Consider the following 920,251-nt stretch of genomic DNA (forward strand, 5'->3'; position numbering starts at 1 on the left):
ATTCATGACTAATGGAAAAACCATAGCTTTGAACAGTATGAAAAGGCAAAAACACTGAAAGATGAACTCCCCAGGTTGGTAGGTGCCCAATATGCTACTAGAGAAGAGTGGAGAAATAACTCCAGAAAGAATGAAGAGACAGAGCCAAAGCAAAAACAACACCCATTTGCGGATGTGACTGGTGATGGAAATAAAGTCCAATGCTGTAAAGAGCAATATTGTATAGGAACCTGGAATGTTAGGTCCATGAATCAAGGTAAATTGGAAGTGGTCAAACAAGAGATGGCAAGAGTGAACATCGACATTTTAGGAATCAGTGAACTAAAATGGACTGGAATGGGTGAATTTACATCAGATGACCATTATATCTACTACTGTGGGCAGGAATCCCTTAGAAGAAATGGAGTAGCCCTCATAGTCAACAAAAGAGACACTATAGGAGGTCCCATATCTGAATAAAAAGATTTGGAAATAACAAGAAAATCAGCAATAAAACATTTCAAACAAATCTTTCCATTTCCAAAGTAAAAGAATTCAGATCCAGATCCATTGAAAGAAACAAGACCCACACCAAGCATCACACAATTTCTGAACACTGGGGAAAAGAGAAGATCCTAAGTTTTCAGAGGTCGTGGTGGTTTCATCGCTAAGTCATGTCTGATTCTTGCGACCCCATGAACTGTAGCCTGCTAGGCTCCTCTCTCCATGGGATTCTCTAGGCAAAAATACTGGAGTAGGTTGCCATTAAGAGGCAAAATTATATCAGACTTCTTAGGAACAACACCAGAAGCAAGAGGACAATGGAACCATCGATGTTCTTAAAATTATAGGGAATTTATTTCCAATCTAGAATTCTACATCCAGCCAAATCAGTTCTCAAAAGCTTTACCTCTGACAGATTCTCAGTATGAATAGGAAACAAAGGAGGAGGAAGACATAGGATCCTGTAAATAAAAGATAAAATTACAGGAATGAGAGCCAATAACATTTCCAGGAATACAGTGGTGGGAGATCCTAGAACATGAGCTATTCGACAAGCTAGAAAGAAACTAGTATGTATTGGAATCATTCAGACAAAGGGGAATTACACTGCTAAGTAAAGGAAAGGAAAAAGTAAAGAAAAGAAAATGTAAAAAAAGAAATTGACTTTTTTGTGATTGGATGAATTGGAAAGTACTGAGAGAAGATTTATTATTTGGCAGAGAGTTACCTAGATATCTAAAATGCTAATAAGGACATATGAAAAAAAAAAGCCAATGATTAACTCAAGAGGAAACAAAAACTAAAATAAGAAAGCACATCTTAGTATACTACATGGTTTAGGTGAGAATAATATTTACACAGTAGTTATAGTGAAAATACTAACCTCTAACCAAAAATTAGGGTTACCTTGCTTATTAAACTTATATGCAGAGTACATCACGAGAAACGCTGGGCTGGAAGAAGCACAAGCTGGAATCAAGATTGCCAGGAGAAATATCAATAACCTCAGATATGCAGATGACACCACCCTTATGGCAGAAAGTGAAGAGGAACTAAAAAGCTTTTTGATGAAAGTGAAAGAGGAGAGTGAAAAAGTTAGCTTAAAGCTCAACATTCAGAAAAGTAAGATCATGGCATCTGGTCCCATCACTTCATGGCAAATAGATGGGGAAACAGACTTTATTTTGGGGGGCTCCGAAATCACTGCAGATGGTGATTCAGCCATGAAATTAAAAGACGCTTACTGCTTGGAAGGAAAGTTATGACCAACCTAGATAGCATATTAAAAAGCAGAGACATTACTTTGTCAACAAAGGTCCATCTAGTCAAGGCTATGGTTTTTCTAGTGTTCATGTATTGATGTGAGAGTTGGACTGTGAAGAAACCTGAGCGCTGAAGAATTGATGCTTTAGAACTGCGGTGTTGGAGAAGACTCTTGAGAGTCTCTTGGACTGCAAGGAGATCCAACCGGTCCCTCCTAAAGGAGATCAGTCCTGGGTGTTGGAAGGACTGATGCTGAAGCTGAAACTCCAATACTTTGGCGAAGTAAAACCTCATGCGAAGAGTTGACTCATTGGAAAAGACCCTGATGCTGGGAGGGATTGGGGGCAGGAGGAGAAGGGGACGACAGAGGATGAGATGGCTGGATGGCATCACTGACTCAATGGACGTGAGTTTGGGTAAACTCTGGGAGTTGGTGATGGACAGGGAGGCCTGGCGTGCTGAGATTCATGGGGTCACAAAGAGTTGGACATGACTGAGCCACTGAACTGAACAAAAAATTATGATGTAAGTACATTGAGAGGATGGGGAAAATAGAATTTCTCTGTAAAGGGAAAAAACACAGCCATTAAATTATCATCTTGAATAACAGAAAGTATATTGATAATATCTAATAATTAAAAATCCACACTCTAGTTATAGGATAAATAAGTATTAGTACAACATGATAAAAATAGTTAATACTGCTGTATGTTAATATGAAAGTTGTTAAGAGGGTAAATCCTAAGAGTTCTGGTCACAAAAAAATGTGTTTTTGTCTATTTCTTTAATTTTGTATCTGTGCAAGATGATAGATGTTCGCTAAACTTGTGATAATCACCTCACAGTATACATAAATCATTATGTTGTACACCTTAAATTTATACAGTGCTGTATATCAATATCTTAACAAAACTGGAAGAAAAAAAATAGTTTTTTTTTAAATTCACACAATTTTTAGAAAAGCTAGGATTTGCAGTAGAATAGAAAACCAGATTTTACAGAAATAAAAATAAGAGGGGACTTCCCTGGTAGCTCAGACGGTAAAGGATCTGGCCAAAGCAGCTCAAAAAAGCTAGCTGAAAGTGCTTGCCTCTGGGGAGAAGCAATATTATAGGTGGAGTGGGGTGGTGAACAGTAGGGCAGGAGCTTCTCTTTTGCATTAAGATCCTTGTAGAATATTTTACTTCTAAAATTAGGCTAATGAATCACTTTATATAAAAATAAAAATTAAATTGAAAAATAAGTACTGGAATTTTTATGGACCTTCAAGTCTCAGTCTGAAGAAAGGGAGTTCTAAGGGTGATGTGCTAAGCAGCAGGCAGGACCTGCATGGTCTTCTTGCCTTACTATAAAATGACAGCATAGTAACAGTCATCTAGAGACAGATGTTATGCAGGAGATAAACAGTGGCCAAGAAGTCAGGAACCCTGAGTTCCAGCCTTGGTTCCATCATATGCGATCCTTTCAAACCTCAATTTTTTTTATACTATAAGAGAATATGCTTATTCTGTCTACTTCACAGTGCTGCTGTGATGATCATGACAGATAATGGATGTAAAATGATTTGTAAATTGTAAAGCACTCCACAGATCTAATAGAATATCATTATTCTACCCACGTATAAGATTGGCAGACAGTTTACTATATTTTAATTTATACCATCTGGTTAATTTTTGTTTTTTAGCAAATTTTTTCTTATGGCAAAAATAAAATGGGTTTATTATGGAAATTTTGTAAATACTAAAAAGCAGAAAAAAAGCAAACTCAAATTACATTTAATTTTATCATCAAGAAATAATCACTACTAACTTGCATATGTTTGATATATACATGTGATTTATACCTTATATATTTATACATAGATGATTATCTAAAATAGACATGGCTATTTTCCAAATCATTAAATATTTTTCTATGCCATCATTTATTATTTGTAATGGGCAAGAGATACAGATAGAAGACTGAATAAGTTAAGGAAAAACTCGATTAGAAGTATTGTATAAACTCACAGTGAATATTCCTTTAAAAAAATACATATTTCCTAAACCTGCCAATTAAAAATAAAGCTAGAAACAATATTAACCCAGTAGCAATGAGCATCTCCTAATAGCAATAGTATGGCTTCTAAATACCGCTTCCCACTAAAAAGAACCAGGGGTCCTCAAAAAATAAAAGAAAAACAATGAATGATTTTGGGTCTGGCTTAGAATAGATACAAAATGGGCCTTGAACACCTCATTTCTCCAGGAAAAAAAGGAGGCTTTCAAAGACTTGGGAATGAATAAGATATTCCCAGTAACAAGAGATGGGGAGTAATTGAACACCAATATGAATAATAATTGAAATGAATAAAAATACTTCAAATGGATTTAAATACATGACCTCATAATGACTCTTGGGAAAAAAAAAAAACAAACCAAAAACGCCTCCTTGCTTATCTCTGTAGGATGCTCGAAACCTGGTAAATCAAAGGAAAGAAACAAACATTTATCCCACACTTTCGGGTAAGAAAATAATTCATGAGAGGAAGCTTCTATTATCAAAGTATTCCAGTTAAAAATGAAGAAGGAATGCTCAAATTAGAATGTGACCAGTTTATAACCCCTAATGAAATGATGAATCCAGCCAACGAACATCAAAGACAGCCAACTTCACAAAGACAGACGGAAGTACACAGCACCATCTAGGAAGTGTCCTTCCAGAAGAATGAACTCTGGGTTCGGCCACTCTTCTAGAATTTCCTACCAGTTTGTAGGAAATATAAAATGTGGAAAACCATGTTAAACTAGAAGGGTGCCATCAGTAAACTCAGATTACAAGAAATACATGATAAATAACTTGTTTCCTTTCACAAGTAGTATAAAAGTGGGAGGGAAATAGATGCAGGGAACCTGTAGATCAAGAGAGACAAGAGATAGCTCAACCAATTGCAGTGCATGAAATTTATTTGGATCCTAATGCAAAAAAAAAAAAAAAAAACCCTAGAAAAAATATTTATGAAATAATCATCACAATTTGAATAGTGCCTAGACAGTTGATGACATTAATAAATTATTAGTATTTTAAAATATGATATATTGTGGGTTTTTAAAAAATAGTTTATGTATTTTAGAGCTATCTACTGAAATAGTTACAGACAAAACAAAATGGTGCCTGGGGTTTCTTCCAAAATAATGAGGGTGGGCAGTAAGTGGGGATGGGTATAAGTAAAACAAGATCGGCTGCTTATTGATAATCACTGAAACTATTAATAGGTAATGGGTACCGTCTGTTCACCAAACTTTGTTTGGAATTTTGCCTAATGAGTTGAAGAAAGGTCACAAAAATATTAACTGTAAATCCTTTCCAAGTCATTACATATTCTCCTACACCATAACCTATGATAGCTGTGTAACAGCTCCTCATACTGGGATGTACCATGATACAACTGATCATTTACTAATTGTTTGACAGTTGAGATTCTTTCCAATCTGACACTATTAATACTAACACTGACGAAATTCTTTTACATAAGTCTTTGGGTCCATCCATAATTCTTTTCTTTTAATTACCTCTACTGAATGTAGACATAGATTCCTGGGTTGAAAACTCACACTATGGAAGGCTTTTGTTAAATACCACTAAATTATCTTTCAGAAAGTGTGTGTCAACATATGACTATTGGCAATATAAGGAGAGTAACTATTTTCTGAGTATGTAATTTTTCTTTTATACTTTTCTCATTTGATAAGTGAAAAGAAAAACTTTCAATATTCTCATATTGTGCATTTCTTGGAGATACAAGTGACTTAAGTATACATCATTTGTTTAGGTTTTTTTTTTACTTTTTTTTTATAGTAAATTAGCTTTTTATGTCCTTTGCCTACTTTTCTATTGAGATGTCTTCTTCATATATACTTGTAAAACCTCATTATATATTAAGGAAAATAGCACTTTTTCATGTATGTTTCAAATATTCCCCCAACATATTATTGTTCTTTTGATTTTTCTCTTGGTTTTATAAATATATAAACATTTCAAAATTATTATATAGTCAAATTTTTAACATTTTCCTTTATGACTTTTTCATGACACACTTAAAAAGATCTCTATCCATCTCCAAAATCATGTAAATTGTCATGTATACTCTCTTCTAGAACTTTCATATTTTCTTTTCTCAATATTCAGGGTGAGAAGTTTTAAGAGGGACAGAGATTTAACTCCCCTCACCCCTCAAATGGTTTGTCTGTTCCCACAGCACTGTTATATGAAATGTTCATCCTTTTCCAACTGATGAAATTTCAGCATCCTTTGGATTGCTTCTTTTTAATAATGAACAGACTTGATAGTGAGAATATAATTTAATTCACTCATTTAAAGTTAATGGGAAAGTGCCCGATCTTATGTTAATTTCTGAGATTTATTTAAATGAATATAGCATAATCACTGGGTCGCTGTGGTTAAATTCAAAGGGATCATCCCTAAAATGAAACAGTATGCGACCATAAAAAAGGAGGCAGCTATTTCAAGACATATTGTTAAATGGAAAAAGCAGTATGCAGAACAGAACAGTGTGTGCTTATTTGTGAATTAACATTCATGCTACTCTTTTCACTCCACAGGCTAATAATCCCTAGAAATATCAGATTATAATCTGATTTGGGAGTGGTCATAGAATTTATTTTGTAGGACTGTCATAAGGCGTAAGTGTATGGATTTGCATAAAAAATTGGGTCACTGTCTGACATCACAGTGATTAGAATCACCCTACAGAGGCTTTGGTTATTTAGTGGAAGCCTTTCTGATTGCTTTTTTTGTTTGTTTGCTTGCTTTGTTTGTTACATTCCTGATTATCCCTGGACCAATGGCCACTACCCTCCAGACCAGTATGCAGTTCTAGCAAAGGCTGCAGACATCCAAGACTAAGAAATGGATTGGATTTAGCTTTGCAGAACACCAGCAGCTGCCACCTGATCTACCTGCTGTAACAAAAAGGCAAATCCACAGGAGTGGCAAGGAAGTATATTAGACAAATGATGAGGAAACAGACAAAAATTGTCAAGAGAGGAGAAGGCATCCTCTTTGGAAAGTATCACACGGCATTCAGCAGGCAGGAGGAAAGCTTTCAGATAGCTCCCTTTGAGAAAACTATTGTCACTAACTCTCAGAAAGGAAATGTTATGCAAGAGATGTCAGGTGACACAGTGTCTCTCTGCTGTGAAAGTGGAGGCTGACCTAATCAGAAAGGATGCTTCCACTGTGGAATTTGGCCAGCTAGTCACCTTTGACCAGAACAGATGCTACGTTTTTCCTGATCAGTGTTTTCCCTGCTATCTCGGAGCAAGTGTCAGTGAAGGAAAAAATCTGAACCATTACATGCTCATCCGCATCTCAGCCCCACTGCCAGAACCACATGACTTCAAGGCAGAAAGTATAGTTGGTATGGGATGGAGTAAATTCATACAAAATGGATGGGAAAACAATGGAAACAGTGACAGACTTTATTTTGGGGGGCTCCAAAAGCACTGAAGATGGTGACTGCAGCCATGAAATTAAAAGATGCTTGCTCCTTGGAAGAAAAGTTACGATGAACCTAAGCAGCATATTAAAAAGCAGAGACATTACTTTGCCAACAAAGGTCCATCTAGTCAAAGCTATGGTTTTTCCAGTAGTCATGTATGAATGTGAGAGTTGGACTATAAAGAAAGCTGAGCACTGAAGAGTTGATGCTTTTGAACTGTGCTGTTGGAGAAGACTCTTGAGAGTCCCTTGGACTGCAAGGAGATCTAACCCGTCCATTCTAAAGGAAATCAGTCCTAAATATTCATTGGAAGGACTGATGCTAAAGCTGAAACTCCAATACTTTGGCCACCTGATGTGAAGAACCAACTCATTGGAAAAGACCCTGATGCTGGGAAAGATTGAAAGCGGGAGGAGAAGGGGATGATAGAGGATGAGATGGTTGGATGGCATCACTGACTCAATGGACATGAGTTTGAGTAAACTCCAGGAGTTGGTGATGGACAGGGAAGCCTGGTGTCCTGCAGTCCATGGGGTGGCAAAGAGTTGGACATGACTGAGTGACTGAATTGAACTGAATGCATATAAAATACTCATCTTTCACAAGGGTGTGTGTATACATACTCATAAGCTCTCCACCACTTTAATGGGCTGGGAGCCCACATTCATTCATTCATTTCTTCATTCACTTCACAAGTACTTACTGATCACCACTTTTGTGCCAAGCATTGTGCTTGGTTATTGTAACAGTGACCAAGACACTCATGGGACTTCTTACATTGCAAGTGGGACAAATGTTCAAAAATCTAAGTAAAATAAATGCACGCACAAATAATTGCAGCTTGGGAAACATGCTGTAGGAAATAAATGGGGTGCAATCATGGAGAAGGCAATGGCACCCCACTCCAGTACTCTTGCCTGGAAAATCCCATGGACTGAGGAGCCTGGTAGGCTGCAGTCCATGGGGTTGCTGAGGGTTGGACACGACTGACCGACTTCACTTTCAATTTTCACTTTCATGCATTGGAGAAGGAAATGGCAACCCACTCCAGTGTTCTTGCCTGGAGAATCCCAGGGACGGGGAAGCCTGGTGGGCTGCCATCTCTGGGGTCGCACAGAGTTGGACACGACTGAAGTGACTTAGCAGTAGCAACAATCATGGAGAACAATGGGATGACCTATTCTAGACAAGATTAACCATACCGTAAAATGTATGGCAGTTCATGGAGATTCAATTCTCTGCTGGTATCAATAATTCCATCCATCCATCCAATACTGGATGGTGGCTAAGAACCTGGATTCAGAAGAATCCAAGATGGAATCTGGCTTTGCCATGTATTAGACAAGTCTGTATCCAGTTGTATCCAACTCTTTGTGACCCCATGGACTGCAGGACACCAGGCTTCCCTGTCCATCAATTCCTGGTGCTTGCTCAAACTCATGTCCACTGAGTTGGTGATACTATCCAACCATCTCATCCTCTGTTGTCCCCTTCTCTTCCTGCCTTCAATCTTTCTCAGCATTAGGGTCTTTTCCAATGAGTCAGTTCCTCACACCAGGTGGCCAAAGTACTGGATTTTCAGCTTCAGCATCAGTCCTTCCAATGAACATTCAGGACTGATTTCCTTTAGGATGGATGGGTTTGGTCTCCTTTCTGTCCAAGGGACTCTCAAGAGTCTTCTCCAACATCACAGTTCAAAAGCATCAATTCTTTGATGCTCAGCTTTCTTTGTGGTCCAACTCTCACATCCATGCATGACCACTGGAAAACCTATAGCTTTGACTAGACGGACCTTTGTTGGCAAAGTAATGTCTCTGCTTTTAAATATGCTGTCTCGGTTGATCATAACTTTTCTTCCAAGGAGCAAGTGTCTTTTAATTTCATGGCTGCAGTCACCATCTGCAGTGATTTTGGAGCCCAAGAAAGTAAAGTCTCTCACTGTTTCCACTGTTTCCCCATCTATTTGCCATGAAGTGACAGGACTGGATGCCATGATCTTAGTTTTTTTAATGTTAGTTTTAAGCCAGCTTTTAAACTCTCCTCTTTCACTTTCATCAAGAGGCTCTTTAGTTCTTCTTCGCTTCCTGCCATAAGGGTGGTGTCATTTGCATATCTGAGATCATTGATATTTCTCCCAGAAATCTTGATTCCAGCTTGTGTTTCATCCAGCCCAGCATTTGACATGATGTACTCTGTGTATAAGTTAAATAAGCAGGGTGACAATATACAGCCTTGACGTACTCCTTTTCCAATTTTGAACCAATCCGTTGTTTTATGTCTGGTTCTAACTATTGCTTCTTGACCTGCATACAGATTTCTCAGAAGGCAGGTTAAGGTCATGTGGTATTCCCATTTCCTTAAGAATTTTCCACAGTTTGTTGTGATTTACACAGTCAAAGGCTTTGGCATAGTCAGTAAAGCAGAAGGAGATGTTTAGCCAGGTGACCTTGGACAAATTGCTTTCTCCCTGTCTCCATTTTCACATCTATGGAATAGAGGTAATAATTATATATACCACATGGTGTTGCTCTAAAATTTAAATGAGATCATACCCTTTGCTCCACCCTGGGCACAGTACTTAATACATGCTAGCTATTACTGGCACCCCACTCCAGTACTTTTGCCTGGAAAACCCCATGGACGGAGGAGCCTGGTAGGCTGCAGTCCTTGGGGTCGCAAAGAGTCGGACACGACTGAGCGACTTCACTTTCACTTTTCACTTTCATGCCTTGGAGAAGGAAATGTAACCCACTCCAGTATTCTTGCCTGGAGAATCCCAGGGACGGGGGAGCCTGGTGGGCTGCCATCTGTGGGGTCGCACAGAGTTGGACACGACTGAAGTGACTTAGCAGTGGCAGCAGCTATTTTATGACTAGAATTGGTTTCTGCACTCATATTTACAAAGAAACTTTAACTGCCAAATACTCTGCTGAATGTTGCAGTGGAGGTGGGGAGAAAGAGACAAGAGTCAACCATTTCTCTAGAAGAGAATATGTCTATGAATTCCCCTTATTTTCTAGCAGACACATTCAAAAGTCATCACTTACCCCCACATGCTGCTGCTGCTAAGTCACTTCAGTCGTGTCCGACTCTGTGCGACCCCATAGACGGCAGCCCACCAGACTCCCCCGTCCCTGGGATTCTCCAGGCAAGAACATTGGAGTGGATTGCCATTTCCTTCTCCAATGCATGAAAGTGAAAATTGAAAGTGAAGTCGGTCAGTCGTGTCCGACTCTTAGCCACACCATGGCCTGCAGCCTACCAGGCTCCTCCGTCCATGGGATTTTCCAGGCAAGAGTACTGGAGTGGGGTGCCATTGCCTTCTCCACATACCAGCTTTTAATTTTCAGACCAGACAGGAAAACAGCTCACAAATGAAACTGAGCCAACTGAGAAAAACACCCAGCCTCAACAATTGACTTTTAAACATGGAGTCCTTCGAGGAAAGGCACTGGCCTGGAAATTCTGAGCACTGGGTTTCCATTCGGATTCTGTTCAACCAGAACCACATACACCTCCATTTACGCCGCCTCTCTCCCAAGGTATCTTGAGGATGTTAAAAGGTAACAAATCTCTGAAGCCTCAGAGCCACAAAGAGGGCTTTCCAAGAATGCCCCTGTCCTTTTCTTATTCTCCATGCTGCTCTGCCTCTCTGAGTCTCTTTCCTTCCCTTATAAACTTCAAATAATGGGATCTCGGCCAGGGTGCGTGCAAGGCTTAAGTGAATCAACAGCCATGGAGGGCCTTTCCAGAGGCAAAAGGGCTATGCTGGGGAAGGTGTTATGAGCATCGAGTTGGGGAACCTAGCCACATAGTAAATATTTCCACAGATGAAAAATCAACAGATGCCGAGGGAACCTAATTGAGGTGATGTTTACAGCAGCTTTTCTGGCCTGCATTTTCCTTTCTCTCTCTAATCATGAACATTTGATGGTACTTATCAGTGGGCATCCAAATCTTATGCTGATCTAATACCAGACACCAAGCACAAAGCATTGCCCCTTGCCCCTACCTGCCTCCTTACCTGAGATACTTGCTTTCTAAAACAATTTTACAGTAACTGCTGGACTATGACAAGAAGTGTTTTTGCAAATAAATACATTTCCTAATTAAAACTTGCCCTTTAAAGACGCACATTTTCTTGGCCCCGTTATAGGTTTTCTTTTCCTTGTAACATATCATGGAATCAATAAGGGCAATGCAAACATCTTTAATATATACAGTTTCAACAGCTCTAATAACATATCTGGCTGCCTAAGACACCTTCTCCCCTTCTCCAGCCCAGCTAATAATTTCCACTGATTTGTTAAATGCTCTCTTATTTCATTCTCAAAGATAAAGCTTAAAAGGCAGTTAGTCTGCCAGGCAAGTGGGAAGGGTGGATTGCAAAGGAATAAAGTGGAAGGGTTGGGGGGCGGGGGTCCCCGCCGTTTTCTGTTTTGTTAATGACAGCTTATTTTTTGTTATGACAGTAATGAATGTTCACTGTGGAAAAGCTAGAAAGTTTCAAAAAAGCATGAAGAAGAAAATGTGTTACTCATAATCCTATCACCCAGAGGCAACCATTGTTAATATTTGGCATGATTTCATTTCAGGTTTTTCTCCCCAATGATTTTTATGTAGTTAACAGTTTTGAAGTCTGCTTCTTAAAAAATTTACATGTTAACACTGGCATGTTTCCATGGCATAAAGAACTCTACAAAAAAGAAAAACTTTAGTGTGGCTTCATAATATTCCAACTAGGCTGTCCTCCAATTTGCTTATCCTATTGACCTTTTAGGCTATTTAATTTTTCCCCTTTATTACAAATAATGTGCTGCTACCACTGTTTTTTTGTTTTTTTCTGAGTACTAGATGGGGTTGGCCATTCAGAATGTCAGGTTGAATTCTATAGCAGTGTTTCCTGTGGCACAGAGCAGCCATATAGGAAAATCTCAAGCTAGCTGTAGAGTTAGATTACAACATGGTAAAAACTGATGTTACCTTCTCCTCTAAAACCTCCACTTCCTCCTGAATGCTCTGGACAGCAAAGTGACTAAAGTTACCTTCTACCCAGGATCCCAAGCTTGAGAATTAGGAGTCACTTTGGATTTCACCTTGCCAACCCGTCCACCAAAATCTGTTCATTTTATACCCTTCATCTCTTTCCAGTATCTCCTTCCCTCTCCAGCCTCACTGCAATTGCCTTAAATGACCGAAAGGAGACTCTCTGGTCTTCTCTGGTCACTCCCTTTAACCCATTTCTCCTCAGTGCTGTTAACATCACCTTTTCCAAGTACACTTAAGATCACCTACCTCCTTTAACTAAAAGCCTCTGATAACTCCTTGCTACCCATCCACCCAGCTCCTGAGCTTTCAGGATGTTTGAGATTCTCAGCTTCCTTGAGGCCCCTTCAGAAACTAATCCTAGCTACTGTGCTAGACTCTACCCCAGGCATTCCCTTCTTATGCCGGTCCCATAGCCTGAATGAGAGCCTCTTGTTTTTGTTCATTTCCTTTTACTGTTACCTTTACCTAAAAAACAATACCCTCAAATGTGTTCCTTTCTATGGCTGAGTAATACTGCATTGTGTATACGTATATACAGAATCTAGAGAAATGGTACTGAAGAATTCATTTACAGGACAGCAATGGAGAAGCAGACATAGAGAATAGACCTATGGACATGGGGAGAGAGGAGGAGAGGGTAAGATGTATGGAAAGGGTAAGATGTAGGGAAAGAGTAACATGGAAATTTATATTACCATATGTAAAATAGATAGCCAATGGGAATTTGTTGTATGGCTCAGGAAACTCAAACAGGGGCTCTGTATCAATCTAGACGGGTGGGAGATGGGAGGGAGGTTCAAAAGGCAGGGGATATATGTATGCCTATGGCTGACTCATGTTGAGATTTGACAGAAAACAACAAAATTTTGTAAAGCAATTATCCTTCAATTAAAAAATAAATAAAAAAAAACACTCTCTCTATGTGATGTAGCAAACTGTTTGCCTTCAAAACTCAGCTTGAATGCCACCTCCTACAGGATTCAGGTGGCCAGAGGTTCTGTGCTCACACTCTGCCCATTTCTTAGGCAGAGCAAGACCACACTGTGCTTCTCCTTGAAGGTGGGGATTGGGCTTTGTTCATCTTCTTTAACCACTAAATATTTCAGTTATGTGTTTCCTTAAAACAAGGATAGTCTCCTACATAACCACAGTAATTATCAAAATTGGGAAATTAACACTGATACAAACTATTATCTAATCTACTGACCTTATTTAAATTTTACCAGCTGTCCCAATCTAGGACCACATGTTTCATTTATTGTCACAACTAAACTGGTCCTTGAATCTGGAACTGTTCTGGAATCTTTGTCTTTTAAGACTTTGGTATTTTTGAAGAGTACATGACAGTTATTTCACTGAATGCTCCTCAGTTTACATCTGTCTGATGTATCTTCACGATTCGACTCAGGTTACTCATTTTTGGCAGAAACTCCACAAAAATGATGTGTTATCCCGCTCAGTGCATCACGTCTTGGGGCATATGATGCCTATTTGCCATATTCCTGATGATGATGATGTAGTAATTGCTTGATTAAGGGGGAGTTGGCCAGGCTTTTCAATTGTAATGTTTTCCCCTTTGAAATTAATCAAAGATACTTTGAGACTATGCCAAATATCTTGTGTCTCATCTACTGCACTGCACACCCACAAAGGCAAGGCCTGCTTGCCTCATCGCTGGGTGCACAGAGCCAGAGTGCCAACCACAGAGTAGGTGGTCAACATATATTTGTCAAAGGACTGAATCTGACTGCCAATCACAGCTTATCCTCTGCATTTGATATCTGCGGTGAGGACACAAAGTTGATAAATGTAATTCAAAGGCAGAGACTTGACATTTCAGTTAGTCTCACAGGCTTTGTCACTGGTCAGAGTTCAGTGATCATGAATGTTTAAAAAATAGATTGGACACAGTGTATGGAAATCTCTCACTTACTCCTATCTTCACCCCTCCTGTTAGGAGATGTTGAAGGGCACGCCAGCTCCCCAAGTTTATACTGTAATCTCTGGGATGCCTTTGAAATCAATGGGTGGCAACTGGCTAGTTCGTCTCCTGATCACACAATCGAGATTTTAAAATACACTCGACCTTCTTTCACATTTATATGACGTTAGTATTGTCACACTTCCTCCTTCATTATGCACTGGAGATCATGGCAATATAATGAAGCAGGAGATCATGAAGGGAGTTTTAAAAGGGGGTGAGAGGGGAGAAAAACTAACATTAGCTGAGCATCTCCTGTATGTCCAGAGCTCCGCTCCCCCCCCACCCCCACCCCGCCTTGTTCTCGCTTTTATTCTTCACCATATCTGGTGAGGTAGGGGGTAATAATCCTTTTTACAGGTGAGAAAACTGAGGCTAGAGAAAGAGTAGTGGCCTGCTCTAGTCATACAGCTAGCATGCAGCAGGGCTGAGGTGAGAATCTTTCTGGTTTCTCCCCTAAGCACCAGTAAGTTGCCACTGCACCAAGCTGCCTCTCCCATCATAGAAAAATGTCCTTCTCTTGGAAACATGCTGGCGATCACGATCCGGACACGCGAAGGACAGGAATCTCTTGGACCACAGTCATTGCAGTTATTTTTTAAATGATTGTTATCACGACTCAATGGCTGTTACCATGGTTTTGGGGAAGTTGTCCGAGGAAGGAGGGCCTTTCCCTGGGCATCTTGCATGCCTGAGGAAGGAACTCAAGTTCTCAGCTCTTAATTACCTCTGGCTGCGCTGCAGCAGCAAGGGCGAGAGAGATCGTCCCTGGAAAAGTGTTGCGGGCGTTGAAATAACAAACGAGGAGTCGGCTGGGGGCGGGGTGGGGTGGGTCTCGCGCGCCCCCAGAGAGACCCCGAGACAGGCGATGGGGGGAGGGAGAGGAGACCAGACAACACTGCAGAGAGACGCGGCAGAAAGCCAAAGCGGGAGGAAAGAGAACAAAAGACGCAAGGAGAGGAAGTCAAGAAAAGTCGGGGATAAGGGAGGAGAAAGTTTGAGAAAGGGGGCGAGAAAGCAAGCAAGGACGGTGTAAGACTAGAGGAGACCGAGAAAGATAGGGAACTGAAAGAACTCGGAGAATTCGAGAACGAGGAGGAAATAGGAAAAAAGACGGAGATAGAAGCGGAGGGAAAGAGGGAAGGGGAGAGGGGAGGATGTCGGACAGAACAGAGGGACCGGGCTGACGAGGAGGCGGGTGAGGGGTCCCGGGAGGACGCGCGCGCATCACCTGCGTGGCGCCCCCCGCGCGCCGCCGTGCGGCCCGGCTCCCAGCGCCCGAGCGCCGCGGCTCGCCCAGCCTCGGGGAGGATTGGCTCCCGCCTCCCATTCATGTAGCCTGCGTGTGTGCGTGTGTACGTGTGTGTGTGTGTGTGTGTGTGTGTGTGTGTGTGTGTCTCGCTCGCCCTCTCTGTGTGTAAGAGAGCGAGGGTGGGGGACGGAGGCAGGCAGGCGAGCAGGCGGGGAGGGGAAGACGAGGAGGGAAGCTATTAAACACACACACACACTCACACACACACACACACGCGCGCGCGCGCGCACCCCCGCCCCAACACCCCCCTCCGCGCCCCCCCCACCACCCCCCACCCCAAGCCTCGGGATTGCAGCTGTTTAATGTGGGCCAGCAGTGCTGGCAGGGACGCCGGCCGGGAGCGGCCGGGAGCGGCGGCCGGGCGTGCGCGCGCGGCTGGAGACTCGCTGGGGCTCCGCTCCCTGCGGGAGCTATTGTTGGTCTCACTGGAGCTGAGCGCGGAGCCGGGACCTGCTCCTTCCTGGGCGCCTGCCTGCTCGGGCACGCGGAGCCGCGGAGCCCCGCCGCCTAGAGTGAGAGGAGCCACCGGTGCGGCGTCTCGCCTCTCTGCCGCCCTCCTCCTCGCTTCCCCGGCGGCGGCAGCCTGCAGCCACGGTAAGGCGGCGCGATCCGCTCTACGGAAAAGCGCCTTTGGGGACACCGTGGTGGAGCCTCGCCTGCTCTCTCTCCTCTCGGCGCTCGTTAGCCGGGGAAGGGTCGGGGCAGCTCGCGCGGATGCCCAGGGCTCCCGGAGACGCTCGCTCGCTTCCCCGGCCCGCACCGGGTGAGGCAGCGAGGACGGCTGGGGTTTCCGGGGAGGCGAGTGGGTCTGGAGCCCCGAGCCTCCACCGCACAGCCCCCCGGAGCCCCACCGCAGAGTGGAGCCTGGAAGCCAAGGCTAGGGGAGAGCTGCGAGATTGGGCGCATGCTGGGGTTCGTCGGCCTTGCCCGGGTCCCCTTCCCCGCCCTGGCCCCAGCGTCCGCAGCCCCTTTGCGGACCCGACCGCCACAGGGCGGGCGCTGGAGAAGCCCGCGAGGCGGCGCCGGGCTCCCGGGCTGCATGCAGCCTGCCCTGTCGGGCTAGAGCCGGCTGCGGCGACCCCGCGCGCCCTGCGATTGGAACCGAGAACCAGGAGACGCGACCCCAGCCCCGTGCCCTCTGCAGCCGACGCGGCGCCCCTCTCTAGCCCGCCGCCCTGCCGCGGTGTCCATGTTCCCCTCGGAGCGAGTTGAGGCTGCAGCCCCTGGGTGGACACCCGGAGCGCTCCTGTGTGTGAGTGTGAGTGTGAGTGTGTGTGTGTGTGTGTGTGTGTGTGTGTGGGAGGGGGAGAGAGAGAGAGGTGCACCCCAGCTTCGGGGAAATGTGCTCTGGGATGAAATGTGATCAGTGAGCTCCTTAGTCATTATCCTCGCGGTTTAAAAATGCAGTCTATATTAGGAGCACTCGGGAAGGGGAAGGTGGTCTCGAGGAGTGTGTGTGTGTGTGTGTGTGTGTGTGTGTGTACAGGCAACCAGGGAATACAGTCAACTACTGGGGTGAAGGTAGGTTCAACTGGTGAGTCCTCCTTGGCGGGGCAGTAGGGTGGGCTTTGCTGGCCGCTGCCCGCCCTTCTCTGCCCTGCCTCCGCCTAGGCGAGGTTGGAAAGTACTGGAAATTCAACTGCGTGGTCTGTAACTTTGGAAACTGGCTCCCCTTTCAGGGCGAAACGTTAAGGCGATTTGTATACATTCTGGTCCATGGGGACGAGGGTATTATTACTCGTTTGGGTTACAGAGTCTTCTTTAGAACCGCAGCAGTCCCCTGCTCGGTCCCTTATCCGCTCCAACCACCAGCCCCGGCGAGGTTTGTAGAGACGCAGCTCTCTGTAAGCCACCCATGCGGCGAAAGCGGCGCCGGGGGCAGCCGGGGTTTGGCCGAGTCCTGCTCGCACTCTTGGTATTTGACTAGCCCAGGAGAGCGCCCTACCGCTTGTGGAAGGCGGTGGCGGGGGACGCTCGGTGTTTGACCGCGGGGCTGAGACGATGTCCATGTGCTGAGCGGTGCGGCCACGCGCACCGGGAGATCAGCCGAACGGCATCGCGGGCAATTACATAAACTGCCTCAGTGATTACCCGGAACCTTGATAGGAGCCCCAGGTTGGCGAAGGACAAGCCCGAAAGTTTGCTAGCTTGAGGAATGTAAGTACCGGGCGCCCCCACCCCGGGACCAGAGAGGAGAGCGACGCCCCGCATCACGGCGCCCACCCCCGCGATGGGCGTTGGGTGCCGATGCCACTGTCCTCCCCCTCCCCCCAAAGAACCGCAGATCGAGGCAGGGGCCGGGAAAGGATCTGGGATTGATGAGAGAGAAAAAGCCGGTCAGAACTCAGGGTCCTTTGAGTTCGCAGGGGACCAAGGCTCCACCTTGGGGGGTGAGGGAGGCCTTCCAGGGAATGCTGTATTAAGAAACCGGCGTTGTGTCCTAGGGGACCCCAAAGGCCCTCTTCTTTGCTTCTCCGAGCGCCTCCTCCCCATCTTCCATACTCAGTGCCCTTCATGTGTTTAGAAACCTGCCCGCGATGCCTGGTCCCCCCTCGGAGAGGCCAAGCATCCCGGCAATGCAGGCCCACTCCGGCGCGGGCTTGGAGAGAGAGGGAGTCCGCCAGCACCAGGTACCTATTCCTGGCTTCCCGGGCCAGGCCGGCGCGGATCCCATGGGTGCCGAGTGCGGCTTCCCCTCGCCTGGCTTCTCTGCCTCGTAGACGGCAGTTTGCTTCTGTTGTGTTTCTTCTCCGCATCTCGCTGCTTCCCTTTGCCGCCTGCAGCACGTTGATGGGCTTTGATAGAGAAACCACAGTAGTGGAGTGGTGTGTTGTTTTTTTTTTTTAATCTTGTTTTTCGCCTGTAGAGGGATTAGGCAGCCAGACCTGGCAGTGCCCTGCAGACCGCTGAAGTCTGGGGCACAGCAGCTCTGAGCTACCTCCTCGCTCAGCCGTGGGGGTGGCGGCGTGCACGGAGGGGGAATGTTTTGTTTTTCCCACATTCCAGCGTCCAGAAACCCCGCATTCCCTCCCCCGCGGCCCCCACCCCGCCGAAATCCCGGGTCTTGTCTGAGTGTGTTCCGCGCTGTAAAATAAATCCTCCCTCTCGCAGACCTGTGGGGCTGTTCGGATTTCCTGCCGCTGCCACGATCCTTAACAATGCGATTGCAAAGCTCGTGCTCAGCTGGGAAAAATCCCCAGGTGCCGGCCGGCCTCGCCTTGACCTTGCTGAAGGCGCCTTTAACCCGGCTGCCGGCGGGAATCGGGCCGGGCCCGCGGGGGTCTGGGGAGGGGCGGGGTGTGCCCCGGAGGTGCTAGCTTCACCCCCGGGGCAGGGTCGCCGCTGGGCCGCCGCGGGGAGGGGACGGGGCTCCGCAGCAACCTGTTTCCCTGCGCTCAGGGGCCACGCATTCCTGCCCCTCGCCTCGGCGCTGGCCCCGCGTTACCCTCCTCCCCGCCCACCTCTGGCCACCTCCAGGGGTCCACGGTGGGAGACGCGGATCGAGCCCCGATCGCGCTCCACACCCCCCACCCCCACCCCCGACGTCTGCCCGTGGTCCCCGGCGTGGGGCTCCTGGGCCAACAGAGCCGCAGTCCGCGGGAGCTGGGCCGCTGGGTAGGCGGGGTCGGGGTGGGAAACCCGATCCGAGATGTCAGCGTTCCCGGCCAAGTTGCCGCCCCCGGCGCGGCGAGGAGTCCGCGTCGCGCGTCTCTCCCCTCTCCCCTCCCTGCCCTCCATCTTCCCCACCCCCGGCGCGCTCCGGGCGCCCTGCCGCTCAGCTTCGCCGAGAGCTTTCTTCGCCAAAGTTACAAGAGATGTTTTCACAGGTGGTGGCGGTGGAAGCAAGTTTTATGTGTGTGTGCATGTGCGTGTGCGTGTGTGTGTGTGTGTGTATTCGCGCGCACGCGCTTGGGAGGGGAAGTGCGCTTGGAGGGGAGGTACGCGGGAGGCCAGTCATCTCGCAAAAACCAGATTCCTCTCTTTGTGGGCGTTGTAAGGGGACGCTGCGGCAGAATCTGTTTTCCCTGGTGACGGAAAGGATGGGAAGTCCTCGCACCTGGTGGACCTGGACCCGTTGGAGCAGATTTCCCGAGGCGATCGTGTGTCTCCTCTCCACCGCGGTGCTTTGAGAATGTTTGAAGGTTTAGCCGTCCCCACGTCCCTCAGGACTTAGACGTTCACATAGTTTTAGGGGACTAATTCAGGGAAGGTTTGATTCCTACCACCTGTCTTTCAGTGCGTGGGGGCAGGGGGCAGGGGGCAGGTTGGTGTGCGAACTCGCCAAGTCTGTGGTGGGGAAGTTGTCAGGGATGGGAAGGTTTTCCAGAAAGATCTCTTGGATTCATCCGTCAGCCTCTCTTGAGGAGGGTGGTGGGCGGAATGTGGGCAGTAGGCCAATGAAGCATCCTACTGGACTGTGGGGAGAAAAGGGTCGGTCTTGCTCAGTGCGGGGCGCCAGGGGACAGAACCAGGGCTCAACCCTAAAAAGAACCACCAGAAGACAGTTCTGCAAGCGAGTGGAATGACCTGGAATATGAAGTAGTGAGCTCTGTAGGAACACATGTTGCCTTTGAAGGCTGGGTATTGTAGGAGTGAGCGGTTGGTTTGGATCGCCAAAGGCTCTCCTCCCATAGATCTGACTCTAGGTGGTAGGCTCTCCTCCGTGGTTTTGTGGCGGTAAATCCAGAGGATGTGACTTTAACTCCTTAATTTCCTGGACTGGAGTCAAGACTCTATGGCCTTAGGCAAGTTTCCTTTGAAGCTTCAGCCCCCTTGCCTGTAAAATAGGAAGATACTCTCTAGTTTCCAGCGTTGTAAGGATTAAGGTCCATAGAGCCTCTGACATACTGCAGGCCATTCACAGATGGTCATTCCCCCCCACCTCCTTCATCCCTTTACAACGTGTTGCTTTGAGGGTAGGGGATGGGCAGGGAAATCAACAACCCCAGAAAAACCAGCAATATTGCATCCACAGTCTATTTAAAACCAGCTCAAATGCTTGAAACAAAAATATCTTCTCTTTTCTTAGAAAAGTCATTTCCAGTTTTGTTAGAATTTCTTCCTCATCGAGTCCCTTTTTTTTTTTTCTGACAGAATTACATCCTCATGCAGATTGACTTGTTACATAACCTGATATTTCCAGATCAAAAGTTACGAATAATGGGGGGGAAAAGGTGATTAAGAATTTAAGGTACTGTTGGATGAGGCAAGCAAGGGAGATGAGACAAGCAAGGGACTGAGTTTGAGACGCTTGCTCACACTCTTTAAGTGTATTAGAGGTTGAAGGAGAATGAGGCCTACTAATGCCACCCCACTCCAGTCCTCTTGCCTGGAAAATCCCATGGACGGAGGAGCCTGGTGGGCTGCAGTCCATGGGGTCACTAAGAGTCGACACGACTGAGCGACTTTACTTTCACTTTTCACTTTCATGCATTGGAGAAGGCAATGGCACCCCACTCCAGTGTTCTTGCCTGGAGAATCCCAGGAACAGGGCAGCCTGGTGGGCTGCCATCCATGGGGTCGCACAGGGTCGGACACGACTGAAGCGACTTAGCAGCAGCAGCAGCAGCAAGCACACAGTACAGACCCTCACTGGGTCCTTAGCTGCCTGTCTGGTTCTAACAGGTGGCGACTCTGCCTGGGCCCCAGCCTCTCCTGATGTTCCTGTCCCAGTACACTCTCCCACATCCATAAATGCAGGTTTGATTCCAAGAGCCTAGCAGGGTAAATCCACATCAATTTCAGATCTAAAGAGCTGAATTTTACCTGCCTTCTAACATGGTCTATCAGCCTGGCTTATTGTAACTGAAAACTAAATCACTCCATCTTGGCTTTGCTCTGAAAGGCTGCTATGGGGGCCACTTTGAAAGTCACACATGCCCCAGTTCCCAGGGAACCAGGCATGCATGGATCCCTGAATTTATAGTTTTCCATAAGGAAGGCTGCTAATGAAACTGTAAATGTAGAGGCTTAGTCCTCTGTGGGTTATATATTTATTACTTTGTCACAATTTTTTTCTAACTTTTATTGTCTTTATTCTAATTACCAAAGTAATATATGTTCACTGTAGCAAAGTAAGCCAATGCAGAGAAAAGCAAAAAGAAAATGTTTCACCATGTTCGGGGTTGTACCTTGTGACTTCTCTTTATGACTAGAAAAATGAGATCGTAGTTACAGTATTTTCAGTGCTTATTTTTGTTACTTGATAAATCTTTCCATGTTATGACTTTTTCCCCATGGCAACATTTTTAATGGGTACATAGAACCCCAACATTTTAATATGGCATAATTTAGTAGAACAGTACACAAATTTTGACTTTTGGTTTATTTTTATTTTAGTTTTTTATTATTATCACAAAGCTGCAGTGATTATTCTTATACACACTGGGCAATTTTAGCCTTTCCTTGAGATAAATCCCCAGAAAGCAGGATTGCAGGGTCAGAGGCATATGCCATGGTGAGACTTCTGTCACACATGAAAAGGAGTGGGGTCCCTTGTGATTTCTACTTCATCTTTTAAACCAGAATATGGCTGCTTACTTTGCAGTTCTTTGCAGGCATGAGGGACTAGGTAGGAGAGGGAGGTAGGGGTGATAATCAGACCTCAAGCAGGGGATTTGCATAACTTTGAGCCTTTCTGCAAAACTGATAGGCAAATCATTTTTTCCAAGAACATTTTCCTTCTCCGGCTGTCTTGGAATCATCACTCACTGTAGCCCTTCAGCCAGCAATGGAGATAAAATATGTAGATATGTGTCTCTGTATTGTAGGTGAGGCTGGTTCCCTGGTGAATGACAGACGTTCCTCAGAGAATTGAGTGTGTCTTTGCATTTGGATTCCCCTCTCCCTGCACCCCGTTTTTGCTTCAGAGGCCTTAGAAAAGTTTGCAAAGGAAGCCACCCCAAGGTAAGCTTATCCTCCCTTTCCCAACCCCACTGTCCACTGCATGGCATTTATTGAGACAAACAGCCTAAAAGTCTCACTTTGTGATCCCTGGGCACAATTAAAAAACAAACGAACAGCAACAACAACCAAAAACCACCTACTTGCTGTTCCTAAGGTGGTAGTTGGTCTCTACTCTTGTCCCATCCTTGCCTGGGCCGTTTCAGTCCCCAGATGTGTTTGCCAGCCTTCCTTCGTCTTTCACGCATCAGATTTCTGTGACCCAGAAAAGATTTGTTCCCTGTAGTTAGAGGACTCGTCCTCTGACAAAGTATTGTGTAGATCCAGTGGGGGAAGTCCAGTCCTCCTGTTTCCAAGGTGTCCCCAGGCTCAGCAGGAGACATCAGGAGTTCCTTTAGATCGGATGGAGAGGTCTGATGTCGTGGTCACCATAAAGGAAACCTGCTTTGCTGGTCGCAGACTCTGACTTCTGACAAGTGTTTAGATGCTGCCTTGATACTGACACACTCCACTTTCACTTGGGGGAGGTGAGGGAGTATTTTTGTCCTTTGCCATATCCCGAACATCAAATTGGGGCTTTTCTTTCATTTGTGAAATAAAAAGGAAACAGCACATCGATGTAGCAGGATCTCAAGAGCAAGTATGCCCTGCCCTCTCCTCCCTGTCCCTTGAGCCCTGCATTTGCTTTGCCAGTGGATGGTAAATGTGGCCTGAACCTACAGTGAGGAAAGGGTGTAAGAGGCAACTGATTAATCACTATGATCATCAAGAACCTTAGGTTTTTAAGAATGTTTGTCTCACAAAAGACCCCATTTTCTCGCTGTGGAATGATTGTTGATTTCTAAGTCTGATCTTTGACATCTTTGAAAGTCAAACCAGAGAGCTGGAGTTTGGTGAAACACTTGCCAATTCCTGAAATTAGTTTCCCTCTCTAGAAAACTAGGTTGGGAGACGAGAGTAGATTTGATGTTTTATAAATTTGTGCTTCTCAAACTTTAACCCACGTTACTGGAGAATCTTGTTAAAACACAGGTGTGAAGAGTCAGACATGACTGACTTCACTTTCACTTTTCACTTTCATGCATTGGAGAAGGAAATGGCAACCCACTCCGGTGTTCTTGCTTGGAGAATCCCAGGGATGGAGGAGCCTGGTGGGCTGCCATCTATGGGGTCGCACAGTGTCGGACATGACTGAACGACTTAGCAGTAGCAGCAGCAGAGTAGGTCTAAAGATCCTTAGGACCCAAGAATCTGCATTTCTGACCAACTCTCAGCGGGTACTTTGCTGCTGGTCCATGGCCCAACTTGGAGAAGCAAGATCTCAAGCTACATCCTACTCTGACCTTATTACAGAAAGTAATAATAGTGACTGCTAGACGTCAGGAGGAGCTGACTTGTAGTCTGGTGTTGTAAAGGATGTGTCTGTTCTTGCCTTTTGAGTTTTGAGAATTGGCATCTTCATTTTCTCAGACAGGCTGGGGAGGGACTTTGTCAACTCTCTCATCCTGTGGTTGTTCAGGAAGTGGAAGAACGGGGCAGGAACAAAACAAACTGAGTGCCTCTGTATGTCAGGTAGCTGCTGTTATCACCATGTTCTCTATGGGGAGACAGGCTCAATAAGGTGAGCCATCTGTCCAGGACACACACCAAGGCTCAGCATTTGATTGCACACCTCTCTGACCCCCAGACCTTATTTTTCTTAGAATGGCAACTTTGTAGCTTTCTAGAATGCCAGGTAATTAAAACTGAGTGCTTATTAGCAAAGTGTTTCCCTTTAGAGGTGCTTCTACTGGGCCTACTTTAAGAATGGATCCAGACATTTCAAAATTTGCATCATTGTCAGGCAAGCAATTAAAGTGCTTAAGGGCTTAAAAGCAATTTGTTCAAGTTGGTTAAATATCCGCCCTCCCCAATCTTGTTTGTTTTATTAATTTACTCATCAAACTGTGACATCAAAACCATTGCAAACGTAAATTTCAGTATCTTCCGATTGGTGGAACCTTTCAAACAAAAGAACCTGGCATTGATGAGATCCACGGTGGAAGGATCTGGTGCAGGGTGAGTCAGAGAAATCAGCCTTTTACTAAATAAACCCAGCCTTGCTTTGGCCTCTGGATGAGTATTGGTCGTTAAAACGTTTTATTAACGTGTAATTATTCTGAGAACCAGTCAGCAACGCAGCTCTTGGCAAAAACATTCATTAGCTGATCTTTACATCACCCCCAGATGGCAGATTAATAGCATTAACCCTGCATCTGAGAGAACAAATGGACACCCAGCGATGAGGGTAGAAGAGGCAGACTCTTGCCTTGCAGGAAGGATGGCAGAGGCACTGGGGGACTCTATGAGTGTGTCACTCAGAAAATCCTAGGTGGTACACTAGGTACTCCAGAGCTGCGCTGTGCAATGTGGCCACCAGTCACAATTTGAGTTCAATTTAATTAAAGTTTAAATCAAACTAATAATTCATCTCCTCCATTGCTCTAGCCGTATTTCAGGTGCCCAGGAGAGGAGAGTGGCTACCATATCAGACTGTGAAGATACAGATCATTTCCATCATCCATCGCACAAAGTTCTCTTGGACAGTGTTGATCTAGAAGCTTGGGATCATCTGACAAATGCAAAGGTCCTTACCCCGTGAAACTCTCATGCAAAATTTCCTAAAAGGATACCTGATGTTTGGTATTTTTATAATTTTATAATCCAAGCTGTGGCTGAGTACTTCTGGGTGGCGGGTAGGGACCTAGTTCAAGTCCCTGTTCATCCACATACTCGTTGAATGACTAGAGGTAGGTTATTGAACGAGTATTTACATACTCTGAGCCTCTTTGCAGATCCGTGCTACTATTTTTCACTTGCTAGCCAAGATTATTTGTCAGACAACATTGGATTCTGGAGAGGATGCTGGGAGAAAGGTACTGTCCTTTGCTGCTGGTGGAAATGCAAATTAACCTACCCTTTTAGAAAAGCAATTTGGCAATAACTGTCAGTAGTCCTAGAGACACTTATTCCCTTTATTCCAGTATTCCGATTCTAGGAATCTAGCCAAAGGAAATAATCAGAGATGGGCAGAAAAGATGAAGAATAAAAATGTTCATCGCAGTGTTATTTATAATGGTGAAAAAAGAAGAATAGGAATTGGATCGGACAAGTTAAATATGGCAGAGCCAAGCAGTGGGATATCATGCAAAGATTAAGTGTTGTTTCTGACATGTTTTTTGTGACATGGGAGAAAGCCACAAAGAAATTTATGTTTAGAAAAATACCAAATGCTCTACTATTAAAACCCAAATATATTTGTCAAAGCAGGCATTTGTTGAAACAGAGCTAAGAAGAAATAGACAAGCTAGTAAAGGTTGCAACCTGTGAATTAATAGAATTTTTTGATGATTTTGAGAGAATCACTTTAGCTTTTTCCTCTGCATTTTGTACTTTATTTTTTCTCTTATTTTACGCATCACAGTGCGTGGGCTTCTCACTGTGGTGGCTTCTCTTGTTGTATAGCATGGGCTCTAGGTATATGGGCTCAGCAGTTGCGGTGCAAGGGTTTAGCTGCTCCTCAGCATGTGGGATCTTCCCGAACCAGATCGAACTCCTGTCCCCTACATTGGCAGCTGGACTCTTGACTACTGGAAAGTGAAAGTGAAATCGCTCAGTCGTGTCTGACTCTTTGCAACCCCATGGACTAGAGCCTACCAGGGTCCTCCGTCCATGGGATTTTCCAGGCAAGAGTACTGGAGTGGGGTACCATTGCCTTCTCCAGGGCATCTTCCTGACCTAAGGATTGAACCCGGGTCTCCTACATTGTAGGCAGATGCTTTACCGTCTGAGCCACCAGGGAACTACTAGAGCACTGGTGAAGTTTGGATTTCTTTTAAATTTTTTTTAACTAAGCCAGCCTGCAATGTTTGGCCCCGTGTGCCCCGCTGTGCCCTCCCCAGTGCTGTGCCGTCAAGCGCTCTCAGCTCTCCCTGTCTGCCCTTTCTAGCAGTTTGGCATTTCTGGCTTATCCCATCCAGTGTTTGTCTACCGCCCAGGCCGGGAAGTGCTTCCTAGCATCCAACCTGAACTGCTCCTTATGGCCCCTGAAGTCAGTTTCTCTGTGTATGCGCTCTGAGGTGGTTCCCACTAACCAGCGTGGAATATTGGGAAGAGCATCAGCTTCGGAGCCAGAAAGAACTGGGTCAGACCCTGACACCCACTACCTCGCCATGTGACCTTGGGCAACCTTCTGAGCCTCAAAGCTCTCATCTGCAAAATTGGGAACACAGGTGAGCTCATCTCATATCGAGTGGCTGTGAGGATTAAGTGTTCATTCAGGAGAACACCTGGCACAAGGGGGCAGATGACCCGTGGAGGATGTCAGCTCCTTGTCTGCCAGGATCCTCCCTGGAGGTTGGTAGGCTCCCCACTTTCCTGATGGAGATGGGCATCTGGTGGTTGCAGGACTCGTCCCCAACACACGGCTTTGGGTTTGCAGAGGTGGGACTTGATGGATTGTGGCCGATGCTGAGTCGTGGGCCTTCTCAGGTACAGGCTGGCAAGCTCTGTTGCTGCCTGGCCTATTTTCTTTTGTTTTATCAGTTTCCTGGGATGCACTTCATCCTAATCCTGTGTAAACCCCTCAATATTTCCCAGCCACGTGCTCCGTCCCTCTCAAGGAATAAATAAAGCAGACTGTTCTGTTATTGCAGGATGAATGATTATAACAAACAAACAAAAAAAGATGCTTAAATCAAAAGTAGCCCTGATAGAGTAACAGAGGTCGGGTGCTCAGCTTGGAACCCCTTCCCAGGTCTCCAGAACCCTGTGGCTCAGCTCACTTTTTTGCCATCTTGTGAAACCGCCGCCCACATTTCCTATCTTGGTAGCTTGTAAGAGACCCCAAATTTGTGGACGGCCCCACTACCAGTTATGACACTTCATTTCTGTGGGACTTTGACAAGTTGCTTAATGTCTACACTCCTTAGTTTCCTTATCCATAAGTTGGGGATAATGATGATGATTTGGTAGGATTATTGAGAGGATTATCAGGAAAGAATGTGGCACTTTTGTGAATCCTTATCATTGTTGAATGAGCATCTTTTTTTTGAGGGCCACCTGAATCATGAGGTTTTTTTTTCCTCCACTATGGCTAGTTCTCCCATGTACTTCAGTTAAGTGTTTTTCAAAGCCATGTAGGACAGTAGTCAATTCTAGTGCATTTGGGGTTGAATTCTCTGTTTGTCACCTAGTAGCTGTATGAAGTCAAGTAACTTCTCTGAGCTTTCAACAGCTTTTCACTTCTAAAATGGAAAATAGAAGTCTCTACCCCAAACAGTTGGTGTGGGGTCGGTAAAGCTGGTGAAGTGCCTGACGGGCTGCGTCTTCTGTGTGAATGGTGGCTCTTGCCGTTGCTGTTTTTCCTTCCTGTTACCCCCTCGCCCACCTGGCTCTTGACCTTCTGATTCTTGCTTGCAGAGTCTTGACTGAACTGTCATCACAGTTCACAGTGGACCTATGTGTGTGTTGGTGGGGGTGTTGGGCAGGGTGCTGGGAGGGTTCAAGCCAGCTTGTTTCTGGCGTTTGCAGGTCAAACTCTAAGAGGAACTCTGGCACCCCTGCCTTGTGAAAATGGAGGTGTCTGTAGAAATGCAAAAGCCAAGGGGCTTAGGATGTAGACCACGGTCCTTTTTTCTGACTCCAGCTCTGGCCTTTTGCCAGTCTGCCCAGCCAGGTCAGAGTCTTGTTCCACCTGCTTCTCCCAGCTGCTGTCAGATGCTGGATTTTGAGTTCCAGCTCAGCGCCCTGCACAGTGGGTCCCAGGCTTGACTGTGTCTCAGAATCAGCCAGGAGCTGTTATCAATGCCCAGCTCCACCCTAGAGCGCTCTGAATGGCTCTAGCTGGGACCTGGCCACAGAGCTCTGCAGAGCTCCCCAGCTGATGTGAAAGTGTAACCCAGACTGAGAAATGGTGCAGAGTTATAGAGCCTCATGACATATTTGTTCTCTCTCTTCTTCAAAGAAGTGTTGAGGAATTTATGTATGAGATGGGTGACCTAATTTATTTGAGCCAAGGGACTACAGATATAGCAATCAAGGCTTCTTTCCCACCCCTTCCCTGGGCCTTCTGGGCGAACTGGGGCATCTGGGTCAGAAAAGTAGCCCTCCTCTCAGCCTGTCTTCTCGTTCCAACACAGTTGTGTTCTGAGTGCCGGGAAGGGCCTAGCCCTCGCTGGGGGATGTGGTGATATTGCTTTGACCTGGTTTTGCTGCTTTTATGTTCGTTTCTGGGCAGAGCCCTATTAACTATTCATGCACGGCCCTCCACCCGGCCAGCAGGGCCTCGGGATTCCCTGAGTAGAGGAGGGAATGTCTGAGTTGTTTTTTGCTTCCTAGAGAAGGCTGAGATGGGAGTAGCTCACCAGGGCTGGTGCCCGAGAATTGACACAATCTGAGGGCCTGGAGACCTTGCACATCTGGAAGGTTTGGGTGATTTTTACATCTTCAAATAATGACTGTTTTCTTGAGAAACCCTCTTAACTTGAGATAATCTCAAACCCACCCCAAGCTGGGAAAACATGTTGTGTTCTGGAGAGGGCCTTTGAAACTTAATGAGCCCAGGCACCGCCTGGGGACTTGTCCAAGCATGGGCTCTGACTGAGTTGGTGGGAGCATGGGCCTGAGACTCTGCATTTCTAATAAGCTCCCAGAAGCTGCTGATGCTGTTGGTTCGAGGTCCTCAGGTTCTAAAACCTTGATCTTCCTTCCTGCTCCTGCTTGCCCTCTGCCTTTGCCTCATCTCCCCAGGCTCAGTGGAGTGCCAGGGCCTGTGGAGTCTTGTCAGATTCACACATCTCCTTGTTGGTATTGCGGTGGCCTTGGTGGCGGCAGCCGCAGTGGCACAGTAGGGACAGTAGAGACTGGTCATTTTCATCATAGAAAGATTACAGTTTGAAGTCTTACCGTGTCCTCTTCAGGCTTTTATTTTCAGGTCCTCAAACGAATTAAACCGCACGGCACGTTGTGGAACAGGTACTGACTTTTATTGCTAGGATAAATAGCACTCCAAAAATTTTGTAACATTTATCATGTTTTTATTTAATGTGATTTCTTTCTGATGATACCAGTAGTACACGTAAGCAACAGAAAAACATAAAAACTTAACCCAGAGAACAAATGAAAATGACCCGTAACCCTGCCGTGTAGCGGTGGCTCCTCCCAGCATTTTGGTTTTCTGTCCAGTATTGAGTCTACATATAATACTACTCCCCCTCCCCCAGCAGTTGTAGCAGAGTGTTCTCATAGTTTTGTAACCTTAATACATCACATTTTCTCTCCAAAATGACTTTAAAATAGCCACACAGTACTCCCTCATAAGAATATGTCATTATTTGTTTAACCAGTTTCCTTTTGTTGTTTTCAGCTTTTTTTTTTTTTTACCACTGTCAATAATGCTGAGATCAACATTTTAATGTGCTTGTCTCTTTATTTCCTTCAGCCCAGTTTCTTTACTTCAAATTGCTGGGTCAGAGGTTATGCAACTTTTTAAGGCTTTTAATATGTGATGCTCAATAGTCCTCAGGAAGGACTGAGCCCAGTTTGAGTTCCCTCTGGTTTTGCTAGGAGTTAGGTCAGGAAGTTGTCATTGTCTGCATTTTATGTGGGGAGCTGTGCATCACCAGCAGTATCAGGGTATCACCCAGGACAGACGTGCCCTGCAGGCACCCCAGCTCCTGGCCAGTGTGCGTGGAGTGGTATCCGTGCTGGATGAGATGGTCATTGGACTGCTAGGGTGACCAGGACCACACTGCTTCCTGGATCTGTGAAGGCATTTGCATTTTTGGGGGAAGAGGGGAAGGGAGAAGAAAGTACTAACACAGTGTCTCCCAAACTTTAGACTCCGAATCAAAATATATCCAGATCCTGACCATCCCTACCACCATCTTCTGGTACCGTTAGCTTGCCTCCCTGGTTTCCTGCTTCAATCCTTGCCCCCCAGCATTTCAGCACAGCAGCCAGAGTGATCCTGTTTAAGACGTGATCACATTAAAATGTGAATCCGGACACATCACCCGTCTGTTCAGAACTCTGCAGCGGCTCCTCGTTTGCCTTGGAGTAAGTCACAGTCCTTACAGGACGTGCAAATAGCCCCTCCATGGTCCAACGAAGCCCACCTCTTGCTTTGTTGGAACATGTCAGGCCCACTCCTGCCTCAGGGCTGTGCCTTCGGCCCCGAGTCTTCTTCTCCTGGACGTCTGCACGGCTGGGTGCTCACCTCCAGGTCTTTTTCTCCTCCATCACCTTCGCCTTCTCAACGAGATCCCCCCCTAACAGTCTTCTTGTGTTGGTGGCCATCCCTCTTCCCTGCCCTTCGTTTTTCAGACCTCTCCTACCCTGCTATATTTTCTTTCCATGGTGTTAAATACTATGTATTATGATTTTAGCAAGATCACTCTGACTGCTGTGTTACGAATAACCTGAGGGGCTGTGGGCCAGTTCAAGGGCAGAGCATACTATATAATTTACTCCTTCCTTAAGCATGTGGGCTGTGGACATAAATAAAGACTGCCCAACTTCGAGCAAGCCGAGGCTGATTATTCAGAGCCTGCAACAAGGGAGTCAGCCACCATCGCTCACCTTGGGTTTGACTCAAAGGCAGGTAGAGCAGTGGGAAAGGTTAACAGTGGGAAAAAGGGAGGCCCCGGAGTGCTGCTTTGGTGGAAGGCTGTTGGCTTGAGGAAGCTGGGGGTGGGCTATCCTTTGTGATTGGTTTAGGAAACCTATTTGCCTGTTTCTCATTGGTCCTTTCCTAGGGAGCCCTGGTGGCTCACTCAGTAAAGAATCTGCCTGCAATGCAGAAGACCTGGGTTCGATTCCTGAGGTCTGGAAGATCCCCTGGAGAAGGAAATGGCAATCCATTCCAGTATTGTTGCCTGGAAAAATCCCATGGACGGAGGAGCCTGGAGGGCTACAGTCCATGGGGTCGCAGAGCTGGACACGACTGAGCGACTAGCACTCTCACTCACTCGGATTGGTCCTCAGGTGGCAGCAGGGAGCAAAGATTAGGAAAGCTGGCAGGTGACGGACCAAGTCTTGACTGTGTGGGGCTGGCTGTTGCAGAGCTGGGGGTGAGAGTTCTGTTTTCATCTGCTCTGGCTGGTTTGCATCTGTTTGGCCTCTCATGACTGTGGTGAGTCTCCACGAGGCAGCCATCTTTGTCTCTTGTCCTCTGAGGTAACTCCTGTGCTTAGAGAGTGTCTGCCAATGAGAGCCGCTCAATCCTTGCTGAATTGTGTGCTGCATTTGGCCCGCATAACCTCACTGAGTCCTCGCAACAAGCTGAGGTCTTACTTTTCCCATTTTCCAGAGGAGGAAAGGGGATGCAAATAGGTTAGACTTCTTAGCCAAGGTCACCCCCCATTGGTGAGTCAGGGAGCCAGGGTTCCTACCCAGATCTACCTGACCATAAAGCAGATGTCGCTTCCAGGAGCTGTTCGTGGTTCATCTGCAGAAAACCGAGGGCTGGGGAACTCGTCCACTCTGCCTTGAGGCAGGAGCAAGGTACACACAGCTTCACAGGTCTCTGAATTTTGAGCTAAAACTTTTCATAGAAGATGTGCAGCCTCTCCTGACAACTTCCCGCACTGATGACCAGTGCCTGGTAGCAAAAATTAATTAAGGCTCCTAGAAGGAGAATTTCCCTTTATTACCTAACCCTGATAATACCTCTAGAATGTGGAAATAGGCTGGAAATTCATTCTACACCAGAGTTTGGGTGGTTGTCTCAGGCACCAAACAGATGTCTGAGGCCCCCACATTTGAGCTAGGGAGTATGTGTGTTTGAGTGTGAGGGCAGGGAGTGGGGAGTGTCTATCATTTACAGCACATGCTTGGAACTTTTCAAGTTAAAGTGTTAACTCTCATGGTTGTCATCTCTTGATCTGATGTTGCCACTAATCTCTGTTCCCCATCCCCTCCAGAATCATGGAATCCAGGTCACTTGTTCAGAAGTGGACCCCAGAGGCAGAGGCCAGAGAGAGGCTGTGATGTGGGGAAGGTCAGCAGGTGTCACAGCTCCCAGCAGAGGGGGAACCAGGTCCAGCTAAGGGAGTTAGGCCATTTGATCCCTGCTGTGTGCTGAGCCCCCTACTGTGAGCTGAACATCACAACTCTGCCAGGCTGACTTAGGGTGCTCGGTCACCAACTCTGTGAGCAATGGAGCCAGGATTTGAATCTGGTCTTTCTGGCTCCATGCCTGTCTTCTTCTGTTTCATCGTTTCATCAATCAGGAAAAGCTGACCAAGTCTCTGGGGCTGGTCTCATAGGAGCTAACCAGCAGTCTTTCCCCAGGGGCTCCGGAAGCCAAGGCTGGGTGGGGAGTTACTTCAGTTCAGCATGAGGGAGAGCATCCTACCAAGTACTGCACGGCCCGGGGAGGGAGTGAGCTCCCTGTAAGTGGGAAGAGTACAAGCAGGGGCTGTCTGGGTTTGCAGGGCATGGGAAAATGGACTCACTGTCCTCTTTAAACATTCAGTTACAGAATGACTGGCTCCCTTTGGTGGGGCTGCTCATCTGGATCTTCGGCACGATTATGGACTATCCTGATTAATCAGTCCATTAAAGCTTGGTGAGTGAGTCGTGACCTGCAGCAGGTGTCATTCGGGACAGAAGGACAAGGGAGTCCATTCAGACCTCAGAGTTCTTAGGATATAGGAAAGATATTATCAGACATCTCGAGTTGGGAAGTCAGGCCAACCTTGTTTAAATCCTAGTGAAGCCATCACTAGTCCATGTGGTCCCCACATTGGCACCAGTGACTAGATGACTCTGATAGAGAGGGCTGTCCCTCACTGAGGTCCACTGTGCTAGTTTGTATGACCTTTGGCAGATACAATAACCTCTTAGTCTTAATTCCTTCCTCTTTAATATGGAGTAACAAGTCCTGCTTTGGGGAGGAAATGGAATAACAGTAATCAGGCATCCAGCACAGCCTGGCACCAAGGAGACACATCTGAGAAAGAACTCTCATACCCAGGTTGCTTGGAGGAGGCAAAACAAGATTCCGACAGAAAGAAGTGTCCGGGATCAGGTGTGAGGGGCTTCCCAGGGGGCGTTAGTGTAGGAGATGCAGGTGCAGGAGACTTAAGAGATGTGGGTTTGATCCCTGGGTGAGGAAGAGCCCCTAGAGGAGGGCGTGGCAACCCACTCCAGTATTCTTGCCTGGAGAATCCCATGGACAGAAGAGCCTGGCGGGCTACAGTCCATGGGGTCAGAAAGAGTAGAACATGACTGTGCGACTAAGTATGCATGTGAAGAATGAGAACATGTTTTTTAAGAGGACAAGAAATATTGCGATCAGATTCCTCCTCCTTCCTCTGTTGCTGATCACTCCCCTCTTCCCTCCTGCAAAATCGGCCAAAGAGACTTTCTGAAATCCTCCGCTCCTGGAAGCAGTAGCTTTGATTCTGGCCTCCCATTTAACCCTCCTTCCACCCCTGCCCCATGCCTAACTGCCCCTAGGGCTGGCATAGATTCCCCCCATACCTGGAGCAGGCCAAGAACAGGCCCTTTTCCCTGACTTGTTAAGTATTAATTGGAAATTTGTTTCCATGTAGCTCCCTTGCCAAAAAAACAAATGCCCTGAGTAAGCATTCAAATCTGGCTTAGAGGCAACAGAAGCTGCAAATGCAGCTGAATATTTCATGAAGACCTTCTCATACCACATGCTCTGCTCTTTTGGAGGGGGTGGGGTGGGGGCGAGAGCCTGGAGTTTTGGGGGGAAGTCCCCTAACTTCCTGCATCTCAGTCTCCTCACCTGTGAAATGTAGTCTTTCAACTAACTGGGGTCTTGGAGGGCGATCGGAGGTAATAGAGATGAAGTGTCTGGCAGGGTGCCTGGCCCATTGTAGGTGTTTAGTAAACATTCATTCTCCTGTCGGATCCTTCCTGTTCTTTTCCCAGAATATGTGCTTTTGGGAATAGCATCGTCCTGAACGACACAGGCCCGCATTACGGGGTCCCTAGAGGGCTTAGGCTCAGGGCAGCCTACCAGCCAGCTCCTTTGAACCCGAGCTTTGAGATCAGGCCTGGCATCCTCGGAGAGCTCTCAGAAGGCAGGATGTCAAGAATTCTCGCTGCTCCAATAACTGAGCTTGCTGTCAGTTCCAAACTAAGCCACCCTGTTGGAAGGCTGGTTTAAAATAAAGGTGACAAGCAAATGCCTTCCTGGTCTGTATTCAAAGAAGAGTAATTAGAACAGCAAAATAGAAGCCTGATGAGGTTTTCTGCACCAGGCCCAGGCCCAGGCCGCAGCCTCGGGCCAGGCCCCAGCCCCTCCTGTTCCACCCAGGGAGTCAAGCTTGCTGTAATGAAAACAAGAGGAGTGTGGTGTTTTGTAACTATTTTTATACCTACATCAGACTTGATGTTAGTGCCTCTGAATTATTTAACATTTTTCTTTCTCAGCTGGCCTCTCCAGCAAGTTTCTCTCTCAGGGCGGAGGAGTTGTTATTCAGGAAACAATGGAGGCGGACAAACGCCAACTCTTAAGGCTTCTGCTTTCCTAGGGTGGCCTGACATTATTAGGTATCCTATTATGAAGCAGGGGGGCTCGTAAAATGTAGGTGGCAGGAATTCCTGTCTGCATTTTATAGATAGACATTGGAGGCTCAGGAGGGTTAAGCAACTGACCTGAGAGCACACAGCAGGGAGTGAGGGAGTCAGATTTCAAGTTCCGGTCTTTCTGACCTCTAGCATTGGCTGCTTCTATTGAGATGGGCTCTTTTCCCAGCTGTCCTTTACCCTGTGTGTGTGTGTGTGTGTGTGTGTTTAGACTAATATAACCTGTTAGCTTCCTGGGCATCTCATCCAGTCACCCCAAAACAGTCTGCAGGTGACTGGAGGTGGGAAGAAGGACCTCAGAGGCTCAGAAATGAGAAGCCAGGGGTGAGGGAACCCCTGGGTACAACTGTATATTAATGGGAAAACTCCCTGCTTTTCACAGGCGGTCCCTTCAGTACAGTTAGCAGGGGTAGGTTAACTTGCTTCTGTCAGCATCACCTGTGGGGTAGGAATGCCTCCCTCCCTCGCAGCATCCTCTTTAAAGCAGTGTCTGTACCTTGGGCCTCTTAGAAGGGGGTGATGATTGGCAGCTCTAAACCACCCCAGACAACAGGAGGGAGTGAACTAGACTCTTATTACCTGCCTCTCATAATTAAAGTCCATCAGAGACTTTTTTAATGGGTATTTTGAAATAGACATCCAGGCTTGAAAGGAATGCTACTGTGAGGGGAGATCAGGTCTCCCTGCAGAAGTGCTGTCCCCCTGGTACCTGTTTTATTTCAGAGCCAGGGAAGATTATGCTCTTTCCATATTCTGTTCTTTAAGTGCGTATTTAATTATTGGTGACCTGGAGATGACTCTCTTTTTTTAAATTCTTCACTCTACCTTGGTGAAAACCCTGGTGGAGTTACCATATGAACTCTCTGGGGGGGACAGGCCTCTGAAAATCAGCCAGGGACACTTATTCCAAAAGTGCCCATCGTTAGGATTTCAAAATGTGCTGGGCTAAAGCAGTTGTTAGTAATGTTAATAACAGTTGTATTTTGATAGGAAGGCATTTTATGAGGATATCAAGTGATACCACATTCAGTTAAATAAAGTACTATTTGATGCATGCAAATTCTTTGATATTAAATTCCAGAGAGCTGTATGAAGTACTTGGTCTCCTTCGTATATATATGCATGAAAGCATAAAGCAAAAATAATGTACCATTTTTTTCTTCCTGGATGACTCTATTTATGAAAACTTGCAGACTTGGAAGTGGAATGACATTCTAAGAAGACTTCTTATGTGAAATAATTTGATTTAAAGTTTTAGGAACATTTAAAAAATGACCAGTGTGTTTTCAGATGTCTCTGCATGTGATTTTGCAAGGGGGAGAGGAGGGAGAAAGAGTCCCACTTTAAAAATTCCTTGCGTGTACCAGAAGCTTCTGTGCAGGGATTATCTCATCTGACGCACACACAGATGCCCTGAAAGTAGATATTATCAGCCTGTCTCTGATGGCAAACTGATAACCTGGAAGGTTAAGTAACATCCCTAAGGCTACTCTGCTGGTGGACTTAGGGTTGAACTTGACTTCATCTCTCTCCCAAGTGGGTGCTATTAACCTCTGCCCCATACTGGCTCCTGGAACTGGATTTCAAGCATTTTTTTTCCATGAAGGAGAAGAACCCCACAAAAACACTGGTGTCCAGATACATCTGGGAAATGCCAAATGAGACAGGTTAAACATGCCTGTGCACTGCAGAAATTCTCAGAGCCTTGACAAGACCCATGTGAATCTCCGTGAGAGGGAAAGAGTACGTAAATGTTCTTGCACTCCCAACAGAAGAGTTTTCAAAAATGTTTGCAGAACCCCTCCTGAGAGCCAAATTCTTTCAGAAACTCCTTAGAGAGTGCTGACCCCATGGATTCCAGAAGAGACAAGGTTCTGAGAAGTGATCAAGGCAGATTGCTCAGCAAGCACTCTGTCCACTCTTCTCTAGAAGGCTGCAAGCCTGCCTCCTCTTTCCATCAGTCCCTCAGATAAACGGAGCAGGTTTTCTGTTCCAACCCCTTCCAACCTGTTTTATCAGAAACATCGAAGAAGATTTGAATGCGGAGAGTGAGGATTTAGCATTTTTTTATATGTTAAGTCATCAGGAGGGAGAAAACCTTTTGTGAGAAGGATTTGCATTACTGAAAGAGCTTAAAGACAAAGATAAGCTTTAAAAATATATGCAGAACAAAGAGAACACAGTGGGTTAGAAGCAAATATTTAAATCTGCCTTATTCCATTAAGGAGCTTAAAAAAAATGTGGCTCTCCTCTCTTTCATTTTTTCTCATTCACAGACACACACACACACACACACACACAGTCACACAGGAATTCTCACACCCAAATCCCCCACACCTTGGATCTGAACTGAGGGATAGTCTGGCTCACCTGTGTAGCTGGAGAAACCGAAGACCCAGAAGGATGGCTCTGACCTCCACTCACAAAGCCAATCAGTTGCTGGGACTTCCCGCCAAGGGAAGGACACAGGGATGGTGTCTAACCTCTTCTGAACCCCTGCTAGGATGCAGATGCTAATCCCTACCTCCTTACAACTCACCTGGGAGGAGGGCATTAGCTTCACTTCTAGGGGAGGAAATAAGGCTGGGATAGGATCCACAACACACCAACTATGGACTATACAGTCCATGGAATTCTCTAGGCCAGAATAGATCCCCAGGGGATCTTCCCAACCCAGAGGTCGAACCCAGGTCTCCCGAACTGCAGGTGGATTATTTACCAGCCGAGCCACAAGGGAAGCCCAACTGGTCCTGCAGAGGGATTTAAGTCCATATTGCAGCATCAAGTCCAAATTTTGAGTTTCTTGACTCCCAAACTAATTTCACAACCTTACTATCTACCTGCCCCTGACTCACAGGAAGAACTGGAGGTTGGTTGCCCCCGTTGCCTTCTAGGGAGACAGGAGGGATCATGTCCATCCCCGGGCTGTGGTTGTCACTATGGATGCCGGACACAGAGGGAGGGAGCCAGACACGGCCCCGTGGGCGTGGGCTGCATAGCAGCCTTGTTCCCAACTGCTCAGGTGGTTTATAAGCAGCAGGGTGAGTCATGGAGCAGACAAAAGCCACTGACTCAGCCCAGGAAGGGAGGTGCCCTTGGGTCCTTGATTCAACCTTGCCATGGCTCGCCAGGGCTGGTTTGAATTCTGTAAAAAGCCAGGTAGGTTTTTATCTTCTTGACTGCTTTGGATGTGAGTTTGTTACTAAGACAGGGAGATGGCTCAGCTGCCTTCCCTCCATCCTCTGCTTCAAACCTTTATAAGCCAAGCCTGTTATAGATACGGCCTGGAATATGCACAGTCCCAACAAGGAGGGCTGCCTGCAGAGATGGTACCTGGTTGGGGGGACCTGCATTCAAGTGATGCCTCCACTGCTGGACACCGGGTTGCACTCCTCTTTGGGACTTTTGGAGTTTAGGGGCTCATTCACAAAGTCTGTCAATTAGTGTTTGTCAAGCATGTCCAATTGGCCAAGCACTGTGGTTGGCCAAATCAGGGAAAAACTGCTAACCTTCAAGACACGTGCATGAGAAGGAGTGATTGAAGAAGGGTGTAAGTGTTCAGGGGGCATGCAAGAGGCTCTCCCACTTCTGCATAGAGGCCTTCAGGGATGGTGTCACAGAGGAGGTGGAGCTTGAACTGTGCTGAAGGGCATCAAGAGTCAGCCAGGGTAAGTGGAGAGGATGTTTTGTGTGCAAGAACAACATACCAAGTACAAACAGGATAATGGGAGATCAAGGTATTTCAAATAGACTCAAGCAAAAGACGTCATACTGGGTGATGTGGTAAGAGGGAGAATAGATTGGAAGGGTTCCTAAAAGCCAGCAGGGACCTTCAAAGCCAACCTTCAGAGTCAGCTTATAAGCAACACAGTTGGCTATGACTCATCAGCCAGGAGCAGCATCTTGCAACCGGCAGTAGCAGTATTCCTGTTGTTCATGTCCGCCATACTGCAGTCCCAGTAAGGAATCAGTTGCACTTCACCACCATTGAGCAGACTTCCCCCAAAGAGAGATTCTAGACCAGTGCTTTTCAGTAGAAGTTCCCCAGGGATGGAACTGTCCTGTATTTGTGTTCCCCAATATCGTAGCTGTTTGTCACATGTTGCTCTTGGGTCTTTGAAATGTGGCTAGAAATTTGTAAAATTTTTTTGGTACTTGATTGCATTCATAGTGCTTGTTTATAATGCAGAATTATTTGTTGAATGTATTGTTGTTCTTGTTTAGTTGCTAAGTCGTGTCTGACTCTGTGACCCCATGGACTGTCCTCTTCCAGGCTCATCTGTCTTTGGGGTTTCCCAGGCAAGAGTACTGGAGTGGGTTGCCATTTCCTTCCCCAGGGATCTTCCCAACCGAGGGATGGAACCTACACCTCCTGTGTTGGCAGGTGGATCCTTTACCATTAAGCCACCTGGAAAGCCCCATGTTATATGTATATTCCCTTTCTATTGGTCTGGGCTGGTCAAGTGGGAGGAAGCCCACTTGTAATGCAGTGCTATATATCATATACGCCAGACACACACACGCACACACACTGCTGTGTATAATTGCTGATGCTGTATATCTCCCTAGGTGTGATATACAGTGAGAAAAGGGCCTCCTTCGAGGTGAGCACTCCACCCAGGGAGAATGCAGGAAAGGGATGACTTAATCTGCCTGAGAGCCACCAAGGTAAGCCTTTAGAGAGGAGAGGTCTTCTTCTTAAAGGGCCCTGAGAGTTTAGGAACTCTCCCAGTGGGGAAATGTGGAAGGACTCCCCAGGCAGAGAAGAGAGCCTGGGAAAAAGGCTGTAAACTCTGCAAAAGTGCATCTCTGAAGGAAGCCAGGTGGGATGGCGTGACCTCAGGAAGAAGGAAGGCCCCTAGGGAGCTTGGACTTTATTCTAATGGGGCAGGGGAGCCAAAGATATTGTGTGCTATCACAATGAGTATCAGCAGGAGAGTCACGGGCATCATGCAAGAAGGCAGGAGATGTGAATACTGGGCCGTGTAATTCTGTAGACAGGGAACATGAACATTACAATTCAAAGCCAAGGATTTGAGGTCAGAATGCAAAAGTAGACTGTCTTCTACCAGGTTGTGGTTGTTCAGTCGTGAAGTTGTGTCTGACTCTTTGTGACCCCATGGACTGCAGCACGCCAGACTTCCCTGTCCTTCAGTATCTCCCGGAGTTTGCTCAAATTCGTGTCCATTGAGTCAGTGATGCCATCCAGCCATCTCACCCTCTGTCACCCCCTTCTCCTTAAACCCTCAATCTTTCCTAGCATCAGAGTCTTTTCCAACAAGTCGGCTCTTTGCATCAGGTGGCAACGGTATTGGAGCTTCAGCTTCAGTCCTTCCAATGAATATCCAGGGTTGATTTCTTTTAGGATGGACTGGTTTGATCTCCGTGCAGTCCAAGGCACTCTCAAGAGTCTTTTCTAGCACCACAGTTTGAAAGCATCAGTTCTTGGGTGCTCAGCCTTTTTTATAGTCTCATATCCATACATGACTACTGGAGAAACCACACCTTTGACTATACAGACCTTTGTCAGCAAAGTGATATATTAGCTTTTTAATATGCTGTCTAGGTTTGTCATGGCTCTCCTTGGTATATTGTCTCATTTGGTACCACTTTCATGTTTGGAGTTTTCCTTCAAGTCGTTAAGTTTGAGCCACAGCATGTGGCACTGCCGCTGCTGCTAAGGGGCTTCAGTCGTGTCCAACTCTATGCGACCCCATAGATGGCAGCCCACCAGGCTCTCCTGTCCCTGGGATTCTCCAGGCAAGAACACTGGAGTGGGTTGCCATTTCCTTCTCCAATGCATGAAAGTGAAAAGTGAAAGTGAAGCCTCTCAGTTGTGTCCGACCCTCAGCGACCCCACGGACTGCGGCCTACCAGACTCCTCCATCCATGGGATTTTCCAAGCAAGAGAACTGGAGTGGGGTGCCATTGCCTTCTCCAGCATGTGGCACTAGAAGACTATTAAGGAGGAGTCCCACGTGAGCCACTGGCAGCCCAGAGAAGAGTAACTGGTGGCCAGAAAGGCTGGTTGGCCTGCTCATGGATGCTCATGGATGCTCATCTTTCCCTAGCAGCACAGAGCCTTGGGTTCTAGAACGTGGTCTCTGGGCTAAGGAGAACTCCAGACGCATTTCCAGTGCCTGTGTAATAAGTGTCAGCATCTTAAAGTACACCTGCTTTTGCAGAGCAAAAATAAAGTTCTTTGTAGTGATCCCGTCAGTACACTCGCAATGTGCTCAGTATTGGTGTTCTGATGCCAGTGTCAGGTTTGAGGCTTTCGGTTAACTCCTTTCCACATATCGGTTTTGCCTTTAATGTTACACAATATCAATATATTGATCAAGGTCTCAGCTACAGTGTACCTTAGCTAAACTGTCCTGTGTTTCTAGCAAATAGGGAATGACTGCATGAGGGGTAACAATGTCAGTATTACATTTGTCTGCAGACTCTGTATTTTTTTTTTTTTTTGCCATTCTTGGGTCATGCTCCCAAGTCCTGACTTTGCCTGAGAGATGGATGCCAGGCTTGCACAAGAGCAGTTTGAGTGGTGCACTGCCCTCCAGGGTGTAGGGCAAAGACCTGGAAGGGAACCTGGGCCTGCCCCCAGCTTACTGTGGAAAGTAGGCCAAACTAGCTGACCTTGTTGATTCTGCTTCCCCATCTATAAAACTGGATATGAATACCGTCTTCATTATGTAGTTATGATGGTGAAATGCTATAATGTATTTAAACTCTTAGCATCATGCCTGTCACATACGGGCATACCTTACTTTATTGTGCTTCCCAGATATTGCATTTTTTACAAACTGGAGGTTTGTGGCAACCCTGCATTGAGCAAGTCTGTTGACACCATTATTCCAACAGCGTTTGTTCACCATGTGCCTTGGAGTTTGCTTGTTAAAGGGCCCTGAGCGTTTAGGAGCTCTCCAAGTGGGGAAATATGGAAGGACTCCCAGGCAGAGAAGAGAGCCTGGGAAAAAGGCTGTAAGCTCTGGAAAAACACATCTGTGTAATAGCTGTAATTAATATGTAGATACTAATTGCAGTTAGTATTGTAATTCTTACAGTATTTCAAACTCTCCACCAGCAAAAAGATTACGACTCACTGAAAGCTCAGGTGACAGCATTTTGTAGCAATAAAATATTTTTAATATTTTAAATAAAACTATTTAAATATTTTCTTAAATTTTACTTATTTATTTATGGCTCTGCTGGGTTTCATTGCTGTGTGAGCTTTTCTCCAGTTGTGGCAGCAGGGACTACTCTTCTCTGTGGTTGGCAGGCTGCTCATTGAGGTGGCTTCTGCTGAGGCAGAGCATAGGCTCCAGGGCATGTAGACTTCAGTAGCTGCAGCACATGCACTCAGAATTTTGCCTCCCGGGCTCTAGAGCACAGGCTCAATAGTTATGCACACAGGCTTGGTTGCTCCACAGCATATGGGAACTTCCTGGATCAGGAGGCAAACCTGTGTCTCCTGCACTGACGGGTGGATTCTTTACCACTGAGCCATGAGGGAAGCCTGCAATTAAATACTTTTAATTAAGGTGCATATATTTGTTTTTTTAGACATAATGCTATTGCACACTTAATAGACTTCAGTATTGTGTAAATGTAACTCAGATATGCAGATGGCACCACCCTTGTGGCAGAAAGTGAAGAGGAACCAAAAAGCCTCTTGATGAAAGTGAAAGAGGAGTGAAAAAGTTGGCTTAAAGCTCAACATTCAGAAAAGTAAGATCATGGCATCTGGTCCCACCACTTCATGGCAAATAGATGGGGAAAACAGTGGAAATAGTGTCAGACTTTATTTTTTGGGCTCCAAAATCACTGCAGATGGTGACTGCAGCCATGAAATTAAAAGACGCTTACTCCTTGCAAGGAAAGTTATGACCAACCTAGACAACATATTCAAAAGCAGAGACATTATTTTGCCAACAAAGGTCCGTCTAGTCAAGGCTGTGGTTTTTCCAGTGGTCATGTATGGATGTGAGAGTTGGACAGTGAAGAAAGCTGAGTGCTGAGGAACTGATGCTTTTGCACTGTGGTGTGGAGAAGATTCTTGAGAGTCCCTTGGACTGCAAGGAGATCAGTCCTGGGTGTTCATTGGAAGGACTGATGCTAAAGCTGAAACTCCAGTACTTTGGCCACCTCATGCGAAGAGTTGACTCATTGGAAAAGACCCTGATGCTGGGAGGGATTGGGGGCAGGAGGAGAAGGGGACGACAGAGGATGAGATGGCTGGATGGCATCACCGACTTGATGGACACGAGTCTGGGTGAACTCCGGGAGTTGGTGATGGACAGGGAGGCCTGGTGTGCTGTGATTCATGGGGTTGCAAACAGCTGGACACGACTAAGTGACTGAACTGAACTGAACTGAACTTTTATATGCCCTGTAAAACCAAAAAACTCACGTGACTCACTTTTTTGCCATATTTGCTGTATTGCCATGGTTGGGAACTGACTCCTGATACCTCTAAGATATACTTGTAGCAAGGTAACAGTGTAACAAATGGTGACTAGCACCGCTGTTTTTGTCAAGTTTTTCTATCATACCTAATGACTTTTTTCAATACACAAGTGAAAGGATGCTTAACATCACTAATTTTTAGGGAAAATGCAAATTAAAACCATAATGAGATTTGACTTCAACCTATTCAAATGCCTAAAATGAAGACTGGTTATACTGAATTTTTGGTGAGGACATGAAGCAACAGAAACATAAAATGGTGCTACTACTTTGGAATAAAGTTTGGCAGTTTCTTAAGAAGTTAAATATACACCTGGCTTATAATCCACTACTAGATAGGTCCCTAAAGGAAATGAAACATATTTACATACAGAGTCCCGTACAGGAATGTTCACAGAAGCTTTGCTTGTAAGAGCCAAGACCTGTAAATGGACCAGATGTCCATCAGCAGGTGAACAATAAACACATCTTGGTGTAGCCCTTTCTGTGAAATACTATGCGGTGAAAAGGGAATGGGTTCTTGATAATCCCAATAACACGGATCAGTCTCCAAATAATTATACTGAGTGGGAAAAAGCTAGCCAGAAAAATATGTACAGGCTGATTCCATGTATAGAAAACTCTACCAAATGCAAAGTGCTATCTTGTGATCGTGAGCAGGTTGGTGGTTGCTTGGAGAGGGGTGAGGGGAGGAGGGTATGGGGAAACTTCTGGGGGTGATGGATATGTTCACTGTCTTGACTGTGATGTAGTCACAGTGGTGATGCTAGTGATGTGTAGTGATATCAACTTGAATGTTGATACCAAAAGTCATTACACAATTTAAATATGTAAAGTATTATATATCAGTTGTAGCTCAATAAAGTGGTTTTGAAATTAATGTCCACTCCAAGGAAAGACAAATGACATACTCATACATCAGAGTGTGTTTATAAAATGATGGGTTAACTTCAGATGCTGCCACAGTGAATAGGGTTGGACTCCTAGTTCTGCCATTTGCTGTGTTGTGTTGGGCAAGTTACTTAACCGCTCTGAGCTGCAGTTTTTCATATGAAAGTGGAGCCTGTATCACATCACTGCTGTGATATACAAAGGTCTTAGCACAGAGTCTGGGCTCTCCATAGTGAATGCCTCCAGTTGCTCTCTAAAATGTTAGTATTTACTACTTTCAGATTTGTAAAGTACTTAACTACCCCATACCCATAGCAAGCAGGTACAAATTCCTATGCATCAAACTGAGTTAATGCTTTGTTCTTCCTTGGGGCACAGAAATGAGTGTTTCCAGGGTGCTCTAAAGTAGTTTGCTCCCTTTGGTTGATTAGGCATGCCTTAATCTCACAAATCTCAGTTCCTTTCAGCAAACATTCTTTGAGGGGTTGGGAGGACTTCCCAAAGGAAGGGACTAATCACGGCATCTTAGAATTGGATGAGACTGGGACAGTCTCTCATCCAACACTGTCATTTGATAGGGATGGCCATTGAGGCTGGGGATGGAGTCTTGCCCAAGGTTACAAAGTGGTGGGGTAAAGAGTGAACCCAGTCTCCTGGCCACCCAGCTAGCCAGCTTGCCTGTGCGCCCCTAGCGCCTGCCTCTAAGCCAGACTGCACTTCACAGATGGAACAGTGGCAAGGTCGGCTGAGGTCATGTCCCAGTGATCAGATTTAATGGATTTTAAATGAATGAGGTTTTCTGCCCAGATCTTAGATTCAAGGAGCTCAGGGGACAACAGCCAAGGTTTTGGCATTCTTTGTGCGTGACCCAGGCAGGACGCTCTGGGCTCTGTCTCTCTACTCAGCCCCCGTGTGTGTCTACTCCTAGAGTTTCAGAACCATTTATGTAAGATTGCTTTGGGAATGCCTGTTAAAAAAAAAAAAAAAATTGAAAGCCAGTTACATTTTTATTGCATGGGCCATAACATGTAGGGCCAAAAGAATTATATCTGTTTGCAGTAGTGAACGGGTTGAAAAAATAAGTTCTTGGAGGCCCAATTCCAGAAGATCGACAAGGGAAGCTGTAGACAGAGCACAGATACCCCTCCATGCCTTCAGTTCTCGGCATCTCTTACTCGTGAACATCGGCACTAATAAGGAACATTTGGATGTTGCCTTTACAGCCTTCCTTTCTCCTGGTCCTTGGACTCAGCCTATGGGAAGTTTAGGAAATGGAGAGTCAGAAATTCGGTGACTTCTAAGATCCCCAGCTCCTGTGCAGCAGTTTGAACCTAAGCCTCCTAGTGTAGAATCCCAGCTCTTCATTATTCCAGACCAACTATTCTACAATTTCTCTTAAGGCTTTGAACTCAAAGGAAGTATCTTGCAGTGTGTGTGTGTGTGTGTGTGTGTGTGTGTGTGTGTATGGTGGGTGGGGAGTAGGGGCAGAGCCAGGGGATTTCTTTTCCCTTCCAGGGCAAAGTCAAGTTGAATTTTGAAATTTGGAGATAAATTATATGTGTCTTTCTGCATCTCTTTTTTTCCTGTTGTCAGTATAGGGTGCATGAATAACATCTATAGAGAGCCACAAGATATTGATCACCCTTTCTCTTAAAATATTTGCTATATATGCTTTATCTGTGTGTGTGCATATATTTAGGTATATATTTTTCTTCACTTTTGCAGATACGTTTTTTTGTACATACGTCAGCATGCTTCTCTTAAAAAGTAAGGATTTTGTATGTGACTGTGATATATTTACACCTAAGAAAAATGACAATAATTTATAATTGTCATTTAATGTCTAGTCCATATTCAGATTGCCCCAATTGTCCAAAAAATGTGTTCATAGCTTTTTTTTTCCCCCTTCTCATCGAGGATCCACATAAAATTTATGCATTATATTTGGCTGGTATGTTGAACCAGCATTCTTAATAAGCAGTGTTCATGAGCTAGAATCATCTCCAAATTAGAGTGAAAAAGACCTCTCCAGCTGAGGCAGCTGTTAGGGGTTGGCCTTGAAGCTCTCTTGGGAACATCCATGACCTCCCTCCGATGTCCGTGGACCGATCAGTGGGAGGAGCTGGAATTACCCTGTCGGGGGTGGAGAGCCCCGGTGAGGCGGGGACAGGCAGTGTGAGCTCGCTGCCTGCCAGGAAGGCTGTGGGTTCCAAGGGAGCTGAAACCACAGTGACCGGAATCCATGGCCAGTTGCTCAAGAGGCAGGGAGTTGCTGCAGGACTTTGTAAGCTGCCTGGAGTGTGAGCCCATGGCGGCCAGCCTCAGGGATGGGGGAGAATTGCCAGGGTGTTTGGGAACCTTATGTGAAATAGGAAAGGAGTTGGAACACAGAGGGCCTGGAATATGTGTTTTTCCTCTGACTTCTTTTTCTGCTTCTCACCTCATCCCTCTTGAGGATGAACGTGTCGTATGGAGAGACGTGTAGAATCTAGATTCCTCCTCGCTGTGGATGGACCAGATACCTCTTAATTGTGACAGCATCACTAAGGCACAGTCTGACTGATAGCTCCCTAAGGAGCTGCACCCTCGCCTTCATTGCATGGTGACCCTGCCCTGTATCCCCCTCCCCTCTGGACTGACTGCTGCGTTCTTAGCGCTGACACCGTGTGGCTGTGGTCGAGTGAAGATGCTTGTGGAGTAGACCACGGTGATTCAGAGTGGCATGTGCTGGGACCGGGCAGAACTCTGTGGAAGCACATAGAAGAATGAATGAGTGGAGGGCACATGTGTGAAAGCAAAGTAATTAGGTATGCTTTCCAGAAGGCTAGCACTCGGAAGTTATTGGGAGATGGGATGAGTGTTTATTTATTTGATAAGTACTTATAAAGTGTTTATGCAATGGCACTGTTATTAATAGAAGTGCCTTATGAATAACTCATTTAATGTTCTTACAACCCTTATGACGTCAGGACTGTTGTTTCCCCAGCCTTATGTTTGAGGAACGCAGAGAATGGAAAGCTTAGGTGACTTGTCCCAGGTAGGGAATAAGCAGTGGAGCCAGGACTTGATCCCACATAATCCAGTTTGGGCTTCCCTGGTGGCTCAGATGTAAAGAATCTGCCTGCAGTGCAGGAGACCTGGGTTCAATCTCTGGATCCGGGAGATCCCCTGGAGAAGGGAATGGCAATCCACTCCAGTCGTCTTGCCTGGAGAATTGCATGGACAGAGGAGCCTCGCAGGTTCCATGGAATCACAAAGAGTCAGACACAATGGGATGACTAACACTTTTTCACTTTCACTTTCAATCCAGTTTCAGGGTCCACTCAGCTGCTTCATTATGTGTTTGAGTGGAATTAGATGTTCCAAGCTCAGGAAGTCACTCTGGTAGCCCAAAGGTGTGTTCCAGGGGTGGCATTAAGGCTGTCCTGGGTGACCAGATAAGCAGAGGCCCTGCCACCCAGCTAGGCCATCTGGAAGGAGCCAGACTCTCTGCCAATCCTGGGGCCTGATACCTCACCCCCTGTTGGGTACCCTCATGGGGCAGAGAGCCTGCCCATTCCTTGAGGATGCCCTTGGACTGGGCTAGCCAGCTAAGTGGTGCATGGGGTTGGGGAGGCTGTGTTGTCTTGGGGTGTTCGGGAAGGCCTCAGTGTGGTCATGGTGGCTGGGCCAGCCCACCTGTTCCTCATTGTAACCTCGCCTGATCACAGGGTCTCATCCCCCAGCAGGAAGGCTGAGCCGGTGGAGCTCTGTGGTGACACGATGCAGCCAAACAGAGCCTCTGCTCCTCTTGGTTCCCCACAAAGTAGCAGTGCCCGGAGGCAGTGGCTGTCACAGTCATGGCATTCCCTCTCAAGGCTGAGCATTTGTTGGTGTTTAACGATGCTGTTCGGTGGTTTCAAAGGCTGCAAATGCTTGTCCTTGCGTGTCAACGGAGCTGAACTAGGACCAGCAAGGAGGAGCCTCCCAGAGTTGGAAGGATGCTGAGAGATCTTCCAATCAGCTCCTGTTGAAACTTTGATCACTTCAATTGGACGCATCTTTCCGGAGCTTATGACGGTGCCTGGAGATGAGATGAAAGAAAGCTCAGGGAGCTTGCCGCTTGGCGGATGGTCTTCTTTCCTGCCTTTTGTGCAAAGGGGAGCTGAGAGGGAGTGGGGCTGAGACAGGAAAGCACCGGGAGAGCAGCCTCAAGGAACACAGGAGCAGAGAGAGGGGGGCCAGGTCTTCTAAGGGCCACACCTAGATTTGATTCTTGGCTCCACTGCTTATTCACTCTGTGATGGACAGTAAATTGCTTAACCTCTCTGAGTCTCAGTTTCCTTGAATGTAAAATGGGCTCCTAATACCTATCTCAGTTGGTTTGTCCAGGACAGCACCCAGGACATTGCATCAATTTTCATTAAATAAAAGCAAGGGGAGGGCCATTTGGCACAAGGGTATATATTGCTGCAAACCTCAGCAGGTCCTTTGCGCGTTACTTATTCATAGCCATGCAGTCTCTGGAGTTTGATAGGAACTTGAAGAATGTGGTGTGGTCTAGAGAGGAGCAGGCAGTCTGTGCATCCTCGTATCACTGAGGCTTTGAGCACTCCTCTACCCTGTGTGCGGAGAAGGCGATGGCCCCCACTCCAGTACTCTTGCCTGGAAAATCCCATGGACGGAGGAGCTTGGTGGGCTGCAGTCCATGGGGTCGCAAAGAGTTGGACACCACAGGGCGACTTTACTTTCACTTTTCATTTTCATGCATTGGAGAAGGAAATGGCAAGCCACTCCAGTGTTCTTGCCTGGAGAATCCCAGGGACGAGGGAGTCTGGTGGGGTCGCACAGAGTCGGACACGACTGAAGCGACTTAGCAGCAGCAGCAGCCGGAGGTAGCCATTTCCAAGTGACAAATACTAGTCATTTAACCAGTAATGTTTGCTGAGCACTGGCCAGGCATAGTTCCAGGTGCTACAGATGAAGCAGAGCCTGGCCTTGCCCTCGTGGAGAAGTATTAATAAGAAGAGAAAGTAAATCAGTTCAGAGAGTGGTCAGAAAGAACATGGGACCAGAGGGTATGATAGCCTGCAGGTGGGAGGCTAAGATAGTGTCTTAGTTCTTAGAGCTTGAGTTCTCCCCAAAGCTTCCCTGGTGGTTCAGATGGTAAGGAGTCTGCCTGCAACACGGGACACCTGGGTTCAATCCCTGGATTGGGAAGATCCCTTAGAGAAGGAAATGTCAACCCACTCCAGTATTCCTGCCTGGAGAATTCCATGGACGGAAGAGCCTGGCAGGCAACAGTCGATGGGGTCACAAACAGCTGGACACGACTGAGCGACTAACACTTTCATTTTCTCCCCAAAGCAGACCCGGAGGAAAGTTTATTTGTGTGGTGATTCCAGGGGGGTTGGTGAGAGAGCAGGGAAGGGGGAGGAGGAAGGGAGGAAAGCTAAGAGCAGGTGCATTGGTGATTGGGTCACCGCCATGGGCGTGGGGCTCGGCTCAGTCCTTCATCTTTGGTCCTTTGGGGGCTCTCTGAGAGATGCCGATGTACGGGCCGGACAGTTGTTACCTCAGGGGCCAAGGAAGCTGAGGTGTCCGTCTACCAAGGTACACTCCTCGCTGGCTGTAGATTGCTTCTGGGAATATTAGCATCCAGGTGCTTGCACCCAGCTCTGTGTGTGGGTTTCCACTGACAGAGGGCCCAGTGATGAAATGAGGTGGGAGGCCCCTGTGGCCTGGAGACGGTTGGTGGACACTACAGGTGGACTGAGGGCGTCTGTGGTCACTGCTGCGGGTGCTCTGGTCGGAGAGACGGCCTGGGAGCTGAGGCCTGAGTACCCTGGGCTGGCTCAGAGGGAGCCAGAGCAGTGAAAGCCACAGGATTCCTGGGAAGCCGTCTTTCCACTATCGTCTGTGGGACCCTGAATTCCAGGAGTGAAAGCTTGTCGGCCAAGGCCCCGCAGCTACTAATCTCAGGCCAGGCTGGGGCTCTGCCGACCACATCCCTCTTTTGTCCCTTTTTTCTGGGTCACACAATATGCCTCACTTTTTGTTTTTTTTGGCCATGACATTGCGAAGAGTCGGACACGACTGAGCGACTGAACTGAACTGAACTGAACTGATGGCATATGGGGTTTCATTTCCCTGACGAGGGATTGAATCCTCATCACCTGCCTTGGAAGGGCATTGGAAGTCCCCACGCTTCATTCTCTAGCCAGAGAGCTTACAGATGGCCTTAGAAAGACATCTCTTTTCAGATGATTTAAGTCTCACTCCATCACACCAGGCTCTACCATGAAATGTTTCAGACACTAACCAGCATGCCTTCCACTCCATTCTCTCACTGAGTTATACGTAGCCCCAAAGCCAATTTCCAGCCCTTAATATATTCTACTCTCTCTAGAAGAGAAGCTCACAACCAGGTGTGTCTCTATGATTTATTTTAAAATCAACAAGGAGCAACAACGACAACACAACACACACACACACACACACACAGATGCACGCACATGAACTATCCCCCACAGACAACACTTAACATAAATCAGGCAGAAGAAGATAAAAGTCTACTTAACACTCCCCGTTTATTCCGTTCGACAGCAAAGTGCTTTACAAAGCCCATGCAGTTATATTGTTATTTTATAATCATTAAGTCTGCCATGAGCTCCAGGGAAAGCCCAGATACCCTCACACCCCTCTGGTTTTGCCCCGAGGCCATCTGTGAGTTCTGCACGATGCCACTACTCCAGGGTGGCTCCTGGGCAAGCGTGGTCCTTCTTAACCTGGTGACTCTTCGTTCTGATGGGCTGCCCACCCCATGCATCTTCCCTTGTTATCCGCTGACAGTTTCTAACATCATTATGCGTAGAAGAGACAAACATGATTACTTGGGATGAAGTATCATTCTCCCCCAGTGCAGTTCTGTTCCTTTCTCACTTCAAGAGGGCATTTGGTGGAGAAGTGAGTATCCATTCTCTCTTATGGATCATTCATCAATGATACTGATAGAGCTGGTTGATTGAATACCCATTATATGCCAGGTATTTGGCAGATTTTAGGCATAATTTCATTTAATGTAATCCTCATGATGACCTTATCCAATAGTGATCTTCTCCTTTAGAGATGAGGTACTTAGCCTCTGTGATGTGCCTAAGGTGATACCTAAAGCAAGGAGAAAAATCAAGATCTGGACCCAAGTCTAATTCTAATGAATGATGGTTGGATGAATGAATAATTCTACTGAATGATGATGGGATGGCATCACCTCCTCAATGGACATGAGTTTGAGCAAACTCTGGGAGATAGTGAAGGACAGGGAAGGCAGGCATGCTGCAGTCCATGGGGTTGCAAAGAGTCAGACACGACAGCTAGTGAACAGCCACAATCAGATCAGATCAGTTGTTCAGTCGTGTCCGACTCTTTGCGACCCCATGAATCGCAGCACGCCAGGCCTCCCTGTCTATCACCAACTCCCGGAGTTCACTCAGACTCACGCCATCGAGTTGATGATGCCAACCACCCATCTCATCCCCTGTCGTCCCCTTTTCCTCCTGCACCCAATCCCTCCCAGAATCAGAGTCTTTTCCAATGAGTCAACTCTTCACATGAGGTGGCCAAAGTACTGGAGTTTCAGCTTTAGCATCATTCCTTCTAAAGAACACCCAGGATTGATCTCCTTTAGAATGGACTGGTTGGATCTCCTTGCAGTCCAAGGGACTCTCAAGAGTCTTCTCCAACACCACAGTTCAAAAGCATCAATTCTTCGGCACTCAGCCTTCTTCACAGTCCAACTCTCACATCCACACATGACCACAGGAAAAACCATAGCCTTGACTAGACGGACCTTTGTTGGCAAAGTAATGTCTCTGCTTTTGAATATGCCATCTAGGTTGGTCATAACTTTCCTTCCAAGGAGTAAGCGTCTTTTAATTTCATGGCTGCAGTCACCATCTGTAGTGATTTTGGAGCCCAGAAAAATAAAGTCTGACACTGTTTCCACTGTTTCCCCATCTATTTCCCATGAAGTGGTGGGACCGGATGCCATGATCTTCGTTTTCTGAATGTTGAGCTTTAAGCCAACTTTTTCACTCTCCACTTTCACTTTCATCAAGAGGCTTTTGAGTTCCTCTTCACTTTCTGCCATAAGGGTGGTGTCATCTGCATATCTGAGGTTATTGAGATTTCTCCCGGCAATCTTGATTCCAGCTTGTGTTTCTTCCAGTCCAGCGTTTCTCATGATGTACTCTGCATATAAGTTAAATAAGCAGGGTGACAATATACAGCCTTGACGAACTCCTTTTCCTATTTGGAACCAGTCTGTTGTTCCATGTCCAGTTCTAACTGTTGCTTCCTGACCTGCATACAAATTTCTCAAGAGGCAGTTCAGGTGGTCTGGTATTCCCATCTCTTGAAGATTTTCCACAGTTTATTGTGATCCACACAGTCAAAGGCTTTGACATAGTCAATAAAGCAGAAATAGATGTTTTTCTGGAACTCTCTTCCTTTTTCCATGATCCAGCAGATGTTGGCAATTTGATCTCTGGTTCCTCTGCCTTTTCTAAAACCAGCTTGAACATCAGGAAGTTCACGGTTTGCGTATTGCTGAAGCCTGGCTTGGAGAATTTTGAGCATTACTTTACTAGCGTGTGAGATGAGTGCAATTGTGCGGTAGTTTGAGCATTCTTTGACATTGCCTTTCTTTGGGATTGGAATGAAAACTGACCTTTTCCAGTCCTGTGGCCACTGCTGAGTTTTCCAAATTTGCTGGCATATTGAGTGCAGAACAGCCACAGTAACTAATTCTAAAGCCTGTGGTTGCCAAACCAGGTAGTTCTCAAAGTGTGGTCCCTAGACTTGCAGTGTCACCTGAGACGTGAATCCTCAGGTTCCTCTCAGACCTATGGAACAGGCGACTCTCCGGTGGAGTCCTGTACTCAGTGTTTTATAAAGCCAGCCAGGTGCTTCTGATGTACTCCAAAGTCTGGCAAAAACTGTCATTGCCCATTTGTTAACTGCTGATGCATGCTTCAACTAGAGGTTAAACTTTGAAGAAGCTTTGAAATCCCCCCTCCTCTCTGGGAGTATCATTAAAGTGAGGAAAATCCCAACATTTATTTTTCCTTTAGTAAGCATGTCTTTCAAATTTGGAAAGGTTTAAACTTTCAGCCAGCTATCTGGATTTGTATCTAGGTTTCATGACTTATTAACTGTGTGATTTGGGGAAACTTATTTAACCTCTATAATCCTTGGCTCCCAAGCCTGTATGTTACAGATAATAATAATCCTTTGCAGGATTCTTGCAAGGATTAAATGAGTCAGTGTCTATAGCAATGTTGAGCATAATGCCAACTGTATCATAAGGATCCAGTAAATATTAGCTAATTGTTAATAACTGTATGGTTGGCTTGCTTGTGTTAGCTATTATTAGTAATAATAGCTAAGCTGATGTAACGTTTTTAAAATCATATCCTCCGTTTAGAAGTTTGGCATAGGTTTTATGAAGTAGTTTTCTGTAACTAACTTTAGTGACGTTTTTAAAGCCTGCCATTCTTATGTTTGAATCTTAGCAATTAGTAGGGTTATCAGTGTAACTGTCCGAAAGAGAGCATCAGTGTGCCATTAAAAATCATTTATGGAAATCTGACACACAGTAGGTGCTCATCCATGTTTGTGGAATAAGAAATGAATGATCCATCCACAGACACTACTTCTAAGTCTGAACGTTGCCCACATAAAGTCAGTTCGGGGGAAGGAGGCTGAAAGCTATCTCCTGTTCTCTAGTGTGAGCCCAGCACACAGGGTAGAATGGGGCTCAGAAGTGAGTGGTCAATAATTCTTGTTGATTGAATTTTTTAAAAGAAATGCTTATATCTTTAATCTCTTCTATCATAACATGCTTCAAGATCTTATAAGCAAAGATCAAAGTAAAAATACAGTTTTTCTCCCCATATACTCTCCTGCCTAATATTTTTTTAAATGAAATTTTCAAAGAGTGATCAAATAAGACTTAGGAGCCAGAAGACCTGGATTCTTGGTTATACTTTCCTGCTGGCTTAGCTTGGATGTGACAGAGGCTGGTCACTGAGCTTTTAGCATCTTTTATCTGTGTGTAAGTTGAGAAGGTTGGACTAGGTCAGCGTTTTCCACTGGGGGGTCAGACAGGTGTCTGTAGGTGTGTTACTTTAGCACAATGGTCAAAAAGTCCATTCCATTTCTGTTCAGTCTTTTTGATTGAGTTGAGGAAAGAGCCTGATTATGGTGCTGGTAGGAATTTAATATTTTTTGTGACGCTTGCTAATCTCCCATTTTAACAAAAGTCTGAGTCTGGATAAGGAGGCAACTGTCTTTACCTGATTTTATACTCACCGTGTTTATTTTTAAGCTTTTTCTTCTGTACGTGACGAAATGATCATTTTAATTTACCATAATGAAATGCACTTTCCTTATTTTGAATAAATGGATTCAAGAAACAAAAAGTAAGTGGAATAAAAAAAATAGGTTAATAATAGTACAGATAGCCTAAAGGTGTGGTGGAAATCATGAAAATGGAGCAAGAAGGTTAGAACCTAGAAGATGGCCAGTAGGCCCTACCAGTCAGGAGTCAGTGCAGTGAGGCAGGGAAACTTCCTTTGGGTCAGAACAGATGTCCCTGCAGGAGGGGGCTGGGGAGCATCGGCCCAGGCACAGTGGGAAGAGCAGAGCCACCAGCGTGGGCCCCAACCCCACTCAGGAATTTAGAGTCCTGGCTCTGGGGATGTCTTTGGAGAAACCTCCGCAGACAATGCTCTTGCCAGGCAGGGTTTCAGATGAAGACGTGAGTTTTAGTGCACGTCGAGAACACAAAAGTATCGAGAATACAAAAATGTCGCGAATACAAAAATCCTTAAGGAAAAGCAGGAATGCAGAGAAAGTGGATGGACAGAAATATTCACCACAACATTATTTATATGCACAGAGGGCTGGAAAGCACTTTCCAGGTCAACATTAAGATGAAAGTTATTTAGCAGCATCCCTGGGACAGAATAGATATAAGTTTTCAAAATTAAACATATGGGGACTTGCAGAGATGGCGGCAAATGTTAAGAGGACGTTGTAAGGAGGAAAAAAAACCCAGAAATGTAAGCACATCTGTAGCTTTAACTATATGAACTACAGAAACAATTCAAAGTGAAATTTATTAGAGTGTTAATAGGAGTTGTTTCTGGCTAATGTGATTATGTGTCCCTCCAGTCACGAGTGTCAGTCACATGGACCTGATTACAATCCTGACTGTGTTGTTATCAGTGTGTGACCTTGGACAAGCCTTTAACCTTGTGTCAGTTCCCTCACCTGAAAAGTGGAGGGAGTTCCTTTTCCATGGGATGTTGTGAGCATTAAATGAGATGATGCATGTGAGATATTTATCAGAGTGCCTGGCTCATAGCAACCTCTCAGTAAATAGTACATGCCACTGTTTAATAACAACCATGTCATAATAATGTTACTGTTATCATTATTCCTACTATTATTGGTAAATTTGGACTGTGTAACGTGTTACAGTGTCAAAGAATCAAGCTATGAAAATTTAATCCTGAAGCAGTCCCCTTTGCCTGTTGTGTAAACACACACACATGCACACACTTGCTAAATGAACAGATGCACAATTCCCTGGTGGCTCAGACAGTAAAGCATCTGCCAGCAATGCGGGAGGCCTGGGTTCGATCCCTGGGTCAGAAAGATCCCCTGGAGAAGGAAATGGCAGCCCACTCCAGTACTGTTGCCTGGAGAATTCCATGGGCGGAGGAGCCTGGTAGGCTACGGTCCATGGGATCTCAAACAGTGAGACACAACTGAGCAACTTCACTTCTTCCTAGTGCACACCCCCTACCCACATGCTGAGCACCCTGTATGCAAAATGACTCTACAGCTTCTTTACAAGAGGACCAACTTCAGCTACAAGCACAAAGGCATCGTTCACCTGGCACTCTGCTTGGCAAACACAGCTTGCCCTTTTTCCCTCCCCTTTTTTTAAAATCGAGGTGAAATTTACAATAGATTCACCATAAGCCTGTCTAAAATGTACAGTTGAGTGGCACTTAGTACATTCACAATGTTGGGCAACCGTCCCCTCTATTTAGTCCTAAGACATTGTCACCCCAGAAGGAAACCCCTCACTCGTCAAGCAGTCACTCTTCACTACCCCTCCCCATCCGCTGGCAATCACCAATCTCCTCCCTGTCTCTGCCACTTTGCTTTTCATTTTCCCTGGAACCATGTGTCCAGCTTGAACCTTGCATTCTCTTGGTTGGTGCTCATAGGTCTCTCTTCTTCTCCAGTTGGTTCAACCCCCACTTCCTCAAAACGAAAATGTCCCAGTGAATTCATTTAAAATAGATTTTTTCTTCTCATCGAGGATTTGGGGTTTTGGGGACTGAATCCTAAATGTCAGGTGATTTAGTCTCCATGCGTGTGCTGTACAGAGGCCTCACTGTGGGGCAGCCGCTTCCTCCTGGGGTTAGGTCTTTGTAAGCCTCGCTCGTGCTGAGCTGGGAGGTGGGGGTGGAGCACACCAGCTCTCCAGCTGTTAAGGCTAGACCTTGGGGCTGCCCTGCTGTCCCAGAACAAGACCTGGTTTCCAATCCTGGCTCAGCAAGTCTCTGTGCCTGTGACCTTGGTCACAAGGCAAGGCATTCACTGAGCCTCAGTTTCTGCATTTCTAAAGGACTGATTGCTGTGAGTTTTCTGTAGAGGATTAAATAAGTTGGTTAGGTAGCATCACCAACTTAATGGACGTGAGTTTGTGCAAACTCCAGAGGATAGTGAAGGATGGACAAGTCTGGAGTGCTGCAGTCCATGAGGCTGCAAAAAGTCGGACATGACTTAGCGACTGAACAACAGCAACAGATTAAGGACTGTGAGAGGCTCTGGAGGATCTATGTCCATCATAGTTTTGCTGGGCTTTCTTGGAGGCAGAAGAGAATGTTAGAAAGATTACCCAAGAATCCCGAATCAAATGACCTGGGTTTAAGTTTTGGTCCTGCTACTTATCAGTCCCTGGCCTATGGGAAAGAATGGAAAAGAAGGCTGAGGGTGGGCAGCCTCGCTTCTTCCACAAATAGCCCTGCGAGGTGGACAAGTTGTGTAAGACGCTCCTTCATAACCTCCTCATCTACAAGATGGGCATTGCAGACCCTCCTTTGCAGGGCTGTTGTGTGGACATAATGGATCATGCAGAGAAGCGCTGAACGCTGATTCTCATACGTGTGGGCATGTGGTACTGGACATGCGTTTGTTACTTTCCTCATAGGTAATGGACTCAAATGTCCTCCTGGGCCAGGCTGGTTAGTTTGTGGCCAGAATAGCAGAAGACAGGTGGGGTAGGGGAGTAAATTGGGGGAGGCCTTATCTTGGGAACTGGCAATTATAGGGCATGGAAAATAGCATTGTAATTGAGTTTTGTTTTTTCATATGTAACCCAGCTGGTAACAGCATGGTGGGGGCTCAGATTGAATGAGTGAGTTGTTTTCCTTTTTGATCCCTTTCTTGAGAATAAATAAGCCTCAGTTCCTTTATCTGCAAAATGAAGATATGGGTACCTTCTCTGACCACTTCACAGAGTAGCTGCAAAGAAAAAATGAGATTAAAAAAAATGTACATGAAAGCGTTTTGTAAAGTGTAAAGTGCTATGTAAATGTAATGGACTATCATTTCATTTAAAAGGTATTGTTTTGTTGGTACTCATGCAAAATAGAGCTGGTTCTCCCCTATAGTCAGCTGCTGATCGCTTTTTGTGTGATGAACATGCATAGGGGAATTGCAGGTTAGTGTGTCTCCTGCTTTATCCAAGTGGTCTCTGGGCTGGAAAAGATGGAGAATTCCTTCACTAAAGGGCCATATCTTTTGAGTCTATTGACAGCATGTCATGTGAAACTCAAATTTGCCTTCGTGAATGCAGATAGATTGCATCTATTAGTTCCTTCTTGTCATCATGGCCTGTCAGAAGGGAAATTAAATGTGCCTACAAATATTTCAATATTTATGCTGTGTGCAAGGTTTAATATTCATCTGGAGCAGTGAGTGCAAAGAGAAATAAAATCCACATCCTTTCCTTCGGGTTAGGAGATTGCTCGGTTCAGCAAGAACCCTCTGAGCAACTCCTGTGAGCTAGTGAGTGCATAATGTACCAGGTGCTATGGAAAACAGACACCAAAATTCTAATACTGACACCTTCACTTGGTCTAGTCTTTCAGAAGCCTTGGAGAATCTGAGGTCATTCCCGGGGGATGATGGAATCTGTCCAGAGGATGGAAAAGAGGGAAGTAGGCAAAGTGGAGGGCAGTCTAGTGGAGAGATGTTTGCAGAAGCAGGGGAACGAGACCAGAATCCCACTCGTACCTGTTAAGATATGGGCATGTGCTTGCAGGGGGCACCAAGAGATAGGAATCAGTAGTTCAGAGTTATAAAAATCCCCAAAAGACATTGAATATTTGCATGGGGAAATATACCAAAGAAGATGACTCTTGGCCAGTGTATTTTTCTAGCAATGAAAAAAAAAGGATGTACAAACATATTGTTAGAACTATGAAGGGGAGAGCCCCATGAAAGGGATGGCTGGTAAATGAAAATAAATTGCAAAGTCTTCTGTGTTGTTGAAAAACATACTGATAATTGAAGTGTCATTGTTACTCAATGTTTTGAATATGCTGTTCTTACTGTTTTTCTTTCTTTCGATGCAAAAAAAATGTAATGATTTCCTAAGTTCACTCGTGACTTCATTCCCCTAACCCTGTTTTTTCCCCAGTAAGGTCCTAAATTCCTCAAGCCTGACTTCTCCTCCCCAGGGGTTTTCAGAAACCCAGCCCCGCTGGTTGGCGAGGGACTGCTGTGTGTGAAGTGGTAACTGCCCTCAAGGAGCTTACAATCTAGCTGGGGGTAAACGACTTGCACATGAACGCATCTAGACTGTGAGCTTCTAGAGGGCAGGGACCTTACCCTAAGTCATCTCTCTTCTCACCCTGCACACCCTCCCTGAGGGACCTCATCCATCCCATGGCATCGACCACCGCCTGTTTCCGAGGACCCTCCCAGCTGGACTGTCTCCTGCGTGCCACAGCCCATCCAGCCATTCAGAGTTGTGAGATACGGGATGCTCTGCTGGATTCCATCTGGTCGCCGAAACCCAACTTGTCCTGTCTCCTCTGAGCCTGCCCTGGCTCCCGGGCTCTGGGGCTCTGTCCCCTCAATCAAAGACCCAGAGGTCACTCTTATGGACTGAGCTCGATGGAAAAATGCTTACACCTGAATGCTAAGCAAAACAGTGAGCTTATCAAATTGTTGAGACATCATGAACTCATTCATGTTAAACATACAGGTTGAAAGATGGAGAAATGTTTCTGAATGAGTTGCTCTCTCTGGTGAGAAATGGTTGATGTTTTTTCTTTGGTATGGTTGTGCTTTCTAAATCTCTTGCCATAAATTTATATTACTTTTATAACCAGCAAAAGTGTCTCATAAGAAATGGTTAAAAGGTCTCACTTTGAATGTCCCCTTCTTGGGGAAATATCCCTATCCCTTTGTATCCCCACTGGAGTCCGAGGCTCTGTCCTCTGTAGCCTCAACACCTGTGCTTATCCTACTGGGGGACTTGCCCCACTGCATTTTCTTCCCAAGTCTCCCCCTACCCCGAAACCCCAGACTGTGAGCTCCTTGAGGGCAGAAACCAGGGCTTATTTGTCTTGTATTCCCACTGCTTAGCACAAGGCTGACACAGGTAAGCACTCAGTACATGTTTGTTTTTTAAAAGGAAGAGAGGGAGGGAAGGAGGATGAAGAATAATACGGAAAGGCCATCAGTATTTTCTTGCTTTTTTTTTTTTTTAATCTCCATGGATCCCACTTAGTTTTTCCCTTCTCCAAGATCATTTGTTTATTATATTTTAATCTACTGAACTACTACAATTAAAAAAAATTTTTTTTGGCCAAACTATGCAGCATGTGGGATCCTAGTTCCCTGACCAGGGATCAAACCTGTGCCCCCTACATTTGAAGCTTGGAGTGTTAGCCCCTGTAGCACCATGGAAGGCTCTGAACTGCTGCATTTTTAAATCAGGGCTTCAAATTTGTCTCATTTTTATTAATCAAAGGCCATGTACATGCCAATCAGAGTGCCTCTGGGGCTGAGTCTGACTTGGGCATAGTGCACCCTGCCCAACAGCCCAGGCATGACATGCAGGGCTGTCTTGAGTCCTGTGAAAGTGAAAGTGTGAGTCACTCTTGGCAACACACCTTGGACTCTATCCTCTATCTGTGGAATCCTCCAGGCAAAGATACTGGGTGGCCATTCCATTCTCCAGGGGATCTTCCTGACCCAGGGATCGAACCCGGGTCTTCCGCATTGTAGGCAGATTCTTTACCAGCTGAGAGCTGCCAGGGAAGGCCCATCTTGAGTTCTAGAATTGAATATATATTCTGAAGCATCCTTTTAAGCAGAACAGTGGCAAGCTGCAGTGTCTATGGTGGGAATGGGAGCAAGGGAACAGATGTAATAGGAAAAATAGCAATAGCTAACTGCCGTTGTGTGTTTACTCTGTGCCAGGCATTGTGCTAAGCATCAACATGCATGATCCCCCTCTACCCTCAAACACAGCCCTACGAGGTAGGTACTGTGATTATCCCCATTGTGTAGATGAGGAAACTGAGGCTGAATGATGAACTGTATAGGGAAACTCAAATTTGAACTGTGGTCTAGTGATTACAGAACTTGAGTATGGCATCTCTTTCCTCTTCTGAAGTTATAGGGAAAGTGCTGGGCAGAGAGGATGAGAAGAATGTTTGGTGAACCAGAGCAGTAGTGTCTGCACCTTGTTCGGGAGGTTCCAGAATAGTAGTGCTTAGCCTGGAGTACAGTAAGTCCTTGGCAAGATCTGAGACACCCATCAAGTTGTAGGCAATTGGTTCCATGTATGTGCAGCTTTCTGGGACGTTCTTGAAAGGAGTCTGCATGTTTAAAACAAAAACATGGCTAGGAAAGCAAAGCATGGATTGGAGAGGAGTTGTAGGGAGTAGAGTCTGGCCCTGTGCTGGGAAGGAGTTAGCCATTAAGTACCAGCCTGTGGAGAGGGATGAGGTCTTGCTACTAAAGCATATCTAAGAACTTGGAGTAATAAAGTAAGGTGTGTTTGTCCTGGGTACTTAGAACCAACTGATTACCAAATCAATCAACTAATATTTATTCAAGTAGAGACCTGACAGCTCTTTAGTGTGTCAGGGTTGTTTAAAGAAGGATTTCTGCCTTGGGTGGGAATTTGGGCTAATGAGATGATAATAATTACCATTTATTGAGTGTCAGCTGCGTGCCAGGCAACTCTACTGGGCACTTTATATACACTAGTCCACTTGATCCTTATAACAACCCCAGCAAGGAAGGTTTTACAACCCATCCTCTACAGAGGAGGAAGCTCAAAGCATTTCAATGTCTTTTCCTAAGGTCATAGTCGCTTAAGAAGTCTTCTATGGAAGGAGAAGATCCAAATTTGACTCTAGGCCTCTTTCCAAAAATCTCCACTTTCCCCCCCCTCTGAGTCCCTCTTTTTCTTTTTATAATTTATTTTTTACTTAAAAAAAAAAAAAACTTTTGGGGCTTTGCTGGGTCTTGTTGAACCACCTGGGCTGTTCGTTGCAGTGCTCTGGTTTCTCTAGTTGCAGTGCATGGGCTTAGTGGCCTGACCAGGAATCAAACCCATGTCCCTTGCATTGCAAGGCAGATTCTTAACCACTGAGCCACCAGGGAAGTCTTGATGTGCAATGCTGTTTTAAAAAAATGATTTTGTTTCTTTATTTTTGGCTGCACTGGGTCTTTGTTGGTGCTCGAGCTTTTCTCTTGTGGTGGCGAGTGGGAGCCACTCTCTAGTTGCCGTGTGTGGGCTTCTTATTGCATTGGCTTCTCTTGTGAAGCCAATGGGTTGTAGAGCTCTCAGGCTCTAGAGCGCTCGGGTTTCAGTAGTTGCGGCTCCTGGGCTTGAAAACACTGGCTCAGTAGCTGTGGTACATGAGCTTTGTTGCTCCGCAGCATATGGGATCTTCCCCAGCCCAGGACAGAACCCCCATCTCCTGTATTGGCAGGCAGATTCTTTACCACTGAGCCACCAGGAAAGCCCTGATGTGCAGTGTTTGATGTGCAATGCTTGTGTTCCCATCAGAAGTAAGATTCATCAAAACCATCAAATTAATAGACAGAGGTTAAACAAGCAAAGGCTTGGTGCCTGCTGCTTGGCCAGGCTGTTTTATCAGGGAGTTTTACACTTGTATGTTGGATAAGGTAGTGTTCAAGATCTGCTCTAGCTTTAAGTCCTCATCTCAGATTTCAAAGAATCAAAGTCTTTAATTGTTCTGACAAAGCAGAAATATTACCCTCCTACCCCCAGTGCCTCTTCCTTAGCCATGATGGCAGGGATCGTGGTTTTTTTTCTGCCTTCCTAATAGATTGTTTGTCCATAAGTTGTTTCGTGCAAGAAGAAAGGAACCATGTAAATATGGGAAATAACTTCTCATTTCAACCTTTTCTCCTTTCCCAGGGAAGAAAATGGAACCATTAGATTTCTGCTCACTAAAGCACTAGGAACTCATGTGCCTGATGGATTGGTTTGACTTCAGAAAATTGCTGGCAAATGAGGGTAACAAATGGCCAGAGAAACGCTGACAGTCCTGTGGGTCAGTGAGGTTTGGGGCTGTCCCCCTGTGTCTGGCTGTGAAAAGTCACTCAGGGCAGGTGCAGGGATATCCCCCTGATGAATACATGCTGTTCCCTTCTTATGAAGGATAGGGGCCGGGTTCCTGCCCACCTGGCACCTGGAAGGTCACTCCCCCACTGAAGTACCACACTGCCCTCCTCAGACCTCTGTGTCTTCCCTGTGCTGTTCCCTCTGCTTGGAATGCCTTCCCTGTGTCTTTTGGGCCAAATCTACTTATTTAAGACACAGTTCCAGTATCCTTTCATCAGTAGCTCCTGCCCTGTCTATCCAGCCTGGGCCTCCGTGTCAGTTCTAGAACCTAACACACCGTGGTCCTTATTTTATTTGTGCTTAGTCGCTCAGTCATGCCAACATTTTGTGACCCCATGGACTATATCCCCCCAAGCTCCTCTGTCCATGGGGATTCTCCAGGCAAGAATACTGGAGTGGGTTGCCATGCCCTCCTCCAGGGGATCTTCCCAACCCAGGAATCAAACTCAGGTCTCCTGCATTGCAAGTGGATTCTTTACCATCGGAGCCACCAGGGAAGCCCAAGGATACTGGAATGCATAGCCTGTCCCTTCTCCAGGGGAATCTTCCCGACCCAGAAATTGAACCGGGGTCTCCTGCATTGCAGGCAGATGCTCTACCAGCTGAGCTACCTGTTTTATATATTTATTTTTGGCTTTGCTGGGTGGTCATTGCTGGACAGGGCTTTCTCTAGTTGTGGCGTGCAGGCTTCTCATTGCGGTGGCTGCTCTTGTTGTAGAGCATGGGCCCTAGGGCACAAGGGTTCAGTTGTTGCAGTGCACGGGTTGCCCTGCAGCATGTGGAATCTTCCTGGATCAGGGATCGAACCTATGTCCTCTGCACTGGCAGGCGGATTCTTAACCACTGGACTACCAGTGAAGTCCTGTTCAGTCTGTCTTTGATCTCCCATCCCAGAGCCGGGTACTCCAGTACGACTGTTGAATATAGCTGAATACATTCTTCCGTCATTTCTGAGCGTCTTTAATTTAAGGTTCTGTCTCACTGGGTCCATATTTCTGTGTGGTGACCTGGGTAGGAATGAAAGTAGTTCTCACGTTTGTACAGCAGTTTATGGCTGACAAAGGCTGTCTGCACCCATCTCCCCACTCACACCCCTGAAAAGCTCTGTCAGTGAGCAGTAGTCAGGGCTATTAATATTCTCATGATATGAAAAACAAAATTACTAGGAGAGTAAACGTTCTGAGCAGGATCGTGCAGTTTGTAAGTACAGCAGTGGCTTCAAATTCATGTCTCTTCTCAGGGCTCTAGGAGGTAGGGCTGGGTGAGCACTGCTGACTTTTACAAGCCCCTAAAGTAACTCTCAGCTCAAATGAGATACCCCTGCTTCCGCTTGCTGCTTCTGAAATTTCACAGGCAAAGGGAACCTTTGTATATTGCATCCTATTTTGGACCCATGGAGTTGGGGGGTGAGGGTTGGTGATGTCCTAGATTAAAGGACCCCCGTGGTGGGGTGCTACAGAGCATGGTGCGGGGGACAGGAAAACACAGAACTTACAGCAACCTGGGTCCACATTTCAGATTTTAGACCTTTTGTCTGCACCGGACTCCATATAATTTTTCTTGCACGATTTGGGAGAGAAGTAAGTAAACACACATATGTAAATTCATTACTTTAAAAACCAGTCTCTCTGAACTTTAATTTTTCTTCTATAGGAATGAGAACAATAATACCTCCCATACAAGGTTGTCATGCAGATTTAATGAGAAACCACTTATAAACAGGTCTTGCGTGGCGGTGGAGTGTTGGCATTTTTAAATGCTAGACTTTTCTTTCTAACTCGACCGTGCAGCATGTCTTTGACAGCATCTATAGATTGGTGTGCTGGGCTGGTTGCTTGCAAGCCTCAGAAGAAAGGGAGGGGAAAAAAAGTTGTATAGGCCCCTTCCCAAGTATTGGACCACCCAGAAGCTAGGCGTCCTTAAAATGTCTGGGACAAGAGGGCCATTCTCAGTGGAAGTGCTGTGATCTGCAGACCTGAATGGCCTCCTCCCCGCTGCCTTCCGGCTCCCAGTGCAGCTCCGTTGTCTACACTGCCGCACTCCCTCTAACTTTGTGTCTGCTTGCGGACAGGTCCTTTCTTGCAGACGGTGAATGGCACCTACCTCTGGCCTGGAAAGGGATTATCCAGATGCCAAATGTTTGGAAATAGCAGATGAACTCGGGAAACAGCATCTGGAGAAGAAGCAAGATGGGACCACGTGTACCGTCACCCCGTAGTTCTGTGGCACATGGCAGAGGGGGCAGGCTTTGGGGGTTCCTTGGGCCTGAATTAGAATCCTGAGGAGGCAGGCTTTGGGGTTCCTCGGGCCTGAATTAGAATCCTGCTTCTGCCCCTTACCGGCTTGCAGCTTGTTCAGGTCACTCAGCTTCCTTGGGCTTGAGTTTCTTCTTTTGCAAAATGGAGATGTTCATAAGAGTAATACCCATACTGTGGGGCTACTTTAAGGGCAAAATAAACTTGTGAGTGAAAATCAATGAGCACACTGCCTGGTACATGGTAGGCGACCATGAATCTTATGTCCCCAGCCCTGGCTAGCCGGGTGGACTTTGCTTTCTTAGCTTCTGCTTGCCCCTGGATATCAGCCCTCTGAATCCTTCCCTAACTCCTCAAAGTCAGCGGCTACTTTTCTCTGTGCTCCATAGATCTGCTGTCTGAATATAAAGTGCCTGCTGAAACCCCTGTGTCCTTATCTTGGTTCTGAAGGCCCTCGACACGGTGCCTGGGGAAAACCTCACATGCAGAAGGAGTGAGGGGCAGAGTCTCTCTGTCGATGGCCTGGTTCCCAGCTGTCATTGCCCCTGCTGACCCAGAGGGCAGCTTCCTTTGAGTGTGGCTTTCTGGGCTTCCGTGACTCATGAAGTTATCCCCACCCCTCTTGCTTCTCTGCCCCAGAGAAATTAGATGGCCCCACAGTGTGAACCAGAGGGGAGAGAGGGGTTGGGACACCCTACAGCCACTGTGCCTGAAGGTCAGAAGAATCTGTACGTTTTACTGGGCTGGGAACCACATAAAAGGCAGGGAGGCTGATGCTTCAGCCACTGATGCCTCTCAATTAGGGCTGCAGTTTGGCAGCCAATTCCTTGCCCCTGGGCAGAAGGGGCTCTTGCACGAGTGTGAACAGCTGGGCTGCTTTGGGAGCCAGGAAGGCAGACGTGAAGAGGCTATTCAAGTCTGGGGATCACAAGGCTTCTATTGCAGATAGATCCCTTGTCTCCACTTTGAGGCAGGTTGGGCTACAGAGTGACTCAATATTTGGGTGAGGGTTCTATGACTTTGACCCTCTTTTTCTGGGGTTTGCAAAAAAGAGGCAATCAGCAACCAATCTATGGAACTGCTTGAATAAGAACTAGATAGAAAGCATGATATAAAGAACTAAGAGAGGCAAGGAATGGGATAGGGTTAAGTCCCAAACTGAGGAAAAGATGCTTAACTGGACTGCACACCTTGGGAGAGTACTGAAATTCATGTGGTTTCAGAGGGTGGGATATGGAGGAGTGGTTAGGCTGGTCAAGAAAAGCTTGCAGAAGGACCAGGATTTCATCCGAGTCCTAAAAATGTATTGTCCACAGGGAAGCAAAGAGGAAAGGACGCAGGCATGGGGAGGGTCTGGGCAAAGATACAGCCAGGAAATTAGGTGTATAAGGATCTTGTTTTTATCACACCCCTGCAGAGCATTCAGCACATCTTAAACACTTAAGGTAGGACGGATCTTATGCCTCCATTTTATAGATGAGCAAACTGACAGTAAATTCTTGTTGATTCAAACTGCTTCCTTGGCGGTACTTCGTTATGGCAGCTCTAAGAAACGAACACACCAACAGTTCTACCATGCAGAAAGTGCGCTAACAGAAGAACGAGGCGTGTAGCACCGAGAAAGAAGTACTCACTCCTTCCCAGATGCTCACATCCGTTGCCAGCCCCAGTTGCTCACAACTGTTGCCAATTTATTGTCTTACAGTTCTAGGGGCTAAAAGCCCAAAATCAGAGTGTCAGGAGAGTTGGTTCCTCCTTGGGGGCTCCTGGGGGAGAATCTGTCCCATGCCTCTCTCCTGGCTTCTGGTGGTCCCCAGCAGTCCTTGGTGTTCCTTGCCTTGCAGCTGCTAACTCCAGTCTTTGCCTCTGTCCTCACATGACTATCTGCCCTCTGTACATCTCCGTGTCTCCAGGGCATTCTCCTTTCTTTCTCTCTCTCTCTCTGTGTATGTTCTCTTCTTTAAGGATACTGGTCATCCTGGAATGCTGCTGCTGCTGCTAAGTCGCTTCAGTCGTGTCCGACTCTGTGCGACCCCATAGACGGCAGCCCACCAGGCTCCCCCATCCCTGGGATTCTTCAGGCAAGAACACTGGAGTGGGTTGCCATTTCCTTCTCCAATGCATGAAAGTGAAAAGTGAAAGTGAAGTCCCTCAGTCATGTCTAACTCTTAGCGACCCCATGGACTGCAGCCTACCAGGCCCCTCCATCCATGGGATTTTCCAGGCAAGAGTACTGGAGTGGGTTGCTATTGTCTTCTCCGCATAATGGAATGAGTTCCCTCTAATGCAGTGTGTCCTCAACCTGATTTACATGTTAATTGCACCTGCAAAGACCCTGCAAATACGGGCATATTCACGGGTACTGGAGGTAAGGACTTCAAAAATCTCTTTTAGGGGACACAAATCCAACCCTCAGTAGTCGGTCATCAAGTATTAGTGGTAAACAGGATAATACAATTATATGGTGTTTTATAGATCATGAAGCACTGATTCGAGGGCTTCCCAGGTGGCTCAGTGACTGGTAAAGAATCTGCCTGCCAACGCAGGAGACGTAAGTTCCATCACTGGGTTGGGAAGAGCCTCTGGAGGAAGAAATGGCCACCCACTCCAGTATTCTTGCCTGGGATATCCCATGGACAGGAGAGCCTGGCTGGCCGCAGTCCATGGGGTCAAAAAAGAGTTGGACAGTACTAAGTAAGCACAAAGCACTGATTATCACATTTAAAAAACCACAAAAATCTGAAGGGTAGGTAGCCTCATTGGCCCTTTGCTGCTGCTGCATCACTTCAGTCGTGTCCGACTCTGTGTGACCCCAGAGACTGCAGCCCACCAGGCTCCCCCGTCCCTGGGATTCTCCAGGCCCTTTAGAGATATAGAAACTAAGATTCAAAAAGTGATCTGCTCAAAATCATACAGCTGGGAAGTGACAGAGGAGAAGGACCTGAAACGGGGACGTGGACTGGAAGCCAGCCCTTCATCTTGTGCATCTGCCCTTTGGCAACCTCTGGGGTACAGAGGCAGGTGGGGTTCAGAGGATGCTGGGGAGAGCCGGGCGTGCTGTGAATGCATTTGAGGGTTCCCTCTTGCCTGGAGAGAGCCTTCAGAGGTAGCGAACGTGATCAGTACTGAACACGCCTGAGAGTGCAAGCCAGATCTGGGCAGAACGAGGTTTTAGTCAGTCTGCAAGCGATTCTGTGGGGGAGGTGCTGATTTTGCTTCAGGTTGGGGGACCCAGGTCTGCAGCTCTTACTTTGTATCCCTTTCAGAGAACAAGCCTGAGGCATCTGCCAAAGTTTTTAGCCACCTCTCCTCATGTGTGGTCCCTCTCCCTCCTTTAGCCTCACCCCCTCCCTTCAGGCCCACCCTCACCTCTTTCCCTCCCCCACCTAGTGGCTACCAGAGCCAGACATCGGATCCTCACTGCCTAACTCAGCTCCCCGATGCTCCACCACCTTCTAGAACATTCCCTCCTCCTTCCGTCTGGCAGTTAGACTCAGCACCTCTCTTATTCCCGCACATGTCTCGGAGTCCCACCTCTCCTCCTTTGGGCAGGCTCTTCCCTCGCCTCCATCTCCTCATCCTGCCTCTTCCCATCTCATCTGCCATTGTTAAAATGCAGGAGTCAGCGGGAGGGCTGGTGCGGTCCCGTCATGTAAAGACCGCAGATGGGAAACAGAAGCTGTGCTTTCACCGCTTCTTGGGATGTAATGACGCTCAGATAGCTGCTGAGGACTGATGGATAGCTTGGCTGTGTCATTTAGTCTTTAAAAGCATCCCATGAAGACGCAGGTTCTTTACCGTCTGAGCCACCAGGGAAGCCCCCAAGTGTTAGTTGCTCAGTCGTGTCCGACTCTTTTGCAACCCCATGGACTGTCGCCCTTCCAGGCTCCTCTGTTCATGGAATTCTCCAGGCCAGAATACTGCAGTGGGAAGCCATTCCTTTCTCTAGGGGATCTTCCTGACCCAGGGATCGAACTCGGGTCTCCTGCATTGCAGGTGGGTCCTTTACTGTCTGAGCACCAAGCAGGCCTGAAGAAGAAGAAGGTAGTATTTGTTTGTCAGATGAGGCAGTGGAGGCCCAAGAATTCCCAGCTCTGCCCAGCTCTGCCCAGCTCTGCCCAGGGACGTGAGTTTGCTTCTTTCCTCCACTACCTTCCAGTCATGTCATTCTGGGCGAGTTTCTTCATCTCTGAGCTGCAACCTCCCTTCTCCAAAAAGGGGTGACCTGTCTATTCCACAGGCTGATTGGAGGACTAAACCCCATCATCTCTGCGCATGTACTAAGCTAGCACACAGGTAGGCACTCAGCTGGTCATAGCTGCATTTTAGAGTGGAAGGGGGAGGGAATCATGAGGGAAAAAATGGCTACAGGGAAGAGAGGTCAGGGTGCTGGAGGGTGTGCAAGAAGAAGAGTAGGCGTTGCTTAGGTGCTGGGGTGGGGAGGCAAGGAGTAAAGGAGAAGCCAGATCCCAACTGAATAACATTCTGTGGAGAACCCTGGGGCCAGCATGGATTTCTCACTGAATTCTTAATGGTCTCTTCATTCCCTAATGTGTGTGTATCACTCTGTCCTTCCACAATGTGCTGCTGCTGCTGCTGCTGAAGTCACTTCAGTCGTGTCTGACTCTGCGACCCCATAGACGGCAGCCCACCAGGCTCCTCTGTCCCTGGGATTCTCCAGGCAAGAATGCTGGAGTGGGTTGCCATTTCCTTCTCCCACGTTCTTTCTCACAATGTTCAATTGCTGGGAATTCCATATTTCATTCTGGGTGAGAAGAGAGGAAAAAAAGGCAGATGGGTGATTGAAGCCACCCAAGAATCAAAACCTGTTTGATGAGGAAAGAGCTTTAAAGGTCTGTGCCTCCTGCTTAAGGAGTCTGGAAAGTGACACCTAGAAGGCTCGGAGGGTGACCCTGAGTTGCTTGGCACGTAGACAGAGATCAGTACTCACATTGCTCATCGCCAGCTCGGTCCCCTGTTCCCTTGTATGCCACACAGGGTTGGGACCAGGGGGAATGGCACACAGATGCTTGGGGGAAACGGAGCCCTGTAGGCTGGTTGCTGCTTCCTTCTTTCCTTACCCAAATGTTGCACCCTGGGAGCACATATATAGAAACATCATATGGGTGCATTTCCTCTCTGAGATTTTCCTTTAGTGAGGGGATATTCACTAGCAGGGCTTCTCAGGTGGCTCAGTGGTAAAGTATCCTCCTGCCAATGCAGGAGACGTGGATCCAATGCCTGGGCCCGGAAGATCCTGTGGAGGACAAAATGGCAACCCACTCCAGTATTCTTGCCTGGAGAATCCCATGGCCAGAGGAGCCAGATGGGATTCAGTCCACGGAGTCCCAAAGAGTCGGACACAACTGAGCCATTGAGCAGGCTTTCACTAGCAAGGAAACCAGCCCTTCTGCTTGCTAATTTAGCCTGTCACTCCAGTGCCCCAAGGCTGTTAGCAGTTTACAAAGTGGGTCTCTCCCAATTAGGCTACCAAGTCGCCGTTTGCCTTGCTCCTTCTGCCTTCACTGTATGCCTCTCTCCTGTCCAGCTTCAGCACTCGCCTTCTGCTCCCGCCTAGGATTTCACAGTGAGTAAACATCATCAGGAGAGTGTTATCTTGGGTTGAGACAGAGGATTAAGGCTTCTGCTCAGGGAGACTCTTTTCCATTTCCACACCCATCCTGTCCTGTTCCTGGGCTAAGCCACCTGAGACATGGGCTGTCCTTGACCTCAGACCTGGATTTTCCTGTCTGAGAACAGTCTGCTGGAGTTTGTGCTGGTTACAAAGTACTTGTTTTTGAAATATCAACTGCATTAAAAAGAGGAAAGCCAGTTTCATTTCTCAGATCACTCTTGAACACACCCCGTATTGATTTCTTTTTCAGAGAGAAATAAGAAGTCATTTGGTTATGGGCAAACACCAGTTTGCTTTTGCAGTATCTTTTGGTTGAAGGGGATGAAAAGAGTGATTACAGCTGTCCAGTGGAAAGAATACGTGCATGTCCACGCTCTATCATCCGAAGCCCTCAGGGGTCAGATGTGTTTTGGAACTTGGTGGATTTTTAGATTTTAGAGAGGAGTGAGGGCATATATCTGTATATTATGTGATACCCCCGCTGGAGTCTGGGGCAGTGCTCTGTAATCAAGCCCATTCATTTCTCTGCAGCGAACTGTTCACACTAAGTGGGAAAAATAAAGACAACAAATAGCTTCCCATCACTTCAGGTCAGGTTTTGCCAGCAAATGAGTTATTTAAAAGAAAGAAATCTCTTTTGGCTTTAGAATTTTTTGAGGGTCAAGATTTGATAAGAGCCTCTGACTCTATATGGTGAATGTTTCTATTTCCTGTATAAATCCATACAGAGATGAGGACCGCCTGGGTGAGGCTGTGTAAATCAATTTTTAGCAGTCCATAAAGAAGTGAGGACCTCAGATATGCTGGGGGAGCCTGATTCAACTTGCCATCCCAAAGGCTAGTGCAGGCCAAGCACTGAGGCAGCACCTAGAATATTCTGGGTGAATTAACCCACCAGGATCACTGTTGGTACACGTTCTGCTGGGTCTCTGCACTTTGCCTGGTGTTCACATTACCATGGAAAGTAAAAATAGCTGTTAGTCATTAATAGCTGAACTTAGAGAACCCTTGGCTTCCCCTGGTGGCTTAGTGGTAAAGAATCCACCTGCAGTGCAGGATCCACAGGAGACGCAGGTTTGATCCCTGGGTGGGGAAGATCCCCTGGAGGAGGGCATGGCAATCCACTCCAGTATGCTTGCCTAGAGAATCCCATGGACAGAGGAGCCTGTCGGGCTACCATCCATGGGTCACAAAGAGTTGGACACAACTGGAGCAACTTTGCACGCATGCACGCATAGAACCCTTACTATTGACTGGCGTTCTTCCAGATGCCCCACATCTTGTAACTCACTGAATTCTCCTGATTGCACTATTAGGCAGCAACTGTTTTTGTGATTGACTCACTCAAGATCACACAGCTATTCAGTGGCAGAGCTGAGCTTGGGACCCCAGCTTTTTTGGCACCTGAGTTAACACTTTTAACTCTGCTGCCTCTCTGCATATGTCATTTCCAGCCAGACTCAGGCACAGAAAAATTCAGATTGCCAAGAGGCAACCAACCTAGGAAAATACTATGCATGACTGAGTATTTACCAGGCATTAGACAGTGTTCTTGCCTGGAGAATCCCAGGGACGGCAGAGCCTGGTGGGCAGCCATCTATGTAGTCGCACAGAGTCGGACACGACTGAAGCGACTTAGCAGCAGCAGCAGACACTGGACTGAGCCTTTGTAGGATCCCATTTAAGCCTTTCAACTACCACATATGCAGGAGTCTCAACCCCATTTCCAGGTGAAGGGATGGAGACTCAGAGTGGGAAGGACATGGCAGAGCGAGGGTTTGAGCCCAGGGCCGACCAGCCCAGGAGTCAGGATCTCAGGGAGTGAGGTCACAGGCGCTGGCCTCCAGGAGCTTCCATGGAGCTTCAGGGGCATGTGTGACTCAGAGATGAGGAGGACCTCCTGAGAACAGTTAGGGGCCAGGAATGCAGTCTTGGTTGCATATCAGCACATCGAGGGGGGACATAAAGACTCCCCTAGGTCCAGGTGCAGCTCCTCTCTGGGCCCCCACTATCTGTCTGTAAAATGGGGCCACACTGCCATGCTGGGTGGTCACTGGGATTCAGGGTGCCAAAGGGTACTGTAGTACAATGTGTTCTTTGAGGCTTTTTTGTCTGTGTTTAGATGTACCAGGAAGGGAACTGTCTCCAAGGGCTACAAAAACCAAATAGCATCTTTAGAGAATAAGAGACAAAGAGGCTAGAGTCGCCCCCCTCTAGATGTGCTGGGATAGCCTCAGGGCTCCTCTCCCCTACCAGGGTAGGGACCTGGTGATGCTGGCCCCCTGAATGGTCTTTGGTGGTCCCAAAGATGCTCTGAGACCTCCCTCTTGTCCTCACCTCACACGTGCATCAGCCACCGAGCCCGTGAGTGTCACCTACTTCTTTAACCTGTGAGATCCAGACCTGCCACCCCACATCCATCCCACTGCACCGGGATCTGCTGAGTCTTTGGGCCAAGGCCAAACAAGAGACACCTCCTCCCTCTCACCAGTCTTTTTTGCTTAAGTCTGTCCCCATACAACTTCCAAGGTCCTCTTTTTAACACAAACCCACCATGTTATTCTCCTGTTGAAAACCACTCCATCCATCTCTCCCCATCAGCTACATCAGGGGGTCAACAAACGTTCTCTGTAAATGGCCAGATAGTAAACATTTTAGGTCTTGCAGTGCTAGAGGCAAAACTGAGGGTGTTAGGGGAGCACTTGTATAATAGGACAGAAGACAAATTTCATGAGTTTTTTATTAATGAAATTCAGAATATAATAATAGTTATTTGTTTTGCCATACAGTTCAGCTGTTAGGAATGGAATTTCAAATTTCTTTTCTTTTTTTTGAGATGGGCAGCATTCGCTTAATTGGAGTTAATGTTTCCTACCATGAAACTGACCACAAAGGTTTATCTGTAAAAACCAAGTCATAAAGAAGTAGATTGGGCCCACAGGACAGAGTCCAAGGGAAGACCTTCCTTGATCTGGTTCTGCCAGCCTCCCCGTTGCTCTTTCTGGCCCTCTTTATCTCTAGTCTCTGTTCCAGCAACACCAATGGCAGTTTCTTCCTTTTGGGTTTTGCTCACCCTGACCCCTCTGTTTAGGGATGCCGTATCTAACTTCATCCTTTGACCTTTAGCTCCAGTGTCACCTCTAGGAAGGTGTCCTCTCCTCTTTGGTCTTTTGTGTTTCTCTGCATTTTAGCATATAACACCTTGCACTGTATTTGCCCATTCACCTCTTGAAGTGCTCCACAGGCTGTAAGCTCCAGGAGGGCAGGGTCCAGGCATATTCTTCTCTGGATGTCCTGTGTCCAGCTAATACAAGGCCACCCCCCCCCGACCCGCAATCCATCCATGCTCAGTAAATATTTGCTGGGCAAAGTAAAGAATTAAGGAGCTAACTCAATGGCCTGGGTAGTGCCCTGGCCACATGGGGGTTAGAGGGCTCCCCCCACCTAAAGGAGCCAGGTCTGCAGCCCTGGGGATGGGGTGTGGGTGTGATGATGGTTGGTTTCCAGTTCTTGGTGATCACAAGTTTATTTCCTAGGAATCTCATGTTTTCTGTGACTTGCACTTTCTCACATTGTGAGTTGGCACTTGTTTTAAAGAAACAGAGTGATTCTTTTCTTGTTTTTTTCCTGCCTATGAAGAGTGTTACTGCTGGAAGATTCAGCCTGTGTGTGGTTAAAACATGGTGGCTGCCTTCTTGGCAAGTGGCCTCCTGCTGAGCTCTTTCTGACCTCTTAGTGCAGGGCTCGCTGTCACTGTTTATGGATAAACCAGATCTGGGGGCGATCCTTGTGTTTAACAGCTTCCAGGGTAGCGTAGTAGTAAATAATCTGCCTGCTAACACAAGAGACACTGGTTCAATCCCTGGATCTGGGAGATCCCCTAGAGAACGAAATGGCAGCTGGCTCTAATATTCTTGCTGGGATAGTCCCATGGACAGAGGAGCCTGGCGGACTACAGTCCATGGGACTACAGAGTTGGACATGAGTGAGCAATGTGTGCATGCGTGCATGTACACACACACACACACACACACACACACACACACACTTGTGTTTGACTCACGGCCCTGTTGATGTGACCATGCCTGGTTCTGAACTCACTGGAGGTGGGCTTGTTTCCACCCATGGACATGCCTTCCAAACATTTACGATGATCTATAAAGGGCCCTGTAACGCCCTAGACATCCATTGTTTTGTCTTGGTTTTTGTTTGTTTATTTTTAAATGTACAAAAAGGAAAGAGACGATTCCTTAAGGTCACAGGTTTACAAGAGACTCTTTTAGAGCTGCATTAAAGAAGGGTGGGGAAGCTCGTTTACGGAATGCATCTCTGTGTGCCAGGTGCTATTCGTGTGGATACACTCCCCTCCCCCGATTTTATCCTTGCCACAACCCTTCAAGGTAGGTGGTATTATAATTTCTATTTTTACAGAAGAGGAAACTTAATACCAGATAGAGTAAATGCTTGCCCAAGGTCACACACAGTTAAAAGGTAGAACAGCCAAGTTTTGTGTGCGTGTATAAACTTTTTATCGACATACACCACTCGTAAATGCATAGCTCAGTGAATTTTTTTGCACAGTGAACATACCACGTAACCAGAACCTTCCTTCATCATGAAACAGAGCATTACCCCTCCATGGTCCCCTCCTGACCCCTCTCAGTCTTTCTTTCCCCTGCTCAGTACCTGCCAGGGTAACTGCTATCTTGACTTGTTGTACTATAGATTTGTTTTGCCTGTTCTCTAACTTAATCTAAATGGAGTCATAGAGCATGGGCTCAATTGTGTCTGCTGCTTTCGCTTGGTTTCATGTGTGTGAGATTCAGCCACGTTGTTGCACAGAGCTGGAGTTCGTTCATTGTCAAGGCTCTGTATGTATCGCCTGGTGTGAGTATACATTATTTATATACTCTGCTGTTGATGGACATTCAGTTATTGTCCAGTTTGGGACTGTTACCGTGGTGCTTTTCAGTGAAATTTCTTTCCATGTCTTTGGGTGTTAATTTGGTCCTAGAATTAGAGCTTGTAGGATGTATGTATATTCTGATATAGTAGATATTGCCAGACAGTGTTCCAAAGTGATTGCACTATCTTATACTCCCACCAGAAGTGTATGAGGGTTCTGGTTGCTCAGTCTATTCCGTATCAACTGCTTTTTCTGTTTTAGTCGTTCTGATGGTTATATACTTCTATCTCCTTGTGGTTTGCTTTGCATTTCCCGTCTCTGATGAAGCAAAGCACCTTTTTTATGTGTTTATTGGAACATTTGGATAGTCTTTTTTGTGAAGTACCTATTCAAGACATTTTTCAGAAAAATGAGATTGTTTGCTTTTCTTATTTATCTATAGAAATTCTTTATATATTCTGGCACAAGTCCTTTGTCAGATATTGTCAGTAGTGACTCTTGTTTGGTGGCTTGTATGTTTACTGTCTTAATGGCATATCATTAGATAAAGAGAAGTTCCTAATTTTGATAAAGTTTAGTTTATTAATTTTTTTTTTCATTTTTGGTTGAAGTGAAGTGAAGTCACTCAGTCGTGTCCGACTCTTTGCGACCCCATGGACTGTAGCCTACCAGGTTCCTCCACCAAGGGGATTTTCCAGGCAAGAATACTGGAGTGGGGTGCCATTTCCTTCTCCAGGGGAACTTCCTGACCCAGGGATCGAACCTGGGTCTCCGGCATTGTAGGCAGACGCTTAGCACATGTTATATTTTGTGTAAGAAAGCGTTGCCTACACCAAGGTCATGAAGGTGGTCTCTGGTGTTTTCTTGTAAAAGTTTTATGGTTTTGCCTTTTACATTGAGATCCATGGTCCATCTGGGATTGATTTTTCTATGTATTGTGAAATAGAGGTCAAGGTTCATTTTTTTATATGGATAACCAATTGACTTAGCAACGTTTATTGAAAAGACTCCCTTTTCCTCACTCACCTTTTCATCATTTGTGTCAGCTGTCAGGTGACGACACATTTGGGGGGTCTGTTTATGAAATCCTAGAGTCAAATTTTTAGGCCAAAGCTATCTGATTTCAAAGTGTATCTTCTTTTCATTATTTTATAATGGAAAGACTTGAGTAAGTGGTTTTGGGACAAGCTAAGGACAAAAGGACATAATATACTGCGTGTGAGAGGAATTGTTCTGTACTATCTAGCAGAGATGTGGCAAGTACTCAGAGTCCCAAATGGCAAATGGGGCTTGGCTGGGTGGGAATTTGGGGTAACTTGGAGGGAGGAGGGACAATTAGAGCCTGTGACTGCACACTATACTAAGTGGGTGGTATTGGTAAAAGTACTGGCAACAGGCAGAAACCCATGGGCCAGGACCTTTGAAAAGCTCTGGGAGGTAATCTGTAAGGACAGGGGGAAAATTAGGCTTTTTTAATAGCTCTAAAGTAAAGCAAATTGTTAGACAAGGGGTTATTGGTTGAATAAGTGGAGTTTGTAACAGCTAGATTTTAATGAGAGTACATAATTTGCAGTTATTAGCCCTTCAGAATCTTGTTCTAACTGGGTTATTAATTACCTTTTTTGATTATGGAAGTTAATCCATACATGCTTTCTTCTTAACAGGGGATTATATTTTGGTAGATGAGGCATAAGTAAATAGAGAGTGTTTAACAACCTAGCTGCTTTTAATTTTCTATGATTAAAAAAACCCCTTACCCTCTGAATCTAAAATATGTGTTTTAAGTGGGCATTACTGACCATCTGGTAGAAGTTGCCCAAAATGTGGGCAGTGACTGTCCATCAGCTGTTCTCAGTCTTTACTGCACGCTTGAATCACACAGGGGACTTTGAAAAAAAATTATGGATGCCTGGGCTTCAGCCCTAGAGGTTCTGATTTGATTGCTTTGGGGAGCAGTGTGGGCGTCAGGATTTCTGACCTCCCCTCTGCAGCTAAGGAGAAACCCACCAGCCCAGAGAGAGTGAATTCACTTTCTTGGGACTTGCCTTCCAGCCCCTCCAGTACCTCCTTGGGCAGCAACCCCACCTTGCGTCTTTAGGCAGCTTTGTCTTATCCCTCTCATCTCTCGGTGATGACGGGCTTTGGGATGCACAGCGATCATTCACTAAGGGGTCCTTCCTGACCATCCAGTGATGCCTCATTGCCCAAGTGGGGAATCTGAGGATCAGAAAGAGCATGTTCATAATAAGAGGTGAGTCAGTGATGGGCCAGGACAGAAATCCAGGCCTCCCGAGTCACAGAGCAGGAGCTGATGATCTGGCAGCATCCACAGAGGGGCAGAGGGGACGAGCAGGACAGGAAGGTCGGAGCCCCGAGTCGGGAGCAGCAGGACCCCAAACAGGGAAGCTGTGTAGCTCGAGTGCAAGGCTGGGCCCCGTGAGTGCTGGTGCATGAACCCGGCTCACTTGCAAAGCCTCGTGTTGTGACTCACATGGAAAAGACTATGTGTCGGTTCAGGAAAATGAAGGAATCACATGCCCCCGGGCCATCTGCTATGGCCACATCGTTCTTCTTGCTTGAACACTGCATGTTAGTACTGCTGTGGCATTTGATGAGAGTTCCCAGTCATGAGGCTGAAATGTGTGTGTGTGTGTGTGTGTGTGTGTGTGTGTGTGTGTGACTGTGTCTGACCAGATGAACCAAAGTGGTGGTGGGGGGGTAGGGGAGGACCAACACAGGCTGTCCTTATCCCAGTGGAGAAGGTGTCCTTGGTTGCTCAGTAGGAATGTTCTGGAAATCCAGCAGTGCTGAATGGCAGGGGGTCATGCCTCATGTAGCCATTCAGTTCAGTTTCACGGCTTCTGACACAGAGCTTGACCTACAGAAGCTTCTCAGGCAAGTTGGGTGAATGAGTGAAGAATTGAAAAAATCTGTTATTCTAATATTTTGTTAATGAAGAGCATGGGTAATGTGGTGATCTGTTTCAGACTAGGGTAAAAAGAATGATATATATATATACATATGCATGTATGAAGTTGTATTTCACACACATACACACAGGGTGAGCAGGGAGGGGAGCAGAGGAGAGACACAGGAGCAGTGCTCCTCCCTGGCTGTGGGACCCCCTGCCCTGCCCTGCACCCCTACAGCTCCAGTGCCTGCATGTGGCATGGATACAGCACACACCAGTAAGGTGGTGACTGAGCAAGTTTCATCCTGACCTAGTTTGTGGCCTGGGCCCGGAATATCGAGGTCCTTTTCTCTTTGGCTTACAGTCAGGTTCCCATCAGAAAAGATAATTTATCCCAGAAGATTCACACTAAATGGCTTTAATGAAGGGCCTATTTAGTAGAAGTGGGCCCGGCAGGGTTGAGGGAATAAACAAGGACACCGATTCACGTGGGAGGGTGCACCCCAAACCACTCCAGGTCAGAGGGGCAAGGAGACAAGGTGGTACTTCGGGAACCCAAGGAGGACGGGGTGCCCAGTGAAGATGCCATGGGCAGGGGCTGTGGTTGCTCAGGGGGCGGCACCGGAGCCCAGGGGCAGCAGGTGGGAGGCCCTCCATCTCTCTTCTGCCCCCTACCCGCCCCCCACTGGTGCTGGGTGCTGGTCTGCAGGAGGCCAGGGTGTCATTCTCCCCAACTTGGAGCAGGGCAGAGGGGGCTGAGGAATGGGTAGAGGGGCCAGGGTGGCTCTGGGGGGAGCAACAGCACTCTTGTGAGGAGAAGGGTCTGTAGGGAGAGAGGGGGACCCAGGAGATGAGGAGGCAGATCTGCAGGAGAGCGTTCCTGACCTGGGTCCCTGGGGAATGCAAGCTTCAGGGAAGTAATTATACTGAATCCAGGAATCCCCTTCTGGACCCGTAATTACACGTACAGGAATTTTTTAAAGAGTTGGTGGCAGTGGTTTTAATGTCTCATAAATATTCCTCTAAGGGTACTACCCACAAGAAGGGGTGGCATGGTTTCCCAGATACAGAGCTATCCCTGAGCCTTTAGAGATGAGGCTCTCAGCCTCTTTGGGAGGAAAAAAATCTCATATTTGGTCCCACCTCTACCCCAAGTCCACTGAGGGCTCAGGAACACGAGCAGCAGGGGCTCTGGACCTCGGAATCCCTTCAATCCTGCCTCCTGGGGTGCCTCCTCCAGGAAGTCTTCCAGGAGCTGGCAGTGGTTACTGAATCTGATCTCTCAGGGCTGGGGACGTGTGGGCGCTGATAAAAAGCTTCTTTGGGAATCCATGTTTGCTCATTTTCTCTAACTCTAGACTGAGAGTGGCATTTGCCTAAGTAGCAGACTTTTATTCCATCAAAAGCAAAGCTTGCACACAGCAGGGGGAAAGAAAGAAGTAGGCCAAGGAAACAAGGGCATGTGTCTGAAACCTCTGAGTTAAGGAAAGATGTTCCCAGAGACCATCTCCTCTAATCTGCAGAGAGCCCCCTGGCATGGGAACTGTCTGCTCAGCTGAATCAGTGCAGGGGTCGCCTATGAAAGAAAGGGCACCTAGACCGAGGACTTAAAATTTCAGCTGTCTCCTAATGAGCTGTGACGCTTTGAGTAACTCCCTGTACTCTCTGATTCTTGACTTACTCCTTAGTAAAGTGAAAGTGAAAAGGTTGCTCAGTCGTGTCCAACTCTTTGCAGCCCCGTGGACTATATACAGTCCATGAAATTCTCCAGGCCAGAATATTGGAGTGAAGGGCATCGTAATTGTGTCTAAGCTCTTTATGCAATGAACCAAAGCCACCTCCTTCTCATACAGCATCGTTCCTAGCTGTCCTAACGCTTACAGACTCACTCGCCTACCTTCTCCACTTAGACTAGCAAGTCTTTGAATCCATGTTCGGTCTGGTCTAGAGAGGACCAGTCGAGATGTGGTGAATGAATGATCGAGTGGTGAACAAATGATAAGGATTCCCGAAGCTCAAGGAGAGGTCTGGCCTATTTGAGCCACTGCAGAAGCCATGGCTGCCGCAGATAGGGAGGCCTGGAGTGTTCCAGAAACCCGATGCATTCAGAAAGCTGGGCACACTGACTCTCCTCCTGGAGGTTTTTCAGGCCATTTAAGCTGTGGGGCATGATTGCGTCGTTGGCTGCAATTACCGCATACCCGAGGGGGGCTTATTTTGCAGTTCCAGGATGGATTTAGCTGTCCCCTGACCACTTGAGAGACTTGATAATAGCCAGGAATGGGGCCACCCGAGGAGGGCTGTTGCCAAGGGAAGGTGGAGCTGGTGTGGTAGGGGAGTCAGCAGGGCTTTCTAACCTCAGCATCTCTGACCTCCAGAGGGGCCTGCTGTATGCTGGTCTCCTGCCATTGGGCCTTAGTCTAAATTAACCCCTGTGAATCTCACAGGAGTCTACAGTCAGTGTTCTTAACTGCAACCGACAGTTGAGAAACCAGGATTCAGGATGGTTCATTAGCTTGTTCATGGTCACATAGCATGTTTTCAGCCCCAGGTCTTCCTACGCAGTCTCTTAACATTCAACTCTCCCTACAAAGCTTCCCATCACAAGCTCTAGAAAGTTCAGCACTTTCTTTCCCTTAAGAAGGGAATGGATTAGATGAACGTTTCCCAAAATCTCTTCCCTGGAGCAGATTCTTAATGACAGAAGCATCCTGGAATCAGATATGTTTGGGAAATGGGTCTCCTTCTTTTTGGAGGGTCACAGTGCCCATTCCCAGGTTCAAGATTCCGAGAAGGCCCTGCAGTAAACAAGGCTCATTAAGCTAGCTTCTGCTCAGCTTATGTGAATGAGAACCTTTGTCTTATTAATGCTATTAACGCCCCACAGAGCCAAGTAAACACTGAAATGGATGAGTCAGCCTTCTTCCCAAGACCTGACTTAGCAAGCGGGCCTCTGAGGATGGAGATCCTCCCTTCATATTGCCCCAGTCCCTGAATTAGTTCTGGATTCCTGCCTCCAGGATTTGGAAACAGCATCGTCCTGGACTGTCCCTCGTTCCCATTTCTTTTTCACGTGGCCTTGATATGGAAAATGCCCGCAAATGCCCCTCCCAAGAACTACCAGTAACTTAGCGAGAAAACAAAATTCATTTGGATAATTTTGCTAAATTATCTTTTCACTAAATATTTTCTGCCTTTCTGGATATGGCTTCCACCTAACTTCCTTCTATAAAAGGACACTGGGGTGCTCAGACATTGGGAGCGGGAGGGTCACGTAGACCAGGGACAGTGGCTCTGGCTCCCTCTGTCCCTGCCCCCAGCACTCACTGCTCTGCAGGGAATGGAAGAGGGGCGAGGAGTACACGGAGGTGTCTGGGCCTTGCCAAGTCCAGAACAGAGCTCTTGAACCCAGGGATCATCTACTCCCAGGCACCCCACCCTGCCTCCCCCAGCCGGCCCCTTCCTCCATTCAGCTCTGTCTATGAACAGCTCCACCACGGGTCCAGTTGCTCAAGCCTGAAGCCTAGAAACCTTTCTGATTTTCCTTCCCCTCACCACCCCAGCCCACCGCGGGCCAGGCTGTTAGAGAAAGAGTCTTGTGGTGAGTGGACGCTGGAACCCTGTAGACTCAGTTCAGAGCCTGCCTCTACCACCTCCTCACTGCGTGGTCGTCAGGAAGTTACCTAACCTCTCCGGTTCTCAGTTTCCTCTCCTGGAAAAAATGAAAGTGCGGACTTCACAGGGCTGCCAGGAGGATCCCACGAGACAGTGAGTGTGCAGTGCTTTATCGGTGCTGACAGCACTCAAGGTCAAATCAGCCGTTCCTATCCTCCTCTTGGACGTGTCTGTCTCGGTGCGTCTTGAGTGGTGCCACCCTGGTCCAGCCCAGCCCACAGTCATCCCTCCCTGGGCCACTGCAGTAACCTCTGAGCAGGTTCCCATTGCCAGTCCATTCTCGGATGGTCTCTGCATGGCAGCCAGACTGATTTTTTTAACAACACAGCTAGGAACAGCTTCACTCGAATGCATCAAGCCTTCAAAGTAGGTTTTATATCACTTGTTTGAAATGAAATTCGAACAGCTCCGACACGCCCTGGCCTGTGAAGTCGTTCTCTGGCCTTTCTTGTGCCATTCTCAGCCTTCTGCATTGTCCCAGGCTCTTTGATGCCCCTGCTGTGTTTCTTGAGCCCCTCCAGCCCTTTGCAGAATTTGCATATGCTGCTGGCTCATTCTTACCCAGTGCACGTGGTCAGCCTTCTCTCTTATAAAGGCCTTCCCCTTAACTGTCTCTCACATCAACAATGTGTGTTTCCTCCAAAATGTGTGTGTGTCTTGTTTCTCATTTATTGTCAGGCAGCCCTCCTGGCCCTGTACCCGCCTTGAGGACAGGGTCTCTGCCTGACCATCGTGTTTCTAGGATGAAGGTGACAGGAGGAAGAAAGGAGCAATAAGCTCTAGCCGGGCTGAGCCGTGCTGTCCCCGTCTTTTATTGTTTCCATTTGATGGATGAGAAGGTTGAGATCCTTTACCAAGGTCTCCTAGTTCATCAGAGCTGGGAATAGGATTCAGACCTGTGGGAGGCCTTCATCCCACATCCAGGCTGTGAGGCTCCGGCCAGGGGCCAGGAGAAGGCACCAGATGGGGCCTTCTGACCCAGTTCTCTGTCTCCAGCCTGCAGCTGGCCCCAGAAGCACAGGATGGACTGGGGGCTTTGATAGGTTTTCTCCGCATGTCTAGGATCCGTGGTATGGGTGAGCGTTCCCAAGAGAGAGCAAAGTATTCACACTTAGGAGAAAGTAGCCATCCTCTTAGTCTTCAGCTTCATAGGTGACACCAGCAGCTTTGTTTTTGTTTACCTTTTTTCCCCATCATTTCAGACCAGTGAGTCCAGAAAAGTCAATTCTCAAGGAAGGCATGGCCAGTAGAGCTGACAAATGAAGTTATATCCAGCTGTGTTTGGTGTTTGAGTCTGACCTCTGTACTATGGGAGAGACATATTTCCTAAGGAAGTATCCTGGGCATGATATCCCCAGAGGATGGGAAGGGTGGCCTGGCAGAGTAAAGAATTCTCTATTTCGTGACTGGGCTATATGTTTTTTTTATTTTTTCTTTTTGCCTTGTGCTTATTTCTGGGACCCTGTACTTTTTCAGCACATCCCATCCTGTCATCCCTCTCTTGAGGGAGCTCTCAGTGTCTCTCTTGTAGGTGCACACTTAATCCTTCCAGCCCCGCTCCTGGAAATGCTGACCACTACATCCTTCTCAAGTGAAGGCTTAGCTCCTGCCTGGCACACGGTGAGGACTCAGCAAGCATTGACTGTTTTTTATTTTTTTTTGCCATACTCAAGGCAGAGCAGAAGCAATCACGTGGAGTGACTCCTGTGTGCCTGGCATTGTACAGTTATATGTCCCACTCAATCCCCAGAGACTCTGCCAGCTGGTCACTGCTGCTCTCCCACATGACTGGCCAGGAAACTAAAGGCTTGCCCAGGGTTAGCTGTGAGTCAAGCTGAAGCCTGGGCAAGAATCCCCATTCCAAACGAGGCTTGCTGAGTGAGTTTCAGAGCTGGCACGTCGTGCTGGGTGTCCTAACCTCAGAATCACCCACTGCTCAGATGTGTCAGTTTCCTGTGACAGCTATAACAGATGACCACAAATCTGGCTGCTTACAACAAGAGGAACTTATTCTCTCACAGTTCTGGAAGCCAGAAGTCTAAAATCGGTAACCACTTGCCCGAAATCAAGGTTTCACCAGCTGAAATCAAGGTTTCTCTCTAGGGAAGAATCCATTCCCTGCCTCTTCCAGCCTCTGGTGGCTGCCAGCATTCATTGGCTTATGGCCACATCACCCCAACCTTTGTTCATCTTCATATTACCTTCTCATGTGTGTGTCCAGTCTTCCTCTGCCCTGTCTTCTAAGGACATCTTAGGTGGCATTTAGCGCCCACCCAAATAATCCAGACTAATCCCCTGTTGTAAAGATTCTTAATCATACCTGCAAAGACCCTTCTTCCAAAGAGGGTAAGATTTATTGGTTCTGGGGATTAGGACCTTGTGTCTTTGGGGGCCATTGTTTAGCTTGCCACACCTGCTCTGGAGGATGCAGAGAAAAAGCACAGATCCTCTGCTGAAAGCAGATACGGGTGGGCAAGAGGCAGGGCTGAATGTGAGGCCCTCGGCAGGCATGCACCACCCTGGCAAAGGCAGGATGAGCAGTTAGCAGGGGAATTATTGTTGTCCTTGGGAAAGGAGATGCACTTTGGCCAACTCTTAACACGAATTAAATGTGAGATGCTGGGACCAGTGTTCATTCATTCTTTTATCAAAAAGTTACTGAGCTGATATCTTATGCCCAGGCTTCTGGAGCTCACACTCTAGACAAGGAAATGGGTAAAGAGATGATTGTATGTATTGTAGCCAATACTGGAGTAGAGGGATGTGCCCCAGATGAGGGTATTTTAGCCCCACCTGGGAAGGCTTCTGGGAGGAGGCAAGACTTGAACTGAGGCTGCATGATGAAGGAGTTAGCCATGGAGGCCCCAGAGAGGGACAGGGCATGTTATCAGAGCAGCATTTGATCACAAAGCTATGTGATCAGGACTGAATCAGCCTTCTGCCTGCCAAGATTGCCCAGTGGTCATGTTACTGAAAGGCAGGTCAGCTGCTCCCTCAAAAGTCAATACTTAAGAGGCCAGTTTGTTGGAAAAGAAAGTTTGCCTTATTTTGGAGGCTGGCAACTATGGGGGAGAGGGTGGGCTCATGTCCAAAGGCACAATCAGTGGGCAAGAACTTGTAAGGGGAGTTTCAGGGGTCTACAGGCAGGGGCAGCACGGGTACATATACATGCGAAACAGCACAGTCAGCCCTGACAGGCTTCTGGAAACTGGTCGTGTGGTCATCTGAAAAGTGTCATCTTCATTGTTTTGAGCATAGTTAATCTTTGTTTCCAGGATCAGTTTGTTCCCATTTCTTTGAGGCCAGTTCTCAAGATTGTGGCAGCTTATGTCACGGTTACAGTCTGGTCATCATGTAAATAACTTCTTCCACCTGATGTGGGTTTCAGTATCTGTAAGACAGCTCACAGGATATGGCTCAGAATATTATCTATAGTCCTTGAAGAAAAACTAAGAACTCCTTGACTTTGTTTAATGATTGTTATCTTGTTTGACAGTTGTCCTTTGCTTCTGCATTTTCTCTCTTCTCTGATTAAACTTATTCTTTGACTCAAGTCTTCCTATAGACAAAAGGCATGCAGAGAACGGGAGGGTAAGGATCGTAGAGTCCTGCCCTGTTTCAGGCATCTTTAATTGAATCTTAGATGAAAACCCCGGAGTCAGATTTTCGTCTTGTTATGGTTTATAGTGTGCCTGGTCTCTTTGCCCCTCATAGCCTTCATCCTGGGTGAAACCTCCCAAAGGGAAAGCGCAGACTCTTGGAGTCTCTGCAGGGGGATTTGGCTCGCCGCCCGTTGAATGCCTGCCCTCTGTCCTGTCCAGGTGGCCTGCAGTGGGCAGATGGGCAGGTTGGCCGGCCATGAAATCTGAACGCAAATCGGCTGCTAATTAGAGGCTTGTCAGGTCTAAGCAATCCAGTCCCATAGTGATTTCAGTGTTAATGCATCTTTTCTTTGAAAAATGTAAAAGCACATCCCGGGTTTCTCACAGTGTGAATGGCTTTTCAGCGCTCTTAGAATGGAGTCGCTGGCTGTGAGGTTTTCCACCCCTCACATGGCGCTTCCATAGTCCTTCCACCAGCGCACCAGCTCTTTCCTGCCTCGGTCTTTGCACGTGTGTTACACTGGGATGGGACGTGCTTACTCCTATCTGACCCTGCTGTCCACTGTCCACTTCCTGTCTCAGCTTAGAGGATACACCTCTGACTGTATTTACACAGCTTTGATTAAATATGTGTGTGTAAGTGCTTAATATTTTCCTTCTTGAGGGTGGGGCTCTAAGACTGTTACATTGACCCAGTCCATACCACACAGCAAACATATGCAAATATATGTTGAGTGGATGAAAGAAAAATCAAAATCAAAGAAAACTTCAGAGGTATTAAACAAAGAAAATGGTTTAGCATTCATGATATGTCCATATTAGATAATAATCTTTAGTCTTAAAGACATATTGAAAGAATTCCTTTTATTAGAAATGCTTATAATTTGAATGGAAGAAGCAAGATAAAAAAAACTACATACAATCTGATCTTAATTTTACAAAATGCATGTATATTTGCTAGAAAATCTATCAATGGATTGTGAAGATTTAGAATAAATGTTGTTTTGTTTTGCTGTTTAATTTTTTCCAAGTTTTCTTTAATGAGAACATACCACTTTTGTCAAATGAAATTAAAATATCAGTGAGGCTCCTTTGAGCCATCTGGTGTCTTGGTCCTTTCTTGTACGCAGTCCTAATCTTTTATACACACATTACAGGCTTACTCAGAATGAATTGGCGGTCCCCACTAGAATGATTTAACCAATTAACTTATTCATTAACTGCCATGGTATCTTATATATGCTGGACAAAAGATTTAGAATAATCCTTATTATGGGCTGGACAAAAGGAATATTTGAAATCCTTCTCTCTCATTCCTGTCCAGCCTGTCTCATGGAATTCCCACAGGGACTAATGCCCAGAAAGGGGGAGAGTGGTATTAGTGTCTTTAAAAGGAGATTGAGTTCTAGGCGTGCCCTTAGTCACAGGCAGAGCAGAGTTCTCATCAAGCGTGTGTGTGTGTGTGTTTACTGATTTTCCCAGACTTTCACACTCATTACCTTTTCCATAATGCATTCTCGAGTTTGTTAAAACTTTATTATGCTGTTATGCTTTTCTATATATTACAGCTAGTTTAGAAATTAACCTGTCATCATAGTTACAACCTATGAAACTACGTAATGAGAATTTTAGTAATAATTTCTGTTAGTGAGTCTGTGGCAAAACTAGCATCTTCATATAAAATAAATCATTCTAACCCTTTTGAAAAACATTTTGAGAAAGCTTATATCCTGAGCTTCCCAGGTGGTGCAGTGGTAAAGAATCCACCCGCCAGTGCAAGAGACATAGGTTCGATCCCTGGGGTGGAAAGACTCCCTGGCATAGGAAATGGCAACCTGCTCCGGTATTCTTGCCTGGAGAATTTCATGAATGGAGGAACCTGGCAGGCTGCAGTCCACAGGGGTCGCAAAATGTGGGATGCGACTGAGAAACTGAGCATGCACATGTTCTGGATTCAATGATGCCATTTTTGAGTCCTTACCTTAAGGATATGATCTAAGATGAATATATATGTATACACCTAAAGGAACTGCGGATGGTGACTGCAGCCATGGAATCAAAAGACAATTGCTTCTTGGCAGGAAAGTGATGATAAATCTAAACAGTGTGTTGAAGAGCAGAGATATTATTCTGCCAACAAAGGTTCTAATAGTCAAGGCTATGGTCTTCCCAGTGGTCACGTATAGTTGTGAGAGCTGGACCATAAAGAAGGCAGAAAGTTAAAGAATTGATGCCTTTGAACTGTGGTGCTAGAGAAGATTTCTGAAAGTCCCTTGGACAGCAAGGAGATCAAACCAGTCAAGGAAGATGAACCCTGAATATTCACTGGAAGGACTGATGCTGAAGCTGAAGCTCCAGTAGTTTGGTCATCTTTTCAAACAGATGATTCATTGGAAAAGTCCCTAATGCTGGGAAAGATTGAGGGCAGAAGGAGAAGAGGGTGTCAGAGGGTGAGATAGCTGGACAGCATCACCAGTGCAATGAACATGAACTTGGGCAAACTCCAGGAGATGGTGAGGGACCGGGAGGCCTGATGTGCTGCAGTCCATGGAGTCTCAAAGAGTCAGACACGACTGGGAGACTGAACAACAACAACAAAAAGGAAATATTGCTCAGTCAACTGTAGTAGAGGAAAGTTGAAAACAAGGTGAACTAAATCTCTGGCAGTAAGGGAATGGGATTTCCAATAACTGTGTTCACACAGTGGGCTGTCTTTGAAAGGATGGTTTTAAATAATAGGAGATGTACGTAGAGTATTTATTGCTATATATTCAGTTTCTGCATTGGTGTGTGGGTATATGTAGATATATGTATAAAAATTTATGTGATTTGTGACTTTGTCACATAAGGATGCAGATGTCTTTCCCCACAGCCACCCCAATCCCTTCAAAAGCACATGAGGGGCTTTTCTGCTGATGTCAGAATTAACTATGTATTAATTAACCCACTTACCAGAACACCTGATCTGCCTCTTGAGAAATTTGTATGCAGGTCAGGAAGCAACAGTTAGAACTGGACATGGAACAACAGACTGGTTCCAAATAGGAAAAGGAGTTCATCAAGGCTGTATATTGTCACCCTGCTTATTTAACTTATATGCAGAGTACATCATGAGAAACGCTGGGCTGGAATAAGCACAAGCTGGAATCAAGATTGCCGGGAGAAATATCAATAACCTCAAATATGCAGATGACACCACCCTTATGGCAGAAAGTGAAGAGGAACTCAAAAGCCTCTTGATGAAAGTGAAAGAGGAGAGTGAAAAAGTTGGCTTAAAGCTCAACATTCAGAAAATGAAGATCATGGCATGCGGTCCCACCACTTCATGGGAAATAGATGGGGAAACAGTGGAAACAGTATCAGACTTTATTTTTCTGGGCTCCAAAATCACTACAGATGGTGACTGCAGCCATGAAATTAAAAGACGCTTACTCCTTGGAAGGAAAGTTATGACCAACCTAGATGGCATATTCAAAAGCAGAGACATTACTTTGCCAACAAAGGTTCGTCTAGTCAAGGCTATGGTTTTTCCAGTGGTCATGTATGGATGTGAGAGTTGGACTGTGAAGAAGGCTGAGCACTGAAGAATTGATGCTTTTGAACTGTGGTGTTGGAGAAGACTCTTGAGAGTCCCTTGGACTGCAAGGAGATCCAACCAGTCCATTCTGAAGGAGATCAGCCCTGGGATTTCTTTGGAAGGAATGATGCTGAAGCTGAAACTCCAGTACTTTGGCCACCTCATGTGAAGAGTTGACTCATTGGAAAAGACTCTGATGCTGGGAGGGATAGGGGGCAGGAGGAGAAGGGGACGACAGAGGATGAGATGGCTGGATGGCATCACTGACTCGATGGACGTGAGTCTCAGTGAACTCCGGGAGTTGGTGATGGACAGGGAGGCCTGGCGTGCTGTGATCCATGGGGTCGCAAAGAGTCAGACACGACTGAGCGACTGATCTGATCTGATCTGATCTGAATTAACCCCCTTAGATATCCCTCTACCCTGAATATCGTGGAGTACTTGCTTTCCTCTGCTGGATATACGTGGAATTGAAAGTAATTGCTAGTCGTCAGACCTTAAGCTTGGAAATGAACACCATGGCCTTTAACATGATGGCTTCGTGGAGATTACTGTGACCTCCTTGGTACACTGGGCCTTTATATAAAACAATCACTTTAGCAATCAGTCACCTCACCCTATTTTGCACTTTACATTAACAAAAAGGTTTTTACTTTTTTAGATGATAATTTGTAATGTTGGAGAAAATAGAGGAATTTGGTGATCTCACATGCTCTCGCTCCCTCCTTCGTCTTTCCTTCACTGTGTCTCACTGCTGGTTTCCTCCTCACCTCCTCTCTGAAGGGAGAGACCACCCACCCATGCACCTGTTCATCCATCTGTCCACACCTCCATTCGTCCATCCATCCATCCAGTGGATAGTTTAGTGAGGATCTACTATATATCAGATACTGTTCTAGTCACTGCAGATATAGCAATGAATAATAATAACATCTTTTTATGTATGTGTATGTATATAGATAGATGCATGTATTTGTGTATGTGCTTAGTTGCTCAGTCATGTCCAACTCTCTGAGGCTCCATGGACCGTGGCGCACCAGGCTCCTCTGTCCATGGAATTTTCCAGGCAAATATACTGGAGTGGGTTGCCATTTCCTACTCCAGGAGATCTTCCCAACTCAGGAATTAAATCCAGGTCTCCTGCACTTCCTGAATTGGCAGGCAGATTCCTCACCACTAGCGTCACTTGGGAAGCTCCACGTGTGTGTGTGTGTGTGTGTGTGTGTGTGTGTGCGCGTAAATGTCTTTTGTTATACATGTATTTTTTTTTCAATTAAAAAATTTGCACTAATGAACAAAACATACAAAAACCTCCTGTTCTAAAGCATTTAGTCATCTCTTCCTCAGGGCTTTGAAGATGCCTTCGTTAATGTACTTTATTGGCTTCATGGCTGATTTCCCTCCAGGCTGTGGAAGAGGGCCCTTGCACAAGTCAGCTCGTATCTGCCCCACCCAGGCTCACATCCATCCCCCTTACATATCATTATAATACTATAAGTGAGTTTGACAAAAGGAAAGAGAATGCGTGGAGCTTGACATTTATTGAGGACCTACTGCCTGCTAAGCCTCATAACTTCAGAAGCTTTGTGTCCTGCCAAACAAGCATTTTGTTCCCATTTTATAGCAGAGGAAACTGAGATTTAGGAAAGGCAATGACTCATTCATGTTCTCAAAGCTGGTGGATGCAGACCAGGATTCACACCTGTTCTGCCTGATTCTGTTACAGTCCTCTCTGCTTCACCAACTCAGTGGACATGAATCTGAGCAAACTCCAGGAGATAGTGAAGGACAGGGAAGCCTGGTGTGCTGCAGTCTATGGGGTCACAAAGAGTTGGACATGATTTAGTGACTGAATAACTTCTTCCATCATTGGCTTGGAGGAAAAGATCAGTTCTAATTTCACACATAGTGAAATTTGCAGCATGAGATGGGGCAGTGGAGGAACTGGCCCCATCTCCCACCCCCGTAGCCCCCTGCCCTGGCTGATTTTATTAGGCACCCCGTAAAGAGAGAAGCCTGGTTCTACCAGAAGGGCAAGGGCTTTTACGTTTCTGACAGAACAGCACGATTCTCTACCCCCCAATATATAATTTTAGCCTCCCCTTTTGCGGATTCTCTTATTACATTTTTTTTTTCCTGCAAAAGAAAATGGTCCTGACATCCAAATCCCATCATATGGGTCCTGACTTTATTACAAACCCTGGGATGTCCATCTATTAAGTATTGGATTGACCTTTTGAGATCGAGATTGGAAAAAATAAAAATAAAATCGCCACTCAAAACATATTTCATCAGCTGGCATAATGACACAAAAGTCATTCTGTCTACACCACTTTTTGTGACCCTTATAAAAGTCCAGGAAGTTCATCTCCAGGAGGGGTTGGGAGCAGATCAGGAGCTCTGCGGATAGGGCTCTCAAAGGACCCATTCCCGTTTCCAAATCCATGTTCTAGCCCAGACATCTTGAGCTCTTAACCAGTTAATGGCAACTGTCATGCATTCATGACCGCTCATCCCCGAATAAGCGTTCTAAATGCTGTTTAGGAACCATTTGCCGTACCCACCAGGGCAAAAGTGTTGCTCTGAGCTTGGGAGGTAAAAATGCCCCCCCTTTTTTCAGAATTACTGAGTTGGGGGCTGTGGGTGATCGCTTTTGCTGTGTGTGTGTGTGTGTGTGTGTGTGTATATATATATATATATATATATATATATATATATATACATATTCCCTGGAGGTTTCTTGCCTTTGCGAATAATAACCAGCATTGTTTTAACAGCAGCTCCTATTTCTTTTGTGCCTTTTCTCAGGGAACACAGCAGAATTAGGGACCACAGTTTCCTAGCTTTTCTCAAAGCCCATCGCAGTGAGGGGTGCTGCCAGGACAGCAGGGGTGAAAAGGTTTAGACTTTTGGGAAGGGCAGACCCTTCATGCAAATTTTCTCCCTCCGGAACAGGAGGTGAGAAAGCCCCTGGGAACCAGGGCAGGGGGTATGAGTGAGTCTTAGGAGAACTTCGAACCAGCTGTGAGCCCTGTGTTTAAGCGTTTTTATGCTCTTGTCTTGGCAATGAGGCTCGTCCTGTGCTGGTGAGGGTGATATTTTCTGTAAGTCAGAGCCCTAGAACTGAGCGCACAATGCTTTCTGCCATGTGACCAAAATCAAGACTGGCTCTTCTCTGGCCCATTTCTTGAAAGTATCCAATAAAGTTGTGCCATGAAAACACCTTGCAACTATAAAGTGATCCTGTGTGTATGTGTGTGTGTGTGTTAGTCGCTCAGTCATGTCTGACTTATTGCAACCCCATGGACTTTAGCCCACCAGGCTCCTCTGTCCATGGAATTCTCCAGGGAAGAATACTGGAGTGGGTTAGTTAGTTCAGTTGCTCAATCACATCCAGCTCTGCAATCCCATGGACTGCAGTACGTCAGGCCTCTCTGTCCATCACCTCCCTGTCATCACCAACTCCCGGAGTTTACTCAAACTCATGTCCATGGAGTGGGTGATGCCATCCAGCCATCTCATCCTCTGTCGTCCCCTTCTCCTCCTGCCCTCAATCCCTCCTAGCATCAGGGTCTTTTCAAATGAGTCAGTTCTTCGCATTAGGGGGCTAAAGTGTTGGAGTTTCAGCTTCAGCATCAGTCCTTGCGATGAATATTCCTCTAGGATGCACTTGTTGGATCTCCTTGCAGTCCAAGGGACTCTCAAGAATCTTCTCCAACACCACAATTCAAAAGCATCAATTTTTTGGTGCTCAGCTTTCTTTATCGTCCAACTCTCACATCCATACATGACCACTGGAAAAATCAAAGCTTTGATTAGATGGACCCTCTGGAGTGGGTAGTCATTCCCTTCTCCAAAGTATCTTCCTAACCCAGGGATCAAACCTGAGTCTCCCACATTGCAGGCAGATTGTTAACCATCTGAGCCATCAGGAATGCCCCAAAGTGATCATGCAACATGATTGTCATTCACATCCTTGTATTTGATGCCAACAAGCTAGTCTTGTTTAATTGATCAGCAAGTCAAGCAGTGTTATCTTGTAGAAATGGCACTGGAGCAGGGGTTCTGGGACTGAGATTTCCCTCCTGCCTCTGGTACTCAGTTGCTGGATAATCCTGGGCAAGTCATTTATCTTTCCTGTATTGGGAAAATGGAGCCACTTCTAACTAGATCAGAGTGAGATGGGAGTAAAGGTGTTTTGTATACTGTAGAGGTTTATTTGCACACTCTTTTTCTTTTCTGATCATTTTAATCTCATACTTTTAATTTGCCTCTTACCCGCCACTTCCCCTTTGGTAACCGTATGTCTGTTTTCTATGTCTATGAATCTGTTTCTGCTTTGTAAATAAGTTGATTTGTCTTATTTTTTAGATTTATATATATGTGATATAAGATAATGTTTTATCTGACTTCACTTAGTGTAATAATTTCTAGGTCCATCCTTATTGCTTAAATGACGTTATATCATTCTTTTTTATGGCTGAGTAGTAGTCCATTGTGTACATACCACATCTTTTTTATGCCTTCATCTGTTGTTGGACACTTAGGTTGCTTCTGTGTCTTGGCTATTATAAATAATGCTGTTATGCACATACAACTCTGCTCAATGTTATGTGCCAGCCTGGATGGGGCAGGGGGTTTGGGAGATTGGATATACGTACCTATGGCTGAGTCCCTTCACTGTTCACCTGAAACTATCACATTGTTAACCGGCTATACCCCAGTACAAAATGTTTTTGGTGTTAAAAAGATAAACATTTTCCAATTGAAATGTTCATATTTTCCAGATATGTGCCCAAGAGTGGGATTGCTGGATCATATGGTAACTCTATTTTTAGTTTCTTAAGGCACCTCCATACTGTACCAATTAGCATTCCCACCAACAGTATAGGAAGATTTCCTTTTCTCTGTATCCTCTCTTGCATTTATTACTTATAGACTTTTTCATGATGGCCACTTTGACCAGTGTGAAGTTGTACCTCATTGTAGTTTTGACTTTCATTTCTCTAATAATTAGTGATGTTGAATATCTTTTCATGTGTCTGTTGGCCATCTGGATGTCTTCTTTGAAGAATTGTCTATTTAGATCTTCTGCCCACATTTTTAGATTGGGTTGTTTGTTTTTTGATATTGAGTTGTATGAGCTGTTTGTACATATTGGAAATTAAGCCCTTGTCTGTTGCATTGTTTGCATATTTTTTTCTCCCAGTCTGTTGGTTGTCTTTCCATTTTGTTTATGGTTTCCTTTGCTAGGTAAAAACTTATAAGTCTAATTAAGTCCCATTTGTTTATTTTTGCTTTTATTTGTTTTGCCTTGGGAGACTGACCTAAGAAAGTGTTGCTATGATTTCTGTCAGATAGTATTTTGCATATGTTCTCTCTTAGGAGTTTTATGATGTTATGTCTTATATTTAAATTTTTAAGCTATTTTGAGTTTATTTTTGTGTATGGTGTGAGGGAGTGTTCTAACTTCATTGATTTTTGCAGCTGTCCAGCTTCCCCAATACTGCATGCTGAAAAGACTGTCTTCTCCATTGTATATTCTCATTTTCTTTGTCAAAGATTAACCCAAAGGCTGTTGGTGTGTGGGTTTATTTAGGGGCTCTATTGTGTTCCATTGATCTATGTGTGTTTTGTTCCCAGTACTATGCTATTTTGATTACTGTAGCTTTGTAGTGTTGTCTAAAGTCTGGAAGGTTATGCCTTCAGCTTTGTTCTTTTCCCTCAGGATTGCTTTGACAATTCTGGGTCTTTTGTGGTTCTGTATAAACTTTAGGAATTATATGAACTAGTTCTGTGAAAAATGTCATAGCTTATTTGATAGTGGGAAAACTTTCATCTTTTTGCCATTTAATATTATGTTGGCTGTGGATTTGTCATAAATGGCTTTTATTTATTATGTTGCAATCTATTTCCTCAATGGGATTCCTTGGTGGCTCAGAGGTAAAGAATTCACCTGTCAATGCAGGAGACATGGGTTCAATCCCTGGGTCAGGAGGATCCCCTGGAGAAGAAAATGACAACCCACTCTAGTATTCTTGCCTGGGATGTCCCCTGGATAGAGGGGCTTGGTGGGCTAAAGTCCATGAGGCAGCTAAACTTGATAAAGGCTTCAGAAGAAAAAAAAAAGGAAGAGAGGGAGAAACTGGAAAACATAAGCTAAATGACATGGGAGCACCAAATGTGAAATAGAAAAAGTGAAACAAAGTAGATAAAAGTAAAAGATCATCACACAGTCTGGTTGTTTTTAAACATGGCTGCTCATTAGAAACACATCTGGAGCTTTGGCGAGAAAAAGAAGTATCTGGGCATTTTTTTTTTTAATTCCAATATAATTCTGATATGCATCTCGATTTTAAAAAGTGATTAAAGGTTTTACCAAAAACGTAGAAGAATTAAAGAACAAACAAACAAACAGAGATGAATAATATACTAGAAAAAATCAATAGCAGAATAATGAGGTAGCAAAACAGAGAAGTGACCTGGAGGATAGAATGGTGGAAATCACTGCCGCAGAACAGAATATAGATAAAAGAACGAAAAAAACTGAAGACAGCCTGAGTCACCTTGGGACAACATTAAATGCACCAACATTCACATTATAGGGGTCACAGAAGGAGAAGAGAGGAGATAGGACTCGAGAAAATATTTGAAGAGATAATAGCTGAAAACTTCCCTAATGTGGGAAAGGAAATAGTCAGCAAAGTCCTAGGAGTGCAGATGGTCCCAGGAAGGATAAACCCAAGGAGGAATACACATAGTAATCAAATGGACAAAAATTAAAGAAAATATGGGGAGGGAGGAGGGTTCAGGATGGGGAACACATGTATACCTGTGATGGATTCATTTTGATATTTGGCAAAACTAATACAATTATGTAAAGTATAAAAACAAAATTAAAAAAAAAAATAAAAGCAACAAGGGAGAAACAACAAATAATATACAAGGGGGCTCCCATTAGATTATCAGCTGATTTCTCAGCAGAAATTCTACAAGCCAGAAGGGAATGGCACAATATATTTAAATTGATGAAAGAGGAGAAACTATAACCAAGAATACTATACCTGGCAAGACTCTCATTGAGATTTGTTGGAGAAATCAAAAGCTTTCCAGACAAGCAGCACCACCATACCAGCTTTACAACAAATGCTAAAGGAACTTCTCTAGGCAGGAAGCACAAGAGAAGGAAAAGACCTATAGAGAATAAACCCTAAACAGTTAAGAAAATAATAGGGTCATACATATCAATAATTACCTTAAATGTAAATGGATTAAATGCACCAACCAAAAGACATAAACTGGCTGGGTGGATGAAAACACATGCATGTACGCACTTCCACTTACCACATCACTCAACCCCCCAAGTTGTATGTAATTACTTTATATTGTTAGATTAATCGTGTTTCCATTATGGCTTGCACCTGTAATTATCATTTATTTTTTTGTCTGGCAATGATTGTGAAAACTGATAAACATCTTTTACTATTGTGATTCAGTTCAGTGCAGTTCAGTCGCTCAGTCGTGTCTGACTCTTTGCGACCCCATGAATCGCAGCACGCTAGACCTCCAGTCCATCACCAACTCCCGGAGTTCACCCAGACTCACGTCCATTGAGTCAGTGATGCCATCCAGCCATCTCATCCTCTGTCGTCCCCTTCTCCTCCTGCCCCCTATCCCTCCCAGCATCAGAGTCTTTTCCAATGAGTCAACTCTTCGCATGAGGTGGCCAAAGTATTGGAGTTTCAGCTTTAGCATCAGTCCTTGCAATGAACACCCAGGACTGATCTCCTTTAGGATGGACTGTTTGGATCTCCTTGCAGTCCAAGGGACTCTCAAGAGTCTTCTCCAACACCACAGTTCAAAAGCATCAATTCTTCAGTGCTCAGCCCTCTTCACAGTCCAACTGTCACATCCATACATTAACTACTGGAAAAACCATAGCCTTGACTAGACGGACCTTTGTTGGCAAAGTAATGTCTCTGCTTTTGAATATGCTATCTAGGTTGGTCATAACTCCTTCTTTTAATTTCATGGCTGCAATCACTATCTGCAGTGATTTTGGAGCCCCCAAAAATAAAGTCTGCCACTGTTTCCCCATCTATTTCCCATGAAGTGATGGGACCAGATGCCATGATCTTCATTTTCTAAATGTTGAGCTTTAAGCCAACTTTTTCACTCTCCTCTTTCACTTTCATCAAGAGGCTTTTGAGTTCCTCTTCACTTTCTGCTGTAAGGGTGGTATCATCTGCATATCTGAGGTTACTGATATTTCTCCTGGCAATCTTGATTTCAGCTTGTGCTTCTTCCAGCCCAGCATTTCTCATGATGTACTCTGCATATAAGTTAAATAAGCAGGGTGACAATATACAGCCTTGATGTACTGCTTTTCCTATTTGGAACCAGTCTGTTGTTCCATGTCCAGTTTTAACTGTTGCTTCCTGACCTGCATATAGGTTTCTCAAGAGGCAGGTCAAGGTATTCCCATCTCTTTCAGAAATTTCCACAGTTAATTGTGATCCACACAGTCAAAGGCTTTGGCATAGTCAATAAAGCAGAAATGTTTTTCTGGAACTCTCTTGCTTTTTCAGTGATCCGTCGGATGTTGGCAATTTGATCTCTGGTTCCTCTGCCTTTTCTAAAAACCAGCTTGAACATCTGGAAGTTCACGGTTCATGTATTGCTGAAGCCTAGCTTGGAGAATTTTGAGCATTACTTTACTAGCATGTGAGATGAGTGCAATTGTGCGGTAGTTTGAGCATTCTTTGGCATTGCCTTTCTTTAGGATTGGAATGAAAGCTGACCTTTTCCAGTCCTGTGGCCACTGCTGAGTTTTCCAAATTTGCTGGCATAGTAAGTGCAGCACTTTCACAGCATCATCTTTCAGGATTTGAAATAGCTCAACTGGAATTCCATCACCTCCACTAGCTTTGTTCATAGTGATGCTTTCTAAGGCCCGCTTAACTTCACATTCCTATTGTGATTATGTAACTGTTATTCACTTAATACCATTGTATCATGATTGGTCAACAGAAATAAAATTCTGTATCACCAAAACTACCATTTAATGCATATTGAATTTTATCAAATGCTTTTAATGCATCAATTGATATGATCATGTGGTTTTTGTTTTTCTTTCATTGATGACAACATTGATTTGCATTTATTGAACCATCCTTATGACCCTGGAATGAGTCCAGCTTGAATGTGGTGTATGATCCTTTTTATGTGTTATCAGATTTGGTTTGCTAACATTTTTTTGAGGAGTTTTACATTGACATTAATGAAAGATATTGGCCTATAATTTTCTTTTTTGGTAGTATCTTTGCTAGTGTTGTTATCAGGGTGATTGTGGCTTCATAGAATGGCTCTGGGAGCATTTCCTCCTCTTCAGTCTTTTGGAAGAGTTTGAGAAGAGTCAGTCTAAGTTCTTTGTATGTTTGGTAGAATTCCCCAGTGAAGTCATCTGGTCCTGGAGTTTTGTTTGCAGGGAGTTATTGTTTTTACAGATTGTATCTTACTTCTAGTGATTGGTCTGTTCAGGTTATCTGTTTCTTCTTGATGCAGTTTTGGCAGGCTCTATGTTTCTAGAAGAGCTTCCCCATGGCTCAGAGGTAAAATATCTGCCTGCAGTGCAGGAAGTGCAGGAGATGCAGGTTCGATCCCTGGGTCAGGAAGATCCCCTGGAGGAGGAAATGGCAACCCACTCCAATATTCTTGCCTGGAAACTCCCATGGACAGAGGAGCCTGGTGGGCTACAGTCCATAGGGTCACAAATAGTCAGACACGACTAAAGTGACTTAGCATAGCACAACCCACAGCATGTGTTTCTAGAAACTTGTCCATTTCTTGTATGTTGTCCATTTTGTTGGTGTGTAACTGTCCATAGCATTTTCTTGTGATTTTTTTTTTTTGTATTTCTGCACTATTGGTTCTAACTTCTCCTTTTTCATTTATCTCATTTATTTGGGTCCTTTACCTTTTCTTCTTGGTGAGCCTGTCCAGAGGTTTATGGATTTTGTTTGTCCTTTGAAAGAACCAGCTCTTGGTTTTATTGATTTTTTTTCTATTTTTAATCTCCATTTATTCCTCTCTGATCTTTATTATTTCCTTCCTTCTGCTAACATTAGGTTGTGTTTGTTCTTCTTTTTCTAATTCTTTTAGGTGGTAGGTTAGGATTTTTATTTGGGATTTTTTTTTTCTTTTCTTTTTTTTTTTTTTTTTGAGAAAGACCTATACTGATATGAACTTCTCTCTTAGGATTGTTTTTGCTGCACCTCATGGATTTTGTATGATTGTGTTTTCTGCACACTCTTGAGATGAAGGAGAAAAATATTCTGAGAGGCATGCTTACAATTCCTTGCAAGACTTACTATTAAATCAATTAATGGTTGGGTCATCTAGTTGCACACCCTTCTTCAAGTCAACATGCCCGATCCTTACTGTTTTTAATTTATTCCTAACTTTTATAACAGTACCCAATCCCAAGCCTCCTTTGACTTCTTTCTCCCTATTCTAGTTTTCTTCTTAGCAATCATCACTCCCAGACATTGTTATCTATTCATTGCTCTCCATGGTCTATCCTGCCCCGTTAGAATGTAAGTTTCTTGAGGACAAGGGTGAGGTCTCATTTGTTCATTGCTATCCCCCACTGCCCAGAACTGCTTCAGCTAGCATACAATAGGCAATCAGCACTCATTGTGATGTGAAAGAATACCTACATTGTTGTTCTGCCTTCACTAAGAAGCCCTGCTTTGAGAAGAAAAATGATCCCCTAGGAAACAAGGCAGAACCTGGCCTCGACAGGCTTAATCTGGATAATGCACTGGCCTCATGAACTACGAACACATGTCATGCAGGCTGGGCTACATGATCTTGGGAAAGTGGCTTCTTACTCTCAGCCTTATTCCTGGATGAACTTCACTGAAGTGCAGAGTTGGTCACAAAGTCTAAATAAGTCTGTGAGTTCACTGCTCTAAGGTCCTGTTTCTTCGTCCAGAGGGTAGAGGTGAGACTACCAACTTTGTGATGTTTTTGTATCGCTTAGATCAATGACTGGCCTAGAAGAGGTGATTAGTGTGGGTTCTAGATACCTATTGAAAGAAGTGTTTGCTAGGGATGGAAATGGGGAGGAAACCATGGGGACACTGGGCACCTTAGAAGGGATAGAAGAGAAACTACCATTTAATGAGTACCTGCTGTAGACCAAATGCAGCCCTGGGGTCACATGCTTCATATGCATCCAGTTAAAATCTCACAATTACTCAAAGAAGTTTGGGGTCAATACATCTCACAAGGAGGAAACTGAGGCTTAGAGAAGCTTCTGTTGCTTGACTGAGTCCCGCAGCTGCTATGTGAAAGAGAGGGTTTGGCACTAGGTCAGTCTGATTTCCAGGCTTATCATGTTCCTCTGAGTCCCAGGAGGTGTTTAGGACCATCTCATGGGGGCTGTTGGCAGGCCATGCCAGTATCTCAGTATAAATCTCTGCCTCTGCTGGGTGAGAAGGGCAAAGCAACAGCCACAATCAGCGAGGCAAGTCAAGGATGCTACTGTTTTTAGACTTCAGGTGCTGACTGTTCATTGTTCTCTTCCTATTATGAAACGTCATCCTTGAACATAGGTACATTTTTTTGAGCTAATAAGTCCCTTTTATCTCCATCCCCCACTTTTATTGCCCCCCCCCCTATTTTTGAAGTTGAGCCTTTTGTTTATGTGTGTTGTTTTAAAACACATATAGTTTTGTGTTCAAATATTTTTAATTTACACAGATGACATTGTCCTGTAGACCTCTGTTTCCTACTTTTTTCTTGTTGCACTTCGATTTTAAGATCCATCCACGTTGCTGTGTATACATATTAACCCATTATTCCTTTTTTTTTTAATTTTTATTTATTTGGCTGCATCAGGTCTTAGCTGTGGCATGCAGGATCTTTGTCGTGTCTCATGCAGAATCTTACAGCTCGCAGGCACGGACGCCAACTCAGCAGTTGAGGTGCGTAGGCTTAGTTGCTCTGGGGCATGTGGGATCTTAGTTCCCTGACCAGGGATAGAACCTGTGTCTCCTGCATTGGCAGGTGGATTCTTAACCACTGGACCACCAGAGAAGTCCCTAGCCCATTATTCCTAACTGCTGCAAATATTCCCTTTGTGCACACTTGATGTTCTACACATGCATGCCTCCAGAGAGGCACACCAGGGTGGTTTCCAGCTCTCTGCTCTTATTAACAACACCATGGTGGACATCCTCCTATACACCCCCAATATACCTGTGTGAGAATTGCTTACTTATTCTGGGCTACTTGGGGTAGAGAGCACATGTGTATGTAACTTAGCTAAGTAGTTCCAGACATCTCTCTTCCAAGGCTGTCCCCATGTGCCATCACCCTGACGTGATGCTTCCTCTTTCCTATACTTCCTCATAGCCTCTGACACTTGGGGTAGGATTTTGTATTTGTGCCAATCTGATGGGTGCAAACATAACTTAAAAAAAAAGAAACTTTGTTTTTATTTGACTGTAAATAAGTCTGAGTATCTATAGCATGTCAGCCTTTTGCATTTCTCTTCACTGAATTACTTCTCCATATCCTGTGTTCATTTGTTGGTTAGGGTTCCTGACATTTTCTTGTTCACTCTCATAAGGAGTTCCTGGTGTGTTATAAATACTAATCTCTTCTCACTCTTTTGCCGGAGTGGGGAACTGTGCTGTCCTGCATGCGGGATCTTAGTTCCTCAACCAGAGATCGAACCCATGCGCCCTACATTGGGAGGGCAGAGTCTTAACCACTGGATCACCAGGGATGTCTCCCTTGTCACTTTTAGACAAGTATCTTCTCCCAGACTATATCCATCTATTAATTTTGTTAAGCAAAAACTTTAATTCTGGGATTATTAAGTTCATCTTTTTTTGTATTTTTCATCTTAGAATTTGGGCATGGGATTGGTGGTTTGAGAAATCCATCCCCATCAGCTGGTCACAAAGACATTCTTCAGTATTTTCTTCTAACAGCCCACATGGGCAGAGGGGGCATCAGTCTTGTGTTCCTGTTAGCAGAAGGCTCAGGCTTATGAATCCCTTGCTGATCTGGAGGGTAGAGAGTTTTGTTTTCTTTCCTTCAAAGGGCCCTACAAGCCAACGGGAAAGCAGTTAGAGAGGGCTTTAACTGAATTTTCTGCTTTTTAATTTTTCTGAACTTCAGGGGTGCTCATCCCTCACATCACATAGGCTAGAATAGTTAGTGAGTGGAGTTGTCCCTATGGCCCTCTGCTGCCCTAACATCTTGAGATGAGGAGGCCTGGGAACCTCATCCCCAGTGATGAGGATAACTCCTGGTGTCTGGCACAGAGGTGTCTGTGAAATTCAAAGTCAGAGGGCAAGAGGGAGGAGACTGGCCTGTGCTACTGTGGTAGTGCTGTGGGGGCCCAGGCCTCCACTTTAATGGGCCCACGTGGACAGAAAGACCTCAGTGGGATGTGAGTGGGAGCCTGGTTCCAGGGATCAAGGCGCCTCTGACATTTGCTGGACTTCACTCCTGGGGCCGCTTCTTTGTACACATCAGTTCAACATGAAAACAAATCCTGGAAAATCAAATTGGGATGGAGGAGTTTGAATGTCACCCTGTCTGACCTCTTTCCTTTACTGATGGGGAAACAGACCCAGAGTGAGGGAGCTTATGAAACATCACACAGCTTGTGAATTGGAGACCCAGGGCTGGAACCCAGGCTTTTTAATACCAGGCTGAAACTCTGACTGCTCCACTTGGAAAGATTCCATCATGTGGAGACAGAGAGTCCTGGGTTTGAACCTCATTGTTCATTTCATAATTGCATAAATAGATGTATTTGCCACTGTGGCCAGTGCTTTAAAGAGGTATGCTCAGGGCTGTGAGATCTTGGAGGAATCTGACCTTGTCTCAGATCTTCAGAGAAGGTTCTAGAAGGAAATGGGCTGAAGTCTACAGTTGAATCGAGCTTAACCTACTAGAGAGGGGAGAGCTTGGATGGGTGGATGGATGACTGTGAGCCTGAGTTTAAGAGGTTGGTTGTTTCCCCACTGTGAACTCTCTCTCTTGGCCCAGGGAGGCCTGCTGGTAAATTGCTAAATGTGTCAGTCCTTTGAGTGTTTAACTTAAAGCTGGGCAGCTGTTCCCTTGAAGTACTTACCTCTGTCCCTATACACTTCTTTGAACCCTATCACTAATCCCTGGGAAGGGAAAATGCAAAAGCAAAAAAAAAAAAGAGTAAAATGCATTGTTAATCATGCTGAAATGTAACGCTCCTCTCTGAACCTTGGAAGATGAGAAATTTACATGCTGATTTCATCCATTACTTCACTCAGGGGATGACAGGCTGCAATTGAAGAGGCTTCGGCAAGTTAAGTACTACAAACCTTGCCCAGGTTCTTAAGCCTCTCTTGGAACTCCTGGAGACCAATTGGTAATGTTGACATTCTTTCCAGTGACTTCTGGGCCTGCCAGCCAGGGTGTGGACAGTTCCCACTCAAAAAAAGATTTCGCATTAGACCATGACACAGGACGTGGTCTGTTCATTTGTTGGGGAACCTGAAACTGTTAAGGGAAAAGAGGGTGAGAAAGGGATTCTGCAGAGAAACAAAAGCAGGCAAGAGTGGCCATTACAGATGCCACAGCCCCTCTGACAAAGCTCTCTTGTTGCTGGAATCAGAGAAGGAAGAAGGGGAAAAAAACTAACATTTATTTGGCACTTGCTGTGTACGAGGTATCTGTCCCTGACTCCTCACACTCCGTGGGAGGTGTTGTCATTCTCATTTTGCAGGTGGGGAAACTAAGCTAATTAACATGCCCAATACAGTGACAACAATGATGATGATAGCAGTTCATATTCATATGCTAGACGCCGTGCTAAGCTCTTGCCACGTGTAACTCATTTAATCCTCATAAAAACTCTGTAGGGCAGGAGCTGGTATGATCTACATTTTTTCAGTTGAGGAAAGTAAAGCATGAAAAGGTTGAGAGTCTTGCCCTTAAACAGTCAATGGCAGTGGTGTTAGTATTTAGTCGCTCAGTCATGTCCGACTCTTTGTGACGCTATGGTCTGTAGCTGGCCAGGCTCTTCTGTCCATGAAATTTTCCAGGCAAGAATACTGGAGTGGGTTGCTGTTTCCTCCTCCTTGGGACCTTCTGGACCCAGGGATCAAACCTGGGTCTCCTGCAGCTCCTGCATTGCACTCTAGAGTTTACTTTTTTTTTTGACTGGAATTTAGCCTATTGCTCATATTGAACTTGAGTAACCTTAAAGGAAAATTCATATTTATGGCCAGAGTCAGAATAAGTATGTTTGGCCAAGTGAATAGGTCTTATCTAATGATTATCAGTTATAGCCCAGACAGAACTGTAATAATTCCTTTCTTCTAAAATAAACTTTCTAAGAGCCATCCAGTCAGAGCCTTGGAGAGGAGAAACCCACCAAGGTAAACCAGAAGTACTGGATACAGGTAACTGACCACAACCCAGCAATTTGATTGATTTCTAAAATTTGCATAATATTATGCCTGTGATAGAAAAACACTTGATTCACATCTAAGAGTCCAAGAAACCAAGAAAGAAATGTTATGAACAATCATATGAGTCAGGCCTAGCATCTTGGATCAGCTGTCTACTTCTGATGTCTTCTTCTCTTCTCTTTCTGGCGTTGGTGTTTCTTATTATCAGAGCATTGCTTTAAGGTGAATTTGAGGTCAGCAGTTCCCTCTGTAGACCAGTCTGGTGCTGCTGCTGCTGCTGCTGCTGCGTCGCTTCAGTCGTGTCTGGTTCTGTGCAACCCCATGGACTGCAGCCTACCAGGCTCCTCCATCCATGGGATTTTCCAGGCAAGAGTACTGGAGTGGGGTGCCATTGCCTTCTCCACAGTCTGGTGCATGAGCCCCAAATTCGCCCGCACTCCCTGAGGAGGTAGATGGGCACAGGGGGCCACTGCTTGTACCAAAGCTCCAGGTCCTCGTGGAGTTGAGGCAAAGGAAGCAAGTCCTCTCTGGGTCACTTGGTGGTCACCATAACTGTCGACTAAGAAACATGCGCAATGTGAGAGCTGCAAGTTAAGTTTTACTGGGGGCAAAAGGACTGCAGCCTGGGAGACAGCGCCTCAGTTAGTAAATGGCAGAACTGGGATTGAGACAGGGAGAGTGGCTCCAGTTCTCATGCTTTAACCACTAGGGTGGAGGTTGGAAAGCAAGTCTGATACACTTGAAAAATCCTTGCCCTTTCAACCGTGCCTGTCACCCTGCTGCTTGATGAGGATGCTGCTCTCATAAATGATACCATTTAATGAGTGCTGAGCATGAATGGGCACTGTGCCTGTTGCTTCCCGTTGCTGTGTATTTCAGTCTTACCATCTATCGTTAAGTGAAGACTGAAACTCAAAGAGGCCACGTGTTCTGCCCAAGGTCACACCGCTAATGGTGGCTCTGGGCCACTTTCTAAACAGGAGGGGTTCACTTGCTGGCTCATTGCATTACCTTCAGGGAATCATTCTGGAAGCTTATCTGTGGGATGAGCGGTGTTTCAGCAAACAGTGAGTGTCTGCTCTTGACTCCGGGTGAGGCTGAGTGCTGGGGGACAAGAGATGGCACCTGTGTGGTAGTCCCGGCCTGGAGGAGCCCCTGGGCTTGGAAGTGGGAGGAGCTCTGGCCTTGGTGCCACCTCGTTCTTCCCCCTACACACCCTGGACAGGCAGGACTTTGCCTCTCTAAACACCGTACTGGCTCTCTTTTGACTAAAGAAACAGCAGCTTCCACCTGTTTAGTCAGATCTAGTTACAGCAAGAGGCTATTTTATTATTGCTATTAATCTGATGTAGAGAAGGTTTGAAACTCTTGATTCTGAGGAATAAAAGACCCCCCAAAAAGAAAGATCAGTAATCATCCAAATTGTGGCTGTTTGAAGGCTTCAAGGGAAGAGGTTTTTTTTTTTTTTTTCTTTTTTTGCTCAAAGCAGGCCATTTGCATGTCACATTTGTTTTATCTCCTTTTTCTTTTCTTCCAATAATTTGGATCAAAATGATCATAAAGTTGCTCCATTTTAGGCGATTTCAGCAGGCCATTGACACATTGGATTAGCAAAAATAAGTTATTTCCAAAGCCCCAATTCATATCGCCAAGAAAATTATAAGCAAATAAATAATTATATGCATTTTTTTCACAAGTAGCTATTGACATAATGATGGCAGTTCTTCCATTGTACCTAATCAGTAACAGATGTGCATCAGAGAAGGTGTGATGTGTATTAGCTCCTGGCAGGAGGAAGGGATGTTTAAAGGAACCATTTTCTTAGACTCTCCTGGAAAGAGGGAGAGAGTGGGAGGCAGGCAGGAAGAGAGAGAGAACGAAAATAATCTTGCACCATACCGTGCAGACGTCCTCTTTCTGGCTGACTCACGGGAAGTAGCTGCTGGTAAAGGAACCCTCAATGAGCACATCGGGGCTTCTAGCAGAAATGCATATATTAAGGTCAGGAGGAAAGAAAGGAAAAAAAAAAAAAAACAAGAAACACATTTATTGAGCAAGAATTCCTTTGCAGATGTTCACACAGATTTGCTCATTTTGTCTTCCCAATTTTGCCAAGCTGGTTAGAACCCAATCACATTGTTGTACAAATAAGGAAATGAAGACCCAAGGTCCAAGGAAAGGCTTGTCTCAGGCGATCCAGCTGATCTGTGTCAGGGTCGGGATGTGAACCTAGGGTTGAAAATCCCAAAGTCTTGTTTCTACCCTCTGTAGTCCTTTTTCCACCTAAGCTATGTAAAATGATACTTACTTTATTATTATTATTCTCTGATCCGAGGGAGAAGAACTATGGATAAATCTCAGATGAAAGTTGTGAATGGGTGACTAGTCACTGAGTGATCTATGGGCCTGTGCCTTCTGACAGAGCTATGGAATGAGTGATAGAACCTTTCTGTAGAGACTTGTATCTTTCATTCATTCCTCAACTGTCTACCTTAATGTTATTTCCCTGCATGTAAATGTATTTCAACTGCTGTCTACGTTTCTAGGGCCTGGAGATCCCAGGGGGAATAGAACACATCTCCGGTCCTCAAGGAACTTTATAGGGAAGACAGGGAGCTTGACCGCTGGGGCACGATACTGTGTAGTAGTGGGGGTGGAATTAACATCTAATGTCAGAATCAGAAGTGAAAATCGCCTGCAGGTTGGTTGGCGGGCACATGAAAGGATACCCAATGTCACTAATTCTTAGAGAAATGCAAATCAAAGCTGTAGTGAGGCACCACCTCACACCAAAGTCTGTAAACAATACATGCAGGAGAGAGTGTAGAGAAAAGGGAACCCTCCTACACTGTTGGTGGAAATGTGAATTGGTGCAGCCAATATGGAGGTTCCTTAAAAAACTGAAAGTAGAGTTACCATGTGATCCATCAGTACCAGTCCTGTATGTGGCATGTATCTGGAGAAAACTCTAATTGAAAAAGATCCATGCACCGAAATGTTCACTGTTGTTGCTGTTCAGTCTCTTAGTCATGTCCCATGACTTTGCAACCCCATGGACTGCAGCACGCCAGGCTCCCCAGACCTTCACTATCTCCTGGAGTTTGCTCAAGCTCATGTCCCTTGCGTTGGTATTGCCATCCAACCGTCTTATTCTCTGTCGTCCCCTTCTCTTCCCAACTTCAATCTTTTCTAGCATCAGGCTCTTTTCCGACGAGTCAGCTCTTCACATCAGGTGGCCAAAGTATTGAAGCTTCAGCATCAGCCCTTCCAATGAATACTCAGGGTTGATTTCCTTTAGGATTGACTGGTTTGATCTGCCTGCCATCCAAGGGACTCCTAAGAGTCTTCTCCAGCACTACGGTTTGAAAGTATCAATTCTTCGGCACTCAGCCTTCTTTGTGGTCCAACTTTTACATCCTACATGACTACTGGAAAAACCATAGCTTTGACTAGATGGATCTTTGTCAGCAAAGTGATGTCTCTGCTTTGTAATACACTGTCTAGGTTTGTCATAGCTTTTCTTCCAAGGAGCAAGTGTCTTAATTTCATGGCTGCAGTCACTGTCTGCAGTGATTTTGAAGCCCAAGAAAATAATGTCTGTCACTGTTTACATTCAAGAGAGAGACTCAAATAGTCTTAAAAAAACCTACAGTCCATGAAGCCTACCATACGCATGTCCTGGATTGAAGGGGGACTTTGAGTGATATGACTGGAATGTAAATTCACTGCTCTCTGAAGCTTCTCATGGTGTGATCATCTCTCTGCTTCAAAGGCAATCTAAGGGGTTTTCAAGGGTAATGTAACCTACAGGCAATTTTCAGTGTTCGTAGAAGAACTACTTATAGGATCTAAGATGTGGAAGCAATCTAAGTGGTCATCAACAGATGAACACTTATATATGTGTATATATATTTATATGTCAGTACACACACACACACACACATGGAATATTACTCAGCCATAAAAAAGGATGAAATAATGCCATTTGCAGTAGCATGAATGAACCTAGAGATTATCATGTTACACGAGGTAAGTCAAAGATAAAAATATCATATAATATCACTTATATGTGGAATCTAAAAAAATGATACAAATGAACTTATTTATATGATAGAAATAGACTCACAGATATAGAAAACAAACTTATGCTTATCAAAGGGGATATGGGGGGATAATTTAGGATTTGGGGATTAACACATGCACACTACTACATGCAAAATAGATAAACAAGGACCTACTGTATAGCACAGGGACCATATGCTATATCTTATAATAACTAATAATGGAAGAGAATCCAAAAAAAGAATATATATGTGTATATATATATAGCTGAATCATTTTGCTGTGCATTTGAAACTAACCCAACATTGTAAATTAACTTCAATTTAAAAAATTGCCTGTAGGCTCAATTCAGTTCAGTCGCTCAGTCGTGTCCGACTCTTTGCAACCCCATGATCTCAGCACGCCAGGCCTCCCTGTCCATCACCAACTTCCGGAGTTGACTCAGACTCACGTCCATCGAGTCCATGATGCCATCCAGCCATCTCATCCTCTGTCGTCCCCTTCTCCTCTTGCCCCCAATCCCTCCCAGCATCAGAGTCTTTTCCAATGAGTCAACTCTTCGCATGAGGTGGCCAAAGTACTGGAGTTTCAGCTTTCGCATCATTCCTTCCAAAGAAATCCCAGGGCTGATCTCCTTCAGAATGGACTGGTTGGATCTCCTTGCAGTCCAAGGGACTCTCAAGAGTCTTCTCCAACACCACAGTTCAAAAGCATCAATTCTTCGGTGCTCAGCCTTCTTCACAGTCCAACTCTCACATCCATACATGACCACAGGAAAAACCATAGCCTTGACTAGACAGACCTTTGTTGGCAAAGTAATGTCTCTGCTTTTGAATATGCTATCTAGGTTGGTCATAACTTTCCTTGCAAGGATTAAGCGTCTTTTAATTTCATGGCTGCAGTCACCATCTGCAGGTTACATTATTACTCTTGAAAACCCCTTAGGTTGTCTTTGAAGTAGAGAGATGATCACACCATGAGAAACTTGAGAAAGCAGTGAATTTACATTCCAATCATATCACTCCAAGTCCCCCTTCAATCCAGATCATGTATATGGTGGGCTTCATGGGCTGGTAGGTTTCTTAGACTATTCGAGTCTCTCTCTTTCTACCAGCCCCTACAAACTGTATAGTAGAACTTGCAAAAGAAACAAGCCTGTATGAGGCACCTTCCCCATGCAGGGTAAACTTAGCCTGCAAATGCCATAGTAAACTGCCAGGGTCTGACTAGGACCCTTATCTGGAAGGTGACGTTAAGAGGGCAGTTCCTAGGAAGGGTCTTGGAGAGTGACAGGAAAGCTCTGTACCTCCAGGAATGCTGCCCCGCGTCATTAGAGACAAGCCTGCCACACTCGCAGAGCTGGGGGTGGGCAGTGGTGGGGCTGCATCCCCTTTGTGGACACGCGGCCTGTCCTCTCCCTTCTGCATCCTCAACCTGGACGTGGGAGGTGCTTAGAAATATTTGTGACACCTGTGTGTCTCTGTCTCCCTTTCATCATATACAGCTGATAGACAAACACACACTCACCTCCTTTTATTCATCCCCAGTGCCACCACCCTGGTCCCACACCCTCCTCTTCTGTTGGGTTCCTGTTCCTAACTGGTCTTCTCACCACCATCCTTGTCCACTTGAGCCAGTGGTGCATGAGGGTCAGTATTTAGCAATTGGCTCTCTGAGGCAGGGAGAACCTGGATTTGAAGTGTTTTCTGATTGCTGTGGTGTAAATATTCCCACCATGGCCGAAATCCTGCTACCAACACCATGCCTGGGCACACAGTTGGGATGCACACAGGCTCTCTCTGTGTCGTGCAAGCTCACTCCAGTGCACCACTGCTTCCAACTCACCATCCACTCCGCTGCTGTGGTCACCTTTCACAGTGGACTCCATGCTTAGAGCCCATCGGTGGCTTCCCACTGACCTAGAAATAGAGTCCCAAGTCCTTAAGGTGCTTCTCAGCCTTGTAGGACCCAGGGCTTCCCATGTAGCGCTAGTAGTAAAGAATCTGCCTGCCGTTGTAGGGTTCGGGTTTGATCCCTGGGTCGGGAAGATCCCCTGGAGAAGGAAATGGCAACCCACTCCAGTATTCTTGCTGGAAGAATCCCATGGACAGAGGAGCCTTGTGCACTACAGTCCATGGGGGTCACAAAGAGTTGGACATGATTGAGCATCTGAGTCACATAAGACCCAACCCTGCAGCCTCAGCAGCCTTATCCATACTACGGGCTTCCCTGCCTTGACCCCTGCTCGGCATCCTCAAGTTCACTCAACATACTTTGCTTCTCCAGTGTCACTTCCCCCATAGATCTTCCCAAGTTCTCCCAAGATCTGGCAGAGCTGCCCTTGTTCTGCTTTCTTAACTTCTACTGTGTCTCTCTGCACTTGTCACTAACTCAGCAATCGGTTCTTAATATTTGTCTCTACACTGACATATGAACTCCAGACAGCAGTAGCCACGTTGTCATGTTCATCAGCGTGTCCTCAGCCCCTGGCACAGAGCTTGGTGAAATGGGGTTCTGGAGCAGATTATAGAATTTAGAGAGCATGGTTGGAGGGCAACAGAGGTCAGCCTCATATGGGTATTTGACTTTTGCCTCTGACAGGGTATATTTTGTTAACTGCTCAGAGTATATTTCATCAGGAGACCACCCGAGGTTGGTTTTTGAACTGTCCTTAGGGAAGAAGTAAGACAGTCACAACTTTCACCCACGCCTTCTGAACAAAATCCTTAGGATGAAGGCCTTGAATCCGTTATTACACATCCAAGTAACTAATCAATGTAACAGTTTTTAACTGCTTTCCTGAGATATGATTGGCATACAGTAAGCTGTAGGTAATTAATATATACAACCTGATGTGTTTGGAGATTAAGTATAGACTTGTGAAAACATCATGATTATCAATGCCAGCAAGCTTATCCATCACCTCTGGAACTTTCCTCCCATCTGGCAGGATTTAAACACCCAGGGTCTTGTTTGCTTTCAAATCTCATGACTTCAAAACCTTCCCAATAAAACGAACCCTGGAATCATTCATAATATAATTGCTGCTGAGAGCTCTGAGGCTGTGATTCATAAAGGGGCAGTGGAGGATCCGAGAAGCAGGGAGGGCCAAAGGGCTGGCTTTCTACTTCATCACAGACCGTGTTACACCTCATTCCAATCTTTGAGAAGAGAGTTCGCTCAACAGAAAGACCTTTGAGGGTATTTGGGGGGCAGATATGATGCTTAACATTCCAGCCTAACGCCTCTTGATGCTTCAGTTTTCCATGCCAGGAGTTGAAAAACAATTTGTTAGTCATACTTTGCTTAATCTTTGTAATTACACATATTTTCTGGAAGGTCTGAGTGGCAATCCCATATTTATCCCGCAATCAAAGCCATTGTGGATTATCAGCTAAATACCTCATTAGGAAGATTTTAAAACATGTCTCCCAAAGGTTTTTGTTTTCCTTTTTTTAAAAAAAAAGACTTAATTTTAAAGAAAAAGCAATCTATCTATTGTATTGTACAGTCTCATGCTGAGTGATTTTAAGGATTCCTATTATATCCACTTGAGAAGAGAGATTTATAAAGTAGTAAATTATAAAGAGGCTCATTTTTAAAGCAGATAACAGACAATTATATTGTTGGGCCACTGACCTGAGACTCAGACTGGCCTGAGGTTCAACTTTCCCTCTGAAATTGGCAGCTGTGTGACTTTGGGCCTCCGTGTGATCTGAGTCTCGGATTCCTTGTCTGAAAAATGGATTCTGATGCCTTGAGTTGTTGCTGGCTGAAATGAGATAGTGCAGTGCCTGGCAAGAAACAGGTGCTTAATAAATGCTCTTTACTTTGTTGTGACTATTAATATGGTCATATTGTAATTCGTTGCCCACCAGTAAATTTCCCTCATTCATATATTTTATGATACCTTTTTCATACCTGTGAGGATTTTAGTTACATATGAGTCTTGACATCACTCTGGATGCAGATAACCAGAAAAAGATGTTTCCGACTTGGGCAGGGAAGAGATAAGACTGATGAGGCTGCAGGCAGAGAGAGATGGAAAGAGGAACTCTCCCTATACCTCCGAGGTCTTGTCATCCATGTGGGACGGGTAGAGGAGCTGGATGTAAGGAAGCTGACCAGGGTCTCACATGCCCAGTCACGTCCATGTGGTCCGTGGTTCAAGGACCACGTCTGTCCCATTCACTGCTTCGTCCCCGGTGTCCAGCAGGTGCAGCGTCTGACCTGGGTCGATGTGGATCATGTGTGTTTGGCGAGTAGAGTTTCCAGGGCCAGAGTTAAGATTACGTAGCTTTCTGTTTTATGGAAAGGGTTTGAAAAACACTTCTTGGCTAAGTCACGTAGGTAAAATAAGGGTTTCTGAAAGCATTTTTCAGTCTCAATCAGTGAAATTACCTTTCATCTCTGGGAACACAATGGAATTCGGAAGGTAGAAGCCAGTGGCTCCGGGTGAAAACTTCAGATTCGTTAAGATGAAGGACCAGATCTGGGGAAAAAAAAAAAAAACAATTCCTTTGACTTATGTACTAAGTGCAACTAAGCAAATGAAGTCCCATCATGGCACTGATCCCATCATCTCACCTAATCCTCACACCTGCTTTGAGAGATCAGGATTTGAGCCCCCTTTTTCCAGATGAAGAAATGTGAAATTCCAGGTTAATTCAGAGACAACTGAGTTTCAGAGACAAACACTCCCAAGGCCACACTGCTAGGAAGTGTCAGAGCCCCACGTCAAACTCGGTTCTGTCAAGTTCCAAAATCCAAATTCCAAAATTCACTTATGACATCAGAAGTTGCCATTTGCCAAATGCGTTACATTTGCTGAATCCACATTTTTTTCCTTCAGGTTGGGGACAGAAAGCTTCACATCAGAATGAGTCCTAAACTCAGATATTTGGAGGGATCAGGCTGGTGGGGCAATAGGGCTGTGTTGGTGGAGAATCCATGGTGGCCCTTCGAAAGGGGGCAGCTGCCATTCAAATACATCTCAATGTGGCTAAAAGGAAATGCAGAGGTTTGGTCACCACACCTTTTACTCTTCCAAGAGAAAGTGGAAACCCCGATTTTTATGGGAAATGTTAGAATTTTAATTTATTGTCAATTAAATTTAAAGAAAAAATGTACAGGCCAGTAAAATATACCAGGGCTGTGCTCCAAGAACCAGTGTGTTCAATCCAGCAGGGTTAGATTACTAACACTTTAGAACCCTCCCTGGGGAATGTTGTTTGTATAGGACAATGGGTCGCACAAGGAAATCAGCCTAATAGTAATGGTTAAAGCTCGTTGATTGTTAAGGATGTGCTGACACTTTACTTCTGTTATTTTATTGAATATCCCAGCACTCTAATAGGATTTTATTACCCTTCTCTTACTGGTAAGAGAACAGGTTTAGAGATGCTGAGATTCACCTAGGGTCACAGACTTATGGAATAGTAGACCAGGGCTTGAACCCAGGTGTGCCTGGCTTCTAAATCTGTGCTTTTAATCTTTGCACTTTGCTGTCTCCCACAGACTCCAAAAATATGGAAAAACTGCCCCAGACGTTTCTTTGTTTGGTGCTCATGGTTTCCCGGGATTGGATGTCAGAAAGTGTGGGAACTTGTTCTGGAAATGAACACCTTGCTTAGAAAAGCATCAGTCTTCCAAGTAAAGTGCTTTGTGCATCGTAAAACCTTCAATTTTGCTCCATTATATTTTGGGTCCATGAGGGATAGATTGCAGTTCATGTCTTCCTGCTGATTAGTGCATCCTATTTACGTGTATATGGTACCGATTAGATGGTGCGCTTTGCAGAATTAGCTCCCTGATGAACAGGTATTATTTCCCCCTCTGCTGACATGGAGCAGCTGTCTGCACTCATTGTGTTCAAGCCTCTGCACATAAAACTGGGTGTGGGGAAAAACATGCAAAACTCAGCAGTTAGATGTCTTGCCTTTAAACTCAAACCTGTGTAAGATCTGGGCCTATGGATTGTGTCCTCTTTGCTGCTGCTTAGGTGAGCCTGGACAAGCCATCAGTCTTGGTTTCATTGTTTCATCTATTAAATGGGAATGATCCTTTTTCCTAACAGGATGCAGGGATCTGGTGCAGAAGATCTCTTGAGGTACATCTGTTTTTATCCCAACTTCTGTGATTCTTTGAGTCTCTGAATATGTGCTAAGTATGGAGGAACTTAGTGTCTAGTTTTGAGACTTGACTTGTAAGTAAGCATCTCCCCAGTGTGTATGGCACAAGCTTTACTTCTCTGTGTGGTTAGATAGTGGTCCTGACATTGTTTATTGAATAGCCTGTTCTTTCCTCCACTTTCATTGAATTGTCACGTCCAGCATATGTCACATCCCACATAGAGAAGACCTCTGATCCTCTCCTGTTGACATATTTGTTTATCTCCTCATCTGTTCTACATGACTGAGAGCGGATAGCTTGATATCTGGAGAAGCAACGACCCCTTCTTTTTTTCCCCTTCGTTATTTTTTTTTTTGGCTGCACCGGGTCTTTGGTGCTGCATGTGGGCTTTCTCTAGTTGAGGCGAGCAGCGGCTACTCTGTAGTTGCTGTGCGTGGGTTTCTGATTGCCATGGCTTCTCTTGTTGCAGAGCACAGGGTCTAGGCTCGTGTTCTCAGTAGTTCTGTGTGGCTCATGGGCTGAGCTGCTTCACAGCCTGTGGATCTTCCCAGACCAGGGATCGAGCCCATGTCCCCTGCATTGGCAGATGGATTCTTAACCACTGGACTGCCAGGGAAGTCCCTTCCCTTTTTTATTCTTATTTTACAAAATAGTCTGTGTATTTCTCAGCAGGAAATAGATGGCACATTCAAATGGGATGACTAAAGAGGGTTTAATGAATGGACTATTTATAGAGGTTTAGGCAAGGACAGGGCTGGCCAGGTGATGATGAAGTTCCCAGAATCTGGCAACAGTGGGGAGCTCTTACCACCCTGGGCCCAGAGAGGGAGGGGAGGACCCAAGGACTGGAACTCAGAGAAAGTAGCTCCTTGGATGTGGCTATGGAAGGGTTTGACGGGATGATAGCGTGACTTGATTCAAGCTTAAAATATATCACTCTGACCTTGTAGTGGGTTTGGGAACTAGCCCAGCAGAGGCTTAAATAGGCAGAGGCTTGAGGCTTGGCGAAAATGAGCTCTCTAAACTCATAAACCTGATACAGGTGACATTTTACTGCAATAAACTCAAGAAAGTAAAAGTAAAAGTCACTCAGTAGTGTCTGACTCTTTGTGACCCCATAGACTGTAGCCACCAGGTTCCTCTGTCTGTGGGATTCTCCAGACAAGCATACTGAAGTGGGTTGCCACTCCCTTCTCCAGGGAATCTTCCCAATCCAGAGATTGAACCCAGCTCGTCTACACTGCAGGCAGACTCTTTACCATCTGAGCCACCAGGGTATTAATAAATGCAAAGGATCCCTCTATAGCTAAAAACATCAGGTGAGTCTGAGAAATGTCATTGATTCAGCTTCTCAGGCTTCCCCAGACTCTAATGGTGGTGACACAGATGCACGTCTCTCAGATCTTAGACCTCCATCCCTATTACTCCCAGAGTCTAATGTGATTGCCTTCAGCCTCATCTGAATCTGACATCTGGTTCTGCAGTCAGGGCCCCCGGTGCCACCTTGCTGCATTGTCACAGGTTGTATGATATTTGTGAGGTATCACACATGCACAGTTGCATCAAGTTGTGTTTTGTGACTAGGCTGTGGCATTCCTGGCGGTTTGGTCTGCTGGGGGTACTGGGCAGGGCAGGCCTGGCGAGGGCTACCACTCAACAAGGGTGGTTGTCACCTTTCAGCAAGATGAGGCTCTCAGGAGGAAGACATCACTTGGGGATGGTTTTAGTTCATTTCGGAACATGGTGGAGTTGAGATTCCTACAAAACATTCTGTAAGTAGAAGTGAGGGTGAGATTTAAGAAATGTCCCTTCTCACTTAAAGGTACCTCATAAATAATGAGAAGGTCTCATTGCTAGCCTGTTCATTCATAAAAATGACCCTTAATATCTTAGGGGAACTGGGCCTTGAGATGGCTAAATATCTGACAATACATCTAGTCACTCAAGTCCCAAACAGTGGTATTCAACTTGATCACTGGAAATGAAATTTGCTTTTATGGTTGAAGTGGTTTCTCCTGGCATGAATGCCAACTTTTGGCTTTATTTCCTTGATTTTGAGAATGGGTAGTGGGGTAGCACAGTCCTGCATGCTCTCTGGTAATTCCTTTGACTACAAACTTGGCCCAAGGCAGATTCCTACTCCAGCTGAAAAGGGAGTGGTTCTTTGTGTGGGCAGAATCAACACGCTGCTCTGAACTGGGACAAGATGCCAATCTAACTTTTATATTTCATATACAGATTCTTTCTGACCTGTGACATCAGTTATCGCAATTTTAGGGGAAACATTTGCAAACTTACCTATTGTACCAGGATTTTGTGAGATCAGTTTAACAAGGTATTCACTGTATGCCCAGCCCAGTATAAAGAACTGGGACGCAAGAATGGGAAAGTGTAACCCTCTGCCCTCCTGGAGTCAACAGAGAAGTCAGACACATAAATGAATGATAATATAGCAGAATAAATACTATCGTCAAACCATACAAAGTACACTGGGCACCCACGGAGGCAGAGGCTGTGGTTCTTTAGTGAACGCCCTAAATACTGGAGGGATGTGTTTGTGTTTGATGAAATTGAATGATGATAGAAGTAGAAGGAGGTAAATTTTTTTTTTAGATCGTCTCTCTTCTGCCTAGGTACCTATTCTCCTTTTCTTTATCCCTCCCCCCTCCACACCCCCACGCCCCCCAGGACCTCAGCATTTTCCATCAGACTTGTCCCACTGTGCTTACATATATTTTGATTTTGTTTTGCTTTTATTATGGAAAATTTCAAACTTATGCAAAACTAGCAGCTCATGTAATAAACCCCTATGTACTTACCACCTAGCATCAGCAATTATCAATACCTGGCTATTGGGATACTGAGTCACAATTCCCAACATCATGTTATTTCATCTGTAAATACTTCAGTACATATCTCTAAAAAATTAGGATTTCCCCACCTGAAAAAACAAAAACCAGAAAACCTTGATCATGGGTAACTATTGCCAATAAATCTTTAGTAGCGTCAGCAATCCAGTCAATATGCCAGGTTCCATGATTGTCTTGGAAAGTTTCACAACTTTTTTTTTTTTAATAATGTATTTTTATTTTTATGTCAAAATATGCCTTTTTATTCGGAGAAGGTGATGGATGGCACCCCACTCCAGTACTGTTGCCTGGAAAACCCCGTGGACAGAGGAGCCTGGTGGGCTGCAGTCCATGGGGTTGTGAAGAGTCGGACACGACTGAGCAACTTCACTTTCACTTTTCACTTTCATGCATTGGAGAAGGAAATGGCAACCCACTCCAGTGTTCTTGCCTGGAGAATCCCAGGGACGGGGGAGCCTGGGGGGCTGCCATCTATGGGGTCTCACAGAGTTGGACACGACTGAAGCGACTTAGCAGCAGCAGCGTGCCTTTTTATTATTTTTTAAAAATGGTTTGCAAAAATGCATAATGTACAATGAAAGGTAAGGCTTTTTTGTTTGTTTGTTTTTACTGCATTATCATCACCATCTAGCACAATGCCTGGCCCATGGTATTTATTGAGAGAAAGGAGGAAAGGAGGCTTAGAGGAAATTAGGACAGAAAGTAGGAAGGAAGGAAGAGAGGAAATGAAAGGGAAAAAAGGAAAGGAAGAAGGCGTTTCCTACGCTCACTCCTCACATCAGTTTTTGAATGCAGCAACTTACAAATGCATAATTTGGTAGTCCTCTGATCATACTGCATGTTCAATTATTTATCCTGTTTTTTTTGCATATGGTGACCTAAACATTTTTCACAGGGCCCACAAGGGATTGACATATATCCTATCTCGAGAATCCCCAGCCCTGACAATAGCCCCATCTGGCCAGAGCTCCCCAAGGAGAGACCTTCATCTCACAGGCTGCCCAGGCCTGTAAACAAACATGATTCAGTGCTGGCGTTCACATAATGGGTGCTGTGCTAAAGTTCATTTTAGAAATACCTACTGTTTAATTCCTGAAATTGCCAGCCCCATGTTGGAGGAGGGAAATTTGCTAAGGGGATAAAGACCTAAAAATTCTAAGGCATCTTGGAGGATTCTTATCTAGCAGGACTGTGGCGATGATTATAGCCTAGATTTTACCAGAGCTCAGAAGCCTTTAGGATGGGACTGCTGTAAGGAAACAGTATTTCCCGGGTAGCCCTAGATCATGGCAAATCAGGCTCTGGGCGTGGTAATTACTGTGTTAACATCAACAGGGAGACATTTCCATTCCATTTAGTCTGTTTCCATCTCTCAGTTAACCTCATGCATAGTAGTAAAGGAGCTATTTTGATGTTCCAGGAATCAAATGTTCTTGTGGTGTGTCTTACAATGCTTGTTTACCTATAAACACACACCACTCTTGGATATATTAAACTCCGGTAATTGTTGGTAGTAGTGGGTGAGATAATTTAGGGTTTATCAACCCCAGGCATAAATTTGAGCCCCAGAAATGTTATCACCTACACTCATTTCCTACTCTTTTTTTTTTTTTTTTTACTTGGCAGGATGGGAGAACTTGATGTAAAGTGATTGGTTTTTGAGGAATGACTTATACCTGCTGTACTATGGAGGGCATTTGTGATGATGCTGTTATCAGTCTCGTCACTTGGCTGTTTAAAATGTCCTCCTTAGACGTGCCAAAGGAACTGCCAAGACAGTGGGTTACCGTCAGGGTGGGCAAAGCAAGAATGATTGAGTCAACTCTTCACAAAAACACGTCTGCAAAACCCTGGGTCCTCGTGTTACTTCAGGTCCACGTGCCCAATGCACAGTGAGGCCAAACAAGACCAAAACCTCAGAATTTGGAGCAGAGCAAGGTTCATTGCAGGGCCGTGCAAGAAGACTGGTGACTCATGCCTTAGAAACCCTGAACTCCCCAACAGCTTTCAGCCAAGCCCTTTTATAGGAAAGGTGAGGGAGGGGCGTGGTTAGTGGTTGCAAATGTCTTGGTGTCAGAGCCTTTGTTCTAGAGGTCAGATCATGGTCAGGTAACCATGTTCCTGTGAACTTCCACCAAAACAAGTGTTACAGTCTGTTCTGACAAGAAAGGGCAATGTCCCAAGGCTCAACATTCCCCTTCCAAGGTCCAGGCCCTGGCTAAGGGGAGGGTGTCCTGCATGGCCTGTTAGCCTGCTCTGGAGGATTCGTCCAGCACCCAGGCTGGGTCTTTCTGCTAGTACCCAGACCTGGCTGAGGAGGCAGATCTCAGCTGGCCAGGTCTTCAGACCCTGCTCAGTCATCATCACTGAGGGGGCCAGGTGCCCAGGACCCAGCCAGCCCCCAGGTTCCTGAGGCTGCCGTGTGGATCCCGTGGACTGTGACCCACGAAGATGCCGCTGCCTCTAGGTCTCGGAGGTGGGGCTTGGGGAGAGGTTCGCTGCTGCTTCAAGGCCTGCGCCCAGCCTGTGGGTGGCTGTGGCCAGGACCCTGGAGCCCTGCTGGACACAGTCCTCAGCCTGTCCCCCGGGTCCTCCAGCTCACCTGCTGGGTTGAGCCTGGAGGACCCGGGAGAAGGCTGCGATCTCCCCTTCAGCACAGTCTCTGTGATAGGGGCCAGTGCCAGAAGGATGGTTGGTGGAGCGAGACCTGGTCTCCTGATAACTGTCTCTGTCCCTCACTAAGGATTATGAACTGCCCACCCCACACTTATCACACTCCTAGATGGTTGAGCTGGGACTCAAGGTGGAGTGGAGAATGTCTCCAGGTAATATTTGAATGACCTGAGGGCTTCCCTCGCAGCTCAGTAGGTTAAGAATCTGCCTGCAATGCAGGAGAAGCAGGTCCGATTCCTGGGTCGGGAAGATCCCCTGGAGGAGGGCATGGCAACCCACTCTAGTATTCTTGCCTGGAGAATTCCATGGACAGAGGAGCCTGGCAGGCTACAGTCCATGGGGTTGCAAGAATCGGACACAACTTCGTGACTAAACCACCACCTATCCCCTGGGGACTGATTAGAGGTTGCCTTCCTCACCCTCCATCTTTATCAACAAGGCCATCTCTGAAGCAGGCTGATGTCAGAGCTGGCCATGAACAGAGGGAGAAACATCCTGACCTGAATCTGCAACACGTGTGCCTTTGGAGACACTTTAAGAGAGCATGCAGCATTTAAGAGCATGCCGTTTCTTTGGAAACTTCTAGGTAAGAGACTGTAGCCCTTAGCCAAGGCATATGTTAGCTACTGCCTTGTTGAGTGAGTAGTGAAAGCCGCTCAGTTGTGTCTGACAGTTTGCAACCACATGAACTGCAGTCCGTCAGGCTTTCTCTGTTAATGGAATACTCCAGGCAAGAATCTGGAGTGGGGAGCCATTTCCTTCTCCAGGGGATCTTCCCGACCTAGGAATTGAACGTGGGTCTCCTGCTTTACAGGCAAACTCTTTACCATCTGAGCCACCAGGCTTCCCTAACTAATGTCAGTCACTGTCTTCTTTAGTGGGACCTTTTTAAAAGGGCTGCCCCTCGTCGCTTGATGAAACTGCTCCCAACATGTGTAACCAACACCCCATGTGCTCTGTCTTCTGGCCTGTGGGCTGTGGCAGCGAGTGGAGAGAGAGAGAGAGAGAGGAAGACCTAGGACCCAGGACAGCTTTGTAAAATGAGGATAATGCTTGCCTCTCACAGAAGAAGTCTCTCTTCCTGGGACACAGTAGTAGAAAAATAGATAGGTCTCATCATAATATCCACTGTGAATATATAGTATGGAAATGGTTGCTGAGAGCAAGCACAGATCATGCAATAAAAGTCCAAAAGGGGAGGAAAAAAAAGGTATTGTTCTATTAGATATAAAAATGAATAGGAATTGTTCCGCAGATTAGTTCCTTACCCAATGCAGTGACTCTTCCATCATTGAAGACTAACAATAGGGATGCTGGTAATGACCTTGATTCGTTTGTGAACACCTCTTCACTGTTTACAAAGCCCTTTCATATCTATTTATCTTCCTTGATCCCCTTAATGACCCCACTAGACAGGTATTACAGGGCTTTTATTTCCATTTGATAGGAGAGAAAACTAAAGCTCGGAGGGCTTATGTGGTTTAACCTGGGTCAAACAGTGAGGAGAGTCAGACTGGGAGGCCCAGAAGTGGTCCTTCTCTTCCAGCGTGCTGTTGTAGGGGTGGTGGTGGGGGCAATGGTGATAACCCCCACACTTTACTACAGTCTCTGTAGTGGGCATTGGACACTTACTTCACATGCATTTGTTTGATCTGTACAGAAACCCAAGGGGTAGATACAAGTAGTATCCCTCTTGAGTAGATGAAGAGCTTGAGGGTGGAGAAGGTCATCACTTTCCTCAGTCACTCGACTAGTTAGGAGGACTTGAATCCCAGCCTCCATGGCCCCCTTATTACTGCTACCCATGCTCTTGCAGAAGCTGTTAAATACAGGACAGAAAGTTCTCTTTCCTCTACTTGGATCTGTGTCTAGATGCAGGGCTGGCAGGCACCAGACTGTGTGCTTATCTTGCCCAGATGCCCTGACCACTGACGGGGGGTCACCCCTGCGTGGGTGCCCTGGGGGCACTTCCAAAGCTGTAGGTCTAAGGAATACGAGAGGTTCTATTTATTTATTTATTTTTTTTAGAAAATGCTTTTTAAATCTTTCCCCCCTGCAAGTTTTTGACTCTGGATACTAAAAGGAGCAGAGTAATTTTCATTTCTCATCTTGACAAACACTCAGTTGTGTACATCTGTTCTGCTGTGGCCCCGTGATTTATCACTCATGTCTCAGAGAACTCAGGCTTGAGCCGAAGCCCTGATTATAGCCAGCAAGCCTTGTGACTTGGGCACCTACTTTTCTACGTTTTGGTTTCCCTTCTCTGTAAAATGGGAGGATAGGACATGCGTCTCACCTTCCTCATGTGATTGTTGTATTTTTTACACTTATAGGAATGTTTAAAATTACTTTTCTCTGTGTTTTACTTCTTTTAATTTTTAGATCTCTTTCATATTATTGTATATTTGTGCAATAAATTATTTTTTTAATTATTTATTTTTACATTTGTTTTTGGCTGTGCCGGGTCTTCGTCGCTGCATGCTGGCTTTTTCTAATTGTGACACTCTAGCTGGGGTGTGAGGGCTTCTCATTGTGGTGGCTTCTTGTTGCGGAGCACAGACTCTAGAGCACGCGGGCTCAGTAGTTGTGGCGCGTGGGTCTGGCTGTTCCACAGCACGTGGAATCCTCCTGGACCAGGGATCGAACCTGTGTCCCCTGCACTGGCAGGTGGACTCTTCACCACTGGACCACCAGGGAAGTCTCCATCAATTATTTTTAGCAGCTCTGTTGAGATAACATTGGCATAAAATTTGTATGTATTTAAAGTATACAGCTTGATGTCTAGTATACACATACTTTGTAAAATGATCACTTGAGTGAGTGAAAGTCGCTCAGTCGTGTCAGACTCTTTGCAACCCTACAGTCCCTGGTGGGACTGTAGCCCACCAGGCTCCTCTGTCCATGGGATTCTCCAGGCAAGAATACTGGAGTGGGTTGCCATGCCCTCCTCCAGGGGATCTTCCTGACCCAGGGATTGAACCCATGTCTGCTGCATTGCAGGCAGATTCTTTACCATCTGAGCCACTAGGGAAGCCCAAAATGATTACTACATCAAGCTGATTAACAGATCCACTACTTCTGAATCGTTACCATTGTGTGTGTGTGTGTGTGTGTGTGTGTGTGTGTGTGTGTGTATATGCATGTGTGTGGTGAGAAGATTTACCATCTATTCTCATAAATAAATTACAAGCATACCACATAGTATTATCAAATACCATCCCCTCTTGTGATTTTTTTTTTATAACTCACCAGTACTCTGTGCATGCAGAATATTATTTTCTTCTTGGCATATTATTTTTAGGACAGGCTTAAACCTCTTGGACTTCAGATTCTGTTTTGTTCTTTGTGTTTTGTGCATTTCATGTGGAGATTATCATGTATCCTTGAGACAGAATGAGATCAGAAAAGGGACAGATTTTGTCCTGGTTTTGTCCTCTGAAACTCCTGTAAATCAGGGCCCTTTCGTACCCGGAAACACAAACGTTTGGAGAAAGGCTACTGTGTCACCACTAATTCGTCTTCTTCTAAGTAAAATAACAGCAGCTTCATCAAACACTCAGATCAATGGGCTTAAGCTTTGAAGCACACAGAGCTGGGCTTGCTTTCCCTGGCTTTATGTGATTTTGACCTCCCTGAACCTCAACATCCTCCCTTGTTACATGGCACTGAGTTCTTCTGAAAATCAGAGACAAAATAATACAAACTTGGCAGAGAGTGTCACTCACGAAGCGCTTGCTTCCCTCACCTTCCTTCAGAGGTCCCGGAATTCATTTTATCATGGTGCAGTTTGTCAACCAGCCCTGCCTCCCCTGAACTTCCCTGTCTCCTGGAAGCAGCATCTGCTAAAACGATGTCCATAACACTGAGATGCTATCTGATGAGAGCTCCCTATGTTCCAAGCAGGGTAGACTGCTTTTATGTAACTTTTTAAGAACTTTAATTTTCAGTCTGGGGGATGGTTATTATAAACCCATTTTGTAAGCGGAAAAACCGAGGTTGTGGAAAACATCATACCCTAGATTCAGCTGCTGTGAACACAAAAGTATGAACCTATATTATATCCTGGAGGTCGGCAAGGTACTTTTTATAAAGGCCTAAATGGCAAATGTTTTAGGTTTTGCAGGTCACACAATTTCTATCATAACTTGCTGGACTCTGCCTTGTAGAGGAAAGCAGCCTTAGAGGATGAGTAAACAAATGGATGTGTCTATGTGCCAATAAAACTTTATTCATAAAAGCCAGCCAGCTGGATCTGGTCCATGGGCTAGAGTTTGGCAACCCCTGGTAAAAACTACTGCACTGTTCTCTCAATCCCCCTCTTTATTCCTTCTTTTATTTTAATTGCACATCTCTGGCTGGTTGATCATGCGTATCTCCTTTGTAGCTTTTCTTGGCAGTAGGTATATAACCTGTAAGCTATTTTTGCAGTGTTTCTGATTTACCTGATGGATTGTAAGTGTTTTTCATGTACCAGGCGGCACGTCAGGCTCATTTATAAACCATGATGCATTAGAGATCGTCACAGCTCCAGGACGGCACGTTTGCAGAGTGACAGATGAGGCTTAGCAAGTCTAAGCAATTCAGTGTCTGGGGTGTCAGGTTCAAGGCAAAGACTATTTTTTCCCCAATAACCACATTAAAATCCAGTCTAGAAACGAGATTGCTTAGCTCAGAAAACCTTTCTGGGCTTGACCATCAGAGCAAAGACACTCCCTGTCTACAAATCATCACCAGGAGCCTTCCCTGTACTGTTGTTTGAGCAGGTAGGTTTGAAGGGAAGGAAACCCCCAAAGAAAACAGATTTAAACTACGGATGGTCCGCACTTACAGTGGTTCAACTTAAGATGGTTTGAATTTACGATAGTGTGAAAGCAACGCGCAATTCAGTATGCTTTGAACTTGGAACTTTGACCCTTTCCAGGCAGGTGATGTGCTGTGTGATATACTCCCTGGTGGTGCTGCGTGGCAGCAGCCACGGTCCCCAGCCAGCTACGCAATCATGAGGGTGAACAACAGATACAGCCGTCCTTCCCTTTCAGTACAATATTCGACATCAACTCTTTATTATAAAATAGGCTTTGGGTTACATCATTTTGCCCAACTGTGAGCTGATGTAAGTGTTCTGAGCACGCTTAAGGTAGGCGAGACTAGGCTGTGGCGTTCGGAAGGTTAGGTATGTAAGTACATTTTGGGCTTATATTTTCAACTTATGAGGGATTTATAGGGACATAGAGTCACTGTAAGTCGAGAAAGATCTGGAAAGTAAACTCAGTTGAAACGCCAGGTTGGGGGATGTCAGAGGCAGAGATGCTCTGGTCCCGGGAGGGAGTTGTGTGGCGTTCATGCTGTCTCCTCCCGCTCTCCTGCCCACGGTAGACATCCTCGTCTGCGCCCTCCTGCTGGCTCATCCTTGGTCTCCCCTCGCCTAAGGTAAAAGTCATTAGGGCCCAGAGAGATCCATGCCCTTTCCCCCTCATTAACCTCTAAGTCAGAGGTAGGTTTATCCCAGGATTTGAAGCTGATCTTGTTTATCCATCACCAGCCTGGCCGGGCGGGGTACCCAACGGCCTGGGTCCCTCCATCATTTTCCTGCCTGTGTCTCTTTCTCTGGCCCCCCTCTCTTCCCTCACATTGCCTTTATCTTACCTGCTTCTTTAAGTGAGAACTTGGTCCTGGTGCATAGTAAATGCTCAAAAACCTTAATGTGTTGTGAGTCCCTTTTTATGTCTGTTTCCTGCTGTTTGCTTCTCTCTCTCCTTCCCTCCCTGTGCCCTTTCTTCCCTTCCTGCTTGTCTCTTTTTCTTCCTAGAGGAAACTCACAGAGGCCGACAGGGAGTCTGCTACCGGACTACCCTGCAGGCCATCCGGGAGAGCCAAGGTGGGCTCCCCCTCCCCCCGCCTCTCTGTCTGGTCCAGCCCTCTCTGCCTGGAATGCCCCCACCCCTAATCTTCAGTGGGGACTGTGCACATCCTTCTGTCAGCAGCTCAAACAAATCAATTAGCTGCAGGCAGTCACGCTCTGTGGCTTTCTCTGTTCCCACAGATGTCGCCTGGGCAGCAGTGTAAAGCACCCATTTAGAGAGAGGAGGCCTGTTGCATGGAGCTTAGGCCTGACTGGGGCAGAGGAGACAGGAGGGAGGAGGGCACTCAGTTCAGGGGGCCGGGGAGCCCTGGGAGCTCTGTGGTGCTGGAGAGTTGTGGTCTTACCCCTGGTACACTGACTGTTGCCGATCACGTTTGGGTTGGAGATTCAACTAAAACTGAGCGCCTTTTGGCAGCTGGGGTCGCCCCTCACCACATGCCTCTCCTTCCCACCCCTTAGTGCTTTCCGCTCCTCCAGGCAGGGCTTGCTGCAGCCTCCTGACTCATCCTGGCAGCAGCAGGACTGGGAAAGAGGGCGAGAAATTGACATATTTCAGAGATGTTCAGAAGCAAGGCTCCCCAGAATTCAGTGTCAGCTGGAGGGTTTTTTTTTATTAGTCATCTGCTCTGTGGCAAATATTCCTGGAATCTTAACTCACATGATCTCACTTCAGTTTATGAAATAGGTAGTATTACCTTGACCATACAGATGAAAAAACTGAGGTTTCACTTGAATTTGACGGGTGGGGAAAGAAGAGGAAGCAGAAGGTTTAACTTTGTTTCTATGAAGCCAGCCCAAGGTCATCACCTTCTTGGCTGCAAGCAAAGCTTGTTGGACCTTTTTTTTTTTTTTTTTAAATATCAAGCTTTATTAAAATATAATTTACAAATAATAAAGTACAATTGGATTAGTTTTGACAAAGGCATATAGTCTTGAAACCATCAACACAGTATAGACAAAATAGTTTCATCACTGTTTGGCTCCAACCAAGGTGGCACCCCACTCCAGTACTCTTGCCTGGAAAATCCCATGGACGGAGGAGCCTGGTAGGCTGCAGTCCATGGGGTCGCGAAGAGTCGGACACGACTAAGCGACTTCACTTTCACTTTTCACTTTCATGCATTGGAGAAGGAAATGGCAACCCACTCCAGTGTTCTTGCCAGGAGAATCCCAGGGACGGGGGAGCCTCATGGGCTGCCGTCTATGGGGTCGCACAGAGTCAGACACGACTGAAGCAACTTAGACTTAGCAAGGCTTGCTGAGCCACTGGGGGATCCTACCATCAACAGAAAAACAGATATCAGAGGAGAAATAGTCTTGGTGTGGGGAAGGTGATTTCTCTAGATATTTATTGATTCAACAGATACTTATCAGACACCTTTGATATTCCTGGCACTTTCCCATTATGTGCCAGAAATCCCTATCTTTATGGGGCTTTTGTTCTAGTAAGAGAGACAAACAGTAAGCAAAATAGGTGAATGAATGATACCATGTAGGAGAAGGTGATAAATGAAAAGAAGAAAAAGGTGGAAATAAGGAGACAGTGTATTAAAAAGCAAAGACATCACTTTGCCAGCAAAGGTCCATATAGTTAAAGCTACGGTTTTTCCAGTAGTCACGTATGAATGTGAGAGTTGGACCATAAAGAAGGCTGCGTGCCCAAGAACTGATGCTTTTGAACTACAGTCTCGGAGAAGACTCTTGAGAATCCCTTGGACTGCAAGATCAAACCAGTCAATCCTAAAGGAAATCAGTCCTGAATATTCACTGGAAGGATTGACGCTGAAGCTGAAGCTGAAGCTTCAGTACTTTGGCCACCTATTGCAAAGAGCCAACCCATTGGAAAAGACCCTGATGCTGGGAAGAATTGAAAGCAGGAGGAGAAGGGGATGACAGAGGATGAGATGGTTAGGTAGCATGACAGACTTAATGGACATGAATCTGAGCAAACTCTGGGAGACAGTGCAGGACAGGGAAGCCTGGCATGCTACAGTCCATGGGGTTTCAGAGAGTTGGACACGACTTAGTGACTGACAACAACAACAAGGAATGTTGGGATGGGGATGCGCTGGAGTCTACAAATCAAAATAGAGCTTTGGACAAAGACTCGTAGGAGGTAAGAGAGAAAGTTTAGTGAATACCTGCAGGAAGGACATTCCAGGCAGAGTAGCAAGTAGAGTGGGCCCTTGAACAACACAATTTGAACTGCATGGGTCCACTTACACACCTTTTTCAGAAGTAAAGATTACTGTAGATGGGGCCTGTGGTTGGTTGAATCCACAGCTAGAGAGGAACCTGGGACACGGGACCAACTCTAAGTTACACGTGACTTAGCCTCAGCATTGTTCAAGGGTCAAGTGTATAAGGGCTCTGGGGTGGGCCCATGCTTGATGGATGGGAAGCAGAGCAAGGAGGTGAGTATAACCAAGGGATGGAAGCAAGGAAGAGAGTTGTAAGAAGGAAGTAAGGTCCTAGATGGGAGATGGAGCAGATCACATAGAGCTTTGTAGGCCGATGTGAGGTTTAGCTTTTCCTCTGAATGAGTTGGGTACCACTGGTGGTCTCTGAGTGGAGGAATGTCATGCCTGATAGAAGTTTTAATATGATCACTCTGCCTACTGAGTGAAGAACATGCTGAAAGGTGTGCTGATCATGGCCAAGGGGAGGAGCAAAAGTTAGGAGGCGGTTACAGTGAGTGGGTAAAAGCGTCTGATTACAATGTGGGAGACCTGGGTTTGGTCCCTGTGTTGGGAAGATCCCCTGGAGAAGGAAATGGCAACCCACTCCAGTACTCTTGCCTGGAAAATCCCATGGACAGAGGAGCCTGGTGGGCTACAGTCCACGGGGTCGCAAAGAGTTGGACACGACTGAGTGACTTCACTTCACAGTATTCCGAGCAAGGGCCGTGGTGTCGAGAAAGGGGGTCACCTGCAGAGATGCCTGGATGGTTGACACCACACAAGTGATGGCTCTCAGTGAGGCATCTGGGACCAGCACATAATTCACATTTGTTGATCAAAGAGAGGAAAATCCAGGAGGTTGGAGAACTTTTTCTTAGTGTGTGCTGGAGAAGCAGCCCCATTCTGAAGGATCTGAAGTAGACATGTCCTTTCTAACACAAGTCCCAGTTACCCATGAACTTGTCTTATATTCTTCAATATCCTGGAAGCTCCCTGAGGGCAGGGCCCATGTCCACCTCGTCTCTTTAGTCCCAGTGCCTAGCTCAGGGCCCAGGGCACAGTAATAGTGCGTGGTGAGGTTGGATGAGACACAAGAGCTTGATCTCCATGCAGACTGGGTTTGCTTGTCCCTGGACCCAGACTTGAGACTTAGCAATTCTCGAGCTAGGATGGATAGAATATGAATTTTCTTCCTGGTCCACCATCTACCTACCCTGTGAGTCTGGGCCATGTTTCCATATCTATAAAGTGAGGGTCAGTCATTCCCCCAGCAATGTGAATATTCCCTGCCCAGAATGTATCTCAGAGAAAGCTTTCCTGGCTGCTCACAACAATTCTCTCTCTCTTCCCTTTTCCAGCTTTATTTTTTCTTAACATTTGCCAGTATTTCTTTACTTACATTTTTATTTATTTATGTATATATTGTCTGTCTCCCCTGCTAGAGCAGAAACCCCATGAAGGCAGAGGGTTTTATGCGTTTATACATTGTTAAACCCCTTGATACCAAAAACGTGCCTGGTACCTGGAAGGAGCTAAATTTGTATTTATGAATAAATGAATGAATGAATGATTATAGAGGCTTAGCCCAACAATCTCTGAGTTTGTAAAGATGCCTTACAGACTAAAAGGGACAAAACCAATGAAAGGTAATGGGGCTATTATTATAAATGTGCTTCACTCTAGTAAAAAACCCTGACGCCACCCACATTTTTCAAGGCAAACATGGATGAGAATTTTTCTTTTTTTCTATTTGGTTTACTTCAAAGAGAAGAATTCCAGCACCCTAACTTTAAGAGAATTTCCAGGTGTGGAATTCAGTGATGAATCCTCATCTCCTAGCAACCTTACCCAGGAGTCACTCACCACGTGAAAGGTGACAGTTTCCAGTGGGTGTGCCAAGTGACAGGGATGAAGACAGGGATGGATGGTGAGGACGGAGGACGAGACCTTCCCGGGTGGATGGGGATAGACCTGGAGCGGGAGGCAGAGAGCCCAGGGTAGGATCTCCCTTGCTATGCATCCTGGGCGAGTCATTCCCCTCTGAGCCTCATTTCCTCCATACATTGAGGGGACTGACAAGACCCCTTCCAGCTCTGCCATCCTGGGGCTTACATTTACAATTGGGCACAGAGAGGATAGTAATTATCATTTAATTTTTTAAAATATAAATTTTAATTATAGTTGACTTACAATATTGTGTTAATTTCAGGTGTGTGAAATGCTGATTCAGTGTTTTTGCAGATTATACTGCATTATAGGTTATTACAAGTAATAGATATAATTCCTTGTGCTGCATGGTATATCTTTGTTGCTTATCAGTTTTACATATAATCATTTCTGCCATGAATCCTAAACCCCTAATTTGTCCCTTCTCCCTTCCCTCACCCCTTTGGTAGCCCCAAATTTGTTATCTGTGCATCTGTGTCTTTTTTTGTGTATGCATTCATTTATACTTACTTTATATTTCACATATAAGCGGTATGCAGTATTTTTCTGTCTGACTTAGTTCACCAAGCATATTCTCTAGTCCTGTCCTTGTTGCTGAAAATAGCAGAATTTCATTCTTTTTATGAACTGAGTAATATTCTATTCTACATACACACACACACACACACACACACACACATATATACATGTATATAGATAGACACACACACACACATGTCACATCTTCTCAATCCATTCAGGTTGCTTTCGTGTCTCGGCTATCATAATACATAGTACTGCTATGAATATTGTGATGCATGCGTGTTTTCAAATGAGTGGTTTCCTTTTTTCTGGATATATGGCCAGGAATGGATTTGCTGGGTCATATGGTAATAACTACCATTTACTGAGCAAGTCCCTGGGCTAAGAATTTTACCTTATATCATCTACTCCTTACTTTAATTCATAGGTAGGATTGTAATTATCCCTATTTTCCAGGTGAGGAAACTGAGGCATATAGAAGATAAGAAACTAAGGTCACTGCATTAATCAGTTCAGACTGCCATAACAAAACACTTCATGGGTAGCTTAAACAACAGAAATGTCGTTCCTACAGTCTTGGAGACTGGTCCAAGATCGAGGTCGCAGCTAATATGGTTTCTGGTGGGGCTCTGGTTTGCAGACGGTCATTGTCTTGTGATGGCCTCGTCTCACACTTCCTCTGTGCATGCAGATGGAGAGAGCCCTCTTGACCCTGCACACACACACACACACACTCTCTCTCTCTCTCTCCTTAGAAACCCGCTAACTCTGTCTTGAGGTGCTCACCTTCATGACCTAATCTAACCCTAATTACCTCCCAAATTCCATCTTCAGATCCCTTCACACTGGGGTTAGGACTTCAATACAGGGATTTGGGGTGAGATGACATAAACATTTGGTCCCTAACAGTCACAAAGCTAGCAAGTGATAGAACTTAACTGCAGTCGTTTGTTGGCCCCTCATTCTCACTCTGAGGCATCTTGCATGATCCTTCTGCTTAGATACCAGATACCCATCAAGGAGTTTCTCCTGGACTGGACGGTCCTCTGGGACACCACTAGTGTTTGCGTTCAGAGGAGAGCCTCCATGAGCTCGGAGGACACAGGAATGTCGTTCACCGCTATGTCCTTAGCAGGCAGCCTCGTACCTGAGAGAGATAATCAATATTCACTATAGAAATAAATGACTCTGTTAAAGACTGGCAGCTATGGTTGGATATAAAAAAACCCCAAAAATGGTTTTGGGGAATTCCTTAGCGACCCAGTGGTTAGGATTCTGCTCTTCCAATGCAGGGAGCGTGAGTAAGATCTTGTCAGGGACCTAAGATCCCACAAGCTGTGCCGCATGGCCCCCCGCAAAAAAAGAATTTGTTCATATATCCTGGGAAGATGGGCCCCTTGAGGTTTTATCAAGAAAGTGAAGTAATAGCAGTAAACATCGGATATATGCCACATTCTCCCAGCTTCTTTTCACATATTTTACTTCATTCAAACCTCACACCAACCCTGAGATAAAGTTCCTCTTTTTATAGACAAGGAAACAGAGACTGAGAGACGCTCAGAGCCCCACTTGCCAAAGGTCACGTGCACACCTGGAAGGTGTGGCTGCCGGCAGGCCCCGCCTACAAGCAGAGTGGATTCCAAAGTGCTGGCAGAGCAGGGTCTTCCTTGGGGGAGCACCGAAGCCAGCCCCCACCCCCGCACCTCCTTTAGTGTGAAAGGAATCCTGGCCCTAAAGCCAGGCGGTCACCTTGGTCTCTTTCATTATCTTTGAATTCACCGTGGGGAAGAGACGAGTCAACATCAGTTTTTGGAGCCTTGCCCTCAGACCTAAGCATAGCAGGGGTTGTTCAGAGAGTGGAGAGGAAGCCACAAGGCTTTGGCACAAAGTAGCCCCACCGTCTCTGCAGGACCAGAGCAGAAGTTCCACTGAGAGGGCCAGACGGGGCGCGAAGAGGGCTGCAGGCCCTGCCTTGGAAGTTCACTAGCATAGCAGGAGATACATCGTGAAGACTAATGGAGTTTATGGAGGCTAAATCACAACCCCTCCACCGCCCCCCCAACACACACACATGCATACCACCATCGTTGATCATGCCACTTCTGATTTTGAAAGAGAAAGGCGGTCTCTGAGACACATTCATTCGGTGATGGGTAAATTGAAGGGGGAAGAAAGGAAGACCCAGGATGGAGCCTCTGGGGAACCTGTGCAGTCGTGGAGACCTGTTCAAAGGCAGGGGATTTGGTGGGAAAGGGAGGAAAAGAGAAGAATGGACAAAAATGGATGAAAATCATCACGAGACCAGGGCTTGGGGCCCGGGAGGAAGCAGAGGTCATGGGGATCGTCTCCATTTGTTCAGCGGGCTTTGTGTGGCTATAGAGGTGCAAATCACTTTCAGATGCTTCATTTTATGAGCTCTTCACTCTGGCCCTGAGGGAGTCAGAGGAAATGATATTATGTCCATTTTATAGATGAGGAAAGTGATATTGTCAGTGGTTAAGTGGCTTTCCCAAGGAAGTTACTAGGAGACAGAGAGGGAAGTTGAATTTGTTTGTTCCATCTCTGGTTATTCTTGGCCTCCCCTCATGGCAGGAGGTGACTGACACTAAGAATTTGTCTTTGCAACCTGGGATGTGTTCGCTTCTTTTGCAGATGTGGTAATAATGACGGCAGCAGCTCCAACCCCCACACCCACCTCCATCCATACACATTATTACTAAGGCTGCTACTGCTGCAGCCATAATTAAGTGCCTATGATGTGCCAGGCATCAGGCTTGACATCTGTTTGCATTGATTCTCAGACAACCCTGGAGGTAAGGATTGCTCTTCTCGCCTTACAGATGAGGTGACCCGGGTGGAAAGGAAAAGAGACTTACCTTGAGTTTGAAGGGAACTGTTTCACTTATATCAAAACAATGTGTCTCAGACTCTACCTGAATCAACAAATGGCATTGCTTTTCATTATGCTTAATGATCATTGCTCTTGGGAAGAGGGTAAAAGGTTCCCTGGGGGGTTACAGCTGCTTGCATAATGGAATAAGCCAGAATGGACTTCAGGGTTTTCTTTAGGATTGTCTTTTCTTGGCATCTCCTAAGACATCTAGGTTGAAACAAATTGTCCAGAAAGTCAGGACACTTTCTAGGGACAATCTCTTTTCTGTCAACTACCTGGGCTTCCCTGGTGGCTCAGATGTTAAAGCATCTGCCTGGAATGCCTTAGACCCGGGTTCGATCCCTGGGTTGGGAAGATCCCCTGGAGAAGGAAATGGCAACCCACTCCAGTACTCTTGCCTGGAGAATCCCATGGACGGAGGAGCCTGGTAGGCTACAGTCCATGGGGTTGCAAAGAGTCGGACACGACTGAGCGACTTCACTTTCACCTTCACCTGGAGTTATGTTGTTATTTTTTTCCTGGGAAAGGAACCAAGAGCCTGCGTTTCGGTAGTTCCCAGGTGATGCTGACCTGCTGGTTTGTGAACCACATTTTGAGTAGTAAGGGGTTTCTCTCTAAAATCCTTTGAGGTCAATAAGTCCATTTGGAAGTTCTAAATACACCCATTAAAATATTTGTGTGTGCTGTGGTCCTAATATCTGGCTACATGATTGAAGTTCTTGATAAACTCTGATAATAACAGATGCAATTCAAAAAACTGTGTGCAAGAAACATCCCAACAAAATGCGCTCACTGTTGTGTTAGTTTTGTTCTTTTCTAGATGAGGAAATTCAAGCATAGAGAGGTAAGTTCACCTAAGCTCGTATAGCAAATAAGTGGTGAGACTGGAATTCGAAGTAAGTCTTCCTTACTCTGAAATGTGCTTTTTCTACACATGAATATAAGCTTACTCAGTACTTGAGAGATGAAGGCTCTTGATGCACTAGGCCATTGTTTCTCTGCTTTATTGTAGAGATACAGTGGAGAAATGTGTCTTTCAAATTGTTGAGACCCTTGTTAATGCTAATTCTTATCATCAAAAATCAAATAACAATAAGTGGAAATTTAATGACACTAATAACATGAAAAATTAAGAGGATAAGCATGTAAATCAGGATTTAAGCAAAGCATAACATTTGTAATCATGCCATGTAAATACAGGAGCAGGAAAACCCAGGAACAATGGGTATCCATTGAGAAAAAAGCCCGTGGCATTAGAGAAGAATGAAACAGAAAAAAACACCAGCGTTGCTTGGCTTCGCTCCCTCCCCTTTGGGTTCAGAAAATAGAATTGAGACAACACCAAAGGGGGTGGATAAAGAGTTTGAACAATGAATACACATTACCAGCATCAGCTGGGGATCTTGTTAACATTAACCTGATACATTGCAAGTGAGCTGCAGTTAGAACAGTAATTACAGTAAATAGAATCCATTTGGAATCCTCAAGCAAATATGAGCTGGGAAGAAAGATGGGCTGAAAAAAAATCCATTACCCTTTGGAAGTTATGGAGGCTTTGGATGGCAGCGGTTTCTGCTGTGAATTGCATCTGACTAAGACGTGGCAACTTGAATGAATCTTTCTCAGCTCTCAAGTGCGTTTAGATGGTAAATAAAATGAATTATCCAACCATTCCAGCCAAATGCAGTTTCCCGAAATATTTGTCTTAGTAATTTAGGAAGAAAATTTAGGTAGAATTGGGAAGGTGGCCTGTCTATTCTGCTTCCTGCTTTGTGCTGATGGTGTTTCATAGGAAAAATGAAATGGGATTCTTCAGGAAAGGTCAGGATCAAGGAGGGGTGGGAGAAGGTAGAGAAAGATTCTGAGCCTTTCAAAGTGGTCTGCATTCTTTTTTATTATTTTTAATTAAAGGATTCATCTTCTATTTCTTGTTTTAGTAATTTTATTCATGTATTTATTGGGCTGTGCTGGGTCTTCGTTGCTGTGTGGGCGTTTCTCCAGTTTCGGGGAGCAGGATTGCATTCTAGTTGCGATGTGCGAGCTTCTTCTTGTGGTGACTTCTTTCGTTGTGGAGCACAGGCCCCAAAGGTATGAGCTTCAGTAGTTACAGCACGTGGTCTCAGGAGTTGTGGCTCGCAGGTTCTAGAGCCCACAGGCTCAGTAGTTGTGGTACATGGGCTCAGTGGTGCACAAGCTCTTTCGCCCCACAGCATGTGGGATCCTTCCGGACCAGGGATCTAAACCATGTCTCCTGCATTGGCAGGCGGATTCCTATCCACTGAGCCACCAGGGAAACGCAGGCTGCGCTCTCGAGTGTCGGTCAAAGAGGAGTTTCATTTTCAAATACTCCAGTGCCAGTCCACTATGGTCTGACACCAGCCCCTTCTGTGGGCATCTGACTACAATCCTCCCATGCCATCTGTTCTCGAAAGCTCTGTAGTTGCAGCCAGCTCGGCCATCTGAGACATCTCACGAGTTCCTGTCCTTTTCATGCCCCGGCTTGACCCTCAGCCCCTCCCCTTCTTTCCAGGCACTGACCCGTGTGCCCAGGTCAGATTCTCTTCCCTGGTTTCCTGATCTCACCTCCCCCAACTTTGGGAAAGAGTCAGCTCTTCCTTGATCTCAGGTTCATGGAGGCCTCATGCTCTGAGTGGCCCCCCATTACCACCCCCATGAGTAAGTAAGACCTCAGAAATGCTGAGTCTAGAGACTGGGAGTCATCGGCAACGTAACTGAGTTTTCACATGTTCATTCATTCAAGTCGTTTATTAGGTGCCTCCTCTGCCCCAGGTCTGGAACTGTCTGAAACATATTTCTCTCTGTGGGGTCTGGGATGCCCCACTGATAGGAGGCTGGCTTAGAATAGGAAGAAGATACTGGTAATCGGAAGGGATAAGCACTGAAATGGCATCTCTGTGGATGCAGCTGGGCATTGTAGGGGATGCCCTAGACCTCATATGTGGTCTTAGTGCCATCCGAGAGGGGCACGAAGGACCCGAGCCCCAGTGGGTCCAGGCACGGGCCTGGAGAAGCAGTCCTGCTTCTCCTCTCTCAGCCTTGCACCCGAAGGACGCCAGGTGGCTGACCTTAGATATCTTCCTGTTGCTTGAGTGCCGGGACGAGAGCTAATTAGCATTGGTAACAAGCTCATTAGTTTTCCAAAGAACACAAAGGGAGATTTGAGGTGCGAATGGGAAAAAAGAATTCTCTGGTCTCCATCCAATATTTTTTTCCTTTAAGATTTAGCTACACTATCTCGTCAAACCACATACACATTAGGATGGAGTCCCTTCTTAAAAAGGCCATTTTTATGACGCATAAACTGAATTCTAAACAGTCTAGTCTATGTTTTATATAGGTTAACATGCTACATTAAAAAAATATTTTTATTTATTTGGTTACGCCAGATCTTAGTTGCAGCACACAGGATCTTTGTTACATCATGTGGAAACTTTCGTGGTTGTGCACAGACTCTAGTTGTACTGCGTGGGCTCCGGAGTGCGTGGGCTCAGTAGTTCCGGCGCATGAGCTCCGTTGCTCCCTGGCATGTGGGAATTTAGCTGCCCGACTGGCGATGGAACCCGAGTCCCTTGCATTGTAAAGCAGATGGATTCTTAACCCCTGGACCAGCAGGGGAGTTCCAACATGCCACATTTTTAATGCTTACAATAACCCTATGAAGGAGGAAATACTGTGATTCCCATTTTATAAGTGGGAAACTGGGACCGTGAGCATTAGAGGCCCTGGAGTCAGCAGATGTGGGGGTGAGACAGCCCTCACCTTTCCCTTCTGTGAAACCTTCAGACGAGTCACCCGACCTGCCTGGGCCCATGTGTTCTCATCCGTAGAACAGGATGATCTCAAGTATCTGTGTCATAAGGTAGAATAAGGATAAATTAACTGCATGAGATGTACCTTGCGTAACTCTGGCCACGGAGCAAGGGCTGAGTGCATGCTATCTCTTTCTTTCTCCAGGGCCAGTAGGAAAAAGCTCTTCATTTCTATCCCCTTGTCCCCAGGCCACTCCTGCTAGGGGTCAGCCACAGAGACACTGAGTGATGCTCCGAGTAAGCTGGGAGTACTGAGGCATCCAGAGCCCCCATCTCCCCAGCAAGGGGGGTGCCCCCGGGCAGGGCCACCAAATCATTGTCCTGGCCACAGGAAATGGGGCAGTTGGAACCTTCTCCTCAAACAACTGACACTCCCCCCACCTCTCCCAACCCACCTGTCCCAAACCCTGCAAACCCCCAAAGACTCCAGTTCAGACCAAGGACAGAAAGTGAAGTAGCATGTTCAGGCAAAGCTGCAGGGCTTGAGGGGGAAAGGGGGAAAGGACGCATTTAACCATCACTGGACACAACTGCTGAAGGTAATTCGCAGAATCGGAGCCCGGGAGACTCCAGGCATCTGGTCCCTGGACCCAGGCCCGAGGAGCAGAGCTTCTGAGCCTTGCGGGTGCGGCGGTGGCACATGGGGAGCTTTGACTGATGCGGTGATGCCCAGGTCACTGTCCCCTCCCGGTCCCTGCCACTTTCAATTACTGGGACTGGAGTGCAGCCTGGACGAAGGGATTTTGAAAACTTTCCAGATGATTCTCTGCAGCCAGGACTGGGAGACTCTCGGACTTCCAATGTCTGGTCATGCGAAGAGACTTCTAGAGGCCCTTGGAGCCCCTCATTTCCTGGTGGCCCCACTGTTCTCCCAGACACCCGCCCTGCCCCCTCTCTCCCTTTCCACCTACGTTTGATCACTCCAGTCTGGCTACCAGCTCTTGTTTGTGGGACCCCGTGGCCTTTGCCACGTACCCCATGCTCCCAGGGCCTCAGAGTGCCCCTTCCCCCTTGGGCTCCTATTCTCCAGGTCCTTGCTCAGCCCACATGCACCTCATCCAAGCCCTCCTCTTCACCGTGTCCCTCAAGGTCCCCGTGATGGTCTTTGACTGTCACAGGCTGGCACCTCCGGAAAACCGTCCGAGCATCCCAGCTCAAGATGACCTTTGTCACGTCTGCATTTCGGCAGCACCTAACTTGGACAGCCCTCCTGGTTTTCAGGCCTGATGACCTGATGCGTTTGCTGGGGTGCTCTATCAGCCTGGTGGGGGTGGGGACCTCAGTTTCTGCATCTGTGGCTGGTGAATAAGACCGCCTGCCCAGGTGCTGCCAGCTTTGTTATGAGGCTCAGAGGACAAGAGTGCTATTCTATGCACGTCTCATATATCATCTCCTGTGCCTCTTCCATCAGTGGTATTATGGTACCCATTTTATGGATGAAGAAACTGAGGGTCTACGCGGTGCGACCTGGCCCAGAGGTTCCTCAATTCCAATTCCCAGATTCCTCCCACTTTACCATGCCACCTAGAGGGAACTCTCATAGAAAGTATACCCACCATAAGGTGTTTTATGCTAATGTTACAAATAATCTAGTTCGATTAGAAGGTTCAGTTCTAATCTACCTGCTTCACACAACAGAATTCGATGAATAAAAAGAGCTCTTGGGTAGGGTCAGGGAGGCCCCCACTCAGCTCTTTGCTCATTCTGCAGTGCTTGGAGGCTCCGTTAAATCAGGCCTGGATCAGGCTCTGGGGACGCAGACACGGTCCAACAGGCATCCTACAGGTACTGCAGGAAAGCCTGCTTTCTGACTGAAGAGACCAAGCCTTAAACCTCGGATCTCTATTCAGTGTGCCCTGGGTTCAAGTCCCAGCTCTGTCACGTACTACCTGCACGATTTTCTTTCTTTTTCCCCCACCGTGTGATTTTATGTAGGCGTGCTGCACAATGTCTCTGGGCTTTAGTTTCCTCCTCTGTAAAGTGGGGTAGTAGAACCTTCCCAGCAGGGTGTGGTAAGATTGAGTTAATGCGTGTGTGGCACTTAGAATAGGCCTGGCCGGTGAAGTCCCAGGAGTGCTGGGAGGGAGAGGAACCGCCACGTGCTTTGGTTTCCTTTGGCTTCTGCGACACATCACCACACACCGAGTGACTTAGAACAACCCAGGTTGCTTCTCTTACAGTTCCAGAGGTCAGAAATCCAACATTAGTCTCACTGGGCTCAGTTAGTTGGCACGGCTGGTTCCTTCTAGAGTCTCTGAGAAGAGACTCCATTTCCTCCCCTTGGTCGTCTTCACGAGTCTGCCTGCTTTCCTTGGTCTGCGACCCCTTCCTTGTACCACCCCAGCCTCTCGCTCCGTGTCATGTGCTACGGACTCTGATCTTCCTGCCTCCCTCTTACAAGAACTCTTGTGATTACCGTGGGCCCACCTGGATCAACCAGCCTAAGCCTCCCATCTCTCCATCCTTAACTCATTCACATTGGCAAAGCCCTTTTGCCATATCAGGTAACATGTTTATAGGTTCTGGGGATTAGGATATGGGCATTTGGCAGGGAGGGCATTATCCAGGTTGCGGTACCAGGGAACAGAAGTCCCCTTCTCAAGGGAGGGAGGTCAGGGATGACTTCCTATGTAGGCACATTTCAGCTCGTTCCTGTAGGATGGGTGGGAGTTTTTCAGACTGATGTGCAAAAAAGGGCATCCAGGTGAGGAAAGCCCTCCAGTGAAGATGCCAGGCGTGGAGGAAAAGTATTCCATGTTTGGGGAGAGGTGAGAAGCTTGCGGCATCAGGAACATGTGTGAGGGAAGGAAGGAGGGGTGGGCAGGCCTTTGAGGCCGTGACCCTGGATGCAAACGTGGGTGGTGGGGCGGCAGCTGGTGGAGTCCTCCCTGCGGTGTGACGTCCCGCCCAGGGGACTCTGGCATTCCACTCTGGCCCGTCTAGCCAGCCTCAAGAGTATCAAGTTCCAGCCAAGCAGCGTGTGTGTCTGGGCCATCAGGAGCTCGTATCCCTGGGGCTGTTGCATTTGTCTCCATCTCCCTGCCCTTCCTGCGCCACCCCCCCAACCCCCTAACAGAACAGACGCCCAGACTCCCCCTGACCCCACCTCCCCTGGCTCCTGAGCCGCAGAACAGAGGATCAGCTCTGGTGATGGAGAACCAGACCCGGGGCCCCTTTATTGGAAGCCATTTTCCTTCCCAATATCTTCTGGAGAGATGGAGCGGCAAAGCGAAATTCCCACAGAAATAATTTTTCAATTTCTTATAATAGGACATAAAAGTCGGCCCAGGGAAATTGATTCCATTCGCAGCTCCCTTTGTAGGACACTTCATCTTCCATTGCGGCCTCTGTATTTCAGCAATTTCTAAAGCCCGAGGAAGTCTCGTTTAATGTTTTTTTGCCACCCTGGCAGAAGGCTTTTGTAGCTCAGCTGAATGGCTCTGCTGATCTGTCACTTCCTCAGACCCAAGGCTGGGGCAGGGATGGGGTGGGTGGGGGGGTGCCTCGAATCCCACACCCAACCCCAGGGGCTGGCTGACCAGGTCCCCCCTCACGTCCACGCTTGCCCCCAACGTGGAGACCTGTTCTCCTTTGCGCTTCCTTCCCCGTGCCTCATCTCCCCTCCTCCCCTCCTGCCTTTTCACCTCCTTTCTTCTTTTCTTGACATGCTTCCACTTTTGTCCCTGCCTTCCTCTTCTATTTCTCTTCAACCCCCACCCCACCCTCTTTCCCTGGAGTGGTATCCATCGGTCGACAACCATGGGACCCAGCAGGTTACTCAGTCTCCCTGGGTCTCAGCTTCTTCATCTTTCAAGGGGGGGATTATAATGTGCCTTTCACAGGCTTGTGTGAAAGATCCCACATTTAGGTGTTCAGGAGATCCCAGGGAGAGAGGGATATACGGGGTGGAAGGAGCTAGTGTTAGCCTGGCAGCTCTGCACGGGAGAACCTGAGCTTCACACCGGGAGAAGAGGGCACAGGGCTGCTTCCAGACTGCTCTAGGATGATGCTTTTCAAAGGAATCGCACATTTTAGTTTACCAAGAGTTTTCTGAGCCAGTTGATGGAGACAGAGCAGATAACGCAGCCTGGCCTGGAAATGAGGAGATAGAGGGTCTTTAAATAAATGTTTGTGGTTTATCCTGTGTTATGCAACTCAGATCAAGTGCCCCCTGAGCCTGTGCACTTTTCTCTCCTGGGATCATGAAATGGACTGCAAGGAAGGTCCATCCAACCAAGCCTCTCCCACTTGGCCTCCTGCCTCTCTCCTGACCCTGGAGTTAGAGTCTGGGGAAAACCAAGTTATCCAAGGTCTCCCTAGCCACTCTGAGCCTCGACTTTGTTACTGTATCCTGCTTGAGATTTGGGAAGGGGTTACAAGCCAGCCTCCATCATCTCCCACGTCAAGGCGCAGCCTGGGTCCTGTGGCCCTAAAGTGGACTGACTCTACCACCAGAATAAATCTGACTTTCAAGGTAGCCTTGACTCGACAGCCCATTTGAATGCTCCGAGCAGGCAGATGTTACACTCAGCTGGCTGGCCTTAGTCTCCTAGAGTTGAGGAAACAGGCTCAGCTAAAGCGAATAGCCTGAGGCTCAGCTGAGATGAGAACCCAGGTACCTCTACCAGACCTCTGAACTATTGGTTTCAGAATGTCAAGCGACTGGCCCAAGTCATCCAGCAAATCTGGAAACCATGTCCCTAGACCCCATTCCAGAATATTTGTTCATTCCATACTCCACTTGCAACAGTTTAGGGTTCTTGTATGAAACCCTGAGGCCCAGATCCAGGACCAAGTGGAAAGAAGTTACAGGGAGTTTTAAGCCAACTTTCCACCAGCCAGAGTGGCCCTGAGGTAGAAGGGACGGCTCTCATGGTTTGCTCCCTAACATAGCAATTCAGGCAGGGCCACAGGTCACCTGTTGGAGAGGCTATGGCGGGAATTCCTGCATCTGATGTCTGGCTGGCTGTCACAGGCCAGCCTGTTCCAAGGATGCGACGGTCCTCTGTGCCTCTTACTCCCAGAGCTGACCGGGAGCTGAACCCAAGCTCACAGCAGCTGCTTTTCACAAACAATTCCCAAAGGAGTAGTAGGAAGGGAATTTTTTTCCTCTAGAAGAATGAAATTCCCAAGGAAGCAGCACTTATTGCTGTCTGTGGGTGAGGATGCACAAAACTCATCATGGCTGGAAAATCCTGGGACTGATATTGTTCAGTTATTCGTTCAGCAATCTTAAGCATCTCTTCTGCAGTCAGCCTTCCTGTAGGCTGTGGGGAGCCAGCCGTAAACAAGGGAACACCGTCCCCACCCTCTCGGCACTCACATCTAGTGGAAGAGGCAGCCGAGAAACGTCCTCACGGTATCTGCCTGTCTAGAGCTGTCTCTTCTTTCCTCTGAGGCTCAGAGAACAGTCTCATGGCTCCTTGCAGACTGAGAAGCGCTGAAGAACAGCAGAAAGGTCGCAGAACTTTCTGAGGACTGACACCCTGATCTAGCGGTGAGAAGCCAGGCAGCATCCGTTCTCTGTGTCTCAGGGTTTTAGTATGTAAAGGGAGAACAGAAGTACCCCCTTAGTCCTTTCCTGCTCAGCGTCTTTGATGACAAGGAACAGAGATCCACCCACGCCAACTCAGGGAAAGGGAGAGGGTGGCTGGTGATACTAGCAAGATCTTTCCAGGAGTCCCAAGGCAAGAAGCATGATGCAGCAGGACCTCATGGAAACCCCAAATCGGAAGCTGCTAACAGCTAAGGCATCCATGTGGTCTGTCTTGGTGGCCCTCTTCCTCTCTGCATTTCTACTCTGTTTTCCTCTCTGCTCATCTGTTTATTTTGCGTTGTGTTTTTTTTTCCTTTTTTTTTTTTTTTTAGATCACAGTCCCACAAAGCTTTGCAGAGACCCATCCCCACCACCCTGGCCTTCTCCATGACCTGACAACTCATAGTAACTCCTTCGGATTTTTCTCCCCTCTGCTAGCTAGCTACCCAGTCTCTGTTCCTCAAATCCAGGTCCCAGTCCTTGAAGGAGGAATTGAAGTGAGACAAGCAGCAGGTTACTGAACAAGCCAATGGTTGGAGCGTGCATGGAATAGGTACCCACCTCTGGTCCAATCAGCTGTGAGGGACCCGGTCACGTGATTTAAAAAACATGGGTGGCACAGGTCATATAGCATAAAACGTGTGACTGTAGATGGGACAGATTCTCTTAGAAGGCAGTGGTGGTATGTGTAGTCACCGTAAAACATCTGGTGCTCAGCTACTCCTCTCAGGCTGCTCTGACCAATTAAATGACGTATTGAATGAATATTCTTTGCAGTGACCTTTAGTGAATTGTTGACTTCCCTGGTGGCTCAGATGGTAAAGCGTCTGTCTACAGTGCGGGAGACCCGGGTTTGATCCCTGGGTTGGCAAGATCCCTGGGAGAAGGAAATGGCAATCCACTCCAGGACTATTGCCTGGAAAATCCCATGGACAGAGGAGCCTGGTAGGCTACAGCCCATGGGTCGCACAGAGTCGGACACGACTGAGCAACTTCACTTTATTTTCACTTTAGTGAGTTGTAAGATGCTGTGCAGGTGTGAAGTGTGAGAATCACCATAGGTTACCGGCTGAACTTGAACTTTGCCAAAGCTGGCTTGGCTGGCTTCAGCCAGTTGCTTTAATTGGGAAACGATTAGCTTGGTAACCTTCTTGTTCCCTAAGCTATTGCATTTCCCTGGGGCCTGGTGCGAGTGTGCCTCAAATGTGGATTTCTCAAAGTGGCTCCATGCTGTGCCCCTGCGTGGGGCTAGGGCTCAGCCTTGGAAATTACAGTTTGTCTCATCCTGCTGGGCACGATTGAGTAAGTGCTGTCGTGCGTACTGGCGGATCCCAGCAGCTAGGGGCCTCCCGGGCAGCTGGCCAGCGGAGTGACAGGCAACTCCAGGCCACTTCTGCCTTCTTCCAGTGGTTCTGTCTTCCAGAGGACAGATGGGTGGAGAGTACTCAGATATGCTGCATCCCGACAGGACCTGGATCTTCACACCTTAACTTACTGTATCTTCCTAGCAATATTGTTGAGGGAACATTATAATCCCCATTTTACAGACGGAAGCAGTGATGCTTAGGAAGATTAAGTAATTTGCTCAAAATGGTAGAAACCAAGTGGGAACCATTCCTGGCTCTCTGGGCCCCTCAGAGCATTGCAGTAATAGCTTACAAGCATTCAGCCAGCTGATTCTTTCTGAACACATACTGTGTGCTAAGTATTCATAGTGCTGTGCCTTTTAAAGCTCTTTTCCCACTTATCCTCGAATACCCAGAAAAGTGAGTTACAGGATGACTTTTGTTATCCCTATTTAATATCAGAAGCTAGAGGCCCAGAGGAGGCTCAAGGCAACATATATAGTTAGTGGCAGAGCTGGGTCTGCAACCCAACCCCGTGAATACACGTGTAAGCCTCTGTGGACCAAACTGTGCTTTCCTCCCACGCCTCAAGACACTCTTCCATACCCAGGAGAAGGAAAATATCCAAATATAAAGTATCGCACTCGTTTGTTTCCTATTTCATTTAGATTTAACTGATATTGCATATATGATAGACTTGGGCTGAAGTCCTGGCCTGCTGATAACTTGTAGTGTGATCACTCTGAGTGTCTGGTTTTCATCCATAAACAAGTGATAATCCTCATGACAGCACCTAGCAGATGGTTCTGGGTTTGGACACGGAGTCAGCAAAGAGGGCTTCTTAGAGAAAGTGCTTCCTAAGATGGCCTCCTGAAAGGAAGCTGCCTGTTAAGGCTTCATCCTGTAATGGGCTAGTCATTCCTACTTGCACTTTGAAAGCCTCAGGAAACCAGTCCCAATCTTGCAGGTTGAATGAGTCACACCAACCCCTAGGTGTCTGTACCTGAGCATCGTGAGAGGGAGCCACAGGGCCCTAGGACCCCTCCTTCTCCCTGGAGGTTCTTCTTTTCCATCCTGTGTCTCCTCCAGGCTCCTCCCAGGCTAAGATGCACAAGGGGTCTCCGTGAAGGACCAGGGCAGAATTAAGTGCAATCCCTTTGAGGGCTCGGTGCTTACAGAGTCACTGCCATTCTTCAAGAAGTGCTCCTCAGACTCCTCTGAGAAGCACTCGCAGGTCTTTAATTTTAACCTGACTTCAAATTTTGCCTTTACACCTAGGCTGGAGAAAGAACTAGGCTGGAGATGCAACTGCACTGGTGGTTGGTTTAGGGAGGGGAGGAAGATGCAGCCATTTCTTAGTTTGTTTCTTCGTAATGCTAATCAACTTTGCCTTGTAGCAAACTAGCTGTTTCCTAGCAACGCCAAGTGAGGTAGCAGGATGGCATCTATTTTGAATCTTCCTGATGTGACCTGTTGACTCCCTTTGAGAGTGGCAGCCACGGCCTTGAGACCCTGTTGCTTTGCCAAGAGGAGGGGCTGTCCTTAATCATGGCAGGGGGACCCCTGGCAGGGTTCTGTAGCTGGGCCAGGCTGAACCACATCCCCATCATGAATATGGACTCCTTTACTTTCTCGCTCATTCTGGGACTTGCATATCCCATCACACAGTGACTGTGGTCCACTGTTGGAGGCACTCTGCCAGACCCTGGTGATTCTAGGGGAAAAAACCCATGCCTGGTTCCTATCCTTGGGGAGAGGCAGGCTTGTAACAGGTTCTGAGATGCATGCTATCACGGCAAGAACAGAATCAAACCTGGAGTTTACAGAAATATTTTTCAGAGGAGTTGTGAGTTGAACTAGGCTTTGAAATATGAATAAAACTGTTGCAGGTATTGAAAGAGGAATAAGGTATTTGTTGGAAGTCAAGTGAAAGGCCGCTCAGTTGTGTCTGACTCTTTGTGACTCCATGGATGATACAGTCTATGGAATTCTCCAGGCCAGAATACTGGAGTGGGGAGCCTATCCCTTCTCCAGTGAATCTTCCCAACCCAGGAATTGAACTGGGGTCTCCTGCATTGCAGGCAGATTCTTTACCAACCGAGCTACCAGGAAAGCCCATATCTGTTGGAGAGAACAGCACAATGCAGTACCCTAAAGGCATAAAAGAAGCAGTGGGAAATTGATATCACCAGTGAATCAAAAAGTCTTTCCCCTGGGACTTTAATGGCTACTATTCAAATATGAGGTTCTGTCACCAAATAAGAAATTCAGGCTTAGAGTTAAATAGATCTTGTTAATGACAGGACTTCACAGCCATGCACAGCTCACTTATGTTTATTTTGATTTTTCAAAATCATATGTGTATGCATGCTCAGTCGCTCCAGTCATGTCTGACTCTTTGCAACCCCATGGACTGTAGCCTGCCAGGCTCCTCTGTCCAAGGGATTCTCCAGGCAAGAATACTGGAGTGGGTTGCCATGCCCTCCTCCAGGGGATCTTCCCAACCCCAGGATCAAACCCACGTCTCTTAGGGGAGGCAAGTTCTTTACCACTAGCGCTACCATGAAATTGTAGCATTTCCTTGACTTAATGATTTTGCAGGACACTGAGAGCATTTTTTAAGAGTGGGTTCCTTGGAATCTATCTTGGAAAATGCTAAGCTATCTTGTTGGGCTGTTTCCTGGGGATGGTTGAAGAGAGGCAAGGCCAACCCCTAAGAGGTCTCTGATGACATAGAGTGAGGATGGGTGATGAGTAGCCAGGGAAGGATTCTTTCAACTGGGCCTGTATTATAAAGCACTCAGGGCACAGAGGGAAAATGGGCCAGGAAGGGAAGCCTGGAGGCTGGGATTCCAGGTTGGAGGCTGTGTGATAGTTACTTTTTGGTGTCTGTAGCTGTGGACATGTAGGCATCCTCTGACATCTGGTTTAGGCAAGGGAATTTAGCCCTAATCCAAGACAATAACCTTCAGAGAGATCGTTGAGGACCTCCAAATGAGCCCACACTGAGGTCTACCTGAGTCTTGCTGGGCTGCGTGTGACACTGTAAGGTATTCCCTTGTGTGTGTGTGTGTGTATGTGTGTGTATGCACAGGCATTCCCTTGTTGTGTGTGTGTATGTGTATGTGTGTGTGTGCACAGGCTCTCCTGTGCACGCTTAGTCGCTCAGTCATGTCCAACTCTTTGCGACCCCATGGACTATTGTGCCAGGCTCCTCTGTCCATGGGATTCTCCAGGCAAGAATACTGGAGTGGGTTGCCATTCCCTTCTCCAGGGGATCTTCCTGATCCAGGGATCGAACCAGGGTCTTCTGCCCTGCAGGCAAATTCTTTGCCATCTGCGCCACCAGGGAAGCCCCCTGTTTAGGCTCTTTAGTTGGAAGGTGACTGGCATCTGCTCATTGGATCTGGTGTTGTTTCGTTAGGGCTGTCACTCTGTTTAGTTTCTGCCACAAGCCCAGTTAGGTAGTCAATGGTGCTGCTGTGCTCAGTGTTGATGTGCTCAGGAACTATAGCTGACTTAGACAGATTATTCTTCGTGCTAAGAAAGGCAGAAAGAATCATGAGGATATTGCATGAAAGACAATAGTCCAAAGCAATCGTCCTGTTCAAAGGAGAGGAAATTTAATAGGTGTGAACATGAAACCCACTGGGAAAACAAGCCCTGGAGTTAGACAGCCATGGGCTCATATCCCAGCTCCATGACTTACTGGCTGGGTAATCACAGGCAAGTCACTTAACCTCTCTGAGCTTCACTTTTCTTGATGGAAAATGGAAATAGTCATATGAATTTTAAAACGTTTGTAAGATGTTTTGCATGCAAAATTGGCTCAATAGATGTCAGAGATGCTTCCATTTTTCTTGGGTCTTTAAATTCAATATCCAAAAACCCAGACATGGTTTAGTAGCAGCAGCTGTGAAAACAATTTTCACGGTTTTGGTTGAAAAGTTGTTTGTGGGAAGGCCGCCAGAAAAGCTGATATGAGCATGGGCTCCATCAAGAAAAGGAGAGAACACAAGTCAGAGAGGGGATACTCCCAGCCACGGGCTTGTTCAGGTTCTATCCAAGGATCGCCTTCCATTTCAGGCAATAATTGTAACAGGAATGTTGACACTTGTTGGTACTAACAAGTCAGGGAAAGAAAAGAGCCCAGAAACTTGACTATATAAAGAGCAGGTGAAAAAGTGCAGGTGTCTTAGCCTGAAAAAGATGACGATGGCAAGTGGTATGGTGAAGGCTTCTGTATCTAGAGCCTGTGCATGAAACACAGTAAGTTCTCAAAAAATATTCGTTGGATGGATGGATGAGTAGAAAGGTAGCCATGGAATCAGGCAGATCTCCTTTTGAATCCCCTTGGCATCATATGCCAACTGTGACCTTGGGGATGGTATTTGGCCTCCCTTTACCTTTCTAATACTTGGCAATAGGGAAGCCTACTGTGCTGTGCTCTTCTGAGGATTCAGTGAAAACATGTGTTAGGTTTTAAACACTGAGCTTATTGCCCTGGAAATGTTTAGTGACAATTCCTCGTTATTCACTGCTGTCTACTTGGTACAACCTGTTGTGTGAATGAGGAATGGAGCATACACCTCCAGCGTTCCAGAGTGGATGGACAGGTGGAAGTTCAGATGACTTCCTCGAGATTAGAACCCCTTAAAAATGGTTCGAGGTGCTGTAACAGGACTGCACTCCCTGGCTCTGAAGGAGGTGTGTAAATTACTACCCTAAGGCCACTCGGGGTTCCAGCAGGGTTCTGGTGGACCTACATAATGTCAGCCTATTCTTTTCTTAGAGATTTCACATGAACGTTCAGGCTGTTCACCTTTTTTGAAAAAAGAGGATATGGGCACCAGGCCCTCATTTCCATCTGATCACCTAGAGCTGAGACATGGCACGCTTCTATAGTTTGCCACACTCCATACCATTTCAGGTTGTTTCTTGAAACCCAGACCGGACCTTTCTGGTCTTGAAAGACATTTGACTTGTGCCCTCAGCCTTCGATGCTGAATGCTGGAGTTAGCTTCGAAATTCAGCCTCTCACCTGCAAATAAAGCGCTCCAGCACCGCAGCAGCCGAAGAGGCAGCCTGGAGTGGTGGCAGAGGGCGTGGCTTCTGCCGTTGGGCTGCCTGGGGTCATATCCCAGCTCCGCTACTTTCCTGCTGTGCTGATCCTGATGAGTCACTTAACCTCTCTGATCTCAGTGTCTTCATCTCTACAATAGGCATAATGATCAAACCCACTTTACAGGTTGTGTGAGGATCAGACATATGTCTGGCTCTCAGTAAGCAAACCACATCTATTGTGAAAGCAAAATATTCCATTATAATATGAATCATCCTTTCCTGACGCTGACTGGGTGTTTGCTGTGGGGCCCCTGAACACCAAAATCTGACAAATTTCTCAACAACAGAGAGTTCAGAACAAGTGTCCTCTCCACATGAGTAGCAGACGCTACGATCATTGCATGGCAAAGCGGGGATTCTGCCTGAAGCCCCCTCTGCCTCCAGTTGAGCAGGAGAGGCTGGCTGGGTTCCCACTGTGAGGTTCCTCAGCCCCCATGAGACTCCCTTTCCCAGTAGTTGCAGGAAGCGCTGTGATTTACCAAGACCGTTAGGCTCTGTTTGACATCCCACAATTTGTAGCCTTCCCAGGGTGAGAGGGAACTAATACGTCACTCCCGTTTGTATAACACTTCCAAGTGAGTGGAGGAGACTTCCCCCTTCTGCTCTGTTTGTTTACATTGTGAGCAGCATACCTTGGGGAGGAAGGAGATGCCTCATTACATGATCTGTACCCCAGCTCTCCTCCTGACCCACCCTGTGAGCCTGCACCATCCTCACCACAGCCCCTAGAGATGAGGACTCCGCTGTGTCCCCATTTTACAGATGAGAAAGTGGAGGTGCAAGGAGCTTACCTGCACTCTACTTGCTCATAGTCCTTAAGTAGCAAGAGCAGAGTCAGTACTCACGAATCTGACCCCAAGCCTGGGCTTGTAAATGTCTATTAGGTTAAAAAAAAAAAATGTTGGCCGTGCAAAAGGGTAAAAATATCCACTTATCAGGCAGGGACAGGACATGCCATCTCCACTAGGGGAACACCCTCACCATTGTGCTGAGCACAATTAGGGCTTTTTCCAGCCCGGCTGCCATGCCTCCATCCCTACACTTTGCCTCACATTGAATCCTTCATCCTAAACCGATGAGCAAATGCTCTTCCATCCAGGTGGGCCTCTTCTTTCCCTCCTTCCTGGTCGGGAGAGGAAATGCCCTGATTCTCACCTCTTGCCTGGGTTTCATTCATGTAGTTTCCCTGTAGGATTTGACAAAGCCAGGACAGCTGATATGTCCCGTGACTCTGCGTGGTCTCTGCTGTCCCTGGTGAGAGAAAAGACACTGACCAGCCCTTGGCTGGGTGGCCCCAGCAGCTGAGGAGGTCAGCTGACTGCCTGGGACTGCTTGAATTGGGTTCTGCCACTTATAAGCTGAATGGGTTTAGACTCGTGGCTTAATGGCTCTGAGCTTCATTTTTCCATCTGTCAAATGGGGCAGGAACAGGTCACAGGCTGCAGTGTGGATCATGATGTAACGCCAATGGGTTCCGTTGCTCTTGACTCCGATGGCTCTTGCATCAGTTCCCGTTTGATTCTCATGGTGACCCTTGAGGAGTGTTAGTATCACTGTTCCATTTTGCAGATCAGGAGGTCAAGGTCACACCTGCTTGGGTTTGTCCTTCATATGTTCCATCTGTGCACGAGGCCTGCAGTCAACTCTCAAGGATCCCTAGAGCCTGGTGGGTGCCCTCATTCCCCCAAAGCCTCCTGCCTTTCAGGAACTTGGGAGGCCAGGGAACGGACAGAAGTTGGAGGTTCCAGAAGTGGCTGCTCCATCTTTCCCATCACTGGAGTTCAAATCCTAGAAGTCACCTCTCATGCCTCCATTTCCCTTAGCCCACGGTCAGGCTGTTAGCAAGCCCTTCAGGCCTCCTGGAAGCCCAGGGTGTGCTGGCCGGCTCCCCCAGCTCGCAAGAGAGAACTCCGCGTGGCTCTTTCCAGCTCTGCTTTCCTTAATGTCACACTGACACAGCCATAGTGGAAGTATTTACACCACGGAAATCGGCAAAGCAGGCTTTGTTCCCCTGAGAGCCACGTATTAAACATTTACCAGCACGCCATTACCCGAATCTCCCCACTTTCCTTTATTTCTATTTCTGCCATTTTAGCCCAAACCACTCTCACCTCTTCTTACTCAGCAGACTTTACATGCCCCCCCCTCCCGCTCCCCTTTTGCCCTTCTATACCCACTCCTACAGGGCTGTTGGAGAGACCTTTAAAAATGTAAGTCAGCTGCTGACACTCTCTTCTGTAAAACCTTCCTGTGGCTTCCCAGAACACTCAGAATAAAAACCAAATGTCTCGCTGAGGCCCACCGAGCCTACTCTGTCTATCCTGCCAACTTCTGATCTCATCTCCTCATCTCCCCTACTAACCTGGCCTCCAGCACTGGCCTTACTGTTACTGGAAAAAGCCAGCACCTTCCTGCCTCAAGGCTTTGCCCTTCTCCTGCTGTTGGGAGCACTCCGCCCCCAGGTCTTTGCACGGCTGCTTCTTCTAGTTTTCCAGGTCATCACTCAAGTCCCACCTCCTCTGAGAAGGCTTCCTTGACCACCCCTCCCTCCCCAGGATAGACAAGTCCACCTGTCTACGTCCTGCTCAGTTTCTGTGGTAGCTTCCCGGGTCCTCTGTTTCCTACGTAATTCACCCTCTCTCCATTGAAACAAAAGCTTCATTTTGTCTGTGACAGAGGCTGGGGTATCAGAGGTGCTTAGCAAACATTTGATGAATGAAGGGATGCGTCTCACTTTCCTAAGAGAAGACGTTCTGGAGATGGTTTCTCCCAGCACTGCTGAGCAGCCCACTCAGGGTACTGTGATGGAAGTTCTGGCAGTGTGTAGGGATGGGTCTGAAAGAGAAAATGGGAGGAAGAGACATTGAAAAAGAAGTTTTTCAAGCCATCTCCCCACGTTTACAGTCCCTCTGGGTGACAGGGGCTTGATCAGGCTGTGGGCACTGATCATTAAGGCACTGGCTGAAGCATTCGTTCCTAAATTATGTGCCTGGGAAGCATTTTCCATCCTAGTCCACGGGCAGAGCCTGAAAACCTTTAGGCTTCGGGCACTGTCCTACTTTAATGACCTTTAAAGGACAGTGGTGGACTCGCCTCTTTGGAGACCCACATCAGCTTTTGAGGTACCTGGATGCAGATCCCTGGACTTGGATTCCTTCCCCAAGCTCTGTGTTACCCCCACCGCTCCTTCCGTTGGTTTCTTAGGTAGATCTGGTTTTTGCATATGTCACAGGGCTTGGAGACAGGGGTGCGGTGGAGTCAAAATAAGTCTTATTTCAAAGTTAAACTATGCTCTCCCTGGATTTACGTTTGGACAAGATGCACAAATCCACCAAGACTCAGTTTTCTCAGCTGTAAAATGGGAATAATAATAGGACTAGATACAGTTTTCCTTCACTGACTGTGAACTTTCAATTGAGATTGACTTAAACTCAATGGGCTAATCAATACAAAAGTATTTTCTACAAAATGTTTGTTGTGCCAGTGACTATATATGAATTGATAAATTGCAAAATGCTCCTTTCCAAGATACTTTTGCTACTGCCCCTAAACTTTCATTTACTGCACAGGAGTGAAATGAAAGGTAATTGACCTGTAGACCTTCTTCATTGATTCCAATTAAACTTCACTCTCATCCAGTGGTGGAACCCTTGGCCTCTATCTCAATCATAGTGTTTTATTTCTGTAGAAATACTGTACCCATTAAAATTATCTATTTCTGTGGCACTTGAAATTGTCAACATAGTCTTTCTGCCTCACCTTCTGGCTGACTTACATAACCTCACTTCACTAAGGCTGGCGGGAAAATAACTGAGAGCTTGTGAAGATTAATGATCTGTTTTAAGTATTAAGACCTGCATATAGTTCAGTTCCGATCAACCCCTATCTTTTATTGAGCATCTGCTGAAGCCAGAGAGCATTAAAGGGAAAAAAGAAAACTAAGATGGGGCCCCTGCCCTTGAGGAGTTTGAGATCCAGTTTTTCTTTTCTTTTAGTTTATTATATTGCTTCCTATTTCCTCCACAGTTAATAGGTATTTTTCAAAGCTTACCATATACCTAGCACTGGATTGTGGGGACAGAGAGACATGAGACCCAAACCCTTCCCAAAAGGAGGTGTCTGCCTGGCTAAGGAGATAGTAATGGATGTGAAAAAGCTCCAGGGATGGAGGGAAAGAGACACAGTTGAGTGGGAACCATAAACGGGACACCAAGTTTCATGGCTTTCGGCCAGTGTTGGGATTCTGATGGGAGAAGGATGCCTTATAAATGCCACGCCTGGGGGATACTTGTTGCTGGAGAATTTGACCTGAATCTGACAGTAGGCGGCACAGGAGGAGGGGATGAGAAACATACAGGAAAGTGACAGTTTGTCACTTAGTCCAGTAAGCACAGTACACTTAGTGCAGTAATTTTGATGCTTTTGAACTGTGGTGTTGGAGAAGACTCTGGAGAGTCCCTCGGACAGAAAGGAGATCAAACCAGTCGATCCTAGAGGAGATCAGTCCTGAATGTTCATTGGAAGGACTGATGTTGAAGCTGAAACTCCAATACTCTGGCCACCTGATGCAAAAAACTGACACATTAGAAAAGACCCTGATGCTGGGAAAGGTTGAAGGCAGGAGAAGGGGATGACAGAGGATGAGATGGTTGGATGGCATCACCAACTCGATGGACATGAGTTCGAACAAGCTCCAGGAGTTGGTGATGGACAGGGAGGCTCGGCGTGCTGCAGTTCATGGGGTCACAAAGAGTCAGACATGACTGAGCGACTGAACTGAAGTGAGCAGTAAGTGCTGTGGAAGACAAATGAGGCAAGAGCTATTGGACTTTGGGTGAGGGGCTTTACTTTGGACTGAGGAGTCCAGACCAGCTTGGCAGAAAAGGAAGCCTTTGGGGAAGGCTGTCAGGACCGAATAGATACCTGATGGGCAAGGATATGAAGGGAAGGGCTTCAGGCAGCCTTGACTCTAAGTGGGCAAGGTAATCAAGTTAATCTTGGTGGCCCGTGGGCTGGGTTATGTATAAGGAAGTGCAAAGGAGACCCAGCTGGGGTGGCGTGGGGGTAGTGGGGGGAGGGGGGCTTAGTCATAAAGGCCTTGAATGTCTGTCTAGGAACTTATGGTGATTTCTCTAGGCAATGGGGAGCCCAAGATGTGTTTTGAGCCAGCTTCTACTTCAGAGAGGTGGGATTAAAAAAAAAAAAAGCTTACCGATTACACTGTATTAAGCAGGCTCTTCCCCCACAATATATTCCTGGGATGAGGCGCACATTTCCTCTCCAAGGGTGGTGGTTAATAATAGGCGTAGGACCCAGAGCGGGAACAGGAGAAGCACGCGGAGAGGCAGGCAGGCACACGTTTAATGAGGTCACAGAGCGGTTTTGTTTCCTAATTTTCACCGCCCCCCCAAAACCTTGTGCAAAAATCCCCTGATGGAGCTGGTATCTCATGATCCCTTGAGGACAGCAGGAGCTGCAGGAGGTGGCAGTGTAACCTCTGCTGGGGGTTAGGGAGCCATGTGGGTGCAGCCTCGTAGGCATCGAAGTCAGTTGCTGGGCCTCCACATCCCTGACTGAGGGAAAGGCAACACAGCGACCTGTGCTCACTGAGTGCCCTCCATGGACGGGGCAGCATGGCTTCAGTTCATACTTTGTGTCATCTTGAAAGGCGGGCATTTGACAGTGGACACTGCTATCCAGAGGCAGCATGTCCATGTTCATGCTCACGCAGCTGGTCACTGAATGGCTGGGCGGTGGAGTCAGAATTCCACTGACCAGGGGTTCTATTTGGAGCAGAGCGTGAGCCAACCAAAGGCAGAACAGAGGGAATTGTCACGGTCTTTCTGTTCTACTGTGAGTCCCAAATCCAACTTACTTCTCTGATTTCCTCGACAGTAAAATGCGTGTGGCCATTCCTCCTTCATAATGTCTGTGACAAGGTTAAAGGGGCTCATCTGGCCTCCATTAGGCGTCCACAGATGTGAGCTGCTCCTGGGGCGTCACTGAAGGACAGGAGGCTGGGATCTCCACCCCTGGCACGGACAGCCCCCTCACTTCTCAGGACGGGCTAGGGCCGGCCTAAACCAGCTCTTCCCTGTAATGCCCTCTCCCTGCTTCTCCCCGCATCACATGCTAAATCGGACACATCGCAATGACTTCTTCAGACAGGTAGATGGGGCAGGTATGTCATCGCCAATCAGCCTCCTCCTCCCCCAGAAAACCCGTCACTGGCCTTGTTTGCTCTTTCTAGGGCTTTTCCCAAGAACAGATGGGGACAGCCCGTAAATAATCCCATCAGAGTAAGTTCTCATTACCAAACTGCTGACTTGTAGAACCTGTGCTTGATGGAAGTTTCATCAGCCTGGACTGAGGGTCGTTATGAGAAAGCATCTACTGTGCCTATCCTTACAGTCCCCAATTAATCTTAATCCTTTGTGAGTTGTGGGCATTTTGGAGAATCCAGCCCAAGCCATGGAGCCTTCCTTCAAAACAGTGCTCCCCTCAAGATGCACCAAATATGACTGTTTCGTTAGGTATAGATACCAGGCCAGAGACTTATCTGGTTGACAAGACCCCTTTTATGAAGATTCTCAGAGAAATTTCAGTTTTTCTCAATGTTAAGAATAAACATGTTTCTCCAGAGAAGTGGGCTTGTTTTTAATCTCTTAAATACTGAATTGTGTGAACAATACTGTTTCATTTGCTTTATAGACTGCTAGGGAGCACAGGGCCAAATCTGCAGTCTGCCTGTTAAGAAAATTCACCTCATTCCTGGCTTGATTTTGGTTACCTGCCTTTCTTTTCCTTGTTTCATTGCTCACCTAATACCAGTGTATGCCAAACTGCTGTTTGCTATGTTTTGGGTTGTTTTTTTTTTTTGGATTTATTTGTCATATCATTTTTAACTGTCTGAATACTGTTTTTTTCGGCAACAAGGTGGAGTGAAAGAGACAAATAATTAAGCACAATGTCAGGTTCCACAGTCTAGGAATGTCTAAGGTGTTGAGACCTCAGGGTGGGAGCCCCTGACTTCATTTCAGGGGATGCTGCTGCTGCTGCTGCTGCTAAGTTGCTTCAGTCGTGTCTGACTCTGCGTGACCCCATAGACGGAAGCCCACCAGGCTCCCCCGTCCCTGGGATTCTCCAGGCAAGAACACTGGAGTGGGTTGCCATTTCCTTGTCCAATGCGTGAAAGTGAAAAATGAAAGTGAAGTCGCTCAGTTGTGTCTGACTCTTCGTGACCCCATGGACTTCAGCCTACCAGGCTCCTCCATCCATGGGATTTTTCCAGGCAAGAGGATGGAGTGGGTTGCCATTGCTTTCTCTGATCTCAGGGGATGGGAGTAAGTCATTTGCAGGTCCCAGTGCAAATCAAAAATGCAGAGCCCCTTGTTCAAACAGTGTTAAGAATTTGAAGCTAGCACCAGCAGAGCATTAAGCCAAGTGTAGAGCTCTTCTAAGTATGAGCCGTGTGCTGCTGCCCACATTACACACCCATGAATCCAGCCCTGGTTAGGAAGGAGGCTTCCCAAGTCAGGTGACGTTTGAACAAGCTGGAGGGAAGGGTAGGACTTTGCAGGCAGAGCATGGTTGGGGGTTGGGGGAGGGCCTTCCTGACAGAGGGAACAGCTGGTCCTAAGACAGGGGGATGTGGGAGTTGAGTCGTGAGAGGGGATGTAGCAGGAGGTGATGCAGGGGAGGTGGAAGTAGGTGAGACCATCCAGACTGTGTAAATCACCGAGAGCTATGCCTGCTACCTATAATTTATACCAGCCCTAATCCCACATCACCCAGGACATCCTCAGCTGCCCTTTGCCCATCCCTGCCATGCAGCCTGATATTCCCACAATGCACTGGGGCAGGCTAACTGGTCACTGTTACTCTGAAATCCCTACACAGGCCGTGAGCTCCATAGCTGCTATGATGGGGAAAGCTCTGAGACACGTTTTATACTCAGTGTCCCACATTGTCTGTGACTTTGAGACATCAGCAGGCACCATGAACTTCGGTCAGCTCTTTCAGCACGTTCTCAATTGTCCACGTTTTGCAGTTCCTGGCTTATACGAGAAGTCGCCTAAAGGCAGCCCCGTGACAAGTTGTTTGAACTCATACAGATGGTCTGCTCCCTCCAGCGCTGTCTGCCCCTCACCTTCCCAGCAAGAACCGGGTAGTTAACCCCCTTCCTCGCCCCCTGAGGTTTCTTGCTGCTCTTTACATTACCTTCGCTGATAAATCATTTGGGATGTTGCTCGATCAACAGTGATGCCATAAACCCTTTCTACAGTTCCATAAACGAGATCATGCTCTAAGGAGAGCATTAAGCAGCAATTTGGAAAGCATTTGCGGCTGTTTATTTGCCTGAAAATGTAACAGCCACAGAGGTGGGGGAGACACGTGTGTTGAGTCTGAAAGTTTTCACCTCCCCTCAGCTGAGAGTATATCTCACATAGGTCATTGCAGCCCTGGGGGCTCTGGTGCATCCAGACAGGAAGGATCAGAAGGCCCCTATTTCAAACCCCTCACTGTCCTCAGGTATAAACTGAGGCTCAAAGAGGCCAAGAGACTTGTTCTCAGTGCTGCAGCTAGCAGGTGGTAAGCTAAGCTCCAAGCCACATCTCCTGCTCCTGAGATGTACTCACCGCTGGGATAAATGGTTCCCACCTCTTTAGTTGGGTATCTCTGAGAAAGTCTCTTGACTTTGAGCCTCTCTGTTCTCATCTGTGACTTGGGCATGCTAACTACCTTTTCCTCAAGGTTGACAGGAGGATGCTAAAGCAAATATTGTGCAGAGCCATCTAGCTCAGTCCTCAACTGTGACATTGGTAGAACCAGAGGCAGGTTATAGGCCGTTTCAAAGCCTCAGTTTCCTGCGGCTCTAAAATGAAGGCTCTTGTGGGGATTTAAGCCCCCAAATTTCAACAGTACCTGGAGCCTTGTTAGCACTATGTAAATATTAGCTATTCTCATTTTTATCATTATCCTCCCCATCAGCATGGAGTAAGTAAGCCTCTAGAGAATTGTATTTTCCCTTTTGTATAGGCAGAGTTGCAGTATACCTAGAATAAGGCCTCTGGATGTAAAGGAACATGAGTTTAAAATTGGGTTCTGCCATTTCCTGCCAGTGTGACGCTGGACAAGCTTTTCAGCTTTCCCGAACCTTAATTTCCCCATCCAAGAAGTAGGGTAGCAGGAGGTCACCTTGAGCTGTTTGTAAGGACTACAGATAATTCACGTGTGATATTGTCTGTGCTCACAAATTTTGTAGTGGTGATTATATCTTTCTCAACTGCAATTTTGATTGATTTTAAAGTAAAATTCCTCCAGGCCAAGAGCTGGTAGCCCTCCCCATACCCGTGTGTTGGTACGGGAGCTGTTGCCCACAGTTTAGGTTGTTTGCATCATGCGCGGTACCACAGTAATTCCAGGCGATGGAGGCATGATGAAAACGCAGCCAACACATGCAGCCTAGGGATCTTGGCTAAGCCAGTGACTAAAGCCTCTGCAGGTAAACACGGAGTGCAAACACTGACGTTCAGCTGCAGCCCTGGGGTTTTAGCAGAGATAGAGGCTCCAGAAGACGGGAGGAAAGGGAGCCAGTGGGCTGTGCAGAGCCTCCCCGTGGACTCTGGAGCCAAGCTGCCCCACCACGTGTGAGTGGCATTCTTTCTTCCTGCCCTGCCGAGACCGTCAATCACAGTAGCAGGTAGGTGGGCAACCCATAGTGACCCTGCAGGCCTGTTCATCACTGGAGAGCCTCTCCCCAGAGGGAACATCTTATCAGCCCACTGTGTGCCCTGTTAGGATGCTCACCTAGAATGGACTCAGGGACAAAGGTTGTGGCTTCCAGTGGGGTCGGTCAGGAGGCTGCTGGCTTTGCCGGGGACCTTGAGCGTACAGTAGAAGATGAGGTAGCGGTCTGGCAAGACGTCTGTGCTCACCTGCACCTTTGTGATATGGAACACGGGTCCTGCTCAGTCTCCTTAGCTATTTAGTGTGACTAAAGGAAAGAATTTGTTACGTGTTAGCATGGTTTAGATCAGGCTGCATGTTGCCAGAAGTCCCTAAATGATATCCAAAAGGGCCCATTTGGTGGAACAAAATTAAGTTGTAGAGACTGACTATTTTTACTTACAGAGATAGTGATTTTCTACTTCTTATCGTTGTTGCTTAGTTGCTAAGTTGTGTCCCACTCTTTCCAACCCCATGAACTGTACCCACCCCCCACCCCCAGGCTCTTTTGTCCATGGGATTTCCCAGGCAAGAATACTGGAATGGGTTGCCATTTCCTTCTCCAGGGGATCTTCCCGACTGAGGGATCAAACCCACATCTTCTGTATTGGCAGATGGATCCTTTACTGTTGAGCTAGCAGGCAAGCCCTGATTTTATGTGGATCTACTTAATTTCAGATTTTGGTTGAAAAGAAGATGCTGTTTGTTCAAACACTTCCAAACACTTCCTTGGTGTGGTCTAGGTTTAGTGTAAGTCTCTGGATTCAGAAACATGAGCCAACCCTTCTGAAATCTGCACCTGGAGTCAGTTCATCTTTTCCTTTCTCATCTATCACAAATCCTAGTGCCCTGGGGGATCATGGGAGTCCAGGAGCCAGTAGGCATAGTGCCTTTCTCATGGTGTCAGTGTAATGTCCTAGTCGAAGGAAAAGGGATTTGGAGTCAGTCATATCAATGGTGCCTCTTACTATTCTGTGACTCTAGGTGAGTCACTTTCTAAGCCTCAGTTTCCTTAACTCTATCATGGGGATGATGTTTGTCCTAGTCTTACCTCCTGAGGGTTTTGAGAGATAAGTGAAACAATGTACAGAAAACTCTCAGCATATAGTTGGTGGTGAAGTGCCACCAGCAATGATGCTGCTGCAGTTGGATAAGCTTAAAGACTTAGGTAATTATATCCTTGACAAATCCACCCTCTGATTGTTCCCCCACCCCACTATGGTAGACGCTTCAAGGAGTGGCAGAGTCCCCCAGCCTGGCTCAGGAGCACCGATTGTTCATTTCTCAGGGATGTGGTGAGCCAGTTATGCAACAGAGCCACTACTAAAAAACTAAATTATGTAAATTTACACTTAGATTACATTAAAAAGGGAGAAATACTTGACACTCGCCGCTTCCTGATTATTTTAGTATAGTCTACTTTGGTGCCGAGGTTGTTTACATCTGTTTCATCTGTGTGATAGAAATATTCCTGATGGTTGCCGTCCCTCATCCCTTCCCCATTCCACTTGCAGTGGCTCCACTTGGAGAGCTTGAAATCAGCCATGGCAAGAGTATTTACACCACAGAAATCAGCCGATGCTACAAATCAGGGTTGTTTGTTTCCCAAAGAGCCAATTGTTAAATATTTATCAGCACACTTTGGGTAAAACTTACTAATAAAGTCAGCCGTTTCATTGTTTGTTCAACAGCGCTGATGATCAGAACATTCTCTACTGTATTGGGCTAGAATGTGTCCCTCCTTGTTTTAATTCTACTTGGAATTCTTTAGTTTTTTTTTTTTTTTAAACTGGTAAAAAAATACTAGTTTTCTAACTGGTGAAAATACTGTCAATAAATACCCTGGTCTAAGATGATATCTTGGTGCCTTTTTGTATCCACCCTACTCATAGTACATGGAACATGGGGGGGCCCTAGAGAAAATATTGTGTTGAAGCTGACTGTCTTTGTATTCGGATCAGGATTTTAAAAGTGTCATTTCTCAGATGGGATTTTTCCCTCTAAGCATTAACCAGTTTTATAAATGCTTAAATTGTGATGTTGTAGAAATCCAGCCTTGAAGCCAAAATGTAGTTAAATTTTCCCATGTGGAGTAAATACTGTTTGACTGTAAAATCACTGACTAAATAAAGAGGAAGCAGGTCTCATTTGGAGCCACTGTGGAAACCCAGTGCCCTTCCAGAGATCCATCTCTGTGAGTGGCCAGCCACCCACCCAGGACAGTTTATTCAGTGCCGGATGAAACCAGAGAGAAATGTCAGCCTGCTCAGAAGCAAGACTCAGAAAGTTGCAAGTAGTAAGTTGGGAAAATAACCATAAGCCCTTGGGGAAGAACATTATTGTGAAATGCTTAATCTTTTGAAACTGAGGCAGAAAGGCAGCTGAAAAAGCTGATACTTGGTCAACTTGGTTAAAGCTTAGGAGTCAACATTCTGAAGTTCAGTTTCTGGCTGTGTTGCTCTGATGAGCTGTGTGGCCTTGGGCAGGTCACTAAACCTCTCTGAGCTTCCATTTTACCACCTCTGATAATAGAGATTGTAATACTCACCCCACTGTGTGTCAAGTGGGTTAAATAAGATAAAGGTATGAAGGCTCCAGAACATAGTAGGTACTACTAATAGTAAGCTACTCTACTTATATCAAAGTCATGCCAACTAACTCAGAGTTTGAGGGATTTACAATGCCCCTGCAGAGTCAGGTATTCTGTATCAAAAACAAGTAGTCTTTAGACACTGCAGATATGTATTACTTTGTCGTTTTTTTATTTGAAAAATAACCTGAAGCTGTCCCCGAAATAACCTGAAGCTGTCCCCGTTGGCCTTATCATAGCTGATTAAGGAGGAGATTATGGTCTTGATTCTGCCATGTTGCAGAACAAACACAAGTGTCAGTATGTGGAATTATGTCTTCCTTGGTGCCAAAATCATGTGTGGGTGTTGACAAACTTTTGACCCACACTGTAATCTCCAAGTGGAATTTCCCTTAGTGGGAATACTGGGCTCAGTGTTTTACCAACTCTACTAGCCTGAGAGAAAATTATTTTAAAAGTCATTTTTTGTCATCTTCCGTTAGGCACCAATTTCCTAAGCAAAATCAAATGTAGGACACTGTTGTATAAATGAAATAACAGGCTCATGGCAAGAGGTTAATCACTCCCATTGCCTGGTTCTTAAAGGAAGAAAAATCACAGCGTCACTTCTACTCTTGACATTTTATTCTGTGTCAGCCCTTGAAGCAAGCAGGATGTCTGTGCATTTTAAAGAGGCCTCCATTTCGTTCTCTGAAGTTCTTTAGGACTGTGCCTCTAGATGTTTTGGTTGAGGGTGAGCAGTGGGAAATCCGAGAAACCTGGCAGCGAGGCGGAGCCATGGACTCCAAGTCATGGGTGCCCCCCATCCCATTGCCCCCCACCCCACCAGCTTCCCTGGGGTCAGTAGGAGCAAACCATCAGAAATGTGAGACATTTCTCAAGTTTCTCAAGTGTGAGTTAAGAAATAGAAGCTTCAGTGTTTTTTCTAAGGGTGGTGTAAAATTTTACAAAATAGCATTGGAAGTCAAAAGCACTTTAAAGAAGAAACTCTACAGACATTAGTACTCAAATCTGGTCTCCTCTGCCTTTTTTTTTTTTTTTTGGAGGGAGGAGCTCTTTTTCATTTTTTCCTATTTTTTCACTTTCTCCACTGTTCTCTCAGCATATATATCTTCAGCAGGTTCAGTCTCTCTTTCTCATTCTCATTCTCTGTTTATCTGTGTCCTATTTTTCTCCAACCCTCTGGGCCCTCTCATCTGGCTTAGAATCCTAGAAGATGTTAGCTAAGCATTACTACGAACAAAGATAGTGGAGGTGATGAAATTCCAGCTGAGTTATTTCAAGTCCTAAAAGATGATGCTGTTAAAGTGCTGCATTCAATATACCAGCAAATCTGGAAAACTCAACAGTGGCTACAGGACTGGAAAAGGTCAGTTTTCATTCCAGTCCCAAAGAAAGGCAATGCCAAAGAATGTTCAAACTACTGTACAATTGCACTTACCTCACACGCTAGCAAAGAAATGCTCAAAATCTCCAAGCCAGGCTTCAATAGTACATGAATGGAGAACTTCCAGATGTTCAAGCTGGATTTAGAAAAGGCAGAGGGATCAGAGATCAAGTTGCCAACATCCACTGGATGATAAAAAAAGCAAGAGAGTTCCAGAAAAAACATCTACTTCTGCATTACTGACTATGCCAAAGCCTTTGACTATATGGATCACAACAAACTGTGGAAAATTCTTAAAGAGGTGAGAATAATGGACCACCTTACTGGCCTACTGAGAAATCTGTTTGCAGGTCAAGGAACAACAGTTAGAACTGGACATGGAACAATGGACTGATCCCAGATAGGGAAAAGAGTATGTCAAGGCTGCATATTGTCACCCTGCTTATTTAAATTATGCAGAGTATAGCATGCAAAATGCTGGGCTGGATGAAGCACAAGCTGGAATCAAGATTGCCAGGAGAAACATCAATAACCTGAGACATGCAGATGACACCAAAGTGAAAGAGGAGAGTGAAAAAGTTGGCTTGAAATTCAACATTCAGAAAACTAAGATCATGGAATCTTGTTCCACCACTTCATGGCAGATAGATGGGGAAACAATGGAAACAGTGACAGACTTTATTTTCTTGGGCTCCAGAGTCACTGCAGATGGTAACTGCAGCCATGAAATTAAATGATGCTTGCTCCTTGGAAGAAAAGCTATGACCAACCTAGACAGCATATTAAAAAGCAGAGACATTACTTTGCCAACAAATGTCCATATAGTCAAAGCTATGGTTTTTCTACAGTCATGTATGAATGTGAGTGTTGACCATAAAGAAAGCTGAGTGCCAAAGAATTGATGCTTTTGAACTGTGGTGTTGGAGAAGACTCTTGAGAGTCCCTTGTACAGACAGGAGATCAAACCAGTCAATCCTAAAGGAAATCAGTCCTGAATATTCATTGGAGGAACTGATGCTGAAGCTGAAGCTCCAATACTTTTGGCCATCTGATGCAAAGAACTGACTCATTGGCCAAGACCCTGATGCTGGGAAAGACTGAAGGTGAGAGGAGAAGGGGTCAACAGAGGATGAGATGGTTGGATGGCATCACCGACTTGATGGACATGAGTTTGAGCAAGCTCTGAGAGTTGATGATGGACAGGGAAGCCTGGTGTGCTGCAGTTCATGGGGTCACAAAAACATGACTAAGCAACTGAACTGAACTGAACTGAAGAGATACAAGCAGTGTCTTTCAGATATTGTTTAAAACACAACTCATAGTAATAAATACTTCTTGGATCCTGCTCAGTATACCCATATATGTCATAACAACATTTGTTCTTCAGTGTGGTGAACTCTGACATGTTTTTAATTATTTTCTGTACCATTTCATTCTTTTGGGGGGAAAATGCTATTTCCAAAGCATTAAATTCATTTCTTGACTTGTGTCATCTGGGGACATGATAAATGGCAGGTTCTGATTCTGTAGGACGGGGCGAGGCCCACAGTCCTACATTTCTAATGAGCTCCCAAGTGGCACTGACGCTGCCTGTCTACAGACCACAGCCACACCTGGAACAGCCTGGTTCTCCAGTGTGGGAGATGTTCAGCACCATGGACAGGAGACCCTCCCAAGTGAAGTGAAGTGAACTCACTCAGTCGTGTTGGACTCTTTGCGACCCCATGGACTGTAGCCTACCAGGCTCCTCCATCCATGGAATTTTCCAGGCGAGAGTACTGGAGTGGGCTGCTATTTCCTTCTCCAGGGGATCTTCCTGACCCAGGGGTCAAAGCCAAATTTCCCGAATTGCAGGCGGACACTTTACCATCTGAACCACTGGGGAAGCCCATCAAACACCATCAAACCAACAAACCATCAAACCTTTGAGCCACCCTAAGTGTTTGGCCTCTCTGTCAGGCTTGTGATGCTGTTGATGGAGAAGCAAAGGGACATCCCAGAAGCTATCTGACCAGAGAGAAGTGCCCATTCCTCTCTCTCTCCCTCTCTCTGATGAAACTCTTGAACCAAGATCCTTGCAAAGCACTGGGACACAGAGCACAGGGCTGGGGTCCCCAAGAAGCTCTGCTCATGGGAAATAGTCGAGTTTTTCTCACTTTTCCTCCTGCTGCCCTGGTTCGCTCCATGCCCTGCCTGATGACTTGCTGCAGCTCTGACTTTTTTAAGATCGTGCAAGAAAGTCTTAAAACGCCCTTCTCTCAGGTCCTGCTTCTGATGAAGCCCTACTCCCATGCTGTTACTGAGCTTAAATAATGAGGGATTATCTTTGCCTTCATCTGTGTTTCTATCACTGTCTGTATATAACTCTTTTGGAGCCCTAAGCATATACTATTAAACCATCTATGTGCTCATATCTTCCCCCACAAGGCCAGTCTTTCTTGGCCCTGGATACACTGAGAGGATGCTGGGGAACATCTACAAAATACTGATGCCCAGACCTCATCCCAGACAAATTAAATCAAGATCTCTGAGTATAGAGCCCGCTCAATAATATATATTTCCTTTTTTTTTTTTTTCAAATTTTCTAAGTGACTGTGATGAGCCGGGGCTGAGAATCACTGCACTAGTCTTTGAGCTCCATCAGAGTAAGAATCAAGTCTCAATCACTTCTTTCCCTCTCCCTCTGCTACCCTCGCCCTCCTTCTCTGCCTCTTTCTTCTCTCTTTCAGCACCAAGCACAGTGCTCCAGGCTCCTGTTACATGTCCAGAGAATCAGTGGCTGCCTAAAGTTTCTTTAGCACCTACTGTATGCCAGGAACTAAAGGCTCATGTTTTTCCCTGAATTACCTCATTGGTATTGCAGCCCTATAAAGTAGACTTTATTTATCCTAGGTGGCACAAAAAAGAACTGAGGCTTAGAAAGTTTAAATCACTTAGTCAGGGTCACAGAGCAAGTGGCAGAGCTTGACCCAGGGATGTGCTGGAGTGGCTTGGGACTCGCACCACCAGGATTCTCAGGCTTGGGTCCCAGCATCTTTGGTCAAGGACCCAAAGCCACAGTCAACATGATTATTTCTCCCCATGCATCCACTTTTCTAGCATTTTCGGGGAAATATTGAATTATATTTAATATTAAGATACTATTAATTTTTAAAATGACAGGGCACCTTATTAAGTGCCTCCAGGCTGCCTGGTGCTGTGCTTTATTTCTGTCGCCTCTGTGTCCACCTGAGCTTCATGCTGATATTATGAGGCAAGCATTATTATTCCCACTTTGCAGATGCGAACACCAAGGCTGAGGGAGGTTAAGTGGCTCTTTCTAGGTCACTCAGCATGAAAGTGATGACCAGATTCAAACCCAGGCTTTCCTGACAGTACAGCTAGTCACCCTTTAATCCCTCTGCCCATTCTGCATTTGCAAACCACTCTCAGCATGATTATCTCATTCGAGTCCCAGAGCCCCACAGGAAGATGAGCAACTTGATTGAAAGAAGCGCTTAGGTTACAAAACAGAGGGTGAATGACCTCAGGGATTGGCCACCTGGAGGGGAGATCATAGATGGGGTCTCCCACACCCCCAGACCAGGAGGGCTATGCTTTCAAAGGGGAAGCGACGCAGCCTTGACCCCCTTCCCCAGAGTGCCCAGAAACTCTGGTATCCCTCCCAAAACAGCGGGAGAGGCAAGTCCACGGCAGGGCCATCACTCTGCCTGTTTGCAAGGGAGACAGAGCAGCCTCTGTTGTTGCTGCTGGAGCGCCGCGATGATAGATGGAGGGCCGTTTGTCGAGCCTGAAGCCATCATTCATGGAGGACAATGGCCCACTGGGACCCAACACATTTGGAGAAGAGCATGGAAGCAGACAGAAGCGGGATTATGTGAAACAAAGCCAAAGGAAATTTGTTAGGAGTCTGATTTCCAGAGCCTTGAAATCGGCAGCAGTGGAGCTCTTTCTGTAGAAGAGTTATGAGCACAAATGTATTTAGAGCTGAGGCAAGTTTGATGGCTTCCTGGTGTCCATTACCAGCAAACATTGGAGACGATTGTGTAGGATTTAGTAGAGGATTATTCGTTTGAAAAGCATTACGTGGGATGTAATTTGGTAGGGAGAGAGGGCCTAGTGCATGTAATTTACTGTTCTTTGTGGTGAAGAACTGGGATGGGGAGACCTGGACCCGTAGTTTCAGATTCATCAACTTGGGTTTTCTTTTTCTGTCTGGAGCCCTAGTTCCTTTGCACAAGGTCTGGAGATAAACAAGCCAAAGGATTATTTTCACTTGACTTTGGAATCATATTCTGAAACACTAGAAAAACCCCTCATTTTGTAATCTGTGGAAAAGTCAACATTGCTTGTATGAATAGCGGCTTAAGGTTATAAAAACAACCAAAGTCAGAAAAGTATGATGTAGGGGCTACTTCCATTGCCTTCCAGTTTGGAGTGGGGAGACCATCACTAGTCACACAAATGTATCATTTCTAACAGTGGCTAAGGATGGGGGCTTCTGGAAGACAAATCGAATGTGTGGAAGCCTGAATGGATGTAGAAATAGGTGGGCAGCTAGTCCCGGTGGTAACAAAGCACAGACACTCAGTCTAGATGTGCTGCTAAGAATGAATTTGCCTTCTCCCACTATGTGTATGGGGGGCAGGGAGGTTGGTGCATCTCATTAGGAGGAGAACAGCCCACTTCAGAATGTGCTTGGGGCAGGCTTGGCAGGGATCGTCTCCACTCTGCCAGGTGTTCACCCCATCTCGTGTCTCACCATGACTGGTGGCGGCTTTCCAACCGGGGGCATTGGGAACACTTGCTAACTGAGCCCTCGCTGCCTGCCTGATTCTCTGCTAGGCACTAGGAATTTGAAGATGAATGAATTTAGAGGGAGGGTCTGCATTGGCCCTGCCTCAGAAGAGCTCTCTTTCTTAAGAGAGTATATAGAGACCTCGGGGCTTTGCAGTAAGGAAAATAGTCGCTAGGTAGAAAGTACAAACGACACTACTTCTCTGAGCATCGTGGGATACTGGGGAGGGAGAGGAGATGCTTCTCACAGGGGGTGGGAGAGAAGAAAGGGTTTCGATTGTTCCAGAAGAGAAACTGCATAAGCAAAGGTGTGGCAGCGGGAAAGGGCAGAACCCATGGAGAGAAGGGTGAGTGCCTTGGGGTGGTGGTCCCGAAGTGCATGCTGGGAGGGGATGCTGGCCAGTTTGACAACGGAGTACCCAGGAGGCAAAGTGGCCCCCAAGTGCACGCTGGGAGGGAATGTTGGCGGGTTTGACAACAGAGAAGCCAGGAGGCAAAGCGCAAGTGTTGGGTACTTCAAGCCAGAGAGTGGCAGGTGAATTTGCTTCCATTCTGAAGATTTTTATGGGCTCATAAAAAGCTATATTGTGGCCTTGTAAAATATTAGTCCAAATGACAAAGTAGGAGCAACAAGTTCCAATAGAGGTGAAGCCTGTGAAAATAAATAGCACATCTTCTGTCCTGACTCACCTCTGTGCGTCAGCTGCCCCCAGTGCTCAGCACCAGCAGCTCTGAAGTGAAAGTGATGGGGAACGGGACGCCAGCCTGCCACGTGTCAGGCACCATGCTGGCCACTTGCCCAGCATCCTGCACTTAATCGCCATCACCAGAGCCCTGTGAGGTCTAAGCATGGAAGCGGACTCGGAGAGCTTAGTTTAGTTTGGGGTTTCAGTCTCTTACTCAAGCTTCTGCCTCAGCGTTTATGCCATAAGGGAACTCAACCTACTGGGCACTATTGGATGTAGGATCTTGTCCACTTAGAAGCTGGAAACGCCCTGTGGAAATGCCCACTGAGCAATCAGAATGGTTTCCGTGACATTTACAAACCCCCTTTCTTGCCCAGACTTCTCCTACCTGTGCAGTTACTGGTAGGCTGCTGAAGGAATGTGTGAACCTGAGGACTTCTGTCTCTGAGGAGGTACTCTAAACCAAAGCTTTCTGGCGGTAATCCACAAACATAAATAATACTTTAAAATCTAGAGAAAGCTGAACAGAACCCTCTCCCTCTTGTCCACTTCATGGCTGTAGTTATTGCCTGAGGGCAGTAAGGGGATTGGGCTTCTGCCTTAGGATTTTATTTTTCCCCCTTTCCCTGGTAAGAGCACTAGAAAGACCCCACATTGACTTCACCCCTCCTAAGACCCCCAGACCTGTGCAGTGGCAGCTCTGAAATACCAGGGCTAGGGAGTAGGGGTGGGGAAATCATTTATTCAAATACCCAGTCCCTGCGTGGGATAAGCTGTGGTTAGACAGGCAGAGTGAGGACTCCGTTCTTCATTATAGTGATGACTTTGATAGAATAGGAGGAACTCCGGAGTGGAGTGGATTGCCTTTGGTCCTACCCTCTGTCCTTTCTGTCATGGATGGACCTTGCTTTTCTCAATCCACACCTGCAAGATAGGTATATCACCTACTTCTAAAGCTCCTGGGAATTAGGTGACTTCCCTGGTGGCTCAGATGGTAAAGCATCTGCCTACAATGTGGGAGACCCAGGTTCTATCCCTGGGTCAGGAAGATCCCCTGGAGAAGGAAATAGCAACCCACTCCAGTACTCTTTCCTGGAAAATCGCATGGACGGAGGAGCCTGGTAGGCTACAGTCCATGGAGTCACAACGAGTCAGAAGCAACTTCACTTTCTTTCTTTCTTTCTTTTCTTTCTTTGATGTAGGAAAGCATCCATCTTTGAGCCTGGCACCTGTTAGATCCTCAGTAACTAATTTGTTTGCATCTCTTTGGTTCACAAGAGTGACCATCAAAGTCACGATGTACTTTCCTTACATATGTTTTGGCTGGTCTTTGATGTTATAGACCAAAATCTGCATACTATCTTGAGCTCAGGATCATTGGCTTGTTAACTTGATATCAAGGTGGTGTCTGGTGCACTCTCCCACAACTGTCTTTATATGCAACCTCCTTCTCCCTCTGTAAGAGGGTCTTACATTGTTTTATGCTTCACTCAGCAGAGGTTTGGAAAACATCTCCTGTGTGCCCAGCCCTGTGCTGGGTCCTCAGTAGACAGAGCTGGATAAGGCAGGGTCCTGCCCTCTGGAGTTCTCAGCTGGCTGGAGGGGCAGACACATACACCGGCAATGACAGTCCAGTATGCATGTGCTGTGGTTGGTGGAGGCACGGAGGAAGAGTCTGGGAATTAGGTGACTCAAGGGCAGGGCAGACTCAAGCTGCTCTTGAAGGTCAAGTGGGAGATGGCCAGATGAAGGAGGGAACAGCAGGGAGAGCTGCATTGGGCTGGAGAGATTACGACACACTCAGGAAACTATGCATGGCTTGTTAGAGTCTTCAGATGAGGGAACAGTTGCCATGAGAAATCACAAGTATTCACCTAAGGAATGTGACCCTTGGCGAGTCTTTTCCCATTTCTGAGCCTATTTCCCCGTCCTCTGAAAAAAAGGTCCCAAATGATCCACAGTTCTCCACGTTGGTGGCTCACAGCCTGCCAATCAGCATGAAGCAGACTTGGATCTCTATTTATCTTATCTTCCTATTTATATTTGGAAGCCTGTTTCTTCATCTATTAGAACCTCCTGCATTACCCACCCTGGAAGCATCTCTGTTTACCTTGATGTGCTGTGAGCACGATCCAGGGTTATTAATAAAACAGAGCAGTCTCAGAGCAGCGAGGGGTGGGGAGTACAGTTTTAAGGCCAGCTGTCTTTGCTGGGGAGGCCTCAGTTGCTGTGGTGAGAAAGGTCACCCTGCACAGGCACCCCCTGACCTCCCCAGCTGGGTTGGCGTGAGGATCCTTTAGCTTATATGGAAAGCGCTGACCTGTTTGATCTTCTCTTCCAGGCTGTGGAACTGCTATACCTGTGCACCCCAGAGGTTGCAAACTGACAGCCTGTAGACATGTTTTGGGGCCCTCATCCTGTTTTAATTATCAAGATGCTTACTATAAAAACCAGGACGTTTTGCCAAAAATACAGATTTCCTCCATCTCTTCGAAGATTAGTTTTGGCAGCAGTAGGCCCACCTTTCGGGTGGCATCCTCCACTGTCAGCGAATGGCAGCTGCCCCTTTCAGATGGGCACGCGTTCTTGACTTTGCCACAGTCCCCACTCCTCCTTCTTGTCTTACCTCCATAGGCATTTGGGTTTGCCGCTCTGGACCTGCCCACTCACTGAAACCCAAAGTTCATATCCTTGGATTTCCTATGAGGCAGCATATAGTAATTACTCTTGTGTCACGTGAGCAGAGCCCTGTCCAGGCAACAGGGCCCTCTCCTGTTCATTTTCTCATTCTGTCCTCCACAACAGCCTGCAGAGGTCGGTATGATTGCTCCCATTTTACTGATGAGGAAACCGAGGCATAGGGAATTGTAGGGATGTTTGGAAAATCACACATGTGGAGATGGCTCTACGAAGTGAGCCGAGCTTGGCTGAGAGGCAGCAGGAGACCCGTGCTGTAGTCTGCTGTTAATTCTAACTTGCTAGCTAGCTCTGTTCAGCTCCCAGCCCCTCAGGGGGCTCTAGTTTCTTCCTCTGTAAAGTCAGGTCATGGCCTTAAAGTAGAGGTTCTTGATGTGAACACATGGCTGGGAAAAAAGTTAACATTTCCTCCCATTGTGAGTATAGGCAATAAACCACAATAGCATTAGAATTCTCTAGAACTTTGTTACCAAGAGGATCAGATATTTTTGTATCCCATTCAAGTTGTTGGAGATACTTAGAAATATTATTTGTACTCATTACTATTCCCAGGTTATGAGAGTTATTAGACCTGACACTAGGTTTTGTTATACGTCTTGAATTTTAAAAGAAATAAAAATATTACTGTATCAGAAATTTATCAATTTAACATTTCAGTTACTACTTTAATGGGCTTCCCAGGTGGCTCAGTGGTAAAGAATCTGCCTGCCAAGCAGGAGACGCGGGTACAATCCCTAGGTCAGGAAGATCCCCTGGAGAAGGGAATGGCAACCCACTCCGGTATTCTCACCTGGGAAATCCCACGGACAGAGGAGCCTGGCAGGCTACAGTCCATAGGGTTGCAAGGAGTTGTACGCAGCTTCGCGACTGAACAGTAACAACAAACCATTTTAGAATAAGGGGTTTCCATTGTAAGCCTACAGATTTTATTTTATGCATTTGGAAACAGTTTTCTGAGAAAGGGTCTATAAACTTCAAGGAACTGCCAGAGGGCTCCATGAGACAAGAAGGCTGAGACCCTTGTCCCAGTTGGGACTTCAGGATCCAAGGGTATCAGGCCTGGGGCCACCCATCAGTATGCAGCCCCTGCCTCCTGCCGTCATCCTGGCCCTCTCTGCTTCCACACCAGTAGCAGCGTCAGAGGCAATTCCCTGGGCGCTGTGCAGCCTGGTTGATGCTCAGTTACATCAGACCAACATCTTCCAATTTGTTGGTGGCTGAGGACATCAGAGAAGCCTGGAATGGGGTGGGAGGGAAGGGGATGGAGGCCTTCCTGTCCCCTGAGGACCTGGGTTCCCCCTGCGTCCAGTATGAAGAGCACTGTGGTTACTCCACCTCTAGGGCTCCACACCCCCGGGGTTTCCAGGCTCCTCACACTGGTTCTTCCCTGAGGCTCCTGTGCAGAAATCCCAGATCTGGGAAACCTGGGCACTTCTTGTTTTGCAGGGAAGGAAGCCGAGATGTAGAGAGAGCAAAGGCCTGGTCTAGGGCCACACCGCTTGTCAGGGTCAGAGGAGGGATGGGGCCCATCCAGTGTGGGTGCCGTGTCCTAGAATAGCGTGACCTCAGTTTGCCAGGGGGTGCCTTTACTGTGAAGGGGGTCTTCAAGGAGTCCTTTTCTGCACATTTACTCAACCTTTTACTTCGGGGACCTCACCTGTCTCTCTTATTTATTTATCAGCAGTTCAGGTTCTCTCCTAAGAGTTCAGTCTGGTCGCTTAAGGAGCTGTGTCACTGAATTTTCAGATCCCTTCACCATCTCAAAAGAAGGGAGATAAATGGACTAGTTCTTGAAATCCTTATCATAATCATTAGAATTTATGTTTCGACTTTGATCCTAGAGACAAAGACCAAGCGTAAAGCCTCACCATATTAACTATTCCTTCATCGATTATTGATTGAGCCTCTGTGTCAGGAACTAGGCTGAGCAATGGGCTAGACAGCAATGGACAGATGATCCCGACCTCATGGGGCTTCTATTTAAGATGGACATTGAATAGCTAGTTCAGGCATGCTGAGTATCAGAAGGAGTGGTGGGTCATAGGAGGAACTGATCAGCTGGTGTTAGTCAACAAAGGCTTTTCAACATAGGTGGCTTTTATGCTAAAACAGAAAAGGTTGATGGGAATGAGCTAGGGGAGTTCTAGAAATCAGGACAGCACGTGCAAAGCCCTGAGACCAGGAGATGTCTTGATGGAGCAAAGAGAATGAGGAGAGAAGCAGTTGGTGAGGTTAGGGGGATGGAAAAGACTCAGAGAGCAAGACCTTGTATACTAGGGGAGGGTCTGAAGGTATCTTGAGGGCAGTGGGAAGCCACAGAGCTTTCCACAGAAGAAAGACACCATCAGAAGCACCTTTTAAGATCACACCTGGTACAGGAGAAGAATTGGAGTGAGAAGTGAGACAGGGCAAACTAGCTAAGAGACTCTTGCAGTAGCAACCATGAGAGAAGATAGCCTTTGGGTCTAAGTATTGCCTGATTGATGAGGATCTGGTCCAGGTTTGAGAGCTCTTTACAAGAAGGATAAAGTGGCTAAGGAACAGGGCAAGTGAGGCTCAGAGAGACTGCCTTTCTCTTATCTCCCCAGTGTCTGCAGGTAGTGGAGATCAGAGCTTCACCCTGGTGGGACAGGTAGCCCCCACCCCTGGCCGCTGAGCACACCTTGGCATTCGGTTGTATCAGCCCAGCTTCTTTATCATGTGGTCCCTGAAGTTGCTGGAAAAGCTGAGCAGATAGAGCCAGAAAGGTGAAGGAGGCAGCCCTCTCTGTTCCTTTAACTCATTATGTCTCTTAGGCCTTCTCTACTGAGCCTGGACACAGTAAACCAAACTTCTGTGCTCCCTGCCATCCCAGAGTTCATGACAAAAGTAGTCACTCAGAAAGATATGTGACTCTGAGCTGTGAGAATTACAGGGTCAAGAGCAGAGGTGGCATTCAAAATATTTAACAACCTGGACAGCACATGCACAAGCCACTCAGAACGGGCCTCTGCCGTAACTCTCAGACAGGGCCGCAGAGCCTTCTGCTTGCCACAACGTGGCTTAGCCTCTGGCCTATGGGCCAGGCTGGAGGGCCCTGGGGAGGAGCTGAGGTCATGGAGGGCAGCATCCCAGGGCTCAAGGTACTGACTACATAGCAACCAAGGTGGGAGTTTTTCCGTATTTCAGGCACAACGGTCCTGGTGTCTACCTACTGATCTAGAAGGGAGTCTGGGAAGGCTTCCTGGAGGAGGTGACATCTGAGCTGAGATCTGAAGGCAGGACCTGTGAAGCCGGGAGCAGCAGTAGGAGAAACAGCTGTGGAAATGCTCCGAAGTGGGCCAGACAGTGGGGTATTTGAGGGCATGAAAGGGGCAGGGCACGTAGTGAGAGGAAGCAGAGTGACCAGCAGGAGACATGCCCTCTGGGCCCTGGAGCTGGGGAAGGGCTCACATCTCCATGCGTGTGGGGTGCGGGGAGACTGGTCCGGGTATCACTGCAGGAGCTCAGGTGAGATGTGGCTGTGGCTTGGACAGAGGGGGAGAGGAGCGGGCAGGATGGGGAGAGAGTAAGAACCAGCAGGATTCCATGAGGGGTGAGTATGGGGGTGAGGCAGAGGGGAGGGGTCCTGAGAGGGGGCCTTGGTGTCCAGTGTGTGCTGCCGGTGCTGCATCGCTCACCGGGATGTGCCAGCGGAGGAGGCCCCTTTGGAGGCAGAGGCCGTGCTGTGGACTGTTGAGTTCGAAGTTGGCAGGTGGTGTGCACCTAGTTCCTGAGCCTTCACGCGCTCACTTCTAAGACCCAGGAAGTAACACCTGCTTTATGGAGTTGTAAATGTCATTACAAACACGTCAGGAAGCACCTCACCCACTATAAGCCAGCAGTGACCATAGGTGGTCAGTGGTAGTCGTTGCTTTTGATTAAATGTGTATGATCAGGAATCCTGCAAGATCCTGTTACAAAGAGGAGGCACGTATGGTACCTCTTCTCCTTCGTGACATGCAGTTTTGGAGTCCCTGCCAGCAGTGGTGATGATGATGGTGAGATGGGAGTGGTGGTGATGACCGCCTCCCTGGCTTTTTGAAGTGGGTCAGACATCGGTCCCCCTCATTTAGGGAGCTGGTCTTGTGTAGAGGAAGGGTCCCTGGGCTGGGATTCAGATATTTAGCTCTGCTCCTGCCTCGGGCAGGTCACGTAGTCTCTCTCAACCTTAGTATCTTCAGATGTAAAAGGGGTTTGGGTAACAATATGTACCTCTCAGGATGGTGGTAACATTCAAACCAAATGACTTGTGCAGAGTTAATGGAATGCAGAGTGGTGCTTAGTAAAAGTTACGGCTCTTGTTCTTTCTTACATGACCACGGTTCCTGTGGCTTAGGAAAGGAAGTAGAAAGTCACATCCAGCCCCTCCCAGCGGGACCTCAGCCCCCTCCGGCCTTTGCCTCCTGTCTCCTCCCCTTCTCCTGCTGTGATCCAGCCCTAGAAAGCAACGCTGCCTTCTCTACACACACCTACCCTCAGCATGGCATGCCCTTTTCTCACCCTCTGCCTGTCAAACGTCTTCTTTGTCTCCAGGGCCCAGGCAAGTGCCACCTCTTGCAGGGAGCCTTTCTGATGCTGCCAAGGAGAGCTCACAGCTCCGTCTCTCTTGTTCCCCCCAGCAATGTCACTCTGCCCTCCCTTGAACACATCCAGTGCTCAGCCTTGGGGTACAGTGCAGACCTGTGTCCTTGACTGTAAGCCTTAGAGCCTGTGACCTTGTCTGTTACAATCTCATACGATCCTCAACACTGAGCATGGGTTCACACACAGAAATCACCTAACTGGGTGGAACTAAATTAACTTGACTGATGGAGGCTCAGGCAGCAGCTCTGACACCTTGTCCGCGGCTCCAGGCAAGGGCTGTGAGTCAGCATGGGGACTGAAAGGCCTGTAGCTGAGCAGACACTGTCCCAGACACGTCAGAAAGGAACAGGTTGTTTGGGATGGATGTTTTTATTTATTTTTTTTTTAATTTGTTTTTTAATTGGAGTGAAAGTGAAAGAAAGTGAAGTCACTCAGTCGTGTCTGACTCTTTGCGACCCCATGGACTGTAACCCACCAGGCTCCTCCATCCATGGAATTTTCCAGGCAAGAATACTGGAGTGGGTTGCCATTTCTTTCTCCAGGGGATCTTCCTGACCCAGGGATCGAAACTGGGTCTCTCGCATCGCAGGCAGATGCTTTACCGTCTGAGCCATAATTGGAGTATAATCGTTTTATAACATGTTAGTTTCCGCTGTAACAATATAAATCGGTTGTAAGTATACATATAGCCCTTCCCTCTGCTCCCTCCCAGCCCGCACTCCATCCCACCCGTCCCCATCGCACCCATCTAGGTCATCACAGAGCACCAGGCTGAGCTCCCTGTGCTACACAGTAGCTTCCCACCAGAGATCTATTTGACACAGGGAAATATATATATATGTCAGTGCTACTCTCTCAATTCACCCCACCCTCTCCTCCCCACCTTGTGTCTACAAGTCTGTTCTCTATATCTCTCTCTGTTTCTCTTCCTCCCCTGCAAATAGATTCATCAGTACCATTTTGGGCAGATGGTTTTGTAGATGATGTCAAAAGGACTTTCCTCAGTTCAGCTACGGAGCAGCCGTGCCCACCGCCTCTGGTAGCTGGTCCATTGCAGTCAGTCTGCTCTGAGGAGCTGGACAGGGGTATCTAGCCCTACCTGATAGTGAAGTTAGGGACCCTTCTCTTGGGCCTGGATCAGCCCTGGCTCCATGGCTCTTCCTGCCCCAGGCTCACCGCTCCCATCCAGCCTCACTCCAGCCAGTGATTGATCTCCAGGACAAACCTTGCCTATGATCACACAGCTTCAAACCTTCTGATGGACGAACCCATTGCTAGAGCCTGCCCCGGAGGCCTTCCAGGCTCCAGCCCTGCATCCTTCATAGCATCCAGGCTCTCAGTGTCCACTGTTCCTGCTGCTTCTCACATTTCTAAGGATAGGGCTACCTTTCAGACTTCCTGCCATGGATCTTTTTGTTTTGAAAACATTATGCTCACTTGAAATCTTGCTTGGAGCCTGCTTCGCCTAGTTCCATCAGGGTAGAACTGACCCCTCCCTGCCTAGATCCCCCTGTGGATCACAGATTGTCCCATCCTACCTGGAACACTTGGTACCTTTTAATACAAGGAGCACGTCTCGTGAACCATCGTTAGCGGTGGACTTTATAAAAAACGGTGCGTGCTGCTCAGGACTGACACACAGGTCCTGAGTGGCCCCAAGAAACGCTGTTCCTTAGAATGCTCGCAATAGCCCTGGAAGGTTGGTATAAGGATCTCCCTTTGCAGATGAAGAAGCTGAGGCTCAGAGAGGTTAATTAGCTTGCTCTGTGTCACACAGCTCTTCTGAATCAGAGCTGGGATTTGCACATGTGTCAGGCCCCTGCTAGCTCCATCTTCCCAGCTACCAGTTCTAGTCTGCGTCTGACACACACAGGAGGCAGTCAGTAACTGCTTGCTGATGAAAGAATGAGCATGAAGCTACTAAATGGAAAAAAACGATGTGTCAAGGAGGGCTGGCTTGCTTGGTCTTTTAAAAATAAAAGAGGCTTTCTCTTATAGTTCTATGGACATAGTTGAAAAAAAGTGATGGTGTCATGCAGCATCTTAGATTGTTTTTGGACTGTCCACATTTTTAAGCAGATCATAAGACCATCATTATCTCTGCCGTACAGCGTGGAAAACTACCTCACTCTGAAAGCAGCTTGATGTTGAATGTCCCCAGCTAGCGGACAACAAGGAGAGGGTACATAGAGAAGGACACAGCTGGTCTTTGGAAAGCCAGTTAAGGCATTGGGTGTTATTCTTTACCCCGCCCAACCATGGTGAGTTGTTAGGTTGTGTAGGCAGAGTCCCTGTGGCTAGAGTCCAATTTTCTGTCCTGAATTGCTTCATGCCGAAAATGCTTTGCTTTTGTTATTCCCCACCAAAGAGAAAAAAAGAAAGGAGATCCAACCAAGAGGGAGTGAGGAAGGACAGAAACTTTGAAATACCCAGAAGAAAGCTCAAGTGAGCCTGTTTCAAAGATATAATCAGCAGCAGAAGTCCAGAAAAAAAAAAAAATCCATGCACAACCGTGTTAAGGTTGGAAATTACAGACCACAGTCCTCAGGGTAGAGCTCCTCCTTGCTCATACGTCTGGGAGCAACATGACCAGCTTAGCTTGGATCAACAGGCTCCATGTCTGAAGAGGAGATGCTTAAGGCTCTAAAGGCATCTCTGAGCCGAGAGTCTCTGGGACCCCTCGAGCAGGGGCAGCAGGGACTCCCAGAAAGGAGGTGTGACCCTGAACCTTCACCATCCCTGCTTGGCGGAGTCCCTGGTGCCCGTTCCCTTGCAGGTCCTGACCCGTTCAGGCTTAGAGTCCATCTGGATATAGTAGAAACCCTGGCCCTCCTAGTCAGTGGGGCCTGGGAGTTCACTGCAGTTTTTCCAGCCACAGAGTCCTTAGGGCTGACTGTGGATGCCCACTGTCCTCTCCCGTCCACATGATGAAGGCCCAGCACACAGCTTGGGTTTCTGCCCCAGTTTCCTCTTCTGGCCCATGGTTCCCACCTGGGACTGGATGACTGTTCTGAAGCTCAGTGAGCTTGGCTGCCAGACCTGAACCCCATCATACTCACTCCAGCTGTCTGGGGACCTGTATGAGTAGGCAGGCACCCATCATTAATAGCAATGAATAATTATTATTGACGACTAAGGATTATGATGATTCCTTAAATAACAGTTCTTATGGTTAATAAACTAGTGATTTAACCATGAGTTCCAGGCCAGACTGCCTGGGTTCAAAGTTCTGGCTCCATTATTTATTGTGCGACTTTGGGCAATTTTGTGGGCTTCCCTGGTAACTCAGCTGGTAAAGAATCCACCTGCAATGAAGGAGACCCAGTTCGATTCCTGAGTCAGGAAGATCCATCTGCTGGAGAAGGGATAGACTACCCACTCCAGTATTCTTGGGCTTTCCCAGTGGCTCAGATGGTAAAGAATCCTCCTGCAATGTGGGGTTTGGTCCCTGGGTTGGGAAGATCCCCTGGAGAAGGGAACGGCTTCTCAGTGCAGTATTTTGGCTTGGAGAATTCCATGGACAGAGGAGCCTTCTAGGCTCTAGTCCATGGGGTTGCAAAGAGTCAGACAGGGCTGTTTCACTTTCATTGGCCTCTTAATACTGCAGAGAAAGATAATTTTTCCTACTTCACAGAACTGTTTATGAGGGTTAAATGAGTTAATATTTGTAGAGTGTTTAGGACAATGCCTAGCTCACTATAACTACTACATTGCTGACTAAAATTACAATAGTAGCAATAATAATCCTCTTCACCAACAATTTGTGGAACCTTTGCTACATGACAGGTGCACAAGCACTGCAGCAACCCAAGATGTGGGGCCTTTTGGTATCCCTGCGTTTCAGACACAGAGGCTTGGGGAGGTTAAGGATGCAGCCCAGGGTCACCAGCTGGGAGGAAACAGAGCCAGAGGTCAAAGCCAGACTCTGATTTCGGAACCAGTGCTTCTGAACCTTCAATAAGGACTTACTGAGCTCCAGTAAGTTTCCCAATCACTCCTCTTTGAATCTCTAGATGGAGACCGGCACTTCTGATAGAGGAATGTTCAAGAAAAGTAAACTCAGAGCAGTAAGTAGGCTCGAAGACACTGGTGGGATGAGGCTTCAGACGCTGGTGGGGCCGAGATCATGGTATTTGGGTCTTATCTCCCCAGCTGAAGCCCAGTCTCCCCCAGGACAGGAGACAAGCTTTTCTTCTTCTGTGCCTCCTTTAGAATGGATGGACATCTGAGCCCTCCACAGCACACTGCAGCAAGTCCTTGATCTACAGCTACTTCACCCAGGATGTCAGTGGCCAGAGTTGACCAGAGTCCATCGGCACTGTACATTAGCTGTGGTAATGCCCAAGGTTTGCTCGTGATGAACTTGTTCTTATTGTTCAGTTGTTAAGTCGTGTCCAACTGGTTGTGGCCCCATGGACTGCAGCCAGGCTTCCCTGTCTTTCAGTGTCTTCTGGGGTTTGCTCAGACTCATGTCCATTCAGTTGGTGATGCCATCCAGCCATCTCATTCTCTTTCACCCGCTTCTCCTCCTGCCTTCAGTCTTTCTCAGCATCAGGGTCTTTTCCAATGAGTTAGTTTTGACCATTGGGTGGTCAAAGTATTGGAGCATTAGCTTCAGCATCAGTCCTTCCCATGACTATTCAGGGTTGATTTCCTTTTGGATTGACTTGTTTGGTCTCTTGCTGTTCAGGGGACTCTCAAGAGTCTTCTCCAACACCACAGTTTGAAAGCATCAATTCTTTGGTGCTCAGCCTTCTTTATAGTCCAACTCTCACATCCATACATGACTACTAGAAAAACCATAGCTTTGACTAGATGGACCTTTGTTGGCAAAGTAATATCTCCCAGCTTTTTAATATGCTGTCTAGGTTGGTCATAGCTTTTCTCCCAAGAGAAAGTGTCTTTTAATTTCATGGCTGCAGTCACTATCTGCAGTGATTTTGGAGCCCAAGAAAATAAAATGTGTCAATGTTTTTACTTTTTCCACATCTATTTGCCATGAAGTAATGGGACTGGATGCCAAAAAATAATCTTAGGGTTTTTTGTACATGTGCTAAGTCGCTTCAGTAGTGTTCCACTCTGCGACCCCAGAGACTGTAGCCTGCTGGGCTCCTTTGTCTTAATGTTGAATTTTAAGCTAGCTTTTTTACTCTCCTCCTTCACCCTCATCAAGAGGCTTGAATAAAATCTTTGACATGAAAAAAAAAAAACAAAAAACAAAAGAGGCTCTTTAGTTCCTCTTTGATTTCTGTCATTAGAGTGGTATCATCTGCATATCTGATGAACTTAAGGAGAGTTTAAATTCAGCCAAGGAGGTGATGCCGCCACACCCTAGCCTGATTTCAGACTTCCATTGCAGAGACCTTACAGGAAAGGGGAGAGGGTGTATACTTTCACCAGACTCAGAGCACAGAATGCTGAACTGAGTACAAGGTAGGCTTAGGGAGCAGGGTGGAGTTGTAGCTACAGGAGAGTCGAGGTTCTCTCATCTACAATTCTGACCTGTGATGACCTACTTTTTGAGGGTTTAAATTTTAGTAACCTGAAAGAAAATACTCGTAAAGGTAGGTATTGATCTATAGAGGTAAAAACCATCAAGTCAATTGTGCCAGATAATGCAAATTTATTTTTAAATGTTAGACAGTAGAAAAGGCAGTGAATTAGTCATATTACTATGTAATTTGACTTGAAATCCATTTAAGAGACATACATTGAGTTTGGGCAAAGCACTAAGTGGAAAAGAGAGAAGGGAGCTACAAAGAAGCCCCAAGATGTGAACTTTGCTTCCAAACCCTTCCACCCCAGTGATCTTGTGGTTGCCAAAGCCACGGCTTTATTTTATTTTATTTTTTAACATGGAAAGAGATGAGACAGTCCTTCATGATTAGGCTTAATTCAGCCAGAGACTTTGCCCTTAAAAACAGGCCTGGTTTTTATGTCATCTGCTTTCTGTATAAAAAACCACATTAGTTTATTCATTAAAACCTAGAGTTGATTGTCTGGTCCTTGGAATAGACAGGTTATTTGATTTTTTTTTTTTTAACTTAAGAAAAAAATGAATGCGGTATTTGTATAGGGCCTGCTCTGCTGGGTACCATGCTGAGCTCTGAGGGGATGGTGCTGGGCAGAGTCTCGATCCCTGCCCTTGGGGAACCTGCAGTGTGGGACTCACTCAACAAAGTGTCCCAGACAGTACTTGATTACAGACCTGAGATGTGCCACAACGGAAATCTCCGGTAAACAGCCAGAGGAGCTCACTTGGTCTGGCAGTTGGGGGCTTCTCTGAGGAGATGGTGTTTAAGCCGAGAGTGGGGCAGGATGGCTTTGGATTAGGCAGCCAAGGGGAGAGCAAACCAGTTTCCAGGCAGAGGACCAGCGTGTCCAGGGTCTCAGGTTGGGAAGAAGAGGACCTAAAAGGAAGCCAGTGTGCAGAGAGCAGAGACTGGGGGTAGATGGATGTACTGAGAAACCACGTGTTGCAGAAACTGGGCCCTAGAAGCAGCCTTTCAGGGCTGCTTGTGGACTTTGGATTTGACCTTCAAAGGAATAGGGAGCTGTCAAAGGGTTTTAGATGGGGGAGATGATTTCATGAGTATTATTTAAAATTCCCTCTAGCTTCTGGATAGTGAGAGGATAGGAGTAGAGGATGGGGGAGACCAGTTAGGAGATGACTTCAGGAGTCCAGGTGAGACATGGTGGTGGCTTGGTAAGGGTAGAGGCGCTGGAGAGGAAGAAAACCACTCTAAGAGGTGTCTGCCTAGGAGGTAGGACAGACAGGGCCTGGTAACTCACTGCCTGTGGGTAGTAAGGCACAGAGGGTGCCAAGGCAGCCAGCCCTCCAGGCTTCTGCTGGGGCAACTGCTAGGTGGTAGTACCATTTACTGTGATTGAATGTGCTGGAAGACAGCTAAAAAAAAATGCTCAAAGCAAAACACTAGGAGACTCTTAGGTCACAAGAAAGAATCTAACACTGACCAAGAAGTGGGGAAAAGACAGCAAACTTGCAGTCCCTCAAAGCGTAAGTGCAAATGGCCAAGAAATAGACAAAGATACTCAGCTGTTATTCAAAAGCTGCAGATTAAAATAACGAGGCTACATTTACCTATCACACTGACAGTGGTAAAAGAGCACCCTAATGCCTAATGTTGTCGAGAGTACAAGGAACTGGCATGCTGGTATACTGCTGGTAGAAGTTGAAAGTGATAAGTGTCTTGGGCGTGTTGGTGAGCGTGGGGTAAATTAAGATTTTTTACTGTTAAAAAATATCCTGTAAGTACTTAACAACCACACAAAGATATATGTGCAGAGATATTATTTACAGCAGTGAAAAATTGCAAACATCCCAGATGTCCATACATTGGAAATTACACATCTATGTAATTGTTTAAAAAGTAGATTAAAATTAGTGTGTATAAAGTGATCCATTGTGTAAACTCCCTGGATGTGTATCTATGTGAATAGCTGTACATGTGGATACATATACCAAGTGGTTTAGAAGGAAATCTAAAATCATATTGCTAGTGATAGATGAGTTTTTACTGTATTTGGGTAAATAGAGAAAATGATACTTTAAAGGAAGAGAAGACAATAACTTTAGTGTATTGTAGTTAAAGTGTTGCTATAAGGAAACCATGGAAGGGAGTAACTAATTCTGACGGGGTGGTAGAAGCAGGCTTCACAGAAGCGGTGTCACTGGATTGAGAATGAATAATCAGGCCTACATTTGTTTTCCGGTTTCTACACAGCTTTGTAGCTCGTATTCAAAAGAAATAGGGAACTCCCCAGAAAGGAAAAAACTGAACTGGTTCTGCAAACCTTTCTGTCTGTTTGCTCCCTGGTCATAAAAAATTCATGCCAATTAATTTAAAACCGGATGACAGGGAATGGCAGCTTAAAGACTCAACAACAGCTTCGATCGGTGTCCGATACAGTCACTGTGCCGCTGTCTCCCACCTCCCCCGGCTCAGTTGGATTTTATCCTTGTTTGCAGCAGCAATGGCTTTCCTGGATCCTTTGTCATCAGCTCTATTTCCTTGGTTACTATCGTGGATCTTTGAATAAGGAATTGCTTTCACGTCACATGTTCTAAACTTGGTTTTAGAAATTATGCAGCTTCCTACCAGAAGGTCCTTTTGGGAGCTTAAATACGCCTTGATAGGTCTAGTTACTTTGTGGAAAAACTGGTGACCCAACAGAACAGGATGACCCTGCCTTGGTTTGCAAACAGAACTTAATTGGTGGCCTTATGACATGGAATTGAAAATGTGGGGTCTGAGGAAGGCCAGAAGGGAAACTGAATACACCCACAGAGCCCAGGGTCAGGAGTAGGCCGTGAGGGCCTCCGTCCCGGGGTCCTCCAGTTACCAGCTGTGTGACCTCCAACAGCTTTCCTGACACATAATAAGCATCAGGTGTTTTTCCTGTTTCAGCTTTGAAACAGGATGGTCTTAGATTCCAAGGTCTGGCCACAGCAAAGTGAGGGAATTGAAAACAGCCTTCCCAACATAAGGCAGGAATCCTGCTGGGAGGAGCGTAGACATGGATAAGCATTTACAATTTCAAACATCAATTATTTTAATGACAATTAGAAAAAAGTATGGGCTTCCCTGGTGGCTCATACAGTTAGAAATCAGCCCACAATGTGGAAGACCCAGGTTCGATCCCTGGGTCAGGAAGATCCCCTGGAATAGGAAATGACAACCCACTCCAGTACTCTTGCCTGGAGAATTCCATGGGCAGAGAAACTTGGAGGGCCACACTCTACAGATTCGCAAGAAGTCAGACACGGCTAAGCGACTAACACATTCACACACACACACACAAAAATATATAAACAGTGCAGCAAACCTGTGACTGCATAGGTATTTGTACAAAGCGTGATTGTGATGAAAATTTCCCTTAAATTGTTAACAACTTTCTTTTTTGCAATTATAGAATCCATCCTAATAGAAAGGTGGTCTTCCATTGGGCTATAGAGAAAAGACGAAGAAACAAAGAACTCAGAAACATTTAAAAAATTGTTTTGGAGTATAATTGGTTTACCATGTTGCGTAAAGTTTCAGGTGTACAGCAAAGTGGATCTGTTACACATATACACATAGACACTCTTTCTTATACTCTTTTCCTACATAGAGGAGCCTGATGGGCTGCAGTCCATGGGGTCATAAAGAGTTGGGCATGACTGAGCGACTAACACTTACTTAGTGTGAGAAGCTTTTTAAAAAAATCCATTAAACATAGAGTTAAGTAAAATATGTGAATTGATTTGGAAAGATTAGTATGTGGTAGTAGAGTGAGACACCGACAATCCAGAAGGTGGTTCCAACGTGACTGCAGCAGGCCTTGGACAGATGGCCAAACCTCCCTGCGTTACCGTTCTCTCACCTGTAATATCTCAGGGTGGTTATGAGGATCATAAGATAATATCCATAGACATCACTGGCTCACTAGCTGTCACATAGTAGGGACTCAAATATATGAGTTTCTTTCCCTTGTCCTTAGCCTCGCCTTTCTAGGTTGAAAGTGATCTCTGAGGAATCACTGCGCCAGTGCTTTCAATGCAGGGGGGCTTGGGTCAGTCCCTGGTCTGGGAACTAAGACCCACATGCACTGCAGCGTGGCCAAAAAAAATAAAATAACAATGAAAGTGATCTCTGAGATTGCCCAGACTGGCTCCCTTACTTTCCATGTGATGTAATTAAAGCCCGATTGGGGAAAGACCAGCTCCTAAAGTCACATGCTCCTAACTCCACTGGTCTCAGACGTGTGCAATGCCTGGCAGATGTGACCACAGGCCTGAAAGGTCTTTGAGAAACTGACAAAAGGCATGGGAATGCAAATGAGTTCATTGCACAGGCCGCAGTCATGGTGGTGGGGAAGGGGTAGTCATGATCTGCATGGTCCTTTCCAGGGTAGTACATCTTCATAGCCCCTGCTTTGCAAAATGGTGAACTCTGTAATGATAAACTCTATACCAACAAAGGTCCATATAGTCAAATGTATGGTTTTTCCCGTCATCATGTATGGATGTGAGAGTTGGAAATCGTATATAAAGCCAAGCACCGAAGAATTGATGCATTTGGACTGTGGTGTTGGAGAAGACTCTTGAGAGTCCCTTGAACTGCAAGGAGATCCAGCCAGTCCATCCTAAAGGACATCAGTCCTGAATGTTCATTGGAAGAACTGATGCTGAAGCTGAAACTCCAATACTTTGGCCACCTGATACGAAGAACTGACTCATTGGCCAAAACTGTGATGCTGGGAAAGATTGAAGGCAGGAGGAGAAGGGGACGACAGAGGACGAGATGGTTGGGTGGCATCACCAACTTGATGGACATGAGTTTGAGTAAACTCCGGGAGTGGACAGGGAAGCCTTGCATGCTGCAGTCCATGGGGTCATAAGGAGTTGGACACCCCTGAGTGACTGAACTGAACTGAACTGAAACTCTGTAGAGAGGGAAAAAATCTGGAAAAATACCCCCAGATGTTGGGAGTGTATTAATATAGTAGCATTTTTCTTTGCTCTGTTTCTCCTGGTATTCATGATTGCTTGCATTTTGACATCTATGAAAAATAAAAATAAATGCCAAAAATATTAGAAAGCTGAGTTTTCTGTACTGCAAGTTGGGAGATGTTGATGCACTTCTTAGCCTGTGACTATTATCACACTTCATTTTTTGACTATCACACTTCAGTTTTGAAATTCTCCTCCAGCTCTAATCATTAGCAACTTCCCCAGTTACATGGGATCATACGTGGTTTGTAACCAATACTGTGTATAAAAACCTGTGCTGCCTTTTAGTCCAGTGGTCTCAAGGGATTAATTGTGATCATCTTCTTGTTTTGCAGATGGAAAAACTGAGAATCAGAGAGGGCTAGTGATCTCTTGGATACCTGGTGAGTAGGTAAGTGACAATGCTGAAAGCAAATCTAGTCTCTGTGATTCAGTCTCTGCAGGCCCGTCTCCCCAATCTTGCGATTTTTCTGATTTGCACAGTTCAAGTTAGGAAATAAGATGAGTCGGTCTGAGGCATTTGGGTATTATTTGCACTTGTGGTTTCTGTTTGTTCCCACTATTGAGTTGGAATGATTAACAAGTAGCTGTATGAAGGCTTCTTAAGCGTCTCCTGGCCCATCCTGGGAATGACAGTGATCTTGGGTGGCCTTGGCCTGCAGTGGCTTGAAGCAGGGTTTCATTTCCGACCAGAGATCGAGGTTGGGCCACGGCACTGAGAGCGCTGAATCCTAGCCACTAGAGCAGCAGGGACTGTGGCCCATCAGCTGGGTAGAAATGAATTTCCGCATGGAGATGGAAAGCAGTGAAGCAAGTAAAGTCTTTATTAGAAGGAGCAAGAGGACGGGGCATGTGGACAGATACACAGGCGGGCTCAGAGAGAGAGATTTGCTGAGCTGCGCCCTGGTGGTGGTTTGAATCACTTTTATGGGGCATGTCTTCCTGGTTTCCTTTGGCCCATCATTTTGCTTCGCCTGGTCCTGAGTCTGCATTTGGTGTGTCTCAGGGTCCCCCGCTGTGTGTGTGCCCATCTCTTAACCAAGATGGATTCTAGCAAAGAGGCTTATGAGCATTTGATGTCACTTACGCTGAGGTGATACCCCCTCTCTTTCGGCCTCCAAGGAGCCTTTCTGCACACATGTGGTTGGGAAGGTCTCCTTGATCTCGGGAATGAGGAGTATGTGGTCTTTTATCTGGGCGGGTCCCAGCCTCCTCCATCCTCCTCCTTGTACGGAGTTTCTGCTGTTGAGTTTTTGTCCACAGGGGAGAAGCTGTGCAGCCTGGAGCCCACCCGTCTCCTGCCTCAGTAGGGTGGGTTAAAACCTGGCCCCTGCCGTGTGCCTAATGGGACATCACTGCCCCTTCTTCAACACACCCAAGACTTTGGTTTGTGGAGAACAGAGAGCCTTGCACTAGGGGCGGCAGGAGGTCGGGGTTCCTGTCACACAGCGAGCTGCTCTGTGACCTTGAACAAGCCACTTAACTCAGGGATACATTCTTTTTCAGACCATTTTTTCCCCCAGAATGTGTGTTGCTGGCCTCTGTGCCAGGCACTGAGGCTAACGAGATAAATACAACACAAGCTTTGCCCGGGAGGCACTCACAGCCCAATTTATGAGCTCCTCCATTTCCTCATTACTGTCTGATTATGAGAATTTCTAACATCTGCTTTGGAGTCTATAATCTCCAGGGCATTTTGTGATCTTCCCTGAAACACCATAAGATGGAAAGAAGTTGTTATTGCCGTTTTGCTAAGGAGAAAACTACAGCTTAGAGGGTTGGCCATACAGTGAGTGAGGCTTAGAGCTGCCCTTGAATCTACATATACTAGCTCCCGAGCCGGGACTAAAATGTTGGGGAGATCAGCAACCAGAAGGAACCTACCCTGGTGGAGAGATACTTCAATGCAAGGAGTACTTTCCTGCATCTAACTGGATAGTCCAGAAACCAAAGTCTTCTCTGATTGAGAGTGAGTCAGCCTTGGGCTCTAGGTCTGCTGATAATCAGAGGAAGATATGCTGCACTCCCAGAGTCGCCTCCTTCGGGAGACTGCGATTCAGCATATCAGAGCGAGCCCGCCATGGTCCAGAGGGGCGCAGCACCCCCTCTTCTGCGGGACCATCCTGAGTGCTGTTGCCTCCCACCAAAGCTTAATGATCCTGGGAGCTTCTGCTTTTGCAGAGTTGCCTGGCCTCGGGCAAGACATGGAGACTTGATAGAAATTAGAGGCTGTGCTGTTTGTTTGTGGGCATGACAGCTTCTGGAGCTGGAAGCTCTTGGACTCCCTCACAGTCTGGAATTTCAAAGAGTGCGTGAATCACCTCAGAGACTGGGCCTGGCTTTTCTGTTTCACAGTGTGTGTGTACGTTGTGAATTGTGGCCATCTTTGATGAAGACGATGTGTGTGATGTCTGGGAGCTGCAGGATTGGTGGCGAATGTGTGTGTGCCTGTGTGGGGCGTGGGGTTCTTAAGGAACGTGTGCGTGCACGTGTGTATGTGTTTTAATCTCTAGGAAGCAATTCTCATATGAAAAAAAGAAAACACTTACGGGTGTAATTTTTCAACAGGACTCAGAAATGGGCTTTTAATAAGCATCATTAAACTCTTTGATTACAAGGGGAGGCCAGCATGCTTTCATCCTGGCTTAGATCACACAGCTCTCCCTGGCTCTGTTCTTGGGGGTCAGATGAAAACTCCTGCTATTCATACTGGTCTCTCCAAAGTGCCCCTCCCCTGTCTTGCCCTCCCCGGCCCCTGCCCCTACCCTGTGCTTTCTGATCTCTCCGCTTGGACCTCGACGCAGACAGGGCTGGTGTCAGGACTGACAGATGATAGCCGCGGGTACGCCTGGAATCTGAGCGTCCCGTGTCTCGCCCTGTCCCAGCAGGCAACTTTAGAGTCTTTGTTTAGGAGGTGCTCTGAGGCCAGAGATCCGGGGCCCCTTCCTTCCCCCCAGGGTCACTTACAGCCACTGCCACCCAGCAGGACTGTGAGTGCGTACAGACCCTTTCCTGCATGGATTGGGTTTCCCCTTGTCTGACATGGGAGGATGAGAGGCTGTGCTGAAAGACAGGTTTCTCTCTGAACTGAAAGCACTCCGCCAGGTCTCCAAAGGAAGCTGGTTCCCAGAGCGATTATCTTTCCTGAACTGAGAGCAAGGTGCTCTGTTGACAGGAAGCCCGGTAGGTTTAGCAACAGGCTTATCAGGCTGTGCTGCAGGAATGTTCATTCATGTCAACAGGTCTGGGTTTGTGCAATTCTGTTCTGAGACTGGTGTGTTCTGATTTGCCCGGGTCCTTCTCAGAGGCACTGCCCCCCATAGGGTGTGGAGTTCTGCTTCAGTTGTCTTTGTTCCCCGCATGGGACCCAGCCCAGGGGTACCTGGCCTGCGGCTGAGTGTGAGGTGTTTGTGGTCTACATAGAAGCCACTGGCTCCAGGCAGCAGACTGGTCCTGGGTGGGGTATTCATGCCTCAATTAATATATCAGGCCCTCATTAGAGTTCTCTTACTGCACCAACTACTCATTTTCTCTGTGCCTTGGTTGGTCTTGGAGGGTCTGCCCTATCTGAAATGTTCTATCAAGTTCTTATAGGGTCTTGGGCCTCCCTGGTGGCTGAGATGGTACAGAATCTGCCTGAAATGTGAGTAGACCTGGGTTCAATCTCTGGATTGGGAAGATCCCCTGAAATAGGGAATGGCTACCCACTCTAGTATTCTTGCCTGAAAAATCCCATGGGCAGTGGAACCTGATGGGCTTCCTTCCACGGGGTGGCAGAATCGGACATGACTGAGCAACTAAAACCACACCCACACACACGCATTGAGTTCTTATCAGCAGCTTTTTTGCAGTGGCCAACCTCTGGTCCCTAAGGCCCCAGTCATTGGCTCAAAACTGGTTTCAAACCAGACAAACCGCTGAACATTAAAGTCCTGCTACACCTCCCAGATGGGTATGCTGCCTTGACCTTGAGGCTGACCCAGCCAGCCTTCCAGAGCTGTGGCCACAGCCATTCAGTGTCAGTTCTCCAAATACCCTCAGTCATTGCTTTCAGGGACATCCGTTTTATTAAGAACCTGCTATGCAAAGCTCTGTGATAACATATTTGATATATTTTTTCTAATTTTATACCCATTTTCCAGATGGGATAACTAAGTTTCAAAGACATTAACATACCTGTAATGTATAAGTAGTCAGTGATCTTGCTAGGACTTGAACCCAGGTGTTTGGATTAGAAAACAGAAACTCTGCATTTCTGTAAAGCATATAGCATACAGTGGCTAGCAGAAAATAGTTGTCACATATTAGTGATACTTCTTTTAAAAGTAATTTTTGATAAAGCATTCATCACATTGTACCCTAATTGATGGTTCTTCTGTGGTCCTCTCCCACTGGACTGTGAGTTTCTTGAGAAGAAAAACTGGAGCCCCAGCCTCTAGCAAAGTACAGGATTTAGAGCAACTGATCAATAAATGTTTGAATGATTAAAAATAGTCAGAATATCTCCTTGTGCTGGTTGTGCAAAGTACCAAGTGCTCTATATGTATATTATTTTGTTTAATTCTTAAAACAACCCTGTGAGATAGATGCTGTTATTGTAATATTCATAATAAAGAAAGTAGAGGCTTGCAGAGCTTTGGGTAACCTTTCTAGGTTGCACCGTTGCTAAGTGGCAGAGCTGGGAACGGGACCCTGGCTGACTGCCACCTGTGATGTCGTGTCTCGTCCAGATGCTCTGGCCTTCCCGGGATGTCCCAGCATCCCTCACAGCCGTAACCGATGCCCAGGGCTCCTCCAGTGGCTTCCTGTGAAGCTGTCACTCAAATCCAGCGCCTGTTCATCCGAATCTGTGTGAGCTCTCCATCCAGAAGAGGCAAAGCTGGTGAAGGCTGGGGGGGCCACAGTCACATGTGAAAAACAGCGTGAAGAGCCACGAATAAAATAGACAAGAAAAGGGTTTCCTCCTGGAGAGTAAACCGTCTGATTTATAAGACACAAGCAGGGGCAAAGTCGACATCAAAAGGTACAAGCTTCTGAGAACAGTGGTGAAGTGATTCAGCAGCGTTTTCTGGGGGCATCTCTTAGGCTCGGCAAGGAGGCTGCTGCAGACTCCTGGCGGGGGGTGAGGTCAGGCGAGGGGAAAGGCCTCGGTGCCTTGATCCCCGGGGAGGGCCTTCCCTTCTGAGACCTTCCCACAAGACCTCATGAACCGATGATTTATTTCATCATGGGGAGTTCATCTTATGCAAGCCGAAGAAATGGTACTCCGCCTTCATTGCCACAAGATAATTGACCCTTTGTGACTCTGTTCAGAGGGGAGCAGGAGCATGTGCTTTTAGTGAGCGTGAAGGAGCGGGGAGAAGGATTTGAGCTGGGAAAGAAAGGGGACTGCAGTAACCCCGGAGGCTGCCTGGGTGGGACTAGGATTCTGACTAGTCCCACTCGACTAGGGCCCACTTGGCATGAATCCAGGCAGGTTCTGTGTCCTGGGACTCCAGGGAGGTACACTGCTGCCTCATCTAAATGCTACGTCAGAACAGCTGCCTTGGGAGACCACACGTGAACACTCCCTGGCCAAGAGAAAAGTAAGCAGTGTGATGACATGGTGACCCAGCAGTTAAAGCCTTCGTGGACATGGCTTTGGGTGGCCGCGGGCTTTGCTCTTCTGAAGCTTGGCCCTGTGCACCCCGAAAGCAGTGGCGATACCAGCTCTTGCAGCTGGGTCTTGAGGGAACTTGGTCTTTTCCCCACGGCAATGATTTTTAACCATGCACTGCAGAGCCCTGGAGCTGTAGTGGAATCCTCTCTGAGACTTCCTCTGGAGACAGGCAGACGATTCCCTGTTGGCTTCTGGAAGCCCGCCTTGCTCATCCTCCTGTCTCTATTGCTCACTGGGCTTCCTTGTTGCCAAGACCGGTGTTTGGCTGGGTGCACTCCGTGACCGCGCCATTTGTTTACAGCCAACATTTGCTCTCATTGGCCATTGTATCTGTTCGGATTGGTTGCTGTCTGTGCCATATCCATTGTTAAATATTTTGAATGTCACTCCTGCTTGCAAGCGTCCCTTTTGTGCAGAGCCAGAATGCCCATACCAGCTGCATCCCAACAGGGACACTTGGTCCCAGCCACCAGCCTATGAACCATAGGCTTCACAGAACCAAGACAGTTTTGCTCTCTTTGAGAAGTGCTTGGCTGAGCTTCCTCATTCATCCTAGGGCCACAGAGTCACCTGAATGTCACCAGCCCACGTGCCCATGTGAGGCTTGACGATTCATCTAACCCTGCCCACGGCCACCAGAGCAGAAGCCCTGGTTTTGCTGCCATTGCAGACCTGGGAGCAGGAGCTGGGCTTTTTCATCCTAGGCCCTGGCAGATAGCAGGCTTTACTGCCTGCCTGTGGATATGATTCCCAGATCCACTCAGCTGTGCCTTTCCAAACAGGCTGCTTTCTCAAACGAGCAGGATGTGCCAACTTTTCTGGCAGAATTCCTTATGAACGTTTGTTCTTTCCTTTCCCCTTGTCTTGGGGGAAAAAAAAAAAAGAAAGGCAAATGAAATGGCAGAAGAAATGTTCAATAAAAGTGCATGCATTTGAGTTGCAGGCAGACCACAATTTATATCTAGGCTCTGCTCCTGATTAGCTGTTTGACCTTGGGGAACTGGCTCAATCTTCTGGCCTCAGTTTCCTTATGTGTAAGGTGGGAATGTTGGGAAAAAATGACAACTACATTACCATGTGCCTGGCAGAGTTGTAAGCATTTCCCTGACCCCCTGCGGTAGGGAACCCTATCCTCTCCTCATCTTTCAGATGAGGAAATTGAAGCACAAAGCGATGGAGTGACTTTTCCAAGGTCACACAGCTAAATGGCGAAGCCCATACTCAAACCTAGGTGGTCTGGCTACAGAGTCTACACTCCAGACTTCTCCAGCTCTCTCTCAGGCCTGTGTGAGAACCGAGTAGCTCCCAAGTAAATGACTGGAGTTGAGGATGCTCTTCTTACAAGCTAGTTTTCTTCTCTTGTTCTGTGTCCAAGAGAAATAGAAGAAAAGAAAAGTTTCCTCTCACCGAGTACTACTCTGTGCTGGGTTCTACTCTGTGTGCTTTGTATGTGTTATCTTATGTAAATGTACTGTTTCCCTTTTTATTAATAATATTGTTCCAGGTGTTCAGATGAGGGGACAATAGAATGAGCAGCCCCGACAGGTAGTGAGCTCCCCATCGAGGGAATGATACAAATAGGAACAAGATGGCCTTTGTCAGGGCTGTGGTGGGGATTCTAGCCTTGGATTTTGGGATTTTTCTTTACAAGGTACTTTTCATTGCTTGGTCCAGGATCTGATCAGTTCCCTGGGTTTTGACAAAGTAAAAAAAGAGTGGATCAGAGGAAGTCCCTTGAGCTGTTTCCAGTGCTTCGGTGTCTTCTAGAAATTATACACTGACCCTAACCGAGCAGCAGAGGCCAGCGAAGCAGTTTCTGCCTGTGTCTGGAATTTATATGTTTGGGAATTAAGAAACCCAGATTCTAGTATAAGCTTTGCAATTCTTTGGGAAATCATTTAACCTCTCTGTACCTTTTGTTCAAAAGAGATATAATAACTTTAAAGACTTTCTATGTCTAAAGAGTAACACATGCATATAAGTTGGAAGTGCCATACCAATAAGATTTATTAGCATATATTGTCTCTCTTCCTGGTAACACCTTCAATCTTTATTCCAAAAAGTGAGTCAAGGGAAATTCTATCTCTTCTAGGGCTAGAGCCCAGGAGGAAGAGAGACTGAAAAATGAGAGAAATATAGCCAACTCATCATTTTTAGTTTAGAGAGCCTCCAAGCCTAAAGCAGAACCTCTAACCTAGGTAAAAGAGGAAAGAATGGAGAACTTACCTTTGCGTTTACTTGCAAACAAAGGGAAAGGGAAAGCTGATGGATTATGTGTTCTCAGTGGCTAACACTGAGTCTTTGTTGAGGAGTAAGGAAGCACAGATGACAAGCTATTAGCTAGGCAGAGAGAGGCAGAGCTTGTGCAGGAATGGCATGTATATAATATATTAACTTGGCTTCTGGAACCAGACTCTGGGACAGAGATTTGCGTGCCGAAAGTTTACTGGGCTTGCCCTCGGGATCAACACTTGTGCAGGAGTAAGGGAAGTGAGACTGGATCAAGGGAGGAATTGAATGGCTTCCCTGGTGGCTCAGATGGTAAAGAATCCACCTACAATGTGGGAGACCTGGGTTCAGTCCCTGGGTTGGGAAGATCCCCTGGAGAAGGGAACGGCTACCCACTCCAGTATTCTGGCCTGGAGAATTCCATGGACTGTACAGTCCACAGGGTCGCAAAGAGTCAAACACGACTGAGCAACTTTCCCTTTCACTTTCATGTCCCAGCAGAGGCATCGGCCTATCCCCCAGGGAGCTCTGGAGCTGGGACAGTCCTTCAGTGCCCTGCACTGAGTCAAGAGGAGTTGGCCTTACTGCCCTCAGCAGCAGCAGCAGCTGGGCAGGGCACCTGGGTGAGGCAGCTCCCTTGGGCAGAGGACCGTCCCTGGAGTGGGACTCTGCTGAGAGCTGTCAGCAAGCAGGACCAACTTGCCCAGAGCTGGGGGACCGAGTGCCTCGTCCCGAGAGCTCCTTTGAGCAGCACATCACAGCATCCTCTGCACATGGCGTGCAGGCAGCCCTTTCCTTACATCCCACTGCACACATCACTCATTCAAACAGTTCACATGTGGCCTCAGGATTTTTGCAGATACCGTACTCCAGATAAATGTTATCAACCAATTGGAATTGGCTTGTGCAAAGGAACCTGTGGCTCCCTTTGGCCCCTCCATCTGTAGGAGACATTCAGTGATGGTGTAGTAATGAGCCTCGTGTCATGATTGCTCTTTCAAGATTGGACGGTAGGCAAACCTTAGACAAGTTCCTTGACATGACGAGTGGAAAATGTGATTTTTAAAATATGTTTTCATGTTATTCCCTTTGACCCCATTCCATTTATTTGAGCTCCGCCTTCCCTGGGGGCTCAGACAGTAGAGAATCTGCCTGCCAATGCAGGAGACCTGGATTTGGTCTCTGAGTCGGGAAGATCCTCTGGAGGAGGAAATGGCAACCCACTGCAGTATTCTTGCCTGGAGAATTCCATGGACAGAGGAACCTGGTGGGCTACAGTCCATGGGGTTGCAGAGTCAGACATGACTGAGTGACAAGTATTTTTATTTTGTTTTTCTTTTATTAAATGCAGTTTTCCCCATGATTCTTTTCCTTTTCTTCTCTTTCTCTTTTTAAGTTTGTTTAAATTATTATTATTATTGGTTTTTTTTTTTTTTTGGAGAAGCCGATGGCACCCCACTCCAGTACTTTGCCTGGAAAATCCCATGGATGGAGAAGCCTGGTAGACTGCAGTCCATGCGGTCGCTAGGAGTCGGACATGACTGAGTGACTTCACTTTCACTTTTCACTTTCACACATTGGAGAGGGAAATGGCAACCCACTCCAATGTTCTTGCCTGGAGAATCCCAGGGACAGGGGAGCCTGGTGGGCTGCCGTCTATGGGGTCGCACAGAGTCGGACACGACTGAAGCAACTTAGCAGCAAATTATTTTTTACTACATACTCTCTTGTCATCTCATCCTTTTTTTTTTTTTTGACTATCATCCACTTCAGACATCACTTCTTCACCCAGGTCACTTGCCAAACCAGTCCATCCGATTCACTTCTCTAGTATCCAGAACAACAATAAATGATATCCATGCTTAGCCCATGAATAAACAGATGCTTGGAGAGGTTAAGATATTTTTTGAAGAAGAGACATCTTTCAAAAGACTGGGGGTGTGCTTTTTCTTAGGTCTGTTAACTCCCAAAGTCTTTGTCCTCTTTTCTCCCCCTTTGAGATATTTGTCAAGGTGATCTCTGGATGACTCCAGGTTCTCCTATTTGAGTCTCAACTGTCAGAATTCTACAGACTTCAGTTGTTAATCCTGTTGGTCATTCCAAACCATTGCAGGGTGAGGGGAGCCACCCTGCATCACTGGGTGGGTGGTGCCCCTTCTGCTTTCCCTGAACAGGGTAACTGTAGAGTGCTGGGGCAGCCTGGACTCTGGGTCCACTACCTATCCATGTCATTGAATTCCGGAGATGCTCCAATGGTGGGGAACCTTTGGGATTATAAACTCATTGTCAGGGTCGATGGGATGTGGCTGACACTGAAGCCAACAAATGACTTGTTGTGACTCTTGATAAATGAGACTTCAGTCGGTCCAGCTGGCCACCTGCCAAAAGCCTGGCAGCATCACCGAGGACCCAGGTGGGTCCGAACGCTTATGCTCTAATCTGTCATCTGCCTTCACGGAAGATGCATTTGGTAAAGGAAGATTTTTTTGCTTTTAACTGAGAGCTGGTTCCATCAGAACCGAAAGGCTGTGGTTAAAGAGCACCTGCAGAGGCTCCTATTCTGTGCCAGGTATGAAGCTAAACCCTTGGAGATACAAAACTGAAACCTGTGTCCCCGTCCCCTCACCCTTAATATGTGGGCTGGTGTTTTTAACGATTGTGTGGATGGAAGATGCGGGCCCCCTACCACCTCCCGATGCTGTAAGGCTACTGGGCTCTTACGGTCCGTTGCTTGATTCTGCCCTCCAACCTAGAGACTGCGACTTCTTTGTGCGGGGAGGACCTTACCATCCTCAGAGTGAGTGGAAAGAAAGTCTGACTTGAGTCCTCACTCCTCTCTATGATACAGGTTTTCTGTGTGATCTTGGACCAGGCACTTGACCTCTCTGGGCCTCAGTGTTACCTCCAAGTCATTGTAGAACGTAGTCACTGTAATGCCTCAAGTGTTGGGGAAGTGCCTTGTATAGTGCCCTGGACACAGTAGGCACTAGATAATGATATCATGTTTTCCTTTCTCACCCCCACTTCCTTAGCAAGATCAGTGGAGAAGTTTTTCTGGACACCGATGACCTCTAGAGCAGGAGAGTTTCCTCCAGCAATGCTTCCAGTCTGCGCTGGATGATCCAGGGTTGAAGGGATCTTTGATCTCCATCTGATATCCTTTCTCACTGCACCCCAAGGGAGCAGGGCACACCTTCACTGCCTCCTACCAGCCCTGACTTGCAGAGAACTCCTTCATTTGCCGATTCTTCACCACCACCCCAATACTCCTTCTGAGTGGGATGTCACCAAGATTGCTCAGAAGAAGTAGTGATGGCAAGAGGAAGGGGTCCCTGTGCCAGGAGCTGGCTCTATGAAAACAGAACACTTTTTTGCCCTAAGACTTAAGTCTTCTTGTTTATAATGTAGGGTAATAATACTTCCTTTGTGGGCACTGCCTGAGGATGGCATGTGATAACACACATGAGAGCAGGTTTTGAAACACACACGTGATTTGTGGTTATGGATGGCGTCTTTCCTCATGAGTTTCCACCTCTTGGTCTGGCCCTTTCACCAACAGCTCCCAGTACAAGTTGCCAAATTATCTGGACTATGCAGATAACTCTCCAACAATCTGTTCGCGATCCTTCCCAAAGAACTTGTTTTAGTTATTTATGCTTATTGACATGTCTAAACTCCAGGATATTTAAGAGCAAGGTCTGGTCTTAATTCGTCTTTATCTCCAGGAAGTAACAGATCGTGTCATCACTGTTTGAAGAAATGAAAGTTGATGAACACTGGGTACCTGTTACATATCCGCCCTGGGCATGTAAGGTCTCATGTAATCCTGCAGCAACTCTAGGAAGCTGATACTATTCCACTCTTGAGAAGAGGAAATTGAGGCCCAGAGAGGTGAAGCCACTTACTCAAGACCGCACAGCCAGTAACTAGCAGAGTAGGGACACCACATTCACAGCCCTCGACTCCAAGGCTAGTCCTCTTTATGCTGAGCTTGCATGTTCGCGCTCTCTCTCCTTTCCATATTTTACTGCACAAACATCATTAAAACAACAATAACAGGGAAAAAATAAAATTACCTTCCATTTCCCCACTTGTAGCAAGTCAGCTGTTTCCATTTTTCCACATCCCTGCTGTCTCTTTTTTGCATATATTCTTTTTTAACAACAGCATTATTAAGATAGAATTCACATGCCATTAAATTCACCCGTTTAAGTTGTACAATTCAGTTCTTATAGAATATTTACGGGGTTGTGTAACCATTGCCACTCTCTCTTTTTAAAACGTTTTATTACCCCCAAAAGAAACCTCATCCTCATTACTAGTCACTCCCCATTCTCTGCTCCCCCCCACACCTAGCCCCTGGCAACAGTTAATCTACTTTCTCTCTCTAGCCATTGCCTATTATAGACACTTATATAAGTAGAACCATATAATATGTTGCCTTTGTGTCTGGTTGATTGTACTTAGCATACCATTTGCAAGATTCATCCATGTACCAGTACTTCATACCTTTCTATGGCTAATAATACACACACACACACATACACACACACCTCATTTTATTTGTTTGTTGATGGATATTTGAGTTATTTATATATACTTTTTTGCTATTATAAGTAATGGTGCTATGAACATTTGTGTACAAATTTTTGTGTAAACATATATTTTTAGTTCTTTGGGTTACATGCCTGTAAATCACATTGCTAGGTCATACTCTATGAGAAGTGTATTCAGGAACTGCCAGTTCGTTTTCAAAAGTAACTATACCATTTTACAATCCCACCAGCAATGTATGAAGTGCCCAATTTTTTCACATCCTTTCCAACCCTTTTCATTCTCTCTCTCTCTTGTTTTAGCCATCATCCCGGATTTGAAGTGCTATCTCATTGTGCTTGATTTATGGACTCTCAATTCTTTTTGGTTCATCTCTGTATCTATTCTGATGCCAATATCAACCTCTGATGCTTTGATTACTGTGACTTCAGAATAAGTTTTGAAATTTTAAAAAGTGTGTGTCCTTCAACTGTGTTCTTTTTAAAAACTCCTTTGGATATTCTGTGTCTCTTGCATTTGTATATGCATTTTAGAATCCACTTACCAATTTTTTTTTTTAAGTTACTTGGGCTTTCAATAGGGAATGCATTGAATCTGTAAATCAGTTTGGGAGTATTGCCATCTAAATGATATTGGTAACTCAGGAAGTAAAGAATCTGCCTTCAATGCAGAAGAACCAGGTTCAAAGACCTAGGTTCAATCCCTAGGTTGGGAAGATCCCCTGGAGGAGGGCATAGTAACCCACTCCAGTATTCCTGCCTGGAGAATCCCATGGACAGAGGAGCCTGGTGGGTTACAGTTCATAGGGTTCCAAAGAGTCAGACACAACTGAAGCTACTTAGCACACACACAGCACCTAAATGATATTAAGTCTTCCAATTCATAAACGTGGTATCTCTCTCCTTTTCTGTGGTATTTTGTAATATTCAATATTATTATGCATATGATATATAAAGAATTCTTGCACTTAATAAGAAGTCTTTAACTTTAAAACATCTATTCCTTTTTTATTCTTTTTGATGTTGTTTCAAATAGAATTATTTTCTTGATTTCATTTTTTGACTGCTCATAGCTAGTATATAGAAAGCAAATGATTTTTGTACATTGATCTTATATCCTGCAAAAAGAACTTGTTTATTAGTTCTAACAGTTTTTGTGCGTTTATTAGGATTTTCTATATATGATATTTTGTCATCTATAAGTAGAGAGTTTTATTTTTTCCCTTCCCTAAACTGGATGCTTTTTTTTTTTTTTTTCCTTGACTAATTTCCCTGATTAGATCCTCCAGTACAATACTGAATAGAAGTGGTGAGAACATATACCTTGTCTTGTTTCTAATCGGAGGGGAAATATTTTCAACCTTTCACCATTAGGTATGCTATTAGCTGCAAGATCTTCAAAGATAGTCTTTGTCAGGTTGAAGATTCCTTGTATTCATTGTCTGTTGAGTATTTTTGTCATGAAAGGCTGCTGGATTTTGCCAAATGCTTTTCTGTATCTATTGACAGGATTGTGAGATTTTTCTCCTTTATTCTCTGAATGTGGTGTATTACATTGATTGGTTTATGTTAAGCCAACTTTGCATTCTTAGGAAAACCCCACTTGATTATAGTATATAATCGTTTTCATATTTGTTGGGTTCAGTTCAATGGTATTTTGTTGAGGAATCTTGTCTGTAATCATAGTTCTTTTTTCTTTTTCCTTGTGATATCTTTGACTGATTTTGAGAGTCATGCTGACCTCATAAAATGAGTTGAGAAAGGCTCATCATTCCGTGTTTTCCAAGAGTTGATGAAGGATTTGTGTTAATCTTGCCTCTTTTTTTTTTTTTTTTTAAAGAACTTTAGAAAGTCATGATGAGGACAAAACTTATGACAGCTCACAGTTTTGCCTTCTCATGTGCTTATGTTGGATGAGTCTATGACCCCAGAAGCTTGATGTTAGTTGAAAGCCTGAAAATTTCCCTCTGAGTAGGAGAGTGGGTCTCCTGTCATAATGTCAGCCAAGGCATTCAGTGGGAAATGGGTGGGCAGACAGACGTGGCTCCTGCTTTCTTCTTTTTCTTTACTGTCTTAAACATTTCTGCACAAATGGCTGGATGAATACTCCACTGAAGCAAAACCTTTTCCTCTGAAACAGCAGATTGGTCTGTGGACCACATGCTGAATAAGACCTATGCTTATATCATTATCTCCCCTGGAACCCGTCCTTGTCCTCCTAGAAAATCAAAATGTCCACACATATTATTAATAGCCTGGCATCCAGGTTAACAAAAGAGTTGAGTGTTTATTTCTGTAGCTTTTTAAGATGTGAAAGTGAGGAAAGACTACTCCCGATTGAAATTGCTTGGGACAAGAATCAAGAGTCTGAGACTTCACTGTGTTGTAGGGCAGATAATGATGATGTTCAATCCCTGAGCTTTTCTAAAGATAAAACACTCTGAATGGTGGTCATTCAATCATGCCTTCAGTCACCTCATTAATTCATTCCGCAATTCCATACTGAACTCCTTTTCAATGCCAGGCCCTGTGCTGAATTGTCAGGACACACAGATGGAAATGAATTTCAGTTCCAGGGGAATACCCAGTCTGGTGGGAAAGGTCAGACTCTAAGCAAGCAGTTACTACCATGCATGATCATGATCATAACAGAAGCATAACAGAAGGTCACAGGAATGTAGAGGGCAAAGATACTAGGGGTGTAGAGTGTCAGAGGAGATATGGTCCACAGGGAAGCTGGAAGGATGCGTAGGAATTGGCCTAGTGGAGACCCAAGAAGAACCAGGGGGTCACTGAGAGCAGTGTCTCCCCTTTCAGAGTCATTCACCAGGGCTCGAAGGAAAAGCACTGAAAGATGACTTGGAGAGACCCCAGGAGGCAAATCCCAAATCCAAAATGCTTGTGTGCTTTTTGAAGAAGTTGCACTTTATCCTGGAGTGGGAAAGGTCTTCATGACTCTGGACCTTTTCTACACAGCAGGCCATGGGTCCCAGAGAAGCGGAGCTGAAACTGCATCTGAGAGTAACAGTCAGGTCTCGACCTTGGAGAATTGTCCCTGAATGGAAAGAATTCAGGTCTCCTAGAGTCTTTCATCCAGCATCCCCCACCTCCTAGACTTTCTCTTCCCTTCCATGGCCCTAGAAGAACCGTCCCAGCTCACTAGGAGGTCAGACTCAAAATTATTGAATTCTGATCCTGACTCTTGTCTCCAGGCTGGAGTGGATAATACTAAATCACATCACGCTTACTGGTAAAATAGGGACATTGATGCCTCCTTCCTATGGTTGTCGTGACAGTGAAATGAAATAAAGGGTTTCTAAACATCCTCAGAAATCTCCACTGCAGGCTAGACCAAAGATGTGCCAATCTGTTATGAAAGTAAAGAGCAACATTGTTGAGAGCGCACAGGCCAAGGTTCAGAGTCCAGTGTGCTCTCTGCTTGGCCTGGACAAATTATCTAGCTCTATGACCCTGCACTTCTCCCCGTGAAATAGAAATAATCACAGTAGCTGCCTTTTGGGATTGCACTGGCAAGGATGTAACAGCCCCTGGTGACATCCCCCAGCACATCAAAGGTGCTGAAGAATTGCCTTTTGAATCTGAATGTGAACAGGAAGCTCTGCTCCTCCTGGGGGCTTCTGGAGGGCTGGGCCCACATCTCCCTATTGGCTCTGTGTGCAGAGCCTAATATATAACCGTGCTCGGCATATGAAGACACTTCAGTGTTTCTGCAGTCGGATTTACTTCTTCCTCTCAATCCAGGTTTCTGTCCAATTGAAAAAAGAACTGACTGTGACCTTTAGGAAATACAACTAAATCGATAAAGAAAAGGGGTCTTTAAATCATCTCATTTTATACATTTATTTTGGTGAGTGGACTAAGCAGGCATTGGTCAATTTGGGGCTTCCTTAAGGGAGAAGAAAGAGCTCGCTGCCCCTGCTTCCACAGACCCAGTGTGGCTGCCCCAGTTTCTCCAGCCAAACGGCAGAGCAGTATCTCTTGTGCATTGAAGAGTTAGGAAGTTTAACCTGAGAGAGATGTGTCTTTAATGATGTTTCATACCCAGGGGCCTCTGGAGAAGAGAGCTTTGGGAAAGGTAAGTGGGACAGGAGGCTGCAGGAGCCACCTGCCAAGGGGCAAGGGTGTGGAGCGATGGGAATTACAGCCTCGACTGTGCCCCGGGGGAGGGCATGCGTGGTTGCAGCATCCGGAGAAGCAGGCTGAGTACAGTCTGTGCCCTAGACCTGCTCCTATCTCCAGTCTGGTCTCCATACTTGGCATTCCCTGCTTCTTCTGTCCCCAACCCCCAGATGAGGTGGGGACTGGCTACAGTTCAGTTCAGTTCAGTCGCTCTGTCATGTCCGACTCTTTGCGACCCCATGAATTGAAGCACACCAGGCCTCCTAGTCCATCACCAACTCCAGGAGTTCACTCAAACTCACGTCCATCGAGTCGGTGATGCCATCCAGCCATCTCATCCTCTGTTGTTCCCTTCTCCTGCCCACAATCCCTCCCAGCATCAGTCTTTTCCTATAGGGCTAGCTACAGGCCTGAATAAAACCCATAATCAAGCCTGGCAGCAATGGTACCCACCACCCTGAGTCCCCAGCAGTGTCACTTACTGAGTGCTGGGCTCTTGGATGAGGGAGACAGGGCTCCCCCGACTCCACCTAGAATTGCTCACTGTTGGGGGTCAGCTGCAAAGGAATGAAGAAATGTCTTCAGGATCCCTGTGGGGGCTGCAGTGAATCTGTACAGAGGAAGGGGGTGGGGGAAGGACGGTGAAAGCTGTGGAAGAGCAGGGGATATTTGATATGCATCTTGAAGGATGGGCGTTCACCACACAGAGGAGGAAGCGGAGGGTATTCCTGGAGGAGGGCAAGTTTGCACAAAGGCTCTGAGACCTGATGGACCTGGAGAAGTGGAGAGAAGTTTGTTGGAACAGGAGCAGCGAGTGAAGGGCAGACATGCTGTGGAGGGCATTTCTGCCTGGTTAGGAAGCATCCTGTGAGCTGGACTGTAATGAACTTGGGCTTGATTCCCTGGGAAGTGGGGAGGTGAGGTATATAGACCATGAGAGAACAGCCTGAAATAGCCCTGAAGTTATACACTAATCGTCTATGAAGCACTACCAAGTACCCCCGCCTTGCTGGGCTCAGGGGATCTAAGAGAACAGAAGCAGACTTGGCTGAGGAGGTTCATTCTCTAGCTCCCTGCCTGCTGCTATCTCTTAACACCATCTGATCTTAACCCTTGTCCCACTCCTAAGATGTTAAGCATCCTCAAATCTGCCCTTCATCTTCTGCCTGGAGCACTCACTCCAAGATCTTCTGGCCAGAGGCGATGAGGAAACAGCTTTGAAAATGAACCTACTGAGACTTTAGAGGGGTGGGGGGTTCCCTCTGGAGCTGATGCTCCAGTCCCTAAGGTGGCAGACTTCAGCCTGGAGGGACCACCCTCCCTGGCTCCAGTAACAAAGTCTCCGGACCCTTGGAGGGCTGAGCCGCAGTTGAATGCCTGTGTGTCTGGGAACTCTGCAGGTGGAGATGCGTGTGCACGTGTCTGCTGTGCGGGCGTGTGTGTCTGGGCCCACGTAGGTGCTTGTTGGATGCATCTGTGTTCCTGGACCCCACGTGCTTGTCTGGGTCCATGCACGTTGGCAAGCCTGTGTGATTTCCCTTCAGGCTCTGTTTGTTTCTGTGAGGATGCGGAGCCCCTGTCTCACCTCGGAAACGATCCTGTTGTTTGTGATTTCCCGATGGTGACAGTGTCACTGCGCCCGCCTGTCACTTGTGCACACACACACGAACACACAGCCGGCAGCGCTCTGGAGGCTCTGGCTCTGGGAATCCCTGAGAGACTTCCATGGGCCACTTGAGTGACTCACTAATGGGCTTCTTTCCTTCCTCGGAGAAGCAGGTCCGGGAAACATTTCTGGAAATTAAATTTCAGTATTGGTTTAACTTCAGTAAAATACAACGAAGATGAAGTAGCAAGGATTTGGGAACTTCTTCTGACTCTGCTAGGTGGAAAAGCTTCTCCAGTATCGGAGTCTGGGAAGAGAATCCTTCCATGAGGTTCTGGGGAGCTTTGAAGCAGGTCCTGGTTTTGGTCCTGAACCTTCAGTCAAAATGCTGACTCTGAGACCAAGTGCCCTAAAGGGTGCATTTCTGTAGATGCCAGAGAGTTATCCAGCAGTTATGAGTCAATTTATCCTACCATTCTCATTTTACCAGTGGAGACAAGAGCTTATAACTTTGTTTCTAGCCTCAGCCATCTTCATGGACTCCTTTCTTCGTGAATGGCATTTCCATCTTCTCAGGCATCACCAGCTCCTAAATCTCCCCGCTTTAAAACCTCGCTGGAACAAGGTGAGAAAAGAAGCAATCGAACGAAATCAATACCTACTGTTCCCCCACCCACGTGTTACAGTCACTCATGCACTGTCTCTAATCTGCCTTCTATTTCTCTTCTCCAAGTGTGTCTGAGACTCTAAGAGGACCTCATTTGTGTTAACGCTGCCTGAGACAGAGTTTGCTTTTCTTGGTCTCTTTTACTTTGTCAAGAAGCATCGTTGGACAGTGAGCTGAAGTCTTGTAGGAAGGTGTTTTGGGGGGCCTCCTGGTCAATAACATATTCAATTTGGCCTTGGCCCCCACCTCATCCCCCCCACCCCTTGCTCTTTTCAGACTGCATTTCTGAGCAGGGGAGGTGATAGTTCAGTTCAGTCGCTCGGTTGTGTCTGACTCTTTGCAACCCCATGAACCGCAGCTCGCCAGGCCTCCCTGTCCATCACCAACTCCCAGAGTTTACCCAAACTCATGTCCATTGAATCAGTGATGCCATCCAACTATCTCATCCTCTGTCATCCCCCTCTCCTCCTGCCCTCAATCCCTCCCAGCATCAGGGTCTTTTCAAATGAGTCAGCTCTTCTCAGCAGGTGGTGAAAGTACTGGAGTTTCAGCTTCAGCATCAGTCCTTCCAATGAACACCCAGGACCGATCTCCTTTAGGATGGACTGGTTGGATCTCCTTGCAGTCCAAGGGACTCTCAAGAGTCTTCTCCAACACCACAGTTCAAAAGCATCAATTCTTCAGTGCTCAGCTTTCTTTATAGTCCAACTCTCACATCCATACATGACCACTGGAAAACCCATAGCTTTGACTAGATGGACTTTGTTAGCAAAGTAATATCTCTGCTTTTTAATATGCTGTCTAGGTTGGTCATAACTTTCCTTCCAAGGAGTAAGCGTCTTTTAATTTCATGGCTGCAGTCACCATCTGCAGTGCTTTTGGAGCCCCCAAAAATAAAGTCAGCCACTGTTTCCACTGTTTCCCCATCTATTTCCCATGAAGTGATGGGACCAGATGCCATGACCTTAATTTTCTGAATGTTGAGCTTTAAGCCAACTTTTTCATTCTCCTCTTTCACTTTCATCAAGAGGCTTTTTAGTTCCTCTTCACTTTCTGCCATAAGGGTGGTGTCATCTGCATATCTGAGGTTATTGATATTTCTCCCAGCAATCTTGATTCCACTTTGTGCTTCTTCCAGCCCAGTGTTTCTCATGATGTACTCTGCATAGAAGTTAAATGAGCAGGGTGACAATATACAGCCTTGACGTACTCCTTTTCCTATTTGGAACCAGTCTGTTGTTCCATGTCCAGTTCTAACTGTTGCTTCCTGACCTGCATACAGGTTTCTCAAGAGGCAGGTCAGGTGGTTTGGTATTCCTATAGCTTTCAGAATTTTCCACAGTTTATTGTGATCCACACAGTCAAAGGGTTTGGTATAGTTAATAAGGCAGAAATAGATGTTTTTCTGGAACTCTCTTGCTTTTTCGATGATCCAGCGGATTTTGGCAATTTGATCTCTGTTCTTCTGCCTTTTCTAAAACCATCTGGAAGTTCACGGTTCACGTATTGCTAAAGCCTGGCCTGGAGAATTTTGAGCATTACTTTGCTAATGTGTGAGATGAGTGCAATCGTGCAGTAGTTTGAGCATTCTTTGGCACTGCCTTTCTTTGAGGTTGGAATGAAAATGGGCCATCAGAATAAAGAAGACCCTCTTCCCTGCCACAAAATGCAACACAGACTCCAAAGGCTGGGACTTAGAGAGCCTTTGGTGTCCCTTTCCTGCACCCCTCTTTTCCAGATGGGAAGCTGAGGTTCAGAGAGGCTTAACCAGTTCCTCCTGGTTGGCCTAATGGAGACAGTCCTAGAATTCAAGTCCCTTGACTCCAAAGTCAGCAGTTTACTTCTCTGACCCCAATTACAGACCACACAGAGGGAGCCCACCATACTATTTTCAGAAGATTTTTCTGCCAGAGTTGAAGCCTGTAGTCCTGACAGTGTGATCAAAAGCTCAGGCTTTGCAGTTCCCAAGACCCGGGTTCATGTCTCATCTTTACGTTGAGCAACTGCTATTCACAGGGCCAGTTACCTCCGCTTCTTTGAGCCTCAAGGTCCTCATCTGTAAGATCGGGACAACAGCCGTTCTACCCTCTCATAGGGCTGTTGTGAAGATTCGAGGAGATGCCATATTTGCAGTCCTTAGCAGCGCCCCTGGCTCAGGGTAAATGATCAACAATTGTTAGTGCCTCCTCAATCTGGAAGCTGACAAATTCAATTAACCAGAACCGCCCCCCACCCCCGCTTCCCAAGCCTCCCTGTTCACAGACTCATAAATCTTGTGTTGGAACGGAGCTCCATAAATCATCTGGCGGGGGCCCCCAGTTACTGGAGCCCTCACCGTATTTGGCTCAGTGTGGTCCCCAGGCTTTTGCTGGCTCAGCCTGCCTTACTGTAAGCAGCAGAATTCCCACCAGCACAGCCAAAAAAAAAGGGAATAATGCTATCAGTGGATTCCACAAACGTGCTAATATTAGCTGGGCAGGAGGAGAGGGGATGTGCCTATATTTAGAATCTGTGTCTTCAGCCCTTTCCTGAAGCAGCAGAAGTTGGGGGGGATGGAGGGGAGGAGTGTTTGCTGCCAGCTGACCCCACGAGGCAGGCAGAGCCACAGGGCTGGTTCTCCCTTCATCTCTCCTTGGGAAGTGAGGGGAGCAGGCCCAGTGGGGAGGGCGGATGACCCCGGAGGGTCCCCCACAGAGCAGCACGGAGTGTGATACTGAGGTCCCATCAGGACCCCAGAGTGACTGGAACTGGGAAGTGGAGTCAGACGTGCATGGTCTGTGGCCTTCTAGTCTGAGAGGGTGTCTAGGGCCTGACCCTCCTAGAGATGGGAGGACCCAGGTGTGCCAGGCGTTGGGCATGGGCCAGGGGAGAGCTTCAGAGGCTGCAGAATCTGATACGTCCTTTTGCACAGCCTCCTCCCACAGAGGGTCTGCCTTCCCCGTCTCTGCCTCATCAACTCATCTCAGGGCTTTGCTCCAGTCCTTTCCCTGTAAACACGTCCTCCTCCCTGGAATCCCTGCCAGCCCCTGGAGCACTTGTGTGAGAATGAGGAAAAGACACATTTTCTCCAGACAGACACAGCCCTGCCCCAGGGCACACAGCTGGGAGGGCAGAGTGGGAGCCAGGTTTCGGGTCTCATTCACTTCGGGGGGGATGCCCTTGGTGCAGGGCACAACCTGCCCAACCACACATGGCGCCCTGACAGTCCTCTTGCATACGGCTATGTGTCCCCACGTGTGCTGTACAGCCTGACCTATCTTACCAGCATGCACTGTGACCAAATGGAAGCCATAGCAGGGGACTTGAGCCTTGGCAGGTGAATAAAAAGACCAGTGGCCTGAGGTCGGACTAGTGGGATGATTCCCAGAAAGGAGCTTCTTTACACAGGGTCTCAGTTTTCTCATCCTTCCAATGCGGCAGGTAAGCTAGATGATCTCCAGGCCTCTTTCAGCTTTGCAGTCTGTGTTTCTGCTCATTTTTAGGTGGCATAGTGAAGGTATAATCAGAAAAGTATGTGTGCTCTGCCCTTCCCCCAAATAAAAGCCACATGATTCAGAGAAATAGAAGTTACTTTTGATTTATTCACTGTCTGGCTTCCCTGTCATTTGCTCCTCTGCTGGAGTCTTAGGCTGGACCAGAAGGCCTGTCTGTGCAGGGTGCTGAGGATTACCTGTCACCTAGGGAGAACCAGCCTCAAATCTTTATTTTCCCTCAGGCTGTTTCTGCAGCTGTGGTGCTGGGATGGGCCCAGGTCTGGAAGGTTCACCCAGTACGCCCTGGGGAAACTTTAAGTCTGCAGCCGTTTCTGTGCAGATTTCCTAGTATCACATCACCATCTTGAAATAGTTACCAGACTGCGTTTTCTATCTTCCTTTCTCCATCTTGGAGAGATAAGTAAGAATCGGAGAAGGCCTGGGGGATGGAGGCAGGCCAGCAGGAGAAGAAAGCTCAGGGTGTGAGTACCTGCTTGGCAGAGCTGTATTTCTGTCGATGGGTTTTGTTTGTTTGTAAGCTGTGGGGCAGCAGCGTCCTCTGCACGTGCAGAGGGCAAAGCAGAGAGCCGGCCTGGGCACAGATGTGCGCGTGCCTCATGTCGCCTGTGGGCATTCTGTGCACAGAAATAACGAGAGAGCAGCCAGACTTTCCAGGTGATATGTCTGCATGTGGCTTGTGACTGAGAGGCTGAAGAATCGGGACAAAAAAAGAAAAAGGAAGGTTTGCAAGCACACACACATACATGGTCACACGAGCACACGGCTCACCCGTAACCGGCAGCTTCAGACCTCTTTGGGCATTGTTTGTTCCCACAAATAGATTGTAACTTGGCGATTTTTAGAATCAGAGAATGTCGAGGCTGGAAGCAAGGTACCAGATTATTCAGTCTGGCGGATCCCAAACTTTTATTGGCCACGTAAGCCTCTCTTCATAGGGTATTTTATAGGGACCCACAACGTATCGGGCTCCCTGGTGGCTCAGACGGTAAAGAATCTGCCTGCAATGCGGGAGACCTGAGTTCAGTGGCATGGCAAACCACTCCAGTGTTCTTGCCTGGAAAATCCCATGGACAGAGGGCTACAGTCGATGGGTCACAAAGAGTGGGACTCACTGAGCAACTGACACACACATAATATATGGAATAGAGGGAAGCAGGATAAAGTGGGAGAAAGGAGGTGGGCGGGCTCTGGACTCCCTTGAGAATGGTAGGAAGACACAGAGGGAAGTACCCTGGGCCAAGCTCACATCCACGTGAATGGCGGTACCTAGAATGAACCCACAGCAAAGCACAGGGCAGGTCATCACAGCTGAGCTAAGATGAAAACACCACTTTCCTCTGTGATGCAAAACCAGCCATCGTTCTACTCCACCAGGCTGCCACTCTCACATGGTTAGGCTTTTTCTCCTGTAATTTATAGCAGAATCATCGAATGCCACAGCTGCAAGTGCCAGCTCAGTGGTTTCTAATCTCTCCTCTGCCAGTTCTGGGGTTTCAGCAAAGGATGGGAGGGGAGGCGGGTGTGATGGGTGGCCTGGAGAGCCCTGCCCTCCACACTTGGCCAGACTAACTCCCCTGTTACCTGATTTCCAGAGACGGACTCTGGAAAAATATGATGGGGATGGAAGGACCTTCTTTAAACAAAGAAAAGGCCAGAGAAATTCTCATAAAGTCTCAACTTTCTCAGATGAGGAAATCAGCAACCTGACTTAGTTGATGCAGTGGAAAGAGGCTTAACTTTCAAAGGCAAGGGAATTAAAGGAGCAAAACCCCTGTATCTTCAATCTGCAGAAGCAGCGTTTGTTATCCATCTCACCCTCTGCGAGCCTGGAAGAGCAAAAGGCTGATGCCTTCTGCGAAAGACCCTCTCGGGGATTAAAGAGCAAATCCGGTCCCACCTGGCCAGCTGCAGCCTTCTGTTTTTTGTCGTCTGCCCCTGTACCAGTTAGACACTGGCATTTGACCTGTCAGTTTCAAGCACTGATGACCTCAGGTGACCCCCCACTCCTAAACACACACTAGCGCCTCCCTTCTGACAATACCTCCGATTTACCATGCTGGACCATCGCAGCCCTGTGGACCCTTCACCTTTCTCCCTGCCCACAAGAATGCTGCGGCATGCAGAGGCCATGGAGCGGGGAGGCAAGCATTCTCTCTTCTCTTCCACTGGATACTGGAACAAGCAGAGCTGTGCAAACCCCTAGCTCTGCCAGTCTGCAGCCCCTGGAGAACAAAGCTGCAGCAAGCTCCGCTCCTGTCTCAGATCTTTGCAGGGGTCTCCTTAACCTGTTGTTTGCATGGTTTGTTCCTGGCATTAAATCTAATAAGCTCAACATCTGGTGGTTTGATCCTGAGCTTGTTTGGGAAGGTTAGGCCTTTACAGGACATTAACAGAATGCTGTTGACAAGGCTTGGGGAGCTCGTCTCTGCCTCAGGAGCCCAGGGCTTTCTCACAAGCTCTGCCGGCTGGAGACAGCAGGGCTCTGCCAACACAGGCCTGGGCTGCAGTGCACTAGCTGGGCCTGCTTGCTGGGTAATTTACCCTCTCTGAGCTACTCTTTCGTCCTCTTAAAATTGAGCAGTATACCAAAGGGACTGTTTTGAGGAGGAATTAAAATAATAGCAGGCACTCAGTAAAAAGTCATTTCTCACCCTCGAGTGAAGCCCAAGTCTCATGACTCCATGCAATTTGACACAAATCAGAGCTTAGCGTCTTCTGCCTCAGAGTTCTGTCTGCCATGGGACTCTCCAGGAGCAGAGGGAAGCTTTGATCATATGTCCTCGATGTAAAGACACTTGCACTTTAACATTTTACCGTCTCTGAAATTGAGATGCATGTTACATAGGCATGTCAGAGTTTAATTGATCTCGTGGTTGAGGTTTGTCTCTGTTTTCTTAGTGGCTCATATAGTAATGATGTGTCTCATGACCAGAGCAGTTGTGATTGATAGCATCTTCGGTGTGATGAAACTGGGTGTTAGGTACTTACCATGTTCCTGGTGCCAGTCTAGACCACTTTACATCAGTTGCTTAATCTGTGCAACAACCTTGCAAGGTAGGGTAAGAGAACGCTCCAAGCAAGCGTTCTTGGAGCAGTGTGTGACTCTTTCCACTTTACAGATGGAAAAGCTGAGGCTCCAAGAGGTGAAAGGACTTGGCCAGAACACAGACTTATTATTAATAAATTGTGGAATCAGAATTTGAGCTGAAGACTACCTGACTCTAGGATCTGCGGGTAGGTTGGTAGGTGTATAGAGAGGAAATCTACTTTCTTTTGTTGTTAATTTATTTCGTTGAACTATAGGTGATATACAATGTTGTGTTAATTTCTGCTGTACAGCAGAGTGATTCAGTTACACATATATGTACACACACATATATATTTCATTTTTTCCACTATAGTTTATTATGAGATATTGAGTATAGTTCCTTGTTCTATACAGTAGGATCTTAATATTTATCCATTCTACATATAATAGTTTACATCTGCTAATCCCAAACTCCCAATCCAGCCCTTCCCTACCTGCTCTTAGTGACCACAAGTCTGTTCTCCATGTCTGTGAGTCTGTTTTTCTTTCATAGATAAGTTCATGTGTGTCATAGTTTAGTTTCCACATATAAGAGATATCATGTAGTATTTGTCTCTGTCTTTATGACTTATTTCAGTTAGTGTGATCATCCCTAGGTTCCTCCATGTTGCTGCAAATAGCATTGTTTCATTCTTTTTATGACTGAGTAGTATTCAATGTGTATATATGTGTGTATACACACACACGAGCGCATGCACACACACACACATCTTTATCCATTCATCTGTTGATGGGCATTTAGGTTGTTTCCACATCTTGGCTATTGTAAGTAATGCTACTAGAAACATAGGGATGCATATATTAAAAGCTAGTTTCTTTTTGCTTCCTAGGGCCATCCTTGAGTGGATCCATGTCCAGGGTCTGGAGGGTGCTTACTTTAACAAGCAAAATCACTTGCATTTTATTGGATGCCTGTTATGAACACATGCAACCCAGGCATCAGAGGTTCAGTGATAAACAAAATCTATGTGGAGCTTAAAGTCCAAGAAATCTGAGCAAGTGCAACCCATTTAAGAAGGGTTTTAATGGGATTCTACAGAATGCTGTGGAAGCATATAGAAGGGGCCCTTACCTAGGCTAATGAAGCCATGGGGAACTTCTCGAAGGAAATGACCTGATTTGAAAGTTGGCCCAGCAAAGAGCTGGGAGTAATGGGGGGCACGTTCCAGGCAAAGGGAAGAGCATGTGAGATGAGGCCAGAGAATGCGTGGCCTATTGGAGAAACTGAAAAGAGATCTAGATCTCCATTATCTGGAAACCACTGAGGCTGTTGAGTACTTGGAATGTGGGTAGTCTAAACTGAGATGTATGGTAAGTGTACAGTACATACTGGACTGTATGAAATACACACTGGATTTCAGAGGCTTAGCATGACCAAAAATGTAAAATGTCTTATTAATAATTTTTATTGATATATTGATTATTTATATTGATATAAACATTAAAATTACAATGTTTTAATAATGTTTTAGATAAAATATCTTTATACACTAAAGACAATATCTTGTTAAAACTAGTGACAGTTATTTTGTATTACTTTTTCTAAAGAGTGGCTTCTGGAACATTCCACATATGTGGCCCAGATTTGTAGCTCACTTATTTTGAGACATAATGCACCAGGAAATGGGAAGTTATTAAAGGATTGTAACCTGGGGAAGATAAAGCTAAGGATATTGTAAGAAGTGAAGGAGTTGCAGAATTCCAGTGCTTTTGCCGGGTTGACTCATGTAATCCCCAAAGCAACTCTAGAAGTAGAAATTGTTAAATTTGTGTGTTCAGCTAAAGAGACAGAAGCTGGGAGAGGAGGATGGCTAAGCCAGCTGACCCAAGTGACCCAGTGTGTGCAGGGCCATCTGGAAGCAGTTCAGAACCCACCGCCCAATACTGCCAGCGGCACAGCCAGAACCCAGGCCTTCCAAGTCCAGCCTGGCACCCGTCCCATTCTCTATGCCCCATCTCTGGCTGCCAGCCTGAAAGTAACCATGCAGCTTAGGACACAGACACCTAGGTCATCTAGACCTAAACTTTTCATACCATCCCTATGATTGGGTTCCCTTCTGCAGATGCTTGCCTCGGTCCCTTACTCCAAGCAATTAGCGAAGATGTGATACCTGGCAATTACTCTCCTTGTAAATGAGCTCTGATGCCTGGCTATTTCCCCAACTTCATTATTGATTGTTTAGATCATAACTGTTTTCAGGAAATGTACTTCTTGAAAGAATGCAGTGCACTTCTGAACATTCACCACCACGTCTAGAAAGATTGCTCTGTACCCCCTGCACCCCCTTGGCATGAGCATATACGAAAACCCTCTTCTCCATTAGCACCACATCCTGTTCACCACAAGCCGTGGGGCTGAGAGGTAGCTGAACAGAGGCACAGGAGTGGTTCCAGACTTTAAAGGACAGCGCCTTCCTGGTGAGCAGAATTTTGTTTTCATTTTCTAAAATCAAAGATCCCCTTACAGATGATTACAAACTAAAATAGTGCAGAAGGTCTTGTAGTGAGAAGCAGAATCCTTCCCTAACCTCATCTGCCCTCCTCTAAGGCAACCACATTGAAGTACTTTTGTTTTTAGTTCTTTCGGTGGTTGCTTCCACATCATTAAATAGCATTTGCTTAAACTGCTATTGAGTGATGTTTCAGCTTTACAGGGTATGTATTGCCTCCCTGCTGGGTTAAGTGAAGGCTTAGCTTACTAACACCCCACCTCTCCCACCTCCTCCCAGGGTGCACTTGCAATCAGGAATCAGTATTATCACATTTTTAGTTCTTCCTCTGGTCACCTTTATAACTCTAAATAATACGTTTAAGACAATGGTTCTGAAGGGTCACTTCTTCCCTTGGACGCATTTCTTCAAAGCTTACCTTCCATCCATAAGACAGCTTTCTGGAAAAAGGGCCCCCATATAGAAAGAATTGTTCTGGAGCACCCTAAGGGTGCTTATTCTTAGTATTTTGAGATAGGTGGTTGTTGTTCAGTCACTCAGTCATGTCCAGCTCTGCGATACCATGGACTGTAGCACGCCAGGCTTCCCTTCCTTCACTGTCTCCCAGAGTTTGCTCAGATTCATGTCCATTGAGTCGGTGATGCCATCCAACCATTTTATCCTCAGTTGTCCCCTTCTCCTCCTACCCCCAATCTTTTCTAGCATCTGGGTCTTTACCGGTGAATCGGCTCTTTGCATCAGGAGGCCAAAGCATTTGAGCTTCAGCATTAGTCCTTCCAATGAATATTCAGAATTGATTTCCTTTAGGATCGACTGGTTTGATCTCCTTGCAGTCCAAGGGACTCTTGAGAGTCTTCTCCAGCACCTCAGTTGAAATGGGTGTTTCTCATTAATGCTTCACAATTTGAATTTGTGCCTTGCAGGAGGATAGTGGTGATTGTTGTAGGGCTGTTGGGAAACAGCCCTGGAACACATCTTGCCAAATGTGGGATTGTTGTTAAGAATGCTTACTCATCTCCATCATTGAAAGAAAAAAAAAAAACTCTTCCCTAGAACCTCACAGATCCTCTTGCCTGATTTCATAGAACATCACAGCTTTAGTTGGAACTTGATTGTGCTGTATTTTTCAAGAACTAAGGTATAGAGAGACAAACTAGATAGAATCAGGTTTATAAACCACTTAGGTCTTCCAAATGTAATATAAAAAGTAATGCATTTTGATCACATTACGCTGCTCCATAAGCCTGGGACTCTAAAGTTATCTGGACCACAGAAAAGGCTAAGCACAAAATTCAGAGTAGGTTGAATTAACTTTCGACCTAGGTCTGGAGTTAACCAGGGTGGTGGCTCAGATGGTAAAGAATCTGCCTGCAATGTGGGAGACCTGGGTTTGATCTCTGGGTGGGGAAGATCCCCTGGAGAAGGGAATGGTTACCCACTCCAGTATTCTTGCCTGGAGAATCCCATGGACAGAGGAGCCTGGTGGGCTACAGTCCATGGTGTCACAGAGAGTCAGATGTGACTGAGTGACTAACACTTTTACTTTCATAATAAGTAAGTTGAAATAGCAATGAAATGTTAGTAGGAAGAGCACTGTCTTATACTTAGTGTATGTGTGTGTGGGGGGGGTGTGGGTGGGGGTTGGGGACTGCAAAATCATCAATGCTAAGCTTAACTGCTAATAAAATATTTGTATGAACTGTTAGAAAATAAAAAAATATCCTTCACTAGATACCTACAGTATGTAGGGCACTGTACTATGCTGAACACTGAAGACATAGAAACATTTAAAATATTTCTTTGATAACATTTTAGTAAATAATTACTGCTGCTAAGTCGCTTCCGTCGTGTCCGACTCTGTGCGACCCCAGAGATGGCAGCCCAGCAGGCCCCCCCGTCCCTGGGATTCTCCAGGCAAGAACACTGGAGTGGGTTGCCATTTTCTTCTCCAATGCATGAAAGTGAAGAGTTAAAGTGAAATCGCTCAGTCGTGTCCGACTCTTAGTGACCCCATGGACTGCAGCCTAGCAGGCTCCTCCGTCCATGGGATTTTCCAGGCAAGAGTACTGGGACATGCCAAAGGTAATGTATGGCTTGGAAGATAAGGCAATGATGCTCTTCCTGCCTTCAAGGAGTGCCCCATCTGTTCACGGGTGGACAGACACACAGAAAAAGGACCGTGCCAGCACAATAAACTAAGAGTATGGACCTGAGGGTCAGACAGATTATGGGCATACCTCACTTTGTGGTGCTCACAGATATGGGTGACTCTTGGATAACGTGGGTTTGAGCTCTGTGGTTCACTGATATTGTGACTTTCGCCATATTAGTAACGTTTGTATCCATGGAATCAACCAACCAACCACCGATGTTTCCATTGGTTGGTTGGTTGAATCTGTGGATGTGAAACTCAAGGATATAGAGGGCCAATATATCCTTGAGTTTATAACTGTATTCATTATACTATGCCATATTGTATAAGGGACCTGAGTAGACTTTGATTTTGGTGTTCCCAGGGGTTCCTGGAACCAATCCCCCAGAGATACAGAGGGATGACTGGATTGCACCCTTGGCAAATTGGAGTTTTGTGGCAACCCTGCCTGGAGCAAGACTATCAGCACTGCTTTTCTAATCGTGCTTCCTCACTTCTTGTCTCTGTGTCACATTTTGATAGTTCTTGCCATATTTCAGATATTTTCATGATTATTATACTTGTTAGAATGATCTGTGATTGTGATCTTTTTGAATTTATTTATTTTTAATTGGAGGATAATTGCTTTACAATATTGTGTTGGTTTCTGCCATACATCCACATGAATCAGCCATAGGTATACGTATGTCCCCTCCCTCTTGAAGCCCCCTCCCACCCCCCACCCCATCCCAACCCTCTAGGTTGTCCCAGAGCACCAGGTTTGAGCTCCCTGCATCACACAGCGAATCCCCACTGACTATCTATTTTACACATTGCAATGTCGATGTTTCCATGCTAGTCTCTCAATTTGTCCCACCCTCTACCCCACTGTGTCCGCATGTTTGTTCTCTATCTCCATTGCAGCCCTGCAAATAGATTTATCAGTACCATCTTTCTAGATTCTATGTATATGTGTTAATATATAATATTTGTTTTTCTCTTTCTGACATACCTCACTCTATATAATAGGATCTCAGTTCATCCCCCTCGTTAGAACTGGCTGAGTAGTATTCCATTGTGCATATGCACCACAACTTCTGTATCCATTCATCTGTTGATGGACATCCAGGTTGCTTCCATGTCATAGCTATTGTAAGTAGTGCTGCAGTGAACACTGGGGTGCATGTCTCTTTCATTTCTGGTTTTCTCAGAGTATATGCCCAGTAGTGGGATTGCTGAGTCATCTGGTAGTTTTATTCCTGGTTTTTTTAAGGAGTCTGTGATCATGATCTTTGATGTTCCTATAGCAAAAAGACTATAACTTGCTGAAGGCTCAGATGATAGTTAGCATTTTTCAGCAATAGAGTATTTTTTCATTAAGGTATGTACATTGATCTTTTGGGTATAATGCTACTGTGCACTTAATAGACTACAATATAGTGTAAATATAATTTTTATATGCACTAGGAAACCAAAAAAAAATTGTGTGGCTCACTTTGTTGCGATATTCAGTTTATTGCTGTGGTCTGGAACCAAACCCACAATATCTCTGAGGTCTGCCTATAATTCGCACTCTGGTGTTCACGAGTTAAGTGACCTTGTGCAAGTCATGGCATTTCTCTGTGACTCGTTTTCTCTCCTGTGTCATGGTAAACACCTGCTTCTTGCAGTAAGAAGTGTGGGAGCAAAGTGAGATTATCTTTTAATAATAGCATGTGAACCCCTCAACCCAATGCCTTATAAATGCTAGACCATTCAGAAGTCGAGTCCCCCTTTTTACCCAACCCCCAGATCTGAGACTTGCTAGAGGAGTTTAGAGGAGGAGGTGATCATTTATACGAGGTGGAGAGGGGAGGACTCCAGAAGGTCTGGGGGTGATCTGGACCTTGCAGGGTGAGGGAGATGGGAGAATCCAGGGAGTGGATAGGGGCTGGGCCAGGGAATGGGCAGACAGTGCCTACGGCATGCCAGAGGGGAACATTTCTTGGGACCAAAACCAGGGTGGAACTTTTAAAATCTTTAGCAAGTTATGTTTGCTTTTGTGAGGAGTCATGGAAGAAAGAGCCTGGGATACTATTGGGGCTAGAATGCTGCTGCTCCCAAGAAGCTTTTCTGTACCCTTGGGCATAATGCAAGGATGAGTCTAGCACAGACTTGGTCTTCAGGCTGACCTGGCCAAGCCCTCATCCTCACAACAGCGTGCCCATGGACAGATGAGAAAATCACTTTGAGTCTCAAATCCCTCTGACTGTAATATGGGGAATAACAAGAGAACATCTCCACGGTGCCACTATGAAGAATCAATAAAAAGCCTTCAGAACATGTCTAGCATACAATAGGCATGCAGTAGATGCTAGTTTCTTTTGAAAAGTCTTTTCAAAAGTCTTGCCCTCTTCCCTAGGACACAGCACTTCCTGCTGAAAGGAAGGCTGCCACTTCGGGAGGGACTTAATTATCTCTGTCCCCATGGCCCTGGGGTGGGGCTCACATACAGTCAGCTCTCAGGGAGCAGTTACCAAATGGGACCAGACTTGCACCAGCTGGACCTTATGTGGCTGTGGAGTGAGGCTCAGGACGGAGTGAGTCAGCCCAGAAGGCCAGGGATGTAGGTGGTGTTAAAAGCACCCAGACTTTGGAGTCATGAAGACTTGAGTCTGAAAACTCCTATTTGGCCATTTACTCTTGGCCTTGGTTTTGTCATCTGGAAAATGGGAACAGAACTCGCTACTTCCTGGAGTTGTTATGAGAACCACATGAGATAACCTGTGTTATGGTACTGCTGGGCACTAGGCTGTGGTGTGTGTGTGTGTGTGTGTGTGTATGTGCTCACACATGTATATGAGACAAGGTCCATGGTCCATAGTCAGCGCTCAGTACACAGTGAATATGTATGCGCCTCCCTGCTCCCCTTTCCTGGGCCAGGGGGCGTAGTTCCCAGGTGGTCTTCCCTAAGAGGCAGTACCAGGTTGCACACCACACTCCCTCTGCTCCCAGCCCAGGGTGGGACCTTGTGTGCTAGGAGCCCATGCTGGTGCCAATCGGCAAGTCCAGGACTTGTGGGTGAGCAGGGAAAGTCTGAAGACTTAGGTTCCACCCAGCTCCACATTGAACGGTGGGCACCTCGGGCAGGGCCCTTGGCAGGCTCTACCTGGGGTCCCCATGATAAGATGAGGAGGTGGCCCTCAGCAGGCTCAGTGTCCCTCCGGGGATAAATGTGAACACAGTTCATCCTCTCTTCCCCAGACAGAGGCCATGGTCTCTTACAGATAAAGGGCCAGTTAGTAGAACACTCTGGAATGGTGTGGAAAGTACAGATAAATGCACAGGCACACGAGAATCAGGAGCAAGTGACTTCCATCTCTGAAGTCCTTTGGAAAGATACGAGAAAGGTCTACAAGCATAAACATGTCTTCATGGTCAACATTCCTTGGCCTCTTCCAAGGCATGAGTCTTCTTGGGAAGGAATTAACCCTATGGGTCAGAATAGGTGCTGTTGAGGGCTGTCTGAACCTTCCCCTTCCAGCTTTCTCTCACTCCAGACCTCAGGGTCCTCTCTGGCCAGTGAGATGTACAGTTACCTGCAGGCTTTTTATCCTCGGACTGACCCAACTCCGTCATGAGATCTCAGTGCCTCAGTTTCCACATTAGATGAACTCAGTGACTTGAGGGATTTCCAAAATGTTGGTGACAGTGGAAGTTCTTGTCAAACGAACTCGCTCATGAAGTCTGAACACACACAACAGGAAGAGGCAGAACTGCTTCCATTAGGGGCGGTGGCGGGGGATGCTGTAGAGGCAGAACTGCTTCTGTTAGAGGGTGTGGGATGCTGTTTTCTCTCCTGATGGGCTGCTTCTGAAAACCTGGTTCTCTGCTGGGCACTGAATCCCACCTGTTTCTGCCTGGGGCTGTCTAGTAGGGTAACTGCCCTGCCAATTATACAGATGATACAAAGGGGGCAGAGAGAGGTAGCCTGAGGCTGGGAGGAGTCGTGGCCAGCTTCCTGTAGCGCGTGATGTCGAAAGAGAGCCTTGAAGGATGGGGAGGCATTTGTCGGGGGAGGAGGTGCGCTGGAAGAGAGAGAGACTGGAAACAGCAGGCAGAGCTAGAATCTAAGCGATGGGGGTGTGGGAGTGGGGATGGGGACCATGATCAGTGGGGAGCAGTGAAAAGAGATAACTGGAGGGGTTAGACGGCCTAGAACTTGAAGCGTTTGTGGTGACACCAAGTCATTTAAGAGTTTTGAGTAGGGAATTGTGGTCACTGGATTTTCAAAATGTATATAGCAGATTTATTTGGATATAATTCATATACTGTGCGAGTTGGTAATTAGATTGTGGGATGAGAAACTAAATCACTTTGGCTCTAAAGCGGCAAAGGGAATGAAATCATCGGGGGGTCATTTTGGATAGCACATTCTGTGGCACGCTCGCCTCTAAGCCCTAAGCACCAGTTACATTCCCTGACTTGTTGCTTAGAACCCCAAAATGGCCCCTACTGGCTTCTGAAAGCCTCGTAGGGGAAGGAAGCTTCTGGATCATGTGCAACTGTGGGAAGCAGACTAGAGAGGCTCTTGCAGGTGGCCCGTCTAGAGGTGGTGCTGGGGAGAGGGGGCGAGGAGGGGACGAGTCCAGGAGCCACGGGGGAAGCCTGGCCTGGTGGGCTGTGTGCAGCCCTTGGCGCTCCCCATGAGGCCTGTGAATGTCTGGAAGGGAACCTGCTGGGCAGAGAGGAGGGAAGGTAAGAGGGGAGAGGGGGCTCCCACGGAGCTGCCGGGAGGAGAGAAAACCCAGAAGCAGTTAATCCTGCTGGTTGAACTGTTTTTATAAACGACACTCTAAAATCAAATAGATGCAATAGAAACACAGTGGCCTTTTCATTAAACATGCCACAGAGGCCCCTTGTTCAGCAGCCGTTGTCAATCAGATGGAGGCCATTGTCTCTTTCCCCAGCCCTCCATAATTGGCATCTGTCTGGGAGCAAACAAATAAATACCAGGCTGGCATTTTAACTAGGGCAGCAAGGAGAGGGGCGCTGCTTTCCAGAGTCTGCTCGGCGCTCCCAGCAGGTAAGGTCCTGGAGAAGCCTGTCTTTTCCAGGAGGCCCCAGATGCTAGCCCCCGCCAGGTACAGCTCCCAGTTTTTCTCCTGGATACACCCATTCTGATCTTTACCCAAAATCGCTGCTCCAGAGAGCCGGATTTCTGTTTTCTGCCTGCAGAAGCCCCTGAAACACAGTCAGTAGAGTTTCTTTTTGGTGTTTTGCCTGGGGGACATCAAGGGAAAAAGTAGACATGAGCACATTCTCTGGCTGACTTTGGATACGACCACTTAATAACAACAATACAGCTCTCATGTTAAATAATACAAATAGAATTAACCTAGCATGGTTAATTAGCAATAACATTGTTGCAGCGTAAGAGGATAAGACTTGTGATTCACTAGTAAGAATAGCATAGTGACAGCATTATTATGAATTTAGAGTTTCTTAACAGCATGATTGTCAGCCACTACTTTGGACAACATGTTCCTCTACAGGCGATCCTCAGTATTCCCAGCAGTCATGTTCTAAGTAGCCATGAACACTGAATGAAGGAATGCTGAACCACCTCTCCTAGAGAAATATTCATATGTAGTTAGGGTCCTGTGAGCCTCTGGTCACATTTCATCATCTGATCAACGCATCATCTTTTTTTCATGGAAATTTCTGTGTCAAAGCGCCTTTTAAAGTATATATTGTTGATTCATTAACATTGAACTCGGAGTTAACAGCGCTGTAACTCATGGCTGAACGAAGCTTATCTAATGTATGTATTTTCTCGGAAGGCACATCAGAGCCTTCTTACTTAGAAACAGTAAATAGCACTTCAGCCCCATGCTTGGGGCCACTTTAAACAGCAAAATCACCAACAAAAATGTAAAAAATGTGGCGCTAAATAGACCGCGAAAAGGATACTTGTTTACAGGATGAGAGCAGAAACTAGACCACAGAGCCTTGCCTGGCTCCTCCTCAGCTGGGATCTCAAGCATCAGGAGACTCAAATTCCCCCATTCTGTCGTCGTCCCACGATGATCACAAGAACGCCATGAGTATTGTTGTGGGACAACAAATAAACTGTAGGCAAATTTGCAAATACATATTCCACAAATGAGGGTAGGCTAACTCTTAGTGCACTTAGTTCTCAATCAAGCCAGCAACTTCCATCTTTTGGTGTTTTGAACTAAGGTTCAAAGAGTGAGAGTGATGTGTTCAAAATCAGATAGCTGGAATGTGGTTCATGATATAGCACCAGGGGTCAATGAACTGCAGCCCAGGGGCCAGCTGCCTGTTTTTATAAATAAAGTTTTATTGAAACACATAAACACAGCCATATTCTTGTGTTTACATATTGTCTGTGCAGCAGCTTTTATGCCATAATGGCAGAGTTAAGTTGTTGCAACAGAGATCAGATAGCCCACAAAACCTGGTACAGTTATGATCTAGCTTAGGGGAAAACTGTGTTATCCCACATTCTCTCTTTTTTAGTTCAGAGGGCAAATGTTCTCTCTGGTGTTAATACCAGTGCTTTTCCTAAACATTGTGTTTCCTCTCTTGAACAATGGGAAGTTTATAACTGATTATGTTTCCTTCTTTACAACAATGGAAAGAGGCTCAAAGCCTAAAAGAGCCAGAGATACCTGGCACTCACATGATAGGAACAGAAAGGATCTTCCATCTCCTTTACACTAGAAGAGAGTTAGATTATTTCCACACAAAAATGTGGTCAATTTAGAGGTTATATATAGGCATCTGGGCCTTTCCAGTAATGAAGGGTTTCACGTGGAGCAGAACCAGGATTCCACAGAAATTGCTGTTTTCACTAAGAAGAAAAAGGCATACTATCTGAAAATAATCTTTATAGCTAACTACCAATTACCAAGAATTTATTATGTGCAAGCACTATACACAACTTACATCATTTTTTTCTCTATGGTATGTAGTATTTAGGCCAAGAGAGCCTATGCCACACAGCTCAGTGTCATTAACCCTTTTTACAGACTAGGAAACCAAGGACTAAAGATGTTTAACCAAAGATGTTAATGTGTTCTAGGTCACAAAGCAAGGCAGTGGGAGGTCTGAGATTTGAAGCCAGGTGTGTCTGTCTCCAGAACTTACTCCCTACACTCCATCCCGCCTTACCCAGCCTCAACCTTCATCCTCCCAGCTCTCAGAATCAGGGCTGTGGGTTGGGCAGTGAGGTGTTTCTGACATTCTCCTCATGTTGGGACATTCATCTTTGGCTTTGAACAGGGTGGGTGTCCTCCATAGAACATTGGGGGTGGGGTGGGAGAGGGGGCCGTGTCCAGAGTAGACTGATGGAGGTTGGTGAGAAGGCCTTGCAGTAGCTCAGGGATGAGATGGTGGTGGCTAGACACTGGTGCTGGCAGTGACTGGCAAGACGCATGGAGGAATCAGAACTGACAAAATCCAGTGATTGATTCTGCACATGTATGGGGAGAAGGTGAAATAAGTGGCTCCTGGTTTCTGGCTGACATGACTAGGTAGATGGTGGGTCCTTATCCGGGGCTAGAGAGGAGATGGAGAACTCATTCTGTACAGGCTGAGCTTGAGCCCCCATGAGATACTCAGAGGAAATTCCCACTTACAATGATGGGAGCCTTTGTCCCACTCTGGTATATGTGATATGTGATATTTTGACATATATATATATATATTTCTCATAATGTATGTCTCTCCCTCTTCAAAACTCTGTGGTATTGAAAGGCAGAAAGCCTTTGTTTAACGAAGGCTTCAGTGTTTTATTTTTTTTTAATGGTTACTCTTTGTAAATGATTCTGAAAGACTTACCAGTCTTCTTGCTCATTTCTTTGTGCTTGTAAGAAAGGGGAAAGCTGTGCTTTGGTCAATTCAGAACCTCCTCTGTCTCCATCAGAACCAATAAATACCTGCTGTCACCCTGTAACTGCACCTCCTAAACTCTTTAGTACATAGCATAAGTGGAAGGCTGTAAAGACTGTTAAGGAAGTCTCTGGTGAGACCAGTAGCAAATATAAGGGCCTGTGCCTTTCAGAAGGATGGACTCTGGGGCACAGGAATTTAACTCCCTCCCCTGCATTAATTCTTCTTCTCCAGCAGCAACATTTATGAGTATTTATCGAACATCTGGGCATTAGTGATGCAAAGCACTTCACAGCAGTAGCATGGAAGCTCATGGGAGCAGACATTTCTGTCTGTTTGATGCATTGCTATGTTGTCTGGGCCTAGACTGTGCTTGGTATGCTTGCTACATGGTAGGTGCTCAGGAAGTTATTTGATGAGGGGATAAACAAGTGAAAGAAAATACTTCCTGCTGACACAGAAGATCAATTCAGTCATCCAGCATTTATTCACCATGTGTCAGATCTCAAGTCAGACCATGGGAACACGCAGAAGCGTAGACCAGCCCGGCACTCAAGAAGTATTATGCAGGAGACCAGCCAGTCAGAAGATCATGATTGTTCTTGGGAGAAGTGTCCCTACAGCAGTAGGAACTGCGTGCCAAGAGAAGCAAGTGGGGAGTGGCAACCCTGACTCCAGATGGGAGACCAGGAATGCTTCACAGAGGAGGCAGCATTTGACCTGGGTCTTGAAGGATGAGTAAGAGTTTTCTGAGTGGGAACTGAGAGAGGTATCCAGACAGAGGAAATCTTTTGGGAAGGGAGCTGAGACAGTTGTTCTGGTCATTTGCAAGGAAATACCTTGCCAGTAGGTTGGAGATGGCTATAGATGGTCTATCCTCCCAGTGCTTGAGAAAGGCTAGATTGTTATCCAAATCCCTACTCCCTCCCAACTCCCCACTCCCACCCGACTCCGCATGTTAGCATCCTTCTAGGAGAGGAGGAGAAGAGGAGAAGAGAGAAGGATAAAGTTTATTGGTGGGAGGAAAATGTTGGGAAAAAAGCATGCACAGGGAAACATGGATACATACTAGACACCTACACTTCTTAGCTCAGTACACAGTGCGAACCTTAGGAATTAAGGAGCATCCGGGGCCCGCCCATTCCCATCGTATGCCACTGTTCACAGGCCCACTTGTGCACACAGCATTTCTTGAATGTCCCTTCTGCACCTGGGGCTTCTGATAGGAAGTCAAACAAGGCATAGTGTGGTCACCAGCAAGCAGTTTTGTGACTCCCAGGCCAGTGAATTGGCCATTTATAGGGACCTGAGGTCTGTCCATTTACCAGGGATTTCAAACCGCGGCCTGTGGGCTGTCTGTGGCTTTTTCACATACCTGGCCTTCATCACTCATCAGGTTACCTGTAGACCCACTGAAGGTATTTGTGTCTCAGAACTCTGAATGAGAAATCTCTAAGAAATTCCAAGCATTGATGATACCAAAGGTAGGATAGACATAGAGAACCACAGGTCATGGTTGGTCATTCCCACTTGCAGTCTAGAATCATCTGGTTCTCTTGTTAAATACACCATTTCCTACCTAGACAGTGTATTAACAAGAGGAGACATCACTTTGGCAACAAAGGCTGGTATAGTCAAAGTTATAGTTTTTCTAGTAATCACGTACGGATGTAAGAGTTGGACCATAAAAAAAGGCTGAGCACTGAGGAACTGATGCTTTTGAACTGTGGTGCTGGAGAAGACTCTTGAGAGTGCCTTGGACAGCAAGGAAATCAAACCAGTCAATTCTAAAGGAAGTCAACCCTGAATTTTCATTGGGAGGACTGATGCTGAAACTGAAGCTCCAATACCTTGGCCGCCTGATTCAAAGAGCCAACTCATTGGAAAAGACCCTGATGCTGGGAAAGATTGAGGGCAGGAGAAGACGGGGATAACAGAGAATGAGATGGTTGAATGGCATCATCGACTCAATGGATGTGAGTTTGAGCAATCTCTAGGAGATAGTGAAGGACAGGGAAGCTTGGTGCACTGCAGTCTATGGGGTCACAAAGAGTCGGACCCGACTGAACAATAACAACCCTCAGGGATTCTGATTCAGTTGGTCTGACATGGACTGGAGACTGAGTCTTTTTTAAAGCTCTACCAGTTACTTTAGTTCTAACATGCTACTGCTGGAAAACCACAGCCCAGAGAGGCAGTTTGTTTTGGCCAGACTCATAAAATACACCATCCTCCTAACTTGCAACCCACTGCTGTTTTCCCCAAACAGCACTGAAGGCAAAGGGGCCCTCAGAACCTTCCTGAATATTCAAGAGGCATCCTGCACATCAGCAGCTTGGAGCAGGGGAGGCAGGAATCTGTAACTGCTGTGTTGCCTCTTCAAGAACAAAGCCCTTGCCAGTTTACCACTCTGGGAAGATTGCCAGGCTCAAGTATTAATAATAATCTCTTTGTTTTTTAAATGCCTTATAATTGCATAAATAAAGCTTACTTTCTCTTCTTTAATGGTAATGAGGCTTATTTGACTGATTGGTTGATTAATAAGACTCTAATTTCTTTACTGACAAAACACGAAGGCCAAAAGAGGGATGCTGGGTGCTAGTAGCTTGGGATGCGAAGCAACCATTCCACTTTTTAGTTGCTGCTCCTGAATCTGGGAGAGAAGGGTAGCAATGGTTTTCCTGCAGTCAGATATGGATAAATAAAAGCTGCAGGAAGTTTGAGGAAGCAGGTCCCTGCATTTTCCTGAAGGGCTATTCCTGAACACCATCTTCTTCATAGTCAACCGTGTCTGTCCTATGAAGACCTGTGGGGAATATTTCTCTGATTTCAGTGCCCGTCAAGCTGGTACTCGATTCCCAGGTAGCTCAGTGGTAAGGAACCCTCCTGTCAATGCTGGAGATGTGAGCTCTATCCCTGGGTCAGGAAGATCTCCTGGAGAAGGAAATGGCAACCCGCTCCAGTATTTTTGCCTGGGAAATTCCATGGACAGAGGAGCCTCTGGGCTAGAGTCCATGGAGTTGCAAAGAGTCAGACACGATTTAGCAACTCAATAACAGCAATAATGGTTGCACTCATCCTGGTAGTCTTGTATGCACACTTGTAGACACTGGCAATTGTGAAATTGATCGTGTTTGCTGTTTCCCACTGGACACCAGGAAACTCAGAGCCAAACCGGTGTCTAGCCAGCAACAGGCATAAAATCCTCAGCAAACGTTTGATGTAATAACAGCTCACATTTGTTGAGCATTTACCGTCTGCATGAACCCCCGGTAACTTACTTTCTGCAAACTTAAGGTTCCTGAAAAACTAGAGTGCAGCTCTCCCTTTTATAAATCAAGTAATGTTTTCAATGCCCCAGAGGAATAAAGAACTGGTTCATTTAAATCAGAGATCCCAGTGCTGTGAGTAATGACCTCCCTACTCCACCATGTTTGCAGTGTCATTTGCTGGTTTTCAGACTCTCTCTTGACCTACAGAGGAGGCCAGCTGGGCCCGGCTGCTGCCTCCAAGTTGGCTGTGAACTTAGCTTTCTTTTCCTGAGCCCAGAAAAACCCCTACCCTAGCGACGAATCACAGGCCAGAGCCGAGCCCTGACAGGGGCCCACGGTTGTAGACGGCTTTGCACTGTCACGCACTGGCCGGGAGACAAAGGGAAACAGGAGGGCTTTTACTGGTCACCTGCCTCCGTGCACGGGGCTCCTGATAGATAACAGATGGAGAGACGAGGGAGTTAATGAGGTCGGCGTTCTGGCCAAATGCTCTCCATCTTCCTCTTGCCACTGAGTCGTTGGAAAAGAATGTTGCTCTGGGCGGGTGGGGCAGGGAGAGCTCAAAAAAGCTGAGCTTTCACCAGAGGTGTTGGGAGAAGCGAGGAGGCGAGAACAGTGTGCACTGATACGATTCATCTCAATTCAGTGAATATTTATTAAGCGCTTCATACCTTAGTCACCTTTAGGTATCACCCCACCCCCCACGTATTCTTCCAGAATGCTCTTCCGTGTAGTTATCTTTATGTAGTTATCTTTATCTGCATTTTACAGCTCAGCAACTTAAAAGGCTCAGAGATGTTAAGTAACTTGGCCAAGATCACCCAGCCAACCTAGAACTCAGCTGGGATTTGAACCTAAACCTCTCCCTCTCTTTAAACCTCATGCATCATGCTGCTTCTCCGTGTCACACATTCCTTTTGAAATTGTTTTCAGGGTTGCATCTTGAGGTCTCATTTCCGAAGCATCTCTTCTTGCTATAGTGAGGAAATAGTGGTGGGAAAGAGACTGATCTTCAAAGCATTGGGAGAAATGGGTGGAAGGAGCCGTTTACACTTAGAAAATTTGCCTTCGGTTCTAGGTGGGGTGGGGGGAGTTAGTAATTTAATCGTCAGGGCTGACATCCACTTCCTGGGGGGCTCCTTGTCTTCAGCCAGATGTTTTTTGTTGAATCTGGTAATTTTCAAAGAAAGGTCAGGGCTGGTGGCTGTGAATAGAGCTCATGGAAGACCATGGGAAACCTCCCATAAATGGTGTGTGTCACGGCACTTTACAACTTCTAGCCTCTCCGGGGCTCTCTCACAGCAGCCCTGTAATGCAGGCTCATTATTGGCCCCATTTTATGGATGAGAAAACTGAGCCCCTAAGACTTTCCCAGATCAAGTGCAGAGCTGGGACCCACCCTGTGTAGGAAGACGCAAGCTTGGTACCTGGCACATCTGGATATTCACAGACCATTAGAACTTCAGATTCCCACCTCTGAGGCTTTTTCCTTCCATCACACTGTCTCTGCCTCGAGAAAAAGTAGTCTATCCTGAAGGCTATTTTTTTCCAAATGTAAGGAAACCCTTGCTGGGCTGTGATCTCACGTTCCTCACAGCCCCCTTTGGCGTCTCCACGGACCATGCATGTGACTAACTTTCATCCATCCAGAGGTTATAAGAAAGCAAACGTTGGCAGCATAACATCTCTCTTCAGAGACACAGAAGGCTGCCCCAGGATTTGTCTCTGGGGGTCGGGGAAGAAATTTGAGAGGCTGTGGAGGAAGAAGGCGCTGGCTTTGCTTTGTCAAGATCTGTGCTTTTTAAACAGTTTCATCCCCAAACCCATAACATCCCTCCTCCTAAAGAAAAAAAAAAAAATCCAAACAAAATGTGTAAGCCACCATATTCTGTGCCCACAGCTCCCTCTCTGCCTGTGTATTTCTGGCCTGGCCCCCAGACCCCGTGGGAAGTGGGGAGAGCTCTTCTCAGGGGTCAGTGGTGTGGGGTGCAAGGGGGCACTGAGGGTGGGCTAAGGGCTCAGACCCAAGCCACATCCAGGGGGAAAAGGCAGGGTGGACTCTGGGGGAACCATCGCATGGTTGAGAGTCCTTGAATCTCAACCATCCAGATAATGGGACCCATCAGAATCAAGAGCAGGGTTGAGGAGCTGGGTGGAGGAGAGGGCCAGAGGAGGGCACCAGTGCTTGCAGAGTGCCCCCTGTGGGCCAGCTAGTTGCCATACACATTCTCCTCTTTTTCCCCAACCACATGAAGTTGCAAGATGAGGAAGTTGAGGCTCAGAGTCCCAACAACATGTCCATAGCTTGTCAGAGGCAGAACTGAGACCAGAGCACAGGTTTCTGATGCCAGAGCTGGAGACGGGATCAAGGAGGATCTAGGCTTGCTAACACAGCAGGAGGCAGTGCTCCTGTGTCCGACCTCGTATATGGTGTGAGGTCGGAAGTGTGTGATCATGAAGTCAGGTGTGGGTCTTCTCAGGCATGCTATATGTATTAAAGGTCCAGACCTGTGCTATCCAGCATGGTAGCCACTAGCCACCCAGGCTATTTTAAGTTCATTAAATTAAAATAAAAACTTCATTCCTGGATTGCATGAGCCACATCTCCACTATTTTAGTCTTCATGTTACTAGTACTGTATTAGTACAGGTGTGTAAAACATGCTGTCTCTGCAGAGAGGTCTATGGGACAGACCTGATCTAGTGGGGTTTAGAAATGATACAAATGATAAAAAAGCGAACAGATTGAACCACCTCTGGGTCTGAACCTCAACCTAGACCTGGCCCAAAGGGGCCTGAACAGTCCTGTCCCCTCCACCAGGAGCTGTTGGTGGCTCTGGAGCTCAAAGTCCTGTGACCCTTGCATGTCCAGCACCTTGCTTCCTGTGGCCGAGCTGGTCAGCATCAGCTGTACGTGTCCTGCAGATCCCCCAGGGTCAGCTCCAAGGTCTTATACTGGGTGTCACTGCACTTTTTAGAGCATTTCATCCCAATCATTTTATCCTATGTCCAGAACAAGAACCTAGCACAGGAGCCCTGAGTGAGTGAAAGTGAAAGTGAACTCTCTCAGTCATGTCTGAAGCTTTGTGACCCCATGGACTGTAACCTACCAGGTTCCTCCATCCATGGGATTTTCCAGGCAAGAATTCTGCAGTGGGTTGCCGTTTCCTTCTCCAGGAGATCTTCCCAACCCAGGGATTGAACCCAAGTCTCCTGCATTGTAGAAGCCCTAGGTACGGGTGAAATCATAGGTCTTTGAAGAAGACAGATGAGTTAACAGTCATTACAGCCTTGTGATAAGGGTTTATTACAGGCAGGAGTTCAGTCATTCACTTATTCACTTATTCATTCATTCATTCATTTACAGTTTGGCAACTATCATGAGCCTGATACTGGAAACAGAGATAGTGATGTTTTAGGAGGGAGTGGCCATCCTGCATGGGCAGGACAAGAGGGCACATGGAGTCAGAAATTAACAAGGTTCCTGGGGCACATAACCCCAGCTCTGTGTGGTCAGGGTGCCTCCTTGGTGGCTGAGATCAAGGAGGTCACAGGTTGGGCCAGCATGCATCCAGGTCTCATAGCCAGTGAGCAGCCCCAAGACAAGTTGAGCGAGAACCAGGCCTGATGCTGGGCAAGACTGAGGGCAAGAGAAGGGGACAACAGAGGATGAGATGGTTGGATGGCATCATTGACTCAATGAATGAGTTTGAGCAAGCTCCAGGAGATGGTGAAGGACAGGGAAGCCTAGTGTGCTGCAGTCCATGGGCTCACAAAGAGTCAGGCATAACTTAGTGACTGAACAAGAACAAAAGACCTTAGCCTGAGAATCTTAGGATTTTAGGGCAAAAGGCAGCTTAAAGGTCCTCCTCCGACCCCTTCATTTCTCAAAGGATGAACCCAGGGCCCAGACAGAATCAAGGTGCACTGGGGCTTAGCGACAGAGCTGCGTTCAGATCCCAGGTCCTCGGCTCCTGGGCCAGGGCCCTTCCCTTCCCTGTGCTCCGTCTGAAGGACCGAATTTTGTTTTGAGTCCACATTTCTCACTCCTCTGTCACACTCCCCCAAGGGTCACTCCCACCCCAGCAGCCTTATAGAATTTTGATCTCCAGGAGAGCACGGAGCAATCAGAGGTATGTAAGTGGGGGTGTGAGGGACATAGTGGAGAGGTGGTGAGCATTAACCCAAGCTGGCGAACCAGGGCTGGAAACTCTGCCACTTACTGGCTGTGGGACCTTGGACAAGTTAGACCATTCCTCTGACCTTCAGGCCTAAATGGGATTGTAGTACCTACCTCATCGGATTGTGGTGGGCCTAAGTCAGTTATTATATTTGAATGCATTACAAGAGTATCTGGCATATCAAAAACACCGCGACTGTGTGAAGATTGTGCTGTTGTGATTGGTTCCTTGTTCTGGAGCTGGATGTGTGATCTGGCGTGTGTGCCCGTGGGGACATTGGGGCAAGTGTACATCCCTAGGGCAACTTAGAAAACCTCAAAGTAGTGACCTGTGTGAGCTGGTTCCGACAAACTCCTGTGTTCCTGCTTAAACCTTCCATGGAACACTTATCCTGTTCCATCTTATATTTTTAATAATTTGAGTATTTTCCTTAGACTGCGTTTCCCCTATGTCTCAGTGGGTAAAGAATCTGCATGAAATGCAGGAGATGCAGGAGACTTGGGTTCAATCCCTGGGTCAGGTAGATCCCCTGGAGGAGGAAATGGAAACCCACTCCAGTGTTCTTGCCTGAAAAATCCGATGCCCAGAGGAGCCTGGCGGTCTATGGTTCCTGGGGTCACAAAGAGTCAGATGCTGAGCAACTGAGCACAGCATATTCCCTATTAGAAAATAAACCTAAATCATTTCATAATGTGTGTAACTCAAACTATTATGCTGTATGCTGAACTTTAAACTTAGTTCTGTATATCAGTTATTTCTCAATAAAACTGGAAAGAAAAAAAAAGAGAGAGAGAGAGAAACCTGAGAGCAGGAACTGTATTTTATTTAGAGATTCAGACCTGGAATTAGAAAATATGGATTCAGATAACATTCTCTTAGTGATACATCTTTTCTTTTTCTTTCTTCTTTTTTTCTTGATAACATCTTTATTGAAATATAATTCAAAAGCATATTGTGAATTATGCATATTATGCATATAATAATGTGCATATTATTCACAAAGCACAATTCAGCAGCCTTTAGTGGGATTCACCAAGTTGTGAAATCATCAGCACCATCAATTTTAGGACATTTTCATCACCCCAAGGAGAGCCCATCCTCCCCCTTCCCTGTAGCACTTCGTGGGATGATGATAAGTGTTAATAAAGGAATACATGGGCACAGGCCTTAGCACAGAGCCAGGTACTCAGTTCAGTTCGGTTCAGTTCATTCGCTCAGTCATGTCTGACTCTTTGCGACCCCATGAATCGCAGCACGCCAGGGCTCCCTGTCCATCACCAACTCCCAGAGTTCACTCAAACTCACGTCCATCGAGTCGGTGATGCCATCCAGCCATCTCATCCTCTGTCGTCCCCTTCTCCTCCTGCCCCCAATCCCTCCCAGCATCAGAGTCTTTTCCAATGAGTCAACTCTTCGCATGAGATGGCCAAAGTACTGGAGTTTAAGCTGTAGCATCATTCCTTCCAAAGAAATCCCAGGGCTGATCTCCTTCAGAATGGACTGGTTGGATCTCCTTGCAGCCCAAGGGACTCTCAAGAGTCTTCTCCAACACCACAGTTCAAAAGCATCAATTCTTCGGCGCTCAGCTTTCTTCACAGTCCAACTCTCACATCCATACATGACTGCTGGAAAAACCATAGCCTTGACTAGACAGACCTTAGTTGGCAAAGTAATATCCCTGCTTTTGAATATGCTATCTAGGTTGGTCATAACTTTCCTTCCAAGAAGTAAGCATCTTTTAGGTACTCAGGTGGTGCCTAATTATTGACTCTTCCATGGGCCCTGACATAGGGTTTTGTTCCGGTTTGTGGGGTCAAATTCTACAGTTTTTCCCCACCCCAGAAACATGAAGGTGGCTCTGCTAGGTCACCTCCCAGAATCCTGGGAGGGGCCAGGTGCACGGCCAGGTATGCCTGGACTCGGGGTGAGGAGGCGTTGAGGCGAGGGGTTCAGTGGAGGACAAGGTGTTGCCCCACGAGTTTCCTGCACATGAGGCCCAGGCTGCACAGCTCACTGCTAGGGGTTACCCATGGGCGGCCTCCCCCGCCACACCTGTCAGGTCGAGGAAACTCAGACAGCAACGCCAGCCCCTGTGCCTCACGGCAGACCCACTGTTGAGCTCAGGTGGTTACACACAGACTGGGCTGCCCTCTCAGAGCACCTGCATTTTCTCCCTTTTCTTTTTCTCTGCTCCCACCGAGAAGAAAAGCTAGGCTCCACAACTGTCATTTCCATAGCTCAGCTGTCTCTTTGCTCGAAGAGCTTCTGCAGAAAGGAATGGAATTGGTTGGAGAGGAGGACCAAGCATTGACTGGGATTGGGTCCCAGGGAGAGCTTCAGGCCCTCTGTGTTGGGAGCCGGGGTCCCAGGAGGGTGGACCATGAAGGGCAGCCTTGGAGAGATCTGAGGGGCAGCAGGAAGTGAGCGATCTAGAGAGGAGGTGCGTGCGTACATGTTCAGTCTCTCAGTAGTGTCTGACTCTTTGCACCCCTATGGACTGTAGCCCGCCAGGCTCCTCTGTCCGTGGGATTCTCCGGGCAAGAATACTGGAGTGGGTTGCCATTTCCTCCTCCAGGGGATCTTCCTCACGCAGGAAGGAAACCCACATCTCAAGTCTCCTGCATTGGCAGGCGAGTTCTTTACCACTAGTGCCACCTAGGGAACTGAATTAGGGCAAACTGTTGACCATTGATTCCACGGGTTTGTGTCTGCTTCAGGAAGCACTCCACTCTCTGCTGGGTCACAAGGAGGTCAAGTCCTATTTCCTGCCCTTGAGGGCAACTCTGGCCAGGAAACAGGCAGATCTGGATTCCACGGATTTCCTGATCCCGTTGGTTTAGTCACTCAGCTGTGTCTGACTCTTACTAGAGTGGGTTGCCATTTCCTTCTCCAGGGGATCTTCCTGACCCAGGGATCGAACCTGTGTCTCCTGCATTGACAGGTGGATTCTTTACCACTGAGCCACCAGGGAAGCCCTCCTGATCCTGTGACCTTCCATAAATCATATACTTTCTGTAGCCTCAGTCTACTTTCCTGTAAAATGGGGCTAACAAAATCTATTTTGTAAGGCTACTGTAAAAGCTAAGCACATTGGCAGGTACAGACCAACATGAAGATGGTTTGCCTGCCTCGACAGGTCGAGGGGCTCACATGAGTGATAGACATATCTTTACAGGGAGCCAAGAAGACCTTGGGTGGCACTTCCATACAGTGGCAAGCCACTCTCCCTGGCCTTTCTGGTTGAAATAACTTCATCTGCCTAAGCCCCTGCCCTATTGGCAGACAAGGATTACGTGACATGCTCAGAAGCCCAGCCATCTATTAGTATTTAATGGAGTCACTGCTGGTAAAGGTTCCTAAAGATTCCCTGGTGCGGGAGGCTGATAGAATTTAGAGACACAAGCAGAAAATGCCCCACACTTGGAAAATGGTGTTTTACAAGTCAAGGCCACTTTGACTTCCTGCAGACCTCACCCATGTGAAAGAAAGGCCTGTCCTGGTCCTCGCTAGTGGTGTATCCAGTTGTTGAAGGGGGTTAGCCTCTGGTTTCACAAAGACGGGGGCTCAGGTATGGCCCCACAGCCTGCTAGTCTGGGGAGGCAGGAAGAAGAAGTAAGTGATAAATGCTTTCTGGGCATCCTGTCTGTACCAGGTCACTTGGCCCAGTGCTGAGTGTGTTAATTCATTTAATCCTTCAGATAGCCCTGTGGTGCAGAGGTGTAGTTGTCTCCACTGGACATTACAAGGAAACCAAGGCTCAGAAAGGTTATACATCTGTCCAGGGTCTCGCCATCAGTATCGATAGAGAGGCCTGTTTGTTTGACCTCAGAACCCTCTGGACCTTGGCACATGACAAGCCACCATACCTACCCCCTCTCCTCATTCATGTGAGGCATTTTCCATCGCCTCTGTCTGTACCACGAATGCGGGGACCCCTCACCCCCAAGGTTTGCAGGAAGAAGGCTCAGACTCTTTCACCTGAGCAGACTCACACTATGCAGGCGGCCTGTACCCACAACGCTGGCAGAGCCTCAGATGATGAGCTTTTTGAACACTTGCCAATATCTCAACCCTTCTAATTAAAACCACATTATCTGTGATGATTCTTAATGATAGCATTTGTGGAATCGGGATCCTCTCAGGTCTCAAGTTCAGTTTGCAGTTCCTGCTTTTGAACAGCATGTGCAGTGGCCTTAATAATGGGTTGGGTGGAGATTCTGTGGGACCCGCTCTGGTAGCCTGTATATTTTCTTTTTTTCCAAAAGCCTCTATCTGGGGGAGTTGGCAGCCCATGTGCCAAAGACGCAAGTCAGCTCTTTCTCATTTATAACTCTTATTTCATTAGCTCTGTGCCCCTCACCCTCCACCCTTCTCAGGGGAAAGTGAAGAGAAGCAAGCGGATCAGGGTTTGCTTGGCATCATGGCTGTCAGGATTCAGGGAGCTCCTATTGCTGGGGTCCAGCCTGCTGGCCCTTGAGGCCTCCCGCCGTCCTGTCCTTGTAGCTGACGATCTTTGCATCTGCAGGCTGGGTGAGCTTCAGGCCCCGGGTCTACTCCTGACCTAAAACTGGAGGAGATTACAGAACAGCATCCTGAGTCATAGGTCTGAAGGGGTTCATTAAAGTGTCATCTTTACTTCTGACCAGGTTTGAAAGCATTTTAAACGATTGCTTTGAGAAGGCAGAGCAGCCTTTGGGGAGATGCCTTCCAGTTCTTGGGGCTTCTAGGCTGGCCTTGACACCGAGCCCTAGTCTTAGAGCATAGGCCTAGTTCCTTAGTACCCTGGGCACGACCCACCACGCTGGCCCTGTGTGTCTTTCCAGCCCATCTCTGACCCCTGGATGCAGCCTGTGTTCAGAAATGCTGAGCTTCTGGCACTCCCCAGTGCTCCTCCATGGCTCAGGCTCCCTCCTCTGCCTGGACTGACTGTCCCTGCCCTTCCTCCCTGCCTGGCCTCCCATCACCCCCACCACACCCCCACCCCAGCTTCTAAAACGCAGCTCAGGGGTTGCTTCTCAGGAAGCCTCTGCCTCTGACCCTGGCCAGCTGAAGCGCCCTCTGTGTGCTCATGCTATATCCTGGACAGATCTCTTGCCACCGTGTTATGACAGTCATCTGATAGTGTCTGGATGTTCTGTCTCACTCCCCTTAGCAACTTCCCAGCCATCCCTTAGTAATCAGAGTGACCAGACGAATGGATGAGTGAAGACACAGAGGACTGATTAGTTACCTAACTGAGCATCTGCCTCACTCCCAAGTCCCATCTCCAGAAAGCTCCATAGCCTAACGGAAGTCACAAAATCTGAAGTTGACCAATGTGGGGTTTGGAGTCTAGAAACAAGAGGCTTTAGGAGTTGAAATCCAAGAGGCAAAGTGATTGCTAAAAAGCAGGATTCCTACCAGACCCAGGCACGCTTCTCGTGGACAGTCTAAAGACCAGCATTCTAATCTTTTCAGCTCCGAGATACAACTTTCCAATGATTCTCTTGCAGTCAGCATCATTTTGCAAAGTCTCACTGATGGCTTGGGTTTCTCAGCAGTATAATCAAGCTGTGAGATCACTACATTTTAGGATTAGACGTGTTGGCTAGGACTTCTGGTTCTGCCAATTCCCAGAGGTGTGACCACAGGCAAGTGGGTCCTCCTCCTAGAGATTCACTCTTCTCTTGGAAAGGGGGACACTGCATAAGACAATGAGTGGTAAGTGCAAGGAGCTGATGGGGTGGTTGAAGAGAGTTTAATTAAGGTTGAGCTGTCAGGAAAGCAGAAAGGGATGGTGTAGCAGTCTAGGTTAGCAACAGCAGGGAGCTCTCACCACCCCGAGGCCTGCAAGGGCAGGAGCAGCTACTGAGAAAGAGCTGTGTCCACAGAAGAGGATGCTGGACAGGATCCCGGCCTTCAAAAGACGAAAGCCCCCATCAGCTCACAGCCTAGCAGAAGGCTTGCGGGGAGGGAATGTCCCAGCCTCTCTCCTCTCGCCCTCGGAGGCTGGTGCCTCCCATTGGCTAAACCCAGCTGGAAGTCAGAGGGAAAGGAACATCAGTGGCCGTATGTTCAGAGGTCAGCCTCCTGGAGCCCAGACCAAGGCAGGGAAAGGCAGAAAAAGGAGGTAGAGGGCCACATGGAGACAGCCCAGCCCGGCTGTAGCCTGACACCCAGCACATCCTCAGTACACACCACTTCCATCCCTGATCTTATCAACACCTCTACCTCTATAAAAAAAGGGGGGGAGGCTGAGTAGAAGATTCAACAAATACGAACATTGCTTAAGGTCCTCACAGGAGTGTGTTAGGGACGATGTTGAAATGGAGAGAAAGAGTAAAGGATTTTTAATTTTGATTATCTGTGGATTTCTTTTATCCAAGTTATCTCTTTCCGCCAGTAGCCGGGATAATTGAAACCTCATTGCCTTCCCTAACTGCAGCTGTTCAGTCTGCTGAACGCACATCAAAGGTGTTTTTGTAAGGAGCTGTCTGCTGTAGTTTTTAATTAATTTTAATTTTATTTTTACATTTGATCTAATAGAGTCAAATGAATCTTTCATTGTTTAGATTTAGTTGAACTGGTGAAATAGGTCAGGCTTTCCAGGAGTTCCCCAAACTTCTTTGCATGGATAAGTAACTTCTGGCAGCAGAGCCTGGGTTCTGGAGGCTACCTGGCTGCAATCCTGGGGGACAAAGCATCGGAAAAATGAAAGGCCAGACTAAGCAGAGGGTGTCAGCAGCCTATTGGTTCCACAAAGAGGTCCTACTGTGTGCTGAGTGGTAAAGGAGACAGAGGGGCTGTCTGTGCTTCTCAGAGTCCGGGGGGGAAATAAACGTGGACACTTGACAGAGAATTAATAGCAAGCACCTTTATTTCCGCCCCCCACCCTGACTGACTAACTGGGAAGATTTGCACCATGCCCACCCCCTCCCCAGGGGCCTCCAGAACTTACCAGTCATTTATGGGGCTACTGCCCATGCTCCTCAACCCAGGGGTTCCCCTCCTGGACTCTGCCCATGGCCCTCCTGGGACGCCTCCCCTCCCTGTTGCCTGGAAGGCAAGCTGGGCCCTTGCAGTATGGTGAGACTTTCTTCTGTCCCCTTCGTGGCTTTCAAGGTTGCATATGGAAGCAGCTATCTATCTCTGCCAACCACCAGCTTCTTTCCATCTCCGAAGCCCCAGTTGGTGATTTTCCCCAGAGAGAGCAACTCAGGCCTTCTAAAGAAACCCCTTCAGAGGATTCAGTCTCCCCTGCGGGTACTTCCCCATACACGAGGCCACGTCCACGCACTCAGCCTCAGCTCCTCACTTCCTTCACCCCCACCTGCCTGGCACTTGAGTACGCTCAGATTAACACGTCATTTTATAATAAATTGCAACATGTATTAGATTTTTAATGTGTGTGAGGGTGAGAAAAACAAAAACAAATAAACAGAAAGGCCTTTAATCTCACCTCCTGGATAACTCCTGTTAACTTAAAAAAAATAGACCTCCATGGAAAGAAAGTACAGTGTGCAGAAAGATGAAACGAAGCATATAACTCATCTTAGGGTCCTAGTCGTCTCTCTACAAAGGTGCCTGCTGAAAAAGATTTCTTTTTCTTCTTGGAGGAAAAAAGACCCAAGTTTTATTTATACCAAAGAAGTCCCTTCACGTATTACTTTACACCTTGCGTTTTTCCCTTAATATGTCTAGATGTTTCACTTTCAACCCTACAGAACTCACTCTCGTTCACTGCTCTGTATTCATCTATCGTGTCAGTGTACTTGAGATTGTTAACCTCATCCTCTGTCCATAGACACTTAAGTATTTCTAGATTTTTGCTGTTACGGATAACTTCTTAGTGAATCCCTTATATGCCCATCTTGACCCATTTGGGGAGGTGGGTATAACTAGAGAGTAAATTCTCATTTTTCCTGGGCTGAAAATTATATGGTTAAATTTTGATAAATGTTGCCAAGGCATCCCACAAAATGTTCCATCAATAGCATATGAGACTACTCCTTCCCTGGGGGTAGACACTCAGAATTATCAAGCTTTTCCAATTTTGTCAGCCTGATGGGGGAAAAAAATGGCATTTCATTATTGTTTTGATCTGCAGTTCTTTAATTATTAGTGAGGCCAAACATCTTTTCATATGTTTATTAGCTGTTTATTTGTGCTTCTCTGAATAGATTGTTCCTATCCTTTGTCTAATTTTTTTGTTCCCTACTGAACCAGAAATAAATTTTAAACTATTTTGTGAAATCAAAAGCAGGATCCAAATCTCAAGTTTTTAAATGCTATCATCAATTCTATTTTCGTTTATATGGAGATGGCAGAATCTCAGGGAGGGATGAGGGTCTAAACACATTTATCCTCGGCTACTTCAACAGGGACCCTCTGTCACCCCTCAGAAGGGTCCGCCTGTTCCCATCCCAAGTAGAACAAGGCAGTTAATTATTTACCACCCCAGCGGTTCAGAAGGGGAGCTATTCCGGTCAGACCGTGCTTCCGCAGCTGCCAAGTAGCACGCTCTAAGACACGGATCAGCTGTGGGCCTCCGTGTCATCCATTTAGATGAGGCCTCTGTCAGCTGTCTGCTGTGAACCTCCACAGGTCACATCCTTGACACCATCTGCTGGACCATGAAGACCATCAGCTCGCCAGGAAGCCTGACAGGCTGTGATTATCTTCCACTCCAGTGCTTTTTTTTTTCCCCCTTGGCATGAGGGGATTCATTTCCTGGGCAAGCTCTTTGTGCAGCAGACACCTTCTAAAAGGAAAATGAGCCTCTTTGGGTACGTTGATGAGTTTGTTCTGGCCTTAAGGTGATCAGGCCCTGAGTGTATAAAAATACACATGAATGCAGTTGATGGTTTTGGCCCAAGTAGATGGAATGGTATTTATCTGTTCCTTCATTCATTCAACCAAATGTCAGTTACAAAGCAGTTCAATTAGAAGCTTAAAGATTGGGCTGTACAGACAAAATAAGCCTTAGATCTTAAACCTGCTCTTATGTGACCCAGGGCACGTTGCATTACTTCTTGATTCTTGGAACCTTTGAGTTTCCTTAAGTATAGAATTGTTGTTCAGTTGCTCAGTCATGTTTGACTCTTTGCAACCCCATGGACTGCAGCATATCAGGCTACTGGTCCTTCACCATCTCCCAGAGCTTGCTGGGAGAGCCATCCAACCATCTCATCCTCTGTCATCCCCTTCTCCTCCTGCCTTCAATCTTTCCCAGCATCAGAGTCTTTTCCAGTGAGTTGGCTCTTTGTATCAGGTGGCCAAAGTATTGAAGATTTAGCATCATTCCTTCCAATGAATATTTAGGACTGATTTTCTTTAGAATTGACTGGTTTGATCTCCTTGCAGTCCAAGGGACTCTCAAGAGTAAGTGTAAAATAGATGAGTTAAAAAATGGGAACATGGCAGATTTTTTTTTCTTGGGCTCCGAAATCACTGCAGACAGTGACTGCAGCCATGAAATTAAGACACTTGCTCACTGGGAGGAAAGCTATGACAAACCTAGACAGCGTATTACAAAGCAGAGATATCACTTTGCCAGCAAAGGTCCGTATAGTCAAAACTATGGTTTTTCCAATAGTCATGTATGGATGTGAGAGCTGGACCACTGAAGAACTGATGCTTTCGATCTGTGGTGCTGGAGAATACTCTTGAGAGTCCTTTGGACTGCAAGGAGATCAAACCAGTCAATCCTAAAGGAAATCAACCCTAAATATTCATTGGAAGGACTGATGCTGAAACTGAAGCTCCAGTACTTTGGCCACATGGTGTGAAGAGCTGGCTCACTGGAAAAGATTCTGATGCTGGGAAAGAATGAAGGCAGGAGGAGAAGAGGGCAACAGAGGATCAGATGGTTGGATGGCATCACTGACTCAATGGATATGAGTTTGAGCAAACTCCAAGAGATAGTGAAAGACAGGGAAGCCTGGCATGCTACAACAGTCCTTGGGGTCGTGTTGGATATGATTTAATGTAAAATAGGGGCAATAATGCCTACACCAGAGTTGTGAAGTTTTTTGAGATCATATATGCATTGGGCAACTGTTTCCACAGTCGTGTTTCATGGACAAGCCACTGGAAAATTCAGGGGCTTAAAACGATAATTTATTCCTTTCCCACTGTTGTAGCTAGGGCTCAACTGGGTACCAGCTGAACTAAACTGGGCTCAACTGAGTTTGACTCCAATCTGTAGATTGGATCCACATTTGCTGTGTGAGTCTCTGATCTCCCTTGAACTCACAGGGTAGCTAGGGCATATTTTTCCCCCCTCTGCCGTTAATGGAAAGTGCTGAAAAGTTCAAGGCCAAGGGCATGAAGTGAGGGGTGAAGAATGAGGACCGATAATGCAGTCTTCCACTCTGTAGAGTACCTGGTTGGTACACAGTAGTTGCCCTGGTTTTCTGGCTGGTATGGTGGAGAACAGAATTGCTTGTTTGAGCACCATTTTTCCCAGGGATGATGTCCTAGTCTTGTGCTGCTTTTAATCCATGGTTTTAATGCTTTTAATCTTTTTATTTCTTAATTCTTTAACTGGCCAAAGATGGATCCTTTTAAGCAAACTCAAAGAAACCAACACTTAAGAGCCTTTATAATTTTTTCTTTGCCTTAACTGTGCCATTGCTTCATATCATTCATCATTTTCAAACGTTCTCCTCTCTTATCACTTCAAATACTTCCCTTCCCCCATTCGTCCCTTTTGAAACTTCCATTAGATGTGTGTTGGGTCTTCTGATTCTCTCCTTTGTTTTAACAGATCTCTCATGTTTTCCATCTATCTCCCTGCTCTACAATGTGGGAAATTTCCACCAGCCCATCTGAGTCACTGTATCTCTCTTGAGCTATACTTAATCTGTCATTTTATTCACTCTGTGAATTTTAATTTTAATGACTGTTTTTTTTTTCATTTTTCAAGTTTTATTTGTTTCTTCTTCAATCCTGCCTTCATAGTGTCTTGTCCTTTTAATATGATTTTTATCCCTTCATTTATCTTCCTAGTCACTGAAGTACATTTGTGATCACTCAGACTATTTTAGTATTTCAAGGGTGGTAAGCCTCATCATTGCACCTGCTGGTAGAATGTTGTCTTGGGTGATTTGTGACTTTTTTGGTGAACGCATCATCAGGTTATGTGGGTTTTGTTCTAGTTTTGTTTTATTTTTTCCAGTGGGATTTTCTTGCATTCAAGGTTATGGAAGAGCCCTTACAAGGCTGATAGAGCTATTTTGTGCTGGATTTAACCAGGCACTGCAGAGATCTCATTGGCTCTGGGCCAGTTTTTACATTAATTTCTTGGTTTAGGATTCTCATAACCCATAGGTGGCACAAATTTAGATTTCTTACTTGCATGTGCCACAGATTTGAGTTTTCTTTATCCTGGGGTATTTTTTTTTTTCTTTTTCTATCCAAAGACCTGAGTAAAAATGAGCTTCTTGGCCTTCTCCATAACTTAATGGGCAGAAGTCTCATGCGTGGATGTAGGAGATTCTTGCAAGGTCCTGACATTTCACAGGGGTTTCAGGCTCTCTGTTCTAAGTCCCTGCCTCATGTGGGCCTGGGTCCACATCTTCTTTCCCCCACATGGATGTTCAAACCCCAGCTCCTAGCTCTTAAGGTTCATGCTTATGTCTTATATACTTCTGGGCCATCCCAATTTCAGTTCTTTCACTCAATGCTCTGGTTAAATGTTTCTTACTCAATTATTTTTCATTTTATTGTGTTCTGCATTTCTGTGTGGCTTTTGTTTTGGTACTGAATTCTCTCTGTAAATTCAGTCTACCAAATTGCCAGAACCAGAAGTCCAACACTTAGAGCTTATCCAAAAAAAAAAAAAAATTCTGGGTCCTTTTATTTTTAAACTTCTTCCTAGAATATAGTCCCCAAAATGCATGTTCACTAAGTAATTGAATAATCAGACACATACTGAATTTAAAAGTGAATGAGAATTAAAGCTTTTGCCTAGCAAATTGCTGTCTAGAGTTGTCTTCTATTGACTCTTGTAATAATTAGAGTTTCAATTATTCATTTTCAATTAGAAGCATGGCATGATGACCAGAAATGTCATTAAGAAATTGAATTATGTCTAATGTTGAATTGATAGAAGGCAATATTTCCCCAGGACCACTCCTTTCTTTAGCCCTGGAAACCAGACATGCTCAATGAGAAGAGCAAAAGTTGTGATAGGACTTTGGAAAGATGCAAAAAAGGAGTGCAGGACAGCTGAGTTGGCCTCAGTGACTTGGGAATGTGTGGGAATTTATTTCCCATTGGGGCAAATATCCCAATCTAATTACTCCCAGGTGCAGGACTGGAAGCCACCAGATGTGTGTTCAGTTCTAGCTCTGCCACTTTCTGCCTTGTGTCCTTAGCTCCAACACAAACAGGGGCCCCGTCACCAGAGAAGAGCCTTCAGTGGACACTGCTAACCCTGTTTGTGTGCCTGGCGCCCTGCTTGGCCTGTGCATGGATTATCTCATGAGTCTCACACCTGACCTCCAGAGTATTTTCTGAGATGAAAATTAGTACAGAGCAGAGTGCTGGGAATCATCAGTGCATAGTAAGCGTCTCTGTAGTGAATTAATAATGCTGCAGCCACTGCTAGTAATCACTGGGTTTTCAGCCCCTGCTAGGTGTTAGTTGGGAGAAGGCAATGGCACCCCACTCCAGCACTCTTGCCTGGAAAGTCCCATGGATGGAGGAGCCTTGTGGGCTGCAGTCCATGGGGTCGCTAGGAGGTGAACACGACTGAGCAACTTCACTTTCACTTTTCACTTTCATGCATTGGAGAAGGAAATGGCAACCCACTCCAGTGTTCTTGCCTGGAGAATCCCAGGGACGGGGGAGCCTGGTGGGCTGCCGTCTCTGGGGTCGCACAGAGTCGGACACGACTGAGGCGACTTAGCAGCAGCAGGAGGTGTTAGTCACTGGAATAATCACCTAACATCCATTTTCTGATTTAGTCTTCAAAACTACCTCTGAGCTATTACTCCTGTCTTAAATATTGCTTGAAAGAGTTAGGTAAATCATCCCAGCACCCCATAGCTAGGGAGTGATGGACCTGGAATCCAAACCCAGATTTCTAATTGCAGATGACCAGCTTATTTATATTGTGTTACATTATGTATACAGAAAGTAAAGAAGTTGGGGGAATATTTCCTGAATAAGTATAGTGTGTGAATGTTATATTTGGGTGGCTCAGAGACTTCTGTATAATTCTTTTTTCTTATAAGAGTTGCAGATGGCTGAGTTTACTAGGCAGATGAATAGGAGCCAGTACTGTGCCTGGCATAAATTGAAGTTTAATAAATAAAATTGAAGTTTAATATCAATTCATTAGTAATTTAGTTACTGACTGAGGGTTATACCGTCATTTTTTTTTAAGGTAGACTAGAAGCATAGTAGAAAATGCATGGACTAGGTTTGGAATTAGAGGGTGGGTGCTTAATCACTTCAGTCATGTCTGCCTCTTTGTGACCCCATGAACTGTAGCCCACCAGGCTCCTCTCTGTCCATGGGATTCTCCAGGCAAAAATACTGGAATGGGTTGCCATTCCCTTCTCTGGGGCATCTTCCTGACCCAGAGATCGAACTCCTATCTCCTGCATTGCAGGCAGATTCCTTACTCACTGAGCCACCTGGGAAGCCCTGGAATTAGAGGGACCCATGTCCAAATCTTGCTTAGAGTGTTCATTAGCTCTGTGCCCATGGGCAGGTGGATTAATCTCTTTGTGCCTTGGTTTCCTCATCTGTAAAGTGGGGGTAATCTTAATAACCACACAGTCCCAATGAGGCACACACAGTGTCCATTTACTAGTCCCTAAAGATAGTATGTACTGTATAAAAACTATCATTCTCCTTATAAGCTCCCCAGCAAACAGGACTATTAATAATTGTCACTGCATGCTGCTAGTGTTGTTGTTAATGATACCGAATAAAATTGTCAGAGAACAAATCATTGCTGAAGACAGGGAAGAACACCTGGATCCCGCAGGTAGCATTCCTCGGAAAGCAGGAATTCCAAGGACATTCTTCCTTTTTCTCAGCTTTCTGGAAACATAGTAACCAGCTTATGCTCTCACAGAGATGTGGCCTAGAGAAGTAACACATCAAAAGGAATGGAGCGGAGGAGGGGAACCTTGTCTTCGCACAAAAGGAACAAAAACAGCCCATTATTCAAAATCTCAGCAACAAATCCTCTGCTGAAAAAGTTGACCATATTCAGCAGAAGATGTTTTAGTTTCCATGGCAATTAATGGTGTTAAGTGCACTCCATAACTCAAAGGTCTCTGGTGAAGATAGAAGAGGGGAAGGGAGAAAGGGTATGTGGTTTTTTAAAAATAGTATTTGAAGGTTTTTTTTTTTTTTTAACTGAAAATCCTTTTACAGCCTCTATTGGGCAGGAGTTTTATTTTTGAATACTTGGAAAGATGTGCAAAATGGCTTTAAGGGTGAAATTACACATACAGTTGAGACTCCCAAAATAGGCTCTCTCTGAGGCATGGCAGACACTCCTGGAAGAATCTCCAATACATTTACCCTGAGTGCCAGCAGGATACCTGCCTCTGGTCCTGGTGGGAATTCTCTCACGTGGTGGTCTCTAGCCACGAAGGGAGAAATTTGCTTGCTCAGATACCCATAGCTGTGTAAATTCCCAGGAAAGGAGAGGTTTGCAGGACCCTTGCTCTATCCTCTGAATCATCTAGGTCATTCAGTGAAGATGGAGTCAATAGGTGTTTATTAAATGCCTACTGTGTGCCAGGCACATCACTAGGGGCTTTGCACTGGTAGCCCACCTAACTGCGTCAGAAGGATGGTACCTCACTTTGAAGGGATCTGGGCCTCAGAGAAGCTTGGTAAAGTTCCACCAGGTCACCACAAGCTGCAGAAGAGCCATGTAATCTCAGGCTTTTTTTTTTCTCTCTCTCTCTTTATTCAACTTTTTATTTTTATTGGAGTACAGCCAATTAACAGTGTTGTAATAGTTTCCGATGGACAGCAAAGGGACTCATCCATACAATATCCGTGTACCCATTCTCCCCCAAACTCCCTCCCATCCAGGCTGCCACATAACACTGAGCAGGGTTCCTTGTGTGATACAGTTGGTCCTTGTTGAATACCCATTTTAAATATAGCAGCTTGTATCTGTATCCTCAGCAAGACAGAAGGCTTGGCCTTGTGCCTTTGTAAAAAGCATGAGCCCTCAGGGCAAACAGGGCTTCCAGACAAAGGTATGGGCCACTCCGCAGCTCCTGTCCCTTCCCTGGCTTCCTTTTCTATAAAACACAGGAGGAAGGAATACATTTTCCACGCCACATACCTGTGGGTTTGGGTCTGAAATTATGTTCACTTCTTTCATTGCTGTCTCTCTCTCTCAGAGTTCTAATAACTAGATCCTTTCCTTTTTCTTCTTTTTTTCTGGACTGTGTGCTTGTGTTTCTCGGGTGTCATCTGCTTTAAACTTCTCAATCATCTTGATGCCAGTTCTGTGATCATCTCCAACTTTCGCGTGAAGAAACTGTGGCACTTAGAGGGAATGGCTTTTCCCTGAGTCTCCCAGTCTGTGTGAGGTGGAGCCGGGGTTCACAGGCTCGCCTCCCACCTCCACGGAGGTCACTCAGCCGGGACGCAGCATGGAGGAACAGGTTTGGTGACAGTTAACAACCAGTTGACATCTGCCCACCGACCCGCTTCCTAGTCTGGGTTTTGTTAGGACAACCTGAGCTCACTTCTATGTAGGCGGTTTCCTCCTTCAGTGTCTGAAGACAGACATGGAGCCTGAGGATCTTCACAGAGTCAGCCAGTCAGGCATGCAGGGTCTCGGGGCTCCTGCCGCTCTCTTGGACTGCCCTGTGCAGAGTGGAAGCTCTGGAGAAAACATGTACCTGCCTTCTGCCACGCAAAAGATTCAGTGCCATTGAAGAGTGAGCATGGCCATGAACAGATGACACAGAAGGAATTGGTCTTCTGTGCTCAGAGGCAAAGATAAAGGGCCATGCAGTTGAGAGCACGTTTGCCTGGAGAAATCAAGGAAGGCTGTCTGGAGGAGGTGACCTCCAAGATCTTCCTTCCTCAAGCTACCTCTATTCTTAGTGAGTAAGCCCACCATTAAAGAAGGCTTTTTCCTCAGGCAGCCTCTCTGGGCTCTGCCTTCCTCCATCCCAGAAGTCTCTGGTTAATTAAGAAAGGCCTGGGACAAAGAGTTCACCCCTCACTCGAGTCTCCTTCCCTGTCTTCCTTTTCTCTGCCCCCACACCACACCCCTCCTCCTACCGGGAGGCAGCTGCAGATACAGGCTTGTGAAAGAGAGGACTGTTTTAAAACAGGAGCTTAAAAAAAAATTAAAAAATAAAACAGGAGCTTAACATGATTCATTTCAGATTCCCCAAGGACTTCTATAAAGTTTGGACTGAGTCATAATATATATTTTTTATTAAACTCCAAGACCCAACAAGTAGGAAGCTCCTCTGTTCAACAACGTAATATAACTGATATCCTGCAAAGGGAGCTTTTTTAATGGGTGAGTCTTTAAGCTGCTCCAGAAACACTGTGGCTTTTCCTCTCACTGCCTGGTTCTGGAAGGAGATTATAAGAGCCTTGGAGACTCATCATACCAATCCCAAGACACACACACACACACACACACACACACACACACACACCCCTCCTGTCCCCCCGCTTTGCCACAGCCAAGTGCTGAGGGTCTTAAAACAAAAGCAGCACCTTTTTGCAGTCCCACATCCAAACCTTTCTAAGAACTAGCGCCTCTGGGGTTCTCCAGAACACAGAAAGGCCCCCAGAGCAGAATTTGCGCAGGCTGAGAACTGCTCCCCACCCCCCCACCCCCCACATAGAACTGTAGTGTAAGTCAGGCTTCTCAGAGGGTGGTATCCAGACCTGCAGCAGCAACATCACACCTGGGACCAGATTCTCAGACCTCATTCCAGACCTACTGCCTCACAGATTCTGGAGGTGAGGTCAAGCAATTTGTATTTTAAGGAATTCTCTAGGTGATCTGATGCTAACTCAAGTTTGGGGACCACAGCAGTAGAGCCTTACTGCTCCAAATGTGGTCCCTGGACTGACAGCGTCAGCATCACTTGGGTTGTTGTTGTTCAGTCGCTAAGTCGTGTCCAATTCTTTGCGACTCCATGGACTGCGGCATGCCAGGCTTCCCTGTCCATCATCATCTTCCAGAGTTTGCTCAAATTCATGTCCATTGAGTTGGTGATGCCATCCAACCATCTCATCCTCTGTTGCCCCCTTCTTCTCCTGCTCTCAACTTTTCCCAGCATCAGGGTCTTTTACAATGGGTCAGTTCTTCACATCAGGTGGTCAAAGTTTTAGAGCTTCAGCGTCAGTCCTTCCAGTGAATATTCAGGATCAATTTCCTTTAGGATTGACTGGTTTGATCCCCTTGCAGTCCAAGGGACTCTCAGCCGTCTTCTCCAACAGCACAGTTTGAAAGCATCAGTTCTTCGGCACCCAGCCTTCTTTATGATCCAACTCTGGCATCCGTACATGACTACTGGAAAAACCATAGCTTTGACTATATGGACCTCTGATTTTTAATACACTGTCTAGGTTTGTCATAGGTTTTCTTCCAAACAGCAAGTGTCTTTTAGTTTCATGGCTGCAGTCACCGGCTGTGGTGCAGCCATCACTTGGGAGCTTACTGGAAATGCAGACTCTTGGGCCCCTCCACAAACCCGCTGAATCAGAATCATCCTTTTAACAAGAGACCCGCAGCTGGACCTCATCCATGTGAACGTTTGAGAAACAGCACTGTAGGGCACTGCTGGGTCCAACCTCAGCTGGTCCTGTTACTAACTGTGTGATTATGGCCGGACACGTGACTCCTCCCAGCCTCCGTGTCCCGATGGGTGAATATGGAAGTCTTAGCTCTGCTAGCTGTGCCAGCATTTATGAGAAAGCTTCCCACAGCCCCGCTTCCCCAGGAGTCACTTAGAACCTTTCTTCCTGCCTCCCTCTCCCTGTGAGCACACAGCCCGCTGACACTCACCCTCGCTGGATTCCAGGGACTCTGTTCCTGCAGCCCTCCCTCCCCTTGTATTTCTGTTTTTCTGGTGATTAAATACCCCCCATGGCTTTTGGCTGGAGCTCTCTGATTCTGCTTGCGAAAAGGCTCACGTGGTTTCCCGTTTGAAGTGCCTCATTTTTTTTTTTTTTTTCCCTTTAACTTCAGCAGTGCCCTCCAATCAGGGCATGACTGGTGACCTCTCTAGTACAAATCAGAAAGAGGGTTTCTCCAGGGTTCTCCAAAACAGACCCCAAAACACAGTGTGCAAGGAAGGGTTTGAGAACAGCCAATTAGACCTAGGCAGCAAAGTCTTCTCACACACACAGTGGTGATACTTAAAAAAAAAAGGAGAAAAACAGGACACCTTGAGTCTGATGAATTGCTGAGAAGTGCTAAAAAAAAAAATGACCACAGAATCACAGGCACCTCCCCTTTGCCCATTCCCTGCCTCCCACTGAGTCATGGCTCCTTGCTGGGAACAAGAGGCTCACAGAGGCCTCTCAGTGCCCCAGATGAAAGGCCCTGAAGCCAGACACAAGGGGAGGGGACAGGGAAATAGAAGCCCACTGACCCTTCCTGGGGCCACCAGAGGGGATTCAGAGGAATTAAAGCCCTCCCCAGGCTCCGGGCTGCAGACAGATGGCAGTGTCCCTTCCCAGGGTGTAGGGTTTAAAAAATGCATCAGACAGGGCTGCCTGCATGCATGCACAGAGGGGCCCTCACACACTGCCAGGGGGTGTGTGTGGAGGGGGTGCGTGGAGATTGGGACTGCTGCTCAGAAAATCAGTCTGGCAGTAAGATTCAAGAGCTGCAAAAAAAGTCTGTATTCTTTGACCCAGTAATTCTACTTCTGGGAATCTGTCCTAAGAAAACAATCTGAAATGCAGACAAAAATGTATACTCATGAGTATTCCCTGCAGCTTTATTTATAAGAGTGAAAAATTGGAAACCGCTAAATGCTCCACTTTGGGGAATTAGTTAGGTAAATGACGGTTCATTCATAGAATGGAATATTTTGTAACCGTTAAAAATGATGTTTACAGAGCTTTTAACGACATGCGGAAATGCTATGGTGTACCGTGGATGCAAGAGGCGGGATGTAAAATCACACCCGCAGTGTGATCTCAGCCCTGTAAAACAATTAGAGGAAAATCTCAGGATGGAAAAGCGCACACACAAACCACTAACCGTGGTTGTTCCTTCATAACGAGACTGTGGATGTTTTGTTTGTTTTTTTTTCCCGCCTTTTCTTTCCACCTTTCTGGGTTTTTTCTGCATTTGGAAATGATTGCTCGTCAGCTTTGGGAACTGTATTTATTTAAGCCTCATGGCCGATGAAGGGAAAAATCACCATTAGTTTGAGATCTGGTGAGGGCTACGACAGCTGTTTTTCCCTCCCTACCCGTATATTGCTGTTAGGATCGAAGAAAAACATTACATAAACATTATTGCCCAAATTAAAATCAAATCAAAATAAATAAATAAGGCATCTGAGGAAGGCCTCTGCTCCCCCAAGAAGCGATTGCCCATTTCTAGCTTATCATTTTTTGGGGATCTTATAAAACCAACCACTGTGAAATTGACTTCTAACTGATTTAAATTGAGATGGGGCCCAAATACAAGGCTCAGAAATTAAAGTCAGGAGGACTGCCCCATGGGCTAGATCAGTGATGGGGGCCTGCAAATCCCAGGTCACAGATGAGCCAGCGGGAAATTATTTCATAAGACGAGGTTTCACCTACTGTCTTTCACAAATGACTCCAGGGTCCCACCATCCATTGGCTGCTTTCAAATCTGTTTTTTTTTTTTTTTTAATTTAATTAACTAATTAATTTTGGCTATACTGGGTCTTCATTGCTACACACAGGCTTTCTCTAATTGCAGCAAGCAGGGAACGCTGCCTATTTTCTGCATGTGGGCGTCGCATTGCAGTGACTTCTCTTGTTGTGAAGCAGGGATTCTTGGGTCCAGGCTCAGTAGTTGTGCACACAGGCTTAGTTGCCCCACGGCATGTGGAATCTTCCTGGACCAGGAATCAAATCTGTGTCACTTTTATTGGCAGGCAGATTCTTAACCACTGGACCACCGGAAAGTCCCATTTTGTTTTAACCAGCTGAGGACTGAGTGGGTGTTGATGTTAAACTGCCTGGGCCCACAAGGATTCTTAGAAGGCTTGTGGTTGAACGTTTCGCCCTCAGCCCTACCAACATCCCCCTGCCCCACCACACACTCATTCAAGTTTGCATGTATCATTCATGTGTCTGTCCCCCTACAGAGGGTATATAACATTTAGTAATTGGAAAAAAAAAAAAATAGAGTGCAAAAAAAAAAAAAAAAAAAACCATTTAGTAATTGGGCTTCCAGAATCTGCCTGCAATGCAGGAAACATTGGGTTCAATCCTTGGGTCAGGAAGATCCCCTGGAGGAGGGAATGACGCACTCCAGTATTCTTGCCTGGAGAATTCCATGGATAGAAGAGCCTGGTGGGCTACAGTCCATGGGGTCGCAAAGAGTCGGACACAACTGAGGACTTTCACTTTCAGGACCCTGTGCATTATCATCAAATATAAAAAAAACTCAATTATAATTTCATTCTTCCTTCCACCTGATGATGAAATTCCTATGATTTCAGGGGTGAGCCTTGTCTCCAACCTGAGGTCTCCTCCAATTTTAAGGGACCAGTCTTCTTCGTGTTGAAAGCAAACAGTCCAGGCCCTAACTCACGGGCTGCATGGCAGCCAAGCAGCCTCCCTTGTCATCCCGAGTCTCCCTGGCCAGCCTTCCCCTGCTTGCCACCTTGATGCTTGGCCCTCCCCCACTGTCCTGTTCCCTTTGGGTCTCCCCCAGAACCCCTCCTGTAGCAGTTCATGATCAGATTCATTCACTGCTTTGTTTAAACCCAGAAGGCCTCCCTTTTTGGATCCAAACAGTCTTATTATGGTTTTTTCCTCACTAAAAGAGTTCCCTCTCAAAGATACATTCTGCCAGGCAGCTTTCTGTGTGGCCAGCATTTTAAAATAACTGTGTGTGTGTGTGTGTGTGTGTGTGTGTGTGTGTGTGTGTTTCTGGTATGCTGCAAAATAGATACAGCACTGCAAAATATCTTTTATTAAAAAGGAGAACTAAATACACGACAGAAAGCAATGATGTGATTTAAATTGGTCACAATACAGTGCTCCATTTTACTCTAAGTGAAGTGAAGTCATTCAGTCGTGTCCGACTCTTTGCGACCCCATGAACTGTAGCCTATCAGGCTCCTCCCTCCATGGGATTCTCCAGGCAAGAGTACTGGAGTGGGTTGCCATTTCCTTCTCCAGGGGATCTTCCCGACCCAGGGGTCGAATCCGGGTGTCCCACATTGCAGTCAGACACTTTAACCTCTGAGCCACCAAGCTTGCAAATCTCCGTAAGTCAAGCTGTTTTCCTGGGAAGGCATAAGCTACTCAAACTGACTCAAGAAAAAGTAGAAAAACTTAAAAAGAAAAAAAGATCCTATACAAAAGGAACACTGAGAATAGTTTTAATGAAATGATGGTTTTTTAAAAGGCCCCAGGTTAAGACGATTTCATGCTGAACCCCTCCAAGTATCGGGGCACAAATGCTCAAATGATTCCCATGCTTGCATGGACAAGCTTTGGGATCCAATGTCCTGAGTTTAAATCCTAGTTTACCATTTATTAGTTGCACAGTCATGGATGAGTTAAAATCTCTGAATCTCAGTTTCCATGGAAATTCAACAAAGGAAGTGGTCCTGGTAAGACAGAAAGGTCCAGGTGAGCTTTTTGGAGAAGCTAGTCTGTAATGGATTTGATTTACCACCCGTAGTTATCAGCAGTCTTTCACATCCTTGCTCAGACTCTCTATAGTTAAGGGATGGACCTATAACTTGCCTGGCCAAAGTTAGGGTAGAGTCCATGTCACGGAAGAGCTGAAGATTCACAAGTCTTATTACTTCTTGGATATCTGTAGTAGAACTTCCAACACCCTGATTAGATGAGTCAGATTCCTGTGTCCAGGAACGATGTTGAATTCCACACGCCCACTTAATCCTCAGAACAACCCTATGAGGTAGTTGCTATAATTGCCCCCATTTTAAAGCTGAAGAACACCAGGGAATTCCCTGATGGTACGGTGGTTAGGACTCTGTGATTCCACTACAGGGGGGGCCCGGGTTTGATCCTAGGTCAGAAAACTAAGATCCTGCAAGCCACATGGCACATTCCCCCTCACCCAACAAAAAGATGAAACAGAGACAAAATGCCTTACCTGAGGTCATGCTATTAAATAACATATTAAATGGCCAGGATTGGAACTCAGGCCATCAACTCCAGAGCACTTCACCACCACAGTTCTCTTCTTTGATTTTAGTGTCTTCCTTTGTACAGCCTTTGACCGTCGACGGCATGATATCATAGATCATTAGATCACTGCAACAATCAGGTGTTCTCCCCTTTACAAAGGAAGAGACGGGCCTGGAGAGCTCTGAAATGACTTACCCAAAGTCACTGCTGAAAAGCGATAGATCCAGGATCCACCACTAAGGCTTCCCGGTGGCTTTTGGAGGCCCCACCACTGTGGGGGATACAGGTTCATGGTAAGATATCCGTGTCCCTAGGTTAACTTGCATTCTACCACCAAGGCAGCAGTGCACAATACTTGCCCCCCGAAGGACTTGCCTCGGGCCTCCTCTCTGCACCCCTCAAGCCCATCACCTTCCAGAAACCTTCCCAACCGCTGCATCCCATGAGAATTTCTCACCTCTCTGATATCCTGTAGCCCCGATGTTCCTTAGCAACCCTTTGGTGTTACCATTTGCATATCACATGCTCAGGCCCTACCTTGTTTGGGTTCGCTCAGGTATACCATTCTGCTTTCTAGCAGTGAAAGTAAGAGTCATTGTGAAACGAGGGTAGTGCCACCACTCTCCTAAAACTGTCATCATGGTGTCAATACACGGGATGGTATCTTAGCTCTGGGTGTGAGCCTCCCCATCTTTATACCGAGCACCCTTTGCTTCAGATTCCTCATTGCTGGGAGGAGGATAACGACGCCTAACATACAGAGCTAGTGTGAGCATGAAATAGGCAAAGCACTCAGCAGAGAGCCCACGTGTAGTGAGTGCTGAGTGAATGTCAATCCTGAGTGCAATTATTATGATTATTATTACATGACTGTTATTCCCTTTGCCATTTTGCAGTGCATATCAGTGCATCATAACAGAGTTAATGACAGAGTTAATAACAGAGGCCAGTGGGCCTGGACAGAACCCAGGATGTCGATGCAATGCCTCAGGGTCTCTGCAGCCTCCTAAGTTGGTCCCACACTCTGTGACTGACCTCCCCGAACCTCAGTTTTTGCATCTGTGAAATGAGCATGACAACATCTGCCTCCCAGGGTACTTGGGAGGATTAATGAGCTGCTGCATTTTGAAAGTGTCTGGCTCAGAATGTGCGGCGGCATATATGACTTCCTTTCCCTCCCTTGGTTGTGTTTTTCATGGAACAGAGCCATGTTTTTGACAAAAAGAAGACATACTGCAGAGTTTCTGTGTGTTTTTTTTTAGTAGGATAGTATTTCATGGCTAGTCTGATGAGAAAGTGTTAACTGAGCACCTACTATGAGTGCAGAGCTATGTGGGTATACAGAGAAAATATAAATGTGCCTCTCTGCCCTGGGGGTCCTGTGATGTTTTGCCGGTACCTCCATGGGATCAGGTTCTGGTGCAATTAGAGTTGTCTCTGCAGAGAACTCATCTGAGAGCACCTAATTTGGGGGTCCCACTCCCTTGAGTCCCTAAGTCAAGGGCAGCTTTCAAAGAAATGTTTATTTTCAAGCAGATAGAGGAATACAGTCCAGACAGCACTCCCAAACTGTTAGCTGCATATTAATCTGCAGGGGCTAATATCATAACATAATTAGTATAGCAGTGCTCCCGGCTTAATTGAAAATGCTGCATATGAGGGGCAGTTAATGAGAAACGCAAGGTTTGATGATTCAGAACTGCTGAGATTTAGCTGTTTAGTGGGTGTAGCGAGGGAAGTGTTGGATTTATTTCCCTTTGCTATTCTCTTCGTACATCTGGACAGGAAGGGGTCTGAAAGGAGTTACTAACAGTATGTATGGTTAGAGAACTTTGATTATCTGGAAGTCCCTCTACAACTTGGAAAACGGCAGAGAGCCAGCCAGGCAGGAAGTGGAAAAAAGCCTCTGAGGCAACAGAACACATTTCAATTTGTCTGTGTGCCGCAGTCTTTTCGCTTTTCTGATAAGAAATCCTCTCAACCCACATCACAACCTATTTATTTATTCCTCCTTTGCACACATCTTAATAAAGGAGGTGATCTGATTTCCCAAGCAGTAGCAGAAGAGCAGCAAAGCATCCTGGCAATCATGGGCGGGGCCTCAGGAGATGCCTGTCCGTCCACCCCCTCCTGAGTTCAGTCCCACAGTCAATAGAGATCTTAAAGGCCCAGAGTATGTTTTGGCCCCAGGGGAGATAAAGACGCAGGAGAATCCCTGCTCTTAAGGAGCTTACAGTTTGAAGGCAGATAGATGTTGTCTCAAAATTCTTAATTTCAGACACGGGAAGCTACTCTGGATACTTCAAACAGAAAAGGATTTCAAACAGGATATTAGGTGGCTTGCAAACTTTCAGGAATGTCAGGGGCCCAGGTTTGGATGACATAGAACCAGAGAAGTACCCAAAACACTGCACAGGGCGATTGGACTGGAGTCTTCTTTATCCCCACCCCCTGAGACTCAAAACTCTAGGAACTAGACTGCAGCTTCCAGACACATTATCACTTTGCCATGCTTATGGGAAGCCCTGGTTCACCAGAGTCCAGCTACCACCTCCCAAGCCAGCAACTGCCTGTGTGATCCAGGAGAACCTGGGCGTCGCTGCAAGGGAGTCTGTGTGATGTTTCCAGCTGTCTAGCCTCTCTGGACAGAAAGCACACTGGGCAGAGTGGGTGGGGATGGATGAGGGTGTTGGGAGAGCCAGTCTGTGGAATCTGCTGAGATGGGGCCTGATAACTGCAGCCCAGTTGTTCTAGGGCTAACTCATGGACGAGGTAAATGATAGAGCACCACACGAGATGTGACCTGGGAGGAGACCCCAGCATTGAAACTTCACAAGTATGAAACGCTGGGGCCATTTCATTTAGGAGCAAATACCCCCACAGAGGGGGCTTCCCAGTTAGCACTAGTGATGAAGAACCCACCTACCAATGCAGGAGACATAAGAGATGCAGGTTCAATCCCTGGGTCAGGAAGATCCCCTGGAGGAGGGTATGGCAACTCACTCCAGTATTCTTGCCTGGAGAATCCCATGGACAGAAGAGCCTGATGGGCTACAGTCCATGGAGTCACAGAGTCAGAAGCGACTGAAACGACTGAGCACCCACACATCCACCCCTACAGACATAGCTGTCATGAGGGGTATTGGTATTACACTACCAGAAGTAACAGAAAATCAGTAATAGGCCCCATAACTAGAGAGGCAAGCAGGACCCCCTTCCCAGGTCCCAACCCCACGTCTCTCATTTCTGCCATACTGCAGGGGCACTCTGGCTTGTGAAATTCATTAGAATTTGTCAGGGAAATTCTAGCCGAATTTTTAGGCTTCTCCCCTTCATGTGATGACATGGATATGGCTCCATTGCTTCCCTGACCCCCGTGCCAGGATGGGCCTGGGCATTGGTGTTTTTAAAACTACCAAGACCCCCCTTATGTGCAGCCCACCTGAGAACCTCCACTGAGGGTGTTCCCGAGCATCTGGGAGCATATAAAAAGTATATAATCTCTTGGACCCCACCTCGGACCTAGGAATCAGAACTTTGAGGGTGGCCTTCAAGCATCTTTAGATTTAACAGGCTCCCAGCACTTCTGTCAGCTGCTCAGAGATTTGAGAGCTCCAGGCATAGGTAGTCTGGAAATCTGAATGCTTCAGCAGATACTTGCTTCTTGCCTGACCAGCCATCCAGGCAGGTGCCCTGCATCCAGGAAAGAAGTCCAGGGCAGAGGTCCCGTGCTCAGAGTGTAGGAAAGGCCTCATGGGCTCACTGTTTCTTTTCCTCAAGGAAAAGCCAGAGGTGGGAAATAGAACTGCCTCCCTTCCCACGTAGCAATTATGTGCACAATTACATTTCCAGCAGGTGTCACTTAAGAGGGTGAAGCCCATTAAGTGTTCAAACGAGGAAGCAGAAAGGAGCCTGTGAGGAGGCGAGGAAAGCTGCCAAGGGGACAAAGTAAATGTTGACTTTCCTGAGCAGTCACCGCCCGACTCCCCAGCACTCTTTCCCATAAGTGATCTCATCACAGCCTGGGGACAGCCCTGGTGCAGAGGTTAACAGGCCCTGTTTGAACAAGTGAGGAAACTGAGCTTGCAGTGCATTGCCTGAGGTCACTTGTCCAGGAAGGATGAGTCCACAGGGCAGGAGGTGCACATGCCTATTCAGGGAATGGCGTGTGTGTAGCCATCAATTTCCTCTAAGCCCGGAGAGGCCCAAACCCTCTGTTAGACTCTGCTCTAGCTTTCATGGTGCCCAGCATAAAGCACATGCCCAGTAAGTATTTGAAAAGTGAAAGTCACTTCCACCAGGCTCCTGTGTCCATGGAATTCTCTAGGCAAGAATACTGGAGTGGGTAGCCCTTCCCTTCTCCAAGGGATCTTCCCAATCCAGGGATCGAACCCAGGTCTCCTGTGTTGCAAGCGGATTCTTTACCATCTAAGCCACTAGGGAAGCCCAGTAGATATTTATTGGGCTTCTTTGTGGCAGTTTTATTCCCATTGCTCTAATGATGAATGAGGTTCCCAGAGGGAAAGAAGATCAAAGGGAAGAAAGTGCCAGGCATGTGTAGACTTATTTAAATAGACATTTACAATCAAAAATGGGAATTGTCACCCTCTTTTATAGATGAGGAATCTGAGGCTAAGAGCGGTGAAGAGAATTGTCCAAGGCTGCTTGGCTAATTAGTAGATAGCATTGGAACTCAGGTCTGTCTGACTCCAGAGTCTGAGTTCTTGTACTCACTGAATGTCCTTGCATGGAATCCACCACATGGCAGAGGTGACTGCATGCTCCCCCTTGGGGATGCTGTGAGGGCAGTGAACTCAGGGCTGCCATGCTCTTCTCTGCAGTCATATTGAAAGAGCCCCTCTCTCCCTGCTCATTGGAAGGTCCCCAGATGTTGTGCTGAATCAGAAGAGCCTTCTATTTGCTCTAATCATCTAAACCCTGTCTTTGGGCCATTTTGACCAAGGCCTACCAAATGAAAGTCCATAAGGGGCCACCAGAGGCAGGGAAGAATATTTATTGGAGCTCTGCCAGTCCATATGCCTCCTTCCTTGCTGATAAAACCAGACTCACCATCTCCTTTCCCAGTTTACCACCGCTATGCCCAATATGCATTGTTACCACTGGGTCCTTATTTTGCCTGAATGCATCACACTCTGCTCCATCTGGAAGTAGGGATCAGCCTTTCTGCACCATCTCTCTCAACCCTTCCTCCCCATGAGCTTATCAGGTTCTGTTGAGTCCCTCTAGCAAAATCTCTTGAGTCCTCTTCATTCTTCATTCTGGCCTCTGCCATCCTCTGGAATACTGCACCAGTCACCCCACTGGGGTTTTTCACATCTTTTTCCACCACCACCACCCCCACATCTTCCATACAGGTGAGCTTTGTTAAAACATTTTATCCATCTAACCAGCCTCCCAACCTTCCATCCATCCAATAGCTATTTGTAGGATATGAGTATTTGCTATACATCAGGGCTCCTGCTAGACTCGGGATGTAAATTAGATAAGAAGTGATCTGGTCTCTAGTGATGGAGAGAGAGAAATTAACAAATTCCATTGCAGGTGAAGGGAACCCAAAGGAGTGATGTCTGAATCAGGTGAAATCTTCAGCAGAGGTTTCTGGCAGAACTGATAGGGATCAGAATTTTTAAGGTGAGAGTGGAGAAAAAGGAGTCCAGGCAGAGCTGCTGTGCCCTTACAAAGGCTTGACACTGCCTTGTACCCTTGGGAAGCCACGAGTGCCTGGTGAGGTTAGAGAGACCGGTGGTCACTGCATCATGAAGTGCCTTGTTCAATGAGTCTGAAATTTCCTCGTGGATGGTTTTCAGGAAGGGAGCAGAGAGCTCTCAGCCACCCACTCTCCACGCCTCACTTGGGCGTCCTGGGGAGTTTTTTGTCCAGGCTCCGACCTCTGACTTCATCACTGAGTAGTCTCCTCTTCTGGCTGGCTGGGGTTCTGCCTGAAGGACACATGTGGTTTCCCAGACACTGCTTATCCATAAGAGTTCTGAACCTCACTCATAGAAATTCCTTTTCATTTTCTCTCTGTTCCAGACACGTGTCTTGAATGTATTGCAGTTTCCTGGGCCACTGGCTGTTGAGTGTGTGGAGAGTGAGTTGTTTGCGGATGTGCTCAGTCACTCCTGCTTCACCGCATCTGCCCGTCACTCCAGAGTGTTAGTAGGAGCAGATAATACACAGGCCAGCTGCCACCTCCTGCTTTTCTAATTATCTATCAGAGAAATGGAAAACCCACTCACTGTCCCTGAATGCTGATTGGATCCACAAGCCCATCTTCAGTTTAGGGACAAGTAAGAGAAAGGGCTTCCTTGGAGAAGGGCATGGCAACCCACTCCAGGATTCTTGTCTGGAGAATCCCCATGGACAGAGGAGCCTGGCGGTCTACAGTCCATGGGGTCACAAAGAATTGGACACGACTGAGCGACTAAGCACAGCACAAGAGGAAGGGCTTAGGGAGTGGACCAACCTGTGTGCCAGGGCTCTGTGCCTGAGAACCTGCCCCCACTGACAGCCCTGACTCCACCTGGCCCTCTCTCCTAACCTCCCATCAGCCTCTGTGCCACCCAAGGTGATGCCCCCACCAGCCTGTCTTCTGTGCCCCTTACACTTTCCTGCTTCTACAGGAAGCAGGAAGAAATGGGTTGGAGGCCTTGGCTATAGGACTTTGGGTGAATCAACTGTGGGTTTCCACACTTAAGTTCAGGGCTAATGCCCCCCGCTGGCCAATTTCAGAGCCCAGTGAATCAAAAGCATCAATGTGAATACATTTTATAATTGTCACAACTGCCCTGGGAAGAGTTATCATTTCTATTGCACAGATAAGGAAATGGAAAGTTCAGAGATGTCAAATAACGTGCCCCAGGTCACACAGCTAGAAAGTGGATTGTGACTGGTTTATTGTTGTTGTTTAGTGGCTAAATCATGTCCAACTCTTTTGTGACCCTAGGGACTGTAGCCCTCCAGGCTCTGCCCGTGGGATTTTCCCAGCAAGAATACTGGAGTGGGTTGCCATTTCTTTCTTCGGGGGATCTTCTTGACCCAGGGATCGAACCTATTACATATCCTGCACTGGCAGGCAGATTCTTTACCACTGAGCCACCTGGGAAGCCCCAGCTGGTATACAGTAGGTGCTAAATAAATACTTAAATAACTGGCTTCAAAGAATTATTGGGGGGAGGGGAAACAAGTTACTAATTTAGGTATAATGGCATTTTATTTTTGGTTCTAATTTGTATTTCTTTGATTATTAGAGTAACAATATTTTTTCCATGTGTGTATTCACTTAACATACTTCATGTAGAACACTCTCACATCTGTTCCAATCTATTTATTGGTGTCCTTAAATTTGTTCCCACATCAGTTTGGGAACTTGTTTGAATGGACATTAGCCCTCTTCTATCCTTTATGCTACAGATATTTTTCCAGCTTGATGTCCTTTTCAGTTTATTTTCTTTCCTTTTCCCTGTGTAAAATTGTAAAGTAAAATTAATTTCCATTCTTGTTAACTTGTATAGTCAGCAGTTAAAACCCCAGCCAAGGTGGGGAAGCAGGTTTCCCCAGGCAGCACATACGGCTTCCCCACCCCAGTGGGTCCAATGAGTTGAAAGGAACATCAGAGGAAGACTCAGAAGTTCAGCCCTAAGCCCAAGACCGCTTGATAAGCAGCCAGAGGACAAATCTTTTGTACCGTAAACATATGATTGCCTTATGTGTATGTTTTACTGTAAACACTTGATTTTGACCTGAGTCAAAAGATCCAACAACTTGTTTAACCTAGTGTTCCCCTCCCCCGACTTGCTGCCTGTCAGCATTATAGATTGGGGGGTGGGACAAGCTCCTGCAGCGTCACGGGCTCCAAAAGCTTGACCCTTGGGGCCAGTTGTTATTGATGTCAGCAAAAGTGCTTTAGATTGGGTCTGACAGACTGTAAAGTGCTTTCCTACCTGTTTTTCCATTGATCCTCACAACAGCCCTCTAGTAGTGGTGTGCACGTGTGCGTTCGTGTGTGCTCAGTCGATTCATTTGTGGTCAACTCTTGGAAACCCCATGGACTGTAGCCCACCAGGCTCCTCTGTCCATGGGATTCTCCAGGCAAGAATACTGGAGTGGGTTGTCATGTGCTCCTCCAAGGGATCTTGCCCACCCAGGGATCAAACCTGCGTATCTTAACGTCTCCTGCCTTGGCAAGTGAGTTCTTTACCACTAGTGCCACCTGAGAAGCCCAGTGGTGGCGTGCTCTTTGCTGTGCTTAGTCACTCAGTCATGTCCCACTCTTTGTGACCCCATGAACTGTAGCCCACCACTCTCCTCTGTCCATGGGATTCTCCAGGCAAGAATACTGGAGTGGGTTGCCATGCCCTTCTCCAGGGGATCTTCCCAACCCAGGGATCGAACCTGGGTCTCCCACACTGCAGGCAGATTCTTTACCATCTAAGTCACCCGCGAAGCCCAATAAGTGGTGTCGGTAATACTATTATTTCCATGAACTGCTGAGGGAACAGGGGCTCAGGGAGGTTGTCCATATCCCCATGCTAATCACCGGCAGAGACTAGAGCCTTCTCCTTAGGTGTCAGGGCTCCTGTGGTTTCCGCTTTGCAAAGTGAGCTCCTGGGGGTGGTCCCAACCATACAGTAATGGAGCAGGGGTGGTGTTCCAGGCCAGCAATACAGCTCTGGAAACAGAAGGGCCTCATCCCTGCTTAGAAGCTGTTAAATTGTAAACTTCTGGAGAAGCTCTTCCATAATACAGTCTGTCCCTTCTAGCCACATGGAGATGGTACTCTAGAGAGCGTGGAGGAGGTTCTGAAAGAAGGAACAGCAGCTAATGATAAGCAGGCTGTCCTGAAGTGGTCTGCAAGTCACGGCTAAAACAAACACAAGGCTTCCCTTGTTAAATAGGATCTGGTCATTCCCCTGGAAGTTCATAGCAACTAAAAGAGACAGCAGCATCCCCAGACAGCTAAAGAAAGTGCCTGCAATGCTCTAGCAATATCCTTCATTCATTCAGAAAGTACTAATTGAGCACCCACTATGTGCCAAGCACTGTCCAATAGCAGTAGACACAACAGACCAACATCACGAGTCTTATATTCTGGCAGGGGAGAGAAAGAGTGAAAAATAACCATAGAGCATGTCCAATGCTGAAGAGTACTATGGAAAGAAACAGGGAAGGGGGTGTCACATGTCTGAGCAGGGTGATCAGGAATGCACAGGAACACAGAGTAGCCCAGAGAAGAAGACCTTGAATTCTGTTTGGAGTGGGATCAAAGAGGATGCTTTTTTTGTGCTTAGTCCTGACTTCTAAGTGAGGGTTTCCTGGCAGCCAAGGGGAGGGATGCATTTTTGGCAGAGGGAGCAGCAAATGCATAGGCATGAAGCTGTGAAGGTATGGACACGTTTGCGAAATTGTAAGCACGTCTGGTATGGCTAGAGAAAAAAGAGAAGGGAAATGCAAGACTTGATGCTGGAGAGGTCAGCTGTGGCCAGACTGGGAGGGCTCTGTGATGTACACTCTGACTCTGTAGATGCTGGGGTGACTCCAGGGCATGTCTGCCGTGGCTGCCTTCCTGAGCGAGTGATCAGTGGCCCCAGCCAGACTGGAGGCATGGCCTTTATAACCAAGAAAGAGTTAATAAAGGGGACATTTCTTCCCAAAGGCCCGTAACCTGAGTCTTATCAGACAAATTTCCTTAGTGGGGCATCCAAAAAATACTTTTCCAGTACTCCCCAAAGTGTCAAGGTCATCATAAACAAGGAAAGTCTGAGAAACCATCATAGCCAAGAAGTGCGTAAGAACGCATGATGACTTGTTTCAGGATCCCGTATGGTGTCCTGCGTGGGATCCTGAAACAAAAGAGACTAAGGAAATTTGAATAAACTATAGACTTCGGTTAATAATGGAGGCTTCCCTGGTGGCTCAGATGGTAAAGAATCTGCCTGCAATGCAGGAGACCCGGGTTCACTCCCTGGATTGGGAAGATCCCTTGGAGAAGGGAAGGGCTACCTACTCCAGTATTCTTACCTGGAGAATTCCATCAACAAAGGATGCTGGCAGGCTACATTCTATGGGGTCACAAAGACACAACTGAGCAACTAACCATCAGTTAATAATAATGTATCAATATTGGTTCATTACCCGTGACCAAAAAACATACTATAAGATGTCAGTCATGGGGAAAATAGAGGCAGGGTATATGGGAGCTCTCTGTACTGTTTGCAATTTTTCTGTAACCCAAAACTCTTCTAAAATATATTTTATTTAAAAAAACAGACGTGATAATATGGATGCAATTAAAGTGGGAAAACCTTTGTAACTCCCAGATTTACTTGGGTTTCCTTATCTCTGGAAGGATTGGTTCTTTTCCAGTTCAGTTTCTCCCCCCACAAATGTTTTCAGCTTCACCAACATGGAAACAAGTACGTGTGTCTGTGTAGGTGGGCACGGGAGGTTGGGGAAGCTGGGGATGCTGAGGTTGAGACCTCCTCTGTACTGAAGTCCCAGTACTGCTTTTTCTCCCCTCTAGGACCAACAGAGGCTTCCAGGGAGGTGAGGCATGTGGCAGTTCATTAACATCCTGCTGTTCCACACCTGGCGGTGCTTTCAGTTCCTGTGTGGGACGTTGGTCTGGGACACTTGGATCAGTTAATAAAAGGCCACCTGTGACAAAGGGCCTGAGCCACATCGAAAGCAAATGCCTCAGGGACCAGACCCCCTGATCCACCTGTGGGAAGGTGACCTCTACTAGGAAACTTGCCTGCCCCTCAGGGGCTGGCTCAACGTGGAGTGCGTGCAAAGCGAACCTATTGTCCCTCCGTTTCTGGTGCACTTTTCTCCGTTGTCTCCTACTCTGTCCGTGCCCGTGTCTGACTGTGTGTGTATATTACAGTCGTTCAGTTCAGTCGCTCAGTTGTGTCTGACTCTGCGACCCCATGGACTACAGCACACCAGGCTTCCCTGTCCATCACCAACTCCCGGAGCTTACTCAAATTCATGTCCACTGAGTCGTCGATGCCGTCAAACCATCTCATATGTATACTTTTCTCACATCTAAATTCTTCTTTAGTAACAAAGAATGCTCTGTCTCTCAGCAGTCCCCAAAATATTCTGTTTTATTTCTCTCCCCATCCTCTCTCAGTAAAGCATGGCTTCTCCCCTCTCCGTCTGGAAGGACCAGTGATAACCCTTAACAGTTGTAGATGTCAATAAAGACAAGATCCAGCTACATCACCTTAAGTCTCAAACATCTCATTGAATCTGCTAAGAGATGTCTTTCTTGGTCCATCTCAGTTTTGTTTAACTCCTAGCTTCCCTATAGAGATGCTGGACACCCTAATCTTCCAAACGATTTTGAAGCTTCACAACTAAGCTCCTTGGCATCATTTGCATCAGTAATTGGCTTTTCTCATATTAGCTTACCAATTGATAAAGGAAGTCACATTAACCTAGTTAAATTCATGGGGGGCGGGGAACAGATCTAACTACCCTTCTTCCAGATGTATAACAGGTCCCTTGCTGCTGTTGCTGCTGCTGCTGCTAAGTCACTTATCAATCACTTATAACCTCCTGGGCTTGACTACATGCTCGGTTCTGCAGCAGCTCCCTATCCCAGCTGAAGCACTGAGAGTCTTCATATATTCATTGTCCCCAAGGCTGCAGAGGGGCACTTCCACCTGCAGATTCTTTCTTAGCACCTCTATCCATCAGAGTCTAGGCAGGGAAATGGAAACCAACATAGGTCTTTCAGCAGAGGAATTTAATACAGGGAATTGGCTGCACAGTTAATGAAGCAACTGAGAAGATAAACGGTACAAATTGAGTCAGTCCAGAGATCAACAAGAAGAAGCAACCACTATTGCTCCTAGACCTGGAGGGGCAATGAGAGAAGGTGATGTTTCTAGAGTCCAAAAGCTGAGACAATCCAGCAGGAGATAGAATCTTGTATAGAATGCCTGTCAGGACCTGAAGCAACTGACGGTATGTGGCCACTGCCAAGGATGCTGTCTAAGACAAGCAAGAGAGGGAGAGATACCCTCGCTTCTTTACTTCTCACCTCCAGTCTTCTGGCTGTGGTCCTCCATTCACAAGCCCACCTGCCCAGAAGCCAGAGAGCAAAGGATTCTGAGTATTGTGGTTCTCCACGAGATGGAGCAGAGTAGCAAGTCTGGGGAAGGGGCCTGAGAGCAAATGCACAGCCTCCACCCTCCCCACCCTCTTTGTTCAAGGCTGAGTTGGCCCTCATCCCTTCCAGATAGCTGCTTTTTGCTAATTTCTCTCATGAAGACATCTGGCAACTTGATACAGGCATCATATTTTTGTATGCTCTCCTGGATTGAACAGATGAAGGAAGAGAAAAAAAAACCAGAATCCTCCATTACTTTGGGGTGGGAGCGCTGAGCTCCATAATATCTGTAGTCATCAAATCTTGCTCATGTGGATAATTGCTGTCCCCAGTCCTTTACAGGAGAGCAGTGTCTCTCTTTTTTTGTGGGACCATCAAGGTAGACTGGTTCTGCTTATTCTTACAATGGAGCCTGGAGGCTCAAGGACAGCTTGAGCAATTATCTTCTATTCCTCAAGACCAAACTCATAGGCCAGACCCCCGCTATGCAGCCACATTCTGCCCTGGAGGGCCTGTGTGCACTGGTGACTCCAGAGGGCGGGTGAGTTGCTTCAGGGGACCTCAGCTCTTGTCTGTGTGGTGAATCCTTTCCAGGCTGCCTTCCCTCTGACTGTCTCTCTCCTCTGCTAGCTTGGCGCCCTTTCTGCTGATGTAGGAGCACACGCAGAGGGGAATGTGGACAGAAAGCGTCCAAGGGCAGAGCAGAAGAAACAAAGGGACCTAAGTTTGTGCAGCCAAGAACATAACGTGAAACAAGATGAGGGACTCGGGCTGGACTTGTTTTGTTTTGGAGCATTTCAAGGGGCCAGGCACGCAGTTGTGTTTGGATTGGGAAGAAAGGGATAACTGTGCAGAAGAAAATCCGTTTCAGATTTTAGTCTGGCCATTACTGGATTACAAAAAACACCAAGAGGATTAAACTGTGTGAACGTATGAAAGCAGTTGTACCCAGACAGGAGGGGAACTTGTCTCCTCCTGGGACATGTTTGGACGGTGTTTGGAAGCCGTGGCTTGCTTGTCCATCCATCACTGATCTGGCACCACTTGGAGCTGTCTGAATTGTTTTCCTTTTCCTAGCATTAATGATAACGATTAAATATGAATAACAGTGCTGGTTAGGACTCTTGATTCAAAGTGACAGAAACCTCAGAACTACCTCATCAAATCCAAGGAGTTGAACTTGCAGCCGGAGACACAGGGAGATGCAGTAGAATCGGGTTCATAGTTTTAATTCTGTTAAGATTTGTTCTGTTTCTTTTTGCTCCTCTGGTCATTTCTCTTACTTGTGAGCTTCTCTCTCTCCCTGCAATAGCTCTCTCTATTTTTTCCATGTTAGTTTGCAGGGTTCTCATAACAAAGCACACCAACTGAGAGGCTAAAACAACAGAAATGCCATGCCTCACAGTTCTGGAGGCTACAAGTCCCAAATCAAGGGGTCAGAAGGACCGTGTCCTCTCTGAAGGGAAGGCTCTCCCCAGGCCTCTGTCACTGCCTCTGGTAGTTCTTAGCTTGTGGAAGCATAACTCCCATCTTGTCTGTGTCCACCCCCCCCCCACTTTTTTTAGGACACAAGCCACATCGGATGAGAGCCTACCCCAGTGACCTCATTTTAACTTGATTACCTCTGCCAAGAGACTATCTCCAAGTAAGTTTCCATTCTCAGGCACGAGGGATTGGGACACCAACACCTCTTGTGGAGGAGGACACAGTTCAGCCCAAACACTCACATGGCCACCAATGGCTAGTGCATGTTAAAATTTACTAATTTTTATTGTGGCTGCACTGGGTCTTCATTGATAGCTAGTGAGTTTTTACCTCTTACAATCATCATAGCTAGAGACCACATTCCTTTTCACTTCCTCTTTTCAGAAATCCCAGGGAAGAATTCCAGCTGACTCAGCTTTGATCAGATTCTGATCTCCCCGACCCCACCCCCCAGAACTGTGGTTAATCTGGCTTTATTAAGGCTCCTAACCCTGAACCTGGCATCTGGTCCCATCACTTCATGGGAAATAGATGGGGAAACAGTGGAAACAGTGTCAGACTTTATATTTTTGGGCTCCAAAATCACTGCAGATGGTGATTGCAACCATGAAATTAAAAACGCTTACTCCTTGGAAGGAAAGTTATGACCAACCTAGATAGCATATTCAAAAGCAGAGACATTACTTTGCCAATAAAGGTCCGTCCAGTCAAGGCTATGGTTTTTCCAGTGGTCATGTATGGATGTGAGAGTTGGACTGTGAAGAAGGCTGGGCACTGAAGAATTGATGCTTTTGAACTGTGGTGTTGGAGAAGACTCCTGAGAGTCCCTTGGACTGCAAGGAGATCCAACCAGTCCATTCTAAGGGAGATCAGCCCTGGAATTTCTTTGGAGGGACTGATGCTAAAGCTGAAACTCCAGTATTTTGGCCACCTCATGCGAAGAGTTGACTCATTGGAAAAGAGTCTGATGCTGGGAGGGATTGGGGGCAAGAGGAGAAGGGGACGACAGAGGATAAGATGGCTGGATGGCATCACGGACTCGATGGACATGAGTCTTAGTGAACTCCGGGAGTTGGTGATGGACAGGGAGGCCTGGCGTGCTGCGATTCATGGGGTCGCAAACAGTCGGACACAACTGAGCGACTGAACTGAACTGAACTGAACCCTGAACCAATCAATGATGGCCAGGGAGTCAGGGCCCTTTAAGAAAGTGGCAATTCCTCCTAAAAAAAATACAATATAAATGAACTTATTTACAAGATAGAAACAGACGCACAGGCATACAAAACCAACTGATGGTTCCCAAAGAGGAAGTGGTGGGGGGAGGAATAAATTGGGAGTTTGGAATTAACAGATGTACACTACCTTATATAAAATTGATAAACAACAGGGATTTACTGTATAGGGCAGGGAACCATATTAAATATCTTGTAATAAACTATAATGGAAAAGAATTTATATAACTGAATCGCTTTGCTGTACACCTGAAACTCTCACAATATTGTAAATCAACCGTACGTAAATTAAAAAAAAAAAAGAATATGACACTTTTTACAGAACCCATGAATCTGTCAGATCACCTAGTTAATGCCGGGTACACATCATCGCCAAATCATAATGGTTTATAGCAAAGGGTTCACTCTCTCGCGTTCACAAAGGGCAGAAGGAGGGGTGGGGTGGGGAGGAGTATTAGCTCTGAGGTCCCCTGGGGACCCAGGCTGACAAGTCACCCCAACTGTGCCGATCTCCGTGAACTCTGCGCCAGAATGAAAGAGCTCTAGAGAGTCCTGCGCTGGCAGTTAAATCTACCTGCAAGTGGGGCACCTGTGCTCACACCCACCGGCCTCAATTAGTGAACGAACCTCTTGCGGTGCGCCACCCACCGGTGCTTGGAAGGCAGCGCACCAGAAATGGCTGCGGAACAGCAACGTCGGCGCTCACGACCCACACGATGGGAGCAGCGGGAAAAGGGGTTCCCAGCAGCAGGGAGACGCTTCCCCAGAATAAGACGGGGCGCTGCACCGCCAGCTCGTGAAGGAGCACTCCGGGGCCTTCCCCGTCAAGGAGCGGCAACCGGAAGACAGCGAGGGTTGAAAACACTTGGGTTTGGGCTTCCCTCATAGCTCAGTTAGTAAAGAATCCGCCTGAAATGCAGGAGACCCCGGTTGCATCCCTGGGTCGGAAGATCCCCTGGAGAAGGAATAGGCTACCCACTCCAGTATTCTTGGGCTTCCCTTGTGGCTCAGCTGGTAAAGAATCCGACCTTTATGCAGGGAAACCTGGGTTCGATTCCTAGGTTAGGAAGATCACCTGGAGAAGGAAACAGCTACCCACTCCAGTATTCTGGCCTGGAGAATTCCATGGACTGTATAGACCATGGCGGCCCAAAGAATTGGACACGACTGAGCGACTTTCACTTCACTTCACTTGGCTGCAGCATGGCACGTCTGAGGGGAGAGTGGCAGGGACCGGGCAGGAGAGATGGCCAGGCTGGGCATGAAGAGAAGCGTGTCTTCTAGGGAGAGCTTTGGATTTTGTCCCCAAGACAGTGAGGCGCCAGCAAGCATTTCAGGCCAGGAACAGCAGGGTCAGACTTGCATCTTAGGAAGAGCAAGTGGCCTTCCAGTCATGTGAAGGAAGGGATTGGAGAGCGCTGGAGCTGCACAGAGATCAGGGCAGGATTTTGTGGTAGAAACACCAGGTCTGGTGCTCTTTGGCGTGGGAGTGCAGTTGTGACACATACAACAGGAGTGTGTGTGTGTGCTCAGTCGTGTCTGACTCTCTGTGACCCCATGGACTGCAGCCTGCCAGGCTCTTCTGTCCATGGAATTCTCCAGGCAAGAATACTGAAGTGGGTTGCCATTCCCTTCTCCAGGGGATCGTCCCAACCCAGGGACTGAACCCACGTCTCTTGCAGTGGCTTTGTGGAAATGCCTCAGAACTGGCTCCTGAAGGAAGCAGAGGCTTTACAAGCTGATGACAAAGCTGACCAGAGGCCTGGGGTCTGAGGGCACTCAGGTGGTTGAGAACAAGACTGAGCATTTGTTGCGCACATTCAAGTTGCAGAATTTTTGATGCTGTGCTGGAAGGGCTTAAAGGTGAGCATTGGTGAAGTATTGCTAAGTCACTTCAGTCGTGTCCGACTCTGTGCAACCTCATAGACGGCAGCCCACCAGGCTTCCCTGTCCCTGGGATTCTCCAGGCAAGAATGCTGGAGTGGGTTGCCATTTCCTTCTCCATGGTGAAGTATTGGGTCGGACCAAAAAGCACTCTTTGGCCCGACCCAAGAAAAGGTTCAGAAAACAGAAAACTTTCCACTGACTCCACTAAGGTCCTCAGGTTGCTTCGTGGCAGCTGAGAACAATTAACTTCTCCACCCCACCCCTACACGATGCTTCCTTCTATACCAAGTCTTCCAGGCAGAGTTCTCGTGTATCCCCGGCAGCACGTGGTCTTTCTCTGGTGAGAGCCCAGTCTCTCTCGTCTTACTCACCAGCAGGTGAACGCTGATGCCCCACCTGCTGTACACAGTCTCCTCCCTGACAAACGTCCCTGCGTTAGCATGGCTACTCCTCAATCCTCTGAAAGATACACCTGCACGTGTTGCGAATTCGGGCTGCTCACCTGGGGAGGATTCGTGCGCCATTGCCTGCCATGGCTAACCCGAGAGCCGCTGGGGAGCACACGGGAGACGAACCACACAAGAGAACACTGAGTGGAAACCTGGATACAGCCCGTGAGCCAGAAAATGGCAAACAAGCTCCACCCATCATCCCTGCATGAGAGATCCTCACTGCCACAAGTCTGGGGCTGGCTCTCTGGACACATGGAGGACCTGTTTAAAAAAAAAAAAAAAACTCAGGCCTTCCTGAATGAGGATGCCTAGTGAAAAATCCACAGGAAGGCTACAGAAAACCATTTTCTGCCTTTATTTCCCCGGTGTGCATTAAAAGTGCACAGCTGCTGGACATGAAAGATTCTTTTACGCTGCCCTGTGGCTCATGGGCTGGGTGTGGATGCTCGGGGCAGAGAGGAAGCCAGGTGGGAGGGAAGCGGCGGGGAAGCGCCTCCAGGGATCTCTGCCTGGATCTGAGTGTCTCTGAGCATGACGGCCCAGATTTCTCCACGCACACCCCTGCCTATGTGCTCTCTGAAGGAGCTGTCCTTCACGTATGTAGTTGATGCTCTGGGTGAGTTTGTCTGTGGGGATGTGTATATGTTTTTCTTTTTGATCTGAAAATTGGTCTTTGGGTTCACAAGCAGCAGCTGCAGCTGCCATAATTAAAATGAAATAACCCACTTCCTCCAGTCCTCAGGGAGAAAAGCTTAAGAAAAAAAAAAATCCATATTGTAAGTGGACTCAGGAATGTGGTGAATCTTTTATTCTCTCCCTGTTCACTTGAAACGTTTCATGGGTTTGCTTTTCTCTGGAGCCAGAGGAAGAGAAAGGAGTGATCCTTTGCTGCGCGTTTATCCCTGTCCCAGGGATACCACACAAGACTGTCCCAGCTGCACAAGCCAGGGTTTGAACCCAGTTTTAATGCTTCATCTCCTTCTCCTCTGCCGCATGCCATTCTTTTGTCCTATTAGACCCCAGCTCTCTCATACTGATCTGATTCCGTCCGGAGACCTGGGAGGTTTGGTATTATTAAGATGTTATTGAATATGTTGGCACATATAATTGTCTTGGATTAGAAACCAAAGCTCTTAGCAGAGTAACAAAGTGAAGCATCCCATGCTAAATGATTCCATGCTAATGAGATGGTTTTCAGAGAATTGGATTTGTTCTTGAAGGTGTTGCTTAGAAGTCGCTATTCAAACCAGGCTGGGAAAATAAAACCCCAGAAGAACCATAGACTCTGTGGTCTGATTGGATGTCAGTTGAAGGGAACTGAGGTAGAAAGGGATATCTGTGTGCCCGGAATTGAAGCCACAGTGGTCACCCTCTTCAAGAAGGTCTCAGTATGGTGGAGGAGAAAGACATGCTGACAATTCCAAGATGCTGGTAATAAGCGCTGGAAGTGTTAGTTGCTCAGTTGTGTCTGACTCTTTTCAACCCTATGGACTGTAACCCGCCAGGCCCCTCTGTCCATGGAATTCTCCAGGCAAGAATACGGTTGTAGGTAGCCATTCCTTTCTCCAGGGGATCTTTCCAACCCAGGGATCAAACCTGGGTCTCCCGCATTGCAGACAGATTTTTTTTTTTTTTTTTTTACCATCTGAGCCACCAGAGAAGCCCAATAAGCACTGGGTCAAGGGTATTAACAACCTGCTATAGTTGCAGCATTTTTTTTTCTCCCGAAATCAATGACTTCAGTTGGTAAATTTGTGAGAACAACCTCACTGGGAGGGCATAGCCAAAATGTTGAAAATAAAAAGACAAGAAGAAATTATTACACATTCTCATGAATGTGCCCAGGGCCTGGCATTTAGTTTCTCTAAGTCATTATTATCATTCCCATTTAATAATGAGGAAACTTAAGATTCGATCTCTGGATCGAGAAGATCCCCTGGAGTAGGGCACGGCGACCTATTCCAGTGTTTTTGCCAGGAGAATCCCGTGGACATAAGAGCCTTGTGGGCTACAGTCCATAGGGTCACAAAAAGTCAGACACGACTGAAGCAACTTAGCATGCACGCACAAGGAGCTAAGTGGTTTGCCCAAGGCCCCATAGGTATAGCCAGTAACCTGGGGGCGGTTGGAAGATGTGACTAAGACCCAACCTATTTGCTTCCTAAGTCCCTTCTCTTGCCACTATGCCAGGCTTCCCTGAAGAAAACCTACACCCTGGATTGTCCAGTGTATAGCACAGCCATCGCCATGTCCCATATTTAGAATGAGGAACTCTTTTTTCCCTTGGGGAAAAAAAACAAGTTTTTGCAGCAGGCATCTTGATGGGAGTGATTCATGACCATTCTCTCCAGGCTGCAGGTGTGCCGATCCAGATGGAGTGCACTGAGCCCTCCGAGCAGTCCTCCCAGACAGTGACGTCAGCCCAGAGACTCTGGGTTCCTCACTGACTTTCTCCATGGCCCAGCAGAGGAGGCCTGGGTATTCAAGTGTGTTTCCCTGGGCTCCTGGTCTGCTGCTCCTATTAAACTTAGCTGACAGAAGTTAGCATTCCCTACAAGAGAATAAGGAGGTTCCCTGCTACCTTTGGAATTCTGTGCAAGAGACTGTAGTCCGTGTTGTTTGGGAGGCAACTCAAGGTATTATCTTCTAGAGTGGGGTCACCTGGGGGAAAGCTGGTGGCGCTAGAGGTAAAGAACCTGCCTGCCATTGCAGGAGACGTAAGAGACACGGGTTCCTGTCTGGGTCAGGAAGATTCCCCTAGAGAAAGAAATGGCAACCCACTCCAGTATTCTTGCCTGGAGAATCCCACAGACAGAGGAGCCTGGTGGGCTACCATCCACGGGATCACAAAGAGTCGGACACAACTGAATCGACTTAGCATGTACGCACTCACAGGGGAAAGCTAACAGGAACAAAGGCACTTGGCACTTCATTCCATCTCAGCCTCTCAAAAGGCAGCCCAGGAAACCATCCTGCTTCCCCCCACCCGCTTCCTAGGGCAGGCGGGAGGTATGCTGGGAGCAGAAGGTGTACTGGGCTGTCCAGTGTACAAGTGTCCACACAGATCACAGCACGCTTTAAGGCTCACCTGGGAAAGGAAAGAACCGGATCCAGATCTCATCTGCTACGCTTCCTAGCTGGGGGATTAGGGGCAAACTGCTGGAATTCCCTGAAGCCTCATTTTCTCATCTGCAAGTCTGGAAGGAATAGGCTTGTTTCCTACGGCTGTTTAGAAGGTTGCTGCTGCTGCTGCTGCTAAATCGCTTCAGTCGTGTCCGACTCTGTGCGACCCCATAGACGGCAGCCCACCAGGCTCCCCCGTCCCTGGGATTTTCCAGGCAAGAACACTGGAGTAGGTTGCCATTTCCTTCTCCAGTTTAGAAGGTTAACTGAGCTCCAATATGTACCAGCCTCAAACACTGCCCAGTGCCTGGCACACAATTAGCTTCCTCCCCTTCCCATCCGTACTGTGCAAGCTTGCCAAATCCATCTTCCTGCAACACATCTCTAATTATGTCACATCTCTGCTCAGAAGCCCTCGGTGGCTCTATTACTCAGTGAATGATGGCCATCTTCTCTGTTTTGACATTCAGGGCCCTGCTTCTGGGGGCCCATGTCATCTGTCGGGTGTCTTCTGCTTCCCTCCACGCAGTCCTCATTCTTCATCCACACTTTCCCCTCCCGTGCCTTCACTCCCTCACACGAGCGCCCCGCCCTGTCCCCATGCCAACCCCCCCAACACCGTCCCCGGTGCCCAGCTGGGCATGGATGGCATGCTGTCCAGTCAGTGCTCCCTGGTTTGCTGACATGGCCTCTCTGTCCCTCCCTCCTCTGACTGTTTGTTTTTCTGTTTCCACCTCCCAAACTGCCCAGCATTCCCCTTACTTGCAGCCTTACCACCCTGTGAGTCCCTGAGGGCACGGTTTGCTTCTGAGTCCTCAGTTTGTCCTGTATCACACCTAACACACGGAATAGGAGTGAGTGAGTGAGTGAGTGAGCAAGTGAAGGAATGAACACCCTCATCCAGTCCTAACTGCATTGCCCTTCATAAGTTGCTCGTACATGAAAGGGAAAGTTTTAGTCGATCGGTCGTGTCCGACTCCTTGCGAAACCATGGACTGTAGCCCACCAGGCTCCTCTGTCCATGGGATTCTCCAGGCAAGAATACTGGAGTGAGTTGCCATTTCCTTCTCCAGGGGAACTTCCCACCCCAGGGATTGAACCCAGGTCTCCTGCATTACAGACAGATTCTTTACTATCTGAGCCACCAGGAAAGCCCTAAAGCCTTTGGTCAATCCTTGGGTATTTTGGTTTCATTAACCATCATGCGGTGCTTATTGGAGGTATAGCCAGCCCTTTATACCCACAGGTTCCACATCTGTGGATTCAACCAACCACAGATTGAAAATATTCTAGGGGAAAAAAAAAAATCTCTAGAAAGTTCCCAAAACCAAACTTGACTTTGCTCCACCGGCAACTCTTTATATAGCATTTACATTGAGTTGGACATGACTGAGTGACTGAACTGAACTGAACGTATCATTTCCCTTGTGTTAGGTATCATAAGTGATCTAGAGATGATTTCATGTAGATGGGAGGGTATGTGTAGGTTACATGCAAATGCTATACCATTTTATGTAAGGCACTTGAGCATCCATGGAATTTGGTACCCATGAGGGATCCTGGAACCAATCATCCTGCATGTACCAAGTGATGACTTTACTTTGAAAAAGGGAATTCGGGGATACAAACTGAAAATGTAAAATGAAGAAAAGGAGTAAAGGTTTTCCCTGGAAGCTTAGCAAAGGTGAAGGTGGAATAGAAGTAAAGCTGTAGTTCTGCGGCTTCTTCAAGATGGAGGGACCAGATAAAGGTCCCAAGTACTAGCTCTGGCCCAGATCTCTGGAGGCAGAGTGAGACTGTGTGACCTGGACAAAGGAGAGGGGTTTGAGAAAGACACTAAGTGCTTCATCTAAGTCACTGGGTACGATCAGGACCGCAGGGCGGCCCTTGCAGGCCAAGCCGACATCGCGGAGTCCTGAAATCCACAAGGCGCTGGGCACAGGAGAAGAGGGCCACACACAAGAGGAACGGCCTCTAACCACGTCCGTCGTTACAGCAAAACACTTTCCTGCTCCCCTCTGAAAGTTTGGAGGGTAACCTTGTAATGAACAAGGCATAGTAAATAGAAATTAAGGGCACAGTAACCATTACCGCTCATTTGAGATTCATAAAATGATAGACATTTCCTGTGATTACTGCCTATGTTTTGTTTTAGTGAATATAATACGATTTATAAAGACTTTTCTAGTTTACCTCCAAACTTAGTCTTGCTGATTGTACCTGGCAGTGTTTGGGAGCCTGAGCCCTGAGGGAAGGGTACTCCACACTTGGGCAGAGCCTGGCGAATGTTCCCACCTAATCCAGTCACTCTGTTTAGAATAATGAGAATTTACAATAAAGCAACAGGAAATGCAGATGAAGCTAGCAAAATTTCACACTTAGGGGAGTTTTGTCTTAATGAAGATTACCAGTAATTCCTCACCTTCTAATAGGCAATAACGTCTTCTTAGCTAGGCTCCTAGGTATATTTGGCAAATATGTACTCAGGGAATTTCTCAAACGATGACTTTGTACTTGAGGTGCCTGAATGCATCCTTCGTGCACTGTCCTTTAGCTTAGTGTGTCTTTCATATAAAAAGGCACTTTGTAGTGTCTTCAGTGGGTGAGTACAGCAGTCGGTGCAGGGAAAATACAGAGGCCTCAAGTGTACTTGAAGTCCTCGAGTCTATGAGGACCTGTGTTCAAATCCCAGCTCCTCCTCTTGCAGTGATCTCCCGCAAATGGCTTAAAACCTTTGACTCTCTTGTCACCCTCCTTGGAGTGAGATGGAATTTTCTTTTATTCATTTCACAAAGCTTTATTGTGGACAGATAGCTCTTTGGGCACTGGATGTGTGGAGATGAATCAACATTGTCATAGAATTCTGGGGGCATAAAGAACCTTACATGTAGCCTAGCTCAGAGTTTTTCTCTTTCAGACAAAGACTCAAGGAGGGGAAGTGATTTGCTAGAGTTGCAGAGTGATAAGCAAGTGGACCAGAGCCAGACTCTTGGGTGTGAAGAGCTTTGCCCGTGTGACTCCCAGATGATATAGCGCAGGGAGGGTGGGCCATTCTATCAGGCAGGATGCCAAGTGGTGTATTTATTTGCCCAGTGAATCAATGATAGGACTGCTGCAGAAGCCAGTGCCTTGGCCACATGCTCTGCCCCCTTCTTGCTCCCTGCTTCCATCACAGCACAGTCAGTCCTTCACAGAACACGCGGTGTCTACTCTACACCAAGCTGCCTTTGCCAGGCTCGTAAAGAGGGCTGATCTGTAGTTCTGACCCTCTAGGGGTTTGGTAAGCCTGATGTGTCAACAGTGGCTGTCACACAAGGCCAGATGAGATGGGAGAAGAAAGAAAGGTTGCAGACAGGGTGTTGTGCAGGATTCCCAGGGTACTTGAGACCCCGCTTGCTTTTCTTCATGCCTGGGGACCAGGAACCTGTCCCCTCTCCCTACTGGTGCACATTTGCTGGCGAGAGATCTGCAAAACGGGGTCAAGGACACCTTGCCCCCGCACTCACTTGACTCTCTGTTCTCTGCCTCAACAGGAAGGATCCCATCCCATCCTCCAGGATCTGATGGCCCTGGAGACAGGGCTTCAGGGCCCACGGACACTGCTGACTCTTCAGAACGTGCTGACATGGAGCCAGGTCAGTCCCTTGTCCGATCTGATTTTCTGTGTCATCGACTGCAAACCCGTGGTCTTGATGAGAAATGGCATCTTAGAATCTGAAAACAGGTTGAAGGCTTTTGCCAACTAAGCTGCCTAGGGAGTGCAGAGGTCAGGCCAGGGTGGAGGTGGCCTTCTTGGAGAGCAGATGCAGTGGCGGGATTGGTGGCTGTTGGAAGCCAAGCCAGTGCCAGCTTGGTGGGCGGACAGGGCGGGCAAAGGCAAGGCATCCAGCCGGGTGTGAGCGGGGAGCTGGCACCCAGGAGCACAGTGCATATCCAGGGCCACAGAGGCCGTACCAGCCTTGACAGTCATCCCGGGGCCAAGGCACCAGGGGCAGGATCCAGAGTTTGGTGGTTACCTTTCAAGCTGAGTTGGAGTGGAATTGAAGGCGTAGTTGAGAATGAGGTAGGAGGAAGTGTGTGGGCAGCTGCCCAGAGGACAGGTGGTCCACAGGCCAGGTCCAACTGGCCAGAATGGCTTTCCAGAGGCTTTTCTGATATTGCTGTGCAATGGCAAAACCAGAACACACCTGGGGAGGAGTAGGGAGTAGAGGGATGTTTCAAACTAGAGAAAGAACATGGCAGAGAGAAAGGGAGAATCATGAAGGGGGTCTGGGTCATCAGAAAGGCTACAGAATCAGGGGGAAAGGTCAGGACCCAGGGGGTGCGCCTGAGATGGTTGGATGGTATATCGACTCAAGGGATGTGAGTTTGAGCAAACTCCGGGAGGTGGTGAAGGATAGGGAAACCTGGCGTGCTGCAGTCCATGGGGTCGCAAAGAGTCAGACACAACTGAGTGACTGACTGGACAACAACAACTGAACCAAGCACCACTTCTTACCTTGTGAACGGTCGTGCTGGGTAGAAGCCTGAGTCTTTCTAGGCTCAGTTGTGCTGCAGCAATGAATGAACTCCGGAATCTCAGCGGCTTAACAGAGTGAAGGTTTATTTCTTGCTCATGCTGCCTATCTAACCAAAGGGTGGAGGGCTCTGGTCTACCCAGTGACTCAGGCGTCAAGCTGATGACAGCTCTGCCGTGTTTTAGCTGTAGCCCCTGGAACAAGGGGCCACCTTGGTCTCCACATCAGGGGAAGAGGTGGCGGAAGGTTAAGCACTGGCTCTTAAACGCTTCGGCTCAAAAGTGGCACAGCCTGTGGGCCAGAACTAACACGTGGTCTTACCCGGTTTCTAGGGCTCTGGGAAATATAGATATTTGATGGGCGGTAACTGCCTCTATCATAGTAGATATTATGAGTTCCATTTTACAGGTAAGAAAACTGAGACTCAGAGACATTTTTTTTGTTTTCTTACATTTCTTTGGTTTTTTAATCTGGTGTGTGTGCGTTCTAAGGCACCTCAGTTGTGTTCATCTCTTTGCAAGGCTATAGACTTGTAGCCCACCAGCCTACTCTGTCCATGGGGATTCTCTAAGCAAGAATACTGGAGTGAGTTGCCATTTCCTTCTCCAGGGGATCCTCCTACTTGGGGATCGAGCCTGCATCCCTATGTCTCCTGTATTGATAGATCGGTTCTTTATGACTAGTGCCACCTAAAGTGAAGTCGTTCAGTCATGTCTGACTCTTTTTGACCCCATGGACTATAGCCTACCAGGCTCCTCCATCCATGGGATTTTCCAGGTAAGAATACTGGAGTGGGTTGCCTTTTCCTCATCCACCTAGGAAGTGCTTTAATCTGGTGTTCCAACCAAATAACTCATGTTCAGAACTAGTGACATTGACACATTCTAAAGAGATTATCAGTATTTTTTTTTAACCTGGAGACATTAATTATCTGAGGTCTCCCAGCTAATTGTATGTATGTATGTATGATCTACCAGAGCCTAGATCATACATAACCTTAGATTCAATCATTTATTTACCAGTTCAGCAAAAACATATTGTATATTGACAGTAGACCCAGCACCACACTAGGCTCTGGGAATATAACAGGGAACAAAAACAGATGTAGCCTCTGCTCTCTGCCTGGTGAATGTCTATAACTCCAAGCTGGGATAAATGTTTGCCAGTGGAGACACAGTGGTTTTCTATACATGCTAAGTCAAATCAGTCGTGTCCAACTCTTGCGACCCCACGGACTGTAACCCGCCAGGCTTCTCTGTCTGTGGGATTTACCAGGCAAGAATACTGGAATGGTTAGCCATTCTCTTCTCCAGGGGATCTTCCTGACCCAGGGATGGAACCCATGTCTCTTATGTCTCCTGCATTGGCCAGCAGATTCTTTACCACTGATACCACCTGGGAAGCCATAGTTCTCTGAGGATACCTATTAAGATTTTTGCTTTTTTTAGAGAGGGACAGGTAAAATGGGGTGACATTTATTGATGCATTGTGCCAAGTACTTGATTGATGCATCTCATCAAACAGCTGCAACCCCAAGAGATAGTTCTTATAATTCCATCTTGAGAGCCCCTTGGACAGCAAGGAGATCCAACCAGTCCATCCTCAAGGAAATCAGTCCTGAATATTCATTGAAAGGACTGATGCTAAAGCTGAAACTCCAATACTCTGGCCACCTGATGCAAAGAACTGAATCATTTGAAAAGACCCTGATGCTGGAAAAGATTGAAGGCAGGAGAAGGGGATGACAGAGGATGAGATGGCTGGATGGCATCACCAACTCGATGGACATGAGTTTGGGTGAACTCCGGGAGTTGGTGATGGACAGGGAGGCCTGGCGTGCTGCAGTCCATGGGGCCACAAAGAGTCAGACAGGACTGAGCTACTGGTCTGAACTGAAGGTAAGAAAACTGAGGTTCATTCGGCAAGAGATGACTGGGCTCCAGGTGAACTCTTCCTCCCCATCCAGGCTCACTTGTAAGAAGGACGTAATGTTGAAGTTAAAAATTAAATCTCATCCCTCACTGCATCTAAACCCAAGAAAGGTGGTCTCCTCTTCCTCCCGTAAATCCCCCCATCCCAGGCCTCTCTCTCACTGGTTCCCCGAACATCCTGCAGTGTCACATGTGAATGCAGCTCTGGGCTCTAACAGAGGGGCCCCTTGGAGGCCAGAGATGGGATCTCTCATTCCCATGTTGATGCTGCCCAGAGACCTGGGCCCAGAGCAAGGCTCGCTGAACCCACGTGCATTGAGACAGAGGAAAAATTGCAGGAACCTCAGTAGCAGGATCTGAGCCTGGCTGGATGGGGTTGAATCTCAGCCTTGGCACTAGGGGATTCTTCTGTCTAGAATGTTCCTCCTGTTCTGTCCTGTCTCATTTCCCCCTGTCCCTCCACTCACACTGAGTGCTGCATTTGCCCTTTTCTCCCCTCCTCAGCACCTGTGACCAGCTCCTCTGTCGCATCCCTGGTCTGAGCCACCCTCTTGGACCTGGATTCCTGCAGTCGCCTCCTTGGGAGACTCTGCTGCCACCATTCCCTCCCGGGGGAGGGAACATATCTGATCTTATGGGTTCGGTCAGATCAGATCACTCCTCTGCTCACAGTTCACTTGTGGCTCCCCAGCTCATGCAGAGGAAAAGTCACAGACCTCACCCTGACCCCCCAGGACCCCCCCTGTCCCCTCCTACCCCGTCTTTATCTATCCCTCCCTCACACCAGTGGCCCCTCTGCTTTTCCTTGAACCATAAACACATTCCCATCTCAAAGCATAAGGCATCGAATCCCTTTTCCAGCTTTTGGGAGAACTCTTCAGGCAGAGGGAACAGACCTCCAGGTTGCCATCCAAGCGAGCAGAGCATAGATGGGGCTGAATCAGCAAAGCACTGTGTTTGCTGTTCAAGATGCAGCTGGGGTCCCGTGGTGTGAGCAAGGTGGACATAGAGGAGGTGAGAAGGGAAGGCAGTCCTTACCCTCCAGGTCTTCCTGTGCCCGTCTTCCCTTTGAATGTTCCTAGGTAGCATTTATCTCCACCTGGCACATTGTGCATTACTCTGTTTTCTGTTCTTCCCCCATTGGAATGTGAGCTCCATGAAGGCAGGGGGTCACTCTGTGTTGTTTTGGCCGTGTTCTGATGTCTAGAATACTGCCTGGGATGTAGCAGGCACTCAAGAAATCCGCACTGGATGACTGAGTAAATAACTGAACGAGAGATTCCATAGCGTGACTCGTTACACTCTTCTGTTCTCAGCACCCTGCCTTTATATGTGTTGTCCCCTCTTCCGGGAAGGTCCCCACTGCCTTCCTCCCTGCCCTCCCCGCCTCATTCTCACTCACTCTGCCAGCCCAGTGGGGCCACTCCCCTGCAGCACATCACCCAGGCACTGTTCCTCCATTCCCCTGAGCCCAGGGTTTCCAGGGCAAGCTCAGATCCTCATCTGGGGGCCCCCAGAGCCTGGCGCACAGGTAGCGTCTAGTAACAGTTCATTGGGCTGAGCTGAGTTGACCAGGAACTCCGTCCCCGGGGCCTGTCCTCCTCCTCCTTCCCTCACCCGCAGTCAGGAGGCAGGAGCCCTTGTTGCCAACTGAGTCTCCCCCTGCTTAACGCCTGCCTCAGAGATCAGGAAGACGAGGCAAATGGGACACTAATGAAATTCAGAGAGAAAACTAAATTGGGAGGTGTTGCAAACACGGTGGAGGAGGGAGATGTGATTTAAAAGGCTTGCTCTCTCGCTCCAGGGTGGGAGGGGGAGTGGGGGTGTGTGTGCAAAGAGCGCTAGGCTGGAGGGAGCCTCACACAGGCCCACTTCTGACCCCTCCAGCTGGGGTGGCCTGCCCATCCCTTTAGTTCAGGGGCCTCACTGTTTTGGCTTTAAATTAGGGGCCTTTCCTTTGCTTGACTCATTCGTTCATTCATGCCTTCCCACCACCTTGCCCAAAAAGATTTGAGTGAGCTAACAAAACTGTAGTTGATTAATTAAGATGAAGAACATTTAATGCAAAATTAAGATAGAATGTGAGGGAGGAAAAAGGGAAATGGAGATGAGAAGGTGATCGGGGCCAGTCAGAAGAGGAGGTTCGTGGGAAGGGGGGTTGGACACCGCTGTCCTGAGGATGGCACAGGCTCTCGTGACAAGTGTGGGGGGCTGCAGCCGTGACCGATCTTTAGGGAGCACCTGTGGTCCGGGGGAAGTGAGGACAACTGCTGTCTCAATACCTGCTAACCTGTTCTTCTTGTCTTCAGTTATAGGCATCGGCTGACTGCTGTGTGCCAGGGACCACCCCACTCCCCACCACAGCACACTCTTTTCTCTCTATCTCCTTGAATGTTCACAGCAGTGATCTTTCCTCACAGGGTAGTCTTTTTTTTAATTAATTATTTTAACTGGAGGATAACTACTTTACAATGCTGTGATGGCTTTTGCCATACATCAGTATGCCTCGGCCATAGGTATACATGTGTCCCCTCCATCCTGAACCCCCTCCACCTCCTTCCCCTTCTCATCCATCCAGCTTATCACAGAGTACCAGCTTTAGGTACCCTGCGTCACATCAAACTTGCCCTGGTTACCTATTTTACATATAGTAATGTATATGTTTCAATGAGTGAGTGTGAGTGATAGTTGCTCAGTCATGCCTGACTCTTTGCAACCCCATGGACTGTAGCCTGCCAGGCTCTTCTGTTCATGAAATTCTCCAGGCAAGATTACTGGAGTGGGTTGCCATTTCCTTCTCTATGTTTCAATGCTCTTCTCTCCAATCATCCCACCCTCGCCTTCTTCCATGGAGTCCAAAAGTCTGTTCTTTACCTCTGTGTCTCCTTTGCTGCCCTGCATGGAGAATTGTTGGTACCATCTTTCTAGATTCCATGTATATGTGTTAGTAGATGGTATTTGTCTTTCTTTTTCTGTCTTACTTCAGTCTGTACAACAGGCCCTAGGTTCATCCACGGAATTAGACCTGACTCAAATGTGTTCCTTTTTATAGCTGAGTAATATTGCATTGTGTATATGTACCACAACTTCCTTATCCATTCATCTGTCAATGGACATCTAGGTTGCTTCCATGTCTTAGCTATTGTAAATAGTGCTGCAATGAGCATTGGGGTACATGTGTCTTTTTCAATTCTGGTTTCCTCAGGGTATATGCCCAGCAGTGGAATTACCTTCTCAAGCTCATTTTAGGGATGAGTTGATTAAGGCTCAGAAATAGAGTCATCTTTTCAGCAAATGGTACTGGGACAACTGGAGATCCACATACAAAAACCTTAAGTTAGACCCCTCTCTCACACCATATACAAATATTAGCTCAACATGAACCATCCGTCCAGCACCCTGGTTGGTACCAGTAGGTGAATGCTGCAGTGAAAGAGGGTTGGAAGGTCACGGCCTCCTGGTGGAAGGCGTGGGATGCAAGACAGGGAGGCCAAGATGCCCTGTGATTCTTGTTTAAGAAATGATAAGCCACTGGAAGTTTTTGCACAGACACTGAACTGACGGTAGAACACTTACATGTGCAGAAGACTGTGATCACCAATAGGCAGATAGAGGTCATCCGCTACTCATTCAAAGCCAGTCACAAATAGAATAATGTCAGTGATCTAGAAGAGAAGGGGAAATGAGAAAAAGAAAGAGGAAGGGAAGTAACAGTGAGCACTCTCGGCGTGCCAGGCGTTCACCGTATCACCTAATCATCACAGCGCTGAGGGAGTGCTTTCTCCATCTGACAGATGTATAAACAGGCATCCACCCCCACCCCCACCCCAGGGTTGTTGTTGTTTGGTCACTGAGTCATGTCTGACTCTTTTGTGACCCCATGGACTGTAGCCCGTCAGGTACCTCTGTCCACGGGATTTTCCAGGCAAGAATACTGGAGTGGGGTACCATTTCCTTTTCTTTCCCAAACCAGGGACTGAACCCAGGTCTCCTGCATTGGCAGGTGGGTTCTTTACCACTGAGCCACCAGGGAAGCCTGCCTGCCCCAGGATGCCTTACTAGTAGATGCAGACTTGGGATTCAAATCCAAGTCAGTCTGCTTCTAAAGCCCACGATTACGTTTCCCACCACCCCACCTGGGCTTGGTATTGTTCATTTGAACTAGCGTGTTTACTGCTACAGCCTGCTCTTTTTAAAGTGCGTGTCTATCTTTCAGGCAAGCTTTTTAGCTTTGGGAATATTGAACAAGAACCTCAGGTATGGTTCTTTGTCCCATCCTTTTGGAGTCCGCCATGGTAGCTGCCCCGCATGTAGCAGACAGACAGCAGTCCTCACTTTTGTATCTGTTACTTTTCATAGACAACATGGCCACAGATGAGATATTAACAATTAACTAGAGTTACTGGTGACTCAAAGACAACTGAGTGGTCAGGCGTTGTCAGAACCATCCATCTGGTTAGCACTGGGAACCTGGGGGTTCAGAGAATATGAGACAGGGTAGTTACTTTGCTCAGGGTCAGGTTGGAGAAATGATCCTAATTGGAACATGCTAATTCTCGTATGTGTGTGTGCTAAGTCACTTCAGTTGTGTCTGACTCTTTGCGACCCCCGTGGACTGCAGCCCGCCAGGCTCCTCTGTCCATGGGAGTCTCCGGGCAAGAATACTGAACTGGGTTGCCGTGCCCCCCTCCAGGGGCTCTTCCGACCCAGGGATCGAACGCATGTCTCTTACATCTCCTGCATTGGCTGGCAGATTCTTTACCACTAGCGCCACCTGGGAAGCCCGGGTTCTTGTGTAAATACTGAATAAAGCAAACATGACTTATGCGGCTAAGAATGTGTTGTCACATTTGGTGCCAATTGTGGCAGTGAAGCAAAGAGAAATGAACATTGATTGAACTTTCTGTGGGTTAGTATCTGTGCTAGGCACACAGCACGTCTTATTCTCATTATGCAAACCTATGCGTTTGGGGCTCTGTGAGCTAGGGACAGTCCCATTTTCCAGCAATCAAACTGAGACACTTGCTGAGGGACACCTATGTCCTAGTTCTGGGTCGAGCTGGGCTTTGAAGCCGGGTCCGTGTGCCTCGTCCTCGGGGGTCCCCACGCCATCCTCCAGCTGGGGAGCCGCTGCCGGGTCTGGTCCTGGGGAGGCGACCTGCTTCCGTTTGTGCGGTACAGCAGTGCAGACACTCCTGCCGTGGCCGCCATACCCTCGTGCTGGTTTCAGGCTCTTTCTGCCCAGACCACCTGCCTGTCCTCCAAGACTCCTTCCCTCCCTGAGCTGGCACCTTCGTCTTCACTCCAGGCATCTGGGATACCCACCGTCCTGCCATCCTACCATCCTCTTTCCATGCCTAGTGTCTGCTTAATCAGTGTCTGGATTCAGTAAACACACAGATGGTCTAAGGAGGAGGAGGAGGAAGGATCTGGTGACCTAACATAAAATCCAAAAGGTGCCCCAGATGGAGCTTGAAACCCAGAAGTTCCCTGTTCATTCAGAAGAGGAATCCTGATTAGGGAACCATTTCTGGACAGCCTCTGCCAGGACTTTGGAAAGTGACAACCAGGCAGCTGTAGAAACCAGGGGTGGAGTTCTATCCTTCCCTGAGGCCTTGCTGGAGTCACAGTTCACAGAGTCGCATAACCACTGCTGCCGCTGTTCCTGCCCTTCTGCACCTCCTTTAATGGAGTCCTCGTCTGCCTGTCCCCCATCCCTGGGGCAGTGCTATGGCGCAATCTTGGGTGCACAGAATCATCACAGAATGACTTATAAGCTGAATCCCTGGTTCATTTCCAAAGAGGAAGGTCAGTTTCCCTCAGTGTGTTCAAAGACCAGATCCTCATAAAGGTAGGGCTTGCTGCTCATGGCATCTTTAGCTGCACATCTCGGTAGCCAGTTTAGCCAAAGCAGCCAAGGTCATGGCCTGAAGGGCCTCTTCTGAAGCTGTGAACCTCTCTCACTATGCTGCCTTGACTTACCTGCTGCTTTGTGAAAACTCCCTAGGTGGGAGAGAGCAACCCGTCAACATCTCTCAGCACAGAATCCTTTGCTTCTTTGGATTCTAACCCTGATGGAGAAGCCAAGTGTGCAGCAAACGCTCCAGGGGTGAGAACAGACATTTGTTGAATACCTATTATATGTCAACCACCGCGCTAGGCATTTCACAGTCCATTTAACCCTCACAACTTCCAGTGAGGTAAGCACTGTTATTTCTGATTCGCAGATGGGGCCATGGAGCCTCAGAGAGGGTCAATGGCTTGAAGTCACACAGCTGGGAAGTGGGGGAGGCTGGAAATGAATCAAGGTCATCTGCTGCCAAGCCCGACTCCTTCCCACTGGGTTGAAATTAATAAGAATGACGGCAGCAAGAGCCACCATTGGCGGCATGCTCGCTACACGCCTGACTTGTATTAGCTCACCGAATCACAGCAACAACCCAGTGAGAGCAGGTACTATTACAGTTCAGATTCTACCCATGAGGAAACCAAGTCACAGAGTAGTGCTTTCGGAGCGAAGCATTGTCCAAAAGTGGGTGTTCGGAACATAAGCCCCAGCAATCTGTTACAGTTGGCTGCTCCGTCATAAATACCTCTTGTCTAAAATACGCACAAACCTTGTTCATAGGATGTACTAAATAACATTAATATTTGGTTACTGGTAATTAACTCCATGATGCTCTTGCCACCCACTGGAGTGGGAATTCTTGTTGCTCTTAACAGCCTGGGCTAGCCATTTAGCTGCCCCTTGCCCTGGGAGACTTTCAATAGGTCAAAGGATCCCAGAGGTGGAACTGCGGATGTGAGGAGTCAAGCAAGATAGAAGGGTATATCGTGGAAGAGAGCCAGCTCTGTGGTCATACTGATGGGGTCCAAGCCTGGTTTACCCGCTCTGGATTCTAAGGTACTTAACCTCCACTTCAGTTTCCTAATACCTGAAATGGTCGTAATAAGAGCCCATATCTCAGTGGACTATTGTAAGGGTTCACAGTCTCATGAGATGCTGATAATCAGAGGTAACTCAGAAATCAGGTGCCCAGTAACTGAACCGTTGTATTGTAGAATGTTTGTTGACAGAGTTGGACTTAAGAGGTGATCTAGTTCCACCCTTTCATTTGCTGATGAGGACGGTGAGGCCCAGAGATGGGCAGTGATCGGCCCAAGACACGCAGTGTTTTAGTTTTCTGATTCCAGTGCCAAAGTCCTTTCTGATATTGCAGGGGCACTGGAGTGAGTTGCCGTTTCTGACTCCAGGGGCTCTTCCCAACCCAGGGATTGAACCCACATCTCCTGTGTCTCTTGCATTGGCAAGCAGATTATTTACCACTGAGCCACCTGGGAAGTCCCTCTGATACCACACATAGACTATATTTAGAGCAGCCTCAGGACTGGACTGAGCGACTTCACTTTCACTTTCATGCATTGGAGAAGGAAATGGTAACCCACTCCAGTGTTCTTGCCTGGAGAATCCCAGGGACTGGGAGCCTGGTGGGCTGCTGTCTGTGGGGTCGCACAGAGTCGGACACGACTGAAGCAACTTAGCAGCAGCAGGAAGCCTGTATGTCAGCCTCACTTCTAGAAGTTCTAGTTATCTTTCAACCTGTTTTATTTTTTTTAAGAGCCTATTCTTTGTTTATGCTTTGACTACTCTTACATATCTCTTTAAATATTGTATACATTTCTTTTCTGAATCTGATAATTTCGGTACCCATAGGTCTGATTCTTTTGTTCATTATTTTTGCTGTCTCTTGCTCATGGTGGCTCGTTGCCTCACGTGTTCTGTGAATTTTCAAATCACGTGTTCATGATTGTTTTGTGGGGCTCCTTTGAGGCCTGAGCTGAACCTTCATTAGTCCAGAAAGAATTTACATTTGTTTAAGCTAGATGCCTGGAGGAATCACCAACTTGAGATTCCTTTAAATTCAATACTCAGCTCGGACTTAGGGTTCTTTTCTGGGCATAAGGTAATATGTAGTCAAGCACCAGATCCACGTGAGGACCACTTTGTGATTGGGAATTTTCACTGAAAAAAGCACATGTGTGCTCAGTTGGGTCAGACTTTTTGCAACCCTATGGACTGTAGCCTGCCAAGTTCCTCCACCCATGGGATTTTCCAGGCAAGAATACTGGAGGGGGTTGCCATTTCCCTCTCCAGGGGATCTTCCCAACCCAGGGATTGAACTCACATCTCTTGCATTTATTGCATTGGCAGGTGGATTCTTTACCACTGCACCACCTGGGAAGCCTCATAAGCAACATTAAAATTTTTTCCTTTCTCTTCACTTATCCCCACAACCAAGTTTCCCTTGCAGTCTTCTTTGGTGGGGTAGGGTTTTGTCTTTTTTTCTGACTCACCTGTTCATTATGGCACACATGGCTCCTTTGGAAATTCTAACCCTAAGTGAGGTCTCAGTCTGACTTCTACCTTTTCAAGGACGTTGACTTTGCCTCTTTCCTTGACTCTTTAAAACTAAAATCCCCAGACCACCAAGGACAGACAGAGACTGTCCCCCAAGGCTGTCCCCCACTCCCTGCTTGGGAACCTCTAGAGATTCATGCTATCTTGTGGTCATCTTGACCTCTGAAAGTTTGCTTTCTCTTTCTTGACAGGTCAGCTCTCTGTATTTTTAAAAAACTGTTTGTATGTTTGTTTAATCTAGCATTTTTTCCATGTCTTACATTAGGGAAATTTCTTAGGGTGAATAAGCAGACATACTGGTGGAAATAGAAGTTGAAAGTGGTCACCTCTATCTTTCTTGTGGTGTGAACATGGGGCTTCATTGGCTAAGATTTTCCTGATTATTACGGGTTGGCAGTTTATTGTATTTTTGGTCCAGAGTCCATGGAGTGTGCCAAGAACACTGAGGGGCAGTTTCCATGCCACAGGCCAAATCCATCTCAGTGCCATTGCCATCACCGTTCTGAGATCTCACCCCGTGCTCATCTCAGCCCCATAGGTGCCTTGACCAGAACACTACCTATCCATGTTGTCACATGACTGAGAAGGCAATGGCACCCCACTCCAGTACTCTTGCCTGGAAAATCCCATGGATGGAGGGGCCTGGTAGGCTGCAGTCCATGGGGTCACTAAGAGTCAGACATGACTGAGGGACTTCACTTTCCCTTTTCACTTTCAGGCATTGGAGGAGGAAATGGCAACCCACTCCAGTGTTCTTGCCTGGAGAATCCCAGGGATGGGGGAGCCTGGTGGGCTGCCGTCTATGGGGTTGCACAGAGTTGGACACAACTGAAGTGACTTAGCAGCAGCACCAGCAGTTGTCAAATGAAAACTCTGGTTTGGTAATAGGTGCCCAGGGGGTACCGCATTCTGCAGGCAGGCCTACACGTCATGGCTATGATCCAGTTGTGCCCAGCGTGGTCCTTGGAAAGGCTTTAGCCAAGCACAGCAGAGGCAGCACGAGCAATCTTAATGTCATTTGCCCATCGATTCATTCACTCCCCAAACACTTACTGAACACCTACTCCATGCTGCGCCCATGTTAGACCTTGGGATGCAGAGACAGAGAAGCCAGAGTCCTTCTTGTGGACAAGGACGTTTACATGGACAGCGACCATTGTCTGACCATTGCTTTGGCAGAATGAAACTGGAGGTGGAAGGGGACTAACCCAGCTTCCGATAGGGACTAACCTAGGCAGGCTTCTCATAGGAAGTGACAAGTGAGTCTATAAAGTATGAGAACCGATAGCAAATCTAAAAACGAAAAGACCATGACTCACCAGCTCCTTTAAAGAAAACACAAACATTCCACTTGAGAACTGATGGTCCAGCTGATTTTCCTTTCCTGGTCTAGGTTTATGGGTAGATATTGCTTTCATCCACCCTGGGGCCAACACGTTGAGAACCACTGGTGTAATTTACATATCCTTTGCAGGGACACTGTCATCCCCCAGAGGGCAAGATTGGTTCTTGGGGGTGAAAAAAAATCTTAGTTATTATAGTGACTGTGGTCCTCTGAAGAGCTGAGTTCATAAGCAGAAATACACTATATGTTCAGTATTAACATTTCACAGGAGGTAGAGGAGTTTGTGGAGGGGAAAGTCTATAAAGTCTCCTTAGCAATGGGTTTGGGGGGGCGTGCAGAGTGATGTTGGGAAGGATTGTAATGAATAAAAAACTGAGAACCACTAGTGTAACTGGATGAGCAAGAGCATTGGCGTCAGATATGCCTGTTCAAAGCTGCCTCCCTCACAACCTGTGTGTGGCTGTGACTGTGCTCAGTCGCTAAGTCATGTCCAGTTCTTTGCAGCCCTGTGGACTGTAGCCCTCCAGGCTCCTCTGTCCATGGGATTTTCCAGGTAAGAATATTGGAGTGGGTTGCTGTTTCCTTCTCCAGGGGATCTTCCCAACCCAGGGATTGAGCCCTCGTCACCTGTACTGGCAGATGGATTCTTTACCGTTGAAACAATTTGGAAGCCCCACAAGATGTATAATCTTGGGCAAAGGTATACCTCTCTCTGTGCCTCAGTTTCCTTATCTCCTAAATGAGAAAGAATACCTCCCACCACAAGGCTGTTCTAAGGATCCAATGAATCCTATGTGTAAATTTCCTGTCATGTAACAGGTGCTCCATAAATGTTATTAGGCGTGAGTTCCCTGCTCCCATCCAACCTGACACACATGTTCAAGAGAGGGCCCAGAGGTACAGAGACTTGTTGCAAACGTTGTTTTAACTGCAGCCTGTGTAGGAGAAGTCCCCTCTGAGACCACGTGACTGTGCGAGGTCCTGGGAGCTCTTGGGATGATCCAAGAGAGAGATCTGGTGATCCATGTGAGTTATCAAAGACAACATTTCCTGGTTCTTCTTCTGAGACACAATTAATATTCATCCTTCTTGGAGCAATTGGTATCAGGGAAGTTCAGAAATCCAGGTGTAGTCAAACCTTTTGAGTGACTATTTATGAAGGGAGAGAGTTTGGGATTTTCCCAGGGGTCCATAATTCATTGGGGATTCCTGGCCTCTATACCACCAGTTAGGGAAGAAACTATTGATCCAGGAGGAGCAGCCAAGTTGGGTATAAGTGGAAGGGAGTTATACGTGGGAGGGAGGCAGGATTGCAGGAGGAGTCAGGAGAGGAGGCTTGGGTGGCTCTTCTTTGTTGCTCCAAGACTCCACGCTTCCCTCCATCAGCATCCTCCCCAGTGAGGGCCTGCAGAGATTCCTGCATAAGGCCTGGCACAGAACAGGCCCTTATCACAAACATGTTGAATGAGTCATTAACTTTCTCCCCTTCCCCTAACAATTATAACTAGCATCATTATTAAGTAATGTGTTGGTTTACTGCTTTATCTCACTTAACCCTCATAGCAGCTCAATTGTTCTTTCCACCACCATCATCATCCCCTTTTATAGATGAGAAAACTGAGGCTGGGAGAAATTAGAATGTTGCCCCAGTTGCCAAGACTGCAGAGCCAGGGCCAGCAGCGGCTCACCCCACTTGACCTCCAACCCTGGGCTCACGTCCACTCTGCCGTTTTCTGGATCTTCCTGAGGGCGAGGTCAGAGGCTGGTGCAATTAAGAATCCCAGTGTCTGGTAAAGGAAAGGGAGAGGGCCCTGTTTCGCAGCAGTGGGGTGGTTGCCATCACCCCAGGGCCCTCTGCAGCCCCAATTCCTGTCTAGGCATACCGAAGTCAGGTGTGACCGGAGCGCAGCGGCCTCCGTATCGCTGACGCATAGACTAGGCCGCAAGCAGGAAATGCAGCGGTGCTGCAGGGAGCCAGGCGGAGGTGCCTTCTTTCTGACACCTGCTGTTTCCCCACAAGGCCTGTCTTCTGCAGTGATGAACAGTGTCTGAGCGGGTTCATTATCTCTGCTCAGAACATGTCAGGGCTCGGACTGAGCAAATCCAGGCATGGTCTGGGGGACTTCTCTGCAGCTCCCCCGCCTCTTCCAGCCCCAGTGGACACCACCCATCATTCTCCTCCTCGCCACCAAATGAAACGCACAGACGCACAAGAAAGGCAGGGGATTGGGAGACCCTGGGATAAACTAGGACATGAAGTAATGAAATCGTCTCTCACTCTGTAAAGAATGTTCTGGTTGACCGGTATTTGCCTGTATGTTCTCTGATTCATCTGCACAACAGTTGGGGCAGGGGTAGGGGTCTGCTGTTGCCGTCTCAGCCGGGCAGGGCTGGGCGTGCTCTGCCCTGGGCACTGTGGGTCCTCCAGGAGGCATCGCAGGCCTGGAGGACATTTGACATCTTCTCAGCCAACCTCCTCCCGACTGAGACCGCTGGAGCAGGGACCGTTCAGCTGCTCACACGGGTGGTAAATGGCAGCACCCTGGCTTGTACCTGGAACCCACTGACTGCAAAGGCAGAGTCCTTCCCCTCTGTTGTGTGGGGGATGTCTCAGAGATGGGGGAGAGGCCCTGGACAGCCACTGGCCCAGAGCAGTGGGTAAAATAGGGTGACCTTCAAGGAGGACTGCAGAAGGAAATGACTAACCACTCCAGTATTCTTGCCTGGGAAATCCTATGGATAGAGGAGCCCGGCGGGCTACAGTCCGTGGGATCGCAAAGAGTCGGACACAATGAGAGACTGAACAACAGCAAAGAGGATAGCATCCAAGTTTGGTGAAATACTGGCCAAGAGACTTCCTTGTGCTTATGGCTTGTCTTGGAGGCTCTGGGGCGAGTTCTGGTCCAGCCATGCCCAGTGGTGGCCTAGGGCGGGGAGATGAGCTGAAGTGGGTGGCGTGGAGTTTGTGGGTCTGGAACACTCGAGAGAGATGCTTCCTGTGCTGGTTTAGCAACCTCACCAGGTACCTGCAATTATAGAAGAGGTGTTGCCTTATTCTCTAAAACAAGTGTAATATTAGCATGCTGAAAGTTTAACTTGCAAAATAGTGAAGGAAAGCAATGAAACCGAGGAGCTGAGCCTCCAGGGGTGGTGAGGAAAGAGCTCAGAGCAGCCTCCAAGGTAGCATCCCCGAAATAGAGGTCTGCTATGACCCTCTCTGCTTAGGGATTGTCTGTAGCTCCCCTTGGCCTCCAGAGGAAGCCCAGACTTCTCACTGTATCATAGACGAGCTGGTAGTATCCCTTTTCTCAGAAGAGCTGATCATCAACAGCAAAGAGCTCAGGCTCTGGGTTCAGATCCTGACTCTCCTCCTTCCAAGCTGAGTCACCAGGAGTAGGTTTCTTAAGTACCCCATGCCTCTATAAAGTCACATGAGAAATTGACATGACAGTGAATTGTGGTGGTGGTTGTTAGGACCAAGTGAGGCGTTACACATAAAGCTGTGGGCACGGTGCCTGGTCCATAGCATTTTCAACCAGTGTGAGTTGTGATATTGTTATTATTAGCAGCAGTGGTTGTAGCTGTAATTGTAGTGCCTTGCAGCCCCTGGGCCTTTGCACATGCTCTTCCTTTGGCGTGAGGAGCCCTTGGGATGTTTTTGCACCCGTCAGAAACTTTCTCATTCTCCCAGACCTGCCTGGAAGGTAAGCTCTGTGGTAGCCCTCTCTGACTTGGGCTGCAGTCTTGCTCCTGCCTCCCTCCCATGGTAGGTCATCATAGAGCCCTGCTGGCTTTTCAGCACACTGGTTGTAGTTCCCTGGGCTGCACAGGACATTCCTAGGTGTCCCAGAAGGGGCCTCCTGAGGGTAGGGTGTCTGGGCACCAGGCAGCCCCCTGGGGGTGTTTGTTGCCTGAGTCTGTCATTACCCCACACTCTGCCCACGACTAAGTGGCTCATAATTGGTGTTTGTGGGGATTTAGGCAAAGCAGGTTTCAGCTACCTGTGCGGGGGTGTAGGCAGCACCCAGGAGGCTGGGGCCACACCTGTCTCCCTGCACCTGGCAGTAACAGATAGGATCGGGGCCTCATTATCCACCCACGGGAAAGAAAATCCCCCACAGCTTTGACCTCAGGTTGAAAGGAAGTTCCCAGCGTCTTCTGTTTCCTTCCAACTGGCTCCCTCGACTCCAGCACTGTTCCGGCAGCCAATTTGCTGCACTTCTGGAGTTTTCTCAAGGGTCTCAGGAGATGCCAGACTTCATCCTGCCTCCCTGAGCGCTACCCCCATTTCTTCTGTCTCTGCAATTTTCCCATTTGGGGGCAGACCACCCACACACACACAGGCTGGAGAAGGACCTCTGTAACCAGTGGCGGGATTCTTCAGACACTTGCCCCAGAGGCTGAAGGTCTTGGACGGGTTTCCTTGAACCCATGCGAGGCTTGGGACCTTGATGCTGGTGGGTGCCCAGCTCCTGCTTCCTAAACACCAGACCTGCCTTGGCCTCAGTTGTCACCCAGAGTCCTGCACTTGAGGCCACCCTCTCTTGGGCACAAAGCTGGACAGGCAGTATCTCTTCCACCTTCCCTCCCTCCCTCCCTTCCAAATATGAATCTCCTTTGCATCAAAAAAATAGCATCAGTAGTACAGTAAAAACTCAAATACCTCCCAGTTGAAGGACTAAAACATTATAGATATTGTAAGGGCCAAACACTGGAATGAGTCCAGATGTCCTTCACAAACTGAATGGTGAAACAAGTTGTGGAAAGGAGTGAACCATTGATGCCTGCAACAAGTTGGGTGGGTCTCTGGGGAACTGTGCTGTGCCAAAAAATTAAAGCCAATCCCATATCATTACATACGTATGATTCCACGGATAGAACATTTTGAAATGACTGAAATTTAGAAGTCGAGGTCAGGGTGGTGGTTGCCAGGGTTTAACATCTTGATTGTAATGGTAGATACCGACACTTAGGAGATAAAACTGGGTAGAATTTGACAGGTGCATAGAGGAATACAAGTCGCACTGGGGAAATTTGAATAAGATTAGTGGATTGTATCAATATCCATCTGCTGATTGTGATAGTATATTATGCTTTTGCAAAATGTTACCAGTGTGAAAACTGGGCATATACATAAGGAATCTCTGTACTGTTCTTACAACTGCCCATGAATCTACCATTATTTCAATAAAAGATTTCACTGAAAAAAATAAAAGATACTGCAAGTCCGTTCTAAAAAGAAATATTATGGATATAATTGAAGACCCTAGGGTGCTCCCCAATCTTATTACTCTGTTTCCTGAGAAGCAACCAGTATCCAGGATTTCATATTGATCATTCCAACACGACTGTGTTTGTACCCATGCATAAATAATGTAGTATGGTTTGGTATATTTTAAACTCTGTATATATTGTATTTTATTGGAGTTTACCTGCTGTATCTAATCCTATGTGTGACTATAACAGAGTTTATCTACTCTTTCTCTTATTGATGGGCTTGATTATCTCCAGTCTTGCGGTGTCAGTGGGGTAGCCATGGGCCTTGTTCACGTTCCCTTGAGCAAGAGGTTATCCACGTGATACCCTAGAGCATTGGGATGTCGGGTCAGAGGGCGTGTGCATCCCTAGTTGTGTTTGAATAGCTGGGTCATAGGGCATGTGTATCTTTAGTTCCACTAAACACTACCAGAATTATTTCCAAATTATACCTATTTATTCTCCCTTAGACAATATATCAGAATATCTGGGGCTCTGCATCTTTGCCGGTGTGGTAACGTCAGAGTTTTTAAATCTTGCCAACCCACTGGATATGAAATAGTATCCTCCTGTTTAAAATCCCTTGGCTTCTTCTCCCATGAATCATGATTATCTGTGCCCACATCCTATCTCCTCTACCCAGACTAGGAGCTCCTAGTCAAAATTTCCCAGATATATGCCAACTCATAATAGGGGCTTAAGATTTGTTGAATGAATGAAAAAATAATTCTAGATACTCTTACTTGGAAGGATCATGACTTTCTTTTTCTTTCTTTTTAAATATTTAATCATGGGCTTTAAAAAAAAGCAATATCTTTGTTGAGACGTAATTCACCCATTTAAAGTATATGATTCAATAATTTTTAGTACATTCACAGAGTTGTGCAGCCATCACCATAATCAGTTTTAGAACATTTTTATCACCCCTCCTCCAAAATACCCACATCTATTACTGGTATTAGAAATCTGGTCACTCCAGATTTCTCCCTAACCCTCCAGCCCTCAGTTCAGTTCAGTTCAGTTGCTCAGTTGTGTCCGACTCTTTGCAACCCCATGAATCGCAGTATACCAGGCCTCCCTGTCCATCACCAACTCCCGGAGTTCACTCAGACTCACGTCCATTGAGTCAGTGATGCCATCCAGCCATCTCATCCTCTGTCGTCCCCTTCTCCTCCTGCCCCCGATCCCTCCCAGCATCAGACTCTTTTCCAATGAGTCAACTCTTCACATGAGGTGGCCAAAGTACTGGAGTTTCAGCTTTAGCATCAGTCCTTCCAAAGAAATCCCAGGGCTGATCTCCTTCAGGATGGACTGGTTGGATCTCCTTGCAGTCCAAGGGACTCTCAAAAGTCTTCTCCAACACCACAGTTCAAAAGCATCAATTCCTCAGCGCTCAGCTTTCTTCACAGTCCAACTCTCACATCCATACATGACCACTGGAAAAACCATAGCCTTGACTAGACGGACCTTTGTTGGCAAAGTAATGTCTCTGCTTTTGAATATGCTATCTAGGTTGGTCATAACTTTCCTTCCAAGGAGTAACCGTCTTTTAATTTCCTGGCTGCAGTCACCATCTGCAGTAATTTTGGAGCCCCAAAAAATAAATAAAGTCTGACACTGTTTCCACTGTTTCCCCATCTATTTCCCATGAAGTGATGGGACTGGATGCCATGATGTTCGTTTTCTGAATGTTGAGTTTTAAACCAACTTTTTCCCTCTCCTCTTTCAATTTAATCAAGAGGCTTTTTAGTTCCTCTTCACTTTCTGCCGTAAGAGTGGTGTCATCTGCATATCTGACAACCATTAACTACTTCCTGTCCTTCTGAATTTCCCTATTCTAAACATTTCATGTAAATATTATCATACATTATGTACTCTTTTGTAATAGGCTTCTTGCGCTTATCATAATGGTTTCAAGGCTGCAGAATGTGTAGTATTGAGTTGGTCAAAAAGTTCATACAGGTTTCCCATAATGAACTTTTTGGCCAGCACAACACTTCATTTCTTTTTTATCGCTAAGTGAATTCCATTGAATGGATATACCACATTTTATTTATCACTTCATCAGTTGACAGACATCTGGATTCCTTTCACTTTTTTAGTATTATGAATAATTTGCTGCTATGAACAATTATATGCAGATTTCTTTGTGGATGCGTATTTTCATTTCTCTTGGGAATATATTAATACCTAGGTGAGGAATTAGAGGAGCACATAGCAAATCTGTTTAACCCTTTGAAGAACTGCCAGACTGTTTTCAAGTGCTTATAGCATTTTGTGTTCCCATCAGCAATGTATGAGAGTCCTGATTGCTCCACACCCTCGCCAACACGTATTGTTATGTCTTTTTGATTCTATCTCAGTCATGGGTTGTTGCATCAAGTAACCTGGGCTAGAATCCCGGTTTTGCTGTTTACTAGCTGTGAGGTCATCATTAATTTTCCCCTCTATTTTCTTCCTCTGTAAAATTGGATTAATAATACCCACTTTTCAGGACGGTTGAGAGGATGGATTATCAATAAAGCAATAGGCTTGTTTTAGCACAGGCAGGGATGCAGCCAGCTCTCTTATCATTATAAGCCTCCTCTAGTCCACTGTCTGCCTGGGATGTTCTTAAACTCACTTAGAATCTCCGTGAGCACCTCTTTTCCACTGGCTGGGAGTGAGAAGCCCAGAGAGCTGCCTGTCTCTAACACACAGAGCAGATGCCAGAAGAATTCCACTGTGACAGTGATTCTCCAAGCCTCCAGGGGCCATCGCTGTGTGCCATGCCAAGCTTGTTGGGTCTCACGAGCAGCTCCCCACCACAGGCAGGCTAGAAGGGCAGAGAACCTTAGGAGGCCCAGTTTAAGAAACCTCAAACTGGGTCTGAACCACTTGAGTTTAGTTAAATAGATTTTCCTTCTTTTCTTTGGCAGAATCCCCACTTTTCATTCCATTATTTTTGCAACAATCACAAACATTATCTGCACTCCCAGGCATTGTATAAGAAAAAATAAAAAAATTGCTTGCTGATTGCTACTGTTGTTCATTTTGGTGATGACTCCCTGGATGGCAAGGACACAGCTGCATGTCAGAGCAGTAGAGAAGAGCAGAGCTCAGGAGTGCCAGGGCATGGGGAGGGAAGGGAGGGGAACAGTTCCTCACAGTGGGGGAGTCCTGGTCCTGGCAATCAGAGTTGCATTGCTACACAGGACAAGGTATTCATGGCAGTGACTCAGCCAGGATACGTGCATGCTTAGTCGCTCAATTGTGTCCAACTCTGTGCGACCCCATGGACTAGAGCCCGCCAGGCTCCTCTGTCCACAGAATTTCCCAGGCAAGAATACCGGAGTGGGTTGCCATGCCCTCCTCCAGCGCATCTTCCCAGCCCAGGGATTGAACCCACATCTCCCGTATCTCCTGCATTCCAGGCAAATTCTCTACCCTCTGAGCCATCGGGGACATAGCCTGGAAGCAGAGGCTTATTAACTCCATCCTAATCCACTTGCCCAGTCCTCCCCACCTCACTCAGTGAACCAGAAACCTGGGCACTCTCTTGATTCTACCACCTCTTTGGTCCTGCACATCTAATCTCCAGTGCATCTTCTCTCCATCATCTCTTTCCTCCAATGCATCGTCTCTCCATCATCTCTTTCCTGCATCACTGCAGCAGCCTCCTCACTGTCTTCCTGCCCCTCTGCCTCTAGACATGCCTCTCCCAATGGGTAATGCATGCTCCAGCCCACAGTGATCTTCCCATAAAACAAATAAGATGAGGTTGCTTTCCACCTTAAACTCCCATGAAGGCTTCCTTTTGCCTTGAGGATAAAGTCAGACTTAAGCCACTTGCCCATCTCTTCTCCACGCTTCTACAGCTTACCGTGATCTCCGTGACTGCATCAGCTATGACAGGGGTTCATTTATCTGTCTTCCCCATGCAGCCCTGGGCTCTCTAAGAGCAGATATTCTGGTTTATTCGTGTCAATATTCTGACATCTAACAGAACTTCTGACTTAAGGTAGGCATGCCCTAAATGTTTGCTTCCTCTTGTGCTTAAATAGTCTTCACAATTTCTGGGACTCTTTTGCCTTATTTGTTTCTCTGTTTGACTTTGACCACTCTGAGCTGCAGACAGCAGCTGTTGTTCCCATTTTACAGATAGGAAACCTGAGGCTCAGAGGTGAGAAGTGATGATCTGATGATAAGTTCTGCAGATGGCAGAACTGTATTGGCACTCCAAATGAGCCAGCACTAGAACGCCATGAAGAAGGCCAGACATGTTACTATTGCTGGTGGTTCTCAAAGTGTGGTCCCTTGACCACCAGCATTGGTATTACTATTGGGAATTCAAATTTGGGCGCCCAGGCACAAGATGATAGAATAGCAAGTGGCCCTGCCCAAACTTGCCAGCTGCCTTCCAGCCAAGATAGTGTTTTCTATGTTGTCTGATGTGTTCTACTTCTAGAGCTTCTCACATCCTTCAGCCCTAGTCGTGGGCTCTGCTGTACCAGTTAGAAGAAAAGCTTCTTCCTATAGGCCCTCTGCAGTATGGCCTCTTCCCATAAAGTCAGAAAGCAATGTGGGGCATAGTAGTGCCCACACTTCGAACATACTTCCTACCAGGACTGATTAACCCGGTCTGATAAATGTCTCTCTGGAGTGACTCTGAGTGTTGAGGCGGCCAGAGTATGAGTCCCTTGTAATGCCCCGAGTGAAGTGTCTCCAAGGCAAGATAATCCTGCAACGTGAACAGAAACTACATTGACAGGCACAAAATTCAGAGACTGTGCTTGTGCCTAGAGCGACAGCTTTGTCCTCTCGTGCACTGCTTTGACTTTGAAACATCTGTCAAGAATGATCAGCCTGGAACTGAAAGGCATCCAAGTGCCAGCTGAGCAAGAGAGAGGTGGGATGCACACAGACGTTTCCCTCGGTGGTTTTGCTGGGTGCTCACATCCCTTAAGGACACCAAGCATGGCCTCGTGATGACGAGGAGTAAGCCTAGAAGGCCTGGCTTGCATCCTCAGTGTGTGGCCTTGGATGACCCTTGCCCTCTCTGGGCCAGGTCTGCTAAGGTGCTAAATGTCCAAGGCCATTTTCAGCACTGATGTGCCACTTATGGCATCTCTGGGGGACACTAACTGCAGTGGGTGGCTTTCTCCCAACTTCACGGATGAGCAATCAGCTGATACTAAAGAACACAAGTCAACCCCAGCTGTTTCCGCTGAAATTGTGTGGCCGTGGCCTCTGAAAGACAAGGGGCAGGGCAGGGGGGAGGTCAGTGTCCTCCTGAATCTCTGTCTCTCGCTCTGAAGGTCATCTTGTCCTTTCCGGTCTGCCTGTCCATTCCTCAGTGTCCCCAGCTCACTGGTCCTCAGATTTCACTGTGCACTAGAATTGCCTGGAAGGCTGGCAAAACAAAAACTGCTGAGCCTCCGCCCCAGTCTCTGCTTCAGTGGGTCTAGGGTAAAGCCCCAGGCTCCCTTAGTGGCTCAGATGGTAAAGAATCCTCCTGCAACATGGGAGACGTGAGTTCAGTCCCTGGGTTGGGAAGATTCCCTGGAGGAGGCCATGGCAACCCACTCCAGCATTCTTGCTTGGAGAATCACCATGGGGAGAGGAGCCTGGAAGGCTACAGTCCATGGGGTCACAAAGAGTCGGACACAACTCAGCACAGCACAGCACAGCAGCAGGGTAAAGCCCCAGAATTTGCATTTCCGACATCTTCCGGGTGGTGCTGCTGCTCCTCTGGCATCGCAGTGAGGACGTCTGCTCCGCAGTGTGGTACCAGCAGCTTCTGGGGTACTTCTGCTCTCCGTGTCCTGTGATGGGAGTTCCGCCTCCTCCGGTGGCCCTTCCAGCCCTTGGGCAGACCTTCCCTACATGGAGTTTGTAACACCCACTCTTGCTGAGTCTCAGAATCCATGGCAAGTACAAATACTTGAGGTGAGAATAATCAGTTACCTCCGCTTGCTAGGCAGTAGGCCAAGTGCTTTACAGACAAAACTTCGTTAATCCCCTCCAACTATACAGGGATTAAAATATTCTTCCTGCCTCCCAGGATCACTGTAAAAATAAAAAGGATCAAAAATGTGAAAGTACTTTGGAACCTTATAAACTGTGACGAGTTCTGGTTTTGTTTTTAAGCTTCATATTAATTTGCTAGGGCCACTATAGCAAAATAGCACAGACTGGGTGTTTTAAACAACAGAAATTTTTTTTTTTCATAACTGTGGAGACTAGAAGTCCAAGATTAAAGTGCCAGCAGGTTTGGTTTCTTCTGAGGCCACTCTCCCTGAGTTACGGGTGGGTGCCTTCTCACTGTGTCCTTATTTGATTGTTCCTATGTTTGTGTTGTCCTAATCTCTCCTTATTCCAGTCATATTGGATTAGGATCCACCCACATGGCATCCTGGAGGAGGAAACGGCTACCCACTCCAGTGTTCTTGCCTGGAGAATCCCATGGACAGAGGAGCCTGGTGGGCTCCAGTCCACGGGGTCACAAACAGTCAAACATGACTGAGCAGTCACATTCTGAGGTGCTGAGGGTTAAAGTGTCAACATGTGAATTTGGGTGGACACAGTTCAACCCTTAACAAACTTCTAAATGAAACCTGATTAATGACTAGCTTTGTGACTACAGAGATGGCACCAAACCTCTCTGAGCCTTGTTTTCTTCATCAAGACCCAGCTTGTAATACTTCTAGGCACAGTGAAAGGATATAAGTGGGGTAAAAAATATCTCAGCTTCCTAGGGAATTGGATAACAGAGAAGAAAGGTGATCAGGATGGAACCTGGCTGGGAATCAGAAGAGGAAGCCCACTGTCCAGGTATTACTTTGGGCTGGAGGCATAGGGCCCTGACTCACACCAGGGAAGGGAGTCTGCAGAGGGAGCCTGGTTTGGCCCCAGCATTCCAGAGCTTTTGCAGGGCTTGGTGGTGGAGGCGAGACAGAGGCAGGTCTCTTTGGGAGATAACCTGGGTAAATCTTTGCCAGCGTGCCCCTCCCCACCCCAACCTCCACCCCACCGCTATTCACCAGCTAATCTGTTACTCATTTGCAAGGCTTCTAAGCAGGAGGCCACCATCGTAGCCCCCTCTGTGAATTCCAGAGCCTCCCAGAGAAGGGAGGAGTGGCAGGAGAGTGTGGGCTTTGGAACAAGCGAACTGCGTATCAACAGGCGCATCATTAACTCAGTGCTAGTTCAGTGGAGCTTGCTGTCAGTGGTGGCATCATTATTATCCGCACTTACTGAGTAGTTTTGAGGAAAGTGCTGCACTTTACCTTCCTAGCTATCGCAGCGTGGGTACTACCACCGACCCCATTGTGTAAAAGTGAAAGCTGAGCTTTACAGAGTGTAAGTAGCTGCCCATGGCCACAAAACCTGTAAGTGAGAGTTAGGTCTTGAACTCAGATCTTTCGGAAGCAAAACATACATACTTAACCACTATATTATGCTGAAGTTAAAAAATCAAGTCGGAGAAGTATACTGAATGACAAAGGAAAATACCTCTGATGTCAGTGGGAAAACAAAAGGACAAAATGCAGTATCTCGATTCTATAAATGTATGCATCTGTGAGTGTGTGTTACAGAGAAGAGAGAAATGAGGAAGAACAGACTAATATCAGTGGTTATTTCTAGTTGGTGAGATTACTTTTCAGTGTTTTCCATATCTAAAATAAATCTATATTTTTAAATCAAGGGAAAATGGATTTTTTTTTTCTTAAGTGGAAACAGGAGAAGGGATGTGGAAGAAGACAGCCTGGGTGAGCCCCTCAGCTCTGACCCTCTCCCACATGCGGACCTGCTCTGTTGTCTCTGGGTCTTTCTGAAGGGATCTTTCTGGGACTGGTGGGGGAGGTGAGGAGTTAGGCAGCGTACCTGATTAGGGTTCTATTTTTGAAAGAGCCTTCTTGCACTGGCATCCCCAGAGACGGAGTGCGGTGTGTTTTCCCCAAATAACCGCTGCTATTTTTACTGGGCACCAATGAACTGCACCCGGGAGAGATGGGGGAGAGGAGAGACTGGATGCTTCTGCAGACCCTGCGGGTCCTGAGCTGGGTCTCAGTCCCCATCTTCAGAGGTGCGTGCCTGGGAAGTTGCCCACCAGCCCCGCTGGACCCTCGGTAGGTACACAGGGCCCCTGGTGTCCCTTCCGCTGTGAGGGTGGGCTGGGGAGCCAATCCGAGGGAACTTTACACCCTTGAATGACACGCTCTTTGCAAGTGTCATCAGCTCCTGGGGCAGGAGATGTCTGGATTTGGTGTATACACTCCAGTACTATTGCCTGGAAAATCCCATAGACAGAGGAGCCTGGTAGGCTACAGTCCATGGGGTCAAAAAAAGTCAAACACGACTGAGTGACTTCACTTTCACTTTCACTTGCAGAGGCAGGAAAACAGGAAGAGGAGGATTAGTGTCTGGGGTCAAAGCCTCCAGGATGTTTGTGAAAAGTTTTATCAATGGGCTGAAACTGATAGAGATTAGACAGACAGAATCATGGATCTGGAAGAGGGCATGGCAGCCCACTCCAGTATTCTTGCCTGGAGGATCCCAGAACAGTGGAGCCTGGCGGGCTACAGTCCATGGGGTTGCAAAGAATCAGACAGGACTGAGGACAGCCCAGCACAGCGCACAGAATCATAGATTCTTGGCCTGTGAGGGCACCTCATCCGGCCGTCCTGCAGGGGGCGCTGCTCAGCCCTGGCCTTGTACTCCTGCAGAGCAGGGCACTTCCCCAGGGAGAGTTTGTCCCATTTCCTGTAGAGAGTTGGTTGTTTACAGCTTTGCTCCAAGTGGCTTATCCTCTGCCCAGCGCAGGTAATGATTAAACATGAAAATGGTGACAGTGAACTTGAATGGCCTGCTGACCACGATGTCAGGTATTGTCACACGTATTCTAGCTCTACCCTCTCCTTTAACCTTCACAAGGTTGTTCTAGTTAGATACGCTGTCACTCCTATTTTGTAGATGAGGCTGAACCAATGCCATAATAATAATATCAAATGTTTATGTACTGCTTAATATGTTCCAGGTACTCTTCTGAGTGGTTTGCATGAATTGAGACAAAGTGAAAGTGTTAGTCGCTCAGCTGTATCTGACTCTTTGTGACCCCATGGACTGTAGACCACCCACCAGGCTCCTCTGTCTATGGCATTCTCCAAACAAGAATACCAGAGCATGTAGCCATTCCCTTCTCCAGGGGATCTTCCCGACTCAGGGATCGAACCTGGGTCTCCTGCATTGCAGGCAGATTCTATACCATCTGAGCCACCAAGGAAGCCCTTGCGTGAATTAACTAATTGAATTGTCACAAAAACTCTTGGAAGTTAGCATCATCTCCAGTTGGGGATTCCAAGTCACAGAGATATTAAGTACATAACCCAGAGTCACAGAGCTTGCAAGTGGCTGAGGCAGGATTTGAATCCTGGCACTTCAGTTCCAGCAGCAGTGTTCCTTGACCAAGGCCGTGGTTCCTTGACCTGCCTCTCCATGGATTTTTGTGTCACAAATGTCATCCTGCCTCCTTTTCTGCTCTCATCCTGACCACTCTTCCTCCTTTTGTCTCTCCCACACCATACTCTATCTTCAAATTCCCACTCTCAGCCCTGCATTCAGAGTGGCAGCTCCCTGAGGCCAGGGTGGTATCACCACAAGCCTCACTGCAGTGATGGCCACAAAGTAGGTGCTCAGTAAATAATTGTCATTAAACGTATGAAGGCGGGGCTAGAAAACGGGGAGGCACGGATGTGACTGAAAACAGATAGGTCAGCTCTCACCAACTCATCCCATTGTACTGAGAGCACATCTGTGTTGCCCTGAGCAGTCTGGAGATTGTCTCCAGGTGCCAGTCATCCATCTGAACGGGGAGAAGACTAAGACAGAAAAGGGAAGAGTGAAGAATTAAGCAGAGGCTCTCAGCCCAGCTGGTCTCTGGAATCCCCTGGGGAGCTTAACAGACACCCTGGCCTGTGCCAACCCCTGGCCAGTGGAGCCAGCACCTCTGACAGCAAGACATGGGCACCAACACATTTTACGTTCCATTTCCTCAGCCTGATGCTCACAGATGGTGTTTGAAGGCCAGGCTGTCCAGAGAGAAGACTTTCCTAGAATGGCCAGTGTGGTCCTCACTGCCCCAGGGGCTCCTGTGAACATCGCAGGTCCAGTCAAAGGACCTGAACTTGCAGAAGTCAAAGATTAGGGCGGCAGTCACAGAGATTAGGGCGGAGTCACATCTCCAACATTTAATAATAACAGCTACCAGTTTTGGTTTTGAGTAAACAATTGTGTGAGGCCTTTGCCATCATCCCCTTAGGTGGCCATAGTGAGTGCTACAATCGGATGGTGATGGAGGTTTTCTGGAGGGGAATGCCCAGACCACACAACCGCGACAGGGAAGGGGTGGAGCCCAAGTTTGAACCTGGGTCTCTGTGAGCCCCGAGCATGTGCTCCGGGGGACCTGCATGGTCTACAACGTCCATCTTTGTCTTGCTGCATGGAGCACAGTCCATAGGAAAGGCTTCTGACCTCATCCTGATGGGAAGCCTGCTACATTTACACTCCGATTTAGGAACCAAGAAAGTCAAGTTTCCCCTCACAGGCCTCCCCCAGGAAAACAATTCATTTTATGTGGCTCCCAAATTGCTAAGCTATTTCACTGCTTCAGAGTGAAATAGCTTGGGGGAAGCTATGGGCCCTTAATGCCCTGAACATCAAAACTAAATGCCAAATGGGAAAATGAAATCGCAGGAGGTTATGGGACATGGTGGTGGTGGGGGCGCTAAGTTACATGGGAATAGTCTGTGGTGGCTGCAGCCATGGGGAGCTTGCAGAGCCTGGATTTCTGGATGGGTCTGGGAGGCTAGGTAGTACGGGGTCTGTGGTCAGAGAGACCTGGTAGAAACGCAGCCTGTGACGAGTGCTCCTGTGGTGACCTGAGTGTGAGGAATAAGTGTAAATAAAGCACCTTGTCGGCAGAAGGTTCTGAGTGGCTGCTGGCAAATGCCGATGGCAGAGCCCAGCCTGGGAAGTTCCGATTCCGATGGCCCCAGGGGGACAGTGGGTGCCAGGTGGTCACCATGGGGCCCCAGTATGTGAACAACCAGAGCCGAGGAGCCCTGCCTGACTGCCCGGTTCCCGGCCCTCCTTCACCCTCTGTGCACTCAGGGTCCCGGGCTCCTCTGCTCTCAGATGCGCGTGACATTTTGTGAGGAAGCAGTCCCCAAAACACTCGGGGTGACACAGCCGTGCTCTCACTAAACTAGGGAGCAACTGGGAACAGACCCAGCCTGTTTTCAGTCACAACTTGGCCGCAAAGAGGACCCAGAGCCAGCCCTGTTTTCTAGTTGGCGCAGGAAAAAAAGTCCCTGGAAAGGCCCTGCGATCAGCATGGAATCCCCCAGACCCAGAGCCTTGCTTCTTTTGGCTGAAATCCCATCACCCCTGGCATCAGACCACACCCCGGACACACGTGGCTTGGCCCTGGGAGGCAGAAAGTTCCTGCATTCCAGGGACCTAGGCTGCTGCCACAGGGAGGCTGGTTGGAAGGTTCTAGAAATCCGGGTAAGGCAAGCTGTGGGCCAGGCCTATCACGCAGAGAGACAAAGCCTCAGGTCCTGAGGAGAAGGCAGAGAGAGCTCTTCGGCCTCCAGAGCCTTCTGTTTGCTGAGTGCTGTGGTGGGGGAGGAAGCCTGAGAACAAGGTGCCTGAGGGCCTGCACTTTCAGGAAACGTGGAGAGCGATTCCCGAGCCCCGCACGTTCCCAGTGACGGTGGCTGTCGCTGGGAGCACCGGGCAGGTCTGACCCCTCAGACGCGGCCACTCCCCTGACACACACACACACATCTGGCCCCTCAGATGCGGTCACTTCCCCAACACACACACACACACACGCACACACACATGGCCCCACAGACGCGGTCACTCCCCCGACACACACACACACACACACACACACACACACCTGACCCCTCAGATGCGGTCACTCCCCCAACACACACACACAGAGGCTCAAGGGACCACAGAACACTCCCCCGACACACACACACACACACACACACACACACCCGGTCACACACACACACACCCAGAGGCTCAAGGAACCACAGAACACTCCCCTGACACACACACCTACCCCCCCCCGCCAGAACACTCCCCCAACACACACACACACACCCGGACACACACACACACCCAGACCACAGAACCAGTCAGTGGTGGGACTTGTGCTTTTGAGAATTGTGGGCAGCTGCTTTCAGACCCTCTTCTCATTTGATCTTTTCGACAAGCCTACCAGATGGGTGGAGGAGAGGTGGCCGTCCCTGCTTTAAAGATGAGGAAGGGACTTCCCTGGGGGTCCGGTGGCTAGGACTCCATGCTTCCACTGCAGGGACGTAGGTTCAGTCCCTGATCAGGAACCCGAGATCCCGCGTGCTTCGCAGGGTGACACGCACACACACTGAGGGCACCTGAGGCTCAGAGACACAGTGATTTCTCCAGGTGTCACCAGGAACATAGGAGCCCCAGGGCCGGGCCGGGGGTTCAGATCCGTGTTCCATCCCCGGAGCCCAGCGTGTGGTGCGTCCCCTGCTCTCCAGCAGCCGTGTCCCCCTCTGGACAACTCCGTGGCCAAGCTGCCCCTGGTGCCAGACATTGCCATTCTTCATCCTCTCCTGAAACCCACCCTGGTGACCGTGTTCTAGCTGTATGACCCTGGACAGCCTGATTACCCCAGCCCCTCTCAATTTTCGTTTTCCTGCAAAAGAGGGACAGGAGAGCCCACTTCCCAGGGTCACTAGAGAACAAATGAGGTGATCGTCCAGGTACCTCCCACAGGGCCCCTGCTTGGGAAATGGCCAGGCCTCCTGCTGCGGGCCACTGGATGCTCACTGGATCAGAGAAACTCATCTCGCACAGCGTCATCTGACCCAACCCTTCACTTAGAGGAGGGAACTGGGGGTCAAAGGGGACGGTGCCTTGTCCGGGGTCACACGGCAAGCGGAGGCCAGGCTGAATGGTGCTCAGACTCCTGTGTCCTGATGCCTAGTCCAGCACTCCACACACCACAGCAGATAGCGCCCTAGCCCTGGAGAATGGATGACACAGGGGACCAGATTCTGGGAAAGATCCCCTTAAACCTTAAACCCTAAAATCAAAACCGTCCTGGTGGGCGGCAGCGTCCTGGTGCTGCTGGTGGTGTTGGCAGGGAGCAGGGGGGATGTCTCTGCTGGCTGTGTGTCCAGCCCCCTCACGGCCTGCGCAGGGTCCTGGGAGCTGGGAGGTGTGGAGAACAAGCAGACCTGTGACAGCCTGTGTGGCTTCTTAGTGGCGCTAGTGGTAAAGAACCTGCCTGCCAATGCAGGAGACATAAGAAATATGGGTTCGATCCCTGGGTCAGGAAGATCCCCTAGAGGAGGGCATGGCAACCCACTCCGGTGTTCTTGCCTGGAGAATCCCAGGGACAAAGGAGCCTGGTGGGCTACAGTCCATGGGGTCGCAAAGAGTTGGACACGACTGAAGCAAAGCAACTTAGCAAGTATGCATGCATGTGTGGCTTCTGGTACCTTCTGCACCATCCTGGAACCCCCACCCTGACCCCCAGCTTACTGGGAAAGGGTCATAAGCCAGGAACTTGGAGCTGATGACTGAGAGGGGTGGTTGCCACTCTTTCCCTATAGAGAAAGTAAACATCATTCCTGGATTCTTCTCCAAAACGTGTTTTTTTGTTTTTAATGCCTGAGATACTCAGATGCAGACTCTGTACTGAAAATCTTTTTTTAAACCATAATTATAATTAAACCTGCTTTGCAACATGAAAAAAATCATGCTCCTTGAATTGTACCACCTATGTGAATTATTTACACTTTTCTGATTCCTTCCACGTTTATTCTAACACAGACTATATCTGTGTTTGCAGGGACAGTCTGTACAGTCTGTCTGAGGGTCTTCTGTATGCTTGGTGGGGAGGCGTGGGGGAGAGTAGTCTAGAGAGTCTGACACTCATTTGTTATAAAAATAAATCCTGAGCATCTACCCTTTATCAGGCTCTGTTTGAGGTCCTTGAGAGTCTTACAGAAAAGTCAGACTTCCAAAGAGGGCAAGGAAAGGAAAGAGAAGGTAGGTTGCGTTTATGGGGCACCTACTATGCACAAAGCCTGATGCCCAGCACTTTATACATGTAATCTCGTGGAAACAGGGATTCTTAGCCCATTTTACATATGAGGAGGCTGAGCTGAGACCCCAAGCCAAGGTAAAGTCAGTGCCCAGGGCAGTGTAACTGGTAGCTGGCAAGAGGCCGGCTCCCAGAAGTGGGAGCTTGTGCCTGTTTTGCAGGAAAACCTGATCATCTTTTTAAAAGCTCTGGTGGCATCTACCAAGTAAGATAAACACACAAACAGTGAACATCCTGTGATGGGGATAAAGCTATGAGACTTTTTGTCTCCAGCTATAGCAGGAGCACAGAAAAGGGAGAGACCAATGTTGCCAGGACTGAAGACTCCAGAAGACTGCCCAGAGGGGGCCCCATTTCAGTGAATTAGAAAGTGCAACTGTTCGTCATTCAGTTGAGTCTCTTTGCAACCCCATGGACTGTAGCCCTCCAGGCTCCTCTGTCCATGGGATTCTCTAGGCAAGAGGACTAGAACAGGATGCCATTCCCTTCTCCAGGGGATCTTCCTGAAGCAGGGATCAAACCCAGGTATCCTGCACTGCAGGCAGATTATTTACCATCTGAACCACCAGGGAGTAGAGTAGAAATCATCTCTAAAACCTGCAAGGTGTGGGGAACCTGGCCTCCATCATAGTAAGTGACTGACTACCTACTGTGGCCTTTCCTCTGAGCACCAGTGGTCTGGACATCCCACCATGCTCTGTGATCAGACACCAAGACCAGGAGCATCTGCCCACACAAGTCTGAACCCGGCCAAGCTGGAGCAATTCTGAGCAATTTCTGATGTTACACTCTTAGGCCTCTTTCTTCTGTTATTCACGCCAACTGTGAAACTGGTCAACATTAGCTTTGGTTCCATCTCAAATCAAAGTAAAATCCATTTCACAAATATTTGTTGAGACCCTACCACTTCTTCTACAGGCACTATGTACCCAGGGTATGAAAAGGTGGGTAAGACCGAAAGTTTGGACTTAAAGGGGCTCTCAATCGAGGAGGGAGAAGAGAGCTAATTCCTATTACAAAAGCTGTCACGGGCATCACAGGACCATTTGGAAAAGAGTTGTTTGATGGGTTCACCTGCCGCTGCTTCAGGAGCGCCTGCTCCCAGCTCAGCCCTGGACGGCCGCACTTGCTGGCTCCCTGCCCGCTCCTCTGATGCCCCCTCTCCTCCTGCATCCTCCCCTCCTCTCTTTTTTCCTGTCTTCACTCTCTTTCTGCTCCCCTCCCTGCTTCTGTTTTATCTTACCCTCCGTCTTCCCCTCGTGGTACCACAGCCTGGAAACCAGAAAGGAGGAGGTTATGGTCCCTTCGTGTTTTGTTCAGTCACTCAGTCGTGCCCGACTCTGCGACCACATGGACTGCAGCACGCCCAGGCTTCCCGGTCCCTACTCTGAAGAAACACACACCCTACTTCCTAAAACTTAGAAACACAGACATGTAACTGTGAAAAAGGGGTCTTCCCTGGTGACTCACTGGTAAAGAATCTGCCTGCCAATGCAGGAGACACAGGAGATAAGGGTTCAATCCCTGGGTCAGGAAGATCCCCTGGAGAAGGAAATGGCAACCCACGCCAGTATTCTTGCTGGAAGAATCCCATGGACAGAGGAGCCTGGCGGGCTACAGTCCAAGGGGTTGCAAAGAGTCAGACATGACTGAGCAACTGAGCATGCATACAACTGTGAAAAAATATTTGTGAGATGAAGGAGAAGGGGAAAACTGTGGGAACTCAGAGGAGGACTGTCAATGGAAGAAGGGAAAGGACCTAGTATTTGTCAAGAACCTCCTAAATCCAAGGGTTTACATATGTCATATCAGTTCCCAGCTGCTCTTAATAGATATTTTTGGATGTGGAAATTGAGACTAAGAGAGTTAAATAACTTGCCCGAGATAACCAATTATGAATACATACAGTTTTGCATTCCACATAAATATCCATGTTTACATTCATGTGAAGCCATGTTTTCAATGACTTGGTGATAAGTGAAACTGATAGCCCATTGGGATTTACCTCATGTGTTCCCTGCTTCCTCTTCCATCCCCTTGTAGGAAGTAAGTTTGAGAAAGTAGCAGGATTATCAAGGTCAGGAGGAATTATGCAAATGCCCGGACAAGTATTTTTACATTCCCTAAAATTCAACAACGAAAAAGGAATCCCATGTAAGGAACTAGGGCAGTTGTATCTGTTTTAATGCCTGTGGATTTCACACTAATAATTTCCCTGAGCCCTAGGAGTTCTTTAGGATATCCTGCCTCAAAATGTCAATAAGAGGTTTAAATATTTATTTTGCATGTTTGTAGGAAATACATGTGCTAAATGTCCTCATATCTGAGCCTCCAAGTATTGACCACACTTCTGAGGTTAGGACTTGGATCTGCCAGCCGCCCTGTGTTAAACTGGCCTGGATCAGACACAGACAGAGCTCAGCCCCAGGCGGCCCCTCCTCCCTTCTCCCCGCCCCTCCTCCAAGGCCTTTCTCCCTTCTCTCCTCATTATCCCCTCCTCTCTCCTGTTCCTTTCCACCTTCACTCCCTGTCTGCTATTCTGCTTCTTCTCTTCTCTTTTGCCTTCTTTCTTCCCCTCATTCTCCTCTCCTCACTCCTCAACCTCTTTTCTTTCCTCCTTTGTCTTCCTCTCTCCATCCCCATCTCCTCTCCCTCCCTTTCCCCCACCTCTGTTTTCCCTTCTTTCTTCTTGTCATCTCTTCTCTACCAGGACTGCATTGAAACCCTCCAATCTAGTGGCTTATAAACTGAGGCTCTTAATTCCCTGCCAGGTCTGTACATGAGTTTAAAGAGTTTATTGACCCTGGAAGTGGAATTCAGCATCCTGCATTCATGGACAGAGATGTCTTTTCCTGGGGAGAAGTTGTGCACCTTTGACTAGATTCTGAGATTCCTGGACCCGGGCTCATTGCTTCTCTTTTCAGTTCTTAGTCTCCAGGTCATTGTTTCCTGGTCATCCCACAAGTGAAATTCGCCATGTACGTATAATTGATTGAAAACTTTGCAACTGCTACAGAAGTATGAGCACCTCCAGCCATTGGGTGGATTAAATGAGACCTCATGGATCAGTGTTCTGTATCTATCAGTGCTTAATAACGGTTACTTTCCGTCCCCACCCCCAGTCAGAGAAGGCACTGGCACCCCACTCCAGTACTCTTGCCTGGAAAATCCCATGGATGGAGGAGCCTGGTGGGCTACAGTCCATGGGGTCACAGGGAGTCAGACACGACTAAGCGACTTCACCTTCACTTTTCACTTTCATGCCTTGGAGAAGGAAATGGCAACCCACTCCAGTATTCTTGCCTTGAGAATCCCAGGGACGGGGGAGCCTGGTCAGCTGCCGTCCGTGGGGTTGCACAGAGTCGGACACGACTGAAGCGACTTAGCAGCAGCAGCAGCAGCACCCCGAGTCTACACTGAAACGCTGTTCTCTGCAGATGAGTAGAATTGTTTATTGTTTGCTAGAGCTGCTATAATAAACTGAGTCACGCAAACAGGAGAGTTGTATTTTACTGCAGTTCTGGAGGTTGGAAGTCCAGATCATGGTGTCGGCAGGGTGCGTTCCTTCGGGGGCTTCTCTCCTTGGCTGTAGGTGGCTGTCTCCCCTCAGTGTCCTCACAGGGTCTTTCTTCCTATGAGTCTGTGTTCCAGGCTCCTGTTCTCTCCGTTTTTTTCTTTTGGCCATACCGTGCAGCATGTGGGACTTAGTTCACTGACCAAGGGTCGAACCCACATCCTCTGCGGTGGAAGAACAGTCTTAACCACCGGGCCACTGGGGAAGTCCCTTAATCTCCTCTTCTTAAAAGGACACCTGCCCCACTGGGTTAGAGCCCACTTATATGACCTCATTTTACCTCTTTAAAACCATATCTCCAAATAAAGTCACAGTCTGAGATCATGGGGATTAGAACTTTGATTTCACCTGAATTTGGGGTTGTGGTGTTTTAGTCGATAAGTCAGGCCTGACTCTTTGCCATCCCATGGACTGTAGCCCACCAGGCTCCTCTGTCCATGGGATTTTCCAGGCAAGAATACTGGTGCGGGTTGCCACTTCCTTCTCCAGAGGATCTGCCTGACCCAGGGAAAGAACCCTCATCTCCTGTATTGGCAGGTGGATTATTTACCTCTGGGCCAGTGGGGGAGAGGGTACACCACTTAGCCCATAGCCAACGAGGTGGAATCCCTCGCTTGTATAGTCTCACCAGAGCCCTGCTGAGGAGTCAGGCACAGGGAGGGGAGGGGTGGCCAAAGGCGATCAACTGGAAACTCTTGCACTTAGAACCTGGTCTTCATTCAAACCACTATTGACAGAAGGTTATTTAGGAAGCACTTTCTGGCTGAGTAGGCCCAGGATTAATTATTAAGGACCCATCCACGGACCTGGCAGGAGTCATGGCAACCACGTGAGCAAGGAGCAGGCTCACATGGCGGCCTGGTCTTCCTGACAGATAGGAAGAGGTTGTGTTTTATTTATGTATGCAGCTATTCTTAGTCTTGTACTTCCCTTTATCCCCAGTGGAAAGAATTATTGCAACTGCTCTATCTTGAACCCCTCTCATGGTCAAATTAATAGATGGGGTTCAGGTCATTGCCCTGGAGTTCAGGAGCCTGGGTGTATTAACCCAAATGCATTAGCGGATCATTAGAGCTGTGTGTGTAAAAGTTTAACATCCAGAACAGGAAGGGGAGGGGAGAGTGGGAAGGGACAGGGGCACTGGAGCTAAAAAGCGTATTTAAAGATTTCATATGAATACGCCCCTCTCTTGTGAGAGTATGGTTAACAAAATCCTTCTTGTAACATCACCTGCCATGTAACTACATGATCTGAAGAGAATCTTTTGCCAAAGCCAATAGCTGGAGAATCAGACTCCATGGAGCTGTTTCAAATGCAATGAATTAGACCTACGTGCTTAATAATATACATTGGATGCAAATGAATCAATAATCTCGGTGCATTCAAGTATAGATTCAAAGTCGTTTATTCCAGGAACCATAACCCATGCTGTGTGTTTGCATAATTCTATGACCTTAGGTGATTTCTTTTGAAAATTTGAGATGATAAGGGTCTCTCTCTTCTCATTGTCCCACCACATGGTCCAGTGTTTAGTTTTCCCAGATTGCCTGCCTCATGGATAGTAAACTAGTCGATAACCTCGCTACCCTCTGCTTTTCTCTGTCGTGCAGACTGGCCCTGGATTCCTGCCATGAGGCATTACTATGTGAAGGGCAAGGTTCGCCCCTGATTAGCTGTTTTGCTTTGGCATGTCATTTACTTTTCCCAGCCTCATCTGTGAAATGAAGATAAGATACCTGCTTATGGAATTGCTACAAGGATTAGAGAGAAAGCATATGAAGCCTCCTCTGTAGTGCCTGGTGTACCAGTTGCTTGACAAATAAATGCAATTATTCTTGCCAGGCTCTGTAGATGGTATAGAGGGGTGGAGGAGGCATTCAGGGCAAGCAGGACCCCAGAATCCTGTGTCCTCTCTGTTACCCAGAGCTCCTCACTCTGAGCTACAACTGCCAGCCTAGACACTGAAGCTATTATTAACTTAGCCAACTACAAGAATGAAGCTCGGCAAGATGGCAGTAACGAACTCATCCAAGACGTGAGAGCATTATTAACTTTGTGATATAGAAGAAAGAATATGGTTTGCTGTTAGGAAGATTTGGGTTCAGATCCTAGCTTTTGCCACCTTATCTTGGGCACCTAATTTCCATGAGGTTTGGCTTCCTCATCTTTAAAAGGTAGATAGATACTGTTTCAGAGAAGGCAATGGCACCCCACTCCAGTACTCTTGCCTGGAAAATCCCATGGGTGGAGGAGCCTGGTAGGCTGCAGTCCATGGGGTCGCTAAGAGTCGGACACAACTGAGCGACTTCTTTCACTTTTCACTTTCATGCATTGGAGAAGGAAATGGCAACCCACTCCAGTGTTCTTGCCTGGAGAGTCCCAGGGACGGGGGAGCCTGGTGGGCTGCCGTCTGTGGGGTCGCACAGAGGCGGACACGACTGAAGCGACTTAGCAGCAGCAATAGCAGATACTGTTTGCTGGGAAAGATGGTTGGGACAATTAAATCTTCTACACATGTCGAGTATACCCGTTAGTTCCTGGCACAGAAAAGACACTCACACCTGGTGACTACATTGTTATCATCATCATCATTGTTCTGAATACTACCTCATTGGCAGTTGTTTCTGGAGATTTTGTGAAATCACATCAGGAAGAATTTTGAAAAAGGAGAAGAATTCTGAAAAGGGAAGGACTCTCTGTTGCCTTGTTGCTGTTTTCTAAGCCAAAGCACTTTTTCCAAGGACTGCTAAGGTTTGCAGTTCCATCAGAACTAAACATTTGGCAATGAGCATGGCCAGTTGTGCCCCAAACCTTGGTTAATTAATTAGTCATTTTTCAAATGGTCCAAACATGAAAATTAAGTGGTGTAGGCAGTACTCAAGGTTAATAGGCTTTCTGTGGAAAATCCAACATTGATTGGCTCCTTCTGGCACCAGGAGTCAAATGGTACCAAGCCAGCTTCTCCTGATGCAGTATGGAAACTGACCATTTAACTGGACCCAGCCAACCTATTAGGACTTCCCTGTAGCTCAAGTGGTAAAGAGACTGCCTGTGATGCAGCAGACCAGGGTTCAATCCCTGGGTTGGGAAGATCCTCTGGAAAAGGGAATAGGAATCCACTCCAGTATTCTTGCCTGGAGAATTCCATGGACAGAGAGGCCTGGCAGGCTGTAGTTCATGGGGTCACAAACAGTCAGACACAACTGAGCGACTAGCACACACACAGTCAACCTATTAGCCACTGCTTCAGATATGAGGCCGTAAACTTCTATTCTGTCACTTTTCGAGTCAGGGGCCAAGAGGTAAAGAACTCTTTGATTTTATTCATATATGTTTAAAGTTTTTTTTTTTTATTTCAAAGAACTATATAGATTGGTTTGGCTAGGATATAAGACATAAGCATTCCTTTATACCTTAGAATGAGATATTGAGTCTCATTTATTTTAAAAATTTTTATAAATGGGGGTAAAATATGCCTAAGATAAACTTCATCATTTTAACCATTCTTAAGTGCTCAGCTCTGTGATTTTAAGTACATTCACATTATTGTGCAGCCTCAGTCTCCCACGTTTAGAACTCTTTTCACCTTCCAAATGGAAACTCTACATCCGCTGAACAATTACTCCCCCTTCTGCCCTTTCTCCAGCCCCCTGCAACCGCTGTTCTGCTTTCTATCTCTAATATGATGAGTCTGGTACTTCCTGTAAGTGGAATCGTATGTTATCTGTTCCTTGGTGACTGACTTATACTGAAGCACAGTGAAGTCACCACGATGTTCTCAAGGTTCATCCACCTAGTATTGTGTCAGGAATTTCTTCTTTTTTTAAGGCTGGATAATACTTTATTGTATGTGCATACTGAATATTATTTATTCTGTTGATGAGCATTCAGGTTGCTTTTCACCTTTTGGCTGTTGTGAATAACGCACCTGTGACCATGGGTCTACACTTACCTGTTCAAGTCCCTGCTTTTGAGTCTTTGGGTTATAAACACAGAAGTAGAACTGCCAGATCAGATGGTAATTCTATTTTTACGTTTTGAGGAACTGCCTTACCATTTTCCACAATGGCTATGCCGCTTTATATTTACACCAGCAATGCACAGGGGTTTCCAGTTTTTCTACACCCTTGCCAACATTTGGTATATTCTGGTTTTGGTACCCTAATGAGTATAAAGATTTGTTTGTTTGTTCAATTTTTCCTTTTTAAAATTAACAAACTTCATTTTTAGGGTACTTTTAGGTTCACAACAACATTGAGGAGAAAATTAAGTTCTTGTGTGCTCCGCCCCCGCCACCTCCACACGTGCACACCCTCTTTCGCTCTCATCAGCATCTTCCGCCACTGATGCCTTTGTCACAATAGATGACCCTACACTGACACACGGAGAAGGCAATGGCACCCACTCCAGCACTCTTGGCTGGAAAATCCCATGGACGGAGGAGCCTGGTGGGCTGCAGTCCATGGGGTCGCTAGAGTCTGACACGACTGAGCGACTTCACTTTCACTTCTCACTTTCATGTACTGGAGAAGGAAATGGCAACCCACTCCAGTGTTCTTGCCTGGAGAATCCCAGGGACGGGGGAGCCTGGTGGGCTGCTGTCTATGGGGTCGCACAGAGTCGGACACGACTGAAGCGACTTAGCAGCAGCAACACTGACACATCGTCGTCACCCAGTGTCCATTTACATCAGGGTCCACTCGTGGCATTGTGCATTCTGTGGGTTTTGACACGTGTTTAATGACATCTTTCCACTCTTATAATATCAAAGAGAATGAATTCACTGTCCTGTAAATTCTTCCTGCCTTACCTATTCATCCCTCTTTCCCCCAACCCCTAGAAACTACTGATCTTCTTACTCTCTCCTTAGTTGTTTGCTTTTTCCAGAATGTCATGTGGTAAGAATCTTACAGTATTTAGCCTTCCCAAATTGGATTCCTTCACTTAGTAATAAGCATTAAGCATAGAAGGAAATAATAAGCATAGAAGGAAATGGCAACCCACTCCAGTATTCTTGCCTGGAGAACCCCACGGACAGAGAAGTCTGGCAGGGATTGCAAAGAGTCAGACACGGCTGAGTGACTTAACACTTTCACTTTCTTTCCATTTCTTTTCATAGCTCGATAGCTCATTTCATTTTAGCACTGAATAACAATCCATTTTCTGCATGAATCAATTTATTAAACCATTTACCTACGGAAGGATATCTTGGTTGCTTCCAAATTTTGGCAACCATAAATAAGGCTGCTATAAACCTCCCTGTGCAGGTTTTTCTGTGGACATATGTTTTAATTCATTTGAGTAAATAGCAGAGAACACAACTGCTAAATTGTATGATAAGAATATACATAGTTTTGTAAGAAGCCTCCAAACTGTCTTCCAGAATGGCTGTGCTCTTTTGTGTTCCCATTAGCAATGAATGAGAGTTCCTGCTGTTCCACGTCTTCACTCGAATTTGACGTTATCGCTGTCCTGAATATAGGCCATGGTAATAAATGTGTGATAGTATCTTGCAACTTATTTACAGTTCTCTAATGACGTATGGTGTTGCACATCTTTTCATATGTTGACTTTTCATCTGTGTATTTTCTTTTTGAGATGTCTGTCCAAGTGTTTGGACAATTTTTTAATTGGATTGGTTATTTTCCTATTTTTGAATTTTTAGAACTCTTTGTCTGTTTTGGATAGCAGTCCTTTATCAGATGTGTCTTTTGCAATTATTTTCTCCCAGTTTATATCTCGTCTTTCTCCTTGATTGACATTGTATTTCACAAAACAGTGGTGTTCCATTTAAATGAAGTCCACCTTATCAATTTTTCCTTTCACAGATTGTGTGCTTGTAGTTGTATCTAAAGAGTCATTGTCATCCCCAAGTTCACCTAGATTTTCTCCTATTATCATCTAGGAGTTTTGTGATTTTGCATTTTACAAGTATGTCTGTATCCATTTTGAGCTAGCTTTTGTGAAGGGTGTAAAAGCTGTATCTAGATTCTTCTGCATGTGTATGTCCAGTTGTTCCAGCACCATTTGAGAAAGGACTATCTTTGCTCCGTTGTATTCCTTTTCTCTTTTGTCAAAGACCAGTGTTTATGTAGGCCTGTTTCTCAGCTCTCTGTTTTATTCTGTTGATCTGTTTGTCTCTTTTATAGCAATACCACACTGTCTCAATTACTGTGGCTTTAAGTTAAGTCTTGTAGTCAGGTCATGTCAGTCCTCCAACTTTGTTACTCTCCTTTAGTATCTAGTAGGCTATCCTGGGAGAAGGCAATGGCAACCCATTCCAGTACTCTTGCCTGGAGAATCCCATGGATAGAGGAGCCTGATGCGCTGCAGTCCATGGGGTCGCTGAGAATCGGACACGACTGAGCAACTTCACTTTTACTTTTCACTTTCATGCATTGGAGAAGGAAATGGCAACCCACTCCAGTGTTCTTGCCTGGAGAATCCCAGGGACGGGGGAGCCTGGTGGGCTGCCGTCTATGGGGTTGCACAGAGGTGGACACGACTGAAGCGACTTAGCAGCAGCAGCAGCAGGCTATCCTGGGACTTTTGCCTCTCCACTTTAGAATCAGTTTATGCATGTCTGCAAAATAACTTGCTGGTATTTTGATTGGGATTTTGTTGAATCTGTATATCAAGTTGGGAAGAATTGACATCTCGACCATACTAAGTCTTCCAGTCCATGAATATAGAATAGCTCTCCATTTATTTAGTTCTTCTTTAATATTTTTTATCAGAATTTTGTAGTTTTCCTCATGAAGATCTTTTACAAAAGATTATTTTCTGGCTGTGCTGGGTCTTCATTGCTGTGCAGGCTTTCTCTAGTTGTGGAGAGCGGGAGCCAGTCTTTGTCGTGATGGGCTTCTCATTGCAGTGGCTTCTCTTACCGTGGAGCTTGGGATCTAGAACGTGGGCTCAGTAGTTATGGCACATGGACTTAGTCGCCCTGTGGCATGTGGAATCTTCCCATACCAGGGATCGAACTGGTGTCCCTTGCATTGGAAGGCAAATTCTTAACCACTAGACCACCAGGGAAGCCCCCTCATATAGATCTTGTACATATTTTGTTAGATTTATACCTATGTATTTCATTTTTCAGATGTGTGGTTGTAAATAGCAATGTGTTTTTAATTTCAAATTTCACTTGTTCATTCATTCAGCATATAGGAAAATGATTGACTTTTGTATATTAGCCTTGTGTTTTGAAATCTTGGTGTAATTGATTGTTAGTTTCAGGAGTTTTTGTTTTAATATTTGTTTATTGTTTTTGGCCACACTGAGTTTTTGTTGCTGTGTGCAGGCTTTCTGTAGTTGCAGTGAGCAGGGGCTCCTCTCCAGTTGCAGTGCACGGGCTTCTCATTGTGGTGGCTTCTTTTCTTGCAGAGCACAGGCTCTAGGGCCCGTGGGCTTCACTAATTGCACATGGACTTAGTTCCCCATAGGTTGTGGAATCTTCCTGGACCAGGGATCAAACCCACGTGCCCTGCGTGGACAGGTGGATTCTTAACCACTGGACCACCAGGGAAGTCATTCAGAAGTTTTTTGGTGTGAATTCTTTTGGATTTTCTACATAGTCAATTGTGTCATCTGCAAACAAAGACAATTTCATTTCTTTATTCCCAATCTATATACTTTTTATTTCCTTTTCTTATTAACATTAATACATTAACTAGAACTTCTGGTATGATGAGAGAGGATGTCCTCATCTTGTTCCAAATCTTAACAGAAAAGTGTCAAGTTTCTCATCATTAAGTGTGACATTAGTTATAGAGTTTTTGTAGGTGTTCTTTATCAAGTTAAGAACGTTCCCCTCTATTTCTAGTTTGCTGAGAAATTTTAATCCTGAATTGCTATTGGATTTTGTCAGATTTTTTCACATGTATTGATACTATCATGTGACTTTTCTTCTTCAGCCTCTTGATGTGATAGATTACATCTATCCATTGGTTTTTGAAAGTTTGATCAACCTTGCATACCTTGGACAAATTCAATTTAGTTGTGCTGTATAATTCTTTTTATACATTACTAGATTCAATTTTGGAGAAGGCAATGACAACCAACTCCAGTACTCTTGCCTGGAAAATCCCATGGACGGAGGAGCGTGGTGCACTGTAGTCCATGGGGTCGCTAGGAGTCGGACACGACTGAGCAACTTCACTTTCACTTTTCACGTTCATGCACTGGAGAAGGAAATGGCAACCCACTCCAGTGTTCTTGCCTAGAGAATCCCAGGGACGGGGAGCCTGGTGGGCTGCCATCTACGGGGTCGCGCAGAGTTGGACACAACTAAAGCGACTTAGCAGCAGCGGCAGCAGCAGCCTCGTAGAATGAATTAGAAAGTATTCCTTCTGCTTCTGTCGTCTGGAAAAGATTGTAGAGAACTGGTATAATTTCTTCCTTAAATGTTTGGTAGAATTTACCAGTGACCCCATCTGGGTCTGGAGCTTTCTGATTTAGAAAGTTGTTAAGTATTAATTCAATTTCTTTAATGGATATAAGTGTATTCAGATTTTCTATTAGTCCTATTTATTTTTAACTGCATTGTTACAAAAATATTAGGACAATACAAATTGCTGGAAACAGAAACAAAGCGGAGCGTAGCCATGACGAAGCAGCATGACCACCATTCGTTAAGTGCGCCCGCGGGCGGGCCTTCACTGTGCAGCATGCATTGCTATTCTCAGTCAGCAAACAGGAAACCTGATGCTTAGAGAGATTAAAGGCCCTCGCCAAGCAACACTTCGGGTCCATATCAAGCAACATCTAGTTCTGCCTGGTTACTTCACTAGTGTTCTAGACACCGCACCATAGTGCTTCTTCAGTCTTTAGGATAAATAGTTTTTATGTACCATGAGGCCCCTGTGAGAAGACCCATGTCTGATTTCAGGCTCTGATCACCTCCCCTGTGGCCACATTCCTATTATGGTAGCTCCACACTCAGGCTTGTTTAAGTATAGGATACAGTCAACAATACAGGGAAGTTCTGGTCATCCATCCCCCCTTCTCTTTGGTTCCATAGATGCATTTTTAGAACCATGGTAATGAAGCTTGAAAAGCAAAATCACTGTTTTCCCTTTGCATGTTCCCTCGGTTAATGATCAGTCTGTACCTAAATATATTTATACAAGATGGCACCATTGAATTGCATGGCAATCCACAAACTCAGACCTTAGCCTTTGGTGTCAGAGATCCTGATTCAACTCCCAAAGCTACTGTTTCCTCATTGTTTGCCCATGGGGGAGACCCTTAATCTCTCTAAGCCTCCGTTTCTGTATCTGTAAAATGGGATAGTGTAATAATACTGAATTCATCAGAGGGTTGTATGAATTAAGTGAGATAATGCATATGAAGCTCTTAGCACTGCACTTAAAACAGGCTGGACATGTAATGAATGTTAACTCCAAATCATTTTGAGTGCTTATGTGTATGTCTGTTAGTTGTGTGTGTCTGTGTGTGTGTGTATGTGTGTGTGTTAGTTGTTCAGTCATGTCCGACTCTTTGTGACCCCACGGACTGTAGCCCGTCAGGCTGCTCTGTCCATGGAATTCTTCAGGCAAAAATACTGGAGTGGATTGCCATTCCCTTCTCCAGGGGATCTTCCCTACCCAGGGATCAAACCCAGGTCTCCTACATTACAGGTAGATTCTTTACTGTCTGAGCCACCAGGAAAGAAAGCCCCTTTGAGTGCTTACTATATGTCAAGCCCTCTCTTGTATCCCCTGCTTGATCTTCAGATAAGTTCATTGCTGTCCCTAATAGTAAATGCTTTTTGACTGTACATTATTAGCATTTTCATCTTTATTTATAAATTACATCCATGATATGCTCTCAATATATGTACTAACCATTAAGAAACTTCAATGTTTCTTTTTGTAAAATTGAAAAGAGAAAGAGAGATGTTCAGATATTTTCTTTTTTTTTTCTTTTTCTTTCTAAATTCCATATATATGCGTTAGTATACTGTATTGGTGTTTTTCCTTCTGGCTTACTTCACTCTGTATAATAGGCTCCAGTTTCATCCACCTCATTAGAACTGATTCAAATGTATTCTTTTTAATGGCTGAGTAATACTCCATTGTGTATATGTACCACAGCTTTCTTATCCATTCATCTGCTGATGGACATCTAGGTTGCTTCCGTGTCCTGGCTATTATAAACAGTGCTGCGATGAACATTGGGGTACACATGTCTCTTTCCCTTCTGGTTTCCTCAGTGTGTATGCCCAGCAGTGGGATTGCTGGATCACAATGTTTCTTTTTGTAAAATTGAAAAGAGAAAGAGAGATGTTCAGATATTTTCTTCCCAAATCCCAATGGGATGGGTGGTCTTGAGCACTTTGTTTTGGGAACCTCTGGTTTAGCTTGTTTAAGACAGAGATTGGCCAACTTTTTCTGTAAAGGGCTAGATAGTAAAGATTTTCATCTTTGCATATTCTCTGATGCAACTACTCAACTCTGCTGTGTAGCCCCAAAACGGCCAGAGACAATATGCTAACACATGGGCATGGCTGCGTTCTAATAAAACCTTATTTACAAAAACAGGTGTTGGCCACAGCTTGCAGGCCTCTTTCTAAGACAATTTGTCCTGCTGCTTAAAGGACTGCCCAAACCAGAAGCACTTGCAAATGTTGTGAGATAATTGGTAAAGAGGAAAATTTTAGGTGATGCATGTGATAGCTCCTTCTAAAATGTACAAAGTCTATTTTATTCTGATCAGCATCATTGTTATTATTAAAATTAAACATTTTCTCAGACATAAGTGAGCAAAGGCACTGGCTTCCTTTTACTGACCTAATTATGTAGGCATAATATGGAGTCTTGGGTAAACAAGAGCAGCCCTAACTGAGCCTTTGCAAAGGAGAGAGATTTTTCTGTTTGATTTTCTTTCTCAGCTACTTCTAACCCCTTCACCTGGTCCAGATACACACACATGTGAAAGGACAAGGTCTTTTCTGTGAAAATTAAGGGTCATGAGCAGGGACATACAAAAGATTAGTGACTTCATGAAGGAAGTGGCTTGTCCATCACTAGATCCTTTTGCCCTCTGCATGCCAGGCACTGTGCTGAGTGGGAGAGGGGTACGGGGAGGCAGAAATGACTGAGAGGTGCTGTCTGCCCTTGAGGAATCCACTCAGGAGTTTCTCCCCTCCTCCCATCCAGCATCGCCCCTGTCAAGGTCCCCAGGGATCTCCGTGTTGCTAAAACCAGTGGTCATTGCAAGGTCCTCGCATGATTTGACCATTTGACTCAGATGATGACCCTCCTTCTTGAGTTTTTCCTTCATGTGTTCTTAGGGCCTCCGGACTCTCCAGGTCTTTCTCACCTCACCACCTACTGCTTCTTCTGCCTCTTTTATTCCTTGCACTGAATCTCAAACCTCTAAATGCTGGGAGGCCCCAGGGTCCAGTCCAGGGACCTTTCTCATTCTACTCTCTGCTTCCTTGGACATTTTATCCACTCTTAGGGTTTCAGTTCAGTTCAGGTCAGGTCAGTCGCTCAGTCGTGTCCGACTCTTTGAGACCCCATGAATTGCAGCACGCCAGGCCTCCCTGTCCATCACCAACTCCCGGAGTTCACTCAGACTCACATCCATTGAGTCAGTGATGCCATCCAGCCATCTCATCCTCTGTCGTCCCCTTCTCCTCCTGCCCCCAATCCCTCCCAGCATCAGACTCTTTTCCAATGAGTCAACTCTTCGCATGAGGTGGCCAAAGTATTGGAGTTTCAGCTTTAGCATCATTCCTTCCAAAGAAATCCCAGGGGCTGATCTCCTTCAGAATGGACTGGTTGGATCTCCTTGCAGTCCAAGGGACTCTCAAGAGTCTTCTCCAACACCACAGTTCAAAAGCATCAATTCTTCAGTGCTCAGCTTTCTTCACAGTCCAACTCTCACATCCGTACATGACCACTGGAAAAACCATAGCCTTGACTAGACAGACCTTTGTTGGCAAAGTTTTGTCTCTGCTTTTGAATATGCTATCTAGGTTGGTCACAACTTTCCTTCCAAGGAGTAAGCGTCTTTTAATTTCATGGCTGCAGTCACCATCTGCAGTGATTTTGGAGCCCAGAAAAATAAAGTCTGACACTGTTTCCACTGTTTCCCCATCTATTTCCCATGAAGTGATGGGACCAGATGCCATGATCTTCGTTTTCTGAATGTTGACCTTTCAGCCAACTTTTTCACTCTCCTCTTTCACTTTCATCGAGAGGCTTTTGAGTTCCTCTTCACTTTCTGCCATAAGGGTGGTGTCATCTGCATGCTGCTAAGTCACTTCAGTTGTGTCCGACTCTGTGTGACCCCATAGACGGCAGCCACCAGGCTCCCCCATCCCTGGGATTCTCCAAGCAAGAACACTGGAGTGGGTTGCCATTTCCTTCTCATCTGCATATCTGAGGTTATTGATATTTCTCCCGGCAATCTTGATTCCAGCTTGTGCTTCTTCCAGCCCAGTGTTTCTCATGATGTACTCTGCATATAAGTTAAATAAGCAGGTGAAAGGGATTTAAATGTAGATGGCTCCCAGGTTTTTATCTGCAGCTTGGAGCTCTGTCCTGAACTCCTAATGCACACATCTACCCAAATGGGTAATAGTGCTTTTCAAACCCAACACACCCAAGCCTGTTCCCAGGTTTTCTCCCTCCCTATCACCAACCTGTTCTTCCCATGGCAACTCAACTCCATTCCTTGCTTTGCTCAGGCTAATTTCCTGAGAGATTTATTGCCTCTTCTTTTCCTTTCATGTGCCATATCGCACATCCAGTCCATCAGCAAGTACTGTCAGCTTCACCTTTACGAGCAAATAAAGAATCGAGCCACTCCCCATCACCCTCACACCCTCACCTGGTCATTTCTCACCTGGATTCTTGCAGTAGCATCCTACGTGGACTTCCTGCTTTCTCTTTGCTCCCCTCCCATCTGTTCTCATCGTTCTTCTGCTCAAAACCTTCCAGAGTCCCCATCTCAGAGGAAAAGTCAGAGTCTTACAGTGTCCGACAGGGTTCTACACACCTGTCACAGCAGCATCTCACCCTGATGCCCTGACCTCATCTCGCTGTCTCCCTGGCTCCTCCCAGTGCAGCCATGCCAGTCTCCTTGCTTCGCTGCTAACACACCAGGCACTCTTCAGCCACAGCCCCCTGGCCCTTGCTGGACATGTAATGCCCCCAGCTACTGCAGAGCTCGCTGCCTCGCTTCCTGCAGGTGTCTGAGCCATGTCGTCTACTCATGGAGGCCTTCCCTGACCTCACTGGATGAAGCAGACCACTGCCACCAGTCTCTCCCCCTCTTATTCCCCTCTATTTCTCTTCATAACATTAACCATCATGTAATATGTCATATATGTGTTGTCTGACTTCCACATTATATTCTAGCATATTGAAGCTTTGTTCATTCAATGCTCTAAACCTGAAACAATACCAATAGGTGCTCATTGAAGCTTCACAAAGGAATTGAGGAGGGAAAAAAAAAAAAACGAAAAGAAAAATGGTCTAATATCCACTAGAGCTTAGCACTAAGGCAATTATGTGTAGGACAGTGGATGCGGTAGATCTGAAAACCATGGAAGCCCAAGGGGGCTGCAACCCCTCACTCTTATTTTAATTAGAGCAATTCTTCTTGTATCTGTCTGTATACTGAGCACCAATATAAATTCCATTTTAGGGGGAAAATTCCCACTGGTAAAAAAAAAAGGTATTTAAGCAATTAATTAAAAGCAACCATTCTAGGCTGTGGATGGCCATCTGAGGGCATGGAGGTAGCATGATTATGTCTGCTTATCATGAAGATGAGCCTGGCATGGGTGTGGGGGTGAGCAGCATATGACTGAGACCCAGAGCAGAGAATTCAGTAGCAGGGTCAAGGTGGAAGATAATGACACAGTGAACTTCTCAAGCAAGGAACCAGCAAACTCCCACTTATATTTCTAATCTGGGAGAAGGATGCTAGCAGCTTCCTTTAGCCCATGCCTTCCCTTCTTGGATGAATAAAATGGATGTGATTGTATTTCGTTTACTAATACTATACCATTACTACTAAATGTGTACTATATACTCTATTTTGTTGTTGTTGTTTAGTCGCTAAGCCACATCCGACTCTTTTGTGATCCCAGGGTCTGTAGCCTGCCAGTCTTCTCTGCCCATGAAATTTTCCAAGCCAGAATGCTGGAGTGGGTTGCTATTTCCTCCTCCAGGGGATCTTCTTGACCCAGGAGTCAAATCCCTATCTCCTGCATTGCAGGCGGACTCTTTACCACTGAGCTACCAGGGAAGCCCCTTCCACTATTTATACTGTATACTAAACCCTACATCTACATGCGTGTATAGAAACTTGTCTGCACGTATCCGTGAATGCGCATGCAGCTTCATCTTGGCTAATTAGCTTCCTTGAGTCTTGGAGAAGGAGGCAGAGTAAAAATGAAGGAGTAAATAATTAGGTGTCAAATAATTAAAAGTACTGTTGAGAAAGAATGTCTTTTAAATCGTTTTTTTTTTAATTGGGTTTTTAACATGACTGACTTGGAAACTTTCTCTCAGAAGATGTGTTGATTGACAGACTATATAGTTATTAATAACATGCAGTCAATCTGCTAGGAATATATTAAGTATTCAGGAGAGAGAATGTCGGAGAATGGCTGCCAAGAATTCAGGCAACAGTCTCGGCTTGGGGCTCGTCTTTCTCTTGGCAGAGAGTCAGTGGCCGTGGCGCAGAGCTGGAGGTGGTGGAGTGTAAGACGGCCTAGGAGTCTGCATCTTGCTGTGCTGAAATGTCGAGCACGTCTAGGGAGACCAGAAGCCATCATTTAAATGATCAGTCCTGTGGGCAGTGCATTCAGCAAACAGTTAAGAATCAGAGACTCCTAACCAATATTTTAGGCTCGTCTATATAACTGGGTGGGTGAATTTAAAAACATTCAGTGTCATATTTTCTTATTTAAAAATTATCTATTCTTGAAAATTTAGAAACTACAGATGAGCAAATGGAAGAGAAGAAAAAATTAGGTTATCCTATCACATAAAATCACTGCAGATGGTGACTGCAGCCATGAGATTAAAAGATGCTTACTCCTTGGAAGGCAAGTTATGACCAACCTAGACAGCATATTCAAAAGCAGAGACATTACTTTGCCAACAAAGGTCTGTCTAGTCAAGGCTATGGTTTTTCCAGTGGTCATGTACGGATGTGAGAGTTGGATTGTGAAGAAAGCTGAGCACTGAAGAATTGATGCTTTTGAACTGTGGTGTGGGAGAAGACTCTTGAGAGTCCCTTGGACTGCAAGGAGATCCAACCAGTTCATTCTAAAGGAGACCAGTCCTGGGTGTTCATTGGAAGGACTGATGCTAAAGCTGAAACTCCAATACTTTGGCCACCTCATGCGAAGAGTTGACTCATTGAAAAAGACTCTGATGCTGGGAGGGATTGGAGGCAGGAGGAGAAGGGGATGACAGAGGATGAGATGGCTGGATGGCATCACCGACTTGATGGACATGAGTTTGAGTGAACTCCAGGAGTTGGTGATGGACAGGGAGGCCTGGCGTGCTACAGTTCATGAGGTCGCAAAGAGTCAGACATGACTGAGCAACTGAACTGAACTGAACCACATCAGAATAAAGACTGTTGCTCTTTCTGCTGTGTAAGCACACACACAGAGACACACATCACCTTTTGTTAATTTCTAAAAATAGAACCACACTCTGTATTAAATTTTGTGATCTGCTTTTTTCATTTAACAATGTGTATAATATATGGGCTTCCCAGATAGCTCAGCTGGTAAAGAATCTGCTATCTGCTTGTAGCGCAGGAGACCGCGGTCTATTCCTGGGTCGAGAAGATCCCGTGGCGAAGGCACAGGCTACCCACTCCAGAATTCTTGGGCTTCCCTGGTGGCTCAGATGGTCAAGAATCTGCCTGCAATGCGGGAGACCTGGGTTCCATCCTTGGGTTGGGAAGATCCCCTGGAGGAGGGCATGGCAGCCCACTCTGGTATTCTTGCCTGGAGAATCCCCATGGACAGAGGAACCTGGTGGGTTACAGTTATGGGGTCACAAAGTCAGACACAACTGAGTGACTAAGCACGGCACAGCACAGACATCACTGAATATTCATGTTCAGAATCATTTTGAAAGGCTGTGTAGTATTTTATCCTACAGAACACCAGAGTGTATTTACATTTCTCCTGCTGTTAGACATTCAGGTTGTTTCCTGCTTTTCTTCTGTTCTGTGTTCACTATTGCAGTGAGTGCCCAGTGCCAATATTCAGCCAGTTGGCACCGATACAGTAATCCAGTCTGCTCTGTTTCCATTAAGGGATGCTCATATCATTATGTACTTTTAATATCACTCTTGGAAACATCTTTATATAAATCCAGGGATTCCTTGGGGTAGTTTTTAGAACTGTTAGAATTTCTGGGTTATTGGAATTCAACATGTTCACAGGTTTTTGCTGTATTTTGAGAAACTGACCTCTAAAAATCAAGTCATAGGTAACAGCCGGTTGGACAGTCTAGGAAGCCCTTCTGAGCTCAAACCTTTTGGGGCATTTGTTCAAGCAGTTTGATGAGGAAGGGAAGCAAGAAATAGAAGTTTTGCCTTGGAGTCAAAGACCACATAGATACTGACATAGAGCTGTTGTGTTATCAGTTGGGGTCCTGGCAAGAAACAATGGCATTTGTTTTAAGGGATAATTAAGGGAGGGGTGTGAGGAAGGGGCTGTTCTTATATATGGCAGGATTGGGGGCAACCACGATGGGTAGTGAAGCCCCCTGGGGTTAGCAACAGCTGGGAGCTGTGGCCTGGCATAGCCTGATGGGTGGAGGGAGGGAGCCGGCCCTGGGACCTGGAGACAGCTGTAGCAGTCTAGCAGCTCTAGCTGCAGCTCTAGCAAAGGGCTACCCCAAAGAATTGTACCCGCCCCCACAGGAACACAGCCACTGCCAACCCACAGCCCTGCAGCCAGCTTGCCAGGAGAATAAATACCCCAACCTCACTCGCTTCCCAACCTCTGCCTCCTGCCAGGGCTCCCGTTGGTTGAACCCAGCTGCAGCCACTGATGCAGGTAAAAGAGGGGCCTCCCAGGGCATCACACAGGCTGGAAAACGGCAGGAAGACTCTGGACAGGCACATTGAAACATCTGACCGGGAGAGCCATGGACAGAAGCAGGGACATCAAGCTTTTATTTCAAATCAGGCTCTGAAGACTGAGGGAAGCCTTGATTGAGGAAAAAGAAATTAAAGATGGTGAGGAAATGAGGGACTTCCCTGGCAGTCCAGTGGTTAAGACTACACACTTCCACTGCAGGGGGTGTGAGTTCCATCTCTGGTTGGGGAAGTTCTGCGTGCCAGATTGTGCCGCAGAAAAATGGGCGGGCGGGGGGTGGGGGAGCTGGTAAGGAAATGAAATCAAAATTCTAACCCTGTCTTTTGCCTGCTCTGGAAGTATCCAAGACATAAGAATGTATGAGTCAGGAAGTCCCTCCCCTGGGAGCATTGTGAACTGGGTTTCACATTTGGCACCTCTGTAAGCCTCTCCCAGCGCAGTTTCTGAAGGTTTTCAGTAGCATCTGGGCAAAGAACAGACACAGGGAGGATGAGGTGGGAACGGGGGAGGAAGCAAGATAATCTTATGTAACTTACATCCTTATGAAAACTGTTTTGCCTTTATTTCAAGAAGTGCTATTTATGAATTCTCCAGGGGGTTAAAAAGCCTAAAAGGTGGGGTTTTGATGAGATGTCAATAGAAAAATCTCTTGACTCCTGGAATTAAATGATGCTTTTGTTTGGGCTTTCTGTATTTCATAAAGGCCATCTGTTTTCGTAAACACAAACTAGAATCTCTAGCCACCTTTTCCCATATAACCCTCTGTCTCTTTGCACAAATGACGATAGTCGCTTTGTGATTCATTCCTGAAGATGTTTTTCTGGGCTAAATGCTGGTACTAAATTTGTACTTCAGTTTTCACCATGAGCCCCGCATGATCCTTGCTCAGCCACCGAGTGCACTGTTACAGCTTTTATTTCTCCAGTCCCAGATTGTAACGCCCTTGGGTTGCCAGGGGCTCCGTACCAGGCTTTATGCAGTCAGTTTCTCCGATTTCTCACAGGATACTCAAGGTCTTTGAGGGGGAGCCAGTAAATAGCACCCTTCTTTCCATCTGAGCTCTGAACAAATTGAGAAATAAACAGAGGGTGGCAGATGGAAGCCAAAATATCATGTTCATTACTGGTAATGAATTACTTGGCTTGGTATGAGAGCCAAATTGACTTGATAATTGGATCCAGGATTAGGCAGACTGACCCACCTGGTCACGGGCAGTGCTGGGTGGGGGCAGAGGAAGAGCCAGACCCCTGGAGGGTTCGCAAAGAGTGTTGCAAGCTGCCAAGAGGAGGAAGACTGGCACTGAGCTGAGCTTGCCCAGTTCCTTCTGCCTCAGTTTTTACCACCAGTGTGACTCATTCCACTCCCTGTGAGTAGAGGGGCAGAGAGGGGCTAGGAGGCTCCTTCATGGGAAAAGAAATATCCAGAATTAGAGAGATGTTTCCTTCCCGACAGTGACATGGGTCACCCAGAAGCTATAAGGTATGCCTTGCATAAGTCTAGCATAGCTGTCCCTCAATATCTGCGAGGGGACAGGTGGTGGGGAGGTCAGTTCCAAGACCACCTCCCCATTGTGGATTCCAGAATTTCAGGATACACAAGTCCCTTATCTAAAATGGTGTAGTCTTTGCAGTATAACCTACCGCATCCTCCTCTGTACTTTAAATCATCTCCAGTACTTATAATACCTAATACAATGGAAATGTTATGTTGTCGTTTAGTCGCTAAGTCATGTCCTACTCTTTTGGGACCCTATGGACTGTAGCCTGCCAGGCTCCTTTGTCCATGGTATTCCCCAGGCAAGAATATGGAGTGGGTTGCCATTTCCTTCTCCAAGGGATCTTCCCTACACAGGGGTTGAACCTCTGTCTCCTGCATTAACAGTGGATTCTTTACCACTGAGCCAATAGTAAACAATAGTCCCTAGTGGCTTAGTCAGTGAAGAATCTGCCTGCAGTGTGACAGACCTGGGTTCAATCCCTGGGTCAGGAAGATCCCCTGGAGAAGGAAATGGCAACCCACTCCAGTATTCTTGCCTGGAGAATTCCATGCACAGAGGACCCAGGCGGGCTACAGTCCATGGGCTCACAAAGAATTGGACACGACTGAGCCACTCACACTCACACACACACACACACAACAATGTTATGTAAGTAGTTGTAAATACAATGTAAATGCTATGTAAATAGTTGTCAGTACAGCAAATTCAAGTCTTGTTTGGGGGAACTTTCTGGAATCCCTCCCCAAATTTTTTATCCACTAACAGGTGTGAAACCTGCCAGTTGAGGGCTAATTGTACATAGAAGATACTCAGCAAATACTTCTTGACTGTTTGTTTGTTTATTTATCACATACTTATTGAACAATGACATAGAGTCAAGATAAGGAGTTTAGCTTTTTTATTCTATAATAGCTCAGTTGGTAAAGAATCTGCCTGCAGTGCAGGAGACCCCGGTTCTATTTCTGGGTCAGGAAGATCCACTGGAGAAGGGATAGGCTACCCACTCCAGTATTCTTGGGCTTCCCTGGTGGCTCAGATGGTCAAGAATCTGCCTGCAATGCAGGAGACCTGGGTTCAATCCCTGGGTTAGGAAGATCCCCTGAAGAGGGGAAAGGCAACCCACTCCAGTATTCTGGCCCGGAGAATTCCATAGACTGTATAGTCCATGGGATTGCAAAGAGTCAGACACAACTGAGCACCTTTCACTTTCATAGTAGAGAGCTGCTAGAAGATTCTGAGAAAGGGAGAAACATATCAGATTTACATTTTTGAAAAATTGCTCTTGTTGCCTTTCGGATAATGGATTGTGAAAAGAACATGTGTGGAAGTAGGGAGATGGATTAGAAAGCTTTTGCTGCTGTCCACGTGAGAAATGATGATGCTAAGATCAGGGTGATGTCAGAGGAGAAAGACACAGGAGAACAAGTGGGGGATAACTTGTAGTTGGGGTTATCAGGATTTACTGATGGATTAGAGTTGGGGCAGGGGGTTGGGTGGAGAAGGAAGACAAGGGATGAAGGAAGAAGAATTGTGGGGGATCTGGGTTTTTATTTGAGCCACTGAATAGACAGAGGTAAAGTAGACAGAGAAGGGCAGGTTTGGGGTGAATGGATGAATGATGATGTCCCTGGGGTACTCAGTCTCTTTTGGAGGCTTGTCATGGACTGACCATACATTCCTGTTTGCCTGGGACAGTTCTGGTTTACACCTGCTGACCCACCATAATTGTTCAGAATGCTTCCTTTCAACCTCAAAGGCGACACACTTTGGATGATAAAGTACCTGGTCACCTAAACTTAGAAGTTTTGAGCTTGTTGAGAACTGTTGGAAAAGTGCTTTGCAATGTGTGAAATAGTACACGAATGTAAAGCATCAATCAACATTAGCTATGTTAATGAAGACTTGTCCCAAAACTGAATCTTCTCTGCTCATTAACTTGCATGATTATTTTAGATTATATTCTTGTGCTGTCTGATTCACCTTCTGTGCTTTGAAGCTCCAGAATGGGACTCTGTTCCCATAATGTCCTCCCCCCAATTCCCATCCCCACCCCCATTCCCCTGTACCCCTCTCCCCTCCTCCTCTCTCCTCCTCCTCCTCTTCACTCCAACCCTCCCCCAGTCTTCAGTGATTTCTAAATCACCAGACTTCATAGCCCTGTGGGGATTCTCCGTTTAGGAAAACCCAGTGGTTAATGCATTCATAGATCAGAACTTTGTTAGGTATTAAACAGTGGCTCCCTGCTCTACAGCGTTTCCTTGGCTAGGTTAACCTCAAGGGAGACAGTCTTAAAAAACAGTCCTCACTCATCCTGGCTTCTGGAGTGGTTTGTGAAAATGAAAATATCCACGTTGCAGCCGACTTCCCTTCTTGAGAATGTCTAAATATACAGTGGTGCCCACAGAGGCTTTTGCATTTCACACAAATGCCAGCCTCTGTATGTTGGCTGGATGCGGCACATCGAGATTTGGAGAAAGACAGCTGTGGATGCCTGGGTTCTGGTCCTCGCTCTATCCCTTTGTGGATGCTGGCAAAAATACTCCACCATTGAGGTCTTCATCTCCTTACCTGTAAGACAGAGCAGGGGGTCTCTCTGACCTTTGTAATTCCTTCCAACTCACCACTTATTTTCATAATGTTGTATGAAAAAGTGATGCTTTGGAGCCAGCCCTTATTTCTCAAGACAAATTTAAACTGACTTGAGCCTTCACACACAGATTGATGCAAGTCCTGATTGTTCTCTTATGGTTCCCTCCCCTGTTTGCCTTCCCAGCTTATCCTAGCACCAAGGACACTTCTACAACCTCTGCCACCCCGACCCCGCCCGGTGGTCTCACACTGCGCTTCCTGGATTAGTTTGCTGGGTCTACCACAACCGTGTACCACAAACTGGGTGACTTCAATAACAGGAAGTTATTGTCTAGAGGCTTGAAGTCAGAGAGCAAGGAGTGACCAGGGGGCTGTGAAGGAGAATCTGCTTGCCTCTCCCCCAGCTTCTGGTGGTTTGCTGGCATCCTTGGTATTCTTTGCCTTGTAGAAGCATCTTTCCAGTCCCTGCCTTTATCTCCACATAGCATTCTTCCTGTGTGAGTGTCTGCCTCCAAATTTCTCCTTTTTATAAAAACATCAGTCTTATTGGATTTGGAGCCCACCCTGCTCTGATCAGGACTTCCTGGTAGTTCAGATGGTAAAGAATTCACCTGCAGTGCACGAGACCCGGGTTCGATCCCTTGATTGGGAAGATCCCCTAAAGAAGGGAATGGCAACCCACTCCAGTATTCATGCCTGGCGAATCCCATGGACAGAGGAATCTGGCAGGCTACAATCCATGGGGTTGCAAAGAGCTGGACATAACTGAGTGACTAACACAAGCTACTCTGATATAACCTCATCTTGACTATATCTGCAGTGAGCCTATTTCCACATAAGGTCACGTTCCGATGCCCTGAGGGTCAGGACTTCAGCATCTGAATTTGAAGGGACCCAATTCAGCCTGTAATACCATGCAGGTATTGAAAAGCTCTGTTTCGTTCAATCCACTACTGTAGTTAGTACCATTATGCCTTATGAATAGGTACTGGCCCCTAGGTCTCCCAGGGTAGCAAAGTCTCATTTGCCCAGCTTCCTAACCAAGCCTACAAGACTCTTGGAAGGAGAGGGGTCTTCTTGGTGCTAAATTTTGCTTCTGATGTTTCCCACTAGACTTCTGAGACCACTAGGTCCCTTAGCAGCGTTCTCCTCCTAACACTGCCAAAGTCCCACCATCCCAGAAGTGTTTAGAAGTGAACATGAAGCACTCATGGGAGTGCAGTGTGTGCGTACTTAGTCGCTCAGTCATGTCTGACTCTGAGACCCCATGGACTGTAGCACACCAGGCTCCGCTGCCTGTGGGGGTTCTACAGGCAGGAAAACTGGAGTGGGTTGCCATGCCCTCAAGGCCAGCCAGTTCTCTTTAGGGGCAAACCCCAGACCCAAGAAACAAAGTCCTGTCTCATTCTCATTCTTCCTTGGAATAACGGGAAAGAAACTTACATTTTTTCCAAATTAATGTCAGGGCCCCCTGCCCTCTGCAAGATGGCTTTCTTGCTCTATCAGCAGAAAAGAAGACATCCTGCTATGACATGTGATCGGTGAGCATTCTTTGAGCAGCTGTAATGCGCTGTACTTGGTCCTGGGTTCAAAGGTGCCCACCCCATGTTCTGCCCTCAATTTACAGTGAATGGTACCAGTTTCAAATGATCAGTTGGTACCCAGTCTCCCAGAGAAGGGCAGGGACTTGCCCAAGGTCATGGGTATGACACACACAGCAGGTATGTGTCAGAATTAAAACTACAATCAGTGTCCCCCAGCTCCTCGTGTGTGTGATAAAAAGCCAGTGTGGCTTTCCACCTGCATGTCAGGATGTTCTGAACACATGTCTTCTGCTGCCTGACAGTGTTGCCTTTGCCCTGGCATCTGACCATGGTCGGACTGGCTGTGGCTTGCGGTTAAGTGTGAGTCCCATCATCCTTCATGTGGGAGAGAGCGTATAACGTGGTCTGACACTGGATCTAGTAAAGAAAACCATCACAAGAGCTGTAGCATGACCAGAGATTTGTTAAATTAACAATCTCTGGGGGGCCTCCGGTTACTGCAGCACAAATGTGCTGATTACACAGAGAAAGCATGGTGGAAGGGGGAGGTCAAAGGCCTGGGGCTGCATTCCGTTGCCAGTATCCACTGGCTCTGTGATCCTGAGCAGGTGACTTAACCTCTCTGAGTGTCAGTGTCTTCCCTGTCATGACCCACTCGATACCACACTCCCGGAGAGAAGCTTAGTTGGTTCCCAACTGCTACGGAAGCTGAGAACCTGAGCCTCATCCCCAGTGAACCAGCTTATCTGTTATCCATCGCTGTGTAACAAACTTGGCACTTTAAAAACCACAGACTTAGTGCTTTAAAACTGCAGCATTTATGACTGCACCCTCGTCTATGGGTCACAGGCAGCTCTGCTGATCTGCGTAAAACTTGACTGGGCTTGTTCATGCATCTAAGGTCCGCTTAGGATGACTCAGTTCAGTTCAGTTCAGTTCAGTCACTCAGTCGTGTCCAGCTCTTTGCGACCCCATGAACCGCAGCACACCAGGCCTCCCTGTCCATCACCAACTCCCGGAGTCCACCCAAACCCATGTCCATCAAGTCAGTGAAGCTATCCAACCCATCTCATCCTCTGTCGTCCCCTTCTCCTCCTGCCCTCAATCTTTCCCAGCATCAGGGTCTTTTCAAATGAGTCAGCTAGGATGACTAGCCGTCCCTGTTTGCCTGGGACCGAAAGCCTTCTTGGATATGGACCATTTCATTTAAAACTAGGAAAGTCCCGGCAAAAAGGTGTAACTTGGTCACTCTGGGTCAGCTGGTGGAGGGGCCCAGGACTGATAGTCGTCTGGGGCCATGGAGGGGTGGGGGTAAGGTCACTGGGCCATGTGCCTCTTGTCATCCAGTAAAGTAAGCGGGCAGCTGAGCCCAACGCCAAGAGAGAGGGAAGATGTGAGTTCCAAACTCGTGTGTCACCAGCTTGCCTCATCCTATTGGCCAAAGCAAGTTACACTGTCAGCCCAGATTTAACAGAGGGGGAAATAGTCTTCGCCTCTTGATAACAGGATCTGCAGTCACAGTGCAAACGGCCAAGAACACGAGGAGGGGAAGACCTGTGACAGTTTTGTGATCAATCTGCCGCAAGCGCTAGGAGCCCTGCTTTCCGCAGCCAATATTGTGTGTACCAGCCACTGGGATGCTAGGAGCCGCAAGTGTGATGTGAAACAGAAGAGGCTTGGTTCCTCCTGAAGACTCGTCTATGTGCCTTGCTTTCTGTCCATTCGCCTTAGCCCATTTGGTTCTTATTTAACGGAATACCCTCCCTTCCTCTTTGCCTGGCCAACTCTTATCTTATGGAATGCAGGTTGGTAGTTATTTCCTCCAGGAAGCCCACCTGGACCTCCCAGCCTGGTTTAGCATCTGCTCACTGCCCTGGACCCCCACTATGACCTCTATGCTTCCCCATATCTCAGCACTGATCACTGGCGCCAGTGCTGTGGAGACTGGGAACTCCCTGATGTCAGGGTGGTGGGATTCGCCTCTGCATCCTGGCAGCTCACCAAAGGCAGGGGAGATGCGTGCTGGAGAGGTGGCTTGAAGTCACCACTAACTGAAGATCCAGCTGGGACGGGAGCCCAGGGCTTTTTGAGCCCCTGAGTCATTGTCCTGCCCCCTCCACGTGGGCCCCCGTCAGCTGCAGACATCAGCATCACCCTGCTCCCATCTGCCAGGCACAAGACAGTGATCTAACTGTGGCCCCACCTCTGCACACCGCTTCCTGCTTTTCTGGGCCTTGGCACTGTCTGGGGTGAGAGTCTGCACACGAACGACAACAGTGATGTGGGTGTCAGCGTGAAAGTCAGGCCTGTGGCAGGCTCTGCCTGCCGCCACGCTGTGACTCTTTTTGCAGAGTCCTTGCAGCTGCCCAGCACTGGTGCCCCTGGCCTCCGTGCTCCTGTGGGCCCTGCGGACACAGAGGAGCCTGGTTTAGGGAGGGGAGAGTCAGACAGTCATAAGGTCCTCCCCTTTCCCTCCTGCCTGCCCCCATTCTTCATCCTTGCAAGGGTCCCATTCTCTCCACCTGGAGAGTTCAGCCTCTGCACTGGACTCACTGCCTCTACACTCGCACGTAGTACACTTTCTAAAATGCAGGCAAACATGGTGATTAAAAGCAAGACTCAAAGCCGGACCTCTCAGTTTCTGCCTCTTCTGCCTGGGCAGCAGTAGGTGATTTTCTTAACCTCTCTGCGTCGCCCCATTTTTAAATGGGGACATACCTGCATCTTCCTTCTCTGATGGCTCAGCAGGTGAAGGATCTACCTGCCATGCAGGAGACAACGGGTTGGATCCCTGGGTCAGGAACATCCTCTGGAGGAGGAAATGGCAACCCACTCTGGTATTCTTGCCTGGAGAATCCCCATGGACAGAGGAGCCTGGCGGGCCACAGTCCATCGGGTCACAAAGAGTTGGCCATGACTGAGCTTGAGCACGGATGGACACGAACCTGTGTGTCTTGAGGGTGCTTTGAGGATTAGCTGTGGAGACGTGTGTAAGGTGACGTGTATAATGTGGAACATTCCCTGGGGTGGTTAGTGCTCAGTACGCATTAACCAGCATCGTTATCATCTCTTGCCCTGCCTTGGACTCTTCAGTGGGTCCCCAGTGGGCACAAAATGAATGGAGTTTGAGCTCCTATCACAAAGATCAGACTTCTGCTGTTAACCCTTTCTGCTTCTTCCTGCCTTGAACACAGATAGACTGCTTGGGGGTGCAGCCACCATCTTGCAACTGGAGGAAAATGTTAAGGATGACAGAACTGTAAGGGAAAAGGAACCTGGGACCTTGATGACACTGTTCGACTGCTATGCCAGCCTGGAATACTTTCCCCCAAACGTCACTGCATGAAATGAATAAACCCCATGTTTGATTAATAGTGGGGTGGAGAATCTTAGCTTCTATGCCTCACATTCATGATTCTCCAAGAGCTGGTCCCTTTTCCTTCTGCAACCTCATTTCCGAAATTGTATCCCTTCCTGCATTCCTGTTCCTTGATTTTGTGTTCTAGACATACTGAACTACCTGGGATTCCTTCTGCACACCACTCTGTTTTGAACCTCTCCACCATTGAGTGTGCTTTTCTCTCTTTACTTCTAAAACTTCCTGATCCACACTCACCTAGTTTCTGCCTGGCAAACTCCTATGCATCCTGCAAAACCCTACGCTGGTATTAACTCCTCTGTGAAGATGGAACTGACTTCTCCACACATCCTGGGCAAATTAGTTACTGCCTGCATATAAAATTGATTTCATTGTCTGAGTTTGCATTCCTGTCTGCCTCTTTCTAGTAATTCCAATCTCTCCGTGCCTCAGTTTCCTCTTGAATAAAATAATAGGGTTTTGTGAAGGTTAAATGAGATGATAAGCATCAGTCATTCAGAACAGCCAATAGTAAATGCTTAGTAAGTGCTAGCACCCATCCCCTTCGTCATTCTTATGCTACCAGGCTTCTCATTCCCTCTTGCTCATAAACTCTCAAGGGCAGGGGCTTTTTGATTCCTCTCTGGAGACCCTCCCCCTAGCATCATGCCTGGCAACACACAGCAGACATGAGGAAGGGTGGCTGAATTTGCTGATGAAAGTCTGTTAGCAAGCAGAGCACACTCTAGTCGCTCAGGCCTGGAAGAGGTTCCTGATCTGGAATCTTTCAGTGAGATCACAGGTGGAGCTTGTCTCGACCTGCATCACCTCACAGGAGAGAATCAAGGTCTAAGTCCTCCACGGAGTGTAGAGGGCCATCCAAACGCAGCAGCACCACTGATGCTGGAGATGCATGGCTGCAGTGTGCACGGAGCATGACCCAGGGGAACCTGCTCCGGGGCTCCAGGCCCCTCTGGGTCAGGTCGGACCCCAGAAGACTCTCCCTGCTCAGAGTGAAGACGGCATGTCTGATTCTCCTGTGTTGTCAAAGAAAAAATTAAGGCAAACCTGGGTACCTCCAATGTTTCCTGGCTACATAGCTTAGATAAGTGATTTCAGGTCTTTGAGCCTCAGTTTCCACATCTCTTACAATGGGTTTATGGCAGAGGACTGTTTTGAGGATCAGATGTAACATCAAACATGAAGCACCTCGGACGGCGCCTGGCAGACAATAGATCCTCAGCTAGTTCCCTTCCCCTTGTCCCTTTGAGACTTTTCCTCCCCACCATCTGTACACTTGGGCCCAAGGACTTCCATCCTCCCAGTGACAGGGCTTCATTCAGCATGTGGTAAACCGCTGGTTCCTGAGACTAAACCTGCTGCTCTCGCCCAGGATGGGTCTGGGAGCCCCAGACGGAGGGGCACATCTGCAGAGACAGCTTGCTTTCCCTGGAGCACAGCTCTCGCTGCAGAGATGGCCCCATAGGGCTGAAGAGCAGTCTAGTCTTGTGTGGACATGGTCTGCGGGATCCTCACGTGGCCCCAAGCTGCGTAGCTCAGCACACTGAGCAGCCGATCAGGACTGCTGGCCCAAGGAGGTCCTACCAGGCTCCAGCCCTGTTACCTTGGGTCCAGGAAAGAGACCTTCCAGGGCCTGCTAACCGGAGCCTAGGACCCCAACAACCAGACCACAGGGTTGTCTGAGCTGCCAGGGTAGGTGGAGAAGAAGGACCCAGAAGGTGACTGTGGGCTACCATTTCATCTCTCTCAGATTTGGTTTCCTTGTCTGCAGAAGGAGGTTAATGAAGATTCAATACAGTAAAGGTTGAGGTTGAGGGGAGTCAGAAAATAATACCTACATTCCCAGTTTAAGTTAAAAATTAACTGAGACATAGCCGAGTCAGATAATAACATAGCTGATCACCACTAGTTAAATGCTAACACTGACTCAGCACTTAGTGTTTGTCGGTCTGTGTTGTAAGCATGTCTTGATATAGCTAAGTTAGTCCTCTCAACAGTTCCGTGAGGTAGGTACTATCATTATCCCCTTTTAACGGATGAAGATGCCAATGGCATTTTAGTTAATTTACCCAAAACCACACAACTAATAGATGGGGAAGTAGGACTGGGTCCTGGTAGCCTGGTTTCAGAGGCCATGATCTTGATGACCACACTGCACCGACGATGGGAAGCAGTACAGCTGCAGATCTGTAGACAGAGGGGCACGCTAAACCCTGCATTCTAGAATCAGAGACAGCCCTCTGCATTCCCTGCAGGAGAAGAGGGGTTGGCTTTCTGGGGGCCATTTTGGGGGCACAGGGCTGCAGGGGAAGGCAGATCCAGTTCTGTCTGCCAAACCCACCCATCCAACAGCCATCCCTCCTCTCAGAGCCTGTGTTAGTTTCCTGGGTCTGCTGCAACAAATTGCCACAAACTTGGAGATAGAACAACAGAAGTGTATTCTCTCACAGTTCTAGAGGCTGAAGTTCTGAAAGCAGGTGTCAGTGGGGTTGGTCAGTCCTTCCTGAAGGCTCTGAGGGAGAACCCGGGCCTCTCTCATAGCTTCCTGTGTCCCTTGGTTTATACACGCATCATTCCAGTCTCTGCCTCCATCGTCACCTGCTATTCTCCTCTGCGTCTCTGGGTCCTTTTCCATCTTTGCTAAGGACATTCTCTCATTGAATGCAGCGTCTACCCTGATCCCACATGAGCTCATTAGATCTTTACCTTAATTATATCTGCAAAGATTGCAGTTCCAAACAAGATCATATTCTGAGGTTCCCAGCAGACATGAATTTTGAGGGGAAGCTGTTCAACCACACCAGAGAGGATTAAGTGAGGGAGCCGGAGAAGCCAAGAGTGTTCCTCTAAAGGAAGTTTCTCCATAAGGAAACACAATGCAGGAGATTTCTCTCGTCTTAGTAAATATTAGCTTGGCTGCTTTAATGGAGATCAAAACAACATTGTCCAAAGTATAACAGATGCTTGTTTCTCTTGCATATGAAATCTCAGCTGGGGACATAGACAAGTTCTGCTTCAAGCAGTTCTGCGGGGACTGAGGCATCTCTGTCTTGTGATTCTACTGTACACCAGGACGTGACCTCAATTCCAAAGGCAGAGATGGCTCACTGGAGAGGTCCATTCTTTAGCTGGCAGGTAGTGAAGTAAGGAGTGGAGGTCAGCCAGTTTCCTCCTAAGGACGCAGCCAAGAAGTTGCATGTAGCACCTCTGCTCACACCCATTGGCCAGGGGTTAGCCAGTCATGCCTCACTGCAAGGGGATCTGGGAAATCTAGTCTTTGGCTGTGAGGTCATGTGACCAGTGAAAACTCAGGAGATTCTATTTCTAGAAGATAGGAAGCTGGATTACTAAGGGATGCTAGCATAAAGATGGGAAGCCCCTGGCACTGGGAAGCTAGTTCAACAAATTGTAAGTTTGATCTTCTGCCATGACATTGCTAATAACTTCTCATTGGCCTTGCCGCCAATAAACCTCTGCATTGTCCATTGACTGTGTCACCTGTCATCACAGTAACCCGAACTCAGACCGATCGTGAGTCCATAATCCTAAGACAGTCCACTCCTTTTCATGCTCCTTAACCTGCCTCACAAAGTCCACTGCTCTCTGGGCCCGTCTCCCTCTCCAGCTGGTCCCTGGACCCCAGATCACAGATCCCTAGAGCAGGGAGGCTCTCCAAGTTCCCTGTGTCTCTGACCACCAGCAATCTCCCGTGTCCTAGACTCTGAACCCTGGGTGCTGCAGGCCCTGCCCATGCTAAGTGGATGCCTTCCTGCATGCTGGAGGAGTTTGGAGAATTTTCTGGCATTAGAGGGTGAAAGTCAAAACAGTCATTCCAAGAACATCTGTTCCTGAATGGCAAGCATAGCCTCTGCACACCAGGACACATGCCTACGCAGTTCAGCAAGCTGGATGGTAAAGGGAAGGGAATGTTCTGGGAGTGAGGACTGATGGACCCCGCCGTGATGGAGGCTGGCCTTCCTGGAAAGGGTGCTGTGTTGGGAAATAGGAGTAATAAGTGTCGGAGGTGAGTGAGGGCCCAAGGGAGTGACCGCATGGAAAGAGGCAGTGAGTGCATGAAGGGAAAAGTGGATGAAAGGGTGAGCAAACAAGTGAGTTATGAGGAGCAAATGAAGAAACAAAGAAGTTAGTAAATGAATGAGTGAGTAGATGAGTAAATAAGTGAAGAAATTAATGAGCAGATGAACCAATGAATGAATGAATGAATGTGTCTAATTTTGAGTGAATGAATAAGTGCACGCTGGAGGAAATAAATATAGTGAATGAATGAATCATTATGAATGAGTAATTAAGGAAGATGATACGTGATGAAATAAGTGATTGGGTCCATGCTTGAGTGAGCCAGCAGTTGGATTACTCTTCTTTTTCTGGGCAGCAAGACTGGAATTGTGGGGCAAGACAGAAGTCTAGTCTAGCTGGAGGCCCAAGGTCAGGGCTAGCATGGCAGAGCCAAGGTTCCAACCCTGGCTGCCTTGTACCAAGGGGTATCTGTAGCCCCACTATGCTTTAGCTGGTGTGACTGTATTAATACTTTGGAAGGGAAAATAATCCTCTTTATCTTAAAGAACCTTAGCAAAATTCAAGCGCAGCTAGAAAACCTTAAGCTTCTAGAGGGATTTTTTATTTGTGAAAATATGTTAAAGGTAGATTTTCTTTGGATCATGAATGCATGCACATTTCCCAGCAAGTTCACAGAATGTATTGAGGAGAGTTGAGACAGGACATCAGAGGATATGGTGTAAACTGCCCGGGCGCTGGGAGCAGAGTCCCCGGGCCCCACGTGAGCTGAGAACAGCCTCTGGAAGCAGAGGGAAGCTGCAGAGCATGGTCGTGTTGGGTTTGCTGGTAGGACAGGTAGAGAGACACTTTCTGCCTTTTCTCTGAGCCTGGGTGAGTTAGAATGTGCTGGTCAGGAAGTTTTGATGGCAGTCCATTTCAGCCATGCCCTCTCCAGCACTTTCTGGGTCAACACTGCTGTGGATGGGATGATGAACGTACTGTCCCGGGACTCATGGAGTTCAGAGCAGCAGGGCCACCAGACAAACCCACCAGTGCAAGATGGTGGGATCATTGTGGAAAGGAGAGGCTGTGTGACCCCAGTAGAAGGAGGTCAGAGAAGGTGTCACAGGATAGGGGGCTTGAGGACTAGGCCTTGGAAGGGGGTGAGAAGACTGAGAGAGTCCAGGCAGACATGCAGCCTGAACTGAATCGTGGGTTGGGAGCATAGTGAATGTTGGTGACATCCTCAGCTCTGAAAACTGCCTGGCTCAGCACCAGGAAAGGGGCCTGCTGAGGTCACAAGGCACGTCCTCAGGGAGGTGCTTCGTGAACATTTGTGGGATGCATGAATGAAGTATGAAAGAAGACACAAAGCAGGGAGGAGGAAGGGAGAGAGAGAAGTTCACTCAGAGTTGTAGAGCAGATCCTTGGAGGGCAGCCCAGGACTTCAGAGAGTAGGGAGCAGGTCCAGAGGAAGGCGTTGGTTCCTGGGTGCCCTGTGGTTGAGCCCAGGTCAGCACCTGGCACACAGCTGACATTTAGTATATTTGTTTTGAATAAATGAATGAAGGGCTATTCCCTATGAGTAGGTTCTTGAATTTGTATCAGGATAAGACAGATCAGATGACATCACATGAACATTGACCACGTTACTCCTCAGCTTCTTTCTTTTCTTTTTTTGGTAACCTCAGTCTCTGTGGGGTTTACAAACTGGAACAGCCTTCAAGAGTGACCTCTAAGCTTCTGCTTTTGTGGGTGAGAAAACTGAGGCCCAGGGAAGGAAAGTGGCTTGGCCTTCTGCATTTTCCGCTTCCAGTGGAATCTAGAATTACCAAAGTTCTAGAGGCCCGGATTCTGTTTCCTGTGAAGCCAAGAACCAGGAGGCCTCCCCGTCTCCTCTCTCTTCTCTCTGACCTCAGTCTTCCTCATTGACATGAGAGATCTCTAAGGCCCCTTCAGATCCTGCCCCCCATTCATCTCATTCACTCCACAAATACTGAGCCTCCCCACAAGTCAGGTTCTGTGCTATACCCTGGGCTAGACCAGAGGGAAGAATCCCCAAACCCACACCAGGCCTCCACCCACATAACTTCATCTCAGCTCCTGTCGTATTTTATATATATATTTTATGCTTATGTCTCTGCTATTCTACTCAAAGCTTCCCAGGGGTATTTTTCATTTTTGTGCTGTCTTAAATTCTTCCTGGAGCAAGGCTCAAAGTTGATGCATAGATTAAACAATATATTGATTGTTATTTTTTTGTACCCAAAAACTCCTTTCCCTGTAAGCATCCACTGGAGATATTCATTGCAGACAGTCAAATAAGCAGATAATTTCATCCGGATGAGAACTACACCAGCAAGGGAAGCCTGGGGGATGTGGAAGCGCAAAAGATGGGCCCCTGATCTAGACAGAGGGTATCAAAGGCTTCCAGAGGGATGAACTTCAGCTCAGTGTTCAAGGAGAAGAAGGAATTAAGGGAGGATGAGTTGACAGAGACAAAGGAAACGGCGTGTACAGAGTGCTTGAGGCCTGAGAGAGCCCTGCCCATTTGAGGATCTGCTGGTCAGTTTTTTTAAAATATTCATTTGGCTGCACCAGGTCTTGGTTGCATCACGTGGTCTCTGAGTTTCAGCATGTGGGATCTAGTTCCCCAACCAGGGATCGAACCTGGACCCCCTGCGCTGGGAGCTCAGAGTCTTAGCCACTGGACCACCAAGAAGTTCCATCTGTTGGTAATTTTTGATGATGCTGAAATCACCCACTTCACCTCTCCCCTCCCCAGAATTTCCTGAGGACTATCTGTTACGCACAGTAGGAACGATAGCTGGAGGGGAGCTCTGAGCTGTCTGCACTGACAAGCAGCTGGGGAAAAAGCCCTTATACATAGGACTTTGAGAATGGGGCTGAGGTGCTGGCTTCTGCTACGATGTACAGCATGCAGCGCAGACTCTAAAGTCACTTCCCCAAGCTGCCAGCCAACAGCCAGAGCTGAAGCCCCGTTGCCCCAGAGCCTGTGCGTTGACTGAACACCCCTGGCTGGCCTTTCTTCTGCACAGGTGTGTGCCATGAGTCACAGCAGTTTGCACTTTTCTTGGAACTGAATCTCACCTCTTTGTGAGCAATAGCTTAAAACCAGTTTTAAAATATGAACATTTTGGAAGTTGAATTAGTCCCCTGGTCAACACCGTGTGGGTCAAATGGATTGGCTGGGAGGAGCAGGAGGTGGTGGACAGAAAGGAATGATGTGAGTCATTGAGCCCCATCAAGAGGCAAGTTCAGAAACCCAGAAGTGCCCCCCAGGTACACATCTGCGTGGTCTTGTCCCAGGAAGAAAACTAAGGCCCAGATGTTCTTAGGTAGGAAGGAAGAAGAGGAAAAGGGCAGAAGGAGAGAGGGAGGGAGGCGAGCGAGACAACTTCTTTTGGAAACAAACACCCACCGTTACTTACACATCAGATAAATATTAGAGATAATCAGCAGGTTTCCAAAGTGCTCCAGAGTCAATCTGGTTAGGTTGCTCTTGCTGAGGTTAATATGAGGAAACAGCATTCTTAAGCACCCATATTAACCTGTCTGTTGTTTTATGGACTGTAACAGCTGCATTTTATATCTTAATGGCGAACCATTTATTTCCCTCCAAAAAAGGGACATTTTCCTAGCCCATGAAGCAGGCACTCAAGGCTGGAAGCTTTGCTCCTCGAAATGAATTTTGAGGCAGAATCTCCAAGCAGATGCAAGTAGCTGCCACAAACAGCCCCCGCTCCTTCCAGGGGTCCCCCGCTTTTTCACCCATACTCTCCAGCACACTCTCTCCCTCTTTAGAGTCCTCCTTGGTTCACCCCTCTAGGCCTTTCTCCAGGCTGCTGTGGTCTCGGGGGAGTCAGGGAGAACAGTGCATGGAAGGGTCCTCAGTGCAGAGAACAGGCCCTGGGAGCTAGGAGAAAGAGCAGAAGGACCCAGCTGGACCAGCTTCGGAGAAGAAGAGGGATGTGAGCTGGGTCAGGGGAGAAAGATGAAAGATGATGAGCGGTCTTGATAAGAAGAATAGCCTCACTTCAGTTCAGTTCAGTTCAGTCACGTAGTCGTGTCTGACTCTTGCGACCCCATGGACTGCAGCACACCAGGCCTCCCTTTCTACCACCAACTCCTGGAGCTTGCTTAAACTCATGTCCATTGAGTCAGTGATGTCATCCAACCATCTCATCCTCTGTCATCCCCTTCTCCTCCCAACATCAGGGCCTTTTCAAATGAGTTTGCTCTTCGCATCAGATGGCCAAAGTATTGGAGTTTCAGCTTCAACATCAGTCCTTCCAATGAACACTCAAGACTGATCTCCTTTAGGATGGACTGGTTGGATCTCCTTGCAGTCCAAGCCTCACTTACATAGTGCCAACCCCATGCCTGACCTTGCTCATGAACTTAGAATATATGATTTAATCCTCACAACCACTCTCAGAGGTAGGCATAGCTATGATTCCTTTTTTCTGAGTAAATGAGGAAACTGTAAATGAGGCCCACAGATGTGAAGTCACTTCCCAGAGTAACACACTTCTGAGTGGAGAAGCCAAGGTCACACTGGGTGTTCTGGCTCCAGCATCCATGGTTTTCACCCCCTGTTGCACATCCTTTGTAACCAGCCTTTACGCTCGCATTTTTCCAACAAGTGTTGATTGAGCACTGACCTGACTGTGTGCCGCACAGCCTCCAGAGGCTGGGGTACACAAGTAAACAAAATAGACACGCTAATTGAGTGGATGCTGTATGCCTGGCCCCCTGAAGACATCCCCCCCAGGACATCCTGGTGACGAGACAAAAGTGGGCCCACCTCGCTCTAATTGGAGAGGCAGACGTTCATCAACTGTCATTCAAAGAAGTACAAGTGCCCTACAGAACAGATGGCAGAGAAAACCTGCCCCCGGAAGTGATTTCCAGTCTAAGCTGAGACCGAAATGGTAAAGGCAACTCCTGGAAGGGGAAACAGAATTTGCTGCCTGAGTATAATGGCCTGAAAGATGGCTGGCTTGCTCAGAGCCAAGGGAACAAGGGAAGAGACAGGAAGATACAGTCAGTGTATCTTTCTGTAACTTGGGAACAAAAACAATTTAAACTAGGAAGCGCGAGGGTCTGAATGAGAGCAACAGGTCACTCAGTGTTTGGCATAGTTTCCAAAATTTTTCACACTCATGCTCTTTGTTCTGAAAGCAGTCTGGTGAAGTGGGCAAGTGTGGGTGAAGTCCCAACCTAAGTGATCAGAACACTGAAGTTCCCCTGAAATGATCCCTAAGAACTGAGAGCATGAGAATGAGGGTCCCATCTTCCTACTCAGGGGCCGGTTGGGGAGGCAGATGGGAGAGGAGGCTTCGCAGGCCGTACACAGTGACAGCCTCGGTGCCCTGTGACCCTGTGGCCAGGGGTCCCCTCGCAGGCTGTGAGTGGAGCTGGGAAGTGTCGGGGAAGAAGAGAGTTTCCTCTTCCCTTCTAATCAGGTTCTTCTGGCTGGTCTGAGAACCGAATTGACATAAGACAGATAAACAGGAGAAAATGGAAAGTATAATTACTATATTCATGGGAGAGAAAGAAATCTAACTCACCCAGGAAAACTAACTCACCAAAATGGCTGAAACCCCCACCTTAAATACCATCTTCAGCTAAAGTCGCAAGGGAATATTGGGGATAGTGATTTCAGACTTCAAAAAGAAGGAAGGCAAATGGAGAAGAAAGAGAAAATATTTGGTAAATAAATGTTTGCTGGGCCATGCAGAGACAGTGGGACAGAGTGTGGCCTCTGATCCATAGGTCCTGTTCCCCCCACCATCCCCAGTCCGTATTCTTGTTGCAGCAAAAAATAGAAATGAGACTACTTTTCTTAAATAGAAATGACTTTTCTGATAGAAAAGAAAAATAAGGAACCAATAAACTGACTGGGGAAACAGCCTAAACAGACCTGCAAGAGTTAAGCAGTCTCGGTTATTCTTTTGCTGTTACTACCAACAAACACTTGTACCTGGACTTGTCCTTCACAAAGCTAATTACTCTCTGACTCCATATGAATTACACTCTGCACCTGGCATTCTTTTCTCCCTACACACCCTCATAGCATTCTGCATATCAGAAAGAAGGTCACAGGCCAGATAAACTTCAGAAAAGACCAATCCCAGTTGCCAAGTTGCCTGATGCCAACTGTGGCCATTTTGAAGTTTTGCACAAGAAAAATAAGCCACAAGACCTTCATTAGGATATAAAACCTTCCCCTATTCCCCAGGGAGTGGGACACAGTTCTTAAGACTCTAGCCTACTATGTTCCCTCTTTGCCTGGCAAAGAATAAAGCTCCTTTTTCTTGTGCCTCCAAAACCCTGTATTTCCTTTTAGCATCAGTGCACAGAGAGCCAAGATTTTGGCATCAGTATCTCTGGTGATAGCTTTATTTTGGGAGCAGGCCCTCTATCTAAATTTTCTAGGCAACTAGGGGGAAGGTCAGAGTTTCTTCCTGAGTCTTTCGAGCCTCGATTGTTTTCAGTTCAAAATAATTGTCGTACTAAAGAGACACTGGGGGAGGGAGAAGAGAGCAAGTTTTGCGTCCCTGCAGAAGCGAAGCTGTCCAATGCGGTGCCTGGCACTTGGTCATTGCTCAGTGAATGCTCATTCCCCTGCCTCTAACAAAGAGACTACAAGCATCACTTTGGTTTTTCACACCACCTGGCCACCATCCTCACCTTCCGTGTCAGTATGTGTTTGGGCGGGTGTTTGGCACGTGCATGAGAAAGGAGAAAGTTGTTCACACTCCTTGCCCACAGCAGGATCCCTGTTTCCCAGCATCACAATGTTCCACCAGGAAGATACTGCAAAAGGTAAATGGATCGGCCTCTGCCTGGATTCTGCAGAGGGAAACTCAAGGAGACAACCCTCTGGCTTTTCCGCTGCTCCAGCCCTGGTGCCTTACCACAGCATACTCTAGTGCTTTGGCCAGGAGCATCCCTCATCAGAGAGAGCTACTTTGGGAATGTATTCACTCAAGAAGAATCACTAGCATTCACTTACTAAAGCCCTTTGATACATTTTCCTCATTTAATCACCATGATAATCTTGTGAGGAAGATACGTATCTGTCAGCATTTTGTAAAAGAGACTTGACATGGTTGTCACTCAAGACACACATACAACAAAACCCAAACACAGTTCCTCTCTGACCCCCGCCCAGCCTTTTCTTAGCCTTCCTTGGTCCAGGCTTCAATAGTGCCTACTCAGAGACATCACAGCAAACGTTCCCTGCCCTTAGGTGTTCTTGCTCATTGGAAGGATGGTTTAGAACACCATCCCAGCCCCTGCAAAAATGAGCATGGATCCTTCATGGGGTGTAGGGCGGGGGGGATGCTGTATTCTAGAAGTCTTGCTTCCCAGGCAGCCTGCAGGCCAGAGTTACAGTCCCCTCTCTGTGGCACATCCATCAGACATCAGTAGATGGATGCTGGCCAGCGTCAAAATTGTGGCATCGGAAGGGGCTGGGGGAGCGTGGCTGGCTCCCAGCCTCTTAATTTTCCCATTCTGCTGGAAGGTCGTGCTCATTCGAGCTTTCAAACCAGAAATAAATTATTATAATCCATTTGCTAATTACACCACGCTGAAGCTCGAGACGCTGTAAATTGCAGCCGTGATAGAGCTAGATGAAGTTTCGGGGAGTTTATTTTTAGCCATGCAGAGAGCACTCGGTTTCCTAGAGGCTTCATTTGCAAGTCTGGGAGGGATAGGGAAAATTTGTCTGTACGGTCCTTTCTGTCCCATGACTTGGATGGAGTCAGTGAACCTCCTTTGCCCTCCTTGGTAAAGCAGGTGACTGTCATGGTTGATATTGAAGCACTGTCTCTCTCTCAGGTCTAAGTCTCATTTTCTGACTATGGAAACTAAAATGTGTTCAGACGTCATCTTTCCCTGCTTAGGTCATCCTGGAGAATATCAGAAGCCATCACCCCAACATGTGAACTATGGGACACAGGCCTCAGAAACCTCAGGTTAAGTGGGTGCATGGTCCCCCTTTCCTGATCCTTTTTTTTGGGGGGGGGGTCAGGTGGAAAAAGGTAGGATTTTTGTATAGGATCTTATGTGTACTTTACACCAGCTGTGTCCACAGCTAGGTGCTTGCCTTTGAATGGCTGTTGAATGGCCTTCTCCATTCAAGGCCAGGGTCACCAATCTCAGCTGGGCAGTCACACTTGAGTGTCTGTGTGCCAGGCACTGGACTTGGTTCTGAAAACATCATGAAGGTGAAAGTGGGTGCAATTCCGAGCTCCAAGGAGACCAGCAGGGAAGGTAAAGCAGGAAATGAATATGCTGAAGTGCTTTTTGAACGGCAGTATTAGCCACGGATGATAAAAGTGCTTGGTGTCATCAGCGATGTCACAGACTCACTGTGGTGTGCAGATCCTGGTTTGTTCGTGCCTGATGGGAGAGGAGAATCAGGGAAGGCTTTGAGGATGAAGGAGTATTTGAGCCGGTCTTGGTGTATCAATAGGATTTAGAAATATAGGGACTGGGTAAGGGAAATTGCACAGACCTGCCTTGGTAACCTTGGAAACCACCCTGACCAGATCACAGGGATGGCAGTCCCTGACCGGTCAGCATTCCCAGATACCTAGCAGAACACTTTTCTTCCCTAGACACCATGACCTCCAGCAAATTTTCTTAAAGTTTGACCAAAGTATGATATGTTTTTGTTTTTTTTTTTTCTTCCCAAAGGCTGAGCATAAAACATTCTGTGTTTGGATGCTTCTGGGTAAACAATCTTCTCCCATATTTGTGTGATTCTTGGGTGGATAGATGGATACGTGGTCAGATGGATGAATGGATGGTTTGGTATCATTATAGAGCTGCCACAGGAAGGAGATGGAAACAGTTAAGCTGGCTGGACTTGTGGGAAACGTTAGGGGAAGAGGGCCGTGGAGCTGAGCCTTGAACAATGGATAGACTTTTCTCAGCTCACAGTGCAGATAAAGGTCTTCCATTCCAAGGGCAGCAAAATGGAAGCATGAAGTGCATGACATTGTGGGAGAATGGTGAGTTCCAGGGCTTAGGAGGGGAGGATGAGTAAATGTGGTAGCTGAGAGCACAAGCTTTGAATTAGACAGATGGTGTTTTGAATCCCAGCTCCGGCACATAGTAGCTGAGCGATCTTGGGCAAATTATATTTCTTTTCTTAGCTTCTCCTTTCTCATCCGTAAAAAAAAATGGTGGAGTATTAACAAAAACTATGCCCCCCAGGTGGTTATTGTGACGATTAAGTGAAATACTGTTTAGCACACTGACTGGCATACACTTAATGTGCACTTAATAAATAGCAGTTTATGCTTCTTGTTTTATTGAAACAATTCTAATTAAATTATGAAACTAACAATGTTATATACCAGTTTTGCATCAACAAATAACAAGTTATGGAAATGCCAATTGAAGCCACAGAATTGAAGAAAGAGGGGGCTCTTTACTCTTTCACATATAAGGATGAGACAATGAAATAAGAACTAGCAAGAAGCAGAGAACATCCCTGCAGGTAAAGGAGAATCAGAAGAGATTGTTGTTGTAGATGCCAAGGCAGAAGGGTTTCCAGAGGAGCCTGTGATACTGCTGGAGAGTGACCCAGGGAGGCCACTGCAGACTGAGAAGTCTTTGGAATTTGCAGTGACAACATGATTATGATCTAAAAAGAACTTTCTGGAGGTGGAGCCCCACCACAGTAATTTGTGGGGTGTGTGGGTGTGGGGGAAGTAGTTAGATGGCTCTTTCAGGAATTCTTTCAAAGGAGAGGAAGAACTTGGAGTGGGATGGAAGCAAGGTCACTAGAAGGGCTGAGTTAGAGGAAGACGATTTGAACTCAGTTGTTTGTCTTTCTAAACCCATGCCTCTGTTTGATCAATGTAACATCACTGTCCCGTTCCCAATTCTGATGCTCTGGTACCCATCCGCCAGTACTTACCCCAGCCCCACTGCGGAGCTGTGCCCGCCAAGATTTTGCCTGGATTTGTTTCTTATAATTGCATTCTAAGAACAGTAGGGATTTAATGGTCTGTTTAAATAAAGCAGATAAGAAATGATGTTGGCATTGAGAAGGAGATAGATTTGAGAGTCAGCAAGTAGACCGAGCTGAGCGAATGTAAGAAGTGAGCCGGGGGGAGTCAGCGGGGGACCCTGTGGTTCCAGCGTGGAGGGCTGAGTGAACGGCCATGCCTGCTGGTGGGCGTGTCCCTGCTCCGCGGGGGTCCTTACCTCCACCTGCCTGGGCAGCAGCCCACAGGCTTACAGAGAGTAAGAAATCAAATGGTAGGTGGACTCATCATTTGGAATATTTCAAATGCTTGATAAATCTAGGCTATTCTTATTAATATTGTGATAAGCTAGAAACGGCACATCTGGCTCTCTTTACTTTGTACTCTCTCTCTGTCTGCACAACCTCTTCGTCAGGAAGCATAATTCTAAATGGCAGGAGGGAACTAATGTGTATTGCTCAGGTACCTTTTTACAGATAAGGAAATGGGAGGGGCAGGGAGGTTTTTAAAAGACTAGCCTGAGATTACACCTAATAACTAGAGAATACACTTTTTTCTAAGCACACATGAAACATTCACAGTTGACTACATCTTGGGCTATAAAATGCATCTCAGTAAATTTCAAGGAATCAGTATCCTGCAAACCACATTCCCCCACCACAGGACAATTAAACTAGAAATCAATAACAGAAAGATGAGTTTTAAAAGATGCTTTGGGCAGGGGATAAATAGTTTGGGGAGAAAAAATGCACTGAGAGAGATTCACAAAAACACTTCTAACTAACTCATGAGTCAAACAAGAAATGATCATATGAATTGTAAAATACTTATAAATGATAAGAGAAATATCAGATATAACATGTACACACTGCTATATTTAAAATGGATAGCCAACTGTATCAGTTCAGTTCACTTCAGTCGCTCAGTCATGTCCAACTCTTTGTGACCCCATGAATCGCAGCACACCAGGCTTCCCTGTCCATCACCAACTCCCGGAGCTTACCCAAACTCATGTCCATCGAGTCGGTGATGCCATCCAGCCATCGCATCCTCGGCCATCCCCTTCTCCTCCTGCCCCCAATCCCTCCCAGCATCAGGGTCTTTTCCAATGAGTCAACTCTTCGCATGAGGTGGCCAAAGTATTGGAGTTTCAGCTTTAGCATCAGTCCTTCCAATGAACACCCAGGGCTGATCTTTAGAATGGACTGGGTGGATCTCCTTGCAGTCCAAGGGACTCTCAAGAGTCTTCTCCAACACCACAGTTCAAAAGCATCAATTCTTCAGCACTCAGCTTTCTTCACACTCCAACTCTCACATCCATACATGACCACTGGAAAAACCATAGCCTTGACTAGATGGACCTTTGTTGGCAAAGTAATGTCTCTGAGCCAACTGTATAGGACCTACTATATAGCACATGAAGCTCTGCTTAGTGTTGCATGGCAGCTTGCGTGGGAGTGGAGTTGTGGGAGAGTGGATACGTGTATATGTATGGCTGAGTCCCTTCCCTGTTCTCCTGAAACTATCATGAACAACATTGTTAATCGGCTATACCCCAATACAAAAGAAAAAAAAAATTTAAGTGGAATTATAGCTAAGACAGTACTTAAAGGAAATGTATGAACTTAAATGCTTGTATTCAGAAAGAAGAAGCACTGAAAATTGACAAATGGGCCAAGTATCGAATTTAAGAACAGTAGTAAACATAAATGGACTTCCCAGGTGGCACTAGTGGTAAAGAACCCATCTGCCAACGTAAGAGATGCTGATTAGATCCCTGGGTCTGGAAGATCCCCTGGAGGACGCCATGGCAACCCACTCCAGTATTCTTGCCTGGAGAATCCTCATGGACAGAGGAGCCCGGCGGGCTACAGTCCATAGGGTTGCAAAGACTCAGACGTGACTGAAACGACTTAGCACACATGCACACACGCAGTAAACATCAAAAAATAAGATAGCCCAGGATTGCGCAGTTACAGGTGGTAGAGCCTGGATTCAAACACACACATGGCTGCTTCTGAAACCCCCACTCTCTCCACTATAGCATGAGCCTTGCTCTGTATCATTCTCCATAGTATGCCCAGTGCCTGGAAATTAGGTTTCTCCCTAAGAGTCCGAGACCTGAGGCTATAGGGTAACTCCCTGTGTCCACAGGTTGATGATCAATCATGCTCACTTACTCACCCATCCTTTTCTTCACTCATTGATTAAATATTTATTGAGCGTTTGCTATGTGCCAGGCACTGGAATCCCTGTCTTAGTCGCCTTTCCTCTGAGGGTTCAAACCCAGTCTTCAGCCTGGGCCAAAGCTGCTGCTGCTGCCCACCCGAACCCCATCCCTGCCCCGCCCCCCGGCTGCCTGAACCTCAGCTGCTGCTTGTCAGAACAGCAGCCTCGTCAGAAGTGACTGATTTCTGTCTTGTCTCTTTCAACAGGTAGACTGAAATTACCATGTGTCCAAATTAAAATTGCATACTTCAAGGATTATTTGAAGGACTATTCTTAGACCCTTTTAAGAAGATTTAAAGAAAAGTGAGTTGATTTTTTTTTTTTACACTTCAGAGTATTCATGATTTAAGTTAATGATATGGGTGCTTTTTTACTCTACCCCTTAAATATGTGTTAATAGGTAGACTTTATATCCATTTATATTATAAGAGATTCTTTTTTTTTCTTTTTTTTACCTAAAAACAATGAGCAGGGAGTACAGAATTACTGCGTGGCTTCCCTGTACAATTTTAGTACATTTCAAAGGCTTGAGAAATTTTAGAGATGAAAGGGTCTTAGAGGTGTGGACCTTTGATAGATAGAGAGATAGATGGATGGATGGATGGATATAGATAGATAGATTTGGCCTATGCTTGGAAAGCTCCAGGGACTAATGAGGAAGTGGTTATCTCCCCCATTCGGAATTTTTATTCATAAAAACCTGGATTTGGCATCCACTATATCCACTGCCCCTCACATCTTGCCAAGCCTGTTTTTCACCAGACAGCCCTAACAATGGATGAGGACAAAAATCATACCCTTCCCTGAGATCTTTTCGTATTCTTTGTCCCTCCAATAATGCCTTATAATTTGATTTTAAGAGCAGTTTCTTCCCTCGTCACCTTCTTTCCAACACTGTTAATGCCTCCTTGAAAAGAAGCGTCGCCTAGAACAGGGGTCCTCACCTCTGGGCTGTGGACTGGTTCCTCCTGTAAGATCAGTGGCAGCATTAGATTAGAAATAAAGTGCTCAATAAATGTTATGGACCCAAATCGTCCTAAAACCACCCCCTCATCCCCAGTCCGTGGAAATTTGTCATCCACAAAATTGGTCCTTGTTGCCAAAAAAGTTGGGGGCCGATGGCTTGGAATACAGACAGTGCTCTACCAGCGTCTTTTATTCCATGAGATCCATGAGAATCAGAGGAAGATAAACTCAAGGAACCACACCTGGGTTCCAGTCCCAGTTCTGCTGCAATGATGCTTTCGAGAAAGTCCCTTCATCTCTCTGAGCTTGAAGAAAACGGGAGGGTAGGACAAGATGGTCCTAAGATGCTGTCTCCTTCCATGTGGATAGTTTTGCTGACTCAGAGTAAAGAAGCTGTGGCTTCTCTCTGTCCCAGGCACTGGAACGGGCCAGGACTTGGGGATCAGTAAAAAATACTGTGATAAGCAAGTATTTTATAAGATAGTCCAGGGATGTAGGTACAATCCCAGTCCAGTCACTTGCTGACCTTGGGGTCCTAGGCTGTCACTTCTCCCTGAACATCTGTTTCATCATTTATGAAGGCAGGTTAATAACACATACAGCAAAGGATTCGTGTGAGGTGTGCTGGGATAATGCACATAAAGCGCTTGGTACCTGGTGCATAGGAAGTGTTCAGTAAACTCGTAGTAGTCGCATAAGTGGTGATGGTGTGCCTTACCTCCCGCTGGAGGAGAAGACAGCAGGTGGCAAAGACGCTAACAAGAGAGAAGTGTGAATCTGTGGGCGTGCTTGTTAGGGATGGGGGAGGAGTGGCCACACCCCGTAAACTCTCCTGCAAACACAAGGCCAACTTTGGAAAGTTCATGAAATTAAAACTCTGCTCAGAATCAGACAAGGAAAGATTGGTTGCTGTGGAATATACAGTTAAATGGGAAACTTGTAGAGAGGATCTGAGGAGCTGCAAAATTCTACCCACCTCTGGCAGCTGGCACAGCCCTAGTCATGGAGAGTTAGGATTGGTATCTGCAGAAGGAAGGTCCTTGGACCCCCAGTAGACCTGAGGGCTGGAGAATCCTCATGTATTTTTAAAGCACCCTCCGCATCTATGTTTCTGTTATTCATGTATTATGAGATGGTTCACTACTTTGGACATCAGGAGAGGGGGAAAACTCCACATGTAATGAAGCAGTAGGGTCCAGCCCACAGATTCCTGAGCAGGACAGCGTGTGTGTATATGCATGCACATGTCTGTGTGTGTGTGCTCACATGTGTGTTTGTGTGCACGTGTGAGAGCCCCTTTGGGCCCTTTGAGTGTGTCAACACTCTCCATGGTGACTGGCAGCCCAGAAAGAGTATGACATAGGAATAAAAACAGGCTGTGGAGCTGGTCAGCTTTGCTCTGTAACTGGGTGACCTTGGCCATGTTTTTCCGTGAGTGTCCCAGCCTCTGTCTTCATGGAGCCTAAAGAGCGTATATGCCGGGCTACTCTGAGGGAGGGAACTGCGTAGAAGGTACCCTTCACACAAAGAAGGCACCTGGAATGTGTGTGTGCCCTTCTCGCATGGTTATCGGAATTTGTCAGAGTTTAGGGAAAGTCCTCTTGACCTGTTGGCTGAAAGGAACCTCCAAAGGCATCTTAGATTCCACCAGACCCTCCCCCGAGGGTCTGGGCACCTTGGTGGATGGAAAGCCCACGTGGGTGAGCACACTCTTTGCTCTCTGCAAAGGCTCATCCCAGAGGTGTTCCCACACCACCCTTCTGAGTCCCCTGCCTCAGTCTGGGCTGTGGGGCTGGTGCCTCTTAAATTCAGGAGGACTGAGAACTGTGTTGTCATTGAAGGTGTAGAACAAGGTTGCTGTTTAAATTGGGAAATTATAATAGCTGATAGCATGGCCTTTGTTCTCCAGACACCTGCCGGCTGTTCACACTGGGTCCTGCCCCAGGCTAACACCTCAGTGGCAGCCACTGGCCAAAGGTGTCCCTTTCAGGGTTTCTAGATCCAAGGAAAACTGCATTATCGTGTATTGCAGTGTTTTTCAAATTATGGGTTGTGACCCATTAGTGGGTCATGAATTTAATTTGGTGGTTCAAGATCATCGTGCATTAAAGTGAAGCAAAGTAGTCCAGTGATCCATAGAGTGGGTGAAGATATTTACATTATGTGTATTCAACACAAGTCTCATATCCAAAGTACATACATTTGACCTTGGAACAGTGCAGGGATTGGGGCACTGACCCTCTCTCTGCACAGTTGAAAATTCTGGTATAATTTAGAGTGGCCCCTCCATTTACATGGTTTGTCAATATTCCAGGCTCTGCATCTGCAGATTCAACCAACCATTGTCTAGATAGCACTGTAGCATTTGCTGTGGAAAAAATCTGTATCTAGGTGGACCTATGCCATCTAAACCCATCTAAATGCCATCTAAACCCAAGGGTCAGCTGTGTAGTAGAAAAAAGAGGAAACTCCAACAAATAAGTAAGGGAAAGACAAGCGACCTAATAGAAAAATAAGCAAAAAATACTTCAAACAGACACTTTACAAAGGAGGATATCCAAATAGGCAATAAGCATATGAAAGCATTATCAGTTATCAGGAAATTACAGATTAAACCAGCAATGAAATGCCACTATACACCCATGAGAAGGGCTAAAATGAAAAAGATAGACAATATCTAACATTGGCAAAGATGTGAAACAACTAAGCAGTAAAGAATTTGCCTGCAAGGCAGGAAACACAAATTCGATCCCTGAGTCGAGAAGAGCCCCTGGAGGAGGAAATGTCAATCCACTCTAGTATTCTTGCCTGGAAAATTCCAGGGACAGAGGAGCCTGGCAGGCTGCAGTCCATGGGGTCGAAAAGAGTCAGACATGACTGAGCGACTGAGCACGCGTGCACAAAGCAACTAGACCCCTCATATATGGCTGATTGGAGAGTAGTTTGGAATGATGACTTTGGAAAACAGCCTGGCAGTATCAACTAACGCAGAGCGTATACAACTAGCCGTTCCGTCCTTAGATACACACGTGGGACCTGCACACACCTCTCCACCCATAAACATGACCATCAGTAGCAGCATAGATAAACGGTGGGACAGCCACACAATGGAATACACTCCCCTGCTATATCAATGGCCCTCACAAGTATAACGCTGAAATAAAAAGCCAGGTGCAAAGAAACTTTGTGACAACATTCATCTTAAGTATGTTGCTGCTGCTAAGTTCCTTCAGTCGTGTCCAACTCTGCGACCCCATAGACGGCAGCCCACCAGGCTCCCCCGTCCCTGGGATTCTCCAGTCAAGAATACTGGAGTGGGTTGCCATTTCCTTCTCCAATGCATGAAAGTGAAAAGTGAAAGTGAAGTCACTCAGTCCTGTCCAACTCTTAGCGACCCCATGGACTGTAGCCCACCAGGCTCCTCTGTGTATGGGATTTTCCAGGCAAGAGGACTGGAGTAGGGTGCCATTTCCTTCTCCTCATCTTAAGTATAAAAACAGACAAAACTAATCTATATTGTTAGAAATCAGGATCCTTGGGGGAGGGGCTAGAAAATGGGCTGGGCACACGGGGGGCTTTCAAGGTGTTGATAATGCTCTGTCTTTTGATCTGAGACCTGAGTACATGGGTGTTTTCAATTTGTGAGAGCTTATTCAGCTCTTTATGATACATACACTGTGTGTATATATCATATATATGATATATATATACACACTGTGCTTCAATATCAGTGCTTCAATAACATTGTGCTTCAATAACAGTTTATAAAATGAATGTGTAAATTATGCTATGCTATGTTAAGTCACTTCAGTTGTGTCCGACTCTGTGCGACCCCACAGACGGCAGCCCACCAGGCTCCCCCGTCCCTGAGATTCTCCAGGCAAGAACACTGGAGTGGGTTGCCATTTCCTTCTCCAATGCATGAAAGTGAAAAGTGAAAGTGAAGTCACTCAGTCGTGTCCGACTCTTCGAGACCCCATGGACTGTAGCCTACCAGGCTCCTCCGTCCATGGGATTTTCCAGGCAAGAGTACTGGAGTGGGGTGCCATTGCCTTCTCCATAAATTATAATAAATTATAAATGAACAGAGAGGACTAGAGAACACAGCAGGTAGTAAGGGCAAGCACTGCTAAGTGAAACTTAGGTTACACGTGCATCCAGGCCGAGCTGAGATGTCCAATATACTCCTTCCAGTGAGTCAGACCAAAAACCAGAGAGCCACTGACGGTGTCGAACCCTCTCCTTTTAAAGACGAAGAGTCTAAGGCCCAGAGACGAGGGAATTGAGAGAGAGCTGGGAAGAACACTGACTCCAGCACTCCTCCCGACGCCACGTCTCCCGGTTCCACTGCTAGCCGCTGGGATGGCGCGTTGGGCTCCGTCTGGCACCGCAGTCTCCGGGGGCAGCCCTGTGCTTTCGGTCCAAGGGGAGCGGCTGTTTTCCCACCACAGACGGGCAGGGGCCCGGCCCCAGCTCCCCACAGGCCCTCCCCGCTCCTTCCTGCCTCTCCTGCCCGAACTGACCCCCTCAGAGCCCCGCAAACACCACTGCACTCAGTGGCGCTTCATTTGTGTAAAACAGCTGCCGTGCCAAAGCTAGCTCACGCCTGTGGAAGTTAGAAAACTGTGAAGAGAATACATAGAGAGAGCACGATTCAACAAAGCGCTGAGTCAGTCCTGGCTTTGTGCTCTTGTTACAAAATGGTGAGTCCATTCCGCAGACCTCTCCTGCGAGGGGCCAGGGGGCGGCCGGCCCCTGAGGGCACGGAGGAGCAGGGTGGCCCTGTCCTTGCCAGGCAGGGCTTCACAGAGGAGGAGAGCATCCTGCGGGTTTCAAAAGGCTCAGGGTGAACCTTGCACAGGGCCTAGAACCATCTGCAGTAGGACGGTCAAGTAACATCAGGGGCTTTCCAACTGTGTTGGCTATGAGGCTCAGCACAAAACACCTGCTGCGTCTCACTTGGCACCCAACCCCGCCCAAACAGGGAAACGGGCACAGTGTGGGGTACAGCAGCCCGGGCCTCCCCAGGACCGGCGTCTAGCTGGATCCTGGAGATGGGGTGCCGGAGGGGGCCTCAGAGATGGTTTCAGGGAAGCCAGGAGGTTTGAGCTAAGGATCGAAGCAAGGGAAACTGCCCAGGCAAGGTTTCTCAGGGCTGGCCAGTGGGTGAGAACTTCATTTGAGAGAAGCCATCTTGCATTCTGGAAAGTTCCATAGGGTTGAAGAAATGTGTAGTGAAGATGAGGGTCTAGAAGACATGGGCAGGGGCCAGCTGAAGGCCTCTGTGCCCTGACCAGGCATGCCTGGGGAGAAAAGGAAGCACTGCCTGAGATTCATACACACAAGACATGCCTGTAGCCTTGGAGACGGACTCAGAGATGTAGACAGACACAGGTATGAATATTGGTGCAGTGCCAGAACTTTGTTTTACAGCATTCACTTGTGCCATTTGCAAAAAGAAAAAACTTTTCTGAGCACACTTCTGAGCCAGGCCTGGCTGATGTCAGAAGCTGGAGCGATGAGAAAGACAGAATTCCCAGCCTCATCTTCCTGCCAGTGGCTTGATGGGTCAAACCCAAACACAGATTTGACGTGGTGTTATTATTCTAGGGCAGAATATCCCAAACAGTGTTTTATGACACATCAGCCCTGCAAAATGTTGTTTGGAAAAAAAAAAAAAAAAAAGGTTTCCATGTTGAACAATCTGAAAAGTACTGGATACTGACCCCACTCCTGGGGGTTCTCATGGCCTCTGCTGCTCTAAAGGCGCTGAGAAGCCCTGCAGGGAGGATGCCCTCCTAATGGTTCCCAAACTTACTTGCTCCAAAACACCTTTTTGCATGTCTATTGAAATCCCTCTGTATTTCCAAACTGATTTGGTGAAAGTCTATTCTAGCAAATGGCCTGAAGGCTGGTGGGGAGCTCTGAGGAAGGAGAAATGGGCTCTGCCTGGGTGCAGACACAGAGAGCTCCCTGGAAGAGGTAGATATGGGGTACACTGTAGAAGGCCCAATCTGAACCCAGCCTGGGCTCTGGGCCCCAGCAGATGCTGGGTAAATAATTAGTAAATGCAAGGGGACTTTCCTGGTGCCCAGGGGTTGGGAATCTGCCTGCCAGTGCAGGAAACTGCATCAAGATCCCACTTGCCACAGAGCACCTAAGCCTGCACACTGCAACTACCGAAGCGCACATGCCGTAGAGCCTGTGCTCCGCAACAAGAGAAGCCTCCACCATGAGCAGCCTTGTGTACTGCAATTAGAGCGTAGTCCTCCCCCTCCCTGCTGCAACTGGAGAGAGCCTGTGGTCAGCCGTGAAGACCCAGCACAGTCAAAAAGAAAGAAATGAATGAATGGCTCTGGTGAAAAGAGTTCAGCTTCCTCTACAGACACTGGAGGCAGAAAATCCACGCAGCCCTGGGGCTGTGCAAATGTGGCGTTGGCAGTTAGATGCACCATCTCTTTCCTCACACTTGCACCTCTCTCTTGACTGTTTTGGAAAAGGCAACAGGAGGCAGTGAAGGCAAAGGGGCTTAGGGCCATGTACTCTGGGGCCAGATTGCCTCAAATCCCAGCTCCATCACCTCCTCGCTGGTTCCTTAGGCAACCTGACAGAACCTTTCTGTGTCTCATCACCTTCATCTGTAAAACAGGCCTAAAAGTAGCGTTCAGCTTCACGGGGTTCCTCTAGGCGTGGCCTTTAGACAGGGCTGTGCAGTAAGCACCCCATCACCGCTAGCAGTCCTCCTGTGTTGGCTGCTTTCTATCATTGCCTCCCAGGCCTTTGTCCGAGCTCCCTTCCCCAGCATTTCCCAGGAGCTTGCCGTCCTTATGCTTCTGAGGGAGGCAACCTGCACATTTGTTCTCTTTCCATGAGCATCGGGGCTGTTTGAGGGAAGGCTTGGGTTCCACTCCTGGTTATTAGCCTGCAACCATTCTGGCTGGGTAAATATTTCAGATGGAGTTCAGCTCATCTATTATTAATTTACTGCAAGCAGTTGCTGTACTTTCCAGAATAGCTCTGCCTACAGTTGTTTTGTTGGCCTTGTCGAGTTCTCCTGATCTTAAACGCTTTCCAAGGGGTGTGCTGGCACTGTCCCTGCAGCCTTTGACTCCCCGGGGAAGGACGGGCAGTTGTATGAGCAGTGGGCCTGGGGTCCATGCTGGATCCTGGGTAGTTTGGACAAAGATGCTGGTGGAGTCTTGTGCTTTACACTGCTAGTTTCAGTATCGCAGCTGCTGTACATACAGCCTGGAGACCTGGGGGTCATCCTTGAGAGCATGCTCCCTTTCATGGCCTCTTGTCCAGTCGGTCACCAAGTCTTAGTGGTGCCATCTCCAGAACCTCACAGTCCAATCCCTTCTCTCTTGCGCTGCCCCCCGTCAGCTAGTCCAAGCTGCGTCTTCCCTGTCTTCCAGGTCCCAGCTTCCCCGATGGCTGAGCTACTTCAGACCCCCTGCTTTGTGTTCCCAGTGAGACTCCCCAACTCCAATTCTTTTTCAATCACCTTCCAATTTTTAAATTACGTGTTTCTGGTCTGGCTTCTCTGCTGAACCATAAGACCAGAGATTGAGTTCATCTTCTTAACAAATATAAATCTCCTCCCAGGTAGCAACAGATAAGACTGTGCTTTTCCTTTCTCCTGCCCTTCTATTTTTTCTTCTTTCCTTTCTTTCACTTAATTACAGTTAAAGGGAGCCTAGTGACCAAGTCAAATTCCCTAGAGGAACCCCAAGGCCACAGTGGGAGGGAAGGAAGCAAAACATGCAGGACCCTGAGCCCCCAACCCCTCATCAACCCAGAAGTGACCCTTTATCTCCTTTAGACATGAGTCTTATTTTAGATTTTCTTTAGAGCAAGTAAGGTGGTTATTCTGTGCTGAAAGTTTTTGAAAATGCTGGTCTGTTCGTATATTCTCGTTTCTCAGAGCAAAAATGTACCAAGTGTTTTGAATGTTCACTCATAAACAGAGCTTCCCTGGTGGCTCAGTTGGTAAAGAATCTAGATGCAGTGCAGGAGACCCAGATTCGATCCCTGGATTGGGAAGATCCCCTGGAGAAGGAAATGGCAACCCACTCTAGTATTCTTGCCTAGAGAATCCCAGGACAGAGGAGGCTGGCAGGCTACAGTCCATGGCATGGCAAATAGTCAGGCACGCCTGAGTGACTAACACTTTTACACTTTCACTTACAAACAAGGAAGGTGCTATCCTCATTTCAGAGATGCAGAAACAGGTGCCCAGAGCAGTTAGGAAACTTGTCCGTGATCACACAGCCAGGGTGGTTAGTGGGTCCAGAATTCCTATCTGGTATGGTCAGACTCCAAACTCTTTCCACTGCCACCTGCTGCCTCTCCAAGATCCATCATCCAGGAAACAGTGGCTTCCCAAGCCAGCCTCTCCGGCTGGCACACCATGTGGCCAGAGACAGATTGTTGGGATTTAATTGGGCACTGCTTGCTCAGAAGGACAGGACCTTCATTCCTAGGGTTTCCTGGCTGTGTGGGCTCTAAGATGCTAGGCAGAGAGAAATGGATGCTGTGAAAGCCAAGCGAGAGCTGGGCTGCTCCACCAAATGGTCCTTTGTGCCTGAAATAAAGTGACTTGAGCTGGGATCTCTGAGTCCCCGATACCTTCACCACACCTGGGTCTTACTTCCCCTGTGTCAGGAGTTTCTCCCAGGGATGTCCAGGACAAAGTAACAACCCAGGAAAATAAAACTGCTCTAGATTCTACAAGAAGACAACATGTGTCTTACCATGAACTTTTAGTGTCTCTCTCCTTTACTTTGTCCTCATGCCCAGGTTATTTTTACTTTAACTTGAAGGTAAAGTCTGGCTTATTTAAACAGCAGTGAAACAGAATGGAAGAAGAGAAAGCTGAGATCTTGCCCTGGGCTGCCTCAAGAACTCACCACGTGACTCCCTTTGGACTTGTCACGTGACTTCTCTAAGTCTCAGCTTCCTCACCCATCTTTACAATGAGTGTGTTTGGACAAGACGCCCTTGCCCACCATGGCAAGAAGTGTTCAAAGTACTGAGTTTCCTCCTCTACTTTCCCAGATCCACTCTTATTGCTGTGTGAACTTGGGCGAGTTATGAAGGCTCTCATGGTCAGCTTTATCACCCGCAAAATGGTGTAGTGATAATGCCTATCTCACGGGTTTATTGTGGGGACTAAAAAGTAAGGCACTTAGAATGATGCCAGCACGTCGTTCCTAGCTGAGTTTGCTGTTGTGGTGGTGGTTGTGATTGCCTCCACTCATGGAACGGTACGTTATGATTCTGCACTTTCGTTTGTCTAGACCATGTCCAGTGGTTAGTAGTCACACTTTTAGCTTTCATTGGCAGAGAAAACTACAGTGACAGATAGCTGCTTTGGATTCAGTAACGTTCGAACACAATGTATATTCCTCATAACACCCCTACATATATTGTGCAAAACATCAATTCCGTTACAGACAGTCCTCGGAGAGCCAACATACAGGTTCCTAGATTGTTGCAGGAATAATATGCCCTCAATTAGAAACTTCTGATCTAGGATCATTGCGGTCTCCTCCAGCATAACTCATGGCACAAAGTTAATGTTTGAACGAACAAGTGAGTGAAGGGATGGATGGATGGATGGGTGACTTTGTTGTTCATTTGCCTCTAGATTTACTTTGAGCAGAATAATAAGTGTGTATTTGTGTTCATGTGGGTATGTGTCTATGAACATTTTCAGAGAAAGCCCAAGCTATTTCTGTCCTGAGGAAGAAGATAGTCATAGTTTGCATATTCCCCTCTTTTGTAGTTTATAGGGTCATTTTTCACTGGAATCATTTCAGCTCTTTGGCCCTGACAGAAGATAAGCACCCCCTCTGCCTCTCCCAAGCCTTCCTCCTCCAACAATGAGGGCTTTGTGCTGGCAAGACTGCCTCTAGATGTCTCTTTCCCAAGGCCCCACAGCCTTCTCTGGCTTCTCTCAGGAGTGTTGATGGGGGAGGGACACAGACAGTTGAATTCAGGGAGCAGTGCCTATGGCCTGGTGCCAACTCCACAAGTCAGGCCAGGGTAGACAACTCCCTATCTGTTCTGGGATACAGGCAGCCCGGTTACCTGAGCTGGTCACGCAGCTATCTGCAGCCAGTGCCCTGGGAATCATCAGGCTCTGGTTTCCTGGAGTCTTTTGCTCCATGCCCAGGGGAGGGTCAGAGCGAGGATCAGAGCTGGGGAGGATGGGTGGGAGATGGCAGAGGGATGGGGAGTCAGTCTCACGGTGTGAAGAATTTTACCCCATCGGCACAAGGGGCTGCTGTGGCTGCAGCCTCTTAGGGCTTCAATTCACTAATAAGATTAAAATGCCAACAGCCTGCCTCTACACACACACTTAGGAACACATTGGCCTGAGCTGCTTAATGAGTGTTAGTCAGGAATCGAAGAAAGGCCCGGGCAGGCGCCTGGCTGATGCCTTGTTGATTAGAGCACTAAATGTGTCACCCTTTGAAAGCCAGCATTTGCTGGAGAACAAACCCTGGGTTGAGATTTCCTGGTAACCCTTACATTCCCCACTGTTTCCAGATGTTTACAAATCATAAGCTGATCTGGGTAGGCAGGGTTAAAGGACATCTGGATAATGACAAGGACAACAATAATGACTTTTACCCCAATAGTGGGCTTCCTTCGTGACTCAGTCGGTAAAGAATCTGCCTGCAATGCAAGAGACGAGGGTTTGATCGCTGGGTTGGGAAGATCCCCTGGAGAGGGGAATGGCAACCCACTCCAGTATTCTCACCTGGAAAATCCCAAGGACAGAGGAGCCTGGCAGGCTGTAGTCCATGAGGTCTCAAGAGTCAGACACAACTTAGTGACTAAACCACCATCCCAAGAGTAAACAGTGGTGATCTAAACCTGGCTGCCTACCAGAAACACAGAGGGTTAGTTTGTTTCTTTGTTGTTTGATTTTTGTTATTTTGAAAATACAGACTCCTGGGTCCTATCCTTAGAGGTTCTTTTTCTTGAGGCCTGGAGACCCAGGAATCTATATGTTTAACAAGTACACTGGATGATTCTGATACTTCTAGCTGAGCCCTGGCCTCAGGAACTGTAACTCTGTAGAATGAGGCCACCCTGGACCCAAACTGGCATCAGACTCTCCCTTCCGAAGCTGTGGCCTCAGGCCTGTTGCTCAGCTCTTAACCTCAGATGCATCATCTCTAAAAAGGGATTAGACAAAATTGTACAGCCACTATCAGTTCAGTTCAGTTCAGTAGCTCAGTCGTGTCCGACTCTTTGCGACCCCATGAATCACAGCACGCCAGGCCTCCCTGTCCATCACCAACTCCCGGAGTTCATTCAGACTCATGTCCATTGAGTCGGTGATGCCATCCAGCCATCTCATCCTCTGTCGTCCCCCTCTCCTCCTGCCCCCAATCCCTCCCAGCATCAGAGTCTTTTCCAATGAGTCAACTCTTTGCATGAGGTGGCCAAAGTACTGGAGTTTCAGCTTTAGCATCAGTCCTTCCAAAGAAATCCCAGGGCTGATCTCCTTCAGAATGGACTGGTTGGATCTCTTTGCACTCCAAGGGACTCTCAAGAGTCTTCTCCAACACCACAGTTCAAAAACATCAATTCTTCGGCGCTCAGCCTTCTTCACAGTCCAACTCTCACATCCATACATGACCACAGGAAAAACCATAGCCTGGACTAGATGAACCTTTGTTGGCAAAGTAATGTCTCTGCTTTTGAATATGCTATCTAGGTTGGTCATAACTTTCCTTCTAAGGAGTAAGCGTCTTTTAATTTCATGGCTGCAGTCACCATCTGTAGTGATTTTGGAGCCCAGAAAAATAAAGTCTGACTCTGTTTCCACTGTTTCCCCATCTATTTCCCATGAAGTGATGGGACCGGATGCCGTGATCTTCGTTTTCTGAATGTTGAGCTTTAAGCCAACTTTTTCACTCTCACTTTCATCAAGAGGCTTTTGAGTTCCCCTTCACTTTCTGCCATAATAAAAGAATTGAGGGCAGGGACTTGAAGTGGTAGTTGCACACCCGTGTTCATAGCTGCATTTTTTACAATAGCCGAGAGATGGAAGCAACCCAAGTGTCTGCAGTGTCCATCAGTGGATAAATGAATAAACAAAATGCGGCATAGACATACAAGGGAATATTAGGCAGCCTTTAAACAGGAATGCCATCCTGACACATATACAACATGGATGAGCCTTGACAGTATTAGGCTAAGTGAAATAATCAGTCCCAAAAGGATAAATACTACAGGATTCCACTGTAAGGCACCTCACCAGATTATAGAGACAGTAAAATGGTAGTTGCCAGGGGTTGGCTTGAGGGGTAAAGGAGGTTCATGGGTACAAGGGTTTCAGGTTTGCATGAGATGGAATGAGTTCTATAGTGGGATCTTGGTGATGACTGCACAACGAGATGAATTAATGTATTTAATGCCACTGAACTATATATACACTTGCTAGTGGTAAGAATGGTGAATTTTAGGTTATACATATTTCACCTCAATTTAAAAAGAATATAGTTAATATCTTCCCTCCAGAGTCATTCTGAGAATGGCATGCTATAGCATCTGTTAAAAAACCTAACACACAGCACACACATGAAAAAAGGTTTCTTTTCTCTTCATCATTTACCTATTCCTCTCATAAACATTTTCTTCCCTGAGAGCTTTTTCATCTTTGTTTCCCTACAAAGATATGTCTGAAGGGAAGGGGAAGAGGGAACTGATGTTTGTTGATAGCTAATTATGAGTTTTTGACCCTTATTTACCCTTGAGAAGTGGGTCTTCCCACTTTACAGATGAAGAAACTGAGGCTTAGAAAGGGTAAATGACTTACCTAAGATCACAAAACTGAGACACAGCAGAGCTAAGCTTGCCTCACTGTACCCTTCTGAGCAGCTTTTAACCTACAGATGGCTGAAGAAGTTGGCTGCCGCTCTCCAAGGAGAATATGCATAAAGTTACTCTTGTTGATGGACTGTGATGTCAGTTAAGGCAGTGCAAAATCTGGTTGGACATCTCCTCCAGAGAGGAAGCAGAGCCTTGACTGAGCCGAGGATGTGTTTGGCCCCAACGTGTGTTGGCCCTTTGCTCAAAGCCGAGCTCCCGACAGCCCTACCTGTCCTACTATTAGGCAAGACACAGTCTTGCTCAGCACTCCTAAAGAACGGCCTCTTCCAGAGATCGGGGCTTTCTGACATCACGTGGAGTGTAAATCAGCCTCGAAACTAGCCACCTGGCCCCTTAGCCCAAGCAGGAGAGCTGTGAGCCCCTCAGGGACAAAGGGATGCTGATTCCCATGCAGCACATCTGGTGTGAGATGAAGAGAGTGAGGGAGAGCTGATGAAGGAGAGAAGTGTGGGCATCGTGTGGGCGGGACACCAGGCATGTGGTTACTGCCAAAGTCAACATTAAGGGTAAAGTTTTATGACAAATGCGTGAGCTGAATTAGACAGCAAGCTGAGTAGCTGCATTTTCAACATCATCATCATAGCAAAGTAAATAACTAAATTGGATGCTCAAATATATATTGAGTATACATAAACATCATGATGATGAGAATGATAGAGGTAAATTGAGTAGCTGAACTGGATAGTAAATTGGATCGCCAAAAAAAAAAAAATTAAAATTGTATTTATCATACCCGAATCCATGCTAAGCATTTTATGCTGATTTCCTCCATCTTCCCCTAAAAAGTCCTTTGAGGCATATACTATTATCACTGTTTTACAGATGAGGAAAACTGAAGCCAGGGGACTTAGGTGTTCAAGGCAATACAGCTAATGCTGCTCTACAATTGGAACCCAAGGTCTACCTGGCCCCAGATAATATCATTTTTACTCCAGCAGATTTAGTATGTAGTAGGTAAATCAGAGTTGATTATTCATTTTCAGAACAAAATCATTTACTTGTTTTACAGGAGGAGTCCTTAGAAAGGCAACTCTTATACTGTGCGTTTAACATAAAACCCTGATTATAAAGATTCATTTGGGGAGAGTGGTAACTAGAATAATCCTTCCCATCTGGGTGGCTAAACTACTGTATTGCAGAGCACTGTCGCAGGTATTATGTTAAGCGTCAATTTGACTTAGACAAAGGCTTGTCACTCTTTCCTCTACAACCATAGCACGTATTCGGTTTTTGTCAGTGGTTGAACAGCAGGCTCTGGTGTTGAATTTGAATCCCAGCTCTACCGCATACTGCCTGTACAAACTCAGGCAAGCTACTTAGCTTCTCTGAGTCTCAGTTTCTTCATCTATGTGCATTCATGCGTGCTAAGTTGCTTCAGTCATGGCCAACTCTTTACAACCCCATGGACCATAACCCTCCAGGACCCTCTGTCCATGGGATTCTTCAGGCAAGAATACTGGAATGGGTTGCCATTTCCTCCCCCCAGGGATCTTCCCAACCCAGGGATCAAACCCGTGTCTCATGTTTCCTTGTCCCAGAGCATCACAGAACAAGTGAGGGATGTCACTTGTAATCTACCATGTTCATCCAATGACCTTCAGAAGATAATTTGGCTTCCTACATAGAAAGCTTTGATCAGACTAATGCGGATGGGTTCATTTCTCAGTATCAATCAGTCTACTGACTTTCTGCCTTATACTTCAGTCTTGTGTATACTTTCCAAGGATCTTCAGATCTCATTAACTAAACTGAGACACTGATGAATTTAAGTTTCTGGAAAAGTCAGGCCAATATCCTGACCCCAGAGAGCAGAAAACTCCCCAGATTCTGCTTCTGCGCCTAGTTTCCTTACCCTGCTCACAGGATTCTGGTGTCCTGAGCAAGCACTTGGAAGGCCCAAGTAGAAACAGCCTCTGAGACCAGGTGGAAAGTTGGAAAGCCTCGCCTTCTTTCAGACACTAGAAATCCTCAGGAACAAAGGCAGTTGGATATTGAGATCTGGAGTTCAAGAAAGAGGTCAGGGCTAGAGACGAAGACTCAGGCTGCAGGCCCACGAGTAGAGGCAATTGCCCAGGTAGCATGAGATGTGAGGGTGTAGCATGAGGTGAAAGACCAAGTTTACTGCAGTGATTCAGGGGAAATGAAGACCTGAGCTAGTCCACGGCAGTGGGAATGAAAGGAAAGCTATGAACATACAGTCAGTAGGATGCGATCTCTGCTGGTGTGAAAGCCAGGCAACAGAGATGGGGATGATTCAAAGTTGAGTAACTCCCAGCCCCTTCCTCGGCCCTCTCCAGGCTGAGCAGCTTGCTCCCCACTGAGGCTCCCACCGTGTCTCTTCACGGCAAACCCCATGGTGTATTGTGATTTTCTCTATGTGCGTGTTAACATCCCCCAAGTTTCTACCATCCAGGTGTATCTTCACTTACTCTCAAGTCCTGAATCAGATGGGAGTATGCCCCGCTCCTCCAGCCCCTTTCTGTCTCCCTCATCCTGATTCAGTTTTCTTCACAGCTCTATCCTACAAAGGTAATTGATTATTTGTTTATTGTCTGTCTACCCTGACTGGCACTGAAGCTTGATAGAGTGGGGACTTGGCCTAATTTGTTCATGACTCTGTACCTAGAGCCCAGAGACAGCTTAAGGTGCTTGGTAAACAGTAGCTAAGTGTCCCTTGGCTCCTTACTTGCCCAAGCTGAATATGTCCCATCCTCATAACCACCCTAGTCATAGCCTGGAGGCCCTTATTTGACACAACAGCCCAAAGACTGTCTGCATTGTTCTGCCCTGAATAATTAGACTGTGATTTCTCTTGATGAACATACTCTGATGAACAGGTACTGTTACATAATTTGTGGGAGAAAGTGCAAAATTAAAATGTGGATCCCTTGTTTTAAAATTAAGAATTTCGAGATAGCCATAGCAGAGCATTTAACCAGGCACGGACCTTTCCTTGTCTGCCTTGGTGGCTCAAGTAGTAAAAAATCCACCTGTGATGCAGGAGACACAGGTTTGATCCTAGGGTCAGGAAGATCCCCTGGAGAAGGGAAGGGCAACCCACTCCAGTATTCTTGCCTGGAGAATTCCATGGACAGAGGAGCCTGGTGGGCTAAAGTCCATGGGTCACAAAGAATCGAACACGACTGAACAACTAACATTTTCTTTGGCTTGCCTGGTGGCTCAGAGCTAAAGAATCAGCCTGCAATGCAAGAAACTCGGGTTCACACACACACAAGGGTCTTTCCTTAGTGCTGGTCTTTGTGTGACTACACGGGTCACACACACATCCATGTGGCTGGCCCTACAATGAGGACCAGATCTTAGAAGGTTGTGCATACCAATCTCAGAGTTTCTATTTTGTCATGTAGAAAATAAGGAATGACAGAAGGATTTTGAACAGAGGTGACATTTAAGTTTTGGTTTTTGGTAAAAATTTGCACAGGTATAAAGCCCTGTTAATCTCTTCCTCCTGCACCCTCCTTCCCTGAAGGTACCAAACCTAAAAGTAACCAGTGACTGTTTGGTTAATTTCCTTCCTTTTGAGGTTTGTTTTTGTTTTCTGTGTAATGTAATTAGAATCATAGTTCAGCTACAGCGTCTTGTCCTGCTTTGTTCACGTGACCATGGAGGAAGAGGAGAGGGACTTCTTAAATGCGTGCTTAGGGGAGACAGGCCTGGAAGCCAGCTTACAGAGCAGACTGGGGGTACAGAGTTGTTGGCACCAAGGACTGAGATGGAGGCATTTAAGGGTCCTGGAAGAGAGAACCAAGGAGGCCCTGGATTAAGGAAGGGATTCTGGCCTGGAGAAGTCCATGGACATAGTCCATGCCGTCCCAAAGAGTCGGACACAGCTGAGCGACTCTCACTTCACTTCACGTCACAGAGGTGAGAGTGGAAGGACAGTTCGGGAGCTGGAGTCACTCTGATGGGAGGTGACTACAGCCCCCAGACTTTTGGAATTCCCTTGACCAGTTGGAAAGGGCATCAGAACCTAGCCCTGTCTTTCAGGGATTATGCATGCTACGACAAGCATTGGGGTCATTTCTCAGACACAAGTCTTTGGTCTTGCCCTCTAGAGCTAGACTTGCCCATCCCCCTCCCCTAGGGCTCAGATTCCTAAAGCTGGGCCCACCCGCTGCCACACACCACCCGCACCCGACAGCCCATGACAATAGCAAATGGGAATCCAGGGAGAGAGCAGGTGGGGTCCAGGTTCCCAGGGGTCAGGAGATGCCTGGGGGTTTAGATTTGCCCGTTTTGTCGGTAATCCCCAGTGCCTGGGCTGGCAAAGGGGAGAGTTAACATTGTCATTGGATCCTTAATTGTGCGTTTCATGAATTTTCATGTTTCCGCTTGCAAGCTTAATGTCTCTTTCTTGGTGAGTTTTTCTGTACTTGAGCATAAGAGCCTTGTAATTACAGAGTGTTGTGGATTGCAGAGGGTCATTAAAATGGATTTCATGAAATCTGAAGCCCCCCACCTTCCCCCGCTCTGCTCTGTCTCCCTCTCTCTCTTTCACACACACACACTCACACTCACACACACACACACACACACACACAGAGCCACCACCAGCGTGTGCACACACACACACACTCACATACAGAGCCACCACCAGCAGTCACATACAGACTCACACACAGAGCCACCACCAGCACACACACACACACACACACACACACACACAGCCACTGCCAGCAGTCCAGTAGGCAGTGGGGAGTAACTCAGGCCAGAATCCCATGAAGTTCAGAGACTCAGGATGTGAGGACATGAATTTTCTTCCCAACGCTCTTCCTCCCTGGCTCTTGGCTCTTCTCCCAGACAGCGTACTCCCTTTTCCTCCTCCTCCCTTTCCTGAGTGAAGTCCAGCTACCTCCCTGACCCCCAGCCAACTCTGACCTCCAGGGCTGGCAGCTTTCTCACTCATAGCAATCATAAAACAAGGAGTAGGTTTTCCTCATTGCTTCTGTACAGTCGTTAAGTGTGTCTCACTTACTTTGGCAATCGGCCTTTGCTCCCGTCTAAAAAGGTGGCTTGCTTTGAATAGGGGCCTGAAGGTCGCTGAAACCAGTGAGGTGTAAGAATGCCCATTGCAGCATCTTTTTTCCTAGGACAAGTTGGTTCTCGTCGGCAGCGAGATCTACTCTTTACCTTACACTGGATCAGGGAGGGCTGGCTGGTGCTCTGAGGACACTTGAAAGAATGTGACCTGGGAGTGGAGCGTGGGGATGTGGGAGGGGGTGGCTGGAAGGCTTCCTAGAGGAGCATCGTGGTGGGATCCCTGGAGAAGGACAGCAGAGAGGGGCTGCTGCTTGCATGGCACCGTATGGTATCTGGGTTTCCATGGCATTTTCCCCACTAGAGTGGGCGGGGAGACTCCCCAGGATGTGTGTGTTAGTTTCTCAGTTGTGTCCGACTCTTTGTGACCCCATGGACAGTAGCCTGCCAGGCTCCTCTGTCCATGGGGATTCTCCAGATAAGAACACTGGAGTGGGTTGCCGTTTCCTTCTCCAGAGGATCTTCCTGACCAAGGGATCGAACCCCAGTCTCATGCACTGCAGGTAGATTCTTTACCATCTGAGCCATCTGTTGCTTGCATGGCACCTTATCGTATCTGGGTTTCCATGGCAGTTTCCCCACTGGAGAGTGGGCTCCCCTGGATGGCCTGCAGTCTAACCCGTCTCTGTGACCCCTGTGCCCAGTATGCATCCCAGCACACTGAGGAGGTGCCCAGAATGCTCCCGGTTAGACAGAGCTGACAGCCATGCGCTAGATGAGTCAGCCCTGAAGAGGAAGGAAGGCCCTTCACCGCACAGGCCCAGGAAAACAGCTGCAGCTGAATCACCTGGGAAGGCTGGGCCACGCGCTTGACTGGCACAAGGCCTGTCTCAGATAGCCTGCCCTGGAGTCCAGTGTCACCCTTCCAAAGTAGACCCATGCCACCCATCATCCCAGAGGGGGAGCCTGTGGAGAGGACAAGCTCTTTCTTGCCCTGAACTTTTAAACTTACCTGACACGTACATCGCCATGTACCTTGCTACCTGGGCTTCCCAGGTGGCTCAGTGGTAAAGAATCTGCCCGCCAATGCAGGAGACACAGGAGATGTGGTTTCAATCCCTGGATCGGGAAGATCCCCTGGGAAAGGGAATAACAACCCACTCCAGTATTCTTGCCTGGAGAATCCCATGGACAGAGGAGCCTAGAGGGTCACAATCCTGCTGCTGCTGCTGCTGCTAAGTCGCTTCAGTCGTGTCCAACTCTGTGTGATCCCATAGATGGCAGCCCACCAGGCTCTGCCATCCCTGGGATTCTCCAGGCAAGAAAACTGGAGTGGGTTGCCATTTCCTTCTCCAATGCATGAAAGTGAAAAGTGAAAGTGAAGTCTCTCAGCCGTGTCTGACTCTTCTCGACCCCATGGACTGCAGCCCATCAGGCTCCTCCATCCATGGGATTTTCCAGGCAAGAGTACTGGAGTGGGGTGCCATCGCCTTCTCCGGGGTCACAGTCCATGGGGTCACAAAGAGTTGGACAGGGCCGAGCAACTGAGCACACACACACACACACACACACACACACGTACCTTGCTAGGTCTGTGGTGTCCACTTCAACGTGTGGATCCAGGAGCCTCCCACAGACAGTCCTTTCCTCTCCCCGGCCAGCACCATGACCTGGCCCTGCTCAAGCCACTGACAGGCAGAGATGGAAGCCCACGAGAAGATCCGCGTGACCTCTCCCTTCTTTCTCTCCGCAGCACACATTGTCCCAGCAGCTCCTGAGTGCTGGGCCGTAGTCTCTAGGCCCCAGGCTGGAACTCCCCACCCCAGATGCCCACTGTGAGTGAGTGACTTAACAGGGAAATGCAGCCAGGGGTCTCCTCTGCTCCAGCGTGGTTAGGGAGGGGGCTGCCCGACCAACGCAGACAGCCCTGCTGCCTGTAGCCCTGGTTCTGTGTCTGCACGTAGGAGGGCTGACTGTGTGCTTTGCTGTGTGCTCAGTCGCTCAGTGAAGTCCACCTCTTTGCCAGCCTTTGGACTGTAGCCAGCCATGTTTCTCTGTCCGTGGGATTTTTTTTCAGGCAAGAATACTGGAATAGGTTGCCATTTCCTTCTCCAGGGGATATTTCCCACCCAGGGATCGAATCAGGGACCAAAGGACATGAGCACCCATGGATTTTGGTATCTATGGGATCCTAGAACCAGTCCTTCTTATATATGAAGGGATAACTTGATAAGGGTCGGGCCGCTGCATGTCAGGTTTGCAGCAGTGATAAAACCTGGTCCCACCCTGAAGGCGATGCAGCTAAGAGGGTCTACCTATAAAGAGGGTAGGCACGGGCTCTGAGAGCAGTCATGATGGAGATGTACAAAGTGTCTCAGCCGCAAACAGGGGGATGTTATTATTTCTATGAAAAGGATCAGGAAAGACTTTATGGGAGAGGTGATATTTAAACTAAGCCTCAAAGGATAAGAAGAAATTCACCAGCAGGAAATGTCTTTTGGGCCAGACTGTGGAAGGAGATAGGCAGAAAGTAAGTGAAGAAATGAAAACAATAATAAGAGCAGCTGTATCAGCTACCGACAGAGTGCCAGCTATAGATTCTCTCATTCAGTGGTCCTTGCTACAGTGCTGTAGGTGCCCCCACTTTGCAGCTGAGCAAACTGAGGCACAGAGAGGCTCAGTAATCGGCCAGAGTCACCCAGCTAGAAGTGGCAGAGCTGGGGTTCAAAACCAGGCTTTGTTCCACAGTCCTTCTTAGGAACATTGTACTCCAGGTGTCTGAGTGCTATATTTGGAAGGCACTGGCCAGCTCTTTCCAGACGTGAACTTATTAGAGCCTCTCAGTGGCCTTTTGAAACCCTTCATGCCCATTTTACTTGTGGGGAAACAGAGGCTTAGAGGGCTTGCCCAGCTTGTCCACCTTCCACAGCTGGGCTGGGGTTTTTTTAATTTTTATTTATTTGGCTATACCAGATCTTAGTTGCAGCGTGTGGAATCTTTAGTTGTGGCATGCAAAATCTCTAGTTGCAGCGTGTGCGATCTAATTCCCTGACCAGGGTCAGAACCCCGGCCGCCTGCATTGGAAGTGCTGAGTCTTAGCCACCCAACCACCAGGGAAGTCCCTGCTCCAGGCTTGGAACCTCAGCCTCCTGCCTGGCTCCAAAGCGCCCTCCCTCCCTCCACTGCATGGCAGAACCAGCCTCTGGTTCCCTGAGTGTTTTGCACCTCTTGCTTCCTGGCTAGAAGGCCTCCTGGGCTCACCCCCTCACCGAGGAGATCACTGCCTCAGATACCCATAACAATGAGGCTGGTTCACGGGCAGGCTGGAGGAAGCTCACTTCACAGGACTGCCCTCGTAACAATTAGGCCCTGTCACACCAAGCCTTCTGAGAGGGCTTCATAAATACCTGTGCTCAGCCAAATTTATTGGCAAGCAATATTACTCACGTTTTAAAACTAAAAAGTGAAATAAATAATAACTGGCAATCTTCTGCTTCCATAATAAGCCACCTGCAGCTCCACCAGGTAGCTGGCACCTTGCTCTCCCAAACTGTCACACGGCCCTGCTCTCTGCTGTAAATGTTGACATCCCTCCTTAGACAGATAGCTGGCTCCAACAGAAATCCACACATGTGCCCCTGCCTCCCTGCTACCCCAGCATCGTAAAACTGAGGCGACGGAGTTTTCCTGGGCCTGCTGGCAGCAGAGAGGAAATGACTATGAGTGTGTCTGAGTCTGTATGTGTTAGGGCAGGAGGAAGGGAAGGGAGCCAGAGAGAAGGGGAGGACAGCCAGACAGGAGATCCTCATCTGGACACTGTTATCAGATGTGGGCCCGTTTCTGGTGCACCATGGTTACCAGGGCCAGTGGCCAGTGCCATCGCTGGCCGGGGAGCATCTGAGGAACGAGGGCAGATCTGTTTTACTGTTTGATTCAGAGTTTGCCATTTTCCAATTACAAATGTATTAATACCTGAGTGATGAGAGGATGAGATGGTTGGATGGCCTCACCGACTTGCTGGACATGAGTTTGAGCAGGCTCCGGGAGTTGGTGATGGACAGGGAAGCCTGGCGTGCTGCAGGCCATGGGGTCGCAAAGAGTCGGACATGACTGGGCGACTCAACTGACTGAATGGCTGACCTGAATGGCGTGTCCTTCTGAGCACATAACATCTGGAGGCACATGACACCCTTTTGGCCCTTTCGGGTGGCGTTCATTTGGATCACTTTGTTCCGATGGTGTACCAGGGTTCTCCAGAGATGAAGAACAAATAGAATATGTATATAAAGGGACTTATACATATATATGTGGAGAGAGGGAGTGCAGGAGAGATAGACTTTAAGGAATGGAATTGGCCCACAGTTGTGGGGCTGACCAGCCTGAAATCGGCAGGGTAGGCTGGAAGTGCAGGCAGGAGTTGATGCTTCAGCCTTGACACAGCACTTCTTTCTCTGAGAAACCTCAGTGTTTGCTCACAGGGCCTTTCAACTGATTGGATGAGGTGTACCCATAGCACTGAGGATAATCTCCTTTATTAAGTCAACTGATGTTTAGATGTTCACTTACATCTACAGGACACATTCACAGCACCACCTAGATTAGCATTTGATCGAATGACTGGATGTTATAGCCCAGCCAGGATCCCGCATAAAACTGTTATACATGGTCTCCGGTGCCCCTATTTTTTCCTTTGTAATATTTTTTAGGGAGATACTTCAGGACTAGGTAAATATCCTGTTTCTCATCAAACCGTTTCCCCCTCAGTTTGACATCTATTAATGACTTTTGCTGGAATCCATTTTTACAATTACAGTTACATAAAGAGCTTTCCTTGGGGGAGGGGTTGGGAACTTGGTTTCAGGCCCCAGCTCAGTGGGTCCTGGGACCTGGGACATGTTACCCGACCCTCCCGAGCCAGGGTCCTCTCTGCTCAAATAGAGGTGACAGCACTTACCCTAAAGGCTTGGAGTGCTTACTGAATGCAATAACAGATACCAAGAAGGCCTCCCCCAGAGTTTGTGGCATTGAAATGACGTAGACGCGGCTGACTTGTCCCTGAGCCACATTGGTTAGCCAAGGGATCTGAGACCAGTGGAAAAGTCCCTTCAGCCAAATGGGATGCAGTGTCAAACCCCACCGTTAGCACTGACCCAGCAACCTTGACCAGCTGTGACAGGAGACACCATCTGAAAAGCGCTCCCAGAGCTGGCTACATTCAAGCTGAGTCCCGAAGGACAAAGGGAGGAAAAACGCTCCTGGTGGAGGGAGTAACCTGGGCAATGGAGGTGGGTGGGGGACAGGGCGAGGGGTCATCTGGGAAACTTGGGTAGGTTTAGTCGCTCAGTGGTCTGCTTCTTCGTGATCCCATGTACTGTAACCCGCCAGGCTCCTCTGTCCATGGAATTCTCCACGCAAGAATGGGACTGGGTAGTCATTCCTTTCTCCAGGGGATCTTCCTGACCCAGGGATGGAATCAGCATTTCCTGCATTGCAGGCAGATTCTTTACCGTCTGAGCCACCAGGCAAGCCAGGTGTTAGTAAGTTCTCCCAAAAAATCACAGAGGGAATTGCCTATTTGTGTTGTCCTTTCTCCTGTTATTACTATTATGATTAGCATCGCTATTCTTAAGTAATATTTAGCCACACTCTGGTATACACATTAGAAAGCAGCTCAGTCTTCTGGGGGACAAGCAGCATGGCATAGTTGTTATGATATGGACTCGAGCCGGAATACTTGGGTTTGAATCCCAGCTCTGCATTTTACTAATTACAGGACCATGAGCAAAATTAACTTCTCAGAGCCTCTGCGTCCTCCTCTGTAAGATGGAGGTGACAGTAATAGTCGCTTCCTCCCAGGATTGGAGTGACAGTTAAGTGAGTTCATGTTTCTTAAGAGCTTAGCATGGTAACTGGCAGGCGCAGAGTAAGCAATGTGCTTACTTGTTGGATAAATAAGGAAGTATATTTTAGATATTTGCTCAGAAAGTTATTGTTTTCCTTCCAGCTATTCAACAACAAGCTATCAATGCTCTCATTTATCTCCAGTCTACTTACATTGCAGTTTACTTGGCTGCTCCACTGCAGAGCAAGTCACTGCTGTCATAGAAAATGCAGACGATGGGGGTAGGGAGGGTCAGGAGATGTGAGTTCTGGTCCTGTCTCTGCCATTACCCTGTGCTGTGACCTTGAACATGTCACTCTGTCTAAGCCTCGATTTTCCCATCTGTAAAGTGAGAGAGTTGAACAGACGATGTCAAAGAGCTCTTCCAGCCTGAAGCCCCAAGTACTGATGACCTGTGAGTGGCTTTTCCTAGAGGGACAGGCAGGGGACCAGCACCTACTACACGCCAGGCGCTGCTGGGCTCTCTCCTCACATGCCATCTGCTGGTGGTCCTCACAGCAGCCTAGTAAAGCAGGAATTCTGTTCTCACATTGCAGTTGGAGGTGCCAGGGCTCTGGGAGATGGGGCCAGCTGGTCACTCAGCTGATAGGGATCACAGCCAGAACTCCAGCAGGACTGCCTGTCTCCAAGCATTCTCTTCCCGTTAGACTGGCTTCCTCTTGGTAGGCGTTCCACAAAGGTTTAATGAAGGAGTGAGGGAGGGAGTCAGTGAGTGAACAAAAGCATCCTTGCTCACTTATACTTGGGGAAATTTCTCCTCTATCTTGTCTTTCAAGTAGCTACACTTTGGAGCTAGACAGATTGGTTAGAATCCTGCCTTTGCCACATGCTAGCTGTGTGACTTGGGGCACATTATTTAACCTCTCTGGGACTGTTTCCTAGTCTTTATAAGAGGGATAGTAATTCCTACTTCATACAGCTATCTCGAGGCTTGAAGAAAGAGCATGTATGAAATGTTAGTACAGTGACTAGAATCTAGGTAATCTCTAAAAAAAAAATGTAACTTCTTGATTATGGTTGTATAAGTCAGTGGTTTTCAGATCTTGAAATGTCAAGGAAAAGCCAAACTTCAAAAGAAAAGTTGCCAACTCTGTATTTTGCTGCTGCTGCTGCTGCTAAGTCGCTTCAGTCATGTCCGACTCTGTGCAACCCCATAAGACGGCAGCCCACCAGGCTCCACCATCCCTGGGATTCTCCAACCAAGAACACTGGAGTGGGTTGCCATTTCCTTCCCCAGTGCATGAAAGTGAAAAGTAAAAGTGAAGTCACTCAGTCGTGTCCGACCCTCAGCAACCCCATGGACTACAGCCTTCCAGGCTCCTCTATCCATGGGATTTTCCAGGCAAGAGTACTGGCGTGGGGTGCCATTGCCTTCTCCGCTGTATTTTGCTAAGTAAGCCAAAAAGAACACAGTTAGCATGTTGTTGCACAGTTAATTGATAACGGTAACTAGAGTCTGCCCAGAGCTGAGCTGGTTCTCACAACCAGCCAGCTGCTTGATTACCTCCCTCTTGCAGAGAACTGCCAGGGTCAGCCCTTTACCTGTCTGGTTTAGATACACATTTGCCAAAGTGAAGTTTGGAAACTCCTTTAAGTCAGCACCAAAAGGCTGAAACTAGCTGGGAGAGGAGGGCAGGAGATAGGTGCTGACCAGCCTGGCCTACTTGGCAGGACCCTCCAGCTCTGCCAGATGGAAATGTATCTGAACTAGGAGTCAGAAGAGGTAGTTTTAGCCTCAACTCTCCTTCCTATTTGCTATGTGACCTTGAACATGTCCCTTCTTTGCCGTGAGCCCCAGCTGACTCCTCTCCTAAATAAGGGTTGCTGCAGTAGTCGTGCTGGGCCAACCTCTCAAGGTCACTGTGAAGAGTGGGCGCCACGAAGGGTGGAATGCAGATGATAGCCTGTGCTGTGCTGCCTACACGTGAAGGGTCAGCACCGCTCTGCTATCTGACTGCAGTGAAGGCCGCCGAGGCCAGAGCTGGGAGGGGCCGGGGCAGAATCAGAGTTTGAGGGTGTGAACCCCAGAGGATGGTGAAGTCCATGTTGTCACACATGCTTTGTCCCGGGCTTCCAACCTGGAGGGTTTTACCCAATGACAGACTGGATTTGTGGGGGACATGGGTGACATGAATTGTAGGGAAGCGATGACAGAAATGAGAGTTCCAAATGAAACCAAATTCTGTTCACTGGTTTTACACTAGTTATTAAATATGTTGAGAGGGAGAAAATAGTGATTTCCCCCTTTTGAACTGAAATTGGGGTTAGTTAGAGGCTCACACCTGTGCTGTATTAAGTTGTGGGTTCAGTTAGGTATCATTACAAAATTTAATTATAAATTGCACTTCACTGGCATGTGAATGTATATTTATTTCAAGAGACAACCTTTCAAGGTAGTTCAGCCTCGCAAGATAGTCAATTAAAAAAAAAGTGTCTACCATAGCACTGGTACAACCAAGCCTGAAATGGCGTGACCATTAGCTCTGTGGGGCTATCAAAGCGGGGCTTCAGGCCTTTGCAGGGGTGCTAAAGCCGTGGGGGACTTTATAAATCTCTCCAAGTAGACAGGAGTTGCCCAAAGGATGGAGGGAACCCAGTCTCTTTCTCAGCCCCCTCTGAACCTTACAAAGTTCTTGTGCACAGTGGGATTCCTCGCCTGAAAAGGGGTTCCATTCTTACTATCTACCCAAAGTCCGATAGTAAGTTCATACTGCTTGGCCCAATAGTAACACTTGAATGGACATAAGCAAAGATATTTGTACAAAGATGCTCCTTTGCAGCACTGTCTGTTATAACCAAAGGATGGGGACAAACTCAAAGCTACCTGCAAGGGCTGGTTAAAGCCAGTAGGGTCACTCCATACAGGGAAATGGCATGTCCCCTTTAGAAACAGGGGTGGCCATCCAGGCATGTGGATGTGAAAGGTATCCATGATATTGTAAGTAGAGGGGGGAAAGCAGATTAGAAGGCAATATAAATAGACAGCATCTTAAAAAAAAAAAAAAGCGTGTGACCACACACACATGCAGAAAACACCCAGAAAGGCATTAATTGTGATTCTGTGAGTAGTGGGGACACAAGGATCTTTATGATTTCCTTTAATGCTTTTCTGTGTTTTAGGTTACTCACAAAAATTGCTTAAGTACCTGCTAGAAAAACATCCTCCCTTTGGAATAACTTACAGGGTTGTTGGGAAGAGACAGAATCAACAAGTACACAATTAATTCCTAGTGCTGATGAGCGCTGGGAAGAAAATGAGATCGTTAATGTGAGAGAAACTGACTGGGGGAGGATAAGACCAAACTTGGCAGGGGTGAAGGCGGCTCTCTAGAGAGGCCGCTTAATGAGACCTGAAAAATAAGAAGCCCCGAGATGAAATCTGGGCCAGGGTGTTCTAGGAAGGGGGAACAACTAATGCACAGCCCCTGAGATGGAAAAGAATTTTGTACAATAACCATGCATTGTTTCTATAATCAGAAAAATAATCATTCAGATCTGTTCGATCCATGCAAGGAAGCAGAGGACATTTTGTAATCTTCCTGTGCCAGGGGCCTGATCAGAAAGCCGTAGGAAGAAGACTGAGGCGCTGAGGGAGGGGCCCGCCAGCTACCATGGTGAATGATGCTCTAAAGGGGACTCTCCCAAGAGGCCAACTCACATTTGCCTCGCTTTCCTTGAGGCCGTGTTTTGCCTTTACATTTTGACATTTCTGAAAGCAGAAGGTGTCTTATAATCAATGTGTCATTTAGACACATTGTGCTTTTTTTTCTTTTTCTCAAAAAGGCTACCACTGAATTGATGATGTCCTTACAACTGCTGGTGTCTTTGGACTGATGAAATAACTGTGGTATCTGCAGGGGATGCGAAGACCAGCCTTGGGAAGCGGAAGGACCTTGGTGGAGGTCGATGTTTCCTCCTAGAGGGGGAGCCTGGTGGGGCCACAAGGATGGACTGTGTCTTCTCCATCTCTGTGCCCCACCTCCAGGCACCAGCCGTAGCCACGCCTTGTGCAGGGCCCCGGGATGCAAAAATGCCTACAGCGTGTCCCTGGTGGACTCTCAGGGAGCAGCTAGAAAGGGAGAGGGGCCTGTAACCAGGCAAGTACAACTGTACCGTGTAAATACCAGGATAAGGAGAAGCTCTGGAAGCTGGGGGAGCCAGAGCTTTTGACTGCTTGGGTGGGAGGGGAAAGCTTCTGAAGAGATTACTGGGCAGACAAGGCATGAAGGGCATCCAAGACAAAGGGATGAAGGCACACACCAGTATCTGCAGCTAATGGTGTGGAATGTCGGTGGCCAGGCAGGGTGTACACGGACAGCACCCCTCCTCTGGAGACTCTGCTGGACCTCGGATGCGTGTCAGAGGAACTGGAGACCTGGAGAGATATGAAGCCAAGAAGTGACATGGCGACATGCCGTGATGTCCGATATAGTAGCTATCCATCACAGGAGGCTATTTAAATTAATTAAAATTAAATAGCGTTTTTAAAAAGCCATGAGAATACTTAAGAAAAAAGTTAGATTCAAACCTCAGTTGCTCAGTCACACTGGTCACCTTGGCAAATCTCTGCAGCCACATGTGACTGGTTAGACATATGGACAGTGCAGATACAGAACGTGGGTCTTGACAGAAATTTCTTCTGGATGGTACTGCTTTCAAAGGCTCCCTTGGGGCTGGGTGGGTGGATGGACAGATGGACAGACAGAAGAAGTAGCAGCGACCATGGTGCTTACTGTGTGCCAGGGACCACCCACCTGTTTCTCACGTGTGTTTCCTTGAACCCTCACCACACCCCCCAGAAACATACACAAGTCCACTCAGCAGGCAACTCTGGGGACCATTGATACCAGCTTTTACCCACCTTTTCCCTGATCAGATCCTGGCTTCTTCTGAATCCTGGCTCCTATTGCTAGTGTTTTCAAAGAGTGTTGGAGCCTTAGCTTTGCTAAAAAGGTCACCAACTCAACAACTCATGGTTGGCCAAGAAGGTGCTAGGTGGGCATCCCCCACATTTCATGAGTGCCATGCATCCTCGAAAGGAAGTATCTCCAAGTATCTAACCCAGGTTTCCAATTAATGACAACAGCTGTTGTCCTGTTTCTCCTGTTTAATATTTTCCCCCACAGGAAATGGAGGCTGTAGCATACTAAGTAGAGGTTGTAGCATCTACTTCTGCTTCATTAACTACACTAAAGACTTTGACTGTGTGGATCACAGCAAACTGTGGGAAATTCTTCAAGAGACAGGACTACCAGACCACATTACCTGCACCCTGCAAAATTTCTATGGAGGTCAAGAAGCAACAGTTAGAACTGGACGTGAACAACAGACTGGTTCAAAATTGGAAAAGAAGTACGTCAAGACTGTATATTGTCACCCTGCTTATTTAACTTATATGCAGAGTACAGCATGTGAAATGCCAGGCTGGATGAAGCACAAGATAGAATCAAGATTGACAAGAGAAATATCAATAACCTCAGATATGCAGATGACACCATCCTTATGGCAGAAAGTGAAGAGGAACTAAAGATCCTCTTGATGAAGGTGAAAGAGGAGAGTGAAAAAGCTGGCTTAAAACTCAACATTCAATAAACTAATATCATGGCATGAATTTCCATCACTTCATGGCAAATGGATGAGGAAACAATGAAAACAGAGAGAGACTATATTCCTGGGCTCCAAAATCACTGCAGATGGTAACTGCAGCCATGACATTAAAAGATGCTTGCTCCTTGGAAGAAAAGCTATGACCAGCCTAGACAGCATATTAAAAAGCAAAGACATTACTTTGCCGACAAAGGTCAGTATAGTCAACGCAATGGTTTTTTCAGTAGTCATGTATGGATGTGAGTGTTGAACCATAAAGAAAGCTGAGCACTGAAGATTTGATGCATTTGAACTGTAGTGCTGGAGAAGACTCAGGAGAGTCCCTTGGACCGCAAGGAGATCCAACCAGTCCCTCCTAAAGGAAATCTGTCCTGAATATTCTTTGAAAGGACTGATGATGAAGCTGAAACTCCAATACTTAGGCCACCTGATGCTGAGAACTGACTCATTGGGAAAGACCCTGATGCTGGGAAAGAGAGAAGGCAGGAGGAGAAGGGGACGACAGAGGATGAGATGGTTGGATGGCATCACCTACTCTATGGACATGAGTTTAAGTAAGCTCCAGGAATTGGTGATGGCCAGGGCAGCCCGGCATGCTGCAGTCCATGGAGTTGCAAAGAGTTGGACACTAATGAGCTACTGAATAATAACAACAACATACTAATATAGGCTTGTTCTGTGCTAGGCACTGTTTCAAGCACTTTCCAGACTAACTCATTTAATCCTCATAAGAACTTTATGAGTTTTCTATTACTTCCCCCATTTTACACGTAAGAGAAATGACTGAGTCTTGGAGAGGTGCCATAACTTGCCTAAAGTCAGCCTTTGTTCAGCTAGTAAGTGGTGGTTCTAGGATTAGAACAGACACTGTCTGGCCCTGGAGTCCAGTTCGTAGCCATGGCGCTCCCATCATCAATCTTATGGAGCTAGAAGACAGCTGCTAAGGGTCTTTCCACCTGTTTTGGCTGGGGTGGTATGAGAACTTGATTCTGTGCCAGGAAACCTTGGCTGAGTGTTATGCCCAGTCATAACACAAATGCCTCACATTTGGAGGGCCCTTTATGTCATCTTTTGACTACTTCTCTGCCAGGAGTAGTCATACCGTTTTCTGGTTTACAAACCACCTTCATTTGCACGTTCTCATTTCCTCCTCACATCAACCCTGGAGGAAAGTGAGGCGAGAACTACAGTTTATTCAGTTTAATACAGGGAGACCCAGGAAATGAAGGCACCTGGTTGGGATCCCTGTGTCCCTCTGGGATGTAGTTGTTTCTCAAATTCTGCTGCTGCTGCTGCGTCACTTCAGTCGTGTCGGACTCTGTGCGACCCCATAGACGGCAGCCCACCAGGCTCCCCCGCCCCTGGGGTTCTCCAGGCAAGAACACTGGAGTGGGTTGCCATCTCCTTCTCCAGTGCATGAAAGTGAAAAGTGAAAGTGAAGTCACTCAGTCGTGTCCAACTCTTAGCGACCCTATGGACTGCAACCTACCAGGCTCCTCCATCCATGGGATTCTCCAGGCAAGAGTACTGGAGTGGGGTGCCATCGCCTTCTCCGTCAAATTCTGCTACCATTGGTCAAAGTTTCAAAGTCAAGCCAGCATAGGAGTTGGAAAGCCATGACCCTGGGTGCCAACACTGTAGTATGCCAAGGTCAGGACACAGTCTAATAAGCAGAAATCATTTCAGAAGAACTCAGAACCTCCACTTACATTTCTGAGATGTTGCAAGACACAGCAAGTCCACAGCAAAACTACGTAAAGCCTGCCTTCTCTGCATTCCCTCCACTGCACTGACAGACAATGGCTTCTCCTATGCCTCTTTTACAATATTTTCTATGAAATTTTTCAGTAATAATACTCTTTCATAGTGAAGAGTATTTATAATAAATGTGTGTGGTTTAAAGAATAATGATAAACCCTCATGTCCTCCCCAGCTAGCTTAAGCAACAGAACGTGATACTGCCTTCAAAGCCCTGGGGGCTCCTTCTCAGCCCCTCATCCCAAGGAACTGCTGTCAGCGGGTGTTGCCATTTTGGTCTGGCTTGGTCAGCTCCGGCCACTTCAACAAAACCCCATAGACTAGGTAGTTTACAAACAGAAATTTTATTTCTCAGAGTTATGGAAGCTGGTATAATTTCCAAAGTCAGAGCGCTGGCAGACCCAGCGTCTGGGGAGAGCCCACTTCCCGGTTTGTAGACAGCCTTCTTTTCACTCTAACCTTTCGTGGCAGAAGGGGCGAGGGAGCTGAGATCTCTTTTGTAAGGACACCAACCCCATTCATGACCTGATCACCTTTCAGAGGCCCCATCACCTAATTCCATCACACTGGTTGCAAACTATGAATTTTAAGGGACATTAGCATTGGTTTCGGAGAAGGCAATGGCACCCCACTCCAGTACTCTTGCCTGGAAAATCCCATGGATGGAGGAGCCTGGTAGGCTATAGTCCATGGGGTCGCAAAGAGTCGGATATGACTGAGTGACTTCACTTTCACTTTTCACTTTCATGCATTGGACAAGGAAATGGCAACCCACTCCAGTGTTCTTGCCTGGAGAATCCCGGGGTGGGGGGAGCCTGGTGGGCTGCCGTCTATGGGGTCGCACAGAGTCGGACACAACTGAAGCGACTTAGCAGCAGCAGCAGCATTGGTTTATAATGTAGTTCTGTAATTTTTTTTTAAAAGTAAATATAATATGGTCCTGGACCACTTTCCACCCCTTTCAAAGGGCCCAGGTGGAATCTTTTTTCAGTTAAAAGGAGTAGAAGATTAGGGGCATTAGTGCACACATGTTGAGAGGAAGTGGGGAGGAGCTTCCGCGTACATTTTTTAATACTTTTATTTATTTATTTGGCTGTACCGGGTCCTCATTGGGGCCTGTGAGGTCTACTTTCCCGACCAGGGATTGAACCCGGGCCCCCTGCATTGAGAACACAATGTCTTAGCCACTGGACCACCAGGGAAGTCCTAGTAAGCTTATTCCTGGAGCAGTTTGCACCGTGTCACCTGAAGCAAAGCCTCTTCCCCATGTGGACTTCTGAGCTTGGAAGGGACTGGGGTTTCCTATGGTTGTCATTTATTCTAAAGATTCTAACTGAGCACGTGTTGTGTTTCAAGCAGTGTCCTAGGTACAGGGAAGTGGTGGGAAAGACCCTGACCTCCAGGAATTTACCATCTAGGAGGGGTCTTGTCCCTGCTCCACCACTGTCTCTCCATTCTCCCTTTGTCACTGACTTACTCATCTTCAAATCTTGGGGTGGGGATAAAATCTGTTGATAAATATCAAAGTGCTTGGAAGACCTGAGGCAGATCCTGGCTGACTTGCTTGTAACCAGTGCAACCCCTGAAATGAGGTGTGTGCGTCACAGGAAGGGTCTGGAACTTTGGGTACTCACACCTGCAGTTACTCTGCTCTGCCACTAGATGTCAGTGCTTTGTCGGAGGGGGTCAGGGAGCTTAGGGTGATGCGCTTTTAGACTAAAGTTGTGAAAAGTGCAAAATAACTGCTTACTGTGTCCTAGTTGCTGATCAGTTATATTTTTATGTCATTCAATGCTCATAAAAACTGCAAGAGTTAAGCATTGCTCACAGAAACTGTCATCCCCATTTTACAGACAAGGAAACTGGGTCTCAGGAAAGGGGTATAAGTGGCAGTCTCGCTTTTCCATGATCCAGTGGATGCTGGCAATTTGATCTCTGGTTCCTCTGCCTTTTCTAAATCCAGCTTGAACATCTGGAACTTCTCGGTTCACATACTGTTGAAGCCTGGCTTGGAGAATTTTGAGCATTACTTAACTAGTTTGTGAGATGAATGCAATTGTGTGGTAGTTTGAACATTCTTTGACATTGCCTTTCTTTGGGATTGGAATGAAAACTGACCTTTTCCAGTCCTGTGGCCACTGCTGAGTTTTCCAAATTTGCTGGCATATTGAGTGCATCACTTTGACAACATCATCTTTCAGGATTTGAAATAGCTCAACTGGAATTCCATCACCTCCACTAGCTTTGTTCGTAGTGATGCTTCCTAAGGCCCACTTGACTTCACATTCCAGGATGTCTGGCTCTAGGTGAATGATCACACCATCATGGTGATCTGCTTATATTATACAAATTAAACAGTTTAATAAACTATTTTTTATCTATATCATCTAATTCAATCCAAACAGTTATCCTTTGAGGGAGAGTTTTTAATCTCCGTTTAAGGATGGGGAAAGTGAAGGTCAGAGAAGTTCACTCATTTCCCAAGTTTTGGAGCTGGGATTAGAAACCAGGTCTTTCTAGCTGGAATACCACATTCTTTTCATGCTGAAATTGCCTGGAGATGATAAGGATGGGCTTCATAATGTTTTTCAATGGCTACGAGATACGACTTGTTAACTGCATTTTGCAGATGGAGCATCTGAGCCCCAGAGGGGACCCACCTGTCACTTGCCCATCGCAGCACAGCTGGAACTGGGAGAGATGGGGATGAATGCAGGCAGCAGTCCACAAGCCAGTTAATGCCTCTTTCTGCTTCTGTCACTAATGGGAGTGAGAGAGCTCCTCATTCCTAGAGGGGTGGAGGCAACTTTGAGATGACTGTCTACCAGCTCACCTGCAGAGTGACTGCTCCCAGGACACCTGTCCAGAGGTGACGGTAGCCAGGACCCTGCTTCCTACCTGGAAGTCCTCTGGCTGTGCGGAGTGGAGAACAGCACACAGCCAGGTGCCTTGCTTGAAGCAAATTCCTAGGTGATGAGCAGTTGGGGGAGGAGGCTGCCAGGAGTGAGAGTCCAGGTGAAGGGTCCTGGGGGCAGAACCATGTTTGGCTTTGAGGAGAGAGGGGAATCACAAGAGATGAGCAGAGCAGGGAGTGATGTGATCAAACAGTTTATGTGAAAGATGACTCTCACTGAGCTGGGGAGGGTGGGAGAGACGTGGGAAACCCACACGGAGGCTTTGGAAGGTGCAGACCCAGGGGTCTGGGCAGCCTGTAAGGACGGCGGACAACCCTGAGGACAGTGGATCCTGTGAGTTGAGAATAAACCCTGAGTCTTGGTCATCATGCTTCGTTCTTTGCAGCCTTCATCAGTTATAGGATAAACACCTCCCTTCTTCTCTGGGCTCAGCCTGAAGCTACCAATTCAGCCTACCTTGGGTCACCGTCTTCTTGGTTTCACTAAGTTATCTGCATAAATTGAGGTTTAACTTGCTTGTGGTTGGTCTGCTAACTTATAATTGCAGTCCAGGCGGTGTTCATTCATGAAAGCCTCTTCATGTTTTATATCAGATTTGAAAGGCAAAGGAACTTGTCATGTAAGCCCAGTGAGGAGTTTCTGGGTGAGAAATATCATCTACTGTAAAACCTGAAGTTGCCAAACGGTGTTGAGCCAGATCCACACATTCACTCTCCTGTAATGTCTTGGAAATGCCACGCGGAGTGTTGATTTTTCTATTCTCAGCTTACAGGGCAAAATGGCGTTCACTTTTACTATTTATTTTTGGAGAAAGTTCAGGAGCAAGGAAGGAGAAATTCCTTTGGCATATTTCAAAGAGGACAAAAATACAACCTGACTTTTGTGTGGTGAAAATGTGGGAAATTTCAGTTTCTGAGTGTCTGTACTGGAGGAAGCAGGCTGAACTTTGAGTCTTGGTTCCTCGGAGCCTGGACCCAGAGAAGGGAACAGCTGGTAGGTGCTGAGCTGCACTGGAAAGTCAGCAGGTAGTTTATGCTAGAAAATTCAACTTGGGGCTCCTTTCCGGGCCTCCAGGGTCGTGGACTCCAGCGGTGAGAGAGATGCTGTCTTAGTCAACCTGCCATGCCCGAAGGAAAGAACATCTCTCCAACCGGTTAACTCCTTCAGCATAGTTGGAGAAGGCAGCACAAGGTACTGATGGGGCTCCAGGCCTCTAGACTTGTGCCAGTGATGCAGCCTGCCCTTCACATGCCAGCAAGAATCAAGAATCATTGTGAGGACTCTATGAGATGATGAGTTACTCTTTGTCTAGTGTTAATTGTTCAGTCGTGTCTGACTCCTTGCAACCCTGTGGACTGTAGCCCACCAGGCTCCATGGGGATCTCCAGGCAAGAATACTGGAGTAGGTAGCCATTCCCTTCTCCAGGGGATCTTGCCTGACCCAAGGATTGAACTCAGGTCTCCTGCTTTACTGGCAGATTTTTTTTTGCCACTTGAGCCAATAGGAAAGCCCTTACTCTTTACTTAGCATATACTAAACAAATACTAATAATTGCTAATATTAGATTTGTCACTGAAATTGTATTTAAACATACCCAGGAACAAATTAAAAGAGTATGTGTGTGTGTGCATCTTAGAATTGGTCTTCCAAAAGAAAAAAAAAAAATTAAATGTGTGAGAAAGGAACAAAGTGTTCCCTTAGAGACTGGGATACCCTGGGAAATTTCCTATAAGTTGCTAAGACCATGTCTTCTCCCTGCCAAGATATTCCAGGGAACAGAGGAGAAGCCAGCCAGTGGCCCAGCTGTTGGCTTTACAGGGCCCAGGATCCATATGTTTGGCTGGGTTTGTCCTTCTGGCATCCTCGCCTTGGGGGCGGGGGGTTGCACGTCCCCAAGAGCGGCTGCCCTGGGTGCCTTCCAAACAGCTGCTTTGCTGAAAAACCAAACACAGGGGAGGTCTGAGACTCACCAGAGGAAGGGCGGATCCCAAACCCAAAGGCAAGCGATCCCAAAGCTGTGGAGGGGGAGGGGGCTCCCAGGGGCTGGTGCCCATTGCACTGGAAGTCAGTATTGACGAGCTCCATCTGGGAACCTCCCCGGCATCAACAGCACCAAAAGTTTTACCCAGAACTTTGGCGGTACATCCTCCCAGTTCATCTTCTCGTTGCATTGGCAGGCCTTTCTTAGTGACTGTGGACTCCGGGTCAGCCCTGGGCTGGCCCCCTGGGGAAACAGGGTGGTCCTGACCATAAACAGCTTGTTGATTTCTTCCCACAAGCCAGTCTGGTGCTGGGTGCTTCCCGGGGATGGTCCTCGTCACAGTAGGTCTCTGAGTAGGAAGGCTGTACCCCCAACTTTGAAGAGTAGAAATGGAGACCCAGAGAGGTCATGTCCCCTGCGGAAAGTCACACAGCTGGGAAGAAGCAATGCTGGGATCCAGATCCAGGCTCTGACTCTAAATCCACACTTGTAACCTCTAGCATGTGCGTGGTTGCCCTGGCAACATCTGGTAGAGGAGCAGAGATGGCACTCACAGGGCACTTCATATGCCGTCTCTGGGTGAAACCCAGGCTGGCCTGCCTTAGAGGCTAGCTACTGTGATGGGAACACAGCAGGTGAGAAGCAAATATTGCCAGCTGGGGCCCCTCTGAGCTTCTGCAAGTCAGATAAAGATACTTTGCCAGAATACTGAAATAAATTGTCATAAGTGGATATTTTCTGGTACCTCCTAGGTAGATGTCTTTAAATAGCAAGCAGGACTAGAATTGCTTGACCCTGGGAAGTTACAGCTTCAGGGAGCAGTGAGGAGCAGTTTGCGCCCCTCCCATCAGGAAGACCAGCCTCAGGCAGGAAGAAAACTCCAGAGGTCGCCAGGCCCATAGCTCTCCTGGCAGATGTTGGCCCTGGCAAGGCAACTCGTCTTGTTTTATAAACTTCCCAAGGCTGGATAATAACCGCCTCCTTTCATCACTCATTCTAGTTTATGAAAGAGCTCAAAAGAGTGTAAAGGAATGTGTACTTCCTCTTAAAGATAGAAGTTGTAAGTTTTATTTTTGTTGGTCAGGAAAGACTTGCTGAGTGCGGGGTGCTGCCCAGGGAGGCAGGGTGTGACAAGCAGGCGCTGGTACTGGAGCTCGGTTCCCGTTCTGTCCTGGGCACCTCACCTGACCTCCCTGGGCCTCCATGTCCTCCTGTGAAAAGGGGACAGTCCTGGCTCCCTGGAAGGGCTGCCAGCAGGACTGAAGTTTGGCTCTAGGGCTGCAGCTGTCGGGAGCTTCTTCACTGCAGCCCGGAGCCCGTTTTCCCAAGAGTGGCCTGGCCCTGCTTCCTTACTGCTCTCCCATCCCCCGTCAGGCTGGACCAACAGTGCCCTGGCTGATCCAAGATCCTGGAGATGACTCGCCTCCCTCCAGCCGTGGCTGGCTCTAAGCCCTCCTGCTGCAGTTGGAGAGGGAATAGATGTAGCCCCGAGCTGGCTTCAGGCTCAGATCCTCTGACCCACCCATCTCTGGGCTAATGCATAGCTTGGAGCTGGTGCAGGCTCTGCTCTGGGGCAGCCTGGAGCCACTGGCAGCCTCGTAAATCAGGCCCCGGCCTTTGAAGCTCCCGAAGGCTCCTGGGAGAGCCTGAGAAGCTTGATCTTCTTGCCGCAGGATCTCCCCCACCCCTGGTCTGGAGTCTGCAGGGTGACTGGGGCGTGATTTACCGAGGTCTCTGAGAGCAGCAGCCCGGCCTGGGAGAGGAGGCCCAGGCAAGAGTAAGTCTGCCCTGTGACCTGGTCTCTGGTCCAGGGAGACCGTGGGAGCTACCCTGAAAGGGGGTTACCTCCCTCTGGGCCTGTGTGGGCGACACCCCCCCACCCCTACTGGAATTTGGCCCTCCTTGCTGGAAAGATTCATCTCTTCCCTTTGGCGTCCCTTCAGACAAGAAGGGGGAAGGAAGGGGCTCCAGAGCTGACTCCTGGAGGAGAGAAGGCGAGGCAGGGGGTCTGGATTTGGAGTCCGATCCAGGGCCCCGGGGCCCAGCTCCAGCATTTCCTAGGTGTGTGGCCTTGGACAGGTCTTCTCACGTTCCTGAGCTTCGGTTTCTTTTTCTGTCACTTGAGGTTAATAAACGGCACTGGTGTGGAGCTGGAGGGATGGGTAAATGAGCCAGCAGATGTCAGGCCCTCTGCACCATGACCGGCATATCCTCCGCTCTCCAAAGAGGTTCTCCCGGCTCCTTTCTCCTTCCTCGTGGGCCCAGCTCCACGCTTGGGTCACTGTGCAGGCCTGTGCTCCCCAGGCAGGGATCTGTGAATGACTCTATTGGATCAGTCTCTAGAGCTCTCTGTCACTCCCGTCCAGGAGCCGCTATCCACATGTGGCTGCTGTACTTTTGAAATATGGCCAGGGTGACCAAAGGACTGGCTTTTACCTCATTTTGGATTAGAAATTTAAAGGTAACATGCTGCACGTGGCTCTCGGCTACTATATTGGACGGCGTAAGCCTGGCCCATGAGGAAGACTGACTTGCATGGCACTGACTTACATAATTGTGACCTTGGGCAAGCCATTCCACCTCTCTGCACTTCTCGTTTCCTCATCTGTAACATATGGACTGTCGCTACAACTACATGAAGCCAAGAGCTGTGCCTCATTCATAGACACACATGATCTTTATGATTATTTAGTCTTTACTGAGCTGAGAACTGAGAGAGGAGCAGGCGTGATCCCCTGTCTTTGGGACATTGTGCAGGTGTGATGCAGAGATGAGGGGGCGATTCTAGTCCTTCCCCCAGCTTTTGCTGACGTCTAAGTCCCAGGTGGTGCTAGGGGTAAAGAACCCGCCTGCCAATGCAGGAGACGTAAGGGACGTGGGTTCGATTCTTGGGTCTGGAAGATCCCCTGGAGGAGGGCATGGCAACCCACTCCAGTTTCTTGGCTGGAGAATCCCATGGACAGAGGAGCCTGGTGGCTATAGTTGATAGGGTCGCAAAGGGCTGGACATGACTACATCAACTTAGCACGCAAACTAGTCCCACTCTGGCTGGGCCCTCCTTCTTCTCTGCTCTGAAGACTTTCCCGGTAGGGACCATAACTGTGTTCAGGGTCAGCACCTCCCCGTGATTTTCCATCTTAGCAGCTTGACTCCCAGAGTTTATCATCAGACAGCATCTTGTTAGAGGCTGTATCACCGTGCAGGAGAGAGAGGATGGGGCCTTGAAGGGTGCCCCAGGTTTGCGGGGTGGGGGAGAGGAAAGTGGGTCCTCTCCACCATCCTTTCAAGGTGATTTTTAGTCCTCATACCTGTCACTTCATGGTCCCAAGGTGGCCTCCAGAGCATACGTGCTATCACCACATTTAAGATGAGAATTGGGAGATAAGTGGTGTCACGTGCAATCCCCCCCAAACCTCCCTCTGCCAGTAGACTTCCTTTTCCATCTGATTGGCTAGAAGTGGGTCACATGATTATCATTAGCTGCAAGGGAGGCTGGGAAATGGCAAAGAGAAAACAGGCTTATCTTGATGGCCTTAGCCACATCATGGTTTGTTGTTTAGGGCTGAGCACGTGGCTTTCCCAAACAAAACTGGGCTTGCGTTAGCCTGGGGGAAAAAAAGGGTCTTGGGGTGGGCCACTAACACCGCCTGCCTTGGTAACGTTGCACAGTTAGTACAGCACTTCACAGTTTACCAAGACTTTTGATTTGTGAGTTTTCAAGTTTGTGAGAGAGCATAGGGATTGGAACCTCCCTATTACAGGTGAGGACAATGAGGCTTTGAGAGGTAAGGTGGCTTAGTGGGCCAGTAAGCATTAGATTCCAGTTGTCCAGACCCTCCACCTGTCTCCTGTGGATTGGAAAAATGACCCCCACTGATGGCAGGGACTAAAAGTCACTGATCTTTGTACCCCAGACATCTACCTCAATGGCCAGCCACAAGTTAGGTGTTCTGTAACTGTCTCATGGATGCATTCATGAATGTATCACTTTAATGTATTAGTCCTCATGCCTGTTACTGAGGATTTTAATTCATTAACTAGATCCAGAGTGCATGGGATGGGAGTAACGGGAGTTGGCCACCTACTTTTCCTTCAAAATAAAGAAGCATCGTCCTTTCCCAGGCCTGGCTGCATGTCACTTCCTAGCACCAATGCAAGGCCTGTGAGAGACTGAGGCCAGGCTGAGGGGACCCCTCTCATGGGGAAACGGTTCACACACGTGACTCAGCCTCCTGACAACCTACTCCTGAGGCCATGAATACTCCCTCAGGGGACAGTGAGAAAGTCTGTTGGGAAAGAGATAGGGAGCAGGAGCCAGTAACCATGTGCCTAAAGAGTAAAGCTGCCTGGCTCTGTCAACCTTGATAATGGTTCAGCTCAGTAAACATCACATCCGTTACCACAAACCTGTGTTAAGAACTTGAACTCGTTACTTTGAAAGCCAGGCTGGCCGGCCAGATTGGGTGCTCCTCAGAGCAGACTGAATCCTGACTGCATTCCCAGTGAGTGGTACCACAGGGATGGGGTAATAGATTAGTGTTAGCCTCTCAGTCGTGTCTGACTCTTTGCAACCCCCGTGGACTGTAGCACGCCAGGATCCTCTGTCCATGGAGTTCTCCAAGCAAGAATACTGAAGTGGGTTGCCATTCCCTTCTTCAGAAGATCTTCCCAACCAGGGATCAAACCCACATCTCCTGCATTGCAGGCGAATTCGTTACCATCTGAGCCACCAGGAAACCAGGGATAGCATGGTTGGCTATAAAGAAAGAAAAGGACCAGCCTTTGCCTCCAGGGCTGATTGTCTTTTGAAGGAGACAGTGAAGTGAAGTGAGGTGAAGTGAAAGTTGCTCAGTCGTGTCCGACTCTTTGCAACCCCATGGATTATACAGTCATGTATATTCTCTAGGTCAGAATACTGGGGTGGGTAGCCTATCCCTTCTCCAGAGGATCTGCCCAACCCAGGATTCAAACCAGGGTCTCCTGCACTACAGGCAGATTCTTTACCAACTGAGCTATCAGGGAAGCCCTGAAGGAGACAGACACTCGCCTAAGTGACAAACACAGATTCCAGCACACTGAGCCCTCTAGCAGACATGCAGGCACTGGGCTGGGTGGGGAAGTAGGGCCACAAGTAGGAGAGTCAGGCTGCAGGTAAGAGAGGAGAAGCAATCTGAGGGTGCTCCAGGAGGCTTTACGTCTGGCTTCCATGAAAGGAGGGCATTGCAGCTGGCAGCCAGCAGGGGAAAGGTAGCCTGGATAGAAGGCCCCATGTGTGCCATGTATACGAAGGCTTGGAAGTGGGAGGGGGCGGGTGGGCAGGGAAGACTGGCATTGAGTCCAGTGTTTTTGAGAAAAGGGGGTGGAGATGACACAGGTACCAGCAAGTATCAGGATGTGAGGGGCGGTGCTGACGTCTTACACTCCTGTACTTCTCAGATCCCAGTATCATAGGAATCACCTGGGGACCTAACTGCAGGTTCTCATGGAACAGGTCTGAGGTGGAGCCTGAGATTCTGAATTCTAGTAAACTCCAGATCATGCCGATGCCACTACTCTGTGGCTCGAGCTACTTTGAGCAGTGATGCTTTAGGCAATAGAGAGGCACTGAACATTTTGAGCAGCAACATGACTGTCATCTGATTTGCTTCTTAGAAAAATCACTCCAAAAGCAGTGAGGAGGCTTCAGCAAGGTAGAAGTATGCAGATGGGGTGAGAGATTTATTTTTTTCTATATCTGTAACACCTAGGATGGTGTCTGGCTCATATCAGATAATCAATAGATATATGTAAAGGAGTAGATTAGCCATTTATGATAGAGCTTTTACGTGAGAAGACAGAAAGAACAGATGACTCGAGTTGTCCTAGGCCAATAAGCCAATATTATATAAAACACTCCTTCAGGCCAACAGATTGGGAATGTGTCTTAAGGCAGCAGTTTTCTACCTTGTTTCTGGCCAAGGATCTGATTGCTTAAATGAAACCCTAAGTGGAGCCCCAATATGTGTGTCAGATAAAAAATAATTAAACGCTCTGATTGGTCCGAGGGACCCTGGACCTCACACCTCACTCTTTCCTCTTTCTTTCCTCTCTCCGTGGCTGGCAGATTCCTGCTGCATCATCAGACTCTGGAAGGCATCAGGTGCCCCCACAAAGCCAGCCCAACACCTCCCCTGCCTTCAGGCTGGGTGAGGCGGCCCTTCAGAAAGATTATGGATGGAGGTTATCTGTTTCTGGCTTGGTTTCCCCTACTGGACAGTATAGACCTGCAGGAAAGGACCATTCAAGAAGACCACCTCAGAATCCTTATGCCTGGCACAGGGACCTGATCAGACGAGGCACTCAGGGAAGAGTGATGGGCAGAGGTGGACAGGTGACCCAGCAAGTCCCAATGAACGGGCTTAAATTCTCAGGGCTCCAGACACATAACCCTGTCCCTTCCAGGCAGCAAAGACAGTGTGGGCAGCGGAGAGGTACAGAGAATAGAGCTGAGATTGTAGAGTAAGACAGTTCTGGGTTAAAATCCCACGCAGGCACTCGCTTACTGTGCAACCCTGGATAAGTCACAGGCTTCTCTGGGCCTTGGCTTCTCATCAATCAAACAGAAGTAACAGGTCCTCCATTGGAGGGATGCAGTGGAGAATGAATGGGTTCGGGTGCAAGCGGCACCTTCTAACCCAGGCAGCCCTCCTGCACGCCACCGCTGTCGCGGCCCACAGCCTGCCTTTCTTGTGTGCAAGTGTCTGTATGTTGCATTTAAGTGGGATGCATCAGTCACACCGACAAATCTCTGTGCCCCCGGGTGGTGTTCCTAACCAGTTAGAGGTTTGGCATTTATTCTCAACTGCTTGTTGTTATATTTTTCAAATAGCCGAGTATTTAAATATCATCAGTCTGATTGCTTCTAGAGATTTGTAACTTGTGCTGTGCCGGCGGGTGTTCCAGACGGCAGCTGCAGCCTCTTGGAAGGGACCAGGGACGGCAGAACAAGGAGATCGAGTCCCAGCACTGCTCCTTGCCGGCTGGGCGACCTTGAATACAACCCTTCACCTCTGGGGAGCCTTGATTCTCTCAATAATGGGAACAAATATTTGTCGAGAGCTACATCCACCTGCTCCTGTGACACTCCAATGTCTGGATATAACTGATAGCCATCATCTTCGGGAGTTGGTGATGGACAGGGAGGCCTGGCGTGCTGCGATTCATGGGGTCGCAAAGAGTCGGACACGACTGAGCGACTGATCTGATCTGATCATCTTCATGATATGGTCCAGAAATTGAACCTCTTCATGTGGGCTCCCAAATCTCAACCTTAAAATAAAAAAAAAAGAGCTGTGTGACTTAGGGCAAATCCACGCCCCCTCTGAACCTCAGTTCATATGAAATGGCAACACTTTGGCCAGCAGGGATCCCCAGGTGCATCCCGGGTGCCCAGTAGATGAGGGCCACTGTTTGTATTTACCCTTTATATATTATTGGCATTTACTTAGGATCACAAAGCCAGATCGCAGAGTGGGGTTCTGAGCCAGAACCCCACATTCCTGCCTGCCTGCCACATTTCCCTGCTTAAATGAGGATGTAAAACCTGCTTCTCAGGGCAGCAGAGGGTGAGTGAAGGGCATCTGATTATCAGGGCTGTGTAGACTCTGAAGGGCCAGTTAGGAAATGCTCTGGCATTCTGTTTTCTCTCTGTGACCCCAGGGCCTCTCCCTCTGGGAAGGTCAATCCAATTGCTTGTCAGAGACTATAAATTATAAGCCCGGACTTTCTCTAGATGGTGTTCAACATCATTCCACAAGCCTTTCCCATTTGCTTCTCAGTTCAAGGCTCTGATTTAAACACCCTTATCTTGCATTCAGGCGAAGAAGGGAAAGGGAACAGGCTCCTTCTTCTGGCATCAGGCCGAAGGGCGTGCAAGTCAAGAGGGTTAAGGCTAAGGGGCCGGTTTCCAGCCGTCTGGCCTCTCAGTGGGGCCTGGCCCTCCTGGGGGCTGGTCCCCGCTTTGTGATGCTTCCTCAGGGTGAGTACAGAGTTGGAGCCAAGCAAAGCCCTCTCTCTTAAGGGGGTTCAGGTTTCCCAAGGCCTCTGCTTTAGAGATCGCTCTCCTCTCCTCTTGGCTTTGCAGAGCCGGAGGAGGGCTGGGGCTCTGCTCTGGAAAGGTTCCAGAACACACCACTTCTCCATGCCCCTAGATGAGCCTGTGGGTCCTCAGAAGAGGCAGGGTGGCAGCACTACAGATAACGCCTCATCTTACAGATGAGGAAAGAACGGCCAAGGATGACCTGCCTGTGGCCCATCCCTCGTAAATGCAGGGCTGAGATCCAAACTGGAACATTGTTCAAAATGGATACCCTTCCTATCTTTCCGGGACATCGGGCCTTGCATCTCAGCACAGCTCTGGGCACACAGTAGTACATTTCTAGTAACTATTTCCTCAGTGAGTAGGTGAGTGGATAAATAATGATAAACGGAGATATCGGTATCCTTATGCAATAGTGTGGCTGGGGTGGAGAAATCTAAAACCTCAGGCCAGAATGCAATACCTTTTTCTTTTTTTTGATGGTTCCTCTTGTTCGTTTTTTTTTTTTTTTTTTTAATTGAAAGATAATTGCTTTACGGAATCTGGTTGTTTATAATAGCAGTAGCAGCAATAGTAGTAGTCACCACCATGGCAGCCAAGGGCTAAGTGTGTTCTTAGCTCTTTGCGTATGTTAACTCAGTCTTCCCAACAACCCGATCTTACAGGTACAGTTATCCTCTCCGCTTTAGCTGTCAGGCATGAAGTGGTTAAATAATGTGCCCCGCTTCCATAGCTGGGGAGTGACAGAGCTGGGATTTGAACCCTAGCCATCTGACTGCAGGGTCCATGCTCTTAATGGCTCTGCACTGCTACCAAAGAATGTCCTCCTCTGTAAGCTGGAGACGGTGATGACTGACACTCTCCCTGTCACAGCTTTACAGGTCTTGGTGACTTCTGAGATGTGAAAGGCCTGCACAAGGACAGTGGACAGATCTGAGGAGCTGCCTAGGAGAGGCCAGGCTGGGTCCTAGAGAGCGTGACCCACCCCCCTGTGGAGTAAAGAGCCCCACCCACCCCGCGTCCTCTCCGGGCTGGAGTCAACCTTGAAGACTGGCACCATTAACCACTGAGCTTAATTAAATTAAAATCGCTCAGTAGTGTCCAACTCTTTGCGACCCCATGGACTGTAACCTACCAGGCTCCTCCATCCACAGGATTTTCCAGGCAAGAGTACTGGAGTGGGCTGCCATTTCCTTCTCCAGGGGATCTTCCTGACCCAGGGATCGAACCCAGGTATCCTGCATTGTAGGCAGACGCTTTACCGTCTGAGCCACCAGGGAAGTCCCTAACCACTGAGCTTAACAGTCCCTCAAAAAAGGCAGAATTAATGGAGTGGCAGGAAGAGCTTCTTAATGAAAACAAATTGAGGGCTACAGTCAGGAGAACAAAGTGAGGGTCTGGCCCCAGGGAGCAACGCTGCAGTGACCCAGGCGTAATATAAGCCAGCAGAGGGGCCAGGGGCCAGAGCTCCCCCACAGAGAGGGTTCGGGCCCTCCTGAAAGGCAGAGGCAGCTGCAAGCCACCACGGGGGCCTCTGCTCAGCCCACCTGAGCCCACTGAAGCTCTGAGCAGCCCGGCGGCCCTGTCCTCTGTTCCTGGTGGCAGCTGTGAGGGTCACAGAGCCTTCTCAGCTAGAATCTGGGACAGGGTGGTTAAGAGCATTCTGAGAATGTCACCTTTGTGTACCGAGCAGCGGGGAGAGACCGAGAAGAGAGAAGGGGCACCCGGAGCAGGGGGGATGCAGAGCTTAGGGCTCACATCTGGGGGTCTCTTGTGAAAGGCTGAGAGCAGAGCTATTCAGCGGCCCCATGTCTGCTGGGTGTTACCAGTTTGACTGGGACGCCCCGTGGGGATTTGGGACTGAGTGGTACACACGTGAGACTGGTGCTAACAGGCACCTCTGATCCCAGGCCCTGGGGTTCACGCTGCAGCACACTTCTGTCCAGCTGGAATCTTGGTTTGATCAGAATCCTCTTAGCATGGGGATTGGCATTCCTGAAACATATGGAATTCATCCAACAACATTCCTCCCTAACTGTGGGGTAGTAATTCATTTCCTTGTCTGTCTCACCCTCGAGATGCACAGAGAATTTAAGACAGACCTTTGCACTTAGAGGCAAAGACCTGGGCTGCTCTAAGCACTGCCTCTTGCTAGCTGTATGACTCTGAAACAAGCACTTCACCTCTCTGAGCATCAGTTTTCTGTATAATACAGGATCATGATATGGCCTCTCAAAGGTATTTGTTCATTTATCCAGCCAGTCATTATTTATTAAGTGCCTACTCTTCAGAAGGCTCAAAGCTTGAGATTCGGTGCTAAACAAGCTAGACTTGATATTCATCTGCTTAGAGCATATAATTAAGCAGCCACTCAAATATAAATGTAATTTTGAAAAATTCCCCCAAAAGTAGGTATAAAATGATGGATTAAATTGCCCCCAAAAATGGGAAAATGTATAAACTCTTAAGTATACTCGTTAAACATTAGGTGTTATTCTTACTATCCTCATAACATTTCTTCATTTTTTAAGGTACTGTAATGATATGAGCCTCAGTTTCCTCATCTATAATATAGAAATTATAATAATACCTGTATTAGGTAGCCCTCGTGACGTAACACTGTAAAATACAGTGGCTTAAAATGATCTTTTAAAAAGTTGTTAAAATATAGTTAATTTACAATTTTGTGTTAGTTTTAGAGATACAGCAAAGTGATTCTGCTATATATATATATATATATTGTATACAGGGGCTTGCTTACCTTGTGGCTCAGCTGGTAAAGGATCTACCTGCAATGCCGGAGACCTGGGTTCAGTCCCTGGTTGGGAAGATCCCCTGGAGAAGGGAAAGGTTACCCACTCCAGTATTCTGGCCCGGAGAGTTCCATGGACTGTACAGTCCATGGGGTCGCAAAGAGTCGGTCATGCCTGAGTGACTTTCACTTTCATAAATATATATGTATATAGTAAATACATATGCATGCTGAGTTGCTTCAGTCGTGTCCAACTCTTTGTGACGCTATGGTCTGTAGCCTGCCAGGCTCCTCTGTCTATGGGATTCTCCAGGCAAGAATATTGGAGTGGGTTGCCACGCCCTCCTCCAGGGATCTTCCCAACTCACAGATCAAACCCATGTCTTTTATGCCTCCTGCGTTGGCATGCAGGTTCTTTACCACTAGCACCACCAGGGAAGCCCTGTGTGTGTGTGTGTGTGTGTGTATTCTTTTTTTTACATTTTCTTCCCTTATAGGTATTATAAGATATTAGGTATAGTTCCCTGGGCCAGACAGTAGGTCCTTGTTGGTTATCTGTTTTATGTATAGTGGAGTATATGTTTTAATCCTCAACTAATTAGGAGTTTGGGATTAAAATGATCACTTATTGGTTCCTACTTCTGGGGGTCGGAAATTTGGGCTGGGCGGAGCTGGATGGTTTGGCTTCTGCCCTCCGGGCTCACTTCTCTGGCACAGTCTCCAGGGGCTGGTTGCCTCAACTTTGTATCTCTAGCAACAAGCTGGACAACCCAGGCCTCGTTACATGGTATAACAAATGTAGCAAAAGAAATCAAGGCCAGACACTCACAGGTTTTTCATGCCTCTGGTTCCTGGTTGACAATGTCCCTCTGGCCCCTTGGTCAACAATCACGGCCAACCCTGGAGTCAGCAGGGAGACTCTTCAAGGGTGTGGTACAGAGAGGTGTCCTTACAAGAGCAGTGTGCCCCCAGTTCTAAACTCCAGAGGCGTCCTGCGGGTTTTGTAGCAGGTACACAGCGCCCCCACTGGTGGGCTTTGTCTTAGCACTAGCACCTGCAGGTAGGCAATGCTTCGGAGCTGCTTGTTGCTGTTTAGTGGCTAAGTCGAGTCCGACTCTTTTGCGACCCCATGGACTGTAGCACGACAGGCTGTCCTGTCCATGGGATTCCCCAGGCAGGAATACTGGCGTGGGTTGCCATTTCCTTCTCCAGAGGACCTTCCCAACCCAGGGATAGAACCCACATCTTCTGCATCGGCAGGTATGTTCTTTACCACTGAGCCACCAGGGAAGCCCTAAGAATTGGTAGATGAATATGAATCTGAGCAGTTTGCTGCCTCATTGGAGTAAAAAAAGACTTCACACAGGAAACAAGTAGCAAGCAGTTAGTCAAAACGACATGTGAAATATGGCATCATGGCTGGAAATCATAAGATGCCAGAGCCATTTCTGATATTGAGACAGCATCAGGCTTTTGAATTTTCAACTCTAGTGTTTTCACAAGTGACAATGACCAAAAAAGAACCTTTTCAAAGGGCAACCAGGCTAGAGGCAAGGCCGAGGGGAATTGAATTAGGAGAAGGCACAGAGGTACTGATCCTCAACAATAATGTAGCGTTTACTCCTGGTGGTTACTGAGCCCTTATTTATGTGTCATGCATAGAATTAAGCATTGTCACGGATAGCCTCATTTAAGCCTCAAGAAGACCCTGGAAGACAGTATATACTATTCCCATTTTACAGGTGAGGAAAGTGAAGCTCAGACAGTTTCTTCATCCAAAATTGTACAGGAAGCACATAGTAGATCCCAGGCTTAAGTCTAGGTTTCTCTTCCAGGCTGACCTTTTTCTAAAAAAAAAAAAATAAGTTATATTGATTATATATTATACAATATTATATAAATTATAGGTGTACAGTATAATTTTAAAAGTTACACTCCATTTATAGTTATTATAAAATACTAGCCTTGTTCCCGTGTTATACAATATATCTTTGTAGCTTATTTTATACATACTACTTTGCACCTCTTAATTCCTTACCCTTCTCTGATACTCCTCCCTTCCTTCTCCTCACTAGTTAACTACTAGTCTGTTCTCTATGTCTGTGAGTCTGCTTCTTTTTTTGTTATATTCCCTAGTTTACTGTATTTTTTAATTCCACATATAAAGTGATACCATGCAATATTTGTCTTTCTCTGTCTGACTTATTTGACTTAGCAAATACCCTACCAGTCCATCCAGGTTGTTGCAAACTGCAAAATCTCAGTCTTTTTATGGCTGAGTGGTATTCCATTACATCATCTTTATCTATTCATCTGTCAGTGGACATTTAGGGTACTTCCATATTTTGACAATTGCAAATAACGCTGCTATGGACATTGGGGAGCATGTATCTTTTAAAATTAGTGTTTTTGTTTTTCTGGATTAAAATTGATGGGAGGGGAGAGGAGAGGAATTGCTAGGTCATATGGTAGTTCTAGGAGAAGGCAATGGCACCCCACTCCAGTACTCTTGCCTGGAAAATCCCATGGATGGAGGAGCCTAGAAGGCTGCAATCCATGGGATCGCTGAGGGTCAGATACGACTGAGCGACTTCACTTTCACTTTTCACTTTCATGCATTGGAGAAGGAAATGGCAACCCACTCTGGTGTTCTTGCCTGGAGAATCCCAGGGACGGGGGAGCCTGATGGGCTGCCGTCTATGGGGTCTCACAGAGTCAGACAGGACTGAAGCGACTTAGCAGCAGCAGCAGCATGGTAGTTCTATTCTTAGTTTCTTGAGAAATTGTCATACTGTTTTCCACAGTGGCTGTACCAATTTTAATTGAAATTTTTGTTAAGATGATTGTAGTTTTCTGTGCAGTTGTAAAAAATAGTCCAGAGATATCCAGGGTCCCCTAGTCCCAGTTTCCCCCAGTAGTATAGTAACATGTTCCAAAAATACAGTAAGAGAATAGATATTGCAACCAGGGTATGGACGTTGGTACAACCTACTCGTTTTATTCAGATTTCCTCAATTTTACCTGTACTTATTTGTGTGTGTATGTGTGTTTACTTCTACACTATTTTGTCATCTGCATCCAATCAAGACAGTGAGCATTTCTGTCACCACAAGCACCCCTCTGCCTGCCCTCTTCTAGCCACACCGCCTTCTTCCCACCCCTCCCCGTCCCTAACCTCTGGCAACTACTAATCTGTTCTCCTTTGCTAAAAGGCTGTCATTTCAAAACTGTTCTATAAATGGAATCATGCCGTCCGTAGCTTTTGTGATTGGCTTTTTTCACTCCGCATAATTCTCTAGAGATTCATTAGTATCATCAATTCATTCCTTTTTCTCACCAAGTAATATTCTCATGGCATTCCATTTACCTGGCCATTCGCCTATGGAAGGACATCTGGACTGGTTCCCGTTTTTAACTCTTATGAGTAGGGCTTCTGTGAACATCTCTGTACAGATCCTTGTGTAAACATGTTTTTGTTTCTGAGGGACAAATGCCCAAGAGGGAAACCACTTGGTTGTATAGTAATTGGGTATTTAGTTTCATTAGAAACTGCCAAGCTGGTTTCCAGAGGGGCTCTACTGTTTTGCATTCCTACCAGAAATGTATGAGTGGGTGATCCAGAGTCTTGCACCCTCGCCAGCGTTCAGAGGTGTCACAATTTTTCACCTTCGCTCTTCTGATGGGTGTGTGGTGATGCTGGGGCTTCATTTGCATTTCCCTGCTGGCCCGTGATGTTGAACATCTTTTCGTGTGCCATCTGCATATCCTCTGCAGTGAAATGTCTGTTCATCTTTGGGCCATTTTCTAATTGGGTAATTTTTTTTTTCACTACTGGGTTTTGAGAGTTGTTTATGCACTCTAGATGCTAAGCTTTTGTTGAATATGTGGTTTGCAAATATCTTCTCCCACCCCGTAGCTTGTCCTTTCATCTTTTTGACAAGTCTTCCACAGAGCATGAGCTGGAGTTTCCATGAGTTCCAGTTGTATCATTTTGGGGAGGGAGTGGGCTTTTGACATACAGCTTGTGTTTTTCACCACTGTGCTCCTCTGGAGCCTGAGGGGGAGAGAGCATGATCTGGAGCGGAGGGGTAGGGCTTCTCTGTGAGATTTTAAGGTAGAGATAAGGTCAGTGGGAAGTCTCCCAAAGGAAGGCAATTTCAGCTCACCATCAACCATCAGAATGAACTAAGGTCAAGCTTAGGGTCTGAAATATGTTAGGAGTAAGCAGTGTCATCGGAGATCAAGCAAAGGCTGGGCTCCATGAGGATGCAGAGGGAAGCAAACATCGATGGGCTGGCCCGCTACATCCTTGGCGCTCCCTTCTAACTCTGAAAATAGAGAGTGGTCTTTGAGTTACCCCTACCTGATGTGATGCATCTAATAAATACATCCCCCAGAGACCGTCCAGCTTGCAACATTTAGAAAGGCTTTGGATGCCCATCTGGACCACATTGGGGCAGGTTGAACCAGGCTCCACAGGAGGTAGCCAGTGATGCCATAAGGCTTGCAGTTGTCCTGTCTCAGGGCCGAACACACCAGCCAGAGGCTTAAAAGGCCCAGCGTCAGGACTGGGGCCTCTTCCTTGTCCTCTGTCCCCAAGCCTGGGGGCCAGGGGCGAGGCCAACCACCCTACTTTCACCCCAGCCTCCTCTTCTTCACTCAGACCGCCAAGGAGAGTCCCTTTCTTTACGGCATTTCAGTTCACTTCAGTTCAGTCACTCATTCGTGTCCAACTCTTTGCAACCCAATGGACTGCAGCACGCCAGGCCTCCCTGTCCATCGCCAACTCCCAGAATTTACTCAAACTCATGTCCATTGAGTCGGTGATGCCATCCAACCACCTCATCCTCTGCCGTCCCCTTCTCCTGCCTTCAACCTTTCCCAGCATCAGGGTCTTTTCAAGTGAGTCAGTTCTTTGCATCTGCTGGCCAAAGTATTGGAGTTTAGGCATCAGTCCTTCCAATGAATATTCAAGACTAATTACCTTTAGGATGGACTGGTTGGATCTCCTTGCAGTCCAAGGGACTCTCAAGAGTCTTCTCCAACACCACAGTTCAAAAGCATCAATTCTTCAGTGCTCAGCTTTCTTTATTTAGGAGACTTAATTACCACAAGCAAAGTCCTTTGAGGCCTTGGATGAAAGGGATGGGAGCCATGCAAGCTTGATTAGGTGTGTAGAACCCTGGGCACAATTAACTCCATGAGAGACTGGCCCTGCCTTTATCTGTCTCCAGTTCTGTGTGACTTACAGCAGCTAATTATTGAAGTAAAAATTGCCTGACCACCCAGCTGCTGGAAAGAGGGCCCTAATATCTATCAAGTCTGCCTTTAATTATTGGAAATGGCGGCAGCTTCAGGCAGTTGGGGTTTCCCCATTTTTACGAGCCTTTTCCTCCACCTCTTTGAGACTTGAGTACACAGAGATAGAAGCAAAATTCTGCCCAAGCTGCTTCTGTCTCCCTTGCTTTCCCACCTGGACATCCATTTCTGGGGCACCTTTGCTGATAAGCTTTGTCTGTGGGGAGCACCCCTCCTGGCACTTCCCACAAGGGGCTTTGCACTTTTCCAGAACCCCTGGGCCTTGACAAAGCGCTCTGAATTGCAGTCTGTCTGTGTGGTGTTTGTGTGTGTCTGTCTGTCTGGGAACATAAAGGCAAACCTCAGGCATGGATTATGTGGGGCCTGCCCCACCCCCACCCCATGTTGCAAAAAAGGAAACAGAGGCCATGGACGGAAACACAAGGAAGCTGAGAGCGCCTGGCTCTTCACTTGTGGGCTGTCACAGCCTCTGAGCCCCATCTCCACCTCTCCATGACCACAAGGCCCTGGGCCGCTCTCAGAGGGCACAGCAGTTGCAATCTTTGCACATCTTAGAGTCCGTATTAAATTCTGGGATCAAGGGAATTAGTGGTAAAACCAAGAGTCTCACTGTTTCCAAGAGCCGTAAACTAGCCCTGCTTCTCCGTGGGGCTGGTCTTCCCCTCTAGCTCTCCCCACTCAGGGCTCCCCCGCTTGCAGAATGGAGGCCTGACCCAGGAACCCCAGGTCATTACAGGGTAAGCCTTGAATACCACAGGGGATGTGCAATTAATCGGCCTATCTCTCCCCACTCCTGCTTATCTCAAAGTGTGGTCTCAGAACAAACCCCTAAAAAATGAGAAATCGGTGCGGGACCATTGTATACATTTTACAGAGAGTCGAGAGGGCTTCAGCGCTTATACTGGTTTTCTAGGGAGAAGGAAAGAGGACCCTTTTCAGGGGGTGCTGCACTGCAGAAGAGACTGTTTCTCAAGGTGGTGTTCATGGAAATATTGAGTCTCAGCACACAGGGTACCTCCCTTTCAAAGAAGCCACACAGGTTTGTGTTCCCCATGGGAATATGGAGTCCAGTGCTGAAGAGAGGGTGAGGGACATGCAGACTGTGCCCCGTGAGAGAGGCATGTGAGCAATCCTGAGCACTCTCTTCCCCCTGTCCCCCAGGTAGCTCCTTTGGGCTTCCCTGGTAAAGATGGTAAAGAATCTGTCTGCAATGCAGGAGACCTGGGTTCGATCCCTGGGCCAGGTAGATCCCCTGGAGAAGGCAATGGCAACCAACTCCAGTATTCTTGCCTGGAGAATCCCAGGGACAGAGGAGCCTGGCGGGCTATAGTCCATGGGGTCTCAAAGAGTCAAACATGACTGAGCGACTAAGCACAGCACACAGCCTTCCCTCCTCAGCCCAGGTGTCACCTCCTTCAGGACACCCGAGCTGGTGACCCTCTTCGCCCAAGTGTCTGGGTCAGCTGCTCTTTTGTGTTCACTGTGTTGGAATCACCGTAGACACGTCTGTCCTCTGACTGCTCTGGTCAAACTACTTGTCCCCCAAGTCTCACCCTAGATTGTTTTAGGGGAAGGAGGGTTGTGGAGAAGGAAGGATTAATTACTTGCAGCAAGTAAGGAGAACAATGGGATCTTTTACCAAAGCAGTTCAGCAGTTCAGTTGCTCAGTCGTGTCTGACTCTGCAACCCCACGGACTGCAGCACACCAGGCTTCCCACTCCATCCCCAACTCCCGGAGCTTGCTCAAACTCATGTCCATCGAGTTGGTGATGCCATCCAACCATCTCATCCTCTGCCATCCCCTTCTCCTCCTTTTACTAAAGCAGTGTCTCCCCAAAGAGCAAAGTTGGAGAAGTTTTAAACTAAAGGTACATGCTATTTGTGAAAGGAGTTGAGCAGAGGAGAACTGAAAATAGAATGGGGGCAGAGGTGAACAGAGCCCAAGCTTTATTTGATTGAGGTCAGGAGGATGGATTTCATCCCATCTTCCATTTGAGTGTGTGAGGACCTTAGCTTCTAGAGTCAGGACTTACTGAAGCTCGGGTTCTTTATGTCTCATGGCAGAAAGAATACAGTGAGAGGCAAAGTGACAGATAAGAAGTGGATTTATTTAGAGAGCTGCACATTCCATAGACAGAAAGTGGTCTGTCTTAAAAGGCGAGAGAGACCCTAGAAGAAACACTCCACAGAGGGGGGCCATCTCAGGCAAGAAACCTCACCCTAGGTCTGATGAAGCCTCGTTAGATGGGAAAAGGGAGTGAGATGGATGAACCTGGGGAGAGGTGACTGGGATGCCGAGATGTTCCATCTGACGAGAAGACTCAAGGACACACAGATTGGTCCCTCTTCAGCCCGGAAGGCTGCCAGCACAAATTGTTAGACTCATTGCCTGAGACCCCAGGGGGCAGAGCTGAGGCCTGTGGAAGGAAGCTGAAAGGAAGCAGGTGTGGCTCCATGGCAGGAAGCACAATCCCACAGCCACAGCTGTCTCTGGAGGCAGTCAAGTCCCCGGCTCTGGAGGTGGTGCGACCGCCCGGTGTGGGTGGGACGTGGACGTGCTGACCTTTGCTGGTGCTTTCACTCTTAAGACAATAAATGCCACATTTTCTGATTCTGAGATGTCACCATTTGTAAAGGGGAATCATTGGCAGGCAAATAGCTTTGGGAGAGGAGACTGTAGCTGGAGGAATCCAGACACTACAGCCCCAGTGATAGCTCCCATTGGCTGAGGACTGACTTTGTTCTGTGTCCTGCATGGGCTCAGCCCTGGGGGTTCAGGGCTGGGGACGCCCTGGTGGGAGCTCCCCCAGCCGGAATTAGGGGAGCTGTGCCCGTACAGCAACCATGGGCCCTTTGGTGCCTGACCTGTGACAAGCCTTCCAACAGAAGGGCGACATGGCTTTTGTGGGCAGCGGGACCATCTGTCACCTGCCTGCCAGCCGCTGATGAGGGATGTCCCCGCAGCCAGGCTGGGCACAGGGCCACAGTCCACCATGTCCCCAAGGAAGCCCTTTCCCTGGCCCACAGTGCTGGCTTTCTGGGCGGGAACACTTAGAGGTGAAACTGTACAAGTCCAGGTCAGGTGCTAACTTAGTTGATCAGAAGAATTAACGTTGCTTAAAACACAAGGTGGAAGAACAGATAGAACATTTAAGCACATTAGGATAAGGGGTGATGTGAGAAGCAGTATGGGTTCTGGTTAAAAGCTTGAGCCCGAGGGTCACAGAGACCCAAGTTTGAATCCTGGCTCTTCCCCTTCCTTGCTGTGGTCCTCTGGGCAAAGCACTTAACCTCTAAACATCCCAGTTTCTTTCGTCTGTTAAAAGAGAACGGTTCTGGGGCGTGGTGAGGGCTAAATGAGGTAATGCACACCAAGTCCTTGCCTTTCCCTGCCCTTGTCGTAACCACTGTCTCGGCACTTTAAAAGGCAGGGGATTCCCTAATGTGTCAGGTCAGAGAAATGTGCTCTGGGGGCTGCCACAGGGAGCACAGAGCACCTGGATTCCAGCCGTGGCATTTTGTGTGAATGGAGCATCCCTTTGCTACTCTGAGCCTCAGTTTCCAAATCTGTAAAGTGGGGATACTGGTGCCTGCCTCTGTGGCTTGTGCATGAACCAGCACAGTACCTGCCACAGAGGAGGTGCCTCTCTCCCTGGCATTCATCTTCATATCGTGCTGGAATTGAAAACAAAGGACTCGCCAGAGCAGACTTTGAAGGACTAAGCAAAGTTAAAATTTATGATGACTTTCTGCATGTACACACACACACACACACACACACACACACATGCTGCCCAGGACTTACATTTTGCAGAACACATTTTAGCTCTGAAATATTTATGGGCACTTTTTGACACACTAAGAACTGAAAATATCACCGTGTGCTTGTGTTAAGGAAAACTTATAAAACTTTAGTCCAGTAGGAATTCAGTCAATTTCCTGGCTCGTCTCTGGTCGTTTCTGAGGTTGCAGGGAAACCCAGGGTGGTAACAGCCCCCGTTTCCCTGAGGCTCTGGCAGGGGCAAAGGGTCCTCGGCAGGGCTGTACGTCTGATGAGGTCTCTGTGTGAATGCTCCAGGCCCCTGCCCTCATAAATATTGCTGGAGCCCATGTGCAGGGCCCAGGTTGGCTTTGTGAGTTTTTCCCAAACACCAAAAGCTTTGTTTCCCCATCTCCTCTTCTCTTCCTGAATCCCACATCCTTGCCTTTCTTGGAGGTCTGCTCCCACCCCCAGAAAACCAGCTAGAGCAAGGTTCTCCAACCTCCAGGATCTAAGGCCTGCTAATCTGAGGTGGAGCTGATGTTCTAATAGCAGACATAAAGTGCACAATAAATGTAATTCATTTGAATCATCCCGAAACCATTCCCTACCCCAAGCCCGGGTCCATGGAAACACTATCTTCCCTGAAACCGGCTCCTGGTGCCACAGAGGCTGGGGACTGCCAAGCCAGAGGGCATGCTCTGCTGGGGTTTCCAGGCCCAGGTTTCCTACCACTTGCCTTTTCACTTTGTACTGTCCACTTACGCTATAATAACTCATGGAAATATCTTTTTATTTCTTCTACCAGCCTGCTCACTCCTCACCTCTCAAGCTTGACCTCAAACCTCTTTCCCTCTCTGAAGTCTGAACTCGGTCTGTTCCCAGTCTCCCTCACCACCCACCCCCGCCCCCCCCCTTTCATCCAGGCTGTGACCTAGAATGCTCTTCCTCAGACTCTAGGTTGGCAACCCATCCATATTTCTATTTTAGTAGTCTAGAATAAGATAGAAAACATCAGATTCCACTCTTGAGGAAAGATTAGGCATGTTTTTTGAAGTTTTTTGTTTTTGTTAGAAATCTGTGGATTCAAGTGGGTGAAATAAAAGTATTTTTTAGTATAGGTCAGAGAAAATGGGAAAATCGCAGATCGAGACTTCGTTCTCTCCTTACCTGAAGACCATCTGGCCTGGCTCACTTTTACGTGACTTTCTTTGGTCATGGTTTGGATGTCGCTTTCTCTGGGCGGTGGTCCTTGACTCGCCTCTGCACCTTTGTCCACCCGACCTACATTCGCAGCCATTCTGGTGTGCCTCCCCAGCCTGATTTGTCTAGAAACTCCAAGCTGTAGGAAACTCGTTTGCCTTGTCCACTGAAGCCTCACACAAGGCTTGCAGAGCAGGGTAGGGAGTCAGTGTTGAGGGAGGCAGGGATGGGAGGAGAGGGGAGGAGGGGAGGCAGGAAGGCAGTTTCATACCTCGCCGCCATGCATCTTCCACAGCACTTAGCAGGAAGGGTCCTTAGCGATCATTTACTAAACAACTTAACCTCTGGCTCTAGGTGTGCAATACCTTTCTTCAGGATTAAACATTTTCTTCTGATTCAAATCTAGACCCAGACATTTGGAAGCCATGTGATTTAAATCACTTAATCTCTTTGAGCTTGTTATCTCATTTGTAAACTAAGAGTAAATAAGAGAAAATATGAAATAAGAAGATAACATCTAACCTGCAGAGTTGTTGCAGGGGATTAGAAACAACACCTACAAAGCTCCGGCATGAGTAGGTGTTCAATTAACCGCTGTTTTATTGTCGCTGCCTCTTTTGCTGTCATCAGCACATGTCTCCACATTCATACACTGTTCAAACCTTCAGATCCATCTGCATCCAGCTCCAAGGAAAAGAAAAAAAAATGTATATATATATATATTGATTTTAGAATCGCTGGCTTACTGGCTGTGTGAATGTTATCAACCACCTGGCTCGCTGAGTCCAGTCTCTAAACTGAGAAGTGATCAGGGGGCTTAACTGGTTAACACTCTGTGCTTCCAGTGCAGTGGGCATGGATTTGATTCCAGGTCAAGGAACTAGATCCCACATGCTGTGAGGCACAGCCACCAAAATAAGAAGTAACTAGGGTTCGCGTGGGTCTGTGTGGGAAGCACCAAGCACAGCATTCAGTGCAGACTTGATTCTTCCCGACCTTTGTCCAGAGCCCACACTCCTTCACTATAGACTGACCAAAAGTGAGGAGAAGGTCATGCAACTATGGTGGTTTAGTCGCTAAGTTGTGTCCGACTCTTGCAACCCCATGGACTATAGCCTGCCAGGCTCCTCTGTCCATGGGATTCTCCAGGAAAGAACACTCGAGGGGGTTGCCATTTCTTTCTCCTATACAACTGTGGTTCATGGTTTCTCAAAGCACCCTTCGTTGATAGTACCTATGGCTGACACCCCAGAGTGATGGGGAGCTGCCCCCACAGAACTCATGTCCTGCTCATCTCTGGACATGAGTTCTAGCACAAGAGTGGTCTCTAACAGGTTGTGGAAATGAACTCCTCTGCAAAGGTAACTTTGTGTGCTCAGGGCTTACCTGTAGAAGAGTTTCAGTGGGCAAGAGGGGTGTTTCTGGTAGAGGTGAGTTGGGCTGTGGATTATTCTGCAGTCAGTGAGAAGCAGCAGAGGAAGGGTCAGGAGGGTCAGGTGGGGAGCTCGGAGGGCAGCAGGCTAAGGAGGGACTGACTGCATAGGCATGGACGTGTGCGGGTGCTTCTGTCCTCCAGCCCATGGCTGGGGGCCGCAGGGCTGAACTGACACCCTTCCCCGGCACTGCCCCCACCCCTCCAGGGTCTCTGCATCCCTCTACTGCACACCCTTGCTCCATCAGGAGCTTTTCTCCACCGTCACTTCTTTCATCCCAGCCTTCTCTTTTTCTCTCGATTAAATGCCAGCTTCAGTGTGAACCATGACCAATCTCCCATCTGTTTAAAAGAAGTAAATATTTACTGAATTACTATATTAAGACTAAAATGGAAAAAGTGAAAAGGAAATGAGAGCAGGCAAATGTTCTCCTTGCCTCTCCTTTGGAACAGGGAAGCCATGAATTTGAGAACTGTGTTCTTAGTAATTTGTAATTACTGAGCCTTTGCCTCAAAGCCAGTGTCTTCAGTCAACAGGTACATGCTGATAAGAGACATAGTCATCCACCAGTTTAACAGCCAAAACCGCATCTCGGACTTTTTAACATGTTTCCAAGGGCATATTCCCTCTCCAGTTATAACTGACGTGTAACTGGAGCCTTCTAAAACTAAAATGTGGGACTTTTATGATGATAATAACGACTAGCATGTATTTCTTTTTTTTAATCTTATTGAAGTATAGTTGATTTACAATGTTGCGTTTAATTTCTGCTGTATAGCAAAGTGATTCAGAGATATATATATATATTTATATATATATCTATATATTCTCTTCCATTATGGTTTATCACAGGTATTCAATGTAGTCCTCTGTGCTATACAGTAGGACCTTTTTCTTTATGTATTAACTCATTTCATCCTCAGAACAACCTCAGAGATTGGTACTATTTGAATGAGGAAACTGCAGCACAGAGAGGTTAAATAACCTGACCAAGGTCACACAGCTGGGAAGTGGTAGACATATACTTCAAACCCAGGTTGCCTTTGAAATTTAAAAATCATACATCCAAGCAATGCCTTTAGTTCAATCCTAGTTGTTCCTAGCACACATGGCCTAAATGTAACTACCCACAGTTTATATCGCTTAAGATTGGTAAGAAGGGATAAAGTAGCTGCCAAGTAATTTTACTTATTCATTCACTCAACAGACGTTTCATGAACACTCAGGAGGCCAGGCCCGCCTTCAGCCTCCTGCAGTCAGGAGGAGATGCAGACGTGAACACAGACCATCCAGTCAGCTGGATGTCCTGTGATGCAGCAGGCATGCACAGAGGTGTGAAGGCCACAGAAGGTGGGCCAGATGGAGAAGAGCTTTCCATTTTGACCAAGAAAATGGAATTCATCCAGAAGGCTCCACAGGGCAGCTAGAGGGACAAAGACAGGCAGCGGCATGACCTGGCACAGTCCATAAAGGCAGTCCCATTCAGGGGTTATATCCATGTGCTGAGCTGAGTTACCTGGGTCCAAACTGTGGCTCCATCACTGAAGAGCTGTATAACCTTGGGCAGGACACTTAACCTCATTAATTTCTCATCTGTACTTTGCAGAGAACTCTAGTACCTATAACACTGGATCGAAGTGAGAATTAAAATGTTATCACATAAAATTATAGTAAAAGTTATGAACTAAAACACTCCCTAAGTAATAGCTACTAAATATAACAGTATATTGGATATTAATAATGCCATTATTCATATTATGAACTATTAGTGACCAATTAACATTAAAATTAATTGAGTGCTTATTATTATCACCACCATCATTATTGTTACTTGAAGTAATTGGTTGGAGGTAAGGAGTCAGAGAGAACCGAGTTGAGGTGGCAGTCCCCATAAATCCTTATCCAAATTAGGCTGAGCCATTGTTGTTCACTCACTCAGTCATGTCTGACTCTTTGCAACCTCATGGACTTCAGCATGCCAGGCTTCCCTGTCCTTCACCAGCTCCCGGAGCTTACTCAAACTGTTGTCCATTGAGTCAGTGATGCCATCCAACCATCTCACCCTCTGTCATCCCCTTCTCCTCCTGTCTTCAGTCTTTCCAAGCATAAGGATCTTTTCCAGTGAGTCAACTCTTCGCATCAGGTGGTCAAAGTATTGGAGCTTCAGCATCAGTTCTTCCAGTGAATATTCAGGGTTGACTTCCTTTAGGATTGATTGGTTTGATCTCCTTGCAGTCCAAAGAACTCTCAAGAGTCTTCTCCAACACCACATTTCGAAAACATTCTTCAGCACTCAGCCTTCTTTATGATCCAGCTCTCACATCCATACATGACTACTGGAAAAACCATAGCTTTGACTATACAGACCTTTGTTAGCAAAGTAATGTCTCTGCTTTTTAATACTCTATGTCATAGCTTTTCTTCCAAGGAACAAGTGTCTTTTAATTTCATGGCTGCAGTCACCATCAGCAATGATTTTGAAGCCCAAGAAAATAAAGTCTGTCACTTTTTCCATTGTTTCCCCATCAATTTGCCTTGAAGTGATGGGACCAGATGCCATGATCTTCATTTTTTGAATGTTGAGTTTTAAGCCAGCTTTTCACTCTCCTATTCACTCCCCTTCATCAAAAGGTTCTTTAATACCTCATTGCTTTCTGCCATAAGGGTGGTGTCATCTGCAGTTCCAAGGTTGTTGATATTCCCCCTGTCAATCTTGATTCCATCTTGTGCTTCATCCAGCCTGGCATTTTGCATGCTGTACTCTCCATATGAGTTAAATAAGCAGGGTGACAATATACAGCCTTGATGTACTCCTTTCCCAATTTGGAACCAGTCTATTATTCCATGTCTGGTTCTAACTGTTGCTTCTTGACCTGCATGCAGGTTTCTCAGGAGGCAGGTAAGGTGGTCTGGTATTCCCATCTCTCTAAGAATTGTCCACAATTCGTTGTGATCCACACAAAGTCTTTCATGTAGCCAATGAAACAGAAGTACATGTTTTTCTGGAACTTTCTTGCTTTTTCCTATGGATGTTGGCAATTTGATATCTGGTGTCTCTGCCTTTTCTAAATCCAGCTTGAACGTCTGGAAATTCTCAGTTCACGTATTGAGGATTTTTAGCATTACTTTGCTAGCATGTGAAATGAGTGCAATTGTACGGTAGTTTGAGCATTCTTTGGCATTGCCTTTCTTTAGGATTGGAATGAAAACTGACCTTTTCCAGTCCTGTGGCCACTGCTGAGTTTTCCAAATTTGCTGGGATATTGAGCACAGCACTTTCACAGCATCATCTTTTAGGATTTGAAATGGCTCAGCTGGAATTCCATCACCTCCACTGCTTTGAGTGAAAAGCCAGCACTGGGCTATGATTTCAGTTTAGAGAGTTATAATCAGCCATTTTCAAAAAATGAAAGAGAATGAAATAGGAAATATGAGAGTGTATTGCCCCTCATGGTAGTAACTTTTATATCTTTTTTTTCCATTTCATACAAACACACTCACATACATATATCTGTGTATCAACTCACAACAGAAGATATTTTTCAAATTATGGATTTTAGACAGAAATATTTTGCAGACCCTGGAGTAGAAAGTATCATCCCCTGTCTTCCCTGTGGTCCTGGTCCTCAGGCACTCAGAAGATCATTGCTTGACAGCTTGTGTCAGGAGGCCTAGCATCAAGAGAGCAGAGCTCAGGACCCTGAGGCCCCAGGAAGATGATTTGATCTCTGTGTATCCTAGATCAAACCCCCTCATCCCAGCACTAATTTCCAGGGCCATGTTGAAAACTGAGCCCCCCAAAATGTCCTTTATTCATTTCAACTAGCTCTAACTATAACCCTAAGGCACTGTAGTCTACCTAGTAATGCTGGCTTTGCCACTAGCTCACCATATGCCCCTGGGTAGGAGATGGTAGGGCTCTGGGTTATTGTGGCCTCATGTATAAAATAGGGGGTGGTGAATATAGTTGTCATATATACTTCGTGGTTATTTTGAGGCACCAGTAAAGTCACAAATACTTGCACTCTTGAAGATCATGGAGAACTATGTAGAGGGAAGTCTGCAGCAGACACTCGGGATCTGTGATAAATCCCAAAGGTATCTAGTGGTAACCTCAGATGTTTTCTTGCAGAGAAAGTGGTGCAGTTTTCTGGGTTAGGACATATGACCCCATTTGAGTGGGTCCAGAGGGCCCTTTAATAAGAAGACAAAGGTTGCTTTGGAACCTAGCTAAGCTCTGCCCTGGGGGACTTGGGAAGGAAGAGTGCCTCCTCAGGCCAAAGGGATACTGATACCTCATGATCAGAGGCAGAACTTGGGTCAGTTTTGTTCTGGCTAGTGGTTTCCATCAGTGTGTTTAGTTTGGCCTACATATAATAATGGATAACATTTAAAAATCAGACATTTTACATCCAAGTCTAAATTTCCAGCCTGTCTTAAAAAGTCACAAACCCCCTAAACTCCTGTGTCACAGCATGGGCAGGCACTGAACACCACTGCCCCGTTGGACAGACCTACCACCCTCCTTGTTGGTCACTGAGACTCCTTGATGACAGCTCTTGCTCTGGTACTTCTCTGTTAGGACCATGACACAACAGCACATTTTGTATGCCCATGTTGCTCTGAAAAGTGGAACTATGAAAGGCCTGAGAAGGTTGTATATTTCAGGAAAGAGCTCTAATCATACTTTGTGCAGGATATGCTGCTTTCCTCCTGTGCTGACCTCCTGACTCTTGCAGGGCTGGCTACGTTTGGACCCCAATGCCAAAGGAAGACATATGGAAAGAGAAAGAGGGTGACATAACAGCTTTTAAAAATGTCAATGGCACCCCACTCCAGTACTCTTGCCTGGAAAATCCCATGGATAGAGGAACCTAGTAGGCTGCAGTCCATGGGGTTGCTGAGGGTCGGACACGACTGAGTGACTTCACTTTCACTTTTCACTTTCATGCATTGGAGAAGGAAATGGCAACCCACTCCAGTGTTCTTGCCTGGAGAATCCCAGGGACGGGGGAGCCTGGTGGGCTGCCATCTATGGGGTCGCATAGAGTCAGACGTGACTGAAGTGATTTAGCAGCAGCAGCAGCAGGGCAAAATAGTCAAGATGCGGAAAAGAGAATAGGAGATGAGGAGCTTCCCATCAATCAGATACCCTGGCAAACCCCAGATGTATACAGCAGGTGCTGTGGCGCCTCCAATGAGATGGACAAGTCTGGAGATGAGGGAGTTCTCTGATTGGCATGGTTGCCAGGACCAGCCTACCTGTAAGGACACTTCTGTGTGGTGGGAGGGAGGAGACTCACCTGGGAATAATAAAATAGGAAAACTGGGGCTTTAGAGTCAAACAGACCTGGTTTCAGATCTTGGCTTTGATACTCACACCCAAGTCATCTTCAAGGAGGTTTGACATGGCAGTTTTCTCATCTGTCAGATGGAGATTGGTTGGCTGGTTTATTAAATATGTATGAGAGGCACCAGCCTTCACCTTGCTTGCTTGCTAAGTCACTTCAGTCGTGTCCGACTGTGTGTGACCCCATAGACGGCAGCCCACCAGGCTCCCCTGTCCCTGGGATTCTCCAGGCAAGAACACTGGAGTGGGTTGCCATTTCCTTCTCCAATGCATGAAAGTGAGAAGTGAAAGTGAAGTCACTCAGTCGTGTCCAACTCTCAGCAACCCCATGGACTGCAGCCTACCAGGCTTTTCTGTCCATGGGATTTTCCAGGCAAGAGTACTGGAGTGGGGTGCCATTGCCTTCTCCGAGGTGCAATAAATCAGGAGAGAGCAAAAGTATCATGGCCCCTGCTTTCATGGTGCTTACATATTAGTGCAAGAAAAGAGACAATAAGCAGGTAATTAATTATCTAGTGGTGATAACTGTGGATTGGTTGCTTACACCTTTGCTCATTTCCAGAAAAGTTTGGAGAAAATAAAAACATCTGGGGACATATGACATTTGATAAAATAATATATGTAAAGCGCTTATTGCAGTGCCTGAATGTAGTCATTATTTCACATATTCTTAAGGAGCCCCTAGTCTGTGTGAGGCCCTGTCCCAGGGCCCCTATACACATGTGATCCCATCCAGAGCGATTGAAAAACCGGTGCTCTCTGGCCTTCTATATCAGCTTTCTTGATACCCATCACTGAAGGAGAGGCTCCAGGCATCTTCACAGGTGGAGAGGTCACCGAGCAGGACAAGAAGGGGTTCATCATTACCGACTTTGGGTGCAAGTTCCCCCTGTGCCACTTACGGCTGCGTGGCCATGGAGCCCTCAGTCTGCAGAGCCTGAGGACCCTCATCCGCAGCGCTGCGGGGTGAAGCGAAGTCCGGGATGGACCCCGGGCTCTCCTTTTCCTCCTGGGTCCGCAGCTCACGCCCTTTCTTTGGTTTCTCGGGCTCCAGACCACTCGGCCCTGAGCGCAGCGAGGACCCTGTTCGTGGATGTGGAGGAGCGCGGGCCAGAGGCCATGGACGTGAAGGAGAGGAAGCCATACCGCTCGCTGACCCGGCGCCGCGACGCCGAGCGCCGCTACACCAGCTCGTCGGCCGACAGCGAAGAGGGCAAGGCCCCGCAGAAGTCCTACAGCTCCAGCGAGACCCTCAAGGCCTACGACCAGGACGCGCGCCTCACCTACGGCAGCCGCGTCAAGGACCTGGTACCACAGGAGGCCGAGGAGTTCTGCCGCGCAGGTGAGGGCGCCCGGGTAGGGGGTTAGGATGCGCCTGCGCACAAGTGTGCCGGGCAATGGGGCCCGGCTGGGTCGCGCATGCGCACAGGTGTGCCCTGGGACGGGGGGCGCACGTGGTTTACATTGGGGCGGCAGGTGAGCTGACACGCGAGCCCAGTGGGGTCTAGCGCTCCTGGTCAACTCCAGCTCTCCGCTATTTTGGCAGCCTGACTCTGCTTAGAGCCTCGGCTATAGTCCGCTCTTGGTTCATTCATTTGCCTGCTCACCCCTCTTGTGGGCTTAATGAGACGGTTAGGTGCTGGCTCCGTGTCAGCGCCTGCCTGGCGTTGAGTTCTGAGCAGTTTCCGGCTCTCCTCCAAGCCTCTCCGGTGAGAGGCCGTGAGCATTCTTTACTGCCCTGGTTTGTCTCGAGGATTCATGAGAGGACGCGTTTACGAGGTAAGTGTGATAGCACCAAGTGCTGAGTAAGTCCTAGTTATTGGTTTTGTTGTTTGTTATATGTGTATTCATTCAGCGAACATATCTTAGCAGCTTCTCTGCATTAAGCACTGTCCTGACCTTGAGGCTATGAGTAGCTCTGTGGGCTTCCCTCAAAGAATTCGCCTGCAGTGTGGCAGACCTGGCTTTGATCCCTGGGTTGGGAAGATCCCCTGGAGAAGGGAAAGTCTACCCACTCCAGTATTATGGCCTGGAGAATTCCATGGACTGTATAGTCCATGGGGTTGCAAAGAGTCAGACAGGACTGAGCGACTTTCACTGACCTTGAGAGGAAGACGCTGGTGATCCCAGACCTAAGAATTTAGTAATCTGGGGGGATATCTTGGTGCCTGACTCCCTCTCCTTCAATCCCTACACACCACAGTCATGAAAGCCTAGCCATCCAACTCCAGAATACCTTTCAAATCCATCCCTCTTCTCTATCCCATCAGCCACTGTCCCAGTTCCGGCCACTATCATCTCTCTTAGGGGGTTGACCACAACCCCTCTTCACTCAGTGCTGCCGCCTTTTGGGCCATGCTCAGCCCTGCAGCTAGAGTGAAGTAGAGACTGACTCCCCGTTGTTCCCTACCATGAGTTCCTCAACACCAGAGGGCTTTCCCCAAGTCTTTGTCTTTCTGGGCTGTTTTATCCCCTGCCTTTCCACACCCCACCACCCACATCCAGCCCTGCAGGGCTGCTCGTTATTCCCACCCCTGCTGTGATATAAGTCGCCTACCCTGGTGCCTCAGTGATTCCTGTTTTTCTGCCTGCAGAGCCTCTTCTATGCTGGGTAGGCCTCTACAAGTCCCTGACAGTTCACACGGCCCTCCCTGATTCTGCCCTGCCCACTCCCCTTCCATGGACAAGGTTAGCAGGGGGCTGTGCCGTGTAATTTATATGCATTCTGATGTTGTTAGTTAACCTTTACAACAACCTCAATGATTCATTTGCCCAAGATCATAGAGACAAGAGGAGCTGGTCACACACACACACCCATAGAGCCTGACCGCCCAGCTGGCCTCTCCCCCAGGCTTCTATCCACATGGAAAGCTGACCTGTTAGCAAGACTGCCTCTGGTGCTTTAAAGGCAAAGCGTCTTCAGCTCTTTCCCATTTGTGGTTAACAGCTCAGACTCTGACATCAGACAGACCTGGTTTGAGTTGTGACTCTGCCATTTTTATTATCCTAAGTGTCTTCACCTGGATGGTGCGGTCACAGCGATGCTTCCTAATTATAGAGTGGTGGGGAGAACAAGGAGGACTGTAGATGGACCATGCGACACTTGCATAAAGCAGATGCTTCAGAAACGCTGCCTGCTTCTGGTTGCCATCTCTGGATCTCAGTGAGAGGAAGCGACCAGTGGTGCCAACCGCTTGGTGGAGTTCAGTGAGCCCTGCCGGGACCAGAAGGAGCCGCTCTTGTCTTCATAAATAACAAACAGAAAGCATTCTCAGCTCATAGGCAGGCATGGGCACTGCAGCCTACAAAGTTCTCTTCCTCCCTTTGCCTTCCTGTGAAAGTCACTCAGTCGTGTCCGACTCTTTGCGACCCCGTGGACTACACACTTCATGGAATTCTTCAGGCCAGAATACTGGAACAGGTAGCCTTTCCCTTCTCCAGGGCATTTTCCCATCCCAGGGATCGAAACCAGGTTTCCCACATTGCAGGCGGATTAGCCTCAAAAATCCTATGATGTTAGCTAAGTTCTCTCCTCTCACCTTTATCCACCCCCAAGAGTTCTTGCTACCAAAGTGTGTCTGTCTGATTATTTAACTAACTTTTGCTGAGCTACTCTATGCCAGTTTGGACACAGAACTGACCAAGACCCTGGGCGGTGGCGGGGGGAAGGCACAGGAACTCTTGGTAAGAGTGATGGCCACGACTGGGAGAGGAGGCCATCTCTGCTGGCTCCCCTCCTGCCTCGAAGGCAGTTCCTTTTCCCTTCCTTTGCCAGTTTGACCTCATCAGGACTGCTCCTGGGTGTCATGCCCTTCAAAGCACGTACAACCTCCCCTTGTCTCTTCTTACTCCACTCTTCACATTTACTCTGATCCACAAACCTCTCCTCTGAAACTCCCACCCTCTGTGCCCCTAGAACTCTTTCCCTGCATCCTCCCATACTTAGGGCCTTAACCCTTCATCATGGTCTGGGTTACATCTCCCCACTGACTGTGAGCTCTGTGAAGTCAGGAACCACACCCTGCTCATTGCTGCCTGTCAGGAAACACCCAGGGCCGGCTTGGTTGGGTGAAATGTGGTGCTCCCTGATTGCAAGTCCATTTCCCACAGGTTTAACTGGAGTATGGTCCTCAGTGCCTGCATCCACCTGTCCTTCCCCATCTCCCAAAATACTCATGAGAATGTTAGAAATCAGGAAGAAGCCGTGCCTGATAGACACTGCGGAATGTGGAGGCTGTTTCCTGTGGAAGCTAGTATCCCGTTTGTCCCACAGACACTGATCCCTGAATGAGCTGCCCTCATCCATGTCTTCCTGGCCTCTGTCTTGGGCACCTCCAGGCTTTCCCAGGAGCTCAAGAGACCTGCCAGCAGCCCCGATCCTTGGCTGTGTGCTTGGCTCCCTGGGTTGCCCCAGAGCCTGCTAACTCCTGTTGCAGCCCACTGGGCTGACAAAGCAGAGGGCAGAGGCTCCTCCCTTGTGCAAAGCCCACTTTTCTCAGCCTGTCACCATCTTCTTCACTTTCTGGCTTCAGGCCTTCCTGACCTGGCCAGAAAGGAGCGTTGGGTCCTGGGGAGCCCATTGGCATCTCATGGGCGGGGCTTCTGCCTTATTCAGGAGCCCTCCTTGCTGGCCGGCCCTCCCTGGCCTGGACGAGGAGAGCAGAAGCCCTCTGTCAGCTGAGCAGATGTGTATTGAGCCCCAAGGGTTGGGTCCCAGGTTGTGCCCTAGGCCCAGGGATTTACAAATGAATGGGGTACAGTCCTCACCCCCCCCACCCCAGTGAAGCCATCTCCAGCAGAGGGTCCAGGCCCTTAAACAGCTCTGCTCTGCAAAATGCCCAGAGCTGAGGACTCTCAGAGGGGGCTCAGAAAAAAGTAGTGACCATTGCTGCACAGAGTGTAGGATGAGGGGAGACTTCAAGGAGGGGCTGTTTGAGCTGGACCTTCCATTAAGGTGTGGAGGCTTTGGGCTGGTGGGGAGGACGCGGAGGAAAGGCCTGCGCATCGACCACCGCCGTGAGTCAAAGGACAAGGGTGAGTCCTGGAGCAGGGGTCAGGCCTCTGGGGGGTGACCCCCACCATTACCCTAACCCAGTTCTTTTGCCTTCCCTCCTAGGCACCAACTTCAGCCTGCACGAGCTGGGGCTGGGGGAGGTGACACCCCCGCACGGGACGCTGTACCGCACGGACATCGGCCTGCCCCACTGCGGCTACTCCCTGGGCGCCAGCTCTGAGGCCGAGCTGGAGGCGGACGCCGCACTGTCCCCCGAGCACCCCGTGCGGCTGTGGGGCCGCAGCACGCGGTCAGGACGCAGCTCCTGCCTGTCCAGCCGGGCCAACTCCAACCTCACGCTCACTGACACGGAGCACGAGAACACGGAGACCGGTGAGTGGCCCGCCCAGCCTGCGCCGCCAGCCGGGGCTTCCAGGCCCCGCATTTTAATTAGTGTTGATTTTCTGCTCCATTACCTGGGGGCACTGGTGAAGGCGATGGAAAATTGCCTTGCTCTCAGTGGTCAGAAGGCAGAACCTCTCACAGAGTCACATGAAATAACCCCACCCACGGGTGACAGGCCAGAGACGGGTCACTGCTCTTTTCTTCCAGATGAGGGGGTGCCTAAGGGACAGGGTTATGGCTTACAGGCTGCCTGTGGGTGGAGCGGAGGGGCCAGAGGGCAGCGTAACCTACCCCTTACAGCCCATCCTCTGTGGCCTCAGCTGTGCCCCCTCCCCCCAGAACTCTGCTCACAAGCCTGCAGCCACCCTGGGCACTCGCCGTGGGCGCTGCTGCACCCCAGGGTCTTCTGCTGATGGGAGGATGGCTTTCACGCAAGAGCTGTCATGTTGGAGTAGCTTAAAACTCCCGTCTCTCCCCCAGCTTTCCCATGATCTCATCTGCAGATCTGAGGAAGTGCTGGCTCTGGACTCTAGTCCACTCTCATCTCCGCAGCCCTGTTCCAAGGCCAGAGAGATGCTGGGGGAGAAAGAGATGACAGCTTGTTCGCGCGCCTCCTTGGTGCGGGGGAAGGAAAGGGAGCCAGGTTTCAGGCTGTTCTGCCTCTCTCTGGAGGCTTGTTTGGCAGATCTCGGAGGGACTCCAAGTTGAACATAGGCCTGCAGCGGGCCACCGAGGCGAGCTCTCTTTCTGCGATGCCTCATGCTCCTGGGTCTCTGGGCAAAAAAGGTCCCCACGGAGGAGGAGGCTGGACTTTTTTTTTTTTTTTCTCTCAGAAGTCCAGGGAGGGGTTCTGCTGGCCCCCGCCACACCAAACGTGGGAGGGGTGACGTGGGGAGGGCAAGTTGCAAACCAGCGCCCCCTACTGGTTTCCAGCTCTAAACGCAGCATCCTGTGTGATTCCTGCCCAGGATTTGGGGAGCCAGGGTGTCGGGGGTGGGGAGAGGGTGGACACCAAGTCAGCAGTGAAGGCTTAGGCAGTTCGCCTCTAACAAGGATGCTCCAGTGAGTTATATGCACAACACAGTCCCAGGTTTGGGATCGTGCAGGAGTCTAGGTAAGGATACTGTCCAGTGGAGAGATGTGATCTCCAAAAAGAGTCAAGAGCAGCAGGGTTGCAAATCCTTGTTCTACCCCTGCTGCTGGAGAACTCGGGGTGTTTCCTCGGGACCCTGTGCACTGGGTTTAGGGGATGGGGACAGCAGAAGGTGATGGGCCCCAACTTGGTAGTTTCACCCTCCCTTGACACCACCAGCCCTCTCTGCGCTGGGGAGCCATCCACACCCCCTTATCCTCCTTCCCATCTAGGCCCAAGCCCAGCCAGAAACCCTCCTCTCTCTTCCTGACTACGCACTGAATTTGATGTGTGAAGCCGGTACAGAGAAAGTGGTGTCCAACAAAGAGGCAGGCAGCCTCGGGTCCATCACTGACCTGGAGTGTAGATCCTTTCTCACTATAGATGAGGACCTCAGTTTCCTCATCTGTAAAATAAGCAGTTTTAATGAAATCAGCATTCCTGGTGTTCTTAGAATGTTAATATTTCTTAGATTGAAGGTGGGGGTGGGTAGAAGGGAGTGCTCTGTGGTCAAATAGTGTAGGAAACATTAAGTTCAAGGAATTTGAACCAGTTTCCTTACTGCGGGACTTCTCAGAACCTTTAACATGTTATTAATCATGCTGATGGATATATTAGCAAGCAGCATCCCCCAAATTGACCTGAGAATAAAGAACCCTTTATTTTCAAAAGAGCCAATAAAAAGCAGTGTTCCAGTGAACACTTAGGGGGAATAAATGAGCCAAATCACTTGCAGATCCTTTTAGATGTAGGATTCTATGATTTGAAGTCCTCGCATTGGAGGTGAAGGTGTATAAGAGGAAAATTATAAACATAATAGTTAACACCTGCTGCTAATTATTAGGCCCCCAAGCACAATGCCAAGTACTTAACTGTCTGGTCTCATTTACTCATGCTACAGCTTGTTGGAGGAGTGGGCAGCCTGTAGACAAGGTCCACATGGAGGAGGGTCCTGCTAGGGTCTGGCAGCTAAGACTTAGGGAGGGTGGCAGAGACCAGGACAGCCTCTCTGCCCAGGGTAGGTTTTATCATCCCCACTGCACAGAATAAGAAGCACGTAGCCCAGAGAGGTTTAAGAAACCTCTATAGGTCACCGAATTCACGACTTGAATTCGGGCCTGTGTAACTCTGAAATCTTTACCCTTGTAGCCCTAGTCATAGTGAATTTCCTCTGCAGCAAAGTACTCGGGCTGCTTGTTCATTGGAAGGCTCTCGCCATGGTGACAAATGATCATTTTTCCATAAAGTCATGACAGAATGAAGTGCATACCACCCACATTATTGTGTATTCCCTGAGAGCTGAATTGCTGCTGAATTAAGCCTCTGTTGGGCGATAATGACATAATCAACAAGCCTGGAGAGCTTCGGCCTTTGATGGGGGGCAGGGGGATGGCTTCTTGCTTCCCTGGCCACACCACGCTTGCCTCCTGAACGTCTATCTCCATGCCGGGCCACAGCACTCTAGCTCTGTGCTCAGGGAAGATGGGCAGGCAGATCCAACACCTCCTCCCTTCCAGGCCTGGACTTCCAAACCCACACATCCCTCGGGTGCCCCGGCCCCTGTCCTGTTGCTCCAGGTTGGAAAATGACATTAGTGTCCTTGTTACCTGAAGATCTGAACGACACTGTCGGCCAGGTTGACCTAATTGACGTGAGTGCGTGCTCAGTCCATCAGTCGTGTCTGACTCTGAGATCCCCGTGGAGCTCACCAGGCTCCTCTGTCCGTGGGATTAACCAGGCAAAGATACTGGAGTGGGTTCCGTTTTCTCCGCCAGGGGATCTTCCTGACCCAGGGATCGAACCCACATCTTGTGCGTCTCTGGCATGGGCAGGCTTTGTTGTACTGGAGTTTAAATAATGACAGTGGCTCATGCTGAATGTGAATGAACCATAGGAGTGACTCCCCTTTATCCCCCAAAGAGTTGATAACATTCTCGTCAACCTCAGTTACAGCCAAGGACTGGGGTTCAGAGGGGAAGGGCGTGCTGCAGCCGTGTGTCTAGCTGAGCTGGAGCCCCCAGGCTCTTCGCAGGTGTCTCTGCTCTTTTGAGGCTGCCCTCCTCTTGTTCCTGGCCCTCCTGCTCTCACTTCTTTCCCCGGTACTCTCCTCTCCTTCTCTCTCTTTCATCCTCCTGGTCCCAGTTTTCTCCTTTATCTGTGATGAGAAGTCTGATCTTACCATCAGAACAGAGCTTGACTCCACTGGACGTGTTGGCCAACGCATCTCAGTGTGGCCAGTTTTCAGGGACAGAAGGAGGCCAAACTGAGGGCTTACCATGTGTCGAGACACTGCATGTGGGCCACTGCCTTCAACCCTCATGAAACAGCATGGCATTCCCCTTTCCCAGATGGGAAAACTGAGGTTCCAGAAGGTCTACTGACTTGGCTGGAGATTGTTCAGCCAGTAATTCAGCAGGTGGGCCAAGCCTGGGTTTGAACTCAGGTCTCTCTGCCACTATAGGCTGAACCTTCTGCCCACCTCTACTTGAATCAGCAAGTGAGGACACCAAAGCATGATCCCTAGCAACTTCCAGCCACGGGAACATTGACTGCCTCCACGCCCAGCCTCGCATTAGTCAATAGTAATTGTCAACAGTATTGATAGTGGTGGAGGCTTTTGCTGAGGTCATGGTGAAGCTGCAGGCAGCCATCAATAATAACTTTTATGGGGTCCATTAAAGCCAATTTCTGCCCCTGAAGGTTAATGTCAGCAGCTTTTATGTCACTGCTTAATATCCAAAATAAATACAGAATTGACTGGGTAATGTAAACACAAATCTCTCCCCTCAGGGCCGTCAGGTGGAACCAGCCCTCAGGCCCCTCCTACTGAGCTGGGCCACAGCAAGGAGGAGCTGGCGTCATGCCAGGGCACACAGTTGGCACTCCATAAATGCTTTTTTAGAAAGCAGAGGTTGCATTTGCCCTCCAACCACAGGGTCAGGTGGACGCAGTGCCTCTTTAGCAGTTTCATTCTGTGATTTGTTCTGTAGCTGTGCTGAGCTCCTTCCGTGGACCAGGCATCATTCTAGAATTGAGAATCTTGACAAATATTCAAGAGGGGAGGTAGAGCTGTGACAGCTTTTCCACTCTGTCTGTCACAGGCAGGGTGGAAAAGACACAGTCCCGGCGTCTAGTGAGGAGCCTTGGTCCCAGGTCCTGGCCATGCCAGGACCCAGCTCTGAAACCTTGAGCACGTCACCTCACCTCCCTACCCAACAGTTCCCGCAATTTCTAAAACTGTGTGCCAGTGGCCACGTGGGGTCAGAAGAAGGGAAACGGGGAGTTAGGGTTTAGCAGGTACCGAGTTTCAGTTTGGGATGGTGGAATAGCTCTGGTTACACAGCAAAGTGAGTGCACTTAATGCCGCCATTACCATATGCTTAAAAATGGTTGAAAGGGTTATCTGTGTTTTACCACAGTAATAAAAAGTACAAAAACAGCATGCCATCTTTCTTCCTTGAAGTGTTGCTGTGAGCCTGCACCACAGCTTTGGCAAAGCGGCTGGTCTGTGCTGGTCCTTAATGCTTGCTCGCTATTAATGTTCATTGTTGAAAGAGCTGTGGGATGACTGTGGAAGGAGCCGTTCACTCTGCCCTGCGTGTCCGAAGGCTCTTTCCTCCATCCCACCCACACGACGCACCTGGGCTTGCAGGCCAGACGAGCAGGATTGCGCTGAAGGTGAGGGTTCTGAGTTGTTCCCAGTGGAGGCAATTGCTCGAGCAGGGCTTGGAGGCATAAGGAGGCGTGGTGGGCCTGGGACATAGTGAGAATTTACTCCCAGCTCTAATCCCAGAGGCAAAGTGAGAAATTCACATGGAAAAGAAACAATGAAACAGAATCACAGTTACCCCCCAAATTATCAAGCAGCCTGGGTGTCAAAAGGGAAATTACCGGTTAACCCAATTAGGCAGCCAAATTGCTTATTGAGAGTCAGTAGATTAGGTGAGCATCTTCAGGCAGGATGAGAAAGCTCATTACGTTTAACTCCATTTATCCTCTGCCCTCCGTGGCCCGTGCTCATGAGACTTCGTTTTAAAAATCTTGTAAGAATAGCTATCACTAATTCCCTAGAGTACTGCAGCTACCCAGCCATGATACACAAGGCTCCCTTTTCTAGGACAGGAAACTGGGTTCCTGCACTGGGGTAGAGATTACACCCCTATATTTGACTACCCTTCTGCCCCACGAGCAGCCTGCACTCCATCCTAGAAATCAGAGGTGCCCAGGAATGAGGGTCTCTTACTGGACAGTTACCCACGTTCCAAACAGGATTGAGAAGGGCCTGCAAGAGTCAAAGCATCTGGGAATCTGGGAGCTAGAAGGGACTTGGAGACAACTAGTCCATTGATTCTTAACTTTTTTTCCCATTTCCTAGCCAAGAAAGCTAAGATTCAGAGAGATTAGGTGACCTGCTGAAGGTTGCACAGCTAATAAATGGCAAAACCAGGGTTTGAGTCCATGCCTGCCTCACACCACTGCCCGTTTGTTATCTTTCCTGACCACCATCCTCTCCTACTTGTTCTGTTTTATAGAAACAGAATACCACATTGAGGTGGATTCTTTACCATCTGAGCCACCAGGGAAGCCCATGTTTTCATTAGCTCAATGCTGTTAATAATAATATACATAATCTGGGAGGTGAATCTAGCTGTATCCAGAACATAAACTTCCTTCTTATTCAGTGTTCAGTTCAGTTCAGTCCAGTCGCTCAGTCGTGTCCGACTCTTTCCGACCCCATGAATCGCAGCACGCCAGGCCTCCCTGTCCATCACCAACTCCCAGAGTTCACTCAGACTCACGTCCATCGAGTCAGTGATGCCATCCAGCCATCTCATCCTCTGTCGTCCCCTTCTCCTCCTGCCCCTAATCCATCCCAGCATCAGAGTCTTTTCCAATGAGTCAACTCTTTGCATGAGGTGGCCAAAGTATTGGAGTTTCAGCTTCAGCATCATTCCTTCCAAAGAAATCCCAGGGCTGATCTCCCTCAGAATGGACTGGTTGGATCTCCTTGCAGTCCAAGGGACTCTCAAGAGTCTTCTCCAACACCACAGTTCAAAAGCATCAATTCTTCGGTGCTCAGCCTTCTTCACAGTCCAACTCTCACATCCATACATGACCACAGGAAAAACCATAGCCTTGACTAGACGGACCTTTGTTGGCAAAGAAATGTCTCTGCTTTTGAATATGCTATCTAGGTTGGTCATAACTTTCCTTCTAAGGAGTAAGCATCTTTTAACTGCCAAAACTTAAATTGAATCCCTAACCTGTTAGAGCTAATCAGGGCCTAGAGATCGTCATACCAGGTCGCCCTCTAATTGTGACACACTGGATAAAAGACGTCATAGAAGTTTAAGAGAAAAATTCCAACCAGTGGGTATCAGAGAACGTTTTGTGGAAGAAGTGCTGGTCCCTGGGCTTGGAGGGCTGCCAGGGACTCTTCCAGGTAAGGAAGGGGGAAGAAAGGGCATTCTATGTGGATGAAGGAATGTGTGTGTGCTGGTACTTAGTCGCTCAGTCATGTCTGAATCTTTGTGACCCCCACGGACTGCAGCAACCACTCCAGTATTCTTGCCTGGAGAACCCCCAAGGTCAGAGGATAAAGGCATGGGCGAGGACACATGTCTGGTGTGTCCCCTGGGGCTGGAGCATGGGGTGTTCATGGGAATATGGGGGCAGAGTGTTCTGGGGGGGACATCTGGAGACTTGGGCCGATCGCCTGTCGCTTAACAATGTTTGTTGAGCACCTACTGATTTAGGTTATTATGTTTCCAGCCTGCTCGGGACAGACAGAAGTCTGCTCATCAGTGGGGAAACTGATCAACAGATTTAAAAACTAAATAATAGTGGATGTTTCAGGATGATAAGTGTTACAGGAGAGGGAATGGGGAATGCCAGGCTGTGTGTGTGTGTTGGGGGGGTAGAGGTGCCATTTGCAGTTCTAAATACCAGAGGAGGCTTCCCTGAGAGGAGGACCTGTGGGGCAGGGGAGGAAGCTGGCAGTGAGACTGTCTGGAGGAAAGGCATCCGGGCGGACGACAGGGCAGGTACCAGGGCCCAGAGGCAAGGAGGCCAGTGCGGCTCGGGTGCAGAGGAGGTCAGAGAGGGGAGGTGGGGCGGGGCGGCAGGGCCATTCTGGAAGCACTGTGGAGCATCAGAGCAGGAGGCTACTGCAGGAGTCCAGGAGAGAGGACGGGAGCTCAGCTCCGGTCGGGGCATGGAGGCCGTGGGAAGGGGTTATGAGCCTGGTCAGGGGGCCCCGCTGCCCTGCCCTGCCCCACCACAGAGCTTCATAAGCAGAGAGGAAGACTGCCGTTTCCTTAAGTCCAGTGGCTGAAATGGGGTCTCGGTACTCTCGGTGTGTGGAAGGTTCTCACCTGGTCCTCCTGGCCTCGCAGCTCCTTCATCCCAGCTGCAGGATCCCTGAGCACTGGCCGGCCCCACGCCGTTCCCCACTTCCTCGCGGCCTCCGTCATCGAGCTCACCCCTTGTCCCGGCCTCACCCCGTACTCCCTGCATCCTGACCGCCCGGATCTCTGAACCTGACTGTCCGACTCCCGCTCCCAGCCTCGCCGTGCCGCCCACGGGAGGCTCTTTGCCTCATCTTTTTTTTTTTTTTTTTTCTTTCTATCTTGGCTTCAGTGTCCCTGATTCCAGCCTTTTCTTCTGCTCAGCTGCCTCAAACTGCCTTGGTCAAATCAGCCTGGGGCCTCCTCACCACAGCACCACCTCTGATGGATTTGCTGTGATCTGGGAGCTGGTATCCGACAGACACTAATGTGGCTGTTCTTGTGAGTTCCTTGGGAGAGGACTTGAAATACACCCCAAATTCACTCCCCCTCGGTGTGCACTGCAGCGCTCCCTGGTGGGCAGTATGTGCTAATACACATGCATCCTGCTGATCTGGCAGGCGGGGAAAAGAGACAGGGAGATCCAAAGCTACTGTAAATTAAGATAGATTGCATTCTTGAAACTAGGTTAAGGCCCACTGTGTGTGCAGAGAGGTACAGTAAGCCAGAGTTTTGCTTTTGATTTTAGCCAACGTGACTTTCAATTCCTGTGGAAGCAATGATGTGCACAATGACAAAGTTCCTACCAAAAGACATTTATTTGCAAAGCACTATTTCCTATTGTAAGCGCAGCTTTGTCCAAGGAGAGTGGCTCTTGGTCTGTTTCAGCTTCATATAACCCCAGATGACTTCAGGGAGGAAAGGGAGTAACCAATGCTGGGAAAAGAGCTTTCTGCCCACAGGAGCCTAGTTCAGTGCTGGGGTGTGTGGAATCCAGGGATGCATCTGGTTTCAGTTTTAGACTCCCAGGGTGACGTTGAGCAACTTACTTCTCCTCTCTGGGCATCAGTTTCTTCACCAGCCAAAGGGAGTCATTGGACTCTCAGGCAGCAAGATAACTGGGAAGGAGAATGGGCTGTGGAGTCGGTCTCAGGATCCCAGCTCAGCCACTCAGGAACCGGATGATGATGTGCAAGTGATTGAATCTTACTGAGCCTCAGTTGCTTCACCTTTAACGTGGGCACGAATACCTCCTAACGTTGTAATGTGCACAAAAGATGTGTGCGCATGAAAGGTGAAGGCTTCCATTTCCCACCTGTGGACCAAGCCTGACCCTGAAATCAGTGGCGCAGCTCAGCACCATCATTTAAAATACTGGTCATAAGTGGATGGGAGAGGAGCAGAACAGAGTATATCAAACATAGTGAAGTCAGTATTATTTTGTGAATTTTTTTTTTAGTTATACTTTACACACAGCACCTGTACTAGGTCATCATGTGTAATGTATTTCTTACTCTGTAATTCAGTAAAAAAATAATAATCATAAGTTTAAAAGATGATACTTGGCACATACCAGGACCTGATGAATGTTAATTCCTTTCCTTCAAACCCCTCATCTTGAAGATTCCATGATTCATGATGTCATGTGTGCACGCATGCTAAGTCACTTCAGTTGTGTCTGACTCTTTGCGACCCATAGACTGTAGCCCACCAGGCTCTTCTGTCCATGGGATTCTCCAGGAAAGAATACTGGAGTGGGTTGCCATGCCCTCCTGCAGGGGCTCTTCCTGACACAGGGATCAAACCCAGGTCTCCTGCATTGCAGGCAGATTCTTCACCGCTAAGCCACCTGGGAAACCCTCATGATGTCATTGTGGTTTAGTCACTCAATCGTGTCCAACTCTTTGCAACCCAATAGACTGCAGGACACCAGGCTTCCTTTCCTTCACCATCTCCCAGAGTTTGCTCAAACTCATGACCATCGAGTCGATGATGCCATTCAACCATCGCATCCTCCATCCTTCCCTTTTCCTCCTGCCCTCAATCTTTCCCAGCATCAGGGTCTTTTCCAATGAGTTGGCTCTTCACATCAGATGATATCATAGTCTTACCTAAAAACTATTGACACAGTACTTCTAGGGCTCCCCTATGGAAAATAAGTGTGTATTGGGGCAGGGCCCCCATGATTCAGCTGAAAGAGGCTGGGCTCTGGGATCAGATGGACTTGCCCAAGGTCACATGGCTTATATAATGACAGAGCTCAAATCCCTGGTTTGTAGGAGTTGGCCCTCTCGTCCCCTCCTCCCCCAGCTTCCTCTTCTGTGAATGGCTGTTGGGGTGACTGGTAAGCCCTTGGGTAGCTAGGATCAGCAGGAAAAGCACCCCAAACAGGATGAGCTGACTTAGAAGGATATAGGTGAGGATATAGGTGCCTAGAAGGGTCATAATCTGGGTTCACATAACCAGCTGAATCTCTCTATCAGTGCAAAAGCGATTTCTACCGACTACTTGATTGTGTGGATATACATTAAAATAAGCTTAGAGAGGATAAGCACCTAGAATAGTGCCTGGGGCATGGGTAGTGATATGTAAGCATACAGTGTTGTTATTATCATTCCTACAGCATTTGGTGATTTACAAAGCGTCATCACATTTTGTTTAAAATTTGCAACAGCCTTTGAGGTAGATGTGTCTCATCACTGCATGGAAGTTCTCTGAGATCATACAGCTGGAAAGTGGCAGAGAAGAGATTCAACCCCAGGTCTCTCTGACCCCATACCCACGTGCTGCTGTTCACAACCACAGGCACACCTCAGAGATGCTGTGGATTTGGTTCCAGACCACTGCCGTAAGATAATACTGGGATTACGCGACTCATGCATTTTTTTTTTTTTTTTGGCTTTCCAGTGCATCTAAAAGTTATGTTTATGCTACACTGTGGCCTATTAGGTGTGCGATAGCATTATGTTGAAAAAAAAAGTATATACATACCTTAAAAAAAAAAAAAATTGTAGCTAAAAAATGCTATCATCCGACAGTGCAGGATTGCCACAACCCTGCCACACACAAAAAATAAATATGTCTGGGAAGGGCAATAAAATGAGGAATGCCCAAACATATGGCAGCTGGTCAGCCTGTCTTTCTGCCAAAGATAACTCCCCAGTTGCCAAGGTCAAGTGTGAAAAGACTCCAGCAGGCCTGATTTTCCTCAGGGCAGTATCTCCCAGTCAGCTCCATGGGAAGGATCTCAGCCCACACTGTTCTGGAAGAAACTTCCCTTCGGAGGAATATTCCAAACACCAAAGAGGGCTTTTCCTTCCACGACCGTTTAGCAGCCTGGCTTCCTAAATGAGTGTGAGGCTCTTCGCTTTGTAGGCTCTTTAATGCAAACAAATCACTCTCCAGAATGTGCTTCCAAGAAGGAAATAATCGTATGGAACAAACCAGATTCAAAGTGTGTTGTCAACAAAGGGCAATTGTGCGCCGGTCCAGCTGCTGGAAGAATGGCCGAGGAGGGAAAGAGCAATCCTCATGCATGTGAAGTGGGCTGTGAAAAGGCCAAGGAAGTTCTGCAAACGGGAACCAAATGGCTAAGCATTGCAGGCAGATTCTCCACCGACTGAGCCACCGGGGAAGTCCCAAATCAGAAGTGAGCCTGGGCCAAGCAAGGCTCCTTGAGCACCTCTCTCCCTATGGCCCCACGTGGGAGGAAAAGGAGAGAAGCTGCTTAAGCCTAAAGGATTTACCCTTCCTACCTGCATCCACCGCTTGCAGCAATTTATTACCTCAGCCCTAGAGCTAGTGCTAAAAGATGCATTTTAGTTGGAGAAAATGTCGTGTCATTTTTTCCCCCGCTAGATCTAGCAAGCTCTTCAAGTGTCTGCGCTGGCATTTGGCTGTTCTCCTTCACGCTTAGGAAACGCGTCAGAGCTCACGACGCCATGAATACCTGACATTTCATCAATTATCACGTGGCTTTCTTCAGTCCAGGACACCTGAACCCCCACCCTGTCTTTGAACCCTGATAGTGGACCTTCGAACTTGGAGCCCGTGTCATAGGGTTTATAAGGCTCTGTGAGTCACTGGAAGGACTCACGGTGCTCAGCACATAGTGAGAGTTGTGACTAAGATTTACTGCAGGAAAAGAGTAAACAGCAAACCAGCAAGAGGGAATGATGCACAGGGCGGAATCACCAGACTCAAGCTTCCGATGGTCCTCCCCTAGCAGAGTTCTTCAGGACATGCTTAGGTCCTTCAGCAGGCAGCTGTGATGACAGAAGTGCTCTCCACCAGGGAAGCTCAAGGGGGACCCCTGGTCACAGATTTTTATCAGGGGCTGGGTCACATAGACACCCTCTGCCTAGCATGGGCCAAAATGCCAGACTCTCAGAAGGAAGCAGGTATTTAGCATAAACCTCATTATTTGCACAGGCTAGGCACAGTCAGCCACCCTTCTCAATTAGAGATTTTATATCAGGCAAGAATTGTTTACCAGCCAAGCTCCCAGATGCCGGCCAAGAGCCAGCCCTGCAAGCAGACCTTTCTAAGGACCTCGGGCTGCTGTGTTGACACTTCTCTGCACGAGCCTCTGGTCCTCCCCTTCTACTTCCTAATGAGTAACCCTGAGTGCCCACCCAGCGTATGTATACATACCTCTCGGGTCAGCTGTGTAGACTTTTCTCTACTCTGTCTTTCAGGTGGTAACAGTGATTATAAACATTCTGGATAAGAAATGGCTTGATAAATAAAGCTCACTATTGGTGCTGATGATGAAATAAGAGAAAACAAAATGATGGATCTTAGGGAAAAAGCAAACACGTTAAATAGTCTGACAGCAGGGCAACGCTGCTTGGTTTATAGCTCTGTTGATGGTTTGGCGGGGGGGAGTAAGGAGGTTATGAAGCTGAGTGACTGGACAGGTGCTGTGGACATGTGCATCTCCTTTCAGTAGCACGCGGCAGGCAGTCAGTGTTGCACGAACGCTGAGGTGAAGCAGGCATGCTCTCTGGCTACTGGGGTTTTTGGTGTAAAGAAGAAAGACACATAAGCTAGGCGGTGTCCTGCAGAATGTCACGTGAGTGCCATCAGTGACCCGAGGTGGGCAGCAGGCAGAGAACCAGCAGAAGAAACCTGGCCCTGCTGAGGCAGCTGAATAAGGTGATTTGTAAGACCTGTGGCTCTGAGCGCTCATCGGGGGGGCTGGGCCAGGACCACAGGAAGAACATCCGCCACGACGGCATCTAGAATGCCGTGCTAGAGTGCAGTGCTCAAGAGTTCCAGTGGCAAAAGGCACCTTGAAGGCTGTGGGTCCAGTGTGCCTGTGTGATACAGAAAGTAGGTGAGGGGAGAAACCTTTACCTGTGGTCAGGTGTGAAAAAGTCCCAGGATCCCTCCGCTAGGGCAGGACAACACCCAAGTCCCTCCTGTGCCTTGCAGCCAGAGATGACCAGGAACTCATGTACAGTTGAACCAAGATGAGTTTGTTAATTCTCTGCCGCAGTGGAGGACACGCACCCTGGGGGGTTCATTGCGTGTCTCAGTAAGGGGTGTCTGAAAGGAAGTACAGGATGTGGCCTTGTACTGGGTGATTTGGGGACAGGTGGGTTCAAGGAAGTGGGGAGCTTTGCTGTGGATACTGTCAGAAAGCAGGGGTGAGTCTGTGCCTGAGTATCTTAGTAAGCCATATGTATACAGAAGGCAGGGAGAATGAAGTGAGGTTACAGTTGCATTTGGAAAAGCAGCAGCGGTTACATTAGCTGGGATTAGGAAGGCTTGACTTTTTTTGGTCATTTTGTGGTTTGGACCATTTTTTTGTTTTTGTCTAAGTTCAGACATGATCACAGAGTGGCCTTGCCTTTGTCTGGGCCCAGTCGAACAGTTGCTTGTCTGAAGTTGGCGTGTGAAATTGTCTATATTCATAATTAGAAAGTTACTGCCTAGCTGTGAGGGCCAGGCAGTCCTGGCTGTTAAGAACTGTTTCTGTCTTCCTCATCCCAAGACCCACTGTCCCAGGATGCAGCCGGCTCTCAAGGCACTTGAGTGGGCTGTCCCATGATAAATCTCAGCACCCAGGGAAAATAGTAATGGAAATGACTTATTTAATAAGAAGTACTATTATATTGGGCCTCCCCAGGTGGCTCAGTGGTAAAGAATCCGCCTGCTAATGCAGAAAATGCAGGTTTGACCCAGGGTTGGAAGATCCCCTGGAGGAGAAAATGGCAACGCACTCCAGTACTCTTGCCTGGAAAATCCCACAGACAGAGGAGTCTGGCAGGCTGTAGTCCATGGGGTTGCAAAAGAGTCAGGCACAACCAAACAACAACTATTATATTACTTAATTACTATCAAATAATTACTTACTTGGTAGTATATGGTGCTCTAACTAATAAAAATTATTTATTTGATATTTATTATAAGTCAGGAAGTAGATGATCCTCTTTAAATATATTTAGTCTTGTTTCATCCTCTTGCTATCTCGGCAGGATTGGTATTTTGGCTTTTGGTAGATAAGGAAATAGAGGCTCTGATAAGTAAAGTGACTTCCTGAGGACCCTCCATCTAAGAAGTGGTGGAGAAGATTCACACACAGATCTGCACAACTCCAAAACCTGTCTTTTCTCTCTGCCACGGGCTGTCTTTGACACGTGGGGACATGTGGGCACTGACAGGGATGGTTTGCCAAGCTGCAGCTGAGACCAGTGTTGGTTCAGAGAGTATGACTGAGAGTATCTGAGAGTATCTCTGAAACAGATCTGAAGTGTGCTCACAGACGGGGAGTTTGGGCAACCCTTGAAATGTCCCAGGTCACAGACTCCCAGACCCTGGCAGAGTGTGGTGGTCCCCAGGAGCAGGAGTCACAGCACCAGCATAGGGAACCCATCCCGGCCTCCCCAGAGGGGAAAGGGAGGCTGAAGCTATTTTTCATTCCTGAAGAGTTGGCTGATCCATAAGAAAAAGAGCTGCCCGTTACTGATTAAGTTTGTTTTCCACCATGACAATGTCTTAATGAAACTTAGCATCTTCAGCTCAAAAACTGGGGGAAAACTTTTAAGTCAGTGATGGCTAACCTTGCTGTCCTCTTCAGAGTTCAGCACTGTTTAATGGCTTGGGGACAGGCATGGCAGCAATTGGAAAACCTGTTGACATCGGTCCCTTAGCCAGAAGCATCATTCTTCTTTCAGTGGTCTATTTTGTATTGATCTAAAAACCTTTTCTCAGAACTACGTATCTCTAGGCAAGACCGTGGTTTATTTATCTATCTCAGTGTAATCAGGACCTGGCATTCGTAACAAGTCGGGCTTCCCAGGTGGTCCTAGTGGTAAAGAACCTGCCTGCCAATGCAGGAGACCTATGTAAGAGATGCAGGTTCAATCCCTGGGTTGAGAAGATCCCCTGGAGTAGGAAATGGGAACCCACTCCAGTATCCTTGCCTGGAAAATCCCACGGACAGAGGAGCCTGGTGGGCTAGAGTCCATGGTGTCCCAAAGAGACTGCAGACCAGAAAGAGCCAACAGAAGAGTGTGATTAATGCTTATTGGATGCTGTGTTAGTTTGCTAGGGTTGCTGCAAAAATTACCACAAACTGAGTGCCTTAAAACAATCGGAATGTATTGTCTCACAGTTCTAAAAGGCTAAAAGCTTAAAATCAAGATATTGACGGCCATGTTCCCTCTGAAACCTGCAGGGGAATCCTTCCCTGTCTCTTCCTGGTTTCCAGTGGGCTGCTGTCAATCACCAGCTTTCCTGGCCTGTGCGGCACACTCCAGTCTCTGCCTTCATTGTCCATGGCATTGTCTGCGTGTGTCTCTGTCTTCAGTGGCCATCTTCACATCAGAGCACTGGTCACACTGAGCTAGCAGCCCATCCTACTCCAATCTGACCCTATCTTAACTACTTACATCGAATATGGCCCTATTCCACACGAGGTCCACATTCTGAGGCTAAGGCACTGGTACTGGGGGTTAGGACACTCTCAGTCTCTTTGGGCTGCTGTAACAAAAACACCATCCACTGGGAGGCTTAAACAGCAAGCATTTATTTCTCGCTGTTCTAGAGGCTGGAAGTCCAAGATCAAAGTGTCTGCAGATTTGATGGGGGGACCCACTCCTGCTTCTCACTGTCTTCACACGGCAGAAGGGGTGGAGGAGCTCTTTGGGGGGTCTCTTTTATAAGGAGGCTCCACTTTCAAGGCCTGATTACCTCTTGAAGACCTCGCCTCCTAATGCCATCACCCTTGGGGGTTAGAATTTTACCATATGAATTGGAGGTAGAGGGGGCAGAAGCATTCTGTAGCAGACTTCAGCATACCTTTTTTTTTAATTAATTAATTTTTTCGGGGGGAAGGATAATTGCTTTACAGAATTTTGCTGTTTTCTGTCAAACTTCAACATGAATCAGCCATATCTTTTCAGGGGGAAACACTTCAGTCCATAAGAGATGCCTGTTAGGTTCCAGGCACCATCTCGGGCCCCACCACCCCTCAGCAGCCTGGCTCTTAAGTGAGTCTGCAGCTTCTCAGGGCCCACAGGAACCATTTTGGTCTGAATGCTATGGCAGTTGTACCTTGGGGCCCCTGAGTCCTGCTGCGGTGTCCCCTTCCTCTCCCTGGCGTGCGCCACCTCACGGCCAAGGGATCATCAGATCAGGGCACCGGGTCTTAGGGCTGCTTCTGAGTGAGTGATGGATGAGACTGTGTGGGAGACCCTGTGGCCTTGCCTGTAACAACAAGGGGTGTGAGTACGTGAGAGTACACACACGTGGCTGTGTGCAAGGACCCAACACGCAAGGCCTCCTGCTTTCAGTGTGTGGGGCTTAGGGCCATGTGTGTATATGAGGTTCAAGTGTGAGGGATGCATACCCATGACCGTGTTGGAGTGTGGCTGCAAGACAAGGTCTGTGTTATTATATTGGCGGAGGGTGGGGGAGGGGGAAATAAATGTATGACAGTGTGGGGATCACGTGAACAAGGGTGTGTGGGTCTGGCTGTCCACGAGGGTGTGTTTGTGTGTGTGTGTGCCCGAGTGAGGAAACAGGTGGGGATTTCCACCAAACACCTGTTGTATTTTAGACTCAGGCAGCCAGCAGAGGTGAAGTCTTTCTTCCTATGGAAATGGGGAAGAAAGGCTTTTGGGGGGCTTTTATTCGCTTTGGGAAAAAAAAAAAAAAGGAAAAGCAGCATCATCCAGTTAGTGGTTGTTAATTAGGAGCAGGTCCCAGGAAAGCTGCCGTGCAGCAGCTCCAATAAATCACTCATTAACTACCCGTGGCCGCCCGCCTCCGTGCCTGCTTCTCTGCAGCCGGAGCCTCGTCTGCAGCTGGGCCAGGGCCCGGCCACTATAGGCTCATCAGAATTGGGGCGGGGGTGCATACTGTCCAGTCCTCCATTCTAGGAGCATCCCCGGGGTATACAAGAAGACAGGGCTGAGCCTCCGTTCACTGGCTCATGGACTCAAGTGCAAGTCTCTACGTATCAAGACCTCCCCATCCCGCCCCTTCCAGCCTCATCTCCTGCCTTTCAGTGTTGATTTGTGCTCCAGCTTAAGGGCGTCGTCATAACAGCCACACACGTGCCTGACAATGGTGTCATGAGGCATCTACCTGTGTCACTTACAGAAGGGAGCAAGCAGTGCGTACACAGGAAATACATCCTTGCCAGACCAGCCCCTGGCGACTTTCTCACCAAAGCAATGGTTTAAAGTATTGAATGCAGCTAAAACCACCACAGACTCTCTCATAGAGGGTGGGAAAGGGAGTAACTGCTTAGTAGGTACAGAGGGTTTTTTTTTGTTTGTTTGTTTTTTGGTAGCGGGGATGGGTTGATGAAAATGTTCTAGAATAGATAATAGTAATGTGGCGCTAGTGGTAAAGAACCCACTTGCCAGCGCAGGTAGACGTGAGATGAAAGTTTGATCCTTGGGTCAGGAAGGTCACCTGGACAAGGAAATGGGAACTCACTCCAGTATCCCTGCCTGGAGAATCCCATGGACAGCGGAGCCTGGTGGGCTACAGTCCATGGGGTCACAAAGAGTCAGACATGACTGAAGCAGCTTAGCATGCATGCACTCAACATTGGGAATGTATAAAATGCCTCTGAGCTGTACACTTTCAGATGGTTCAAATGATAAATTATATATTTTCTATAATAAAAAGCCAACCTAGAGCACCTTATTTATCCACGCTTTCAGCATACAGTCATTGAGGGCACCTGTAGCATCAGGGCCTGGAGACTCAGAAGTGTTTGGGGTTAGGGGAAGCAGACAGACACGCAGCAGATTGACGCTTCCTGTTTTAACAGCAAACTGCACCCTTAAGACACTGGGAGGTTGCTGTGCTTGCCCCTGCTTTGTAGTGAGCAAACTAGGAATCACAAAGGCAGGGACTTGGCCAAAGTCACACAGCGCCTAGATAGATGTGAACCCAAGTCTATCTGCTGCAAACCCATCATATTTCCAGTGTCATATGCTTCCTCTTCCTCCCAGTTTCAGGCCTGGTGCTCACCATCTAACTTAAGGACAACACAGCCGGAGGCTGGAGAGCCCATGTGGATGGCAAGCCAGACATTGCCAAGTTCAGTTCTTCCCCCTCCTCCGTGGGTTGAGGGCCCTCGCCTCTCTCCTCCTCAGGCCCCCCGCCCCTCTCCTCCTCAGGCCCCCCGCCCCACTCCGTCGTCAGCACTGCAGCACGCTGATCTTTCTAATCTGATTAGCTAGCTGCTCCCTGCTAGATGTTTGTATCGGTGCCCCAGCCTTCTTCCTAAGCAATACTTTCAGGAACCTGTGACTTTGGAATGACGTCCTTTATGGTTGTGTTTATTTTTGAAAACATGTAGACTCAATCCCCATCTCACAGCCTCTGCTTTTGTGCTTAGCTGAAATGTGTTGAAAGACTTAGAGATAATTACTGAATATTTTCCCCACATGTAAAAAAGATATTTGCTCTAATGAGGCCATTCTTTAACCTGGTTGGGGTGCGGTGGGGGGAGTGTTAGAATTAGAAGCCTTTGTTTGGTTCAGGAAGCTCAGGAATCCCCATCTCAGAGGCCAAGCCCAGATGTAACCCTGGAAGCATGAAGTTCAAAGACAGCGGGATTATGGACTGGTGCAAAACCGGTACAAATATATCACCGTTGCCCTTCCTTCAGACACTGGCGCGTTAGCTAGGATCTGCACGTAGATTTGGTTGGCCTCAGTGCAGAGACACTTCAGAGAGAGGACAAAAAGGTTAAATCCCTCTTCTGGAACCAAATGGAGATAAAGAACAGTCCACTGGTGTGGGGGAAAGAGGGTTATGGGGGTGGTTATTGTAGGCGATTTTCTTTTGACGCTAGATCTCATATTCGTTTCCCTAGGCTTCTTTGTTCACTCATCCATTCCTGCCTTCATTCATTCATCAAATGTTCATAGAGAACCTGATGCTTCCAGGTCCTGTTTCAGTGATTATAGACAGAAATGTGGGCTTCCCTGGTGGCTCAGATGGTAAAGAGTCTGCCTGCAACGTGGGAGATCTGGGTTCCATCCCTGGGTTGGGAAGATCCCCTGCAGAAGGAAATGGCGACCCACTCCAGTAGTCCTGCCTGGAAAATCCCATGGACAGAGGAGCTGGCAGGCTACAGTCCATGGGGTCACAAAGAGTCTGATGTGACTGGGCGGCTAACACTTTCACTTTTACACTTCCATGATTTCTGTAGCAGTCAAATAGGTTAATTATGTCACAGTAACAAGTAGCCCTAATATCTCAGTGGCTTTGCAGAGTTTATTTCTCACATCACGTACTCAGCACATCGGAGGTGTCAGGGAAAAGGGTTTCTCCACAGGGTCTCTCCAGGACCCAGGCATAGGGGCTCTGCGATCTTGTAGCTGCATTGTCTGGAGCAAACAGCCTTTTTGCCTGCTTCTCACAGCCCATAGGCCTGACTTAGTCATATAGCTCCTCTTAACTGCAAGGGAGCAGGGAAATATACACCTCCCATGTACCCAGAAAAAGAAGAGAACCAGCTTGGTAAGCACCAGGAGCCCCTACACCACCTAGTGTAAGAAGGGCTGGGGTATGGACACAGTGCAATACCTGCCCTTGAGATGTTTCCATTCAGTAGAAGGGAGAGTAAAGAGACGCAACAGCTCAGGGAAGTCAGGAGAGGGGGAAAGGAGCTGTGATGTGAAATCTGAGAGGCGGGAGACGGGGCTGCTGGCAGGCTGGCCAGGAAGTGCATGGCACATTCATGCGTGCAGGTATCATGTGGCTGCTGAAGTGTATCAGGGTGTCTAGTGTGCCGGGTGGTAAATTTAGAGAGGCAGGGCCTTGGGCATCACCTGTCGGTGTTTGAACCTTATTCTGGGGGAGAGGGAAAGCCAGTAAAGGGTTTTAAGCAGGGATGTGAGCCACCCTCTATATGTTTCTGGAAAGATCACCCTAGGTTCCACCTGAAAGTGGAGAGGAAGAGATGGGTGATGGCCCCCAAAGTCAGAGCGGTGGTCGTGGGGACAGAATGGAGAGGTATTTAGGTGGAGGGACCAGTAGAATTTGGTGACTGACTAAATGTGGGCTGTGGGAGAGGAAACGGATGCAGGCCTGTATTTGATTGGAGTAGTGCCGTGGATGAGTGTGGAAATGCTGGAGCACATGTGTGGAGAAAGATGAATAAGCTGAGTGGTAGACACTGTTGAATCTGAGGTGCCTGTGAACCTCCAAATCAAGATGTCCATGATACACTTGGATGTTTGGGCCTGAAGTGTAGAGTTCACCCACCTCTCGGAGCATCTAAGAAATTACAGGCATAGGGGGTCACCTCAGCCAAGCAGAGCTCTTTCCTCCAGGAATCTCACCTTGCACTTCTGTGGGGACCAGAATTGTTTTCCAAATTGTGTTTCAATCTGGGTGCTTGCAAGATGGAGTCATTTCTGGCTGGTCAGCTTCCCAAGACCTAGCTCCTTAGGGTGAGAGAAGTCACTGGTCTCTGGCTTCTGCAGCTCCCATCATGGTCTCTGTTAAGTTGCTACCATTGTTCAGTCAACGAGCCCCCAGAGGGCTAGCTAATGCTTATTCATCTGGCCTGGTACCCAGGTGCTTAATCAGTGTTTCTTGAACAAACAAATGAATTAACCATCAACTGTGAGGCTTCCCTGGCCACTCAAATGGTAAAGAATGTGCTTGCAATGTGGGAGACTCGGGTGTGATCCTTGAGTTGGGAAGATCCCCTGGAGAAGGGAATGGCTACCCACTCCAGTATTCTTTCCTGGAGAATTCCATGGACAGAGGAGCCTGGCATGGCGGGATCTGAGCTTTTGTAGCCCCCAGTATGGTCTCTATCAAGCTGCTATCATTGTTGAGTCACCAAGTCCCCAGAGGGCTAACTCTTGTTCATCCGGTCTGGCACCCAGGTGCTTAATCAGTGTTTCTTGAACAAATGAGTGAATTAACCACCAACCATGCAAAATTGTTGGGTCCCTGGTGGGAACATAAATAGTACTTCCATTTTCCAAAAGCCTTTAATAAATTATAACTTGCCAAATTAAAATAAACATTTAACTTCTACCAACCAAGTCTCTGGAGGATTTGACACCTTTTCGTCTTCAAAGTGCTTTCAAACCAAGAGGTGGCTTCTCTCAGAGGTCCCTCTTTGAAAGTTTTAGATTGTAAACAGATAGAGAAATGTATTAACACTCAGGGGCAAAGATGCCTCAGGCCAGTTTTAGAGAAAACTTTTTCCAGGAAAGAAAAGCAAATCTTTGATTTTTTTGAGTGCCTTCACGTGTTCCAAGGGTTGCATTAAGGGCTTTCAGTATGTTATTCCCTCAATGTTTTTATGATGTAGGTACTCTCATTCCTACTTAAGAGATAAGAAAACTGAGGCCAGAGACACACAGTGATTGGTCCAAGGACACATAGCTGGGAAGAGGGAGAACTAAGAACCTATCTTAAGTTCTTCTAACTCCAGGACAACTGACCTTTCCTTTGCATGACTATTTCTCAACTTGGGTCTGCAAATTACCTGTAGTAGGTACACACAGGATATAGATTCTGGGTCCCCATACCAAACTTCACTGGATGAAACTCTGGAGAGAGAGGCTTGGAGTCTGTATTTTACTTTTATAAACATGAATTTTTTATTAATCTGTTTTTGTAACTGAAGTACAGTTTACAATGTGGTGTTAGTTTCAGGTATACAGCAAAGTGGGGAATCTGCATTTTAAATAAACTTCCCAGGTGCTGCTTATGCACACTGAGATTTGATAACCTACATTTTATACCCGTAGTGGGAGTCTAAAACTTAGATTTTTGTCTAAAGCGATGAGCAGGAAAAAAAGAAAAAAAGGAGAAATCTAGGCCCTGTGCCTTCCACTGAGCTTGGAGCACTGGCCTCCTGCACACTAAGTGCAGCAACATCTCCCCCCAGCCCACCCCTCCATCCCCGCCCTCCCAGGCTGCACTGGCTGAGATGGGAAGCTGTCTCTGTTCCCCTGCTTTTCATGGCAAGCTTGGGTTGATGTTTTTTTCTCTGCTCCATATGGATTTTGCAATTAACTCACTAGAAAAGTAAATCACAGGATGCCTGGAATAATAAGTGCAGTGAATACTAGGTCCCAGCCAAGGAGTCTGGGACTGCTTCCAGCGCATGACGAAGGTTGCTGGGTTGGTGCAGGAAGGAGGCAGGAGGCGAGAGGCTGGCAGGTCCTCAAGGCTGCACAGAGGCAGCAGATGGAGGAGGAGAGGGGACCACTGCTGGTTGAGATCGAGCACCTTTTGTACATGTTCAACATATTGCTCAGAGTTTTACATTCTTCATTTCACCAATTCCACACAGCTCTTTTTGGTCAATATTACTGTTCCTCTTTCACAGAAAAAGACCTGAAGCTCAGAAAGACAAAGACACTTCCCAACTTCCAGCTTCTTCAGGCAGCCTTACTGCCTCCTCACTGTAATCTTTCCTTTCTCTGAGCAGCTAGAGTCAGAAGAGCTTCTGACAAGCAGGCAACCCAAGGATAGTTGGGAACAGTGAGAACTAATCTTGAGGAACCTGGCTCCTCACCTGTGAAATGGGATGTTGACTGTGGCCAGGTGGCAGGGCTGCTGTGAGTACTGAATCTGACCTCTTACATGGGAACACTTCAGACATGGCTTGGGCTTCCCTGGTGGCTCAGACAGTAAAGAATTCACCTGCCATACGGAGACCTGGGTTCAATCCCTGGGTTGGGAAGATCCCTTCGAGGAGGGCATGGTAACGCACTCCAGTATTCTTGCCTGGAGAATCCCATGGACAGAGGAGCCTGGCAGGCTACAGTCCATGGGGTTGCAAAGAGTCAGACATGACTAAGCACAGCACACACACGGCTGGACACACAGTAGATCCTTGGAACATTATTTCCCTTGTACTTCCACATTAGTCACCTAAACCATTTCCTGTCACAGAATGAGTGGCACTTTTTTCAGAGGTGAAACACCCACTGGGTTGCTCAAGAAACAGGGATGCTCTCAAGCTAGCTCAAGGAATAGAGTTTATAGGAGGGTTATAGGTGGACTGATAAAGTAGTTGGCATGGAAATCAAGAGTAGGTGTCAAAGCATTCTGGGTTCTGAATAGGAGATGGAGGAAATAAGGCTTTACCTGACACCCTTGTCTGCTCAGGGCACTTGGCTGTGTTTTGGCTTCTTGTTTCTTGGAGAGGCATTTCCTGCTTCTTGTTTCAATTTCCGAGAGAAAGAATCTGATTGGCTGAACCCATCTCTACGTATCAAACCATAGGTCAAACGTAAGTGGGTGGAGTCAGACAGGGCAGTCACGTGATAGACACCTTGGCAACTTAGGCCCGGAAGTAAGCTGCCTGCTTGGGAAGAGGCCATGGGCGGCCAAGCACAAGGTGATCTCTTTGCCCCATAAGGCCCCTTTCTGGACTTTTCCCTCCAGAAGAAGAAAGATTTTGTCGTCTTGGTTTTTCTGTCCTCTCACGCTGGGCCTGCAATGCAGTCCTCAGAAAAGGCGGATACAGAGGAAGAACCAAGAGTGTAAAGATGCAGAGAGGTCCTGTTTGTTCTGCTCCCTGTGGATTTTTTACAGAAATGGCCTCACTAAAGATTTGGGTGCCTGCGTCTCCATCTGAGGCAGTCCTGCTCCTGCCCACCCGCTGGTAAACGGAGTTCTTTTCTATGAAGGAACTCTGTCTGGGACTTATGCACTCATTCCCTGTAATGTCCACATCCAAATCTGTTCAGTTTACAAGTCAAAAGATGTTTTCTCTTCTTGCTTCCAGAGCTTAAAAATCATTCTGGCTTCTTTTTGCTTCTCACAGCTTCCTGAGTAGTGAAAGATGCTGGAATGTGAGCCAGGCTGATGGTGCTGGGGAAATGTCAGGCTGGGGGTTGTCCTCTGTTCTGTGGCATTCAGTCAGCTGTCATCACAGCTCCAAAACCCTTCTGGGGCTCTAAGGCAAGTGGGTATGACTCAGCAAAGGAACCAGAACAGACAGACAGGGGGAATCAGGAAAACACTCCAGCTCCTGACAGAGTCTGAAACCTTGTTTCTTAGGACAAAGGGGACAGGACTGAAAAAAGAGACACTACTTTTTAGGCTGGAGTCAAGGAGTCACCCACTTCCTCTAGAACTGCGCTGTCCAAGGGAGCTTATGAAAATGTCCTGTGTCTGCACTGTTCCATACAGTAGCCATTAGCCACCTGTGGTTATCCAGCACTCGAAATGCAGCTGGTGCAATGGAGGGAAGGACTTCTTTATTTAATTGATTTAATTTTAAATATAACTGTAAATAACCATATGTAGTTAGTGGCTACCATCTTGGACAGGACAGCTTTTGAATCAGGAGTCTATTTCCAGTTTTCTGAGGGCAAGGATCAAGACTTACACCCAGGTCCTCAATGCCTAGTACAGTGGCTACCATGGGCTCAATAGTATTCACGTGAGAGAATGGAGTAGACTGATAGTGATGAAATGGAGACTGCTTTCATGTATTAATAGAAGGTAAAATCACAGGATTTAGAGTTGATTAGACTTGAATTCATGTTCTGGGCTTCCCTTGTAGCTCAGTCGGTAAAGAATCTGCCTGCAGTGCAGGAGACCTGGTTTTGATCCCTGGGTTGGGAAGATCCCCTGGAGAAGGAAATGGCAACCCACTCCAGTGTCCTTGCCTGGAAAATCTCATGAACAGAGGAGCCTGGTGGGCTGCAGTCCATGGGGTCGCAGAAAGTCGCGCATGACTGAACGACTGACGCTTTAGACTTGAATTCATGTTCTGACTCTGAAATTTACTTATCTCTATGCCTGTGGGCATGTTACCAACACCTTTAAGCCTTTCACATCTGTGAAATGGCTACAACACCTCCCTCTTTCATAAAGTTATGTTATGAAGAATAAATGAATTGACATATACAGTGAGTGAAACAGTGCCTGGCATTAAATAAGCCCTGGCATAAAATATGAAGTAGCTTCATAGAAAAGACTGAGAAAGTGAAAAACAGCCCTGCTGGCAACCAGACTGTGACCTTCTCAACAGATGCTCTGAGCAACACATAGGCAGAACCTCCCTGTGACCATGTCCAGGGCATAAACAATAACAACCTTGGAGATGCCTCATAAGATGAAGGCCTGTTGGCTTTAAGGCTGACTCAAACATTGCTTCTCAGGCACGAGTCCTCTTGCTTTGCTCCACTGTACGAGTAGTTTTCTGGCAGCATTTGTTCTGATGTGATTAGGAAAGAACTAAGCTTTTCTGATGATTTTCACACAGGTCAGATTTGTCAAAGGTGTATTACAAATGCATATGTAGTTCCCTTGCCCCTTGCATTCCTTGCTTTGGATATTCTGATGGATTTGAATGAAAACCATGTGCAGAAGTGTCCACTGGCTTTCTTGGGCAGGTTTCAGTTACTTGGGAGGAACGATATTTACATACAAGTCAGGGATACAAGTCTCGCAACAGCAAAGAAAATGTGAGAGACATGGTGGTCAATTAAGGAAGGGATTTTCCTTGAGGGTTTGAGCTAAGCTATTCTCTAGGAGCCCACGGCCTTAAAAAACATGAAGCAGAATGAAAAATGGTGTGCTTAACTGGAGAAACTGAAAGTGATGTGCTTTCCAGGTTCTTGTACTGTTACTAACCAGGCAGAAATCCCAGCTCTTCTTTTCTAAGAATATAGCGGTCAGGGGGAAATTCTCATCAGACTTCTAAGACTGGTAGCATCTAGTTAATTCCTAAGGCCCTGCCCCACCTCTGAAACCAGTGTTGGGGTCACTAGCACTTGCCAAGGGGCTGTCATTTAAGAACCGCACTGTGTGGAACTGTGGTGTGGTGTGTGTGTGTGTGTGTTAGTCGCTCAGTCACGTCTGACTCTTGGCGATCTCACAGACTGTAGCCCTCCAGGCTCCTCTGTCCATGGGATTCTCCAGTCAAGAATACTGGTATGGGTTGCCATGCCCTTGTCCAGAGGAACTTCCCGACCCAGGGATCGAACCCGGGTCTCCTGCATTGCAGGCAGATTCTTTACCATCTGAGTCACCAGGGCTGTGTTGTTTAGGGCTCCCTTATATGTGCAGCATCCTAAGGTGGTGCTTGTGGCAAAGAAACCACCTGCCAATACAGGAGACATAAGAGATGCAGGTTCGATCCCAGAATCAAGAAGATCCCCAGGAGGAGGAAGTGGCAACCCTCTCCAGTATTCTTGCCTGGAGAACCCCACGGACAGTGAGCCTGGCGGGCTAAAGTTTCTAGTGTCACAGAGAGTCAGACACTACTGATGCAACTTAGCACACAGATGTGCAGCAGCTGATGGCAGGAGATCCTACTGGGGCCACTCTTGAAGCCACAGTAACAAGTTGATGAGAGAGCAGAAACAAGATGCTTTCACTGTCTCGGCATTTCCATTCCTCAACCTCCATCCACCACTTCAACTCAGTTGCTGGAAAATACATGACCGCTTTAGCTAAACTGGGGTATCTAAATCTCACTGTGCCTCTTTGGGGCTCTCTCCTCCGTTGAGGTCAGAACTTCCTCCTCACTTCTGCTCCCCTTGGATGTGTTTTGGTCAAGCATCCGTGTCCCATCTTTTGGGAGTTCGGCCCTCCAGTTATTGTGTCTTCTGATCCTTTGGCTCTTACTTCCCTGCAGAAAAGACCTAAACCCTGAGTTGCCTTTTTATTGTGAGACCGAGATCCCCAGGAACTCCATACCACCACTTACCCCACCTCTTGAGGGAGACTCGTGCATTAGGCTTAGTTCTGGCCAGTCAAGGAAAGCTGGTGGTGCCAGGGCTGTAGGATGCTTGAGAGAAATGGCCGTCTTGGAGTTTGTACAAATCAAGGAGAAGCATGAAGAATTTGAGTAGTTACGTACCCTGGAGCCTTGCTCCCCAGACTGGACCTGCAGCATGAGCTTGATGGAAAGACAGACTCAGCCCTGCTCCATCCCTGCTGGATCAGAATCCGGTTTTTAACGAGATCCCCAGGTGGTTCATCCACATGTTGAAGCTGAGAAGCACTACCCTAGAATTTTAAGAAAGTTGATTTCAGAAACTTACGAGTAAATACCAGTTTGCATTTGAAGGCCAGACACTTTGAAAAGATGATTCAGGAGGGTTGAGAAATAAAACAGCGTTAAGACCATCTTTTATGTCTTTAAACATCAAGTGTGGAAATAAATAGGAAAACATCTATATAAATACAACAGTGATTTCCTCAGGAGGCAGGTAGGACAGGGTGGGAAGGAGCGAAGGAAGACCTGCATTTGTTTTCGGCTCGCTTCCTTGAATTCAAATATGTGAATACACTTAAGTGTTACTTTGGAGATAAAAAGTATGCAAATTAACTTACACAAAAAAAGGATGTATGATTTTGGTAAATGTAAGTTTGACAGCACAGCAAAGAATAACCCCAGGAAGCACAGGCATTTCTCAGATGAGCCAAAATTGAAAAGGGACACATTAACAGCCTACTTCCCAGTGGTGGAATTACAGGGTGATTTTGTTGTTTTTCTTGTTCTCTTATCTTTTTCTGGTCTGAATTTTTAAACTTCTGCATTGACTGTGTATCCCTATATAATAAGAAAATTTGCCCAAAAATGTTTTCAGGAAGAATTATTGAAGCAGGATAAAGAGACATAAAGCTAACAGGGATGCACAGGGAAATGACGGAGATCTGTGCGATTCGGATGACTACAACTGATGGTGAGCTCAGAGATTTTCAGTGTAAAAGATAAAGGCAGCAAAAGAATGTTTTAGATGTTCTGGGTGTCATGTCTAGAGCCTCTGCTGTGTGCCAGCTGGGTGCCAGCACATAGCCTGCAAGGAGCATCATTGCCATTGCAGAGCTGAGAGGAAGAGTTTGGGGGAGGTCCAGTACCTGCCCTGAGGTCAAGGAGGGAGTGAACTGGTCTTCAGGCAACAGCTGTCACTCCGTGCTCTGGACCCCTTGGTTCAGAACAGGAAAGGCGTCATGGTAGTCTGAAGGTTAACATGTAGGTGTAAGCTGAACAAAAGACCTCATGTCCTCATCTATTCTAGAGCAGTGGTTCTCCACGTCTTAGGGGAGCTGCTCTTCAAGCACATGGGGGCTGTCTCAGTCCGTTTGAGCTGCTGTAACAAGAAACAATCATCTGGGTAGCTTATAAACAACAGGAATGTTTTGCTCACAGTTTTGGAGGCTAGAAGTCCAAGTGCTGCATGGTCAGGTTCTTAGGAGGGCCCTCTCCCTGGCCAATTACCAACGCCTTCCTGCATCCTCATGTGGTAGAAGGAGGGAGGACCCTCTGAGATCTCCCATCAGTTTAATAAGAGGGCACTAATCCCATTCAGGAGAGCTCCACCCTCATGACCTAATCAACCCAAAGGCCCCATCTTCTAATATCATCAGGTTGGGCATTAGGGATTCAGCATGTTTACTGGCAGGAAAGGTGGTGTGAACAGCCACACACATTCAGACAACAGCAGGAGCCTTAGCTCCACCCCTCAGGAGCTCCTGAGATCTCCTCTAGGAACCTTTGGGATTCTGCTGAGCACAGTGTGAAAATCTGTTTCAGAGCAGAGGTTCCATCTGAAAGTTTGTTCTGTGAAAAGCTAGTCCCCCAGTTGACCTGAGAATAAAGGTTCCTTAACATACATGGAAACCCCTGCCGGCTGGGTCTCACTCGTGGAGGTGCGCTGTGTGCACCAGCAGGGCCTGTGCCCTGACAGGTCCCACAGCCCTGCGTTAACCTTGTCAGCGGGCCTTTCCAGGCCTTTTTTGACCTTAGATGATCTTTTTATGGAATGCCCCTTAACAGGAATAGTGTTCTGAAAAACAGTTTTTTAGGTTCTTTTTAAACCCTATTAAGACCTAACTTTAAAAAAAAAAATTTTTAATGAAACGTCCATAGTATTTGCTACATGCCGGTTTATGATTTCCAGAGCACATTTTGTGCTTTGAAGAAATTTCTAGAGAGCTAGAAATGCCTTTAATTATATCCACAAGGAGAGTGGGAACTCCAGTCTGTGCCTCTCAGGGCTGGAGGTTAACAAGGAGGCACTAGCATAACATGTGGGGTCACACCAACTATGCTGCAAATTATAAGGTTTTCTCAGCCCTCGCAGCGGTGGCAGAGGAAAGGTGAACTCAAAAACCTGGCATTCATGAGCCAGCTCGACCACTGGACTCTCTGCAGCGTGGTGGTTTCTATTTTTAACTTATTCAACGCACATAATTAAAGCTGCTTTGAGATCAAGTGCTCATGAATGCATCAAATGCCAAAATTTCCGGAGCAGCTGTAATTGCTAATGCCTTTGCAGTTTACAGAACTGCTTTCAAATCCGTGTCCTTAGAACAGACCTGATTGGTCTGGGTGTTGTTATGCCCATTTTACAGATAAGAAAACTGAACATCCACTAGAGACTGGTGGAGTGTGACCCTGCACTACTCCTCTCTCTCTCCCTCCTATATTTTTTCCTCTTAATGCTGCTGCTGCTGCTGCTAAGTCGCTTCAGTCGTGTCCGACTCTGTGCGACCCCATAGACGGCAGCCCACCAGGCTTCCCCGTCCCTGGGATTCTCCAGGCAAGAACACCAGAGTGGGTTGCCATTTCTTTCTCCAATGCATGAAAATGAAAAGTGAAAGTGAAGTCGCTCAGTCGTGTCCGACTCTAGCGACCCCATAGATGGCAGCCCACCAGGCTCCTCCATCCATGAGATTTTCCAGGCAAAAGTACTGGAGTGGGGTGCCATTGCCTTGTCCACCTCTTAATGCTAAGTTGCCTCTATTGTTAATGATTATGGCAACACCCTAGGTTTCCTGGAGTAGACTCGATTTCAGGGGATTTTAAAAAACTAAAATCCATTCATTAAGTGCTTAGCAGCATGTAGTTTATTTGTATCTTTGTAGGACTTTTCAAATAGCTTCATAAATCAAAAGTCCACAAATCAAATCGGTTGGTTTATTTATTTAGGGTTAGGGATAAGCTTCTAGTGCTCTGATAACAAAAACAGCTATTTTTATTAAATGTCTGTTAGATTAATAATATCATGGGCTGAAACTCTGATGTGACAAATTCCTACCAGTTCACATAGGCGTCAGTGGAGTTTTATTGAAGCATAGGAAGTACATTGTGTGGCGAGAGGCAGCCTGATAGACCAGGAAAGCTTGTGCTTTGGTGCCGTATCATCGTGGCACTCTGAGTAGTCTTGTCCTTATCAGAGAACTAGGGAAATGATAATGCTTTACTTACAGGCTTGTCAGGAAGACTAAACCTGTGATCGTAGGTGCCTTGTGCTACATTGTAGGGCATCAGGAAGTTGTAGCATCCTTCCTTCCTTTGGTAGAATCTGAACATCAGTATTTCACCCTCCATCCCCAACTCCTGCCACTCATTCCTCCTCTGGTGTATACCTTCTCCACTGGGGTACCCCTTCTCCCTATTTTACATCAGTAAATTGAATATATATTGCATGCCCACTATTGTGTCTACCCTTGCGGCAGCCACTTGGGACGGGTCTCATGGTGCAGTAGAGGGATATGCAAGTTCACTAATGCATCAGGGGGCTGGGATAAATACGTGCGAAGGGTCAGTGGGTCATCACATGCTGCAGGTATAATTCTTCCTTGAGGAGGGGGTTTAGAAACACGTTAGAGGGTGGGTGATGCGGAACAGAGTCTTCAGAGATGTGTAGATGGATGGAAGGTGGAGGGCAAAGGCAGTTACTGCTCCATAACTTGCTAAGCTCTATCCCGCTTCTCCCACTGAGCCTGCACTGTGTAATTTTTACTCCAAATGAGCTAATTGCTGGCATGTTCTTCCTGGACAAATGAAGAGCAGCTTTTGGTCATCAGAATAAGTCTGGAGGGCCTGCAGTGTGGGGAGGATATATTAATGTCTGTTTTTTGGTGCTAAAATTTTATTTCCTAGCACCACCTTTCCTTGGGAAAATAGGGGGAAACGGTCAATTATTTATAAAGTCCTCTCAGTCTTTGGCGTGCCTGCGTGCTTAGTTACTTCAGTCATGTCTGACTCTTTACGACCCTATGGACCGTAGCCCACCGGGCTCTTCAGTCTGTGGGATTCTCCAGGCAAGAATACTGGAGTGGGTTGCCATGCCCTCCTCCAGGGGATCTTCCTGACCCAGGGATTGAACCCACATCTCCTGTGTCTCCTGCACTGCAGGCAGGTTCTTTACTGCTAAGCCACTTTGGGGTCCCTCGCAAATGCTTAAGGACATCTTCAAGCAGTTACCTTTCTCTCCAAGGTGAGTTATTCGTCAAAAACACAGACTTCTACCAGAACCTTCTCTCAGGCTCTTGGTCCCTGAACAACAGTGAGCCTCAGCTGAGCAGTACCTGATAACCTGCACATTTGAAAGGCTTTCAAAAAGTCTACTTACACATGTCATGTACTCTGCAGTATTGCAGGAGACCCTTTTGGGAAACTTCAGTCACCAGAGGCTCTTTCTCATCGGAAGAGCACTCGACTGGCAGTGTGGGGACCTGGGTTCCAGGCATGGCTCTGCCACTCACGTTCCCTGGACCCCGGACATGTCAGCTGTCACATGCCTTACGGTACTTCATTTGTGAAAGCAGGCGGTGGGAACAGATGTTCCTATGACCCTTCCTGTTCTGAGGTCTGGGTCTGTGCATTCCAGAAGGATGACGGGAAGTCCCAGGCGCAGAGCTAGCTCCCCGTGGGCGTGGTGGTGGTGGTGATTCCCAGGTCCCCCGCTGGGTGGTACAGCGGATTGTGTTCCCGTTGCGCTTCTCTGAGTCCTGAGCCACTGTCATCTTTTAAGGAAAAACAGGATGACAAGTATATCTGTTTTTGTCTGTCGGGGCTCAATACATCTTTATTGATGGCAGTGGTCTTAATTATGGTGACAACAGCACCTCGAAATGAGAGCTGGGATCCAGGGTGGAGGGTGAGGACCATGGTACTCCCATAGAGAGAGCTGTAGCATGTGGGGCTTCGCAGCCATCATCACATTTGGACCAGATAGTTCGTCATTGCAGGGTCTGTCCCACACATTACAGGATGCTCACCACAATCCCTGGATCTACCCACTAAGATGTCAGTAGCAACCCTCCTCACTATGACAGAACTGTCTCCAGACATTGCCAGATGGCCCCTGGGGCTCAGAACCGCCACTGTTGAGAAACCGCAGGCCTAGAATGAAGGCGGAAGCAGCATTCACTCAAGTTGACCCGCAGGCACTGAGTCGTAAGCCGGGGCTCGTCTTGTCCGGCCCAGCATTCTCCTTTGAGCCTCTGTGCCCATCTCACAGATCACACTGTCCTTCTGCAGGTGGAGCCCTAAACCCCTCACCTTGACCTGCTCAGCCCCAGATCCTGTTCTCATCAGTCCATTCAGCAAACAAAGGCTGTGTGCACTGCAGGCCTGGACTCATGCTGGGTTCTGAGAAAGCGGTGATGACCTCCAGACTCAATCTCTGACTCCCTACCACCCCCCGCCCCCATTCCAGAGCTTACTGCCTGCTGCTGCCACGTTCCTGCTGCCTATCAAGAGGCTCCTTTCTCTTCCGATTCCCCACCCTGCCAGCTTTGAGGCCCCAGGCCTAGGCTGTGGTCAGGGGCAGCCCTTGGCCCTCAGCCCCCAATATATTCTCCATTTGGTGCTTCTACAATGTATCTGTCCTACAAATTGGGTCCCCTCCAACCCCTCTAAAATACTGTCTGTAAGTAGGCATGTATGCAGTCAGTCAACAAGGATATGCTGAGCAGCTCATATATGCCCAGACCTGTGTTCTCTACACTGTTGATGTCTATTTTCAGTCTCATTCAGTAGAGTCTCAAAGCAGAGATATTACTTTGCCAACAAAGATCCTTATAGTCAAAGCTATGGCTTTTCCAGTAGTCATGTATGCATGTGCGAGTTGGATGATAAAGAAGGCTGGGTGCCAAAGTATTGATGCTTTTAAACTGTGATGTTGGAGAAGACTTGAGAGACCTTTGGACTGCAAGGAGATCAAACCAGTCAATCCTAAAGAAAATCGATCCTGTATATTCATTGGAAGGACTGATGCTAAAGCTGCAATACTTTGACCCCCTCATGTGAAGAGCTGACTCATTGGAAAAGACCCTGATGCTGGGAAAGATTGAGGGTAGGTGGAGAAGGGGTGACAGAAGTTGGAGATGGTTGAATGGCATCATTGACTAATGCACATGAGTTCGAGCAAGCTCTGGGAGATGGTCAAGGACTGAGCTGCAGTCCACGGGGTCGCAAAGAGTTGGACACGACTGAGCGACTGAACAACAAAATACTCTTATGTCTCTTTATTTTCAGTCTCATTCAGTTAGTACTTAGGAGCATCTCCTGTGTGTCAGGCACCATGCTGGGTTCCAATGGCACAGGAGTGAGCAAAGCCAGATGTGGTCCCTGCAGTGTGGTGGGAGGTGCAGCTTTTCACTGCAGAAGCATCGCCCACATAAATGTCCTTTTCCCACCTCTCTGCCTCCATCTGTGTCTTCTTCTCACTTTGCCTCTGCCTCTCCCTTCTGACCCCAGTCTCCTTTCTCTCTCTGGCTCACTCCATCCTTCATCCCCATCCATAACCAGTGGTGGTTGCTGGGGCTGGCTGAGTGCCTTCTCATGGGCACTGAATCTCATTCAGATCCCTGTATCCTGGCTTCATCCTGGTGGGAGAATTATTGTCATTTAAGGGGTCTGCCAAGGCTGTTTGACAGGAGTCAGCCAGGCTGGATGCTAGGAGAGAAGAATCGCTCCTCCCAGGGGGTGGTAGCACGTGTGAGCCCCATCAGTCATCGCTGAGAACTGGCCCGAGCAGCACACAGCTCCATTCTGCTCACTGTGCCACTGAGGATGTTCCCTGACATGGAGGCGGATCGAGGGCATCACGTGGAGAAGGATGGCTTCTGACACCTGTGTGAGGTCCTCTCCCCTCCCTGCCAGGTTTTGCTTGGTAGCATGTCCAACTGAGACGGTTCTTTCACTTATTGAAAGAGGCACAGCCTTCCCATCCTCAGGCCAAGGTGGCTCCAAGGCCAGCATCTCAGCCAAGGTGAGAGAGAGTCTCTGAGACTTCCTGGTATACAGTGAGGACTTGGGAACCCAGCCATCCCAACCCAGACTTGGGCTCCACGTACTGGCCCAGGTAAGCCTGAGCAGGTGCCTTCACTTCTTGGAAGCTCAGTTTCCACTTATGCAAAATGGGAGTCACCTTGGAAGCCCCATCACTCAGCAGGAGCAAGGAGTCTGTTAAATCATGCTTGTAGATGGCTTTGCACAGTCCTTGGCACCGGAAGTGCTCTCTAAGTGCCAGCTCTGGGCCCTGCATTACTCTCTGGGTTTCCCAGTTTCTTCCTCTGATGACTGCTGATTGCTTAATGCAGAGGAGGCAGAGTGCTTGCTTGGAACCCTGGGTGCATTCTGATTGGTGGGGCTCTGCTAGTGTCTTTCGCTAACTTCTTCCAAGGCCCTCAACCTCCCTTTCTTTCACTGGAGCAGTGCAGCTGTTTAACAGCTGTTTCCTTTGTTCAGGAGATCAAGTTCACTGTCGAGTGATATGACTTCTCCCCATAAAGGACTTGGGGATTTCTCAACATGAAAGCTGTTACCAAAGTGCATAGTGTTATTAATAGGGCTTCCTGGAAAGAAGCCATCTGGATGGAGAGGCCTCCCGTGACAAACACCAGCTCACTCGTGTCCAATTTTATGCCCAGGCCCCTTCTCCTTCACCCTTCAACTTTGTAAGTCCTTCCTGAACTGAGATCCCAACTGCGAAGGGCCCTCTGGGGGTGGGACTGAGAGACGTGGATGCCTGCAGGTTTGGAGGAGTTCTGAACCCTTCAGTCCTCTTGGGCCTTCTGCTCCCACCGGGCCTCCTGGGTTTCCAAGACAGCCAAACCTCTAAGATGAAATAGATGGCTGCATTTGGACAAGACGTTTAATGATCCAGAAAGCAGAGAACATAGGCAGGGGAGAAACTAAACCAGCCGTATACTGCCTTCAGAGAGAAAGACATTGATTATGCATGGGGGAAGATAGCAGGCCCAAGCAAAACAAGTTTCTGCTGACATCAAAAGAGTGTTGTGATCACCACTCAGAACACAGATTTGAATGCAGCAGACAGGGGAGGCTGGAGGTGGGGATTGCAGCCCTGGAAGATGCCCTGTGTGATACCTCTCTGCTAGACTCTGAGCTTCTTGAGGGAAGAGGCTGGGTCTTAATCTTTGTGTATCCCCAGCAGGTGGTGAAGGTACACAGCGAGTCAGCTGAGTTGCTCAGACCTGGGGTGTGAGTATCCTTGGGCCTGAGTGGAGGTTGTCAGAGAAGACAAGGGTGACCTGTATTTCTGAAGATACTAGGGGAATATATTTGTGTGTGAAAACAGACCATGTGTATATCGTGCAGGAGGATGCACAGCTGGAGTGAATTCTTAAGATGAAATAAGAGAATTTAATGAAATGTCAGGCAGCTGACCGAGTCAGGCCACTCTCTCATACTCTTTAGGACAGTGGATCTCAGGTTTTAGGGTACGCACATACTAGCTGGGATACTTGTTCAACTTGCAGAATCCAGGGCTCCCCACCCAGAGATTATGATTGACAACAGTTTTAAGGTGAACTCAAAAATCCTGGGCACATTTCTTAGTGCCCAGGCAACTTCAGTGCAGCGACACACACAGGCCCTGTCTGGGCGGGAGGACACTTGCCCTCTGCTCTTCACGTGGTGGTGGGTGCTGTCAGGCCTTACCCAGATACCCTGGAAGATGAGGCACTCATTTTCCCAGATGCCAGGGAGTGCTGGCAGCTCACGGCTCATGCTAATTTGGGGGGGTGGGGCGGGGCAGGGAATTGCCTTCTCTGAGGGAGCTCCTCACCCAGCCCAGGTTGACCCTGGAGGCCGCCAGCATCCAATTAGTCCTTTATGGAGAAGGGGGTTGGGAGTGAGGATTGTCAAAGGGTCTAGACTCCTCTGTCTGATTTGAGACGACTCCAAAAGGCAGGCTCAGCTTCAGAGCTCTGAATGAGACTGGCTGAGGCCGGCTTTGCAACTGCATTGCAGCTCCAGGTGTCTCTCTGCTCTGTCCCACTTCCCCTCACTCCCTTCTGGGAGGTGATCTTGAGAACAAGAAACCTCCTGCCAGGAACTTTCCATCCCAGAGCCCGTTTCTCAGGGATCCTGACCCAAGACAGACAGGGAAACATTAGATGGAGGAGAGCGCATAGTCTCGTGAATTAGACAATCTGATATGTAATAGTAGTTGTGGTTGTGGTTCAGTCGCCCAGTCATGTCTGACCCTTTGTGACCCCGTGGACTGCAGCATGCCAGACCTCTCTGTCCCTCACTATCTCCCAAAGTTTGCCCAGGTTCCTGTCCATTGCATTGGTGATGCCATCCAGCCATCTCATCCTCTGATGCCCTTTTCGCCTTCTGCGCTCAATCTTTCCCAGCATCAGGGACTTTTCCAATGTGTCAGCTGTTCACATCAGATGACCAAAATTACTGGAGTCTCAGCTACAACATCAGTCCTTCCAACAAATACTCAGGGTTAATTTCCCTTTAGATTGACTGGTTTGATCTCTTTACTGTCCAAGGGACTCTCAGGAGTCTTCTCCAACACCATAGTTCAAAGGCATCAGTTTTTCGGCATTCCACCTTCTTTATGGTCCGGCTCTCACAACCGTGCGTGACTACTGGAAAGACCATAGCCTTGACTCTACGAACCTTTGTCCGCAGAGTAATGTCTCTGCTTTCAACACACTGTCTAGGTTTGTCATAGCTTTCCTGCCAAGAAGCAAACGTCTTCTGATTTCATGGCTGCAGTCTCCATCCTCAGTGATTTTAGAGCCCAAGAAGAGGAAATCTGTCACTACTTCCACCTTTTTTTCCTCCTTCTATTTGCCGTGAAGTAATGGGGCCAGATGCCATGATCTTAGTTATTTTAATATTTAGTTTTAAGCCGACTCTTTCACTCTCCTCCTTCACCCTCATCAAGAGGCTCTTTAGTTTCTCCTCGCTTTCTGCCATTAGAGTGGTATCATCTGCATATCTGAGGTCATTGTTGTTTCTCCTGCCTATCTTGATTCCAGCTTGTAACTCATCCAGCCCAGCATTTCTCATGAAGTGCTCAGCATAACGATTAAACAAGCAGGGTGACAGCAGACAGCCCTGTTGTACTCTTTTCTAGATCTTGAACCAATCTGTTGTTCCATACAGGGTTCTAACTCTTGCTTCTTGACCCACATACAGGTTTCTCAGGAGACTGGTATCACATTCTGGTATTCCCATCTCTTTAAGAGCTTTCCACAGTTTATTAAGATCCACACAGTCCGAGGCTTTGGTATAGTCAATGAAACGGAGGTAGATGTTTGTTTCTGTTTTAATTCCCTAGCTTTCTCTGTGCTCTGGTGAATGTTGGCAATTTGATCTCTGGTTCTTCTTCCTTTTCTTTATACTACCCTTATTGGGAATTGGGCTGAGGATTGACTTTGTCCACTCCTGTGACCACTGCTGGGTCTTCAGATTTGCTGACATATTGAATGCAACACCTTGATGGCATCATCCTTTAGGGTTTTGAATAGTTCTATTGAAATTCCATCACACCCACTAGCTTTATTAACAGCAGTGCTTCCTAAGGCCCACTTGACTTCACTGTCCAGAATATCTGGCTCTGGGTGGCTGACCACACCATTGTAGTCATCTGGTTCATCTGGACATTTTTTATACAGTTCTTCTGTGTATTCTTTCCATCTCTTCTTGATCTCTTCACCATCTACTAGGTCTCTGCAGTTTATGTCCTTTATTGTGCTCATCTTTGGGCAAAATGTTCCCTTGACATCTCAGGTTTTCCTGACGAGATCTCTAGTCTTCCCCATCTGTGGTTTTGTACACTGTCCATTGGAGGAGGCCCTCTTGTCACTCCGTGCTGTCCTTTGGAGCTCTGCTTTTAGTTGGATGCACCTTTCCCTTTCTCCCGTGCTTCTCTTCTTTCTTCAGCTGTTTGTAAACCCTCCTCACATAACCACTTTGCCTTCTTGTTTTTCTTTTTCTTTGGGATGGTTTTGTTCACTGCCTCCTGTACAATATTATGGACCACCATCCACAGTTCTTCAGACGCAGTTTACAGTTTCTTATCCCTTGTAGTCTTTTCCAATGAGTCAACTCTTCGCATGAGGTGGCCAAAGTACTGGAGTTTCAGCTTCAGCATCATTCCTTCCAAAGAAATCCCAGGGCTGATCTCCTTCAGAATGGACTGGTTGGATCTCCTTGCAGTCCAAGGGACTCTCAAGAGTCTTCTCCAACACCACAGTTCAAAAGCATCAATTCTTCGGTGCTCAGCCTTCTTCACAGTCCAACTCTCGCATCCATACATGACCACAGGAAAAACCATAGCCTTGACTAGACGGACCTTTGTTGGCAAAGTAATGTCTCTGCTTTTGAATATGCTATCTAGGTTGGTCATAACTTTCCTTCCAAGGAGTAAGCGTCTTTTAATTTTATGGCTGCAGTCACCATCTGTAGTGATTTTGGAGCCCAGAAAAATAAAGTCTGACACTGTTTCCACTGTTTCCCCATCTATTTCCCATGAAGTGATGGGACCGGATGCCATGATCTTCGTTTTCTGAATGTTGAGCTTTAAGCCAACTTTTTCACTCTCCACTTTCACTTTCATCAAGAGGCTTTTGAGTTCCCCTTCACTTTCTGCCATAAGGGTGGTGTCATCTGCGTATCTGAGGTTAATGAGATTTCTCCTGGCAATCTTGATTCCAGCTTGTGTTTCTTCCAGTCCAGCGTTTCTCATGATGTACTCTGCATAGAAGTTAAATAAACAGGGTGACAATATACAGCCTTGACGAACTCCTTTTCCTATTTGGAACCAGTCTGTTGTTCCATGTCCAGTTCTAACTGTTGCTTCCTGACCTGAATACAAGTTTCTCAAGAGGCAGATCAGGCGGTCTGGTATTCCCATCTCTTTCAGAATTTTGCACAGTTTATTGTGATCCATACAGTCAAAGGCTTTGGCATAGTCAATAAAGCAGAAATAGATGTTTTTCTGGAACTCTCTTGGTTTTTCCATGATCCAGCGGATGTTGGCAATTTGATCTCTGGTTCCTCTGCCTTTTTTAAAACCATCTTCAACATCAGGAAGTTCATGGTTCACATATTGCTGAAGCCTGGCTTGGAGAATTTTGAGCATTACTTTACTAGCGTGTGAGATGAGTGCAATTGTGTGGCAGTTTGAGCATTCTTTGGCATTGCCTTTCTTTGGGATTGGAATGAAAACTGACCTTTTCCAGTCCTGTGGCCACTGATGAGTTTTCCAAATTTGCTCGCATATTGAGTGCAGCACTTTCACAGAATCATCTTTCAGGATTTGGAATAGCTCAACTGGAATTCGATCACCTCCACTAGCTTTGTTCGTAGTGATGCTTTCTAAGGCCCACTTGACTTCACATTCCAGGATATCTGGCTCTAGGTCAGTGATCATACCATCGTGATTATCTGGGTCATGAAGATCTTTTTTGTACAGTTCTTCTGTGTATTCTTGCCATCTCTTCTTAATATCTTCTGCTTCTGTTAGGTCCATACCATTTCTGTCCTTTATCGAGCTCATCTTTGCATGAAATGTTCCTTTGGTATCTCTGATTTTCTTGAAGAGATCCCTAGTCTTTCCCATTCTGTTGTTTTCCTCTATTTCTTTGCATTGATCGCTGAAGAAGGCTTTCTTATCTCTTCTTGCTATTCTTTGGAACTCTGCATTCAGATGTTTATATCTTTCCTTTTCTCCTTTGCTTTTCGCTTCTCTTCTTTTCACAGCTATTTGTAGGGCTTCCCCAGACAGCCATTTTGCTTTTTTGCATTTCTTTTCTATGGGAATGGTCTTGATCCCTGTCTCCTGTACAATGTCACAAACCTCATTCCATAGTTCATCAGGCACTCTATCTATCAGATCTAGGCCCCTTAAATCTATTTCTCACTTCCACTGTATAATCATAAGGGATTTGATTTAGTCTGAATAGTCTGAATAGTCTAGTGGTTTTCCCTACTTTCTTCAATTTAAGTCTGAATTTGGCAATAAGGAGTTCATGGTCTGAGCCACAGTCAGCTCCTGGTCTTGTTTTTGCTGACTGTATAGAGCTTCTCCATCTTTGGCTGCAAAGATAATAATCAGTCTGATTTCAGTGTTGACCATCTGGTGATGTCCATGTATAGAGTCTTCTCTTGTGTTATTGGAAGAGGGTATTTGTTATGACCAGTGCATTTTCTTGGCAAAACTCAATCAGTCTTTGCCCTGCTTCATTCCGTATTCCAAGGCCAAATTTGCCTGTTACTCCAGGTGTTTCTTGACTTCCTACTTTTGTATGCTGGGAGGGATTGGGGGCAGGAGGAGAAGGGGACAACAGAGGATGAGATGGCTGGATGGCATCACTGACTCAATGGACGTGAGTCTCAGTGAACTCTGGGAGTTGGTGATGGACAGGGAGACCTGGCATGCTGTGATTCATGGGGTCAGAAAGAGTTGGACACGACTGAGCGACTGATCTGATCCCTTGTAGTAGTAGTAGTAATTAAATGGCAACAGCAGCAATTCCTACGTATTGAGTTCTTACTATGTCCTGAGTGCTTTATATTTATTTTTTCCCTAAATCTCTACAATAACCTGATTGCCTGTGTGTGTGTGTATGAATGCACACTCAGCCATGTCTGACTCTTTGTAACCCCATGGACTCTAGCCAGGCTCCTCTGTCCATGGGATTTTCCAAGCAAGAATACTGGAGTGGATTGCCATTTCCTCCTCCAGGGGATCTTCCTGACCCAGAGATCAAACCCTCATCTCTTATGTCTCTTGAATTGGCAGGTGGTTTCTTTACCAACTGTGCCCACCAGGAAAATCCCAGCAACAACGTGATTACTATCCCATTTCACTAATGAGGAAACAGGGGCATGGAAAAGTCAGGTGCCTTACTCAAGGATTGCATAGCTACTAGGTGGTTGAACTGAGGGTCAAATCCACCAGACTGGATGGTGGCAGAACCTCAGTTCTACCACTTCCCAGGGGTGAAATTGAGACTCTTCCCATCAGTAGCTGGGCTCTTCTGTGCTGGAGAACCCAGCTGAGCTTGGGTGTCCTAATCTGTGAAATGGGGTTTATAATACCTACATTGTAGGACTGTTGTGGGCTGAATTGAGGCTCAATCTGTATGTGTGTCTTGGCCCACAGGTACCAGGTGGGCAGTTAGGCCTAGTGATCCTGCAGCCTTGATAGTTACTCAGTAAATACTCTTCAGAAGATGCATGAAGAATATGCATGCTCCCACAGGAAGCCCTGAGATGGTTGAGGTCAAGGAATGTCGGAAAAGAATGGACAGGAAAATAGGAGACGTGAATTTAAGGAAAGATGTGAATGTGGACTAAGATGCAGGAAAAGGAGAAATAAGTCACACAAATCTGTAACTGTTGAGAAGGCAGGAACATCAACTCAGGAGGCTGAAGATGAGGCTGAGAATTCTGGCTTCTAGGTCTTCATAAGAACTGTGACATGGGAGAGGAAGGGTATTCTGATGGGATCCAGGCTCTGTGGTCATCTAGCCCAAGAAATCATCAACCGAAAACCACTAAACTTTGACTTGATGAGGATCTCATCCTGGCTCTGTCACAAAGTAGTTGTGTGAACTGGAGCAAGTCACAAGCAAGTCAGCAAGCCCTATTTGGAAATGGAGATGGAACTCAGAACTCATGATCTCCAAGGCCCTCCTAGCTCAGAAACTTGGCGACTGCATGAATCTCTACATAAAAGTCCCTTAATTCAGCGAGAATTGCTAGCCCTCTGTGGTTTGCAGAAGGAAACCACAAACCTACTGTTAGAAGCCTTTTCTGCCCTAACCTCTTTCCCTGAATTGCCCAGAATTCTATTTTAGAACTTTTATGTCCAGATAATTCTAAGTTCAAGTCTCTAGTTCACATTCACTGCTTCTCCACCTCCTCACTCACCACTTAACCTCTTGCATTATATGCATCTTTCAGCGTCTTTGAGATAAAGATCTTAATTCTTCTTCTTGTTTCTGTATCAGATTTTTTTTAAAGTAGTGGGAGGAGGTGATGATCTCAGGATGAAGCATCCAATCAGAATATCTAGAATTCTGACTTACAGAGTCTCATTGCCACCCCCAGCATCCTCCCCACAACTCCCACCTCTCTCCCTCTCTCTCCCTCTCCGGATACAAAGACACATAGGTCCATAGATTAATGCTTAGATAGATACACATCCATCACACATGCAGAAGGGCACCAGAATCTGTACAGAATGGCCAGCTCTCCACAAGGTTGATTGTGAAAGGTTGTTGTTGAACGAAAAGACGCCAGGATTCTTGGCCTCTGGAGGAGAAGAATTCAATCCGGGACCAGAGACAAGGCTTGATCACTCAGAGGTTTTGTATAATAAAGTTTTATTAAAGTATAAAGGAGATAGAGAAAGCTTCTGACATAGGCATCAGAAGGGGACAGAAGAATACCCCCTGATAGTCTTCAGCTGGATGTTATATAGTCACTGCTGCTGCTACTGCTAAGTCACTTCAGTCGTGTCTGACTCTGTGCGACCCCATAGACGGCAGCCCACCAGACTCCCCCGTCCCTGGGATTCTCCAGGCAAGAACACTGGAGTGGGTTGCCATTTCCTTCTCCAATTATATAGTCACTAGCAGTCTGTTAATGAAAGAAAGGTATGTCTTAAAACTCAGAATGGCACCAGGCCCCTCACCCATAAGATGCATTTTGGGATAATCTTGGCACCAAAAGGTTCATCCCAGGCCATAAAATGATAACTTGAATCTTGTAGAAGGACGGACCACCATACAAATAGTTTCATTTACATAAATTAGGGGAATGATATCTGGATATAACACACTGGTTTGTCAAGTAGGTTCTGAGCCATTCGGTGGAACTGACTTGAAGACAGAGTCTGGGGTAAATGCGTAGTACATTAGCATAGCTTAAGACAAACATTTCCATAAGAAAAATGCATTGGTTAGCTCAAGGTTTGAGAATAGTTAACTTCAGGTGAAACCAGAGGTCATTATGGCAACACAGTATTTTAAGAGAAACCTTTTAAATTTGTATAGAGAAGAAAAAAATATCGCTAGTTTGTTTCCTCCCGCTGTTTAAGAGAGATAAAATTGTCTGACACTTGCAGCCTACTTCCTCCATTTGGAGACCCCTGGCCTTCCTGCCTGTTACCCTCTCAATTGAAAGGAAGGGTCCCAAGAAACTCCAACTGCATTGCTCTTCACAAGGCCCAAGAAGCTCTGTCCCTTTTCCTACACAATCACGCTGATTAAGTCAAGTAAGCCCACAGCCACTCTGTAGTGTTCGGGGATCAGACTGCCCGGTATTTTAGTTAGCCTAACAAGTCATTGGATTCCCTTCACTGCAAAGCTGGATAATAATCACCTTTCTAGGCTGTTAGAAAGATTAGGTGTGACTAGCCATAGAAGAGCTGCAGCCTGCCTGACCCATGGTAGGCATTCCAAGAAGCACTGAAGTATTCCTCCCAATACCATTGCTGGGGTCCAGGAGGGCCGAACTGTCTGCGTTCAGTCTTTGAGGATCTTGTGCTCATGTTCAGTTCCTGCTCAGTTCTACCAGATTTCCTTGATAAAGAATAGTCATATGCACTGTGTCCATGGTACTCTTTATAGACCTTCCTTCTACTCAGCGGGTGATGATCATTTGTTCTATTGCCTGCTTACTGTCACATAGGGCTCTGCCTTGAAACCTGTCCACTAACATTGTTGTTCTTCCTCCCTGAGACAGCAGTGCCTGGTCATTGGGGCAGCCTCACCTAAGGTTACATGTAACTATCTCTGGCCTCACACCCAGGGTTATGCAGGACTGCCAGACTACCTTTGATGAATGTGAAACAAAATAAAGGTCAAGAGAGTAGACTTCAGGTGCTCTCCACGAAAAAATAAGTAAATAAGTATGTACGGAGATGATATGTAAACTAGCTTGACCATCAGTTCAGTCACTCAGTCATGTCTGACTCTTTGCGACCCCATGAATTGCAGCATGCCAGGCCTCCCTGTCCATCACCAACTCCCAGAGTTCACTCAAATTCACACCCATCAAGTTGGCGATGCCATCCAGCCATCGCATCCTCTGTCGTCCCCTTTTCCTCCTGCCCCCAATCCCTCCCAGCATCAGAGTATTTTCCAATGAGTCACCTCTTCTCATGAGGTGGCCAAAGTATGGGAGTTTCAGCTTCAGCATCATTCCTTCCAAAGAACACCCACGACTGATCTCCTTTAGAAGGGACTGGTTGGATATCCTTGCAGTCCAAGGGACTCTCAAGAGTCTTCTCCAACACCACAGTTCAAAAACATCGATTCTTCGACGCTCAGCTTTCTTCACAGTCCAACTCTCATATTCATACATGACCACTGGAAAAACTATAGCCTTGACTAGACGGACCTTTGTTGGCAAAGTAATGTCTCTGCTTTTCAATATGCTATCTAGGTTGGTCATAACTTTCCTTCCAAGGAGTAAGCGTCTTTTAATTTCCTGGCTGCAGTCACCATCTGCAGTGATTTTGGAGCCCAAAAAAATAAATAAAGTCTGACACTGTTTCCACTCTTTCCCCATCTATTTCCCATGAAGTGATGGGACCAGACGCCATGATCTTCGTTTTCTGAATGTTGAGCTTTAAGCCAACTTTTTCACTCTCCACTTTCACTTTCATCAAGAGGCTTTTGAGTTCCTCTCCACTTTCTGCCATAAGGGTAGTGTCATCTGCATATCTGAGGTTATTGATATTTTTCCCAGCAATCTTGATTCCAGCTTGTGCTTCTTCCAGCCCAGAACTTCTCATGATGTACTCTGCATATAAGTTAAATAAGCAGGGTGACAATATACAGCCTTGACATACTCCTTTTCCTATTTGGACCCAGTCTGTTGCTCCATGTCCAGTTCTAACTGTTGCTTCCTGGCCTGCATATAGGTTTCTCAAGAGGCAGGTCAGGTGGTCTGGTATTCCCATCTCTTTCAGAATTTTGCACAGTTTATTGTGATCCACACAGTCAAAGGCTTTGGCATAGTCAATAAAGCAGAAATAGATGTTTTTCTGGAACTTTCTTGCTTTTTCCATGATCCAGTGGATGTTGGCAATTTGATCTCTGCTTCCTCTGCCTTTTTTAAAACCACCTTGAACATCTGGAAGTTCACGGTTCATGTACTGCTGAAGCCCGGCTTGGAGAATTTTGAGCATTACTTTACTAGCATGTGAGATGATTGCAATTGTGCGGTAGTTTGAGCATTCTTTCACATTACCTTTCTTTGGGATTGGAATGAAAACTGACGTTTTCCAGTCCTGTGGCCACTGCTGAGTATTTCAAATTTGCTGGCATATTGAGGGCAGCACTTTCACAGCATCATCTTTCAGGATTTGAAATAGCTCAACTAGAATTCCATCACTTCCACTAGCTTTGTTCATAGTGATGCTTTCTAAGGCCCACTTGACTTCACATTCCAGGATGTCTGGCTCTAGGTAGTGATCACACTATCATGATTATCTTCATCATGAAGATCTTTTTTGTACAGTTCTTCTGTGTATTTTTTGCCACCTCTTCTTAATGTCTTCTGCTTCTGTTATGTCCATACCATTTCTGTCCTTTATTGAGCCCATCTTTGCATGAAATGTTCCCTTGGTATCTCTAATTTTCTTAAAGAGATCTCTAGTCTTTCCCATTCTGTTGTTTTCCTGGTCTTGATTTTGCTGACTGTATAGAGCTTCTCCATCTTTGGCTGCAAAGAATATAATCAGTCTGATTTCGGTGTTGATCATCTGGTGATGTCCGTGTGTAGAGTCTTCTCTTGTGTTGTTGGAAGAGGGTGTTTGCTATGACCAGTGCATTTTCTTGGCAAAACTCTATTGGCCTTTGCCCTGTTTCATTCCATATTCCAAGGCCAAATTTGTCTGTTAGTCTAGGTGTTTCTTGACTTCCTACTTTTGCATTCCAGTCCCCTATAATGAAAAGGACATCTTTTTTGGGTGTAAGTTCTAAAAGGTCTTGTAGGTCTTCATAGAACCGTTCAACTTCAGCTTCTTCAGCATTACTGGTTGGGGCATAGACTTGGATTGCTGTGATATTGAATGGTTTGCCTTGGAAATGAACAGAGATCATTCTGTCGTTTTTGAGATTGCATCCAAGTACTGCATTTCAGACTCTTTTGTTGACCACGGTGGCTACTCCATTTCTTCTAAGGGATTCCTGCCCGCAGTAGTAGATATAATGGTCATCTGAGTTAAATTCACCCATTCCAGTCCATTTTAGTTCACTGATTCCTAGAATGTTGACGTTCACTCTTGCCATCTCCTGTGTGTGACCACTTCCAATTTGCCTTGATTCATGGACCTGACATTCCAGGTTCCTATGCAGTATTGCTCTTTACAGCATCGGACCTTGCTTCTATCACCAGTCACATCCACAACTGGGAATTATTTTTGCTTTGGCTCCATCCCTTCATTCTTTCTGGAGTTATTTCTCCACTGATCTCCAGTAGCATATTGGGCCCTTACTGGCCTGGGGAGTTCCTCTTTCAGTATCCTATCATTTTGCCTTTTCATACTGTTCATGGGGTTCTCAAGGCAAGAATACTGAAGTGGTTAGCCATTCCCTTCTCCAGTGGACCACATTCTGTCACGTTCTTGACCATAGTGATAATTTTATTCTGTATGTGTATATAAAAATCATTGTTATGTCCCTGAAATAGATACAGTTTTCATTTAAGAAAATAAATACACTACCCAGTTTTTTATTTTGTTTGTTTGTTTTTTTTGTCAACCTACCTGTGATTCTTCTCTGCACCAAGATACACCCTCCAGTTCACACCTGGTCAGGCCCTGCCCAGAGTCCTGCTCACACACACCATAATAGTGTTACCTTCTGCTGCTGTCCCACAGGGACCAGAAGGCTTGCAGCACCCAGGTTATTGTAAGGGAGGAGATCTGAATGGGTCCATTGTATTTCTGCCTCAAGGAAGATAACTCACACACATGCACACACACACATGCTCTGCACACATACACTCATAAGCAGTGTGCACGTGACCTGTGGCTTGCCATGATGGTCATATGCAGATTCATTTTCCCTGTAATTTATTAAGAGAGTTTGTCGTTGCTCTCTCTATGTAATTCACAATTAGCCTACATTCAGCCTGACAGCATTTCGTTAGGTCATCCACCCCCAGCCTCAGGAATGTTCATCCCAGCAGCTTGACCCTAAGTAGAAAATGCTCAGGTTTGGGAGTCAGATCAGTTTGGCTTTAAATAAAGTTACTGCTCAGGTGACCTTAGACAGGTTACCTTCTGAAGGCCTCAGTTTTCTCATTGGAAGATTGGAGATAATAATAGCATCTATCCCAATAATAATATCTATCCTGGAAAGTGGTTTTTGACTCAATGAGCTATTTACCCTCAAAGGGTTTGACACAAGCTTGGTAAATAGCTGCTACTTATACTGTGTCTGTGGTCTTGGGCAAATCTCCCGAACTGAGGTCAGAATCCTTGCCTTGTGGAAGCATATACAAAACTTCATAGAGACACGGAGACATTGATTAGCGTTATTATCCATTAAAAAGCACAGACTGACTTTAGTGACTGGGAGACCATACCTGCTGTTTGAAAGCACGCAGCTGCCCCCCAGTGTATTGGCTGAATTCATTCATCCATTTGTTTATTCTGATGTTCTGCCAGGTCTTCCTGGGGTTGGTTGGGGGGTGGGAGTTGTACACATGCACGTGACCCAGAGCCCAGGAACTCAGACTAACTCGAGCGACAAAGAGGCACTTCAACAGCCAAGCCCTCTAGCAGGAAGTGGCAGTTCTGTGAACTAGACAGAGTAGTCAACCTACCCCTGTTTTTCCCTTCCCCTGGCGTCATCCTAGAGTTCCCAAAGCATCCATGATAATTATCATACTGCCACCTCTGGCACGCTTTTCCAGAGGAGGGGCTTCTGTCTTCAGATGAGGCAGTTCCTAACATCCTCACCCCTCTCCTTTGAGAAGAATTGGTCCCTCTGGCAAGGGCTGGTGAGGAGCCTTGGCCTGGGAATCAAGAGGCCCAGTACCACCCCCAACCCCACTGTTTCTTGGTTGTATGGCCTCTTTGGCTCCTCTGAGCCCACTTTCCATCTGTAGAAACTGGAGAGAGTACTCAAAACGTTGTTTGAGATGACCTCTGTTGTAGTACAAGAAGGTGCCACACACATGGGCCAAGATGTTACTTTTCACGAAAACAAGCAACGGTGCTTTATCAATCCCCTTCCACATGCAGGGCTGTGCTGGGGTCTCTGGGGGATGTGAAAGCAGCAGATGATGCAGTCCCTGCCCTCAGCCACTCACCACCTTAATGGAGAGAAAAACGAACCCAGGTGATCTCGGCAGGGAGTGAGAGAATACAGGGAAACAGATCTGGCTTTAGGGTGTCAGCTAGTTTTCTAGATATTGAATCTGACTTTTCCATTAAGGTACCTCTTTACTCCAGGGCTGTGTTTTCTTGGATGTGAATTATTTTATGGCATCCTAATTCTCTCTGTTAAAGCTGCATAGACCCCCTTCACCCTGCCTGTCTCGTCTCCTGGGGTCCTTGTGACCAGATGAGTTGAAGAATTAGGTGAGCAATCTGGAAACCAGAGTCTTAGAAGTTTGGGGAGGCTGGAAAACACTCAAGACATCCCACAGACCAGCCACTCCTCTTTACAGACCGAGATCCAATAGGACAGAGGTGTCGCCAGCATCCTCACAGCCGAGGTCAGTCAAAGAGTGGACCCTAGAACCCAGATTCCCTGGCCGCCAACCCTGTTCTGAGCCTTCCCCAGGTCCTTCCTTAGTCCTTCCCACTGTGACATCTCTTAGGTCAACTTTGGATCGGATCAGTTGCTCAGTCGTGTCCGACTCTTTGCAACCCCATGAATCGCAGCACACCAGGCCTCCCTGTCCATCACCAACTCCCGGAGTTCACTGAGACTCACATCCATCGAGTCAGTGATGCCATCCAGCCATCTCATCCTCTGTCGTCCCCCTCTCCTCTTGCCCCCAATCCCTCCCAGCATCAGAGTCTTTTCCAGTGAGTCAACTCTTCGCATGAGGTGGCCAAAGTACTGGACTTTCAGCTTCAGCATCATTCCTTCCAAAGAAATCCCAGGGCTGATCTCCTTCAGAATGGACTGGTTGGATCTCCTTGCAGTCCAAGGGACTCTCAAGAGTCTTCTCCAACACCACAGTTCAAAAGCATCAATTCTTCGGTGCTCAGCCTTCTTCACAGTCCAACTCTCACATCCATACATGACCACAGGAAAAACCATAGCCTTGACTAGACGGACCTTTGTTGGCAAAGTAATGTCTCTGCTTTTGAATATGCTGTCTAGGTTGGTCATAACTTTCCTTCCAAGGAGTAAGCGTCTTTTAATTTCATGGCTGCAGTCACCATCTGTAGTGATTTTGGAGCCCAGAAAAATAAAGTCTGACACTGTTTCCACTCTTTCCCCATTTATTTCCCATGAAGTGATGGGACCGGATGCCATGATCTTTGTTTTCTGAATGTTGAGCTTTAAGCCAACTTTTTCACTCTCCACTTTCACTTTCATCAAGAGGCTTTTGAGTTCCTCTTCACTTTACAAACCTCATAGACAGATAGAGGCAAATCTTAATTGTCCCATTTACTAACCAAATGATCTAGAGACATCATTTAACTTCCCCAAACTGTAAAATGGTAATAATAATGCCAGAAGCTTCTTTCATGGTGCCATTGTACAGATGAGGCCTCTGGCAGTGGCAGTCAGTAATAAATGCTAGAGAATCAGGCCACCCCAGGGAACAGAGGGGCAGTGGGTGGTGCCCAGATTTCAAGCCTTGCTTGTCTCCCGGGGGTCAGCCCACACCATCAGCCCTTCAGGAGCTGTTCCTAGGTGCTGGTCCACCCTGGTGCCCTGGACCCCTGCCTGGAGCGCAGGTTTCAGTGAAAGTAAGACAACCTCTCTCCTCACCAGCCAATTAAGGAGTGCTTTTTACTGCCACATTAATTAACCGTGAAGCAGATCCTTGTCATTAGCTTATAGGAGCTGAAAAATCATTAATGGCCCTTTTCACACTAGTCTTGGGGGCATTCATTGTGATAAATCTTGATTTGAATCCAATTCATCCTCATTTTCATTTATTTTGATTGTGAGAATAGAGGCTTTTTTTTTTTTTTTTTTTTTTTGACACATTGGGGATTAGAAGGGCCTAGCAGCTATCTTAGGTATACTTGGAACTGAATAAATGTTTTGAATAGATGAATGGATTTTTTAAATAGTTAGGCAAGTGGAGGAGTACATGAGCGAAGCAGATAGGGGAGTGGTCAGAGGCACAGGATTTGGAGTTACAGTTCAAGCAACAATCTCTCTCAATGCCTTTTGTGCTGGAGTTCTGAGGCTGGGCAGGTTATTTCGCTTCTCTGAGCCTCAGTTTCTCGTGTCTCAACTGGGGATGCTAATCCTCATCTCATGAGGGTACTGTGATAATCAGAGACGAGGCACATGAAGTGCTCAGCATAGTAACTGACTCATGCAGACGCTCAGGAAATGGCAGTTGCTGTCATCCCCATCCTCATCACCACTGCCTTCATTGTAATCACCGTCTCAATATGCTCATCATTGTGATCAGCATCTTCTTCATCCATCGTCACCGCCATCCTCATTGTCTTCCTCATCCTTATTTCTTACAGAGCTTTACAGAACTTTGATCAGTTCATCTTTGTCCTTGCAGGGAATATCAGTTTCAGAAAAATAAAGCGCTATCTTTTCTGTGTGTGTCTTTTAGAAACCTTTGCTTTTGAAATAATTGCATTTCCAGACAGGACCCTTTATTCTGCAGGCTGCAGAGTAATTGCTGCAGCCACTACCACGCTGAAAGGTTTCCAGGGCCGTGTGAATGGAGGAATGCATGGGAGTGAGGACTGCTCTCCCCTGGGGTCCTGGGACTGATTATCTCAGTTGCCTTTAATCACAAATCAGCACAAAGATCCTTTGCTGGGTCTGTTTACTGCATAGCTGAGCCCAGTGGCACATCCTTTGAAGGTCTGTGGATGAACAGCTGTAGGGAAGGGCACCCTGGGGTCACAGAATGAGGGGCAGATTCTCATTCCCACCTGGGGTTTGCATTTACTGTTGGGCCTCTCTCATCCTCAGTCTCATCATCTGCAAAATGGTGTTTTTATAGCATCTTCCAAGTTTTTGCGTGTGTGACGATTTAATGGTACAGATTAGGGTGGACAAAGAGAGTCAGCGCAGTGCCTGACTCAGAGGAGGTGGTTGGTGAGTGTCCAGTGGTTTGGTGGAGGCCCACATGGTGGCTGGATCCCACTCACGCTTCATGTTAGGACTCTTGGCCACCATATCTCTGTCATCGTGGGTTTTCTCACGTCAGTGACCCTGGGTTTCTCTGCACATCTTCTTTCACTTAAGAATGGTTGAGCCACACCACCTAAATATCCCCCATAACCCTCCTGTTACACTCATTCCTCTGTTACTTTCTCAATCTAAAGACAAAAGACTTTTCTTCTAAAGATGGTTGGGCCTTTAGAAGCTAAGGGGCACATGGAGTCAACATTCTAAACTGCTAGATGCCCTCTACTCCTGATCTCCATGTATATGATAGATAAACCCCACATTCCTCTTTTGGATGCTCTGGGGAGTCCAGTGTCATCGTATGGTCAGAATTCCTCATCTGCAGCTGCTTCAGAGTATACCTTGTCCATACCCTCTGACCCCTGCAGTACCGTCAGCTTAACTTCCAACTGTACTGGAAGGCTGAGGCTTCCTCTGGCCTGAAAAGCCAGCTTTGCTTATGCATGGGGCAGGTCAGAAGAGACAAGGAATTAGCACCCCCCGGAAGCAGCTCCCAGTCAGTGGTTGAGGAGTGTGTGTGCCTGCTAAGTCGCTTCAGTCGTGTCCGACTCTTGGAGACCCTATGGACCGTATCTCACCAGGCTCCTCTGTCAGTGGGATTCTCCAGGCAAGATTACTGGAGTGGGTTGCCATGCCCTTCTCCAGGGGATCTTTGCAACTCAGAGATCAAACCCACATCTCCTGCACGGGCAAGCAGGTGGGTTCTTTACCACTAGCACCACGTGGGAAGCTGGTTGATTGGCCTCAATGTATAAATACCTCAGTTGCCTCACTGTGCAGGTGGGATAATTCAGAGGATATACCCATTACTGGCTGCCTCCCCTGCCCTGCCCCTTCTTCACCCATGTTGCTTTTACTCTGAGATGCCACTTGCTCCTGGATGTCTTTTTTGGGATTTGCCCCTTGGGGAATATAAACAGTCGGACCCTAGTCTTAGATACAAGGGGAGACGTGACCATTCACTCAACAAGAGTTTCTAGAAGGCCCGTGAGTGAATCAAAGAATGGCCTTTGCCTTCAGATGCCTATATTCTTGGGAAAAGACTTGGACACGTTCAAGTTCATTGTGATAAGGGGCTCTGGAAGGGGCTACTCTCTGAGCTGCTGTGAGAAGTCAATAATGTATATAAAATTTCAAGTGATTAATTAAAATTCAACAAACATTTGTTGCATTATCTGTTATCTGCCGGGCTCTGGGCTGGCCCAGCAGAGATGCAAAGATGAATAAGATGCATCCTCTACCCTTGAGGCACTCGCTGTATGTTGGAGGGGATGTAAGCAGGAAAGGTCGTTTCAGCACCGAGTGATGAATAATTGGTGGAGGTGTGCAGCTGGCTGCAGAAGGTATCATGGGAGCTCAGACGAGCAAGGCACGTGCTTAGCAATAGTTGTTTTTCTTCTCCTGTGGAATCATCTCTACGGATGTAGATTTAGCTTGAGGCCTGGCACAGAGTAGGTACTTCATTGATGTTGGCTGAATTGAACTAAGCAGTTCAGTGAGGGGGAGGACAAGACCTCTGACCACATGATTCTTTTGCCCAACTGAGAAACACCTTTCTCCTTCGATCATTGATCTTGAGGCCCAGGTGGTTTGAATATTATCAGTCTTGGCAGATAACTAGGTCAAAAATACTTTTTTTTTTTTTTAATGCCAGAAAAATTCACGTTTATATTCCAAGGTTTAAAAGCATTTAGAGGTGGGGTGGGGAGGAGAAGTCAGAGCTGTGGGCTATTGTTCATGCTTGGCTGATATTTAATCAGTTTGTTGGGTCTTAATTGAGAATACGGCTCCAATGACACATAAATTCCAACGATCAAGCCAAAGCTAATGAGTCTTCCTTATTATTTATCTTACAGTAGCGATAACCTTTTCATTATTGAAATATAATTGCCAAATGTGATAGTTAATATTAAAACAGAATTAGTAACATGAGCTCAACATTTGGAAGGAAATTTCTAATAGCACTTTTTATGCCTGCAAAATTAGTGTTCCGTGTCAGTCTTTACTGCAGCGTTAATTAGTGGCTGAGCCTCCAGGAGACCCTGATGCTGGGAAAGATTGAAGGCAGGAGGAGAAGGGGACGACAGTGGATGAGATGGTTGGATGGCATCACCAACTCAATGAACACGAGCTTGAGTAAACTCTGGGAGTTGGTGATGGACAGGGAGGCCAGGCATGCTGCAGCCCATGGGGTCGCAAAGAATCAGACATGACTGAGTGACTGAACTGAACTGAGCCTCCAGGAAAGACCAGTCCCAGCTGCTCTCCTGTCCAGTATGGGGGTTCTCTTTGAATCCTCTGGATCTGTTAGGGAGCCTGGTGGTGTCTGTACCTAGAAGGCAAGAAGCTTTGTTTTAGCCCAAGTGAGGGCTGTTGTTAATCTACCAAATTGATGAGTCACGAGAAAGGGTTGGGGGTATGGGGTGTGAAAAGATGAGGGCACCATGGGGTCCCCAAAAAGCTCAGAGGCCGGTAGGCTGGTAGGGCCCTGAGATAGTGATGCTGTGCAGTGCCCACTGCTCGGTGCCCGGGGGCCGTATCCCATGTCTTTCCCTTTCACGTTTATTCCCCACAGCACAACCACTTCAGCCCATCTTGCAGTTCAAGTCTCACTTCTAAGAATTCCCCTTTGAGCCTTGAGGCCCTTGGCCTTCCTCACCTTCCAGCACTTCCTTCTAATCCCACATGTTAGTAGGGTGCCGTCTCTGTTTCCACCTCTCTCGATTCCCCCTCTCCCAAGACTGAGAATGTGAGCAGAGTGGTTGTATCTCATGTGCTCTGTCTTCTCTGCTCCTAGCATGGAGCCTCGGAGAAGGCAATGGCACCCCACTCCAGTACTCTTGCCTGGAAAATCCCATGGATGGAGGAGCCTGGTAGGCTGCAGTCCATGGGATCGCTAAGAGTTGGACACGACTGAGTGACTTCACTTTCACTTTTCACTTTCATGCATTGGACAAGGAAATGGCAACCCACTCCAGTGTTCTTGACTGGAGAATCCCAGGGATGGGGGAGCCTGGTGGGCTGCCATCTATGGGGTTGCACAGAGTCAGACATGACTGAAGCGACTTAGCAGCAGCAGCATGGAATCTGTTTATAGTACAGAACACGGTATGTACAAGGTGATCAGCAAATATTCGCTGAAATCATAAAGAAATGAAAATGGACCAAACATTCTCGATGAACAGAGAAAAGGGAGTTCCTCTTTGAGGGCTTTCTGGAAGAGGAATTTGACTAGGAGCTTGAAATATAGGGAAGGTGATTCTGCCTTTCCCAGAGAGTCAGCAGTTGATGGGAAATGGTAGCCTGGGTGGTTTAAACGTACAAGAGGTGGGCTTTGGAGGGGCCAGACTGCCTACTCTGCGTCCGCCACTGATAACCTTTTTCTTTCCCCTACCTCCCGCCCTTTTTTGTTTTGGCTGCACTGGGTCTTCACTGAGGCGTGTGGGTTCTTTGTTGCAGCATGTGAGGGCTTCTCTTTAGTTGTGGCGTGCAGACTTCTCTGGCGGCAAGACGGGCTTCTGGCGCATGGGCTCAGCAGGTGCACTTCTCTGGCTTCTCTAGTTACAGCTCAGGTTTAGTTGCCCTGAGGCCAGATCTTAGCTCCCCTGCCAGGGGCGGAATCCCCGTGCCCTGCGTGGGAAGGCAGATTCTTCACCACTGGACCACCAGGGGAGCCCTCCCTCACCCACTTCTAAGTTTCAGTATGAGGCCCAGGTGTGGCCGGCCCTCTGCACTGACTCCATCCAGGCCTCCTGCCTTGCCGCCCCCCCGGCTCTGCCAGGCTCTGGTCCAGGCCGCCCAGAGCGAAGGGTCCAGCCCTTGGAAGACTTGGCCATCTTCCGTAGGAACAGGCAGTGGCGCTGTAGGCGGAGGCATCAGCCCCGACAAAGACACGGAGGTGTGCCAGGAAAAGAGGAAGTCCAGAAAATGCCTCTGGATATTTTGTGTAACGTCTTTGCTTTATTTCCCCGGACGTTACCTCCAAACCCCAGCTGCTGAAGATAAGAGTTCTCCAGAAGAAACTCCAGTGAGGAAGCTGCACTAGCTCATCTCTACCGTCCTGCCAACCCTGTCAGTCTAAGGCTGCTGTCAGTTTAAGTCTCGCTTAGAGAGTCAACGAAGAACATGTGGATTAGCTTGGCTGGAGTGAATCACCACACCCTGCCCTGCTCAAATCACATTTCACATATTAAACCCATTCTGAATATAAAGAGGAGGTGGATGGAAAGTCTCAGGAAGCAAGTAAACATATTCCAAGTAATCTCTCTCCAGTTGCTCTTGCCTCTCAAGACAGAGATAAGCACATTGTTTCAATCAGGCCTGTGTTCCATTTCCTTATCTTAAAACTATCTTCTGCCACATTATAAATAATCAGCTTATTGGTGAGCCATGCCAGGTGTGTGTGTGTGTGTGTGTGTGTGTGTGTGTGTGTGTGTGTCTGTAAAGGCCTATGATGTGTCTCAGGGTAGCACTTGGGGTCCAGGCAGCAGTTTGATCCTTGACTGACCCAAATGAATGAGGCGTCCCCCCGTGTGTCTCACCAAGGAGGCTGTTGGCAGGATAGCCTTAATTTAGGGTGGCTGTATAATTTGTTGTCCAAACTGGGATACTTCTCAGAGTGAATGGCATCTCTGTTAATAATAACACTGGGAGAATAGACACAAACCAGAAGCATCCCAGGCCAATAGGAACACATGGTCATCCTGGCTATAGGGCTCAGGGAGAAGAAACATCTAGTGTTAGGAGTTCGAGCATGCAGCCAGCCAACAGGATTTTATTTCAAGGTCACACGACCCATTCTTCCCCAACCCTGGAACTGGCACTGCCCTCACAGCAGGCAGCCCAGGGATTTTCTAGCCCCAGGGCTTCCCAGGTGGCTCAGCTGGTAAAGAATCTGCCTGCAATGCAGGAGACCTGGGTTCAACCCCTGGGTTGGGAAGATTCCCTGAAGGAGGGCATGGCAACCCACTCCAGTATTCTTGCCTGGAGAATCCCCACGGACAGAGAAGCCTGGTGGGCTGCAGTCCCTAGGGTCACAAAGAGTTGGACGTGACTGAGCAATTAGGCACAGCACATAGTTCCCAAAGGTGGTGGTCCTTGGAGGACCCCCATTCCCCCAGGCAGGACGTGCTACATAACTTGAGGGACCCAATGCAAAATGAAAATGCAGGCCTCCCTGTGCAGAGATGGTTAATAATTTTAAGGCAGTAGCAGCTGAGCACTGATCTCCTAAGCCCAGGGCCCTGTGGGGTCACACAGGCCCCCACACCCACGAAGCTGGCCCTGCTCCCCAGGCAGCCGGTCCTGTGTTTGAGTAGCTGACAAAGGATAGATACTTTTGCTCTAGCCTGCTTTCTTGCTTCAGTTATATTTCTCATTTAACTTTGTGAATATGAAATACATTGACGTGGTTCAAAAATCAAACAGCATAAAATGGTATATGATGAAAAGGTTTTCTCTTACCCCTTCCCCCTCCCAACTTCCCACCCAATTCACAACACTGCTCATCCCCTTCCCGTAGGTGACCGCGTTTTAGTTTATGTGTTATCCTCCCGGGATTTCTTTGTGGAAATATAAATACACATTCTTACATTTCTCCCTGTTTTAAAACCCAAATGTTGAGCACTAAACAGATCTTCTGTGCCTTGTCTAGAGCACTCTTCCTGGTGTCCACTAACTGTTCACAGTAGTTTGTTTGGCTAAAGGTGCCCCTTCTGATCGCCTCCTTTAGAACCACACAAAGCAAGGTCAGATCTTCATCTCTGGCAAAGTCCTCCAGAGATATGAACACAGAGACCAGTTTTGCATCTGCTCCGCCTCTTCCAGCCTCAACTTCTTTTATCCAGACTCTTCCTTCAGCCCTTCCACGCAGTGTCTGAGGTCTGGGCTTCCCTCTGTGACTTTCTGAGTGTGGGGGGCCCAGATTTGGCCAACTGGTCTGCCCTGCACAGAGCAGAGCGACGTTGACCCCCCCATCATTCTTGTCACCCAGCTTGGTAGTAATAAGGGTTCCAAGAATAAATGGGAATTTATTCTGTGCCAGGAACCATGTGTGCAGCTGGGCGCATCACTGTCACCCTCATGACAGCTCTCTGTAGAAGGTGGTGTGATCAGGCCTTTACGGATGAAGCATCTGAGGCTGAGAAAGCTCACGCAAGTGACAGTGAAAGGAAGGATCCAAACTCAGGTCTTTGCACCTCCCCCCTCAGTCATCCTGGGGTCTTTCGGTGACCCCCAGTATGAGGCTGGCAGCCGAATGCAGTCTCCACATGCATACCCCTTATGCACGTGATATTAACAATGAAATTTCATTCAGCTAGTTTTTCTTCGGAGAAGGCAATGGCACCCCACTCCAGTACTCTTGCCTGGAAAATCCCATGGACGGAGGAGCCTGGTAGGCTACAGTCTGTGGGGTCGCTAAGAGTCAGACACAACTGAGTGACTTCCCTTTCGCTTTTCACTTTCATGCATTGGAGAAGGAGATGGCAACCCACTCCAGTGTTCTTGCCTGGAGAATCCCAGGGGCGGGGGAGCCTGGTGGGCTACCATCTCTGGGGTCGCACAGAGTCGGACACGACTGAAGCGACTTAGCAGCAGCAGCAGCAGCAGTTTTTCCTGGGCCTGGTAAGTGCTATCTCTTTCCTTATCTGTCTTGTCATTTAATAGTTTCTACCTTGACTCTCAAGGTAAGCTCATCCATTTCTATGCTTTAAATAGCAACCAAATTCATATCTTCAGCCCAGGTCTCTCCTCTAAACTCCGTACTTCTACCTCTGACTGACTGTTGACATCTCTAGTTGGATATGTGGTGAGTGAGCTTCTCAAATTAGCAAAACTAAAACAGAATTCATAATCATGACCCCCAAAATCCTGTATCTCCCCAAAGTCTTCCCCATCTCGGTAAATGACACTATCCACCCACTTGCTCAAGTTGGAAATCTCCTTTTTTCCTGCCTTTCTTTCAACTCGCATATCCAAATCATTCACAAATCCTATTGGTTCCACCTCTAAAATTGTGTCCACAGTCCATGTTTATCTCTAACCCTAAGCTCATTGATTCAAGACCCCTTGGTCTCTCACCTGAACCACTGGGGTATCCTGTTCACTCTTCTCCCTTTTTCCACTCTTCTCTCCCACATAGCAGATCTTTGGAAGATATAAATTAGAACATTATTATATTCCCACATAAGCCCTTCCACGACTTCCCTTCGTGCCTAGAATAAAATCCAAAGCATCTGCTGCTGTCAGCGTGACTCTCCAGCATCTGTGATTCAGGCTCCTTCCTGCCTCTCCACCTACCCTGCCTTGGCCACACTTGCGGGTTCCTGACACATCAAGCTTGATCTTGCCTTTGGCCTGTAAACTTGCTGTTCCACTGCTTGGAACGTCTTCTGTCTCCCTCTGGCGTTTTTTTGCCCCTCTCATTCTTTAGGTCTAAACCTAACAGTCACCTTCTCAGAGAGGTCTTTTCTGACAGCCGATCTGAGTTAATACCTTGATGTCTTTTCTCAGATGTCCAGTGTATTTACACCTGTTATAGCACTGTGGTCATTCATTCTGATTGCGTGTGTATTGGTCATCTTCTCACCAGGCCATAAGCCTCATGAGGGCAAGAGACATGTCTCTTCCTTTCACCATAGTATCTCCAGCAGTGAACCTAGCCCTCAATGCATAACAGACTTTCAAATGTTATGGAACTCTTTCTCCTCTTTTCTTTGGTGCTTTCTCATAATATACCTTACTAGAAAGCTGCAGTATAAATTTTTCTTACCTTTTGTTTTAATCGAATAGCTTTTGCACTGTGGGGTAGTGGAACTCTAGCGATGTCTCTTAGAACACACATACGCACATTCCTTTTCTTAAGGAATCAGCAGTGTAGCTTTTCCCGTATGGTGATGATCCACACACGACATGGAAAGAGGTGGCCACTGGCGTTCCTTATACCTATGTAGGCAGCAGAGGCTCTTGCAGTTACTGTGGTTCCTGGCAGCACTCAGTGCAACTGAAGGCATTGCAATCGTAGTGGCTCAGACCAAGGACTCAGGAGCCAGACTGCCCAAGTTCCCATCCCAGCTCTGCCTCACTGCATCATCTCTCTACTGAGCTGGTAGGAAGAGTCCCGGCCTCTCATGGTAGCTGTGAGGACTCCATGCATCAGTACGTGTGAAGTATTTAGTGCCTGCCTGGCCAGAAGTACTTAGCGAGTGTTTGTGGTCATGAGCATCATTGCCACGTACTGAACTTCTTACATATATTTTCTCCCACAGTCTAATGAGGTATTTTTATTTCGGTTCTGTTCAGTAAACATTCCCTGTGTCCCTCTGCCAGAGCCTGAGATACAGGGATGAATTGATCCTAATGGGGCCCCCCCTGCTTCTTGGGAGTATCACACAGCTCTTGGAGAGTGAAACCATGAAAAAGTGTAGGGTCAGAGTGTGCCTGAGTGTGTCGTGGGACGCACGAGTGTGCCAGTGTGCTCATGTGTCAAAGGATGTGCGGTCCCTCAGAGTGTCCAGATGTCAGAGTCTCTCTGAGATGGTCAGGGTATGGTTCAAGTGTGGGAGGGCAGTTAGCTGCTTGGAGAGCCCTCTGCAGATCCGACACCCTTAGCCTTCCTGGTTGTAAAAGTCATGGGACTCGGCCAAGGCTGTAGTAAGGCTCTCTTGCCCACCTTTGCCCATCTTCTTATCTCCCAGAGCCCACTTTCTCTGTGGGCTTGATTTGCAAACAACAAATAAAAGGCAGTTCTCCCTGAAAAGGGTCTTGCTCACTCACTCATCACCGGGCCCCCAATCCAGCTGCCCCCACTCTCTAAGAAGAGCCAAGGTGGCCAATGTGCAGCTGACTATACCATTTGGGGCCTAATGAAGCGACAAGGCATTTCTCTGCCCTGGACCTGGGTGTTCAACAGTTATTGGCTGCTGAAGGCAGACATTAAGGAGAACCATTTTAATTGATTAGAAGGCACGTGTGCTGTACGGGTTTAGTTTGAGGGCATTTTGGAACAAATAGCTTTGCCATTGTGGGCCTTAATTAGATAATAAATTAATAGATAAATGGATCCCAAAGTTCCAGTGGCCTCCCCCACTCGTTTGCCAGTGCCACTGGGGAGATGGAGACTTCCTCCTGCATTGCTGGAGGGCTGTGTGGGAGAGAATAGAGCGGCTGCCAATGGCTCATCAAGTCCAATCGGCTCTGGCATTGTGTAGATAACATTTAAACTAGATGCTGAAGCAAAGGGCAGCTTTTCATTATAATGTGGAAATGGTACAGAGCATGAGTTCCAGACTTGCTCACTTCTTTGCTATCAGTTCATTCAACAAATATGTATGGACTGTCTACCATGTGCCAGGGACTGTGCTGGGCACTGGGGATATGCAGCACAGAGTAGTAAATGAGGCTGTCAGAGTATGCTAGGTAGTAAAAAAAAAAAAAAAGGCCATAGAGAAAAAGGTAGGAAGGAGGGAAATCGAGAATATAAGGTAGGGGAGTCAGTGGAGAGGGAGGTTGCAATTTTAAATAGAGTGGTTAGAAAAGTAACTGAGGAGATGACACTTAAGCAAAGGGTTAGGGGCAGTGAGGGGTGAGTCAAATGGGAAAGAAATTTCCCAGCAGAGGACACACCGGTGCAGAGACTCAGAGGCCGGGGGACGGGGAGTAGGAGTCTGATGGGTCTGAGAGCGAACAGGGGGGCCAGACGGGCAGGGCAGCTGGATCATGTGGTGCCTTGGGACCTCCACTGAGGCTTGGGTCGTGGCTGGGAGTGAGGTGAGGAGCCTCGGGGTGTCTCCTCATCTGTGACTGGCAGGGTGCAATTGATCTGGCATGGCAGACGCACATCATGCAGGGGGCAGGACCTCCTCTGGCCCCCTTGGCAGATGACATGAATTGATCACAGCCCTCTGCCCCAGTGAGGCTGATTTGGCCTTGACATCTTGGCCACCCAGCCTTTCAGGAGATCCACCAATCCCTCCAGAGGAAGCACTAGATTCCAGTTACTTCCCCTCGGAGTCTGCACCAGACCTGCACCAACAGGGCAAGCAGAAAGACACGGGCCCTGGGCCTGCCTGTCCCAGGGGGATCAGCAGAGGGGTGGGTGGGGAAGGAATCATCAGGAAAATAACCACAACACAAGTCTGATAAACACTGCAGACACAGGGATGTTGATTCTGCCTGGGGAGGGCCCCGCTAAGGCGGGGACATTTGAAGATAGGATGTTACCTAGAGTCATCAGGGTCTAGATGAGTGATCACACCATCGTGGTTATCGGGGCCATGAAGATCTTTTTTGTATAGTTCTGTGTATTCTTGCCACCTCTTCTTCATATCTTCTACTGTTAGGTCCATGCCATTTCTGTCCTTTATTGAGCCCATATTTGCATGAACTATTCGCTTGGCATCTCTAATTTTTTTGAAGAGATCTCTAGTCTCTGCCATTCTATTGTTTTCCTCTATTTCTTTACATTGATCACTGAGGAAGGCTTTCTTCTCTCTCTTGCTATTCTTTGAGACTCTGCATTCAAATGGATATGTCTTTCCTTTCTCCTTTGCCTTTAGCTTCTCATCTTTTCTCAGCTATTTGTAAGGCCTCCACAGACAACCATTCTGCCTTTTTGTGTTTCTTTTTCTTGGGGATGGTCTTGATCACTGCCTCCTATACAGTGTCACGAACCTCCATCCGTAGTTCTTCAGGAGCTCTGTCTATCAGATCTAATCCCTTGAATCTGTTTGTCACTTCCATTGTATAAGGGTTTTGATTTAGGTCATACCTGAATGGTCTCGTGGTTTTCCCTACTTTCTTCAATTTAATTTTGAAATAAGGAAAAGGTATGACCAACTTAAACAGCATATTAAAAAGCAGAGACATTACTTTGCCAACACAGGTCTTTATATTCAAAGCTACGTTTTTTCCAGTAGTCATGTATGGATGTGAGAGTTGGACTATAAAGAAAGCTGAGTGCCAAAGAATTGATGCTTTTGAACTGTGGTGTTGGAGAAGACTATAGAGAGTCCCTTGGACTGCAAGGAGAACAAACGAGTCAATCCTAAAGGAAATCAGTTCTGAATATTCATTGGAAGGACTGATGCTGAAGCTCCAATACTTTGGCCACCTGATGTGAAGAACTGACTCATTGGAAAAGACCCTGATGCTGGGAAAGATTGAAGGCAGGAGGAGGAGGGGATGACAGAGAATAAGATGGTTGGATGGCATCACCTACTTGATGGACATGAGTTTGAGTAACCTCCAGGAGATGGTGAAGGACAGAGAAGCCTGGCATGCTGCACTCCATGGGGTCTCAAAGAGTTGGACACGATTGAGCAACTGAACTGAACTGTTGTAGGATCCTGGCTTGGAAAACCTGATCCCACCAGGGGAGAAAGTCTTCTGATGGAAGGCGACCATCAGGGGTAAGCTGATACATAGGGCTTAAAGTTAGGGGTGACCCTGATGGTGGCTTCTCTGGGTCTCTGTGAGTCAAAAATCTGAAAATTGTGCTTATGGAATTCAGTTGCATTCTCCCTATCCCATTTCTCTTTATTTCTATGCATTGAACCTGTGCTCATCCATGCTCCTCCGAAGGTTAGTGACTCGGGTTCCCATTTGTCAGGAGGGCTTCAGCAGGCCACTGGGCTACTGCCTGCCAACTTTTATACAGACATGAATACCTGAAAGTGGGAAATCAGCTGGAGACCCTTCTCAAGGAGAGGTTGTTATTGTTCTGTTGCTCAGTCATGTCCAACTGTTTGCAACCACAGACTGCAGCATGACAGGCTTCCCTGTCCTTCACTATCTCCTGGAGTTTGCTCAAACTCATGTCCATTGAGTAGGTGATGCCATCCAACCATCTCATCTTCTGTCACCCCCTTCTCCTCCTGACCTCAGTCTTTCCCAGCCTCAGGTTCTTTTCCCATGATGTGCTCTTTGCATCAGGTGGCCACAGTATTAGAGTTTCAGCTTCAGCATCCGTCCTTCCAATGAATACTCAGGACTTATTTCCTTTAGGATTAACTGGTTGGATCTCCTTGCAGTACAAGGGACTCTCAACAGTCTTCTCTAACACCACAGTTCAAAAGCATCAATTCTTTGGCACTCAGCCTTCTTTATGGTCCAGCTCTCACGTCCATACACGATTACTGGAAAAACCATAGCTTTGACTATACAGACCTTTTTTGGCAAAGTAATGTCTCTGCTTTTTAATACGCTATCTAGATTTGTCATAGCTTTTCTTCCAAGAAGCAAACGTCTTTTAATTTTGTGACTGTTGTCACTGTCCAAGTAAGAAGGAGAAATAAGTTGCTTCAAAAGGAAAGAAATTGAGTCAACAACTTTGATTAGAATTTGGTTTCATAAATCAAAATGACGAATCAGGTCACTGGATTTTTTTAAAGGCTATAAAAATTTTTTAAAAAGATGATCCTTTCTTGGAGGAACTGTCTTCTCGTCTCCATGCTTAGTGATCATGCTGATGATTTCACTTGTGATTACCTTCAAAATTATATTCATTTCTCACTGTGAGTTTCTGTCAAATCCATGAAGTTAGATTGGCTTTGGGCACTGAGCCAGCTCCCTGGGGCTGGGCAGGGGCTGAGTAAGGGGGATCATACCCTAGCCAGGGCAGCTGGCCCCTGGGGAAAGAAGAGGGGTGCAGGCAGAGGATCTGGCCCCAGATCCCATGCTCAGAAATCTAGGCACATAGGCCAAAGACCATGGGGAAATTAGCCTTGGAAGAAGTTCTCATAGAAGCTAGGCAGGACTGGCCTAGGAGAGCCTTGGTCAGGTCACCAGAATGGGCACTCAAAACAGGACTGTATTAGTCAGGTTCTCCAGAGAAACAGAAGCAACAGGATAGATGTATATAAAGAGATTTATTACAGGAATTGGCTAATGCAGTTATGAAAGCTAAGAAGTCCTTGATCTGCCATCTGCAAGCTGGAGACCCAGAAAAACTGGTAGTACAGTTCCTGTCCAGGTGCACAGCCTGAGAACCAGGAGCCCATAATTCTCACTTTAGAGGCAGGAGAAGACCAGTGTCCGAGCTCAGGCAGAGGGAGTGTATCTTCTCTTCCTCTCTTTCTCCACCTTCTTCTATTCAAGTCCTCAATGGATTGCATGGTGCATACACACCTATACCGAGGAGGGCAATCTGCTTTACTCAGTCTGTGGATTCAAATGCTGATATCCCTCATACACACACACACACACACACACAAAGTAATGTTTAACTAAATACTGAGCACCCCGTGAACCAGTCCAGTAGACACGTAAAATTAACCATCACCATTTGTTATGGTTCAGTCACTCAGTCATGTCTGACTCTTTGTGACCCCTTGGACTGCAACACGCCAGGCTTCCCTGTCCTTTACCATCTCCCAGAGCTTACTCAAAGTCATGTCCACCAAGTTGGTGATAACATCCAACTATCTCATCCTCTGTCGTCCCCTTCTCCTCCTGCCTTCAATCTTTCCCAGCATCAGGGCCTTTTCTAATGAGTCAGCTCTTCCATCAGATGGCCAAAGTATTGGAGCTTCAGCATCAGTCTTTCCAATGAATATTCAGGACTGATTTCCTTTAGGATTGAATGGTTTGTTCTCCATGCAGTCCAAGGGACTCTCAAGAGTCTTCTCTAACACCACAGTTCAAAAGCATCAATTCTTTGGCACTCAGCTTTCTTTATGGTCCAACTGTCACATTCATACATGACCACTGGAAAAACCATAGCCTTGACTATACGGACCTTTGTTGGCAAAGTAATGTCTCTGCTTTTTAATATGTTGTCTATATTTGTCATAGCTTTTTTTCCAAGGAGCAAACATCTTTTAATTTCATTGCTACAGTCACCATCTGCAGTGATTTTGGACCCCAAGAAAATAAAATCTGTCACTGTTTCCATTGTTTCCCCATCTACTTGCCATGAACTGATGGGACCAGATGCCATGATCTTAGTTTTTTGAATGTTGAGTTCTAGGCCAGCTTTGTCGTTCTCCTCTTTCACCTTTATCAAGAGGTTCTTTAGTTCCTCTTTGCTTTCTGCCATAAGGGTGGTGTCATCTACATATCTGTGGTTATTTATATTTCTCCAGGTAATCTTGATTCCAGCTTCTGCTTCATTCAGCCTGGCATTTCTCACTGTACTCTGCATATAAGTTAAATAAGCAGGGTGACAGAATACAGCCTTGATGTACACCTTTCCTGATTTGGAACCAGTCTGTTGTTCCATGTCCAGTTCTGTTGCTTCATGACCTGCTTACAGATTTCTCAGGAGGCAGTAAGGTGGTCTGGTATTCCCATCTCTTTCAGAATTTTCCACAGTTTGTTGTGATTCACACAGTCGAAGACTTTGGCATAGTCAATGAAGCAGAATTAGATGTTTTTCTGGAACTCTCTTGCTTTTTCTATGATCCAGCAGATATTGGCAATTTGATCTCTGGTTCCTCTGCCTTTTCTAAATCCAGCTTGAACATCTGGAATTTCTCAGCTCACGGACTGTTGAAACCTAGCTTAGAAAATTTTAATCATTACTTTGCTAGTGTATGAAATGAGTGCAATTGTGTGGTAGTTTGAACATTCTTTGTCATTGCCTTTCTTTGGGATTGGATTGAAAACTGACCTTTTCCAGTCCTGTGGAACCATGGCCACATCAAGGCCAAAACAAGTTTGGAAACTGAGAGTGAGAACCTCCCATGTAAGAGCTTTGTTAGCAGATGAGAGGAACACAGCTGTGATTCTGATTCAGTGAATCATTCAGGGGCCCAGGGTCAGTCTAATGAGACCTACAGTCAGAATAGTGCTCAGCCAGAAAGGAACAGCCAGGGGGCACAGGCAGCACCCTCTCAGGAGCAGCACAGGGCAGAGCCCACGGCTGGCCCCGTCTGTGATGAACCCCCCAGGCAGAGGCCAGAAGATGAGGCATTATCTGATATTTGTTCAGAGTCAGGGCAGACATTGTTTAAAAAAAAGAATATTAGCACATCCTTAATAATGGGGGGGAGCTTAATAAGGAGGGGAGCACAGCTACGGTATGTGTCAAACATTCTACTGCGGGCTTTCTTCATTTCTCATGGACAACTCTGAGGCGCAGTATAGAGGTCAGAAGACTAAGGTCAGAAAGGAGAGGTACATTGTCCAAGGTGCTAGTCAAGGACACAGTCTAACTGTAAAGCTTCTGTTCTTTTCTCCAGACCACTGTGGGCAAGGCACCGTAGTGGCGCTTTCTCCTGGGGTCTGTGCTTGGCCTTTCCATGCTGTGCTATCACCTGGCAGACCGAGGGAAACTTCCCTGGGACAACGTGAGTCAAAAGAGGACGTCTACTTTGATCACCCCAAGCTGCCTCTGATCCCCAGCAGCCCAAAGTGCTTGCTCTAAATCCCCCTGCTCACTGACTGGGAATTTCTATGGTGCAGAAACAGTAATTTTAACTTCACGTCCCGGTGCCTGGCACATAAAAGGGATCATGAAAAAGTAAGCAGGTGAGTCAAGAGCCAGGAGACAGTGGTGTGTAAGCAAATTGAGGTGCTTCAGAAAAAGCATAACTAAGAAAGGGGAGACTTGGATTTCAGACCATCCCTGCCACTGACTTGCCGCATAGACCCGGGTCAAGTCTCTGAGCCTCTGATCTGTAAAACAGAGAGGTTCAAGTAAATGATTGCTAAGATCCCCTCAACAAAAATACTACATGCTCCTGTAGCCTAGGAGTCAGGATTCCTGGGTCCAAGGACTGACCATGATACTTCATAGGATTTAAGAACTTGAATCTCCGGTGCTGGTGTCAAACCCCTAAGACAGGGCATTTATGACCCCCTGCCTTGGACTCTCCTTGAGGATGTATTTGTTCAGTTTCCAAGTAGGCTGCACGCTCATTAAGGGGCTGCGTCTTACTCATTTCCATCTCCCCAAGATCTGGACATGCAGGGTCAGGCTAGTGAAAAGAATCCAATACTTGATTGAGCTAGATTTGGGCCCTGCCTGGGTACCCCTTTCTACCTAGCTAAAGCGTAAATACCACCCACACCCCAATATACACACCACAGGGTAGGACCTGGACATTCTTGGAGTGACCATTCTATAGCATAAGTAACTGGAAACCCACATGTGTCCATTTTAGGTTTTGCTTAAAATGTTTGCCAGGAATAACAAATCTGTTAAAAAATGGTCTTTTTGTAGCAAATATGGCAGCCTTTTATTCTGTAGTAAACAGGAAAGCACTAAGACCCTCATAAAGCAAAAGAAATGCAAACAGATGACACACAGATGGGTAGAATGTTCAACCTTACTATTAATCCAAAAATGCAAATTAAAATACAACGAGATGGCATTTTGAACTTTGCAAATTAGTAGACATGTTAAAAATTAAAGATTGCAGTGTTGGGAAGAGTGTAGTAACCGAGGCATTCTTGTGTAAGGTGGTTAGAAGTGTAACACCTTTATGAAAAGCAAGTTGCCCATATGTATCAGGCCATTTTAAAACGTGGCATCCCTCAATCCAGTAATTCTTTTAGAAACCTATTCCAAAGAATTCCTAGGAAATATAAGCAAAGCATTACGTTACCAGATGTTCATAATGTCATTATTTATAATAAAAACCCAGAAATCAGCTCCATATCCAATATGGAAAATAGAACTACCATTTACGGTATATCAACCTAATGGAATATTATAAAGTTACTTAAAATGAAGTCCACAAAGCAATTTTCATGACTTCAAATGTTTATCATAAAAATGTGAAACAAAAGTTTTAAGACCATATCATAGCTATGTCCAAACTATGTCACAAATCCATCAGTACAGATGGGTATGCATAAGAGAATGTTAGCAATAGTACTGAGTGGATGATGTCATTACCACTCATTTTTCAAACTTTTTATTATTTTATTTCAAAATGCGTGTTTTTAAAGAATGAAAGAGAAGAAAAGTTTTCTGGCAGCCAGAGCGAGCAGGACCCATTTGTCTTTGCAATCACCAGAACCCGGCTGCTAAGGAAGCCTGTTAAACCCAGGGTGGCAGCGCCCTGGTGCTGAAATCGCTCTGTCTCTGGAGCATATTTTTTCTTTACTGAGGAAATTGCTTTCCATAAAACCAGCTCTCTGACACCTCCGAGTACCGGGGAACCATGCATGCCCGCTTTCCTGGGGACATTCTCTAATGGGGAACTCCATCACGTTCCAGCTTGGCGCTTCCAACAAATCCCAGCCAGCCATAAAAAATCTTTAGCACCCTGTATGCAAGACTGATTGCAGAGGCCTCATAAAAATCCCATTCACCCAGCAAGAGCTGCAGGTCTAAAACTCTCGAGGCCCCTGCTGTTTTAAACCCAGCGGCGCGGCACACTGCTAAGCGATGCCTGGTAGAACTCGACACAGCAAGTCAGGACGGGATCTGGGGCAGAACTTGGGGAGAACACGAGAAAGGGGGGCCTGTGCAAATTGTGCAGTGTACAGTCATGACTAAAAAGCACCTTCTCGCTGCTCTCTGGGGCAGGGGAAGGGGGCTTGGCAGAGTACGGGAGAGGGTGTAGGGATGATGGCTATTGTTTGGGAAGAGAAAGGGGTTATGAGCTGTGTGGGTGGAGGGGTGAGTTGTGAGGGGGCATCCTCCTCCCATACATACTTCAGTTCACTTGGGACGGAGACATCCCCTTTCCTGACTGCCCCTAGAAAGGAACAGGGAGCGCACAGGCTATTCAATAGCCCTCTGCCCTCTGGAGGGACCTCCCTGACTCCCAACTACATGGTAGGTTTCAGCATGCTTCTGTCAGTGGCCAGATGACCTTTTCCATGCCTGCAGACAGCTTGCACTTTCTCAGTTATTGTGCCCCGTTGCACAATACAGCTGCTCTTTCCTCCCTCACAAGGATCCAGGATGCCTGGGTTCTAGCCCCCTCTTAGCTCCTACTTAGCTTTGTCACACTGGCCAAGTCACTTTATGTGGTCTCTCAGCTTTGGTTTTCTTCTCAGTAGAATGAAAATAATAAAAGTACTATCTTCCCCTCTTCCCAGGACACACCCTCTCTACCCATTGTATTACAATGTGTCATCAGATACTTCAGTGCTCCAATCAAGTAAAATCATTCAAATATCACTGAAGAACTCATTGTTAAGGTTCTAAAAAAAAAAAAAAGCCCTCAGTGGTTCATTTGTGTCTTTGTATTGAATTCCCTGCAACTCTATTTTCTGTAACAAAAGACAGCCAAGTTTCCCCTTAATGTAGGACTCAAGGCCTGGGCCATATATCCACCTTTGGTAAATCCACATCTCAAGCCATACGCATCTCATGTGGCTTTGAATAAACATCTCTGAGCCCTGGTTCTCTAATCTGTAAAATGAGAATCATGGCTCTCTCATAGTGTTTGGTAAAGAGTCAATGTAATACCTGATCTGGGTTAGGAGTTCAGTCACTAACCCTGCCCTGTACTTCCCTGAGTGTGAGTTAGACTTCTGAGTACTGCTCAGAGCACCACTTCTAGACCTGTGTGTGCTGTAACTATCCTTTGAGTGTTCAGGGTAATGTAAGTGAATCCTCCATTTTTATGGTTTCTGACATTGAACATCAGCCTATTTAAAGTTCTCCCAATAGATATGGTGCCATTTATTTTCTTGGGGTTGCAACTTCTAATTGAGTTGAGAGATATAGATTATTAATAATTAGGGAAGGAAAAGGAGAATCAGAACAGTGTTCTGACTTCCTTGGAAAGTATCCCCTTTCCTGAGAGGGGGCTGGCTATCCTCTGGTTACTGCACGCCATGCTTTACTAAATCAGGAGAGGGATGAAGAAGCCTCATGTTTCTTTATGTTCTTGATTTATAATGTCTGGTAACAAAAAGCACACCTTGTATGATTGCAGTCCCTCTGTATTTATTGGTATTTGTCTTGTGGCCTAACATATGGTCTTATCTGGCAGAGTCTTCGACATTCACTAGGAACGTATGTGTGTCCCGCAGGCCTTGGGTAGAGAATGTTCTATACATGTCTCAGTTCAGATAGTTCAGTCACTCAGTTGTGTCCGACTGTTTGCGACCCCATGGACCGCAGCACGCCAGGCCTCCCTGTCCATCTCCAGCTCCCGGAGTTCACTCAAAACTCATGTCCATTGAGTCAGTGTTGCCATCCAATCATCTCATCCTCTGTCGTCTACTGGGTTAGTTATAGAGTGATCAGGTCTTCTATATCCTTACTGATTTCCTGGCTAGTTTTTCTATCAGATGTTGAGAGTAGGAGTATTAAAATCTCCAGTTATTGTTGTTAAATTGTCTATTTTTTCTTTCAGTTCTGTCAGTTTTTTTTTTTTTTCATGAATTTTGAGTCATTAAACACATACTCATTTATAACTGTCATGTTTTCCTAGTAGACTGACTCTCTGTTTCTAGAAACATTTCATGTCCTGGATATATTTTATCTGATATTATCAGACCAATCCAGCTTTTTTACAGTTGATGCTTTTATGATAAATCTTTCTCATTCCTTTACTCTCAACTTGTTTGTGTCTTACAATCTAAGGTATGTCTTCTTCAGATAGTGTATAATTAGATATTGCTTTTTATCTGGTCTGACAATATCTGCCTTTTAATTGGATCTTTTAGACCAGTCACACTTAATAGCTCTATTGATATTATTCAATTTGTATCTGTCACTTTGTTAGCTCTTTTCTATATGTCCTTTGTCTTTATTTCTCTGTCACTACTCTACTGGGCTTCCACAGTAACTCAGCAGTAAAGAATCCACCCGCAGTGCAGGAGACACACCAGACATGGGTTCGATCTCTGGGTCTGGAAGATCCTCTGGAGAAGGGCATGGCAACCCACTCCAGTATTCTTACCTAGAGAACTGCATGGACAGAGGAGCCTGGCAGGCTGCAGTCCACGGCGTCACAAAGTCAGATATGATGAAGCAACTGAGCATGCATGCACTCTACCATCTGTTTTGGGTTTAAATAAAAAATTTTAGTGTAGCATTTGAATTCCTTTGTTGATTTTTTAACCATATTTTAAGGATTTTGTTAGTGATTGCTCTAGGTATTGTCCTATGTGGCTTAAATGATCATAATCCACTTTAGATTAATACTAAATTCCAGTAAAACCTAGAAACTTTGCTGCAAGATGACTATTGCTTTCTCCTTCCTGATGCCATTATTAATACATATAATATACAGTACATGTATATTATTGTATTGTACATATATCATGTATATATAGCATATTATTATATATATTGTATATTATATATACTATACATATAACCTAAATTCAGTGTTTCTGTACAGAATCTTTTGTTCTTAAGAAATGTTGAAAAGAAATGAGAAAATATGTATGTATTTTTATGTTATGCTATGCTATGCTAAGTCACTTCAGTCGTGTCCGACTCTGTGTGACCCCATAGACAGCAGCCCACCAGGCTCCCCCGTCCCTGGGATTCTCCAGGCAAGAACACTGGAGTGGGTTGCCATTTCCTTCTCCAATGCAGGAAAGTGAAAAGTGAAAGTGAAGTTGCTCAGTTGTGTCCGACTCTTAGCGACCCCATGGACTGCAGCCTACCAGGCTCCCCCGTCCCTGGGATTCTCCAGGCAAGAGTACTGGAGTGGGGTGCCATGTTAAGCAACTTATTTCCCATTTCTAATGCTCTTCATTTCTTCCTGTGGATTTGAGTACATCCAATATCATTTCCTTTCAACTTTAAAGACTTCCTAAGACAGCTCTTCTAGCGATGAATTCTGTCCATCTTTGTTTATCTGGGAACATCTTTATTTTGCCTTCGCTTTTTAGTTAAGTTTTGTTGATATGGCATTCTTGGATGACAGCTATTTTTCTTTCAGCTCTTCTATCCTCTGTTATTTAAGATGAGAAGTTAGCTACTAATTGTATTGGTGTTCTGCTATGAAAAAAAAAAAGAGTCATTTTTCTCTTATAGTTTTCAGGAGTTTCTCTTTAACAGTTTGTCTGTCATGTGTCTGTGTTTGACTCTCTTTGCATTTATCTTATCAGGGGTTCACTGAGTTTCTCAGATATGTAAATTAATGTCCTTCATCCCGTTTGGGGAAGTTTCACCTGTTATTTCTCCAAGTAGTTTTTCTGCCTTTTCTCTCTGTCTGCTCTTTCTGAGACCCTTAGTGAATGTCTCTTGGTGTGCTTAATGTTATCCCACAGGTCTCTGAAGCTCTGTTTACTTTACTTCAAACTTGTTTTCCTATTCTTTCCATTGGATAATTTCTCTTGCTTCATCTCCCAGGTTACTGATGTTTCTTTTGCCATCTTGAGTCTGCTCTCGAGCTGTTCTAGTGAATTTTTGTTTCAGTTACTGTGCTTCAACTCGAGAATTTTCCTTTGTTTTTTAAAAAATTTTTGTCTCCTGAGATTGTCTATTTGTCAATTGTTGTCATACTTTAATTTCTCAGACATGGTTTTATTTACTTCTTTGAACATTTTTTAAATAGCTGCTTTGTAATATTTATCTGCTGCTGCTGCTGCTGCAGTCCATGGGGTCGCTAAGAGTCGGGCACAACTGAACGACTTCACTTTCACTTTAGCTGCTGCTGCTACTAAGTTGCTCAGTCGTGTCTGACTTTGTGCGACCCCATAGACGGCAGCCCACCAGGCTCCCCCGTCCCTGGGATTCTCCAGGCAAGAGTACCGGAGTGGGGTGCCATTGCCTTCTCCATTTATCTGCTAGCTTCAACATTTAGGGACATTCTCAGTTTCTATTTACTGCTTTTGTTTCTGGTTAGAGGCTATAGTGTCCTGTTTCTTTGTCTTATAATTCTGTTGTTGAAAACTGGATATTTTAGTTACTACGTTGTATCGACTCTGGGTTCTGATGTTCCCTCATGAAGACTGTTGTTACTACTCTTTTTTTTCTGTTTTTGTTTTTTTCTTTGTATAGAACGTGCATAGGTTGAATCAGTGAAATCTTTTCAGTCCCACAATTTGATCACTTGTCTATTTTTTTTTTTTTTTATTCTTGCCTTTAAGCTTCTGTCTGCATAGCTTGTGTTCAGTTGCTCAGTCATATCCGACTCTTTGTGACCCCATGGACTCTAGCCTGCTAGGCTTCTCTGTTCATGGAATTCTCCAGTCAAGAATACTGGGGTGGGTAGCAATTGCCTACTCCAGATCTGCATAGCTTGCTGCTGCTGCTGCGTCGCTTCAGTTGTGTCCAACTCTGTGCGACCCCATAGATGGCAGCCTGCCAGGCTCACCTGTCCCTGGGATTCTCAAGGCAAGAACACTGGAGTGGGTTGCCGTTTCCTTCTCCAGTCTGCATAGCTTAGTGGCCAACAAATGACTGGCTAGAAATTGTACTCAAACACATCAAGCCAAGTGTTCTGCCAGTGGAACTGTATGTGGACAAGGAGCACATTCAAAGTTCAGGTCTTTTTAAAGTCTGTTCTGGCTTTTGCTTTCCATTTGATCCTTTTGCATATCTTCGATGCCTATACACACCTTCAGGGTTGACCAGGGGTCAACCAGAGGTATGTAGATAGCTTGGGCCCATGCTGAACTCCACTTTCATTTACATCTCAGCCAAGAACAGGCTTGCCCCAACCATGACTAGTGCTAGGAGAGCCACTGGCCTTTCCTACCTGCCTGCTGCCAAGGATTATAATTACAATTATAATTCCACTGACAGTGCCACCAACCTAAGTCACCACCCACTGCTCCAAATCAACTGAGCCCCTTCAGACTCAGCAGCCAGGTTGCCAGTCCTTACCCTGGTGGGACCTCTGTGCTGACTGAGCTGGAGGAGATGCAAAGAACACAAAGCAACGACATCACTGAAGCCCATTGTTCTTGAAGTTAGTTTTCTTAAGCATAAGCACCTGTGAGACTGATATATCATTTTCGTCAATTTCCGGAGTGTTAAAATGGTGATTTTGTCAGTTTTGTTCAATTTTATAGCTCCTTTCGAGGGGAAAGAGCTTTTCGACATTCTTACTCTGCCATAGCCAGAAATAACCCCTATAGTTTGTAAGTCCTTTTACATTCATGGCCTCATTTGATCCTGACTCCTAAGCAAGATAGACAGAACAACTATTCTTAGTCCCATTTCAAAGATAAAGAAAATGAAAATCCGAGAGGTTAAATAATTCACCCAGTATCACCCAGCTGGAAACTGTCTGAGCCAGAATTCCAGCTTGCTTTCCATCTTTCAGGGCCTTTTCTATTATGCCATGGAGCATGAGTGGGGCTCCATTGAGCCCTGAGCAAAGATGTTATCTTAGTTCAGGCTTTTAATAACAAAATGCCTATCATAGACTGGGTGGCTTAAACATAGACATTTATTTCTCACAGTTCCGGAGGCAGGAAGTCTAATATCAAGGTTCCAGCAGATTTGGTTTTTGGTAAGGGCCCTCCTCCTGGCTTGTTGACAGCCGCCTTCTCACTGGATTCTCACAAGGCCTTTCCTCAGTGTGTGTGCACAGAGAGAGGGATCGCTGTCTTTCTCTTCTTAGAAGGGCATTAATCTCAGCATGAGGGTTCTACCCACATGATCTGATCTAAACCCAATTACCTCCCCAAAACCCTACCTCCAAACACCGTCACACTGGAGGTTAGGGCTTTGACCTAGGAATTTGGGGGGATGCAAGTATTCAGCCCATATGGAAGCTAACTCAGATCTTTATCTTGTTGCCTCAAAGCCTAGAAGGGCTTCCCTGGCGGCTCAGATGGTAAAGAGTCTGCCTGCAGTGTGGGAGACCCAGGTTCAATCCCTGAGTTGGGAAGATCCCCTGGAGAAGGAAATGGCAACCCACTCCAGTATTCTTGCCTGGAGAATCCCATGGACGGAGGAGCCTGGCAGGCTACAGTCCATGGGGTCACAAAGAGTCGGACACAACTGAGCAATTTCACTTTCTTTCTTTGTTTTCTTTCAAAGCCTAGAGAATTCCATTGGTCCCTCAAGTTTTTCAGGAGCTAAACTTCAGGAGACAAAGTATAACACCAGCCTTGCATGCTGAAGCTGAGGGCTGTCCCTCTTCTCACCATTAAGATGAGAGCTGATAGTGGAACTTCTTCCTCCTCCAGCCATCATACTGAGGGACCCTGTGCTCTTTCTGGGGGTAGCCCCTGAATTATAACTGTGGCCCATATTTAGTTTGATGTTAAGGTTTTAACAGTCATTTTCTTTTTCCAGCTTCCTCTGTTGAACTGTCCCGCAGACAAAGGTGACATTTGCTTTAAAATCCATGGATTTACAGCCCCTTGAGTCAGAATATTATCTTCTGTGCCACAACAAAGGCTTACATTTGCAAACTTTCGGAGCCCGACAGGATTTGCCTGACTCTCCAGAGAGTAGTCTAAGCTCGGTACTCTTGGAAATGACTGCAGCTACCTCTGAAATAGCCCCAGAGCCGTCAGCACGGGCAGGTTCTCACAAGGAGAAAGTCCTGGACGGCTCTGTTGTTAATGTGCTGTATGACTCTAGATATTAGAGCCAATTCCCTAATGATGATGCGTGCATGCTCAGTCATATCTGACTCTTCGAGAACTCATGGACCGCAGCCCACCAGGCTTCTCTGTCCATGGAGTTTCTGAGGCAAGAAGACTGGCGTGGGTTGCCATTTTCTCCTCTAGGGGATCTTCAGACCCAGGGATCGAACCTGGGTCTCCTGTGTCTCCTCCGTTGGCAGGCAGATTCTTTACCCTTGAGCCACCTGGGAAGCTCCTGCCTAATGATGGTGATATTGAGCATTTACCATGGACTAAATATTATGCAAGGAGCTTGACATATAAAACCTGGATGTCCCCAGACGTCCTCGGCCTATAATCTCATTGATTGTAGTAATCCAAATTTTCTGGATTTTCCCTCGATGACTTGTGAGGGAAAAACTCTCCCCTAGTCTTTTCTCAGGACTTTCTGTGAGACTCCAAGGGCCTCACATGTTCTCAACAAGAAGTCCGCTCTGGTCCCTTTACATCACATTCCTTGTTAACATTCTCTCTTCCCACAAGCCCATAGGAAGGCGGCACCATGCCTCTTGCCTTGAAGCTGGAGTCCACACAGCACCATTCTTCTACCCGAGGGGCCTAGCCGTAAGGTGTCCCAAAGCTGCAGGCCCTCAGACTTCCACACCACCCACAGTGCATCATAAGCATTCTGTTCCCTCGAGAAGGAGGAGGACGGACCCTCACCCTAATTCTGTGCTAAAGCTTGGCCCTGAGGCACCAACGCAGCATTGCTGGTGTTCAGAATGTAATATTCCTTCAGCTTCCCAGAAAGGCTCAGACCTGACCCCGGGCTCAGGCAGGAAAGCTAACCTCCCTATTTCTGCAGGGGGTCCTTTGCTGTATAATAAACTACACAAAACTCAGCGACTTAGAAAAATAGCCAGGTGTTATTTTTCACACGGCTGGCTGAGCAGCTTTGTGAGTCCTGCCCAGGGTGCTCGTGAGGCTATGGTCAGCTGGGGGCCAGAAAAGCCAGAATGGCTGTGTCCCCATGTCCGGTGCCTTGACAGAGTCAGCTGGGAGGCTGGCGTCTCTCTCTTCCCCAAATGGTCTTTCCCCTTGGCTAGCTTAGACTTCTTTCATGATGGCTGGATCTCAAGAGAAAATATTCAGTAGGAAGGAAGCAGAAGCTACTGGTTCTCTTAAGGTCTAGGCTCAGGATGAGCACAGTGTCCCACTCCCTGTGATGGCTATTTCAGTTGGTTAAGTAGTCCCAGGGCCAGCCAAGATTCAAGGGAGAGAAAATAAACCCCACTTGCTGAAATGAGGTTAGTGACAAAGAATTTGCAGCTATCTTTAATCCACTGTCATCCCTGAAGTTCCTGAGGCTGTCCCAAAGGAAACTTTCCTCCTTGCGGACTCTACTCTCCATGTAAATTAGTTGAGCAGCTGAATGCCTGAGGAATCGATGATCCCACATGAACAAGGTCAGTTTACTCTCAGGGGGAACCACACCAGGGATTTCATAAGGTCTTACTCAGTCAAGAGAAGTGGATTTTGTTATTCTTCAATTTATACATGAAGAGACTAAACTCGGAAAGATTAGGTGATTTGCCCAAGGTCACAGCTGCTGCTGCTAAGTCGCTTCAGTTGTGTCCAACTCTGTGCAACCCTATAGACAGCAGCCCACCAGGCTCTGCCACCCCTGGGATTCTCCAGGCAAGAACTGACCAAGTCAGGACTCAAGCTCAGATCAGCCTAAAAAGCCCCAAAGCTCTTTTTGTTACTCCATTCTGCTTCTTATATCTCCAGGTCTCAGTTGTCTCCAGTGTGAGTTATGAAATTAAGTGAAGAACAGAATGTCTTTCAGGAAGCATTACAGCCCTAAAATTTTATTATTCTTCCCCTCCTATCACCTTCCTGGTGGTGCTAAAGAACCTGCCTGCCGATGCAGGAGATGTAAGAGACTCTGGTTTGATCCCTGGGTTGGGAAGATCCCCTGGAGGAGGGCATGGCAGCCCACTCCAGTGTTCTTGCCTGGAGAATCCCATGGACAGAGAACAGTCCACAGCATCACAGAGAGTCAGACACGGCTGAAGCAGTTTAGCACAGTGCACACACGCATCACCTTCCTGCGGAGACCTGTCTTCACCAGCTGCCATTCCTGCTTTTCTGCATCTCTGTTGACAAGATTTCCTCCCCATAGGATTTGTTTGTAAGCATCTGCTACTGTTTTGTTTTGTCTTTTATCCAAATGACTCTTAAACAAAAAAGTGAAAGTGAAATCGCTCAGTCATGTCCGGTTCTTTGCGACCCCATGGACTGTAGCCTACCAGGTTCCTCCATCCATGGAATTTTCTAGGCAAGATTACTGGAATGGGGTGCCATTTCCTTCTCCAGGGGATCTTCCCAACCCAGGGATCGAACCCAGGTCTCCTGCATTGTAGGCAGACGCTTTACCATCTGAACCACTAGGGAAGTCCTCTTACACAGAGGTCCTTCAAATTCCTGGTGGAAGAGAGTTAAATTCTCACAGCTCTTAGTCCCATTAATGCCTTGAATATTCAGTACGTTTCCTGCCGGCTCAGTCAAGGAGTTTTCAGGGTATCTCTCCTTTGCTTGAAAGCTTTCCTTGGCTTCCCCATTGCCATCAGGGCAAAATCTACTCCCTTAACCTGACCCACAAGCCCTCTCAAGGTCTGTTTGGCTTCTCCCGTCTCATCTCACACGGTCACACTGAGATGCCTGCGGCTTCCTGTAGGTACCTGTGTCTCTATTGCCTTTGTTGCCATTGCTTAGAAAGCCTCCCTCCACTCCTTCTATCCCTAGTTAACGCTTACTCTTTCTTGAAGACACAGTGCGTATATCATAAAGGAAGCTAGACCTAAAAGTCTGTGTCTCTCCTCCCATAGCACCTCAGGCATAACACTGTCATCTCACTCACTACTTTATGTTGAAAGTAACTATTTATCTCTCTCCTTGCAAATACTGTGAGCTCCCTGAAGACACGAATTGTGTTTCGTTCTTCTCACACCACCTTCCTGTACCAGTGCAGTCTTTCACAGAGCAGGCATCCAGAGAATGGTTGAAATGAACACAGATTGGAACAAGCTGTAAACTCCATTAGGGCAAGGCTCCATTTGTCTTATTCATCACAAAACCCCCAGTGCATACACACAGCAAGCGCTCAATAAATATTTGCTACTCATGCTGTTTCTTCTGCCTGAAATAAGACTCCTCATTCGTTGCCTTATGTCCAAATCCTACCTATTCTTCAAGTAACTATTCCAATTCCCCATTTTCCACACCTCTGCTCTTGGCCCTGATGGAGTAACTGGAACTGGACTAGCTGTGCTACCATAAACAATTGTGAAAATGGGCAAAATGTATGAAATTACTGTTTTCAGATATTGGACGAAAGGCAGCACAAAAATATGGTCTCCAAGAGAAATAAAACAAACCATTTGAGCTGGTGGTTGCCCCAGCTCTCAATTTAGAGAAACTTTTTGAAACTTAGAGGGGAGGAGAGGTCAGACAGACTTCAGCTTTCTTACTGAGTTAGAGACAACTGACAAGTCTGGGTTTGTGTGACAGGGTAGTAAGAAGAGAGAGTTGAGAAATTTACATAGACATCCTTCTGAGTCTCTGGCCACATAGTAAGCTTCACATATGTAGGGAAAGATCCCAGAATGCTGGACAAAGAGCATCTACTGGGGAAAGAGCAGCTATCGGGGGATAAAACCACCACCAGGCAGCTGCATGCTAAAGCTCACACAAAGCTGAGAGATGTTTACGTTCTAAGCATCCAGAGTGGAGAGACCTTGTTAAACATCCCAGGCTTTCTGTTGAGACCCCCAAAAGACCATGCCTTAGGAATAGTGTTAATATACACGTACAGTCTACTTTAAGCCTATTTTAATGAAGCCCAAATAAGCTTTGAAAGGATCAAGCTAATCTCAAGTAAATTAACTGCCTACCTAAATAAAAACTCAACACTTTTTAAAGGAAGACAACAAAAATTCAGACACGGAACATCCTAGCATCTGTATTGTGCAGTGTACAATCAAAAATTTCTATATATGCAAAAGAGGTAGATATAGGACCCAAAACTAAAAGAAAAGTGAGTGCAGGCATGCCAGGTCGCTTCAGTCATGTCCACTCTTTATGATCTTCTGGACTGTAGCCCTCCAGGCATGGGAGGGCGATCCATGGGGTTCTCCAGGCAAGAATATTGCAGTGGGTTGCCATGCCCTCCACCAGGAGATCTTCCCAACCCAGGCATCGAACCCATATCTCCTGCATGGCAGGAGGATTCTTTACTACTGAGCCACGAGGGAAGCCCAAGAGAAAAGTAAGTTGATAGAAATAGAAATTACAAAGATGATAGAATTAGCAGACAAGGACTTTGAAATGGCTACTATAAATATGTTTAAGGAGTTAAAAATACGAATGTGAACGAACAGATAGAGAATTTCAATAGGTTAGTGGAGCCAGATAGAAATTCTTGAATCGAAAACTAGAATATTTGCAATGAAAATTTTCAGATGGATTTAACAGTAGATTAGATACTGTATAAGAAAAGATCCATTAACCTGAATGTAGAAAAATAAAAATTATCCCACTGAAGCAGAGGAAGACAAGAAAAAAAAGACAGAACAAATGAATAGAATCTCACTAACCTGTGGGACAATATCAAGTGGTTCAACATGTAATTCAGTCCAGTTCAGTCCCTCAGTCATGTCCGACTCTTTGCGACCCCATGGACTACAGCATACCAGGCCTCCCTGTCTATCACCAACTCCTCGAGTTTACTCAGAGTCATGTCCATTGAGTCTGTGATGCCATCCAGCCATCTCATCTGTTGTCCTCCTTTCCTCCTTCCTTCAATGTTTCCCAGCATCAGAGTCTTTTCAGATGAGTCGGCTCTTTGCATCAGGTGGCCAAAGTATTGGAGTTTCAGCTTCAGCATCAGTCATTCCAATGAATATTCAGGATTGATTTCCTTTATGACGGACTGGTTGGATCTCCTTTGCAGTCCACGGGACTCTCAAGAGTCTTCTCCAACACCACAGTTCAAAAGCATCAATTCTTCAGTGTTCAGCTTTCTTTATAGTCTAAATCTCACATCCATACATGACTACTGGAAAATCTATAGCCTTGACTAGACGGACCTTTGTTGGCAAAGTAATGTCTCTGCTTTATAATATGCTGTCTGGGTTGGTCATAACTTTTCTTCCAAGGAGCAAGCGTCTTTTAATTTCATGGCTGTAGTCACCATCTGCAGTGATCAGACAACCATTTTGTCTTTTTTGCATTTCTTTTTCTTGGGGATGGCCTTGATCCCTGCCTCCTGTACCACAACATGTAATTCAGTTAAGTTCAGTTCAGTCACTCAGTCTTGTCCGACTCTTTGCGACCCCATGAATCACAGCACGCCAGGCCTCTCTGTCCATCACCATCTCCCAGAGTTCACTCAAACTCATGTCCATTGAGTCAGTGATGCCATCCAGCCATCCAACATGTAATTAGGGTCCATTTAATATTTGATTAGAAGTTTTTAGGATCAAAGAAGGAGCAATAGGAGCGAGATGAGGATTGTGAAATATTGATGAAATAATTACTGAAGTTTTTCCAAATTTGTTATAAACCCACTGATCCTAGAAGTTCAACAAAACTAAAGAATAAACATAATGAAAATCATAATTCATTTGTTGAAAATCAATTATAAAAAGAAAACTCTTTAAAGTGACCAGGGAAGGACACAAGTCCTCCTTTTCTGTAAGCTGGTGTCTCCACCTATAATGCTGCCTCATCTTCAGACTGTTATCTTTGTGCTAAGCTTCATCTCCCCTCCAAGATTTTGGACTTTTTGATGCCTAGGAATTCTTCTTACTCTGATGCTATTGCAGTGTATTACTACATCTTGCCGATAGTAGCTGCTCAGCGAATGTTTGTAAAGTGAGTGAATGAAGGACTTGAGTGAATAAAAATAAGAATAATGCAGATTGTTTATCAAATCCTGTACGTCTAAGCAAACAATTGCTAATAAGCAATAGGGTTCAGATCATCCTACAAGGGAATTATAACTCCCCCTTCAGAATAATATATTTAAAACTGCAATTCATCAAGTATTCACAGAATGCATGGCACTGTGGTGATTCCTTTATACACACCTAAGTTTTATAATGAGAAAGCTAAGGGATAGACAGTTAAGTAAATTACCTATTACATAGATAGTAATGGTGTTGCTAGGATATCCTCTCCAGATTGATTTTTTTTTTAATGGTGCTTTTCACCATTTTGCTGTGCTCCTTATACCCCCATTTCTTAATCATATATTTTCATACTTCTGTGCTTTTGGTCACGGTATTCCTTTCGTCTCTTCGCCTTTTCTCTTATCCACCAGTTAAAGCCCAGTTCCTTGCTCAAGGACACATCAGATGCTGACTTTGGCAGGAAGTAGGTTTATATACCACCGAGAATCTGTAAGGTTGAACCCAACTGAATGCCTTGGCTGTTTTAAGCCATTGGGATTCTGAGATGAAAAGATGTTTTCTCCCCTAAAGAACCACACAATCCAATCAGATAGAAAGTCCCATGACAAGTGAGATGAGTACAGGACAGGAGGGAAGTGTGGGGACTCGCAGGACCTTAAACCAGCCTGGGCTCCCCAGGTGACGCAAGCAGTAAAAACCCCACCTGCCAGTGCAGGAGACCTAAGAGATGTGGGTTCTATTCCTGAGTCAGTTAGATCCCCTGGAGAAGGGCATGGAAGCCCACTCCAGTATTCTTGCCTGGAGAATCCTGTGGATAGAGAAGCCTGGCGGGCTACAGTCCGTGGGGTCACAAAGAGCTGGACACGACTGAAGCAACTTAGCACGCATGCAAACCAGCCTGGGGTGATCAGGAAAGGCTTCCTGGAAGACTGATACCCGAGATGAATCTCAAGGATATGAGGACTGGCCAAAGTATAAAATACTGCAGTAAGGAAAAAATCCTTGTGCCTACATCAGAGAACACAGTGGTAGAGAGGCCAGTCATTGGAATGGTGGGAAGAAATCCTCTAAAAAGCTGCTCTTTCTTCCTAGTCTCTCCCTCTTTCCAGCAGGTTTTTGTAGGCCTGAATTCCTATTGTTTTCCTAAGAGAAGTCTGCAGTGACTCTTAACTCCTGCTCTCCGGAAGGCACAAAGAATTAAATTCCTTTTGAATGGACCTGGTTTAAGAGTGAGACATTAATGGCTCACAATTTTTCAAATTTAGGGAAAATCCATAGTTGTCCCAACTTTATAGCTTGGTATTACTGGATAATCAAGCACAACTATTTTCTCAGACTAGAGTGGGGGTTTCCCTGCCCCCTTCCCTGCTCCTCCCAGCCGCCTCCACAGGCAGTGGCAAAGGGAGGGGGAGCCAGTGTTTTGCCTGGGCCCAGGCCCACATTGCTCTTTTTCTTCTAGACTGTATAATTGGCCCTTGCAGACAGAGGTTAATTTCCCACTGTGAATTTCCTACCAAAGTAGCATGAGTCCTGAGGGGGTGGAACCAGAGGAGAAATTGCTTCCAGGTGCCACCTGGTCTCCTCGCACGGCAGTGAGGGAGGCCACATGGGGGAAGTTCAAGGAGCCAGGGCTTTGGAAGAGCACAGACTGGGCTTGAGCTGAGCTGTTTACTAGCCAGGTTCCCTGGGGCTGGTGGTCTGATCTCCAGGCTTCAGTTTGCTCTTCTGTAAAACAGGGATATGCCACCCTATTAACCATGGTAGGAGAGATAACAGGCCTAAAGAGCTTATATGAACAAACAACCTCTCGGTGCTAGGTACAATACTGTCTCTACGTGCGTCTGTCTTCCTCCTAGAACACTTCCTTTCTGAGGTATTTGGATAGCCTATATTCTGAAGATTTCCCCTCTGTCAACAGGAAGTGATACTGATTTTTTTTTTAACCCCAAAGGGGATGTGCAGTTTCAATGAGAAAATAGATATATTTTAAAACTCTATGTTTCAATATTCCACCAGTGTTTCTTGGCAGGGCTCCACTGGCATTTTGGATGGGTGTTGTTACCACCCCTGACTCCAGGGTCCTAGGTATCAGTAGCCACTTTTTTTAGTCATGGTGACCACCAAAAACCACCTCCAACAACTCCAGTCACATCCTACACAAACACACACACACACCATGCACCATGGGAGAAAACCCCGCCACGTGACAACTGGATCTCTCCTGTCCAGAGTGTACTGGCTCTGTGGCCTGTGCCCTGAAAGCATTACTGTAGAACCAGCAATCAGATGCGGAGCATTATGTTTAATGTGTATTTATTTTTGACACCTTTTTCATAATTACACCAGTAATATATGGTGGTTGAAAAAGTCGAACATTAGAAGTGTGTGACAAGTGAAAAGTGAGAGTCCTCAGCATTAACATTTTAAACATTTATGCTATTTTTATTATAAAAGTAATAAAGCCACATGTTAAAAATTCAAACAGTGCTAAAGGGTATAATGAAAAGTAAAAGTCTTTACCATGAACCTCATCCTGTTGTGAAGAGTTTTAGTGCATCTTTCTAGAAATTTCTGGGCAGTGTCATATGTGTGTATACGCTTTCCAAATACACGTGGAATCGTATACTCTATGTGTTGTTCTGAAGGTTGGTGCTGGTCTGTTTCCCACTGAATAATATATCTTGTAGTTCACTCCCTCGCAGCACATTTAGATCTTACTCATGCTTTTTAGCAGCCTCAGAATAGCCCATGGCATAGAGGACTTGGTTTTTTCCATCTTCACTGTGCCAAACAGTGCTGCGGTGGAGATCGTGGTCAGGACCAGCTGCAAAGGCCCGCTGTGGGACTAAGAGGGTACAGACCCGGCGCCGGGGGGAGGACCCACCCAGGTGAAGCCACACTGAGCCGCAGAGACCAGAAGAGCACATGCCGGGAAGTCGGGCTCCCTGGGTCCTGGACCCGGTGCAGCCATTGTTGTCCCCTCTGTGGCCTTGACAGGCCTCCTTGGGCCATAATTGCCTCCGCTGTAAAATTCGGGGGTGGAACAAAAGTCACAGCTATACCTCTAACATATCTGTGGTCTGAAACTGTGAAAATAAGTTCTAGGCTAAACATCATGACCCAATAAAGGAGGCAGAAATGGGAGCTGATCATTTTTATACTCTGCGCTGGGCCACGACTGCATTCCCGAGGCACCTCAGCTTGGAGGGGAGGGAGCCGTCAGGGAGGTTCCTCCATGGGGCTCGGGCACAACCCCGTGAGGGGAGTGCAGAGGCCCTGGAGCTCCTGAGTCTGCAGATGAGACGGCTGAGCTGCGGGTTAATTACTCTCTGTGAACACATCGCAGGCCTTCTCTGAAGAGAGCTCTTAACATTCATTCTTCATGTTCTCAGAAGATGAAGCAAGAGAAAAGGAGCTGAAATGAAAGCCCTGGAAATGTTCGTGGGATGGAGAGGGACTTACTTGATGATTAGGATTAAACAAAAAGTAGAAAGCAGAATTTGCTACCAAAGGATATTGTGCAAGGCTCTCATTCTGGATGTATTCAAACATAGTTAAAACATCTGCCTAGAGACAGGAGAACAGGGCCCAAACTCTTTCTGGGTGCTTTCCTGCATCCTGTGATCCTTCCACAGTCTTTTCAGTGTGACGTTCGGATCAAAACGTTCCTTCCAGTTAATGTTAACAAAATCAGGCAAATCTTGACACTAATGATTAGCATTCTAATGAAGAGTTGATATCAAACACAGCTGTTGATAGGCTCTAGGCTCCAATAGGGCTAATTTATTAATAAACCGGTTGCAGGCTTTTCTTTCTTCCTTGTAAGATTTGACATTATTTGGCCGTGCGTAGAAGATTAAGCTTAAGGAGATGCAGCTAAAGAATGCAGTGTCTCAGGTTAGGGCCTGGGCGGTATGGATGGAGCACAGAGAGAAAAAAGGCTAAAGGGAATCATGAAAACCAGAGAACAACTGAAAACCCCCTGAATCTTAGCCCTCAGGCAGGGCAGAGATGATTGCCCTTGTGATTCCCTTTTAAGATTCAGGCTCATCTGTGAGGGCTGCTCACCATTTAATCCAAATAGCCCCTCTCTTAGGTATTAGTTTCAACTGCTATGTAACAAATTACCCCCAAATTTAGCCACTTAGAACAGCAACAACCACATTTATTATTTCACACAGGTTTTGTGGGTCAGGAATTCACCAGTGGCTTCACTGGGTGGTCTAAAAGAACCGAAAATTTTCATCACATTCTGTCTGCCTCGACATTCCGGGAGGACAAAGAGCCCAGAAGAAAGAGAGAGCTACTCCCAGTGAATTCAGAGTCAGAATCAAATTTTCCTCAGGGATGGTACCCTTCTCCTAGTACACCCTAGAGTGAGGACTTGAGAAGAAAGGCAAGGCTCCATCAGATGTGAAGGATCTCCTAAGTGCAAGTGGGGCAGTGCAAGGCAGTGCCCTGTTTTGTCTCTGTGAGCTTTCTTGCTAGTGCTCAGACCTCGAGGAGCCCAGGGAGATCTGACGGCAATTGAGGAAGTTGGCTGACCTTCCCTGAACCCAGAACCTATCAAGAAAAAGACTGAGGAGTAGAAGCTAAGCATTTCTGCATGACAAGAAAAAACAACATCAGCACTTTATCAAAGGAAAGTGGGAAAATATTTGCATTTTATGAAGGGCATAAATCTTTTTAACATATGGAAAGCCTTAGACTCAATAAATAGAAAAAATAAACAACCCAATAAGAAAAAATGCAAAGACATTACATCAATTCATGTTGCTGTTGTTGTTCAGTTGTTCGGTCGTGTCCGACTCTTTGCGACCCCAGGCTTCCCTGTCCTTCACCAATTCCTGGAGTTTGCTCAAACTCGTGTCCATCGAGTCAGTGATGCCATCCAGTCATCTCATCCTCTGTCGTCCCCTTCTCCTCCTGCCTTCAATCTTTCCCAGCATCTGGATCTTTTCCAATGAGCCGGCTCTTTGCATCAGATGGCCAAAGTATTGGAGTTTCAGGTTCAGCATCAGTCCTTCCAATGAACACCCAGGACTGATCTCCTTTAGGATGGACTGGTTTGTTCTCCTTGCAGTCCAAACATAAATATAAATATCTGATAAACGTGGGAAAATGCTCAAAGGGACTAATAAAGTGATGAATATTATTTTCATTTTTATTGGAGTATAATTGATTTACAATGTTGTATTAGTTTCAGATATACAGTGTAGTGAATCTGGTATGTTGTTTTGTTGTTTAGTAGCTAAGTCTTGTGCAACTCTTTGTGACCCCCGTGGACTGCAGCACACCAGGCTTCCCTGTCCTTCACTGTCTCCCAGAGTTTATTCACACTCATGTCCAATGAGTCAGTGAAGCCATCCAACCATCTCATTCTCTCTTATCACCTTCTTCTCCTGCGCTCAGTCTTTCCCAGCATCAAGGTCTTTTCCAGTGACTCGGCTCTTTGCATCAGGTGGCCAACTTATTGGAGCTTCAGTTTCAGCATCAGTCCTTCCAATGAATATTAAGTGTTGATTTTCTTTAGAATTGACTGGTTTGATCTGCTTGCAGTCCATGGGACTCTCAAGAGTCTTCTCGAGCACCACAATTTGAAAGCATCTATTCTTTGGTGCTCAGTCTTCTTAGTGGTCCAACTCTCACATCTATATATCACTACTGGAAAAACCATGCTTTTAGTATACAGACCATTGTCAGCAAAGTGATGTCTCTGCTTTTTAATATGATGTCTTGTTTTGTCATAGTTTTCCTTCCAAGGAGCAAGCATCTTTTATTTTCAGGACTGCAATCACTGTGCACAGTGATTTTGGAGCCCAAGAAAAGAAAATCTGTCACTGTTTCTGCTTTTTCTCCTTTTATTTGCCATGAAGGGATGGGGATGGGATGCCATGATCTTTGTTTTTTGAATGTTGTGTTTTAGCCAGCTTTTTCACTCTCCTCTTTCACCTTCATCAAGAGGCTCTTTAGTTCCTCTTGCTTTCTGCCATTAGAGTGGTATCATCTGCATATCTGAAGTTGTTGATATTTCTCCTGGCAATCTTGATTCCAGCTTGTGATTCATCCAGCCCAGCATTTCACAGGACATACTCTGTATGTAAGTTAAATAAGGTAACAATATACAGCCCTGTCATATTCCTTTCCCAATTTTGAACCAGTCCATTGTTCCATGTGAGATTTTAACTGGTGTTTCTTGACTAGCATACAGATTTCTCAGGAGGCAGGTAAGGTGGTCTGGTATTCTCATCTCTCTTAAGAGTTTTCCACTGTTTGTTGTGATCCACACAAAGGCTTTCGTGTAGTCAATGAAGCAGAAGAAGATGTTTTTCTGGAATCCCCTTGCTTTATCTATGATCCAGGGAATGTTGGAAGTTTGCGCTCTTGTTCCTCTGCCTTCTCTAAATGAAGCTAGTACATCTGGAAGTTCTCAGTTCATGTACTGCTGAAACCTAGCTTGAAGGATTTTGAGAAGAACTTGACTAGCATGAGAAACGAGTGCAATTGCACAGTAGTTGAGCATTCTTTGGTTTTGCCCTTCTTTGCGTTTGGAATGAAAGCTGATCTTTTCCAGTCCTGTGACCACTGCTAAGTTTTCCAAATTTGGTGATATATTGAGTGTGGTACTTTAACAGCATCATCTTTTAGAGTTTTAAATAGCTCAGCCTATACATACATCCACTCTTGTTTAGATTCTTTTCCCATATAGGCCATTACAGAGTATTGAATAGAATTCCCAGTGCTGTACAGGAGGGCCCTATTAGTTACCTATTTTATATATAGTAGTGTGTATAGGTCAATCCCAGTCTTTAGATTTATCCCCTCTCCCACTTACCCCAGTAGCCATAAGTTTATTTTCTGCAGCTTATTTCATTTGTAGATCTGCATTTTATTTCATTTGTAGATCAGCTCATTTGTATCCATATTTTTAGATTCCATGTATACACAGTAGCATGATATTTGTGTTTCTCTGTCTTACTTCAATCAGTATGATAGTCTGTAGGTCCATCCACATTCCTGCCAGTGGCATTTTTGTTCCTTTAATAGCTGAGTAGTATTCCACTGTATATATGTCCCATATCTTCTGTATTCATTCCTTTGTTGATGGACATATAGCTTGCCTGTATGTCCAGGCTATTGTAAATAGTGCTGCAATGAATTGGGGTGCGTGTATCTTCTCAAATTATGATTTTATCTGGATATATGCCCCAGAGTGGGATTGATGGATCATATGGTAGCTCTATGTAGAGCTTCTCCATCTTTGGCTGCAAAGAATATAATCAATCTGATTTCAGTATTGACCATCTGGTGATGTCCATGTGTAGAGTCTTCTCTTGTGTTGTTGGAAGAGGGTGTTTGCTATGACCAGTGCGTTCTCTTGGCAAAATTCTATTAGCCTTTGCCCTGCTTCATTATGTACTCCAAGGCCAAATTTGCCTGTTACTCCAGGTGTTTCTTGACTTCCAAGTTTTGCATTCCAGTCCCCTATAATGAAAAGGACATCTTTTTTGGGTGTTAGTTCTAGAAGGTCTTGTAGGTCTTCATAGAACCATTCAACTTCAGCTTCTTCAGCATTACTGGTCGGGGCATAGACATAGATTACTGTGATATTGAATGGTTTGCCTCGGAAACAAACAGAGATCATTCTGTTGTTTTCGAGATTGCATCCAAGTACTGCATTTCAGACTCTTTTGTTGACTATGATGGCTGCTCTATTTCTTCTAAGGGGTTCTTGCCTACAGTAGTAGATATGATGATCATCTGAGTTAAATTCACCCATTGCAGTCCATTTTAGTTCGCTGATTCCTAAAATGTTGACATTCACTCTTGCTATCTCCTGTGTGACCACTTCCAATTTGCCTGGATTTGTGGGCCTAACATTCCAGGTTCCTATGCAGTATTGCTCTTTACAGCACCGGATTTTGCTTCTAACGCCAGTCACATCCACACCTGGGTGTTGTTTTTGCTTTGGCTCCATCTCTTCATTCTTTCTGGAGTTATTTCTCCACTGATCTCCAGTAACACATTGGGCACCTATTGACTTGGGGAGTTCATCTTTCAGTGTGCTATCTTTTTGCCTTTTCATACTGTTCATGGGGTTCTTAAGATAAGAATACTGAAATGGTTTGCCATTCCCTTCTCTAGTGGACCACATTTTGTCAGAACTCTCCACCATGACCCATTCGTCTTGGGTGGCCCTACTTGGCATGGCTCATAGTTTCATTGAGTTAGACAAGGCTGTGGTCCATGTGATCAGATCAGTTACTTTTCTGTGATTGTTGTTTTCAGTCTGTCTGCCCTCTGATGGAGAAGGATAAGAAGCTTATGGAAGCTTCCTGATGGGAGAGACTGACTGAGGGGGAAACTGGGTCTTGTTCTGATGGGCAGGGCCATGCTCAGTAAATTTTTAATCCAATTTTCTGTTGATAAGTGGGGCCATGTTCCCTCCCTATTATTTACCTGGGGCCAAACAATGCTAAAGCCTTTAACTGTGTGGATCACAATAAACTGTGGAAAATTCTTAAAGAGATGGGAATACCAGACCATCTGACCTGTCTCTTAAGAAACCTGTATGAGGGTCAGGAAGCAACAGTTAGAACTGGACATGGAACAACAGACTGGTTCCAAATAGGAAAAGGAGTATGTCAAGACTGTATATCGTCACCCTGCTTATTTAACTTATATGCAGAGTACATCATGAGAAACGCTGGGCTGGAAGAAGCACAAGCTGGAATTAAGATTGCTGGGAGAAATATCAATAACTTCAGATATGCAGATGACACCACCCTTAATGGCAGAAAGTGAAGAGGAACTCAAAAGCCTCTTGATGAAAGTGAAAGTGGAGAGTGAAAAAGTTGGCTTAAAGCTCAACATTCAGAAAACTAAGATCGTGGCATCTGGTCCCATCACTTCATGGGAAATAGATGGGGAAACAGTGGAAACAGTGTCAGACTTTATTTTTTTGGGCTCCAAAATCACTGAAGATGGTGAATGTAGCCATGAAATTAAAAGACGGAAGATTTGGGAGAATGGCATTGAAACATGTAAAATATCATGTATGAAATGAGATGCCAGTCCAGGTTCGATGCACAATACTGGATGCTTGGGGCTAGTGCACTGGGATGACCCAGAGGGATGGTATGGGGAGGGAGGAGGGAGGAGGGTTCAGGATGGGGAACACATGTATACCTGTGGTGGACTCAGTTTGATATTTGGCAAAACTAATACAATTATGTAAAGTTTAAAAATAAAATAAAATTAATTAAAAAAAAAGCCATTTATGTTTTAAAAAAATAAATAAAAGCTAAGTATTATCATAAAAAAAAAAAAGATGCTTACTCCTTGGAAGGAAAGTTATGACCAACCTAGATAGCATATTTAAAAGCAGAGACATTACTTTGCCAACAAAGGTCCGTCTAGTCAAGGCTATGGTTTTTCCAGTAGTCATGTATGGATGTGAGAGTTGGATGGTGAATAAAGCTGAGCACCAAAGAATTGATGCTTTTGAACTGTGGTGTTGGAGAAGACTCTTGAGAGTCCCTTGGACTGCAAGGAGATCCAACCAGTCCATCCTAAAGGAGATCAGTCCTGGGTGTTCATTGGAAGGACTAATGTTGAAGCTGAAACTCCAGTACTTTGGCCACCTCATGCAAAGAGTTGACTCATTGGAAAAGACTCAGATGCTGGGAAGGATTGAGGGCAGGAGGAGAAGGGGATGACAGAGGATGGGATAGCTGGATGGCATCACCGACTAGATGGACATGGATTTGGGTAGACTCCAGGAGTTGGTCTTGGAGTGCTGCGATTCATGGGGTCACAGAGTCGGACACAACTGAGTGACTGAACTGAAACAGTGGGGGAGGTACCTCCTTCAAAAGGTCCCATGCATGCACTGCTACACTCAGCGCCCCCAACCCTGCATCAGGCAACCACCAATGGATGCCTCAGCTGGAGATTCCTAGACACTCGCAGGCAAGTCTGGGTCAGTCTCTTTTGGGATCACTGCTCCTTTCTCCTGGGTCCTGGTGCACACAAGGTTCTGTTTGTGCCCTCCGAGAGTCTATCTCCCAGTCCTGTGTAGTTCTGGCAGCTCTCTGTGGGGTTAATGGTGACCTCCTCCAAGAGCACTTATGCCATACCCAAGTCTGCTGCACCAGAGCCCCCACCCCTGTAGCAGACCACCACTGGCCTGTACCTCCACAGGAGATGCTCAAACACATTTCTGTCTCAGTCTCTGTGGAGTCTCTGGGTCCTGGTGCACACAAGGTTTATTTGAGGCCTCTGAGCATTGCTGGCAGGAATGGGGTTTGCTTCTAAATGCAAATTCGCCCCTCCTACTATCTTGCTGCCACTTCTCCATTGCCCTTAAATGTGGGGTATCTCCTCAAAGTCGCTCCAGCGCCATGCAGCCGCCGCTCTAGCACCTGCCATCTTGCTGGGGACTCTCTGACCTTGGACGTAAGAAGCTCTATACAGTCAGCAAAAACAAGACCAGGAGCTGACTGTGGCTCAGATCATGAAGGCTTATTGCTAAATTCAGACTGAAATTGAAGAAAGTAGGGAAAACCACTAGACCATTCAGGTAAGACCTAAATCAAATCGCTTACGATTATACAGTGAAAGTGACAAATAGATTCAAGGGATTAGATCTGATAGACAGAGTGCCTGAAGAACTATGGAGGAGGTTTGTGACATTGTACAGGGAACAGGGATCAAAACCACCCCCAAGAAAAAGAAATGCAAAAAAGCAAAATGGCTGTCTGAAGAGACCTTACAAATAGCTATGAAAAACAGGGAAGTGAAAAGCAAATGAGAAAAGGAAAGATATACCCATTTGAATGCAGAGTTCCAAAGAATAGCAAGGAGAGATTAAAAAAAAAAAAAAAGCCTTCCTCAGTGATCAGTGCAAAGAAATAGAGGAAAACAATAGAATGGGAAAGACTAGAGATCTCCTCAAGAAAACTAGAGATACCAAGTGAGCATTTCATGCCAAGATGGGCACAATAAAGGACAGAAATGGTATGGACCTAACAGAAGCAGAAGATATTAAGAAGAGGTGGAAAGAATACACAGAAGAACTGTACAAAAAAGATCTTAATGACCCAGATAATCATGATGATGTGATCACCCACCTAGAGCCATACATCCTGGAATGTGAAGTCAAGTGGGCCTTAGGAAGCATCACTAAGAACAAAGCTAATGGAGGTGATGGAATTCCAGTTGAGCTATTTCAAATCCTAAAAGATGACACTGTGAAAGTGCTGCACTCAATATGTCAACAAACTTGGAAAACTCATCAGTGGCCACAGGACTGGAAAAGGTCAGTTTTCATTCCAATCCCAAAGAAAGCAATACCAAAGAATGCTCAAACTACCACACAGTTGCACTCATCTCACATGCTAGTAAAGTAATGCTCAAAATTCCCCAAGCCAGACTTCAGCAATACATGAACCATGAACTTCCAGATGTTCAAACTGGATTTAGAAAAGGCAGAGGAACCAGAGATCAAATTGCCAACATCCGCTGGATCATCAAAAAAGCAAGAGAGTTCCAGAAAAACATCTACTTCTGTTTTACTGACTATGCCAAAGCCTTTGACTGTGTGGATCACAACAAACTGTGAAAAATTCTTCAAGAGATGAGACTACCAGACCACCTGACCTGCCTCCTGAGAAATCTGTGTGCAGGTCAGGAAGCAACAGTTAGAACTGAACATGGAACAACAGGTTGGTTCCAAATTGGGAAAGGAGTACATCAAGGCTGTACATTGTCACCCTGCTTATTTAACTTATATGCAGAGTACATCATGAGAAACACTGGACTGGAAGAAGCACAAGCTGGAATCAAGATTGCCGGGAGAAATATCAATAACCTCAGATAGGCAGATGACACAACACTTACGGCAGAAAACAAAGAACTAAAGAGCCTTTGATGAAAGTTAAAGTGGAGAATGAAAAAGTTGGCTTAAAATTCAACATTCAGAGAAAACTAAGATCATGGCATCGGGTCCCATCACTTCATGGGAAATAGATGGGGAAACAGTGGAGACAGTGACAGACTATTTTGGGGGCTCCAAAACCACTGCAGATGGTGATTGCATCCATGAAATTAAAAGACGCTTACTCCTCAGATGAAAAGTATGACCAACCTAGGCAGCATATTAAAAAGCAGAGACATTACTTTGCCAACAAAGGTCTGTCTAGTCGAAGCTATTGTTTTTCCAGCAGTCATGTATGGCTGTGAGAGTAGGACTGTAAAGAAAGCTGAGCACTGAAGAATTGATGCTTTTGAACTGTGGTGTTGGAGAAGACTCTTAAGAGTCCCTTGGACAGAAAGGAGATCCAGCCAGTCCATCCTAAAAGAAACCAGTCCTGAATATTCACTGGAAGGACTGATGCTGAAGCTGAAACTATAATACTTTCGCCACCTGATGCTAAGAATTGACTCATTGGAAAAGATCCTGATTTGGGGAAAGATTGAGGGTGGGAGGAGAAGGGGTCAACAGAGAATGAGATGGTTGGATGTCATCACTGACTTAATGGATGTGAGTTTGAGTAAACTCCGGGAGTTGCTGATGGACACGGAGGCCCGGTGTGTTGCAATCCATGGGCTTGCAAAGAGTAAGACATGACTCAGCAACTAAACTGAACTGAACTGAACTGACGGTAGCTCTATTTTTAGTTTTTTAAGGAAACTCCATTCCATTCTCCTTAGTGGCTATACCAATTTATATTCCTACCAACAGTGTCAGAGGGTTCCCTTTGAAGTCATGAATATTAAAATGAGTTTAAATATCTTACGTCAGATAAGCAAGGGTTAAAAATTTTAAGACTATCCAGGGTTGCTCACAGAGAAGGCAATGGCACCCCACTCCAGTACTTTGCCTGGAAAATCCCATGGATGGAGGAGCTTGGTAGGCTGCAGTCCATGGGGTCACTAAGAGTCGGACCCGACTGTGCGACTTGCCTTTCACTTTTCAGTTTCATGCATTGGAGAAGGAAATGGCAACCCACTCCAGTGTTCTTGCCTGGAGACTCCCAGGGACGGGGGAGCCTGGTGCCTGCCGTCTGTGGACACGACTGAAGTGACTTAGCAGCAGCAGCAGCAGGGTTGCTCAGATTGTGGGAAACATATGTTATAGGTAAAAGTATAAAATCTACATTCTCTTTTGGAAGATGATTCAGCCCTATCTTTGTGAAATGTTAGTTATTCTTGTTCTTTGACCCAGTAATTTATCTTTGGGCATGTAAAAATACTCATTTGAGTGTGGAAAAAAATGTATGTGTGACATGTGTACATCAGATGTGTAGTATGGGACTTGACAGAGAGTTGGTATCAAACCAGTGACACTATTTATAAACAAACACTTGTAAAGCCAGCATGCTTCTAAGCAGTTTCCCTATTTTCATTCATTTAATTCTCACAGAAACCCTGTGATGCAAGCACTGTTTTTATTCCATTTTTATCTCATTTTACAGATGAGAAAACTGAGGCATAAAGAAACTAAGGCCCTTGAGTAAGATCACAGATCTCATCACTAGCAGAACCAGGATCCCATCTCTGACTGGCCCTTGATATTCGCTCTGTTCCGAATACTGTGCCAGGCTTCATTTACAATATTCTAAGCCTTATACCAATATAGCAAGGCAGATGTCCAGGGGGCTACTGTGACTGAGGAGCTGGAGTTTTTTAATTTAATTTTAACTAATTAAAATTAAAGTTTTTTTTATTTAAAATTTTAAATGGTTAGTAGCTCCAGAGTCTGTGTTCTTAATCACTTTGCCATTATAGGCATACCTCTTTTTGTTGCACTTTTTTTTTTTAATTGGGCTTCATCAGATGTTGCATTTCTTTTTTTTTTTTTTTTTACAAATTGAAGATTTGTGGCAACCCTATATCGATCACGGCTTTTGGTGCCGTTTTTCCAACAGCACTCACTCACTGTTTGTCTCTGTGTCCCATTTTGGTAATTCTCCCAATATTTCAAACTTTTTCATTATTATGATACTTGTTACAGGGATTGGTGATCAGTGATCTTTGATGTTACTGTTACAAAAAGAGGATGACAGACTGAAGGCTGAAGTGATGGTTAGCATTTTTTTTAGCAATAAAGTATTTTTTAATTAAGGTAGGTACAAGTTTTTAGATACAATGCTATTTTACACATATTAAGACTATATATAGTAGAGTGTAAACATAAATTTTATATGTACCGGGAAACCAAAAAACATCCCTGTGACTTGCTTTCTTGTGATATTTACTTCGGCGCCTTGATCTGGAACTGCATGTCTCTGAATTATGCCCGTGTTAGTTGTAATTAGTGATACTAGCAGTAGAAGCAGCAGCAACACTCTTCTGTGTCGTTAGAAGGAAGGCTTTTAGGCAGAGCTGAATCAGAGGGGAACAGCTGCCTCTGGAGTGAGCAGTGAGTTCCTTGTGCCAGGAGGTTCGTCAGCAGTAACCTTGTCTTGAGAGAGATTCAGGCATTGGATATGAGAAGGCAGATAAGGAAAGGGATGGGCAGTTGTTGATATTCAAGGTCCAGTCCAGTCAGGAGACCCTGATCCTAAGAGATAGATGCAGTCCACACCCATCATCCCACTAACAGGTCAGGTGAGAAACTGTGTCACCAAAATTTTCCTCTTCAAGTACTCTCAAGGCCATCTCACGCCTCCGAGGAGGAGGAATTAACATTTACTTGATATTTACCCTGTGCCAAATACCGTGCCAGGCTTCGTTTATAATATTCTAAGCCTTACACCAATATAACAAGGCAGATGTTGCAAATCCCCATTTTGCACTTGAGGACACTAAGGCTCAGAGATATGAAGTAGCTTATTAGAGATCACAAAGCAAGAGGCACAGGTGCGGCTGAACTTGAATCTGTCTGATCCCCAAGCCTCACCCCCTTGTCTTCCAGATGAGAAATCTGAGCCTCAGAGCAGTGCAAAGAATCCAGAGGCAGGAGGGCCTGGAGACCCGTCCTGGCCCACCTCCCCTTCTTCTTCCCATGGTTGGGATCCCCTCCCCATGTCCCTGATAGTTGGATGACCAGCCACTTCTTCTAGAACATTCCCTGAGGTCTCCTATTGCATAACTGAGAAAATGAGGTTCTGCTTAGGCTGGCAGTTTTGCTCAACATCCAAGAAAGTCACAGGCTGGGGCTCAAAGCCAGGGCTTCTGACTCCGTGTCCTAACCTGCCACCCACTGACTCCCCAGCTTCCACTCCCCAACTCCCACCACCCAGTGCCTGATCCCACCACCCTATTCCCTTCACCTACTTCATCCTACCCTACCCCCCACTCCCCTCAACCCATCACCCCCACAAAGATCAGAAATTACCTGGGACAAAGATGGGCCAAATCCAGGGGCTGAGCAGGGCTTGCCTTTTATTCTGATACATCTCTTGGGTCGATAAACACTCTATGAGTGGAATACCTCCTGTCTGCCAGTCTTCAAACAAGGCCTCTCCTTGCCTTCCGGAGGCCCCAGGTATCCGCACATACACGTCGCTCATCAGTATCCCCAGTTAGACTGTGAACTCCCCAGGGGCAGAGCTGTGCCGTCCATCTGTGTCCCCAGGGCCTGGGGCAGGGCCTGGCACACAGTCGGCATCAGCAATGTGTTGTTGAGCAGACAGCAAAGGTAAAGAAGCAAAGCAGAAGCACAGAGGGCAGTTGAGCCAATGACGTGTGGCATTAGCAGAGGTTCCAAAGAGCAGGAGAAGCAGAGACAATACCAGTGGGTGATGCAGGGCCTGGGATGCCTCCGCTGGGCATCAGGAAATAATATCTGACATGCAGAGCCATCTATTGGCCTTTGGATAAGCCCCTCTGAGGGAAGTGCATTAGCCAGGCCTGGCTGGATTGTTGGGCGTTGCAGCTGGGAGGGAAACTGGCAGCCAGGAGAGGCAGGTCCCCAGGGGATGTAAAAGCACCCCCAAGGCAGCAGGGCCAGTGGGGGTGTGAGGAGGGCTCGAGGAGCAGTGTCCAGCTTATCTCCTTAAAGCTTGATGACTCCTGCCCAAACTGGACTGGCAGCGGGAGGACCCTCTGAAAGGAAGTCAAGGCTTGCAGCAGATGGCACAGTGTCTGGGGAACCCCACAACCTCTCCTCACACCTGATTGGATGGTGGTTCACATTCCCCCCTGAGGAACAGGACTATCGTAATTTACAACATCAGCATCTGTGACCTGACACGGCACAGAGGCATGGATAGCTGAACGAAGTCAGGGTTCTGTTAATAAGGGCCTCTGATGTTGGTAAACAATCCAGAGTGGCTGCTATAAATGGAAAATGATACAGTTAACTCTGCTCCCCTTCTCCAAGGCTGTTAGGGGATGCACTGAGATAATGGGTGTGAAAGGGTCTTCTGAACCCTAGAAGACTTGGCGCACAGGATAGATTGTTATTATCCTTGAATAATTTTAATTGCATCATAGGATAATGATGTATATCAAGTACCATGTCAAATGCCATACCAATATCAAGTACCATAGGATAATAGATGGTACTTGAATGCAACCATCCATTCTGCTTGTGTTCATCAAACCATTCTTTCTTGTTCATGGAAATCTCTCACACACACACACGTACACAACTCTGATGGAGATATAAGACTTATCAGCATTTGAAAATAAACTGACACGTCATAGTGGTGAGGTGATGGATCTCAATGCTGTCTGCAAGGCCGGATGCCTGGTGTGGGGGGGTGGGATTGTTATGGGAAATGACATGGACTTGGGCATCAGACAGGTGTAACTTCCAACCCAGCTTCTACGGCTTCCACACTGCATCATGTCAGGCATGTTAGTAACTTTCTCTAGACTTGTTCCCCCATCTGAACCACAGGGATGGTAACCCCTCTCTACAGTACTGTGAGAATTAAAGTCAAGTGCATCAAGCACAGAGCAGGCGGTCAGTCAGTGACAGCAGCAGACACTGATAGAGAGCTTATGCTGTGCCAGGTGCTTTGATGACCTGACTTTTAATCCCCCAAAAAAACCCTGTGAGGAAGGTATATCATCATCCCTGTTCTACAGAGAAAGAAACTGAGGCTCAGGGAACTTAGCACGCTCAGGCTTCTACTGCTCATAAGGGGCGGAACCAGGACTCAAACTCTGGCAGTTGGCTCGAGTCCATTTCTTGATCTCTGCGTTAAGCTGTTACTATCAGTGATGTCTGTGGCACAAAACCGCCTCTGTTGCTGCCTTATTACGGACCTTGGGTTCATTCTGTTCAACTCTCCAGGCCCCAGTTCCCTCATGTATAATCCCACAAGTTGGGCTAGAAGACTGTACTTCCTTTTAAGCTTCACAGAGAAGTGATGAGGAGCTCAGACTGTGGTTAAAGTCAGCCACCTGGGGCCATCTCCTGACTCTCCCATTCCTATTCAGCCCCGTGACCTTGGCCGACTGGATTGATCCCTGTAAGTTGAAGTTTCCTCATCTCTGTTGAGGGCAAGATTTTGCTGTGAAGATTAAAATGGATGCATGTCTATACATGGCTTGATACAATATTTGGCAAAGAGAAGATTCCCAATCAATGGTAGCTGTTGTTATCCTTGTTGTTATTAGCAAGTCTTCCTTCTCGCTCCTACATAAAATTCCTCTGAGAGCAAAAGACTATGTTTTTCAAGACAGAAAGCCTAAGGGCAGTTTCTTTCAGAAAATCATAGACTTACAGAATGTAGTCACTTAACCTTCTTTGAACTTCTCTGCTCCCCTCTGCTAAATGGGAGTAATAAAGAGAAACTTGGAGAGCAAATATGAGGATTAAGTGGAGCAGTGTAAGTCAGCTTGGCTAGTTTGTGTAGTTGTTGTTAGTTGCTCGGTCGACCCCCTGGACTGCAGCACGCCCGGCTCACCTGCCCTTCACCATCTCCCAGAGCTTGCTCAGACTCATGTCCATTGAGTCGGTGATGGCATCCAGCCATCTCGTCCTCTGTCTTCCCATTCTCTTCCTGTCTTCAATCTTTCCCAGCATCAGTGTCTTTTCTCATGAGTTGGTTCTTCACATCAGGTGACCAAAATATTGGAGCTTCAGCTTCAGCATCAGCCCTCCCAGTGAATATTCAGAGTTGATTTCCTTTAGGATTGGCTGGTTTGTTCTTCTTGCAGTCCAAAGGGCTCTCAAGAGCCTTCTCCAATACCACAATTCAAAAGCATCAATTCTTTGGTGGGTCAGCCTTCTTTATGGTCCAGCTCTCACATCAGTAGATGACTAGTGGAAAAGCCATAGCTTTGCCTGTATGTAGCTTTGTTGGCAAAGTCACGTCTCTGCTTTTTAATAAGCTAAGTTGGTCATAGCTTTTCTTCCAAGGAGCAAGCGTCTTTTAATTTCATGACTACAGTCACCATCTGCAGTGATTTTGGAGCCCAGGAAAATGAAGTCTGTCACTGTTTCCATTGTTTCCCCATCTCTTTGCCATGAAGTGATGGGACTGGATGCCATGATCTTAGTTTTTTGAATATTGAGTTTTAAGCCAGCTTTTTCACTCTCTTCTTTCACCTTCATCAAGAGGCTCATTGGGGCTCTATGAGAGCTTAGAAAGTGACCTGTGTAACCCTGGAAATTTTCAGCTAGAGACCCAGAGCAGTTGGGTGACTTAATTCAGGTGGCCCAGTTGCTAACCACTGGTGGATCGAGAGCCCACGGTATGGGGGCTGGCCCTGGATACCACCAGGAGCTTTTTAGCACCTGAAGCCTCTCTGTCGCTCTCGCTCACTCACTCTCTCTCTCATTACTCTCTGCCACCTCCCCACCTCTACTCCAGACGTGTGTGTGTGTGTGTGCGCGTGCGTGCGTGCGTGTGCATGCCTAGTGGTGTCCAATTCTTTGCAACCCCATGGACTGTAGCCTGACAGGCTCTTCTGTCCTTAGGATTTCCTAGGCAAGAATACTAAAGTGGGTTGCCATTCCCATCTCCAGGGCATCTTCTCAACTGAGGGATTGAACCTACATCTCTTGCATCTCCTGCACTGAAAGTCAGGTTCTTTACCACTAAGCCACCCAGGAAGCGCAGACATACCCCAAGTTAATACTCATCATTACTTAATTTCAGGCCTCTGCACATTCATTCTCTCTGCCGGGGACACTAAAAGCAGCCGCACATGCACACCATACACAAGCACCCCTACAGTGCTGCCTTTGTCTGGGCAACTCCTGGTTCACCTGTAAGCTCCTGCTTAAACATCACTTCCTGCAGCAAAGTGCCACCGTCCCCCGAGGCTCCAGTAATTAAGGGCCTGCGCTTTGTGTCCCCAAGCTCCTAGCACTGTGGGGTAATTGCCCATTCAGGGTTTGCTCAGCCATGACAGCGGAACTCCTCAAAGGCGGGTAGAACCCAATCTGATTCTCCTCCCCAGCTCCATAGGGATGCTGGTTGGATCTCCTGTGGGCCTGCTGAGCACTGAGTGGGCAGGACTAGTTGGCAGGACACTTCACAAGGATGCTTGGCCTTCTCCCCCAAGAAGGTGGCGCTCGCCTCCTCTGATAGCCCAGGGACCTGTGACAGATCACACAGAACCCATCCCCCAGCCTCACCACAACACTGCACTTGGCATGTAGGAACATCCCCAGTGCCTTTCCCCACAGGCACCTCTCTCTCCTCTCATTTCCCAAACCCCATGACATCCGAGGCAAATGCAGTCCACGTGTGCCTGCACGAAGCCATGGGGATGCTGCTTCTCTGGCTCTGCCCAAGAAACCCCTGAGAAGATTTATACTCAAGCGTCACCCAGCGCCCTCCCCTCCAGGAAGCAAGAAATCCCATTTGCCAGCAGCGCTCAGCCTCTGTTCCTCAAGGGAGTAGCGTGAGATCTGAACTCATGGGCTCAAGATGCTGAATGTCTTCAGCTTTCAAAATACAAAGTCGTCCCTCTCCAGATGAGCCTTTTTGGTTAAAAGAAACAAAACGAGCCAACATCTTTGTTTCTTTTCCAATCCAGTGCCCTCCATCAGGGTGACTGTCCTCCCCCGGGCAGTTTTGGAGATAAGACTTGCCGATAGCTAGTTGTGTTGATTTCTGGCTCCATTCTGGTGTCCAGTTCCCCACCCCAAGGCTGCAGGCGAAGCCTGAGTGTAGAGTCTACCTGCTTGGGTTCAGTCCTGCTCCTTCTCCTGAGAATGGAGTGACTCCAGTCTTTCTGGAGCTCATTTGTTTGTCAGTGAAGTGGGAACAATAGTACCTGCCCATAGAGTTGCCACAAGGACTAGGTAGGATGATACATGCACTTGATATAAATGACCACCGGCCGAGAAAGCCCCATGCTGGCAAGACGGTATGCCAGCTGGAATACCGGCTCTGAAATCGGCTCTAGATTTGTGATTTACGACCTGTAGATCCTGAGGAGGTCTCTCGACCTCTCTGTGCCTCCTATGTTCATCTTCAGAAGGGGAGCTTCTATAGTATATAAGCTCCAAAAGGACAGTGTTATGGGCTGAATTGCACCTCACCCCCCCAAAAAAAAAGATAAGTTCAAGCCCTAGCCCCCAGTACCCCATAATGTGACCCTGAATGAAAATAGATAATTAGTCAAGATGAGATCAACCTGGAGGAGGGTGGGCTCCTAACCCAATATGACCTTCCTCCTAAAAAGACGGCCTCATGAAGACAGAGAGAGGAGGAGGGGGAAGGTTGTGTGACCTCAAAGGCAGAGGTTGGCGTGATCCAGCAGCAAGCCAAGCCAGAGGTTGCCAGCAACCACCAGAAGCTAGCACGTGGCAGAGAATGGTCCTCTTGCAGGCTTCAGGGGAGCGTGGCTCTGCCAGCACCTGGATTTGGGACTTGTAGCCTCTCGAACTGTGAGGCTGTACGTTGCTTTCGTTTCAAGTTACTCAGTTTGTGGCACTCGGTTCCAATAGCCTTGGAAACTAAATTAATACAGGCAAGCATTTCACATGATTCTATTTTTCAGGGTGTCCCCAGTTCCTAGCAGAGAGCCTGATGTGGGATGGGGGGCTTCCGTGATTTGGGGAGGGATGGAGTGACGCTTCTGTGAAGGTTACGTCGGAAAAGCGTGTAAAGTGCTCGCACAGACGACATTCGGTTCATTCTTTTCCCTTCCCTTCCGATGCCAAAGGCTCCTTTCTGTACAGAGTAGAGTTTGGGATTAAAAACAGCCCTGTTTTTCTCCCAGTTGTTGCCTAAAACCTCCTAAAGGGCCCCTGGCTTTGAGAGCCTTCCTCTGGGGCCGCTCAGTCTGAGGGAGACCTGGTTCCTGGGGGGCAGGCTCCGGCAGCCATCTCTCTTCTTGTGCGCTGTCTCCCCCGGAAGCTTTCCGGGGTTTTGCATGATTCCCTGGAGTGGGGCTAGAGGGATCTCTGGAAAGCTTGGCTCTCAACTACATACATGCTTCCCCCCCAAAAAAAATGTTTCAACAAGCTCTCTGGAAGCCTAATGGGAAGGAGGCTTTGGCACAGTGAGCAGGCTCGAGAAAAGCTGTTTAGAATCAGGGCATTTATGCGGGAAACTATTTAAGGAAAATTCCTCACTGTATCCATACATTCACACTGCAGGGCTTTCTGGTATTTTTTAAAAACCTTTTGTTGAAATATTAACGAATACTCAGAAAGCGACACAAACAGTAACTATGCAATTCTGGCTTTATTTTTTAGGGAGCTTTGTTTTTTCCTAGTTAATATTTGCCCAGTTCCTTGATTACACGGATCCTTGACCCACCCCCCTGCCCACTATAAGACTCTAAAAGAGTGATTTTCTAGGAAGAACTCTGGCCGTGGGCTCAGGTGGCCTGGGCTGGAAGGCCAGATCCACTCTCCCCAGCTCTGGGGTTTTGAGCATATTGTTTAACTTCTTTAAACAGATTGTCCTGTTCCCATGGCTGGTGCGAGATCAGGGGAGTAGACGTGAATTTAAAAGCACACGTTCTTGTTTATCACACTTACTCAGATGATTTTCGTGGCACAGGTATGGGCTTTCCAGCCCAACAAAACAAGGTCCAGAACCCAGCCTTGCACCCGACAGCTGAGTGACCCCGAACAGGCTCTCTTTAAGCCTCAAATTCTCTATCTGTCTGCTGGAGAGAGCTACTACCTTCACGGAGGTGTGAGGTTTCAGTGATATGATGTATATAAAGCTTCCATGGTGCTGCACACACAGTCGGTGCCCAGTTAGTGCCCTCCCCTCCTTCCAGCAGCCTGGCCCTCTTCCATCCTCAGCTCCGTTTCCTGCCTCTTTCCTCTTGACCTAATACCTCCACCTCCCTGTAATGTCTGACCAGAGGTGGGGCTTGGCAATCAAGTTGTGCTCTTCCTGTGTCTCAGGGCCTGGAATTTTGCAGCTGTGTGAATTGAATTGGGCAGAGGGTGCTATATATTACGTCTCTATGTATGGTGTATATGTAGATGTGTGTGTGTGTATATATATATATTTTTAAAACGCAGTGGCTTTGGGAACAGCTGTTGAGAAGCACTTTCTTAATCAAATCTCTCTGCAGAAATGCAAACTGAAGGTTTCCTGTTGAGCAGAGTGTTCTGTGACTGCAGGTTGTTCAAGGCCTGCCATAAATTTCAGTGGCTCCTTGGTCATGTTTTGCCCAAAGATTTTGACAGACAGAGATAATCCAGCCTGCCTGGTGCCCTCCCTCTCCCCTGCATGCCACAGAAGGGGGCTTCTCTCTGCCAGGCTGATTCGAGCCTCCAGAGGCCTGGATTGTTGTTCATTTACTAAGTTATGTCTAACACTTTATACCCCCATGGACTGTAGCATGCCAGGCTTTCCTCTCCTTCACCATCTCCTGGAGTTTTTTCAAATTCATGTCCATTGAGTCAGTGATGCCATCCAATCATCTCATCTTCTATCATCCCCTTCTCCTCCTGCCTTCAATCTTTTCCAGCATCAGGATCTTTTCCAATGAGTCATCTCTTCTCATCAGGTGGCCAAAGTATTGGAGCTTCAGCTTCAGCATCAGACCTTCCAATGAATAGTCAGGGTTAATTTCCTTTAGGATGGACTGGTTGGATCTCCTTGCTGTCCAAGGGACTCTCAGTAGTCTTCTCCAACACCACAGTTCAAAACCATCAATTCTTAGGCACTCAGCTTTCTTTATGGTCCAACTCTCACATCCACACTTGGATATAGTAAGAATCAAATAAGATCATGGATGCGAAATTTTTCTGTAAACTGTAAACACTGTTCATGTGTAGACATTGTTTTTATTAGTAGCTCAGTAAGTTAAAATAGATTCCAATATGTAGTGGGTACCCACTGTATATGAAATCATTGTGTGGGCTGTGAACATAGAGGGGTAAGCAAAACCAGTCCCTTCCCTCAAGGAACTCACTAAGAACACGTAGGCATGGTGGCCTTTGGTTTACAACATGCACATCTGTAACCTGGCCCCTGGCCGCCTCTCAAGGTTCATTTCCCGCTCTCTCCTCCTTACACTCCTCCAGCTAAACTAGCTTCCTTGCTGTCTCTCAGACGAACTTGCTTCTGGGCTTGGACTTTGCAGTTGCTGGGTGCAAGCACTCTGGCTAGAAAGCTCTTCCTTTACTTACTTCAGGTCTCTGCTCAAATGCCACCTCCTCAGAGAGGCCTCCCCTGATCACCTTACTTAAAACAACACATTCATTCATGCCATCACTCCTAACCTCTTATTGTAGTAAACTTTTCTTTATAGCGTTTATCATCTCCTGATCTTGTTCTGCATAGCAATTTGCTTACCTTTTTTTTTTTTTAAATTGGAGGCTAATTACTTTACAATATTATCATATGTGAAATAGATCGCCAGTCCAGGTTCAATTACTTGTTTATTGGTTTTTCTCCTCCACTAGAAGGTAGGCTTCTGAGGGCAAGATTTTGTCTTCCTTGCCCGTCAGCAATGCTTACAACAGTGCCTGGCACAGGGTAAGCACAAAATAGTGTTTGATGAAAGAATCCGCGCCTGCCTCTCAATAACAGGAAACTCAAGTAACTCAGTTTTCAAGCGGGCAAATGATCTGAATAGATATTTCTTCAAAGATATTCAAATGGCCAATAAGCACATGAGAAGAAGCTCAACACCGTTAGCCATTAGGAAATGCAACTCAAAAACCACCATGAGATACTGCTTCACACCTACTGGAATGGCTGTCATCAAAAGTCAGACAATAACAAGTGTTGGCAAAGATATGGAGAAGTTGGAACCCTCTAACACTGCTGATGGGAATACAAAATGGCACAGCTACTTTGGAAAACATCCCAGCAGTTCCTCAAAAGATTGAACACAGTTACCCTACAATCCAGCAATTCCACTCCCCGGTGTCTACCCAAGAGAAATGGAAACATGTCCACACAAAAACTTGTATATACATGTTTGTAGCAGCATCATTTGGAAGAGCCAGAAAGTAGAAACAACCCACATTTCCAACAGATGAATGGATAAATAAAATATGGTACTTCTGTACTGTGCAATGTCATTCAGCAATAAAATGGAATGGAATCTTGATCTGTGTTACAACATGGGTTAACCTTGGAAATATATTCAGTAGAAGAAGATAATCACAAAAGAGCACATATCATATGATTCCATTTATATGAAATGTCCAGAATGGGCAAATCTGTAGAGATGTGGATTATCTATAGAGAAGTAGATTAGTGACTGTCCAGGGCTACAGAGTGTTGGAAGGAAATGGGGAATGACTGTGAAATGACTGTGTGGTTTCCTTTTGGAGTGATGAAAATATTCTCAAGTTTATTGTGGTGATGGTCACACTACTCTGTGAGCATACTACAAGCCATTGAAGAATAAACTTTATGTGGGTGACTTGCATCAGTTCAGTTTAGTCGCTCAGTAGTGCCCGACTTTGTGACTCCATGGACTGCAGCATGCCAAACTTCCCTGTCCATCACCAAATCCTGGAGGCTACTCAAACTCATGTCCATTGAGTCAGTGATTCCATCTTGTCCTCTGTTGGCTCCTTGTCCTCCCGCCTTCAATCTTTCCCACCATCAGGATCTTTTCAAATGAGTCAGCTCTTCACATCACATGGCCAAAGTATCAGAGTTTCAGCTTCAGCATCAGTCCTTCCAATGAATATTCAGGACTGATCTCCTTTAGAATAGACTGGTTGGATCTCCCTGCAGTCCAAGGGACTCTCAAGAGTCTTCTCCAACACCACAGTTCAAAAGCATCAATTCTTCAGCGCTCAGCTTTCTTCATAGTCCAACTTTCACATCCATACATGACTACTGGAAAAATCATAGCTTTGACTGGATGGACCTTTGTTGGCAAAATAATGTCTCTGCTTTATAATATGCTATCTAGGTTGCTCATAGCTTTTCTTCCAAGGAACAAGTGTCTTTTAATTTCATGGCTGCAGTCACCATCTGCAGTCACCATCTGCAGTGATTTTGGAGCCCAAAAAAATAAAGTCACTATTTCCATTGTTTCCCCATCTATTTGCCATGAAGTGATGGAACCAGATGCCGTGATCTTAGTTTTTTGAATGTTGAGTTTTAAGTCAACTTTTCACTCTCCTCTTTCACTTTCATTAAGAAGCTCTTTAGTTCTTCACTTTCTGCCATAAGCGTGGTGTCATCTGCATATCTGAGGTTATTGATATTTCTCCTGGCAATCTTGATTCCAGCTTGTGCTTCATCCAGCCTAGCATTTCACATGATGTTCTCTGCATATAAGTTAAATAAGCAGGGTGACAATGTACAGCCTTGACGTACTCCTTTCCCCATTTGGAACCAACCTGTTGTTCCATGTCCGGTTCTAACTGTTGCTTCCTGACCTGCATACAGATTTCTCAAGAGGCAGGTCAGATGGTCTGGTATTCCCATCTCTTGAAGAATTCTCCACAGTTTATTTGTGATCCACACAGTCAAAGGCTATGGCATAGTCAATAAAGCAGAGGTAGATGTTTTTCTGAAACTCTCTTGCTTTTTCTATGATCCAACGGATGTTAGTAATTTGGTCTCTGGTTCCTCTGCCTTTTCTAAATCCAGTTTGAACATCTGGAAGTTCATGGTTCATGTACTGTTGAAGCCTGGCTTGGAGAATTTTGAGCAATACTTTACTAGCGTGTGAGATGAATGCAATTGTGTGGCAGTTTGAGCATTCTTTGGCATTGCCTTTCTTTGGGATTGGAATGAAAACTGACCTTTTCCAGTCCTGTGGCCACTGCTGAGTATTCCAAATTTGCTGGCATAATGAGGGCAGCACTTTCACAGCATCATCTTCCATGATTTGAAATAGCTCAACGGGAATTCGATCACCTCCACTAGCTTTGTTCGTAGTGATGCTTCCTAAGGCCCACTTGGCTTCACATTCCAGGATGTCTGGTTCTAGGTGAGTGATCACACCATCATGATTATCTGGTGACTTTCATGGCATATATTTATCTCTTAATAAAGCTGTTACTGGGCTTCCTAGGTAACTCAGTGTTTTTGTTTTTTTTTTTTTTTTTTTTAAAGAGCTCCTGCCAATGCAGGAGACATGAGTTCAATCCCTGGGTCAGGAAGATCCCCCAGAGAAGGAAATGGCAACCCACTCCCATATTCTTGCCTGGAAAAATCTCATGGATAGAGGAGCCTGGTGGGTTACAGTCCACGGGATCAATAAAAAGTCAAACATGACTTAGCAACTAAGCAACATAAAAAGCTGTTATTACCAAAAAAAGAAAAATCAATGAATGTCCTCATTTAATATATCTATATCAAAAAAGTCGACTATGTGAAGACCAGAGAGACACGAGCTACTCTTTTCTCAGTATTGCTGTGGAAGGTACACCAGGCACTGAGCTTCCCCAGATGAACAGGTGAACGCAGAGTTCCTTTCCTGGTGAATGCTTTTTAAAAAAATGACCCTGAGAAACCTGTGAGGAGGAGAGCTGGAGATCAAATGAGCTGAGCCTGAGAAATTTACTGCGTCCTGTTTTCCAGAGACCATTTTCCCAGCATAAGTCATAGAGACAGATGGCCCCAGACCTGCTTCTGAAAATAGCTACTGTCGAGGAGAGGAGAGCTGACTTAGTGGGAGCTGCCCAGCTTGGGGAGTAAGACCCACAGAATCAATGCACTGGAAAAGAAGGCAGTTTGGACCCTGGAGACTGTGGTTCTGCCAAGCTCATCCCAGGAGGAACCCAAAGCAGAAGCTGTTGTATTTGCTGCCTTTCTGTGTGTTTTCTTCTCTTTAAAAAAGCTTTTTAAAAATTGCATTACCACATTTGTTCCTTGAAAGAATTAGAAAAATATAGAAAAAAAAATTTATTTGGAATTCTACTGCCCTAAGGTAACAAGCCTTAACATTTTTGTTAATTATTCATACTCACACACACATATGTAAACAAATGTCACAATTATTTTTATACAGTTTTGCCTCATGCTTTTTAAATATTTTTTCCATGTCCTTAAACATTCTTTACAAACATGGCTTATAATGTCTGCATATTAACATTCTATTGATGTGCCTTAATTTACATAATGTCACTTTTTAACCTACAGGATGTTTTTCCTTTTTAACATTTTTTTTTAATTTTCACTTTTGTCTATTACAATGCTGTGATGATTATCCTTATAAATAAATCTTTTCAAAAATCATAATTGTGTTCTTGAGTAAATTCCTAGAAGTGGAATTACTCAATTAAAAGTTTACACATTTTAAAAATCAATTTATATCAAATTATATTACCAATATCAGTGCATAAAATCTTGTTTGTATTTAAAGCCAATATCTATTTTAACATCTACTTGATGTCAGATTTTTCACATTTGTTATTTCACTTTCTCCTGTAGCTTGAAAAAATCATATTTAGAAGTATAAAAATAACTTCATGTGCTCACTGTAGAAAATTTTAAAGCTATCAAAGCATATTTGAAAAGCTGATATCAGTGATAACTAACACTAAAGATTTTTTCAGCCAATTTTTTGTATAGGAATGCATTTATACCAATGTATTTATTCTATAAATGTTTTATGAGCATTAACTATACTGAAAGGACCTAACATTCCATTATAACTGAAATTATTTTTATCCAGCACTTTTTCTAGTCTCCTTTAACCCTCAGAATAACCCATGGAGGTAGTAGACTACTGTTACTCCTGTCTTGTAGAATGTTGGATTACGGAGGAAACTTAGGGTGTTCTGGTCTAACTCCCCAAGGGGGAATGTGATCACCAGAGAGGTCAGAGGTCCTGCCCATGACCCCACAGCACACTGTTGACCTGCACCCAGACCTCTTGACCTCTAGTCTGTTGCAGCAAACTGTATCTGATGTGGAACTGAATCAGTACTGTCCTCAAATGGGGTGGCCACATGATTGTCCAGAGCAGGACATCTTTAGAGGAAAGGCAGGGCACTATTATTGACTGATGTGGGATCACAGACGTGCATTGAGGCTGTCACTGGCAAACCAGAACGAGAGGTCCCTCTGGTGCTCTGGCTTCAGATTTGTAGCACTTTGAAATGCTTGGCAACACTGGATTTCAACCCATTTTAAAAAAACGATGGTCACCAGTTCTGCAAACCTTTTCTAAGCTGAGACTCTGAGCCAGGCCACAGAGATGAGCAGCTGTGGTCTCTGTGGGGCAGGCTGAGCGGTTTTATCAATAGACGTGACCAACACTCACTGTTGTCAGAAGCAGGGCATGCTGTCACTGCAATGGAGTTCCTGGTCCTCTAGCAACCTCAGAGCTTCATATCAGAAGGAGATTCCGGTTTTCCTTAATGCTCCATCCTCTGCTCAGCACTGGCTAAGATTTTACTTATTTAGTGGAGCAACTGGCTGCCTTGTTAAGAGGAAATAGATAGGAGGTTGGCTCATGAGGAGAGAATGAATGCATTCGGTTTGGAGTTTTGTTTTTTGTTGTTTTATTTAGTTATTTGGCTGCAGCTGGTCTTCACTGCAGTGGAATCTTTTTAGTTGCAGCATGCGGGAATCTAGTTCCCTGACCGGGGATGGAACCCGGGCCCACTGAGTTGGGAGCATGGAGTCCTAGCCACTGGACCATTAGGGAAGTCCCTGCATTTGGTTTTAAGTGGAGGGGCTAGAGTATTTCCAGGAGGGACACTGAGGAGATGAAACACAGCCAGGCTCCACAGGAAGGATGAATCCATCAGCTCAGGGTTCCATTGAAACGAGCTACTTGTTTAGGTGTCAAGGTTTTGTTTTGGTCTTTTCAGGGTGTCATTTATTGAGTAATTGCTATTTACTGGACACTATGCTAAACATTTTATATACAAGCTTCTAAAACGCAGGGCTGCTGCTTAGAAGGTTATCAGGAGCTCTTACCCGGATCCAGGGAACTGCCTAATCCAGGGACGAGAGTGCTCCACCCTCCCCACCCCCAGAGCAGCAGCGTGTGCTCTGGTTCTACTGTAGGACTCACACTTCCCCACTATGTGAGCAGACTGTGACTTTCCCCACTGGAGCCTAGATGGGGTTTAACGGAGATCAATAAGGTTCCATTTGGGCGTTTAGATGGATTTCTCAGGACTGCTGAGAAAAGTGTAAAAAAGTGCATTTTGTTAATGGTCCTTTCTTTGGCAGAGTAATAAATGCGTCCATCAGCTAGCCCTTCACACTTTAGTCTCCCGGCGTATTCCAAAGACAACTTAGAATGCAGAGTGCCGGAGGCTCTTTCTTGAGCACCAGCTTGCCCTAGTTATAGGTTACATTTCAAACGCTAAGGAAAGCTGCCATCAATACACACAAAGTGTGAGGGATTGAAATTGCTCTTCCTGTAGAGCTCAGGACTCCCTTGTCATGTGTTCCTTTCATATATCACAGCTGTCTGCCTAACACGTTCCTCTTGTACGACGTCAGTAAGCGATGCATATTGATAAAGGTGTCATTGGCAGGCTTGCAGATCTGTCATTGTTTATTCCCCAAAATCAGCCTGTTCTTCCTCTCAAAGACCTACAACTGGAGGTATGGTAAAGGAATCCATCCAATGAGCCCTCACATTGGGACTTCCTACAAGCATGATACCATCCTCCCCTCAAAAGCTCTTTGCTGTGGATGTTGTGATTTCATTTTTCAAAGGAGAAAATGGAGACTCAGAGAAGTGAAGTGACTCACCCAAGGTTGTACAGCCAGTTATGAACTGGGGCTTTGGTCCCTGGTTTGTTCAACAGGAATCCTGTAGTCTTTCCACTTTAGATGTGTTTCAGTTGATGGACAGGAATCTCCCCCTCCAGACTCCAAACCAGGGCTGATAAATGTATTTCACACCCCCTTAGTGGACAGAGCATTGCCATTGTGGGTTCTCCCCCAGGTCCTGTGACCACAGACAAATGCATTCAGTTGTGTAAGCCTCCATTTCTTGACCTTGAAAATGGGCATGGGTTTTCCAATCCATAGTTATTGTGAAGAAAAGATCTTGTAAAAAGATCCTCCTCCCAGAGGAGGAGCTCTGTGAATGCTTGTTCCCACCCCCATCCCTCGACCATAGGGTGTCTGCCTTCTCTCACTTTGTTGCTTTGGTTTTTTCCTTTCTCCACCTTTATCTACTATAAGTGCAAGCTAGGCTCAAAGACCTTCTCTCCAGAGACATGCATGGCCACCCCCTACCCTTCTGTGGCCCCCTGTTGTTGAGGTGAGGTATTCCAGACACCCCATCTCATTTTAGCAGAGACACAGTGGAAAATTCTGCAGTACCAGGTTCCCTTCAGCCGATGATCAGGATACATGGCAAGGCGACCCCTAACCCCAATTCCCTAGTCCTGCCCGTGGTATCAGGCATCCTTATTTGCCTACACATACATGCATCTGGGCCCCACCTAAAAGGCAAGCCCAGATCATATGGACTTTCAACATCCTAGTTGAGCTGTGAGCCAATTAGAAAGGAAGTCTGGGTGCCGAAGCAGATGCCTGAAGTGTCAAGATCAAATCCTTCTAAAGTACGGTCCCAATCTTGTCACGTTCTTGCTTTAAAAACCCGCGTGACTCCCCACCTAAGGTCTGGTTTCCCTTTCCTTGTGTTCAAGGCCTAAACCTGTTGTTCAGAGACTCATTTCCCACTTCTCTCTTCACATAGACCTTTGCTGCCATAATCAAAGTCCTCTTCTTCCCTTCTGCCTTCCCTCCATCCTTTCTTCATTTAGCAAATATTTGTAGTACTTTCTAAGTACCAGACACTGTGCTGGACACTGGAGAATACAGTAATGGACAAGCCAGGCTGGCAAGCGGCTGGCCACAGACAAGTCCTCACTACAGTATGGGAAGTGTTGCAGCAGGGAACCCCCAGGAGGCATGCCAAAACCAGGTTTGGAGCATCTGGGAAGCCTTCCTGGGGGTAGCGATCTTGAGATTAAGCCCAGAGGCTGACTAGGGGCTAATGAGACTCACAAGGGCGGTAGTGATGTAGAAAAGGGAAGAGGAAAGGAAACACTCAAGAAGAAGGAACAGCATATACAGAACCTCAGAGGCAAAATTTTGTAGTTGTGCTCCAGGGGGTGCCCTTCAGATCAGTTCTATGCCAGTGGTGCCCTGAAGTTGTGCAGATCTGCAGACTTGGGCAGAAGAGGGGTCGGTGAGTATGTGGAAGTCAGGGCACGTCAACCAGTCTCAGCACACGTAGTGAGAAGTTATGAGACTTGAGAGGCAGAGTGATGCCAGGGAGGTTGCTTGAGGCCAGGTCAGAGCTAAGGGCCTGAGGCAGAATATTCCTCCCTCTGCCGTGGATGCTCAAGCCCCCATCTCTTCATCTCTTCCCTCTGGAATCCTCTGTGGCTCCAGAAAGCCTTCCTTGGGGCCTCCAGTTGAAGCGAGCTCCCCAGCCCCTCGCACATCCTCCAGGCACTGCTTGGAGTCTTCTGCTCTGACAGGTCCCACCCCTGCCGTGCTGAGAGCTGCATGGGACACTCCCCCTGCCCTCCCACCAGCTCCTTGGGGGTTGCGCCTCACATAGTCTGTACCCCCCTCACCTTCTAGCCTGCTCAGGGGGCATTTAGGAAATGTCTGTGGAATGAAACAGTGCTCGCCATACTTCTCCGTTCACATGCTGCTCTTATAAAGAAAAGATAAAGTTAGCCCCCCTCACTTTATACATACATGTTTATGCATACCGACATCTAAAGTTTATTGGGTGTTTACTGGCTGCCATGCCGTTCTCATTCCAGTATTCTTGCCTGGAGAATCCCATGGACAGGGGAGCCAGGTGGGCTATAGTCCATGGGGTTGCAAAGAGTCGGACAAGACTGAGCAACTAACACACATGCCATTCTCAACACATTACTTGTTTTAACTCCTTTAATTCTCAGAGCGACTCTGTAAAGTAGCTATTCTTTTTTTATTTTTTGCTCTCCATTACTTCCACTCCAGTACTATTGCCTGGAAAATCCCATGGACAGAGGAGCCTGGTAGGCTACAGTCCATGGGGTCGAAAAGAATAGGATACTACTGAACAACTTCACGATCATGATTACTTAGATGAGGCGATCGAGTCACAAAAGGTGGGGTAAGTTGACTGAGGTCACTGTTACAGAACTAGCAAGTAGAACAGTAGAGTTCAGATGTAGGATCCAGAGCCCTTTCTTTTAATATAATCCTGCACTGCTGCTGAGGATGCCAAATTGAGACAGCAGTGCATTTTATTACATGTGTTTTAAGCAGGAATGTATTATGTACATTATAAAACATTTACAAAATAGATATTAGGAAAGAGTGACATAGAAATTACGTCTAGAATGTTCTTGCACCCAGGAGATGGTTTTATGCCCCTGCCTGGGGACCACTTAAATTAAGAGATGCTGATGAATGAGAGGGAGGAAATTGACATAGTTCCAGTAGTTTCTGTACATCACGGAAACCTGAGTTATTGTGCACCTATTAAGGGTCTGGGCTTCCCTAGTGGCTCACCTGGTAAAGAATCTGCCTGCAGCATGGGAGACCTGGGTTTGATCCCTGAGTTGGGAAGATCCCCTGGAGAAGGCAATGGCTATCCACTCCAGTATTCTGGCCTGGAGAATTCCATGGACTGTATTGTCCCTGGGATCACCAAGAGTTGGACATGACTGAGCAACTTTCACTTCACTTATTAAGGGTCTGGCACCTTGTTAGGTGCTTGAATGTTAGGTATGAACATTCAGAGCAACCCCAGAGGCCTGGAGTGAGGCCTAGAGATTGCATGGAAGGGAGAAGAAACAGGCATAAGGCCTGGGAAGGACTGTGCTGCTCTTAGCCCAGAATCTCTGAAGTTTGTGATGGAACAAGTTACTTAGTTCTGGAACTGTTTATTTCATAAAGCTTGACAGATTTACTCAGGAAGAGGCTGTAACAAGCACCCTGGAACAACAGATCATGTTTCTTAACCTTTGTCTGAAATTCTAACAACTCAACATGGTCTGGTCCTGGTTATCTCAAGCTCATCAGAAGCTCTGATTGGAGATTAGAAGATGTCTTTGGTTAATAAAAGATGAGGAAATGAATGTATATTTGCTTAATTAATGCAGCCTGGCTGACAAAATCTTTTCAATCCTGGGACAGCAGGGGAAGGGAAATCTTGAATGGAATTCTTCATGGGGTGGTTTCATTCAGTTTGGTCAACATTTGTTAAGCACTGACCCTGGGATTCTGCTTGCTGGAGCATGCCATGTGCTCAGATGTAGTACCTTTAGTCCTTACAATAACTTTATTAAAGGGGAGGAGCTCCCAACTTACAAATGAGGAACTGGAACACATTTACTCAAGATCATATAGTCAGTAGGAGGCTAGGGCATGATACAAACTCCTATTCTGTTGAACTTCAAAGCCTGCTGCAAGAAGGTAGTACTGTATCCCAAGGGGGTGCATATGCTTTTATATGGGAGACAGCTACAGATAACTCCAAATACACCAGAGCAAATATGATAACAGAACTAAAAGGTTAGTTCAAAGAAAGAAATGATCATCCCTATAGTGCTATGTGGTAAGTGGTGTCAGGGAAGGGTCTCCCTAGGCTAAATTGGAAACCCTGATTTGGACGATTTTAAGATAAATCAGTCCATGGGGTTGCAAAGAGTCAGACACGACTGAGCAACTGAACTGAAGGTAAATCATAGCCAAAACACAGATGGAAAAGCTACCCAGAGATTGGACCTTGATTGTGGATTCCTACTGCCTCCGTTGCTGTTACTGAGTTTCTAATACAAACCAACCAAGTGGGATACACAGCAGCTCTATAAAATGTCTCATGTGGTTGGGCTCAGGGGTTGACATGAGCATCATGGAACCTGCACAATCCTGCAGGATTCGGTCACTGAACTGAGTGAGCCTCTCTTGGTAGACAGACCCCCCCCCCCCCGCCCCTCCCCACGAAGAATCAGCAGCTCTCTATACCACCTCTTCCTCAGGGCTCTACCAAATCTTGTGATGATGTGTCTGGGCTGCGTTTTGTTTCCTAAGTGTTTGGTCTCTGAAACACTGAATGGGTCCGGTTATGTTTTAAACCTTCTGTGAGTCAAGGTGGGAGAGAAGCAGCAGGCCTGGCTGTCCAGTGAATGCTTTGCCTTGTACTGTATACCCCTACATGTCTGTGTGTATGTCCCCTCTCTTGTAGATGATGTACTGCACATGCCTCAAGGCCAGACACGTGTAGGACAGCAAATTGCCTGTCCCCAAAGCTCTTGTCCCCAGTCGTCACCCCCTGCTTCTGAAGAGTTGGGAGTGTTTCCACAAAATGATAGAAAGCTGGCATTTTAGAATCGTGGGACCCTGACATGTTAGAAATCTGCAGGCAAGCCTCCTGACTTAGTGCCCCAAAACTTAGTGTTTCCAAACTCACAGGATGCTAGTGTCGTAAAAGGTATACAGTATTTTCCTCTGAAATATTAGAATTTAAGAACGCTAGTCTGCGAAACACTTAGAATTCATCTCTTCAGCCAACATTTGTATAGTGCCTACTGTGTGCTAGGTACTATGTTAGAGTCTGGAGAGGCACGCAAGTGAAAAAGACTGTTAAGAGTTCTTGCTCTCTCAATAAGTTTGCAGAGAACGTACTTAAAATCTTAAAAGTGTCAGATTCTTAGAAAAGTTTAAGTGTGTTGAAATCCTAGAATGCCAGCAGTGAAGGGGGCACTAGATCATTCTTTCCAGTTCCCCGCTACCTTTTATGAGGCTTAGAGGCTGTTCCAGGCATGCTGGATTAAAATCTGACTAATAAGAACATTATTTCAGTTCGCTGACATCACAGAATGGCCAACTTCTTCGCAGGGGCTCAGCGATCACCCAGGGTGGATGCTCATTTTATCAGAGACGCCACTGAAACTCAGAGCGGGGCCGCTGTGTGATAGAAGACACAGCCCGCCCCCGGGACTAGACCTCAGGTTTTCAGGCCTCTCTCAGAGAGCAGGCAAAGCAGGAAGGCCTTCCCAAGTGTTTCCGAGGGTCTTGCTCTTGGCAAGCTGCGCAGGAGGCCAGCTCTTCAGGAGTTTGCACCGCTTTGCCAGAGGTATCAGCCCCGCCCCCGGGCCACGTGTGCAGTAGATCGCCCAGTGTTGGGAGCCCCCTCCCCCTGTTGATGTGTGTTTTATTTTGCGCCCTCCCCCTCCCCGTGTGCCTCAAAACCAATTTTCATTATTTTTTTTTTTCCTGTGTTTGTCTCTGTGGTTCGCAGGTGCTCCCTTGCATTGTTCATCCGCTTCATCAACCCCTATTGAGCAGTCCCCCTCCCCGCCCCCCTCCCCTCCGGCCAATGAGAGCCAGAGGCGGTTGCTAGGCAACGGTGTGGCCCAGCCAACCCCGGACTCAGACTCTGAGGAAGAGTTTGTCCCTAATTCATTCTTAGTTAAAAGTGGCTCCGCCAGCCTGGGGGTCGCGGCAAACGGTAAGTCCCTCTCTCTTCCTAACTTCTGTGGGTTTGTGTTGTTTTACCCTTTCGTTGGCGATGCTGGTTAATCTGCCTGCTTGGGCTGCTTGCAGGGGTGGAGGGGCCTGGTGCATGGGGAGCGCGGGGTTCTCGGGGGACCTGGCAGGCTCCATGGGCAGGGGAAGCCCCGCTCCTGCCAGGCTGCACTGCTGGGTACTGCGCGGTTGGGGGACTGCTGTTCCCACCCCTGTGACAGACGTCGGGCAGACAGAGCTGCAGAATAGAGATGCTCAGACAGATACCAGGAGACAAAAAATCAGGTAGAACCTGAGTCAGGCAAAGACAGAGAGACAAAGATAGGCTCTGAAAATGAAAAGTCAAAAATAGCACCGATTGACTGCTTGCTGTGTGCCAGGAATTGTGCCAGCCACTGGCACTTGTTGCTTTATTGCATCCTCCTCACAACCCTGCCTAAGAGACCGGTCTCGTAGTGTCTCCACTGACCATGAGGAGGCCGAGAGAAAGGCTTCTGGCATTTTGGGAAGTTCTTGAGGTTTCACGCTGCCTGGAGACGGGCCTGGGAGCCCAGGCAGCTGCAAGGCTGAAAGCTGACTGCAGAGAGAGCCACTGGGCTGAGCAGGGAACTTCCTCTTATAAATCCTGCCCTGACTTTCTTAAGGAGAAGAGGTATGGGAGGACTCAGTGCAAGAGGTCCAGGCTGGCCAGGAGCTTGCAGACCCAAGTGTTAGCGTCTGGTCAGGTGTTATGTGACCTGGGCCAATGTACTCGCAGTCTCTGTGTCTGGCAGTGACTAGTCCACTTCTTTGTAAGAATTCAAAGCCTGGAGGGGAGTCAAGCCTACGGAGGTGGGTGATATATATGAGATAACCTGGGATCTCCCTGACGGACCAGTATGTCCTGATTATCAAAGAAGAGGAAAGAAAATGAGACTCTCCACTTAACATTGTAGCTTGTGTGTTGATTTTGCAAACATTTATTAGTAAGTGCCTATTTGGCACTAAATTCTGGTCCAATTCTGGAAAAGGTGGCAAAGATTCAGAGAGAATAGGCAGGACTAATGGGCTCTGCAATCAGACATCTTTGCATTAAACGTAAGCTTTATTGCTGTGGAATTTCAGACAGGGCACATTGCCTCTAAGCTTTTCCTCAAGCAAGTATAACGTGGGCATTGTGGTACCCAGCTCATGATGAGGGCTCATCACAGGGCCTGGGATAGAGTTTAGTAAAGGTTAGTCATGGCCACAGTCACCACCCACCTCCCTCCAAGGAATTTATAGAGAGCCTGTATGTGAAAGCTCCCAGCACACTGCCTGGCCCTTAGTAATGCTCAGAAGAGTCAGACTCCTTATCTCTTAGGATCATTACAGCCTAAGGTGATAAAGGAGGTAGGAACCTGGTGTGGGGGTGACTCAGGAGAAGAGCCTCCAGTCTGCCCAAGAGAATCAGGAAATGTTTCCTAGAGGAGGCCTTCCCTGGGCCTGAAAGAAAAAGTAGGGTGTGTCAGATGGGGATAACCAATGGCTTTAATAACCCAGGATATGCTGGGCAGAGGGAAAACATAGACAAAGGACCCAGGGTAGGGAGCCGCTGGGATCCTGGTGCCAGCTCTTTTATACCCGGGAACATGGCCAGTAAATAGGCATTAACTTTGGAAGGGTGTGGGAGGCCACATGGTAAGTGACCTGAGCTCCTCTGAGCGCTGAACTGAGGCTCTCAGGCATTACCCAAGGCCCCACCCCCCATCACCACCATGACAAAGAAAGGTGTTTTATCCCAGCTCCCTCCCCTAACCAGGATCTCTCCCAGCCTCTGCTCTCTGTGAAAACCAGACAGATCTTTGGCCTTTGTGGTTCTCTTCTGGCAGGATCTTGAGCCCTGCATTCTCTGTGACCAAGAGCGAAGCCGTCCTCCAGGGCCCTTTTCCTTCTGTGCTCCTGAGAGTGGCGCTGTCCTTTTGGTGGTTCAGCATCATTGCACCTCTCTACCTTTTAGACCTCCTTGCTTTAAACTGTGCAGAGAAATAGCGACCCAGGAATGGTTTCAGGCCCAGCTCTGTGGCTTATTGGCTATTTATCCTTACAAGACAATCACTGTCCTTCAGGCCTCAGTTTCCCCATCTTGCCAACGATGGAGCAATTTCTAAGGTACTCTGATTTTCTGAGTGTTGTATGGGTGCTGACAGGTGTGCCAGTCAGTAGCCTTAAGCTTACTTGGAAAAATATGTATATACATTGGGATATTTTTTGTTCATTTCTAGATAAATAAGCCTTGTAGGTAAAAGAGAAGGCAGGAGATTAAAGTCCTTAATCTCTCCTCTTGCTAATTAACTGAACAAGAGCAATCATACTGTTGCAAGTTCTGCAGCAGACTGATGGCATTATTGCATTATTGATGTGCAGGGAGCACAGGGGACTTCAGCCTACAGCTGTCTGCTCAGCTTCGCTCCTCTTTACTCCAGCTCCCAGGGGACCTAGAGACACTTCAAAGTCCTTCCCTGGGGCCTTGCTCTGAGTGTGTCACTTTAAAGTGAAAAGTGCAAGTGTTAGTCACTCAGTCATATCCAACTCTTTGCAACCTCATGGACTGTAGCTCACCAGGTTCCTCTGTCCACGGAATTTTCCAGGCAAGAATACTGGAGTGGGTTGCCATTCCCTTCTCCAGGGGAACTTCCCAACCCAGGGATTGAAGCTGGGAGTCACTCTAAAGGTTGGTAAGAAATGTGTCCCGTGCCTGAAGGGAGAGTCTCGGTCCTTGGTGATTCACTGCTCTGGGTTTGGTGGGTCACAAGTGTCACCCTGCCTGCCACCTTCCTGTCCCCCGAAACCCCAAAGCTAGGGGTCTTCCGTGATCCCCAGGACCTGCTGCCATTGGCACGGACCCAGCCCAGCAAGTGAGGATGAGCGGGCCCTGCTCCATAGTGGGCCCAATACTTGTTAAGTTTTGTTTCGTTGTTTTTTCATGGAAAAGTGTGAAATTATTTTAATGGAATCATCTCTGTTGCTTCTGTCAGTTATAAAAGTAACTGCTTGCTAACATTCAAATAGTGCGGAAGGGTAATAAGTGAAGTCCTCTGGTAACTCTTCCTCCCAGAGATATCCACTTTTAACAGTTTGGTGCAGGGCCTTACAGATGCTTTTTAGGGAGTGAAAATTAGTGAGTAAATACATGAAGGGAGGAGCAAGCAGAACAGACTGCATGAGGGCCACAGTGCAGCCAAGAGTCCAGGCATGCGTGCTGAGTCGCTTCAGTCGTGTCTGACTCCTTGTGACCCTGTGGACTGTAGCCCACCAGGCTCTCCACTGTCCACAGGATTCTCCAGGTGAGAATGCTAGAGTGGACTGCCACGCCCTCCTCCAGGGGATCTTCCCGACACAGAGATTGAACTCGCATCTCTTGTGTCTCCTGCACTGACAGGCGGGGTCTTTACCACTGATGCCACCTCAGAGGCCCAAGAGAGCAGGCCTGTAGTCAAGCCTTCTGAAATCGGGCCCCAGAGACGCGACCCTGGGCGCAGGACCTAACCCCCCAGAGCCTCAGCTGCAGCGCAGGTGAAATGGGGAAACCCTTCTGGGGTCACTATCTCCCTTCCCTATCTGCACACCTCCATTCCTTTCCACCAATTGAAGGCTTTAAAGACCACCCGACAAAGTAGATTAATTGCTCTGGCTCCTTTAGAGGCCTACTTCCCCAGAGGCATCTTTGAGAAAGTACTTTAAATGACAAAGGCAGCCCCTCAAGCTCCTGGAGGGTGAAAATGAAGTTTCCTCTGGCAAGAGCTGACTCAGCACCCTCCTCTGCGGGCTGGCCGTTTGGGAGGCAGCCTTCTGGGAGCCAGGCTGTGTGCTCCACGGGCTCCCGGAGGCCCTCTGCCTCCAGCTGTGTCAACTCCTGCCCCAGCTGCGATCCCAGGCCCGGGGCTCCCCAGAACCGCCCTCCTAAAATCCCCGTGTAAAGAGCAGGTAGGCCACGTGGGGCATCACAGAACAGGAAAGGAAACGGGAAGCAGCTCTCCTCTGTCATCAAAATCCTAATCCACCCCACGGATAACCATCTAGAAGTCACTGATAGATACAAAGAAAGATTTCACTAAAATAACAACTTGTCCCAGCTGAGGAGCTAAGGAAGTGGTTAGGATTAAGTAGATCTTTGTCCCTATCCCCACAGAAACTTTTCAAAGGAAATATTAAATGTGCCGTCATCTGGTGGCTCAAATGGTAAAGCATCTGCCTGCAATGCAGGAGACCCAGGTTCACTCCCTGGGTCAGGAAGATCCCCTGGAGAAGGAAATGGCAACCCACTCTAGTATTCTTGCCTGGGAAATCCCATGGATGGAGGAGCCTGGCGAGCTACAGTCCATGGGGTCGCAAAGACTCGAACACGACTCAATGACTAACACTTTCACTTTTTTCAAAGTCTAAAGTAGAAGGACTTTAAAAGCTCGTTGGTTAATATTTAAGAGGCTCAGAAAATAAATAGCTCAGAGAAAGTTGTCCATTTCTCAAAGCTGAGGTGAGATAGGAACAGTGGGAGAATTTACATGTGATGAGCAGCTTTGGTGTGTCTTTTCTTTACACACGTTATCTTTATTGAGCTTCTATTTGTCTCTGTTCAGCAAACTGAGGCCCCAGAGAGGGTCAGGGGCTTAGCCCATGGCTTCACTGCTCCTAAAGGGCATGCAGAGACTCATACCCAAGCCTACTTGATTCTCGGGCCTCAATTTTCTTCCTTTACCCCCAATTTTTTTGTGTTGTTTTCAGTACCAGATCCTGTTATTTCTGTGTCTTTTTAGTAGGAAGCTAAAGAAGATAAGGGGAAGTCCACCAAAGAAAAGCTGATTAAAAAAAAAATTACTAGTTGTTAGATTCCTAGTACTCACTTCACAAACCTTGATGAAGCCTCTATTATGTGAGAGATGTGTAATCTCATTGAATCATGGGTATTCATGGAATCTCACTGAATCTTCCTATCTATCTTGTGTCATGGCCATTTTTACTCTCATGGAGGCAATAGCAGGCAATAGAGGTTAAGTAACTTCCCCTAAATCACACAGCTTCTAGGTCGCAGAACCAGATTTGATTCCCAGGTCTGTTTGAAACCAGAGTGAAATCTTTCCCTTGTTCTTTGGTGAGGACTATGGGAGTTTCAAAGATGAATCAGGCCAATGACTTGGACACCTAATTTTGCTGCTGCTCCTTGAAAGCCAAGCCCTGGATGCTGGGCGATCCGTGGCCTTTTTTTTTTTTCCCTCTTTTCCCCCTGCTCCGGGCCTCACCAGATTTCTCAGGCTGGTCACACTGGTCAACATCACTGTTGTTTGGCAGTTTCATTGACTTTCTCAGGTCTTAAGCAGCTGGGCTTATTTTGTTTTGACTTCCAATCTGGCGGAGGAGTGTTTATTTTTCTTTCTAAATGAGAAACACTGCTATGTATGTGAGCTCCTTCCAAAAGTGTTTTCTTAAAACACAACAAAAAATTCAACTTAATTTAGAACCTATCCAGATTCCCCTGAGGGAGTCTGCCGGGGTCCTGTTAAGTCAGTTTGTGAAATCATAAGGCAAAATTGTGCCTGTTTCCTACTATGGAGACGTATGCAATGAGGCTTTTGTCTCCTTTCTCTGTGAATTTCATGGAACCTGATTTAGTTGCTCCATGCCAACTGCAGGTACTTGGGGGTCTGTATGATGCCCAAGACCCAAGGGTTAAGGACATAGGACCATGTGAAGTTTTCAGGCATTTTTGTTCACCACCAGCTCTCTTGCATCAAAAGATTCTTGTTGGTAAATAAATTCTTACACCAGCCACGTCAAGAATGTAAGTCCTTAACTCCTAAGAACAAGACAAATTGATTTCTTCCTTCTCTCCTGCCTTCATCCACAATGCCATTTGAAATGTTTGTGGATGTTTTCCTGATGGATGAGGGGTAACAGGCACTGACTCTAAGCATAAATATCCTCTGAAATAGGTATTTAATTCATAGAGTCAAAAATCCCTTAAATGAAGCCCTTGGAGTTGCATTTTAGAATCTAGGAATTTTTAGATTTAAGGAATAAAATTCAGTACACATACTTGTCTTTCCTAACATTCTCAGAGTGCTGGGCAAGCCCACGGTAACCAAATACCTTGATATTTCTGCAGTCAGACATATGAACAGCTACTCTGGTGAGATTTAAACAAACCAAAAAAAGGACTCTGAGACCCATGACTGTTCAGGTCAGGCTTCACAACCAGAACAGTTTTGATAAAACTTTGTCTTAGAAAAGAAAAACCTCTCAGCCTTCAGAGTTTTGAGGGTTTTTTTTGGAATGGTGGCTTACGATGGTGATCCTGAATTGTACCTTTTCTTAAATGGGTGGAAGGGGTCCCATGATTCAGAAAGGCTAGTAACAGACAATCATAGAGATAACCAGAAAACTTAGTAACTAGAGGGGAAGCTACAAGGGCCTCCCTTGTAGCTCAGTCGGTAAAGAATCTGCCTGCAGTACAGGAGACCTGCGTTCAAGCCCTGGGTTGGGAAGATCCCCTGGAGAAGGAAATGGCTACCCAGTCCAGTATTCGTGCCTGGGAAATCCCATGGACAGAGGAGCCTGGTGGGCTGCAGTCCTTGGGGTTGCAAAGAGTCGGGCACCACTGAACGACTAACACTTACTTTCTTAGAAGGCATGATACAGGTTCAGATTGCTGACTGGGCAGCTCCATATTTATCTGACATGAGTGCTTGGAAACACCAAGCCACTCAAATGTAGATGTGGGGGTTCCGGAGGCCAGTGCCAGCAGGTTGGCTGCCTTGCAGGCCTAGGAATTCAGGAGGTGAGAGGCCAACTGCTCTGTTCTCCAAAGTCTAGAACTCGGCGACTCTGAGTAGGAACCTTCCCTGACAGCCCCTTCGGGTGTATGGACACCCCCCCACCCCCACCCGCCCACCTTTCTTTGCTGCCTTGCTGTCTTCTACATAAACCTCTCCGTGACAGCCTATGGACCTGCTTATTCCCAAGTCTGATTTCCAGGTTCAACCACCGATTCCTTGAGGCAGGCCTTGTCTGACGTTGTGTCTTCAGAGCTGAGCATACATAGGTGTTGTGGTCAAAACCGAAAAAAAAAGTCGATACCCTCTCGTCTTCTCTTTTACCAGCTCCCCTCACCCCACCCCACCCCCCAACACAACACACACACGCACGCACGCACACGCACGCACACACGCACGCACGCACCCACCCTGCTAGGAATGGCGCAGTGGGCCGCATGGGCGATATAACCGGAGACCCACAGAGAGCATTTGCCCCACTGCAGAGTCAAGGGTCAGTGAACAGCCCCAGCCTCCAGGGCCCTCTTCACCTCACCAGGCGCCTCCCTCCAGGCGGGCGGCTGTGCCCCCCCAAGTGGGAGCAGTGGGGACGGCCACACAGGGGTCACTTCCGGTTTTCGTAGGGTCCACAAAGCCCTTATTCATACGTTACCTCAGGCAGACTCTGGTGACTCTAATTTAATCGCCACGTTGGCTTTCTTAGGAGGTAAGGCTTCTTCCTGACCTTGCAAAATAAACAGGTCACATTTTGAGTTAATGTAACCAAACGTCCTGGGAGAACCAGGGCCCTCTAATTAGTCACTCACGTGACACGATCGCAGACTCTTTGCAGCTCCCTTTCCACTAATTTCCCCAAATACCATTGCATTAAAAGGTACAGAAATAACATTTTTGGTGTCTGGCTTGATTGGATCTAGGAATTCCTAGACCACCCCTTGAGGAAGGCACGGTAACCCTCCACCTGGAAACTAAGCCTGGATTGTGTCCCTGTGGGAATGTTTGTGGCTTGCTCCCTGGGGCCCTTGTGGCCAGTAGGCCACATCTTCAGGCATCTCCTGACAGTTCGGGGCACAGACTGTTGAAGTGATGCCAGGAAGAAAGCTAAGGAGAGCTTGAGAGAGTAGTGGGTCTCACGTTTTGGTAACCCTGGCACTCCCCGAGTGCATTCACATCCGCCATCTCCCGGGACCCACAGCGCAGGGCGTGAGGTTGACCGAACGTGGAGAACCACCAGGTAGGAGAGAGGGAAGAAGCTGGGCTACGCCTCTGACTGTGCAGCTTTGGGCCAGTTTTAGATCTGCCCTCAGCTGGTTGATCCACACTCTCAGGCCCACCACCATCCACATAAGCTGAGTTTTCCAGCTGTAACCCCTCCTGCAGAAGCCTCCTGATAATCTCGCCTGAGTCGTCCTGGAAAGCGGCTTGGGGAGACGTGTGCGCCTTGGGACAGCAGCCCTGCCTTCTGAGCCCAAGTCTACATCTTACCTGCGGTGTGATCCCCACCTGCCCAGTCCTTTGGTTCCTTGGCTGTCTCGTCGGGTGGGGGGAGGACTTGGTTAGATCAGCACTCCCCCGCTGGTTCCTCTGTGTGTCACGGTCAGAGGCTGCACTAGAGCAGTACCCACCTCCATGCCATTTCCTTGCCTTTAAACTGCCTCCTTTCTTGAACTTTTTCTTAAGCTAAGTAAATTTATTTTAAAAAGGAAATTGTATATTACTGCGGCAATTTACTTGCCATAAATAGAGGGTGCTGCTACTGCTAAGTCACTTCAGTCGTGTCCGACTCTGTGCGACCTCATAGACGGCAGCCCACCAGGCTCCCCCGTCCCTGGGATTCTCCAGGCAAGAACACTGGAGTAGGTTGCTATTTCCTTCTCCAATGCATGAAAGTGAAAAGTGAAGTCACTCAGTTGTGTCCGACTCTTCACGACCCCATGAATTGCAGCCTACCAGGCTCCTCCATCCATGGGATTTTCCAGGCAAGAGTACTGGAGTGGGTTGCCACTGCCTTCTCCCAATAGAGGGTAGCTGTAAAAAGTAAATACTGTGGTGAGATAAAGCCCGCCCTAGAATGCCCAGCAGAGATTTGCTTCTGTTTGTTAAAGAGGGACATTGGCAAGTGTTAGGTGTTAAAAACCTACCAGTACCAAACAGAGACTTCCTCCTCTTCATCAGAAGCTTGCAAGAGGATGGAGGCTGTCCTACATGTGAGCAAACGTCAGCTCACTCATTCACCACCTAAAACCATGTCCGTGGGATCCATGGTTCCATGGCTTTTCCCAGAACTCTGTGTAGGCTTTCAATGCTATACCCCACGGCCTGCTCACCTTGAGAGTAAATATCTCTTGCTGTTCCCAGAACCCCCTGTCCCTCCCCTTCCTAAGTGTGGTCTTTTCTAAGCGAGCTGTTCCCACCTTCCCCTCCTGCCCTCTACCCCTGTCATCAGGTCTGATCTGGGTGGTTTGCGCTCAACTGGATTCCCCGTTACTGGTTAATAGCTCCCAGTTTGGACCAGGAACCCAAGTGGCTTCCACTCCTCCCCTTCCTCTCCTTTCCCTTCTCCTCCCTCTCCTTCTGAACTGTCATTATTGATATATGTGTTTGAGATTGAACAACTTAAAAAACATTCCCTCTGCTTTAAATGGCCTAAAAGGACTGAAGCCAAAAGGAAAAGAGAAATGGCGCCATATGGAGCCATGGGAGGAAGAAAGAGGCTATGGAGGCCTGCGGGTCCATTGTGGGCTGTGTGCCCTTGGGAAGCGTGCCCAGCCTCTCTGGGTCTCAGTCCCCTGCTCTGTAAAAATGGATATTGGCTTTAATAGTACTTTGCAGAATTGTTGTGTCTGTGGGAAACTATGAGCGAGCCTTCTAACATAGTGATTGCTACACGAGAGGTGCGCAATGCATGTTCGCGTCGTCACTTTCTTCTCTAGAACCCAGAAGATCTCTGGAAGGAAGGCAGATTCCTACTCCCTCACCGCCCCTCCCAGGCCCGGAGGAGGTACAACAGTGAACAGCTCTGTCCTGGAGGCCTGAGCTTTAATCCCCCTCCCCCTCCCGGATGATTTGCAGAGATTTAGGGTGGGAGAGTGAGCCCAAGACACCAGCTAAACAAACATAGCATGGGGTCCTAGAAACAGAGCCCCCACCCTCCGTGTGGGGCTCCCTGCACTGCCGCCGTTTTCCCAGAGTTCCTGGAACTGCGTGTGATACTCGGTACCAGATCAAACACAGTGATGCCTTTTCCTTCTGGCCAGTGGGCCTTCCCCACCCCTATCCCCCACCCCAAGTTGAAAGGAGAAGGAAATGACTGGTAATTCATTTACGCTTCACTCCCTCTCTCCTGAATGGATCGTATTTCTGCAAATAACTCTGGGAAGCTGTTGCACGGGCTAACAATAATACATATATTTGTACTTCCAGAAACCCCTTTTTGGTTACCACAGCAGAGGCTGTGGGAGCATCGACGCCTGATAGGAGCCAAGTTCCTGCCCCTGTTAACTGTGTGACCTCCCCTCTCACTCAGTTGCCCATCTGTAAAGCGGGCATATGGACAGCAGTCTAGGGTGGATGCAACCATGAGACGGGATAACATCTGAGACACTGAGCTTACAAGGGATGCTGAGTGTTGACTGGTTTCCCCTTCTAATCTGGGGCAAAGAATGCAATTTGTTTCCAGTCGATGAGAAGTTTTTCTGATCAGAACTGAAGTTGTAATCACTTCCCTGCTGTCATGGGCTTCCTAGATGGTGCTAGTGAAGAACCCGCCTGTCAGTGCAAGAGACTTAAGAGATGCAGGTTCAATCCTTGGGTTGGGAAGATCCCCTGGAGGAGGGCATGGCAACCCACTCCAGTATTCTTGCCTGGAGAATCCCATGGACAGAGGAGCCTGGTGGGCTGCAGTCCATGGGGTCGCAAGGAGTCAGACACAACTGAAGCAACTTCGTGTGCGCACACACACGTGCTCTCAACCCGAGAATAAGCAAAAAATGGAAGTGGAGATGATTCTTGCTAGTTTTGCAAGGTCTTGCTCCCCTTTGCCACAATGTTTACGACTATGTCCTCTCTCCTCTGGCTAACTGCGGTAGCATCCTCAGTGGTCTCCTCCCTGCCTCCCATCTCTTCCTTTAATCCATCTCTACTGTCCCAGGGAGATCTTTCCAGAGCGCCTGCAGGAACTTTTCTTGTTTCCCACCACTGGGGACTCGGGACCCATCTCCTCAGATGGAGCCCAATGACCCTTCTTCACAGAGGCCCTCCTGCCCTCTTAGGCCGCTTACTTCTGTGGCCCTACTAGGACCTGCGACCACAGCACACTAAAATGGTTTTTGAGGGGACAGAGGACAATCCTGGCCCCAGAACAGGGCCTGTGATGAATATCTGACCATCTTGGGAGCAAAGCCTTCAGAACACAACTCATTGATTTAGAGGGGAAACCGCTGAAGCTCTTTCTGATTTGGAATCATATGGGAAGAAATGAAGCATGTTTGCCCTTCAGAACCAATTCAGTTCAGCAAATTACTATTAAAGACCTATTGTGTGCCGGGGCCCAGGGGGAATAGAAAGCATTGGCTCATCCGTTGGATATTGAGCAAAGAGGTGCACGTCTGAGCAACTCTGCCCTAAAACAGGCATCAGTGAGGGCAGCAAGGAGTGGGGCCAAGTGCCAGGGTGTGGGGCTGCAGAGCTTTCATGCAGACTGGCAGGCTCAGGGGCTCATCCTGGAGAAAGAGGGAAACTCTCAAAGAGCTCTGCCCAGAAGTGAGCTGTAGTTGGATGGCTCTTTAGGCTGCAATGGACTGAATTGTGTCCCCTCCTCCAAATTCATGAGCCCTAACCCACCATGTGGCCGAATTGAGGACAGGTCCTGTAGGGAGGTGACTGAGGTTCTGTGAGATCTTAAGGGCAGAGCCCTGATCTGAAGAAACTGGTGTCCTTATAAAGGAGGAAGAGGCCCCAGAGCGTGCTCACTCACTCTCTCCTCAAACATTCGTTCATTCACCCATCCATCCATCCAGCAGACTTTTCTCAGGCACGTGCTGTGCGTGGGGTCCTGTGCCGGGGAGTTCTGACCAGACCTGTTCTGTTTCCCCCATGTGTGGCCACGAGGTAGGGGACAGAGGAGGGGGGCTGCACCTGGCCGTGGTGGAGGGCAAGGCTGGCTTCTTCTCAAGCTAAGGCCCCCCGCCCCGCTACCTGCCTTCCCACTGTCAGGGAGCAGCCTCTTTACGAGACTCAATTTTCCTGGGGTGTGAGGTGGACATGGAGTGAGTGGCGTGGACTGAGGCAGATGTGCTGCTCTGCCCACCTCTCATTCAGAGCCCATTGAGGGGGTGGCCATGGCAGGTGCAGCCTCAGGAACCTGAACAGGTCCGACATGCCTTGGAATTGTGCAGTGGAAGAACAAAGCCCATCTGCAGGGTGCCAGGTGCTGTGCTAGGTGCTTCTGCCCCACACTCCCAAATCCGTCCGGCTGACAGGCTCTGGAACAGACGATTTAAGAGCATAGGTTTGAATGTTGACTCTGCCACAGCCAGCTGAGATGTGTAGCACATGATTAACCTCTCAGTTTCTATTTTTCCTCACGTGTGAAACAGGAATCATAATAGTATCTACTTCAGTGTTGTTAGAATTCAACATGAAATCATGTATGTGAAGTACTTAGTAAAGTACTAGGTTATTCCAAAGTCTTAAATGGAAGAAAAGGTGTAAATGGAAACTGCTGTTGCTGTGATCCTTATTGTCCTGGTTATTGTTTCATGGAAAGTGGCCTCAGAAAGGCTCGGTCCCCTGCCCAAGTCCACACAGGTAGGTAGGAAGAGGCATCCTGCATCCCGAAGCAGGAATGCCTGGCCCAGCCATCCTCTTCCCCACAGGCTGCCCCTCCTCCCTGACAGCCATCACCCCTCTTTCCTGACAGTCCCCAGGAAGCCAGAGATCTTGGGAAACCTCCCCAAGAGATCAGAAATTTCTTTTGCCCTCACGTTCCTGCCCCCTACCCCCAACCCCCCGCACTGAGCAGGAGGCTGCAGACACATTTTGGCAGCAGTCCCCAACCCCTGGCCAGAACCCCCCAGAATGGAAACTGCTGAGTTGCACTCCCGCTCTTAGCTCTTTTAGGATGCCCCTGTTGGGCTTCTGCATGGGTGACAAGATGATGCATGAGGTCCAGCTAAGAAGCTTATTTGTCTGAGCTGGTGATGGCCATTGTCCCGAGTTGGGTTAATGGTAAGGAGCAGTGGCCCTTTAAAGCCCGGACAATGGGTAAGCCTCTCAGGTCACCGAATCACTCAGCAAATGGCCCGAGTCCCTTGGAGCACAGAGGCCTCAGGCCCCCTCTGCTCTGTGCTAACCCTGCTCTTCATCTCGTGATGAAGCCACCCCCACTTAGCAGGGAGGAACTCTCAGAATAATGGGGAGAAAGACTCAAAGAGCATTCGAGTGACAGAGGACTTCAGAAGAGGAAACTGAGGCAGAGACAGGACAAGAGAGCCTTTAAATCTGGCTTCCCACTCGGCCTGTGCCTTCCCGGCTCTGCACCCCCGGATGCATCGAGCCCACAGTGACTAGACGGTTTGCCAGCAGCCCCTTTCACCTCTGAAACCTCACACTACAGATTAGAGCTCAGGTGTCTTAGGGAAGCAGTCAGGACCTCTGAGAATCTGCCTCTTTCCCTCCTCCTTGACCCTCTCTGACCCTCCCCCGAGCTCTGACTGCAGTAGCTTCATCAGTTCACGCTGTCCTTCAACCAAAGCAGCTTCCTTTTATCAGATGCCTACATTTGCTCCTGAGCAAGATCCTCTTATTAGAGAAGGACATGGCAACCCACTCCAGTATTCTTGCCTGGAGAATCCCAGGGACAGAGGAGCCTGTTGGGCTGCCATCTATGGGGTCGCACAGAGTTGGACACAACTGATGCGACTTAGCAGCAGCAGCAGCAGCAAGATCCTCTTACCCAGTCATGTATGGATGTGAGAGTTGGACCACGAAGAAGGCTGAGCACCGAAGAATTGCTACTTGTGGAACTGTGGTGTTAGAGAATACTCTTGAGGGTCCCTTGGACAGAAGGGAGATCAAACCATTCAATTCCAAAGGAAATCAACCCTGAATATTTATTGGAAGGACTGATGCTGAAGCTGATGCTCTAGTGCTTTGGCCACCTGATGCAAAGAGCCAACTCTTTGGAAAAGACCCTCATGCTGGGAAAGACTGAAGGCAAAAGGAGAAGGGGGTGGCAGAGGACGAGATGGTTAGATAGCATCATTGACTCAGTGGACATGAATTTGAGCAAACTCTGAGAGATAGTGGAGGACAGAGGAGTCTGGTGTGTTATACTTCATGGGGTCACAAAGAGTCAGACACAACTTAGCGACTGAATAGCAACAACAAATATCCTCTTAAAAAAAAAAAAAACACTTCTAATATGAAACATGTTTTTTTTCAAAGTACGAAAAATACTGATTTAAATCAACCCTTTCCTGAGAGGAGTTTGGGGAGAATGAAAACTCCCCACTGTATGGGGGAGTTTTACATACATACATACATACACTGTATGTATGGCTGAGTTGTTTTGCTCTGCATCTGAAACTTTCACCACATTGTTAATTGCCTATATCCCAATACAAAATAAAAAGTTAAAACAATCTACCCCTTCCTTGTGTGAAGGGATGCAGAGCTGGACTTGAAGCCAGGTTTTCTGATTCCCAGTTCTGACTTTTCTCGCAGCGTTTGGACTCACTGATGCACTCTACAGAGATTTCTTAAGCACCTGCTGCGTGCCTAACACTGAAGTAGGTCCCGGAGTATGGCCTGAGTAATATGAAGGCCCTGCCCTCTAGGAGGGGCCCAAGTACTAACATCCGGTCTGATGCAAGCGTGAGACATGCCCACTGACTTTGGCATCTCGATGGCCCCTGGTGACCTTGCTGAAGGCATTTTTAGGGTGCAGAGGCTAAAGCCAGAGGAGGATGGAGGGGAGTTCAGAGGGCAGAAACAGCTCGGATATCTGATTCTAAGAGATTGGTCTTTGTGTGACAGATTGCTTACAAATTACAAAGAAAAAAGATTCCTTTACAGTGAGGCGATCAGGAATCATCACCTTAACAAGTGACCAAACTTCATTATTACAAAGCAGTAAGAAGTACGTTCCACCATGCATGAGATACACTTGCCTGAAACGTTTACCCTGAGTCTAATTATGAGAAAGCAACACATCCAATTCTCTGGCCAACTGATGCGAACAGCCAACTCATTGAAAAAGACCCTGATGCGGGGAAAGATTGAAGGCAGAAGGAGAAGAGAGCATCAGGGGATGAGAAGGTTGGATGGTTATCGCCGATTCAATGGACATGAACTTGGGTCAACTCCAGGAGATGATAAAGGACAGGGAAGCCCAGCGTGCTACAGTCCATGGGATCACAAAGAGTCGGACACAACTTAGCGACTGAACAACAACACATCCAGAATATAGGATAGATAGTCTGAGGGGCAACTGGCCTGAACTTGCAAAAAAGTTAATATCGTGGGGGAAAAAAGGGATAGAAACAGTTGAGGTGGGTGGGATGTTCCTTTAGATTAAAAGAGACACATGAAAAAGGTAACAGCCAGATGTAACACGTGAATCTTGATTGGACCCTAAGTTTTTCTTAAGACTGTAAAGAAGATATTTGGGGAAGAATCGGGGAATTTTTAAAATATGGTGTATATGTGGCTAGGTGATGTGGTGTGTAATTGTTCATTTTCTTAGTTGTGATCATGATGTTGTGGTTCTATGGGAGAATATTCCCAGGAGATTCATGCTGCTAGAAAGCATCTTGATCTCTGCAACTTTCAAATGATCAAAAAAATTTATGCAGAGAGATAACCCCACATGGCAGTAACAGTGGCAGATATAGGTAAAGGGTATTTGGATGTTTTTGTCCTATTATTTTGACTTTTCTTTAGGGTTTAAAGTTAATCAAAATAAAAAATGGAAGAGATTTAACTTGGATTGGAGAGAGATGACACAACAACAGCTTAATTTTCGGAAAGGATTCTTAGGATGTGTGAGTCGTGGGCACTCTTTGTAGCAAGATCCCTCACACACTCTGGGGACTCAGAATACAGAAACCCTCTGAACGTTTACAGAGAATTGATAGTTTAGCAGTTGTGATAAAACAGGCCCTTCCTGGGCGTGGATGGGGACTTCGGCGAGGCACTGGAGCCGGTAATGGGAACCACATTGGCCAGAGTGCATGGGGCCACACCCCAGAACTAGCCCTTCTGTGCTGAGGCAAGACAACTGGAAGGAATTATGTGCCTTCATACTTGTTAAACTGTCTTGGCACCAGACGTGGTTCTGGTAACCTGAGCTTTACAGCGGCACCGCCACAGTTAAAGCTGGGCCCGCCTTATCCCTGCACCCTCTCTGTCGGAGGTTTATAGCTAAAGCATAAAACAATTCAACATGAGTTGAAACATGAAAAACTCCTCCAGATTGCAAAGGCCAACTTTTCTGTTTAAATTTTTCTAAGGAGGCAGCATTTGGGAATAAAACCTTCTCCATCTCCTTCTGCTTTTTCAGCCCTTGGCCAGTCTCCCACATGCTCCACCCCACACCCCAACTTTCCACCTCCTACAATCCAATCAAATGCAGAAGCTGCTGAATCCTGTGGTTGGGAGGTTTCTGCTGTGGCCAGGCGGTCCTGAGTTTCTGAGTCTGAGCTCTGAGGCTGTGTGGCCTTGGGCAAGTTGGTTCCCCTCTGTGGGCTTCAGCCTCTCGATTTTTTATAGACAACATTTATTACAGGGTTGCCCAGCCCATCTAGGTGTGTGGTCACTGAGTGCATGGAGCCTGTACACACAGTAGGTGCTTCTGTAAATATGGTCTTACTGATTACGTCAGAGTGTGTCAAATGTGTAGAGATCTGTAGTGAATCATCTTATTTTGATCATGAAGAAAAATGTATCCAAAATTACTCTTATTTTTATCCAAAAGGTAGCCAAAGTACAGTTCTTCATGGAAGAGAAATCACGTGGAAGGTCACAGGAAAAGAATTTTATTTTATCCTCTTATTAAGAGTTTTTGGTAAAAAGGTGGATAGGCTTTGAAGTCAGGCTGAGGGTCAGAACCCAGGGGCAGAGTGACCAGGCCAATTAGAAGTCCATTCTGAGCCTCCGTCACTTCATCTGTGCAGTAATGTGAAATAACACCAACCTAGCAGGGTGAGTTGGAGAAGGAAATGGCACCCCACTCCAGTCTTCTTGCCTGGAGAACCCCAGGGACGGAGAAGCCTAGTGGGCTGCTGTCTATGGGGTCGCACAGAGTCAGACACGACTGAAGCGACTTGCAGCAGCAACAGCAGTAGGGTGAGTGATGAACCAGCATACTTTATAGAACGCTCTTAGCCCAGCACCTAGCAAATAATAAGCATTCAGTGAACAGACACGCAATCAGTACTGAATCTGAGACGACCAGGAAGACCCCTGATACCCAAACCTGCCTCTCAAGTGTTGTTCTTTTGTGTCAGGAATGACAGACCAGGGTCAGCCAGCTGACATCAAAAGCCCTGCCCTGCAGACCTTCCAATGGATGATAAAACGCACTGTGATCTCTGCTCTTTTGAAGCTGTCCGTCGACCTGGCCCTTCAAGCTACTAGGGGTTTGTTGGGGCCGAGAGGACACTAAGGATGTGAAGAAACTTCAGTTTGTTATTTCAGAGACCCTTCAGGTAGGGCAAGCTGAGTCCTGGGTTCCCAGACTATATGGTCAGACAAGGGACACAACCTTTCTTGGCCTGTTCTTTTGACCAACAGAGCTAGAGATGGGCCCAGCATCAGCTTTTTTTTTTATTTCTGCCTGAATGAGGATGCAGAGTGCCGGACTGCTTCAGCATTTTAATCTGACTCACTGTAGTGTCAGCCAGTTCATCCTAAGCAGGTTTTTACTTCCAGCCCCAGCTCTGCTCGTCACGAGCCACGTGACCCTGGAAAGTCGCGTTAGCTCCTTGGTCCTCACTTTCCTTATCTCTGAAGGAAGGGGGGAAAAAAAACCCCTGCAGTGCTGGTCTCTGCAGCCTGTCACGTGGCTTCTAGGAGATAAGGCACGTGGAAGCCTGTATATGAGGCAACCCCAGGAGCATGCTCTCCAGCGAGGAGGGTCACTAGGCATTTCCCTGAAAAGCTAAATGAAAACAGAGGATTTTTTTTTTACTAAAATAACTTGGTAAATAGACTATTTAGTGAATGGGAACATTGTAAGTACAGCCTAGGAGATAAAGAAAATTAATATTTCCTTCCCATCTGTTACCCTTAATTTATTCGGCTTTAGCATCTAGATCCTTGACTGCGTTTTTCCACACTGAAGTAGCACATCTGGATCGACAGGACCTGCAAGCAGATCATCTGCACTAATCACTAAAGATCTAGATATTTTTCTCTACTTAAAACATAATGGTTTTCAAATATGCCTTGAAAATCACCATGCCTCTGGACAGGTGAGAATTTATAGCAGGCAATTAAATGATGTGTTTTTGCCAAATGTGTGTTTTTCTTGCTGCAGCAGAGGAAGTCATGTATAAAAAGGGCAGATGAAGGTAGAAAGGGGTGAGACTTACTTCCTGCTTCTTTGTTTGTTGGATGGGTTGAATGAGTCCAGGCTCTGCATCCCTTGGGATAAGAGTCTGCTGTTCAGGCCGCCCCCAACCCCTCACCCCCATACTGGGGTTCCTTTCCTTTTCTCCCTCCCTCTTTCAAGAGTCAGGGTCCTTCTTGGATTGGAAACTTCAGAAAATGCCTCTCCCAGGACTAAAAAATTGCCTCGAAATTGGGGTGCAAAGTCACCTCTGTCCTTGGGGTCTCCCATACCAGCTTAGGGGCTGCTGGCTGGGAACTGGGAACAGCTGAGTGTTTGTTATCTGAAAGGTACACCCTTCATAAAGATCTTTAACCAAGGTCCCTTTTGTGGGGCTAGCAGCAGATGCAGATTTCTGGGGTGGGAAGAAAGAGTCTGTCCTCAAGACCCTCACAGGTTCTTGTGCCAGCTCTTGAGGGGAGAGCTTCCTTGGGTCTGAGAGTCTGCTCAGAACTCCCCGGGCACCTGGAAGGCCCCAGGCACCTTCAAACTTACAGAGATTCTCTCGGAAAAACACAGGCTTTGGAGTCAGCCAGCACGGGCCTCACGTCACGGCTTCTCCAGTTTGTAGCCGTATAGCACTGGATGGTCTGTGTCCCTCTCTGAGCCTTATCTTTGTCTTTTGCAAAACAGGGGTGATAGTTCTTATATCAGGGAGCAGGCGTGTAGTTGGCGGGACTGAGTCAGGTGCTGTTTGTGGAAAGATGAACAGGCACCCTGGTGCATGGGAGACACAAGAACGAGTTGGTCCTTCCTTCCACCCATGGGCTTCCAGAGGATCAGCTGCCCTGAGTCCTGCCCACAGAGCTTGTCCTCATGGACAAATAAGGGATCTGAGAAAGGGAACACAGATCAGCCTTTGCCTTAGAGCAGCACCAGCAGGCAGGGCCGGCTGCCCATCACTTCACCCCAGGGGTGCCTGCATGTGTGCTGAGTCACTTCTGTCATGTCTGATTCTGCAACCCCACGGACTGTAGCCCACCAGGCTCCCTGTCCATGGGATTCTCCAGGCAAGAATACTGGAGTGGGTTGCCATGCTCTCATCCAGGGGATCTTCCTGACCCAGGCATCAAACCCACGTCTTCTGCATCTCCTGTATTGGCAGGCAGGTTCTTTACCACTAGTGCCACCTGGGCTAGTGTTGTTGTTCAGTCGCCAAGTCATGTCCAACTCTTGGTGACCCCATGGACTGCAGCACAGGAGACTTCCCTGTCCTTCACTATCTCCCCGAGTTTGCTCAAATTCATGTCCGTTGAGTTGGTGATGTCATCCAACCATCTCATCCTCTCCTGCCTCATTCTCCTCCTGCCCTCAGTCTTTCCCAGCATCAAGGTCTTTTCCAATGAGTCAGCTCTTCGCTTCAGGTGGCCGAAGTATTGGAGCTTCAGCTTCAGCATCAGTCCTTCCAATGAATATTCAGGACTGATTTCCTTCAGGATTGACTGGTTGGGTCTCCTTGTAGTCCAAGGGACTCTCCAGAGTCTACTCCAACACCCCAATTCAAAAACATCAATTCTTCGGCGGTCAGCTTTCTTTATGGTCCAACTCTCACATCCATATATGAGTACTGGAAAAACCATAGCTTTGACTATATGAACCTTTGTCAGCAAAATGATGTCCCTGCTTTTTAATATGCTGTCTAGGTTGGTCATAACTTTTCCCTAGCCCAGGGTTAATCCCATGCTTGCCCATGTTTAAAAGATCTCAGCACCCCCGCTTGGAATGGGAACAAGGACCTCACAGGATTGTGCTGGAGACCTACTGAGATCATGTGTACGTTAGTGTCAGCACAGTGCAGGCACCGTAGTAGACACTCAGGAAATGCTGCGTCTTTCAATAAGAAATCTGGTTCCGGACAGGCCAAGAATGCAGTCTGTATTCTGTCAGAGTCAGCTCCCTGCCCACTTCGGGGACAGCTTTGTGAGGTGAGAGTGAGTCAGGGCAGCTGCGGCCTGCAGGGAGAGCCTGTTCTGGATTGTGCGACACGCTGGGGTGGGTGCCAAGAGCCAGAGCTGAGTGGTCCGTATTCTCCTGGCTGCCCTGCCCCAGCACCTGCTTCAGGGGTGGGGGGATCCTAGCTAGAGCCCTGCTAGGGCTCACCTTCCTGCCCCCCAGCCCTGAGGCCAGGCTGCTTTCAAGTCGTGTCCCAGTGGGTGTTGCCAAGCCCTGAAAAGAACAGTCTAGCCCACCCTCCACTCCTGGCAACCCAATCAAGCATCTTAGGCAGGTCTCCTGGCCTTGGCACGTGGGCCCACCTGCCTGTATCACTTGCCTGTTCCTCAAACACACCTGGCCCCTCTCACGGCCCTGCGGTTGTCTGCAGGAGCGCCTTTGCCAGGCACACGTGGTACTAAGTGCTTTCACATGTCTTGTCTCTCTCAATCATCACAGCAGTTCTGAGGCTGGTATATAATGCAGCATTATGCCCTCTTCACAGGTGAGGCGACAGGCTCAGAGCGATCAAGCCGCTTGTCTCTGGTTGGGCGGCAAGCTCAGGGCAAGCCCCCGGGGGTAGGGGGCAAGAGCTCCATGGCTCCCCTGGCTGGAGGGGCTGCGCCTGACTCTGCACCCCCAGGGCAGGCTGTGCATTCTTTCTCTCACTTAACAAAGTGAGGCACTTTGTCGGGATCTTTCGGTAGCTCTTCGGCAGAGGGGCTCAGGGCTCCGAAGAAGACAGCTTGAGGCTTTAACAGACAGTGGCTTGAGGGTGCTATTTCTGGTGCTGGGCCCCGAGAGAGAAGAGAAAGCAGCTGTAGAGATGAGGGCAAGTGGTTGGCTTGTCAGAAAGGTAATCCCCCCACACCTGGGCCCTGGAAACACAATCCAGGGCTCTGAGATGCACGTTCATCTGTCACCAGGCGTCCCCAGGGTGACCTGCCCCACGGTATCCAAGCTGGTGGGGCTCAAGTTACAGGGCCGTTCTCAGGGCCCTTGAGTCCCAACAAAGCCTGTTTGTCCTTTGGAGCTGCCATCTCCAGGGAGGAATGTTAATGGGACCTACAGTGGAGGGGGGATGGAAGGGAGAGAAGGTTGACTTCAGCCTGAGCCCACTTGCAGGTCAGCCTCTGGAGTGAGCTCATCCAAGCATGTTTCCTTCCAAGAGACACTCAAAGCAGCCCCTGGAAAGAGGATTCACCCTCTGCCTTTTCTCTTAAGGGAGTGTAGGGACAAGGGTAGGGTGGGGGTCTGTTTAATCTGGGCCTTAGTCTACCCCTTAGCACAGCTTGCGACTGAGAAGTGCTTTCAAAAGCAGGAAAACTGGAAACAGCTTGGATGTCCAAGAATAGAAAGTCAGTGAAATCGCATGCATTATCTTCCGTTCGTATGATAAAGTTTTAGGTGGCTCATGGAAATCGTTTTCAGATAATATTTAAAGATCTGAAAAACTCTTGTAGTATAACATTAAATGGAACAAACTTGGATAGAAAACTGTATATACAGTCTGAACCTAATTTGATATGGAAATGTTTACATATGTATAAGAAAAGACTTAGAAGGAAATAGACCAAGGAGTGTTAACAGTGGTTATTTCTAAGTGTTCTGGTGTTGATAGAGCTTAGGGTTTTTTTTTTCTTTGTACTTTACTCCTTTATATATACATTTTCTAGTGAAAATGTTAATTTTTTATTGTTTTTTAATTTATTTGTATTTCTGGTTGTGCTCAGTCTTCGTTGCTGCACGTGGGCTCTCCCTAGGTGTGGAGAGTGGGGGTGACTCACGTTGCGATGCTCCTCACTGTGGTGGCTTCTCGTCTTACGCGGCACCGGCTCTAGGTGCTTGGGCTTCAGAGCTGTGACATGTGGGCTCAGCAGTTGCAGCACACAGGCTTAGTTGCTCCACAGCTTGTGGGATCTTCCCAGACCAGGGATGGAATCCTTGTCCCCTGCATTGTTAGATGGAGTCTTATCCGCTCTATCTCCAAAGAAGTCCTGAAAATGTTATTTCAGAATCAAAACAAAACAAATTTCTTTCACTCCTATTTTATTGCCAACATTGTGCTAGGTGCTAGGGATAAGAGACTCAGAGGAACTGAGCCCCTGCCCTTTATGAATTCATAGTAGCTCAGGGCATAAAAATGTATAAGCAGGTTTTTAAAAATATTTTTTAACATCAGCAACAGCTGCAATTATAGTGACACATTTGTTAAATGCTATGGAATGTTCTAAATTCTTCATGTATATTTACACTTAAACATCACAGCTCCACAAAGCATGTAGTTATTAACCCATTTTACTGACAGTCCAGGCTGCTATGGGAACAGAGAGGTTAATTCTGTCTTGGGAGTGGCCAGGGAGGCTGCAGTCAAGAGTTGGTACTTGTGCTGACTCCTACAGCATGCATGCCAGTTCTCCAGGCAGGCAGACCAGGGAAAGGTTTTCAAGTACAGACAACACCACCAACAGAGGCACAAGGCAGGGAGGAGCACAACCTTATTATGAAGTGGCCAACACTGCACGTCTTCCTCCCCAAAGAGGGGCTGGAGAGGCTGTTAGGGCCACCGTGTGAACGGCATAGGAGATGGTGCTGAAAAGTCTGGGCGTGAGTCCACTTGGCAGCAGTGAGCCATGAAGGAGCCCTGACACGGTCAGCTCTGCGCTGGAGAAAGATGGTGCCGGCTTCTTCAACCCCGTGGAAAGCTCCACCAGGGAGACCAGAGAGAGCACTGCTCCTCTGGAGAGCGGGTGTTGCAGGAAAATGCATCTCCGTTCCAGCCGAGGCATCAGGGGAGGAGAACAGAAACAGCAGCGGCGGGGGGAGCCCACCAAGTGTGTAACTTCCTTCACCCTTATCTACTTATAGACAGTCGCTGCAGCCACATGGACTCCAGCCCTAGGAGGAGAGATGTATGTGCACAGAGGTGTGTTAGCCATCTAGACAGGGGAAAGGTGTTACTACCGGAAGGCAGACGTGGGAATTCCAAATGGACTTTTAGTTTCAAATGCAATTTCTGTGCTTAATTAGCCCCAAACACTTCTGTCTCTGCCATAAAATCAAGGGAAAGTCTTGTGTGGCAATACTATGAGTACTTATTCCAAGCTCAGCGGGATCTGCGTTTATTGCAGAAGTCCCCACAGCCCTCACCAGAGAGCTGACAAAGTGCTGAAAACTCGGGAGCTCCTTGTTCCCTTTGCCTGGGGTTTAGCTAACACAGGGATCGCCGCACAAGTATCTGCTTGCAACAGAATGTTGTGTCATCAAGACTGTCTCTTACCCTAACATCGCCCTTCCTATGGAAATACCCCCTTTTCAATGAAGCATTGATTAGCAGGTTCTGTTATTTTTGGTTTTGACTTTTTAAAAACCTTTACTATGAAATACAAAAGTCTGGGAACGACTGAGCCTTTGTGCCTCATTGATCTATACTTAGTGTCAGGTTTTGGGAGAGATGCAAAGTTGAACCAGACGCTTGAAGACACCATCTCAAGTGGTAACCCAAGGTAGGAAGTGATGAGTAGCATTTAGAAAAAGCTGGATGTTATCACAGGGGAGATGCTGGGGGCAAGTATGCAAGAACCCTGTTCTGTTTTCACAACTTGTAGGTAAATCTAAAATTACTTAAAAAAATAAGTTTTGTAAAAAGACTAGTACTGAAAGTGAATGATCAGGGGGCCAGAAGGTAGGTAATAGAAAGAAGTCACCTGGGTTTGTCACTTAAAGCTGCATACGAGAGAATCTTGACCATCAGGCTAGGAGTTCACATAATTCTGTAGGTAGTGTGAAGCCACAGAAGGTTTTTGATTAAGGCTAAGCACCTGATAATCAGAGACTGACCAATTGTAAAGAAATGAGCCTGGAAGCAGTGGAAATAACCCAGGTGGGAGAGGACCATCTTTAAATATGCCCTGCGGTTCTCTAAATCACAGGTAAAGAATCCACCTGTCAGTGCAGGAGACATAAGAGATGTGGGTTCAATCCCTGGGTCAGGAAGATCCCCTGGAATAGGAAGAGGCAACCCACTCCAGTAGTCTTTCCTGGAAAATTCCATGGACAGAGGAGCCTGGCAGGGTACAGCCCGAGGGGCCACAGAGGGTTAGACATGACTGACTGAGCACACAGCCTGGTTATTCTCTAAAAAGAGAAGTTCCCCAGTGTTTCCCAAAGCTTTTTCACCATGGAACCCTCTTAAGAAATTTTCTCAGGACTTGTATTCAGAAAAAAGTACTTCAGGGAATACTAGCTGGCATTGAAAATGAGAGGAGCAAGTGTCTGTAGCAGAATCCTTATGTACCTCTGTATTCTGCGAGCTGGAAACCATCACTAAACATACTCAGATCCCTTTGCACTGGGGTACTGAGTGCCCCCGACCTCCCCTTCCTTCTCCAGCTGTCAGCCTTGGGGGTGGGGGTGGGCGGGTGACCCCCTGGGGTTACCACCCTTCCGAATGCGCGGGAGGCTCTTCTGTGGGTTCTGTAACAATGGGAGAACAATAGTATCACGGATGCCTAGGACACACTTCCAACCCAGTTTTTTTCTTAAATTGCGAGAATGAGAAATCATTTGATGTTTTTGTAAGAAAGCATTTTTGAAGGATCCTTTAAATGTAATTTTCTAATTGAGTAAGTCCCTTAACCAACCTCCCTTTTTTGCATTCGAATGAACAAATATGGGAGTTTTTCCTCTCCTTCCTCCTCATAGATGAACTCCACCTTGATTTGAACCTGTGTGCTATAATTAGTTATGGTGGCCTTTTGTCCTTCCCCACCTTACTCTACCTTGTGGTTGACTTGAGCTTGAAGATCATTGAAATACTCGGGTTATTCAGCGTTTTCACTCTAGTTCATTCAACCCCTGATTTTGTCACATCTACTAGTCTCTACTGGTTGTTTGACCTTCAGCGAGTTCTTTAACCTCTCTGAGCATAGCCTTCTTATCTTTGGTATGAAAGGAGCTATCCTGACCTCCTAGAGCTAGAGCAGAAAAGCACTGGGCACGTAGTATATTTAGAGCTTCCCTGGTGGCTCAGTGGTAAAGAATCTGCTCACAACTCAGGAGACCCAGGTTTGATCCCTGGGTCAGGGAGATCCCCTTGAGAAGGACCTAGCTATCCACTCCAGTTTTCTCGCTTGGAGAATTCCATGGACAGAGGAGCCTGGTGAGCTAGAGCAGAAAAATACTGGGCACATAGTATATTTAGGTACAATATAAATATTCTTTACAAGGGTCTGTTTTTAGTGATTGGCATTGTACTCTGCACTTACCAGTTCCTCAGAAGTGCTTATTGGGTGAGCAAAGGTACCTCCATGCAGTAGCTGCTGGTCTAACAAAGATATTAATTAAGAAGCTAATTGCCTCCTTTAAGATTGTTACATATTTTGTTTCTGGTCTTCCTTTCAATAAAAACACTTAATTTGGTGATAATACAACCCTGCGAGGCAGGGATTATTGTTCCCATTTTATAAACTTGGAAGATGAAGCTCAGAGTAAAACTTAATGAAAATTCAGATCTGATCCCTAAGTCCATGTCCTTTAACGGTACACCAGGAATGAGGAGATCCATTCCCCCTCTCACTCGTATGGTCAGCTCAACAGTTACTGACATGTGCCGGGTGCCAGACAGAAGACACGTTCCAGTGCCCCAGGAACTCACCTTCTGCTTGAAGGAGATGACATGTGTGCAGGAAACTCACAAGGCAGCCCGGTAACACCTCATTTATCCCTCACTGGGGAATGAGCTGTTATATTAAGTGCATTTTACAGATGGAATCACAAAGCTTTAACTCAAAGGGACCTTAGAGATCTCATTGCAAAACCCCTTTTTATTTTAAGGGGGAGAAAGCTCAAGGACATGGGATGACCTGCTCAAGGTGGCTTTGTCAGCTATGGTCAAACCAAGACTAGAACCCAGCTCTTCTGATTTCCAGCCTAGGACTTTGAAAATATGTTAACAGTTTTCTTAATGAAGAGTCCATGTTTCTTTGGAATCAGTGTCAAGTGGATGGTTCCCATCTTAGACTTTTCTGCATGTCTTGGGCTTATCTTCATAACTCGCACCATTGTAACACAAGGCTAGGACACAGCCGTGCCTTTGAACCCACAGGTGTGTGCCTGGGATGGTTTGCTCCTGCTGCTGCAGCCCCAGGAAGTCCCCTTTACCCAAGCGCCTCGGGTCATTTCCAACCCTCAGAAGCACTGTGCTGGTTTTCTTTATACACACACAGTCATAAAATTGAACAAACTCTGGGAGCTTTATAGTTAGATTTTTACTGGGCTAATTAGTTGTGGTCAATTACTTCATTTCTCTGAGCTTGTTTTCTTACCTGCAAAACAGGCCCGGTACAGTAACCTATCTCATGGGATTGTCAGACAAAGAGTGAAAGGTGTCTGGAACATAAGAAGTGCTCACCTCCCTCCTTCCCCAGCTTTTCTTCCAAGGGTTCAAGAAACTCTTGGAAATTGCACACTTCCTCACCTGCAAAGTGCACAGCAGTAATGAAATAGAACCGAAATAAGTGTTGGCTGTGAAGAACAACCCCCTCCTGAGTAGTAAATCAAACGTTCCTCTGCTTCAAAAAAAAAAAAAAATGCACATACAGTATGTCTCATTCTTTCCTCCCAGAACGATAAAGAGGGCTTTAACATCGAGCATAATTCATATCATCTCCAGATCCTGGGCCATAGCACCTCATGAAAGCTATTAACACATCTCCCGCCGCCTCCTTTATGAACTCGCATAAAAGCAGATCAGGTGAGCCCGCTCTAGGTAATGGCCAATCCCCCCAGTATGTGAAATTTGACCTGATGTGAAGCAATTGTTTGAAATTCACTCTGGGCAGAGAGAAAGTGTCTGGGTGCTATGTGCAAGCATGCTTAATAGCGCTCTGGGAGAGATTCCATAGACTTGGATGGACGGACGTTACCTTTGGACAGTCTAACCCCAAAATGGTGAAGATACCGGGGTCTGAAGAGGGACTGGGGTTTCCTGCAAGACAGAGTCTGGCACAGGTCCCAGGGGACTCTTGTTTTCCAGAGACCCCTCTGCTCCCTACTTGGTGGGTGAAACAGTGAGGGGCGATGATCGAGGTCTTTTTGTGGCTTTTGTGTGTGCCTTTGCCCTGTAGCTTTGTCCCCCCGCCCCTCCTAAAATGAACATGTCAGACTGGAAGATTCTAAGATTGGGTGGATCTCTGAGGGGCCTAAGTGAATACGAGCATGAGTGGGGCTGCACTGGGGCTCCTGATCATGGCCACAGCCCCAATTTGTGTCTTTGCAGACTCCCCTCCTGCAGCATCTCCTCAGGCTCATCTTAACTGAGGGACCACCCTCCTTACACACCGGGCTGCCCTCCCTGGCAGACATGCTGCCCTTTGCTCCGTCGCTCTGTCGTGTCCGACTCTGTGCCACCCCATGGACTGTAGCCCACCAGGCCCCTCTGTCCATGGGGTTTTCCAGGCAAGAAACTGGAGTGGATTGCCATTTCCTCCTCCAGGGGTGCCGCGCTGAGTACTTGCCTAAGCGATGGGGATGTCTTCAGTTCCCAGGAGTAACTCACACAGACGGAGTAAGGTCTAATTCCCAGTGTGTCTTTGGACCAGGAGACCAACAAGCCAGTCCTGTCCTTTTCTGCTTTGCCCCAGAGTGCATTTGGAATGTGTGTCTACAGTTGATAAACAGAAATAGCCACGTGTAAGGGGGCCGTGAGCTCCTTGCAAAGTGAGGAAGGGAAGAGGGGAGCTCAGGTTTATTGAGCAGCAGCCAGGAGCAGCACATGTTCTTTTCCAGAGACAAGTATGCCTCCCTTTATCCTCCAGAAACTGCAGCCTGGGTCGGCAGGGGAGACCCTCGGCTACTCTGGCTACCGGGGCGAGTCTGCCCACCCGCCGCACTGCCCTCCTCGGTGGCCAGCTTCCTTGGCCTCCCAAGGCTCCCGAGATTTAAACTCAGCCAGGCAGCAGCAGCAGCATTCTCTAGCTTGGATGTTGCAAAATCTCCTTGGCATTTATTGTGGTTGGGTGTTTAAGTATATTTTTATGTCTTGCCTGGAGCCTGAATAAAAGTTACAAGCAACACTGGAGACCAAACCAAGAAAGAAAAGGTGGGCAGCCAACCTTGTCACCTTAGCTCATCTTTAATTATGCCTTAATTTAGGACCTAGGAAGTCGACAGAGTAAGACTAATAATGCTACCTGGAGTTTATGCAGCATTTTAATTTCCCAAACTCCTTCACAAGCATTATAGTAATAATTGCTGCCGTTTACTTAGTCCCAGCCTTGCGAAGTTCTTTATATACTCTCTTTCGTTTGTCTCCTCAACCTTTTAAGGGAAGTATTACCCACTTCTTGCAAATGCAGAAATCCTTGTCCAGAGGAGAAGTGCCGGGCTGCCTCTTGTCCCAGCCATGGTCTGGAGACCTCTTCCACTGTCAGTGCTGGCTACTCAGCTGTACGTGGTGCTGACCGTGATGCCAGTGCTAACTTTTACTGAGCACTTTCTGTGTGCAAGGTAGCCTACTAAGTGCTTTACAGAATCATCTACTAAATTCTCCTGTAACCCAGGGCTTCCCTGGTGGCTCGGTGACTCAAGTTTGATCCCTAGGTCAGGAAAATCCTCTGGAGAAGAAAATGGCAACACACTCCAGTATTCTTGCTGGGAAAGCCCATAGGAATAGGAACCTGACGGGCTACAGTCCATGGGGGTCACAAAGGCATCAAGACACGACGTAGCGACTAAACAACAGCAAAGCAACCTGTAACCCAAGACGGAGGTATTACTGTTATCGCTGCCACTTGTAAATGAAGAAAGCAGAGAGGTTTGTTAAACAGCTGAGTTTGCACCAGTTGGAAGGAGTGGAATTCACATCCAGCCTAAGCTGGAATCCTGATCTGACTTCAGAAAGCATTCACTACCGTTCCACACCGTGGCTTTACCCCTTAGCAGCACAGGGACCCGAGGCCAGTCACTTAACTAGACTCTCTGTGATGGGAACAACAGCATCTGCTCACTGGATGTATGTAGGATTAAATGAGATCACAGTTTGCCACAAGCCAGTGGGTATTAATGAAAAATATCTCTTGCATTCCTTCCTTCCTTATGGGATCAGTGAGTGAAAGTGTAGTGAAAGTCATTCAGTCATGTCCAAATCTTAGTGATCCCATGGACTATACAGTCCATGGAATTCTCCAGGCCAGAATACTGGAGTGGGTAGCTGTTGCCTTCTCCAGGGGATCTTCCCAACCCAGGGACCGAACCCAGGTCTCCCACATTGCAGCGGATTCTTTACCAGCTGAGCCACAAGGGAAGCCCAAGAATACTGGAGTGGGTAGCCTATCCCTTCTCCAGTGGATTAAACAAGATGCCAGTTTGCCAAAAAAGCCAGCGGGTGTTAATAAAAACAAAAAAGTCTCTTTCATTCCTTCTTTATGGGATCAGTAGCCAGTAATTATTTACTGATTTATTTTTTAGATGCTTTGATGCAAATACAGTACCTACTACCCATTTTCTATCTTTCCTATGTAATGACTTCAAAAACCTGTGCTTTAGGCTGTGTTTGAGAGTCAGACAACCCCCTGGCCCCAGCTGACTCCCTGCTTACTCTGCCTTCTTTCAGGGCCGTGCAGATCTTTGCTTTTTAATATGTACTGGGGCCTCTGTTAGAACTCCGAGGTTACATGCCTTAAAAAATACTGGCTTTTGGAAAAAGAATGAGAGAGAAGAGAAAGAGAAGAGGAAAGAAACTTTGCAAGTCACATGGGGAACTCATAGGCAAGTCCCTGCTCCACAGCCTGTTTTGTAATTTTCTTGATGACTGGTGGGCAGTGAGAATCCATGGAGAGCTGGCACCTTTTTGGCTGCTCAAAAAGTGCCCTAACCCCCCTAAAAGGGAGGGTTAGCAGGCTGGGGGAGAATTGCTGGCGGCCATCAGAATGATGAAGTGAAATTTCAAATTACATTAGATGTTTGCTTAAGGAACAACAGATGAGGCCCTGTGGATTCTCAAATCCTCTTGGCAACACTGCAAAATGAAAGCAGAACCATTTGGAACCCTTCCCCCGGACCGTATGAAGTCTGGGCCGAAAAGATGACCTTTTAAAGATAGCTTCCTGCCTCTGAAGGGCCAGAGTGTGTCGAATTTTTCTTTGCTGAAGGCCTGGTTTTAATCATTGCCACAGTCAAGAAAAAGGGCTCTTATCCACCCTGTTCCCTTTTTTAAATACGTGAGATGTCCTTCGAGTTTACAGTCAAGATTTTGGGGGATAAGGTCCCTGTCCTTTTCCTGGGAGTCTTTAGAGTGTGACCTTTGTCACAATCAACAGCGTTCGCTGAGAACCTGTTGTGGCCCAGGCCGCTTCGCAGGGATGGGCGAATCTGGTCTTCCCGAAGATCCTGGCACTGAGGCTCTGTCGTTTGCTGCCAAACTGAGCCTCAGAGAGGTTAAGTCACTGCCAAATTCACACACAGATGCTGACGGATAGTCCCTTCTAGAACTTTTGCTCCCTGGGGAATGCTGGCTCAGCAGGCCCCTCTCCAGGCTTCATAGAGGGCCTTCTCTGTAAAGTTCTCAGGGTAAAATTAAAATCCTGCCTGGACAGAGGTGCGGAGCTGCCCATCTGAGCTGTTCAGTCTCTCTCTCTCCCCTGCCTCACCAATGCAATGAGTCCTTCTGTCCAGAATCTCAATTTAATTAATCTTCAAAGGAAGCTTTGCTGGTAAAATGGGCTCCCCACAGAGCAGCCTTTGTTTTCCACCTTTGGTGGCTTAAAAAGGCCCATTTCGTCCCAAAATGGCAGTCTGGGGGTGGTGAACTTTCGACACAAGGAGAATAATTCCTTCAAGAGAAAGTCTGCAGCCACCTGAAGCTTGGTTTAGCTGTATTTATGCAAATCAGCCTCAGCCTCAGCAGGACATTATCAGCTATTATAACAGGGTCTCCACTTTACCTCCCCCTAGGGGCCCAGATCCTCAACCTAAATCTCAGATTTCCATAATAAAGGCCACCGTTTCCCATTTCTCCACTTACTCTCGGGAGAACCCTTTAAAGACCCAGGCAGCCCCTTTGCTGGATGACTTCCCTGGGTCCCCTCCCCTGGCCCTCTCTCCCTCTGGTCTCTTTTGAACCTGCTGTTGTTTCCCCCCCGCCCCCCCCCCCAAGGGAGAGATTAAGTCCATTGCAAGGAGCCTTTTAATTAAACTTTTCCCCCTCCCACTTCTGGAGTTGCTGGAGACTTCTTTCAACTTCTCCTTGGCGATGCCTAATCACTGTAATTTAGCAGATTCTGTAATTACTTGCCAGGCACGCAGAAGCGGTTTGATTGCTGTTTCTTTGTCCTGCCTGTCTCAACCTCAACTGATAGTGAGCTCACCCTCCTTGGATATCTGGACCATCCCGCAGGAAGGCAGCCATCTGAATTTACAGGCAACCTTTGAAGGGGCAGGATTTAGGGGCCAATGGGGGCAAAGGTGTGGGTGATGAGCATTTGACAGGGGAGGTTCATTTCTGCTTGAGGTTGCAAGTGTAGACACGCACCTGCCCTGTACCCCAGGTCTCCCCCGTCAGCTTCACAGTTGGCTCAGCTCTCAGTCTCTGGGCAGGTGAATTTTTCATTCTGCAAATAGAAGACACAAAAATGTAAAAGTGCCTAAAACCACTGTACCGGGTAAAGGTGGCCATTGTCTTCTTGCTAGTGAGGAAAGTGACAAATCCTTCCCAACTTAGAAGTGATGGATGCATGCATGCTAAGTCGCATCCAACTCTTTGTGACTCTATGGACTGTAGCCCACCAGTCTCCTCTGTCCATGGGATTCTCCAGATAAGAGTACTGGAGTCAGTTGCCATTTCCTTCTCCAGGGATCTTCCCAACACAGGGATCAAACCCAAGTCTCTTAAGTATCCTGCAATTGGCAGGCGGGTTCTTTACCATTAGCACCACCTAGGAAGCCCATAGTGATGGAGTGTTAGCTACTCAGTCCTGTCCAGCTCTTTGTGACCCCATCGACTGTAGCCCACCAGACTCCTCTGTCTATGGAATTCTCTAGGCAAGAATACTGGAATGTGGGTTGCCATTCCCTTCTCCAAGGGATCTTCCCGACCCAAGATTAAACCCGGATCTCCCTCATTTCAGGCGGATTCTTTACCCTTTTAGCCACCAGGGAAGCTGATGGAACCTGGGTTCAAATCCGGTCAGGCCTTACAACAGAGCCCGTTCCATTCAGCCAGCACTCCCTCCTGAGTGCCTGTCTTTGTGCTGAGTACATCTCTTATATTTTCTTGTTTAATCCTTACAACAATTACTGACTATATTAGTATATACTCGGTTTAATTATTTCCATTAATTATGTAGAAAACAAACATTTTCATAATGGAAGTGAAGCAATAAGTGCAGAACCACACAGCCAGCAAACAGGAGAGCTGGGATTTGAATGCATGTGGCTCTGAATCCAAAACCCACCCTGGGACCCCCACATTTTGCTCCTTCTTTTACTATGTGGTGAGTTCTTCTGTGGTCTGAGCAGTATTTCCAGGCTCTGAATCTTTTCTGTCAAGCCCTTTGCAGATGTTTGAACTATTGGCCCATCATTTTAATTGTTTTAGCTTTATCACCCATTTACATATCCCAGAAGTTGAGAGTTGTTACATTAAATGGCAGTGACAGAGTGGTGTTTTTCCTCTCGGGCTAGGGGAAAAAGTCCTCTTTGCTTCTTAAAGCATCATGTCACCCTCCTGACACTTCCCAGCTAGCTGGGGGGTGACAGCCTCAGCCTGGGGCCTTGCTTCTCACTGGGCTCCTGGTCTCCTGCCTGGGATCGGCTGCAAGGGATGCAGCTTTAGCAGAAGGGGCGGCTGAAGGCCCAGAGGCTGTTCTGTTTGGAGGGCTGCAGAGGAGGGACCCCAGCCCTCTGCTTGCTGAGGAAGCATGGGGCTGGGTGGCAAAGATGTGCTGGCTTCAGGGAAGGCAGCTGCCCCCACACCCCCAGGACCCTGACAGCAGATGACAGCAACCGGGGGGCCAGGGGGTGTCAGCTTGGTGCTTCCCTGGGGAAGGTTTTCGGGCCCCCTGGGAGCTGGAAATGAAAGCTCTGGCTATCACTGAGGGTCGCTTTGAATTAAACATGATTAAGAGAGAGAGAAAGTGGGACTTTTTCTTTTTTCTTACTCCTGGGATGGAAAGGAAAGAGCTGAGCCTGATTGAATGTCAGCTCTCTGATAGGTTCCGTGTTTTGCTGGGGTTCCCGACTTGAAGGACGCTGATCGCAGAAGTTGGCAGAAAACTTTACACACATCTTCTAAGCCTTAAAAATACTGTATCCTTCGCCTTAATCCAGGAGTATTGTTAAATGTCATCGTGCATGTCTGGTCCTGGGAACAGCTGAAAGATACTTGTGTGCCCTACCTTATGTTACAAGGGAGACCTCTCAGAGCCAAGTTAGCCACTATTCAAATCCCATCCGTTTCCCTAGAATATTTCTCTTTTTATTTTTGATCAGTATAAACTTCTATATTTACATCCTTTCCCTTGACAGTGTTCTAAGGTTTCTTAAGGAGAGGGAGTGGTGTAGACTTCCCTTACAAATTTTGTTTGTTTTTTCTAACATAAATGTAATATATCATTGGTTCTTTTCTTGGAGAATAAACCAAAATAAATTCCTGTGCAATCCCAATGGACAAAGGGAATATATCAGTTTAAAAAAAACGGCACACAGGGGCTTGCAAACAGCTTTAACATTAAATCAGTGTCTGTGCTAGTAGCCACAATGCACACAAGCATGTGATTCATCAGAAATGAGCTCCACGCACACAGCAGAATAATCCATGTGAAGGCATTCCAACACCATGCTCACACATGGACTAAAAGCAAATGCTTCTATTAATCTTAGTGCACCACAACCCCCCAGAATGTGAATGGTTTATAAGAAAATCACATTTTGGTGACTATCGACGTTTTATGAGAGGCAGCAAAAATGTACAGTATCATAAAGGTTTTAATCTTAATCCCCCAAATCTAGAAAACCATCATCTGTGAAGCCAGGTAACTCAGCATTTCCAAAGCCATCGAAAGCCATGTCACTGGTGGATTCCAGATGATTCTCCTAATTAGTGGTGTTCACAAAGTAAGAGAGGGAACTTGATCTGTCAGATACCACCCTGCAGCTCTGGTCACTGTGCCCTTTCTCAGAGTTGAACGTCAGACGTTCCCCTACGGCTTTTGTTGTTGTTGTTGACCCTTCAATTGTAATGGTTCTTAAAATAATATGTACGCAAAATTTTTAAAGTTAACTTTTAGTAAATTGTTTATAATGAAGAAGCAGCAGACCCTTGCCCCGGCCCTCCCCACTCCCAGCAGACAGCTCTGATCTCTTGCAGTTGTTTTCCCTGCTCTTTCTTATCTTCATGTTTCCAAATCAGGTACCTATAGTGGTATTTCTTCATTTATCAGTCTTAGCTATTATCTGTTGACTTCCTGTAGTCGAAGAACTCCCACGCTACCTACCCTCTTGCTTTTCATCTCTTCACAGTCCTAAGATGATTGTTATAATCACTTTTGGATAAATATGTGGGCATTGGTTATATAATTATGATTATTTAAAATAACGGGGTTTTGCTTTTGTTTCTTTTGCTCCCGAGCCAAGTAGTGTGCTCTAACCATCTCTCCTTTCTTTGCATGCCTTTATTTTTCTTGGAGCTGTTGACTGCCTTCCTTTTATTGCCTTTTTGAGAAATGGCAAATGGTTTGGTGTGGCTAAGGGATGTGGTGAAAGGTTCTTTCATATCTTAAAGAACTTTGAATGCCTGAAAGTTTCTTTCATATCTTAAAGAACCTTGAATGCCAGGCTGAGGAACGTGAACTTTTTCCTAAAGAGAATGAGAAGCCATGGAAAGTCTTTAGGCAGGGAAATGAACTTCTGGGACATTCCTCTGAGGACTGTGTAAGAGAACCACATAGAAACAGTTTGCAAACTGACATGGAAGTGTGTTTGAAAGCATCTGCGTTCTCCCCATCTCTCCAGCATAACTGGTGCCATCTTTAGGCAGCCCCCACACTTGGAAAGGTGTTTGTCAAGTCACTAACAGACTCCAGTTCTCCTGCATTTTTCTTCCCCACATATATCAATACATTGTAAGGAAGGATAAAGATCCTCTCCCTGACTGCCCCCAATTGGAATTTCCCAAGATTCACTTGAAACTCTACACTCATAAAGTGGTCCAAGTTGTGGACAATAGGAAAACTATTCCTGCTCACTCCCCCTGAACCCTATTTTTTTTTTAAAGTAATAATACCTGACATGCTGACGTATAGAATTTGTGCATCACCCGTCATCATTGAATTAGACTTTATACTACACCCAAAATGCAGCTCTTAAGCTGAAGTCACACACATTTCAGCGAGTGCTTCTTGCTTCGTTTTGTTTTGTTGGGAGAGAAAAGAAAGGCTGGAAATAGTCAAGAGAACAAATAATCCAAATAAGAAGTAAGATTTGGAAGGTTATTTGAATAAGAATAGAAAAAGGGTTTGTATCCGTGGCATTGGGTATGAAACTAATTTTGCAGAATCACAGCTTCGCTGTCTTAGCCTGGGTAGGTGAGCCTGTGGCTAGCATTCATGAGGAGGAAAACTCCACTGTGATGGCGATCGGGGAATGTCCAGATTTCTGAAAGAGCAGCTCACCAACTGTCTCCATAATGTGCAAAGTAATTGAATTTGCTTGTCAAGTTATTTAAATTTTATTAGTATAGTTACAAATTGCTATTTATGCCCAAAGAGCTTTAGAACAAAAAAGATTTCTGCTGCTTTTACTTTCAGTCAGGAAATTCAGCTCATAACCAACTCATCAGCAGGAAATGCAGTGGCAGACATGTATCCATTAGGTCCCAACATTATCATCATCATCATCATACCTGTCGTTGACAGAGCCCCTGCTGTGTGCCAGGCACTGTCCAGGCAGCTTCATCAGTGCTTACCACTCTTGGTTTTCACTGCAGTCTCATCAAATGTGACTCCTGGCCCTCTTTTTCCAGTGGAGGAGAGAGACAGGGCCTTGCCCTAAAGTGTGCTGTTGGTGCATGGCATAATTGGGATTTAAAACAAAGCTGGTCAAGTCAGTGTCCGTCAAGATGCTCTAGGCTGTCAGTAAAAGAAAACACCAAGCATTAGGACCTAGATTGTGTCACATACAAGGAAGCTCAGAGGTAGGGTGGGCTTCAGCACTGGCTGTTCCAGGGACCAACAGCACCATCAGGGACTCGGGCTCTCTCCACGTTTCTGCTCTGTCGTCCTTAGGCTGGGTTCCGCCTTATAGTTGTACGATGGCCGCTAATGGCAGCACAGAGTTCATGCTCCTTGTTGACTCACTGGACAAGAAAGATCAGCTTCCCATTGCTCAGTAGTAAAAAGCAAAGAAGAATTTGTCTGGGAGCGTCCAGCAGACCTCCCCATCAAAGTTCACTGGCAGGAGCTTTGGCACGCGCTCAGTCCCGAACCACTCCCGGCCCACAGGATGGCATTGCCCCTCAGTCTCTCATGCCGCTTGTTTGGAGATGAGTTCCCAAGACTTTAGTGTTATTACTCAGTAGGGAAAGAGAAGAATGGAAGCTGGATCGAGAAACCCTTTCCTGTTTCCAGATCAGGCTGTGTTATTTGTGGGACCCACGGCAAAGTGAAAATACAGGGCCCCTTGTTGAAAAATGTTGAAGAATTTCAAGGTTCCGGCAGTACATGAAACGGGCCCTCTGAAGCTGACCACACACCCGCAAAGCCAGCCCTGGCCATGCCGTGCTGCCTGCGGCCCATGGGCTTCATTTGTTTACTGCCCCGTTTTCCATTCAAGAGCAAGGACCAGTCATTCCTGTTTGTCATTGTGTACCCTGTGCTTCCTTCAGTGCCTGGATTATAGTGGGTGCTCAAGTTTTTTTTTTGTTTTTTTTTTTTTAAATACAGTGTTTCAGAAAGGGATTCTGGGCTGATCTCGTCCCCCAGCCAAGGCCGTAGCTATCAGGACGGTGGTGATGCGGAGGATGACTTGAGTACCAGCTCCACGCCACACACTCTGCATACCGCCGCCTCCTTCCCTCCATTCTGATGTTGACCCTGAGACTTTTCTGCTCCCCACTGAACCGCCATCATGCTGCTATTTGTATTTGGTACCTGCGGGACAGTCTTGTTGAACTTACTTCCCGATTTCTAAAGTCCATGGCCTTTTGTGACACCTTGCTGCACCGTACTCACATTCTTGACCCAGATTTCCACACTTGCATCCATTCACTTCTAGTCCTTGGGTCACTGTGCAAAGGATTTTCTTTTTGATGTTACAGCCTACTTCTGGACCTGCAACTCAAAATGCTGTTTGCTCTTGCATCAGGCTAATCGATGCTCTTTTATCATACAGGAATGTAGTCGTCATTTTCTCAGGAATAGCCGAGTCAGCTTTTGTAGCAAGAAGATCTCTGTGAGAGCTCCAGGGAGACAGAGACTGAAGGAAGTGTGTAGACATGTGTGCCTCATTGGAGACACTGGGCAAAAACCCAGAAATGTTAAGTAACAAGAACTGTTAGATCTGAAGGCATCATGAGGGCAGGACTTTGTTCAGTTGCTCAGTCATGTCCAACTCCTTGCGACCCCATGGACTGCAACACACCAGGCTTCCTTGTCCTTCACCATCCCCCAGAGTCTGCTCAAGCTCATGTCCATTGAGTCGATGCTGCCATCCAACCATCTCATCCTCTGTCACCCCCTTCTTCTTCTGCCCTCAGTCTTTTCTAGCATCAGGGTCTTTTTCAGTGAGTCAGCTCTTCATATCAGGTGGGCAAAGTATTAGAGCTTCAGCATCAGTCCTTCCAATGAATATTCCGGGTTGATCTCCTTTAGGATTGACTGGTCTGATCTCCTTGCTGTCCAGGGGATTCACATTTTGGATGGTACAGGCCATACTCCCTTTTTTCTGCCCGCCTGCCTTTGCTCAAACTGTCCCTGCATATTTTATACACTGTTCCTATCAGTTATTCCTACCCATCCTCCAAGACCTTCAGAGATTGCCTCTGAGAAGAGGAATAGGAACGTTCTTCAGAATGTCTGTTACTTGTTGGCCTCTGGAAGGTCCTTGCTGCCTTCTCCTGGGCTTTCTCTCCCAGTTTAGCAAGAGAACATTAGTCCCTTCCAGCCCCATCGTGCTCCAGTACACCCTGATACCAGCACTCTCTTGCTGCACCCATTAGGGTTCATCTCTCGAAGACCATCTTCCACTGCAGACCCAGCGCTATGGTGGCCAGTATGATATCCATGCCTCCCCTGCCCTCACTTTATGCTTATTTACTGACATTGTGCACAAGAGGTTCCAGTGAGAGGTGGTTGACTTGACTTTGTACTGTGAGCCCCGAGAAGGGAAGGGTCTGTGGGCTTGAGCACCCTGTGGGAGTGCTCATGATCTTCAGAAGTCTGAGACCCAGAGAGGAACAGTTGGCATGTGACTCAGCCTAGTGATGGGCTCTGGGCAAGACCTGCCTTGAGCTGTCCACCAGACATCAGGCTCCCTGACACTGACACCTCCATCCTGGCCTTGGCCCAGGCCTTCCATTCTTCCATTTCCAGGCCTTCCATCAGTCACTGGGAGGGCAGGATCCCCCTGGGACCCTGCCGGCAATGCCTGCCTGTGTTGGTTACAGCCCTGTCGTGCTGCATGATGGGCTCAGACACAGCGAACATGGAGTGTCAAGAAAAACTGTCTGTAATTATGGCTCAGACCTCAAGTGTGAGTGAAAGGGGCAGGTGACCTCTCCCTTCATGGAGGATTTTGACATTTAGAAATAAGTACTCCTAAGGGCCACATTTGGGTTCTTGAGAAGGAGAAACAGAGATGTATATCTGAAGTTCCTTTGGGGAGAGTCCACTTGTCATTGGATGTGAGTCACTATAACACGACGTTCCTTCAGCTCCTGGGAGCTAAGACGTCTGCTGGGTCACAGTATCTCAGAATATTCAAAAGAACAACCCAGGCTTCTCCCCCATTCCTGTATAGATGTGGGTGATGCCAGCCTATAGCTGGGACCCAACAAGCAGAGACATCATCTCACCAACAAAGGTCCATATAGTCAAAGGTGTATGGACGTGAGAGTTGTAATGCGTAGATAGTCATGCATGGATGTGAGAGTTGGACCATGAAGAAGGCTGAGTGCCAAAGAATTGATGCTTTCGAAATGTGATGCTGGAGAAGACTCTTGAGAGTCCCTTGGACTGTAAGGAGATCAAACCAGTCCATCCTAAAGGAAATCAGTCCTGAATATTCACTGGAAGGACTGATGCTGAAGCTAGTATTCCAATACTCTGGAGGGAAAGAGCCAACTCATTTGGAAAAGACCCTGATGCTGGGAAAGAATGAAGGCAGGCGGAGAAGGGGACGACAGAGGGTGAGATGGTTGGATGGCATCACTGACTCAATGGACACGAGTTTGAGCAGTCTCTGGGAGATAGTGAAGGAAAGGGAAGCCTGGCATGCTGCAGTCTGTGGGGTCAAACAAGAGTCAGACACTTGAGCGCCTGAACAACAACACATCAGGACTGGCTGTTCCCACTTCACTGAATCTTTTTGATTCATAGCGTCTGTGAGGGGTCGGTAGAGGAGTCTACCTTACCGAGTCCTGGTTTTGAATCCACCACTTCTCTGAGCCTCAGTTGCCTCTTTGGACAAATGAGGACGATAGGGGTCAGACTTCACTTGCTGTAACATGGATCAGTAAGCATATATTTACAATACCTCATGCAGTGCCTGGCATGCAGGAGGCTCAGCTTCTGCTGACAGGGGCTGAGAGGTGGGAGAGGAGAAAGACCAGCACAAAGATGTATTCTCTGACTGAGCCGACCCAGGAGGGGTCAAGAGTAACAGCTGCAGCCTCAGGCATGTTTTTCTCCATTTGGAATTATTCTGCCTGATTTGCATGGGCAGTTAAGAGAATGGAGACATTAAAAGTATTTTGGGTAATATCTTGTTTGATGACTTCCTTTCTGGGGTGATTCCTAACATGTATCAGATGGCTGCTTTCACCTAATTTCAGTCATTAGATTAGCAAGGGATGAGGTAGATTGTCCTCAGGGAGAAAAGAGAAATCAGTGAGAGTGAAAGTGATTAGCAACGGTGTCCATGAGTAATGTCGCGGGAGGACGAGGACTTAGAGGAGGCGGGAACTACAGTACTGTTCCCGGTGGATGATCCTTCTCTGCCACCAGGCTCAGCACCACAGCTTTTCCACGCAGGTCATGGTCTGCTACCCGGACACAGACGTCCTCTCGTTATTTAACATCCAGAGATCTTTACAGGACACTTTCTCATGAAGTAGAAATGGTCATATGTTATAGTAGTGGTACATTCTTCTATTAGGATGTTTGTGATCGTCTGCTTAAACGCTGGCGATGTCAGATGTGGCAAGCCCTGGGCTGGGTGCAAGGGGCATGGAGCTGAAGAAGGTGCTCTGGGCTCACAGTGGGGGACACGTGCATGCACACAGTGTTCTGGGTGTGCAGGAGAAGGGACACTGTCATGGCAGTCCATGGGGCCAAAGGAGGGCATGCCAGGTCTGTCTGAAGATTGTGCAAGGACTTCAGAGCAGTGTTACTGTTGAGTTGAGGTTCAGCCTCATGGATGGAAGAGGGGGCCAGGAAAGGGACTTTCGGCTGAGTAAGCAGTCAGAAAGGGTTAGACAGGATTCTCTGTCGCAAAGGATGGAAACCCAATGCCACCTTCTTCTTCTTTTTTTTTTTTTTTAAGAAAAGAAAATGTAATGGGTGTCATTTTCCCATCATTAGCTAGATACAGGCATTCAAATATGTCTCCATGAATCTCTCCCTCCTGACCATTTCTCTTTGTTTTGGCCTCAGTTTCACACAGGCTTTCCCCTTCTGATGACAGAGGGACCCCCCCCCCACACACACACACAGACTTAACAGTTTTTTAAACCCAGGGAAAAGAAAGTGCCTCTTGCCCATAGCACCTACAAAATCCCCATAGGACTAGAGTCAATCTAGGATCGACTCTGATTGGCCTGACCAGGGTCATATGTCTGTGCCTGAATCAGACACCTTGGCCAGAGGAATGATGGTACCTCCTTGGCCTCCCTGAAGCCAGTCCCATCCAAATTCAGAAGCTGAAAGTGGGGCTCCCCAAAACAAAAAGAGAATTTCTATCAACAGGAAAAAATCCAGGCAAACAAAAGCCACCTAGGTACCCTAAAGAGACAAAGGCATGGGGGATGAAAACTGCCTCAAGCAAGAGGAATCCTGCGTGTCTTCCAGAAAGGGAGGTTACATGGACAGTCTTTGCCTCCTCCTTCCTCCCGTTCACGAAGGCCTTTGTGATACTGTCCCCAGTAGAGCCAGTGGTTGACAGCATGTCCTGCCCCATCCCAACTGCTGTTGCTGGGCCATTACCTGCTCAGTGCCTGCTAAGTTGCTTCAGTCATGTCTACCGCTTCATAGCCCTATGGACTGTACCCCGCCAGGCTCCTCTGTCCACGGAATTTTCCAGGCAAGAATACTGGAGTGGGTTGCCATTTCCTTCTCCAGGGGATCTTCCTGACCCAGGGACTGAAGCTGCATCTCTTATGTCTCCTATATTGGCAGTCGGGTTCTTTACCAGTAGTACCACCTGGGAAGCCAGGTTGCCAGACCCTTACAGATCATGTAAACATAGTGGTGCTGTGAGTGATCGGAGAAGGCGGTGGCACCCCACTCCAGTACTCCTGCCTGGAAAATCCCACGGGCGGAGGAGCCTGGTAGGCTGCAGTCCATGTGGTCGCTAAGAGTCGGACACAACTGAGCAACTTCACTTTCATGCACTGGAGAAGGAAATGGCAACCCACTCCAGTGTTCTTGCCTGGAGAATCCCAGGGACGGGGGAGCCTGGTGGGCTGCTGTCTATGGGGTTGCACAGAGTCGGACATGACTGAAGTGACTTAGCAGCATGAGTGATTGCCGTTATTGCAAATGGCCAATCTAGAAACCATGTTCATTGTCCTGCTGTAAGAGTGCACTGGCCAGTCTGCAGGGCTTCTGCTCAGTGAGCAGCTATCATGAGATAGCTATCATGCTATGTGCTCAGCACTTCAGCGACCTACTTCAAGCAGTAGAGTGGAGGATAAAGAACACAGGCTCTGAAGCCACACCACTTGGATTTGGAGTCTGTCTCCATCATGCAAGTCTGTCCTCGGGCGAAGTAACATGACATCTTTCTCATACTGTAGTTTCCCCACCTGTAAAACAGAAATGTAATAGTAACTACCTCTTAGGCTTATTATGAAGATGGGGTTAATATGTGCAGAGCTTTTAGACTAGTGCCTGGCACATACTCTGCACGATATATGTGTTACTGCCTATTATTTTTTCTTATCATTATTGCCCTTATTATTAATTAACTTTACAACAGTCCTGCAAGACATAGCTGACTGTCTTCTTTTCATAGATGGGAAGGTTGAGCCTTGGAGAGGTAAGTGACCTATCTAAGATCAAACACCTTGTGGATGGTAGAGCTGGAGTTGAGATCCAGGTCTTTCTGACTCGGTATTTTTCCACCTGTTCGTGCCCTTCTGCGTAGCACCAGACATCCAGCCATCCATCCATCCCTTCATCCATTCACATCATGTCAACGGTAAGCCAGGTGCCAAGGATTCATCCACTACATGCTCTTCGTCCTTTCACGCATTCTGATCAGCTTTATATGTGTCCAATTAAAAATAGGGAAACAATGAACGATTAGTTAATTAATAGAGCTTGTGTGAAAAAGTATTTTAAAACAGGTTAGTTGTGAGGGGATTACTAGTAGAATTCTAGGAATGAAGAGTTTGGAAGTAACTGACAGAAATATTTGCTGAGCAAATGAATCAGGCCTGGTACTCTCCATTCACACAGGGAAGAACTGAGACTCAGAGAGGTGGGGTGACTGGACAGTCCCAGCGAGATCGGGGCAGGGCTGGGCAAGGGCCCAGCCTTCCCTCTGCCTCTCAGGATAATGGGCACGAGTAGGCTGACTCAGACTCACTGAGTCCCTGAACGGGCACCTTCTCTCCCCTCACGTCGCTCAGGGGAGTTAGCGCTCTTACTTTGCTTTCATCTGCAGAGTCCAGAAATGAGGGAAGCCTCTGCCCAGGAACTAACTCAGAGCAAGCCTGCTGCAAATGTTCAACAGATGTTGGCTGAAAGTGATGAGCAAGTCCCTCTAAGTATCCTGAAATATTACTCTGATTTCTGAGTTGCCCCAAGGAATCTCAAAACAGGAGAGGTCAAAAGGAGAAAGAATGTGGAAATAGCTATTCTTATGCTGGGCGTGAAGTTGGATGGCTGCCTGGGAAGGAGGGGCAGGACAGAGACGTAGAGTCAGCAGGCCTGGTCTTGGGTCCAGCTCTGCCTCTGTGACTGCGGGTGGGGTTCCTGACGACTCCCCTCTTACTCTCTGTATTATCTGGACACGTCTCCTAACTTCTCAGGGTTATCTCAGAGCTGGAAGGGGGACAGTAATATGTGTTTGCAGAGTTGTTTTTAGGATAAAATAAGATCACACATGTAAAGAATTTAGCATTGTCCCTGACGTGGTAATCACTCAGTAAACAATGAACGGTAGGATTGCGGGCACAGTCAGTAAACACTTATGTTAGACTTACAGTAAAGTAGTACTTGTGTTCAGCACTGGGAAAGCAAAGCTCACAGTCTAGGAGGAAACGCACTGTTCTCTCGTTTACTTTGCATCCTGTGTGTAGGTATAATTATCTGTGTTTTGTAGATGCTCTCAGAGCTGCGTGTTCTCTCAGTCACACAGCTAACACATGGCAGGGTCAGAGTTTAGACAATGTCAACCAAACTCTGAAGCCTGTGTCCTCTCCCAGACACTGAGCTTGGCCTTTCTACTTAATTCTTCCAGAAAACAGAGGATGCAGCCAGGCAAAAGTTGACTTCTTCCACTGTCCTTATTTTTTAAAAAATGAAAGAAAAAAAATGTAATATGACATTCGGGCATGGGTAGAATTCCCGAGGGACATGCCTCCAAATCCAGATTTGCTTCAGATTCATCAGGACGCAAGGCCTGGGGTTCTCCACCCCTCCAGCAGCATCAGCGGGCCTCCGCATTGCATCCTACGTTGTCAAGAGACATTTTCTGCAGGAGGCCCCGGGCTGCAGAAATTAGGCAGAGCAGTAATCACAGTGGTTTATGAATATAACTGTTTGATTAAGGTTCTAGGCTAGCTGCATTATTTGTTTCACAAACCTGAGATCGACTGATTGGGTTTCTCTCTCTCTCTCTTTTAACATAAGTAGATTCTGAAATTGGAAAAATAAAAGATTCCACAGCCGAGAGGAAGGAATTAACTTGGGGAGTGAGCCCAGGTGGCGCCCACAGACGGTACAGTTTCTGCATTGAAATGAAGTCAGTGCCATCGGTGCCCTGGCTGCAAGGACTTACTTGCCCTGAATGTGGCATATGGTGCCATGGACGAGAAGGGGCGGGAGCTGGGGGTGGGTCCCCTTGGGAGGGCATTGACCAGGAAGGAGCGTAGCACTTAACAGGGCATTCTCAGCCAGAATAATAATCATCATACCATCTACGGAGCACCTGCCATTCTGGTGGAGGTAGAGGGAAGGGTAGGAAGTAAGCCATAGCCTTTCTGAAGAACATAGGAGTTGAAATTAGATCTGAAGTCCAAGCTTGGTGTTGAGCAGCTATGGAGCATGGCCAAATGCAAAATTCTCTCTGAGCCTCAGTTTTCTCATCTGTGAAAACAGACATAACAAGAGCTAGCGTTTAGTGAGCCCTTGCTCTGTGCCATGATGCTCTTCACGCTTTACACGAGTCGTACCAGCCACCCATGGGTGCTGTCTCCATGTTTGAAGTCAGGAAAAAGAACCACACAGGAGTCAGGACTCAAACCCAGGCCTCCTGGCCACTGAGCGCACAATGGCTGCATTGTGTTCCTCACACACCGGTCTCAGGGCATTCTGGGGAGAGGAAAAGGGGAAAAGTGCATCAGAGACGCTTAGCAGAGTAGCTGGCAGCTTAGGAAGCCTCCAGGACTCTGAGGCTTGTACTGTGATTACATTCCTGAGGTCTAGGGGTTGAGCTGGATTCCTTGCCAAGGACTTCAGGAGGACACATTCCTTTTATCTGTTCCTAGTGTGACTTGATTCATGGACGTTGATGCATGGAATACCTGGCTAAGATCTCCTGAACTTGAATCAAAAGGCAAAGCCACATATGGTCATGTCATACATGATGGAAGATATCTTTCTGATTGTATAATCAGGTAGAGGTTCTCTGCCTTTCCCTCTAAGTGGGGGCCCTTTATGGCGTGAGGAAAAAGGTCACAGTCTCTCTGGCGGGGGTCTCATGCTGGCTTGTGACTTGCTGGGATTGGGCCAAGGTAGAGGGTTTGTGTTTGCATGCACTGTCTGGAGGCTCGGAGGGCGCTGCTTACAGGCTCTGCACCTGGCCAAGCCCGTGAGCCTTGCGGGGCCTCAGTTTCCTCCTGTGTGAAAGGACGATAACACCCACATCTTAGGATTGTTATTCTAGTGTGTCACCACACAGTAAGGCTTTTGTGGTCCCCAAACACCTCATCCACGCTGAGTCGCTTCAGTCGTGTCCGACTCTGTGCGACCCCCTAGATGGCAGCCCACCAGGCTCCACCGTTCCCGGGATTCTCCAGGCAAGAACACTGGAGTGGGTTGCCATCTCCTTCTTCATAGGTAAAAAGTGAAAGTGAAGTGGTTCAGCGACCCCATGGACTGCAGCCTACCAGGCTCCTCCATCCATGGGATTTTCCAGGCAAGAGTACTATATAAACAAATATTTATATATGTAAACAAATATATATTTATTTATTTATACCTGCCCCTCTGGCCCAAAGTTTAATCCACGATCCCTTGTTGCTTGTAAATATCACATCCCTTGTCGTTAGGGGCTTCCCTGGTGACTCAGACAGTCAAGAATCTGCCTGCAACGCAGGAGACCCTGATTCCATCCCTGGGTTGGGAAGATCCCCTGGAGAATGGAATGGCAACCCACTCCAGTATCCTTGCCTGGAGAATTCTATGGATGGAGGAGCCTGGCAGGCAAGCTACAGTCCATGGAGTCACAAAGAGTCAGACATGACTGAGTGACATGACATAGAGCTTAAGTACTTCCAAATTTGTTTTTCCTTCTTCCTTTGCCTCTAGGAGCCTAGATTCCTTCCCCCGGTCCCTGCCGCCCCCACCACCCCGAGTATAAAGAACAGAGAGGTCTGCTCTGGGATCGTGGCTTTTATTATTTCTTAGTGTTCTGACCTTGGGCAGCTTTCTGTAAAGCAAGATGTCACATTTCATAAAGTTGCCCTGAATGCTGAGGCCTGAGGTATCCCATTTGAAAAATGTCATAGGCAAAGGTGGAGCAGGCCAATGAAGCTCGGTGTCCTGGTCTGTAAGATGGGGTAATTAAGGCCCACCTTCAGTGTTGCTCTGAAGATGAGATGAGAGTTTCCTGAGAGCCCTGCTTATAGTCGTGTGTCAGTAAATATTCATTGTCCTCCCTGCCGACAGCCTCTTGGTATCCACACCTGAAGACCCTGACTGGACAAGGGCTTCATTCGTTTCATTCAGCAAACACTTCCTGACATCTTAAGAGCCTCTAGAGGGAAGACAGCTAAAGGTACAGGGAAGACCAGGTCCTGGTGAAAAGACAGATCTGATCCCGGGATCTCTGCCTCCACAGACCCCACAGCCCAAGGGGAATTGTAATTCGATGGGATTCTAAGGAGCGTTGAGAGGAAATTCCTAGTTAACCTCAACTGAGTCCTTCTATCTGACAGTCCTGTGCCAAGAGCCCTACATGCACTGTCCCACTGCACCCCTGAAATAAGACTAGGAAGCCGATGGCGCTATTATCCTCATTTTATTGATGGATAAATCAAGGCTTTCAGAGGTTAAAAACTCACCCAAAGCCATAGAGCTAGTAAGTGGTGGAACCTGGTCTCAAACAGTTCCTTCCGGTTTACCCTCCTGGCTGCGGTGGCATGAAACTGGGGTCCTGAAAAAGGTGTGCGGTGTGGCCCAGGGTGAGTGAGAGAAGTGGGTTTGAACCCAAGACAGCTTGAGCCTCAGCCGTAGCACTTAACCACACACAGTGATGCTTCATGGATTCCAGCAACTTGTCACGTCATCTAGGCCTGTCGAGGTCTCTTCTGGGAGAAGGCAGCTTTTTCAAAACTGTGCACATGCATTGCTTCAGTCGTGTCCAGCTCTTTGTGACTCCATGAACTGTAGCCTGCCAGGCTCCTCTGTCCATGGGATTTCCCAGGCAAGAATACTGGAGTAAGTTGCCATGTCCTTTTCCATGGGATCTCCTTGACCCAAGGATCGAACACGGGTCTCCTGCATTGCAAGTGGATTCTTTATTGCTGAAACTCTTGGGAAGCCCTCTTCAGAAATACTGGTGGATATAAAATGGAGAGAGAGACGTGAACATGATGGGAGAGACTCGCTTCTCTGCGTGCTGGTATTTAGCCTCCAACAGGGCTGATGGCCCATGGCTCAGCAGTAAAGAATCCGCCTGCAATGCAGGAGACTTGCAGGAGTTGTAGGTTTGATCCCTGGGTTGGGAAGATCCCCTGGAGAAGGAAATGGCAACCCACTCCAGTATTCCTGCCTGGAAAATCCCATGGGCAGAGGAGCCTGGTGGGCTACAATGTATAGGGTCATAAATAGACACGACTGAGTGGCTAAACAACAACAAGGGCCATGCAGCTGGGGAGGTGGGTAGAATAAGGAAAACACCCGATCAGGCAGCCTGACCTTCAGTGCTGGCGTCAGGTTCAACACAATAGGCTCTTCCCTGTGGGAGGAACCTTGAGATTCACGGTCTTGATTTCCTTCTCATGGCTTCTTTAACTGTTGATAAAACTACAGAGCTTATTTAAAAATACAGTGATCTGCTGTCTAACCTGTGCATTTTGGAGAACATCAGGTCAGGTTTGAGGAAAAGATCAGGGCACCCAGAGAGCCCAAACTATCCCCTGCCCCTTGAGAGCCCATGGCAGCATCTGGATGGGAGAGCCTGCCAGGCACCCCAGAGGGAGGGGCCATGCTTCTAGCATCAAGGCTGTGACGTAGGAAGATACACACGGTCTGGTAGAAAAGATGCGCATCAAGCAAGTGATCCTAACTCAGAGTGAGCCATGGTCGTTAGAAGAGCCCAGAAGAGGAGCTTCAAACCCCAACTGGGGGCACGGGGATGTGAGGGAGTGGTCATGAAAGGCTTCCTGGAGAAGGTGACTTCTCATCTGAGTTAACCAGTGAAGGGGTGAAAAATTCCTTCAGTGCAGAAGGAAACAACAGGTGCAGAGCCGTGAATGTGAGAGAAGCAGTGAGCTGTTTCAGGATAGGTTTACAAATAGCCTGTTAACCTTGGCACCTTCTTAAAGAGGGCAGTGAAGACATGTGGGTACAGCCCTGGGGTGGTGAGCTCAGGTCCAGTGGTGAGGGTCTTGTCCTGTGGGCCGAGGGGAGCCATGGAAGGTTCGATGGCAGGGGAGCAACCTGGAGCAGGGGTGAGCAAGTGGGCTGGGACCCCAGGATTGGCCGTGGGCTGGGTCTGGATGTCCACTGATGAGAGCCTGAGCTGAGGGGGTTACAGCGGGAGCAGTGAAAATCCCATGGGGGCAGAGTGGGAGCCAGAGTCTAGCGATCTTGGCTGAGTTGTTGAACCTGCAGAAGCGGAAGAATGCAAAGGTGATCCCCAGCCGCCTGCTCCGATGGATGCGGCGGGTGGTGCTGGCAGCAGCTGGTGATGCCGAGATCAGGAGCACAGGAGAGGGACCTGATTGTGGGCTGGGCGGCGGGGAGGCGGTAGGTTCAGCTCCATACTTATTGCATTTGAGCGGCAGAGGCTTGAAGTCCAGGGAGGAGGTGGAAGCTGGTTCTTTCAAACCTCTTCGTCGTCAGGGAGCTCACCATTTCGCAAGGCGGTCTGCTGCAGAACATGGCAGGAAGGAGGGTTTCCTGGAGTTGCACGGACGGTCCTCTCGGTCCCTCCTGGTCTTGGCCCCCATTCTTCCTCCTAAAGCCCCATGGAGTAAATGTGCCCCTTCTTCCTCCATCCTTTGGCCTTTGAATGCAGCTGCAGTGCTTTGCCCATCATTTTCTTTCCAGAAAATTCCCCAAGAGGAGCAAGGGAAGCCACGAGGAATCAGACCACCAAAGGCTGGAAGGAACCTCGGGAGATCATTTATAAAATGAAGGAGCCTCCTTTTTCAGAGAAACTGAGGCCCAGGAAGGGGGACTTTCCCAGGTCACAGAGTGAGTTAATGACCCAACAGGGAACAGTTCTTCAGTCTAGGACCATCTACTACACCACTTGCTGCTGCTAAGTTGCTTCAGTTGTGTCCGACTCTGTGCGAACCCATAGACGGCAGCCCACCAGGCTCCTCTGCCCATGGGATTTTCCAGGAAAGAGTACTGTTGGGTGTAATTTCTGAGCTATGAATTGTGTGGGCAGACTAGGAAAGCTGGTCATCAGGCATGTGGTGGCTTTCAGCTGGACTCCTAGCCACACACTGCTTCTTTAATCCCTTCCCCTCACCTGTCTTCTTCCCAGGCTTACAGCATCAGTCCTTTGCTTGCCCCTGTAGGAGCACAGTTTCAAAACCCCTCACCACCCAGGGAAGCCACAGAGAGTACTGACTAGCCCTAGAGGCGACAGGGGAAGCTCAGCATCTATAGCACCAGTGTGACCCCCCCACCCATTCCACGTGTCCCTCCTCTGGACCCAATCCAGCTGATCAGCTCAGCCTGGCCGTCACCCCCCTCCTCCCCCTGCTTTCCTTCCATGGATGCAGCCCATCCAGCACACCGCAGACTCCTGCTGAACTGAATTCCACCTCCTCCACTCTCACACACACACACACACACACACACTCAGACACACACACACCCCCACCCACCCACCCCCTGATAGGTAAGGTTCCTTGTTGATCTGGGACTTGACCTAACCATTTATGGGTCAGACCACTTTTGAAAAGGGCAAGAAGGTGATAATGGAAAGAAAAAAAGCTCCTTGACAAGCAGAAAGCTTTCCCAGGACAAGCTCTGCCCTGAGGTGGACACAGCTCTACATTGAGGGGAAAGCCGTGTACCCAGGAAAGATCCACTGTGGCTGCGGCCAACCATCTCTGAGCGGTCTGTTCGAATTTTACAGGCCAGGACTCCATCTAATCCATCTCCAGTCTCCATGTCATGCACAGGCCCTATAGAGAATGACCTCCGTGAGGGGAAGGAAAGCAGAGAAGCAGGGAGGAGGGAAGGGAGAAAAGAAGGGCTGTGTCTCTTCCTTCTCGCCTGCCTTTCTGCCTGCCTTAGTGCCCAGACACACAGCACAGTCTAGGCCGCAGCTTGCCGTGGACACCTTTCACAGGCAGATGCTCATTGACACATACCCCAGGTTCATCTGCCAAGAATGATGCAGCCTTAGAATTAAGACGGGACTCTCCCCACCTCCCCCTCCCGTTTGTCACTTGGGGACACTGGGGCTCAGAGAGGTTAAGTGCCTTGCCTATGGTCACACAGCAATTAGCAGCCAATAGAGACGAGCACAAGAATGCAGTCTGGGCAAACGTATGTTGGGAGAGCGTTCTTGCAGGTTCAGATGGTGGCCCCGCCAAGTCCTTCGTTCGCACGCTTAGAACAGATAGCTCTTGAGTTGCGGTGACTCTGAAAATACCCTAGCAGAGCTGCTTACACCTCTCCCGGACAGACTCTGACCCTGCGCCTCCCTCCACACCTGGTTGAGGCAGCAGAGGGCTGCTCACCCGCACCCTGCCCTAAGAGAGCATTCCTCGCTGGGATGAGGAACCCTGAGTGCGTTTGAATGAAGCCTGGGCCTCCTGGTTCACCTGATTACCGCCCTGACACTTCACTTTAAAAGGCTCTGAACCCCCTGAAAGCTGCCCCTCGGGCCCCAGGCCCTCAGAGGGGGGCTCCATCCTCTCCCCCACTACCCCATAGCTCCCTGCTCTGGGTGCCCGGGCTCCACCCCATCCTGCTGCCTCAGGAGCCCATGTTTCTCAACCTGTGGGTCTCTGCTGGCGCCAGCCCCCTCCCCTTGAAACCCCTCCACCCTGTCCCCGCCTCAGCATCTAGTCTAAGGTCTCGCTTTTCCTAGAAGCTTCCTCAGACCACCAGACCTGTAACTTTGTGAGATGAGGCTCGCTGTCCTGCAGCAGGGCCTCAGAGGATGGGAGCTGGGGGTGGCCTCAGCCTCTCTTCCCTCCCTCCAGTCAGTGCCCTGCGCTGCTGAAAATTGGCCAACCCCTCCTGGAAGCCAGCAGCAAGGGAGCTCAGGCAATTCAGTCCTTGGTGGTCACATCCTGTGACCGAGAGGGAGTGAAACTGGGGATGGGGGTGGAAGCAAACAGAATAAAACCTGCTCTTAACTGTTCACCCGCCCTAGACTAACTCCAGCTAGACTCACCACTGACTGGATGCCTTTAGGGTCACCGGGTCCCATGCCTGGCTAGCTTTTCTGGCCCCTCCTGCCAGTCATTATAAGAACAGAAAGCAGCCCCTCCCACATTTCTAGACAGCCCTATTTGGAAAACCACTACCCTGTACAACGGGGCTTTTGCATTAGTTTAGACGCTGTCCTTTCTTGACTGTTTCTCACATGTGCATGAGTGCTCAGTGCTGTGACCCCATGCCCTGTAGCCCACCAGGCCCCTCTGTCCATGGGATTCTCCAGTCAAGAATACTGGAGGGGGTTGCCACTTCCTCCTGCAGGGGATCTTCCCGACTCAAGCATTGAACCCACATCTCTTGTGTCTCCTGCATTGGCAGGTGGATTCCTTACCACTGAGCCACACAGACCAGCTCTTTAATAGTCTGAGCGTTCACCCAAAGTTCTGTCCTGACTTCATGAACAAGAGAGCAGAAACAACCCCAGTGTGACCTCAGGGCACTCCTTTATTTTTGTTTTACTTTTTAAATTAATTTAATTGGAGACTACAATATTGTAGTGGTTTTTGCAGACAAATGGATAAGAAAGCTGTGGTACATATACACAAATGGAATATTACTCAGCTATTAAAAAGAGTGCATTTGAATCAGTTCTAATGAGGTGGATGAAACTGGAGCCTATTATACAGAGTGAAGTAAGTCAGAAAGGAAAACACCAATACAGTATATTAATGCATATATATGGAATTTAGAAAGAGGGCACTCTTTTTTACTCCTCATTAAGAGTGCCGGAGAGCAGCTTCAGCCTGCTGCCCTGCTCTGCCGGGAGTTGGTGATGGGCAGGAGGCCTGGCGTGCTGCAGTCCATGGGGTGGCAAAGAGTCAGACACGACTGAGCAACTGAACTGAACGACTGAATCCCTGTGTATTCATTCTGTGGCAGTGCTTCCTCCTCCTCCCCATCTGTGAGCACCGCCTAGAGTCCCTGCACACTGGCCGAGACTCGGCATGGTCAGCACAGCGGTTGGAGTGAACGGAAAGCATGTGTTCAGGGAGGGGAAGGAATGGGCAGAGAGAAGCACACAAAAACGCAGCCCTGACCCCTTGCTCAGACCAGCAGTTCCCATCTGGATGTTGCAATTTTTATTCCTTCTGAGGCAATAAGAATACGCTGATAGTTGTCTCTGACTCTTAAGCTGGGCCCTATGGTTTGCAAGGCGATTTCCTAGACATCTGACAGGAAGCCGAAGCTCAGAGAGGTGCAATGAATTGTCCAGGATTACATAGCTTGAAAATGACAACCCACTCCAGTGTTCTTGCCTGGAGAATCCCAGGGACAGGGGAGCCTGGTGGGCTGCCATCTCTGGGGTCGCACAGAGTCAGACACAACTGAAGCAACTTAGCAGCAGCAGCACATAGCTTGAAGGAGACAGAAACAGAGGCTGGAAGTCAGGCCATCAGATCCCAGCTGCTGACGGTGGTGACAGAGCTCTGTGGCCTGTCTAACTCAGCCGGGGAGGTCAAGGTTCATTAGCTAAGCTCTCCGCACCGCTACTGTACAGCCTGAGTCAGTGGTAGTTGATGGCATTTTAATGGAAGCCAAATCACTCTTTCTCTTGGCATTCTCAGGCCGCTGGAGTTTTTGTGTTTTATCATAATTAAATACCATCATCTTTCATATCTGCCAGTCTTTAGGGCCCGATGAATGACTGCAACACACAATGGGTCGTCATTAACTCCACAGCCAGGAGACCTTCAGACGCCTGGCGGCTGTTTCTCAGGGTTGGAGGTGGGTGTCCAGCCTGGCACCCTTTCTCAGAGCCGCCGTTGGCCCAGATCATAGGGCTGTTGACACATTCGGAGTCTTTGCCTGAGCCAAAACTCTGGAAATTTATGTCTTTGTCTCATGAACATGCTCTTATAAAAGGATAGCAGCATGTTTCACTGAAGTTGTGCTAGCTGTCAGGATTCCCGTGGCTGATCTGGGTCCTACCTGCAGCTAGCCCCACCTGGTTCATCCTCCATGTGGCAAACAAGATCTGCCTCAAACACGAGTGTGATCTCAGCCCCCCTGCCTCAAAGCCCAGCAGGGCGCCCTCTCACCCTCCCAGTAGAGGCCAGGTTCTTCTGTTTGGCATCTCTGGGCAACCAGCACACACAACTCCTTCCAGTGTCTCCTCCTGGCCTCTTGCCAGCACCCCCTCGCAGCCACCCCACACTGATTAAAGAAGTGCCCCAGGCAGCCTCCTGCGTGTCTGCTGGCGCCCTCTCCTCCCTGCCCCCCATCTGGCTCTCTCTCGACTCTGGACCTCCACACCTGCATCACCCAATGCCCAGAATACCCCTTAAGACACAGGACACACGTCACTTGTCATGAAACCTTCACGACCCTGATAGACTAGCCTGCTCGGTGCTCCTCAGGGCCGCGGTGTAGGGCTAACGGGAATGTGAGAAACAGACACTTGGGGGCCGCTCGCCACATGACAGGCACAGAGGCTTTCCCTGTGTCCACTCCCTCCGTGTATGTAAAGCAGAGTGGTTAAGAGAGTGGACTCTGGGGCCAGATGCCTGAGTTCAGATTCCGGTTCCATCACTCGGTGGTTTAGTAATCTTGGACAAACTTCTTAGCTTTCCTGTACATTAGTGTCCTCATCTACAAATTGGGGAGTAATAATAAGACCTTCTTTACAGAGATGTTATAAATAAAGCGCTTAGAGCAAGTCACATAGCAAGTGCCCAATAGATGTTAGCTATTATCATCTCCTCATAATTACTGTTTTGCGTAGTATCTGTGGGTGTGTCTCTTGTTTTTACTAAACTGTGAGCAGCTCAAAGGCAGGGTCCTGAATTGTTTCAGCCCTGGATCTCTGTGTATTCATTTTGTGGAATCCTTTCTCCTCTTCCTTTCATTGCATTACTATTAAACACTCACTCTATAGGTGAGGAATTAGAGGCTCAGAGAACTTGAGTGATTTGCCCCAAAACACGTAGCCTGTCAGAGACAGAGTAAAGGCTGAACCTCAGTCTGGGAGGCTCCGGAACTCTGCTGTGGCCCCTCCTGTCACTGAAGATAACCACGTTTCTGCCAGGCATGTGCCTACTCTTTCTCTCTCAAGACTTTCTGCTTGGGCACCCCTGTTGTAAATGCTGTAATCATCACAGTGACAGTTTAGCTCTTTATGACTTACCCATTCAGCGTGACTTTACCATAACGGTAGGATTAATAGTTGCTCTTTTTTTTTGGGGGGGGGCATTATTGCGTTTCAGGCACCTTATATATGTGATCTCGTTTGTGTCTCATCATTGCCCTATAAGATGAGCATTATCTCCATTTAATTGATATGAAAACTGGAGGTAGTGACACAGGGGAAGTGCCTGTGTTGAGGTCTGTCGCGTGGTGCGCGGCCCACAAGTGTCTGCTCCTCGAATCCTTGTTAACCTTACACTGCGGCCCCGATGGAGCGCCAAGGAACACAGAGTGGGCTGCCAGCCCGTCAGGGTCGGGAAGGGCTCACGACACGTGACCTGTGCCCTATGTCTTAAGGGTATCCTGGGCATTGGGTGATGCATCTGTGGAGGTCCAGAGACAAAAGAGACGGTGAAAGTGGGGAAAGCACACGGGAAACTCCAGAGAAGTCAGGTATCATGATCAAGGTCACACAGCTTACCCATGGCGGAGCCAGACCCTGAACCCAGGGCTGTCTGACATCAAAGCCTCGTCTCCTCCTATTACCTACTGCTCTGCCCGGCGCCCTCAAGAAGCCTCACCGTGGTCTCAGTTCAGGGAGGTGCAGCCCGGAGGCACCAGTGTTCAGGAATTTTGTGCATAGGAAATGAAAGATGTATGAGGTGTTGGAAGGAACCAGCAACTGTAAATATTTGTGGAAACTCACGGGAAGCAAAAAAACCTTCCCGGAAATTCAGGCTTGCAAAACTCAGATAGGCAGGTGGCCTTTCCTGACAGAGGCGTGCAATGTAACAGTAAAAGTGACTTGTATCTGGGTTGATTTGGACACATACTCGATGGCTGGATCTACGAGGAGACAGTATAAACTGGGATTACAGCACAGCCTTGCGAATGTACCAGTCTTACCCCCAGGTAGCAAGGGGTCCACCCACCTGCTTGGCTGTCCCCTCCCCCTTCCCACATTCCACAAATATTTCCCGGGGATGGGGGGTGTGAGTGGAACATGGGCCTTGCCCTCCGGGCACAGCTAAGGGCTCACTGTGCATTTGGGCATCCTCCAGAAAGGGGTGACACAGGGAAGTGTACATCCTTCACAGTGCGCAGACCAAGGCCAGGAAGGTGACATGAGTTATCGGAGGGCATCCCCTGGTGAGAAGGAATCAGGAACGCGTTCTCCTCTTAGGCCATCTCTGTCTCATACCAGTCAAGCCACTGAAAGAGGATTCGGTACACGCTGAATGAGTGAATGGGTTCTGAGTTCCCTCTAAAACTGAGAGTGTAAATGGGGAGGATAAGGGAAGGGAAGAAGGCCTGTCTGCAGGCTCTCCCCCTCTGTCTTCCCTCCTGGCCACGGGAGCCACTCAGCCCAGAGTCTCCGTTCAGATCAGAGAAACGTTTGCTCCTTGGGAAGGTCATGTCTCTGAGTATACATCCACTGCCAAGCCCCAAGCATAAAGCCTTTCTATAGGAAACCTGGAAAATGTCAGAATCCCCTTTCCTAGTGTTCTCAGAACCAAAGGGAAACAGAGCCCCCAGCAGAAGCCGCTGGAACTCTGGCTCCAGGCAAGAAAGTCAAGGACTGGCTTGCCCCATGGTCTAGAGAGCTCAGGTGGTCTGCTGTCAGTTTTGGCCTGCAAATAAGCTTCACACTGGCCTTATCCCCCTGGATAGACTGTCCAGGCCACTCACACAAACCATTCGCTCAATAAACCTATATTGAGCATCTGTTTGTTTATGGAAGCTGTGATCAACAACCCAGAGGGAACAGGGAATTTATACCCACTACAGGAAGGAAGGACATAAGTAGGCATGCTCTGGGAGATAAGGAAAAGGTGCACCGTCCAGGTTACCTGCTGTTAGCATTCAGTGGAAGAAAAGGGAACTTTGGGGAAGATAGATCAAGGAAGACTTTCTAGACAAGGTGGCAGTTGAGCTGAGCTGCAAAAGATAGAGTGGGTTTGGACCAGAGAATTCCTCACCCCCACAAGAGAATTTCCTTTTAGAAGCTGACACTTGAAAGTTCATCATTTCAGGACTCTTGACAGTTATCAAGCCAGAGCCCAGCATTCCACTCAGTCACGAAGCTGGGGTCTATAGGCTTACAGTCCAGCCTGTCCTGTCCCAGACGTTAGACGCTTGCTCTCTCTTCACCGAGGGTCTTTTTCCTGCCTTTGGTTACAGACTGAGATGGTCAAGCAGCTATCTGTGTTGTATGCAAAGGCACCATGGTTTGGTAGACAGAATAACGACTATGGGTTAATAAGGACCACTCACTCGTTTTGCAAGCCTCAGTTTCCTCTCATGTAAAATGGGAATGATAATGAGACTGCCCTCTAGGGGCGGTCGTGAGCATTAGGAAAGTTACCGTGTTGAAAGGACACGCAGTATGTACTCAAATACATGGCAGCAACTATTAATATCCATTAGGTGAGATGCCAGGGGAAGGCTGACTGCTAAGGACACGATGGGGCAAGGACCAGGTCAGCCTTCTCTGCTGGCCTCCTGATTACCACTGGGCAGAAGTGCCCTGAACTGGGAGGCCAGGGATAGGGAGGGGCACTTAAGCCGCCCAGGAGGCTGCGTCTCCTGCTGGCTTCTATATCCAGGCTCCAAATGTCTCCATTAAAGTGCTGCCTGAGAGCAGGTGACCAAAACAAATGAACCTCCACAGGCTCGCTTTCCAGCTTCCTTGGTAGCTTAGACAGTCAAGAATCTGCCTCCCATGCAGGAGGTCCAGCTCAATCCCTGAGTCAAGGAGATCCCCTGGAGTAAGAAATGGCAACCCACTCCAGGATTCTTGCCTGGAAAATTTCATGGACAAAAGAGCCTGGCAGGCTGTAGTCCATGGGATCTCAAAGAGTCAGACACATGAGCCCACGTGCACGCGTGCACACACCACATACACATTCTCGCTTTCTCTCTGGTCCAAGGCCATGTTTTCTCTGAGTGGGACACTTTGCCTGTTCTACTGGCTCCCAGGATCTCTCCCTTCCCATCAAGGAGCATCTCTGTCAGACCAGGACCACCGCATATGGCACGTCTTCAGAGGGCACCATTCATGTTCTGTGGCCTTCTTGGAGACCATCTTCACTGGAGTTGAAATGTTAGCTACTGTGTGGCCCCAGCAGAGCTCTTGGCCTCTGAGGCAAAGGTGTGGCCAGACTGGAGGGTATGGGGAGGGAGCTGATGACAGATGAAGCTGGAAAGACAGGTGTGGATCAAATTCCAAAGAGATTGGTAGACGGGTGTGGGTTTTATCCTGAAAATAGCAGTTAGTAGTAAGGAATCCTTATCTGCTCCAATGGGTTTCTGTTTCTCTTCCCTTGTATTGCTACCCAGCCTCACTCCCACCAGATTTGCTTTGTAACTCGTTGGCATAAAGGACCGGGTTACCTAAAAAGCAGAGCATCTTCTGCTAAGAATAGTCATATCACTGATAGTGCCTCACTCTTGATTGTGATGGTTTCCAGGAAGCTGTCTCCTGAGCCAAGGAAAAGCACAGGCTTTGCAATATCATACCCACCCGGGTTTAGGATCCTGTACTCACAAACTCTCAGTCCCCTCTGTGAGGTGCAGCATTCTCAAGAGGAACGAATGACGTGGACTGCTTTGTAAACTGTGAACTTCAGGTGTATTTCCTTCCCATCGACTGGCTCATTTGATATCACTGTGGCTTTGTGGTTCCCTTACTGAACTCTTTTCCCCATTTTACAGTTGAGAAAACTGAGGTGCAAAGAGGTTATGTGACATGCCCATGGTTATCTTGGTCTTAGATCTTTCTCTTTTTAAAAGCATTTTTGTTGGAGTATAGTTGATTCACAATGTTGTGTTAATCTCAGGCGTGCAGCAGAGTGGATCAGTTACACATGTACATGGATCCACTCTTTCCCTTGTAGGTCACTACAGAGTTTTGAGTATAGAGCTCCCTGTGCTAAACCGTAGGTCCTTATCAGTTATATATTTTACATATGTATGTATGTCAGTCCCAAATGTAAATTGGTACAAACTTTATGAAGAATAGTATGGAGTTTCCTTAAATAAGCATAGAACTACCATTTGATTCAGCAGTTCCACTCCTGGGCATATACCTGGAGAAAACCATAATTTGAAAAGCTACGTGCATCCCAGTGTTGATTATAGCACTGTTTACAATAGCCAAGACACAGAAACAGCCTAAATGTGCCTTGACAGAGGCATGGATGAAGATGTACGTATACTTACCTGGCAGGGGAGATCCCATCATCATGAGGATTTGGTACATATATCCAGTGGAATATCACTCAGCCATAAAAAAGCCTTAGGCCTTTTGAAACTGAGGCAGTAGCCCCGATGACCTCTGAATTACCTTCAAGGCCAGTCTTCCCTCTTCTTGGAGAATGTGCTATTCATTCACAGGACAATGAAGCTAATGTGCCAAATAGCTTCATTGTCCTATTCTGTAGAATCTAACTTTGACAGCTGTCCTTCATTCGGTCTCAGTCGCTGTTGACTCAGATTGGCAGTGTTCCTTCTGGGGTGGCTGGCTAGGTCCATGGTTCACACCCACATACATTTTCTTACCAAATTTTCCATCAGCCCCACCCATGGTGTTCTCTTCTGTACGTGCTTTCTCTTTTTTTGCAATATGGGCAGGCTGAGAATTTTTCAAATCTTTTTGCTTAACAGTTCTTTCTTCATTTCTCTGTTCTCCTATTTTACTCTAAGCTGCCAGGAGGAACCAAGCCACTTCTTTAACACTTGGCTTCAGGATCTTCTCAGCAAAATATCTAATTTTTTTGGCTCACAACTTCTACCTTCCACAAAACACTGGGACGTGAGCATAAGTCAGCCAAATTCTTTGCCACCATGTAGCAAGGATCACCTTTTCTCTAGTGTTCCAGTAACATGCTCCTCCTCATTTCTGAGGCCTCATCAGAATTGCCTTTAATGTCCATTATTTCTATCAACATTCTGTACATGTGTGTTTCTGTATTCCCTAAGAATATGGATGGTTTCTCTACACATCTTTTTTTTTTTTCCTGAGCTCTCTCCAGAATCACATCTAACAGTCCCCCCACAGCAACATAGTCTTTTTTTTTTTTTTTAGCATGCACCTCAAAACTCTTGCAGACTCTACCCATTACCGAGTTCCAAAGATACTTCCACATTTTTTAGATATTTGTTCCAGCATCATCATACTGTTGATTACCAGTTTCTGTCTTAGTCAGCTTGGGCTGCTAAAACAAAGTACCATAGACAAGGTAATTTAGACCACAAGCATTTATTTCGCATAGTTCCAGAGTCTGAGAAGTCCAAGATGAAGGTGCAGGCAGATTCAGCGTCTGGTGAGAGGCCTCCTCCTGATATGAGGATGGCCACCTTCTTGCGATGTCTCCACGTCGTGCAGAGAGAGAGAGTGCTAGCTCTCTGGGCTCTTTTTCTAAGGGCACTAATCCTGTCGTGAGGACTCCACCCTCGTGTCTTTATCTCAACCTTGTTACCTCCCAAGAACCCCACCTACAGATACCATTGATTTGGGGTTAGGTGTTCCACTTAGAAATTTTGAAAGTGAAAGTCACTCAGTCATGTCTGACTCTTTGCTACCCCATGAAATAGTCATGGAATTCTCCAGGCCAGAATACTGGAGTGGGTAGCCATTGCCTTCTCCAGGGGATGTTCCCAACCCAGGGGTCAAACCCAGGTCTCCCGCATTGCAGGCGGATTCTTTACCAGCTGAGCCACCAGGGAATTTTGGAGGGTCTAAATGTGCAGTCCACAACAATGGTTATGAGATTAATAAGTGGCAAAATCTAGAATAGAACCCAGTTTCCTGACCTTCTTTACCCTCATAATACCCTTCCTGTGAGCATAGCTGAGCGGATGTTACTTTAAGATGGTACTCCAACACTCCAAGTAATTAGAAGGAGTAAATAAAATATAAATATTTATATATAAATAAAAATTTATATGAATATATATACTGCTACTGCTAAGTCACTTCAGTCATGTCCAACTCTGTGCGACCCCATAGACGGCAGCCCACCAGGCTCCCCCGTCCCTGGAACTCTCCAGGCAAGAACACTGGAGTGGGTTGCCATTTCCTTCTCCAATACATGAAAGTGAAAAGTTAAAGTGAAGTCACTCAGTCGTATCCGACTCTTAGGACCCCATGGACTGCAGCCTACCAGGCTCCTCTATCCATGGGATTTTCCAGGCAAGTAATTGCTTCATCTGTAAAATGAAATGCACACAATACCTGCTTGTAGTGGGTTGTGAGGATTAGCTGAATTAACACAAGTAGGCTCAGAATAGTGCCTGGCACATAGTTAGTGCTCCAGAAGTGTAAGTGGTGCTTTTTAACTGCCACCCCCACCCCAGACACCAGCATGGCTCATTCCCTTTACTCAGAAGCCCATCACTGACCATCTGATCTAAAGTTTCATCACTGCCCCGACATACACAGGCCACAGCCTCCTTCCCGGCTTTGTGTGTTCTCAGATTTATCACCATCTTGGTAAACTACATATATATGCATGTATTTGCTGGGCTGTGCTTAGTCACTCAGTCATGTCTGACTTTGCAACCTCATGGACTGCAGCCCGCCAGGCTCCTCTGTCCATGGGGATTCTCCAGGCAAGAGTACTAGAGTGGGTTGCTGTGCCCTCCTCCAGGGACTCTTCCCAACCCAGGGATGGAACCCAGGTCTCCTGCATTGCAGGCAAATTCTTTACCATCTGAGCCATCAGGGAAGCCCAAGAATACTGGAGTGGGAAGCCTATCCCTTCTCTAGGGGGCCTTTCCAACCCAAGAATTGAACCAGGGTCTCCTGCATTGCAGGAGGATTCTTTACCATCTGAGCTACCAGGGAAGCCCAAACTATATATGTGTGTGTGTTATATATATATATATATATATATAAAAATATAATTTACCGAGATGGTGACTATATATGTATATATGGGCTTCCTTGGTGGCTCAGACGGTAAAGAGTCTGCCTGCAATGCAGGAAACACAGGTTCGATCCCTGAGTCAGGAAGATCCCCTGGAGAAGGGAATGGCTACCCACTCCAGTATTCTTGCCTGGAGAATTCCATGGACAGAGGAGCCTGGTGGGCTACAGTCCATGGGGTCGCAAAGAGTTGGCCATGACTGAGCAACTGACACTTTCACTTTCATACATAGATAAGTATGTATATGATTTGTTTAACTCATTTGTTTCGTTTGCTGTTTAATCTTACATATAACTAGTGATATCCAAATCTTATCATGCCTCAGAGTCACCTGGAGGGTTTGTAAGGTCAGATTTCTTGGCCCCACTCAAAGGTTCATGATTCAGTAACTCTGGGTCAAGACATAAGAATTTTCATTTTTAGCAAATTCCCAGGTAATGTTGAAGCTATGGGTTCTGGCCGTAGCCTAAAAGTATCAAAGAAACAGTATGAAGTCAGTGACATGTGTTGTTGTTTAGTCTCTAAGTCATGTCTGACTCTTTGCGGCCCCATGGACTGCAGCACGCCAGGCATCCCTGTCCTTCAATGTCTCCCAGAATTTACTTAAATTCATGCCTATTTATCTGGTCTTTGTTTTCTTTTTTTAATCTTTTCTGTCTGTCTTTCTAACTCAGATGTAAGCTCAGTGAGGACAGGACTTTTGTCTGCTTTGCTCCCCAGCACCTAGAGTAGCAGATACTCAGTAAATGCCTATCGAGCACTTGTTTATTGACTGCATGATCGTGCCCCGTTGGCCAGTTCCCACGGCTGGCATGGGGCTTCCTGGGTAGCTCAAACAGTAAAGAATCTGCCTACAATGTGGGAGACCTGGATTCTCTCCCTGGGTTGCGAAGATCCCCTGGAGAAAGGCATGGCAGCCCACCCCAGTATTCTTGCCGGGAGAATCCCATGGGCAGAGGAACCTGGCGGGCTACAGCCCATGTGTCGCAGAGTCAGACACGTCTGAGTGACTTGCTCTTTTCACGGCTGGCGTGGCTGCTCCTGTGTGGCCTCCGTGTGGTCCCCGTGGGGCCGTCTCCACCTCGCTGACCATGCGTGTTTGTACCCTAGATCACCCGGGCGGCCTGCAGAACCATTCTCGACTCCGGACACCGCCGCCTCCGCTCTCGCACGCCCACACCCCCAACCAGCACCATGCGGCCTCCATTAGCTCCCTGAACCGGGGCAACTTCACTCCAAGGAGCAACCCCAGCCCGGCGCCCACAGACCACTCGCTGTCTGGAGAGCCCCCCGCCGGCGGTGCGCAGGAGCAGACCCACGCCCAGGACAACTGGCTGCTCAACAGTAACATCCCACTGGAGACCAGGTGCGGGGCGTGGGGCGGGCTGGGGCCCTGAGGACAGGAGACGGCCGGGCTGAGATCCCCGGGGCTCTGAGGCCCTGGCGGGGCTGTGCTGCGTGCCCACCACCTGGCCCGTCCTGAGCAGCAGGGTCCCAGGGATCAGACTCTCTGGCTGCCAGAAAGAAGGGCCGTGGGATGGAGGGGAGAGAGTACTGGGGCTTGGGAATCAAGCAGCTCTTGAAGTTCAGGGCTACCCTGCTGCTCACTGAAGGTGTGAGCTTGGTCAAGCGGCCTCCCCCTCTGCGCCTCCCTTTACTACACCACAGGGCTGCTGCTGGATGGAAAGCGCTGTTGTAACAGTAGGTGAGAGCTGCTGTGTCTAAGCAGGCTGGCATTTGGCAGAGAGCAAGCTCCCAGGGTCTGATTTGGGCCCACACCTCCGCCATTCCCTTCCGTGATTCGGTCCCCCTCTGCCTGGCGTGGCACCTGCGTGGTGCCATGGGGACCACCTGGGGACCAGGCAGGAGCAGCCAGTGGGTAGGTGGCTGCTCAGTGACCATCTCCCCTGCCCACCTCTCCTCCTCCCCTGTTGGCCTAGCCGCTCTATCCCCAAAGCCCTAACAAGCCCTAACATGGATGTATACGGGTTTGTGTGATAAAATGGTAGTCCTCGCAACTTGAGGAAGTAGGTATTATTATTGTGATCCCAGCTGACAGATTTGGAAGCTAAAACTTGGGATAGGTGACTAGTTCAGGTCCCATCACAGTCCACGCACAGCTGAGATTTGAACCCAGGTGCCCCGGCTCCTGGGTATGGGGCCATCTCCCTGCACCCCCACCACCTGCTGCTGGGCTGGACTCTGCCTCTCCTTTCTCCCAGCTTCCTAGGATGTTCCTTTCAGCTCAAGGATCTCAGTCAGCCTCAGTTCCTAGCTGTCTTCCTTCCCTTTGCTACATCACTATTTTTCCCAAGTGGAGATGATTCTTTTAAGATTATGAAAACCATACAAGCCCACTGGGGAAAGCGCAGAAAGATGTAAAGATGAAAATTAGACGCACCCGCCAGCCTGCCACTCTGAGACACGCGCTCTTGACTTTGGGGGACGTAGCCTTTCTCTACTTGCTCTGAACTGAGGACAAAGTGTCCCAGGCTGGATGTTTGGAACCTCTTACTCTTCTGCCCTATTTCTCAAAGTAGTGGGAAACAGAGATTTTAGCCTCTTAAATCCCTGTTCCTTATCTGGGAAGAGGACAAAAGTCATGTCACATTTAAGGAAGTGAAGTTAATCCACACATGGGAAGCGGACCCATCGGACTGTGCCTGGCACCTGGCTGTGATACTCCCACCTTGAACTTGTGGATCCAGTGAGAGAAAACCAGCATCCTTTTGTGTCTTTTCATACAGTCATTTTTTCCTAAAGTACATTTCTCACAGGTATGGCCCAACCCCTTCCCCAGTCTCTTAATTAATATGTCTGTTGACAGCCTTTAAAATCATGTGTGACTTTTCCCTGCGTGCTTCATTTGCTCTCTTCATGGACAGAGTCAGATAATTGTGTGCCTTCCCGAGCAGAGTAGCTTAATTAGATCCCCAGTATTCCCAAAGTGCTTGCTGAATGACGGCACACGATCAAAGGAAGCCAGCAAGTAATCAATGACTCTCATTCTCTGAAGGGAGTGTGGCAGCCACTCCCTCTGCTTAGAAGTTTGTGTTTCTCACATAGCATCAACGTAGGTGTTTCTCCAAGTTTCTCGAGGGATAGGAAGATAGAGGAGAGGACCAGCAGCAGGGTTGGTCTCCTGATGGCTCTTGGAGATATGAGGGTGGTCCCAGCTTAACTCTCCTGCCTGGTCAGCCAGTGCCCATCTGCCCTCTGTCCTCCCACTTCCACTGCTCAAACCACAGGAACTTTGTTTTCTCTCTTCTTAACACTTTATCGTTCAACTGATATTTTATAGAGCACTTAGGAAATAGAAATAAGCAAGAAAAGAAAGTTACCCATATCTACCACCAGACAGTAATCATTATTAACATGTTGGCATATGCTTGTGTTTATGTAACATTTTCTTGTTTATCTAAATCCATACACATATATAACATAATCTTGTAAATTTAATATTCAGTGTTTGTGTGTATAGATGAGTGTACACATATGTGTGTTTATCAGTATTTCAGCAAAACCTTGGGCCTCACATGCCCCTGTGCCTTTGCACATATTCTTTGCACAACTCTCTGCCAGAGTCACCCTCCTCCTTCCTTCTTGGTCTAGCGAAGTCCTACTTGTCCTTGAAGACCCAGATGAGATGTTGGAGGAAGGCTTCATCTGTGACCGCAGAGTTCTGTGCATCTAAAAATAGCCTGAAGCTGGGAGAGTTGCCTAGTACAGTGGATAAGACAATCAGAATTCTGGCTCTTAATACCAGCTGGTCAACAGCACAAAACCAACAAGGTAGAGTTTATGAGGGAGCCATGTCAAGTCTGGGAGATAGGGTCACAGGTAACTGAACAACTTGGTGGGGTGAGAAGGATGCAGGCTTTATAGATCAGATGGATGTAGACACCTACCTTGGCTTCAGCGCTTCCTGGCTGGGAAAATTCCTTAACATCTTTGAACCTTGACGTCCCCACCTGTAAACTGGGATAAGACGTCATATCTCTTAGCTTGGGAGCTAATATATGAGCACACCGCACAGTGCCTGGCATTAAAAGACGTGCCATAACAGTTGTTTCCCTTTTTCTCCCATGTGTATCTGCTGCCCATATCAACCCTGTGAAGAAAAAGCCATTCAAAAATATGTATTAAGGTGCTGCTCACCAGAGGAGTTGAGAGGAAATTGTGGGTTCTCTCTCTTCTTTACTTTGAAACAGTGAGTTTGACCCTGACATTTTGAGGGCACAAGTTGTTCAAAGCACAGGTTTAAAGGTCAGATGCATCCTATGATCAGACCCTCACCCCAGTGCTCACTAGCTGCGGACCTCGACCTTACAAGTCTTCGTCTCTGCAGGGGAGAAAGTGCTAGTGAATTCCTGTTCTGATGATCTACTGCTGCATAACCAACTACCCCAAGACTTAGTGGTTTAAAGACCATCAGTTGATTGTACTTCACAGCGTGAGTTGAGAGTTCAGGAAGAGCTCGGGTGGGCTGGCCCTCTGCTCCGCAGGGGGTAGACGGGAGGCAGTTGTGTCTGGCTGTTGGCTGAGCTGGTCTGAAGGATCCAAGATGGCTTCACTCATGTGCCTGACACCCTGGGGGACACCGCTGGGAAGCTGGACTTAGGTTGGGGGCACCCTCTCCTTCTTGTATAGTCTCAGGGTGTCTCTCCACGTGGCAGCTCAAGGCTCCACTGTGCTGAGACAAGAAGCCGTTGATCCTCCTAATATTAGGCTTGGCCTGGAACTGGCATGGTGTCACTTCTGTCATATTCTGTTGGTCAGAGCAGTCACGGGCCAGCCAGCTTCAAGGGAGAGACAATAGACCCCATTTCTCAAAGCAAGAAGAGCTGAGAATTTTCATCCTCCTTGAATCTACCGTACTGCCTCATCAAGATGTTGGAGCAGTTACAAAAATAATGTCTGCATAGGTCTTAGCACACATGCACGCTCAAGGGCTTATCATGTAGTTATTTGTTGTCCAGTAAATATTCAGCAGTGCCTACTGTGTGCCAGAGAACAGACTGTAGCAGTAGGCTAGAGATCAGCACCGGAAACGTGTTTTAACTGCCTTGCCTCAGGATCCCCCAGCACACAACATAGCCTTGCCGCCTGATGGGGGTTTGATAAATATTAACACGCAAGCGAAATGGTGTGAATGAATGATGGAGCAAATGAATGGATATGTACACTCACCTGAGGCCTGAGCAGGGCGCAGGGGAGACGTCCCAGGGGCCCTGGTGCCAGGGGACACCCTGGTGAAGAGCAGGAGTCCCCAGGGAGAGGCAGGGAGGAGAGGCGGGCCGGGGGAGACACAGGCTGAGCTCAGCCCAGGGAGCCCCAGAGAGCAGGGCCTGTTTGAGACGGCTGCCCTGAACAGCTTCGCCACTCCCCATGCCAGAGAAACAGCCACAGGCCCCTCCCTAATTGTCGCACTGAGTCTTGGTTGAGGGCGAAAATAAATAGCGGAGCAAATACCCTAACAGCTAGTAGAGTGACCAGGAGGGGTTTCTCTTGGATGCCGGCAGGAGAAAAGAGGCTACCAGGACAAAGAAGAGGAAGGACTTGATTAACCTGTTCCTTTCCCTGCCCCGCCCTGCTATGCCACTGGCACCCCCCAGGGTGACCGAGGCCCCCAGGGAGGAAGGAGATGGGGTCTAGCTGTGCTCCCCAGAGCTGGGCTGCGATGTTGCTTTAAGCCCCGCAGGTGCGTCTGTGGTCCATTCTGGTGGGAACCACGTGTTGAGAGTCCCCTAAAACCCAATCCCCTTCTTTCACCATCTGAGGCATCAGATGTGTGATTGAGTTCACAGGGCCTGCCTGATGAATAACCCGACGGGCTCCTGTCGGATAAAGGGGAAGCCAGAGCAGAAGGCAGCCAGACCTCAGCTCTAGCTCATCTGATCGCAGGCCTGGTCTGGGAGCCTGGGGTCCACTCCGCGGCCACACTCCACTGGGGGAACAGCCATGCCCACCCCCAGGGATGGGAGGCCATCCCCTGGTCTCCAGCCCAGCCCTGACGCGCTTCCCAGAAGGGTGCACGGTGTCTACTGGTGCTCCAGGCCAGCTTCTGAGCATTGCTGGGAGCTGACAGAACCCCACGGACTCTGTCATTTGGTGATTCGATCACAGACATGACACAGCCACTCCCACGCGGGAAGCACAAGGTCTAGTGAGGGAGGCAGGGCTGTCTGCATAATGCTCTGACCAGGGAAGCCTCCCAGCAGAGAGGACTGTGGGACCTCCCCCTCCCCTGCTTAGAAGCACCAAATAATAACCATAACAAACACGCAGAGAGTCCATACTGAGTGTGCTAATGAGCTTCCAACCAGGGAAGCTCATTAGAGACTCAGTGCCCAGGGTTTTATTGAGGGCTGGTCACATGGACACCTCACCTCCTGCCTGGCATGTATCCAAAATCCAGACTCCCAGAAGGAAGGCAGGTGTTCAGCATAAACCCTGGTGTTTATGCAAATAGTTGAGGCCCAGTGAGTCAGTCCCTCTTATCAGTTGATGGTGGGAACCCGCCTGAACCCTAAGTTCCCAGACACCAGACAAGCCGACACACCAACCTTATAAGCATGCCTTTAAAAGGATAGCTGTCAGTACTGCTATCTCAGTTCTTCTGCACTCCTCTGCTATCTTAGCTCTTCTGCACTTAGCTCTTATTACCCTCCTCACTGGAGAAGTGAAGAATCTAAAGAACAGAAAACTTAAGAAACTTATTTAAGGAGCCACAGCCAGTGAAGGGCAGGGCCACAACCATACCCGGGCCAGCCTACTCGGAGTTTCTGCCCCAACCACTGTCCAGTGCTGCCTTTCTGATTATTACAGGTAGTGTCCTGGGGCGTGTACGAGTGGAATTTCAGGGGAGAAAGGAATTCCGAGACGAGAGTTGTGCAAAGGCCGGGAGAGAACTTGGATTTTGGGGGAGAGGGCTAAGAGTTGGCTGAAGTGGGAGCTGCAGGGCATCCCTGTGGAGATGACAGTAAATAGGGATCAGTGACCCTTGAGTTCCATGAGCAGGAGGGCGCACTTTACCCTGTGGGTTGGGGCCTGGAGTGGTAGACGTGAGGGTGAGTAGCTGTCAACGTCTTTAAAATCGAGAGGGACATCATGGGAATGGCATGCAAGACCTGGTTCACTTTTCTATGTTCATCCTTCCGCTCAAATGCCAGCTCTGTAACTAAATTTAAGTGGTTTTGGCTGAGTCTCTTACACCCCAAGCACCCTGTGGGAGAGTCTCAGCTGCAGGGTGTGGGGTGTGAGCCCTGCCTGTCCTGCTTTGTCCCAGGGCCCTGTGGGTGGAAACCTGGTCCAGGACAGTGGCTTGTGGTGAGAAGATGGGCTGTGGAACAGGGCGGTCCCAGAAGAACCACTGGCCTCTGCAGCTCCCCAGCCACTTCCTCTCCCAAAGCCCTGTCTTCTGCATTTGGGAGGCAAGCTCATCCGGCCCTGGGTCAAAGAAATGGAACCCTGCTTCAGGCAGCCCAGGAACTGATCCAGGGCCTCCCCTCAGGCTTTGAAGGGAGCCAGTCCCCTCTCCTCTCTATGAGGAGCTCTCAGTACCGTCTAGCATTACTCTGCAGTGCCCTCTCCAAGCCCTTGGCTGCTCTTTCCTGATAGGCAGCTTGATGAGGTCAGAGAGATCTGGGTTTGAGTCCCGTCTCTAGCTTTTCATTGCTGTGTGATCTCAGGCAGTGTCTTAACATCTCTGGGTCTCAGCTTGCATATCTGTAAAATGAGTTAACAACAGCCAGCAATGAGAGGGTCAGATGAATCTGGCGGCCATACCTGAGCTCCCAGCAGCAGTGAGCTGGAGACCCTGCAGGACTGTAACCCAGGGAGGGCTCAGCAGCTCAGGGTCCCCATCAGGAAACCCTCATCACATTTATGTTTCAAAAGAACCAGAAACCCAGATGTTGGGGGCAGAGGTAGACACAAAATGTACTGGGGACTCTTGAACTGGGCGTTGGGTCACCAGAGCTCTCATTCCAGTTCTGCCACTGACTTGCTATGTGGGTGGGAGTAGGACATGTGTCTCTCTGGGCCTTGGTTTTCTCAGAGTCAGATGCGACCTAATAAATTGACCCAGACTCAGTTTTGAAAGTACGAAATAAGGCTTGTTATTTTAAGGCAAAGGCTTCCCAGGTGAAACAGTGGTAAAGAAACTGCCTACCAATACAAATGATGCAAGAGATGTGGGTTCGATCCATGAGTCAGGAAGATCCCCTGGAGGAGGGCATGGCAACCCACTCCAGTATTCTTGCCCAGAGAATCCCCATGGGTAGAGGAACCTGGCAGGCTATAGTCCACGGGGTCACAAAGAGTCAGACATGACTGAGCACACACACAGCACAGTTCAAGGCAAAGTAGCCTCTGAATGGGCAGCATTTCAGCAAGTGCGCGTGTACCCCCAAGTTCCTGAGCGATCTAGACGATTGACCTCGGAGTTAGTGCGGATCTGGACGCTCTCTCGGGATGACACGCACTCTGTCACTCTAGAGACCCTTTTCTGTCGTGTTGCCTTTTCCCGTTTGAATGGATCTGTACTTTCAGGAGGTAGTTGCCCATTCTCTCTCTCTCTTTAAAAGTTTCCTTTAAAATTACAAAATTAAAATGGCTCTTATTCCAGACACTGGAAAATCCCCACTGTTAACGTTTTGATCTTTATCCTTTGTCCCTTTTCCCTGAATATATTTACTTGCTACTGATGCATCCCCTGGAGAAGGAAACGGCAACCCACTCCAGTATTCATGCCTGGAAAATCCCATGGACCAAGGAGCCTGGTGGGCTACAATCCATGGGGTCGCAAAGAGTCGGACACGACTGAGTGACTTCTGTGTTGTGTGTGTGTGTGTGATGCATCTAAAAGATTAGATTTGACGGTCTAAGAGCACGGTCCTCAGCTAGTGATACGGGCCAGACCCCGTGTGTCCTGGTGAGCGTGCCACGTGGCCACTCTCAGGCCCCAGGAAGGCAGCAAGAGCTCAGCTCTGGGGTCCCTGGACAGGGGAGTGAGGGCCTGCCCAGGCTGGGCGGTATAGACTATGAAGAGACTGCAGGTGTCCTCCTGAAATGCAGGGAATAGAGGGAATAATAATAGAACACCCCCTGTGCTACCCTCAGTTAAACACCAACTACATGCTCACGATATGCCAGGCACACTCCCCTTGGTATACCCCATCACCCACAGTAGTCAGCAAGTATTTGAGTTCTTTCTACCATCTGTCAGGCACTTGCAGGCCAGGGGCTGAGAGAAGCAGACCTTCCTGACCCCAGGGCCTGTGTGCTTCCCACTGGGTCACACGACCTCCCATCAGAAGGCCTCCCTGCCTGGGGCCAGAAATGGGGCGACTCCGAGGGACTTCCGCTCCCCTGTGGGAACTCTGGGCTCTGTGGGATGCCCCAGGGGTGGCTTCCAGAACCGGCTGCCACCCAGATTGCTAGGTATCCCCCACCACGGTGGTACTCAGAGGCTCGGCTGCAAAACAGTGCTGTCTGAGCCCCTACAGTCCCTGGGAAGGCCAGTGGAATGGCGCTCTGAGACAGTACTTACAGCCCCTCCTTTGCGAGTCTGTGGGGCTAGGCAGGAGCAAAGCCACAGGCTGGGCAGGTTATGGGCAGAGAGGGCCTGAACGGGCCTGAGCTCCGATGGCAGACAAACTCAGTCTTCAGTCTGGCTCTGCCACTTGCTTACTCTATGATAGAACCCTGGGACTTCTCCAGGCCGTGCCATGCATGCCAGCCTACAAAACAAGGATGCAGTGGAGACTTTGCGGGGTTGTTGGGGAAGAAAGATTTACACTGGATAATAGTTGCACAGCTCTAGACAGTGGGAAGTATACAGTGGATCTAGGGTGCATGCATACTAAGTTCCTCGGTCGTGTCTGACTCTTTGCAACCCTGTGGACTGTAGCCCGCCAGGCTCCTCTGTCCATGGGGTTCTCCAGGCAAGAATATTGGAGTGGGTTGCCGTGCCCTCCTCCAGGGGATCTTGCCAACCAAGGATCGAACCCACATCTCTTACGTCTCCTGCATTGGCAGGCGGGTTCTTTACCACTAGCACCGCCTGAGAAGCCGAGATGTAGGTTAGGTAGCCACTGTTATGACTAGCCTTGGTATTTATTTCTGTAACCTTTGCCTAAACTCTGAAAACACTTCCAACATTCCTCAGTTGTTCCTATAGCAACCTGTGAGTTTAGCATTATTAGCCCCATTTTACAGATACAGTAGTGTAAGATTAGAAAAGGTTAAAGTGTCTACACAAAGTCACACAGCAAGAATGCGGCAGAAAGGGGGCTTGAATTTAGTTTTCCAGTTCTCAAGATCTGGTCAAAGTCAGAAGGATAGTCTCTGGCAGGGCTGGCCCCAAAAGGTGACTTTCTGCAGTCAGTCCTTCCCTGAGGCACAGACAGCAGGGGGTATCCACCACGGGCATGCTCAAAACAATTCAAATGAGGTGGCAGCAACCCTGAAACATCGGGAAACAAGACCCCACACACTTGTGTGTGAGTGGCGTCACTTAGCAGGCACAGTTGAGACCAAAGTGGCGAGTGTGTTGACTTTCATTCTGAGTCCCAGAAGGCCGCAGTGCATGTGGGGGACGAAAGAGCCCCCCATCTCTGTGGAGCTCTGTCCCTGCCAATCAGTCATCACCCAGGTCCCCGCACTGCCAAAGGACCCATTCCCTGCTCTGTACAATGGGGACGACACTGCCTTCCTTGTACTGTGCCTCTCTTAAAGACCTGGGATAAATGGATATCATGCGCCTAGCTCAGCACATAAGCCATAATCAGTCCGCCAGTCAGAGATGCGATGTGATGCACACAGCTGGCAGACCTACAGGTTTGTATGGAGGGTGCTCCCTCCAGATGCTCTGGGCCAGGCAGACCCTGGGCACCGGGCGTTTGCCCACAGCCCCCTCACCTGGAAACCACGCCCCGCTGGTCTTACGCACAGCTGCACCAGTCAGCCACTCTCTCTGTTTCTCTACTCTCCCCTTCATCGATGCATGACTCATGGCTTCATTCATGTCTCCATGTGTGTGTAGAAACCTAGGCAAGCAGCCATTCCTAGGGACATTGCAGGACAACCTCATTGAGATGGACATTCTCAGCGCCTCCCGCCATGATGGGGCTTACAATGACGGGTACGTGACGTCCCCATGCTCCTCCCCTCTGTGTGTGCTCTCCCTGTGGCTCCTGCTCTTGCATGCTGACCCTGAGACCTTTCCCTGGGACCTCCTGGGGGAAGTGATGAGGCCATGTTGCATGCCCATCCCCAAGCCTGTGTTCAACTTGCAAGAGTTTATTCTTGGAGTACCCTATCCCCCAGCATATTAACAGCAGTCTTGTTAATATGGTGCTCCCAGCATCTCATTGGCTGCCTTGGACATCCGGAAGCCATCTCATGTAGCCGCCTCTATGCAGCACAAGCCCTGTGTTGTATGTATGCTGGCCCTGGTGTTGTATTCTGTGGCCCGAGGCCTCTTGCACCCCACCAGGGTACAAGATCCCTCTCATTCTTACCTTCTTCCCTAAGACTTCGGGGGCATTCAGTACAACCAGTGCACCCCGTTTCCCAGGCCGTGTCCCAGTCATCCCATGGCCGTGGTTAAAGGCAGGCTGTGGAGGATTTCCCGGCACCTAGTTTGGCCACAGCCATGTGCTTTGACCTTGCCATTCTGCCCTCAATGCTATGGCCAGGCTGCAGGACACAGTTGCCTGTTTGTCCGCTGCTGCAGCTGTTACCAGGGGCCTGGAAGGCAGCAGACTGGCTTCTGAGCAGAGTTCTTTGAAGGCATTTGCTGCCATTCACTGTGTAACAGCCACTACGGGACTCTTGACCTTGGCAGAGTTTAGTAGTGGTTTCTTGGTTCCCACCCCTACCAAAGTGAAAGTGAAACTGAAAGTCACTCAGTCCTGTCCGACTCTTTGCAACCCCGTGGAATATACAGTCCATGGAATTCTCCAGGCCAGAATACTGGAGTGCATAGTGTTTCCCTTCTGCAAAGGATCTTCCCAAACCGAGGATCGAAGACCCAAGTCTCCCGCATTGCAAGCGGATTCTTTACCAGCTGAGCCACAAGGGAAGCCCAAGAATACTGGAGTGGGTAGCCTATCCCTTCTCCAGAGGCTCTTCCCGACCCAGGAATCCAACGGGGGTCTCCTGCAGTGCAGGCAGATTCTTTACCAACTGAGCTATCAGGGAAGCCCAACTCCCTCTAAAAAAAAAAAAAAAAGTTGGTATTCCATTCCTCCACCATGGTATAAAAGCAAAGGATGTATTGGAGGAGAGGAAAAACTGGCGGTTTCATAATATCGGGGGGAGGGGTGGGGGGTGAGGGCAGAATAGGATTTTAGGCGTTTTCCAAGTTACTGCAATAATTTTAGAAGACATCTAGTTCCTTCTCCAAGAAAACAGCATCCCAGCCCCCCGTGGCTTCCCAGGAAAAGGATCTCAGCACCCAGCCTTCTGTCCAGCTGGGGTGGGTTCCCCATGGGCAGGGCTGTCCCACTCGTGTTTTTGTGGAAACGTGTCTCCGTGTGCCCTGTTCTGTGGTCCGGCACATGATTTTCCTTATTCTCTGTCCCTCCGTCTCCTCCTTGGTGGCTCTCTCTCTCTCTCCGTCTCTCTAGGCTCTTCTGCATGCTTCTTCCACCGCTGCCTCCACCCTCAGGTCAGTGTGGGCTCCGGGGCGCCGGCTAACCCTGCCGCCCCCGGCTTCTCTCCGTCCACAGGCACTTCCTCTTCAAGCCGGGAGGCACCTCCCCGCTCTTCTGCAGCACGGCGCCGGGCTACCCTCTGACGTCCAGCACGGTGTACTCGCCGCCGCCCCGGCCCCTGCCCCGCACCACCTTCTCCCGCCCGGCCTTCAACCTCAAGAAGCCCTCCAAGTACTGTAACTGGAAGTGTGCGGCCCTGAGTGCCATTGCTATCTCGGCCACGCTGGTCATCCTGCTGGCGTACTTTGTGGGTAAGTACCCCCCCGCCCTGGGGTCCCTGGGGGCCCCTTTGGCCCAGAGGGCAGTGACCGAGACACCTGTAGGCAGTCAGAGCTTGCGGGGTGATCCGTGTGGGCCAGGCACCCTGGGCCGGCCGGTAACGACACCCCCTGCACCCCGAGACTGTTAAGGGGGCCTCTGGGACCGTCCCCTCCTCCTGCATGTACACCAGGAAGGTGGTGTGCGTGCACATCCTGGATGTGCATCCTGTCAGCCCCCTCGTGTGATGGAAGCCTGGCATCGGGCACCAGCACTCAGGACTGGCTTTTGAGGTGGTCGTCTATGACATGACTGTAACGGGTGATAGTCACTAGAAATGAAGTGGCAAGCTGGGAAGCTCGACAGCAGGCTGGCCTCTCCTGTGGGTGCCACACCGCTGCAGCGAGGAGCAGGGAGGAGGCCGCGAGCCCTGGGGCTGGAAGGAAGCTGCCACAGAGTGGGCTGTGGTGACCTCAAGCCAGGAAAGCGGGTCTGAAGGTGAGGGTCTGGCCGGGCCTTCCGGGGGAGCTGAGGTCCAGGGGGAGACCGTGGTTGGGAAGAGCCCCCGTGAGCGGTTGGCACTGGCTGAGGGGGCACACAGGCCGGGGGGCGGCACAGACCAGCCTGCCTAGCTGACCCCAGGGCTCCTCCCGTGTAACACACTCCTCTAGGCCCACCGCCGTGCCTGCAACACCCCCACTGCGCGCTCTTCTGATGTGTTTGCAGCACAGTCGGGTGTCCTGCTTCCGACCCCTGCCTTTGGTCTCTGGTCTGCTCCCAGGAAGGATGTTACTCTGGAGAGAGGCGTAGAGTCCGCTGCCTCTCTATAAATCAGCCTGTTAGTAACGGCATCCACCAGGGTTGGCTTAACCCTCTGTCCTTCCCAACCTTCAGATTCTATCATTCTAAGATGTACGGTAGGTGAGGCCAGCTTGAGAAGGCCTGGAATCCACGCTCAGGCATTCTGAGATCCTTCTGTTAGCAAAGGAAACCTGGCTGTGTAAACCCAGTAAATAGAAATGAAACTCACTGGCAGAAGCCAGGGGAAGGCAGAGCGCTGCCCACTGTGGGAAAGGACTCTGTGACAAGCAAAGTCACCATGGACGGGAGAGGACTGTCCGGAGAGGTTGTAGGCACTGTCTCAAGGAGTGATGAATAGTGCGCGGCTCCCGCTGGTTTGGGAGGAAGAGACTCAAGCCTGAATGGGGGTCTGGGTGATGTAAGCTGTAAAGTCACTTTGCTCTCAAGATCTTTAAGTAAAAACAAGTAATCAGGAAGATGATAACCCTCTGAACAAAGACTCCTTAAGCATCTGGAGCTGCAGTAAGCCTTTTCTGGCATGTCGGGTCTCTTCTCCGCTTGTGAAGATTGGGTTGGAGAATCTCGTGGCATCGAGATCAGGTTGGCATATGTGTTTATCTGCTCTTCTGTCTGATTGATTAGCTGTGGCCGCCTTGAAAAGCGGTGCTGAGAAGCCTCCCCAGGCTTCCTTCAGACTCCATGGAAGAGTCTGTGACTGATGGCTGATGTCTGTTGTGATCACAGAAGTGGAGAATATTGATGACAAACCAAGTATTTGCCACCCCTGCTCTGGGTCTTCGGGTAAAAAGGAACAGCCAGACTGGGAGCAGTCAGCTCCCAGCCAGGTTCTGCAAGAGCGTCAGGATTGATATAGTCTGGGTTACCGGGGAGGCTTGTGGGGTTCCAAGCACGGCCATCTGGCACAGCAGTTTGTCCGTGGCGTCACCGGTACTGTAACCCCACCGACCACCAGCACAGCCCTTGCTTTTTACTGACATTATTATATTTCATAGATGGGTTGACTTTTTTTTTTTTTTTTTTGGCTAATCCCAAACTCCTAATTTACCCGCCTCCCCACCTTTCTCCTTTGAGAACCATAAATTTGTTTTTTTTTTTTTTAATTAGTTTATTTTTATTTGAAGGATAATTGCTTTACAATATTGTGTCGGTTTCCATCGTACATCAACATGCATCCGCCATAAGTATATACATGTCCCCTCCATCTTGAACATCCCTCCCACCCCATCCCACCCCTGTAGGTTGTCACGGAGCCTCAGTTTGAGTTCCTTGAGTCATACAGCAAGTCCCCACTGGTTGTCTGTTTTACATATGGCAGTGTACACGTTTCCATGCTACTCTTTCCATCCGTCCCACCCTCTTGTCCCCGCCGTGCCCACACATCTGTTCTCTATGTCCACATCTCCAGTACCGCCCTGCAAACAGGTTATAGATGAGAAGGCTTTTGAACAAGCCGTGCAACTGTTCATCGAGAGACAGTAACTTGTTTTGTGTTAAAGTCGAAAGGTTTATACTATACACAGTGTAACTTAGTTCAGAAAGAAAGTCTAAGTCTCTATATATTAAATAACCTTTCTTTCTGCTGTCCATCCCGTGGGCTTCTTCCTCTTCCATTTAGTAAGACTATATCATCAATTGTCTAAAAGTAGGGGCTACTGTGGGAGCTCGTGGGTTTCCTGTCTAGGAAGGTTGCAAATAGTGCTTAATGACGACTAAGCAAGACAGAGGTTTATTCACTGAATAGGGCTCATCACTGGAGGACCTTTCATTTCCCTTCCCGCACTGATAATGTCAAACTCCAAAAATAGTCACAACCTAGAACCTGAGAGTTACGTTCTGTTTGGTGGGAATTTTTAGGACGTCACGCCTGGGAGACAGACTCTGAATAACCCTGACATAATTGCTCCGAGGAGGTAGGCGACAGGGTGGGAGTCAGGTTATACAGAAGTCTGCAGCGAGGAACAGGTAGTCTGAATATCAAAGGATTGTTGTTAATTAAGGAAAACCAGGTATCTCAAGAAATTTGGCACTTTTCTGTGTATGGGGGGATGAAAGAGGCTGGGCTCACTGAAATCATTCCTCTCGTGTATCTCGGCTATCTGAGGTAGGCGTCCAATTCTTGATTTTTAACGTCCTTAGTTCCTTGTTCACCGTTGGGAGTAGCAGCAGCTGCTGGATCACAAGCATTGTTCTCCCTTTTGGGTGCCCTCAGGGCTCAGAAATTCACGCTCGGGGGCCTGAAGTTGCTGATGGCTGCAACATCCTTGTTTACTGATATGGCAGGAAATACTCCATTTCAGAGTAGTCTTAGAATCTACAATTTTGTGAATATTCTTTTTCATTCAGCAAACCAAGCAGGTGCCTTCTTTGAGTCAGGCACTGTGCTGTGCGAGGGCCGACAGCGTGTCCCCTACTCTTGAGGTGCTGCTGGCTTAGAAGTGGCGATTGATCCAGCGTGACCCCGTAGTATATTACCTGTGACATGGGGAGCAGCAGCGGGAATACCAGCCCCCTCCAGAAGGGATCCGAGGAGGCTTCCTGGCAAAGGTGCTGTTTTAGCTGAGTCTTCAGGTCACAGCCAGAAGTAGACAGGAAGGAAAGAAATTTCACACCAAGGGATGTTTCCAAGTCTTGAAAGAAGGCCATCTGGTGGCAAAGACATTTTCTGGTTGAAGACTTTGAGGGGTATGGGGACCACGATTGGAGCTAATGCAGGAGAGAGTGGTCAGATTCTGAAGATCGCTCTGGAGGCCAAGTTCAAGACCTTACTGGATGGGCAACAGGGAACCCCTGAAGGGCTTGAAGCAGTGGCAGGGCACGTTTGTCTTAGAAAGTTCAGGGTGGAGGGAGAAAGAATGGGCCCTACTGCCTAAATAAGTCAGGGGAAGATGAGGGCTTCAACTCAAAGGGTGACAGTGTTGGGGGGGAGGGGAGTGGTTGAGGTCGATTTGGGAGAATTTGGGTCTCAAGTCAGGAGAGGTCAGTCCACTGAGAAGGTGTTCCTGCCGAGAATAAATACATCCTTCTGCCAAAGCCTGAGGTACATAGACAACTTAAAACGGGAGTTTAGGATCCATATCCAAGGGCCAGATCAGAGAGGCAAGCCTGGGGGCTTCCCTCTGTTAACCTGGAGACTCAGCAAGGAGACTTGGGGGCAGAGCTCACAGCAGCCTGAGAGTCTGGATTCCATTCCCAGCTCAGCCACCAAGCAGCTGTTTCTCCTTGGGCAACTTACTTCTCCCCCTGAGTCCTGATTTCTCCCTCATAGTCCACTACTTCGGAAGGATGCTTCTGAGTTTGGAGGAAGAGTTTAGCTAAGGCCGTGAGTGCATCACAGGTGCCAGCTGCGTCCCACGAGTCCTCAAGGGCTGGGTTGGCAGCCTGGTCCTTGCTCTCCAGCTGCTTGGCTCTCCAAGGGCCAAGGGTGAGCTCTTGTTGGCTTGGCCATCATCTCAGGCCGTGATGACTAATTTGTAAGGATCTATCAATTATTCAAAATCAAATTAATTGTCTCTGCCGCGCACAAATATCCTTCACAAAGACTTTTGCCAGCAGACCAGCTGATCTCATCAACAGGCAAGAAGCGCAGATCTTTAATTAGATTTTTGATGAAAAATTGTGTTTAATTTCAAGTATAATCAATTATTAATTACTGTAATGAGCGAGTCTGACTGGGTTTACTAATTAACTCATTTAAAAATTATGAATAACCTTTTCATTTGTAATTATTTTTTACATCCTATCAAGTTCCAGAAAAGAATTGCATCACCTCACCAGCAGAGAGGGAGTTGAAAACAGAGGGCAGAAAAGAGTTGTTCTTTCTCCGGGGTCTGCTCAGGGCTACCACGTCTGGATGGGACTCAAGATCCACTTGACTTTCAGTTTCTTAGTTGGAAAGTTTATTGAGAATGAAGCAACTGGTGACCTTTCGTTTGTAAACACATTGGCCACTGTTTCATAGGAAGATGGAGAAGCTGGAGTAGGCACTGATTACCCTTATAAAGGCTGCAGGACCCAGGGCCTCATCCTCGGGCTGTCTTCTCATCCCCTGGGATGTTTCTGTCTGCTCTGCCCTGGGCTGGGAACCTAGGGAGGACCCTCACTGAGCCTGAGGGATCTCTTAAGGATCACACAAAGATGTGTGATTTTTCCCTCCAGAAGGACGCCCTTTTCAGAGAGGCCACCACTGGGGTGGGTGCCTTGCGTTAGTCACCCACTCTCTCTATGAAGGTTTTCAGGTTGGTTCAGTCTCCATTTGAATACCCTGCCTTTTCTTTCCCAAAGAAAAGAAATCTATTCACAGAACAAAATGGGGAAAGAAGGGTGTGAGGGGAAGGTTCGTTATAAGTCGGACCTTGGAACTTGTGCCGTCGTGGCAATAATGCTTTATTTGATAGCATTTAATCATTTTAAAAACATTTTCGCCCCAAGAAGCAGGGTGGTTTAGAGGAGTAGAAATAACAGGGGTCACTTTTTGTGATTAATGATCAGGGCAGTTCGCTTCCATCATACCCTGTCCACTCGGCCCTGACTCTTCTAAGCGCTTTGCTTGTGTTTTCTCATTGAAATCTCCCAGCAGCCTGTGGGTTATTATCCCCATATTACAAATAAGGACATGGAAACCCTGTGAACTTAAGTAACTCATCCACTGTTACACAGTCAATGGCTACACTGTGCACTCAGCCTCTTGAGCTGATGCTTTTAGTCTGGTTTTTCCCCTCTCTTTTGAGCTCACAGTCTTAATCTTTATGCTGTAATTTTCCCATCTCAGCAGTGGTGTTAGTCACTCAGTCATGTCCAACTCTTTGCAGCATCATGGACAGAGTTCAACAGGTTCCTCTGTCCGTGGGATTCTCCAAGCAAGAATACTGGAGTGGGTTGCCATTCCCTTCTCCAGGGGATCTTCCGATCCAGAGATCAAACCCAGGTCTCCTGTACTGCAGGTGGATTCTTTACCATCAGAGCCACCAGAGAAGCCCATCTTAGTGTCTAATATTCTAAATTTTTGCTATGTACCTAGCATTGGTCCAAGCCATTACTAAAGAGTTACCATCTCTCTGAACACTCACGACAGTTCTGTGTCTTCTGGAAGAGGAAACTAAAGCTCAGAGAAGTTAACGCTTTGCCAGGGTCGCACAATTGGTAAATGACATAGGGTTTCAAAGGCCATATTCTCAGCCACTACCCTGTAGCTCAGATGATGGAGGATCAGAAAACCCCATTCAGGCCCTGACTCCATACCTTGCTGGCTGTGTAAACTTGAACAAGTGGCTTAACCTCTCTGAACTTCAGTTTCCACTTGCCCTATGGCTGATGTGGCTGGAATGATTAGGCCCTTTTTACAGGAGAAGAGACCGAGGGTAGCATTGTGGTTGAGAGCCTGAGTTCGAAAATAAGGCTGTGCTGTGCTGTGCTTAGTCACTCAGCTGTGTCCGACTCTTTGCGACCCCATGGACTATAGCCTGCCGAGCTCCTCTGTCCATGGGGATTCTCCAGGCAAGAATACTGGAGTGGGTTGCCATGCCCTCCTCCATGAAATAAGGCTAACTGCTTTTAAGTCCCAGTTCAGCTGCCTAATGTGCTTTGAGACCTCAGGCAAGTTAATTTAACCTCTATTAGCCTCAGTTTTGGAGAAGGCAATGGTACCCCACTCCAGTACTCTTGCCTGGAAAATCCCATGGATGGAGGAGCCTGGTAAGCTGCAGTCCATGAGGTCACTAAGAATCGGACACGACTGAGCAACTTCACTTTCACTTTTCACTTTCCTACATTGGAGAAGGAGATGGCCACCCACTCCAGTGTTCTTGCCTGGAGAATCCCAGGGACAGGGGAGCCTGGTGCGTTGCCGTCTCTGGTGTCGCACTGAGTTGGACATGACTGAAGCGACTTAGCAGCAGCAGCCTCAGTTTACCCATCTATAAAATGGGGATAATCATAGTGGCCACTTCACAGGGTTTTGTGATGTTCCGGTAAGATAATTTGAGTAAAGCAGCTATCTCACTGCCTGGCACAGAGTGGGCTCTCAAGAAATGTTAGATACTGTTATGATTATTAATAGGATCATTAGTACTGCTAGGATCCCATGGAAAAGAGTAAGTCTTGAGAGAGAACTTGGGCCAGCATCATCTCATGGCAGCGCCTGAAGGCTCCCCAGCATGTGTTAGTCACAAGGGCAGCTGACAGAACAACCAAGGGGACCTGTCAGAAAGCATTTGTAGGGATGTCTCTCTGTTCCAGGGAAGCAGCCGCAAGAATCATTACCCCAAAGCACCTTGCGTCATTTCTTTAACTAGGACAAAAGTTGATTTTTGCTTCCCTGCCAGTCACCTCTATCCAGATAAAACCAACAGCTCCCCTTGAGTTCTGAATCTCTGCATAAAAAGCAGACACTGAGGACTGCAAAAGACCGTGGAGTCACATCTTGAGGACTCTTCAAGCACCTGTCTAGCCAGATCAGCCTTTAAATCAGGAGATTTTTTTAAAGGCTTGTTAATAATACAAAAACCAGGAAGAGCGTTACATTTAAATGGAGACCCAGAGATTACCCTGGGATGCTGGTTTATTCTGTTGTCAGGTCCAGGTCCCTCTAGAGGGTGGGGCCTCATTTGGGTGATTTCTTTAAAGAGAGCAGGTGTTCTGATCTGACTTCCCAGCTCGCTTTAGTGGTAAAGAACCTGCCTGCCAATGCAAGAGATGTGGATCCAATCCCTGGGTCGGAAAAGTTCCCTGGAGGAGGGAATGGTAACCCATTCCAGTATTCTTGCCTGGGAAATCCCAGGTACAGAGGAGCCTGGCAAGCTACAGTCCATGGGATCTCAAAGAGTTACATACAACTGAGTAACTAAACAACAGCATTCTGATTGGAAGAGAATATGGGGTTCAGTGGAAATAGCTCTGCCACTCTCCAACTGTGTGACTCTTCTGAACTTTGCTTTCCTCATCTACCACTGGGAAGAATAGTAGTACTTCCCTGTGGAGGCTGTTAAGCAGGTTAAATGAGGCATGTGACAAAGGAGGAGTCTCTTGCTAGTGGCCTCGGGAGACAGCTGTTACCTGTCCTTGGACCTCAGTTACCTCAGCCGAGGATGGGGTGGGAGTAACCGATCCTCTTAGGTCCTTTCCAGTCTGCAAATTGGTGCTCATAGGAAATTGAGCCAAAGCTCTGAGGGTGCAGTCCCAAGTGTGGGCTGCAGCAGCCTCGGTAACTGCAGAACATGCCGACATGCTCCAAAACCATGAGAGACTCTGTTCAAATTAGGTTGCATTTTTCACCTCCACCAGCAGCTGGCTGAATTGGAAAAAAAATCAGAATCCTGTTCAAAGTGGTGATAGTTTAATTTATAAGTGAGAATGTTGTAGAGCTTAATTGCCGCTTTTCAAAAGGCAGCTTCTGGAGAGCATCGCTGGTTGGGATATTGCAGTTCGCGGTCTGCAAGAGCTTGAGTCATCCAGCTCTTAGAGTCATCTGGGCAGTATTGATAGAGGTGGACTTGGGCACTCAGTGTGACTTGCACAGACTTGGGCAGCCTCCCTCATGCAGGCATGGACCAGGCACACCTACGCACGTGACTTCCATGGCAGCAGTCCAAGTAGGAGGAGTCAGATTTCCCTTCCTGTTTGGTAGTGTGGTCTCCCATCCTAATGTCATTCTCTGCTGCAGTTGTTGTTCAGTCAGTCAGTCGTGTCCAACTCTTTGTGACACCATGGACTGCAGCACTCCAGGCTTCCCTGTCCTTCACTGTCTCCCAGAGTTTGCTCAAACTCATGTCCATTGAGTTGACGATGCCATATAACCGTCTCATCCTATGTTGTCCCCTTCTCCTACCCTCAATCTTTCCCCAAATCAGGGTCTTTTCCAATGAGTTGGCTCTTAGCATCAAGTGGACAAAGTGTTGGAGCTTCAGCTTCAGCATCAGTCCTTCCAATGAATCTTCAGGGTTGATTTCCTTTAGGACTGACTGGTTTGAGCTCCTTGGTGTCTATGGGACTTTCAAGAGTCTTCTCCAATACCACAGTTTGAAAGCATCAGTTCATCAGTGCTAAGCTTTCTTTATCATCCAACTCTCACGTCTATACATGACTATTGGAAAAACCATAGATTTGACTATAAGGACCTTTGTTGGCAAAGTGATGTCTCTGCTTTTTAATATACTATCTAGGCTGTCTCGGCTGCAGACTCTGTCCCAACACAGTGCTTGGCACAGAGTAGCTGTGCTCAGTGAGATATGACTGAGAACCAAAGACTTGCAAGATGGTAAAATCTGCTGAGATGTTTCCAGGCAGAATAGTGTGGGCACAAGCATGGTGGCAGAAATGTGCATTTTATGTCCCAGGCCTTGAGTACAGGTGAAATGGATGTGAAATGAATAGAGGAAGCATTAGAGATCAAAGCCAGGGTGATTGTAGCCCCTGCTGCCCCACAATTATGCCCACTTGGTTCTGCTCCTGCAATATCAGGATCTCAGATGCCATTGGCTTCCTAAGAAAAGGTCTGCTGCACTCTGGGCCTGGGTGTTATTAGTAAGCAATAAGGCTCATTTTCTCCCCTTTCTCTTCGACTTCACATCAGGCCTTTTGGATAGAAGCCATAGATTTAGCTTTATAGCCCAAAGAATGGGAAACAGAGATGATTGAACTTGATCTTTTAGGAGGAGGAAAAAGTGATAAAGATACAGGATCCTGTATTAAAGGCTTTCTTTCCAAGATTGATACCTTCATGCTGCTCTGTGGGAATTACTAATAGCGAGATATATATAGATTGTTCTCTTTATGACAGACCCCAGACACATATCCTTCAACCCCCAAAAGGAGGACTTGAGGAGGCCAGCATGGCTCCCTGCAGTTATGTGCAAGGCTGGCTCATGGGGGAGAGGGCAGGCTTGCTCCGTGGGACTAACGAGCGTAGAACAGGGACTAAGGGTGAGAATGGTGGGAAGGCTGACTCTGACTTGAAGAGAAAAGACTCCTCTCAGAGACAACGGCCTGTGAGGGTGGGTTGCCTGTGTCTGCAGCCGGAGGGGAGACTCAAGTGTCGCAGCTCCGCAGATCAGTGGCTCCCATCCGCATCGTCCTTCTGCCGTGACTTCCGACGCCACCCACACCAGGACTGATCTCCTTCAGATGAGTTTCTGCACCTATTAAATCAGAATAAACAGCCAGGACTAGCTGAAGTAAGTCATTCAACGTGCTTCAGCTCAGCCTGAAAGAAAATTGGCCATTTTACAGAGCTCCCTCCTTCCCCGTCCCCGCTTATCCTCCCATTGGCAGGACCCCACCAGGAGCCAGAGCTTAAGGGAACCCACTCGTCCCGACCATGTGGCTTGGTCCCCCAGGGCACAGCGCAGTGGGGAGAAGGAGAGGGTGGGTCTGGAGGGTGAACGGCTGGCACCAGCCTCCCCACTCTTCAGAGTTCTTGCCCTGGCACCGTTCAGGGCTCTAAACTAGGACTGAGACCCACACGCCACACAGGTGTGGCTCACTTACCTGTACACCCGCTCAGCCACCAGTCCCCGACTGCCTGTTTTTAAAATCAGATTTATTGAGATACAATTTACATATAGAAAATTAATGCTTTTTAGGCATCCCATGCTGTGAATTCTGGCAGCGTTGTTGACCATCACTACAGCAACACACAGAATATTTCCGTTGCCCCAAAGATCCCATTTGTCAAGTCAGTCCTCTCTCTCCATCCTCAGACTCCGGCAGCCACGCATCTAGTCCCCATCTCCATAGTTTTAGGTACCTTCTTTGAGACGTGTAGCAAAGAAGTGATGTATTTACTGGGTTCAAAGATGAGGTGTTACCTACCATAACCTTCAGACTGTAAGACTTCTAAGTGTTGTTGAGAAAATGTTAAGATATAATTTTAGAATTCAAGATATGAAGGCAAAGAGCTGGAACGTTTTAGGTTTCTCTGTGTGTCATTCTTGACCTCCTTAGAGGACTGCAGCCAAGACCACCGTGTCGTCAGCATGAATTCACAAGCATAGGCCCTCCTCCCTTTTTCATGGAACATCTTTTTAGGAACATATTTCTAAGTGTTAACACAAAAATCTCGTTCTACTCAGGTTTGATACCTCTGTCATATTTGTGCCGTTATTATATCATTGCTTTCCTCTATTTCCAACTGTTTGCTGTTATAAACAGTACTTCAATGACCGGAAAGAAAGAAAATCTGCTTTTTTTCCTTCTTTCACTGACTTTGGGGAGGGGGTGTTTCCCTGAGCAGGATTTCTGGGTCACAAAGTATAGACAGTTCAAAGCCCTCGCGACTCAACTGCTAAGGGCTCCTCAGAAGGATAGGACTGAATCCCTGGGTCTCCAGCTAAGTCCCCAGTTTCCCTGCCCGTCTGGGGCCTTGTGTCTGCTCTTAGGTCAGCTAGTCCAACACGTGCAGGTCAGGGAGGTTACAAGTGGCCCTGAGACCCAGAGAGGTAAAGGAGCTTCATTTGTGGAGGGAACCACCCGCCTTCTCCCAGTCAGTCTCTTCCGAAAGCTTAGCTCACGTGTCCCTTTCTCAGTGAAGCTCCTCTGATGACCTCACACTAGACCAGGAACCCAGTCGTCCGCACTCACAGTGCCAGGAGCCTCACCGTCATTGCAGCTGGGCCTGGGTCTTAGCCCAGCTCAGCTCTGTCTCCACTGAGACTGTAAGACTTACACTGTAGACAAGCTCTGTGGGGGCGGGAGTGGTTTCTGTCTTGTCCAGCGCTGTGGCCACAGCTTCTTGTACCAGCGTGTGGCAGGATGTAGCCTGTGTTCAGCAAAAGTGTGTTGAAGGAGAGAGAGGAGGCGAGGATGTTGGAACCAGAACCCAATGGATATCGCAAGGCGTGGAGTGGAGGGAGAGAAAATGGTAAGCATAGAAGCTTAGGCTCTTACAGGAAACAGAGACCAAAAGTCTAGAGGCAGGGAGATCGTAGGAGAGTAAAAAGCAGTTCCTGGAAACGAAGGGAAGGGGGGCAGCCAGGGGTGGCGTAAGGCACAGACCTGGCGGTGGGCCTTGGCCTGTTCCTTCCAACTGCGAGACTGAAGTGAGAAGCTCGCTCTCTCTGAGCCTCAGTTTCCCCCTCCAGTGAAAGCAGGTAATAGGCTATTGCAAGGAGCCTGTGACAACAGGGCACCTGCTTCTTTCTAACAAGAGCCACTAATGAATGAAGTCCATCTTCCCCTCCCGCCAGCAAACAAGGTATGTTGAATGTGAGGGCCAACCAGTCCTCAGTGTGGAAATGTCTCAAAAAAGGGCCTGAGTTTATTAGGATATTCATGTTTTGTAGCAACAGCAGCTACAGAGACTGACAGAGACAGCACACTCTTCCCAGGACTTGGGGGTGGGGGTGGGGGGTTGCCCCATGAGCAGTTCCAAGGCCCCTGAAGAGGCAGCATATCTCACGGTTGGTCAGGGACCAAGCTGTGTGTCCAGAATCCTCCTTCCCCAGCTGCACCCTGGGCGTGTGGAAGAAGAATTGATTTTTCCAGATTTTTAGCATCCTTGGGAAGAACCTGTCCCCAAGTCCTTGTTTCTATTCTGAACTAATTACTGTGAAATAACATAATTTAATTGCACTTAGATGCAGAGAGAAAGTGAGAATGGGCTCCCTGATGGCTGTTTTTCCACTATTGCAAGCACCTAGTTACAAAGAAGAGGTGGTACACTCAGGGCTGACTTAGAGCCATAGGCTGGGGACAGAGATGAGGGAAATCCAGCTAAGCAGCGCTTCATTGCCGGTGGGGGGCAGGGGAGGAGCAGGAAATGGGAGAGGAGGTGAGTTGGCTGTAAAAAGTGCAGTGTGTCCTTCCTTCTATCAGTAAAATAATGAAACCACAGCTAAACGGCTTCATCCTTCTAAAGACAGCAATGTAGTCTAAGAGCAAAAACCACAGACTTTACCTTCTAGTCCTGCTCACACAGGTTTCTCCATCCTTCCGTGTCTTTGTTTTCTCACGGATAGTTTTGTCCATAAATATCCAAGAGGTGTCTTGAGCATTAAGAGACAGAGTATCTATAAAGGGTCCAGCCGGCTGGGTGGTCCCTGATAAGTGCTGAAGATATGTGGGTCTCACTCTTCCAGGCAGCCAGATCACCCAGAGATTTGAGCCCCTTTCAGATTCAGCAGCCAAGGGCCATCTGCACACACAGGGACTTCAGGTAATCTGGGATGCAGTAGAGGGAGCTTCCGAAGATTGAGGTTCAAGACAGCGATGAGCATTCACTGAGCCTATCCGCAGGGCTCTGTCCTGGGCTACGGGGACCGACAAAGCCAGATAAGCTAGCATCACTGCCTTGAGTCTTCCGTGGCTTCATGGAAAGCCAGATGTGTAAGGACCCGAAGGCAATCGTAGACAGATGATAAAAGCATGTTACTGGGGTTTGAACCTTATCCTTGTGGGAGTCCAAAGGAGAGAGCAATTCATTGTAGTCAGGAAGATCAGATAAAATTTCCCCAAGGCATTGAGCCTTGTAAATCAAGGAAGACACTGAAAGAGAAGCTAGGAATGGCTTTCTGGAAGATGGAACAGTCCAAACAAAGGCAAGGGACGCTAGATAGAAATGTTGGCTGTTTTGGCACCTGTCTCAGAAGACTGCGTTAAAATACCCATTTGTGCTTTGGACTTCGCATGGGCCTCGATCTCTCTGTTACTGAAGGCTCTCAGTGCTGAACTGCAGAAACCACGGGGACTGCAGGAGGATGCAGACTGCCTCCCCGCTTAGAGCAGAGGCTCCACTGGACAGATGCCCAAGAAATCCCTTGCCTTCACATGAGGCCTTTCAAATCCATCAGTCATCCCCAACATCCCTGCACTGTAGAAGATTATTAACTGCATTTTTTTTTAAATCCTGCAAACCCCAGATATGGAAACTGAGGCCTGCTGCAATTAAATTGCTTGTTTACCTGGAAGGACAGCTAAGTCATGGAGCTGGGTCTAGAAACCAGGTTTTATGATTCCAGGTCCTGTGTTCCGTAATTAGACGATGCTGGCTCTCAGAGCCCTCCTCCGATGTCTTCCCCTGCTGCCACACTCCATCCCTGAGGCCCAGAGCAAACAAGGGGACTTTGCCATCCTCTCCAGGGATGTCCTCTGCCCCCTTCCCTACCACGACCTCCTCTGATCTAACAGAGGTGGCAGCTCACATGCATCAAGAGCTAACCACGTGCCAGCCACGTTCTGCTACATGTATCTCTCATTTAAGCTTTCAGTGATCCTACCCATCCAGCAGACATTTGTCAAGTACCAGCCATGTGCTAGGCTGCCCGGGGGGCTCAGATGGTACAGAATATGCCTGCAATGTAGGAGAGAGACCTGGGTTCAATCCCTGGATTGGGAAGATCCGCTGCAGGAGGGCATGGCAACCCACTCCTGTATTCTTGCCTGGAAAATCCCCATGGACAGAGGAGTCTGGTGCGCTACCGTCCACGGGGTCGCAAGAGTCGGACACGACTGAGCGAGTGAGCACAGCACAGCCATGTGCTAGGTTCCATTCTGTTTTTATTTCCATCTCATAGATGAGAAACTAAGGCCTGAGGAGAACAAGCCAGTTTCCAAGGCCACATCACTAGTGAGTGCGAGAGCCAGAATTTGCCGCAGAGCCTGCCCTCTTCACAGTGTGCTCTGCGATTCCCAGAGCTGGAGTCGGGCTGGGGTGGGACTGGCATGGTTTACCGATCTGAGCTGCTGAGAGGATGCAGGGAGCTCCTTACTAAGAGAGAAATTACCTTTTCTTATGGAAGAAAATGGAGTATCCACGACTGCCCCCACCCCACCCTGGGACGTGCCTTGTGCCAGGATTGCCACGGGTATCCGTGGCATTGAGTGGAGCTGTGGTGTGCACGCAGAGTGCTCCAGGACTGGAGAGCAGAGGAGGCCCAGATGACATCAGGGACCTCGATACACATTGCTTATTGAGCCCTGGCCCCTCGTGTTATCTGATTCGCTGTCCTCCAGGCTCCATGGGGCTGTGGCATTAGCTTGTCACCAGTGTAACATTTCATTTCAGAGGAGGCCTTTCCTGCTAGTGTTTGGCAGACAGCTAGATTTATTGCACCTTTGAGCCTGGAGTTAGATTTTGCTCATAGCCTCCAGAGGGGGAAGAGGGAAAAAAAATGCCAGTATCATTAATTGTGCTCTGGCCTGCGTTTCATCACATTGTCCTAAATTTTACCATTCAGGCCATCTGTAGAATTTTACAGCAAGACAGGCTCTTTGGACTTGTGTGTGTGTTACTGTGCGAGTCTCTCTGTGCATATGAGCACATATATGATTCTGCCCACTATGCAGGCAAAAAAGATATTTGAGAGGAGGTAGAATGGTGAGGTAGCAAAGACTCAAAATGAGAATTTTAGAAGTAGCATTTTTCTTTACCTGAAAACTCTTCTTTCGAAACTTGTTTATGCATCCTCACTTTTCTGTAAAGCATTAAATTTATTAAACTGTTCTGTGCATATCCCTACTTGTGTCAGTCTGGGGCTGCATAGGAAGTTTCCCATGTAAATCTTTGCATTAGTCTGTGTATTAAACCTGGGTGTTCTTCCTTTCATTGATTAAGCAACATAATAATAATGTCTTATATTTTCAATACACTTGATAATCTATGAAGGGCTTTCCTTAAATTTAATCCTTATAAGAACCCCAGGAGATGACTTTATATACTTTCCCTTTCTACAGATAGAAAAATTGAGGATCAGAGTGGTTAGGTGACTTACCTCCAGTTGCATAGCTGGTTAAGACGAGAGCTGGGAGCCTGGCTTTCTCTACAGATCTGATCCACTGGGCACATAGGTGGGCAGCAGAGACATCAAGTGTCAGGGAGCACCTGGACACAGGCTGTCCGGGCAGTGGACACAGGAGAGGTGCTGAAGTAATGGGTAGGAACCGGGACGGATGGGAGAGCAGAGGGCACTTATGACCATGGGCTACGGTGGAAATTCTCACAGAAGATGTCAAGGTTTGAAGTAGGCCTTGAAGGATGGGAGAATGATTTTAAAAATAGGGAAGGTAGTGGCCATTCCACATAGAGGCATTGCATCAGTGAAGGCTGGGGCCTGGATGGACAAGAGTGTTCAAGGAACAGGAGAAACCCACACAAACACAGGCTCCAGGACAGGGAGAAGCCATGAGGAGTGTCGGGTACTGTACTTGATAAGCCTTCCAAATGCTGGAGTTTTCTAGCCTCATGAGAAATATCACCAACAGAGTTTGAGCAGTACGGCAGGTCCATGTAATAATGAGATCTCTTTTATTTTCCATTTTTGTCATTTCCACAGTTTCACATCTAACCAGAAAGGCAGTGTATGTATAGTGGCTGGGGACAGATTCTGGGCAGTCTGGATTCAGTTCAGATCTCAAGTGACTCTACCGCTTATGAAACGTGTGACCTTGGGCAAGTTGTCGGACCTCTTAGAGCCTTAGTCCCCTCCTCTTGCAAGTGAGGATAACAGTAGTACCTACAGTGTACGGCTTTGCAAGGATTAATTGATAACAGCTTCCCTTGTGGCTCAGATGAAAGAATCGGCCTGTAATGCAGGAGACACGGGTTCGATCTCTGGGCTGGGAAGATCCCCTGGCGAAAGGAATGGCCACCCACTCCTATTCTTCTGTTCTTGCCTGGGAAATCCCATGGACAAAGGAACCTCGTAGGCTACAGTTTATGGGGTCACAAAGAGTCAGACATGACTGAGCAACTAACACCGACACGTTTATCAAGCACTAAGCAGAGTGCTTGGTATCGTTAATGACAGCAGCTGTGGTTATCATCATCATCAACATGGTGCCTGGAGCTCCAGGCTGTCCTAAACTTCCTAGCCAAAGGGCTGAGTCAAACCAGGGGTCCCTAGAATATCCAAGAACTGAGTGCCTGGTTCTATGCTCAGACACAGCAGAGAGGCACGAAGATGTAGTCTAACTCCAAAGAGCTAGAAAAGACTCCCATGGGCAGGAGCCTGGGAAGCTGTGGTGAATAAAAGAGGAACACTTGCACACTCTGTTCCATGAGAGTTTACCACACTCTTTCAAAACGCTTCTCATTATAAAGAAATAGCATCCCTCGTTACAAATCCAGGTGGCAGACTCAGTGTTAAGCTGTCCGCCCTCATTCTTCCCACTGAACTGACTGTTCCGGAGGGGAAAGGCCTATCCTAATAATATATACACAAATTAAAACTCCATTTAGAGGTACAGCGGGGACCACCTCCTAATTGACTTTGATCACTGAGAAAAAAAAAAAAAAAAGCAAGCTAGTTACGTGGTTGGTTTGCCAAAGGAAACCAGGCGATGGGCGGGTGCCTCACGGAGCCCTGCGACAGGACATTTCTCTAGTAGCTATGGAAATGGAACCTAGCAACAGGCACATCCTCCTGCTGGAGCTCCCAAGGCAGAACCAAGCCCCCGGTTGCTTCAGCCCCGTTTGATGGTTCGGTGGCGGGGACAAGGCCTCACACATAAGAGGCTGGTCCTTGGCTAAGTTGAGACACCTTTTATAGAAATGCTTTAGATAGCCCAGTGAATGGCCTTGGTGCTTGCTTGCAAACACCATAAAGAAAGGGAACCTAGAGAGCTCCAGACCAGCCTTCTGCCTCCTCTGGGGAAATGACAGGCACTTTCCCTGGTTTCCCAGGCCGGCTGTGTAGCTCTGCTAGGGCAGGGCTGGCTTCACACCCCAGCAGGAGCAGCTAGATGGGCTTGTGACCCCAGGAGTGTCTCTGCTTACTGGATTCTTAGTGACACCTTGAGTTTGAAGGGGAGGTGGTGTGTCTTCCGCTGCATGGAGTTGCAGTGGCGTCGCTTCCTTGACTGCTCTGTTGGCCGTGATTTACTCAGAAGCTGCATGTTGTTCTGATCAGGATGGCAGGGAGGCCTGCCCTGGGCTCTGACAGTGGTCTGCGAAGGACTCAGGGCGTGCCGTGACCCAGAACCTGGGTTTGGGTCTTGGTGCCGCCATGACAAGTGGCACAATGATGGATGATTCTGCACCTTGGTTTTCTAGAGATACAAGATCAGGTGAATAATATCTACTTGGTCACTCTGTTTTGAGGTCCTTGCAATCCATAAAGTGGAGATACAGTCTTGCTTAAAAAGTGGTGGGATTAAACAACGGAATGAACATGCGCCCTCCCCCACTGTGTCAGGCACATGGTGCGATGTTTCATAAAGGAAGCCATTATTGTCTCAGTAACGGTCCTAATTACGTCTGTCTCCTTCCTTGCCTCTGTTTCTCCTTCTCTCCTGTGGGCCAGATGCTGGGGGCTTGGTGGAGACAAGAACATGATCCCTGCCTTGGAGGGAGGGCCTCCTGGTAGGCTGACATCACCTGCCCCAGGGGTTCATTCCCTCTACTTTAGGCTCAAGAAGATGACTCCTCTGGTCTGAGAGTGCAGCCCCCGTTGGAGGCACAAGCCCTGAGCGGGGCTTTCCTGCTCTCACAACATTTTCTGCTGTGACTCAGTGGCAGCGTCATTTAGTGGAGAGGACTCCCAGTGATGAATTCAGAGACTTGGGCTCAGCGTTGTTCCAGCCTCTGTCCCAGTCAAGCCTAAGTCCCATCTCCCCAGTGAGCAGGACTCAGGTTCAGTCAGAACAACATCCATACCCATCCCCCTCAACAGCCGCCAACCAGAGCAAAAACTCAAAAGAGTTCTCCACTTCTTCAAGAAATCTCCTTACTTCCCTTCTCAGTGAAAACCTTAATATACACTGCAAATGATGGTGATGATGATACATAGACGCTTACCCTCTGGTAGTCAATTGGAGCGAATGCCAAGCAACACGATAAGCTCGTGAAACACGTTCTTCCATCTTCACAGCAGTTCTTTGGAGCTAGACACTATTATCACCATTTTATAGAGGAGGACCCCGAGACTCAATGGAGTTGAATAACAGGAATGAAGTCATAGAACTGTAAACACAAGAACCAGAAACGGAACCCAGGGCTGCGTGGCTATGAAGCCTGTGCTCGTAACCAGTGTGTTTCATGCCTTCATTTTCTTGTGTCTGGAAGCAGCACAGCAGGGCAGGAAGAGGTTGGATTACTGGGCTGAGGTCCGTCCAAGGGGTGGTGGAGGTGGCCAACCCCTAGACTAGTCATGCACGGAAGAGGTCTTAGTAGAGCCCGTTGGGTGAAAGGTGCCCCGAGAAGACAGCTTTCTAATTCCATTACTGCAATAATAGCTGTTTACTCCATTCTGCACAAATTAGATTCCAGCCCCAGTTCCCCTACAACTTGCTGTGTCACCAGTTTTCAATGCCCTCCAGTTAAATTGACCTTTCATCTCTGCACTGACAGTGGCTGTGCCCACCGCCCCCTTTTCTAGCACCCATCCCCTCCTCAACTTGTTTTACAGAAATATCGAGTGGCTGCCAGCAAATCCTTGCTGAAAGGCCTCCTTTCCCCACAGCATTGCGTGGTGCAGAAAAATGATTAAGTGTGCCAGAGTCCATTCTCCAGAAAACACTTAATTTGGGGGTGAGAGACAGTAACCCTGATTGTTGCAGTCAGGTTTATCCAGAGATGGGAAGAAAGGCAATATATTTACTTGATTTAAAATTAGCCCCACGTAGTCACCAGTAGGATCCTGTCAGGCTGCTTTATACTGATTCCGCTTTTAAAAACTGTTTTATCCATTGGGCAAATATCTCGAGCTCCTTTGCCCAAAGCCCTCAACTCAAAGGAATTTTCAGTTGGCATTTTTGCAGTTGGCATGGGAGGGAAATTAAGGGCCATGTATGGAGAGAAGGAAAGGTGATGGGCAGAGTTGGCTTAAACAGGTCTTTCAAGGGATCTCGAATTTAGGAAAATCAGAGCAAAATGACAGCAATGATGACAGCTGCCGTTTGCTTTGTTCCTACTGTGTGCCAGGCACAGTTCTAAACAAATCATGCGTGTTGTTCCATTTAATCCTTTAATGTAATATTGCTATCTGTTTTACAGATAGAGAAACTGAGACTCAGAAAGGCAAAGTCATTTATCCAGAATCAGGACCCTAGGAAATGATACAGCTCTGAAGGCTCCAGATAGACCCCCATTTGACAACTGATCCTGCCAAAGTCACTTGATTTTGCATGGTTTTGACTGTGGAGGTCAGCCATGCCTATGGCAGTCAGGGTGTAAACATGGAAAGTATCTTGGGAGGTGTCTTTGGGAAGATCATGAAGCCTCTATGAGCCTCCCCTTTCTTCATTTGTGAAATGGGAATACTGATCATTTTCTCAAGGTTTATGTAAGGACTGAATGAAATAGCGTATGGAATTCCCCTTGCCTAAACGTCTGACCTGTGGCATAGACTCAAAACCGGAATTTCCCCGCTCTGCTCTATCGTTTTTGTACTCTTGCTCCTCCTGAGACTGGGTTGTAGAACTTCCTTTTTAAGGTAAACAGCATGGAAATGAGTTTGGAAATCAGTGCAGAAAATTTGTCACACATCCTACACTGTGATTCAAAGCCTGATGTCGTTTTTACATATGTCTTTCTAGATGTTTTTTTATAAACATACTATGCACGCAAAAACATGCAACTCTGTGTCCTACTTTCTTCCCCCTTAAAATTACATGATAAGCATTTGCCCTCATTGCTCATTGTCAGTTCAGTTCAGCTTTTCACTCATGTCTGACTCTCTGCAATCCCATGGACTACAGCACGCCAGGCTTCCCTGTCCATCACCAACTCCCGGAGCCTACTCAAACTCATGTCCATCGCATCAGTGATGTCATCCAACCATCTCATCCTCTGTTGTCCCTTCTGCCTTCGGTCTTTCCCAGCATCAGGGTCTTTTCCAATGAGTGTTCTTCTCATCAAGTGGCCAAAGTATTGGAGTTTCAGCTTCAGCATCAGTCCTTCCAATGAATATTCAGGACTGATTTCCTTTAGGATGGACTGGTTGGATCTCTTTGCAATCCAAGGGACTCTCAAGAGTCTTCTCCAACACCACAGTTCAAAAGCATCAATTCTTCGGTGCTCAGCTTTCTTTACAGTCCAACTCTCACATCCATACATGACCACAGGAAAAACTATAGCTTTGACTAGACCTTTGTTGATACAGTAATGTCTCTGCTTTTTAATATGCTGTCTAGGTTGGTCATAGTTTTTCTTCCAAGGAGTAAGTGTCTTTTAATTTCATGGCTGCAGTCACCATCTGCAGTGATTTTGGAGCCCCCCAAAATAAAGTCTGTCACTGTTTCCATTGTTTCCCCATCTATTTGCCATGAAGTGATGGGACCAGATGCCATGATCTTAGTTTTCTGAAAGTTGAGTTTTAAGCCAACTTTTTCACTCTCCTCCTTCACTTTCATCAAGAAGCTCTTTAGTTCTTCTTCACTTTCTGCCATAAGGGTGGTGTCATCTGTGTATCTGAGGTTATTGATATTTCTCCCGGCAATCTTGATTCCAGCTTTGTGCTTCATCCAGCCCAGCATTTCACATGATGTACTCTGCATAGAAGTTAAATAAGCAGGGTGACAATATACAGCCTTGACATATTCCTTTCCCAATTTGGAACCAGTCTATTGTTCCATGTCTAGTTCTAACTGTTGCTTCTTGACCTGCATACAGATTTCTCAGGAAGCAGGTCAGGTGGTCAGGTATTCCCATCTCTTGAAGAATTTTCCAGTTTGTTGTGATCCAGTCAAAGGCTTTGGCATACTCAATAAAGCAAAAATAGATGTTTTTCTGGAACTCTCCTGCTTTTTCGATGATCCAGCAGATGTTGGCAATTTGATCTCTGGTTCCTCTGCCTTTTCTAAATCCAGCTTGAACATCTGGAAGTTCACAGTTCATGTTCATGAAGCCTGGCTTGGAGAATTGTGAGCATTACTTTACTAGCATGTGAGATGAGTGCAATTTTGCGGTAGTTTGAGCATTCTTTGGCATTGCCTTTCTTTGGGATTGAAATGAAAACTGATTTTTCTAGTCCTGTGGCCACTGCTGAGTTTTCCAGATTTGCTGGCTTATTGAGGGCAGCACTTTCACAGCATCATCTTTCAGGAGTATCAGTTATTTTTCATAATGATTAGCTTACATTCCATCCAGTCCCTGTATCATAATTTAGCTCAGTCATTCTCCTGTTTTAAGACATGTACATTGCTTCTGATTTTCTTAATAATGCACTGCAGTGTACAGCTCTGTGTATATGACTTCTAAGCTTGAAGCCTTTGAATGTTGTGGCTTTGGTGCAAAACCCGGGGTAGAACTCGGGGAAGGAAACTGTCATTTTGTGGTTGTTACTGTTTCGCCTTTCTGCTTTGTGCTTTCCACCTTACAGGACCATAAATAGGAGAACTCCAATGAGTTATATCTTACAGAAATGATGCAACAAGCAACTGGGCACTAACTTAAACAGAAAAGTAGATAGCCGTGCACCTTGGTTGGGTCCCGCTGCCTTTTGAAGCCAAAAAAAAAAACTGCCACTGGAGCCAACAGTTTCTTGATTAGAGCTTCATCTCTAATCACTACCTGGAGCTGCTGATTCACAAATGCAAGTGGCTTTGTGCTTTCGATTTGGGGAAGGGAAGCGTCTTGTGACGGTAGAACCTCTCCTGTGCACATTGGTGACTCCTGCACAATGACTTTGTTAATTGCCTCCTGCTGGCTGGGTGCTGGGAGGGGGGAACTGTCAACATTGAACATCTATTGGGCGTTTTTCTTAAAAATGTCAAGATGGAGCTTGCACTTTCCCAGCCTTCTCTCATGTCTTGCTGGGCAGGAAAAGGCAACTGGAAAATGTCAGCCCTGGGATCAGAGGGACCACAACTGAGGGAATAAGAAAATTCTCCCACCCTAGCTCCTGGCTTTTAGAAATCATTAACATTTCAACGTGGGTGATCCTGTGAACTCACTACCTTTCCACATCCTTTTTCTGAACTCTTTAACATCTTTTCACCTTTTTATTTAATTACAAACTAGTTTAAAGGGAACACCAGTATCACGTTCATTATTTAGATCACTTTCCATGTACTTGGGAGAGTTTTGTACACACAGTTGTATAAATACCTCAGAGTATAATTTAGATAATCCTGTGATGTACATTGATGGTTACCATTAATTCCTCTGGAAAAGGGGATTACGATGATTATAATTTATACTGTTTCAGTGGCCTGGTCTTAAAGCAGACTGAAGAGGACTGTGTATACTTCTGAGCCTTTTGGGATACTTGGTGGTTACTTCCAAGTCCTCTGGATAGCATGCACTGACTGCTGTCCACAGCTGCAAATGAGGGCTGCTGTGGGGTAAGAAATATTATCACCATGGGGACCCCCACAGATTCATTTCAGCCTTTATTACCCATTTTAATCTATTTAAAGTAAACCATATAAAAGAGGAATCTTGGCTGGGGAACACAGACTCCTGAGTTTGAAATTTCACCTCAAACTTATACCAGCTCTGTGGTGTTAGGTAACTTACTCTGAAGTATATCAAAAATATATCCCCATAGCTCAGTTTCTTTTCAGTTCTGATCTCTGGTGGTCCCAGCCTGCAGTGGCTTGAAGCAGGGCTTGGGTTCCTGGCCAGAGATTGAGGTCACGTCACGTTAGTGAGAGCACCAAATCCTAGCCACTAGGCCCATGGTGACAAGGCCCTGGCCCTTCAGCTTTGCAGAAAAAGAACTCCCGCAAAGATGGAAAGTAGTGAAACAAGCATTCACTAGGAGGAAAAGAGAGTACAGTCTGTGCAGATAGACACATACGGAGAGAGAGTCACGCCCTGGTGGTGGTTTGAATCACTTTTATGGGGCATGCCTTCCTGGTTTCCTTTGGCCCATCATTTTGCTTTGCCTGGCTCTGAGTCTGTATTTGGTGTGTCTCAGGATCCTCCCCTGTGTGCATACTCATCCCTTAACCAAGATGGACTCTAGCGAAGAGACTTATGGGTAGTTGACATCACTTACTATGGGGTAGCACCCCTTCTCTTTTGACCTTCAAGGAGCCCTTCTGCGCATGTGTAGTGGGACGGTCTCCTTGACTTTGAAAATGAGGAATATGTGGTCTTTTATCTCTTATCCAGTCAGGGCCCAGCCTCCTCCATCATCCTGCCTTTGTGGAGTTTCTGCTATTAGGAAGTTTCTGTCCACAGGCAAGAAGCTGAGCAGCCTGGAGCCTGTCTGTCTCCTGACTCAATTCCATTGTACCTGTGAGCCAGTGGTTTTTCAACCCATCTTTCCATGAGGATTACATTGATTACTATAAATTAAGAATATGGCATGTAGTATGCATGGCGGAAAGTGAAGAGGAACTAAAAAGCCTCTTGATGAAAGTGAAAGAGGAGAGTGAAAAAGTTGGCTTAAAGCTCAACATTCAGAAAACTAAGATCATGACATCTGGTCCCATCACTTCATGGGAAATAGATGGGGAAACAGTGGAAACAGTGTCAGACTTTATTTGTGGGGGCTCCAAAATCACTGCAGATGGTGACTGCAGCCATGAAATTAAAAGACGCTTACTCCTTGGAAGAAAAGATATGACCAGCCTAGATAGCATATTAAAAAGCAGAGACATTACTTTACCAACAAAGGTCCGTCTAGTCAAGGCTATGGTTTTTCCAGTGGTCATGTATGGATGTGAGAGTTGGACTGTGAAGAAAGCTGAGCACCGAAGAATTGATGCTTTTGAACTGTGGTGTTGGAGAAGACTCTTGAGAGTCCCTTGGACTGCAAGGAGATCCAACCAGTCCATTCTGAAGGAGATCAGCCCTGGGATTTCTTTGGAAGGACTGATGCTAAAGCTGAAACTCCAGTACTTTGGCCACCTCATGCGAAGAGTTGACTCATTGGAAAAGACTCTGATGCTGGGAGGGATTAGAGGCAGGGTGGAAAGGGGACGACAGAGGATGAGATGGCTGGATAGCATCACCGACTCGATGGACGTGAGTTTGAGTGAACTCAGGGAGTTGGTGATGGACAGGGAGGCCTGGCGTGCTGCGATTCATGGGGTCGCAAAGAGTCAGACACGACTGAGGGACTGAACTGGTGCAGTCCAGGTGGGCTTCCCAGGTGGCATTAGTGATAAAGAACCTGCCTGCCAATGCAGGAGACATAAGAGACCTGGGTTTGATCCCTGGGTTGGGAAGATCCCCTGGAGGAGGAAATGGCAACCCACTCCTCCAGTATTCTTGTCTGGAGAATCCCCATGGTCAGAGGAGCCTGGCAGGCTACAGTCCATAGGGTTGCAAAAAGTCGGACGTGACTGAAGTGACTTAGCATCCATGCATGTATGCACTCCAGTTGATACCGGGTTTTGAGTTACTGTTGTTATTGTTATCAAGGACAAAGAAAAATGGTTGCTTGAGCTTGTGTTTTCTTTGGACAGTCTCTGACCAAGTAAGCTTTGTGTGCTTTGAGAAGAGAACAGAGCAAACCATTTTCCTTCCTTCTGTCTTTCCATTGGGTGTAAAATTGACCACCCATCAAACAGTACAGTAGAAGAGTCGAGGGGCCCCTAGCATGACATATTTAAGACTGGATCGCAGGTTGAAGGTCCCTTTCATTCTGGCGCTAAGATGACATTACCTGTGGAACTTGGCTTCTCTGACTCTGTATCCTTATCTCTCTATATCTTTCCTTCTAGCCGGCCATTTCTCAGCCCAGTTTTGGTGGCCCCATACTCACTTGCCTACCGCCAGCCTCCAGAATTATTTCTGGAGGACTGGGTCTCCTGAGAGTCCAGTTACAGCTGGATCCAGACCTGGCTTCCCTTGCTGGTTTCCAGGAGCACATCGTCTGCAGATTGACCGAGAGACCCGCCAGCCTCACAGCTGTGGGGGCCCCTGTTTATGATCACCGGTGGGGGGTGGGGGCCAGGCTGAGAAGCAGAGGAGCCGACATCCTCCCCCGTCCAGTGGTGGGCTGCTGTGCCCTAATTAACTGCCCTGGAACGCCAGATCTTGTTAGCGTTTTCACCTGGAATACTTTTTTCACTGGCTTTTCTTCCCCCTCCGCCTACTTTTTTTTTTTTTTTAAAGCAAGAACTTGCTTTTGCATCTTATTAAAATAAGAGGTAGCTTTGACAATAAAAATATTTCTCTTCACAAAGCTGTGAGAGTCTGTTCATCGTGGGATTAGTTAATTCTCCTGACCTTTTAACAAGACAGCTCTCTTTGCACACTTAGATGAGATAATTGATTCTAATAGGCAACGAAGCCCTGCTCATTTAACTGCATATATCTGAGTTGTCTGCAGTTCAGGCAATTTTTCCACTACCTTTGGAGTTGCCAGTAAATAGATTGAAACGGTAAGAAGGTAAGCAGAACTGTGAGCTAATTCAGCCCCAGAAGTAGCAGCATAGTCACTTCTAACAGGCCGGTGAATTTTATTATTATTGGAAACTACACAGGGACAGTAAGGAGCAGTCTGAAGCACTTCATTGAGTGCTTGGTACCTAAAAAGTGCTCTATAAATGTGAGCTACTGTTTTATCAGTATCATCAACAGTATGAATATAATGGTTATAAAATACAGCAATCACACATGGGTACAGTTTATAATATGCTTTGCCATATGTTATCACCCAAAGTGAAATTGTTAGTCATTCAGTTGTGTCTGATTCTTTTCAACCCCCTGGACTGTAGCCCGCGAGGCTCCTCCATCCTTGGGATTTTCCAGGCAAAGATACTGGAGTGGGTTGCCATTGCCTTTTCTAGATCTTCCCGACCCACGGACCAAACCCAGATCTCCTGCATTGCAGGCAGATTCTTTACCATCTGAGCCACCCGAGAGCCCATATTACCACATAGAAAGAAGAAAGGGAAAGTGAAATCTTTTCCGACTCTTTGCGACCACATGGACTGTAGCCTACCAGGCTCCTTCATCCATGGGATTTTCCAGGCAAGAGTACTGGAGTGGATTGCCATTTCCTTCTCCAGGGGATCTTCTCAACCCAGGGACTGAACCCGGGTCTCCCGCATTGCAGGCAGACGCTTTACCATCTGAGCCACCAGGGAAGCCCTATATGACCACATATGATGTAATAATTCTTTGAAATATTTTTATCCTCACTTCTCAGATAAGAATACTTTAGCTAGGAAGTGGCAGTTAGGATTCAAAGCCAGTTTTCTTGCCGTCAGTCCAGGACACTTTCCCCTGTGTCATAGTAACCAAAGAGAAAGCAGAGGGTCAGATCGCATCTCTGGTACCAGTGTACACGGTCCTGGTTAAGCCGAACTTGTGTGCGTCCTCAGTGGGTTTTGTTTGGACCAGGAGTCAGAAGGTTGTGCTGCGCTCCGCTCTTCTCTACAGGTTTTTGCATCTTGAAGACAGTCACACAACCACTCAAGACCACCATCAGTGACCATTCCACAAACGGGCTAAATAACACAACTTTCTGTCTACTTCACAGGATCCTCTGTTGCTGCCTTAAAAAGACATGTAAGAGGCTTAGAGTCAGCTTCCTGTGTAAAGGAGGGTGTCTTTATAATGCCCACCCACCTTGTTGGATAAAGCTAGTGAGAGGCAGAATGGCAGAGTCAGGAGAGCCTGACTTTTCCAGCCAGAGAGGGAAATGGTTTGTGATTTCAGGATTCAAAGAGTTTGGGATTCTAGGCTAGGATTCGAGGCCACTTGTTAGCCATGTAAATTGAAGTCTTTGTGTCTTAGTGTCTTTTCATCGGCAAAAATGGGATTATCACCTTCTAGGACTGTTGTGAGAATGAAAGGAAATACTGTATTTGCTGCTTTTAGCACAATGCCTGGCACATGGAAAACACTCAAGAAATCATAGTTTCATAATTATCGTAATTTTAATTAACCTTCTGAGTTAATTAAGTATGCACATCTGTAAATTGGGTCTGGTTGAGTTGGGTGAGGATTAGAGGTAATGTATGCAAATTACCCAGGACACTGCCTAGCAAGCCCTTGGTCCTCTGTGAAAACAATTACAGTGGGCCTTCATATCTCTTGTCGATTGGTCCTTTGCTGTCTTCCTCTGGCCCTCTTACTGGGTCAGCCACCGCCGCCTCTGGGCCTTCCAGTCCTTCTGAATGTACTTTGTTGCTTGTCCATCTCCCCTACCTCTGAACTCTTGGAAGCAGGGAGTATCTGATTTGGTTCTGGCTCTCAGCGTCAGCCACGGGTCCTGGCTTTTAGAAAATGTTCATCAACTGAGCAAAGGAGGGACACTGAGCACAAGGTGCTGTGGAGTCAGGGACTGGAGTAGTACTTAACTCTGTATGTAGGGGATCAGAGAAGGCCTCCCAGAAGGGATAAGTATGGACCGTTGATAAGGCTCAAGTTTTAGATCCTGAATGGGATTTAGGCACACATTTCTGGAGAAGAAAATGGCAACCCACTCCAGTATTCTGGCCTGGAAAATCGCATGGATGGAGATGCCTGTAGGCTACAGTCTATGGTAGGCTACAGTCTATGGGGTCGCAAAGAGTCGGACACGACTGAGCGCCTTCACTTTGTACGAGCTCACAAACCTTTTTGGAAACATGCTGCCTAGAGCACTGTATATCTCAAGGCACAGTATCCATTCTTTAGTGTCTACTGATCTCTTCTAGATTGCTGCAGAAGACTATTTAGCAGTTACTACATTGCAAAGAAATTTTTAAAACAGAAATGCATGCATGTGAATCAAAACCACAGAATTCCCCCAAATTACAAAAATGCAGACAAGCTAAATGTGCAACAGATATGTGATGAAATGTAAAATGTGAATCAGTCCCCTTTCCCAGGCCCTTAGCATCTCTTCCTTTAGAGGGTTGCCACTGTTACCAGTGTCTTTCATATCCTCTCAGACTCTATATACAGAATCCTTTTCTTAACCCAAAGGTAGAATAGCAAAGGCCTTCGGGCTGCAGTATCTGTGGTGTACAGGCTTAGTTGCTCCAAGGCATGTGGAATCTTCCCAGACCAGGATCAAACCTGTGTCTCCTGCATCGGTAGGTAGATTCACATCCACTCTACCACCAGGGAAGTCCCTCCATTCATATTTTTGTCCTGAGCATGTGTTAAATCGCTTCAGTTGTGTCCAGCTCTGTGCATCTCTATGGCCTATAGCCTGCCAGGCTCCTCTGTCCATGAGATTCTCCAGGCAGGAATACTGGCGGTGTATTATTGTTCTGCACGTTACCATTTTCCTTCCCAAAAAATGTATAAAAAAGTTTTCTCATTCTTTTTTATGGTTGCACAGTATATTGTATGGGCTTCCCCAGTGGCTCAGCAGGTAAAGAATCCTCCTGCAGTGCAGCAGACACGGGAGTTGCAGGTTTAATCCCTGGGGCGGGTGGGAGTGGGGGAAGATCCCCTGGAGGAGGAAATGACAACCACTCCAGTATTCTTGCCTGGAAAGTCCCATGGACAGAGGAGCCTGGTGGGCTAAGTCCATGGGGTCGCGAAGAATTGGACACAGCTCAGTGACTAAGCACACACACAGTGTATTGGATGAATGTAACTTGTCTGGCTCCTTGTTTGTGGACTGGTTTCCAGTGTTTACGGCTTCCCTGGTGGCTCAGCTGGTAAAGAATCTGCCTGTAATGCAGGAGACCTGGGTTTGGTCCCTGGGTCGGGAAGATCCCCTGGAGAAGGGAACAGCTACCCACTCCAGTGTTCTGGCCTGGAGAATTCCATGGACTATATCGTCCATGGGGGTCGCAAGGAGTCGGACATGACTGAGCGACTTTCACTTTCCAATGTTTTGCTATTACAAGCAATGCTGTAGTGAATAACCTTGTATGCACTCACAAACCTAATTTTGTGTAAATGTGAGCATATCTGGAGGAGAATTGGAATCTCTGAGTTCCAGGGTAAAGGGTATGGGTATTTTATTTTATAGCTTTTCTCGAACTGCCCTCTCTGTAAGGTCTGTACCAGCTTATGCTCACACCAAACCAGCTGAGTATGAGAGTGCTTGTTTCCTGTTCTCTTCCAATACTGTATATTTTCAGCCTTCTAAAAATCTTTGCCAAACCATATATGAAGAACCGTATTTTAAAGTTTAACTTCCATTTCTTCTACCCTGAGTAATGTGTAGAGAGTCCTTTCATACAGCCGAGAGCCAGGTGCATTTCTTATTCTATAAACTGTCTGCCCATCTCCTATGCCTGTTCTCCTACTGGGTGGTTGGACTTTGCTTATTATTTGTAAGCATTATTTTTATATTAAGGAAATTAAGCCTTGATGAAACAAGTTGCCGTTTTCCCCTGTAGATTGTTATTTTTAATCTTTTAAAGCAAAAGGCCTAGACCTCCTGAAAGTCCCCCCGTCCTGCTCCTCTCCCTGCACCCCTACACTGTGAGCCCTTGAGGGCAGGGTCCGTGCCCGGGTCATCCCTGTGACCCAGTCCCCTCCGTGGCACCCAGAGCTCTCTCCAGGGGCTCAGTGTTGAACTGAACTGAATTCCCGTGTTCCCCACCCCCACCTGCCCTCCCCTATGGCTTGGGAGTCCCGTTTCCGCCTCCAGCAGAAAAAGATGACTTTTCTCATTGCTCACCACAGCCATGCACCTGTTTGGCCTAAACTGGCACCTGCAGCCGATGGAGGGGCAGATGTATGAGATCACGGAGGACACAGCCAGCAGTTGGCCTGTGCCAACGGACGTCTCCCTGTATCCCTCAGGGGGCACTGGGTTAGAGATCCCTGACAGGAAAGGCAAAGGAGCCGCAGAAGGTAGGGTCGCTGTGTTGTTCGTGTCGTGAGTCCTCTGTGTCTGCCTTTGAGCGAGGAGACCGCCATCCTGCGTGCCATATGCCTGACTCACAGCTCCATGCCCTGGTGCTTCCTCCATCCCCCCGCACTCCACGCCGCTGCCGGGCCACCCATGTCTTCATCGCAGTTCCTCGTCACTGTGAGCTCATCGCGGGGCTTGGGCAGGGCTCATGGTCCTCAGCGGCATCCCATCCCATACCTCAGGGGAAGCATCGTGGGCTTTCACACTGCTGGGCGGCCGTCTTTGATGGTGTGGGATCATGATACGCCTTCCGGGGCAGCCTCGTGGCATGAATGGGCGTCTCTTGGAGTGGGGTGTGTGGCAAGGTGGGTAGAGGGTGTGGTGTACATGAAATATCCTTGGACCTTGTGGTTTAAGGAAAACACCACTCCCACTGTTCTAGCATTTTCCTACCACGTGGCCTTGAGCAAGTCACTTAATTTTCCTGAGCTCGTTTCCTCATCTCCAGGCACAGTAATTGTTAGTGTTTGTTCAGTATGTTTGTTCAAAGCTTTTTGTGAAGAACATTTCATGTTTAATCCTCACAGAGATCCTGTGAAGTAAGTATAATTGTTTACAGCCATTTTAGATGCAAAAACTAAGGACCACATAGATTAAGTGACTTGGCCAGAGTCACACTGCCAGTGGAATTTGGGACGTGGCCCAGGTCTGTGGTCCACAGGGCTCTTGCTGTCTCCATAAGTTGCCCTACCTGACTCACCTCATGGTTATAAGACCCTGAAGGAGATGTGAATAAGGAACCCCACTGTACAATGAGATACAGATGTTTCTGTATTAATGATGGAAGTGGTGGTGACATTTGGGGTTTGGCATTCTTGAATGGGACATCCATAGACCCATTTTTTGAATTTCTTAGGGGTCTTTCTAACATGCCACCAACTTATTGGTAAATTCTGTCACTGTCAGCCAGGAGTGGCAGATCCACAAGAACTGGCACCAGTGAGGAGGTCTGAGCTCATGAGCCAGGCTGGTTGTCATTCTAGGGAATGTGACCATCCCTTCTCATGTGACCACTTTTTTTTTTTCTGGTGTTACCCTAGTCAGCAAAGTGGTTACAGCTGCCACCAGCCTTCACTGCCTTTCCTCTTATCTCAGCTAACTTTGGGTCGTGGCTCCTGAGCTTCCCTGTCCTTTTAAGAGTTTGTCTTCTAGTGATCAGTGTGGTTAACAGAGTAGCATATGGCTAGTCACAGCAGTTATTCATGACCTCTGAATGGTCTTGAAGTCCAAAATCAACTCTTGACCAATGACCATCTTTAAGGAAACTGAGGGCATTTCTACAGAGCCAAATCAGAACCTCTGCCTGCTATTTTGATGGGCAAAGCCAGTCTTCTCCTTTATAAAGATTTTCAGACTTAAGACATTGAATAACTTACACTTGCTTTGCACCTTAGTAGGATATGGAGGGAGCATGGATAGGGTCATGGGAAGAACTCTGGGTTAGGAGTCTAGAACCCTGAGTTCAAGTTCAGCTGCTGCCACTCATGATGCCCTTAAGCAAATCCCTTGAAAGACTTTCTCGGCTTCATATTCCTCCTCATTAAAAGGAGGTGATTGATCTATATTATCTCTAAAGTCTGTTCTAATTCACAAGCTCTACATGTGAAATTAGTAATAGCATCATCACATGATTAACCAGATTCTTCTTTAGAAGTTTTTTCAGGTTGGCTCTGTCCATGGTCCTGCCTGTCGCCTTGTGATTCCCATGTCAGCTTACAGTGTCAGATGCCATAGGTGAATACGTAAATGACAACTGTCTTTAGATTAGTATCAACCAATGCAGATTTAAGATATGTGTAACCCTCAAAGATCTCATTTAGAAAAATGTGAGTTTTCTGTATGATCTCTATCAAACTTTCTTTAAACAGGACCTGGGTCTATCTAAAATCTCCCACTCTAATGAAATTAGTTTGCGGATTGCTTGGATTTTGCTTTGTTTTTCCTAAGGAGCAGGAGGTGCAGATAAGAGATAAAATTGCACCAGTTTATTGGTTTACTCTCATTGGAATATTTTTGCTTAAAGGGATTATCTGTCATTACTAATGCAATTGGAAATCCTGTTTACAAACCCCCAAAATGCAGTGTGATGTTGTAAAGTGGTCAGCATCAAAAGCAATTACTGTGATAAAAAAATACGTCCGTCTGGAGAAACAGAGGACAAAGCTTCCCAGAGTTTATGTGAGACTGTCACAGGGTTCTTAATTTCTTTTGCCTTGGTCAAAGCAGTGTCTACTCAGTTCATGTTTTTAACTATGATGTTAAAAATCTAGTTCCTTAGACATATCTCAAGGGGGAAAGCTTCTAACCCTGATGTGAGCACACATTTCCTGTCCTTTCTGAGGGTATCAGAGAAGAGAGCTGATTCCAGAATGAAGAGTAGAGCCCCATTGCACAGTGATAGGGGAAGCAGTGTGGTAGGAAGAGGACAGATGGGCCGTGGAGCCAGACAGTCCAGGCTTTGCGTCCTGGTCTGGCCATTTATTGGCTCTGCCACTCCATTTCCTTTGGCCTTAGTTTCCTCATCTGTGGAACAAGGATGGCTCATACCTATCTTTCCAAAGACTGGTTATGAGGAAGTATTCAATAAATGTGAGTTCCTTTTCTTCTTATTCATTTAAATCCCAAGCCATTCCATGTCTGTCATTAGAAATCTCAGAATTCCAGACTAATTAATATTCTTTCCTCAAAGATTCTACAGAGTTTAGGGCATGCTTGAATATTTTTAAAGGGTGTGTATTTTTTAATTTTACAAGTGAAGTATATGATGAACCCAGTATTTTAAAGGCTCATCATGTCTCTGAGAATAACATCAAACTGCAATGTATTCTGTACTTTCAAAGTGGCTATAACCATTTCAGAGCTGTCATGGGATGGAAACCAAATACAGCAGCTTTCTGAAGTAAAACCACAAGAACTTATGTTATGCATTAATGGAGAAAGGGGGAAAAGCATTGAATAAACAAGCATTTCTGATGGTTTAATTGGTGGGCTAGGTTAGCATTTTCTTCTTTCTGCAATGAAATCAAAATTGCCCATCAGTTTGAACCATGCAAATTGCTGCATACAGGCTCAGCTGGGCTTTCAGCTTATTTTGATAACCAAATAAATTTCAAACAGTTGCTAAGGAAACTAAAGAATTCTTTGTGCGAGTTATTGCATTGAAAAGAACCAAAAAAGGTAGAGGGAGGGGGAGAATGTTGGTTGATTAGGAATTTAGACTCCATATGGATAAATCTCAGTTCAAGAAAATAAAGACTGTGAATTTGGGAAGTGCATGGGATCTTAGTTCTTCCAACTCTCCCTTATTTTTGACTGAGCTAGCCAATCATTTCAGCAATTTGTTGAGAAAATTCTTTTAGACATGATTGTTTATTTCCAGAACATTGCTCTGGGAAGCCTGAATCTGTATGTCTTTGTAAAGAAAACGACGGTTACCAGTAGAATCTGCCTTGTGAAGCTTGTGCTGTTGGGGGTCCCTAATTCTGAGTTAAGCTCTTTGTACTTTGTTAAGCCTCTGGGGCACTCACTCATTGTATAGTGTCCTTAGGAATATTTTGAGATACTGTTTCCCTTTAACTTTGGGGTCTATGTGTGGATCCTAGTTCATAAAAACTGTCAATTTTTTGTATCCCAGGATGGCAGGAAGTGCTCCAGTGAGCCTTGGATCTTCCTGGTCTAGCCTTGGTATCTAGCCTTCTAAGACTGTGAATTAAATCAGATCTTTACTCTTAAAGAGGGTTAATATACTCTGCTACCATTGAAAAGACCTTTGAAGAGTTTTAATTAATAATTTATCAATTTGATGTTCTGAGAAGCCATATTCTAATAAATAAAGAGGCACCCCAAATGGCTTCATCTCTGAATGGTTTCTTTCGCATTCTGAGCCTCAGTATATACATTTTAATAACGTGAGGATTAAGTGTACCAATATATGTAAAAATGCCCGGTACATAGTTGGAATTTAATGAATGATAGATAATACCATTAGTACTGCTACCTCTATCTTTACTGCTATTGCTACTACTGATATTTGTTATTATTATTGTGTTCCAGAACATAGGTACGGATAAAAAGCTTTATATACACAGGACTTTTCACCTCCACCTGCCTCTACCCTCTGCCCCCTCTCCCTACTCCACCACTGGTGGGTATTGCCATGTCGTAGAATATTTTCTATCCTGGTGCTCACATACTGGTGCTCAGAATTAAGACTGAAGACTCTTAGGTTATAAGATCTAGAGAAAGACAGTAAGGGTTTCTGAAAGACAGAAAAGGATGAAGGTGGTTTCACTCTGACTTAGCCCAGCCAGTGTCTTGCCTCTTTCCCTCCAGCCACAGGTACTCGGCAGGCTCCAGGTCCCTCCTCCTAGAAACTTTCATCTCATCCCTAGTCAATGTGGGGACCACTGGGGACTGATGGGAAAGAATGATAAAGGTTAAATTTCCAAGATGGGCATGGTCTTTCCCCTCTCAAATTTTTCCTTAAAAGACTAGGGCCATGGCCCCTTCCCTAAGGATCTGGACAGGGTGACTTCTAGGCCTCGCTTTTGAACCTAAGCTCCAGATCCTAAGCTCCATCATAGAAACTGCATGAAAATAAGCTCAAGACTCCTAATTCCTAATTCTTTCAGCCAAGAAAGTCAGGGTCCTGGTGGGGTGCTGTGCCCTAGACCAGAATTTACTGTTTTTATAACATGGTATACACACCAAATATAAATTTTGTAAATTTTTTTGTTCCCATTTTGGCCAGCTTTCGTGAAATAGTTGAGTGCTAGAAAAGACTATTCCCTTTTTGCCACTCCTCTGGGGGTAAGAGCCAATTTATGTATGCCTCTTGGGCCTGCAGACCTTTGGAGAGTCTCTGGACTTGACCTCTGCCCTGTGAAACTAAAAGCTTGGCTAATTCAATAGCTGTCTCTGAAAAACATGCTCACTGGAGGGGAAATGAACACTACAGGGCTCTCCAACAGCATGCCAAAAAGTGGGAGAAGTTTTCATTCTTTATTCTCAGACATAGGAATTATTTGAATGCAGACAATTCTCAAATCCCATCAGCTCTGACTCCCACCCACTCACAAAGGAGATGAGGTCTTGGAATTAGGAGTCTCCGGCTTATTTTTATGCAGTTTCTAGGAGTAAAAAGCTCAGAACTCATCCTGCTTTTGTGCCATAACTCCCTCTTAGTTCTGCTTCCCTAACAGAATTATAGGCTGAAGGGTAAACTGTTTTTCTACCTGGACTATAAAAGGATTGTGGAATTAGGAACCCCAAAGTCAGATAAGGAAGAATGTGACAATGATTCTCTTCCATCTTAATGCTTTGTGAATTTGGCTTCTGTCTTTGAACTTTGAACCACAGTGTGGTGGTTTGCATGTGTCTGCATTTTCAAGGTAAAAGTCTGGGGCACATTCCTTCCATTAAGGAATTAAATGCAAGCTCTTTCCCATGCTAATGACAGAATACTACTGGTACTTTTACTGAGAGCGTGCGTTTTAACTTTTCTGTTGGCATATTTTTAATTAAAATAACATTTAACGGTTTGAAGCTAAAAACCTGATGTTTCTGCCTAGGAGTTTATAAGGGAATGATAACATATGGAGAAGTTTAACATATAAATTGAATTTTATTATTTCAAACAGTAAAATATTTTATGACTACAACAATGCCCTGCCAAGCTCCATTTCAGCATCAAATGTGCTTTGTAAGGAATCTTACAAAGCTGGGGGAGGAAAAAAAGACACTTTAATTTCTTATTCCCCAAATGCTTTTTATAAAAAGTTCCCACAAATGTGTTTTCTTTACAGATGGATTCTTGGTCTTGAAAGTGCCTCTTCCAGCATCTCTAGCAACACAACAAACCTTGAAACTAGGATGCCCAGGGGGTGCTTTCTGATGACAAATAAGATGGAGCCTGTTGACTTGATTTTGGCTTGTTCATGTCCTAAGGGTGGTCTTTTAATGCCCCGTTCTCTCCTCCTGCCCCCTGCCAACTCCTCGGAGGGCTGATGTCTGGCAGGAAGTTAGGGTTTATATTTTTCACTTGTGAGTGTGTTTAATTACTATGTAGAGGAAGTTTGATAAGCAGCCTTCCTTCCTGGCACTTGAGGTGCCCCCAGAAAGCTGTCACTCTCCTGATTGGTGACAGAATTGGGCGAGAAATCTTATTCTCAACCAGCCCCCACTCCTGTGGCCTGCAGGGTTGGCAGCCTGAGTTGAAATCTAAGTATGTGAAAAGTTTTGTGCCTAAACTTGAAAAATCTCCCCAGCTTTACCCACCTTCAGCACAATGATACTCATTGCCCTACATCCCAGACAAAGAAGCGTTTTTCAGAAGTGTTTTCTCTGTTCAGATGTACCCTCTTCCTCATCCACCCCCATCCCTACCCCTGCTCCCAACACAACCCCTCATCCACATGTCTGAGCCCCAGAATTGGTCTCTCAGATCCTAGTGAACTTGAAAAATACCTGACTCCGCTCAGGTCATGCTTCCCACTGCTAGGGAAACCATTCTAAGTTGAAAAATTAACAGCACCTCATTCCCTCTATCTTTTCTTTTTTAGCATGCATGCTTTTACACACACGCGGGTGCTCAGACGCGCAGAGTTATTCTCATATGACTGCAAGTGATTATTTTTAGGCTCAAAATATATCTTAACAAGCTCTAGAATTATGCAGTAAACAGATGGCCCTTGGAGAGGACCCATTCTGCTTTGGAAGAATGCATATTTTTAGCAGAACAATTTGAGCGTCGTTGGGAAAAAAAAAGTTCTGGACATTCTAACTCCTCAATGGGGGAGTCTAGGGCAGGGAGTGGGCTGGCCCTGGAATGTTGCAGAGAAGAGGTGGGAGGCAGAGGAGAGCCCTGCTCCTTCAGATACTCTGATCCCTGGTTCCACTTGTGGCTAACGGTGATGTTTTTGTCTTCCCTTCCCTGTGTCTTGGTAGGAAAGCCCAGTAGTTTCTTTCCAGAGGACAGTTTTATAGACTCTGGAGAAATCGACGTGGGGAGACGGGCTTCCCAGAAGATTCCTCCTGGCACTTTCTGGAGATCTCAGGTGTTCATAGACCATCCTGTGCATCTGAAATTCAATGTGTCTCTGGGAAAGGCGGCTCTGGTTGGCATTTATGGCAGAAAAGGCCTTCCTCCATCACACACACAGGTAAACCAGAACCCTATGTACCCTTCTCCTCTCCAGGGGCTCCCACCTCAAATCTTAACCAAAGTCAAGAAACCTGATGCTGAAACTTGGATCCCTGAGCTTGGAGGGAGTTTCACAAATTTTATAGTCCATTCATCCATTTGCCCTCTCTCAGACCCTGCCTTTCAGATGAGTAGGGCTGTATCCTTGGAGCTTTTTAAGAGGAAGGAATTCTAGGGAATCTCTCAATAGCCTTTTTACTAGTACCCAGTCTCCTAAGTTAAATTATCCAGGAAATGCAATCCAGAGAGCACAGCATGCACCTTGGAGTCAAACAGACCTGGGTTTGAATCCTCTCATTATCAGCTGTGTAACCTCGAGCCTGTAACATCCTCTTGGAACAAGTTTCCTAGTCTAGCAGATGCTGCTAACAATACCCACTGCGCAGGGCTGCTGTGAACAGTGGATAACCACATCTAGAAGACAGCTAGTGCAGGACCTGGCTCAGAATAAAGGTTCCTCGCCTCATCTCTTGCATCCCTTCTCTCCTTCAGGGTTTCACATTTACCCAGACACAGGTGCACCAGAAAACCTTTAAAACTCAAGCAGGATGACTGACACTTAGCCAGTCATGATGGGTGACAAGCAGACTTGCGTGAGGTCCTCCCTGCCCTGGGCTTGGAGTAACATGAGTCACAGGCGTCCTCAGACATTCCCTGGCCAAATGTAGCCTTTGTGACCCCCAGCAGGTACTTAATTTCTAGGTAAAAGCTAGATAGAGACATCTGCTAAGGACGGAGTTGCAGAATAGTAGAGAGAGCCTGGACCCCTGATTTCTTTATTTACTGGTCCTGGGTTTCCTGTCCCTAGACATTGTCACATGAGACAGGATAAATACCCTTTTTTTTTTTCTTAAAAGATAGATAGGTAGACAGTTGCTCGGTTTGCTCACCAGTAGGACTTCACCACCTGCCTGTTGTTAGCACCGCGTGACTATCTTCCCTCGAGTTTCTCATGCTAGCAGGCTTGGATCAATTGGAAATTGTATTATTTGACACAGCATGTAATTATTGATGGAGTTTTGTGCTAATCCAGTTTAGTTCCCCTAAAACCGCTCCCTGAAACTGGAGCACTGAGAAAGGATCGTTGACAAAGGGAAGATAGATATAAATCAAATTTTCCTTTGCACTTGACTGACATTTAAGGCACACCCAGTGAGTGCTCCGGGCCCCATCCTAGATCCCCAGGGTTCCCTCCCGCCATCCCCTGCGTGGAGTTGGAGGAGTTCAGTCATAAAGTGACTGGGTTTCTAATCACATGCCCATCAGAAAAGCATAGCTAAAAAAAAAAAAAAAAAAAGCATGGCTGTCCTGATTGATGTAGAGGTGTAAAGTCAGCCAGAGGAAGACTCTCCACACCCGAAATTACAGCCAACTGGCACTTAAAAATAATCTACTAATTCTGCTGCCCTCACCAGCGGATCAGGAGATTCCCACCTTGCAAAATGGGGTCTGGGAAGGAGTTGGAGTGGGTTGGTCAACCTCCACATCGCTTTGGCCTCTCTTGCCTGTTTCATCTGTGTTTCCCTGCGTCCTCCCTGGGAGAAGCCTGAAGAACTTAGAATGGTGGTGAAGCAGGTCCGCTGCTAATTATGCTCTCTTTGTGCTTCAGTTTGACTTTGTGGAGCTGCTGGATGGAAGGAGGCTCCTGACCCAGGAGGCACGGAGCCTGGAGGGACCCCAGCGCCAGTCTCGGGGAGCCATCCCCCCTTCTAGCCACGAGACCGGCTTCATCCAGTATTTGGATTCAGGAATCTGGCACCTGGCTTTCTATAATGACGGGAAGGAGTCTGAAGTGGTTTCCTTTCTCACTACTGCCATCGGTAAGGAACCTCCGCCGCTCTGGGGCACGTGGGGTATTGTCTCCCAGGATGAGGGGACACCAGGGGTCTTAGGGGTTGAAGCTGACAGCGGGATGTATACTGTCCAGGGCTGCAGAGGCCAGCTGGATCCAGCATGAGGCCATCTTGACCGGGCTTGCTGGACAAAGGGTAGGAGTGAGATGCGGGGAAATGAAGGGAGTGGCAGGAGGAGCTGTAAGGCCGTGTGGGTGCCCAATACTGCTGCCCACCATCTTTCTCTTTGATCAGTGGCCTGGTGTGCAGACCAGCTGCTTCATTTAAACACCGAAGGGTGAAACTGACAAGGAGACAGGAATTCTTGTCACTTCCCTCCAATACCGGTATCCATCCTCATAATCTATCTTGGTTCAAATCACTGATGTATTATTTGGATTTTTTTTTTATGTGTGATTTTGTTTGCTTGATTATTTTGCTTTTAGAGCCAATAACCCCTGGCAGATGAGGAAAAAAAAGAGATAGATAAAGGCTTGGAGAGAGGGTGGGAATAGCCATGCAAAGGGCTGGATAAACAGTGTGCTCGGTCAGATGGGGGTTCTGTTGAGAACTGAGATACTGAGATGCCCTGAACTCTGGTGGACAGTGAGCCCCCATGATTTAAGTGAGCTCTCAGCCCCATCATCTCCCTTGCAGTGGAAGAGCTCTTGTTCAGAGCAAGCCCCTTGGCTACCCCAAAAGCCTGGGGGTGTCCTGGGAGCCTGGCATCCTTATTTTAAGGCATTTCTCTTCTGTACCCACATGCTGCAAAGAATTTGCCTCCTCATCAAACCACCATGATGTGATGTAGGATATGGTGGTCTCTGGTTCAGGTCAGAAAACATTTTATCTGAGTTCATATAGAAGCTCTCTGACATAGCCTGGAGATAAAAATCCCCTACAGGAAAATAAAACTTCCAGAAGACAAAACTCTGCTAACCAGAATGCTTGGTGTTGAATTTTCTGCTGAATGAAAACTTCCGTGAAGTTTTGAGTTCTCCTCAAAGCTCCCAGTCCTTGGCTGAGAGTCTATCTGATATGGGAAATGGAATTTGAATTAAAATCTCCAAATCTGGTCCTTAGTCCCTAAAACTCTTGCAAGACCCTGGTACTTCCATCTTAACAGCAGTAGCATTTTCAGGCCATTTTCCTCTTACTTGCAATTTTGCCCTTAGCATCAAGGCAGTGAATACCTTCCCATTAAATACAGTGAACAATGTATAAGATTCGACTGTGACTGCAGGCTCAACATTCTACCCTCTTGGCAAAATGAGGGAAGTGGGGCTGTGTTGCGTGAGCCCTGGGATAAGAAATAAGACTGTGCTGTCCTTGTTTTCCACCTGTCTGCCCTAGCTGCTGGTCGCTGAGTACCTGGAGGGCAGGGACTTGGACGTAATCTCCTTGCCCCAGCCCTCAGCCCAGCCCACACGGCGTCACTCAGCGCATGAGGGAGCTGGGGTGGGCTTCCCTCAGGCCCCCATTGGTAGTTGCCCAGTTTTGGCAGCTGCTGGGTTGTCGGTTTCCTCCGTTAATGCCTTCTTTTGAGGTGGAGTGGAAACTGTGCTCACTTCTGAATCCCCACCACTAATTTGTGTTTTCAGTTCAGTTCAGTTGCTCAGTTGTGTCCGACTGTTTGCGACCCCATGAATCGCAGCACGCCAGGCCTCCCTGTCCATCACCAACTCCCGGAGTTCACTCAGACTCATGTCCATCGAGTCAGTGATGCCATCCAGCCAGTTTTGGCCCTGCACAAATTCCAGCTCCTGGTTCCCTGAGGTTCTGGAATTTGGAGGCTCCAGCCTGGTGGTTAATGGTGACCCAAAGCCTCTCAGCACCCCTTTCCCCGTCATGGACGAGTCGGTCGTGGTTGGCCGTGGTCCTCACCATCAATTAGGCTGACACTCGGCAGGGTCTGCCCAGCTCCAGACTCTCTTTCTTTTCTCTTTCTGGACTCGGTAGCTTCAGATCAGAGACATGATTTTCAAGTCATTAGTGGTCCCTGAGTTATGGCTTCATAGTCTCATAGCCTGATTCCTCTAAGGCGCAGCATCATGCTTGCTCAGAACTAAGGTCTCCTCCAATCAGGATTCTATATTTTTAATAACTGAGCACAAATATGAAAGGATATTAATACAAACCCCCAAAGAAAACGACTTTTAATTAGGAAGTGCCTCTCAGAGAAATAAAATGTCGTACAGGTAGGTACCTTTGCCAACTCTTGGCTTGTCAGAGCTTGCTGACCTCTTTTGCCATAATTAAGGAGACGGTCCTGCTTTTCCCTCTGGTTCTCCCATTCTCACCTAAATGATGAAATTTCTTCACCTTCCTTAACCCTGTGATGCCTTTCAGAGCAGATAGGTGGTACCGTGCTTCTCAGAGTTTTATGGCACCACCTGGCGTCTTGTTAAAATGCAGATTCTGCTTCAGTCAGTCTGGGTGGATGTTTAGAGTCTGCCTTTTTGGTGTTGTTTAATTGAAGTACAATTGCTTTACAATGCTGTGTTAGTTTCTACTGTACAACAAAGTGCATCACTGCCTGTACACATAGATCCTCTCCCTCCTGAGCTTCTCTCCCACCCCACCCCACCCCACCCATCTCGGTCGCCGCAGGGCAGTGCCCTGAGCTCCCCGTGTCACACAGCAGGATCCCACCAGCGATCTGCTTTACACATGGCAGTGTATCTATGTCACTGCTACTCTCTCACTTTGTCCCACGCTCCCCTCCCCCATACTGTGTCTACATGTCCTTTTTCTATGTCTGTGTCTCTGCTTCTGCTCTGGAAATAGGTCTGTATGTGGTAAGTTGCATCAGTCGTGTCTGACTCTGACTGTATGGACTCTCGCCCAGCAGGCTTCTCTGTCCGTAGGGATTTTTCAGGCAAGAATACTGGAGTGGGTTGCCATGCCCTCCTCCAGGGAATCTCCCTGACGCAAGGATCAAACCCACATCTCTTATGTCTCCCGCATTGGCAGGTGGGTTCTTTATCACCAGCGCCATCTGGGAGGTCCTGGCAACAGGTGCATCGGCACATTTTTCTAGATTCCACCTATATGCGTTAATATATGATACTTGTTTTTCTCTTTGTACCTTACCTCACTCTATATGACTGACTCTAGGTCCACTCACATCTCTACAGATGACCCAACTTTGTTCTTTTTTTGGCTGAGTAATATTCCATTGTGTATATATAGCACATCTTCTTTATACATTCCTCTGTGGATGGACATTCATGTTGCCTCCATGTCCTGCCTGTTGTAAATAGTGCTGCAATAAGCATTTGGGGTGCAGTGCCCAGTGAGATCCTGCTCATCTGTGGCCCACATTTTGAGTAACAAGGGGTTACAGTATTTCATGGAGGGGGTCTCAAATATTGTTGTGCAAAGCAGTCACCTGGGAAGCGAGTCTAAAATTCAGATTCCTGGGCCTTCCCCTAGTAGGCCTGAGGCAGAGCCCAGGTGATCCTGATTCTGGTGGGCAGTCTGTCAGCTTAGCTATGAAAACAAATACCTCCTTAGCTCTGCTTTCTCTTCCTTCCTTCTCCCACTGATCCGCGTTAGCTCTGCGAACATAGTCTGTCACGTCGCTTCTCTGAGCCTCAGCTTCCTTATCTAGAAAGGGAAATAGTAATAGTGCTTGGCAGTCCCCGCTGTGATGATTGGAGACAGTGAATATACAGTGCCCAGTCCAGGCGTCCATGCATGGAAGTGGTTAACATTCTCTCCCCGGCTGCTTTCCCAGTCCACCTTTCTCTTGCTGCCTTGCTGACTTGTCTGTCTTCCTTCAAGCTACAGTGATTGTTTAATGAATACCTTTTCTTACTTTAATGCAGAAACAGACTGACTCTGATGTTGCTATTAATCCCTCTCTCCCTGAGACTCCCTGGCATTGAGTCTCTGCTGTCTGTGGTCGTTACCTGTGGGCCGTGAGTTGTAATTTGTCTTGGCAGCTTAATTAAAAGTTTAGGTCTTGTTTTAGTGAAGTTATTATGGTCCCAGTATACAACTGTAACTCTCAGGTTTGCTTAACACACAGTCTGGAAAACGACCCTCCCTTCATAACATGCTGAAGTGCAGAGCTAGAATTTAAGAAGATTTGAGATGTCAGAATCCAGATTATTTATATCTGTTTGTAATTAAATAGCGGGAGAAATAATTGTGTTTAATTTAACAAATGGCTGTATTGTGTACGTTTTTGCTTTTCCCTCCATTTAATGCAATCCAGCTGATGATTTTATATTAGTTTATCTTTTGCCTTGAAAAAATTCTAAAAGCACTTTACAAATTGTGTATACAAATGTATACATATGGAGACACGCTGTTGACAGAGCCCCCTGTGAACTGGATGTGTTTCTGTCTCTCACACACACACAGGCACACAAACCACCGACACCAGGCAAGTTTTATAATAAGACATGGCAGCTGTTTTCAGAAAGACTGGCCTTTCCCTACATGCAGAGATGGATAATTTGAAGGCAATGTTTCTGCTCCTGTCTGGGGATAGGTAACCTTGCTGACCCCAAGTACTGAATGAAGTAGGAGGATTATTTGTTGTTGTTTAGTCGATAAGTTGTGTCTAACTGCGAACCCATGGACTGTAGCCCGCCAGGCTCCTCTGTTCATGGGATTTCCCAGGCAAGAATACTGGAGTGGGTTGTCACTTCCTTCTCCAGGGGATCTTCCTGACCCAGGGATCGAACCCATGTCTCTTGCGTCTTCAGTATTGGCAGGCAGATTTTTTATCACTGAGCCACCTGGTAAGCCCAGGGGAATTATACCAGTAGCTATAATTCACCATCACCATTTACACAGGACTTGAAATACTTTCTTGAAGCCCTGCAGTAACTCCATAAGGTGATTATTTTTATTTTCACCCCTTATTGTAGATGAGGGAGTTGAGATTCAGGCATGTTAAGAGGAAAGCTAGGACTTGAATTTGTATCTGTCTCACTCCACAGCGCATGATCTTCCTTCTTTAGCCATATGCCTCTTTTCCAAGATCAAGCCTCCTTTTTTGGATATTACACTTTTTTTCTATCTGTTCATTCAATAGACATTTAGAGAACGCCTACTGTGTTTTGCGGACCATGCTTAGCTTTTTTCTGTATGTGAGAAAGAACCTCACGAGAACTTTAGACAATTTGCCTTTTGATCTCACCTTTACAGATGAAGAAATTGAACCTCAGAGAATTTGATTGACTTGCCCAAAGTTATTAAGGGCAGAGCCAGGATGGAAACTTGGTCTCCAAATCCTGTGTTCTCTCCATGATGCCAGAGTGTCTTACTATTTGCTCTGATGCTATTAAATATTTTATTTCTATTTGTATTATATGGAATATGATTTCCCCTTTATTAACTCCCCTCCCCTTTATATAACTTTCCCTTTATTATTTATAACTTCCCCTTATTAATATAAGTATGCATCTTAAATCAACACAGGAAGCTTTCTTGAAAAGTCATTAAAAAGACAATGGAAAAAAATCTCACAACATCCAAAACTTAAAAAATAAAAACACCTCCATATGCATTGCTTGCACCCCTAAGACATGACAAGTCAGTGTTGCAGTGCTTCAGGTCTCCAGAGAGCATCTTATCTTTTCATTTTGGTTGATGCTGAAGCATAAGAGGACAGATCACCCTGACGTTGTGATAGTGTGAGCCAAGTTGAAAAATAACAGAACTGACCAACAATGGATTAAGAAACCCAGAAAAAAGAAATGAGAATCACTGTTAGACAGTATGCTGCTGCTAAGTCGCGTCAGTCATGTCCGACTCTGTGCGACCCCATAGACGGCAGCCCACCAGGCTCCCCTGTCCCTGGGATTCTCCAGGCAAGAACACTGGAGTGGGTTGCCATTTCCTTCTCCAATGCATGAAAGTGAAAAATGAAAGTGAAGTCGCTCAGTCGTGTCTGACTCTTCACAACCCCATGGACTGCAGCCCACCAGGCTCCTCCGTCCATGGGATTTTCCAGGCAAGAGTACTGGAGTTGGGTGCCATTGCCTTCTCCGGTTAGACAATATAGACCCTGGTAATTTATGAGACACATGCCCTGGTCTTCCTGGTCTGAGGACATTAATGCTCATTAAAGAGGAGAGTCCTTTTGTTCAGGCCCAGGCAGCTGCTGCAAGTTGACCTATTCTGTGTCCAGGACTAGAAGCAAATGTCGCTCCCACTTCCTCCCTCCCTCCTTCCTGCCTTCCTTTCTTCATCTAGCAGTGATTGCATTCCCAAATGAACATGCGCTTTCCCAAGGCGGTGATACAGAGAAAGTATGAAGCAGACCTGGTGCTTGCCTTTGACATCCTCACAGGCTAGTTAGTGAGGCTGAGCGGAAGGCAAAGCTGCCTACATGCTGGGTTGGCCAGAAAATTTGTTCAGGTTTTTCTGGAAGATGTTATGGAAAACCCAAACGAACTTTTCAGCCAACCTAGTACCTGAGGAGGAGGGAAAAAGACTTGGTTCAGTCTCTACAGCATCCTAGGCAGCAAGGACTTTCTTATTAAGAAGAGCTTCAGAGCCCTTTGCATGATGCCTTCAGCAGGCTGGCCAGGAGGTCCAGGGTGGTTGCAGGCAGATCTGGACACTACAGCTGTTCATGTTCTCATCTGACCAGCGTTTGCTGGTTTGTCTTCTACATGCCATGTCCTGAGCAGGCATTGGTGTCCGTGGTATATTAAATAGCCATGCTTCTTACCCTCTGGAGTTTACAGACCTGCTTGAGACAGTGTAATGTAGACTAAGTTTAATTTCAACCATCCAGTATACATCTAAATATATAATTTGTTTTTGTTGTTTAGTTGCCAAGTCATGTTCGACTCCTTGTGACCCCACGGACTGTAGCCCGCCAGGTTCCTCTGTCCGTGGGATTTCCCAGGCAAAAATACTGGGGTGGGTTGCCATTTGTAAATGGTATACATTCACTGTGGTAGAGAAGAGAAGAGAGTGCCCTAAGGAAACAAATAAGGGACCTCATTGAGATGGCTGGAGCAGGGGTGGAAGGTTGTTGTTTAGATAAAGGTTTGGGGAGAAAATAGACCCAGCAGAGGGGAAAGCATGTGCAGAGGCCCTGGGACAGACACGAGCTGGGAGTTCAAGGAACTGTGATATGGTCACACATGGGATGTGGATCAGAGGGCTGAGTGGTATCAGGTAAGCCTGGAGAGATACTGCAGCCAGGTTGTATGGGCTTTAACACAGCATGTGAAGTTTCATTTTGTTTTGTATTTTAATTGATCCTGACAGTAAAACTCCCATGGACAGAGGAGCCTGGTAGGCTGCAGTCCATGGGGTCGTGAAGAGTCGGAGACGACTGAGCGACTTCACTTTCACTTTTCACTTTCATGCATTGAAGAAGGAAATGGCAACCCACTCTAGCGTTCTTGCCTGGAGAATCCCAAGGATGGAGGAGCCTGGTGGGCTGCCATCTACGGGGTCATACAGAGTCAGATACAACTGAAGCTACTTAGCAGCAGCAACAACAGTAGCAGGAAACCATTGTGGAATTTTGAGCTGGAGTGACCTAGTTTGAGCTACATACTGGAAAGTTTCTCAAGCTGTAGAACTGGGACTCCGGTTAAGGGGCTGTGTCTGAGGTCTCAGCAGAGGCTCAGGCTGGTCTGGGCCAGGATGGAGGGCCTTGGAAATGGAGATAAATGAATCCTTTTGTGTTGTTTACCTGCTCTTAGAGATTATTGGCAGACCCCAGCTGGTAGGATACTGTCTCCTAAGAGAAAAGATTAAGGCAAGAAGAGAAAAGGGTTTAGGAATGGTCTGTTTTAGGAGTGGACAGCCAGGAGAGCCAACCAGTCCATCCTAAAGGAAATCAGTCCTGAATATTCATCAGAAGGACTGATGCTGAAGCTGAAGCTCCAACACTTTGGCCACCTGATGCATATAGCCACCTCACTGGAAAAGACCCTGATTCTGGGAAAGAAAGAGAAGGGAAGAAGGAGAAGGGGACAACAGAAGATGAGATGGTTGGATGGCATCACCGATTCAATGGACATGAGTTTGAGCAAATTCCGGGAGATAATGAATGACAGGGAAACCTGGTGTGCTGCAGTCCATGGGGTTGCAGAGTCAGTCATGACATACTCTGAACAACAACAACATTTTAGGCGTGAAGACAGGCAGCTGAGGAAAAGTGACTGGGAGAAACAGTGCGGTGAGGGCCAACAGAAAGAACTTAGATATTTCCAGGCTCCTGCATGTCAGCATTTCAGCCTTCTTCCTCCACCCAGAGTCTCCATTTCACTTTTGGTTTATGCTTCTACCACTTTGGGATACAGCTGGCAGGAGCCTCCACAAACCTCTTCTTTATCTAAATCATACTTTTTAAAGGTAAGAAAACCAAGGCTTGGAGAAGTCACACGACTTGTCCCGGGTCACACAGCCACCAAGGGGCCAAGCCAAGATCGTAATGACAGCAGTCTGTTGACTGAGCCCTGACTCCATGCCAGGCACTGTACAGGATGTAGTATCAGTTCCCAAACACCCTGGAAGTTAGAGGACATGCGTTTTCACATTATAGATAAAGAAACCGAAGCTCAGAGATCCGATGCTATTTGCCAAGATCTCATAAGTAGGAAATAGAGCTGGGTTAGCAAGCCAGAGCCCATGCTCTTTCTCTTACATTTTAGCAACCAGGTTTCTGGTGTGTGATGACGTCTGTGTGTGTCCTTATACACCCTCATAGTCAGAGAACCATCGAGGTAGCTGGGGTCTTAGACATCATGGCCTTTGCATCTCCTAGGCTCACAGGGTGCCTGCAGTGGGCTTACTGTCCAAGGCTACAGGGTTCTCATCTGCCTGGTCCTGAAAACTATCCTGATACTGTTCTCACTCCTGCTGAGGGAACCCCACTCCCACCCCCATTCAGGTGGGGTTTCCAATAGGAAATATTTCAGCAGCGATGGTTTAATTTTTATATAACAGATGATTAATTTTTGTGTTCTGAGAGCTCTCCTTTCCCTCATTTGATGAAGGCAGCTGCTCCTCCCCATATCGCCAGCTAGCTTTACCATTACAGACCAGTGGCCTTAAGAGGGTTCTTACACCTGGTACCCTTTCCTTTCACTTTTCGGAATGGCTGATAGGAGGGACATGATTAAATGCATGGCCTCCTGTTCTGTGGCACCCTCTGAGAAATAGCCCCCAACCAGGTCGACTAGACTTGGCATTGGTGTTAGATAGCTGAGGTTGTCACTGTGGCTGGAGAGACAGTGTGGTCCAGAAAAGGGGCAGAGGCTTTGGAGTGAAACAGACCTGGGTTTGAGTTCTGACTGCACTATCTATGAGCTGTCGGATGCTGGGTACATCTGAGCCTCACCTGTTGTTAGTAATAAAACCCACTTCAGAGAGTCTGACGGTGACATGAAGCTGGGTGATTCATGACAAATTCTCAGCACGTTTTTAAGTGTCTCTTAATTATTCAACATTTGCTGAACCTCAACTTGGTTAAGTGCTGGAGACTCATCAGTGAACAAAACAAGCTTTAGCCTCGAAGAGCCTGTAGTCCCCTGGGAGACCTGACCCTCTCATAAATAATTCCAACAGAATGTGGTCTGTGCCCACCGAGAGCTCTGGGCGAGCGCCCGTGAGGGCAGAGAGGCAGGCAGCTACCTCTGCCAGGGGTGCAGAAGGAAGTTGGAGGCATAAAGGACTTACTGTGAGAAAAGTGCTTAGAGAGCTGGAAGGCAGTGTACAAATACTCAGTAATTTACCAACTTAGGGCTGGAGCCGAAGTGAGAACCAGAAAGGTATTCTGAAGAGTTACTCAAGAATAATAATAATAAAGGCGAAATGGTAACCACCTCTGCTCAATGACAGACGTGGTCACTGTGGACCAGGCAGAAAACAACCACTGTTAGCTTTTAGAGATGAGAGGAAAGAGCCTTTGAGCAGTGACTCACAGGACACGGAGCCAGGTCTTCTGAATCCAATCTGAAGACTTCTCCTGGAGCCCAGATGTGGGCACAGGTCCCTGAACAAGGCAGACCCTCACCAGAGGGCCAGTGAGTACCAAGTGAAAGGTCAAAGGTCACAGATACTTCTTGCCACCTAGAGCCTTCTTCTGTGGACATTAACTTCTGAACAGCTTGAAGGAAAGAAGGCACATCTGCCAGTTCAGGGCACTGCTAGGCACTTCACTGAAGAATGTTCTTTCTGTTTGGGGAAATTCATGCATTTCACGGCTGCTGGATTCAGTAAAAGAAAGTGAAAGTCGCTCAGTCGTGTCTGACTCTTTGCAACCCCATGGACTATAGCAACTCTGAAATGGGTTCAAGTCTGCAGCCTTTCTGTGCCGGACCTTATTGCAGCTCAAAAATGGAAATGCGGGTTCCAGAACATTCCAATGCATTAACTGTTATTTCATTTTTTGAATAATTTTTAAATTTTTGGTTGCACTGCATCTTCATTGCTGCATGGACTTTCTCTAGTTGCTGCGAGTGGGGGCTACTCTTTCTTGAGATGCTTGGGCTTCTTATTTCTGTGGTCTCTCTTGTTGTGGAGCACAGGCTCTAGGTGTACGGGCTTCAGTAGTTGGGGCTCATAGGCTTAGATTTAGTAGGAAGCCTCTCAAATGTCACATTCTAGGTTCAAGTTTTGTCAGTCTTTATAAATTCCTTCCTGCCTCTCTGAAAGGATTTGGCAAAATTCATGTTAACAGCTACTGTTTTTCCACTGCATAGTATATCAAAGTATCATCCTGGATGTTTTAGATACACTGTTTCAGACCCTTTACAACAGGTATTTGTAAAAAATGCAAAGTAGGTATTTTTTTCTCCAGAGAAAAGTGGGATTCATCGTGTTTAGATGACGAGGCAGAAGTTTCATACCCAGTCAGCGAAACAGCGAGGGTTTGAATCCAGGTCTCTCTGGCTGCGGTGCCTCCACTTTTGCTCTTGTTCTCTGTCACTCAGGCCTTTGTTGTGAGAGGGCCTGGTGTATGCACTGGAGGTGGGCAGAGGGCATGGATGGGATGGTGCCTGGAGCCTCGAAAATGAGTTCAGGCCCAACCTGGCAAGAACTTTTTAGACCGGTTTGAAAGTCTGGTTTTTGAAGGCAGTGAGAAGCACGAGATAGTTTATAAGCAAAGATGTAACTTAATTTGTGCCATGGAGCCATCTCTGTGGCGGTGGTATATACAAATGGGTTACTTTCTCAGGCTAAAAGTAGGGAGACCAATTGGAAGACTGTTTCAGTATCCAGTACGGTTAGATGAGAGAGGAGGGCCTGAATTGGGCCAAATGCCTCTGTATTATATAAAACAAAGGATATATTAAGGGACATTATGGGCTGGAAGACACACAAGCTGGAATCAAGATTGCCGGGAGAAATATCAATAACCTCAGATATGCAGATGACACCACCCTTATGGCAGAAAGTGAAGAGGAACTAAAAACCTCTTGATGAAGGTGAAAGAGGAGAGTGAAAAAGTTGGCTTAAAGCTCAACATTCAGAAAACGAAGATCATGGCATCCGGTCCCATCACTTCATGGAAAATAGATGGGGAAACAGTGGAAACAGTGTCAGACTTTATTTTGGGGGGCTCCAAAATCACTGCAGATGGTGACTGCAGCCATGAAATTAAAAGACGCTTACTCCTTGGAAGGAAAGTTATGACCAACCTAGATAGCATATTGAAAAGCAGAGACATTACTTTGCCAACAAAGGTCCGTCTAGTCAAGGCTATGGTTTTTCCAGTGGTCATTTATGGATGTGAGAGTTGGACTGTGAAGAAAGCTGAGTGCCAAAGAATTGATGTTTTTGAACTGTGGTGTTGGAGAAGACTCTTGAGAGTCCCTTGGACTGCAAGGAGATCCAACCAGTCCATTCTGAAGGAGATAAGCCCTGGGATTTCTTTGGAAGGAATTATGCCAAAGCTGAAACTCCAGTACTTTGGCCACCTCATGTGAAGAGTTGACTCATTGGAAAAGAGTCTGATGCTGGGAGGGATTGGGGGCAGGAGGAGAAGGGGACGACAGAGGATGAGATGGCTGGATGGCGTCACTGACTCGATGGACGTGAGTCTGAGTGAACTCCTGGAGTTGGTGATGGACAGGGAGGCCTGGTGTGCTGCGATTCATGGGGTCGCAAAGAGTCGAACACGACTGAGTGACTGAACTGAACTGATGGACTAGTTTTCTTGACTACTTTACTGTCAGGGAGAGGCAGGAAGTGTCAGCCTTGGAGAATAGGTACCTAGTGATACCGTCAGTTAAATTAGGAAATAAAAAGGGGATGTGAGCTTGTTGGGAGAAGAAGTGGGAACATGGTCAGTGCACAGTAGATTGGAGCTGCTCATAGAATTTCCAAGTGGGGGTCAGTTTGCAGTTGGCCAGTGGTCAGATAAATAAATAGGTGTTGACTTGGGGCACCCCTGACCCAGAAACGGACCCCACAGGTGCCTTGGTGTGGATATGAGAAGGCAGAGGCCCGAGGAGAAGGGAGTTTAGCATGGACCCCAGCACTGAGCGGGTGGGCGGCAGAGAGAGAGACACAGAGATTTGCCTTCCAGAAAAGTTGGGGAGCTGATGACAGCAAACCGGTCCCTTGGGGGTCACTGGGAGCTTCAGTGGGAGCGTTTCCACCTCCGTGCAGGTAGAAGCAGGGTCACCGCAAGTTCAGGAGCGAGCCAGCGGGGCGTGGAGGAGAAACGACGTCTTCTAGACAGAGCAGGGAAGGAGACGGATGGGAGTAACCTGAGGAGGAGGCAGGTTCAAGGCAAGGTTTACACAAGGCGGGGGGAGCCCTGCACGTGTTGTCAGCTGCGGGAAAGGAGCCAGGGGAGAAGGTGGGAGGCCCAGGAGAGAGGGGAGATGATGAAGGAAGGAAGCGGGGCAGGAGGCACCAAACGGACAGCAGACGCAGAAGGCTCATCCGAGAAGAGGCGGAGAGACGCCTCTTCCGGTGGGAAGGAGAGGGCCGTGAAGACGAGACAAGGCTGCAGGTGGAGTGCAGTGGAGGGCAGGGCGGGAAGCCCTCTCTGGCCTGCGCTGTGTGTGTTCCGTTCCATGCCAATGCAGCCTCGCGGTGGCACTGCATCAAATCGGCTATATTGTATCACAGAGCAGGAACGAGGAGGGAGCGTGACTTAGTGGTTAGAGATCGGATCTGAAGCCAGACAGCCTTGCTTGCACCCACATTTAGCAGTGTGACCCTGGGCAGGATTCATAACCCATCAGTGCCTCAGTTTCCTTATCTGAAACACGGTGATAATATTAATCCCCACTAATACTCTCAGAAGAAACAATATTTGTTAAATACCAAGAACAGGGTGCGCCTCATTATCCGTGCTATACAAGGGTATGTCATTGTTATTGGCAATAATAGTCACTAATAGTTTTCAGTGTTTACAGGGTTCCGGGAGGGAGCTGTGTGTGGTACATGCATTATCTAACTTAAATTTTGTGACAATCCCAGGGAAGCAGGAGAAATGATTTGCTTAGCATAGATGAAGAAATAAGGTCCAGAGAAGTTGCCCACAGTCACACAGGAGTAAGGGCAGGGCGAGGGTTTGAATCTAGAACAATCAGACTCCAAATCTATACTCTTTCTGCACAGGCTTCTCTACACTTTGCTTGGGTCCCATTTCCTGTGGCAACAAGTAAGCAGCGGAGCCTCCGCTCGAAGGACAGTGCAGCGTGTGTGTGTTGTTAGGTCTTAGTGTTCGTCTGGGCCAAATACTTTGCACCTAAGGCTCTCTCCTGAGGGAAGGAGCTCTCTTTTCTTCACAGTCAAGCACAGGCTTAAGTGAATGAAAATCTAACAGAGGTTTGGGAGGGTTTCTTGCTGCTTAAACAGAGCAGAGGACCTTCTGTTGAAATGACAGGACTGTGAGTGTTATATGAAGGGTTATAAAAAAAAGTGCAGGCCAGAAACCTCTGCACATCTGGTTTCACTTTGAGTAGCTGCTTGTTCATGCCTTTATCTGAGCGGCATTCGTGTTCAGGGCTAATAGAAGCACGGTTTGTTTCATTCCTGGTTCACATTACATGTCAGCCACATTTTTTATTTTCATTTGTGTCATAGGCCAAGGAATCCATGCACGAGTGCAAGGAATAGGCGGTATATTTTAGAAAAGTGAGAAAAAGTCCTCGGCACTAGGGTGACATTTTTCACAAATAGAGTTTGAGTTTTCTCAACCCTACAAATGCAAGCCATTCCTTAGGAAGCTTTCATTTGGGAAATTGCGCCACTACGTCTCAGTCTTTTAAATGACTGAGGGGGAAAGTGAATCTCTCTGAAGTTTTCATAGGTGCCAGGTAGTACACTAAGCACAGTTGATTTGCATTAACTCATTTTAATTCCCATAACCCACCTGTCCGTTGGACTGCAAGGAGATCAAACCAGTCCATCCTAAAGGAAATCAGTCCTAAATATTGGAAGGACTGATGCTAAAGCTGAAACTCCAATACTTTGGCCACCTGATGTGAAGAACTGACTCATTGGAAAAGCCCCCAATGCTGGGAAGGATTGAAGGTGCGAGGAGAAGGGGATGACAGGATGAGATGGTTGGATGGCATCACCGACTCAGTGGACATGAGTTTGAGTAAACTCTGGGAGCTGGTGATAGACAGGGAAGCCTGGTGTGCTGCAGTCCATGGGGTCACAAAGAGTTGAACACAACTGAGCAACTGAACTGAACTGAACCCACCTGTGCCATCAGAGTCATTATCCCCATTTTCCAGATGAGGCAGCAGATTGCGTTCAAGGTCACCTAGAATCAGAGCTAAGATTCAGATCCATGTATATTTCATTCACACTTACTTTGCAAATTTCCAACACTTTTTGAATACACTGTGCTGAGGTTTGCCTTTTGTGTTCAATAAATGATAAAAATACCCCTGATCATGATACTAGGTCATAATGATATTAAAAAAAGAAAGACAAAAAAAAAATACTTAGTGTAATAAAGAACATTGATTTCACATCAAAAGTCAGTGCTTCCTTGTTAAATATTAGACAGATTCCTTTTAAAGCTAGTAATAAGGGCATATCTATTAGCATTATTTTAGAAGTTCTGGCTTAAGTGATGGAAGCAACCTAGATGTCCATCAGCAGGTGAATGGATAAGAAAGCTATGGTACATATACACAATGGAGTATTACTCAGCCATTAAAAAGAATACATTTGAATCAGTTCTAATGAGGTGGATGAAACTGGAGCCTATTATACAGAGTGAAGTAAGCCAGAAGGAAAAACACCAATACAGTATACTAACGCATATATATGGAATTTAGAAAGAGGGTGACAATAACCCTGTGTACGAGACAGCAAAAGAGACACTGATGTATAGAACAGTCTTATGGACTCTGTGGGAGAGGGAGAAGGTGGGAAGATTTGGGAGAATGGCATTGAAACATGTAAAATACCATGTATGAAACGAGATGCCAGTCCAGGTTCAATGCACGATACTGGATGCTTGGGGCTGGTGCACTGGGATGACCCAGAGGGATGGTATGGGGAGGGAGGAGGGAGGAGGGTTCAGGATGGGGAACACATGTATACCTGTGGCAGATTCATTTTGATATTTGGCAAAACTAATACAATTATGTAAAGTTTAAAAATAAAATTAAAAAAAAATAACAAGAAAGAGACCTATGAAAGATATAGCAGGTGTAGGGAGAAACAGAAATCATCATCCTAAAAGCTGAGAAAATGACACTAAGAACCAGAAATAATAATAAAAGGAAATTGCAATGAAAAAAAAAATAGAAAAAAGAGACAAAGACAAAGCTATCATTATTTGTAAAGGATGTGTTTGTGTTCCCAAAGAATACAAGAACATCAGTCAAAAAACTAATAAGAATTCAGAGTTTGTAACTGGGGTACCGGAGAAGGCAATGGCACCCCACTCCGGTACTCTTGCCTGGAGAATCCCATGGACAGAGGAGCCTGGTGCACTGTGGTCCATGGGGTGGCTAAAAGTCAGACATGACTGAGCGACTTCACTTTCACTTTTCACTTTCATGCACTGGAGAAGGAAATGGCAACCCACTCCAGTGTTCTTGCCTGGAGAATCCCAGGGACGGGGGAGCCTGCTGGGCTGCCGTCTGTGGGGTCGCACAGAGTCGGACACGACTGAAGTGACTTAGCAGCAGCAGCAGCAGCAGCAACTGGGGTACAAAAAAGCTTTTCAAAAGTCAATAGATTTCCCATATACTTGCCATAACCAGTTATGAAATATAATGAAAAATGTCCCAGTCAAAAAAATCAATAAAAATTAAAACATCATCTTAATGAGAATTATATGTGACCTATGTGACAAAAACTGTGAAATTCTATTGAGGGCTATAAAACAGGACATGAATAATTAGGAAATATAACATGTTCCTAGATGAGAAGGTGAACTACTCTAAATCTGTCAATTTATAGGCTTAATGAAATGCCAAACAGAATCCTAAAGGGAATTTGGGAAATTTGATTGAAGGGTTTAAGACTTCACCTGGAATAAAAAACAGATGAGAGTATGAAAGAGATTCCAAAAAGAATAATGAAAGGGCACTCATCTTTAGAGATATTAACATGCCCTAAATCTAAAATAAAAGATCTTAGGAGTCGAACAGATTTGTGAAATAAAATTGCCTAGAAATAGTACCAGTTATATGTAAAATTTTAGTGTGTGAGGAAAAAAAAAAAAAAAGAACTTCAAATTAATGGAGAAGGAAATGCTTGGTCAATTAATGTTGTTGGAATAACTTTAAAAAAATATCAATTTCAACCAGAGGCTACCAAGTGGCGTTTAGAGGGATGGACATGCTCAGTAGACCCAGAAGAAGATTTTTATCTTCAGTGTTGGCTCAGGATTTAAAATTTGGATGATATCCTGTGAAACTATAGGTTTATGGCTTACCTTGAAAAGTTAGAAGGCCAAAACTCCTGCAGGAACAAGCCTCTGCCCCTCAAATACTGTCTTTCCACCCCAGTCTCCACTTCCCTCTTTCTCTTCTGCCTGACCTGCTTTACTTCTTTAACTTACCTGCCTGGACCCTGGGAAGAATTTGAGTTTTTACCCTCTGATTCAGACTTCATCTCACACCATATGCCAAAATAAATTCCAGATGGATTAAAGAGGTAAATATTTAAAAGTCAAACTCAAAGAGGGTAAAACCCAATATTTGCATATCTCTGGCTTAAGAAGGACTTCTAAGCTTAAAAAGTCAGTGAAGAAATCACAAAGGAAAAAGACTAGCAAATGTTCACATAAAAATGTAAAACTTCTATATGTGTTATAAGACCTCAATATAAGAAGAAAAATGGGGAAATACTTGCAGTAAAAATGAGAGACCAAGGAAGGGTTAATATGTATATATATTAAGGTGCATATGCTATGAAAAAATTATGATTTCATAGATATATGGCTAAAACTCCTGTAGGAAAGCTTCCAAAAATATATGTTGGATTGTTTAGATAGTTCTCTTGGGTTTTTCTATAATATGGTCGAGAAAAACCCAAATGAACTTTTTGGCCACCCAGTAGTATACTATCAACATATGTGAAATATTTTTAACCTAATTAGTAATCTAAAAAGGGCAAGTTAAAATAATTTTGCATCTTTTTTACCTAATAAATTAGGAAATCCCCCAAATAAGTTAATACCCAGCCCCAAAAGGACTGCAATGAAACTGTGCCCACTTATATTACTACCTTCATGGTAAATCAGTACAACCCTTTGGAAAAGCATATGAAGGTTTCATATTAAATCATAAAAATAGTCCTATTTTCAACTTCTGAGAGTCTTTCTTAGAAGACTAGGGAAAAAATGGCTTTCTTGTCTCAGCACTGCTTACAATTGTGAAAATTTAGGAGAAAATCCAATGTCTAATAATAAGAAAACATATAAGAAAATTATGCAGTATTCACTTAATATTATTCAGCCATTAAAAATTATTAAGACTATGAAACATGGGGAAATGCTTGTAATTTTCAGCCCCACAAATTAGACATGGAAGTTATGTTTACAAAATGAACACATATATTAATAACAGTGCAGTTTGGCTAATCCTGGTAGCTCAGTCTGCCTGCAGTGCAGGAGACCTAGGTTCAATTCCTGGGTTGGGAAGATTCCCCTGGAGAAGAAAAAGGCAACCCACTCCATTACTCTTGCTGGGAAAATCCCATGGATGGAGGAGCCTGGCTGGCTACAGCCCATGGAGTTCCAAGAGTCAGACACGACTTAGTGACTAAGCCACCACCACAGTTTAGCAGCAGAATTTGGACTTGAACTCAAGTCTTTCAACACTGAGACCACAGCTATTGCCACCTGCCTACTTCCTGATTTGGAACCAACACAGTAACAGTTCAGTTGCTCAGTCCTGTCCGACTGTGACCCCATGGGCTGCAGCATGCCAGGCCTCCCTGTCCATCACCAACTCCCAGGGTTTACTCAAAGTCATGTCCATTGAGTCCGTGATGCCTTCCAACCATCTCATCTTCTGTCATCCCCTTCTCCTCCTGCCTTCAATCTTTCCCAGCATCAGGGTTTTTTCAAATGAGTCAGTTATTCGCATCAGGTGGCCAAAGTATTGGAGTTTCAGCTTCAGCATCAGTCCTTCCAATGAATATTCAGGACTGATTTCCTTTAGGATGGACTGGTTGGATCTCCTTGCAGTCCAAGGGACTCTCAAGAGTCTTCTCCAACATCATAGTTCAAAAGCATCAGTTCTTCGGCACTCAGCTTTCTTCGTAGTCGAACTCTCACATCTATACATGACCACTGGAAAAACCATAGCCTTGACTAGATGGACCTTTGTTGGCAAAGTAACGTCTCTGCTTTTTAATATGCTGTCTAAGTTGGTCATAACTTTTCTCCCAAGGAGTAAGCGTCTTTTAATTTCATGGCTGCAGTCACCATCTGCAGTGATTTTGGAGCCCAAAAAAATAAAGTCTGACACTGTTTCCACTGTTTCTCCATCTATTTGCCAAGAAGTGATGGGACCGGATGCCATGATCTTTGTTTTCTGAATGTTGAGCTTTAAGCCAACTTTTTCACTCTCCTCTTTGACTTTCATCAAGAGGCTTTTTAGTTCCTCTTCACTTTCTGCCATAAGGGTGGTGTCATCTGCATATCTGAGGTTATTGATATTTCTCCCTGCAATCTTGATCCTATTTTGTGCTTTCTCCAGCCCAGCATTTCTCATGATGTACTCTGCATATAAGTTAAATAAGTAGGGTGACAATATACAGCCTTGATGTACTCCTTATGCTGAAAGCTCAGCTTCTCTGTACACTGGTGCCGAATCAAATCTCAGAGGCAGTGTTCTGGGTGAAAAGTGGAAAAGGACAGCCTTTTTACTTTGCCGGGCAAAGGGGGCCACAGTGGGCTAATGCCCTGAAAACTGTGAGTCCCCACTTGGGGAAGACAGCAAGAAAACTTATAGTAGTTGTTCAAGAAGGGCGTGATGAGCTCCTGGACATTTTCTGATGGGCTGGCGGTGAGGTGAGTAGGAGTCAGCATCATCAACCTTCAGGTCCAACGGGTCTGGGGTCTCCATGCTTGTGGGCAGCCTACCATCGCTAACTGTTAACTTCTCCCACCTGGAGGGGGTTTCAGCATCTGCAAAACAGCTCAAAGATATTGTGGTGTGTGTCCGTCAGTGGGGACCCAGGACCTTGCCCCATGTCTGCTCTTAAGTGTTTTATTTCTCCTCAGTCCTGTATCCCCTCCCTTCCCTAATTAACAACTGCTTGAATCTGCCCCTTGGAACTCAGGGAAGGTCATGGAGGCTGAATGAAGGCTGTTTCCCATAATCAATGCAATGAGGGGCACATAAAGTCTTTGTGCCCTGGATCCCCAGGGGGCCCTGCGCAGTATCAGTGTGACATTTAGAGGGTGTCGATCGCAGTGTCTGTCAGGGTAGCCTTTGGAGTCTGGTGCACTTTTAAACTGAGCCTAATGCGTTATTTCAAAGCAGTAGTCAATGGGGCTGTGAAAGAAGAGACTTTTGTCTCTGTTATAGACTCTAAGCCCCAGAGTTTTCTAAAAGTTTCCTCCTCTCCCTGGTTGATACAAGTGATAAAATGGGCAAATTTGAGTGCCAGAAAAAGCACTTGAGTTGAACTAAATCTGGGGCCAGTGTCATTTCTAAGCCCTGCAGGTGTCAGGACACGTGTGTCTTCAGGTCTCTATTACGCACCTGTGTGTATGTAAATATTTTCACTGTTTTCTGTTTCTGCTTTTTAAAGAATGCATTAAGTTAAAACCATTAACCGTGAAGGCATCCCAGTCTTCTAAATCAGCTTTGCTTGAAGTGAAAGACAAGACCCCAGGTGGTCCCTCCATCCTGAATGCCTAGAGTTAGAGGATCCTGGAGAGGGTTTAGTGGGATTCACTTCAAGAAAGAAAGTGGATTCTGGAATCCTGAGATTTAGAAACCTGAGCCCCCTGTTGTTTCCTACACCCTCTATACGCAAAGCAGACAAGAATTTTCTGTGTAGCAAAGTTTCCTGTGACAGTAATAATCCCTTACGTCGTGGAGGACTTCTAGCTTACTGAGCATGATGACATACAGTTTTTCCAGCCTTATTTTGATCTTTACAACCCAGTGAGGCAGGATGGCACTCGAATTATTGTCCCTATTGTATAGTAGAAGCAGCAGCTGAGGTTCAGAAGTTCAAGCTCTTTTAGACTCTTTTCTTGGTCCAAGATCACACAGGCTGTATATGGACAAGCCTGGGTTTGAATCCAGTGCTCCTGTTTGATTGATTGACCCGTGCATCCATTTATCCTTGCAAGCACACATTCATCCAGTATGTTTCTTACCCACCTTCTATATGCCATGCACTCTGCTTGGGCAGTGCTGACAGCTGTGAACACGGCAGACAGGGAGCTGGGAGGCTCCCTCAGGCAGCAGGGAGGAGGACACTGATGCGCTTGGGACCTGATGAGTTGTGAAGACCAAGGGTGAGATCATGGGCAGCACTTGCCCAGGGGAGCGAGCCTAATGGAAGGTGGGGGCAGGGAAGGCTGCTTTTGAGTACACAACATCTAAGCTGAGACCTCAAAGAATCAAACAGGGGGAGAGCAAGGTAAGTGGCAAGTGATGAGAAAGGATGAGGATTTAAGACAGATGCCTGAGGACCACCAGCATTTAGTGGTTGGAGGAAGAGTCAGAACAGGCAAGTGGAGGGGACGGGGTGAGTGAGTAGAGTGGCAGAAATCTGAGGTGTACTATCTCCAGAGGTGTAGGAGGGGGAAAGCTTCAGGAAGAAGGGACTAGAAAATAATTCAGATGCTGTTGAGAAGAACCTGTGGTTGAGTGTCACATTTAACTCCCTCCTGGAGTCCCACCGTGGTAAGGACAATGGCTTCAAACAAACAAAGGAACAAACCCCCAAAGACAAAAAAAAAAATAGGAGATGGTAGCCTTCAAGAGATGTCAGCAGGCTTTTGGAAAACAGAGAGCAGGTTGAGTCAGCAGTGTGGGGAAAGCTGAATACTGAGCGTCTGCTGAGATGTCAGTGAGGAGCAGGGCCCCAGGAAACCTCAGGACCAAGGCACCAGCTGCTGCAGAGGATAGGGGTGAGGCCCGGTGCCAAGCATGGCTGGACACGAGTTCATCTGACATGAGCAGCTAGACCACAAGCAGCGAGACCCTGCGGTTCCCTCCCTCATCTCACACAGTCCATCAGAACACCAATCCAGTGTTGGGGTAAAGATTGTTAAGCCATGCATGGTCCTAAAACCTTACCTCCTGTCCACCTTTTCTCAGGAAGCTTCTAGAAAATGCACTCCACCAAAATAATAAAGAGCAGGACAGGAAGCAAGGGGCTCAGTGAATGAGAGAGAAGTCCCAGAGTGATGGGTATGTTTCAGGCCTAACACACACAGGCCAGACCACAGCGGGGCACAGGGCTCCAGGAGGGATGTCTCCAGGCAGAAAGAAAACAGTGGACCCAACTGACTATGCAGTGTGTTTGACCACATGGGAAACTCAGTTTCTGAGTTAAAGAATCTGCCTGCAGAGCGGGAGACCTGGGTTCGATCCCTGAGTTGGGGAGATCCCCTGGAGAAGGGCAAGGCTACCCACTCCAGGATTCTGGCCTGGAGAATTCCATGGACTATATAGTCCACGGGGTCACAAAGAGTCAGACCCAGCTGAGTGACTTTCACTTTAGTTCCTTGCCTAATGTGAACGGAATCATTAATAAGAACACAGAAAATTAAGAAAGCAAGAAATAATGCTTTTTCCATCAGATTATACTGGACAAACGGAGAAGGCAATGGCACCCCACTCCCATACACTTGCCTGGAAAATCCTGTGGATGGAGGAGCCTGGTGGGCTGCAGTCCATGGGGTCGCTAGGAGTCAGACACGACTGAGCGACTTCACTTTCTCTTTTCACTTTCATGCATTGGAGAAGGAAATGGCAACCCACTCCAGTGTTCTTGCCTGGAGAATCCCAGGGACAGGGGAGCCTGGTAGGCTGCAGTCCATGGGGTTGCTAAGAGTCAGGCACGACTGAGCAACTTCACTTTCACTTTTCACTTTCATGCATTGGAGAAGGAAATGGCAACCCACTCCAGTGTTCTTGCCTGGAGAATCCCGGGGATGGGGGAGCCTGGTGGGCTGCCATCTCTGGGGTCACACAGAGTCAGATACGACTGAAGTGACTTAGCATAGCATAGCATAGCATACTGGACAGAAGTAGTGGGTAACAGTAGTAGGAGACGACATCAAATATAAGTCAAAACTAGCTGTATAAGCACAGTATTTAGAAATATTAGAGTAAATTCTAGAAGAAATAGACCAACCTCTCCATACGATGTGATGGTTGGGAGGATAAGTTTGAGAGGAGAAATGCCAACACCAGCCGGCCCTTTGAGTTGCCCGGAGTAAAGCTCCTCCAGGCCTGCAGCTTGGACTGTGGGGCGTCTCTCTGGTCCCCGTAATCGGCATCCATCAGCTGACGGCCCTTCAGGGCCTCAGTTCCGCCACTCATCATACGTTTCAGCCCTGCTGCTCCACCTGATCTTGAAAACACCTGCCTTTGAATGCATTCCTCTCTTTCTAAATAATCCCAGAGCCCATCTCTGCCTGCAGACTGTCTGCCCAGCCCTCGGAGCTGAGCTGCAGTGCTTCATGAGGGGCCCAGAGGTGTTGCTGCCTCCTCCAGTGGGCTTTACACATTTGTCCATTGCAGGCACTTACCACATGGTCACCCATCTTCTTGTCACCTGGATCAAACAGTGAGGACAGAGGTTGTGCCTTCATTCTATCTCCTCTAACCACTTATCAAGCCTTTGCCCTTCGCGGAGCCGTGAACTGGGTGCTAGAGCTCCAAAGGAGCTTAGACCCCACCTTGGCACTCCAAGTTGTGATCGCACTGGAAGAGACAGGTGTGCAGACAACTGCAGTGCAGTTTCACCTGAACCACACAATAGCTGGAACAGCATGAGAAAAGGGGTGCAGAGAGGGGAGCAGTTGAACCAATTAATTTCTAGCAACTGGCACATAGCAGGTTTTCAGTAACTACTTGTTTGGGAGACCTAACAGTTTTGGGCTCTGCATTCTTGGGCAAGGCATCTCACTTCTCTCAGCCTCCCTTTTCTCATCTGAAAAATTGGGATAATGATACCAGTCTCTTACTCGTCTTAGGATAAGAATTAAATGAGATATTGTTGTTGTTCAGTTGCTCAGTCATGCCCGACTCTTTGCAACTCCATGGACTGCAGCATGCCAGTATTCCCTGTCCTTCATTATCTCCTGGAGTTTGCTCAAACTCGTGTCCATTGAGTCGGTGATACCATCCAACCACTTCATCCTCTGTCGTCCCCTTTTCCACCTGCCTTTAATCTTTCCCAGCATCATGGTCTTTTCTAATGAGTTGGTTCTTTGCATCTGGTAGCCAAAGTATTGGAGTTTCAGCTTCAGCATCAGTCCTTCCAATGAATATTCAGGACTAATTTCTTTTAGGACTGACTGGTTGGATCTCCTCACAATTCGAAAGCATTAATTCTTGGGCATTCAACCTTCTTTGTGGTTCAACTCTCACATCCATACATGACTACTGGGAAAAAACCATAGCTTTGACTATATGGACCTTTGTCAGTAAAGTGATGTATGTCTCTGCTTTTTAATACTCTGTCTATATTTGTCACAGCTTTTCTTCCAAGGACCAAACATCTTTTAATTTCAGGACTGCAGGCGCTGTTCACAGTGATTTTGGAGCTCAATAAAATAAAATTTGTCACTCTTTCCATTTTTTCAACATCTACTTTTTGTGAAGTGATGGGGCCGGATGCCATAATCTTCATTTTTTGAATGTTGAGTTTTAAGCCAGCTTTTTCACTCTCCTCTTTCATCTTCATCAGGAGGCTTTTTAGTTCCTCTTCGCTTTCTGCCATTAGGATGATGTCGTCTTCATATCTGAAGTTATTGATATTTCTCCCAGCAATCTTGATTCCAGCTTATGATTCATCCAGCCTGGCATTTCACATGATGTATTCTGAATATGAATTAAATAAGCAAGGTGACAATATACAGCCTTGATGTACTCCTTTCCCTACTTTGAACTAGTCCATTGTTCCATATCCCGTTCTAACTGTTGCTTCTTGACCTGCATACAGGTTTTTCAGGAGGCAGGTAAGGTGGGCTGGTATTCCTATCTCTTGAAGAATTTTCCACAGTTTGTTGTGTTCCACACAGTCAAAGGCTTTACCATAGTAAATGAAGCAAAGTAGATGTTTTTTTTTCTGGAATTCCCTTGCTTTTTCTGTGATCCAATGGATGTTGGCAATTTGACCTCTGGTTCCTCTGCCTTTTTAAATCCAGCTGGTACATCTGGAAGTTCTCAGTTCATGAATTGTTGAAGCCTGGCTTGAAGGATTTTGAGCATTACCTTGCTAGCATATGAAATGAACACAGTTGTGTGGTAATTTGAACATTCTTAGGCATTGCCCTCCTTTGGATAGGAATGAGAACAATATATAATGTATGAGATTAGCATGCTTATGGCCATGCCTAGCACATAGTAGGACTCAAAGGGTGGTGGTGAGGACTAGTGTTAGTATTGTTACCTTAAGTGTCTAAATTTATTTATTATTAAAAAGCTGTATCTGTACTTGAAATCTAAGAAGCTTAGATGTGAAAGAGAGAGGCCAAGCCCTGTAGCCCAGGGTCCCCCACCTCCAGGATCTAATGCCTGATGATCTGAAGTGGAGCTGATATAATCACAATAGAAATGAGGTACCAATAAACGTAATGCGCTTGAAGCCTCCTGAAACCATCCACAGCCCCCTCTCTGGTCCGTGGAAAAACTGTCTTCCGCAAAACTGGTCCCTAGTGCCAATTAGGTTGGGGACCGCTGCGCTAGCCCATCTTGGACTCTCAGAGGATGCTCTTGAGAGTGTTCTCTGCTCAAAGTCTTTCTCTTCAGCTGCTGTCCGGGCAGTTGAGTGTGAAGGTTGGGATTTCCCCAGGGTCTGGGATGGAAGGCTAATTACAGTCAGCCCTTGTGAATTAAAGCTGCTCTCCCTCAGCCTCCCAAAGCATCAGCTGGCTAGAGCAGCCGCCCCCTCAAAGCAGACTGCTCTGGAGAGGACACGTGCGGGTGTCCCCCTGGCCAGCCGCCAGGAAGGAGGGGAGGGCCGAGCGACAGAGGGCTCTGCAGCCAGAGGTGCGGCCTCCACAGGCACAGGACTTGGGCTCAGGGGGCCTTGTACCCCGACCCCAGAAGGAGGCAGGAGACTCAGCAGAGGGAGTCTGTGCCCTGGAAGGGTGATGATCTGTTATGGCTGCTTCCACTCCCTCCTTTGGAAGCCTCTAGACCCAGCCCTCAGCCCCTTCAGGTTAACAGAGAGCAGGTGCAGCTCCTGCAGCTTCTTGTGTGGACGTGCGCATGCATATGTGTGTGTCTGTCCGCGTGTGTGTCCACACATCCTGCCTTTGGTCACTAGACTCACACCGAGGCTAGAGCAATGGATCAGGCCAGTCTGTAGAGCAGGCCTCCTCTGTTGTGGGCATGGCCAGCGTCCTCAGAGTGAGGGACAGCAGGGGGAAGAAGTGAGGGGTTCCCAGGAAGTACCTCTAGGGTTCTAGGGGAGACCAGACCCTTACAACTCATCTTTCACAGAAAGTGGGCATGCTTTCTGTGGGGTGTGCATCCATACTTTGGAGGTATAGGCTGAAAGGAAGAGAGAATTCAGCGCCCCATTCCCCCATGTGGGTGCATCCCATAGGCTGCAGTGCCATGCAGGTGGGAGAAACATAACTGTGTCCTAACCCCATCAGCCCGTCCTGTGTAGAGGCGACGTTAGCACAGGGGCTGCTGCTACCCCAAGGTGAGGTCCAGGTTCCTCTTGTCCTGTTGGCATAAAGTGCACATACCTGCAGGTGCAGCAGGAAGGAGAATTGAATTCAGGTCTGTATGACTATGCCCATTTTTCAGAAAAGGAAACTGGGGCACAGAGAGGCCAAGTGACTTGCTTACGGTCACAGGAGGAGGCAGAGTGGATGAGAATGCCAGGGGTCTCACTCTCAAGTCTGGGCTCGCTCTGTTGTGGCACTCAGCCTCTGACTTGGCCTGAACAAAAATGGGTTTGCTTTGTTTGACGTGTTTTAGCTTGGTTACATTTTACTTCCCAGTGATGAGACATTTGGAGCTTCCCAGGCGGCACTAGTGGTAGAGAACCTGCCTGCAGTGCAGGAAACACAGGAGACATGAGTTCGATCCCTGGGTTGGGAAGATCCCCTGGAGGAGGGTATGGCAACCCATTCCAGCGTTCTTTCCTGGAGGATTCCATGGACAGAGGAGCCTGGCAGGCTACAGTCCATGGGGTCACAAATAGTCGGACACAACTGAGCAACTCACACACACACACGCAGAATGATGAGACATTTACTGCCAGCCCCACTAATTGCTTTACATGGGTTATCTCATTAACCCCCAACCCTGCTATGAAATAGGCAAGTAAGAAAACCAGGATTCAGAGGCCTTATATGGTTTTCCAAGGGATGTGCAGCTGGTGAGAGTCAGATCTGGAAATCATACCCAGGTTGTCTGATTATATGGTCTGTGCTCAGTCCTGGGTCAGGGAGCTCCTGAAAAATTATGCCAGAGGTGGGATCCAGTTCTGAGGAACAGAAGGGTTGGAGACTCAGCCTGGGAGTCAGGGCCCGGCCGACCACATCTGGGCAGTGCTCACACTCCAGTTCAGTGGACAAGTGAGAGGAACCTGGGACCTGGGAGGAAGGCTGGCCAGCCACAGGGGTTGTGGTCTAGTGCTCTGGCATGCAGACAGCCTAGCACATGGCCTGCAGTGCTTCTTTCGTTAGGGAAATTGAGAGACTTTCCCTCCACATCAGGCCCAGACAGGGGCTAAAATTTGTGTTATAGCCTAGTATATGTGTGAGTGAGTTGCCCCGTCATGTCCAGCTCTTTGCAATCTTGTGGACTGTAGCCCACCAAGCTCCTCTTTCCATGAAATTTTCCAGGTAAGAATACTGGAGAGGGTAGCCATTCCCTTCTCCAGGGCATCTTCCCGACCCAGGGATCGAACCTGGGTCTCCCTCATTGCGGGCAGATTCTTTACCATCTGAGTCACCAGGGAAGTGCATAGCCTAGTGTATAGGTGGCTTAAAATCCTGCTGTTGCCAGAGAATCAGAGGTGGCCAGAAGTTTCCATAAAGTTTCAACAGCAGCAACTATTTCTCATTTCCTTGCAAGACATGTAGCTTTTACTTTTGCCACGGGCAGTTTCTGCCCAGGGGCTGAGGGAGTGATAATATCTAGGTGGCTAGAGCAGCTATAAAATATTTAGCTTGAACATATAATTACATTACCATGATCTCTAATAGGATTTGGTGTCAAGCAGAACTCCAACTTGGCCTCTGGCCCAAAGATATAGACCCAAGTTATTACATTGAGTGTTACCCACTAGATAAATAAGAAAGAAATAGTGTCCCAATCATGACATGACTGGCCAACATGCATTATATTTATTGTAAAGAAAAATCCACCAGAGTCTGAGAATGTATCCATCTTGTCAATAATCATTTTTTTTGTGTTGTGTCCTAATGGAAGTAATTCTAGCACATAATTCACAGATGCCATCTTGACAGGTCTTGCAGGAAAGAAGAATGGGGGCCCCACAAAGTTTTATTACCAAATGTTCCCCAGACACATGGGTAGTGCTGTTTTGAGGGGTAGAAAGCCCCAGTATTGTATCTGGAATAGGCCCAGAGGAATAGAAATGAAAATGAGGCCATGGGTCTGGGAAAAATTTATAAAAATGAAATTTGAAAATAAATGAAAAAAAAAAAGAAGAAATCAGCAAGGAAATAAACAGTCCAAGCCCCACAGAAGCAGCCCAGCCTTAGGATTTGAGGCCAAACACACCAGAGGATGTGAAGTCAACCATACATGGCCTTTTGATATTTAGCAAGTGTTGACTGAACGGCCACTCTGGACAAGGCGGTGTGCCAGCCACTGGGGAGATACGGACAAGAAAGGGGATGGGAAATGGATTCCTTCTCTCCTCTAGAGGAGTTTGTTGCTTACTAGAGAAAAGGAGCTAGCCAGTGCTTATAAATAACTAGACTGCAAGGTAGACAGCCGTAGGTAATAAGCAAAAAGTAGCTATAAGTGGGTGTTTGGATTCATATGAGAGAGAGTAAGATCACTCTTGCTAGGAGGGATCTGGGGAGGTGTCACGAAAGAGGTGGTGTTTAAATGGGGCTTTGAAGGTTAAGTAGGACTTGGACAGTGGAGGGGGTTGAGGGGAAGGCTTTGCAGGTGAAGTCATCAAGGGGGTGTGGGTTGAGGAGGGGAGCGGGGTAGTTTGGCTGCATCCCAGAGAGGACGTGAGAAGGAACCTTGTGGCAAAGGATTTAGGCTGGGAAGGGAAACTGGAGCAGTCAACTCTTGGTTCCAAAAACTCAGGCTTTCTCCTCCCCGGTGTTTCCTAAACCTTAGTTTTCAAGATTATTTTATATTGTACATAGACTCTATTTCAAAAATTGTATTTTTATTTTAGTCAACTAGAAAAAATATAATTAGGTAACTCGAACTATTATTCTGGATTTCTTTTTTAAGTAAATTTGTTTCAGAAGATAAATGAGTCTAAAAATACGAAGTGACTCAGAGAACAGCTGGTGTGTGGCTATGGCAGCAACATAAAGGCAGTACCCAAGTGAGTGACGTTTGGAAGCGAGACTCCCGGCTCGGGTGGGGCCCATGCAGGTGGCAGAGGTGTGGAAGCTATAGTCTGGGGTTGGGGGTGATCTCAGTATTTGGGCCTCTCCTAAATGAGAAGAGAGATTGCTGCCATGCTGGATCTCCCAATTTTTTAAAGAAAAGCCACCATTCAGATTTTTCTGTGAACTCTCCTTTTTGAAAAATTCTGGCAACTAATTCAAATTTTTTGAAACACCGCGCAAACAAAAGCGTTCATAGGCCTCTCTGATAGTGACTCTAGATGCCAAGGAACTGCGTCTTTGTCGGGGGCCTGAAGAGACTCAATTTCAGGATGACAGCTTGGGCCTCCAGGTATAGGACAGACTGACAGGGACAAGGCTGGAGGCAGAAGTTCCCTTGGAGGGCTGATGCAGTGATTCAGGCCACAGGTGATGCCAGGCAGGCATTGTCCAAGCAAGACCTGGCCACCATGGACCTTTTAACCTGCAGGCGTCTAGGTCATCTTTCATAGTTCTGTGCATTTTCAGACGTGACTGTCCTGACATGAACAGAGCGGGAGGGGATTGGTTTTCCGTGTGGTTTATAAGCAGTATCAACCTTGGTGACAAGCCTGGATAAAAGATTGAAGAATAATTAACAGTTCCCCCCCACCCCCACCTCCTCAGAGCCTTTTTCTGTTCCTCCATTGTCTGTCATCACAGCATAATTCAGCACAAAGTGATGCTCATTAGATGGAACTCTCTAGCCAGCAGCCAAGTTGAGCTTTTAAAAAACTGGGGGAAAAAAAAATCTGATTTCTTAAATAATTTGTTCCAAAGACAGACTTGACATGAAGTTGGCATGATGATCATCAGGTCACTGCGTGGGAGCAGCAAAGATGATTATTCTCCATCCGGCTCTCACCCGAGCCCCATCTTGCCCAGGACTGCTTTGCATTTCAAAAGGCCGCCTATTCTTTAAGAGCTATTCAAACACTCCCTCCTGGAGGGCCAAGCCCTCCTCTTTGGAAGTGGTCCATGAGTTCTTTTGCATTCTTGCATAGTTTAGATCTTTGTGTCCTCTGGTCTTGTTTTTTTAAACTTGTGTGTCAAGTCCCAGCCTTTCTTCGAGATCAGTAGTTCTCAAAGTGGTACCCAGGCCACGGGCATCAGTGTCACCTGGGACCCTACCCCAGATCTATTAAATCTGCAACTCTGGAGATAGGGCCCAGCAGTCCATGTTTTAACAAGCCCCTCAGGGAACTAATCTAGGATGAAGTTAGAAAAAAACCTGTGCTAGGTACAGGAGACGGAGAAGGCAATGGCAGCCCACTCCAGTACTCTTGCCTGGAAAATCCCATGGACGGAGAAGCCTGGTGGGCTGCAGTCCATGGGGTCGCTAAGAGTCGCAGTCCATGGGGTCGCTAAGAGTCGGACACGACTGAGCAACTTCACTTTCACTTTTCACTCTCATGCATTGGAGAAGGAAATGGCAACCCACTCCAGTGTTCTTGCCTGGAGAATTCCAGGGACGGGGAAGCCTGGTGGGCTGCCGTCTATGGGGTCATACAGAGTCAGACACGACTGAAGCGACTTAGCAGCAGCAGCAGCAGGTACAGGAGAAAGCAGTATTTCCTGAGCACCTTCAAAGTACCAGGTGTGTGCTTATACACACACACACACACACACACACACAGTAGTTTTATATAATATAGACACTTGTGTAAGGCAAACGGTTTTCTCCTTCCACAGATAAATAGACTGAGATTCAGCGACTTTCTGTAAGTCTCACCAGTTGACATTTAGACTCAGATCTGCCTGACTTCAGTGGCTTGTTTGGAGCCTTTTTCCTTCTCCTTGAGAACAAGGACCACTCTTCAGGTCCTACTGATGGCACCAGCCCAGTGGAATCAACCAGCTTGTTTGAATGAATGAGTGAATGATCAGTGAGCAAATGACAGAACCATATTGTTGTCCAAGTATGCTATAATGTGAGTGGTAGGAGCCACATTCTGAGTCTTGAATGCTGGCAGGTATATTTTAACACCAGAATTTCGATGAACAAAACCAGAAATCAGTACCATTTGGAATTTACTGGTCCTGCCAGCAACCTTGTGTCATCCTCACTCAATAACTGAGACCAGAGGCGAAGAGAGTGGGACCGGCATGTTTTCTTATTGAATTGGCAGTTATGGTGTAGGGAAGAATCCCTCATTTAGGTGGGAGGAGAAATACAGATTTTAATACTAGCCCTGTCACTTATTAGCTACATGAACTTGAATGAGTTCTCTGCCTTCGTGTTCCCATCTACAAAATGGGGAATAAAAAACAGCACTTTCCCTTCCTGCATACAGAGTTATTGTAAGGCTCAAATGAAACTGTGAGCAACTGTATGCAGAAATGCTTTAAAAACATCATGCCCTGCACTTATCAGTTATCATCGAAGCCTGATAACTCTCAGGTAGAGCTCATCATAAAGTCCAAAGTGAATGGATGTATCAGGGTATTTTCAGTTGCCAGAAGCAAAAACACTCTCAGGGCACCTCAAGGAAAGGCAGGTGTGGTGGTGAAGTAGCTTCAAAAAGCTTCACATGGCCTGGGACTAAAACAGCCTCTGAGACGCGGTGGGGAGGCCAGGCTGCTCCCCAGCCCCATCCTGCTCTCCCCAGGGGCAGAGCAGACTCATGCCTGGCTCTGAACTCCCACTCTGTTTACCTCTCCCAGCCGACAGGCTGGCTTCCTCTGATCACCCATGACTGCTGCTTCTGATCGTGGGCTCCCCCCTGACCAGGAAAACCTCCCCAGCCCCTCTCTTCTGATCATGTCTTTTGGCTTCCACTCTCATCACCAGCTGCTGTATTCCCCGGGCAGATTTGATTTCAAATACTAGAATGGGAATCTATCCGGCCAGAACCTCTGTGCAGCAGCCCATGTCTGAGAGCACTGAGCAGCCTGTGAAAATGAATCTCCTTGGGTTCCAGCAGTGACCAGTCATCTGGTCTACCTGTGCCTACAGCCCAGGCAGGAACTAGGGGCAGAGCATGGCTCCTCAGGAGGAGGCGTGGATGAAGGATGGATAAATCTGTAAAGGAAGGAAACATGGATCCACACACAAGGGCGTGCACCTCTCCTTGGAAGGTCCTTGTGCTCTTGAACAGCGTGGCACTGGGCAGTCTCATCACTGCTTGCCATGTGTCTCGCTGGCCTCCCTGCCATATGCTCAAAGAGCCTGGCAGCAGACTATGCATGGGCCGAGTTCCCTGGGAAAGGCAGTGGGCCATCTGCAGGCCCTGGCATCTGGGAAGGTTCCTGCCAACAGCCCGGGGGCCAGAGGTGGGAGCTCTTAGCCAGAGGCAGCCAGTGAGGCATCTGCTCTGTGTTCCCACCCCTGGGCCCTCCTTCCTCAGTGACTCACTGGAGACGCCTCTCACATGGTAGATTAAAATGTGAAGCTAGTTATTTGAGGACACAGCAGAGAGGTTTAAAAACATGAGGTCTGCTCTTAAAAGAGCAAACTTCCTTTCCCTCCCTCAGGCCATAAACATCATGATGATGATTTATTTTCTCATCTTTTTCATCTGTTAGTGTAGTTGTCTAAATACTGACGATTTGATTTGATTCATTAGATCACAGGATGTTTGACCTGAAAGATCATATAAGTCATCCACTGCGCTGGGTAACTTCCTAAGCCAGAGGAGATGCTCAATAAATTTTGCTGAATAAATTTAATGAATTTTGTAGATGAAAAGAAAGTTTCTGAGAGTAAAAGAGTCTTGGCTAAGGTTGCCTGAGAAGCTGCTGGCAGGGGTAGGACTAGAACCCAAGTTTCTTTGTCTTTTTTTTTTTTTTTTTTTTGAAGTATAGTTGGTTTACACTGTTTTGTTAACTTCAGGTGTACAGCCAAGTGATTTAGTTATACATATGTGTGTTTGTGTATATACATGTATCTAGATTCTTTTTCAGATTCTTTTTCATTATAGGTTGTTCCAAGATACTGAATGCAGTTCTCTGTGCTATACAGTAGATCCTTGTTAAAAGTTTAGCTGTTTTGTGTATGGTAGTTTCTATCTGCTAGTCTCAAACTCCTAATTTATCCCTCCCCATTTACCCTTTGGTAACCATTAATTTGTTTCCTATGTCTGTGAGTTTATTTCTTTTCTAAAAAAAATTTTTGGAGTATAGTTGATTTACAATGTTGTATTAGTTTCTGCTATATAGCAGATCTGCTATATAGCAAAGTAAATCAGTGAGATATATATATGCTGCTGCTGCTGCTGCTGCTAAGTCACTTCAGTCGTGTCCGACTCTGTTCGACCCCATAGACGGCAGCCCACCAGGCTCCCCCGTCCCTGGGATTCTCCAGGCAAGAACACTGGAGTGGGTTGCCATTTCCTCCTCCAATGTGTGAAAGTGAAAGTCGCTCAGTCGTGTCCAACTCTTAGCGACCCCATGGGCTGCAGCCTACCAGGCTCCTCTGTCCATGGGATTTTCCAGGCAAGAGTACTGGAGTGGGGTGCCATTGCCTTCTCTGAAGAGAGATATATATATATATATATATATATATATATATATATATATATATATACACACACACACACACACACACCTCCACTCTTTTTTAGATTCTTTTCCTATTAGGTCATTACAGAGTATTGAGAAGAGTTCTCTGTGCTACACAGTAGGTCCTTATTAGTTATGTATTTTATATTTAGTAGTGTGTATACGTCAATCACAATCTCCCAAGTTATCCTTTCCCCGCTTCCCCCCCGGTAACCACAAGTTTGTTTTCTACATCTGTGACTCTATTTCTGTTTTGTAAATAAGCTTACTGGTACCACTTTTTAGACACCACACATAAGTGATATCATATAACAATTGTTTTTCTGTCTGACTTACCTCGTTCTGTGTAGCAATCTCTAGGTCCATCCGTGTTGCTGCAAATGGCGTTGTTTCATTCTTTTTGATGGCTAAGTAATATTCCATTGTACATGTGAACATCGTCTTCATCCGTTCTTCTGTTGATGGACATTTAGGTTCCTTTCATACGTGAGTCTGTTTCTGTTTTGTCAATAGAGAACCCAAGTTTCTTGACCCAATCCATGCATGTTCCCTTACTCCATGACTCATAGCATCATGAAATTTTGGATTTGGAAGATATCATATGGTCTGTCTTAATCTCCCTGCAATATCCCGGTCATGCATTTGCCCCCTCCCTCAGTACATCAGTGACTGAAAATGTGTGACCTTATAGCTCACCTAGTCTATTCATTCGGTCATTCAACTAACGTTCATTTAACACGTGCTATGAGTCAAGGATGGTACTATTTACTGGAGATTCAGATAAATAACACATTTCCTGCCCTCAAAAGCTTACAATATTTGGGCAGATACATACACAGCAATAGAATATAACCCAACAGCATAAGTGGTGTTCTCTATTGGTTCTTGTATTGAACCAACTCCATTTCCCAAGGACTATAGTCCTCACTATACTGATTTACTGAACATGGCCCCACCCATCAGAACAAGACCCAGTTTCCCCCTCAGTCAGTCCTTCCATCAGGAAGCTTCCATTAGCCTCTTATCCTTCTCCATCAGAGGGCAGACAGACTGAAAACCACAATCACAGAAAACTAACCAATCTGATCACATGGACCACAGCTTTGTCTAACTCAATGAAACTATGAGCCATGCCAAGTAGGGCCACCCAAGACGGATGGGTCATGGTGGAGAGTTCTGACAAAATGTGGTCCACTGGAGAAGGGAATGGCAAACCATTTCAGTATTCTTGCCTTGAGAACACTGTGAACAGTATGAAAAGGCAAAAAGATAGGATACTGAAAGGGGAACTCCCCAGGTCAGCAGGTGCCCAATATGCTACTGGAGATCAGTGGAGAAATAACTCCAGAAAGAATGAAGAGATGGAGCCAAAGCAAAAACAACACCCAGGTGTGGATGTGCCTGGTGATGGAAGTAAAGTACAATGCTGTAAAGAGCAATATTACATAGGAACCTGGAATGTTAGGCCCATGAATCAAGGCAAATTGGAAGCGGTCAGACAGGAAATAGCAAGAGTGAACGTCGACATTTTAGGAATCAGTGAACTAAGATGGACTGCAGTGGGTGATTTTAACTCAGATGATCATCATATCTACTACTGTAGGCAAGAACCCCTTAGAAGAAATAGAGCAGCCGTCATAGTCAACAAAAGAGTCCGAAATGCAGTACTTGGATGCAATCTCAAGATCTCTGTTTGTTTCCAAGGCAAACCATTCAATAGCACAGTAATCTAAGTCTATGCCCCGACCACTAATGCTGAAGTTGAATGGTTCTATGAAAACCTACAAGACCTTCTAGAACTAACACCCAAAAAAGACGTCCTTTTCAGCAAAAGTAGGAACTCAAGAAACACCTGGAGTAACAGGCAAATTTGGCCCTGGAGTACAGAAGGAAGCAGGGCAAAGGCTAATAGAGTTTTGCCAAGAGAACACACTAGTCATAACAAACACCCTCTTCCAACAACAAGAGAAGACTCTACACATGGACATCACCAGATGGTCAATACCAAAATCAGATTGGTTACATCTTTGCAGCCAAAGATGGAGAAGCTCTACACAGTCAGCAAAAACAAGACTGGGAGCTGACTCTGGCTCAAATCATGAGCTCCTTATTGCCAAATTCAGACTTAAATTGAAGAAAGTAGGAAAAACCACTAGACCATTCAGGTATGACCTAAGTCAAATCCCTTACGATTATACAGTGGAAGTGAGAAATCAATTCAAGGGATTAGATATGATAGACAGAGTGCCTGAAGAACTATGGATGAGGGTTTATGACATTGTACAGAGAACAGGGATCAAGACCATTCCCAAGAAAAATAAATGTGAAAAAGCAAAATGGTTGTCTGAGGAGGCCTTACAAATAGCTGTGAAAAGAAGAGAAGCGAAAAGCAAAGGAGAAAAGGAAAGATATACTGAATTGAATGCAGAGTGCCAAAGAATAGCAAGGAGAGATAAGAAAACCTTCCTCAGTGATGAGTGCAAAGAAACAGAGGAAAACAATAGAATGGGAAATGCTGAAAATCAGAGATACCAAGGGAACATTTCATGCAAAAATGGGCACAATGACAGAAATGGTATGGACCAAACAAAAGCAGAAGATATTAAGAGGAGATGGCCAGAATACACAGAAGAACTGTACAAAAAAGATCTTCATGACCCAGATAATCACGATGGTGTGATCACTCACCTAGAGCCAGACATCCTGGAGTGTGAAGTCAAGTGGGCTTTAGGAAGCATCACTACGAACAAAGCTAGTGGAGGTGATAGAAATCCAGTTGAGCTATTTCAAATCCTAAAAGATGATGCTGTGAAAGTGCTGCCCTCAATATGCCAGCAAATTCGAAAAACTCAGCAGTGGCCACAGGACTGGAAAAGGCCAGTTTTCATTCCAGTCCCAAAGAATGTTCAAACTACCACACAATTGCATTCATCTCACATGCTAGTAAAGTAATGCTCAAAATTCTCCAAGCCAGGCTTCAATAGTACATGAACCGTGAACTTCCAGATGTTCAAGCTGGTTCTAGAAAAGGCAGAGGAACCAGAGATCTAATTGCCAACATCCACTGGATCATTGAAAAAGCAAGAGAGTTCCAGAAAAACATCTATTTCTGCTTTATTGATTATGCCAAAGCCTTTGACTGTGTGGATCATGACAAACTGTGGAAAATTCTGAAAGAGATGGGAATACCTGAAAATAAGAGATACCATGGGAATATTTCATGCAAAGATGGGCACAATGACAGAAATGGTATGGACCAAACAGAAGCAGAAGATATTAAGAGGAGGTGGCCAGAATACACAGAAGAACTGTACAAAAAGATCTTCATGACCCAGATAATCATGATGGTGTGATCACTCACCTAGAGCCAGACATCCTGGAGTGGTACCAAAGGTACCTGACCTGCCTCCTGAGAAATATGTATGTAGGTCAGTAAGCAACAGTTAGAACTGGACATAGAACAGCAGACTAGTTCCAAATAGGGAAAGGAGTATGTCAAGGCTGTGTATTGTCACCCTGCTTATTTAACTTCTATGCAGAGAACATCATGAGAAATGCTGGGCTAGTTGAAGCACAAGCTGGAATCAAGATTGCAGGGAGAAATATCAATAACCTCAGATATGCAGATGACACCACCCTTATGGCAGAAAGTGAAGAAGAGCCTCTTGATGAAAGTGAAAGAGGAGAGTGAAAAACTTGGCTTAAAACTCAACATTCAGAAAACTAAGATCGTGGCATCTGGTCCCATCATTTCATGGCAAATAGATGGGAAAACAGTGGAAACAGTGGCTGACTTTATTTTTTGGGGCTCCAAAATCACTGCAGATGGTGACTGCAGCCATGAAATTAAAAGACACTTACTCCTTGGAAGAAAGGTTATGACCAACCTAGACAGCATATTGAAAAGCAGAGACATTACTTTGCCAACAAAGGTCTGTCTAGTCAAAGCTATGATTTTTCCAGTGGTCATGTATGGATTTGAGAGTTAGACTGTAAAGAAAGCTGAGTGCCAAAGAATTGATGCTTTTGAACTGTGGTGTTGGAGAATACTCTTGAGAGTACCTGGACTGCAAGGAGATCCAACCAGTCCATCCTAAAGGAGATCAGTCCTGGGTGTTCATTGGAAGGACTGATGCTGAAGCTGAAACTCCAATACTTTGGCCACCTGATGAGAAGAGCTGACTCATTGGAAAAGACCCAGATGCTGGGAAAGATTGAAGGCAAGAGGAGAAGGGCACGACAGAGGATGAGGTGGTTGGATGGCATCACCGATCTAATGGACATGAGTTTGTGTACACTCTGGGAGTTGGTGATGGACAGGGAGGCCTGACGTGCTGCTGCCCATGGGGTTGCACAGAGTCAGATACGATGGAGCAACTGAACTGAACTGATAATCCTCAGGTACTGGACCTCTGCCAAGTTATTAAGGCTACAAAACAAAAGGTTAATCTTTATTTCACATAAAAGTGCTTTAGGTATTTTTAAGCAGGATTCATACTCCCTTAGTCAGCTGAACTACCAATTCCCTCAAGAATTCTTTATTTGAAATGTGATTTGAAGTTCTCTTAACCCCCTGGTTGCTCTTCAGTGGACATGCTCCAGCTATTGCTCTCTTCAATGTCCTTCTAGATTCGAACAACTGGGCTCCATATACGGACTGAGGGTGCAATACAAAGTTGAACTTCTGTCACTCCCTGCATTCTTCTAGGCATTACACATCTAAAAATTAGAGGAAGGTAACAGTAGTTGCTTTGGCCACCAACTGTTCTATTGAGTCTGACTGTTGTGCCATGCCCGTGACCCTGACCTCTTTCTTCCACTTCCCCCTTGCACTCTGCTCAGCTGCTCAATACAACTAACGTTACTGAGGACTCGCTTTGGGTGTCACACTCATCAGCCTCTTTGGAGAACTAGACATGTTGCTTGTCTTCAAGGAGCTCACAGTCTCATTGGTGAAATTTGGTTTGCCTCCCAAGAAATAATTAATAAAGAATGTAATCAAGGGAACAATCTTTCCTCTGGACCCCTCCTTGGAGCTGCTAATAATAGCAGTTGGTAGATTTCTGGGTAGGATTGAAAGCAGATCTCCCAGTTCAAATGCCAGTGCAGAACTGGCTTCAAGCCCAGCCTATCAGGAGCTTTGTCAAATGTTTGTCATTGCCTTGACCTTGACTGCTGCAGACTGAAGCCTTTGAGTTCCATCATCTGCAAAGAAAGCTGGGACACCTACAGAGAGTGATGTCTCCAAGGCCCATGGAACAGCCTTCCAGCACCTGGCACCTGCCCAGTGCCAGTCTGGAGTGTTCAGGGAGAAAGGTTCACTCAGATATTGGCATGAGCTGGCCTGTGTTTGGGCTTCTGGGAGACAGCAGGTTTAATTTGCTTTGACAGTCCTTTTCCCCAGGAGGAAATTTACCCAAAAACCCTGCCTTCATCACATTCAGCACATTGCCTGTCTGCTTTCCTGTTTTTCCTATGGGGAGTTTCTGTGTGTTTTATGTGTGTGTGCGTGTTCACCCCCAAGAACCCACTTTGCCTTCTCTGGATTCATTAGACCAAGTCTGTGTGTTGCTTTGATTCAGAAATAGAAGACATGTGTGACCCTCCCTTAAAACCAAAATACCAACTCTGCCAAGTGCTGGGCAAACCTCTTTCCATGCACAGTGTTACACTGTTTGCTGTTCAGACTAACCCTCTGAGGTGGGTGCTATCGTTAACCGCATTTCACAGATGGAAACGTGTTTAGAGACAACTTTGCCAAAGGGCTTCTAACTAGTATGGCACATGCGTACCCAGTAAGTCTCTTCAGTCTGTCCGACTCTTTACGACCCAGCCCGCCAGGCTCCTCTGTCCATGGGATTCTCCAGACAAGAATAGTGGAGTAGGTTGCTGTGCCCTCCTCCAGGGGATCTTCCTGACCCAGGGATTGAACCCAGGTCTCTTAACTTCTTCTGCATTGGCAGGTGGGTTCTTTACCACTAGTGCCACTTGGGAAGCCCAACTAGTATGGTACCAAAGCCCACACTTATGGTCCAGGCCACCTACCATAAACTTTGACTTCAGACTAAACTTGATTCACCTACCAGATTCACCCTTGTAGCTCTGTGACTTCAGCTCTTGGTCTCCATCTCAGACTGTGAAATGGTGGCAAAGGTACCAATTTCTCATAATTATAAGGAATAAATTAGAATATATGAGAGACCTTTCCCAGTTCCATGAGAGAGAATGAGAGGGTCTCTATTAGAGTAACTGTAGAATTAACACTCTGCCTGTGCTATCTAGTTTTTTCCCCTTTTTTTGGTTGTCAATAATAAATCCAACCCCTCTTCAGGATCAAAGAGGATGTAATAGATGGAACTTGGAGTATATATTTCACCAGCTGTAGTCAAGTGATGTATTCAGTCATCCAGTTGGGTGTTCTGTAGTCTATATTCCCTCCCTCTTGCCTGAAGCATTAGCATCCAAACTCCTAAGGAGAAGGAGGCATCAGAGAGTACACCTCTCTTGGGCAGTAGGTGGACCTTGGCTCTTGAGACAAGTGCTTTCAAAGAGTTGCCAACATCCACTTTTACAACCTCAGCAGAGACAAGAGAAGCAGAGGAAGGAGCTGCTGTCAGCAAGGGTGGCCTTCTGTTAGCTGGGACATATCCCAGGTGAACAATGCATGGAGGAGGTGCTGGGCGGGAGGGATAAGTGCTGGGTGAGCAGAAGAGTGAGACAAGGATGGCTAGTGGGCTCTGACCTTGTTCACAGCTGGTTCCTTCTGTCTTTGGTGCTGGGGTCCAGCCTCAGGCCCCAGTCACCGCAAAGGTCTGCCTGCTCAGAGCAGGGCCTGAAGCGAGCCAATGAAGGAGACAGGCCTCCTCTCCTCTCCCCTCCATTCCCCCTGTGAAACAGCAGGGCTCAGGCCACCCAGTAGCCCTCTGACAGGCAGGATGTTCCCCTGTGGTCTCCCCTTGTTTCCTATAAAATCAGGCTCCAGGATTTCAAAAGAGAAAAGCAGGACAAGTGGCAACTGAAGGCAGGCTTTCCCAGGCATCAGTCTTAGACTCGGGAGACATACTCACCAACTGTGATCATCTTTCACCTTGACATGGTGATGCTACTGGATTATCCATGGAAAAGGGAGGTGAACAGACAAAATGAGGCACTGCTGTGGGCTCACTGAGGCCTCTGTGTTTTCCCGTCTCCTGTGTTTTCTCCAGGAAGGAGCATCGTTGTCTTTTTGTCCTTCTGCAAAGGCCCCTTTGTATTTTGAGCAATATTTTGTTCAACATTCAGAGAGCACGCCCACTCAGAACACATGTCCAGAGAACAAGCTCAGGAAACATTTAAACTCTGCGTTCCAGTATTGATGGAAGGAAAAACAAGTTCCTGAAAATCACATTTCTAGCAGAACCCACTGTTATGATAGAAAAGCAAAAGCTAGGAGAAAGCTCCCTGTTCTCCAACATACCATCTACCGAATTATGAAAATCAGTTATGTACAGGCAGCTGAACTTTTAATTCAGATCTGAGCAGACCTAAGGTACACCTTCTGCTACATGAAGGCCACTGCAGTTTAAACGTGAGCAAAGCAGGAAGGGACTGTAGGGGGGAAAACTCACCAGACACTAATTGGAAACATAGCAACATGTTTATGCAATAAAGTTCACACTTCTCCCAAGCCAGTGGGTGTCACTTCTGCACTAGCGTTTAGCTTAGAGATATTTGGTCAATGGAGACTCATTATTTGTAGGATTCCAAGTGGACCCCAAGTAGTTGAAATCCTTCCAAGCAGAAGAAAGACTGTATACATAAACATTTCATCAAGGAGAAATAGTCTCCAAATGTCTCGCTTCTACTTCCGTGTTGCCATCGTAAAATTACTCCATGTCTCCTAAAACTCCTGCCTTCACTGACACCAACAGCCTGCGGCAAGTTTTGTAGCAAACAGGCTTCTAGTCTGTCAGATTCAGCAACCAACACAATATTCAGTCACAGAAAACACACCTTTTCACTAGGAAGACATTTTGGATTTAACAGGTTTGTATCTTACAGACTTCATAAATCAAAATTTAGAAAGTCTGTGACCCTTACCTGCAGCCAACCCTGTTAAAAGCACAGCTGGGAATTATGGCCGCGGTGTTGGGAGACAGATGTTATACCACTGGGTTTGAGCAGACCTGGACCATAGGATTTTAGACCTGTGAGGGATCTCTGAGATCATCTAGCTGAATTCTTTCAGGGACAGCAGCAAACGTTCATTGAGGCCCTTCTTTGGAAACCAGGGCAAATGCACAGGTGAATAAACTCGGCTTCTGTCCTCAAGAAGTACACAGTCAACCCTGTAGGCTGCCTGGTCCTTCAATAGGAGCTACAGAAAAAGTCCCAGGAGTAACTTAGCCTGTTTAAGAAATGAGGAAGACTTGTCCAAAGAAGTGACATTTGAATTGGATTTGAGTAGGAGTAGGAGTCGCCCAACAGGGGAGACCAAACGCAAGGACGAGGACACAGGTGCAGGAAGATCAAGGGACATGACCAAGGTCCTGGAGCCCTTCCGTAGTGGCACAAGAGGTAGAAGCAGGCCTTTGGCTCTCTGTCCTTTATTCCTTCTGCAAGACTGCAGATGGAACCCACCCTCAAATTGCACCATTAGCCTGAAGTTTAAAGTGAAAACAATCTTGCCTTAAACTTTACTTAAAATTCTTATTTTTATTTATGTTTTTGTTTGTTTGCATTGGGTCTTCACCGCTATGCATGGGCTTCTGTGTTGACTTCCCTTGTTGCCGAGAACAGGTTCTAGGTTGTGACGTAGGCTCTAGAGAGTGGGAGCTCAGTAGTTGGGCACACAGGCTTGGTTGCCCCATGGCATGTGGAATCTTTCTGGATCAGGGATTGAACCCATGTCCCCTGCATTGGCAGGTGGACTCTTAAAACACTGGACCACCAGGGAAGCCTCTCTTATTTTAAAAAGAATATTAAAAAGAAAACATCCTAAGTTATCCTTTATAAAAAAATAGTTTTTAAGAAGCCCCTCCTAACATAGAGGCTTAACTTAAAGGCATGTAGATTCTTCCCACGTGGCGCTAGTAGTAAAGAATCCACCTGCCAATATAGGAGACGCAAGAGACTTGGGTTAGGAAGATCCCAACCCAAATGGAGGAGGAAATGACAGCCCACTCCATTGTTCATGCCTGGAGAATCCTGTGGACCTACAGTGGGCTACAGTCCATGGGGTCGCAGAGTCAGACGCAAGTGACTAAGCATTATTCTTCCAGGCAAAGCCAGTGGAGAGCTGAGATGCTCAGCTCTGCCGGGTCCCAAATGGCTTCCGAATCCTTGAATTGAGAATACAGACTAGATTAGACCCTCCTGTTCTTAACTCTGTGTTGGTGTAATATGCTGTTCATATTATCAGAGGGACAGCAAGTGAAGGAAATTTCCCACTCATTTGCACATTTGAGCCCCTTTTCAGTCATTTCCCAGTTGGTAATGGCAGACAACTGGGAAAAGACCTTTCTGGGGAACGCACTGTGCCATGAGCTCCTCAACATCTCCCACCTTCCACCATCTACCTGTACTCAAGACATCCTTCACGCTTATCTCCTCCCAGAAGCCTTCCTCCACTGGTTTTGCCCCATATCAGCTGCTGTTGCATTGGTCCTAAGTGATTTCCTGGTGATTTAAGACTCGCTGCCCTTGTCAGGATGTCTTTTCTGCACAGAAGCTTATAGAATTTTAGAACAGGAAACAGTCCTGGGAATCATCTCTGCTATCGCCTTCATTTCACATATGAGGAAGATGAGGCCCAGAAGTGGTGGGTGGGGAGGAAGTTGCTTTAGGTTCCCAACATGATTCTGGAAAAATGGGCCCCAGAATCAGGTCTCCCTAGATCCCTTCAAGCTCTGCAAGTCCTAGAATTCACTGCCTTCCAACTGGTCCCTTGCTGTCATCAGGACTGGCCTCACTGAGTCACAGATCTGCCTCGTTCATTCCTGGCTGTGGCTGAGAAGTTCCTTCAAGGTCCAGATGACACAGCATCATTGACACAGCAGGCTTGGGGTCCAAAGGCCTAGATTCAGATTCTGCACCCATGAATTAGTATCTCTTGAGGCCTTCAGCAAGTCCCTTCATCTCTTTGTCAGCCTCCTTGTGGTGTTGTTGCTATTTGTAAAGTAGGAATATTGATACACTTGAAGATTTGGTGGCAGCAAGATAAAATAAGCTTTGTGGAAATAGGTGGCACAAAGAAGCCATTCAAAATACAGTGGCTTCTTCCTTTATGCCATATCTAGCATGATTGAGAAACGGGCTAATCCAAATAAACAGATTTTCTATATAGCATGTGGACTAACTGGAGCTACAAACCACTGATTAGTTTTTTTTACTAAAAGCTTCCTGCAGTGAAGCCTGTATTTCCTTGACATGTCACACAGATGATACCAAATGTACCAGGATGCGTTAGAGAAATGAGCAGCCCTGCAGAAAGTGGGCACTCATTGCAGAGGCTGGGGATATGGGAAGGGCAGAGGGGGCGTGAAGGAAAATCCCAATGCCTTTTGAAGGAGCTTGGCTCTTTTCATTTCGGCAAATGGGAGGCAGGGGGCACTGAAGAGTTTTTAGGAGGAGGACAGGCTGAGATCTGTTTCAGAGAGGTGGCTCAGGCTGCTGGGTGGTGAATGAATCAGGGTGGGAGGAGGAGGCCAGCCATGAGGCTGTTGTGTTAGCCCCCGTGAGAGATGGTGGCGTCTGGACTGAGAGATGGAGAATCAGAGGTGGGAAGAGACCGATTTACAAATCCCCAGTAGCTTTGTGGAAAAACAAACAAACAAGCTGGATTCACAGATTATCAGCCCATTATGAGAAAAATATAAACCACAAAAAAGTGTCAAGACCATAGGTATCACCCCATCACCCAGCCTCCAAAGATAACCACTAACGAGTTAAACCATGCATTTGCTCCCAGTGTTTTTAGCCGAAAAATTTCTCTGCATTTGTAGATACAAATTTGATTTATAAAAAATTGGTTTAGGGACACATTTCCCCAAACACATCTCTTAATGTCAGCTGAGATGCACCTCAGCAAGAGTAAACAGAACATACATTTTAAACTTGATTGACTCTTCAGTGACTGCGTCAAAAGCGCTCGAATGTGTGGGTCGTGGTTAACCCGAGGCTGGATTCCCGGGCCCTCTGTTTGGGTAAAGAAGCCTCTGTTTGCAGCTTTGTTTCTCTTTTCTCCCACAGAGTCGGTGGATAACTGCCCCAGCAACTGCTATGGCAATGGGGACTGCATCTCTGGGACTTGCCACTGCTTCCTGGGCTTCCTGGGCCCTGACTGCGGCCGAGGTGAGAGCCCTGCCCCACCCCGTGGGCCTGCGGGTCCCAATCCTCAGGGCAAGGGCAGAAATCCCGGCCAGCTCCCGCCTCTCGGGAGAAGGGCTCCCAGGGGCCGGTCCGGCGGGGCCCTGGCGGGGAGGTCTGCAAGCAGAGCCCTGTCCCAGTCGTGTTATCCACTGTGCATGCCCGGGGAGGTCAGGAGGCAAGGGCAGCCACAGGGAACTGGACACGGGGTCCTTTGCAAAAGTAGATTTCCCCTTGGAGGACCAATCAGCGTTTGCCAAGCGTCTTTGACGTGCATTTCCAGCGAATGTGGTTTGTCTCTGTCCTTGGGGAGGGGCCTGAGCTGCTGCTCCGTTGCTGTCTTATTACAACGCAAGCGGGGTATTGGCAGAGACCACCGAGGGGAGGGACTGGGAGGCGAGACTTCTCTTCACACGGGACCCTAATGCTGCCTCCTCTTCAGGCATGTACGATGCTAATGGTAATCACTGTGGGGAGCGTTTAAAGGCTGCCTGTGATTTGCCTGAGCATTCAGGTTCCATTTCTGTCTGGAAGAATTAACAAGAAAAATGCTACCGGATGATCGGTGGTCCTGAGAATTTGGCACTCCTCTTGCGGAAAGGAAAAGTCTGCTTCCTTTGGTTTCTCCACCTCTTGCCTCATCCCACAGGTGTTTGCTTAGCGCCCTTTAGGACTTGGTCCTGTGCTGGACACCAAGGTTGCAACACTGAGCAAGACTCAAGCCCAGGACCTCTCAGTCGGGGAGAGTGACAGGGAAACAGATGATGATCACAAAGCAGTCAGTGACGGGTGAAGCAGGCTAGAGCAAGTTAGATGCAGAAACATCTGTCAGCGTGGAAGGGTCCTAGCTTGGGTGGAATGAGGAATAAAAGGCTCTTCAGGTGAAGTGACACTGAAACGCAGACCAGATCCTTGAGTTTGTTCATCAGCGGAAGGCAGAGATGGCTTTCCAAGCTGAGGACACAGCGCCCTCCAAATGCCATGCCGTGATGCTGCTCTGGGGCTTCTGCTTATTCTTCCTAACATGAAACAGCATAGACTCAGGCTGACGCAGCAGAGCCAGCAGACCTGAGGAAGCATAGTGATTACCTGCTGAGTGCTTTAAAAAGGAAGGAGGCCAGGTGGGAGCCGGGGGAAGGTGGTGCAGAGAGAAAATGAGGCATTCCTCCTAACATGAATTACTGTCTCATCCCATATGCACTTAAAGTTAAGAGTCGTGTGTAAAGCAGCCTTATTGTATCTCGGTAAGGCTGTCGGTACTTAGAGCACAATGCAACGTAATTTATTTTTATATAGTGTCCTTCGTACAGATGATCACAAAACCTTTTACGCTAAGTGGCAGAGTAGAAAGATAACACTTTAAAGAGCCACGTTGGGCTCAGCTATTCTCTTATTGGAGCAGTGGCGTGTGGGGCTTCAGTGGAGGCCGGAAAGACAGGGAGAGCTGGAGAGTGGCTGGGTTAAAGGTGACACGAAGTGGTCCAGCACGTGAGGATGGAGGAAGCGAAACGCAGCACTACTAGGAGGAGAGTCCTGCTGGAGGGGGGCGGGGCGAGCAGCAGGCCAAGCTGTCTTTTGCAGCCAGCCCAAGGAACAGATTGAAGCCTCCTGTCTAAGGAGCCTGGCGACCACCATGCAGTCACCAGTAATGAGGGGGACAGGAGAAAGCAACGTTCAGTGGGCCCCAGCTGTATTCTTTAGGCCCTGCACTCTATACTTTAACTGACAGTTCCAGACGTGTTTTAACTGGAATGAAGTAAAGCAAGAGAAGCAGACAGGTGGACACATATGGGAATTATGGCAAAGTACTTGAAGCCCGGGGTGGAAAGGGACAGACAGAGTATACCAGGGCGCACATCCACGCCAGGCTCCCGGCGCTGTCTCTGCAGCTTCCTGCCCCGTGCTCTGCAGTGGGAATGGCCAGTACATGAAAGGCCGGTGCCTGTGCCACAGTGGCTGGAAGGGTGCCGAGTGCGACGTGCCAACCAACCAGTGCATCGACGTGGCCTGCAGCCACCACGGCACCTGCATCATGGGCACCTGCATCTGCAACCCCGGCTACAAGGGCGAGAACTGCGAGGAAGGTAGGACCCCGGGTGCGGGGGGCGGCAGCTCGGCTCCTGCCCGTGAGACAGAGATGGCTGGCGGGCCTCCCCGGGAGCAGAGGGAGCCTCCAGAGCAGGCCTGCGACCGCCACCCCCACACCGAGCCAGGACGTCACTGGCAGCAGTCATTAACCTAAAGCGAGAGGACAGGTCCCACTCAGGGAGGGGAAGAGAAGGGTGTGTATTGAGTGCTAACCATGTGCAAGGTTCTGGGCCAGAAGCCTGGTGTCATTTAACTTCCAGCACTAGTAGGTGCTGAAAGTGAAAGCACAGTCGTATCCAACTCTTTGCGACCCCATGGACTGTAGACCACCAGGCTCCTCTGTCCATGGAATTCTCCAGGCAAGAATATTAGAGTAGGTTACCATTCCCTTCTTCAGGGGACCTTCCCGACCTGGAGATTGAACCCAGGTCTCTTGCATTGCAGGCAAATTCTTTTATTATCTGAGCCACCCAGGTGCTAGTGGTAAAAAAAAAAAAAAAAAAAAAAACCCTGCCTACCAATGCAGGAGACATAAGAGACACAGGTTTGCTCCCTGGGTTGGGAAGATCCCCTGAAAGAGGGCATGCCAACCCACACCAGTATTCTTGCCTGGAGAATCCAGTGGACAGAGGAGCCTGGCGGGCTGCAGTCCATGGGTTCACAAAGAGTTGGACATACATGACTGACTGACTGAGCATGCACACATGCCTACTAGGGAGGGGTAATCATCTCGATTTTATAGTTGAGGAAACTGAGACTCAGGGAGACAGATGACCTGCCCAAGGTCCCACGGCTGGTGGATGGCAGAGCTGGATTTGAGCCCAGTCTCTCTGGCTGCACAGTCTCAGGTCTTTCTCCTCCCCTTTAAGCATCTTTGCTCTCCATTTCTGAATATGAGTCTCTCATAGACCTCCAAAGGTTGCCTTCCATTGTCACACCCTTCTGCTGTGTGAATATGTATATGTGTGTGTGGTCTTGTTTGTAGCTCCTAGGTATTCATAGGCGTGTCTCCCTCCTTCATAAAGTAAATACACGCCTGTACAGAATGAGGTTTAAAAGTGAACTGCTAACTCAACAGTGATGTCAGTTGTTCCCCAGAAAACCTAACGAGTTGCGATAAGCCAAACTGGTCTGTCTCGCAAATGAGAACCCTGAGGCCCGGGGAAGGGCATCAACACGCCCATGGTCATAACATTACCTGATGGCAGGGCCAGAATTCAGCCCAGGTCTTCTCACCTCAAACCCTGTACTCTCTCCTCCTTACCACATGGGATTTCCTGATGAGAGGAGGGGTCTTATCACGAGCAATAGAGAGTAGCTGTCAGGAGTACACACTCTGGCGTTAGATGTGAGTTTGAGTCCTGGTTCTGCCACACTCACTAGCCTCAGACTCCTCATCTGTAAAATGGAATTCCTTTTCACAGAAGGTCATTGTGAGGACTGGATTAAATGACTCATGTGAAGCACATAGCTCAGTGTCTGACATACAGGAAATGCTCCCTGAACGTTAGCTCCTATATCATTAGCAGCTTTCTGGAGACAGCTGAAGCATGCTTCCTGTTTCACTCCATTCACTGTATCCAAGGCCTTTTGAAATGGATGGACCTTGAAACCGATGGGCGATGTTAATGGTCATAACCTCCTACTGTTTACTGTCTAGGGCCCTGGCACTTTCTCCAGTGGGTACAAGAGGCTCCAGGGAGAGCTAGTCTTCTAATCTACTGGGGATATAATAAGTAGTCCCCTCTCCAAGCATCATTTCCCCTAAAATGAGAGAACATAATGGGCCCGTGTTAAAAGAACAGGGAGCGGGAAGGGATTAGTGTCTGGAAAGCATCCGTCTCCTCTGAGAGACAGGCTGTCTGCGCTCCCCAAGTGTGACTGGAGATCCTGATTCAGACCTATTAACTTTGATGCGGATTACCTCGGGCTGTCTGAGCTCAACCAGGGGCCTGGTTCCCTTGAACAAAGGCGTTGGCTTTCTCATCCTGATGACGCTGACCTTCGTCTGCTTCCCCTTTTCATTTTCATCCCTTGAGGCGAAGACGCTGTGAAGGAAAGAGAAACAAAGAAGAGATCCCTCCTGAAACGTGGGGCCATCCCACCCTGGGTCCCACGGTGTCCAATGGGTCAAGGAAGAGAAGTTGTCCTTCTGATCAGCCAGCCCTGGGCAGCGCCCTGGAGGGCCAGGTCACTTACAGAGAGATAGAAGTTATTTAGCAATTTGATTTACATTACTGTTTGAAAAGAAGGGTTTTCACTCCTGGTCTCTGTTCTGAGAAGGGCCATCTGGTCCTGATTCCTCTTATTTCTGTTTCTCTGCTAAAGCATCCTTGCAGATTCCTTGTGTTTTGAGTGGGGGTTTCCTGGGCCTTCGTCCGATCCCCCAATCCCCTGTCTGTTCTAATAGGTTTCACTGTGTTTATAAAACATCAGCTAACAAGCTGACTTCTTTCGCGCTCTCCTTCTTTCTTTTGAAGTTTATCGTCCCATTATTTTTTTTTAAAAAAGCCTGAACTGCACCGAGAGGATGCTTAGAGGGGCCTGGGGGAAGGGCAGAGGGGCCTGACCTCGACATTTTACTGTGAAAAGTGAGCCACTGTGTTTCGGATCCTGAAGTGCCTCGGGTAGCTTGTGTGGCCACTGAAGCGTGGAACATTTGGGGAAAAGAGCTGTGTTTGTGGCCTGGCCATGCAGGCCCCATCATCTCATTAGTAAGCCAAGCATCTGCCAGAAATTTTGGCTTGAATGGCAAGCTCTGCAAAGGGGAAAACAAAATATGACTGCTTGGCTCCTCTTCTAAGAAGAAACTAAGTTAGACTGTCTTCTGCCCAGAGCCAAGCCCACCTCCCTGCCAGCTTCTCCCGTATTTCTTCATCTCCCCGACCCCAAGCCTGCTGATCTTCCCATGTTATACCCAGCATCCTACCAAATAAATAGTATTGGGGAAAGTATCCCAGTGTGATGGAGAGAGATCATTTTAATTCCATCCTAAGGTTCCTGCTTCCCTAGAGACCCCAGACAGGGTACACAGATGCACAGTCAACGTGGGACCTTCGGCAGAGAGTCACTGTGGCATAGATAACCACCCTGGCTTTGGGCCCGTGTTCTGGCAGGAACCTCAGTCAGTTCAGCCAAGGTTTCCTGGAGCCGCTATGCCCCCTTGGTGCGGGCCTCCTTAGAACTCCTTTGCGCTGCTCCACACTTGCTTTACCAAGCTGACCTCCCGAAGCAATGATTAATTGATGATGAATTGCCTGGAGGTAGCCCCTCATCAGTTCTTTCTGCTCTTTCTTCCCTGCCTGGACCAGCTTCTGAGAACTTCAGATTCACTTTGCTGGTTCCTGGGTCCCCATCAGACTTATTATGTCTGAGAAACAGGACTGTGACGCCAAGGGCCTCTTGCTGAACTTGGCACCCTCTCGGCTTGCTCCACTAACATTGCAGATTTATAGATTCGACCTCAAGGGCGCCTCAGAGACAGCTTCAACCCCACGCTGGGGTCCGGGCACTCACAGAACGGGAAATACCTTTACAGGTCTCGGGATAGGAACTGCTGAGTCATTTCCCGTCAAACTGGAAAATTCTCTGGGTCTGGGGAATTATCCTAGCAGCCTAATGGGCCAGAATAATCCTTCTGAGGTCCTGGGATCTGAGGCAGGTCATGAAAATTTATCACTGCTATTATTTTTATCATTTTTAATTAACAGAAACTGCAGCAGGTCATGTGTAAACCATTATTAAGTGGTGTCCAGAGACTGCAAGAGAAGGGATTCTTTGCCTTCCTGTGGCTTTATTAATTCTCCACTTTGCCCCTTTCTTTCATTGTTTCGTTTTCTTTTGATTTCTATTTTTAACCATTTTGTGTGCTTGTGTCTGTATTCATGCGTTACATGTATTTTGGAACCAGTAAGATTGCAAAGGAAATAGCAAGAGATTTGTACCAGGAAAGAATGCTTCAAATTTAAATTCCTCCACTTAACCACTGTGTAATCTTGGACAAGTCATTTAACCTCTCTGTGCTTCAGTTTCCTCATCTGTGACACGAGGGTAACAGTGGTATCTACCTCAAAAGGTTGTTGTTAGGGTTAAATCAGACAATGTATATAAAAGGTTTAATAGTACGATATAGCATAGAAGAGACACTCAACACTAATCACTGTTGTTACTGTTGCTATTACTGTCGCCATGTTTTTAATCCCGTGGTTGCTCCAGACCTTTGATCTTCTTAGCTATCACTCAAGTAGTTACACCGAGTGCCTTTAAAAACCCAGTGAAAGAGCTTTCTTAATAAGCTAGCCCTCAAAATGAACAACCTGTTCCCAGAATGCTGCTCTTCGTAAAGTCTCTGCCCACGTGTGTCTGTGACTCCAATATACTCCGGCTGATTTCCTGACTCTTGTGGAAAAGTCAGGTACATAGGGTTATAAAATTTCCCTTGATAGATGAAGTAAAAGCACATCTGAATTATAAATGAGTGCTAACCACCATCTGCCCAAGTCATGCTACTGAATGTCCTGGTAGAGTGGAACAGGTAAATTCTTTGAAACAGTTTACAGTTTATACTGCCCTTTCAAAGCCTCAGTATCATTTGGTCTTCATAGCAACCTGAGAGGTAGGTAATTTTACCAAACCTGCTTTATGCATGGAAGCCCAAAGCAGATATGTGACACAGCCATAGTCATAGACCCATTTCCGTTTGTCTTGTGACCTTTGACCTTAGGACTTCAGAGGTCAAAGGCTACATTATTTCCTCTGCAGCATATGGCTTTCTCATGAGCCCTGTGAGGAAGAATCTGACTACATTCATAGAGGCAGCTCCATCAACACTCTTAACAGCAGCTGCACAATGAGCCCCACCGCACTCCAGGACCTCACTCTCCCCTTCCACTTGCAAAACAGATCGAATCCCCTCCCTCCCTCTAGTGCATGGGTGATCTAACAGCTCTTTGGTTGACTAGAGAACACGGACCAGCCGTTAGCCAATTCTGTCTCATCTCTACTTCTTTTTGCACTTTTCACGTGCGCTGGAGCCACATGCTAAGTTAGCCCCTAATATGCCTCTTCTCCTTTTTTCTGTGGAATGCTTTGCGGAGGATTAATGGTCTCTGGTAACTTTGTGTAACTCCACAACTAAAGCTTTGGTTTAGGAAAATTAGTCCCAGGGGCAGGGCTACCACTGGATTCAGAATCAGACAGACGTGTCTTCAGATTCCGCTCTGGAACTCCTCCTATAAATCATTTATCTCACTGAGAAAACGGAACCTGATGAGGTTTATGAAGCATTTCCTAGCACACTAGCAAAGAGCAGGTAACTCGCAATATTCTCCTCCCTCCTTCCAGGGTGGGAAGGTCTCTTGAGACCGCTTAGGCCTTGCACCCTAAGAGCCCTGTGGGGAGTTGCTTGGTTTGAGCTACAGCTTTGTAGGTCCCCACCCGCCCCGCCCCCAACTTGAGGAGAAGCTAAACACAGCCGCTGTATGTAATGTTGAATAATTATTGAAATGTTTGCCTGGATGCACTTCCAGACAAATATGTGTGTGGAAGTGAGGCTTGAAAGTTCGTCTCAATCACCAGAATCTGGGGAAGATGACACAAGCTAAGGGAATTTAAGTGCAAAATAAATTCTCATTTAAATTAAGGAATTTCTTTATTTTAGTCCCACATTCAAAGAAATAAAACTGCATCGTAATGTGGCAAACACAAATAGTTTGTTCTCTGATGACGTTTCAAGTGCCTCCCTTGTGTTTGGCGGTATTCTAGGAGGCAGAGCTACAGAAGGGAAGGAAACAAAGTCTTTCTCTACATTGTTGCAGTTGTTAGGGACATATATGTCTTCCTCTCTGCACCCACAAACCAAGAGGTGGGACTATGTATCCGTATTTTACAGGCATGGGAATTGAGACTCTGGAGATAAACAGTTGACCACTGGGTGGAGTCAAGAACCCAGGTCTACTGTTGCTAGAGTCATTTGCTTCACTGTTATCAAGTGTTATCAACACTTCTGTGGACATCTGGGTCCTTCTCCTTGATCGTGTGAAGCTGCTCCAGTGCAAAGCATAGCAGTTTGTTTAAAGAAGCCTCCAGCCTGGTCGGTCCAGTACTCACTAGTGCTGTCTCCCCACGTGTCACAGTGGACTGCATGGACCCCACGTGTTCGGGCCGAGGCGTCTGCGTGAGAGGCGAGTGCCACTGCTCTGTGGGCTGGGGAGGCACCAACTGCGAGACGCCCAGGGCCACCTGCCTGGACCAGTGTTCAGGCCACGGAACCTTCCTCCCAGACACCGGGCTTTGCAGCTGTGACCCAAGCTGGACTGGACACGACTGTTCTATCGGTAAGTGTGGGGGGAATAAGGCAGCAGCATGGATGGAGAGGGAGGAGGTTTCACTATGACCTGTGCACCTTTCAGTCCTGTTCAGGGCCCTGACCCTGACCTTGGTCGTGCAGCAGGTGGTTACCCAAATCCCTGAATGCTTTCTTCTTCCTCTAAACTCCAGCCTCAACACTTCTACTCTTAGGTGAACAGAGGATTCATCCATCATACCTTCACACCATTCCTTTCATAGCGATGGCCTTGAAAGTCAAAGTGTCTCCCCTTAACCATGTTAGTTACAGTAGATGCGATTCACTGACTTCTCACCTTCACATCACAGAGGCAAGGCCACAGGGAACAGTGTACCTCCCTGAGTCCTGCAGGGATGGGCCTTTGGTTTCACCTTGTCCCAGGATGAAGTCCAGATTCAATATAATATTTAGGGCGCTCAGTGATATGGCCCCCACCTGTCTTTCTGATCAGATCCTCTACGAGACGGGAAGTTCCAGGAGGATAGCAAACATCTCTTACCCCTACATCCCCACAATTCAGCATACCCTTGGCCCACAGCAGCTGCCTGGTAAACACTGACGGATGAGTGAATGACACACATAACTGAGTGCACGCTTTCTTGTGGTATTTGGTTCACCCCAGAGTCTACACATGCAAAGTTTAAGGGATAATATGTTAGCACCCTCAGTTTCAGTTCAGTTCAGTTCAGTCTCTCAGTCGTGTCCGACTCTTTGCAACTCCTAAGAATCGCAGCACGCCAGGCTTCCCTGTCCATCACTAACTCCCAGAGTTCACTCAAACTCACGTCCATCAAGTCAGTGATGCCATCCAGCCATCTCAGCCTCTGTCGTCCCCTTCTCCTCCTGCCCCCAATCCCTCCCAGCATCAGAGTCCTTTCCGATGAGTCAACTCTTTGCATGAGGTGGTCAAAGTGCCTGAGTTTCAGCTTTAGCATCAATCTTTCCAGTGAACACCCAGGGCTGATCTCCTTTAGAATGGACTGGTTGGGTCTCCTTGCAGTCCAAGGGACTCTCAAGAGTCTTCTCCAACACACAGTTCAAAAGCATCAATTCTCTGGCGCTCAGCTTTCTTCACAGTCCAGCTCTCACATCCTTATATGAACACTGGAAAAACCATAGCCTTGACTAGATGGACCTTTGTTGGCAAAGTAATGTCTCTGCTTTTCAATATGCTATGTAGGTTGGTCATAACTTTCCTTCCAAGGAGTAAGCGTCTTTTAATTTCATGGCTGCAGTCACCATCTTCAGTGATTTTGGAGCCCAAAAAAATAAAGTCTGACACTGTTTCCACTGTTTCCTCATCTATTTCCCATGAAGTGATGGGACCTGATGCCATGATCTTAGATTTCTGAATGTTGAGCTTTAAGCCAACTTTTCCACTCTCCTCTTTGACTTTCATCAAGAGGCTTTTTAGTTCCTCTTCACTTTCTGCCATAAGGGTGGTGTCATCTGCATATCTGAGGTTATTGATATTTCTCCCGACAATCTTGATTCCAGCTTGTGTTTCTTCCAGTCCAGCGTTTCTCATGATATACTCTGCATATAAGTTAAATAAGCAGGGTGACAATATACAGCCTTGACATACTCCTTTTCCTATTTGGACCCAGTCTGTTGTTCCATGTCCAGTTCTAACTGTTGCTTCCTGACCTGCATATATGTTTCTCAAGAGGCAGGTCAGGTGGTCTGGTATTCCCATCTCTCTCAGAATTTTCCACAGTTTATTGTGATCCACACAGTCAAAGGCTTTGGCATAGTCAATAAAGCAGAAATAGATGTTTTTCTGGAATTCTCTTGCTTTTTCCATGATCCAGCAGATGTTGGCAATTTGATCTCTGGTTCTTCTGCCTTTTCTAAAACCAGCTTGAACATCTGGAAGTTCACAGTTCACATATTGCTGAAGCCTGGCTTGGAGAATTTTGAGCATTGCTTTACTAGCGTGTGAGATGAGTGCAATTGTGCGGTAGTTTGAGCATTCTTTGGCATTGCCTTTCTTTGGGATTGGAATGAAAACTGACCTTTTCCAGTCCTGTGGCCACTGCTGAGTTTTCCAAATTTGCTGGCATACTGAGTGCAGCACTTTCACAGCATCATCTTTCAGGATTTGAAATAGTTCAACTGGAATTCCATCACCTCTACTAGCTTTGTTCGTAGTGATGCTTTCTAAGGCCCACTTGACTTATTTATACTCAAATGATTTAACTGAAATTCACCCCATTGTTTTTAGTCATAGGTATTCTAGATTTGTTAAAGAGTATATCATTACCTTTAATTATCTAGGTGAGAAGTTAGATTGAAGTTAGCTGTGGGTATTGATCAATTTCTTCACCCTAAATCACCTTCCCCACCACACCACACTGTTTAAACAAAGTGAAGGTCAGATCAGCTCATCATCTTGTGTACTAACACTTTTGATAGTGGTCAGGAAAGATGGTTGACACCTTTGTAAAGATGAGATCCTGTGCAGCATTCAAGCCTTTGGGATACTTGGAGTTCCCTTTCCCCAGTGAATGAAGAACTGATGTTTAAAATGCAATCTAAGGGGCTTCCCAGGTGGCTCAGTGGTAAGGAATTCGCCTGCCAGTCTTAGAGCTACAGCAGTTGTGAGTTCCATCCCTGGGTCAGGAAGATGCCCTAAAGGAGGAAATGGCAACCCACTCTGGAATTCTTGACTGGAGAATCCCAAGGACAGTGGAGCCTGGCAGGCTATAGTCCATAGGGTCGCAAAGCATCAGACATGACTGAAGCGACTTAAGCACACTCACAGGCATACACACACATGCAATCTAATTTGGACTTTGTTTGCAAAGCTCATGTAAAGACATCACAAATGCAGATGCATGGAGTCTTAGGAATAATTCTTTTTATATAGCTCTGTTTATAGCAATATAATGAATGTTCCTCTTACAGCTACACTGGGTTGTATTGTTCATTATATGGCCACAGAGCTAATTTATGATAGAAATATAACCGTCCGTGCATTGTTAATCCCCAGTGAAACTCCACGGCATCTGATGGAGGCAGGTTTAACTTTGAATGAGATCACTAAGGATTCTTTTCGTTGGCCCCTTAGAGGGAGAGAGAAGATCCCACTGAAAAGAACTTGAATACAGCTGTGGGGGCCCGTCTTCCTAAACTCTGTGCCTCCTGCTCCCCACTGCTGGTATCAAGTACAAGGCCTCCAATCTGAGGCATGGAGCTCCGTGTGCTAAGAGGAGTCCCCAAGTCTGACGGCCGTGCGTTCAAACACCGGCCCTTCTGCATACTGGTTGTAACTTTGGGCAGGTGGCTTCACCCCTGCAAGCTGTAGAATGGGGATAACGAGAGTACCTACCTCGTGGGGTTAGTATTTGGGAAATCATTATTCAGAGGATTATTTAAGGTAATGCATACAAGCACTTAGCGCATGATATTGGCTCAGTTAAGGTCAGCTATGTTACGGGTATGATTAAAACACGCGGTGGTGAGAGCCCTCGATATTAATGAGGCAAGATGAAATGTGGCCTTTCAGAAACGCGAATGACAGTTTCTAAATCTCTGACCTATAACTGACTAAAACAGTGTCATGATTGCCACGAGGCTGGGGATTTAAAAGATGACTTCAGATTTCCCCTCTTCCCTTGAAGTAGTGATAACAATTTGTTTGTTGAGTGCTTCACAGCATGCCAAGATCACTCTGTCTTTCTCTTTTTCACACACACACACCCCCCCACGGAAGCAGCAATAGCTGGTGAGGCAGAGTAAGGTGTGGTATGGTCCCCATCCTCACACTGAGGCTTAGCAACTTACGTGAGGCGCCCAGCGGGAGCTGGGAGTCCAAGCCCAGCCTGGCCCCTGCTGCCCAGCACCCCACACCGCTTCCCACGGCTGCCACTTCCTGACAGACGCTGGTTTGAAGGCTAGTGAAACTGATGTTGCCAGTGGTTCTCTCTCCCTTCTGTCCCAGCCGTACATGCCTGGGCTCCATCCTGGCTCTGCACATGGTAACTGCCTGACCTTAGCAAGGGACTTGACTTTTTTTTTTTCCTTTGACCATGCTGTGCAGCATGAGGGATCTTATCTCCCTGACCAGGGATCAAACCGGCACGTGCTACATTGGAAGTACAGAGTCTTAAGCAGTGGGCCGCTGGAAAAGGACTTGACATGCCTGTCGCTCCCTTAGAAAAGATGGAGATAGTACCTTACCTGCCTCGGAGGGCCATGTGGGGATGAAGCTGTGCAGTGCAGGCGCGCACAAGAACAGCGCCTGCAGAGGGGGCACTTCACGCCGCCGCCTCCCTCCCTTCCACCAGCACTTCCACCGAGTGGAAGCTGTTTGAAAACGATGGAGTTTGGGCCCTACAACTAAACAGGGCAGGCCTCACTAAGAGGATGCCCCATGACCGAGGGACTGCCTTCGTTGTGCTCAGGGAGTTGGCCACAGGGCCGTGAATAGGCACTGAACTTTGTTTCAAGGGACCTGGTCCCCCCTAGTTGAGTGGCTTCAGGAAGTCGCTTCACCTCCCTGACCCTAAGTTTCCTTTTAGGTAAATTACCTATGAGCTTATTGTACAGATTAAGTGAGAAAACGCAGGGCAAATGGTTAGCACATGGTTGGCACAACTCAGACCCCCGACAAGGGTAGCTCAAGTCACGCCATTTGTGTTATTTGCAAGGCCACATAGGCACTGCCCGGAGCCCTTCTGTCAGGAGCCGCAGGCCGGGAGACGCATCCTGAAGGACTGGCTCTAGGTGGTGGGGCTGGCAGAAGTGAGCCCCCGCTGTTTGGCCCCCCGAGGAAGGAGAACCCATCTTGTGCCTGAGATGAGTGTCTTGCCTGTTTGGCACAGAGAACAGGATTTAATGAAAGCAGCTTAAATCAACACGCCCTGCACTCAGCAACCAGCCTGTAGTGTAATGTGAGCTGACAAGTTTCCCAGCACTTCAGTTAGGTTTGTGGAAACAGTGAAGTCAGATTTTATACAAGTGTTTACTCAGGCCCCTGGGTTCTCAGCAGCTTGGCTTGCCATTTCATCTCAGAAATTCACCCTTAAATCCTGCCTCATTGCTGTGGTCTTCCCTCCTGACAAACCATATAAGATAACTGTTTAAATCGATCCCTGTGGCCTAGAAGAGCACAAGTTATATGTCCCAGCCCCTACCCCCAACACACCTCCGCCCTGAACTCTGGGCCCAGTGGGACTTCACTGCCTCAGTCTTTGGGAGCAGTTGTTCTGATGGTTGTGGCGATGATGGTGTTGATGGAGGTGTTAGTGGTGGTGATGGTGATGATGGTGTTGATGGAGGTGTTGGTGGTTATGGCAGTGGTTGTGATGGTGGTGATGGTGATCATGAGGATGGTAATGATGAGGTTAGTGATGATTATGTGATGATGATTCCTACTGCTATTGTGTTACAAATGGGAAAGAGCTGGAGAGAGGAAATGACTTGCTCAGAGTAACTCAGCTAATCCATGGCAGAGTTTGAGTTAAGTGTAGGCCCTCTAAGTCCTCAGCTCTTACGTCAAGCCTTATTTCTATCCAAAGAGGTTTCTTTGCAATTAATCTTGTCTTTTCCCCTGAGAAGCCACAGGATGAAGCATTAATTAAAGAGTCATTGGTTTACTAATGCTCACCATTTACCAGCTGCTGAATTAAGTGCTTTTCAACCATGATTTTGGTTAAGGTTCATAAGAACCCTCTGATGTCAGTGCAGTAGTTCCATTTTCCAGATAAGGAACCTGAAGCTCAGAACTGAGTTAAATTCCTTACCAGCACCCCCTCATTTGTAAGTGGTACGGTACAGATTCAACCCAGATCCGGCTCCAGGGCCTCTCCTAAGCTCCTCTGTGTGCTGAGAGATGTATTATACATGCACCTCTCTTGCCAAACCGTCTGCCCTGTGAAGGCAAGGTCTGTGGTTCTCGCTTGTGCACAGCCTGACAGCCAATAGGTTCTAGTGCTTGCTGAATGAGTGACTCATGCAGGGAATTATCAAAGAAGAGTGAGGAGTTTCCTCTCAAGGCTCTGCCCAAGGAGATCCCAGCACACTACCAGCCAGACAGTCTAATCCCTTCGACGAGAGCTCCACCACCACCCCCACCCGCCGACCCCGCCAACACACACACATTACACTCGGCAAGGCTAAAATCAAGTCCCTGAGCCCCTTTTCACTTTCCAGACCTAGCTCACGTTCATCTCACTCATGTGCAGGGCCAGCCAGGCAGAACCCATCCTGGACAAGAATGGCATCATCTGACCTCCTTCCAGCCCTCTTCCCCAGGGAGCGGCCCTGCAGGGCTGGATGCCTCCTCAGCTTTGCATAAAGGGGTACAGTGAGCAGCCCCGCTGAGCAGAAGGACTCCCTCCCTACCCTACCCCACCCCCAAGTGCTTTAGTTGGCTTTTCAGCCTCTTGGCTCAGAGCTGCTTCCTAAAAGGGGAGGAATTTAACCTCTTTTGAGATGGTCCTTGAAATTGGAAAAGCCTACCTTTCTTTCGGAGCCTAACAGCTCCTAAGGAAGATTTCAGGCTCTGTGGCATTTTCCAGAATATCATTTCCGATTCGATCCCTTAAACCCATCACTTGCCCCTTGGCCGGCTCTCCCTCGTGTCTTCCTTCCCCGACACCCCAGCCCAGTCATCTCAGTCCTCAGCCTCATAAATTCATTCCTCATTTCCACTGCTCTGTGGGCTCACTCCAATCTTGTCTTCCATAAATGACTTTTATTTGAGAGGGCCTTCTCGCTACATTTTATTCCTTTGGGTTGCTGGCTCATAGAAGCCGTACATGGCAGAGATTCGGATTGTAAAATGCTCATGCTGGTGGTTTATGATTCTTACCATTTCATTGCAATTGAGTTTCATAGAATAACAGGTGGGGATCTTTTAGAGATTCAGTGGTACGGATTTGGCGGTAGCATGTACACTCAGAAAGAATTGCATGGGATTTGGAGTGGGACCAAGCTAGATTTTTAAGATCCAGCTTATCCAAAGAATATGGCTAATGATACCTGCCTTTCAGGGCTGTTTTTCAAATTAGCTTTAATTTGTATATATAAAAAGCTGGCATGGTGGCTGGCACTCAGTGCTCAATAAATAAAGTATTAATGTATATTTTTAGAATGCATGATTAAAGCTAAATTAGCCAAATAGTCCTTTGACACTAACTGTTGAAGTCTGAGGAAAGTTTATATGCTGAAGGTTTGGAGCCAAACCTTGATTGGAGTCTATAGGACCTTGAACACCTCTCTTTCTCAGAAGCTTGGTTCCTTGTGGTTTCTGAAACTGTCTACCCTCGGCTTCCCCCAGCCCCTGCCCCACTCTGATCATCAAGTCTAAACAAGGAGTCGCTAAGATGCCAACACATTTATCCCCAAACCCCAGCACAAGGGCGCCAGGGTGCTAGCATCGGGCTCTGCCTAGGGACTGGGCCGAGAGAGGAGCACAGCCCCCGCAGAGCATCCCAGCAGAGCTCCAATGGACGCCCACTGCTGAGAGGCACACTCGTCCGCTCCATCCTCTCGCGGCCCTTCCTGGCCTCCCCGAGTGCTGGGCCTCAAGGATCCGCACTCCGCAGGCCCTGCACTCGTGCTGGGCCTAGGCATCAAGGCTCAGCCTTCCTCAGGCCATTCAGGAGGCAATACCTAGATATACGGCGTTAAGACCTCTGACCGACATGTGTGCGGTGGGGTTGGGGCACACAAGGGCAGGCATGTGCACCTTGAAAGGTCCTCCCCAAGATGGAGACTTGTAAGCCAGATGGCAGAAGGGACCGAAGCAGGGCTCCTGCTGGCAAATGAGAGGAGGCCTGTGCAGGCAGAGGGAGCAGCCTGTGCAGAAGCACAGACTGGTCCTTCCTCTCCTGACTGGAGACTAGGAGCCCTGGGGGTAGACAGTGAAGTGAGGCCAGAGAGGTAGGCAGGGTCCCATTCACGGAGTCCACTGAATGTCTTGCTGTGAATCTCAGTTTGAAAACTGTTTCAGTTCCCAATGAAGATTTTCCTTGCAGACTCCATGTCAAGACTCTTTCTCGAACTCTGTCAGTGCAACTTAGCCTAGGTCCTACTTCAACTCACAGGGACTTTCTAGAATTCAAACTCAGAGCCTCTGAGTTTCAAATTTCTTCTCTAATACTGTCCTCCCCTACCAAAAAGATAAGCAAAACAGAAAGCATAATTAATAACAATAGTGACCAGATAGATACAGATCAGAAAAGCTCTGTTACCAAATTAAGTCACAGTCAACAGTAAAATAAGCCCAATGCTTTTAAAAAAAAAATAAGCTGAAAGTAGCAACAGAGTTAAAAAAAAAACAAATAAAGCTCTAAACATAGCAGTTGCATTAGTGCTAAATTTTGAAAAAGGTAATTCAATTTTATTTACGAGGCAAACTATAATTACGTTTAGATTTGAGGGAACAGAATTTAATTCTTATTAATGACAGAAAGACTGAGTGAAATGCTTTAATGCCAGAGAAATTGTCTTCTGTTCATGGATGGGAGAGAAAATTAGATTCAGTGTTGAGCATTCTCCCCTGTTACAAGTCTCATTTGTGTAGCAGGAATTGTTCCCTCTCTGAGACGCATCAGCTTCTCAGCCTAGAAAGCACAGCACTGACATCCAATTAAACATCCAAAGGAAATGATCGGGCTGGGCTGTTTCTGTATAGGTATGTTATAGGAGGGGAAACCCAAGGTTAGAATTTCACCCAAGGAATCGTATCCGTTGAGACTTGACATTTCCCGTGCCCCTTCCCAACAGTCTAAAATTGAAGTTCAGAATAGTAAATATTCAAGAGACTGCCAGTGAAGCAGAGAAAGCAGAGGGTATGTTGGAAGGAGGCAGAGAAGAGCCCACCAGTCGTCTGGGAAATAGTGTGGATGCTGAGACACAAGGAGATGGTCGGTTCCTAAAATTTAACCAAAGACTGGGAAATTGGGCCCGAAGAGGTGTGCTGCTAAATACTGCCAGAGGTAAAGGTTGATAAACCGGAAGCTGGCAGCTTAGTAATTTAGTAGAATTTTTCCCAACAGCCCGGGAACATTTTTGTTCGCAGTTGGAGCTCTTCAGTATCCAAATATAAGCCCTCCTGAAATTGGGCTTCAGAATTAGGTTTCGGTTTGGATGCCCAAGCTGATAACCTTGTACAGAATCTCTGGCTGTCTTCCTAAATCAAACTGCTGGTATGGTAACTTGTAATTTTAAAATATTGACTATTCTTTGAATGGAAATTTTATTTACATTTTACAGAGCTTCTCCATGTATGTGCTTCATGATTTATTCCAACAACAAATACATAAGCCTCTGACATTGCAGATGGTGTTATTCTCTGGAAACCAGGGTTCAGGGAGCTTGAGTGACTTTCCCAAAGGCACTTTGGAGAAAAAAAGGATTCAGATCCAGACTTCTCTGGGTTCAGAGCCCACGCTTATCCCCTGCATAACTCTGCCATTGGCTGTTACCAAGGTTGACTCAGACGGTAAAGAATCTGCCTGCAATGTAGAAGACCTGGGTTTGATCTCTAGGTCGGGAAGATCCCCTGAAGAAGGAAATGGCAACCCACTCCAGTATTCTTGCCTGGGAAATCCCATGGCCATGGAGACCGTCAGGCTACAGTTTATAGGGTTGCAAAGAGTTGAACATGACTGAGTGACTAACACTTTCTCCTTTCTTCGAAGATTTACACTGATGCTGTCTGAGGATCATGTATCAGGTTGACAAGGTGCCACTTCATTTGGTGACACTATATAAATTGGATCATGACCAGTGCGGACCTGGTGATACTACCGGGGTTCAGGAAAAGAGCAGTTGCTTTCAGCTGGAGTGATCAGGGTGGCTTCTTGGAGGAAGTGAGATTTAAGTTGGGTATGGAGGTTAGATTTGAGTTGACAGAGATGGAAGAAAGGCTAGCACTTTGCAGCAGCCCATTGTGGAAGTAAAGATTTACAGCAGGTACATAGATGAGACAGATCGTGGCTTTTTCTAGGAAAGAGAAGTGGTTTGGAGTAGCTTGCTGCCGCTCTTTTATCACAATATCATGTCTAACTCCTGTGACCCCGTGGACTGCAGCCCGCCAGGCTTCTCTGTTCATCGGACTCCCCGGGCAAGAATACTGGAGTGGGTTGCCATTTGCTTCTCCAGGGGATCTTCCCAACCCAGGGATTGAACCTGCATCTCCTGCATTGGCAGGCAGATTCTTTACCACTGAGCCACCCGGGAAGCTGAAACTTGGAGTAGCTAGCTTAGGATGTTTGTGACAGCAGTGAGAGGAGTCAGAGGTGAGGAAGTTAGCAGGCATCAGATCATGAATGGCCTTGAAAGAGTTTAGATTTCGTCTGTCAGTGGAAGCCACTGGGACGTTCCAGGCAGATCTGCAACACGGTCAGGTTTGGCTTTAGCATGCTTTCTCTAATTTTGGCATGCAGTTGGAGGTGCCTAGGGGATTTCCAGGAGGAGATGATCAGGACAGAGTTAGATGGATGAGCACATGACTGGATGGAGAGGCAGGCCTTCACAAAAGGGTGTCAGGGCTGGAGGTCTCAACACCAGATGTCTCTCAGGTTACCTACTTGGGCCGTTTTACGTGGGCATTGTTTCAGCCCCAGCTAAAAAAAAAACACACCCCAGTCACCGTTTTTGGCTTCTCTGCTCTCCAGTCCTGGCTTGTTATCCTTCAGCTAAGTCAGACTATCTGAAGTCCTCCCCTGTGCTAGCTTTAGACTCCCCTAATCAGGAAGCCAGATACCCTCCAATTACGATGAGTAGTGGTGGCTTCCTACTTCCTGTGATAGGTGCTTCACAAAGCTTGAAATTCTGGTCCTGGGAGAATAGATTGGAGACTGCTCTGCACTGACATACTGGAATCCACTTTTCTGCTTGGTTTGAGAGCTTCCCGAGCTCCCTGAGTGAGGTGAAAGGCCATGTGGTCTCCAAGGCTCGTTAGCTTCCTGCCATCTAGACCTGAGGAGCCGAGGTGCGGCTTGGAGCCGCTCTGCCTCTGCCGTGACAGGCACAGGAGAGTGACTTGGCTTTGGCCTCAATGTCAAAAGGAGACTAATTACTGTGAAGGAGTCCGACGCCCTTTTCCTGTGCCTCCCTCCCTTCTGGCTGCTTCCTGAAACCTGCACTGAGACTAAAAAGCCATCTGCCCAATTTTGTGGGGGAGGGAAAGAGGGAGAGAGATGCTATATTTAAGCCAAGTCATTCAAAATGCAGGGATTTCTGGCCTGTGGAAGAGAAGGTTAAATTGTAGCCTACTGTGTGCCAGGCATGGTGGCCAGCTTTCTGCCCATTTATACACCTAGATAGACTTGAGTTCCTTGAAGTAATTTAATACCATTTCTGAATCCCCAGCATCGAAGGATGCCTGTCACATAGTAGATGCTCAATATATTTTCAGTTTTCAGATTCTGTCTTTACTGCTGTCTTAGAAATGACAAAAAATAAGACTTAGCTATGTGCAATGTTTGTTTCCCAGCACTGGGAAGTATCAGAGCTGGCTTTTATACCCAGCTTGCCTAAATCAAGGCCTCTGTCCTATGCAAAATCACAGGGCCTTGAATTGTTACGTGGAGTACCCTGCCTCAGGGCACTGGAACCTGATGGATGCAGTCTAAGGATACATTTTCTATATGAGACTCAGTGTGGGATGCAGAGACTAATCTGATGATGGGAGGGTTCTGGAGGTAAGACAGGTAGACTGATAACCCTGATAAAGAAAGGTTTGCATAGAGTGCTTTGGGAAGGCAGGAGATGAAGCCCCTTCCAGTTGGGAAATGGGAAGGCGGCTTCAAGGAAGAGGTAGCCTTGGAACCCAGTTCAACATGTGAAGACTGGGGGAAAGGAGCACCTGGACCATGAAAGCAGCCTGTCCAGAGGCACAGAGGAGAGGCCACAGAGGGCTGAGCCCACCCCCTCTTTTAGGCATTTGTCTGGCTGGCCCCATACCTGAGCATTTCCTAAGGCAGCCATCAAGCTCTTGCTCAAGTACCAGCCTACATGTCACTCTGCACTTCTGTATTTGGCCCATGTTGTCCACAGGATGGTTAGAGGATCTCGAAGATGCCTTCTCCTTCCAAGAAGTAAGCGTCTTTTAATTTCATGGCTGCAATCATCATCTGCAGTGATTTTGCTATGCTATGCCAAGTCACTTCAGTCGTGTCCGACTCTGTGCGACCCCAGAGACGGCAGCCCACTAGGCTCCTCCGTCCCTGGGATTCTCCAGGCAAGGACACTGGAGTGGGTTGCCATTTCCTTCTCCAATGAATGAAAGTGAAAAGTGAAAGGGAGCCCCCCCAAAAATAAGTCTGACACTGTTTCCACTGTTGCCCCATCTATTTGCCATAAAGTGATGGGACCAGATGCCATGATCTTAGTTTTCCGAATGTTGAGCTTTAAGCCAACTTTTTCACTCTCCTCTTTCACTTTCATCAAGAGGCTTTTTAGTTCTTCTTCATTTTCTGCCATAAGGGTGGTATCATCTGCATATCTGAGGTTATTGATATTTCTCCCGGCAATCTTGATTCCAGCTTGTGCTTCTTCCAGCCCAGCGTTTCTCGTGATGTACTCTGCATATAAGTTAAATAAGCAAGGTGACAATATACAGCCTTGACGTACTCCTTTTCCTATTTGGAACCAGTCTGTTGTTCAATGTCCAGTTCTAACTGTTGCTTCCTGACCTGCATATATGTTTCTCAAGAGGCAGGTCAGGTGGTCTGGTATTCCCATCTCTTTCAGAATTTTCCACAGTTTATTGTGATCCACACAGTCAAAGGCTTTGGCATAGTCAATAAAGCAGAAATAGATGTTTTTGAACTGTGGTGTTGGAGAAGACTCTTGAGAGTCCCTTGGACTGCAAGGAGATCCAACCAGTCCATTCTAAAGGAGATCAGCCCTGGGATTTCTTTGGAAGGAATGATGTGAAAGCTGAAACTCCAGTACTTTGGCTACCTCACGTGAAGAGTTGACTCATTGGAAAAGACTCTGATGCTGGGAGGGATTGGGGGCAGGAGGAGAAGGGGACGACAGAGGCTGAGATGGCTGGATGGCATTACCGACTCGATGGACATGAGTTTGAGTGAACTCCGGGAGATGATGATGGACAGGGAGGCCTGGCATGCTGCGATTCACGGGGTCGCAAAGAGTCGGACATGACTGAGTGACTGAACTGAACTGAACTGAAGATGCCTTCTCATGCTCTGACCGTGAAAACCGCCCTTCTAAGTTTTCCTCCTCTTTTTCTCTCTTACCCCTAAACCCCCCTGAAGGCAATTCCCTGGCCACGTCCAAGCCACTTCTTGCCCAGCATCTCCTGGCTCACCCTCCTTCCCGCCTGTTTCCCCCTTGGTCCTTCATCTCCAGCTGCCTTCTTCCATCACTCTCAGCTCCCCATGTCTGCACCTGTCTTCCACATCCCCCTAGCAAAACCCAGGGTTAGTCCAGCTACTCACTGTCCCTGATCTTATGGCCAGGCCTCAGAGTGCTGCAACCCAAATCACATCATGCTCACGCTCTTTAGCCTCTCCTGAGCCCTTCCAGCTGCAGTTCATCCTGTACTTTGTGAGTTCTTGTGCTTAGTCCCCAAGGGGCTCTTTCAAATGTCCATATCTCTCCATCAGCATCCTGCTCAGTGGAGGGTCCTCCTTCACTGAGAATCCCGAGGCCATGGATTAAGGCTCTCTCATCATCCTTGCCTGTGCCCCACACAGGTCTCTGTTGCTCACCTCTCCCGAGGGCACGAGGCACAGGAAGCCTGTCCTCCTGATTAGGCTCCACGTCCAGTCCTCTCCAGTTCTTGAGAGGCACCTCAGTTGCCTACACCCTCCCCTTGCTTTCCCCAGTATCTTCAAACTTCACCCCTTTCCCCTGGCTCTTCTAGAACATAAGCATAAAATAGTTGCCATATTCAGAACTTGCCTGTAGCTCAGACGGTGAAGAATCTGCCTGCAATGCAGGAGACCTGGGTTCAATCCCTGCGTCAGGAAGATCCTCTGGAGGAGGGAATGGCAGTCCTCTCCAGTATTCTTATCTGGAGAATCCCATGGACAGAGGAGCCTGGCAGACTACAGTCCATGGGGTTGCAACGTCAGACACGACTGAGCAACTAACACTACTGCTGCTCTACAAAAGGTGTGCGTGACATTAGGCGCATTACATGATGTTCGTTTCAGTCCCACTTGAGCGTGAGATGTTGGTGTCTCTATTTTGCGGATGAGAAAGCTGAGGCACAGAAAGTTGGAGTAACTTGCCCATGTCACACAATAGATGGATGGGTGGATAGGTGAACGGATGGATGGATGGAAGATGGATGGATGAATGGGCAGTTAGATGACCTGTTGACTGAATAGCTGATTGGATGATGGGTAGATGGACAGTTGGATGGGCTGATGGACAGGCAGATAGATGAATGGAGGTTGAAAAGACAGATAGAGAGACAAACAAAAGGAAGAGTACTGAACATGATGTAAACATTGAGTCAGGGTGAAAAAGGAGACTCAGATTCTGATTTCAGAGATTCGCTAGTCTAGCTAGGGTGATGATATAATACATAATTAATAAGGACATATGTCACATTACATCTGAGGTTTTACCTAAATCAGATCCCGCTGCTTACAGACCGAAAGAGTTGTGTTAATCATAGTCACCTTTCATTCTAGCTAACTGCCTCTGAGCAAGTCACTTAATTTCTCCAAGCTGTTTGCTCAGTGATGATAAGGGAGTACAAATATAACTGCAGGGGTGTTGTGAGGATTTAGTGAGATGCTATTTGTGTGCCGTCAACAGTGGTTCTATAATTTGCCCTTATTTTTTGCCCCAAATGCTGGTTAGTGTGGGGACACATTTAAAGTATCCAAGGACTTCATGAGAAATTCCCTAAGGGATTTTCAAGGCCCAGGATTTCAGACGAATTCCCCAAACTGTGCACTAACCCAGATGACCTAGTGATGCAACGGAAAGTCCTAGTGGAAACCATTTAAAATTCAGTTCAGTTCAGTTCATCTCAGTCGCTCAGTCATGTCCAGCTCTCTGTGACCCCATGGACTGCAGCACGCCAGGCCTCCCTGTCCATCACCAACTCCCAGAGCTTGCTCAAACTCATGTCCATCGAGTCAGTGATGCCATTTAAAATTATTTAACGCTTACTAAAATTTCTTGAGATCACTCTAAGAAACTCAGATCCTAAGCAGAATAGAACAGTTCTCGCTATTATCCCTTTTAATGCCACATACAGACTTATTACAGTCTTCCCGAGAGGTCACAGCTCTACTTTCACATCCCTGGAATTTAAAGACAGCTTCACCTACATCTGTTCCTTGCTCAGGAAGAAGGCGCACAGATCATTGCATGAGGTCCCCTCTATCTCCCACTTTTGTCAATTTTGAGCATCTTTCCAAGTGGAAGAAATTTTACAGGAAAATTATATATAAGTCTCTCCCTTTGGAGGAAAGACACAGTCTCCCTTGCCAGTTATTTTAATGAAGAGGATTGTAAAGTAAATCCAGACAAATTAAAACATAGCTGTGATAGGTCCCAGGCTTTGTCCAGGTTCATATGGGGATTAACATTTAATGAGAGGAGCCTGGGGCAGCCTTTCTCTCATGTATACACTTTGGAGCACAGTTAACCAACAGCCAAACCATATATATTTCCCAACCTCTTCATCATGTGTCCACCTGCTTCTGCATCATAGAAAGGGGATGGGTGTGGGCAATGGTGTGAAGGAAGATGTGAGTGAGCGTGTAAAAACTGAGACACTTTAAGGTTGCAAGCTCCAGTCAGATATTGGAGAAGATAAGTTTCTAAGTTAAATACAAAGGAGACTGAACCCCTGTGTGACTATATTTAACCAAGTAAATTTGATACAATATGGTGCTGAGGTAGAGTTGAGCCAACTGATATAACATCTCTTCCATGAGTTTTTTTTTTTTTTTTTTATTCATCTGTTCTTTCAGCAAATATTTATTGAAAGCACATGCTGTGCCAGGTCTGGTGCCTGCTGCCAGGGACCGAAGATTGAATAAATGCTAGAGCCTGCTGGCAGGCGGGCTTCCAGTCTAAAGAGGAGATAGACACAGATGCCAGTGAGGCAGGGCACAGGCCAGGTGGGGAAGGGGAGGTGCTCTGGGTGTGGCTTTTCCCAGCAGAAAAGCTAAGGTGTTCTTGGGCCTGACCTGGTTTGTCCCCAAGGCCCTGCACAGTTGAGTCAAGAGCTTTACAGACTTGGAATGAGAACTTTGGGACAGTTAGGGATTTCCACCTGATTTCAAGAGGAAGCTGAGTGACACGCATAGATGGTTTTGAAGGCTGTTTTGTCTTGGCTGGCGGTGCTGTGCTGTGTAACTTCACACCCAAAGTTTGAGGCCCCTGCTAGAGACTGGTTTGCTGTTGAGGGAGGTGCACCCCTTCCAGGCGACTCAGAGCTGACTGATACTGGGTGTCTGGTTGACTTTGTTCAATCGCTAAGTCATATCTGACTGTTTGCAACTCCATGGACTGCAGCTCACCAGGCTCCTTTGTCCCTCACTGTCTCCCAAAGTTTACTGAGATTCATGTCCATTGAGTCAGTGACACTATCTCACCATCTCATTCTCTGCCATCTTCTTCTCCTCTTGCCTTCAATCTTTCCCAGCATCAAGGTCTTTTCCAATGAGTCAGCTCTTCACATCAGGTGGCCAAAGTATTAGAGCTTCAGCTTCAGCATCAGTCCTTCCAATGAATATTCAGGACTGATTTCCTTTAGGATGGACTGGTTTGATCGCCTCGCTGTCCAAGGGACTCTCAAGAGTCTTCTCCAGCACCCCAAATCAAAAGCATCAATTTTTCAGTACTCAGCCTTCTTTATGGTCCGACTCTCACAATTGTACATGACTACTGGAAAAACAGGACGCCTTTGGGTCCCCATCAGTCAGTTGTGTGCATAACAGAATGTACATGGCACAGTTTACAGAGCACATGTCATAACAAGTTACACATTTGCCCTTTCCTTCCATTATCACTCACTCAGTAGGGGACCATTACTGCTCTCCCCATTTAGGGGGAGATACATGATGCATAGAGATTAAGCAGTTCTCCCAAGGACTCCACGAGAACCCAAGGAGACTGGGCAGCCGAAGTCTGAACCCAAGTCTACTCTGTGGATTGTGTACCCTATAGTACATCAAAGGATTCCACCAGGCCCCAGTCTTCCAGCATTTTGTCAGAAAGTACTGATGTGAATCACGTGACTGTCCCCTAGCCTTTATCACATGCTTGCTTGTGTCAGATACGTTACATAAGTCAGAATTCACATCTGAACCGCATTGCACCACGCCCCGTTTCCTTTCTTATATGAATATGTGTGTGCAGTTTATATCCTGACTGTGTGCCAGGCTCCACGCTAGAAGCTTCACTTCCATTCATCTTAACTCATTTAACTGCATTAGGTTACACGCATCTGCCATGCTAGGATGTCACTTCTTAGAGTCAGGAAAGAGCCGTGTCTGTCATGCTCACCATGGGATCCCCCAGTGCCCGCTGGGAGCAAAGAAATTCGGCAAACAAGTCTCTGCAGTAGTCAGTGTCATCCACAGTTTACAACTGAGGAAACTTGAGCTGTAGGAGCTCTGACCGGACGTTCACAGAGTGCCACTTACATTATGTAAAAGGTGCAGGAGAGCTCAAAGCACATTCTTTCGCATCATTCTGTTTGGTTTTCACCAACCACTCCGGGAAGTTACATCTGCTTTAATGCCAAAGCAGAATCGAAAAAGGAAAAACAAAGCAGTTCCTTTTATTTCAAGGAGAAAAAATAATAATAATTGAGGAATATAAAAGCATAACAATGGGCCTGCCTCTTGTGGCTGAACGAGAAAGTAGTCTCAGGCTTTCGCTCCCTCCACGAGGCAGCGCGTCTCCTGCACTCAGGCGGGAAGTGCATCTTCAGAAGAGAACCTCAGACCGACAGACTGTGTTGCACCCCATAAACATCACGGTCACCCCGTTCAGGCCCCTTCCATTAAAATGTGCAAGAGCTCACAGCCCAGCTTGTAAAAGGACTGATGGAGGGGTACCCAGCCACCAGGCAACCTCAGTTTCGTGCCAGGGCAGCATGTCTCGTGTAAACTGGTGGTAAACGGATGTTTACCATTTTGTTTGGAGGGACAGCCCTGCGGTCTCCAGAGGAGAAAAGTAGGCTCAACTGATGGGGGAAACTCTGTGTAAAGAATCTCATTGCATTTCACACACAGCCAGGGTCGGTCTGACCTGAAACATAACGAAGGATAAGCAACAAGACCAGGAACAGGGGCACATCTTCTGGAAGAACCAGAAGGTTCGCTTGGAGGAGAGCCCGCCCCTGTCCAGTCTGGGACTCAGTTTCCACATCTGTGAAACGTCTGTCCTGCAGTGGTGTGCTGAGGATTGTCAGAATGAGGCGAAAGGACCAGAGGAACACTCGACCTTGTCGAATCCCTTATGCGCTCTGGGTCTCGGGAGACTCACCTCTTGGAAGGATAATAGCCAAGTGTTCACACAGCATTGCTGTGATAGTTAATTGAGGAACTGTACGTGAAAAGGGCTTTGTGAACTGTGAAACCTGATTTAAGTGCTACGGTATTAAGCAGAAGTGACTTTCCCCCACATTATCTCATTTGATCTAACACCAGGCCTGTAAGATTGGTGAAGTGGGAGTTATTTATCCTCATTTTACAGAAATGAAATCGAGATTTAGTGAACTGCGTAACTGGCACCTTGAAGATTACCCCGCCAGTAAGGGACAAAGCCAAGAACAGATCCCGAATCTGTCTGATCCTAAGATCCAGGATTCTTTATTCATTGCACATAAGCAGAAAGGTGCCGAAGTGAGTAACAGCTGTAAATCACTCATGATCGTAGCAATCAGTTTGTGCTTTCTCTGCTCAGCGATCTCCTGGGGGCAGAGACTGTGTCCTATCAAGCTCTGTGTTCCTAGCACCAGGCACAGTCTCTGGCACAAAGCAGGCAGGCGTGGACTAAATCAGGATAAACTGTACATCAGTTTATCAGGGCTGTGTCCCCTCTGGAGTGGGTGCTGTCACCATTCCCATTTTGCAGAGGAAGGAAGTGAAGCTCAGAGCAATTGAAGCTGCTGTCTAAGATTCCACAGTGGGCAGAACCAAGCTTTGGAGTCATACCTGATCCCAAGTCTTTAGGTCTTTCATGCACACTGCCTCCAAGTTAATTAGTAAAAGAATGAACTAACCAATAGTGAGGACCTGAAGTGAGACCCTCAAATGCTGGGGAAGACCTGCCTCTTCTGCTCTCAACCCTGTGACCTCCAAGTGCCCCACGACCCCCAGCACCGAGACTATGAACCTCAAGTGCCCCACGGCCCCCAACACCAAGGCTCTGGCCCATGCAGCCTGTCCCTCTCCAGGCTCACACCTCAGTGAATAGAAGCGTTGTTTGCAGCTTAGTTTCACACCATAAACTGCCGCCTGGGAGATGCGCTAAGTAAACCCAAACGAAGGCTAAGCTGACCTTCCCTCAAGCTCTCAGGTGGAGGTCTCAGGTGGAGGTCTCTGAGTACGGGCCTGCCTCCAGAGGCACCTGGGTGGATGTCCTTGTAGCGCTGTGCCGTAGGGCTAGAAATTTCAGACTCGAGACATGGGGAGACCCAGGGACCCGAGACTGTTGGTCTTCATCTTAAGAGAAGTCCAGCACGCTGTCCATGGGAGCGAGAAGGGAAGGAAGCTTGAAGAACACCTTGAGAAATCCCCCTTCCTGGAGGGCTGCTGGCTGTCCTGACACTGCTCCACAGCCGCACCCTCACTCGGGGCGTTTTCACAGCAGACAGACAGGCCTGGACTGACTGTCAGCCAGGCTGAGCAGGGTGTACCTGAATTGTTTTATATTCTTTGGCACCAGTAACCACAGGCACTCATGGATTTGTTATCCAACAAACCTTAATTAAGGGTCTTTCTGTGCCAAGAACCATGCTGGGTATCAGGCCTAGAGGCGATCAGAATTCATCCAGCCTCAGGGTGTCCTGTGTCTGACAGTGACACACACAGAAATGGAAGAGCAGTCTACCATGTCATCTGGAAAGGCATCGAAGCAAGACAGCCGCTGCTGGGTGAATCGTGGGCGACTTCTCAGAGGAGGAGGGGCCCAGCCCTGGGGATGGATGATGCTGTGCAACATGGAGGATGTTTACATCGGAGACTCCCAGGTCTCAGTTGCCATCTGGTTCCCCCTGCAGTTGATGAGGGAGCTGACACCCAGAGATGACAGGTGACCTCCCCAAGGTCACGCAGCAGATCAGTGGCTGAGCAGGCATGAACGTTGCAAACCCAGTCCTTGGACATCCAGTGACATCCATCACTGTCCTGAGAAATCTTTCTTGAGTTAGTGATCTTGCCACACCATTTCTCATTATCCACTTCTACTGGCCCTGATGGGCAGTAGAAATGCTGAGAGGCAGCATCACCAGCAAAGTCAAGGAACCTGACCAGGGTCACAGAGCTTCTGCTCCTGAACCTGGCGTAGAGACCAAATCCCCTGGCTCCAGGTCAGGGCTCTTTCCTCACATTTCCCAGCAGCCTCTCTCTCCTCTGGGTAGCCAAGAAACCTGGCGTGGTACCGTAGGCACACCCTCCCTGTCTAGCTAGTTTGCTGGCCAAGATGTCAGGTGTAGGAACACCTCAGATACGGACACTCTTACTATTGTTTTCTTTTTTTAACTCTTGGGTATTTTTCAGTTCAGTTCGGTCACTCAGTCATGTCCAATTCTCTGCAACCCCATGGACTGCAGCACACCAGGCTTCCCTGTCCATCACCAACTCCCAGAGCTTGCTCAGACTCATGTCCATCGAGTCAGTAATGCCATCCAACCATCTCATCCTCTGTTGTCCCCTTCTCCTCCTGCCTTCAATCTTTCCCAGTACCAGGGTCTTTTCCAGTGTGTCAGCTCTTCACATCAGGTGGCCAAAGTATTGGAGTTTCGGCTTCAGCATCAGTCCTTCCAGTGAATATTCAGGACTGATTTGCTTTAGGATGGACTGGTTTGATCTCCTTGCAGTCCAAGGGATTCTCAAGAGTCTTCTCCAACACCACAGTTCAAAAGCATCAATTCTTCGGCGCTCAACTTTGCTTATGGTCTAGCTCTCACATGCATACATGACTACTGGAAAAACCATAGCTTTGACTAGACAGACCTTTGTCAGTAATGTCTCTGCTTCTTAATATGTTGTCTAGATTGGTCATAGCTTTTCTTCCAAGGAGCAGGCATCTTTTAATTTCATGGCTGCAGTCACCATCTGCAGTGATTTTGGAGCCCAAGAAGTTAAAGTCTCTCATTGTTTCCATTGTTTCCCCATCTATTTGCCATGAAGTGATGGGAACAGATGCCATAATCTTCATTTTTGAATGTTGAATTTTAAGCCAGCTTTTTCACTCTCCTTTTCACTTGAACATTTTAGCCATTGCCTCGTAGATTAAGATGAAAGTTCTGAGCCTCTGAGATCTAATTTTATTTTCTTTCCTTTTTCAAAAATACTTAAACTGTTAGTAACTTTGAAATCAGAAGTACAGCTTGGAAGGGGTAATAGGCAAATGCAACTTGATGTGGGTGTCAATCAGTCTAATTGGAAAGAAATTTAAGGTGTTGGGATTTTCTTTTGAAGAACATTGGGCCACAAGGCACAGAATCTAATTAGAGTCTCCATTCACAGCCCTGGCCAAGAGCATCAAGGGCCCCAGTTGTTCAACCGGTTTCCTAAAAAGCAGTTGTTTTCAGAGCCTCCACAGCCTCTGCCTGCGTAACCGTGAAGATGTCACTGGCCCCAAGCCCGAGGGGCTTGTGAATCAGGTCATGTGTGTGTGTGTTGCACTATCTCACAATCGGGCCTTTGTGAAGGGCTGGGCAACTCCACTCTGGCTGTGAAGTACCCCCACCCCCAAGCCAGTATTGCTTTGAATGGGAAAGGCCATTTCGATGGCACTTGGAGTTGGGGTGAACCCATGAGCAAGAGGACAAAGCATAAACCCAGCAAAAGCCCAGAACAGCCACCCAGAATTACCCCCATGGGGTGCTGGAGGGCCAACCTCCCTTTCATCCCATCTCAGTTAGAGTCAAGGCTGGAGTGAAACACAAGCCCAGAACCCCTCACACACCCCAGCCAAACCCACAAGCACTTGACTTGGCAATCAGGGACTCATCCTCGCTTTGTTTTCACACGTAACTGGGTTTTAATTAAATCTGACTTTCCCGTCACATCTGTTCCAAAGGCCGGTCCCTTTTGGAAGCGGCAAGCACAAAAGTGGGGACAGGCTGGCCACCGGGAAAAGCAAAGAGAGGAGAGGCCTGCAGTCCATCCTGTTTTGATGAGGAGGGGGGCTGGGGACAGGCCTCCGCAGGGAGAATTATTCTTTCAGGGGGTCCTTGTCCGCAGGGATTAGCCCTGAGCCTTTGGAACCCTGACAGCTCATGGAGCCCTGCGGAGGGGAGCCGAGTGTGACCCTTGTTCCCCAGAAAAGCTTGCTCAGTGCCTGTTTTCTCTCCCCCCGCCCCACAGAGATCTGTGCTGCCGACTGCGGGGGCCATGGCGTCTGCGTGGGGGGCACGTGCCGCTGCGAGGACGGCTGGATGGGGGCGGCCTGCGACCAGCGCGCCTGCCACCCGCGCTGCGCGGAGCACGGAACCTGCCGTGACGGCAAGTGCGAGTGCAGCCCGGGCTGGAACGGCGAGCACTGCACCATCGGTACGCGGGCCGGGCCCAGGCCTCCCCGGGGGCTGCACGCTGCCTGCGTCTGCCGGGCACTCTGGGGGGCCCCCATTGCATGTGGGAGCTGGGCCGAAAGTCCTTTCATCCGACGACATTATGGTCGGCGTGTCCTAGACAGCAGTTGGATTTGAATTCACAGTCGGGGGATTCAGAACCTTTTCCCTCCCAACCTGCATTTCCCGGGTCTCAACCAGCTGGTAGCATACCTTGAGGCTCGCCCTGCCCAGGCCAAATGGATGACCGCTTTGTGTTAAGGAGCTGGGGTTGAAGAATGAGGCAGATGACTCTACCACTGAGCAACTGTGAGCAAGGTCTAAGTGTCTCTGGGAGCCTCAGTTTGCTCACCTATGAAATGGGGGCAAGCATGCATGTAAAGAGCTTAGCACAGGCTGGCACATCGTACTGCTTATTACATGTAGCCCATTCAATCAAATTTATGGTCTGGTTGGGAGGTCTTGGTTCTAGCACTGACCCCTCCCCACCACGGCCTCCTAGGCCTGTACTCCCGGAGAGGCCTGGAGTCCTGGACGAAGCTTCCCGCAGGTCCCAGGCCACATCTGCAGCCCATTAGGCCTGGGGTCCTCCCCCTCACTCCTGTCCTCGGCTTCCGTCCTGTCTGCCTTTGTCTCCTTTCCCCTCTCCAGGGGGTTCCTCAGCACCAGCCCCTGCTGAAGCAGCACTGTTTGCAGCTTTTAAAACAAGCTGATCACTCCATTCCCTTCTTTCTGCCTTTCCTGCTGGTTTTGTTGATTTTAAACACAGCCAGACGTTTGCTTGGTTTATTATCCTGGAATGAACACTCACCAAAACGTCTTTATTGAATCAACTGCTTTGTGTGTGTATGTTTCAACTTCTTCCCCTTCCATGTTTTTTTGTGTGTGTGTGTGTGTGTGTTTTTTTTTTTTAAAGAAAGGATCTGTGATCAGATGGTGAGCACATGGCTTTAGGAGGCAGGACGCTGGCTGCCTCTCCAGCTCTGAAAGTCCCCTCCTGAGTCTTACAGAAACTGGGAGGCAAGCCCCAAAGATTTTGAGGGATGAAGGAATTTTGAACAAATGGAGCTCCCTCTTATTTCATGGGTTTTTTTTTGTTTTTTTTTTTTTGTTTTTTTTTACAGCTTCATTCCTTCTGTTTTATAGCCTGAAATTAGTTTTTATTGATCATGTCTGCCCCCACCCCATCGTTCTGTTTATAAATGGGTCTGGAATGCCTTATACTTATTAACATCAATAATAATGGCTTCTGATATTTGAGTATTTACAGTGTGGCCAGTTCTGTGCTAAGGGCTTTGACTGCATCATTTCATACACCCAGCCATCACCCCATGCAGGCACGTGTATTATCCCCTTCTTTCAGGGACCCGAGGCCTACAGTCACTTAACCGTTAAGAAGTAGAATGGGAACTTGAGGCTTGGTTTTCTGAGCCACAGTGAAAGCCTGGGTTTTCTGCAGAGGCCTCCAGCTCTTGTCCTTCCCAGAGGCTGGGGCCCTCCTATTCCAGTGGCGCTCAGAGTCCCACGGTTAGTTTGCCAGCCAGTGCTCTTACCAGCGCGCAAAGCTGCTCCCACCACCGCCAGCAGCCCGGCCTGCTTTTCCATAGCAGAATGTGCCGCGCTACCACCCTATGCGCCTCTGGGTGGCTTCTTTCTGTCAGAGTCATCCTATCTCATGATAGCCCTGGACACCCCCTGAAAGAGAAGCGGCCCGAGTCACTCAGGAGGGCCGCCCGCTTCTTTAAACTCGGCTCCCCCTTCACCTTCGCTTTTCTGCATGACTAAGGACAGGCTGACCTCTTAGGCTCCCAGCCCAGAACGGGACCCGTGCTTATTAAAACCAAAATCAGAGCCCAGAAAGACCTTTCTGTTTTCTCTCACTTGCTTACAGAGTCCTCAGCTCACCCCACCAAGTTGCACAGGGTTTATGGATGTCAGACTTTTATAAGATTAAAGTATCTCATCTGAGTCAAATGACGAGGGATTTGGGGAAAGTCTCCCCTCGTCCAGTCACAGGTGATTCATGGCAGGGCTTGGGGGCAAGCGGTGCTCTGTCTAGCGTCTCGTGGATGATCATCAGCCCGCCTTGAAGAGCATCCCTTTGTTTGGATGCCAAGAAGTCAAAGCAGGCCCTCCCACCTCCCCTGCACACCCGGCTGTCACTCTGTAAGAGCAAATTCCACCTTGGGATTGCAGATGCTGTTTCCCCTCCAGATAAGAAATACATCAAGGTAAAAGTGCACACGATTCAAGAGGAAGGTTGACAGTCATAAATACCAGAAAATGTCACAGGACATTGAAGAAGCAATGGGCTAGTCATAGTGGCTCAGATGAAAGGACTTTGGCCCGGAATTCTATTACCTGTCATTGTGTGGTGAGCGTTTCCTTTGTCCCTGTCTTGTCTCCCCGCATGGCAGCTTGCCCTCTGTGCGTCTCGCCTGTGGCCAGCTGCATTCCTGCCAGAAACTCAGCACCGTAGTGCCAAAGGAACCCTCCAGTAACCTTGTCGGTAGAAGGGAAGGGGCTGCAAGATACAAAGGAGGGAAACAATGGTGGTGCCTTCTTTTTTCTTTTCAGAACAGAAATGAGAAGGAGAAGCCTCTCTTTAATCTTTAATGGCAGCAAGAAGCACTTTCTTCTATTTCCAGGGAACTACACTCCCTGTGAGGATCATTTAGGAAAAGCAAAAACTTACTGCTGCGAAGTTAGAAATTCAAAATGTTAAATTTTCTCTTGTAATCAGGCTTCCTTATTATATGAGGGTTGATTATAGTTCAGCTAGTTCCTATGTTACAATGTGGTTTTGTCTTATACAAGAGAAAATGCCAGAACCCACAATGCTGATTCAGACACCTCCATGCAGTGGGCGCCAGAGAGAGCAGAGCTGTTTATTTGCACACCCCTGCCTTCCATAAACAGGAAAGAATGACTTGATTATCTAATAACCAGCGTAAAAGAGTTTAGACAAGCCTGAACTCCTTGTGACAAGTCCCCAGCATAAGAACCTTCTTAACCCAGTGACATTTCCCAGAGTAGATTATATAGCAGGAATTAAGTATCTCCTTTTGGAGATCTGGGTACACCTTTTCTTTTATGAAAACTACTAGGTTTTTTTTTTAATAAAATAGATTAGTTTCAGAATGAAAGGAAATTTGGCAGTGGCATCCTCTTTAATGACTATATTCTTGTCAGAAAACAAGAATATTTTGAATCTTAATTCTTTATGTTAGGAATTATCCATCTCTTTGCATCTTCAAGAAAGGTCTTGGTGAAGAAGCACCGTGGGCAGACCGCATGGTCGCTGGGGGCTTCAGTTTCTCCATCTACAAATCACAGATCTCAGGATGCAGGGGGCTGGGGGAGGCCTGCAGGGACACTGATATTCCAGCCCCTCCTCCACTGCCCACAGACCTACACATCCAGCATCACCTGCTCCTAAAAATAAAAAGAGGTATTTTCCTTTTCACTCGCACTTACTTGTTTCTAACACACCCTAGTGTAAAGGGAACCCAGTTTCCCTAGTCCAGAAGTTAAGGTAGGATGCGACATGGATTCATTTCTCAAGTATGTGGTCAAGACAGAGTCATCAAAAACATATTTTTGGACATCTTTTCCAAGAATTTTATGGATCTTTTAAGTCTGGGGCTTGACCTCCTATTTCATTAGAGAAAGCTGAAAATCATAGCTAAATTTAAGAAGGTGTTTAATTTTTCCTATTTCTTTGAAAACATCAACATTTTGGATCACTTCTGTGATGGTTACTTTATTCATTTCCCTTGACTATAAAGTCCCAAAACACATATGGGAAATGCTAGCTTCTGATTACATTTGTAAAATTCCAACCTTGACCCCAAAGCTGTGATTGTTCAAAATGCCAGATATACAGAATTATTTACTAGGCTTCAGGAGAGCTGTCCAGTCCTATAAATCCTGATTCTTAAACAAATCCTCCTCTGGGAGTAAAGATCAAAATAATACTGTGATGATGCAATTACTGGAGTGAACAAAGCCAGACTTCACAATGCAGAGGAATTATAAAGGAAGGCCACACAATCTTCTGGAGTCCTTTGTCCATTTTTTAATGCTCGCTCTTGAGTTTCTTTTGTGTTATCAGACAGTCCTCAAGCAAGAGGACTCACAAGCATTCATAAGATTTCTGCATCTGTGAGATAATCCTGTGCTTACAGTTCAGTCGCTCAGTCATGTCCGACTCTTTGCGACCCCGTGAACTACAGCATGCCAGGCTTCCCTGTCCATTACCAACTCCCAGAGCTTGCTCAAACTCATGTCCATCGAGTCAATGATGCCATCCAACCATCTCATCCTCTGTCGTCCCCTTCTCCTCCTGCCTTCTGCCTCCTCAAAGGCGTGCTCTCACATCAGGACCCAGGAGTTGCAGGACAAATGCTGACAAGGAGAAAGAGGACATGGACAGGGATCTGCCCCCACATTGTCAGCAGAGGAGCTTGATTAGTTGATGCTCCTGGGAGCTCTCAGCCCACACGTGATAGGAGTGGGAAACTGGAGACCAATTAGTGAGCTCTGTGAGTCCCTCTCAGGGCAGGTGCCATGGGCTACTTACTCCTCACTGATCCTTTATCCAAAGAGAGAAGAGCATTAACGTATCCAAGAACTTAACAAGAGTATCTCTTGGATGATCTGTCATCCATCTGAAAGAAGTTCAGATGACTGTAACCACCCCAGTTGTCATCACCTATCACAGTGATCCTTGTTTCATCTGACCTAACACGTACCCACAATACAACTGTTAGAGTCAGCGGAGGCTCCTGGAGGATAAGAGTGAAGAAGCCTCTTGCCATGTTCTTCACAGCCTTTGATAAGGGGCCCCAAAGCTTATTGGGATTATCTCAAGAGAAATGTTTAGAAACTTCCATTGGTACAAGCAAGCAAAGGAAAGAAGCTTTCATGTCACAGGTCATAGAAATACTAAAGAGAACTAAGACCTCACAGACTTCCCGCCTGTCAAAGGCCCAGAACTTGTTTTATAAATAACTGTGTGCTTCCACGGTTTCCAGTTTTTTTGCATAGTGACAGGAATATAGCAGAAGCTTGAGAATCGTGTACAATGTTGAAAAGACAATCATCGTCCGAGAGGAAACTGATTCTACTCCCATCGTCTTCATCCTAAAATCTGGAAGAAAAAGATGAAGGAATTTGGGGAAGCCCTGAATCCACCATCCATAGTGCAAGCCTAGGGACTTGACATCATATTTTCTTACAGTTAGTGCTTTAAAATCACAATGAAATTTTAATTAACTCTTTTCAAGGGCATAGGCGCCAAGATTTTCAAACAGTAGAAGAAACAACAGCGTGGACTTCTACACAAGCCTTTTATAAGTAAATGACATTGGACTTCAAAGACCCAGTTACCACTTTCATTTTTAGTAGAGTCAAGAAAGCTCTGTTCTGCATCCCTTGGACTTGGTGTTGACTGGCTGTTATCAGCATTTGGATTCACAGTGTGGCTTGAGGTCTCTATCTCTGTAGGGAAGGAATCTCAGGATTTGTGGAGCCCACTTTTGTCTCCTGAAACCCACAATGTTGATTGCAACCTAAGTCTGCCTCTGTCACTTACACCGGCTGCCATTCCTGCCTGTATCTAAGAAATTAGTAAGCATTTGTTCAAGGTACTAAAAACACGCTTAATAGAGAACCTTATTACGAAATAGTTCTTATAAATGAAATGACGTTAGAAGAGAGAACAAGAGCTCTCTGAGGTCAGCCCCTGAACTTGGGGAGATTAGTCTGCATAGTGGATATAATCTTGACTCATCACCAGAGCCACAACATCACCATTGAGTTTGGAGACAACATTTTTCATGGTCTGAGAGCTCCCTCCACATGGATGCTGCACAGCTCTATAGCCATTTGGATCCCAACAGTGGTGTCTCATCCAGCTGAGTCATCCTTGCCAGCCCCATGAGAGAAGTCTAGGCTCATTCCATCTCGTCTGTAGCTGGGTTCAGAGTTATGACCAGAATATATGATTAGGACTCTTCACAGAACTCTGCAGATCAGAAAGCTAAGAACACCAGCTGAGCCAAGAAATCCTGTATGTTATGGCTCTCTAATGGCGTATCCCGGGAGATGACCTCTAAGCAATTTCGGGTCACTTTGCAAACTTAGATGAACAAACTTGACTAAGAAGAAGGTTGCAGAAGCACCAAACATCAAGAAAGAGTTCGCCTTCTCCAGAGGAGCTTCCTGGGCTTGTTTTTCCATGCGGGTTGATCCTGTTTTTCACTGTCTGTCCATCCACAGTTTTGTTTGTTCAGTCCTGCGTAATACACCACTCCCCTTCGCATTTCCTCCTGACATCCTGTGAGCTCATGGACTCTGCAGGATCTTTGAGAATGAAGGGGGAAGAACATAGACCCCTTTAAACTCCTCTTCCCAATTTTCCACTTGGCTCTGCAGCCTCTGGGAGTGTATTTCATCTTGAAGCACAGACCACAAGGAGGCCTGAACTAAGAACATAGCCTTTCATCCATGAGCCTTTAGAGGCAAATATATATAGATGAACAGCAACAGTATCTGTCCTGTCCAGAGGATTGAAAACATAAAATTTATGCCTTTTTTTTTATGAAGAGAGTAAGAATGTTCTCACAGTTTATAGAACCCTAGGGCTTCCAGATAAGGCCTCACCACTGCAGTTGAGCCCTCTCTTATGGACTTCTGGTTCATGTGTGAAATCAAGCTAAGTGTGGGGGCCAGCCTGGCTGAAAACATCCGCCCTTCAGGAGGTGGCCGTCTCCCCAAGTTTCTTGGGAGCACTTGTGAGGGAGCTGTAGAGAGGGAGATGTGAGGGAAGCCCCTCCAAAGGCTGTGACCACAGCCTAATGGGGAAGGTGAGATATTGTGACTGATGCGTGCTGGGGATGAAGAGGTCTGCCCTGCTCCAGACACACAGCCAGGCACTCACATATATGCACAGCAGGCTTATTTCAGAGCCTCGTTGGACACCCATCCTCACCAATAGGCTTCCTTGGTAGCTCAGACAGTAAAGAATCTGCCAGCAATGCAGGAGACTCGGGTTCAGTCCCTGAGTAGGGTAGATCCCCTGGAGAAGGGCATAGAACTCACTTCAGCATTCTTGCCTGGAGAATTCCATAGACAGAGGAGCCTGGTGGGCTACAGTCCGTGAGGTTGCAAAGAACCGGACACAGCTGAGCAACTAACATTTAACACACTCACAAATAAGCAAAACCTCAGATTGCCAAATGATTCACTGCTTGAATATAACCCCCCAGTGGTGCTGTATGATTGTAACAATGGCATATGTGTTGGAAAACAAAGCATACATCATTCTAAATACCTTTTTGAGTTTATCAGAATTGAGAAGGGGTCAGGGTTTCTTTTCCTTCACAGCGACCTCCACTGACCTGCACCTCACATTCTGTGTAAGAGGCACAAAGGAGAGACGCATCTCACTTAGAACACCAAGCATTCTGCATTCCTCTGGGCACATGTGTCCATGGAAAATACAGGAGTGGCAAGCATATAGGCTAGCAGTATATTTGACCAAAGACTCAACCCAGTCCCCTAGTGCATATCAGAGATAACTCACATCTTGCCTGTCTCCAAACCCCAACCTTCTGCGGGCACCTCTGCCCAGACAGGATTCCCTCGCTCTCGTCCCACAGCAAAGGGAAGGTGGACGATGCTCTGGGCAGACAAAGTGCTAGTTTTCCATGAAGCTGACAGATCAGGAGCATGGCCACTTTCGCAGCTTCCCATCCTCCTCCTCCTCCCGATTTCCTTATCCACATGTCCTCTTGTTTATATGATCACATTTCCAAACGCCTGGATCCCAGAGTGGGTTGACGTTCCTTTTGGCCCTTCCTGGAGAATGCGCTTGCTCTCCCTCCTGCTCTCTCGTGTTGTCCTGTCTTTGGTTTTATTTTCCTCTCCCTGGCAGGTCTGTCCCAGATGTGGGGTGTGGCCCCTTTGTCTCCTTAGCACCTGGCATGGTTGTGTGACAGGCAGTATTGCACTTTCTGGATCCTACCTTAAATGTGCTGTCTTTTATTCCCCAAGCGCACTATCTGGATAGGGTAGTTAAAGGTATGGTCTTCCTCTATTTTCCTGTTGTGTTTGTGTGTGTGTGTTTGTGTATGGGCATAACAGAAGAAATGTACATCTAGAAATACACATGTACCCTCTAAGCATGGCGTCCCAAGGCTGCCACATCCCGGACTTGTCACAGCATCCACTGCCCCGGGGGCAGGGTTTTGATAACGAGACGGTTGATATACCTGGAGTGTCCTTCTTCCCTGCCTGCAAGTGCTCAATCTGTTTGTGACATTGCCATCGTGCTGTTATCCTTCCCTTCCCATACACCCTTTCTGCCCCATCTCATGTCACCCTGCCCATCCCTGTGGCCCCTGGTCCATCAGGATTAAGTTGCTGGGAACCAGGGTGGGTGGTCTTAGACAGGAAGCAACAGAGACCCTGGAGCCACCTAAGAAATCTTAAGAACTCCATTCCCACTAGATACTGTACCAGGCTCTGGAGAAATGAGGGGAAAACAGACCTCTGACCTCAGGGAGTAAATGGTCGGTTTGTTTGGATTTATTTTTCCCCCTCTTCAGAGAAGGCCTGACTTAGTTAAGTTTTATCTTTGCAGAGTGTTCCCTACAGGCAAAGTAATTCTTGCCATTTACATTAAGTTGATGGTACCTAATTTTGCAAAAAGGCCTCACTGCTCTAAGAAGGGAAGAAGGCAATGGCAACCCATTCCAGTACTCTTGCTTGGAAAATCCCATGGACGGAGGAGCCTGGTAGGCTGCAGTCCATGGGGTCGCTGAGAGTCGGCACAACTGAGCAGCTTCACTTTCACTTTTCACTTTCATGCATTGGAGAAGGAAATGGCAACCCACTCCAGTGTTCTTGCCTGGAGAATCCCAGGGACGGGGGAGTCTTGTTAGCTGCCATCTATGGGGTCACACGGAGACGAATACGACTGAAGCGACCTAGCAGCAGCAGCAGCAGCTCTAAGAAGTCTGAATGATCAGATATGTGTGCTCCAGAAAAGCTCCAAGCTCCAAGCTCCAAGGGGAGAAATACTGTGCCATCTTCATCTTTTTATCCTTAAGCCCTCACACAGCACTGGGTACCAAATATATGCTCAGTGCTTAAGGACACATACTCTGGGGTCAGACTGCCCGAGTTTGAATCTAAACTCCAACACTTAATGAATTCAATGACCGATCTCCCTCCCTTCACTTCAAGAGTCCTTATAAAATAAGCATGATAACAGAACTTGCCTCATAGGGTTGGCATGAGGATTGAGTAAAGTAGTGAATGTAAAGTGTTCAGCACGTGGGCAGGAATGGTGCTCAGTAAATGTTAGCTGTGCTGTTTTATCATCATACTCTTAGCCTTGCCCTTAATTTGAAGAAGGACTTCATTAGCCAGGCTAATTTTTGAAACTGTAAAGAAAAAGACTAAATTGGCTTTTAATAAGAGATAGCAACTGCTGTTTAAAAATTCATGGAAAGGATTTTAGGGCAACCTAAATGACTGAACGCTTTTCAACTGGGATATCTCTGCCAAATACAGCGAAGGTGATTGTGGGGCCCATCCAATGGATGCCTGGTGTTGAGAAGCAAGGTTCCTTGAATTTTACATACTGGCCTTCAACCAAGAATAAAATTATTGCAGCAAGAAAGAGTCACACCTCTGAGCCTGTTTAAAAGAGGCATTTCACACATGATCATCATCAGGGGAATCCTCAAGATGGATTAAGTTTAATAATGTCACCATCTATTTGGTGAATGTTTTTCCCACTATGTGAAGTTTTTCCACATCCATGAGTCTTAAGTGAGTCCTGTGAATTTTTTTTAAGGGAACAGATAGAATTATACTCATTTGATTGGAAAAGGAAATTAAAGTTGAAGAAGTTGAGTGTCCCAGCCTGGATCACACTTGTAGTAAGTAGCAGAACCAGGATTTTTTATTTCCTGGCCTAATCCATATTTCCAATATTCTTTCTTCTGTCATAGTCATGAAGAATGTCCCATTAATTTCCAATGTTCTTCCTCCAAACCTCATCTTCCAAGCTGACACCTTCACCAGAAAGTAACCCACATTCTCTCTCAAGCCACCTTTTCTGATCTGTAGTGCAGAAAATATTCACCAAACCTTGAGCTAGATTAGGTCAATGAATCGTAAGTCACTTTAAAAGACAAATGTTTCTTGCCAAAAATCTAGTTCTCCACCAAGCACCCCATCGGACTGGCTCTCTGGTATAATAGGTGCTAGTAATTCCCAAAAAAGAATTCAGAGGCTGATATATGTAAGCCTGGGATTTTTCAGAGTAGAGTATTTTGCAGTTCAGAGACAAGCCAGCTTTTGTTCTTTCTGTCCACTTGCCTTGGTAGACACTGAAGAAACAACAGCCACTCACCAAGTATGTTGACCTCCTCCTAAGTGTGAGGAAATGTGGAGCCACACGACAGAAGAGGCCCCAGCCTCCCAGAGAAATCAGTAAACGTATATTGTCACTAAAACACTAAAAATAGTTCCAACAAAACATGATGAGGATTGTGATAGAGGACATCCCGTGGCCACTTAGCAATGAGAGCCCTCCCCAGCCTAGGCAGGGCCTCATAGACCCAAACTGTGGGCCGTAACATAACACAAGAGGCCACTGAAGGCTTTTAAAAGCAGGATACTGACTTGATGGGGCTTCCCAGGCAGCAAAGAATCTGCCTGCCAATGCAGGAGATGCAGGTTCTATCCCTGGGTTGGGAAGGTCCCCTGGAAAAGGAAATGGGAACCCACTCCAGTGTTCTTGCTGTGAAAATTCCATGGACAGAGGAGCCTGGTGGGCTGCAGTCCATGAGGGTCGCAAAAGAGTCAGACATGAGTGAGCGACTGAACGGCATGCAAATGACTTGATGACATTTGTGATTTGGAAGGATGGATCTGGCCGTATGGTGGGAAAAGTTGAGAAGGAACATTTAGGGGCAAAGAGACCAATTAGGAGGCTGTTGCTGTCATCTAGGTAGGAGATGATGGTGCCCTTGTCTAGAGAACTGCCTGTGGGAATGAAAACATACGAGAAGACCAGAATGAGAAACATAAATGGGATGGGTATGTTGTATAGCTCCTCTACCACATAAAAACTAAATACCTTCAAGGATTCTGAAAGTCTTCTAACTTCAAAGGAGTCTTCTTTGTAGGCTTAAACAGGAGGTTGGAAATAAAGCAGTCCCTTGTCATTTAAAGGGCATTATTTCTTTTGAAAAGCCTAGCCCTTCTCTAAACCTTAAAATTATATTATTTTGGGCTCTGGAAAATACCCAGTATGAATCCTTCCAGAGGGGATTGTTAACGCCACTTGGGCTCTCTGAATTATTGATGTGTTTCAGGGTTGTGGAATTAATAAGTTTTAGTAGCAGGTAAGGAAGGGCATATTGCTTTAAGAAAGTCAACAGGTTCCTCCCCAGAGGAGGCCTCTTCATAATGGCTAATGGGAGGTGTGATGATCTCAGAAGCAAATTGTTACATGAGAGCAAACCTCACTCAAGCCACAGGTACTCCAGGTGTCTCTGAAACCCTGAAACCAGCTGGACAGTGCAGACCCTCGGGATAGAGACTAGTCCATTTAAAGAAACTGACCATGGGGAGAGTGTTCTTGTGATTTTGCACGTAGAGTGGACCCTCCCTGAGAACACGGGCTCCTCCTGGCAGTTTCGGAGCTGCACAGAATGTGTGCACCAGGCCCCGTGTGCTAAGCAGAGCTCAATAGAGCAGGGCTTCCCAAAGAGGGTTTCGTGGAATAGAATTTTCCACATGATTATAAATGGTTGGGGTGGCAGCGAGGAGTTCTGAGGTCAAACTGGAAAAATGTTCCAATAATCAAATACACAGGTTTCTTTGTTGTAAGACTCCCCGGAGGCTTTAATGTGTTTAATGTGACTTTCTAGGATGAGAATATATGATATATTGTTTCCTAAACTTATTTAACTATAGAGGCTTGTTTTTCAGAAACTCATAGAACTGGTAGTTCAAAGAATTCACTTTGAGAAGCTTTGTTTGCGATTATAAGACCCATTTTAAATTGTCCTGGAACAAAAGTGAAAGTGTTAGTCGCTCAGTTGTGTCTGACTCTCTGCGACCCCATGGACTGTGGCCCGCCAGGCTCCTCTGTCCATGGGGAGTCTCCAAGCAAGAATACTGGAGTGGATTGCCATATCCTCCTCCAAGGGATCTTCCCGACCCAGGGATAGGGATTGAATCTGGGTCTCCTGCATTGCAGGCAGATTCTTTACCATCTGAGCCACCAGGGAAGCCCCATCCTGTCTTAAATTGTCTTGGAACAAAAGGTATAGATAAATAGAGTATAAAAATACTGAGGGCAGAGGCTATATCTCATCTGTGTATACCCCAGAATTAACGCATACCTGGTATCCAGTAGGTGTTAAGTAAAGTTTGTTGAAATTAAGAACAGAATTATCCAATTTGAGGTTATTTTGACCTTCTCTATTGGATGGTGGTACTGGAAGGGCCTAACAGAGCATCTCATCCAAACCTTCATTTCGTATTGAGTTAACCAAAAAGTTCATTGGGGGTTTTCTGTAAGATGTTATGGAAAAACCCAAATAAACTTTTTGGCCACCCCAATAGATGAGGAAATTGAGGTCAAGAAAGGACAAATTACTTTGCCAAGATGCCACAAGTTAGGCAGGCAGAACCTAGGTCTCCCGCCTCATCCATTGATCCATTTCAGCTCAAATATATGGAGTACTGGCTCTGTGCAAGGTACTAGTTTAGGTCCAAAATTACCTTTATGGAGGTTACATTCTAATGGAGGGAGTAGACCTTAAATTATTGCAAAATGAATTATTTAAGTGCGCTTGGGACAGTTGCTCTCAAGGAGAAGGACAGAGCACTAGGGAAGTCAGGCGGGCCTGGGCTGGGACTCGGGGGCCCTGAACCCATCTATCTTACTGCTTCCTGCTGAGCGGCGTGTTGGCCCCATGACCACAGCATGGGGTTTGTTTCAGCTCTCTCTGGCGAGGTTTGTATTTATGAGGACCATAGCTTTTGACCCAAATGCTGAACAGTTTGGACTGACAAAGTATTATTTTCTGATTCGTGAGTTTCGTAGTGAAGTTGGACCAATACAATGTTAAAACAAAGAAGTCCAATAATAATAATAGCAGCTATCATTTATTAAATGCCTACCTGTGTTATCCGCTGTGCTAAATAATTGGTATACATTATCCCATTAACTTTCTTAACAGCTCTGTGGATTGGGTATTAGCTCCATTTTACAGATAACACAACTAAACTTGGAGAGTTAAATGATTTGCCAAACATTACATGGGATTCCCCAAGACTCTGCTTGCCAGTGCAGGAAACACGGGTTTAAACCCCGGATCAAGACGATCCCCTGGAGAAGGAAATGGCAGCCCACTCCGGTATCCTTGCCTGGGAAATCCCGTGGACAAAGGAGCCTGGCGGGCTACAGTCCATGGGGTCGCAGAGTCAGACATGACTTAGCAACAACAACAAAGTAAGATCGTGGCACTGGGATTTGAACTGTTCTGTCCCATTCCGAAGTCCACATTCTAAGATTTGGTTTTTATTAAAAATTTAGGATTAAATGGTGTGAAACTGACACTGCCTTAGACAATCAGGATCTGAAAAATACAACCAAAAGTTACTTCGTTTTGGAAATAATATACGTAGAATGCCTAGCACAGTGGTGGGCCATAGTAGGCCCTCAGGATATGGCAACTGTCATTGTCGGCACTGTCCTGAAGCATCTAAATCAGGGTTTGGCAGGCTACAGAACACAGACCAAATCTGGCTCATCCCGTCTTTATAAATAACATTTTGTTGGAACACAGCCATGCCCATTGATTTACAAATTGTATGTGGCTCCTTTCAAGCTATAATGGCAGAATTTGGTAATAACAGAGCCACAAAGACCGTATGGCTCACGAGGCAAAATATTCAGTAGCTGGACCTTTACAAAATACTTTACTGACTTTGATCTAGGTAATTGCCTCAGTTTTCTTTTTGCCTTTCTATGGCCCCTATCTGGGGTTATGGTTACAGCTTATGATATGATAGTCCCTCTACTCAAACTAGAGAGAAAGTCATGACATGTAGAAGACTCAGATATTGTGTTCAAGCTGTCTGTCAGGCTTTGTGCATCATGCATACTTTATTTAAGCCTCCCAACAACCCCATTTTATAAGTAGACTGAGGCTCAAAGGAACTAAATAAGGTGTTTGGGTCTTACAGCCACTGAATGACACAACCAGCCTTTGATATGAAGCCCAAGCTTGTACTCTTATTCAAGAGAGATTCTTTGTGTCTTACACGAGGCTATACCTTGGAGCAAGAGAAAGCAGTCTACTACTATCCTTAACAATTGGACCCTTGTTCCTCCGAGACTAATTTCAACATATGAGGCTTAATTTAAAGCAAGTCTCAGCTGGATGGACAAAATTTTAAGTGGGACTCATTGGAGAAAGAGGGAGCCTTTAGGTGCTTAGATCAGGAGTGGCTGAGGTCAGCTTCTGAGACAGTGCCTGCATGTCACAGCACTGCTCCTGCGCTTCTCAGCTGTCTCGATTTCTTCTGGGGTGACCATGCTGGTGTCGTCCTGCTTCCCCCAACAGGCTTCTGCCAGGCAGCAACCCCCATAGTCTACATTTGCTTCAAAGTTTCTGTGGGACTCCCTCCTGGGCTGGGAGCACACACTCAATAAATGTTTCTTCCTTTGAATGGAAAACACAGTGGCCAGATTGACCGGTGGCTGTGTTGAACATCTCAAGTGTAAATGAACATGTTCTTTTCTTCTACCTTGTAATACCAGTCAAGGATAAAAAGGCCTTGGAACACTACAGTTTTAGATTCTAGTTGATCTGCCATTTAGTGAGTGCCTGCCTTGGTCTAGGCCTTGTACCAGACAGCCGTATCCGTACTTGTTTCATTTAAGAGAAATGGGTCAGTTTTCAGTTATTTCATGATAGAAAATTCAGTTTATAGCTGTATTTGTAGCAGTTTGCTGCTCTTAATAATAAAACAAGTTTTATAGATTGCAGAGTGCTTTCACATCCATACCTTCCTCTGAGACTGAGCAGGGCCAGAAAGAAGCTTTGGAAGGCATCCTGGTGAGGTGTTTTTTGATGGCCCCTCTAAGAAAGGAGTTGGCAGATTTGTTAAAAATGAGGACTTGATGAAAACCAAGCAGCAAAATAGAAGCAGGAGTGAAGCATGTAACTTAACAGATTCTTGAGAAGGTGGTAAGCAAAAATCTGCAAGCTTACTGGAATAATAACTCCCACCTTATGATCTAGTCAAAGCAGAACTCAGGCAGAGTCTAAATATTGCCTGACCCTCCCTGATTAAATCATCCCAGCCCTCGCAGACAGATGGGCACTCCCGTGTTTGGTTCCCACCATATTTTATACATCTCCCTCAGGGCACTTAGCAGTGAAATATTTTACTCATACAAATCTGTCTCCTTTGATAGGCTGCATGCTCCTCAAGAATAAGAACTAGGCCTTATTCATGTCTGTACCTCCAGTGCTAACCCAGAGAAGGTGCCTAATAAATGACAGGCGGGCAGACAGATGTACAGATGAACACAATTAGGGGAGAGTGGCCTGCCTGAACCTGCACTGGCATTCCCAGACAGCCCTCGTTAGGCGCTCTCGTGGCAGTCATCCAGGCTGCTCTGAGTGGTTGAGGATCAGATGGGAAGAAAAAGACCCCAGGACTCTTCCTCAAAGCAAAGACAGTTGTTCAGGAGGAAATCGGACAAAACAAATGCAAAGCCTAAGGACCCATGCAATGGACCTAGTCCCAAGGCCTGAGAAAAGTACAGCCCTTTAGAAGGAGACCCAGGTGTGCTGAGGGGACAAGAGGAGTAAACAGAGAGATGATCATTCCTTTGTTTTAAACAAAACAGAGGCAGGAACAACCGGCAAGAGTAAGCAAGGAGTGAAGAATCAGCCCCAAAGCTCCACTGGCCAGATTTGGATAAGCCCACATCCGTGGACTCTGGCTCTAGAATCCTGATCACTTTGGAAAGGGAGGGTTTTGGGTACAGAAGGTGTGGGCTTCAGGCCTAGCCCCCCCACCTCCTGACAGTGCCGCGTGCTAACCATGTGGTCTAAGCAGGCCTTCCACCTCTGAGTCTCAGTAGCCTTAAATGTAAGGGGCAGTTCTAACGATAGGCACCCCTAGGTACCGAGGGCATCAGTGTGCTGACGAATGTGAAGGCCTTTTGTGAGCTGACAGGTCGAGTGTGAGTGTGTGTGAGCACAGTCTGTGCCCATGGTTGATCAGACCCTGATTCTGGCTGCTTTGCCTTGCAGAGGGTTGCCCTGGCCTGTGCAATGGCAACGGCAGATGTACCTTGGACCTAAACGGGTGGCATTGCGTCTGCCAGCTGGGCTGGAGAGGAGCTGGCTGCGACACGTCCATGGAAACCGCCTGTGGCGACAGCAAAGACAACGATGGAGGTAGGGCTCTGGCACCCAAGGGGCCCGTGAGTCTCCAGGGCAGTGGGAGATGCAGAGTGGAGGGTGGGCATTACTGAGTGAATAGGCCACCAGCCCACCAGCTGTCCAGTCTAGGGGGCCCTCAGGGTAGGCATAAAACAGCACCTGTCATCTCAGGAATAAGCACGTATCACTCGTTGTTCCATTGGAATTAATTAAACTTAACTGATGCAAACAAAATCCGTTGCCATCTGACAGCAAGTGCAGAGGAGAAGGCACATGAATGAAGGAATTTCCTCACAGTGCATTAATGGAGTGAGCTGCCTAGCAAAGTTATGAGATTCCCCCACTGGAAGTGGACAAGAAGAGGCCACCCCAATTCTGTAGCACAGAAAGTGCCAGAAAGGATGCTTCTCCAGGGGGAGGGTGGTTGAGTTACCTTTGGTCGAGGTCCCTTCTCCTCTGGTTCTGGTGGTAACTCTCACCAAGAGTCCTGGGGGCCACCTTTGCCCCCACACCTTCTGTCCCTGTGGGTTTGTAGTAGAATTCATCTTTGCTGTTGGTTTTTGTTTTTTTCAAGTGCTGGGCAATCAGAACCCTGAGGAAGAGAGGCCTTCTCTTGTGGAACATGTATTAGCTGAGAACGAATAGGTCAAGGTTCTAATCCCAATTCTGTTTTTGGCCCTCTGTGTGTCACTAAGCAAGCTGCTCGAGTCAGTGGGCCTCACACTCCCTACTTACAAAATGAGGCCCTCGGATCATAAGAGCCCTTCCAGTCTTTATCTTAGTCCTAGGATTAGCCTTTGCCTATCTGTTGTGTGAAACCTGGATAAATACAACCGCAATGTGCTTTCATTTCCTACTTGGAAAATGGGATGATTCTTCATGCCTCTACCAATCTCAGGGGGTTATTTGGAGGATAAAAAGATATACGGGAAAAAAAAATAAAAAGATCAAAACATTTAGCCCTTCCTTTCAAATGATGGCCTAACAGTTGACCTCATCAAAAAGATGTGTTTATGCATCTTCTATGTTTATGCCAAGGGACTTTTCTGGTCTAAAACTGCACAGAGTAGAAAATCCAAGGCCAGAAACTCAGCATCCCAACCTTGGGGAAGCTTCTACTTAGTGCAGTTCAACAATCTCAGAGCAGCAAGAGGACTGAAAGGCCAGTGTGTGCTGTCATGATTATTCTGGTTCATTTGCCTTAAGCTGGGCTCCAGCAGCTCTGGGCTGTTTCAGACCACTGGTCTTTGTCCGAGCCCCCAGCTTTCAGACCTTATATCTGCTGCCTGAATCCAGGAGGAGGCCAAACCCGATGCACCCAGTCCTCAGCCCCGTGGAGTAATTTTCCACAAGGAGCCCTTGGGGCTGGACCATGGTAGACAGGCAGAGACAGCAGGTCCATGCTGTCCTCCTGAGACCTCACAGGACTGAAATGTCCCTTAACCGGAAACGTGCAAAGCTCATTAATTCTTCTGCTGCATAAATATCCAGAGTTCCCTGTTTGGGGGCCAGGCACGGGGATGAATAAGTCCTGTCCCCACACTCCAGGAACTCAAATGAGGGTAAGAGCCAAAGTGAAATGCTAGTGGATGGTGAGATGAGCTGGTGCAGAGTTCCATATTGACTGTCGTGGGGGTAGGAAAATGCTCATCAAGAAGGCCATGCTTGAGTAGGCAGGCTTTATTGGAAAGGAGAGGGCTTTCCATTTGGAGAAAACATCACAGGCAGAGCAAGGGCACCGTGTAGCCCTGCCTTCCGGGAAGATAAAGGACAATCATGTTTGCTTTTCATAGGAAGGAGATGTCAACCTGGTTATCTCCCTAACTGCCCCCTTCACTTTGCCTGTGCAGACAAGTCCATGACCAGCAATGACATTCGTGTAGTTAGGAAAGAAAGGGAGAGGAGCCATACCATGAAGTCATTCCCTTTTCAGGAATCCAGGGTCTTGGCCAAAGCCTTCAGAGGGCTGTTGAATATCCAGGCAGCAAAAGAATTGGGTGTCCTTGAAAAATGCCAGGAGAAGGTGTACAAAATGCACATCCCAGAATAGGTCATAAAACAAGGTCCGTTTACTCCCTCACATGAAGCACAGTGCCCACGTACCCTCTGTTCACCGTCCTGCAGAGCTAGCCTCCCAGGGCCCGGACTGCCCAGGGTTGACAAGGTGGGTGGGTACACAGGAGCCCAGAGCCCCACAGCCCTGGAAGAGTGTCTCATCATTGGAAACGGGGCTGAGCCAGACCCCAGGGGAACAGAGCCTTCTCTAGCTGTCGTGGAGGCAAACCAGCAGGAAGTGGAAAAGAACAGTCAACAAATCGCCAAGTGCAGGAGAATATACCTCTTCCATCTGCAGAGCATGTTTGGACTGGAGTGAACTTTTACATACTTTCCAGCGAAGCCACACACGAGTGCTGTAACATGAGGTCACTCACTCAGCAAACATTAACTGAACGTCTCCTCTGCATTTGGCCCTCTCCTGGGTTCTGAGACTTCAGAGACAAGTAAGACACAGTCCCTACCCTTGTGACGTTCACTGTCTGGAGAGAGAGAGAGAAACAGCACCTGTCACAGATGCAGTAGAATCATGGCAGTGATAAAGAAGCATCCCTCATGCAGCTGATGTTATCAAATGCCTGGTACCCTCCTGGGAACTGTGATGTCCCATGGCTTCCAGTCCAGCCAGGAAGACACCCATAGATCATCCTGGTTGGGAAGACAACTGGCTGGGGGGAGCACAGTGTTGAGGGAGCTTGGCCTTGGGTTCTGAACTGCAAAATGAGGCAGCAGCCCACCTCAGGACCCTCTCAGCTTGGTGGGCTCTCTACCCATTGGAGGAGCCAACAGGAAGGGGAAGGGTCTGCCCCGCTTTGAAAGATGGCACAGATGAAGCAACTGCAGGAGTTAGGCTGTCCCCAGGTGCTGAAGGGGGCAAGACTGTCCTCACTGGCCCCTCTGGGTCTTGGCCAAACAGGGGCAGTCTTAGTGGAGGGAGAAACAGGGCAGGCTTTACCCAGCAACATGGGGTGAGCCAGAGTAAGCACTTGGCTGTCTGAGGTTCGGTCAGGCACACATTCGTTGGGCTCCTGCTATCTCCCAGGTCTCATGCTCCTTTCTCAGAGGATATAAAGACCAGCGAACATGGCCCAGCCTATTCTCCCTTGGGAAGCTCACAGTTATTTGTAAGAAATCGTTTTTCACACAAACCAAATCTAATGGAGGCAGAGTGAAATGAGCACCTGTATTTCAGTCATGATGTGGGACACAGTAGGATCTCAGATAAATAAGCCAGCAAGTGAAAATGATGTCACTCACTCACGTCCGACTATGCAACCCTATGGACTGTAGCCCACCAGGCTCCTCCGTCCATGGGATTTTCCAGGCAAGAATACTGGAGTGGGCTGCCATTTCTTTCTCCAGGGGATCTTCCCAAACCAGGGATCGAACTCGGGTCTCCCACATAGCAGGCAGACTCTTTACCATCTGAGCCATCAGGAATCCCTCAATAAGCCATGGTGGAGGGAAAAAAATGTTAGAGTATCGCTTAGTGAGTGCTTTTGGCTGATGTGACTCAGCAGCTTGGAGAAGGAGTTCGCAGTGGTTAATGTGAGTAACAGGACTGGAGGAGACAGAGAACACAGACTTGAGCTCCCTCCTACTGCCCTGCCCGTTACAGACAGGGAAGCTGGGGCCCCGAGAGGGGATGTGATGTCATACACATCATAGTCGCACAGAAAGTCATTAACACGGCTGGACTCGGACCCGAGACCCTTGAGCCTTTCTGTGTGGTCTCGTGGACCACCGCCCCCTGGTGTTTCATCTTCCTCCCAGGCATGTAGTGTGAGTACTTAGTCCAATCTAAGGAGGCTACAGTAGTGCCGTAGAGAGGACCAGAGGATGACAGCGATAGCTCATATAAGCGATCGTGCACCCACCCAACAACTCTGGGAGGCGTCTGGTATTCCGATACCCTCACTATGTCCTTATGATGAGGAAGCTAGGGCTTAGCAAAGGGAAGCGTTTGGCTCAGGTCACATAGCTGGCAGGTGGCAGAAACTGTATAGTCCCTGGGGTCTGGCCACACAAGAGCTTTTCAGCATGCCTGGACCTCAGACTCACGATTCCATCATAAACCTAACCATGGCCCTGCAAGTCATCTGAAAACTCCTGGCTTCTCTTCTTTCCCAATTTGCTAGGCTTAACGCAATTCTTTACAAATGAAACTTGAACTTCAGGCTTCATTAAGAAAGCTGTTGCAGTGTTTTTTAACTGAGACCCCAAAAAACGTGTTTCACTGTACGGCTGAGTCGGGTTTAGCTTTATTGGTTTGTTTCTGTTTTCACTCATGGTTGTTGTCTAGATTTTAAAGCGGAGAACAGATCCTGAATGTGAGTTAGTGACTCCAAGTCTCTTAATCCGATGTCAGGGCTGCCCAGTCAGTCTAACCTGCCTCCAGATTTCACTCCAAGCCCTGGTTGGTGAAGGGCAACAGCAGGGCAGGCTGGCAAGCAGAGACCCTGACTCACCATGAAAGGTAGTCCCTCCTTGTGGTACGTTTGACAAAGAAGATGTGCCCTATGCTTCTGTGCCCTTCAGAAAGCCCCCTGTGACGTGTGTCCCATGCACCTTCTCACATGTTCTCACTGACCATTCGAGGGGGCATTTGTGCCCATTTCAGAGATGGAAAAACTGTGGCCCAAAGACGCTTGTTGTTGTTGCTCGGTGACTAAGTTGTGTCTGACTCTTTGACTCCATGGACTGAAGCAGGCCAGGCTCCTCTGTCCTCTGCTACCTTCTGGAGTTTACCAAAGATGCTAAGTGACTATAAAATAAGAATAATAAGGCCTACCTTGCAGGGTTACTGTGAGGATTACAGAGGGTGTTTTTAAAGTGCCTGAGAAGCAACATACCACAGTGATTAGAAGCAGGATCTGTACCCAGACTGTCTGGATTCAAATCCTGTCTCCCCAGTCTGCTGGCTGTATGACCTTGAGTGAGTTATTCAACTTCTCTGAGCCTCAGTTCGTCACCTGCAAATGTCATCTCTCTTTGTCTTGCTCCTTTCCACCTGTAATCACAGAAGTGTGATGTTTATTATAAAATAAATATATATTCATATATAAATCACTTTTAAAAATTAGAATTATATTCTCTATAAAATTTTACAGTCTTCTGTTTGGATTATGATTAGATTGTATTTTTCCATATCATAATGTATCTAGACCTTTTTCACTTTTTAGTTAAAATTTGTATTCCAAACTGTTACATGCTTACTGCTAGAAGGAAAAAAGAAAAATCAAATATACATAAAGGAAAACAGTAGCCATCATTTAGAGAGCATCTCTAAGGGCCAGGGGCTGGGCTGGACACTCTGTGTCCATAAACTCCAGCCCCTTGCAATACACTTGAAAGGCAGACGCTTACAGGCTGGGAAGCTGAGGCTCACTGAGCTGATGAGGCTTTCCCAAAGTCACACCGTGAATCAATGGGAAAGCTAGGATCCGAATGGAAGCCGTGCTTAAAAAGAAGCCAAAGAAAGGAAACATTCACGGGAATTTAAGCACCCATACCCCTTGTGATAAAGGATCTTTAAGCAGCTTCAAAGTGTGTTCATCTCTTTAGACTCTGTTGGCCCCGTAAAACAATCATGGATTGCAATTCAGAGCATTGATAGATGCAACCTGGAAGGAGACATTTCAGGAAAACTGAGAACAAAGCTCTCTGTCCTCCCTTCTCCTTCTCATCTCCCACCATTGGCACATAAAGCCATAGAGTTTGGCCACACTTCAGACTATCTCTAAACCATGTTTCTTGTGATAAGAGACAAGAGAGAAATTGACCTTTAAAAATCCTGCGTTCTGAGGAGCAGATAAAGATTTTGCAAGCCTTTTCACCAAAGGCACAGAATTTATTACAGCAGATGACAAAAACTTCTCCCAGATGTGTACAGACAGGGAGGCACATTCCACCCTCCACCCCCTGGGGCCTCCCCAGATGCTGCTTACAGCCTGCTATAAAACACGTCTCGGGCCAGACTTCAGGCAGCCGCGAGATGAGGTCGGCGGGTGGGAGGAGTTAAGCCTGCAGAGAGAGCTGGCTGGACTGGTTAGACCCTGTCCACAGGCCCATCGGGCTAAGGGACCATGCAGCCAACTCTGATGAAAAGAGTTTGCTAGGCCATGCATTGCCCACACCCGCCCCTAGCTCTGCTCTCCTTTCGGCTTCTTCTTGCCCATCCTTCTATTCTCAGTTAAGCATTCCATCTTCCAGGAAATATTCCAGCCCTCAGCCCCATGTTAGGGTCCCCGCTTTGGGCTTCCACAGCGCCCCCACCCCCGCTTCCTTCTTCCCCTGCACATGGTTATCTCGCTCTGACTCGCAACACTTGGGAGTCCTTTGGAGGCGTGACGGTTTTCTTCCTGTCTGTCCAGTGCCTGGCGCAGGGCCTGCCAGCCATGGGACAGACGCTGAAGGGTCAGAGCAGACCTGTCCTGTGTGCCTGCTTTCTAAGGAGAGGAACAAGCTCTTCCTGGGGTGGGTGGTGAGGGGGAGGAGGGGTGACTTCCATCACACCCCGTAGCCCTCAGGGGGCCCAGTCGAACTGATGGAGCTGTTTGACTTGGGATCCTCCCGCATTCATTATTCATTTTTTCATTCATTCAACAAACATGCTGATGGTGCACAGGGCACTGTGCTATATGCATTTGGGATAAGAAACAAGTCACGTCTGCCCTCTGTGGACAAGGGGAACAGAGCCGGGGGAGCCAGGATGTCCAAGAAACGATGGAGAAAGAGATGCAGACTGTGGAGTAGGGCCTGAACTGGGAGACAGAGAAGAGACCAGGGCCCCAGCTGCCACTGCACTAGCGGTATGATTTTTGGGTAAATCAGCTAACCTGACCCCAGCGTCCTCTTTGTAAAGATGAGAAGGCCAGCTCCGTCACCACCTTCTACAGAACCCTCAGCGCCTGTCGCTTTCTGTGAATGTTCCAGCAGGCGGCCACCAGGGGAGATGGGCCTGTGGCATAGAAAGGCCATGAAGTGACTGTTAGGCAGGTTAACCCCAGGGGCTGCCCTCCGCTCCCCGCCCCCGCAACTGATGGGGACACTGACAGCGGAGAGGGACGTGGTCGCCTGAGGTCACAGCGCGCCCTGGCAGCTGTGAAGATCACAACACAAACGGGGAGCCATTGCTGGTCAGGACTCCGACTGATGGCACAACTCTTCACCCATTCCTGTGGGCAGCACCCCTCTCTGCAGAGGGTGATGGACACCAAGGCTTTTTTCATTGACGTTCTCATGGCTGGAGAGTGACAGGCTCAGGGAAGGAACCCTGTCTTCAGGCTTCTTAGCCTGGATTCTTTCTCTCCACTTGCCCCTCTCCAAGGTCAGGGACACCCATGGCAGGCTGGGCACTGAGGAGGAATGCAAGAGGAGATAGCACGGCCCTCATCCTCCAGGGGATAGCACAGGACGTACATGGAAGTGTTAGCAGAGCCTCGCTGCACACACCACGTGGCGTCTCGTCCCCACGTGGCGTCTCATCACCATGGCACTTCATGTTCGAGGGTCAGGAGAACAAGAACTACTCTGGAATGTTCATTTAGTGCCCTGGAGACGTGGCCGCCTTTTTCTTTTTTTCCCAACCTACCCTTCGTTCCCTTTTTTTCTTGCCTGTCTTTTTAATCTCTATTCTGCCTTTTTTCTAGCTGTTTCCTTCTCCCTTCCCTGCACCCCTCTCTCCCACCAGAGGCCACAGCTGGGAGCAGCATTGCTGAATGACCAGAGCCTGAACAGCCTCTGACCCTTCATCTGCCCTTCTTAACTTCCACCATATAAGGAGAGAGAGGAGGCCTTAGGACTATATGGGTAAAGGGAATTTCTGGAGGAAACGTGTAATTTCCCCCAAGTTGGAGTTTTAGGATCTAGGAGGGCTTTATGGAAAAATTTGAAAGAAGTAGAGGAAAATCTTCCCTGTTTTCCTGATGGGTTTGGGAGTTTTGCTTTTGCTGCTATGATCACAAGGGTCTCTCCAGGAGAACAGGCAATGCAGGAAGCACAGACATAAGTCAACCAATGTGTGTAACATACAATTAAGTGAGATAAGAAGTGCGTGGAAAATCTAAATGTCTTTAGCCAAAACCAGAGAACCTTGAAAACCATATATTGCTGTGTTTCTAACCTACCCCCAAATTTACTTTTCTGTCCCCACAATATACTTTTTCCTCTTACTATGACTTCTAAAATTTGTCATCCATGCCGAAGAAGCTGAAACCATGCAAGAGTCTCGGTTACTGTGAGCAGCTATACACCCTGCTGCAGGCTGCCGTACGCTGCATTTGAAAATAAAGAGAAGGGTTTGCTTGGAAGCCGATCTCATAAACTGTGGCTCTGATGAGAATCTCGTGGGCCCTGCTCATTTTAAAACTATTGTTATGTATCTCCTTTAACTGTGATGGTCTCTATTAACGGGGTTTAGCCCACATTTACAACTCAGCAAATATTTGCCGATTGAATGATGAGGGAGCTTCCACATAGGGAGGTGTAGGCGGGCAGCATTCTTGGCCAGACATTAATCACTCTGTGCTGTGAAGCCTACAATAAGCAACTCCACAGTCCCAGAGTCTCTCATAAGAGCACAGTGTGTGATATGTCCCCATTTCGGAGAACCCCAATCCTCAAGTCCCCTGGGGTCTCTGCTTCCCTAACTCGTAGGTGTGTTGCTGTGGCTGTGTTTCTCTGCTTCAGTTCTCCAAGGCCAGACTGTCTGCAGAAAGAGCTGCCCTGAAACTTGTCATGTCTGTCAAGCCCTTACTCAGGTGCTGGCCTTCACGCTAAGTGTGCTACGTCCATGATCTCACCTAATCCTCCCAGCGTCCCTCTGAGCTAGGTTCATGTTACAGACAGGTGAACTAAAGCTCAGAGCCCTCACGGAGACTTTAAAATTTCTACCTGAATAGTCAACTAGATCATCACCAGGGCCCTCTCACCACAAGAAGCAGCAATTTTGTTTAAGATTCATTGCTGAATTTGTTTTTTTAAAGGAAAGAAGTAAGGGGTATGGAAAAGCCCAGATTCCAGAGGCATGGATGAAGCTGGAAGCTAAGGCAGCCGGGAGTGGGGGGGACCCTGAAATGAGTCAGCCCTGGTCTCTACGAGCTCGCTGTGTGGGGAGGGAGACAGAGAACATGAGAATTACAATACAGAGAGATGAGTGCAGTGGTGGAGGTCACCAGGGCGCTGGAAGAGCCCAGCAAGACTCATAAAGTCGGGTTTTCCACTTAAATAGTTCCTACATCCCTTCAGGGACAGAGAACCTTTTTCTATTTCACAAGGAACTGAGTTCAGCTTCTTTACTGACCAACTGTGTGATCTTGACCAAGTTACCTTACCTCTTGGAACCTCTGGTTCCTTCTCGTCGAAAATGAGGGCGATGGTGGTGACAGTGGCTACTTCACAAAATTGGGAAGATTCACTGACATTTTTCTTGAAAACATTCCTTGTAAAGGGTTTAGCACCGTGCCTGGCCCTCAGTAGGGCACAGCTGTGATTATCATCATCATCATTTAATACAAAAATTAATAATAGTCATTCCTGTCTAACCTTCCAGCCAGGACCAGAGGACAGGAAACCGTTCTTCCAAGGTGCCACAAAGCAGGGTGTTTATAAAGAGGTGAAAGACTGGTTTCCAGGGACTGCTTCGGTGGTAAACAAGAGCAGGCAGAGCTAATAAAATTTCAAATTAGCCATGACTTTTCACGGCCCTTCAATTGTGCTGGCTGATTTAATGGTCAGCGTCCCTGCTCACTGGGATTGAATAATGGAGCATTTCTGCAGAGTTATGGATGCGGCAGCTGAATCTGTCATGCGAACATCAATAGCAGAATGCAAATAACCCTCAGCTCAGGCTGTAATTATGTGTTTAAGCAATGTCTGACAGGGGCAGCCTGAGAATGTGTGATGGGGCCAGCCGACTGCCGGGGAAGACAGGTGCTTGGCTCGGCAGTTAGCTGGTGGACCTGGGAGCTGGACCCAGGACCCGGCCCGAGTGAGGGGAGGCCTTTCCGCCGCATCTCTGGGTGGATCTGGCTGGTGGGCACACACAGGACAGTTGGCTCCCCTGTTTGGGGAGCCAAGTTCCAGGGTCAGGAAGAGGAACTACCTCTTGTGCTGTGCTTAGCTGCTCAGTCGAGTCCAACTCTTTGCCATCCCGTGGACTGTAGTTCACAAGGCTCCTCTGTCCATGGGACTCTCCAGGCAAGAATACTGGAGTGGGCTGTTCCCTCCTCCAAGGGATCTTCCCAACCCAGGGATTGAACCCAGGTCTCCCACATGGCAGGCGGATTCTTTACCATCTGAGCTAACAGGAAAGCCCACCTCTTATTAAGCACTTATGATGTATCAGGTACTCTGCCAGATTTGAGGACATATACTGTGTTTTTCACATAAATAAAAATTACATTAGTAACACTCTTATAAATCACAGTAAGAGATGCGAGAAACTGAGGCCAGAGAGTTTAAGAACCTGACCAAGGCCACACAGTAGTAAGTCTCAGAGCCAGGATTTGACCTCTGGAGCCCATTCTCTGCACCACTGTGCTGCCCTCAAGGAGGGCAGAGCAGATGGACCTTAGACACCATGCCGAAGTTGGGAGATAAGGACAAGGGATTTTTTTGTCCCAACTTATTAAGGAAAAAACTGGGTTTCAGGGAGGTCATGGAGCTTGCCTGAGGCCACAACACCCCGAGACTAACTAGTAAAGAGGCTTAAGGGTGCATATTGTATGTGCAATAACCCTATGGCCAGCCTCTATACTGTAGACCCACAGAGACAAGTGAGGGAGTATATCAGTGTTAAGGAGACGGAAGCTCAGAGAGGTTAAGTATGAGCTCATTCAAAGCCATTCTTCCAGGCAGTTCTGGGGCTTGCACTTCAGTCTCTGAGCCTCAGGATCCTCCCACCATACCACACTATTTAACCGAATTGAGTGAAGATAATGCTTTTCTGCCTTTTATGGACTTGATTCAAATGTCATTTAACTCATTCCATTGTCACTCATTTATTTAACAGTCAGGTCTTAAACACCTGTGCTAAGGGCTGGGGCTACATCAGAGACAACCAGAGCAGGACCCACGCCCTCAAGGTGGTGGGGAAGTTTGCCCAGAATCGCTGAAAGCAGGAGACGCAGAATTCCAGCCTACAGAAGAACACACGTGCTCAGGCTGTTCTCTGCCTACAGAGCGCACAGGCTGCCTACAATTGGCTTCTTGTCTATTTTAAGCCATTCTATTGGGTGTCCGTAAAAGCACTTTGGGATAATGAGACCAAAAATCTGTGGTCTGGTGGAATTTCTTTCTTTGCACTTCGAGAAGCTGGAAGCTGCAATATAATTTTCACTCCTAAAGAAATCCACCCATGTGGTAAAGAGAATTCTCTACTAATGACAACTTGGTCAGTGACCTGAAACCATCCAGCAAACTCACAAAGCCCCTCTCACAGAAGGCAGAGGTGACTCCCCACACACTTGCCTTGCAGCTGGGGGAGAGGCTGGAACTCGGCCGCCCCTTCCTCACCCCCAAATCCCATCAGTCACCAGATCTTCCCGTTTTTACCTCTCCGTTGTCTCTCCACACCACCGTCTTCCCTCATGCCCACTGTTCCTCCTCTAGTCTCAGGAGCCGTTGTCTCTCCTGCTGCATGGAGCCCCCGCTCCCACAGCTCCTTTGTCCTTGATGCAGGAGATGTGCTTTCAGCAATACAGTGACTTTCAAGTGAAGTCATCCCCGGCTTAGCACCTTTCAGTAACTCCTGTTGTCCAGAGGGTGAAATATAGACTCCCCAGCCTGGCCCGGGAGGCCCAGCTGTCGGCTCCTGCAAAACTCGCAGCCTGATCTTGTCCTCTTCTCCTCCCTTTCTGAGCCCAGCATCTGAAATTAGTGATCCAAACTGTCACCTCAGGGCCCCCACGCACAGCATTCCTTCTATCTCTCTGAAAAGAAAAGAAATAACACACATCACACGTCACACTGCACACTGCTTGTCCATCTCTCCTACTAGACTAGTGGGGTGGGACCTGGAGCCCCTGAATCTCCTTGGCACCCAGCAGCGGCCTCAGCTTGTATCAGGCCCTTTTATACCGTCATTCAGTGAGTGGAAAGTAGAGAAGTGAATGAAGGCAGTGTGAACAAACGATGCGGATTGCACACAACATTACAAACACCCTGCTCTGTCACCCCTGCAGACGGCTTGGTGGACTGCATGGACCCCGACTGCTGCCTCCAGCCCCTCTGTCACGTCAACCCGCTGTGCCTGGGCTCCCCCGACCCTCTGGACATCATCCAGGAGACACAGGCCCCCGTGTCCCAGCAGAACTTGCATTCCTTCTACGACCGAATCAAGTTCCTCGTGGGCAGGGACAGCACGCACATCATCCCCGGGGAGAACCCCTTTGATGGAGGGTGAGTCCAGCTCTGGCCGTGGCTCTCAGAAAGGGGAATGAGCCACTTCCAGGGCTCCATCTGTGTGGCTGGGAGTGGGAGGAGGCTGGGAGGGGGACACAGCACTGAAGGCTCTGGGTGGACCATCAGGGGAGGCAGGGAAGCAGTCTCAGGTACCCACGTTTAGAAAACTGCTCTCCAAGGCATCTGGAATTTTTATGAGCAGAGTTGTGTTGTCCTCGCTGGGTGATGGATGGAGAGAGTAAGAAATCAAAGGTCCAAGGGGAATCTTGGATCAATACCCACTTTGCAGTCCTCTCTTACTGATGCCACTGTCTCCAGATGAGCTGAAGGCTCTGACAGTCTTCTCCCTCAGAGCTGATGCTGGGAGACTTTAGTAGGCTCGGGGGTGGGGCTGCACCTGCTGGCACCCAGGCACACGCCCAGGCATTCTTCCACCAGTGTTCAGTGGTGTCTCGTCTACTGGACAGTTTGGTACCGAGGTCTGCACTGTGCTGGAACTGCAGACTTGAGTGGAGCACAGTCCCTGCCCACTGGTCACTCACAGTCTGCTAGGGAGACAAAAAGTTGTTCCAGCGTGATAGGCCAGATATGTGCCCACAGGATACTCTGGAACCATAGAGAAGGTGCTTCTGGGCGGGGGAAGCCTGAGATTTAAGAACTGAGTCTTAAAGATGACAAATAGCTCAGCCAGGGAGAGTTTTTCAGGGAGAGAGAACAGCTTCTGCAAAGACCCAGGGGCAGGAAAGAGTACATGCACGCATGCTCAGTTGTGTCCAACTCTTTGTGACCCTATGAACTATAGCGTGCCAGGCTCCTCTGTCCATGGGATTCTCCAGGCAAGAATACTGGAGTGGGTTGCCATGCCCTCCTCCAGGGGATCTTCCCAGCCCAGGAATCAAACCTGGGTCTCCTGCATTAGCAGGCAGATTCTTTACTGCTGACCCACCAGGGAAGCCCAGGAAAGGATACTGCTAAGTCACTTCAGTCGTGTCCAACTCTATGCGACCCCACAGACGGCAGCCCACCAGGCTCCCCCATCCCTGGGATTCTCCAGGCAAGAACACTGGAGTGGGTTGCCATTTCCTTCTCCAAGGAAAGGATACAGGAGCCAGCAAAAGGCAGCACTCTGTGCTCTGCTCCCCAGATCAGGGTCTCTGACCTCGGGAAAGATATCTAAGCAGGAGGGAATTGTGATCATTTCTTTTGAATGTCTTCCAAGGTCGTGATGCCAGATACACACAGAGCTTTCTCAAAACGTCAGCCCAGTTCGGCTCAGCAGTCACAGACTGTGCCTTCTGTGTTCATGCCTTCTGTGCCAGAGAGTTCCTGCCCTAAGGGAACAGGGTAGGGGTAGGGAGGAGAGACAGGAAGAATGAATGACATTCCCCCAGTTCTATTTAAAGAGGGAAGTCAGCACAGCCAGTCATCAGCTTCATCGTCAGCGGGGTCTGAGGAATGCTGGAGAGAGGACTGTCTTACTGAGATGGCTGGCAAGGGCAAAGAGGAGTCTCACCTCAGTAGATCACCCAGAATGTCTGTTTGTAGTTCAGAAGCAAACCTGAAACTCACACAGAAGTTAGGGCTGGGATCTTGATTCAGGTGCCGTCAGCAAGCAAGTGGTAGATGAAACCATGAACACACAGGTGTGTGATCCAGGAAAGTGTCGAAGGAGGGAGGAGCAGGGACCTAAGAAGGACTCCTGGGGAGTCACCTTGGGAAGTGGTATTAACCATCCTTAGAGAGGAGCTGGGAATCCATGGAGGAGGCCCTCTCCTGGGATGTGATGGACCTGGGACTCCAAAGCCTAGACTGCCCCAGCCCTTCCACACAGGGAGCAATGACAAGATGGAAAGAGAGAAGTCAGGGGAGTGCCCTGAGCCCAATAATCGTGGCATCATATAAGTGTGTCAGAGCATTTGAACTTTAACTTTCTTAGAGGTGAAAGTATGTGATAGTCCCCTTCAGCTCACCCTGAGAATACTGAGAGCCTCAGAGGTTAAGTGATCTTCCCCAATGCATAGGCCAGTGAAGTGGCAGAGCCAGGAGCAGAAGCAGAGTGAGGAGAAAGCTATTCATTTATCTTGGCCAGGAATTCTGCTTTTGTCTCCAGGTACAAAGCTTTCTGCTCTTTTTATTCAATTGTGTGATTTTGTATGTAAGCTTGTGGGCCTTCCCGTGGCATGAGTTCTTTTAATCAACTGGAGGTAGGAATATTACTCCTACCAAGGGGGATATTATTTAATACTTGCTCAGCCCTTCTTTACTGGACTGTCATGGGATCTGATTAGGGCTCTGACTTGTTGGCTGCTGATGGCTCTTCTGATTAAGGGGTATCCTCACCATGCCATCCTGATCAGTGCCAGTGGGGACCACGTGCTCTGATGCTTCACCAAGCCTGATGCTTACATTGTCACAGATCACGTGGCACCTACCCAGGAATTTGGGTATCATTTCTGACAGTCTGACATGCCCTTAAGGAGCCTGTCCAGTGGGGAACTTGAGAAACCTATACTGGAAGAAATGGGCTGCTCAGCAGAAAGAAGAGAGCATGGGCTTTGGAGCAAGGCCAGCTTGTGTCTCAGATCCGGGCTCTGCCACTGCTGAATGCACGTGGCTTTGGGCAAGGGCTTAATATAGTGAATATGTAAATGTCTGCCAACCCTCTACACTGAGTCTGCCACGACAGGACCACATCTTACTCACTTTCACATTTGGTAACTGCTCAAGATAAATATGCATATATATTACCTTGAACAAGGAAAAGATGGAAGGAAACAAGGAGAAAAGGAGGAGTGGGGAGGGATAGTGGGACGGAGAATAAATGGATATATTGTCTGTTTTATTTAATTTTCTACTGAGGATTCAAGAGTCCAGAGAGGTTCAATTATCTGCTGAAATCACATTACCAATTAGTAGCAGAAGCAGGAGTAGAAGTCAGCTCCCAGGTCATTGTTTATGTATCTGTCACCTTCAGTTAAACAGCAGAGGCTTTGAAAGCAGAGACCATTCATCTCTCCAAACCTGTATGACTTAGGGCAGGTCCTGGAATAGAGTATTTGCTCTAAAATGAATGGATCATGGGAGCTTCCAAATGTTACTGCAAACATTCCTTTTACCTAACGTTTGCCTAAATCATCATGCCCAGCTCCTCACTCATCTAGATTCGCGGGAAACAGCTCCTATGTTTCACTACTTTCACTAAGTATCCCCAGATTCTTATGTAAAACAAATCTAAGTGACTGGAAACCTACAAACACAAAGCACACATGTGTGCTAAGTCACTTCAGTCGTGTCCAACTCTTTGCGACCCCCTGGACTGTAGCCCACCAGGCTCCTCTGTCCATGGGATTCTCCAGGCAAGAATACTGGAGTGGGCCACCATGCCCTCCTCCAGGGGATCTTCCCAACCCAGGGATCAAACCCAGGTCTCCTGCATTGCAGATTCTTTACCAGCTGAGCTACCAGGGAAGCCGTATGCTACACTGCACTTTGTACAGTCTGAACGGGAGCCCATCTAAGAGGTTCCAAGAAACAGGCTGTCACCCAGTGACCTAATGGCATTTCTGAGCCTGGCAAGGAGCCCCAGCTGTTTCCTGTGAGGTACAGGAGCTTCACTCTGCAGATTCACTGCTGTGTGACTGACTCTGGGAGATCCAAGTATGAGGCCTGCTGGGACTATGGGATGGAAAGGGATTCAAGGCCAGGTCGGAACTGACAGGAACACCGTCCTATGGGAGAAGCCAGCCAGCCAGTCATCAGTACACGGAGCTCTCCCCTGAACGCCTTTCCTCAAGGCCTGCCCACAGCAGGGACAAGAAACCAGAGGGGCTGCAGTGCAGAGATGACACCAGGAGTTCCTGGGCGCTTCCTCATGCCTCTGAACAGTGCCCCAGCTGGTCCATAGGAACAGGGGCGGCCCGTGGGGACTGACAGGAGGGCCCCGGCCAAACAGACTAGATGCTGAGCTGGACCGGGCTGGTCTCCTTGGAGGGAAGCGCAGAGCCCGACTCAGAACTGAAGTGGAAGTGCTGCCAGATGGACTGGGAGTGAGGAAGGCCTATTGCCCCTGTCTCGCTCATCTGTATCCCCAGAGCCCAGCACAATGCAGAGCAGGTGTTTCTTACAGGTTTTATGAGTACAGTAGCTCAGACTGACATTCTGCCTCCACTGTGTTCAGCTCCATATTAAGTGAGAGAGGTATCAATGACTTCAGCTGACCTCAAGTAGGTCTATAGTAGGAGGGCCCAGATCAGGCTGGGGAACCCCCTTCAGCAGATTAGGTGGCTTGAATACCATCTTTCCATCTGGGCCTGGATGCCTGGGGCCCTTCATCCTAGTGGGTCACCTGTCCCTCCCCTGGACTCATGGGGAGAATAAAGTGCAGGGTGCCCTGTATAGAGACTTGTGTGGGAAGGAAGGAGCCACTCAGGTCTGCAGGCAGAAGGATCCCTAGCTGGATCGTCAATACAAGGAGGGCGGATAAGAGTACCTGGGGATCAGACAGCTGGGAAGGGGAGGACAGCATGAGATAATTCCTCCTCTAAGAGCACTTGAGGCAGCTATTTCCCTGTGACACAACTTTGATTGTATCCCTTAGCTTGTGAAAGACTGACTGGGTCAAAAGGACTGGACACAGGGCAGACAGTGCAATTCTGCAAATACTTGTAGATTGCTGCTGCTGGACAGGTTAGCAGATTATGGGAAGAGGAAGAACTACCGCCAAGTTACTTGACTAGCTGTTTAGAATATGTTCAAGAACCCTGGATTGGTGAGAGGAAGAATGTGATGCTATTAAGTCTTCTTGCTGCTACTGCTAAGTCACTTCTCTCGTGTCCAACTCTGTGCAACCCCATAGACGGCAGCCCACCAGGCTCCCTCATCCCTGGGATTCTCCAGACAAGAACCCTGGAGTGGGTTGCCATTTCCTTCTCCAGTGCATGAAAGTGAAAAGTGAAAGTGAAGTCGCTCAGTCGTGTCGGACTCTCAGCGACCCCATGGACTGCAGCCCACCAGGCTCCCCTGTCTATGGGATTTTCCAGGCAAGAGTACTGGAGAGGGGTGCCATTGCCTTCTTGGGCTCCTCAAAACCTGATAGGTTATCAACTCACTCAGGCAAGCAGTTGGGTGAAGATAGGTTCTATGAAAGTCAGCTGACGGAACACACTGAACCCAAAGAGAGAAGACTTCAGGAGTCAGGGGAGCTTTAGGAAAGTAGGGATGGATGAGAGCATTCATCCCAAAGGAGACAGAGGATCATATTGTATAGAGAGGGTCAGATCCCATGGAGAGGAGAGAATGGGCAGGCACGGAGAGGGGCAGAACTGCCAAGCTCTGTTTGCTGACTGTTAAGCAACACCTGTTCTGCACTAGGCCTGTGAGAAGATATGCCTCTGACCCCATCACACTGGGACTTCCAGTGTGTCCCATGCCTCGTTGGTCACTGGACCTCTAGTGCCTAGCAGAGGGGTTGTTGTTGTTCAGTTGCTCAGTCGTGTCCAACTCTGCAACCCCGTGGACTGCAGCATGCCAGGCTTCCCTGTCCTTCACTGTCTCCTGGAGTTTGCTCAAATCATCTCCATTGAGTCAGTGATGCCATCCAACCATCTCATCCTCTGTCATCCCCTTCTCTTCCGGCCTTCAGTCTTCCCCAGCATCAGGTCTTTTCTGATGAGTTGGCTCTTCGTATCAGGTGGCCAGAGTATTTGAGCTTCTGCAGGGGTTGGTACAGACTAAACCAGGTTGAATGGTAGATGAGTCAGGGGGTCAGCCAACCAGCTACTGCTGAGTGCCTGAACAGAGCAGAAAGCGTTTTGAGAGTTCAAAGGTAGGGGCATCCCTCCCAGTGCAAATCCAGGTCCCTGAGCTCCGCAGCACAGGGTCTGCATCTGGCCCACCTCTGTGTCTCTAGCACCAGCAGAGGGCCTGGCTCAGAGCAGGCAGCAGTGACTGGTTTTGCAAGTGAATGAGCAAACAAACAAATGAACTAACGAGTGAAGACTTCTGGCGGGACATGGTCTGTGGCCTGAGACAAAGATTTCAGTGAGGAGGGTTGACCATTGAAACGGTATTTATCCCACTTCAGGTCACAACAGCCCATTAGCACATCACAGAATCAATGTAGTCGGTGAAAACTATTTTTTAAAGAATAAAGAAGTAAATTTAAATAGAAAGGGGTACAGTGGTGTAGAAAGTATCAGTGGAGCACTCTGAAAGGATATGTATTTCGTGACACTTTGCCCTATGCATGTGTGTGTGTGTGTGCGTGCGTGTGCACGTGTGCATGTGCGTACTCTTGAATAAGCTATATTGCTTACTGTGGGTTTCTGTTGAACGGAATTTTGAAATGCATTCTAGACTGAGGAACCAGCATGGCTTTGCATGATGATCAGGGAACGGAGAGAATTTTAATGTGGCTGGAGCATAATTGTAGTGATAGTATTTTCCAAGTCAAAAGTCAAGAGACAGGCTTCAGTGTTTGAAATCAAGAGAGTGTTAAGAAACCCGGGGTGAATGACCTGCTGTCTTAAAGGCCATGGAGGAAAAGGAATAACAGGATTTTGAGGCAAGAAGAGCAGTTTGGGGCAGGAACTGAGAAAGATCCACCCTTCGGTGGTTCACAAACCAGACCAGGGCATTTCGCCTCAGGTAAAACTTCTACAAACAGAAGTAAAATAACTTTGATACCACAAAAAGCTTCAGAATTCCTCTCAGACCCTTTATAAAGGCACAAAGTTGCCACATAGTTTGGAAGTAAGAGGTTAGAAGAGGAAAAAATGATGGAAAGAAGGAAGGAAAGATCATGCATGTGATGCAATTTTTTGTCAGCCCTCTGCAGATCTAAAGCCATATGCAGGTGTCAGTGACAGAGCCGGTCCAGAAATGCATTTGCAGGCCACTCCTCCCCCCTCCCCCGCCCCAGGCCTCAGACGTCCCTCAGATAGCCCTCAGAGAGTCTGAGCAGTAGAGATCATCTAATGGAGTTCAAATAAACACCAGCTTCCTGACAGCTGGCCTCTGAGCGAATTTATTATTGAATTATACTCCTGCCTTTTCAGAACAAGCTGAGCTGACAGGCTACCCCATCAGTTTAAAAGGTGGGGGGTGGGGGGTGGGGGGCAGGGAGAAAGACAATGATAAATTACCCTGATGGCGGATGGAAGAAGGTAAAGATCCTGCTTCCTCCAAAATGTCAGCCATTATATATTATTCACGTTGGGTTTAAAAAAAAAAACAAATCCCTCCCCACATTGAAATGAGTGTTTATGATGATAAAGCAACTAGGTGAATTTAATTCAGGATGCAGGCAGCAGCTTCTCACATCATCCTGATAAGCAGCTAACAACTCTTCCTCTGCCACTTGATCATCCCTTTATTGATTCCAAAACCGAATTACGATCTGTTTGCTTTGTAGCCTGAGCGTTTTCCTAGCTGTCCATCACAGGAAGCATTAGCCGATGATGCTGCGCCAAAGCAGGAGCCACGCGGGGTTTAGAGGGAGAGGCCGTACGTTCAAGTCCTTGGGCAAGTGAGAGCAAGCCACCGCGGGTGAGCGAGGCTCAGCGTCCTCATCTGGAATGTGGGGTTGCTCATTCTCACCCTGCAGGTTGTGCGGAAGAGTAAATGAGAGAAAATTCCCAGGAAGCCCTGTAGCTGGTGCACAGCACACGTTCAGTCATAGCACCGAATATTTACCAAGGATGTTCTATGTGTCAGGCATTGTTTGAAATGCTTGGTGAGGTTCGTGAGTGGAAGCATCTTTACATCTCCCCTGAAATCGTGTGACTTAGGGAATTCATCTTTCCCAGATAGGAAACTGAGGCACAGAGAAGGTGAGTAGCCTGGCTCAGGACAGACAGCTTGTAAGTGGCCGAGCCAGCCTTTGAAGCCAAGGCAAGTGGCTCTGGAGCCCACATACCAAGCCTTTGTTTTCCTCTGCTGGGTCTTGCATATTCCCACCTCCACATCTTCAAGCGGGAAGTGTATACAAGGTGGGGCCGCTGCAACTCTGCAACCCCAACTGGCCCTTTCTCTCTGCTCCCATGCAGCATAGCCAGAGGCTACTGTGCAGCAGCTCTCCGTGCTCCCGAGTGTGGCCTCAGAGGCAGGCAGCGGGGCTTGATTGTGAGCCCCACCCCTTGCCAGCTGCGTGACCTCACTTTCCTCATCTGTCACATGAGGACAATAATTGGTACCTCGTGGGGATGTCTGAGGATTAAAGGAGATATAAAACACTTATGTGTCAGAGCAAGTAAGCATTGGATGAGTGCTCATTGCCATTATCACTTAGAGCAAGCGTTAGCATAGATACAGCCGATGTGAACATTGGCAAGGACTTTTGTATTCATATAGGTTTCAGTGTCACTGTGAGAACTGGGAGGGAAATGAAAATCTTAGCCTGAAACGCTGATGTGGTTATATAACTGATGCACAGGTCTGAGCATTTCAGCAGGCAGAGGTGAAGGGACACTTAAGATCAGCAGTTCTTTGTGGTAGAAAAGGAACCTTTGAGGCCGGAGGAAACTCTTGGCTCAGCGAGGTAGTAGCAGAGCCTGAGTCCTGGTGAACCTAGAGTCCTCAGTGAGGTTCTCAGGCAATAATTCCTGTGTCTGTTAAGTCAGGGCATGTATTCGTGCTAAATCGCTTCAGTCATGTCCAACTCTTTGCAACCCCATGGACTGTAGTCCACCAGGCTCCTCTGTCCATGGGATTCTCCGGGCAAGAATACTGGAGTGGGTTGCCATGCCCTCCTCCAGGGGATCTTCCCAACCCAGGGATTGAACCCACATCTCTTAACGTTTCCTACATTGACAGGCAGGTTCTTTACCAGGGACTGTCTGCATTTTCATCCAAGACTATAAGCTCCAAGCACAGAGAAGTTAAAATATTGGCGGGACATGTATCACATTACTGATATTGTCCTCCCTGGAGAATACAGGGTCAGGACTTAACAGATGTCTCTGCAGTGAATCTGGTCAGCTCTGCTGTGCAGTCCTGGGGGCGTGGAGAGCTGACTCTTAGTGAGCGCCACAATGTGGGGCTGCGATGAGGAGACGCTACGGGGTTGGTTCTGTGAGATTCTAGGAAAAGCCTGAATGAACGTTCTGGCCAACCCAACACCTGTGGGCCGTGTTCTCGCAGAGGAAGGAGCTCTGCCTGCCCACCTCCCCCGCCGCCTCCTCCTCCTCCTCCCACCCCTGCGGGTCCTGTGACTCCCCACTGCAGGTCTACCCTGCAGCGTCTAGAACCAACCCCGACTGACTTGGAGCTAGCCTAGGTGCCCAGCCTCAAGTCTTCCTACTGTTCCTCTGCCTGACTCTTTATGTGCCAGCTCTGCCCAAGGGGTTTCTGTCTTGTCCCGGAATCCCAACCTCGTTTCCTACCCCTAAGTTTCCTATGTAAGCAGCCTGGCAGCCCTGCTCAGCCCCCAACCCTCCCACCCCTGACGCCTCGAGTCTTGCTTCCCCTGGGCTGGCTCCCACCCCTGCCACGTCTGGGCCTGGAACTCCTCCCTTGCTCTGTGTCGGAACCTGGGCCTTGTTCCCTGGTGCACGGGGCACTCACATCCAGCTGGCCCTGGGAGCCCCTCACCACGCCCTGTGCCCTGTTGGTCTTCTGCCCCACCCCGGAAGGACCGTTTCCCTGGAATGCTGCCTGTGTGTGGTTCTGCACCTCAGGTCCGGCTGAGCTGATTTCTGCAGCCCCTTCCCGTGTCTCTGCCCAGCCCCCATCCTACCTCAGGAAGTGGATCTAATGTCCACTCCATCGTAGTCTCTCCTTTCGGGGTAAAGTAGCAAAGCCTCCCTTTTGCAGGGGAAGCAAGGCCTGTCCTGGAAGACAGGAATACAGGACACGAAGTCACGAAACAACCTTGTCCACTGAGACTCGAGGCAGAGCTACCTCGAGCTTTTCTAGCAACACAAGCCATCTCCTGAGGAATCCTCTTAGAGGCAGGCTTCCAGCTGCATGGCCCAGAGAACAGGCTCTCTGGACACGCTCTCACCTTCCCTGACCCCAGGGGCACGTGGCCGGTGTCTCTGAGTCGTGTCCCCTTGCCCGACCAGCCCTGTCACCCAGCATCAGGAGCCTTGCTCCTCCAAAGTGATCACTGGCCGGTCTCTCTCCATCCTGCCCATCCTCTGCCACAACCAGGACTCACTTCTCTGGAAGTACAGTGTTGAAAACAGTCAAGGGCTTTCTTCTTGTGAGCACCTTTGTGGGCCAGCAGGAGCTGTTCCAGAGGATTCCTGTGAAGGGCGATGCAGCCCAAAGTATCAGCTTTCAACAGCCAGGTTACCCCCAGGCTTGAGTGATCAGATCTGTGGCCTGGGAGCGCACACTCCCTGAGTGTCTGAAGTAGCTCATCAGCCACAGAAAGTTAGGAGATCATAGGCCCATGTCTTCTGGGCTCTGCAGGAGGCAGATCTAAAGGCCCAGAAGACATGCGTGGTTGCAGGGCCGTCTTGTCATTGGATGCCCTCAGGTGGGCTCAGAGCATCACAGCAGACCTGCCCATGCCCCAGCCTCAGTGCGTGATGAAGGGGGAGCTGCGCACATCTCTATGGCTTGTGTCCCTCACCTGTAAATGAGGGGCTTGGGCCCATTCACCCAAAGGACTCTTCTCATTCAGAGTTAAATTCCAACTCATCTGAAGAAGTCTGTGGATTTCTTCTTTCTTTTCCCCAGACATACTCAAAGTCCAAGAGGAAAAACGTGTTCTGTCATAAACTGGAGTACGTCCCTATCACATTCAACCCACATACCCAGCAAGTGATCTGGGAGCCTCTGGTGGAATCTGAACTGAGCCCAAGTCCAAGTGAAAGAACAGAGTCAGGGTACTTGGGCAGGGCCTGGCGCTGATGCTAGCTGTGGTGAGTCTGTCTGTCATACTAGAATGACCTGGTGGGCAGCTCCCTTTTTTTTTTTTTTTAACCCCATGCTAGATTTACTTCTAGATACAAGGATTGTTCATAAAGTCAAATTGTATTCATTCCAGAAGGTGAGCTCCTCATGCAAAGGGATTTTGTCTCATTTGCTGTTAGTAACGTAACTATTTAGAATGCCATGGGAAATGAGCCAGAAACCACTGGCACTGCGGTGCTGTAGTGTCCACAGGAAAGGAAATGGATGCGTAAGCATCTTCCCTATCACCCAGAACCATGTATAGCACAAAGTAGCTGCTCAATTAAATTTCCAGCAACTGAACCCTATTCTCGTTTACCTGGCCTTTTGTGTATGATTCTCTTCCCCCAACCCATCCACTGGGGAAGGAAATGGCAGCCTTCTCCAGTATTCTTGCCTGGGAAATCCCATGGACAGAGGAGCCTGGAGAGCTCCAGTTCATGGGGTCACAAAAGAGTCAAACATGACTTGGCAACTAAACAACAAGAAAAACAACCCACATATATATTTTTCACTTTGGGCTATGTGGAATAGTTATATTCGTATTTCTCATATTTTGATATTATTCATATTTCATTTCCATTTTTTCATCCATTAATGTGATCTCCATTTATCTTTTTACTTAACATTTAATGAATGCACACTAATAGAGCTTCTGCTGCACTAAGCACGGCGTTATAGAGATGAAAAGGACATAGTTATTCCCCACAAAGAACTCACAATCTAGAGAAGATAAGGTATTTGAACAGATGAATACACTTCAGTGGGATAAGTACATTGTGCTTTCTTCACAAAAGGAGGGAGTGGGTTCTTTGTCCTGGAAAGTCAAGAAGAGCTTTATTGAGAGGCAGGCCTTAAAGGACAGATTAGCAGGAAAGTGGAGAAATCATTTGAGGCAAAGGAACCAACGTAGACAAAGTCAGGGAGGCAGGGAAGTGCTTGCCCAGACAAGGGTATGAGAAGTAATTTAACATGGCAGCAGCAGCGGATGTGCTATAAGAGTGTGGATTTTATCAAATCAAGTTCTGTTGGTTTGGGCCTGCCAAGTTAATTGAAAGACATACATAGTAAACCCAGGAAGAGCATTGAAATAAGTATTAAAGAATGAAACACAGCTAGAAGTTAGCTGTTTAAAAAAATCAATCTATTTTTCGCTGCACTGGATCTTCATTGCTGCGCACAGGCTTTCTCTAGTTGCAGCGAGCGGGGGCTATCTTTGTTGCAGTGAGAGGGCTTCTCATCACAGGGGCGTCTTGTTGAGCACAGGATCTAGGCACGTGGGCTTCAGTAGTTGTGTTGCATGGGCCTAGTGGCCCAGCAGCAAGTGGGATCTTGCCAGACCAGGGATTGAACCCATGTCTACTGCATTGGCAGGCGGGCTGTTAACCACTGGACCACCAGGAGGGACCCAGAGTTATTGCATACAGTACTATACAGTATATTAGACCTTATTTCATACAAAGAAAGCAGACTCACACCATTGTAACTCGAGTGCTGTACAGCAGTCCCAGGGTGGCTACCCAACGTGGCCCATGAAGTACATGAAGAAAATATTAGAACATCTGTCCACATTTACTTACCTTTAAAAGTAAGTATAAATGTTTCCTTGGATGGAACACTGGGTTTTCTTTGATTTGCTTGCTACCAGTGTTAGTTGATTATGTCTGAACCAGCACACAAGGTTTTCTGAGGCAGGTGAGGATCTACTCTTTACAGAGCTTTACTGGTTTATTCTTACAAATAATAGAGCTTTACCGTATAGTCAAAGCTATGGTTATGCCAGTTGTCATGTATGGATGTGAGAGTTGGACCATAAAGAAGGCTGAGCACCAAAGAATTGATGCTTTTGAACTGTCTTCAAGAGAACTTTCTTCTTGAGAGTCCGTTGGACTGCAAAGAGATCAAACCAGTGAATTCTAAAGGAAATCAACCCTGAATATTCATTGGAAGGACTGATGCTGAAGCTCCAATGCTTTGGCCACCTGATGCGAAGAGCTGACTCATTTGAAAAGACCATGATGCTGGGAAAGATTGAGGGCAGGAGGAGAAGGGGATGACAGAGGATGAGATGGTTGGATGGCATCACTGACTCAATGGATGTGAGTTTGAGCAAGCTCTGAGAGATGATGATGGACAGGGAAGCCTGGCATGCTGCAGTCCATGGGGTCACAAAGATTTGGACATGACAGATAACACCACCCTTGTGGCAGAAAGTGAAGAAGAACTAAAAAGCCTCTTGATGAAAGTGAAAGTGGAGAGTGAAAAAGTTGGCTTACAGCTCAACATTCAGAAAACGAAGATCATGGCATCTGGTCCCATCAGATCAGATCAGTCGCTCAGTCGTGTCCGACTCTGCGACCCCATGAATCACAGCATGCCAGGCCTCCCTGTCCATCACCAACTCCCGGAGTTCACTGAGACTCACGTCCATCGAGTCAGTGATGCCATCCAGCCATCTCATCCTCTGTCGTCCCCTTCTCCTCCTGCCCCCAATCCCTCCCAGCATCAGAGTCTTTTCCAATGAGTCAACTCTTCGCATGAGGTGGCCAAAGTACTGGAGTTTCAGCTTTAGCATCATTCCTTCCAAAGAAATCCAGGGCTGATCTCCTTCAGAATGGACTGGTTGGATCTCCTTGCAGTCCAAGGGACTCTCAAGAGTCTTCTCCAACACCACAGTTCAAAAGCATCAATTCTTCAGTGCTCAGCCTTCTTCACAGTCCAACTCTCACATCCATACATGACCACTGGAAAAACCATAGCCTTGACTAGATGAACCTTAGTTGGCAAAGTAATGTCTCTGCTTTTGAATATGCTATCTAGGTTGGTCATAACTTTGCTTCCAAGGAGTAAGCGTCTTTTAATTTCATGGCTGCAGTCACCCTCTGTAGTGATTTTGGAGCCCAAAAAATAAAGTCTGACATGGTTTCCACTGTTTCCCATCTATTTCCCATGAAGTGATGGGACCGGATGCCATGATCTTCGTTTTCTGAATGTTGAGCTTTAAGCCAACTTTTTCACTCTCCACTTTCACTTTCATCAAGAGGCTTTTTAGTTCATGGCAAATAGATGGGGAAACAGTGGAAACAGTGTCAGACTTTATTTTGGGGGGCTCCAAAATCACTGCAGATGGTGACTGCAGCCATGAAATTAAAAGACGCTTACTCCTTGGAAGAAAAGTTATGACCAACCTAGATAGCATATTGAAAAGCAAAGACATTACTTTGCCAACAAAGATCCGTCTAGTCAAGGCTATGGTTTTTCCAGTGGTCATGTATGGATGTGAGAGTTGGACTGTGAAGAAAGCTGAGCACCAAAGAATTGATGCTTTTGAACTGTGGTGTTGGAGAAGACTCTTGAGAGTCCCTTGGACTGCAAGGAGATCCAACCAGTCCATTCTGAAGGAGATCAGCCCTGGGATTTCTTTGGAAGGAATGATGCTGAAGCTGAAACTCCAGTACTTTGGCCACCTCATGCGAAGAGTTGACTCATTGGAAAAGACTCTGATGCTGGGAGGGATTGGGGGCAGGAGGAGAAGGGGATGACAGAGGATGAGATGGCTGGATGGCATCACTGACTCGATGGACATGAGTCTGAGTGAACTCTGGGAGTTGGTGATGGACAGGGAGGCCTGGCGTGCTGAGATTCATGGGGTCACAAAGAGTCAGACATGACTGAGTGACTGAACTGAACTGAACTGAGCACCAAACAACAAAATTATACCATAATTGTGTTGTGTATATGTGGGTATGTGTGTGTGGGTGTGTGTGTGTGTCTGTAAAACCAAACTTCCATAAAAAATGGGGTCCAGTGACATAAGAGAATTTTGCAGAGTAAGATTCTAAGTGCAAATATTAGGTTGGTGCAGAAGTAATTGCTGGTTTTGCATTGTTGAACTTTGCCATTTGATATTGGAATACATTCTTAAATGTGGTTATGTTATACATCATTTTAATGTACACTTCTTAGCTTTATGTTTTTTGCTAATGAATTATTACTTGCTGTTTATATGTATTTTAGACTATAGAAATGATGTTAGACAAAAGGCAAATTCAAGCAGTTTTCTTTTCTTTTTTTTTTTTTGTTTTTTTTTTAATAAGAAAAAAAACTTTATTTGAAGTGTTCACAAGAATTTTAACATAGTAAACCTCAACTCAAACATTGACACACAAACAATAAAAAATATTAAAGAGTATCATCATACATCATTTTGGCAAAACAAGATGGTCCAAGTTCTTGTCACAAAACATTGCATAGTGACATTTTTCCTGTCAAATGACTAACTAGATGAAAATACCACATTTCTTTTGTGTCCTTAAGAATATGTAGGTCATTTATCGATTATTGAGTTTTGAGAAGATTCATCTACAATATATTCCTCTGAAAGCTCATAACCTGACCAGTTTTGCCATCATTAACAGAGTCTAAGAGTGCTGCTACCTGCCTCTCAAGCAGTTTTCTTATTTGAGTTCAAAATGGGTCATCAGGCAGCAAAGACAGCCCCCAACATCAGCAACACATTTGGCCCGGGAACTGCTAATGAACTTACAGTGCAGTGGTGGTTCAAGAAGTTTTACAAAGGAGACGAGAGCCTTGAAGATGAGGAGCATAGTAGCCTGCCATCAGAAGCTGACCGTGACCAACTGAGAGCAATGATTGAGACCTATCCTCTTACCCCTAAGTGAGAAGTTGTCCAGGATCTCAACATCAACCATTCTATGCAGCATTTGAAGCAAATTGGAAAGGTGAAAAAGCTCAGTGAGTGAGTGCCTCATGAGCTGACCACAAAGCAAAAAAATTGTTTTAAAGTGTCCTCTTATTCTACTTAACAGCAGACCATTTCTTGATCAGATTGTGACATGCGATGAAAAGTAGCTTTTATATGATAACCAGTGATCATTAGTGGTTCATCATAGTGGTTGGACCAAGAAGAAGCTCCAAAGCACTTGCCAAAGCCAAAGTTGCACCAGAAAACGGGTCATAGTCACTATTTGGTGATCTGCTGTCAGTCTGATATACTACAGCTTTGTGGACCCTGGTGAAACCATCACATCTGAGAAGTATGCTCAGCAAATTGATGAGATACGCCAAAAACTGCAATTCTTGCAACCAGTATTGGTCAAAAGAATGGGCCAAATTCTTCTCCACAACAACGCCCAGCTGCATGTCACACAACCAATGCTTCAAAAGTTGCATGAATTGGGCTACAAAGTTTTGCCTCATATCCCATATTCAGGTTACCTCTCACCAACTGACTACCACTTATTCAAGCATCTCGACACCTTTTTGCAGGGAAAATGCTTCCACAACCAGCAGGACGTAGAAAATCCTTTCCAAGAGTTCGTTGAATCCCAAAGCACAGATTTTTATGCTACAGAAATAAGCGAACTTATTTCTCATTGGCAAAAATGTATTGATTCCTATTGATTACATTCCAGTGTAATGGTTCCTATTTTGATTAATAAAGATGTGTTTGAGCCTAGTGCTTCGGCTTCCCAGGTAAAGAGTCTGCCTGCAATGTGGGAGACCCAGGTTCAATCCCTGGGTCAGGAAGATCCCCTAAAGAAGGAAATGGCAACCCACTCCAGTATTCTTGCCTGGAGAATCCCCGTGGACAGAGGAGCCTGGTGGGATACAGTTCATGGGGTTGCAAAGAGTCGGACATGACTGAGCGATTTCACTTTCACTTTCACTTTTGAACCTGGTTATAATGGTTGAAAATTCACAGTCCAAAACCACTATTACTCTTGCACCAACCTAATACCGGCTGGCAGTCAGATGGCAGAGCTGATATTGCTACTCCTGGTACAAAGTCTGCCTCAACTCCACTATGAAGGATCATTAAAAACAGGAATGATCATTCTCATTAGATCTAACAAAAAGGGAAGCAGAAGATTCAAAATTGTCAAGACTAGTTGAAATATTCATTTTTGTGCATTAAACCTTGTACCAAGCATATATTATGCTTTCCAGTATTAACTAATGATGGTAGCACGTGTGTACAACTTATTAATAAATATAAATGCATCCATGGAGCCTGCACTAGATGTTTACAGAAAAGGTATGTGATCAAAAAGGGCTTTCAGAGCCCTGCTCTGATGACATTAACTCTGATTTTTTGGGCGGCTAAAACCAATTGAGATTCTCAGTTTTTAGTTGTGTGTCTGTGTCAGATGGTGAGTAGCCTAAGAGTTGAAGTAACTTTCCTGAGTCCTCATGGATAGTAAATGAAATATTTTCTTTAATGTACTTTTTATTTTTTGGCCGTACCACATGACATGTGGAATCTTAGTTCCCCAACCAGGGATTGAACCCACACACCCTTCATTGGAAGCACAGAGTCCTAATTACTGGACCACCGGAGAAATCCCATAAATGAAGTCTTGAATTTGAATCCTGGCTCTTCAGCCACTCTTGTGAGAAGGGGCGAGTCCATCCCCTGCCTAGACTTTATTTCCTCACTTCTGCAATAAGAAGTGTGAAGGAGATGATCAGGATGGTTTCTTCTCACATGACTAGGTGGAAGATATCAGGCTAGAAAAGCTGGTTAAAGAAATGGAGGCAGAGCCCCAAGATGGAAAGATCAGAAGAGAAAACTGCAGAGCAGGCCATGTGGCCAGCCTGGAAAGAAGTCTCAGAGGCTACCAGGTGGACAGGATCAGGCTTTGACTGGGAACCCCCTTGATGGAGGTCATATGATAGGCTGTGAGGTGGGGCTTCTCATCTGGGCCCACATAAGGTTCTTACAGGACTTCCCTGGTGGCTCAGACAGTAAAGAATCTACCTGCAATACAGGAGAGCCAGATTCAATTCTTGGGTTAGGAAGATCTCCTGGAGGGGAGGGCATGGCAGTCAGTCCAGTATTCTTGCCTGGAGAATCCCCATGGACAGAGGAGCCTACAGTCTATGGGGTCACAAAAGAGTCAGACATGACTGAGCAACTAACACACTTTTTTTTTCAAGGTTCTTACAAGAGGGTAGATGAAGTGTAATGGGTGCTGGAAAGATCCCCCATCAGTCAGCATGAGTTAGGAGAAAACAGTTTAAAGTGTTGGTACAAGTCAAGCATATAAATCTGTTTAAAGTAGGTAATGCAGAGGAGTGATTTGCATAACCAGCAGTGGCAGACAGTAGCAAACGCTCCACAGCAGAGAAAAGGCCAGAGTTGTCTTTGCACCTTGATAGATCCCAAATGATGATTCCACTTTCCTGAATACCAACTTCATTAGCTGTTTCCATTTAATAACAGCAACAACAACAAAAAATCAAGCTGCAGTTTTTCTTCCTTTGCTTTTGCCTGTCTTCTTGTATAATACACATTGAATAAGAAATCTAACTGAATTTCCAGCATTTTTTTTTAATTTTGCAAAATTGTAAGTGTACAGAAGAGTAGTAGGGCTGCAGGCACAGGTGGGCAGATCCTCTCCGTGAGGGAACCAAGCCTTGGGATGCAGCTAACTTGTGACCACCTTGGAAGCCCAGCTTCAGCAGCCCTCTGTGCCCTAGCGATATCGCTGTCAAGGTCATGTAGCTTAGAGTTCTTTGGTCTCTCCCTCACCTTCAATTACAGAAACACATCAGTTCTTTATTCATTCAGTAAATAATTTATCAAGAGCTTACTCTGCTCCATGCATTCAAATTCCAGGGCAAACCCCTGTGTTGGCAGAGGCTTTCTTTTGCCCACTCAGAAATGAGCATCACCCATGCTTGGTGCTGGCAATCCAACAGTGAGGACGCTGTGGTCCCTGTCTTCAAGGAGCTCGTGATCTGCTGGGAGATCACAACGTTGCCCGATAGCCTGACAACATTAGCAGAGACAGCCCGGGGATGCGAGTGCTAGGGTACCACTCCAGGTGGGGTCTGAGGATGAGCAGGTGGTTTTCAGGTGAAGAGAATGGGTGGAAGGTTCCTTGTAGGGGGAAAAATTTAGAAAAAAGTTTAAGCATTGTATGAGCTCCATTAGGATTCTGAAGGGCTGCTTGAGCTGGATTGAGTAGCACCAGATTAAAGCCATCATACGTCCCATTTTACATCCGGCTGGGAAAAACTTCAGCCTGTATGAACAGATGAGAGGATGGAGGTCCAGCGAGACCGGGTGCACTCCAGGGTCATGCCAGAGTCAGGGCTGAGATCTGACGCCCTGCCCAGGGCTCTTTCACTACAGCCCTCCACTTCTCCCTGATGGGCAGCTCGGATGAGTTTTGTATTTGCTTGGTTCTATTTCACAGTGGTGTTGTCTCTCCAACACTTTCCTCTCATGATCCAAACCTGGCCACTGTCCCCGGGAAGCAGTCAGGCAGATCTTCCCCATCGCTGGCATCAGCCAGGGCACCTCAATCAGGCCCAGAGTGTATGGTTGGGCCAGTGCCAGAGTGTTTGACACCCCCCCCCACCCTTGGCCTGGCACAAGCATGCCTTTCTGGCAGAGTTCACCCAGCCTAATTGCTTGTTTTGTATCCCAGCTGCCTGACATATGCCAAACCCATGTGTTGACTCACTGGTGTCAGACAACTATACTCAAACATTTCAAATTGGCCTTGCTGAGCTCCAGCCAGCAACTGGGGACTATAATCCATGTATTTCTATAACCCCAGCACCTAACACAGTGCCTAGCTTTGAGTAGATGCCTCGTGTTCTAAATTATGTGAATTTCAGTGAGCGCAGGTGAATAACACAGTGGTAAGAAGAAGGACCTGGAAGTATTAGGAGACCTAGCTTTGAGCCCGCTGAGCTCTTTGTTATATGACCTTGAGCAAGTCTGCTCTCTCTGAACTTCAGTTACTTGATCATTTCTCACCTAATAAGCACTCAGGGAGAATATTTCATGCTTACCCAGCCCTCAGAGATGGAAGCATGTGGGATAGCTGTGCAAATGTGAATAGTATCACTGGATGACAGCCACGTCGTGGAGACATACTTGGAAGGTTTAGAACAGCCTAGCAGAGGGGTTATTAATTGTGCCAGGAAGAGCTGGCAACAGCCTCACTGAAGTGATGACAGCTTAGATGGGACCCCAAGAATGAGTAGAAAATAACCCCGTTCTGCCCAGACAGTGACCACAGAAAAGCAAAACACGTCAGCTCTAGGACTGATGGTAAGAGGATCAGATAAGCCAGCCAAGAAGCCAAATTGGTGGCACTGATTTGTACCCTGCGTTAGTGATTTCTCACCAAGGCGATCTTCCATTACAGAATTTCACAGTCAGAGCAGCACCTATTTCTGAGATGCACTGATCCTTAGTATGAGGGTCAGTCTTCCAGTGGTGGACGAAGCTGGCTCATACCAGTTCACGGGGACTGTTTATTAAGTGTTCAGGAATTCTGCAAGCTAGTTCTTAAGCACAATAATTATTTTAAAAAACTACATAACATCACAAATTATATTAAAAGCAAAGGTAATAAATAATCAAAACTTACCACTTCCTAGTTACTTCACTGTTTTCTCCTCACCTTTGTTCTAGAGTTTATTTAGGTCTCCTGTGTCTCTATGATGGAAATACTGCTATCTCATGGTATCCTGTTGGCCATCTCTTCCCAGCTCTGGATATGGTGACATCTTATCGGTAGTATGGAATCGGCTATGGTGGAAGTCTTTACACCACAGAAATAGGCAAATGCTGCAAGTTAAAGTCACTGTTCTTTGGAAAGCCAGTTGTTAAACATTCGCCACTGCCCCACTGGTGGTATCTGATAAATACCTGGATGAAGAAGGAAAGCGTTTGGGAGCCCAACACACACATCTCTTCAGACCTCCCTAGATAAAAACACATGGCAGGAGACACATTTCCAAGAACCATCCCTGGAGCAGACTCCCCCAGCCTCTGTTGTTCCACAGAAGACTTTGTGTTGAACTGGGTTTTTCTTGACAACTGAAAGTCATGGTCAAATGGAAGGAGAATGGAAGTGTTTTTCTCCAGGACTCAATTTCTGAGCCAAATGCCTGTTTTGGCAGGAGGCCTCTGTGGCCCACTGGGGTACAGGGAGTCCACTTAATCTTCTCCAGAATCCAAGGCAATCCACAGGAGCCCAGGCTAAAATTACATCTGCTGGGGCTTGCCGAGGTGGAGGTGACGTGATGGCCAAATGGTGCTGATTTAATGTTGCCCAATTATCAGGAAATCCCTGAAGGGAGATAAATCAGAGGCGGCCGGCCTGCCTGTGGATGACGGGCAGCAGCCGGGGCAGCCCCCCAAAGGAAACCATCCCCAGAGGGCTGGTTATCGTCCAGACACACTCAGAAGTCACAGATGTCAGGGGGAGGCTGGAGAGGAGCCAGCACCAGGAGATGCGATCTGTTAGTAATTCTCTAGAAGGACAGAGTTCCAGCAAATAAGAAATCCAATTTTCCTCCATTAGAGAAAGCATCTCTCAGTACTGGCTGAATACAATTGATGGAATAAATCTTTCCCATTAGCGGAGAGATAATTTTACCTAAATATATTGGGAGACCTTCAGAACAGGAACGGAGAGTCTTTGCTGAGCTTCACCTGCTTAACTTGCTTGCCATGTAATTGCATTTAGACCAAGGGCCTCAGAAGGAAACCACTGACTGAATTAACATTAACCAGATTGTGTGTGGTGGTGGGGAGGGGAGGGGGCCGGGTGGGGCGGGGGCTGTCAGTGCATTGTGGGTAGTCATCCCTGCCTTCAGAAAGGACAAGCTCACACCGGCAAGCCCAGCTGCTTACAAGCCTGGTGTTAATTGCTTTTCTCATCAAACAGAGAAAAGTTTATCACTCTAGGAAGCTAGAGATGTAGGTACCTAATAAAGCAGAGGCAGAGTTTAAGATCTTTTTTTTTTTTTTTTCATGAATGCCCACAGGCCTCATCACTAGCTCTTCCCCAGGTCAGAAAAAAGCCTTCCGAACTGAGGTGATGGAGAAGGTGGTCTGGACATCAGCGCCTATATCTTTGCCTAAGATTTGTCTTGTTCCCTAGGGTTGTCTCCCCAGCGTCCTGATCCCTTAGGACCTTGACACCTGTGAGCATCTCCACATGCACCCGTTGGCAGTGGTGTGCAGACTGGTCTAAAGTTGGACCCAGAGCTGAGGCCTGGACTTCAGGGCTGGCTCTGCCCCTACCTCCCTGTGTGGCTTGGAGCAAACACCATGACGTCTGTGGACCGAGTTTCCTACTCTTCCGCTAACTCAGCGATTTTCAAACTAGCCTTCCTCTGGCTTCTCCAAACAGTAAGACTCCACAGAGTTGCCTTCAGGACCATCCCAAGCAGAAAAGGGGACCCCACCCCTACTTCATCCGGAGATCTTGTTTTTAATGGTTTTCCATTTGGGGATCCTTATAAAATATCATCTGCTAAGAAGATACTGTTTCTGAAATATTTGAAAAACATCATTTTGGATGATCTATGATTCTTCCACTTATTTACTCAGTTCACTGTTTATGTGTGTTTACACAGTCACCTCCCTGAAGAGGGACATGGCAACCCACACCAGTGTTCTGGCCTGGAGAGTCCCGAGCCTGGTGGGCTACAGTCCATGGGGTCACAAAGAGTCAGACATGACGGAAGCGACTTAGCACACATGCAAGCAATCACCTAGTACTAGTTAGGCATTTCCAGGTTCTCTAGAGAGAGGGAAAAAAAAAAAAAAAGACCTTGACCGTGGCCTTAAAAGAGGTGGTGATCCATGGAGAGGAGAAACGTGTATGTGTGGCCGGGCATCACGGGGCTTGTGCCAGGTTTTGGAAGAGACTGTGACCAGTTCTAATTACGGGCATCAAGAAAGGCTTCAGGGAAGAGGTGTTGTTTGAAGCTGGGTCTTTAAGGATGAGAAAGTGGGGAGAGGGTTGCAGGATAATGACATCTGAGGAAGATGGAGGAACATCGCACAGACACAAAGGCTTTAAACGTTTGCCTGACAAGCTGGGGAAAAGCAGATGGCTTGTTGCCTGGAATATAGGAGAGTAGGGAGGTGGTGTTGGGAGAGGTGCCGGGTTCCAGAACCCGCTCCAAGGGAACCTCAGCTTTTGCCCTCCTCCTGTCTCCTGTGCCAGATGAGAGGAAGTGCCCTCCATCCTGGTCACTTTCTTCAGTGTCTGCTTCTAGTGAGACTGTTGTGCCAGGATGTATGCCATACATAATGCCATGTATGGAGTTACTCTGAACATGGATGAAGAACAGAGAATCAAAGAGCTGTGACCAAGCCAGGATTTGAACCCAAGTCACATGACTGCAAATTTATATGCATAACTATACTGTAGGGCTTCGCTGGTGACTCAGGTGGTAAAAGAATCTGCCTGCAATGTGGGAGACCCAGGTTCTATCCCTGGGTCTGGAAGATCCCCTGGAGAAGTAAATGGTAACCCATTTACCAATTCCAGTATTCTTACCTGGAAAAATCCATGGACAGAGGAGTCTGGCAGGCTACAGTCCATGGGGTCACAAAGAGTTGGACATGACTGAGCAATCATGCAACACAGACAACTGTACCGTATGGGTCCCTTGGATCAGTTTCCTCTCCTTACAGCACTGTACAGTATCCGTAGAACATAACCTGTAAGTGAGACATCTGAAAATTTTTCTCAATAATAATTCTTTAGAGAAACTTTGATGACTTAGTAGGTTAGTGTGAAAGTAGTTGGGGTTTTACATTGTTGAACTTTGCCATTTGATATTAGAATACATTCTGAAATAGAAGTGGCTTGTTATACATCATTTTAATGCATATTCCTCACTTTATTATTTTGCTCCTGACTTATTAATTGCTGCTCATTTTTCCTTATTTTATACTGTAGAAATGATGTTAGACAAAAATCAAATTCAAGCAATTTTTTTTATTCGAGTTCAAAGTGGGTCATAAAGCAGCAGAGACAACTCACAACATCAATCATGACTTTGGCCCAGGAACTGCTAACAAATGTACAGGGCAGTGGTGGTTCAAAAAGTTTTGCAAACAGACAAGAGCCTTGAAGATGAGCACAGTGGTCGGCCATTAGAAGTTGACAATGACCGTTGAGAGCATCATCAAAGCTGATTCTCTTACAGCTACGAGAGAAGTTGCCAAAGAACTCAGCGTTGACCATTCTATGGCCATTCAGCATTAGAAGCAAGTTGGAAAGGTGAAAAAGCTCGATCAGTGGGTGCCTCATGAGCTGACTGCAAAAAAAAAAAAAAAATTCGTTGTTTTGAAGTGTCATCTTCTTTTATTCTACACAACAACAGTGAACCATCTCTCAATCAGATTGTGACGTGCAATGAAAAGTGGATTTTATATGACAACCAGTGATGACCAGCTCAGTGATTAGAGTAAGAAGAAGCTTCAAAGCACTTCCCAAAGCCAAACTTATACCGAAAAAGAAAGGTCCTGGTCATTGTTTGGTGACGGTCTGCTGCTGGTCTGTCTGCTTCACTAGAGCTTCCTGAATCCCAACAAAACCATTACATCTGAGAAGTATGCTCTGTGAACCAGTGAGATGCACCGAAAACTACAATGCCTGCAGCCAGCATTGATCAACTAAAAGGACCCAATTCTCCATGATGACACCTGACCACACATCGCACAACTATCATTTCAAAAGTTGAACATATTGGGCTGTGAAGTTTTGCATCATCCACCATATTCACCATATCTGTCAACCAACTATCACTTCTTCAGGCATCTTGACAACTTTTTGCAGGGAAAACACGTCCACAACCAGCAGGAGACAGAAAATGCTTTCCAATATTTCATCGAATCCCAAAGCACAGATTTTTACTCTACAGGAATAAACAAACTTATTTCTCATTAGCAAAAACGTGTTCATTGTAATGGTTCCTATTTTGATTAATAAAGATGTATTTGAGCCTAGTTATAATGATTTAAAATTCACAGACGGAGGCCACATTAACTTTTGTACTAATCTAAAAAAGATTGAGGCAGTAAATAAAAAAGTAGTGCTCATGTTGAGTGGATACCATGAGCCCTGGGTGCCAAGATATATCTGAGTGACCTGCCTTCTGTCTTCTTACCTGCTAGCCAGGGTTCTACCATCATAAGTAGGTCATGTTATTCTCTCTCTTCTACCCACAGGCATGCATGTGTCATTCGTGGTCAAGTCATGACATCAGATGGGACCCCACTGGTTGGTGTGAATATCAGTTTTGTCAATAACCCTCTCTTTGGATACACGATCAGCAGGCAGGATGGCAGGTAAGAGGACTTTTGGCAACCAGAGCTAGTAAAGACCCTGTACTCATGGTCTTGCCAACATAGCTGCTGCTGGAATGACATCGTGCAGAGAGGATGGGACCTGGAGTCAGAGGACCTGCATCCACGTGCTCAACCCTGCAGCTCACTTGCTGTGAGTGAGGTCTTGTAGCTGACTCTGTCCTGAGTCATCTTGGCTCTAAATTAAGCAGTTTTTTCTTATTTGGTTCTCAGAGTAACCACTAGGTACCTTATATATATTTTCTTGTTTCATAGCTTATGATATAAAATACTGTCACATGGACCATTTTCTATAGACCAGACAGCTCCTAAAGTCTTAGCATTCCTGCTGCATGGTTCCATCTGCAACCACCTAGGTCTATGGAGGCTACTGATTGATAACTGAGCTCTGACCTTAAGATCCCTGTGAGGACCTTTAGTTTACCAGCCTGAATGAAGTCAGGTCTCTCTAATCACTCTAGCTCCCCCATTTGCTGGCCATGTGTTCTTGGACCTATCTCCAAGCCTCTCTTGGCCTCATGTTCTTCATCTGTTCAGATCAGATCAATTGCTCTGTTAAGTGGTCCCTAATATTATCAGTCTTACCCAGTGGCGTGGTAAGTATTCAATTCTTTGATAGAAAAACGCCATGCACATACTAGGTGTTTAATAAATTTTAGTACCCTACCCCACTCTGGTTCATCCTGTATCTTCAGGGTCTAACACATAGTCAGTATACAATAAATATTAGCTATTTATTAAAATTACAAATTGGGAAGGTGATAATTCCAGTGCAAGCCATAAGACTATTTCAGAGAGAAGGGGAGGGAAAGGAGGAAAGTGGGATATTTAGGCTGTCAGTGGTGACAAGTCCTCTATTTTTAATAAAATCAGGTGGTGGCAGTCCATCTGGCTAAGTGTGGGCCCATAAGGTTGATTTTCACTCTGTGTTGGAAATTATGCTCCAGCCTGATTGATTTTAGCACCTCTTTAATCCAATCTCAGATGTGAACGTGCCCTGGCCGAGGTGATAATGAAGTAGAGTCTCATCTGTTTGTAGACATGTGTGCCTCTTAGATGGGACTGGCATGCTCGGCATGGGAGGCCCACTCCCCCTCCTCCCCCTCCCTGTGAATGGAAGAGGTTGGCGGCCAGTCCCCAGGGGCCGTCTTCCCCGGGCCAGGCCACTGACCCCCAGAAGCACCTCAGTGTAGACTCGCGCTACAGCACAGAGACGTCTCCTCCCTCCTGGTGTTTTCCCCACCTTCCACCTCTGGGCTGCCTGCTTTATGGAAACGGCAGATGTGAGCACTGTAGGTAACAGGTGTCCTGACCACATTATTACCTGCTGTGAAACAGTCATCAAAAAGGAGTCATGGCGACTGCTTTTTTTTTTTTTTTTTTTGCCATAAAACTTGTCCAGGAATCTTCCTGGACGGTCTAGTGGTTAAGACTCCATGCTTCCACTGCAGATGGCAGGGGTTCAATCCCTGGTCAGGGAACTAAGATCCTGTATACTGCACAGAATGGCCAAAACATTTTTTTTTTTTAATTAAAAAAAAAAAAGCTTGTCCATCGTTCTTGTGAGATAGCAAATCGTCCATCCTCGGCTCACTGTGCTTGGTTAGGATGGATCCATAAGACACACCAGAGTCCACTAAGTTTGGTGGGCCTTGGGCAGTGCCTGCTTAGCACCTCTACGCTTTGACTCCTCCTGCTGTGCTGTCCCTGCAGTCTCTACATGAGAGCATGGTCGTCCTGGGTGGTAAGTGTCAGTCGTATGTCCTGTACCAGCCAACTAAATCACACCATAGTGGCCAGACTCTGCCATAATCTAGAGCTTGAGTTTCAGAACAGTTCTTACCAGTGCATTTATGGGGCTTACATTTTCTTCCCATCTCAGACACTAGATAATGCATGGTAAAGTCATTACTTATTCTCTAAGCGTTACTTATTATCTGAAGAGCCCTGTTTGTTATATGCGAATGAGGAGCATCTTGCCAATTTCCCTCCCATGTTTTCCTGACTCACCTTTTCTATTACCTCTCACACCCAGGAGAAACTGAAAGGCTACAGACACAGCCTGGAGATAATAGTGTATGCAAGTCCAGGGACCGGGTCCAATTCATCTTTGTATTCCTCACTTGTTCTGCAGGCCCTTTGCCTATACCCAGATCCACATCCCCCTCACACGTACACACACACCCTCACACTTACACACACACACACCCTCACACTACATACACACACCCTCACACTTATACACACACACACCCTCACACTTACACACACACCATGCTGAAATGCCAGACCTCAAGTCGTAAGATTTCACAAACAGAAGACAGTAGCAGGGAAGCTAGCCAAACAGATGATTAGAAAGATGGAAAATAGAAGTCATGAAGAAAAATTTAGAGGAATTAGCAGACAAGAGAAGCAGCTCAGAGTAATTGAAGCACAAAGCCCAGGGAATGGAGCCCAGCGCTTTCCGCATCCATTATCTCATCTATCTAATTAATAACTCTGCCAAGTAACAGTGATCACCAACTTCATCTCACATGAGGAGATTAGGCTCAGACAGGCGATGTCAGTCACTTGTGGGCTAAGTAGCAGTGCTCTGACCAGCCATCACTAAGTTTGGGCTTCATGTGAGAAGCAGGCCTTCCCTTTGAGGTCAGAATCACAGCCGTGTCCGCAGCAAAGTTTCCCTTCAGATGAGCGGGCCTGGCTCTTAGCAGCAGCCACCCCCAGCCGGCTCAGGGACTTGAGAAAGCGTCTTTTCATTTTGTCTTCATTCCCTCCGCACACTCATCCTCATGTGAAGGGAGCGTGTAAGTCAGGCCACAGTCCTGCTTGACAGTTAAAAATGTTCCGCCACGCTGTTCACCTGGAGCTAACTGCATCAACAGTGTTAATCGACTGCACCCCAATACAAAATGCTTTTGGTGTTAAAAAAAAATGTCCTGTCAAAGTACAAATGCTGTCATTTCTATGACAGAAAACTTGTTCCCTGGGTGTTTTCCCCAAACAAAGCCAACACCTAAACTCTTAGCTGAAAATAAACACCTTCCCTGGTTTTTCTCTATCATCAAATATCAAAGGATGGTGGTACCCAGCTTCCTCTACACAGAGGTTACATGAACCTAGAAGGGGCTCAGTGAAGAGCAGGCAAAACAGATAAAAAGGTTTAGCATAACACGGAAGAGTCAGGCTTTGGAGCTTGGGAACCCAAATCCAAGGGCACCATCTACCAAGAGCAAGATTTGATGCTAGTTCAGTGCAAAACCCCTGCAGCTTCTAGAAGAGGGAAGAGCAAACTGGAGCAATGAGGCTAATCCTGCCAGGGGCATTTATCTGGGATGAAAATGAGGTCCTGGGGTAGGGTCCCAAAAACCAGCTGCACAGGTAAACGTTGGATTGACTTAGAGTAATAGCCAAAGGAGGGAAGAACTTAGGGTGTTCAGTGTACAGTCAATTCAGAAGAAGTTGACAGTCTCACTCATGCATTCGTTCTATAAACTATTCATATAACCATGAAACACTGGGTTAAGTTTGGAGAGACTGAGCGCGATCGGTGTCCCTGGGTCTGAGAGTGAATGTGGGATCCCAGTGCACAGTGATGGTGCAGAGGGGACCCAGGGAGGGGACTGGAATCCTGAGGGGGCCAGGAGCTAGCAGAAGCCCTCCATCCAAAAGAGCAAGATGAGAACAGGCCTTGGAAATGCATCCTGAGAGTAAGAGCTGAAGGGCTCTGTCCAAGGAGACATCAGAGCCGGGAGGTGGCAGGTGGACAGGATCAACGTTTCCAAGTCCTAGAGGACTGTCCAAGGCAGAGGCAGACTAGTTTGAAGTCACTGCAGCCGGAAGAAAAAGGCCTAGTGGCTAAGGCGCCATAAGGAGAGGGAGCCAGGCTCACTCCGCACCCCCCGAAAAGTCTACTAACAGCCAGAACTAACCAGAGACGAGACAGTCCTCCTGGGGGCAGAGCATATCATCACTGGAAATTTGGCTCCTTGGAGGTGATTCTGTAGAATGAAGTACAACATCAGATTCAGAGAGAGGACTAGGTCAGATGGCAGTGAAGTTCGCTTCCAGTGAGTCAGCTGTTACTTGATTTTGAACTTCCTGTTTTGATGGGGGTGGGTCTGAATTAATCTTGTTGCACATTGAACGTGAGGTCTTAAGAAGCAGCCATACACTCTACTTGACAAAGCAGATGCCGCCTGCAGAGCTAGGGATGTATCTGGGCTTGCTGCTGGGCCTCCTTTGCCATTTTCTGTAACGTGAGCTCGCCTGGTCTCTGGCCACAAAGCTGCAGAGCCCCCAGCTCAGACACTGTATGAGGCAGTGTCAGAAACATGGGGTACAAGTGGGGACTCAGTTTCCTGGGATTTAAAAAAAAAAAAAAAGCTCCATGCCAAGGCTTGAATGGGCAAGTACCCTGCCAGGTCTGTCTGCAGGTGATGAGAATTAAGATGCTTGAGCCAAAAGCAGAGCTGGCAACAAGTGCCCGGCCATCCCCAAGGGGCGATGAACAAGGGCTGGGTGACCACCTCTCAGCGATACTGCCGCAGAGATCTCATCTCATCTCAGAGTTTGGGACCCCGTCTTCTGGTTCCCCTTTCACTTAAGTTACGGTGATTCTAACCGCACCCTTCTCTAAACCTCACTGTTTTGTAACTCCAGAAGCCTGGTTGAGTATCATAATCAGAGTTAAAGTTACTATTATTGTTATTGTTGTTTAGTTGCTCAGTCACATCCAACTCTTTTGCGACCCCATGGACCTGTAGCCTGCCAGGCTCCTCCATCCATGGGATTTCCCAGGCATGAATACTGGGGTGAGTTGCCATTATCTCCTCCAAGGGGTCTTCCTGACCCAAGGATCAAACCTGGGTCTCCTGCATTGGCAGGCGGATTCTTTACCACTGAGCCACCAGGGAAGCCCTAAAATTACTGAGGAGTCATAGAATCTTAATGACTTAAGAAGAATTTATTGGAACCTTTGCCTTTTACAGATGAGACAGTTGAGAATCAGAGAGGCTAAGTGACTTACCCAAGATCACACAGTAGCCCATGGCAGAGCCAGGACTAAGCTTAGGGTTCCTAACGCCAGGGCAGGGTTTGCTCTGCTGAAGCACCACAGCAGAGGCTCATCAGTGGTCCTGTGTCCTGGAAAACGGTTCTCCATAGCAGGTTATTATTTGATCTTGGCAAATTCTCTGTGGTGAATCACTTTCAAAACAATAATACCTCCCGGGATCTGGGTCATTGTGCGTGACTGTGGTCAGGTCTTTGAGGTGTTAGGATCTCCCTCAGCAAGTGCTGAGACCCTTTGGTGTAATTTTTCCTCCTTTCTCTGCCTCTCTCCTCTTTGTCTGCCGCTCCTCTCCTTCTCACCCTCCCCTCCCAAACAGCTTTGACCTGGTCACCAACGGCGGCGTCTCCATCATCCTGCGGTTCGAGCGGGCCCCCTTCATCGCACAGGAGCACACCCTCTGGCTGCCTTGGGATCGCTTCTTCGTCATGGAAACCATCGTCATGCGGCACGAGGAGAATGAGATCCCCAGCTGTGACCTGAGCAGCTTCGCCCGCCCCAACCCTGTCGTGTCTCCTTCCCCGCTGACGTCCTTCGCCAGCTCCTGTGCAGAGAAGGGCCCCATTGTCCCGGAAATCCAGGTACACCCGGGTTTCTGAGTTGCATTTCTCCATGCTTTTATTTCATTTAGGGGGTGGGGGAGGATCTCAGAGACAGGGGACAGAGACAGCCATCAGCCCACCACCCGGAACCCAAGGGCCAAGACCCCACTGCGGGGTGGTGTCGGGCTATGACAACCACCACCTTATGCATTTAATACACGTGAGCCCTTTAAAGTGCCTGGCATCCTCCAAGATGTAATAAATCCCCACGCCCTCTCCACTCTGCCATCCACTTCATTCTACGTCCCCTTTCCCCAACTTCCAGTGTCTCCCCTCTCTCATTATTTCTGTTAAAAATAGTGATGATAATTTCCACCAAGAGGAGTGAGACAGGAGGTCCCAAATGTTCACATCACACTGAAGATTAAATGAGAAAACGTGTATGAGATGCCTCACACAGTATCTGGCACCTACTCGACAGATTTTAACCAGTATTATTATGAAGATTATTTTACACGCTCCGCCTTCAGGCCAGTTAATGAGTGCTGTGGCTCAAATCCATGCACGTAAGTGCTTTACTCCGTTATCATTAAAAGGAAGTAATTTGGAAAAATGCATTTTAATCTGATAGAAATCGAGATAGATTCTTTGCCTCACATAGCTGTGTGGAGTTGAATTTCTTTGGCCATCCAGGCCCCGTTTCTCATGGCTGAAAGGAAGGCTGGGGAGGACAAGGGATGACGGTGCGAAAGCTGGGGGAGAAGCCCCAGCCGTCCCACCAGCCTAACGAGAGCTCTGGCGACCGGCACCTTAATGATCTCCAGTGTCAGGGCAGCGGGGCATTTAGACGTGTTCGTGTGTGTATTTCTTGCCTGGCTAAGCAGGCACACTTCTCTGCTGTGCCCTGGTGAGTGGCTTCAGACATAGCCCAAAGGAAGGAAATGCAGCCATTTGGGAATTCTCCTTGCACCCTCAGGTTGAAACCTCACTCCTTTTCAGAGATGCAGCACCTGTCTCCACCACCAGGCTGACCTTTCTTAGGAGATGGCTGTCGGTGGAGTTGGAGCTTGCTGGAGAGGGGTGGTTTGTTACTCAGCCCTGGTTTGGCTCCGGCAAGACAGCTTCCCGGGAGCAGGGACTTTGGAACAAATGAGGTGAAGGGTCCTCCTCCTCTTTACAGTGCTCCCTGGGCTGAATGTCTACAAGCCTGGCTGGGTCACAAACCTTGCTTATTATCACATATCATGAAATACATGATATCTGGTTTCCCTAGTCCTGTCATTGGCTAGCCTTTGCAAGTACAGGGAGATGTGCATTTTAAAGGGTGTGTTAAGGAAAGTATTAATAAATATGTATGAGCACATCAGGATGGCACTCGAGCCCTGCTTTGCCTAGAACTTATGAGCCGAAGCTGGGGAAGATTGCTGTCATACAGGCCCCATCCCGGAAACATCATGTGTTCGGGAGAACGGAGCACCAGTGAGAATTCATTCCGGTCTATGACATGGACAGAAAGGAAGAGGCCTTTCTTTGTGAAGGCCCAGTTCCCCCGTGAACATGAGAGTAAAATAATCACTGTCTTTTTAATGGATATGTTAGCCTCAATTGATTTGACGTCCCCTTCTTGAAACAGAGCCCAGAGCATCAAGCCGATAAAAGTTCTCCCTTCAGCCACGTGCCTCAGCATCTTGGCATTTCATTTTCAGCGTCCTGTCTTGGAGCCAAGCCCTTTGAACCAGCAGGTGAAGCACTGCCTTCCCCACCAGGCTGCTCCTCCAGCACAGCCTTGGAGCACGCAGGCTCCGAGCAGCCCGTCTGCCCTCTTTCTGCTGGTGAGCTGGGGGCCATTCGCTCCCGGTCCCTGGCAGCCTGTACTTCCAGCCCCGCCTAATGGCTCCATCAACATCTTGTAGCCTCTGTTTACCCTCCTGAAGAGGAAAGTCACTTGTAACAGATCTTACCTTAGGAAGGTTTTGAGAGAGTAGCAGTTCTTCTAGTTGAGACAGCTCTCCACATTGATCCCAGGGCAAGGTCTGTCTTCACAATGCCCCCTGCTTCCAGCAGCAGCAGCAGCCACAACAGCCATAGTACCATCATCCTGCTTAGAAACATTTACTGGGTATTTGTTATGTGCTGGGCCATTTATATACGTGGCCTTCCCGGTCCGCAAGCTAACCTAGTGGGGAAGCTGCAATGCTGAGGTTCTTCTGGGTCTTCTGGGATGGCACAACAGGTGAATGAGAGGTGATGTTAAGTATTTTTTACACACGTTATCTTATCCTCTCACTAATGCAGTGAGTTGAACATCGTCATCCCTGTTGAAAGGGGGAAGAGCCAGAGGCTCAACGAGGCAGGGATGTGCCACTTGAGAGTGCGCCCCGGACAGCAGGCCTCTGGCTCTTGTCTTCCTCCCCCACTCCCTCCTCCTCCTCCCGCTCCTTTTTGCAGTCCGCTTTCTCCTCCTCCCCCTTCCCCCTCTTCCTCCTCTGCCCCTCCAACACCCAGAGTCTGTGAGGCTGCGGCCGCCTCCCCTCTGCCAGTGATTCCGTGACCGTCACCCACTGTGATCTGTCTCTCCAGGCTTTGCAGGAGGAAATCGCCATCTCCGGCTGCAAGATGAGGCTGAGCTACCTGAGCAGCCGGACCCCCGGCTACAAATCTGTCCTGAGGATCAGCCTCACCCACCCCACCATCCCCTTCAACCTCATGAAGGTCCACCTCATGGTGGCGGTTGAGGGCCGCCTCTTCAGGAAGTGGTTTGCTGCCGCCCCAGACCTGTCCTATTACTTCATCTGGGACAAGACGGACGTCTACAACCAGAAGGTGTTCGGGCTCTCAGAAGCCTTCGGTAAGCCTCCCCACCGCAGGGCCCAGCGCCGTCCTCAGGAGACAGGAAGGTTTGGGGGGACAGGGCTCTTGGGCCTCTTCCCTTGTTTGATCCTTGATCCAGTCTCATTCCCTTTCTAGATTCAGCAAAGGCAGAGTGAGGAGGCAGAGAAGAAGTAATGTAAAAAGAAAGGAGAGGAAGGGAGAGGAAGCAAGGCAGGCAGGCAAGAAGAGGGTCTGTTGAGAATCTGCTCCGGAGGGTGAACTCTCTGTATGTTGATATCTCAGTTAATCCTCACAACCACCCTGTGAGTCAGAAAGCATCCTCGTATTCTGCACGAGGAAGCTGAGGCCCAGAGAGGTGAGGGGACTTCCCAGGGCCACACAGGGAAGGAGCTGGGCTGGATTTTCCCCAGAGCTCCCCTGCAGTTTTGCATTCTGCCCCCTCTCCACTGGGCATGCTGGGAGCCAAGATGCCGCCCCTTGCTGTTCACAGTCCCTTCTGGAAACCAAGCTGCTTCTGTGGTCTCTTCAGAAGCAATGAAGCCTTGCCACCTCTTTCAGGTGATATGAGAGCGCTGAGTACTCTCCAGCCCGTCAAGGCCTCTCTACACTGGGGCTGAGGCTTGCTTTCCTGAGATGACTGGCGACCATGAAAAAGCAGAGAGTGGCTCCTTGTGGGGCTCAAGGTCACAGGGAGGAGACCACAGGAGCACGTTCCAGCACATTCCGTCCTGCCATGGGGAGCCAGCAGTCTCTCCTGGCACCTAAAGGAAGCTCTAAAGAGCTGCCCAGGTGTTAATTCCCGTCTCGAGCATGTGGCAGGGTATTGCCCCCTGGAAAGCAGTGTCTGCCCAGAAAGATACTTGAAAGAAACAGCATTCCTGTCTCTGCCAGTCCCTTCCCATAGGGCGGTCACAGGGCTTTTCCCAAACCCAGCCTTGGGGAGTCTTCCATGGTTAGCCTGCCCCCCAGTGATCCCCTAAGGAGGCCTGGATCCATGAAACAGAAGTGAAACCGGAGATTTTCAAGTTTTGAGACCTCAAAGCAACTTCCAGCTTTCAGAGTACCCTGAAGGAGCTCCTTTTCCATGTATTCATTATCAGTGATTTTGGATTTTTTTTTTTCTTTGTTCAAGTATTTCCATGTTCATCAATAAGAATGTGATAAATGGGCCAAAAAATAGAAATAAAGTTATGCATAGTCCTATAAGCAAATAAAACTACTTCTTAACATTAAAATTTATTTTCTTTTTTCATGTATAGTTTTTTAACATAGATTTAGTACCATGTATAACCAGGCCTTTAACTCAGCATTACCCCTTAGGCACCTTCCATGTCACCCATGATCTTCATAACCACAACTTCCAGTGGCTGCATATCCCTCGAGTGCATGCACTTGGTTTGCTCAACCTCTCATCCCCTTCCAACCTTTAGATTACTTCCAACTTTCCACTATTATGAATAACAGTGCATGAAGACTTTAGTACCTAAAGTACTTTGCATACTAAAGACCATTTCCCTGGAATCAGTTGACATGGGTCCTTAAAGTATTTAGAACATTTGTTTAACATTTCCTAATGATGTACCAAGGTCTTACCCTGTGGCTCAGATGGTAGAGTCTGCCTGCAATGCAGGAGACATGGGTTCGTTCCCTGGGTCGGGAAGATCCCCTGGACGAGGGAATGGCTACCCACTCCGATATTCTTATCTGGAGAATTCCTCGGACAGAGGACCCTGGCGGGCTAGAGTCCATGGGGTCGCAAAGAGTCAGGCGTGACTGAGTGACTAACAGTTTCACTTCACAATGATGTACCATCGCTCCCCAAAGAAGATGTTCAGGCTCAGCCTCCCTGGGTTAGTGTTGCATGTAGATCTCATTGCCACTTAGAAATCTGATCCTTTTTTCTTTTCAAACCAAAGACAAGCAGGGGCCTTGCATGCAGATCTAAAGCCAAAGAAGAGGCTTTGCTCACGTGTGCATTTTGTGCCTTTTTATCCCTACAGTTTCCGTGGGTTATGAGTATGAATCCTGCCCAGATCTGATCCTGTGGGAGAAAAGAACCGCAGTGCTGCAGGGCTATGAAATCGATGCTTCCAAGCTGGGAGGATGGAGCCTGGACAAGCACCATGCCCTCAACATCCAAAGCGGTGAGCGGATTAGTAGAATTCCAGGAGCCAGGCCATGGTGTGAGTCTTGTCTCGTGTGCTTTGTTCCCTGTGAGGCAAAAACACACATACACACACACTTCAAATTCCATAGGCTCATGTGTGATCCACTGGTCAGAAGGGTTAATACAAATACTCCTTGGCAACCTGCTCTGTGCTCGTCACTGCTGGGCACCGAGGATACAGAAGTGAAGGGCTTCAAGGGCTTACACTCTGGGCAAGGCAAACACTTCTCAGGCAATTTTCACAGCATGCCATGGATGGTGCCATCACAGGGGGAATCTGGGAACACTGTGGGGGTGCAGAAGAGAAGCCCCTGACTCAGCTTCTTGGTTCAGCAGTTGTCTCTTTGGAGAGAACTTCCAAACTGAGTCTCCAGGGGTCTACAGCATTAGCCGTGTATATCAAGCAGGAAGAACATTCTGGGCAGAGAGCACAGTCCGTGCCAAAGCACTGAAACCTGAAAGAGGAGTGATTGGAGAGAAAGGATCACTGTGCTTTGAGCAAAGGGTGAAATGAAGGGAGTAGCAAAAGCCGGAGTGGGGGGCCTGAGCAGCCTGAGTCCCAGGTAGGAAGATTAGGACTTTCGACTCCACCCAGAGGCAAATCTCAAGCCTCTGAAGGGTTTACAGCGTGGAGTGACACTGTCAGATCTGTATTTTAAAAGTTCTTTCCTTTCGGTTGCAGTAGGTCTGAGTTGCTACCTGCAGGCTATCTCTAGTTGTGACGAGCTGGGGCTACTCTTTGCTACCACACACGGGCTTCTCATTTTGGTGGCGTTGCAGAGCACAGGCTCTAGGCTCACGAGCTCAGTAGTTTTGGAACATGGACTAGCTGCCGCGCAGCATGTGGGATCCTCCCAGACCAAGGACTGAACCCTGTGTCCCCTGCACTGGCAGACGGACACTTTACTGCTGGTCCACCAGGGAAATCCCAGAGCTGTATGTTAGACAGCTCCCTGGGACTGTGTTTCAAGATTGGACAAGTAAATATGGGGATGATGTCAGATCTCTCCTACCTAATCTGTAGATGCAAGAATGCCCATCAAAGCCACTGCGTTTGGGGGGCAGGGATTGACAAACTAATTCTGAAGTCTGTAATCAAATAAATATTTGTAAATAGCTGTGGCACTCTTTAAAATAAGAACAAAAAAGAGGCACTTGCCAGATGTTAAACTATCTTAGGAAAACCATAATACCTAAAACTGTAGTGCTGTCACAGGAACAGATAAATAGATTCCATAGGATAGAACGAGGCATCCAGAAACTGACCTGTGAGTCGTAGTTAGGACTTGCTTTGGTAATAAGTGTCAGAAAAGCCAAAATAACTGCAAACAGCAGTCTGGAGGTGAATGAAGTCCAGGGCTACTTTAGACTGAGTCTCCCTCATGCATTTCTATGAACATCTCTCGATATCTCCTCTATGTCAGGTTCTGTGCTAGGCACTGAGATACAGAGTGGGGAAGACACTGTCTCCACACCTGAAATGGTAAAGAGAGGACAGATAAGTGCAATAAAGAATTGTGTGCTGTGCCATTAACACTGAGCCAAGAGCCTCCACCTACAAAAAAATCACTACTTTCTGAAGTATACAGTGATGCTTACCTTTTTGGTAATAAACTATTTTTTTAAAATAAGGTATGTAACTTTGGGTTTTTTAAGACAGAAAGCTATTTGCACACTTTAAAAAAAAACAGTTCTGTGCTGTGATGGAGACACAAACTCGGCCCGCGCAGTGTGTCCAGTTTATTTGAGAGGCAGTGAAGCTGAATGGTTCAGAGCCGGGACTTCTCCTGTCATCTGTGTGATGTCAGTACGTCAATACGTGATGTCAGGGGTCCCCTGTCAGTACCGGGAGGGTAACAGCACCCGTCTTACAGCCTTGCCGTGGGAATTCTATCAGCAGAGCAACGTGTCCTGTCCAGGATGGCCTGGGTTTCCTTGTGGGGTGAGGCAGCCTTGGGAGCTGGGTCTGGAAGCAGTAGGCAGGGATCTGGCATCCCTTGCAAAACCAGGAGAACGCTGCAGCCGCAGGGAGAGCCACCCCCAGCGCCATCAGTGACTCCGCTCCTCTGCCCTTGTCCCAGGCATCCTGCACAAGGGAAACGGGGAGAACCAGTTTGTGTCTCAGCAGCCGCCCGTCATCGGGAGCATCATGGGCAATGGGCGCCGCAGGAGCATTTCCTGTCCCAGCTGCAACGGCCTCGCCGACGGCAACAAGCTCCTGGCCCCCGTGGCCCTCACGTGCGGCGCCGACGGCAGCCTCTACGTGGGAGATTTCAACTACATCCGAAGGATCTTCCCCTCCGGGAACGTCACCAACATCCTGGAGCTGAGGTATGTTCGGTGAGGCCTCCCCAGCGGTTCCTAGCATGTCCCTTTGCCACCCTACGGGCCCACCTGGCAGGACCCACTGGCCCGAGAAGGGGACAGAACAGAGCCTCCCCGGTCACTTCCAGAGGCTGACCTGTGAGCTGGAGGCTCTGAGGCAGCCGACGCCGCTCTCCACGGGACACAGAGATGCAGACAAACCACCCTGGGGATGGGGAGACACCCTTGCTGTCAGATGATGGAGAAGGAGGCCAGCCACTGAGTTAGACTCCTTGGAAGCCCTTCAATCTTTTTCCTGCTTCCTGGCACCAAACCCATTGACATGCATCACATGAGTCTTTTTATAAGGAAAAGGGATGGTATCACGAACTAGGCCCCAGTGCCGATGTTACCCAGCCTGGTCCTGTTACTTAACTGGCATCGGGACTTAGGGGCAGTTCTCTGCAGCTGCCTGGTGCTGAGAGAAGGCCCATGGCTGCTCCTCGGGTGTATATAGACGACAGAGCCAGCTGTTACCTTTCCCTGTCCCCATCCTGACCATGAGGGACAGAGCACAGGCACTCTCCCTGCACAGGGAGGGGCCTGGTGTGTTGGACATCTCCACACCCCCTCAGACGAGATACTTCAGAAGCAGAGGCCTGTCACAGGGTGGGTTCCAGGGGAGCTGTGGTTGGTTAGAGATGGGGGAGCCCCACCCTCCCTTTCAGGAGAAACTGTACCAGGTTTCTCATGACCGTTTTAGAGAGTGGACTCTGCCCATCTCCTGGCCTGGGGTCCATGTGAGCAGGATGGACCCTTGAGCTGGGAAGTAGCCAGGGGAAAAGGAAACTCTCTCTTGCAAGCCCTCTTTTATTTGCCTGGTGTTAATATGACTGCTCTGCAAGATTATTTTGCTGTTATTATTGGCTCTTATTTACTATTAATTATTACTATTGCCCTTGACAAATAAGATAAAGGAGACTTAGGGAATTTAAGGAACATGCCCAGGGTCCAGCTTGGCAGACCCAAACCCAGAAGGCCACCACACAGCTCTGCCTCGCCAAAGTGTCATCAGGGGGCCCAGTGGGGGCCACCTTGGCTGAGCGCCATGCTTACGTATCCCAGAGGTGAGTGCCCGCTGAGAACCCCTCTCTGCAGGGCACATGGGAGAGGCGGGGCAGGCCGGCCGGCTGGCCACAGCCATCACTGCCCTGCAGATGAGGGCACTGTGTTCACCCACCCAACCAAAGGGGGACAAAGGAAGGGAAGGGTCTTTGGCCATGAAAAAAAAGCAGAAGCTCACGTTCTGTGGACTCACAGGAAATCAGACATCAGGCGGAATGAGAACCAGGCCATTTACAGGAGAGTCTCTGCCCGTTTTTTTTTGTCTCTCTTTTATGAGTTTGACCATCATAGATAACTGCCAGGGAAATGGGAACCCTTGAGTGTATTTGCTTTAGTCGACTAACTGCTCATATTATCTTTCTCTTTCCTATGCCTTAATGCAGAGAGAGTCATAGGCTCGGGGTCAGCCCACCTTGGCAGAGAAACTAAAACTGGACCACTTACCCTCTCTGGACTTCCATTTTCACATCTTTTAAATTAGAGACCCCACTTTCCCTGTCTCCCTGCCATAGTTGTAGAGAGATCATGGAAGATAGTGTGTAAGGAAGGGAGGAGGAAATTACATTAGGGGAAAAAATAATTTATTGATAGGTTATCATCACAGTGTATTTCCTTCCCGTCCTCTTTCCCAGGACTGTTTCTCTGTCACCTTCTCCCCTATAAGTAGAATGTAGCTCCAATTCTCTGTTCTATTGGGAGGACGATCGTGGTGGGCCACACAGGTCTGGGCCACTCTCGGTAGGGCAGCGTGCACACAGAGACACAGCAGTGAGCATGTCTCTGAGAGCGCCTCTCTGGGCAGGGGAGGAATCGACCGTGCCAGCCTCTGGCTTAGCCCTGGTGCAAGCAGCCACCCGGGTCAACCGCATCCTCTTCTGCTAGAGTCAGCAGTGTTGGTGCAGGTGAGACCATGCCGCTTCCGTGATATGTAGCTGCTTCTAAGTGAGCTCACTGACAAGTAATATCCAATATGAAATATATCAGTGTCAGAGCTGCTAAGTCTTTATTTATTACAGTATTGTACAGAACCATTGCTGTCAAGTTTTCAGGCTGCTAATAATGCTTCTAACCCTGTTGCTAACACTTCATTCTTTCTTCTATTCCCTGCTCTCCTGTCTTCTGTCAGAAATAAAGATTTCAGACATAGGTAAGCCAACCAGTGGAGAATTTCCTGTCTCTGCCTGCCTTGTTGCATGCTGTATGGTAAGCTGCACGTGTCAATTTCAGATCACTCGGTGGCAAATGACTCCTCTGTGATTAGATCTGATTGGGGGTACCTCGGCTACAGTGAAAGAAAGTCATTAATAATGGTGAAGACGGGTAGGGAGAGCCTGAGCTCCTTTCATCTCTGGCACAGCACAGCATTTATTTTGGTAGTTTGTGGACATGACAGGCTGAGTAATAGGGGGAAATTTTAACCTTGGCAGAGTAATTTGCACACCCTAGTCTGATTATCCTGAGAATGAAGGAAGAGATTATCCCCACCGTGTTGAGTGACTTGGAGGATCACAGTGGGAAGGCCGTGAGAAGGACTCAATCAGGCAGAGATCCTGGCAGAAGACAGGCTTCAGATTCGTCTGTCTCTGGGCATGCCAGGTGCCTCGGGTTTGGAGGCTGGGACGCCAAGGGACCGCTCCAGGAGGTCTGTCAGCAAGGACAGAATGAGGGAGGATATTCAGGCCATACACACCTTCCACAGGGAGAAGCCCCCAAACAGGAACTTTGGCACAGAGTAGATCTGTTATGTAGGCTCCCAGTGACCCTGCAGCAAGCAGGAGTGGTCGTCCTCAGACACACTGACATCCCCGGGCTGTGGCGCTCGTCCGACTCCTAGGGGACGGTCACCTCAGAGTCCCCCCGCCTCCCACACATCTGGGTGGCCTGACAGCAGCCATGGCACATGGAGGGTGGCTTGCACTGCTACCCACGTGGCTCTCGGTTACCTGTGTGGGTGCAGATCAGACTGGCACGTGGGTGGGCACTTACTGGAGATAAGTTCAGTAGAGAGTCAGACAGATCCCAATCCAACAGCGATTATGTCCATGTCTGTATAATTATAGTAATAACATGGAAATCATATGTATTCTTTTAAGATAATAATAGTAGTATATAGAGGGCACTTAATGTGTAGTAGAAAGCAGGTTAAGCGTTTTACATAGATTATAGCAATGCACCCCCAGACCGCCTTTGAAGTAGTTCTTCATGATACATCCAATTTACAGATGAGAAAACCGAAGCTCTCAATTGTGTGGCCTTGGAAAACTGTTTAAATCTATCTGAGCATTAGTTTCTAATTTGAAGATAATAAAATCTCCCTTGGAGATTGTTATAAGGGATACAGAGGATATTTATAAGGTATCTAGCATTGTGCCAGGCACTCTAATGAGTTATTATTTTTATTATTGTTATTATTACTATTATTATATCATCATCATAACAATTAGATGATGATGATTATGTCGCTGTCTATCCTGAAAAGGAATTCAGTGTTCTTGCAACCAAAGACACATGTATTAAAGTAAATTAAATAGAATTTGGGAACAAAAGAAAAAAGGAGAAAACAAATACATGTGATTACACATCAGATCAGACTCTGAGCTTCCTAGCAGTCAGATTAAACAGAGAAGCATAATTGTTTTCAGGGTTTACGTTACCAGAAATGGGAAAATATGTCCCCTTCTCAGAGGAGGAGTATTTTTCCTGACACTGAAATAGAAGAGAGATATCCAAAAAGCTTGGTATGGATGTTACTGAACTATGAACTGACCTGTGCCCTCAAGTTTGGTTTTTTAGCAAACACAGTACCTTTCATATGAAGATCTTGGATGGAAACCTAGCACTTCCCATTAACACCTCCAGTCAGTGGTGGTGACTGCCTGGGTCGCAGCTAGGAGACGGGGGGACCTAGCTGGCAAGAGTCAGAAGCCAGGGTGCTCTTCCAGCTTTGCTTCATGTTCGTGTGGCCTTGGGCTGGTCACACAGCTTTTCTGGTTTCCAGTGGCATCATCTGTAAATTGAGAGTCTTGATTTTGGTACCTCCTGTTTGTGCTGTTCAGTGATCTTTTGATGTACCCATGGTATGATTTCAGAGCTGGCTTCCTGCCCTCTCTCAATTCATTGTTTTCTCAGGTGCTAAAACCTGTTTTGAAAGTGAACCAAAGTAGAAGGGAAAAATGGAATTTCTTTCTGCCTTCCAGTTTTCTAAGGACAGTCAGGCGGGAGAAGACCTGGGCTCCAGCTCTGATTTTAACTGGCACCTGGATATTGGCAAATCCCTCCCTCCCTCAGAGCTTTAGTGTTCCCATCAGTAAATGCCAGAAATGGAATAAAGAAATTCTAAAACTCCGTCTTCTTAGTCCATTAGCATTTACTGTTCTGCTGCTCTGAGGAGCTAGAGGCTCAGGCTAGGACTCAGCCTGTGTGTGTGTCTCTCTCTTTTGCCTTTCCAACCTTAATTCAGCCCACCACGCTGGGCATGCTCAGCACAGAGACCCCCAGTCCCTTGGGCATCTTCTTCCCTGCCTTTCTTGAGGGACTAAGGGTCCTCACCTCCTCCCAGATCTCTCCTCTAGGGTCATGGAGGAATGTTTGAAGTCTTGTTCAGAAGTACATCTGAACTCAAATCTCCGTCAAACCCAGCTACACGTTCTATGTTAACTCGAAGAGAGCCCTTAGTTGCCTCAGAAAACAGGTTAGACAGACAGTATTAAGTATGACATACTGGTGTTTTTCATTGTGCAGTAACATAAATGTTCTGGAGGTTTCTCAAGGTGACCAGCTGCCATTAATTGGACTTTTTTATTTTTTGATGGAGCGGGCACTATCCTCAAAGGTTTACATCCTTCATACAGTTTTGTCCTCGAAGCAGCTATGATTATCCCTGTTTCTCAGATGACAAATAATTGAGGCTCAGAGTAATCATTTGCCCAAGGTCACCTATCACGTGGGTGACGGAGCTGGTATTGGAACCCCTGTCTGTGTGGTTCCAGTGCTCAAGCTCTTTCTACTAGTTCCAAGAACCAGCGGATCAAGGTCTGCCAAGGCTGCTACCTGTTGTGGTCAAAGGACACCCCTTTGCACAAGGCAGGTCTTATTCTGAAGGAGAGGGAAAATCCCCACTCAGAACAGGCAATAGGTTGCTTTTGGTGCCAACAGACTCCTGGGCTCACAGCTCCTACTAGGAAATTCCCCACATTGTCCAGATGGAGGTCAGAGTGAGGCCCACTGCAGCTCATTTACTTCAGGATTAATACCTTATAGTCCCTAAGATTTTGCATAATTTCCAGAGGCACCGGGGTTGTGTTTAAGGAAGTGGAAAAGAATGCAGGTCCTCAGGAACTCCTGTGCAGACTCCGGCAGTGGAACTGTGAGCCCACTCTGTGCCCAGCCCTGCCCAGGATCCTGCTGATCAGAACCAGATCAGACAGGGTCCCTGTCCACAGCACCGGGCCTGCGGTCTCAGCGGGAGGCCATCTCCCATCTCTCACATCTATGGTTTGCAAAGTATTCTAAGGAAGGCCCCACTCCTCCGAGTACAGATAAGCAACATCAGCATCCTCTGAGGACTCGTTAGAAGCACAGACTCTCGGACCACACCTAGAACTGCGAAGCTGAAATCTTCATTTTAACATGATTCATGAGCACGTCAAAGTTTGAAAAGCTCTGCTCTAAAGGCATGGTTTCCAAAGCCAGCTGGGCCTCAGGAGCAACCAAGTGATCTTCAAGGGACAGATACCCAGGCCCTTCAGATGTGATGGGTGAGGGTTTTCAAAAAACAGAAAAGTTTTCCAGGTGAATCTGATGTGCAGCCGTGTTGAGAACCATCACCCTACGATCCTTAGCAGTGGGTGTTTCCTGTCTGCAATCCCAGAGAAGCCGATAGGCATTTACTCACCGATTCATAAAGTCAGCAGGCCTTTCTGGAACGCTGACTCTGTACCAGCTCAGGGCTAAGCACCAGGAACTTGAAGCCTGGCCCTGCCCCTAAAGAGTCCAAGATGTCCTTGAGGAATCAGACAGCCAAGCAGAAAAGGGTCTTAAGGTGCTGGACGTACTGAAAGTATAATGTGCTGAGAGTCTGGTGGAGACACAACAGAAGAAGGAGGGGAAAGCAGGGACCCCAGAATCCAGTAGAGGTAGGTGTTCCAGATGAGGTGATGTTGGAGCTAAGTCCTAAGAGATGAGCAGGCGCCCTGGGCGAGAAAGGCAGAGGAGCTTTCTAGGCCCTGAGGAGCAGCCCAGGGAAGTAGAGCGAACACAGACTCTGGCGTCCAGCAGATCAGAGATAAATACCATCCTGCCACCTAGCACTTTCCGGCCCTGCTCAAGTTTCAGCTTTCTAAACATCTCTCATCTCAGGTTTCTAAAGCCGTTGTTGTGTTTTAATAATGCCTTCTATGGCATTTGTGATGAAAAGGAGGTTGTGCATATAAAAGGCTGGCACCATGTCTGGGACAAACTGGCGCCCGGAGGTGGCAGCCGATGCTTCCATACCAGCAGCCCGTGCATCTACAGCTCTGCCCCCAGGACTAAGGACGCATCTCCTGGGAGAGGTCAGGGTACCGCTCCCAGTGCAGGTGGCCCGAGGAAGAAGTGAGCGGAAGACTGTCCAAGAGCTCTGCCAACTGGAAAGGGCCGTTGAGCTGGATCATTTCATTTGATCCTGATGATAAGCCTGTGAGCAGAGCAGGGCAGGGACGCCATCATCTGAGGCTGAGGAACCTACTGCTTGAAACATTTAGGTGGCTTGTGCAAACTAGAACCCACATTCTCTCAGTTCAAAACTAGTGCTCTTTCCCTTATGGTTAGCTGACGAAACCCCAACCTCAAATTTGTTCTGGGGCACAAAAGGGGGGGCCACTGGACAGTCTGCCAAATGCCACCCTCATCTGGAATTCACCAATCTGAGAAACGTCACCTAAGTGGCACTTCTCTGGGTTGATGCAGAAAGACATAAGCCAAAATCTTGGGATGGGGGGCCTACTCTCAGTGGACAGGGACCCCACCATATTCCTCAAGGACCCAGTTTCTGCCTTGGTGAATAGCACCTGCTTATCATGGATGATACGAAAAGAAATGAAAAATTGACCTCCAGCTGTCATCAAGAATCAGAAAGCTCAAGGCTGCCCCAGCATTGCAGAGTAGGATCTAAGGTCACTGCATTTTATTTAGCCAGAATCAGTGTCATCTGGGAAAATTAAATCTGTCACATGTTATAGGGCAGGTCACAGGGGACATGTCTAGCTAAATAGGACATCTCTCCTGTTACCACCACTCCTAAGACAGAAGTTACAAGAAAGCTAAGTAATTTGATTGAAAATACTGTTTAAGTAAACTAAAAATGGAGATCTCATGCACTTAATGCCTGCTGTGGGCTAGAAAAGCATCAAGCTGAACATTGGAAACACAGAAAAGAATAAAATCCCATCTCTTCCCATCAAGTAGTTATTGGGGACAGGATTGGGGAGACAGTGGAAAGTGAACGTGTTATCTGCTCAGTTATGCTGGACTCTCTGCAACACAAAGAGTTTCAGGCTGATTCTTTACCACCTGAGCCCCCAGGGAAGACTCTGGGAGACAGACACATAAGTAAATAGCCAGAGCATTATGTTCAGTGTCCTGTAACCCAGATATGATAAGATAAGAATCTCAGTGCATAGGGAAGAAAAGCTGGAGGAGGTTTGACAGAAAAGGTGCCATTTGAGCTGACACCTGAAGAGTGAATAGCGAGTTGGACTGTGAAGAAGGCTGAGCACCGAAGAATTGATGCTTTTGAACTGTGGTGTTGGAGAAGACTCTTGAGAGTCCCTTGGACTGCAAGGAGATCCAACCAGTCCATTCTGAAGGAGATCAGCCCTGGGATTTCTTTGGAAGGAATGATGCTAAAGCTGAAACTCCAGTACTTTGGCTACCTCATGTGAAGGGTTGACTCATTGGAAAAGACTCTGATGCTGGGAGGGATTGGGGGCAGGAGGAGAAGGGGACGACAGAGGATGAGATGGCTGGATGGCATCACCGACTCGATGGACATGAGTCTGAGTGAACTCTGGGAGATGGTGATGGACAGGGAGGCCTGGCGTGCTGCGATTCATGGGGTCGCAAAGAGTCGGACACGACTGAGCAACTGAACTGAAACTGAGGCTGAGAACGGGAGGGTACAGGATGGTCCCCAGAGCAGGAACCGCAGATGCAAAGAGGTGTGAAGACATGTTTGAGGGACAAGTTGTCAGGATGGCTGATGACAAGTGGTGAGGGAATGCCCTAGACTGGGAAGAAATTGTAAATCATTACTACATGATAGCAAAATTCAGGCTTAATAAGAGATACCTACTCTGTAGTCCTCTCCAAAGGCAAAAACAGACATAATGACTAGTAATTAAAATAATAATTATGATTACCAAGTGCCTACTGTGGGCTTCCCTGGTGGCTCAGACAGTAAAGAATCTGCCTGCAATGCTGGAGACCTGAGTTCGATCCCTGGGTTGGGAAGAGCCCCTGGAGGAGGGCGTGGCAACCCACTCCAGTATTCTGCCTGGAGAATCCCCTTGGACAGAGGAGCCTGGCGGGCTACAGTCCATGGGGTCACAAAGAGTCAGACACGGCTGAGCGACTATGCACAGCACACACAGCACTGTGTGCCATGCACTATGCTGAGTATTTATCATATAATTTATGTAACATTTTATATAATGTTCCCAATATACCAGCAAGGTTCACACGCCCATTTTGCAGATGAAGAAAACGTGAGGCTCAGGAGACCAGGTCAGTTGCCCAGGTTTCAGAACCACAAAATGGCAGAGCTAGACATGGAACCCAGACTGATCTGAACCCAAAGCCTGTGCGACTTTTCCTGCCCTGTGCCTGGAGATTCGGCCTCGTCGCCGTCATCTCTCTGTACCATCCCTGTCTAGTTCACTCTCCTCCGTTAGTGCATCCTGCTCTTTGCAGCTGTTTTGCAGAAACAGAGCCATCACCAGCACAGCTCCCCTCTTTGTTTCTTCTTCCTTGGCTGTTGCTGCCAATCACAGACTAATCATGTGGCTCATTTGGGTCTGGCTGCAGGAAGGAGACTACGGGGCCCCTGATAAGTGTAATATGAGTGTCAAAAGAAGACGCCGTTGACACTGGCTGCGGTCCAGTGTGGCTGGGACCTTAGCAGTCAGTCCCAAGAAGGGGGTGGAGCTGCTGTAAAAGCTGCATGGGGGAAGAGCTTGTGTGTTGTTTTGTTTAGTTTTGAAATGTTTTTTAAAGTCAGATCCTTTCGTGTCTCTGGTCTGGATTTACAGACCACCTCTGGTCAGCCTCAACGGATAATCTTTTTAAAGAAAACAGGCATCGCACTGTTGGCTGGGCATGACAGTCATCAACAAGAACCTCTTGCATTCATAGTTGGGTGAGAAGCAAAGGCCAACCACAGAGGTCAGAAAAATTGGGGAACCATCACCCCAAAGAGGGACATTGTCCCCTTTTTGGCTTAATCTCAAGTTCTGTATCTCTGGCTGCCTGTCAGGAAAGAAGAAAGTGCTCACCAACTGGCGTGTCCTTGTTTTCCAGCCACAGCCCAGCACACAAATACTACCTGACCACAGACCCCATGAGTGGGGCCGTCTTCCTCTCGGACACCACCAGCCGGCGGGTCTTCAAGATCAAGTCCACGGTGGTGGTGAAGGACCTCGTCAAGAACTCTGAGGTGGTGGCGGGGACAGGTGACCAGTGCCTCCCCTTCGATGACACTCGCTGTGGGGATGGTGGAAAAGCCACGGAAGCCACACTTACCAACCCTAGGGGTAAGGCTTGGCTTTCAAAACTCTCTCAGTAACATTCATAGGGGTAGTTCCATTTCCAAAAGGTGAACCTGTTTATCATTGCAAAAAAGTTGGAAAATGCTAAGAACTCTACTGAGGAAAGTTTAAGCTGTCATAATTCCACCTGCCAGAAATATTCCCAGTTAATATTTCCTGTCTTTCTCCCTAGCCTTTTTTCTAATGCTCACCAGAAACCAACAAAATTAAGTCACATTAAACAAGTTGTTTTAGTAACCTACTTTTTTTTTTCCTAAGTGATATATCACAAATATTTCTCCATGTCACTAAAGAGTCTTCTATGAATTTGCTTTTAATGGCTATATAGTATTCCACCAAATGGATATCTTGTTATTTATCAGTCCCCTCCTGTTGGATATATATGCTGCCTTTCATGTCATTGTTTGATTAAAAAAAAAAAGTGGCAGTATATCATCTTTGCACATGTTCATGTCCTATAGGATGGGTTAACTCTTAAGCTTCAATTTTGAGTCCTTCAAAAAACTGGACCTCTTCACACCCACACTTACTTTCCATTCACTTATTCAGCAAGTATTTGCTGAGTATACAGTGTACTGTGTGTACATAGATAAGTTCATTTTCGCATAAAAATAAGACTTGAATGTGAATCATGGAGATGGGAGAGGGGGAGAAGTGCTCCCTGCGGTGCAAGGAGAAAGAACTGTGCATTGAGAGTCCAGAGCCAAGGAGGCCCCTGTGCCCAGGAGACCGGGAAGGCTTTTTGGAGGAGAAGCCATCGTTTTCAGCAGACATCCATCGGCACGTGTTCACCGTGCTGCAGGCCCTAAAGCCAATGACCTATGGTGTCTAAGCCACAGGGCCCTCGTCAATAAAATAGGAGTAACAATATCTTCTGTGTCTACCTCCTAGAATTGTGCTGAGAGTCAAAATTAATATGTTTCATATGATGGCCTATAAAAATGTCATGAGCGATATTTTCTTAAGTAGTGCCAGATTTCAGGGCTTGGTTTCAAATGTAAGCTGTAGACTTGTGAAGTCAGGCAGTCCTGTATTTACATTCAGACAGTGCTACCTAATGGGAATCCCTGGGGGCTCAGCTGTAAAGAATCTGCCTGCAACTCAGGAGATGCAGGTTTGATTCCTGGGTTGGGAAAATCCCCTGGAGAAGGAAATGGCAACCCACTCCAGTACTCTTGCCTGGGAAATCCCATGGACAGAGGAGCCTGGAGGGCTACAGTCCATGGTCACAAAGAGTGACCCCTCACACAACTTAGTGACTAAACCGCCAGCATTATGCCATTGCCGCCTAATAGCTGTGTGACTTTGTGTGAGTTGTTTAACCTCTCTGAGCCCCATTTTCCTCCTCTAAATAGAAATACACTGTACAGTTGTCATCCAGATTAACTGTTATCAGGAATGTAAATACTTGCTTAGGACAGTGGTACCAGGCACATGATAAACATCTCATAAATGGTAATTCCTATTCCTGTTTTATTGTATGTACAGACTATCGTGTATCATTACTTGTATGTCTCTACCACATACCTGAAGTGATCAGGTAGTAACTCCATGGGGTAAAGTTTGTGACACTTGTGGTTAATCTCCTTCTGAATTACAATATCCTAATACTGAGAGAGTAGCCTGGAGTGGAAAGAACACTACGCTTGCACTCAGGGAGCCTGCATTATGATTTCGCTCTGCAACCCCCGGCTCTGGGACCTCCCCTTGTGGGCCTGTTTTCCTTTCGTAAACGTGCAGATTGGGCTAAATGGTCCGTGAGAGCCTTTTTGGTGGCAAGGTTCTATTCTCTTAAAATTAAAACAGTTTTTTCCTGAGAATTTTTATTCTCTCAAGATCTTTTCTCATTTGCTCTGCACACGTGTGTTCTCCACCCTCCACACACTCTCTCTCTCTCTCTCTCTCTCTCTCTCTCACACACACACACACACACAGATGTAGTGACAGGGAAATTGCCCCAAAGCTTGTAATTAACCCAGATAGAAATGACAAGGGTGCCAGGATGTGCAGACACTGTGCAACAGGGAGGAGAAAAGATGTCCATCTATTTAGCACAACAAAAGGAGAAAAAAATGAAGTCATTAATCAGGGCGCACGTCCCTTCTATTAGCCTGTGCAGCCAACTTTGTAAACAAGAAACCCAGTTGTTCCCGGAGCATTCATCAGTCCTACAGCAGATGGAGGAGAAAGACCAAGAGCAGCCACTCAGACAAGAAAGCGCCTGTCTTAAGCTCCTGGGCTTGAAGAATGAAATTAGTTTATATTCTAAGCAGGGACAGAAGGAGGACGGCCCCCGCTTTAAGGCCTCCAGTCCTCCACGTGAAATCAGTGTTCAGCCCTGAACAGCCTAAGGCAGCGGGCAGGAGGAAGCCCAGCTCCCGTGGGTGTTCACCACGCAGAGGCCCTTGGCTGTCTTAACCCCACCCTCCTGACCAGTCATAGACCTGTGGGCCCTTGAGAGCAAGCCCAGGGTGGGTTTCGTGTTCTCATAATTCTAAATCGTTCCAATAATCAAGGGCTAACTATTACAGGTTAGATGTTATTACCCACATTTCATCCATGAAGTGAAGTGAAGTTTATCCTGGAAGTGGTTTATCCTGGAAGTGAAGTGACTACCCCAAGGTTATATAACTGGGAGGCTTTTTAACTTTAAACATCTCCACCTCTGTGAAGTTTTTCCTGACCCCTTCTTTCAGTTCCTGCCCCAGAAAAAACAAGATGAAACTGACCAGAATCTCCTTTATTTCCCCATGAACCGCTGTGGCTTCTGTCACTCCCTGGGTCCAAAGTGATTCCTGTGCTCCCTCAGCTAGACCGCGTATTCCTCAGGGGCACACCCTGTCTGTCTCTCGGCCCCAGGACCCCTCAGCGGTTCACACTTCTATAGGGTATGTCTGACTCCTGTGATTCTAGACCTGGAGTGTCAGTATCACCCCTGAGCCTTGGTCCTAGTCCCAGCCAACCTGTGACTGATTAATGGTGTTTCTGGGAGTGAGACCAAGCAGAGGGGTGTGTATAAATACATGTATTTAAAGATTCTTCAGGCGATTCTTATCCATATCACTGGTTAAGAAGTCCTCCCTTACCAGGGTGGTTCTCAAACTTTGATTTATATCTTTTTACGTCATTATCACCCAGGGCACTGGTCAAAAATACAGGCAGATGTTCAGGCTGCACTTGAGATTTAGTGAACCAGGTGCCTGGGGGGATGATGCCTTTTAGCCAGCTCCCGGGTGATTGTCATACACATCCAAACGTGAGAAATACAGATCTGGAACAGTCTTTTCATTTCACAGCTAAGAAAACAAATGCAAGGACATCCAGTGACTTGCCTGAGGTCACACAGGTGGCCCTGGAGAAAGTCAGCAGGCGGGATAGTCTAGCAACTGGAGGAAAGGAACGTTGGATAATTCATTGTGCCTTTCATTGTGCCTTTGTTAGACTTTAAATTCACCAATATTCCCTACACGAATCCAAAGGATTCTTTTTTAGGCTCTATAATTCGAAAATAACCAACGAAACTAAAATAGTAATAGAGAACTCCCTGGCGGTCCAGTGGTTAGGACTCCACACTTCCACTGCAGGGAGCCTGGTTCAATCTCTGGTCAGAGAACTAACATCCTGCAAATTGCATGGTGTGGCCAAAGAAATTAAAAATTAGAATAGAATAACATCAAATAGTAATAGACTAGAAAAGCGTGAGGGATGATTGTCCTGGAAGAAAAGAAAAATTACTGCAATCAAAGGGATTTGATGATTATAATTTCAGGTCTTCAGAAGTAGGTTAATTTACATAGTCCATCATTTGACATTGAAAATGTTCCTCCTTGCCACTACCTCTAGTGCTTAACTCCCGGCAGTTATGAGTCCAGGTTTTGTGGATGACTGAGATGATAGGTAAATATCTCCAGAGGCAGCAAGGTAGAACAACCAGAGGCCTGTGCTTGATCCCCTTTGTACAAGCCCTTGGGCAGCTGTCTTCAGAGAGGGGATGAATGTCGTAGGGAAGATCTAATCAAATCATAGAGGAGATGTGCCCATCACCCTGCACGTTTCCCTGAGTACGCGGGTTGTTAACCACCTCTAAGGCTGGATGTCCTGTTTGGGCTTCTCCACCCCAGGCATCACAGTGGACAAGTCGGGGCTGATCTATTTCGTGGACGGCACCATGATCAGACGCATTGATCAGAACGGGGTCATCTCCACCCTGCTGGGCTCCAACGATCTCAGTTCGGCCCGGCCCCTGAGCTGTGACTCTGTGATGGATATCTCTCAGGTAAGGAGGTTTTGTCTGCTGGGGCCCTGGGTCAGCATGCTTGTCCTCTCGTGGGCACCTGGCTTGCCTGCTGGCTGTTCGTCTTTGTGTTGCACAAGGCTTGTGAGAACACTCTTGGTGCAGGGCCTCTTAAGAGCATTAAGGACGCATAGGTGAGTCCAGCACAGTGTGGGGCTCTGGATGGTCACCATCAGAGGTGACAAGTGGGTGACACAGGAAGACCCGGAGGGCTGAAGAAATCTGCCCCATGCAGCCCTCGAAGGCAGGAGAGCCTCATACAGTGTAAATTTAAATCCGTAACCTCATGAACTCACAGATACTTGAACATTGCCTGTTCTCCCTCTAGGCTGTAAGCTACGTGAGGACAGGAATTCTGTCCATCTTTTCCTCTGCTGTAACCAGGGTGCCTGGTACACAGGAGCACACCCAATACTCGTTTGTTGATTAATTCATTAGTGGATTGATTGAATCCCATCTTTGCCACTCACCAGCTGTATAACTTTAGACAAGTTGCTGAGGTCCTCTGAGCCTCGCTTTTCATGTCTCTAAAATAGGAGTAATTGATGTTGTCCTGGCAGGATTGCCTTGAGAATATGGAAACAATGTATGCAAGAGCTCCGAGCACCACTCGGCGCTCCGGAAGGGCTCACTAAACAGAAATTCTAGTCCCGCTTTCACAGAGGAGGTGACTTTGCTAGCTTGTGAAGGCTGAATAGGAGTTTGTTGGGTGGCAGGAAGAAAGGAGACATTTCACACAATGGAAACTGCGTGTGCAATGGCACAAAGGTGTTAGTGGGCCAGAAACATTCAAGGAACATTGGAAGATTGAGCACTGAGGACAGGGTTCGTAGAAGGAAGAAGCAGGAGTTGGAGCTGGAGTGTGTTTTGCAGCCAATAAGGAAAGGACTTACCTTACCACACCAGGGTTTGAACCTCAGTGAGTGGGCTCCAGGAGCCCCATGTAGACCCAAGAGAGACACAAGGTTCTGGCTGCTGTTCTGCGTGTCCCTAGTTTGTCCTACAGTGACTTGAGAAGGGATGTGTCCTTTATTGCTCAATCCTTTAGTAGAACCTGGCTGGCGCTGAATCAGTGAATATCCATCTTGTCAAGATTAGCAAAGCCAGAGATACAAGGAGGTTCAAATCACATTAAATTTGGATTTGGTGTTAGCAGTGGGCACACTTGGCTTTTTAAACACCCTCACTTCTAGGGGAGCCTGCATACAGGCCCTTTGCCACTCACTGCCAACCTGCTGCCTGGGTTCAACAGGTGACGGAGGCTGGGAGGCTCCCCGGCTCATGCCCGCCCCTGCTCCCAGCGTGTCGCCGAGCCCCTCACCCGGACCTCAGGGCTGCTGCCGGCCGTCCCGCAGCTGCGTGCTTCCCTGTCCGGTGCTGGTGTGGTTTCCCTCTGCACCAGCTACTGATTGTTATGCTCCCAAGTGGGAATTTGTTCTCTGCCACCCGTCTTTCCAATTTGGCAGGCTTCCCCTTGCTGGCTCGAGGGTTTCCCTCTCCAGTCTGTGAGCAAGCTTGATTTACCCCGTCAGGAAGCAGCCACAGCCTGAGGATGTTACGTCCAAGTCTCTTCAGTTCTCCAAATGGGCCCTCCACCAGCCAGCACAGGGTGCCGAAAAATTTCAATCCACACGTTGGAAAATTGTGTAGCTTTAGCTGGAGGTGCTGCCAAGCAGCCAGATCAAAGTCTTGGAAGACAACTGGCATATTGTGGAGGGGGAAAAAAAATCCACGCTTAAATTCAGAAATCCTGGACTGAAATCTCCATGTCCCTGGTCCTCACCGCCCTCATCCGAATTGAAGCACAGGATTCTTTTTACCACACTCTCTGACATAGCCATAAACTCTTATACATGCATATGGGAAGGGGCCTGGCTTTCATCCTCAGAGCTTCCTCTATCACAAACACGCAGCTGCTTTACTGTGCTGTGTGGAGCAGGGAGGTGAGGCAGAGAAATGAGAAACCGCTCAGAGGTAAGAATGCAAAGGGATTATCATTACCATCTTTCTAAATTCCATATATATGCATTAGTATACTGTATTGGTGTTTTTCTTTCTGGCTTACTTCAGTCTGTATAATAGGCTCCAGTTTCATCCACCTCATTAGAACTGATTCAAATGTATTCTTTTTAATGGCTGAGTAATACTCTATTGTGTATATGTAGCACAGCTTTCTTCTCCATTCGCCTGCTGATGGACATCTAGGTTGCTTCCATGTCCTGGCTATTGTAAACAGTGCTGCGATGAACATTGGGGTACACGTGTCTCTTTCAATTCTGGTTTCCGTGGTGTGTATGCCCAGCAGTGGGATTGCTGGGTCATAAGGCAGTTCTATTTCCAGTTTTTTAAGGAAACTCCACACTGTTCTCCATAGTGGCTGTACTAGTTTGCATTCCCACCAACAGTGTAAGAGGGTTCCCTTTTCTTCACACCCTCTCCAGCATATATTGCTTGTAGACTTTTGGATAGCAGCCATTCTGACTGGCATGGGACTCTGTGGGTGAGGGCGAGGGTGGGATGATTTGGGAGAATGGCATTGAAACATGTATAATATCATATGTGAAATGAATCACCAGTCCAGGTTCAATGCATGATACAGGATGCTCAGGGCTGGTGCACTGGGATGACACAGACGGATGATATGGCGAGGGAGGTGGGAGGGGGATTCAGGATGGGGAACACATGTACAAAAAAAAAAAAAAGAAAACTAATGGAATGAACAAATTCTTGTTAGAAATGTGAAGAAAACCTTTCATGGGTGAAAGAAAATTAGGCAAATGGCATTAACTTTAAATTTTGGGGGGAAAAAAAGCCATAAATTAGAAAACTTTTCATGTACTTTAATGAATTTTAAAATAAATCAAAGTGATTGAGCAGAAGTTTAAAAATAAGAATGCAAGGAGGAGAACCAGGGAGCTCTCTTGGATTGAAGACCAGGTGGGAGGAGAAAACAGAGGGAGGCAGAGAGTAGAGACGTAATGGGAGGTGCTGCCATCTGTCCGGAGCATCCATTCAGAATCAGGCATGAGTTCTCAACTTTGCAGCCTGCAGCCACCACAGACACTGAGTATCATCACCCTGTCCATAGTCCAAAATGATTTCCTGAGAACGTACTGTGTGCAGGCACTCTTACAAATGGGGACACAGAGATGGATATGACAACTTTTCTTGTTTAATTGTCACCGTAATCCCACGTGGAGTCACAAAGAGTCGGACACCACTTAGCGACTGAACAACAACAATAATCCCTCAAGGTAGGTATTGCATACCCCATTTTATAGATGGGGAAACAGACTTGGTGAAGGAAAATGTGATTATAAATGCAGAGCTCTGTGCTAGGTTCCCTCAGGGGTGCAGAAAGGAAATTTTTTTTCATGATATCATGTAAAGCATTTTGAACTTCTTTCCCGTATGTAGAAGGGGGTAATAAATATTACATAAGAGCCCCACACAGTGTCTGGCAGCTAATAATGGGCTGTAAGTATTCATTCTCTTTGTAATTTACAAAGAATTTCCTTGTGCATCGTCTCGTTTGATCCTCACGACTACTCATATAAGATTTATTAGCACCATCTACATATGAGGAAAGAAATTCAAAGCACTTGTGTAACTTGAGGAAGGTCACACCTGTGGTCACTGGTGGACTAAACTAAGAAGTAAAGTATCCAGACCCCCAATCCCTCCCTCTCTCTATGCCATTCACCAGTCAGTCATTCGTGCATCCATTCCATGATCCGTTTTTGCAAATGACTCTGCAATGAGGCAGTCAAGTCAGGGAGCTTTAATAAAGGCACAGCATGCTCTGGGGGAGGGGGAGGGAGCTTGATTCCATCTCAGGATGACAGAAGTGCGAGCTGGAGGGGAGGGACCTCAGAAACTGTAATGTCCCTCCGTTCTGGTGATGGGAAATGAAGCCTCCACAGGGTCATCGCTAACAGGGAGGTAAAATCAGAGCAGCATAGGTACTTGGTCCAGAACCATCACACACGCACCATGACTCCAAGCGCACTTCTTTCGCCTTCTTTCCTGGGTGGCTATGTGCACGTGTGCACGCAGGAGAGAGTAGGAGAGGCTTGTCCTTCCCTCCTCCCCGCTTCCTCTCCCTCTCCCTCCCAGGTTCCCCCACCCATCAAGGAGCCGTCTTTTCATCATAATGACAGGCAGAAAGGTCTCGGCAAGCATGTCCCCAAGGCACCACAGGGCCAGAGGGCATAAAATATTTAGCAGCCAGTGTTGACAAGAAATGGGCTTTAGGAAATTGAAAATTCCCCTGTCACTTGAGAGTAAACTGTGTTCTTGATGCAGCCGAAGGCAGCTGTGATGCTGTGCTCCGGGGAGTGCTGGGAAGTGTGAAGGGAGGCAGCCCAGCCGCTGGTGCTGGCGTTGCCTGGCGCCCCCTGTGCTGTGGGGCAGAGGGGGCCCAGGCCGGGGACGAGGGAGCAAGCAGACCCTCGGAGCAGTGCAGCTGGCAGGGCCTGCTCCGTGCTGAGAAGGGCCCTGAGCTCAAGGGCCAGAGGAGGTGGCCACGTCTCAGAGGTGTATTGTCTTCTGGGGTTTCTTTTCACTATAGTCAACTCCCACTTGCACATTGCAGGAAATATAAAAAATTTTAAGTGACAAAGAAGAAAGTTAAAATTCCCTCTCCTCCCAATACCGGTTAACATTTCCGTATATAACCCTCAAGCTTTTAACCCCGCTTCTGTCCATCATCTATCTACTTTATTGTTGTCTGGTTCCCCCAGTTGGGATCACACTGTGATTACAGATCTTCAAACTGTTCTTTCTACTTAATACATAGCAAACATCCTCCCGTGTCGTTAAGTATCCATCTGTGACGTCACTTTAACTGCTGCACAGAGTGCTCTAACCTGTGGGTGCGTGAGATGGACTATAATTTCTTCGGCCAGGTCTCTGTCATCGAGCATCTGGGTTGGTTCCAGCCTTTCAGCGTTATTAAAAATGGCTGTGATAAGCACCTCTGTAGTCAGGGGTGTACAGTGTAAATTTCTGGAAGAGAAATTGCTCACTCAAATGTGTAACATTTATTTAAATAAGCCCCAAGTTGGATGGAATGTCAAGGACTTGTTGGAGGCTCAGGATCCTAAGGCGAAGAGTCCCCAGCATTGGGGTGGATAAGGCAAGTGCAGGCAGCAGCTGTCCGCCTACATGCATTGTGGCTGGATCTCTCGGGGAACACAGCTGGCAAAGGGCTTCCCTTAGTGCCAGCACCTCCCAGGGCGAGATACCTAACACCCCAGCCTCCAAGGCCACCAAGGCAAGAAAGAGTATCCTGACCTTAGACCTGCCAGGCTGCAGTCCCCTGCGTGCCCACCTGCAGGCCAGCCCGCTGTGATCCCTGCTGGCATCCTGGCCTGGCTCAGAGGAGGCTCAGACCTGGGGCGCAGGACCTCTGAACCCTCCATTCCCGTAGCTGACGTTGTTCATCTCTCCCAGGTGGACTTGTTCTCTGAGGTACTAGAAACCATCGTATCACCAACTTCAATATGCATGTGCAGCAGCCTCCGAGGGATTTTGTTGAAATGCCAATTCAGATTCAGTAGGTTTGGGGTGGGGCCTACCATTCTGCTATACTGACCAGCTCTCAGGCGATGCCAACGCTCTCAGGCCAGAGATCACCCTTGAAGGAGAAAGATCCAGTTTTGATTCCCAGGCACATATTAGGATCATCCAGGATGCTTTTGTGCCTTTCCCAGAGCTCCATACCCAGGGATCTAACTTAATTGATCAGAGATGGAATTTTAGCGTCAATACTTTCTTAAATCACCACGGGTCCTTCCTGTGTAGCCAGATTTGAGAATCACAGGTCTGCAACTATGTCAGACAGGGGCCAGGGTTGCATTCACTTTACATCCCCAGCCCCTAGCCATGTGTTACTCCATGAACTGAGAAATCCTCTGCCATGAGTTTAGCAACAATTCACGTAAGATCTTCCTTAAGCCTCTAAACAACTTCTCCTTCAGCCTCCAGACTCCATCTGCCTTCCCCTCCCACCTCAGTAACATTAGCTGCCATTCTTTGAGAACTTCTGAGGGGGTCAGACCCTCGGGACTATTGCCATTACTTATCTCACAGATGTGGATATTGAGGCTCAGAGAGGCAAAGTAACTTGCCCAAGGCTGTAAGTGAGGGAACGGGGATCTGAATCCAGGCGTGTCTGACTCGAAAGTCTCTCTTCTCACCTGTTCCTTTTGTTTGTTTGTTTGTTATCCCCTTCTCTGGGTTTTGTCAGTCTAACATAGACCATCAGATGTCTCGGTGGGGCTCTCGCATAGTTTCTGTCTGATCAGGGGCTGATATCTGCGGGTGATAACAGGCTGCTGCCTGCTGATCAGGCAGGACTGCCTGTGCTGGCGTTTGGTCCACTCTACAGCGACCCAGGGCTCTACAGGGTGTGGGATGATCGGTGGTGGGCACCTCGCCAGGCATCTGAGTGTCTGTGTCTCCATCATCAGGTTCGCCTGGAGTGGCCCACAGACTTAGCAGTCAACCCGATGGACAACTCCCTCTACGTCCTGGACAACAACGTGGTCTTGCAGATCTCTGAAAACCACCAGGTGCGCATCGTCGCCGGGAGGCCCATGCACTGCCAGGTGCCCGGCATCGACCACTTCCTGCTGAGCAAGGTGGCCGTGCACGCGACCCTGGAGTCGGCCACTGCCTTGGCCGTCTCTCACAATGGGGTCCTGTATATTGCTGAGACCGACGAGAAGAAGATCAACCGCATCAGGCAGGTCACCACCAGCGGAGAAATCTCACTGGTTGCTGGGGCCCCCAGTGGCTGTGACTGTAAAAATGATGCCAACTGTGATTGTTTCTCTGGAGATGATGGCTACGCCAAAGACGCGAAGCTGAATATCCCATCGTCCTTGGCTGTGTGTGCTGACGGGGAGCTTTATGTGGCCGACCTTGGGAATATCCGAATCCGGTTTATCAGGAAGAACAAGCCTTTCCTCAACACCCAGAACATGTATGAGCTGTCCTCCCCGATCGACCAGGAGCTCTACCTGTTTGATACCAGTGGCAAGCATCTGTACACCCAAAGCCTCCCCACGGGAGATTACCTGTACAACTTCACCTACACCGGGGATGGTGACGTCACGCTCATCACAGACAACAACGGCAACATGGTCAACGTCCGCAGAGACTCCACGGGGATGCCCCTCTGGCTGGTGGTCCCGGATGGCCAGGTGTACTGGGTGACCATGGGCACCAACAGCGCACTCAAGAGTGTAACCACACAAGGACACGAGTTGGCCATGATGACGTACCACGGCAACTCTGGCCTGCTAGCCACCAAGAGCAATGAAAATGGATGGACAACGTTTTATGAGTAAGTGTTGGGTGGTTTTGCTTCATGGCCGCACTGTAGAATTAGAGGTAAACTGATGAAGCGTTCATTTATGGATGTCTTTTATTTTAATTCACTTGAGATGCAAACCATGACCGATTACATGTTCTGCATGTTAATAACCCAGATGATTACTCCTAGGAAGGAATATGGTGTAGGAGGAAAGGCATGAGCTTTGAAGTCAGAGAAGCTGGGCCTGAATCCAGCTTTCCCTGTGGACTTAATCTCCCTAGGCCTCAGCTTCCACGTCTGTAAAATGGACTCACTACAGGGAGGTGACATAGACAGAAAATACTTGGTTAAGTGTCAGCAATTGTCCACATGATCCAAGTCCACATCTTTTTTTAAAATTAATTTATTTTTTATTGAAGGATAATTGCTTTACAGAATTTTGCTGTTTTCTGTCAAACCTCAACATGAATCAGCCACAGGTATACATATATTCCCTCCCTCTTGAACCTCCCTCCCACCTCCCTCCCCATCCCACCCCTCTAGGTTGATACAGAGCCCCTGTTTGAGTTTCCTGAGACACACAGCAAATTCCCGTTGGCTATCTATTTAACATATGGTAATGTAAGTTTCCATGTTACCCTTTCCATACACCTCACCCTCTCCCCATGTCCATAAGTCTGTTCCTATGTCTTTCTCCACTGTTGCCCTGTAAATAAATTCTTCAGTACCATTTTTCTAGATTCCATATATATGTGTTAGAATACAGTATTTATCTTTCTCTTTCTAACTCACTTCACACGTCCACATCTTTATGAATCAAAACTTTTTCTTTCACTTTTAACATTTTGGATGGAATTTATGAAGTGCATTAGACGCCTCCCTTCTCATTATACAGTCATAAATCTTTATTTTATGAGTCAAGGTCGTTAATAAGAAACAAGGCATTTGATGCTGCCAAATTGATCTCAGAGAAACAGCAGTGTGAGGTCCTGAAGAAAGATCTCAGCTCCCTGCCCTGGGATTGAACCTGGGTAGCCTGGATGAAAACCAGGAATCCTAGTCACTAGAAAACCAGGGATTAGAGGCTAGAAGTACAGTGGCCCTGACTCTTGCCGCAGTTTGAAAGCAAGAATGTTTCAAGGAGGCAAAACCTATAAAAACAGAAAGTTTATTATTAGAGACACAACATAATGTCTGGGAGAGCACACAGGAAAAGAGTTTGTTTATCTGACTCAGAAGCAGGGCAGAGATACACACCCAGAGAGAAAGGGTATGGTCATCCTCTGTAATGAAGAGGAATGCGGTAATTCAGAGACACACATACGGAGACGAGTGTGGGCATCCTGAATGAGGAGGCGCACAGTAAGAAGGTATTTAAATCACTTATCTAGCATCATCCTTCCTAGTCTTGGTTTACTTTTGACCGATTGTCTAGTTTCTTTCTTCACCCCTGACTGGTCGGTCCTAGGACCCTCCCCAGGATGCGTGCACAACTTTTCGCTAAGGTGGATCCCACCACAGAGGCCTGTGGGTGCATATCCACACTTACGGGGTAGGGTCCCCTCCCTTTCGACCCCCGAGGAGCCTCCCTGCGCGTGGGCAGGCAGGGAGGTCGTCCTTGACCTCAGGAGTGGGCCTCTTACCGCTTTGCTTTAGCAGAGCTCAGGAGGTCGTCCTCGGCCTCAGGAGTGGGCCTCTTACCGCTTTGCTTTAGCAGAGCTCAGGAGGTCGTCCTCGGCCTCAGGAGTGGGCCTCTTACCACTTTGCTTTAGCAGAGTTCAGGAGGTCGTCCTCGGCCTCAGGAGTGGGCCTCTTACTGCTTTGCTTTAGCAGAGTTCAGGAGGTCGTCCTCGGCCTCAGGAGTGGGCCTCTTACCGCTTTGCTTTAGCAGAGCTCAGGAGGTCGTCCTCGGCCTCAGGAGTGGGCCTCTTACCGCTTTGCTTTAGCAGAGCTCAGCTTTTGCCACTAGCTTTGTCCTTGGAGTGTCTGGGTGAGAACAAAGCTTGAATTTTACTCTACTCGACAAATAGCGGGTGTCTGTCCCGGGGGCCCATCTGTCTCCTACCTCGATATGAAGCTAGTTCCCGGGAAATGAGGCTATAGACCCGTCCATTCCTGCCTGAAGTGATTCTAAACAGCTCTTTGCTCCTGGGCCTAATCCTTAGTTTTACCACCTCCTCCCTCCATGTGGCGCTATCGTATCGTCGTTTCGGCCGACTTCAGTAGCTCGCTTCCCTTCTCTTCATCCAGGGTAGGGGTTCTTAAATGTACGTGTAGTCAGAGAACCAGACATTCAGCTTATTATAATCCTCACCAAAATTAAATATGTATATTATATCTCCAGGGTGTTCCTCTATGAGGTATTTTAATGAATAGACTTGTAACATCTATTTCTACTTAGATCCTTTTTTAGCTTCTTTTTGAGGTTTTAGCCGTGTTCCACACAACTGAGACTGTCAAATATTAGACAAGTACATGGGAGACAGGGAAGGAACTAGCCTAGCTGCCCATCACTGATGGGCTAGGGACTGTATTACTGCATTCAGGCCACGAATCATCTCTGGAAGAAACAGAAACGGAGACACTGAGGCTCAGAGAGGCTCATTTGTTCATTATTGTCTAGTGAGACCTCACAGAACAGGGGTCACAGCCCACATCTGTCTGATACCAGAGCTCACGCTCCTGCAGCTCTGCCCTGCTGCCCCGTGTGGAGTTTGTTAATCCCAAATGAACTTGAATCTTTGAACCCTAAGTTTTTCTCAACCTTGATCAAGCATCAGTTTCTCACAGTCCTAGAGATAGCTCCCAAACAAAAGGAGCTATCATAGATTTTTGAATACAATTTGCACCAAAAAAGAAAAAGTCACAGCAGTTTGTACAAAGTTCACTGGCTAAATTCCCTTCTCCATACGGGCACCTTGTTAATTACAAAAAAAAAAGACAAAAATCCAGGAAAACAGCAATTATCTTGATTAACTCATCGAAATGGAAATACATTAAATAATTCAATTTTCCCCCAGTTGCCCAATGGAAATCCCTTATACATTATTTAGCCAATACAGGGGTTTCTTTGTCAGAGCAAGTCGGTGCCCTCGATTCATTCTCAAGGTCACTCCCTCAAATCGAAGACCAAATGCTTACACATCACTGCAGCCCTTACTCTCAACCAGCCCTGAAATTGAAAAGCATTTCCTACACCTCTACCAGCAAGGATCCCCTGCCCCTCTCCCTGTCTTCCTTGATGAAATTATACAGCCATATTTGATGGTTTATGAAGAAAGAAAAGTTAGTACCATCACTTTTTAGAAAATTGCATTTGGAATTCCAAAGTATCTACTTCATAGCTGTATTCAGAAGCAGAAGATAAAAGCCCTAAAAGAAAAAAGTGAAAGTCACTTTTTTTGAGATCCAACTGTGTACCAGGCTCTTTCTCATTTAATCTTCACAGCAACCTCAGATGGTAGAGATTATCAGTCCTGTTTTTTACAGATGATCAAACCCAGGCACAGAAAGAGTAGGTAACTAGTCTAAAATCACACAGTGAGAACTGAGCAGAACCAGAACATACGCCCACGTTCTTTCAACTACACTGATTGGGTTCACCTAAATTCTTTGTAACTTATCTGTATGTTACGGACTAAAGTTGTATCTGTTTCATAGGGATAGTCTGGGGTTCAAATTTTCAGTGAGATAAAATATGGAAATCAATATCGGACTCATCATAAGTACTCAAATGACAGCAATTGTTGTTATTATTATTTCAAGTAACATTAGTATTAGCATTTCAAGCAGTAGCTAAGTCGCTTCAGTCGTGTCCGACTCTGTGCGACCCCATAGACAGCAGCCCACCAGGCTCCTGCGTCCATGGGATTCTCCAGGCAAGAGTACTGGAGTGGGTTGCCATAGTATTAAGTAATTGCAGAGATGTTGTTTGGGCATGTAAGGTATTTACCTGGCAGCAGTTGCGAGTCAGCTAATCAAACAAACAGACCAAAGTTGTAATTGAAGTTAGTAGAAATTAGAGGAGGGCTTCCCTGGTGGCTCAGATGGTAAAGAATCTGCCTGCAGTGCAAGAGACCCAGGTCCGATCCCTGGGTTGGGAAGATCCCCTGGAGAAGGGAATGGCAACCCACTCCAGTGTTCTTGCCTGGAGAACTCCATGGACAGAGGAGCCTAGTGGGCTACAGTCCATGTGGTCACAAAGAGTCAGACACGACTGAGCGACTAACACACACATGTGCACGCACACGCACACACACACACACACACACAGGAATTAGAGGGCAGATCAGAAGAGCAGACTCAGGTGTCAAGTCTGAGGGATGAAGGTATGAACCAGGAAAGGGGTCAGATTCCTGAGAATACCCAAAATGAACGGGAAAGAGTTATACAGGATGGGTCCAGGAAAAATGGTTCAATTCAGGTTGTGAACATAGCAAGGATACCAGATACTTATTTTTACTGGACATTTGCCATGTGATTTCAGGAGCAATCTGGCTTCCAGACCTATGTCTCAACCAGACAGAAATAATGCCTGACCTACCCCATTTTAGGGCTATTAGAGGGATCAAAAGACTAAGTACATGCTGAAAGTGAAAATGCTTTGCAACCTTTGTTGCTCCCAAGAAGTTATGGTATCAAAATTATTATCATTATGGTATTTCTCAATACAGATTTGGACAGATTTTGCCAGTGCACATTGCTCCAGTGAATTTCCTACTTTTAGGTCCATGGGGCAGCTTAATGGATTCCAAACCAAAATGCTCTAATACTTAAAAAAAAAAAAAATCAGCCCAGGCTTGCCTATAACACAGGCTATTACTGAAACAAATTTTAAGTTGGCTTTATCGACCCTCTCAACAGATTAATACATCCAACATAAACATCTCACGTGTCAGAGCAAGCAGCTTGACTTAAAGTGTTTATAATTCTGGGGAATCGAGGATCCTTTTCTTCCCTCAACCCAGAGATCTGCCGGTCGGAAACCTAAAAGGGGTCTGTAATGCTTTCATCTCTAGCATGTGGCAACATTAATTTCAGACTTGGGCTTCTGGGCTGGTGGCATTTGCTGGCTAAGAAAACGGCCTGACAAAAGGAGGCAGGTTCCAAAATTGGCTTATTAGATGGGCGTGAGTAAGTTTCATAAGGCAAGTGGCTGTGGCACTCAGAGCCCTGTGACAGCTCCCATCACCCTTACGCTCAAGCTCTCTACCCTGAGACCCTAATTAATGCCTCTCTGTACACGCTTGGGGTTTGCCAACTAGGAGGTGTTCAGTAATTATTTTATGAGTGAAATTTACATTCGGGAGGGAAGGGAAATCAAGAAGGGAAGGAAAAAAAAAACAACATGCTGTCCTGAGAAAAATGCTGGGTTTCCATCGCAGCTACAGTACTGTCAGTGCTCCTAGCAGGACACGGAATTCAGTTCAAATGGTTCCAGTGAGGAGACCTGGCTTCCCATTTTTGCTTGAGGACAGAAGAGCCAGAAAAGGCATTGTTCCTATCCTTACAGTGAAAATAAGCCAGACAAATGGCAAATGCATGAGTTTTCCTTGAACTCCTTCTCGGAGGTCACAAGGCAGCCAAGTGGACAGGCCTTTTACAGAGTGTCACATCAGAGACAAGATGTGGGTGCCAGCTTCCCTGGGGTGGTTGCAACTGCTGTTGCTGCTGCTAAGTCTCTTCAGTCTTGTCCGACTCTGTGTGACCCCATAGACAGCAGCCCACTAGGCTCTGCCGTCCCTGGGATTCTCCAGGCAAGAACACTGGAGTGGGTTGCCATTTCCTTCTCCATTGCATGAAAGTGAAAAGTGAAAGTGAAGTCGCTCAGTCGTGACCGACTCATAGCGACCCCATGGACTGCAGCCTACCAGGCTCCTCCGTCCATGAGATTTTCCAGGCAAGAGTACTAGAGTAGCTTGCCATTGCCTTCTCCGGGTTGCAACTAGTCCCTGGGGGAAAAAAGCATTTAGCTTGGGGAAATTATGAAGACTGAATGTGTCCTGGCAGGAGAGTATGTAGCCCTTGGAGGCTGCAGAAATTGGGAGAGTCCACATTCTCCAAAACTTTTCTCCACAAACCCCAGCAGGTAGTACAGAGAAAAAGTAGGAAAATAATCCCTTGTGGTAGACCTGGAGGAGGGGTACAGCAGCTGCTAAGGGAGGGGGTGCAACTTTCTACCTGCTTCACTCAGATCCTTCTCACCTGATCTCCCATATGGAACAAAAGCCTTAATCTGTGGAGAGGACAGTGAATGCTAGTACTTAGGCCCTAAGGGGAAAAAAATTCTAACTACTGCTGGAAGAGAAGCAGGAATACTTAATGGGCCCAGAAGAACAGCCCAAAGCGGGCAGGAGCACTGAAGAGGCCACACTCCTGAGATTCAGGGATACATGCAAATATTGATATAAGTTTGAGGCTCAATGAGAACAAAAGAGAGTTCTCTCAAGCTTACCACCCACCACTGCTAGCTAAAAAGCTAAACATAACAATGAAAAGTGGAATACTACTGGGAAGGAGATAAGAAGAATTTGTTGCTAAGTCGTTTCAGTCGTGTCCGACTCTATGCAACCCCATAGACAGCAGCCCACCAGGCTCCCCTGTCCCTGGGATTCTCCAGGCAAGAACACTGGAGTGGGTTGCCATTTCCTTCTCCAATGCATAGAAGTACAAAGTGAAAGTGAAGTCGCTTAGTCGTGTCCAACTCTTAGCGACCCCATGGACTGCAGCTACCAGGCTGCTCCGCCCATGGGATTTTCCAGGCAAGAATACTGGAGTGGGGTGGCATTGCCTTCTCCAATAAGAAGAATACAGGAGCCTAAAAAGAGACCCTTTCTAAGGCTGGGCACAAAGATGGGACCTAAAACTGAGAATAGAGTAGGCACATTGGGGAAAAAAACCCTCTGGCAAACTAGTTTCACACACTAAATACAAGATATTGCTGAAGGAATGTAAAGCCTGTGATGCATTAGGGTTAGCCGTAGAAGTAACACATTTCAAAGCCAGCCCAAATCCTAACTAAATTAACTTAAACTCTCTCACTAAAGTGCAAGCAGGAGAAAACTCATACCCAAAATCTACTACCTCAATCTCTACTGTGCTACACAAGATGTCACACTTTCAACTGAATCTACAAAAAGGCAAGAAAAAGCAGCACTCTCCCAGGAGACAAAGATATCATCAGAAGAACACTCAGATGTGACACAGATGTTGAAACTGTATCTCAGGAATTTAAGGAAGATTATGTAGAGAATCCCCTGGTTGTCCAGTGGCTAGGACTCTTCATGCTCACTATGAAGGGCCCAGGTTCAACCCCTGGTCAGGGATCTAATACCCTGCATGCCAGGCAGCTAAAATAAAATACTGCGGTGGAAAAGGTGGACAGCATGCAAGATCAGATGGCTATTTCAGCAGAGAAATGGAAACTGTAAGAGAGAATCAATTGGAAATGCAAGAAATGAAGAACATAGAGGTGAAAATTGTCTTTTATGTCAGTAAAGTTGAGATAGCTGAGGAAAGTAGATAGATCAATAGAAATTATCCAACCTGAAACACAAAGAGGAAAAGAAGAAAGAATATAGAATAGGGCATCTAAGAACTGGGGGACATCAACCGCTCTAGTATACATTTAATTGAAATTCCAGAAGAAGACAGAAAGAGCAAGGCAGGAGAAACATTTGAGGAAATAGTGGTTGAGAACTATCCATATGTAATTAGACACCAAAACTGGAGACCCAGAATCTCAGAAAACACCAAGCAAAATGAGTACATACACACCCACAGATACCTATGCATATCATATTCAAACTGCTGAATACAAAAGAAAAAGAGAATCCCGAAAGCAGTGCCATACAGGGCTTTTTTTTTTTTTTTTTTTTTTTACAAAGGAGCAAAGATAAGAATCATAGCAGACTTCTCATCAGAAGAAGAAATTTGGAAAGAGAAATACATATAAACTAGAAAACAGAAGGAAATGGCAACCCACTCCAGTGGTCTTGCCTGGAGAATCCCAGGGACGGCAGAGCTTGGTGGGCTTCCGTCTATGGGGTCGCACAGAGTCGGACAGGACTGAAGCGACTTAGCAGTAGCAGCAGAAAACAGAAATGCTAAAAGAAAGAAGAAATCTGTCAACTCAGATTTCTATATCCTGCAAAGAAAACATCTTTCCAATGAAAAAATGGTGTAGAGGTACAGGCAAGAATAAGGTAACCAAGGAAGGACGGTGAGGCACCCAGGCACTAAACACACTGAACAACCATTACCAACCCTCAGGCTGAAGGGCAAGGCAGGGAAGTAACAAGATATTGTTACTAAAGCCCAGTGGGAGTTGCAGCCGTGTAGAAGGCGTCTGGTAGGAGCTGTAATTCGGGGTGGATGCACCCATTATTAGAAATACAGGACCAAGAGAGAGAGAGAGTAGGGAAAACTTCTCCTCTTGACCTGCAGTCTCTCACCACTGCCTACCATTGGCTATACCCAACCAGAAGCAAGCCTGCAAGGGAGGCCCCAGGGATGCAGTCTGCAGAGGTCAGCCTGTCAGGGCACAGGGAAGGGTAGAAAATGAATCTGAGGAGGGAATGGCAGAGCAGACAGCGTTCAATCCCAGATCTACCTAAGAACTTTCTAGCAGATGCATGGCCTCGAATATAACATCAATGAGAGCTCAGACCTACAGAGGTAGGGTGGGCCAGCTCTTAGAAATGCTGAAGGCTACAATTCATTGTTGGGAGTTAATTCTATGGGAAATGGGCAGCAAAGACAAATTTTTATTGCAGAGCCAACAAGGAGCCTGCCTCTGCTGCAGTTTTGGAGTAGCTACTGTTTAGAGATGCCGCTCTGTTACAGAGACCTAAGGTCAAGGGATCTGTTGGTGTGCATGGGCTGTGAACTATAATTATTCACAGAGAATACAGTGGCCATTTCCTCTTGTTGATGATGGTGGTGTTTGGAACAATCATAGATGAAAGCCCTAAAAAATCAAATCTTTATTTTCCAACTAAAAAGTGCCCAATCAGCAAAAAGTTTACTCTCAGAAAGGCAGTGTGGCATTTTCCTCACCAAGCGCGTGTAGTGAAGTGGATCAAGGTGTGAAGTATCGAGTGCAAAGAAGAAACGCTTGCAGTATGTGTGAAGATAGCTTCTAGTGGCCCTCTTCTGAGCCAAGTTTGCAACCACTCTATGAATCTTCTGTGTGTGTTCATTCTCTGTAATCCAAAGATGCTTTGGAAAAACAAGTGAAGAAAAGCCGGTGGGGGGAAATAGTGAGAAACCGATCACCTAGCTGTCTCCATCACACCCCCCAGGTGGGGGCTGAGCATCACTTAGAATCAGCTGTAATGGAAGCAAAGAAAAGCATCTCGAAGAGAAAGCTGTCCCTCTTCTCTACCCACTTCAGAGTTCCAAGTGCAGTCTTTTCTTTACCAGAGTTGAACACAAAGGTTTTGATTTGTAACGGCACCATCTTTCCAGGAAGCTTGATGACAGAACACAGGCTTTAAGATCAGACCTGACACAGTCTATATGCCTCTATTAGCCATGTGATCTTAAGCAAGTTATTTATCTTTCTGAGCCTCAGTTTCATTGGTTGTGAAATGATGATAATCATGTTCACCTCCAAAGATGGCTGTGAGCACAGTGCTCCATACCTAAAATGTACTATATGAATATTAGTGAACTTTCCCTTCCTACAGAAGGTGAGGGGTAACAGGGGTGGAGTGCTTAATTATTCTCACCCTAGGTCTTGAAAAAACAAAAACATCTACTATTCATTCACTCATCCAAGAAATATGTACTGAGTGCCTTTTACATGCTGGGTCCTGCAACAGGCACTAAGAATACAAACAAGGTCCCTGCCTTCGTGGAGCTTATATTCTAGTGGGAAAAGAGACAAAAAACAGGTAAGCACGTAAACAAGATGCGAAGTGAAAACAGTAAAATAAGATAATGCAAGGGTCCCCAACCTCCAGGATCTATTGCCCAGTGATCCGAGGCGGAGCTGATGTATTAATAGTAGAAATAAAGTGCACAATCTGTGTAACATGCTTGAACCATCCTGAAACCATCCCCTGCCCCCAGTCTGTGGAAAAGCTGTCTTCCACGAAACTGATCCCTCGTGCTGAAAAGGTTGCGGATTGCTGATTGATGTGATCAAGATGGCAGGACCCATCAGAACGGGTGACCGGAGAAGGCCTTGCTGAAATAATAATATTTGAACTAAAACATGAGTAATAAAAGGAACTGGCCCTATCAAGGTTAGAAGGAAGAGCATTCCCAGCAAAGAAAACAGTCAGCACGAGCACCCCAAGCCTAGTTTGAACTCAGCGTGTTCAGAAGCAAATGGAATGGAAGGCAGAAAGTATGAACGAATAGGCTTCAAGGTAAAGTTAGGAAAAGCAGGAAAAAAAAGAATGAGCAGATCATTCCACCTACACTCACTCATTCACATTATTGAGCATCTAGTCTATGGAAAATTCTTCAAGAGATGGTAATACCAGACCACCTGACATGCCTCCTGAGAAATCTGTATGCAGGTCAAGAAGCAACAGTTTGAACTGGACATGGAACAATAGACTGGCTCCCAAATCAGGAAAGGAGTACATAAAGGAGTATATTGTCACCCTCCTTATTTAACTTATATGCAGAGTACATTATGCGAAATGTTGGGCTGGATGAAGCACAAGCTGGAATCAAGATTGCTGGAAATATCAATAACCCCAGATATGCAGATGACACCACCCATATGGCAGAAAGTGAAGAAGAACTAAAGAGCCTCTTAAAACTCAACATTCAGAAAACGAAGATCATGGCATCTGGTCCCATCACTTCATGGGAAATAGATGGGGAAACAGTGGAGACAGTGTCAGACTTTACCTTTTTGGGCTCCAAAATCACTGCAGATGCTGACTGCAGCCATGAAATTAAAAGATGCTTGCTCCTTGGAAGAAAAGCTATGACCAACCTAGACAGCATATTGAAAAGCAAAGACATTACTTTGCCAACAAAGGTCCGTCTAGTCAAAGCTATGGTTTTTCCAGTGGTCATGTATGGATGTGAGAGTTGGACTATAAAGAAAGCTGAGCACTGAAGAATTGATGCTTTTGAACTGTGGTGTTAGCAGAGACTCTTGAGAGTCTCTTGAACTGAGATCCAACCGGTCCATCCTAAAGGAAATCTGTCCTGAGTGTTCATTGGAAGGACTGATGCTGAAGCTGAAACTCCAATACTTTGGCCACCTGATGCAAAGAACTGACTCATTGAAAAAGACCCTGATGCTGGGAAAGATTGAAGGCAGGAGGAGAAGGGGACAACAGAGGATGAGATGGTTGGATGGTATCATTGACTTGATGGACATAAGTTTGATCAAGCTCCAAGAGTTGGTGATGGACAGGGAAGCCTGGCGTGCTGCAGTCCATGGAGTCACAAAGAGTCAGACACAACTGAGCGACTGAACTGAACTCTATGCCAGGCACTCCCCTAAGTGCTAGGGATACACCAGTGACCGAACAAAGGCGCTTCCCTCAGGGAGTTCACAGTCTAGAGAGGGTGATCTCATGGGGTCCCGCAGTCGCTGGAAGGAACTGGCATTGAAATATGTTATCTTGTTTGATCTTCACAGTATCTCCCTGAGACAGGTATTATTACCCACATCTTACAGAGGAGAATTCAGAGGCACACAAAGGTTATGCTGTATAACCTGCCTGAAATAATAGCATTTGTCGTGGGGGTTGGATGGTTAACAGGGGAACAGAACTGAGTGCCTGCCTCTAGGATTGCATTGCTGGCAAGTGTAGAGCCTAGATTCAAAGCCTAAACCACCTGGCTCCAAGGACCTTCCCACAAGGACCTGTTCCTTCTGTTCTTCTGTGGTAGGAAGAAAATTGGCCAGTAATTTAAGTAAAGCTGCAACAGATGTATCTAAGCCATTGGCCAGAAGTCGTCCCTCATGGGGTCGGAATCCAGGCACTGCAGATAGAGACCTGTCTCCAGCATCCTGCTGGGAAGCACCTGCATCCTTTCCCTTAGCAACTGGGTAGCAGGAAGAGAAAGGGACACCGAGGTGGCCACAGGGCAAAGGTCAAGGTCCAGAGAATGGGTAGCCCGAGCTCCTCCCCGCAGAGGCAGAAGCAGCGGCGTTCAGATGGGATAATCACAGGAATTGATCAGGTGGCAGAGAGAGCCAGTGGCCTTTCTCAAGCTCCAGAAAGCGGTGAAATGAGTGAATAAGAGACAAGAAAATTCTATAAATGGGCTGTGCTGTTTGATGTTCATTTAATTAAGACATTCAGTCCTTCTAATGGAAAATATGAGGAGTGGAAATTACTGCTTTTTGGCCATCTCCTAGAAAGCCAGATCTTGACGGCATCCGGCCTTTTCATTGTATCGTCTTCAGGCTCAATTTAATTATGTATTACAGGCCACCTTCGATAATAATTACAATTGTCTGCCTTTATGCAAAGCCTCTTTCTAGCTTGGAAGCTAAAACTCTGGGGAGATGCCAACGGAGATTGCTCAAGTATCGTTTAGTGAAAGCGGTTGTTTCCATATTGGTGCATTCAGCAGATGTTTATCAGGGACCTACTGTGTGTCAGGTCTCTGTAGGTCTGCAGGGAGTGGCATGTGAGTGCATCATGGTCTCTCTTCTCTGAAGAAGCAGGGAAGAGGCCTTGCACGTGCAGTCCTGCATTCATTTATCTGTTCAGCCACCATCCCCTGATCATCTTCTCTCTCCCAGTCCCCATGCTAGGGAAGCTGAGATGAACTGAGGGCCAGTCCTCCAGGGTCCCGTGGCTGGCAGATGCTGGAATCCAGATTCCCAGCCTGACTGTCTGACCTCACGATCCTGTCCTAACTCAGGCGCTCCAAGGCCAAAGCGGGAGACAGGTTGTCCATCAGCTGTTGTGATGTAGAGGGCACATTCCAGAGGATCAGTGGGAGAAGAAGGGATGGGGAGACCTGAGGTGGTGGCGTTTGAGCAGGGCCTTGATAGAAGTAGCATCAAGGTGACATGAAATTCTCCAGGCAAGAATACTGGAGTGAGTAGCCATACCTTTCTCCCGGAGATCTTCCATACTAAGGGATCAAACCCAGGTCTCCTGCATTGCAGGCAGATTCTTTACCATCTGAGCCACCAGGGAAGTCCAGTGAATAATCTATCAAGTCAAAATTGTGAGACTCCAGAACTCCTTTTTAAGTATTTTGCATGGTGTAATAAAATCTTTTTTATCCAGTTAGGCCAGGAAATTAGATTAATAAAGAGTGTGTACATGGATCATAGGTGTTCAAAGAACCAGACTAGAACAGCATGCCCATCCCGTGAAACTGTCAGACTGAAACGGATCTTCCTGTTACCTTCCAAGATGACTGGGGATCTGACAGCACTCAGCTTATTCATAGACTGCAGTTAAGGGGACAGAATGGGGTTTTTGTTGGGGTGGGGGGTGGGGAGTTAGCGGGGAGTCTTGATTTGGGGCTCAAAAATTTGGGATGCTCTAGTGATATTTGGCCTACAGGTTGTTATTGGCAGATGTCCTCTAAATGAGACACTTCTAAAATTACCAGCAATTAAAAAAGTCCTCTTCTCCAAGGCGACCATGCTCATGAGGCATTACTTGCCTTGTCACAGCACTTTTCTTTTCTTCGTTTTTTTAATATATGTATTTGGCTGGGGTCTTAGTTGCAGAGCTGGCGGGCCCAGTAGCTGTGGCGCGTGGGCTTAGTCGCCCCTGGGTACATGGGGTCTTAGCTCCCCAACCAGGGATGGAACTCACATCCACTGCATTGCAAGGCAGATTCTTTACCACCACCAGGGAAGTCCCATCACAGCACTTTTCTAATGATGAAAATCATCCATGTTAATTATTCAAAATCTTGAGACTATAAAATGCATATAAAGAAGCAACTAAAATCCCCTGTAATTCTACTCCCAGAGATAGCTGCTGTAAACATTTTTGTGAAATTCCTTCCTGTTCAAATTTCCAGCAGCCATAAAGGGCTAAAAAGCACACCAGCCTCTCCCAGAGTTAACAGGAGCAGAGCTGTGAGCTCCTCCAGGAGAGGGAGGCCTTAAGACAGACAGCCCAGATCTTTAACCCGAGACCGCCTTCAGTGGTATTTCAGAGTCATGCCCTCCCCCACTCTGAGGGGCACTCTGCACCTCTCACCCTCCATTCCAGGTCAGGCCTCACCACTGCTTCCCACTGAGCCAGACTGACCTCCCCTTACAAGAACCTGACTCGGTACAGAGAGAAAAATGAGAGAATCATGACAGGAAACAGTTTTCCAAACCCTTTAACTGCCTCTGAAAGTGAAAGTTGCTTAGTCATGTCTGACTCTTTGCAACCCCATGGATTGTACAGTCTGTGGAATTCTCTAGGCCCGAATACTGGAGTGGGTAGCCTTTCCCTACTCCCAGGGATTGTCCCAACCCAGAGATTGAACCAAGATCTCCTGCACTACAGGCAGATTCTTTAACAGCTGAGCCACCAGGGAACTGCCTCTCCTAGAACCCAAAGGACTGATACATCCGCACAGCCTTGCCTCACCACCCCCAGGCCTGAGGTATACGGTTGCAACCCCTGCTTTTCTTACCGTCATGGAAAGGGCATCCATTTGCCTTCCTCAGACCTCAGCACCAAAGATTCAGCTCTCGCAAAGCCCCTTGGCCCTCCCCCTAAAGTCAGTCTTGAGTCGAGGACTGGGATGATTCACTCAAAAGACCTTCACCAACACCTCCTCTGTGGCAGACTGCGCCCGGGACTGTTATCATTCCGTGATCAGTACCAGCCAGCCATGAGGACAGAAAGAGCGGACTGTAGCCTGCCAGGTTCCTCTGTCCATGGAATTCTCCAGGCAAGAACACTGGAGTGGGTTGCCATGCCCTCCTCCAGGGGAGCTTCCCCACCCAGGGATCGAACCTGTGCTTCCTGCATTGGCAGGCAGATTCTTTACTGCTAGCACCACCTGAGACACCCATCCCCATTCACACGCAAGTCCAGAAAGGCTCTTCAAACCTGTTAGTAGCCAGCTCCCTGCCATCTGCCAGCCACTGTGTAGCAGGTAGGATAGCACACGCCGTGGACACTTGCAAACAGATGGTCTGGAAACACTCTGAAGACAGAGAAGCAAGGGTCAGCTTGGAAGCAGAGAGATCTAAGTTTGAATTTCGCTCTATCACACTTAGCTGTGTGACCTGGAGTGAGTGACTTCACTTTCTGAGTGTCCTCCAAAAAAGAGCTAATATATGTCTTTTAGACTAGTTGTGAGGGTTAAGGGAAAGAATGTATGAAAAGCACTAGCACCATATCTGAATGCCATATTGTGGGTGTTGAAAAATTTTAGGTTATTTCTTTTATCCTCAGGAGAATGGGAAAGAGAATTAAGATTCACATGTGATGCTTTACAAAGACCACACCAGAGCAAAGCTGTGGGTGTTGAGCGCTGCTTGGTGCCAGATGTGAAATCCAGTTGTGAAGGGGCTACGGGAACCCATCTGTCTAGCCCCCTTCTGTGGCAGCAGAATCCTGGTCTGAACTCAAAGTCCCCTTTTCCCAGGCTCTGTGGCTTCCTAGGAAGCCCCATCTCCAGTGCTGGTCAGGAGAAACCTGTTTAACCAGTTCTTGGCAGAGGGGCAGCAGGGGGCGGAGGTTTGAGAAGGTATTCAAGCATCCACTTTGACTCCTTGCCTCTGATCATCCATCTTGGGTGTGTATGTGTGTGGGTGTGGTGTGTGTGTGCACACATGCACGTTCTAAGTCATGTCCAGCTCTTTGTGGCCCCCTGTGAACTGTATGTAGCCCACCAGGCTCCTCTATCCGTGGGATTCTCCAGGCAAGAATACTGGAATGGGTTGCCACTTCCTCCTCCAGGGGATCTTGCTGATAACAGGGATTGAACCCACGTCTCTTAGGTCTCCTGCATTGGCAGGGCACCATCATCTGACTCTTAGTGAGTGAGTATTAGTTCATAGCAACAGGGCACTTCCACACATTGCTCACAGGAATCCTGGAGGGTGAGGAGGGTATCTCCACTCTACAGCATTAGGAAGGAAGACTCAAGAGAGAGACGTTGTCTGTCTGCAGTTGAATATCAGAAGGTGGAGTTGTGTCCAAGGAGATGCTGGAGACGTGGAAATGTATCCGAGCAGAAAGAAAAGCGGACCATGCAAAACCATGCCATCAGGTAGAACATGCCAGGCTGCAGCAGTGGCACCATTATATCTCTGTTACTCAGAGCCACTCCTCGGTTTTCAGGTACGACAGCTTCGGCCGCCTGACAAATGTGACCTTCCCAACCGGCCAGGTGAGCAGTTTCCGAAGTGATACAGACAGCTCAGTGCACGTCCAGGTGGAGACCTCCAGCAAGGACGACGTCACCATAACCACCAACCTGTCTGCCTCCGGTGCCTTCTATACGCTGCTGCAAGGTAAGCCAGCCGGGGGCCTGGGGGCTTGGAGACGGTGGGGTGGGGACGCCCCCCTTTGAAGAAGGATGACATGAGAAACAAGCTGCTACTGCTGCAGCTGCCCAGAACAGAAAAGCGTGACAACTGCTTTCTCACTGTATCACCACCTCATTTGCAAAACACACCAGCCTGAGCCCTGTAGAGTCTCTCCCCCAAGCTTCAGAGTAATAGTCATTGTCTCATCCCATTATCAGCAGAACAAAGGGTAGACAATCCATTAGCTGTTAATCCAGGTGACCTCGCTATTCGGCCATTCCAGTGGCTCCCAGATTAAAGACCGACTCTCACTCTGGTGCCTGGCGAGGACAAAGGACGAGAATAATTACACCTAATTATGAAAGGGATTTGGGCCTTGGAGAAGGCCTCCCTGAATCTCGGGTGAGAGTGCCTTGTTCCTCATCTAGGACTCTATGGAGAAGAGACCCTGCTCTGTGTCCATCAAATAAAACCTGATATGAGTTGATCTTGTAGCTTCAGATAAATCACAAAGAAGTAACCTGGCTGTGAATTGTTTGCCACAATTGTTCTCATGGGGCATGGTGACCCAAAGTGGAGCTTGTCGCTTTGTTGGGCTTGGTAAGCATGAAAGAAAAGAAGGGGTCACTAGGGAAAGACTTATTTGATGTTTTTCCCTGGCATACTCCCCAGAGCTTTGACACAAAGCTGTAATAAGGGTCTTGGTCTGAGAGTCAAAGCCCCGAATTCTAGTACTGACTGCCACCCCATCACCGTGGCCCTCAAGTTTCTACTCTGGGGAAAGAAGGCAAACGAGAGCCGTGGTGGATGGTGCCCTGCAGTTCCAGGGCAGACACGCCGGGCCCCTGCACCTGCTGTGCCAGCTCCAGAGTGGACTGGGTGGAGTCACTCTTCTCTGATCCTCAGTTTCTGGGTCTGGAAAATGGGGCTGAATTACAAGTCCTGCTTCCTAGGGTTGCTCAGACAGTTTCTTCAGACAACAAGCAGAGGGACTGGCATGGGCCAGCACATAGTACTGCTTGGGAAGTACTTGTTGGATTAATTAATTAACAGGCACTTTGATTTACCGTAAGAGAAGGACCATGTATTTCCACAACCATTTTATGCCAACTGTAGTCCTATGCCTTTAACAAAACTCAAGGAACAATATCAGTTTTCAATCAAAGAAAGAGAAATCAAGCCCTGGAATTCCTTCTCCACCAAGCACCTTTAGCAATGGGTTGGGACAGACCCTAGGTATTTATGCGCCAACTGGGTTATTTCCGAGAAAAGGTAGCAGTTCCTAGCCAGCCAGGGTTCTGGCCGACCAAGGAAGAGAGGGCAGCTGATGACACACAAACATCTTATCCTTCAAACCTGTTTTCTTCCCCATGATTAAGAATTGCCTCTTTTGCTCCATACGTCTAAACCGGCTTGCAGCGTTTTTCTCAAAAGTTAACGCAAGCCTTCTAATATTTAGACAACTTTTAAAAATTCAAAGGTGACACATCTCTTCAGTTTTAAAATGTACCATCAATTTAATAACAACTTTCCAGGTGGAGGGGGTCGGGAGACGCACTGCTCAAAATCCATACGAGGACTTAAGACACATTCCAATTTCAGAAACCTTAAAATGTGAAAAGTCCATCTCGGAAACCAGGAAAGCTGATACCTCTTTATCCTCTTTGGTACCTCTGCCAAGCTCTCTTTCCTCATTTCATACCAGGTTCAGATGCTTGGTTTTGCAGCTGCTTCAGTAGAGTCTTTGTCAAAAAAGCTCGTTCGGTTTCATCTTATGTCTGAACTATGGGAAGAAATAAGAAGCAGCTTCTAATGAGCGGCAGCCTTGGGAAGTCACAGCTCACATTAAATGGAAATCGTTTGAGATGGGGCCTCTGCAGATGCTGTTCCATCCGCAGGCACCATTAATGGACATATGTGGATTCAGCAAGGAACAGCTTTAAAAGATAAATTGACACAGGCTTTCACTGTTCAAAGGGAGTAAAATACAGATTGTCAGTGAATAATGCATGGCAAGTTTGAGGCAGATTTTAGAATTCTGCGTGTGTGGGAGAGAGAAGGGGAGAAAGATGGTGTAGGGAGGGAGTGGGAGGGAGAGAGACCAATCTGATGCCATTCTCACAGGAAAAATTCAGTGAGGGTTCCCTGCAGAAACCACTGTATCCTCATTGCTTGACACAGCCCAGGGTATATCTGGTCTGATCCAGCAAATGTTTACTGAACACATACAATAATAACAACGAGAGCTAACGTTTTGAGCACTTACTCTGTGTGAAGTATATTTTTAGTATTTTATATTCATCATCCTTTTTAAATCCTCACAACAACCCTCTGAGGTATGATTAATATCTCCATTTTTCCAAATGAAGATAATGAGGCATTGAGAGGTTAAGTGGCTTATCCAAAGTCACACAACTAGTAGGTATTTGGACCCAGACAAATAGGCTCTAGGATACATTCTCTTACGCATGAATCTGCAGGCAAAGGGGGGGCTATGGAAGGACCATACTGGTACTACAGTTCACTCTGACAAGTATGTGAAATGGGGCAGAGGAGATGGAGGAAAGATGACGAAAGACAGACGTGACAGTGACCAGCACAGCGCCCGGCACACGCAGCTGGTGGTCACTGACATTTACGTGACTCACGCGAGAGGCTGAGTGCTCAGATCTTCATGGTCATCCTCCCACTTAATCCCGAGAGCTAACAGTACAGCTGTTATCCCTAATGTACAGATAAAGAACAGAGGCCTGAAAGCCTAAGGAATTTGCCCAAGGTCTTGCAGGAAGAGAGCGGCAGAGGTAGGGCTTGAGTCCAGGAGGTCTGGCCCAAAGTCTGTGCCCTCAGTCTCTGTGCTAGTGCGTTTCACTGTCCGCTGGGTCATGACCAACCTAGACAGCAGATTCCAAAGCAGAGACGTTACTTTGCCAGCAAACTCCGTCTAGTCAGGGCTATGGTTTTTCCAGTGGTCACGTATGGATGTGAGAGTTGGACTATAAAGAAAGCTGAGCACCGAAGAATTGATGCTTTTGAACTGTGGTGTTGGAGAAGACTCTTGAGAGTCCCTTGGACTGCAAGGAGATCCAACCAGTCCATTCTAAAGGACATCAGTCCTGGGTGTTCACTGGAAGGACTGATGCTGAAACTGAAACTCCAGTACTTTGGCCACCTGATGCAAAGAACTGACTAGTTTGAAAAGCCCCTGATTCTGGGAAAGATTGAAGGTGGGAGGAGAAGGGGACTACAAAGGATGAGATGGTTGGATGGCATCACCAACTCAATGGACATGAGTTTGAGTAAACTTCGAGAGTTGAAGGATAGGGAGGCCTGGCGTGCTGCAGTCCATGGGGTCGCAAAGAGTCGGACACGACTGAGCGACTGCACTGAAGTGTTTGAGAGTTCATTCACTCACGGAGTGGTGAACCTCTGCACCACTAGCTGCAGGACCACTGTTGAGACCTAGAAAGAGGCTAAGGAGGAACAAGGGAAGCTTCTGGGAAGAGATGACGTTTACACAGAGCCTTGAAGGAAGGGCTTGGGCTCGCATTTATTAAACAGAGGGGCAGTGCAGACAGAAGCAGCAGCTGACCATGGGCAAGAGGAAGGTGACTGCAGTAAAAACTCAGGTTTTTCCATTTTTAGAAAAGAACACAGTGTGCATTTTACAACTGAAATTTACGTTTTCTCCAGAAGGTTCTATTAGCTAAAGATCCTAATTAAAAATCAGGTTTAAAATTTCAAAATTAAGTCTACTTTTAATTCATTGTCATATGTATACATATATGTGTCATATATGTATATACATGACAGTGATTTAAAACGTATATATTTGGCATTCTATCACTGATTTACATATTGGAGCTATTTTTCACCTTATTGTAAAGAGTGTTGTTACCATAGTGGGAAGGCCTTAAAAATGTTCAACCCTTTGCCCTAGGACTCCTACTTTTAGGAGTCAACTTTGATTAAATAACCCAAAGTGAAGACATTGATTTATCCAAAAAGTATATTTTTAATAAATATATAATTCTATTACATATTATTGTAACATACTATTAAAGAGTATAATTCAGTGGTTTTCAGTATATGTACAAAGTTGTGCAACCATTCAGTTCAGTTCAGTTCAGTTGCTCAGTCGTGTCCAACTCTTTGCGACCCCATGAATTGCAGCACGCCAGGCCTCCCTGTCCATCACCAACTCCCGGAGTTAACTCAGACTCACGTCCATCAAGTCAGTGATGCCATCCAGCCATCTCATCCTCTGTCATCCCCTTCTCCTCCTGCCCCCAATCCCTCCCAGCATCAGAGTGTTTTCCAATGAATCAACTCTTCACATGAGGTGGCCAAAGTACTGGAGTTTCAGCTTCAGCATCATTCCCTCCAAAGAAATCCCAGGCCTGATCTCCTTCAGAATGGACTGGTTGGATCTCCTTGCAGTCCAAGGGACTCTCAAGAGTCTTCTCCAACACCACAGTTCAAAAGCATCAATTCTTCGGCGCTCAGCCTTCTCCACAGTCCAACTATCACATCCATACATGACCACAGGAAAAACCATAGCCTTGACTAGACGGACCTTTGTTGGCAAAGTAATGTCTCTGCTTTTAGATATGCTATCTAGGTTGGTCATAACTTTCCTTCCAAGGAGTAAGCATCTTTTAATTTCATGGCTGCAGTCACCATCTGCAGTGATTTTGGAGCCCCCCAAAATAAAGTCTGACACTGTTTCCACTGTTTCCCCATCTATTTCCCATGAAGTGATGGGACCGGATGCCATGATCTTCGTTTTCTGAATGTTGAGCTTTAAGCCAACTTTTTCACTCTCCACTTTCACTTTCATCAATAGGCTTTTGAGTTCCTCTTCACTGCCTGCCATAAGAGTGGTGTCATCTGCATATCTGAGGTTATTGATATTTCTCCTGGCAATCTTGATTCCAGCTTGTGTTTCTTCCAGTCCAGTGTTTCTCATGATGTACTCTGCATATAAGTTAAATAGGCAGGGTGATAATATACAGCCTTGACGTACTCCTTTTCCTATTTGGAACCAGTCTGTTGTTCCATGTCCAGTTCTAACTGTTGCTTCCTGACCTGCATACAGATTTCTTAAGAGGCAGGTCAGGTGGTCTGGTATTCCCATGTCTTTCAGAATTTTCCACAGTTTATTGTGATCCACACAGTCAAAGGCTTTGGCATAGTCAATAAAGCAGAAATAGATGTTTTACCACTATCTAATTTCAGAAAATTTTTTATCACCCCCAAAAGGAAACCCCATAGTCATTAACAGTCATATCCCCTTTCTCCCTTCCCCTCACTACTTTCTCTCTACAAGTTGGCCTTTTGCAGACATTGCATAAATATGGACTGATTCATATAATATCAGGCCTTTTGTGCCTGACTTCTTTCACTTTAGCATAATGATTAACAGATATTTATTTGCAGGGTTGTAATCATGCAAAAGTGGAACTAATCAGAATATCCATATGAGGACCAATCGAATAAGTTCTGTTATTTCCATATAATGGCATAGCATATACTCATTACGAAAAATGTTATGAACATATTCAACAATATAATAACAGCGATCAGTAAGAACTCTATAAGCAGCCATTTTTAACCATAAATGTATTCAGAAATATTGTGGAATCTGGGAACATACCAAAATATTTACAGTAGTTTCCTTTGGAGACTGAGCTCATGGACCTCCATATATTTTTCTCGTGTTCTTCAATGACAGTGTTTTGTTTCTGTGGTCAGAAACATTAAGCACATTTGAAGACCACACCTCTGCCTCTGCTGTACAGCTCCGTCCCTCCTCAGCCCTCCTAAACAGAGTCTCCCCTCATCTGTCCCTCAGACCAGGTCCGGAATAGCTACTTCATCGGGGCCGACGGCTCCCTGCGGCTGCTGCTGGCCAACGGCATGGAGGTGGCCCTGCAGACGGAGCCCCACCTGCTGGCCGGGACCGTCAACCCCACTGTGGGCAAGAGGAACGTCACGCTGCCCATCGACAACGGCCTCAACCTGGTGGAGTGGCGGCAGCGCAAGGAGCAGGCTCGCGGCCAGGTCACCGTCTTCGGGCGCCGGCTTCGGGTGAGCAAGGCCTCCCAGCAGGGGTGGCTGAGTCCCGGGGGGCCAGGGAGGAGGAGGACTCTGAGGACTGGGCTCTGGTCTGGAAGCTACACTAGGGGAGAAGGCGCTCTAGGGCAGAAGGCGCTCGAGGGGAGAAGGCGCTCCCGGGCTTCCGTTTCTTCATCTGCAAAAGGGAACACGTTAAGCAAGCGCACGTAATCAGAGTCTCGTGTATTTTCACTTGTGCTAGAGAAAGGATCACTGGCTTGATGTTAGTCAGTTCTGAGTCGGGTTTCCAGGTTCTGCTGTTTCCTGAGTACTTTTGGGCAAATCCATGACCTCGTAAAGCCTCAATTTCATTATCCATAAAATGAGGACAATGAAACCAACTTACAAGTTGCTGTAATGATTAGAAATAGTACATAAAGTGTCTCATATGGAATCCTGATGCTGGGAAAGATTGAGGGCAGGAGGAGAAGGGGATGACAGAGGATGAGATGGCTGGATGGCATCACTGACTTGATGGACATGGGTTTGGGTGGACTCCAGGAGTTGGTGATGGACAGGGAGGCCTGGCGAGCTGCAGTCCATGGGGTCTCAAAGAGTCGGACACAACTGAGCGACTGAACTGAACTGATGGAATCTGGCACATAAAAGTAGTCAGTAATACCTTTTCTAGTTGTCATCGTTATTCTTATCACGCATTGCTAACACGCATGAAGATTTAGTTTAGCTCTTTGGACCCTAAGCCACATTCTCCTTCCAGGCGGAGTTATCCTTACTTATTGAGCAAAACAACTCCACCGTGGCCATCACTGCCAGGGGGCTGGCTTCTGGAGTCTGGCATCTCAGAGCACTTTTCTGCATGTGGATGCACAGAACGAGCACTTTCGCTGCCTCACTCACATGTCTTTGCAGTGTGGCCTCTGCCCCAGGGCCAGATTACCTAGCTCCAGTTCCCTCCAGCTTCAGAAAAGGCAGGCAATGGGGAGAGGGAAATGGAAGGCCTGGTCCTGACGTTCAGCACAGCGCCTCGCAGACCGCACACAGGTGCTCCATGCAGCGTTGCTGAGCTGCACGGCACCCCAGGACTGGGCCACATGTTCCTGATTCCTCAAAGCTGCAGAAACATCCTCATGCAACCTGGCCAGGGCTGTCTTGTACTGCACCCCACCCACCACCGCCCCCACCCAGCCATTTCTTGCAGAGAAAGTTCATTTAAGGCCCTGTTTCACGTAGGAGGTAACCAGGGTCCAGAGAGAGGAGGGAGTTTTCCAGACTCGAATAGTTAGGCAGTCACTGGAAATACACACACTGTCTCATGGTGCCTTTCTCGTAGCAGACAAGTATGTGCCTGATTCAGTATCACATAACTGGAGCCCAGAAAACAGGGCTTCCTGTGGTCCTCAAGAATTCAACAGCTATCTATCTGATGTAGGAAACAGCCTTCCACTGATTCCCCAAGGAAGGTCTAGCTGTCTTTGTTCTTTATAGGACACTGTCTGCAGACTCACCGAGCCCCCTGTGTGAATTCTTCCGGAGTCCTTCACACACATTGGAGGCAACGGGCTACGTAGAAGGCTTGACCCAGGTTTGAGTCCTGCCTGGGGGCCATGTATGTAGCCTTGAGCAGCCCCTCTAAGCTTCAGATTCCTCTGCAGAAACCAGATGATATTTCTGAAGCACCTAGCCCAGTGCTGGAAGACCCCAGGTGCTCAATAAAGAGCTGCCATTACTGCTGTTAGGATTTCCTCTCTGCCGCACGAACTGGACCAAAAGTTTCCCAGCCATTAATGGGTCCCTCTCCTAGGCTGAGACAAATGACGCTCCAGTCGGGTGGCCGCCACCTCCAAGTCCTCCCAAAATAAATGGCCACCCACAGTGGCGGCATACGGAATGAGAATGTTAGCTGGGTGCACCTCCCCGTAATGCAGTTCATTTTTTATACAACTGGGAACTTTTTTAATAAAGAAAGATGTAAAATCTCATTGCCGCCACTGCCGAGCACAGGAAGCGTTAGGCAGTTCCTCAGTGAGCTGCTTAATTCAATTTTATTAATTTTGCTGCAGAGCTGTAGCTTCTCTTCACTGGGGGCCCTCCATGGGGAGAGGGGGACAACTGGCTAGGTGGTAGCACCTTGTAGGGGAGTCACAAGGGACCTTCCCAAAGATGCTTTGTAGGGCCCCCATCATCGTTGGTGGTATAGAAGCTGCTTCTCCCTCTGCCCTCTCTGCAAAGAACAACACCTCTGATTTTTCATGGAAATTGTCTGCCATACTGTTTTTGCTTCTGCAATTGTGTTTGATTACCTCTGGGATAGCAACCTTATTATAACCAGGCCATTCACAGCTAAAGTCGTCTCAGCACCATCATTATAAATCCTGATTTTCAAGGCTTTAGAATTTGTTTGGGGAGAAGGGTGAGACACACACGTCTCTACTTCCTCTGAGAATTACCACGATCATTTGCTGTCATTTAATGGCTCCAGTTTCCTCTGTCCGTAGAACTTTTCAGGCAAGAATACTGGAGTGGGTTGCCATGTCCTACTCCAGAGGAATCTTCCTGACCCAGGGATAGAACTCATGTCTCCCACATTGGCAGGAAGATCCTTTACCACTGTGCCACCTGCGGGGAGCAAATGTTCCAAAACCTAGGACAGTGTTCCCCAGGCGACCCACAGCCAGAGAAGGCATCCCAGACACACACACACACTGCCTCCCAGGGCCTCCAGAAAGAAGAAGATGCCTTGAGATGACCAGGAGGCCCTGATTGTGGTGGCAGAGGGCAGGAGAGGCCCCAGAGGGGATGGGGACTCCAAGGCCCCAAGAAGGACCACAGATCATACGTTGGCATGTTGCAGTGGTGAGAGTCGAATCCAGGCCCAGTCACTCACCAGTCACGGAGTCTGGAGCCCTGTCGTTGACTGTGGTCTCCCTGGTGTCAAACACAAGAGCAGCGCCGGGCACATAAAATATGGGGTCAGGCACTGACTTACTGGGCCCACATGGCCACTCCCTTTCCAGGAGGGAGTTAAGAAGGATCTGCCTTTGTCTCCTCATCAGGAGAATCGCACTAGGAAATTACATGCATCATATGTGCTACTATTTACCCAGACTCTGCATTGTCTTTACCCTCACAAGCGCCCTGTGCAGTTGGCACGACTGTTCCCATTTTACAGATGAGGAAACTTGACGGAATTGACAAGCGACAGAGCCACAGTCCAAACCCTTGTCTGCTGCCACCCAAGACCTGTGCCGCCGCCTCTGCTCAGCGGCTTCTCAGACCGAGTTCTCGATGTCTAGACTGACTCTGTGTCCGCCTACCCCTTCTCCAGGTTCACAACCGGAACCTCCTGTCCCTGGACTTTGACCGCGTGACACGCACGGAGAAGATCTATGACGACCACCGCAAGTTCACCCTCCGCATCCTGTATGACCAGACAGGGCGGCCCAGCCTCTGGTCACCCAGCAGCAGGCTGAACGGCGTCAACGTGACCTATTCCCCGGGGGGCCACATCGCCGGTGTCCAGAGGGGCATCATGTCTGAGAGGATGGAATACGACCAGGCGGGCCGCATCACATCCAGGATCTTCGCTGACGGGAAGACATGGAGCTACACCTACTTAGAGAAGGCAGGTGTCTGTCTCCCTCCATCACTGGCCTTGCCATATAGAAGATCTTCGTTCTGCTCAACCTAAGCCCAGGCCCAGCCTGCTGACCTCAATGGGATAAATCTGACCCATGTGGTCTCCAAAAGGAAATGTTCAGGAAAATCTGGATCAGAGGGTCAGGGGCTTCCTGGGTGGAGTCTGGATGAATTATGGTGAGGGTATGACAAATGGAAGCTTCTGGGTGGGAGAATGTAAAAGTCTCACCTGATAGATGGGAGCTAGGCCCAAACACTATCTGGACTTATGGAGCAGTATTTGGAGTCTGCTCCCAGGTCTAGGGTACCTGGTGTGACCTGGTCACAGAGAACAAGACGGAAGCCAGGGGATCAGTATTAAGCAAGAGGTGCTTAATCCTGCATGTCACATGCTAAGAGTGGCATTACGAAGTCTTTCTGCTTCAAATCAGGCTTCATTTCATCCTGTTGTTGTTCAATAGCTCAGTCATGTCCGACATTTTGTGACTCTGTGGACTGCAACATGCCACGTCCTTCACCTTCCCTGTCCTTGACCATCTCCCAGAGTTTGCTCAAACTCATGTCCATTGAGTCGATGATGCCATCCAACCATCTCATCCTCTGTTGTCCCCTTCTCCTCCTCCCTTCAGTCTTTCCCAGCATCAGGGTCTTTTCTCATGAGTAGGCTCTTTGCATCAGGTGGCCAAAGTATTGGAGTTTCAGCTTCAGCATCAGTCCTTCCAATGCATATTCAGGGTTGACTTTAAAATTTGACTGGTTGGATCTCCTTGCAGTCCAAGGGATTCTCAAGAGTCTTCTCCAACACCACAGTTTAAAGCATCAATTCTTCAGCACTCAGCCTTCTTTATGGTCCAACTCTCAAATCCATACATGACTACTGGAAAAACTATAGCTTTGACTATACAGATCTTTGTTGGCAAAGTAATTAATGTCTCTCTCTGCTTTTTAATATGCTATCTAGGTTTGTCATCGCTTTTCTTCCAAGGAGCAAGCATCTTTTAATTCCATGGCTGCAGTCACCATCTGCAGTGATTTTGGAGCCCAAGAAAATAAAGTCTCTCACTGTTTCCATTGTTTCCCCATCTATTTGCCATGATGTGATGGGACCGGATGCCATGATCTTCATTTTTTGAATGTTGAGTTTTAAGCCAACTTTTTAACTCTCCTGTTTCACTTTCATCAAGAGGCTCTTTAGTTCCTCTTTGCTTTCTGCCATTAGGGTGGTATCATTTGCATATCTGAGATTATTGCTATTTCTCCCAGTAGTCTTGATTCTGGCTTGTGCTTCATCCACCCTGGCATTTCACGTAATGTACTCTGCATAAAAGTTAAATAAGCAGGGTGACAAGATACAGCCTTGAAGTACTCCTTTCCTGATTTGGAACCAGTCTGTTGTTCCATGTCCAGTTCTAACTGTTGCTTCCTGACCTGCATACAGATTTCTCAGGAGGCAGGTAAGGTGGTCTGGTATTCCCATCTCTTTCTGAATTTTGCAGTTTGTGGCAATCCATATAGTCAAAGGCTTTAGCATAATCAATGAAGCAGAAGTAGGTGTTTTTCTGAAACTTTATTGCTTTTTCTATGATCCAACAGATGTTGGCAGTTTGATCTCTGGTTCCTCTCTGCCTTTTCTAAATCCAGCTTGAACATCTGGAAGTTCTCGGTTCACATAGTGTTGAAGCCTAGCTTAGAGAATTTTGAGCATTCCTTTACTAGCATGTGAAATGAGTGCAATTGTGCAGTAGTTTGAACATTCTTTGGCATTGTCATTCTTTGGAATTGGAATGAAACTGACCTTTTCCAGTCCTGTGGCCACTACTGCGTTTTCCAAATTTGCTGGCATATTGAGTGCAGCACTTTCACAGCATCATCTTTTAGGATTTGAAATAGCTTAACTGAGTTCCATCACCTCCACTAGCTTTGTTTATAGTGATGCTTCCTAAAGCTCGCTTGACTTCACATTCCAGGATGTCTGGCTCTAGGTGAGTGTTCACAGCATCATGGTTATCTGGGTCATTAAGATCTCTTTTGTACAGTTCTTCTGTGTATTCTTGCCATATCTTCTTAATATCTTCTGCTTCTGTTAGGTTCATGCTGTTTCTGACCTTTATTGTGCCCATCTTTGCATGAAGTGTTGCCCTGGTGTCTCTGATTTTCTTGAAGAGATCTCTAGTCCTTCCCATTCTATTGTTTTCCTCTATTTCTTTGCATTGATCACTTAGGAAGGCTTTCTTGCTATTCTTTGGAACTCTGCATTCATTTCATCCTAGGAACTAGGAATCAGAAAAGGCCTCTAATCAAAAGTTGGTCTCAAAGAAGAGAAATGGTAATTTTGATGCCCAGATGTCTTTTGGCCTGTTACCTACTGACTTATTCATGAAACAGTCTGTATTTCATGCCACAGTTCTGATACCCAGATACTGGCTTTGTGTTCTACACCTGGTCAGCTGTCCAGGCCCAGGCTCTGCTTGATCTGTGACCCGTCTCCCCTACCAGCAGCATTCACATCTGCAAGAGTATTATTTGTGGCAGTGCTAAGAGATACCCTGAAGGTCATCCAACATGACCTGAACATCTGAACGCAGAGGGAAAGAATTTGTCCACGGCCATACACTGAGTCCGTTATTAGAAACCAGGTTTCCCCATTCCCATCACAGCCCACCCTACCCCTGGGGGGGTGTATGACCTGTTACTACATAAACAATTATGCAAAACCTTAAATGTCCTTCTCAGACAGGTCTTATCCTATAGGCCATAGGGAGTCAACAGAAGCTGTTTAGCAGGCAATAGACATTATCAGGGGTTTTCCAGGTGGCAGTAATGGTAAAGAATCTGCCTGCCAATACAGTTAGAAATAAGAGGCATGGGTTCAATCCCTGGGTTGGGAAGATTCCCTGGAGGAGGGCACAGCAACCCACTCCAATATTCTTGCCTGGAAAATCCCATGGACAGAGGAGCCTAGCAGGCTGTAGTCCATAGGATTGCACAGTCAGACACGACTGAAGTGACTTGCATGCACCCACATGGACATTATCAGACTGTGTTTAATCATTCTTGCTTGGGTAGGAAGATTGAGAAGGAATCTGGAGCAAGGGAGCCAAGAGAGAGGCTGCTGCAAATATTTATACTTTAGGCCAGTTCTCTCAACCCCATCCCACACTGAAATCATTTCTATACCCCACAAAGGGGCAAACAGACAACGCTGCTCACTGTAGGCAGGCCAAGGGTGGCAAGAAGGCCTTCTCTTAGCACATCTATACCCCATTGCATTATCCTAGGGCACACTGATTGGAAAGCTCTGGTTTGGGCATAACTTAGAAGAACCACTGGCTTCCTTGGCCTTTCATTCTTTTCCTTTAAGTCTGGGGCTCACAGACCTCTCCTTCCTCCCCAGCACCCTCCTCTCACCTCTCGTTTTTCCTCTCCCTCCAGTCTATGGTGCTGCTCCTCCACAGCCAGAGGCAATACATCTTTGAGTTTGACAAGAACGACCGCCTCTCTTCTGTGACCATGCCCAATGTGGCTCGGCAGACACTGGAGACCATCCGCTCAGTGGGTTACTACAGGAACATCTACCAGCCCCCCGAGGGCAATGCCTCAGTGATCCAGGACTTCACTGAGGATGGGCACCTCCTCCACACCTTCTACCTGGGCACTGGCCGCAGGGTGATATACAAGTATGGCAAGCTGTCCAAGCTGGCCGAGCTGCTGTATGACACCACCAAGGTGAGCTTCACCTACGATGAGACTGCTGGCATGCTAAAGACCATCAACCTACAGAACGAGGGCTTCACTTGCACTATCCGCTACCGTCAGATCGGGCCCCTGATCGACCGCCAGATCTTTCGCTTCACCGAGGAAGGCATGGTCAATGCCCGCTTTGACTACAACTATGACAACAGCTTCCGGGTGACCAGCATGCAGGCTGTGATCAACGAGACCCCACTGCCCATTGACCTGTATCGCTATGATGACGTGTCGGGCAAGACAGAGCAGTTCGGGAAGTTTGGTGTCATCTACTATGACATTAACCAGATCATCACCACGACAGTCATGACCCACACCAAGCACTTTGACGCCTACGGCCGGATGAAGGAAGTGCAATATGAGATCTTCCGCTCGCTCATGTACTGGATGACCGTCCAGTATGATAACATGGGGCGAGTGGTGAAGAAGGAGCTGAAGGTGGGACCCTACGCCAACACCACCCGCTACTCCTATGAGTACGACGCCGATGGCCAGCTGCAGACTGTCTCCATCAATGACAAGCCACTCTGGCGATACAGCTATGACCTCAATGGGAACCTGCACTTATTGAGCCCTGGAAATAGTGCGCGGCTTACCCCACTACGGTACGACCTCCGCGACCGCATCACCAGGCTGGGCGACGTGCAGTACAAGATGGACGAGGACGGTTTCTTGAGGCAGCGGGGCAGCGATATCTTTGAGTACAACTCAGCCGGCCTGCTCATCAAGGCCTACAACCGGGGTGGTGGCTGGAGTGTCAGGTACCGCTACGATGGCCTGGGACGACGGGTGTCTAGCAAGAGCAGCCAGAGCCACCACCTGCAGTTTTTCTATGCAGACCTGACCAACCCTACCAAGGTCACCCACCTCTACAACCACTCCAGCTCTGAGATCACATCCCTCTACTACGACCTGCAAGGGCACCTCTTTGCCATGGAGTTGAGCAGCGGAGATGAGTTTTATATAGCTTGCGACAACATCGGGACCCCTCTTGCTGTCTTCAGTGGAACAGGCTTAATGATCAAGCAGATCCTGTACACGGCCTATGGGGAGATCTACATGGACACCAACCCCAACTTCCAGATCATCATTGGCTACCATGGCGGCCTCTACGATCCACTCACCAAGCTTGTCCACATGGGCCGGCGGGATTACGACGTGCTGGCTGGTCGCTGGACTAGCCCAGACCACGAGTTGTGGAAGCACCTTAGTAGCAGCAACATCATGCCCTTTAATCTCTACATGTTTAAAAACAACAACCCCATCAGCAACTCTCAGGACGTCAAGTGCTTCATGACAGGTGAGGATCAGGGCTCATTCAGAGGGCAGGGACCTCGATTGCTCTGGTCATTTGGACCATCTTTCTTGACAAAGCCAGTATGGTATAATGGGAAACATTTACTTTCTCTTAGAGTAGTATTTTCCAAAGTATTTTTGAAGAAACACTAGTTAAGAGAAATGCTCTGTAAAAACTGGTTTTGGCATCAAATCAGTTTGATAGGATAACCACCATTCCAAAATTTTCATGATCCATTTCAGCTTAGGAAAGGCTGTATGAAGTCTTGTAGCAAAGGGAACTGTTTCATATAATTTCATATAATCACCCACTGTTTTTCCAACTTGTTTGACCATGAACCCCCCCTTTTTTTTTTACCATGAAACCCTAATATTTCACTGGATGCATCCCTTGGGATGTATTCTGAGAGTTTCTGACCCAAAGATCAAGCTGGTTATGTGTCCCTGATAAACTGAGTGAAGGTATGACCAAAAAAAAAAAAAAAAATCAGAAACAAGAAATCAGTTATCTTATTTGGGATGATATGAATGGAAAATTCAAACTTAGGAGACAGAACTAGAGGAAAGATCCATTATTTCTAAGCTATGACAGTCACAAAATTTACTTAACTTCCCTTGAATTCCAGTTTCCTGATCTATAAATTGAAGTTAGAATATCTACCCTGGCTCTGATAAGTTAATATGCACATTGTATATCATAGAGCAACTATTAAAAGATAAAACAGAGGCATAGGTTATCAGTCAATAGTGGAGATAAAATGAAGACTAAAATAATAATCCAAAGAGGGGAGGGGATGAGGGAGCAAAAGGAACAAAGAACAGATGGACAAATGGGGAAAAAAAAAAACCCTGGTAGTGAAAGGTTGTTGTTGAGCTGTGAAAGATGCTGAGATTCTTGGCCTCCGGAGAAGAGGAGTTCAAGCCGGGGCCAGTGATGAGGCTTGATCAATCAGAGCTTTTGTGTAATAAAGCTTTGTTAAAGTATAAGAGAGATAGAGAAAGCTTCTAACATAGACATCAGAGGGGAGTAGAAAGAGTGCCCCCCTGCTAGTCTTTAGCCAGATGTTTCATGTCTGTTAGGAAGCTGTTAATCAGATAAGAGAGACACCTCGAGGCTGACGGAGTTTCACCGGCCCCTCGCCCACAATATGCATTTTTGAGATAGGATGGCACGAGGTGTGTCATCCCCAGCCATAAAGCAGTTGATACGAATACTGGTTTGTTGAGTCATTGTCAGCCCAAGGTTTGAGAAAAGAAAAAAAGTTAGTCTTAGGTGGAACCATTTTGAAGGCAAATTCCAAAGCAAATACATGGTTTCATTAACATAGCTTAAGAGAAACATTTCCATAAGAAAAAGGCATTGGTGAGCTCAAGGTTTGAGAAAAGTTAAGTTCGGGTGGAACCAGGTGTCGTCATGGCAACACAGAATTTTAAGAGAAAAAAGTCTGACATGTGCAGCCCTATTTCCTCTGTTTAGAGACCCCTGGCTTTCCTGCCTGTTACCTTCTCAGTAGGATGGTTGCAGGGATAAAACAAGATACATTTGACAATCTGCCTAGCACAGCTCATGGCTTGTGTTCATTCCTGTTCCTCTACTATCCAATTTTAAAAGCGGGCTTTGGTCTTCACTACTGTGAAACCAACTTGAGTGTAAAGTGCCCCAGAGGTCACTCATGCCAGAAATGCCTCCAGCAGACTCCTCCCAGCAAGCAGCCACAGTCAGGTCAGACCTCACAAGTCAGAGAGGCTATGGGGATTCAGGTCTGGTTAAAACCAGCCCTTTTTATAGAAGAGTATGTGTACTGGGCAAAAAGTTGGGCATGCCAACTTTCCCCCTCTTTTGTCCCATGATAACACCATCCTGCCCCATAATTTAAGGCCGTTTCCTTCATCCAACAAAGGCCTCCTCTGTGTAGCCACTGTTTTAGGCACTGGGGATAGAAAAACCATCCCTGCCCTCCAGAAATTCACCCTGCATGAGGCCAGATAGACACGCACTCTGAAATATGAGAGGCCCGTGGTGAACGTTTGCCGTGATGGTCAGTGAAAGCATCAGGAGACATGTCAGGAGACATGGCTGACTCCGCCCGGGGAACCCCTGATGCATGAGGTCCACTTACGAGTGGACTTTCACCAGGTGATGGGAAGAAGGATGATCCAGGGAGAGGGGGCCGCGCATGCCAAAGTGCAGAAGGCAGTGTGTACAGCCTACACGAGAGCCCCTTAGGCATGTGGTGGCTTCCTGGGGCCCCAAACTTGGTGGCTCAGGCTGGACCTGTTTCTGCTGACAGAGGCCTAGAGGATTAGTCTTCATTCAGAGAAGAATTCTAGATGGTCCTCTAGAGAGCTAGAGTCCCAAGAGTGGGCAGGAAGAGAGGACACAGTGGTAAGCAGGTGAGATAAAAACCTCCTTTGGACCTGAGGATGCACAGGAATATCCCAACAAGGTTGCCCATCGTTCACCCTGCTCAGCTCGCTGCCAGCCCCAGAACACCTTAGTGGGTTGTGAGGATGTTCAACTTATATCTGTCTGGATTAAGCTTGCCCTGTGCCTCATCCTCCAGTGAGGTTCCTGGTAGATGACTTGGCAGGTTACTGTAGCTGAAGAAAAAATGGTGCGAAAAACCATTTTACTACCAAAAGCCAAGATGCAACTAGTTCTCACTGCTAACTGCTAAGTCCCTTCAGTCGTGTCCGACTCTGTGCGACCCCAGAGATGGCAGCCCACCAGGGTCCCCCGTCCCTGGGATTCTCCAGGCAAGAACACTGGAGTGGGTTGCCATTTCCTTCTCCAATGTGTGCAAGTGAAAAGTGAAAGTGAAGTCACTCAGTCATGTCCGACCCTCAGTGACCCCATGGACTGCAGCCTTCCAGGCTCCTCCGTCCATGGGATTTTCCAGGCAAGAGCACTGGAGTGGGTGCCATTGCCTTCTCCGAGTTCTCATTAGACTTAAACATTTAGCTTCCACATAGGCTACCTGCAACCTCATTCACGTCTAGCAATGACAATGATAAAAAGGGCATCTTTTTTCCAAAAATGTCTTCAAGGGTCCTGAGATAGACTCCAAAATAGGGTCTTGGGGCTTCCCAGGTGGCTCAGTGGTAAAGAAATCTGCCTGTCAAGGCAGGAGACACAGGTTTGATCCCTGGGTCAGAAAGAGCCTTTGGAGGAGGAAATGACAACCCACTCCAGTATTCTTGCCTGGAGAATCCCATGGACAGAGGAGCCTGGTGGGCTACAGTCCATGGGGTTACAAAAGAGTCGAACACAACTTAGCAACTGAACATGGATGCATAGGGTCTTAAGCCTGTATTGGATAGACTTATATCACATGATGACCTCTGAATCAGCCACTATGGCTGGGGAGATAGAATGTACTGATTGATTGGCTTAGCCTAGGTCATTCGCATGCTCCAATGAGGAATCCTTAGGTGGAGTCAGCATCCCTAAAAATACACGCGTACCTCAAAAAGAGAGAAAAGGCAGAATGGGATGCTAGGAACGCAACTTTAAAATGTCCACCACTGATCCCTCATATACACCTTTGCACTTGACCATCCCTGTTGCCTGTGAGATGGGGAGTACTGACGTCATTTACAGAGGCAGAAAGTGAGGGTCAGAGAAGAAAAGGAACCAGCCCAGGTAGAGGGGGCGAGGCTGAGCTTAGACCGCTGCTGTGTCTGACTCCAGGATCCTCATTCTTAGGTGAGTTCTCTCTGTAAAGTGCACAGCTGTGTTCATGTAAAAGGGATTGTTATTCTCCATCACTGTTCCAGGCAGCCATGCTGAGGTCTGAGACGGATTGGTGAAGAGCTATTTAATGTGAGGGAACATCTACCTCTGATGTCATAGGAAAGAAAGGGAACATTCCCAACTCTTTAGAAAAGCACAGTAGAAAAACCAATGAATAAATCAGTTTTCAGCGTTTTTCCTAAAGGCATAACGGAAAGTTTCCCACCTTCCATCACTTATAATTAAGGCCCAGGCCTCTTTTCAGCCCCCTGGTTTCCTGGGAATTCTCAGTACTCCTGATAGAAACTTTCCTCTGCAACTACAAATTCAGATGCAAGTTCTAAGCCTGAGGCAAAATGGCTTTGTAGCCATTTTTTTTCCTCTCCATTCTGTTTGTTTTAATTTCCCAAAGAACCATCTGCCATGATTCATAGAATCAGAGATACTTAGAAACTCAGTGAATATAGGGACTTTGGAGAAAACTGATCCAAGCGCCTCGTGTTTCAAATGAGGAAATGAAGGTCCAGGCACTTGGAGGCATAGGTGTTTCTTCTTCAAACACAGAAGAAACACAGAAAACCTTCTGTGAGCCAGAACCACGCTGAACACTTGAAAATACAGTAAGTTCAATCATTTATATAACAGACAGAACAGTTCCTGCTATATGATGGCCGATTCAACTGGTAACACTGTTAGTATTCTTCTCCATGACTTGGTGAAAACTATTTCTCCCATCAATTTGCAGACAAAGAAACTAAACCTTAGAGAGATTAAGGAAAATGTCCAAGATCAGTTTGTGAGTTGGGGAGCCAGCGTTTGGACCTGGGTTTTGTCTTGCCTTAACCATGTTCTTTCCCTTAAGTGATCTCTCTAGAAGTAGAATTTGGGTTTCCAATCTTCTTTCTACCACCCCTTCGCTTCAGTACCTCCAGGCTTCAAACCCAAGAGATGGACTCTGTAACATCCAAAATGCAAAAACAAGCCCCACCCCCCGCCCTGAAAAGGCAAACATGAGGCTTTTAGGGTACAGGCAACACGGGATGAGGTTGTTGACCACCAAAGGGCACTCCCATCTTTGGGATGAACTGTTTCACCAATGCCTGGACCCTAAGAACCTCCCTGACCAGAGATCTGTCTGCTTGGGAAGAAGCCAAAAGCAGACCTGAATGCCCACTGCCCAGAGTTGCTGGCTCTGAGACTAAATTCTGAATTCTGCCTTCTCCTGACTTCAGATTCAAGTCTCTGGTCACCAACTGCCTTGGCATCTTCGGCTGCCCCTTCCCAAGGAAGGCTGAGCCATGCTGGGACACAGGCTGTCTGTCTGTCTCCTGTGTATGTGTGTTAGACACTCAGTTGTGTCTGACTCTTTGAGACCCCATGAATTATAGCCCACCAGGCCCCTCTGTCCATGGGGATTCTCCAGGCAAGAATACTGGAGTGGGTTGCCATGCCCTTCTACAGGGGCTCTTCCCTTGCCAGGGGTCAAGCCTAGGTCTCCTGCATCGCAGGCAGACTCTTTACCATCTGAGCCACCAAAGAAACCCTGTCTGTCTCCTGTAGACCCCAGATCACCTCCCGCCTGCCACCTCAGGCTCTTCCTGCCCCAGCCACCATTTTCCTTTCTGATTCTCTCTCTGCCCTGCTGAACTGCTGTCTGGCTACCCGAAAGTTCCCAATACTCACCTGCCCACTCCAGGCCTTGCCTTACACAACAGCTTTTGCCTGAAGTGCCCCCCTCATCTCCACTGAAGTCTGACAAAATTTACACAACTTTCAGTGTCCGGCTTAAAGGCTACCTTCTTCATGAAGACTTGTCAGCCTGTAGGACCAAAAGACTTCTGCCCTCCGCTCGGCCTTTTTCTCGTGTCAGAGTTATCCATGCCATGTGTCTCGTCTCCCCTCCAGGGTCCTGAGTGTGCAAGCTGAAGGTCTGTGACACCAGTGCTGGGCACGGAAAAGACCCTCAGCCACAGAGGGCCAAGTAACTGATGGCACACCCTCTTTCTTTTCCTCTTTTTTTTTTCCCCTGAAGTCTTGACTTCCTGATTCCATTCTTCAGTGAGCCAAATGCTCATGACAATATCCCAGCTGAGTATCTATACTGAGTACTTTCTAATTAGTAACCCCCCAGGAATATTATAAAAACCAATAAATTCAATGCCTATGGGGCTCGATCATCAAACCCAATATAGAGACTGGAAATGATGGCACAGGGAAGTTAGGTGACTTCCTTTGGCTGTCAGAGTAAGTAATAAGGCAGGATCGGGGGGCGGGGGGAACTCTTTGATCTGTGGTCAGGCCATCTCCATGGGCTTCCCCAGTAGCTCAGCGGTAAAGAATCTTCCTGAATGCAGGAGACATGAGTTTGATCCCTGGGTCAGGAAGATCCCCTGGAGGAGGAGATGGCTACCCACTCCAGTATTCTTGCCTGGAGAATCCCATGGACAGAGGAGCCTGGCAGGCTATGATCCATAGAGTGAGCAGGAGTCGGATGTGACCGAAGCAACTGAGCACAGGCCAATGCACTTTGGCCCTGAGATTCTAATCTCTGCAGAAAGGATTGGGAAAGGGTTTAAGAGTTTATTTCTTAAGTGAATTTTCTCTTTGAAAGTGATTCATTAAAATCTTCCCTTTGGGTGTGGTTGTCTTCCGTGTCTTCTGTTGATGTCTAAGGTAGATGCAGAGCGGTCTTCATCCATCAACAGCTGCCCCAGGCTGTGAAGCTGAAGGTCCTTGGGGTAGAGTGACAGTAGAAAGAGGAGTTGGGAAGCCTAGGTTCTACATGTGTGACATCACTCTCAGATACATCCACAGGAGGGATCACTAGTCCCAAGAGCACACTCGGCTTCCATGCTATGAAACAGTTTCCGGCGTGCTTGTTGACTCTCCCACCAGCTGCCCACCACATCCTCACCCCACCCCAGCAGCCTTACTCTAGGCCGCCTTCTCGGGGTGTGTCACATCTGAGGTCCACTGACTCCACAGGGATGTTTCTGCTTCTTCTCTCCCACCCAGATGTCAACAGCTGGCTCCTCACCTTCGGATTCCAGCTTCACAACGTGATCCCCGGCTATCCCAAGCCAGACATGGATGCTATGGAACCATCCTATGAGCTCGTCCACACACAGATGAAAACTCAGGAGTGGGACAACAGCAAGGTAATTCACGCACATGGCTGACATTACAAGAATGGGTCCCACCAGCTTTTCAGAAAAGCTGAGGCCAATAATAGAAACCAACGTGGTACGTTTGCAGTGCTTACCAGAAACTGTTGAGCAAAAAACTTAGTGACCCCGGCAAGTCACTATGGACACAGCCATAATGGCACACAGATCCTCATGAGCCAAATTAAGGAGTTTTGTATGTTACACTGAGTTTGGAGTTCTGCACAATGAGCCTTTGTCCCAACCCAGAACAAAAGTACAAGGAGGAAAGGTGCGTTCTAAATACAAATGTAATATTTCCTGAGCACCCTCAACATGCCCCTGCCCTTGTGTGAGGTGTTCTTTATAAATTAACAACAAAAATATCCCCCTGCATCATTGTTGTCATTTTACAGATTTAATGCCTGAGGCTTTCAAATGCCACCCACCAAAGATGGAGTAGCGTGGGATTCAAACTCAGATCTGTCTCTGTAGGTCCTCAAAACAGTGTTGCTCTCTCCATCTTCCATTCGTGACACAAAGACTCATAGAATTTCATGGTTATAAAGATCATAAAAGCGGTTGTACCCCACCCCCTCACTTCCTGCATCCATTTGTTCATTTCTTCCCATTGCCCCCCTCATTCATAAGATCTGTACAAGGAGCTGGCTCTTCCAGACCCCATGCTGCAGGAGCCCAGGGAAGGCAGGAATGAATCAGGCCGAGACTGGGCCTTCCAGGGGACCCCTGTCCAAGGGGACAAGAGACTCAGGAGGAAGTCTGGGTTGCAGATGGCATACGGCTGGCAATCAGAAACTGACGCATCCGCATCTCTTACTCCGGCCAGATTCCATGAGGTCTCAGCCTGGCTGTTTCCTTCCCCTAGACTCTGGAGAACATGGTGCTGGACCTCTGTTGTCTGATGGCACCTACAACTTCCTCTCCACACTCTATTTTCATTTCTGCTTTCTTTTCTGTATCTCCACTAGACCCTGAGCCCCAAGGGGGCAAGTAGTGGGTCTTATTTGGTACCCGGCCTACCACCTTGCATATTTCTCAGGTGCCTGGAAGGAACACTTTTTGTTGAATGACCAAATAGTTGAAAGAGGTAAACAACTCTGCGAGTTCAGTCTTTTCCCCCGCTTTACAGAGACCAGAGTTGAGAGAGGAAACTTGTCCAAGGCCAGCTGCAAAGTAGCAGAAGACGATGAGAGCCCAAGCCCATCTGGTCGCAAAGCCTCTCTCTCTCTATGGCCTTCGCCTGCCCCCTGCCCTCTCCAGCCCCACCGTCCCTCCCCTCCAGGTCCCCCCAGCTGCCCATGGCACTGTCTTCCCAGGGCTGCTTCCAGCCTCTCAGCTGCGCCCCAACTCCAGGCTCCCTCCACCACCCACTCCCAGAGCCACAATCCCTGACGGCCCCTTTGCCAGCCTCTCTTGTCAATGAATTATTGATTTCTGCCCTTGGCAAGCATCGGAGATCTTTGTTGTTGAGCACTCTGGCTTTCGCGAAACTCTAGGAAATAATTGTTCACAGACAGGGTTCTATTAATTATAAAGAGGACTTAATTTCAGTGAGAAGCTGATGGACCTGTTTCTAAAGCTGTTTGCCTGAGTTGCTGACAAGGCCGTGCAGCCTGCCTGAGAGTGGCTTCCCATAGCTCCCTGAGCCATGGGAGGGACAGGTATGCCAAGGAGACAGGCCCAACCTGTTCCCTAAAGTAGCCAAGAGCAGGGGCACGTAAAGGGCCTCCAGGAAGCATTGTAGAGACAGAGGCCATCCTTGAAAACCATTTCTAAATGTGGTGGAGAGCAATAAAGCAGGTTAAGAGGATTCATGGACTTCCCGGGTGGCATTAGTGGTAAAGAACCTACCTGCCAATGCAGGAGATACAAGAGATGCGGGTTTGATCCCTGGGTCAGAAAGATCCCCTGGAGGAGGGCATGGCAACCCACTCCAGTAGTCTTGCCTGGAGAATCCCACGGGCAGAGGAGTGTGGCGGGCTACAGTCCACAAGGTCACAAAGAGCTGCACCGACTGAAGGACTTAGCACGCACACAGAGGGTCATATAAACCACCGCTTTCCGTCTTACTAAGCCCCTAGACAAGAGTACACCCTCGTCATTGCCGCACCTGACATCACCCCCTCATCCTCCAAGTCCCAACCCAGGTGTGAGCCTGTCCTTGAACCCCGCCTTCTCCACCTCGCCTCTCTGCCTCCAGACTGGTGTCCTGAGCTGTGTTTGCTCCTCCCGACTCCAGTAGCCCTTGAACTGAGCCTCTAGAATCAGAAAGACCTGGGTTCGAATGTTGGCTTGAATACCTACTACTGAATGACTGTGGGCCAGTCTCAACCTCTTTGAGCCTTAGCTTCTCAGACGTAAAACCAGAATAATAACACCCCTACTGTATAAAGCTATTGTGAAGATCCAACAAGATAACGAATGTGAACTATTCAGCTCAAAGACCAAGACATGTTGGCTATAGCCGTTACGGTCACTTGTCTTAGGCCACCAGTCCTCACACTTGATTGTAGTTCTTCGCTGTACATTTGTCTTTCCCCACGAAACAAGGAGTTCTTCAAGGACAGGGATGATGTCTGCTTCGTTGTTCTGACCTCAGTGCCGAGAAAGCAAGTGAGCTCAGAGTAGATGCCCCCTGAGCAGTCTCTGAGTGGAAGGAAGGGTTAAATACATGGGTGCTTTTACGGCAAACCCTGTATAATGGGTTCAGCGTCACCACTTCCCAGACCGACAGAGTGCTTAACGGCAGGACTAGACGCTACTCGCACAGGGGCCAGGCGTCCTGGTGGTCAGCAGTAGAGCTAGGTGCTACAGGTTAGTGTATTTGTATAAGTTAGACTTGGTCATGCAGGCTGGTTCTCCAGTTCCCTGGTGGTTTCCCCACTTTATTTCACTCTCTCTTTCTCCTCCCCACCTCAGTCTATCCTCGGGGTGCAATGTGAAGTGCAGAAGCAGCTCAAGGCCTTCGTCACCCTGGAACGTTTTGACCAGCTCTATGGCTCCACCATCACCAGCTGCCAGCAGGCCCCAGAGACAAAGAAGTTTGCATCCAGCGGCTCCGTGTTCGGCAAGGGGGTCAAGTTCGCCTTGAAGGATGGCCGCGTGGCCACAGACATCATCAGCGTGGCCAACGAGGACGGGCGGCGGGTGGCTGCCGTCTTGAACAACGCCCATTACCTGGAGAACCTGCACTTCACCATCGACGGGGTGGACACCCACTACTTCGTGAAACCAGGGCCTTCGGAAGGTGACCTGGCCATCCTGGGCCTCAGCGGCGGGCGCCGGACCCTGGAGAACGGGGTCAACGTCACCGTCTCCCAGATCAACACGATGCTTAACGGCAGGACTAGACGCTACACAGACATCCAGCTCCAGTATGGGGCTCTGTGCTTGAACACGCGCTACGGGACCACTCTGGACGAGGAGAAGGCGCGGGTGCTGGAGCTGGCCCGGCAGAGAGCCGTGCGCCAGGCCTGGGCCCGTGAGCAGCAGCGACTTCGGGACGGGGAGGAGGGCCTGCGGGCCTGGACCGAGGGCGAGAAGCAGCAGGTGCTGAACACGGGGCGGGTTCAAGGCTACGATGGCTTCTTCATGATCTCAGTCGAGCAGTACCCGGAACTGTCAGACAGCGCCAACAACATCCACTTCATGAGACAGAGTGAGATGGGCCGGAGGTGACAGAGAGGACCACGGCCGGGACTTCTTGCCAAAGACAGCTACTCTTTTGTGGCCGCGGACCTGACTGTGTTGTACTTAAAAAAAAAAAAAAATCCTTTTTTTAACAAGTGCAAAAAAACAACAACAAAAAAGATACTTGGTTGCATTGTAACTCATGCAACATCCTTTTTTTTAAGAAAAGAAAAACACAGATTTGGCCTTCACACATTTTTTGCAAAGAACAGAGGGTATTTTTTTTTTCTGTAGTGTGATCACAATGAAAACTTGACTGTCTTTTGTTCCCTTTTCCTTGAGGAGTTTTCCTTGTTGTTTGGGGCACATTTCTCTTCCCTGAGATGCAGCCCCTGGGGTGTGTCCTTGTCTGTCCCCAGGTCCCCAGTGTGATGTGAGACACGAGTGTCTGTGCTAACTTGTCCACGTGCAAGGCTATCTTCCACGGGGGTCGGGCAGGAGTGAAGGGTGCGGAGAGTCATGGGCCGGGAGCAGATTTCCGGAGGGCCTGGAAAGAGGGTCTGCAGGACCCAAGGATCTTTGGCCAAGCTCCCGCAGATAGGTGGGGGCGCTTTTTAACACTGTGTTCCATGCCCCCGGAGAACCACGGATGGTTTCATCTTGCTCTGGGGAATTTCATGATCTCACGGCACCTTTTTCAAGCTGCCCCAAACTCCTGTCCAAGCTTTATATTTTGATGCTAAACGAAACCCCCAAACCCTTTTGCAAACCCTGTGTAGTTGTCAGTTGCCACTCCCATGCTGGGACGGAGCATGTGTCTCTTGGGTCTTTTTCCCAGTCTGGCAACCTCGTCCTGGGGGCTAAGAGGCAGAGGTACCCAGGGCGTCTGTGGTTGATCAGTCCTCCCGTGATGTTCCTTATTCAGCTCCTCTTCTCTCCCAAAGCCAGATGTGAGAACCAGCACTGCACAGCCGGCCCTGAGTGTGGGCACCATGCCCGGAAGAGAAGGTCACCCACAGCACAAGGATGGCATTGGTGGCAAGGATACCAGCCTGCCTTCCGAGGTGAAGCCCTCTCCCCCAGGACTCTGGGCATCTTCCCTCCATTGCTCAGCTGCCACCACTGAGAACTAGGAGTGTGGAGAGAGGTGCCTGGTGGCCTTCGGTTCCGGAAAAGAGGTTTAAGGAAAAGTCAGCCAAAGAGAGGAAGGCGTGAACTAAGCATGGTTCTAACCAGCTCCCGAAGGCACCTCTGCTTCCCTGTTAGTGTCGGGCTAACTGCAGAGCTTGGGATGCAGGAAATGCCTTCTGTGAAGTTCTTCTAAAACAGATGACAGCTTCTCCCCTCCTAGAGGAGCCCAGCCAGGGTTTTAAAGTGAGATGAAGGAGCAAGGAGGAGAGAAGAGAGAACTTGGTGTGGCCTGGCAGCATCAAGCTGCCCCTCCAGGACTGGGGGCAGTGCTCGCAGACGCAGGAAGCCAGGCTGCAGTTGCCCCTGTGAAGACCCACGCCTGAGGGCAGTGGGTAGAGGCTTGTGGCCAGCCCACACCTGCAAGGCTTGTGGGAGAGGCAGCCCCCACTGGGCTGGAGGGGAGTACTGAAGGGAGGGGAGCGCCTGGGGCTCCTTGCTCCTGTCTCATCTGCCTAATTACCATCATCATTACCTCTCACAGGAGGCTCTGGGAGACCAGGAGCGGAAGCCAAACGTTCCCTTTTAAGCTGGGCTTCTTAGAAAATGGGACTTCTATGGGTTACATTTTACATTAAGTGTGGAAAATGAATTCTGAGTCTGAGCTCTTTCCCCGTGGAAACCTTGTTGGACTGACAAGCTCACGGCACCTTTATAGCCTTACTCACAGAGTCTTCAGAATATTCCAGCAGTGAACGAAACCGAGACGGTCTCTTGCCGCGTGAGAATTGGCGAAGCGCGCGGGCCGGGAGCCTGCCTGGCAGAGGGAGGCCCCCGCAGCTGCTCGGGAGAGGAGGTCTCGCCTGACGTCGTTCCACTGGGACGAGAGGATGCGTTTCGCTAAGTGCTCTTCCTGTTTCCAAAAAAAAAAGTGACACTGCCGTGACAGTGCATCTTGGCCTTGTTTGTCCACCGCGTCCAGAGCTCAGCCGAGTCAGATGGCAGGGCTTCCGCGCCCACCGTGTGAGGCGGGGGCTGGTGGCGGCGCCCATCTGGCAGGATCCTTCTTGAATAGGATGGAAGATAGTTGGGCCTGAAGAACACATTTTGTTTTTTATTTTCAACCCAGAATAGACATGCCTCTCAAATGTCATCTTGATGGAAGGGGTCCTTGAGCAATGGGGCCCTGAACGTTGGCCTAGATAATCAGTTCCACCCTGACCTCCTGACATCAGTCCAGACCTGCTGGGAACGTCAACTTGGAGGTCAGAGCCAAATGAACCATCTCCCTGTACCTCCCCAACCCTCTGACTCTCCAACCCCAAAGTCATAGTGACTCTTAAAGATCAAAGTCATGGAAAATTACTGAACATTCCATTTCTTTAAACGAATGATGTTCTATTTTTTCCTGGGCTACACACCACCAAGGAGGCCTAGCTGCTGTCTGGGAGGAAATGGGAGCACCCCCAGCCTGTAGAGAAAGGGTCTCAAGTGTGGGGCAGGCAGCCTCGTGCACCTCGGTTTTGCCTTGTGTGGTTGCTACTGGAGACGGTGCTTCTGGCTTCAGCCCTTGTGAGTTGTTCGCATTCGAGCCAGCAGGTGACTCAGTGCCTCTCCTCGCAGTGTCTTCCCGCTGGGACCAGCAGTCCCAATGTCACAGCAACAGTCTGAAGGCATAAGCCAGCGTTCCCAGTGCCAGCCTACTGGCCTCTAGGCATCAAATCCCATCTTTGATGGCACCTGCCCTTTTGACATTAACCAGCCAAAACGTGTCCCTTCCCTTGGGAGACAGCCCTCCCTCCCTGGCCCTGGTCCATTATTCTGTAGGATGACAGCTTCTGTCCCAAGAAGACAGAAGAGCTGTTTGTGGAAGCTCCTTTAGAAGAGCTCCTACTTCCTCCTGTATCCTCCACAGCTGCCTCTCTGTCATCACCTTAAATAGGACTTCAGTGATTCCCCAACTTTGGTTTTATAGGATGGGATTTCCTTGTCACCCACCCACCAGCCAGACATCACTGGAGGGGGGACCTATGACAACAGGAAGAAGGCGAAGAAACTCCATGGTAAATGACCCCTGATGCTTGCCACTCAGAACTGTTTGCTGAGAACTAAACCACGGAACAGACCAGTACCTGATTTCTACCTAGGGATGGAGGATTTGAAACCATTTCTAAGAAACTGACCAAAAGTTGAAAATGGCCAGAGGATATGATTCTAATGAATCAGGATGAGGTGGGGCTGGGAGCAGAAGGTGATGTAGATAAGGAAGGTGAATAAAACGGGGCAGTGTTTTCATAGACACATAACAGGGGGCTTCCCAGGTGACAATAATGGTAAAGAACCTGCCTGCCAATGCAGGAGACACAAGAGATGCAGGTTCAATCCCTAGGTCAGGAAGATCCCCTGGAGGAGGGCATGGCAACCCACTTCAGTATTCTTGCCTGGAGAATCCCAAGGACAGAGGAGCCCGGCGGGCTACAGTCCATAGGCTCGTAAAGAGTCGGACATGACTGAAGCGACTTAGCACAACAAGGAATCAGATTTGTTTTTTTTTTTTAAATAACCTTTTTAGCTATGACTTTTAAGTACCACCTTTAACAATGGCAGGGGTTTCCAAAATGCAAAGACAAGATTTCCACGTGAAATCTTAGAATAGTTTTACATTGGTAACCTTGTACCTGCAGTTGCCACATGGTGAGGACCGTGACACTGAGCTAGGTGCCCAGGAGGAAGGAGTCGGCCAGGCCTCAGCAGGGTCTCAGATTTTGGGGTTTGTTCCCCCGGTGCTCAAAGTCAAATCTATCCTCTACCCCCTCACAGTGGCCACTAATGCCCCAGGCATGGCTTCCCATCCCAAGCTAGGGCCCATCTCCTTTTCCTTCCCAGAAAGAACCCAGTCTCCTTTTCCCCTTGGGATCCTCATTTAGGACTAAAAGCCCTCTATTGAAGGTTCATAATTCCCAGGTAGGTTTATATACTTGTCTGTATTTTATTGGACAGGAGGAAATTAAAGAACTCTGTAGTTCAAGGCCCTTTCATTTAGCCTTCGAAAAACAGCAAACTCATTTTAAAGACTCATTGCTCAGGTGATAGAAACTTGATCCTCTCCAACCTTTACATTCTCAAAAAACCAGCCTTGTGTACACGACCGCCCCAGACAGCGGGCCGATGTTGGGTTTCTTACCCTCTCTGGAATGCCAAAGGCATGATACCAGGTGACCTCACGGTCCCCAGGAACATGTGTTTGATTCTGAGGGCAAACTGCCAATGGAGAACGAACGCTCCAGCAGGCTCCGCTAGCCTGGCAGAAGCTGAGTCACAGATGTTTGGTGGTGCCCGGCAGCCCTGGATTCACCAACACCAGAATCCCACTTTTCTAGACCCGCCTGATGTTCTTCAAGACTTCTGAACCCGCAGCTTTGGCAACGGGACTCTCCCAAGCTGCCTCTGGACGACCAACACTGGAGACTCTGGCCTTACCATGTGGAAATAATTTTCCTGAAGTCTGGAACTAATTTTGAGAAGTTTTTTTTCTCAACACTTTTGTGTTTCTAACACTGTATTCTTGACTGTGTAAATACCGACAAGGCTGTAAATAAATGCAGATGTAGATACCTTCTAGAAAAGAAAAGAAAAAGGCATAAAAACAAAACCAGAAGTGACCCTGTGTAGCCTTCGTTGACAAATAAAAGAATATTTTGTGTTTAAAGGTGTCTAGTGGCCTTTTGTTTGGAGAACGGTGGCTGCCTGAGCCAGCTCTGAGTTTGCACTCCAAGAAGCAAGCTCAGTTCTCAGGAGGACTGCCAAAGCTCTGGTCCTCGGCCCCAAAGTCCCCCTTAAGCCCTCCAGGTGACGCCTGTCATAGCCAGGCATTTCCAGAGGACACAAAGACCCTGGGCCTTAACCTCACAAATGCCAAAGCAACTCTTTCACCAGCTACGCCCCACTGTTCCCCGGGGCCATATCCCAGCGGCTCTTCTTTCTGGCCTCAGGGACAGACTCCAAGTGGCCGGACAGATTGACACTGCCCTAAGGAGACAGCTACACTCTGCCACTTGTTCACTGGGTCACGTCACTGCATTCCACGTGGGGTGTCACTAGCTACACTTTCAAAAATAAATGTATATTCATCATACAAATTATTATAGCCACATGATACAACTTGGGGGAAAAAGGAGGAAAATTCTTTTAGCGTTGTTTTGGATTTTTGTTTTTTGCTCTATGATATGTATTTTTTTTCTGAAAAAAAAAAAAAAAGAAATCTAAGGTAGGTGTAGTCACCGCAGACGGGTAATTTTTCACCCTGCCTTTTTCAAAGAACCTCGCGTTTAACCTCAGGTCCAGAAGTCAGGGATGACAGCTGGTCACTTAGGAAAATACATTTGCTAAGCCCAGCTCCCTAGTGTGAATGGTGAACCTTATGAAAATTCAAATAATTGAGGACAAGAGTGAGAACAGAAGGCTCACTGCTTCCCATTAGCCTTGGGTCTGGCTTACCACCAGGCCCCCCAGGAAGGAGCTTCAAGCTCCAGGCCTCTTCCCTCCACCCGGGCAGCCATGGGCTGACCAGGCACCGATGTCCAGGCTGCCATTCTTCCGTGGTGCCAGGGATGGAGGCTGATCTTAGGTGAGTAATTTAAATTCTAAGCTTCAGTCTTCTATCTGTAACAAGGCGGCCCATACCTTAGTTCCTCCTCAGATCGCCTTAAAGAAGCAGGTATGTACTGTGGCCCGCTGCTCTCTGAACAACAGCTCTTGGCCGACTGCAGCTTTTCCCCTTCACCTCTCTCTCCCCAGGCCCCTCCCCACCTTCCTTGCGAAGTCTGGTACTCTTTCCACTGCACCAGTAGTTCTCAAACTCTGGCTTATATCAGACTCAGCTGGTGTTTCTCAAACCATAGATTGCTGGGCCCCACCCCCAGAATTTCTGAATCAATGGGTCTGCTTCAGTTCAGTCGCTCAGGTGTGTCCCGATTCTTTGCGACCCCATGGACCACAGCACACCAGGCCTCCCTGTCTATCACCAACTCCTGGAGTTTACTCAAACTCATGTCCATCAAGTCAGTGATGCCATCCAGCCATCTCATCCTCTGTCATCCCCTTCTCCTCCTGCCTTCAATCTTTCCCAGCATCAGGGTCTTTCCAAATGAGTCAGTTCTTCTCATCAGGTGGCCAGATTATTGGAGTTTCAGCTTTAGCATCAGTCCTTCCAATGAATATTCAGGACTGATTTCCTTTAGGGTGGATTGGTTGGGTCTGCATGGGGCCCCACTATGTGCATTTCTAACGTATTCTCAGATGATGTGGATGAGAATCTCCACGCTTTGAGAACTGCTGCCAACAACTCTACACTATGGACACCATAAGCTATTCAGCCTGACCCTCAGATGCCCTTGCTCAAGGAGACCTACCACTTACAGCCAGCAGAGCCAGTGTATCAGTGTATCATGTCCTCCTCGGCGACGTCCCCTCCCTCTTCACCACCACACTACAGTCAGTTGCAGGGGAGAGTGCCCCTCCGCGAGATACCCAGCCTTTCACACCTTGCAGGCCTTTGCACTCAGCGCTTCTTCAAGCCCAGCTGAAACGTGCTCCCGAAGCCCTCTGGTAACTCCTTTCCTCTCAGAAGGCAATCACCGCGTCCATGCCATGAGCCACGCACCTTCAGGATGGACTCGACTTGGGCTGAGCATCCCCAGCCTGACCTGTGTGTATCTGATCCGCTGTGCGTCCCCAGAGCCCAAAGCAGCTGCCCAGCTGTGGGTCACCCTAAGCTCAGCTTTGCCTTTGCCGCAGGGGTCCACCCTCTCTCGTGTATTTGAGAAACAGCGGGGTGTGGCGTCTGTGCCTCTGATTAGAGGCAAGGGGCCGCCTCTCCTCTGAATTAGCTGCAGGTGGGAGGGCCTCTAGGAACAAGCAGTGGGCGGGAGCGGTGGGTCTCCTCTCCTAAGTGTCACGTGCTTGCCGAGATCTATAACCGTGCCCTCGCGGGTGTGTGGGAGATCGGAGAGGGGAGGTGGTGGAAAAAGCCACGACGCGGGAGGAGAAAGGCTTTACAGTGAGTACTGTTCAGTTCAGTTCATTTCAGTCGCTCATCATGTCCGACTCTTTGCGACCCCATAGACTGCAGCGCGCCAGGCTTCCCTGTCCATCACCAACTCCCAGAGTTTACTCAAACTCATGGAGGAGTATTAGCCTTTTCTTTATCTAGCCGAGGAGGGTGTAGCCTTTTACAGGGTGTTGCTTTTAGTCTTACCCACCCTGCCCTCACACCCGGTTTATGCTGGCGTTTCAGCAGGCATCTCTCTCTCCAGCCCCACGCTGGCAATCCCTCTCCACGCCTTGGAAAGCTGCCCTGCTGCAGGAGTGCCCACCCTGCCCCCATCAGGCCATCCAGCGTTAATTTCTCAAGTCCAAATCTATCGGTAATGGCCCCATGGTAGTCTCTGGCCACCATTCCCAAGCCAGTCCCCTTTTTCAGAGTCTCAGGGTAATCGAAGTTAAAGTTACATTATTTTTTAATCCTTCAAGAACCCAAACCATATTTGTGAAGACCCACCCACCTTGCAGGTGAAACCCTGCAAGTCAGACTAGAACTCGAACCCACCAGCCAGAATTGGAACCCAGTGAGAACCCAGATTGGGGTTCAAACCCAGTCTTTTTTTTTTTTTTCTTTCTCTGTGAGGGGTGTTTGGCGGGATCTTGCTTGGCACTCGGGTTGTTTAGCTATGGCACACAAGATCTTAGTTGCGGCAAAACTCGGGCCCCCTGCGTTGGGACCGCGGAGTCAACCGCCATCAGGGAAATCCCTAGAACTCACCATGTTTTAATTGAGATTAGGCACCTGGTCTTAGGACGTAATGAAGCTCAGGTGCTTCGTATCTCCTCACAGAAAGAACTTCGTGAGAGACCAGGTGATAGGTAAGAAGTGAATTTGTTTGGAGAGGTGACACATTCCACAGGCAGAATGTGGCCCCTTTAAAAGGTGAGCACAGCCCCAGGTCAGGGGTTGGTCTTGGAAAGTGAGAGTGCCCCTGGGAGACACACGCTTCAGAGACAGACTGTGGGCCAGCTCAGAAGGCCAGAGGCCCCAGAACATGACACGGTTAGTCTTTACAGGCTGGGTGTTTTGAGCCTATCAGTGGGAGGATTATTCCAACTATTTTTGAGCAGGGGCAGAGATTTCAAGAATTGGGCCACTGGCCACTTTTGGCATTTTATGATGAGCCTCTAAACTGTCATGGCGCCTGTGGGTGTGTCATTTAGCATATGCTGATATTCTATAATGAGCATATAACGAGGCTCAAGGTCTACTGGAAGTCAGATCTCCTGCCATCTTGGATGGTTGGTTCTAATCAGTTTTTGTCATATCCTCAGTGACTATGTCGTTTTTTAAAAGGTTGTACCCTGCCTCTTTCCCTCCTGTTTGACAAGGACTGACATCAACTCTTAGGGGCAGTAGAGTCTTAAACCTACCAGGAAGAATGGAAGCATTTTTTTTTCCTGCTCTATAATCTGCAAGCCCACTTCTCCAATGAAGAAGTCAGCACCTGACACTGTATGCAGAGCATCTGGGCCTGGCTTTGTCATCCCTTCCCACACCTTTAAAATATACCTATTCCACACTCCCAGGACTGAGTTTGTAGCGTAAAAATCTCTTCCCCAATATGTGAGATGGAGACAGAGGGAATCATTCTTTCAGACACAGATGTTTGTTATAAGATGGGTGGATGGAAAGATAACATGATTAAATAAATGAATGCCATGGTGGCTCCTGAAGAGGCCTAGAGAAAAAATTGAGTCAATCAGCAAATGTTTAATGAGCATTTAATGTGCATGTTGACTGGGGGGAAAAAAAATGCACAGCCTGAAAGGGATGAGTTATGTTTTATCTGGGAGGCAAAACTGAGGACTTAAGCCCGGGGCACAGCATTTTCAAATAATTCTGAGAGACCGCTCTGTAAAGAGTAGGGGGAGCCAGAATATATAGGAGTTTTTGCAACAAAAACTATGTAGTTGGAACATCAAAAGATAATTGTTAAAGACTAGATATCTCAAGTAAGGAATTTAGCGCTTCTCTATATATGAGAATATGCAAGGGTCTGGACTCAATGAAATCATTCTTTTGATGAGCACCTCAGCTCTCTGAGGCCAGTATCCTGTGCCTTGTCTCCTGTCTCCTCAGGGTGCGTCTTTTGGGAAGGAGGGGTTGGCTGCAGCGGCTACTTGATGGCAGGCACCCTATTTCTGTTCTTAGTTCCCTCAGCGTTCACCTTCAGGGCAGCTGTAATGCGATGGCTTGATGGCTGCAACAGCCTTTATTTACTTATAGCAGACAATGTTTCTCTTTCACATATGTAAGCAGCCTTAGAGGACATAAAGATGTAACACAGGACCCTTTGCTTATAAACACAACCACCCAGTCAGAAAGTCTAGAAAGATTCAGAAACTAGATTGTGATACCAACAAGCTCTATCACTACTCCAGCAGCCTCAGCATCCAGGCTTGCTAGAACTCAGAGGTCTGGTAAAGGAGAACAGAAATCTTAGAGATTTTGCCCTGAGGCAGGTACCAGGGCCCAGTCTCTGGAATCAAGGGTCACCATAAGCTCAAGATCAGTTTTGGGGATAGGAAGTTGCCAGAAGCACAGCAAAGCAGCCAGGGGTTCCAGACACTATGGTGTGTGGGGATATAAATAGGATGGTGTAGGGCTGTTGGGAGCAGAACCCCATCAGTGTCCAAGGGGTTGATCCAGACCTCCAGGGAGGTGTCTGGGTCTGGACAGGTGGGCTGGACAGATGCCCTGGCATCCACACTTCCTGGCATAGATCTGGTTGTAGGAGGAACCAAGGTCTGGGGAACTTAAGCTCCCCCTCTGCCTTAATCATGATGCTGTGACAACAAGACCAGCCCTGGTTCCCACCTCCTGCCTTGACTGAGGCCCCTCATGCACCCTTTGCCTGACAGTCTGATTTTTGCCTACAAGCTGAGACTCCAGCTAGCTTCAGGGGAGGGAAGGGGGTGAGCCAAGTGCTAAGACCATGGTTGCAGCAAAACCATTTTCCATAGTGCCAAAGAAGGAAATCCCAGGGTACGCTGGCTGGAACGAGGGAAGAATCAGAATTTCCTGCAAGAGGTTTTAGTGAGAAGCTGTTAGATGACAGCAGAAGACATTTCTGGTGGGAGGAAGGTGTGCTATTCACGTGGTCCTGGGGGAGCCTGGGCCCCCAAGACTTACTCCCATGAACCTAGTCCAGGCAGGCAAAAAGCCCCCTGGTTCCCAGGGATCTGATCCCACAAGTCTCAACGTCTTTCACACAGCAAAACACCCGATGGTTGATGTTTACGTTCAAGACCCAATCCCATGGATTTATCTAGATTTGATGTAATAATAAAAGTGTAGGTTATGTACAAACCCCAGCAAGCAGGAATGCCTCCTCTTTCTCCACACTCATAAAGTAACCAGAATGGAAGTGAGGGGAGACTGATCATAGTATTACAGGGATAATTTTGAATGCACTCAAATTTATTATGAAAGGAATTATTCTTCTATTATTTATAATGACTGACATCTGACTTGCATCACTGTGGGTAGTAACACAAAGACCAGGAGGGATCACTACCTCCTTTTTGCTTCTCTTTGTGTCTTGAGTGGGGGAGTTCTGCATAAGGAAACCCTGCACCAAGATCTGTCTGAAGTTATCATGTAGGGGTCTCAGGAAAAAACGGATGCGTGAAGAAGAGGGACAAGGAAGGGAAGAGGACCATCAAGAGTGTGAGCTCAGGCAGGGTCCCAGGAGAGGAATCTGGCCAAGTCCAGGGGGAGGGGTTGTGGAAACAGTCTAAGTCACACCCGAGAGTTGTCCCCAGCCAGGCAGAGGCTGGAGTATTTACACATCTGCGCCTGGTGGAGATCGGGTAAGGGCTGTCCCTGGGGATGTCATTTCCCAGGCACCTCTGGCTTTCTGTGTACTCAGCAAAGGGGGCCCCAGCAACCGGAGGACAGCCCTCCTACAAAGAGTCGCAGGTGCTGGCTGTTGGAAGCAAAGCACACAGCTTTTATTCATTCGATCAGAGGAGGTTGGTAGAGTGTCTCAGCACCTGCTGTGCTTTCATTTTCTGCCTCACCGTGGGCGCCTCGTAAATGCTAGCTGATGGTTGGCTGGTGAGGGGGTGCATCGAGGAGAAGGGGACACATTCATGCAAGCGTTAGGCTGACAGAAAGCAGGACCCCCCTTGTTCTGCTTACCACCATACCCCTGGCACCTGGCGCAAGAAGTGTTCATACACATTTGTTAGGAGAGTGATGAGTGAACTCCTCCACAGTGATCCTATGCTCCAAGAGCTGCTCCAGGGTCTTCTGGGTTTTCCCTTCCATTGCTTACTCGATGCTGCCAGAGGCCCGTGGAGCACCCAGGAGGAGCTCCGTGGACCTCACCACGTGGTAAACCTCCTCACCGAGCAGGCACCCCCAAATTGGAAGGTCCCAATGTCTGCCTCTGTTCTGTCCTGATTGGGTGCGTCTGAGGACAAGCAGTGCTGGCTAGTGGCGGGGGCAGGGGCAGACTCAGAGAAGTGCAGTAGGTGTGGGCTCTAGACCCAGGGCTTGTCCTGTTAGATCTCATTAGAGCCTATGGTGGTATTCACAGTAAGTATTACCACCCCCCATTTTGCAGATGAGGCTTGTGAAGCCTGGAGACGTTCATGATTTCTGCTATGGAAATGGATTCAGAATTTGAATCTAGGTTTGCTTAAAGGCTGTTTCTCTGATGTCTTAAAGCTGGGGAGCAAGGGAATTTCTGGAGTGAGGGCTTTCTGTGAAGACTGCAGATGGCCAGCCCCCTCTCAGGTAGCCAGCAGGTCCCCTGATAACTCTTCAGCAGACACAAGCCGCCACCCCATCCCTTGACACAACTCCAAACTCAGGACTGTCTCAGGGCATGCAGATGGTGCAGTCATCCTGGGCCCTGTACTCAGAAGAGCCTGCTTAATGCTCTGCTGTCACCATCTTGAAATTCTAAAATCAGGAGTCCTGTGTTTTCATTATGCACTGGTCAGGGCAGGTTATATAACCAGCCCTCTGTTTCCACAACTGCTTGCCCGGTGTGGACACACTTTCAGTGTTCTAGGGCATCCTTAGGACCCCTAAGACAGAGGGTGGTCCCTGGACCCCCAAGGGGTGCTGTGGGTGAGAAAGCCCTTGTACATTTTGGGGGGAGTGTGGGGACTGAAGAGAAGCAGCCCGACCTGTTCCCAGCACCAAGCCAGGGGATCTCCAGTCAGTGGGAAATAGCCCCGTCCACTAAAGCGGCAAAGACCCGGGAAAGAAGCAGGTGCAGAGACAGTGGGGCACAAAGAAGCCACGAGCCAGTTCCATCCGTGGATCAGGGAAGCTAGCACCTCGACTGACCTGAAAACAAGGGAAGAAAGTAGGGAACAGCAGGCAGAGCGCCTGGTGAGGTAAGGGCGCTGAGCGGTCCTGCCGCAGCTGGGCGTGGCTCCTGGGCGAAAGGGGCGGGGCCTCAGGAATCCAGCGTGGGCCTTGGGGCAGAGCCAGGCTATTCCTCTCCGCCCACCCCCCTTCAAATTCTGTCCTCCTGTAGCAACTGAACTGACTGTACTTGTACATTGTCCTAGAACAGCCTCCGTTTGCACCCAGATCTTACCAGGTGGCTGGAATTTATTGAGATGAGGGGGTCTAATCTTCTCCAGACAGAGGTTTACCTTCCTTGTACAAGGCAGCCGATGAGTTTTCACACAGATGGCACCTTCACATTGATAATGCCACCTAGTGGTCGCCTGTCACATCTTCAAGTCTGTCCAAACTGACATGCAGAAAAACACGGTGAGACCAGTCAGTTCAGTCACTCAGTCGTGTCCGACTCTGTGACCCCATGGACTGCAGCATGCCAGTCTTCCCTGTCCATCACCGACTCTGGGAGCTTGCTCAAACTCATGTCCATCTAGTCGGTGATGCCATCCAGCTGTCTCATCTTCTATCGTCCCCTTCTCCTCCCACCTTCAATCTTTCACAGCATCAGGGGCTTTTCAAATGAGTCAGTTCTTCACATCAAGTGGCCAAAGTATGGGAGCTTCAGCATCAGTCCTTCCAATGAATATTCAGGACTGATTTCCTTTAGCATTGACTGGTTGGATCTCCTTGCAGTCCAAGGGACTCTCAAGAGTCTTCTCCAACACCACAGTTCAAAAGCATCAATTCTTTGGCGCTCAGCTTTCTTTATAATCCAACTCCCACATCCATACATGACTACTGGAAAAACCATAGCCTTGACTAGATGGACCTTTGTTGGCAAAGTAATGTCTCTGCTTTTTAATATGCTGTCTAGGTTGGTCAAAGCTTTTGTTCCAAGAAGCAAATGTCTTTTAATTTCATGGCTGCAGTCAGCATCTGTAGTGATTTTGGAGCCCAAGAAAAGAAAGTCTGTCACTGTTTCCATTGTTTTCCCATCTATTTGACATAAAGTGGTGGGACCTGATTCCATGATCTTAGTTTTCTGAATGTTGAGTTTAAAGCTAACTTTTTCACCCTCCTCTTTCACTTTCATCAAGAGGCTCTTTAGTTCTTTTTCTTTAGTTCTTTCTGCCATAGGGTGGTATCATCTGCGTATCTGAGGTTATTGACATTTCTCTTGGCAATCCTGATTCCAGCTTGTGCTTCCTTCAGCCCAGCATTTCTCATGTTGTACTCTGCATAGAAGTTAAATAAGCAGAGTGACAAAATACAGCCTTGAAGTACTCCTTTCCCGATTTGAAAACAGTCTGTTTTTCTATGTCCAGTTCTAACTGTTGCTTTTTAACCTGCATACAGATTTCTCAGGAGGTAGATCAGGTGGTCTGGTATTCCCATCTCTTTCAGAACTTTCCACAGTTTGTTGTAATCCACACAATCAAAGGCTTTGGCGAAGTCAATAAAGCAGAAATAGATGTTTTTCTGGAACTCTCTTGCTTTTTCGATGATCCAACAGATGCTGGCAATTTGATCTCTGGTTTCTCTGCCTTTTCTAAATCCAACTTGAACATCTGGAAGTTCACAGTTCACATATTGTTGAATCCTGGCTTGGAGGATTTTGAGCATTACTTTGGTAGTGTGTGAGATGAGTGCAGTTGTGCGGTAGTTTGAGCATTCTTTGGCATTGCCTTTCTTTGGGATTGGAATGAAAACTTACCTTTTCCAGTCCTGTGGCCACTGCTGAGTTTTCCCAATTTGCTGGCATGTTGAGAGCAGCACTTGCACCACATCATCTTTTAGGATTTGAAATAGCTCAACTGGAATTCCATCACCTCCACTAGCTTTGTTCATAGTGATGCTTCTTAAGGCACACTTGACTTCACACTCCAGGATGTCTGGCTCTAGGTGAGGGATCACACTATCATGGTCATCTGGACCATGAAGATCTCTTTTGTACAGTTCTTCTGTGTTTTCTTGCCACCTCCTCTTAATATCTTCTGCCTCTGTTAGGTCCATACCATTTCTGTCCTTTATTGTGCCCATCTTTGCATTAAACCGTCCCTTGGTATCTCTAATTTTCTTGAAGAGATCTCTAGTCTTTCCCATTCTATTGTTTTCCTCTCTTTTTTTGCACTGATCACTGAGGAAGGCTTTCTTACCTCTCCTTGCTGTTCTTTGAAACTCTGCATTCAAATGGGTATATCTTTCCTTCCTTTGCCTTTAGCTTCTCTTCTTTTCTCAGCTATTTGTAAGGCCTCCTCAGACAACCATTTTGCCTTTTTGCATTTCTTTTTCTTGGGGATGGTCTTCATCACTGCCTCTTGTACAATGTCACAAACCTCCATCCATAGTTCATCAGGCACTCTTTCAGATCTACTCCCTTGAAACTATTTGTCACTTCCACTGTATAATCATAAGTGATTTGATCAGATCAGATCAGTCGCTCAGTCGTGTCCGACTCTTTCCGACCCCATGAATCGCAGCACGCCAGGCCTCCCTGTCCAACACCAACTCCCGGAGTTCACTCAGACTCACGTCCATCGAGTCAGTGATGCCATCCAGCCATCTCATCCTCTGTCGTTCCCTTCTCCTCTTGCCCCCAATCCCTACCATCATCAGAGTCTTTTCCAATGAGTCAACTCTTCGCATGAGGTGGCCAAAGTACTGGAGTTTCAGCTTTAGCATCATTCCTTCCAAAGAAACCCCAGGGCTGATCTCCTTCAGAATAGACTGGTTGGATCTCCTTGCAGTCCAAGGGACCCTCAAGAGTCTTCTCCAACACCACAGTTCAAAAGCATCAATTCTTCGGCGCTCAGCCTTCTTCACAGTCCAACTCTCACATCCATACATGACCACTGGAAAAACCATAGCCTTGACTAGACGAACCTTTAGGACCATAATAATCCCTTTCCTGCTCCTGCTCTTTGTGTGGTACAGATGTCCATCATATAGGAATCCTTTTGAGCTACACAGCATCTCCAGAGCTGAACAGAGACCTTTGGAAGATGCTCCCCAAAGCACCACACACACACACACACAGACACACACACACACACACACACACACACACACACACACACACACACACACACACACACACACACACCCAGAAAGGGGACAGAGATAGGAAATAGCCCTGGAAGTCCCTTACTCCTCTGCCTCAGTCAGTGCCTTCTCAGCCTTGGGCCACGGGGAGGAGAGTCCCTCAGTCCTGAACGTGCTGTCCCCAGCAACATGCAGACAACTGCAGACACCACTGCTGAGCTTGGGTTTGGAAGGTGAGCAAAACAGCATTCATGACTTGTGGGGTTGGAGACTTCCCTTCGGCCTCGTCAAATGATTAATAATGATACCATCAATAACAAGAGGAAGGGGTGGGGGAGCTGGAAGCAGTACTGCTGTTTCTTGAGAGCCATTCCTCATCCCACGCCAGAGAGCCACCCCAGGCCATTTGATATCTTCCTTGAGCGCCTATTTTGCAGGTGCATTCCATCTGTCCCAGAGGAAGGCAGTGTTCAAATGGGAATTAATATGCATTGGGTACCTACCGTGTGCCAGGCACTTTCCTAAGCACTTAAAATGCATTTGCTCGTTTAGTCCTCACCATAGAACAACCCACAAGATACTATTGCCTATCCCATTTTGCTGGTAGAAAAACTGAGGCCCTTCTCCTAGGACATGCAACTAGTAAGTGGAGAAATTGAGATTTGAACCTAAGGACTGCTGGTCCTTTTTATACAGTTCATGAACACCGCAATACAGTGCAGGAATACTGGGGTGGTTTGCCATTCCCTTCTCCAGTGGATAACATCTTGTCAGAACTCCCCACTATGAACCGTCTGTCTCTGGTGGCTCATAACCACCCTTCCAGTGTTAGCTTGTAGCTTCACTGAGTTACGCAAGCCCCCTGGCCACAAGGGTGGTGTGTAAAGTGGATTAAGAAAACAGTGAAGGACACGGAGACCTGGTGTACTGCAGTCCATGGGGTCACAGAGTTGGGCACGACTTGGCGACTGAACAACAACAAATCCTGTTCCAGGGCATGCACTTTTAATCACAACCCCAGTTATCTCAACTGATAGACAAAAAGAAAATGCATACACCCTGTGGTATATGGAGTTTTCTGGGAAAGGAGGATATGTGATTACATCTCCAGAGTGTGTATACATATTTACTCATTTGACAAACTTTTCCCAAAGGACATCTTGCTCCAGGTGTGGGTAGGAGCATAGTTTTAAACTATCCCCAGTCTGATGGGGAAGAGAAACTAAACCATGTTGGACTTGTGCACAGGTGATTCAGGATGGAGCAGAATGGCACTGGGACAGGAAGCAGGGTCCAGGCGCAGCCAGCCAAGTGGGTGAACTCTGATCCAGCTGGGTCAGAAATCCCTCTCTGTCCAGCAAATACTGAATCCTCAGAAAACTGCTACTAGAACCCTAATTGTATCTCAGAAACTCCGATTCTCTCTCATCATTTTTAGGCCTCCTACCTAAGAGAAGGGGAATACTGGTGATGAGGCAGGACCCGGCTTCTTAGAGCAAAACAAGACTAGCTCCCGCGTCAGCACAGGGTTCCAAATAAACGGGCCTGGGCTGCCATCTACTGGCTAACGGGAGACACTGCATGGGATAGTGCTGCAGTCAGACCTTCCTACCCAGGTGCAGAGGGAAAGGGACCTGAATCCTTTGGTCCTCCAGCAGCTGTGAGAGGGAAGGGCTGTCATCTCCCGTGTTTTGTGAATGAAGAGGCTGAGACTCTTGAGAGCTGACAGGAGATAGTAATAACTCATTTACCACTTGCCAGACTCTGCTACGGAGAAGGCAATGAGTACTCTTGCCTGGAAAATCCCATGGATGGAGGAGCCTGGTAGGCTGTAGTCCATGGGGTCGCACAGACTGAGCAACCTTACTTTCACTTTTCACTTTCATGCACTGGAGAAGGAAATGGCAACCCACTCCAGTGTTCTTGCCTGGAGAATCCCAGGGACGGGGGAGCCTGGTGGGCTGCCATCTATGGGGTCGCACAGAGTTGGACACGACTGAAGTGACTTAGCAGCAGCAGCAGACTCTGCTAAGCACCTTACATTAATTATCTCCTTGAATCGTCTCAGGAATCCCGTGAGATTTATCCCCCTTTTACTTGTCGTGCCTCTGAAATTGCCTTATTCTGTAATAGTTTCACCTTCTTCGTGCTGTTTATTTGTTGGAGACACCAGGTCACTGTACTACAGAAGGTCTCACAACCCGGATTTGGGTGATGGTTCTTCAGACTGTCATTTTACACTTGACTCCATGTCTCCTATTAGCTGGCATGAAGCTCTAAAGGCTTAATTGAATCCCACTTCAGTTGCTTCCAGCAAGACTAATTCCTGTGTGCTTTATATCCCATCCCATCAAGAGGCACCTAAAGTTTGATTGTCTGACTTCTTGTGATGTTGAGATTGAGTGATGTTAATGCAATACAAAAAGTGCTGACTGTCTGAGTCTGTTATTCCTTTATTAAATGGGCCTGGTGTTTATTTTTTTCTCTTTATTTTGGATCTGGTCTCTAAAGAGGACCTTTCAGGTTCTGGCTTCAGGTAAGATGGAACAACCACAGAATCTGGACGGAATGCGCGGAGGTACTTGAGGGCTGGAAAGTGAACAGCAGCAGCTGGATTGGGAGGGGAAAACTAGGATTTGGGGTGCCACTGAATTGGCAGTGAGTTCATCTTTTTTATTCCCCTCTGGTGTCTGCCAACCTAACTCAAGGCAGCTGAAGACTCAGAAATGGACATCAGTGTGGAGATGCCCATTTCTCACTTCAGGTGCCCATTTCTCACTTCAGGAGAAACCCTCTACGGCAGGCTGGAGGGATGAGAAAGGGGTGTCCTGACTATAGAGACCCACAGACACCTAAGCCTCTTAAGGGAGGGGAACTGTCCCCCTTTGATCGAGGAGTAATGGTCTCAAGGGTGTGGGTGAACCGCCTGCTCCTTTGTTTCTCTCCATCTTCCCACCAGATGGCCCCAACACAGGTGTTATAAATGCAGGAAGGGCATGTCAGAAGCAGGGTAAGTAAAGCCCCAGGTAGCTGGCTGGAAAACCAAAACAAGGAGCCTCTAGGAGACAGAGGACCAGGGAGACTGTGGAGGAGGCGGCGGGGAGCTCAGGACAGTGAGCTCATAAGGTGTTTGTGGCCTCCCGGCCTCACTCCTGCTGAGCATCCGTGACCGTGCCCTCAGCAGCACACCGTGAGCTCGGAAAACCAAACTCTGTTCTGTCGCTACTTTGAAGCTGGCCCTCTGGGAGCCCTCCAGTAAGTGTTTATTCTTGCTGAAGTAACCCTTGAGGACAGGGACACCCTCAAACAATTTAGACAAAGAAATTCCAGAAAAGGCCTGAGTTATCTCAGTGTCACAGGAGTCAGCTTACAGCCCTGTAGATATGATGGGGCTGTGATGAGGGTGTTACGTGTGTGACCACATTTCAGTTTTGGGGATCTGAAGTTAGCCTCCCTCCTCCCTGGGCCACACCCACCCACACTGCCCAACCCTGGCACCCGCCTTCAGAGTGCCAGTTCACATGCTCCAATAGGGTGATCAGAGTGTGCAATGGGGAGGCGAGCGGCACCTCTACCACAGACGAGGAGGAAGAATGCTGAGATTTAGTGCTTCATGGAGTCTAGACGGCCCGAGATGGAAAACCAGTTCTGCCGCCCACGAGATAGGTGACCTTGGGCAAGCCACTTAAGTTCTTGATCCTCAAATTTCCCAAATATAAATTAGGAACAGTGTTCCTAGCTCACAGAATTGTTATGAGTTTGAACTGAGATAAGATGTGTAGAGTATGTGATACATTCAGTGCCATTTTGTAAGTTTCAAGTAAGTTGGAAATGTTAATCAAATTAAGATATATTTTATGAAAAGTAAAATATGATATACTTATAAACATTCAGGAGTCTTAGATACTTAGTCCTCAGTTACACATCATCTATTTTCTTTTAGCTTCAAAAATAAATGCAATTAATATGCACTAACAAAATGCATAGAGTATCTTGCACAGGAATTGGAATGTACCACGTGCATGATCAATAGTGGTTGCTGTCATCACTGCATCAGCATCATTATTCTGTGGAAGGAATTCCACACAGTGAGTTGTGAGACCCTAGACTAGATCACACAGTAAATTCATTGTTACCTTGCTGCTGCTGCTAAGTCGCTTCAGTCGTGTCCGACTCTGTGCAACCCCATAGACGGCAGCCCACCAGGCTCCCCTGTCCCTGGGATTCCCCAGACAAGAACACTGGAGTGGGTTGCCATTTCCTTCTCCAATGCATGAAAGTGAAAAGTGAAAGTGAAGTCGCTCAGTCATGTCCGACTCTTAGCTTAGGAGAGCTTTAAAAAGGAGTACCTGCCTCCTTATTGTTTAGGTTAAACTTAGAGTGGTAAAATGGGGCAGGGGTTGAAGGAAATTATCTCAGTTGTTTATACTGATGCTTATGTGTGGTCAGGGAAGCCTGGTATACTGCAGTCCATGGGGTTGCAAAGAGTAGGACACAACTGAGCGACTGAACTAATGTTCTGTACTCTCAGATTTTGGAACTTCCATGGACGACCCATGAGGAGACAGGTTGGACGGCTGGCAGTCATTGTGGGCGCCCTTGTCAGTAAGCTCCTTGAAGGTAGGGATAAAGATGTTTTTGTTTTGTGTCCCTGGCACCTGAGACAAGGTGTGATCCACAACACCTCTTCAGTAAACATTGATTAAATCAGTCAACCCCAGCAACAGGGATTTAGGTTGCTGGTAGGAGGTCACAGGTATCCTTGTTTGGGATAGCCTAGACTGGACATGGAACAACAGACTGGTTCCAAATAGGAAAAGGAGTACATCAAGGCTGTATATTGTCACCCTGCTTATTTAATTTATATGCAGAGTACATCATGAGAAACGCTGGACTGGAAGAAACACAAGCTGGAATCAAGATTGCCGGGAGAAATATCAATAACCTCAGATATGCAGATGACACCACCCTTATGGCAGAAAGTGAAGAGGAACTCAAAAGCCTCTTGATGAAAGTGAAAGTGGAGAGTGGAAAGGTTGGCTTAAAGCTCAACATTCAGAAAATGAAGATCATGGCATCCGGTCCCATCACTTCATGGGAAATAGATGGGGAAACAGTGGAAACAGTGTCAGACTTTATTTTTGGGGGCTCCAAAATCACTGCAGATGGTGACTGCAGCCATGAAACTAAAAGACGCTTACTCCTTGGAAGGAAAGTTATGACCAACCTAGATAGCATATTAAAAAGCAGAGACATTACTTTGCCAACAAAGGTCCCTCTAGTCAAGGCTATGGTTTTTCCAGTGGTCATGTATGGATGTGAGAGTTGGACTGTGAAGAAGGCTGAGTGCCGAAGAATTGATGCTTTTGAACTGTGGTGTTGGAGAAGACTCTTGAGAGTCCCTTGGACTGCAAGGAGATCCAACCAGTCCATTCTGAAGGAGATCAGCCCTGGGATTTCTTTGGAGGGAATGATGCTAAAGCTGAAACTCCAGTACTTTGGACACCTCATGCGAAGAGTTGACTCATTGGAAAAGACTCTGATGCTGGGAGGGATTGGGGGCAGGAGGAGAAGGGGACGACAGAGGATGAGATGGCTGGATGGCATCACTGACTTGATGGACGTGAGTCTGGGTGAACTCCGGGAGTTGGTGATGGACAGGGAGGCCTGGCGTGCTGCAGTTCCTGGGGTCACAAAGAGTCGGACACGACTGAGCGACTGAACTGAACTGAAGCTGAAGATGGGGGCTTCCCCGATGGCTCAGCAGGTAAAGGATCTGCCTGCAATACAGGAGACGTGGGTTCCATCCCTGGGTCAGAAAAATCCCCTGGAAAAAGAATGGCAGCCCATTCCAGTATCCTTGCCCATAAAATCCTATGGACAGAGGAGCCTGGCGGGATGCAGTCATTGGGGTCATAGAGTCGGACACCACTGAGCACACGCACAGCAGGCTGGAGCTGCATCGCAAGAGCTGCCAGTAACATAAAGCTTTGTGTGTACACTAGTCTCACCTCTTTGAGCTTAATCCAGTTCAACACTACTTGAGCACCTACTTATGCAAGGTACTTAGGACCAACTTCACATGAAAGTCAAGTATTTTTTAAAAGAAAACCTGTGCTAAATAACAAGTAAGATACTCTTATCAATAACATATAATTGATAATATGTTATTATTGTGTTTTTCCAGTTCTTCACAGACCACCTAGGTCCCTCTTGGGATCACCAGCAAATACTCAGCTCCCTGATTGGGCCCAGGAGTCCATTGATTTGCTGCCACCGTCCTGTCCTCTGAGAATACTCATAACTGTCCCAAGACTCGGCTCCCTGAATGCCATCCCAGCTCCTGACCTTTGCATGTTTTCTCTTTGTCACTAGATTCAGAATGGAAGCCACAAAATGAAACATGCTATTTACTCTGACTTTGCCGCTCTGATTTTCCTCCTGCCTGGTGCTTGTTTTTCATTTGACTTTTTCCAAAATGAGAAGAGAAAAGGGCTCTAGATTTCTTGAAGAGATCGGACCCTTCTACCTTGAGAATGCCTTTTTGTAATGTCTACATTTAAAAACTAGCAAACTGAACAGGGCAGATTTTAAGTAGGCTTACAGATTAGGATCATTGCAATACATTGCAGCTAAATATCAGAACTAGATGATGTCAGCTCTCATCGGAATGACCAACTAAGAACTGAAGTGATGTAGGAACTACTTGGGTCCCTAACATTCAAGAGGTAATATTCCATGAGCAGATGTCAGTTAACAATGTTAGCCAACGAGACATATCAGTTCCTGAGCATATGTTGGATGTTAGCTGATCAGTACTGATATTAATCATACTTTGGACAGTAGACAGTCTGTAAACACCCAGTTGACACCAAAGAAAATAACTGATTTGATTTTCTGCTATTGCTCTTGAAGCCCTGACCATATCTCTTGTCATACTTGAGATAAGTTCACTGATTATGTTCCATCTACACCCTGTATATACTTCTGTGGTTGGGATTTACTGCTTTCTACTCTAATTATTTGTTTACCAGTTCCATACTAGCCTGTAAGACTGTGCTGGGGTTGTGCTTTATTACTGTTTGCCAGGCCTACAATGGCATAAGTAGGAGCTTGGGAGTAAAAAACGATTTGGATCTAAATCTTGGCTCGAGAAGTTTGTGTATCATCATGGGCAAATTAACTACTCTGGACCTCATAATATGAATCTGAAAACAGGAATTTTTTTAATTGAAGTATCATTGATTCACCATGCTGTGTTAGATTCAGGTACACAGCAGAGGGATCCAGTTATATATATTAGTTTTCGGATTCTTCTTCCCTAGTGAACAGTTTCCTGTGCTATACAGTAGATCCTTGTTGGTCACCTGCTCTGTATATAGTCGTGTGTATATGTTAATCCCAAACTCCTAATTTATCTCTCATCCCCCCTTCCCACTTTGGTAACCATAGGTTTGTTTTCTATGTCTGTGGATCTATTTCTGTAAAACCCTTGTTTTTAGGTATTTTAATACCTACCTTGAAGAGTTCATTAGCACTGTGATGTAATCTACTATATTATAAAGGTTCTTTGGTTGTTAACAGAAAGAAGCTGTATCATTAAGATTCTTTGCTTATAAGCAACAAATATAACTGGCTAATTTGGGGCAGGGGAAGTGCGTAACAACTAAATACAGTGTATAATCTGGAATTGGATGCTGGGTCAGAAAGGGAAATTGATAGAAATGATAGAAATTGATATTATTGGGACAAGTAGTATAATCTGAAAAGTGGATTGTATATTATAAAACAGTGTATGTTAATCCTGTATTTTCTGAATTTGATCATTCTATTGTGGTAATGTAAGAGAAGCAGCTTGTCCTGAGGAAATAAGTAAGGTAGGATTTGGGGGTAAGGGAGCATGATGTCTGCAACTCTGAAATAGTTCAGGAAAAATTATATATCATGTATATAATATATATGTAAAACACAGAGTGCAGCGAAGTAAATATGGTAAAATATTAGTAATTAAAGAACCCAGGTAAAGGGTATGGAGTTATTTGAACTGTTCTTATTACTCTAAATTAATTTAAAATAATTTCAAATTTTAAAAGATCTTTAAAGAAAAAAATAGATTTATTGAAATAATCTTGGAACTTTGCAAATCAACAGGAAGGCTGAAGAAGCAGGCTTATAACTTGGACCAGAACCAGGACAAGAGCTATTCAGCTATCAGAGTACAGCACTGGAGGGGAAAATGACCTTCTTCTTTCTTTTCCCCACTTTGCACAGGACTTGCAGTCCCAGGAGAGAAAGAACTATTTAGTGAATCAGAACAGGGCTGGGGGACAGGATCCAGCAAAATCAGTTTCCCAAAGGGTTCAGTGTTATATCCCGCAAACCTATGACAGTGCCCAGCTCAGTGCTTGTTGTTGTTATTGTTGTTTAGTCACTCAGTTGTGTCCAACTCCTTGCGACCCCATGGATTGTAGCCCTCCAGGCTCCTCTGTCCAAGGAATTCTCCAGGCAAGAATATTGGAGTGGGTTGCCATTTCCTTCTCCAGGGGATCTTCACGACCCAGGGATGGAACCCACATCTCCTACTTGGCAGGCAGATTCTTTAGCACTGAGCCACCAGAGAAGCAGTTCAGTACTTAGGAAATACAAAAATAATAATAATAACTGGAATGCATGCTTGTATTCTTGCATATGACAGGCACAAAAGAAACCTGCACAAGAGTATTAGTTGCCTGCCTTTCCCTTTTGTAGCTCTAGTTCCAAGCGCTTCACCAAGCATGTAGAAGGTGCCCTGAGATAGTTGCTGACTGCATCATGGGATCAGCCTGGACTGCAATAGCAACTGCAGCTTTACTGTGTGAGTGCTCACTCAGGGGTTATGTATTCTTGCTTACTGATGAATGGACACATGGATAAGCAGCATCTTCCACTGTCTATGCCGAAATACAGGGGGATATGCCTAGAAAGTTTCAGAATCATTGCCACCCAATGTGAGATTTTGGGAGTCCATCTCAGTCTAAGTGTTGGTATTTCCATGTATAAGATAAGATCCCATAACCACTAACCCACAAGAGAACTCCCTAAAGCTCTGTAATGATCATAACATAGTTCTCTAATGCATTTGCCCTTCCACTTTCCCAAATAATTTTTTTTCACAATTTCTCCTCTCTCAATCATCCTTATTTTCCTCCATCCTTACACTCAGGTGATGAACCCCTAACCCTTTCCTTTCTGATTATGCCCAGAGGCTATACAAACCTCTTCTCTTATATTCTGTTATCCAGAATTTAGTTACCTAGTTACCAGGTCTGCCTGCAATGCAGGAGACCTGGGTTCGATCCATGGGTCAGGAAGATTCCCTGGAGGAGGAAATGGCAACCCACTCCAGTACTCTTGCCTGGAAAATTCCGTGGATGGAGGAGCCTGGTAGGCTATAGCCCATGGGATCGCAAAGAGTTGGACGCGACTGAGCAACGTCACTGGTTCACTGGTTAGTTACATAACAATGCTTACCTTCAAGGGAAGCTAGGAAATGTCTTTTTTTTTATGATAATATTGCATTGGAGGTTTTTAACTTAGTTGATTATTTTTTAGGCTGCACTGGATCTTTGTTGCTGCAAGGACTTTGTCTAGTTGTGGCAAGCAAGGGCTACTGTTACGGTGCGTGGCCTTCTGTTTGCGGTGACTTCTCTTGTTGCAGAGCACAGGCTCTCGGGGGCAGAGGCTTCAGTGGCTGCAGCATGCGGGCTCAGTCATTGTGACTCCCAGGCTCTGGAGCACGGGCTTAATTGCTCTGCCGCAGGTGGGATCTTCTTGGACCAGGAATTGAACCTGTGTTTCCTGCATTGGCAGGCAGATTCTTTACCACTGAGCCACTAGGGAAGCCTTAAAAATTGTAATTTAAAACCTACTCATGAGGTGAGCTTCAGGCCTTCTTCGCTGCACTAGTGAATGCTGTCAAACATTTAAGGAATAAATAATACCGATCTTACACAAAAAAGTTCAAAAAACAATACCCTGTGCCTGTTGAAATTTCTGCCTCTGTTTCTGTCTCTCTCCCGCCATATACATATTATATATAATCTTTTTCCATCTGATTTGTTTAAATCAGAGCCCAAATACTGACCCACACAGTGCATTTGGGTGATACGTCTCAATTTTTCTTTAATCTATAATTTCCCTTCATCATGTTTAATGTTTCTTATTGTTGAAGGAACATGTTCTTTGTCCTACAGAATTTCCTCAATTCTGGACGAGGTTTGTTTCTTCTTTATCATAGTTTTTCATTTGTTCCTCTAACTCCCATATAAACTGGTATTTGATCTAGAACAAGGCCAGCAGGCTAAATCTAGTCCAGACCTGTTTTTGTAATTCCTGAAACCTAAGAATGATCATTTATATTTTAAGGGGTTGTACATAAATAAGAAACACATAAATAAGAAAAACAAAGAAGGATAAATGGTAAAAACTGTATGTGGCCCACAAATCCTAGAATATTCACTATCTGGCTTTTTACAGGAAAAGTTTGCTCACCCTGATTTAGAGATTCCCATCAAATTTGTTTTATTTATGTGTTTGTTTATATCTGCAAGGATGTTCCACATAGTATTCTAAGTATGCTAATTATTTCCTACTGAGGCATATAATGTCTCATTGTCACACTTTAAATGATGTTTAGATTAATCAGTCATTTCGGAGGTGTCAGTCTGATCCATTTCTTATAAAGTTCCCTATCAGTATTTCCCCTAATTGTTTTAGCATCCATTGGTGATTGTTGCCAAGATATTTCATTAATGATTATAAAATGCTGGTTATCTAATTTCATTCCCCTTTGCATTTTTTAGTTGGGGATCTTCAATACAGAATAACTTTCTCTTATAACTATTTGATTACCCTGAAACACAGTTCAGGAAAGGCAGGACAAATGCTTGTTCCTTTCTTATTATTTACCAATTTTCAGAAAAATAAATTGGTGTTCTGAAATCTCCAGAGGTGGCCAATAGGGCTTTTTTCCCACTTGTTTTTAATATACTATATTTATGATGTTTCGAGGTTTACATATTTGATATGTTTCCAAAAACTGTAGGTATTATTTTTGATGCATAGTGTTCCACCTTTGGGAGCCCCTTAAATTTGTTTTTCACATTCTTTGGATAAGACCTCATTAGAGTGTGATAGCTTCCTCACTTTTCGGCACAACAAGCTGTCTCTTTTTGTACACTTTCTGCCTGAGACTTGGAATTGATCATTTCTTCAAGCAGCCATAGTGTCATTGGTGGCTCCAATTAGGCCTTTGCCACCTCCACTCCACTAAAATAGCCTGTCATTGTCACCAGATTCCACGTTTCTAAATCCAGTGGTCATCTATCAGTTCTCATCTGACTTGACCCATGCCTAATCCTTCATTCCCCCTGAAAATACTTTTTTCACTTGACTTCCAAGAACACTTCACTCTCCTTTCTCCTCCTCAGTGCTCTTCTCCTTGGTCTCCTTTGCTGGGTCTTTCTCATCTCTCTAACCTCTTAATATTGGCTGCCCTCATTCTGAGTCCTTGAATCCTTTTTCATTTTTAGCTATACTTTCTTTGAGATGTCATCAGTTTTGTGATTTCAGACACAACTGAGTGACTTCACTTTCACTTATCACTTTCATGGATTGGAGAAGGAAATGGCAATCCACTCCAGTGTTCTTGCCTGGAGAATCCCAGGGACGGGGGAGCCTGGTGGGCTGCTGTCTATGGGGTCGCACAGAGTCGGACACAACTGAAGCAACTTAGCAGCAGCAGCAGCATATGCCAGTTACTCCTAAAGTTATCTCCTGAATTTCAGTCTTATATGCCCGACTGCCTATTAAACTTCTCCACTTGGGTAAATAAAGGTATCTCAGACTTAACATATGTAAAAGCAAGCTCCTAATCTTGCCAGCCTCCGCCCTCGACAAAAGCCTACTTCACTCACAGTCATCTTCATCTTGGTAAATAACAACTTCATGATTCCTTTGCTCAGTTCAAAATCCTGGTGTCATCCTTGACCCGTTTCTCAACATCGTACCTTCCATGCACGTACTTTAGAAAATCTTGTTGGCTCTACTTCAAGATATATCCAGAATCAGAGCACTTTTTAAAAAATAAGTGTGTATTCACGGCTCCATCAGTTCTTGGTTGTGGCATGCAGGACCGCTCGTTGCTGTGTGTGACCTTCCTGTAATTGTTACTGTGTGTGGGCTCTCTAGTTGAGGTGCGTGGGCTTCGCTGCCCCCACAGCACGTAGGATCCTAGTTGCACAACCAGAGATCAAACCTGTTTTCCCTGGATTTTAAGGTGGATTCTTACCCACTGAACCAGCAGGGAAGTCCCCAGATCACTCCTTAAAGCATCTTTCCTACAACCCTGTGCAAACCAGGGTCATTTCTCTTCTGGATTATAGCCATAACCTTGCTCTCTGACTCTTTTCTTGCCCCCTCCCACTTTCATCTATGCTCAATACAGTCGCAGTGTATTTTTATTAAAATATAAGCCAAATGATGTTTCTCTGCCTGCTGAAAACCTTCAGGTGGCTCTCATCTCTCTCAAAGTAAAAGACAAAGCCTATCCTCTGACATAGAAGTCCCCGTGTCCTGGGGCTCCTGCTCACCTGTCTGACCCCCTCCCTCTCTTCCTGCCCACTTCACTCCGGCTGCATACAGACCTCTATTGTTCTTTGAGCCTGCCAGACACACTGCCTGATCAGGACTTCTGCAATTGCTTTTTCCTTTGCCTCTAAAGCACATCCTTGAGATATCCTCAAAGCTTACACCTCCCTCAAGTATTACCTTCTTAACAAGAGCTCCCCCAACCGCTGTATATAAAATTGTAATTATCCCCAGCATCCCCAAGCCCTTCCCCTGCTTCGGTTCTTATCCACACAGTCTAAACCATTTGTGTATTTACTGCCTGTCTCTACTACTAGAAGTTAACACTCTATGAGGACAGGGATTTTTGTCTAGTTTTGTTCACTGTTGTATCTCTATTACCTGTAAGAATACCTGGCACATCGTATTTTTTTAAATAGTAGATGACTAGAGTTGTTGAGAGGATTAAATGACATACTACATCTGAAGCCTTTAGTGTGGTGAGTGGTAATTATTGGTATTAACATTGTTATTATGAAACATTTTATTTCCTCTGCATGAATATGCTTACTAATCTACATCAATAGTGACTTTCCAAATGGGAAGAGGGTGAGTATAGGATAGTACTTTGGTAGGGACTGTAACTGACTTCTTCCTGGGCTCTATTCATCGGTAGTCTCTTTTGGCTTCCCCGGTAGCTCAGTGGTAAAGAATCCACCTGCAGTGTAGGAGATGCAGGTTGGATCCCTGGGTGGGGAAGATCCCTGGAGGAGGCAATGGAAACCCACTCCAGTATTCTTACCTGAAGAATTCCATGCACAGAGGAGCCTGGTGGGCTACAGCCCATGGGGTCACAGAGATCGGACATGACAGAGCTTGCACACACAAGTAGGCTTTAGAGAGCATTGGCTTTTTTATACGAGGCTGATTTGATTAAAAAAAAAAAAAAAAACCTTATTCTCATTACAAAGTCTCCCTTCCCTAAATTCTCAATAAATAAAAACATGAGAACAAGGCTGTTCTCAGACTCCATTTATATTGCTTTCAGCTTCTAGAAACTTTTTGCCTACATCCATAGTCAAAATGAAAGAAGTGTAGCCTTGAAGCTGCTGGGGTATTTCAGCTGTACTAGTAACAGCTTTGGTGGTTCACTAATGGAAAGAGTCTCAGACTTCAGAGTGGAAGAATCGCAGTTGGGTGCCTTAGTAATGGATGGATTGCTGCTCAGCATCTTCCTCGAGGGGGAGGAAGCGCATGGCTGCACCACGTGCCGTGCGCTGTGCCAGCAGTTTAGTGGCAGACTTCCTAAAAACACGTGTGCCTTTTTGCTGTTTGTTTTTTCAGCCCCTGATTGCCAAATCTATCTCCTTTTTAGTAGTTGTTACAATTTCTTATCCCAAAATAATTGAACTTAATATCGATCACTTTGTTTTCCCTTAGCAGTGTGGGCAAATCATTGTGCATTAGCCCTCCGACTGATAACTAACACACACACACACACACACACACACACACACACACACACAGATGTGGGATAGTTTACTTAACAGGTTAGTCTTCTGAAAAGAAGGAAACTTGGTTATCAATGCAGACTGTAGATCAGGAACAGTTAGAGTAGAGAAGGACTCAAAAGGAAACTATTTCTTATATCACTGCAGCACTTACGAACACTTCATATTCACAGGGACTGCTGGGCTCTAAATGGTTCAGTTCAGTTCAGTCGCTCAGTTCTGTCTGACTCTTTGCAACCCCATGAACCTCAGCACACCAGGCCTCCCTGTCCATCACCAACTCCTGGAGTTTACCCAAACACATGTCCATCGAGTCAGTGATGCCATCCAAACATCTCATCCTCTGTCGTCCCCTTCTCCTCCTGCCCTCAGACTTTCCCAGCATCAGGGTCTTCTCAAATGAGTCAGCTCTTTGCATCAGGTGGCCAAAGTATTGGAGTTTCATCTTCAACATCAGTCCTTCCAATGAACACCCAGGACTGATCTCCTTTAGGATGAACTGGTTGTATCTCCTTGCAGCCCAAGGAACTCTCAAGAGTCTTCTCCAACACCACAGTTCAAAAGCATCAATTCTTCAGTGCTCAGCATTCTTCACAGTCCAACTCTCACATCCACACATGACCACTGGAAAAACCATAGCCTTGACTAGATGGACCTTTGTTGGCAAAGTAATATCTCTGCTTTTTAATATGCTGTCTAGGTTGGTCATAACTTTCCTTCCAAGGAGTAAGCATCTTCTAATTTCATGGCTGCAATTACCATGTGCAGTGATTTTGGAGCCCGGAAAAATAAAGTCAACCACTGTTTCCACTGTTTCCCCATCTATTTCCCATGAAGTGATGGGACCAGATGCCATGATCTTAGTTTTCTGAATGTTGAGATTTAAGCCAACTTTTTCACTCTCCACTTTCATCAAGAGGCTTTTGAGTTCCTCTTCACTTTCTGCCATAAGGGTGGTGTCATCTGTATATCTGAGGTTATTGATATTTCTCCCAGCAATCATGATTCCAGCTTGTGCTTCATCAAGCCCAGCATTCTAGCTGGCTGTAAGTTTTAAATTTTCCTCTTCACTATAAAAATGTCAAAAGCTATTGATTATTCCTAAAGAGCAATTTGAACTTGGATTTCTTTTTTGTTTTGACTTGTTTTTCAAGAATATTTTCTATTGGCAGTATATTACATTTCAGCTTTGTTATGGGTTAAATTGGTGTTGTTTTCTTATTATAAATGTTTTATTGAAGTACAATTGACATGTAACAATATAGCATTTTTAAGTGTACTGCTGCTGCTGCTGCCAAGTCGCTTCAGTCGTGTCCGACTCTGTGCGACCCCATGGACTGCAGCCTACCAGGCTTCTCTGTCCCTGGGACTCTCCAGGCAAGAACACTGGAGTGGGTTACCATTTCCTTCTCCAATGCATGAAAGTGGAAAGTGAAAGTGAAGTCGCTCAGTCGTGTCCGACTCTTAGCAACCCCATGGACTGCAGCCTACCAGGCTCCTCCATCCATGGGATTTTCCGGGCAACAGTACTGGAGTGGGGTGCAATTGCCTTTTCCCCAGTATGATTGAATATATATTTTTAAATGATTAATTTCCACAATAAGTTTGAATAGCATCCATCATCACATAGTTGGAAGTTTTGTTTTATGAAGAAAACTTCAAGACCTACTTTCTTAGCAACTTTCAAATATACAATAATGTATTTTTAATTAGAGTAACTATGGGATACATTACATCCCCAGATCTTATAAACTGAAAGTTTGTACCTTATGACCACCTTCATCCATTTGACCCATGGACCTACTCCCCATCTCTGGCAACCACCAATGTGTTCTTTGTATCTACGAGTTTGAGAGAGTTAATTCTTCTTCAGTTCAGTTCAGTCGCTCAGTGGTGTCTGACTCTTTGCGACCCTATGGACTGCAACACGCCAGTCCTCCCTTTCCATCACCACCTCCCAGAGTTTACCCAAACTCATGTCCATTGACTCAATGATGCCATCCAACCATCTCATCCTCTGTCATCCCCTTTTCCTCCCTCCTTCAATCTTTCCCAGCATCAGGGTCTTTTCAGATGGGTCAATCCATTGCATCAGGTGGACAAAGTATTGGAGTTTCAGCTCCAACATCAGTCCTTCCAGTGAACACCCAGGACCAATCTCCTTTAGGATGGACTGGTTTGATCTCCTTGCAGCCCAAGGAACTCTCAAGAGTCTTCTCCGACACCACAGTTCAAAAGCATCAATTCTTCGGCGCTCAGCTTTCCTTATGGTCCAACTCTCACATCCATGCATGACCACTGGAAAAACCATAGCCTTGACTAGACGGACCTTTGTTGGCAAAGTAATGGCTCTGCTTTTTAATATGCTGTCTAGGTTGGTCATAACTTTTCTTCCAAGGAGTAAGCATCTTTTAATGTCATGACTGCAGTCAACATCTGCAGTGATTTTGGAGCCTGAAAAAATAAAGTCAGCCACTGTTTCCCCATCTATTTCCCATAAAGTGATGGGACCAGATGCCATGATCTTAGTTTTCTGAATGTTGAGCCTTAAGCCAACTTTTTCACTTTCCTCTTTCACTTTCATTAAGAGGCTCCTTGGTTCTTCTTTTCTTTCTGCCATAAAGGTGGTGTCATCTGCATATCTGAGGTTATTGATATTTCTCTTGGCAATCTTGATTCCAGCTTGTGCTTCTTCCAGCCCAGCGTTTCTCATGATGTACTCTGCATATAAGTTAAATAAGCAGGGTGACAATATACAGCCTTGAAGTACTCCATTCCCTATTTGGAACCAGTCTGTTGTTCCATCTCCAGTTCTAACTTGCTTCCTGACCTGCATACAGATTTCTCAAGAGGCAGGTCAAGTGGTCTGATATTCCCATCTCTTTAAGAATTTTCCACAGTTTATTGTGATCCACACAGTCAAAGGCTTGGCATAGTCAATAAAGCAGAAATAGATATCTTTCTGGAATTCTCTTGCTTTTTCAATGATCCAGCAGATGTTGGCAATTTGATCTCTGGTTGCTCTGCCTTTTCTAAATCCAGCTTGAACATCTGGAAGTTCACGGTTCACGTACTGTGGAAGCCTGGCTTGGAGAATTTTAAGCTTTACTTTACTAGCATGTGAGATGAGTGCAATCGTGCAGTACTTTGAACATTCTTTGGGATTGGAATGAAAACTGACCTTTTCCCGTCCTGTGGCCACTGCTGAGTTTTCCAAATTTGCTGGCATATTCAGGGCAGCACTTTCATAGCATCATCTTTCAAGATTTGAAATAGCTCAGCTGGAATTCCATCACCTCCACTAGCTTTGTTCATAATGATGCTTCCTAAGGCCCACTTGACTTCACAATCCAGGATGTCTGGCTCTAGGTGAGTGATCACACCATCATGATTATCTTGGTTATGAAGATCTTTTTGTACAGTTCTTCTGTGTATTCTTGCCACCTCTTCTTAATAACTTCTGCTTCTGTTAGTTCATAACATTGCTGTCTTTGATTGTGCCCATCTTTGCATGAAATGTTCCCTTGGTATCTCTAATTGTCTTGAAGAGATCTCTAGTCTTTCCCATTCTATTGTTTTCCTCTATTTCTTTGCACTGATCACTGAGGAAGGCTTTCTTCTCTCTCCTTGCTATTCTTTGAGACTCTGCATTCAAATGGGAATAGCTTTCCTTTTCTCCTTTGTTTTTCACTTCTTTTCTTTTCACAGCTATTTGTAAGGCATCCTCAGAGAGCCATTTTGCTTTTTTGCATTTCTTTTTCTTCAGGATGGTCTTGAGCCCTGTCTCCTGTACAATGTCATGAACCTCCATCCATAGTTTATCAGGCCCTCTGTCTATGAGATCTAATCCCTTAAATCTATTATCCCACTTCTACTGTTTAATAGTAAGGGATTTGATTTGGGTCATATCTGAATGGTCTAGTGGTTTTCCCTACTTTCTTCAACTTCAGTCTGAATTTGGCAATAAGAAGTTCATGATCTGAGCCACAGTCAGCTCCCGGTCTTGTTTTTGCTGATTGTCTAGAGCTTCTCCATCTTTAGCTGCAAAGAATATTATCATTCTGATTTCGGTATTGACCATCTGGTGATGTCCATGTGTAGAGTCTTTTGTGTTGTCAGAAGAGGGTATTTGCTATGATCCGTGCATTCTCTTGGCAAAACTCTATGAGGCTTTGACCTGCTTCATTCTGTAGTCCAAGGCCAAATTTGCCTGTTACTCCAGGTGTTTCTTGACTTCCTACTTTTGCATCCCAATCCCCTATAATGAAAAGAATATCTTTTTTGGGTGTTAGTTCTAAAAGGTCTTGCAGGTCTTCGTAGAACTGTTCAACTTCAGCTTCTACAACATTACTGGTCGGGGCATAGACTTGGAATACCATGATATTGAATGGTTTGCCTTGGAAATGAACAGAGATCATTCTGTCATGTTTATGCTTGCATCCAAGTACTGCATTTCAGACTCTTTTGTTGACTATAATGGCTACTCCATTTCTTTTAAGGGATTCTTGCCCACAGTAGTAGATATGATGGTTATCTGAGTTAAATTTACTCATTGCAGTCCATTTTAGTTCGCTAATTCCTAAAATGTCGATGTTCACTCTTGCCATCTCTTGTTTGACCATTTCCAATTTGCCTTGATTCATGGACCTAACATTCCAGGTTCCTATGCAATATTGCTCTTTGCAGCATTGGACCTTGCTTATATCACCAGTCACATCCACATCTGGGTGTTGTTTTTGCTTTGGCTCTGTCTCTTCATTCTTTCTGGAGTTATTTCTCCACTGATCTCCAGTGGAGAATGTTGGGCATCTACCGACCTGGGCAGTTCATCTTTCAGTGTCCTATCTTTTTGCCTTTTCCTACTGTTCATGGGGTTCTCAAGGGAGGCATACTGAAGTGATTTGCCATCCCCTTCTCCAGAGGACCACGTTTTGTCAGACCTCTCCACCATGACCCGTCTGTCTTAGGTGGCCCTACATGGCGTGACTCATCATTTCCTTGAGTTAGACAAGGCTGTGGTCCATGTGATCAGTTTGGTTAGTTTTCGGTTATTGTGGTTTCTGCCTGTCTGCCCTCTGATGCCCTCTCTCAACGCCTACCATCTTAATGGGGTTTCTCTGACCTTGAATGTGGGATATATCCTCTTGGCCCCACTCCAGACCTTGGACGTGGGGTATCTCTTCTCGGCCACTTGCTGCTCCAGACCTTGGACGTCAGATATCTCCTCTCGGCCACTTGCTGCTCCAGACCTTGGATGTGGGGTATCTCCTCTTGGCCCCCGCTCCAGACCTTGGACATGAGGTATCTCCTCACGGCCCCGCTCCAGACCTTGAATGTGGGGTATCGCCTCACAGCCGCTCGCCGCTCTAGCATAGGCATAAGGAGTCTGGGGCCCTCAATGAGGAGAAAGGGACAATCATTTTTTCTACATTGCTTTGTCTTCATCATATAAGACATTTTTTTCTTAAACTCTGAGTTCTTTTGACAATCTTTAAGACTAATTTCCTTTAAGCCTAAAGCTAATGATTATATTAGTGGAGAATGAAAAAGTTGGCTTAAAGCTCAACATTCAGAAAACGAAGATCATGGCATCTGGTCCCATCACTTCATGGGAAATAGATGGGGAAACAGTGTCAGACTTTATTTTTTAGGGCTCCAAAATCACTGCAGATGGTGACTGCAGCCATGAAATTAAAAGACGCTTACTCCTTGGAAGGAAAGTTATGACCAACCTAGATAGCATACTGAAAACCAGAGACATTACTTTGCCAACAAAGGTCCATCTAGTCAAGGCTATGGTTTTTCCTGTGGTCATGTATGGATGTGAGAGTTGGACTGTGAAGAAATCTGAGCACCGAAGAATTGATGCTTTTGAACTGTGGTGTTGGAGAAGACTCTTGAGAGTCCCTTGGACTGCAAGGAGATCCAACCAGTCCATTCTGAAGGAGATCAGCCCTGGGTGTTCTTTGGAATGACTGATGCTAAAGCTGAAACTCCAATACTTTGGCCACCTCATGCGAAGAGTTGACTCATTGGAAAGGACTCTTATGCTGGGAGGGATTGGGGGCAGGAGGAGAAGGGGACGACAGAGGATGAGATGGCTGGATGGCATTACTGACTCAATGGACGTAAGTCTGAGTGAACTCCAGGAGTTGGTGATGGACAGGGAGGCCTGGCGTGCTGCGATTCATGGGGTCGCAAAGAGTGGGACATGACTATGCCACTGAACTGAACTGAATGATTATATAACAAAACAGCTCATCTTGCTCAAGGGTATGTTTTTCCTTAAGTTCTCTCAGATCAGATCAGATCAGATCATTAAGCTCTCTACTAATGATTGTCAACAAGGACCCTCTGACTAATCCTGTTATCTTATGTGGGAGAGGGTCTCTTAAAAGTATATAAAGCCTTGATTAGAATTATGACTGCAGGAAGGTGGCATTGCCAAATTCAGACTTAAATTGAAGAAAGTGGGGAAAACCACTAGACCATTCAGGTATGACCTAAATCAAATTCCTTATGATTATACAGTGGAAGTGAGAAATAGATTTAAGGGACTAGATCTGATAGACAGACTGCCTGATGAACTATGGACGGAGGTTCATGACATTGTACAGGAGACAGGAATCAAGACCATCCCCATGGAAAAGAAATACAAAAAGGCAAAATGACTCTCTGAGGAGGCCTTACAAATAGCTGTGAAAAGAAGAGAAGTGAAAAACAAAGGAGAAAAGGAAAGCTGGGAATACCAGACCACCTGACCTGCATCTTGAGAAACCTATATGCAGATCAGGAAGCAACAGTTAGAACTGGACATGGAACATCAGACTGGTTCCAAATAGGAAAAGGAGTACATCAAGGCTGTATATTGTCACCCTGCTTATTTAACTTACATGCAGAGTACATCATGAGAAACACTGGGCTGGAAGAAGCACAGGCTGGAATCAAGATTGCTGGGAGAAATATCAATAACCTCAGATATGCAGATGACACCACCCTAATGGCAGAAAGTGAAGAGGAACTAAAAAGCCTCTTGATGAAAGTGAAAGAGGAGAGTGAAAAAGTTGGCTTAAAGCTCAACATTCAGAAAACGAAGATCATGGCATCTGGCCCCATCACTTCATGGCAAATAGATGGGGAAACAGTGGAAACAGTGTCAGACTTATTTTGGGGGGGCTCCAGAATCACTGGAGATGATGCTTGCAGCCCTGAAATTAAAAGACCCTTACTCCTTGGAAGGAAAGTTATTACTCCTTAAAGGAAATCTAGATAGCATATTAAAAAGCAGAAACATTACTTTGCCAAAAAAAGGTCGATCTAGTCAAGGCTATGGTTTTTCCAGTGGTCATGTATGGATGTGAGAGTTGGACTATGAAGAATGCTGAGCGCTGAAGAATTGATGCTTTTGAACTGTGGTATTGGAGAAGACTCTTGAGAGTCCCTTGGACTGCAAAGAGATCCAACCAGTCCATCTAAAGTAGATCAATCCTGGGTGTTCTTTGGAAGGACTGATTCTGAGGCTGAAACTCCAATACTTTGGCCACCTCATGTGAAGAGTTGACTCATTGGAAAAGACCCTGATGCTGGGAGGGATTGGGGGCAGCAGGAAAGGGAGACGACAGAGGATGAGATGGCTGGATGGCATCACCGACTCGACAGACATGAGTTTTGGTAAACTCCGGGAGTTGGTGATGGACAGGGAGGACTGGTGTACTGTGATTAATGGGGTCGCGAAGTCGGACCCGACTGAGCTACTGAATTGAACTGAGACTATGCGTATTAGAGCTCTGCCTCCTCCTGGTGTCTATGTCAGAAACTTTCTCTGTCCTTTTTCTCTGTAATAAAGACTTCTGCCACACACGAAGTTCTGAGTGTCTGAAGCTTGGTCTCTGGTCCCAAAGCTAAATCTTCCCTTTGGAAATCAGGAATCTGACATCGCTCACCATAAGCTATCATCTTGGGGCCTCATACAGAATCTTCTAGATAAAGTAAGGACACTCAGAGCTCTAACGCGTCTGTTCTTTTAGTATACACACGTTTCTCCTTTTACTTTACCAACTGTATGGTGTGCCCGTCTGTGTGAATGTCGTATGAAAGAGACATACAGAAACAAGTACAAAGCAAGTGTTGAGCCCTGCTCCGCAGTTTCAAGGTGCCTGGTAATGGCTGAAGGCAGCCCCAAGAGAGGAGCCTTGTGGGGGTTTGCACCGACCTGCCAGTGTGAAGAGGCACCCAGCGTCCCTGGGAGGGGAGCGACCAGAAATGAGTGAAGCGTGTGGACCGAACTTCCCTTTCTCAGTCACTTTCCTGGTCTCTGACCATTTCGTAACTACCTAGGGAATGAGAACTACTGACATAATCTGTCAGATCACAGACTTTGAAGGGACTTGTGATCCACGCCATTACAGTGTACTTTTACTGAGACCCCAAGCTTGGTAGTCATGAGATACCCAGACTTGCTAAGAGCACGTTTGGGGACTAGGTGGAACTCTAGCTCCAGCAGCATCTCTCTCTCGGCTGTTCCCATTGGGGGCTAGGGTCCTTGTTATAGCTGTCCCCCCAAACTATGTGGATAGAAGCACTGCTAATAAGCATGAGGTTTCTAAGAACACAGGTCAGGAATCCCAAACTGGAAGTACAGTGGGCTTCCTCCCTGGATGTAGTGCTAGCTGTTAGCGGACTAGATAAAGCTCTCCAGTGGCTTCTATCTCACGTCCCCAGATACTCCTTTTGTGGAATCTGTGGAAATGAACTGGAAGGATTGGCCCTAGTAGCTCAAGGACAAAAATCACTCTTTCCTCACTGGCCGACCCTTCAGCACCTCTTTTGCTGCACTCAGAAGGAGTTCTTTATGACTCACCACTTCTACTGCGGTCAGGGCTGTACTCAGAAATACGCACAGGCGCAGGAAGACAGATGCTTCCCATAGCAGTCCTAGTTTGGGAAACATTCTGGGAAATGACTGTTACATCCCAGGTGGAATCAGAGAAAAAAGGTAAATCAAAGATCTTGGTAGTAGGAACTAGAACTCTATTTGGGTTGCCCTGACGTCCACCCCTGGTGTGTCTCCTCCCCACCTTGATAGTATTACAAGGAGGGCTGAAGGCAGTGAGTAAGCCACAGGGACAGACTTAGTCTGGCCAGGGAAGGAAAGCTTCAGTGAACAGTCTGTCTCCACCCCCATCTAGAGCAGGGAAGGACACCTCCAGTGGAAAAAAGTCACGGCTATGGATGCCACTTTTTTCTCTCTCACAGATGGGAGCTAGCAGTTCTAAGAACCACCCCTTTTAAGTCGAATCTGTAGAAAACAAGAGAAATGGGTAGAAGTGCCATATCTGTTGCTCTTTATATCTCTGTGAGACATGCCAGACTTGTTTCCTAAGGGTGCAGGTTTCCTGTCCTCTTTGCTGCTATATCCAGGGCTCCCAACTGAACGGGCTGAGAGGGCACCCTTCCAGGAGGGGTTGCCTCAGTCTCGGTAGAAGTTCAAATGTTCCCAATTGCGGTGGAGACTATTTAGAGGATCCAAAAAGTACATAGAAGCCTTTATGGGACTAACTTTACTTTATGATATTACTTGGAGAAATGTAATGTATGTCTTGGGACAGACACTGACTCTTGACTTGAAAACTCAAGTTTTGGGGGAAGCTAGGGAACTGGAATGCAAAAGTAGGAAGTCAAGAAACACCTGGAATAACAGGCAAATTTGGCCTTGGAATACGGAATGAAGCAGGGCAAAGACTAATAGAGTTTTGCCAAGAAAATGCACGGGTCATAGCAAACACCCTCTTCCAACAACACAAGAGAAGACTCTACACATGGACTTCAACAGATGGTCAACACCGAAATCAGATTGATTATATTCTTTGCAGCCAAAGATGGAGAAGCTCTATATAGTCAACAAAAATAAGACCAGGAGCTGACTGTGGCTCAGATCATGAACTCCTTATTACCAAATTCAGACTTAAATTGAAGAAAGTAGGGAAAACCAGTAGACCATTCAGGTATGACCTAAATCAAATCCCTTATGATTATACAGTGGAAGTGAGAAATAGATTTAAGGGCCTAGATCTGATAGAGAGTGCCTGATGAACTATGGAATGAGGTTCGTGACATTGTACAGGAGACAGGAATCAAGACCATCCCCATGGAAAAGAATGCAAAAAAGCAAAATGGCTCTCTGAGGAGGCCTTACAAATAGCTGTGAAAAGAAGAGAAGCAAAAAGCAAAGGAGAAAAGGAAAGATATACGCATCTGAATGCAGAGTTCCAAAGAATAGCAAGGAGAGATAAGAAAGCCTTCCTCAGTGATCAATGCAAAGAAATAAAGGAAAACAACAGAATGGGAAAGACTAGAGATCTCTTCAAGAAAATTAGAGATACCAAGGGGACATTTCAAGCAAAGATTGGCTCGATAAAGGACAGAAATGGTATGGACCTAACAGAAGGAGAAGATATTAAGAAGAGGTGGCAAGAATACACAGAAGAAATGTACAAAAAAGATCTTCACAACCCAGATAATCATGATGGTGTGATCACTTACCTAGAGCCAGACATCCTGGAATGTGAAGTCAAGTGGGCCTTAGAAAGCATCACTATGAACAAAGCTAGTGGAGGTGATGGAATTCCAGTTGAGCTATTTCAAATCCTGAAAGATGATGCTGTGAAAGTGCTGCCCTCAATAGGCCAGCAAATTTGGAAAACTCAGCAGTGGCCACAGGGCCGGAAAAGGTCAGTTTTCATTCCAATCCCAAAGAAAGGCAATGCCAAAGAATGCTCAAACTACCGCACAATTGCACTCATCTCACATGCTAGTAAAGGAATGCTCAAAATTCTCCAAGCCAGGCTTCAGCAATATGTGAACCGTGAACTTCCACATGTTCAAGCTGGTTTTAGAAAAGGCAGAGGAACCAGAGATCAAATTGCCAACATCCGCGGGATCATGGAAAAAGCAAGAGAGTTCCAGAAAAACATCTATTTCTGCTTTATTGACTGTGCCAAAGCCTTTGACTGTGTGGATCACAATAAACTGTGGAAAATTCTGAAAGAGATGGGAATACCAGACCACCTGATCTGCCTCTTGAGAAATCTGTATGCAGGTCAGGAAGCAACAGTTAGAACTGGACATGGAACAACAGACTGGTTCCAGATAGGAAAAGGAGTACATCAAGGCTGTATATTATCACCCTGCTTATTTAACTTATATGCAGAGTACATCATGAGAAATGCTGGACTGGAAGAAACACAAGCTGGAATCAAGATTGCCAGGAGAAATATCAATAACCTCAGATATGCAGATGACACCACCCTTTTTTTTTTTTTTTGACACCACCCTTATGGCAGAAAGTGAAGAGGAACTCAAAAGCCTCTTGATGAAAGTAAAAGTGGAGAGTGGAAAAGTTGGCTTAAAGCTCAACATTCAGAAAATGAAGATCATGGCATCTGGCCCCATCACTTCATGGGAAATAGATGGGGAAACAGTGGAAACAGTGTCAGACTTTATTTTTCTGGGCTCCATAATCACTGCAGATGGTGACTGCAGCCCTGAAATTAAAAGACCCTTACTCCTTGGGAGGAAAGTTATGACCAACCTAGATAGCATATTCAAAAGCAGAGACATTACTTTGCCAACAAAGGTCCGTCTAGTCAAGGCTATGGTTTTTCCTGTGGTCATGTATGGATGTGAGAGTTGGACTGTGAAGAAGGCTGAGCGCCGAAGAATTGATGCTTTTGAACTGTGGTGTTGGAGAAGACTCTTGCAAGTCCCTTGGACTGCAAGAAGATCCAACCAGTCCATGCTGAAGGAGTTCAGACCTGGGATTTCTTTGGAAGGACTGATGCTAAAGCTGAAACTCCAGTACTTTGGCCACCTGAGGCGAAGAGTTGACTCATTGGAAAAGACTCTGATGATGGTAGGGATTGGGGGCAAGAGGAGAAGGGGACGACAGAGGATGAGATTGCTGGATGGCATCACTGACTTGATGGATATGAGTCTGAGTGAATTCCGGGAGTTGGTGATGGACAGGGAGGCCTGGCGTGCTGCAATTAATGGGGTCGCAAAGAGTCGGACACGACTGAGCGACTGATCTGATCTGATCTTATGGGAGCTGAGCAGGTCCCATAACAGAGCCACTTTGCCAGATGTGTTCTTTTAGGACTCAAGTGAGCATGCACTAAGACTTTAAACTATGCTAAGCTGGCTGACATAGAACAAGAAAAGAAGAAAGCTCCTGGTAAATTCCTAGATAGACTCCTGGAGGTTCTCTGCAGGTATACTGATGTTTATCCTGAAAGTACAGAGGGAGGAATGATCTTAAAAGATAAATTCCTCATTCAGTCAGTCCAGATATTCACCATAAGTTACAAAAACAGGCATTTGGGCCAAATCAGTCTTTAGAACACTGTTGCAACTGGATCAGACAGTTTACTGTGCAGAGCATACGAGGAGGAAACTAGGAGATAGAAAAGAACTAGGCTGAAGACTGAAGCCTCAATAATGGCTGTTAGAACTGCCAAGAAACAGCCTGAGGGAAAAACGCCCAGAGGGACCCAGGTGAAAAGGGAGGGACTTGTTACTACTGTGGAAAGGAGGGGCATCTCCAGCGGGTTTGCCCTCAGGCACCTAAGCCACCCCCAGCTCCATGTCCTGCAAAGGACCACGCTGGAGAAGAGACTGCCCTCCAAGGCCTAGGCCCCAGGGGTCGGACTCTCAAAACAATCGGGACTGAAGGTGCCCAGGGGTCTCCACACAAGCTCCGGTCCTAATTGCACCTGAGGAACCCCAGGTATTAATAACTGTGGAAGGCCAGTCCGTCCATTTCCTTTTGGACGCCCTGGGGCAATTTTCTCTGTGCTCCCTGCAGCCCCTGGCCCACTTTCCTCTCGGTTCACTACCATGGTGGGGGGTTCATCAATGGATGGTTTCACGTGGTGCGTTTCTCCACTTCAAGGACAGGGCTTTACTCACCTGTGTGAATACCTTCATCAACAACAATCACATGTGATGTCTCTTCATGAGCTGATGACATCTAACAATTCTAAGATGGACTGGTATAACACATTATACTTTAACTATGGACATAATGTGACTTATAATTTTGATTATCTCAACTTGGTTTAGTGACTATTTTGCCTTATATCTGGAATTGTATAATGGGATTTGTTTCTGTCTAAAAGTTTTTAGGTTACAAATGATTGTTCATGCCCCTACAATTTCTATAGCCTCCTCCAACTATTACTTGGGGCCCCTGGATCAGAGACCCTCAGTATGAGGGTAAGGAGAATGTGCTGCTTCGACAATTTAGAGTCTGTTCCCCAAGCCAGCAGGAAGTAGCTACAGAATGAGAGCAAGCCCCCTTTCCCTCAGCAGCCATATTCTCCTAAAAGAAAAAGGGGGGAATGCGAGAGTTAATTCTTAGGTCAGTTGATAAGGAGTCCGGTGCCCTCAAGGAGGAGAAAGGGACAAAAGTGTTCTTTCCGTGTTGCTTTGTCTTAGTCACATAAGGCACTTTTTTCTTAAACTGAGTTGTTATGACAACAGTGTTCAAGACTAACTTTCTTTAGGCTCAGAGCTAATGATCACACAACAGAACAACTCATTTTGCTCAAGGGTATGTTTTTCCTTAACCTCTGTACTAATGATTATATGACAATGATGTATTTGTATATGTGTGTGTGTATATATATACACACTTATATTTGGAACCAAAAATTATATCTATTTTTTGGTTCCACATATAAGTGAGATCATATGGTATTTGTCTTCCCCTGTATGACTTATTTTGCTTAACATAATCCCTTCAAAGTTGATGTGTGTTGTTACCAATGGCAGGATTTCCTTTCTTATGACTGAATAATATTCCAATATATGTGTATACATATGTATGTGTAAATGTGTCTGTGTGTGTGTATGCCACATTTTCTTTATTCATCTCTTGATGGTCGCTTAGGTTACTCCCGTGTCTTGACTGTTACAAATAATGCTGCAGTCAACATGGGGATTCAGATATCTTTTTAAGTTAATCTCTTTGTTACCTTCGGATAAATATCCAGAAGTAGAATTGCTAAGTCATATAGTAGTTCTATTTATAGTTTTTGAGAAACCTTTATGCTGTTCTACATAGTAGCTACAACAATTTACATTCCCACCAACAGTACACAAGAGTTTCCTTTTCTCCACATTCTTACCAGCACTTGTTAATTCTTATGCTTTGATAATAGCCATAATAACAGGTATGAGATGATATCTCACTGTGGTTTTGATTTGCATTTCCCGGATGATTAGTGATATTGAGCACCTTTTCATGTACCTGGTGGCCATTTGGATGTCTTCTTTGGAAAAATATCTGTTCTTTCTTTGGAAATAAGTGGTGCTGGGAAAACTGGACACCTACTGTAAAACAATGAGATTAGAACATATCTTACACCATATACAAAATAAAATAAAAATGGATTAAAGACCTAAATGTAAGACCTGAAACTGGAAAACTCCTAGAAGAGAACATAGGTGGAACACTGACATAAACCAGCAATATTTTTCTTTTTTGGATCTGTCTCCTAAGTAAAAGAAATAGAGTCAGAAAATAAGTGAGGTATAATTAAAAGCTTAATGAGGAAACCATCGACAAAATGAAAAGACAGCCTATGGACTAGGAGAAAATATTTGCAAATAATATGACCAAAAAGGGATTAATATCCAAAATATATCAACAACTCATACTACTCAATATAAAAAAATTCAGTAAGAAATGGGCAGAAGACCTAAAGAGACTTTTTGAAATAAGACATAGAAATGGCTAACAGGCACATAAAAAGATGCTCAGCATCACTAATTATTAGAGAAATGCAAATAAAAACAACAGTGAGTATCAGCTCACACGTCAGAATGGCTATCATCAAAATGTCAACAGATATCTTTTCATGTGTTTGTTAGCCATCTGTATGACTTCTTTGGAGAAATGTCTGTTTAGTTCTTTGGCCCATTTTTTGATTGGGTCATTTATTTTTCTGGTATTGAGCTGCTTGAGCTGCTTGCATATTTTTGAGATTAATTCTTTGTCAGTTGCTTCATTTGCTATTATTTTCTCCCACTCTGAAGACTGTCTTTTCACCTTGCTTATAGTTTCCTTCATTGTGCAAAAGCTTTTAAGTTTAATTACGTCCCATTTGTTTATTTCCATTACTCTGGGAGGTGGGTCATAGAGGATCTTGCTGTGGTTTATGTCAGAGAGTGTTCTGCCTATGTTTTCCTCTAGGAGTTTTATAATTTTTGGTCTTACATTTAGATCTTTAATCCATTTTGCTAACAAACACATGAAAAGATGCTCAACATCACTCATCAGAGAAATGCAAATCAAAACCACAATAAGGTACCATCTCACACCAATCAGAATGGCTGCTATCAAAGTCTACAAATAACAAATGCTGGAGAGGGTGTGGAGAAAAGGGAACCCTCTTACACTGTTGGTGGGAATGCAAACTAGTACAGCCACTATGGAGAACAGTGTGGAGATTCCTTAAAAAACTGGAAATAGAACTGCCATACGACCCAACAATCCCACTGCTGGGCATACACACCAAGGAAACCAGAACTGAAAGAGACACGTGTACCCCAGGGGTCATCGCAGCACTGTTTATAATAGCCAGGACACGGAAGCAACCTAGATGTCCATCGGCAGACAAATGGATAAGAAAGTTGTGGTACATATACACAGTGGAGTATTACTCAGCTATTTAAAAGAACACATTTGAGTCGGTTCTAATGAGGTGGATGAAACGGGAGCCTATTAATCAGAGTGAGGTAAGTCAGAAAGAAAAACACCAATACAGTATATTACCACACATATATATGGAATTTAGAAAGATGGTAACGATGACCCTATATGCAAGACAGCAAAAGAGACACAGATATAAAGAACAGACTTTTGGACTCTGTGGGAGAAGGCAAGGGTGGGATGATTTGAGAGAATAGCACTGAAACATGTGTATTACCATACGTGAAATATACGATCAGTCCAAGTTCGATGCATGAAACAGGGCACTCAAAGCCGGTGTACTGGGACAACCCAGAAGGATGGAGTGCGGAGGGAGGTGGGAGAAGGTTTTGGGACACGGGGACACATGTTGACCCATGACTGATTCATGTCAATGTATGGCAAAACCACCAGAATATTGTAAAATAATTAGCCTCCAATTAAAATATACACATTTAAAAAAATGTCTACAAACAAAAAATGTTGGTGAGGATATAGAGAAAATGGATCCCTTATACACTCTTGGTGGGAGTGTAAATTGGTGCAGCCACTATGGAAAACAGAATGGAAGTTCCTCAAAAAACTAAAAATATAACTACCAGCAATTCCACTTCTGGGTTTTTATCTGGAAAAAAATGAAAATACTAATTTGAAAAGATACATAGACCCCCATGTTCATATAGCACTATTTACTATCTAAGACATGGAAGCAACCCAAATGCTCATCAACAGATGAATGGATAAAGATGATGTGATTGATATTTATACAATGGAATATTACTCAGCCATAGAAAATAATGAGATCCTACCATTTGCAGCAACATGAATGGACCTAGAAAATATTGTGCTTAGTGAAATGTCAAATACTATGATATCACTTATATATGGAGTCTAAAAATACTACAAATGCATGTAGGGTTTAAAACAGAAACAGACCCACAGATACAGAAAACAAACTAGTAGTTATCTGAAGGGAAGAGGAAGGACGGGCAAACTAGGAGTGTAGGATTAAGAGACACAGACTACTATGGATGAAACAGATAAGCAACAAGGATATATTGTATACAGCACAGGGAATTATAGCCATTATCTTGTAGTAATGTACAATGGAGAACAATCTATAAAAATACTGAATTGCTGTCATATACACCTGAAATTAATACTAGAAACCAACTATTCAATTTAAAAATAAAATAATCCAAGAAAAAAGATAAACTCTGGCATTTACTCTATAATGTGGAAATGTATGATACAGGAAATCCAAATAAAAACTCAGGCTAAATTTTTTAAAAATTCATCAACAGAATGGATAAATAAGTTATAGTCACAAGATGGGATACCATAGGGCCCTGAAAATCAACAGACTATAGCTGCAGGCAATGATACAGTTAATTCTGATAAAAACAGTATTGACCAAAAGAAACCATACATAAACCAGCACATACTGTATGCTTCTATTTCCAGAAAGTTCAAAACCAGGCAAAACTAAATGATAATGTCTAGGCTACATATTGAAATGGTAAAACTATAAAGAAAAGATTACTGCAGAGGTCAGAAATGTAGGGAAGTTGTGATATGAAGGAGAAGGGGCTGGGGCTAGAAAAGCGACGGCAGTGCTCTTCTTCATAACCTGGATGGTGTCCATTTTATAACCATTTCCTACCTACACATCTGTGCATTGCTCTGTTATTTGATTCATAACAAAAACTTTTTTTAAAACCTTTTATCCTCAGTAGTAAAAATCCAGACAATTCCTGTAAGCCAAATGACCCCAGGCAATGGCACCCCACTCCAGTACTCTTGCCTGGAAAATCCCATGGATGGAGGAGCCTGGTAGTCTGCAGTCCATGGGGTCGCTAAGAGTCAGATAGACTGAGTGACTTCACTTTCACTTTTCACTTTCATGCATTGGAGAAGGAAATGGCAACCCACTCTAGTGTTCTTGCCTGGAGAATCCCAGTGACGGGGAAGCCTGGTGGGCTGCCATCTATGGGGTTACACAGAGTCGGACACGACTGAAGTGACTTAGATTTAGAATATGGCATAAAATTGGTATGCTTCACCCATTTACCTATTTGCAAAGGCTGTTACAATCTACTTTCCACCCCATTTTAGGAAATGCAAACATTTACCAGTGGGTCAGCCAATAAACAAATATTAAACTCCAACAGTAGCAGTGGAGAAAAATCAGAATTTGTAGCACTCCACCTAGTGGCAGGCTGTGTCCAATCTCTGCTAAATTTAAACTTTACAGAGTCATGCACCCTTTAGGCACTTTGTGGGGTAAGTATGTTTTCTTTAATCTGCAATGTGGTCACAGAGCATTACAGGAATTTATTTTGTAAATTTTCCACAAACTCTTGACCAAAAACATAGAAAGTACCAGAACTAGTAAAACCATGGTGGGAAAGATCTCAAAATTGGGGTGGAGAGAGTGACTGGACACAGTTAATGACATTAAAGGTATTTTTAAAACAAGTTTTTGGTCTTATTTCTAGGAGTTTATCCTCTACATATACAATTTTTATATACATAGGACATGAGAAAAAGGATCAAAAACAATTTAAATATACACAATAGGGAAAATTGTTTAACTATAATTCAGCCTTAAAGTAGAGTCACATGATTCCATTACAGGTCATATAGATGTTCCATGTAAATTATGTAGAAATATCTTCATATTAGGCAGAAAGTATAGAACAAGGACTGTTTAATTGCATATATATGTATATACATACATATATGTATTTACAAAAATATATAATTTTATGCCTAGAAAATGTATGTACAGAAAAATAGTAGCTACCACTGAGGATGGTATAGGGAAAGAGGGTGGTTGGAGAGATTTTTTTATAGATACACCATTTGTTCCATTCAGTTCAGTCACTCAATCCTGTGCAACTCTTTGCGACTCCATGGACTGGAGCACATCAGGCTTCCCTGTCCATCACCAACTCCCAGAGCTTAATCAAACTCATGTCCATTGAGTCAGTGGTGCCCTCCAACCATCTCATCCTCTGTCGTCCCCTTCTCCTCCTGTTTTCAATCTTTTCCAGCATCAGGGTCTTTTCAAATGAGTCAGTTCTTCACAGCAGGGACCAAAGTATTGGAGTTTCAGCTTCAGCATCAGTCCTTGCAATGACTATTCAGGACTGATTTCCTTTAGGATGGACTGGTTGGATCTCCTTGCAGTTCAAGGGACTCTCAAGAGTCTTCTCCGACACCACAGTTCAGTTCAGTCATTCAGTTCAGTGACACCACAGTTCAAAAGCATCAATTCTTCAGGACTCGGCTTTCTTTATGATCCAACTCTCACATCCATAGATGACTACTGGAAAAACCATAGCTTTGACTAGATGGACCTTGGTCAGCAAAATAATGTCTCTGCTTTTCAATATACTGTCTAGGTTGGTCATAGCTTTTCTTCTAAGGAGCAAGCGTCTTTAATTTCATGGTTGCAGTCAGGATCTGCAGTGATTTCGGAGTCTAAGAAAAGAAAGTCTGTCACTGTTTCCACTGTTTCCCCATCTACTTCCCATGAAGTGATGGGACCAGATGCCATGATCTTCATTTTTTGAATGTTGAGTTTTAAGCCAGCTTTTTCACTCTCCTCTCTAACTTTCATAAAGAAGCTCTTTAGTTCCTCTTCACTTTCTGCCATAAGGGTGGTGTCATCTGCATATCTGAGGTTGTTGATATTTCTCCTGGCAATCTTGATTCCAGCTTGTGCTTCCTCCAGCCCAGCGTTTCTCATGATGTACTCTGCATATAAGTTAAATAAGCAGGGTGATAATATACAGCCTTGACATACTCCTTTTTCTATTTGGAACCAGTCTATTGTTCCATGTCCAGTTCTAACTGTTGCTTCTTGACCTGCATACAAATTTCTCAAGAGGCAGGTAAGGTGGCTGGTATTCCTATCTCTTTCAGAATTTTCCACAGTTTATTGTGATCCACACAGTCAAAGGCTTGGCATAATCAATAAAGCAGAAATAGATGTTTTTTTTTTCTGGAACTCTCTTGCTTTTTCAATGATCCAATGGATGTTGGCAATTTGATCTCTGGTTTCTCTGCCTTTTCTAAATCCAACTTGAACATCTGGAATTTCATGGTTCATGTACTGTTGGAGCCTGGCTTGGAGGATTTTGAGCATTACTTTGATAGTGTGTGAGATGAGTGCAATTGTGTGCTACTTTGAATATTCTTTGGCATTGCTTTTCTTTGGGATTGGAATGAAAACTGACCTTTTCCCATCCTGTGGCCACTGCTGAGTTTTCCAAATTTGCTGGCATATTGAATGTAACACTTTCAAAGCATCATTTTTTAGGATTTGGAATAGCTCAACTGGAATCTCATCACCTCCACTAGCTTTGTTTGTAGTGATGCTTCCTAAGGCGCACTTGACTTCACATTCCAGGATATCTGCCTCTAGGTGAGTGATCACACCATCGTGGTTATCTGGATCATGAAGATCTCTTTTGCATAGGTCTTCTGTGTATTCTTGCCATCTCTTCTTAATATCTTCTGCTTCTGTTATGTCCATACCATTTCTGTCCTTTATTGAGCCCATCGTTGTATGAAATGTTCCCTTGGTATCTCTAATTGTCTTGATGAGATCTCTAGTCTTTCCCATTCTATTGTTTTTCTCTATTTCTTTGCACTGATCACTGAAGAAGGCTTTCTTATCTCTCCTTGCTATTTTTGGATCTCTGCATACAAATGGGTATATCTTTCCTTTTCCCTTTTGCCTTTACCTTCTCTTTTTTTCTCAGCTATTTGTACGGCCTACTCAAACAAACATTTTGCCTTTTTTCATTTCTATTTCTTGGGGATGGTCTTGATCACTGCCTCCTGTACAATGTCACAAACCTCCGTCCATAGTTCATCAGGCACTCTGTCTATCAGATCTACTCCCTTGAATCTATTTGTTACTTCCACTGTATAATCATAAAGGATTTGATTTAGGTCATACCTGAATGGTCTCGTGGTTTTCCCTGCTTTCTTCATTTTACCATTTGTTCCTGCCTAAAATTTTTTTCATGTTTGTGCTTAGTTTTTCTTAATAGTAGTAATAAAAATTGTTGACACTGTTTCAGGGTAAACTTTAAATATGCAGTATGTAAAAGTTGCAGCAAACATCTGGAATTAACCATTCTCTGGGGGACTAACAAGAGACTCAGGCAGGGGCCTAATTCCATTCATATCACTGGCCCTACATTACAGGGCTCAGGACAGTGGTTTTTAAACTCTTTCTTGCCCATCCATACCAGGAAATTCATTTACATCTTAGAAATTTCACAAAATGTTACTTATTAGCCTAGGCACTCATGGATATTTTTTTATTCCTTTCCATTCTTCTGGTTGAAACCTACTAAGTTAATTTGTGAATCATCATTAGTTTTACTATTAAATATGCAAGCGTACTGCACCATGACCACAGTTGGAAAACATTGGTTTAAGGGAGATTGGTCTTATCTCCAGTTTGATTCTAGCCCTTGTGTCTAAAGAGGGGGAGGCTCCTAACACGCTCCTAGCTCAGGAGGGGTGAGATGTGGCTGAGTGGTAAGAGGTAAGCCTAGGAAGGGCCTGAAGTCCCAACAGAGCCAGCTGAGGAAGAGGCTCCTTCTATATTTCTGAAGTCATATTCCACTGCACCCACTGATGCCTCCTCACTCTAAACCTGAAAGGCAGCCTGGACTTTAGGTTATTTTGTTGTGGTCATGTAGTATAAGAAAGTAAGGGACTCCTGAAAGCAAAGAGAAGAAACCAGGGAAAGGATATCACCAAACTGCTGGTGTAACTTAGTACAAACTATGAAACCTCTCTGAGCTTCAGATTCTCCTTTGGAAACTGGAGATGATGCTTCTGCCCTACTTTAGAGAGTTATTGTGAGGAATGAATGAGTGAATATGTGAAGAATATATTAACATTATACATTAATATTAACAGTAGCACAAGCTGGAATCAAGATTGCCGGAAGAAATACCAATAACCTCAGATATGGAGATGACAACACCCTAATGGCAGAAAGCAAAGAGGAACTAAAGAGCCTCTTGATGAAATTGAAAGACAAGAGGGAAAAAGCTGGCTTAAAACTCAACATTCAAAACATGAAGATCATGGCATCTGGTCCCATCACTTCATGGCAAATAGATGGGGAAACAATAGAAACAGTGACAGACTTTCTTTTCTTGGGCTCCAAAATCACTGCAGATGCTGACTGCAGCCATGAAATTAAAGCCATGCTCCTTGGAAGAAAAACTATGACCAACCTAGACAGCATATTAAAAAGCAGAGACATTACTTTGCCAACAAAGGTCCATCTAGTCAAAGCTATGGTTTTTCCAGTAGTCATGTATGGATGTGAGGGTTGGACCATAAAGAAAGCTGAGCACCGAAGAACTGATGCTTTTGAACTGTGGTGTTGGAGAAGACTCTTGAGAGTCCCTTGAAAAGCAAGGAGATCCAACCAATCCATCCTAAAGGAAAGCAGTCCTGAATATTCATTGGAAGGACTGATGTTGAAGTGAAAGCTCCAATACTGTGGCCACCTGATTCGAAGAACTGATTCATTGGAAAAGCCCCTGATGCTGGGAAAGATTGAAGTCAGGAGGAGAAGGGGACGACAGAGGATGAGATGGTGGGATTGCATCACCAACGTGATGGACGTGAGTTTGAGCAGGCTCTGGGAGTTGGTGATGAACAGGGAAGCCTGGGGTGCTGCAGTCCATATTGTCCCAAGGAGTCAGACACTACTGAGTGACTGAACTGAACTAATCTGAATCCTGTCACATAATAAAGATTCTATGGCACTAGCCATCATTATTACCAACACACTAATATATTTATTTTCGAAAGATCACTTTGGCTACTGTCTGGAAGATGATGACTCTAAAAGGGGAAGTGTCACTCCAACACTGAAAATAGAAATAAATAACAAGATGATGTGATTTGAAATAGCACCAGCTACACAGAGAGGCTTGAACTTAGCAAGACAGACAGATGTCTTGGGTAGGAAGTGAGCCAGCTGGTCACTATTTTTGGTACTTTGGACAAGGTAGCATGGTTAGAGGAGACTTGAACTGGGATATATATCATTGTTATGTACCCCAGATTGTCTTGATTCCCCAGGTTTTGCAACCAATACCAAAGGCATACTTTTTTTTTTTAAGGCCCATAGCTACATGAATCTGAAGACATTTGACTGCAAGTTTCCATATTTCTGTTGTCAAGGTTCTAGAAGTGTCCAAGAACTATGGTATTTTCATGGATGAGAATTTTGAGGAGTTTTACAATTCTTCCATGCTATTTGCCCTCCTGGCAACGTTTCCTTCACCTCTTCTGCCAGGAAATAACCTTTTCTGCATCTCAACCAGGCAAAATTCTGATCCTCCTCCAAAACTCAACTTAATTATTTCCTCTTCTAGCACATCATTGACTGGGGCAGTTTTGCATAAGCTTACACCTGTGGCTATAATATGTCTTGGGTCAATAATATGCTAGGCCACCACTCCACTTGGCTCATACTTTTATATGAGTACTAACTGGTTTGTATAATAATTCTCCATTTCCTTGCCAGTCTCTATGTCTAGACCATGAGTTTTTTGATGGCAGAAAGCATGGTATTATTTCCCACCTTGCAGAGATTCTATAGCATAAAATAGCTCAGTATATGAGCCAAGCTGTATCAATATGAAAATCACAAGCTGTATCACGACAAACAAAGCTAGAGGAGGTGATGGAATTCCAGTTGAGCTATTTAAAATCATAAAAGATGATGCTGTGAAAGTGTTGCACTCAATATGCCAGCGAATTTGGAAAGCTTAGCAGTGGCCACAGGACTGGAAAAAGGTCAGTTTTTATTCCAATCCCAAAGAAAAGCAATGCCAAAGAATGCTCAAAGTACCGCACAGTTGCACTCATCTCACACACTAGTAAAGTAATGCTCAAAATTCTCCAAGTGAGGCTTCAATAGTACATGAACCAAGAACTTCCAGATGTTCAAACTGGATTTAGAAAAGGCAGAGGAACCAGAGATCAAATTGCCAACATCTGTTGGATCATAGAAAAATCAAGAGAGGTCCAAAAAAAACCTGCTTTATTGACTATGCCAAAGCCTTTGACTGTGTGGATCACAACAAACTGTGGAAAATTCTTCAAGAGATGGAAATACCAGACCACCTGACCTGCCCCCTGAGAAAGCTGTATGCAGGTCAAGAAGCAACAGTTAGAACTGGACATGGAACAATGAACTGGTTCCAAAATTGGGAAAGGAATACAACAAGGCTGTATATTGTCACCCTGTTTATTTAACTTATATGCAGAGTACATCATGTGAAATGCCAGGCTGGATGAAGCACAAGGTGGAATCAAGATTGCCAAGAGAAATATCAACAACCTCAGATATGCAGATGACACTACCCTTAGGGCAGAAAGTGAAGAAGAACTAAAGAGCCTCGTGATGAAAGTGAAAGACATTTAAGGATGGGGAACACGTGTACACCCGTGGTGGATTCATGTTGATGTATGGCAAAACCAATACAATATTGTAATTAGCCTCTGATTAAAATAAATAAATTTATATTAAAAAAAGAAAGTGAAAGACAAGAGGGAAAAAGCTGGCTTAAAACTCAACATTCAAAAAATGAAGATCATGGCATCTGGTCCCATCACTTCATGGCAAATAGATGGGGAAACAATAGAAACAGTGACAGGCTTTCTTTTCTTGGGCTCCAAAATCACTGCAGATGCTGACTGCAGCCATGAAATTAAAACATGCTTGCTCCTTGGAAGAAAAGCTATGACCAACCTAGACAGCATATTAAAAAGCAGAGACATTACTTTGCCGACAAAGGTCCATCTAGTCAAAGCTATGGTTTTTCCAGTGGTCATGTATGGATGTGAGAGTTGGACCATAAAGAAAGCTGAGCACCGAAGAACTGATGCTTTTGAACTGTGGTGTTGGAGAAGACTCTTGAGAGTCCCTTGAACTGTGAGGAGATCCAACGAGTCAATCCTAAAGGAAATCAGTCCTGAATATACATTGGAAGGACTGATGTTGAAGCTGAAACTCCAATACTGTGACCACCTGATGTGAAAAACTGACTCATTGGAAAAGCCCCTGATGCTGGGAAAAATTGAAAGCAGGAGGAAAAGGGTATGACAGAGGATGACATGGTTCGATTGCATCATCAACTTGATGGATATGAGTTTGAGCAGGCTCTGGGAGCTGGTGATGGACAGGGAAGCCTGGCGTGCTGCAGTCCATGGAGATGTAGAGAGTCAAACACGACTGAACTGAACTGAAATGATGGAGCCAAGATTTCCAGGTTTAAATCTCACACTTATATGACGTATATCTTTGAGTAAGTCATTTAACTTTTCTGTGCCTAATAAGTTCTCTTACCTGTAAACATGGGCATAGTAGTAGTGCAGTTTTCAGT

General features: G+C 47.0%; 1 protein-coding gene and 2 long non-coding RNA genes across 10 annotated transcripts; 1 reads left to right on the top strand and 2 right to left on the bottom strand.

The window, feature by feature from the left end:
* Nucleotides 1-15,891: 15,891 nt before the first annotated feature.
* On the top strand, nucleotides 15,892-870,134 carry TENM4 (teneurin transmembrane protein 4). 8 transcript variants are annotated; one of them, XM_061407667.1, is made up of 34 exons: nucleotides 15,892-16,182; nucleotides 187,551-187,606; nucleotides 278,764-278,865; nucleotides 357,016-357,112; nucleotides 422,798-423,085; nucleotides 426,860-427,129; nucleotides 544,342-544,551; nucleotides 607,576-607,831; nucleotides 617,513-617,611; nucleotides 619,203-619,438; nucleotides 649,675-649,845; nucleotides 656,852-657,066; nucleotides 658,717-658,927; nucleotides 703,848-703,949; nucleotides 705,854-706,048; nucleotides 712,187-712,387; nucleotides 734,904-735,089; nucleotides 751,474-751,620; nucleotides 763,845-764,061; nucleotides 788,987-789,106; nucleotides 794,515-794,776; nucleotides 797,318-797,585; nucleotides 799,570-799,713; nucleotides 801,818-802,067; nucleotides 804,292-804,312; nucleotides 811,719-811,951; nucleotides 816,088-816,242; nucleotides 822,734-823,611; nucleotides 839,829-840,001; nucleotides 845,868-846,103; nucleotides 849,417-849,713; nucleotides 853,160-854,774; nucleotides 861,519-861,661; nucleotides 864,587-870,134. In XM_061407667.1, exons 5-34 carry the CDS (start codon nucleotides 422,863-422,865, stop codon nucleotides 865,343-865,345), a joined length of 8,493 nt encoding a protein of 2,830 aa, XP_061263651.1. In that variant the 5' UTR covers nucleotides 15,892-16,182; nucleotides 187,551-187,606; nucleotides 278,764-278,865; nucleotides 357,016-357,112; nucleotides 422,798-422,862; the 3' UTR covers nucleotides 865,346-870,134. The 8 variants fall into 8 exon arrangements, with proteins under 8 accessions (XP_061263651.1, XP_061263648.1, XP_061263653.1 ...); XM_061407664.1 differs by lacking the exon at nucleotides 357,016-357,112; XM_061407669.1 differs by lacking the exons at nucleotides 357,016-357,112; nucleotides 617,513-617,611.
* LOC133241078 (uncharacterized) lies at nucleotides 102,614-114,096 on the bottom strand. The gene is made up of 7 exons (XR_009734513.1): nucleotides 113,883-114,096; nucleotides 113,697-113,787; nucleotides 113,421-113,596; nucleotides 113,217-113,320; nucleotides 112,935-113,089; nucleotides 107,133-107,211; nucleotides 102,614-102,877 (listed from the first exon to the last, which is right to left on the bottom strand). It is a non-coding gene; the product is annotated as an uncharacterized LOC133241078 (long non-coding RNA).
* On the bottom strand, nucleotides 633,795-636,563 carry LOC133241751 (uncharacterized). The gene is made up of 3 exons (XR_009734678.1): nucleotides 636,505-636,563; nucleotides 634,967-635,221; nucleotides 633,795-633,935 (listed from the first exon to the last, which is right to left on the bottom strand). It is a non-coding gene; the product is annotated as an uncharacterized LOC133241751 (long non-coding RNA).
* Nucleotides 870,135-920,251: the final 50,117 nt, after the last annotated feature.

The sequence above is a fragment of the Bos javanicus genome, chromosome 29 (assembly GCF_032452875.1).
Source record: "Bos javanicus breed banteng chromosome 29, ARS-OSU_banteng_1.0, whole genome shotgun sequence".
NCBI classification, from domain to species: domain Eukaryota; kingdom Metazoa; phylum Chordata; class Mammalia; order Artiodactyla; family Bovidae; genus Bos; species Bos javanicus.

What these genes read in the sequence shown, in the direction of transcription:
- TENM4 (XM_061407664.1), top strand. An exon ending in GATGGGGCTTACAATGACGG is followed by an intron (nt 617,612 to 619,202) that starts GTACGTGACGTC and finishes CTCCGTCCACAG; the next exon opens with GCACTTCCTCTTCAAGCCGG. An exon ending in AGGCAAAGGAGCCGCAGAAG is followed by an intron (nt 649,846 to 656,851) that starts GTAGGGTCGCTG and finishes GTGTCTTGGTAG; the next exon opens with GAAAGCCCAGTAGTTTCTTT.